We start from the raw sequence: 918719 nt of genomic DNA on the forward strand, positions 1-918719 counted from the left end.
TCATGATCCAAAGCATACCACCTCATCAGTGAAGCATGGTGGTGGTACTGTCATGGCGTGGGCATGTACGGCTGCTAATGGAACTGGTTCTCTTGTATTTATTGATGATGTGACTATCTTCTCATATTCAGCCAAATGCTTCAGAACTCATTGGACAGCACTTCACAGTGCAGATGGACAATGACCCGAAGCATACTGCAAAAGCAACCAAATAATTTTTTTAAGGGAAATAAGTGGTATGTTATGCAATGGCCAAGGCAATCACCTGACCTGTATCCAATTGAGCATGCATTTCACTTGCTGAAGGGAAAATGCCCCAAGAACAAGCAGGAACTTAAGACAGTTGCAGTAGAGGCCTGGCAGAGCATCACTAGGGATGAAACCCAACCTCTGGTGATGTCTATGCGTTCCAGACTTCAGACTGTAATTGACTGCAAAGGATTTGCAACCAAGTATTAAAAAGTGAAAGTTTGGTTTATGATTGTTAATCTGTCCCATGACTTTTGGTCCCTTAAAAAGTGGGAGGGTCCAGATAAATTTCACAAGGTCTGGCACATCTGGACGGAAGCTACTGAGACTGTTGATGAGCCCCCTGTACAGGATCCTAGTGTCTCCTTGGCTACCGGGTAGAGTCTCCCTGTTTATGTAAACTGATATGATCTGTTGGGATTTTTCCTTCTAACACTCTCTAACTTGACCACACTGGACCTCGCTATTTGATAATTATACACATCTAACAGTCGGTACTCTGTACCGTGACACTCGACAACCTTCTTCAGGTTTTTTTCTTCTTTTTTTTGGTGCTGCAGCCTCGCTGGGGGTTGGGGGGGTGGGGGGTGGTTTTAATTTTATGCCCTTTTTTGTTTGTTTTTCTGTCTTGTTGAGCCTGGGTATGCCCACACGGCTCTGTTTTGTGTATTGTTTTGCAAAATCTTAATAAAAAGAATTAAAAAAAAAAAAAAAGTGTGAGGCACATATACAAACTGTTGTAATTCCTACACCGTTCACCTGATTTGGATGTAAATACCCTCACATTAAAGCTGAAAGTCTGCAGTTAAAGCACATCTTGGTTGTTTCATTTCAAATCCATTGTGGTGGTGTATAGAGCCAAAAAGATTAGAATTGTGTTGATGTCCCAATCGTTATGGACCTGACTGTACGTTTTGAGAAATTGGATTAGTGAAGGGAATATCTGGCCAGGTCTGTGCCCAAATCAAAATCTTTAACCTGCTTGAAAATGCCTTGCACTTGGAACCAAACTCCCTCCAGCTTCCTGCATGACCAGAAGATGTGTAACATGGTACCCTCAGCCTCTCCACAACGCTAACAGGTGTTAACTTCATCGGGATAGATTTTCTTCAAGACAGACAGTACCTTATAGCAATGGGTAAGGACTTTATAGCTCAACTTCTATTTCACTGAGGAATAATGAGCAAAATAGAGTTTATATTAGCAATTTATATGCCTCGGCCGCTTCTTGTTTCTGACAAATATCCTTGAGATATCTTTCTTTATTTTTCTGAACTTGTTGTCTAAAGGCTCTGTTCATTTGTAATACTTTTACTCTGCCACCAGAAATGTTGGCTTGTCTATGTTCTGCCACTGTTCTATTTTTTTCTGAAATCCAAGGTGGCTTTCCCTCATCTATATGTCACTAATCTTGATTTGATGTCCTTCCATAACCCTTCGGGCTCCCCATCTCCTGTATCTAGAACAACAAATCAATTGTCTAGTTAAATCCAGTAATCTTGTGGAACAATTATCTAGTTAAATCCAGTAATCTTGTGGAATATTCTGTGTGTATGTATATATGTATTTTTTTTTTTATTTTGCACAACAGCACAACAATACAGTTTGCTGCATTGGACTTGGATATAATAGTCAAAACTATTACAGAGATATATACATTAACAAAGACAGAGGCATAAAGTACAAAAGAGGAAGGTCATTGCCCGAGGACTTGCCAAAGTACCAAGAAAATCCCTAATGTTTTGCTGAGTACTTCAGAACTCTGTAATGGGGTAAATCCAACAAAAAGCCGGCAACTCTGTGCTTCTTCTTAAAAGATCCTTTATTGATGCACAACAGTAAATACAATGTCCATAGATGTTGCTTACTCGACATCACCAGCAGCCACCAGTGTGCAGGCACCAGACCAGGAATTGCCCTCCATTCCAGGATTCCCCGTCTATCCCTGGACATGTCCTGATGCTGTATATATCCCTTATTATTCTACTTCATCCCATATTGATTGTTCAAGACTGATAGAGGCTCTACTGTTTATCTGATCTTGCGCCAATTCCTGTTTTTGCTTATCTGTTGTTTCATACACATGAATTAGGGTGACATTGATCGGCCTTCCCTCTAGACAGATTGACATGACTATCATTAATATTATACTTTAGTACCGTCGTTAAACTTGAGGATGAATGCCACCACCAGTGCCTCCTGTAAGATTCATGACCAGAATACCAAACCCAATGTTCATTTGATTTAAAGTGATCCTGTCCTGTCTATTTGAGTTCACTGATTCCTAACAAATAGATGTTGGCTTTTTATATTTTATTGATTTTTCAAGTAACCGATACTGTAGTTCACCCACACAGGGGCAACCTGGCTAGACCGCCAGATGGAATACAAACAACAATAAAAATGAGCAGGATAACAACTCCACCAGGTCAAACTCATCCCATACAGTACATTGCAAAAGTATTCGGCCCCCTTGCACTTTTCAACCTTTTGCCACATTTTAGGCTTCAAACATAAAGATCTAAAACTGTAATTTTTTGTGAAGAATCAACAACAAGTGGGACACAATCATGAAGTGGAACGAAATGTATTGGATATTTCAAACTTTTTTAACGAATAAACTGAAAAATTGGGCGTGCAAAATCATTCAGCCCCCTTAAGTTAATACTTTGTAGCGCCACCTTTTGCTGTGATTACAGCTGTAAGTCGCTTGGGGTATGTCTCTATCAGTTTTGCACATTGAGAGACTGACATTTTTGCCCATTCCTCCTTGCAAAACAGCTCGAGCTCAGTGAGGTTGGATGGAGAGCGTTTGTGAACAGCAGTTTTCAGTTCTTTCCACAGATTCTCGATTGGATTCAGGTCTGGACTTTGACTTGGCCATTCTAACACCTGGATATGTTTATTTGTGAACCATTCCATTGTAGATTTTGCTTTATGTTTTGGATCACTGTCTTGTTGGAAGACAAATCTCCGTCCCAGTCTCAGGTCTTTTGCAGACTCCATCAGGTTTTCTTCCAGAATGGTCCTGTATTTGGCTCCATCCATCTTCCCATCAATTTTAACCATCTTCCCTGTCCCTGCTGAAGAAAAGCAGGCCCAAACCATGATGCTGCCACCACCATGTTTGACAGTGGGGATGGTGTGTTCAGGGTGATGAGCTGTGTTGCTTTTACGCCAAACATAACGTTTTGCATTGTTGACAAAAAGTTTGATTTTGGTTTCATCTGACCAGAGCACCTTCTTCCACATGTTTGGTGTGTCTCCCAGGTGGCTTATGGCAAACTTTAAACGACACTTTTTATGGATATCATTAAGAAATGGCTTTCTTCTTGCCACTCTTCCATAAAGGCCAGATTTGTGCAGTATACGACTGATTGTTGTCCTATGGACAGAGTCTCCCACCTCAGCTGTAGATCTCTGCAGTTCATCCAGAGTGATCATGGGCCTCTTGGCTGCATCTCTGATCAGTCTTCTCCTTGTATTTGTAGATTTGCAGTGGTCTGATACTCCTTCCATTTCAATATTATCGCTATTTCTCCACAACAGTATCTCGGACCTGCCTGGTGTGTTCCTTGTTCTTCATGATTCTCTCTGCGCTTTAAACAGACATCTGAGACTATCACAGTGCAGGTGCATTTATACGGAGACTTGATTACACACAGGAGGATTCTATTTATCATCATTAGTCATTTAGGTCAACATTGGATCATTCAGAGATCCTCACTGAATTTCTGGAGAGAGTTTGCTGCACTGAAAGTAAAGGGGCTGAATAATTTTGCACGCCCAACTTTTCAGTTTTTTATTTGTTAAAGTTTGAAATATCCAATAAATTTCGTTCCACTTCATGATTGTGTCCCACTTGTTGTTGATTCTTCACAAAAAAATTACAGTTTTATATCTTTATGTTTGAAGCCTAAAATGTGGCAAAAGGTCGAAAAGTTCAAGGGGGCCAAATACTTTCGTAATGCACTGTATGCCTCCACACTGTACTAGGATGACATAACTGATCAATACTGAACAGGTATTTAACCTTTAGGAGGGAACATCAGACATATAGGCCGTGAAGTCCTCCTTTAGCCATTTACTACAGACCTTATCAAATTTTTGTGGACACCCTCTATTATAGTAAGTGTCTTTATAAAGCGGTATTGCAGAGCTTACCATGTTCATCCACATGGAAACTGTAGGGGGGAGTAGATTTTTTCTAGTCAGGGTTATTGTTTTCCTAGCATAAAATAGGAGACGTCCTAGCAACGTATGTTCAGCCCACATGGGGGGCCACCTGTTCCATATACCCCAGTAGACAGACACGTAAGGAGTGGGGGGAAGTCTTTTCCTGAATCTTGTTTTACAACTCGGACCACTGCCTAAGGAACAACAGCTGAGCAGGACCAGAAAATGTGGGTTAAGTCACCCCTAGAGTGGGAGCATCCCAAACAATCAGGTGGTACTTTTGAAGTCATTTTATGCACTCTGTATGGTGTGTAATAGGCTCGGTTTATGATTTTGAATTGAATAAGACGCTCTCTAATGGAGACAAGTTGTTTAAATGGAAGATCCCAGATATCAGACCAATCATCCCCATTGAGATCCAGAATATCCAGCAACCATTTATTCCATAAATCCGACAACTCCCTGAGAGTCACTAGGCATAGATGATTGTATAGGTCTGAGCAGTCAGACCGCACTGTGTCTTCGAGCACTGACATATTAGATGTATCGGGACACAGCCACCAACGAGTTGTAACTAGCTGTGATGACAGAAAATAATTGAAACAGCCAGGCATGGCTAGGCCCCCTTAAGAGCATAGGCATCTGTTTGATCCTTAACAAGGAAAATTTCTAGTTTTCCTTGGTTCATGTTTTGTACGTTCAATGTTCCAATGTTGATTTATCTTTTTTGTCTAGCAACATCAGGACGTCCTGTCAGCTTTGATCCATCAGCTTCATAAGTACCAGACTTACTGTTAGTGACCATCAGCTCTTCCCTAGTAGCATGTTGAGTGGTTTTTAACCTAGGGGGCCATCTTCCAGCTATATACACAGCAGAGAGCAGTGGCGGCTGGTGCTCAAAATTTTTGGGGGGGGCGCAAAAAGAAAAGTGTAATAGGTATTGATTTGCGGCAAAAACGCGGTAAAAAATTGTGTGACATTGTAAAGTGCTATGCTAACTTAGCATAGCACGTTGCCTGTGTACAATGTAATTGGCCTGGCCTGCACTGTCTTATATTGTGTACACTGCTAAGCAGGCTGCTGGCCTGGCACTATATATTTATTAATAGTAAATGGCACACAGCGGCCTGGTATAAGATGGTTCCCATCATGGTTCTGGTGGCATGATGAGAATATCCAGACCAGGAGGACTCGGAGGAAGAGGTGTCCTGGGCTGGCCTGGTCAGACAGACTCTGACTGAGTCTGCAAAATTCCCCACCGCTGGACACGAGTCCGCAGTCCCGCACACAGGAGAGAGAGGAGGGAGGCACTGAGTCTGAGGCAGCGGCTGCATTGAATCACTTACCTCCTGCTCTTGGGCTGGCTCTCTCTCTCACGACGACCAGACCGGACCGACTCTGCAGTGTCACTGCCTGGCGTGCTGCTGCTCTCTGCTGCTGATGGGACTCGGGAGACTTGGGACTCCGGAGAGACATCATCTTCCTCGATCACGTGCGCCGCTGCTCCTCCTCTCTGACGGCGGGCCGGAAGGTGACGCCGGGACGGTGAGTGACTGACGCACGCACCGCCCCCACACGACGTCACCCGGGATGTCCTTTATGATTGGTCCAGGCTGGAGTCTGGACCAATCACAGCCAGGACAGCACTACAGTGGGGAGTGTCGAGCGCATTACTCTGCGCCCCGATGACACCCAGAAGGCCGCCAATCGACACCTCTGTGTGGCATCACGTGAGGTGCAAACCCCCCCCCCCCCCCCCCCATAGCCAGCAGTAGGTCCGGCGCCCCTAGTGGGCTTCAAATGGTAATTTTTTTTTATTTTTTTTCTATTTATTTTTTTCTTTGCACAGATTGGGTGGGCGGCGCCTCTGCGCCCCCTATAAACCGGTCGCCACTGGCAGAGAGACAATCCCAGAAATTTCCAAAGATAGAGACCGCACTCAAGGTGATAAGATGAAAGCAAATGAACTCCTTTATTCTTCATAAATGAAGCAGACAGACAGTGCACAAACAGACGTGTCGGGTTGACGCGTTTTTTTCACGATGCTGTAGATCGCTTACTCATAACCACACACAGAGAGACAATCCTGACTGTTCATCCAATATTATTAGATGGGACAAACATGATAATTTTTTTAAGATCGTACGAGTTTCCTTTTTGTAAGTACAGTAGTCGTTCGAAAATACAATACAAATACACTACAACACAATACATCACTTTAAAATTTTTACTCTGTTGTACGAGAATTTTCGCAAGTTTAGTAACCTCTCAGTTTCGATCTGATATTAGCATGCAAAAACAAACGGATGATCAATCGTCCGATAATCAGATCATGTATAGTGGCCATAAGGAAGAGGTGAACTGCTGGTCAACTGCATCTGTCAATGAATTCTGAATGGCCTCAGAAGCCTCTCAGGGTTCAAAGCTGTTAGATTCTGGGCAGATCTCCCCAGGAAAGAAATAGAGTAAGGACTGTTTTTCTTGATCTGCTTGAACCCAAGAGGATGCATCAGGGGGTACTCTATAAAGATTACCTGTCACTGTAATGTTCTGGTACCTCTGGTACCCTTATTTCCACATTTCTCTCTTAATATTGCGTCCCATCTTGCTATCCAAATGGGACGCATACACCTTTAAGGGCAATGACATCATCGCCGAGCGCCGCTATGAGCGGCTATTTCAATCGCCGGCTTTCTCTCACTCATTGCTCGTTCAAACCGCATGTTCACCGCACCTTCTGTTGTGAAGCTGGAGCTGCTGGCTATTCCCTTTGCCTGAACTGAACCGGAACCTCGCTGCCGATCCGTATCTCGCTACTGGATCACCTCTCACTACTGAACTTTGTTACTACTACCTATCTAGTGATAAGTACCCCACAGGGGATTCCTTACTAACCTGCACTTCTACTGTCATCTACTGCATATACCAGGACTATCTCTATCTAAGCTATTTCCTATCATCTGCATAGACTGTTAGCTCTTGGGACTACCATCAACTATCCTTGCACTAGGTTACTCTGTCTTGTATACTCCATCTGCTGTCCCCTACCATCTGCACTATACTTGACATTAGAACCTATCTGCTTACTACCATCACCTAAACACTCTCCTAATACTACTCCTAGGTGCTCACCATACTATAGCCTGTCTCTCACCTATATACTCTCACATATTCTATCCCTCCATTAACATCAGATTGAGTGTATGTATATTGCATAAACAGGCTGTGCACAGTGATGAAGTCCTGAGAGTTGGATATGTTTGTTCAACAGAATCTCTACACGACTACTGAGTGTGACAATTCTGCAGCTGCAAATCCATCCACTAACAAAAACGCATGAGCGTTACAGATTGAACGAGCCTTAAAAAAAAATTATGGATTCAACAGAATTACCCACTCAGGTACTACAATTAAAACAGCAAGTAGATGCATTGATCCTTGCTCTTACAGAGGTAAAAAACGAAAATCAGGCTTTAAGACAGCAGGTTGGCCGTCTCACGCAGCTTTCTGTTGCTCAGCCCCGTGAGCCTAAGATAAACCCTCCTCTAGTGTTTACTGGTGATCGGAGTAAATTTTGTGAATTTAGAAACGCATGTTGATTGCTTTTCTTGTTAAAACCTCTGACCTACACCACTGACCAAATTAAAGTCTGTACCATTATCTCCTATCTGACGGGTGAACCCCGGGGCCTGGGCAGACGCTCTCTTTGAAAAAGATGACCCACTCCTTAACTCCTATCCTTTATTCCTAGCGCAACTCGCTAGTTTATATGAAGACCCCAATAGGCAGAGTACTGCTGATACCCAATTGAGGGCTTTAAAACAAGGAAGGAGACCTGTTGAAGATTTCGTGGCAAATTTCAAAAGATGGTCCCCTGATTCAGGGTGGAACGACACATCTTTGCGAACGCAGTTCAGACTCGGCCTATCAGAGGCCGTTAAAGACAAGCTCGCCCGAGCGGATTTACCTGGCACTTTGGATGGCCTGATGCAGACCAGTATCAATATTGACAGACGACTGCGAGAAAGAAAGGCTGAGAAGATGGGCTTACCATTTTCCAGTCCTTCTCAGATGTCGCCTGCTGACCCTACTCCTATGGAGGTAGGAATGATGCGCCCACCTTTGACCCTTTCCGAACGTGCCAGGAGGAAAACCGAACATCTCTGCATGTACTGCGCATCCTCGGATCATTTGATAAGCGGCTGTCCCCTTGTCTGCAAAAAAGAGGGTGAGTGTTCAAATGTCTTGCTAGGGGGACTAACAACTTCCTTTTCTAATCCTTATCTTTTTGTTCAATTGACATTGCAGTGGGACCAAACTAGGATCACCACCAAGGCTATGATCGACACTGGATCTTGTGGAAACTACATTGATATTTGTTTTGTCTCCTTAAATAAAATACCTATTGTTCCAAAACCCAAACCTGTCTCTGTTATTTTTATTAACGGTACCCCTTTATCCTCCGGTCCCATCACCAATCAGACACAGGCACTCCTTGTAACTGCTGACAAGTCTCATGTGGAGACCACCACCTTTGATGTATTAACCTCACCACATTTTCCCATTATTTTGGGACTTCCCTGGTTACACATACATCAACCAATCATCGATTGGAAAACAAGAACGCTAGCCTTCTCTTCTCACTATTGCGAAACTACGTGTAATCTCCCCCCATATGGTAGGATCCTGTCTGTGGTGTCGGATGACATTATACCAAAATGTTATCAGGATTTATCGGAGGTTTTCCTTGAGAAAAACGCTCAAGTGTTGCCTCCCCATAGGGACTATGATTGTTGTATCGATCTACTCCCTAATAGTAAGTTGCCTTTCGGTCACGTCTATCCTCTTTCACAAGATGAACTCTATCATCTCAAGGAATATCTGGATGAAAACTTGGCAAAAGGATTCATCCGACCTTCTACTTCCTCCACTGCTGCTGGACTCTTCTTTGTCCGCAATAAGGATTCTAGTCTTAGGCCTATCATTGATTTCAGACAATTAAATACCATTACAATAAAGGATCGTTATCCTTTACCTCTTATTCCTGAACTTATCGAACAGGTGCACGGAGCTTCCTACTTTTCAAAATTGGACTTAAAAGGGGCATACAATTTAATTCGAATCCGTGAGGGGGATGAATGGAAGACAGCATTCAGAACCAGATACGGACTGTTTGAGTACCTCGTGATGCCATTTGGGTTGTGTAATGCTCCCGCAGCCTTCCAACGTTTTATAAATTAGATATTCAGAGACTTGCTTGATGTTTGTGTTGTAGTATATTTGGACGATATACTTATTTTTATTCTCATTCGTTACCTAAGCACATAAAACATGTAAGACTTGTGTTGTCAAGACTACTTGCACATAACTTATATGTTAAATCAAAAAAATGTTTATTCCATAAAGAGGAAGTAATATTCTTAGGATACATTATATCTAAAAATGGAATCAAAATGGACATGAGCAAAATATCCTGCATTCTGGATTGGCCTGTGACAACCACTTGCAAAGCATTACAAAGGTTCCTCGGATTCTCTAACTACTATTCATTAAGAACTTCTCTGCGATTGTGAAACCTCTCACACAACTCACAAGCACAAAAAAATCATTCAAATGGTCAGAAGAAGCAAATGGAGCTTTCTGTCTGTTGAAATCAAGCTTTACTTCTGCTCCCATACTACGCCATCCAGACCCATCCCTTCAATACATCTTGGAGGTAGATGCGTCAAATATGGCAGTAGGAGCAGTTCTCTCACAACGACCAACAAACACCTCACCTCTTCACCCAGTTGCTTTCTTCTCAAAGTCATTAAGCAGCCCCGAGGTGAATTACCCAGTAGGTGAGAAAGAGTTGCTAGCCATAAAACTGGCACTAGAGAATTGGCGACATCTACTTGAGGGTACTCAATTGCCAATCCTTATATATACTGATCACAAAAACCTTCAATACCTTCAGACTAATAGAACTCTTTCCCACCGGCAGGTACGGTGGTCGTTATTCTTTTTGAGATTTAATTTTTTAGTAACCTACACACCTGCAGAAAAAATAAAAAAGCGGATGCGCTTTCACGATTAGCCGAGAATGATTGCACCGAGGTTCCCTCAGTTCCTATAATACCACATGAACGTATTGTCGGCGTCGTTCGTTCCCTGAAGGAGGAGATTTTGCACAGCATAGGACTGGATTCACCTCCACCACAACTAAATGCTGACGCAGAAGGCTTCCTTTACTACAACGATAAATTATACATACCCCCTACTATGCGAACCAAGATCTTGGAATTGTCGCATGATGTACCTATGGCAGGACATATGGGTATGACTAAAACTTTCAATCTACTTACTAGGCAGTTTTGGTGGCCAGACATGAAGACAACCGTAAAAAAGTTCGTTTCATCTTGCGATATCTGTGCAAGGTCTAAAATTGACAATACGAAACCATCGGGTTTACTTTGTAGTTTACCAATACCCCAGGTTCCGTGGGAAGTGGTATCCTTAGACTTCATAGTGGAACTACCACCTTCCAATGGATTCAACACCATCTTAGTGTCAGTGGACCATCTGACCAAGATGGCACATTTCACTCCTATCCGAAGACTACCTTCATCCAAACAAACAGCGGAATTACTTGTGAAACATGTCTTTAAGTTACATGGTATTCCAAAAACACTGCTGTCTGACCGTGGTTCACAATTCATCTGAAAGTTTTGGCTAGCTCTATGTCAGATACTACGAATAGAGCGTAAACTTACTTCTCCTTACCACCCTCAGACCAACGGACAGACAGAGAGAGTTAACCAGTGCATTGAGCAATATCTACGTTGCTATACTTCATATCTACAGGACGATTGGGTGGATCTCCTCCCCCTGGCGGAATTCGCCTATAACAACGCGACCCACAGCACTACTAAACAAAGTCCATTCTACTTAAATTATGGGTTTCATCCCACACTCCTTCCACCACGTATCTTGCCATCAAGTAATCCAGTGGCATCTGATTATCTTACCCAGATAAAGGATTCCCTGGGATTACTCAACAATACCATCTCACATGCTCATAGCCAACAAAAGAGGTACTACGACCTCCGTAGGAAACCCTCTCCCCAATATGCCATTGGGGATCTTGTCTGGCTTTCTACAAAAAATCTGAGATTAAAGATCCCTAGTAAAAAACTTGGACCTCTATTCTTGGGACCTTTCCCAATAAAGAAGCTTATTGGAAAAGCTGCAGTACAACTCACATTACCAACAGACCTCAAGATACATCCCATCTTCCATGTGTCGCTACTAAAGCCCTAACCAAGGAATAAGGCCTACCATATCACCTCCACCTCCTGTACAAGTTGAAGGTGGAGAAGAATTTGAGATAAAGGAGATTCTGGATTCCCGTATCCATAGAAGAAGACTCCAATATCTAGTACGATGGAAGAACTATGGGCCCCAAGATGACACCTGGCTGGATACCTCCGATATACATGCCCCTAGACTGATTCGCAATTTCCACTCGAAATACCCGGAAAAAACAGTTCTAGAGGCCTTCCGGAGCCGGCCTTAAGGGGGGGGTACTGTAATGTTCTGGTACCCTTATTTCCACATTTCTCTCTTAATATTGCGTCCCATCTTGCTATCCAAATGAGACGCATACACCTTTAAGGGCAATGACATCATCGCCGAGCGCCGCTATGAGCGGCTATTTCAATCGCCGGCTTTCTCTCACTCATTGCTCGTTCAAACCGCATGTTCACCACACCTTCTCTTGTGAAGCTGGAGCTGCTGGCTATTCCCTTTGCCTGAACTGAACCGGAACCTCGCTGCCGATCCGTATCTCGCTACTGGATGTGGTATAAGTCTGTGATGAAATTGATCAGGTCTATGTCCACATTTAACCCATCTGGGCGAAGAGATTTCATCAAATAGATCCACTTTGTTTCATTACGAGAGATCATCCTTTTCTTATTACCTCCTCTCCAGTCCCCCTTGATTTTGTCTATTCCGTAGAAAATTAGTCCTGAGGGATCTTGAGTATGTACTTCTTTAAAGTGTCTGGAGAGGTTGTGCTTGTCAAAACCTTTCTTTATATTTTAAATATGTTCCCTTATTCTTATATACAAGGGTCGGGTAGTCCTGCCTATATATTGAAGCCAGCAAGGGCATTCAATGGCGTATGTTACGTGCGTGCTAGTGCACGTGATGGTATCCTTTATTCTATATTCAGTGCCGGTGGCATTTGATCTGAAATTTTTTATTTTCTTTTGCTGGTTTTTATTAGTTTTACAGGGCAGACATTTTTGACACCTAAAAAAACCATTAATACTAGTGGGAAGAGTAATGGTTTTTGGTGGGTTAACCACATTCTGCACCAGTTTGTCCTTAAGTGTTGGTTGAAACCAGTAATGAAGGCAAACTCTTGTTTATGCTGTTTCTTCTTTTTGTTGTTTTCTTTAATAAGGTCATCTCTTTTAGTATTCTTTACTAATTGTTTAAGATGTTCCAGGTCTTTCTTTTTATAGCCTTTCTCAATAAACCTTTGGATGAGGATCAATGAATAATATTGCTGCGCCAAGTGAATAAATCAATCAATGTGTCAAAATTAAATATTAAATTCAATAACAAATCAATCATATCAAATCCAATCAATAATGGTGATATCAAGTGATTATAATAGTCCCAATGCACAGTGAATATAAAAGTGACACAAAATTAAACAAAACTGTCTTCATCTGTGATCGTGATCAAAGGTGCTGCATGCCTAACTCCAAGTGCTCCCAGTGAATAGTGCAAGATTAGCAGCTCACCTTAAAATTAGACTCCTGAGAGTCAAACACACTCTGGGATAATTACAGCAGCCTGATGTCCCTTCCTTTCACCGCCTCCAACACTCTCTCCAAGTATATAGGAAATCCGGTGTGGAAAGAAAAACGGATCTAGTGCTCTCTGTTTGAATAGGCTAATTTATTCTCTCAGAATCAATTAAATTTACACTTACATTCCAAAGCACTTCAAGCAGTGCGGACTTTCATAGCATCACAAACTTTTCCCTGTAGCCTCCAGGAATCGACGTACTCACGAGCAGGCTCCTCCCCCGTACACGTTGCGTCATAGACTTCGTCAGCGGGGTGGAGCCAATTGTGTACGTGGATCCTATATAGTACTAATGCCGCCGTCATCCCACCCAACTCCTGGCGGGGAGACCGCGCGGCGCAGCGCCATTCCTCTGCATTGCCAGCACTTTGATTCATTACTGGTGTTTTGTGTTCAGCACTGATTGTTTGCAGCCTTGTGTACACTGTTTATTTAATTATTTCAAATTTTTGGTTTGCACTGATTATTACCACTGTATTATTCTTTGGATGAGGATGTCTGCTTGTAAGTCCCACATGTCGCTGCAATTCCTCCTTATTCGCAAGAGCTGTCCCTTGGGAATATTGCCCAACCATTTTGGGTGATGGCAGCTTCTAATTAGTATATAACCATATTTGTCTGTTTTCTTGAAAAATGTTTTGCTGGACAACTTGCCATCCTGTTTAAATAGCTCCAGGTCTAAATAGGCCACTTTGTGGCTATCCCAATTTCCTGTAAAGGTTATCCCATATTCATTGCTGCTAATTTCATCAAAAAAAGTCTGTAATATCTCTGTGTTCCCTCTCCATATTAGAATAATGTCATCTATATATCTTCTATAGTATTTCAAATTTGGTCTTTCCACGCTAAAAATTTGCTCCTCTTCCCACTTTTGCATAAATATATTTGCAACACTGGGGGCATATTTAGCCCCCATAGCTACCCCTTTAGTTTGTGCATAGTATCGTCCCTTATGTCAAAAATAGTTCGAATTCATGGCCATTTTAAGGCCTTCCAGAATAAAGTGCACGTGTGCATGTTTTAAATCAGCATAGTGCCCACTCAGCGCTGTCTAATCCATCTCTCTGTACAATATTAGTGTACAGAGAGTTGACATCAATAGTCACCAGAATATCCTCCTCTGTAACAAGTTTTGGATATCTGTCAACAGCTGTTTGCTATCCCTGAGATAGGATCTCCCCTTGGGCACCAGGGGTTGCAAAACCTTGTCCAGATATTCCCCCAAACGGGAGTGGACAGAATTTATGCCACTGACTTTTGGACGGCCTGGTGGTTTTTTTCTCATCCTTTTGCATTTTCGGCAAATAATAAATTATTGGCGTTCTGGCTGCTTCTAATTGTAAATAACTGGCCTCTTTCTTATTTAAAATGCCTTGTTCCTTTCCCTTTTGGATATAGCTCTTTAGGGCTTTTTCAAATTTCCTTTTGGGTCCCCTGGTAGTCTTTTATAGGTATCTTCCGCATTCAAGAGGCGTTCCAGTTCTTCCTCATAGTCCTTCTGGTTCAAAATAACTAGACCCCCCTCCTTTATCCGCCGGTCTTATGACGATTCCTTTTTTCTTTTCTAGTTTCCTTATAGTATCCCATATGTCCTTTTCTTTCTTATTCTTGAGTTTCAAGGTCCTGATTTCCTCCTCCACCATCCTTTTAAAAACTTCCAGATGTTCATTTTGTGGATTCTTTGGATTAAAAGTTGATCTATTTTTAAGTGTAGTGTGCTTAAACTCAGTATTGGTCGTGGGTGTCTCCATATTCTTTTTTTTAATTACTTTTATAAAGCTTCTGAAGAGTGGATGCGATTTCCACGAAACGCATAGAGCTATCTAGTATCTATACTGATCAGGACACAGATCATGGATCACTCATGAGAATAAGGAATGACTCATTGGTTACGCAGACCTTTTATATTTTTATACTTTCATATGTATTTTTTGACTTGAATATCAATCATGCATTATGTAATGGATATATATATATATTTGTGCCGTTGTATGATATTTTTTATCTGCCAATATATATTTATTTCTTTAATAATACATACATGATTTGATCCATGTCTGTGCCCCTATCGGTGATGTATTTATTTATATATTATTCTGTCTTATTTATTGATATATGCTGCGTGATTGTTTTTCATCATGTAGCAATAAATAAACTTACATTTTGTTACTATTTCTTTTTGATTGGATTATTTGAGACAGCATTGACCTCACTCAAAGTCCCATATCCCCCTCTGTTTTTTTGCATATAGTTTTAGGGATGGAGGTCTCTGCTGTGATGCTGCAGATCAATTTCATATGCTTCACACATTAAGTATTTTTTTATCTTTCCAACATGTTTCTTGTTTACAGCTAACATTAACCACATCAGCCCCGAAAGGTTTTACCCCCTTAATGACCAGGCCATTTTTTGTGATTCGGCATTGCGTTGCTTTAACTGACAATTGCGCGGTCATGCGATGCTGTACCCAAATACAATTAATGTCCTTTTTTCCCCACAAATAGAGCTTTCATTTTGGTGGCATGTGATCACCTCTGCAGTTTTTTGTTTTTGCGCTATAAACAAAAAAAGAGCGTCAATTTTGAAAAAACACCAATATTTTCTACTTTCTGCTATAAAACATTCCCAATAAAAAAATTTCAAAAATCAATTTTTTTTTCATCAGTTTAGGCCAGTTTGTATTCTGCTACATATTTTTGGTAAAAAAAATCCCAAAAAGCATATAATAATTGGTTTACGCAAAAGTTATAGCATTTACTAACTATGGGATAGATTTTTATTTTTTTTTACTAGTAATGGCGGCGATCAGCGATTTTTATCGAAACTGCGACATTGCGGCGGACAAATCTGACACTAAGTGACACTTTTTGGGGACCAGTGACAATACAGTGAACAGTGCTAAATAATATGCACTGTTACTGTATACATGACACTGGCAGGGAAGGGGTTAACACTGGGGGTGATCAAGGGGTTAAATGTGTTCCCTAGATGTGCTTACTAACTGTGTGGGGGATGGATTGAACAGAGGCAGAGAGAGATCGGTGATTCAGCTTAGCTGAATCACATGATCTTTCCCTACCTCTCTGACAGGAGAGTCGTCTTACATTGTTTACATACCAGACAGCTCTCCTGTCAGTTTTGCCGAAGATTGCGGGAGGCTGGTGGCAATTGAGCCCACTCCTCCCCTGGTCTGCTTCCTGCTGTGTCTAATCACAGCTGGAGCGCGACTTCGGCGGCGCACGCCAACAAAACAGCGTGCACATAATCACGTAGATCTAGTTTTACATCCCACATATTGTTTTCTATACCCACATGGACTCACAGGATATAAACTCATCAATATCATAACTCCTCTCCAACACATTAGAGGTAAAGTTAGTAATTTTCCTTAACCTGCTCCTGTGAGTCCAGATTTGTTGTTTATCTACTGGAATGTGGGTGTAGAAAACAATATGTGGGACGTGCAACTAGAAGACTCAGGGATAGATTAAGAGAGTATGTGTACTGTATTAAAACTGGATATAGGAAGCACAGCTTATCAATGCATTACAGGCAATATCATAACAGAAATCCAAACTGCTTGAAATTCACCGTTGTTGCAGTACTTGACCCCCACTGGAGGGGGTGCAATAAGAAGAGGGAGGTATTCAAATTAGAAATGCAATGGCTGTATGAATTAAAGTCCTACTTTCCGTTTAGTCATAATGTGGAGTGGAACCTGAATTGCTTTATTGATAATGGCTCATCCCACTCTACTTAGTGTCCGCTCATGTAGACCTATATGTATTATTTTTTTCTATCTGCTCCTGATCGATTTTATGTTCTTGGGGAGGAATGGGTTAACTCCTCTGTCCTTTTTCCTGTTTGGTTGGATGAAGGGGGGGGTTAATCCACACTCACTCGCAGGCAGAAGGCTGTATTTTATACATTTTAAAATGGGCATTTATGAGTTTAATACTCTAATGCTCAGTATGCCTATTAAATATGTTTTCATGATACCGGTGCTCATGGGGTGTACTAAGTTTGTCTGCGGCTCCCTGTACCTGTGCATTGATGCTATGCTCTACAAGAAAAGGGCTCTGTATTAGGCTACAGGGGGAGGGACCGCCATCGGGCTCCAATAGGATGCGGCTTCATAGTGAGCATAAAAGTGCTGTGCTTGACAGGTGATCCAATGCCCCTTGATGATGGACGATTGGTCGGAAACGCGTTGGATGTGCCTTGCCTGTCAGCGACGCTGGAGTGTTTGTAACAGCGGCGTGGCTCCTATGTAAGTGCATGTTCTCTTTATATTTTACATCTCAGCAATAAAGTTGGATTGGATTTTAATCCTTGGTCCCTTCTCATCTGCTTTGGAATGCTTGGAGTTACTGGATGACTGGCGTGTGTTCGTGGAAGGAGTGTTTACACAGTGGTCTGGCTCCAATCCCTGTTAGCTGTCTGCACACTGATGCCGTGCTGTTCCCCTGCTGAGAGCAACCTGGAGGGAGGTGTTGTGTTTCTGATCCCCTGAATGCGAGTTTCCACCTTAAGTCGGTGAGTGCTCTATACATAGGGGGTGCAGGAAAATCCCCACTTCTATTTAAGATTTCTCCTTCACGGGTGAAACCCCTGCCCCCTCTTCTACTCTCATTTGACGGAGTTACACTATGTTGGTTTCTGTTGTTTTTTTACATGATTCATCAATGAGTGATTGACCAAGGACCATCCATTACCTTTATTTTCACTGGAGGAAGCCGCTACCATATTAATTTTAGGACTTTGTCATATTTGGACTGTTTGAGTTTTAACAACAGGCGCTGCATTTTTTTCTTTTCAAAAATAAAACTACATAACACGAGGAAGAAGAACCCCCTCATTTGCAGGCAATCCCACCCATGAAAGCAGTCCTAAAGAAGGAGCGCATGCCCTGCAAACGCGTCGTCATAACTACGTCCCACATAACATCCGGTCGTAATATTACGTCCGTTGGGTTGTGTGTTCCACAGACCAGGAAAGACAGAGAGCTGCTGGTGGCCTCAAGACCAGCCTTTCTATCTACCTGGGCGCTGATTGGTTGTACCTATGAGGACTTGTGTTACTGCGCTTTACATACGTGCTTTTAACTCTTATTGTGAGTAATCATTTTACTTTTAGAATAAACTACCTTTGATGCTACACTTAGTAGGTGCTTGTTTCTCCTTTTCCTGCTTTTAATAGGTTTATAAAATGTCCCCCCTTTTCTATTCCAGCAGTGTCATTACTCTATTCAATTTCACGGTAGTTGAAATCCTAAAATATCATCACTATCCCTGCTCTTGCAGTCATTTCTGACTGCAAGAAGCTGAGTCTTCACATCCTCTTTTTTTTTTGGAAAATTATTTTTATTAGATTTGCATAAGAATTGTACAAAACAGGGTATAATAAGATACCAAAAACCTTCAAAGTGAAATATAATACAGTAACAATTACTGGCGTAGCCAGGCAAAAAATAAAAAAAATAAAATAAAAAAGGCAAAAACATAACCAAGTGTTACTAGATTGGGAAAGGAAGGCATGACGCAATTACAGGTAGAGGAAGAAAACTGGATTTTTGACTTACTGTAAAAACCTTCTCTCTGAAGTTCATTGACAGACGCAGCTCCATATTCTTCTTAACCAATGGGTTATGCTGCTCCCTACAGGAGTAGGACACTAGGCAGGAAAATATTTTACCACGCCTATGGGGCAGTCCCTGAAGGCATACACCCACTCACTCTGCTATAGGATTCAGTTTTGTTGCAAGCAGTGTCAGAAGTAAAAAACTCCAACCCACTCAGAAATAGAAGGGCGGGTGCTGCGTCTATGAATGAACTTCAGAGAAATGGATTTTATGATACGTCAAAAATCCAGTTTTCTCTATCCTCAAAAAAACACCAATTAAATCTCAAAGAAACCCAATAAGTGTTAGTAGCGCAGACGAAATTATGATCTAGGGCTGAAATAAGTGACCCCTCAAGACAGCACAATACAGTCCGTGAGGAATAAAGTCTCTTGGATAGAGTCTATATAGAGTCTATATATTACTGAATATCTTCAGTGACAGGGTAAAGTCGCAGAAAATCCTGTATGTGGATCAAAACACGCCTCTTATCTCCTACACCACTAAGGCACCAATCATGGACAAGATGGCAACTCACCAGAGCTCATGCCTATTCACTCACATGGATAAGGTAATCGGGAAAGTATGATGATCTCCACAAAAGGCTTGGATCCCAATGACTGTATCCAGTAAGATGATAGCACCTTGGGATATCTTCTGATACAGCACACACTTCTTCTATGTCTCTCCTCAGTCCAATTGATGACCACAATGGGGAAAGAAACAAAGGGACTGCAATAGTGTGATACTGTTTTTAGAGCTGGTTATTATTAAATACCAAAGCCTCTTACCAAAGAAAAAATGCAGTGACAGCTATTTCCGGTGACAACATAGACACACAGGAAACCAATGTGCGGACAAACACCTCACACTCCTCCACCACTGTGACACCCGATGTGATAAAGATGGTAACTCACCAGAGGCACATGCCTACCCACTCTCGTGGATTAGGCAGTTTGGCAGGATTGATGTTTTCCACACAGACTGGGTTCCTGGTCACTAAATCCAGCATATATCCTATCACCTTAGGGTCCTTTGTAAAACAGCACTCCCTTCTCTTGTATGTCTTTTCAATCTCCCAAATAATGATAGCAATAAGGGAAGACAAAACAGAAGGGCCACAATAGTGTAATATGGTTAAAAATGCTAGTTTTATTCACCCATAAAATGATACACTCACAAAGTATTTGTATGATAATGCAGTAAGGGAAGAGTCAGGGTCATCCACAGACGCTCCCGGTTGTTCTCACCCACTCCACGCTAGTGAAAAGGTTCAGGGGGACGCTCTGTCTGTGACTCCCGAGTACTTCCGAGGATCCCGAGACCTGGCTACAAACCTCTGTACCTTCTCGTTGAGCCGATGAACGAACAGGTCTACATTGGGTGTCCCCCACCGGACACACAACAGGCAAAACACCTCCGGGTGCAGGGACCATTCCCCTGATCCAATACCTAATGACTCAAGTAATCCGCCTGCCAATTCTCCACTCCGGGTATATGCATGGCGGAGAGGGCTGGAACAAAATGTTTTGCCCATATTAAGATCTCGGCCAGCTCCCGGGCTGCCAGGACACTCTTGGTGCCCCCTTGACAATTGAGGTAAACCATGGCTGTGGCATTGTCTGATTGAATCTGAACTGGACAACCCTGCAGATGATTTGTCCAGTGACTCAAGCAAAGCTTTGACTCTTTCAAAGTCCAGTTCCCATGGACACACAGCTTTTCCAAGCACTCACCCCCCCCCCCCCTCAGGCGGACAGGCTGGCATCCATGGATACCACGGTCCAATTCGATGGAAGGAAGGGCTTGCCCTAAAACAGGGCCAAGGAAGGGAGCTACCACAGAAGAGAACTTTTTGCGTTTTGGCTCAACTGAATCAGATTGTCCAAAGATTTTGGATCCTTGTTCCACTTGACAAGAATACCCCTTTGCAGAGGTCTCGTGTGGAAGTAAGCAAAGGGAACCGCCCTGAAGGTAGACACCATCAGGCCTAAAGCTCGCATGCAAGTCCGTCCGCAATGAAGACAGAGCACTGGATAACAGCAACCGAATCACCCTCTGCAACTTTTGCAGCTTTTCCGGGGGGAAGAAACACCCTCCCAGAGGCTGAGTCCAGAGTCAGTCCCAGATAAACCATTTTGGAGGCTGGGACCAGAGCAGATTTTCTGAAATTGATGGTCCAACCGAACTCTTGTAGAGTCTGTACAGTGATTGGCAGATCGCCCACCAGAACTGAGTGAGTGGTAGTCTGCTCTTAAGAGGAGATCGTCCAGGTACCCTAGTACCGCAATCCCTTGCTGTCACCGTAATGCCAATACTGGAGCCAACACGTTGGTGAAGACCCTGGGGGTGGAGGCGAGACCAAAGGGTAATGCCACAAATTGATAATGTTCCTCACCTACAGCAAAGCGCAAAAAATGCTGGGGTCCAGCGTAAATAGGGATGTCCAGATATCCACTTGCGATATATCGATAGAGGCCAAAAAGTCTCCTGGGTGTAGGAACAACACTACCGTGCAAATTGACTCCGTTCGAAACCTCTGTACCCCCACCAAGCAATTCAGAGCCTTGAGGTCCAGAATTGGGAAGCACTTTCCCTTCTTTCCTCGGAACAGTAAACAGGTTTAAATAAAACCCTTGAAAGCATTCCCGAGAGGGAACCAGGACAATCACCCTTGTGACAGCAGATCTTGTACTGCCTTTCATAGATCCCTTAACCTATCTGAAGATAGGCGTAGATTGGACAGGAAGAATCTGTTCGAAGGTCGGGACCTGAATTAGATCCTGTAACCTGAATGAAGCAGCTCGTGCGCCCATTTGTCCTGAATCAAGGAAGTCCCTGGTTCTGGACAGAAAACGAAGATGTCCCCCCACCCCAGATACGGGTGAGGGCGTCCCTTCATGCAGATGGAGATTTGTCCGCAGATCAGGAGGGGCCTGTTCTCGGCTTACCTGATCCCGCCTTCTTGGAATCCCCAGATTACCTAAATGGCTTAGGTCCTTCCTCCTGCGTGCCGAAGGCACAAAGGGGCCACCCATTTGCTGAAGAATAAGGGCCCCTGTCTATTACACGGTGACTTGCCCTTAGCGGATAGAGGAAAAAGAGTACTCTTCCCACCTGTGGGTCCTTTGATCAGTTCATCCAACAAAGACCTAAATAGGCAGTCCCCCGTAAAGGGGAGATCTGACAGAGCCTTTTTAGAAGTCTGGTCCGCAGACCAGCTTTTTAGCTACACCATGCGTGGTTACCATTATTGCGTTTAGAACAACTCCACTGACTCACGACAATTTTGTCACAGTAGGCAGGAAAATGGAGTACCTTTGCTACTTTTAGGGGATCTGCGGGCTCTGAGGGGACCAGCGCCCCCCATGTCAAAAATTTTCTGCACCGATACAATCAGTGCATCCACCAGCGCCCTTGCATGCGCATGTGCAGTAAAAGAAAAAGGAATGATCCTCACCGCAGAGCACCCGAAGTGCGTGGACGCAGACCCAGTGGAGTCGCTATATGCTAAGCTCAGCCTGAGAGCATAACAAGCAGGGGAGGTGGCCGACCACAGTCCCGCAAGGAGACGCCGGCTAAAGTTCCACAAAAAGACCCCTATTAGACCTAAGGGTCGCCCACCATACATGATATAAAAGGACATAGCCCCCTATAAAGGGGAAGAGGGGGCCCACCATGACGCAGACTCGCAGGCAGAGTACCCCCACACAACAATGACCCCACGGTGCCCCCCTGGTAGTCCATATGTCCACCCCCCTGAGGGGGGGGAAGGGCAGACATCCATCCGCTGCTCTATCACCCCGGTCAGCAGCTCAAATAGCCAGGTCAACAGCTCGATTAGCAGATCAGACAGCCAGCCGCAAGTAAATTTGGGGCCCGATCTGGTCGCGAGTCCGCCGTCAGCTCTTTCAGCTTGATCAGCAGCTCAGACAGCTCGTTTAGGAGCTCAGACAGCCTGGTCAGTCACTAAGACAGCCAGTTCTGGCAGCCACGAGTAGGCCATAAATCGCGGCCTTAATTTTTGGCCCAATCCGGCCGCGTGAGACATCCGCCGGTCAGCTTGGTCAGGCACCTCATCTCGGTCAGCTCAGTCAGCCGCGAGTAGGCCACAAAGCCGCGGACTATATTTTCGGCCCGAACCAGACACATGAGGCGCAGACCCGTGAATGAAGAAACATCCGCTGCCCCCAAGCCTATAACCACCGCAGGGAGCCCAAAGGACATCCCTGCCCCAGTCACTAACCCTCAGGGGGCCAGGAACCTGCTCAAAGACCCCCGTGTGCGATCCAGACAGCCAGGTCAGCAACAACCACATCCACCCCTCCTTACTGGAGCAACTGGCAAAGCCAGCTCTTACCTAACCCCGGGAGGGGTGGCATGGGGGTCGGTTGGGGCCAAAAGACCACCGTGACTGTTAGAGGGGCTGGGGGAAATGGAAGGGAACCCGGGGGTCCGACCATCTCATGGAGGGGCCCACGTCCACCCCGAGAACGCAAGAGCTATAGGGGGACACTTCTCACCAGACTACCTCTCCACTCGGAGTGGGGGTGCTGATGGCCAAGGGGCACACTGCGACTCATGCCGAACCAGGTCATGTGCGTCCCGGCGATGTGTTTCACTCACGGGCCAGCTCCCGTCCATTGGGGCTCTGTCGTGGCCAGGCCTAGCGCGGGGCTATAACCTACACACTCTTGCTGGTCGGACTGGGAGACCTTAAGGATCTTGGATATCCAATCTGAAACCCAGTCTGGCTGTTAATTGTAGTTCTCTTGGGAACATAACTAACTAGAAAAATTAAAATTTTAACAAGGGTTCCTTTTAAAATAAAAAAACAAGCTAAGACTTAAGTCCCAGACGGGAACTAGGTCCTACTCCTAAACTAGGCAGAAACAAACTGAATCCCATAGCAGAGGGAGTGGGTGTATGCCTTCAGAGACTGACCTTTAGGCGTAGTAACGTTTTTTTTCCTGCCTAGTGTCCTACTCCCGTAGGGGGCAGCATAACCCAATGGTTAAGAAGAATACAGAGCTTCGTCTGCCAATGAGCGATAGAGAAATACCAATTTTGGAGTTGAAATTTGGATTTGAGTTTGTCAAAAGTAAGCAGCTACCCACTCCCCACTATATCTTTAAGCTGCCTGATCTCCTCCTCTGCCCACAGGATGAGATCCAGTATTGCGCCAAAATGGGCAGACAAGGATTATACCAAAGTGGAGTAGAGGGACAATATTTAATTCCTTCAGGCTGCATAATGCGTCGCACCTTATCCCAGGCCACGACAGTTACCTGCATAGAACCAGTTAGTACAGTGTAGCCCTGAGGACCCCCAGGACTGTTGTAGTCCTTCATATGAGCCTACCAGAGCCGCTTACAACACCGTGGCCGCATCTCCATCATCTCTTGGCAGCCATCTACATGCAAATACCATCTAGCCTGCTAAAAAATACTTGTATAAATCAGGCAACACAAGTCCCCCTAAGGGCTCCTGGAGAGCTCTCAATCCTATTCTATTCTATACTAGGCTACTACGATGGTCCACATCCTCATTGACACTGGTAAGTGATGTAGGGATTTTTCTAACTTTAGCTTTAAATACAACCAAAAGATAGGTCTGTCTCAAAAATGATAAAAAAGAATCAATTAAGGTACAGGGTTGCGCATCTTTTAAAAATGGCCTGTTAATAGTGATAGGCTGAAAAACACCCCCCCCCCCCCCCCTGTTTGCACCAGAACTCCCGAACATGGAATAAGTTAGGACCCGAACCGTGAATCCTTTTAAAGTCTATGGGACCCGAACTTGAAAAATCCCTTTTTCATTTCTAGGATTATCACAAAGGGATGGTAAAATTACTTCCTACTTCCTGTGAAAGGAAGACGCTACTTTGGGCAGATATAGAGGATCTGGCCTGAGGATAACCCTATCTGGGAAGATCAACATAAATGGTTCTTTAATTGAAAGACCTTGTAAATCCCCTACCCTTCTGGCTGTCGTGACAGCCAATAGGAAGGCTAGTTTTAGGGACAAGTATTTAAAGGGAACCTCTTCTATAGGTTCAAAAGGGCTTCTAGAGAACACCTCTAGAACCCTAGTCAGGTCCCAAGGAGGGAACCTGTCTCTAGAGACAGGGGTAGCTCTATCCCTGACCATCAAAAATCTTTTAACTAAAGGTTCTTTTGCAAGCCTCGCGTCTAGAAAAACTGAGAGAGCTGCTATTTGTACCCGAAGGGTGTTAACTGCCACACCCTTCTCTACACCATCTTGTAGGAAATCCAAGATTATAGGGACAGAGGCGGAAGAAATTTTCTTCTGCCTACGCCAAGTACAGAATGTTTTCCAAACCTTTAGGTATATTTTCCTCGTTCTGGTTTCCTGTTTAGGAGGAGTGTGTCTATCACTCTGTCTGAGCAGCCCTTTAATCTAAGGATCTGGCACTCACTAACCAGGCAGTCAACTGGAAGAACTCCGGCCTGGGGTGCCAAACTGGTCCCTGCAATAGCAGGTCTGGGAGGTTCGGAAGCTTCCAAGGAGGTGCTACCGATAACGCTTTTAGGGTCGCAAACCATGCCCTCCTTGGCCACCAAGCTGCAATCAGGAGGAGGCGAAGGCCCTGTAAAACTCGAGGTATAAGAGTTAGAGGGGGAAAGGCATAGGCTAACTCGAACTGCCATGTTTGGGCCAGAGCATCCAGGCCCAACATCCCTCTTTCTCGTGAAAGGGAAAAGAATCTCTTTACCTTGCTGTTTTGTAGGCTGGCAAATAGGTCTACTTCTGGGCAGCTGAATTATTGGATTTGTGTCTGAAATACCTTGGGATTTAGCTCCCATTCTCCTTGTCTTATTGGATGGTGACTGAGGAAATCAGCTTCCCAGTTGCTTTCCCCTTTTATATGAATGACCGATGGGGAGATCACTCTTTCTTCGGCCCAGCCTAGGATTTCCTGGGCTAGTACCAACAGGGGTCTGGACCTGGTACTCCCTTGGTGATTCAGGTAAGCTACTGTTATAGCATTGTCGGAGCAGACCTGGATTTCCATGCCTGAAATGGAACTCTCTTTTAGGGCTCCGCCCACTGCTCTGAGTTCTCTGAAGTTGGAGGAGGCCTGGGCTACTTCCTTGTCCCAGATGCCTTGGGCTTGGGCTCCCTCTAGATGAGCCCCCCACCCCCAGGTGCTTGCGTCTGTGGTGACCTTCAGAGAGCTCCAATTACCCCAAAGTCTGCCCTTTTCTAAATTGCTTGGAATTGACCACCACTCCAGGGAGGTTTTTACCTGAGGGATGAGGATTACCTTTTCGTCCAGGGACTCGACCTCTTTGTCCCAGGAGGAAAGATGGAAGAATTGAAGGTCTCTTGAGTGTAGCTGCACCAAAGCTACTGCTGGGATGCTGGCTGACATGAGCCCCAGAACTCTCAGGATCTCTCTCCTGGAGCACGAGGGGGCGACCATCAACCTTTTTACTGAAGAGACTACCTTCTCCACCTTTTCCCTTGGAAGGAAAATACTTTGTACCCGTGAGTCTATCTGGTACCCTAAATAGGTCTGAACCTGGGCAGGCTCCAGGGAAGACTTTTCTATGCTGATCAACCAGCCTAGCGTCTGTAGGTCTGTCAACACCCTCTGGGTGTCGGTTCTCACTTGGTGCACTGATGGACCAAAAATCAGTAGATTGTCCAGGTAATGAATCAAGGCTATTCCCTGGAGATGAAGATAGGCCACCGCCTCTGCTTGGATCTTGGTAAAAATCCTTGGACTGGCTGCTAGACCAAAGGGGAGTGCTCTGAACTGCCAATGTGCAGTCCCTTCCTCAGTAACCACCGCAAATCTCAGAAAGGCTTGGTGTTCCGGATGAATTGGAACATGCAGGAATGCATCCCTGAGATCCAGAGTAGTCATAAACACCTCTTTCAATAGGTTTTTGCAGACTGTATAAATACCTTCCATTGAAAACTTCTTGTACCATAGGAACTTGTTTAAGTTTCTGAGGTTTATGATAAGGCGGTATTTTCCCTGGTCAAATGTTGGACAGTTGGGCACTATGGATTCGATATTATCCTATTCTACAATGAAACATTTAATCAGGGCGTTCAGTATATGGCCACCATAATGGAGATGAGTGGTGATCTATTAGCAAACTCATTAAAGTGGTTGTAAACCCACTCTGATAACTTTTACCTTTATAAGGCTTACTGTACCTATATGTACTGTAAATATCTCCTATACTTGCACTGTTTAGGATATATTTACATTTCATGCAGTCTATGATGTCACCAGCGCATGCGCCGTTTCTTCAGAGCCTTATCCCTTGACGGGCGGCGGAGGACGTCACGCGGCTCCCAGCCAGTAGCATAGCCGGAGTCCGCAGACCAGGCAGAAGATGGATGCCACCGCCACGGTGGATGACGAGGGCTTCGTTTGGAGGTAAGAGTTGCATAATGTGCTAGTATGTGATGCATACTAGCACATTATGCATTTACTTTGCAGGGAAGAAAATGTTTTTAAAAAAATGAAGAGTTTACTTCCTCTCTCTGAATCAAAATCCCTTCCCTGACACTGCTGCTCTTTTATTTAACTAAAAAAATAAAATAAACCAGTGTTTATGAAGAATAGTATAGGTTTTTTTCCAGGAATGTCTGATTTTTGCACTTACTAAAGCTTGTGAATAATTTTCTTTATTCGGGTTAGTTATAGTACACCAAACATCCTCAACCTAATTTATAATGTACTTTTTTTTATTTTATTGCGTTTAAAAAAGATAGCGGTGTTTTGTTTTCCTTTCTCTCCAGCGCGCATAGCGCCTTGTACGCACAATCACACAGTCCACACAATCATGGCCCCCGCTCTAGAAAGGGAGACACGTACCATGGGGCTTTCTACGCCTAGCAAAGCAACGCAACTTCCGCCCAAACCTACTTTAACTTCCGGTACAGCGCGGGCTTCCTTTTTGTGTTTTAGAATTATTGAACGTTGGCTTTTGCCATCATTTTTTCATTGTATTATAGAAGGTGTGAGGTCCATCGGCCCCGTGTGAAGGAGAGTGTGGTGCGCTGCTTGTGAGCCGTCATGAAGCTGGTCAGGTATGTGAGGAAGGAGGGCGGATGGACGTGGATTGTGGACGGCGGGAAGGCAGATTTGGAGCTGCCGCTGATTGCTGGGATCTCGGTGGCGCCATAAAATGCTGGGGGAGGTCGGGCTGTATATCGGCTGATAGCCGGAGTTCATTGTATGTATTTGTGTTGTAGGTTCCTGATGAAACTCAGTCATGAGACGGTGACAGTAGAGCTGAAGAATGGGACTCAGGTGCACGGCACTATCACAGGTAGGACAGCACACTGCTATGACTGGAATATTGTCCTAACACATGCATCTCTATGGCTAATATCATCCTTTCCTTGTCCCATATACAATACACTCTATGAGCTGAGGAGAAAGAACAATGGAAGCCCCTTCCTCCCCCCACAAATCACAGACATTACTAAGCTTGTCCTCTGCTCAGTGCTGGCCCTGACTACACACAGGAAGACAGAGCCCTGCATTTTTATACACCTCACATGTTTCCATAAGGATGTTTAGTATAAGGCAGGCATTGAATGAAAATTCACAGGTCCAAACCGTTTTTTCTTTCAGCAGAGGTCTGAATGGGATATTTGTGCCATGACTCTGGTCCTTCACAGCTCAACTCCTTTTATATCACAAAATCTCTCCTTCACAGCAGTGTCTGCCCCCCTTTACATCCCCCCACAAAGTGTCCCCCCCCCTTCCCAACAGTCATGTCATCTGACCCCTCCTTTAGATCACCCCACAACAATGTCCTACCCCCCCCCCCCTCCCCTTAGTTATAGGTTACTTTTATTTTTTTTTTTTTTCATATTTAACATTATTGTTAACAAATAACTCTCAAGGCGTAGTTCCGCCTCCCCCCTCAAAAAAAAAAATTAAGTCAGCAGCTACACATGTTGTATCTGCTGACTTTTTAAATATTCGGACACTTACCTGTCCTGGAGTCCAGCGATGTCGTTACCGCAGCTGATGTTTCCATCGGCTGTCAGGTGCTGCCTCCGCCATTGCTGGTAAGGGAACCCGGCAGTGAAGCCTTGCAGCTTTACTGGCGGGTCCCTACTGCACATGCTCGCTGCTCATTCCTATTGGCTCGGCGGTGGAGGAGGGGGCCGAACTTCCAAGGGACGGCGCCGTATCCCGGAACTGGGGTAGGGTACCTGTCAAAAACAGGTACCCGCCTCCCCACTGAAAGGTGCCAAATGTGGCACCGGAGGGGGGCAGGAAACAAAAGAGCGGAAGTTCCACTTTTGGGTGGAACTCCGCTTTAAGTGATTGCATGCTGTAGTGACAGATTCTCTATTGAAATTGAGACACCAGGGGTTTTTATTTTTAGACCCCTGTTGTCTCCCCTGCTTGAGGCTAAAGGAGCACATACTGTGCTCCACTAGCTGCTTCCTCAGCCACAGCATTTGGGGGCAGTGATGTTGCTTCATTCTTCATTTATCAGAGGGTAGATCAACAAACTGATATTCCTTATGACTACATATATCCTGTCATCTGTGCATTTCCCGTTGCAGAGCCCCTTTTTAGAAATGGGGTTTTGGGAGGCGAAAATGTACCTAGTACAGGATGTGTGGTGCCAGGGCTGTGACATCATAAGGTTGGCATTAGAGGTCGGTGGTGCCATCTTTCCTCAAAACTCCTTTATAAATACCCGTTTAGAGAACAGCAATCCAGCCCTATCTCTGACACAGCCAGCGAGAACCCTTGAAAAACCAGTCAGGTCTAGGCAAATTGATCCCCGTATTTGTTCTTTTTCCCCTACTCCATTTGGGTTTTACAGCTGACATTGGATCTAAGAAGTATAATGGACTTATTTTGAGATTTAGTGCTCTTCAAATGCTCACATGCATAAATAGTACTGTACTGCTATGTATAAAGCAGAGTAGCATTTACAATTTCAGCTGTTATTCCCTGACTGCTGTGGCCAGGGAAACAGCTAATCAAGCATGATCTGTGCTTGGTTAGCTGCAGGGGAGGCATTTGGAGAATAATTGACTGTGTAGGGTTTGTTTCTGCTACCAGGACAGCAGTCTGGGGAGGGGCAGATTAGCAAATTCTGAGTGTGTTTTGGTCTTAGATTCTGTGTACAGACAGGAGGCAGAGAGCATAGCCCACACCTCCTCCCAGATGTCTGCTCCTATCTGTACTCCTGTCAGCAACCTAGAAAGCTGTACCCGACATGTCTTGGCTGATTACACCATAAGTTGTTAGGACATGGGTAGGCTGCCTGCACAGCTTTCTAGGTTGCAGACGGGGAGTACAGATAGGAGCGGAGAAGAGGAGAGAGCCAGGAGGGGATGCTTGCTGTGCTCTCTACTTCCTGGTTTGTATACAGGAGCTAAGACAGGACACTAAGATGCGACTGTACAGGCAGATTTTTGTCCTTTTGCCACAGCATCCCTAAGGACTCTATATGGTACCCCAGGGTGCTGCAGCATGCTGGTTATCAAACACTGGTAAAGATGTTGGTGATATTGGAAAGGTTTTTCAAGATCTATTGCCACCCGGTTTAGAAAGTAAGACATACCTTTTCTATTTAAATCAATGCATTATTTTATAACAGACCACCTAGTCTTTGGCTGTCCAATCTTAGAAAAAAATATCTTTATGCAGGAAATCTGAGGCTAATGTACTCGTTTTTCAATTTTTGTTTTATAAACCAATTCTCTGCTGGGTTGTCATAAGCCATGCTCGCCTCTGACACCTTCATCCCTGTTGAATGTTATGTCGATAGTAGATGCTGGGTGCTGGATAAAAGATGGAAATGTACTCTTATTTAAAAAAATGAACCCATAACCACAGTCTTTGGGAACTGACTGAAGAGACGGGGATTTATTTTATCTGATTTATATCTGTCAAGGTTTTCCTATTATCCTCAAAAAGCTTAACTGAATTAAATGTCTAAAAAAAAGTTCTGTTGGAGTTGATGACATTTTAGGTACATGGCTCGGAAACTGGTAACATGAACGGCCCAGAGTGTAGTGATAGGTGACTCATTCTCTGATTGGTCTAAGTGCTGGTTCACACGTATGCGATGTGAGACATCACATGTGTTTTGCACTGCTATGCAAATCGCATGCAATGTCTGTGCGATGCGAATTCAGCCATACAGATTACATGGCTGAATTGGCATCCCATTCGGACCAAAGTCGCGTAGGACCCTTTTTTGGTCTGCACCAGAATCGGATCGCATGGGCGTTCACACCTATGCGATCCGATTCCTATCTGAACTGACAGTTTGCACTGCGATATGCAAACTGATCTGGGGGTGTTAACTTTGTATTGACACTCCCAGCATTTCGCATATGGCAGTGTGACCTGCATGCGAGTCGGGTGCGATGTGGGATCCTACAGTGGATTTGCAGGGTTCCCGCATCGCACCAATGTGAACCGGCACTAAAGTTTTAGTGGTGTGCTTCAGGGTTCTGTCTTGGGGCCAATGCTGTCTAATGTTAATATAAAGCTGGGATTCAAGATCTCCAACTTCAGTGTTTGCTGATACCAGATTATGCAGGAAGTAACTTTGGCACAAGATGCAACATCCTTACAGGAAGACCTTAATAAAATTGGAGGTTGGGCATCTACATGGCAGATGAGGTACAATATTGAGAAATGTAAAGTTTTGCACTTGGGTACAAAAACACGCAGGCAAATTACACATTAGGAGGGGGCTCCCGGTGAGAATTAATGATGGAAAAGGATCTGGGGGTGCTTGTAGATCAGACTTGGCAATAGCAAATAGTAAAATACTGTCTTGCATTTTAAAAAGGCACACATTCCAGAGATAAATCAATAATTATACTCCTCTACAAAATGCTGGTTCGACCTCCCCTTGAATATGTGGTTCATTTTTGGTCACCAATCCTAAGGAAAGACTTTGAATTAAGAGTTCAGCGAAGGACAACACAATTAATACAGCGATCAGCCATACCATCATGACTACCCACCATAACCTGTTGAGGCATACACTTCACTAGATCTCTGAAGGTATGCTGTGATTTTGTGCACCAAGCAGCCAGTAGCAGACCTTTTGTTTAGGTTCACACTGAGGGCGGGTTTGAAATCGTGTGTGATCAGCTGCACGATTTCAAACCGGCAATTTCAGTCTGACTTCGGAGGCGATTTAGGTTCCTGCACAGATGTCTAATGAATTCGCCCCCCAACGTCACCAAAGTAGTGCAGAAACTAGCACATCCCACAGATCTTTGATTGAATTGAGAGCTGGAAAATTTGGAGGCCAAGTCAATACCTCACACTTGTGTTTCTCAAACCGATTCTTAAATTCATCAGATTAGTCTGCCGCCTTCCAATTCTTCTCTGATGCTTACATGCTCATTGTGCCAATGGCAATTTTGACTGTGAACATGAGTTAGCAGAGATACCTTGACTGGTCTGTGGCTTCGCAGCACCACATAAAACACACCGATGCACTGTTCTACAAATGGAAACCACACCAATTTATTGCCTTCACAGTATGGTTCACATAAAAGGGCAACACAAATATAACACAAACAGCCCACTTACCAGCTAGCCTGCAACAAAAAAAGTTGGCCCTGTCTAAAAATTCACATTAAAAGTTTTAGTTGCACACATTTGCAAAGCCTACATCAAGGCTCCTCTGTGTATTGTGGTCTAGATTTTGCACTGCAGTACACAGTGGAACCTTGACATAGGCACTGTGGCTTCCACATATACCATATTTATCGGCGTATAACATGCACTTTTTCCTCCTAAAAATGGAGAGCTAAACAGCAGTGAGTGTTATACGCCTATATATAATAATATGCCAGGCAGTGCTGAGAGGCAAAGGGGGGCTGGGCTGAGCAGAAGGAAGGACAAGTGGTCGCTGTCATAGGAAGTCCCATCTCCTATGATGGACAGCACAGTGGTGTCCATCATAGGCGGCGGGACTTCGGATGACAGCGGCCGCTCGTCCTCCCTTCTCCCCAGCCCGCCCCGCTCTGTGCAATGGTGCTGGCGAGGCTGCATTGGTGGGCACTGCACTGGTGAGGCTGCATTTGATTAAAAAAAAAAAAGTTCTGTGTTCAAAGCTGTTTCAAATTTAAGCTTTTTTTCCTAAAATTTCCCTCCTAAAATTGAGGTGCGTATTATACATCGATACATGTGGTGTTTACGAATGTGTTCAACTAAAACCTATTTATATTGTGAATTAGACCGGCAAATTTTTTTTTCTTGCAGGATAGCTGGCATGCTGGGAAAATGTTGTCTTTTATTGCAATGTGTGACACCTTTTTATAGGCACCAGCATTAACCTTTGAGGATGTTGAGTTACAGTAGCTCTTCTATTGGATCAGACTACAAGGGCTAGCCTTTGCTCCCCCATGTGCATCAATAAGCCTTGGCCATCCATGATCTGTTGCCAGTTTTTCTTCCTTGGACCCCTTTTGGTTCATTGCAGACCCACAAGAGCTGCAGTTTTGGAGATGTTCTGACCCAGACATCTAGCCATTACAATTTGGCCTCAAATCTTTGCTTGCCCATTTTATTCTTTTTTCTAAATTCCAACACATAAAAAGGAACAACATGACCGTTTACTCCCTGATATATCCCACCCACTTTTCGGTGCTGTTGTAATGAAATAATCAGTGTTGACTTTACCTGTCAGTAGTCATATTTTTATGGTTGATTGGTGTAAGGGATATGGGAGGATCTCGGCTATGAGGATTGATTTTTTTTTTTAGATTAGTTATTCTCTAGTTATTCTCTCTGGAGAAGAGGCGATTTAAGAGGAAATAGGATTACAATGTAAAAATATATCAAAGCCGACTCGAACTGTAATAAACTGTTTCCTCTAAGGTTCCAGAGAAGGACATGTTAACACGATTTGAGGTTAGTAGAAAGGAGGTTTAATCTAAGATTAGAGCAGTAAATGTGGTACTAGCTGAGATGGTCAGCAACGTCAGACTTTGAGGTCTTCCTTAGGAAGCAGAAAATACAAGGCTTTAGGAATTGTCAGATAATCCATAAGTACATGGGTACACACACAGAGGTTGAATTGGATGGACCAGTGTCTTTTACAACCTTACAAAACAAATAACCTTGTAATACTAGAGGCATGTATTCTCATTTTGTATCTTGGTCTCTCCTTTGTGTATTTATTGCAGATGTGTGGTAAACCAGCATGAAAAAGCTTTGGCCCTTTGCCACTGTGCAGGAGGCAGCACCAAATTGTCGTCAGCAGCACTGGATAACCCAAAGCTCTTGTGGCAGCTGATATTCTGGTGCTAGCATCAAATGTTGCAGGGAAGTTGATCATTTGGCAACTGTGCTTTATAAGTGCAGCAAACTAGGGAGCATAATTCTGTGGCTGTTGGATATTCTCTTGCTAATGACAAAGTTGACCACTTTTTGACAATGTGACTAGTGCTTTAGGTGCAGCTCCGCACAGACAATGAGCATTGAGCTATTTATATATTGACAAACAGTAAAATGACTATAAAGAAGCCATCCCTGATCTCTCTACCTGCTTTTTTTTGTATATTCGTTTATTGAGACAGAAAAGGCATACTCTCTACCTGCTTTTAATGTGGAGTTATTAATTCTCAAAACACCAACAAAGACTCAAGTCTGGTTTCAGTTTCTAGCAGCTTAACACCTGATGATTAGAGGGCTGATGGGTTACCTATATTCTGTTCTAATAAAAAATAAATAAAAATGGGCTTGTGTTGTAACGTTTAAAGTATTTTCTTCACAGTGCTTAAAGATTGCTAAATGAGGGTCTGTTTTTAAAGTTCAAATATGTGACTAATGTGCATGACCTGAGCATAGGTTTACTATAAAGCTCTCTGTAGCAAGAGATCCAGTGCAAACTTGTAGCCCTAGGTCAGTGGTCTCCAAACTGCAGCTCTGGGGCCGGATTTGGCCTTTTGCTTGCCTTTTATCTGGAGATATATATATATTCCACCAACTGACATCAATGTTGGAGCACCACTCCCCCCGACACCATTAATGGGGCACTCATCTTCCCATTGATATCAACAATGGGGCACCATGCCTCCCATTAAAACCAAAGATGGGGCTCTGATGCCGGGGTATTTTCCAGTCCCCTGAAGGACTGTTAACTGGCCCTTTGCTTAGAAAGTTTGGAGACTCCTGCCCTAGACTAAAATATATGGCACAATTCACCTGTCCTTCTTTAAAGAGGAAGTAAACCCTCCTCTACAACTTTTACCTATAGGTAAGCCTATATTAAGGATTACCTATAGGTATTGTAAATATCTCCTAAACATGCACCGTTTAGGAGATATTTACCTTACATGCAGCAAGTGACGTCACTGGCGCATTCGCTCTGAAGGAACGGCCGCTGGTGCCGTTTCTTCAGAGCCCCGTGCTGTGACCGTCGGCTCCTGTGCGCGGGAGTGACGTCACCGCGGCTCCGGCCAATCAGATGGCCAAATGCCGCGATCCCGGAAGACAGGCAACTGGACATGTCGCCCATCCTACAGGAAAGCGGGCGGCGCGGCGTGGGCTCGTTCTTAGATAAGTATTTCATAATGAGCTAGTATGAGATGCATACTAGCTCATTATGTGTTTGTCTTTCAGGTTGCAAAAAAAAGTGTTTCATGGGTTTACAACCTCTTTAAGGTGTGATCGGGAAAGTAACTTAAAAGTGGTTCCTTAGAACTGTTTATGGTGCATCCTATGTTTTTTGTTTGTACTTCCTATCCTACCTGCAATAGTGTAACTTTTTTTTTTTTTTTTCCTTTTTCAGGGGTTGATGTAAGCATGAATACACATTTGAAAGCTGTCAAAATGACCGTAAAGAACAGAGAACCTGTTCAGCTGGAGACTTTGAGTATACGAGGCAATAACATCCGATACTTTATTCTACCTGACAGTTTGCCCCTTGATACCTTGCTTGTTGATGTTGAACCAAAAGTTAAGTCTAAGAAAAGAGAAGCTGGTAAGTATTTACTAATGCTACTAATTTTCATATTTCCTTCGTTGATTGATGGACACAGCTCTTGATCTTCTTAACCTTTGGGTTATTTTGCCCCCTACAGGAGTTGAACACTAGGCAGAAAAAAAGTCTGGCTATGCCTATGGGCAGTCCCAGGGGGTATACTCCCCCTCTCTGCTATAGGTACTTCTTTTTTTTTTTTTTTTTTTTTTCTGCCTAGTCAGGAGTAGGGACCTAGTTCCTTGCTGGGATCTCTGGCACTGGCAATTTTCTTCTTTTTAGTTAGAATTTTTTCTCCTGTTTTTTTTTTTTTTTCCTGTGAGATTAACAATCAACTGTGGATAGTCTAGATCCAGTGGTCACCCCAGTCTGGCCAGCGAGCTCACACATACCTCAGCTCTGCGCTAGGTCAGCCGTGTCAAAGCTCCACTGGATGAGGGGTGATCTGCGAGTTAAACGCCTCGCGAGGTCGCATATGACCGGGGTCTCGGCCCAAGTTGGTGTTCATCCTGGCCGACAGTGCCCCCCATTTCGATGGAGAGGAGATTCTGTCTAGAGCGGTACCGGCCTGGTTCCTGGTATATAAGTGACTGTCTCCACCTGGAGGGTTTTAGAGTGGACGTGGGCCCCTCCATGGGACGGTCAGACCCCTCTTTCTTGTTGCGCATCCCCCTCATTGGTCTGGTGGTCCCTGTGGGCCATATCGCCGCCCCATCTCCCCCTTTACAGATGCTGGGGCTGTGGGGTGGCCTCGTCCACCGCCTGGGGTGGGTGCTGTGCTGGCGGGACACCCTCTTCCTCCCTGTCCCATTTTCTGAGGCCTAGGGATCCCTCCTGGGAGCCTCGTGATGCAGCCATTTTGCTGTAGCCTGTGTACTCAATGCACGACGGCCATGTTTGTGTAGTCCAGCGGCCATTTTGCAGTTGTTTGCCATTGAAAGTAGCAGCAGCCATGACAGTGGAGCCCTGTGCTCTGCGATTTTGGCTGTGGGAGCCCTCTCCTTGTCCCTTAATGTTGGCTCTTGGCTCCTGGATCTTTTTACTTCTGATCGCCGCACGCGGAGTGCAGATTATCCTGGTGGCTGCAGGTGCCTGTTTCTGCTGGGTGGTGGGGCCCGCTTCCTTTCTGCCGAGAATCGATTAGGTGCTCTGTTACAAGCGACCGAGTGGTGCTGCCGGAGCGGTGGGGGTGTCCCTTAGTGTTTTTATGCCTTTTCTTGTGGGGTCCCCCAATTGACTCATGAAGACTTTTTTCCCACCTAATACCCTCTCAGAGGCTGCGGGGCCCTCTGGGTCCCAACCATCCATTGATGCACTGACAGCGATCCTGGAGTCCTTTGTGTCCCGGTTGGAGGTAATTTTTGGGCGACAGGCTAGCAAAAAGCACCCCCTGTCTCATCTGTCTCCTCAGATCCTGAATTTGATTTGGCCGCCGCGAACATGGGACACTCTGCTGGGTCTGCGACCACGCACCCTGAGTTCTCAGACAGTGACAATGATACTTCTGCAACCGCACACGAAAATGCGCTGGTGGGTGCACTGATTTGTATCTGTGCGTGAGACCTTAAAAATGGAGGACGCAGCTGAAGCTGCAACAGAGGCGTCAGTTCCCTTTGGCACTCACAAGCCATCCAGAGCGGCAAAGGTGTATCCTTTCCCTGTCTATTTTGACAGAATTGTTGCTAAAGAGTGGGGACGGCAAAAACATTTCCTTGTGGTCCCTAAGCGATTTTGCTATGCGATGCCCTTATGAGAAGTCCCTTAAGAAGTGGACTGTTCCACCGGTGGTGGACCCTCCAGTCTCCTGATTGAACAAAGCAACCATTATCCAGTTGAAGAGTCCCCCGGACTTAAAGAACCCAGCTGACAGGAAGGTGGAGGCTGTGGCCCGCAATATGTACACCCTGGCTGGTTCAGCGCCGAGGGTGGTATTTACCATTGCACTGGTGTCGCAAACAATGACTGAATGGGCTAAGCTTTTACACCGTGACCTGGAGTGGGAGCAGCTCCCAGCCTTTGCTGAGCTGGTGGACCAGTTGGTCTAGGGGCTTCAGTTTATCTGTGATGCCTCTTTGGATGCGGCTCCCCTAGTCGCTAGGCTCTGTTTTGGCAGTGGTCCTTCGGCATATTTTTTGGCTCAAATGCTTCTCTGCAGACCAGTCTTCTAGTATGTCCTTGACTGATCTTCCTTTTCAAGGAGATCGCCTGTTTGGAACTACCCTGGATGAAGACATTAAGGGTCTCACATGGGGGGGAAGAGTACCTTTCTTCCGCATGCTGCTAAGGGCAAGGACCCTCGTCATATACGTAGGCCATCCTTCTCGGCTTATAAAAAAAAAAAATTCGTCCCTCAGGGGGCGACTGACGGGATCAAAGCCGTTCAGGGCCTCCTCTGGTGGTCTGGCAAGTCGAGAGCGGGTTTATTCAGACCCGCGGACAAGGCTCCTTTAGCATGAAGGTGTGCCCTTACCCGTATTGGGGGTGGGTGGATGTGTTTGCTGGTTTCGGGGACCCGTGGATTTCCCATTTTGAGGTCTGTTTATGGCGGTACATGACCTGTTACTACAAGGGGTGATTGTCCCTGTTCCGACATCGGAACGTTGTCAGGGTTTTTATTTAAATCTGTTTACAGTTCCCAGGAAGGCAAGGTGTGTCCAATCCTGAACTGCTTTTTAAGGTTGCGGAAGTTCACAATGGAGTCCATTCGCATGTTGGTGGCATCCCTAAATCTGGGATTTTCTTGCCTCTGACATCAAGGATGCTTACCTTCACATTCCAATCTGTCGGTCACCAGCGCTTCCTCTGTTTTGCCGTGGGAGAGGAGCCTTATCAGTTTGTGGTGTTACCCTTTGGTCTCGCCTCTGCTCCTCGGGTCTTCACAAAAATGTTAGCCATGGTGCTAGCATTGTTATGCCAACAGGGTATCGCAGTACTGGGCTACTTGGACGACCTCCCTTCTGCGAGCAGAGTCTCCTACTGCTCTGGTGGAAAACCTTGAACTCACCATACGAACTCTGAGGGAGTTTGACTGGACTCTGAATTTTCCGAAGTCTGCTCTGGTTCCGTCCATAAAGCGGTACTATCTGGTTCTGACTCTGGACAAACTCCAGAAACTGCAGGATAAGATTTGTCTCCTGCTGTCCAGCAGATGGTCATCCCTCCAGACTTGCATGCAGGTGCTGGGCCTGATGGTGCCTACCTTCGAGGTGGTTCTGTTTGCAGGGACCTCGTAGAGAACTGTGCCAAGGGAGATTCTGGACAGACTGGACAAGATTCTGCAGTCTCTGGAACAATTGGATCCGGCTGAGCCAGGAAACCTGATATGGTGGCTTCGTTCTCCGGTGCTTTGGCTGGGCAAATCCTTCCTCCCCTTATATTGGACAGTCATCACCACGGATGCCAGCCTGTCTGGCTGGGGGAGGTGTCCTTGGCAAAATTCTGCTCAGGGGATCTGGACACTGGAAAAGTCCAGACTACCGATCAATGTCTTGGAACTCTGAGTGATCATACTGTGCGTGGAACATTGGACTGATCATCTTCAGGTATGTCCAGTGTTAATTAAATCTGGCAATGCCACACCTGTGGCTTATGTCAATCATTGTGGGGGGGTTGCACAAAAATTGTCCTGGCAACTCTGGAGGTAGCTGACATTTTAAGGTGGGCAGAACGGTTCCTTTCAGCCCTCTCTGCCGTACACCTTTTCCGGGGGTTGAAAACTGGCAGGCAGATTACCTCAGTCAGCAGGCATTGGACCAAGGGGAATGGGCCCTTCATCCAGAGTTGTTTCATCAGCTGTCTCCGGTGGGGCATTCGTGAGGTGGATCTGTTGGCATCCCGGCTCAGCAGAACGGTGCAGAGGTTTGTGGCTCAGTCACGGGATCCCTTGGCGGACGCCACAGACGGGCTGGTGGCCCTTTGGTCAGTATCGTCCGATTTACGCCTTTCCTCCTCTCAAGCTTGGGCCAAGACTTCTATGCAGGATCGAGGCAGAATGGATTCCGGTCATTTTAGTGGCTCCGGACTAGCCTTGCCGGGCTTGGTACGGTGATCTGGTGCGGCTGGACGCTGATGTTCCTTGGAAGCTTCCTCTCAGGGAGGATCTGCTGTCTCAAGGACCAATCTTTCATCCTGCTTTACAGTCACTGGCTTTGACGGCTTGGCTGTTGAACGCCAGGTGCTGAAGGATAAAGGTTTGTCTGAGTCTTACTCCAACGTTGTTAAAACCTAGAAAATCTACTTCTAGGAAGATCTACCATCGTACGTGGAAGACATGCATTGCGTGGTGTAACTCTTTGGTTTCATCCTCGTTCTTTTTTTCGGTGGCTCGGATCTTGACCTTCCTTCAATGAGGTTTGCGCAGAAACTGGTCTTGAGTACTATCGAGGGCAAGGTGCCGGCCTTAGCGGTCTTCTTTCAATGGCCCTTGGCCACACATTCCCCGGTGCTTACTTTTCTTCCGGGAGTTTGGCATTTGGCTCCTCCAGTGCGGTCTCCATTGCCGCCTTGGGACTTCAATTTGGTGCTCTCTGTCCTCCAGAAGCCTCCCTTTGAGAATCTTCGTGCTTGCACTGTCCCAGAAGGTAGCCTTTTTAGTGGCTATCATCTCTGCGCGCAGGGAGTCGGAATTGGCGGGGTTATCCTGTTCACATTACTTGGTGGTTCTTTGCCTCTGTCCATCGTTCCTTCCAAAGGTTGACTCTGATTTTCATTTAAATGAAGACATTGTGTTGCCTTCCCTGTGTCCCAAGCTTCAGAGCCTTTTATGAAATCGGACTTGTGATAACAATAGGGTTACATTTAATGAGGGTACAATTTTTAGCAACTCACATGGCTGATGATTAAAACGGGCACATCGAAGTATGCAGGCATCTGGGGTAGAGCTGTCCACATGGACCATCCTCTGCACCGCCATCAATGTCATCCTATCCTCCCTGAGCTCCACAAGCGATTCAAGTCTCTTTCAGATCGCTGTACTGCAGGGTAGTCTTCCCGGTCACTGCTGCTGACTGCTGGCGCTGAGGAGAATGGTTTGTAGACAGCTTTAACCCAGTTGCCTGTATTCTTAGATGTACCTCTTTTAATCCTCAACCATGTGAGTTGCTAAATGTTGAACCTTCATTAAATGTAACCATATTGCTACACTTAGAGGCGCCTCTCTTCTCTTTTATACTCTGTAGCTATTGCTGGATTTTTCTTCTAATTCCCCTTCTGGAGGCTGCCATGTGTGGATGAACATTTTATGGTTACACAACCTCTCATTGCTATCTTTTTATATGGACTATAAGCTGAAGGACCTATGAATAAATGTTTGTGGAAGGAATCATCTGAGTTTCCATTATTTCTTATGGGGAAATTCGCTTTGATATGAGTGCTTTGGATTAAAAGTATCTTTCCAGAACAAATTATGCTCGCAATCCAAGGTTTTACTGTATATTTTGACAATTTGTGGTACAGACTCTCTCCATCAAAAATACAATAGAATGCTACTTACCTAAACAGCAAAGCATTACATGGCTATGTTGGGTTGAATCTGGTGTCTAGAAATAGGCTGGAGACCAAGCACCTGGCTTAGGTAAAACAGTTGAAGGGTCAAAATGCAAGCTTAGGATTAGATCCAATTCTACTCCTCACTGTTGAGCCTTGTACAAACGCCACAAATTTCCGCCGACCGGTCGTCCGTCTTTTGTCCAGAGTGCGTGTCTGTTGGTTGGAATGTGCTCTAGACTGCACATGAATTTTCCCGTACGACAGAATTCTACTACAGAAGTGATGTCGTGTTGGATTGCTTTGTATGTGTTCTTTCTCTCTGAGCATGCCTAGTCGTGCTCATAAGATTTTTCCCCATCGAAATCTGTACTAATGAGACGAAAATCGGACGTGTTTTAACGGAGGACAAAAATGATATAGCCTGCACACCAGGATTTTTTCGGCCGAAAAGTCTGAGTCGGTTGTCGGAAGCACCATACTAACAAGCCGAAAATCGGCAGATCGGTCGTCCGACGAAATTTCCCGGCCGAATTTCTTCTCGTGTGTACGGGGCTTAAGCGTAAGACTTATCAACCTACAAAAGGAGAACCCCAAGTAAAAAGGGCAAATAACTTCAAATGAGAGCTTCAAGAAAAAAGAATGAGAGAAAGGAATAAAGAGAAAAAGGAAGTAAGCTCTCCCCCAGTTAGGAACCCCCCCCCCCCCAAAAAAAAAAACGTAAATAGGGGAGCAATATTTTGTGCATCCACAGGTTCCAGAACTCTGATCTGTTTATCCTGTAAAATACCTGCCAATTTCATGCAACATAATCCAGGAGCTTTTGTTTGGCAGCCACAATGTCCACCACTGGTGAATTCCATACTGTAGCTACAGAAAAAGGTGAATAGCCTTGCATGGCTTAGTCAGTCCAGACCTAAACCTCATTGAAAATCTGTGGCATAACTTGAAGGCTGCAGTCCCACAAATGGCCATCTTCACATTTAACTGAACTTGAGCAGTTCTCAAGTTCTCCAGCGAGAAATAACTTTATAGTTTGCCTCTATCAAGGCTATATTAGATATTCCTTTTTATGTACTCTATTGATCCAGGAAATCCATTCTTCTTTTTGCTGTTGACTTTTTATTTTAAATGTGTTTCTCATGCCAATCTGTGAGGCAACATAGTTGAAATGACGGAGAACACCTGGTATAGTAAAGAAATGCTGCCTTTCTGATTCTCATCACACATGTACCAGTTCTCAGAAGCAAATAGTACTGAGTACTGTGATGTCCTTTTTTTATTTTTTTTGAACAGTGTGCAGAATGTGGTGCATACAAAATATTTTCTGTATACAGCATTTTTGGGGTTTGAAGAAAATACGTTGGGTTTGAGTATCTCTATGATCACGAATGTCTGATATACCATTCTTTGTCCAACCACCATTCGAAACAGAGTTTCCCTACCTGGCTGAAATTCAGGGTGGGGTTACTGGGGTATGTAGAGATTTAAGTGTGAATTATTTTACAAGATGCAATGAGTGGGAAAGTGTAGGGCATCCCATGAGCCTGAATGGTTACCCAGTTGGGTACATAAGAAGTAAGATAGGTCTCCATTGGATCACCCAGGATACTCTATAGTATTTTAGGAGATTAGGAAACTGCCTGATGGTTTAGGAGTTTGTACAGTTTTGTGGGCAAATCTGCAGCACATCACATGTGTATTTTAAAATGCAAGACTGACTTTTTTTTTTTTTTTCTTCATTTCTTTGGGTCAAGGGAGGGTATATTAACAGGCAAAGTATGAATATAATAAAATATTTTAAGAGGTTAATTTTTTTCTTATTAAAGCTACCCATTCATGTGAGAGGATAGGTAGTTCATAGATCCACTTCCTCTGTTACTTTTGCAGAGTAGTGAAGTTTGATATATTTTTTTTTTTTTTTTTTTTTTTGTAGAGGGTAGTGATGTCAGAGGGTATTTCTAAGGTATAGCATAGAGTGGGCTGGGCTATTTGAAGGGAAATAAAAATTGAAGACTGATATAGTAATCGGATACTTTTTTTTTTTTTTTTTTTTGTTTAGGCTTCTGATTTGCCATGATAGCTTGTGTAAACTGAAGCCTATTGTTTGTCTTGCCTTTTGTGATTTGATTCAAATACCTAATTCAATTTTCACAATCAGTTGCAGGCCGTGGCAGAGGAAGAGGTCGTGGACGGGGAAGAGGCCGTGGCAGAGGAAGAGGAGGACCAAGGCGATAGCTTTACCACTAAAATTAGCTTCACAATAACAAAAATATTGTTTTTGTACAGATTTTGTTAACTTTTAACAAAGGATTGTTGAACTTGTGTTTGTCCAAGCTAGGGTTTATTTACAATTCCCTTCTCCCTGTATTTTGATTATTTTTTTTTTTTTTTGAATAAAAAGGTTTACATTTTCAATGAGTCCCCCAGGTCTCAAGTTTATTTTAGGACTTTTCCGGATTGAGGAAATTGTCCCTTTTGGGGAAACAAAAATCAGCACATCCCTGCTGACAGGACCGAGCTAGCTCTGTATTGTTTACATTCACAGATCTCTGTCCCATAGTCCTCTTCGCCAATCAGCAAGTGCTGACGGACAATTATTGGCTGGCAACCGCTGATTGGCTTATGTTGTGACTGATCCCAGTGCAGCCGGTGGGCCCAGTACCTGGAAGTGCAGGATTACATTCTAGGTACATGATCCCAGTGCAGGAGAGCCTCTTTGCCTACGTGAGGTGGCCGGCAAGCAGTAAAAGCTAAACTCTGGGCCGATTATGTAAAAAAAAAAAAAAAAAATAATTAGTTCAGCTAACTAATACATGCCTAAATGTATTTATTTTTATTCTTTTATAAATGCCTGCATTTGATTTGGTATCAGTCTCTTGCTAAATTCTGTACAGTGGAACTCTGGCTTCTTGTGCTGCTTCTCCTTTCCTCTATCAAACAGTTGGAGAAAGCAAAGTGACGAAGATGAGCTAATCGGTGTGCTCTCCTTTTATTGTCCATTATGACAAAGGAGTGAAAGTGAAAATGCAGCAGCAAGATCACCAAGCAAGACTGCAAAGGGCATCCCTCAAGACTCCTTCCCTCCACTCGCTTACAGCTTCTTGCTCCTGCACAGCTTTGCATTGCAGGACTAGTCTGGAAGTGACCTTTGGGCACTTGTTTTCATATACGGCACATTCCAGACCCTGTTCTGGTACCAAGTTAGTCACAGAGTGATTTACAGGGCCGGAGCTGTTGGCATTGCTTCAGCCTGTGTCCCTGTTCCTAATGACTCACTTTGTGACTGAGCTGAGTACTAGAAGCTACCTCATTCCTTCGGAGTGCTGGGCACCCTCAACTTTTTGTTGCTGCCTATGTAAATACTTTGTCAGGTGGATGTATTGTATATAAACTCCCAAATGCTATAGCAGTCAGGAGATTTACATTTATCTTGTGCCTAGCAGTATTGTAGAAGAAAGTTATGTGGGTGACTTTATAGCCATCTGAGCACTTTCAGGTTCTGAGCTGTCATTTTGTGGCTGCTCTGCCTGATTTAAAAAGCTAAGCAATCGCAGTGCAGAGCTGTCATTACAGGTCTAATCCCTGTTGACTCCTCAAAGTGTATCTAAACCCAACAATTAGAATACATTGCAGCTCATCATTTCTTTAATGTAGCATTTATTTAGGCCCTTCCCTACTTTCCCATTTACTTTTACCTGGTGATCTGGCCAGTAACACACTTCCCCATCTTGGGAGGCTCCACCCTTGGACCCCAGTCAACCTGTGGAAAAGGTAGCGTTTGCTGCATTAGCAAATTTAGATGGACCCGAGTAACAAATCCAAGCTTTTTAAGCAGCTACAGCACCATTGTGTTTTTTTTTTTCCCTTTCGCTTTCTTTTTAATAAAAATATTCTATTGACGTTTTTGGCATACAAAGGTAATGAACAGCTGTCCTAAGATCTGGGGAACTCCCAGAGATTATCAGAATGCATATACACATAAACAGTAGCTGGGGAGAAGGAACAAATGTAAGAAGGGACAGTGGGACGCCACCCCATGAGGGGGAACCAGCCCCCACTGTACCTCTAGACAAAAAAAAAAAAAAGGGATGGTAAGGAGACTGTCACAGCCAACTAGTTTGGAGCATCAAAACCGCTGTAAACAGCAATAGAACAAACAATGTAATAAAAATGTAAACTTTATTGTAGTGATTAACACTCATAAATGTAAAAATGGAGCCAACTCCACACATGACATTTTAAAAAGACAAACACAGTACAATTGACATTGTTTATAACCAGATAGGATCGGTCTGACGTGTTTCGCATAGAATGGCGCTTTATCGAAGACCGTTTGTTGATCCTTGGTTAACAAGGTACTTGTGCTGTAAAGTGCTTGAACAAGAGACCAGAAATGCTGGCTGCGCTATCGACCATACAGGGCCACATGCAGGAGGGATGCAACCGGGCGAGGGTATCAGGGTAAATCAACCCTAAAAACCTCTCACTCAAGGAGCCCAGGAAAGGTGCCGAGTCCCGTACCGTCAGGGTACATTCAGAGAGGTAGCCTCCCTCACCACCAAGCAGACCCCGGGCGTACTAGTGGAATACCATTGTCACCAGTCAGTATTCCTGATCACCGCGCCACGCCAGTCATATGATGATGCAGACGTAGTGGGTTCCATATACCTTATGGTATTAGAACCTATCAGGCTTGTAGAGCCCCCTGGGCTCAATGGGTAACCTCTTTAGAATGGTCTTCAATGGCAGATATTACCGTCCACGGTGTTTGAAATGAGAGGAAAAAGAAGGCTCCAATAGCGCAATTCAATAGTATAATTGTTTATTTCCCATATTGTGGGTAGAAGTGTTTAAAAAGATTGTATCACATCCCCAGTGGTCTAGCGGTGTGGGCTGCCTGTCCTCCTCGCGGTGAGACCAAGCTACTTCCGGCTTGCGTTCCACTGAGTGCTGCGTGATGACGTATGTGCGGTTCAAGCTTACGCGTTTCGTCACATCCGGTGACGTCTTCAGTAGCTGGGGAGAAGGTTGGGGGCGAGGGAGTGAAGAGAGGGGTAGAGAACCACTAGAGGTTTGAGAGCGTATAACCAGCTTGTGGTTAGGAGATAGGCGAACAGTTAAATTAGAGAGAGTAGGTATGAGGTAGGTTTGGTAGCAGAGGTAGTGGATCTTGATGGAAGGGGCAGAGCACCTGAGGGGGGTGAGAAAATAATGCAGTTTAGTGGCTGGGTAGAGGGAATTTAGGGTTGAACCCGGCTGGGGTTTGGATGTAGGTATCTTTCCTGAAATCTTGATGTGAGAACCTGGTGTTTGGCATCTATTTTTTTTTTTGATGGGGTTGATGCATAGGTAAAAGTTGAGAGAAGGGGGGGGGGGGGGGGTGGTTAAGGTTTCTCACCCTATATTGGGGGGGGATCCACAGAGAATGGTAACTTAATCAAGTAGGAGTCCCATTTATTATAAAAACGTGAAGGGATGCAGGAGAGTTTCAGGTTGAGGATTTATTTGTGGAGAAGGTTGGAGAGTTCAGTTTTAACATCAAGAACAGTGGGAGGGACTGTGGAAGTCCATTTCATTAAGATGGCTCTCCTGGCCACCATGAAGCATGTAGAGATCCAGGCTTTGTTACCTTCAATTGTCAGTGATTGTAATTTTGTGTGGGCGAGGCAGGGTCCTTCCAGGTAACCAAATAGGAGGGCTCTTGCTCGGCTGGTAGCCAGTAACTTTGGCTGAGAGCTTCTCAACTTGATCCCAAAATTTTGTGAGGGGGGGGGGGGCAGGGCCAACGTGGGCCTGGGGTGGAGGCACCAAGCACACAGTTGTTGCGCAGGGGAGGTAGAGGACATAGAGAAAGGTCAGTAAGCTCGATGCAAGATTTTTAGTTGCTGCTCCCTCCAAAATTCATTGATTATGAAGTTGCATGCGGTGTTGTAGCCCAGTGGTCCTCAACTCCGGTCCTCTGGCCCCTCTAACAGGCCAGATTTTAGGTATTACCTTGGGGAGATGCAGACTAGAGTACTGCAATCACTGAGTAGCAAATTATATCACCTGTGATGTATTTCAGTTATCTTGCAAACCTGGCCTGTTAGTGGGCCCTGAAGACCAGGGTTTTAGCCCATCAGTATGCATTCAGTAAATGGAAAAAAAAAAAAAAATCAGCGCAACCAAATAAACAACCTAGTGATCAATTGAATAACCATGAATAATGGGCAAAATGTGTAAAAATAAATATAGATGCGAAGGTAAGCGGCAGCTGTCACCAAGTATGTTTTCACTGCATACAATCATCACATGTAATATAAAAAAAAAAGTGCTGTGCCACTTGTAACCCCAGTGCATATAAAGTGTATAAATTATAATAAAAGATGAAGTAATATGTTATAAAATTCATTATTGTAGTGAATAAAGTCCCATACAATTTATTATAAAAAAAAAGTACAAATACAGTGCAAAAATACTTGTGCAAAACTGCAAATCCAATATAAATGGAAAAGTGCCAGTGCCTCAACGATCAATCCCGTATCTATGCACACCTTCACCAATTAATGGATGGCTGCTCGGCTCAAATTATGACTCTTGTGTTGCCAATGGGTCTGAACTAGCAGTTCCCTTAACGAGATATAATCCTGTAGTTGATGATCAAAATTCTCCAATTGCTGACGATCTCTGTCACAATAAGCTTAGGTGAATCCCAGGGTAAATAAGAGGGACAAGATCTAATGCTCTCAGCTCAGTTTCCCCATAGCATGTATTCGCTAATACATGCTATGGGGAAGCTGAGCTGAGAGCGTTAGCCCTTGTCCCTCGTTCTTGCATTTACCCTGGGATTCATCTAAGCTTATTATGACAGAGATCATCAGCAATTGGAGAATTTTTTTGATCATCACCTACAGGAATAAATCCCATTAAGGGAACAGCTAGTTCTGACCCATTGGTAACACAAGGGTCAGAATTTCAGGTGAGCAGCCATACATTAATTGGTGAAGGTGTGCCCAGATTGATTGCTGAGATACTGGCACTTTTCCATTTATATTGGATTTACAGTTTTTCACAAGTTTTATTTGCACTTTGTGACTTTTTTTTTTTATAATGAATTGTATGGGACTTTATTCACTACGCTAATGAATTTTATAACATCACAATCTTTTATTATAATTTATACACTTTATAAGCACTAGGGTTACACATGGCACAGCACTTTTTTTGATATTACATCAGTATGCATGGTTTCAAGATGAGGGAAAGGAAAGTCTTTGTTCCATGGAAAGGCTTGTTCCGGCTGGAGGGCTTGTAAATGTTCGAAATACTGAGGCGCTAGGAGTGTGTCTATTATGGACATGTGAAAACGCTTGACCTTATCCGGACACAGGCTTGCTGCGAAGTTGGTGGATATGTAAAGTAATGAGTCGGTAAGTTATAGCGAGAGTGGATTTCCAGGAAAGGGAGGGGTGAGCCTGAGAAGAGGTTAGAGTTGTGCTACATGGTGAATACTCTGGGATGAAGATAAATTGGCATAAATCTAGTATACTCCCTCTCACTGATCTTGACCTTCTCAACCTCCTTACAAATGGTTTTCCCAATTTAAAGATCTGGGTATTGTGATTGGTAATGAGTTATCATATTATTTAACAGACACTGTAGACCCAGTATTGCAACAATTCATAGCTAAATGCCAGATATGGAACACGCTCCCCTTGCCACCGGTAGGTCGCGTAAACTTACTCAAAATGACCTAGCTCCCTAAGTTTACTTACATCTTTAGGAACACCCCAATTCCCATACCAGCAGCATTTTTGCACAAGTTGGATGGGGTGGTCCCTACAATTGCTAAATGGTAACTACAGCTTCCTCTGTCCTCAGGCGGGCTTGCATTACCTTGCTTCAAAAAGTATTACTGGGCTGCAGTACTGAGTACAGTTCACTGGTGGTTTGCTCAGAACAAGTCCAACCCAGCAGTAAATCTGGAGGCCGCTATTGTGGGGTCCTTTGCTGCCCTGACAAATATGGTCTATAGGGGAACAGGGGCTGCCCCACAGGCGACAACTTCAATGCGGACCCTGGTTCGGGTGTGGGAACAAATGACGGCGGCCATTGGAGCAGAGGGCAATGTTTCGCCTCATGCTCCATTGTGGGGCAACCCTAAATTGCTGCATCTCAGGTCCATCCCTGACCCTGGTGTGTGGGCCAGATATGGTATAGTTAAAATACAGCAAATTATGCCAGCCGGAACTCTGCTCCCCTTCCCTGTTTTGAGAGAGGAATTTCGGCTCCCCTCTTGGATGCTGTTTCGATACCTACAGTTGAAACATGCGGTGCAAGCACAGTTTCCTGTGCCGATCACGGTCGCTCCTCAAGCGGTGGAGAGGTTTTTGATCACTCGTAATGCGGATAAGATCCTATCTTCCATATATCTTCGCCTTACATATGGACAGATGGAAAGTGACCCTCTCCTGTTCTGGTCCTGGAAGCAGGATATTCCTGCCCTTTTCGGAGGAGGAGTGGAACCTGGGAATTCAGCAATATATACCCACAGTGATATCGACCAGGGATAGATTTATCCAGCTCAAATTTATTCACAGAGCATACTATACTCCACATACTCTACTCAATCATAGACGCGTCCTAAATGTCGGCAGGAGGTCGAGACCTATTTCCATGTCATCTGGGAATGTCCACTTATCTAGGACTTCTGGAAGACTCTTGTGATGGACATTAATACGATTGCAGACCTCTTTGTGCCATTAGATCCCAAGGTGCTTCTGCTGAGCATGGGTGCTTTAGTGACACAGGCTACGCATACAAGGTTACTATTATTTTATTTACCGGTATGTTTTTATGCTAGGAAGGTCCTTCTTCAAAATTGGAAACTGGCTACTCCACCCCAGGGTCGCACAGTGATGCCTGCTAGTTGACTCTGTTCTTCCCCTATATAAACTAATCTATATGGGGCATCAGTGTCCCCAAACATTTGGGAAGATCTGGAATGCATGGATTGAGGCTAGATTCCTACAACTCTAGATTCCTTTTTTGGGAAGGACCAGATAAGTTGCTTTGAGTGTCCCTTCTGTTAATGGATCATCCCCACAAGGGGATGGAGGTGGAGAGGAACTAGATTTTGGCTCCCAACTGGTACGGCCTTCCCAGCATCCCTCCCCCACCCTTCCCCGGGGGCCCCCCCCCTGGCTTGTGGTTTGGGGCTCAGCGCAGCTAATTTACTTTCAATATGTGATTCTTATATTGTTTCCTCAGCCTTTGCAACACTTAACATGATTCAAATGTCTGTATGTACATTTCTCTATTTCATATGTAATATGCCTCGCTGGTTGTACAATGAATCTGTCAATACTTTATTCAGCAATAAAACTTTTCTGTTAAAAGAGTTCTGCTAGCTTTGTCCACCCGTGGGAGGCTCATGTGGAGAAAGCCGCGTACTTCCGCGTCTGTGGGAAAAAGAGGGTGGCCGTATATTGGAAGGTGTTGAGATAGGAAAGGGGATAGCCCCAGCTTTTTTCTGACCTCTTTACAAGTGACCATTGTGTCGCGTAATAAGAGATTGATTTTTTTTTAGGGGTGGCGGGAGGGAAGCAGTCCTGCAGTGCAGCAGGGCAGCCAGTCCACACAGGTCTACCATTTGAGATTCAAGGTCAGTTAGAGCACCTGGATGACCCTGACAACCAGTCCAAACTCACTCTGAGGAGGCATGATAGATTGTATAGCCTAATGTTGGGTATATTTGCTCCTCCCTCTCACTTGGGCAGAAATACCTTTTACGCCACAGGAAGGTAGAGGGGTCCTTGTAGAGAATTTGCATATCTTTGTGACTGAGCAGAAGGGGAATGGTTTGTAGAGGGTTAAGGCGCTTGGGAAAACTGACCATCTTAAATAAATGACATCTAACAAAGAGGGAGAGGGGAAGTTCTAACCATGTTTCAAGTTGGCTAGTGATTTTGGAGACGATAAGGGGGTAATTAAGGTGGTAGAGGGAGGAGGGTGACTTTCAGATTTTAACCTCCCTGGCGGTCTGATTATGTCAGAATTTTTGTGCTAAAAGCGGTTTTGCATGGAAATACAGTCAGGTCCATAAATATTGGGACATCGACACAATTCTAATCTTTTTGGCTCTATACGCCACCACAATGGATTTAAAATGAAACAAACAAAATGTGCTTTAACTGCAGACTTTCATCTTTAATTTGAGGGTATTTACATCCAAATCAGGTGAACGGTGTAGGATTTACAACAGTTTGTATATGTGCCTCACACTTTTTAAGGGACCAAAAGTAATGGGACAGATTAACAATCATAAATTAAACTTTCACTTTTTATCCCTGGGGATGCTCTGCCAGACCTCTACTGCAACTGTCTTCAGTTCCTGCTTGTTTTTGGGGCATTTTCCCTTCAGTTTTGTCTTCAGCAAGTAAAAAGGCATGCTCAATCGGATTCAGGTCAGGTGTTTGACATGGCCATTGCATAACATTCCACTTCTTTCCCTTAAAAAACTCCTTGGTTGCTTTCGCAGTATCCTTCGGGTCATTGTCCATCTGCACTGTGAAGCGCCGTCCAATGAGTTCTGAAGCATTTGGCTGAATATGAGCAGATAATATTGCCCGAAACACTTCAGAATTCATCCTGCTGCTTTTGTCAGCAGTCGCATCTTTAATAAATACAAGAGAACCAGTTCCATTGGCAGCAATACATGCCCACGCCATGACACTACCACCACCATGCTTCACTGATGAGGTGGTATGCTTTGGATCATGAGCAGTTCCTTCCCTTCTCCATACTCTTCTCTTCCCATCACTCTGGTACAAGTTGATCTTGGTCTCATCTGTCCATAGGATGTTGTTCCAGAACTGTGAAGGTTTTTGTAGATATTGTTTGGCAAACTCTAATCTTGCCTTCCTGTTTTTGAGGCTCACCAATGGTTTACATCTTGTGGTTAACCCTCTGTATTCACTCTGGTGAAGTCTTCTCTTGATTGTTGACTTTGATACACATACACCTACCTCCTGGAGAATGTTCTTGATCTGGCCAACTGTTGTGAAGGGTGTTTTCTTCACCAGGGAAAGAATTCTTCGGTCATCGACCACAGTTGTTTTCCTTGGTCTTTCGGGTCTTTTGCTGTTGCTGAGCTCACTGGTGTGTTTTTTCTTTTTAAGGATGTTCCAGTTGATTTGGTCATGATTTGGTCACACCTAATGTTTTTGCTATCTCTCAGATGGGTTTGTTTTGTTTTTTCAGCCTAATGATGGCTTGCTTCACTCATAGTGACAGCTCTTTGGATCTCATATTGAGAGTTGACAGCAACAGATTCCAAATGCAAATAGCACACTTGAAATGAACTCTGGACCTTTTATCTGCTCCTTGTAAATGGGATAATGAGGGAATAACACAGACCTGGCCATGGAACAGCTGAGCAGCCAATTGTCCCATTACTTTTGGTCCCTTATAAAGTGGGAGGCACATATACAAACTGTTGTAATTCCTACACCTTTCACCTGATTTGGATGTAAATACCCTCAAAATAAAGCTGAAGTCTGCAGTTAAAGCACATCTTGTTTGTTTTATTTCAAATCCATTGTGGTGGTGTATAGAGCCAAAAAGATTACAATTGTGTCGATGTCCCAATATTTATGGACCTGACTATATGTTGTTTTATCTTAGGCCTGTAGTTCTTAGGAATAACTCACTTAACCACTTCCATACCGAGTCATGTAAAATGACGTCGGCAAAGTGGTTGTAAGGATCCGGGCCGCCGTCATATGACGTCGCCCGGATCTCCCCTCTACTGCGCGCCCCCGGGGGCGCGCAGCGCGGCGATCGGGGGTGAGGCTCGTCCCTCGGACATAGCCCATCCCTGATCAAGGTAAACAGCCAATAGAAATTGGCTGTTTACCACGTGATCGGCTGTGTCAATCACAGCCGATCACATGAGCGGCTCCAGCACGAGCCGCTCGTTCTCTCTGCAATGCGCGCCCCCGGGGGCGCGCAGAGCAGCGATCGGGTACGAGACTCGTCCCTCGGACAGAGTCGATCCCCGATCTAGGTAAAGAGCCAATGAAATTGGCTCTTTACCACGTGACCGGCTGTGTCCAATCACAGCCAGTCACAAATGTCAACAGCGAACACGGTAACTAGCTGTCACCGTGTTCTCCTCCTCACACACTGATCCTGTGTGAGGAAGAGAGTGTGGTAACAGCTAGTTACCAATTACAGTGCACCCCAACCACACTGATTGCCCCCCCAATAAAGAGCACCTGTCACTAGCCCATCAAAGTACCCGAGTACCTGTCACCAGCCCATCAGGTACTCAGATGACAGGTACTCGGGTACTCTGATGGGCTGGTGACAGGTACTCGGGTACTCTGATGACGGGTACTCGGGTACTCTGATGACGGGTACTCGGGTACTCTGATGACGGGTACTCGGGTACTCTGATGACAGGTACTCGGGTACTCAGAGTACCTGTCAACGGAGTACCCGTCATCTGAGTACCTGTCACCTACCCATCAGAGTACCCGAGTACCTTCCACCTGCTCATCAGAGTACCTGACGCCTGAAGTACCCGAGTACTTGCCGCCTGCTCATCAGTACCCATCACTACTCATCAGTACCTATCACGTATCAGTACTGATCATCAGTACCCATCAGTACAGTATCACCTATCAGTATCAGTACTACTCATCAGTACCTATCACCTGCCCATCAGAGTACCCGAGTACCTGTCACCTGCCTATCGAAGTACCCGAGTACCTGCCACCTGCTCATCAGTACCAGAGTACCTGTCACCTGCCCAACAAAGTACCCGAGTACCTGTCACCCTTCATACAACCACCATGTCCAAGTCCAAAAAGGTTTATATACGTCCTCCGTTTAAACCTAAATACCGGTATTATGGCAGCAGATAGCTGCCATAACCCTGGTATTTTTTTAAACGGTGGACGGTTGGCTTTCCGATAACGGTGGTCCCAGCGGCGGATTCACCATGGGATCACCCTTCCGGGATGGCGGAAGAGGCGCCCCCCCCCTCCCGCCGCGTTCCGGTCCTTTTCCCCGCTTACCGGACCCGCCGGCAGCGGGGAAAACGATCCGGTCCCAGATCCTCACAGACAGGATGTCGAGTGAGGGCAAGCTTGCCCTCACTTGACTCTATGGTCTTGGAGGACCGGAGCTACGGAAAATGTTGTTGCCTAGCAACCGGTTTAAAGGTCCTTTTTTTTTTTTTTCATTTTATATAATAATTTTTTTTTTTTTTTCTATCTTTTAGTGTACTTGTGAGATCTGAGGACTTTTTGACCCCAGATCTCACAAAAAAGAGATCCTGTCGTGCCTATTTCTATTACGAGGAATGTTTACATTCCTTTTAATAGAAATAAAAATGATCAATTTTTTTTTTTTAAACGGTGTAAAAATAAAAAATAATAAATAAAATAAATAGTAAAAAAAGAAAAAAAAAATTAAAGCACCCTGTCCCCGTGAGCTCGCGCGCAGAAGCGAACGCATACAGAAACCCCACCCACATATGTAAACGGTGTTTAAACCACACATGTGAGGTATCGCCGCGATCGTTAGAGCAAGGGGAATAATTTGAGCACTAGACCTCCTCTGTAACTCAAAGATGGCAACCTGTAGAAATTTTTAAATTGTCGGCTATGGGGATTTTTAAGTACCAAAGTTTGTCGCCATTCCGTGAGCGTGCGCAATTTTGAAACATGACATGTTGGGTATCTATTTACTCGGCGTAACATTATCTTTCACATTATGGAAAAAAATTGGGCTACCTTAACTGGTTTCTTATTTTTTAATTAAAAAAAGTGAATTTTTTCCAAAAAAATTGCGTTTGGAAGACCGCTGCGCAAATACGGTGTGATAAAAAAATATTGCAATAATCTCCATTTTATTCTCTAGGGTCTCTGCTAACAAAAATATATAATGTTTGGGGGTTCTAAGCAGTTTTCTAGCAAAACAACTGATTTTAGCTTGTAAACACCAAATGTCAAAAATAGGCCTAGGCAAGTGGCTAGGATGCATGATGATGCTCCTTGGATGTTAGGCCCCTCTATATGGCTAGGCTGTGAAAAAGTCTCACACATGTGGTATTGCCATACTCAGGAGGAGTGGCAGAATGTATTTTGGGGTGTAATTTTTGCTATTTACATGCTATGTGTTAGAAATATCCTATAAATTGACAACTTTTTGTAGAAAAAAAAAAGGTTTTTATTTGTTTCCCACATTTTCCAAAAACTTGTGGAAAAAAATGACACGTTCAAACGACCCATAATGCCTCATAGAATATACGTTGGAGTGTTTGCTTTCCAAAATGGGGTCATTTTGTGGACTTTTCCATTGTATTGGTGCTCTAGGGCCTTGAAAAGTGTGATAGGTAGTAAGAAAGTTTTATGTGTATTTATGCTCCTAGAACGCCTGAAGGTGCTTCTTGGACGTGGAGTCTCTTTTTGTGGCCAGGCTGTGTAAAAGTCTCACACATGTGGTATCACCATACTCGGAAGGAGTAGCAGAATGTATTTTTGGGTGTAATTTTTGCTGTGTACATGCTATGTGTTAGAAATAGCTTATAAATTGACAACTTTGTGGGAAAAAAAAAAGAAAAAAAATTTTTTTCTTCATTTTCCCAAGAATTGTGGGAAAAAATTACAACTTCAAAAAACCCACCATGCCTCTTACTAAATACCTTGGACTGTCTACTTTACAAAAAGGGGTCATTTGGGCGGTATTTGTACTGTCCTGACATTTCAGGGCCTCAAGAAAGGAGATAGGCAGTCAGTACATCTGGTGTGATCAATTTTCAGTAATTGGTACCATAGCTTCTAGACTCAATAACTTTCACACAGACTAAATAATATACACTAATTTGGGTTAATTTTACCAGAGACATGTAGCAGTATACATTTTGGCCCAAATGTATGAAGAAAAATGTATTTTTTGCAAAATTTTATAATTGAAACTAAAACAAAGTGGGTTTTTTTTCAAAATTTTTGCTCTTTTTTTGCATATATCATGAAAAAAAAAACCCCCAGTTGTGATCAAATACCACCAAAAGAAAGCTCTATTTGTGTGAAAAAAATGATAAAAATTTTGTTTGGTTACAGTGTAGCATGACTGAGCAATTGTCATTCAAAGTGTGAGAGTGCTGAAAGCTGAAAATTGGTCTGGGCAGGAAGGGTGTCTAACTGCTCTGTATGGAAGTGGTTAAATCTGTCCAAACAAGAGTCTAGTAGACATTCCAGGTATGATAAAGTTTGAAACACGAAATCATAAATTATAATGTAATAATAATAAATTTCATCAAATTCGTCATTGTTTTAGAATTGGAGATATTTCATTATGAGGGAGAATCTGTACTCTGACATGACCGTGCCAAAGAATGGAGTGGCAAGTAATGTATTGGTTGTCCAATACCACTTCTGCAGGGGTTTCCCCACCACTCCCTGAAGAATTATTAGGCCCAGAAATTTCCAAATGTCATCTTTGGTCAGTGATTCCCACTTTCTGCATCTTGCAAAGTCCGATGCATAGCGCATTGTTGCTCTTTGTACCGTTTTTTCTCAGTATCTATTTTTTCAATAATCTCATCGGTCAGAAATAATTGTAGGTGTGCAAAGGGGTTGTCAGGGTCAACGCCAACTTTCATACCAGGTGCTCCAGTAAATGGGAATCTTGGGGGCGCTGCCTGATCCGTACCGCAGTCAATAGAGCACAAAGTCCGCACATTGCTGAGCTCAGTCGCAGAATCGTCGCTGTTGTCACTTTTAGTACCTGATGACGAATTTTCCCACGAATCGCTATCGCTCAGTTCTTCAACTATTTCTGATTCACAGTCGCTGTTTTCCAGTTTGTCTAAAAGTGTTTTTGAGTTAAAAGTACGCTTTTTGGACACCATGGACGTTATAAATTTTCCAGGCACAAAGTACTGCAAAAAGTACTGGAAAAGCTACTAGGTGAAATGGCATGATATAAAGTTGTAATCCTCACAGATTAGATAAAAAAAAAAAAAAAATTACATGATATGATATAGTATAATCTGCTGCCGGTTCCATCCCCCTGCGACGCGGCGCTTGCAGGAAAGGGAACCGGAAGAAGGTGCCGGCGTCAGCCGAACACACAGTGGGAGTATGGCTGGAGGAAGGCTGGGGAGGACGACGGGGATCGCAGGGGAAGGTGAGTTTTATTTTGGGGTAATCCCAAGTGTGGCTCAGGGTTACCGCTTTTGGCACTGAATATTAACCCCGAGCCACACTCGGGAATACCACTAGGGAGGTTAATGTCTAGGTAAGTAATGAATGATTTCCCAAATTGTCTTTCAGGACAGCACCTGGAGAGAGTGCAGCTCCACCCAATTTTCCAGGAAACACTGCAATCACACTTTAAAGCCCAGCCCCTTCCACCATGGCCTCAGTTGTAGTGTTTCCTCCGCCATGGTGGAAGCGCTGCAGGGAACCAGGGGTGTGCTGAGCTCTCTCCAGGTGGGGAAAGGGCATACCTGTGTCAGTAATGTTTTGTTTCTTAGGGTCTTCCCAGCACCCCCTCTGACAGGAGGCGGGTGTTCCGGAGTCTCCTCTTCTTCGAGCCTGGCAAGGGCAGAGGCCGCCGGAGGTGCTGCTCCAATGGACCAGAGAGTATGGGGCTGGGGGCGCGGAATGTGGTAGGCACAGTTTTTTTGCCGAGCTCCTCGCTCGTTCCGGGTTCCAGATGGCGGGCGACATAATTTACGGCGGTGCGGGACTTCCAGCGGTGCGCAGCGGCTTCCTGTTCCTTTCTGCTGGAACGCAGGGGGAGGAAGTGGCCCCTGCTGGTGTATTTCCGGTCCTTGCAGCGGCAAAATGACCAGGAATTTTGAAAAAGGAGCTGCTGGATGTCCGCTGAGCCCTCTGCAGCAATGGATCCAGGGGAACCAGCGGTGGTGGCAGGATCAGGAGCCACAAACACCAGCCAGACCCAGGTAGGCAAGGCATTGTCCTGACTGAGTACACTGGATATTTGTTGTTCCCTTTCTTTTCTTTCCTTAGGGGGGAGGTAGGGAGCCTGCATCACACTCCAGAGTATTTAAACTAGGGAGTGTGATTAGGGATAGTGATTTGATGGTGGTTTTTTGGGGTCTTTTTTCACTATCTTTTTCAGGAGGTCTGCTAGGTTGGAGACCTTGTTTGGGGTTGTGTTTGTTGATGGTCCTTTTGCTGTCTTTCAGGGTAAAGCTAAGGAAAAGACCAAACATGCTTCCCCCCTCCTTCCCAGCTTAGGCGACGCTTGGACCAAGCCTTTATGTAGGGCCTGCATATCGGTTTTAGTTAGGGAGGAAACGTCCTCTGAGATTTCTTCTGCACAACCTAGTGAGCTTCTTTTTTTTCTTTCCGGAAGGAGTTGGCGGATACTTTTCAGTCTTTCTGCTCATTTTTGGATAAACGTCAGGCAGCACAAACTAGTGGTAATCCACCAGCTAGTCCACATCCCTCCACTTCTGCCCCTAGAGACAGTGATTCAGAGGAGCAGGGGGGTAGTGGTTCCCCGGGTTCTGACGAAGAGGAAGTTGAGGAGAAGGGGGTGTCTTGGGTTCTGACGAAGAGGAAGTTGAGAAGGGGGTGTCTTCCTTATGTTACAAAGTGTCCCTGGAGGAGGTGGACGACCTCTTAAAGACCATTCATACTACCCTAGACATCAAAGAAGATAAAAAAAAAGTTATCTCTCCATGATAAGATGTATCAGGGTATGGATGAGGTTGAGCACCATGTATTCCCGGTTCACAGGGTACTGTCAGAGGCTGTGAAAAGGTAATGGTGGGATCCTGAGAGGGCCCTTTTTTCTCTCGTTCTTAAAAAAGGAGGTTCCCTTTTGATAAGGATAGAGCTCATGTTTGGAACAAAAGGCCCAAACTAAGGTGAAGCTGTGTGGTCTTCCTTTTGAGGGGGATCTGGCATTTGGCCCTGATCTTGAGGCCGTTTTAGACAGAACGGCGGACAAGAAAAAGGCCTTTCCGGCCAAAAAGAAGGTAATTCCACAGGTTAAAAATAATTTTCGTCCTTTTCACCAGGCCCAGGATGCTAAAGAAACAGGATACAAGAGGTAGAGGTAAAACAGGGGTTCTGTTCCGACCTCCAAATCAACCCCCCAAGGCTCAATGATGTTTTTTGGAAAAACAGATCTTAGTCCCTTCCGGGGTCAAGAGAAAGTTATGGTGGTGGCGAGAGGCAGCAAATCTGAACAGGGATCTGTTCTGGACTTTTCCACCAGCAAAGAGATTGACAACAGAGGCAAGCAACTGAGGTTGGGGGGCTCATTTCAAAGGCCAGTTTGCTCAGGGGTCATGGAAAAGCAGGGAAGCCAAGAGATCCTCCAATTGGAGGGAGCTGAGGGCTATCCTCTTGAGGCTGTTGGCTTTCGGAAGGGTGATCCAGGGGCATCACATTCAAGTATTGTCCGACAATTCCACAGCAGTGGCCTATGTTTCAAAATAGGAGGGCACAAGGAGCAGAATTCTTCTGTCCTTAGCGTTACAGATCCTGTCATGGGCAGAGATCAATTTGGCTTTTTTTAACAGCTCTACACCTCAAGGGAAGCTTAAGTAGCAGACTTCCTAAGCAAGAGGCGAATGATAGAATCTGAGTGGTGTCTGAATGCGGAGATCTTCCAGATGTTAGTGAACAGATGGGGATTGGGGAAAGCCGCAGGTGGACCGTTTTGTTTCTCAGGCGACAGCAAAGGTACCGGTCTTTTTTTCTCTAAACAGACAGGACCAAGCAGAGGGTCTGGATGCTTTGGCCCAGCCCTGAACCTTCCGCTTGTGGTATACCTTCCCCCCTTTCCAGATGATTCCTTTGGTACTCCCTGGCAAACACAGAGGCAAGCTCCTGAGCAGTAGGCAGCCGCTTAAACAGAACACAGTGACACATTTTAGAGAACCGGTCAACAACCATGAGGATAACCGTGTAACCTCGAGACGCGGGAAGTTGCACAATAAAATTGGGAATGGGATGCAGTAGGCCCAAGGCAAGGTGTCAATGAGATTTGTTCTGGGCACAGAGGTAACAAGCAGACACATACGCAGCAACATTATTGCGGTGAGATGGCCACCAGAACTGAAGGGAAATAGCCCAGGACATCTGGTTCTTACCAGGATGACTGGCAGTCTTGGAATTGTGGTACGTACGCAACAGTCTGATGCGCAACCCCTCAGGCACAAAACATTTACCAGCGGGTCTCACAATGGGAGCATCAGGTCGGGCAGTCAAGATCTGTTCCCCAAGAGGAGAGGTTAAGTTGGTGCGGATGGCAGCCAAGATATAATCTGAAGGTATGACCGGTGTCGGCACAGAGTCCTCCCTGGATAACTCAGAATACTGGCGATACAAGGCATCAACATTCTTGGAGACGGACAAATAGGAGACCACATAGTTAAAATGAGACAAGCATAAGGCCCATCTGGCCTGACGGGGTGTGAGATTCTTATGATCGGTGAGAATGAAAACTGGAACCACAGAACCTTCAAGCAAGTGTCTCCACTCTTTGATAGCCAGGATAATGGCCAAGAGCTCTCTGTCTCCATTCTCATGATTGCATTCAGCTGGAGACAGCTTCTTGGAGTAGACCCCACAAGGAAGTAAAGGTCCATTAGGTGTCTGATGCTGAGACAGGAGGGCACCGACTCCAGTCTCAGATGCATCCACCTCTAGGACAAAGGGCAAACCAGGGTTGGGATGAGACAGAATGGGAGCCTGAAGCGAAAGCAGGCTTGAGGGCCTTGAAAGCTTGGATGTCAGCAGGCGTCTAGTTGTGGGAATCGTTGCTCTTCTTGGTCAGATCAGAGATAGATTTGGCCAAAGAGGAAAAGTTCCTGATAAATTTCCCATAGTAGTTGGCAAACCCAAGGAAACGCTGAATGGAACGGAGACCACTGGGGCGAGGCTATCGTAGAACAGCTGAAACCTTCTGAGTGTCCAATGAGAACACTTCAGCAGAGATGATGTACCCCAAGAAGGCAACCTGAGACAGGTGGAATTCACATTTTCCCGTTGCAGCACCCGTCTGACATCCAGGTAGTGTGATTCAATGGAGTCCGGGTAAATCAAGATGTCGTCCAAATAGACTACCACGCATTGCTGCAACATATCATGAAAGACATCATTGATGAACTCCTGGAAGAAAGCGGGCACATTGCACACACCAAAGAGCATCACCAGAGATTCGTAATGACCAGTTTTGGTATTAAATGCGGTCTTCCACTCATCGCCTTCCTTGATTCTTACAAGATTATACGCGGTCCTTAGGTCAAGCTTGGTAAGGACCGTTGCTCCCTTGAAGTGGTCGAACAATTCAGTAATCAACAGAATCAGGTATGCATTCTTGACTGTGATGTGAGGCTCTTATAATCAATGCAAGATCTCAACTCACCCCCCGTTTTTCTTTTACGGGCAAAGAAACCAGCACCCACTGGAGAAGTGGACTTGTGAATGTGCCCCCGGGCAAGCGCATTCACAACGTACTCCTCCATGGCCTTATTCTCCGCAACCGAGAGAGGATAAACCCTGCCACGAGGGGGAATGGCACCAGGTTGCAAGTCTATGGCACAATCATACGGACGATGAGGAGGAAGAGTACTAGCGCGCACCTTGTCAAATACATCTCACGATATTCAGTAGGCAACACTGAATCTGAGGAGGTACAAAGTACCTTAACCACTTGCTAACCGCTGCCTGACTATATACGGCGGCGGTCAGCCCCTCCCAGGCAAAGTGATGTACCGGTACGTCACTAGCCTGGGAGCCAATAGGGGGCGAGCGCACGCCGCCGGAGGCGCGCTCCCGCCCCCGCTCGTTCCCTAAGAATCCCGCTCGTGTGACCGGCAGACCCGATGTCTGCCGGTCACTCACGATCGTCGGGTGGAGAGGGAGAAAGGCAGGCGACTAATGTAAACAAAGCCACCTGTCATTCTTCCCTGTGTAAAAGCACAGATCATACGGTCCTGCTATGTAGGACCATTGATCTGTGCTGTTACACACACAGCCACATCCAATAACAGTTAGAAGCACGCCCCTAGGGACACACTTAACCCCTCCCTCTCCAATAAAGTTAACCCCTTCCCTTCCAGTGTCATTTTTACAGTAACAGTGCATATGTATAGCACTGATTACTGTAGTAATGTCACTGGTACCCCCAAAAGTGTCAAAAATGTCAGTCAAGGGTCCGATCTGTCCGTCAATGTCGCAGTCCCGCAAAAAAAAAATCACAGATCGCCGCCATTACTCGTTAAAAAAAAAAACAATAAAAATTATCTCAAAGTCCAGCAACGTACCAGTACATTGCTGGTCCTTGTTTGGCATATAGTGTAGTTTTTTTTTTTTTTCATGCAGCCTGTGGAAAAAAAGAGAACCTAACAGAAATCTCTGCAGGAAAAATGTGTAGTATACACACCATCAACCTCCCAAACATCCAAACCCACTTCCTAATGGCAGGTATAAATGACAATATTCCACGTATACCTAAAGGTATTTTAACTGCAGTGGTGAAATCAACCTACCACAGCGCTGCCATCAGAGGTATCCATATATGCTGAGCGCAAACGCTGTTTGTGTCAGAATATATAAAATCAGTGTGGCAGCCGACGAGTACCTGCAAGGGAAACAGGTTAACAAAAGAATGAAAAACAAAGTACAATAAAAGTACAATAGGAAGAGTAGAAGAACATAAAAATAACTGAGACGACAACTGTTTTTGGCTTTTTTATTTTATATTTTATTTTTTACACTTTTTTTTGTGAACTGAAACTTTCCAGCTTAGGGTCTCTCATAGGCATCGAACATCTTTCGAGACCCTGTGTTAGTGTGCTGTACCCTACACTAATACTCCACTAGTGTGTGGTAGCACTCTAAACATTCCCCGATGCAGAGACCAGGTAGGTCAGGACAGGTGGGACAATAATAACGGGTGTCACACCTAAATCCGCGCCTGCTACAGACACGACATCTTCTTTGGGGGTGTTTTTGGGTAGGGGTACTCTGGAGCAGTGGCGTAGCGTGGGTTGTCAGCACCCGGGGCAAGGCAAGTAATTTGCGCCCCCCGTGGACTTTTTGCACTCCCCGAGTCCTTTTCACTAGTACAGTAATAAACTGTAGCTGTGGAAACAAAAAGGGTTCCTCTACTCACAGCCTGAGCCTTTGATTGGCTGCCTGCAGCCTAATATTATTGGTTGACTCTGAGATATCTCTTTGACTATAGTAGTGAAAAAGATATCTTCTCAGATTCAACCAATAATAAAAGACTGCGAGCAGCCAATCAAACTTAAGACTGTAAATATCAGTATATACCACCCTCCTTACATCAGTAACAGAGAGGGGGGAAAGAGAGAGATGGATGGAGGAGTTTGTTTTCTTTTAGGTACTGCAGAGGTCTGTACTTGCTCTATACCTGGGATTATGGGTTGTCTGATTTTAGTACATAGATCTAATCTGCACTATGTGAAGTTTACGGTAAGGACTCATTCACACAAGTAGTTGGGGGATAGTGAGACCCTGCAGTGGGAGCCGCACCTTTACTAAACCGATTCACTACTCCCTTTAGCTAAAGGCTGCCATTGGAGGTGTATATACACTGCAGCACTTTGCAGCAGGAGTTATACCCCCTGTCACTTTCTGCAGTGAAAGGGGCCACTCTGCAAGCGCTGCACAGCCACAATCAAAGGGTTAGGCAGGCAGTAAGGAGGTAATACAGCTCTTCCTCACCACCTGTAAAATGCTCTCTGAAGAGCAATCTGAATGTAGGTCACTCTTCAGAGCACAAAGCTTGTGGAAACTTAGGGATGCCCAGAACAGAGCAACCATTCCCACAGACCACAGAGAGACTCTCCCCACAGAAAAAGACCACACCCCACAGAAAAAAAAAAAAACCCGCAGACACCTTGCACAGTCACTGCACCCCACAGAAACACTGCACCCCATAGACACACCACACTGTCACTGCACCCCACACAAACTCACTACTCCACACAGACACACCGCATCCCACAGACACATTGCATAGTCACCCAGAGGCACAGGACACCATCACTGCACCCCACAGGCACACCACATAGTCTGCACAGCACAGCACACCCCACCCCACTGGCACACCGCATAGTCTGCACCCCACTGGCACACCGCACCCCACAGGCACACCACACAGTCTGCACCCCACTGGCACACCGCACAGTCACCGCACCCCACAGACACACTGCATCCCACAGACACACCGCACAATCACTGCATCCCACAGACACACCGCACAATCACTGCATCCCACAGACACGCCGCACAATCACTGCATCCCACAGATACACTGCACCCCACAGATACACCGCACAATCACTGCATCCCACAGACACACCGCACAATCACTGCATCCCACAGACACACCGTACAATCACTGCATCCCACAGATACACTGCACTGCCACTGCACCCCACAGACACACCGCACCATCACTGCACCCCACAGACACACCGCACAATCACTGCATCCCACAGACACACCGCACAATCACAGATACACTGCACAGTCACTGCACCCCAGACACACTGCACCCCACAGACACACTGCAGAGTCACTGCACCCCCACAGACACACCGCACCCCCACAGACACATCGCACAGTCACTGCACCCCACAGATATAACGCACCCCCACAGACACAGTGCACAGTGACTGCACCCCACCTCTGGACTGGTCCTTCTCCAGATAGTACAGGAGGACAAAGGTAAGTCACAGCTGAAGGTACACACCAGCCATTTACACAGCACGCAGTGGAGAGTCTCCCTACCTAGGCCTGGCGGTGTTGTTCAGGAGGGAACTCAAAAAGCTGCTAAGATACATGATCACACACTGCCACTGATTTGAAAACGGCGCGCAGGAGGCCTGGTTTTTAACTGGGAAAATGCACAGCCTGTGCAATACTCCTACACTCTGCCCGCATGCCCCTTCCAGCAGATACATGGCACACCTCCCCAAATGCTAACTCCAATTGCCACAGTGGCTGGACAGATGGGGCAGGGAAGGCTCCTGCAAGTCATGGGAGACTTGTCTGTAGATAGGATAAATTGGCAGACAGAGAGAAAAAAATATATTGCTAGATAGATACGTAATAAATAGATCCTCTTTCTCTCGCTCTATGAAACAGTTCTGAGAGTTCAGAAGATCAGAGATGATTCATTTTGCTATGTAAATGGCATTAGTAATCCTTAGAATATACATGTACAGTTTACTAACAAGAAATAATAAGGAAAAAAGGTGTGTATTAAGAATTGTAAGCAGTCAACTTCTATTGTGAAATACCTTTTTGTTAAGCTTTATATTTTATTTCCTTACTAACACACTTATCTGCTGATTTATAATAGAATTAATTGGTAAGCGTGAGACAAAGAATATGATTGCTGAGTGTTATGTTGGTGAGTGTTCATACCTCTGTATAGGAGGAGGGTAGAGGAGGACGGATCGCACAGTCAAATCTTCTGCTGCTGTTTCCTGTATGGCTCCTCCTGTCACAGGCAGAGTGCATTTCATATCCTTCCGCCTGTGACAGAGCCGGAACTATACAGGAAGCATCGGCTCTGTCACGGACATTCTAAAGCCCCATACACACGTACCGATTGTCGGCCGTAAATATTCGGCCGACGACCGTTCGGCCGATTGTAGGCTTGTTAGTATGATGCTTCCGACAGCTGACAGCGCATTTTCGGCCAAACAGAATCGGGTGTGCAGGCATTAAAATTTTTGTTGGCCGTCACCAGAACGGCCAATTGTTAGCCAGTCAGTACAGATTTCGGCCGACAGACAGCAGATTGGGCATGCTCAGAAAAGAAAAAAGACAAGGAAAGTTAACCATCACATGACATCACTTCTGCAGTCGGCTGTTGTTGGCCGACAAAATTCGTGTGCAGTCTTTTGCAGTTTTCAGCAGACACGATAGCCCTGGACAAAAGACGGCCGACGATCAGTATGTGTGTACGGGGCTTTAGTCTCCTGCAGCAGCTGGGAGATCGCACGGCACTTGCAGGAGACTTAGGATGTCTGGTAAGGTGACAGTCTGCAGAGACAAAAATGCGCCCCTCTAAATATTGCGCCCGGGGCGGCCCGCACCGGCAGCACCCCCCACGCTACGCCACTGCTCGGGAGGACATGTGAAAAATGCCTCATGCAGCCGGCTCACTGCATCTGGAAGGGGAAGTTGGGCAGGAACACCTCCTGGGTACAGGTAGGCATTGATGATCTCTTCCTGGAATTCTCGGAAGGATCCGGTTCGTCCTGACGCTCTGTATAGTACAAAGGCGTTCAGCATAGCCAATTGGGATAAATAAACAGACACTTTTTTGTACCAGCTTCTGGCTTTACGGGCAACTAAATACGGCACCAAAAGCTGGTCATTAAGGTCCACCCCTCCCATATTAAGGTTATATTCGTGGGGGTTTCTCCATAACACCAGTTGCTGTAGTAATTTGCTGTCGTGTCTGCGTGAAGGGAGGACAGAACGAAAACATTCGCCAGATGTATCCCTCCACTTCACTGCAAGCAATTTGTCCGTTTTCAAGCAGGTTCTCTCCTTCCGACTAAGACGGGAATTTACAAGCCGTTGGGGGAAGCCCCGGCGATTAGGTCGCACCGTGCCACATGCGCCAATTTGTAATTCGAGCAGGTGACTAAATAGTGGCACGCTTGAATAAAAATTGTCCACGTACAAATGGTACCCCTTTCCGGATAAGGGTGACACCAAGTCCCAAACTATCTTGCCGCTGCTCCCTATGTAGTCTGGGCAGTTGGCGGGCTCCACAGAGCTATCTTTTCCCCTGTAGACCCGGAAACTAACTGTATAGCCTGTGGCCCTGTCACACAGCTTATACAGTTTGACCCCGTATCTGGCACGCTTGCTGGGGAGATACTGTTTCACAGCAAGGCGGCCAGTAACTGGCCAGTAAACTTAATCAGGGACTCGTCAAAACAGACAACTTGTTGGGGGGTAAACAAGGCTGCAAACCGCTGATTGATGTGGTCTACGAGGGGCCGAATTTTGTGGAGCCGATCATATTCAGGGTTTTCCCAGAGGATGACCGATTTCATTGTCGTTGAAATGCATAAATCGCAGAATTTGCTCGTATCTCGCCCTGGACATGGAGTACACGCGCATATGGTGAAGTGGGCTAGTGGACCAATATAGCCGCAATTCACTCTTTTTGGTTATGCCCATGTTGAGGGAAAGGCCCAGAAAGGTTTTAAAATCGGAAACCGTTATAGGTTTCCAGCCGAATTGTTTGGCAAGGGGCGAATTTGGGTTGGCGGCGATGAATTGACCAGCGTATAAATTTGATTGGTCCACAATAGATCTGAAAAGATCTTCCGTGAAGAACAGCTCATAAAAATTCATGGGAGTAAAATTGGCTGTTTCCACGTGGATTCCAGGTTGGCCAGTGAATGGGGGGAAGTACGGGCGCTGTAGTATCAGTGGGTTGCCAATTAGGATATGCCAGCGCATTAGGGAGGGCACTATGGGCTCTACGGCCTGTCTTTGAATACGTGGTGGTTGCGGGCCACTACTTGTGCTAGCCACCGCACCAACTTTAACTGCACTTTTGGGACTCGCCACGTCCCAAAGTGCTGGTTGTACTAGGTCCAGGGTGTAATAGGCCGCTGGTGCTCGCCAGGTCACCAGAAGGCTGAGCGGCACTAGTACAGACACTCTGCTCCATAGGAGCACGCTGCGATCTCTGCACCTCAGCAACTCCAAAATGGGGTCGGGTATGCCTAGTTCTAACAGGGACCCATCCATCATCAGAGCTGTCAGTGAGCCGCTGCTCTCTTCAGGTTCATATACTGACCCTGATTCTGCCAGTGAGGCTTCCCCGTCGCTCTCATCTGACATGGTCAGTGTACTGTAAGCCTCTGCACTACTGTACCACCGTTTTGACATTTTAGCAACTAAATTTACCGGTACAGTAGTGTGACTCACAGGTAAAAAAAAAAGCACCTGGTTGTCAAGGACCATTTAAACAGCTACCAAAAAAACTGCTAATGCTAGAAGGGATCAGGCTTGACTCTGCTAACACAGCAGTTTTGTGTTTTTTGGAAGTGACAGTAATCTATTGATTACTACACTTGCCTGGGTGGGGTGGGCTGGACAGAGGGGTTAAATGCAGGTGCTGGCAGGAATCAGTGCTGATCGTGCAAACACCGTGTTTTGGGAACCCTAAACTATGGGGATGCTAGTATAGTTCTGATCAGATCAGATATTGATCTGTTCAAACACTATACTAGTAATGGAAGTGTATGTGTAGGTGTATGTGGTAATCAAGGGGTTAACTAATATTTCTAACTATGCGCCGGGGATCTTCGACTGACGCTAACACTAACTAATGTCACCTGTGATACTAATAACAGTGATCAGAAAAAAAAACTGTACACTATAAAAGTGACACTGCAACAGGGCAATGAAGGGGTTAACTTGGGGTGATCAGGGTGTTTATCTTTATGGGGGGGTTGGGGGGTGGCGGGGACCCTAACCCTACTTGGGACAGAAATGTACTTGCTAGCGCTAACTGGAGTCACAATCACACTATCACAGATATACAAAAAAAACACTATATTACCTGTGTATAGTGTGCAATGTGACGGGGAGAAGGGGTTAACTGGGGGTAAACAGGGGGGATCAGGGGGTTAAATCTTTATTGGGGGGTGGCGGGTATCCGAACCTGAAAAGGAGCGGTCTCAAGCGCTAAACCTGGTCACAGGTCACACTGATACAGGTATATAGGAAACTGCTATATACTGTATGCAGTGTGTGTTGTGACAGGGGGTGTAGGGGTTAACTGTGGGTGATCAGGGGGTTTAATCTTTATTGGGGGGGAGGTGGCAGGGACCCTAAACCTCCTTGGGACAGAAACTATCTCGCTACCGCTAACTCAAGTCACAATCACACTAATACAAAATACAGTAAAACACTATATTACCTGTATATTAGTGTGCAATGTGACAGGGGGGATCAGGGGGTTAAATATTTATTGGGGGGGGGGGGTGGCGGGTATCCCAACTCTAAAAGGAATGGCCGCAAGCGCTAAACCTGGTCGCAAGTCACATTGACACAGGTATATAGGAAACTGCTATATACTGTATGCAGTGTGAGTGTTGTGACAGGGGGTGTAAGGGTTAACTGGGGGTGATCAGGGGGTTAACTCTTTATTGTGGGGGGGTGGCAGGGACCCTAAACCTCCTTGGGCTGGAAACGAACTCAATACCGCTAACTCAAGTCACAATCACACTAATACAAAATACAGTAAAACACTATATTGGGGTGATCAGGGGGTTAAATCTTTATTGGGGGGTTGGCGGGTATCATAAGTATAAAAGGAAGGGCAGCAAGCCCTAAACCTGGTCACAAGTCACACTTATACGGGTATATAGGAAAATTCTATATACTGTATACAGTGTGTGTTGTGACAGGGGGTGTAGGGGTTAACTGGGGGGGGGTGATCGGGGGTTAAATGTGCCTATCTACGTGTGTGTGTGTGGGTGCTTGGTGCAGTACTCACAGTTTAGATCCGCTCTCTCCTCTCGTTGAATCCAAAAAGGATTTGGGGAGGAGAGAGCGGGTATTTTTGAAATAAGCAATTTACGTCCTTAGGAAACCTGAAGGCTTTAATTGGTTTTTCGGGGTCCTGTACACAGCTAGGCTCCCAAAAAGTCTCACACATGGGGTATCCCTGTACTCTGGAGAAGCAGCAGAATGTATGTTGGGGTGTAATTCCACATATACCCATGGCATGCATGAGCAATATATAATTTCAATGACAGCTATGTGTAAAAAAAAAAAAACATTGTTTTTTTGTTTGTCATTTTTCAAACACCTGTGACAAAAAAATGTAATATTCAATGGGCTCAACATGCCTCTCAGGAAATTCCTTGGGGTGTCTTCTTTCCAAAAAAGGGGTAATTTGGGGGGGTTTGTACTGCCCTGCCATTTTAGCTCTTCAGGAAATGAGATAAGCAGTCAGAAAGTAAAAGCTGCGTAAATTCCAGTATAAACACCATCGTTTGTAGGTGCTATAACTTTTGCGCAAACCAATAAATATACGCTTAGGCTGGCCATACATTATACAATTTTCTGTACAATTTTCTTTAGATTTACCTTTAACAATGTAGTACAAAGGCCTGCCTAATTGAATACAATTAAAAGTAGCTCATATTATATGGTTTTTGGTAAATTTAACAGAAAATTGTACAAGAAAATTGAACATGTATGGCCAGCCTTATTGAGATTTTTTTTTTTATCAAAGACATATAGCCAAATACATTTTGGCCTAAATATATGACAAAAATTTCGTTTTTTGGATATTTTTTTTATAAGAAAAAGTAGAAATGTAATTTGTTTCTCAAAATTTTCGGCCTTATTTCGTTTATATCGCAAAAAATAAAAACCGCAGAGGTAATCAAATACCACCATAAGAAAGCTCTAATTGTGGGGGGAAAAAGGATATACATTTTGTTTAGGTACAGCACTGCATGACTGCGCAATTACCAGGTAAGGTCACGCAGTGCCAAATTGCAAAAAATGGCCTGGTCATTCAAGGGTAACTCCACTTTTTATAGCAAATAAAGAAAAAACAATATAGTGTATACAATTCTGACACAAAGCATATTGTAATTGAATATTAATAAAAATTACCTTTCCTTTTCAATTTGCAGCTGTTGTAATTTTCTGAAAATGCAATGCAATATGGCTACCTGGAGCTGTTCTGTATGCAGAATGTGTACTGACCCCCCCCCCCCCGCCCCAGAAACATAACTTCCTGCTTGTGTGATTGGCTCACCAATTTTCCCAGAAGTCTGCATAAGATGCAAGTCAGATTTCTGGCATCCCTGCAACAAAAATGTCATTTTTGGTGAGATAGTCCCAATAGGAACACGTCTAAAGGGATGCAGGCCCAGCAGCTTCCCTCATTAGAGCCCTGAAGCTGCCACAGGTGAAAGATAGTTATGAAACCACTCCCGTTTGACTCACTCAGCACAGAGGAACAAACAATGATTTCTTCAGAACAAAAGGTAGGAATCTGCCGCAAAGTTTGTTAAAATCCTTGTAATGTACAGAGATCACCCAGAGGGCAATGTTTTTTTCTCAACAAAAGTGGAGTTATGCTTTAAGGGGTAAAACCTTCCGGTCCAAAAGTGGTTAAACAATAGGTTGGGATGCTTTTCATCGTTACCCTCGCTAAAATATACTAAGCTAAGAATATTAAAAAAAACGATACTCCTCATTCTTTGATGTAATTGAGCAGCTTCTTGCAGTGGCTGGCAATGCACCCAGTTGTAACGTCCCTCAAGCTTTAAGGAAGTCGGTCTGGTCAGTTGAACCTGGAATGGCCCGGTGTATCTCGGTTCTAGTCCCCTCCTTTAAGGTTTCCTCACAACGACCCAGTCACCTGGTTGAATAGAATGTACAACGGTTATCGTGTCAGGGTATGGGAGAGACTCCCGAACCCTACGATGAACCTTTTGGAGCTCTGTACATATGTACATACCCCGTCAGCTGAGAATGTAAAGATGACAGCTGCTGAGGAAAGTACAATCCAGTCTTTGGTTGACTCCCAAACAAAACCTTGTAGGGTGATAATCCATGGGGCTGTCTAGGGGCATTCCTGATGTAGTAGACAGCTATGGGGAGACATTCAGGCCATGGTTTTCCAGTATCAGCCATAATTTTTGAGATTCTGTTCTTAATTATCCCATTTAGCCGTTCAACCTTACCGCTACTTTGGGCATGATAAGGGGGTATTGTAAATCCCTGGTTGATGTTAAGAGCTTTAAATACCTCTGCAAAGATCTGACTGGTGAAGTGGGAGCCACAATCCGACTCGATCGTTTCAGGAAGACCCCAGCAACTTACCATTTGGTGTGAAATACCTGGAACCATCGACAAAAAGGTTTTTAGTGTTTGGTATGGGATTCTCCTTCACTGGACTGACAGCTGCTGATTCCCATTCCATCAAAGAAATGCAGTCATGTTTCTCAACGTGTTGTCCTACTCGGTTGGAAAATTGGTTGCGGTTGAGAGATTAGTATTGTTAGTTTGAAAGTTTTGAAAATTGTAATTTTTCACAATTGTTAGTTTGAAAGTTTTAAAAATTGTCATTTTTCACACCATTATCTCCCCCCTCCCTCTTCAATAACAGGAAGAAAAGACGCTGGGTTCAAAATGGTGCATCGTCTTAGAGTCAGGTCAGTAGGTGTTAGGAGAGCCACTTCCTACTTAATCAATCTTGCAGCAGAAAGGTGTTTGTAATGTTAATTCGTAAAGGGGTCCCAGTTTGGATGATATATTATGGACCCAGTCTCTGTAGTAATTTACAAGTCCGAGAAGGGCTCTCAATTGCCGAGTGTTCCGAGGTCTCTGGATGTCTTTCAAGGTCTCTACTCTCTGGGTGGTTAGATGTCGGGTACCCTGAGATGTGCAATGTAACCTTCTCCTTGCAGAACTGTAATGATCTTTTAATCGGTATGTTGTTTCCTGGCCTTTAGATGTCTTTTTAGCCACTGGCAACATGTTTCAAAAACACTTATTTATTTAAGCAAAGATCCTTCTAAAATGTTATGTTACTTACTAACAGGGGCAGACTGGAAACTTTCAACCCAGGGGGCAAGTACAAACCAGAGGCCCATGGTGTAGTGACTCGGTCCCCCTCCCACTCTCCCTCTTCCCGTCCTCCTCCTGACCCCCATTCCAGGCTGAAGCCCTGCTCCAGGTACTCTCTACTCACTGGCTGATTCCAGGTTCCCAACCTTGCCAGCAGGAGGTAGTTGGGGGGTGGGGCTTGCTAGGGGAGGAGAGTCTCGTGTGGGGCATGGAACCAGCCTCTGCTCAGACACAGCTTATACCATCCGTGCTGGGGAGGGAGGCCTGCACTCTGTCCTTGTCCTTATCCAGCACTCACTAGGTCAGTGGCAGACACTTTTTACTTCTCTTCAAAAGGCGGTGCAGCCTTTTTACAGGACATCAGAGTGGCCCAAGGGGCAATTGCCCCCCTGCCCCCTGGCCCAGTCCTCCCCTGCTTACTAAAAAACAAAAACCAGACTGAATGTGGCTTTCACTCTTCTACTTCTTTCTTCTACCTTAATCAGGAAAAGCAAGGAGCATGCAGTTTATTTAATCAATTGAATATGTTGACAATTTGACCTGATAATAAAAATACAAAAATAAAAACCATAAGAGAAACCCCAGACATTGCTTGAACTACACTCACAATGTTGACAAACAGGTTCCTTTTTTTCTATACACCTATGGGGGAGACTGCTAGCAATCCCCCTCTCTTGACATTATCATGTCAATGGCAACTCTAAACAAAAACAAAAATAGTTTCAGTTGCTAGTTTAGGCTTTACCCAGCAACGCTCTTTCAGGTGGGCTAACACTATACGCTACAAAAAGAATTTTGAATTTATTTTCCACCTGACTTAAAAAATGTACCAAATCCAGTGGCGTAGCGTGGGTTGTCAGCGCCCGAGGCAAGGCAAGTAATTTGCGCCCCCCACCTGTGGAAGTCCTGCCCCGAGGGACGTAACGCGTGCGGAAGGGAGGAGAGTCTGATGTTGCCCACAGTCAATAAGAAAGCGGAACAGCGGTGCTTGGACGCCGATTGCATTGTATTTTATGCTGGAATATGTCTTTTATCAAGTAAGTGGCTTTTATCTATTACAATAAATGTGAAAGTTCATACAGTATCACACTATGGTCTGTCCCTTCTTATTCCATTTGGGGGATTGGAGATGACCACAGTGTGCAGTGGAGAGAGGTGCTTTGAGTTCATACCTTCTTCCCAGTGATGGCTTATATCCCTGGAGGTTGCCTGACGGATTTATATGCTCATATATACACTCCTCAGATGAGAGGCTGGTACATCTGGTGGAGGATCACAGCACTGTGTGGGCACAATTACTCAAGGTGTCATCAGGATTTTGCACTGAGCACTTTTCAAGCACAAGCAATACTGCATGGACTAGATTTTATTTCTCATTTTAGCAAACACACACACACATCATAGGTTGAACTGGATGGACTTGTGTCTTTTTTCAGCCTCACTAACTATGTAACTATGTGTAACTATGTTATACGCACCCAGACCTGCCCTGCTGCCTGATCCAAGGCCGAGCTCAGCAGTGCACCATTTGGCTGCTTCCAAATGGCAACAAGTGGATTTTCTCCTCTCTGTGGATGGTTGCCAACACAGCCACTGATTGAGCGGCTTTTTTCCAACATGTCTGTTCAACAGAAGTCCATTGTTAGATTGACTTCCATTGAGAGGCAGTGGGGACACATATAGTTACATAGTTACATAGTTAGTAAGGTTGAAAAAAGACATCAGTCCATCCAGTTCAACCTATGATGCGTGTGTGTGTTTGCTTTTAACCGTACATTGTATACCCCTGTATGTTGTGGTCTTTAAGGTGTCCATCTAATAGTTTTTTGAAATTATCGATGCTCCCTGCTGATACGACTGCTTGTGGAAGAGAATTCCACATCCTTACTGCTCTTGCAGTGAAGAACCCCTTGCGCACTTTAAGGTTAAACCGCCTTTCCTCTAGTTTTAGTGAGTGGCCACGTGTCTTATTGTATCTCCTTTCTCTGAATAGTTTGTTCCTTATGCTCGGGTCACCAGTACAGTATTTGTACATTGATATCATATCCCCCCTCAATCGTCTTTTCTCCAGAGAGAAAAGGTTCAGTGCTTGTAGTCTTTCCTCATAGCTGATGTCCTCCATTCCCCTAATTATTTTTGTTGCCCTTCTCTGGACTTTCTCCAATTCCAGCACATCCTTCCTGAGGACCGGTGCCCAGAACTGGACAGCATACTCCAGATGTGGTCGGACCAGAGTCTTGTAGAGTGGGAGAATAATCTCTTTATTTCTGGAGTGAATCCCCTTTTTTATACATCCCAGTAATCTGTTTGCTTTGCTTGCGGCGGCTTGGCATTGCATGCCACTGCCAAGCTTGTTGTCCACCAGTACCCCCAAGTCCTTTTCCATCCTAGACTCACCCAGAGGTTCCCCCCCTAGTGAGTAGCTTGCTTTCTGGTTTCTGGCCCCCAAGTGCATTACTTTACATTTTTCTACATTAAATCTCATCTGCCATGTAGTTGCCAACCCCGTTATTTTGTTCAGGTCTGCTTGCAAGGTTTCCACATCCTGCATAGAAGATATTGGCATGCCTAGTTTAGTATCATCTGCAAATACTGAGATTGTACTCGATATCCCCTCCTCTAGATCATTTATGAACAAATTAAACAGGATTGGTCCCAGGACAGAACCCTGGGGGACCCCACTTTCCACACCCGCCCAATCCGAGTACTCCCCATTAATCATCACCCTCTGGACTCTCCCCTGGAGCCAGTTCTCTATCCAGGTACTCTCCTTATGGTCCATACCTACCTTCCTTAGTTTGTACAGTAATCGTTTGTGGGGAACGGTGTCAAAGGCCTTTGCAAAGTCCAGATACACCACATCCACAGGCTTACCTTTATCTAGGTGGCTGCTCACTTCATCGTAGAAGGTTAATAGATTGGTTTGGCAAGAACGATTTTTCATGAATCCATGCTGATTACTACTTATAATACCGTTTTTATTACTAAAGTCTTGTATGTGGTCCCTTAACATCCCCTCCAAAATTTTGCAGACTACAGATGTTAGGCTGACCGGCCTATAGTTACCCGGGATATATCTCGGCCCCTTCTTAAATATTGGTACCACGTTGGCTTTTTTCCAATCAGCTGGCACCATACCCGTCCGTAAACTATCCTTAAAGATCAAGAATAATGGTCTGGCAATCACCTGGCTGAGCTCATTAAGAACCCTCAGGTGCAAGCCATATGGTCCCGGGGATTTATTTATGTTAAGTTTCTCTAGTTTAGCTCTAAGTCTATCTTCTGTTAACCATGGCGGCACTTCCTGAGGTGTATTATCGGCCTTACAAGCTGGGTTCGTGTAGCCCCCCGATTCTTTTGTGAAGACTGAAGAGAAGAAATTATTTAACACTTCCGCCTTTTCTCTGTCCTCAGTGGCCATATTTCCTTTATCATCTTTTATGGGGCCAATGTGTTCTGGCCTCGCTTTCTTACTGTTTATATACTTAAAGAACTTCTTGGGGTTCTTTTTACTCTCCTCCGCTATATGTCTCTCGTGTTCTATTTTAGCTGCCCTGATTTCATCTTTACATTTCTTATTACACTCTTTGTAATGCTTAAATGCTGCCAATGACCCCTCAGTCTTGTATTTTTTGAAGGCCTTTTCTTTAGCGCTAATATACATTTTTATGTTGGAGTTTAGCCATCCAGGGTTTATTTTTGCTCTTTTAAATTTATTTCCCTTTGGAATGCACTGGCCAATCCCCTTGTTAAGTATGCTCTTGAAGCACTCCCATTTTTCCTCCGTGTTCTTTGTTTCCAGGGTTCTATCCCAATTGATATTTTCTAGCAGCGAGCGCAGTTTAGGGAAATTGGCTCTTTTGAAATTCAGTATCCATATATTACCCCTCTGCTTCCTATTACTGTAATTAATACTGAAACTTATTGACCTATGGTCACTGTTTCCTAAGTTGTCCCGTATTTCTATATCCGTGATCAGGTCTGTATCGTTGGTGATCAGTAGGTCAAGTACCGCATTGTTTCTTGTCGGTGCATTCAACATCTGACCCATAAAATTGTCCTGCAAAACATTTAGGAACTGCCTAGCCTTGGCTGAGTGTGCGGTTCCTTCTGCCCAGTCTATATCTGGATAATTAAAGTCCCCCATTATAATGACATTTCCCATCCTTGCTGCCAATCCTATCTGTAAAAGGAGGGCCGCCTCACCCTCCTCCCTCTGGTTGGGGGGCCTATAGCATACGCACAATATTAACTTCCCCGCCGTGCCATCCCTTTGAAGCTCTACATGGAACACACACACACAGTATACATACAGTATGCGCACACACTATACATACAGTATGCACATACATACACATTATACATACAGCATGCGCGCACACACACACACACACAGTATACATACAGCATGCACATACATACACACACACTATACATACAGTATGCACATACACACACACACACTATACATACAGTATGCACATACACACACACACTATACATACAGTATGCACATACATACACTATACATACAGTATGCACATACACACACACACACACACACACACACACACACACACTATACATACAGTATGCACATACACACACACACTATACATACAGTATGCACATACATACACACACTATACATACAGTATGCACATACATACACACACAGTATACATACAGTATGCACATACACACACACACTATACATACAGTACGCACATACATACACACACTATACATACAGTATGCACATACATACACACACACTATACATACAGTATGCACATACACACACACACTATACACACAGTATGCACATACACACACACTATACATACAGTATGCACATACACACACACACACTATACACACAGTATGCACATACACACACACTATACATACAGTATGCACATACACACACACACACACACACACTATACATACAGTATGCACATACACACACACACACTATACACACAGTGTGCACATACACACACACTATACATACAGCATGCACATACACACACACACACACACACACACACTATACATACAGTATGCACATACACACACACACACACTATACATACAGTATGCACATACATACACACGCACTATACATACAGTATGCACATCCATACACACACTATACATACAATATGCACATCCATACACACACTATACATACAGTATGCACATACATACACACACAGTATACATACAGTATGCACATACATACACACACACTATACATACAGTATGCACATACACACACACACACACACACTATACATACAGTATGCACATACATACACACACACTATACATACAGTATGCACATCCATACACACACAGTATACATACAGTATGCACATACATACACACACTATACATACAGTATGCACATACATACACACACACTATACATACCGTGTGCACATACATACACACACTATACATACAGTATGCACATCCATACACACACTATACATACAGTATGCACATACATACACACACACTATACATACAGTATTCACATACACAGTATACATACATACTGTATGTATACTGTATGTATACACAGTATACATACAGTATACACATACACACACAGTATACATACAGTATGCACACACACACACACTATACATACATTATGCGCACACACACACTATGCACACACACAGTATACATACAGTATGCACATACATACATACACACACACACACACTATACATACAGTATGCACATACACAGTATACATACAGTATGCACATACATACACACACACTATACATACAGTATGCACATACACACACACACACACACACACTATACATACAGTATGCACATACATACACACACAGTATACATACAGTATGCACATACACACACACACACACACACTATACATACAGTATGCACATACATACACACACACTATACATACAGTATGCACATACATACACACACACTATACATACAGTATGCACATACATACACACACAGTATACATACAGTATGCACATACACACACACACTATACATACAGTATGCACATACATACACACACACTATACATACAGTATGCACATACACACACTATACATACAGTATGCACATACACACACACACTATACATACAATATGCACATACATACACACACTATACATACAGTATGCACATACACACACACACACTATACATACAGTATGCACATACATACACACACAGTATACATACAGTATGCACATACACACACACACTATACATACAGTATGCACATACATACACACACAGTATACATACAGTATGCACATACATACACACACAGTATACATACAGTATGCACACACACACACTATACATACAGTATGCACATACACACACACACTATACATACAGTATGCACATACATACACACACAGTATACATACAGTATGCACATACACACACACACTATACATACAGTATGCACATACATACACACACTATACATACAGTAAGGGGACACACACACAGTATATATACAGTATACACATACACTATACACACAGTATATATAAAGTATACACACAGTATACATAAAGTACACACACACACCATCTAAATATCAGCCTGATTGAACACACTGCTGCTGCTCCCATTTCCTGGCATGCTGGTACTTGTAGTGCTCCAGCAGCTCACAGATATTGGATATGGTATTGTAGAAGAGGGGGTGGGCAGATAATGAGTAGGGAGATGTAGCAGACTTTGGGGGAGAAGTTTAGAACATGTCCTTCCTCCAGAAGCAGTGCACTGTTCCTCACACAGAAAATCTAAAAACCTCAAAGACAGGAGGAGCCCTGCTAAAGAAAACACAGCCTCTCCCCTTCCCCCTCCTCAGCAGGGTAAGCACTGACAAGAATACATTTGGTTTATCTTCCCCAGCTCACCTTCTTTTATGAGGCTGCAGCCCGTCCTCTCCTCTCTTCTCCAGCTGTCCGCATCTCATGCTCTGATATCAAACAAGGCGCGCTGGGGAAGGGGGCGTGTACACTCTCATCCCATAGGCTGAGGAGGCAGTGGAGAGGCGGAGCAGCTATATCCTCTGAATCTTCTCAGTGAAAGGAAGTCGGTAACTGACATTTCAGGGACAGCACAGCCGCCCTGACTGCGCCCCTCTGAATATTGCGCCCGGGGCGGCCCGCACCTGCAGCACCCCCCACGCTACGCCACTGACCAAATCATAAAGGCTTATCCTTGAAAACACAAAAATACATCAAGGTCCTTCATAATGTCCCAAATACTAAGGCCAAATCTCTGAAAGCAGTGGCTAAATCTTAATTCATGCCAAAAAACATTAACCAGAAAAAACACATACCACACATTAAACCCTATAAGGGCTATTAACAAAAGAGTGGTATCTGTGTATATGAAGCCTAGCCTCACCATCTGTCTTAGAAATAAATGTACGCTTGATGCAGAAATAACTCAGTTGCGCTAATAAGTGCACTTTTGGATATTAATATACACCAAGTGCAATCAATCCCATTGTGCTGAAAAGCAAAGTTCTCATCTCTTTTTGTTAAGGGAATTGAGCACGCTCAGCAGTACTCAGTAATACAGAACAAAGGCTGCAATCACGTTGGCAGCTCCATAGAAACATCCTGGTTAAGGCATGGAGCTCTGTTTATTTATGGGACAACAAAAGGGACAACAGCAGAAAGTGATGGCTATACAACATCACAGCCAAGCAGTTCCAAATGTACAGGTAAAGTCACATGACACAAGTTAGTCACATAGAATCAGCCAATGACACACTTGTATACATCCAAATATACAATAGAAAGGGGGAGTATACAATCGTGAATGAGCAGAACAGTGTGCACGGCTTCCTGCCTAACACTACACAATGAAACCAGTGTGTAGAACCCTGAACACTGCTCTAATCAAAGTTGTGCATGTATTCCCGCCACTACTTCTTGCGTAAATACCATTTAGCAAAGCTTCAGAGAACAATGCCTAATAGGATTTTACTACTGTTCCCATAGACATGAGGCTATCTGCAGGGAAAGAGCCATGATGTTTCCACTATGGTGATCGGGTATAGTAGAAAGACACGAGCGTGTATCCCTTCATAAAGGCAGATAAATATCAAAACGATATTGACTCCACACCGTAATACATATAGATCTATACCATTAAATAGACCTGTGCATGGAGTGTTCGCCAGCAGAGATGTCTATGTAGAGCGAACGTGTCTACACATCTAAGGGAAGGTTTTCACTGCCAGCAGTCTTTCCTCAATGCCAGTTTGCCCGTACACGCTCTAATGAGCGTATTTGCAAGCAAACCAACAACAGGAGCCATATTGGCAATCTTAATAAAACACATCCTGAAAAATGTCCACACTTGTCCAAATAAAATTTCCACAACAACGGAGAGGGACGATGTGGGAGGACGACGGAAAGGGACACCGTGGGAGGGTAACGGAGAGGGCTGCCGTAGGAGGGCGACGGAGAGGGACGCCATGGGTGGGCGATGGAGTAGGACACCGTGGGAGGGCGACAGAGAGGGACGTCATGGGAGTAAGACAGGGAGACGCCGTGGGAGGAAGACAGAGGGACACTGTGGGAGGAGGACAGAGGGATGCCGTGGGAGGACAGAGGGACCCCGTGGGAGGAGGACAGAGAGGGACCCCGTGGGAGGAGGACAGAGAGGGACCCCGTGGGAGGAGGACAGAGAGGGACCCCGTGGGAGGAGGACAGAGAGGGACGCTGTGGGAGGGCGACAGAGAGGGAAGCCGTGGGAGGAGGATGGAGACATGCCGTGGGAGGAGGACAGAGAGACGCCGTGGAAGGAGGACGGAGAGATTCCGTGGGAGGTCTTAGAGGGACGCACTGGAAGAAGGACAGAGAGGGGCGCCGTGGGAGGAGGACAGAGAAGGACACTGTGGGAGGAGGAGGGAAAGGGATGCCGTGGGAGGAGGACAGAGAGGGATGCTGTGGGAGGAGGACAGTGAGGAATGCCGTGGAAGGAGGACAGAGAGGGAAGCCGTGGGAGGAGGACAGAGAGGGACGCCTTGGGAGGAGGACAGAGACTGTCCCCAACGGCAGTGATGTATACTGTGGCCCCTCCAGGGGCAGACTGAGTCTCTCATGGGGGTCCCCCCTGACCTTGGGCCCTCAGGCAGTGCCCGAATGGTCATTTCGCCCCTGTGTGTCATGACAAATTTCCAGAATGTCTCTAATTTCTGCCCATATGCGCAGAATCCTATGACCTGGTCAGCTTGAAGCTGCCAGTATTTTCTACAGAGGAAATACCCCAGAACACCATCTGTCTCATTATACGCATGCCCCGACATTGTCAGACATGCATACAAGCACATGGGGGGAATACAAACTACTGAATACCATTTTGAGTGGCTGCAATGAAATCTCAGCAAAATTAACTAGCCTGCTGCATAATTTTTCCACTTTGATTTTCGGGATGTCTTTAAATTCAGCCCTCTGGAGGGTTGATAATTTTTATTTCCCTCAAAAGATGTGGCATCCCTACGTTCCTAACACACTACCCAGTCAATATCAGTATAGATATCCAGCATGATATTTTTACTCATTGAGATCTGATGTGTTTTCAAAGTGTTTCTTTAATTTTTTAGAGCAGTATATATTTACACACACGCACTGCTCAAAAAAATAAAGGAACACTTTAATAAGAGTATAGCATCAAGTCAATTAAACTCTAGAGATATTGATCTGGTCAGTTAGGTAGCAGAGGGGTGGTAATCAGTTTCAGCTGCTTTGGTGTTATTTAAATTAACAGCAGGTGCACTAGATGGGCAAAAATGAGATGACCTCCAAAACAGGAATGGCTTTACAGGTGGAGGCTACTGATATTTTTTTTCCCCTACTCATCTTTTCTGACTGTTTTTTACTAGTTTTGCATTTGGCTAGGTTCAGTATCCCTACGGGTAGCATAAGGCGATACGATACCTGTACCCTTTAGAAGTTGCACAGGCAGTCAAACTCCTCCAGGATTGCACATCAATGCATGCCATTGCCAGAAGGTTTGCTCGCTGTGTCCCCCAGCACAGTCTCAAGAGTATGGAGGAGATTCCAGGAGGAAGGCAGTTACTCTAGGAGAGCTGGACAGGGCTGTAGAAGGTCCCCAACCCATTAGCAGGATCGGTATCTGCTCCTTTGAGCAAGGAGGTACAGGATGAGCACTGCCAGAGCCCTACAAAATGACATCTAGCAGGCCACTGGTGTGAATGTCTCTGACCAAACAATCAGAAACAGACTTCATGAGGGTGGCCTGAGGGCCGACCTCTTCTAGTGGGCCCTGTGCTCACTGCCCGGCACTGTGAAGCTCGATTGGCATTTGCCATTGAACACCAGAATTGGCAGGATGCCACTGGCGCTCTGTACTTTACACAGATGAGAGCAGGTTCACCCTGAGCACATGTGAAAGACGGGAAAGGATCTTGAGAAGCCATGGAGAATGTTATGCTGCCTGTAACATTGTTCAGCATGACCGGTTTTGGTGGTGGGTCAGTGATGCTCTGGGGAGGCATATCCATGGAGGGACGCACAGACCTCTACAGCAGGGGTCTCCAAACTATGGCCCTCCAGTTGTTCAGAAACTACAATTCCCATCATGCCTAGTCATGTCTGTGAATTTCAGAGTTTTACAATGCCCCAAGTAGTTTGGAGTTTCCTGCTCTACAGGCTAGACAATGGCACCCTGAATGCCATTAGGTATCGGGAGGAAATCCTTGGACCCATTGTCAGACAGTATGCTGGTGCAGTTGGTCCTTGGTTACACCTGGTACATGACAATGCCCAGCCTCATGTGGTGAGAGTGGGCAGCCAGTTCCTGGAGGATGAAGGAATTGATACCATTGAATGGCCCCCACTCTCGTCCGACCTAAATCCAATAGAACACCTCTGTGGCATTATGTTTCAGTCCATCCGATGCGGCCAGTTTGCACCTCAGCCTGTTCAGGAGCTCAGTGATGCCTTGGTCCAGATCTGGGAGGAAATTCTCCAGGACACCATCCATCATCTCATTAGGAGCATGCCCCAATGTTGTCAGGCTTGCATACAAGCACGTGAAGGCCATACAAACTATTGAGTACCATTTTGAGTTGCTACGATGAAATTTCAGAAAAATTAACTAGCCTGTTGCATAATTTTTTCACTTTGATTTTCAGGGGGGTCTTTAAATTCAGCTCTCTGTAGGTTGATCATTTTAATTTCCATCAAATGATGTGGCATCCTTTTTGTTCCTAACGCATTACCCAGTCCATATAAGTATAGCTAAACAAAAAACAGTGAAAAAACTACCAGAGCAGAAATGATACAAAGTGTATAAATAATTCAATATAAAAAATACAATAGTGAAACTGGTTAATAATAAATAATAATCAGATTCCGGCTGCACACACCAACTGTGTTCACAATACAGAAATCAATATAATCAAACAGTGCTGCACCAGAAACGAATAATAGTGCTTATATCACAATGAAAAAAGTCTTCAATTAGTGAAAATTATACTGTGCATATATAGTGTGTCAAAGAAGTCCATCAAAGAAACTCCAATGAAAAAAGTTGCTGGTGATCTGCAACCCAGTGATCGTGTAGACACACCCACCACCAATAATAGTGGCCTCTCACCTCACTATGTGACCCAGGAGTCACCCATGGTCTCATACAGCTGTCCCCTCACTGGGGTGGCGCAGCACTGTTTGATTATATTGATATCAGTATAGCTATCCAGCATATTTTTCCCCATTGAGATCAAATGTGTTTTCAAAGTGTTCCTTTTTTTTTTGAGCAGTGTATATAAATACATTTTTATATTTAAAAAATGTTTATATATATATATATATACATATATATATATATGCGTGTGTGTAATATACACACACATATATATATATCTATATATCTATACACACACACACACACACACACATACAAGTAGTTTTTACCTGAAACTCTCATCCATGTTTTTGAAGCTGGTAGGTTTTATTTACTTTTATATGAGTATAAATTAATGTGAAAAGTGAAAAGCATCCAAGTTAGCCATATATAAATGACAGAATAACAGAGATAAATATACAAACAATATTTTATTGAAACATAAATTGAGTAAATTTGCATTTGCATGTAGTAATGCCGAGTAACAAAAGCATTACAGTTATAAAGCAATATGTATTTTGTATAAAAGCACTGCAGTACCTGTGTACATTCTTAGAATGGACATAGTAAATTAATCTACTGTATATTCAAATTTAATAATAATTATTAACTATGATTACTTCTCTAATATGTCATATTAAAAATATATAATTAAAATAAAGCATACACTAAAAAAATATTTCAATATTTTAAAAAGATGGGAGATTTCTGATTGGTCCATAAGAAGTCTATAATTAAAACAATATATTTAGAGTCAGTTTATTTTGTTAACGGAGATGTAGTATATCCATAGGGAAGAACAATATGTAAAAAGAAAAAAAGATGCAAGATTAAGCACACAATACAACAGTAAACAATACATAAACATAAAACAAGTAATTTTGGCAATAGCAGTTCATACAAGTGCCAAGCTTTTCAATACATAGCTCTATCACTTTGAACTGTTTTGGCATAATATGCCTTTGCTAATTCATTGACCTGTTTGTCATGAATTTAAAAACCCGTCAATATAGAATATAGGATCTGGCCTGTTTTTAAAAGTGCATGCTGGAGGGCCTTATTCTTCCTTCTTCTATGTAGAAGTGTCCCAACACCTGATATACTCATGCATGTTTGTGGGTCAGTAATTCACTAAATAGTGAAGGAAAACAAACCTGGAATGCATCTTTGAAATCAGGCCAGAAGTTGAATCTCCCATATTTATATCTTCAAGGGTTATCTTTAAATATTAAAACATTCTAGGATTAATTAAGGTCATTACACACAGAAAGACCTTAGAATCTTCCATCTTGGCACACACAACTTACAAAACAAAGATATAAAACATACACAAGCAATTAATTTGCATAGCATATAAAAATAAGATTTTCATTGTTTTCTACATTTGACTGCACCAAAGACTAAAGTGTGCAATGGCTTTGAAATAATAGGTTAATTAGAAATGTATATAAAAATACTGTCATTTCCCCCTCCCTCCAAAAATATAATGTTTTAAGAGCAAATACTTTACTTGAAATAAGAATACTGGGGCAGAAAAAAATATCTCAATTGTTTCTTGAAATTAGTTAAATAACTCCATGTTTATGAATTCAAAGGCACTTCTAAACATTTTTTTTAGGTGAAGGTAATGTACCATTAAGGCACAATTTCCACTAATTAGGGTTACTGAACTTCATTACATGAATTAGAAACCTGCTTACTGGAAAATATTTCTGGTGCATGACTTAAACTTCTCAATGGTAATATGTAATTTAAGGAATTAGTATTTATTGCACATAGTTCTATTTATCCAGCAATATGAAACAAATATACTGCAAAATATACAAGGTCATTTATTTCCTTTGTAGACCACCAGCCTTTAATGACAACTAGCCAGAGTTAGATAAATGCTGTGGTAGAAAATAAAATGTCTGCATGTGTGTTTTGTGATCACTGATACTATTCATGCTTGGCAGTCAGACATCCAGAGTACTGGATGATCCTATCGCCGCTATATGTCAGGCTGAATATCCTACTCGTTTTCAAAAGCAACCAACACTGGAAGCCGGCAACAATCAGACTATGGACAGCATTGAAAATGTTCAACAACCTCCCAATATGTCTGTGATATATTATCTCTTGATAAGTTTCAAGCCCTTTTAAGCTAGGGTGCAAAAACAAATATTAGCATATAGCAATATAGGAGATCTATTTGTAATTTGCAAACAAGAAAAAAAAAATTTACAAATTACAAAATAAAACAAATACAACATATTGTAAGGACTGTGTACTACTGGCGTCACGTACTAGCTTGTGAGAAGCATTTAGGCTCGGTTCACACTGATGCGATGCGGGAAGGCTGCGAATTCGCAGCCTGTTCCCGCATCGCACACGCACCCCCGGCAGTTCACACTGCCATATGCGATCCGCTGGGGGTGTCAATGTAATCTTAACGACACCCCCAGTTTGATCGCATATCGCAGTGCGATCGTGCAGTTCGCACAGGATCGGATCGCACAAGTGTGAACCGCTGTGCGATTCGATCCTGATGCGGCAGCAAAAATGCCTCCTGTGCGTGTTTGCTGCGGGTGCGATGCAAATTTAGCCATACAAACTGTATGGCTATACTCGCACCGCACAGCTGATCGCATGTCATGTCGGAGCAGTGCGCTCCGACATGACATGCGAACCCCGCACACGCAGTAGTGTGAACCGGGGCTAAAGAAACCTGTACTGAGGATGTATGGAGGTTGGAAATGCTGGCTTTTTTTTCGGAATGTACTAGTTGGCTTTCACATTGATCAAAGAGCTTCAGTACTTTTTTTTTTTAATTCAAACAGCTTCAGTACTTTTAAAGTCACTGACTTAGAACAAGTTCTAAAGATTGAGGGTTCTGACAGCAATGGCATCTTCCTTATGTCTCTCGGATTTGCTTTTAGAACCAGTAGCTATTGAGCAAGAATATGAACCTTTCGTCCTAAATTGCTATAATTTTACAGGCTTAGTTAAGCTTTTTTATTTATGATTTTATTTACATTTACTTAGGAGTCTATTTAAAATCCAGCGATACTTCCTTAAAAAAATACTCTGCACATTGGTGTGCTTTGGAAACATGAAATGTGTTCCTCTGCCTTTGAGAGTCTGAAGCTGGTGGAGCACAGTAAATGTGAAGGATGTGAATAAAAAAAAAAAAAGCTGTTGAGCTTAATTGCATGACCTGTCCACTCTAAACATGTAAAGCAGAGATAACTTCATAGGTTACAACAGGCTGCACACCATGGTTTGCTTTTTTTGAACAGGCAGACTGTAGTATGCAGTAGTACTGGAAAATATACTGTAACAGAGTGGATAGTGCTTTATGGTCTCCATTATAAATAAGCACATTTGTTTTATCTAATGAAATGTTACTCAACCAAGGTTCAGTGGAACCCTAGGGTTCCTCCAGAGGTTGCTAGGGGTTCCTTGAGCAATTGGCAGTTTCTGCTTCTCAGATAAGTTCCCCCTCACAAAAATGATATTTTTAGCTATCGGGAAGAAGGTAATTCTTCCCAGTGTCCAGAAGTGTAAGGAGCATTCATCCCACTGACCATCACACTAATGTATCATTAGTTGTAAATATAGTGATTTTTAGCAGGGGTTCCCCGAGACCTGAAAATTAGAAAATGAGAAAGGCTGGTCTAAGGGCTCTTTCACACGGCCGCTCCAATTTTTTATTCCGCTGTGGCACTTTATTTTTCACGGACACGGATGACACTTGTGTCATCCGCTCCGTATGTCTGCATATCATCCCATCCGTTTGCGGATGATATACGGACATAATGTAGGTCTATGGGGATTGCGGATGTCAGCGGATGACACCGCATTACCATTTGTTTGCATCTGCGCATTTACCTGCACAGAGAACTTGTTCTTTGCTGTGCATTTCGAAAACGCATGTCATGCTTGGGTTACTATTCATTCACATCTCCGCATTTCTGAACGTAGGGCAATCTGCAAGAAAAAGCACACATTTTCTGTGTGATAGTCTCATAGTGGCCCTGGATGTCACGTGACTTTCATGTGGTGCTTTGTTTACCATGGGTGTCTATTCATCCCTCCCAGTACACAGCACAGTTAGCTTTCAGCACAGGCTGTGTATGAAGGCGTTTCCTATGTGATTTTGGATAATGCCGGGACCTGTGAGGTAGAACTTGGAAGGTTTGGAAGGTTGAAGGTTGGCTTCCTGTAGGTGTGACTGGGTGGGACTGAACGTTAATAAGGATGTCACACCCCCAATCAAAGCTTTGAAGGAAGTTGCATCATTTGCACAGTCTGGGACTACATAGGGCTGTGTTCCAGGCTAGAGATGGAGCAGGAAGTGGCTATGGAATGCATTTTGTCTACATCAAGACTATACAGAGTGTCACATGATACAAAGCCTCAACTTCCATTCAGTTCTAGTGAAAAGAAAGTTGGAGTTTAGCTTTAAGGTCTGACTGTTACTGCACATGGTCTTCCAGCTCTCAAATAACCCTATCACCATCAAAACACAGATCTCTGTAGCTGCTTACATTTCTTATAACTGCAAGGATTGGTTATGTTATACTTTTTTACTTGCTTACATACATTTAGGCCACTTGCACACAGGCATGATAATTTACTGAGGTTTACTCAGTAACTTGTTGACAGAAGGCCAGCGAGTAAAAAACTGTGTAAATAACTGAGTAATGATGTGTATAGGGGAGTAAAGGTGCATAAGCGTACAGACAAGTACAATTCCTCTTCATTGCAAATGTTGTAATATACTCACATAAATATGTTTTTAGACGAGTAAACATGCGTATACGAGTAAATTACTGCACTCAAATGTAACATTTTCTATTTTTGTTTTACTGCTATGTACTTAAAGTTGTATTACTGATCTTTACTCAGCTGTGTGCAATGTTCCATGTGTGCAAGAGGACTTAGGCTACATGTACACGGGACGTTTTAAAAAGTCCTTTGAACGCTGGCATTTACCAGCTATGTAAAGGACGTTTAAAACATCCATTGTGTCGCGTTTGCAGCCGCGTTTAGCGGCATTTAGTGGGCGTTTGTGCTCAGATCCGTTTTTAGAGTTTAAAAAATCATTCCCCTTTAAAACAGTAAAAACGCAAACGCTAAACGTGGGTGATCGCGTTCGGTCGCGTTTTGCATTTGAAACGCCGGTAAACACACATTCTGAACATCCTGAACGCAAATAATTGCTTTCCAAAAAAACGACACCGAACTCAACTGCCTCTAAATGACTGTAAATGACTCAGTGTACATGGACAAATAAGATAACATAGAGGAGGGTTCAGGGGCTTCTGAAAAAAACGCCCAACTGCTCCTAAACGTCCGTTTACAAGTAGCAGTGTACATGAGGCCTTAGAAGACAGTAGTTGGGCAGTTGACAGAGCAGAAACTGTGACATCTCACCTCTAAATCCAGGGGCCTAGAGTCATCATCAGATAAAGTAGGTTATGCTAAATAAGGTGGCAGAGCAGAAACTGTGACATGGCACCTCTAACTTCTGGAGTCTAGAGTCATCATCAGATAAAGTAGGATATGCTAAATAAGGTGGCAAATATGCCTTTTTATGCTAATTAAAGATGGAGTGACTGATTGTATTTACTTATAAACGATGTAGAATATCTCAGATGTTTGAAAAGGCACAAAGTTTAAAAGGCACAAAACACAAAGTATTTGCATTCAAGACAAACATATATATTATACAAGCAAAAAAAGACAATTTTTAGAGTTGGCACATTACTGTAGCTATGGATGTAAGGATTCTATGTTTACCTTTAAATTGATATAAACCAAAATAAAATTATTATTCCATCTCTGTAAGGTTAATACAATTTTGTGTACCTGTGTGAGCTCTGTTCATTGCAGGGTGTAGAAGGTGTTTATATAGGTCTGCTAGTAATATGCATTTTCCCTATGAGAAACATATATATTGTACCTGATCTTTTAGAATCCACAAATAAATGGAAATAATTCCATATCTTAATATTTATATACATGGTCTAGAACCTTTAGCGCAGGTATTAAAGAACCTTACTCGTTGTTTGAGTAAAATCTGCTCATAGCAGACCACAATTGAAATACAGCACCTACATACACAAACATTAACATTTAGCCAATGTAAAATTACTATTGATAAACACCATACAAAATTAACCAATGAAGTTACCAATTTTTCTGCTTTTCTTTATATTTGTGAATTACAACAACTTGCCTGTATAATGTCACTTACAAATGTGCCTTCAGCAGCTTACAGTAAACCTATAAATTCCAAATTACCAGCAATCCAAACTAAGCGTATGATAAAAACAAAAACAAAAAAAAAACCACAAAAAAAGAATAGAAAACCACGTCAAAAAAATCAGAGGATTCAAAGAAATAGACAATAAAGTTCTATACACTTTTCCTAGGTTGTGTTTGGCCCTACCTCTGCCATCCTCAAAGCCTCCCTGTTGTTCATGGTATATGATTTGTTTGACCAAAAGCAAGCTTGAGAGAGCCAAGTGCAACTTTTTCAATTAATAAAAAAAAAAAAAAAAAACAAGCTTTGTATAGAATTATAGATGCCTATATCCCTGAAATGTCCTCATCTTTTTGACTTGCGGTTTTCAGAGGGTAAGTGCTGCTTATGGATTTTTTCATAACATGCTTAGCTTGAATTGCCCACGTTTTGGGGCAGATTTTTGTTTTTCAACCAATCTACCACTGTTGTTCTAAGTTCTTTCAAAAACACTTGCACATTCATTTTCATTAACATTCCTTTAACTCCGATGCTAAAGCACAGTTTTCAATTCTATTAGTTAATAAGGGCAAATATAGAGCAAATTTCTGACAAAATTATAACCCTAAAAGTGTATGTGCACCACTATCTGTACATACTGGATACAATTAAAATTAATTTAATGCATGATACACTTTCCATACACGTACAAAACATAAAGATGAGAGGAATGGCTTTAATCTTAACTTCTTGTGTTCAGAAATAATATTTACTTAACATTTTGCAAATTTTAAATCACTTCAAAATGTGAATTGTATTCAACTTCCTCCCTTCTTGTAGGAATGCAAAAAAAAAAAAAAAAAAATGTGGTTGTGTCTTTACTATTAAACCCAAGTTAAAAATATAACCATTTTTTTCCCCCCAAAGCTACATTTTCTTCAGAGAACCAATCATGACTTTCGACACAAAATTTACTATGGCACTAGCCGGCTGCTCTGGATCATGTTCTGCAAAGAGGTGGCAGATGTTCTCATTTCCATTGCCTTTTCTGGCTACAAAGCCAAAGACTCTGTGGGCACAAAATGTAAAAAAAAAAAAATAACTATATCATAATACATAATGCTGATCATGCAGTAAAAGGTCTTTGTTTATCATGGTCAAGTATAAAAAATATAAGGTTTTATTTTTTAGTCAGATAAATAGCACTAATATATTTTCAGTTCTAGCCAGCAAATTGAGGTTTTCCAAGTTATCCTTACCGACACTCTTATAAAAAAAAGACTGTTACTAAAGCTGGCCATAGACGGCTTGACTCTCGGCCGGTTAGCTGAGAAAAGGAGAATCAGGGCTGCTCTGTGCAAAACCTTTACACAATGCAGGTAAGTATTAAAAAACAAAAAAAACCTTTAAAGTGATTGTAAAGTCTTGTTTTTTTTCAATAAAAATAACAAACCTGTTATACTTACCTGCTCTGTGCAGTTGGTTTTGCACAGAGCAGTTTGGATCCTCCTCTTCTCGGGTGCCTCTTTTGTGATCCTGGCCCCTCTCTCCTGTCGAATGCTCCCACAGAAAGCAGCTTCCTATGGGGGCACCCGAGTAGAGTCACAGCTCCCTGTGTCCATTCCAACACAGAGCTGCAGCCCTGCGGCACCGCCAATGGCATTGCTGCTGTGTCTCAGCCAATCAGGAGGGAGAGTCTCAGATGGCCCGAGAAACTCGGGGACATCACTGGAGAGAGATGGGCTGAGGTAAGTATTAGGGGGTGCTGGGGTGGCTGCAGCACACAGAAGGTTTATCATCTTAATGCATAATGCATTAAGATAAAAAACTTTCTGACTTTACAACTCCTTTAACCACTTAAGCCCCGGAAGCTTTTAGCCCCTTCCGGACCAGGGCCTATTCGGCACTGCGTGACTTTAACGGACAATTGCGCGGTTGTGCGACGCTGTACCTAAACGAATTTGGCGTCCTTTTTTTCCCACAAACAGAGCTTTCTTTTGGTGGTATTTGATCACCTGTGCGATTTTTTGATAATGCGCTATAAACAAAAAAAGAGCGTAAATTTTGCAAAAATTATAACAATATTTTTCACATTTTTTATATGAAATTCCCCAAAAAAATGTAAAAATCGAAATTTTTTAAAATTTTAGGCCAATTTTTTTTTACCATATGTTTGGTAAAAAAAAAAAAATTGCAAAAAGCGTATTTTGATTGGTTTGCGCAAAAGTTATTGCGTTTACTAACAAAGGAAAAGATTTTTGTCATTTTTGTTGTTTTTTTTTTTTTAACGCGTAATGGCGGCGATCTGCGATTTTTTTTTGCGGGACTGCGACATTGGGGCGGACAGATCGGACCCTTGACTGACATTTTTGACACTTTTGGGGGTACCAGTGACATTACTACAGTAATCAGTGCTATATATATGCACTGTTACTGTAAAAATGACACTGGCAGTGAAGGAGTTAACTGTATTGGAGAGGGAGGGGTTAAGTGTGTCCTAGGGGCGTGCTTCTAACTGTGATTGGCTGTGGCTGTGTGTGTAAGAACAGTGATCAACAGTCCTACATAGTAGAACCGTTTGATCATCATTCTTACACAGGGAGAACTGACAGGCGGCTTTGTTTACACTAGCCGCCTGCCTTTCTCCCGCTGTCACGGACGATCGCGAGTGCCCGGCGGACATCGGGTCTGCCGGGCACACGCACGGGGGGGTCCGTGACCGAGCGGGAGCGCGCCTCCGACGGCGGGCGCTCGCTCCCAAAACCCTTACAGGCTAGCGAAGTAGCCCTACGTCGCTCTGCCTGTGAGGGGCTGACTGCCGACGTAAATAGTCGTGCGGCAGTCGGCAAGTGGTTAATATCACTTTAGTACTGACTTTTTTTGATAGCAGGGATTTTATTTGTGAAAGACAGCAAGGAGCTAGGTATAGGCCCGTACACACATGCAGATTGTCGGCCGAAAAGCTTCGGCCGACGACCGATCGGCCGATTGTAGGCCTGTTAGTATGATGCTTCCGACAGCCGACAGCGCACTTTCGGCTGAACAGAATCTGTCGTGCAAGCATTAAAATTTTTGTATGCCGACACCAGAGCGGCCGATTGTTCACCAGTCAATACAGAATTCGGCCGACAGACAGCAGATTTGCAAGACTGGGCATGCTCAGAAAAGAAAAAACACAGGGAAAGTTAACCATCACATGACATCACTTCTGCAGTCGGCTGTAGTCGGCGGACAAAATTCTTGTGCAGTCTTTTGCACTTTTCAACAGACACGACAGCCCGGGGACAAAAGACGGCCGATCGTTCGGCCGACGATCTGCACGTGTGTACGGGGCATATGTTTAGTATTAAATCTCCCCTGTACACATGCCAAGGTTTACTTTTAAATTTTGACTGAAGTGTACTTTAATACTTGACCTTTTTTTCATATTTATAGACATTTTGTTAAGCATTCTATTTGCAAAAAGAGCATTACCATTAAAACGCTTCACATTCTATACTTACTTTGCAGAAAGTCCATCTCTCTTCCACCTAAGTAGAAAAATAAAAATTAGCTGCAAACTTTGGATGGATATTCAATATTAACTTCTGAGTGACATAAATAATTCTTACTTTCTGTCCTGTGGATCGAGGGCACAGAATATTACAGTATTAACTGGATAATGTCTTCGAAAGAAGAGTCTAGTAGAGAAAGTAGGGGAAAAAATTAACTTTTGTTTTAGGGTATATTATTATGTTAGCTGCATATTCTTATGTGTATACTCAGGTGCTCAATAAAACAATAATATAAAACAATGCATGTTTGATATTTCTTCTGTTTGCCTGTATAAATAATTAAAAACAACAGTACTGGGATAATGGATAATTTGACCAAAAAAAAAAAAAAGTCTATAAAAAAAAAAATATATATATATATATATATATATATATATATATATATATATATATATATATATATATATATATATATATATATCATTTTCAGTTGAAAGTTTTGCCCTACACAAAGATACATATAACACATTACAAACAATAACAACAACAAAAAAGAAAAAATAACAAGTTTTCAAAACATTTGACAAACATTGCAAATTATGTTTTAAGTGGCACTGCAATGATGATAACTCTTTCCCAGCTAGGTGAACAGTATTTTTGTACAAAAATGCATTCTAAATAAGTTATGGTTTCATGCAAAGCCAGAAACTGCAATGTGAGCAGTATCTTTAAGAATCCTTTTTTTTATGGCATAGCTGCTATATTTATATCCACTGGTGCTTTCACATATCTTTGTGGCTCCAGAAAAAAAGACAGGTTTGCTGGACATCCTGGATTACTGTAATACACTTTCATAGTGACTATTGCTTTTAGGATTTAGAACACAGTGGCAAGATAAAATATGCAAACCCCTTTGAATTAACTTGTTTTCTACAATAATTTGCAATTAAATGTGATCTTATCCTCGTAAAGCTGGCAATAGACAGTGCAATTTTCTTTCCTGCAGCCACGGGTTGACAGTGTTAATGTGGAAATCTCTCCCTTGGAGCTATTGTGTTGCTGGCCTGGACTAGGAGAACCCACACTGATTACTGCCAGCGGCTATAGACACTGGCAATAACCGCATTAAAAATCCAACAGGCTGGTTGTACACAAACATTATCCTGTAGGATATGGTCCACAAAACAGAAAACCTCCACCATACTTTACTGTTAGGATGATGTTTTGATGTTGGTAAGATGTGCCATTTTTGCATCATACATAGTGCTGAGTAATCTTCTCAACAATTAAAATTTAGTTTCTTCAGTGCATAAAAAAATTTCCTAGTAGTATTACAGTTTGAACTTTGGCAAACTTCAGGAGAGCAGCAATTTGTTTTTTGGAGAGCAGTTGCTTCTTATGTGGTGTTCTGCCATGGACACTCTGCCTGTTCAAAGACTAATGTATGGTAAACTTATGAACAGGGATGTTTGCCAGTTCCAGTGATGTCTTCAAGCCTTTAGCTGTTACTTGTGGCTGGACACCCACATTTAGGAATAGTAACCACAGTACTAAAACTGTCTGCTTTTATAGGAAATTTGTCTGTTGACTGATGGATGCCTGAACACTGAGATTGCTTTGTATCCATTTCCAGCCTTCTGTAGATCAACTACTTTTGATTGTATGTCTTCACAGAGTTCTTTTTGCAAGACATGGTTCACATTAGCTGATGCTTCTTATCAACAGCAATCCTAAAATGTCTGAGTGTCGTTTATCAATCATTGTAGCTCTAAATCACACCTCCAACCTTTTTTCATTAATTTGACACCAGAATACTGACTGCAATTAGCTTTTGTTGAAGTAATTAATCTATGGGTTCACTTTCTTTTTCCTCCAGCACTGTAAATGTTTAGAGGGTGTTCTCAAAAGAGACAAGAAATTTCAATTTTTTTGTGATTTAGCAGCTTAAGCACATTACCTTTGTCTAATTGCTGTTTCTTAGATGAGGATCAGATCACATTTTATAGCAAATTACTGCAGAAAACCCAGTTAATTCCAAGGGGTTCACATACTTTTTGTTGCCACCATAAATGCAATATTCCAGATCTACTCAGTTAATTATTCATAGAAGCCAATCGAGAATTCTTTGAGACTGGCCACTGCACTTGAGTAATAATAGCCAAATCAGTAAGTGGTAGGGTATATAGGAACTCCAGAGCGATGAAGGTTTTGATTAACCATGGGCAGGCAGTTACCTAAGAGCAGGAAGATTAATGAACTACAAAGAAGCTCATCAGGGGGAAGTAGACAAAGGATCCACCATGCACTATAGGTTAATTGTATTGGATGGAATAAGGAAAGATAGGGAGGAGGGGAGGGAGGGAAAAGGAGGAACACTGCCTACAAATAAGCTCTATTAGGACCTTAAACATCCACTAAGGAACCTCAACTATCTGAATCTATCCAACTAGATTGTGTGGAACAGTTTCTGCTTTCATACATTATTTTGTATAATGGCAACACAGAGTTGACCGCCTTACACTAAGTGGATCAGCAGATTTCCATCTTAACAAAATTTCCCTTCTCACATAAAACAATGCAAAAATAATACATAACTTAGTGTACCTATCTCCAACAATATCTTCCAAATTGCCTAATAATAAAACAAAATGGTTGATGGGTACAACAGTATCACATACATCACTCATAGTTACAACCACCGACTCCCAGTATGGCCGCAACTTAGGACAAGACTACACCATATGCCAAAATGAGTTGACTTCAGTTGAGCATCTAGTACACATAGGATCCCTCTGAGGATAAATATTGGCTAATCTTTGTGGAATAAAATATGCCCTGTGAAGGAATTTTAACTGTAGGAACCTGTCCCTGGCTGAGATCATGGAGGGGACATAGGAAGAGACACAGTCATCCCACTCATCTTCACTAAGGGTAGGGATATCCACTTTCCATTTGTCAAAGGAACGGGTTAGTCCAGTGTCAAGGGCTGCAGATAGTCAGAGGTAGAGAGAAGCCAGGGGCCGCCCCATCTGCTTGAAGGACAGGAGGCACTCCACCGGATCAGATTCTAAAACAATGGAATTGGGAAATTGAGCCCTGCGAGTGTGCCACAGTTGCCAGTAGTGGAACTCCTGGAAACAAGGCAGGGAGTAAGTTTGTCACAGGTCTAGGAAGGGGAGAATCTTACCATTGGACACATTATGTTTTAGAGCAGTGACCGCGTTCTTAGCCCACATATATGTATAAGGAATTGCATATAAATTTGGGTGCATCGGATTTCCCCCATAGGAGTATATGCGGGGATACCTGGGAAGATTTTTTGTATATGGCCCGGTCATGACTCCAATATCTGTACCATTATTTTTATGTGTCCTGTTACCAAAGGGTGAGCTTTAGGACCTCTAAAAATCAGAATACTTAAGACCGCATAGTAGCCCAAAGTGGCCACCTCTAAAATCACTGCCGGATTTTGTCTAGGCTGGGAGAACCACCAGCGAATGGTGACCAACACCGCTGCCAAAAATATAGTTGAAAATTTGGAAGTGCTAACCAACTGCTAGAAAGTGGGAGATATAGGGTCTTTTTCGCAACTCGGGGGATTCATCCAGCCAAGGCGAAAGACATCACAATTCTATCTAATCTCTTAAAGAAGGATTTAGGAATAAAGAGCAGGTGGTTTCTTAAAAATAAAGGAACTTTGGTTAGTACACCATTTTTATCAAATGTACCCACCCGACCGGCATCAAACGGAGAGGGCACGCCAAGCAACAAATTTTCGGGTGAGCTGTAGTAACAACGGGTTAACGTTTTTTTCAATGCATGTACTGATCGTACCACTCACTCTGACCCCCAGGTAAGTGAGTTTGTCTACTCATCCAAGGGGTGTCTGCGTGTCTACACAAGGTATGGGCGTATGTAATGAAAAAAGCACAGATTTATCCCAATTAATGCGTACACCCAAAAACTGGCTAAAACGATCAAATAGGGCCAGTGCCGTATTGGAGAGAAGTGGAAGCATCTACGAGATAAAGTAAGGCGTCATCAGCGTAGAGAGACCGTTTCTCCTCTATCTGTCCAACGACTATGCCCTTAACCCCAGGGTCAGCCCTGAGGAAAATGGCAAGAGGCTCCAACGCCAAGGCAAACAGGGACAGGGACAGGGGATAGGGGATAGGAAATCTAGGTCTTCCAAATAGGATTCTAGATTAGATTTGTCATACGTCACTCGGAAACTGTAGAGAGTCTGGTAGTAGGAGGCAAATCAACTGCTGATCTTCGTTGGGGTGGTGAGCCAGGTCCCAGTGAGGCTAAGGATTCACGAGATACCACACCCCACCGTGTGTTGCCTTGATAACCTAGCCAACAGTCTCCTAGTCTTTTCCCCCCTGCTCAAAAATGCGCTGAGATTGGTGTAAAATCTTTTTCTTTGTCAGGGTTGTTTGCAAATGGAGTACTTTACTGGTCAACGTCTGCAGTCAAGCATAGTGGTTGGAGTCCTAAGTACGAGTATAAAAAGTCTCCAGAGCACTAGTTAACTCTGCTTTTCTTTCCCTCCGAACCCCAGCAATGATGGTCTGATATTGGCTACAGGAAAATGCCTTAAAAGAATCCCATTTGTCATGTCAGGAGCTGAGTCAGGGTTGACACTCCAGTAAGTAATCAACTGAGTTTTGAATTGAGATTCTACTGCTGGTAACCCAGAACCTCGAGAGACCCCAGACTTGGTATGAACAGATATGGGAGAGGTCCAGACATATATATGTAATAATGGAAGATGATCCGAGATTCCCCTTGCAAAAATCTTAATGCCCCGAACCCTTGGCAGGACAGAACCCCCGGCAAAGGCCAAGTCAATACGCAAGAACGTTTTGTAGGAGTCAGAATGGCAAATGTATATATATTTCCACAGGCAGACATCAGTCATCCCATATGTCTCAGCCTAAGTGGCCAAATCTGAGCACGGGTCAGGGATCATATTGAAATCTCCTATAATAACAATGTTATCACAATTGCAGCTACCTCTGTAGTGATTTTGTGTAACAGTTTAAATGAGGCTGGCGGAGCCAAATAGAGGCCTACAATCACCAACGTCAAACATTCAACTTATGCATGAATTATAACTGTACCTGTCCATCTGTATGGTACGGCGTGCTGGGCCGATGCTCCTTCCTCTGGTCAATGCCCGGATCAGGAGAAAAATAGTGAGCCAAAGAACCTACTTGCAGGAGTCCCACACCAGAAGAGAAAGCAGGAGGGGAGCCGGAATCGGGAGCTGCTCTAAAACACTTCTGCTCACTGTGCCATCTTGGACACGCCCCTGGGTTATTTTTTAGACTTGATTCACACGAGCTTTGGTTTGTATAAGAACAGTGTGAACAGCAAGCTTTGACAAAGCATTTGCAGAGCTTTCAGGAAGCTTTGTTGGTACCATTCTGCTCCAGTTTGGAAATATTGAACACAAATCCTAATGGGAGTGTTGATTGCCACTTTACCCACTTCAATACTGGACACTCTTTCCCCCTTCCTGCCCAAGCCCATTTTAAGCCCAAAGCACACGGCAAAAATGACCACACAGTGGTTGAAGGAGAAAAAAGTGAATGTCATTTTATGCCTTAGTCAGAGCCCACTTAACCCACATCTGTGGAATGACTTGAAGACTTCAGTTCACAAATGGTCACCATCAAATTTAACTGAACTTGAGGAGTTCTGCAAAGAAGAGTGGGCAAATATTGCAAAGTCTAGAAGTGCAAAGTTAGTAGAGACATTTCCCAACAAGTCTGCAATTAAAGCAAGAGGTGGTTCAACAAAATCCTGACATAAGGGGGATGATCCTTTTTTTCAACTCAGTGATTCTGTTTTTTAATTTTCCTTTGTTTTCTGACATGTTGGTGTTATATCCTTCACTTGGATGTTATACGCTGTACTAGTAAATACAGCTGGATAAAACAAAAAATTGTGTCTTTCTTGATTTCAGACTGCAAAGCAACAAAATTTGATTATTTTAAAAAGGGGGGCGATTCTTTTCTATATCCACTGTATATCTAAAAATTGATCAGTCCTGATGTACTGACACCCTATCTCATTTCTTGAGGCCTGAAAATGCCATGACAGTACAAATACCCCCCAAATGATAACTTTTTGGAAAGTAGACAGTCCAAAGTATTTAGTAAGAGGCATGGTGAGTTTTTTGAAGTTGTAATTTTTTGTCACAATTTTTTTTGGATAATTAAGAAATTAAAAAAAAAGAATTCACTTTTTTTTTTTCATTCTGTCACCCATGCAGTACAGCATTATCACAGCTTGTGTGGCTGTGTCCGAGGAACACTGACTGGTGACAGTTAAAAAAAAAAAAAAAAGAAAAAACAATTTTTTTTATTAAATCTTTTTCTTTTTTTTTTACACTTTTTATTCTAACACACTCTGACCACACTCTGACCAGACCAGTGTGGATTTTTTTCCTACACATTATGAATACATACAGTGGGTACGGAAAGTATTCAGACCCCCTTAAATTTTTCACTCTTTGTTATATTGCAGCCATTTGCTAAAATCATTTAAGTTCATTCTTCTTCCTCATGAATGTACACATAGCACCCCATACTGACAGAAAAACACAGAATTGTTGACATTGTTGCAGATTTATTAAAAAAGAAAAACTGAAATATCACATGGTCCTAAGTATTCAGACCCTTTGCTGTGACACTCATATATTTAACTCAGGTGCTTTCCATTTCTTCTGATCATCCTTGAGATGGTTCTACACCTTCATTTGAGTCCAGCTGTGTTTGATTATACTGATTGGACTTGATTAGGAAAGCCACACACCTGTCTATATAAGACCTTCCAGATCACAATGCATGTCAGAGCAAATGAGAATCATGAGGTCAAAGGAACTGCCTGAAGAGCTCAGAGACAGAATTGTGGCAAGGCACAGATCTGGCCAAGGTTACAAAAAGATTTCTGCTGCACTTAAGGTTCCTAAGAGCACAGTGGCCTCCATAATCCTCAAATGGAAGACGTTTGGGACGACCAGAACCCTTCCTAGAGCTGGCCGTCCGGCCAAACTGAGCTATCGGGGGAGAAGAGCCTTGGTGAGAGAGGTAAAGAAGAACCCAAAGATCACTGTGGCTGAGCTCCAGAGATGCAGTCAGGAGATGGGAGAAAGTTGTAGAAAGTCAACCATCACTGCAGCCCTCCACTAGTCGGGGCTTTATGGCAGAGTGGCCCGACGGAAGCCTCTCCTCAGTGTAAGACACATGAAAGCCCGCATGGAGTTTGCTAAAAAACACCTGAAGGACTCCAAGATGGTGAGAAATAAGATTCTCTGGTCTGATGAGACCAAAATAGAACTTTTTGGCCTTAATTCTAAGCGGTATGTGTGGAGAAAACCAGGCACTGCTCATCACCTGTCCAATACTGTCCCAACAGTGAAGCAGCATCAACAGTGGTGGCAGCATCATGCTGTGGGGGTGTTTTTCAGCTGCAGGGACAGGACGACTGGTTGCAATCGAGGGAAAGATGAATGCGGCCAAGTACAGGGATATCCTGGACAAAAACCTTCTCCAGAGTGCTCTGGACCTCAGACTGGGCCGAAGGTTTACCTTCCAACAAGACAATGACCCTAAGCACACAGCTAAAATAACGAAGGAGTGGCTTCACAACAACTCCGTGACTGTTCTTGAATGGCCCAGCCAGAGCCCTGACTTAAACCCAATTGAGCATCTCTGGAGAGACCTAAAAATGGCTGTCCACCAACGTTTACCATCCAACCTGACAGAACTGGAGAGGATCTGCAAGGAGGAATGGCAGAGGATCCCCAAATACAGGTGTGAAAGACTTGTTGCATCTTTCCCAAAAAGACTCCTGGCTGTATTAGACCAAAAGGGGGCTTCTACTAAATACTGAGCAAAGGGTCTGAATACTTAGGACCATGTGATATTTCAGTTTTTCTTTTTTAATAAATCTGCAACAATGTCAACAATTCTGTGTTTTTCTGTCAGTATGGGGTGCTATGTGTACATTCATGAGGAAGAAGAATGAACTTAAATGATTTTAGCAAATGGCTGCAATATAACAAAGAGTGAAAAATTTAAGGGGGTCTGAATACTTTCCGTACCCACTGTATAACAATGCATTTCATTGGTATAAGCAACCATTTTTACTGAATGTAACTAGTTCATTTAGTGTCTTTTGTAGTGATTATCTGTGATTGGTCAAAGCTAATCACATGGTACAGATGGGCTGTGATTGGCCTGTCTGTATCATGTCTTCACTGTGACCAATCACAGCTAGCAATACCGTTGTATACAATGGATGGCATGAAAAGAAGCCATCCATTGTTTACAATTGTCTTTGATCTGCTCTGATTGGTCACAGTGATCACATGACACTGGCAGCGAGCTGGTAAAGTAATCAGTCATCGGCTGTGTCGGGTGGACACAGTCGTTTACAGATCGCGCAACTGCGCAAAGGGCGCGTTCTGGGAGGGAGGACGTCATATTACATTCTCCCAGGACAACAGTGCTCCCGCCCGCTTGTAATTGTAGTATAGGCCGGGCGGAAAGGTCTTAAGCAAGCTGCTAGCAGGCCTTAGCAGACTTTCAACAAGCTTCAAAAGATTGATGATGCATAGTAAGCAGTATAGGGCTGTCTTTGCGTTCCTTCCCAACTAAAGAGATATATAGGGTTTGATATGGAGATATCGTAAGGTTTCTGCTGCAGGTATTGTATGGATATCTTTCAATAGATCATCAGCAAATTATAGACATATCTTACGCCCTGGAATGTCCACCAGTGAAAGGACGGTGGATCTTTATTGGCTGTGGGGAAAAATTAGGTAATTAACTATGCAGGCATTCCAACCTCAGAAAACTCATTTCAGGGAGGTGGCACTCCGCACCGCCGCCCCCCCCCCCCCCCCCCCCCAGTAAAACCACGCCTGCCCCCCTAACTAATTTAACACAACCAAAGGATGATCAAATGAAATGGAATCAGTATACAGAGGTTTACTTCTTCTGAGAGATATTAAAGGAACATTCTAACCACCATGACCACTTCAGTGATTTGAAGTGGTCATAGTAGTAGGAAACACTGCACATTCTGGGATATTTACAGTTATGTGCTGGGGGATAGTTGCACCCCTAGCACATATGACTTAGGTAGCCAGAAAATGTCATGTCCTTATTCATACATGTATGATCAAGGACATGACGTATTATGACAAAACACAACTACGTAGTTATTAAAAAACATATTGCAACAATTTAAACACGCTAATGCACATACCTTTTATATTGATGATGCATAGTAAGCAGTATATATACCTTTTCTACATATTTTGCAGACTGCTGGCGGTTACTGCTGGTGGGTAGTACTGGCGGTTACTGCTTGTGGGTCCTACTGGTGGGTAACACTGGCAGTTACTGCTAGTGGGTAATGCTGGTGGGTACTGCTGATGGGTATGCTGGTAATGCTGGCGGGTACTGCTGGTAATTCTCACAGGTCATGCTGGTAATGCTGGCGGGTATGCTGGTAAAGCTGGCGAGTACTGCTGGTAATGCTGGCAGGAACTGCTGGCTTCGCTCTGACGAGAATGTGACAGGAGCGGAGCTGGAGGAAGCAGGGACTGCAGTAGAGAGCAGAGCCGATGCTTCCTGTATGGCTCCTGTCATAGGCGGAGTACATTTGTTATCACCCCACCTGTGACAGGAGCAGGAACTACACAGGAAGCATTGGCTCTGTCACTGTGCTCCTAAATGTATAGAATGCCCTGGAGAGGGCAGAGCAATGATGTACACAGCTGGTAGTGCATGTCTGTGTGATATTGGCAGGGGGGGGGGGCACTCAGTGTAGGTGAGGGCAGAAATGTTACATTACCTCTGCCCCTGGCACCCTACCCCTGTGCCCACCAGTGCTTTGCCTAGCTTACCCTATGCCCACCTGTGTCCTCTTAGCTTTTGCTGTGCCCACCCTAGGCCATCGTGTGCTCTCCAATAGACAATGTGTGTCCCCGGAGGTGTGCTCCTCCTCTCCTCCATCTTATGTATCCATCACACAGGAGACACGGCAGACATCCCAAGTCTCCCGCAGCAGCGGGGAGATTGCATGGCACTTGCGGGTGTCCGTGAGCTGCCAGCCAAAGGCGGGAGACTCCCGCAAGTCGCGGAGACTTGGGATGTCCAGCTATGCCAGCCAAAGGTAGGTATGGGGAAACCAGGCTGCTAGAAAATTTAATTTTATCCCATAAGAGAGTGGTGTATTGTTGGGTCCGTGATCAGGGGCCTGTCTCTTGCTGGTAATTAAATGAGATTTTATACAGGTATTTGGGCACTGTCGACTACATCCAAACATGTGCACATGGGTTATTTGCTTGTGGCGTAGAAAAATATTAGAAGTGCCACATTGTTAGCAAGCGGGATTACTGCTTAAGGAGAGGAGGACAGTTGGCCTTCTATAAGACATCATAGACTGGCTTGAGATGGATTTCCAAATATGGCAAATTATTGGTCTCAATACGTTTGAAATTGGGTTGGGCTTGTTGGAGTGCATCCTGCTGCAGAGTGATACTCATTGCCTTGGACTTAGTCTAATTAATATGTAAGCCCAAGATGTCTGCTACAGCTGTGAGCATGCACATTAACTTAGATCAACAGGTTTTTTTTTTTTGCACTTATCAAACAGATAAAACAAAATGTTTCCAATAGTATATTTAACAGATGAAAAGGGAGCAAATGAGAGGTTTGTGGTTAGAGTAACACTTTAGCATAAACATGAGGGTATAATGTTCTTACTTCCGTTGATTGTCTGTTAGAGTGATTCCTTGAGCAGACACCTTGAAATGCACCACAGTGGACACGGGAGGTGGATCCTGATTTTGGGTTATGCTGAGAGCTTTCTGCACTGCTTGATACCCTGTAAGGGACTCCATTTCCACTGAATTCAGGAACCAAACATTACATGCTGCAAGTGATAAATGAAATCAGAAAATTACCATTACATTAAGCACGACATTATTGTAGTTTATAGGACTAGGTTTACATCCTTGTGATGCAACATGTTTTGATGTGTTTTTTTGCAGTGAGTTGTGTTAGGGCAGCCCATTCAGGTAAATGTACATAAATCATGCATAAGAAAACAATTATTAATACCTCATCTGGAATATGGAGTTTACGTTTGGGCAACGCTTCACAAAAAGGATATTGGGAACTGGAGAAAATGCAGAAAAGATCTACCAAACTCGAGGCATGGAGCAGCTCAGCTATGAGGAAAAATTAGAGGAACTGAATTTATTCTCTCTTGAGAAGTGATATGATCACCATGCATAAATACATAAGTGGCCCATATGGAGAAATTTAAAGTCATTACAAAGGAGGGGGCACTCTTTACATATGGAAGAATTTAACTACCACATACAGAAAGAAGCTGCAAATGAGGAGCTGTGGGAGTCACTGCATATAAAGGAACCAATTTTTTTATTCCCCAACCCCGCTTCTCCTCCTCGCCCTCCCCCAGGCATTCAGCGTCTGCAGGGGACGGGTTCCTCTATATCAGTGTTTGTCAATCTTTCCCCAGTCAAGGCGTCTTGAAAGTATTTACGTATTTTCAGTCTGGAGGCCCCCCCACCACACACACATTGGCAAATATGGTGCATTTGTGGTGCAGTATAATTAAAGAAAAAAAAAATACATAAGGGAATTTTTTTCCCTGTGTTACTGTAGGGCGGCCCACTGAAATTATTTTGCTGCCTATATGCAGCACGCAGATGCACAGATGTGAACCAAGGCCTTGTTCACATGTGAGGTTGAGGAGTGGTGAAACCACATGCTTTAACTGTGTTTTTACCACCCCTAGCTGCAGAGGCAACAGCTGGGGGTGGACACATGCTGTGGCTCCGGCTGGAAGTATACCCCCAGGTGAATGGGGCTGCACTGCAACCACCCCACAACTGTGTGCATTGCATGGAGTTACAGCATAGTGATGATGCATTTAGGGGGTTAAAACAGGCGGTGAGGAGGCAACATATTGCCGTTTTACCGCCTGTCAAATGCCTCTGAAAAGCGAGATTTTCAGAGGAACGCCATTTTCTTGCTGGTACTATGAAAAAGCTGTAAAAAAAAAAAATCACTTCTGATTGTACACATATAGGGGGTCAGGATTAAAAGTAATGTGCATACATACACACACATGTACACACATATTCATACTCCTATATAAGCACATACACACACACATAATACATACACATATATAAAAACACACATATATAAACATACACACATGTACACACAAATGTACACATAAATGCACATACATAGAGAAAGCCTTTTAAAAAACGGCAGTACTGTACCTTAGCTTTCTTTCTGCTGGGCATTGCACTGTAGGGGGAGACAGAGAGCACAGCACACACTGTGCTTTCACTTTCCAATGTGTGACAGTTCTGCTTAGGATTGAGGAACTCCGTCTCAGCGGCCCTTGCCGCTCCTCCTATTGAGGCATACAGGGGGGGCCCCCTAGAGCCCCCTGCAGCATGGGGCCCGGTCGCCATGGCGACTCCAGTGACCCCTGCCCCAGATGACGTCAGATATTATGAAAAGTGTGGGCAGAGCCTGCTGTGATGTCATCGTGTTGGACTGGAAGTTGCTGGGAAGCCATTTTGACTGTTACCTGTTGAAGTTTATTATCGAGACAATCGCTTGTTTTTTCTGATGCCATGTGAGAGTTTTATACTTTTTACCATTAAAGAAGTGTTTTATACAGTCTGCACTATAAGGAGTTTCCTTTTTTATTTTTAATATATCGATATTGGAATGGATTTTGCAATGAGGTCTGCTTTTTACATACATGCATAGGACGACCAGATATCTCTTTTTTTACATTGAGGACAACTTTTATAAAGACCTGTTTGACGCCATATGTCCAATGCCTGATTTGACCTATCTGTAATAGATAGTCATTGCGCTTTGGTAAGCCTCATATGGTGTCATTTGGTGGAGGATCCTGTTTCCACATTCTTTCTATCCAGTGACTGGGGTTACACATTAACTTGTTTACCGATTCCTGTTGGACTGCACTTTTTCTTTATTGTTTTATTTTTGTGTTTATTACATTTTGAATGTTTGACCTGACACATTTTATGGATATTAGCGCAACATTTCCTTATTCCAACCTATGACTATGTTTATATCACTTAGTGACCATACCATACCATAAGCGCACTTTATACTCTTTTCTTTTACTCAATTTTACTATTATTATAAAAGTGTAATAAAAGTTTTAAGCACTTTTTTCATTTTTGATAGAGTAGGGAAAGATTAAAGCCCCTGCCACTTTTTGCCATCTGTTTTAAATGTAGACGCAACAGATGTGAGAGGGAATCTATCCAAAGTAAGGTAAGTCCCTCTTCAGAACAGATGTCCTGATTGAAAGATTTCCCCTCTTTTCCTGTTCTGGTAACAACTCAAAAAGTTGGATTTTAGATCACATTTAGTCACTGTGAATGGTCATCAGAACAAATGAAAGAGGATAAATCTCTCTTGTGGGGGCATAAAGATTAAAAAAACCCTGATAGAGGTTCTAACCCGTCACCACTCGATCCACACTTTTAAAAGGTTTAACCTTCACATACACTTAAACCCTTTAACCACATAACGACCGCTCACATTGCTGCTACTGCGGCAATGTGGCTCGTTATTATCCAGCTACGTAGACCTACGTCACTGGACTCCTCCCCTTGTGGGCGCCGCCGGAGGCTCGCTCCCGCTGTTTTCAGTCACAGTGGGAGTCGGGCCAGGGGAGGAGCGGCGCCGATCGCCGCTGCTCTTCCCCAATCGTCGGGGAATCAAGTGTGGAGATCCGCCCGCTTGTGTAAACAAAGCGGGCGGATCTCCTAAGTGACAGGCAGGGTCAGATTGCAGGGTTCAGCATAGCTGAACCTGCGATCTGTCCCTGTGTCACTCAGTCACCTCCCCCCACACGTCAGTAAGCACCAGGCATACATTAACCCCTCCCTCTCCAATAAAATTAACCCCTTCCCTGCCAGTATCATTTTTACAGTAACAGTGCATATTTATAGCACTGATTACTGTAGTAATGTCACTGGTACCCCCAAAAGTGTCAAAAATGTCAGTCAGGGGTCCGATCTGTCCGCCGCAATGTCGCAGTCCCGCAAAAAAATCGCAGATCGCCGCCATTACTCGTAAAAAAAAAAAACACCAAAAATGACAGAAAACTTTCCCTTAATTAGTAAACGCAATAACTTTTGCGCAAACCAATCAAAAAACGCTTATTGCAATTTTTTTTACCAAAAATATGTAGCAGAAAACAAATTGGCCAAAAATGATAACAAATTTTGATTTTTACATTTTTTGGGGGGAATTTCATATAAAAAAAATTTGTAAATATTGTTATTTTTTCAAAATTTTCGCTATTTTTTTGTTTATAGCGCAAAAAGTAAAAATCGCACAGGTTATCAAATACCACCAAAAGAAAGCTCTGTTTGTGGGAAAAAAAGGACGTAAATTTTGTTTGGGTACGGCGTTGCATGACCGCGCAATTGTCAGTTAAAGTCGCACAGTGCCGAATCGCAAAAAAGGGCCTGGACGTAAGACAGCAAAATCCTCCGGTGGTAAAGTGGTTAAAGTTGAAATACTAGGAAAAAATACTGGATTCAAGGAAAAGCCAAAAAAGTAAAAACTAGAGACAAAAACAAAAATGAATAAAATACATTAAATTCTTTCCATTGCATGCATTCTGAAGTCATCTAATTTGGGGCTGTCTCCTTTATTTTGCAAATACAAATAGATGATGTTGTAGGATCTTAAAGAATAGTATAAGACCTCATATTTATGGTTTAAACCTATGATCCCATGCATATATAACAAAATATATACACAGTAATAATATATACCGTACATAATATGATCTCGTAGACTGTCCACTGACCACTACTAAAGCCAAAGGCAAATCTCCTGGAAAATTTCTATGTGGTCATTTCTATTTTTTTGACAAAGGGAAATTTATTTTTTATGTTACTTGAGTTAGCGAGATCTTGACAAATTTCAGTAGCATAGCAATGTGTACCAAAATTGTCAGATGTCACACTGCTCATCAGTCTCAGAAAGATATTTGTCCATCTATAGCCATAGCTATTCTTTAATTATTTTATTACCTATACTTTTACTTTGTCCCTCATAGTTTAGTTTTGCAGTGATGGTTTAAGATTTGTGAACAGGAAGCTCTTGACAAAATAGGGGATTGGGCAGCTACATGGCAGATGAGGTTCAATACTGAGAAACGTAAAGTTATGCACTTGGGTGCCAAAAATACAAAATACAAGTCCAAATTGCACTTTAGGAGGGGCTCCCCTAGGAGAGCCTTAACTATAAGAATTGGTTACATAGATTACAATTATTCACACTGGAGAAGAGGTGCTAAAGAGGGAATATGATTACAATATACCAAAGTACCAAAATATCAAAGGTGACTTCAGTAACTGTAATAACTGGGTTCCACAAAGTGTGGCGGCACTCCTGCATTGTGAACACACGAGGTTGGCTGTTCGGGATGGGCACCATTCAGAGAATGTTTTGCATTTTCTCAATAAATGCAGGTGTTTGTTCAGAAAATATCACTGCCCTGTTTCTCCATATTGTCAAATCAGAAAATGCTTTGCATTTATTAAGAAAATGCTAAATATTCTCTGAATGGCACAGGTGCTGAGCAGCCGACCTCCTGTATTCACAATGCATTAGGCAAGCCATTCAGCACTGGATTCGAAAGCAAGATCGCTGAAGTAGTGGTTTTTACCTCAGTGATTTCCAGCTTCCAGGGGTATCAATCCTGTATGGTCCAAGCTGGACCAATGCATAAATATATAACATACCCTGCTTGGAAAAATTATTTAATGTTATACAATTGTTGAGGAAGCCTACCAAAATCTCTAAATTGAGGGGGCTGAGTTGTTTTGAATGAACTATAATTCATCCAAGGTAATTATATAGTTACATAGTTATGTGGAAAGGGGGTATAACTGCGCTAATACAAACAAAGCCGCAGCTTATAGTGAGATAACATCAAAAAATCTAAATAAATTAAAATTAAGGAAGCTGTGCTAATATTACCAAAATACAAATAAATGTATCAATAAACAAGTGTGAAAACTGACATAAATAGATAAATGATTTATGTCCCATAAAAGTGATAAAGAATCAGTATAGACTGATATTAGAAGTCCCAAATAAAGTAATAACTTAAATTAAATGACAAGGGTAAAATACAATATAACGTCCTCCACCACCGTGCAATTGAATGCTCTCCGCTGCAGTGCGTCAATCACCCAAACATGCCAATATGCTTACCAGATGCTGGTATGTAATGTGCCAATATAGCAATCAAATATATATCTTCCTCCACCATGGTGTAATTGAATGTTCTCCACTGTGGTGCGCAAATCACCCAAACATGCCAATATGCTTACCAGATGCTGGTAAGTGATATGCCAGGAAGACGCAGCTGTGACGAAACGCATCAGGACCGGCGTGCTGACGTCACCACGCAACACGGAAGCCGGCCGGCTTTGTTGTGATTTAACGCTTGTTATTTTACTGAATGTGAGTAATTTTCTTTACTTAATAAAGTGATTTTAAAACATATTACACTATGGAGCTACCTTTATCTTTTTTATGGTAACACTCTGGACTGGTGCTGTCTATGTGTTTTGAGTCTGGAACTTTACTGCTGGTGTGGTACCTGTCATATTGACATCCCCCTGCTGCCTCGATTTCCTGTGGGAATCGCCATCTGGACCTTAGTGGTTACTTTGTTAGCATATCACTTACCAGCATCTGGTAAGCATATTGGCATGTTTGGGTGATTTACGCACCACAGTGGAGAACATTCAATTGCACCGTGGTGGAGGAAGATATTTATTTGATTGCTATATTGGCACATTACATACCAGCATCTGGTAAGCACATTGGCATGTTTGGGTGATTGATGCACCGCAGCGGAAAACATTCAATTGTACCATGGTGGAGGACGTTATATTGTATTTTACACTTGTCATTTAATTTAAGTTATTACTTTATTTGGGACGTCTAATATCAGTCTATACTGATTCTTTATCACTTTTGTGGGACATTTTTAAGTTGTATCATTTATCTATTTATGTCAGTTTTCATACTTGTTCATTGACACAGTTACATAGTTAGTCAAGTTGAAAAAAGTCACAAGTCATCTAGCTCAACCAACAAAAAACAAAAAGAAAACACAACCATACAATCCCATATACACAATGCTATACCCATAGTTGATCCAAAGCAAGGTGAAAACCCCCAGAAAAACATGATCTAATTTGCTACAGCAGGGGTAAAAAATTCCTTCCTAATCCCCTAAGAGGAAATCTGATATTCCCTGGATCCACTTTACCTATAAATATTAGTACCCAGTTATATTATGTACACCTAGGAAAGAATCCAGGCCTTTTTTAAAGCAATCTATTGAGCTAGCCAGAGGCAAAAAACTATTTTCCTCTAGACGTAAAGAGTGCCCCCTTGTCCTCTGTGATAACCTTAAAGCATATAACTCAACACCAAGTTCACTTATGTATTTATACATGTTGATCATATCCCCCCTAATCTCCTCTTCTCAAGAGAGAATACATTCAGTTCCTCTAATCTTTTCTCATAGCTGAGCTCCTCCGTGCCTCTTATCAGTTTGGTTGCCCTTCTCTGCACCTTCTCCAGTTTGCCGATATCCTTTTTGAGAACTGGTGCCCAAAACTGTACTGCATATTCCAGATGAGGTAATGTAAAGGATAGGTGAACAGAAATGTATTTGCAGTTACTGCTGCCCAGGAAAGATGTGTGTGTGTGTGTGTGTGTGTGTGTGGGGGGGGGGCAAATTAGTTACACAAAACTAAACTTTCACATACAATTACCACACAAATACATATGTTTTAGTTCATATTGATGCATAAATATTGAAATCTCAAGAGTTCACAAATTTTGTGCCTCTGTAGCTCCTTAACCCCAATTTGCAAAGCCACAATAGTTATTTCCCTTGTGATTGTTATTCAATCATTTTAATAATAGCATCATAGATATTCAATTATCCATATAAATATGTTATTTATTTTATTAAAACTCTGAAATTTTCTTTTTTATTTGATTTATGTAGTACATATGTTATCTTATTCCCCTGTCCCAAACCAAGAAGCTACCAGTTCCCCAAGACCTGAAACAACAATTCCCTGCTGGTCACTAGCAGGACACAGTTAGCCTCCTTTCACATTAGGTCACTCCGATTTAGGGGGCGACCTGTGAAGTCGTGTGCAGCGAGACTTTGGCGCGACTTGCACGGACTTCAACTAATGGAAGTCAATTCAAGTCGCCTCCAGGTCGCCCCGAAGTAGTACAGGACCCTTTTTCTAAGTCGGAGCGACTTGTGTCGCTTCTATTAGAACCGGTCCTGTATTACTCAATGACCGGGACCATGCACGACTTGCCAGGCTGACCAAGTCACCTGACAAGTCGTATTAGTGTGAACCGGGACTTAGGGTCACAAACTCAAAGCCAATTCTCTATGCTTTATTTTGTTGAGAAATCACTTTGAAAAAAACCCTTAGCATTTCTGACTGTGGCCATCTTGAGTAAGGGCAAATGATTCATGTAGCATTTACTTCCTGGAATCTATCTGCCCTTAGCTCAAGCATGCATTCAGGAGAGTGTGCTTAGCTGAGAAAACCCCTCCTTCTCTCTCACCCTCCTGAAGACTGCAAGGATGTATGACATTTTTCTGGCAAGAAACCAGGCAGTAACTGAAAAAGTTAAAAATAGTTAAAAAAAAAAAGTAAATATGATAAACTTTCCTATCTATTTACTAGTGCTAGCAGCATGAGGGTTAAAGGATAAGTTCACTTTTCTCAAGAGTTTACATCTTACACCCATAGTCAGGGTGTAACATGTAACGAACAGACTGGCACATGCACCTCCCCGATCCCCGCTGTGACAGCTAGCTGTTACAATTTAAAAAATATGTGGCAAAGCGGGGCTCTGCCACCACCTGGCCACGTCACTGATTGACAGGGCTATGTGTATTGAAAATGACAAGGTCTGGCAGGCTTTGCAGATGTCAGCTTGTAGTTTTCAATGAACTACCACAGCACTCCACAGTAGTTTATTAATGCTACCTTTCAGATTGTATCTGCTTGCCTGTGTGGGATGTACGGGGAAGCAGATACACTGGCAGATCTGCTGGAGACCTGCATGGCACCAGCAATCTACTCATCGCTGGTGCAATGCTTTGTAGGCTCCTAAAAAAAAAAAAAATAATAAATGCACATTTTGTTTTAACAGCAAAAAAACTGTCTGTTAGACTTACTGGCAACAGTGTTTCTACAAGTCTTCCAGGACGGCAATACATGAGAGAGGAGAGGCTCCATCCTACAGGAAACACAATCAGTTCAAAGCTGTTAAAAGGCCCCACCCTTCCCCTTGTCCCTCAGTTGTAAAAAAGTAGTTCTCCAACTGATTCACAAGGGATGTATAGTTATTTAGGTACCTACCACCTATAGTTTACATTCTTTCCTCACCCTTTTAACAGGGTGGGAAGTAGGCCTGCCGTCCTGGAAGGTTCGTAGAAACACTGTTACCGGTAAGTCTAACGGACAGTTTTCTCCTCTCAACTTCCAAGACGGCAACACATGAGAGGATAATAAAGTAACCACAGACCTACCTTAGGGTGGGACCACCGCCTGTAGTACCTTTCGGCCAAAGTTAGCACCTCCACTCGGTAGTGCTTCAGAAAAGTGTCATGGCTGCACTGCGAATCTGTTCCCAGGAAGCTCCTGCTTTTTTGGCCCAGGATGTTGCCAGCGCTCTTGTTGAGTGTGCTTTCAGCTTAGCTGGCACAGTAACACCTGAAACCTCATTAGACATGGTAATGACTTGCCTAATCCACCTGGAGACTGCAGGTTTTGACGCCTGCAGTCCTTTTCTTGGTCCAGAGTAGAGAATCAAAACTTGATTAGAGCTCCTAAACTCCCTGGTCCTCTGTAAATAAGTGAGGAGACACCTCCTCATATCTAAACAATAAAATTAAATGTCTTTTTCATTTCTAGGATTATCACAAAAGGATGGTGAAATTATTTCCTGCTTCCTGTGAAAGGAAGATGCTACTTTGGACAGATATAGAGGATCTGGCCTGAGGATAATCATATCTGGGAAGATCAACATAAATGGTTCTTTAATTGAAAGACCTTGTAAGTTCCCTACCCTTCTGGCTTTCGTGACAGCCAAGAGGAAGGATAGTTTTAGGGACAAAAACTTAATGGGGACCACTTCTATAGGTTCAAAAGGGCTTCTAGATAACACCTCTAAAACCCTAGTCAGGTCCCAAGGAGGGAACCTGTCTCTAGTGACAGGGGTAGCTCTATCCCTGGCCATCAAAAATCTTTTAACTAAAGGTTCTTTTGCAAGCCTTGCGTCTAGAATAACAGAGAGCTGCTATTTGTACCCGAAGGGTGTTAACTGCCACACCCTTCTCTACCCCATCTTGTAGGAAATCCAAGAAAATGGGGACAGAGGTGGAAGAAATTTGCTTCTGCCTACGCCAAGTACAAAATGTTTTCCAAACTTTAAGTATATTTTCCTCATTACTGGTTTCCTGCTCAGGAGGAGTGTGTCTATCACTCTGTCTAAGCAGCCCTTGAATATAAGGATCTGGCGCTCACGAACCAGGCCGTCAACTGGAAGAATTCCAGCCTGGGGTGCAAAACTGGTCCCTGCAATAGAAGGTCTGGGAGGTTCGGAAGCTTCCAAGGAGGTGCTACCAATAACGCTTTCAGGGTCACAAACCACGCCCTGCTTGGCCACTAAGGCGCAATAAGGAGGAGGCAAAGGCCCGGAGAACGACTGAGCTTCTGTAAAACTCAAGGAATAAGAGTTAGAGGGGGAAAGGCATAGGTTAACTCGAACTGCCATATCTGGGCCAGAGCATCCAGGCCCAGTGTCCCTCTTTCCCGCGAAAGTCCAAATTTTTCGACTAGTGCCTGAAATACCTTGGGATTTAGCTCCCATTCTCCTTGTCTTATTGGATGACGACCGAGGAAATCTGCTTCCCAGTTGCTTTCCCCTTTTATATGAATGGCCGACAGGGAGATCACTCTTCCTTCTGCCCAGCCTAGGAATTCCTGGGCTAGTACCAACAGGGGTCTCTGGACCTGGTACTCCCTTGGTGATTCAGGTAAGCTACTGTTGTAGCATTGTCGGAGCAGACCTGAATTTCCATGCTTGAAATGGAACTCTCAAAGGCTTTTAGGGTTTCGCCCACTGCTCTGAGTTCTCTGAAGTTAGAGGAGGCCTGGGCTACTTCCTTGTCCCAGATGCCCTGGGCTTGGATTCCCTCTAGATGAGCCCCCCACCCCAAGGTGCTTGCGTCTGTGGTGACCCCAAGGTCTGCCCTTTTCTAAATTGCTTGGAATTGACCACCACTCCAGGGAGGTTTTTGCCTGAGGGGTGAGAATTTCCCTTTCGTCCAGGGACTCAAGCTTTTTTTGTCCCAGGAGGAAAGATGGAAGAATTGAAGGTCTCTCGAGTGTAGGTGCACACAAGTTACTGCTGGGATGCTGGCTGACATGAGCCCCAGAACGCTCAGTATCTCTCTCTGGAGCACGAGGGGGCGACCACCAACCTTTTTAGTGAAGAGACTACCTTCTCCACCTTTTCCCTTGGAAGGAAAAGACTTTGTACTAGTGAGTCTATCCGGTACCCTAAATAGGTCTGAACCTGGGCAGGCTCCAGGGATGACTTTTCCATGCTGGTCAACCAGCCTAGCGTCTGTAGGTCTGTCAACACCTTCTGGGTGTTTTATCTCACTTGGTCCACTGGTGGACCAAAAATCAGTAGATCGTCCAGGTAAGGAATCAAGGCTATTCCCTGGAGATGAAGATAGGCCACCGCCCCTGCCAAGATCTTAGTAAAAATCCCTGGAAGAAAAAAAAGAGGTCAGACCTCTTAGTCACTTGAGACAGGGAGGCGTCCAATCTTGGACTCTTTAGGAATTTTTGCACCTCTTCCTCCTGAAAGGTAATCTCCTTTTCCATGTCTTTGGTCTAACCAGACCTCTTTCAGGAAACTGCCATTCTTGAAGAATTTAATCTTTCAAGGATTCGTGAACAGGTAATAACCAGTCCTTTATACATCCTATCCTGTGCCGATGTTTCGGGGGGGGGGGGGGGGGGGTTGTGATTTCTTCTGTAGCATAAACAGCTTGAAGGAGTCCCTCCAGATTTTCTAGACCAAACAGATTTCTCTTCAATTTGGTCTCCTCTGCCTCACTGTCTGGATCCACATCAACCTCCTCCCCAGAGCTAAGCTGAGTTTTGGCCTGACCTTCTGCCTTCCCTAGGTCTTCCTCTTTCCATGCTTGAGCAGGGGGGGGGGGAGACTCTGTGAACCAGGCAGAAAAGCAGACGGGCTTGCCTTGGAACGTAAACTCTCCTGAGAAGGGCCCTCTTTAGGGGTAAGCTCACCCGGTTCTGTTACCTGGGGGGAAGCTACAGAGGTGCGATAGGACTAGATAGTGGCTAGCATTTCCTCCTGCATAGATTTAAGGAAATATTTTATCAACCCTAAGGCCTCCTTACCAGCCAGTTTTTTTTTTTTTTAACAGAGAAACCAGCCAGTTTAATACACCTGTAACAAAAGGGCTTGGTGTGAGACCTGGGCAGTCTCACACCAATTACCCCACGTTTTAGAGGAGCTAGTGCTAGTGGATACAGGGGGTGCTTTATCAGAGGCCTCCTGGTTTCCACCTGGGGATTCTGCAAGAGAAGAGGAGATAAACACAATATCACTCTTCCTGACCCATAGTAACCTGGCTACAGGCCCCACTGGGGGAGAGCATGGGAACTACCAGGGACTAATCCTGACACTGGTATCAGTCCCAATCGGAAAAGAAAACAGAGCTCCAATCTGCTTTTGCCTGTAGCCACCTGAACCGACCTTCTCTCCTCCTTCTCCATGAGGTGGGTTGCGGCAGGTTTCATGTCTTTGGCAGTGTACTGGATTCTTGTGGCACGAGAGTCTGCCTTACCGCCGCCATGCGGGTCCGGCGTCTCCTCCATATTCGCTTCCCTCTTCCGGGTCGCGCTGCGCATGCTCCGCCTTTTCTGCACAAACCGGATGTTCCGGTTTCAAAGTGAGGCTTGGAGCGTGCTGTCCGGCGTTTTTTTTTCCAAATTCTTGCTGCATGCGAATTCCAGCTGAATGGCTGGGAGGACCGGAGGAGACCCCTGCTGAATAGCAGACCACAGGCTCTGGAGGGACCACCACTGTGACTGACTGCCTGTATCCTGGGGCAACCTGTGAGAAGCCTAGAAGGCGGGCAGGTAGAGTGTGGCCTTCACTGGCATTGCTGAACCTGCCTCACAGGGGAACCATGCAACACAGGGTCTTCAGGTCAGAGAAAAAAAATAAATGTTTTGCTGTAGGAGAAACACAATCAATACTGAGGGACAAGGGGAAGGGTGGGGCCTTTTAAAATCTGTGAACTGATTGTGTTTCCTGTAGGGTGGAGCCTCTCATCTCTCATTTAATGCCATCCTGGAAGGTGAGAGGAGAAAGTGCGCATTTATTATTTTTTTCCAAAAGTGAACTTATCCTTTAACGCACAGGTGGCAAACACAAGGCCCACGGGCCAAATCCTGCCTGCCAGGCCTCGTCATGTGGCCCACGCAATGGCCCCTGGCTGTCACCTCTTTTGCTCACCGCTGTTCGTTTTTCTCAATGCCAGGTCTCCCAGGCAACAAGAGTAAACATCCTCCCCCTAAGTCCCGCGAGCGCCACTGGCTTTGTGTAAACGCATGCGTGGCCAGGTGGTCTTGCTTTTATACCTTAGTGGCGATGGAGAGGCAGTGTTGTGCTGATGATTTTGAAGTGATGGTGAAAAAAGATAAAAAGGGCAGAACTGAACACTGGGTCTGGTGCTGGACACAGAGATCCGCCTACACAGGGAGGTACTAACTATAGCCCAATATACTGGGAGGGAGCCGCCTATACGGGGAGGTACCAGAGCTGGGCCAGGTAGGAAGGTAGGAGAGAGTACAAATGTGAGGAACCCGGGGGGGGGGGGCTGTGGAGGCAGATGGGGGGGGGGAAGTGGTGGGTGCAAAGGTCAGAAATCGGAGGGGTGGTCAGAAAATGAGATGTGACACTGTGCATAGCCCGCTCCTTAACCCTGCATGCTATATGTAGCACACTTCTGAACTGTGTACGTAGCGCACTCCTGAACCCTGCACTTTGTACGTAACATGCTCCTGAACACTAGACTCTGTAGGTAACACACTCCTGATCCCTGCACTCTATAGGTAACGCATTCCTGAAGCCTACACTCTGTACATAACCCACTCCTAAACCCTGCACTCTGTACGTAGCGCACTCCTGAACCCTGCACTGTGTATGTAGAGCACTCCTGAACTATGCAATCTGTATGTAACACACTCCTGATCCCTGCACTTTGTACATACTGAACCCATGAACTGTGTACGTAGCGCACTCCTGAACTCTGCACTCTGTACGTAGTGCACTTCTGAACCCTGCACTCTGTATGTAGTGCCCTCAAGAACCCTGCACTGTGTACGTAGCACACTCCTGAACTCTGCACTGAGTATGTAGTGCACTCTGTACGTAACATACTCCTGATCCCTACACCCTGTGCGTAGCGCACTCTTGATCCCTGCACTCTCTACGTAGCGCACTCCTGATCCCTGCACTCTGTACGTACTGCACTCCTGAACCCTGCACTGTGTACGTAGCGTACTACTGAACTCTGCACTGTGTATGTAGTGCACTCCTGAACTCTGCACTGTGTATGTAGTGCACTCCTGAACTCTGCACTATGTACGTAGTGCACTCCTGAACCCTGTACTGTGTACGTAGCTCACTACTGAGCTCTGCACTGTGTATGTAGTGCACTCCTGAACTCTGCACTGTGTATGTAGTTCACTCCTGAACTCTGCACTCTGTACGTAGTGCACTCCTGAACCCTGTACTGTGTACGTACCTCACTACTGAACTCTGCACTGTGTACGTAGTGCACTCCAGAACTCTGCATTGTGTATGTAGTGCACTCTGTACGTAACATACTCCTCATCCCTGCACTCTCTACTTAGCGCACTCCTGATCACTGCACTCTGTACGTAACACACTCCTGAACCCTGCACTCTGTACGTAGTGCACTCCTGAACCCTGCACTCTGTACGTAACACATTCCTGATCCCTACACTCTGTACGTAGTGGACTCCTGAACCCTGCGCTGTGTACGTAACACACTTCTGATCTCTGCACTCTGTACATAGTGAGCTCATGAATCCTGCACTGTGTACGTAGCGCACTCCTGAACTCTGCACTGTGTATGTAGTGCACTCTGTACATAACCTACTCCAGAACTCTGCACTCTGTACGTAACACATTCCTTATCCCTACACTCTGTATGTAGCGCACTTCTGATCCCTGCACTCTGTACATACTGCACTCCTGAATCCTGCACTGTATACGTAGTGCACTCCTGAACCCTGTACTGTGTACGTAGCGCACTAATTAACTCTGCACTGTGTATGTAGTGCACTCCTGAACCCTGTACTGTGTACGTAGCGCACTTCTGAACTCTGCACTGTGTATGTAGTGCACTCCTGAACCCTGCACTCTGTACATAGTGAGCTCATGAATCCTGCACTGTGTATGTAGCGCACTCCTGAACTCTGCACTGTGTATGTAGTGCACTCTGTACATAACCTACTCCTGAACTCTGCACGTAACACATTCCTTATCCCTACACTCTGTATGTAGCGCACTTCTGATCCCTGCACTCTGTACGTACTGCACTCCTGAACCCTGCACTCTGTACGTAGTGCGCTCATGAACCCTGCACTGTGTACGTAGTGCACTCCTGAACTCTGCACTGTGTATGTAGTGCACTCTGTATGTAACATACTCCTGATTCCTACACTCTGTACGTAGCACATTCCTGATGCCTGCACTCTCTACGTAGCGCACTCCTGATCCCTGCACTCTGTACGTAGCGCATTCCTGATCCCTGCATGCTGTACGTAGCGCACTCCTGATCCCTGCACGCTGTACGTAGTGCACTCCTGATCCCTGCACGCTGTACGTAGCGCACTCCTGATCCCTGCACGCTGTACGTAGCGCACTCCTGATCCCTGCACGCTGTACGTAGCGCACTCCTGATCCCTGCACACTGTACGTAGCGCACTCCTTAATAAAATGCAGAGAAAATTATTTATGATAAAAAAAGTATAAACATGGTCCTAGAGATACAACCAGCTCTTTGAGGGCAACCATACTGTTGATGTAGCCCCTATGAATTTGAGTTTGACACCCCTGCTTTAAAGTGTAACTAAAGGCAAAACTTGTTATTTTAGTTTTGGATAAAGTGGAGAGGGATAAGAACGCTTGTCAGTTTTTATTGCCATCTGTATCCCTGTTAAGGAGATTCATTCTCTCTATTTGTCTTGTTTATCATGATCATTGACCATAAAAATAAAAGAATATCACAAATTTTGGGTTGTCCCTAGAAAAGTAATAGAGGGGAAATCTTACAATGAGGACACTAGTTCTGGTGCCTGGGAGTCCCCAAGGAATACTTTTAATTTGCAGGGATTTCCTCTCACTTCCTGTTTGGTTATGGGACAGAAAGTAAAGGCAAAATGGGACAAAGATGGGGGAAAAACATGACAGGGGTTATAACCCTCACTTTCTCTATCCAAAATGAAAAAAAAAAGTTTTGCCCATAGTTCTACTTTAAAAATAATTAACGTTGATTGGGAGAGTTAAGTTCCATTTAAACGGCATTGCAAAAATAGTGTTTTTGACATCACCATGTCAGAGATATAGTTAGAATTTACACAATTATAGGACCAACCTGCTCCCTGTTTGAGTAATTCTGCAGCAGAATTGGCAGCAGTCTGAGGAACTGTCTCTGCAATCTCTTCCAAAGGATCTGAAAAAAATTATAAAAACTGGCCATTGATAAAAAGAACTATAAATATAGTTTAAACACAGTGAACAAAGAAGCACATTTACTATATACAGATGGGTGGTGATGTTATGGCTGATTGACATACAGTGTATATATATATATATATATATATATATATATATATATATACACACACATATATATATATATATACACTATTCTGGAATCAAGGCAAACCTTTAAAAGAAAAGTTGCATGGTCCTAAATATGCTCAAAAAACACACATTGACATAAAGTTGTGTGTGTTTGAGCACCCCTTGTCAAACTAAATATTTAGTTAATTTTGATTTTACAACTGGTAAACAATTACTGGAGGAAACTATAGAAGTGTGTTTTCCAATGCAAACACAACCACATTTTTCTTTTTTTAAAACGCAGTAAAAAATATCACTTGTTCACAGAGAAACACTTTTTGCAAGGTCAGTGGCCCGAATTACCTCATTACACCTTATTAGCATTAGAAGATGTCACCTGCAAAGTTTAATAAAATCTCTGATATTCCAAACATTGGGTTTGTACTCAACAATCATGGGCTCATATACTTCGCTACATCTCCCTATTTCAATAAATCTAACAGCTAAATGCAATGTCTTGGCAAGAACACCATAGCCTTAGTTGCACAGTGCTTTCATAGAAAATTACAATGTTCTACTGTGTCTAATAGTTACATAGCGGTTAGTGGGCAGAACCACAGTGTACAGCAGGTCACCAGGCATTCAACTCTCCAGGGAATGGTGTTGTAACCTAAGATTGTTTTCACCTGCAGTTATTTTCCAAGAGTGCAAACAACTTTTTTTTTTTTTTTTTACACACTATTTTGTTTGTGCCAGCAACAGACAAGCCTTACAACTGTGCACAGTAACCTTTTTTTTTTTTTTCCAATATAAATTTTTAATAAGTTTTCAATCCAAAATATACAAACAAATCAAAAACATTCAAAACACTTCTCAATATACAAAATTATCATCCCCTCTTCCTGTCCCTAACCCTTAACCCATCCTCGCCCTTCCTTCTACATTGTTGTGCTGCAGTTCACTTTCCTCTCCGTTAACTCAATCTAACCCCTTATTCCACCTATTCTTCTAAATATTTATGTCTTTTTATAAACTGCCTGTTTTCTCCATGTTTTTTTGAGAAGTTCTTCCTCTCTACTATCAAAATAAAATACTCCATATTATATACAGTATCTCACAAAAGGGAGTACACCCCTCACATTTTTGTAAATATTTTCTTATATCTTTTCATGTGACAATGACAATGTAAAGTAGTGAGTGTACAGCTTGTATAACTAAATTTGCTGTCCCCCCAAAACAACTCAACACACAACCATTATTGTTCAAACTGATGGCAAGAAAAGTGCAAATGTCTAAATTGGGCCCAAATTGTCAATATTTTGTGTGGCCACCATTATTTTCCAGCACTGCCTTAACCCTCTTGGGCATGGAGTTCACCAGACTTTCACAGGTTGCCACTGGAGTCCTCTTCCACTCCTCCATGATGACATCACAGAGCTGGTGGATGTTGGAGACCTTGAGCTTCTCCATCTTCCATTTGAGGATGCCCCACAGATGGTCAATAGGGTTTAGGTCTGGAGACATACTTGGCCAGTCCATCACCTTTACCCTAAGCTTCTTTAGCAAGGCAGTGGTCATCTTGGAAGTGTGTTTGGGGATCATCATGTTGAGTTACTGCACTGCGGCCCAGTCTCTGAAGGGAGGGGATCATACTAAGCATCAATATGTCACAGTACATGTTGGCATTCATGGTTAGCTCAATGAACTGTAGCTCTCCAGTGCCGGCAGCATTAATGCAGCCCCAGACCATGACTCTCCCACCACCATGCTTGCCTGTAGGCAAGACACACTTGTCTTTGTGCTCCTCACCTGGTTGCCACCACACACGCTTAATGCCATCTGAACTAAATACATTTATCTTGGTCTCATCAGACTACAGGACATGGTTCCAGTAATCCATGTCCTTAGTCTGCTTGTTTTCAGCAAACTGTTTGCGGGCTTTCTTGTGCATCATCTTTAGAAGAGCCTTCCTTTTGGTGACAACAGCCATGCAGACCAAATTGGTGCAGTGTGTGGCGTATGGTCTGAGCACTGACAGGCTGACCCCCCACCCCTTCAACCTCTGCAGCAAGGATGGCAGCACTCATATGTCTATTTCCCAAAGACACCCTCTGGATATGACGCTGAGCATGTGCACTCAATTTCTTTGGTCGACCATGGCGAGGCTTGTGCTGAGTGGAACCTGTCCTGTTGAACCGCTGTATGGTCCAGCCACTGTGCTGCAGCTCAGTTTCAGGGTCATGACAATCTTCTTATAGCCTAGGCCATCTTTTTGTAGGGCAACAATTCTTTTTTTCAGATCCTCAGAGAGTTCTTTGCCATGAGGTGCCATGTTGAACTTACAGTGGCCAGTATGAAAGAGTGAGAGCGATAAAACACCAAATTTACCACACCTGCTCCCTATTCACACCTGAGACCTTGTAACACTAACGAGTCACATGACACCAGGGAGGGAAAAAATGGATTTCTGGCTTACCGTAAAATCGCTTTCTCTGAAGGTTATTGACAGATGCAGCTCCATATTCTTCTTAACCATTGGGTTATGCTGCCCCCTACAGGAGTAGGCCACTAGGCAGGAAAAAACTTTACCATGCCTATGGGGCAGTTCCTGAAGGCATACACCACACCCACTCACTCTGCTATAGGATTCAGTTTTGTTGCAAGCAGTGTCCAGTTTTCACTATCGTTCATTGACAGACGCAGCTCCATATTCTCATTAACCATTTGGACGTCCCAAAGCAGTATTTGCATGAAGGGGTGGGAAAACAATGCAGAGAAATAACGTAATTTCCCAAGGCTATACTTAGTCAACCAGTTAACATGAAACTCAACCAGGAACTACTGGAGTTCATATAGAAATAACATACACCCCCAAAGAGAAAAAAATGCTCTTATAAGCAGCAACCTGCAAAACCTTGTGGCCAAAAGAAGCATCTGAGGACGCCAACACATCTACTTTGTAGAATTTAGTGAACATGTGCACAGACAACCAAGTTGCTGCCTTGCAAACCTGTATTACGGACACCTGATGGCAAAAAGCCCCAGAGGCACTCAGCGCCCTAGCAGAATGTGCCTTCACAGGTGTGAATACGCCTGTACCACCGTCTGCCTGATCCATCTGGATATGGTCGCAGCAGACGCAGCCAATCCTTTCCGAGGTCCTTCCGTGAGTACAAAAGGAGAGTCTGATTTCCTGAAAGACTCAGTAACCGCCAGGCAAAACCTAATTGCCCGAACCACAGCCAAAGAATGCAAGGCAATTTCCTTGGGATGCTTGGGCTTAGGACAGAGTGAAGGTACAATGTCTTCATTCAATGGAAATCATTAACCACCTTAGGAAGAAATTACTGATTAGGTCGAAGTACCACTTAATCTCTGTGGACCACCCCACCAGAGAAGGAGAATGGCAGGACAGCGCCGCCAATTCAGACACTCTGTGGGCAGAGGTAATAGCCACCAAAAATTCTATCTTTTGTGACAGAGGAGATCTCCCTAAGCAGAGGAATCTCCCTAGGTTTTGAAAGGGAGGTTTTTGAAGAACAGACAGTACCAAGTTAAGTTCCCACGGAGGTAACGGGGACTGCCACATGACGAATTTCCTGGATAAAAGATCAAAGAATGCATAACTAAAGGGCGTTGAAAAAAGACCACCAAAGCCGACACCTGGCCTTTAAAAGTACCCAAGGCCAACCACTGCTCAACCCCTCTTTGGAGGAAAGCCAATATCCTAGCCACTGAAAAGAAGCGTGGATGCACCTTAATCAATTCCCACCATGAGATGTACGATTTCCACGTACGATAATAAATCTTCCTGGAGGTAGATTTTCTAGCCTTCAACAATGCAGGAATCACTCAGTCAGAAAGACGCCTATCCTTAAATACCTGGCTTTCAACAGCCACGCCGTTAAAGCCAGCGACTGTAAAGCAGGATGGAAGATCGGCCCTTGAGACAACAGATCTTCCCTGAGAGGAAGTCTCCAAGGAGCATCTGTGACCAACCTTACCAGATCTGCATACCAAGACCGGCAAAGCCAGTCTGAGGCCACCAGAATGACTGGAATCCCTTCCACCTCTTTTCTGCGCAGAAGCCTCTGCAGAAGTTTCAGCGGAGGAAACGCATAGATCAGCCGATACTGACCCCAAGGAGCCACCAGTGCATCTGTGGCATCGGCCAGAGGATCCCAAGACATGGCTATAAACCTCTGTACCTTCAGGTTAGTCGATAAACTAACAGGTCTACATTGGGTGCCCCAACAGGTGAAACACCTCCGGGCGCAGGGCCAAGGAACGGAGCCACCACAGAAAAGCACTTCTTGCGTTTTGACTCAAGCGAATCAGATTGTCCAAAGATTTTGGATCCTTGTTCAACTTGACAAGAGTACCCCTTTGCAGAGGTCTCGTGTGGAACTGAGCAAACAGAATTGCCCCGAAGATAGACACCATCAGGCCAAGAGCTCGCATGCAAGTCTGCAATGAGGACACAGTGCTGGATAACAGCAACCGAAACGCCCTCTGCTACTTTTGCAGCTTTCCTGGGGGATGAAACACCCTCGCAGAGGCTGAGTCCAGAGTCAGTCCCAGATAAACCATTTTGGAGGCTGGGACCAGAGCAGATTTTCTGAAATTGATGGTCCAACCGAACTCTTGCAGAGTCCATACAGTGATTGACAGAACACCTACCAGAACTAAGTGGGAGTCTGCTCTTAAGAGGTGATCGTCCAGGTACCCTAGTACCGCAATCCCCTGCTGTCATAGTAATGCCAATATCGGAGCAAACACGTTGGTGAAGACCCTGGGGGCAGAGTCGAGACCAAAGGGTAACGCCACAAATTGAAAATGTTCCTCTCCTACAGCGAAGCAAAGAAAACACTGGTGTCCAGCGTAAATAGGGATGTGCAGATATGTGTCCTCGATATCAATAGAGGCCACAAAGTCCCCTTGGTGTAGAACGCCACTACCGTATGAATGGACTCCATTCAAAACCTCTGTACCCGCATGAAGCGATTCAAAGCATTGAGGTCCAGTATTGGAAGCACTTTCCCTTCTTTCCTGGGAACAGTAAACAGGTTTGGATAAAATCCTTGAAAGCATTACCGGGAGGGAACCACCCTTTGCAACAGCAGATCTTGTACCGCCTCTCATAGATCCCTTAACCGATCTGAAGATAGGTGTAGATTGGACGGGAAGAATCTGTCCGACGATCGGAACCTGAATTCGATCTTGTAACCTGAGCAGCTCGTGGGCCCATTTGTCCTAAATCTAGGAGGTCCCTGGTTCCGGACTGAAAACGAAGACATCCCTCCACCCCAGAGGGCGTCCCTTCATGCAGACAGAGATTTGTCCGAAGATCTGGAGGGGCCTGTTCTCAGGTTACCTGACCACATCTTCTTGGAACCCCCAGATTACCTAAATGGTAATCCTTTCTCCTGCATGCCGAAGGCACAAAGGGGCCCTGTCTATTACGCGGTGACTTGCCCGTAACAGATAGAGGAATAAGAGTACTGTTCCCACCTGTGAGTCCTTTGATCAGTTCATCCAACAAAGACCCAAATAGGCAGTCCCCCATAAAGGGGAGATCTGATAGAGCCTTTTTAGAAGCCTGGTCCGCAGACCAGCTTTTTAGCCACACCATGCGTGATTACCATTATTGCATTTAGAACAACTCCTCTGACTCATGACAATTTTGTCATAGTAGGTGGGAAAAGGGTGTACCTTTACTGCTTTTAGGTGATCTGCGGGCCCTGAGGAGACCTGCGCCCCCCATGTTAAAAATGTTCTGCACCGATACAATCAGTGCACGTGTGCAGTAAAAAAAGGAATCACCCTCACCGTAGAGCACCCGAAGTGCATGGACGCAGACCCAGTAGAGTAGCTATATGCTAAGCTCACCCTGAGAACATAACAAGCAGGGGAAGTCGCCGACCACAGTCACGCATGGCGACGCCAGCTAAAGTTCCACAAATAAGAGGCCTATTAGACCTAAGGGTCGCCCACCATTAATGACATAAAAGGACATAGTCCCCTATATAGTAAAGGGGAAGAGGAGGCCTGCTGTGACACAGATGCGCAGACAGAGTACCCCCACACAACAATGCCCCCACGGCATCCCCTGGTTCAGGGGGGGCGCCAGGCAGTCCATGTGTCCACCCCCCAGAGGGGGGGGAAGAGTGGATGCCCATCCTCTGCTCTTATGACCCCAGTCAGATGCTTAAACAGCCTGATCAACAGCTAGGACAGCCAGCCGCAAGTAGGCCACAAAGCCGCGGCATAAATTTGGGGCCCGATCCGGTCACGAGCCTGCCATCAGCTCTGTCAGCTGCTCGGACAGCTCGGTTACGAGCTTGGACAGCCTGATCAGTTGCCCGGACAACTTGGTCAGTCACTCAGACAGCAAGCTCCGTCAGCCGCGAGTAAACCGCAAGCCGCGACCTACATTTTTTGCCCGATCCGGCCACGTGAGGCATCCACCGGTCAGCTTGGTCAGGCAACTCATCTCAGTCAGCCACCTCATCTCAGTCAGCATGGTCAACTCCCGGACAGCCGCGAGTAGGCCGCAAAGCCGCAGACTAAAATTTCTGGCCTGACCCAGACACGTGAGGCGCAGACCCACGGATGAAGAAACAACCGCTCCCCCCAAGCCTATAACCACTGCAGGGAGCCCAAAGGACATCCCTGCCCCAGTCACTAACCCCCAGGGGACCGGGAACTTGCTCAAAGACCCCCGTGTGCGATCCGGACAGCCCAGTCAGCAATAACCGCATCCATTCCCTCTTACTGGAGCAAGTGGCAAAGCCAGCTCCTACCTAACCCCGGGGGGAGGGGTAGGTTGGGGCCAAAAGACCACCATGACTGTTAGAGGGGCTAGGGGGAAATGGAAGGGAACCTGGGGGTCCGACCATCCCAAGGAGGGGCCCCCATCCACCCTGAGACTGCAATAGCTATGGAGGGACACTACTCACCAAACCAACAACAATCGGGTGGACACCACTCCAGGCAGACTACCTCTCCACTCAGGTAGGGTTGCTGAAGGTCAAAGGGCACGCTGTGACTCAGGCCTAACCAGGTCGTGTGCATCCTGGCGAGGTGTTTCACTCGCGGGCCAGCCCCCGTCCATTGGGGCTCTGTTGTGGCGAGGCCTAGTGTGGGGCTATAACCTGCACATGCTCGCTGGCCAGACTGGGAGACCTTAAGGATCTAGGATATCCAGTCCGAAACCCAGTCCGGCTGTTGATTGCTGTTCTTTCAGAACATAACTTGCTGAAAAATTTAAAATTTTAACAAAGGTTCCCTTTAAAATAAAAAAACAAGCTAAGACCCAAGTCCCAGACGGGAACTAGGTTTTTCTCCTAAACTAGGCAGAAACAAACTGAATCCTATAGCAGAGTGAGTGGGTGTATGCCTTCAGTGTCCTACTCCTGTAGGGGACAGCATAACTCAATGGTTAAGAAGAATATGGAGCTGCGACTTTCAATGAACGATAGAGAAATGGCTAATTGGGCCCAATTTGGACATTTGCACTTAGGAGTGTACTCACTTTTATGAGAGAGTGAGAGCGATAACACCAAATTTAACACACCTGCTCGCCATTCCCACCTAACACCTTGTAACACCCACGAGTCACATGACACCGGGGGGGGGGGGGGGGTGGAAGCTAATTGGGACCAATTTGGACACTTTTACTTAGGGGTGTAACTTACTTTTGTTGCCAGCAGTTTAGACATTAATGGCTGTGTGTTGAGTTATTTTGAGGGGACAGCAAATTTACACTGTTATACAAGCTGTACAGTCACTACTTTACATTGTAGCAAAGTGCCATTTCTTCAGTGTTGTCACATGAAAAGATAATAAAATATTTACAAAAATGTAAGGGGTGTACTCACTTTTGTGAGATACTATATATATTCAATTCTGTTAAACCAATCTCTAGTGGAGGGGCTTTCTATTTCCAAACATTTTTTTGGTATTGCCCCTTTTGCCACGTTTATCAAGTCTGGAACTAGCATATTTTTATACTGTTTATGTGATTTATCTGTTTAATGCATGGGTGTCCAACCTTTTGGCTTCTCTGGGCCACATTGAGTGTAGAGAAATTTTCTCGGGCCGCATATAAAATATATACTTTAGTTAAGGTATATAAGTAAAAAAACGCTGCCGCGCCCTACCTGGGCTACTGGGCCCCCCCTCCCCCAGCACTAATTTAACACAATTAGTGTATGATCCCCTCCGAGGCAGCCTCTACCTACAGTTAGTTGGAAGCCGCTGGGGCCGTGCCCCTGACTCGACTTCCTTCCTCCCCAGCAAAAAGAAAAAAATTGTCAGGGGGCAGTGGGCCGCATTGCCTGCAGTTCTGGGCCGCATGCGGCCCCCGGGCTGCAGGTTGGACATGCCTGGTTTAATGGAATAAACATGCCCATGGGATGAGAGAATAATCTCTCCTGTGATTTCCTTGGTATATTGTTGTACCTTCGACCAGTAAACACGAATCTTGATATTCCCACCATATTTGATACATCGTACCCCGTGCTTTACAGCCCCTCCAACATAATTCAGATTTCCCTGGATTGTGTTTATGTGCTTTTATCGGCATTATATACCATCTCAATATACTTTTGTAATTAATTTCAATGGTATTCAGATCCATCGCATAACAGTACACGGCATACTCATTTAAATGTGATCCTATCTCTTTTTCCCATGTGTCTATGAATGGAGGTGTTCCCAGGTCCGCCATTTCTGTTAACATCTTATATTTCTGAGATATACCATGCTTTATTTTTATTAATGGATTACATAGTTTCTTCACTAAGTACTGATCCTCCGTGGATCTCATGGGTTGTGGTAGAGCTCTCACAAAATGTTTTAACTGTAGAGATCTCCATTCATTTAACATCAAATTTCCTCTTCTAGTGTTACGTTTGTGATATGACCTAATTCTCCCATCCTGTATCATGTCTTTTAACCAATTACCAAATTGTGTCTCATCTCCAGATGCAAAATATTTTGTGCTATCTAATGGCATTAAGGGCGAATTATATTCCCTAACGCTGTTGGGTTCCAATACAATGCCCTAATCCATTGAATTATTCTCGGGCCAACACCCATATCTTCTATTGTTCCCAGCATGAACTCCCAGTCCACCCTGTCAAATGCTTTCTCAGCATCAATTGCCAACAGGAGGGCTGGGATATCCTGGTTTCTAGCATAGTGTAATAGCAATAATGTTCTTATCCCATTATCTTTACCCTCTCTACCTAGGACAAGTCCTGTCTGGTCTGGGTGTATCCAGTCTACTATTAGATCTTTAATCGAGTACCTAATACTTTTGCATATAATTTAGTATCGATGTTTAACAATGCTATTGGTCTATAATTAGAGCAAAGGGTCGTGTCTTTCCCTTCTTTGGGTAATACAGTGAATTAGGCCTGTAATGATTCTAATCTCATTTCCTCTCCGTCTCCTATCCTGTTCATATAGGTGCATAGTTTTGGCACTAGTATTCCCTTCTTCTATAACAAGGGTCTTCAAACTACGGCCCTCCAGCTGTTCAGGAACTACAATTCCCATCATGCCTAGTCATGTCTGTGAATGTCAGAGTTTTACAATGCCTCATGGGATATGTAGTTCCGCAAAAGCTGGAGGGCCGTAGTTTGAGGATCCCTGTTCTATAATATCGTATAGTATACCCATCCGGACCAGGACTTTTCCCGATCGGTTAATTTTTTATTGCCTCTATTATCTCCGTCTGCGCGATTGGTGTCTCTAGCGCTGATAATTTTGACTCTTTTATATATTTTTGTGTCCTTTGTTTTCTATTTTGTTCTACTTCTCTAGGTTCTTTTTACCACAAGTTATATAAAGCGTTGTAGTAACTTTGGAAAGCTCTAGCTATATCTGTTGTCAAGTGTACATATTCCCCTTATGATCTTCTATTTTTTCTATATAGTTATTCGACTTTTTATTTTTCAGCATTCTTGCTAAATATTTCCCTGGTCTGTTTCCCCATTTACATCTTTCCCTGGCCACTCTGTTCAAATTGCATCTGGTCTCTTCTTCTAAAAACTCTTTTAATTTATCTCTTTTCAATACCTGAGCTTGTTGTTGCCTATCCTCTAGACCAGGCATGTCCAACCTGCGGCCCGAGGGCAGCATGTGGCCCGCAACCTCAGGTAATGCGGCCCACTGCCCCCTGACAATTTTTTTTTGCTGGGGAGGAAGGAAGTCAGGTCAGGGGCACGGCCACAGCAGCTGCCAACTAACAGTAGGCAGAGGCTGCCTCAGAGGGGAGGGGGGGGGGAGGGGAGCATGTGCAGTGTTTCTGACTCCTACCACCATGACCACTTCAAATCACTGAAGTGTTCATGGTGGTTAGAGTGTTCCTTTATTATCGCTCAGAAGAAGTAAACCTCTGTATACGGTTTCCATTTAATCTGATCATCCTCTAGTTGTTTTAAATTAGTGCGGGGGCGTGGCAGCGCTGGAAGGGCGCAGCGGCATTTTATTACTTATATACCTTAACTATAGTATATATTTTATATGCGGCCCGAGAAAATTTCTCTACACTCAATGTGGCCCAGAGAAGCCAAAAGGTTGGACACCCATGCTCTAGACTCTTCTTATGTTTCTTTTCCATCTCATGGATCTCTGCTATTAATCTTTTTATATTGAAAGTGCTTTCCTTTTTTTATTCCTAGAGCTTATTGAAATAATTTCTACTGCCTACTGGTTTTCTAATCTGATGTACTCTCTCAACCCGTAGCTGTTCCGTTTCACCTCTTCCCAGCAGAGGGTTACAGATTTTTTTTTTATTTTATCTATTAAGTCCTCTCCATGTGTTGCACTGGGTAATCTGTGAATTCTCAGGTTCTTCCTCCTATTTCTATTCTCCTGATGTTCCATCCTGTATGCAAGACTTCTATGTTCTCTCTTTAAATCCTTAATTTTTTTTAAAAAAAATCTTTTTTGTGTCTGTATGTAGCTGTCCTGCCTCTTTTCGAAGTCTTCCACTCGTGCTAATAAGTGACCCAGGTCCTTATGGATTATTGTCAATTCAGTTTTTAAGGCTTTTTCTAGTACTGCGAGCATGGTCGCCATTTCGCCCTTTGTAGGTTATGGTTCTTGTTCTAATCTGAATTGAATTGTTGTATATAGGTTTAATGGTGGCCTATTTTGCTTGCTTTTTTCTTTCGCTTGGTCTTGTTTTTTGCGGGCTCCTTGCTGTTTCTCTTGAGACTGTTTGTCTGAGGCATCTTCCTGTGCCATGTACTTAATTGTTCCAGGACTGGAACTCACTCTTGGCGACTTTATAGTCGCTCCTCCTCTTGCTGTTTTTACCTCTCATGTTTTACAGTACAATTTTACCAGACCCCCAGTATTCCAAAAAGTCTCAGACAGATCATATAATCTAATAAATCTCAGGCAGTTACTTAAAGTCATGTACAGAAGTGAGGGAGTTCAGAGAACAGGCACAAGAGGAAATTTGATGTCCTATATGAGTCTGCGATCTTCCATATATCTTCTCTTCATTACTTCCGGTTTATTCAGGCATTCATGAGACCATTGGGCCCCACTTCTCTATTCTCAGTGCCTCCGCCAGACGGTCTCTCAGCTTCACCTCTCGGTTCACCGATGTGGCCCTCATCTGCTCCTTCTGTGCACTGCACAGTTGCCTCCTTCAGCGCCCAGACTCGCTGCGCTCACAGGAGCCAGGTGTCCATTTAGAGGGGCCAGGATAGATCCAGTCCGACAGGCAGTGAGTCAACTGCAGCTGGAGACTTAGCCCTCCACTGCTCATCCCACTTTGTAGGCAATTCAGCCATTGGCTGCGGCAAACTGGGCAGACAGCTCTGGGCTTTGTCTCATCTCGCTTTTTCTTCCGATCAGTGAGGAGTTCCACATGCGGGGGGGGGGGGGGGGGGTGACACAGAGGCTCGTTACAGCATGGCGCTGTTCCCTAGTGAGTTCTACACGTGCCATGTAGGCTCCTCCCCCATGTCCCCTGTACAGTAATCTAATGTTCTCTCTGCCTGTTAATTTTTGCTGAGGACAGTAATTAAAGTCTGCATATGCAGTTGTAGCACTCTCTGCTGATCAATTTAATCTCAAGGAGGAAGTAGCAGAGTGTACAGGGTGACCTGAAGGCTTGATCCGTAACCAATCTGAATGGTTACCAATCAAGTGATGGGCCCTTTTTATGCCACCAGCAAAGCCGAGTGATGACGGAGCATTTACAAGAACGAAAACAAAACCCAGTCCCTTTTACATGCTGTCTGACATGCTGCTGTGCACCCCCTTTCTTCCACAAAGCTTCAGGGTGAAAAGTAATCTGCAGGATGGCCTAGGTGTTTGGCAACATCTTTCACAGATTTCTTCCCGGAACCTTGAAGTGCTTAGCTCTGAGCTATTGTGGGTTCAGAGCAGTCCAAATCTTGGCACAGCAGCTCATTAAGCAGCAGCTTGGGTACCCTCTGTCTCAGATGTGCATGGGCTACATGCTGAGGAGATCTAACAGAGCTACAGGACTCTTGATGTCTCCATGAAGAGAACCTGTCACTATCCATAGGTGGCTTATTAGCTCTCTTGTGACAGTAGTTGAAAAAAAAAAAAAAAAAGTAAAAATCTGTAAAACATTAAAATATATCGAAATTTTACAAAACAATGTAAAAGTCTACCTCATCAAATACAAGCACATACATGTACAAACGCAGTCAAGGCACACATACATCTATTACACATTATACATCCCTACGCAGGCCAAAAGTAGAAAAACTATTTCAGGGTCAACATTTTTGTTTAGTTTAACTCTAAATTGATGGCTTGGAACAGTTTAGTTTGTTGTCTAGTTATTTCAGGTAGTTTAAAATGTTTTGCATTTTGCAAGTACATACAATTTTGAGCCTGAGAATATTTATTTATTTAATCAATGCAGTCTAATTTCTTATTTAACCTATTTCAAATTGTCCTGCTGTTCATTGGGTTTTTACAGGCTAGTTGGTGACTTACAACCATTACACACAAAAATAAGCACTCGTTTCTTGAACATAGCTAATGTATGTATCAAAACCTACAAGCATTTCCCCATACCCCTCAAACCCAGGATTTAGTCAACGCAATTGGAATAGTATTAATTGCATGGAGTGTATTATTTGAAATTGTATACATTAGGCAAACCAAAACTGCATTTTTTATGATACAAAATGTATTCTGGGCATTTAAAAAAAACAAAAAAGTATGGACTCATGTGTGAGTAAGATATGGAAAGTGGTTTTAAACATGGTCTGGTCATGAAGGTTTTGATTACTCCTGGACCTGAAAGGGTTAAAAGAACATGTCAAGATCTTTATGTTAATTTAGCCATCTATACTTCTTAATCTACTTTTCTATCATAGAGTCTCTATCCTTTTCACCTGGTTTTCACTGAAAGTAACTTATTTTATGCATTTTTTCACTACATGCTTTGTTAGAATGGACCAGGTTTATGATAGGATTAAATGAAGTATATCTGAAGTATACAGTAAACCTTGCTTGGTTTATTTTAATAACTTGATGTTACATGTTGCTTGCTGTATTTATTTTAAGGACTCTTATGTTTACATACCTTGCATAGCTCAGGTTTCGGCTATACAATTTAACTTAATTCATTTCAGGTACATCACAGGTTGAAACATGTCATTTAACCACAGCTTAAATCCTAGACAAGCTTTGGTTATCAGTATGAATACACTTTATTACCACCAGTCTCTTTCACTTCGGCTACATATTATTATTATAATGCAGGATTTATAGAGTACCAACATTTTGCACAGCACTTTACAAAATAAAGCGAGAAAGTACAATTACAATGCCATACAGGACGAGAGGGTTAGGAGGGCTTTGCTTGTGAGTGCTTACATAATAAAATTAATAAAAACAGAACCACACAAAACTACCTATTGGTGCTTTTTAATGAAAACCCTTTCAGCCACAGCTATCTCACCCGCTGAGCTTTTGTGTTCTGACACAACAGCTCAGCGGGTGAGCTGTTGTGTCCCCCCCCCCCCACTGGAACACTCCGGTCAGCACTCTCAGCCATTTGGGAGCTGGATTTCCAGCATGCATGTTGTACAGAAGCTGGCCAAAAGGCCGGCTTCTGTCGGACTGGCTGGCATACATAAAGGCCGAATGTCGGCCAGTTTTTATGAAACTGGCCGATAATCGCCCGGCATTCAGCCCGTGTGTACGGAGCTTTATTGAAACTCCTTTGTAATTCTGTACTCAATTGTGAGTCTTACTTGAAGCTGAACTCTCGTATAAGCAAATACTGTCTAAATACAAGAGGCATGTATATTCTTCCTTGAATGTTGGTGTACTTGGTGTATTTTTTTTTTTCAGATCGGTGCAGTAATCCAGTATGTTGTTGGAAAAAAAAAGTAATCCAGTATGAAACCTTGCCTCTGTGCATAAGCTTCCTGTAATAAAGACCGGTCACTGCTGCACTCTCTCCTTGTGCAGGGTGACTGGTCCTGTATCCTCCCCCTTTCAGACTTTTTTTTTAAAAATCTTTTTATTAAAGCATTTATAGTGTACAAACAACACATTGAACAGACAATAAAAAGGGGAGCCCTCGTAGGAGCCGCAGGTTAGAAGCCATTAGATACATACATGATGAGGTTAGCAAGAGCTAATCTCTATGGAGATTAGAATTAATTTTATGGATGTCTCCACGTTTTGGGGCAACCTCCATTAAAGTAGGTGTCCTTGTATTGTGGTAAGCTGTTATTTACTAATTGTTTCCAGCACAATGAAATAGCCTTTCTTGCATAAAAGAGGAGCAAGCTGACCTGAGTTCTCCTAGCAACCGTGGAGGCAACATTCTCCAACAGCCCCAATAGGCAAATTCCCATGTTAGGACTCAGGGAAATAGATGTGATAGTGGCAACCATATCCAGTACCTCTTTCCAAAACCTGGTGATAGCGGGAGAGGTCCAGGAAATGTGGGGAAAGTCCCCAGGAGAGTGTCCACACCTCCAACATTCCTGTGGGTGCGAGGGACTCATTTTGTGCAGTCTGCAAGGGGTGTAGTAGGCTCTATGAGCAATTTTAAACTGTATAAATTCTGGAATGCCCTGCATCCACTGGGCCCAGAGCCTCTCCATGATAGGCAGGATCACAGAGAGAAGGTGGGCATACAAGAATAATGTAGGTTTGTCAGTACAACCAGTCCTCAGTACCTGTTCTAAGGCAGACTCTATAGTTTGATGTGTATCCTGGGGAAATTGATCACAGAAAGCGAGGGCTGCATGTGGCGGAAGAAGTGATTAGTGGGGACATTAAACTCTGATGAGAGTTGTGGTAGGGAGAGTAAAGAGCCCTGTCGTACTATCCGGGGAGATAATTTTTGTTTTATGCCTAGCCCAGGTCTCCCGGTTTGTGATGGAACTGAAGGGAGGTAAGTAAGGGGTTACACCACAGGGGGGTATTTGTTTATAGGGCTAGCTTGGGATATTGTTTACATGTTAGACCAGCCTTCCAGGCCCTAATATTGGTATTAATAGAGGAAGTTAAAGTATGCAGGGCTTTAGGTCCTTGAAATAGCAGAAACTAGAGAGCCTCAATGAAATGGACTACCAAGGCCTCTAACATTGCAGAGTTTTTTTTTTATCTGGGTTTAGCCACTATGCAGCCATAACCAATTGCGTTGCCAGGTAGTATTTATGGCAGTCCGGAAAGGCTAATCCTACTGGAGATGTGGGACGCATAACAGTGGATAGTTTATACCTATGAGACTGAGTCCCCCATAGGAAGGAGGAGAAGATACCATGCAGAAGTGTAAAAAAGGACTTGGGCAGCCACTGTAGAGAATTTCAGAATAAATACGTGAGTTTCAGGAGAATTTTAATTTACATTAAATTGATAGGGGCTACCAGTGACAAGGGCATGCTCTCAGTTTTGCCCTAACTTCCTGCAACACTGGAGCCAAGTTAAGTGATAAAAAATCAGAAGCCTGGCGAGATATGACCACTCCCAATAATTTAAATTCTTTCACCCATTGTAACTGCATGTCAGGAAGAGCTGTAGTGAAGTGCCCCCAGATCTTTGGGAAACAATAAGGATTTAGCCTAGTTCTCCCTAAGGCCTGTAACCACAGAATAAGCATTCAGTGAGTGATGGGCCAGCATCATTCAAGAAGAACCATAAGTTGTCTGCATACAGGGCTACCTTCTCCTCCAGCCAGCCAATCCAAAGTCCCTTGATATGAGGGGAGGTTCAAAGGGCGTCCGCTACTGGTTCAATTGCTATGGAAAAAGTGCTGGAGAAAGTGGGTAGCCCTGCCGAGTACCCCTGCACAATTGAAAGGGAGCTGACAGCCATCTACCCAACATAACAGACAAAGTAGGATTTTTGTAGAGTATCTGTAACCAGGAAAAAAACACCAGTAGAAATCTCATCTGTCTGAGAACTTCCGATAAGAAGGGCCACTCAACAGTTTCGAAGACCTTCTCCATGTCAAAGGAGGCCACAATTCTGGAACCTATGTTTAGGTGTTGGGCGTGTATATTAGTAAAGAGCCTGCGCAAATTATTATCGGTCACTCGATGGGCCATGAAGCCCGTCTGGTCTGAGTCAATAATGGAAGGTAGCAGGTGTTGTAGGGTAATTCATTTGGTCAGGATTTTCAGATTATTGAGTAAGGCTTTGGGCCTATGAGAGGAACACTGCTTTGGATCGTTTGGCAGCTTGTAATGCACCTTGTAAAACTCAATGGGCCAGAGCTGTCCCCACCGGAAAAGAACATATGGCCACTAGAACCTCTTCAGGGATAATAGGGCGGAAAAAAGCGTCTCTCTCCTCATCTGACAACCATTGAAACATCACCAGGTCTAAAAAAGCAAACAGAGCAGCCTAGATTCTCCTCGGGTCCCTCGCTGGCGCACCTGGCCCCTCCCTCCTGCTGAGTGCTCCCACAGAAAGCAGCTTGCTAAGGGGACACCAGAGTAGCTTCTCCGTGTGTCCATTCAGAAACTGAGCTGCGGCTCGGCCCCGCATCCTTTCTCCTCATCGGCTTCTTGACTTTGTTTGACAGCAGCGGGAGCCATAGGCACCTGCTGCTGTGTCTCAGCCAATCAGGAGGGCTCAGAGAAGTATTAGGGGGGCTGCTTCACACAGAAGGTTTTTTATCTTGATGCATATAATGCGATAAGTTAGAAAAAGCCTTCTGCCTTTAGAACCACTTTAAGTTTAGGTAGATATACCTTTGTTTTTTTTTACAGAAATTCCCATAAAATCTGGTATTCTTTACATGGAACATTTTATGTGGTCAAAACTTGAGAAAGATTACAACATAAAAAGAAAACAAAAATGTGCTGTAAAAGTAGATTTAAAACGCATACCTTTGTCTGGGATGAGTAATTTACAAGGCAATGCCAGAGGTGTAATGGAATGTTGGTAAATCAAAGCTGTCAAACTCCCTAAGTCCAGAAAAAAAAACCAATAGATAAATATTTAAAAACAAAGCAAAACTGGTTAACATTCAAACAGTAATATGGGTTTTCCTCAAACTTGTATATCCATACAATTTCCATCTAATAAAAAAACAAAAATGGACATTCTTATTTCATTGATATTGTTATGAATTATGGTTCTTCTTGCTCTAGGCAACCAACCTAACAATGTTTTAGACTGTATAGATTCAGATTCCTCCATCTATCAGCCTATACAAGCAATTATTTAGATTGTATAGGCAGGTAGATGGTGGAATGAGAATTCATGCAGAGGAATCTTTGGATCATAAGTTTAAGTAAATAAAGCAGAGAAACAAAATTTCTCCTATCAATTGCTAGCATGTATGTATGAAAAACAACCTCAAATAACTAAACATAATTTTCACTGGTTTGACTTTGTAAGCAATTAAGCATTTTTGTGTTGATACTTTTTAAACTCTTAGACTAGAGTTGCTTTTTTACATTGTTTTAAAACTTTGGTTTCTTGGAAAAAATAGTATTGATGTACTCAACATAACATGCTTTTATTGTCGTCCAAACGAGACACAGGAGTTCAAATACTGTTCGGATATACTGCTGCCTACAGGAGGATTGAACACTGCCAAATAAAAATAGTGTAAGCAAGCTTAAGATAACCCCTCTTCTACCCAACATGCCTCAGTAGCAAGCAGCACCAAAAGCAAGATCATAAAACACAGAGCTGTGTTCCTCATTGGACTCCAAGAAAAGGATTTTATGACGAGTACACAAATATCTTCTTTTTTTGCTCATCCACTAAGGGACACACATTCAGATACTGTAGGTATGTCCCAAAACCAATTCAACTAAGAGGTGGGCAACAAAGTAACAACTAGTACCAGGCCCAAAAACACAGAACAGGGGGCTTCCTGTAGCCCAAGAGCTGCCTGAAGGAGGCTGAACCCCCCTCTACCTGATAGGGGAACCTGTCAAAAAACCAAAGGGAGGACAAAAAGAAATCAACCTGATACACAAGACACAGATAAAGGGTTACCACTAGAGGGAAAAGGCTCTGTACAGAAGGGAGCACTGAGTTCTGTACCAAGTGAGAAGCTGATCAACCAGAACCCACCAAAAACAGGTGGAACAACAACAAATTGTCTTGCTGGCACCCTGTAGTGGGTGGGTGTGGCTGGCATCCTGTGGTGGATGGCTGGCACCCTGTGGTAGGTGGCTGGCTGGCTGGCACCCTGTGGTGGGTGGCTGGCACAGGAGCTGTGGGTGGCTGGCTGGTAGAGGGCCTGTGGGTGGCTGGCTGGTACAGGGCCTGTGGGTGGCTGGCTGTCTGGCACTATGTGGTTGGTGGCTAGCTGGCACCCTGTGCTGGGTGGGTGGCTGGCTGGCACAGGGGCTGTGGGTGGTTGGCTGGTACAGGGCCTGTGGGTGGCTGGCTGGCAGGCACAGTGCCTGTGGCTAGCAGGTTCAGAGCCTGTGGGTGGCTGGCTGGCTCGCTGGTACAGGGCCTGTGGGTGGCTGGCTGGTACAGGGCCTGTGGATGTGAGTGGCTGGCTGGCACCAGGCTGCTGTGGGTGGGTGTAAGGCTGTGATACACTCCCGCAAGACTAGTCCCGACTCCAGACGAGGCTTTCCAAGGCGAGAGAGGCAGCCTAAGAAGGCAGAATGACGTCACAAAAATATCGGCAATATCAGCCCATTCCAGGGCCGATACCGATATATCGGGGAAAGTGCATATCGGCCACCATCTATTCCTACTCTGTATAAAGAAACTTCTGAAATTTTTATACAAACTAATTCAGGAAGCTCATGGCTCCAAGAAGAGATTCGGGCACACTCAACTCAGTGTATGGTTTTGTGAACTTTTTCCCAGGGTCTCAGCTAAGACTATTTTGCTAGGCACAAATCCAAAACGGTATGCTGCCGTGATGCATCAGGAAACGTTATACTCACCATTGCATAATTTTTAATTTTCTTGGTGCATCTAATGGCAGCATACCTTATCCTTTCGTGAATTTACTGCTGATGCTCTTTATAGTTCCAATGATGGTATCCATGGCTGGGGAAATATTTATATAGGTAATTGGTAATAAGGTTGAGAGGTGGAGCTTTAACCAACAGTACAGGGCATCTGGAACATATTGACAGCGTTTCACTTTTTCCACATTTTATGTTACAGCCTTATTTCAAAATAGATTAAATTAATTATTTTCCTCAAAATTCTACAAACAATACCCCATAATGACAACATGAAAGAAGTTTGTTTGAAATCTTTGCAAATTTATTAAACAAAAAAAAAAAAAAATCACACGTACATAAGTATTCACAGCCTTTGCCATGCCACTCACAATTAGGCTCAGGTGCATCCTGTTTCCACTGATCATCCTTGAGATGTTTCTACAACTTGATTGAAGTACACCTGTGGTAAATTCAGTTGATTGGGCATGATTTGGAAAGGCACACACCTGTCTATATAAGGTCCCACAGTTAACAGTGCATGTCCGAGCACAAACCAAGCCATGAAGTCCAAGGAATTGTTTGTAGACCTCCGAGACAGGATTTTATTGAGGCACAGATCTGGGGAAGAGTACTGACAGTTTTTTCAGCATTGAAGGTCCCAATGAGTGGGCCACCCGGCAAACTGAGTGATTGGGGGAGAAGAGCCTTAGTCAGGGAGGTGGCCAAGAACCCGATGGTCACTCTGACAGAGCTCCAGCGTTTCTCTGTGGAGAGAGGAGAACCTTCCAGAAGAACAACCATTTCTGCAGCACCCCACTAATCAGGCCTGTATGGTAGAGTGGCCAGACGGAAGACACTCCTCAGTAAAAGGCACATGACAGCCCGCCTGGAGTTTGCCAAAAGGCACCTGAAGAACGCTCAGACCATGAGAAACAAAATTCTCTGGTCTAATAAAACAAAGATTGAACTCATTGGCCTGAATGGCAAGCATCATGTCTGGAGGAAACCAGGCACCGCTCATCACCTGGCCAATACCATCCCTACAGTGAAGCATGGTGGTGGCAGCATCATGCTGTGGGAATGTTTTTCAGTGGCAGGAACTGGGAGACTAGTCAGAATCGAGGGAAAGATGAATGCAGCAACGTACAGAGACATGCTTGATAGAAAACCTGCTCAAGAGTGCTCTACACCTCAGACTGGGGTGAAGGTTACATAGTTACATAGTAGTTGAGGTAGAATAAAGACAATAGTCCATCCAGTTCAACCTGTGTAGGTGTGTGTGACCGTAATCATCTCTCATACCCCCTTATGTTCATATCCTTGAGATGTATGTCCAAGAGTCTTTTGAAAGCCACCATACTACCCGCAGAAACCACCTCTTGTGGTAGAGAATTCCACAATCTTGTAGCCCTAACAGTAAAGAACCCCCTGCGTTGCCTGAGGTTAAAATGCTTCTCATCTAATCGCATTGTATGTCCTCGCGTCCTCATACAATCCTTGCGACTGAATAGCTTTTTTCTATGCTGAGATCATCATTGAGGTATTTGTAAATTGCTATCATGTCCCCTCTCAGGCGTCTCTTCTCAAGGGAGAATAAATTAAGCGATTGTAGACGCTCTTCATATTTAAGGTCCTCCAATCCCCTAATTAGTTTAGTTACCCTTCTCTGGACTCTCTCCAGCTCCAAAACACATCCCTCCTGAGGACTGGCGACCAGAACTGGACAGAATACTCCAGATGCGGTTGGACCAGAGTTTTATAAAGTGGTAGGATTATAGTTTTATCTCTGGAATACATCCCCTTCTTTATGCATGCTAATATTCTGCCAGCTTTGGCAGCTGCCGCTTGACATTGCATGCTATTACCTAGTCTATCCTCTACCAAGACTCCAAGATCTTTCTCCATTTTTGATTCCCCCAAAGGTTCCCCCCCTAAAGTGTATTGTGCTTTTATGTTTTTAGTCCCCAGGTGCAAAACCTTACACTTCTCCATTTGCCAAGTCGTTGCCCACTCTGCCATTTTGTTCAGGTCATTCTGTAAGATATCTGCCTCATGCTGTGCAGTTATTGCCTTGCCCAATTTTGTGTCATCTGCAAAAACTGATATAGATCTACTGATCCCGTCCTCAATGCTGTTTATGAATAAATTGAACAGGGTTGGTCCCAGGACTGAGCCTTGGGGGACCCCACTTACCACCACAGACCAGTCTGAGTTTGCGCTATTTATTACCACCCTTTGGACACACCCTCTTAGCCAGTTCTGTATCCAAGAGCAAACCTTGTGGTCGATGCCTGCTGACCTTGTTTTATAAATTAAGCGCTAGTGGGGAACTGTATCAAACGCCTTACCGAAATCCAGGTACACCACATCCACTGGTCTCCCCCTGTCTAGCTCACAGCTCACCTCCTCGTAGAATGTTAACAGATTGGTTTGATAAGAACGCCCCGTTGTAAACCTGTGCTGATTACTGCTGATGATGTTGTTGTCTTTAGCAAACTCTACGATATAGTCCCTTATCATCCCCTCCAGAAGTTTACATACTAATCAATGTCAGGCTGACCAGCCTATAATTTCCTGGGACATGCCTCTGCCCTTTTTTGAATATCGGTATCACGTTAGCTTTCCTCCAATCCCCTGGTACATTTCCTGTCATAATACTGTTAGCAAAGATCAGGAGCAGTGGTCTAGATATAGTTTTATTAAGTTCTTTGAGTACTCCCAGATGTATGCCATCCGGGCCTGGTGATTTATTTGTGTTAATTTTATCCAGCCTTTCCCTGATTTCACCCTCTGTTAGCCATAGCGGCAAGTCCTGTGAATTACTGCTAACCATACAGTCATGGTCAGTGTACCCCTCCTTTTCCTGTGTAAAGACTGAGGAGAAAAAGCATTAAGCACGGTTCATCGTCCAACAGGACAAGACCCTAAGCACACAGCCAAGATAACAAAGGAGTGACTAGCGGACAACTCTGTGAATGTCCTTGAGTAGCCCAGCAAGAGCCCAGACTTGAACCCAATTGAACATCTCTGGAGAGACCTGAAAATGGCTGTGCACCGATGCTCCCCATCCAACCTGATGGAGCTTGAGAGGTCCTGCAAAGAAGAATGGGAGAAACTGCCCAAAAATAGGTGTGCCAAGCTTGTAGCATCATACTCAAAAAGACTCGAGGCTGTAATTGGTGCCAAAGGTGCTTCAACAAAGTATTGAGCAAAGGCTGTAAATGCTTATGTACATGCGATTTTGTTTTGTTTTATATTTTTAATAAGTTTGCAAAGATTTCAAACAAACTTCTTTCATGTTGTCATTGTGGGTTATCGTTTGTAGAATTTTGAGAAAATTTATGAATTTAATTAATTTTGGAATAAGGCTGTAACATAACAAAATGTGGAAAAAGTGCAGCGCTGTGAATACTTTCCTGATGCACTGTATGCTTCCCTTACCTGCACTTATTTACAAAAGCCTGCACAATTTATCTTTCATAACTGCCTATTAAATCTAAAAAGGTATGAAGTATTTTGACCCTTTCCAGTGGACCAGTGTTTCTTGAATCCAGTTCTGAATTATCTACAAAATTACATAGTTACATAGTTAGTGAGGTTGAAAAAAGACATCAGTCCATCCAGTTCAACCTATGATGTGTGTGTGTGTGTTTGCTATTAACCGTACATTGTATACCCCTGTATGTTGTGGTCTTTAAGGTGTCCATCTAATAGTTTTTTTGAAACTATCAATGCTCCCTGCTGATACGACTGCTTGTGGAAGAGAATTCCACATCCTTACCGCTCTTACAGTGAAGAACCCCTTACGCACTTTAAGGTTAAACCGCGTTTCCTCAAGTTTTAGTGAGTGGCCACGTGTCTTATTGTATCTCCTCTCTCTGAATAGTTTGTTCCTTATGCTCGGGTCGCCAGTACAGTATTTGTACATTGATATCATATCCCCCCTCAATCTTCTCTTCTCCAGAGAGAATAGGTTCAGTGCTTGTAGTCTTTCCTCATAGCTGCTGTCCTCCATTCCCCTAATTATTTTTGTTGCCCATTACATGTTTTCAGAAACGTCTTTAGATAAAACAGCTGTGGTAATCAGTGCCAGATTTAGACCTTGAGGTGCTTTGGGCACTTCAGGTTTGGGGGCCCCTTAAAATAGAAATAAATTACATGGCAAATGAAAAAGTGAACTAAAATGAATGATAAACCACATTTATTCTAAAAAAAATGTTTGGTTCTGAAGAAGACATCTTTTTCTCAATTTTATTGACTGTATGAATACACATTACACAGGGGATTGGAACTAGAAAGTCATACATCACACTACAATATTTACAAAAAGAGCGAGTATCAAAAATCATCCTAGCAGCGCTTAACCTAGTTTGGAATTTAAAAAGAGCTACCACCTCCCAGTCACAGAAGTGTACAGTATACAGATAAAAAGCAATAATTTTTTATTCAGCATTAATAAAAAGTAATAAAATATTGCTTGTAGTCTACTTTAAATCACTATTTGTGTAATAGGTAACTCCCCTCATGCCACCTCACTCACTGCTAGTAGTTGCCTCTCATTACTGATGGGCAAACAAACTTAGTACTCCAATCACAGTAATGGCTAGACCTCTGAAAAGCTATTTTCATTGGGTTGATTCTCAAGTTAAGCTGACATACACCCTAGCATGTTGCATCCACTGTGTTTCTGCCACTGATGAAAGCGAAGCCCCAGATTAGTGCATCAGCAGAACTGCTACCATCCCTAATCCAGCTCCTGACCGCCACTGCTCACATTAGTGGCTTGGATGCGTCAGCTAGCTGATAGGTAGTTGAAGCAACAAACTAGGTTATGTACTGCTAGGGTGTTTTTGATATTTGCTCTTTATATGGATTACATTGGTTTGAATTAAGCAGCAGCTGCCCATAAAAATATTGATTTTAGTGTTTATCCACTTCCAGGAGCGCAAAGTACTGTGTAGAGGATTTAGAAAATATTTACATAACGTCTTTCTTCCTGCACTTTGTTAATTTTAATAATAAAACTAATTTTATAATTAATAATTTTTTTTATAAAGGAAGTTTGGGGCATCCTCATGCAGGGGGCCCAGGGCAATTGTCCCCTTCACCCCAATAATTATCTGGCACTGGTGGCAATTGCTAAATTGGTGACACTGAATAAATTACGTTTGAAAAATTTTGAAAGAAAAAAAAAAAACATCAATGCCATGTGTATTTTTGGGCAGTCTGATGGCCTGCCATATCATTTGAGCCAATCTGTTGTAGATTAATTTCTGTGTTGCATAACACAACTCCTCTTAAGATTTAAACCACAAACAAATATCCCAGCTTTATTCTGTAGAATTTTCTGACACAAACTGCAATTAGATGGATTCCCTGTGATCAGAAGCTGAATAAAAGCAATCCAAGTGTCTATGACCAACTGTCCTGTGTGATCATGCCAACTGGTTTCACAAGAAAGAGGGTTTGCATGGCTCTTATTACTGATATAAGCTATACTTGTTGATATATCAATAACGGTTTTAAAGAGGTTGTAAACTCATTTAAAAAATTTTTTTTTTTTTTACAACCTGCAAGAGAAAGACATAATGAGCTAGTATGCTTCGCATACTAGCTCATTATGAAATACTTACCTTAGAACGAGCCCCCGCCGTGCCGCTCTCTTACCTGTATGACGGGCGACATGACATGTCGCCCGTCTTCCGGGATCGCGGCATCCGGTCATCTGATTGGCCGGAGCCGCGGTGACGTCACTCCCGCGCACGCGCACGGGAGCCGACGGTCACGGCACGGGGCTCTGAAGGAACGGCACGGTCAGCCGTTCCTTCAGAGCGCATGCGCCAGTGACGTCACTGGCTGCATTAAAGGTAAATATCTCCTAAACGGTGTAAGTTTAGGAGATATTTACAGTACCTATAGGTAAGCCTTATCATAGGCTTACCTATAGGTACAACTTCCTGAGGAGGGTTTACTTCCTCTTTAAGTAGAGTGACATTATCTTGTATCCGGTCTTCAGGTGGGTTCACTTAAAAAGAGTGGTCTCTTTTGTGTTTAAGAACAATTTGTGTTTTGGACCTATTGGCTACTTTTATCTCTGATCCATCAGTCATAGTAACATAAAATGTTCACTAAATGTACCATTCCTAATCTGAATTTTCAAGGTTTGTGACAGGTAATTTAGCCATTGTAAATTTTTTGCTGCAGCACCCACACAAAAATGATGCAGTTCCTGATGCATCATTCTCAAGTATGGAGTTTACAAAAAAGCCTGAACCTAAAATTAAACATAGAAACTCGAAAACCTGGCCACAGTTTTCATATATTTTGTTCAGGAGCTGGACCCTAGCAATCAGATGATTGTTGTCCCTCGGCCAATGAAGCCTGGAGGGAAAAGTCTAGTAGCCCACTGCTCTGAAACTGCTAAACACCTGTAAAAGCTCTATCCTAGGCAGATCCAATATATAAATGTGTGTTTGCTTCACTGTTAACCACTTAAGCCCCGGAGGATTTTCCTGCTAAAAGACCAGGGGGTATTTTGCGATTCGGCACTGCGTGACTTTAACGGACAATTGCGCGGTCGTGCGACGCTGTACCTAAACGAATTTGACGTCCTTTTTTTCCCACAAACAGAGCTTTCTTTTGGTGGTATTTGATCACCTGTGCGATTTTTTGATCACGCGCTATAAACAAAAAAAGAGCGACTATTTTGCAAAAATAGCAATATTTTTCACATTTTTTATATGAAATTCCCCCCCAAAAAAATGTAAAAATCAAAATTTTTTAACATTTTCGGCCAATTTGTTTTATCCTACCTATGTTTGGTAAAAAAAATCGCAAAAAGCGTATTTTTATTGGTTTGCGCAAAAGATATCGCGTTTACTAACAAAGGGAAAGATTTTTGTCATTTTTGTTGTTTTTTTTTAAACGCGTAATGGCGGCGATCTGCGATTTTTTTTGCGGTACTGCGACATTGCGGCGGACAGATTGGACCCTTGACTGACATTTTTGACACTTTTGGGGTTACCAGTGACATTTCTACAGTAATCAGTGCTATACATATGCACTGTTACTGTAAAAATACACTGGTAGTGAAGGGGTTAACTTTATTTGGGAGGGAGGGGCTGTGTGTGTCCCTAGGGGCGTGCTTTCTACTGTGATTGGCTGTGGCTTGAGCTGTAAGGACACTGATCAACGGATCTACATAGTAGATCCGTGTGATCAGTGTCTTTACACCGAGGAGAATGACAGGTGGCTTGTTTACACAAGCTGCCTGACATTCTCCCTCTCCCCCGACGATCGCCAAGTGACCGGCGGACATCGGGTCCGCTGGTCACACGCGCGGGGGGGTCCGTGACCACGCGGGAGCGCGCCTCCGCGGGCGCGCGCTCGCTCGCTCCCCAGACCCTCCCAGGCTAGTGACGTTAATTAACGTCACTCTGCCTGGCAGGGGCTGACCGCCGCAGTAAATCTACTTGCGGCGGTCGGCAAGCGGTTAAAGAAGCAAGGCACTGATAATCAGTGCTCTGATTACAATAAAGCTCCAGCAGTGACCATCACCAATCAGTGCACATCAGTGATATCAATCAGTGCCCTTCAGTGACCCCAATCAGTGCTGCCCATCAATCCCACCCACAAGTGCCAACTATCAGTGCTCATCAGTGCAGCATAGTAGCGCCTCCTCATCATTGCCACCTAATTAGTGCCCTTCAGTGCAGCCTCATCAGTGCCCATAAGCACCACACCATCAGTGCCCATAAGTGCCACCCCATCAGTGCAGCCTATCGGTGCCATCTCATCAGCACACATCAGTGAAGGAGAAAAATTCCTTATTTACAAAATTTACTGACAGTAAAATATAAAAAAACAGCAGTTATTAAATACCACCATAAGAAAGCTCTATTTGTGTGAAAAAAAATGATAAATATGTCATTAGGGTACAGTGTTGCATGACCGCACAATTGTTATTCAAAGTGTGACAGTGCTGAAAGCTAAAAATTGGCATGGGCTGGAAGGGAGTGAACGTGCCCAGTAGGCAAGTGGTTAAACAAAGTGGATTTATTTCAATAAAACAAATTAATTTACTTGTAAATATATACAGTGCCTTGCAAAAGTATTCGGCCCCCTTGAACTTTTCAAACTTTTGCCACATTTTAGGCTTCAAACAAAGATATAAAACAGTAATTTTTTGTGAAGAATCAACAAGTGGGACACAATCATGAAGTGATACGAAATTTATTGGATATTTCAAACTTTTATAACAAATAAAAAACTGAAAAATTGGGCGTGCAAAATTATTCAGCCCCTTTAAGTTAATACTTTGTAGCGCCACCTTTTGCTGCGATTACAGCTGTAAGTCGCTTGGGGTATGTCTCTATCAGTTTTGCACATCGAGAGACTGAAATTTTTGCCCATTCCTCCTTGCAAAACAGCTCGAGCTCAGTGAGGTTGGATGAAGAGCGTTTGTGAACAGCAGTTTTCAGTTCTTTCCACAGATTCTCGATTGGATTCAGGTCTGGACTTTGACTTGGCCATTCTAACACATGGATATGTTTATTTGTGAACCATTCCATTATAGATTTTGCTTTATGTTTTGGATCATTGTCTTGTTGGAAGACAAATCTCCATCCCAGTCTCAGGTCTTTTGCAGATTCCATCAGGTTTTCTTCCAGAATGGTCCTGTATTTGGCTCCATCCATCTTCCCATCAATTTTAACAATCTTCCCTGTCCCTGCTGAAGAGAAGCAGGCCCAAACCATGATGCTGCCACCACCATGTTTGACAGTGGGGATGGTGTGTTCAGGGTGATGAGCTGTATTGCTTTTACGCCAAACATAACGTTTTGCATTGTTGCCAAAAAGTTCGATTTTGGTTTCATCTGACCAGAGCACCTTCTTCCACATGTTTGGTGTGTCTCCCAGGTGACTTGTGGCAAACTTTAAACGACACTTTTTATGGATATCTTTAAGAAATGGCTTTCTTCTTGCCACTCTTCCATAAAGGCCAGATTTGTGCAGTATACGACTGATTGTTGTCCTATTGACAGAGTCTCCCATCTCAGCTGTAGATCTCTGCAGTTCATCCAGAGTGATCATGGGCCTCTTGGCTGCATCTCTGATCAGTCTTCTCCTTGTATGAGCTGAAAGTTTAGAGGGACGGCCAGGTCTTCGTAGATTTGCAGTGGTCTGATAATCCCTCCATTTCAATATTATCGCTTGCACAGTGCTCCTTGGGATGTTTAAAGCTTGGGAAATCTTTTTGTATCCAAATCCGGCTTTAAACTTCTCCACAACAGTATCTCGGACCTGCCTGGTGTGTTCCTTGTTCTCCATGTTGCTCTCTGCGCTTTAAACGGACCTCTGAGGCTATCACAGTGCAGGTGCATTTATACGGAGACTTGATTACACACAGGTGGATTCTATTTATCATCATTAGTCATTTAGGTCAACATTGGATCATTCAGAGATCCTCACTGAACTTCTGGAGAGAGTTTGCTGCACTGAAAGTAAAGGGGCTGAATAATTTTGCACGCCCAATTTTTCAGTTTTTTATTTGTTAAAAAAAGTTTGAAATATCCAATAAATTTCGTTCCACTTCATGATTGTGTCCCACTTGTTGATTCTTCACAAAAAATTACAGTTTTATATCTTTATGTTTGATGCCTGAAATGTGGCAAAAGGTCGCAAAGTTCAAGGGGCCGAATACTTTCGCAAGGCACTGTATATATATATATATATATATATATATATATATATATATATATATATATATACACACAAACACACACATACATACATACACACATACATATATATATATATATATATATAAATATTTTATATATACATACAGTTGTGCTCATAAGTTTACATACCCTGGCAGAATTTATGATTTCTTGGCCATTTTTCTGAGAATATGAATGATAACACAATAACTTTTCTTTCACTCATGGTTAGTGTTTGGCTGAAGCATTTATTATCAATCAACTGTGTTTACTCTTTTTAAATCATAATGACAACAGAAACTACCCAAATGACCCTAATCAAAAGTTTACATACCCTGGTGATTTTGGCCAGATAACATGCACAAAAGTTGACACAAAGGGGATTGAATGGCTACTAAAGGTAACCATCCTCACCTGTGATCTGTTCGCTTATACAGGGAGTGCAGAATTATTAGGCAAATTAGCATTTTGATCACATCATCCTCTTTATGCATGTTGTCTTACTCCAAGCTGTATAGGCTCGAAAGCCTACTACCAATTAAGCATATTAGGTGATGTGCATCTCTGTAATGAGAAGGGGTGTGGTCTAATGACATCAACACCCTATATCAGGTGTGCATAATTATTAGGCAACTTCCTTTCCTTGGGCAAAATGGGTCAAAAGAAGGACTTGACAGGCTCAGAATAGTCAAAAAATAGTGAGATATCTTGCAGAGGGATGCAGCACTCTTAAAATTGCAAAGCTTCTGAAGCGTGATCATCGAACAATCAAGCATTTCATTCACAATAGTCAACAGGGTCGCAAGAAGCGTGTGGAAAAACCAAGGCGCAAAATAACAGCCCATGAACTGAGAAAAGTCAAGCGTGCAGCTGCCAAGATGCCACTTGCCACCAGTTTGGCCATATTTCAGAGCTGCAACATCACTGGAGTGCCCAAAAGCACAAGGTGTGCAATACTCAGAGACATGGCCAAGGTAAGAAAGGCTGAAAGACGACCACCACTGAACAAGACACACAAGCTGAAACGTCAAGACTGGGCCAAGAAATATCTCAAGACTGATTTTTCAAAGGTTTTATGGACTGATGAAATGAGAGTGAGTCTTGATGGGCCAGATGGATGGGCCCGTGGCTGGATTGGTAAAGGGCAGAGAGCTCCAGTCCGACTCAGACGCCAGCAAGGTGGAGTACTGGTTTGGGCTGGTATCATCAAAGATGAGCTTGTGGGGCCTTTTCGGGTTGAGGATGGAGTCAAGCTCAACTCCCAGCCCTAATGCCAGTTTCTGGAAGACACCTTCTTCAAGCAGTGGTACAGGAAGAAGTCTGCATCCTTCAAGAAAAACATGATTTTCATGCAGGACAATGCTCCATCACACGCGTCCAAGTACTCCACAGCGTGGCTGGCAAGAAAGGGTATAAAAGAAGGAAAGCTAATGACATGGCCTCCTTGTTCACCTGATCTGAACCCCATTGAGAACCTGTGGTCCATCATCAAATGTGAGATTTACAAGGAGGGAAAACAGTACACCTCTCTGAACAGTGTCTGGGAGGCTGTGGTTGCTGCTGCACGCAATGTTGATGGTGAACAGATCAAAACACTGACAGAATCCATGGATGGCAGGCTTTTGAGTGTCCTTGCAAAGAAAGGTGGCTATATTGGTCACTGATTTGTTTTTGAATGTCAGAAATGTATATTTGTGAATGTTGAGATGTTATATTGGTTTCACTGGTAAAAATAAATAATTGAAATGGGTATACTGTATATTTGATTTTTGTTAAGTTGCCTAATAATTATGCACAGTAATAGTCACCTGCACACACAGATATCCCCCTAAAATAGCTAAAACTAAAAACAAACTAAAAACTACTTCCAAAAATAGTCAGCTTTGATATTAATGAGTTTTTTGGGTTCATTGAGAACATGGTTGTTCAATAATAAAATTAATCCTCAAAAATACTCATTTGCCTGTAATTAGTGTGTGTGTGTAAAAGGTCAATGAGTTTCTGCACTCCTGACAGACCCTTGCATCTTTTATGCAGTGCTGCAATGACGTTTCTGGATTCTGAGTCATGGGGAAAGCAAAAGAATTGTCAAAGGATCTGCGGGAAAAGGTAGTTGAACTGTATAAAACAGGAAAGGGATATAAAAAGATATCCAAGGAATTGAGAATGCCAATTAGCAGTGTTCAAACTCTAATCAAGAAATGAGGGGTTATGTTGAAACCAATCCACGGTCAGGTAGACCAACTTAAATTTCAGCCACAACTGCCAGGAAAATTGTTCGGGTTGTAAAGAAAAACCCACAAATAACTTCAGGTGAAATACAGGACTCTCTGAAAACATGTGATGTGGCAGTTTCAAGATGCACAATAAGGAGGCACTTGAAGAAAGATGGGCTGCATGGTGGAGTCGCATGAAGTAAGCCATTTCTACGCAAATGCCACAAGGTATCCTGCTTACAATACGCCAAACAGCACAGAGACAAGCCTCAAACCTTCTGGCACTAAGTCATTTGGAGTGATGAGACTAAAATTGAGCTTTTTGGCGACAACCATAAACGCTACATTTGGAGAGGAGTCAACAAGGCCTATGATGAAAGGCACACCATTCCTAAACACGGAGGTGAAACACGGAGGTGGATCGCTGATGTTATGGGGATGTGTGAGCTACAAAGGCAAAGGAAACTTGGTCAGAATTGATGGCAAGATTAATGCAGTATGTTATCAAAAAATGCTGGAGCAAAATTTGCATTCATCAGTCCGGAAGTGGTGCATGGGATGTACTTGGACATTCCAACATGACAATGATCCTAAACACAAGGCCAAGTCGACCTGTCATTGGCTACAGCAGAATAAAGTGAAGGTTCTGGAGTGGCCATCTCAGTCTCCTGACCTCAATATCATTGAGCCACTCTGGGGAGATCGCAAACGTGCAGTTCATGCAAGACAGCCCAAGAATTTACAGGAACTGGAGGCTTTTTGCCAGGAAGAATGGGCAGCTTTACCATCTGAGAAGATAAAGAGCCTCATCCACAAATACCACAAAAGACTTCAAACTGTCATTGATGTTAAATGGGGCAATACACGGTATTAAGAACTGGGGTATGTAAAACTTTTGATCAGGGTCATTTGGGTAGTTTCTGTTGTCATTATGATTTAAAAAGAGTAAACACGGTTGACTGATAATAAATGGCTTCAGCCAAACACTAACCATGAATGAAAGAAAAGTTTTCGTGTTATCATTCATATTGCCTGAAATTGGCCAAGAAATCATAAATTCTGCCAGGGTATGTAAACCTATGAGCACAACTGTACACACACACTGGAAATCAAAATTAAAGAACAATTTATGAACACTAAATTCTTCAGAAAAAAATGTAATCTTCCTTGCTCAACATTTGATGGAATTTTTGCTGTGGCTATACCATGCTATTAGAACAGTTTTTTACAAAATGATGAAGGCACTTCAACAAAAAAACAAAAAACCCTTTATTATGTAGAAAACACAATTATCAAAATTAGAGAACAGCAATGACTGAAGCACGGAGAAAGATTATAACAATAATTGGGGGGGCTTTCTTTGAATGACTTCAGCACATCTGCAGCCACAGGACATCCCTAGTCTCTCAGTGCTCTGGTGGGATTTTGTTCTACTCATCCTTAAGTCTCTTCCACAGATCAGTGACTGTAGTGGGTTTCTTGGCCATACATTTTTTGCCAAGGATTTTTTTTTTAGAGGTTTTCTATTGAGTTTAGAATAGGACTCTGGGCTGGCCATTTCATTATTTCAAGGTTGTCAGCTTTAAGGAACTGCTTTACCTGCTTTGCTGTGTGACTGGGGGAATTGTCGTGCATGAAAATTGCTGGCTGATTGGGTGATGAACGCAGAGAAGGAACCGCGTGTTGTCGAAGAAGGTTCTGATAAACATTTGCATTCACTGCCATGTAGCTGTATAAGAGGCCCAACTCCTGCTGCAGAAAACATCCCCTAAACCATGACACTTCAACCTCTACCTTTCACTTACTTCTTTACACACTTTGGGTTCAGTCTTTCCCCAGTTTGACGACAAATCTAATGTTTCCCATCAGACCCAAATAAATGAAACTTGGTTTCATCACTAAAGTGAACTTTGGACCAGTTCTCCTCTGTCCACACAACATGCTCCTCAGCAAAGCTTAATCAAGCCTTTTGATTCTTTCTGCTAATGAGAGGTCTGGTCACTGCAGAGTGGGCTTTCAGTTCAAATTCTCTTAAACTGCGAGACACTGTATGATGAGACAGATCCTTACGTTGTTCAGCGCTGAACTGGCAAGGAATCACAGCTATAGCGTTGAACCAATTGCCCATTGAGATTCTCTGCATTATCCTGTCCTCTCTTGCATTTGTCTTTCGTGGACGACCAGCCTTCTTGAGGGACTTGAATGAGTTTGTGATGTTGTAAAGATGTAATATTATTAAAATCACAGATTTGGAATGACAAACATCTCTTGCTATGGCTTAAAGGGTCATACCCTTGGCCCTCATCTGGACAACCTGCTGCCAGAGGTTTCAGTCACTTTAGAATGGCTTACCATCTTGCACAGTCAGTAAAACTGAAAAGTTAGGCTGCCAGTTAAATAGGGTTTGTTGGATTTTTAAAGAAATTAGCACAAGGTGCCAGATTACCACCAATAACTGGGAGGTATCTGAAAATGTTCTCTAATTTTGATCAATGTTCTTTTTCAAATCTCATAGTTTTTCATTTTGTGCTTTAAATATAAGTAACTCATGAAATATGCTGAACAAAACTGCTCTTTTTGCAGTGAGCTTGAAATTTAGGAAGTTGAAGGTTCTCTAATTTTCACATCTCCAGTGTATGTGTGTATCTATATATATATATATATATATATATATATATATATATATACACACATACATACATATATATATATATATATATATATATATATATATATATATATAAACACATATATACACAGTTTGAATATTTCATATTGCACTACAGTGAAAACAGTGAACTATTGACATCAGTTATATACATTAATTGATTTCAGTTTTTTCTTCGAGACAGATTTTCTATATAAGGCCCTGCTATTCTAATATTAACACTATATCAGTGTGAAGTAATATTTACCAAAATATGGTTCATTTGGACATCCCTTCAATCGAACTCCTTTCTGAACGCATTCAATTAGGAAGTGGCGTACCAACTCATTGGCCATATCACTAACTAAAATAAAGAAAACACAAAAACGTACAATTTTAAGCCAGGATTATGCCTAATAGGCAATCCATGATTAAATATGTAGGGCATTAAACACTATTTATTTATTACAAGCAGGATAGGATAGTAATAAATAGAAAAGATTGTCCTTGATTTACACAAGGCCTGGTGTAGACAGCTACACCAATCAGAATGGCCCAATGCAAGGCTGTGAGAGTTAGGTCCATATTAGTTAAGGCGGGAAGGAGAAAAATTCCTCTTGCATTCAGGAGACTAGGATGAAACTCTAATGGGAATGGTAACTATGGAAAGTAGCTCCTGCACTTAAATGTATACATGAGTGTCATATTTGTTGTCTGTTTTGCTGTTCATATCATAATATTTGGAGTTCATACTCTATATTTGTTCAGTTAAACTATGAATATTTTCTATTTTTGTATGTACTAGAGATAAAATTGTTGTGAATTAATTTAGGCTTCCAGGCTATATACCAATAAAATTAATATTGCTGTTTTGAAGCTTTCACTCATGGTCAAAGAAATCTCATTTAACCAGAATATTGTCTGAGGTATCATAAATCTCAGAGCTTACGGGTAACATAATTGGCATAGATCTTCTCTAAATTCTTAAGGTTTCTTGGCTGTTGCTTGACAACTTGAAGTTTTAGCTCCCTCCATACATTTGCTATAGGATTAAGGTCTGGGGACTGGCTAGGCCACTCCTTGACCCTAATGTGCTTCTTCTTGAGCCACTCCCTTTTTGCCTTGGCGGTATGTTTTGGGTCATTGTTATGCTGGAAGATCCATCCACGGCCAATCTTCAGTGTTCTGGCTGAGGGAAGAAGATTCTCATCCAAGATTTTTACAATACATGGCCCCGTCCAATGGCCCCTCAATGCGGCAAAGTGGGCCTGTACCTTTAGCAGAGAAACAGCCTCAAAGCATAGTGTTTCCACCTCCAGGCTTGACTGTAGGGATCTTGTTCCTAGGGTCATAGTCAGCATTTTTCTTCCTCTAAACACGGCAAGTTGAGTTAATGCCAAAGAGCTTAATTTTGGTTACTTCTGACCACAGAACTTTCTCTTAATCCTTCTCTGAATCATTTAGATGTTCAATGGCAAACTTCACACGGGCCTGTACATTAGCCTTCTTGAGAGAGTGACCTTGTGTGTGCTGCAGGATTTCAATCCATGGCGGCGTATTGTATTACCAATGGTTTGTTTGGTGACTGTGGTCCCAAGTGCCTTGAGATCATTCACAAGCACCTCCCATGTAGTTTTTGGCTGATCCCTCACTTTTCTCATTAACTTTCTTACCCCATGAGGCAAAATCCTGCATGGAGCTCAAGACTAAGGGTGATTGATGGTTAATTTGTATTTCTTCCATTTGTGAATAATCTAACCAACAGTTTTCTCCTTCTCATCAAGCTTCTTGCTGATGGTCTTGTAGCCTATGCCAGCCTTGAGAACGTCTACAATTTTGTCCCTCAGGTCCTTTGACCGCTCCTTGTTCCTGCCCATGATGGTGACGTTTGAATAGAAGAAAGGGATTCTGTAGAAATGTGTCTTTAGGAGCACCTTCCTAAATTGACAGGACTGATCTGTGTACCACACATTATCACATACTGTTGTCAGTCAGTGAGTGCCGGAATTATTGTTGGTTGGTAGAGGATCAAATACTTATTTTACTCACTGAACTGCAACTCAATTTATAACATTTGTATCATGTGTTTTTTCTGGATTTTTGGTCAATATTCTGTCTCTATCATTTAAAACACACCTCTGATAAAAATAATAGACCATTAATTTCTTTGTAAGAGGGCAAACTTACAAAATCTGCAGGGGCTCAAATAATTATTTTCCCCACTGTAAGGTGTGAGGGCTAAGGGTTGGGAGGATGATGGAAAGCTCCCCCACTACCTAGCAGTGTTGGAGCTTTGCTAATTTAAAAGGGCTCTTTAGATTCCTGCACTAAAAAATTGTGAGCAGCTTTAGTTTCGGACAGTCTCTTAAATTTTTCTTGTTTGTGAAGAATACACTATATTTGGTTGAAATCAATTTACTGAATGATAAACTCCTTACTATGCATATAAAATAAAGTGAGGAAAAATTAGAAAAAAAAAACCATAAGAAAAATAGAAAATAAAAAGCTATACGGATCTCTAAGCACAGCTTACTGAAACTGTCTCGGGCTGGGGAGACATAAGAATATTAGACAAAAATTTACTGAATACTGCAAAAACATTTGATCATGGACCACTACGTTGGAAAATCATTTTGACCAATATCTCATAATTTTATTTATCGTTAGATATCGTTTAGTACGGATAAAGAGGCAATGTAACTTTTGTTCATGGAATCATTGTTCAAATATCTACCCGTTTTGGGATCAATTTGTAACTTGCTTTTATTCCGTCATAGAAGTCAATGTGTACATGCCTTGTAAACATATCGCAAGCCTTCAAGTCCCTATATACCTTTAATATATTAAATTCTCAAAATGATGCCACCTTGATTTTGGTATCTAGCCACCATTTTTAACTGTAAAAAATGTACTAAAAAAAAATGACATCATTAAAATATATGAGTAACATATATTACAGGTGTGGGGAAGGATTTTCTAATTTCTGTCCTTATCAGGTAGGTAGGAAGATTCTTCATAGTCATATGACATTTTTTGTGTGCATAAATATGTATGTAAACTAGTTTCTATGTGCAAAGCACCTTAAATACACTCGTAAGCCACTTCCATACCTTTCTTGTTCAGTTGCATTACAGATGGAGGTGGTGTAGCTACTTTCATAGCCAATCCATAAGCTCCGCGGAAGGAATGACTATCTCTAACAATAAAGGAACCAGGTTCTTTGTCCTTAAGAACTGCAATAGCTATTGAAATGGAAAAAAATTATTAACATCATCATGTCAAACAAGCACATCTCCTTTCATGACAAAGTATTTTTAGGTTTTAAAAACATAATTATTTCTTGTAATTCTAAGCATATCTAGCTAGGCACATTTTTTTTCCAGAAAAATTTGATTTTTGACTTATCTTAAGACTTACCTTTGACTTACCTACAGGAGTAGGACACTAGGCAGGAAAAAGCTGGACTACGCCTATGGGGCAATCCCAGGGGGGATACTCCTGCTCTCAGCTATAGGCACTCAGTTTTGTTCCAAGCAGTGTCAGAAGAAAGCCAGCTCCACAGAGGAGTGGGTGCTGATCATCAGAGAAATGGATTTTACGGTAAGTCAAAATCCCATTTTCTCTTTCGTTCATTGATGGACACAGCTCCTTATCTTTTTTGACCAATGGGATGTCCTAAAGCAGTGTCAAACATGAGGGTTGGGAACAGCAAGAAGGAATTCCCAAGGCTAAACCGTAGCCAACCAGGTAACATGGAGCTCAACCATAAACAACTGGAGCCCACCTGAGGCCAAAAGAAGCATCCGCAGATCCCAACACATCCACCTTTTAAAACTTTGTGAAAGTGTGCACAGACGACCAGGTGGCTGCCTTGCAAACCTGCATCACTGACGCCTGATGACGAAGGGCCCAGGAAGCACTAAGCGCCCAAGTAGAGTGCGCATTAACAGGGAAAAGAGGAACCTGACCCTAAATTGAATAGGCTTGAATCACTGTCTGTCTGATCCATCTGGAAATGGTAGCAGCAGAAGCAGCCAACCTTTTTCGAGGTCTATCTGTGAGTACAAAGAGTGAGTCTGCCTTCCTAAAAGACTCCGTAGCTGCCAGGTACACCCTGATTGCCCAAACCACATCCAGGGAATGCAAGGCAATTTTCTTAGGATGTTTAGGCCTGGAACATAGGGAAGGCAACACAATGTCCTCATTCAAATCGAAATCAGAGACCAACTTTGGAAGGAACGACGGGCAGGGATGAAGAACCACCTTATCTCTGTGAACCACCAGGTAAGGTAAACGATAAGACGATGCCAGCTCCGACACCCTGCGCACACAAGTAATAGCCACCAAAAAGGCTATCTTCTGGGAAAACGTAAGCAGGGTTACCTCCCGAAGACTTTCAAAAGGAGATTTCTGAAGAACTGACCGCACCAAATTGAGGTCCCACAGCGGCAATGGAGACCGTACTGGAGGAGTTAAGCGTCGAACTCCCTGGAGAAAGGTACACACCAAGGAATGTGTGGCCAATGGACATTGAAGGGCGAAAACCTGGCCCCTGATGGTACTCAAGGCCAGGCGCTGCTCAACCCTCCGTTGGAGGAAAGCCAATATCCGAGCCACCGAAAAGGAGCGAGGATGAACTCAAAAAGACTCTTTTATATATTCATATTTTATTCTCTTTATCAATGGATATAAAATTACCAAACACACAATGTTTATAAACTTTACATTCTTAATACCCAAAAAAACAAAAAAAACAAACAAACAATATCTCCATCATTTCTCTCATTCTGACCTTGTTCTCTCCCTACTCCTTCTCTCCGATACTACATGGCTCCCTTTCATTACAGGCCTCTTAAGTCCAGTTTCTCGTTTTCACATATTCCTTTGTTTTTTTAAACTCAAGACCTTACCCAATCTACCCTCATTACCTAGTCCCTCAAACTTGAGGGCTTCTAATGAACGCCACTATCTAACTTTTGGTTGCATTCAATAAGTGAAGTACAAGCATATTCTTCTAGACAATCACCTTTTTTCTCTGTTTTGTGGAACAAACAGCTACATGGTTCCATTTGAATATTGTTCCCTGTAATCTGGCGGATTGACCTAATAATCCCTTCCCAAAAAACTTGTGTCTTTGGGCACTCCCTCCACAGATGTGCAAAGGTCCCAGGGGCTTCACATCCCCTCGAACAAGTTGGGGATGTTTCTGCCCCGAGCCTCTGGGCCCTCTGTGGGGTGAGGTACTATCTAGCAAGAAGCTTAGCAACACTTCTCTGTTGTCCTTTAACCAACTGATGAGTAACAAGCTAGTCTCAAAACTTTCTTTCTTACTTCATCGTCCCGAAGGGGTCCTAGTTCCTGTTCCCATTTCCCTAGGTATGGTGGGTATGGGAAATCTATTTCCCCAAATAAGATCTTATATATTTTTGATATACTATATTTAATACATGCGGGCGAATCAAATAACTTTTCCATGGGTCTCATGTTATCTCCTCCCCGTAAAGGCTGTGGGAGAGAGTGCACAAAGTGTTGGATCTGTGTATATATCCATTAATCAAGTGGCATATTCCCCCATTTGTGTTAATTCAAAAGAAAGTGCATATTCTATTTCGTACCCATCTGACAAAATACAAACAATCCTCTTTCCCCAGTTTAAAATAATCTGTGTCTATTAAAGAATTCAAAGGTGCGTTATATTTCCAGTGAAAAAATTTGCATAAACTATCCCAGATTCTTAATGTGTTCCTAGTCAGTGTATTTGTTTTGTTGGAGAAGTCACGGTGCACTTGTGGCACCCAAACCATCTTCCCAAGCTCGACCCCACTTTGTGCACACTCAATTTCCACCTAGCTTTTACCTTGCTTATTATGTATACAATCTGCTATTCATGCAGTGGAAATTGCCTGATAATATATTTTTTTAAATCAGGTGCAGCCACCCTCCCCTTGCTATAACTGTTTAGGCAATTCTTTGGCATTCATAGGCCCACACATTTTGCATGCCATTGCTCTTAACTTCCTAAAAAAGGTCTGGAGGAGGGGGACTATGACCATTTCAAATCAATAAATAAGCTTGGGGAGAATGTTCATCTTCACCGCATTTAGTCTACCCAACAATGAGAGAGGTATGTGTTTAAAATGATTCAACTGATCCTTTACCTTAATCAACACTGGTATATAATAAATCCTGTACAACATTGCAGATGAAGTGGCCAGTTTTATACCAAGGTATCCAAGTTCCTCTCTACACCATACCAAGGGAAATTTGGGCTGTATTATCTGTTGTTCTCTCTTTGATATTGAGATGTTTAAAATCTCTGACTTAGCTATGTTGACTTTAAATTTGAAAGCTTCTCATATCTCCCAAGTTCCTCCAGTACTATTGTGAGAGTTAACCTCAGGTTAGAGATAAAGAATAATACGTCATCCACATATGCAGCCACCTTGTACTCCTTGCTCCCCACTTTCACCCCTCTAATGTCTGGATTTTTACGTTTTGCTGCCAACAGGGATTCTAAAGCTAGGACAAACAACACTGGGGAGAGGGGGCACCCCTGTCTGGCCCCATTGTGTAGTTCAAAAAGGGCGACAACCCGCCATTCACTTTTATTTTCGCCGTGGGATGAAATAAAAAGGCAGAGATCCACCACATCTTTCTCTCTCCAATACCTAGGAATCTCAGTGTTTCCAACATAAAGCCCCATTCAACCCTATCGAAGGCCTTTTTGGCATCTATAGACAACAAAACAGCCGGGATTCCCTTTTCCCTTACCTCTTGGATCAGAAAAAGATTTCAGGCAGTTGTCCCTCCCCTCTCAACCATACGCAAAACCCACCTTATTGTTATGTATCCATCTCCGCAGGAGAGGTTTTAATCTTTTTTGCTATTATTTTAGCAAAAAAGTTTAAATCTGTATTTAAAAGGGAAATTGGTCTATAGCTCATCGGCACTGCAGGGTGCTTCCCCTCCTTCAAGATAAGAGATATATAGGCAAGGAGGGACTCCTCTCTCGAATTCTCCCCTTCTCCTACCATATTGAAATATTCGCATAGCTTGGGGATTAGGATTTTTTTAAACCTTTTATAGTATAGGATTGAGTAGCCGTCAGGGCCCGGACTCTTCCCTAGGGCCATATTCTTGCCCCCACCTCTTCACTTTTGATCGGGGCCTCTAAACTCTCTAATTCCTCTCTAAACAGTCTAGGTAGATCGAGCTCCCGTAGATATTCCCTCACAGTCATGTCCTCCTTCCCTTTTTCCTTTCCTTCCCCTTTCTGTCTGACGTTATAAAGTTGACTTTAATAGGAATGGAACACCTGAACAATTTCTTGGGACGCATACACTATTTCCCCATTCTCCTATTTAATTTTGGGGATATGGGTTGCATTTTTTTCCCTCACTTGCCTTTGCTAGCCATTTCCCAGGTTTATTTCCCCATTGATACTTTTCTTTCATAACTAAGTGAAAGGCACTTTTTGTTTCCTGCTTCATAAAGGTCGCTAATTCTCCTCTCTTCTCAATTATTACCGGCTGCTTTGGGATACCTTTGGGTCTACTCTGTTGCTTAAATGTATGAATCTCTCCCAGTAACTGGTTCATCCTCTCCCTTTGTGCCCAAATGCCTATTAGTATCCCCCTTATATAAGCCTTATGCGATTCCCACAATATAGATTGCGGGATCTCTGGTAAATCATTGGTGGCAATGGTTCTACTCTCTCCAATACCTTGCAATTCTGAATGAGGGAGTCATTCAGTTTCTATGTCCTTTCTCTAGGTGTTACAACTGACCAATCTAACTGGACTATCACTGGGGCATGGTCCAACAGTGTGATGGGTTTAATTGACGCATCTTTAAGGGAGATCAAATGTTGATGTTCTTTTAAATTATAATTAATCCTTGAATAAGTTCCATGTACTGGCGAATAACAAGTATAATCGGAGTCTGGGTGTCTGACCCTTCAGGCATCCACCAACTGATACTTTCCCAATAGCCTCCTAATTTCGTTCTTTCCTTGTAGTGGGAGTCGGGAAGTACCCGCTGATGAGTCTAAACATTACTCTAACCCAATATTCAAGTCTCCCACCACAATAAGCCTCTCTTCCCTAAATGCCATCAGTTTTTCCAGAACTTTTTCTCAGGAACTTATTTGGAGCCCTATTCCGGGAATAAATATTTCCCACGGTGCCCTCCATATCAAATGACTTTCCCTTAATAAACAGGTACCTCTCTTCAGAATCTGCCAACTGTTCCTTTATCGTAAACACAGTGTTCCTATTGAATCCAATCGCTACACCCCGTGAGTGACCCGAAGTCCAGTCACCATAAAACCACGTAGGGAAAAGCCAAAAGGACAATTTGAGCCCAGGGACATGTTCAAAATGTGTTTCCTGTAGGCAAGCCAGCTCTTAAATTACCTTGTGTCTTTTGCTAGGTGTATTCAGGCCTCTGACATTATATGATATTCAATTTACCAGAGCCATGGGCGGCCAAAGGAACACCTAGCACATCTTTTCTTAGTGAGAAGGCCTGGAAGAGAGAGAGAGAGAATACCCAATCCCCTTCCCCCAAAAGTTATTCCTTCGGAGGATTGAACAGATATACAGGTCCTGTTCAATGTACAGAACTAGTGACACACCACTATGTGCCACCTCCTGTCCATTCCTTACCCGGGGACCATCACCCTTACGCCCGAACACGACCCTACTGGCAGAACCAGTACCTTCCTGTTGAGATGAACAAACACTTCGTTGAGATGAACAGATCCTCTTTGGGAGTACCCCACCGGAGACACAACTGATTAAACACCTCTGGATAAAGCGACCATTGCCTCTGGTCCAACGCCTGTCGACTGAGGTAATCCCCTCGCCGATTTTTCACCCCTAGAATGTGTACAGCAGAGGGCTGAAACAAATCGTTCTGCCCCCCTTAGAATACCAGCTACTTCCCGAGCCACCAGGGCACTTCTTGTGCCCCCTTGGTGATTGACATAGGCCACGGCCGTGGCATTATCCGACTGAACGCGTATAAGAAACCCTTGAAGACAAATTGTCCAATGATCCAAATGAGATCCTGATCGCCCGGTATTCCAGTACATTGATCGGTAGACTGGACTCTGAAAGAGTCCAGACCCCCTGAGCACAATCAGTACTGAGGATGCCTCCCCAACCGGACAGGCTGGCATCCTTGGTGACAAGCCTCCAGTACAGGGGGAGAAAGGATTTTCCCTGTTGAAATGCTGGAGATGAAGCCACTAGATCAGGGACCCTCTTGTACCCTGGCTCAACAGGATCAGATTGTCTAGGGATTGTCCCATCTCTTTTTGCAGAGATCTCATGTAGAACTGTGCAAACAGAATTGCCTCAAAGATATGACACCATCAGGCCCAGCACCCGCATGCAAGCCCAAAGGGATAACCATCTGCAGGACAACAGAAGCTGCCTCCTGCAATTTCTGGAGTTTTTCCAGAGGAAGAAACACTCTGGCTGAGGCAGAGTCTAGAGTCTGATCCAGATAGTCCAGTCGTGTGGTCGGAATCAGAGCAGACTCAGAACAAAGCGGAGGAAGTACTCGTGACCGGCACATATTGGAATGTGAAGGTAGGCATCCTTGATGACGATAGAAGCGAGAAAATCCCCCATACATAGGGACGCCACTACCGTGCGAATAGACTCAATTTGCAACTTGCAGTTTAGTGCCTTGTGGTCCAGAGTTGGACATACCTTGTCTCCCTTCCTGGGAACTGTAAACAGGTTTGAGAAAAACTCATGAAAACGCTCCGAAGTCAGGAACCAGGACAATCACCCATGAAGTAACAAGTCTTGCACTGCCTCAAAGATCTCAGTAACCGAACAGTATGTTGTTTACCGGGCGCCCGCGTTTGGTACATCGCAGATCTGGCAGACAGATTATTGTGCGGGGCTGGGGATGACCCATCGGTCATTGTGCATGTGGGCACTAATGACAAAGTAAAAGGTAGGTGGAGGATCCTAAAGAACGATTTCAGGGACTTAGGTAATAGATTGAGGAAAAGGACCTCCAAGGTGGTTTTCTCTGAAATACTGCCTGTACCTCGAGCCACACAAGAGAGGCAGAAGGAGATTAGGGAACTTAACAAGTGGCTGAGGAATTGGTGTAGGAAGGAGGGGTTTGGGTTCCTGGAGAACTGGGCTGACTTCTCAGTCGGCTACCGGCTCTTTAGTAAGGATGAGCTGCAACTTAATGGGGACGGTACAGCTCTTTTGGGGAGAAAGATGGCCACCAAGTTGGAGGGGCTTTTAAACTAGGAGACGGGGGGGAGGGCTCAGAAGTGGAATCAGTTAGGAGGGAGCAAAGGACTGAAGGCAGTTGTAGGGTCAGCAGCGACAGTAGGTCCACAACGTCAATTGGTAGGTCTGTGCGGGAGAACCTCAGACCAAACAGGAATAAACATAACCACCAATCACGTTTAACTTCCGTAAAACTAAGAGGGGTATATGCTAATGCCAGGAGCCTAGCTAATAAAATGGATGAGTTGGAAATATTAGTACATGAGGAGGACATAGACCTTGTGGGAATAGTGGAGACTTGGTTCGACCCCTCACATGACTGGCTGGCAAATATCCAAGGGTATTCGGTGTACCGGAAGGACAGGGTAGGAAAAAGAGGGGGAGGGGTATGTCTCTACGTCAAGAACAATGTAAGGGTGATTGAGAGGAGTGACATTACAGAAGGGATGAGTATGGAGTTAGAATCCGTATGGGTAGAACTCCATAGGGAAGGAGAAAAGGGAAAAGTAATTGTGGGGGTTTGCTATAGGCCACCTAAACAAGGGGAGGAGGTTGAGCTGGAATTTTTAGCACTATTGGGTAAAGTGGCAAAGCTAGGATCAGTCATCATATTGAGGGACTTCAATTATCCCGACATTGACTGGGGAGAGGGGACTACACACTCACATAAGGCCCGTCTATTCACGGAAACCTTACAGGATAATTACATGTCACAGTTGGTGGATTCTCCTACTAGAGAAAACGCAATCCTGGATCTATTGATCACTAATGACCCAGACCTAATCTCGGAGGTAGGAGTCCAGGACTTCCTGGGCTCTAGCGATCACAGGATGATCACATTTAGCGTAAATAACAATATAGCAAGGCAAGTGGGGAACATAAGAACCCTTAACTTCAGAAGGGCAAACTTTCCAAAATTGTACTCATTGATGGAAAGGGTTAACTGGGACCAAACCTTGGGATCACTGACCACAGAGGAAAAATGGGAATGCTTTAGGAACATATTAAGCAAATGCATCTTGCAGTGCATTCCTATGGGAAATAAATTTAGAAGAGACAAAGCCAAACCTGGCTGGCTAAACCGTAGCGTTAGAAAACTTATTAGGGGTAAAAAATTGGCCTTCAGGAAATATAAATCAGAGGGTACAGTATTGGCTTTCGAACAATACAAGGAGGCAAATAAGAAAAGTAAACACGAAATCAAAATGGCTAAAATCAACTTTGAGAGACAAATAGCGGAGGATAGTAAAAAAAACCCAAAGAAATTCTTTAAATATATCAACAGCAAAAAAACTAGGGCAGAGCATATTGCACACATAATTAACGATGATGGGAGGATGGTTACAGAGGACACTGAAAAAGCAACCATGCTGAATGCTTTTTTCTCGTCAGTCTTTACACAGGAACCGAAAGGGGTACACTGACCATGACTGTATGGTTAGTAGTAATACACAGGACTTGCCACTATGGTTAACAGAGGGTGAAATCAGGGAAAGGCTGGATAAACTTAACACAAACAAATCACCAGGCCCGGATGGCGTACATCCGAGAGTACTCAAGGAACTCAATAAGGTTATATCTAGACCACTGTTCCTGATCTTTGCCGACAGTATTAGGACAGGAGATGTACCAGGGGAGTGGAGGAAAGCAAACGTGATTCCGATATTCAAAAAGGGTCAGAGGCATATACCGGGAAATTATAGGCCTGTCAGTCTGACAGTAGTATGTAAACCTCTGGAGGGGATGATAAGGGACTATATCGTAGAGTTTGCTAAAGACAACAGCATCATCAGCAGTAACCAGCATGGGTTTATAAATGGGCGTTCTTGTCAAACCAATCTATTAACATTCTACGAGGAGGTGAGCTGTGAGCTAGATAGGGGCAGACCAGTGGATGTGGTGTACTTAGATTTCGCTAAGGCGTTTGATACAGTTCCCCATAAGCGCTTAATTTATAAAATAAGGTCTGCAGGTATCGACAGCAGGGTTTCCTCTTGGATAGGGAACTGGCTAAAAGGGCGTGTCCAAAGGGTGGTAATAAACAGCGCATACTCAGACTGGTCTGAGGTAGTAAGCGGGGTCCCCCAAGGCTCAGTCCTGGGACCAACCTTGTTCAATTTATTCATAAACCGCATTGAGGACAGGATCAGTAGTTCGATATCAGTTTTTGCAGATGACACAAAATTGGGCAGGGCAATAACTGCACAGCATGAAGCAGATATCCTACAGGATGACCTGGACAAAATAACGGAGTGGGCAACGACTTGGCAAATGAGGTTTAACGTGGAGAAGTGTAAGGTTTTGCACTTGGGGACTAGAAACATAAAAGCACAATACACATTAGGAGGGGAACCCTTGGGGGAATCAAAAATGGGGAAAGATCTGGGAGTCTTGGTTGATGATAGACTAGGCAACAGCATGCAATGTCAAGCGGCAGCTGCCAAGGCCAGCAGAATATTAGTATGCATAAAGAAAGGGATGTATTCCAGAGATAAGACTATAATCCTTCCACTTTATAAAACTCTGGTCCGACCGCATCTGGAGTATTCTGTCCAGTTCTGGTCGCCAGTCCTCAGGAGGGATGTGTTGGAGCTGGAGAGAGTCCAGAGAAGGGCAACTAATTAGGGGATTGGAGGACCTTAATTATGAAGAGCGTCTGCAATCGCTTGATTTATTCTCCCTGGAGAAGAGACGCCTGAGGGGGGACATGATAGCAATTTTTAAATATCTCAATGGGGATCTCAGCTTAGAAAAAAAGCTGTTCAGTCGAAGGGATTGCATGAGGACTCTGGGGCATACAATGCGAATAGAGGAGAAGCGTTTTAACCTCAGGCAACGTGGGGGGTTCTTTACGGTTAGGGCTACAAGATTGTGGAATTCTCTACCACAAGAGGTGGTTTCTGCGGGTAGTATGGTGGCTTTCAAAAGACTATTAGACGTACATCTCAAGGATCAGAACATTCAGGGGTATGTGAGATGATTGCAGCCACACACACCTACACAGGTTGAACTGGATGGACTGTTGTCTTTATTCAACCTCACCTACTATGTACTATGTACTAAAGAGACCCCGTAAGCAATCTGGGGACAATCGCAGGTTGGAAGGGAAGAACCTTTCCGGAGGATAAGACCGAAACTCAATCTTGTAATGGGACCAAATGACTTTGTGGACCCACTTGTCCTGTACCAGGGAGGTCCACTGACCTGGAAACCAGCGACGACGTCCCCCCACCCCAGATACGGGTGAGGGCACCCCTTCATGCCGCACTGCAAAAGTGCATTTTGGACAACCCAACTGTTTTGTGACAATATTGTCAAAGTAAGCGGGAAATGGGAACATCCTTGCCGCCTTGGAGGGCCTGTGGGTGCCAAAGGGGAAAGTTTCACGCACTGACACAATCAGCGCATCCACCAAAGCCTTTTCATGCGCGGTTAGAGGTGCAGAGTTATCCTCCTCACTATCTGAGCACACAGGGTGCGTGGACGCAGACCCAGAAGGGTAACTCGCATTCACGGTGGCCAAATCAGATCCAGGATCTGATGAGACAGATGAAGCAGGTGAAGGTGGAGGACGCTTTTTGCTAGCCCGTTTTTCCAGGACCAAATCCACCTTGGACCCTAAGAACTATAGGACCACCGTCAGTGCAGTCAAGGATTGGTGGGACCCGGAGGGCCCATCAGCCTCTGCGAGGGGATTAGGTGGGGAAATGTGCTGCAGGGACTCCATTAGTAAAGAGGGGGACCCACACAAAAAAGGTGTATAACACTGCTAGGAGACCCCCACTACACTGGCGGCACCACAGGGCCCAGTACAGAGCTTTACCGCTGCTATAGCAGAGAGAGGGAACACCATAAAAAGACTCACCACCACTGATCAGGTACTTACAGCCCCAAACTGCAGTAACTGCACATCATGCGGCGATGAAGAAGCAAAAGATCTAATAGTCAGCACTAGGGGAGGAAGAGGGTCTCCCATCGGCAAAATTACTGCCCATAAAGCTTCAAAAACATGGCCGCTGCTACTTTCAATGAGAAAACCACAAGAAAATGGCTCCCAATCTACAGCACCAAAGGTTACAAGAAAATGGTGGCCCCGTGCGGCAACCGGGGACCCCAAGAGCTCCAAACATGATCCCAGCAGGAAGGGGGGGGGGGCCTTGGCAGGAGCCTCCATCACGTACAGCCCCCTCCCAAAAGTCGATCGTCTAGTCGCTGGCGGCACTCCACCACCCCACTCCCATTGCCAGTTCAACACCCCAGTACGACCAAAGAGGTAAGGTCAGCACCCTGTCCAGTGGGGCTATGTCGCGGCTTACCTAGCGCGGAGCTGAGGCCTGGCACTGGCCAGATTGTGGGGACCCTCTGGATCTAGATTATCCAGTCCGTCGCCCAGTCCAGCAGTTGATTGTAGATTCTCACAGGAAACAAACAACAAAACATAGGAAAAAGTTCAATTTAAAAAGGAAAAAAATTGCCAGGACCAGAGATCCCAGCAAGGAACTAGGAAGGTACTGCTTGTAACAAAACTGAGTGCCTATAGCCTATAGCTGAGAGTGGGAGTATACCCCCTGGGACTGCCCCATAGGCGTAGTCAAGCTTTTTTCTGCCTAGTGTCCTACACAAGTAGGGACCAGTATAACCCAATTGTCAAAAAGATAAGGAGCTGTGTCCATTAAGGAACGAAGGAGAAATAAATTTTCCCCATATTATTCACATTGATAGACAGGCCATTTTTTGTTTTGTAAAAGTAGGAAAAAATATTGGATGGATTCACATATAGATACACTACACAGGAATAACAATGCTATGGCTTAGTATTGTTTCCGATAACTTAGATAAGTAGCAATAAACACTCACATAAGCCCACAGATGTGATTACCTTCACGTGATACATAGTAATGAAGCAAATGTACATAAGCTGTACCTCTTTACCTACAACCTCTTTCTTTCACAGCCTTTCAAAGTACACAGATCACATGGTATTTCTCAGCTTCCAGGAGGCAGGGGTCTGACAGGAGTGTTGTCTAGGATCACTAACAGCCCGCTAAAGCAACATTTTTCGTGAAAATTGCCAACATCAGTATCTGCTACACACACATCAGCTGGTGAAGTATGAGCTGTTACAATCACTGCATGTGCATAAGTCAACTTAATTATTTTGAGCTCCTAAAATGCAGTGTCTAGTATCATGTCTATAGGACTGCTGTAGACAGGGCATTTAAAAAAATAGCAAGATTATGGGATTATCTTTATATTGTTTTTAACACAAAACAGAGGGACATTTATATAGTAATGGGGAAATAACTAGAGAAACTGAAATTAAGTATTCATTGACAAATACCTTGTTCTCTTGAAATATCAGGCTTATACCAAAATTTGGAAGTGTCTTGCACAAACTTTACTGTCATGTGCTTATTATCCGTTGAGATATCTGAAAAGAAGTCACAATAAGTAAAAAATCAATCAATAAAACAATGTTGCTTTATGCTACTTTTGCTTGCCACAATGTGTTTTTTTTCCCTGGGATTGGTTGGCAATTGTTGAAATCATAGTTCCCAATCCAGTCTCAGTTACAATTATATTATATTGGAAAAACATATACGTATACAGAAATTATGAATCAGTTTTACTGACTTTAAAATGTTCTCTTCATTTATAAAGTAGCTGAAGTTCATTCTGGCAACAAGATGAATAGTGTTTATTTACCAGTCAGGTTTGCAGTGGGTTTAACTGGGATTTGGAAAAATGTAGGGTATAAAATTGATGGTCCAGTAAACACAAAAGAATTTACTGCACAACGCAGTGATACAGATGAGCATATAACACATAACAAAGTGTAAATGATAGAGCATATTAGAATATAGAAAATACAATTTATAAATTGGTGCAGTGTGGAGTATAGAACATATAATACCGTGTATAATACAAAGCAGTTTGGCGTATTTAAAAACAGCCAGAGGTTGTGGAGTATATATTGAAGTTTATAAAACAGAACACTTTAAAGTATATCATTTCCAAAAATGTACATACAGTTTAGTAAGGTATAGTATATAATATAATGCATATTACATAAGATGTAAAGTAGATGTGTATAGAGTAAACTAATGATGGCTATATCATTAACCACAGACAATGTATATATTAGAGGAATGCATGTTTTATAGCAGTGCATCTCAACCTTTTTTCAATCAAGACACCCTTTAAAATAATGCACAATCTTGAGGCACCCAATTCTAAACCTTAAAAAATGAAATTAATAGTTTTAAAACAATGCTGCAACAGCCACACATGTAGGACACCCAGTGTAAGAGGTGATTAAGGGCTCTTTCACACGGGCGGTCCGATCAGATCCGCCTGTCAGTATTTTAGGCGGATCTGATCGGATCCTCCATGCAGCTCTATGGGGCAGTGGATGTCAGCGGAGGTCACCTCCGCTGACACCCGCTGCCATCCGCATCCGATCCTGTGCTGAAATCTGGACGGATGGAAACCCTATTTTTCCATCCGTTCAGTAATCGGAGCGGAGCGGATCTGATGAGAGCGGACAAGCAGTCCGCTCTCCTCCGATCCCCCATAGAGGGCAGCGGGTGCTGAGACACCTCCCTCTCCGCTCTGCAAGCGGAGACGGAGCTGTCATCCGCCCGACGAAGCGGACCGTGTGAAAGAGCCCTTATTGTTCCAAAGCAAATACATATTTGCACACGGATACTGAATAATATTCCAATGTTTCTCTTCTCCCTCAGATTATTTCCCTCACTCAGCTAATGTGACCCCAGTGCTGATGGTAAGATCAAACAAGGATGCTGTGCAGGTGTCTGATGTCCTCCTTATCAACTAATTACATCATTGGTCTTTAGGACATCGGCAACTAAAAGGTTGTAAAGGTGCACAATGAAAACCTGTGACCTTGTTTAACCACTTCAAGACCGCCCCACGTACATTTGCTGTGGCAGGGCGGCCCTTAAGCACAAAATCACGTACCTGTATGCAATTTTTTACAAAGGTTCTGGGGCGTGTGCTTGGACACAACGGGAGCCAGTCAGCGGGTCCGGCAGCCGCAATGGCCACCGGCCACCAGCAATCGTTCAGGGAAATGACAGAACGGCGGTTTGCCTATGTAAACCAGGCAGATTGTAGTTCTGTCAGACAGGAAGAGAGAGATCTTGTGTTCCTATTAATCAGGAACACATATCTCTCTCTTCCTGCAGTCAGTCCATCCCCCACAGAGTTAGAAAGCACTCCCTAGGAGCACACTTAACCCTTTGATCGCCCCTGCTGTTAACCCCTTCCCTTTCAGTGTCATTTTTACAGTGCCAATGCATTTTTGAGCACCGATTACTGTATTGATATCACTAGTCTCCAAAAAGTGTCACTTAGTGTCAGATTTGTCCGCCACAATATCACAGTCCTGCTAAAAATCGCAGATTTCTGACATTAATAATAAAAACAATAAAAAAAAATAAAAATTCCAAAACTCTATACCATAGTTTGTAGATGCTCTAACTTTTGCACAAACCAATCAATATACTCTTTTTGGGATTTTTTTTTTACCAAAAATTTGTAGCAGAATACAAATTGGCCTAAACTGATGAAGAGATCTGATTTATTTTTTCAAAATTCTTGGTCTTTTTTTGATTTTAGCGCAAAAAAAAAAAACTGCAGAGGTGATCAAATACCACCAAAAGAAAGCTCTTTTTATGGGAAAAAAAGGACATCAATATAATTTGGGTACAGCTTCGCAAGACCGCGCTATTGTCAGTTAAAGCAACACAGTGCTGTATTGCAAAGATTGGCCTGGTCATTAAGGGGGTAAAACCTTCCGGAGCTGAAATAATTAAAGCAGTTGTAAACCCTTAAGCCTAGTACACACGATGAGATGATCGGACGAATGATCGTCCATTTTTATTTTTTTGCATGCTAGTCTCCATATCGAAAACAAAGAGGTTACTTAACCGCTTGCCGACCGCCGCACGAACATATACTGCGGCGGTCAGCCCCTCACAGGCAGAGTGACATATCGGTACGTCACTAGCCTGGGAGGGTCTGGGGAGCGAGCGCGCGCCGCCGGCGGCGCGCTCCCGCGCGGTCACGCACCCCCCCGCGCGTGTGCGATCGTCGGGGGAGAGGGAGAAAGGCAGGCAGCTTGTGTAAACAAGCTGCCTGTCAGTTCTCCCTGTGTAGAGACACTGATCATACGGTTCTACTATGTAGAACCGTTGAACAGTGTAACTACACCTCAAGCCACAGCCAATCACAGTTAGAATCACGCCCCTAGGGACACACACAGCCCCTCCCTCTCAAATAAAGTTAACCCCTTCACTGCCAGTGTATTTTTACAGTAACAGTGCATATATATAGCACTGATTACTGTAGAAATGTCACTGGTAACCCCAAAAGTGTCAAAAATGTCAGTCAAGGGTCCGATCTGTCCGCCGCAATGTCGCAGTACCGCAAAAAAAAAAAAATCGCAGATCGCCGCCATTACGTGTTAAAAAAAAAAACAACAAAAATGACAAAAATCTTTCCCTTTGTTAGTAAACGTGATAACTTTTGCACAAACCAATCAAAATACGCTTTTTGCGATTTTTTTTACCAAACATAGGTAGCATAAAACAAATTGGCCGAAAATGTTAAAAAATTTTGATTTTTACTTTTTTTTTTTTGGGAATTTCATCTAAAAAAATTTGAAAAATATTGTTATTTTTGCAAAATTGACGCTCTTTTTTTGTTTATAGCGCGTGATCAAAAAATCGCACAGGTGATCAAATACCACCAAAAGAAAGCTCTATTTGTGGGAAAAAAAGGACGTCAAATTCGTTTAGGTACAGCATCGCACGACCGCGCAATTGTCCGTTAAAGTCACGCAGTGCCGAATCGCAAAATACCCCCTGGTCTTTTAGCAGCCAAATCCTCCGGGGCTTAAGTGGTTAAATATGAAAATTCTCGTATGACAGAAAAAATATTTGGAAGTGATGTAATGTATAAAACCTGCATTGATTGAATGAAAATCGTACGATCTGGTATGGTGCAAGAGAAATTTTCATATTTCTCTCTTTGGAAAATTTGAACAAAAACCGTGTACTAGCCACTATTCTTAACAACAGCGGGTTCCCCCCCGGGTCTCTCCCCCAGATCTTTTCAGTGGTGGACGAACAAGGGGCTGCTTCGCATAGCGGACTTTTGTGATCATAGGGGTATCCTCAAACGTCAGCAGCTGATAGAAAAACATGCCCTGCCTGACACTGAGTATTATAGATACGCACAGATTGATCATTACCTGCGATCCCTGTCTCGCCTGTCCGATCTGACTACCATGACCTCCATGGAATTTTTGTGCCGCAAATACGATAAATTACGGGGGTATATTTCCATGATTTATAATATGCTTATGGACTCGCCCCTGAAGCTTCCATACATGGAACGATGGGAGGCGGATGTCGGGGAGGTTGTGGAGTTGGCGGACTGGCACGACATGGCTCGAGAGGCTTCCAGGTCTCTAATTAACACTTCAATCATCGAGGCCAACTACAAAGTGCTCCTGCGCTGGTACATGGTACCAGTCAGGATAGCATCCTTTGTGCCAGGAGCATCCTCGCGGTGTTTCCGGGGGTGTGGCCAAGAGGGTACGATGTTTCATGTTTGGTGGCAATGCCCGAAGGCCCGACGCTTTTGGATTAGAGTGTACAATTTCATCTACACCCTCACGCAAATAAACCTACTCAAGTCCCCTCAGCAGGCACTATTGGGCAAAAAGGTGGATACAGCCAATAGAGCGCAGAGGCGGCTCATAACGTTCATATTTACTGCAGCAAAAATAACAATAGCGAGATCCTGGAAGTCTCCTACGATACCATTTGAGCTGCTTAGGCACAAACTGAATTGGATTATGGTTAATGAGCGCCTGACGGCTCAACTGGAGGACAAATTGCGTGTGTTTGACAGGGTATGGGGATCGTGGATTAACTACCTCACTGGGGGTGCCTGATGGACTCGGGAAGGTCTGGGGGTGGGGTGCGGGGGCGGGGTCGGGTCCAATCTTACAAATCTTTCCTCTTCTCTCTTTTCCCTTCTTTTCTTGTGGCTCTATTGTCCTTTCTCTTTCTCTCTTTCTACGATTTGTCTCAGTTTACGATATGAGGTTAACAGTGGTACTGTATTCTAAGGGCTTAGTACCCCATGTCCCCAGCCCAGGCTGGGGCAAGGTTCTGTGGGATCACGATCTAGCCACTTATCCTGTGTAGTACGCACAGTGTGATTAAATGCTCGGGGTGGTTGGCCCTGTTTACCCTCGGTGAAGGTCCCTCTAGATACCTTGAGGCTCCTGTTTATTGTGTTTTGAGGTGCTAGCCCTTGCCACGTTATAGTTTCGACCTTTTATAGAAGTATTACCTAATGTTTGCTATGGTTATACCACTGTTTACGTTTATTATGCACTGATTTTTTATTATGTGTGTATATTTTGCACTATTTTTGTGAAAACTTTCAATAAAAATCATTGAAAAGAAAAACCGTGTACTAACTAAGGCCCCTTTCACACAAACCATCCAATCAGATACGCCTGTCAGTTTTTTAGGTGGATCTGATGGGATCCTCCATGCATCCCTATGGGGCAGCGGATGTCAGCGGAGACATCTTCGCTGACACCCGCTGCCATCCGCATCCGATCCTGTCCGTGAAATCCGGACAGATGGAAACCCTATTTTCCATCCGTCCAGGGGATCAGGCGGTCCGCTCTCATCCAATCCCCCATAAAGAGCCGCGGGGCTCCGACACCTCCCTCTCCACACACAGTGCAGAGACGGAGCTGTCATCCGCCTGCTCAGCGGGGATCGATCTCCGGTGAGCACAGAACGGACCGCGTGAAAGGACCCTATCAGATTATCGTACGATCGCTTCGAAAGCATGATTTTTTGTACGATTTTCTGATTGTGTTTACGGGCCTTTACATATAGCCAGTGAAGGGACTATCCTCAGGGGATATGCAGAGATGAAACAAATCTTCCTACATACTGTGCCTTGCAAAAGTATTCAACCCCCCCCCTGACTTTTTACCTATTATGTTACACTACAGCCTTAAATTCAATGTTTTATTAAGCTGAATTTTATGTGATGGATCAGAACACAATAGTCTAAGTTGGTGAAGTGAAATGAGAAACATATATACATAAAACTATTTTTTAGAAATAGAAAACAGAAAATATGCATGTGTGTATGTATTCACCCCCTTTGTCATGAAGCCCATAAAAAGCACTGGTGCAACCAATCACCTTCAGAAGTCACATAATTAGTGAAATGATGTCCACCTGTGTGCAGATAATCTAAGTGTCACATGATCTGTCATTACATATACACACCTTTTTTGGAAGGCCCCAGAGGCTGAAACACCTAAGCAAGAGGCACCACTAACCAAACACTACCATGAAGACCAAGGAACTCTCCAAACAAGTAAGGGACAATGCTGTTGAGAAGTACAAGTCAGGTAGGGGTTATAATAAAATATCCAAATCTTTGATGATCCCCAGGAGCACCATCAAATCTATCATAACCAAATGGAAAGAACATGGCACAACAGCAAACCTGCCAAGAGACGGCTGCCCACCAAAACTCACAGATCAGGCAAGGAGGGCATTAATCAGAGAGGCAGCACAGAGATCTAAGGTAACCCTGGAAGAGCTGAAGAGTTCCACAGAAGATTGGAGTATCTGTACATAGGCGGACAATAAGCCGTACACTCCATAGAGTTGGGCTTTATGGCAGAGTGGCCAGAAGAAAGCCATTACTTTCAGCAAAAAACAAAATGGCACGTTTTGAGTTTGCGATAAAGGGATGTGGGAGACTCCCAAAATGTATGGAGGAAGGTGCTCTAGTCTGAAGAGACTAAAATTGAACTTTTCAGCCATCAAAGAAAACGCTATGTCTGGCACAAACCCAACACATCACATCACCCAAAGAACACCATCCCCACAGTGAAATATGGTGGTGGCAGCATCATGCTGTGGAGATGTTTTTCAGCAGCCGGGACTGGGAAACTGGTCAGAGTTGAGGGAAAGATGGATGGTGCTAAATACAGGGATATTCTTGAGCAAAACCTATACCACTCTGTGCCTGATTTGAGGCTAGGACGGATGCAGATGATGCAGTCTGATTTGACCCAGTTTTTTCATATATAGGGATGGAGACCTATAGCATGACCTGTTTGTCTCATGTAAAGTCCTAAATATTTTATGAAATTAGGGATGAAATTAGGGATGGATGCACTGTGCTTTACAGGCCATTTGCCTCATGTAAAGTCCCAATCTGTGTTTTACACTGCATCTTCCAAGGGGTTGGAGGTGTATGCTTCTCAGCTGGTCCTTTTCAGTTTGTACCATCGCTACAACATTGATATTATTTTTGAGATACTAGACCAGTCATGGATGGGGGTGGGTTGGGGGGGGTTTGGGCTACTCCCTCCCACCTGCCTCCTATCCATCCATTTAGCAGCCATGTGCTTCCATTGTGGAGACACTCAAATTAGAAAGTGTTAGGACTGCAGGTAAATCAGGGTGCCGTGTAGTGGCCCTGCAGCTTACACATGCGTTTGCAAATGTGTGTCAACTAAACCCCTGTTCTTTATTTATATCATGAGACAGGTCTACTTGGTTGTGTGTCAACTAAACCCCTGTTCTTTATTTATATCATGAGACAGGTCTACTTGGTTGGTGACAGACTGGAGGCTGGAGTACATCAGACTGGGGGCTGGCTGGCTTCTATGCACCTCTTTTAAACCTTTTCAACTTTCGTTTTTTCTGATACAGGGATGGAGACGCTGGGCATTACCTGCTGGTGTCTCACCTAAAGTCCCACATAGCCTACATTGTTTACCGTAAAATCCTTTTCTCTGATGTTCATTGACGGACACAGCTTGATATCTTCTTCGACCCTTGGGTTATGCTGCTCTCCTAAGGAATAGGACATTAGGTGGAAAAGAATGGACTACACCCATAGGGCAGTCCCAGGGGGTATACTCCCACTTCCTGCTATAGGACTTCAGTTTTGTAACAAGCAGTGTCAGAAGAATACATAACCCAACTCAACAGAGGGGTGGGTTCTGTGTCCGCCAATGAACATCAGAGAAAAAGATTTTACGGTAAGACAAAAATCCAGTTTTCTCTTTCGTTCCTTGACAGACACAGCTTCATATCTTTTTTGACCCTTGGGACATCCCAAAGCAGTGTCAACATGAGGGGTGGGAAAAACCCAGCAATAAACATATTTCCCAAAAGGGCTAAACTTAGCCAACCAGGTAAACCAGGAGTTCAACCAGGAACAACTGGAGCTCACCTACCAGGAAAAAGTACACCCTCAAGAGGCAGGAGCCTCTGCAACAGCCGCCTGCAAAACTTTACGGCCGAACGCAGCATCCGCAGAAGCTAGTACATCCACCTTGTAAAACTTTGTGAATGTGTGTACAGACGACCAGGTCGCCACCTTGCAAACCTGTACCACTGACGCCTGATGACAGAAGGCCCAAGAAGCACTAATCGCCCTCGTAGAATGTACCTTAATATAGAAAAGAGGAACCGTGCCCTTAACGGAATAGGCCCCCACCACTGTCTGTCTGATCCATCTGGAAATGGTCACCGTAGATGCAGCTTGCCCCTTACGAGATCCATCAGGAAGGACAAACAAGGAATCTGATTTTCGAAACGACTCAATCGCTGCCAGGTAAGCTCTGATTGCCCAAACCAAATCCAGAGAATGTAAAGCAATTTCTTTAGGGTGTTTCAGCTTAGGGCACATTTAAATGGAAACCCGAGATGACCTTAGGAAGAAATGACTGATAGGGACGAAGCACCACTTTGTCCCTGTGAACCACCAGGTAGGGTGACCAACAGGACAACGCAGCCAGCTCAGACACTCTGCATGCAGAGGAAATTCACGAATATTTTCAAAAGGCGGTTTTTGAAGAACTGATAGCACCAGATTGAGGTCCCACTGAGGCAACCTAAATGGAGGAGACAGGTGGCGTACCCCCTGAACGAAAGTGTGAACTAAGGAATTGGAGGCCAACGTCTGTTGGAAAAAGATTGCTAAGGCAGAAATCTGACCCTTGATGGTGCCCAGGGGCAAAAGCTGATGGGACACTGAAAAGGAACGGGGGGAGAAACTCCCAGAGCCTCATACCAAGTAATGTACGCCCTCCAAACTCGATGATAAATCTTTCTCTAAGTAGATTTTCTAGCTTTTAACAGTGTAGGAATTACCAAATCCGACAACCCTCTGTCCTTCAGGACCTGGCTTTCAATAGCCATGCGGTTAAAGCCAGTGACCGTAAAGCAGGATGGAAGATCGGTCCTTGAGACAAAAGATCTTCTCTGAGAGGGAGTTTCCAAGGGGCATGGGTTACCAGGCTTACTAGGCCTGCATACCAAGACTGGCGAGGCCAGTCTGGAGCCACCAGAATGACTGAAATCCCTTCTGCCTCGATTCTGCGTAGAAGTCTTGGCAGAAGTTGTAATGTAGGAAAGGTGTATATGAGACGATACTGGCCCCAAGGGGCCACCAGAGCGTCAGAGGCATCAGCCAGAGGATCCCGAGACCTTGCCACAAACCTATGAACCTTCCAGTTGAGACGAGAGGCCAACAGGTCCACGTCGGGAGTCCCCCAGTGGAGACACAGTTGTTGAAACCCTTCTGGGTGAAGAGACCACTCGCCCGGGTCCAGTACTGGTGAACTGAGGTAGTCCGTCAGCCAATTTTCCACCCCTGGAATGTGCACAGCAGAGAGGGCTGGAACAAAACATTCTGCCCACCTTAGAATGCTGGCCACTTCTCTGGCCGCTGGGGCAATTTTGGTTCCCCACTTGATGATTGAGATATGCCAAGGCTGTGGTGTTGTCTGACTGAATCCTTACCGGGCACCCCTGCAGGCGATCCGTCCACCGGGACAGGCAAAGCCTGATCGCTCAAATCTCCAGGATATTGATCGGCAGACTGGACTCCTCCTGAGTCCAAACCCCCTGAGCTGAATCTGAGCTCAAGACACCTTCCCCACCCGGACAGGCTGGCATCCGTGGAAACCACTGTCCAGTATCCCTGTCGAAGCGCTGGGGAACGAAACCACCATATCAAGGATCCCCTCATACCCTGGCTCAACAGGATCAGATTGTCCAAAGATTATGGATTCTTGTCCTATTTGGCAAGAATCTCCCCTTGCAAGGGCCTGGTATGGAACTTAGCAAACGGAACCGCCTTGAAGGTGGAGAACATGAAGCCCAACACATGCATGCAAGTCCTGGGAGATGACCGACGGTTGGAAAACAGGAGCCGAATCGCATCCTGCTACTACTGGAGTTTGGTCTCCCGTAGAAGCACCCGGGCTGAGGCTGAACCCAGAGTAAGGCCCAGGTAATCCAGTCTGTTGGACGGAGTCTGCGCTGATTTCTGAAAATTCAGTTTCCAGCCGAAATCTTGCAGAGTTCGCACATTGATGTCCAAATCGTCTTGTAAGACAGATGGAGACTTTGCTTGCAGAAGGAGATCGTCCAGGTACCCCAGTACCTCTCTGCCTGAGCAAGGCCAACACTTTTGTGAACACCCAAAGAGCTGAGGCGAGACCAAAGAGTAACGCCACGAATTGATAATGCTCCTCTCCCATGGCAAAATGAAGAAAAAGCTGGTGCCCGACATAGTGTCATATGGAGGTAAGCGTTCTTGATATCGATAGAGGCCAGAAAATCCCCCTGATGAAGGGATGCCACTACTGTGCGAATGGACTGCAATCAAAATTTCTGAACCCACACTAAGTGGTTTAGGGCCTTGAGATCCAAGATTCAACGGATCTTGTCTTCCTTCCTGGGAACAGTAAACAGGTTTGAATAAAACCCCTGAAAAAGTTCCAACTCTGGAGACGTTACAATTACTCCTTGCGAGAGTAGATCCTGTACCCCCGAAAAGGCCCTGCAGCAGATTCGGAGACAGACGCAAGTTTGAAGGAAAGAACCTTGCCGGAGGCAAGGACCAAAACTCGATCTTGTAACCTGATTGAATCAACTCGTGGACCCATTTGTCTTGTATGAAAGAGGTCCACGGGTCTGAATAAAACGAAGACGTCCTCCCACCTCAGGTACGGGTGAGCATTACCCTTCAGGCAGAAGAGGACTTGTCTGCGGGACCAGCGGAACCCGCTTTTAGCTTACCAGACTAAGGTCTCTTGGAACCTCCCGCAAAATTACGGTCGGATATTGATTCCTTTTCCTGCGACCCCACCTGACGAAAGAGCAGTTTATGGGCCGAGAAAAAAAGGACCATGTTTACGATGAGGCTCTTTGCTCTTGGCGACCTATGGAAGCAGAGTACTCTTACCTCCCGTAAGACCTTTAATGATCTCTTCCATAGAAGCCCTGAACAGGCAGTCTCCTACAAAAGGGAGGTCAGCACCTTTTTAGAAGCCTGGATTTTCAGCCAAATCATGCCACAAAGGGTCACAGCTGTCTCTGCAGGCCAAAGGGGCTGCATCCAAAGAGGCATTACAGATATACTGCAACCCTTTTACCAAGTGATCCGCCAGCTCAGGAGGATGCTGACCCCCTTCCAAATCCTGGCGCAGAAGCTTTGCCCATTCCGTAAAGGTCTGGGAGACTAAGGTTATGGCAAACACTGGCCTCAAAATTGAACCTGCCACAGTAAAAAAGTATCGGACCAGAGATTCCGCTCTCTTGTTCCGGGTCTTTAAGGGACAGGGAGTCCTCCACTGGTAGCATTGTTGCTTTATTCAATCTGGAAACCTGAGAATCCACCACCGGTGGAACGGTCAGTTTTTTCAAAAGGGACTGCTCAAAAGGATACCATGCGTTTCGGGGAACCCCACTGACTTGCGACAATATCCCCAAAATAGGCAGGAAAGGGGAACACCTTAGTCACCTTGGATGGTCTGTGGGTACCAAATTGCGCCGAGGCAGCATTTGCTGTGTCCTCCAATTTTAACCACTTTAGCTCCGGAGGATTTGGCTGCTTAATGACCAGGCCACTTTATTCAACTTGGCACTGCGCGACTTTAATTGACAATTGCGTGGTCATGCAATGCTGAACAAAACTTTTTTTTCACACAAACAGAGCTTTCTTTTGGTGGTATTTGATCATATATAATGAGCGTATTTTTAACCACTTTAAGACTGGAAGATTTTACCCCCTTCCTGACCAGACCATATTTTGCAATTCAGCGGGGGTGGGTGGGTTTGGGGGCCCTTTTTGCTAGGCCTCTTTTGAAGGTCATATCAACTTTAGACACCAGTGACTGTAGGATCTTCGTCATGGCCGCGACTGAGACCCAGAGTGTCCCGCAGCTTCCGAGAGTGGGTCAGGTGGTGACACCGGTTCCCGGGACCCAATGGTTGACCACCAGAAAATTTGCTGTAAAATACCCCCCACCGCTACAGCAGTGGCACCACAGGTCCCAGCACACCAGGTCCTGATATAGCAGAAAGAGGGAGACTGCACACCCCCCAGGGGCTCACCACCACTGACTCAGGAGGCACACAGAACGCCAAGCTGCATGCTGTGCTCCATAGCAGCCATCCACAGGAAAATGGCGGTCCCGCGCAACTCCTGGGACTCTCAACGGCCCCTCAGGTACATGCCAGCCAGGGGGGCCCTAACAGGGACCCCCACCAGGCCATCTTTCCTCAGAAAAAACGTCAATAAGAGACAACGGTGGCGCACTCTCACCCTGTTTAAGCCCATCACCACATAACACCCCACACTGAAGGATAACCTTGCCAACCCAGGGGGGACTAAGGGGGAAGGTGAGGGTATTGGAGCCGGGGGTCCCTGCTAGCGGGCACCATTTGGGAAGGTAGGGCACATAGGGGGCCTACCAACCCGGGGGAGGGGCCCGAGTCCACCCCGCTAATTCCCCAGAGGAGAGGGGGGACACTACTCGCCACACCATGAAACTGAGTGGGCACCTCTCGGCAGTCTACTGCACCATCTTTGCATGTGGGTGCTGCGGGCCAGAGGTAACCTGCAACTCAGGTTGTGACCAGGGCTATGTGTCCTCGTGAGCCGTTTAACTCGCTGGCCAGCCCCTGTCCATTGGGGCTTTGTCACGGCCAACCTAGCGCAGAGCTAAAGTTGGATCACGCTCGCTGGCCAGACTGGGAAGACCATAAGGATCTAGGATATGCAGTGTGTCGCCCAGTCCAGCTGTTGATTTTTGTTCTCTCAGGAACAAAAAATAGTAAAAGAAAAAAGTCTGATTAAAAAAGGAAAAAATGCCAGGAATAGGGTCAATAAATTCCAGGAGTTTAAGCTTTCTAGCTTCCCCCACCACTATGTCAGTTCTTAAAGAATATGTAATCCCAACATCTTTTATATTCCTGATATGTGCCTGCTGTACCATATACTTATATGAAAAAGTATCCTGTTCCCTTTTGTATTGCTTCCTTTGTGTGAAATCCCTTGTGTTTCTGCCAGTCCTTCTGCTGTTCTTTTAAAAACTGACCACACTAAGCCGGAGAATACACCATGGTCAGTTCTCTGGCTGTGCTGGGAACTCAGCCTGCTCTCCTCCAATGATTAGACTTATCTTGACACCCTCCTACACCCCCTTCCCCCGTACAGCCTTTCACAGGGAAGATCGGTGTGCTGCTGTTTCTCTCCTCCCCAAGCTCTTATGCAGCAAACGAGAGAACAGAGGGAATGCGATCACTTAAAAAAAAAGGGGCATTTATAATGTTTTTTAATATCTATACACAAATGTTTTGCCTTCATTTCTGATTTAAACGGAATGGGTTATTTTACAAGGTTGAGGGTTTACAATCACTGACAGTGGAAGCTGCAACTCGCTCCTGAGCCACCAGGGCTGCATAGTAACACATTTAATACAGCTAGCGATCTCCAAGTGACAACCACTATTAACCTCAGTATTAGCAGGGGTGTTTCCAGGGTGTCACAGCCATTATTACAGATATAAATAAACTCCTGAGTCTATCTGCTGGATGGTAGTGGCTTTTATAAGATTGTAGTGATTGGGTTTAGACCTATTCTAATGTAGAACTATTAAGATGGTAAACATTTAGAGAGACGACATGATGGAACTCAACAATTTTAGCTTGAGAGAGGTACTAATAGAAAAACATTTTTTTGGAATTCTTTAAAGTGACAATGCTTATTAAGCATCTAGTGGTTTGGCTTGATAGGTCTCTTCCAAGTCCTTCTTTTACTTGAGAAAGGATTGTTTTTTTTTTAGTTTAAATGGAGAATTTAAAAGACAAGGAGATGGTTGAAGCCTAAAGTCGGCGATAAATGGATTTCAAATTTAGGCAGGTCAGCTGAGATAAGCTGAATTTTGATCCGTGTATGGGCACTGTGGCTGTACAGAAGTCAATCTACCAATCAACCACCCTGTTATATTTTCCCTGCTCAATCAGCGTTGCAGGCTATATGCTATCAGTCTATTCTGACTGGGGGGGGGGGGGGGGGGGGGGAGTCTCCTTGCTTTCAGAATACAAAGACACACTGGGGAGAATTCCCCCATCCACCTCAAATGCATGGGTGGGGGAAATGGGTCAGTTTTTTTCGCTCAACTCGCTGGTTGAACAAATAAAACTGACTCATCTATGGGCTGGAAAGCAGCCTGTTAAGACAGGGCAATGTCAGGTGTGGTTACGTGAACATCACCTAACTGTCCCAAGCTTGCAGGGGTGGGCTAGTGAAGCAGAAGGCTTTATTTGTCTCAAGAGAGGTAAAATCAAGAGCAGGGAGAAGATTACATTTTAGATGACAGTATACGGTATTAGAGTAAGGTTTTGTTCACAGGGGGGTAAAAAAAAAAAAAAACAGGTTTGCTTCACATTTAAGCAGAATTCAACTATCTGAACAACTATCTGAACATCACAAACTAAAAATGCAATTTAATTAATTTTTAATGTTCAAAGCAAACTCACCCACCCATCCATCCATGTACCCATGCATAATTTTATTGAAAGACCACTTTGAAAAATACCCCCTAGCATTTCTAGGTGCCGCCAGCAGAAGATTCATTTAGCATTTACTTCCAGGAAGTCACTTGCCCTTATAGGCAAGAGGAGTGGAAAAAGCCCCTCCTCCAGATGAAAGAAAAACAAATGCCCACAAAGCCCTGGGATGTATGACATAATTTTGGCCTAAGAACCCGGGAAGAAACTGAAAAAATGAAAAAAAAAAAAAAAGAGGTAATATACCTTCCTATGTATTTAATAATACTAGCGGCATTAGGATTAAAAATAGTAATTGTTGATTGAGAGAGCTTCATTCTGCTTTAATAAAGCTTTCCTAAGGCTTTGCAAATGCAGGTTCTTTTTATGAATACCAAATAGTCTAGTAAACACAGTGCATTTGCATTGCTGTGATTTTGCCTTCAACATTTGGCAAGTGCTACTGTTTAAGTCAATAGATCCTAAGGCATTTTGCAGGCATTTACAGAGCACTATGACAAGGCTATCTCCACCCCCCCCCCAAAAAAAAATAAAAAATAAACAATGAAAAGCAAGAGAAAACAAACAAACAAACTGCAAGCAAACGCTATAGGGAGTGGTGCAACCATTTTCCTGTGGATGGCTGCTATGGAGCAATTGGTTCCACTAGATTTAATTAGAGGTATCAGAGTAAAAAGGGCTGAATACAAATGCACGCCACACTTTTCAGGTATTTGTAGAACATTTTGAAAAGCATTTATCATTTTCCTTCCATTTCACAATTATGTGCCACTTTGTGTTGGTCTATCACAAAAAAATACATTTATGTTTTTGGTTGTAACATGACAAAATGTGGACAATTTCAAGGGGTATAAATACTTTTTCAAGGCCTTGTATGTAACTATGATTCACCTGTTTGGCGAATGCCATTTTTACTGCTTTATAAATATGTTCCAGTCTTGTGTACCGAAAGCACAGTTAAAACATTATCTTACCTGATAGTGACGAATCCGTTAAGGCCTTTGAAAAATCAGGAAGAAAATTAGGAAATGGAATACTGATTGTACTGCCACTGTGGGGACTTGAGAAGCCACTTGAAGAAGGAGAAATGGAGCCAAATGATCGTTCACTTTCAGAAATTCTTTTTTTCTCTGGGAGTGGTGGCTGTGACTGCTGGGATTTTCCTACATGCTGTATTATTGGACTGCTTTGGTTGTAGGAATTGTCATTGTCCACTGAAAACTGTGACCCTAATATTTTAGGAGAAGCATTCGTACTAGCGAAAAATGATACCTGCTTCTCATTAAGCGTAGGATTATTGTTAGCATAAACAAAGCCGTCAAAATTACAATTTGCCTGAACAATTTTGCTTCCTGATCGCTCTTGGACATCTGAAGCTACATAACCTGAATTGCTTGTTTCCAATGTCTGCAGCCCAGGAGTAAGGTCATTGTTCAGTATCATTTTTTCTGGGCTCAAAGACACAGTCATTTCTTGGTTAATCACTGGAATCCTATTCCTATCCTTTAATGAATATTGATAAGGCAGTGTAGGCTTTAGTGGACTTTCCATCCATACTTGTTCAGCTTCAGAAGCACTGTTTAAAGGGAAAAAATATTCATATTAGCATAGTTCAATTTAAAAAAAAGATTCTACATTAGAGAAAGGCAAAGACAGCTTAAGGATAAGGATCTGTGCAACCAAAATGATAATTTACATTTTCCATAGATAGAATCCCGAACACTTCCACGCTACCTCTGACTTTACTGTGAAGATCTATATGTATAGTGGGTTCCCGCAAATAGCATAAGGTATTTAAAAATAATTATGTGGTGTTCCCTCTGTAAATTACTACGTGATCAGAAATAAACAGTGCAATATTACTCTATGTGTAAAACATAAATTTGGAGGAGGCAGGTGACGCCGAAGTTGCCGGTTGTTGGATTGCGGCTGTTTTTTCTGTTTTAAAAAGCACATTTTATCTTGGATACATGTAAGTGCATTACTTTGAATAAATCTGGGATTTAAACTTACTACACTATGGGAACCCACCTTGTGTTTGAGTGGCTGGGAGCAGAGGAATAGAGACTGAGGGTCTCTTAAAGAGGTACCAGCTATACAATACTACCCAGGAAGGTGTTACTCCCTGAGGATACATGTGGAAAGAGATACCAGCATATCCATACCCCAGGGAAAAAACAAGTGTATTTGACCTAACAACGCAACTGAGGTGAGTGCATTGGAGTGAAGGTAGCTGGATCACACTTGCATGACGGTAAAGATATATTTTAATGCTTATGCACACAGTGAAGGAGGAGTTAATGTGGATTCTTCCCTTTGGGACTTGATTTGAATAAGTTTGCTGTCATAATCTTTATAATTATAATCTTTATGGACTTTTTTTCACATCACTGAAGATTTAGTATTTTATGTGATTGTGAAGTGTTATTTACACCTAATTGCTTTATTTTGATGCAAATTGTGTTTTTTTGTTGTGTTGTATATATATTAACTTTATACACATAGAGTATTATTGCACTGTTTATGTCTGATCATGTAGTCATTTACAGAGAAAGAGCCACATTATTATTAAAAACATTTTTCACAGATGCTGTTTTTTGTAGCCTTCCCATGTATTCTTATTTTTCTAAGATAGGCCATTGGTACAATCCACTCCACATCAAAGTTTGTCTCTGCACCCAGGCCACTAAAAGAACTCAACACTGTTTCTGTGCTCTCTATAATGTAAAATAGGTCAACTGAAATTCTTTGCAGCAGCAGGTAGTAGGCATTGGGGTTGATTTACTAAAACTGGAGAGTGCAAAATCTGGTGCAGTTGTGCATGGTAGCCAATCAACTTCTAACTTCAGCTTGTTCAGTTAAGCTTTGACAAAAAAAAAAACTGGAAGCGGATTTGTTTTTTATGCAGAGCTGCACCAGATTTTGCACTCTTTAGTTTTAGTAAATCAACCCCATTGGTGGATGCCACCTCCACACCAGAACTGCCATATGTAGTGGATACTGATCTTGCACTCAAGGTTGACCTTAAGGCCTCATTCCCCCCACCATGGTGCAGAGACGTTAGTTTTTCTACACGTGTTCTGCAAGGGCACAACAAAAACAATGGTTCTCTATGTGCCTTGTTCACACCACACCGTGCAGATTTTTTTCTGCAAAGGAATCTGAAACGTGTATGCAGTTTTTTGCACTGGAAAAAACTGACATGACATTAACATTTGTGTGAATAGGGCACATAACTGACGCACATGAAGAATTATGTCAATGTGCATGAAAACTGATGTGAAACCGATGTCTCTGCAAGTGAAATCTGCACGATTTCCCCCTCAGTTCCCATCAGTTTTCATGCCCAGACGGTGTGAACGAGCCCTTAAAGCAAAATGTTACTATAAAGAAATTAGGAAAAAAACTTATGTGAAATATTTTTGAATATAGTGTTGAGACAGTATATGTGCACTTTGACTGAGGTCCATTTTACAGCTGTAACTGTAATTTATAAAGCTCACCTTTCTTCTCTGTTTGCAAAGTTAGCATTCCTGTGTGAGGAGGATCTTTGAAGTTCTGTCATGAAAAATACAGAGCTGGTCCCATCAGTGCTGTCAGAGGGTAGTTCTCTTTGCTGAAGGCCTTCACTGCAAATCTGTTTATCTAAAGCAGGAAGGAATATTGCATACATTATTATGTGTAGGCTTTAACTATTTGTTTTACTGAGATATAGGTAACAAACAAGTTTCAACCAAGATAGTGGTGAGCAGTGTGATTAGTGGTGAGCAGAGATGGCCCTCTAATTTTGCAAATTAGGCGGTCGCCTAAGACCTTGCGCCGTGTGTGTGGGAGGGAATGTCCCCTGGTCCGTGTCCCTGGGTCGGTCAGGGAACCGAGCATGTCCTAACAAAAGCTGCCTTCCTTCTGGCTCCCCTTCCACTCACTGTTTACACACACTGCCCCATCCACCAGACACTCTGCCAATCAGAGGTTACATCACACTGCAGAGCCCTGTTCCCTGCCTCCAATAAGGGCATTGCTGACATCTCCCTCCTCACCCACCTCGCGTGCCTGTCTCTCTATACCAGTGTTTCTCAACCTTTTTTCTGCCAAGGCACCCTTTAAAATGATGCAGAATCTTGAGGCACCCCTCTCTAAAATGTAAACATCTAAACTAAACGTTTTACACATTAAAGCAGCAACCACATTTAGCATGTAGGCTACCCAACATTAGAGGGGATTTATTTCCTCCACCTTTACACACTGGTACTGACTAGTATTCTCTAGAATCTCTTCTTCCTCAGTTTCTCTTCCTCTCTGCTAAAATGACCCCAGTGCTGACAGAGAGGGGCAAGGGAGGGGCAAACAATGACAAGATGTCATTGGTTGTTAGGATGCCAGTGGCAGGCCTGCACAGTGCCCAAGGTTTTCTTGCTGTACAATAAAATCATGTGGTTGTGTGTAACAAAAAGGCAGGCTTCATCTACTTGCTGGTTTGTTGCAAATTTTTGACCAATTTGTGGCAAAATTTAGGCATTTTGCCAAGGCACCCCTGAAGAGCCCAGAAGGCACCCTGGTTGAAAAAGGCTGCTCTATACTGTGTGTGTGCAGCGAGTGCTAGGAGGACCATGTAGATGCCGGGAGGAGGGTGAGACCGGAGATGACAGGGGTGGTGTACTTAGGACACAGGTAAGCTGTGTCATTGCTGCTCATTATCATAGTGGCCCTGTACAGCATTGTCTATGGGAGCTGTATAGTGTGTGCTGGGGGCAGCATGAATCTGTATTATGACAGACCTGAAGTGTGGATGTGGGGTGGGCACTTCAAGTTACTGCTCTCTCATCTATGAGCTATGTGGGCATGAAGTGTTATGTACATTTTGGGGCCCCCTCACCCCATCATTCATTCACCACAGAGATGAAAAAAAAATTGTTGTGCACGCTCCAGCTCATGTTAAGAGTCTCTGCAGGGCTAAGGACTCTCTACTTACCCCCACAGGTGATTATAAGCACAGTGGGAGAGTCATGTCCGCATAGTCTCTGACCATCTCCTGTATCATGTCCGCATAGTCTCTGACCATCTCCTGTATCATGTCCGCATGGTCTCTGACCATCTCTTGAATCATGTCCCCCACAGTCTCTGACCATCTCTTGAATCATGTCCCCCACAGTCTCTGACCATATCTTGAATCATGTCCCCCACAGTCTCTGACCATGTCTTGAATCATGTCCCCCACAGTCTCTGACCATGTCTTGAATCATGTCCCCCACAGTCTCTGACCATCTCTTGTATCATGTTCACATAGTCTCTAGCCATCTCCTGTATCATGGCCGCACAGTCTCTGGCCATCTCCTGTATCATATTTGCACAGTCTCTGACCATCTCCTGTATCATGTCTGCACAGTCTCTGACCATCTCTTGAATCATGTCCCCCACAGTCTCTCACCATCTCTTGTATCATGTTCACATAGTCTCTGGCCATCTCCTATATCATGGCCGCACAGTCTCTGGCCATCTCCTGTATCATATTTGCACAGTCTCTGACCATCTCCTGTATCATGTCTGCACAGTCTCTGACCATCTCTTGAATCATGTCTGCACAGTCTCTGACCATCTCCTGTATCATGTCCGCACAGTCTCTGACCTTTTCCTGTATCATGGCCGCACAGTCTCTGGCCATCTCCTGTATCATATTTGCACAGTTTCTGACCATCTTCTGTATCATTTCTGCACAGTCTCTGACCATCTCTTGTATCATGTTCGCACAGTCTCTGACCATCTCTTGTATTATGGCCAAGCGGTCTCTGACCATCTCTTGCGGCATGTCCACACAGTCTCTGACCATCTCCTGTATTATGGCCAAGCGTCTCTGACCATCTCCAGTATTATATAAACACAGTCTCTGCCCATCTCCTGTATCATGTCTGCAGTCTCTGAGGGGGGAGTCTACAGAGGAGTCAGGAGCGGGAGCGCTACTAGGACAGGGGTTACAGGAGGAGTCGGATGTGTGTGGACTGTGGAGAGGAGAATATAAGATAAAACAAGAGCTGCCAAGCTGGAGCCCAGAAAGGACCATCTGTCTGACCCCTGCACGGTGCAGCTGAGAGGAGGTCAGTGACAGCGTATCAAGGCCAGTCTAAGGGGATGGTCACAGATGTAAGGGGGGGATGAATACACTAAAGTAACGGAGCACAAATATAAAGGTTCCCCTTATATCAGTGACCCCCCCTTACCTTCGGTGCCATAACCAGGCGGAAGGTGGTCTGTGGTTTACAGAGCCCCCCCCCCCCCCCCCCACCTTACATCAGGGTTTCCCTTTACACCAAAGTCTGAAGCAATCCCCTTTACATCAAAGTTCCCCTTGCACTGTATAGAGGAATTCTGCACACTCTTCTGATGTAAGGGGGAACTCTATGCTGGGTTATATTAAACTGACCTTGTAAATGGAAAAATATATTTTTTGACTTTTGTAGCTATTAGCAGCCACACACATTTTATCTATATTCGTGTGTGTGTGTAATGTATATATACATACATACCCTATGTTTAATGACCTTTGATTAAAGAAGAATTGGTTAGAGAAATTTCTAGCAACTGTGAATTCATAGTTTATAGGATTTAAGGCTCTTAATATATGCAATTTATACAGTTATTTTTATCACTTGACTTATTTTTCTCATTATGGGCCTGATTGGTGCCTCACGTCTAAGTTTTGCCTTGCCTAAGGCCTTACAAAGCTTGGAGCCGTCTCCGGTGGTGTGAGACCACCAGTCACAGTTGCGCTGGAAGCCCCCAAAGAAGGTTCATATGAGGATGCGTAGGCAGGTAGAGGATTTCAAAGCACTGCAGATAGAGTCAGCTAGTGCACAGTCGAAGTTAAGACTACAACTAAGACATGCAGAAAAATAATTTTGTGTAAATTAATTCCTCACAAATAGGATAGAATTGTCACCCCTGTGGGCCACAACATGCTAATCCTGAGCTTTAACAGAAATTATGTACTTTTTATTAGGTATGATTCAAGTCACTGCAAGTTGTACTTAAAGGCCGCTGCACAGAGAAGGAGAGGTGAAGTGGCCATTTGCAGCAGACAAAATTGTATTAGGACTGCACAAACTGCAGCAGGAGCAGCAACAGAATGTAGTGTGCCCCCTAGCCAGGGACCAACAATACTGTAGTGTGATCAGCCTATCTACTCACAGTTTTAGGTGAGTCCACAGAGCAATCCAGAAGTCATGTTACAGGTGCTCTGAAACTTGAGGGGTTTGCTGTAATTACACAGATTCTCTGAACTGGCCTGTCATATGCAGATTCCTCAAGTATTATCCAGTAGGCCCCTGTCCAGAGCAGGGCCGTTGCAATTAAATACTTTCTGTAATATCAGGGAGGCACTGCACTCATTGACTGACTGGAGAGCCTAACAGGATATAACTACCAGAAGTTTTAATTTGCAGAAAAGAGCCGGGGAAAAGACACCCTTCCTCCTATGGACACTAGGAAAAACCCTCTGCACTGTTGCAGTAATGTGATAAAACCAGAAGGTGGAGCTGCCCCCTTTGATTTGTTTTTTTTTCTAACATCCTAGTGTCCATTCCTTCTGCAAGTGGCAGCATATGCCCACAGGTCTATATTACAGCACTGTGCCCCTTCATTTTTCAATGAATGATGGAGAAACTACTTGTATCTAAATATCAAATAAAATCCTTCCCATTTAGTGCAAAAAAACTGTACCCTCTTCTAGTTCCAGCTTCTCACACTCTGCGATCTTTAGGAAATTCATACAGGTATGCATGCCTGTCCCTCACTGTCCATCTTCATTTTACAGTCTACAGCCATCGGTGTTGTCACAGTAAGTGAGTTATGTCCTATTTATGAAATTGTCCAGCAGGGAAAAATGTGATTTCTCTTTCTCTCTCAAAAAATTGTCTTGTAAAAAACAAAAAGAAAAAAAAAACATTTTTCGCACTACACATTTGTAGAGTTACTAAACATCTCAGTAAATACCATTACAATAATTTATAGCAGGATTTACATTATTTCACATGATATATTAAAAATATGATGGTGTAATATAGAATTAAAGCCTGTTGTAGTGAGATAAACACTGCCAGGTGCACAATGATCTGCAGTACTTCACACGTAAAACACTTCAGATGTATTCTTATACGGAGGTATCTATGGTAAGTTTTTGATAGGAATAATAAATTATAATCAAAACAGTAAACCAAAAACCCACTAAAATTATAAAAAAAATTAGCCCTGCACAAAGAAAAAGTATTCCTTTTAAACCTTTATCCGCCTACATATATCAAACATAATCCTAACGTACTAAGATTTCTGGAACGTAGAATAGAAGGCAGGCAAACATCTACAATGCCCAGAGATTGTAAACAAACCAAATTCCACAGTGAAGCGTAAAAGAACAGACACCTACCAAAAGAAGCAGACATATCAAACATTCTTAGAAATTCTAAAAGCTTCAGCTGCTAGGAAAAAAAAAAAAAGTTTCCCAAGTACTGTGCAGATCCGTTACTTCTCCCAACTATAAAACTTCCTGCAGCCAGTGAACTCAACAAGCGGATGTGTTCAGACAGAGGAGGCTCCTGCTGCTGTTGGTTTGCTCCCTTTTCTTTGCACCCCCCCTCTTCTAAATGTTCTGACATAGGCATTCAGGATAGGGATGTTAGTCTAATCGGCTAGCAGAACAAGAGTAAAACATTCTCTCTGAAGGTGGTGGCACATGGGACATTTGTCAGCCAGCACTCTTTCTTAGTAAGCTAATTATAGGAAGGGGAGCACAACAGCTTTGCATGCCAGGATTTTTTCTTAACAAAAAAAATGACAGCAAGCAAATTCTTCTCTCAGCTGCAGTCAACTTGTGGCATAAACAGTATGGGAATATTTCACTGTTTTTTTCTTACTGAAACTGCAACTTCAAACCTTAGTTTAGCCAAAACAAATTTTATTTTGGATAGAGCAGGGAAGGGTTTGAGCCTCTTTCAGGTTTTAATCACCTGGGTACTTAGAGGGGCAGAAAATAAGTGATGAGAAATCTCTCCAATAGAGACACAGACAAAAACATATCATTATTAAAGAAAGAAGTGATTACTGCTGTCCATGGCTTTCTTTCTGTTCTACTGCCAACTAATATGAGACCTCAAACAAATAAAAACATTAGAAAAATGTTAACTCTTTACCTAAAACGATACAAAAAAACTGGGCTAGAGTCATGCTTTAAAAGGAAACACATTTTTATTAAAGCAAGTGATTATTGCTGTCCATAGCTTGCTGTTGCTAAGATAAGATCCAAGCAAAAAAAAAAAAAAAATGTAACTCATTATCTAAATAAAAAAGAAATTAAAAAAAGTTGTGCCTGTTTAAAAAAAAAAAAAAAAAAAAAAGATTTGTTTATATAAAAACCTTATTGAGCAAACAACATTACCAGGTGCTGCAATGGCATAGTTTACAAGAAAGTGTGGCTTTTTCACATGCTTGGCATTGCTTTTTGGAAGTCTGTTTAAACATAGAAACAGAGAAGCGTGCCAGCAGAAAAAAAACCCAAGTGATCCATCAAGTCTGTTCCATTTCTTTATATAAAAGATCTAGGTTTGTCCCAAGCAAGTTTGAATCCACTTACTGTTGACTGATTCACTACCTCTGCTAGAAGTCTATTCCAAGCATCAACTACTTTTTTGGGGAAAATACTACTTTTCTAAAATTAGTTTTGAACTTTCCTCCTGCTAGTTTGAGGTTACATCACTGCGTTCTTGATTGGCAGCACATTGAAAATACTGCCCTCCTGAACCTTATTCACCCCCTTGATAAATTAAAGGATTTCTGTCATGTCTCCTATTTCCCTTTTTTCCTTCAGACTGTTTTATCCCTCAGACCTTCAAAGCCCAATTACTTTATTTTTGTAATTTTGTGCAGAAAGCTTAGATACCCGCTTAGCTTTTTAATGCTTTCTGTATCAATATTTGGGAGGCTTTAACTTAGGCCTCTTTCACACTTGTGCGAATTGTCATGCGATTTAGGACTGCAAAATCGCATGACAAGTCATTCTCCATTATTTCCAATGAGTACCATTCATATCTGTGCCACTTGAAGTCGCAGTCACTTCAAAGTAGTCCCTGCACTACTTTGGCTCGATTTTGATGCGTTTTGAGGTCCAAAGACATTCAAGCCCAGTCAAACTTGCATCAAAATCGCAGCAACAAAGTTGCGGCGAAATCGTGCGACTTTAAAGTCGCACAAGTGTTAAAGGGACCTAAATTGGAAAGAACGGGCCTTGACAACACCCCCCCCCCCACACACACTTTCTTAACATCTCAGGGAGCTAGGAAAGAAGGACAAATTCTTCTTAATAGAAACAAATATAGCACTGAAGACATGAATGTTTAGATCCTCTGTGTCCTCATTACAGAGATTTCCCATCAGTTTCTGTCAGGCCCGGACTGGGACAAAAAATAGGCCCGGGCATTTTAGACTGAGCAGCCCATTTTATTTTTTAACTAAATTACAAATAATGACAACTATCATTTTCTCGATGCCTTTTGGTTATATTTAGTCTGCTTCAATCACTGTGGGCAGGGAAGATGATTCTCAAAAACGTACTTTGAGAGGAAGATCAAGACCCCTGCGGGCTTAATGGAGGGTGGTACTGCCAATCAGTTCCACTAAATGCCACCCTGGCCGCCCCTCCTCTCCAACAGGTTTTGATGGGTTTCCAACCCCAGATTAGGGCATACCTAGGCACACCCCATGTGTACGCTATAGGACCTGTCCACACTTCTTACTGTGCAGAGGAGTTAGAAAATTTGCTGTACACATGCTTTTGGGGGATGCAGCTGGCTGATTCTGTTTACCACACCAATACATTAGCCAACTAATACTACACCCCAACATACCAGACAACCACACCAATACTATGGACCACCACACGCGGAGACAGGGCAGCATAATATGACATTTAAAGTGATATTGAAGTCTCAAGTCACACTTACCTGCTCTGTGAATTGGTTGTGCTTTTCTCGTGTCCCTCACCTGCGCTCTTGGCCCCTCCCACCTACTGAGTGCCCCCACAGCAAGCAGCTTGCAAGGGGGGCACCCAAGCAACCTCACTCCTGATCTGCGTGTCCATGCACACACAGAGCCAACTCCTTCAATGTTTTCCTCCCCAACAGGGACTTAAGGCAGACATACAGTGGGAATCGAAAGTTTGGGCAACCCAGGTAAAAATTTGTATTAATGTGCATAAAGAAGCCAAGGAAAGATGGAAAAATCTCCAAAAGGCATCAAATTACAGATTAGATATTCTTATAATATGTCAACAAAAGTTAGATTTTATTTCCATCACTGACACTTTCAAAATTAAAGAAAACAAAAAATGGCGTCTGCAAAAGTTTGGGCACCCTGCAGAATTTATAGCATGCACTGCCCCCTTTGCAAGGCTAAGACCTGCCAGTGTCATGTATTGTTCTCAATTATCGTCTGGGAAGACCAGATGATGTCAATCTCAAAGGTTTTAAATGCCCAGACTCACGATCCCTCCAGAAAGATCTGGCAGACACTGGAGTTGTGGTACACTATTCCACTATAAAGAGATACTTGTACAAATATGGTCTTCATGGAAGAGTCATCAGAAGAAAACCTCTTCTACGTCCTCACCAGAAAAATTAGCGTTTGAACTTTGCAAATGAACATATAGACAAGCCTGATGCATTTTGGAAACAAGTTCTGTGGACCGATGAGGTTAGAATTGAACTTTTTGGCCGGAATTAGCAAAGGTACGTTTGGAGAAGAAGGGGCACAGAACCTCTGTCCAACTGTTAAGCATGGGGGTGGATCAATCATGCTTTGGGATTTTATTGCAGCCAGTGGCACAGGGAACATCTCACAAGTAGAAGGAAAAATGGATTCAATAAAATGTCAGCAAATTTTGGATGGTAACTTGATGCCACCTGTGAAAAAGCTAAAGTTAAAGAGAGGATGGCTTCTACAAATGGATAATGATCCTAAACACACCTCGAAATCCACAGGGGAATACATCAAGAGGCGTAAACTGAAAGTTTTGCCATGGCCTTCACAATCTCCTGACCTCAACATAATTGAAAATCTATGGATAGACATTATAAGAGCAGTGCGTGACAGACAGCCCAGAAATCTCAAAGAACTGGAAGACTTTTGTAAGGAAGAATGGGCAAAGATACCTCAAACAAGAATTGAAAGACTCTTGGCTGGCTACAAAAAGCGTTTTCAAGCTGTGATACTTGTCAAAGGGGGCAGTATAGATATTAACTCTGCAGGGTGCCCAAACTTTTGAAGACGCCATTTTTTTTGTTTTCTGTTATTTTGAAAGTGTAAATGATGGAAAATCTAACTTTTGTTGACATATTATAATAATTTGTAATTTGATGCATTTTGGAGATTTTTCCACCTTTCCTTGGCTTCTTTATGCACATTAATACAAATTTTTACCTGGGGTGCCCAAACTTTCGAACACCACTGTACACTACACAATCTAATTGTACAATCTCCTTTAGATTTAAATAAACAATGTAATATATGAGGACACATCTAAACAATGCATTTCATGTGTAAAAAATAAGCAGCCCCTTACACTAAATAGTTTTTGGTAGATTTAAAGCAGATTGTACAATCAGACTGTGTAGTGTATGGTCATCCCAAATCATAACTTGTGAGCTTGAAATACTTGCATTACAGCTTGTTGGTTTTTGCAGCCTGTTTGCATCTATACTGGGCCCTGTGGCTAATGAGTAAAATATGTCCATCTTTGCCTTCAGCAACTAAAATCCAATCATAGCTGTCACTATTGTTTGTGTCAGATCCCCCTTCCTCTCCCTTCCTATAGGGTGCTGCAGAGTCTTCAAAATCCCAAGCTAACTACAGTGACAGGGGCAAAAAGGCTTTAGCACTATGGTGTCTGCTTGCAGGAGGGGGAACTGTAGCACTGCAATATTGCTACAAAGTTCTACCCCCATAGTTACATAGTTAACCTGGTTGAAAAAAGACTCAAGTCCATCAACAAAATCTCCATATACTGTATACAATCCTATACCCACAATTGATCCAGAGGAAGGCATTCTTCCTGATCCCCCGAGATGCAATCGGATGATAAATGTGAGTACCCAGTTATATTATATACATTTAGGAAAGAATCCAGGCCTTTTTTAAAGCAATCTACTGAGCTGGACAGAACCACCCCTTGAGAGAGTCTATTCCAAATTTTCACAGCTCTTACTGTGAAGAAGCCTTTCTGTATTTGGAAACGAAATCTCTTTTTCTCCAGACTTGTTCAGAGTTGTTTAACCCTCAACTCTCTTTTGAGGCAAAGCAGCAGCAGCAGCAGTGCCTTGACTACTAGGAATAAAATCGCACAAAAATGGCACAGGAGTAAAATCGCATCAAAAATGCCCACAAGTCACAACTCAAATCGCCACAACACACATCACACTAGTGTGAACCATGCCTAAGTGCTGGACAAATACCCTGCAATCTAAAACAGCCAGGTAAAAAACTCTGTGCCTGCTTCTTGCTGAAATTATATGCATCTTTAACAGGGGAATTCTCATTTAGAAAATATTGCATGCTTGCAGGCTGTGTGCACATAAATGCTAGAGGTTTGGAGTGAGTTGGGACAGTAGTCCTTGCTTAAAATAAAGTTCAGTGACAAGCAGATCTTGAAGCCCTCAAATTCCCCATAAGATCTATCTGCTCTTGGTTGACTTAAAGCTGGCAATGTAAGGGTTCACATTGTCACACAATAGTAATGTTTTCCCCTATGCAGACACCATATCACTACAGCTTCCCCTAACAATTCTATGCAGCCACCCCTCATCCTCTTCACATTGGGCATCTGCATTACAAAACAGGAAAACAGACCTTCTAAACTTCAGTGCATGCTCCTCATTCTCTGCTACACACAGGGAGGGGCATGGCTGACCCGGGAACATGGACAGCAGACAGCCCACAAGATAAGGAACACAAAGGACAGTAGGTAAAATCAAAGGGCTGCTCCACACACTCCAGCATCACTTGTCATTTATGGGCTGCAGATGGGGGGTGGTAGGAGAAATTCTGGGGGCGTTGAAGCACCCCCCCCCCCTCCGGTCTCGCTACCAGAGCTAAATTGACAGCCAGTCAGTGATAGGAGTAGTGATGTGGCTGCCGCTCTCGCTGCTTCTCTCACCAGCAATGCTCCCCTTATTGGCCCTGTTAGGTCAGGTGATCAGGTGAGCCCAATGGCCAGTCCGGACCTGGGTTTCTGTCCAGATGATGAGTGTCAGAAAGTGACCCAGAGATTTCCCCAATCTCCTCAACATGGATATAGACCACATTTAAAACATGAGACAACTTCGGCTAACCTTTTTTTTTTCTTTACTTGTTGTCGATAGAAAGTAGGGAAGAGTTAAAAGAGAAGTATGGGGTATATTAAAATTAAAAGTATGGTGGCTGCAAACACGCTGCCAATAACAATTAATGGCCCCCGCACGCATCTCACAAGGGCAGCATGGTAGCTTGCAGTGCGGGAAATGCACACGGATCATACCTTTCCTGAACTGTGTTCCAGTGTCAATCAACCCTTGGGGAGAGAGAGAGGGAAGGATCACTATTGTACTTGGAAGGAATAACTATAGTACACAGAAGAAAGGAAGGATCACTAGGGTACATGGAAGGGAGGAAAAATCACTATGGTACATGGAAGGAAGGAAAGATCACTATGGTACATGAAAGGCAGGAAGGCTCACTATGCCAAATGGAAGGCAGGAAGGAAGGATCACTATGGTACACTGAAGGCAGGAAGGAAGGCTAACTATGGCACATGGAAGGCAGGAAGGATCACTATGGCACATGGACAGCAGGAAGGATGGCTATTGAACATGGAAGGAAGTAAGAAGGGATCACTATGGCACATGGAAGGCAGAAAGGATCACTATGGTACATAGAAGGGTGAAGGATCACTATGGAACATGGAAGGATCACTATGGCACATGGAAGGCAAGATCACTTTGGCACATGGAAGGCAAGATCGCTTTGGCACATGGAAGGCAGAATAGAAGGATCATTTTGGCACATGGAAAGCAGATAGGAGGGATCACTATGGCACATGGAAGGACGAGAGAGAGGTAAGAGTTCACTCACCAAAGGCTGGCTGCTCTCCAGAATCTCAGGCAGGGACAACAAGATCACTGCTTTAAAATTCCTCACCACACAACTCCTTAGACGCCACAGGTTTGGCTGCATGCCAGTGGAGAAGGTGGAGAAGACCTAGCCCACCTCCTCTCCCATTCTGCAGCCCGTAGAGAGACGGGCGAGTGTGTGGGGGAGGTGGGGGCAGTGCGTGGCGTGGACCTGACTAGGGGATTAGTGGAGTCAAGTGCCAGGAACATGTTCTGGCACTGGGCTCTGCTGTGGAGATTTGCAGGACACTGGGATTTACTTGAAATCCTGGGACAGTCCCGGCAAATCGGGGATGTTTGAGAGGTATGTAAATGAGTATTATTTAATTTTACTCAGCCAAAAAAAATTAAACTTTTTTGGTACTGAACATAAAAAAAATAATAAAAAAAACACAATTCTCCTTAGCTTTACAGGCTGAAACAATACATGTTTCATGGATAAGACTGCACAATCACAACATTTAAGATGGAATATTCAGTTTTTTCTATATAGGCAAGTAATGTTACTCTTTAGGCCAATAAGGCAAAAAGTATTAGCTAAGCAGTAATACTTCAAGCTGAGTCAAAAATGCCTGTTTTCCACCCTCCTAAAGTGAGAAAAACTGGAAAATAATTAAACGATTGTTCTGCATGTTATGAGGCTAAAGACTTTCCTTTGTGTGCCTTCTGTTCTAACTCCACCTCCTCATTTTTTTCAATCATGTCTGCGACCCTCTCTCACTGTCAGTACACAAAGTGCATTGTTTATCACGGTTTTCCTCTCAGTCACTACTATTGCTACCTCGGTAAAGAATGTGAACTATTATGTGGAATATATATATATATATACACACACACAATATTACTATTATTGGGATGCCTGCCTTTACACATACATTAATTTTAATGGTACCCCAGTCTTCATTAGAAGGGTTCAATATTTAGCTGGCCCAATCTTAGTAGCTATAACAGCTTTAACTCTTCTGGGAAGTCTGTCCACAAGGTTTAGGAGTGTGTCTATGGGAATATTTGACCATTTTTCCAGAAGCGAATCTGTGAGATCAGGCACTGATGTGGATGAGAAGGCCTCTGTGCAAGCCAGTCAAGTTCCTCCACCCCAAACTTCATCCATGTCTTTATGGACCTTGTTTGTGCATTGGTGCACAGCCATGTTGGAAGGGGTCATCCCTAAATGGTTTCCACAAAGTTGGGAGCATAAAATTGTCCAAAATATCTTGGTATGCTTACGCCTTAAGATTTCCCTTTAATAGATCGAAGGGGCCAAGCACAACCCCGAAAAACAACCCTTCACCATAATCCCTCTTCCACAAAATGATTTGGACCAGTGCACAAAGTGTGTGTTGATGTAAACACTGGCATGTGCTGTCATTGATGTTTATAGGCTGGCTGCATGGTACACCTGTTACTCCCCCAACGCATAAACATGACCCTCTGCACAGAGGTAAGGGCCTATGCGTCCCTGTAAAGGAAAGCTAAAGCTCTGCCGATGATCTGCAGCAGCCATAGCACCACTTCCTCTTTTTAATGAGGATAGAGGCTACAGCACAGGGTAGAAAATTTATTTTTGTTCTGTACGGGCTCATTCACAGAGGCCCATACAGTGTCTGCATTCGGTATTGTGTACCTATCCCGCACAGCTGTCAAACGAAGTGCGGTTGAGCCCATACAGCTGCTGCGTCTCCATTGACTAACATGGGCTGCCTGCAGCTTGCACATACATATGCATTGCATACACATGTAAAAAATATACATACTGACTGCAATACAGCATACACATACTTGCATAGATGAAAATAGTTGTGCTGTCCCTTTAAAAGTAAACCAAAAAAGATTGTGAATAACTGAACCACCATAAAACATTAAACAAAGTGCATACATATGTGTAAATAGAATGCTGTCCAATAATTACAATGATTCCACCTTATTTAAATTCCACCTGACATAAAATAAACAGTATATAAATATATATATATATATATATATATATATATATATATATACACACACACACACACACACATACTGTATTGTCAAACGTATTGGGATGCCTGCCTTTACACACACAAATTTTTTATTTTTTTTTGAAAATTCTGTTTATTGATACACACACAAACTTTAATGGCATCCCAGTCTTAGTCTGAAGTGTTCAATATTGTGTTGGCCCACTCTTTGCAGCTATAACAGCTTCAACTCTTCTGGGAAGGCTGTCCACAAGGTTTAGGAGTGTGTCTATGGGAATGTCTGACAATTCTTCTAGAAGCGCATCTGTGAGGTCAGGCACTGATGTTGGGAGGAGAAGGCTTGGCACGCCGTCTCCGCCCTAATTTAACCTAAAGGATGAACCAGTGTTTTGTGCACTGGTCCAAATCATTTGGAGGATGGGGGATTATGGTATGGGGTATGGTAATGTAAGACTCTATAATAAATGCTTCTAGAGAATTTCTAGCATTTATCAGGGTAGAAACTGCAGGGCCAGATATACCCTGCTCCTATAAAACCAAGGCTTCAATAGCCAAGCCGTCAAATTTAGAGACTGTAAAGCAGGGTAGAATTGACCTTGAGAGAGCAGGTCAGGACACAATTGAAGAACCCAAGGCCTTGTCACTGACAATTTTTGAATTTGTGTACAATACCAAAACCTCCTCGGCCATGCTGGATCTACCAGAATTACTAGTTACCCCTCTAGCTGGATTCTGCTTAACAGATATGGCAGTAGCTGAACCGGAAGAAAGGCATCAGGGAAAACTCCTCCCAAGGAGTCACCAAGGCATCCACTCTGACTGCGAGTGGATCTCTGGTCCTGGAAACAAATCTTTTCAACTTGTTGCTGAACTTGGGTGCCAACAGATCTACATCTGGGACCCCCCAGCGTTGGCAGTTCAATGCAAAGATCTTAGGGTGTAAGGACCATTCCCCCGGAAACATCAGTTTACGACTCAAAGTCTGCCTGCCAGTTTTCTAGTCCTGGAATAAAAACTGCTGATCGGCATGGAACAAATTTTTCTGCCCAGAATAGGACCGACTTTTGGTGCCTCCCTGATAGTTAATCTAAGCCACAGCAGTGGCATTGTCAGATTGTACCCTGACAGGGTAACCCCTAAGTCTGGGCGTCCAGTACTTTAAAGCCCAACAAACTGCTCGGATTTCCAAGACATTGATGGGAAGACTTTCTTCTGCCCAAGACCACTTTCCCTGGACAGTGGCTTCCTCCAGAATGGCTCCCCAACCGGAGAGACTGGCATCTGTAGTCACTATTTTCCAGAATACTGGGAGAAAGGATTTCCCTTTTACCAATTTAGACTCGGATGGTACCAGAGACGTGCACCAGTATAGGGACTGGACCTTTCTGGTCCACGCTGACGGAATGATGTTCTGTAAGGGTCTGGCATGGACTTGAGCATACGGAACTGCTCCGAATGAGGACACCATCTTCCCTAATAACTTCATGCAAAGATGTACAGAAGAATACCTTTGCCTTCTTACGGATCGGAGCAGATACTTCAGGTCTGTGACCTTTCTTGATGGCAAGAATACCTTTGCCTGTATCATGTCTACAAGGAAACCCAGATATTCCAGACGCTGGACCGGCTGTAATGCTGACTTTGCCAAGTTTAGAATCCAACCCAGACGTTCTAAGAACTGCACTGTCTTGAAAACATTTCGATTGAGAGCCAAAGCCAATCGATGTATTAGCAATAGATCATCTAGATATACTATTACTGATATCCCTTGAGACCTTAGAGCGGCCAATACTGGAGCTAGGATGTTGTATGCACTCTTGGAGCCATGGCCAACCTGAAGGGCAGGGCCACAAACTGAAAATGACGGTTTTCTACTGCAAAGTGTAAAAACCTATGATGGGCCTGAAAAAAAGGCACGTGAAGGTATGCATCCTTGATGTCTATGATCTAATTGATTTCATACGGAAAGTATGAATGTTCAGAAACTGGTTCAGAGCTTTGAGATCCAGAATAGGTCTCACATCTCAGTTCGGCTTGAGGAATAAGAAAATGTTTGAGTAAAAACCCCTGAACATTTCATCCACCGGAACCTCTGCAAATCACTCTTTGGGACTTTAAATGGTGCAGAACCAGAAAGAGAGTTCTTCTTTTTAGGGGATCTGCAGGAAGGTTTGACTTTACGAACTGAGGATGCGGGAACACCCGAAATTCCAATTTGTATCCCTGCGAGATAATGGAAATAACAGTTGTTCTGGATTATTTCTACTCAGACCTTCAAGAACCATAGCAGCCTTCCCCACACAATTGAGTGGGGGCGCCCCTTCACAAGGTAGGCTTAGAGGTAGACTTGGTAGATCTCTGGGTCCAGTGTTTCTTCTGCCCTTGCCCTGAAGGCTTGGTTCTGGATCCAGACAGCTAAGGCTGTCTCAACTGCCTGGGAATAGCAGCACTGGGGGTCTGAGTGCTGGGTATCTTAACCACTTGCCAACTGGGCCATAGCCGAATGATGGCTACAGCACGGTTTGCTTATTCTGGGAGAGCGTACAATGACGTCCTCCCGGAATCGCGCTCCTGGGGTGCGCACACGGAAGTGTCCATGCTTGCCGGGCCAATGACAGCGGCCATTTACCACGTGATCGCTCCGTCCAATGACTTGTCAACAAACTGGCGCATGTCCGGTTAATTTCTCTCCTCTCCTCACACACTGTACACAGCGATCGGTACAGTGTGCGAGAAGAGAGAGTGCAGCTGCACTCATCCTCTGCCTCCTCCATACCTCAAGAATGCCCTATCTGTGCCACATCTGTGCCCACCCATGCCACCTCAGTGCTCATACATGCCACATCCGTGCTCATACATGCCACATAAGTGCTCATCCATGCCACATAAGTGCTCATCCATGCCACATCCATGCGACATCAGTGCCCATCCGTGCCACATTCATGCCACGTCAGTGCCCATCCGTGCCACATTCATGCCACGTCAGTGCTCATCCATGCCACATCCATGCCCATCCGTGCCACATCCATGCCACGTCAGTGCCCATCTGTGCCACATCCATGCCACATGAGTGCTTATCCATGCCACATGAGTGCTCATCCGTGCCACATCCATGCCAGTGGTCATCTGTTCATCATCTATGCCATGTTAGTGCTCATCCGTTCAACATCCATGCCACATCAGTGCTTATCTGTGCCACATCAGTGCTCATCCATGCCACGTCAGTGCTCATTTGTGCCACATCCACGCCATGTCAGTGCTCATCCCTGCTACATCCATGCCACGTCAGTGCTCATCTGTGCGAATCCATGCCACGGCAGTGCTCATCCCTGCCACATCCATGCCACGTCAGTGCTCATCTGTGCCACAACAGTGCTCATCCGTGCCACATCCATGGCGCATCATTACTCATCCATGCCACATCAGTGCCACTACAGTGCTTATCAGTGCCTCACAAAATTGTAATGGGAAGTCAGGAAATGACGGTGCTCCCTGCATGTTGGGCCTCTGTTTGTGGTCAGGCTGTGCAAAAGTGTCACACATGTATCGTTCTACTCAGGAGGAGTAGTGGAATGTATTTTGGGGTGTCATTTTTGCTATGTACATGCTATGTGTTAGAAATATCTTATAAATGGACAACTTTGTGTAAATGCATTTTCATTTTCTTTCCACATTTTCCAAAAACTTGTGGGAAAAAAATGACATGTTCAAAAGACGCATTATGCCTCCCAGATTATGTATTGGGGTGTTTGTTTTCCGAAATGGGGTCATTTTGTGGGCATTTCCATTGTCTTGGGGCTTCAGGGCCTTCAAAAGTGTGATAGGTTGTCAGGAAATTAAGTGTGTCATTTTTGCTCCTAGAACACCAGTAGGTGCTGCTTGAATGTTAGACCTCTGTATGTGGTCAGGCTGTGGAAAATCCCACACATGTGGTATCGCCATATGCAGGAGGAGAAGCAGAATGTATTTTGGGGTGTAGTTGCAAGTATGCCAATAAAGCATGTGAGAAATAGCTTTGTATTATGACCATTCTGTGAAAAAAAAAAATCATTTTGTAAAGAATTGTGGAAAAAAATTACAACTTCAAAAAACTCACAATGCCTCTTACTAAATACCATGGAATGTCTACTTTCCAAAAAATGGTCATTTGGGGGTATTTGTACTTTACTGGCTTGTTAGGGTCTCAAGAAATGAGACCGCCAAAAGGCCGTCACTACATCAGGTGTGATCAATTTTCAACGATTAGCACCATAGCTTGTAGACTCTATAACCTTCACAAAGACCGAAAAATGTATACATATTTGGGTTATTTTTACTAAAGATATGTAGCAGTATAAAAATTTTGGGCAAAATTTATGTAGAAAAATTACTAAACTTGCAAAATTTTAAAACCGAAACAAAGAAAAATGCATTTTTTTTTTACAAAATTTATAGCGCAAAAAATAAAAAACCCAATGATGATTAAATACCACCAAAAGCCAAAAGAAAGCTCTGTTTGTGTGAATAAAAAGGATGAAAGCTTTATATGGGTACAGTGTAGCATGACTGAGTAGTCATTCAAAATGTGAGAGCACTGAAAGCTGAAAATTGGTCTAGTTAGGAAGGGGGTTTATGTGCCCAGTGGGTAAGTGGTTAGTAGCAATGTACTCCCCCCCCCCCCCCCTGAAATCTTTTGGATATATTTATCCAGATCATTACCAAATAGGCGTTCTCCATGAAAGGGGAAAGCCAGCCAGCAACTTTTTACACAGTAATTCGGCAGACCAGCTTTTTAGCCATAGGATTCTGCGCATATGCATTTTCAAAAGAGCAAACCGTGGCATTTGCTGTATGGAGTCTTCAAGAGCATCCACTGGAAAACAAAGTGCGAGGTAGATCTGTCAAATCTTCCACAGACTCTCCTTGAGAATGAACCGTCCTGGAAACGCGCTTAATATGGTCTTTTAATGACTGACAATCTCCTATAGCTGCTACTGCTGGTTGTATCGCAGACCCTGCAACAGCAAAGGAAGCTTTTAGCAAAGATTCCAACTTCTTATCAGCTAGATCTTTAAAAACCTGGGTATTATCCACAGGACAAGTTAAACTTTTTTTAACTGAAGAAATGGCAGCATCCACAGTAGGTATACTCCATTTTCTCGTGAATTTTTCCTCCATAGGATACAATAGTGTAAACCTGTTGGGAAACAAAAATCCTATCAGGGTGATCCCAATCAGTATACATTACCTGCTCTAAGAGCGGACGTAAGGGAAATACCTGAGTACTATAAGCAGGGCGCAATGAGCCTAGCAAGGAAGAGACTTCAGACATCTCTAATTCACTTTTCCACTGCAAGTATCGGCTCGGCTCCACTCGGACCTGCTTGGCTCGGTTTGGTTTTCCACTGCATGGGACCGCATGGTACGGTGTTGGAACGGTTCGGTACGGTTTGCTTTTCCACTAAAGTAGTAAGTGGGTGGGATAACAACGATCCTCTTACCAATCAGTGGCTAGTAGTGACAAACAGTCAAGGCTGCATGCAAAGGATTGTGGGATATGGTATCGGTACGGCCCTCTTGGAACCACAACCGAGGTGGTACTGTTTAAGCGAGCCGTACTGCTCGGTTCCATGTAGTGGAAAAGCGTTGCCGTACCGTACCGTACCGTTCCAACACCGTACCATGCGGTACCATGCAGTGGAAGAGCGCAAAAGCGAGCCGAACCGTTCGGTTCCATTCAGTGGAAAAGCGCCATAAGGGAGGTAGTTTGTATCAACCAGACCATTTCAGTAACAGACTGAATCAACAATCGCTGGGATTGAGGGGCCGAGTATGACTCCTCAGATTCTAACTCCCCAGAAGTGGAAACCTCTGACCTTCTACAGGGTCATTTACAGCTTCTTCTTCCACATCCTCTGCCCAATCCTGAACTAAATCAGAGGGTGGCTTAGGTGAGGGGGATCTATCACATTTTCTCCCTCCTTGCGATGCTGCGATCATGCCAGCAATCTTACCCTCAAGGCTGGCTAATGCCGATGCCAAATCGTCCTTAGTGACGTAGGTTGCGACAGAAGTACCGGATGTAGCTACTATGCCAGACAACAGTAATGCCGCAGATTGGCTAGTCGCCTCTGGCCTATCACAGGAGGAAAACACAGAGGAAGCACGACTAGGATCTTCAAGTCCTGACGGCGGCCCCACAGTGCCACCCCCCACTCTTCATTCAGGAGGACATTGCTCTGAGACAAGACAAACTTAAAAGGTACTAACTTTAGTGTACTCAAGGCTTGTGCCAAGCTACACAGCTTATCATACACTGCACTGATTATCCCAAAGATACAGAACCTGTCTGTGCCTGTAAACATGCACCCACAGTGACTCATGCAACCCAGTCGCTGCTGCCCTGTGTCCCTCCAGCCTTCTGACAGAGGCTTGCGCGTTGGAAACACTTCCTTAAAAATCATGCCGTTTGCGGTAGTTCTACGCATGCACTGCGTGCTCCGTGGCTTCGACGTGCACGCCAATCCCATAATGACACGCCCCTCCTGCTCCAAGCATACGCTTGTGCTTAAATGGTGAATCTTCACCACGTGGACGGTCCTTCGCCACAGACACGCCACTGAAGGTGTTGCTTGATCTGGAGCTTCTGAGGAGTTAAGTGCACGGGCGCTTTTGCGCCAAGCCGAAAAACTACATGCCAAACAACAATGGGTGAGAGCAGCATAAGCAAACAAGCACGCCTTGTCGCAGCTAATACCTTTCAGGTGATCAGCATAGGGTGAAACAATAACTTTAACCACTTGCCGACTGCCTAACGCCGATCTACGTCGGCAGTCAGCCCCTCATAGGCAAAGCGACGTAGGTCTACGTCGCTAGCCTGTGAGGGTCTAGGGAGCGAGCGCGCGCCGCCGGAGGCACGCTCCCGCGCGGTCACGCACCCCCCGTGCGTGTGACCGGCGGACCCAATGTCCGCTGGTCACTCGGCGATCGGCGGGGGAGAGGGAGAAAGTCAGGCGGCTTGTGTAAACAAGCTGCCTGTCATTCTCCCCTGTGTATGAAGGATGATCATACGGTTCTACTATGTAGAAACGTTGATCACTGTTCATACATCTGAAGCCACAGCCAATCACAGTAGAAAGCACGCCCCTAGGGACACACATAGCCCCTCCCTTTCAAAAAAGTTAACCCCTTCACTGCCAGTGTATTTTTACAGTACCAGTGCATATGTATAGCACTGATTACTGTAGAAATGTCACTGGTAACCCCAAAAGTGTCAAAAATGTCAGTCAAGGGTCCGATCTGTCCGCCGCAATGTCGCAGTACCGCAAAAAAAATCGCAGATCGCCGCCATTACGCGTTAAAAAAAAACAACAAAAATGACAAAAATCTTTCCCTTTGTTAGTAAATGCGATAACCTTTGCGCAAACCAATCAAAATATGCTTTTTGCGATTTTTTTTTACCAAACATAGGTAGCATAAAACAAATTGGCCGAAAATGTTAAAAAATTTTGATTTTTACATTTTTTTTGGGGGAATTTCATATAAAAAAATGTGAAAAATATTGCTATTTTTGCAAAATTTACGCTCTTTTTTTGTTTATAGCGCATGATCAAAAAATTGCACAGGTGATCAAATACCACCAAAAGAAAGCTCTGTTTGTGGGAAAAAAAGGACGCCAAATTCGTTTAGATACAGCGTCGCACGACCGCGCAATTGTCCGTTAAAGTCACGCAGTGCCGAATCGCAAAATACCCCCTGGTCAGGAAGGGGGTAAAATCTTCCGGGGCTTAAGTGGTTAAATAAACAAGGTGTGCTTTAAAACAGCTGATACACCTACTGTTTTGCACGGGGAGAGAAAAGAAAATGCTTAAACAAGGTGTGCTTTAACATAGCTAACGCACCTATTGTCTCTTGAAGAGACCAACATGGCACTTGGTAACTGTTATCTTTAAAGCGAGTAGTGCATAAAAATACTTTTGCAAATATTTTTAAAGTGGACTTACCAGTTCCGCCCCAGAAATCTGGCTTGTAACAAGAGTCCAATCTTCACCCATCACGGTGAGCTTTTGTCACTTGTTTTGAGGGGCCAGTCCCTTGGACCCGTAGAGCACCTTGCCAGAGCGCCTTTGGGTTTGGTTTTACCAAGGGTCTGTATCCCAGGGTCCAGTGCCTAAAAAGGACAACATTACAGGCAAAAACCTCGTATCTGCTTTCCTGAGGCTCAGGTACCATCGTTTTAGTCTTTGACTTTTTTGGATGGAAATGATCACTAACCCCTTTGATTCAGAGATCATTGATCCGGGTTTGTAGCATAATCTTCTTTCTTCTTCTTTGAAAAAACATAAAAGTGTGGAGAGCTTCTCCACAATGACTATCACCTTTAAGACACTGGTGAAAAAACAGACATGCTTTCTGTGTAGGAGGGGTTATATAGTGGGACTTCCTTTCTGATTGGTTGCCAGTGTCCATTCACCTGAAGGTGGCCTATAACCCATATAGTAATGAATATGGCTCTGTGTCCCATGATGCACGATAAAGAAATGGATGATGTTATTATTGTCATAGAAAGTCTTAAACAGGAACAGTGAACTGGACCAGGTTCTTCTACAACTATAGGAGTATGAGAATGGATCACACAGGGGAAACCTATGCAGTCTCATGGAATCCATAATCAAGCTAACTTCTGCAGCCACATAACTTTTTCAATAACTGGTTCTGCTGATTCACAGTGGAATTTGGTCACGTCCACAGAACCCTAGGTCCTTTGTCAGACCAGAAGGCTTTGTGGCTATATTAAGCAGTTATCCTTGCCAGTGTTTTCCTGGCAGAAATACAGCACCCACATAGTTGGTGAGGTTAAAAAAAGACACCAGTCCATCCAGTTTAACCTGTGGAGTGTGTCCTTGTGTCTGTGTCAGGAGTACATTGTATATGCCTGTATGTTGTAATGGTTAATAGTTTAATAGGTTTTTTTAGACTATCAACACTCCCTGCTGATACCACTGCTTGTGGAAGAGAATTCCACATCCTTACCGCTCTGACAGTAAAGAACCCTCTACACAGTTTAAGGTTAAACCGCTTCTCTTCTCTTCTTCAGTGAATGGTCGCGCGTCTTTTTAAATTCCCTTTCACTGAAAAGTTTTTTCCCCATGTTAGGGTCACCAGTACAGAATTTGTGCATCACTATCATATCCCCTCTCAAGCCACTCACATGCAGAGAGAATAAGTTCAATGCTTGTAGTCTTTCCCCCATAGCCATAGGTGTCCGCAGAACTATTTTCAGGGGGGGCATAATTTTAAGGTCACCCATGCTCTGCCCCTTTTCAACAATGTCATGAAGGGGAGGAGCTTAGTCATTATCCTTATTTTGAGTATTTATTTTTAAAGAGCAAACAGCAGCATTTATTTTTAAAGCATTTGTTAACCTAAAAAAAAAAAAAAAAAAAATTGATCCTGTTCCCTTAAAGCATATTATGCTCCTGTGTCAGTGCTCCCCTACCCTCCTGCTGCTGTAGTTTAATTGAAAGTTGTATATCCGGTCTACAGTCTGTTTAATAATCCCGTGTGCCCCGGTGTCTGCGTTTTAAAAAAATAAGCCATTATTTACAAGTTTTCAGAGCCCCACTCGCCACTCACGTGACCTGCAGCCTCTCTCCTCCTCTCCCACTCCCAGCTGACATCAGTGAGGAATCCTTGGCCCTGCCCGGTGCAGGCAGCTGTCAGGCGGGGAGGGGAGAGAGCCGACGGGTCACGTGAGTGGCGCTCGGCCCTCTGAAAACTGGTAAAGTATGGCTTTTTTTTTTTTTTTAAACACAGACACACAGGATTATTAAACAGACCAGACAGGATGGTATAAAGTCGCTTAACAACCACTTGAAAGGGGAAGTTGAGATTCCATGGGGGCATTTGCCCCCCCCTTGCCCCTACCTGCGGACGCCCATGCCCATAGCTGAGATCCTCTAGTTCCTTTATTAGCTTTGTTATTACCTTATTACCTTCTCTGGACTCTCTCCAGTTCCAGCACATCCTTTCTGAGGACTGGTGCCCAGAACTGGACAGCATACTAGACCAGAGTCTTGTAGAGTGGGAGGATTATCATTCTACATCTGGAGTGAATCCCCTTTTTAATGCATGCCATTATTCGGTTGGCCTTGCTTGCAGCAGCTTGGCATTGTATCCACTCATCAGGAGCTTGATTTAAAAATGATATCTTTAAATGTAGGCTTGTATTAGAATACAAAGATCTCATATGTATGAAAAGAATATAACAAATTGCCCCCCCCCCCCCCCAAAAAAAACAATATTAATTGGATCCTGCTATTCTTTTCATACATATGAGATCTTTGTATTCTAATACAAGCCTACATTTAGAGATATCATTTTTAAATCAAGCTCCTGATGAGTGGACAGGGATCCACAACACGTGTAGAGCCCATAGATATCAAGACATAATATTTGGAGAATGACTATGTGTCGTTTATGATATATATTTTTTATGATATATTTATTTACTATATAATATGAATTGTATCTATACATGGAACTTATTTATTTTATGTCAAGTTCTCTATTTATATATGTCTGTGTTTTATCTGGATTATGGAATTTTTTATATAATTGTGTCAATCATGAGATATTTATTAAACTATTATTTTGTGATTTTATATTCTGTTATTTAGCAAGTGACCAGCCTCATTTAAAGTCCCATGACCACTGTTCCTTTTCTGTATGTACAATTAGCGATGGAGGTTGGTCACCGTGCATACCTCAGATCATATCTTCTCTTATCATCTGAGACCAGCCACCCGGACAGCTACTGCAACAATCAGTTTGCATAACCAAAGAATTTCTGCACAAACTGTCAGAAACCGTCTCAGGGAAGCTCATCTGCATACTTGTCATCCTCATCGGGGTCTCGACCTGACTGCAGTTCTTCGTCGTAACCGACTTGAGTGGGCAAATGCTCACATAACACAGGCCACAATAAACAAACTGATCAACTATATGCGAAAAAGAGGTGTTGCACTGTGTGAGGCTAATGGTGGTCACACCAGATACTGACTGGTTTTCGAACCCCCCCAGTACAGTAAAACTGCACATTTTAGAGTGGCCTTTATTGTGGCCAGCCTAAGGCACACCTGTGCAGTAATCATGCTGTCTAATCAGCATCTTGATATGCCACACCGGTGAGGTGGATGTATTATCTCAGCAAACTCACTATCACAGATTTAGACAGATTTGTAAACAATATTTGAGAAAAATAGGCCTTTTGTGTACATAGAAAAAGTCTTAGATCTTTGAGTTCAGCTCATGAAAAATGGGGGCAAAAACAAAAGTGTTGCGTTTATAATTTTGTTCATTGTGTGTATATATATATATATATATATCTATATCTATATATATATATATTTTTTTTTAATTCTTTCTCCCAGGAATGCTGTAAAAAAAAGGGCTGAAAAATGTACTTGTGTTATGTTCTATGGTATAAAGATTTCGGTTCCTTTTGACTCAATGCTTTCAAACTCATAAATTAATCCCTTTCTGAATAGCTGGAAGTCATGGATGCAAAATGTCAATAGTATGCTCCCGCCTTTCACATGTAAACTCTGTCTCTGCACTCTGAAGTTTTTATGACTTGACAGCTACAGAGTACAATCCTTCAGTTGGGATAAATACTAAAGTAAGTGGCAAAAGGAAAGGGAAGGAAAGGCAAGGTGGGGTCTGAGCTTCCAGGACAACAACCTGATGACAGTCTAGAAAGAAAACGTTCATATTATGAATTGCATATAAACCATTTTTGTGCAAAAGCAGTGTGAATGTTTACAGAGTTATAAAAAGGAATTACAAATCCATACCTTGCAAATGTACTATTTAATGATAGCTTTTACGTTCCAGTCTCTTTGGACTGTAAACTGCTTCAGCTATGTGGTGACTGAAATTATATTTCCTCTTAAAGAATGTGTTTTTGTTAAGTAGCAGGAAGCTCAGCAAACAAGGAAACAGACCAATTATGTAAGGTAAGATTTATAGGTATAAAGCACAAATATATAACATGAAACAAAATGTTTTAAAGCATCTGTCATCGTAAAAGACCACTAACAATCAGGGCCGGTGCTCCAGCTGGGCGGACTAGGCTGCCGCCTAGGGGAGCACTGCTGTCTAGACTAGCCTAGCCAGGAGGGTGCAGGCTGGCCCAGAGGGATCATTAGATGCAGGGGCGGACTGACCATGGGGTCCACTAGGGGCCCCATGATTGCGGCGTGCACGGATTTAGCTGCTGAGATGCCATAGTGATCTGATCCCCCTCCACTGGTTGGTGTAGATCCCGTGGCGCTTCCTAACCTGCACTGACTGAGTGCTGCTCGGTGAGTGGAAGAATGCGACAGATCAGCTCTCCTCCTCCCTGCTGACAGCCGGAGGAGAGCAGTACAGAGCCCTGCCCCCGGCCGTAGCAGCCACCTACCTCCCGCCACCTGGGACATGAACAGTGCCAGCGATCGCATCAAAGCTCAATAGTGGAACACAGAAGTGAAGAAGAGCCACAAATAGAGAAGAGGACAAAGTAAGCAGAGAAAGCAAAAGGTAGAATAATTTAAAAAAAAAGTTTAGGCGGGTGGTTTTGAGTTTGGGGAGTATGGAGAGAGAAAGGAGAAAACCTACAGCTTTTTGCCTTGCTTCAGTTTCAAAAACTAATTCCAGCTGACATATTTAAAGGAAACCTTCATGGAGATAGTATGGAGGCTGCCATTTTTTACCCACTAGTTCCTTAGCTGTCATGCTAAACTAGTGGTTTCAATACTATCTGGCACTGGTCAAGTACAAGTATCCAGTTTAGAAGTATTCTGCATGCTTGCTGATGGTCTTTGGGGTTGATTTTGAGGATTATGAAGTCCCCGATAAATTAATCCTTATGCTCCCCGGATGTTCGGTTGAATGAGTATTATGATGTCCCAACATGTCTTGGATACCTACCTGTCTTAGCGTTTTTGGCTTTTCCATTGATTTGGAGGCCATCTAGCTTTGGTAAGCTGCCATTCTCCCTCTGCTTTCAGTGTTGGTGTCTGCACTTATTGAAGTTTGGGGAGCATCATCCTTTCGCGCATGCTGGGACTTGTGATGCTTCTCTTTTTGGACTGTTTTGTCATTGTTTTTTGCACAATTTATATGGACACTTTACGGAATTATTCCACGTGAATTTTTTGCACAATATGATCATGTTTGATTATTTGTTTTGATGGACACATGAATTTTATCATGCTTTTTTTTTACCTTCAATCATGTTCATTAATTCAATATTTGTGAGCGCTGCACTTTATCCACTTATGTATGTTTAGGTATATCTATTGACCTGTACTAGCTGCTATATTATTTCATTCATTTTTATTACTATTTATTGAGCGCTGGTTTTTTTTGGTTTACACTGTGTGCCCATGACAGGTGCCGCTGTGCAAGCCAATGAGGTGCTGAGCGTGGGCACAGCGCTCTGCCCACCTTAACATGACAGCATTCCCTCCTCTAGTCAAGTCCCACCCGTAAAAGAGCAGAGGAGCCCGCACAGTCCCTAACTGTCTGTCCCACACAGTGTGTGTGGACTGTGGTGGAGGCTCAAACTGAGAACTGGAAGAGAAGCGAGAAGGTACAGACAGTATGTGTGTGTAACACAGTGTTTCTCAACCTTTTTCCAGTTGGGGCACCCTTGAAAAGTGTTTTCAGTCTTGAGGCACCCCTGTCCAAGGCTTGAGTCAGGTTACTGTGTGTCGCGGAACACACGCACAATCGCGCTTGTTCCTGGCAGACAAATTCTCTGCTCTTTAGGGATGCCATAAATTATTGGCACTGTAGGGGGAAGCAGAGAGCACAGCACACTCCCCCTCCACCCCACCCCCCTTACTTTCACTTTTGAGGCTGACGGAGCTCTCTATCAGTGCTGATGTACAGTTTGGCAGGGGATCGGGAGATAGGGCTCATCTGATAGCCCTTCTCTCCCATGATCCTGTGGCACACCTTAGAACCTCTGGCGGCACACCAGTGTGCCGTGGCACACTGGTTGAGAAAGGCTGGTGTAACACAGTGTGGCCTGTAAAATAATTGCTGCCTGTCTCAAGCTGTAGCCTGTAGACAAACAGTATTATACACAGTCTACAGCTATCATATTTGGAACTCCCAGGCTGTGTACAGTATTATGACATAATGTACTTGTACATATTTATTATAGTATGGTCATGGACATTTGGACACTGGATTGATGATCTAGCTAAAAGAAGAGATGGGGATGGACCAGTGTGGGATATCACAAATTATAAATTACATAATTATGTAAATTATATAAGCAGCAGTCTTGTGTGCTATCCCCCAATATTATATCAGCAGGAAAATATAATATATACAAAAGCAGCAGTTTTGTGTGACCCCCAATATTATATATGAGCAGTACATATATTATATATATTATTATTATTATAATAAAGGACTGCTGCATTTGTATATATCCGCTTTCAGACTGCCCCACGCACACATACTTTTTTTTTATTGGGACATAGCGGGAGCCAAATCAGTGGGTCCAGCGGATCCGATGTCCGCCGGGACCCGCCGATCGTTCCCGTGGCAGACAGAACGGCAGTCTGCCTATGTAAACAAGGCAGATCGCCATTCTGTGAGAGGGGAAGATGGAGATCTTGTGATTCTGCTAAGCAGGAACACGGATCTCTGTCTTCCCCCGTCAAAGCACCTCCCCCACACAGTAAACAATCCCAGGGATCTCATTTACCCTTCATTTGCCATTGATGGTAACCCCTTCCCTAACAGTGTCATTAGTACAGTGACAAAGCATATTATTTTAGCACTGATCACTGTATTGGTGTCACTGGTCCCCAAAAAGTGTCACTTAGTGTCAGATTTGTCTGCCGCAACCACTGATCACTGCCATTACTAGTAAAAAAATTGCAAAAATAAAAATTCCATACATATATCCCTTAGTTTGGGGGGGGGGGGGTCGGAGGGGGCGCAAGTAGCGGGCCTTGCCTAGGGCGCAAAATAGTCTAGCACTGGCCCTGCTAACAATATAGTTGTACCCTTTCGTTTACATACATCGGGCAAAATTTGCAAGATGTAGACCTTTTTAAAGAGTGCTCAGAATAAATACGGAATTTTTGTAAAATCTTACAGTAAAATTCCTTTCTCTGAGTCTTCCGACAGTCGCCGCCCACTCACACAGTCTTCACCAATGGGTATTGACTTCCGCTCCGCAGGAGTAGCTAGGCATAAGACTTGTTAGTCACAAAGGCTTTTAGCATAGACACACCCCTAGGGGCTGTCCCACTAGTCAATACCTCCCTGCACCAGCATTCCCAACTCAGTTTGGTAGCATAGCAGTAAGAGTACACAAGATCCCAAAAGAGGGGTGGGGGGCGGCGACTGTCGGAGGACTCAGAGAAAGGAAATTTACGGTAAGATTTTACAAAAATTCCGTTTTCTCTTACGTCCTCCGACAGTCGCCGCCCACTCACACAGTCTTCACCAATGGGATGTCCCAAAGCAGTGTAGACATGAGGGGTGGGAGACGCAACCGCAGAAAAGGCAAAGCAGTACCCACATCAGAGAAAGGAACCTTACACACAGTAAGAAAACCATCCAGGCAACAGGAATGTGCTCAACAGGAGCAACAGCCCAGGAAAGCAAGTAACCCAGGGGTAAAACACCCCAACAGCCAAAGACCCATAAACAAGGGTCCCTATGGCACTGCCGCACTGAGAACTTTGCGGCCAAAGGAGGCATCGGCTGATGCCTGAACATCCACCTTATAAAACTTGGAGAAGGTGTGCACGGACGACCAAGTCGCCGCCTAGCACACCTGGGCCACAGAGGCCTGATGCCGGAAGGCCCAAGACGTACTCAGAGATCTGGTAGAGTGCGCCTGAACAGGGAAGGGTGGAACCCGTTCCTTCAAGGTATAGGCCTGCACAATGGTCTGTCTGATCCATTTGGCAATGGTCGCTGCAGATGCCGCCATGCCCTTCCGAGGTCCCTCAGATAGGACAAAGAGGGAATCCGACTTGCGAAAAGATTTAGTGGACGACAGGTAAACCCTGATCGCCCTGACAACATCCAAGGAATGCAAGGCAACCTCCTTAGGATGCTTGGGCTTCGCACAGAGCGAAGGCAAGACAATGTCCTCATTAAGGTGAAAATCAGAGATCACTTTAGGGAGGAAGGACGGGTGAGGCCGCAAGACCACCTTATCCTTGTAAACCACCAAATAGGGAGAGCGGCAGGACAATGCCGCCAGCTTCGACACTCTGCGAGCCGAAGTGATCGCCACCAAAAAGGCAACCTTTTTAGACAGCAGAGGCAACGAGATCTCCCTGATGTCTTCAAAGGGAGCACGCTGCAACACGGACAGAACCAAGTTCAAGTCCCACGGAGGTAAGGGCTCCCTCCGAGGAGGGGCCAAATGACGCACACCTGGAACAAAGGTGCGAATTAAGGAAAGAGACGCCACAGGGCGCTGAAAAAGAACAGCCAGTGCAGAAACCTGGCCTTTTATCATGGCCAGCGCCAAACGCTGGTCCACACCAGTCTGAAGGAAAGCCAACACTCTCGACACCGAGTATGAGCAAGGGGAGAACCCCCTGGACTCACACCAGGCAAAGTGCGCTTTCCAAGTACGGTAATAAATTTTACCAGACGAGGCTTTCCTAGCTTTGATCAGAGTAGGAATGACCTCAGGGGAGAGACCCCTGTCCCTCAGGACCTGGCTTTCAACAGCCAGGCCGTCAAAGCCAGCGACTGTAAAGAAGGATGGAAGATCGGTCCTTGAGACAGAAGGTCTTCCCGCATTGGCAGGCGCCACGGAGGCTCGACTGCCAGATGAACGATGTCCGCGTACCAAGACCGGCGAGGCCAGTCCGGTGCCACCAGAATCACCACGTGCGGTTCCGAGGCCAACCTGCGAAGGAGCCTGGACAGCAACTGAATTGGAGGAAAGGCATACATCAGACGATACTGATGCCAAGGCGCCACTATTGCGTCCGAGGCGTCCGCCCGAGGATCGCGCGTCCTTGCCACGAACCTTTCCACCTTGTTGTTTAGTCGAGACGCGAACAGGTCCACATCTGGGGATCCCCACCTCGCGCACAGCATCTGGAAGACATCCGGGTGTAAGGACCATTCCCCCTGGTCCAGGGTCTGGTGGCCCAGATAATCGGCCTGCCAGTTCTCCACCCCCGGGATGTGCACTGCCGTTATCGCCGGGACGTGAGTCTCGGCCCAAGACAGAATGTCGGTCACTTCCCGGGCCGCTCGGGCACTCCTGGTGCCCCCTTGGTGGTTGATGTAAGCCACCGCGGTGGCATTGTCCGTCTGTACCCGAACCGGACGGCCCTGAAGTCGTTCCGACCACTGGAGAAGGCAAAGCTTTATCGCTCTCAATTCCAGGATGTTGATCGGAAGGGAGGATTCCTCCTCCGACCAAGTTCCCTGGGCAGACAGGTTGCCCAGAACACCACCCCAGCCCGACAGACTGGCATCTGTGGTGACCACCGTCCATAGCAACGGACGAAAAGACTTGCCCCCGACACCGCCGGGGACTGGAGCCACCACAGAAGATCCCTTCTGGTTCGGTGGCTCAACGAGACCCTCAGATCCAAAGACTGAGGTCGCCCGTCCCACTTGGCAAGAATCTCCGCTTGGAGAGACCGCGTGTGAAACTGAGCAAAGGGGATCGCCTCGAAAGCCGAGACCATTAACCCCAGGCACCGCATACAGGTCCTGAGTGACGAGGATCAGTTGTCCCTGAGGGACCTGACTTCGTCCTGAAGCGTCCGGGGCTTGTCCTCCGGCAGGAAGACCTTTGCTTGAGCACAGTCCAGAACCATTCCCAGGTAGGGAAGGCGAACCGAAGGGGACATCGTCGACTTCGGAACGTTGATGGTCCAACCGAACTCCTGAAGTGTCTGTACCGTAGTGGACAGGTCGCTCAGCAGGCTCTGACTGGCACTCGATCTTAACAGGAGATCATCCAGATATCCCAAGACCGCAATGCCCTGGGCTCTTAACAGGGCCAGAACAGGCGCCAGCACCTTGGTAAAAACCCGTGGAGCCGAAGCGAGACCGAAAGGTAACGCCACGAACTGAAAATGGTCCTCCGCAATGGCGAACCGAAGGTACCTCTGGTGACCTTCGAAAATGGGGATGTGTAGATACGCATCCTTCAAGTCGATGGAGGCCATGAATTCTCCCGGGCTCAGGGCAGCCACCACTGAGCGCAGGGATTCCATGCGAAACTTCCGAACACGCACGAAGCGGTTCAGAGCTTTCAAGTCCAGGATCGGACGTACCTTGCCCTCCTTTCTGGGCACAGTGAACAGATTGGAGTAAAACCCCCGAAATTTGTCCCGGTGAGGCACCGGAACCACCACCCACTGGGCCAGAAGATCCTGCACCGCTTGATGCAGATCCTGAAAACGCCCGGGAGTCAGCTGAAGATTTGAGGGAAAAAATCTGCCCGCCGGCCGAGAAAGGAATTTGATCTTGTAACCTGATCGAACGATTTCCTGAACCCATCTGTCCTGAATGCGGAACAGCCAAGGCTGGAGGAAACCGCGCAAACGTCCCCCCACCCCAGATACGGGTGAGGGCGTCCCTTCAGGCAAACGCGGAATGCGGCGCAGAGCTGACTTGGCCGGACTTTTGCTTACCCACCCAGGGCTTCTTCTGTTCACCTTGGCCTTTGAAGGGTTTGCCCTTGGATTGCGACCTAAAGGCACGAAAGGACCCCTGAGAGGGCCTAAAAGTGGAGCCCCTCTTGCCGCGAAAGGACTTGTTCTTCGGATTCTGGGGCAACAGAGTGCTCTTGCCCCCAGTGACTCCTTTCACCAGAGTATCCAAAGCCTCGCCAAAAAGGCGAGACCCAGCATAGGGAAAATCCGCCACCGTTTTGCGAGACGATTGGTCAGCCGACCAACTCTTCAGCCAGATCAGTCGACGGTTAAGCACCGCGACACTAGACAGGCGTGCAGCTAAAGGGGCCTCATTTAAGGCTGCATCGCACAAATACATGACCCCCTGATGAATCTGGTCCACCATATCCAGCGTAGCCGGTGGGGCAGAATCAGACACGAGGGTGCGTCTGAGCACCTTAGTCCAGTCTGCCACCGCCTGAGCCGCCATGACAGAAGCGAAAATAGGTTTGAGCATAGAGCCCGCCACCATATACGCGTGGCGGGCAAGAGACTCCAACCTCCTGTCCGTAGGATCCCGGAAAACCGGGGTATCCTCAGTGGAAACCAGGGTAGCCTTGTTCAATACGACCACAGCGTGATCTACCTGGGGCGTCACGCACCAGCGCTCCTCAGTGGAGGGCGCAAAAGGATAAAGCAGTTTAAACCGACTGGGCACCGTAAAGGGCTTCTTTAAAGTGCGCCATTGCTCATTCACAGTGTGATGAAAATCCGCAGGGCAGGGGAAAACCTGCGCCAACTTGCGGGTTCTATGTGTCCCAAAGGAGGACACCCTAGCTGGAGGAGTGGGCTCATCCTCCAGGTGCAGCGTGTCTTTGATAGAAGAGATCAGCTCATCCATGAGCGCAAGCTCTTCAGGCGAGCCTGGGGGAGAAGCATCAACCCCTTCAACCTCTGCCTCCCCTTCAGACCCCAAAAGGTCCAGAGATGAGCGAGACCCTGAAAAGGGCACTCCAGCCACAGCAGCCACATCACCATCTGAATCAGAGGAGATAGATAACCTGGCCCTCTTTTTTACAGAACGTTCAGCCATCAGCACCTGCATCTGTGACACCAAAGATGCCACTACAACGGCCAAATCAGACCCCGCGGGGGGTGCAGTAGACCCAGGGTCCCCCACCAGGGCTGGAGGGAACTTGCTATCCTGGGAATCCATGCCAAACAAGATTTGGGAAAAAAAGGCACTGGCCTTTTAAAAGCCGCGGCGAGCGCAGCCCACCGCAATACTCACGGTATGCACCGACCCCCACAGGGACAGAAAACCACTGAGTTAGGAAGGATAGCACAGAAAAGCCTGGAGGGAGCACCCGCAGACTGTTGCCACCGATCGCTGTACCAGAGAAAGAGGAAGTGAGGTAAAGAAGGCTGAACTTTATAATGCAATAGGCTCAGGGAAAATGGCTGCCCCGCAGAAGTGAATGGAGGCTACAATAAAATGGCCGCCGACATGTGCTTGGATCGAGCGATCATGCCACACGCAAAATGGCGTCGATTGGCGCCAAAAGCACCGCACAGCAGCCCTGTACAAGGCCCAGGGTGAAGCCACATTAGCCCACAGTAAAAAAATGGCGGACCTCGTGGCGCTCAGCCGTAGCGGTCGCCGCATACACATGTCTGCACTCACAGCACCTAAAGGTGACACAGGAGAGAGAGAGGGGTCCCCACCACATAGCAGTGATTAAAAACTTTTACCCCCACAGGGATCACATCAGGGAGCCCGCATACACAGACATGAGGGGAACACACAGCAAATAGACTGACACCCCAGACAGAGGTCCCCACACAGAAAGGTGCTTACCGTACCGGTTGGCGTGGGGAGCCTTCACAAACGGAAAACCGCTGTCCTCATATGACAGGGAGTGCCGTAGCCGGGACGCAGGACACTGCAGCACAAAACCGCAGAAGGCGTCCAGTGAGGTAGCCACCTCACAGGCTGCATCCCTGCTGCGAGCAGGGATGGGTCGTTCATAGTGCCAGGGCGAACCATAGCCGAACGCTCGATGGCAGGCTGGGGATCCATCTGAGCCTCAGCCCGGGAGACCCAGGGCGGCCAGTCCGATACCCAGCTCCGCAAGATGTATCTTCATCCGAAGATCCCTATCTAAAGCTGGAAAACAACAGCTAGTAAAGCAAAGAAAAACAACTTTGAAATAAAATAAAAAAAAGGGTAGAAGGCTGAGACTGTAGCCCCAGCACAGGAAAGCCTGACCACTCCTGAAGCTAGGCAGAATCAAACTGAGTTGGGAATGCTGGTGCAGGGAGGTATTGAATAGTGGGACAGCCCCTAGGGGTGTGTCTATGCTAAAAGCCTTTGTGACTAACAAGTCTTATGCCTAGCTACTCCTGCGGAGCGGAAGTCAATACCCATTGGTGAAGACTGTGTGAGTAGGCGGCGACTGTCGTAGGACATAAGAGAAAACACATTTTTCACTTTTAATTTATGAAAGTTTGCATATCCTTATTTCTTAATATCATACGCTGTCCTATGTAGCAGTAATGCCGGCTTGTGGTCTTTTATGATTATTAGTTTTAAATGAGGCCTTTTTTTTTTCATGTGGTAAAGTTACCCATTCTTCTTGGCAAAAGACCTTCAGCTCCTGTAAATTCTTGGTTGTCTATCAAGAACTCCTTAAAGTGGATCAATCAGGTTGAGGTCAGGAGATAGCGATAGCCACTCTAGACCCCAACAGTTTTTTGTTTTCCTGCTACAGCCACTAAAGTGTAAATTTTGCCCTATGTTTGGGATCACTGTCATGTGTTGCACATGTGCAGCTTCTGGGCTGATGAGTGCAATTTTTCTTGATAATATGTTGCAATAATCTTGCCATCAATTTTGACTAGATTTCTTGTGCCACTGTGTCCTATAACTCTTCACCCCCTCAAAACAGCTGGGATTCATCTCTATGCTTTGCAGAAAGGATGAGATGCTTCCTTTCATAGGCCTTTGTTGACACTGTGTTTAGGGTTATGACCACAGAGTTCCATTTTGGTCTCATCACTCCAAATTAATTTAGAGCAGAAGTTTTGGGGCTTCTCTAGGTGCTGTTTGGCATTTGTAAGCAAGCTGTTTTGGGGAACTGGTGCAGCAAAAATGGCTAACATTTCACACATTCTGACAAAGGTCTATAAACTTATGAGCATAACTATAACTCCAATTTTCAGTACACCTTATTCTGGATTCTATAGCATCTGACACTTTTGGGTGTGCTGGATGCCTGTGTCTCCACGGCTGTAGTTTCACCTGATGGCTGTGATGTCACTGCCATCTTGGACTTTCCAGGCTACTTGTCTATACAATACCAATATGTGGAGGTATGTGTGTGGGGCACTTTTACAAATTGCTCAAACATGACATAGACACCTGTGAAGTATTAGACATGTATTGGTGCATCAAAATTGTACTGATATGTAAGCTGAAAGCATCAAGTGCAAATAAGTTGTGCTTGCTCCTTTAGTCAAAAGCTACGTATTTTCATTCGTTTTTTTTTTTTTATAGTTTTGGATTAACTGGAGAAAATTTACAAAGCATGTCCCTTTTGGGAAGACCACAGTCACTGGGAGAGGAGGTGTTGTTAATCCTTCCAAATGTAAAGCAGACAAAAAAAAAAACCCAGAGGTTATAGCCCTTACCCATTTTGCTAAAAATGTTTTTCAGCCGTATGGAGATATTTCTCCTTACTTTTTGCCTTGGTGACCACTGTCACTGAGATAGGAAATGATGACAATCTTTCCCAGGAGTAAAAAAAAAAAAAAAAAAAAAAAAACAAAGAAAAAAAGATTTAAAAGAGGTGTTCGGGATGTAAAAAAAAAAAAAACATTTGCACTCAGCTAGGTTGATGCACCATGGATCTGATTCTGCATCTGTCCCCCGCCGCCTCTGCAGTGAGAACTGAGTGATCAAACACTACTGATTGCTCAGTTCTACCACTATGCTCTGAACCGAGTGCCGTGTCTGTCAGTAAGGGTCCTTTCACACGAAAGATCTGATCAGATCCGCCTGAAAAACTGATCGGATGCTCCATGCATCCCTATGGGGCAGCGGATGTCAGCGGAGACATCTCCCCTGACACCCGCTGCTATCCGCTTCCCTTTCTATCCGTGAAATCCGGACGGATGGAAACCCTGTCCAGCGAATCGGATCGGATGGGATCAGATGAGAATGGACAGGCGGTCCGTTCTCATCCGATTCCCCCATAGAGGACAGCGGGGATCTGACAGCTCAGTCTCCGCACACAGAGCGGACACGGAGCTGTCATCTGCCTGCTCAGCGGGGATCAGCGGATCGATCCCCCGCTGAGCAGAGAACGACCTCGTCGGACGGCGCATCCTGTGGATGGACCCTTAGCAGCTCTCTACACTCCCCTCTAGAGCACACTGGAGTGCTGGGCTGTGGAGGAGGTGGGAGAGGTTGGCTCAGGCTCTCAGCGGATTGATGAGAGGTGGAGCCAGGTGTCAGTCCAGGCTTCTTGGCTTATACCAACCATATGGTCGGGATCTTTCCTGAGCCTGGACTGGCTGAATGATGGCAGCTGACAAGAGGCTTTAGCCTGCTGTCAGCTGAAAAGGGGTCACAAGAGTGCAGAAGGAAGTGCACTCATATAGTTACATAGTTAGTCTGGCTGAAAAAAAGACGCAAGTCCATCTAGTTCAACTAACAGACTCCAGTGATCCATAGTCTAGCAGAAAAACGACACAAGTTCATCTAGTTCAACCAATGAACTCCTGTGACTAAAAAATTTATTTGTTAAACACCTAGGCACTCTATCCACAGGTATGTGCAATATGTATGAATTCATTAAATGGTAAATTTATTTCCTGCACTTCAGTACTCTTTCTCATTCCTTGATTTTGATAGTTAACTAATCAGGGAAGTGAGTTATTTCAAAGTAGCATATATACACACACACACACACAGTATATATACAGTATCTCACAAAAGTGAGTGCACCCCTCACATTTTTGAAAATATTTTATTATATCTATTCATGTGACAACACTGAAGAAATGACACCTTACTACAATATAAAGTAGTAAGTGCACAGCTTTATCTGTACAAGCAGTTTTTTGGTAAAGGTAAACTATGTCTTTAACCCTTTCGCTGCCAGGCCCCGCACTTCACTCAGCTGGGTGGTCCATTTTTGCAATATTTCCCTTGCTTTTTTATTTTTCGCTTACAGCTTTCAGAGTTTGTAAAATACCCCCCCCCTCCCCAACTCATATTTTTTTCTGAAAGCACATGACCAGCAGAATGAAAGAAAGGTGCTACTGATTTTTAGGGCCCTACAGTATTTGCACACGTTTATCAAAACGATAATTTTACTAAAAATACACTAAAATCATAATTAGCAGAAAAAAACACAGCAAAAATTACAAAATTCCTGCTAAATATAAAAGTTTAACTTGTATTGAATTAATAAAAAACAATTCTTTGTAAATTTTAAATTGTGCCTTTTTGTGAAATGGCGACAAACGTATTTAAAAATGTAAATATCCAGGTTTCTCTTAAAATCTGGAGGTTTTCATTTTTCACTTACAGCTATCAGAGTTTATAAAAGACCCTCCAAATCATATATTTTTGAAAGCACATGACCTGTAGAATATTTTTAAGGCTCCGCAATATTTGCGCAAATGTTTATCAAATCAATATTTCCGCTAAAAATACACTAAAATCATTATTAGCAGATACAAACAGCAAATTTTACAAAATTCCTGCTAAATTCCTACTGTGAAAATAGTATGTACACAAAAATTTCTCTAAAAATCTGGAGGTTTTCATTTTTCACAAATGTTTATCTAAGCGATATTTTCACTAAAAATACACTAAAATCCATAGCGGATACAAACACAGAAAATGTTACAAAATTCCTGCTAAATTTCAATCAAATATAAAAGCTTAACCTGTATTGAGTAATAAATACCAAATATTTGTCAATTTTAAATTGTGTCTTTTTGCGAAATGGAGAAAATCGAACGTACGCAAAATTTTTTTCAAAAAATCTAGAGCTTTTTCATTTTTCACTTACAGCTTTCACAAATTATAAAAGACCCGCTTTCACAAATTATAAAAGACCCCCCAAATCACATATTTTCTAAAAGCACATGACAAGTAGAATAAAAAAAAAGGTGCTAATTGATTTTTAAGGCCCCGCAATATTTGCCCAAATGTTTATCTAAACTATATTTTCACTAAAAATACACTAAAATCCTTATTAGCGGATACAAACACAGCAAATGTTACAACATTTCTGTGAAATGCCTACTAAATATAAAAGCTTAACCTTTATTGAGTTAATCAATACCAAATATTTGTTACCTTTAAATTGCAACTTTTTGCGAAATGGTGAAAATCGTACGTACACAAAAATTTCTCTAAAAATCTGGAGGTTTTCATTTTTCACTGACAGCTTTCAGAGTTTGTTAAAGACCCTCCAAACCATATATTTTCTGAAAGCACATGACTGGTAGTATAAAAAAAAAGTGCGACTGATTTTTAAGGCCCCGTGATATTTGGGCAAATGTTTATCTAAGCGATATTTTCACAAAAATACACTAAAAATCATTAGCAGGTACAAACACAGCAAATTTTATAAAATTCCTACTAAATTCCTACTAAATATAAAAGCTTAACCTGTATTGAGTAATAAATAGCAAATATTTATCAATTTTAAATTGCGTCTTTTTGCAAAATGGTAAAAATCGAACGTACGCAAAACATTTTCAAAGAATCTGGAGGTTTTCATTTTTCACTTACAGCTTTCAGAGCTTATAAAAAGACCCCTCAAACCATATATTTTCTGAAAGCACATGACCAGTAGATAAAAAAAAAAAAAAAAGGTGCTACTTATTTTTTAGGCCACGCAATATTTGAGCAAATGTTTATCTAAACAATATTTTCACAAAAAATACACTAAAATCCTTATTAGGGGATTCAAACACAGCAAACGTTACAAAATACCTGCTAAATTCCTACTAAATATAAAAACTTAACCTGTATTCAGTAATAAATACCAAATATTTGTCAATTTTAAATTACATCTTTTTGCGGGATGGTGAAAAACATGTTTCTAAAAATCTGGAGGTTTTAATTTTAACTTACAGTTTTCAGAGCTTATAAAAAACCCCCCAAACCTTACATTTTACATAGTTACATAGTAGGTGAGGTTGAATAAAGACAATAGTCCATCCAGTTCAACCTGTGTAGGTGTGTGTGGCTGTACTCATCTCACATACCCCTGAATGTTCTGATCCTTGAGATGTAAGTCTAAGAGTCTTTTGAAAGCCACCATACTACCCGCAGAAACCACCTCTTGTGGTAGAGAATTCCACAATCTTGTAGCCCTAACAGTAAAGAACCCCCCACGTTGCCTGTGGTTAAAACGCTTCTCCTCTAATTGCATTGTATGCCCTCGAGTCCTCATGCAATCCCTTCGAATGAACAGCTTTTTTTCTAAGCTGGGATCCCCATTAAGATATTTATAAATTGCTATCATGTCCCCCCTCAGACGTCTCTTCTCCAGGGAGAATAAATCGAGCGATTGTAGACGCTCTTCATAGTCAAGGTCCTCCAATCCCCTAATTAGTTTAGTTGCCCTTCTCTGGACTCTCTCCAGCTCCAACACATCCCTCCTGAGGACTGGCGACCAGAACTGGACAGAATACTCCAGATGCGGTCGGACCAGAGTTTTATAAAGTGGAAGGATTATAGTCTTATCTCTGGAATACATCCCTTTCTTTATGCATGCTAATATTCTGCTGGCTTTGGCAGCTGCCGCTTGACATTGCATGCTGTTGCCTAATCTATCATCAACCAAGACTCCCAGATCCTTCTCCATTTTTGATTCCCCCAAGGGTTCCCCTCCTAACGTGTAATGTGTTTTTATGTTTTTAGTCCCCAAGTGCAAAACCTTACACTTCTCCACGTTAAACCTCATTTGCCATGTCGTTGCCCACTCCATTATTTTGTCCAGGTCATTCTGTAGGATATCTGCTTCATGCTGTGCAGTTATTGCCCTGGCCAATTTTGTGTCATCTGCAAAAACTGATAACGCACTACTGATCCCGTCCTCAATGCTGTTTATGAATAAATTGAACAAGGTTGGTCCCAGGACTGAGCCCTGGGGCACCCCGCTTGCAACCTCAGACCAGTCTGAGTATGCGCTGTTTATTACCACCCTTTGGACACGCCCTTTAAGCCAATTCCGTATCCAAGAGCAAACTCTGCTGTCGATACCTGCAGACCTTATTTTATAAATTAAGCGCTTGTGGGGAACTGTATCAAACGCCTTAGCGAAATCCAAGTACACCACATCCACTGGTCTCCCCCTATCTAGCTCACAGCTTACCTCCTCGTAGAATGCTAAGAGATTGGTTTGACAAGAACGCCCATTTGTAAACCCGTGCTGATTACTGCTGATGATGTTGTTGTCTTTAGCAAACTCTACGATATAGTCCCTTATCATCCCCTCCAGAAGTTTACATACTATTGATGTCAAACTGACAGGCCTATAATTTCCCGGGATATGCCTCTGGCCCTTTTTGAATATCGGAATCACGTTAGCTTTCTTCCAATCCCCTGGTACATCTCCTGTCCTAATACTGTCAGCAAAGATCAGGAACAGTGGTCTGGGATATAACCTTACTGAGTTCCTTGAGTACTCTCGGATGTACGCCATCCGGGCCTGGTGATTTGTTTGTGTTAAGTTTATCCAGCCTTTCCCTGATTTCACCCTCTGTTAGCCATAGTGGCAAATCCTGTGTATTACTACTAACCATACAGTCATGGTCAGTGTACCCCTCCGTTTCCTGTGTAAAGACTGACGAGAAAAAAGCATTCAGCACGGTTGCTTTTTCAGTGTCCTCTGTAACCATCCCCCCATCATCGCTAATTATGTGTGCAATATGCTCTGCCCTAGTTTTTTTGCTGTTGATATATTTAAAGAATTTCTTTGGGTTTTTTTTACTATCCTCCGCTATTTGTCTCTCAAAGTTGATTTTAGCCATTTTGATTTCGTGTTTACTTTTCTTATTTGCCTCCTTGTATTGCTCGAAAGCCAATACAGTGCCCTCTGATTTATATTTCTTGAAGGCCAATTTTTTTCCCCTAATAAGTTTTTTAACGCTACGGTTTAGCCAGCCAGGTTTGGCTTTGTCTCTTCTAAATTTATTTCCCATAGGAATGCACTGCAAGATGCCTTTGCCTAATATGTTCCTAAAGCATTCCCATTTTTCCTCTGTGGTCAGGGATCCCAGGGTTTGGTCCCAGTTTACCCTTTCCATCAATGAGTACAATTTTGGAAAGTTTGCCCTTCTGAAGTTTAGGGTTCTTATGTTCCCCACTTGCCTTGTTATATTGTTATTTATACTAAATGTGATCATCCTGTGATCGCTAGAGCCCAGGTTGTCCTGAACTACTACCTCCGAGATTATGTCTGGGTCATTAGTGATCAATAGATCCAGGACTGCATTTTCTCTAGTCGGAGAATCCACCAACTGTGACATGTAATTATCCAGTAAGGTTTCTGTGAATAGGCGGGCCTTCTGTGAGTGTGCAGTCCCCTCATCCCAGTCAATGTCAGGATAATTGAAGTCCCCCAATATGATGACTGATCCCAATTTTGCCACTTTACTCATTAGTGCTAAGGATTCCAGCTCTACCTCCTCCCCTTGGTTAGGTGGCCTATAGCAAACCCCCACAATTACTTTCCCCTTTTCTCCTTCCCTATGGAGTTCAACCCACACAGATTCTAACTCCATACTCATCCCTTCCGTAATGTCACTCCTTTCTATCACCTTTATATTGTTCTTGACATAGAGACATACCCCTCCCCCTCTTTTTCCTACCCTGTCCTTCCGGTACACCGAATACCCTTGGATATTGGCCAGCCAGTCATGTGAGGGGTCGAACCAAGTCTCTGTTATTCCCACAAGGTCTATGTCCTCCTCATGTACTAATATTTCCAACTCATCCATTTTATTAGCTAGGCTCCTGGCATTAGCATATACCCCTCTTAGTTTTACGGAAGTTGAGCGCAATTGGTGGTTATGTTTATTCCTGTTTGGTCTGAGGTTTTCCCGCACAGACCTACCGATTGGCGTTGTGGACCTACTGTCGCTGCTGACCCTACAACTGCCTTCAGTCCTCTGCTCCCTCCTGACTGATTCTACTTCTGAGCCCTCCCCCCCGTCTCCTAGTTTAAAAGCCCCTCCAACTTGGTGGCCATCTTTCTCCCCAAAAGAGCTGTACCGTCCCCATTAAGGTGAAGCCCATCCTTACTAAAGAGCCGGTAGCCGACTGAGAAGTCAGCCCAGTTCTCCAGGAACCCAAACCCCTCCTTCCTACACCAATTCCTCAGCCACTTGTTAAGTTCCCTAATCTCCTTCTGCCTCTCCTGTGTGGCTCGAGGTACAGGCAGTATTTCAGAGAAAACCACCTTGGAGGTCCTTTTCCTCAATCTATTACCTAAGTCCCTGAAATCGTTCTTAAGGATCCTCCACCTACCTTTAACTTTGTCATTAGTGCCCACATGCACCATGACCGCTGGGTCATCCCCAGCCCCCCACATCAATCTGCACATGACCTGTAGAATAAAAAGAAGGTGCTACTGATTGAGACTGTAGCCCAATCCGCATTTGGATTGTGCTCCAGTGGCTACTGACAGGCAGTGAGGAAGCAATGCAACGCCTTCTCACCGTCTGTTTTAGCCCCATGCATTGCACAAGGTTGAGGGGCATTTGTGGCGTTTCCTCGTTGACATGAACGTGTAGTGTTCAATGGATGGCATCACTACAAGTTGGGTCAACTTTGCCATGGGCGCGAAGCATTACGGCATCAGTACCCTGTCCACTGCCTTTTGCAGCTTAAAGAGGGGGGGCATTTGGCAGGAGGCAAAAATGAGCAGTTGAGCTGTGTTCGCACCCAAAAGGTGACCCAACTTGTAGTGATGCAGTCCGCCAAACACTACACATTTATATCAACGAGTGAAATGCCACAAATGCCCTGCAACCTCATGCAATGCATTCGATTGAGGTGCATTTGTTGGTAAAATGGGGTTATAACAGGCAGTGAGGAGGCATAGCAACACTTCCTCACTGCCACTGAGAGTCAATGGAGCGCGATCTGAACATGGATTGGGCTTCAGATGCAAGGGAGATTTAGACTTATGTTTTTTAAAAAAAATGTTTACTTTTTTTGTACAGGTTCATTTTTATTATTAATATTTTTTTTAAATTTTTTGGGAGGGGCTTTGGAGAAACATCAGAGGTCTAAACAGACCTCAAATGTCTCTTTTTTGAAACAGAGAAAGGGACTGAAGAGAGTCCCTTTCTCTGCAGCCTGAGCTGCACTGTATATGAATGGATAAGGAGTCTGTATAGACTCCTGTTGATTCATAAAATGAAACATAGTTTCATTCACAAACTGACACATAGTAAACACAGTTTACTATATGTTAGTGATGAAAGAATACAGGAGTGATCGGTGAAAGAATACAGGAGTGATCGGTACTGATCGCTGACTGTATTTTTTCATGAAAGGAAGGGAGCTGGCAAAACACATTTACCACCCCCCGCCCCGCTCTCCATCCTGACAGATCTGTCAGCTGCAGCAAGCGGGGGGGGGGGGGGGGTGTGCTAGCAGCAGGGGCGCATGAACATTGAGGAAGTGGGGGACACTGAAAGGGGGTCAGAAAGTGTTTACGAGCCCCCTTCCCTCTCTTAATCCTCACAGATCTGTCAGCAGCTGCTCCATACTGACAAATCTGTGTGCGACAGCCGACAGGGGAGGGTGGAAGGAGAGCTGTGGCGAGCAGAAGGCACCCAAACATCAGGGAAGTGGGGGACACTGAAGGGTGAGTCACAAACCGGGGGGGGGAGTAAGCATGTGATTACCAGCCCTCCTCCCTCTCCCATTCCTTACAGATAAGCTGCAGCCGCAGGAGGGGGCGAATGAAGGACCGAGCAGCAGCTTCAGGGAGGGGGCGCCACGGAGGTGGGGGGTCACTAAAGGGGGGAAGGGGGTTGGAAAGCCCAGGGTATATTTTTTTAAATGAATCCCTCTGTACAAAAAGCTGGTGGGAGGGCAATGGAGGGAAGCCGATAGCTGCCACAAGGGAATCAGGCTTGCGAGGGGGGGGGGGGGGGGAGATCAGAGCTATCAGTTTGTTCAGCAGTGTCTGCTAAACATTTCTGCTAATTCATGATTAGTGAAGTGACCATGAGCTTATAGTAGGAGGAGGAATGAGGTCCGTACGGCTGGAAGAAGTGCTGTAGGTCCGTACAGAGTACGGACCTGGCATTGAAAGGGTTAAAGTCTATTTTTTACTTGTTAAAAGCGGTAATAAACTTTGTAAGAAGAAAAAAATTGGATTTTTGTCTTACTGTAAAATCCTTTTCTCTGAAATTCATTGACAGATGTAGTCTCTGTTCTTCTTAATAGTAGGGTTATAATGTCCCCTACAGGAGTAGGACACCAGGCAGAAAAAAAAGGTTCTGGCTACGCCTATGGGCAGTCCCAGGAGGTATACTACCTCTTTCTGCTATAGGATGTCAGTTTTGTAACAAAGCAGTGTCAGAGAAAACAATACCAACCCAACTCAAAATAGAGGGGCGGGTACTGCGTCGGTCAATGAACTTCAGAGAAAAGGATTTTGCAGTAAGACAAAAATCCAATTTTCTCTATCGTTCATTGACAGACGCAGTCTCTGTTCTTAACAGCATAGACGTCCCAAAGCAGTGCCATAAAATCTCTGGGGAAGGAACAGCAAAAAAAAAAAACCCAGAGCCAACCAGGCAACATAGAGCTCATCAGAACAACAAGATGAGACCCACCTGAAAAAAAAAATAAACACCCTCAAGGGAGACTAAAACACCCTTAAACGGCATCCTGCAAAACTTTGCGGCCAAAGGAAGCATCTGCAGATGCCAGCATATCCACCTTATAAAACTTTGTGAAGGTATGAACAGACGACCAGGTAGTCGCCTTGCAGACCTGAACCACATGCGCCTTAACAGGGAAAGGAGGAACCTGACCCTTAATTGAATAAGCCTGCACAACTGTCTGTCTGATTCATCTAGAAATAGTCGCAGCAAACGCAGGCATCCCATTCTTAGGTCCAGCTGTGAGTACAAAGATTGAATCTGACTTTCGAAAAGACTCAGTAGTCGCCAAGTACACCCTGATTGCCTGAACCACATTCAAAGTATGCAGTGCAAATTCCTTAGGATGTTTAGGCTTAGGACAGAAGGAGGGTAGCACAATGTCCTCATTTAAGTGGAAACTGGAAACCACCTTTGGAAGGAAGGACGGATCCGGACGAAGCACCACGGTATTCCTGTGATAGGGGAATGACAGGACAATGCTGCCAGTTCCAACACCCTGCGCGCAGACGCAATAGCCACCTAGAAGGCCACCTTCTGGAATAAGGTAAGCAGGGGAATCTCCCGAATATTTTCAAAGGTAGGTTTCTGGAGAACCGACCGCAACAAACTAAGATCCCAAGGTGGCAACGGAGGTCGCACCGGAGGTGCCAAGTGTCGCACCCCCTGGATAAAGTTATGCACCAGGGAATGGGTGGCTAGTGGCCTTTGGAAAAAAATTGCCAAGGCCGAACAAGACCCTTGATAGTACTCAAGGCCAATTTTTGATCAATTCCCCATTGAAGGAAGGCCAAGATCCGAGCCACCGAGTAAGAGTGAGGGGGAACCCCAAGAGACTCACACCACGCAAAATACAACTTCCACGTAGGATGAAAAGATCTTTCTAGAAGTCGATTTTCTCGCTTTAAGCAGAGTGGGAATCACTGCAGCAGACAATCCCCTGTGTTCAGCACCTGGCTTTCAACAGCTTTCAACAGCCAAGCCGTCAAAGCCAGCGACTGTAAAGCAGGATGGAAGATTGGCCCTTGAGACAGTATATCCTCCCTGAGAGGAAGTCTCCAAGGAACGTCTGCGACTAGCCTGACCAGGTTGGCGTACCAAGCTCGGCGAGGCCAGTCCATTGCCACAAGGACCGGAATCCCTTCCGCCTCGATCCTGCAAAGAAGTTTTGTCAGCAACTTGAGAGGAGGAAAGGCATACATCAGCTGACACTGACCCCACAGAGCCACCAGCGCATCTGTGGCGTCTGCCAGAGGGTCCCAAGAGCGGGCCACAAACCTCTGCACTTTTCTGTTGATTCGAGACGCCAACAGATCTACTTCCGGAGTGCCCTAACGAAGGCGCAACTGCTGAAACTCCTCCGGGTTGAGAGACCATTCCCCTTGATCCAAAGTCTGTCGACTGAGGTAATCCACCTGCCAATTTTCCACTTCTGGAATGTGAACAGTGGAAAGAGCTGGGACAAATCGTTCCACCCATCGAAGGATGCCTGCCCCCTCCAAGACCGCAAGGACACTTCTGGTACCCCCTTGGTGATTGACATAAGCCACAGCCGTGGCATTGTCCGATTTAATACGCACTGGACAGTCTTGAAGGTACTTTGTCCAGTGGACTAGGCAAAGTCTGATCGCTCTCAGCTCCAGAACATTGATGGGTAACCTGGAGTCTTCAAGGAACCAGACCCCTTGAGCAGAAAGCTTGCCAAAAACACCTCCCCACCCGGACTGACTAGCATCCATGGTGATCACGGTCCAAACAAGGGTAGGAAGGATTTTCCTAGTTTGAGCATCGGGGACCGAAGCCACCATATCAGGGACCCCCTGATTACCTGACTATGGGTGTCCAGAGAATTTGGATCTTTGTTCCATTTGAGAAGAATTTCCTTCTGGAGGATTCTCGTGGGTAATTGAGCGAAAGGGAGCGCTTCGAAGGACGACACCATTAGCCCCAGAACTCTCATACAAGTCAGAAGGGACGACCATTTGCTTGACAGCAATAGCTGAACAGCTGCGGCCTCCGAGAGGGGGTCGGGTGGGGAAACATATTCCACAGAGTCCATGTCACACAAGGGGAACCTTGTGCACCCCCAAGAGGATAGGCACAAGGCACTGAAGATCCCCAGGAGAGAGAGAGAGCGAGACCCCCCAGACTCACCACCCGCATCAGAGATGCACCAGGATGTCTGTACAGCACGTGCCTGCAGCGATCTGCGATCAGAAGGAAACCTGAGTGTCAGCACTGGGGTATGAGGAGGGGCTTCACCGCCAAAAAAAAACCTCTAGGGACTCCAAAAACATGTCCGTCATTGATTTTCAATGAGAATCCACTGCAAAATGGCCGCCGGGCTACACAAACATGGGCGCCGAGCTTCTGGGGGGGGCCCGAGGGGATCCCCCAGCCCCCTGGACAGGATTGACAGTATGGGGGGGCCCTGGCAGTGACAGGCGAGTCCCCCCCGCATGATTGATTCGGTCGCCAGCGGTGCAACCTCCCATCTCTCCTTTGGCATGATGCCCAGCCCCCGAGGGTAGCTTCAAGCGCCCCATAGCCCCAGAAAGTGAGGGGAGGAGGGGGAGAGGGGGGACAGGTAAGGGGGGTGAGCGACAGGATAGAGACGAACCCAGGGGTCGGACTGTCCTAACAAGGGGCTCGCGTCTACCCCAAAACCCACCAGGGGGAGAGGGGGGAACAATTACTTAATATACCTGGAATAGGCGGGCACCACCTCCTGACAGAACCCCTCTCCACCGAAGTGGAGGGGCTGTGGGCCAATAGAAACGCTGTGATGCGGGCCTAGACCCGGTCGTATGCGACCTGGCGAGACGTTTAACTCGCAGGGCCAGTCCCCGTCTGATGGGACTATGTCACGGCAACTTGGCGCGGAGCTGGGGTCTGCGCGTGCTTGCTGGCCGGCTGGGGTGACCACTGGATCTATATATCCGGCCCATTGCCCAGTCCGGCTTAGTTGATTGTAGATCTCACAGGAAAAATTCCGGATGAAAAAAACAAACTAGAAAAAACTTTTTGCCAGGACCAGAGATCCCTGCAAGGAACTAGGTCCTTACTCCTGACTAGGCAGAAAAAACTGACATCCTATAGCAGAGAGAGGGAGTATACCTCCTGGGACTGCCCATAGCCATAGTCAGAACTTTTTTTCTGCCTAGTGTCCTACTCCTGTAGGGGGCAGTATAACCCTACTGTTAAGAAGAACAGAGACTGCGTCTGTCAATGAACAATACAGAAATAATAATTTTATCTACATGTAAGCTTTATTATAAGCTTACCTGTAGGTAAAAATACCATTCCAGAGTTTAAGAATAAGTAACTTTTTAAATTGGCTTAATCCTGGCCACAGTTCTACCTTAAATCAAACATATTTTGACAACAGTGCAACACAACTTGTGAAGGGTGTCCATGGTGGACCACAACAACCACCACAGAAGATTATGTAACACAAATTAAGTCAATATTTTCTAGGCATTATAAGCATTAATGTATTTGTGCTTACCATAAAGTGTTTCTGGTGAAACAGGGAAAGCTGGTGTGGGTGGAACAGCTTCATCAATTTCATTCCGGTTTCTTTTGTAACTGAAGAGATTATCTGTGTCATCAGCATCTTCTTGGTAACTAGAAAATGATTCCTGAGAATAGGAAAAAGTATACACTTAAAAAAGAAGCAAAAAATTATAAAAAGAAAATAATGGGATTTTTGACTTACCGTAAAAACAATTTATGTGATGTACATTGACAGACACAGCTCTTAATCTTCATGACCGTAGGATTATGCTGTCCCCTACAGGAGGAGGGCACTAGGAAGAGAAAGGCTTGGGCACGCCTATGGGGCAGTCCCTGGGGGTATACTCCCTTTTTCTGCTATAGGTATTCAGTTTTGTAGCAAGCAGTGTCAGAAGAAAAAAACAACTCCAAAGAGGGGCGGGTGCTGTGTCTGTCAATGAACATCAGAGAAATGGATTTTATGGCAAGTCAAAAATCCAATTTTCTCTTTCGTTTTTTGATGGACACAGCTCTTCATCTTCATGACTGTAGGGACGACCCAAAGCAGTGTTAAATATGAGGGGTGGGAACAGCAGAAAACAAATTTCCCAAAAGCTAAACATAGCTAACCAGGCAACATGGAGCTCAACTGAGAACAACTGGAGCTCACCTGAAAAAAACAGCCTCAAAGAGGACAAACCCTCTAAACAGCAGCCTGCAACACTTTGCGACCAAAAGAAGCATCCGCAGATGCCAATACATCCAAATGACCAAATGGCCGGTTTGCAAACTTGCACTACTGACACCTGATTACGGAAGGCCCAGGAGGCACTAAGCGTCCGAGTAGAGTGCGCCCTGACAGGGAAAGGAGGAACCTGACCCTTAATAGAATAAGTCCGAACCACAGTCTGCCTGATCCATCTGGAAATGGTCGCAGCAGAAGCAGCCAGCCCCTTGCAAGGTCCATTCGTGAGGCAACACAATGTCTTCATTCAGATGAAAATCGGAGATGACCTTTGGAAGGAAGGATGGACATGGTCGAAGAACCACCTTATTCTGTGAACCACTAGATAAAGGTGAACAACAAGACCGCGCTGCCATGGAGGCAGAGAACGCACCGGGGGAGCCAAGTGTCTCACTCCTTGGAGAAAGGTACGCACAAAGGAGAGGGAGGCCAACGGACGTTAAAAGAAAAATCGCCAAGGCCGGGACCTGGCCCTTGACGGTACACAAGGCCAAATGTTGCTCGACCCCACCGCTGGATGAAAGCCAGGATCCGAGTCACCGAAAAAGAGCGAGGATGAACCCCAAGAGACTCACACCACGCAATGTACGTCTTCCAAGTACAATGGTATATCTTCCTGGAAGCAGATTTTCTAGCTATTAAAAGCATAGGAATCACCGATTCAGAAAACCCTCTATCATTCAGCACCTGGCTTTCAACAACCAGGCCATCAAAGCCAGGGACTGTAAATCAGAATGAAAGATCGGTCCTTGAGACAGCAGATCTTCTGAGAGGAAGTCGCCAAGGAACATCGTGACCAGCCCTACTAGATCGGCGCACCAAGGCCAGCGAGGCCAGTCTGGAGCCACTAGAATGACCAAAATCCTTTCTGCCTCAATCCTGGGCAGGGGTCGTGGCAGAACCTTGAGAGGAGGAAAGGCATATATCAGATGATAATGATTCCAGGGAGCCAATAAGGCATCTGTGGCGTCGGCTCCACCTTGGGAGTCCCCCACCAGAGACACAACTGATAGAACACCTTCGGATAAAGTGACCATTCTTATTGATTTAACGCCTGTTGACTGAGATAGTCTGCCTGACAATTTTCCACTCCTGGAATGTACACAGTAGAAAGGGCTGAAATGAACTGTTCTACCTTAGAATGCCAGCTACAGCCTGAGCCGCCAGAACACTTTTTGTGCCCCGTTGGTAATTGACATAGGCCATGGCCGTGGCATTGTCTGATTGAATCCGAACATCCCTGTAGACAATTTGACCAATGATCCAGGTAAAGTCTGATCACTCTGAGCTCCAGTACATTAAATCGGTAGCCTGGACTCTTCCAGAGTCCAGAACCCTTGAGCACAATCTGTGCAGAGGACCCCTCCCCACCCGGATAGGCTGGCATCTGTGGTAACAATCATCCAGTACAGGGGAAGAAAGGATTTTCTCTGAAGAAGTGCTGGAGAGCAAAGCCACCAAACCAGGGACCCCCTCGTGCTCCGGCTCAACACGATCAGATTGTCCAGAGACTATGGATCCTTGTTCTATTTCACCAGAATCTCCTTTTGCACAGATCTTGTGTGGAACTGTGCAAACGAAACCGCCTCAAAGGTGGACACCATCAGACCCAGCACCTGCATGCAAGTCCAAAGAGATGACCGTCTGCTGGACAGCAGAAGCCGAATCGCCTCTTGCAAATTTTGAAGTTTTGCTAGAGGGAAAACACTTTGGCTGAGGCAGAGTCCAGAGTCAGTCCCAAGTATTCCAGGCTCATGGACAGGACCAGAACAGTCTTCTGAAGATTCAGAATGCAACCGAACTCCCTCAGCGTTTGCAGAGTGATCTCCAAGTTGGCCAACAGGGCAGTCGAATACTCTGTTCGCAAAAGCAGATTGTCCAGGTACCCCAGTATCGCAATCCCCTGCTGACGCAGTAGTGCTAGAACTGGGGCCAACACTTTTGTGAATACCCAAGGAGCGGAGGCAAAACCAAAAGGTAACGCCACAGATTGATAACGCTCCTCGCCCACGGCAAAGCGGAGGAAGCGCTGATGGGCTATACAAATGGGAATGTGAAGGTAAGTGTCCTTAATGTCGATGGAATGCGAGAAAGTCCCCCTGTTGTAGGGATGCCACCACTGTGTGAATGGATTCCATTCCGAACTTCACAGGAACTAAATGATAAACGGAGGAAAAAATTCCATTTAAACAGAAAAAATTGCTAGGACTAGAGATCCCAGCAATGAACTAGGTCCTTACTCCTGACTAGGCAGAAAAAACTGAATACCTATAGCAGGAAGTGGGAGTATACTCCAGGGACTGCCCCATAGGCATGCTCAAGCTTTTCTCTGCCTAGTGTCCTACTCCTGTAGGGGGCAGCATAACCCTACAGTCATGAAGATGAAGAGCTGTGTCCGTCAATGAAGGAAAAGAGAAATGTTGGTTTAATAATAATAATATGTACCCTATTTATCTGGTCAAAATGGACCTCTCTGAGATCTACAAAATAATAAAAAAAATGTAGTGTTTCTGTGTATGTAATAGTTAATCCCCCCCTCCCATAATCTGTATATTCATTTTACCTAGAATGATCCCCAGTACTGAGGACATGTTCATAAATGCCCCCCCCCCTTTAAAACCAGCAGACAACACTGGAGACTCATTTGACAAAAATAAAAGCCTGCAGATGAACCCTGCCATCTTCTGAATGCAATGTTCATTTGCAGTCATCCATTTAATGGTGTACTTGTCAGATAGAGTTTTTACAATGAAAAATTATAAAGTTATTAAAAAATAGAGAAAGAATGTTAAAATAAATAAATGAACAACAAGATTTTTGACTTGGGCCCCGATAGTGGAGTTTCTCCTTCATCTGCTGTTGTGCTGCAATGCATGACTTTGGAAATTACATTATTCTCTAGGTGTCCCGCAGTCTTAACCAAGGATTATATGTACAGGGACAGCCCCTATATAATCCCTCCCACTCCCAGCAAGCCTAAATTTAAAAAAAGGCAAATTTGGGAGATCAAGGAACAGAGAAGATGGACAAACACAGCAAACAACGACCCACTAAACAACAGGTAAGAAGAAGGACTACATAAGAGTTTAAAGAGCAGATTAAAGCAGCTTAAGCACAAAAACCTTACCATCAGGAGAGACCTGAATTATCACGTGGTATAACTTTTGAAAAGGAGACCAGGTGGCAGCCTTGCAAAGCTGTAAAGCAGATGACTGATGCTGAAAAGCTCATGAAGAACTAATACATCTGGTAAAGTGAGCCTTAAATGGGAAGGGAGTAACCCTACTCTTCAGACCTTAGGCTCAAAGGATGACTAGTCTAACCCACGAGCAATGGTGGGCAGGGGGCCCTTTATGGGAACCTTTAAGAAGAACAAAGAGTGATTTTGGTGATAAAAAGAAAGCTGCAGCAAAGAGGTAGACTCTCACAGCACAAACCAATTTAAAGCAGTGGAGAAATATTTCCTTGGAATGCTTTGCAGCAAGACAGAAGGGCAGAAGAACAATGTCCTGGTGTAAGTGAAAGGAGGAAACCACCTTAGGAAGAAGGGAGATCTTAGGTCTCAGGACAACCTTATCCCTGTGTAATACCAGAAGAACTTACCGAAACATCCTTTTCTCTTGAGCCCATTGACAGACGCAGCTGTTATGCTTCTTATACTATTGGGTCATGCTGCCCCCTGCAGGAGTAGTGCTAGGCAGGAAAAAAGCAATTCACCATGCCCATGGGGGCTGTCCCTATAGGCATAACCCCACACACCCTGCTCCAGCAAACCCGTTTCATTGCAAGCAGTGAAAATAAGACACAAACTATCGCCATATCAGAGGGGCGGGTGCTCGGTCTGTCAATGGACTCAAGAAAAAATAATTTTACGGTAAGTTCTTACAAAAATCCAGTTTTCTCTATCGTCCATTGACAGACACAGCTCTTATACTTCATATACCATTGGGATGTCCCAAAGCAGTGTAGGCATGAGGGGTGGGGAGAATGCAAACAGAAAGTAAACGTGAATTCTAAAGGCTAAACTTAGCCAACTGGGTAACATGAAGCTCAACCAGGAACAACAAGAGCTCAACCGTGAAAGAAAAAAACTCCTAAAGAGAAATAAATGATTCTCTTATGAAACAGCAGCCTGCAAAACCTTGCCGCCAAAGGAAGCATCCGAAGATGCCAACAAATCTACCTTGTAGAATCTTGTAAAACTGTGCACAGACGACTAAGTCGCTGCTTTACAAATTTGCACTACTGAGGCCTGATGGCGAAAAGCCCAAGAGGCACTCAGCGCTCTAGTTGAGTGAGCCTTCACAGGGAAAGGAGGAACCTGACCCTTCAGTGAATACACCTCAACAACCATCTGCCTGATCCATCTGGATATGGTCGCAGCAGCCGCAGCCAAACCTTTTCGAGGTCGTTCGGTAAGAACAAAGAGAGAGTCCGATTTCCTAAAAGACTCAGTTACCGTCAATAAACCCTTATCACCCGAACCACATCCAGAGAGTGCAAGGCAATTTCCTTGGGATGCTTAGGCTTAGGACATTGCGCTGCCTTCCCTAAGTCTTCATTGAGATGAAAATCCGACACCACCTTAGGAAGAAAAGACAGATTAGGTCGGAGTACCACTTTATCTCTGTGAACCACCAAATAAGGCGAACGACAGGACAGTGCCGCCAACTCAGACACTCTGCGGGCAGAAGTATTTGCCACCAGAAAAGCAATCTTCTGCAACAAAGAAAGCAGAGAAATCTCCCTAATGTTCTTCAAAAGGAGGCTTTTGAAGAACAGACAAAACTAGATTGAGATCCCACGGAGGCAACAGGGATCTCCTCGGAGGAGCCAGATGACGCATCCCCTGAATAAAAGTGCGAATCAAACTATTAGTAGCCAACGGACGTTGGAAGTAAATAGCCAAGGCCGACACTTGGCCCTTGATAGTGCCCAAAGCCAACCCGCTGCTCAACCCCTTTTTGTAAAAAGGCTAAAACCCTAGCTATAGAAAACAAGCGAGGGTGCAGCTGCAGCGATTTACACCATTAAATGTACGATTTCCGCGTACGATGATGAATCTTCCTGGAGTTGACTTCCTGGCCTTCAAAAGTGTAAGAATAACCAAGTCAGAAAGACCTCTATCCCTCAACACCTTGCTTTCAACAGCCATGCCGTTAAAGCCAGCGACCGTAAAACAGGATGGAAGATCGGTCCCTGGGACAGCAGATCCTCCTGCAGAGGAAGTCTCCATGGAGGATCGACAACCATTTTTACTAGGTTTGTGTACCAAGACCGACGAGGCCAGTCTGGGGCCACCAGAACGACTGGAATTCCTTCCACCGCCACCCTGCGGAGAAACCTCGGCAGGAGTTTGATCGGAGGGAAGGCATAAATCAGCCGATACTGGCTCCAAGGAGCCACCAAGGCGTCTGTGGTATCGGTCAGAGGATCCCGAGACCTGGCCACAAACCTCTGGACTTTTTTGTTGAGGTGAGATGCAAACAGATCTACCCCCAGAGTTCCCCACCGGACACATAGTAGATGAAACACCTGCAGATGAAGGGACCATTCCCGTTGATCCAGCACCTGACTCAGGAAATCCGCCTGCCAATTCTCCACACCCAGAATGTGGACTGTGGAGAAAGCTGGAATATTGTCTTCTGCCCATAAGAAGAATCTCGGCCACCTCTGTGGCCGCCAGGACACTCTTGGCGCCACCCAGATGATTAATGTAAGCCACAGCCGTGGCATTTTCCGATTGCATCCAAACCGGAGAACCGTATAGCCGATTCCTCCAGTGGAACAGGCAAAGCTTGATCCCTCTGAGCTCCAGAATATTGATCGGTAAAGGAAGACTCAAGTCGACCAAGTCCCCTGGGCACAGAGCTTCCCCAGCACTCCAGCCCAGCCTGACAGTCTGGTGTCCGTGGTGACCACCGTCCAAAACAGCGGCAGGAAGGACTTGCCCTGACACAAAGCTGGCGACTGGATCCACCAGGATAGAGCAGACCTCGGGAGGTGGCTCAAATGTGTCTTCTTGTCTAAAGACCATGGATCCCTGTTACATTTCGCAAGAATCTTTTTGCAGAGGCCTCAAATGAGACTAAGCAAACAGGACCACCTCAAAGGTTGATACCATTAGACCCAGGGCTCTCATGCAAGTCCGTAGGGAGGACTGATCGGTGTCCAACAGCAACCTGATCACCCACCGCAACTTCTGAAGTTTTTCCAAGGGAAGAAAGACCCCCGCCAAGGCGGAATCTAGAGTCAGCCCCAGATAAGTCAACCATACTGAGGGAGTCAGAGCAGATTTTTTTAAATTGATCGTCCACCCGAATTCCTGAAGGGTCTGAACTGTAATTGACAGGTCCCCCAACAGAGCTGAGTGAGAGTCTGCTCGTAATAGGAGATCGTCCAGATATCCCAGGATCGCAATCCCTTTGCAACGTAACAAGGCCAACACCGGGGCCAGAACCTGCACAGCATCCCGGAGATCCTTTAAACGACCCGGAGACAGGCAAACTGAAAGAACCTGTCTGCTGGCCGGGACCGAAATTCGATATTGTGCCCGGAACTAATCAGTTTGTGAACCCATTTGTCTTGAATAAAGGAAGTCCAGGGTTCCTGAAAGAAGCGCAAACACCCCCCAAACCCAGAAACAAGTGAGAGCAACCCTTCATGCTGAAGAAGACTTGTCCGCATAACCGGCCTGCCTGGTCCTAGGCTTGCCTGGCCAGGGCTTCTTAGTCCCTCCAGATGGCTTACCTTTTTCTTGCGCCCCGGAGGCATAAAAAAAACTTAAATGAGTGGTGAAGGAAGGCCCCCCTATTACGGGGTGCTTTACCTTTGGAGGTTTGAGGAAGAAGAGTACTCTTTCCACCAGTCAGACCCTTAATCAACTCATCCAATGAGTCGGCAAACAATCGCTCTCCCAGGAAAGGAAGATCTGTTAAGGCCTTCCTGGAAGCCTGGTCAGCTGACAAGCTTTTCAGCCACACCATGCGATGTAAGGCAATCCCCACAACCGACACTCTGGCCACCAGGGGAGTCGCATCCAAGGACGCATCACACAGGAACACCAGGGCCTGGGCCATCTGGCGTACTAGGAGACATACACCGGAAGTGACGCTATGAGGTATACGAACGAACCCCGCGGCAAACAGCACAAGCAGATCTAAGTGTTTTTAACTGTAAGTTACTATGTTTTTTATCTAATAAAACCTGAGAATACTACACTATGAAGGCTTAAAATTCTTTCTGAGAAACATAGTAAAACTGGCGAGACAGGAGTGAGGAGAGAGTGATACATGTGAGCCAGACATTACCCCACAAATATTCCAATGGATTGGGAATTGTGCTCAAGTCCCGCAGAAGGATGGAAGGATAATTATGTGGAAATAGGAGTGAAGCCCCGATACTGGCATAAATAACCAAGGAGTATTATATGCAGGAGTAAGGTGAGCGGTTTGCACACCTAGAAGTGATTCACACTGAAGAGGACAAGCACTCGCACATTATAGAGGTGGAAGAGGTGTATTGGCTCTGAGATTGGGATGCTAGAATCCTCCCTGTGACACTGAAGCAACTTATTGAATGGACTTGTCTTAATTAATATCAAATAATAGAAACATATGAAATATTTTGTACCTTAAACAAACCAGCACTGTTTATCTAATTATCAGCACTAAGCACTTTTGAATAATCACTTTTATTTTAGCTAGATAATGGTAAACAGCATTATAGTATATGCACTGTGTATTTATTGAAGGAATGCACAGCACCAGAAATAATTTTACGCACTTTATATTTATAGTATCTGGGATTGCACTGAAATCACAAAGCACTTTTTTGTGAATAAATGAAATCTGTATGTAGATTGGGATTTATTTAATTATTGGTATACAGCATCATAATATAGACACTTTTTATTTTACTTTATTTTTATAGTTTCCACATCATCACGATATAATATATGCACCATATATTTATTGTTCAGTGATTGCACTGAAATTACTGAGCACTTTTTATGAAATATATTTAATATGTATGTGCAATTTTGAAGATATTGGATATATGTATATATTGTTGGTCTAAATATTGCACAGGAAATTAAGGAACATTAATGGATTATGAATTTATCCAATTTTTTACATATTTAATACTAATTATATAATAATTATCCTTGAAGTGCAGTATTCCCCCAATTTATAATTATCCATACTGCCTGAGGTACCAGTCACTATACAAGCAGCATCAGGGATAAATAATTTATATTTATATTTAATTTTATAATATTAACCAGTTCCCACAACAACGCAAGAATCACACACAATTTATCTGGTCTAGAAGTTATATCAGCTCTTGGGGAACTAGGTCAGGATCCAAGTTCCCCTTCAGAACCTTCACCCATTCCGTAACCGACTGTGATACCAAAACAGACAATAAAACCGGTTTCAGGCTAGAACCCGCCAACACATGAAGGTGGCAGGAATGGGGTTCCACCGCCTGTCCACTGGATCTGTGAAAAACGGGGAATCTTCCACAGGCACTATAGTGGATTTGTTGAACCTGGAAACAGGATGATCCCCCTTAGGCGGTACCGTCCAACGGTTGGAAACCGTCTCAGCAAAGGGAGAACGGCATTTAAAGCGCTTAGGTACTACTAGCCTGTGCTTGATGCGCCGCCATTGATCATTAACAATATCATGAAAATTCTCGGGACAAGGGAAAACCCTGCCTGATTTCTGGGTCTTGCGGTAGCCAAAAGACACCGGTGTCCCTGCACGCATGGGCTCATCTGCCATTTTCAAAGTTTGCCTTACTGAAGCAATCCGAGCTTCCACCAAAGCGCGTTCCTGCGCTGCAGCTGAAGAGGATAGGTCCTCTTTACCATCCGATTGCAAGTACAGTGACCCCTCAGGGAGGGGGGTGTCAGTGGTGATAATAGCAGACTCTGAATCAGAGGACCCCACCAAAGATGGTGAAGGCAGTGGCCGTTTTCGGTTATTAACCTTTTTCATCACAAAATCGACCTTGGTTGCCAGGCTTTCCAGTACTGCTCAAATCGCGGCCAGCAACTGCGATCCGGAAGGTCCGGTAATCGCACTAAGGGGGTCTGAGGGTGAAATTACTGCCTGGGACTCCATAATTAATGCAACAGAAAAAAAAGGAGAACTGCCACTTTAAAAGCGCCAATCGCGGTCCCCACCGCCCATCACCGCGGGCTGCGGAGTCCCCCTTAAATATATACAGATAGCAGAGTGCGCAGGGATATGCCCACAGAGACCCCAGTACGTTACCACCTTCAGAAAAAACCTCCTGAACTGGTCTGTGCAACAGGAAAGTAAGAGTCAAAGTATATGACATCAGCCTGGTATGTGAATGGTTACGCTGCCTGCTTAGCTCCATAGGGCTACACAAAAATGGCTGCCCATGTAAGTCAATAGGAAGCACAGGGAAAATGGCTGCCCCATACAAATCAATGGGAAAAATTTTCTATTGCCCACACTAAAGATGACAGCTCCCGCGGCGCAATATGCTGTAGGGGACCCCAATAAGGAGGCCGCAAAGGGATCTAAAACCAGACCAAGCAAGAAAAGGTACCATTTCCACCCCCACTCGCCAGGAAGCTAGGCGCCGCAGCTATAGCACCCCTCAGGGGGAGGAAGAGGGGGGTAGGGCACAGGGCCAGGTATCCTGACAGGCCAGGAGGATCTTTTAGGAAGTACCAGGTCCCATTATCAAAAGGAGAGGACCCACACCCCCCCAAGACCACCAAGGGACGGGGGGGCTGCATTTACTCACCATACCAGGGACCGGGTGGGCTCCGCTCTGGACAGACCACCTTCCATCCGGCGTGGGGGTGCTGCCAGCCGAGGGGCATGCCTGCAAATCAGGGTGTCCAAGGTGGTCGCGTCCCAGTGAGGCATCCAAAAGGGGGTTCTGTCGTGGCGAGGCCTAGTGCGGGACTATAACCTGCTCACGCTCATAGGCCAGGCTGGGAGACCTTAAGGATCTAGATTATCCAATGCAAAACCACAGCTGGCATTGCTTGTAGATCACCAGGAGGATCCCCCTGAACACTAGCTAGCAAAGTGAGTAAAGAGAAATAAAACAAAATATTCTTAAAAGAATAAAAAACTGAGACCAAAGTCCCAGCAGGAAACCTAGGTCCTACTCCTTCACTAGGCAGAAACAAACTGGCTTGCTGGAGCAGGGTGTGTGGGGTTATGCATATAGGAACAGCCCCCGTGGGCATTGTGAATTGCTTTTTTTCCTGCCTAGTACTACTCCTGCAGGGGGCAGAATAACCCAATGGTATAAGAAGCATAAGAGCTGTGTCTGTCAATGGACGATAGAGAAAGGCTCCTTATAGGATAAAGCTACTAAATCAGAGACCCGCCTTGCAGAGGTCAGCAAGTGAATATGCATGATAGACTCAAAGGACAGCTGGTTGAGAACAGTGACACTGGAGATTATACTCAGGGGGTGATGTGAACACTTTGAACAAAGGCTTTAATTAGAGAGGTAAGCAATCTTTAAACAGAATGGCCAGGGTTGGGATTTTCCCCTTGATGGTTCTAAAGGCCAAATTCTGGCTGACCTGATCCCACAGAGTCATCAGGGCATCCACTCCGACAAATCTGACAAGTTTGTTGTTGAATCTGGATGCCAGGAGATCTGTTTGGTGACCCCCCCCTGTGACAAAGGGTTTGGAACACTTCCATGGAGGAAGATCATTCCCCTGGGTCTAGACATTGACAGCTGAGAAGCGTTCACCCGCCAGTTGTCCATGCCTGGGATGTGGATGGTCGTTTGAGCATAAATGAGTAGATATGCTCAAAGAAGAATAAGGTCCACTTTTCTTTGAGCTGTGCAGCTCCTGGTGCTGCCCCCCCCCCACCTCCCTCTGGTGGTTGATGTGGGCCACTACAATGGCAATGTGGAACAGGATTCTGGTTGGGTAACTCCAGAATGCCCCATTCGGTGCTGAAAGGCTCAGCGAATTGTCGAGAGCTTCAGGATGTTGTTCGAAAGCCAAGCTTCCTCCAGCAACCAAGTTCCCCAATTCAAAAAGGTATCCGGGGCTCTATTGTGAGAATTGCCCACGTCACCTGAATTCCTGACTCCAGTGCTAGACTGGAAATCCGCCACATCAGAGAGAGTCTGTTCTTGTTAGTTAAATGTATGGGGCAATCTGGAGACCAAATCTGTTTTCCCTAGAATATTGAGTTGCAATTGTCTGGAGTAAAGTTGGGCATACTGCTTTTAAGGAGGTTACCACTAGACTCACATCCTTCAGGCAAAATCATATGGAGGGTTAGCTCTATATGACTGAAGGATCTGAGCAAAAGAGTGGCAGGACAGGAGCTTGTCCTGGGTAAGAAAGATCGTAAACAGGTATCAAATGCTAGGCCCAGATACTCCAAGCTATGAACTGGGTTCAGCACAAATTTCTGGAAATTGGAGGATCCATTCAAAGAGTCTGCACTTTTAGTAGGACAATGGACTTCGATGGACTGGTCCTTTAACACAAGATCATCCTGGTTTCCCACTGAGCTAGGGCAAAAGCTAGCACATTGGTGATCATCTGAGGTGCCATGGACAAAAAAAGTGAAACAAACTGGAAGTGTTGCATGTCCACAGCAAAACACAGGTTGAGGAGGTAGGAAAATGGGGAGTAAGTAGACATCTTCAAAGTCCACAGAGGCCAAAAGGTCTCCCGGTTGAAGCAAGGCAATGACTGACCTGGCAGATTCCATGTGGAACTTTTGAACCTATAGGAACCTGTTCAGACTTTTTAGATCAAGAATGGGCAGGGTGCCTACTTTTGTGCTGGGAAAAGGAACAGGTTTGAGTAGAACCCCTGTAATTGTTGCTCAAGTGGAACAGGGTAATGAACCCTAAGGAGAACAGCAGCTTCAGAGCAGTTTACAGATTTGATAGTTTTTGTGGAAAGGAGGGAAATTTGAGGGCATGAAACAGGGTGGAAGCAGAGACTAAAAATCTAGCAGCATAATTATTTTTTAAGGCGCTAACCTTATAAGGCCATATTAAGTAAAGGCGCTATAAAGAGTTGAGGAGTCAGTAGTAACTAACAGAGTTTAGGAGTAAAAAAAAAAAGGCAAATTTTAAAGGCCAGTAGTAACTTAAGAGTGCAGATTTCAGGAATGATACAGAGTTCAGAGGTCAGTAACATGTAAATCGAGTTCAGAGATTCCTTTTTTAGAGAGCCCATACTTGCGGATCTTTGGGTCAGCTGACATACAGTAAGTGGTTCTAAGGCTGGGCACAAACGTAATGCATCGATAGGGAGCAGAATGGTATTCTTAGGCTTAGGAGAGAGATTAGCAGACTAAGCTTCCTCCTGTGCCCAATTCTCAGATCTTAATGAGTGCCCTCTCCATCCACCTCAGGGAGAGGGGCAGTCACAAGAGGAATCTTTGAAAGAGACTCAGGTGGGGAGGGGGGGGGGTGTTGAGGGGCTCAAGAGACTCAGATTGAAGACTGAACTTTTGAGGACTGACTGAATTAAAGTCTTTAGAGGAAAGACAAAGCATCCCCCCCCAAAGTGTGAGCTGGAAAGATCCGCAGAACCATCCCCCATGCATCCCCCACCCATACTTGGTGATTTGCCATGTGCAGTGGGAAAAAGTCCCCCAGGCGCAACATACAACCACTACTGTGTAGGAGCACTGAAATCCTTTGGTGTCAAGCACTGTAAGTAGCTGGAGCAGTATGAGGTCAGTAGATTGTTGTGCTTTCAGCTGCTGGCCACAATCAGAGCAGTTGGGCCAGAGAGCATGTGCAAGCAATATAATGAAGTTGAGATGTGCAGTAATGGGACCCAGAAGGCGACAGATTCAACGTAAAATGGAATTGGAGCGACAGCACCCCTGGAACCAGATTCAAATTCAAGGCCCTGGCTTACAACTGCCATCAGCATAGTCCTAATGAGGGGCTAGAATGCCATAGACAAGCCTAATCTTCAGGGTCAGGAATCCACTGGTGCGTGGACAACTGCCCTGGGCTTGTATAGCACCCTATGGCTAACTTAAGGCATTGTATAACATGCCAAGGTGAGTGCCAATTGGCGGGCCACCAATTCAGGGCCCAAAGTAACAATACAGGCTGGCCCTGCATCTTCTTTCTGGTGGGATCCTGGTACAATGGCCTAAGGCACAGCCTAGTAGTTAACCAATCTTGAAAGCTTCAAGAGGAGAGACACAGTGCCAACTAGAGCTTGATAGAAGAATACTGAAGAAAATCGAAGGACAAAAAAAAACCAGTAGTTAGCTTCTCTCAGGAGATAGAAGGCATCCATCACCTATATACACTAACAAAAAACTAAGGCTTGCTGGGAATAAAGCGGCCATACATGGATCAAAATTTTTGCAGGGTTGGTTTATGGACTGCCTAAGATGGGTTATATGGGGGCTGTCCCTGCAGCTTTTTTGCTTGTGTCTAATCAACTGAAGGTAGCTGCATATAACCCATTGTTAAGGCTAAAGATCCTGTATCCTGTACTGTACAAATAATGATTTTACATTGTTACACATTTGTCAGCCTATAATCAAAACAACACACCAAATAAAAACCTTTTATAAGTGGTTGCAAAGTCACATCTATTTATCCTCTATGTCTTAGGAACATATTAAATACAGTGTGTGTTTTTTTAAAAATTATAAAGCTAAATAACTTCTTTAAAGACTGAAAACACAAAAGAAAGGAGGCACAAACACCTAGTGCATTACCCTTCGGCACCTTCTGAAAATGTATTTGTAATGCCAAAAATATACTCCCAAACATGAAGAGTAAAATCGCATAAAACAAGTTCCCCTCAATGCGGAAAAGGAAATGTCTGTGCTAGGACTGCTGACCCATTTCGGGAGACACGCTTCCTTCCTCTAAGGAGCTCTGAGGAAGGGAGTGTGTCTCCCGAAACGCGTCAGTATCCTAGCACAGGGACATGTCCTTTTCCACATTGAGGTGGACTTGTTTTATGCGATTTTACTCTTCATGTTTGTGAGCATGTGTTTGGCATTACAAATCAATTTTCAGAAGGTGTCGAAGGGTAATGCACTAGGTATTTGTGTCTCCTTTCTTATGTGTTTTCAGTCTTTGGAGTTTCCCCATCTGTGGAGAGCAGCATGCCTACAATTCCCAATAGAGTGAGCGCTTGGGTTGTTTAGCGGTTTAAATAACTTCTTTGCCCAGCTCTGATGTGTGGTCACATGTCTTCCCTCTGCTCTCCTTCTTGATCTAAGGAGTACAGTGGGAGGCATTGAGATTCCCCTCTGACATATGCAAGCTAGCAGAGGGCGGACATGTGACCAAACAGCAGCCCTAGGCAAATAAGGTATTTAGCTTTAAAATTTTAAAAAATACACACACTGTACTTAATAGAGAGGATAAAAGTATATAATACTTAATATACTGTACCAAAGGAGAGGAGCAGGTGCAGCAGAATATTCAATCAAGGCAGGAGGACAGGGGAAGAGATCAGCTTCCCAGTTCACATATAGACTAGGGAAAGTACAGGGAGAGAGGGAGGGGGACATGCAGAGATTCTGAATACACAGCAGGATGACGGGAGGCACATAATCTGACCGTGCTATCAGGGATCAGCAGCCATGATAAGCGTGGTCAGCAGAAGCAAAGAAACAAATAATCGCTCAAAGGGCTGACAGCTGGGCCAGTAGGATTCCCAAGTAAACTGTAGTAGTCCTGCAAGACTGGGTGCTCACCAAGGTCCGCAACCTAAGAAGTCCCTATGCATGTAGAAAGAAAGTGGCACTTCCAGTCTCAGGAAAGTAGAAACTTGAGTTTAATTTCTTCAAATCAAAAAGTCCAACATCGACATGTGCAAGATAAACAGGATAGCAGCAAATGCGTTTCACACCATGTGCTTATTCATTGCAATGAATAAGCACATGGTGTGAAATGCATTTGCTGCTATCCTGTTTGTCTTGCACATGTCGATGTTGGACTTTTTGATTTGAAGAAATTAAACTCAAGTTTCTACTTTCCTGAGACTGGAAGTGCCACTTTCTTTCTACATGCATAAGCGTGGTCAGCACACACAGGGGAAGACAGGAACAGGCAGGATCAACCAGGCATAGTAGAACATAGAAAGGGACAATTGACATGGTAAATACACTATGCTATATCTTGTGCCTTAACAGGACAGGAGCATAAGCTTCTGTATAAATATCTGAATGATATTAAAAAACATTATGTGCAACATTCAATGCTACTAAAAAAAAAAAAAACTCTATAAAAATAATTGATGCCATTGCAATACGCCTATGCAATAATTTATCACCTAGGCATTTCCAGCAGAAGTGAGATGGGGGTACCTGACAGATTTAGGACCCCCCACGAAATAAAAAAGAACTAAACAGATTCAAGAAGAATACCTCTCTAGACTGTAAATGCTCCATCCTAGTAAAAGATCTGGATATGGACTCTTCTTCAGGACCCCTCTTCCATTCAAATCTTTTGTACTGAGAATGTGGGGTATTATCATACAGACCAAGGCTATGCTTCCTGCTGCTAGCCATTGAAGTGTTAGATTTTAAGCCTGTGAATAAAAACAAATTAAGTTTTATTAAGTTTAGAATGTCTAAATGCAGTGATAACAAATGCATAATGGAAAAGTACCTTCATATATAGTTTCACCATATATAATCAGAAGAGATTTGTAATAATTCATAAAAGCCATGCTAAGGTAATTTTAGATATGATTTACCAGTTAATGGTCAGTGCTGACATCTGTGTCTTCATATATAAAACATCTGGGGGTAGCCAATGCTATAAACAGTTGTGCACAAAAGTTTGCATACCCCTGGAGAATTGGTAATATACAGTATGTACTATTTTTTAAAGAAAACATTAGTGAGCAGGCAAAACATTTCTTTTATTTCTTATGGGATTCATACTCAAGTGTAGGTTATAAGAGAATGGCACAATCATAAAACAAAATTTGGCAATAAGTAAACAAATGAAATGACCCCTGTTCAAAAGTCTGCATTCTTAGTTCTTAATACTGTGTGTTGCCCACTTTTAATCAATGACTTCTGTGATAGTTGTCTATGAGGCCCCTAATTGCTTGCAGTTGGTATAGCTATGTAAGTAGAAAAGAAAGTGGCACTTTCAGACTTGGAAACTTGAGTGTTATTCTTTAAATCAAAGGTACAACATCAGACAGGAACACAAGACAAACTGGACAGCAGACGCGTTTCACACCTTGTGCTTATTCAAAGCAATGAACTTCCAAGTTCCTGGGTCTGGAAGTGCCACTTTCTTTTCTACTTACATGGACTTCTCAGGTTGCGGACCTTGGTGAGCACCCAATCCTGCAGGACTGCCACAGTTGCTCGAGATCCATCCGGCTCAGCTGGCTGCTTTCAGAGCAGTGATTTGTTTATTTTTGGTTAGTTGGTATAGCTGCCCATTTGTCTTGACAAAATGCCATCAGCTCAACATGCAAAGTCTTTGGTGGTCCTTCATGAACCTCATGATTGAGATCACCCTAGAGTGACTCGATGATATTAAAGTTCTATTATTAAAGTGATTTTAGAATCACCTTGTAAAACAACCCATTCCGTTTCAAATATAAATGAAAGGCAAAACATTTGTGTATAGATACAAAGCATTATATGTACAACTTTTTTATTCTTTATTATAAGTGATGACATTCCCTCTGTTCCCTGCTGCATAAGAGCTGGGGGAAGGAGAAAAAGCAGCACACTGATGTTCCCTGTGAATGGCTGTACAGGGGGAGGTGTCAGAACAAGTCTGATTATTAGAGGAGAGCACACTGAGTTCCCAGCATAGCTAGAGAACTAACCACGTTGTGTTCTCCTGCTTAGTGTGGTCATATTTTTTTTTTTTCAAAAACATTTTATTAAGGAATAAAGCATACATAGCACAAAAGAACAAAGCAGTAACGGGCAGGTTACAAAGCCCACAAAAAGTGATCAAATACAAAAGTGATACACATATAAACAGTACAATGCATGCATGGAGCAACAAGAGATCACAGGCAATCCCACAAGGTGTCATGTGGTAACTCGGTGTAAAAACAGAGGGCCAGTGGGAGCACCAAGTGGACATAGGGCTATTGGAAGGGTTCGCTGGGTAGAGCGCCCATCCACCTGATGAGAACCGAAACAAGGGAGCTACCTATGATAAAGCATAGTGGCGCCCCCATACCCGACACCCCGTAAAGGGAACTATCTGTGTCAAGGAGTGGGGGATCCACCGCATACAGGTGGGGGTCCGGTAAACACATCTCTGAACGTGGGCGCCATAGTGTGGTCATATTTTAATAGGAAAGCAGAGGGATGGGCAGAAACACCAGATTGCTGCTTGCTTCTCTCACATCAGAGTTTCTTTTCGGGTATCCCTGGTGCATCTGCAATATGGTCTACCACTCACTCACTAGAAGTTATGAATGCAACACTTTTGTTTTTGCCCCCATTTTTCATGAGCTGAAATCAAAGATCTAAGACTTTTTCTATGTACACAAAAGGCTTATTTCTCTCGAATATTGTTCACAAATCTGGCTAAATCTGTGTTAGAGAGCACTTCTTCTTTGCCAAGATAAACCATCCACCTCAAAGGTGTGGCATATCAAGATGCTGATTAGACAGCATGATTATTGCACAGGTGTGCCTTAGGCTGGCCACAATAAAAGGCCACTCTTAAATGTGCACTTTTACTGTATGGGGGGGGGGGGGAAGGTCCGAAAACCAGTCAGTATCTGGTGTGACCACCATTTGCCTCTCAAAGTGCAACACATCTCCTTCGCATAGAGTTGATCAGGTTGTTGATTGTGGCCTGTGGAATGTTGGTCCACTCCTCTTCAATGGCTGTGCGAAGTTGCTGAATATTGGCAGGACCTGGAATACGCTGTCGATTCCAGCAACTTTGCACAGCCATTGAAGAGGAGTGGACCAACATGCCACAGGCCACAATCAACAACCTGATCAACTTTATGCGAAGATGTGTTGCACTGCATGAGACAAATGTTGGTCACACCAGATACTGACTGGTTTTCAGGACCCCCCAATACAGTAAAACTGCACATTTTAGAGTGGCCTTTATTGAGGACAGCCTAAGGCACACCTGTGCAATAATCATGCTGTCTAATCAGCATCTTGATATGCCACACCCTGTGAGGTAGATGGATTATCTCGGCAAATGAGAAGTGCTCACTAACACAGATTTAGACAGATTTGTGAACAATATTTGAGAGAAATAGGCCTTTTGTGTACATAGAAAAAGTCTTAGATCTTTGAGCTCAGCTCATGAAAAATGAGAGCAAAAAAAAAGTGTTGCGTTTATAACTTTGTTCAGTGTATATGAGTTGGTAGCACACATTTTTATATTTTTATTCACACTTTAATAATTGGTTGAACACAATTTGATGCATACAGTAACCTATTTATTTTTTACACAATTAGTTTTCACATACTATTGTTTGTGATCTACATGTTTTTTGATGGTTGATTTAAACAGAACGTTTGGTAGTGCAGGAATTATACACGTCTATATCAGGGCCATTTGGGTGATTTCTGTTATTATGATTTAAAAAGGAGCCAAACAACTATGTGATAATAAATGGCTTCATATAACCCCTATCCCTAAATAAAAGACAGTTTTTTGGCATGATCAGTCATATTTTCCATATCCATGCCAAAATATTAAGATTTCTGCCAGGTTATGCATACTTTTGAGCACAACTGTACCCAGCTAAATCAGATTCAGCGTAAAATCAAATATATTAAGCTAAACCAGCGCCAAAAAACCTAGGCAATTTTAACCACTTGTCGACCGGGCCATAGCCAATTGACGGCTACAGCGAGGTCCGCATATTCTGGGAGGACATACAATGACGTCCCCTCAGAATTGCGCTTCCCGCGCGCCCCCTGGGGTGTGCACACGGAAGTGTCCGTGCTTGCCGGGTCCAAGTGACCTGCCCCGTGGTAAAGGGTCAATAACAGCGGCCCATTACCACGTGATCGCTCTGTCCAATGACGGAGAGGTCAGTTGTCAACAAACTGGCGCATGTCCGGTTCAGTCCTCTCCTCGCACGCTGTAAACAGCGATCGATACAGCGTGTGAGGAGAGGAGGAAGGCTGCAGCACTTCTCATCCCCTGCCTCAATCATGCCCATTCATGCCTCAATCATACCTCAGTCTTGCCAATCATGCCTCATTCGTGTCCATCCGTGCCACATCCATGCCACCTCACTGCTCATCTGTGCAACATCCATGCCACGTCAGTGCTCATCCATCCCTCATCAGTGCTCATCCGTGCCACATTCATGCCACATCAGTGCTCATCCATGCCACATCAGTGTCAGTGTTCATCTGTGCCACATCCATGCCACATCAGTGCTCATCCGTGCCACATCATTTCTCATCCATGCTACATCTGTGCCACTACAGTGCTTATCAGTGTCCTACAGTGCCTTACAAAAGTGTAATGGGAAGTCAGGAAATTACGTTGCTCCCTGCATGTTGGGCCTCTGTATGTGGCCAGGCTGTGTAAAAGTCTCACACGTGGTATCGCCATACTCAGGAGTAGCAGAATGTATTTTGGGGTGTAATTTTTTCTGTGTACATGCTATGTGTTAGAAATATCTTATAAATGGACAACTTTTTGTAAAAAAAACAAAAAAACAAAATGCTTTTTCATTTTCTTTCCACATTTTCCAAAAACTTGTGGAAAAAAAAATGACATGTTCTAAAGACGCTTTATGCCTCCTAGATTACGTGTTGGGGTGTTAGCTTTCAGAAATGCGGTTGTTTTGTGGGAGTTTCCTTTGTCCTGGTGCTCCAGGGCCTTCAAAAGTGTGATAGGTTGTCAGGAAAACTTGATTTTTGACTAACTGTAAAATCCTTTTCTCTTAAGATCATTGACGGATGCAGTCTCTGATGCATATCAGTAGGGCTATGCTGCCCCCAACAGGAGTAGGACAATAGGCAGAAAAAAGTTCTGGCTACTACGTCTTTGGCCAGTCCCAGGGAGTATACCCTCTCTCTTTCAGCATAGGATGTCAGTTTTGTATCAAAGCAGTGTCAGAGAAATAATACCAACCCAACTCAAAATAGAGGGGCGGGTACTGCATCCGTCAATGAATTTAAGAGAAAAGGATTTTACGGTAAGAAAAATCTAGCTTTCTCTATCGTTCATTGATGGACGCAGTCTCTGATGCATATCAGTAGGGACGAGCAACTCTCATTTTAAAGCAGTGTCATAAAATGAGGGGTGGTAACAGCAGAAAATTAAGTCCCCAAGGCTAAACATAGCCAAGAGGCAACATAGGACTCATCAGAACAAAAGATGAAGCCCACCTGAAAAAAACATTAAACACCCTCAAGGAAGGCTAAGAAGCCCCCTTAAACAGCAGCCAGCAAAACTTTGCGGCCAAAAGAGGCATCTGCAAATGCCAACACATCCACCTTATAAAATTTTGTGAAGGTATGAACAGACGACCATGTAGCAGCCGCCTTGAAAACCTGAACCACAGATGCCTGATGGCGAAAAGCCCAGGAAGCACTAAGCGCCAGAGTAGAATGCGCCTTAACAGGGAAAGGAGGAACCTTACCCTTAACTGAATAAGCCTGCACCACTGTCCGTCTGATCCATCTAAAAATAGTCGTAGCAGACGCAGGCAGCCCTTTCTTTGGACCATCCAAAGAGCGAATCAGACTTCCGAAAAGACTCAGTAGTCTCCAAGTACACCCTGATTGCCCAAACCACATCCAGAGTATGCAGTGCAAATTCCTTAGGATGTTTTAGCTTAGGACACGAAGAGGGTAACACGATGTCCTCATTTAGGTAAAAACTGGAAACCACCTTCGGAAGGATGGATCCGGACGAAGTACCACTTTATCCCTGTGAACCACCAGATAGGGAGAACGACAGGACAACGCCACCAGTTCTGACACCCTGCGTGCAGAAGTAATAGCCACCAAGAAGGCCACCTTCTGGGATAAGGTAAGGAGGGGAATCTCCCGAATACTTTCAAAAGGAGGTTTCTGAAGAACCGACTATACCAAATTAAGGTCCCAAAGTGGTAATGGAGGTTGCACTGGAGGGCCAAATGTCGCACCCCCTGGATATAGTTACGCACCAGGGAATGGGTGGCTAAGGGCCTTTGGAAGAAAATTGCCAAGGCTGAAACCTGACCATTGATAGTACTCAAGGCCAACTTTTGATCAACTTCCCTTTGAAGGAAGGCCAAAATCCGAGCCACCAAGTAAGCACGAGGGGGATCCCCAAGAGACTCACACCATGCAATATACGGCTTCCATGTACGATGATAAATCTTCCTAGAAGTCGCTTTCCTCGCTTTAAGCAAAGTGGGAATCACTGAAACAGACAATGCCCTGTCCTTCAGCACCTGGCTTTCAACAGTCAAGCCATCAAAGCCAGCGACCATAAAGCAGGATGGAAGATTGGCACTTTTGTGAAGATCTGAGGAGCAGAGGCAAGAGCCACAAACTGATAATTATCCTCTCCCACGGAAAAACTGAGAAACTGTTGGTGTCCTGCACATATTGGGATGTGAAGGTAGGCATCTTTGAGGTCTACGGAAGCCAGGAAATCCCACAGATGTAGGGAAGCCACCACTGTGCCAACATATTACATCTTGAATTTTGGAACTCGCACAAAGCAAATCAATGCCTTCAGGTCCTGGATCGGACTTCCTTCCTGGGAACCGTAAACAGGTTTGAATAAAAACCCTGAAAACGTTCTGCGCACGGAACCAGAACTATTACACCCTGTTGTACCAGGTTCTTAACTGCCCCAAAGAAAGCCTGTAAGCGATCTGGGGACAGTCACACATTGGAAGGGAAAAACCTTACCGGCGGTATGGATCGAAACTCGATCTTGTAACCGGACTGTATGACCTCCTGAACCCATTTGTCTTGCATCTGAGACAGCCACGGGTCCAGAAACCGGCAAAGACATCCCCCCACCCAGATACGGGTGAGGGCGCACCTTCAGGCCGAGGTGGCCTTGTCTACCAGTCTGGAGAAACTAGATTTTTGTTTGCCAGACAAGGGTCGTTAGGAACCGCCCGAGGGAGTCTTGAAGGGCTTCGCCTTATGAACTGACCCTGGGAGACGAAAACACTTCTTGTGTGCTGAGAAGGAGGGACTCCGCCGAGGGTCCTTAGCCTTGTTAGCCTGCAGGAGGGAGGTACTCTTACCCCCTGTGAGACTTTTTATAATGTCATCCAGAGTAGCCCCAAACAGGCGATCACCTTGAAAAGTTAGATCAGTCAAGGCCTTCTTTGATGTCTGATTCGTAGACCAGCACTTCAGCCAAAATATACGCCGGAGGACCACGGCCGAAACCGACAGTCTGCCCAATATGGGAGGAGTATTCAGCGTGACATTACAAACAAGTTGCAGTGCCAGCATCAGCTGGTCCAACAGCTCCTCAAAGGCAGGGGGAAGTTCTTTCCCCTCCAGGTCATGGCGTAGCAACATAGCCCATTCGGTCAATGTTTGCGAGACAAGGGCAACCGTAAACACCGGTCTTAGAGCAGACCGCACCAGGGAGTACATATTGTGGGCCACAGACTTCACCTTTTTGTCCTCCGGATACTTAAAGGACGGGGAAGGTAGCTTTATTCAGTCTTGAGACCTGAGGGTCCACTGTAGGTGGCACAGTCTACTTCTTTATAAGGGACTCCTCAAAAGGGTAGCATCTAGCAATCCGCTTAGGCACCCCAGGGGAATGCTTTGGGCTGTTCCATTCTTTTTAGAGCATGGCGTCAAAATACGCGGAGAAGCGGAAAACTTTTGCCGCTCTGAATGGCTTGTGAGTGCCAAACGTAACCTGCGCCTCCATTGCAGTCGCATCTGCATCCTCCATTTTCAGGGTCTGATGCACAGATACAACCAGTGAGTCTACCAGCACTTTATCTTGCGCAGCAGTGGAGGTAGAAATGTCATGCTCACTGTCAGAGGAGACAGGGCACGAGGTAGCGGACCCCGGCAGGGGGACACGCGTCTGCGGTGGCTGAGTCAGACTCAGAATCTGAGACATCAGATGAGGCAGGGATAGGCGGAGATCATTTCTTATCACCTCGCCCTTTAATGGCCACCTCCACCTGGGACGCAAACGATTCCAGGACCGCCGAAATGGCATCTATAGACAGCTTGGGTCCGGAAGGCCCCACGGCCTCCTTGATCTGTAGGGTCCATGTTGAACCAATAAAAAAAACAATATTTTTTTTTTTTTAAAAGCGTTCCACAGCGCCCCTTAGAGGTCAGGCAAAGCGCACTGGAGACCCCCAGAAGAGAGACAGAGACCCCCAGACTCATTGTACCAAAGATGCACCAGGAGGTCCAGAATGTCTGCACAGTACGTGTCAGCAGCAATCTCGATCCAAAAGGGGAGGATCTAAAGAGTAGCCCAGGGTATAGGGAGGGGCTCAGCCCACAAAAAACGCCTCCAGGAACTCCCATCCTGATTCCAATTAGAAAAAGCCACCGCAAAATGGCCGTTCCGGTTGTACCAAGACAGCCGCCGATCTCCTCAGCACATGAGGCTACAAGAGCATGGCGGCTTCACGCGGTCTGCAGAGCAACTGAGGACCCTCGTGGGACCCCACAGACTCCAGAACAGGATCGATTGGAAGGTGGGCCCTGAAGTGACAGGTAGAGACCCCCCCCACACGATTGTTCATGTGTTGCCAGCGGTGCACCCCCTGCCCCCACATGCAGCCTGAAGCTTGGTCCCAGCCCCCGAAAGTAAGCCCAATAGCCCCCAGCAGTGAGGGGGGAGGGGGCAGGTAGGTGGGGGGTGCATGACAGGACAGAGGGGAACCCGGGATTGTGAGGGTCTGACTGTCCCAGGGAGGGCCCGCGTCCACCCCAAGATCTGCCAGGGGAAGAGGGGGGAACATTTACTCACCATACTGGAACAGGTGGGTGCCATCTCCTGACAGAACCCCTCTCTGCCGAAGTGGGGGGGCTGTCGGGCAAATAGGAATGCTGTGACTCGGGCCTAGACCCAGTCGTATGCGACCTGGCGAGACGTTTAACTGGTGGGGCGAGTCCCCGTCCAGTAGGACTATGTCGTGGCTTTGGCTCTTCTAAATTTATTTCCCATAGGAATGCACTGCGAGATGCATTTGTTTAATATGTTCCTAAAGCATTCCCATTTTTCCTCCGTGGTCAGTGTTTCTAGGGTTTGGTCCCAGTTTACCCTTTCCATCATTGAGCACAATTTGGGAAAGTTTGCCCTTCTGAAGTTTAGGGTTCTTATATTCCCCTCTTGCCTTGTTATATTGTTATTTACGCTAAATGTGATCATCCTGTGATCGCAAGAGCCCAGGTTGTCCTGGACTCCTACCTCCAAGATTATGTCTGGGTCATTAGTGATCAATAGATCCAGCACTGCATTATCTCTAGTAGGAGAATTCACCAACTGAGACATGTAGTTGTCCTGTAAGGTTTCCATGAAGAGACGGGCCTTCTGTGAGTGTGTAGTCCCCTCTTCCCAGTCAATGTCGGGATAATTGAAGTCCCCTAATATGATGACTGATCCCAGCTTTGCCCCTTTACCCAACAGTGATATAAATTCTAGCTCCACCTCCTCCCTTTGTTTGGGTGGCCTATAACAAACCCCCACAATAACTTTTCCCTTTACTTCTTCCCTATGGAGATCTATCTACACGGATTCTAACTCCGTAATCATCCCTTCCATAATATCATTCCTCTCTATCACCCTTACATTATTCTTGACATAGAGACATACCCCTCCCCCTCTTTTTCCTACCCTAACCTTCCGGTACACAGAATACCCTTGGATATTGGCCAGTCAGTCATGTGAGGGGTCGAACCAAGTTTCTGTTATTCCCACAAGGTCAATGTCCTCCTCCTGTACTAACATTTCCAACTCATCCATTTTATTGGCTAGGCTCCTGGCATTTACATATACTGCTCTTAGATTTGTGGAAGTTGGTAGTGAGTGGTGCTTATTCTTTTTCCTGTTTATATTCCTGTTTGGTCTGTGGTTTGCTTGCACAGACCCCCAATTGACGTTTCGGATCTACTGTCACTGCTGACCCTAAAAATACCTTCTGTCTTTTGCTCCCTCCTGACTGACTCTACTTCTGAGCCCTCCCCCCGTCTCCTAGTTTAAAAGCCCCACCATCCCCATTAAGGTGCAGCCCCTCCTTACTAAAGAGCCGGTAGCTGACTGAGAAGTCAGCCCAGTTCTCCAGGAACCCAAGCTCCTCCTTCCTACACCAGTTCCTCAGCCACTTGTTAAATTCCCTAATCTCCTTCTGCCTCTCCTGTGGCTCGTGGTACCGGCAGTATTTCAGAGAAGACTACCTTGGAGGTCCTATTCCTCAATCTGTTCCCTAAGTCCCTGAAATCCTTCTTTAGGATCCTCCACCTTCCTCTTACTTGGTCATTGGTGCCCACATGTACCATGACCGCTGGGTCGTCCCCAGCCCCGCCCAATAATCTGTTTACCGGATGCGCCAAACTCGAGCACCCGATAAACAACATACTGTTCGGCTACCACGATCATTTTGACAGATTGCCCTCTCTGTCCTCTTGATAATTGAGTCCCTCACTACCACAACCGATCTATCCTTCCCTGAGTCTCGGCCCCCTTCTTTCCTGGAGCCGCCGCTCCCCTGGCAGCTGGGGGAGGGCGCATGCTCCAACACTGCTACTCCTGAGCTGATATCCCCATCAACATGCATCTTGGCATATTTTTTGGGGTGTTCCAACTCAGGACTGGCCTCCCTGGCACTCTTCCCTCTACCCTTCCTAACGGTCGCCCAACTGCCTACCTCTGATGCCTGCGTCTCCTCTTCTCCTCCCTCCTCTATGCTGGCCCCTGCCAGCACCTGATGGGTAATGTCCAAGCTCCTTTCCAGGTTGTTGATGCTAAGCAGTGTTGCCACTTTGTTCTCTAGATCCAGGATCTGAGCTTCCAGAGAAACAAGTCGCTCCCATCTTGCACAGCAGTATTCACCCTTGATTGGTTCATCAAGGAACGCATACATGCAGCAAGAAGTGGCATCCCCAATCCTGTCAGACATTATTACCCACTACTCTATGGGGATAATTAGTAACAACCTGCTATTCCTTACCTACTCTATCTCTATCTCCCCTGGTACTAACCCTAAGGTACTCACCAGTTGCTAAGATACTCACCAGTCCTCCCAGGTACTCACCAGTCACAAGGTATTCCCTGCCAGACGGTTACTCCCAGGCGCACGCTACGCGGTCGCAAGAAAGTCACACGCTACTCAGTCTCAAGAAAGTCACTCAGTTACAGATCACAGTTGGTCACAGATCACAGTCAGTCGTTGGCCGCATTGAAAATGTAAAAGCTGAAAATTGGTCCAGTTAGGAAGGGGGTTTAAGTGCCCAGTGGGTAAATGGTTAACTGGTAAAAAAACACAAATAGGCAGAGGCTACATTCATTGAAAATCAAATGTAAAAGTGGTATGTACCACTTTATAAACTCACCTTCGAGCTCAGTAAAAAAGACAAAGATGTTTGACAAGTTATGAAATTGTTGGGTTTCTAGTCAACTTACTTTAGTCTCCCTAGATCTGGGATACTAAGATCTAAATGCTGCTTGTCTGCTTTACTGATTTCTCACATAATTTGGTTTAATGCATAGGCTTTGACATTTTTATTACTGTTATTCAGTGGTAGACATGAGAGATCATTGTTGGTTTATTTGTTTGTTTTCTATGTATTGTCTTTATTTAAAGACAAATATACTGTACCTTATAAAAAATAAAAAAAAAAGTGGTATGTAGATTCCAAGGTATAGGCAAGTGAAGTTAGAATCAAATGACACTTCTGGTAAAAGTAGTGCTTGCCTATGCCCTGCAATAATTGTCATTTCAATGTGATGGACTATCTTACTGATCAATACAGAAACTTAGGAGCGGGAACAGGCCAGTTTGACTTTAACAAAAAGTTATGGTGCTACTTAAAGCTCAGAATATGCAGATCTTCATCTGAATGGATTGCATTAGTGTGGTGACCCAATCTTCATTTGAATAGAATGCATTAGTCTGGTCCAGAATGAAGCTGTGCTCACAGGAGGTGGTTGTCCAAATAGCCTATCACGGCAATCCCTCCTGTCTCAGTATTGCAAATACTGGAGCAAGCACCAATAAGGTAGTGCCACAAATTGATAATGTGCCTTCATGAAACCCCCAAAACCACTCCGGGTCCAGAACTTGGGCTATCATGCCCTGGAGAAGCAGACCTCGCACCACCCCATGAAGAGCCAGTAGAGGAGAAGGGGAGAGATGAAGATGGGAAGGAAGGCACTTAACTGCCAATAACCTGAGATATCCACAGGTCTGTTAACCAACAAACATTACTCCCCACTCAGCAGGAAACAGGTGAAGGAAAGCCTTCACAGCATGGAGGCTTGGCTGCTGGTCAAGTGGACTTGTGAGGTTAAATGTGCTGTGTGCCACCCATGGGAGTCTGAAGGGCTTGAATCCCTGCAGTCCAGGAACCCTGGTGAGCAAAAAAAAAAACAAATTTGTTTAGGAGAAAAGGGAGGATCCTTCCCTGGATAGTGGGCGAAAGGTACTTCTGTAAAGTTCTTAAGATACTGGCCAGGGTAGCATCAAGGAGCTGCTCACCCTGAAGGGGCAATTAGGTCCAGGTCTTTTAAGACATCTGGGTCCACAGAAGGGGAGGGAAGGTGTGGGAGGGAGGGCATAGACACAGACAACCATGGCCCAAAGGGTGGAGGAGACCCTGCAGGGTCGACCACTCCAGGGAGTACCCACCTGCCACCACGCCCGAGGGAAACTACTTACTGATTCAGCCGAGGTAGCAGGTAACTCTTCCGAGATAGATTGCTTCACACCGAGATGAGAGGGCTGTCAGCCAGGTAAACACTGACATCAGGAGACAACGGTCATAAATGTCCCCGCTAGACATTTAACTCACTGGCCGCCCTGGTCCAGGATGGGGCTATCCCAGCTGACTTTGCATGTAGCTAGGGGTCTGCATGTGCTTGCTGGCAAGGCTGGGGTGACTATTGGATCTAGATAATTCAGCCTGTTGCCCAGCCTGGCTGCTGATTAAAAATCTGCTTTAACCCTACGCTCAAGAATAAGGAAGAGATGTGTCCTCCAATGAATGTAAGAGAAATAAACATTTCCTTGAAAACGACATATTAACATTTTTACTCAAGCACTTGCAGCTTACAACTTTTAATGCTTCTGGCTCCTGGTCTATTAGTGCTGCTTCCCTGAAATTTTCTGTGAAAGAGTTAACAGTTGTCAGTTTCCTCTGATACTGGCTGATATCTTGGAGAAGGGAGAGTGGAGTGGGAGAGGGCAGTAGAAGGTATGAGTAGAGGAGTGCCTTGTCATCCTACACTATGGGGGTGACTTCATAGGATGCTGGAGAAAAGAATCACCCCGAAACCTTAGGCAGCAGTCATGACACCAGATAAAACTGAAACATAGACACAAGTTGCATACGCAGTAAGTGATAGAGCTGCTGAAAGTAACAAAAAAAAAAAAGGGTTTAATATCACTCTAAGCAATATAGAAATGTGATGATGCATGCAGTGATGCAAAATTATCAGGAAAGGGGACTATAAGCATATTAAATGTAAAAAAAAAAAAAAAAAAAAAAAAGAAGAATTGACTGGAGAGCTGTCACAGGGTGAACATCTTTCTAACCTCCCTTGAATTGTTTCTAGTTCAGGTTTGATTGAGGCGACAGAAAGCTTTAAAAAAAATATCTCCAACAATATAACTTTGATCAAACATAAGTACTAATTTCGACCCCAAATTGTTTAAACAAGTCAAACAAAGTGACATGCCAATTGAAGTTTTACAAACTCTAAAGTTGAACTTCTTATTAGTTTCAAAGAAAAATGATTCAGTTCTAAAGAAAGCATGACTGCCTCCTCAAAATCTCATTGATAATTAGTTGAGAATGAAGAACTCACTGACGAGTAATGTATAACATGTGAGAACTGTCTTACCTCATCTCTATCCAGCGATGTTCACGAGTCCCTCGGCCATCCTGGAACTCTCCCTCCTGATTGGCTAAGATACAGCTGCGTCGCCATTGGCTCCCGTGGCTGTCAAAGTCAATGAGCCAATCAGGAGAGAGGGGGTGGGGTTGAACAGAAGCGCCGTGTTTGAATGGACGCACGAAGCTGCAGATCGGAGCACTCAATAGGAGGGAGGAGCAGGGAGCAGGAACGAGGGGCTCAAAAAGAGGAGGATGCAGGCTGCTCTGTGTAAAACCAAGTGCACAGAGGAGGTAAGTATAACATGTCTGTTATTTAAGAAAAATAAAAATGAGACTTTACAATAACTTTAACCACTTAAACCCCAGAGGATTTTACCCCCTTCCTGACCAGGGCCTATTTTGCGATTTGGCACTGCGTGACTTTAACGGACAATTGCGCGGTCGTGCGACACTGTACCTAAACAAATTTGACGTCCTTTTTTTCCCACAAACAGAGCTTTCTTTTGGTGGTATTTGATCACCTGTGGGATTTTTTGATCATGCACTATAAACAAAAAAAAAGCGTCAATTTTGCAAAAATAACAATATTTTTCACATTTTTTTATATGAAATTCCCCCCCAAAAAATGTAAAAATCTAATTTTTTTAACATTTTCGACCAATTTGTTTTATGCTACATATGTTTGGTAAAAAAAAAAAAAAAAAACGCAAAAAGCGCATTTTGATTGGTTTGCACAAAAGTTATCGCGTTTACTTACAAAGGGAAAGATTTTTGTTGGTTTTTTTTTTAACGCGTAATGGCGGCGATCTGTGATTTTTTTTGCGGTACTGCGACATTGCAGCGGACAGATCGGACCCTTGACTGACATTTTTGACACTTTTGGGGTTACCAGTGACATTTCTACAGTAATCAGTGCGATACATATGCACGGTTACTATAAAATGACACTGGCAGTGAAGGGGTTAACTTTTTTGAGAGGGAGGGGTTGTGTGTGTCCCTAGGGGCGTGATTCTAACTGTGATTGGCTGTTGCTTGAGGTGTAGGAACAGTAATAAACGGTCCTACATAGTAGAACCGTATGATCACTGTTCCTACACAGGGGAGAATGACAGGCGGCTTGTTTACATTAGCCGCCTGCCTTTCTCCCTCTGCACCGGACGATCGCGAGTGACCGGCGGACATCGGGTCCACCGGTCACACGCGCGCGGGGGGGTCCGTGACTGCGCGGGAGCGGTAACGTGCCTCCGGGGGCGAGCGCTCGCTCCCTAGACCCTCACAGGCTAGCGACGTAATACGTTGCTTTGCCTGTGAGGGGCTGACCGCCGCAGTAAATAGTCGTGCGGCGGTCGGCAAGCAGTTAAAGCGGTAATAAACTCAAAGCAAACATTTATTTTATCACAGCTTACCCATTCTCAGATGTGATGACTGCGTGAGTTTACTTCTTTAGGCTTTCTTTCCTTTATTTTAACCTGGTGATCCTGCCAGTAAGTCTGTTTTTCAAAAGAACAAGCTCTCCTGAAAATGTAAGTTAAGAGTGTTGAGACCATTTAAAGGAGAAGTACAGCCAAAGTTTGTTTGGTTGTACTTCTCCTATGAATCATAGGAGTGCAGTTTGTTTTGCACTCCTGTGGCCCGTATTCAGCAGAGAGCAGGCTGAAGTCCACTCTATGCTGACGTCACAGGGCCGCTCTTGTCCCCTCCACAGCCCAGTACTCCAGTAAGCGAAGAGGGGGCAGAGCTGCTGAGTGACAGTCAGCAGCTCCCTGCTTGGTGATGCAGTGAGAACCGTGTGATCGGTGGTGTTGGAGCAGCATCCACCTAGGTAAGTATGAATAAAAACAAAAACATACATCTCTTTTTAACACTGACAGGGGTGCTTACAATAATCAGATTTTATTTATTCATGTTAACATTTAGCCCAAAAGAAACAAACTGTTGCTGTAACTGCTTTTGCAACTGCAGTGTGAGCTGGAGTCTGGTTTGAATTTTTTAGTGCATCTAAATCTGCTAGTACATCTAATACTCCCCTCCCCCCAGACTGACAATGATACGGTCCAAAAATGCTCTGTGCTCCTTCATCCAAAATGGGGGCGTTCTAATACAGGAGGCGTGTTACTGGCCAGATCACCAGGTAAAAACAGAGGGGAAAAAAAATAAAGAAAACGAATGCAGCCACCACATCGAATGATAGGTAAGCTACAATACATTTCTTGTTTTGTGTTTAATATTGCTTTTATAGTGGTTGTAAATCCTTACATATACCCAGTGAAGCGACTAGTTTAAGGTTATACATAGAGATGACCAAATCCTACTGCATAAATTGTACCTGCAGCCATCTATCTTCTACAGTCTTCCAAAAAACACATTTTACACAACATCTCTCAGCTCTGAAAAGCAGGGGGCAGGGATCTGAAGTCTCACTTTGCAGTGCTCAGTGAAGATACTTCTGAGCTCTGATTGGAGGGAAGGGGCACACTCCTCCTCTTCACAGTACAAGGGAACATGCACAGCTGTGGCTGTCAATCACAGGCTATATACTGGAGCTCTCCTCCCCCCATAACCAACTATCATTTGGAGTCTGGAAAAGCTGTCAGAAGTGGCTCATAATGATCAAAATGAAATGAAGCAGCATGGCAAATAAAGAGGGGTAACACCCACCCTGCCCCATTCTGTGCAATACTAAAGAAAAATTTTAGTCCCTTGTAGTGCATTAGCACATCTCTCCCAGCAAGGAGTGTTGTCTCCAAGGGTTAGAGAGGTTGGATTCATCCTTTTTTATGGATAGTGTAGGACCCACTGACATTGGGGTACTTTGACGTAGTGGTGGGCTTGAGCACGATATGGCCATATGGTGGGACCAAATCCCCATTTTTATTTATGGATTGTCTTCATATTTGATAGTCATTTCTTTTGCATGTGTGCGCTTTTCTTTTTTAATATACATGTTGCTTGGTTCATAGCTCTACCGGCTTTAGATATACATGTTCAGGGTTTGCTCCCCCAACTTTTTGCTTGTTTATTATGTATTCGGTCTGACCAGACTTCTGAGGTTGAGCACCCCACCCCCCCCCCCCCACACACACCTGTAATCTATCAGTAATCCCCATTTTTATTTATGGATTGTCTTCAAAGAAAAGTTTTGCCTTTAGTTTTAATTTAGACTTTAATAAATTGGTTTATTCTTCATCTGTTCTACAAATAAATCTTTAAAGGCTAAGCTTTAAAAAAAATGCATCCACATTTGTAAAAAAAAGTGATTCTATTATTATATTTTGCACGTTTCTGCGAGGCATTGCAAGCACACAAGGACTCCAGACGCCAACCCCATGTTCGTACCGAGATACAGATTTCCGGTTACTAAGCTTCAATAAGTACAAATCGGCTACGAATGTGATAATTAACCTGTGCTTCAGTTTGCTGTATATCTGTTGAGGTGTTAACATTTTTTATGGAGCTATAGAAAAAATATGTAACCGAGATGTGGATTTAAATGCTGTGATATAATTGCTGCTTTGGATTTTAATTGAGAGATTTGTTTCCCAGAGACAGGCCCCTTAAAATGGGGACAAATGGCAATCTTCTAATAAAATTATTAAATAATGGAAACAGAAGTTTGACAATTGCATCTGGGAAGAAGATGTGGAGTGTATCAATAATAATGTTTTAAAAAGTAAATTACTTTGATTTTCTGGAACTCTAAATCAATGATACATGCAGTCTGTTATAGACATCTACTTCAAAAAAATGCACAGAAGCTAATTGTTTGTAGTACTCCCCTGGAGCCCTGATGCAGAGAGCTACTACAGCTAATGAATTTGTGGATGGCTGAACTATTCATCCTAAAGTTTACATTTAATCAGCTTAAATTTAGCCTTCCAGATTCCACCTTTACCCCTCATTACCATGCTAATATACTGTATATATTTTTTAAATAAATTGTTTTCATTACATACATTTTAGACTCCGAGTGAGAAGCTCACCTTGTGCAGTAAAATCAGAGTAAAAGTAAGAAGAACTAAAGGTAATGTTGAAGCTCACCATTTGTGAGTTAAAAATAATAAATTGTTAGATCTGATATACACAGGAGTACCTATCTGTACACCCATGTGAAGGCCAGTCTTTGCCCATATGGGGTGCACAGGTGTTCCGTGCATCTGTGCACAGGCAGTTCTATATTCATTCATTCCAATTTGTCAGCCATGCAGTTGCGTGTCCCTGAACGCAGAGTGTGTGCATTTAGGGACATGCAACCACATGGCTGTAAAATTGTGACCAGCAGCAGTGTCTGTGCGGCTGTTGGGTCCCAACAAACATGAATAAGACTGCCTGCACATGGATGGCAAGGGGAGGGGGCAATACAAACACTGGAGCATTTTCTACCCTTTTGCAGGGAACGCATCAAGGTAAAAAATGTCTTGCCATCAGAACCACTTTAACTGCCCTGAAATCTATTTTTAATTGAACTGTTTCTTCACTTCTGTGTTTTTCTGCCTTCTTGTAAAGTCCCCTGTGAGCTTCGAAACATTTATTTTTCCCTCTAACTTTTTTTGTTTTGTCTCGGAAGGAGCAGTGCATGACACGTTAGTTGCAGTCCTATGCACTGCTCTATATACACTAGACATCTCACAGTCCATTGCTCCTAGTCCATGTCTGAAGCAAGCCAGAGAGGGTGGCTGTAATGCTACCTACAGTGGGAGCAGGGAGAATGAACATAATCACCCTCTCATTGAAAGTCAGATTACAGCAGCAAAAAAATTTGAATTTTAAAATAAGGAGGAGGCTAAGATAGGTAGACTTTTTTTTTTTACACACTTTATTTTAATTAAGAGCTCAGTTTCACTTGAACACTTACAGATGAACACTAGAAGCCCAGTTGAAGTCTCATGTTTTTTTTCTCCATATAGTCTTGAATACATAATAAAATGTATTTTTGATTGAAAATGTGTGAAAATGTTTTTAATGTTCAAAAACTTTAAATCTTCTTTCATTGAGGAATGCAGCTCTTGGAAATTCATGACTTGTGGGATGTTGAAAAGCAGATCCAAAATGAAGGACAGGCAAGAGAATACACGTAAAGGGTGAGACGTTGCAACCAAGAGAAATAAAGGATTGATCACACCGCTGTCTGGAAGACCTTGCAGCCAAAGGTAGAATCCTTAAAGAGGTTGTAAACCCATTAAAAGTTTTTTTTTTAACCTGAAAGAGAAACACATAAAGAGCTAGTATGCATCGCATACTAGCTCATTATGAAATACTTATCTTAGAACGAGCCCCCGCCGTGCCGCCCGCTTACCTGTATGACGGGTGACCTGTTCAGTTGCCCGTCTTCCGGGAATGCGGCATCCGGCCATCTGATTGGCTGGAGCCGCGGTGACGTCACTCGGAGCCGCGGTGACGGCACGGGAGCCGACGGTCACGGCACGGGGCTCTGAAGGAACTGCACCAGCGGCCGTTTCTTCAGAGTGCATGCGCCAGTGATGTCACTGGCTGCATGTAAGGTAAATATCTCCTAAACGGTACATGTTTAGGAGATATTTACAGTACCTATAGGTAAGCCTTATCATAGGCTTACCTATAGGTAAAAGTTGCAGAGGAGGGTTTACTTCCTCTTTAAGTTAGCTATATTCATCATTTAGAACTTAAAGTGATTGTAAAGTCTCTTTTTTTTTCTCTTAAAAGAGAAGTTTGGAGTTCTCCTTTTTTCCAGAATTATACTTACCTAGGTAGATGAAGCATTGGTCTAATGCTGCATCTGTCCCCCGGCGCCTCCACACTGAAAACCGAGCGATCAAACACTGCCAGTTGTTCGGTTCGGAGATTAGGGAACTTAACAAGTGGCTGAGGAACTGGTTTAGGAAGGAGGGGTTCGGGTTCCTGGAGAACTGGGCTGACTTCTCAGCCGGTTACCGGCTCTTTAGTAAGCTCAGGCTGCACCTTAATGGGGACGGGACAGCCCTATTGGGGAGAAAGATGGCCACAAAGTTGGAGGGGCTTTTAAACTAGGAGTTGGGGGTGGGAGGGTGCAGAGGTAGCATCAGTTAGGTGGGAGCAAATGACAGAAGTTATTGTTGAGAGCGACAGTAGGTCCGTAACGTCTACAATTGGGGGGGCCATGCGGACAAACCCCATGCCAAACAAGAAAAAACAAATAAGGCAATATTCACTACCCACTTCCACAAAACTAAGAGGGGTATATGCAAATGCCAGGAGCCTAGCGAATACAATGGAAGAATTGGAACTCTTATTACATGAGGAGGACATAGACCTGGTGGGAATAACTGAAACTTGGTTTGACCCCTCACACAACTGGCTGGCCAATATCCAAGGGTATTCTGTGTATAGGAAGGACAGGGAAGGAAAAAGAGGGGGAGGGGTATGTCTCTATTTCAAGAATCATGTAAAGGTGGTCGAGAGGGGTGATATTATGGAAGGGATGAGTACGGAGCTTGAATCCGTGTCGGTAGAACTCCATAGGGGAGGAGAAAAGGGGAAAGTAATCGTGGGGGTTTGCTATAGGCCGCCCAACCAAAGGGAGGAGATAGAGCTGGAATTTATATCACTGTTGGGTAATGCTGCAAAGCTGAGACCTGTCATCATATTAGAGGATTTCAATTATCCCGACATTGACTGGGAGGTGGGGACTGCACATTCACCAAAGGCCCGTCTCTTCATGGAAACCTTACAGGACAACTACATGTCTCAGTTGGTGGATTCACCTACTAGAAAAAATGCAGTGTTAGATTTATGAATCACTAATGACCCAGATCTAATCTCAGATGTAGGAGTCTGGGACAACTTGGGTTCTAGCGATCACAGGATGATCACATTTAGCGTTAATCACAATATAGCAAGACAAGTAGGCAACATAAGAACCTTAAACTTCAGAAGGGCAAACTTCGCCAAACTGTGCTCAATGATAGAGAAAATAAACTGGGACCAAATCCTAGGAACACTGACCACAGAGGAAAAATAGGAATGCTTTAGGAACATATTAAACAAAAACATCTCATAGTGCATCCCAAGGGGAAATACGTTTAGAAGAGCCAAAGCCAAACCTGGCTGGCTAAATTGTAATGTGAAAAACTTATTAGGGGAAAAAAAAATGGCGTTCAAGAAATATAAATCGGAGGGGACAGTATCGGCTTTTCAGCATTACAAGGAATCAAATACGAAATGTAAATACGAAATCAGAAAGGCCAAAATTAACTTAGAGAGACTAATAGCGGAGGATAGCAAAAAGAACCCTAAGAAATTCTTTGAATACATTAACAGCAAAAGAACGCAGACAGAGCATGTTGCACACATAATGAACGATGAGGGGAGGATGGTTACAGAGGTCACAGAGAAGGCAACTGTGCTAAATGCTTTCGTCTCCTCAGTTTTTACACAGGAAATGGAGGGGTACACTGACCATGACTGTATGGGTAGCAGTACTGCACTGGACTTGCCGCTATGGCTAACAGAGGGTGAAATCAGGAAAAGGCTGGATAAAATTAAGACTAGTAAATCGCCAGGCCCGGATGGCGTACATCCGAGAGTACTCAAAGAACTCAGTAAGGTTATATCTAGATCACTGTTCCTGATCTTTGCTGACAGTATTATGACAGGAAATGTACCAGGTGATTGGAGGAAAGCTAACGCGATACCTACATTTAAAAAAGGGCAGAGGCATGTCCCGGGAAATTATAGGCCGGTCAGCCTGACATCGATAGTATGTAAACTTCTGGAGGGGATGATAAGGGACTATATCCAAGAGTTTGTCAAATACAACAATATCATCAGCAGTAATCCGCACGGGTTTACAAAAGGGCATTCTTGTCAAACCAATCTATTAACATTTTACGAGGAGGTGAGCTGTGGGCTAGATAGGGGGAGACCTGTGGATATGGTGTACCTGGGACTTTGCTAAGGCGTTTGATACAGTCCCGCACAAACGCTTAATATATAAAGTAAGGTCTGCAGGCATCGACCACAAGGTCTGCTCTTGGATACAGAACTGGTTAAAGGGGCATGTCCAAAGGGTGGCAATAAACAATGTATACTCAGACTGGACTGGGGTGGAAAGTGGGGTCCCCCAAGGCTCAGTCCTGGGACCAATCTTGTTCAATTTATTCATAAATAGCATTGAGGACGGGATCAGTAGCTCAATATCAGTTTTTGCAGATGACACAAAATTTAACAGGGCAATAACTTCACATAGTGAGGCAGGAATTCTACAGAGTGACCTGAAAAAAATTGCAGAGTGGGCAACTACATGGCAAATGAGATGTGGAGAAGTGTAAGTTTTTACATTTGGGGACAAAAAACATAAAAGCACAATACACTTTAGGGGGGGGGGAACCTCTGGTGGAATCAAAAATGGAGAAAGATCTGGGAGTCTTAGTAGAAGATAGACTTAACAATAGCATGCAATGTCAAGCTGAAGCTGCCAAAGCTGGCAGAATATTGGCATGCATAAGAAAGGGGATGTTTTCCAGAGATAAAACTATAATCCTGAAACTGTATAAAACTCTGGTCTGACCGCATCTGGAATATTCTGTCCAGTTCTGGTCGCCATTCCTCAGAAGGGATGTGTTGGAGATGGCAAGAGTCCAGAGAAGGGCAACTAAGCTGATTAGGGGATTGGAGGACCTAAATTATGAAGAGCGCTTAATTTATTCTCCCTGCAGAAGAGACGCCTGAGAGGGGACATGATAGCAATTTATAAATACCTCAATGGTGATATCAACATAGAGAAAAAACGTTTCAGTCGCAAAGAATGTATGAAGACACAAGGACATACAATGCGATTAGAGGAGTAGCGATTTAACCTCAGACTACACAGGGGGTTCTTTACAGTAAGGACTACAAGACTGTGGAATTATTTACCACAAATGGTAGTTACTGCGGGGGGTACTTTTAAAAGACTCTTGTACATCTCAAGGATAAAAACATTCAGGGGTATGGGAAATGAATACGTTCACACACACACCTACGCAGATTGAACTGGATGGACTATTGTCTTTATTCAACCTTAACTATGTTGCTATGATGACGCGGCGCCTAGACGGTCTTCTGTAACGTCAGCAGAGAGTGGACTTCAGCCCATAGGAGATGTACAGCCAAATGAGCTTTGGTTGTACATCTCCTTTAACCACTTCTGGACCGGATGATATTCCCCCTTAATGACCAGGCCATATTTTGCGACTCAGCACTGTGTTACTTTAACGGACAAATTGCGCGGTCGTGCGACGCTGTACCCAAATATAATTGATGCTCTTTTTTCCCCACAAATCGAGCTTTCTTTTGTGGCATGTGATCACCTGTGCGATTTTATTTTTTTGCGCTATAAACAAAAAAAGAGCAACAATTCTGAAAAAAAAATATATATTTTTCACATTCTGCTATATAACATTCCCAAAAAAAATTAAAAATCAAAATTTTTTTTAACATTTTTTAGGCCAATTTGTTTTCTGCTACATATTTTTGATAAAAAAAAAAAAATCGCAATAAGCGTATTTTGATTGGTTTGCGCAAAATGTATTGCGTCTACTAACCATGGGAAAGATTTATGTCATTTTTATTGTTTTTTTTACTAGTAATGGTGGCGATCTGCGATTTTTTTGCGGGACTGTGACATTGCGGCAGACAGATCAGACCCCTGACTGACATTTTTGACACTTTTGGGGGGACCAGTGACATTAGTACAGTAATCAGTGCTAAAAATATGCACTGTTACTGTAATAATGACACTGGCAGGGAAGGGGTTAACACAGTAAGTGATCAAGGGGTTAAATGTTTACCTAGGGGCGTGTTTCTAACTGTATGGGGCGTGGCTTGTGAAATGATCACAGAGACCTGTGTTCCTATATAGAAGGATCACAGGAGCTCTGTGTTTATTGCAGAGAGAAGAACGGTCAGCTCTCCTGGCCCCTCCCTCCTGTCAAGCACCCCCCCCCTCAAGCGAGCAGCTTGCTATGAGGGCACCTAGCTGAGTCACAGGTCACAGCTCCCTGTGTCCATTCAGACAGGGAGCCCCGTTTATGTCCTGCCCCCTCTCTCTCCTGATTGGCAGCATACATTTTAGTTGTTCGTGACTGAGCCTAAGCTTCACAGAAGTCATGCAGCTCATGGGAAGAATGACGGTACAGGTGCTTCTTTGTAAATCTTAAAAACATCCTATTTCATTTTACTCATTAGTTATTCTTCTAGGAATTTTGAATCAAACATTAGAACTTTTGAATCTATTAGTTTACACACAGTTCCCAGTGCAATGCAATGTCACCGTGCTCAAATGCATAGTTAGTCTGGTTGAAAAAAAAGACACAATGTCTATCTAGTTCAACCAACAAAAAGCAATCCCATACAGTATACACAATTTCATACCCACAGTTGATGCAGAGGAAGGCAAAAAACCCAGCAAAGCATGATCCAATTTGCTCCAGCAGAGAGAAAAAATTCCTTCCCCCAAGAGGCAATAGGATGATCCCTGAACCAACTTTACCTATAAATGTTTTTTTTTATCTTTTTACTGGGGCATGACCATTAAAAAGCCCATTGTATAAAACCACAAAAACAAAAAAAGAAAAAGGGAAAAAAAAAAATGTAACCACTTGCCAACCTGCCACCGCAGTTTTACTGCGGCAGGTCAGCTCTATTACGCGAGACTACATACTTGTATTTCGCTTCGTGTAACCAATAGTGGGTGCACGCACAAGGACCGATTGGCCAGAGGGGGAACAGTTCAGTTGGTCCGAGGGACGCAATGTCCCACCGACCACCTGCGATCGCTCCCCATGGAGACAAAATAGCGGTCTGCCAATCTAAACAAGGCAGACCGCTGTTCTGTTGGAGATGAACACAGGGATCCTGTGTTCCTCCTATTTATTCATCCAGCGAGTTGATCTCCCACACAGTTGAAAAGCATCCAATATACTTAACCTTTGATCGCTCCTGGTGTTAACCCCTTCCATGCCATTGTCATTAGTACTGTTACAGTGCATATTTTTAGCACTGATTACTGTATTAGTGTTACCGATCACCTCAAAGGTCTCAAAATTGTCAGGTGTCCGATCTGTCCACCGCAATGTCGCAATCCTACTAAAAATTGCTGATCGCCGACATTACTAGTAAAAAAAATAAATAAAAATAACAAATCTATCCCCTTGTTTGTAGATGCAATAACTTGCTCAAACCAATCAATATACACTTATTGGGATTTTTTTTACCAAAGATATGAGGCAGAATACATATTGGCCTAAATTGATAAAAAACTTGATTTTTTAAACTTTATTGGTTGTTTCATAGTAGAAAGTAAAAAATGTTTTTTTTTTGTTTTTGTTTTTTTCAAAATTATGGTTCTTTTTTTTTATATTTTTTTATATTTTATAGTGCAAAAAATGAAAACCGCAGGTGATCAAATACCACCAAAAGAAAGCTCTATTTGTGGGAGAAAAGGAGATCAATTTTATTTCGGTACAGCGTCGCACGACCGCGCAGTTGTCAGTTAAAGGATCGCAAAAAATGGTGGTTTAATAACAAAAGAAATCAAAAATCCCAACAGAGGAAAGTGGAGCCTGTTCGGGTACATACAGTGGGGATCGAAAGTTTGGGCACCCCAGGTAAAAATTTGTATTAATGTGCATAAAGAAGCCAAGGAAAGATGGAAAAAACCACCAAAAGGCATCAAATTACAGATTAGACATTCTTATATGTCAACAAAAGTTAGATTTTATTTCCATCATTTACACTTTCAAAATAACAGAAAACAAAAAAAATGGCGTCTGCAAAAGCTTGGGCAGATCTTGTACTGCCCCCTTTGGCAAGTATCAAGCTTGTAAATGCTTTTTGTAGCCAGCCAAGAGTCTTTCAATTCTTGTTTGAGGTATCTTTGGCCATTCTTCCTTACAAAAGTCTTCCAGTTCTTTGAGTTTTCTGGGCTGTCTGTCACGCACTGCTCTTTTAAGGTCTATCTATAGATTTTCAATTATGTTGAGGTCAGGAGATTGTGAAGGCCATGGCAAAACCTTCAGTTTACGCCTCTTGATGTAATCCCCCATGGATTTCGAGGTGTGTTTAGGATCATTATCCATTTGTAGAAGCCATCCTCTCTTTAACTTCGGCTTTTTCACAGATGGCATCAAGTTACCATCCAAAATTTGCTGAAATTTTATTGAATTCATTTTTCCTTCTACTTGTGAGATGTTTCCTGTGCCACTGGCTGCAATACAACCCCAAAGCATGATTGATCCACCCCCATGCTTAACAGTTCGACAGAGGTTCTTTTCATAAATTCTGTGCCCCTCCTTCTCCAAACATTCCTTTGCTCATTCCGGCCAAAAAGTTCAATTTTAACCTCATCGATCCACAGAACTTGTTTCCAAAATGCATCAGGCTTTTCTATATGTTCATTTGCAAAGTTCAAACGCTGATTTTTCTCGTGAGGATGTAGAAGAGGTTTTCTTCTGATCACTCTTCCATGAAGACCATATTTGTACAAGTATATCTTTATAGTGGAATAGTGTACCACAACTCCATCCAGTGTCTGCCAGATCTTTCTGGAGGGATCGTGCAGTCAAACGTGGGTTTTGAATTGTTTTTCTCATAATCCTGCGAGCTGTTCTGTCTGATATTTTTCTTGGTCTTCCAGATCTTGCTTTAACTTCCACTGTTCCTGATGACTGCCATTTCTTAACCACTTACCGCATATCAACGTACCGGTACGTCGGGTAACTTTGCGGGCTTATACCGGGATGATGTCTCTAGCTAGAGGCATCATCCCGGTACCGTGGTTTGAAGCCGACGGTCGACTTTCCGTCGTTAACGACCGATGCGGCTCGGGAGCCGCTCGATCGTTACACGTCCCCCCCTCCCGCCGCCTTCCGTGGCTTTGCTCGGGGCTCCCGTCCCACTGGGAGCCCCGAGCACCCAGCCGGCACGTCCGCCGGCTGGATGGAGTCCCGATGAATGCCGGAAACGGCATTGATCGGGTCTCCAATGACGTAACCCGGAGGCAGCGTCCATGACGTCACTTCCGGGTTACTGTGCTGCAAAAGGCGGCAGATTTGAAAAACGGCTGTATGCAAAAATGCAGTTTTCGGCGTTTTGCATACAGGGAAGTGTAGTGGAGGGGTCTAGGGTCTTTTAGACCCTCGATCCCTCCATAAAGTATACCTGTCACTACATATTGGTGTCACAAGGGATGTTTACATTGCTTGTGACAGCAATAAAAGTGATCAAATTTTTTTCTTTTTTAAAACCTGTAATAAATTAAAAAAAAAGAAAAAATAAATAGGAAAAAAAAAATTTAGCCGCCCCCGTCAGCTCGCGCACAAAAAAAACGTATATGCAAGTCGAGCCGCGAATGAAATCGCTGTTCAAACCACACGTAAGGTATCGCCGCGATCGCCAGAGCGTGGGCAATAATTTAAAAAAAAGAGCTACACTCTAACTCTAAACTGGTAACCGTTAAATAAATTTAAAGCGTCGCAGATTGAGATCTCTATTGACCGTAGTTTGTCGCCATCCCACGGGGGGGGCGCAATTTTAAACTGTAACATGTTTGGTATCTATTTACTCGGCGTGACATCATCTTTCACAATATACAATAAAATGGGCTAAATTTACTGTTTAGTATTTTTTAAATGCAGTGAAATGTGATTTTTGGGGGTTCTAAGTAGTGTTCTAGGAAAAAATACTGGTTTAAACTTGTAAACAAAAAGTGTCCGAAATAGGGCTGGGGCTTAAGTGGTTAATTACATTCCGAACAGAGGATATTGACATCTGAAAACGCTTTGCTATCTTCTTATAGCCTTCTCCAGCTTTGTGAGCATCAACTATTTTCAGTTTCAGTTTTCTAGACAACTGCTTAGAAGATCCCATGGTGCTGATTGTTAGGGCAAGGTCAGATGAGTCTGGGCATTTAAAACCTTTGAGATTGACATCATCTGGTCTTCCCAGAAGATGATTGAGAACAATCCATGACACTGGCAGGTCTCAGCCTTGCAAAGGGGACAGTGCATGCTATAAATTCTGCAGGGTGCCAAAACTTTTGCAGACGCCATTTTTTTGTTTTCTGTAATTGTAAATGATGGAAATAAAATCTAACTTTTGTTGACATATTATAAGAATGTCTAATCTGTAATTTGATGCCTTTTGGAGATTTTTCCATCTTTCCTTGGCTTCTTTATGCACATTAATGCAAATTTTTACCTGGGGTGCCCAAACTTTCGATCCCCACTGTAAAGGCTCAAACAGCATAGATTAAGATCAAAGATAGCAAGACATTGCTACTCTTATACAAAGTACTGCGTCAGGACTTATACTCCAATTTGCATCATCAGACACTGTTGCGAGTGTAGCAGTGTCTTCCAGCCAACAAGACCAGATCTTTTTGAGTTTACCGGGGCACCCTCTGTGGGCATATGTGGCTCTGTATAGAGGTAGATTGGTTTTAATTAGCAGCATCCAAAAGGCCACACAGTTGGAGGGGATGTTTGCTTCCAGCAAATAGTAATCGCTTTGCGAGCATAGAACAAGAGGCTGATAAGGGTTCTCATGACTACTGCCACTATGAGCTGTTCGATTAACCCAAGCAGACAGTATCAGTGTTAGGACCCTTACTTTTTAATAACTTTATAAATTATATAGGGTCTGGGATTAAAAGTACCATTACAGTCTTTGCAGATGACAAGCTTTGCAGTGGAATAACTTCTTTACAGGAGGTCTCCAACTTACAAGCTGACATCAATGCACTGTTTTATTGGGCAACATGTGGCAAATGAGGTTTAATGTTGATAAATGTAAAGTTATGCACTTGGGGGCTAAGAATATGCATGCAGCATACATACTAGGGGGAGTAGAACTGGGGGAATCCATAGCTGAGAAGGATCTCGGTGTTCTGGTAGATCATAAGCTTAATAATAGCATGCAATGCCAAGCTGCGGCTTCCAAAGCAAGCAAAGTCCTTTCTTGTATTAACAGAGGCATAGACTCCAGAGAGAGAGATATAATTTTGCCCCTGTACAAATCATTAGTAAAGCCTCATCTGGAATATGCAGTTCAGTTTTGGGCACCAGTTCTTAAAAAGATATCGGGGAACTGGAGAAAGTGCAGAGAAGGGCAACCAAACTGATAAGAGGCATGGAGGACCTCAGCTACGAGAAAAGATTAGAGGAACTGAATTTATTCTCTCTTGAGAAGAGGAGATTAAGGGGGGATATGATCAACATGTATAAATACATAAGGGGTCTATATAGTGAACTTGGTGTTGAGTTGTTCACTTTAAGGTCAACACAGAGGACAAGGGGGCCCTCTTTACAGCTAGAGGAAAACAGATTTTGTCTTCAAATACGGAAAGGTTTCTTTACCGTAACAGCTGTGAAAATGTGGAATAGACTCCCTCCAGAGGTGGTTCTGGCTAGCTCACTAGATTGCTTTAAAAAAGGCCTGGATTCTTTCCTGGGGGTCACATTAGCTGAATGGGGGAGGGAAAATGAGGAGGAGGAGAAACACTGGTCAGTGCCAGTGTGCAAAGGTGTATAAAATAAATAATCACGAATAGTGGGTGTCCTACCTGTGTTGACGCAACTGCTTAATGTGAAACTATTTGTTTCTTTTACATTTTAGAATGGGGTGCCTCGAGACTTGACTGAAAAAAGGTTGAGAAACACTGCTCTAAACAAAAGGTGCTGTAGAGCCTCCAGGGAGTTAACTATGGCAGCCTCCAACACAATAGAGGCGTTGGTAAGGTCAGGCTGCAGCCACCAGTGGGCCATCACAAGCTGTGTCCCCAGGAAGTACTTAAAGCAGTCGGGCATGGCCAGGTCCTCCCTGTCTATTTGTCTAGTGAGGGTAGTATATTTGTACCTGGGCGATTTGGAGCTCCATACCAATGACAAAAGAAGCAGTTTAAGTGAGTCAAAGAAGGTACGTCTGAGCCACTATGGGTAGCTTCTAAAAATGTACGCGAGTCTGGGAAGTATCTTCATCTTAATGAGGTTGATGCGCCCAATCAGCAAAAGTGGGAGGTTACTCCATGCTTTCAGTTTAGACTTGATGTCAGCTGGTACTGGGTCTAAGTTGTCTTTTATGAAATCCTTGCTCTGTCTAGAGTCCACAATCCCTATATGGAGTGGGAGGACAGTTGAGGAGGGGGATTTTGCCCCCTCATCCACCTGGAACAAGAGTGATTTATGGCAATTGACCCATAAGCCCGTGAAGGCAGAGAATTCATTCAAGACCTGAAGAGCTCCCTGCAGAAAGGCACCGGCATAATTTAGGAATAATAAAAATTAATTGGCATATAGTGCCACTCTCTCCTCCAGCCACTCCACCCTGAGGCATTTCTGGTGATATTCTGAGGGCTTCAACTATGGGTTCCATGGCCAGGGCAAAGAGGGCCAGGGAGAGAGGGCATCCCTGCCTGGTACCCCTCTGCAATTGGAAAGGAAAAGAAACCAGGCCATTCAGCCTAATACCAGCCAGGGGACCCATATAGAGAGTTTAAATCCATTCTATGAAACATAATGGAAATCTCAATTTTCTCATCACCTCCTATAAATATGCCCACTCCAGTTTACCTTTAAAAAAAAAATATGCCCACTCCACCGCATCGAAAGCCTTTTCTATGTCTAAGGTGGCAATAGTTCTAGTGCCTTGGTTTAGATGAGGAGCGTGTATGTTGGAGAATAACAGGCAGATATTTACATCAGTAGATCTGCCAGGCATAAAGCCTGTTTGATCAGAGTCTATCAGGGATCTAATGACTTTATTTAGCTTAGTGGCTAGAATTTTTGTAAGGATTTTCAGATCAAAATAAAGGAGTGCAATGGGCCTATATGAGGCGCACAGCTTAAGGTCCTTATTGGGTTTAAGTATGAGTATAATATGGGCCTCTTTCATTGAAGGGGGGGAGGGAGCCTGAAAGCAAGCAAGTTTTGTATAAAGCTGCTAGCCTGGGGGCAAGCAGTTCAGCATGAGCTCTATAAAATTCAATTGGTAGGCCCTCATGCCTTGGGGCTTTACCTGTCGGAAAGGGTTAGATGGCAAGGGTAAATTCCTCAGGGGTGAAATCTGCAACTAGAAATTCCCTTTCCAAGTCTGAAAGCCATCCAAGAGCCAGGGTATCCAATAAGTGGGTCATAGAGGTGGGGGTCAAAGCTAGGCGGTAAGGAGGAAGTATACAAAGTGGTGTAATACCTAGTAAATTCAGCCAAAATATCTCCCTGGGAGGTTACTACATTCCCTGCTGCAATGAGAATTTCAGGAATCACTGTGAGAGGTCTGTCATTTTGGGCCAACATTGCCAATAATTTACTGATTTTGTCCCCAAATTTGAAGTATTCTAGTCTACGAGTTTGTTTGCCAAGTATGGTGATATATGAAGGTGCAACTCTGGACGAATTGAAGAGAGGTGGTCAAAGTTGTCAGCAGTGGGAGAAGAAGAGTATTGGGCAGATGCAGTCTCAATGTTTGTCTGTAGTGTGGAGGTGAGTGTCTCCCGTTTGACCTTAATGGCAGTAATAACAGAGATACATTGACCTTTACTATTAGCTTTGACCGCATCCCAGATCATTTCCAGGGCCTCCCAGAACTCCTGCGCTTTAAGGGGAATGCGTTCCAGGGATGTCTCATTATTGATCTATTTAGGGTGCAAGCGCCAGAGGGCCCAGTTACATGTCCTCTGGACACTCAGGTTCGGTTTCAGGGGGCAATGATCAGATAGACCCAAGGGGAGATCGCAAGCTTCCTGGACCTCACCAAGGAGAACAGGGTTCGCAAAAGCCAAGTCTATTCGAGAGGAGGCAGATAGACATTAACTATAATGTACCTCTTATTCCATATAGTCATTACCAGCATAAAAAATTTCCCATTAGGGTCTGTAATGACATCATTAATCGTACAGGGTAAATTTTTTGCAAATCAATTTGGATACCCCACGTGCATAAGAGGAGTAAGTCGCATGGAACAGCTGCTGTATCCATGGTCTTTTTAGAACTAGAGTTTTGCTACCCATGAGATGGGTCTCTTTTAGAAGGACTATGTGTGGATTATGCATTTTCAAGTACTAAAACATTAGAGAGTGCTTATACTTAGAATTAAGGCCTCTAGCATTCCATGATAAAATAGTCAGGGAGTCTTTGGTATTGTTAATCATGGCTTAATGTTAAGGGTACACGTGCCCACAAACAGCAGGATAGTGATGTACCCATGGGTAGCAAAACCTCATTAAGCCTGCACAGTGGATACACAGTATAGATCAAGAAACATTGAATCTGTTTGAGCCTTTACAGTAAATTAGCAGGAAATGGTATTAGATGCAATAAAAACCCTGTAATACCTGAAAGTTACCAGTCCTCAATAACAAAACCCCCTACCTATGCACCACAAAAAGAAGGGAACAAAAATAAAAATAGAACAATTGGTGCAGGGTCTACACCCTTAACTGAAGAAAAAAGTCCGGACTCCATTTCTCATGGGAACGGTCTCTGCAGGGAGGTCATCAGTGGAACGAATGCTACAATAATAAAACAAGGAACAAAAGGAGGAAGTCTTAACCAGGTACCAAATAAAAAAGGGGTTAACAAAGTTTGCATGCTGTGTTTAAAGTGCGGCAGGATGCCGGGATTGAATAGCCCGGGAGTCCTGCAAGATGCATTATGGTTTTCAGATGAAAGAGATTTAATGAGAAGTATCCAGGAATGAAACATGGCAATAGGCAGACAAAAGATCTGAGCGCAGAGTAGTCCAACAAGAATCATACCTCAGCGAGACTCCAGCCAGGTGTCCGCCACTGCAGGGGTATCAAAGTAACGCGTGGTGCCACCATCAACAATCCGGAGCTTGCTGGGGTACAGGAGGCTATTTTAGCCTGCGTTCCCTGAGACGTTTTCGGATATCCGTGAAGGAACATCGGTGCTGCTGGACTACAGGGGAATAATCCGGGTACAGAGATATCTAGAGTTGTTTTAGGTAAGCTCAGGTGTATTTCTTGCTGCCTGCTTGCCACTAGAGGACTCAACACCCTGGAATCAGTGTGCACCGTATCTTCCACCTGCGATATGTCTCCTTCAGACAGCCGGGAGCCATATTTCTCCTTATCATGCCTGAGGAGGCTGATATCCGTAGACAGAGTCTATTTTTGGAAGTCAGTGCTTCCTTGCAGGAGGTAATGGTCAGTCAAGGAGGGCTTTGTGTCTTCCATCTGCCGGCGCTGTCCGTGGAGTAGGGCTGTGCATCTTCACTTACCTCACGATTCGATGCGATTACGATTATTAGGGTCGTGATTCGATAAGATTCGATTCCGCGATGCATCACGATTACTGCCCAATGCCCATGCCCAGCCCACTGCCCAATGGTTTTCAAAACTTTATCAAAAAAAACCAAACAATCAAGCAGTCACAAATAAAAGAATCCTTTTTATTTTCATTTGCTTCAAAGGACACTTTCCTGGACCCTGTCATGGCCTGCAAGCCCTGCATACTTTAGTGCACTTGCACTGCAAACATATAGGAAGGTCTGAAAATGCAAACAGCATAGCAGAGACAGACAACAACACTAGTATTTTACTAGAAGTAACAGTAAAATTAGTAAAAAACTGTAGTAGTGCAGTTTACTGCTTCATAAAAGAAAATATTAATATAAGCCAGGCCTACCACCATTTAAAGTACAACTAAAGGCCAAACTTTTTGGATTTCGGATAAAGTTTGGCCTATAGTTGTACTTTAAGGCAAGCCAAGATAGAAGAAGCCAGCCAAGCTAATATTCTTGTGAAAATGGTCATCATAAATTCCTACAAAACATTATATATAAATCCTTTTATGTGAATATGCATTGCAATAAATTCCAGGTGTGCCATAACCTGTCCTCTACAAAACAGAGCACTTCCTGACTAGTAGCAAACATCAAGGGTGAACCTGGCAATAGTGCACTGCTGCATAACTTCCATGTTCACCGTGATGTTTGTTTCCCTCTGCAACTGCCAGTCAACTCAAGTGAGTTGATGGATTGGCTGCTAGAGGGGAGTTACAAATATAAGCTTTAAGCTTATCAATTCACAGCTGCCTGTGACAGTGACAGAGACCCCCCCCCCCCCCCACAGCTGAGCTGACTGCAGCCTGACACACTGACAGAGACCTGGGTGGATGTCCCACACCTTCCCCAATCCCCCACAGCACTGACAAACACTGAGAGTGAGTGAGTCCCCCCCCTTGCCCAGACCCCCACACTGACAGAGACCTGGAAGTCCCACACCTTCACCAATCCCCCACAGCACTGACAAACACTTGAGTGAGAGTGAGTCCCCCCCCTTGCCCAGACCCCCACACTGACAGAGACCTGGATGTCCCCCACACCTTCCCCAATCCCCCACAGCACTGACAAACACTGAGTGAGTCCCCCCCTTGCCCAGACCCCCATAGCTGACTGACACTGACAGAGACCCCCAGGCCCCCACTGACACTGACTGACCCCCCCTGGCTGCCAGACTGCCACAGCAGAACAGTACCCCCGGGCCCCGACCGACCGTCCCCTGTCCCAGGCCCCCCCCATCACAGACATCCCCCAGAGATACAGACGAGAGACCCCCATGAATGATTACACAATTATTTGTTCGGACATACCTGCTGTGTGACTGTGTGGGTTGTTGTGCACTGCATTGCAGAGGAGGACAGGTGCTGTGCTGCTCTCTGGGCTCTGTGGCGGGCGGCTGGGCCTCCAGGGCCTGTCGGCTACGGTGAGGTGAGGCTGGCGGCGCTGGCTGGCTGCGATGGGGACGCACTTGGGGCTCCTCGCTCCTGTGTGTGGACTCACTGGACTGGCGGCTTCTGGCTTGGATGGCTGGCTGGCTGGCTTCTAGGCCGCAGGTGGGACGCCGATACACGCGGGGGATGTCTTGCTGCGCCTCGGCCCAGGTCAAAGAGGCGGAAGGGGAGGGGCGGAGCCTTTTTATTAAGCTCCCGCCACTAACCCACCAATCAGCTGCCGATCCTGCGATCTTGTGATTTTTTTTTTTCCCTTGCGCGATAGGGCGTGGCCGCGGCTGATGACGTCATTTCGTATAATCGATTATGCCGGCAGCCCGCATCGATGCAGAATCGCGAAGGGTCGAATCGCGATGCATCGATCTTTCGATTATATTCCCCAGCCCTACTGTGGAGGCTCTGGAGGAGGGGGGAGGTGAAAATGGCTGCAGGGGAGACCGGCTAGGAGCTGGCTCATTCTGGCCCGATTTTAGCTTGCCAGGGGGGATTGGGGAGGTCGAAAAGATTTAGGCAATGCAAAGTCAGATCTGCAAAGGCAGGATAGCTGGAAGGATCAGTAAGAAGCGGAGCTCAGCCACAGCACGTCTTCCTTGTTTTACGTCCAGCCACATCCCCTTACCAATAAATGTTAGTATCCAGTTATATTATGTACATTCAGGAAAGAATCCATGCCTTTTTTAAAGCAATCTACTGAGCTGGACAGAACCAGCTCTTCAGTGAGTATATTCCACATTTTCTTACTGGCAAGAAGCCTTCCTGTATTTGGAGATTAAATCTCCTTTCCTCCAGACATAAAGAGTGCCCCCTTATCCTCTGTGATGACCCTAAAGTGAATAACTCAAAACCAAGTTCACTATATGGGCCACCTATGTATTTGTACATGTTGATCATATCTCCCCCTTAATCTCCTCTTCTCAAGAGAGAATAATTAACTTCCTCTAATCTTTCCTCATAGCCGAGCTCCTACATGCCTCTTATTAGTTTGGTTGCCCTTCTCTGAACTTTCTCCAGTTTCCCGATATCCTTTTTGAGAACTGGTGCCCAAAACTGAAATGCATATTTCATGAGGTCTTACTAATGATTTTTACAAGGGCAAAATGATCTCTCCCTCTCTGGAGTCTTTACCTCTTTTAATGTAAGGAGTTTGCTCGCTTTGGAAACTGCAGCTTGGCATTGCACGCTATTTTTCAGCTTAGGATCTACCAAAACCCCCAGATCCTTCTCCACTATTGATTCAACCAGTTGTACTCCCCCTAGAATGTATGATACACGCATGCAATGCAATGTGTTTGTATACACTATTTATGATAGAAGATTAAATGTGCCAGCATCTGTGTAACACTATGCAGTAACAAGGTCACTCTCACCTCATGCATTATCAAAGTGTCATGTATATGACCTTTAAGTGTAGGGACAGGTGGGCAGAGGACTTGGGTGCTATCTCTTCTGAGGAGTGGGCGGGTATCCTTGAAAATGCTCTCAAGGTATCCCTGTCCTTGTCACAGAAGCTCACGCAACTATTTATTCTACACTGCACGTATCGTACCCCAGAAAGACTGCATAATTGGCACAGGAGGGATTCTCCTCTGTGCCCTCGATGTAAAATCCATACGGGGACCCTATTACATATGCTTTGGCATTGTCCTAAGCTACACCATTACCGGACGGCAGTTCTGCGGTCCATTAACTCCATTTGGAATCTTACTCTACCCATGGATCCGAAGCTGTGCCTTTTGGGTTGGTTGGATGAGGAACAATATACCCCTGCTGTACACACTGCTGTCCTCAGGCTGTTTTTCCTTGCTAGGAAACTACTGGCGAGGAAGTGGATATCGCCGGTGGCTCCAACGCATGCTGAATGGTTGACTGAGGTGAACACGATTCTGGGTAGGGAGAGTCTTTCTTATAAACACAGGGGCAATGTATTGAAATTTGAACGCATTTGGGCACCATGGCTTGGTGCTTGCTCCTCTTCAACTAGTTACTAACAGGATCTTGGGCGGGGTGACAACCACTTCTTAGGGCTGAGGCTTGGGGCATGGAACTACTTGGTATACATTGATGGGGCAGGAGGTTTGGAGACTATTCACTGTATTGCATGGGTTAATTTTCTAGGATATGAAGTCTATCTGGTAGGCATCCATGGGCAGTCCACTTTTACCTTGGTTTGATCTTTTTTACTTTTCCTGTTCCTCTTTTTGTTTGGTTCAGAGCCATAATCCCGGATGCACTCATGTTGGGCGTGGTTGTGCTCTAGTTCCCTAGAAGGGTGTTCCCTGGTCCCCCAGATCCCCCCCCCCCTCCCCGGGTGGATTCTGTCCCATTACGCTCCTGATGTAGGTCAACACGTTAATATTGTAGGGGTTGCTGCAGGGCTCGGATTCCCCATGTTTGTGCATATATTTTTTTTACTGCCTTAGATTGATATTACGCCTGCCTTTTATGATGTGCATTGTATTACCGATTTTCTGTATAGCAGTGCTGTCTTGGAGGTTATGTACCACATGTTGCAGGTCTACTACTATTTCATTGTATTGGCTCTGCATTGTTCGAGAGTGTTTTTTTCTTTTTTCTTTTCTTTTGTATGTTTTTCCCTTAAAAACCTTCAATAAAAATTATCTGACTAAAAAAAAAAAAAAAAAAAAAAAAAAAGTGTCATGTATGTTATTACTATTAGCTTGTGCCTGTCACTCTACAAATACTCTCTGCTCTGGTGGTAGTGCAGGCTGGAGTGATATGGGGGGGCAGGTCTGTCTGCCGCCCGCCCCGACTGATGGAGCACCAGCCGCCACTGACACCAATATATAGGTTATAGATTCTAATGTTCCCTGGATGAACATGCATGGGAAGGGGAAAGGACCTAAGTCAAATAGTAATGAAGTGTCTCTTCTATTAAAATCTCTGTAGCATAGGGCAAGAGGTGCATATGTGTGAGAAGGAATAGTATGGTATAGTTTTCTGCTTTGTCTGCAGCTGGGAGACAGGTGGAGATCCATATGTGGGCCACCCAGTTAGACAGCACTGATTTGTATTACAAACACATTTTTACCCATGATTTTCAGACATTAGAAGACAAATAACCATCCTAATATTTTACTTGAACCAATATGTAATGGGGGCCTGCAGACAATTGTGACTACTAGAAGATCTTTGAATTTGTTCAGGGACAATACTGCTCCTAAATCAAGCTAGCAAAGGACCTTGCGAGCAACTTAAACCTTAATTTCGATATGGACAGCTGCTGACACTATTCACATAATAATGTGTATTAAAACAAAAACCTAAATATAATGTGCCACACTTATCTTATCATATATATATATACATATATAAATAAATCAAGACTGAGTGCTGAAAAAAAAGAAATGGGATTTTTAACATACCGTAAAATCCATTTCTCTGATGTTCATTGACGAACATAGCTCCTGATTCTTCTTAACCATTGGGTTATACTGCCCCCTACATGAGGAGGACACTAAGCAGGAAAAAGCTTGACTACACCTATGGGCAGTTTTAGGGAGTATACACCCACTCTCAGCTATAGGCACTCAGTTTTGTTACAAGCAGTGTCAGAAGAAAGCAAACTCCACAGAGGGGTGGTTGCTGTGTCCGTCAATGAACATCAGAGAAATGGATTTTATGGTAAGTCAAAAATCCCATTTTCTCTTTCGTTCATCGACGGACACAGACCCTGATTCTTCTTAACCATTGGGACGTCCCAAAGCAGTGTTAAACATAAGAAACATATGAAAAAAAACAATACACTCTCAAAGAGGACCAGGTCCTCTAAACAGCAGCCAGCAAAACCTTGCGGCCAAAAGAAGCAACCGCAGATGCCGGAGGTGGGGGACTTGAGTCACATGACTTGACTTAAGTCGCCAGTTTGAGGACTTGAGACTTGCTTGAATAAAGTTAATCAAAGACTCGACTTGACTTTGACTTGGTATTCATGACTTGAGACTTGACTTTGACTTGAGACATATGACTCGAAATGACTTTACTTTTTTAAGTTATTAAATATTTGCATTTTCTCAAGATGTGTTAAAGCAAAATGAATGTGCCGGTTATGTTTCTGACACCACAGTCACTTAAAACACTTCAGTGTGTTCTGGTTTTTAGGACACTGGCTGCTTAAAGCGGTTGTAAACCCTAGAATAAAAAAAAACCTGCAAGACAAAGGCATAATGAGCTAGTATGCATCGCATACTAGCCCATTATGTGTAACTTACCTTACAACGAAGCCCCCACACGGACCCCCGGACATCGATGCTGGCGCTGCCATGATCCCTCGCCGTCTCTTCCGGGTTCGGCGGCTCCGGCGCGGTGATTGGCCGGAAGAGACGGCTCCGGCGCGATGACGTCACTCCCGCGCATGCGCGCGGGAGTGATTTTCCGGCAAATAAATTGAAGGTCTCCCCGGACCTTCAGAGCGCATGCGCCGCTCGCGCGAGCGACTGCATGTACTGTAAATATCTCCTAAACCATGCCGGTTTAGGAGATATTATTTGTACCTACAGGTAAGCCTTATTATAGGCTTACCTGTAGGTAAAAGTGTCAAAAAGCACTATACTACCACTTTAACAATGGGAATGCTTAAAGCGGAGTTCCACCCATTTTAATAAGTTTAGATGTACGTAATGCCCTTTAAAAATGCTTTTACCAATATAAACTATTTTTATTTTTTTTTTGCAAGGAAATACCTTTTTTTCTTCTTTATTCATCCGCATTTCCGGTTCCGGCCGCCTATAGGCGATTATGTCACTAGGCAATTCGCAAGGGCTACTGGGATGTAATCGCCTAGTGACAAAATCTCGCATTATTACACCGGCACCAGCTGTACTCAGAGATGTATTGCTTGGAGTCCGTGCTCCGCCCCGCCTCCTCTCAGTGAGCTCTACAGAATGTAATGCTTTCAGCCCCCGCTCACTGAGAGGAGACTCAAAGCAATACATCCCGTAGAGCTCACTTAGAGGAGGAGGGGCGGAGCGCGGACTCCAAGCAATACATCTGAGTACAGCTGGTGCCGGTGTAATAATGAGAGATTTTGTCACTAGGCCAAACGTAAGGGCTGCTGGGATACATCCCAGCAGCCCTTGCGAATCGCCTAGTGACGTAATCGCCTATAGGTGGCCGAACCCGGAAGTGCGGATAAATAAAGAAGAAAAAAAGGTATTTCCTTGCAATAAAAAAAAAAAAATGTTTCCATTGATAAAAGCATTTTTAAAAGGGATTATGTACATCTAAACGTATTAAAATGGGTGGAACTCCACTTTAACATGTTTTTAGTGACTGTGGTGTTGAAACATGACCGGACGAAGGATTTTGAGCTGTTTGGGCATTCGAAGTGTTTCTTTAATATGCAAAGAAAAAAGCACTAAGCAGTTTTGCTAATGTTGAAAATAAAACAAAACCTTTCCTGACCACTGACTTTTAACTGATTTAAAGGTGAAAATTGGGGTAGATCAGTATTTTGACTTGATTTGTGACTTTACCAAAATAAATGACTTGACTTGACTTGCTTGACTTCTAGCAGTGACTCGACTTGACTTGCTTGCTTTTCGCCACAGTAACTTGGGACTTGCTTGAGACTTGAAGGTTAAGACTTGAGACTTGCTTGTGACTTGCACATGTGTGACTTACTCCCATGTCTGGCAGATGCCAACATATCCCCTTTATAAAAATGTTGTAAAAGTGTGCACTGATGACCAGGTGGCCGCCTTGCAAACCTGCGTCACTGACGCTTGATGACCGAAGCCCAGGAGACACTAAGGGCCCTAGTAGAGTGCTCCTTGACAGGGAAAGGAGGAACCTCACCCCTGATGCAATAGGCCTGTCTGTCTGATCCATCTGGAAATGGTCGCAGAAGAAGCGGACAACCCTATGTGAGGTCCATCTGTGAGCACAAATAGAGAGTCCAACTTTCTAAAAGACTCCATAGCTGCCAGGTACACCCTAATTGCCCAGACCACATCCAAGGCATGGAAGGCAATATCCTTCGGATGTTTTGCCTGGGACACAGGGAAGGCAACACACTGTCTTCATTCAAATGACAGTCAGAGACCACCTTGGGAAGGAATGACAGACAGGGGCGAAGCATCACCAATAAGGTGAACCAATAAGGTCATCCTCCATAGAGGAGGGCATAATAGAAAATAGCCCCCTTAAAGGGGGGCTGCCCACTGAGATGCAGACGGGCAAGCAGGGTACCCTGATGGTCCCGCAGCGCTAAAAGGGGTAGGTGCCACACACAATAATGGTGGCAAGGCTGCTATTAAAAAATTAAGCGCCCCCACAGCGCCACATGACCTAGAAGCCGCAATCCCCGGTCTAAATTTTTGTGGAGGCCCACCCGCAAGTGCACGGATCACAGCCCGGCAGATGCCCAAAGGAAGAGTGGAGGCTTCAGCTAAATGCACTGGGGCCGACCCCCCCCCCAACAGAGGCGCCGGCCTAGTAGGCCGCAAGCAACGGCCTAAATTTTTGTGGGCACCCAGCCGCTTGGACGCTAGCCCCAGCGGAGCCGACCACCCAGGGGCATCGGAGGGGAGGGCTTATGAGCAAACGGGAGGCAGTGGCTTCAGGCACCCTCCCAGGGGGTCCCCTTTCGTAGTTTTTGACTAGAAGGCCGCAAAGCCGCAGCCTACATTTTTGGCCGGATCCAGCCACGTGAGGCGCATATCCATGGATGCTAAACTATCCACTCCCCCAGCCGAACAATCATCTCAGGGAGCCCAGAGGACATCCCTGTCCCAGTCACAAACCCCCAGGGGGGCAGGCAACCCTGCTCAACCCCCCCCCCCCCCCCGTTGTGCACCAGGAAAAACCCAGTCAGCAGCAACTCCAACCAGCCCCCCTTAAGAGCATGTGGCAACAGCCAGCTCATAAGCTCATAACCTCATCCAGGGGAGGGGGGGGGGGGCGAAAGACCCACAGTGACTACCAAAATTTTAGAAGGGCTGGGGGGGGGGAAGGAGGAAAACCTGGGGGTCCAACTGTCCCAGGGAGGGGCGCACGTTCACCCCAATACCCTCCAGGAGCAGAGGGGGGACAGATACTTACCATACCAGGAACAGGGTGGGCAACACTCCAGACAGACCACCGCTCCACCAGGCAAGTTCCCGTCCAGTGGGGCTATATCACGGCCGACCTAGTGAGAAGCAGCGGTCTGCAAGCGCTCGCTAGCCAGACTGGGGGGACCCTCTGGATATTAATTATACAGTCCGTCGCTCAGTCCAGCAATTGATTGTAGTTTATCACAGGAACAAAATAACAAAGATAGGGAAAAAATTATATTTAAAAAGAAAAAAAATTGCCAGGACCAGAGATCCCAGAAAGCAACTAGGTCCTTACTCCTGACTAGGCAGAAAAAAATAGTTTTTTTTAAAGTGCCTAGAGCTGAGAGTGGGTATATACCCCTGGGACTGCCCATAGGCGTAGTCAAGCTTTTTCCTGCCTAGTGTCTTACACCTGTAGTGGGCAGTATAACCTAAGGGTTAAGAAGCATCAGGAGCTGTGTCCGTCAATGAACGAAAGAGAAAAACAGTTATATGCTAAATCACAAAAATTACATGTGTGGTATTTAATATAGTGAATTTAAATAAATGTAAAATCAAATCAATAAAGTGCTTTTACACAATAAATGTTTCAAGTGTTCACTCAATTCCACAAGAAAAAAAGTCCAAAAAAAGTGCCGTGTCTTCATGCACATATGCTTTTCCTCATGCTCAACCCTTGTGAATCTTGTGCACTATTCCTGATCACCCATGCTCACACATCACTTGGGTCAGACAGCGCAATCATTTATTATAGAACTCAGTAGTATGGATATTCTCATACCAGGACAGTCATGTGAAGGGAAAAATGCCAATAGTGCTTATATAATAAAACCAAATGCCTTTATTTACACTCTGTATGCTATTCACATTTATAAGGTGCTTGTACTGCACCACACTCGTATCGCATAAAATACAACTGTAAATCCGTGACACTGCAACATGCAGGCCATGTAAACATAAAAGATCACCTTCAGGAACCAAAAGCCTTCAAAAGTGTTATGCTCCACAAATATTTAGACAGAATAAGGGTGGATAAAGCATCCACCCACACATCCTAAAAAAATTGAGCGCTGTAATTTCTAAGCCTTTGTTTCTAATCTTTAGGGACTCGTTAAGGACTGGAATAGTACCACTGGATTGGCGTAGGGCCAATGTGGTGCCTATATTTAAAAAGGGATAAAAGTTGTTGCCAAGTAACTATAGACCTGTTAGTTTAACTTCTATAGTTGGGAATATACTGGAGAGTTTAATAAAAGACCACATAGATGAGTTCTTGCTGGAAAAAAATATTTTTAGCATCAGACAACATGGATTCCTGAAAGACAGAAGTTGTCAAACAAACCTGATTTCTTTTATGAGGTCGTTAGTAAAACCTTGGACAGAGGGGTGGCTGTGGACGTAGTATACTTGGATTTTGCAAAAGCGTTTGACACAGTTCCCCACACACGGCTAATGTGTAAGGTAAAGTCTACAGGCTTGGAAAGATCAGTTTGTAAATGGATAGAAAATTGGCTAAAAGATAGAATTCAGAGAGTAGTGGTTAATGATTCTTACTCTGAAAGGTCTAAGGTTATTAGTGATGTACCCCAAGGGTCAGTGTTGGGACCCTTACTTTTTAATAACTTTATAAATGATATAGGGTCTGGGATTAAAAGTACCATTTCAGTCTTTGCAGATGACACCAAGCTTTGCAGTGGAATAAATGGATTTTTGTAAAATTTTACCGTAAAATCCTTTTCTCTTAGCTCATTGACAGACGTAGTCCTCGGTGATTCAACACCCTCGGGTTATGCTGCCCTCTACAGGAGTAGGACTAGACAGGAAAGAAAACGTTCTGGCCACACCCTAGGGGCAGTCCCAGAGGGTATATCCTCTCACTTCCTGCTCTAGCAAATCAGTTATGTCACAAAGCAGTGTTTAGAGAATTTAACCCAACCCAACTCAAAAACAGAGGGGCGGGTACTACGTCTGTCAATGAGCTAAGAGAAAAGGATTTTACGGTAAGATTTTACAAAAATCCATTTTTCTCTATCGCTCATTGACAGACGTAGTCCTCGGTGATTCAACACCCTCGGGACGTCCCAAAGCAGTACCACAAATGAGGGGTGGGAAAATGGAAATCAAATCCAATCTAGAAGGCCCAACCGGTGCCAACTAGAAGTTTACCATGCTCATCCTCAGTGATGAGACTGAAATTTTTCAACAGAAAAAAACCCTCGAGGTAGACCACCGGTCTCCTCAAATTGCGGCCTGCAAAACCTTGCGGCCAAATGAGGCATCCGCCGATGCCATCACATCAATCGTATAAAATTTTGTAAAGGTATGTACCGACGACCAGGTGGCCGCCTTACATACCTGGACCACTGACGCCTGATGGCGATAGGCCCAGGAAGTACTGAGCGCTCGAGTGAAGTGCGCCCTAACAGGAAACGGAGGATTCCGACCCTTAATAGAATAAGCCTGTACCACCGTCTGACTGATCCATCTAGATATGGTCGCGGCAGACACAGGCAATCCCCTTCAAGGGCTATCCGTGATCACAAAAGTGAGTCCGTCTTACGAAAACCACTTTAGGAAGGAAGGATGGATTCGGAAGAAGAACCACCTTATCCCTATGAACCACCAGATCTGGGGAACGACAGGATAATGCGGCCAGTTCTGACACCCTGCGTACAGAAGTAATGGCCACCAAGAAGGCCACCTTCTGGGATAATGTAAGCAAGGGAATCTCCCCGATATCTTCAAAGAGAAGTTTCTGAAGAACCGACCACACTAAATTAAGATCCCAGGCGGTAAGGGTGCGCGCACTGGCGGAGCCAGCTGTCGCACCCCCTGGATGAAATTCCGCACCAAGGAATGATTAGCCAAAGGTTTCTAAAAAGAAGATTGCTAACGCCGAAAACCTGACCCTTGATCGTGCTCAAGGATAGTTTCTGCTCAACCCCTTGTTGCAGACAGACCAAGATTCGGATCACCGAATAGGTATGTGGGGGAAATCCAAGAGATTCACACCACGCAATATAAGACTTCCATGTGCTGGAAGTCGCTTTCCTTGCTTTAACTGGAAGTAGGAATAACTGAAGCTGACACTCCCTTGTCCTTCAGTACCTGGGTCTCAATGGCCAGGCCATTAAGCCAGCGACTGTAAAGCAAGATGGAAGATCGGTCCCTGAGACCGCAAATCCTCCCTGAGAGGAAGTCTCCAAGGAGCGTCCGCGACTAGCCTCACCAAGTCGGCGTACCAGGCTCGACGAGGTCAGTCCGGAATTTCCAGAATAACTGGAATTCCCTCCACCTCTATCCTGCGAAGAAGTTCCCGCAGCAACTTGAGAGGATGGAAGGCATGCCGTAGCTGATACTGCCCCCACGGGACGATTAGCGTTTCTGCTGCGTCCGCTAGAGGATCGCGGTGCGAGCTACAAACCTCCGCACCTTCCTTTTGAGCCAAGGTGCCAACAGATCCACATCCGGGATGTCCCAATGAAGGGACAGCTAGTGAAAAACCTCTGGATGAAGAGGCCATATGCGATTGGATCCGAATCGGGCTGCTCTAAAGCTGCTCGATCCAGTAAATCAGACAAAATCTGATCGCTCTCAGTTCCGATACCCTATTGGTAATCTGGATACTGTCGGAAGAAATGACTTCCCCTGGTTGAGCATCGGAGACTTCCTGGTCCGCTCGCTCAACCGGATCCGATTGTCCGGGGAATCGGAATTCTGATTCCATTAAAAAAGAATCTCCTTCAGGAGAATTCGGGTATGAGACTGGGTATAAGGTACTGCCTCTAAGAAGGCCACCATCAGTCCCAGCCAATTGACGGACAGCAACATCCGAATCGTTGACTGAACCTTCTGGAGTTTCTCCGCAAGGAGAAACTCTTGCCCAGGATGTATCCAACCTTAGGCCCAGATAGTTCAGTCTCCTGGTGGGAACCAGGGATGATCTTTGGGAAAGCGAAAAAACGCTGATGTCCTGCGATGATGGGGATATAAAGATAGGCCTCCTAAATGTCTATGGACGCCAGGAAATCCCCCTGATGCAGGGAGGCCACCACTGTACGGATGGACTCTATTTCTTCCCAAGTCCAGATTTGGACGCACCTTGCCCTCTTTCCTGGGCATTGTGAATAGGTTCGAATAGAACCCCTGAAACCGTTCAATGTTAGAAGGGAAGAATCGCACCGGTTGAAGTGATCGAAACTCGATCCTGTGTCCTCCAGAAACCGGTGAAGACAACCCCCCCACCCCAGAGATGGGTAGGGGCGCGTCAGGCTATATTCTTCAGGCTTGGCTGAGCCGGACTCTTTGTTTAGCCGACCAGCGCCCTTTGAAACCCCTCTAAAGGGGCTTTGGAGGGTTTCGCCTTATCGCCCGCCCTCACGGAAAAAACAACTCTTATGAGCAGAAAAGGAAGGTCCTCCTTAGTTACGAGGTCCTTTATCCTAACAGTCTGTGGCAAGACAGCAGGTGGTACCGTCTATCCTATAAAGAGGAATTCCTCAAACGGATAGCACCTAGCCATGCGTTTGGAAATAACAGGGGTTCGTTTCAAAACGACCCCATTTGGGTAAAGGAAAATCCTTCGCCCTTTTGGTAGGCTAACAAGTACCAAAAAAGGAATCTCAGTCTCAGCTACCTCTGCCGGTGTAACCTCAAGACTAAAGGTTTCCCGGACGGACACAACTAGTGCATCCACCACTCTTGTGCTATGGCCGAGGCAGAAACGTGCTCCTCACTGCTGAGGAGATATTACCTGAGACAACAGCCCCCTAGGAGGGACCTGCAACTGCATTGTATCTGAAGTATCTGATAAACAATAAGGGTAGGCGGGGGTCGCTACTTGACCCCCGTCCCTGACAGGCCACCTCCACCCGGGATACCAAAGACTCTAAAACTGCCGATAATGCATTAAAAACAAGTGGGGTACTGGAGGGTCCTGCGGCCACTTTGAGGGGGATCAGGTGGGGATACCTATGCGGCAGGGTCAATGATTATACAAGACACTTGCCAGCGACAAAAAATGACAAAGTAAAAAACTTTTATTTTTTTTTTTTGTGTCCCCCAGTCGCAACAGTGCCCCTCAGTGTTACCTGCCTTTTTGGACCCCAGAGAGAGAGAGAGAGAGAGAGAGAGAGAGACCTCAAGGCTCATCCCTGATGCACAGAAGTTTTCATCAGCTTGCTCAGTGCTGTCCTGTTACAGACAGGAAGTCTTTGGCCCCATTTCCTGGGTAAAGGAGGCGGCTCCGCCCCTTAACACGCCTGCCGGCGCCTCCCCCTGGCTCCACGAGGTGTTTGAGTCACCTCAAACATGGCCGCCCCCATGCTGGAGACACGAGGCTACACCAAAATGGCGGCCTCGTGCGATCTACCAGACAATGGCGGCGGCCTGCACAGAATAGCAGCATGTCTGCAGAAGGATCTCGGCCTCACAACCCTTCACCCTCATGGTGGTCAGCGTGGTCGGCGGTACCGGACCCTGGTGGGCCGTATGCGGTCCGTGGCCGTCGGAAGGCATTTGCTAGCTGGAGGAATGATCTGGGATGCAGTATACATGTATAGACATCGCCCTGTGGCTACTGACAGGTAGGATACCTTATACTATCACAGTAAAGTTCTAGTACTGCCACTGACTACAATCATTTTCACATCTTTACAATTAGATTGTCAGCTCCCAAACCAAGCCTCCTGGCTTCTTGTACACAAAAATCACACTCAATTAGGGGGATCTGTGACATGTTATAGGATAGAGGGGAACCCATGCTTACCATTACAGAGAGGGGCCCGCGTTCACCACAAGACCCGTCAGGGGGAAAGGGGGAACATACTACTCACCATACCCGAACCAGGCGGGCGCCAACTCCTGACAGTACCCCTCTCCACCGAGGTAGGAGGGCTGTTGACCAATATGGACGCCGTGACTCATGTTCTTTGGCGTTTCAGCGAGTTTAACTCGCAGGGTCAGTCCCCGTCCAGTGGGACTATGTCGCGGCCGACCCAGCCGACCCAGTCTGCAACTTACAAGCTGACCTCAATGTACTGTTTAATTGGGCAACTATGTGGCAAATGAGGTTTAATGTTGATAAATGTAAAGTTATGCACTTGGGGGCTAAGAATATGCATGCATCATACATACTAGGGGGAGTAGAACTGGGGGAATCCATAGCGGAGAAGGATCTGGGTTTTCTGTTAAATCCTAAGCTTAATAATAGCATGCAATGCCAAGCTGCAGTTTCCAAGTCCTTTCTTGTATTAACAGAGGCATGGACTCCAGAGAGAGAGAGATATCATTTTGCCCCTGTACAAATCATTAGTAAGACCTCATCTGAAATATGCAGTTCAGTTTTGGGCACCAGTTCTTAAAAAGGATATTGGGGAACTGGAGAAAATGCAGATAAGGGCAACCAAACTGATAAGAGGCATGGAGGACCTCAGCTATGAGGAAAGATTACAGGAACTGAATTTATTCTCTCTTGAGAAGAGGAGATTAAGGTGGGATATGATCCATATGTAATCATACATAAGTAGTCCATATAGTGAACTTGGTGTTGAGTTATTCACTTTAAGGTCAACACAGAGGACAAGGGGGCACTCTTTACGTCTAGAGGAAAACAGATTTTGTCTGCAAATACGGAAAGGTTTCTTCACCATAAGCAGTGGCGTACCAATGGGGGGGGGGGGCGGGGGGCGGCCCGCCCCGGGTGCCACTCACTGGGGGGTGTCAGCCGGTGTCCTGCCCGGTGTGTTCAGACAGATCCCGCAGTGTGAAGGCAGCTGCAGTGGCAGCTCCTTCAGTCCGTGCTGCTAGCGGGGGGCGGAGCCATGGCGGGAATAAGGGGGCGGAGCCGTGGCGGGAATAAGGGGGCGGAGCCGTGGGGGAAGAAGGGGGCAGAGCCTCGGCGGGAAGAAGGTGAGTGCCCATTGCAAAAGTGTGTGCTGGATAGGAGGGAGATGGGGCTGCTTCATATAGAGGAATTCATCTTTCTCTATTCTTCCTGCAGCTGCCTGCTGAATAACGGATTCTCCTCCTCTCCCTCCTGCAGAAAGAATAGGGAAATATCAATTCCTCTATATGCAGCTGCCCCATCCCCCTCCTATACAACTTCTTTTGCTGGCCCCCCAAAGTTCTTAACCTCCTCCAGTGCTCCTAATCCCCCCTCAGTGCTTTTAGCCCCCCCCCAGTGCACTAGACCCCCCTGTTCTTTAGCCCACCCCATGCTCTTCAGCTCCCCACAGTGCTTTCTCCCTCCCCCAAGTGCTCCCTGTCCCCCCCCAGTGCTCTCCACCCCCCTTGTTTTCCCTGCCCGCCCCCAAGTGCTCCCTGTCCCCCCCTGTGCTCTCCACCCCCTGGTTTTCCCTGCCCGCCCCCCTAGTGCTCGCTGTCCCCCCCAGTGCTCTCCACCCCCCTGGTTTTCCCTGCCCGCCCCCCAAGTGCTCCCTGCCCCCCCCCAGTGCTCTCCACCCCCCTGATTTTCCCTGCCCACCCCCCCCAGTGCTCTCCACCCCCCTGATTTTCCCTGCCCACCCCCCCAAGTGCTCCCTGTCCCCTCCAGTGCTCTCCACCCCCCTGATTTTCCTTGCCCACCCCCCTAAGTGCTCCCTGTCCCCCCCAGTGCTCTCCACCCCCCTGGGTTTCCCTGCTCGCCCCCCAAGTGCTCCCTGTCCCCCCAGTGCACTCCACCCCCTGCACCTTCCAACCCCCCTACAATGCTTTCCAAACCCCCTCTTAATTCTCTCCAGTCCCAGCCCCCCCCCCACCGTGCCCTTCAGCTCCTCCAGTGCTCTCTGCTTCGTCTGTGCTCTCCGGCCCCCCTAGTGCTCTTCTATCTTCTATCATGTCCTCAGTCTCTGAGCATCTCCTGTATAATGTCTGTAGTCTCTGACCATCTACTGTATCATGTCCTCAGTCTCTGACCATCTCCTGTATCATGTCTGCAGTCTCTGACCATCTCCTGTATCATGTCCTCAGTCTCTGACCATCTCCTGTATCACGTCTGCAGTCTCTGACCATCTACTGTATCATGTCCTCAGTCTCTAACCATCTACTGTATCATGTCTGCAGTCTCTGAGCATTTCCTGTATCCTGTCTGCAGTCTCTGACCATCTACTGTATCCTGTCTGCAGTCTCTGACCATCTACTGTATCATGTCTGCAGTCTCTGACCATCTACTGTATCCTGTCTGCAGTCTCTGACCATCTACTGTATCATGTCTGCAGTCTCTGACCATCTCCTGTATCACGTCTGCAGTCTCTGACCATCTACTGTATCATGTCCTCAGTCTCTAACCATCTACTGTATCATGTCTGCAGTCTCTGAGCATTTCCTGTATCCTGTCTGCAGTCTCTGACCATCTACTGTATCCTGTCTGCAGTCTCTGACCATCTACTGTATCATGTCTGCAGTCTCTGACCATCTCCTGTATCACGTCTGCAGTCTCTGACCATCTACTGTATCATGTCCTCAGTCTCTAACCATCTACTGTATCATGTCTGCAGTCTCTGAGCATTTCCTGTATCCTGTCTGCAGTCTCTGACCATCTACTGTATCCTGTCTGCAGTCTCTGACCATCTACTGTATCCTGTCTGCAGTCTCTGACCATCTACTGTATCATGTCTGCAGTCTCTGACCATCTCCTGTATCACGTCTGCAGTCTCTGAATATCTCCTGTATCATGACTGTAGTCTCTGACCATCTCCTGTATCATGTCTGTAGTCTCTGACCATCTCCTGTATCATGTCTGTAGTCTCTGAATATCTCCTTTAGCAAGTCTCCAATCTCTTACTGAAACTTAAACACATTGCTAATATTAGCTATCTATCTAAGCTGAAGGTAGGACTGTGCAGGGGAGGCAGAGAGTACAAAAGGGGGAACTGTGATTAGAAAGACGGAGGGCAGACTGCAAGGGGCACTGTGATGGGGGGCTGTGAAATTTGTGCAAAAAATATTCTTGAGAACATTACATTTTTTTGTGGGTGTTTTCTACATTTTTACATTTTAAAGTCGGGGGGGGGGGTGCCAGATATAGGATCCGCCCCGGGTGCCAAATGCTCTAGGTACGCCACTGACCATAAGAGCTGTGAAAATGTGGAATAGACTCCCTCCAGAGGTGGTTCTGGCTAGCTCACTAGATTGCTTTAAAAAAGGCCTGAATTATTTCCTAGGTGTACATAATATAAATGAGTACGAATATTTATAGGTAAAGTTGATCCAGGGAATATCCGACTGCCTCTCGGAGGATCAAGAAGGAATTTTTTTTCCCCTGCTGTAGCAAATTGGATCATGCTTTGCTGGGTTTTTTTTTTTACCTTCCTCTGGATTACCTGCAGGTGTAGGATTGTGTATATGGGATTGTATGGTTGGGTTTTCTTTACTAAGACCAGATACTTTAACAGACCACAATTTGCTACAAAAGTATATCAATACGGCTGGGGACTATATAACAGTATTAATTACTAGACAAACTGTGTTACCACCCCTACATTAAGCTTCATAATAGCTGTGATGCATAAAGTAATTTAAAATGCTGCAAATGTGGTCAAAATGTTCTTTTGTTAAAAGAGTATAAGGGCAACTATGGTATATGTCCATGAAGACTGGAAACATTCCTATAACTCTTGCTTTAACTAGTGTTTTCTAAATCAGTGTGTAGCACTGTCCCCATAGGGCTTGCTGTATGATGACTTGTTGGGCTTCCTCTGATTACCAGAAAACAGTCACTTACAGTTCACACATTCATCCTTACTCCCAATGGCTTGTTGCTCAATAAACAGTCTAGGGGTGTTGGTTTTTAGTATTTATTGAGGAACTTGGATGGGAGAAGGCAATAGTGGGATACTCAAACTGGAACTATGTACAATGGATAAGGACAACTCTATCCCAGGTTGCTTGTGGAAGCAGTCACACTGCCTAAACCATACTGCCACATGTATGGAAAGGGTTAAGTCTCCTTGCTCTTACTCCAGCAATAGACTTGGTTATCTACAGTCTCTTTAGGACACTCTCTAGCCTCCCCTTTACTGACACCCATCCACTGACTCTTCTAGCTGCAGAGGTAGCCCCCCTCATGTCAGGCCCCTTGACTCAGATCTGTACTCACTGTACTGCAGAATCAGATCTTTCAGTGTCTCCCCTCTTAGGCAGCTCCACAGGCCCTCCTGGTTCAGTTCCTCTCTAACTCTTTAGGCCCTCATGTCTACCCGAAGGCAGCATGGCACCTCTACAGAGGGGGAGGCAGCTGCCCCCTCCCTCTGGGACTCCGCTATCCAGACGAAAGACCCCAAGCACATGTGCTCCTAGCATTTATACAGTATCCCAGCATGCACCGAGGCACTTTTTCTCTCCCAAATCACCAGGGTTGTACTAAATGCTTGTGCACTAATTTGTCAGGTTTCCTCCCACTGTCCAATACGCCTCTATTGGACCAGGCAGGCAGAGAAAAATCCCTCTGGTAAGCAGATAGGATTAAAAACTATACTCTCTCTCTAGCACCTACCTAAGAGGGTGCTACAAGTGTTCTCTTCTGTATTCTCCTTATGCAGTGGTTCAAAATCTTTTTTTTTCCATGTGTACCCTTTGGCAGCCTATTTCCATAAATTGTACCCCTCAAGGAGGGACATCAAATTATGATTGTGGCCAAACTGCACTTAACAGTGGGAGGAGTTTAAATGATAGGTCATAATGACTGTACCGAGGGTCTATGAATGGAGTGTAGGATGGGAGGGAACTGGTCCTCTATACATACTATGCAGGGAGCAATGTGTGTACTGATAATTTGGGGTGCAATATGGGTCACCTAGCACTGAGAAGGCCGACAACCAAACAAAACAAAATCACAGTCATGACAAAACATCAGGCTTGGAATACATATGTCATTCCACTGCATTGTATCTCAGTGACTGACCTGCCAGGCTCTTCACGCAGACATTTTTCACAGCAGGTCTTAAGCTTAGGCAGTGGTATCTCAGCACTTTCCCCTCACATGAATGGTGTTCGGGGAGCAGTGAGTCTCCAGCAGCGCACTGTAGTTCTTCTCAGCACTGCCCCAGTGCACATACGCATTAACTTTTCAGCGAAGCCCAGTGCCTGGGCAGGTAGTGAGGAAGGCCTCTCACTCAGTGCTTCTAGTTATGTGACCTGAGCTGCAAAGGAAGTCTGGGTTAGAAATCTTCTTCACTGCACAGCGCAGCACTACTCTGAGGACTGCATGTCCTAGATATTCCCTTACAGACACAGTTATGCCACTGCCACCACCATTAACATTTTTTAAGTTCCCTTTGGGTGTACTGGCATGTACGTGTTCCCCAGATTGGGAACTGCTGCCCTAATGAATTTAAGCAATAAAATGTTTCATATGTGTTTTTCCTAATCAAGTATTTGTCATTTGGATCTTCTGTCCTCATAGAGGGAGCCAGGATTTGGCATATGGGTTAATGCAGTCCTCTTTTGATTTCTGGCTTCTCTACAGATACAATCACTTGCTATATTGCTTATGTTCTAAGAAGTAGATCTTTGTGCAGTTAGGCAGGCCATACATGGTTAGATTCTGGCCGGTTCAGCAGGAACTGGCCGAGATTTGAACCGTGTATGGGCAGGCTAAATGTACCCAAGCTGATCAAACAACTTGGGTACAACCAGCATTCCGGGTTTTACCTGCAATTATGGCTAGCAATTATCACAGTTTTCTCCCGATGGAGACCGCTTCCCCGCCCTCCCCCGGCCCGCTGCTGGGAGAAGACAATGACTCGGCAGGAGGGATTCCCACCAACGCGGTCTGTGTTGGCGGAGGAATCAAGTGAATTTCTTTCCTGAAAGAAATTTGCTGCATGTATGGCTGGCCTTAACCTGTGAATAAACTTTTTTAACTTCTTCCAATACTGCAGTTTCCAACTTTTAAAAAGTATATTTGGCAAAAAAAAAATTATGGCATACCTCTGCAGTACATGCACATTTCCTCATGTTTTGTTTTTAAAAACACTGCAAGAACAGAAAATACCTGTTGATCCTGCCAGAAACCCAGTGAACTCCTAACTTCTTGTAGTCAGCTGCCAATGCCCCCATATCTCAATATTTCTGCAGCCCCTCATTGTTTACTCTCCTATCACATGCTGTAAAGTGACTCATGGGGGTGGGGGGGGGGGGGCTGGGGGGTGTTCTGTAGTCAAGCCGAGGTGAAATCACGCAAGGGTGACAGCACTGCTTAGGTAGGTGCAGCAGACGCAACATTGTTAGCTCATTACAGAAAGTTACAAGCTCACTGGATTTATGGCAGGGTCAATAATTATTTTTTAGTACATGCAGTGTTTTTAAAGTTCACCTTTGTAAAAAAAAAAAAAAAAAAAAAGTGCATATATGATTTATTTTTATTTTTTTTTATACTAGGAGCATGCAAAGCACTGCACCTGCAATCAGTAGATTGTGGGTGCAATGCAGGGCTCTTGCAGATTGTCAGTGTAAACTGTCTGCACATACCTTGTATGAGCAGGCAGTTACACACTGACAGGAAGCCTCACTGAACTACCTAGAGTGCTCAACAGGGCCCTGGTAGTTAATAGAGAACTACAAGCCCACAGCTGTAACGGCTGTTGGTACTTGTATTTCTCACACTCACAGAACTCTGTGAATGAATGACGCCGCCGAGCAGGCGGAGCCCCATACAGTCCAGTATTTTTAAAATTGTGAACAAGTGCGGGGAGAAGATCCCCTGCTCGCTGTCACAATGGGGGATCAGAGGGATGTGGGGGCTGCTGCAAGTGTAACAAGTTACGAAAGGTGTAAATTATCCTTTAAGCAGAAATCACATGGGGAAATATACATGTATTGCAGTGATATAATGCAGTTTTTTTTCCTTTTCAATAGAATTTCACTGGGTTCTTGCAATACACAGATGCAGAGATGCCAAGCATCAGTAAATTTACTTACAGTTTGTAAAAATCAGTGATTTTTTTTTTTACAACTGTCAGTTAATATCAGGGGCTGATAATTTGTCATGCTGTGTCGACTTTTTAAGGGTAAACCATTCAAATTACTTGTTATAGGCATTGTCAGTGTTTCCATATCATGTTTACACTGTTTAAATATTGATTGTGTTCGTTTTCAGTAGGAGCTTTGTCATTTTTCAGGTTGTCAAAACATTTTCCATGTTTTGTCAGTAAAAAATGCAATGGGTGGTTGGCATCCCTGCACAGATGACATGATACAAGGTTAGGTACAATAAATTGCTTCAATCTTCAATTGTACACGTGGAACACATATGAATAAATATTTTATTTATTTTTTATTTATTTATTTCAGGTACTTATTGTCATTTTATATACTGGAACAGGCATGCAAAATATTTGGTAATTGAGATTATGAACAAATGTATCATAAAACAAACATTGGACAGACTGTACTTGATGATGCTTTTTTCATACACAGCTTATTCATTTTAAATTCATAAAATCATGCTGGTTTTTCTTATATTTTTAGTAAAATGAAGATGTGAAAGGCTGTTGCATTAGAATATGAATAAACATGACACAAAATAATTCTTACCTTCTTGAAAGATTTTTCTTTTCTTCTCTGCATCTAAAGGTGAAGAAAGGATGCTATAACTGGAAGCAATTTTGTTTACACCTGTTGTATTAGATACGGTTTGGACTGGTGCTAGTTCAAAAGTTGGATCCAACTCCAGGATTAATTTATTAAGTTGCTCAATTGACTGGTCGATATCCAGTGTTGGAGAGGAAGGCATGTCTTCATTCTTTTCTTCTATCCAATCTGATGATTTTGGTGCCAATAGTAAATTATGTAAAGTTCCAGGCCCATCATCTTGTGTAGACTTTAAAGTGCTCATCTGTACAAGATCTCTGTTGCCAAATCCAGGATTAGATATAGGAGGAGGAATTGATGTTTTGGGCATATTAGAAGATAGATCTAAAGAGTGAGATATACCAAAACGACTTTCATTAGCAGGGGCATAACAGTATTGATGAGAGCTGATTATTTGTTGATGCACCCAAGTTTGAGTAGAATAGTTGCTTTGTAAATCAGGAGGTACCTGAGATGCTGTTTGTTGAGTTTGTTTAGTTTCTCTGATATTATATGGCTTTTCATACATTTGATCAATGTTAATTCCCAGGTCAGGTGTGATGTTATAATTACGTTCATCTGCAGTGTTACTGTAACAACTGTCAGAAAGCAATGAATTTTGACTACTTTTATGGCTGCTTAAATGCAAGGATAAAAGGTTGTTAGACTGTTGCCCTTCGGAGGATGACAAAGTACCTATGCTGTCAACGCTATGCAAATCATGATTTGGCATTTCGTCATCTAAAATATCAGTTTCTCTCTCGCCAAGCTTCATGTTTCCATTTCTGTGAATTTGTATTGGGACAGCATTGATTGTTCCACTATACTTGTTTTGCACATCAGTCATATCCTCTTGTGAGTATGAAGGTGTATACACTCCAAAACCACCTAATAACTGATCCAGTTCAGCCTTCTCTTTTAAACTCAGATCTCGTTTGATTTGGGATCTAATATTTTGCACACTTCTTGTCCTAATGGAATCTGTAGAATGGCCAGAATCGCTGCTGCCAGACAAAGTGAGATCAGTGTTATCAAGGTTGGTCTTCAATGGAACCCCATGATCAGTAACTGCAAGAGATCCATCTGCTAGGCTTTTCTTTCCTAGTCTGGAATAGATGCTTCCATCTGTAAGACTCTGGCTGTGAGGCACTGTGAAAGAACAAAAGTAAGAAACATTTATATTTCCATTGGGCCTTGTGAAACAGACATCCTAAGTACCTAAAAAAAACAAATGAGAAAACCCACCTAGACCTTTTGTCTGTAGATATAGAACTCTAAATCACTATAGGTGGGATTCAACTTTATTTCACGTTATGTGAGCCAGTATTTTTTTTTTTTTTTTTAAATAACCAAAAAATGTATATAGGAAACTGAAAAAATAAGTGTGTAACAATGTATGAAATTCACTAGTAATATATAAAGTCAAATACTAAAACTATAGCAAAACCAGCAGGAGACTATTTTAGACACCCCTGAAATTCCAGGGAAAAGAGTGATTAAAAGATAGAAAATGCTGACAACACATGACAGCATGCCAAGTGTAAGGATGTATTTCCCTTACAGCCCCCCTCCCCATGTTTTGAGTAATTTTGCATTTTTGCATAACATGGCATTTAGGGATATTCTGTGTTGCATCATCTTCCAGGCTGTGCTTAAATGCTAGATGCATCTCCTATACGTGGTGGGCACAGACAGTCCTGTCTGTTCCATTAGATGGACAGCCCTTCCTGAGTTTATCATCAGTGGGTTGGGCCTAGCTTTGACAAAACAGGAAAGCAATGCTCCAACATGTGTGCTCACCCTGTGTCCCTCCAGCTGTTGCAGAACTACAAGTCCCATGGGGCACTGCAAGGCTGACAGGTACAAGCATGACTCCAAAAGGTAGAGGCATGATGGGACTTGTAGTTCCACAAAAGCTGGAGGGCCACAGGTTGAGCAACCATGCAAGAATCTTTTGCCAGTTCGCTCCCTAAGAGAGGCTCTGTAGGGAGAGGTCCCTGGAAGCTGGCTGTATGCCTGGAAATAGGCTCCAGAGCAGGAGCTGGGGCCCAGAGGGTATCTCCCCTCAGTGTGAGCAGGATGTGTTTGGAGGCCATATGGGTCTAAGAGAGCCTGCTTGGCTGGAAAGCAGAAACATTGAGCCCTTCTATTATGTGGCTGCTAAACTCCAGGGGATGTTGTGTGAGGCTCCTGGATGCTGCCATCCAGTCAGTGACTGTTATCTGAGTAGGAGTCCCTGAGAATTTTGGGTATTTCTACTCCTTCTGTCCTATCTTCCTAATTCAAGTTTGTAGAGAGTTAACCTGCATTTAAGTATGAACCTGCATTCCTGCTGTAAGAGAATGTAAGTGGGCAATACCTGTTTCTAGGGGGGAGTCCCTCTTTTGATCCCAAGATCCCTTTAGTTGAAGGCATTAAAGATTTCGGAACTTAGTAACTAAATGAAAATTACATTTCTGACTGTAGTACAGCTCTGATAGTGGGTTGGTCGCTCCCTAACTTACTAATTCATTCAAAAAAAAGTCTTGTAAACAAGTTGTATTCTTCTTGTCACATAATATAAGGTGTTCTGTGATTGGACGAGAGGAGATTCTGACCAAATGCTCACCTCCTTCATTCACAACATTTCATCTATTCAGTGAAAAGAATACAATATATGTTTTTGAATGGACAAGGTGGAGAGTGAGTAACCCACAATTAGAGCTGTACTACAGCTTGAAATGTAGATCCCAGCACCAGGTGTTTGGTGATTACAGTACTGTACAGGAGGAATAAAAATTTACCCATGGAGGAAAAGCATCAATAGAGTTTAAGTATATTTTTTTCCCCCAAAGTTCAGCTTTTACTAACCCAAAAAATAATAAGCAAGTAAAACATCCAGTCTCGCTATTCTGTTTAAAAATACCAATTTATGCAATATTCTATTATAAGTCTATAAAGAAAAAAAGAAGTCAACCATAATATAAAAGCAGTGACTTCTCAGTTGTTCACATGTAAATATTTTTCTCCATGTTTCAGTCAAGCCATACGTAAACTACATAGGAACAAAGATGAGGTGAAAATAAAATAAAAATGAAAAGTTTTAAATCACAGAGAATATAATGTTTTTAGGCTACTTTCCAGAAAATGAAAATTGGCTCTTTAGGGTTGGAGATCACACTGGACTGACTCACTCAGCTGAGGTTCTGTGACTGGGTGATGGTTGGGGCAGGTAGGGAGAGTTCACTCCCAGTGATTCTGGCTCAACTTAACAGAAGGGTGGGCTTAGGCTGCTACCTCTAGGTACGGATTTGAGGGTCGTTACCGCATATATTTGTAAGGGTAGGTGAAAGGAGCACCCGATATCCAAAGAGAAGCAGAGAGAAGGTGAATTTATAGTTGTTTTATTGAAAGAAACAAATGGTCGAGCCAACGCAATTTGGGGGAACAGGGACTGCCCCTTCTTCTGGGCAATCAGAGAAAATATATATCTATATATAAGGGTACATATAGCATGATGTAAATATGTAAAAATGGAGGTTTAAAAAAATATTAAAAAATTTTCCATACAACATATAAAAAGGCGGAGCACAGAAGAGATTGTATTTAAAAAATGTAAATACAGTATCTCACAAAAAGTGAGTACACCCCTCTCATTTTTCTAACTATTGTATTATATCATTTCATGTGACAACACTGAAGAAATTACACTTTGCTACAATGTAAAGTAGTGAGTGTACAGCTTGTATAATGGTGTAAATTTGCTGCCCCCTCAAAATGACTCCACACACCTCCATTATTTTCTAAACCACTGGCAACAAAAGTGAGTACACCCTTAAGTGGAAATGTCCAAGTTGGGCCCAATTAGCCATTTTCCCTCCCCGATGTCATGTGACTTGTTAGTGTTACAAGGTCCCAGGTGTGAATGGGGAACAGGTGCGTAACATTTGGTGTTATCGCTCTCACTCTCTCATACTGGTCACTGGAAGTTCCACATGGCACCTCATGGCGAAGAACTCTGAAATCTAGAAAATCTAGAAATCTAGAAAAAAAGAATTGTTGCTCTACATAAAGATGGCCTAGGCTATAAGAGGATTGCCAAGACCCTGAAACTGAGCTGCAGCATGGTGGCCAAAACCATACAGCGGTTTAACAGGACAGGTTCCACTCAGAACAGGCTTTGCCATGATCGACCAAAGAAGTTGAGTGCACGTGCTCAGCATCATATCCAGAGGTTGTCTTTGGGAAAAAGACATATGAGTGCTATGAGAGGTTGGAGGGTGGGGGGTCAGCCTGTCAGCGCTCAGATCATATGTCGTACACTGCATCAAATTGGTCTGCATGGCTATCGTCACAGAAGGAAGCCTCTTCTAAAGATGATTCACAAGAAAGCCTGCAAACAGTTTGCTGAAGACAAAAAGACTAAGGACATGGATTACTGGAACCATGTTATGTGGTCTGATGAGACCAAGATAAACTTATTTGGTTCAGATGGTGTCAAGCGTGTGTGGAGGTGAGGAGTTCAAAGACAAGTGTGTCTTGCCTACAGTCAAGCATGGTGGTGGGAGTGTCATGGTCTCAGGCTGCATGAGTGCTGCCGACCCTGGGGAGCTACAGTTCATTGAGGAAACCATAAATGCCTACATGTACTGTGACATACTGAAGCAGAGCAAGATCCCCTCCCTTCGGAGACTGGGCCGCATTGCAGTATTCCAACACAATACTGACCCCAAACACACCAAACACACCACACTGCCTTGCTAAAGAAGCTGAGGGTAAAGGTGATGGACTGGCCATGCATGTCTCCAGACCTAAACCCTATTTAGCATCTGTGGGAAATCCTCAAATGGAGGTTGGAGGAGCCCAAGGTCTCTAACATCCACCAGCTCGGTGATGTCGCCATGGAGCAGTGGAAGAGGACTCCAGTGGCAACCTGTGAAGCTCTGGTGAACTCCATGCCCAAGAGGGTTAAGGAAGTGCTGGAAAATAATGGTGGCCACACAAAATAGCAGGAATGGTATCTGATCCTATGTGCAAAGAGGAACAGGATGAGCATTGCCAGAATCCTACAAAATTACCTCCAGTGGCCAACGGTTTGAACGTCTCTGACCAAACAATCGGAAACAAGACTTCATGATGGTGGCCTGAGGGCCCGACGTCCACTAGTGGGCCCTGTGCTCACTGCCCGGCATCGTGGAGCTTGATTGGCGTTTGCCATTGAACACCAAAATTGGAAGGTCCGCCACTGGTGCCCTGTGATTTTCACAGATCAGAACAGGTTCACTCTGAGCACATTTGGCATACGTGAAAGGGTTTGTAGATGCTGTGAAGATTATTATGCTGCCTGTAACATGATTTAGCATGACCAGTTTGGTGGTGGGTCAGTGATAGTCTTGGGAGGCATATCCATGGAGGGGCACACAGACCTCTACAGGCTAGACAATGGCTGCCATTTGGTATTGGGATGAAATCCTTGGACCCATTGTCAGACCCTACACTGGTGCAGTGGGTCCTTGGTTCCTCCTGGTGCACGACAATGCCAGGCCTCATGTGGCAAGAGTATGCAGCCAGTTCCTGGAGGATGAAGGAATTGATACCAATCGCCCCCACATTTGCCTGACCTAAATCCAATAGAACACCTCTGGGACATTATGTTTCGGTCCATCCGACGCTACCAGGTTGCACCTCAGTCTGTTCAGGAGCTTAGTGATGCCCTGGTCCAGATCTGGGAGGAAATACCTCAGGACACCATCCGTCTTCTCATTAGGAGCATGCCCCGACATTGTCAGGCATGCATGCAAGCATGTGGGGGGCCATACATACTACTGAGTTGCAATTTGAGTTGCTGCAATGAAATTTCAGCAAAATGGACTAGCCTGCTGCATCATTTTTTCACTTTGATTTTCGGGGTGTCTTTAAATTAAGCCCTCTGTAGGTTAATAATTTTAATTTCCATCAAATGATGTGGCATCCTTTCGTTGCTAACACATAACCCAGGTTATATCATTATAGATACCCAGCATGATATTTTTCGCCATGAGAGATCTGATGTGTTTTCAAAGTGTTCCTTTCATTTTTTTTGAGCAGTGTATGTTACTGTTCCTTTAGTCATCGTTCACACTGAATGCGGCTTTGAAATCGTGCCGAACGACAGCTCAGTGTCTGAATGGACACACATAGCTGCAGCTCGGCTTGGGTGCCCCCATAGCAAGCTGCTTGCTGTAGGGGTACTCGATAGGAGGGAGGGGCCAGGAGCAGTAACGAGGGACCTGAGAAGAGGAGGATCCGGGCTGCTCTGTGCAAAACCAACTGCACAGAGGAGGTAAGTATAACATGTTTGTTATTTATTTATTTTTTTAAATATGAGACTTTACAATCACTTTAAATCCTATGAAACTCTTTACACTAGTAAAGAGCACCAGAACCATGGAAAAAACCTGAAGAGCAAAACTTTCTCTTTGCTCACGGAAGCCCAAGGGACCTCTGGAAGAACCCTAAGCTTCCATGGGCCCTTCGTTGAGAAAGGCTGTTCTAGTATACAAAAATGGCTATTCACACCACTAGAGCACTTGTCAGGATATAAGAAAAATGGATGGGGAAAAATAGAATCACATTCTTGAGGAAAATCTGCTGCCCTCTGCCAGAAAGTTGTCAATGGGAAGAAGATTTAGATTCCAACTTGACAATGACCCAAAGCACACAGCAAACATGACCACACAGTGGTTGAAGGAGAAAAAGGTGAATGTTCTTACATGGGTTAGGGAGAGCAGAGACTTCAACCACTTTGAAAATCTGTGAAATGACTTGAAGACTGCAGTCCACAAACGGTCACCACCAAATTTAACTAAACGAGTAAATACAGCTTGATAAAACAAAAACCCTGTCTGTCTTCATTTCAGGCTGCAAAGCCAAAAAATTTGATTATTTTAAAGGGGGGTGATTCTTTTCTATACCCACTGTAACTGGCCAAGATTTGGCCCACGTGTACGGAAGGCCCAGGACCGAAAAAGGTCTGCCGATCGTCACCCTCGCCACTGACAGTGCGCTAACCGGAGCTGTCCCCCTGTCAGAACACAATAGCACAGCAGAGGAGATCGCTGTACTAACATCAGATTGCTAGTACAGTGGCTTTTGGCTTGAACGAAAAAAAAAAAAAATTTGTGTGGACGAGGCTTTAGTTAAAGATATACCTAAAGTGTAAGTCAAATAATAAAAAGCTCAACCCCCAGACCCACTTATACACTAACCTTCACAGTGCTCCCCTGCAGCTGCTTTGGCTGCTGCAAAAAGAAAAACCGTGCTTCCAGATATGGGGGAGCATGTAACCTCTTCCCATAATACAGTGCTTGGGCACAGACGCCCAATGAATACATCCACACGCCGCACATTGTCAGCCAAATGACAGAGGTTGTGACATCATCTTCCTTTTGGAAATGGAGTTTACATGAGGAACTTTGCAGTTGTAGCAATGCAGAAGGGAGCAACAAAGGAATACTGTTAAGTATAAGGCAGTTTGGGGGGGGGGGGGGGGGTATTTAAAGATACTCTTTGCCCTTTGCATTTTTCCCTCATAGGTTACACGGTCTGTAAAGCAAACACTACAATAAAAATGCAAAATATGAATTCCAGGAAATACAACATATTATTCCTTGATTTAGCCCATGTTTTTCAGCTTGTTTCCATACAACTGACTATGCAACATGCAGAATCTGATTGTCCCCATTTACACTTGTATGTTCAGTTACCCTACACTCAAAAAAATACATGAGCTTTTTATTTAGCATTTGCAGGCATTTCTGGCCCCAAAGTCTTTTTTTTTTCTTTGGGGCCAGACTCCTTCTTTCTCTAGAACTGCTCTCCTCTCTTTTCCTAGCCCAGAAAACAAACATCTAAAGCTTGATACATGTGCAATAACGCATATAAAAAAATGCCTGAAGAAAGAAAGGTTTAAAATCACTAGGTATACGCTCTGCTCTTTAAGTCATTTTATAATTCAACTCATTATCAGCCTCAGTAGAAATACACAGATTTTACACAGTCAGGATGTTATATTCAGTAATATGATGTTTGCAGCTGTATCCTATTATGCACAAGCCTCTCTACTGTCCCTTGCACAATCAAGTCATTCAGAAATATGCAGTAATGTTTTCCATTTCGATATTGCTCTTTTAGCAGGAACGTTAAAAGCAGCCTGCTGCCTAATATGAATACATAAATTGTATGCTTATATGATCCATATAAGTTGTGAAGCTTAAATAGGCTTGTAAAGCCAAAGACTAACACCTAATTGAATTACAATTATCTATTATAATGTTACTTCATATACTAAGGGAACAGAGTCTGTTTATTAAGGGCCAGTTCACACCATAGAAACGCATCTAGATGAGTTCCAGATGCTTTTCTGCATGCGTGTTTTTGATGCGTTCCAGTGTGTTTTTGATGCAGTCCAGTGCATTTTCCCCCCTTGCAGCATATTCTACTTTTTTTTCTAGAACTGGAAGGCATTGGAACTGCAAGCACTGGTGTGAACTATGCCATTGGAAACCATATAACCTTCTTTCTGTGCGTTTTTGATGCAGAAAAAAACAAACTGAAATGCATGTGGTGTGAACTGGCCCGAACTCTCTCCACTTTTGCAGCTATGCTGTATGCCCAAGATGCATGAGACAATTGTTACATTTCTGCTTTAAGTCTACAGATACAACAATTGCTTTTTCTTTACGTATGCCAAATGGCAAAAAAAAAAAAAACTATAAAAGAGAAAAAAAGAAAGTAAAGAGTTAAGTAGAGCTAATTGGAAGTTATTCATGGGTTAAACTGAAAAGTATTTAAAACGAATATAAAATGGGATTTTTGTACTTACCATAAAATCTATTTCTCTGAGTCCATCAATGCTCCATTAATAATGACTATAGGGTTATATTGCTTCTTGCAGGAGTAGGACTAGGCAGAACAAAAAAACTTGGCTAAACCCATGGGCCATCCTGAGCTGGTATATAACCCCCTCTCTGCTATAGGTATTCGGTTTAGTAGCAAGCAGTATTAGAAGTATCAAAACTCCAAAGAGGGGTGGGTGCTGTGTCCGTCGATGAACTCAGAGAAATGGATTTTACAGTGATTACAAAAATCATATTTTCTCTTTAGTTCATCGATGAACACAGTGCTCCATTAATCATGACTATAGGGACGTCCAAAAGCAGTGCCAAAAGGAAAATAAGGAGTGAGGGGCAAAAATAACCCAAGGCTAAATACCCTAACTGGGTCACGGGAGCTCAACCTGGACACAGGAGCCCCATCTGAATAAAAAATTTAAAGAAAAACACCCCTCAAGAGGGAACAGCAGCTTACAAACCCTTGCGGCCAATATAAGCATCCGCAGATGTCAAAATATCTACTTTGTAGAATTTGGTGAAAGTATGCACCGACAACCAAGAGGCCACCCTGCAAACCTGAGATATTGATGTTTAATGAGGGAAGGCCCAGGAAGTACTAAGTGCCTGAGTAGAATACGCCGTGACAGGGAGGAACCCGACCTTTATTAGAATAGGCCTGAGTCATCATCTGACTGATCCATCTAGAGATGGTAGCTGAAGAAGCTGCCAGACCTTTCCTTGGTCCTTGTGTAACCATAAAAAGTGAATCTGACCTCCGTGGCTGCCAGATACACCCGAATCACATCCAAGGTATGCAGAGCAAATTTCTTAGGATAAGCCAGCTTGGGACACAAGGAAGGCAACACAATGTCCTCATTCAAATCAAAGTCCGAGACAACCATAGGTATAAACGAAGGATAGGAATAAAGAACCACCTTATCTCTATGGACCACCAAATGGGGACTACGACAGGATAATGCCGCCAACACCAACACCCTACGGCCCGATGTAATAGCCACCAAGTATGCCACCTTCTGGGACAATGTAGGCAAGGGAATTTGCCAAATATTCTCATATAGAGGTTTTTGAAGAACCGAGAGCACAAAGTTTAAATTCCACGGCGGTTTGCAGGCACACGCTGGCTGGACTGGGGGGGACCACTGGATCTAGCATAACCAACATGTGGCCCAGCCCAGCCTAGGAGTTGATTGTAGATCTCCCAGAAGAAAAAGCAAAAAGATTCATGGAAGGATAAAAAAGCAGAAATTTGCTAGAACTAAAAGTTCCCAGCAGGGAGCCTAGGTCTTTATACCTGACTAGACAGAAACAAACTGAATACCTAAAGCAGAGAGGGGATTATATAGCAGCTGAGGACAGCCCATGGGCGTAGCCAAATTTTTTTTTTGTTCTGCCTAGTCCTACACCTGCAGGAGGCGATATAACCCTAAAGTCATGATTAATGGGGCACTGTGTCCGTCGATTAACTAAAGAGAAAATTCATTTTTCAGTACTTGAAGGTAGGGAGCAGATGACAGTAAGGACCAATTCTCACCCCCTGTGATGTAACTACACATTTTGTGTGCACTGGTGCACTCCAGTACCATTCATTTTTTTTTTTTTTGTCGTTTTAAGAAATATCTGCTGATCGAATAACTAGCAGTAATCTGTGTTCTGTCAAATGGGAAGGATTCCTGTGCCCCCTTCCCCCCGCAGAACACAATACACTGCAGAAAGCATTCGCCTATCAACACTGATGTTGTTGATAGGGGAATTAAAGCGGTGTTCCAGCTGGGGAAAAAAAAAATTAAAGTCAGCAGCTATAAATACTGTAGCTTCTGACTTTTAATATACAGACACTTACTTGTCCAGGGAGTCCACAATGTTAGCACCCCGGCCGATTTTCGGATCAGCTGCCGGGGGTGCTGCCGCCATTCATTCTAAGTGTGCTGCGCATTCTAATTGGCTTGGTAGCGGGGAAGGAGGAAGGGACCGAACTCCCGAGGGACAGCTCCACGGCGCTGTCCCCCTGGGATGGGGAAGGATACCTTTCAAAAACAGGTACCCATTCCCCCCCTTTCCCCCTGGAAGGTGCCAAATGTGATACCGGAAGGGGAGAGGAAGCAGATGAGCAGAAGTTCCAATTTTGGGTGGAACTCTGCTTTTAGCAATTTTCTTTCCTTCCATTCATGGTCATCTATGGGCTGCTTTACTGTGTACGTTGTGGAGGCACCCTTTTGTAAAATGATGCTATACAATTCATCTGTGCTCTTGAACAAAAGAGAAGACATGCTACTACATTTTACATAGGTTGCCCCAAGGTTTCTATCCTATGAAACGGGGTATTAGAGGTGTTTAAGGATAACAACTTTTAGCCACTATATATGTAGTGCCATATCCACCTATATTGCAATTACCCCATTGTGAAATGTAAACAACTAAACAAACAGATTTACATCATGCAGCATCATCCATACATGTAGGGCACTCAACATTAGAGGTGATTTATTCTTAAAAAGCGAATACACCTTTGCACACGGTACTGACTAATTTTCCAGCATTCCTCTTCTCCCTCACTCAGCTAAAGTAACCTCAGTGCTGATGGAGAGGGGCAAACAAGGATGGGGCACCTGATGTTCTCCTTATCAACCAATGATGCTATGGATTGCTAGGATATCATCAGCGGGGCGCCTCAGTGCCCAAGGTTGTAATTCTGCACAATGCAAACCTGTGGTTTCTGTAACATAAAGACAGGCTTGATCCACTTGCTGGCTTGTTGACAATTTTTGGGCAATTTGGGAAAAATTTTTGGCTTTTTGGGAAGGCACTCCTTAAGAACCCAGAAGGCACACCAGGGTGCCTGGGCACTCTGGTTGAAAAAGACTGGTTTAGAAAGACAACTGGGCAGGGCTGGTACCACAAAAATATTGTGCATTCTCAGTCCACAACAGAACCTAGAAATTGAGTGCATTTCTGGCAGATCAACAGGTATTATTCTGTACTTGTGGGGTCTTTAAAGGGATGAACCATGGTGAAGTGTGCATGTGCTACAGAGATGTACTGCATATGCTTATTTTTTTTTTTCCTGAAGTACGCTTTAATTTTTCCAGATAAACTTTCGGGGGTCTAACCTCTTCCAGGCAGTCTGGTATGAAAATGTTCATTTAAACCTGCAATTATTGGGCCGACTAGATGGGCCAAATGGTTCTTATCTGCCGACACATTCTATGTTTCTATGTTTAATTAAGATATAAAACCACTATTGGGAGGGAAAGGGTAAAAAAAAAAAAAGTGGGCAAGATCTCCACAATTTATCCATTGATGCTATTCTTTAGTTGCCCCGGACTTGGAGACATCTAATTTCCAAGAGGACTGGAAAGAGATTGCTCTTCAGAACTAAACTGGTTTTGTTCACTCCTAAAATGGACTAAGGACTACAGGATGTGTAGTGTGGACAAAGCAGTGCGCATGATTCCCACTAATGTTCTCTGATTTTATATATTTTTTTTTTTTTTTAACAGTGCTAGCATGAAATTGACATGAAATATACAAAAAAAAGTACAAAAAAAATGATGTAATCAATATAAAGTGCTTTTGTGCTCCAATCTTCTTAAAAGTGCTGAAGTGCTCCACATAAATTATTTCCGTGATATGACACACATCCCCTTTTGTGTCCTTGATGACGCCCCCGGGGGGGGGGGGAAAATGTGTTGAACTAATTTCCGGTAACGACGTCACTTCCGATTGTCGTGGAACACATGGTGGTTACGGCGTTCATGGAAGCATATTGTTATTCACATGCTGTGTTATTACTACTGTCTTGTAAGTGTTTTTATTGTGCAAATAAACTGCAACCCTACGGTACTTCACTATTGGCTCCTTCTCTTTGTTCCATGACCCATCAGTTTTATTTTTAACCAAGCCAGACTGAAAAGCTGGGGGTCCATTGATTCTGGTAAGGAGGGACACAAAAGGGGGTGTGTTTCACATCACGGAATTATTTATGTGGAGCACTTCAGCACTTTTAAGAATATTGGAGCACAAAAGCACTTTATATTGATTACATCAGTTTATTTGGACTTTTTTTTTTATGTATAATTCATATGTCTATTTTATGCTAGCGCTGTTTTTATATTTTTTCATGGTTACAAGTGATTAACACTTGGTGCACAGCTGCTGCTAATAATTTCACTTTAAATTCACTATAGCGCGAGTATTTATTTTATTAACATTTTCTGATTGTTGGAAGCCAGGAGAAAAAGGAGGGATTCAGGAGGAGGATGTTACAAAGAAGCAGGAAAACAGTAAGAAACCATTTCACAAAAAATAGATTACAGGCCCATTAAGTAGACGATGTAGTAGTAAAAGTAGTAGCATATGGATTATTTTGGAAAAAGGGAATATTGTTTAGTGTCACTTTAATACTGCAAAATGCTCAATTAATGTCCTAGCTAGGCAAACCAATTATAAATTGCTCATGCGTTGGTACATTGTACGTGACTCTTGCATGCAATCCCTGGCTGGAATTTTCACTGCTTTAGGAGTTGCAGTGCCGAAGGCACTTACAGTATCTGTTAGTTTGCACCCTTTCAATCACATCCATTCAGAAGAATCCAGTGTAAGCCCTGATGATCAAAAAAAACATTTAACTGCCTTAAAAAAAAAAGAATTCAAGAACTCAACGACGTCTTTACTGTTGAAAAGCAGATGATTGACAGGTAGTGGAAAAAGCAAACCAGTCCTTCTTGTATCAAACAACTGAGGAAGTCCAGAATATGGGCGTAATGAGTACTGAGCCACAACGATGACAGTTTATTGTGCCCATCTGTGGGTCAGAAACATCTGAGTGAGGAGGAGAGGGTTCTAATTTATGTATCCATGTATGTATCATAGCATCAAGTGTGCTTTTTTTTATTTGAGTGCATTTCATATTTTGGTTTTAATAAAAAAGTTTTGACATACGGAGAACACACTATTAGTCCCATTCTGTTTTGTATATCATATGCCTAGGAGTACGGTTCCAGCAGAGGAAGGAAGAAGTCTGTCTGGTGACCTGTTGATATTATAGCCAATGAAGGGGCAAAAGCGCATTTTGACCTTGATTTATAATTGGGGTCAATATTATAAGGATCGGTACCTGCAACTCTTCCTGCTTGATTTACTTGTGGACGGTTGCAGGGAGGAGAGCGTTTAAAGAGGTATTGCTATTTGGAGCAGGAAGATTGATGGAATGTTGGGAGCTAACCAGATTAACAAAGAGTTTTGTGCTGATCAAATTCAATGTTAGGCATTGATTTCTAGTGAGTGAGATAAATTGCACTTTGGCAATCATGAGCGCTGCACAGTTTAAGATATATTGTGGATGATCTGTGGGCACATGGTGGAACTTTTAATACACATTTATGTGGTGGAAATTCATTATTTGGGACTAACCTAAATTTCTTCTAAGTTTTTTTGCTTTATTTCACTTTGGCAGCTTTCCTTTGTAAAGATTGAGTACATTTATGAAATATAGTGATTAAGGAGTGTAGCGCCACCTTGGGTCCGTATATCTAAGTTTTTCAGACACTGAAATACATGGCACAGCAGACAAATAAAAGGTAAATGAAATGTTGGGTTTACATATTCCATAAGACTGAACAAACCCCTTCAAATTAAGTACATGAACATTCCATCCACAGCAAGCACATGGACAAGATGCACAGAAGAGAAATATGGGATTGTGTGTAGCATGGTTTAAAATGTATTTGTTCACTTGCCTTATTTTATTAGGAGATGGTGGATGCATGCCTGCATGAACCCATACATGATGTTTATGATTTCTTTGGGAAGATAATTTGAAAGACAAAATAAAACAAGGCCAGACAGTATGGGGGCCCATAAACTTTATCTCATGTATTTTTAAAGGTTTGAAAAGCATACAAGCATGTCCTGCAGTACTTGATTTTTTTTTAGGCTGTAATGGACCAGCGCACTGCCCATTGCTTTGTTCATAATCTGATGATTTCAGAAGTGATTTTACTGAACTTGCAGAACATATGAGAAGTTCTGTCATCTTTGATTTCAGTGAATTGTAAAGATCTTAGAATAGGATTAATTAAGCTCTCTGACTTTAAACACAGCTGTAGTGTTTGCTAGTTAGCCTTAGAAGTCCCAAGGAAATGCAACTATTTTTTTTTTTTTTTTTTTATTATGCGGCCAAAAATCTGCCAACTAAGCTGTGGTTTGCTTAATAAGAATTTGATTTCCTTAGAGCAGAACAAAACTTAAGTTTTAGAAAACTGAGCAAGCAGCTCATTGCAGAAGAGATAGGCTATGTCTCTTCCACAATAATATACACTTACCTACCAGCTTGCAGTTTCTATTGAATGTATGCTGAATTATGCATGCACAACTCTGCAATCCAGACACACTGCAGCTATGCCGGAATGAGTGAATTTCGTGCACATGTGCAGAATGACAGTATGCTCATACCATTTGGGAATAAACCCCAATTAAGTGCACATAGCTATAGGACACTTAACCCTCCTCTTATGTTAGGGTCAGAACCGACCCGTTTTCAGGTTTTGAATGTCTATAAGTATCACATAAATTTGTTTATTGCATCAAGATTTTTTTACTTTGTCAGGAACCTCTATTTAAACAATGTAATATAAAAATAATCCTTTTCACTAAATTATGAAATTCTGTGGTGAAAATTAAGACGTTCATGGTGTTAGGGTCAATTCTGACCCAGTTATAATATAGGATTTTAGGACACTAATAAGTGCCAAAACTGAAATCATAAACACTCTCTATGCTTAGTAACACTGACAGCCAATCCCCTCTCAACCCTGTGAGCTGTAGATAGGGAGGGGCCTATCTCTTTTCCTGCTTGTCTGCTTCTCTAAATAAAGTGAAGAAACATAGGACAAATACATTTCAGAGTTGCTAACTTTATTTTACCATTTTTTAAATTTGAAAATGAGAGGTATGCTATCAAAAGAAAGGTCTAAGGGGTCACACCAAAAATATTAAAACCAATCTTTTCAAGGATAAAGAAGCCTAACAAGGTAACCAGGAGGTAAGAAACAAATTTGATGATAAATAATTATTCAGAGGGTATTTTATGGCTGATTTAAAACACGGGTCAAAACCGACCCTAAACATCATGGATAGTAACGGAATTCAAACGGAAACATAAGAGGAGGGTTAAAAAAAAACAAAAAAAAAAAAAACAAAGCTGAATCCCAGGTATGACAGTTTTTTTCATAGTTACATACTGCTTGGACCAAAGTATGTATGTGTTTAAACCTGTGGAATCCCCGTGGATTTTGGAAATTACTGTAGTATGATCTCCACTAGCTTCCAGATCCTGTGCCGAGCAACTGCCCTGCTGCACTGTGAACACAGGAGGTTGATTGTCAATGAATGCAAAGGTTTCTCTGATTAGATGAGGCTGCCAAACCAGCTGCTGGGCAAGGATCCATGAAATGCATTGGAATACTTTTTGGATTGTCTGACTTTTTTCAAATAAAGTTGTATCTGGACCTCTTAGCAATGGTGTGGAGTTTCAATTACCATTTTGTTTATATTACTCTGATTAGAGCAGGTAGAAGTTGTGATGTCACCAACTCGCCTCTCCACCTCATTCACTGAAAAAATGCCCTCTATCTTTACAATAAAAGAATGGCAGGGCAGCCCCTTGCTACAGGGCCCAGAAGCTAATGGAGATCACTGTAGAAGATATGCCTTCAACAGGGATCTCCCAGGTATGGCAATGAATACTTTTGTAACTATGTAAAAATAGCCATACCTAGAATTCAACTTTAACTACTTCTGTCCAACATATGTATACATACATCCTCATGAAGTAGTGCCAATATCTCGGTCATCACTGCAGCTGGGCTATCAAGATATCATTTTTTAGATCCAGAGATTCCCTACACAGTAAAAGTGATTGGAGTAGCTAAACAGCCACCCAAACAGTTTTATAGGTGGCAGAAGGGCCCCACTGAGGGCTCTCTGGTCCCATCTGTGATATGAGAAACCATAAGGCCCATTTTACACATGGGAGTCCGTCGGCAGCCTCAGTTTTTCTCAGCGGGGGATCGATCTGCCGCTCCCCTGCTGAGCAGGCGGATGGCAACTCTGTTTCCGCACTGTGTGCGTAGACAGAGCTGTCAGGTCCCTGCTGTTCTCTCTGCTGTTCTCTCCGCTGGAGGGATGGAAAATAGGGTTTCCATCCCTCCAGATTTGACGGACCGGATCGTATCGGATGACAGCGGACATGTCTCAGTTGACATCCGATGCCCGTTCAGATCCGCCTGAAAAACTGACAGGCGGATCTAAACAGTCCGCTAGAGTGAAAGGGGCCTAAGCAGCAAGGATTTTGTCACTTCCATTTTTGGTTCCGTTTCCATATTTACAAGCTGCAACTGGCTTGGAAAGCATCTGATCAAACCAATCTTGGTCACCTATGAGACATATTTTGTCCCCTTCTAATGGGCGTATACAATTTTAAAACGTGACATGTTTTGTGTCCTACTTGGCCTAATCTCTTTTATATTTTACCAAAAATTGGGTATTATATTGTGTTTGTGTGAACTAAAATTTAATAAAGTGTATTAAAGTAAAAATTTGCGTTTAATAAACCACTGGACAAATATTGTGCGACAAAAATAATTGTAACAACCACAATTTTATTCTTCAGGGCCTGATGGACAGTCTGAATCAGATCAGTGGGAACAAGGAGGAGATTGCAATGTCATCCACCCCTCTTCTATGCCTCATCCAATGAGATGTCTTGTCTTATATTTATTGAAAAAAAAAATTACAAGACGCTCTCTGACTGGCTAAAGTGCAGAGCAAGCTCATATGTTCAGTATACAAGGCAAGTTGCTCTAGTCCAGTGATGGCAAACCTTGGCACCCCAGATGTTTTGGAATTACATTTCCCATGATCCTCATGCACTCTGCAGTGTAGGTGAGCATCATGGCAATGTAGTTCCAAAACATCTGGGGTGCCCAGGTTTACCATCACTGCTCTAGTCTATTAGCCCCAGGAAAAAGCCTGCACTGACTGTAGGTTGCACAGTTTATTACAGTGAATTTCTGCATCTCAAGCAGCTACCTGGATATAAGCTATTGCGGACTAAATGTAACTAAGCGGGGCCACTGCAAGAAAAGATCATTCCTGGAGTTTAGCTTTAGGGCTGATTCACACAATGAATGGCACAGGAACGAGCTGTGCGTTCCTGTGCAATTCACATGTGGATCCAGGTACTGCGCAATTTTAGCCCATTTATTGGAATGGGCTGAAATCGTGCCAGAACCTGCCAAAAGTAGTGCATGCACTACTTTACAAAACGCACAGCAACCGGATTGCATGATACTAGTGCACCACACGCACTGGGCTTGCGGCCTGTGTTTGGGGTGTCGTTAAGTTAACACTGACACCCGCTGCAGAATGCAAGTGCAGTGCGTTTTGAATGTGGTGCAGGAAACGCGCACGGAACACGGCTTTTCCGCACTGCATGCTGGTGCGAACTGGCCTTTAAAGACTGCAATGAAAAGCATTCCCTTTTTCACTGAATATCTACTTGTTACTACAGGTATACAGGATGAAAAAAAAAAAAAATTCCTCGGCTCTTACATTATATGATCTCTGTAAATGATCTGAAATGCAGAGAATGTTACAAGAATGTTACAAAAGTAAACATTTGATCCTGAGTTGATAACAGCCTTGTCTACACAGTTTGTTTCACAGCAAAACACAGAGCCACTGGCCATGTTTTTCTGTCTCTATTTAAATTCCAACAGCAACATGTAAGCAGGAAGGGAAGTATTGCCTTCACAAATGGTACAAGTCATTAAATCATCCACCGCCGACTCTGTTAATGATTTACAGCGGTAGCTTATGAATATATATTTGTATCTGGAGTCATAACTGCTTATCCTGCCTCTTTCCACGCTGGCTACAACTTTACTGTTTTGCCTTTAGTTACAGTTGGAAGCCTATAATCCTAAATAGATAAACATACATACATATTAAAAAAAAGAAAAAACACACACTAACACAAAACCCACAAAACAAGTGTGGAGATTTGGAAAGGTATGCTGACCATGCACTATATGAAAAATCGTTCAAACTTATTTTTGAAAAACGAACACTCGGCCATGAGAGCAAATGATCGTGCCATCATGTAATGACTGATAAATCGTTCAATGGACATAAAGTCAATTTGTTTTTTGTTCATTTTTTCACATATATCTAGTGCAAAGAGTTTTAACAAGAAACACATTAACCTTTCAATTTATCGTTTGTTCGGCAGAAAACTTCCAAACTTGTCCTTCGTTTTTTCGGCTCAAAAACATCACAACCGATTACAGATTTGTGCCCATTAACTGGCCGAAAAACGAACGAACTGTCCAAATGACCGAATTTCGCCTGATTTTTCATATAGTGTATGTCCAGCATTAAAAAGGGGAAAAAAAATAAAAATCTATTTTTCTACCGCAAATATAACTGGCACACCAGTAACAGAACAAAAAATGGTATACAGTATGCTGTTTACCACTAGAGGCTGCAAAACTTGCACACAATCATTTACAAACTTGCCTGCCAAGTATACGGTCAGTACACACATTCCTATTAAACTTCACTGCTCATTTGCATGACTTTAACCCCTATGAAATCAGAGTGAATGTAAAAAAAAAGTTTGACAAAAAAACATGATCAGTAAGAAAAATAAACAAAAGGAAAACACAGCAATATACACTTTTTAAGTCTTTTCCTGTCTTGAAATGTGAATCCCTGAAGCCAGCTTTGAATGAAATATTGTCCCTTCTTCACTTGATACAACTGCTATTTTTTTTTCCTTTAGCGGACGACTTACAACTATGCCCTTATACCTTGGAAAAACAAGCCAACTCGGGAAACACATTCTAGGCTGAGACAAACACAAAGCCTTTCAGCAAACTCTAAACCAGGACTCCCAACAAATAAATCCTTGAAATGCATTGTAGACGTTCCTACATGCATACTCACAAGCAACTTCTGCATACCACTCCCAGCAGATTCCTAAAGAATGGAGTCTGGAACAGGAAAAAAAAAGGCTCTTACCTTTCCAGAGGAATGTGGGAAATCTGTAACAAATTCTCCTTTAAGATGCATAACACTTTAAAACAATGCTAGCAAAAATACACTGCTGTGAACAGCTGGACATAACTGATACACAGAAAGACTGGATTCAGAGTAAACATGACGATGAACAAGGGGAAGAAAAACCCCTAAACATCTGAAATATGAACTCCTGGAACACAAAAGTAAAAGGGGGAGGTGAGCGGAACCCAGGAGAAATGTGAAAGTGAGCATGTAAGCAATTTCATTCAGCAAGGCTCCACCTCTTCCAGATATGTCATTTAACCATATAACAGCCTCATCCTAAAAGCACACATTTACTGCTGGGTTTAAAATCAGCAATACCCACCAAGAGAAGAGGTTCATTTAATCACTAGCACAAGATCAAATTAAACATGTCGTTTAGGGCCTCATAGCATTGTTAAGTTACTAATATGCATTTATTTATGACCTTTACAACTACCATTTAGAAAATAGAAGCTTTAGAAATCTATACAAAAAGAATGATGTGCAAGCTCCAGGAATCAAGTACATATACTAACTAGGCATGCGCCCATACCAGTTTTTAAAGAAAAATAAAATTCTGATATGTTTTCTCAAATACTCGCCGATACCAATTACTGATGCCTATTTTTAGTTGTTTTTTTTTTTTTTTAGGGCTCATTAACACCATACATGCATTAAAACTGATGGGAAAACCACAAAGATTTCACTTTCAGAGACCAGAGTTTCACATCAGTTTCTATGTGCGTTTTTACAGCCTGTTTACATATATGCAGGGGGCCGCAGTGCGATTTGAAGAGTCATGTGCAATTTCAGTCCCATTCAGGTGTGATTTCCAATCTCATACACTACAATTCGCATTGGAATCACACCTGAGCTGCTGAACGAAGGGCATTGAAAATTGCACTGCAATCCGACCCGCACATTTGTGAACCGAGTCTAAAGGTATCGGTTTTAGTATCGGAGCATTTGCACAAGCACAAGTATCAGCATTGACATCAATACCGATATCTTATGAGCAGAGCCATCCTATCCATTTTGTATTAATCGTTTTGTGATTGTACTGTCTCCCTTTTTAATTCTAAAACTGCTGCGCAAACTGTTGGTGCTACATAAATCCTGTATAGTAATAACAATAAAATTAGTAGAAACACATCTTATATGACAGACACTCAAGGAGATATCAGTCTGCAGTACCCATACACAGGCTGACAGCTTTCTATTATGTAGCGGTCAGTGTATGGGAACTTGGAGATACAGACAGGCAGATCTCTAAAGCCCCATACACACGTACCGATTGTCGGCCGTAAATATTCGGCCGACTACCGATCGGCCGATTGTAGGCTTGTTAGTATGATGCTTCCGACAGCCGACAGCACATTTTCGGCCGAACAGAATCTGTCGTGCAGGCATTAAAATTTTTGTTGGCCAAAACCAGAACGGCCGATTGTTCGCCAGTCAGTACAGATTTCGGCCGACAGACAGCAGATTAGCAAGACTGGGCATGCTCAGAGAAGAAAAAAGACAAGGAAAGTTAACCATCACATGACATCACTTCTGCAGTCGGCTGTTGTTGGCCGACAAAATTCGTGTGCAGTCTTTTGCAGTTTTCAACAGACACGAGCGACAGCCCTGGACAAAAGACGGTCGATCGTTCGGCTGACGATCAGTACGTGTGTACGGGGCTTAACTATAATGCTGGTCATACACTAGCCAAAAAAAAAAAGTTTGAAAATCTGTCATTTGGACTGTTTGTTTATCAATAAAAATGCAATCATTACAAATATAAAAAAAAAAAAAAAAAAAAAAAATCGGTCATTACATGATGGCACTATCGTTTGCTCTCACAGCCAAGGGTTTGTTATTCATAAACGAGCTCAAACGATTTTTCCTATACTGCATGGCCAGCATTAAGCTGGCAATACATTATACACTTCTCATATTCAATTTGCTTAATGTTGGCCATACACTAGCCAAAAAAAAACGTTTGAAAATCTGTCAATTAGACCATTCCTCATTTTTCGTCCAGTTAATGAGCATAAATAGAAAATCATTTTTTAACTTTTCAGAGCTGAAAAATCAAAGAAATGGGTTGGAAAATTCTGCCAAACAAACCATAGGGTAATGTGTTTCTCGCCTGTTAAAAGTTGAACTGTTTGCACTGGAAATATGTGACGAAACGAACAAAAAAACGGATTCATTTATGTCAATTAAACAATTTATCGATCAAAAATTCAGTCATTACATGATGGCACTATTGTTTGCTCTCACGAGTTCTCTTCGAGTGTTTGTTATTCGAAAACTAATTTGAATGATTTTTCGTATAGTGTATGGCCAGCATTAGATTCATCTTCAACCATGTAGTTCAAGGACCTACCTGACTGCATACAAATTGAAAGTGTTTAGGGTTTACCTCATATTATATGGTTTTGGTAAATCTAATTGTACAAGAAAATTGTATAATGTATGTCCAGCTTTAGTTTTTCTCATCCTCAGAGCACTTATTGAGCACCTGGTACCAATTAAAAGTGACATCATGATTTATGAAACATTACAGAGGAAAATAAACAGCCAACCCCCAATCAGTCTGAAAACTTGATAAAATTACTTAGTGTACAGTCCAGGGGTCTGAAAAATTTCTAAACAAAGGGCCAGTTTAATGTCCTTCAGACTTTGGAGGGCTAGATTGTGGCTAATGGGGGGAGAAAAAGTCCTGTAGAAAAAGTGGGAGGAAACGATGATTTAGGTTTGGTGGTCAGTGGAAGTAAAAAAAAATTAGGCAGCGCCTATTGCCAGTAGGAAGAGGAATAATTCCACACTGTTTGGGACCACTGGTATAGTCTATACACACCTAGTTCACTGTAAATACACAAGTGCTGGCAGAAGTTAAAATATACAGTGGGTACGGAAAGTATTCAGACCCCCTTAAATTTTTCACTCTTTGTTATATTGCAGCCATTTGCTAAAATCATTTAAGTTCATTCTTCTTCCTCATGAATGTACACACAGCACCCCATACTGACAGAAAAACACAGAATTGTTGACATTGTTGCAGATTTATTAAAAAAGAAAAACTGAAATATCACATGGTCCTAAGTATTCAGACCCTTTGCTGTGACACTCATATATTTAACTCAGGTGCTTTCCATTTCTTCTGATCATCCTTGAGATGGTTCTACACCTTCATTTGAGTCTAGCTGTGTTTGATTATACTGATTGGACTTGATTAGGAAAGCCACACACCTGTCTATATAAGACCTTCCAGATCACAATGCATGTCAGAGCAAATGAGAATCATGAGGTCAAAGGAACTGCCTGAAGAGCTCAGAGACAGAATTGTGGCAAGGCACAGATCTGGCCAAGGTTACAAAAAGATTTCTGCTGCACTTAAGGTTCCTAAGAGCACAGTGGCCTCCATAATCCTCAAATGGAAGACGTTTGGGACGACCAGAACCCTTCCTAGAGCTGGCCGTCCGGCCAAACTGAGCTATCGGGGGAGAAGAGCCTTGGTGAGAGAGGTAAAGAAGAACCCAAAGATCACTGTGGCTGAGCTCCAGAGATGCAGTCAGGAGATGGGAGAAAGTCAACCATCACTGCAGCCCTCCACCAGTCGGGGCTTTATGGCAGAGTGGCCCGACGGAAGCCTCTCCTCAGTGTAAGACACATGAAAACCTGCATGGAGTTTGCTAAAAAACACCTGAAGGACTCCAAGATGGTGAGAAATAAGATTCTCTGGTCTGATGAGACCAAAATAGAACTTTTTGGCCTTAATTCTAAGTGGTATGTGTGGAGAAAACCAGGCACTGCTCATCACCTGTCCAATACAGTCCCAACAGTGAAGCATGGTGGTGGCAGCATCATGCTGTGGGGGTGTTTTTCAGCTGCAGGGACAGGACGACTGGTTGCAATCGAGGGAAAGATGAATGCGGCCAAGTACAGGGATATCCTGGACAAAAACCTTCTCCAGAGTGCTCTGGACCTCAGACTGGGCCGAAGGTTTACCTTCCAACAAGACAATGACCCTAAGCACACAGCTAAAATAACGAAGGAGTGGCTTCACAACAACTCCGTGACTGTTCTTGAATGGCCCAGCCAGAGCCCTGACTTAAACCCAATTGAGCATCTCTGGAGAGACCTAAAAATTGCTGTCCACCAACGTTTACCATCCAACCTGACAGAACTGGAGAGGATCTGCAAGGAGGAATGGCAGAGGATCCCCAAATCCAGGTGTGAAAGACTTGTTGCATCTTTCCCAAAAAGACTCCTGGCTGTATTAGATCAAAAGGGGGCTTCTACTAAATACTGAGCAAATGGTCTGAATACTTAGGACCATGTGATATTTCAGTTTTTCTTTTTTAACCACTTCCATACAGAGCAGTTTGACACCCTTCCTGCCCAGACCAATTTTCAGCTTTCAGCACTCTCACACTTTGAATGACAATTGCTCAGTCATGCTACACTGTAACCAAACAAATTTTTTATCATTTTTTTCACACAAATAGAGCTTTCTTTTGGTGGTATTTGATCACAACTGGGGTTTTTTTTTTCCGTGATATATGAAAAAAAAAGAGCAAAAATTTTGAAAAAAAAACACTTTTTTTTAGTTTCAATTATAACATTTTGCAAAAAATTAATTTTTCTTCATACATTTGGGCCAAAATGTATACTGCTACATGTTTCTGGTAAAATTAACCCAAATTAGTGTATATTATTTAGTCTGTGTGAAAGTTATTGAGTCTAGAAGCTATGGTACCAATTACTGAAAATTGATCACACCAGAAGTACTGACTGCCTATCTCCTTTCTTGAGGCCCTGAAATGTCAGGACAGTACAAATACCGCCCAAATGACCCCTTTTTGTAAAGTAGACAGTCCAAGGTATTTAGTAAGAGGCATGGTGGGTTTTTTGAAGTTGTAATTTTTTCCCACAATTCTTGGGAAAATGAAGAAAAAAATTTTTTTTTCTTTTTTTTCCCACAAAGTTGTCAATTTATAAGCTATTTCTAACACATAGCATGTACACAGCAAAAATTACACCCAAAAATACATTCTGCTACTCCTTCCGAGTATGGCGATACCACATGTGTGAGACTTTTACACAGCCTGGCCACAAAAAGATACTCCACGTCCAAGAAGCACCTTCAGGCGTTCTAGGAGCATAAATACACATAAAACTTTCTTACTACCTATCACACTTTTCAAGGCCCTAGAGCACCAATACAATGGAAAAGTCCACAAAATGACCCCATTTTGGAAAGAAAACACTCCAACGTATATTCTATGAGGCATTATGGGTCCTTTGAACATGTCATTTTTTTTCCACAGGTTTTTGGAAAATGTGGGAAAAAAATGAAAACTTTTTTTTTTTTACACAAAGTTGTCAATTTATAGGATATTCCAAACACATAGCATGTACACAGCAAAAATGACACCCCAAAATTCATTCTGCCACTCCTCCTGAGTATGGCAATACCACATGTGTGAGACTTTTTCACAGCCTAGCCATATAGAGGGGTCTAACATCCAAGGCGCACCATCATGCATCCTAGCCACTTGCCTAGGCCTATTTTTGACATTTGGTGTTTACAAGCTAAAATCAGTTGTTTTGCTAGAAAACTGCTTAGAACCCCCAAACATTATATATATTTTTTTAGCAGTGACCCTAGAGATTAAAATGGAGATTATTGCAATATTTTTTATCACACCGTATTTGCGCAGCGGTCTTCCAAACGCAATTTTTTTGGAAAAAATTCACTTTTTTTAATTAAAAAATAAGAAACCAGTAAAGTTAGCCCAATTTTTTTCCATAATGTGAAAGATAATGTTACGCGAGTAAATAGATACCCAACATGTCATGTTTCAAAATTGCGCACGCTCACGGAATGGCGACAAACTTTGGTACTTAAAAATCCCCATAGGCGACAATTTAAAAATTTCTACAGGTTGCCATCCTTGAGTTACAGAGGAGGTCTAGGGCTCAAATTATTCCCCTTGCTCTAACGATTGCGGCGATACCTCACATGTGTGGTTTGAACACCGTTTACATATGTGGGCGGGGTTTCCGTATGCGTCGCTTCTGCGCGCGAGCTAACGGGGACAGGGTGCTTTAATTTTTTTTTTTTTTTTTTTTTTTACTATTTATTTTATTTATTATTTTTTATTTTTACACCGTTTAACAAAAAAAAAAAAAAAAAGGATCATTTTTATTTCTATTACAAGAAATGTAAACATTACTTGTAATAGAAAAAGGCACGACAGGACCTCTTTTTTGTGAGATCTGGGGTCAAAAAGTCCTCAGATCCCACAAGTACACTAAAAGATAGAAAGAAAAAAAAAAAAATTATTATATAAAATGAAAAAAAAAAAAAAGGACCTTTAAACCGGTTGCTAGGCAACAACATTTTCCGTAGCTCCGGTCCTCCAAGACCATAGAGTCAAGTGAGGGCAACTTTGATGGGCTAGTGACAGGTGCTCTTTATTGGGGGGGGGGGGGCAATCAGTGTGTTTGGGGTGCACTATGATTGGTAACTAGCTGTTACCACACTCTCTTCCTCACACAGGATCAGTGTGTGAGGAGGAGAACACGGTGACAGCTAGTTACCGTGTTCTCTGTTGACATTTGTGACCGGCTGTGATTGGACACAGTCGGTCACGTGGTAAAGAGCCAATTTCATTGGCTCTTTACCTAGATCGGGGATCGACTCTGTCCGAGGGACGAGCCTCGTCCCCGATCGCTGCTCTGCGCGCCCCCGGGGCGCGCATTGCAGAGAGAACGAGCGGCTCGTGCTGGAGCCGCTCATGTGATCGGCTGTGATTGACACAGCCGATCACGTGGTAAACAGCCAATTTCTATTGGCTGTTTACCTTGATCAGGGATGGGCTATGTCCGAGGGACGAGCCTCACCCCCGATCGCCGCGCTGCGCGCCCCCGGGGGCGCGCAGTAGCAGCTAGAGCGGGCGGACGTCATATGACGCCCGCCCGGATCCGTACAACCACCATGCCGACGTCATATTACTATGACTCGGTATGGAAGTGGTTAATAAATCTGCAACAATGTCAACAATTCTGTGTTTTTCTGTCAGTATGGGGTGCTATGTGTACATTCATGAGGAAGAAGAATGAACCTAAATGATTTTAGCAAATGGCTGCAATATAACAAAGAGTGAAAAATTTAAGGGGGTCTGAATACTTTCCGTACCCACTGTAACTAAAAGTAGAACTCAAAGCAAAACTTTTTTTTAATTTTGGATAGGAGTAAGATGTCATAACCCGTCAGTTTTTTTTTTTGTCATCCTAATCCCATTAGGGAGATTTTCCTTCACTTCCTGTTTCATGCACCAAAATAAGAAAGGAGAGGAAATCTGTACAAAGTGAAGGAATCCCTGGTTGTCACCAGGATCACCAGAAGGTGATCTAATCACTCCCAATTCTATCCAAAACTAAAAAATAGTTTTGCCTATACTTATGCTTTAACACTTGTCTGATTATAGGAGAACAAGCTTCAAAAGTTATATATATATCCAAATATGCCTTAGCAATTTCTGGGTACCCTGAAATAAGGAGTTAAAAATAAGCACCCCTTACAATTTCACAAACTAAATGTATTTGTATTACTTAAAGTGGAATTCCACCCAAAAGTGGAACTTCCCTTGAAGAGCTCCTGACCCCCTGACATGCCACATTTGGCATGGCATTTTTTTTTTGGGGAGGGGGCGAGTACCTAGATTTGACAGGTATCCGCTCTCACTTCCATTTGGGCCGCCTAGGCCCCTCCTCTCCCCCTCCCTCCCTGCAATCTTCTGGGACACTTTACAGATCCCAGAACATTACCCGGCTATTCACGTCTCGCAGTGCGACTCGCGCATGCGCACCCGGCTGTGGAGCTGCAAGCTGTCACAGCCAGATGACCAAACTAGGGATAAGGGCGCCACAGAGAGAAAAGGGAGAGAAACAAGGCTTCGGGGGGCAACATCGCTGGATCGTGGGACAGGGGAGTGTGTGTTTATTAACCTCTTTACGACCGCCCGCCACAGATGTACTGCGACAGGCAGCTGCTCCTTCGCAAATCGCTGTACATGTAGCAAGGATGGGAAATGTCATTATAATGGGGGACTTTAATTATCCAGATATAGACTGGGCAGAAGGAACCGCGCATTCAGCCAAGGTTTGGCAGTTCCTAAATGTTCTGCAGGACAATTTCATGGGTCAGATGGTGAATGCACCGACAAGAAACAATGCAGTACTTGACCTACTGATCACCAACAATACAGACCTGCTTACAGATATAGAAATATTATTATTATTATTATACAGGATTTATATAGCGCCAACAGTTTGCGCAGCGCTTAACAAAATTAAGGCAGACATTACAGTTACAATACAATTTGGAACAAAAGGAATCAGAGGGCCCTGCTTGTTAGAGCTTACAATCTAGGAAACAGTGACCATAGGTCAATTCGTTTCAGTATTAATCATAGTAATAGGAAACATAAGGGTAATATAAGAACACTGAATTTCAAAAGAGCCAATTTCCCAAAACTGCGCTCGCTGCTAGAAAATATCAAATGGGATAGAACCCTGGGAACAAAGAACACAGAGGAAAAATGGGAGTGCTTCAAGAACATACTTAACAAAGGGATTGGTCAGTGCATTCCAAAGGGAAATAAATTTAAAAGAGCGAAACTAAACCCTGGGTGGCTAAACTCCAACATAAAAATGCATATTAGTGCTAAAGAAAAGGCCTTCAAAATACAAGACTGAGGGGTCATTGGCAGCATTCAAGCATTACAAAGAGTGTAATAAGAAATGTAAAGACAAAATCAAGGCGGCTAAAATAGAACACGAGAGACATATAGCGGAAGAGAGTAAAAAGAACCCCAAAAAATTATTTAAGTATATAAACAGTAAGAAAGCGAGGCCAGAACACATTGGCCCCATAAAAGATGACAAAGGAAATATGGCCACAGAGGACAGAGAAAAGGCGGAAGTGTTAAATAATTTCTTCTCTTCAGTCTTTACAAAAGAATCGGGGGGCTACACTAACCCAGCTTGTAAGGCCAAACTAAATAACACACCTCAGGAAGTACCGCCATGGCTAACAGAAGATAGACTTAGAACTAAACTAGAGAAACTTAACATAAATAAATCACCGGACCGGATGGCTTGCACCCGAGGGTTCTTAACCACCTCAATACTGGGCACTTAAACCCCCTTACTTCCCAGACCAATTTTAAGCTTTCGGTGCTCTCGCACTTTGAATCACAATTACTCAGTCATGCTACACTGTACCCAAATGAAATTTTTATAATTTTGTTCCCACAAATAGAGCTTTCTTTTGGTGGTATTTATTCACCGCTGGATTTTTTATTTTTTGTGATATAAGCGAAAAATATAAAAAATATATATTTTCTATTGTCTGTTTTAAAAGAAATCCAATAAAATCAAATTTTGTCATAAATTTAGGCCAGAATGTATTCTGCTACATGTCTTTGGTAAAAAAAAATCCTGATAAGTGTATTAAAATAGGTTTGTGTGAAAGTTATAGAGCCCTTCCACCCCCCACCAGGCCTACTCCAGGATAGACCTGTTTCTGATCCCCCGCCGTCTCCTCCAGTACGTTGAGGCTGTGGAGATGGGCACCATTACCTGGTCCGACCACGCCCCGGTCACGCTGTCGGTCGGCCACAGCGGGACCCTCCGAGAGGCGGACTGGCATTGGAGGTTGAACGAGGGGCTCCTGCAGGATGCCGACGTTCTAGCGGATGTCACACAACAGCTCCAATCTTATTTCCGCCTGAACTCCACTCCGGACTGTGATCTGGGCGTGTTGTGGGAAGCCCACAAGGCGGTGATCCGAGGGGTACTTATCCGACATGGCGCTCGCCTCAAGCGGGAACGGGGGGCCAAGTTGGACGCACTTCTACAGGAAGTGGTCTCTCTGGAAGAGTGGCACAAACGGAGACCCGATAGGGAGGCCGGCCTGAAGTTGACTCATTTAAGGTCTCAGGTGGCGGATCTCCTGCGATTTAGGGCAAAGGCCGCGTTGCAGCGATGTAAGCGGTTTTCTTATGAATCGGGGGACAAATGCGGGAAGATGCTAGCGCGCGCCCTTCGGGAGCAGCAAAAGGCATCCTATGTACCTTTTCTGTTGGACGCCGGTGGCTCTAAAGCCCACCTTCCTAGAGAGATATCTAGGTGCTTTGGCGACTTTTACTCCCGTCTATATGACCTTCTCCAACTACCGGCGCATGAGCACGCCACATTGACCTATCTTGACTCGGTGGATCTCCCGGGTATTTCCCCCTGGAGGAACTCTCTGCGGTGATTACCTCAGCGAAGAAGGGTAAGGCCCCTGGGCCTGACGGTTTCCCCGTCTCCTACTATCAGACGCTGAAAGAGACCCTGGCCCCCCACTTATTACGATTCCTTAACACAGTAGGGACTACCTCCGCCTTCCGGGAGGAGGCCCTGGGTGCTCACATCTCCGTGATTCCTAAGGAGGGGAAGGATCCCTCCGCCTGCGGGAGTTATCGCCCAATTTCCCTGTTAAATGCAGACCTGAAGTTTTTTACCAAGCTTCTGGCCCTTATAAAAAATAAAAACGTTTTTTTTTTTTTTACACAAAGTTGTCAATTTATAAGATATTATTAATACATAGCATGCACATAGCAAAAATTACACCCCAAAATGCATTTTGCTACTCGTTCTGAGTATGGCAATACCACATGTGTGAGACTTTTCCACAGCCTGGCCACATACAGAGGCCCAACATCCAAGTAGCACAGTCAGGCGTTCTAAAGGCATAAATGACACATTTCATTTCCCGAGTACCTATCACAATTTTGAAGGCCATGGAGCACCAGGACAATGGAATTACCCACAAAATGACCCCATTTTGAAAAGAAAACACCCCAATGTTTATTTTATGAGGCATGATGAGTCTTTTGAGCATGTCATTTTTTTCCACATTTTTTTGGAAAATGTGGAAAGAAAATGAAAACCTATTTTTTTTACAGAAAGTTGTCAATTTATAAAATATTTCTCACACATAGCATGTACATACCAAGAAAGACACCCTAAAATACATTCTGCTACTTCTCCTGAGTATGGCAATACCACATGTGTGAGACTTTTTCACAGTCTGGCCACATACAGAGGCCCAACATCCAAGTAGCACCGTCAGGCTTCTAACACATAGCATGTACATATCAAGAATTACACCCCAAAATACATTCTGCTGCGCAAAGGGTAAAAAATGAATACCTGTGGTTTTAGCAGGCACGAATACTGTCCCAGCACAGGAAAAGCATTGGTCCAGGCAGCCAATGGAGATGTTCAGGAATTTTCCAGGCAGCGTGCAGGGATATGCCAAAGTATTGGTCCTGGCAGTAGTTCAGTTAGCAGGCATAGTCATGGCCAGTTCAGGTGGTAGGCATAGGCATGGCCAGTTCAGGTGGCAGGCATAGGCATGGCCAGTTCAGGTGGCAGGCAGAGGCATGGCCAGTTCAGGTGGCAGGCAGAGGCATGGCCAGTTCAAGTGGCAGACAGAGGCATGGCCAGTTCAAGTGGCAGCAGGCAGCACTATAAGGCTTGGGGGCCTTGGTCAGGTAAGACCTGAGGACAGGGGTAGAGGCTTCTCCCACCCAAATCTCTTTGAAGCCTCCGAGTCTCCAGACCCTAATCTGAGAAAACAAAAACCTGGAGAAAAAAAGTTTTCTCCACTTGGAAAATCTATTCTGGAGCCCCTCACCTGTGTGAGACCCCTGTGTTGAATAGAACTTTGGCAGAGCAAATAATCAGTTCCAGGAGGCAGGCAAAAAGCATGGTCATTCAACAGGCCGAGATCAATTCACGTGTAAGGCAGAAACATGGTTGGCAGAGGCATAGTCGATAAACAGTCCGGGTCATACACAGAAATAGCAGAAACTGGAAAAATATCTTCACATCATAGTCGATAAACAGTCCGGGTCATACACAGAAATAGCAGATAGTGGAAAATGTCTTTACTATACTAATAGTGTACTGAAGTGTGATAAATACGATAGCACCCTACAATACAGAAGCCTGGCTGGGAGGGACATTGGGGACAGTAGTATCTGGTGTTGCGGCGAATTCCTCTACTTGAACATACACAACATTTTTTTGGGGGTTTGCGGCCTGTGTGGGTACGAGGGAGGATATCCGGGAAGTGCCTTTCATGAAGTCTGGCTAATGCATCAGAGCGAATTTGTTCAGGGGGATGGCCATAGGGATAGAGAAGGGCCATGATAACGTCCTCTTGAAATTTTAAATAGGTTAGGGATCCTCGGGTACACTTGGAAAAAATAACATAAGAATTGAACAGGTCTAGCTGAATTATATAAATGGCGACTTTTTTATACCAGAACAGTGATCTCCTGGTGGCCAAATAGGGCTGCATCAGCTAGTTGCTCATATCCACCCCCCCCCCCCCCCTCATGAATAGGTTATATTCATGAATGCTTTTTGGCTTCTGGATGGGACCTCGTCTTGTCTGAAGTTCCAACAGGGTGTCGTGGTGTATTGTGGAAAGGATGTAGACGTCCCTTTTATCTTTCCACTTCAGAGCTAGTACCTCTTCATTGCGCATACTGGCTTTTTCCCCCTGATTGGCTGATCAATCTCTGTGGGAAGCCCTTGCGGTTGGACCGTGCTGTCCCACAGGCCACAGTCTTTTTTAGGTAGAGATGGTGAAATAGTGGGAGACTTGTGTAGAAATTGTCTACATATAGGTGGTAACCCTTCCCAAACAGTGGTTCTATCAGCTGCCAGACGATTTTGCCACTTGTCCTCATATAGGTAGTGCACCCAGGGGGGTTTAGCTGACTGTCCTCTCCCTCATAAATTTGAAAATCGAAGCTGTAGCCGTGGCCCTGCGGCATACCTTGTAAAATTTTACCCCATATTTGGCCCGTTTACTTGGGAGGTATGGTTTTATTCCAAGCCTTCCGGTGAAGTGGACTAGGGATTCATCCACACAAATATTTTTATCAGGGGTAAACATTTGCTTGAAGCTGGATCAAAAAAAATTGATTAGGGGCCGAATTTTGAATAATTTATCGTAATTTGGATGATTTCGAGGGAGGCACTGGGCATTGTCGTTGAAATGTAAAAATCGCATTATCATTTCGTAACGGGTTCTGGGCATCAAAGAGGAGTAGACTGGCATATGATGGCAAGGTAGGGTAGACCAGTAGGAATGGAGTTCATTTTTTTTTTGTCATGTTGAGGGTCAGTCCAAGGAAAAGTTTAAATTCTTCCACGGTGAGGGGTTTCCAAACAAAAGGGCGGGCATATGATGAATCAGGATTGCTGGCAATATGTTGGCTGGCGTACAGATTACACTGCTCCACGATGTAGTTCAGCAGATCATCTGTGAAAAACAAATGAAAATAATAAAGTGGGGTTACATTATCCGATTGGATTTGAGGGCCTGGCTGTGCTGTAAAAGGGGGAATTACAAGTTCTGCTGAAGTATCGGGCAGCCATGTAGGATATAACAGAACATCCGGAAGGCTAGTATGGGCCCTGCCTCGTTGTGGGTGGGATGCCCCGTTACCAGCAGCTGGCCTGTCATGTAGGGATGATGCCCTGCTTGCGCTTGCCACTGCACAAGGACTTGCAGAATTGCTGGTGGATGCCTGCGTATATTCGTGGACGTGGAGTGCTGCGCTGCTGGTGGATGCCTCAGGAGTTGTTGCGCGGCTGGTGGAGGCCTCAGGAGTTGTTGCGCTGCTGGTGGATGCCTCAGGATGTGTTGCCCTGTTGGTGAAAGCCTGCGCCTGCTCAAATCTCCTGAGCTTCTTTGTTAGGATTCTGTCATCCTCCGTTTCCATTTCTGAGCCACTGCTTTCTACTGGCTCATACTCGTTATCCGAGTCTGACGGAGAGAGTTCCCCGATACTCTCATCCGACATACTCTGGAGAATATGGACAGCCTCCTCACCGCTATAAAATTTTTTCGCCATGTGGACAGATGTGCACAGATGATTTCTGGGACAGATGTTTGACAGATGTTGAACTGAGATGCGGCAGATGTGTCAGATCACAGACCGGTGTAGCAGATCACAGATAGGTGACAATGTGCGCAGGATGATCACGGACAGATGTGCGCGGGATGATCACGGACAGATGTGCGCGGGATGATCACGGACAGAAGTGCGCGGGATGATCACGGACAGATGTGCGCCTGATGATTTTTATATCGGTGTTTTGGGGACACTAGAAGGGTGATCAGTGTGTAATTGGCAAAAAAAAATGCTTCAAACTCACTGATCCCCTGGCTGCAGCACAGAATGTCTCTTCTTCTCCTCAATGACAGGATCTGTGTGAGGAAAAGAAGAGATCAAAGCCGTTACAACGGCTGTATTTACATTACATGACAGCTGTGATTGGACACAGCTGTCATGTGATCAGGAGGGCCAATCACAGGGCCCTCCTGCCGAATCCTGTTGCTGTGTGTCCGAGGGACACAGGCACATCGAGATCGCGCCGCTGCGCGTGCCCGCGGCGGTGCGATCTCTCTCCTTCTGAAGGACGGTCCGGAACGTCCGATCAGAAGGACGAGACTCCCACACGGCGGTATATGTGCAGTAGCCAGGTGGGAGGTGGTTAAAGGACTCAGCCAGGTGATTGGCAGACCATTATTTTTGATCTTTAAGGATAGTTTACAGACGGGTATGGTGCCAGCTGATTGGAAAAAAGCCAACGTGGTACCAATATTTAAAAAAGGGCAGAGATATATCCCGGTTAACTATAGGCCGGTCAGCCTAACATCAGTAGTCTGCAAGATTTTGGAGGGGATGTTAAGGGACCACATACAAGACTTTAGTAATGAAAATGGTATTATTAGTAGTAATCAGCATGGATTCATGAAAAATCGTTCTTGCCAAACCAATCTATTAACCTTCTATGATGAAGTGAGTTCCACCTAGATAAAGGTAAGCCTGTGGATGTGGTGTATCTGGACGTTGCAAAGGCCTTTGACACCATTCCCCACAAACGCTTACTGTACAAACTAAGGAAGGTAGGTATGGACCATAAGGTGAGTACCTGGATAGAGAACTGGCTCCAGGGGAGAGTGCAAAGGGTGGTGATTAATGGGGAGTACTCGGATTGGGCGGGTGTAGAAAGTGGGGTCCCCCAGGGTTCTGTCCTGGGACTAATCCTGTTTAATTTATTCATAAATGATCTAGAGGAGGGGATATCTAGCACAATCTCAGTATTTGCGGATCATACTAAACTAAGCATGCCAATATCTTCTATGCAGGATGTGGAAACCTTACAAGCGGACCTGAACAAAATAATGGGGTGGGCAACTACATGGCAGATGAGGTTTAATGTTGAAAAATTTAAAGTAATGCACTTGGGTGCCAGAAACCAGAAAGCAAGCTACTCACTGGGGGGGAAACCTCTGGGTGAGTCTAGGATGGAAAAGGTACTGGTAGACAACAGGCTTGGCAGTGGCATGCAATGCCATGCCGCTGCAAGCAAAGCCAACAGAATACTGGGATGTATAAAAAAGGGGATTCACTCCAGAAATAAAGAAAGAGATTATTCTCCCTCTCTACAAGACTCATCTGGAGTATGCTGTCCAGTTCTGGGCACCGGTCCTCAGGAAGGATGTGCTGGAACTGGAGAGAGTCCAGAGAAGGGCAACAAAAATAATTAGGGGAATGGAGGACATCAGCTATGAGGAAAGACTACAAGCACTGAACTTATTCTCTCTGGAGAAGAGACGATTGAGGGGGGGATATGGTATCAAAGTACAAATACTGTACTGGCGACCCTAGCATAAGGAACAAACTATTCAGAGAAAGGGAATACAATAAGACACGTGGCCACTCACTAAAACTGGAGGAAAGGTGGTTTAACCTTAAAATACATAGGGGGGTTCTTCACTGTAAGAGCAGTAAGGATGTGGAATTCTCTTCCACAAGCAGTCGTATCAGCAGGGAGCAACGATAGCTTCAAAAAACTATTAGATGGGCACCTTAAAGACCACAACATAGAGGGGTATACAATGTACGGTTAACAGCAAACACACACACACATCATAGGTTGAACTGGATGGACGGATGTCTTTTTTCAACCTCACTAACTATGTAATTGATTTTTTCAGAATTGTCGCTCTTTTTTTGTTTATAGCGAAAAAAATAAAAATTGCACAGGTGATCAAATACCACCAAAAGAAAGCTCTATTTATGGGAAAAAAAGGACGTAAATTTATTTTGGGTACAGCGTCGCACAACCGTGCAATTGTCAGTTAAAGTCACGCAGTGCCAAGCTGAAAAAAGTGGCCTGGTCATTAAGGGGGCAAATCCTTCTGGTCTTAAAGTGGTTAAAAGTCAGCAGCTACACTTTTTGCAGCTGCTATCTTTTAATAAACACAAAAACTTCTGGAACTCCGCTTTAACCCCCCCCCCCCCCCACCACCGTATAGACAAATGACGGCGGGTGGGTGGCTCTCTTCTTCTGGGACGATGTCATATGACATAGGACATGGCTCTTTACCCATGTACAAGAAAAAAACCTAAGGGGTGTACCTAACTAAGGGGACCTAAGGGCCCTAACATGAATAGAAAATTCACTCAGAGAGTGGGATTAGCACAGGGTGACCGTTGATCAGGCTCAATAATAGTGAAAAAAGGATTGCAGAGGATAAAGGATCCTCCGCCAAAAGAGATCAACAAAGGGCACCACTGCAGTATATGCAAAAAGGTGAAAACTTTATTACGGCACATATGCCATTATAGTAAATATATTATACATGTGAAAAGATGTGACACAAAGGGTATAAGAAAATGATTAAAAACAAACAGACAGTAATGCATGGACCATCACCCTCCTGGATTGCTACAAGGAGCTGAATAGAATTGCACACTAGCCAATAATAATGTGGGAGGCTCGGTATCACACAGTCCCAAGATGTCAATGGTTGGTGACTAAATAGATTTAAGTGAAGCAACCAATTCCAGCAAAGTTCCAGATGTATTGAACATCAAACAATAGATTGAACTGCATGCAGATGCCTGATTGGAAAATGGGTTGATGTTGGAATGGGCTTTATCATTGAATAACCAATAGGGATGGCACTTGTGAACGGACAGCAATGCCGGCCTTCAGATCAGCATACAGTTCCAGTAACGGCCGCACAGGATGTAATAAGTGCAAAGCAAGAAGTAAGTCTTCTAGTTACCATGTAATCATCACGGGTGCAGGCCAAACAGCAAATCCGGGGATGTCTGTCACTCTGTGTCGGTGTAGCCGGACATGCCGGTAATGGCGTCCCTCATGCGGCGCTCTCCCTTCACTCTCTCTCTGAATACTTCCTGGTTGGCGGCCAGTATTTTTGCATATACTGCAGTGGTGCCCTTTGTTGATCTCCTTTTGGCCGAGGATCCTTTATCCTCTGCAATCTTTTTTTCATCTTTACCCATGTAATCAGCTGTATCCAATCACATCTGATCACATTTAACAAGGAAATGCTGGTTATTGGCTTTCCTCTCCTCACACTGACAGAGTGTAGGGAGAGCCAATCAGTGGCATTTCCTTATAGGGGAGATCTGCACAGATAATCAGGGCACTGATCATCAGTGCCCTGATTATTAGTGCAGTCCCAACAGTGCCCATCAGTGATGCCAGTCAGTGAGCAGCAGTGCCACCTATCAGTGCTGCCTTTCAGTGCCTGCTCATTAGTGCCACCAATGACCAATCAGTGCCCATTGGTGCAGCCTATCCATGCCACCTATCAGTGCCACCTCATCAGCACCCTCCAGTACTGTCTCATGAGTTCCCATCAGTGCAGCCTCATTAGCGCACATCAGTGAAGGAGAAGAATTACTTATTTACAACATTTTCTAACACAAACTTTTTTTTCATGACCGCACAATTGTCACTCAAAGTGCGACAGCACTAAAAGCTGAAAATTAGCCTGGATAGGAAGGGCGTGAAAGTGCTCAGTATTAAAGTGGTTAATTTTCTGTTTCATAAAGTAGAACTCCAGCTTAAAATTACACTAAACTATATATCCTTATTCTCCAAAAATAATCAAAGCAAATGCACTACTTAAAAGCGGAGTTCCGCCCTAAAATTATACTTACCTCCATCTTCTTGCTCCGGGTCACCTGAAAAATGGCAATCTTTTTTTTTTTTTACTTACCTGGTTTAGAAGAAAATATACTTACCTCCCCTCGGCGGCCACGGCGATTCGTCACTTCCTGGCTTGCAATGATTCCTGGGAGCTGAACGTCATCGCTCCCAGGAATCAATGCGCCTGCACCGGCCCCGATGTCAGTTCCGATGCAGGCGCCATCATACCTTGCTAAACAGCTTCTGGGCATGCCCAGAAGCTGTGCAGGGATGACGCTGAGGCACCGGAAGTGACGGCGGGGCCGATGCAGTGCATTGTGGGACCAAAGAAGAGGGACGAGGACACAGAAGAGGGTCGCGCTGGCTTCAAGCTGCCCACACCTGAGATGGCAGCGCTGGACAATACATTTTCAAGGTAAGTGCAACCCGGGACAGATCAGAGGCTAGCCATTGTGGAATGCACTAGCCCTGACTGTCCCGGGGGTATTTTTATTAAAAAAAAACTTTCCCAGGGTGGAACTCCGCTTTAACTTGTAATACATTTTTCATGAAATAGTCCCTCTTTCTGCATTTTTCTACCTCCTTGTAATGTCCTTCACTACCTACCAAACCTCTTCTTTTCCCTCTCATTTCTGTTTGTGTAGAACATGTACACTACAAATCCCAAAGTCCATAGTCTTTAGTCCCTAGTCCATCTTAGGAGCGAGCAAGATAGGGTGTCTAAAACCACAAAAAGCCACTACAAATAGTAGAGGTGGTAAGTTGGTTCAGAGCTAGCTATAAGAAACAATGGAGATACTGTATCATCCCCAACTTGTAAATATACCAATTCACAGACAAAACAAAGGTGACTTTAACTGGATCTCCAGAGGTAGTTCAAAGACACATATTAAACATATTATAAAATTATATTTTTATTCAAAAAGCTTATTTATAAAAGTTGGACTTTGTGAATTGGTGTCTATGTTCTTACATACAGTGACACCATGGAGAACGAACATAGCCACCCTCTAACAGAAAGCTGGATCTGTCCATTGACATATAGTACATTGTTCTGATACCAAAAGAAAACACTTTTGATTTTACCTCCCTTTCTGTTCCTGTGACAATGAGGCATTGTAAAGCTAGCCAAAATGAGAGGGATGAGCAGGGGTTCATAGTCATTGTATGTCTTTGAGGATCAATGTATACTAGGCGACTGAAAAAAATGCACTCACTATAATCAATGTTCACTTGAAACCCCTGAGTGCTTCTAAATTCTGCATATATGTGAATCAAGAGGTATTTCTGTCCAAAAGCTCCTCTCAAAAGCGTGATTCTGATGGGTTTTTTTAATTTCTGTCTGAAAACACTTCTCTGCAAAAATCCCTCATGTGCATGGACAAATAGACTAACATAGAGCAAAGTATATAGGCTAAAGAAAAAAATTGCCATAAGCCTGTACGAGAAGCATTTTTTTATGCCCAGTGTACAAGTACCCTAAATGGGCATTAAAAACTGAAGTAAATTCATATATATGTATATATATATATATATATATATATATATATATATATATATATACACACACACACAGAGTATCTCACAAAAGTGAGTACACCCCTCACATTTTTGTAATGCAGACCAGTTTGATGCAGTGTGGAGCGTATGGTCTGAGCACTGACAGGCTCACCCCCACCCCTTCAACCTCTGCAGCAATGCTGGCAGCACTCATATGTCTATTTCCCAAAGACAACCTCTGGATATGACTGTTCTGAGTTGAACCTGTCCTGTTAAACCGCTGTATGAGCTTGGTCACCGTGCTGCAGCTCAGTTTCAGGGTCTTGGCAATCTTCTTATAGCCTAGGCCATCTTTATATAGAGCAACAATTCTTTTCTTTCCGATCCTCAGAGAGTTCTTTGCCATGAGGTGCCATGTTGAACTTCCAGTGACCAGTATGAGAGAGCGAGAGTGATAACACCAAATTTAACACACCTGCTCCCCATTCACACCTGAGACCTTCTAACGAGTCACATGACACCGGGGAGGGAAAATGACTAATTGGGCCCAATTTGAACATGTTCACTTAGGGGTGTACTCACTTATGTTGCCAGCAGTTTAGACATCAATGGCTGTGTGTTGAGTTATTTTGAGGGAACAGCAAATTTACACTGTTATACAAGCTGTACACTCACTACTTTACATTGTAGCAAAGTGTAATTTCTTCAGTGTTGTCACATGAAAAGATATAATAAAATATTACCAAAAATGGGAGGGGTGTACTCACTTTTGTGAGATACTGCATATACACACACATATACAGTATCTCACAAAAGTGAGTACACCCCTCACATTTTTGTAAATATTTTACTATATCTTTTCATGTGACAACACTGAAGAAATGACACTTTGCTACAATGTAAAGTAGTGAATGTACAGCTTGTATAACTTTGTAAATGTGCTGTCCCCTAAGTGAAAATGCTGCACGAAGGTCTGCTAACCTATACGATGACACAGGAAGGTTGGAAGAAATAAAGCAGGGTGGAGGATGAGAGCTGAAGAACATAGCTTTTAAGCAGTTACAGCAACCGTTTTGTTTTACCTATTAGGATAAAAGTTTTACATAAAGGAATTAAAGCTGAATTGTAAGCAACCCTGTTAAATGGTTTGTCTCAACCCTCCTGGACAGCTTAGGCTGTTAAAAGAAAAATACATTTACTGGCCAGATCAACAGGTACAAAAAAAAAAGGCAAAAGCCTAAAAACAGAAAATGACTGCAGCCGTCACATTTTAGAATTGGTAGGCTGCAATATTATACTTTTTTTGGTTTTTGGTTTTAATACTGCTTAATAGATGTCACTGGGGCTAGGAGTACTCATCTACTCAAAAAAAATAAAAAGCTTATTCGCCATGCTAGGAGAACTCACCCCCTGTTACCCTGAGGCCAAGAAGAGTTTCTTTCACTACTTATAGGCTTCAACCTCAAAGACCAAACCTTAGGCAGGAGCCCACTTACACTGCAAACCATGGGTTTCCAAGTTTCTCAAACCTACAGACAAGTCATCTATGGCATGAAGGAATGCTCCTACTTTCCATAGTGGGCAAGGCGTCAATAGCTTTTGTGGACATCTGGGAAGACAGAATCTAAGATGACTGAGTAAAGAGGGTGATTTCCAAGGGCTAAAAACTTTATATTGTCTACTCCTAGATGAGTACTTCACAAACAGAGTCAGACCAGAGACTGTGCCATGACTCTGGACCAGGAAAGCACTCAATGACAAACACAGCACACAAAGGCCTGGAAAGCATCACATGTATGTAGAGCCCAGTGGCCGAAGGTCACACTCCACGCAAGCCCTGCAATCATCCAGTCCAGCAGGGTCAGGGTGGGGTCTTTCAAAAGGTACTGCAGAGGATATGCCCACCCTGATTGCTGAATTAAGAGACTAGCTCAAGTAGAACGTAACAAAGACTTTATTAAAGAGGAAATAATCCTGAGAAAGAAAAAAATGTCTAGTAAAATTGGTTGATCTTTTCTCAGTAGAGAAAAGGGTACTGTATCTCCTCCTAGGACACTGCTATGCTGATATAATTTCAAAGGAAATTAAAATAGTTGTAAGAAAAGTCAAACACCTAGTGATTAATTAATGTCTAGTTTATTTTAAACACCCACAACACATACATGGTTGCAATATACAATGTAGGTTTTGGCTATGATATGAAAAAAAAAATGTCAATGCTGTGCCCATATAAAAGCATTTTAATGTATTTGCTCTACACCAGGGGTAATGAATTGAAATTCAAGGAGGTCCGGTCGCTAAAATTTTATTTGAGCCGAGGTCCGCATCTCTAGTCTGCTATGACTTGAGATAATATAAGTGGCATGCTGCAAGGCACATTTTATGTTAAGGGGCACTCTGATGGGAACAAAAAATGTGCCCATCACAGTACTCCTTTACATCAGGTGTCCCAGTGACAGTGCTCCTTTACATCGGGTGTCCCCATCACAGTGCCACCTCACATTAGGCATTCCCGTCAGAGTGCCCTCTTACATCAGGTGATCCCATCATAGTGCTCCTTTACATCAGTTGTCCCCATCACAGTGCCACCTTACGTCAGGTATTCCCATCAGAGTTCCCCTTACATCAGTGTCCCCATCACAGTGCTTCTTTACATAAGGAGTCCTCATCACAGTACCACCTTACATCAGGCATTCCCGTCAGAGTGCCCCCTTACATCAGGTGTCCCCATCACAGTGCTTCTTTACATCAGGTGTCCCCATCACAGTACCACCTTACATCAGGCATTCCCGTCAGAGTGCCCCCTTACATCAGTTGCCCCCATCAGTGTGCCCCCTTAACATAAATTGTGCCCATCAGAGTGCCCCTTAATATAAAATATGCCCATCAGTGTGCCCCACAGCATAAAATATGCCCATCAGCGTGATTCTTAACATAAAGGGGCAAGCTGATGGGCACATTTTATGTTAGGGGCACTCTGATGGGCAGAACAAAATGTGCCCACCAGCGTGACCCTTAACAAAATATGCCCATCAGAGTGCCCCTTACCATAAAATTTGCCCATCAGTGTGACCCTTAACATAAAATAAGGGTCATGCTGATGGGCACATTTTATGTTAGGGGGCACGCTGATGGGTAAAACAAAACGTGTAAATCAGCGTTGCTCTTAACATAAAATATGTCCATTACAGTGCCCCTTAACATAAAATATGCCCATTAGAGTGCCCCTTAACATAAAATATGCCCATTAGTGTGCCCCTTAGCATACAATTTTCCCATCAGAGTGACCCTTAACATAAAATAAGGGGCACGTTGATGGGCACATTTTATGTTAGGGGGCACGCTGATGGGTAAAACAAAACATGCAAATCAGCGTTGCTCTTAACATAAAATATGCCCATTAGAGTGCCCCTTCACATAAAATGTACCCATCAGCGTGTCCCTTAGCATAAAATAAGGGGCATGCTGATGGGCACATTTTATGTTAGGGGGGACTCTGAGAGGCACATATTTTTTTTTTTTTTTATGGGGCACTCTAATGAGCACAACAAAATATGCCCATCAGTCTGCACACTATAAAACTCTCATAAGCTTTAATAAGTGCAGCTATTGTATTTAACCACATTGCTTTCTCCCTTTAACATGTGCCCCACATACCTTTAGGGCAGGAGTCCACAAGCTGTGCCAGGAGCCGAGCCAGGAGCCGCGAGCAGCAGGGGGGCGGGGCGTGCACATGTCACGCCCCCAACTCGCTGCCCGGATGAGAGGGAGCCGCAGTCATGAGCAGGGGGCAGGGCGCGCTCGTGACGTCACGCCTCTACTCATGGCCCAGCTGGGAGTGAGTCGGGAGCTGCAGTAAGGAGGGGGGCATGGCGCACACACAGGACGTCACTGGTTGCTGGGACACCCGCGGTCCCAGCAAACCAATGACTGATTACAGGTAGCGGCCTCGCGGTCCGGGCGGAAGCATCGTGCGGTCCGTCCTTGGACCCCGGGCCACCATTTAGTGATGACTGCGCTACCTCTTCGGGAAGAGGGTGAGAAAATTGGCAGCCTATTTACTCTAACACTGTAGAAAGATTGTTTAGGCTATCACATGTAAAGCATGTAAAGTTAAAACATCAAGGAGATAGAAAGACAGGATAAACCTACTACCAATTTAGCCAAAGAACATGCTGCAGACACCAGTCTAGTTTTGGTACAGGATATTAACAGAATTATCCTTCATATTCGTGGAGGAGAGGTTTTTGAGACTCTATGGAAGAAATCTATTTTAATTATTTAACATGGAAACAAGGATCCCATTGGGTTATGTTTTTTTCATGCATCCTGTTTAGTTACATAATATACCAAGATATGATAATTATGCTACATATAAGTGTATTTGCAGGTCTGTCCACTAGAGGTCTCCTATTAACTATAAATGCCAAGTTTTTGCAATTATCTTATAAATGTAGCTTTAGAAGTTCTATTTTTAGTTTTATCTTCAAAATTGTATTTCTTGAAGTACATCATGGGACACAGAGCCATAAATCATAACATATGTGTTATATAGCCACCTTTAGGTGAAGGGCACTGGCAACCAATCAGAATTTATGCCCCCCTATATAACCCCTCCCACACAGGAAGTGCCTCAGTTTTTTCGCCAGTGTCTAAAGGTGATGGTCACTCTGGAGAGTCTCCACATTTTCTCTTCAAATGAAGACAGAAGATTGTGCTACATACTCCGATCAAAGATCACTGAATCTAAGGGATTAGCTATCAGATCTATCCTAAACAGTCAATGGACTAAAAAGATGGTACCTGGGCCTCGGGAAGCAGATACAAGGTTTTGCCTGTAACGCTGTCCTTTTTAGGCGGTGGACCCTGGGATCCGGACCCTTTGAATACCAAACCCCAAAGGCGCTCCGTGCAGGGTGCTTTACAGGTCCAAGGCCGTGGCCCCTCTAAAATAAGGGGACCCAGTCCGTGAAGGTTGCCATGACAAAGCTCGCCTTGATGGGTGAAGATTGGATTCCTGTTTCTAAACAGAATCCTGCGGCTGGACTGGTGAGTTCATTTTAAAATATTTACTGATTCAGCAATCCTTGAAGGTAAAAATATGCATATTGTAAATATTTTATGCACTGTTCCTTTCAAAAGATATCAGAGACCATGTGCCATATGTATCCCTACATGAGACCAGGGAATGTTATACTTACAAGTTATAGGCTTTAGAGGGCTGCATTGGGTTTGGGCTCCCGCGGGACCCAATGCAAATCTTGCGGGAGCGGGCGGTTTTACCTCTGCTGCGGGCAGGAGTGGGCGGTCAAAAAATTTTGCGGAGACCCGCGGAGAACGGTGCAATTTGGTGTAATGTATTTTCCGGCGTATAAGACGACTTTTTTTTATAATAAAAAAGATACCTCAAAAATCGGGGGTCGTCTTATACGCCAGGTACTGTAGCTTCAGCTAGTTACAGAACATCCCTATTAAAAACGTTAGCCCGCTGGATGTGTATACAGTACCTTTGGCAACTTACAGAATGTCCCTGTGCTGTAATACTCTATGTACCGTGCTGAGCTAATCACGGCAAGCGGTGTATTCTATTAATGCATACAAAGCCTGCTCGGTTTGGCTGAGTATTAGGGCTCATCCAGCGGGCTAAAATATTTAATAGGGACGTGATGGCTCCACTGATGTTATGAAATGGTGTTGCCTCAGAAGAGGGGGTGAGTCTTATACGGCGAGTATGGGGAAAAACCGCAGGGGTGGACACAAACATTGCAGCTGCGGGTGGGAGTGGACACAAACATTGCGGGTGCGGGCAGTCCTGGTCATACATTCAGTGGGTGCAGGTTTAATAAAGCAGTCCCGCGCAGGGCTCTAATAGGCTTGTTAAGGCAGTTGTAGGATTGTTGATTTAAATCATTATTTCCTTGCCTATTTTTTCACATTGTGTGTATACCCTATGCTGATTATCTCAACAGTATCAGCTGTGACAAGATTCAGCCTAAGCTGCTCTTACCCCATTTGTTTGTTGTGGTCGCCCTGGCGCATAGGCGTCCGCATGTTCGCCTCTGCCCTGGCGCGTGTCTATGGCGAAAGGCCTATTCGCGCGTGCGGGAATCTTCGCCTATAAGTACAGGTGTTCGCCGCATGGTGGGCGTATTCTAACGCAATTGGCGTGCACGTGGACGCCACGTATCACGCTGCACATGCATAAATGGGCGCGTCCTGCAAGGAACTGTCTCCAAAACACTAGCCTATGTTACAGGCTGAAAGGGACACACAGCAGCAGCGGCTGGGTTGCATGAGTCACTGTGGGTTTATGTTACTGGCACAAACAGGTCCTGTATCTGGGGATAATCAGTGCTGTGTGCATTTAGGCTGTATAAGCTTAGCACTAGCCTTGAGTACACTTTAAAGATAGTACCTCAGGACTTCAGGTTTGTCTTGCTGTAAAGCAATGTCTGCCCAAAAAAGGGCCGGGGGGGAGGGGTGGGGGACACAGCTGGAAAAGGCACTACCTGTGTTTCCCCGAAAATAAGACCGGGTCTTATATTAATTTTGGCTACAAAAAACACAGTAGGGCTTATTTTCAGGGGATGTCTTATTTGTTTACGGTATGTACAAGGACAATCCTAAGGCTCCTTTCACACGGCCGCTCCGTGTGAAAGGTCCGCTGCGGGACTTTTTTTTTTTTTCTTCCACGGAGCGGATGACATTTCTGTCATCCGCTCCGTGTGCCCGCATATCATCCCGTCCGTTTGCGGATGATATGCGGACATAATGTATGTCTATGGCACTGCGGATGTCAGCGGATAACACCGCTGACATCCGATTTTCCTTCCTTTCCGTGTTTTACACGGAAGAAAAAATGGGTTCTGTTCCATTTGTAAAAACGGAACAGAACTGAATGGAGGAAAATCGGGTGTCAGCGGGTGGTATTCCGCTGACACCCGCAGTGCCATTCACTTACATTATGTCCGCAAATCATCCGCAAACGGATTGGATGATTTGCGGACACACGGAGCGGCCGTGTGAAAGGACCCTAAAGTGGTTGTAACCCTAAATAAAAAAATAAATAAATATCCTGCTCCTTAAAAAGCATGATAGACAGCACAGTTCTCGTGCTGTGTCATTTACCCCTCTCTATGTTTTAAAAAAAAACTGGAATTATACAATAAAATATTTTTAAAAAGTTTTTGTGTCCCCTGTCTTCTCTTCTCCTCTCTCCCTGTCAGCTCAGGAATCAGCATTATGACATTCTGTAATCCAAAAAATAAACCTTAAAGTCATTGTAAAATTATGTGATCTGTTTTGTAAAAATATTTGATATATATATTATTTGTAAGCGGCGCTGTAAATAAGCTATTTTCCACAATAAAGTTACAAAAGGAGACATACTGCACATTACATGTTTTTACAATGATTTTTACTAGGGCTTATTTTCGGGGTAGGGCTTATATAGCAGCTATCCCCAAAAATCACGCTAGGTCTTATTTTCAGGGTAGGGCTTATTTTCAGGGAAACAGGGTATGATGCCACCGTCAGACCTTCAAGGTCCTAGCCGTGTTTCCACTTTGTCTACTCCTCCTGTAGAAGCCAGAGGCATCTTGTCAAATGGAGCCATTGCGGTTGTCAGGCATAGCAGCTACTCCAAGTACTTCTGCCGCAACCTACGTCACTAAGGACGATTTGGTGGTGGCATTGGCCAGCCTTGAGGGTAGGATTGCTGGTATCATCGCAGCATCTCAAGGGAAGATACGTAATAGATCTCCCTCACCGGAGCCCCCCTTGAGTCAGTTCAGGATTGGGCAGAGGATATGGAATGAGTAGCTGATGATGACCCTATGGAAGGTCAAACTGAGGTTTCCACTTCAGGGGAGACGGGGTCAGAGGAGTCCCTATCTACCTCTCAGGCCCAGAGATTGTTCATTCAGTCTCTTACTGAAATGGTCTGGTCTGGATACAAATTTCTTCCCCTGGAGACACCTGAAGTGTCTTTTTCCTCTTTAGGCTCATTACTTCCTCCTCAAAGTCCTAAGGTGTTTCCCATACATCCGCTCTTGGAGCAAGAAATGTAAAGATTGGGACCATCCTGATAAGATATTTGTTCCTCCCTAAAGGTTTTTATCATTGTATCCCATGGAGGAAAATTTTTCTAAGAAATGGAATACACCCTCTGTGGATGTGTCTATTTCTGTGGTAAACAAAAATGTAACCTGTCCTATGGATAATGCCCAGGCTTTTAAAGATCCAGCAGAAAAAAGTTGGAATCTTTAATAAAAGCCTCCTTTGCGGTTGCAGGTTCTGCGATACAACCAGCCGTAGTGGCCATAGGAGTGTGTCAGTCTTTGAAAGACCATATGAAGCGAGTGGCCAAGACAGTTCCTTCTCAAGGAGAGTCTGTGGAAGATCTGTCAGATCTACCTCGCACTTTATGCTTTGCAGTGGATGCTCTTACAGACTCCTTAAGGCAAATGTCAAGATTTGCTCTGATATCAGTGTATATGCGCAGAATCCTTTGGTAAAAAGTCTCCCCATCATAAATAATTGCCGTGCAGGATTGCCATGTAAAAAGTTACTGGCTGGGAGAATGCCTTTTTGGTGATGATCTGGATGAGTATATCCCTAAGATCTCGGGGGGGGGGGGCTAAAAAGGAAGAGAAAGCACTCATACCAGTGCTTCTACTTCCAGACAATGGCGACGGCCTCAACCATCTGGATCCGGAACCAAGCCTTCAGGGCAGGGTCAGAAAAAGCCCTGGACCCAGAAATCAGCCAAGTCTTCTTCCAAACCCTCTGTGAAGAGGCGCCCCCACTCACGTGGGTGGGGAGGCTGCGGCAGTTCTCAAAGGCTTGGATGGAAGCAATCCAAGACAACTGGATTATCTCCACCATTTCCCAGGAGTACAAACTGGAATTTTGGGTGTTCCCGTATCCCGGGTTTTGTAAGGTAAATTGTACCGATAGATCCCTTAAAAAGAAAATTTCTCTTTCTGGCATTAGACCAGTTGAACGCTCAAAAAGTAATAATGGAGGTTGCAGGAAACAAAAGGGTCAAGGGTTTTTACTCAAACCTGTTTGTAGTCCCCAAACCAAACGGGGATGTAAGACCTATTCTGGATCTCAAAGCTTTAAACCAGTTTCTTAACATTCGTACATTCCGGATGGAGTCTATTCATTCGGTCGTAACCTCCCTGCAAGAGAAGGAATTTCTGGAATCCATAGACATCAAGGATGTATATCTTCACGTGCCTATATTCCAGGCTCAGCAAAGGTTCCTACACTTTGCAATAGAAAACCGTCATTTTCAATTTGTGGCCCTACCCTTCGGGTTAGCCACAGCTCCAAAGTGTTCACAAAGATCCTAGCTTTAGTATTGGCTGTTGTAAGGTCCCGAGGGATATCTATAATAGGATATCTGGATGATCTATTACTAATCGATCGATCGGCTTTGGCTCTAAGCCAAAATGTCCATCAGACAGTACAGTTCTTAGAATGTCTGGGTTGGATACTGAACTTGGTAAATTCAGCATTACAGCCAGTCCAGCGTCTGGAATATCTGGGTCTTCTTGTGGACATGGTGCAGGCAAAGATATTCTTGCCAGCAAGGAAGGTCGCAGACCTGAAGGAGCAGGTTCGGTCCGTAGTAAGCAATTTCCTATGCCCAGTTCCATGCCAGACCCCTACAGAACAACATTCTGTCTGCCTGGACCAGAAAGGTTCAGTCTCTGGACCGACCCATGTGGCTGGTACCAAGAGTATGTCAGTCTATACTAGGCTTATACAATGGCCTTGAGGCTACAGTGCGTGAATTACTGGACTTCCAATGAATGAATATTTCCCTACGTGCATAGAAGGAGGCATAACATATAAACAACGTCACCATATCGCTCCAGAGTAAGATCTTCAATAACATTCATAAGTAATACTTTTGAATCAAATCCAAGGGTCGACTCACACACCCTATTGATATTAGCCACAACATCCATCCCAAAAAATTAGAGGGAGGGGCAAGAGCACACCATGTGAAGAAAGGCCACCTCAGACATTTGGCAGCAAGGACAGGAGGAGGAGGCAACAGGTACTCTTTACTGAGAGATCTGGGGTGAAATTGGTTTGATCGGATGCAGATCCAGTCTAGAAGATTTTGTAATAGGAAATTATGGACTTAAAGAATGAAGACTTAATTTAAAGCAACCATATATGTTCCAGGTGGATCAAAATAAAAGGTGTGCAAAGTCAGTTTGTTTTTTGTTTTTTTTCCTATAGCAGCTACAGATCTTTCCTTGCCAGCAGCTGCAGAGTGGGGAGTTTGCTCTCTGTGTAGAAGCAGTGATCTCACTGTAAAGGTCCAATGGGCTTCCTACTGAGTCAGACCTTTAGCTGTGCAGTCATGCTTCCCCACAAAGCATGGGTCCTACTCTGCAGCTGCTGGCAATGGTTAGGCTTTTTTACTATGGCTGCTTTAGGGCCATACACCGCAATGAAGCAGTGTTTTTGTGCCATGGGTAGCATAGATGGATGCAATCTGCCACGGCCAGCAAACCTGGACAAATCAATGAAAGGCTAAAGGGTTTAACTGGGCTTTAGGACATCTACAGAAAAGGATCAGACTAATGCCTTGTACACAAGATTAGATAATCATACAAAAAAAATAAATAAAAGAAATCGCTTTCAAATTGATCGCACGATAATCTGATAGTTCGTACACAGCTTTTGACAGCTGATCGCGACATTTCGTCTAACAAAATGCGAAGGGACAAACCCGAAAACGCTTGTCGTACGATAGCCTAGCGAATGACAATCGTTTAATCAGTACATTATGCGTCCACTAAAAATCGATAGACAAAGACCACGCATGATCAGAAACACGAAATTAAATCGGAAAAAGCCTGGCTGCCATTGTTTTTTACTATTCGATATGTAGCTACACAACCAGGAAGCTTTTCCAGAATCGTACAAAAAAAAAAATCATATGTTTAGTACGCATCATTGAATTCGATACTAGTATCATACTAGTATCATGCAACAAAATGCAAACGATAAGTCGTCTGATTATCTGATCGTGTGTATGAAGCATTATTCTCACCTAGCTACCTTGGAAACATTGTTGTCTAGAAAAATATGCTGTATATAGTTAGCTGGTCATCTATATATTTATTGGTTTGTAAGTGGCAGAAGGCATTCAACTTCTAGCTTTTTCTATAGAGACAGTCATCTCCAAAAGATCAAGTAGACTAATCTCACAGATGATGCTTGGACGATGGTGATCTCAAATAAGGCAGTATGGTTTTGGATATAAATATATAGTCTATTCTGGATAATATATGCTTAGCAACAGTATGGAAAACATATACTAATGTTCAGAAAGGTCTAAAAAAAAAAAAAAAAAAAAAAAAAAAAAAACTTGGATCAATCCAGTCTAGCTCAAAAATAATACGGGCTCATGTAAACGGGTGTCGTTTTACTACATTTGACATGCGTTTAAAGCACGTCAAGTGTTGTTCAGCAGAATAACGGAATTTTTGTAAAATCTTACCGTAAAATTCCTTTCTCTGAGTCCTCCCACAGTCGCCGCCCACTCATACAGTCTTCACCAATGGGGTATTGACTTCCTCTCCTTAGGAGTAGCTAGGCAAAAGACTTGTTAAAACAAAAGCATTACCATAGACACACCCATGGGGGCTGTCCCACTGGTCCAATACCCCTCCTGCAATAGCCATCCCAACTCAGTTTAGCATCAAAGCAGTTAAGTGTATAAGAACCCCAAAAGAGGGGCGGGGGCGGCGACTGTCGGAGGACTCAGAGAAAGGAATTTTACGGTAAGATTTTACACAAATTCCGTTTTCTCTTACGACCTCCGACAGTCGCTGCCCACTCATACAGTCTTCACCAATGGGGATGTCCCAAAGCAGTGTAGACATGAGGGGTGGGAAACGCAACCATCACAACCATCAGAAAAGGCAACGCAGTACCCATATCAGAGAAAGGAACCTTACAAGAGCAGCAAGGGAACCTTCTGGGTAACAAAAAAGGCTCAACAGGAGCAACAACCCAGGAAAGCAAATAACCAAGGGGTAAACAACCCCAACAGCCAGGGACCCGCAATAAAATCTGGGTCCCCTACTGGACTGCCGCACAGAGAACTTTGCGGCCAAAGGAGGCATCAGCTGATGCCATAACATCAATTTTGTAGAATTTGGAAAAAGTGTGCACTGACGACCAAGTCGCAGCCTTGCACACCTGGGCCACCGAGGCCTGATGCCGGAAAGCCCAGGACACACGTACCGACCTAGTAGAGTGCGCCTTGACAGGGAAGGATGGTACCCGTTCCCTCAACGAATAGGCCTGAACAATTGTCTGTCTTATCCATTTTGCAATGGTCACCGCAGACGCAGCCATACCCTCCCTCAGGAAGGACAAAGAGGGAATCCGATTTCCGAAAGGATTCAGTCGACGACGACAGGTAAACCCTGATCGCCCTGACAACATCCAAAGAATGCAACGCAATCTCCTTAGGATTCGCACAGAGCGAAGGTAAGACAATGTCCTCATTGAGGTGAAAATCCGAAACCACCTTTGGAAGAAAGGACGGTTTGGTCGCAAGACCACCTTATCCCTATGAACCACCAGGTAAGGGGAGCGGCAGGACAAGGCCGCCAATTCCGACACTCTGCGAGCAGAAGTGATCGCCACCAGAAAGGCAACCTTTTTAGACAGCAGAGGTAACGAGATTTCCCTGATGTTTTCAAACGGGGAACGTTGTAACACAGACAGAACCAAGTTCAAGTCCCATGGAGGCAGAGGCTCCCTTCTAGGAGGGGCCAAGTGACGCACACCTTGAATGAAGGTGCGAATCAAAGAAGTAGACGCCACAGGGCGCTGAAAAAGAACAGCCAGTGCAGAAACCTGGCCCTTAATCGTAGCCAATGCAAGGCGCTGGTCCACACCAGATTGGAGGAATGCCAACACTGTCGCCACCGAGTATGAACGAGGAGAGAAGCCCCTGGACTCACACCAGGCAAAATAAGCTATCCAAGTTCAGTAATAAATCTTACCAGACGAGGCTTTTCAAGCCTTGCGTAAGGTAGGAAGTACCTCTGAGGAGATACCCCTGTCTCTCAGAACCTGGCTTTCAACAGCCATGCCGTTAAAGCCAGCGACTGTAAAGCAGGATGGAAGATTGGACCCTGAGACAGCAGATCTTCCCGCATTGGCAGCCGCCAAGGAGGCTCGACGGCCAGGTGAACGATGTCCGTATACCAGGACCGACGTGGCCAGTCCGGCGCCACCAGAATCACCAGTGTTTGTTCTGAGGCCAACCTGCGAAGGAACCTGGACAACAACTGAATCGGAGGAAAGGCAAAGATTAGACGATACTGATGCCAAGGCACCATCAGCGCATCCGAGGCGTCTGCCAGAGGATCGCGTGTTCTTGCCACGAACCTTTCCACCTTGTGGTTTAGCCGAGACGCGAACAGATCCACATCCGGGGATCCCCACTTCGCACACAGCATCTGAAATACCTCCTGGTGCAGGGACCATTCCCCCTGGTCCAGGGTGTGGCGGCTCAGATAATCGGCCTGCCAATTCTCCACACCCGGAGTGTGAACTGCCAAGATCGCCGGGACATAAGCCTCGGCCCAAGACGAAATTCCGGTCACTTCCAGGGCTGCCCGGGCACTCCTGGTGCCCCCTTGGTGGTTGATGTACGCCACCGCAGTGGCATTGTCGGTCTGCACCCGCACAGGACGGCCCTGAAGACGACCCGACCAATGGAGCAGGCACAGCCTGATCGCTCTCAATTCCAAAATGTTGATCGGAAGAGAGGATTCCTCCTCTGACCAAGTGCCCTGGGCAGATAGGTTGCCCGGGACGCCACCCCAACCTGATAGGCTGGCATCCGTGGTAATCACCGTCCATAGTAACGGCCGGAAGGATTTTCCTTCCAACACAGCCAGGGACTGAAGCCACCACAAGAGATCCGTTCTGGTTTGGAGTCTCAGAGACACTCTCACGTCCAAGGACTGAGGTAGTCTGTCCCACCTGGCCAGGATCTCCGCTTGGAGAGACCACGTGTGAAACTGTGCAAATGGTATTGCCTCGAAGGCCGACACCATCAACCCCAGAGACCGCATACAGGTCCTGAGTGACGAGGATTCGTTGTCCCTGAGGGACCTGACCTCGGATTGCAGGGTCCGGAGTTTTTCGTCCGATAAGAACACCTTTGCTTGAGCAGAGTCCAGAACCATTCCCAAATACAGGAGACGAACCGAAGGAGACAAGGTCGACTTCGGAACGTTGATCGTCCAACCGAACTCCTGAAGCGTCTGGACCGTAGTGGACAGATCGCGCAGCAGGCTCTGACTGGCACTCGATCTTAACAGGAGATCGTCCAGATAACCTGAGACCGCAATGCCCTGCGCCCGCAGCAGTCCCAGAACAGGCGCCAACACTTTGGTAAAGACCCTTGGAGCCGAAGCGAGACTGAAAGGTAACGCCACAAACTGATAGTGTTCCTCCACGATAGCGAATCGGAGGTACCTCTGATGACCCTCGAATATGGGGATGTGTAGATACGCATCCTTCAGGTCGATAGAGGCCAGGAATTCTCCCGGGCTCAGAGAGGCCACCACCGAGCGGAGCGATTCCATGCGGAATTTGCGAACGTGAACGAAGCGGCTCAGAGCTTTCAAGTTCAGAATCGGACGCACTTTGCCCTCCTTTCTGGGTACAGTGAACAGATTCGAGTAAAACCCCCGAAACCTGTCCCGATGAGGCACCGGGACAATTACTCCCTGAGCGAGGAGATCCTGCACTGCTTGACGCAGGTCTTGTAACCGCCCTGGTGTCAAATGAAGATTTGAGGGAAAGAATCTGTTCGCCGGCCGTGAAAGAAAAACTATCTTGTACCCTGAGCGAACGATTTCCTGAACCCACCTGTACTGAACTCGGAGCAGCCAAGGTTGGAGGAAACCGTGCAAACGTCCCACCACCCCTGAAATGGGTGAGGGCGCCCTTTCAGGCAGAGGCGGACTGAGCCGCCGCACCAGCTTGGCCGGATTTCTGTTTTCTGGCCCAGGGCTTTCTCTGGCCACCCTGGCCCTTGAAGGGTTTCCCCTTGTATTGCGACTTGAAGGCACGAAAGGAACCCTGATTAGGTTTAAAGGCGGGACCCCGCTTGCCGCGGATAAACTTGCCCCTAGGATTCTGGGGCAGCAGAGTGCTCTTGCCCCCAGTGACCCCCTTAACCAATTCATCCAGGGATTCCCCAAAAAGGCGAGACCCCACATAGGGAATGTCAGCCACCGCCTTCCTAGATTTCTGGTCGGCTGACCAGCTCTTCAACCATATCAGCCGACGGTTAAGCACAAATACATAACCCCTTGATAAATCTGGTCCACCATCTCCACAGTAGTGGATGGGGCAGAATCAGCCACGAGTGTGCGTCTGAGCACCTTGGTCCAGTCCGCCACAGCCTGAGCCGCCATTACAGAGCCGAAAATAGGCATGAGCATGGAACCCGCCACCACATCCGTAGGATCCCTAAATACCGGAGAATCTTCGGTAGGAACCAGCGTAGCCTTGTTCAATCTGGCTACCGTGTGATCCACTTGAGGAGCCACACCCCAGTGTGCAACCGTAGTCGACGCAAAAGGATAGAGAAGTTGAAACCTCTTAGGCACCATGAAGGTGCGTTTTAAATTGCGCCATTTTTCATTCACAGTGTGATGAAACTCAGCGGGGCAGGGAAAAACCTGCGCCGTCTTACGGGTCCTGTGTGTACCAAAAGATGACACAATGCCCGGAGGATTGGGCTCATCCTCTAAATGTAGTGTTTCTTTAATGGCAGAAATCAGCTCATCCATAGCCGTGCGTTCCTCTGGCGTCCCAGGGGGGGAATCATCCACCCCTGTAACCTCCGCCTCCCCCTCAGACTCTTGCGGGTCCTGAGAAGAGCGAGACCCTGAAAGGGGCACGCTACCTACAGCAACAATGTCACATTCAGAATCAGAAGAAAAAGAAATCCTAGGCCTTTTTCTAGCAGCACGTTCAGACATCAGCACATCCATTTTGGACACCAAAGACGCCACAACAGCAGCCAAATTAGTCAGAGTAGAGGATTCAGAAGAACTTGAATCCCCTACCAAAGCTGGAGGATTTTGCTGTCCTGGGATTCCATTGCAAACAAAAAAGTTTTTTTTTTTTTTGAGGTAACGGCCCTTTAAGAGAGCCGCAGACCCCGCAGCACACCGCTACAATGTACTGTGGAACACAGACCCCCCGCAGGGGCAAACTGAGCCAGGAAGATTGCACAATGGAGGAAAAGAAAGGACAGCAGGACAGAGCCCTCAGAGGTGTGTTACCAGCTCCTACGATCGCTCCTGAGGAAAAGGAAGGAAGTGATGTCATCGCAGAGACTGAACAGAGGCTGCAGGCTAAGGAAACATGGATGCCTATGCAAAGCAAATGGGAGGCTTCGGCAAAATGCCCGCCGATATGTGCTCGGAACGATCATTGCCACACACAAGATGGCATCGTAAGGCGCCAAAAGACACTACACACAATGCTATACAAGCACCCACAGTGAAGCCAGACATGCTGCCCACACCTAAAATGGCGGACCGGCGGTTTTTAACCCCGCAGCGGTCGCCACACTAGTCTGTACCTCCAAGCACCTTAGTGACACAGGAGAGGGATCCCCCAAACCCCACACAGAGCAGGCTGTGAGAGAAAAACACCCGCAGGGACCAGGATCAGGGAGCCCAAAAAACACACAGACATAGGGGACACCACAAACACAGAGGACTGCCGACCCCAGACAGAGTGTACTTACCTGTACCCGATGGCGTGGGGTGCCTCATAATAAACGGAAAACCGCCCACCCTCAGATGGCAGGGGAGTGCCACCAGCCAAAGACGCAGGACACCAGGAGTGCACGGACGAACCGTGCATGTGTCCGGTGAGGTAGCCACCTCACAAGGCTGCATCCCTGGACAGGGATGGGTCGTTTGTGAGGCCAGGGCGAACACATAGCCTATTAAACGCTCGATGGTGGGCTGGGATTCCATCTGATCCTCTGTCCTGGCTAACCAGGACGACCAGTCCGATTCCCAGCTCCGCAAGCTCCATCTTCATCCGAAGATCCGACTAACTAAAAGCTGACAAAATAAACAGCTAGCAATGCAAAGAAAAAAATGACTTTTTCAGAAAATAAAAGTATAAAATAGAAGAAGAAGGCCGAGACTGTAGCCCCAGCACAGGGAGGCCTGACTACACCCGAACTTGGCAGAAGACAAACTGAGTTGGGATGGCTATTGCAGGAGGGGTATTGGACCAGTGGGCCAGCCCCCATGGGTGTGTCTATGGTAATGCTTTTGTTTTAACAAGTCTTTTGCCTAGCTACTCCTAAGGAGGGGAAGTCAATACCCCATTGGTGAAGACTGTATGAGTGGGCGGCGACTGTCAGAGGATGCAAGAGAAACAAATTTACTTTAATTTAGCAGTACAAATGCCAGTTCAGAGTGGGTGTTTGACCTGCTTTGTGCATTGGTTTCTTTGAATGCAGCATGTCCTATTAAGGTGTATTTGAACTGCAGATAAAGCAGGTCAAAGGCAGTCTTTTCTTGTCAAATGCTGTTTTGTCATTTGAAAAACAGCTTTATGCATTTCAGAGAAAAAAACAGTGTTTGACCACAATGCCTGTCGACATGAACCTTAAAATGTACATGAGGGTAATACATATGAGGGTCTGGATCACCCTTCACATCCTGTCCTGAAGACACAACAGTATGTGAGAAAGAAGCTCTGCAAAGTGAGGAAATCCACACCCAGTTTTAATTGCAAGAAGCGTCTTCACTGAAAGCCATTACCACTATTCCTGTTCTTGTCACAGCTTACAAAATTTAAATTTTCTCACTTTCAATCTTAGTGACAACTGTCACCAGGACAGATTAGGAGCAAATAACTCCCCAGCAAAGAAAAAGCAAAGAAACTGACAGAGGTTCTAGCCTTCCCCACTCTAACCAAAGTGTAAAACAAAGTTGACTCTAGATACATGTAAGAAAAAAATTAATAAAAACGAGAAACACCTACCAGAGAATTTTTCCGGATTTCTTGAAAATATCAGTTCGATTTTTCCATAGTCTGGAAATCTACTATCTATATAAAGAAAAACATATGTTACATTCCAAAAAAAGAAGAAACAGCAACACTGATATTCTAAGTATGTGTCTAGGAAAAAAAAAAAGATTCCTAGGAAAGATATGATGCATCAGTTACCTGGAATTTTTGCTAAGGAACCATGATGAAATGCACAGAAAAGCAGCATGAGTTCATGTCTTTATTCTTTTTTTTTTTCAGGATAAGAGAAATTTTACAAAGATAAAACTATTTATCAAATACCTTTCAGATTGATTAGAAGCTTGTCAAGGTTGGGAGGTTTTCATGTTGTAATCTAGACTATGAGGGTGATGCTGCTACAGACACAATATGAAACCGTTTTCTACCCAGCGAGTGAAGTGCAAGTTAGATTGACCACCTGCTGAACAATAGTACCCGAAAACACTCACTATATATATTTATTCCAGTAGATGAGTGATGGAGGTGGGTCTCTGGCTGCACTGTTCTTACAAAAGGGGCTTCAACACACAGTGCTAAGAGATCCTCCTGCAGCCCTGTATTGGAGGGCATTAGGGTAAATTGCAAATGATTAAACACGCAAAGCATTGGAACTCAAGAGGTAACAAGTACATTTCACAACATAACAAGGCACCAGAAATATAACTACAACTTTACATGGATGACTACATATCAGATTTGAAACCACTATAGCAGGGGTCTCCAAACTTTCTACAGAAAGGGACATTTTACTGTCCCTCAGATTTTAATGGGGGGCGGACTGTGCCCAATGGAAGTAAACAATGCCTTATCTTTCTATTAGTGGGAGAAATAGTGGATGTCATTGGGAGGAATAGTGCTCCATTTTTGTTGTCAGTGGAAGGAATTCTTCCCCATCATTGGTGTCAGTGGAAGGCATAGTGCCCAATTCTTGGTGTCAGCGGCAGGAATTATGCCTCATTGTTGATATCAGTGGCAGGAATAATGCCACAAGGGCAGATAAAGGCAAGCAAAGGGCTGCATCCAGACCCAGGACCACAGTTTGGAGACCACTGTACTATAGTGTACAATCACAAGTTTAGTCAAAGGCAAACAGAAGCACAGTTTATACATACCAGAGGACTTAAAAATAAGGATAATGAGAATTAGTTTGAATGACTTATATGTGATATGACAGTACATCTACTAGATAGTCCAAGAACTGCTCAAGTGAATTTGACTGCTTAAGAATTTTGACTTAACCGTAAATTACAAATCTTGGAGTGGAGTGAAGTACAGGACATGGGCAAAGTATTCATAGACCCAGGGTTGTAGGCTTGTATCTTCAGGTAAATGGACACACCCCCTGGGCACCTTCCCTATAACCCTACTCCACTCCCTAAATGCTCAGTTTTGTAGCAAGCATTGCATAATAACAAAGGAATGGAAGGGAGATTGTCCTGTGTCCTGTACTGGACTCAAAGATATGGAATTTACAGGTAAGTCAAAACTCCTTATCTTAATCGTACAGAGCAGGACACAGAAAAAGTATTTATAGATCCTGAAACCCCCCCAAGCATTTAATGAGAAGGGTGGTAATCATTTAGGCAAATAGAACTTTGCCATCAGGCCCAACAACAAGGGTCAACTTACCCAAATTCAGAGTGCTGCTACTAGAACTTGCAGCTGAAAGATGCAACCGCAGAAGATTGGACATCCATCTGATAGAACTTTAGAAAAGGATGACCCGAGACCCAGGTGGCAGCCTTGCACAGCTGAGCTACAGAGGCCTGATGCTAAAAAGCCCAGGAAATCCACTGACCTAGTGGAAAAGTAGCCTAAAAGTGCAGGAGAAGATTTTCGCTTGAGGGAGTAAACTCTAGTGATCAAATTTCTTATCCATCTTGTGATTGTGGTCTTGGAAGCAGAGCGTACTGAGTAAGGTCCTGAAAACAAGACAAACATTGAATCTGATGGCACCGACCATGTCCAGGCAATGAAAAGAAATGTATTTAAGATTCTTTGGAACAGGGCATAATGATGATAGGATTATGTCCTCAATAAAGTGGATGGTGATGTAAAGCGTTTTCTAAAATTTCTGGTCTGGAAGGATTTTCGAGATGGGAACATGTGGGGATTACTTCCTTGACGGCAACTGTACTCCGATGGAGTACTGAAATCTTATCAGCAGCTCTGTATGGACTACAACTTGGATGATAGTTGTTTTTTTCAGTATATACAATTAGGACATGCTTCTTAAACCCAAGGTCTGGGCCTGACTGTTCTCTTCCATAAAGTCCCTATTTTGGATAGTATAGTCCAAACACAAAGGGACTTATCGCTAGAGTTTATATGAAATTACTATCTGAACTGCATCTTAAATTTCCGATTCTATTTAGACAAAAAAAACAGATGGACATTGATGTGCCCCTAGGGAATATACAGTGGGCAAAATAATTTTTTTGATCCCCTATAGATTTTGTAAGTTTGCCCACTTACAAAGAAATGAAGGGTCTATATTTTTTTATCATAGGTGTATTTTAAATGGTAGAGATTAGAATATCAACCAAAAATCTAGAAAAAAAACACATAAAACAAATGCTGTAAAATAAGTTGCAGTTCAGTGAGTAAAATAAGTATTTGATTCACAAGCAAAACATGACTTAGTACTTGGTGTAGAAACCCTTATGACAAGCACAGAGGTAAGACGTTTCTTGTAGTTGGTTACCAGGTTTGCACACATCTCAGGAGGGATTTTTTTCCACTCTTTACAGATCTTCTCTAAATCCTTAAGGTTTCCTGGCTGTCTCTTGGCAACTCAAAGTTTCAGATCCCTTTATACATTTTCTATCGAATTAAGGTCTGGAGACTGACTAGGCCACTCCATGACCTAAATGTGCTTCTTCTTGAGCTCATTGTCATTGTTTGGGTTATTGTCATGCTGGAAGACCCATCCACGGCCTATCTTTAGTGTTCTGGCTGAGGAAAGAAAGTTCTCATCCAAGATTTTACAATACATGGCCCCATCCATTGGCCCCTCAAAGTCGGCCAGGACCTTTATCAGAGAAACAGCCCCAAAGCATAATTTTTCCACCTCTGTGCTTGACTGTAGGGATGGTGTTCTTAGGGTCATAGTCAGCATTTTTCTTTCTCCAAACATGGCAAGTCGAGTTAATGCCAAAGAGCTCAATTTTGGTCTCATGTGACCACAGCGCTTTCTCTTGAACCTTCTCTGAATCATTTAGATGTTCATTGGCATGAGTGTACATGTGCCCTCTTGAGAAGGGGGACTAGCTGTGTTTGGAGGAAGGAAAATGCTGACTATGACCCAAAGAACACCATCCCTACAGTCAAACACAGAGGTGGAAACACGCTTTGGGGCTGTTTCTCTGCTAAAGGTACAGACCGACTTTGCCGCATTTAGAGGCCAATGGATGGGGCCATATATTGTAAAATCTTGGATGAGAACCTTCTTCTCTCAGTCAGAACACTGAAGATGGGTCATGGATGGGTATTTCAGCCTGACAATGACCCAAAACATACCGTCAAGGAAACAGGAGTGGCTCATGAAGAAGCACATTAAGGTCATGGAGTGGCCAAACCAGTCTCCAGACCTTAACTCTAAATAACATTTATGAAGGAAGCTAAAACTTAGAGTTGCATAGTGAGAGCCAAGAAACCTTAAAAGGGATAACTCCATTTTGGTCGGGGGGAATAGTAAATAAAGAAAAAATAATATAGGGTATACAATTGCGACATAAGTTATATTGTAATTGAATGTTATTAAAAATTACCTTTCCTTTTCAATCTTCAGCCGCTGTATTTTCTGTAAAATGGCTACCTGGAGTTTTTCTGTACACAGAATGTGTACTGAACACACCCCAGAAACATAATTTCCTGCTTGTGTGAGTGGCCCACAAGTTTTCCCAGAAGTCTGCATAAGATACAAGTCAGATTTCAGGCACTCCCTGCAACAAAAATGTCATTCTCCCATACTCCCAATAGGAACACATCTAAAAGGGAGGCAGACCCAGCAGATTTCCTCATTAGTGCTCTGCAGCTGTACACCTGATTGATAATTATGAAACCACTCCCATTAGGCCCCTTTCACACAGGCGGACACAGATTCGCCAAAAAAACTGACAGGCAGATCTGAACGGTCACCCCATGCATCTCTATGGGGCATCGGATGTCAGCGGAGACATGTCCGCTGACATCCGATCCGTCAAATCTGGATGGATGGAAACCCCATTTTCCATCCGTCCAGCGGATCGGATGAGAACAGACAGACATAGAGATGCATGAGCTGTCATCCTCCTGAGAAAAAGGAGTCCGCCGACGGACTCCACAGTGTGAAAGGGCCCTTAGACCCACTCAACACAGGGGAACAAACGGTGATTTCTTTAGAATAACAAAAGGTGGGAATTTGCAACAACGTTTCTTATAATCCTTGCAATGTACATGGAGGTGAATGTTTTTTTTTCCCCCCCAACAAAAGTGGAGTTATGCTTAAGGTTAAAAAAAAAGAGTGGTAATGACAACATATTGAGATGTAGGAGATATCATATATTAGTGGATTGAGGGGAAATAAAAGAAAGAAAAGAAGGGAAAAACAATATTCCTTAAGCACAGTAACATCGATTTTTCTGATACATGTGAAACTGAGCAAGAAGCGTCCACTGTTAATGTTACGTTTTCTTTGTGTTACTCTAGGAAGCTTGTCTAGATTTATAGGTCATGTACATGGTTATGTATAACTTTTAGCCAGGGTATGCCCCAAGGCTATGTTTTGTATCACAAATCTAATTATTTCAATAAAAAGAATTTTCAAAAAAAATAAAAGGTAAAAAAGAGTCAACTAGGAACAAATGGAGCTCACCTATCAAAAAAAATACACCCTCAAGACGCAGGAGCCTCTTCAACAGCAGCCTGCAAAATGTTGTGTCCAAAAGAAGCATCCGCAGATGCAAATACATCCACCTTGTAAAACTTTGTGAATGTGTGCACAGACAACCAGGTGGCTGCCTTGAAACCTGGACAACTGACGCCAGATGATGGAAGGCCAAGGGGGCACTAAGCTCCCTCGTAGAATGTGCCCTAACAGGGAAAGGAGGAACCTGACCGTTGGTGGCCTGCACTATCGTCTGCCTGATCCATCTGGAAATGGTCAACAAGACCCATCCGTAAGGATAAACAAGGAATTTGATTTCCGAATCGACTTAGTCGCCGCCAGGTACACCCTTAATGCCCGAACCACATCCAGGGAATGTAAGGCAATCTCTTTAGAATGCTTAGGCTTAGGACACAAGGAAGGCAACACAATGTCTTCATTTAAGTGAAAACCCGAGATGACCTTAGGAAGGAACGACTGGCAAGGACGTAGCACCACTTTGTCCCTGTGAACCACCGGGTAAGGTGACCAACAGGACAACGCAGCCAACTCGGACACCCTGTGTGCAGAAGTGTGGCACAAAAAAGGCCACCTTCTGTGATAAAGTAAGCAGAGGAAGTTCCCGAATATTTTCAAAAGGTGGTTTTTGAAGAACCGACAATACCAAATTAAGGTCCCACGGAGGCACCGGGGACCTTACCGGAGGAGCCAGGTGGCGTACACCCTGTTAAAGCCAGCAACCGTAAAGCAGGATGGAAGATCAGTCCTTGAGACAAAAGATCTTCTCTGAGAGGGAGTCTCCAAGAGGGATCGGCAACCAGTCTTACTAGGCCTGCGTACCAAGACTGGCGAAGGCCAGTCAGGGGCCACCAGAATGACTGGAATCCCTTCTGCTTCGAATCTGTGCAGAAGTCTCAACAGAAGTTGTAATGGAGGAAAGACATACATTAGAAGATACCGACCCCAAGGTGCCACCAGAGCGTCCGAGGCGTCGGCCAGGGGATCCAGAGACCTTACCATAAGCCTCTGAACCTTTTGGTTGAGACAAGAGGCTAACAGGTCCACATCAGGAGTCCCCCACGGGAGAAACGTTGTTGAAACACCTTCGGGGTGTAGAGACCATTCGCCTCGATCCAGCGCCTGCTGACTGAGGTAGTCTGCCTGCCAACTTTCCACCCCTGGAATGTGAGCAGCATAGAGAGCGGGAACAAAGCGTTCCGCCCACCTTAAAATGCCAGCCACTTCTCTGGCCACCAGGGCACTTTCGGTGCCCCTTGGTGATTGACATATACCACAGCCATGGCGTTGTCCGATTGAATACTTACCCCATGCCCCCACAGACGATCTGTCCACAGGGACAGGCAAAGCCTGATCGCCCAAATCTCCAGGACATTGATTGGCAGACTAGGTTCCTTCTGAGTCCAAGCCCCTTGAGCCAGATCAGTGCCCAAGACACCTCCCGTGGTAACCACTGTCCAGTACAGGGGGAGAAAGGATTTTCAAAGTGCCGGGGAGCGGAGCCACCTATCAAGGACCCCCTCGTACCCCGGTTCAACAGGATCAGATTGTCTAGGTAATGTGGATTCTAGTCCCATTTGGCAAGAATCTCCTTTTGCAGAGGCATGGTATGGAACTGAGCAAACGGAAACCACCTCGAAGGTGGAGACCATCAAGCCCAGCACTTGCATGCAAGTCCTGAGAGATGACCGCCGGTTGGATAACAGAAGCCGAATCGCATGCTACAACTGGAAGAAACACCTGAGCTGAGACTGAATCCAAACTTTTGCAAGGTTCGCACAGTGATGTCCAAATTGTCTTTCAAGACAGTCGGGGACTCTGCGCGCAGAAGGAGATCGTCCAGTACCGCAATCCCCCTCTGCCTGAGCAAAGCCAACACCGGGGCCAAAACTTTTGCAAAAACCCAAGGAGCGGAGGCGAGACCAAAGGGTAACGCCACAAATTGATAGTGCTCCTCGCCCACGGCAAAGCGAAGAAAACGCTTGTGCCTGACATATTGGGATATGAAGGTAAGTGTCCTTGATATTGATAGAGGCCAGAAAATCCCCTTGATGAAGGGATGCCACTATCGTGTGAATGGACTCCATACAAAATTTCTGAACCTGCACAAAGTGGTTCAGGGCCTTGAGATCCAAGATTGGACGAACCTTGCCTTCCAAGTTGGAAGGGAAGAACCTTGCCAGAGGCAAGGACTGAAACTCAATCTTGTAATCAGACTGAATCAACTCGTGGACCCATTTGTCTTGAATGAAAGAGGTCCACAGGTCTGGAAAGAAGCGAAGACGTCCCCCCCACCCCAGGTACGGATGAGGGCGCCCCTTCAGGCAGAGGTGGACTTGTCTGCAGGACCAGCAGAACCCACTTTTGACTTAACAGACCAGGGTATCTTAGAACCTCCCGCAAAGTTACAGGCGGATTTTGATCCCTTGTCCTGCGATCCCATGGGTCAAAAGGGCCGTTTGTGAGCATAGAAAAAAGGACCTCGCTTGCGACGAGGCTCTTTGCTCTTGGTGACCTGTGGTAGCAGGGTACTCTTACCTCCCGTAAGACCTTTAATGATCTCTTCCATAGAAGCTCCAAACAGGCAGTTTCCTACAAAGGGGAGATCGGTCAGCACCTTTTTGGAAGCCTGGTCCGCAGACCATCATTTCAGCCAAATCATATGGTGAAGAGTCACAGCTGTCACAGACACTCTGCAGGCTAAAGGAGCCACATCCAGAGGCACCACAGATATACTGTAACCCCTGTACCAACTGATCCTCCAGCTCCGTCAGCTAAGGAGAATGCTGACCCCCTTCCAAATCCTGGTGCAGAAGCTTTGCCCATTCCATTAAGGTCTGGGAGACCAAGGTTAAAAAGTTATCAGACCAGAGACTTAGCTCTCTTGTCCACCGGGTCTTTAAAGGATGGAGAGTCCTCCACCGGCAGTAGCATTGTTTTTTTTAACCTGGAAACCTGAGAATCCACCACCGGCGAATCCACCACCGGCAGAACTGTTAGTTTCTTTAAAAGGGACTCTTCAAAAGGATACCTCCTAGCGAAATGCTTAGGTATCCCGATCATGCGTTTTGGGGAACCTCACTGACTTGCGACAATATTGTCAAAATAGACAGGAAAGGGGAATACCTTAGTCGCCTTGAATGGTCTGCGGGTACCAAATTGCACTGGTGCAGCATTAGCTTAGTCCTCCAACTTTAACGTTTCCCCGCACTGGTACAATCAGTGCCTCCACAAGCACCTTTTCATTCGTGGCTGTAGTGGAAGAGGATTCATCCTCACTGTCAGAGCACTCAGGGTGGGTGGACGCAAACCCAGTAGTGTGACGCGCGTCCGCTGGGGCCAAATCAACATCAGAATCTGAGGAGACAGAGGATGCAGGTAAAGGAGGGGACGCTTTTTGCTAGGCCTATGTTGAAGGGCCATATCAACTTTTGACACCAGTGACTGCAGGACTACGGTCATGGCTGCCAAGGCGGACTCAAACCCAGAGGGTCCAGCAGCTTCTGAGAGTGGGTCAGGTGGTGACACATGGTCCAGGGACTCCATGGTTAAGCCGGGGACCACCAGCCAAATCTGGGGGGGGGGGGGGAAATTGCTGTAAAAAAATTTCCCCACCACCGCTGCACCAGTGGCACCACAGGTCCCAGCGCACCAAAACGCGCTGCTATAGCAGAAAGAGGGAGCTTGCACACCCACAGGGACTCACCACCATAGACTCGGGAGGAACCAAGAGCGTCAAGCTGCCTGCCGTGCGGTGATCAGAGAGGAAGAGGAGACCCAGGCACTGCCACTAGAGGCCCAGCGCTGATTTACAGCTCTCCAGGCTACAAGAAAATAGCCGCCCCATTGATTTCAATGGGGAAATACCAAAACATGGTCCCCGAGCTACACAAACATGGCTGCCAATATCAATAGCAGCCATCCACAGCAAAATGGTGGCGCCATGGCGTGCCACCGTGACTCCCGGGACCCCCACAGAACCCTACGGTACATGCAGCCAGCAAGGGGGGATCTGGCAGGGACCCCCACCAGGACAGATTTCCCAGAAAAACGCTAACTGAGCAGCCGGCGGCGCGCTCCCTCCCCTCTCCAGCCCCATCACCACCTAACCCCCCAAACATGTAAATGGGGGAGAGAGGACTGAAGGGGTATAGTGAGGATGTTTGTGCAGGGGGGCCTCACTGGTGGGGGGGCACCATTTGTGAAGGAAGGACACATGGGGGGCTACCAACCTGGGGAGGGGCCTGCGTCCACCCAAGAATTCACCAGAGAGGGGACACTAACCACCACACCTTGGATTTGATTGTGCACCACTCTGGGCAGACCACCGCACCATCTTGGAATGGAGGAGCTGTGGGCCAGAGGTACGATGCGACACAGGTCGTGACCAGGGTCATGACCAGGGCTATGCAAGACATACAACGTGACGGCCAGCCGCCCTCCAGTGGGGCTATCTTGTGGTCGACCTAGCGCAGAGCTGCAGTCAGGTCGCGCTTGCCGGACTGGGAAGACCGTAAGGATCTAGGATATCCAGTGCGTCGCCCAGTCCAGCAGTTGATTGTAGTTCTCACTGGAACAGACTTGATTGCAGTTCTATAGCATGAAGTGGGAGTATACCTCCTAGGACTGCCCTAGGGGAGTGGTCGATTTCTTTCCGCCTAGTGTCCTACTCCTATGAGGAGCAGCATAACTCAAGGGTCAAAGAAGATATGGAGCTGAGTCCGTCAATGAACGAAAGAGAAATTTTATTTTTTTGTCAGAAGTAATTAAAAAAATGTTAAAAAAAAAAATGTTTTTTTACACAAAGTTGTCATTTAAATGATATATTTCTCAAACATGCCATGGGTATATGTGAAATTATACCAAAAAATACATTCTTCAGCTTTTGGCAGTCTAGCGGCGTACAGGACCCCAAAAACCAATCACCGCCATCAGGCTTTCTAAGGGCATAAATTGCTCATTTCACTTCCACACTACCGATCACAGTTTCGGAGGCCATGAAATGCCAAGATAGCACAAACCCCCCCAAATGACCCCTTTTCGGAAAGTAGACACACCCAAGCTATTTGCTGAGAGGCATGTTGAGTATTTTCAGGTCTCGCTTTTTGTCACAAAGTTTTGAAAATTTAAAAAGGAAAAGAAAAAATAAATTTTCCTCTTCTTTTTTCATTTTTCCCAAAAAATTGTGGCAACACATGAGATCTGCAAAATACTCGCCATGCCTCTTTGCAAATACCTTTAGGTGCCTACTTTCCGAAAAGGGGTCACGGGGGGGGGGGGGGGGGGGCAGTTGTGCTATCTTGACATTTCAGGGCCTTCAAAACTGGATACAAAAAATATCAACAAATAGATACCAAACACGACATGCTTTAAAATTGCGCATGCCGTGCAGCGGCGACAAACTACGTACATTTTTCAAAGCCTTTAAAGGTTACCACTTTAGATTTACAGAGGGGGTCTCCTGCTAGAATTACTGCCCTTGATCTGATTTTTGCAGTGATAAGTCACATGCATGGTGCAATTGCTGTTTACATATAACAGAAGACCAATGCTTGCGTTCACCTTTGTACGTGAGCATAGGGGGACAGGGGTGCTTTAATTTTTTTTTTTTTCATTATTATTTATTTAGCTTTTTCATTTTATTTTACACTGTCCCTTTCATTTTTTTTTTCACTTTTATTTTTTAATTAGCTGCTAGGATTGCTTTTACATGAAAGCTGACTGCCAGCTCAAAAATATGATACCATGATGATGCCTAACCCTGCAGACATCATTCCAGTATAACCACCCAAAGTCCTGCAACAAAACAGTATGTTGCTGGTGCTTGTTGAGGATTTATAGTGAAAAGTTATTTTTTTTTTTCATGCAGCCTGTGGGCTGAACAAAAAAAGAGAATCTAACAGATTCCCTTTATTCACATTGATCGATGTGGATTTAGAAATCTCTGGCAGAAAAAGTGTGCGGTATGCCCACCATTAGAATACCACCCTGCATCCACCCACTTTTAATGATGGGCATACATGCAATGTTCTTTTTTTTTTTTTTGTTCAGACCATGGGCTGAATGGAAAATAAGGAACCTAACAGATTCCTCCATTCAAATCGAACGATAAATATATGCCGAAGCATAGGGACGATTCGCCCTCTGTCCACCCCAGCCTCTATGCTTCGGCATATTTTTTTTTAACTGCGATGATAATCACCTCCTACAGCTCTGTAGTCACGGAGTTACATATTCTTCAAACAACTGAATGACCCAAACGCTCACTCCAATGGGAATAATGGGAATAATAGGCATGCTGCTCTCCTCAGATGGGGAGACTCCAAAGACTATAAATATAAAAAAGAAAGGAGGCGCAAGCACCTAATGCATTACACTTGGACACCTTTAAAATGTTTATTAAAATGCCAAAAACATTCTCACAAACATGAAGAGCAAAAATCGCACAGAATGAGTCCACCACAATGTGGAAAGGACATGTCATGCATGGATGGATAGTGATGGTTACTAAATGTAGTTTATGTTGTTGGCTGGCATGGATACTATTTGGCCCTGCCCAGCGTACACGGAGGAGGGGGAGGGATTTGTGCAAGCACATTTAGTATAAATTTGGGCCTGGAGAAGGATAGACCAGCTCTATGGGGAGCGTGCCTCCCAAAACGCATCCGCGGTCCTACTACAGGGGCACGTCCTTTCCACATTTGGCATTTTAATAAACATTTTAAAGGTGTCCAAGGGTAATGCACTAGGTACTTGCGCCTCCTTTATTTTCTATATTTACTGACTTACATATGCTAAAAGAAAACCCTGTTGCTGCAGCTGAATGGCGTACCTGCAAAGCATACAACAATTAACAATAAAACAGAAGAACAATAAAACAATAATACAGCCTTTTTTCTTTTTTTTGCAATCTGTGCCAAAAAGAAAGTAAAAAATATAAGGCAAAGCTTAGGGGCGATCCGCCCTCTGTCCACCCCAGCCCCTATGATTTGCCATATATGCTCCTTTTTTTAACTGTGGTGGTGAAATCCCCTCCTACAGCACTGGAGTCACCAATTTACGCATTGTGAGAGCAAACCCTGTTGCTGTCAGAATAAGATCAGTGCTGCAGCTGAATGGCGTACCTAGAAAGCAAACAATGGGTTACAAAACACAGAAACATTAAAACTAAAAACTAAATTACAGTATAGTATAAAATACAGTAAAATTATAGAATAAATAAAATTACAACTATTTTTGGCTTTTTTTGGGGGAGGGTTTAACTACAGAAAACTTTAAAATGTTCCAGGCTAGGGTCTCTTAAAATGAGATAGCCATCTAACATCTTTCGACACCCTGTGTGAATGAGTGCCCTAGATGGCACATGCAGTACCCTATACTAATAATCCACTGCTGTGTGATAGCAACGGAAACAGTTCTGGATACAGAGATCAGGTTGGCCAGGACAGGAGGGACAGAAATAGCGGTGACACCGCCTATATGCCCGAGATGATAAGGGGAGAGGAAAAATGGCGCTGCCTACTATAGATGTAAATAACAGATATAGTGTAGGAGAGGGATTCAACCAAACAATAAGTGTAGTCACAGTATTAAAAATCAGACACTAAATAATAAGCCCACAGTGGGAAATGACTTGGTAATCAATACTAGATATCAAGAACATATACACATCATAAAAAATATAAATAGATATATAATCTAATATTAGTGCAAATAGAATCTGTATAAAGTGACTGTGTGCCAAGTGCTGGTGAGGTGGTGGTGAAGGTCACCAGGTCATAGTTTCTCAGTATTACGTAGCTGGTGGATGGGTCTGAGGTGATGAAGAAGGCCTCTCTTACACCTCCAGCTCAGAAGCTCAGGTCCCCTGGTAGAGTGGACAGATGGCATGAGAATGCGTGTGGCACAAGTGCCGATGGTCTTCGCCACTAGTGAAGATGAGCAGGGCCTTCAAGCAGTAACATAAGTAGGCAGCAGACCACGACAGGATAGGCTGGCTGAGCAAAAGCAGATGACTGGCTGAACAGTAGGCAGGAATGAGCGGGTACTGGATAGTCAGCAGACAGGTGTGAGCAGGAACCGGCTTAACCCCAGACAGGTATAGGGCTGGCACCAGCTGGTCAGTAAACAGGGGTAGACAAGAACAGGTTGGCAGCTGGTAGGTACTCAAGGCGCAGACTGCAAGGCAGCAGATGCAGGAGCAGCGGAGTCAGGCATGCTGGGTCAGTAGCAAAACAGATCGAGTACAGACATAAGGACAGGACTGTGGTCAGGGTATAAGTAGAGGGCGGGAACAGATGATTGGAACAATGGCATCAGACCCAGGTAGAAGCGAAGATCGAGAACAAGCTGGGGTCAATGCAGGCAGAGTTCAAGGCCAGCCAGATTCGTAACTGGTAAACAGATGCAGATAAAAGGTCACAGGTCTCACAGGAACACTGTAGATAAGACAGAACTAAACCTGGGCAATGGCTCAGCAAAAATAGCGTGCCTGGCACCAACAGACAAAATAGTGGCAGAAATTTTGGCCCCTCTCTTTGCCCGCAGCCTTCTGGGACCTGTGACGTGCCTCAGAAGGCTGCGGGCAAAGAGAGGGGCCAAAATTTCTGCCGTCTGAGGCACGTCACAGGTCCCAGAAGGCTGCAGGACCATTCATAAAGCGCGGCTCGCGCATGTGCAGTGAAAAGCCAGCTGTGAAATTGCAGAAGGGGATGGTTGCAGGACAGCCATTAGATAGATAGATCTCAAACTTTCTATCTGCAGAATCTTTGAAAAAAGGTACATCTTTAATAGGTAAAATGAAACAGCAAGATAAACTATAGGAGGGTGGGGGGAATTAAAAATCCTGTCTGGAGTGATCCAATTGTCATAGACTGCACATTCTATCTGTTTATAAACAGAAAATGTTTTAAACGATTTTGCAGGTCTCTTTGTACCCAAAGGGACATGGAGAAACAGAGAAGAATCAAACTGCCCAATGCCAGCAGCCATGAGCTTTTCGAAGTGCAGATCATTGTTAGATCACCCAAAAGCATTGTATTTTGCATGACAAATATAAGGTAATTGAGCATTTGTGATAACTGGGGTTACCTTCCTGCCCAATAGCCACAACAGAAAGTGAGAGGAAATCCCTCTAAAGTGAGGAAATCACGTTGGAAAATGTTCCTTCTAGTCTTATTCTGGTCACAACCCAATATTTGGGGCTCTCGTTCACTAGCAATCAAAACCTGACAAGTTTCCTAATGCCTCTCCACTCAATCCAAAACTAAAAGAAAATGTTTGCCTTTAGTTGTATATTAACTAGCTGAATCAGGTTATGCATCTAGGGCAGTGGGGAAATTCCCAGATGGAAGTGACTATGGTCACAGTAGCCACTCATAAGCAGGCCTGCATTTCCCCTTTCAGCCAGTTATAATTCATACTGGGGAATTTATCAAAACTGGGGCAGCCAGAATCTATAGCAGTTGTGCATGGCAATTGACTGTCTATTTTTCATTTTCAAAGTTTGACTGGACAAGCTGAAGATAGAAGCTGATTGGTTACTGTGACGTTACTCACCGTCACTGGGAGTGAAAGACAGATACTAAATGGACACTGAGAATATGGTTTGGATTGCTTCAAATGGGTTCTGTGTACACTTATTATAATGTGTATTGTACTTCAATGTCAGAGACAGACAGTCTGTCAATGCCACACTTTTCCTATTGTCTGTGTATTGAGGTGTGATGTGTATTCTGTGAAGCCTGTCTGTCCCATTGTTAATGAACTCACATATTGTTTCTGTCCAGACGGCTAGATAATTCATTCAGGTTAATTTCTGTATACAATTTCATCTGCATATGATAATGTAATCAGGCAACCCCTGACCTGTGTGTGGTAATCTGATCAGGAGGGGAATGTTCATGCGGTATATAAACTGTGTGCGTTGTTCAATAAAGCAGAAGGTTACAGAACAAGCTAAGTTGTCGGCTAGCTTTGTATGGGGAGCGGCAGGAATATTTGATATCTATGTTCAAGACTGAAGGAAGCCGTATACCGACGGAAGCCCACAAACACAGTGTGGGTCATGGTTCTGTTACAGTTACTATGCAAAAATGCTCTAGATTTGATAAATAACCCCCCAAGAAATCTTTTGTGAGATCAAAGTAGGTCTTTTGAGGCTCCCTGAACAGTAAAATTGCAATGACAACCCTTAAACATGGTAGGAAATACTTGTACAATATTAGTGGTTAACTCTTTTAGGAAGTGTCCCGTTATGGCAGCTGATGGGTCCTAAGGGGAACAGCTCATGTTCCAACCTTTAAACAAGCGGTTTTTATTAACAGGAAAGACAGTGAAGGGGGAAGCAAAAGAGTTGGCTACACTGCTATCTTGTTTGTAAATCAATTGAAGCGTTGTTAGACCCACTTAAAACCTGTGTCTAAGGTTTTGGTGAGTTACAGTCTGAAAGGGGGTCATGGTATGGACTAGTGATCGACCGATATCGGTTTTTCATTGCCGATACTAATGTATTGGCCAATGCATATCGGTATCGGCTGATATTTTTGTACATTTAAAAAAAAATGTTTTTTTTTTATTTATTTTTTTTGACAGGTACTTTTGTGGAGGGATCTGGGGGTCTAAAAGACCCCCAAACCCCTCCTCTGCACTTAAAAGCATTCAAAACGCCAAGTTTGGCTGTTTTGAATGCTGTCATTTTTTAAAATCTGGCGCCAAACAGTACCTGGAAGTGATGTCACTCATGACATCACTTCAGGTTAATGCATGGAGAGCCAAATGCGGCTTTGATTGGGCCTTCGGTGGCCGTGCAGGCTTGTTGCCTGGGTCTACCGGTGGGACGGGAGACCCGGGTGTGCAACGGAAGGTGGCGGGAGGGCGGACGTCCCCTCCCGCTCCTTGTAATGATTTCTCAGCTGCATGGGTTGCCATTACAAGACAACCGACCGTCGGCTATGGACGCCAGTATTGGGGTGATGCCTCTAGCTGCAGGCATCACTCCGGTACATGCATTTCCCGAAATATTGGCAATATCGGTAACCTCCGGGGCCGATTTCGATATATCGGGAAAAGTGCATATCGGCCCTCGATATATCGGCTTTGCCGATAATCGGTCCATCCCTAGTATGGACACACGGAGGAGCACTGGTTTGATGCAACACTTTATATTTGCATGAAGTATGTGGGGCATGTTGCATAGGACATTCGAGCACTCAAATTTTGGACACGGATTGACTTTTATGTTAATGCATTTTAATAGTGGTGACATTATGTTGCTAATTTATTATTGAGGTTTTCACCAATTTTAAGGTTTTTATGTTGTTTGAAAAAGAACTGCCTATTATAAAGTTTATGTAATTTCTAAAGCTGGACATCTAGGGAAGTCAGGAGACAGGCTTGCAGCATCACAACTGTAATCAACATCTGACGTTAACGTAATCAACAAATGCAAATATATAAAAACTGCGCGCGCACCTTGTTATGGTGACAACTGGCATTCACCCCAGCACTTTACATCAATATTAAAATTGAATTAAATTACTATAAGGCTCTAGTTACACCTGCTTTTTAGTGTATTGTAGGTGTCCGGCCTTCTGATTCTTTGATGAAGTTTCAGCGGCCAAAATATTCTGTCCAAAAATGGTGTTTTCAGGCTTTTTGCCGATAAGGAAAAATGTGCCAATAAAAAAAAAAAAAGGTGCCGAAAACACTTTTCTCACGATTTTACTGTGCTTATGGTGTGGTTTTTATAGGTCATGTGACTCAAAAACGACATCAGAAACATTTATTGATGCATTCTTGCTGGGTTTTCAATGTATTTCAAGGGGAGGTATGTTTTTAGTGCAGTTATTTTACCTGACCAAAAAATGCAGCAAGCAAGATTTTTAACACCACAACAGAAGCGCAATAGACTAGTGGGAAGACATACATAGAATTTAAAGTGATGCATTTTCTTGAACTTTTCTAGCGATAAAGGTGCTGATAATGGCTGAAAAATGTATATTAATTTTAATTCATGATTTTAATTAAAAAGTCAAATATGTATATTTTTATATTATACAAATATATATTATATATATATATATATATATATATATATATATATATATATATATATATTTTTTTTTTTTTTTTTTTTTTTTATTTTTTAAAATGATCATTTTCCATTTTGGCCAAGTGAATCCTAAATTTCTGGTTTTGGTTTGGGCATCAAAATTTCCATTCTGTGCACCTCTAAAACACAGGAATGATTAGAAAATAATTATTTGTAAAATGCCTAAGACACTGTTAATGCATTTCGAAATGTAAACCCAGAAAGTTTACCATGGTGATCAAGTAACAGCAGCAAAAAGTAGGCATGGCTAAATAAAATGCTCCAATTCCCATTCAAATATTTCCTCATGCAGAAAATATATGTAATAGCCAACATTTCTCAAAGTACAAAGCTTATAAATTCCTCTTCACTGGATAACCACTCCAGCCTCCACCAAAATCACTATACAAGGTCACATTTTCAACATGTAGACAGAGCGTTCTGAATTGAATCTTTTTCAGACTCCTGCACAGTGCTCAGAATTAGTGCTATACAATTGCGCACAATTCTGCTGCTGTGAGGCTGACACTGTGTTAGACAAATAGGACCTAGAATACGGTGAAAAGAGAATGTCAATTCCTTTATTAGTGATTGAAAAAACAACCTCTAACTACTGGTTTCAGTGGAATAAAGTTGCATTGGTGTAGGTTGGGAGGATCCAGAGTCGTGAATAATCTGCTTAGAGCTGCTTGCTCCATCCTGGAATCCGCATGACAGCACAGCAGAGAAGGGATTTCTTGATTTCTTTCAGTATGGTGAGCAGGTGACACTGTCTACAATGGTGGATTAGTGTCACTGATGACCAGAGGAGGCCAGGAGAGGACTAAATGTGGATATCACAAAAGGCATTTACATTATTTTATTTTACATGTTGTTTTACCAGTTATGTATTTTCCTATACAGTATATATATATATACTGCTTAGCATTTTTAAGCTTGATTAGAATTGTGCTTTGAAGCTCCAAAATATAGGGCAGTTATTTTATATACATACAATTTAAATATTTGACAAATATTTTACATACTGATAAAATCCTCACCATTATTTGCATGATCCAAGTCTTCTTTCCCAAAATAAAGTCTCTGGCCATGAACAGCTCCTGTATGGAATTGCAGCCTGAAAACGATATCCTGGTTTTCAGTGTAATATGATTTATGGTAACATTTGATCTGCAAAAGAAGGACAACATAAGACATAAGTAAACTATAACTAATCAAACGAAGAAAAATAACACTCCCAATTCAATTTCAGTTAGCAATTTTTTGTTGAAATTTAGATAGTTATATGGAACTGACCCATAATGCCCTGCACAGCCTTTAACCATAGTTTGAGCCTCATAGCAGCCAAAAAAAGTAGGAGAGGGGGGGTAGAGGTTGAGGGCAGCCATCTTGTAAGCAAATGGGAGCTGGTGATCGCAACAGAAAAGGTAGGGTTTTTCTATAGGAACATATTAGTGTAGGTGATTTAGTGAATAGCACCAGGGCTGCTGATAGGGGGGGGGGACCACCAGTCCTCCTGTAGGGGACCCAGGCACACAGGGGGGCCCCAACGGCACAGGGAATCAGTGTAGTCAGGCAGAGGGGCAATTACAGACAGAAGCCCTGTTTTCTCTGCAGCAGCTGGAAGCCAGTTTCTACCACTCCTGCAAGTTTTCAGCTACTGCAGGGAGAAACACAGACAAAGGGCATCATTCCTCTAATTGCCTCTCCGACACCAATCCCCCTCCTGGAGTCAGTAGACTACCTCTGCAGTAGGGCACTCACTGCAACTACTGAAGTCAGTGCTAAACTTCTAGAAAAAAAAACTAGGCAACAGCTAGACAGTGGATTGGATTGGAGTCAGTGGACTACCTCTGCAGTAGGGCACTCACTGCAATTACTGCAGTCAGTGCAAAATTGCTAGAATCCTCTGCATGAGGCCCCAATAAAACACTGAAAATGTCCTGATCAATTCGACCACAATGAAGAAGATTCTCTTCTGTTCATAGACGTATTTTTCTGTATTTTTCGTTTTTTTGCAGTATGCTGCTCTTTCATATGATCAAAATAGTGATCTGGACTTGTCTTTTCGGCAGGAACCTCCTGTTGAATATCTTCTGTCAGCCATTGTTTTGCCTTTGCCAATACATCATCAGAAGAGAAAGCATTGTTCTTGTGTTGAGGATTCAAAAGACTTGCAAGCACATTTTTAATCTGTTCATGCTTCTCAAAACATATATCAACCAAAGCTCTTTGGCTTGACAGACCATCATTTGAAAGTTGGAGGGTGTTGTGTGCCGTGACACTGAGGTATGACATATCATCAAGCCTATTTCCTTTCCGCAGGTTGCAACACTGTCTCGAAGTAGCACAAGCATCACTCTGTCTTTGTCGATTCCCCAATCTTCAAGCATGTCTAGAAACATTTCTCTACTGTACTCAGTGTGGGATTCTTGCATCACTTTTGTATCCAACACCAATTGCCTTCCACTGTCAATGAAGTGGCATGTAAGCATCATTAGTGACTCGCCTGACTCTGTTTGTCCTGACCAGTAGTCAGTCATGAATGTGAGAGTTGCCAGCATTCTCTGGTTGCAGCATAGTCTTTACTTTGTCAACGACCTTTTGGTGAATCTTTTGCAGCATTTCTGTTCGATAATACTTTTCACTCTTCAGTGTGTAGCTTGGCTCAAGTATGGACATCAACCGCTTAAATCCTGAGTCAGACACCATTGTAAATGGCTGGTTATCAGTGACAATCATCTCTGTGATTACTCTGTCCAGCAGTTGGGATCTTCCATCTGAATCTAGACAGTGACACATGTCTGAAACATTTGTTTCTGAAACATATCTGTTATTATTGCCTGGGATAGTGGAGGAGGTATTTCAAAATCACATTGATATTCATTTGTTTTTTTCTGTGCTGCATGATATAATTCAATATGATGAACTCTTAGATGGGCCCAAAGATTTGACATATTTTTGTTTTTTGCAGTTACTGATCCTGTTCTTATGTTGTTTGTACATGTGTTGCACACTGCTGCTTTTCCTGGAGAAGGTTGAGACAAGAAATAGTCCCAGACCACACTTTACTTTTTCTCTCCTCATCCATCTCCATTTCTATTTGAAAGACACAAAAAAGATAAAAAAAAAAAAATGGCTTGCTGAAGTTGCTGGCACCCTGTTGTGGGTTGGTGGCTGATGCCTGGCAGTGTGGGTTGCTTGCTGGCACCCTGTTGTGGGTTGGTGGCTGACGCCTGGCAGTGTGGGTTGCTTGCTGGCACCCTGTTGTGGATTGGTGGCTGATGCCTGGCAGTGTGGGTGGCTTGCTTGCTGGCACCCTGTTGTGGGTCGGTGGCTCGCTTGCTGTCACCCTGTTGTGGGTCGGTGGCTGACGCCTGGCAGTGTGGGTGGCTTGCTTGCTGGCACCCTGTTGTGGGTTGGTGACGGACGCCTGGCAGTGTGGGTGGCTTGCCGAGTTGCTGGCACCCTTCTGGGCCGGTGGCTGATGCCTGGCAGTTTGGGTGGCTGGCTGGCACCCTGTTGTGGGTTGGTGGCTGACACCTGGCAGTGTGTGTTTCTCACTGGCACCCTGTTGTGGGTTGGTGGCTGACACCTGGCAGTGTGGGTGGCTTGCTTGCTGGCACCCTGTTGTGGGTGGCTGGCTGGCTGGCTTGCTGGAACACTGTGGTGGCAGGGTGACTGGCTTGGTGTCACCCTGTTGTGGGTGGCTGGCTTGCAGGAACACTGTGGTGGGTGGCTGGCTGGCTGGCTTGATGTCACCCTGTTGTGGGTGTCTGGCTTGCAGGAACACTGCGGTGGGTAGCTGGCTTGCTGGAACACTGCGGTGGGTGGCTGGCTTGCTGGAACACTGCGGTGGGTGGCTGGCTTGGGGTTACCCTGTTGTGTGGGTGGCTGGCTTGGTGTCACTCACTCACCCTGGCCTGTTGTGTGTGGCTGGCTTGCTGGAACACTGTGTGTGGTGCTTGTGGCTGGATGCTGGCACGGCTGGCACCCTGTTCGGTTGTTGGTCGGATGGCTGGCACCCTGTGGTGAGTGGTTGAGGCCAGGGCCTGTGGGTGGATGGTTGGCACCGTGACCAGACTGGACTGTACCTGGCTGAACACGAGGCTATCCGAGGCGTGGGAGGTGGTCTTAGGGGAGAGAATGTGTGCAGCGTGCGGTGATATGACGTCACGTATGGGCCACGCAGGCGTGGGAGGCAGAGCGTGTGCGCGCAACATACGCAATGACGTCACGAAAATATCGGCAATATCGGTAAATCATTAAGGTCGATTCGATATATTGGGGAAAGTGCATACCGGCCCTCGATATATCGGTGTTGCTGATAATCGGTCGATCTCTAGATTGTACACTGCACATGCACCACAAAAGAACAAAAATTTGCTGCCAAAAGATACTTCTAATGTTCATTCTACTGAAAAACTGTACTTGCTATCAATTTTTATTTACCAAGATTAGTTTCATTTATGGAATAACATCTGCCAGAAACACCTCACTAATGTTCATCTTTTATTCCCCTGGCTGTAGTTTTATTGTATTGCATTGCACGGTGTCTGTGTGTTCCATAACTAACCATATAATTGCAGTTTAGTTTGAGTAGTGGGTCTTTGTAGTTTCCACAAATGATGGTCACAATAGCACTACAGAATAGTAGCACTTAACAACAGTAGTCAAATTTTAAAACAAAGTATAGGCAATTAAGTGTTACCAACCTCAGTTATGGGTGAGTGGGTGGGTAAAAAATTGGGCAGTAGCACCAGATTTGACTAAGGGAAACAAAAAATGTGCCACCATGGCTTTTTGCACAGCCTTAAACAGCAGCACCAACAGCGAGGGTCAGTGTCTTGGCTTTTCCTTTAACAAATTAAAATTTGAGAAGAGTGTCAGGAGTCACAGGATGAGGACAATGAGGAAGGAATAGAAGTGACAGAGATGGTAACATCAACCATCAGACAGGAATCACCCTTGCTTTATCCTTAACAGCTGCCAGTTTTACCAAGTGTATAGTGAACAATTAATGCGATCCCTGCCTGGTTTGCCTTAACCAGGTGTCTGTGACATGGGTACCCTGCTGCTGATCGCATGGAATAACGAGAGGAATGCATTTTGTTTCATGATTGTGGAGGGCAGGAATGGCCTTCTGAGAACAATAATAAAATGATTAATAAATATAATTGGATTTTGCCTTACCGTAAAATCAATTTCTCTGAGTTCATTGATGAACGCAGTCTCTGATCTTTATATCAGTAGGGTTATACTGCCCCCTACAGGAGTAGGACACTAGGCAGAAAAAGTTCTGGCTACGCCTATGAGCAGTCCCAGGGGGTATACACTCTCTCCCTGCTATAGGATGTCAGTTTTGTATCACAGCAGTGTCAAAGAAAATAATACCAACCCAACTCAAATAGAGGGGCGAGTACTGCGTCTGTCAATGAACTCAGAGAAAAGGATTTTACGACAATATTTTAAGACAAAAATCCAATTTTCTCTATCGTTCTTTGACGGACGCAGTCTCTGATCTTCATATCAGTAGGGACGTCCCAAAGCAGTGCAATAAAAATGAGGCGTGGGAACAGCAGAAAAATAATTCCCCAAGGCTAAACCTTAGCCAACCAGGCAACATAGGACTCGTCAGAACAAGATGAGACCTACCTGAAAAAAAAACATTAAACACCCTCAAAGGGGGGGGGGGTGAAAACACCCTTAAACGGCAGCCTGCAAAACTTTGCGACCAAAAGAGGCATCAGCAGATGCCAGCACATCCACCTTGTAAAACTTTGTAAAAGTATGAACAGAAGACCAGGTAGCCGCCTTGCAAACCTGAAGCACAGATGCCTGATGGCGAAAATCCCAGAAGTACTAAGCGCCCGAGTAGAGTGCGCCTTGACAGGGAAAGGTGGAACCTGACCCTTAATTGAATAAGCCTGCACAACTGTCTGTCTGATCCACTTGGAAATAGTTGCAGCAGACGCAGGCAGCCCTTTCTTTGGGCCATCCGTGGGTACAAAGAGCAAATCTGACTTTTGAAAAGACTCAGTAGTCGCCAAGTACACCCTGAGTGCCTGAACCATATCCAAAGTATGTAATGCAATTTCCTTAAGACGTTTAGGCTTAGGACACAAAGAGGGTAACTTAATGTCCTCTTTTTTTTTTGGAAAAATCTTTTTTCTTCTTTTATTAATAGAAAACAAACTACAATACAAAACAAAACTTCAACAAACAAACAAAAAGAAATGGGCAATATGTAAGACCCCGTTCACACTGGGGCGACGCTACTTCCCGGGGCGACCTGTGAAGTCGCGGTGCGCTGCTCGCACCGCGACCTCGGAGCGGCCGGCACGGGCTTCATATCATTGAAGTCAATGCAGGTCGCTCCAGGTCGCCCCAAAGAAGCTCCGGACCCTTTTTCTAAGTCGGAGCGACTTGTGTCGCTCCTATTAGAACGGGTCCACAGCTTCTCTATGGAAAGCAACCTACGGCGACCTGTCAGGCGACCAGGTCGCCTGACAGGTCGCCCCAGTGTGAACGGCCTCTAACAGTGCAGCAACGCCAAAAAGGACCAATTATACAATTATATGATACATACATTAATGGGTCAAGTACAGACGAGCGAAAAAAAAAGAAAATATTGAAAAGAGCTGAGGAATGACATGAGAAAAAAAAAAAAAAAAAGAAGCCATCCATGAGCTCAAGTATCCAAGGATATATCTGAAGCTGTCGAAGGTTCCGCTAGCCACTTATACCATACTTTATCATATTTTTTCGGACATCGCCTGTGAGTGTATGCGTCTTCATATAGTGGTAGATTTTTATTTACAAGCGGTTTCCAGAAAGAAAGGGAGGGCGGAAAAGGTAGTTTCCACTGCATCGTAATAGATTTTCTGGCATAGAAAAGAAGAAGGCCAATCAAAGTGCGTTCCATTCCAGTCGGTGACAAGGGTTCAACCATTCCCAATATACAGGCCTCCATTGTAGGTCTAATGGAAAGAGACGTGACTAAATTAATTAAATCTAAAATCTCACTTTAGAAACAGACTATTTTCGGACAAGACCAAAAAACATGGGAGAAATCTCCCGGAGTGGTCCCACATCTCCAACAGTCAGAAGAATAGGAAGGATTTATTTTATGGAGTCTGTAAGGGGTAAAATAAGCCCTATGAACTATTTTAAATTGAACGAGGCGGTCTCGCAAGGAGACCAAGATCTTAAAGGGGAAATCCCAGATATCATCCCAATTCTCGTCATCAAGTTCCAGAATGTCCTGTTGCCAGCGAGATCGAAGTCCTGCTAGAGGGTGCAGGGACACAGAGATCAGACGGCAATAGAGACGGAAGGAGGGCTTAGCCCCGCACTCCAAGCAAAGCATCCCCTTTCAGGGTAGATTGTGAAATGTGACCTGGAGAGTGTGAAAACTGAGCTTTGAAGGCATGGGAGACTTGTAAATATTGAAATAAATAATACGTTGGAATGTTATAAGTGGAATTAAGATAGAAAAAAAGGACTAATGATTATTGTGACACTATTTGAGAGACTGTTTTTAGATCGTATTTAGACCATGCATAAGGTTCCGGGATCGTATAAAAATGAAAAAGAGTAGGATTAAGCCATAGAGGGGCATTCAGGGATATCGCTGATTTAGGATAATTTTCATAGGCCATCCCAGCCCTCCAGGCCCGGAGAGTCGTTTGCATGGAAGGGGTCAAGTCATATGGGTAATGGGGGCCTCTGAAGACAAGAAACGTAAGTGCCTCCAGGGATTGAACCACGGCCGCTTCTAGAAGAGTGGAAGCATTAAGCACTGTCACCAACTGAATGTTCTCATTTAAGTGAAAACTAGAAACCACCTTCGGAAGGAAGGACGGACCTGGATGAACTACCACTTTATCCCTGTGAAACACCAGATAGGGAGAATGACAGGACAACGCCGCCAGTTCCGACACCCTGCACGCAGAAGTAATAGCCACCAAGAAGGCCACCTTCTGGGATAGGGTAAGCAGTGGAGGTCGCTCCGGAGGTGCCAAGTGTCACACCCCCTGGATAAAGCTACACACCAGGGAATGGGTGGCCAGTGGCCTTTGGAAGAAAATTGCCAAGATCGAAACCTGACCCATGATAGTACTCAAGGCTAACTTTTGATCAAATCTCCGTTGAAGGAAAGCCAAGATCCGAGCCAACGAGCAAGAGCGAGGGGGAATCCAAAGAGACTCACACCACCCAATATACGACTTCCATGTAAGATGATAGATCTTCCTAGAAGTCGATTGGCCCTTGAGACAGTAGATCCTCCCTGAGAGGAAGTCCCCAAGGAGCGTCTGCAACTAGCCTGACCAGGTCTGCGTACCAAGCTTGGCAAGCCAGTCCGGAGCAACAAGAATGACCGGAATCCCTCCCGCCTCGATCCTGCAAAGAAGTCTTGGCAGCAATTTGAGAGGAGGAAAGGCATACATCAGCTGATACTGACCCCACGGGTCCACCATCGCGTCCGTGGCGTCTGCCAGAGGGTCCCGAGAACAGACCACAAACCTTTGCACTTTTGGGTTGATCCAAGACGCCAACAGATCTACATCCAGTGTGCCCCAATGAAGGTACAACTGCTGGAACACCTCCAGATGGAGAAACCATTCCCCTTGATCCAAGGTCTGTCGACTGAAGAAATCCGCCTGCCAATTTTCCACTCCTGAAATGTGAACAGCGGAGAGAGCTGGAACAAAGCATTGCGCCCATCGGAGGATGCCGGCCACTTCCAAGGCCGCAAGGACAATTGTGGTACCCCCTTGGTGATTGACATAAGCCACGACAGTGGCATTGTCCGATTCAATATGCACTGGACAAACCTGAAAGCCTGATCGCTCTCAGCTCCAGTACATTTATCGGTAACCTGGATTCTTCCAGGGACCAGACTCACTGAGCAGAAAACCTGCCGAGAACCACTCCCCACTCGGACAGACTGGCATCCGTGATGACAATTGTCCAATATATAGGAAGGAAGGATTTTCCTTGTTTGAGCATCGGGGACCGAAACCACCAGATCAGGGACTCCCTGGTCACCTGGCTCCGCTGGATCTGAGGGAATTTGGATTGTTGTTCCATTTGAGAAGGATTTCCTTCTGAAGGATTCTCGTGTGAAATTGAGAGAAGGGGACCGCCTCGAAGAACAACACCATCAGTCCCAGACCTCTCATACAGGTCCGAAGGGATGACCATTTACTGGACAGCAACAGCCGAATCGCAGTCTGTAGTTTCTGGAGTTTTTCCGGAGGAAGAAACACCCTGACGAGTTCAAAGTCAGACCCAGATAGTCCAGTCTCATGGAAGGGACCAGGAACGACTTCTGAAGGTTCAGAATCCACCCGAACTCCTCCAGAGTTCTCATGGTGATCTCCAAATTTGTCACCAGCACCATGAGAGACTCCGCACGGAGAAGCAGATCGTCCAGGTAACCCAGGACTGATATCCCCCGCTGTCGTAACAGCGCCAGGACCAGAGCCAACACCTTTGTGAAGCCCCGAGGAGCAGAGGCGAGACCAAAGGGTAACGCCACAAACTGATAGTGATCCTCTCCGACGGCAAATCGCAGAAACCGTTGATGTCCTGCACATATTGGGATCTAAAGGTAGGCCTCTTTGTTGTCTATGGAGGCCAGGAAATCCCCCTGATGTAGGGAAGCCACCACCGTGCGAACGGATTCCACCTTAAATTTTTGAACTCACACAAAGCAATTCAGTGCCTTCAGGTCCAGGATTGGACGCACCTTGCCCTCCTTTCTGTGGACCACAAACAGGGTTGAATAAAAGCCTTGAACACACGGAACCGGAACTATTACTCCCTGTTGTACCATGTTCTGTACCGCCCCAAGATGAGCCTATAAGCGATCCAAGCCTTGAAGGACTTTGCCTTATCGACTGACCCCCGAGGGACTTTTTTTTTTAGAAATATTTGTGTCACCACAGGATGACACTGTGGACACTAGAGTAATTCTATGCCTCGTCCTAGTTATGAGTATCAAAAGAGGAGGTGAAGGTAATTGGACTTTGTTGGCACAACGACAGGACAATGCGTCATAAAAAGTTTAGTTTTTATTAGAAAAATTAGTTAAAAAAGAAGAAATGTATAAGTATGTGGAACAGACATACATGAAAACATAGATTTTTGGTGTAGGGTGGTGAGTCTGGGGGTCTCTTTCTCACTCTGCTGGGGGTCTTCCGTGCGCTCTGCAGGACATCCTGGGGGCGCTGTAGCACGGTCGGACGTAAAAAAAAAAAAAAAAGATACATTTTCTCAACTTTTTGCTGACTGGTTCCCCTGGTGCAACATGGACCCTGCAGAACATGTGTCCCCCACCTGACCCCCTCAAGGAGGCCGCAGGGCTTTCCAATTCACAGTTGTCCATAGATAGACTACCTTGCGCCCTGTCTCCTCTGACAGTGAGGATGACCTCTCTACCTCCGCCACCATGCAAGAAAAAGGCACTGGTGGATGCACTGGTTGTATCTGTGTGTGTGAGACCCTAAAAATGGAGGACGCAGCTGCGACTGCGAATGAGGCGCAGGTTACGTTTGGCACTCACAAGCCATCCAGAGCGGCAAAGGTTTTTCCCTTTCCCGGGTATTTTGACAACATGCTCAAAAAAGAATGGGACCGCCCAAAGCATTCCCCTGGGGTGCCTAGGCAGATTGCAAGATGCTACCCTTTTGAGGAGTCCCTTTTAAAGAAGTGGACTGTGCCACCTACGGCCTCAAGGCTGAATAAAGCTACCATGATCCCAGTGGAGGATTTCCCGTCCTTTAAGGTTCCAGTGGGTAGAAAGGCGGAGTCTGTGGCCCGCAATATGTACTCCGTGGCGGGGTCTGCACTAAGACCGGTGTTTATAGTTGCCCTTGTCTCACAAGCCTTGACTGAAGTGGCTAAGTTGCTACGCCATGACCTGGAGGGAAAACAACTTCCCCCTGTCTTTGCGGAACTGTTGGACCAGTTGGTGCAGGGGCTACAATTTGTTTGCAATGTCACGCTGGATGCTGCTCCCATTTTGGGCCGACTGTCGGTTTCGGCATTGGTCCTCCGACGTATACTTTGGCTAAAGTGCTGGTCTGCGGATCAGACCTCAAAGAAGGCCTCGACTGATCTGCCTTTTCAAGGAGATCGCCTGTTTGGGGCTACCCTGGATGACATTATTAAAGGTCTCACAGGGGGTAAGATTACCTTTCTCCCACAGGCTAACAAGGGTAAGGACCCACGTCGCAGACGGGGCCACTCCTTTTCAGTACAAAAAAATTGTCTTTAAAAATTGTCAGTCAAAATTGTCAGTCAAAATTGTCAGTCAAAATTGTCAGTAAAAAAAAAAAGTCTTTGAAAACGCCCAGTAGGCGGGCGAAACACGTTGATGCAACTTCCGGTACGGCTGGTACGCATCGTCACTTCCGGTTCGCTTCCTGGATTGACAGTGGAACGCACGAGAATAGCGGCGTCCACCACCATTGATGTTCATTTTTCACTGCGGGTTTTATTTTTACATCTTGTAAGTATGTTTCTTTGATTTTGGGGAATTAAAATTACCTATACATACTACACTATTGGTCCTTTTTGTTTTCTTGCCTGGGAGTAACGGAGACCTATTTCAGGGCAATCCTTCATAAGGCATCCCTATTCCTGGATCCATTCCAATCAAAGAGCCTGGTTACCTATGCCTATATACCTATCAAGCGCATGAGACTCATATCTGTGGTGAGTAGGGAACCTAGAGGGTCTGGCCACTCACTTGAGCACCGTTTGAATTATCGTTATCTGCACCTTTGCTTGAAAAGTTTGTGGGAAATTGTTCTAAACTGCGTATTAACATATGTATAAAACATTACCTTCTATCTAGATCAACATCATTAGATTGACTATATCCAGATGTGTCCTATAATGAAGTTAATTATTTAGATAATTGTGTTTCACTGTAAACAGAAGATGCCACCTGGCTTTTTCATCACAGTTTATTTAAAAAATAGTCAAAACAACTCTCTTGTATAGATTTGTTAGTGACTCTTCTGCTTTTCAGGATGTGATTCTTTAGCAATAACCACAATTATAAAGAGTATGCTAACTGAAGGTAAACCTGAAACCTACTTATAAAAATGTTGCTACCACTTTATAAAATACCTATTATAGTGCCACTGAGTGACAAAGCCCAGTTCACTGCTACCTGGTATCATTACATTTTTTCTAAATTGTAGAGTTGAAAGAAATACTGCCTCTTCTTACCACGTTTATGAAAGCTGTAGCACTTTCCACTATCCCAGCCCATTCAGCTAAGAAATTACTGTTAACTGGTTTAGCTACAATAAACAGAGAATTTTGCAATCTCTAAGGATTTGGCTTTAACACAATGGGGTTGACTTACTAAAACTGGAGAGTGCAAAACCTAGTGCATCTCTGCATCAAAATCAATCAGCTTCCAGGTTTTTTTTTTGTCTAAACTTCATTGAAGAAGCTGACATAAGAAGGTAATTGGCTACCAGCACCAGATTGTGCACGCTCTAGTTTTAGTAAATTAACCCTACAGTAACTTAAACCTAACAGAGGTTAGCCTAGGTTCACATTGAGGCCGGTTTGAAATCAAATGGCCATTTTCAGTCTGACTTCGGGGGGGGCGATTTCATAGCCATCTGTGCGGGTCCCCCGGGTCCCCCCCCCCCCCCCGAAGTTGCCAATAGTGCAGAAACTACTCAATAAATGTGTTCCCTAACCCCTTTACTGAAAGGCCACTGTAATTGACTCTCACAGTGTTCACATGATCTGGAATCTGTTCTGCTGACTCGCTTTCAGTCTGTGACAGCTCAGTCAGTGCACTGGGAGCATGCGCATAACTCACAACCTCATATGTGAAATAAGAGAAAAAATGATTGCCACCATATCTAAGGACAGGTAAGCTGCAATATACATACTCTATAAACAATTTTCAGGTATGTGGATACATTGGTTGCCTACAGCCGCCATTGTGCTATTGCTGCGTGTACCTGTGCCTTTAAGGAGAAGTGGGCTCCCTCCAGGCGAACCTGCCCTTTATCTACTTCTACAGTATATATGCTCCAATTTGTAGAATCTCAAAAATATAGTTAGGACCGCAGTACACAGAGCAGGCTTGATGTGGGCACAGCAGATTCCACATATATTTTCAAATGCACACAACTAAAACCTCTGTTTTCAATGTGAATTATTAGACAGGGTGAATTTGGTTTGTTTGCAGACTAGCTGGTAAGGGTGCTGGGACATTTTAATCTGTTTTTGAAGTTTCAGCTATGCAGGCTACAGAATGGACAGGTGTAGTGCCAGAAACAGTCCAAAGATGGTAATCTCTTAGCCACTGTAGCCATGTGACCCAAAGAACAGTCAAAGGAAGATCATTACAAGCTTAACCTACTGGCTGAATATGCAACAGTCATACAGAACATTTCACATTTACAGACAGTACACAAGTGAACAGCTTCTCTTTTGAGGATTTCCTAAACGACTCGGTTGCCGCCAGGTACACCGTGATCGCCTGAACCACATCCAGAGAATGCAAGGCAATCTCCTTAGAATGCTTAGGACACAGGGAAGCAACAAAATATCTTCATTCAGATGGAAACCAGAGACTACCTCAGGAAGGAACAACTGACAAGGGCGAAGCACCACTTTATCGCTGTGAACCACCAAATAAGGTGAACGACAAGACAAAGCAGCCAGCTCCGATGTGCAGAAGTAATAGCGACCAAGAAAGCTACCTTCTGAAACAATGTTAGCAGAGGAATCTCACAAATATTTTCGAAAGGCAGTTTCTGAAGAACCGATAGAACCAAGTTGAGATCCCATGGGGGTTCAAAATATAAACATAAGTTAATCATTGGGGGGGGGAACCCTAGGGGATTCCAGGAGGGAGAAGGATCTGGGGGTCCTCATAGAAGACAGACTGAGCAATAGCATGCAATGCCAAGCTGCAGCAACCAAAGCCAGCATAATATTATCATGCATTAAAAAGGGAATTTACTCCAGAGATAAAATGATAATTGTGCCACTTTAAAAACTCTGGTTCAGCCACATCTGGAGTATTCCCTCTAGTTATAGTCACCAATCCTCAGGAAGGATGTGCTGGGGATGGAGAGGGTCCAGAGAAGGGTTACAAAATTAATATGGGGACTGGAGGACCTCTATTATGAGCAACGACTACAAGAGCTAAATTTGTTCTCCCTGGAGAAGTCAATCGTGAGAGGAGATATGATAGCGATATACAAATATCTCAAGGGAGATCCCAGCGTAAGTATGAAACTTTTCACTCCCAGGGAGTGTAAAAGAACATCGGGCCACACAATGAGACTGGAAGAGAAGCGGTTTAACCTTAAGCTGCGTAGGGGGTTTTTCAATGTCAGGTTGGTAAGAGTGTGGAACTCGCTTCCACAATCGGTGGTGTCAGCAGGAATTATGGATAGTTTTAAAAGACTCTTGGACATGCATGTTAGCGGACACAATATACAGGGATATGGGAAATTATTTTTTACACGCTCTCACACAAACCAACACGGGTTGAACTGGATGTACTGTTGTCTTTCTTCAACCTTACTAAGCAACTATGGAAAATGTAAAAACCGCACTGGGGGAGCCAAGTGGCAAACCCCCTGAACAAAAAGTGCGAACCGAAGAGTGCGTAACCAAGGGACATTGAAAGAAAATCGCCAAGGTTGAAACCTGGCCCTTGATGGTACCCATGGCCAACCGCTGTTCCACACCTCTTTGAAGAAATGCCAAAATTCGAGCCACTGAAAACGAACAGAGGGAAACCCCCAGAGACTCAAACCACGCAATGTACGATTTCCAGACGCGATGATAAATCTTCCTAGAGGTAGATTTTCTAGCTTTTAACAGCGTGGGAATCACAACCCCCAACAACCAAGACATTAAAGCCAGCAACTGTAAAGCAAGCACAAGAAAAAGAAATACTCTCTAGTCCTCCAGGTAGCAATATAACACCACACAGATAGTTCACGTACGGTGGCCCAGCAATGAGGGCAGACTACTACACCAGACTGGGGGGGTCCGAGTGGCTCAGTGTAAGGCACGGCAAGTCCAGCACACAGGTAAAGATCCAGGGAGGTAAGGGTTAAGCCAGCATGCAGTGCCAATGTCAGGGCACACAGGGTAAGTCCAGCATACAGGTAATGACCGGGGTAGGAAAGGGGGAGTTAATTCCTCAACACAGGCACAGTGAGGGTTTCGGGCTCCAGGACAGGGGCGGTGAGGTCTAGCCGCAGCTCAGGACCAACAGTGCAGCAGTGCAGTGAGGGGGACATCAAGCAAGGAGACCTCTCTCCACCTGGGCCTCACTCTGGCAATTTATCCAGGGGCCTTCCTATGGATCAACTGTGGGAATGCAATTGTGTATATGAGGGTTTTCTATTTTTTTTTTTCTATTGGTTCAACTAGCTGGACTTGTGTCTTTTTTTTTTCGATGTCAACCTAACTATGTACTGTACCTATTGTAGAATTTTTGTCCTTGGGTTTAGTTATGCTTTAGGTCTAAGGGCCCTTTCACACTGATATGTTTTTACCGCGTTTTTACTTTGCAAGAAAGGCGCAAAAAAAAGTTTCACTTTAAATTCTATGGCACTCTTGACACCAGTTGGTTACAGGTTTTTAACCTTGTGGACAACAATAAAACCTTTTTTAAAACGATAACACACTATCTGGAGCCCCCTTTTTTTATTCCATAAACCGCCCGGACGCATAGATCGAAGGGATTAGGAGCTGCCATTACTAAAGATCAAGGCACAACATCCCTTGTTGGGATTTCCTCTGACCCAGGTGGTAAACAAGCCCTGGTGGTCTTAATACTATATGGTATTTAAGACCCTCTTTTTCTGGTGAGTGTGTTTTCTCAATATTACCCACGGTGGAGAGAGTACCATCACGAGACCGTTTGGAATTGAGCACAGAGCACCTGCACTTTATTGCACCCAGGAATTATCAAAAAGATTCACACTACAAGTCATCTATGAACTATAAATTATGAAATATATATTATTTTTATTTGTATTTATTTGCTGTATCTCATTTGCTGATTTATGTATTAGTATTAGGTATCCATTTTTATTATTGCACTGTAGGTGTGTCCATCATATCTGTATATATTTATTTGATCAGCACTTTTATATACATTCAGCACTACGGATGTACTCACCTCATCCTATAACATTTGTTACACTGACAGCACTTTAATTATATTTATTTTAAATCCTCAGCAAGCGCTATAGGTAGCCTATCCCCTTCCCCTTGTGGCTATTTACATTATACCTCTGAACAGCAGCCTGCAAAACTTTGCAGCCAAAAGAAGCATACACAGATGCCAATACATACACTTTGTGAATGTGTGTACAGCAGACCAGTGGCTGCTTTGCAAACTTGCACTACTGACACCTGATGATGGAAGACCCAGGAGGATCTAAGCACCCAAGTAGAGTAAGCCCTAACAGGGAAAGGAGAAACCAGACTCTTAATAGAATAAGCCTGAACCACAGTCTGCCTGATCCATCTGGAAATGGTCGCAACAGAAGCAGCCAGCCCCTTTGCAAGGTCTATCCGTGAGGACAATCGGTGAGCTTGACCTCCTAAAGACTCCGTAGCTGCCAGATACACCCTGATTACCTGTACCACATCCAGGGAATGCAAAGTAGCTTCCTTAGGATGCTTAGGCTTAGGACACAGGAAAGGCAGCACAAGGTCTTCATTCAGGTGAAAATCAGAGACAACCTTTGGAAAGAACGACTGACATGGTCAAAGAACCACCTTATCCCTGTGAACCACTAGATAAGGTGAATGACAAGACAGCACTGCCAACTCAGACACCCTGCACGCCGAAGTAATAGCCACCAAAAAGGCCACCTTCTGGGACAACGTAAGCAGAGGAATCCTCCAAATATTTTCAAAGGGAGGTTTCTAAAGAACTGAACACCAAATTGAGGTCCCATGGCGACAAAGAAGAATGCACCGGGGGGAGCCAAGTGTCTCACCCCCTGGAGAAAAGGTACGCACCAAGGAGTGGGAGGCCAACAGACATTGAAAGAAAATCACCAAGGCCGAGACCTGGCCCTTGATGTTACTCAAGGCCAAACGTTGCTCGACCCCCCGCTGGAGGAAAGTCAAGATCCGAGTCACCAAAAAGGAGCCAGGGTGAACTTCAAGAGACCCACACCACGCAATGTACGTCTTCCAAGTACAAGTATCTTCCTTGAATAAGATTTTCTAGCTTTTAAAAGCATTGGAATCACTGGTTCAGACAACCCTCTATCCTTCAGCACCTGGCTTTCAACAGCTAGGCCGTCAAACCAGAAACTGTAAAGCAGGATGGAAGATCAGTTCTTAAGACAGCAGATCTTCCCTGAGAGGAAGTCTCCAAGGGAACATCGACGACCAGCCATACCAGATCAGCGTACCAAGGCTGGCGAGGCCAGTCTGGAGCTACTAGGAAGACCGGAATCCTTCTGCCTCGATCCTGCGCAGGAGTCGCGGCAGAAGCTTGAGAGCAGGAAAGGCATATATCAGACGATAATGATTCCAGGGAGCCACTAAGGAGTCTGTGGCATCGGCTAGAGGGTCCCGAGACAGTGCCACAAACTTCTGAACTTTCCTGTTGAGGCGAGAGGCCAACATATTCACCTCGGGAGTCCCCCACCTGAGGCACAACCGACGGAACACTTCCGGGTGAAGTGTCCTTGGTCTAACCCCTGTCAAATGAGATAGTTCGCCTGCCAATTTTCCACTCCTGGAATGTGTACAGCAGAGATGGCTGGAACTAACCGTTCCACCCACATAAGAATGCCGGCTACTTCCTGCGCTGCCAGAACACTTCTTGCGCCCCCTTGGTAAATGACATAGGCCATGGGCGTGGCATTGTCCCATTGAATCCGTACCGGACATCCCTGGAGACGATTTGTCCAATGACCCAGGAAAAGCCTGATCGCTCAGAGCTCCAGTACATTGATCGGTAGCCTGGACTCTTCCAGACCCCTTGAGCACAATCCGTGGCAAAGATGCCTCCCCATCCAGATAGGCTGGCATCCGTGGTGACAACCGTCCAGTACAGGGTAGGAAAGGATTTTCCCTAAAGAAGTGCTGGAGAGCGAAGCCAACAAACCAGGGACCCCCTCGTGCTCCGGCTCAACAGGATCAGATTGTCCAGAGACTGAGGATCCTTGTTCCATTTCACCAGAATCTCCTTTTGCAGAGATCTTGTGTGGAACTGTGCAAATAGAATCGCCTCAGAAAGGTAGACACCATCAGACCCAGCACCCACATGCAAGTTCGAAGAGATGACCGTCTGCTGGACAGCAGAAGCCGAATCGCCTCCTGCAACTTCTGAAGTTTTGCCAGAAGGAGAAACACTCTGACCATGCCGAGTTCAGAGTCCGTCCCAAATATTCCAGGCTCATGGACAAAACCAGAGCAGACTTCTGAAGATTCAGAATCCAAACGAACTCCCTCAGGGTTTGCAGAGTGATCTCCAAGTTGGCCAACAGGGCAGTCAAAGTCTCTGCTCGCAAAAGAAGATCGTCCAGATACCCTAGTATCGCGATCCCCCGCTGGCGCAATCATGCTAAAACCAGGGCCAACACTTTTGTGACTACCGGAAGAGCGGAGGCGAGACCAAAAGGTAACACCACAAATTGATAACGCTCCTCAACCACGGCAAAGGGGAGTAAGTCCTGATGGGCGATACAAGTAGGAATGTGAAGGTAAGCGTCCTTGATGTCGATGGATGTGAGAAAGTCCCCCTGATGTAGGGACGCCACCACCATGCGAATGGATTTCATTCTGAACTTCTGTATCCGCACAAAGCAGTTCAGTGCCTTGATGTCCAGAACTGGACGCACCTTGCCCTCCTTCCTGGGAACCGTAAACAGGTTTGACTAGAAACCTTGAAAACGTTCCAACAACGGAACCGGAACAATCACTCCTTGAAGTAACAAGTCTTGCACTGCCCCATAGAGATCCATTAAGTGATATAGGGATAAGTGCAGGTTGGAAGGGAAGAACATTCCCGGCGGATATGATCGAAACTCGATCTTTTAGCTGGATTGAATGACTTGGTGGACCCACTTGTCCTGAATCAGGAAGGTCCACGTATCCGGAAAACAGCGAAGACGTCCCGCCATACCAGATATGGGTGAGGGCGCCCCCTTCATGCAGAGGAGTATTTGTCCGCATGCCTGGCAGTCCCCACTCTTGGTTTGCCTGACCAAGACTTCTTGGAACCCCCATTGGAGGCCCTGAAGGGTTTGGATCCCTTGTCTTGAGATCCTGAGGGATGAAAAAAATGCTTGTGACCAGAAAAGGAAGGTCTCAATCAGCAAAGGGACTCCTTACTCTTGGAAGCTCTTTGTGTACTCTTTCCCCCTGTGAGGCCTTTGATGATATCATCCAAGGAAGCTCCAACCAGGCAATACCCCACGAATGGAAGATCGGACAAGGCCTTTTTAGAAGCCTGGTCTACAGACCAGCACTTCAGCCAGATAATGCACTACAGGACCACCGTTGAGACATTCTAGAAAGCAAGGGTGCGGCATCCAAAGAGGCCTCACAGACGAACTGTAAGTCCTTGGACCAACTGATCCGCCAACTCCACAAAGGCAGGAGGGAGGGGGGGGGTGTTTCTCCTCCAGGTCCCAGCGTAAAACATTTGCCCATTCAGCTTGTGACACCAGGGTGATGGTAAACACCAGCCTAAGTGCCACAGTGAACATATGGCGGGTCAAGGCCTCCGACCTCCTATCAGCCGGATCAGAGAAGACTGGTAAATCTTCAACCGGTATTACAGTGGCTTTATTCAACCTGGAAACCAGGGAGTCCACTACACGAGGTACTGTCCATTTTTAAGGAGGGATTCCTCATAAGGGTACCGCATTGCAAAACGCTTAGGGATTGCAAAGGTGCGTTTTGGGGACCCCCACTGTTTTGAGACAATATCGTCAAAGAAAGTGGGAAAGGGGAACAACCTTGCCGCTTTGGAGGATCTGTGGGTGCCAAAGATGACCCGCGCCTCCAATGCGTTATTCGCATTTTCCATATGTAAGGTTTCCCGCACCGATACAATCAGTGCATCCACTAGCACTTTTTCATGTGTGGCTAGAGTAACAGAGGAGTCATCCTCACTATCAGAGCAGGCAGTGTGCATGGACACAGACCCCTAAGGCTAACTAGCATCCACAGCGGCCGAATCAGATCCTGGATCGGAGGAGACCGAGGAGGCAGGTGAAGGCGGGGATGCTTTTTGTTAGCCCGTTTGCCGAGGACCAAATCCACTTTGGACACCAAGGACTCCAGGACCAACATCAGTGCAGCCAGTTGTGGGGCCCCGGAGGGCCCGGCAGCCTCTGAGAGGGGATCAGGTGGTGAAATATGTTTCAGTGACTCCATGGATGGAGAGGGGAATCTGCACCACAAAGTGTAAAAAAACACTGTCTGCACCACAAGGCCCAGCACAGCACAGCACTAACACTGTATAGCAGCCAGAAGTAGAGGAAACCCTACCAGGCACTCACCACCACCGGTCAGCACCCAGTAGAGCTGCACGATTCTGGCAAAAATAAGAATCACAATTTTTTTTGCTTATAATGAAGATCACGATTCTCTCACAATTCTCAGAATATTTTTTATATTAACCCTTTGAAATGAAGCTGTGATCAGAATTACCCCCCCCCCTCCCTCTGTCATGGATTATCCCTGGGTACTGCTGTGGGTAATGCCGGTGGGTGCTGCTGGCTGGAGGGTACTGCTGTGGATACTGCCGGTGGGTGCTGCTGGCTGGCGGGTACTGCTGTGGATACTGCTGGCTGGCGGGTACTGCTGGCTGGTGGGTACTGCTGTGGGTAATGTTTGCTGGTGGGTACTGCTGGCTGGTGGGTACTGCTGTGGGTACTTTTGGCTGGTGGGTACTGCTGCGGGTACTGCTGGCTGGAGGGTACTGCTGTGGGTACTACTGGCTGGTGGGTATTGCCATGGATACTGCTGGCTGGTGGGTTCTGCTGGCTGGTGGGTACTGCTGTGAGTACTGCTGGCTGGTGAGTACTGCTGGCTGGTGGGTACTACTGCAGGTACTGCTGGCTGGTGGGTACTGCTGCGGGTACTGCTGGCTGGTGGGTACTCCTGGTTAGTGGGTAATGCTGGTTGGTGGGTAATGCTGTGGGTACTGCTGGTTGGTGGGTACTGCTGTGGGTACTGCTGGTTGGTGGGTACTGCTGTGGGTACTGTTTGTTGGTGGGTAGTGGTACTGCTGTAGTTACTGCTGGCGATGCTTCCTGTAGCTCAGCTCTCCTCTGTCTCCTCTCAGGCGGAGTGCATTTGATATTACTCTGCCTGTGACAGAATGGAGCTGGAACTACACAGGAAGCATCGGCTTCGTTCTGTCAGCTGAGCTCTGACACAGACAGCCGGGATATCGTCCATGTGTCAGCCAGACATCCCAAGTCTCTGGCATGCGGGCTGCAACCGTCTGTGTCATAGACACATACGGTATAACACTGAGAATCGTCAACATTCGGGATTGAGATCGTAGGGGGGGGGGTGTGAATCAAGATTGCGATTCCTATACGATTAATCGTGCAGCTCTAGCACACAGTAAGCTCACCTGCAAACCACGCGGCGATCAGAAAAGGGCATGTCTGTATATCAGCACTAGAAGCTGAGGACTTCCCACGGCTGAATCACCGCCCATGTGAGCTCCAAAAACATAGCCGTCGCTATTTTCAATGGGAAACCATAGGAAAATGGCCGTGTAGGCTACACAAACATGGCCGCCGATCTGCAGTAAACCAGGCTACAGGAAAATGGCAGATGGAGGGCACAGGCCACAATGGACCACCGAGCTGGGGTGAGGGGAGACACGAACTGGGAAGGGGGGGGGCTGGGGGTTCTGACCACCCCAGGGAGGGACCCACGTCCACCCAAAATCATACAGGGCAAGAGGGGGGGGACAACTACTTACCACACCAGGAACAGGGTGGGCACCGCTCCGGACAGGACACTGCTACATCGTAATGTGTTTGCTGTGAGCCAGGAGAAACCACTGCGACTCCTGGCCGAAGCCAGTTCGTATGCGCCCTCGCGAGGCGTTTAACTTGCAGGCCAGCCCCCGTCCAGTGGGGCTATGTCACGGCCGGACTGGTGGAACCCTAAGGATCTAGATTATCCAGTTTGTCACCCAGTCCGGCAGTTGATCATAGATTCTCACAGGAACAAAATAATAAAAGGAGGAAAACAGAAAAATGGCTAGGTCCAGAGATCCCAGCAAGGAACTAGATCCTTACTCCTGACTAGGCAGAAAAAACTGAATACCTATAGCAGGAAATAGCAGTATACCCCCAGGGACTGCCCCATAGGCGTGATCAAGCTTTTCTTTGCCTAGTGTCCTACTCCTGTAGGGGGCAGCATAACCCTATGGTCATGAAGATGAAGAGCTGTGTCCGTCAATGAACGAAAGAGAAAATCTGCTTTCAGTTTTTAACAGCATATGTATTTTTACGAACATTTTGTTGCAGAGCAGTGTGTAATATGGAGCAATACTTGTAAAAAATAATTGTAAAAACACTTAGGCGGATGCGCACAGGATAGAGGTTGATCAAACAATTTCTAATTAAAGCGATTAGTGCTCACGTGGTAATAAATTAGATAAGTAAATTAAGTAAATAAACTTAACCTATAATAGGTATTATGTATGAACTGCTTGTCCAAACAACAATTTGGTTGTGAAATAGTGAATTTTAGTGGGGACCGCGCTCCAATACTTATGTAAATAAATAAATTAGTGCGTGATGATATATCAATTGCTAACTCTATGTGTCTCCATTCATTAGTAATCAAATAAATATCTCGTAAATAAATACAATATTGTATTTTTATTGAATTTTTATTGTATTTATGAGATATTTATTTGATTACTAATGAATGGAGACACATAGAGTTAGCAATTGATATATCATCACGCACTTATTTATTTACATAAGTATTTGAGCGCGGTCCCCACTAAAATTCACTATGGAGCAATACTTACTTAGGCTCCATTCACACTTGCCATTTTGAGATCTCAGGCAGAATGGCTGCGATTCAGGCTGTGAGTTCAAAACGCACTACCATTATTTTCATTGTCACCTAAAATGTGGTGCAGTTTTGCCACGATTGTTGTGTGATTTGTGTGGAAAATTGGATTGCGTGAAGCTTGTCGCCCCAAAAGTAGGGAGCTGTGATCTGCCACGACTGCAGTAAGATACATCAGGTGACAATCATGACAAAATCACAAGGCCATTTAAAATAATGGTGCCCGAACATGCGTTTTGTGATTGTATTGCATTTTCAGATTGCGAGCAAAATCGCAGAAATTCTGCCGAAGATTCTCCAGCAGCCTTCACTGTAAGACACTTTGGACTGCAGACATGGGCTTTCCTTCTCGTATACAATGTAGGACATATAATTCTGCATTATATGTGATGAAGCGGAGGAACCCCCTACAACCCAGAGTGGATGAAATTGCCAGAGCATGCAATTGAGTAAGGAATACACCTTCTTCCTCTATTCCCTAGCATTAACAAGCATTTAAACCCCTAACAGTGTAGGGTTTTAGTTTTTCATCACATAGTTAGGCTTTAAAGTACACAAAAATATGCAGAAATTAAAGAAAGTTATGACAGCTGTCACTTTTTTTTATATCAAAACCCACAAGGTCACTTACCATTATGTCACCCTTGATAAGTTGAACTGGTTCAATGGCTATATAAATCCTGTTCTGTGCCTCAGGAGAAATATTGCTAAAGAGATGAAATAAGAGCAATCAATACATACCATTTCTAAAAATCAAAATAAATATAACATTGTGATAACTATTAATATAGTTAAAAACACTCGTGGTGAAAAAACCCACAACACATCTTTGGAAATTCATTTTATTTTGTGGCAACAGTCTCAAAGCCTTTTCCCCTTTATAAACTCCCTGTGAGTAACAGGGCATGTTTTCTTCCATTCTGAAGATATCCCTGTTCCTTATCTTACACCTTTTAAGCCTCTGCAGGTTACAGTAATATCTTAAGGACGTTCTTGTGATTTTTAGTAATGCAACTTTTATGTGATTTGTGAATCCTCAAATATTTATCCCAGAATATAAATGACAAAGCTTTCGTACTAAAAAAAAAAAAAAACTATGCAAGTGTGTAATATAAATGTAATATAGCAAAATGGTAAAACACAAAGCAAAGGTTTGCGATTTGCTTATTTCCCCCAATCAACATCACTTGTGACATACAGAAAACCTTTGTTTACATAAATGGTTAGCATTATATGAAAATAAGAGCAAGTTGGGTTTATGTTGACACGTTAAATTGATTGTGAAGTCAAACATTTAAATCAGCATTATCCCTTTTAATTTTGGGCTCTAATATTAGCAGTTTTCTTTTTTTTTTTTTCAAAGTCTCTAAATACCTTTTTTATGTAGCCCCGATATAGCAGTCACGTGATTTTTTCTGCTCCCTCTCTCGAGCTGCAAGTCTGATATAGCAGGGGCTGCTAGTCTTCTGTTGAGAAGACTGCATAAACGTTCACCTTGTGTCTCATGAGCAGTGTGCCAATATGAGCATCATTTAAGGCATTGGGGATGCAGCATTTCAGAGGCAGGAGAGAGCAGAGTGACTGTCAGAAATCATTACAGAGCAGACGCTTCCTGCTTGTCTTTACTAACAGGGGAGGGGGAGACGGGATAATGCTTTCACAGTCATCATTATTAACAGAGCCAGTGGAAGACAACACACAGGTTTACGTCACAGTTGCTTGGGAGGAAGCTGAGCAGGAGGATCACATTAAACCCCTCAATGACCAGGCACCTACACTATGTAACCAGCAGCCACTACTTGAAATCCCCTACTTATTTTCAACCTGTCATTTTACACATAAACATACACGCATGGACATGCACACGTACACAAACATATACATGCATAGAAACACATGCACACATAAATCTCAGAAAAGTGAGTACACCCCTCACATTTCTGTAAATATATTATTATATCTTTTCATGTTACAACACCGAAGAAATTACACTTCGCTACAATGTATAGTGAGTGTACAGCTTGTATAACTGTAAATTTGCTGTCCCCTCAAAATAACTCAACACATAGCCATTAATGTCTAAGCCGCTAGCAACAAAAGTGAGTACACCCCTAAGTGAAAAGGTCTAAATTGGGCCCAATTAGCCATTTTCCCTCCCCAGTGTCATGTGACGTGTTACAAGGTCTCAGGTGTGAATGGGGAGCAGGTGTGTTAAATTTGGTTTAATCGCTCTCACTCTCTCATACTGGTCACTGGAAGTTCAACATGGCACCTCGTGGCAAAGAACTCTCTGAGGATCTGAAAAACAGAGTTGTTGCTCTACATAAAGATGGCCTAGGCTTTAAGTAGATTGCCAAAACCCTAAAACTGAGCTGCAGCACGGTGGACAAGACCATACAGCGGTTTAACTGGACAGACTCCTTTCAGAACAGGCCTCGCCATGGTCAACCAAAGAAGTTGCGTGCACAAGCTGAGCGTCATATCCAGAGGTTGTCTTTGGGGAAATAGGCGCATGAGTGCTGCCAGCATTGCTGCAGAGGTTGAAGGGGACAGCTTGTCAGTGCTCAGACCATACGCTGCACACTGCATCAAATTGGTCTGCATGGCTGTCTGCCCAGAAGGAAGCCTCTTCTAAAGATGATGCACAAGAAAGTCTGCAAACAATTTGCTAATGACAAGCAGACTAAGGCCATGGATTAATGGAATCATGTCCTGTGGTCTGATGAGACCAAGATAAACTTATTTGGTTCAGATGGTGTCAAGCGTGTGGCGGCAACCAGGAGAGGAGTACAAAAACAAGTGTGTCTTGCCTACAGACAAACATGGTGGTGGGAATGTCATGGTCTGGGGCTGCATGAGTGCTGCCGGCACAGGGAAGCTACAGTTCATTGGGGGAACCACGAATGCCAACATGTACTGTGACATACTAAAGCAGAGCATGATCCCCTCCCTTCGGAAACTGGGTTGCAAGGCAGTATTTCAACATGATAACGACCCCAAACACACCTCTAAGATGACCACTGCCTTACTAAAGAAGCTGATAGTAAAGGTGATGGACTGGCCAAGCATGTCTCCAGACCTAAACCCTATTGAGCATCTGTGGGGCATCCTCAAATGAAAGGGTCTCTAACTTCCACCAGCTCTGTGATGTCATCATGGAGGAGTGGAAGAGGACTCCAGTGGCAACCTGTGAAGCTCTGGTGAATTCCATGCTCAAAAGGGTTAAGGCAGTGCTGGAAAATAATGGTGGCCACACAAAATATTGACACTTTGGGCCCAATTTGAACATTTTCAATTAGGGGCGTATTTACTTTTGTTGCCAGCAGTTTAAAAAATAATGGCTGTGTGTTGAATTATTTTGAGGGGACAGCAAATTTACACTGTTATATAAGCTGTGCACTCACTACCTTACATTGTAGCAAAGTGTAATTTCTTCAGTGTTGTTACATGAAAAGATATAATAAAATATTTACAAAAAATAAAATATTTACAAAAATGTGAGGGGTGTACTCACTTTTGTGAGATAATGTATATACGCATGCACATACACATAAATGCATGTATACATACACGCATGGACATGCACACATAGACATATACACGCATACATACACGCATGGCATGCACACACACAAACATGCATTAATACAAACACATATACAGTGGGGATCGAAAGTTTGGGCACCCCAGGTAAAAATTTGTATTAATGTGCATAAAGAAGCCAAGGAAAGATGGAAAAATCTCCAAAAGGCATCAAATTACAGATTAGACATTCTTATAATATGTCAACAAAAGTTAGATTTTATTTCCATCATTTACACTTTCAAAATAACAGAAAACAAAAAAATGCTGTCTGCAAAAGTTTGGGCACCCTGCAGAATTTATAGCATGCACTGCCCCCTTTGCAAGGCTGAGACCTGCCAGTGTCATGGATTGTTCTCAATCATCGTCTGGGAACACCAGGTGATGTCAATCTCAAAGGTTTTAAATGCCCAGACTCATAATTTTTAAGTAGCCTTGAAAGATTTGAAAGCAACTTTTTTTTGTGTATGTGTGCGCTATTATATTGTTCAATTTGTATATTGGTCTTTTAGCAGCATCAACCTTAAACATGTAACAAAAAAGATATTGGGGGGCACACCCTAAACACACAATTCTAACAGCCCTGACCAGACTTTTGGGTGGAGCACCCCACTCTCCCACACCAATACCTCATTATCATTGTCCACCTGTGAGTAGTTATAGGAGGGGTCCCTTCATTGCAGTTTTAGCAGAGGAATCTGCAGCTAGCAAACTTCTTCCATGCAAGGAGTTAATATGCCCTATGGTTCTGAAAAGTGTGATTTATCTTTTCTATGGATAGTGTAGGACCCACTTACAATGGGGTACTTTGACGTAGTGGTGGGCTTAAGCACAATATGGCCATATGGTGTGACTAAATCCCCATATTAACTTAATAAGAGCAGGTGTTTTTAAGTAACCTTGCAAGATTTGAAAGCAACTTTTTTTTTTGTGTATGCTATCTTGATTCCTGGACACAGCATTTTCACATTTCAGATATTTATATAATGTCATATTATTGCAACACTGTATTTCATTGTGTATTAGGGCTGCCACGACGCGTCGACTACAAAAATCGTCGACGTGCGTGAAAAGCGTTGACACGTCTACACGTGACGTCACACGCCCCCTGGCCGGCCGCCGCACCGCTTGAAATTCCCCCGCCGGGCTCAGTCCACACCATTGCCGGAGACAAGACCGTCCACACCGATGCCGGAGACAAGACCGTCCACACCGATGCCGGAGACAAGACCGTCCACACCGATGCCGGAGACAAGAGGTGAGCGCTGACCGTCTCCAGCACCCCTGTACTCCGCCACAGCTTCTGCCGCAATGCCATCCTCCCCGATCACCCAGCTACTTAAGAGCTGTCACATGTGCGGTACTACACCGGCTTGTACTGTACTGTGGCGGCTTGTAATGGCCTGTACTAGGTGGGAGGGCTTACTGGGGGGGTCTGTACTGGGAGGGGGCTTACTAAGTGGTCTGTACTGTACAGACCACTTAGTAAGCCCCCCTCCCAGTGCAGACCCCTCAGTAAGCCCTCCCACCTAGTACAGACCCCTTAGTAAGCCCCCCTCCCAGTGCAGACCCCTCAGTACGCCCTCCCACCTAGTACAGTCTGTACTAGGTGGGAGGGCTTACTGAGGGGTCTGCACTGGGAGGGGGGGCTTACTAAGGGGTTTGTACTAGGTTGGAGGGCTTACTGAGTGGTCTGTACTAGTGTACTGGGAGGGGGGCTTACTAAGTGGTCTGTACAGTACAGACCACTTAGTAAGCCCCCCTTCCAGTACAGACCCCTCAGTAAGCCCTCCCACCTAGTACATACCACTTAGTAAGCCCCCCTCCCAGTACAGACCCCTCAGTAAGCCCTCCCACCTAGTACATACCACTTAGTAAGCCCCCCTCCCAGTACAGACCCCTCAGTAAGCCCTCCTACCTAGTACATACCACTTAGTAAGCCCCCCTCCCAGTACAGACCCCTCAGTAAGCCCTCCCACCTAGTACAGTCTGTATTAGGTGGGAGGGCTTACCGAGTGGTCTGCACTGGGAGGGGGGGGCTTACTAAGTGGCCTGTACTAGGTGGGAGGGCTTACTGAGGGGTCTGTACTGGGAGGGGGGCTTAGTAAGTGGTCTGTACTAGGTGGGAGGGCTTACTGAGGGTACTGTACTGGGAGGGGGGGCTTACTAAGGGGTTTGTACTAGGTTGGAGGGCTTACTGAGGGGTCTGCACTGGGAGGGGGGGCTTACTAAGTGGTCTGTACTAGGTGGAAGGGCTTACTGAAGGGTCTGCACTGGGAGGGGGGGCTTACTAAGTGGTCTGTACTAGGTGGAAGGGCTTACTGAGGGGTCTGCACTAGGAGGGGGGCTTACTAAGTGGTCTGTACTAGGTGGGAGGGCTTACTGTGGGGTCTGTACTGGGAGGGGGCTTACTGAGGGGTCTGTATTAATTACAGGATTAATTAGCTAATCAAAAAAACACTCAATTAAGCAAAAAAAAATAAAATAAAAATAATCGTTCGATTAGTCGACTAATCGTAAAAATAATCGATAGATTAGTCGACAGACAAATTAATCGTTAGTTGCAGCCCTATTGTGTATGTGTGGTAGTTGTTCACATGGACTATACATTCACTGATTGTAGCGCTGTACCAGGGAGAGATTGTGATTTTTTACTATCCTTGTAGATTTGCACATGGTTAGGGGGTTATTCTAGTATAGCCCATGTGGGGTATTTCTTCAGAAAAATATTTTTGATCTAGTTTTATTATTGAGTTTCTTAATAGCATGGAAGGGTTGAGCAATTTTTAATTACAGCATCCAATGTATTTGGATCTGCAGACTAATGTGGAAAAGGTATGTTTGTTTATGTATCTATTTTATTTTTCTTTAAATATATTTTTTGTTATATAGAGATACAGAATTACATATTAATTCATTTAGTATTTACACTTGCTTTACACTTTATTCTTCATTGGGTGAAGGTTGGGGAAGACTTTATCCAGCACCATCCCACTTTCACCACCCAAACTACAAAAAACGTATACAGTAATTGTGACCTATTGCTTGCTGGAATCAGAAAGCAATAGATCAACAACAGGGCAGTGATATTTTACTTCAAGCAGAAACAGAGCAAAAGGTGGATCAGCTCTGCACTAAATAATAGCTCTCAGAAGGACAGGATGATCCTCTCTTTAAATACAGGATGGAAGCACAGTGCTGCAGTGCTCTGTAAAAAGATCTGTTGTGAGAAGGTGCTATTTTGAAATGGTCCTGGGATAAACCGATACTTTAGTGGACTTCACTCCCCAGATTTACTTTAGCTCTCTGCGCAATAAAAAATGCCAAATATATTTTTGTGTGCTTATTTAAATTTTATGTCCAGCATCTCCCCCTGCTGTGAGGACCTGGTTGCACATCATCAGGGACTGATTGCAGAATCCGGAAGAGACAGTTGGCTCTCGATAACGTTGGATAAAAAGATGGCGCTGTGGGACCCGTGGGACCACAGCAATATTATGTTGGATTCACTGGGTAGGCGAGTATCTTCTATGGTAAGCACCCAGCTTAAGAGGTAAGAGGTAATAGGAAAAAAAAAGGCATAAAGATATCAAAGTTCTTCCACCATAAACCGTGACACTGTAAAGCAGCAGGTAGAACCTCTCTATCAGACACATTTTCTTGAGGAGTTTCTTTTGAGCAGTTTAGCCATGATGAGACCATAACACTATTCGAAAAACAATACCTTAAAGTAGAGCTCCACCCAAAAGGGGAAGTTCCACTTGTTTGCACCCTCCCCCCTGTGCCGCCACATTTTGCAATTCTTGGGAGGGTTGGGCAACTCCCACTTCCATCTCAGATCACTGTGGCCCCCCCTCTCCCCCCCCAGTCTTCTGGCAGTCACATCACAGGCTCTAAAAGACCATTCACAAGGCGCAGCTCGAGATGAGCATGCGCAGTAGGAAATTGGCTGTGAAGCCGCTTCACTTCCTGTTTCCCTTACTTCAGATGCTGGTGTCTGCACCCAAAGCCAAAACGAAGAATTGGTTTAGGTAAGGACATCGCTGGATCCCTGGACAGGTCAGTGTCCTTATTTAAAAAGTCAGCATCACCAGTATTTTTAGCTGCTGACTTTTAATTTTTTTGAGGAAGCCTGGAGCTCCTCTAACTTCACAGATTATTATTAATGTAACTTAATAGATGAAATAATAGATGAAAAATTACTGTCTGGGGAAAGACTATTACATTTTTGCATATCAACAACTCATATGCCTCATAATGTCTTCCCCAACAATGTAACTAGGTCCTGTGCCTAATAATTTAAATAAGTTTGATACACTGCAATGGAATTCTAACATCCTCTACTTGTCTGTGTACGCAAATTATCTGCCAGTATTTTATGATAACATGCTGCATTTATCTCGTCATCAATTTGGACAAGATTCCCCATGCCTTTAGAGCTCACACCTCTCTCAAAACATTAGTGAGCCACCACCTTGCTTCACAGTGGAGATGGTATTCTTGTCGCTATAGGTCTTGTTGACCCCTTTTCAAATATAGCGCTTATGGTTGTGACCATAAAGCTCTATTTTGGTCTCATCATTCCAGATTATAGTGTGCCAGAAGCTGTGAGGGCTTGTCAGGCATATTATAACCAGGCTTTTTTGTGGCACTCTATGGCTTCTTTCTGGCAATTTGACCATGCAGCTCATTTTTGTTCAAGTATTATCGTATTATGCTACTTGAAACAACCACCCTGTTTTTTTTCCAGAGTAGCCTGTGTTTCTCATGGGGACTTAGGTAATAGATTGAGGAAAAGGACCTCCAAGGTGGTTTTCTCTGAAATACTGCCTGTACCTCGAGCCACACAAGAGAGGCAGAAGGAGATTAGGGAACTTAACAAGTGGCTGAGGAATTGGTGTAGGAAGGAGGGGTTTGGGTTCCTGGAGAACTGGGCTGACTTCTCAGTCGGCTACCGGCTCTTTAGTAAGGATGGGCTGCACCTTAATGGGGACGGTACAGCTCTTTTGGGGAGAAAGATGGCCACCAAGTTGGAGGGGCTTTTAAACTAGGAGACGGGGGGGAGGGCTCAGAAGTAGAGTCAGTCAGGAGGAAGCAGAGGACTGAAGGCAGCTGTAGTGTCAGCAGCGACAGTAGGTCCACAAGGTCAATTGGCAGGTCTGTGCGGGAGAACCTCAGACCAAACAGGAATAAACATAACCGCCAATTGCGCTTAACTTCCTTAAAACTAAGAGGTGTATATGCTAATGCCAGGAGCCTAGCTAATAAAATGGATGAGTTGGAAATGTTAGTACATGAGGAGGACATAGACCTTGTGGGAATAACAGAGACTTGGTTCGACCCCTCACATGACTGGCTGGCCAATATCCAAGGGTATTCGGTGTACCGGAAGGACAGGGTAGGAAAAAGAGGGGGAGGGGTATGTCTCTATGTCAAGAACAATATAAAGGTGACAGAAAGGAGTGACATTACGGATGGGATGAGCATGGATTTAGAATCTGTGTGGGTTGAACTCCATAGGGAAGGAGAAAAGGGGAAAGTAATTGTGGGGGTTTGCTATAGGCCACCTAACCAAGGGGAGGAGGTAGAGCTGGAATTTTTAGCACTAATGGGTAAAGTGGCAAAATTGGGATCAGTCATCGTATTGGGGGACTTCAATTACCCCGACATTGACTGGGAAGAGGGGACTGCACACTCACAGAAGGCCCGCCTATTCACGGAAACCTTACTGGATAATTACATGTCACAGTTGGTGGATTCCCCCACCAGAGAAAACGCAGTCCTGGATCTATTGCTCACTAATGACCCAGACATAATCTCGGAGGTAGGAGTCCAGGACAACCTGGGCTCTAGCGATCACAGGATGATCACATTTAGTGTAAATAACAACATAACAAGACAAGTGGGGAACATAAGAACCCTAAACTTCAGAAGGGCAAACTTTCCAAAATTGTACTCAATGATGGAAAAGGTAAACTGGGACCAAACCCTGGGATCCCTGACCACAGAGGAAAAATGGGAATGCTTTAGGAACATATTAGGCAAAGGCATCTTGCAGTGCATTCCTATGGGAAATAAATTTAGAAGAGACAAAGCCAAACCTGGCTGGCTAAACTGTAGCGTCATAAAACTTATTAGGGGGAAAAAATTGGCCTTCAAGAAGTATAAATCAGAGGGCACAGTATCGGCTTTCGAGCAATACAAGGAGGCAAATAAGAAAAGTAAACAAGAAATCAAGATGGCTAAAATCAACTTTGAGAGACAAATAGCGGAGGATAGTAAAAAAAACCCAAAGAAATTCTTTAAATATATCAACAGCAAAAAAACTAAGGCAGAGCATATTGCACACATAATTAACAATGATGGGAGGATGGTTACAGAGGACACTGAAAAAGCAACCGTGCTAAATGCTTTTTTCTCGTCAGTCTTTACACAGGAAAAGGAGGGGTACACTGACCATGACTGTATGGTTAGTAGTAATAAACAGGACTTGCCACCATGGCTAACAGAGGGGGAAATCAGGGAAAGGCTGGATAAACTTAACACAAACAAATCACCAGGACCGGATGGCATACATCCGAGAGTACTCAAGGAACTCCGTAAAGTTATATCGAGACCACTGTTCCTGATCTTTGCTGACAGTATTAGGACAGGAGATGTACCAGGGGATTGGAAGAAAGCTAACGTGATTCCAATATTCAAAAAGGGCCAGAGGCATATCCCGGGAAATTATAGGCCTGTCAGTTTGACATCAGTAGTATGTAAACTTCTGGAGGGGATGATAAGGGACTATATTGTAGAGTTTGCTAAGGACAACAACATCATCAGCAGTAATCAGCACGGGTTTACAAATGGGCGTTCTTGTCAAACCAATCTCCTTACATTCTACGAGGAGGTGAGCTGTGAGCTAGATAGGGGGAGACCAGTGGATGTGGTGTACTTGGATTTCGCTAAGGCGTTTGATACAGTTCCCCACAAGCGCTTAATTTATAAAATAAGGTCTGCAGGTATCGATAGCAGGGTTTGCTCTTGGATACGGAACTGGCTAAAAAGGCGGGTCCAAAGGGTAGTAATAAACAGCGCATACTCAGACTGGTCTGAGGTGGTAAGCGGGGTCCCCCAAGGCTCAGTCCTGGGACCAACCTTGTTCAATTTATTCATAAACAACATTGAGGTCGGGATCAGTAGTTCGATATCAGTTTTTGCAGATGACACAAAATTGGGCAGGGCAATAACTTCACAACATGAAGCAGATATCCTGCAGAATGACCTGGACAAAATAACAGAGTGGGCAACGACATGGCAAATGAGGTTTAACGTGGAGAAGTGTAAGGTTTTGCACTTGGGGACTAAAAACATAAAATCACAATACACGTTAGGAGGGGAGCCCTTGGGGGAATCAAAAATGGAGAAGGATCTGGGAGTATTGGTTGATGATAGATTAGGAAACAGCATGCAATGTCAAGCGGCAGCTTCCAAAGCCAACAGAATATTAGCATGCATAAAGAAAGGGATGCATTCCAGAGATAAGACTATAATCCTTCCACTTTATAAAACTCTGGTCCGACCGCATCTGGAGTATTCCGTCCAGTTCTGGTCGCCAGTCCTCAGGAGGGATGTGTTGGAGCTGGAGAGAGTCCAGAGAAGGGCAACTAAACTAATTAGGGGATTGGAGGACCTTGACTATGAAGAGCGTCTACAATCGCTCGATTTATTCTCCCTGGAGAAGAGACGTCTGAGGGGGGACATGATAGCAATTTATAAATATCTTAATGGGGATCCCAGCTTAGAAAAAAAGCTGTTCATTCGAAGGGATTGCATGAGGACTCGAGGGCATACAATGCGATTAGAGGAGAAGCGTTTTAACCTCAGGCAACGCGGGGGGTTCTTTACTGTTAGGGCAACAAGATTGTGGAATTCTCTACCACAAGAGGTGGTTTCTGCGGGTAGTATGGTGGCTTTCAAAAGACTCTTAGACTTACATCTCAAGGATCAGAACATTCAGGGGTATGGGAGATGATTACAGCCACACATGCCTACACAGGTTGAACTGGATGGACTATTGTCTTTATTCAACCTCACCTACTATGTAACTATGTAACTATGTAACTATGTTACTTGTGGGTTTTTCTTTATGTCCCGAACAATTCTTCAGGCAGTTTTGGCTGCAATATTTTTTGATCTACCTGGCGCTGGCTTGAGATCAAGAGATCCCCGAATTTTACACTTCCTAATAAGTGATTGAACAGTACTGACTGGCATATTCAAGGCTTTGGATATCTTTTTATATCCTTTTCCACCTTTATAAAGTTCCATTGCCTTGTTACGCAGGTCTTTTGGCAGTTCTTTTCTGCTCCCCATGGCTCAATATCTAGCCTGCTCAGTGCATCCATCCTGCTCAGAGCATCCACTGACTGTGTATATATAGTCAATGAGCTAACAAACTCATTGACTATATATACACAGACACTAACTGCCAAAGATAGTCGGTTCTGGTGAGGCCGTTTCCTAAACAATCTGATCCTTGTTGGCACTGTGAACAACATCCAGGCATCATTTTGCATATATTTTGGGAATGCCCCAAGCGTCGAACCTTTTGGTAGCCAGTGCTTCAACTGATTTACAAATTTACATCTTCCTACAAGATGACCCAGCTGCAGTTTTACTCAACCTTACTCCTCTGTCTAGCAAATGGTATCACAAATCTCTTCTCAAACACCACCTCAATGCTGCATGGGCATGGATACCAAGCCGGTGGAAACAACAATCTGCTCCTACGGTGGCCCAATGGACCATAAGAGTAAGGCTTCATGTACACGGGACGTTGAATTTGAATGCTGAAATTTTTAGGACGTTTAAAACGTCCGTTAGGTCACGTTTGCACCCACGTTTAGCGGGCGTTTGCGTTTAGAACCGTTCCTAGAGGTCAAAAAAATCATTCCCCTTTAAAATGGAAAAACGCGAGCGGGTCATCGCGTTCGGCCGCGTTTTTGCGTTTGAAACGCCGGGAAACACACGTTCGAACGCAAATAATTGCTTTCCAAAAAACGTCCCTGAACTCAACTGCCTGCAAATGACTGTAAACGACCCTGTGTACATGGACAGATAAGATAACATGTAGGTGGGTTCAGGGGCTTCTGAAAAAAACGCCCAACTGCTCCTAAACGGCCATTTACAACGTCCCGTGTATATGGAGCCTTAATGACATTGAGCAGATGGAGGACCTAAATGCTGCTTTCTGGGAAAGATCAAAGGAACATAAGAGCAGGTGATTCTACTGTGACCTATTTTCGCTTCTCCAACAAATTCCCCCAATACACATAGCCTTTGCCATCTACCAGAAATTGTGATGCTTGATTTGCATCGTTGCTCGCTGGTACCCGGGAGGGACTCTCCCTTCCTCCCAGTTACTCTTAATCCCCCCCACCTTCCCTCTCCCTCATTTTTTTTTCCTTTTCCCTTCCCCTCCCTCATTTTTCTTTCCTTTTCCCCCCTCCCCCCCATCTATACCTTTCTTTCTATTACATCCTTTCTTCTTTTTACTCTCATTTTACTTGCATACTTCTTAAAAATTGGTATGCCCAGACTCTGGTGGTTAGACGTCCGGCATTGGGCTTCTCCTCATGTACGAGTACCACTACGTGTATGTCTGAGGGATCCTCCTCTAAACCTAGGCTGGCGTCTACATGGTCTGCGTAAAAGGGTCTCCAAATCTTGGTACCCTTGTTATATTTTTAATGTTACTACCGGTCTACATATAGTTTCATCCTTTTAATGTTGCTTTATGCAAGTTCACTCTTGATAGGATAAACTTGTATACCAACTGAAAATGTACTACCGTTCCCTGAATGTATGCTTAGCAAAGTTATCTTTTTGCTAGATCTGTTGCATGCCATTAAATAAAAAATGTAAAACAAAAACACATATGTGGGGAAATTACCTTTAATTGCCATTTTAACCACTTGCCTCTTGAGTACTTTTATCCCCTTCCTGCCCAGGCCAATATTCAGATTTTAGCGCTATCACATTTTGAATGACAATTGCACGGTCATGCAACACTTTATCTAAATTACATTTTTGGTATTTTTTTTTGATAGATAGCGCTTTCTTTTGGTGATATTTAATCACCAGTGTGTTTTTTTATTTTTTGCTAAACAAAAAAAGACCGAAGATTTTGAAAAAAAAAAAAAAGTTTTAATAAAAGTTTTCCTAAAAAATTTCTGTGATAAAAGGTTTTAAATAAGTAATTTTTCTACTTCACCGATGTGCACTGATGAGGCTGCACTGATACGTGGCATTGACAGGCATCGCTGACAGCCACTGACAGGCAGCACTTGTGGCCACTGTTGGAGCTGCACTGATAATCAGGACACTGATGGTCAGTGCACCTATTATAAGTGTAGATGCCCCTGTGTGGATTTACCAGTTATCGGCTCTCCTGTCAGCGTGAGGGGAGGAATGCCGATAACTGGCAAATACTGTTTACACTGATCAGCTGTGATTCAACACAGCTACTCATATGGTAAAGAGACGCTGTGATTGGCTCTTTACCCCCGATCTGTTCTTAGCTGTGTCCGAAGGACACAGTGATCACAGATCCGTGCCGATGCACGCCAGGGGCGCACGGTATGATGTCCATAGACGCCCTTCCGGCAATGTGAGCCCACGCTGTAGCCAAAAAACAGCGAGTGTGTCTGTACCAAGGCCAACCATTCCAGGGTATGTAAATAAGGGCCATTAGGGGGATTTATGTAATTATGATTTACAAAGGAGCCAAAAACTATGCGATAATATATGGTTTCACATGATCACTATCCTTAAATAAAAGACAGTTTTTTGGCATGATCAATCATATTTTTAATATCAATGCCAACATTTCTTGCCAGGGTATGCAAACGTTTGGGCACAAATGTATTACTAGTTTGAAATAGAAAGGAAGAAGTAAGAATAATGAGCAATTTGTCAAAACAATTAAAAGTCCATGAGGACATTTGTGTTTCTTAAAAACACACAAACAGGGTCAACTATGTGAACTACAAGGATTTTAGCATACCTCATTGTGGAGAGTACCTGCTATTTAGTGTCAAATACGTATAGTGTGATATACGGACATAATGTATGTCTATGGGCATTGCGGATGTCAGCAGATGACACCGCTGACATCCGATTTTGCATTTGTTCCATTTTTTAAACGGAACAAAAATAGGGTTCTGTTCAGTTCAAAAAAATGGAACAGAACTGAAAGGACGCAAATCAGATGTCAGCGGACATTCGCAATGCCATTGACATACATTATGTCCGTATATCATCCGCAAAAAAATAGGATGATTTACGGACATGCGGAACGCCCGTGTGAAAGGGCCCAAAGTTGCAAGGAAGAAATGTGATTTAACCATACATGTCTGCCAGTGGAAGTGAAAAGGAAAGTAATGTCACTAAAATAGCCAGGAGCAAAGACAAATAGTACTACTAATATTTTAATAATCTTAGTTACTACTACTAAGAATCATGTGTGTAAATTTATACTTACTAAATTCCAGATGTGTAAACATGCTGCATTGCTTGGAAAACTTTTATAAAAGGCTGGCAAACTGTAAAACATAAAATATTTTTAAAGTTGTTTCAGAAGTGTTGTAGCATAATGTATATTTTGAAACAATCAGTGCACTAATAACATCCTAGCTCTTGTTATATACCTAGGCAAGGTAATCTAACCTGAACTTGGATGCCTGTTTTTTTTTTGCAGTTCAATAAGCTTTGGGCCAGGTCATTCCCCATACTGTGGGCAGGGAATGACCCAGGCCACAGCTCTCTGGAGCATGTGGACCACGTGCCGCTTACCCCAATTAATTACCACCATTAAGAACTAATGGTGCTGCCAAATGCTAACATTTCTGCCTCCTTGGATTTGACCAACTTATACTCACCTATACCTGAGGGTTGTAGCTCTGATTTTATAGTAAGACAGACACCAACCTGCTGCTAGTTTTTTCACATTTAAGCCTTTTGGTGCTGTCATCAAAACAACCAAGGGCTGTGGCTCTAATTCTTTAGGAAAAAATAAATAAAATCTTCCGTTGCAGCTTCCCACTTCAAATTTACTCATGTTGGCCCTTTCCTACAAACATGGCTGTCTCCAGTCAAAAAATAAATAAATAAATATGCTTTGAACCCCAAAGGCATAACAGAAGTTTTACAGCCAATGTAGGTGAGGCCTGGAAATGCCATGTGTGCTGGAAAGGTTGTAGTAATCTTGCGACTAACATGGATGTGAGACGTTCGGTGCTGACAAAATCATGGAGATAGGCAGTGACAAACAGATTCACCACATCCTGGATCCCTCACAGGCCACAAGCCTGAGCAGAGCTGGATCCTCTTCATTGTATAAAAAAATGTTCCTGTCAGAAGAGTGACAGGTGTGAAATCATCAGGCATCACCCACACATTTATCATACAAAATATGGCCTCTGGTACAGGGCCCTTACAATATTATGGTCTCAAAGTAAGACACACAGCCAGGTCAGACAGTACAGACGAGCCACATACCTATAGTCCGACCACTAGCTGTATCTATCATGACAGTAGGGGCTAAAAAGACGAAATGCTGCTCAAATTGAAAGACACTTCAGCTAAACAAGTAAGTGCACGGGTGTTGAACTGAAATATGATACCCACTGACTGCTCCAAGCCACCCAGGAAGGGAGAGGAGTGTGCCTACTTACAACATCATAAGGATGAAAGATGGGTACCTTCTCCATGACAGGCCAACTGGAGCACTGTCGTTGGGAAGTAGGGGGGTCTACTGTAAACAGAGCAACAAATCACATGGTCATATCAGGTATCTCATAAGCTGCCCTAGGATCCAGTATAGGACTGTCCCAGCAGAACTCACCTGTAGCAAAAATCTGCATGCACTCAAAGCTGGGGGGACTACAACGATCTAGATTATCAATCTCGTCACCCGGCTCAGCTGTTGATTGCAGATGTTGGAAGAAAAAATAAAAAGAAAGCTCCTTTTCTTTGCAGGGAATTTACTGTATTTTCTGGCGTATAAGACTACTTTTGAACCTCAAAAAAATCCCCCAAAAATGGGAGGTCGTCTTATACGCCAAGTATAATATCTCCAAGGTAACCTAAGTATACAGTAAGTATTACCAGTAGATCATGTAATAGGGGGGTCGTCTTATACGCCCAGTCGTCTTATACGCCGGAAAATACGGTAAGAACCCAGCAGATTCCCCTGTCAGGAGCCATCACAAGGCTGTGCTTTGTTTTTCTTTTACAATATTTTTAACCAGAAAACAGATATCAAAGTCATAAACTGGTAATGAAAATGAATCTGGCCATCCACATAACTATCAAATAGGCCTTGCATAAACAAGAAACAAAGAATTGGTCTAAAGATAAAGTCCTAAAATATGGTATACTCTGCTGAAGGAATAGAGCATAACAACACCAGCATCAGATACATAGTCAGTGGAGGTGCACTGCACAGTCCAGGAGGTTGTAAATTGAAACCAAAATGTCGTACAGAGCAACACCTGGAGTCGACCTGCGGACAATACACAGAGGTAAAAGACCAGGCCAAAGCTCGGTAAAGCCTCCAAAAAAAAACAGCTTACGTGGTAAGCTATGTTTGGCTCGCACAAAAGTGAAGCTCTCAGTTCTTCATAAAAAAATAAGAACACAACGGGACAAAAAAAATGTTACGTGGTGGTCTGGTTGCTGTGCTTTGTTTTTGTACCTAGAGTTCTACTCCTTAAAGCAGCGATATGACCCAATGGTCAGATTCAAGATCTCCACTGTGTCCTTCAACGAACAGATGAGAAATAACTGCTGATGTACCAGAAATATAGTATGCACCCACCTTCCTCTTTCACATGACAACACAGGCAGAGAAATTAATAAAAACTTTCTGAGGAAAAAACTATTAACCAGAGTGCAGCCAAACCGCTTTAAAATTTAAATTTTTTTAAGCGGTGTGGAAAAAATACAAGACGGAAACTGACTGGTTGCTCTGGGCAATGGCACCAATAGAGATAGAACCCCCGTTTTTTTCCCCCAGCTTCCTAACCTTTCCTTTTGTACAAGCAGCACAAGATGTTATCAACTCACAAAACTTCTAGCAAAATCAATAGATAATTTTTAACACTTATTAAACAGATATAACAATAGCTTTCAATGGTATTTTTAGCAGACCAAAAGGTGAATGAATAACAGAAGTTCCTTGTGAGGGTTTACACATACTTTGAGGCTGGGTTCACATATGTGCGAATTTGATGCAGGTTTCCCCGCATCCAACTTGCATGACATGCGAGTGTGAAAGGCTCTCAATGAAGCCGGTTCAAACAGGTCCAGGCGCCCCCGGAGCAGGTTGCAAAAGGGTCCTGTGTGTGCTTGGGTCCAGTTCACTTGTGAATTTGGGCAAAATTTCGGACTTGAATCACACCTGAACTGGTGAACAGACACGCACCAGACCCCAGGCAAGAACCCGCAGCCGCACATATGTGAACCCAGCCTAAATGACTGTGGTGCATTTGGGTTCCTTCAGCCAAAATTGCATTTGTTTTCTTTTGACTATCTGAAATAGACCTTTAACTTAATCACTCCTACAGATATTTGAATCACTAGCATTCGATGTCCAATTTAACATTTTATCCACTTCAAAATTCACCATTACCAAAAATTAGGTGATGTGCAAATACCACCTCCTACAAACAGAAGCATTTAAGCCTTTCAATCAGACTCTGGCACCTTGAACCAAAGCCCTGCCACAGCATTTTGCAGTGCAATAGCCTCTAGTCTATGGCTTGTTGATGAAGGGTTCATCTTACTACAATAGAATAACTCAAAACACACTTTCAGGATCCATGTCAGAACTACTTTAATAAAGAAAAAGAAAAAACAAAGTTGTACGTTTTTGGAAAGAACTAGACTAGTGGTGGTCAAGTGCGCCCCCGGATACGTCCACAGTGCTGCACAATAGCAGCACATTTTTACACCCAAAAATGTTGGTTCTCCTGCATTTTTTGCAGCATATTGTAATGTACAATGAAGAAGTTGGAATATATTAACCTCAAGCTTTGGTGTTGGTGAATGCAATAACAACCCCTCATCCTTAATGTCAGTGCAAAAAGTAACCCCCATCAATGGCGTCAGTAACTGTAATACCCTTTCCCCAGAATTGGTGTCAGTGGATGTTATAACAACCCCGAAACTGATTTTAGTGGATGCAATAATAACCCCCAGCGCTGGTGTCCATGAGTGCAATAATAACCCCCTGAACTGGTGTCAGTGAGTGCAATAATAACCTCTTGCACTGGTGCCTGTGGACGCAATAATAGTCCCCAATATTGGTGTCAGTGGATGTAATAACACCCAGCCATAGTGTCAGTGAGTTAAATAATAACCCCCTGCACTGGTGTCAGTAAACACAATAATAAACCCCAACATTGGGGTCAGTAAGTGCAATAACAACCCTCATCATTGGTGTTAGTGGATGCTAAAATAACCCCCAAGCTTTGGTGTCAGCATGTCTAATAAAAATCCTCAGCACTGGTGTCTAATAATAGCCCCTAGCTGTCAGTACTATTACCCACCTCGCTTGGTAATCAGTGGCAGTGAAAATTAACCCACCCATACCCACCTCAATTGGTGGTCATGCCAGTAAACATTTAACCCTAGCCAGAAAAGTGGGAAAAGAAAGCAACCCATAATTGCAATACATTTATGGGAACTTCTACAACATCATTGGAAATAACTTTCTTCATAATATTTGTTTTTCTTTGCAAAAAGATTGCTATGAGTGGGTTCAACTGTTTTATCTGCAAAGGGTGGCTACTTTGATTAGTCAAAAATTAAAATTTCCATTAAATATTTCCAATTGTTTATATATATATATATATATATATATATATATATATATATATATATATATATATATATATATATATGCACACACACATACAGTGAGGGAAAAAAGTATTTTTTGATCCCCTGCTGATTTTGTACGTTTGCCCACTGACAAAGAAATTATCAGTCTATAATTTTAATAATAGATTTTAACAGTGAGAGACAGAATAACAAAAATATCCAGAAAAACAAATTTCTAAAAAGTTATAAATTGATTTGCATTTTAACCATTCGCTACCCGCCCGCCGTCAATTGACGGCGGAGCGGTGCAGCTATTGTTCTGAGACGCCGTCATATGACGGCGCACCAGAACAGCCTCTCTCGCGCGCCACTGGGTGTGCGCGGGGCGGCGATCGTGGCCACGCCGTGTTGCTAGGACACGGTTCAAATCCGATCTCGGTAAAGAATCAATGACATGACTCTTTACCCATGTGATCGGCTGTGTCCAATCACAACCTGTCACATGTAAATGAGGAAGTGACGTTATTCGGCTCTCCTCGCCTCACACTGTCAAGAGTGTGAGGCGAGGAGAGCTGATCAGCGGCTCCTCCTCATAGGGGAGACAAGTACAAGTAATCAGGGCACTGATAATCAGTGCCCTGATTACACAAAATGTAAATAATGCGCCAATTACTGCCCACCATCAGTGCCCATAGTGCTGCCAGTCAGTGCCCATCAGTGCCTGCTCATTTAGGCACTGGACACTGACTGGCAGCACTATGGGGACTGATTGTGGGCACTGATGGTGCTGCCCATCAGTGTCCATCAGTGCCACCCGTCAGTGCCCATCAGTGCTACCCGTCAGTGCCGCCTGTCAGTGCCTATCAGTCCTGCCCGTCAGTGCCACCTCTCAGTGCCAACTCTTAGTGCCTATCAGTTCCGCCTATCAGTGCTCATCAGTGCCACCCATCAGTGCTCATCAGTGCCGCCCATCAGTGCGGCATATTAGTACCTCCTCATCAGTGCCACCTCATCAGTGCCAATAAGTGCCACCTCATAAGTGCCCATCAGTGCAGCCTATCAGTGACCATCAGTGCTGCCTCATCAGCGCACATCAGTGAAGGAGAAAAATTATTTATTTTCAAAATGTATTAACAGAAAATAAGAAAAACTTTATTTTTTTTTTTTGTTTTTTTCCTTTAAATAAAAAACCCAGAGGTGATTAATACCACCAAAAGAAAGCTCTATTTGTGTGAAAAAAATGATAACAATTTCATATGGGTACAGTGTAGCATGACCGCGCAATTGTCATTCAAAATGTGAGAGCGCTGAAAGCTGAAAATTGGCCTCGGCAGGAAGGGGATGAAAGTGCACTGTAGGCAAGTGGTAATGAGTGAAATACAGTGCACCTGGAAAGTATTCACAGCGCTTCACATTTCTGCCGCTGAAAAACATCCCCACAGCATGCTGCTGCAACCACCACGTTTCATTGTAGGGATGGTATTGGCCAGATAATGAGAAGTGCGTGGTTTCCTCCAGACATGACGCTTGCCATTCAGGCTAAAGAGTTCAATCTTTGTTTCATCAGCCCCGGTTCACACTTGTGCGTGTGCGGGGTTCGCATGTAATATCGGAGCGCACTGCTCCGACATTACATGCGATCGGCTGTGCGGTGCGAGTTTAGCCATACAGTTTGTATGGCTAAATTCGCACCGCAGCCGCACCAAACACGCACAGGACCCTTTTTTCTAGCCGCATCAGGATCGGATCGCACAGCGGTTCACACTTGTGCGATCCGATCCTGTGCGAGCTGCACGATCGCACTGCGATATGCGATCAAACTGGGGGTGTCGTTAAGATTACATTGACACCCCCAGCGTATCGCATATGGCAGTGTGAACTGCCGGGGGTGCGTGTGCGATGCGGGAACAGGCTGCGAATTCGCAGCCTTCCCGCATCGCATATATGTGAACCGAGCCTCAGACCACAGAATTTTATTTCTCATTGTCTGGAGTCCTTCGGGTGCCATTTGGCAAACTCCAGGCTGGCTGTCATGTACCTTTTACTGAGGAGTGGCTTCTGTCTGGCCACTCTACCATACAGGCCTGATTGGTGGAGTGCTGCAGAGATGGTTGTTCTTCTGGAAGGTTCTCCTCTCTCCACAGAGAAACAATAGAGCTTTGTCAGAGTGACCATCTGGTTCTTGGTTACTTCCCTGACCGCTCAGTTTGGCCAGGAGACCAGCTCTAGGAGAGTCCTGGTGGTTCCAAACTTCTTCCAATTTACGGATGATGGAGGCCACTGTGCTCATTGGGACCTTCAATGCTGCAGACATTTTTCTGTACCCTTCCCCAGATCTCTACCTTGACAAAATTCTGTCTCAGAGGTCTACAGACAATTCCTTGGATTTCATGGCTTGGTTTGTGCTCTGACATGCACTGATAAGTGTGGGACCTTGTATAGACAGGCAGGTTCCTTTCCAAATCATACCCAATCAACAGAATTTACCACAGGTGGACTTTCTACAATCAATTTGTAGAAACGTTTTAAGGATGATCACTGATAACAAGATGCACCTGAGCTCAATTTTCAGTGTCATGGCAAAGGCTGTGAATACTTATGTACATGTGATTTTTTTAAATTTTTAATAAATTTGCAAAGATTTCAAACAAACTTCTTTCCCATTGTCATTATGGGGTATTGTTTGTAGAATTTTGAGGAAAATAATGAATTTATTCAATTTGGAAAAAGGCTGTAACATAACAAAATGTGGAAAAAGTGAAGCGCTGTGAATACTTTCTGAATGCACTGAGTATTTGATCCTCTATCAATCCGCAAGAAATCTGTCTCCCAGCTGTCTTCCATACAGGTAACAAGATGAGATTAGGAGCACTCTCTTAAAGGGAGTGTTCCTAATCTCAACTTGTTACCTGTATAAAAGACACCTGTCCACAGAAGCAATCAATCAGTAAATCAGATTCCAATCTCTCCACCATGGCCAAGACCAAAGAGCCTTCCAAGGATGTCAGGGATAAGATTGTGGACCAACACAAGGCTGAAATGGGCTACAAGACTATCGCCATGCAGCTTGGAGAGAGCGCAACAACCGTTGGTGTGATTATTCACAAATAGAAGAAACACAAAATATCTGTCAAACTCCCTCGGTCTGGGGCTCCATGCAAGATCTCACTTCGTGGAGTTTCAATGATCATGAAAACTGTGAGGAATCAGCCCAGAACTACACGGGAAAATCTTGTCAATGATCTCAAGGCAGCTGGGACCATTGTCACCAAGAAAACAACTGGTAACACACTACACCGTGAAAGACTAAAATCCTGCAGCACCAGCAAGGTCCTCCTGCTCAATAAAGCACATGTACAGGCCCATCTGAAGTTTGCTATTGAACATCTGAATGATTCAGAAGAGAACCGAGTGAAATTGTTGTGGTCAGATCAGACCAAAATCGTGCTCTTTGGCATCAACTCAACTCGCCGTGTTTGGATAAGGAGGAATGCTGCCTTTGACTTCAAGAACACAATCCCCACAGTCAAACATGGAGGTGGAAACATTATGCTTTGGGGGTGTTTTTCTGCTAAGGAGACACAAGAACTTCACTGCATCAAAGGGACGATGGAGGGGGCCATGAACCGTCAAATCTTGAGTGAAAATCTCCTTCCCTCAGCCAGGGCATTGAAAATGGGTTGTGGATTCTAGCATGACAATGACCCAAAACACACAGCCAAGGCAACAAAGGAGTGGCTCAAGAAGAAGCACAATAAGGTCCTGGAGACCTTAATCCCATAGAAAATATGTGGAGGGAGCTGAAGGTTTGAGTTACCAAACTTCAGCCTCAAAACCTTAATGACTTGGAGAGCATCTGCAAAGAGGGACTTGGAGCGGATCTGCAGAGGAGTGGGTAAAAATCCCTAGTGAGAGGTGTGCAAACCAGGTGGCCAACTACAAGTAACGTCTGAACTCTGTGATAGCCAGCAAGGATTTTGCCACCAAGTACTAAATCATGTTTTGTGAAGGGGTCAAATACTTATTTCCCTCATTAAAATGCAAATCAATTTTTACCTTTTGTGAAATGCGTTTTTTCTGGACTTTTTTGCTGTTATTCTGTCTCTCACTGTTAAAATAAACCTACCATTAAAATTAGACTGATCATTTCTAATCTTTGTCAGTGGGCAAACATAAAAAATAAGCAGGGGTTCAAATACTTTTTTCCCCTCACTCTATGTGTATATACATACAGTGCCTTGCAAAAGTATTCAGCCCCCTTGAACTTTTCGACCTTTTCAGGCTTCAAACATAAAGATATAAAACTGTAATTTTTTGTGAAGAATCAACAAGTGGGACACAATCATGAAGTGGAACGAAATTTATTGGATATTTCAAACTTTTTTAACAAATAAAAAACTGAAAAATTGGGCGTGCAAAATTATTCAGCCCCCTTAAGTTAATACTTTGTAGCGCCACCTTTTGCTGCGATTACAGCTGTAAGTCGTAAGGTATGTTTCTATCAGTTTTGCACATCGACAGACTGACATTTTTGCCCATTCCTCCTTGCAAAACAGCTTGAGCTCAGTGAGTTTGGATGGAGAGCGTTTGTGAACAGCAGTTTTCAGTTCTTTCCACAGATTCTCGATTGGATTCAGGTCTGGACTTTGACTTGGCCATTCTAACACCTGGATATGTTTATTTGTGAACCATTCCATTGTAGATTTTGCTTTATGTTTTGGATCATTGTCTTGTTGGAAGACAAATCTCCATCCCAGTCTCAGGTCTTTTGCAGACTCCATCAGGTTTTCTTCCAGAATGGTCCTGTATTTGGCTCCATCCATCTTTCCATCAACTTTAACCATCTTCCCTGTCCCTGCTGAAGAAAAGCAGGCCCAAACCATGATGCTGCCACCACCATGTTTGACAGTGGGGATGGTGTGTTCAGGGTGATGAGCTGTGTTGCTTTTACGCCAAACATAACGTTTTGCATTGTTGCAAAAAAGTTCAATTTTGGTTTCATCTGACCAGAGCACCTTCTTCCACATGTTTGGTGTGTCTCCCAGGTGGCTTGTGGCAAACTTTAAACGACACTTTTTATGGATATCTTTAAGAAATGGCTTTCTTCTTGCCACTCTTCCATAAAGGCCAGATTTGTGCAGTATACGACTGATTGTTGTCCTATGGACAGTCTCCCACCTCAGCTGTAGATCCCTGCATTTCATCCAGAGTGATCATGGGCCTCTCTGATCAGTCTTCTCCTTCGTAGATTTGCAGTGGTCTGATACTCCTTCCATTTCAATATTATCGCTTGCACAGTGCTCCTTGGGATGTTTAAAGCTTGGGAAATGTTTTTGTATCCAAATCCAGCTTTAAACTTCTCCAGAGCGGTATCTCGGACCTGCCTGGTGTGTTCCTTGTTCTTCATGATGCTCTCTGCGCTTTAAACGGACCTCTGAGACTATCACAGTGCAGGTGCATTTATACGGAGACTTGATTGCACACAGGTGGATTCTATTTATCATCAATAGTCATTTAGGTCAACATTGGATCATTCAGAGATCCTCACTGAACTTCTGGAGAGAGTTTGCTGCACTGAAAGTAAAGGGGCTGAATAATTTTGCACGCCCAATTTTTTAGTTTTTTATTTGTTAACAAAGTTTGAAATATCCAATAAATTTCGTTCTACTTCATGATTGTGTCCCACTTGTTGATTCTTTACAAAAAAATAAATTTTTATATCTTTATGTTTGAAGCCTGAAATGTGGCAAAAGGTCAAAAAGTTCAAGGGGGCCGAATACTTTCGCAAGGCACTGTATAAACACACACACAACATATATATATATATATATATATATATACATATACACACACACACACACTCTCACTAGATTGTTAAAAGTAATGGGACACTTTACACGCACATGAACTTTAACGGCATCCCAGTCTTAGTCCGTAGGGTTTAATATTGAGTTGGCCCACCCTTTAAAGCTATAACAGCTTCATCTCTTCTGGGAAGGCTGTCCACAAGGTTTAGGAGTGTGTCTATGGGAATGTTTGACCATTCTTCCAGAAGCGCATTTGTGAGGTCAGGCACTGATCTTGGCGGAGTAGGCCTGGCTCGCAGTCTCTGCTCAAATTTATCCCAAAGGTGTTCTATCGGGTTGCGGTCAAGTCAGTTAAGTTCCTCCACCTCAAACTCGCTCATTCATGTCTTTATGGACCTTGTTTGGGCACTGGTGCACAGTCATGTTGGAACAGGAAGGGGGTCACCCCCAAAGTTGGGAGCATGAAATTGTCCAAAATGTCTTGGTATTCTGAACCCTTAGGAGTTCCCTTCACTGAAACCAATGGGCCAAGCCCAACCCCTGAAAAACAACCCCACACCAAAATCCACCCTCCACCAATTGATTTGGGCCAGTGCACAAAGCAAGGTTCATAAAGACCTGGATGATTTTGGGGTGGAGGAACTCGACTGACCTCAACCCGATAGAACACCTTTGGGATGAATTAAATCGGAGACTGTAAGCCAGGCCTTCTCCTCCAACATCAGTGCCTGACCTCACAAATGCACTTCTAGAAGAATGGTCAAACATTCCCATAGACACGCTCCTAAACCTTGTGGATAGCCTTCCCAGAAGAGTTGAAGTTGTTATAGCTGCAAAGGGTTGGCCAACTTAATATTGGACCCTACGAACGAAGACTGGGATGCCATTAAAGTTCATGTGCGTATAAAGGCACATATACACATATATACAAAGTGGGGAAAATAATAATTTGATCCCCTGCAGATTTTGTAAGTTTGCCCACTTACAAAGAAATGAAGGGTCTATAATTTTTTATCATAGGTGTATTTTAAATGATTGAGACCGAATATCAACCAAAATCCAAAAAAAACACATGATACAAATGTTATAAATGGAGTTGCAGTTCAGTAAGTAAAAGAAGTATTTGATCCACAAGCAAAACATGACTTTGTACTTCGTGAAGAAACCCTTGTTGGCAAGCACAGAGGTAAGACGTTTCTTGTAGTTATTGACCAGGTTTGCACACATCTCAGGGGGGATTTTGATCCATTCTTCTTTACAGATCTTTATTAAATCCTTAAGGTTTCTTGGCTGTCGTTTGGCAACTCAAAATGTTAGCTCCCTCCATTCATTTTATATACAGTGGGTACGGAAAGTATTCAGACCCCCTTAAATTTTTCACTCTTTGTTATATTGCAGCCATTTGCTAAAATCATTTAAGTTCATTCTTCTTCCTCATGAATGTACACATAGCACCCCATACTGACAGAAAAACACAGAATTGTTGACATTGTTGCAGATTTATTAAAAAAGAAAAACTGAAATATCACATGGTCCTAAGTATTCAGACCCTTTGCTCAGTATTTAGTAGAAGCCCCCTTTTGATCTAATACAACCAGGAGTCTTTTTGGGAAAGATGCAACAAGTCTTTCACACCTGGATTTGGGGATCCTCTGCCATTCCTCCTTGCAGATCCTCTCCAGTTCTGTCAGGTTGGATGGTAAACGTTGGTGGACAGCCATTTTTAGGTCTCTCCAGAGATGCTCAATTGGGTTTAAGTCAGGGCTCTGGCTGGGCCATTCAAGAACAGTCACGGAATGTTCTTCCTTCGTTATTTTAGCTGTGTGCTTAGGGTCATTGTCTTGTTGGAAGGTAAATCTTCGGCCCAGTCTGAGGTCCAGAGCACTCTGGAGAAGGTTTTTGTCCAGGATATCCCTGTACTTGGCCGCATTCATCTTTCCCTCGATTGCAACCAGTCGTCCTGTCCCTGCAGCTGAAAAACACCCCCACAGCATGATGCTGCCACCACCAAGCTTCACTGTTGGGACTGTATTGGACAGGTGATGAGCAGTGCCTGGTTTCCTCCACACATACCGCTTAGAATTAAGGCCAAAAAGTTCTATTTTGGTCTCATCAGACCAGAGAATCTTATTTCTCACCATCTTGGAGTCCTTCAGGTGTTTTTTAGCAAACTCCATGTGGGCTTTCATGTGTCTTACACTGAGGAGAGGCTTCCGTCGGGCCACTCTGCCATAAAGCCCCGACTGGTGGAGGGCTGCAGTGATGGTTGACTTTCTACAACTTTCTCCCATCTCCTGACTGCATCTCTGGAGCTCAGCCACAGTGATCTTTGGGTTCTTCTTTACCTCTCTCACCAAGGCTCTTCTCCCCCGATAGCTCAGTTTGGCCGGACGGCCAGCTCTAGGAAAAGTTCTGGTCGTCCCAAACATCTTCCATTTGAGGATTATGGAGGCCACTGTGCTCTTAGGAACCTTAAGTGCAGCGGAAATCTTTTTGTAACCTTGGCCAGATCTGTGCCTTGCCACAATTCTGTCTCTGAGCTCTTCAGGCAGTTCCTTTGACCTCATGATTCTCATTTGCTCTGACATGCATTGTGATCTGGAAGGTCTTACATAGACAGGTGTGTGGCTTTCCTAATCAAGTCCAATCAAACACAGCTGGACTCAAATGAAGGTGTAGAACCATCTCAAGGATGATCAGAAGAAATGGAAAGCACCTGAGTTAAATATATGAGTGTCACAGCAAAGGGTCTGAATAATTAGGACCATGTGATATTTCAGTTTTTCTTTTTTAATAAATCTGCAACAATGTCAACAATTCTGTGTTTTTCTGTCAGTATGGGGTGCTATGTGTACATTCATGAGGAAGAAGAATGAACTTAGCATGATTTTAGCAAATGGCTGCAATATAACAAAGAGTGAAAAATTTAAGGGGGTCTGAATACTTTCCGTACCCACTGTAGGTTAAAGGTCTGGAGACTGGTTGGCCACTCCATAACCTTAATGTGCTTCTTCTTGAGCCACTCCTTTGTTGTCTTGGTGGTATGTTTTGGGTCATTGTTATGCTGAAGACCCATCCAAAAACCCATCTTCAGTGTTCTGGCAGGGGGGAAAAAGGTTCTCATCCAATATTTTACAATACATGGCCCCATCTATTACTGCCTCAATGCTGCAAAGTCGGCCATCAACTTTAGCAGAGAAACAGACCCAAAGCATAATGTTTCCACCTCCAGGCTTGACTGTAGGGATGATGTCCTTTAGGTCATAATCAGCATCTTTCTTCCTCCAAATACGGCGAGTCCCACTCCTCAAGAAGGCACATGTGCAGTCCTGCAAAAGAACATCTAAATGGTAGAAAGTGCTGTGGTTAGATGAGACCAAAATTTTGCTTTTTTGGCATTAATTTGACTTGGCGTGTTTAGCGGAAGAAAAATACTGACTTTGACCCTTGGAACACCAGATCTGAAACTTTGGTTGACGTTCTGGCTCTATCATTTAAAATACGCCTATGTATAAAACTATAGACCATTCATTTGTTTGTATGTGGGCAAACTTAAACAATCTGCAGGGGATCAAATAATTACGTTCCCCACTGTATGTATATTATATATATATATATATATATATATATATATATATATATATATATATATATATATATATATTTTTTTTTTTTTTTTTTTTTTTTTGGAAAAACAAGATCCTTCAGTTTGTCAAAAGTATAAATCATGTAAGGAAAAAGTACCCATACCTTAAATTACTTACCACCAGTTGTATCAAAATTTGGAATGCCATGAAGAATAACATAATGCAAATATACTGGGGCCGTGTTCATTTTCTGCACTCCAGAAAGGAGTTGATTGAGAAAATTTACATACCTATGTAAAAAAGAGAAACCAAGAATATCTGTATGCCAATACAAGATAACAAGTGAAGTAATGTACTATTTTAACCATCAAGCAGTATCTTCCATAATACAACCACAGAATGAGAAACTTTTCGCAGCAAAGCATTTACCTAGCAGGTTAGCAGCAACGTTGCATGCCCCCTGTTTGGCAGTAGATTTCAGCTAATAATTTCAGCTGAAACCTGCTGATCGGCTGTGTCCAATCACAGCACAGAGTTCTGGCTTTACAAACACACAGAACTTTGTCTACTGAGAAAAGCGATCTGGCTGTTTCTTATCCCTGAAAAGCAAGGAGAGAAACAACACACACAACATATTATAAATAGATAAGTAAAAACAGCACACATTAGGCACATAGTTAACCCTTTGATTGCCCTTTGATGTCAACCCCTTCCCAGCCAGTGTCATTAGTACAGTGAACAGTATTAGTGTCACTAGCGACCTCATTGTAAGTTAGTTACCCACCCAGCCAGTGTCTGTTAGCGTCAAATTTTCCGCCACACTATCACAAACACACTATAAGTCGCTGATCGCCGCCATTACAAGTAAAGCATATTTAGCTAGGTAAATTCCAGTATATATACCATAGTTTGTAGATGCTATAACTTTTAAACAAACAAAATAATATGCAGTTATTGGAATTTTAATTTTTTTTTAACCAAAGACATATAGCAGAATACATTTTGGCAAAAATGTATGACGCAATTCGATTTTTTTTTTTATTGTATATGTTTATAACAGAAAGAAAATATTTGGGTTATTTTCAAAATTTCCAGTTTTTATTTACTAAAAAAAAAAAAAAAAACGAAAAAATAATTTGTTTATACAACCAAAAACCTAAGGTGATCAAATACCACCAATAGAAAGCTCTATGTGTGTAATAAAAAACCGACATAAATATTATTTGCGTACAGTGTTGCATGACTGTGCAATTTCCAGTTACCCACTTCAGCCCCGGAAGCTTTACCCCCCCTTCCATGACCAGGCCATTTTTTGCAATATGGCACTACATTACTTTAACTGACAATTGCGAGGTCGTGCAACGCTGTACACAAATAAAATAGATTTTTTTTCCCCCCACAAATAGAGCTTTCTTTTGGTGGTATTTGATCACTTCTGCGGTTTTTATTTTTTGCGCTATAAACAAAAAAAGACTGACAATTAAAAAAAAAACAAAAAAAAAACAACAATATTTTACTTTCTGCTATAAACCATATCCAATAAAAGAATGTAAAAAATCAAATTTTGTCAACAGTTTAGGTCAATATGTATTCTGCTACGTGTTTTTGGTAAAAAAAATTCCAATAAGCATATATTGATTGGTTTGCAAAAAAGTTATAGCGTGTACAAACTATGAGATATTTTTATGGAATTTTTTTTTTTTCACTAGTAATGGCAGCGATCAGCAATTTTTAGCAGGACTACAATTTTTAGCAGGACTACAACATTGAGGCAGACAAATCTGACATCGACACCTTTTAGGGACCAGTGACACCAATACAGTAAATAGTGCTTAAAAATGCACTGTCACTGTACTAATGACACTGGCAGAGAAGGGGTTAACATCAGGGGCAATCAAAGGGTTAAATGTTATCCTAGGGAGTGTGCTTTGGCTGTGAGGGATCCCTGTTCTTGCTTAGCAGAAATACAGGATCTCTGTGTCTCCCTTGCCTTGTTTACATAGGCAGGCCGCTATCCTGCCTCTCTCGGGAATGATCAGTGGATCCTATGGTCCTGCTGATTGATTCCTGCTCTTTCCAATCCCAGCAGGAGCTAGTCTCCCGCATGTGTGCCATAGACCCTGAAGAGCAAAATCACATACCTGTATGTGATTTCGTGCAGGAGAGCAGCCGCCCAGCAGTATATATATGTGGGGCAGTCAGCCAGTGGTTACAGAAGCACAGTGCTGAATAACAAAAAATAGCCCGATTATGAAGGGGGTAAAACCTTCTGGAGGTCAAGTGGTTAAAAAACAACAACAGACTTACTGGCAGGATCACTAGGTGAAAATAAGGGAAAGAAAGCCTGAAAAAGTAAAAAAAAAATATGTAGTCATCACATCTAAGCGGTAAGCTCCAAAATAATAAATGTTGGCTTTTGGATTTTGGAGGAGACTGCAGGGTAGCCTCTTGCTTACTGACTTTGGGCCCTGGCTTTTGAGGGGGCTCTACTCTTTGTGAGGTGTGTGCCTGGGGAATCCTTTAGACTGGCTTTGATTTCGTTTTGGGTCCATGTCTCCCAGAAAACACACAGACTCTGGGAATATAGGACCTGGATACAGATTTGGGGCCTCTGTGTCCAAAACAGCATTGACTGCTTCAACCCTTCAACCCCCCCCCCCCTCCCCCACCACCAGATGCAAAGACTCTAAGCCGAAGATTATAGTCAGCTTAAAACAACCTGATGCTGAGATCTCCTGCTGCTACAGTGGGTACGGAAAGTATTCAGACCCCCTTAAATTTTTCACTCTTTGTTATATTGCAGCCATTTGCTAAAATCATTTAAGTTCATTCTTCTTCCTCATTCTTCTGTCCTGGGACCAATCCTGTTTAATTTATTCATAAATGATCTAGAGGAGGGGATATCTAGTACAATCTCAGTATTTGCAGATGATACTAAATTAGGCATGCCAATATCTTCTATGCAGGATGTGGAAATCTTGCAAGCAGACCTGAACAAAATAACGAGGTGGGCAACTACATGGCAGATGAGATTTAATGTAGAAAAATGTAAAGTAATGCACTTGGGGGCCAGAAACCAGAAAGCAAGCTACTCACTAGGGGGGGAACCTCTGGGTGAGTCTAGGATGGAAAGGGACCTGGGGGTACTGGTAGACAACAGGCTTGGAAGTGGCATGCAATGCCAAGCCGCTGCAAGCAAAGCCAACAGAATACTGGGTTGTATAAAAAAGGGGATTCACTCCAGAAATAAAGAGATTATTCTTCCACTCTACAAGACTCTGGTCCGGCCACATCTGGAGTATGCTGTCCAGTTCTGGGCACCGGTCCTCAGGAAGGATGTGCTGGAACTGGAGAAAGTCCAGAGAAGGGCAACAAAAATAATTAGGGGAATGGAGGACATCAGCTATGAGGAAAGACTACAAGCACTGAACTTATTCTCTCTGGAGAAGAGACGATTGAGGGGGGATATGATATCAATGTACAAATACTGTACTGGCGACCCTAGCATAAGGAACAAACTGTTCAGAGAAAGGAAATACAATAAGACACGTGGCCACTCACTAAAACTTGAGGAAAGGCGGTTTAACCTTAAAGTGCATAAGGGGTTCTTCACTGTAAGAGCGGTAAGGATGTGGAATTCTCTTCCGCAAGCAGTCGTATCAGCGGGGAGCATTGATAGATTCAAAAAACTATTGGATGGACACCTTAAAGACCACAACATACAGGGGTATACAATGTACGGTTAAAAGCAAACACACACACACATCATAGGTTGAACTGGATGGACTTGTGTCTTTTTTCAGCCTCACTAACTATGTAACTATGAATGTACACATAGCACCCCATACTGACAGAAAAACACAGAATTGTTGACATTGTTGCAGATTTATTAAAAAAGAAAAACTGAAATATCACATGGTCCTAAGTATTCAGACCCTTTGCTGTGACACTCATATATTTAACTCCGGTGCTTTCCATTTCTTCTGATCATCCTTGAGATGGTTCTACACCTTCATTTGAGTCCAGCTGTGTTTGATTATACTGATTGGACTTGATTAGGAAAGCCACACACCTGTCTATACAAGACCTTCCAGATCACAATACATGTCAGAGCAAATGAGAATCATGAGGTCAAAAGGAACTGCCTGAAGAGCTCAGAGACAGAATTGTGGCAAGGCACAGATCTGGCCAAGGTTACAAAAAGATTTCTGCTGCACTTAAGGTTCCTAAGAGCACAGTGGCCTCCATAATCCTCAAATGGAAGACGTTTGGGACGACCAGAACCCTTCCTAGAGCTGGCCGTCCGGCCAAACTGAGCTATCGGGGGAGAAGAGCCTTGATGAGAGAGGTAAAGAAGAACCCAAAGATCACTGTGGCTGAGCTCCAGAGATGCAGTCAGGAGATGGGAGAAAGTTGTAGAAAGTCAACCATCACTGCAGCCCTCCACCAGTCGGGGCTTTATGGCCCGACGGAAGCCTCTCCTCAGTGTAAGACACATGAAAGCCCGCATGGAGTTTGCTAAAAAACACCTGAAGGACTCCAAGATGGTGAGAAATAAGATTCTCTGGTCTGATGAGACCAAAATAGAACTTTTTGGCCTTAATTCTAAGCGGTATGTGTGGAGAAAACCAGGCACTGCTCATCACCTGTCCAATACAGTCCCAACAGTGAAGCATGGTGGTGGCAGCATCATGCTGTGGGGGTGTTTTTCAGCTGCAGGGACAGGACGACTGGTTGCAATCGAGGGAAAGATGAATGCGGCCAAGTACAGGGATATCCTGGACAAAAACCTTCTCCAGAGTGCTCTGGACCTCAGACTGGGCCGAAGGTTTACCTTCCAACAAGACAATGACCCTAAGCACACAGCTAAAATAACGAAGGATTGGCTTCACAACAACTCCGTGACTGTTCTTGAATGGCCCAGCCAGAGCCCTGACTTAAACCCAATTGAGCATCTCTGGAGAGACCTAAAAATGGCTGTCCACCAACGTTTACCATCCAACCTGACAGAACTGGAGAGGATCTGCAAGGAGGAATGGCAGAGGATCCCCAAATCCAGGTGTGAAAGACTTGTTGCATCTTTCCCAAAAAGACTCCTGGCTGTATTAGATCAAAAGGGGGCTTCTACTAAATACTAAGCAAAGGGTCTGAATACTTAGGACCATGTGATATTTCAGTTTTTCTTTTTTAATAAATCTGCAACAATGTCAACAATTCTGTGTTTTTCTGTCAGTATAGGTTGCTATGTGTACATTCATGAGGAAGAAGAATGAACTTAAATGATTTTAGCAAATGGCTGCAATATAACAAAGAGTGAAAAATTTAAGGGGGTCTGAATACTTTCCATACCCACTGTATGTGTAATCTGTTTATTAAGGTGTCCTTCTCTCATTGTATAATTCCCCATTTTATACCTCCTATGTGTGAATCCCCATTGTTTCTGTCTGCTAGTATTATGTCCACTTCATCTCCTTACCAAACTATTGTGGGATGTTTATATGTTTGTTAGCTGTTGTACTGATATTACTGTTTACAGTTTGCATTGTTTAGGTTAATGTGATTAAGCTCTTATCTGATTTTGTGTGGTATATATTTTGTGTGAGTTTACAATAAAGTCAGTTCTGGTTTGCACCAAAGCTAGCGTCATCTAGTTCTTTGGTGCAATTCTCAACTATAAAATCATGTTCCTGGTTCCAGAATGGAGGAAGCTGTACCTTGGCGAGGCACCCAGGCTGAGTGCCAGCCGGTCTGTCACAGATTTAATACCACTGTAATAAACGTTCCCAAAGATGCGCACAATTTGCAAATGTACACTTCCACACAGTGCTAAAAAACGGAAAATTTATATCAATACTTACCGTAATTTTCCTTTCCTGATAGAACTCCATGGCAGCACACGTATGGGTAGGCTCCGCCTCCTCTCCTACCCTATAGGACCCCACTCCCATAAATTTTTGCTCCAAGCCAGGAGCCGTGTTCCATATATAGACTACTCCAGCAGATGGGAGGGAACTCCTGCTGCCATGGAGTTCTATCAGGAAAGGAAAATTACGGTAAGTATTGATATAAATTTTCCGTTTTCCTGACAGACTCCATGGCAGCACACGTATGGGAAATAACTAGCCATACACACCCGGGTGGGCAACTGCTGGTCAAACAGAAATAGGTTTAATTTGCACCGTCAACAGACAAAATCTTTAAACCAAAATCAACTGAGGATAAAGAAGCAGGTTCAACACAATAGTGTGACATGAAAGTGTTAATTGAGGACCATGAGGCCGCTCTGCAAATGACATCTGGTGCAACATGAAGGGAAGCCGCCCAAGACGTAGAAATCCCTCTGGTGGAATGAGCCGTCACCACTTCCGGAGGAGCCAGTCCCTTGGCTCTATATGCCCACTGGATGGTCTGAACTATCCAGCTAGAAATTGTTCTGGAAGAAGCCCTCTTGCCTCTGTTCTTTCCATAAAAGAGAACAAATAGATAGTCTGACTTGCGAAAGGAAGCTGTGAACTTCAAGTATGTTTGAAGGACTTCGCCCACATCCAACGGATGGGTACTCTGGTCATCTTGAGACTTGAATGTAGGTAAAACAATCTCTTGGTTGACATGAAAAACTGAATTTACCTTCGGATTGGACCCTAGCATAGGGACCAGGACAACCCGATCAGGAAAAAATGTCAGAAAAGGTTCTTTGCAACCTAGATCACTAATTTCAGAGACACGTTTAGCCGATGTGATGGCTACTATAAAGGCCGTCTTCATAGACAGATTCTTAAGGAAGAAGGAATCTCCATGTTCCAAAACTGTTGTTGAGAGAAACTCAAGGACTAGTGGAAGGTCCCATTTGGAGAACCTGGGTTTCCTGGGAGGTCTCATTCTTGACGCACCTCTGAAAAACTGCCGGACCAGAGGATGTTTTGCCCATGAGGTCCCTGTGAAGGCAGAGATTGCTGAGATCTGTACTCTGAGAGAGCCAACAGCCAGAGATAGGTCTAAGCCTGTCTGGAGGAACCCCAGAATGTGATGGATCTTAGGATTAGTGATGAAATCGGACTCATTAGACATGTAATCCTCAAACTTAGACCAGATCCTCTCGTAGACTTTGTTGGTGCCCGGTCTCCTGGCACTCATCATTGTGGACATTGCCGCACTTGGACAGCCAAGAGCTTTTAGTCTTTCCCTCTCAAGGACCATGCCATGAGATGTAACTGCGCTGGGCATGGATGCAGCACTGGACCCTGAGATAGAAGGTCCGACCTGAATGGCAGGGGAACAGGATCCCGAAAGCTCAGTTGGAGCAGCAGAGGAAACCAGGGCCTCCTTGGCCAAAACGGAAGAATTGCTATGATTTCTACCCTCTCTCTCCTGAGTCTCTGCAGGAACTTGAATATCACTGGGACCGGGGGAAAAGCATATGCTTTGTGGAACTTCCAGTGGTCCGTCAGAGCATCTACCCCGTAGGCTTGGGGGTAACGCCATCTCGAGTAGAATTTCGTCAGTTTGGCATTGTTTGGAGAGGCAAACAGGTCTACTTCCGGAAGAATCCCCAGAGAGATGACCCACTTGAAGGTTTCTGGATGAAGAGACCATTCGTTGTTGTCTAGATTGGTTCTTGACAGAAAATCTGCCTGAACGTTCTGGACTCCTGGAAGATAAGCAGCTGATAGATTGGCAAGATTCCGTTGGGCCCATGCCATGATCGGTTTCACTTCTTCCAGAAGGGAGGAACTGCGGGTGCCCCCTTGCCTCTTGATATATGCAACTGCCGTCGTATTGTCTAGCCGTAGAAGGACCGAGGACCCTTTCACCAAGTGACGGAAAGCCATGATGGCACGAAAAGCTGCCCGAAGCTCCAGGACATTTGAGACCAACCCGAGGGTGGGAAAGTCCCACCTGCCCTGGGCCACCTCTGACAGGCAGTGCGCACCCCAGCCCGTCTGGCTGGCATCCGATGTCACAACGATCCAAGGAACGGGAACGATCGAATGACAATTCAGGAGATTTTCCCGTTGTAGCCACCAAGACAGACTCGCCCTCATAGAGGATGTTATCCGTACAGGAGTGTCTGGATTCCCAGAGCTCCATTGGCGGAGGAAACCGATTTGAAAGGGCCTCATCCTCCACTGTGCCCACTTGACCATGGGGGCCGTGGAGACCATGGTCCCTATTATTTTCAGACACTGTGATGCCCGAAGATAAGGAGTTGACATTGCCGGTTGTATTCTGCTGCGGATCACCGGAATCTTCTCCACTGGAAGAGAGATGGTGCCTCTGGAGGTGTTGAAGAGTGCCCCCAGGAAGATCAAGGATTTTGACGGATCCAGATGGCTTTTCTCCAGATTCAAGAGCCACCCGAATTCTTGAAGGGTGGAGATTACCTGAGATCTGTGTTGCAGAATCTGTGCTTGGTCTTGAGAAAGAAGAAGCAGATCGTCTAAGTAGTGAAACAGTCGGATCCCTTTCGATCTGATCAGAGCTACAATAGCCAGTAAGACCTTTGAAAAGACTCGAGGTGAGGTGGTAAGCCCGAAAGGGAGACAGGTAAACTGGAGATGCACTTGACCCACGGCAAAGCGAAGAAACTTTTGTAGTTCTGCTGCCACTGGGACATGGAAATAGGCATCTTTTAGATCTATGGAGATCATCCAATCTTCTGGTTGCACCACTTGGCGGATAGTGAAGAGTGTCTCCATCCTGAACCTCTCTTTCTTTATGAAAGAGTTCAGATGAGTCAGGTCTATGACCGGTCTCCAAGAACCGTTTTTCTTTAGCACCATGAATAGAGGTGAATAAAGGCCTTGAAACCTTTCTTCGGCCGGAACTGGGATGACAGCACCTTGAGAGATCAGGGAATCTACGTATGACAGAAGAATTGACTTCTTTTCTTCCACGCGAGGTAGAGCCGTAGGGATGAACCGCAGAATTGGGGTTTCTTTGAAAGACCAAACGTGACCATGAGACACAGTCTTGACGGTCCACTGGTCCGTAATCGAGGCTGCCCAAACGTGCGCAAACTGACGTAGACGAGCGCCTACTCGCAACGCTTGAGCAGGCCTGATATCAAAAAGACTTTGTGGTCTCCCGACCACTAGAAGGTGTTCCCTTGTTGAACTTCTGACCTGTAGGTTGAGATCTTTTCCAATTCTTTCTGAACTCACGTCCAGGCCTGTAAGATCAAGCTTCTCTGGATCGATCCGAACTTGGTTTGTGCTGAAATCTTCTGCGGTCAAACAAACAGCGATCCTGAGGGAGGAAACCTGATTTACCACCAGTGGCACGGGTAATGGCACTGTCCAGCTTGTTGCCAAAAAGGGACGCACCCTCAAACGGAATCCTGCACCAGGCTTGTTTGGAAGCAGGATCGGCCAGCCAGGGACGTAACCATAAAGCACGTTTGGCCGTGACAGAAGAGAGCATGACCCGCGCCACCAGGCGAATGATATCAATGGAAGCCTCTCCCAAAAAGGCCGTTGCTAACCTTAGTTCATACACAGCCGAGCTTCTGGCTGCTTCTTCTGAGACACCTTTCAGTGTGGTCTCCACGTTATCTACCCAAGCCTCCATAGCTTTGGATGTGGCTGCAAGGGCTAGGGCTGGCTTGCAGGTCATACCAGCTAACAGATAGATCTTTTTGAGATCCGTATCAATTCGTCTATCCAGACCATCTTTAAATGAGACGGAATCTTCCAAAGGTAGGGTAACGTGTTTGACTAGCCTCATCAAGGCTGCGTCTATTGTAGGTGCAGAATCAAGATGCTTCACTTTGTCGGTCTTAAAAGGATATAACCTGGAAAATTTGGACGATAAGGAATTCTTTCTTTCAACTCCATGCCATTCGTCTGTAATGATTTCCCCCAGCTCATTCAGAAAAGGGAAATGATCCCGTTCTTTCTTGAGATGTTTAAAGTATTTCTTCTGTTTTGCTGGGGAGTCTGCTGGCTCTTCCCATTTTAACGCCTCTTTTACCGCTCTTACTAGCGGAGAGATCATGGCAAAATCAAAACCTGAACTTTGGTCTTCTAGGTCATCCTCACTTTCAGAGGAATCCGAGAAGCGACTCGGCTGGGAAGTGCCTGGCTCTACGTCTTCCCTCTGAGGGAGAACTGGAGTATCAGTTGTATGCCCAGACAGCCGGTTGGAATCCCAATCCCTTAAGGATTCTTGCACGATCCGCCTGACCAGGGTTTCCACTGGTGGATCTGGGACTTGTTTTTCCTTGATTGCCCGAGAATAGCAGGCATCACACAAGGATCTATCCTCAGGGACTACAGCCCTACAACCCCAGCAAGATTTGTGTGCGGGGCGGTCAGCATGTCGGGAAGACCGGCTTGGACAATCATCATGGCGCCTAGACCTAGATCTGGATCTATGGTGCCTGGATTTGGATGATGCATGGTGATGGCCTGAAGGTGATCTATCCTTTGATCCCGATGCAGGACGTTGGTCAGACCTAAAAGGGCTGAAAACAAAGGAAAGAAAAGCTCAGGCTACAGTAAGCCAGCTGGCAGACAAGCGAGAGTTAAAAGCTAAAGCTCACCTGTTGCGCAGGGACTGGCCACCGGGGGGCGGTGAGGCATCCATTGCAAATCACAGCGAGATAACCTGCAATAGGAAGGATGTAAGAACTCAATCTTACCTTCCCATAGCCGCCTTTCCCCTCCCCCATTCAAGCAGGACTGACCCAGCACAGGACTTACCAAACACAGGCAGAGACACAGCGTGGGGAGGCCGCCGCAAAAGCCCACAGACATCCCAAGAATGACAGCTCCATCAGCTGTTTAAATTTCCCGGGAGCCGTAAAGCCACGCCCCCCCCGACGCCACCGCGTCATGGAGGACCGGAAGTGGCGTGCGCACAAGCGCAGACCACTTAGGAACCAAGCCTCGCAATGAACACCCAACTGGGAATCAGGAGGCAGGGGGAGGAGCCGAGAGCGACGGCCTGGAACGCAGGAGCGCTCCAGCCGCCATACTAACCAGGAAGCAAAACGATATAAAGTATAAAGTAAGCAATACATTACCACCAATACCGACAGAAGGACCTGGAACGCTCCTCAACCGGAGACTAGCGTGTGCGTCAGGGCATAAGGGCCTCCCGCTAGTAGCAAGGACGTTTGGCCAAGCGATGCAGCCCACCTCTCATTCAGGATTTATGGCATCTTCCGGCATCATTTCAAATTGCCCGGGTCCACCCAGTAGTACTGAGATTGCTGGACTAAGGTAGAAAGGCATCATCCAGGAAAGCCACACGCCACCAGGTATGTAAGAAAACGCATCCTATAAGGTAAGACTTCTCTTGCGGAAGGAGGACAAAAAAGGAACACGGCTCCTGGCTTGGAGCAAAAATTTATGGGAGTGGGGTCCTATAGGGTAGGAGAGGAGGCGGAGCCTACCCATACGTGTGCTGCCATGGAGTCTGTCAGGAAAGTGGCCTTTTAGTATGCACACCACCATTCTACTAAAGCAATATTGCTCTGGTCTTAATATGAAACTTTATGGTATCGCATATGAGCTCACAAAGTTGTGCATCCCTCCAGAAGATCAATATTAACAGTCACTATGAATGCTTAGGTTGAGAATAATATTTCACAAACTCCAGTATAATTATTGAACCCATAAACATGACATTTGAAACAATCTCTGGTATTAGTGGTCACTCTCAATGCATATGGAGTGTAATATAGTAATGTAAATGTGAAGCTTTTTCAAGGTTTTTAGCCCAATTCACTCATGTACAATTTTTTTCACCCCTTCGATTTTCACCATTGTGTAAAAAAGGCATGATTTACAATTTACAAATATTTGTTATTTATTACCAATACATTTTTAGATGTTTTATATTTAGCAAGAAATTTAGAAGTTATGCTGTATTTGTGTGAGTTTATGATTTTAGTATATTATTGAAAACATAGCTTTGATAAACATTTTTGCATCTATCATGTAGCAACATCTTTTAATTTCAGAAAATATATAGTTTTGGGGTGGGGTCTTTTTTTAATGTTCAAAGCTGATCATAAAAACAAAAACAGCAAAAAAAAATAAAAATAGTATGGCCACCTGAGGTGAAAAATTAGGTCACTGGGACCGGCAGCAAAAGCCTCAATTAGCCCTCACTGACAATTTAAAGAATTTGCCTTATTTATCAAAATTTCTTGCCAAGTATGTGACAAACTAGTCAGAAGTTCTTTGCTTACACATGTTTAAACCTATGCTGGATTTCAAACATCTAATTATTAAGATATCCTCAGATTGGTGCTTTCTTTTTCAAGCATTGTCCTTGAACACCTCTACTAAAGCAGCCAAGGCATAGTCCAGGGGAGCTCCCTTCTTGGGCAAATACACATTTTTTTCCAATTGCCTAGCCAAGGAGACCCAAAGTTACAACCAAGAACTCTGGACTGACATTATTTCAGTATGAGGCCATAGTATAAACTGCCTCTTCTCTATTATATCATTAAGATATATAAGAATCAATGAAATGTAATATAAATGAGAAAATTAAGAATTTTTTTAAATTTACAGAAGGGACTGCTGGTTTTCCCTGTAGAATTTCAAAACTGTTGCAGCTTTGGAATCCTATTGGAGAAACAAAATGGAATATAACGTTGAGAATGTGAAAAAAATGGCCGGACACAGGGTTGCCAACAGTTACCCAAAAAAAAAAAAAAAAAATAGAATTTTTGTAAGAACTTACCGTAAAATTATTCTCTCTGAGTCCTTTGACAAACACAGCCCTTCCAAGTGTTCTTCACTATTGGGTAATGGTGCCATCTGCAGGAGCAGGCTAGGTAGTGAAAACTTCATTAAAAACTTTTACTTAGACACACCTTAGGGACTGTCCCTCTAGACATTACCCTCAGACACTCAGAGCTACCATTCAGTTTCGTAGCAAGCAGTACAGGAAGACAAACAACCCCAAGATAGAGGGGCGGGGCGGGGCTGCATCTGTCAGAGGACTCGAAGAAAATAATTTTATGGCAAGTTCTTACAAAAATTCTATTTTCTCTTACGTCCTCTGACAGACGCAGCCCTTCCAAGTGTTCTTCACTATTGGGATGTCCCAAAGCAGTGCAGGTGTGAGGGGTGGGAAAAGACGCAACCAACAGAACGGTAACGTGGTAACGTGCCAACAAGGCCAGAACAAAACGTGGCCAACAGGGCAACAAAAGCTCAACCAACAAGAGCTAACCCCAGAACAACAAATTCACCCCAAGAAGAGAAAACATGTCTCTTCAACAAACCGCAGCACTTAAAACTCTGCGGCCAAAGGAAGCATCCGAGGATGCCATCACGTCAATCTTGTAGAATTTTGTAAAAGTGTACACAGATGACCAGGTCGCCACTTTGCACACCTGAGCCACAGAAGCCTGATAGCGAAAAGCCCAAAAGTCACTCACGGCTCTAGTAGAGTGAATAGGCCTGAACAATAGTCTGTCTGATCCATTTTGCAATGGTTGCAGCGGACGCAGCCGAACCCTTCTGAGATCCCCCAGGAAAGGACAAAGAGGAAATCAGACATCCTAAAGGATTCAGTGGCCGACAGGTAAACCCAGATCGCCCGAACCACATCCAATGAATGCAAGGCAAACTCCTTGGGATGCTTAGGCTTCGCACAAAGCGAAGGCAAAAAAAAGATCTTCATTGAGGGGGAAGGCAGACACCACCTTAGGGAGAAAAGGCTGGTTGGGTCGCAGAACAACCTTATCCCTATGAACGACCAGATAAGGCGAATGGCAGGACAGAGCCGCCAATTCAGACACTCTGCGAGCAGAGGTGATAGCCACCAGAAAGGCAACTTTTCTGGGACAATACAGGCAGAGGAATTTCTCTGATAATTTCAAAAGGGAGGTGGTTGCAAAACAGACAAAACCAAATTCAAATTCCACGGAGGCAAAGGGGCCTTCCGTGGGGGAGCCAGATGGTGCACTCCCAGAATAAAGGTGCGAATGAAGGAATTAGTCGCCAATGGACGCTGGAAGAAAATGGCCAAGAGCCGACACCTGACCTTTAATCGTGCCCAATGCCAAACGTTGTTCCACACCTTTCTGCAAGAAAGCCAACACCCTCGCCACCGAAAAGGAGCGAGGATGCAACCCTTGTGACTCACACCAGGCAATGTAGGCCTATCAGGTACGATGATAAATCTTCCTGGAGGTAGCCTTCCGAGCTCTCAGCAAGGAAGGAATAACAGCATCAGAGAGACCTCTGCCTCTCAACACCTGGCCTTTAACCGCCATGCCGTTAAAGCCAGAGACCATTTTCGGCCCCTGAGACAGCAGATCTTCTCCCAGAGGTAGCCGCCAGGGAGGCTCGACGACCATCTTGATGAGGCCAGTCTGGGGCCACCAGAATCACTTGTACCTGTTCCAACGTTAACCTGCGGAGGAACCTGGACAACAGTTGAATCAGAGGAAAGGTGTAAATCAGCTGATACCGGTGCCAACGCGTCTGTGGCCTCGGCCAGAGGATCTCGAGCTTCGGCCATAAACCTTTCCACCTTCTTGTTGCGATGAGATGCGAACAGATCTATGTCCGGAGTCCCCCACCGGGCACACAGGAGCCGAAACACCTCCGGATGCAGGGACCATTCCCCCTGATCCAAGGACTGACAACTCAGAAAGTCCACCTGTCAGTTCTCCACTCCTGGAATATGAACAGCAGAGATAGATGGAAAGTGCGCCTCGGCCCAAGTCAGAATTCCGGCCACTTCCTTGGCCACCCGGCCACTCCAGGTGCCCCCTTGATGATTGATGTAAGCCACGGCCATGGCAATGTCGGACTGCACCCGAACCGGGAGACCGTGCAGCCGAGGAGTCCAAGGAGCAGGCAAAGCTTAATGGCCCTGAACTCCAGGACCTGGATCGGAAAGGAAGGACCTGGATCGGAAAGGAAGATCGACAGACTGCCCAACAGGGTCGGTGATAACCCGCTCTAAACAGGAATATGTCCAGATACCCGAGAATCGCAATCCCCCCCAGCAGGAACAAGGCTAAAACCCTGATCAAATAGATATGAGAGCACAGAGACCGCTCTGGTGTTGAAATGTCCTCACAATCAGAAGGGTGCAGGTTAGGTCCGTAGTCCCGACAGCTGTACAATTAGAAGAAGGCAACCGCACACCAACTTGAGAGTGATAGTAGATGATAAAAACCTTTTATTGAAAATCCATAAAATCCAAAACGACAAATCAGGGACAGGAGGGTAAAAAACAGTTGACGCGTTTCACGAAACTATGTTCGCTTAGTCATAACCGTGTGGATACATGTGGAGATGCCAGCTAAATAATAAAACTGCAGCCAAAAGACCGAAAAAAACAATTAACGTTAATTGGGTAAGTGAAAGGCTGCTAACCATGAGAGCTAATTGCAACATGGGCTTCTGGCAAGAATCTAATTCACACATGGAAAAAAGAAGAGTGAACCCCACATGAAAAAGAAAAACAAAAAATAATAAAAAAAAGAATCCAAAAAAGAAAAAAGGAAAAGACAAGAAATAAGGAAAAGAAAGAAGAAAAAGAGAAAAAGACAAAGACAGAAAGAAAAAAGAAAAAGAGAAAAAAAAGAAAAAAGATCAAAGAACATCTGGCAGATAACTAAAAATATAAAGTACCCAATTTCATGTGTATATAATAAGACAATGATAAATAAATAGGGTAACATCTACACATGTATCCGCATTAGGTCAAGCATTCTACAGACATAATACACGGTGATAAATAGAATCATCATATATACATGCAGAGACACTAAATATTACAGATGAAAGAAAAAAAGAGAAAACATGAAAAATCGATCATGAGCAGATGAAGATAATCTAGATGAAAATTCATCCTAAAAATTCATCCTAAAAACAGCAGAAAAACCATTAGGTGACCAAGGAGTACAACAACATATTTCCTAGGAAGGTATATATATATATCTATGTATGTATAGCATATCGCTGAAAACAGCGTTTGTCTATACAAAATTCAAGATGCATAGACACAGACAAGTGGCAAATTTGAGATGACAGGAGAGAACCAAAATTAAATAAACAAACAAAATGAAGCAGGCACTGATTGTCTGCTTCATTTTGTTTGTTTATTTAAGCACCTTAATCCATTCCGTAACCGTCTGAGAGACCAGCACAGAAGCGAATACCGGCTTGAGGAGTGAGCCTGCCACCAGGTACATGTGGCGGGAAAGCGACTCCACGCGCCTATCCATCGGGGCTGCAAACACCGGGGAGTCTTCCATGGGCACGACCGTGGATTTATTCAACCTGGAAACATTGTGGTCCACTCTAGGTGACACCGTCCAGCGATCAGAAACCGGATCCGCAAAGGGGTAACGGCGTTGAAAACGCCTAGGCATCGCCAGCACGTGTTCGTTCTTCACGCGACGCCACTGTTCGTTGACGATATTGTGAAACTCCTCGGGGCAGGGGAAAACCTGACCCAAATTCTGGGCTTTGCGGGACCCAAAGGAAACCCGCTTACCTGACTGGGTGGGCTCATCATCAATGTTCAAAGTCTCCCTAACAAAGCGAACAAGTGCCTCAACTAAAGCGCGTTCCCATGCTACAGCGGAGGACTCCTATTCCTCCCCGTCTGAGTATGCGGACAGGGAACCCTCAGGGAGGGTAGTGTCCATGGCAACCAAATCAGGCTCTAAATCAGAAGACTGAGAGGGCATCGGCCGTTTTTGATCATTACCTTGTGACATTATAAGATTCACTTTGGACGCCAATGTTTCAATGGGTGCAGATAAGGAAGCTAGGAAGGTGATCCGGATGTCCCGGATGCAGAAACAAGATCTGTGGGGAAATGGTCACCCTGGGACCCCATTTGGAAGATTTACAAAAAAAGGAACACTGGCCCTTTAAATTGGCGATTGCGGTCCGCACCGTGATCCCGCACTGCCGCTGGAGACCCCCTTTATAACATGAGAACAACTGTGCAAGCAAAGTGCCTTAAGGAATAATGCCCAAAGCAATAAAAACCCCTTATAGTGCTAAAGAGATAGAAAACAGACCGCTCTCCACGATTCCTCTGCAGCAACTGAAAGATGGATGGAGGAAGTGACTTAATCCGCTAGAGGCCGAACAGCGCCCTGATCGGGCATGTGCCAGTAGAAGTATATGGAGAAAAGCACAGGGAAAATGGCCGCCACTCTTACAATACAGCTGCCCACATCCAAGATGGCGCCGGAAAAGGCGCCAAAAGCACATTAGCAAAAAATTGCTGCTGCCCTTACTGTGATGCAGCCAGGCTTGCCGACAGTCAGGAGCGCAGGAACCCTGGCCACCGTGGAAATCCACTAGAAAGCCCTCCCAGGACAAGGTAACAGCAACACTTCCCCCCCATGCAGCGGGGCGCCGTTAGAGCGCCCCCAGAAGGAGCAGGGAGGCAGGGACAGTCCAGACTGGCCAGGGAGAACACCACAGAGACACAGCTCTGACATCCCCATGGAGTGAACCCACATCACCCCCCCCCCCCCCAGATGATTGTCCCAGGGACACGGGGGGGTAGCATCACTCACCATACCACAGACCGTGGGCTCCGCTCCAGTACAGGTCACATCCCACCCTGAGTGGGGGTGCCATCAGTCAAGAGGGGACGCTGCAACACAGGGTGTTCCAGGATTCCGGCGAATTTTCTCCGCAGGCTCGTCCCCATCCGTCGGGGCACCGTCGTGGCAAGGCCTGGGCAGACCACAACGTGCGCACGCTCGTAGGCCAGACTGGAGTACCATAAGGATCTATATCATCCAGTGCGAAGCCCAGCCCGGCTGTCGCTTATAGTTCTCCAGGAGGAGCCCCCTGACTAGCTAGCGATTGTGAGTGAGGAAAATAAAATAAACATTTTTCAAAGAAAAAATAAAAGACTGAGACCAGAGCCCTATTCGGGTTTTTAAGTCCTACTCCTGAGCTAGGCACCAAGAAACTGAATAGTAGCTCTGAGTGTCTGAGGGTAATGTCTAGAGGGACAGCCCCTAAAGTGTGTCTAAGTAAAAGTTTTTAAGGAAGTTTTCACTACCTAGCCTGCTCCTGCAGATGGCGCCACTACCTAATAGTGAAGAACACTTGGAAGGGCTGCGTCTGTAAGAGGACATAAGAGAAATATTTATTGCAATCTGTGCATGTCCTTGGAAAGAGAAGCATCATCTGTACAACTGAGCCGCCATCTCCCGCAGCCAGAAGATGCTCAGCATCCCAACAGCATGAGGAGAAAGGCAACTCTGTATATACACCACACAAGCCCAGTTTTACCCCAGGCCAGGCCAAGACTCTTAGAGCCAGGTAAGCACTGAGAGTGCCTGCTCCATCCTGGGGTTAACATGCATACCACGTACTCTACCTGCATCTCACATCACACATTATTTCTGTCCCACCTGTTCTACAAAGCAGGCTCCAAAGACTCTGGAATATGGTTTAGCCTTTAGAAAATACTTACCTTTTCACCTTATGTTTAGCCTGGCATTAAGAAGTTTAGAAACGTTCATACTATACTACAGTGGCATCTCTGACACCCTATAAAAATGAAACTACAAGTATATCCCATCCCCCAACATGCATTTCTACTTTTTACAATGTTTCAGATACAGCCCACATCAAGAATGTATGACTATGCTCTGCACCATGCCTGCGGCTTTCGTCCTGCCCCCTTTTGATCCTCCATGTCTTGCCTTATCTCCCCTCCTCTCACCTATCCCATTTTACTACCTTCCTCCTCTCCCTGCTGCTATTGGAATATTGGAACACTCCTGGGGTGCTGTGCATGGGACCCCATATTTGAACAAATCTTTGTTGAGTCCACTCTCTTCTGGCATTGGATTACTTGATAACTTTTCTGGACCCTTGTCTATTATATACATCATCCAGTGCAGGAGTGACCACAGAGGACATTATCATGTTTAGGATATATAAAAAAAAGTCCAGGCGCTAAAAATCAAGACCCCCTGTGGAGGAAATAACCAGGAAGACACTAAATGACGAAAAGAACCAATCCCTGTGCTGCCAGTCCCAAGCATAGGATGTGATGGAAAGGAATTTAGCACCAGAAATGGACCGGTCACAGGAATAGTAATATAGTGTCAAGGAGAACCAGCAGGCAGTGAATCATAGTAAATGTCAGTTTATTGAACAAATAAAACCAGGGATTACATGCACGTTAACCACAACTAACTGTAGGTTCATAAATCTATTGAGGATTTATGCAGCTGTATATAAGAAACACAAGTGTGGATGGAATGTATACCAATTTACTCTTTCATTAGTTAGTATGCAATAACCCCAAAAAAGACTCAAAGGCCCAAAAAGTAATTGCACCACTTCAGAACGTACCACATTTGCAACAAATCACATTTATGCAATAAAAAAAAAACAAGTACATCTAAAACCAACATTTTTTTTTTTTTTTTTTAAATTTCAGAAAAGTATAGTAAATGGTTAAAATCTTTGGGGGAAAAAAAATCACTATCAAGTGTTTTGTTTTGTTTTTTTTTTCTTTCAGGAACATCTCACTTCCTGGTTCTAAAACACCAGGAAGTGAGACTAAATCATCCCAAAATGAGAGGAAGTCCCCTATAAGTCATCACTGAAACAGATGTTCTAATTGCAATGTATCCCCTTCTATTTTAACACTTGTAAAATGTTGGTTTTCTCGTTATCTTGTGTCCCAGGGACATTTGTTAAATGAATAATCAGAGAGGGAAACGGACAGCAATTACAAACCTGAGAGGGATTTCAACACTTCCCCAACCATAAATAAAGAAAAAGGTTGGAGCTTGATATATACTTTATGTGGCAACAGCTGATATCTTATTACCTTTAGTGCCAAACTGTATCTTTTTCAATTCAGTATACATACAGGATAAATGTGTATGCCCTTGTATATAAAGAACCTACCTTTTCTGGGAAGGTTGCATCAATACTGACACCTTATCATCAAAAAATTTCTTCATTGCAAAGCGATCAAGAGCTTGGTCAGCCCTGATGAAAAAAAAATACAAATAAATGATAACTACATGAGCTTATGAAAAATAAATTCTATAACAAATCACGAAGAGCCACCAGGAATCTACAGCTATACAGTATGGGAGGGCAAATCTGGCGTGCCCTGGTATTTTGATATATGGCCCCGCCAGTTCCAAAAATACCTGAACATCGATTGCATTCACCTGGATGCATTCAATTTCAGCAGAAAATTTTCTACCCCGCTCCACAGATTTTTCAATCTGAGGAACCAGCTAAGAATCATACGGTGCATGTCCACTTAAGCAGTCAAATTGCAATAACACCTACTATATATCACCTACTATATATTGTTCTAAATCCCCAAAAAATGTGAATATCATAGTTACATAGTTGGTAAGGTTGAATAAAGACAATAGTCCATCCAGTTTAACTTGGGTAGGTTATGTGTATCAGTAATAAAAAGTAGGAGAAATCAGCGCACACAGTATAGAAAAGCAGCATGCAATTAATAGAATAAGCACCCTTCTAAATTAATCAAAGTAATAAATAAATAAATTGCAGCACTAAAATAATGAATGGATGAACAGGGCAATCAATCACCCTTCTATATAATAAAAAGTTCATAAAGTTCAACTGTAACACGACTATAAAGGATTCACAGATATGCCATTACGGTTTAACATGAGAAAAAAGAAAAGGTCCAACATAGCGCGATACTGTGATAGACGGGTAAATCAGGGGTAAATCCTTAACATTGTCATTCAGGGCCGCTCCAAACAGGTGATCCCCACAAAGGGATATCAGATAAGGCCTTCTAAGGAGTCTGGTCAGCAGACCAGCATTTCAGCAAAACAACACGCTGAAAAAACGCTGCTGATACATACAGCCTAAGAATAAGGAAGCCACAGCAAAAGAGGGTTTACAGGGGAAAAAAAAAAAAAAGAAAACAGCTGTAGCCCCTGGACTAACCGGTCCACCAGCTCCGCAAAGGCAGGGAAAGTTGCTCCCCCTCCAGGTCCCGGCGTAAGAGTTTAGCCCACTCGTTTGAGACACCAGGGCAAAAGTAAACACCGACCTAAGTGCCGTACCAGCCACAAAGAACATATGGTGGGCCGGAGCCTTCGCTCTTCTATCAGCCAGGACTGTAAAAGGTGGGGAGCTCAACAACCAGGCATAAGGTAGATTCAGGCAACCTGGAAACCGGCGAGTTCATTATAGATGGGACCGCCCAATTGCAAGCAGGGAGTCCTCTGAAGGACACTGCATAACCAAGATGAGTGCATTTTGGACAACCCCACTGTTTTTATAGACACAAAACAGGAGGTGAGGGTCACCAACTGCGATCCCACAAGGGATCCCGCAAGGGAGTCAGGTCCCACAAATGAACCACCTACTGGACCCTGCAAAAAAAACAAAAAAACGGGGGTCGCCCTCCGAGCCCCTCCGTAGAGGCCTGCATGAAAATAAATGGCCCCCTCAAAGGGGGCCGCCCACCATGACACGGACTTGCAGGCAAGATCCACAGACAGTGTGCAGCACTAAAAGGGCAAGTGCCCTACGCAATAACGGCGGCATGCTGTCATAAAAAATGTGACCACCTCCACAGCGCCCCCCCCCCCCAAGGAGGGCGCCAACCTGGTCGCATGGCCTAATAGGCCGCAGCCTAAATTTTGGTGGAGGCCCAGCCACACAGATCCCATCCAAGGGAAGGCGGATGGCTACAGGACACTCACAGGGGCCGCCCCCCCAAGGAGGCGCCCACTCGGCTGTGGCCTAGTAGGCCGCGAGCCAGAGCCGACCGCCCTGGGGACAACGGGGGAGAGGGCGGATGCCCAAACAGAGGGTGGTGGCTTCAGCCACCCTCACTGGGGCCTCCCACATCGTTTCCGGCTGGTAGGGCACAAAGCCATGGCCGACATTTTCTGGCCGGGCCGGCCGCGCGCAGCGAAAACCCACGGATGTGAACCCATAGGCTACCCCAGCCCAACACAACAGCCGGAAGCCTTTTGGACCCCCCTGCCCAGGTCACTAACCCCCAGGACCCTGTTGTAACCCCCAAGGTGTGCGCCTGGATAGAACTGGTCAGCAGCAAACCCCAAAGGAAACCCCTCTTCAGAGCACATGGCAAAAACCTGCTCACAACCATGGGAAGACCCACAGTGACCCTAGAGGGGCAGGGGAGACGGAGAGAAACCCAGGAGTCCCACCGCCCCAGGGAGGGGCCCACATCCACCCCAAAGCCCGCAAGGGGGAGAGAGGGGGACAACTACTTACCATACCGTGGAACCGGGTGGGCACCACTCGAGACAGAACACCTCTCCACCGGATTGGGGGTGCTGTCGGCCAGGAGGAACACTGTGACTCAGGCCAAGGCCAGGTCAAATGATTCCTCGCAAGACGTTTAACTCGCAGGCCTGCCCCCGTCCAATGGGGCTATGTCGCGGTTGACCTAGTGCGGAGCTGAGGCCTGCGCGCACGCGCTGGCAGGACTGGGGAGACCTTAAGGATCTAGAATATCCAGTCCGTCGCCCAGCCCAGCAGTTGATTGTAGTTCTCACAGCAACAGAAAAAAATAAAAGGAGGAAAAAATTCTATTTAAAAAGGAAAAAATGCTAGGACCAGAGATCCCAGAAGGAAACCACTTCCTCTTACCTGCTTACTCCTGACTAGGCAGAAAAAAACTGAATGCCTATAGCAGGAAGTAGAAGTATACCCCCTGGGACTGTCCCATAGGCATGGTAAAAGCTTTTTCCTGCCTAGTGTCCTGCCTAGTGTAATTCTTAAGGACGAGCAGCCCAAACCAACTATTTAAAGATGATTTTTTTTTTTACTGTGCGTTCTTCTTTATAACAGCTCGGGTATGATAAAGTTTGAAACACAAAATCATAAATTATAATATAATAAATAACTATAAATAAGTTAAAGTATATATATATATATATATATATTGTGACAGGAAGTCAGGTAAATCTATGGGTGTTGTCACCGACGGGAGATATATTTCTGCTTGGTTCAGACAATTCACCAATTACCATCAGGTGTCGGCTGCAGAGGTAGGCAGGAAGGTGTACGGAAGTTGAGAAAACTTTCAGCTGTTCAGAATGAGGCAATTAAGACCTCTATAAATTTGTCCAAAGGGAGTCTATTGATTGCTGTCTTCTGAGGCTGTGTAAGCTGGGGAGAGCAGTCAGATGAGAGACTTCTAAAGGTGAGGTGTTGAACTTTTTCTGTGTAAAGAAAACACAAATGGACATTTGAGTGTCTGCTGTAGGACCAGCAGTGTCTGCCCATCAGTAGGTTGGGAAGACTTCTTAGGTAGGTTCCGGTGTGTGAGAAGGTAGAAGCCCACAGCGGCCAGGATTTATTATGTGTTTTATTTTGATTTTTTGATGTTTTTGCTGCATGCACTTGTTTGATGAAATTGGAAGAATAAACCATAAACTGTTGTTTTCAATCACTCCTCGGCTATCTCCCTGTGTGACGAACCCCCCAAAAGGGGTTATCCACACCTGCTACTGAGCTAATCCCTCACATATGGTGGAGTGCCGCGGGCAGTTAAAGTAAACCCAAAATGGAGGAGATACTGAAACAACTGATTATATCGAATGCAGCCCAACAGCAGGCAAATGCAGCTCAACAGCAGGCAAATGCGGATTTTCAGCGGAGCTTTGCAGCTCAACAACAGGCTCACCAAGAGAGCATTGCAGCTGAACAACAGGCTCACCAAGAGAGCATTGCAGCTCAACAACAGGCTCACCAAGAGAGCATGGCAGCTCACCGAGAGGCCATTGTAGGCTTGGAACAGAGACAACAGCAGCAAATGGAGGCCATTGTGAAACAGCTTCAGAGACAGCAGACTGAGGCTGGGAGTCAGGCCAGTAACATACCGACTTTTCGGGTAAACCACTTATTGCCAAAGATGACTACAGATGAGGACCCTGAGATGTTTCTGACCACGTTTGAAAGAACAGCGGAGAAAGAGAGTTGGCCTAAAGAACAGTGGGCTGGACTAGTGGCCCCCCTATTAGCTGGAGAAGCCCAAAAGGCATATTTTGACTTGGAACTTGCAGATGCAAAAAACTATGATCGATTAAAAGTGGAAATATTGGCATGTTTTGGGGTAACCTTGGATGTCCATGCTCAGCGGGTCCACAGTTGGAGTTATCAGCTGAAGAAACCACCCCGGTCGCAGATGTATGACCTCATCCATTTGGCTAAGAAATGGCTGCAGCCAGAAATTCTGTCCGGACCAGAAATTTTGGAGCGAGTAGTCATGGACAAATTTCTTAGGTCTCTTCCTAACACCCTGCAGAAATGGGCGAGCCATGGTGGTCCGGAAACCGCAGACAAATTAGTAGACCTGGTCGAAAGGTACCTAACAACTGAGAATTTTACCTCTTTTTCCAGAGATGCACAGACTTTTCACCCCAAGACCAGACCCTCCCCATATATCTATATCGTGTATATCGATCTATCTATCTATCTATCTATCTATCTATCTATCTATCTATCTATCTATCTAGTACAGTGAAACTGCAGGAAAGGGCACTGGGGGGCAAACTAATGTCAATGTATTTTATTTTGTAATGTAATCCAATAGGATTACAATATATCAGTGTGTTTGTGTGTATTACTTTTCAAATTTGCCGCCGGTTCCACCTCCCTGCGAGCGTCACGTCGCAGGAAGCGGAAGCCGGGGCTCACAGCATCGGGTGGAAGATCCGGCCACTGTATGCTGCAGGGACACATCGTGGGATCCCGGGGACAAGGTAAGTACCCTCTACCAGGATCCAGCAATGCTCCCTGGCGGTACCCCGAGTGTGGCTCAGGGTTACTGCTAATGGCACTGAAATTTAAACCCGAGCCACACTCGGGAATACCACTGAGGTTAATACAGAAATGTTGGCTTACTGAAAAGTATATCCATGTACAGTATAGTATGCACTCAATACTTGCTGGGGGCTTCTTTTGCATGAATTACTGCATCAATGTGGCGTAGCATGGAGGTGATCAGCCTGTGGCACTGCTGAGGTGTTAGGGAAGCCCAGGTTGCTTTGATAGCGGCCTTCAGGTCATCTGCATTATTAAGTCTGGTGTCTCACCTTCCACTTGACATTACCCCACAGATTCTCTTTGGGGTTTAGGTAAGGTGTGTTTGCTTTCAATGCAGCTGAGAACAGAGGGAATGCGACCACTTATAAAAAAAAAAGGGGAAAGGCTGAGAAACATCCACTGATTGAGCTTGCTTTGGTGAGGCACAGCCATAAGTGGTTGGACTGCTGGTATGCCTCGGGAGTTGCCTATGGTTTGAGGTTGATTCAGCGGAGCATTGTTACATGCTATTTGACCGCTAGTATTTGGTAAGCAGCCATTACTTACTAATCAGCACGGAGGTGGTTCACAGAGTACTTGGAGGAGTTTTTTGAACAGCACACTTGCAGTTCTTCACGTTTGGGACTGTTTTATCTTTTCACTATTTGCACATGGGGCTCTTCCTTAAGGATTTTATTATGGTTATATGAAATTGTTTCACTTTTTTTTCTCTATACATGGTTACACAGTATCACTTTTTGTTATTGTTCCAATTTATTAATGTTTTTTTCACAAAATACATTCATTTCAGATATTTATCTGACATTTTTAATTTTAAGATAGCACACTAGTATTTTTTCAACACATGTTGTGTAAATAGCATCACATAGCAAACATAGTGGGGTTTTCTCAAATTTGACTGCAAAAGTAGAATTACGCTTTACACAATGTATCTTTCCTCTCTATTCAGAGAGAGAAACCTAGGGGCAGGCTTAACAGTGACTGATTCACTATGGTAGCCAATTAGAGGCTACCACAAAGTTTACATGACCCGGAATTGAGATCTCTGGGTTTCGATCGTTAGTATGGGACCCGGGGGTCTTGGCAAGACCCCAGGTCACTGTGCTGGGAGTGCGCTGTGTGGCCCACCCCAGGGCAGGCCGCACAAAAAAAAAAAAAATTGCCCAGTGAGGCCGCATATGTGTGTTGGGTCGGCGTGAAGGGGTTAAAGAAGAATTATAGGTAGGAAAATTGGATACATCTTTGTCCAGCTTGGACAAATGTAACTACGCATATACCATACCTGGTCAATCCCCCTGCAAGCTGGAAATCACTGAAACAAACACTGCTACTCCAGTGATCTTTGCTTGTTTCCAGGTCCTGTGCTAAACAGCTGTCCTGTTGCATTCTGAACTCAGGAGGTCGACTGCTCAGCGGCATTCAGAGCTGACTATTTATATCAAATCAACTGTAAAGCCAATTATCATAGAAATCCCAGTTTAACACAGTGATTGCTGGTCAATAGGGGGCGCAGCCGCCCCAAGGCTAGTCACTGTAACATCAGCATAAAAAAAAAAAAAAAGTGTACCTTTAATGGCAGCGGGGCGCTAGACACACTGAGGCTATGGAGAGGGGTGGGTGTTTTGGCATCATGTGCCAGTTTCTTGCAAGCTGATTGGCGGCCCTTTAGAGTGTCCTTGGGGCGCAGAGCGATGCGTCCGAACACTCCCACTCACAATTGCTGTCCTGTGATTGGTCCAGGACCGGCGTCTGACGTCGCCAGCTACACACTGATGTTGCTGGCAGATAGAGGAGCACATTGCCGGTGCAGGCAGATAGAAGAGCACACAGGGCTCCCTCTTCCTCCCTGCAGGCACACCGCAAGCTGTAGGAAGCACGAGGTAAGTGTTTCATTGATCATGTGCTGAGACTGAGGGTGATGATGCCCATCTGTTGAGCACTGACAGGTGATCAGGATCGCTGTGTGATGTTGTGGGCCAGAGCTTTCCTCTCCAGGGGGTGAGTGTAGGTTCTCTTAGCAGCCTTAGTTAGAGCTGTGTTTGGATGTATTCACTTTGTGCTGGGGATCCCTCTGAAGAGCAGCAGCAGGAGCACAGCCTCGGTGTAGCAGCAGCGCAGCCAGCCGGGGTAAGTTTCCTGTACCACTCATGATCCTTTGTTTGGGATGGAGCAAAAATAATTACCGATCACATGGCTGTAGGAATGGAAGTGTCAGGTTTATTGGGGTGATTAAATAATAGAAAAAAAAAAACATGGATTTAAAAAGCCATGTAGACTATAGAGATTGTGAACAGCACAGCTTCCATCTTGTTTTGGAGGTGAATGAAAGTTCATATATGTTCTTTTGCAAAATGTCTGTTACAAGATAGTCTAGAATTTCTACAGAGATCTTTGTATTTCTTGTAGTCATAAAAAAGGTGGTACATGGACATCTCATCAGATAAGGGTGATTTTAGCCAGACACCATACTAGTCACTGATGTCCAGACGTTAGTCTGTCTGTATTTAACAATGGACAATAGTGTATTCATTAGGTTCATTTGAACTATAAGTTTTTAAAGATACATTATCATGTGTGAGAAGATATTACCAATAATTATGTCATTATATTATGTAAGGCATATACATATTTAGAAATGATCTGTATATCACATTTTGGTTTTATATTCTTGCACATAGTAATTTTACTTAGATAAAGAGTGAATACTAATTACCTCATTTTAGAGAAGTTTGTAGTTAAGTTTTTATGACCGCTATAGATCTTCCAATCCTAGCCTAAATGTCTGACAGTAATGGCAGAATTCAAATAATTAATGGACTTTCACTAGCAGAGGTCAATAGGGTCATCAGATAAGAATATGCTCTAATTATTTTATATGCTGAATCTAATGAACGGTACAACACTGCCTCCTTTGGACAAGCTACTAAATGCAGTCTTGTGGTAATTCAGTATTTTCCAATATAAATATATATTGTATTATTAATAATTATCTTTATAAATGGTTTATCAGATCCAATAATTGCCAAGATGAGTGATGGAGATATAGATGGACATGTATGTATGTATGTACTGAGAGTATGGACAAAGTTTTATGTTGTGTTTTGTGGATAATCTTGAATTTAAAGAAATCATCATTTAACTTTATTATCCGAAGTATTGGGTTAATTATTAAAGAGGCGTGACTATGACCTCACCAGTTAATGGATAGAATATCCCAACCAATGGGGATAATGTTCCTCCCTCTGGGTTTAACTTATGGTAATTTTAATAGTCCTTTGTTCAAACCATATAAAAAGGAGAACCCAGATGTGAGACACATATTACATACTGACAACACACCTTACACTGGCAACATACACACTACTACATCCATCGATATACTCATCCAGACATACTCCATCTTGCTCCATCATTTATCTGAAACTTTGAGGGAAGCCAAACGAAACTCCTCCCTCACTGGCCACCATCTTGGAAAGGCATCCATCTTAAGGACTCTGGTAATGACCATTTGAAGCTAGCAGCCATCTTAAGTGTGGTAAATATAACCATGCTGTGTTATTTGATATTATTAACAATTGTTTATTTCCTTCCTTATATGTTTTATATTGCATATTTAAGGGTAATACGATTACAATCCCAGCCGCATAAACCATAATAGATTTTTCTCTAAAAAGCTGATTTTTGTTTTTATAAATTTTTATGAATATCAGATATAGCGCATTATTTGCGATTTTAGTCTTCCGTTTTGCATAGCTTATTCTCGCTCCATCTGCAGTGGAATGACTTTCGGCTATGCAATTCGCAGACAATTGTGGTCTGATTATATAGAACACTTACTTATGGTTTATGCTATACCTGGAGAAAAGGTAATCTTGCTTTTATTTTTACTTTCATTATTGAGCTAAACATCACATTGCATTGATTGTTTTAATGTTAACAAAAGGGGAGGGGACAGCGCTCAACAAATTGATTGTTAAAAAATCTCATAAAATATATAAAATTCTCAAAAAAGTGTATAGTGCAATCCAATATATACCAAATGAATTCAATGCATCAATTCTTAGTATATCACATTCCAATAAAGTGACCGTGCTTAGTGTCAAAAGTCCATCGGAACAAAGTGACAATGCATAAATTCAAAAGTAAAAAACATATAAATAGTCTTTATGTGCAAAAAAGCAAGTGCAAAGATAAGTGCTTAAAAGTGCTCAAATGTCCTATCAGGAGTGCTTCCTTTGATCGTGATGAAAGGAGAAGAAAAGGAAAATCCACCACCGGATGTATAACACACTTACCAGATGGCCCCTTGGGGTCTAGCATTGGTAAGTGGTATGCTGTATGCAGAATCCTAACAGAATGGAATGCCGACCTCAGCTTGAATATGAATCTCTCCACTCAATTCGATCAATGAATCGCCTTCAATACCTCTCCTCAGACCATAACCACCCCGATCATAAAAAGAGAAAAAACTCCATGGTGTAGTATGTAATCTTTGTTTAATTGAAGAAAAATGGAGCCACTTACATCAGGTTAAGCAAGGAGAAGCAGTACAGCATCGCACGCCGGTTTGCGCTCAGGCTGCGTTCCAAGGAACCGGAAGTGACGTTGGCGTAATGCGTGGACCCGACCGGTTTCGTCAGCCTACGTGTGACGTTATCAGAGATTATCAGTGTGTTATACATCCGGTGGTGGATTTTCCTTTTCTTCTCCTTTCATCACGATCAAAGGAAGCACTCCTGATAGGACATTTGAGAACTTTTAAGCACTTATCTTTGCACTTGCTTTTTTGCACATAAAGACTATTTATATGTTTTTTACTTTTGAATTTATGCATTGTCACTTTTTTTCCGATGGACTTTTGACACTAAGCACGGTCACTTTATTGGAATGTGATATACTAAGAATTGATGCATTAAATTAATTTGGTATATATTGGATTGCACTATACACTTTTTTGAGAATTTTATATATTTTATAAGATTTTTTAACAATCAATTTGTTGAGCGCTGTCCCCTCCCCATTTGTTAACATTCTTTAAACACGTGTTGTTTTAGGACTAGCTGCTCAATAATAACAATTTTCTAATTTTATTTACCACTAAGTATTTATTATCAATTAGCACTGTGGGTCCTAGGCGCGGTTACGTGATTTATAAAATCACCCCTTTTTTATTCCATTGATTGTTTTAAGTTTGTATTTTATGTATGAGTTATCTTTTTGTGTCATTTCCAGTTTGATCATATATTGTGAATACATGTCTTGTGAATAAATATTCTTATATATATTCCTTACTGTAGACTGTACTCACTAAGATTGATATATGCTTTTAAAAAGAAATTAATCAATTAAAAAGAATTCGCTACATATTGATTTGTGGAAATAAGTTCAGATTCTCCTACCTCACAGATCTTTGCTTACTGACATAAATAGACACTGTTATATTCAGAGCAGTATAAACATTCTAACAGAAGAGTCATTGCACCCTGTGTACTCTGAGCTCCATCCCTTCTCTTCTACCCTATGCAGGGATGCAGGGGGTGGCATGCATGCAATGATCCTCAACACAGCCGTAACTTGACAATTATACATCTCACTTATCAGTTTTTTTCAGCCCTGTAAACAGATGGCTTGTACTGCCATGCACAGTGTTAGTTATTTAAACATGTCTCTGCTACCCCATGTGAAAATCTACCCCTATGTATAGCAGAGTGAGTTGCTGGGATTTCAACACTGTTAAGGTAGGACAGTTACTAGGCTATGTCCCTGGAACCCCATGTGATCATTTATCCTTGTGCATGGCAGTAGGTTGCTATGATTTCAGCACTCTTGGCAGGACAGTTCCTGGACCATGTCCCTGGAACACTATGTAAACGATTACCCCTGTGTGTGGAGTTGCTGGGATCTCAGCACTCTGGGTTGGCCAGTTCCTGGACCATGTCCCTGGAACACCATGTAAACATTTACCCCCTGTGTGTGGAGTTGCTGGGATCTAAGCACTCTTGGTTGGACATTTCCTGGACCATGTCCCTGGAACCCCATGTGAAAATCCACCTCTCTGCAGGGCAGAGTGAGTTGCTGGGATATCAGCACTGTTAACCACTTAAGCCCCAGGCCTATTTCTGACACTTTTTGTTTACAAGTTAAAATCAGTATTTTTTCCTAGAAAACTACTTAGAACCCCCAAACATTATATATATATTTTTAGCAAAGACTCTGGAGAATAAAACGGCGGTCATTGCAATATTTTTTGTCACTATTTGCACAGCGGTCTTTAAAACTCAATTTTTTTGGAAAAATTACAAAAAATCACATTTCACTGCATTAAAAAAAACGGTAAAGTTAGCCCATTTTTTTGTATATTGTGAAAGATGATGTCACCCCGAGTAAATAGATACCCAACATGTTCCGGTTTAAAATTGCGCACACCCGTGGAATGGCGACAAACTACGGTCAATAGAAATCTCAATAGGCGACGCTTTAAAAAATTTTAACAGTTACCAGTTTAGAGTTAGAGTGTAGCTCTTTTTTTTAAACGAATGCTCACACGATACCTCATATGTGTGGCTTGAACAGCGATTTAATTCGCGGCTCGACTTCCGTATACGTTTTCTTTCGTGCTTGAGCTAACGGTGACGGGGGCGGCTAAAAATTTTTTTTTTCCCTATTTATTTATTTATTTTTTAAACTTTATCACAGGTTTTTAAAAAAAAAAAAAAAAATCTGATCACTTTTATTGCTGTCACAAGCAATGTAAACATCCCTTGCGAAACCAATATGCAGTGACAGGTACTCTTTATGGAGTGATCGAGGGTCTAAAAGACCCTAGACCCCTCCACTACACTTCCAAAAACAGCATTTTTGTATACAGTTGTTTTTTAGATCTGCCGCCTTTTGCAGCAGAGTAACCCGGACGTGACGTCATGGACGCCGCCTCCGGGTTACATCATCGGAGACCCAAAAGAAGCCGCTTCCGGATTAGATCGGGACTCCCTGAGTCCCGCACCGGCTGGTTGCTCGAGTCTCCCAGTGGGACGGGAGACCCGGGCAAAGCCGCGGAAGGCGGCGGGAGGGACATCCCCTCCCGCTCACCCAGGTAACGATCGAGCGGCTCCGGAGCTAGAGGCATCATGCCAGTAGAACACCGCAAAGTCTGCCGACGTACCCCTACGTCACTTTGCGGTAAGTGGTTAAGGTAGGACAGTTCCTGTGCCATGTCCCTGGAACCCTATGTGAACAACTACCCCTTTACATGGCAGTGAGTTGCTGGGATTTCAGCAGTTAGCTTTGGCACTTCCTGGACCATGTCCCTGGAACTCTAGGTGAACATCTACCTCTGTATATTGCAGTGAGTTGCTGAGATTTCAGTACTGTTCGCTTTGGACAGTTCCTGGACCATGTTCCTGGAACCCCATGTGAACATCTACCCCTGGGCATGGCAGTGAGTTGTTGGGATCTTAGCACTGTTGAGGTAGGACAGTTTCTGGACCATGTCTCTGGAACCCCATGTGAACATCCTGGTACCCCACCAAAATCCACCATTGTGCAGGGCAAAGTAAGTTGCTGCTCTTTTGGATTTCAGCACTGTTAGTTTTAGACAAAATAAAAATATTTTAACATTTTAGGCCAATTTGTTTTCTGCTAAATATTTTTGTACCTTGTTTTCTGCTACATATTTTTGTACCTTGATTACTGAAGGCCCCTTTCGCACTTGTGTGACCTCAAAGTCACGCAATTTTTTACTGCGTTTTTTGCCGCAAAGCAATGCCTATTAAATTTTTCTGTTTGCGCCCCCCCCCCCCCCCAAAAAAAAATTTTGAGCACCAGCAGCCACTGGTTTAACATGATTTTCTGTGAACGGTTAGGATCAGAATTTTCTTCAATATGTTGAGCTTCTGCCATAAAATCGATGTTTACCTGTTTTGTTATGTAAAACAATGATAACAAAATGTTTCGTACAGAGAATTAGCTAAACTATTTCTTTAGTATACCTATGATAAAACTTCCTTGTTTTATATGCCACAAAAAAAATACTTTCATTTTCTGTCTAAAGGCTTGTAAGGAGACATCTTTTTACTCCGTCTCCAGGGCTCAACAGGATGTGACTAGAAATCTCTACAAAACAAAACTAATGAAAGAGATTTATAGTGTCTTATACACAGCTGTCACTGGAGCAAGTGTTGCCCACTGAAAGACTTCAACCATACCAGTTTCAATGTCCATCACTTTTTGGCCTAGTGACAACCGACAAAGGCCATACAGAGGGTAGCAAACTTTAGGTTAAAAATATCTATTTAGGAATTCAAAGCCATATGTACACATAAGATTTACATATGCCCACAGACATCTGAAAATATTTCCTCAATCTGGCTGTTTATAGCCTAGTCAGGGAACATGTGAATACCCATTGGTCCTTATTAACCATGGCAAATGCCCTCTGCCCAAACTTTCTTAGCGCTCTTAGTTGTAGCTCGTGAAAAGGTGTGTACTAGTAATGTCACCTGTATGCTAAAGTTAAAACAAAGATGTATCTCTAAACAATCACAAATTGCTGAAAGCTTAAACCAGTTCTTTCTGCACTACAGCAGCACCAAATCCCAATGAAGGTTCCCCATTTGTTTTTTACCTACTGAGGACATAAGTACCACAAAATCACCCTGTCTGAGCTTTAACATCTCCTGGATGACCTCCGCCTTCATATATATTGAATGTTTTTTATGTTACATTAGGGCACAAGTACGCAGTGTTTTAAGCTGAAGAGAATTGATTTTATTTACATGTTCATTATATGCTATACAAAACAATGAATTAAATTAGAACTAAACTGTATCTAAACAACACAAAATCACCCATCCATACATGTCTCCATACTTTATTTTGCAGAGAAAACACCCTGAAAAACTACTGCTTGTATTTCTAGTCACAGCCAGCTTAAGTAAAGGCAGATGATTTATCCATCTGCCCTTAACCCAGGCAGGCAGGTGGGTTAGCCAAGCTGAAAAAAGGCCCTCCGCCCCTCCTCCTGGTGAAAGAAAGAAAAGTGCTCATGAAGACACCTGGGATGTATGACATTATTCTGGGTCAAGGTCAGAAATCAAAAAGCAAGAAAAAAATATATAAACAAAAATATAAATAAAAATAAAACAAGTAAATAAAATCCATTCACTAATGCTAGCAGCATACGTATTTAAAATAGTTAATGATTTTAGAGAGTTTAGTTCTGATTTATTGAGAAGATATAAAAAGGGAAGTTGGGTAATTCCAGATTTTATATGCAGTTTCACATCAGTCATATAAAAATATTTCTTAACTCACCCTAGAGATACATCAGTAAAGTGCATATATGATGATATAACAACTCCAATTCTTCCTTTTCCACCCTAAAGAAAATGACACAAAAACAATGATGAAGCAATAACAGAAGTTTGTTGGTGGAAGCAATCTAATGGTCTTCCTAGTTGAAACACAGACTGAAAACACAGAAAAAACTATGGTAAATTAAATCTTAAAATCCTTTTGGAAAGCAGGTAGGTTTTTTCTTTTTTTTTTTTTAACTCAGAAGCTGTTGCAATTACTTAGGCTCAGGTCACATTGGTGCGATGTTGGAAACCCTGTGAATCCACTGCAGGTTCCTGCATCACATCCAACTCGCAGGCAGTTCACACAGCCATATGCGAACCGCTGGAAATGTCCATACAAAGTTAATGACACCCCCAGCTTGGTTTGCATATCGCAGTGCGAACTGTCAATACGGACAGGAATCGGATCGTAAAGGTGTGAACACCCATGCGATCCAGTTCTAGTGTGGACCAAAAAAAGGGTCCTGCAAGACTATGGTCCGAATGCGATGCGAGTTCAGCCATACAATCTGTATGGCTGAATTTGCATTGCACAGACATCGCATGTGATTTGCAAAGCAGTGTGGTGCGGATCACATGCAATGTCTTCCATTGCACCAATGTGAACCGAACCTGAAAGCAGATCTGAGCCTAGAAACAACACATTAATATATTGCACCTTACCAATCTTTAGATGTGGTGGCTGCATAATTTTTAATTTTTTGGCAAGTACAGAAAACACCTTTTTAAACTTTTTAGGAATGCAGTGTTTGGGCCTGTTCACACAGGGCAGTGACTGGTATTTTTCCATAGGCAACCCCAGTCACCACTAGGATACATAGCAAACGAATGGGTTTTTTTTGCCCCATTCTCATTACAACACAGCCAGGAGGTGCGGTAAAATGCAGCATTATAAATTCTGGATGTGGTCACATCCCTTTAGCGCCTGATATTTTAAATGCATGTACAAGCTATTAGTATATCTTTTCTCTGTGCTGCACTGCATGTCACTACATAGCAAGTGTAATGCACCACGGGGCTGTGCAGTGACCTGAATAAAGTGTCACTTTGTACTTTTCAATAAATTTCCCCCCAAAAAAGGGACCTCTGTGATGTGGATGAGTCAATGGTTGAGAAGGATTTGGGTGTTCTGGTAGATCATAAGCTTAATAATAGCAAGCAATGCCAAGTTGCAGTTTTTAAAGATAAAGCTAGCAAAACACATTTTTGTATTAAGAAATGCTAGAGAGAAAGATGTATTTTTTTCCCCTGTACAAATCAGTAAGACCTCATCTGGAATATGCAGTTCAGTTTTGGGCACCAGTTTACAAAAAGGATATCGGGGAACTGGAGAAAGTGCAGAGAAAGGTAACCAACCTGATAAAAAGCATGGAGGAGCTCAGCTATGAGCAAAGATGAGAGGAACTGAATTTATTCTCTCTTGAGAAGAGGAGATTAAGGGGGGATATGATCACCACGTTTAAATACATAACGGGTCCATATAGTGAATTTGGTTTTGAGGTTTTCACATTCAGGTCACTACAAAAGATAAGGGGGATGCTTTACATCTAGAGGAAAGGAGATTTAACCTCCACATACGGAAAGGTTTCTTCGCAGTAAGAGCTGTTAAAGTGTGGAATAGACTTACTCAAAAATTGGTTCTGGACAGCTCAGTTGATTGTTAAAAAAAAAAAGCTGGATGCATTCCTAAATGCACAAAATATAAATGGATACTAACATTAACCACTTGCCGACCGCCGCAAGTACATATACTGCGGCGGTCAGCCCCTCACAGGCAAAGTGACGTATGGGTACGTCACTAGCCTGTGAGGCTCTGGGGAGCGAGCGCGCGCCGCCGGAGGAACGCTGCCGCTCGGTCACGGACCCCCCCCGTGTGCCCGGCGGACCCGATGTCCTTTGGGCACTCGTGATCATCCGTGACATCGGGAGAAAGGCAGGCGGCTGATGTAAACAAGCCGCCTGTCATCCTCCCCTGTGTAAGAACAATGATCATACGGTTCTACTATGTAGGACCGTTGATCACTGTTCCTACACCTCAAGCCACAGCCAATCACAGTAAGAATCACGCCCCTAGGGGCACACACCACCCCTCCCTCTCAAATAAAGTTAACCCCCTTCACTACCAGTGTCATCTTACAGTAACAGTGCATATGTATAGCACTGATTACTGTAGTAATGTCACTGGTAACCCCAAAAGTGTCAAAAATGTCAGTCAAGGGTCCGATCTGTCCGCCGCAATGTCGCAGTCCCGCAAAAAAAAGAAATTGCAGATCGCCGCCATTACGCGTTAAAAAAAAAAAACAACAAAAATCTTTCCCTTAGTTAGTAAACGCAATAACTTTTGCACAAACCAATCAAAATACGCTTTTTGCGATTTTTTTTTTTTTTTTTTTTTTTTTTTTACCAAAAATATGTAGCATAAAACAAATTGGCCTAAAATGTTAAAAAAATTTGATTTTTACATTTTTTTGGGGGGAATTTCATATAAAAAAAAATGTGAAAAATATTGTTATTTTTGCAAAATTGACGCTCTTTTTTTGTTTATAGCGCATGATCAAAGAATCGCACAGGTGAACAAATACCACCAAAAGAAAGCTCTGTTTGTGGGAAAAAAAGGACGTCAATTTTGTTTAGGTACAGCATCGCACGACCGCGCAATTGTCGTTAAAGTCACGCAGTGCCGAATCGCAAAATACCCCCTGGTCAGGAAGGGGGTAAAATCTTCCGGGGCTTAAGTGGTTAAGGCCCCTTTCACATATGCTGTCCATTTTTCATCCTTCCGTTAGATGGATGGAAAACAGACATCAGTGCATCTCCATGGAAAAACAGATGTAAATGGATGATCAAAAGGTACCTAGCTGGTACCTTTTGAAAAATCTACATATAGGGGTTGTGGCGCTGCTGTGTGTGCAATGAAAACTAATGCATCCCTAGGGGTATCAATGATTCCAAAACCCACAGAATAAATCAGGTATGTGCGACATATGCAAAAATTATTATATGCAAAAACTACTAAAGTGCAAAATATAAATTATTGTGCAACATTGATAAAATAATATGTGCAAAAATGCTAAAAGTGCAGGTGCTACAATAGTGCCCAGGTAACACCATCAAGTAACGTCCCTTTATTGATGCCACCATAAGGATCAACAAGGCTAATGGGAATGCCAAATTTATAGGACACTGCACACTACCCATGAACTATTTATTAAGCACAGATCTCTTTACATTTTATGTGTGATTTCATGGATTGTTCATGATTTGAATGCGTTTACCAAGCACAGACCACTTTGTTTTATGTGCGATTTCATGGATTGTTTATGATTTGAGTGTAATAGGAAGCTCACTTTACTTGGGCACTATTGTATCACCTGCACCTGCATTTTTGCACATATTTTTTTATCAATGTTGCACAATAATTTATATTTTAGTAGTTTTTGCATATAATACATTTTGCATATGTCCCACATAGCTGATTTATTCTGTGGGTTTTGGAATTGTTGATACCCCCTAAGGATGCATTCATTTTCATTGCACACAGAGCAGCGCCACAACCCATTCCCTATATATAGATTTTTCATCCGCATCCGTCATCATCCATTAAACTGATCAAAGCTCTATTTTCCTTCCATTAAAAAACGGATCGGGCAAAAAAACTGATGTAAAACTAACAAACTGACAGTTTTTCACCCGTTTTTACATTGGTAGTGGATGTAAAAAAAAAAAACTGATGAAAAACTGATAAGCACTGATGAAAAACTAATGAGCACTAATGAAAAAACAGATGAGCACTGATGAAAAACTGATAAATACTTCATCCATTTTGACGTGACTGAACTGATTAAATGACTGGTCCTGTGTGAAAGGGGCCTTAGGTGATAACACCAGGGGTATCAAATATTGATAAGGTTTTATTGTTTTGTTTTTTTGCCTTCCTCTGATTCAACTGTGGGCATTGGATTGTGCATGGACGTTTTCTTTTTTTAAAATTAGTTGAACTGTGGGGACTTTTTTTTCACTATGTAATAACGGTCATTCTGAATGTTGGGAACAATAGCATGGAGTGTGTGCTTACAACACATACCAGGCTAGTCATTGTTTTTTTGTGTACCAGCGACTAAATCCTCCTGTAGGCAGCAATATAACCCCATCTGTCACTATGTGTCCTTTGTTACATACCTGCACAACTGCAATTATAGAGGGAGGGGCAGCACTTTTAATCAAGGCTATTAACTTGCAGAGTGCTGATCAGCCTGAAGCTAGAGGTTGTAACTGTACAACTTCCTTTAGATTTACCAACAAGTGTGTAGTGGGAGGGCCTACCTAAACAATCCATTCAATTTATATCCAATAAGATTGACTCTCACCCTACATAAGGTGCTGTTGGCAAATCTAAAGATGATTCTACAATTAGATTGTAATAGGTAGAACCAGCCAAACAAAGAACATTTTTAAGGGTGAGAAGAACAGAAATGACATGTCCAAGCAGCAGGTAAAATGAGAAGTGAAAAGCACAACTTCAGCAACCAATTTCCTATAGTTATTTGTCAAATGGCTAAGGACATTATTGAAGAAGAAGAAGGGAGTTAAAAAGGAACACTGAGAATGTTAGCAGCTATGAGGCCTGGATCACTTCTATACAGTTTTCTATGCGTTTTACAGCACATAAAAATGCATGTGTCATAAAAAATATATTGGGGTTGATTTACTAAAACTGGAGTATGAAAAATCTAGTGCAGCTCTGCATAGAAACCAATCAGCTTCCACATTTTTGTCAAAGCCTAAATTAACATCCTATGAGACTATTCCCATCTGTGTGCTGAAATGTAAAAAATTAGGCAATTTTACACACATTTATTTGTGTTTTCTGGCTCATTGAAGTCTATGAAAGCACATAAAAATGTACATATACATTTTCTGCCCTTTTCTATGTATTTTCAACTTGTGGGTGAGTACATTTCAGCTTTTCATCCCATGGTAACAAGAACACTACCTGTATAAATGACATGTACTCAGCTACAATTAAGACTATAACAGTTGCTGCGGCTGGAATTAGGGATGTGAAATCAGCCATGTTTTCTCAACTCCATACATTAAAACCAGGAAACAATTCATGATGTTACTACATGAAAAACATCCTTATTGGTTAACAATAAAAAATTACAACACATAAAACACATGTAAAACAAATTTAAATGCCCATAAACAAGCACTTAAAAATGCCCATAAATGTGCACGAAGGCAGAAATAAAAGAGATCTAAACAGGGTCTAAGATTAGGGTAGGATATACTGTATGCATGGGTAAAGAACAGAAAGAGATTAGGATTTTTGGCAGAAGTTATGAAAACTGCTTGTGATCTCCCCCGCTAAAATACACGGAGTCCGACTGACGGACCAGACTGTGTGAAAAGGGCCTTACTAAAACTGGAGAGTGCAAAATCCGGCATAGAAACCAATCAGCTTTCAGATTTTGCTGTCAAACCTTAAGGGCTCTTTCACACACTCCGTCCGTTGGACAGAATCCGTTTTTCTCAGCGGGGGATCGAGCCGCCGATCCCCCGCTGAGCAGCAGGAGGACAGCTGTGTCTCCGCGCTGTGTGCAGAGACACAGCTGACTGTTCCCCATGCATCTCTATGGGGGAAATCGGATGTCAACGGACCGTCAGTCCGTTCTCACCCGATCCCATCCGATCCGCTGGACGGATAGAAAATAGGGTTTCCATCCGTCCAGATTTGACGGATCGGATCGGGTCGGATGTCAGCGGACATGTCTCCGCTGACATCCGATGCCCCATAGGAATGCATGGGGGGACCGTTCAGATCCGCCAAAAAAACGGACAGGCGGGTCTGAACGGCCTAAGGCCCCTTTCACACATACGATCCGTTCAGTTTATCAGTTCAGTCACGTCAAAATGTATCAGTTTTCCATCCGTTTTTCATCCGTTTTTCATCAGTTGTCATCCGTTTTTCGTCAGTTGTTATCCGTTTTTCATCTGATGTCATCCATTTTTCATCCGTTGTCATCCGTTTTTCGTCCGATCCGTTTTTTTGACGGATGAAAAATAGGGCATTCATCCATTCAAAAAAACGGACATTGACGGAAGCGGATGAAAACGGATGTTAACTGATGATCATCAGTTGTCATCCGTTTTTACATAGAGATACATTGATGTCCGTTTTTCATCCGTCAACGGATGGATGAAAAACAGACAAATGGACAGCATGTGTGAAAGGGCTCTTTCACACGGCCGCTCCGTGTGAAAGCTCCGCTGCGGGACTTTTTTTTTTTTTTTTTTCATGGAGTGGATGACACTTGTGTCATCCGCTCCATGTGTCCGCATATCATCCCATCCGTTTGCGGATGATATGCGGACACAATGTAAGTCTATGGGCATTGCGGATGTCAGCGGATGACACCGCTGACATCCGATTCTCCTTCCTTTCCGTTTTTTACACGGAGGAAAAATAGGGTTCTGTTCCGTTCCAAAAAACGGAACAGAACTGAAAGGAAGAAAATCTGATGTCAGTGGATGGTATTCCGCTGACATCCGCAATGCCATTGACTTACATTATGTCCGCAAATCATCTGCAAAAAAATAGGATGATTTGCGGACAAGCGGAGCGGCTGTGTGAAAAAGCCCAAAGGGGCCTAACTGAACAAGCTGAAGTTATAAGCTGGTTGACTACCATACACAGCTGCGCCAGATTTGCACTCTCCAGTTTTAGTAAATTAACTCATAAAAGGACAATTAAGAGATATGGCTATTCTCAAACAATTTGGGAAACATCAATAAGGTACCACAGGAACCGACAGCAAACACTCCTTAGGTGATTACAGGGAATGTAAATCCTACTAATGAATTTATTTTATTTGAACCCTTTTGCTCAGTGCAAATGTATAATTTTAAAGCAATTTGGTTAAATTTGTTGGATAAATGCAAAAATTGACCTAATAATCTTGTTAGTAATTGGAAGCTGTCTTGTGCCCTGTGCATTCCTATATGTTATATGAAGAATAATCAGCTTACTCCATTCTTAACTGGTTATCTTGTTGACACGAGGAAAGGAGGAAATCAGTAGTTTACCAAAAGACAACTGGGTAGGGCTTATGCTGTTTCTTTTGATTTCAGCCTCAAAATTGTGTTGGCAGCCGAACAGGAGATTGGGAGCTGAGTGCATTTCAGTTATGTATATTTAAAGGTATACAACATGGGGCACTAAGCATGTATTGTAGATCTAAACTCCATGGTTTTTGGCGTTTTATTTTAATTTAGCCGTGGCTTACATTTTATAGTGAAAAACCTGATCCTCTTTTTTAAAAATGCAATTATTTACCCTAGTGATAAGCCAGAATCCGAGTGGTCTCTTCTGCCTTAACACTAACACCATGGTTTAGCTCCTTTAGGTATTACTAAAGTAAATCACACTTCGTACATAATATACAAGCTTCTCAGCTAGACAAAACAAAAAAACACTGTAGAATTTTAAATTTACACACATTTGCCATGCACTTACTCTGCAGTGAATGACTACTACATGCAATGGGTCACTGTTCATCCAAGATTCCATTGCCTTACAGATGGAACACATTTTATCCAGAGGTGGAGCATGTAGCTCAGGCCAGCCCATGTCTATTACCTATATACAAAAGAAATTGTGTTTAATCCTTTAATACAATCATGCGTAAAACAACTTTTCTAAGCCCAATGGCAGTCAAAACTTTTTATTTTGCTTTGGATAGATGGGATAATAGAGAGCCTCTGTCACATTTTATTATGGTCTGTGTCCCTATTTGAAAGATTTTCTGTCACTTACTGTTAGGAGAGAAAGTGAGAATAATTCTCTTCAACAGGGATAGAGCCAAAGACAAACACATTTTAAGGACTCATGCACATGAACAGTTTGATGCGCAAATGGTCTCTTGCCAGTGGCGTATCATCCATATGTGCAGGGTGTTCACTGCACACGGGCCCTCCGAGGGCACTGTGACCCTCCCTGCACACATGAATGATCTCCTGGTTGACAGCCGGTGTGGTAGGAGGGACAGCTGTGAGAACCAATCTCCCAGATTGGCTTTTCAGCTGACAGCTGCTTCTCCTCCTCTCCCTCCCGTGGCTGTCAGCTGGAAAGCCATGCCGGGAGATCGGTTCTCACAGCAAACCCTCCCGCCGCACCGGTCCCTGGCTGTTCCCTCCTTCTCTGGCCCACCTTTGTGTCCTCCTCTTACTTCTCAGCCCCCCTGTGCTCCTCCGCCCCCCTGTTCTCCTCCTCCGCCCCTCCTCCTTTTCTGCCCCCGGCAACTGGCTTTCCACCTCTCCTCTCCACTGTGTTTACTCTGCTTCAGTTTATGAATGAACGACAGGGCTGATTAAAAAAAAAAAAATCATTAAATATAAAAAAATGTAATTATTAAAATTGGTAGAAAAATGATAAAAAAATAAAATTGTACAAAAATGAAATAAAAAACGACTGACACCATCCCCCGCCCTACCGACACTGTCCACGGCCCCAATCCCCTCAAAAAAAGCACTGTGAAAAAAACTGGATTTTTGTCTTACTGTAAAATCCTTTTCTCTGAAGTTCATTGACAGACGCAGCTCCATATAATTCATAACTGGGGTATGCTGCCCCCTACAGGAGTAGAACACTAGGCAGGAAAAAGCTTTACCATGCCTATGGGGCCGTCCCTGCAGGCATACACCCACACACTCTGCTATAGCCCTCAGTTTCGTTGCAAGCAGTGTTTAGGTGAAAACCCCCAACCCACTCAAAATAGAGGGGCGGGTGCTGCAGCTGTCAATGAACTTCAGATAAAATAATTTTACGGTAAGAAAAAAAATTCAGTTTTCTCTATCGTTTATTGACAAAATCCAGTTTACTCTATCGTTTATTGACAGACGCAGCTCTATGTAATTCTTGACCATTGGGACATCCCAAAGCAGTATTTGCATGAGGGGTGAGAAAACAACACAGAAAAAGAATGTAATTCCGAACAAGGCTAAAACTTTAGCCAACCAAAGAATATAGAGCTCAACCAGGAACAACAGGAGCTCACCTGGACAACACCCTCAAAGAAACTAAAGGCCCGTACACATGATAAGAAAATCTGAAGGGAAATTTCGTCCGACGACCGATCTGCCGATTTTCGGATTGTTAGTATGGTGCTTTGGAAAGCCGACTCCGACTTTTCAGCCGACAAAAATCCTGATGTGCAGGCTATATAATTTTTGCCTTTAAAACAACGTCCGATTTTCGTCTCATTAGTACAGATTTAGACGGAAAGAAATCTTAAGAGCAAGACTAGGCATGCTCAGAGACGAAAGAACACATACAAAACAATCAAGCACATTACATCACTTCTGAAGTAGAATTCTGTCGTACGGCAAAATTCGTATGAAAATAACCTCTTCACTTTCCACATCAGACTAGCATGCCACAAAAAACAGACGACAGATCGTTCGATAATCTGATCATGTGTACGGGGCTTTAGTCTCTGTCTAACAGCAGCCTGCAAAACCTTGCAGCCAAAAGAAGCACCTGAGGATGCCAACACATCTACTTTGTAGAATTTTGTGAACGTGTGCACAGACGACCAAGCTGCCGCCTTGCAAACTTGTATCACCGACGCCTGATGGCGAAAAGCCCAAGAAGCACTCCGCGCCCTAGTAGAATGCGCCATCCCAGGGAAAGGTGGAACCTGACCCTTCAGCGAATAAGCCTGAACCACCGTCTGCCTGATCAACCTAGAAATGGTCAACAGCCAATCCCTTTCTAGGTCCTTCCGTAAGGACAAAAAAGAGAATTGGATTTCCTGAAAGATTCAGTAGCCGTCAGGTAAGATGGAAATTAGAAACCACCTTAGGAAGAAACCACGGACTAGGTCGAAGCACCACTTTATCTCTGTGGGCCACCGAATAAGGCGAATGCAAGCAGAAGTAATAGCCACCAAAAAGGCAACCTTCTGAGACAAGGTAAGCAATGGATTCTCCCTAATATTCTCAAAAGGAGGTTTTTGAAGAACACACAACACCAACCAAATTCAGATCCCGCAGAGGTAACAGGGATTTCCTCGGAGGGGCCACATGACGGACTCATTATATAAAGGTGCGAATCAACGAATGCGAGGCTAAAGGACGTTGGAAAAACACAGACCAAGGCCGACACTTGGCCTTTAATAGTGGCCAAGGCCAACTTCTGTTCGACACCTCTTTGAAGGAAAGCCAAGAAGTCCTATCCACCAAAAAAAGGTGAGGATGCCCCTTCATGGATTCAAACCAAGAAATGTACTATTTCCACGTACGATGATAGATCTTCCTGGAAGTAGACTTCCTGGCCTTCAACGGTGTAGGAATCACTGAATCAGAAAGACCCCTATCCTTCAACACCTGGCTTTCCGGAACTATCGTAATGGTAATGGCAACCGGATGATCCACCTTTGGTGGTACGGTCCATCTAGCGAGTATCCATGTTCGTGAAGGGGTCGCGCCTTTTAAAGTGCTTAGGCACCACTAACATTTGTTTGGTGGACCCAACTGTTCATGGACAATGTTGTCAAAAAGTTCCGGACAAGGAAAAACCTTGGCCGACTTCTGGGATTTGCGGGTGCCAAAAGACACCTGCGTCCCTGACACTGTAGAATCATCTGTAATTTTTAAGGTTTCCTGCACTGACACTAAGTGCCTGCACCGGCGCGCTTTCCCGCGTGGCTGCTGACGAGGATACATCTTCCACGCCATCAGAATGCAAAGACGCAGAACCAGCAGGGTGGAATGCGTCTGCGGTGGCCATATCTACCTCAGAACCTGGGGATACTAGAGAGGCAGGGAAAGCATAGGGCACTTTCTACTAGTGGCATTTTTAAAAATAAATCCACTTTTGACACCAGGTTTTCCAAAACTGCTCTAAATGCAGACAGGGGCTGCGAACCAGAGGGTGCTGCAACCGCACTGAGAGGGTTTGTGGGTGAAATTGGGTCCTGGGACTCCATATTTACTTAATATAAAAAAAGGCAGTGTCACTTTAACCTTCCTAGCGGTATTCCCGAGCGTGACTCGGGGTTAAATTTTAGAGCCAAAAGCGGTAACCCCGAGCCACACTCGGGGTACCGCTAGGAAGATCGCCGGATCCTGGTAGAGGTTTTACTAACCTTGTCACCGGGATCCAGCGATGTATGCGGGCGGTATGCGGCGGCGGAGCTTCCTCCCGATCGTCTGTGAGCCTCGGCTTCCGTCTCCTGCGACGTGACGTCCACAGGGGGGTGGAACCGGCGGAAAATTCAAAAAGTATAACACACAAACACACTGATACACTGTAATCCTATTGGATTACATTCCCTAAATAAAATAAATTGACCTTTGATTGCCCCCCAGTGCTTTCTCCATTGCACTTCCTGCATTTTTCCTATACATTGTGTCTGGACATTGCAGAGCGACCATGGCATCAAACAAGCGTGCCGCAACCTCAAAAGCGGTATATGACCTGCTGGGCGAGAGCGACAGCGATCCTGAATCGCTTGCAGAGTGGAGTGCCAGCGATTCATGAGGAAGTTCGTCATCCGACGCAGAAAGTGAGTTCAGTGATGATGCTGTGACTGTGCCGAGCGATGTGCGTACTTGGTGCGTGATCGACTGCGGTACGGAGCACGTAGCGCCCCCAAGGTTCCCGTTTACCGGAGCACCTGGTATCAAAGTCGATGTTGAGGAGGACAACCCCTTGGCATACCTGCAACTTTTTTTGACCAATGAGGTTATCGAAAAAATTGTTGTGGAAACCAATCGGTACCAGGAGCAACAAGCCGCAGCGCATCGGCGGTTTTCAAGGAGCAGGATGTGGGAGCCCGTGACCAGTGCAGATATCTGGAAATTCCTGGGCCTAATTATTCTGCAGGGAGTGGTGGGGAAACCCCTGCAGAAGTGGTATTGGACCACAAACAAATTATTGGCCACTTCTTTTTTTGGCACCGTTATGTCGGAGTACAAATTTTCCCTCATTATGAGGTATTTGCACTTTACCAATAATGACGATTTTGATGAGACTTCTCATCCAGCTCCAAAGCTCAAAAAGATCTGGAACATTTACCAATTAAATTTTGAAAAATTTCCAGGAGTCCTATGTCCCAGAAAGAGACATTTGTATAGACGAAAGTGTAATGGCCTATAAAGGGAGACTCAGCTGGATACAATATATTGCGTCCAAGCGTGCACGCTTTGGAATAAAATCATTTATGCTGTGTGAATCCAGCTCTGGATATATTTGGAATTCGGTCCTATACACCGGGAGAGGAACCAAGTTCAACCAAAGGTTCAGCAGCTATGGGATGGCAACCGCTTCTGTTCTGACGCTGATTGAGCCTCTGCTGAATCAGGGGTACTGTGTCACCACAGACAATTTCTATACATCCCCAGAACTGTTTGAATTCCTCCTACAACACAAGACAGAGCTAACCAGCGTGACATGCCCCCCAGCTTTGCCAACAAAAAGCTGAAGCCCGGAGAATTAGTTGCCTGGCAGAAAGGAAAAATGTTGGCACTGAGATGGCGTGACAAAAAACATGTCTGCCTTATGAGTACCATCCACAACACCGCCACTGTCATGGTACATACAAAAGGGGGAAAAGATGTTCTGAAACCGCAACTGGTCCTGGATTATAACACCATGGGAGGTGTGGACAGAGCTGACCAGGCCATGACTTTCTATCCGGCAATGCGGAAACAGCAGAAAAAATATTATAAAAAAATATTCAGGCTCCTCCTGGAGCAGTGTTTGTGGAACGCATTCATTCTCCTAAAAAAGAAGAGTGACAGGCCTGTGGTTCATGCAGACTGTGTGGAAAATTGCTGAGCTCATATTTCTCAGGCACCAAACACCAACAGTAAGTAGATCCGGACGCCGTGCTGCTGGTGTTGTGAACCCCGAACGACTGACCGGTCGTCATTTTATGGACCACATTCCACCGACGGAGAAGAAGACTGCACCCACAAGGATGTGTGTGGTTTGCTGTTCCAAGCGCGACGACACGGACGGAAAATCAGAAAGGAAACGCGGTACTACTGTCCAGACTGTGATGTTGGACTTTGCGCTGTACCCAGTTTCAAAATTTTCCACACCCGGGACGTTTATTGAAGCAATATGACCAGTAATATTGCATCCTTTTTGGGAAAAAAAAATATATATTGCATCCTTGTTTGACAAAAAAAAAAAATGTCAGTGTTTTTGATTACGTTATTTACTATAATTTATTGAATAAAAAGTGTTATTTTTTTGAAAAAAAAAGTGTTATTATATTATTTTATAGTTATTTATCATATTATAATTTAGGATTTTGTGTTTCAAACTTTATCATACCCGGGATGTTATAAAGAAGAACGACGCGTAGTAAAAATAAATCATATATAAATAGTTGGTTTGGGTTGCTCATTCTCAAGAATTACATGCAAAATAATGGTACTGCTTTCAGCACCTAAAATCCGAAAGAATCATACCGCCAGGGAGGTTAAAAGAACTGCAAAAAAATGCGATCTGCACCAGCGGCACCACACGTCCCAGCCTAGCACAGCCTGCAGCAGGGTGAGTGAGCAATACCTACAGGGACCCCAGTAACATACCACCAAAACGATCTGGAGGGATGTAGGAACATTCTGTGCAGAGAGGAAAAACGATCTGACACAAGAACAGGAAATACCTGGGTCATATGCCAGAGTCACCCTAGCTTTTCCCTGCTGTCGAGTGATCGCGGAATCCAGGAAAATGGTTGCCCCATGCATTTCTATGGGGGGAACTACCAAAACATGGCCACTCATGCAATTCAATGGGAAAATGTGTTGTTTGCAGAACGAAAACTACAGCAAAATGGCGGCCCCCACGGCGCGCCATGCGGTTTCAGTACCCCCTAGGGGGGGTCATCAGACAGTGGCATCGGGGGGTCCCCAGGAGGGGCACCCACCAGGAAACACCTCCCCCCCGCAGAACCGCCGCTGCAGCAACAATACATTCGCCCCCCTGAGGTTGGAACCTGCTTGTGCCAGAGAAAAGCCTAAGGGGAGGGGGCCTGGTATTCCCTAGAGGCCAGGGGAACTGAGGGATACCTGAGAGCCTGACTTTTCCAGGGAGGGGCCTACATCCACCCTGAGACCGCCTGAGAAATAGGGGACACTTTACTCACCATACCAATGGCATTAGGCGGGCACCACTCCAAACAGACTACCTCTCCACCCGGGGTGGAGGTGTTGACGGCCAGGGGGTACGCTGCGACTCAGGGCGACCCAGGTCGTATGCGTCCCAGCGAGGTGTTTCACTCGTGGGCCACCCCCCCGTCCATCAGGGCTCTGTAGTGGCGAGGCCTAGTGCTGGACTATAACCTGCGCCCACTCGCTGGCCGAGCTGGGAGACCTTAAGGATCTAGCATATCCAGTCAGAAACCCAGCAGGCTGTTGCTTGTAGTTCTCTCAGGAACAAAACTAACTAAAAAATAAAGTCTTACAAAAAGGCTCCCAAAAAAAATAAACAGCTAAGACCGAAGTCCCAGCAGGGAACTAGGTCCTACTCCTAAACTAGGCAGAAACAAACTGAGAGCTATAGCAGAGTGTTTGGGTGTATGCCTACGGGGACGGCCCCATAGGCATGGTAAAGCTTTTTCCTGCCTAGTGCTTCTGTAGGGGGCTGCATAACCCAATGGTCAAGAATTATATGGAGCTGCGTCTGTCAATGGACGATAGAGAAAAAAATTAAATGAATAAAAAAAAAATGTAATTGTAAAAATTTGTAAAAAAAAAAAACAAAAAAACCTCCATCCCCTGCGCCCTACCGGACACTGTCTACTGCCCCAGCCCCCCTTCCCTCCGCACTCCTCTCCTGTACATACGATCCACCTTCATATATCCTGTACTCCTGTCCTGCACATACTACCCACCTCCACATTCAGCATTCTTCACCTGCACATACTTCCCATTTCCATACACTCCGCACTGTACATTCCCTATTTAATCACTTGCCGACCAGCCACCGTACTTATACTGCGGCAGGTCGGCTCTGTCCCGTGAAATTCCATACCTGTACATCATTTAGCAGGATAGCTAGTGGGGGAGCGTACACGCGCCGATTGGCCACAGGGGGAGCCAATCAGTGGTCCAGCAGCCATGATGTCCCCCTGTGCACCCGCCATCACTCCCCGTGGAGACAGAACGGTGGTCTGCCTTTGTAAACATGGCAGACCACTGTTCTGTCAATAATAAAAACAGGGATCCTGTGTTCTTCTTATTTAGGAACACAGGGACACATTTAACCCTTTGATGGTCCCTGGTATTAACCCCTTCCCTGCCAGTGTCATTAGTACAGTAACTGTGCATATTTTTAGCACCGATTACTGTAGTAATGTCACTGATCCCCCTAAAAGTGTTAAAAATGTCAGTTGGGTGTCTGAACTGTTCGCCACAAACTCCCGCTAAAAATCGCTGATTGCAGCCTTTACTAGTAAAAAAAATAAAATAAAAATGACAAATCTTTTCACCTAGTTTGTAGACTTTTGCGCAAACCAATCAATATACACTTATTGGGATTTTTTTTTACCTGAACCTTTGAGAAAGCCCATTGGGCGATACGCATGAGGTGGGCAGTGACGTAATCACGCTGGGACTAGGTGGAGCTGTGTATGCAGAGGACTGTATTGTGAAATGCTTGTTTTTTACTTACTGAAATGCGAGTGGATTTTTATATGGAAATAAATGCTTTTTATTTGCGATTTGCACTACGATTCTTTCCTCTTGCCTCCTATATGATTGACACCACGCTGAGAGCCACAGATATGGAATGTACAGCAAGTGGGAGCAGTGCCACTTATAACACTGCAAAGTGCATACAGACCTGCTTTAATTAGTGAGGTCCATTCAAGCAGATGAGATACACCCATAGGTGGGGTGAAGGGCACTGTGGTGATCAGAGACAATTACTGAAGAGTTTCTGGTGTATGGGACTGCACCCCTTTTTTTCACGGACATTAAATCATTTATTGATGGATTGTATATATATTTAAAAGAAAAGATGGACTCACGTTATAATATTTACACATTTTCAGATATTTATTTATGCACTATAATTTGAATGCACTTTATTGGAGGAGAGCGCTGCACTTTTTTGTGACTATATATATTTATTGCATTTTGTACAGGTGGTTGGATGCATAGTGGTGCTAGCTGCTTCCGGCCCTTTATACCTAGACCCCTCTAGGTATATTCTTTGGTTGTCTTGAATTAAATGCATTTTTGAGATTTTCCCAAAGTGGCTCATTGATGTTGAGATCAGGAGATAAGTGACTCTAAACCTTCACCTTTTTTATGCTGTAGCCACTGAAGGAGCAACATAGCCTTAAATTTCAGATCACTTCTATGCTGGAAAGTTGTTGAAAATTCTATGCATTAGAGTAAAAAACCTTCTGTGTGCAGCCCCCGTTATACTTGATCTCGATTCAGTGTTGCACCCAAGAGCAGTGGCTCTCTCCTCACTGGACATGTTAGCAGCAGCAGGAGCCTCCTGCTGCTGTCAATCACAGCCTACGAGGAGAGAGTGGGGGTCAAGCCGTGTGTGTGTCTGTCTGTCTGTCTATCAACACACCCAGCCTCTGCTCTGTAACAAGTGACATGCTATGGGGGCACTTGGCAGGGTGGAGGAGCCTGTAGCGCTGCCAGGGAACCCTAACAGTGGAGGATCCGGGGTGGTCTGTGTAAAACCATTGCACAAACCAGGTAAGTATGACATGTTTATTATTTTTTTTTTAAAACTGTTTTACAATCCTTAAAAGTGCACAACACAAGCAGTGTCTGGATTAATTTTCCTCTAGTATTTTGCATTAATATTGCCTTTGCAAACCCGCCAAAACAGCAGAGATCCACCTCCATATTCAAAGTAGTGATATTCTGGTTTTGTTAACACAGTATTTATGGTTGTAATCATAGAGTCCATATCGATCTGATCACTCCAAAAAGATTTTGCTTCAAAGGTTTTGAAGCTGTTCTAGGTGCTGTTTGGCATAGTGCAACTGGTCTGTTTTGTGGATTTGGTGCAGCAAACATAGCTAACATTTTACAAAAAATGCAAATTTTAGTCATGTTGGCCACATTAGTTTCCTTTTTTTCCATACTTTTCTCTTTTTTTTTATCTAGTGATCCACAAAAAACAAAAAAATATTCATTTTAAATACCTTTGTGTTAAGTCTGGAAAGCTCATAACACTTTTCTGATAAATTCAGTACCTGTAAAACAATGAGAAAACAATATTGAAGTAGCAGCTATATAGGCCATACAAATGACTATTATGATGTATAGGCATCCATTATATAGACCTTCCTTATCTATGGAACATCCCAAAACTGATTACATTACATTTGTTTTTATTTACTGTGTGGTAAATACTTTGTATTAAGCGTTTTTCTGAATACATCACTTCTGTTTTTATTAATCTAAAAGTGTTGATTTTATTAAATCTAAATGAAAAAAAATAAAAAATACTTTGTATATATTCACTGACTGCAATAATCATTTAATACCCTTAAGCCAAGACCCATGTGGGTTCTCAAGGTTTCTATTGGATAGGTACATGGGATATTAAAAAGAGTAAACAAAACACCATAAATAAAGAGACATACACCATTTAATTTATTGGTCATAATATGGCCAGGGTGTTTATTATGGGGTAACCCATTTAAACATAGAGTAATGACATTAAACCTAAAATGTTGGCATAACTTAAATTCCCATTGCCTTCAAATGACCAAATCCAGTAAATCAAATAATGCTGTGCATCCAGACTACACTGGATGACTGACCCCTACTAACAAACACCGGATTTCAGCTCCAGTCAGCACAGCTGCGAGCCTGCCGGTGGGAGCCCCTTATATAGGAACGTAAGAGCAGGAATGCAGAACCCCCAAAACTTTAGCCAATCCACCACTGTTGCTGGGGTTGCAGCCGTCACAGGAACCAACAGTAACCTGAAAGATAGGAGGGGAGAAGAAAAAAGCCCTTTGGCTTATCCCATGTTGGTTCCTCCATACCGCAGGGGACCTGTACAGGAGGTGAGATGTCTTCAAACAGGTCATTGAGGCAGCAGGACACTCAATCAGCAATCTCACATGGCAAGGTAAGCAACACAAGTGCAGTACTCTCATAAGAACAAGTTTTTAAAGGTTCATTCTCTGAAAATCTGGGCCCATATGAGCTAAAGACAGGGAGAGGGAGTGAGCTATGACTCATTCAGCTTGAGCATGTTTTAAGTACAGCTGAATGGGAGATTAAGGCAGGCCATACATTATTTTTTTTTCTTCTTTTCGTTCAACCCACTGGACAGAAATAATTCAGTTTCCACATTTTTTTTGTCACAGCTTAATTAAACAAGCTGAAAGTTAGAAGCCGTGTGGCAATTATGCACAGCTGCACTAGATTTTGCACTCTCTAGTTTTAGTAAAATCAATCCCAATGACTTTCCTAAGCCCGGTTTCTGTGAAGAACTATCACTGACAGAGAACCTGGAAAAACAATGAGGGTCTAGCTGAGACAGAACTAACTAGCTCTAACACAGGAGGGGAAGGCAGCAGGAGATGCCAAAATTACACAAGTAAACAAGTTGTAGTGGCCCCAAGTGCAGGTTCACATTTCTGCCATGTGTGAACAATGCGAATATTCAGCATGTTCCTGTATCGCATCCGCACCCCTGGCAGTTCACACTGCCATATGCGATACGCTGGGGATGTCAATTACAAGTTAACTACACCCCCAGATCAGATCACATATCGCAGTGCAATCTGAAAGTTCGCACAGAATCGGATCGCACTAGTATGAACCACCATGCAATCCGATTCTGTTGCAGACCAAAAAAAGGGTCCTGAGTTGGGTGCGATTGTGGTGCGAATTCAGCCATACAAACTGTATGGCTGAATTTGCACCGCACAGAGATTGCATGTAATTTTAGGAGCAGTGCGCTCCGAATTACATGCGATCTCTGTGATCGCAGAAATGTGAACCGGCACTAAATAATCACTAAATGTCAGTATGGATCAAACAAAGGCAACCTGATACCGTTCAATACAACACTGAAAAAAAAAACATATTTACCATACATAACTCTGTCTGTGCTGGCAGATCCTAATAACAGTTGTGAACCTAACTTGAATGCTGCCTAACCTAACAAAATCTGGAAGCTAGGCTCCTGAATTGTATGCATTGAAGGAAAACTCAGCGTGTCCCTCTTTGTTAGTGGGTGTCCTTCTTTATTAGTAGGGACAGATTGAGTTTCCTCATTTTACATTGTTCCTCTCCCTGCTCCAAACGCCTAGAAAGATATAACATACTGTATATTTTTAGGTATGCTGTGTGAATGAGACCATAAACACATTTCAATTTTGACTGCGGAAACACACTTTAAAATCACGGTCTAGGAAGAAAAAAAAAAAAACTTCACACTAATATTACATTCTGCTCATTTGTTCTGGGTTCAAAAAAAGCTTTATATTTCAATAAAACTCAATAGAGGAGGTATTTTGGTCCACTCTTATTTACAGATCTTCTCGAAATCCTTAAGGTTTATTGGTTGTCGCTTAGCAACGCAATTTGGCAATTTCAGATTCCTCCTTAGATTTTCTATAGAATTAAAGTAGCTGTAAAGGCAGAAGGTTTTTTTCATCTTAATGCAGTCTATATCTCATCAAAAGCCTTGTGTGTGTGTGTAGCAGCCCCCTTAGTCCCCCTAATAGCCCCCTCTCGGTTCAGCGATGTGCGCAAGTGTCTCAGCCATTTTGGACTCTCCCTCCTGATTGGCTGAGACACAGCAGCGAGAGCCATAGGCCCCGGCTGCTTTCAAAGTCAGTAAGTCAATGAGAAAGAGGGGGCGAGGCCTAACCACAGCTCTGCGTCTGAATGGACACATGGAGCTGTGGCTCGCTTTGGGTGACCCCACAGAAAGCTGGGGGGAGGGTCCAGGAGCGCCGAAGAGGAACACAAGAAGAGGAGGATCCAGGCTGCCCTGTGCGGGGGAAAGAAGGAAAGTTCCTGTTGATATGATAGCCAAGGCACTATCACATGAATCCAAAGAAGAGGTGACGGCAACCGGTAGCTCCTATGAGAGGTATGGGGATCCTCCGGAACAAATATGTATATATGTAATGGAAAACAAAGGGCGCAAGGTCAGTGAAGGAAGTGATAAAAACACATATACATTGAAATAGGCACAGGTCAATGTGGTGACAGGCAGGTCATCCTCATGAAAAAAGTGTCATCTGGATACTTTATTCATGAGGATGACCTGCCTGTCACCACATTGACCTGTGCCTATTTCAAGGTAAGTGTGCGAATAATAAATGTGTTTTTATCACTTCCTACACTGACCTGGCGCCCTTTGTTTTCCATTGCAATGGTTTGTTTGGGGACTGTGGTCCCAACTGCCTTGAGATCATTCGCAAGCTCCACCCATGTAGTTCTGGACTGATCCCTCACTTTTCTCATGATCATCCTTACCCCATGAGGTGAAATCTTGCATGGAGCTCCAGACCAAGGGCGATTGATAGTTATTTTGTACTTCTTCCATTTGCGAATAATCGTTGTCTCCTTCTTACCAAGCTTCTTGCTGATGGTCTTGTAGCCCGATCTAGCCCTAAACAGGTCTACAATCCTGTCCCTGGAGTCCTTTGACAGCGCTTTGGTCTTGCCCATGATTGTAAGGATTGAATGAAAGAGATGTAGTCAACACGTAATCCGGAAGCCTCCATTGTATTTACTGTGGTCTTATATCTGGAACCTTTGTGAGTGTACATTTTTAATTCTACAAACCCGAACTTTTTCTCCAAAAAAGTTGGGACACTGTACAAATTGTGAATAAAAACAGAATGCAATGATGTGGAAATTTCACATATCGATATTTTCTTCAGAATACAACATAGATGACATATCAAATGTTTAAACTGAGAAAATGTATCATTTTAAGGGAAAAATAAATTGATTTTAAATTTTATGGCATCAACCCATCTCAAAAAAGTTGGGACAAGGCCATGTTTACCAATGTGTGGCATCCCCTCTTCATTTTATAACAGTCTGCAAACGTCTGGGGACTGAGGAGACAAGTTGCCCAAAATTAGGAATAGGAATGTTGTCCCATTCTTGTCTAATACAGGTTTTAAGTTGCTCAACTGTCTTGGGTCTTCTTTGTTGCATCTTCCTCTTTATGATGCGCCAAATGTTTTCTATGGGTGAAAGATCTGGACTGCAGGCTGGCCATTTCAGTACCCGGATCCTTCTTCTACGCAGCCACGATGTTGTAATTGATGCAGTATGTGGTCTGGCATTGTCATGTTGGAAAATTCAAGGTCTTCCCTGCAAGAGACAACATCTGGATAGGAGCATATGTTGTTCTAGAACTTGGATATACCTTTCAGCATTGATGGTGCCTTTCCAGATGTGTAAGCTGCCCATGCCACACGCACTCATGCAACCCCATACAATCAGAGATGCAGGCTTCTGAACTGAGCGCTGAGAACAACTTAGGTTGTCCTTGTCCTCTTTAGTCCGGATGACATGGCGTCCCAGTTTTCCAAAAAGAACTTCAAATTTTAAATCATCTGACCACAGAACAGTTTTCCACTTTGCCACAGTCCATTTTAAATGAGCCTTGGCCCAGAGAAAACGCCTGCTCTCCTGGATCCTGTTTAGATTTGGCTTCTTTTTTGGCCTATAGAGTTGTAGCTAGCAACGGCGAATGGCACTGTGGATTGTGTTCACTGACAATGTTTTCTGGAAGTATTCCTAAGCCCATGTTGTGATTTCCATTACAATAACATTCCTGTATGTGATGCAGTGCCGTCTAAGGGCCCGAAGATCACGGGCATCCAATATGGTTTTTCGGCCTTGACCCTTACGCACAGAGATTGTTCCAGATACTCCGAATCTTTGGATGATATTATACACTGTAGATGATGATAACTTCAAAACTCTTTGCAATTTTTCACTGAGAAACTTCTTTCTGATATTGCTCCACTATTTTTCGCCGCAGCATTGGGGGAATTGGTGATCCTCTGCACATCTTGACTTCTGAGAGACACTGCCACTCTGAGAGGCTCTTTTTATACCCAATCATGTTGCCAATTGACCGAATAAGTTGCAAATTGGTCCTCCAGCTGTTCCTTATATGTACATTTAACTTTTCTGGCCTCCTTTTGCTACCTGTCCCAACTTTTTATGGAATGTGTAGCTCTCATGAAATCCAAAATGAGCCAATATTTGGCATGACATTTCAAAATGTCTCACTTTCAACATTTGATATGTTATCTATATTATATTGTGAATAAAATATAAGTTTATGAGATGTATAAATTAGCCCATTCCTTTTTTACTCACAATTGGTACAGTGTCCCAACTTTTTTGGAATTGGGTTTGTATTTAATCAACGGCTTGCTTTGAATATATTACACTATGGGAGCATTTTTCTCTTTATATGGCCACTAAATACCTGTTCATCTGGGGAAACCGGTAATACAGAGAGGTCCATAAGGAAATCCCATCCTGTATGATATTTAAAGGCATCCCAGCCCACACCGGACTATAGCATTTTTGACCCACATGCAATATTGCTACGGGGTCCTGGCAGTCTGGTAAGTGGATCACCAAAAGGGAGTGGAATTGCACGTTTGCACCTTATTGGCACGGATTGGCACTAATCTGTTTATTAAGGTGCACGGAGCACATTGCACTTTCTCTTCACTGGATACTTCCTTAAATTGGACTCCTTTGGGACTTTTAAGAATAAGAGAAGATTTTGCACATATTTATTTTTCTATTTGTTTATATCTGCATATTTATCCAATATGGAGAATTAGCCCCCGTTCACATTAGGTTGCTCCGACTTCGGGGGCGAGCTGTGAAGTCGCGTGCAGCGTAACTTCGGCGCGACTTGCATGGACTTCACATAATGGAAGTCAATGCAAGTCGCCTCCAGGTCGCCCCGAAGTAGTAAAGGACCCTTTTTCTAAGTGTCGCTCCTATTAGAACGGCTCCTGTACTACACAGTGGGAGCGGGAGGACCGCGACTTGTCAGGCTGAGGATTTTTGAACAGCGGCACTTATAGGTTGTTGATTATTATCCATAGCGCAGGACACTTACACTTTTTTCCAGATATTCTGGATTTATTATAACTTTGAGGAGTTTTAATTTTGGGTTGTAGGATATAGGGGTACAATCAATTAAATAAAGCTTTTTGATATTGTGGTATTTTTGTATTGTTGTTTGCATATATTTTTCATTATATCAGTTTTGTGAGATTTTTGGAGAAAGCTTGAAGCTACGCGTTATTGCTCTTTAATTAGTACTTTAAAGCCAAGTTTGTCCTCCCTTGGAGTATTTCTTGTTTTTATTGTAGGGTAGCTTGGATTCCTTCTCATAAATTTGCTCTAATCTCTCTCATGCAAGATTAAGGCCCCTGTCTGGTTCATGGATGTGAACAGTTTTAGGCCTCTCAACATAGTTAGACAACTGACGCTCTAACCATTTAATTAAAAAATCAAGTTCCTGTATAGGTGGAATTCTGAGGTCCTAGAACACTGGCTTAAAGTATCACTAAATGCAAAAAGTTTTTTTTTTTAGTTTTTGATAGAGTGGAGAGGGATTAGAACACTTGTCAGTTTTTATTGCCGTTTGTGTCCCAGTTAAGGAGATTCAACCTCTCTATTTGACCTGTTTACAATTGTCATTGAAAGTGAAAGTAAAAGAAAATCTAAATTTTGGGTTGTCCCCAGAAAAGTAATAGAGGGGAAATCTTCCAATGGGAATACTAGTGCTGGTGACCTGGGGGTCCCCAGTGAATTCCTTTAATTTGCAAGGATTTCCTCCCACTTTATGTTTTGCTATGGGACAGGAAGTGAAGGTAAATCTGCAAAATGGGACACAGATGACGGAAATAAAAAAGACAAAAAACTGACAGGGGTAAATACCCTCCCTTGCTCTATCCAAATAAAAATAAAAAAATTGCCTATACTTCTACTTTAAAGGTGGATCCCCAGCTTCTGTAGTTCTCTAGAGGATCGTCACACATTATGAGGCCAGTGTCAATTTGTTTGCCACATACAGGCGGTCACTGGGTTACAAACATCCGACTTACAAACAATGCCTACTTAAAAAAGGAGGGAGACAACAGGAAGTGAGAGGAAATCTACCTCTAGGAAGGAAAATTCACTCTCGTGAGAGTTATCATGGGAAAATTGTGTCTTCACTGAAGCGTTATTAACAATCCTTATTTTTACAACAACCCAAAATTTTCAAAATTCAATTGTCATAGTGACAGAATGTGAGGTGAAATCTTCTGAACAGGAGCACAGACAGCAAAACAAATCTTACAGGGGTATGAAGACTTCCCTATGCTATCCAAAAAAAACTTAAACTGTTTTTTCTGGTGGAGCTACACTTAATAAAATGTACCTATTTCAACTTACAAACAAATTCAACTTAAGAAAAACCTACAGACCCTTTCTTGTTTGTAACCTGGGGACCGCCTGTACTTAGCAAGTTCTGCCGTATCGGTTCCTTCAGGCCCTGTTGGGACAGGTGTTGATTCTCTGATGCTGGAGGGGGTGGTGATATTGAATAGCTGGTGTTTAGGTGTTGGAGCAAAGAACAGAGTAGTAGATGGCTTCAGTCCAGGTGAAGGCCTGAGATCTGGAGGTCTCTTGGTGTTGGTCTGGAGAACAGTGTAACGAGTCTCAGGAGGTTTGAGAAGATTTCATGAGTTGGGTTCACGATAGTCTGTGGTGACACATGAATTTAGTAACCTGAAAAAGAAGTGTTTGAGGTCTCAGGATGATCTGTGTGGTTGATTTCTGCAGCTTTCCTGCTGGCGAATGTAGTGTGGGTTAGCGTACAAGATTCAAAGCATCCTATGCAATTGCAACATGGTTTAGGATGAATTGCAAGGTTCACCTTAAAAGGGTCATCGAAGGCTGTCAAGATAAGATAATTGAAATTAATAGAATTACAAGATGCCATTTAATGAAGTTGTGATATCTTGTCACCTTTCAGTGATCCGGCATCGGAAAAGGCCGTTATAGCTTTCAAAAGATCATTTTAGCTTTGCGAGTGCGCTGTTGAGTTGCTTTGCATCATCACATGATTTGTCAGCAGCAGTTATTTCATAGTGCCATTCCACAGATCTGATAGATTATCAGTCATTTCTGCCTTGTTTGCTTGTTTACTTCAGAATTCTCGTTGAGCTTCAAGAAAGGAGTAACTGTGTGTTTGGGTCCAGCAGATATATCTTCCTGTTGCAAATCAGCTTCATCTTGCGGAAGAAAAAGGCTGATCACTGGCTTTATTATTTGCACATATTCTTGTTCACACATGTTAAAAAACGTGAGCAGAGTACCTAAATCTGTATGCTGTCACAGCTTATGCAGAAAGCGGGTGTTTGTGCAGAGGAGAAATCAAAGTTTACCACAGCACAGTAATTCCAACAGCAGAGATAATTCTAGAAAAAGTCCTCACAATTCCACATGCACATTCAATACACAGAAAACTCCCATGCATGCACAGCTTTCCAACTACAGAAAGATTTTCTTCTAACTAGTGAGAGCATACACATGAGAATGTTGAAACAGACTGTAATTTGATCCATAGCTGCTTCTAAATGGATCTCGGGAACCACCACTAGAGGTCACCATACAAACCTAGGCGACTTGATACAGTTCAAAACAACAAAGAAAAAACATATAGGTGGGACAGAACAGATTGAAATGCAAGTAGTTAACCTAAAGTGGTTTAAAAAAAAAAAAATGTAATATTATTGCACGGACCAGGTATATATATATATATATATATATACATATACATACACACACACACTCCGGTTTCAATCTGTTCTGTCCCACCTATACGTGTTTTTTCTTTATATATATATATATATATATATATATATATATATATATATATATATATATAATTTTTTTTTTTTTTAGGCAAAAAGGGTATCCTTTAACCACTTTTTTTTTTTACTGCTACAGGGCGTCACCTCTGTGCCGGATCACATATATATATATATATATATACACGTGATCCGGATGTTCACGTTGGTAGCTTTCATAATACACAGCGGGAGGTGATTGGCGGGTACAGCAGACTCGATATCCGCCAGCACCCGCCAATAGTTTGGTACAGGGGCAGAACAGAGGTCCACTTACGTAAACAAAGCAAATTGCTGTTCTGTCAAGAGGGAAAGCGGGGACATAGATCCATGTCTTCCCTAGTAAAATCACCTCCCACAGTACACAAAAACAAAGGCTAGGCACACAGTTGACCCCTTTTGATTGCCCGGTTATCCCCTTCCCAACCAGTGTCATTAGTACAGTGACAGTGCATATTGTTTAGCACTGATCACTATCACTGGTCCCCAAAAAGTGTCAAAAGTGTCAGTTAGGGTCAGAATTTTCTCTGCAATATCATAGTCCCGCTATAAGTCACTGATTGATGTCGTTCCTAGTAAAAAATAAAAAATACCCCATAGTGTGTAGATGCTATAATATAACTTTTGTGCAAACCAATTAATATACACTTATTGGAATTTTTTACCAAAAATATGGAGCAAAATGCATATTGGCCTAAATTGATAAAGAAATTACATTACAGAAAGTAATTTATTTTTGCTTTTCAAACCGGTCGGCCTTTTATTGTTTATAGTGCAAAAGAAAAAAACCCAGAGGTAACCAAATACCACCAAAAGAAGGCTCTATTTGTGGGTGGGGGGGGGGTGGAGGACATAGATGTTATTTGGGTACAGTTTTGCATGACTGCACAATTGAAAGTTAAAGTAACACACTGCTATATAGCAAAAAATGGCCTGGTATTCAAGGGGGGTAAATCTTCCTGAGGTGAAGTGGTTAAAGTCACTTTATTTAAAAATTGTTGCTCTCATTTACTATCTTTTTCTAAAGACTCCAAAACTGAAGAAATTTTCCTGTGCTATGCAGACGAGACAGGGGAGTAAACAGCCTGAATCCTGTGCCACAACCTTCTTCTGACATCACAGAAGCCAACTGCTTCTTCCGGGTTCACACAGCCAGCCCCTGAAAATGAGCTCTTTCTCTGCCCACTCTCTGCAGTGTGTCCTTGCTCCTAGAGTCTCTTGGGATATGGGACAAGGTATTCCAGGAAGCTGAGGGAGCAGGGACATGTAAAACTGGTGGTGGGAGCGCAGGACCAGAAAAAAAAAAAAATCTGAAATATATGGTGAGAAGGGGGTACAAAGTGCAGGAAAGTGAAGGTCTGCTTCTAAAACCAGTTTCAGCACTTACAGATGATTGAATATTTACAGAGTTCAGCAGTATATCCCAGACTTGATCATTTTGTGTCTGTGTCAGTAACACTTTTTCAGTCTGGAGAACGTTCATGTACAATGCATTTAGCAAACAGTGTACTGTTTATACTTTTCCAGATGCTAAAGTAAAGGCTACTAACACTAAAAATAATTAAATTCTAGTGCTATTTAAAATCTACAGATGTCTGCCATCTAGTCCATCTTAGACCAGGGCAAAACAAATGTCCTTGGCAAACAAGTATTAGTTCATACAGTGTGTATATCTGTCTAACAGCTGGGAGGATTTCAGGATTATTCCATTAAGGCAATAAATGAAGTGAGGAACAATTATTCCTATAAATGTTGTAAAGCAGCAAATCTGACATAACATATACTGTATAACTGATAACTTAATGATTTGAAAATGACATTACTTTACTCCATTTTATTTTCAATCATCCATCATATTAATTCACTAAGTTTCAAAGTTTTGCTTGTTGTAAAATTTAAATAAAGTACAAAATGAGGCATATTATGGTATTTTCTGAAAATGCTTAACTCCTAGCTTCTGTATTTGGCTCACAGCGTACCGTGACAGATTTCAAATCCTATATATGTAAATACAACCAAAAAATTGCAAAAAGTGGGATTTTTATTAGGTGCCACAAAGACAAAAAAAAAATAAACAAATACATTTTTTTGAAAATCCCATAAAAGACTTGATAAAACCACCAGACTGATTAGAAAATTGGACAATAATGTCTCTAGACATTGTCACTTTTTGAACTTTTTTGGTTGTAGGTGATTCACTGGGGACATGCACCTTGGCCTGCATTAGACTGTCACTAGTATTATTACAGTAGTTTTTGGTTTTCTTCTTTGTGATTTACTTTTATTGCCTGTTATTAGTGAAGGGATATGAAAAAATGTTGTATCTTCCCTTAATGGAGTAAAAACTCTATTCATTCTGCTGTTAAATAGCACAACAGCATTGTCACCATGTGGACAGGGTATTCATTGATGGACATGTAGTTTTAAATGAACTTGAAGTAAAAGACAAAAGAAAGTTGAAGTTCAACTTACACATTATAAAAAGTTACAACATTTTGTTTTCTTTTGAAAAAGGGTGCGGGGTTGCAAGTTTTAGTGCAGCGCACTTTACTTTAAAAAAATAATAATTTTTGAAATGCACAAAGTGACATTTTATTTATATCTCCACACAGCAGCTACATTGCTGTGAGGATGGGGACATGTGGTGCCATTAAATGCGTTTCAGAAAAATGAAGCAAGTCTGCATTTTTTCAGCATTGTGATGTGAATGGGAAGCATTAAAAACAATTGTTTCTCGTAGCTTTGTGGTGCTGGTATCCACTGTGGAAAAATACAGTTATTGCAAATAGCGTGAATGAACTCCTAAACTATAATAAGAAAAGCAATCCCTGGACTGCTGTGCTTGTCACACAGGCTGGATGACTGCCTAGTGAAACGGGAGAAGAATTGAATAGAGAGTTTATACCAGAGGAATGGGGTAAATTTGGGATAACCAACATAAGATCTTCCATCTGTACAACCTGCAAGGAGAACCAGTGCAAAATCCTTTAAACACTGATACCATACTCCTGCCCTTCTGCATTCCTTCAATCCCAATATTCCAAACTGTTGCTGGATATGCTGACAACAACCAGGGACGTCGTTCCACAAATATTGGACATGTGTTGAGATTCACCCCTTTTGTTTCAAAGTAAATGCCCATTGTGTGCTCATTTTCAAATAAATGTTCAGCTTGATCTAGCCACGTTTTGCTTGGTGTTTTACCACCCAATATGCCTGTGACCAGAATGAAAACCAATAATTATACTGCGCCATTATCCCCAATAATCATGCAACATGTAAGAAATTATGTTTGGAGGGACTTTTAAGGTGCATATACAAGTAAGCTTATATCCATACAATAGACATGTAAAAAAATCACCAACATTACACAGCTTGCATTAAAACATTTTTGTGGCTAACAGGCAGCGCTACATCTTTAAAGAATTATAAATGGAATATTCCTCTAAATTCTAGGATGGAGGCAGAAGAGGGAGAAAAAGGTGTACAGCAGACCAATATTCAACTAGTGTCCCTGTTGTAAACTATCTGGGGTTCCGCCAATCATATCATCCAGTAGTAGAGTGGTATCTCCCAGTCAAATAAAGAGCTAAAGACTGACTTTACACAAGTTCCACTCCTGTGTTCGAGAGATTAAACACATTGAAGCTCTTAAGGCCAGATTAAATAGCACGCTTCCTATATATGAATGGGTTTGGGATCCATGAACCTGTTTTGGAGGGCTCTACCAGAACTTGTCTAGTGACTGCTGTTGCATCTGCCCCAGTGCTCTCTTGCTGCCTACCCTTTACCCTCCCCTTCTGTCTCTCCTCACCAAGTCTTTTTTTTTTTTTTCTCTCTTCCCTTTCATTCTTCCTTTCTTGATACTCCTTTTTTTCTGTTGGTTTATATGATATAATTACAGCCTTTGGAGTATTCAGATTACTTTATTAATCCCAAAGGAAAAATATTAAATAATTCCAAAGGGAAAGGGTTGTGTGATGATTTCCATTTATGTATGCAAGGTTTTTTTTCTACTGTGCCACCTGTATTTCTTCCCTTAACCACTCTACTACCGCTCACGGTAATACTACTGCGGCAGAGTGGCTCGTTCCCGTCCAGTCACGTAGTATTAACGTGACTGGACTCCTCCCCTTCTGGGCGGCGCTTGCGCGCCGCCGGAGGCTCGCTCCCGCTGTTTTCATTCACAGCGGGAGTCGGGCCAGGGGAGGAGCAGTGGCGATCGCCGCTGCTCTTACCCGATCGTCGGGGATCGAGTCTGGAGATCCGCCCGCTGTGTGTAAACACAGCGGGCGGATCTCCATAGTGACAGGGAGTGACAGATCGGACTGTTCAGCATAGCTGGACATCCGATCTGTCCATGAATCACATAGTCACCTCCCCCCCTACACGTCAGTAAGCACCAGGCATACATTAACCCCTCCCTCTCCAATAAAATTAACCCCTTCCCTGCCAGTGTCATTTTTACAGTAACAGTGCATATATATAGCACTGATTACTGCAGTAATGTCACTGGTACCCCCAAAAGTGTCAAAAATGTCAGTCAGGGGTCCGGTCTGTCCGCCGCAATGTCGCAGTCCCGCAAAAAAAAAATCGCAGATCGCCGCCATTACGCGTTAAAAAAAAAACACCAAAAATGACAGAAATCTTTCCCTTTGTTAGTAAACGCAATAACTTTTGCGCAAACCAATCAAAATACGCTTATTGCGATTTTTTTTACCAAACATATGTAGCATAAAACAAATTGGCCAAAAACTTTTAAAAAAATTGGTTTTTACATCTTTTTTGGGGGGAATTTCATATAAAAAAATGTGAAAAATATTGTTATTTTTTCAAAATAAACGCTCTTTTTTTGTTTATAGCGCAAAAAGTAAAAATCGCACAGGTGATCAAATACCACCAAAAGAAAGCTCTGTTTGTGGGAGAAAAAGGACGTAAATTTCGTTTGGGTACGGCGTCGCACGACCGCGCAATTGTCAGTTGAAGTCGCACAGCGCCGAATCGCAAAAAGTGGCCTGGACGGAAGACAGCAAAATCCTCCGGTTGTAAAGTGGTTAAAATTGCTTATGTGGAAATTTTTGCTTAATTCTGATGGTGGTGATGTTTGTAACAGCGCTTGCCTTAATGTGTAAAAACTGAACAAAGGTTCATTTTTCAATAAAAATACATAAAAAAAAAAAAATTCAGATACCCTGAAAATCAAAGTGAAAAAATGATGCATCAGGCTAGTCCATTTTGCTGAAATTTCATTGCAGCAACTCAAAATGGTACTTTAGTAGTTTGTATGGCCCCCCCATGTGCTTGCTTGCATGCATGCCTGACAACGTCGGGGCATGCCCCTAATGAGACAACGGATGGTGTCCTGAGGCATTTCCTCCCAGATCTGGACCAGGGCATCACTGAGCTCCTAAACAGACTGAGGTGCAACCTGGTGGCGTCGGATGGACCGAAACATAATGTCTCAGAAGTATTCTATTGGATTTAGGTCAAGCAAGCGTGGGGGTCATTCAATGGTATCAATTCCTTCATCCTCCAGGAACTGGCTGCATACTCTCGCCACATGAGGCCAGGCAATGTCGTGCACCAGGAGGAACCCAGGACCCATTGCACCAGCGTAGGGTCTGACAATGGGTCCAAGGATTTCATCCTGATACCAAATGGTAGTCAGGGTTCTATTGTCTAGCCTGTAGAGGCCAGTGCGTCCCTCCATGGATATTCCTCTCCAGATCATCACTGTCCCACCACCAAACCGGTCATGCTAGACAATGTTACAGGCAGCATAACATTTTCCATGGCTTCTCCAGACCCTTTCACGTCTGTCACATGCTCAGGGTGAACCTGCTCTCATCTGTGAAAAGCACAGGACGCCAGTAGCGGACTTGCCAATTCTGGTGTTCAATAGCAAATGCCAATCGAACGCCATGATGCTGAGCAGTGAGCAAAGGGCCCACTAGATGACATTGGGCCCTCAGACTACCAGTCTGTTTCTGATTGTATGGTCAGAGATATTCAAGCCAGTTGCCTGCTGGAGGTCATTTTGTAGGGCTCTGGCAATGCTCACCCTGTTCCTCCTTGCACAAAGGAGCAGATACCGGTCCTGCTGATGGGTTAATGACCTTCTACGGGCCCTGTCCAGCTCTCCTAGAGTAACTGCCTGTCTCCTGAAATCTCCTCTATGCTCTTGAGACTGTGCTGGGAGACACAGCAAACCTTCTGGCAATGGCATGTATTGATGTGCCATCCTGAAGGAGTTGGACTGCCTGTGTGAAATCTTTAGCAGATCTGGCAAACCTTGGCACCCCAGATGTTTTGGCACTACATTTCACATGATGCTCATGCACTCTGCAGTGTAGTTGAGCATCATGGGGAATGTAGTTTTCTAAACATCTGGGGTGCCAAAGTTCGCCATCACTGCTCTATAGGGTCCAGGTATCGCCTCATGCTACCAGTAGTGACACTGACCCTAGCTAAATGCAAAACTAGTGAAAAACAGTCAGAAAAGAGGAGTAGGGAAAAAATTGTCATTGGCCTCCACCTGTAAAACCATTCCTGTTTTGGAGGTTGTCTCGTTGTTGCCCATCTAGTGTATGTTATTTTAATTAACACCAAAGCATCTGAAACTGATTAACAACCTAACTGACCCAATCAATATCTCAGGAGTTTTATTAACTTGATGCTATACTCTGATTAAAAAGTGTTCCTTTAATTTTTTTTGAAACAGTGTACATGAAATAAGTACCCCTAAATCTTTTTCTTCTGTTGTACTGGCCAACACTGTACTCCCAATGTTGTACTCTCTCATGAAATTATTTTTTCCCTAGGTGCATTATATTACATTTAGAAATATTGAACTGCAGTCTGCACTGCTTTGACCAATCTTCCAGCAATGCCAAATCATGTTCAATGTTACAGACACCTCCAGGGATATCAACCCTATTACACACCTTTGTATCATTAGCAAAAAGACATATCTTGCCCAACAAACCTTTAGCTTTATCACTTACATAGAGATTAAATCGAACAGATAGAACCCAGTACAGAACCTTCAGGTACACCACTATTGACTGGTCTCTGTTCCACATGGACCCCATTTACAACCACAGTCTAGTATATATCCTTTAGCCAATTGCATATCCACTGAACCACCCAAGGGTTATATCCTAGCTTGTACAACTTTTATATTCGATCATTATGTGAAACTGTATCAAATGCCTTGCTGAAATCAAGATATGTTATGTCCCCAGCACCACTTTGGTCCAAAACATTGGAAATATAGTAAATAAAATTCAATCAGATTAGTCTAACATGATCAGCACTCAGTAAAGTAATGCTGCTTTGGGTCCAGTACGTTGTGTGTTTTCAAGTGATCAGTGAGCCTTCTTTTCAGGAGTGAGTCCATTAACTTCACTACAACTGATGGTAAACTCACTGGCCTGTAATTGCCAGCTTCTACCTTGCTGCCTTGTTGTGGATAGGTACAGTATTAGCTGTCCCCCACTCATGGGAAACTTCTCCTGTTTGAAGAGATTGATTAAAAACATCTGTTAATAGTCTAACAACTATATCTCAAAGTTCTCTTAGAACTCTGGGATGAATACTATCAGGGCCCACTGCTTTATTAAGCATTAACCGAGCCAGTTCCTCTGCTATCAGTGTCTCCGGAAATCTTAAAAATAAACCGTCATTACTAGAACTAATAGGATTCCCCAATGTGTTATTGTTAGTGCAATTTATTTCTGAGAAGACTGAACAGAAGTGATTTTTTTAAATGGTTTGCTACATCCAGGTATCCCTCAACATTTGTGTTGTGCCCAGTTTTCATTTTAGTGATCCCATTGTATTTTCTATTTTTATCACTAATTTACCTAAAAAAGGTTTTATCTTCTTTCTTAATAGATGTTTCCTTGAATATTCTATATGCTATTTTTTTTCAATAATTAATTTCAATTACTATACTACTTACTTCTTTAGTGAGCCGTATTATTTTTTTTCTTCTGTTTTATTCTTACTTGCTTGCCTGACATAATCTAGTTGCCTCCAGGATGGTAGACTTTAATAGTGCCCACTGATTACTTACTTCTGTCATTTTACTCTAACATTTTGATATATTTTTTAGAAATTTTCACATTTCAGTAAAATTTGTCATTTTGAAATCAAAAACTTTTTTTTTTGTATAGGATTTTTCAGTTCTAGTTTTATTACCAAACCAAAGGCATTACTAGAACCCAAATTGTTTCCCACCTTAACATCCAAACAATCAATCCCCATTTGTCAGTACTAAGTCTAGAATAAGGTCACTTCAGGTTGGGCTTTTTACTAACTGTTTTACAGAAACACCATACAGTGCTTCCATTACATCCCTGCTCCTGCTTGTAATAGCAGTTTAGAATTCCAGTTAATGTCAGGCATGTTGAGGTCACCCATAAACAAAACCTCTCCCTTCATTGCCATTTGCGTTATCTCATCATTCAACAAAATTATCATAATCTTCAGTCTGTCCTGAGGGTCTTTATGCTACATCAATTCTAAGGGAAGACAGCTCTCCATTTGGAAGGCAGACCCAGAGGGTTTAGAGTATTTAATTTGTTTTAAATTCATTTTAGCATTATGACATAATCAAGATGCCTCCTGTATGGAGAATCTAGACGCATGCATTGCTCAGGTGAGATTTTTGGCACATTCTTCCACACAGTCTTTAAATCTTGAAGGTTTTGTGGGCCTATGAAGTCTGATCTTTAGTTTTTCCATATATTTTCTATTGGATTCAAGTCAGGTCATCAGCTGGGCCATTCTAGCAGCTTTTTTTTTTTATTTCTTTGAAACCAATTGAGAGTTTCCTAGGCTTTGTGTTTGGGATCAATGTCTTGCTGAAATGTCCACCCTCGTTTTCATCATCATTATCCTGGTAGATGGCAGCAGATATTTATCAAGAATGTAATTTTTCCATTTATTTTTTCTCTAATGATATGAAGTTTGCGAGTACTGTATGCTGAAAAACAGCCCCACGTCATGGTGTTCCCACCTCCAAACTTCACTGTTGGCATGGTGTTTTTGGGGCGATGTGCAGTGCCATTTGACCTCCAAACATGGTGTGTATTATGGCATCCAAAGAGATCAATTTTGGTCTCATCTGACCAGACTAGATTCTCCCAATATTTCACAGGCTTGTCTAAATGTTGCGCAGCAAACCTTAAACAAGCTTTAACATGCTTTTTCTTCAGCAATGGAGTCTTGTGTGATGAGCGTGCATACAGGCCATGGTGGTTGAGTGCATTACTTCTTTTCTTTGAAACAATTGTGCCTGCCAATTCCACGTCTTTCTGAAGCTCTCCACAAGTGGTTTTGGGCTCTTGGACAACTCTTCTGATAATGTTTTTTACTCCCCTCTCAGAAGTCTTGCGAGGAGCACCTGGTCGTGGCCGGTTTATGGTGAAATGATGTTCTTTTTAATTGGTTTACGGCGCAAACAGTGCTCACTGAAACATTCAGTTTAGAAATCCTTCTGTAATCAATGGCATCAGTATGTTTTGCATCAATAAGGTTGCAAAGGTCTTGAGAGAGCTCTTTGCTTACACTCATCATGAGATGTTTCTTGTGTGACCCCTTGGTAATAAAGACACAATTTTATAGGCCATCAGTTGAGACTAAACCAGCTGATATTAATTTGCACTGACAAGGGCCACTACTGCTTTTTAATTACTGTTAGATTTCAGCTGCCACCACAAATTAAAGGAAAAGAAAGCTGCATTTTATCAAAATTTTGCACTTAGGTTTAGATATGCTTTGAAAAACATTTACCTGATCATACAAGATCCTCATTCCTCTTCAAGTGGTAATCAACAGCAATAAAATAACAAGGTTTTAAGATACCTTCAGATTAAAACTACTATACCCCCTTTAATTTTCAACCTTTACTTGCCAAAAGTAATACAGAGCTCAAAAACTGGTCATCACGCCTACTTTTCTGATTCAGCCCGGAAATGCAGTTTCTTCACATCCACCCAAAGCTTCATTTTGGATACCATTTTTCATACATGTCAAACAGACTTAATGGCCTAGTCTATCAAAATGTTCAATACATTACTGGCATAAAACTTCCAGGCAGTTCTCTCACTCATCCACACTTTTCCTAGTGTGACTATATACCCAGTCAGTTAAAATGGAATAGAATATTCTGACCACAACTACAAATGGTTATATATAGAGGAAACAGAAAAAATGAGCACCACCCAGAGAATAGCTCCTTAGTTATAAAAAGAACACATTTTATTAAGCACGGAACATTATTTAGAAATAACTACACACTAATAAAAGCAAACCCTTCCCCAAACGCATAAAATAAAGAAAACGTTATCCTGATATGAGCATGCGCACTTACTACAAAAGGACTGTCTGTTGACAGATAACCTGGGAGCTGTAAAAAGTACAGGTGCATCTAAAACAATTAGAATATCATCAAAAAGTGAAACTCATATTATATAGATTCATTACACACAGAGTGATATATTTCAAGCATTTCTTTTAATCTTGAGGATTATGGCTTACAGCTAGTTAAAAAAAAAAAAAAAAAAATCAGTATCTCAGAAAATTAGAACATAAGACCAATAAAAATAAAGGATTTTTACTACAGAAATGTTGGCTTGCTGAAAAGTATGTCCATGTACAATATAGTATGCACTCAATACTTGTTTGGAGCTCCTTTTGCATGAATGACTGCATCAATCTGGTGTGGCATGGAGGCGATTAGCCTGTGGCACTGGTGAGGTATCTTGGAAGCCCAGGTTGCTTCAGCCTTCAGCTCCTCTGCATTGTTGGGTCTGGTGTCTCTCATTTTCCTCTTGACAACACCCCACATATTCTCTATGGAGTTTACAGTGAGGGAAACAAGTACTGTCTTGAACCCCTGCTGATTTTGTACGTTTGCCCACTGACGTGAGAGAAAGAACAAAAATATTCAGAAAACGTATTTCAAAAAAGTTATGAATTAATTTGCATTTTAATAGTGAAATAAGTATTTGATCCTCAATCAACAAGATTTCCTGGTGTCCTCTATACAGGTAACGAGCTGAGATTAGGAGCACTCTGTTAAATGGAGTGCTCCTAATCTCAGCTTGTTACCTGTATATAAGACACCTGTCCACAGAAGCAATCAATCAGATTCTAATCTCTCCACCATGGCCAAGACCAAAGAGCGGTCCAAGGAGGTCAAGGACAAGATTGTATGGTACGGTGAGGAACCAGCCCAGAACTATACGGGAGAATCTTGTCAATGATCTCAAGGCAGCTGGGACCATAGTCCCCAAGAAAACAATTAGTAACACACTACACTGCGAAGGACTGAAATCCTGCAGGCTGTGAAGGACTGAAATCCTGCAGCGTCTGCAAGGTCCCCCTGCTCAAGAAAGCACATGTTCAGGCCTGTCTGAAGTTTGCTAATGAACATCTAAATGATTCAGAGGAGAACTAGATGAAAAAGTGCTTTGGTCAGATGAGACCAAAATCGAGCTCTTTGGTATCAATTCAATGACTTGTGTTTGGAGGAGGAAGAATTCTGCCCATAACCCCAGGAACACCATCAAACATAAGGTGGAAACATTATACTTTGGGGGTGTTTTTTGGCTAAGGGGACAGGACAACTTCACTGCATCAAAGGGACGATGGACAGGACAAAGTACCATCAAATCTTGGGTGAGAACCTACTTCCCTCAGCCAGGGCATTGAAAATGGGTCGTGGATTCCAGGATGACAATGACCCAAAAAGCACATTAAGGTCCTGGAGTGGCCTAGCAAGTCTCCAGACCTTAATTTCATTGAAAATATGCGGAGGGAGCTGAAGGTTCAAGTTACCAAACATCAGCCTCGCAACCTTAAAGACTTTGAGAGGATCTGCAAAGAGCAGTGAGACAAAATCTCTCCTGAGATTTGTGCAAACCTGGTGGCCAGCTACAAGAAACGTCTAAACTCTGTGATTGCCAACAAGAGTTTTGCCACCAAGTACTAAGTCATGTTCTGCAAAGGGGTCAAATACTTATTTCACTCATTAAAATGCAAATCAATTTATAACTTTTTTGAAATGCGTTTTTCTGGATTTTTTTGTTGTTATTCTGTCTTTCACTTTTAAAATAAACCTACCATTAAAATTATAGACTGATCATTTCTTTGTCAGTGAGCAAACGTACAAAATCAGCAGGGGATCAAAATACTTTTTCCCCTCACTGTAGGTCCGGCGAGTTTGCTGGCCAATCAAGCACAGTAATACCATGATCATTAAACCAGGTATTGGTACTTTTGGCAGTGTGGGCCGGTGCCAAACCCTGCTGGAAAATTAAATCAGCATCTCAAAAGACTGATCAGCAGCGAGAAGCATCTCTAGAATTTCCTGGTAGAGGGCTGCGCTGACTTTGGACTTGATAAAACACAGTGGAACACCACCAGCAAATGACATGGCTCCCCAAATCATTACTGACTATGGAAACTTCACACTGGACCTCACGCAACTTGGATTTTGTGCCTATCCACTCTTCCTCCAGACTCTGGGACCTTTTTTCCACATGAAATGCAAAACATACTTTCATCCGAAAAGAGGACTTTTGACCACTGAGCAACAGTCCAGTCCTTTTTCTCTTTAGCCCAGGTAGAAAGCTTGTGACGTGGTCTATGGTTTAGGAGTGGCTTGACACAAGGAATGCAACAGTTGTAGCCCATGTCCTGGATACATCTGTATGTGGTGGCTCTTGTTCACTGACACCAGCCGTAGTCCACTCCTTGTGAATGGCCATTCCTTCACAATCTCAAGGCTTTGGTTATCCTTGTTGCTTGTGCACCTTTTTCTACCACACTTTTTCCTTCCAGCTAACTTTTCATTAATATGCTTGGATACAGCACTCTGTGAACAGCCTGCTTCTTTAGCAATAACTTTTTGTGACTTATCCTCCTTGTGGATGGTGTCAATGACTGTCTTCTGGACAACTGTCAAGTCAAGTGCTCCCAATGATTGTGTAACCTACTGAAGCAGACTGAGAGACCATTTTTAAGGCTCAGGAAACCTTTACAGGTGTTTTGAGTTAAATTACCCGATTAGAGAATTTTGGGTTTTGGCTGCAAGCCATAATCATCAAAATAAAAAGAAAGAAATGCTTGAAATATATCACTCGGTGTGCAATGAATCTATATAATATACGAGTTCCACTTTTTTAAATAAATTACTGGAAAAAATTACCTTTTTTTAATGATATTATCATTTTCTGAGATGCACCTGTACATGGATTGTCTAACTGGAAGGAGATCATAACCAGTGAGATCAAGCAATATGATATTCAAGCTGGTCACAACTGATAGGAAATAGGCAGATGTATTAAGTAGTTTTCAGTTGTCCGTTTTTACAGATGAAAAAGATGGGTTTAATATTCAGTAATAATAAAAATGTTTCACAGATTTACTGGAAACCAGATACAAAACAGACTAGAGAGGTTTACTGTGCACAAATTTACCAGGTCCTGATAGCTTACATTTAAGAGTCCTTGGAGGAACTTAGTTCAGTTATAGCCAAATCGCTTTTAAGTTTTAAATTTTTTTTTTAAAAAGACACCTTACTGACTGGACTGGTACCAACTAATTGGCATAAAGCAAATATAGTACAAATTTCCAAAAAAGGATTGAGAAGCATGCCCAAAAACTACAGGGCAGTTAGCCTAACATTATCGTATTTGAGAGAACGGTACGGGGCTTTATACAGAAATTTGTTTGTGATAAAAGGTATCATAAGTGACAAACAGCATAGATTTATGAAAGACTGTTCTTGTCAGACCAGCCTGTTGTCGTTCTATGAGGAAGCAAATGATAAATTGGATGGTGGAAGTCCAGGGGAGGTAGTTGATCTAGATTTTGATAAGGCATTTGATACTATAACCCATTAACACCTAGTCTATAAAATAAAATCTGCTGGAATTGAGGAAATTGTATGTACATGGATAGGAAACAGGCTACATGTCAGGGTTCAGAAAGTAGTGATAAATGACTTGTTCTCTGAATGGTCCAAAGTTGTGAGAGGTGTATCTCAGTGTTCTACCTTCAGCCCAATGCTGATCAATTTAATTAATTATTGATATAGAGGTTGGAATTAAGAGCTCAATTTCAGTGTTTGAGGATGATACCAAATGATGCTGGGAAAAAGCAGACAGTAGCATCATTACAGGAAGACCTTAATAAAATAAGGGGTCAGCCAGCTACCTGCCAAATGAAGTTCAATATAGAGAAAGGTAAAGTTGTGCACTTGGGTTTCAAAATTACAAATGCAAATTTACACATTATGATTGGGCAGTTCTGGGAAAATCAGTAATGGAAAAAGGATATGAAGGTGCTTGCAGGTCACACACTTAGCAACAGCATGCAATGCAAAGTAGAAGCTAAAAAAAAAAAAACTAGCAAAATACAGTCATGCATTTAAAAGAGAAAACTTTCCAGAAAAAAATCTTTCTCCCCCCTTACAAAAACACTGGTTTGGCCTCATCTTGACTATACAGTTCAGTTTTGGTAACCAGCCCTCACGAAACACGCTGCTGAATTAGAAAGTTCAGCTAGAAGCAACAAAATGAATAAGGGAGTGGGGGACCTCAGCTTTGAGGATCATTTACATTAACTATGGTTATTAACCCCAGAGAAGAGGCGAGGGGGATATGATTAATGTACAAAACATTATAGGCAACTTCAGAAACTGATAAACTGTTTACTCCAAGGTCCCTGAAGAGAACACGTGGCCCCGATCTGAAGTTAGAAGTAAGGAGATTCAACCTTAAATTCCGGAAAAGGCTTCTTTAGTGATAGAGCAGTAAAAATGTGGAGCTGCCTCCCTCAGGAAGTGGTACTAGCTGAGAGTGTCGAAACTTGTAAAAAAAATTTAGCTTTCTACTTCAGGAAGCAGAATAGCTCTTGCTTTTAACATTCGATTTTGAAATGAATAATTTCCCAAATGAAAACCAATTTCAAAGTTAGAAACTTGTTCATTCGAGAAAAATTTTCCATCCTGCTCCTTCAAATTTTCTCCTCACTGGGGTTAAAAACAAATGTGGATTTAAACCCACTTACTATTTGAAAACTGAACCAACATTCCGCTAGGAAGATCGCTGGATCCTGGTAGAGGCTTTACTTACCTTTTCTCCGGGATCCAGCGATGTATGCGGGCGGTATGCGGGCGGTATGCGGCGGCGGAGCTTCCTCCCGATCGTCTGTGAGCCCCGGCTTCCGTTTCCTGCGACGTGACGTCCGCAGGGGCGTGGAACCGGCGGAAAATTCAAAAAGTACAACACACAAACACACTGATACACTGTAATCCTATTGGATTACATTCCCTAAATAAAATAAATTGACCTTTGATTGCCCCCCAGTGCTTTCTCCATTGCACTTCCTGCATTTTTCCTATACATTGTATCTGGACATTGCAGAGCGACCATGGCCTCAAACAAGCGCGCCGCAACATTAAATGCGTTATATGACCTGCTGGGCGAGAGTGACAGCGATCCTGAATTGCTTGCAGAGTGGAGTGACAGCGATTCATGGGGAAGCTCGTCATCCGACGCAGAAAGTGAGTTCAGTGATGATGCTGTGACTGTGCCGAGCGATGTGCGTACTTGGTGCGTGATCGACTGCGGTACAGAGAACGTAGCGCCCCCAAGGTTCCCATTTACCGGAGCACCTGGTATCAAATTTGATGTTGAGGAGGATAACCCCTTGGCGTATCTGCAACTTTTTCTGACCGATGAGTTTATCAAAAAAATTGTTGTGGAGACCAATCGGTACCAGGAGCAACAAGCCGCAGCGCATCGGCGGTTTTCAAGGAGCAGGATGTGGGAACCCGTGACCAGTACGGATATCTGGAAATTCCTGGGCCTAATTATTCTGCAGGGAGTGGCGGGGAAACCCCTGCAGAAGTGGTATTGGACCACAAACAAATTATTGGCCACTCCTTTTTTTGGCACCGTTATGTCGGAGTACAAATTTTCCCTCATTATGAGGTATTGGCACTTTACCAATAATGACGATTTTGATGAGACTTCTCATCCGGCTCCGAAGCTCAAAAAGATCTGGGACATTAACCAACTAATTTTGAAAAATTTCCAGGAGTCCTATGTCCCAGAAAGAGACATTTGCATACACGAAAGTCTAATGGCCTATAAAAGGGAGACTTAGCTGGATACAATATATTGCGTCCAAGCGAGCACGCTTTGGAATAAAATAATTTATGCTGTGTGAATCCAGCTCATGGATATATTTGGAATTCGGTCCTATACACCGGGAGAGGAACCAAGTTCAACCAAAGGTTCAGCAGCTATGGGATGGCAACTGCTTCTGTTCTGACGCTGATTGAGCCTCTGCTGAATCAGGGGTACTTTGTCACCACAGACAATTTCTATATGTCCCCAGAACTGTTGAGTTCCTCCTACAACATAAGACAGATGTGTATGGGACCGTCAGAGCAAACCGGCGTGACATGCCCCCCAGCTTTGCCAACAAAAAGCAGAAGCCCGGAGAATTAGTTGCCAGGCAGAAAGGAAAAATGTTGGCACTTAGATGGCGTGACAAAAAAGATGTCTGCCTGATGAGTACCATCCATAACACCGCCACTGTCATGGTACATACAAAAGGGGGAAAAGATGTTCTGAAACCGCAACTGGTCCTGGATTATAACATCATGGGAGGTGTGGACAGAGCTGACCAGGCCATGACTTTCTATCAGGCAATGCGGAAACAGCAGAAAAAAATATTATAAAAAAATATTCAGGCACCTCCTGGAGCAGTGTTTGTGGACTGCATTCATTCTCCTAAAAAAGAAGAGTGACAGGCCTGTGCTCCATGCGGACTTTGTGTGGAAAATTGCTGAGCTCATATTTCTCAGGCACCAGACACCAACAGTAAGTAGATCCGGACGCCGTGCTGCTGGTGTTGTGAACCCCGAACGACTGACCGGTCATCATTTTATGGACCACATTCCACCGACGGAGAAGACTGCACCCACAAGGATGTGTGTGGTGTGCTGTTCCAAGCACGACGACACCGGACGGAAAATCAGAAAAGAAACGCGGTACTACTGTCCAGACTGTGATGTTGGACTTTGCGCTGTACCCGGTTTCAAAATTTTCCACACCCGGGACGTTTATTGAAGCAGTATGACCAGTAATATTGCATCATTTTCGGGGAAAAAAAAATATATTGCATCCTTGTTTGAAAAAAAAAATGTCAGTGTTTTTGATTGTTATTTACTATAATTTATTGAATAAAAGTGTTATTTTTTGGAAAAAAAAAAAAAGTTATTATTATATTATTATTTTATAGTTATTTATTATATTATAATTTAGGATTTTGTGTTTCAAACTTTATCATACCCAGGATGTTATAAAGGAGAACACACAGTAAAAAGAAATTATATATAAATAGTTGGTTTGGGCTGCTCATTCTCAAGAATTACATGCAAAATAATGGTACAGCTTTCAGCACCTAAAATCCGAAAGAATCATACCGCCAGGGAGGTTAAATGAAAACATCAACTTTTGCTTTACGTCTTTAAAAAGATTAACTGACCTTCATAAAATTACTGTAACACTTAAGCATGAAATGCTTTCATGTTTATAAAAAGGCAGGTACTGTTCAATTTCCATACTGTAGGTTAATTCCCTAGTAGTTATGCTTCTAAAAAGGTTTCCGTACAAATTATATTTTATTACAGATTATACTATTTAATATTTACACAATCATATTATATATCATGTGTTTACCAAATAATTCTCTCCATGTTTTAATTTCAACATCTGGGTCACTTCACGCAGGTTGTGGAGGTACGTTTCATTTGAGCAGTTACTTGAGAATGACACGGATATAATCCGCTCTGTGATAAAAGTGAGGTCAAGTTCTCCTTCCTCCATGTCGCAATTAAAGTCCACGTTTCTGCAATTGAAAAATTAAATATATTATTTTTCTTTCTTTAAATTTTCTTTAGAATCATTACATTAGAAGTGCAATAGAATACAGATACAGTAAATTAATGTTTAATCAGATTTTTGAAAAAAAAAAAAAGATCTTTACACAAAAAAGCATAAGCATTATCAAGCTTGAAATATGAATGCAATATTGAATTTGGTGAAGCAAGTTTTTTTTGTTTGGCAATTTTTATTGGGTTTAACAGTCAGTATAAACAAACATGCCAAAAGACTTGTAATAAAAGCGACAGGTGGAAAACGGTCTAAGAAACATTGTTGTATAGTTCCTGTGCTGCTTGATTTGGTAAACCCCCGTTCACACCAGTGTGACTTGTCATGCAATTTGCCAGGTCCAAATCGCATAACAAGTTTCACCTTATTGTCAGCAATGAAACTTAAAATCGGTGCGATGCCGACTTTGCGGTGCCACACCAATTTGAAAAAAAAAAGCTCCTGCACTACTTTTTTTACGATTTCAGGTGTAACTTGCATAAACATCTGTGCATGAAATCACACAGATGTCAGGCAAGCCGCACCTAAGTTGCACTGACCTGCGGCTTTAAAATCGTGCAACATGAAGCCACATGATTTTAAAGCATTTGAGTTTATGTTGAAAGCGCTGCGCAAACTGTTGGCGCTATATAAATCCTGTATAATAATAATAATAATAATAATAATTAAAAAAAAAGCAGCCTTTTGTCCAATTGAACAGTTTTAAATGGGAATTTAACATGTTTATAAAGGAAACAGAAAAAATTAAGGTAAGGGGGAGGGATCAAGGGAATTCAGCATATAGCGAAATAGATATAAATGGGCAAAACCACAAGCAGACTTAAAGTCGATTTCCGGCTGTAAAAATTTTTTTGGACAAAAATACCCCCGGGACAGTCAGGGCTAGTGCATTTCAGCAATGATAGCCTCTGAACTGTCCCGGGTTCACTTACCTTTTAGAAGAAATACTTACCTTGCAAAAATGTCTTGTCCGGCGCTGCCATCTCAGGTGTGGGCAGCTGAAGCCAGAGCGTCCTCTTCGGTGACGTCGGAGTCCCAGAATGCCCTGCACCGGCCCTGCTCGTCACTTCCGGTGCAGGCGCGTCATCCCTGCACAGCTTCTGGGCATGCCAAGAAGCTGTTTAGCAGGGAATGACGCACCTGCACCGGAAGTGACGAGCAGGGCCAGTGCAGGCGCATTGACTCCTGGGAGCGATGACGTTCGGCTCTCAGGAGTCAATGCAAGCAGGAAGTCACGGCACGGGCCGCGCCTGAAGAGGGAGAAGAGGAAGGAAGGTAAGTATATTTTCTTCAAAAACAAGGTAAGTAAAGCAAAAAAGAAAAAAGTCGTGATTATCCAATTCTTTTTCAGGTTACTTAGAGCAAGCAGATGTCAAATTTTCGTTTTGAGGCTGCAACTGCACTTTAAGATTCTCAGGGTTATCTCTTTTTTCTTCGTTGCCAGTGTTGCCAATTGGTTTATGGCTCTCTCGGAGGAGGAAGGGATTTTTCATTTGTTATAGGAGGTATATAGATGACCTGGTCTGGGAACTCTCCAATTGTTTATGGATAAACTTAATCATAACAACAAGAATATGGTCTTGACCTGGAATATTAATACTGAAAGGGTGGTGTTTCTTGACTTGGAAATCTTTAACCACTTAAGGACTGGAAGGTTTTACCCCCTTAATGACCAGGCCATTTTTTAACTGACAATTGTGCGGTCGTGTGACGCTGTACCCAAATAAAATTGATGTCCTTTTTTCTCCACAAATAGAGATTTCTTTTGGTGCTATTTGATCACATCTGAAGTTTTTATTTTTTGAGCTATAATCTATAATCTTGCTCTAACGATCACGACGATACCTCACATGTGTAGTTTGAACACTGTTTACATATGTGGGCGGGGTTTCCGTATGCGTTCGCTTCTGCGCGCGAGCTCACGGGGACAGGGCGCTTTAATTTTTTTTTTTTTTTTTACTATTTTATTTATTATTTTTTATTTTTACACTGTTTTTTAAAAAAAAAAAAAAAATGATCATTTTTATTTCTATTACAAGAAATGTAAACATTACTTGTAATAGAAAAAGGCATGACAGGACCTCTTTTTTGTGAGATCTGGGGTCAAAAAGTACACTAAAAGATAGAAAAAATAAAAAAAATAAAATAAAAAAAAAATTTAATAAAATGAAAAAAAAAAAAAAAAAGGGACCTTTAAACTGGTTGTTAGGCAACAACGTTTGCCGTAGCTCCGGTCCTCCAAGACCATAGAGTCGAGTGAGGGCAAGCTTGCCCTCACTCGACATCCTGTCTGTGAGGATCCGGGGCCGGATCGTTTTCCCCGCTGCTGGCGGGTCCGGTAAGTGGGGAAAAGGACCAGAATGCGGCGGGAGGGGGGGGGGGCACCTCTTCCGCCACCCCGGAAGGGTGATCCCGCGGCGAATCCGCCACTGGGACCACCCTTATCGGAAAGCCAACCGTCCACCGTTTAAAAAAATACCAGGGTTATGGCAGCTATCTGCTGCCATAACACCGGTATTTAGGTTTAAACGGAGGACGTATATAAACCTTTTTGGACTTAGACATGGTGGCTGTATGAAGGGTGACAGGTACTCGGGTACTTTGCTGGGCAGGTGACAGGTACTCTGGTACTGATGAGCAAGTGGCAGGTACTCGAGTACTCCGATAGGCAGGTGACAGGTACTTGGGTACTCTTATGGGCAGGTGATAGGTACTGATGAGTAGTACTGATACTGATAGGTGATACTGATACTGTACTGATGGGTAAGGATGATCAGTACTGATACTGATAGGTGATAGGTACTGATGAGTACTGATGAGTAGTGATGGGTACTGATGAGCAGGTGGCAAGTACTCGGGTACTTCAGGTGTCAGGTACTCTGATGAGCAGGTGGAAGGTACTCGGGTACTCTGATGGATAGGTGACAGGTACTCGGGTACTCTGATGGGTAGGTGACAGGTACTCGGGTACTCCGATGATGGGTACTCGGGTACTCCGGTGACGGGTACTCAAAGTACCCGAATACCTGTCATAAGAGTACCCGAGTACCTGTCATCAGAGTACCCGAGTACCTGTCATCAGAGTACCCGAGTACCCGTCATCAGAGTACCCGAGTCTCGGGTCATTGGCTGTTTACCTTGATCGGGGTTGGGCTCAGTCCGAGGGACGAGCCTCACCCCCGATCGCCGCGCTGCGCGCCCCCAGGGGCGCGCAGTAGCGGCGAGACCGGGCGGACGTCATATGACGGCCGCCCGGATCGAGAAAGGATTCCCGCTGACGTCATTTGACAATGGCTCGGTATGGAAGGGGTTAAAGAAGGAGAAACGTTGAAAACATGCAGTTATTTCAAACCGGCTGACAGGAATGGGTACATTCCCCTTGATAGTTGACACCATAGGACATGGCTGACATGTAATATCCCGAGGTGGCAATTCGACCATCTTAGGAGGAATTGTTCTTCTGAGGCTGATTAGTAAGTGTATAACTGCGCTATCCCCCTAGTGTATATGGATACTGGGAATGACCCCAATCCTTTTTTGTTATTTGCGTCTACATGATCGCTTTCTTTCCAAAGATAAAGTGCATACAGTGAGCTTAGAATAGTGCATATACTGTGCATAAAAAACTGGCTAGTATCATATATCATACAAGATACAGAAAACTTTTACACTTATATGGCATAAACTTGGCGATGTATATCAAACAGTCCTTTGTATTACAGATGGGCTATTGTTTCCACAAAAGCGTATGGATAGAGAAAAGTGCCGTGGTGCAAAAGTCCTTCATATAATTTTTTGTGCTCCAATCTCAATGTTGTAACCCTTCACCGGTCACCTTGCTGTGGTATTTGTGGTAAGAAGACTCACTTACCAGATGTTGTAGATTCCTAGTGGCATACGCCAGTGGGAATCAAACTGTGCTTAGTGTTTGTTGTGTCCCGATTCCTCCGTGCCTCAAGGGTCTGCCAGATATCACTCGTGGTCCACAGTGAGATTGGAACTCTCTCTTTAGAGTGTGCTTTGTGGCTCAATATAAAATAAAAGCAAAGTGCTCCTCATAGTGCAGAGTGTTAAAATGACTCCTTTATTTAAAACATGATTAAAAAGCACTCCAAGCTTTAAAAACACTCCAAACGTAAAAACTATATGAGCCAAAAAAACGTAAAACATACACTCTTTGTGAGGGAAAAAACACTCCAAAATAGTGGTTAAACTTCAAGAAAATTACAGTCTCTGCTGTGTGAAAAAAGCCGCTCTTACCCCTCTTGCAAACACTATTCAGCCTCGCGGCGTATTACCGTGTTTGTGTGTGAAAGCGCCGTACCCGGAAGTGGGATCACGGCGTGCGGTTCACCAGCGGGGTTGGGCGTAGCGGCGTGCGTACCAACTTGACGCGTTTCGTCAGCAAATTGACGTCTTCGGAAGTGGTACGTACGCTGCGTAAGCAGGAATTAAATAGGGAGTGCGGACGTCACATCCGCTCTTCGTTCCTCCCCTTTGTTTACAAGTTTTACTTCCCGGATACATCTCGCGATGTCCCTCATCTCATTGTCATTATATTCAAATGTCATAATCAGATCTTATTACAGTTACATTATATTCCATGGAGAGATACTATTACCAAATTCTAAATATGATTCCTTTGTAGACTATTTGTAAGTGAATTAATACTTTCGTGTTATGGTGCTATGTGCCCTAATAATTATTAACCCTATAAAGGTTAATAGTGTGTGAATTATAATAATACTGTAAAATTATAAAATTATAATACATAGTGCTGGGATTTCTCCTGCACTAAATATATACCTTATGAATCATAATATTTTTTAAAGTGCTAAGTGCAAAGTGTCCTCCTTATATCCCATATTTCTATGGTGGTGATATTATATACAGTAAAACCTTGGATTGCGAGCATAATTGGTTCCGGAAACATGCTTGTAATCCAAAGCACTCTTATATCAAAGCGAATTTCCCCATAAGAAATAATGGAAACTCAGATGATTCGTTTCACAACTATTTATTCATAAATCCTTCAATTTATAGTCCATATAAAAAGATTATAGCATTGCGATAGGTGGTGTAACCATAAAATGTCCATCCACAAATAGCCGCTTCCACAAGGGGATTGGAAGCAAAATCCAGCAGGAGCTACAGGGTATCAAAGAGAAGAGAGGCGCCTCTAAGTGTAGCAATATGGTTCCATTTAATGAAGGTACAACATTTAGCAACTCACATGGTTGATGAATAAAACAGGCACATCTAAGTATGCAGGCATCCGGGGTAAAGCTGTCCACATAGACCATCTTCTGCACTGCCGGCTGCCAGTCTCTAATACTGACCGGGAAGACCACCCTGCAGTAAAGCGATCTGAAAGCGAGGGGTAGCATGGAAGGGATGACGTAGATGACGGTGCGGAGGATGGTCCTATGTGGACAGCTTTACCCCTGATGCCTGCATACTTAGATGTGCCTGTTCCCATCATCAGCCATGTGAGTTGCTAAATGTTGTACCTTCATTAAATTTAACCATATTGCTACATTTAGAGGCGCCTCTCTTCTCTTTTATACTCAGGTGTGACTTGAGGCTACTTGTATATCAAGACATCGCTTGTATATCAAGTCAAAATTTATTTGAAATTTTTGCTTGTCTTGCAAAGCGCTCTTAAACCAAGTTACTCTCAAACCAAGGTTTTACTGTGTGTATATATATATATATATATATATATATATATTAGTATAAATTAGTGAAGTACATTAAATTATAATGTAATATTTGTGACAAATATAAATTATGAATTATAAATTAGTGTTATTGGTGATCAAACTATTAATGTGGTGTTTATTAGGGTGTAAATAACTTTTAATAATTTTAATTTTGATATTTAATATTTGCTATTATCAAATGGATCCATAAACGTATCTATTTTTTATGTGACTCAGGTCATCGCAAGATGTGTCCGTTCACAAAGGTCCTACCCCATTTTTTATTAATACAACCTTCTAATGTTATTATTATTTAAAATGTCATTAAAACCCATTAAAAATTGTAGATGAAACAATTCAAATCCAGGTCTATGTTCATACCCCTGGGTTGTAGTGTACCCAATTCGTAAATCCAGAATGTTTCGTTTTTTGAAACTGCTATCCTCATATCTCCACCCCGCCAATGTTGGTCTATTATATCTATCCCACTAAACGTTAATAGTGTGGGGTCCCTGTTGTGGTGGAGTCTAAAGTGCATGGATACACTGTGTTTTTTGTATCCTTTTCTTATGTTGTTAAGATGTTCACCTATTCTGATGGATAGTTTTCTTGTGGTTCTGCCCACGTATTGAAGTCCACATGGGCAGGTTAAAAAGGTATGTAACATGGGTACTGGAACATGTTATAAGTTTTTTTATCTTATATTCTTTTTTGGTATGATGTGATGTAAATGTAGTAAATTACCTAGTTCTTTTCCTGACCGTTTTACAAGACTTACATTTACCACATGAATAAAAACCTTTAAAATCTAAAAATGAAGTCATTTTCTTGGGTGGGTCGGGGACATTGTGTACCAATTTATCCTTCAGGTTAGGTACTTTTCGGTATATGAATTTAGGTTGTTTTGGGAGGATGTCTTTCAAGGTATCATCTCTCAGTAAAATATGCCAATATGATTTCAATACCTTTTCAAATTCTCTAAAGTTTCTATTATACTGTGTAATGAAAGCGACTTCAGATCCATTGTAGCTGCCTCCTTTGTTATTTTTGTCTTCGAATAGAACTTTTCTATGAATTTTTTGGATCTGATCTCTGAGAGTTGTCATTTGTTTTCCATCATAGCATTTATTGATAAACCTGGTTATTAGGGTATCTGCCTGCTGCTGGTATTCTATATCATCTTTGCAGTTTCTCCGCATTCTCATCAGCTGTCCCTTGGGGATTCCCTTGATCCATCTGGGGTGGTGACAGCTGTGGGTAGGGATGTATCCGTTGCGGTCTGTTTTTTTTAAAAAGGTTTTGGTATAAAAAACAGGGTGTTTGTAATAAATAGATAAATCTAAAAAATTAACCTTTGTTTATCATAGGTGCCTGTGAATTTTATTTTATAGTTGTTAATATTTATGTCTTTTAAAAATTGCTTAAGGGAATCCTCCGTGCCTCTCCAAATAATAAAAATGTCATCGATATACCTTCTGTATACCAGGAGGTCCTTGTTCTTTTTACTGAATATATCTTCTTGTTCCCACTTGCTTAAAAATATGTTGGCCACACTAGCGGCGTGCTATGCCCCTGTGTTGCCTATAGTACTGGCCTTCATGCCAAAAATAGTTGCTCCCCATTGCCAGGTTGAGCATTTCTCCTATTAGTGTTTGTTGTTCTGGTTTTAGGTCAGATTTCTCTTTTAAAGCCCACATAACTGCTCTTAGTGCATCATCCTGGTCTATGTTTGTGTATAACGACTCGACATCTATGGTTGCCATAATTATGTCTGAGTCGTTATTTACCTCATCCAGGACATTAATCAATTGCTTGCTGTCTCTGAGATAGGCTGGATATGTTTGGGCCAGGGGTTGCAAGTAGTAATCCAAGTATTCACCCATCCTTGAGAATACCGAATTAATACCGCTTATAATGGGTCTCCCTGGTGGTTCTAGTGGGTTTTTATGTACTTTGGGTACTTGATATATCACTGGAATCCTAGGATGGTCCGGTATTAAGTACCTATATTCCTTATTATTTAATATTCCTCGCTTATGTGCCTTCTTTAGGAGTAGTTTGCACTTACTTACTTACACTATTTTCTAGTGGGATTATTTTTTTATTTTTCAGTTTTTCATAAGTGGACGTGTCATGCACCAATCTATCCAATTCCTTTTTGTACATTTCTTTATCAAAAATTACTATTCCCCCTCCCTTATCCGCCGGACGGATAACCAGGTTTTTTCTTTGTTCCAATTTCTTGATGCCCTCCCATATGTCCGGTTTCTTTTTCCCTTTGTTTTTAGTGATTTTTTTGAGGTCTTGTGTAACCATAGATTTAAATGTTTCTGTGTAATGGTTATTGGAGGGTTTCGGATTAAATGTAGATTTATTTTTCAATTGGCTATGATGGTATTCCAAATTAGGGCCTATTGGATTGTTGTTATCTTTTTTATTATGGTAATGTTTCCTTATGTTTATTTTTCTTATAAATTTTTGTAAGTCAATGTATGTTTGAAATTCGTTAAAAGGTTTGTCTGGGGCATATTTTAATCCCTGGTCAAGTACTCTTAGTTGTTCTTCCGAAAAAATTTCCTTGGTCAGGTTATATATCCCCTGGCCTAATGTTCTCTCTTCCTTTTTGTGGCGGCCCCCCCTACATCCTCTCCTTCTCTTTCCCCTCTTGCATGATCTGGTTGTGGGGGTGGTGGTGGTTGGTAGTAGGGGTAGGGTTGGTACCAGGGTTTGCCCCTCCCTCCTCTGCCCCTTCCTCTGTGGGGTTGATTCCATCCTCTGTATCCCCTGTTTCCCCTGGGTTGGTAGGGAGGTCCCGGCAGGTTTGCGTATTCCCTGTTGGTAAAATCCCTTGGGTGGGGTGGGTTTTGATGGTTATATTGTTGGTATTCCCCTTGTTTATATTCTCTTCGGTATGGGCTTTGAAAATATGGTCTGGGCGGGTGTCTGGGTGTCGAGTTCTGTTCAGTTGGGGTGTAAGTGTTAATGTTTTTCTTTTTATTAGAATGGACATTTATTACGGGTGTTTGGGTACGTAACACCTCCTCGTTCATAGACTGTTCCTGATGTATTAGGATTGGGGATGATGCCCCGGATATAATGGCTGGTTCCTCCTGTAATTCTTGCCATTTATATACTATTTTGCTCTGATAATCTTTTAGATCCCTTTGATATTTTTTGATATTTTTACTCTGGGTGTCCCTATCTATTTTGTCTAGGAATTCCTTTAAATGCTTATATCTCTCCTTGTATTCTGTGGTGTCTACATATGATTCCAATTGGCTCTTTATAGTTTTGATCTTATCCGTTATAATTCCTATCTTCTTTTTACATCTGGTTACTATTAATTCTAGAAGTTTTTTCTCACTATTTTTAAAAAATTTATACCATTCTTCCTCCAGTATTTTGTCCAATATGCCATCATTGGGGGCTAGGTCCCATTTTAGCCTCCTTGGGGTAATGTCTTCTCTAATGTATTTCTCTAAAGTGGTGATGTCCCACCATGTTCTTATTTGTTTGTCCATATTGGATTTCAATGTTTTGAACAATTGTTCCAAGTTGGGAGTGTTAATATTTGTAGATCCTCCTGCAAATAGGAGGTCTACATCTATTTTTTTATTGCCAGTATAATTAAAAATGTCATACATCCATAGCTGCGTGTGTTCAAAAACCAAAAATTGGATTTGTGATAGTGTATATGTGATTTCACTCGCGCCTCTGGTATATATAATTTATATTTAGGGAAGCTGCAAGTCAAAAATAACCAGAAGGTAATTTTAAATTAGTAAGTGTATAACTGCGCTATCCCCCTAGTGTATATGGATACTGGGAATGACCCCAATGTCTATTATGCTCCTTTTTTGTTATTTGTGTCTATATGATCGCTTTCTTTCAAAAGATAAAGTGCATACAGTGAGCTTAGAATAGTGCATATACTGTGCATAAAAAACTGGCTAGTATCATATAGCTGAGGCTGATTATCTGGCCCAATCTCAGGTGCTGGCAGAAAAATTTCTGCAAAAGCGGTAAATGAAGAGAATAACAAGGTAAAGAGTAAGAAATTGGATGCTTTAGTCTCTGGCCCAAAGATAGTAAGGGAGTAAATAGGAGTATAAAATTGATTATAATATGCAGCATAAAAAGGTTGAGAACATTATTCTGAAGCATTGGGCGATCCTATTAAAAGATAAGGTCCTGGGTCCAGTACTACCAAAATGGGCCTGTACTTTAAGGGATGTGGTTGTACCAGGGGTCATTGATCCCCCCATAATAAAAGAAAACCAATTTTTTTTAGTTTCTCTCAGGTTTTTATGTCTGTCCACGTTGTTCAGCCTGCAGACAATCTAAAAGTAATAATAGAAAACGCAAAGATTTTTCCGCTTATATCACTAATAAAACATACAATATTAAGGATTTAATTACATGTAGTACCCAGGGGGTTGTATACACGAAGTGCGATTGTGGCCTCCAATATGTTGGTAGGACATCCAGGGCACTGCATATACATATTGGGGAACATGTAAATAATATTAAAAAAGGTCTAAGGACCCATAGTGTTTCCATAGTGTTTCCAAACATTTTAGTAATTTTCCTAAAAGAGATTCCAGGGGTCTTAAGAGTCTGGGGAATTGAAAGAGTTAATAAACACTGGAGAGGGGGGGGGTCATTTTGTGAGACACCTTAGCCAGAGAGAATCTTTCTGGATCTATGAGAAAAAGGTATTGGCCCCCTTGAGATTGAATGTGGACTTTGATCTCACCTGTTTTATTTCTGATAGGTAACCGATTATGTTGGTTGCTACCTCCCACCTTCTTTCATTTATATTCTATAATGTAAAATAATATTTCATAGTTTTTATTATTTCTTTAATTTCTAAATGTTAAAATACAGAATGTGGAAACACAGAAAGAACACAATAAATAAATAAAATTAGTTAGGGGCAGTCTTGGCACTCGACCAAACCAAGGGCTGGAGGGATACCAGATCTGCACCTCCCTAAAAGCATGGGATTTTCAAGGGCAATGATATGGTCTGTGAATTTGGTAAGAAATTGTAACAAAAAACAATTATAAAAGATAATTTTATTCAATGTACACATACAAAATGTTAAAAACATAATCGGGCAAGAGGTTACATATCCAAACATTGTAAGAAAGATAAACAGTGATATGGATCACATAGGTCCTACATGTTTCGCCGAGGTATAAATCCTCAAAGTGGCTTCTTCAGGGACCAGGTAAGTGTAATCACATCACTGATTCATTTCATACAGGATATGACATCTGCTGAAAGTGACGGCAACCCACAGAAAGTGAAGGCACAGCCCGAATGTTAACCCTGTAATAGCCAGAACGGATTAGGCAGAAACCGGGGTCCCCAGAAATGGTGAGCACTGGACCCGGCTACAGCCCACTGGTGGAGTTATTGGGTCCAGGGGGTAAAATTTAATTTTTACCAATGTTTCAGATGGAATTCCCTAACATAAGGCAGGAGGTTGCTGTCCCCTGGTCCGACGGGCAGAGGGAGCCATTTAGACATTGCCAGGGGTCTTTGGGGATCTCTAGATTTGTAATCTTTATTTGTCCCAACACCTCCATCCTGTCTTTTTTTTTTTTTGGGACATTCCCACCATATATGGGTCATAGTTCCCACCTCTTAACATCTTCGCCAACAGTATGGTGATTTCCCTGTCTGATACTTGTGTGCTTTATCTAGTGTTTTATACCATCTAGACAGACACTTATAATTCCTTTCAACTGTATTACTGTCAACTGCTGAGCTATGTACCATTTTCAAAATTTTTCCTATTTGTTGATCACTCCCCCGTGCTCCCAATTCTTTTTCCCATTTTTCCATGTATGGCGGTACTTCCGGTCCCGCTCTTGCCAACAAGAGCTTATAGATCTTAAGTTGGCCATACACTAGCCAAAAAAACGTTCAAACTCATTTTCAAAAAACAAAAAAAAAAAATCGGCAGTGAGAGCAGACGATCGTGCCATCATGTAATGACCGAATTTTGAAAGATAAACGATAAATCGTTCAATGGACGTTTTTCGTTCAGTTTGTCACATATGCCTAGTGCAAACAGTTCGGCCGAGAAAAACATTAACCTTTCAATATATCGTTCGTTCGGCAGAATTTTTAAAACTGTTCCTTCGATCCTTCGGTGGGTGTAAAAACTGACAAAACACATATAAACGTCATCAGTTTTTTTTTTTTTTTAAAGAACGTAACTGAACTGATGAAACGAACAGTCCACACGTGTGAAAGGGCCCTTACTCTACACTCCCCCACACTGACATGAGTGTGGTACTAGTTGGATCACTAGGTGAAATAAAGGAAAAAAGCCTAAAAAAGGAAAAACGAATACAGCCACCACTTCTAAGGATTGGTAAGCTGCAATGTATTAAATTTTTGTTTTTTGGTTTTATACTGCTTTAAGCAACTAAGAGTCAGAGGAAAAGCATCTGGAAAATCTCTTGCAGGAACAAGCACTCATTTTGGCCTTAGGGAACTATTCCGTGCAGATATTGCTTTACCAGGGATGTTCCTACATTGATTCAGTATTCTAAGTAAAAAAACTCTTCTAACTTGTAAAGGTTATACATTAATGCTGCTTACGTCCACAGCCAATGCTAGGTGGCTTTCCATTTCTTCCACAAACCCTGTGCTACTGCACATGTGTACAAAGAAAGTCTTCACCCCTTCCCCTACCACTGTCTGACTATGCTGCTTAGAAGGATACCAATGCTTCAATTAGATGTGATTGACAGCACACACAAAGGAGAGGGGGTGGTGAGTAGCAGGCACACACAGAGAAGCCAGAGATAGTCAATAGAAGATCTTACACAGGATGATTGCAGGTATGATCTTGTATGAAATATAGATGCACGTTTGTTCCACTTATACAAGGTTTCCTTCACCACACATTTAAATAGAGTATGTTATTAAAGCGCTCACAGGGGGTGCTGCTCTCTATTATGGCTGCTAGTAGAGGCAAATGGTCAGGCGGGGTTCAGGCAGGACACTGGTACTTAGACGAGTAGTCAGCTGGAACAGCCTTGGGGGGGAGTAGGGCTCAGATGCCTGGAGGCTGAGAGTGTTGGGCTGACCCCGGGTGTAAGGGGGGAGGGGGAGTCCGGGTGTGGACTATCCACTGTTCAGTGGGTGGATGAGGATGGGTTGCACTCCGGGCTGCTCTCCGGGTGAGCGAAGCAGCTCAATGTTAATCATAAAAGAAAGGGGGAAAAAAGCGCCAGTAGAGTGCAGTTTTTTAAAAAAAGGAAGTTTTATTAAAAAAGGAAAAGATGACTCGATAATGGACTCACTTCAGTGCAGTCACTGTGGTGCCCTCCCTGGTGTTGGTCAGTTAGCTCGGTGCCTGCTCTGGGTCCTGATGCGGTCCATCATCCGGGAGAAGTCCGGGGTCTCTCAGGCGACTTCCGGGTCGGATCGGCATAGGAGATGTGGAGCAATGTGGAGGCTTCTTCCGGCTGCGTCTGACGTCACGGGGTGTCTGGGCTTTGGTGGGCGTATCCGGGCGTCACAACATGTTTCGGAGCATGCGCAACACGACCCCGGACTTCTCCCGGATGATTGGACCGCATCAGGACCCAGAGCAGGCACCGAGCTAACTGACCAACACCAGGGAGGGCACCACAGTGACTGCACTGAAGTGAGTCCATTATCGAGTCACCTGTTCCTTTTTTAATAAAACTTCCTTTTTTTAAAAAACTGCACTCTACTGGCGCTTTTTTCACACATTTAAATAGAAGGCAAGTTAGAAAGTATTGGTGCCTCCCTTTTAAAATAACAATAAAAATGTGAAGCTGCTCTCAATTTAAGTATAATAGACTTAAATGGAAATGAAAGAAGTAGTGAGGCGCTAACACATAGATGCAATCGGTCAAATTTAAAATCACAACCTCAAGAAATATTGTGGTAAAAATCACCAGAAGTCATTTTTTGTGTTTAACACTCATTCACATTAATTCAATTCACACATTTATTCCCTTTTTTGTATTGGAGTATCTTTTCCCCTATATAATGTATTGCATGAAGCAACTTTACTTATTTATATTTACCAATATTAGTGCACTTATTCACAACACTTGTATTGGTTACCTGAGAGGGATAGAGCACTAGCACCTTATTTTTCCACCATCCAGCCAAGTTTGTATTTTGCACCATCACCTACAGTGGGTACGGAAAGTATTCAGACCCCCTTAAATTTTTCACTCATTGTTATATTGCAGCCATTTGCTAAAATCATTTAAGTTCATTCTTCTTCCTCGTGAATGTACACATAGCACCCCATACTGACAGAAAAACACAGAATTGTTGACATTGTTGCAGATTTATTAAAAAAGAAAAACTGAAATATCACATGGTCCTAAGTATTCAGACCCTTTGCTCAGTATTTAGTAGAAGCCCCCTTTTGATCTAATACAGCCAGGAGTCTTTTTGGGAAAGATGCAACAAGTCTTTCACACCTGGATTTGGGGATCCTCTGCCATTCCTCCTTGCAGATCCTCTCCAGTTCTGTCAGGTTGGATGGTAAACGTTGGTGGACAGCCATTTTTAGGTCTCTCCAGAGATGCTCAATTGGGTTTAAGTCAGGGCTCTGGCTGGGCCATTCAAGAACAGTCACGGAGTTGTTGTGAAGCCACTCCTTCGTTATTTTATCTGTGTGCTTAGGGTCATTGTCTTGTTGGAAGGTAAACCTTCGGCCCAGTCTGAGGTCCAGAGCACTCTGGAGAAGGTTTTTGTCCAGGATATCCCTGTACTTGGCCGCATTCATCTTTCCCTCGATTGCAACCAGTCGTCCTGTCCCTGCAGCTGAAAAACACCCCCACAGCATGATGCTGCCACCACCATGCTTCACTGTTGGGACTGTATTGGACAGGTGATGAGCAGTGCCTGGTTTTCTCCACACATACCGCTTAGAATTAAGGCCAAAGAGTTCTATTTTGGTCTCATCAGACCAGAGAATCTTATTTCTCACCATCTTGGAGTCCTTCAGGTGTTTTTTAGCAAACTCCATGCGGGCTTTCATGTGTCTTACACTGAGGAGAGGCTTCCGTTGGGCCACTCTGCCATAAAGCCCCGACTGGTGGAGGGCTGCAGTGATGGTTGACTTTCTACAACTTTCTCCCATCTCCTCACTGCATCTCTGGAGCTCAGCCACAGTGATCTTTGGGTTCTTCTTTACCTCTCTCACCAAGGCTCTTCTCCCCCGAAAGCTCAGTTTGGCCGGACGGCCAACTCTAGGAAGGGTTCTGGTCGTCCCAAACGTCTTCCATTTGAGGATTATGGAGGCCACTGTGCTCTTAGGAACCTTAAGTGCAGCAGAAATCTTTTTGTAACCTTGGCCAGATCTGTGCCTTGCCACAATTCTGTCTCTGAGCTCTTCAGGCAGTTCCTTTGACCTCATGATTCACATTTGCTCTGACATGCATTGTGATCTGGAAGGTCTTATATAGACAGGTGTGTGGCTTTCCTAATCAAGTCCAATCAGTATAATCAAACACAGCTGGACTCAAATGAAGGTGTAGAACCATCTCAAGGATGATCAGAAGAAATGGAAAGCACCTGAGTTAAATATATGAGTGTCACAGCAAAGGGTCTGAATACTTAGGACCATGTGATATTTCAGTTTTTCTTTTTTAATAAATCTGCAACAATGTCAACAATTCTGTGTTTTTCTGTCAGTATGGGGTGCTATGTGTACATTCACGAGGAAGAAGAATGAACTTAAATGATTTTAGCAAATGGCTGCAATATAACAAAGAGTGAAAAATTTAAGGGGGTCTGAATACTTTCTGTACCCACTGTATATCTACAGTTGTATTCAAAATTATTCAACCCCCCAATGCTGTAAAGGGTTTTAGGGAATTTAGTGTACATTTGTAATTGTATTCAGAATGAAATCCTACAAGGACTTCTTAAAGAACCATATGCAACTAAAATGACATCAATTGGTTTTGTAATACAGTAGTAAATGTTTCTTTTGTGAATTCTTCATTGACACAATTATTCAACCCCCTTAAAGACTACCACTCTGAAGAACAGAGGTTCATTGAAGTGTTTTCAATCAGGTATTGAAAACACCTGTGGATGTCAGGGAGGAGCAATAAAGCCTAATAAGCACCAATTAGGCAGCTTTAAAATGACTGTGATACTCAGCTCCTTCTAGACATTTGCTGGTGTGGTTACAAACATGGTGAAGTCAAGAGAATGGTCCAGGAAGACAAGAGAAGAGGTGATTACTCTTCACAGGAAGGGCAATGGCTATAAGAAGATTGCAAACATACCAAGAGACACCATAGGAAGCATCATTCGCAAATTCAAGGCAAAGGGCACTGTTGAAATGCTACCTGGTCGTGGCAGAAAGAAGATGCTGACTTCGACTGCTATGCGCTACCTGAAGCCTAGAGTGGAGAAAAGTCCCCGTGTGACTGCTGAGGAACTGAGAAAAGATTTGTCAGATGTGGGTACTGAAGTTTCTGCTCAGACAATACGGCGCACACTGCGTAATGAAGGCCTCCATGCCAGAACTCCCAGGCGCACCCCCTTGCTGTCTCCAAAGAATAAGAAGAGTCGACTGCAGTATGCCAAAAGTCATGTGGACAAACCACAGAAGTTTTGGGATAGTGTTCTGTGGACTGATGAAACAAAATTAGAACTGTTTGGGCCCATGGATCAACGCTATGTTTGGAGGAGGAAGAACAAGGCCTATGAAGAAAAGAACACCTTGCCTACTGTGAAGCATGGCGGGGGGTCAATCATGCTTTGGGGCTGTTTTGCTTCTGCAGGTACAGGGAAGCTTCAGCGTGTGCAAGGTACCATGAATTCTCTTCAGTACCAGGAGATATTGGATGACAATGTGATGCAGTCCATCACAAACCTGAGGCTTGGGAGACTTTGGACCTTTCAACAGGACAATGATCCCAAGCATACCTCCAAGTCCACTAGAACATGGTTGCAGATTAAAGGCTGGAACATTTTGGAGTGGCCATCACAGTCACCAGACTTGAGAACCTCTGGTGGGACTTAAAGAAAGCAGTTGCAGTGCACAAGCCTAAGAATGTGACTGAACTGGAGGCTTTTGCCCATGACGAATGGGCGAAGATACCCGTAGATCGCTGCAAGACACTTGTGTCAAGCTATGCTTCACGTTTAAAAGCTGTTAGAACTGCAAAAAGGATGTTGTACTAAGTACTAAGATTGAATGTCACTTGGGGGTTGAATAAAACTGATAATGATGTGAGCACAGAAAAGACATTTGTGGTTATTTCATTATAAATGTTATGTTATATTTGTCTGACCTACACGTGCCTCTTTGATTTAATTGTAAGCAGGATGACTGAATGATCAAAATCAATGTCAAACTGGCCAAAACAATCAATTTCAGTGGGGGTTGAATAATTTTGAATACAACTGTATAGGTATTTTTTCCTAAATTGCACAGATTCTAAGCACTTTGTGGTGATTTTTACCACAATATTTATTGAGGTTGTAATTTTAACTTTATGACATTTAAATACACTGAGGAAATGGGAAAGTGGATACAGTGCTATGCTGTAGCTACTCCAATGGAATGCCAATATATTGGGCTTCAGCCCAGGATGGAGCTACAGCCAGCCTTATCTATACGAGATCGCTTTTTTTAACCACCTCCCACCCGGGCCATAGTACATATACGGCCGGGTGGGAGTCTCGTCCTTCTGAATGGACGTTCCGGAACGTCCTTCAGAAGGAGAGAGATCGCGCCGCCGCGGGCACGCGCAGTGGCGCGATCTCGATGTGCCTGTGTCCCTAGGACACAGAGCAACAAGACTCGGCAGGAGGGCCCTGTGATTGGCCCTCCTGATCACATGACGGCTGTGACCAATCACAGCCATCATGTAATGTCAATACAGCCGTTGTAACGGCTTCAATCTCTTCTCCTCCTGACAGATCCTGTCAGTGTGAGGAGAAGGAGAGGATCGATTCTGCAGCCGGGGTGATCAGTGAGTATTTCTAATTACTCACTGATCACAGGGGGGGGTCTGTGCTGGTAATCAGATGATTGATTACCAGTGCAGCCCTGGGGGGAGGGGATGCCACTAGAGCCACCAGGGATGCCCACCCATGACCACCAGGGATGCCCACCATGGCCACCAGGGATGGCAAACAGGGCTCAGAGAGCCTGCCAGTGGTGCCCCCCTATCAGTGCTGCCCACCAATGCCATCTATCAGTGCTGCCCACCAGTGCCCGTTATTGCCATCAGTGCCGCCCACCAGTGCCCATTATTGCCCACCAGTGCTGCCTATCAGTGCCCATCAGTGCCCATCAGTGCCCCCCATCAGTGCCGATCATTGCCGCCCATCAGTGCCACCTATCAGTGCCCATCAGTGCCGCCGATCAGTGCCCATCAGTGCTGCCTATCAGTGCCCATCAGTGCTGCCTATCAGTGCCCATCAGTGCTGCCTATCAGTGCCCATCAGTGCTGCCTATCAGTGCCCATCAGTGCTACCTATCAGTGCCCATCAGTGCTGCATATCAGTGCCACCCCATCAGTGCCACCCCATCAGTGCCACCCCATCAGTGTCTCCTCATCAGTGCCTGTCAGTGCGGCGTCATCAGTGCTCATCAGTGCAGGAAAAAACGTATCCATTTACAAAATTTTATAACCTAAACAAAAAAACTTTTTTTTTTTTTCAAACTTTTCGGTCTTTTTTTATTTGTGCACCAAAAAAGAAAAAACCTGGCGGTGATCAAATACCACCAAAAGAAAGCTCTATTTGTGGGGAAAAAAATGACATAAATTTGGTTTAGGTATAGCGTTGCATGACCGCACAATTGTCATTCAAAATGCAACAGCGCTAAAAGCTGAAAATTGGTCTGGGAAGGAAGGGGGTTTAAGTGCCCAGTATTGAGGTGGTTAAATTACTTTTTATCTTTAAGGCGCCCCTTTAACACTTTTGTCAAGCTTACGGCTACGTCTGACAACTCTCAACAAGAACAAATCCATTCATTTAAATTGCACCTGTTCACATTAGTATGCTCCTTCGCTTGTAGCATGCAATGGGAAGAAGTACAGGAGATTTTATTTTAGCAGCTTTGAGTGTCCTTAGACCCACAGAAATCCACAAGTGCACCTAAATATGCAGGACAAAAGCATTCACAGTGCCTTGCAAAAGTATTCGGCCCCCTTGAACTTTTCGACCTTTGGCCACATTTCAGGCTTCAAACATAAATATATAAAACTGTAATTTTTTGTGAAGAATCAACAAGTGGGACACAATCATGAAGAGGAACGAAATTTATTGGATATTTCAAATTTTTTTAACAAATAAAAAACGGAAAAATTGGGCGTGCAAAATTATTCAGCCCCTTTACTTTCAGTGCAGCAAACTCTCTCCAGAAGTTCAGTGAGGATCTCTGAATGATCCAATGTTGACCTAAATGACTAATGATGATAAATAGAATCCACCTGTGTGTAATCAAGTCTCTGTATAAATGCACCTGCACTGTGATAGTCTCAGAGGTCCGTTTAAAGCGCAGAGAGCATCATGAAGAACAAGGAACACACCAGGCAGGTCCGAGATACTGTTGTGGAGAAGTTTAAAGCCGGATTTGGATACAAAAAAGATTTCCCAAACTTTAAACATCCCAAGGAGCACTGTGCAAGTGATAATATTGAAATGGAAGGAGTATAAGACCACTGCAAATCTACGAAGACCTGGCCGTCCCTCTAAACTTTCAGCTCATACAAGGAGAAGACTGATCAGAGATGCAGCCAAGAGGCCCATGATCACTCTGGATGAACTGCAGAGATCTACAGCTGAGGTGGGAGACTCTGTCCATAGGACAACAATCAGTCGTATTCTGGCCTTTATGGAAGAGTGGCAAGAAGAAAGCCATTTCTTAAAGATATCCATAAAAAGTGCAGTTTTAAGTTTGCCACAAGCCACCTGGGAGACACACCAAACATGTGGAAGAAGGTGCTCTGGTCAGTTGAAACCAAAAATCAAACTTTTTGGCAACAATGCAAAAAGTTATGTTTGGCATAAAAGCAACACAGCTCATCACCCTGAACACACCATCCCCACTGTCAAACATGGTGGTGGCAGCATCATGGTTTGGGTCTGCTTTTCTTCAGCAGGGACAGGGAAGATGGTTAAAATTGATGGGAAGATGGATTGAGCCAAATACAGGACCATTTTGGAAGAAAACCTGATGGAGTCTGCAAAAGACCTGAGACTGGGACGGGACTGGGACAGAGATTTGTCTTCCAACAAGACAATGATCCAAAACAAAGCAAAATCTACAATGGAATGGTTCACAAATAAACATATCCAGGTGTTAGAATGGCCAAGTCAAAGTCCAGACCTGAATCCAATTGAGAATCTGTGGAAAGAACTGAAAACTGTTGTTCACAAACGCTCTCCATCCAACCTCACTGAGCTCAAGCTGTTTTGCAAGGAGGAATGGGCAAAAATGTCAGTCTCTCGATGTGCAAAACTGATAGAGACATACCCCAAGCGACTTACAGCTGTAATCGCAGCAAAAGGTGGCGCTACAACGTATTAACTTAAGGGGGCTGAATAATTTTGCACGCCCAATTTTTCAGTTTTTTATATTTGTTAAAAAAGTTTGAAATATCCATACGTTCCACTTCATGACTGTGTCCCACTTGTTGATTCTTCACAAAAAAATTAGTTTTATATCTTTATGTTTGAAGCCTGAAATGTGGCATAAGGTCAAAAAGTTCAAGGGGCCGAATACTTTCGCAAGGCACTGTATGTGCATTTTACGTACTTTTTTAAGATTTCTCTGCCAAAACACAGAAAATCAATAGGAGATACAAGGAAGATGACAACATGAAAGATGAAGAAAAAAAAAAAACAAAGCTTACAAACACATGTATAACACGAGAAAAGCTTCCTAATTATGTGTATACGCGCAACAAACACACACAAAAACACTGGCAAATCACTTGCAATACGCTCTGGTCAGGTGTGAATGCAACTTAAACCACAAGTGCCGCAGAGAAGAAGCAAGGAGGGAAGCATGCAACTCTAAAAGACCAATTTGTCATGCCTGAGTTAGACCTTTCACACGGGCGGCACTCCACCAGGATGGCTGGTCTGTGTCCGCTCTGCTCATGCAGTCTAGTTTATTTCAAAATTTGTTGACCATATTTTAAAAAAAGATACATATATGTAAAAACACAGTGTAATTCACCCTATACCATCACATACAAGGCCCTTGTATCGCTGCAATCGTCAGGAGTAGAATTTGTTTTTTGTTTGGTGGTGGTAGATCCTGGTAAGGGCAAGAAATATACAGCTAAATGTTTAAAAAAGAAATGATACAGTTTTCCTAGCATGCTAATTAAATACACCAGTTATATGCTTACCTCATCTCTAAGTTGCTAATACAGCATACCCAGCACCTAATTAAATCCATGTCATTGAATTATAACGTTATCATCAGTATTAATCATGCTCCCAATTTTGTCGGGGCAGTCTGGGGATTGTTCGTGTTTGTTTATTACCTGGTGTAATTTACAAGATATATTATTTGTAGTGGACTTCTGGCCCCTTCTGCAGCCAGTATACGAGTGCCTCACCCCACAACCATCTGGTGTGCTTCTCCCTTTCTGCTTACTGATTATTTATATATGGATCTTGGGACCTTATTTTGAACAGAAATCTCCCCTTTCGGATGACTACACTCCTCAATAGTGTATAGCCACTTCCTTACCGAGTCATGTAAAATGACGTCGGCAAAGTGGTTGTCTAGATCCGGGCCGCCTTCATATGACGTCGGCCCGTTCTAGCTGCTACTGCGCGCCCCCGGCGGCGCGCAGCGGCGCGATCAGGGATGAGGCTCGTCCCTCGGACATAGCCCATCACTGATCAAGGTAAACAGCCAATAGAAATTGGCTGTTTACCACGTAATCGGCTGTGTCAATCACAGCCGATCACATGAGCGGCTCCAGCACGAGCCGCTCGTTCTCTCTGCAATGCGCGCCCCCGGGGGAGAGCAGAGCAGCGATCGGGGACGAGGCTCGTCCCTCGGACAGAGTCGATCCCCGATCTAGGTAAAGAGCCAATGAAATTGGCTCTTTACCACGTGACCGGCTGTGTCCAATCACAGCCGGTCACAAATGTCAACAGAGAACACGGTAACTAGCTGTCACCGTGTTCTCCTCCTCACACACTGATCCTGTGTGAGGAGGAGATTGTGGTAACAGCTAGTTACCAACTACAGTGCACCCTAAACACACTGATTGCCCCCCCCCCCCCAATAAAGAGCACCTGTCACTAGCCCATCAAAGTACCCGAGTACCTGTCATCAGGTACTCAGATGACAGGTACTCGGGTACTCTGATGGGCTGGTGACAGGTATTCGGGTACTCTGATGACAGGTACTCGGGTACTCTGATGACGGATACTCTGATGACAGGTACTCGGGTACTCTGACGGGTACTCGGGTACTCTGATGACGGGTACTCTGATGACAGGTACTCGGGTACTCTGATGACGGGTACTCGGGTACTCTGATGACAGGTACTCGGGTACTCTGATGACAGGTACTCGGGTACTCTGATGACGGGTACTCGGGTACTCTGATGACGGGTACTCGGGTACTCTGACAGGTACTCGGGTACTCTGATGACAGGTACTCGGGTACTCTGATGACAGGTACTCGGGTACTCTGATGACGGGTACTCGGGTACTCTGATGACGGGTACTCGGGTACTCTGATAACAGGTACTCGGGTATTCTGATGACAGGTACTCGGGTACTCTGATGACAGGTACTCGGGTACTCTGATGACAGGTACTCGGGTACTTTGAGTACCTGTCAACGGAGTACCCGTCATCAGAGTACCTGAGTACCTGTCACCTACCCATCAGAGTACCCGAGTACCTTCCACCTGCTCATCAGAGTACCTGACGCCTGAAGTACCCAAGTACTTGCCGCCTGCTCATCAGTACCCATCACTACTCATCAGTACTCATCAGAACCTATCACGTATCAGTACTGATCATCAGTACCCATCAGTACAGTATCACCTATCACCTATCAGTCAGTGAGTACTACTCATCAGTACCTATCACCTGCCTGTCACCTGCCCATCAGAGTACTCGAGTACCTGTCACCTGCCTATCGGAGTACCCGAGTACCTGCCACCTGCTCATCAGTACCAGAGTACCTGTCACCTGCCCAACAAAGTACCCGAGTACCTGTCACCCTTCATACAGCCACCATGTCCAAGTCCAAAAAGGTTTATATACGTCGTCCGTTTAAACCTAAATACCGGTGTTATGGTAGCAGATAGCTGCCATAACCCTGGTATTTTTTTAAACGGTGGACGGTTGGCTTTCCGATAAGGGTGGTCCCAGCGGCGGATTCGCCGTGGGATCACCCTTCCGGGATGGCGGAAGAGGCCCCCCCCCCTCCCGACGCGTTTGCGGTCCTTTTCCCCGCTTACCGGACCCGCCGGCAGCGGGGAAAACGATCCGGTCCCGAATCCTCACAGACAGGATGTCGAGTGAGGGCAAGCTTGCCCTCACTTGACTCTATGGTCTTGGAGGACCGGAGCTACGGAAAATGTTGTTGCCTAGCAACCGGTTTAAAGGTCCTTTTTTTTTTTTTTCATTTTATATTATAATTATTATTTATTTTTTTTTTTTTTCTATCTTTTAGTGTACTTGTGAGATCTGAGGACTTTTTGACCCCAGATCTCACAAAAAAGAGGTCCTGTCGTGCCTATTTCTATTACGAGGAATATTTATATTTCTTTTAATAGAAATAAAAATGATCAATTTTTTTATTTTTTTTTTAAACGGTGTAAAAATAAATAATAATAAATAAAATAAATAGTAAAAAAAAAAAAAAAAAAAAAATTAAAGCGCCCTGTCCCCGTTAGCTCGCGCGCAGAAGCGAATGCATACAGAAACCCCGCCCACATATGTAAACGGTGTTCAAACCACACATGTGAGATATCGCCGCGATCGTTAGAGCAAGGGGAATAATTTGAGCCCTAGACCTCCTCTGTAACTCAAAGATGGCAACCTGTAGAAATTTTTAAATTGTCGCCTATGGGGATTTTTAAGTACCAAAGTTTGTCACCATTCCGTGAGCGTGCGCAATTTTGAAACATGACATGTTGGGTATCTATTTACTCGGCGTAACATTATCTTTCACATTATGGAAAAAAATTGGGCTAACTTTACTGGTTTCTTATTTCTTAATTAAAAAAAGTGAATTTTTTCCAAAAAAATTGCGTTTGGAAGACCGCTACGCAAATACGGTGTGATAAAAAATAGTGCAATAATCTCCATTTTATTCTCTAGGGTCTCTGCTAAAAAAAAATATATAATGTTTGGGGGTTCTAAGCAGTTTTCTAGCAAAACAACTGATTTTAGCTTGTAAACACCAAATGTCAAAAATAGGCCTAGGCAAGTGACTAGGATGCATGATGATGCTCCTTGGATGTTCGGCCCCTCTATATGGCTAGGCTGTGAAAAAGTCTCACACATGTGGTATTGCCATACTCCGGAGGAGTGGCAGAATGTATTTTGGGGTGTCATTTTTGCTGTGTACATGCTATGTGTTAGGAATATCCTATAAATTCACAACTTTGTGTAAAAAAAAAAAGTTTTCATTTTTTTCCCCACATTTTCCAAAAACCTGTGGAAAAAAATGATATGTTCAAACGACCCATAATGCCTCATAGAATATACGTTGGAGTGTTTGCTTTCCAAAATGGGGTCATTTTGTGGACTTTTCCATTGTATTGGTGCTCTAGGGCCTTGAAAATTGTGATAGGTAGTAAGAAAGTTTTATGTGTATTTATGCTCCTAGAACGCCTGAATGTGCTTCTTGGACGTGGAGTCTCTTTTTGTGGCCAGGCTGTGTAAAAGTCTCACACATGTGGTATCGCCATACTCGGAAGGAGTAGCAGAATGTATTTTTGGGTGTAATTTTTGCTGTGTACATGCTATGTGTTAGAAATAGCTTATAAATTGACAACTTTGTGGGAAAAAAAAGAAAAAAAAATTTTTTTCTTCATTTTCCCAAGAATTGTGGGAAAAAATTACAACTTCAAAAAACTCACCATGCCTCTTACTAAATACCTTGGACTGTCTACTTTACAAAAAGGGGTCATTTGGTCGGTATTTGTACTGTCCTGACATTTCAGGGCCTCAAGAAAGGAGATAGGCAGTCAGTACATCTGGTGTGATCAATTTTCAGTAATTGGTACCATAGCTTCTAGACTCAATAACTTTCACACAGACTAAATAATATACACTAATTTGGGTTAATTTTACCAGAGACATGTAGCAGTATACATTTTGGCCCAAATGTATGAAGAAAAATTTATTTTTTGCAAAATTTCATAATTGAAACTAAAAAAAAGTGTTTTTTTTTCAAAATTTTTGCTCTTTTTTTGCATATATCACGAAAAAAAAAAAACCCCAGTTGTGATCAAATACCACCAAAAGAAAGCTCTATTTGTGTGAAAAAAATGATAAAAATTTTGTTTGGTTATAGTGTAGCATGACTGAGCAATTGTCATTCAAAGTGTGAGAGTGCTGAAAGCTGAAAATTGGTCTGGGCAGGAAGGGTGTCTAACTGCTCTGTATGGAAGCGGTTAATGGAAGGATGCCCCTCAGCAATCTTTATATGCATTTACTATATTGTAATAGTTCATATTTATGAAAATGTATACTTATTATTCACCTTTTTTGGTATATTTATGCTTTTTTTTTTACAATTGAGAGTATTTGAAATTTGTAGAATGATGACTATACAGTCAGGTCCATAAAAATTGGGACAGTGACACAATTCTAATCTTTTTGGCTCTATAATGGATTTGAAATGAAACAAACAAGATGTGCTTTAACTGCAGACTTTAATTTGAGGGTATTTACATCCAAATCAGGTGAAAGGTGTAGGAATTACAACTGTTTGGATATGTGCCTCCCACTTTTTAAGGGAGCAAAAGTAATGGGACAATTGGCTGCTCAGCTGTTCCATGGCCAGGTGTGTGTTATTCCTTCATTATCCCATTTACAAGGAGCAGATAAAAGGTCCAGAGTTAATTTCAAGTGTGCTATTTGCATTTGAAATCTGTTGCTGTCAACTCTCAATATGAGATCCAAAGAGTTGTCACTATCAGTGAAGCAAACCATCATTAGGCTGAAAAAAACATAAACCCATCAGAGAGATAGCAAAAACATTAGGTGTGGCCAAATCAACTGTTTGGAACATCCTTGAAAATAAAGAACGCACCAGTGAGCTCAGCAACGCCAAAAGACACGGAAGACCACAGAAAACAACTGTGGTCGATGACCGAAGAATTCTTTCCCTGGTGAAGAAAACACCCTTCACAACAGTTGGCCAGATCAAGAACACTCTTCAGGAGGTAGGTGTATGTGTGTCAACAATCAAGAGAAGACTTCACCAGAGTGAATACAGAGGGTTCACCACAAGATGTAAACCATTGGTGAGCCTCAAAAACAGGAAGGCCAGATTAGAGTTTGCCAAACAATATCTAAAAAACCCTTCACAGTTCTGAAACAACATCCTATGGACAGATGCAGGCGCGGGCTGGGCCGGGGGGCAAGGTGGCAATTTCCCCCTGGGCCGATCTGATCCCCCTCAGAAAAGGCCGCTCAGTATCTTGTGTGTCAGTCGGTACTCGATTGAAAATGGGAGGCGCTCACGTCGCTCAGGCACTTAGTCACACGCAGCGCTGACAGCTGACACTGTCTGTGACTTCCTGGAAGTTCCGGCGACTGCCCTGCCCTGCCCTGGAGACCTGGTTGCTAGATCACCGCTTAACGTCTAGCAACCAGTGACGTCACGGTCTCCAGAGCAGAGAGGAGGACCCATGCAAAGCGCCGTGGTCAGCCGTCCTCCGCGCCGATTACTGGCCCCAGCCGCTCGGCCCCACCCACCTCCGGCTCCTCCCTCCATCCATCAACATGGGGCCGATGCAGAAGAGAGGGCTGGCCTGGCCTGGTAAACTTACGGCGGCAAATCGGCAATCCAGATTTAAAGTGAAGTTACCTGCTGGCTGCTGCGGTGGACAGTATCTGTGAGGACGTGGTCGGGACTCGGAGAAGAATTTCCAGTGAGTGGCAAAAAAAAAAAAAAAAAGTGTCATGTGATGTGTGGACAACATGTGGAGCATTTTTTCCCTGTACTTACCCCCTGGCACTGTATACAGTCTGTATATTGATGTCTAGCTGTTCCTGCCACTATATACCTGTCTCATACCTGTATTATACAGGTATGAGACAAGTATTTAGAGCCAGGAGCAGCTAGACATCAATATACATGCTGTATACAGGCTAGTTAGAGAGGTAGTAAACCCTTTTTTTTTTTCTTTTTGACCCTGCAAGACAAACACATAATGAGCTAGTATGCATCGCATACTAGCTCATTATGCAATACTTACCTTAGAACGAGCCCCCGCCGTGCCGCCCGCTTAGCTGGATGACGGGCGACATGTCCAGTCACCCGTCTTCCGGGATCGCGGCATCCGGCCATCTGATTGGCCAGAGCCGCGGTGACGTCGTGCAGGAGCCGACGGTCACGGCACCGGACTCTGAAGAAAAGGCACGAGCGGCCGTTCCTTCAGAGCGCATGCGCCAGTGACGTCACTGGCTGCATGTAAGGTAAATATCTCCTAAACGGTACATGTTTAGGAGATATTTACAGTACCTATAGGTAAAAGTGTCAGAGGAGGGTTTACTTCCTCTTTAAAGAGGAAGTAAAGTCCCCCAAAAAAACGAGAAAAAAAAAAGCCCTGTAAAGAAAAAGGTATAATGAGCTAGTATGCATCGCATACTAGCTCATTGTGAAGTACTTACCTTAAAACGAAGCCCCCGCCGTGCCGCCACCTTAGCGACAGGACGGCGACATGTCCGACCGTCCTGCTTCCAGGTTCGCGTCCTCCGGCCATCTGATTGGCCGGAGGCGCGATTACATCACTCCCGCGCCTGAGCTCTGAAGGAACGGCAGGGGTGGCCGTTCCTTCAGAGCGCCTGCGCCAATGACGTCATCGGCTGCATGTACTCTAAATATCTCCTAAACGGTGCAAGTTTAGGAGATATTTATAGCACCTATAGGTAAGCCTTAATATAGGCTTACCTATAGGTAAAAGTTTGTGAGGTGGGTTTACAACCTCTTTAAAGATGAAGTAAACCCTCCTCTGACACTTGTACCTATAGGTGATCCTATGATAAGGCTTACCTATAGGTACTGTAAATATCTCCTAAACATGTACCATTTAGGAGATATTTACCTTACATGCAGCCAGTGACGTCACTGGCGCATGCGCTCTGAAGGAACGGCCGCTGGTGCCGTTCCTTCAGAGTCCGGTGCCGTGACCGTCGGCTCCCGCGGCTCCGGCCAATCAGATGGCCGGATGCCGCGATCCCGGAAGACGGGCAACTGGACATGTCGCCCATCATACAGGTAAGCGGGCGGCACGGCGGGGGCTCGTTCTAAGGTAAGTATTTCATAATGAGCTAGTATGCAATGCATACTAGCTCATTATGGGTTTCTCTTTCAGGTTGCAGCAAAAAAAAAAAAATAGTTTCATGGGTTTACAACCTCTTTAAAGGTATTGGGTCCCTGAGGTCCCCTAGGGCTCCCCCTTGTGTCATGGGAGCGTAAGCTGGCCGCAAAGGAGGAGGTCACATGTGTAGATCTCAGCCAGGGTTCATGCTGGGACTTGCAGTCCTTTGCTTTTGGGGATGTAATCCCCCCAAAAGTGAAGGACTACAGGTCCCAGCATAAGCCCCTCAGAGCTCAGCATGTGTCACCCACCCCCGATCCCCCCAACTAGTGAAGGACTACAGGACCCACCCATCCAGCTTAACCACTTCCAGACCGCCCACCGCATATATAGTGTGGCAGGGCGGCCTGGCTGTGCAAAATCACATACCAATGCGTGATTTTGTGCACGGGTTCTAGGGGACGCGACACAGTGGGAGCCAATCAGCAGGTCACCTGCGATCATGCAGGAGAATGACAGAACGGCGGTCTGCCTTTGTAAGCAAGGTAGACGGCTGTTCTGTCAAAGGAAGATGGAGATCTGTGTTTCAGCTGAGCTGAAACACAGATCTTTTTATTTTCTCTAGTACATCCATCCCCCACACAGTAAGAAAGCATTCCCTAGGAGCAAACTTAACCCCTTGATCACCCCTGGTGTTAACCCCTTTCCTGCCATTGTCATTTATACAGTAGCAGTGCATTTTTTAGCACTGATCACTGGATTAGTGTCACTGGTCCCCAAAAAGTGTCACTTTGTGTCAGATTTGTCTGTCGCAATGTCGCAGTCCCACTAAAAAGCTGGGCATGGATGGTGAGTTGATTCGGTAGTTCAACGGGCCACTTGACCGGACTTGCCCCCCAGGCTTAAGGTTGCCAGCCCTCCCCTGGACAGATGAGACCAAGATCAACTTGTACCAGAGTGATGGGAAGAGAAGAGTATGGAGAAGGAAAGGAACTGCTCATGATCCAAAGCATACCACCTCATCAGTGAAGCATGATGGTGGTAGTGTCATGGCGTGGGCATGTATGGCTGCCAATGGAACTGGTTCGCTTGTATTTATTGATGGTGTGACTGCTGACAAAAACAGCAGGATGAATTCTGAAGTGTTTCGGGCAATATTATCTGCTCATATTAAGCCAAATGCTTCAGAAATCAATGGACGGCGCTTCACAGTGCAGATGGACAATGAACCGAAGCATACTGCGAAAGCAACCAAAAGAGTTTTTTTAAGGGAAAGAAGTGGAATGTTATGCAATGGCCAAATCAATCACCTGACCTGAATCCAATTGAGCATGCATTTCACTTGCTGAAGACAAAACTGAAGGGAAAATGCCCCAAGAACAAGCAGGAACTGAAGACAGTTGCATTAGAGGCCTGGCAGAGCATCTCCAGGGATGAAACCCAGCGTCTGGTGAATTCTATGCGTTCCAGACTTCAGGCTGTAATTGACTGCAAAGGATTTGCAACCAAGTATTAAAAAGTGAAAGTTTGATTTATGATTGTTAATCTGTCCCATTACTTTTGGTCCCTTAAAAAGTGGGAGGCACATATAAAAACTGTTGTTAATTCCTACACCGTTCACCTGATTTGGATGTAAATACCCTCAAATTAAAGTCTGCAGTTAAAGCACACCCTGTTTGTTTCATTTCAAATCTTTTTTGGTGGTGTGTAGCAGTGTTAATTTTGGCAGCAAATTTCAATTTAGTTTTAGTCTTAGTCTTAGGACTAAAATGGCATTTTAGTTTTAGTCCCATTTTAGTCTTCTGCAAGTGTTTTAGTTTTAGTCGTATTTAGTCGACTAAAACTCCAGTACATTTTAGTCGACTAAAACTCATTTTAGTCATCTATAATCTAATGGGTGTAGTTCAATTGTAATTTGTAATCCATTATTTAAACATTTCTCTACAATTTTCAAACTCATTATATACTACTGCTGGTCCTGGAGTGAAAAATCGAATATGTTATTATTAATGGTATTAAGCTTTGAGCATGCACCAGTGTTAATTTTGGCAGCAAATTTCGATTTAGTTTTAGTTATAGCCTTTTGACTAAAATGCCATTTTAGTTGTAGTCGTATTTTAGTCATCTGAATTGTTTTAGTTTTAGTCCTATTTTAGTCGACTAAAATTGTGTTAATTTAGTCGACGAAAACGTTTTAGTCAGTTTTAGTCGACGAAATTAACACTGGTGTGTAGAGCCAAAAAAGAATAGAATTGTGTCAATGTCTCAATATTTATGGACCTGACTGTATATCTACAATATTTCACAAAAGTGAGTACACCCCTCACATTTTTGTAAATATTTTATTATATCTTTTCATGTGACAACTTTAAATAAATTACACTTTGTTACAATGTGAAGTAGTGACTGTACAGCTTGTATAACAGTGTAAAGTTGCTGTCCCCTCAAAATAACTCAACACACCGCCATTAAGGTCTAAACCGCTGGCAACAAAAGTGAGTAATGACCAAAATGGGCCCAATTAGCCATTTTCCCTCCCCGATGTTATGTGACTCGTTAGTGTTACAAGGGAGCATGTTTGTTAAATTTGGTGTTATCGCTCTCACTCTCTCATACTGGTCACTGAAAGTTTAACATGTCACCTCATGGCGAAGAACTCAGGATCTGAAAAAAAGAATTGTTGCTGTACATAAAAGATAGCCTAGGCTATAAGAAGATTGGCAAGGCCCTGAAGTTGAGTGCACGGGAGTTGAAGTTGAGTGCACGTGCTTAGCGTCATATCCACAGGTTGTCTTTGGAAAATAGACATACGAGTGCTGCCAGCATAGCTGCAGAGGTTGAAGGGGTGGGAGCTCAGCCTGTCAGTGCTCAGACCATACGCCGCACACTGCATCAAATTGGTCTGCATGGCTGTCGTCCCAGAAGGAAGCCTCTTCTAAAAGATGATGCATAAGAAAGCCTGCTAAAGACAAGCAAACTAAGGACACTGATTACTGGAACCATGTTCTGTGGTCTGATGAGACCAAGAAAAATTTGGTTCAGATGGGGTCAAGCGTGTGTGGCGGCCACCAGGTTAGGAGTACAAAGACAAGTGTGTCTTGCCTACAGCCAAGCATGGTGGTGGGAGGGTCATGGTCTGGGGCTGCGTGAGTGCTGCCGATACTGGGGAGCTACAGCTTATTGAGGGAACCATGAATGCCAACATGTACTGTGACACAATGAAGCAGAGCATGATCTCCTCCCTTCAGGGACTGGGCCGCAGGGCAGTATTTCAACATGATAACGACCCCAAACACACCTCCAAGATGACCACTGGCTTGCAAAATAAGCCGAGGGTAAAAGCTTCCCCAGCACTCCTCCATAGCCAGACAGGCTGGCATCCGTGTTTACCACAGTCCAGGAACTGAGCAAATGAAACCGCCTTGAAGGTCAACACCATCAGGCCTAGGACTCTCATGCAAGTCCGCAGAGAGGACAGATTGCTGAACAACAACAAACAAATCGCCCCCTGCAACTTCTGCAGCTTGTCCAGGGGAGAAAAAGCCTTTGCCGAAGCGGAATCCAGAGTCAGACCCAGGTAGACCAGTCTTGAGGATAGTACTACGGCTGATTTTGTGAAATTGAAAGTCCAGCCAAACTCTTGCAGAGTCCTTACAGTGATTGCCAAATCCCCTAACAGAGCTGAATGAGAATCTGCTCTTAACAGGAGATCATCCAGGTACCCCAGGACCGCAATCCCCCTCTGAGTGCCAATATCTGAGCCAACACTTTGTGAAGACCCTGGGAGCAGAGGCGAGACGCAAGGGTAACGCCACAAATTGAAAGTGCTCCTCTTCCACAGCGAAGCAAAGAAAAAGCTGGTCTATCGATAGAGACCAACAGGTCTGCCTGATGTAGGGACGCCACCACTGTGCGAATAGACTCCATTAGAAACTTGTGTACCCGCAGGTTCAGAGCTTTGAGATACAGGATTGGACGCACTTTGCCACCCTTCCTGGGCACAGTGAAAAGGTTTAAATAAAACCCCTGAAAACGTTTGAGAGGGAACCGGCACAATCACTTCCTGTGACAGCAGATCTTGCACCGCCTCTTGTAGGTCCGTTAACCGATCTGGAGATAGGTGAAAGGTGGAGGTTAGACGGGAAGAACCTGTCCGACGATCGGGACCTGAATTCAATCTTGTAACCCGATCGGATCATTTGTGAACCCATTTTTCCTGAATCAAGGAAGTCCATGGTTCTAGGAAAGAAGCGAAGATGTCCACCCACCCCAGAAACGGGTGAGGGGGTCCCTTCATGCAGACAAGGATTTGTCCACAGATCCGGATTGGCCTGTTCCTGGCTTACCCGACCATGTCTTCTTGGAACCCCCCAGAAGACCCGAATGGCTTAGCTCCTTTCTCCTGCGACCCTGAGGTACGAAATGGCCGCCTATGAGCAGTCAATGAAGGCCCCCGTCTATTACGCGGTGGATTGGGGAAGAAAAGTACTCTTCCCACCCGTAAGGCTTTTGATCAACTCATCTAGGGAAGATCCAAACAACATGTCCCCTGTAATGGGAAGATCAGAAACAGCCTTTTTGGAAGCCTGGTCCCCAGACCAGCTTTTTAGCCACACCATGCATCTAATAGCAATCCTTACCGCAGACAATCTGGCTGCCAGTGGAACCGCATCCAGCGATGCATCACATACAGTGGGTATGGAAAGTATTCAGACCCCCTTAAATTTTTCACTCTTTGTTATATTGCAGCCATTTGCTAAAATCATTTAGGTTCATTCTTCTTCCTCATGAATGTACACATAGCACCCCATACTGACAGAAAAACACAGAATTGTTGACATTGTTGCAGATTTATTGAAAAAGAAAAACTGAAATATCACATGGTCCTAAGTATTCAGACCCTTTGCTGTGACTCTCAGGTGCTTTCCATTTCTTCTGATCATCCTTGAGATGGTTCTACACCTTCATTTGAGTCCAGCTGTGTTTGATTATACTGATTGGACTTGATTAGGAAAGCCACACACCTGTCTATATAAGACCTTCCAGATCACAATGCATGTCAGAGCAAATGAGAATCATGAGGTCAAAGGAACTGCCTGAAGAGCTCAGAGACAGAATTGTGGCAAGGCACAGATCTAGCCAAGGTTACAAAAAGATTTCTGCTGCACTTAAGGTTCCTAAGAGCACAGTGGCCTCCATAATCCTCAAATGGAAGACGTTTGGGATGACCAGAACCCTTCCTAGAGCTGGCCGTCTGGCCAAACTGAGCTATCAGGGGAGAAGAGCCTTGGTGAGAGAGGTAAAGAAGAAGCCAAAGATCACTGTGGCTGAGCTCCAGAGATGCAGTCAGGAGATGGGAGAAAGTTGTAGAAAGTCAACCATCACTGCAGCCCTCCACCAGTCGGGGCTTTATGGCAGAGTGGCCCGACGGAAGCCTCTCCTCAGTGTAAGACACTTGAAAGCCTGCATGGAGTTTGCTAAAAAACACCTGAAAGACTCCAAGATGGTGAGAAATAAGATTCTCTGGTCTGATGAGACCAAAATAGAACTTTTTGGCCTTAATTCTAAGCGGTATGTGTGGAGAAAACTAGGCACTGCTCATCACCTGTCCAATACAGTCCCAACAGTGAAGCATGGTGGTGGCAGCATCATGCTGTGGGGGTGTTTTTCAGCTGCAGGGACAGGACGACTGGTTGCAATCGAGGGAAAGATGAATGCGGCCAAGTACAGGGATATCCTGGACAAAAACCTTCTCCAGAGTGCTCTGGACCTCAGACTGGGCCGAAGGTTTACCTTCCAACAAGACAATGACCCTAAGCACACAGCTAAAATAACGAAGGAGTGGCTTCACAACAACTCCGTGACTGTTCTTGAATGGCCCAGCCAGAGCCCTGACTTAAACCCAATTGAGCATCTCTGGAGAGACCTAAAAATGGCTGTCCACCAACGTTTACCATCCAACCTGACAGAACTGGAGAGGATCTGCAAGGAGGTATGGCAGAGGATCCCCAAATCCAGGTGTGAAAGACTTGTTGCATCTTTCCCAAAAGACTCCTGGCTGTATTAGATCAAAAAGGGGCTTCTACTAAATACTGAGCAAAGGGTCTGAATACTTAGGACCATGTGATATTTCAGTTTTTCTTTTTTAAAAAATCTGCAACAATGTGAACAATTCTGTGTTTTTCTGTCAGTATGGGGTGCTATGTGTACATTCATGAGGAAGAAGAATGAACCTAAATGATTTTAGCAAATGGCTGCAATATAACAAAGAGTGAAAAATTTAAGGGGGTCTGAATACTTTCCGTACCCACTGTATATACAGAAGGGCTTGGACAATTTGGTCAGTTACCTCTATCAGGCCCCTTACAGCAACTTCGCCCATTCTGTTATGGTCTGTGACACCAGAGTGATAACAAAGACCGGTTTCAGTATTGAGTGCGCTATCACATGCAAATGGCGAGACAAAGACTCAATTCATCTATCCACGGGGTCTGTAAATACCGGGGACTCCTCCACCGGAAAAAAAGTAGACTTGTTTAGTCTGGAAACTGAATGATTCACCTTTGGTGGTACGGTCCATCTAGCGGATACCGCATCCGCGAAGGGGTATCGCCTTTTAAAGCGCTTAGGCACCACTAACATTTGTTTGATGCGCCCCTACTGTTCATTGACAATGTTGTCAAAAAGTTCTGGACAGGGAAAAACCTTGCCCGACTTCTGGGATTTGCGGGTGCCAAAAGACACCTGCATCCCTGACGCTGTAGAATCATCTGCCATTTTGAAGGCTTCCCGCACTGACACTATAAGTGCCGCCATCAGCAGGCTTTCCCACGTGGCTGCTGACGAGAATACATCCTTCTCGCCATCAGAATGCGAAGACACAGATCTACCATAATGGAAGGCATCTCCAGCGGCCATATCTATCTCAGAATCTGAGGATACTAGAGAGGCAGGGGAAGGCATAGGGCACTTTCTACTAGCGGCATTTTTTAAAACTAAATCCACTTTTGACACCAGGTTTTCCAACACTTCTGTAAATGCAGACAGGGGCTGCGACCCGGAGGGTCCCGCAACCGCACTGAGGGGGTCTGTGGGTGAGATTTGGAGATTTGCGGAAAACGTGATCCGCACCACTGCACCACAAGCCCTAGCACAGCCTGCAGCAGGGTGGATGAGAAATACCAACAGGGATCCCAGTAACATACACCTAAAACAATATGGAGGGATATAGAAACGTTCTGTGCAGAGAGAAAAACGATATGACGCAGTAACAGGAAATACCTGGGTCATGTACTAGAGTCACCCTAGCTTTGCCCTGCTGTCCAGCGATTGTGGACTCCAAAAAAATTGCCGTCCAATGCATTCCTATGGGGGAACTACCAAAACATAGCCACCCATGCATTTCAAATGGGAACATTTTTATATTGATGCAGAGGGAAACGACAGAAAAATGGCAGCCCCCACGGCGTGCCATGCGGTCTCTAGGATCCCCTAGGGTGGTCATTAGACAGTGGCATTGAGGGGTCCCCAGGAGGGGCCTCCCACCAGGACAACCCCCCCCTGCAGAACCGCTGCATTACATCCGCCCCCCCCTGAGGTAGGAACCTGCTTGTGGGGGAGAGCCTAAGGGGGGGGGCTGGTATCACCGAGAGGCCAGGGGAACTGAGGGATACCCGGGGTCAGACTTTCCCAGGGAGGGGCCCATGTCCCCCCCCACCCCGAGACCACAAGAGAAATGGGGGGATGCTTACTCACCATACCAACTGCATCAGGTGGGCACCACTCCGAACAGACTACCTCTACACCCGGGGTGGGGGTGCTGACGGCCAGGGGGTATGCTGCGACTCAGTGCGACCTAGGTCGTATGTATCCCGGCGAGGTGTTTCACTCACAGGCCAGCCCCTGTCCATCGGGGCTCTGTCGTGGCGAGGCCTAGTGCTGAACTATAACCTGCGCACGCTCGCTGGCCAGGCCTTGAGACCTTTAGGATCTAGCATATCCAGTCTGAAACCCAGCCGGCTGTTGCTTGTAGTTCTCTCAGGAACAAAACTAACTAAAAAATAAAAAGTCTTACAAAAAGGTTCCCAAAAAACAAACAAACCGCTAAGACCAAAGTCCCAGCAGGGAACTAGGTCCTATTTATAAACTAGGCAGAAACAAACTGAAGCCTATAGTAGAGTGTGTGGGTGTTTGCCTGCAGGGACGGCCCCATAGGCGTGGTAAAGCTTTTTCATGCCTAGTGTTCTACTCCTGTAGGGGGCAGCATAGCCCAATGGTCAAGAATTATATGGAGCTGCGTCTGTCAATGAACGACAGAGAAATATTTTTTTTCAGAATTGTCGCTCTTTTTTTGTTTATAGCACAAAAAATAAAAAAAATTGCAGGGGTAAACAAATACCACCAAAAGAAATCTCTATTTGTGGGAAAAAGGGACATCAATTTTATTTGGGGTACATCGTCGCACGGCCGCGCAATTGTTAAAGTAACGCAGTGCCGGATCGCAAAAAATGGCCTGGTCATTAAGGGGGTAAAACCTTCCGGTCCTTAAGTGGTTAATGAATATATTAAATGTGTATCTTTTATACCTGCCTGGAGTTTAGCTTTAGTTTTAAAGTGAAAATACATTTCCATTGAACTGAAGAAAAAAAAAAAACAGTCAACAGTAATAGCGTGCCTCATGGGTGTGTACCTTTTTCTGCTGTCAATATTTACTCACTATTTTTACACCGATTAGGACTCAACAGATAAAAAGAATTCTGTAACTGACACACAGTGTCTTTATCTTTGCATTCAATGATGTTAAATTTGATCCAGGAAGCAATTCTAGGTAAACTTCAGAAAACTCTAGTATAATAAAAGCAGAGAATGAAAATAAAAGTGGAAGCTTTGTATTTATATGCTAAATATAGAGCTTTGGGTAACAATACTCACATTATCTTACTTCTCTTTTTAAAGTAGAAAAAAACTTTGCATCATAGGAGGGTGGTCTTTTGCCTCAGTGAGTAAGTATGCACATATTATTTGCAGTTTATGGCATACTTTTGCCCCCCCTCCAGCAATGCAACATCCGCAATCTCCCTCGCTGCCACTGGCATACTTCTCTGGTCTTCTCTGACTCATAGTTTGTTAGGTTGAAAAAAGAAATAAAAAGACGCTCATCTAGCTGAAGCAAAATGAAAAATGTTTTTTTTTTAAAAAAATAGAAGAATAAATAAATAGAAAACATCCATGTATAGAATCCTATACCCACAGTTGGTCCAGAGGAAGGAAAAAAAAAATCCTATAAATGCGTGATCCAATGTGGTCAAACTACTGAGATGACCAGAAGTTCTTGAGGGAGTTTATTCCACATTTACAGTTCTTAAACCTCGTACACACGATTAAATTATCAAACAGTTGATCAGATGTTTTTTTTGCATGCTAGTCTCATATTGAAAATAAACAAGATAATAACGTTACGAAAATTCTCGTACGACAAAATACAACTTCAGAAGTGATGTAATATGCTGTATTTTATTGTAACGTGTTTTTTCATTTCTGAGCATGTGTAGTTTTGGGTTTCAAACTTTTTTTTCCAATACTGTACTGATTAAATGAAATAGTTTGTTCTGGAATTGTACAGGAAAAAAAATGGATTTTTGTAAAATCTTACCGTAAAATCCTTTTCTCTTAGCTCATTGACAGACGTAGTCCTCGGTGATACAGCACCTTCGGGTTATGTTGCCTCCACAGGAGTAGGACTAGACAGGAAATAAAATGCTCTGGCCACACCCTAGGGGCAGTCCCAGAGGGTATATCCTCTCTCTCTCTGCCTCAGCAAATCAGTTATGTCATAAAAGCAGTCTTTAGAGAATTTAACCCAACGTAACTCAAAAAAACAGAGGGGCGGGTACTACGTCTGTCAATGAGCTAAGAGAAAAGGATTTTACGGTAAGATTTTACAAAAATCCATTTTTCTCTATCGCTCATTGACAGACGTAGTCCTCGGTGATACAGCACCTTCGGGAAGTCCCAGAGCAGTATCACAAATGAGGGGTGGGAAAATGGAAATCAAATCCAAATCTAGAAGGCCCAACCAGTGCCAACTAGAAGTTTACAATGCTCATCCTTAATGATGAGACTCAACAAAAAAAATTTCAAACAGAAAAAAACCCTCGAGGTAGACCACCGGTCTCCTCAAATTGCGGCCTGCAAAACCTTGCGGCCAAATGAGGCATCCGCCGATGCCATCACATCAATTTTATAAAATTTTGTAAAGGTACCGACGACCAGGTGGCCGCTTTACATACCTGGACCACTGACGCCTGATGGCGAAAGGCCCAGGAAGTACTGAGCGCTCGAGTGAAGTGCGCCCTAACAGGGAACGGAGGATTCCGACCCTTAATAGAATAAGCCTGTACCACCGTCTGACTGATCCATGTAGATATGGTCGCGGCAGACACAGGCAACCCCCTTCAAGGGCTATCCGTGATCACAAAAAGTTAGTCTGTCTTACGAAAACAAGTTCGTAGTAGTCAAGTGTATCCTTCTGAACCCCATCCAAGGAGTGTAATGCAAACTCCCAAGGATGGCTAGTCTTAGGACACGGGGAAGGTAACACAATACTTTTATTCAGATGAAAAACTCTGAAAACCACTTTAGGAAGGAAGGATGGATTCGGAAGAAGAACCACCTTATCCCTATGAACCACCAGATATGGGGAACGACAAGATAATGCGGCCAGTTCTGACACCCTGCGTGCAGAAGTAATGGCCACCAAGAAGGCCACCTTCTGGGATAATGTAAGCAAGGGAATCTCCTTAATATCTTCAAAGAGAAGTTTCTGAAGAACCGACCACACTAAATTAAGATCCCGGGCGGTAAGGGTGCGCGCACTGGCGGAGCCAGATGTCGCACCCCCTGGATGAAATTCCGCACCAAGGAATGATTAGCCAAAGGTTTCTTGAAAGAAGATTGCTAACGCCGAAAACCTGACCCTTGATCGTGCTCAAGGATAGTTTCTGCTCAACCCCTTGTTGCAGACAGACCAAAATTCGGGTCACCGAATAGGTCTGTGGGGGAAATCCAATAGATTCACACCATGCAATATAAGACTTTCATGTGCTGGAAGTCGCTTTCCTTGCTTTAACTGGAGGTAGGAATAACTGAAGCTGACACTCCCTTGTCCTTCAGTACCTGGTCTCAATGGCCAGGCCATTAAGCCAGCGACTGTAAAGCAAGATGGAAGATCAGTCCCCGAGACCGCAAATCCTCCCTGAGAGGAAGTCTCCAAGGAGCGTCCGCGACTAGCCTCGCCAAGTCGGCGTACCAGGCTTGACGAGGTCAATCCAGAATTTCCAGAATAACTGGAATTCCCTCCACCTCTATCCTGTGAAGAAGTTCCCGCAGCAACTTGAGAGGATGGAAGGCATGCCGTAGCTGATACTGCCCCCACGGGGCGATCAGCGTTTCTGCTGCGTCCGCTAGAGGATCGTGGCGCGAGCTACAAACCTCCGCACCTTCCTGTTAGGCCAAGGTGCCAACAGATCCACATCCGGGATGTCCCAATGAAGGGACAGCTAGGGAAAAAACCTCTGGATGAAGAGGCCATATGCGATTGGATCCGAATCGGGCTGCTCTAGAGCTGCTCGATCCAGTAAATCAGACAAAATCTGATCGCTCTCAGTTCCGATACCCTTATTGGTAATCTGGATACTATCGGAAGAAATGACTTCCCCTGGTTGAGCATCGGAGACTTCCTGGTCCGCTCGCTCAACCGGATCCGATTGTCCAGGGAATCGGAATTCTGATTCCATTAAAAAAGAATCTCCTTCAGGAGAATTCGGGTATGAGACTGGGTATACGGTACTGCCTCTAAGAAGGCCACCATCAGTCCCAGCCAATTGACGGACAGCAACATCCGAATCGTTGACTGAACCTTCTGGAGTTTCCCAGCAAGGAGAAACTCTCTTGCCCAGGATGTATCCAACCTTAGGCCCAGATAGTTCAGTCTCCTGGTGGGAACCAGGGATGATCTTTGGGAAAGCGAAAAAACGCTGATGTCCTGCGATGATGGGGATATAAAGATAGGCATCCTATATGTCTATGGACGCCAGGAAATCTCTTTTATGCAGGGAGGCCACCACTGTACGGATGGACTCTATTTCTTCCCAAGTCCAGATTTGGACGCACCTTGCCCTCTTTCCTGGGCATTGTGAATAGGTTCGAATAGAACCCCTGAAACCGTTCAATGTTAGAAGGGCAGAATCGCACCGGTGGAAGTGATCGAAACTCGATCCTGTGTCCTCCAGAAACCGGTGAAGACATCCCCCCCCCCACCCCAGAGATGGGTAGGGGCGCATCAGGCTATATTCTTCAGGCTTGGCTGAGCCGGACTCTTTGTTTACCCGACCAGCGCCCTTTGAAACCCCTCTAAAGGGGCTTTGGAGGGTTTCGCCTTATCGCCCGCCCTCGCGGAACGAACAACTCTATATGAGCAGAAAAGGAAGGTCCTCGTTAGTTACGAGGTCTTTTTATCCTAACAGTCTGTGGCAAGACAGCAGGTGGTACCGTCTATCCTATAAAGAGGAATTCCTCAAACGGATAGCACCTAGCCATGCGTTTGGAAATAACAGGGGTTCGTTTCAAAACGACCCCATTTGGGTAAAGGAAAATCCTTCGCCCTTTTGGTAGGCTAACAAGTACCAAAAACGAATCTCAGTCTCAGCTACCTCTGCCGGTGTAACCTCAAGACTAAAGGTTTCCCGGACGGACACAACTAGTGCATCCACCACTCTTGTGCTATGGCGGAGGCAGAAACGTGCTCCTCACTGCTGAGGAGATATTACCTGAGACAACAGCCCCCTAAGAGGGACCTGCAACTGCATTGACCAGTTCCGAATCCGTATCTGAAGTATCTGATAAACAATAGGGGTAGGCGGGGGTCGCTACTTGACCCCCGTCCCTGACAGGCCACCTCCACCCGGGATACCAAAGACTCCAAAATTGACGATAATGCATTAAAAACAAGTGGGGTACTGGAGGGTCCTGCGGCCACCTTGAGGGGATCAGGTGGGGATACCTATGCGGCAGGGTCAATGATTATACAAGACACTTGCCAGCGACAAAAAATGACAAAGTAAAAAAAAAAAAAATTTTTTTTTTTTTTTTTGTGTCCCCCAGTCGCAACAGCGCCCCTCAGTGTTACCTGCCTTTTTGGACCCCACAGAGAGAGAGACAGACCCCAAGGCTCATCCCTGATGCACAGAAGTTTTCATCAGCTTGCTCAGTGCTTGTCTTGTTACAGACAGGAAGTCTTTGGCCCCATTTCCTGGGTAAAAGAGGCGGCTCCGCCCCTTAACACGCCTGCCGGCTCCTCCCCCTGGCTCCATGAGGTGTTTGAGTCACCTCAAACATGGCCGCCCCCATGCTGGAGACACGAGGCTACACCAAAATGGCGGCCTCGTGCGATCTACCAGACAATGGCGGCGGCCTGCACAGAATAGCGGCATGTCTGCAGAAGGATCTCGGCCTCACAACCCTTCACCCTCATGGTGGTCAGCGTGGTCGGAGGTACCGGACCCCAGCGGGCCGTATGCGGTCCGCTGCTTAGCTGGAGTAATGATCTGGAATGCAGTATACATGTATAGACATCGCCCTGTGCTACTGACAGGTAGGATACCTTATACTATCACAGTAAAGTTCTAGTACTGCCACTGACTACAATCATTTACACATCTTTACAATTAGATTGTCAGCTCCCAAACCAAGCCTCCTGGCTTCTTGTACACAAAAATCACACTCAATTAGGGGGATCTGTGACATGTTGTAGGATAGAGGGGAACCCATCCTTACCATTACAGAGAGGGGCCCGCGTTCACCACAAGACCCGTCAGGGGGAAAGGGGGAACATACTACTCACCATACCGGAACCAGGCGGGCGCCAACTCCTGACAGTACCCCTCTCCACCGAGGTAGGAGGGCTGTCGACCAATACGGGCGCCGTGACTCATGGTCTTTGGCGTTTCAGCGAGACGTTTAACTCGCAGGGTCAGTCCCCGTCCAGTGGGACTATGTCGCGGCCGACCCAGCGCGGAGCTATGGCCTGCACGCGCTCGTAGGCTGAACTGGGGTGACCACTGGATCTCAACATCCAGCCTGTCGCCCAGTTCAGCTTTTTTGCTTGAAGATCTCACAGGAACACTGGAGAAAAAAAGCTGTCTTAAAAAATTCTTTTCTAAGAAAAAAATCCTGCCAGGACCGAAGATCCCAGCAAGGTATCTAGGTCCTTACTCCTGACTAGACAGAAAAAAACTGATTTGCTGAGGCAGAGAGAGAGAGGATATACCCTCTGGGACTGCCCCTAGGGTGTGGCCAGAGCATTTTATTTCCTGTCTAGTCCTACTCCTGTGGAGGCAACATAACCCGAAGGTGCTGTATCACCGAGGACTACGTCTGTCAATGAGCGATAGAGAAAATGTGTTTGTCCCTTTGGATAATTTTGCATTAACTGTCAAGATCAGCTCTCAAAAGCGGTGTACTAAAGATCAAATTATCATACGATCGCTTTGAATGTGGTATTTTTCATCCAATTTTCTGGTTGTGTGTGCTAGGCTTTACTGTGAAGAAGCTTTTCCATGTGTGGAGATTAAAAATCTTTTCCTCCAATTGTAAAGAGTTGCTTAACTCTTAGGGCTCTTTCACACAGCCCGTCCGTCGGACAGACTCCGTTTATCTCAGCGGGTGATCGATCCGCCGATCCCTCGCTGAGCAGGAGGATGACAGCTGTTCTCCACACTGTGTGCAAAGACACAGCTGTCAGAGCCCCATACATCTCTATGGGGGAATCGGATGGGAATGGACCATCGGTCCATTCTCATCCGATCCGATCCGCTGGACGGATGGAAAATAGGGTTTCCATCTGTCCAGATTTAACGGATCGGATGTCAGCGGACATGTCTCCACTGACATCTTATGCCCCATAGGGATGCATGGGGGGACCGTTCAGATCCGCCAAAAAAATGGACAGGCGGATCTGAACGGTCCGCCTGTGTGAAAGAGCCCTTAGGCCCAGCAAAATTATGCCCATCCATAAATGGGTTAACTTAGGCTGAATGGTTTTACACATCTGGGTGAGTTAACACATTGGTATACATTACTGTGCAATCAGGCAATATTTTATCTAGGCACATTATCGGACATAGTCTGCCAATTTTCTAAGAAAAACAAGGGAAACGGGAGATAGACCATGAGCTAACAAAAGGCTAAGATAACCTAAAATGAAAAAAATAAATGCATATGATTTTGCAGAATAAAATGTGCATCCATTATTATTATTTTTTTTTTTTCTTTTACAGGCCCCTATAATCAGGATCACGCTCCTGCAGACCTCTGTAAGGACTTTCAGATCTAGAGCTGCAGGAAATTGTTAATGGATTACAAGTACACTGATCACCACACTCGTACTCCATTGAGAAATACAAGTCTGTCTATCATCGTAGATTATGGGACTGGTAGCTCAATCATTCACAGATCTCTGTGAATAAATAATGCGGCAGGAGGGGATAGCTAAAACACCTGAACTTGGCAGCCAAATCCTACATAAGAAAATAATGTACGTGTCCTGGAATAAATTTGAAGGGGTCTATTTATAAAGGTTTTCAAACAAGATTAGCACAATTTTTGCCCAAGATTTGACCCATGGATGATCTACTGTACTTTATAGTGATTATAGTGTCCAGACATCTATCATTGTTTCCCATATACAATATACAGCACCAGCTTGCATCTTCATGCTCGGACATGTGGATGAAGTGTATGGTGTATACAAAGTATCATCGTACTGCATGGCTTTCGAGAATAAATACAAACCCCAAAATATTTTCCCTACGAGTCATTAGCCCATGTATTGCCATCAAGGGGCAAAACAGGTTGACATCAAGAGAAGGTAAGCATTTCTAGAGGCCCCTTATATTATTGCTTTTGAATACACTCCTACTTGCTACATTTATAGTGGCCTGTATGCAATTAGCAGACACAGTACTATATAAAACACGCATTTTAGCACATTGTTTCGCAATACACATACTGTGGTGCCATTCTTTATGCCCCAATGCCCCTAAACCAGTGATGGCCAACCTTGGCACCCCAGATGTTTTGAAACTAAATTTCCCATGATGCTTATCTGCACTGCATTGTTCATGAGCATCATGGGAAATGTGGTTCCAAAACATCTGGGGTGCCAAGGTTCGCCATAACTGCCCTAAACCAATGCATCATCGTGCAGTGTGATGTGTTGAAGCAAAACATTTAGTGCAGGTTTGATTCTCTTTGTGTTGGCAGCTCATTCAAATAGATTGTGATGCTTTAATGCAATGAAAGTTATAGTGCATTTGTTAACACACCGCAACAGATATGTTGGTGCTAAGAACATGTTTGCTTTAACCCTTTTGCTGCCACACCAATCATTCCCATGTAGTATTGATCAAGCAGCTTTAAAGCTGTGAGCTTGACCTTTGAATGCCATGACATTTGGGACACAATCTTGGCAATCAAAGGGATAAAGCCTCGGTTAGGATAGGCTTGCTATCATATCTGTATTTCAGCCAGGGGCGGATCCAGAGTCTAATCTTGGGAGGGGCACTGTCAGTTTCATTTTTTTACTAGTAATGGCGGTGATCTGCGATTTTTAGCGGGACTGCGACATTGCAGCGGACAGATCGGACACCTGACATTTTTGGGGGGGGACCAGTGACATTACTATAGTAATCAGTGCTAAAAATATGCACTGTTACTGTACTAATGACACTGGCAGGGAAGGCGTTAACCCAGGGGCGATCAAAGGGTTAAATGTGTGCTTTCTAACTGTGGGGGGGGGGCTTGTAATATCAACACAGAGACCTGTGTTCCTAAATAGGAGGAACACAGGAGCTCTGCAGTGATCCCTGAGACAACAACGGTCTGCTGCGTTTCCAACTGCAGACCGTCGTTCTCTCTTCATAGGGAGCGATCGCAGGTGCCCGGCGCCAATCGTGGCTGCTGGCCCTGTGCCTCGGGTTCCCAGCTGGCAAGTGGGCACGCGCGCCCCCAGGAACGCTCCCGCACACCACCGTACAGGTACGGCGATTTGCGAGAAGCTGCCGCCATATAACTGTGGCGGCTGGTCGGCAAGTGGTTAAAACAATGACACATGGAGCGTACTGCGGCAAAGTGGCTCGTTATCGTCCAGCGATGTAGACCTACGTCGCTGGACTTCTCCCCTTGCGGGCGGCGCGCGCGCGCCGCCGGAGGCTTGCTCCCGCTGTATTTAGACACAGCGGGAGTCGGGCCAGGGGAGCAGAGGCGGTGATCACCGCTGCTCTTCCCCGATCGTCGTGGATCCAGTGAGGAGATCCGCCCGCTTGTGTAAACAAAGCAGGCGGATCTCCCATGTGACAGTCACAGATTACAGGATTTAGCATAGCTGAACCTGCGATCTGTGCATGTGTCACTCAGTCCCCTCCCCCCCCCACACGTCAGCAAGCACCAGGCATACAATTAACCCCTAGATCACCAATAAAGTTAACCCCTTCCCTGCCAGTGTCATTATTACAGTAACAGTGCATATGTATAGCACTGATTACTGTAGTAATGTCACTGGTACCCCCAAAAGTGTCAAAAATGTCAATGTCCGCCACAATGTTGCAGTCCCGCAAAAAAAAAAGTTGCAGATCGTCGTCAGATCGCCACCATTACTATTTTAAAAAAAAACAATAAAAAAATGACAAATTTCCCGTAGTTAGTAAACGCAATAACTTTTGCGCAAATCAATCAAAATACGCTTATTGCAGAAAACAAATTGGCCTAAAATATGTAGGGGGTGTGATTCTCACGCTGTCCTGTGAGCGAATATGTAACCCTGATGCTGCTGGTACTAATGCTGTTAACTACACAGTGACAGAAATGGGATGAAAGGGGGGAGGGGGGGAGTACCGCGCTTCAAGGTGATATGTAATACTAAGTGACTCAGTTTACTTAAATAAATGAATAAATAGGGCTGGGCGATAAATCGATTTAATCGATTTATCGATTTTTTAGTTAGAAACGTTTTTTTTTGTAAACTCGAGTTTTTTTGTACAATATTTTTTTCTCCCTTGCAGCCGAACTCCCCACCGCCGCGCCTGGATGTGACGTCAGCTGCGGGGCGGGCGGTGCGTCTGTACAGGCCGGGGCTGCGGCGCGCTGTGATAGGTAAAGTCTCCCCGGCCTGGATGTGACGTCAGCTGCCAGGAGAGGAAGCGGGCGGTGCGTCTGTACAGGCGCACCGCCCGCTTCCTCTCTCGGCAGCTGACGTCACATCCAGGCCGGGGAGACTGTACCTATTACAGCGCGCCGCAGCTGACGTCACATCCAGGCGCGGCGGTGGGGAGTTCGGTGGTTACACAAAAACGAGCCCAAACACAGACTTGCCAGGCATAGCCTATATGAGAAGAAAAAGACTTCTAGAAAACAACGTAAAGAAAGGAAAAACAGAATGAAGAAAGTCAGGGGCACAGCCAAAGCTAGCATGAGTGCTGGTAAAAAGAAGGACTAAAGGATCCCAAGATGAACTATCAGAAGATTGTACTTTATTCCAGGATCTTGTAATTAAAATTATAAAAATTGAAAAATAATAAAAAAAAAATTTAAGAAAAAAGTATTGTACAAAAAACTTGAGTTTTAAAAAAAAAAAAAAAACGTTTCAAATTAAACTAAACGTTACTGGGGAGTTTGGTTCCTGTGCGGCAGGCTAGGAGCTGGCTGGAGCCCAGGCCCAGGGTGTGTGTAGTTACGCGGGGCCCGGGGCTGGCTGCACAAGGCAGAAAAAACTTTTGTAGAAAAAACTCAAATTTTTGAAAAAAAAAATAGTTTCAAAGTCAAACTAAAAAAGGTGGCCGGTTACTGTGGACTCGTTCTCTGGACTGTACCTATCACAGCGCAGCCCCTGTACAGACGCACCGCCCGCAGCTGACGTCACAACATCCAGGCGCGGCGGTGGTCCTTCAGAGTCAGACACACATATAAAGCGCTTCTCCTTCCTCAGTCCTCCCTCAACACAGTGAGCTCTCCTCCCTCCCCGCTCAGCGCGACGCCCCCACGTCTTCTTTTACTGTCTTATGTCTAGTAGTCTATTGTTTTGGGATTCTACACATTTTAACTCTTGAGGAGTTAAAATAGCAATAAAGTTGCACTTTTGACACTATATCTGATGTCTGAAGTCATTTTTTAAGTGCATTGGAAAAAAAAATCGAAAATCGAATCGAAACTCAAATTTTTTTTTAAAAATCGAAGATTTTTTTTTTTTTAGGCAAAATCGTCCAGCCCTATGAATAAATAAATAATCAATAAATATTAATTCCTACTATGTTGGTGATGTGAAAAGTGTTAATAGTTATGTCTGTGTAAAATCATATAAAATCATATGTCTATACCTTCATATAAATTATCTTCTATAAATATTAAACATACATCAAATAATGACAAAAGTGCTTATAGTGATTCGATATATATGTGCAAAAAATGGCAAAGGTGCTTAGAGTGAATCAATATATAAATAAATACAAATAAAGTGATATCACGTGCTGATAAAGTGCTCAAGGTGTGATTGGTGATCTCTATTAAACTGGATTTCTCGCTGTATTGCAATTGTAAAAATTGCCCAAATGCATAAACAATGGCGATTGGATGTAAATAGTGCTCTAGTGTCCCAAAATAAATTAATAATAGCGTGAGTCTTCCTTTTCTGACAATTACTGTGACTTCTTCCACTTATACACTGTGCATACGGGTGCTATTCGGTGTTCGTCACCTCTAGGTGTGCTAAATGCTCACCTCCATGCCCCAGATCATATGCCTTAAAGGTCTACCAGGGGGTCCACTCATTTCTCCTCTCCTCCTCTGGATAACTAGTGGTATATTCCTCCTTACTCCTCCTCCTTACAGGGATCCACGTAAATGCTCTCTGGCAGTGTCAAGGATCTCGGAATAAGGGGGCCAATATAGTATAGTATTGCCAAACAATTTATTGAAACAAAGAAAACAAAATGTATCCACTCACATTTAAAACTTGCTATTATTGCATATGTGCCCCGCGGGACTAGTCCGTCCCGTCCCCCGCTACGTCAGGATAAGAAGAAGAAGTCACGTGTGGTCGTGACGTAACGCGTAGGGCAGAGCACTGGAAGTGACGTAGCGGAGGACGGGACGTTGCTGTGAGGACCTGTCCCTCTCAGACGCACGCTGCTGTGTCTCGGGCTAATTCCCCCTCAACCAGAGCCCGCCCTCTCCTCTCTGCACCCATTGGCTGAAGGAGTCAGGCAGTGATGAGGCTGCTGACTCATCATTTCACCTGCCCGGAACCTTCATTTTATTGTCGCAAAATGCGGCTCCTGGTGGTATTAATCCACCTGAGCAGGGAAGAAAAAAACTCTCTATGATACAGCATCGTGGGCCCCTCTAAATGAACTGATGGGGCTCAGGGATTATATTTTAGGTCTCCTGGGAGCCAGGGGAAGCAGAAATAAAAGTTCCTGCAACTGCATTTAGATAATGCCTCTGAAAACTTAAAATTGGGTACTATTTTGGGGGGGGGGGGCAATTGCCTTGATGCGCCCCCCCCCCCCCCCCCCCTCTGGATCCACCCCTGATTTCAGCTTGGGATATTTATACCTAAACCCTGTTTAGGTATAAATATAAAAAAAAAAACAAAGCAAATGTAGGAAAGATTTGAATCTTTAAGGCTAAGTTCACATTGTCACATGCATATGATATAGTTCATTTTGAATAGAAACCCAATGCACTAGGGTATTATTTCTCAACCTTTTTTCAGTCAAGGCACCCTTTAAAATGATGTACATTCTCGTAGAGGCACCCTATTCTAAAATGTAAAAACTAAACAAAATATTTTTACACAAGCAGAAACATCCACACATGTAGGACATCCAATGTTAGAGGTCATTTATTCTTCCAAAGCAAAATACATCTTTGCACCCTGATGCCGACTAGTATTCAAACGTTTCTCTTCTCCCTCAGTTTCTCTCCCTCACTCAGCTAATGTGACCCCAGTTCTGATGGAGAGGGGCAAACAAGGATGCTGTGCAGGCATCCGATGCCCTCCTTATCAACCAATGATGTCACTGATTGTTAGGACACCAGTGGCTGGAAGGTTGTAAATGGTGCACAATGAAAATCTGCGGCTTTGTGGAACTGAAAGGCAGACTTCATTTGGCTTGAATACAATTTTTGGGGAGTTTTTAGGCATTTTGCCAAGGCACCCCTGAAGAAACCGGAAGGTACCCTGGTTGAAAAAGGCTGCGCTAGGACAACAAACTATTATACAGTGGCATGCATTCCAAAAAAGGGTGAGGTGCAGTTTTGGTCACAGTTACCTATCTCAAAGTATAACTAAAGACAAAACTTCGTTGAATGAGGCCTCAATTGTATCCTTAAAACAAAAGTATAATATATTGAAGTTTACTTGTCCTTAGAAGTCCATTATTTGGGCTAAGAACATTTTCAACAAGTACTCTTTCTTGAAAATATAGTTTAGATTTGATAAAATTGCACAAACTTAATGTAACATAAAAAATTGCAACTAGCATCTTTTATTCTACAGGGCCTCGTGTTTAGAAAATAAATATATGTTCTGGGGGTCTGGGCAATTTTTTTGCCAAAAATGCAGATTTTTAGCATGTGCAAAAAAAAAGAAAAAAAAAACATTACTCCAGATGGGAAGTGGTTTTAGCCTGTATGACAACTGCCCTATGAATACAATGGAGAGATTGTAGATCCAAAAATGCAGAAAAACCGACCGTTAGACTTATCGAGTTAACAGCGTTTCTACGAACCTTCCAGGAAGGCAACACATGAGAGATGAGGGGCTCTACCCTACAGGAAACACAATCGGTTCACAGCTGTTAAAATGCCCCACCCTTTCACTTGTCCCTCAGTTGTAAAAAAGTAATTCTCCCAACCGATTCACAAGGGGTATACATTCACTTGGGTACTCCCCGCCTATTGTTTACATTCTTTCCTCACCCTTTTAACTGGTGTGGGAAGTAAGTCTGCCATACTGGAAGATTCGTAGAAACACTGTTACCGGTAAGTCCAACGGTCAGTTTTCTCCTCTCACCTTCCCGGACGGCAACACATGAGAGGATAATAAAGTTACCACAGGCCTACCTTAGAGTGGGACCACTGCGTGCAAGAACTTCCTGCCAAATCTATCATAGGCATAGTTTGGACTTTAGATACTAATGCCCCGTACACACGCGTCGATAGTTGGCCGTGAATTTTCGGCCAACGTCCGATCGGCCGATTTTCGGCTTGTTCGAATGATGCTTCCGACAACCAACTCCGACTTTTCGGCTGAAAAAAATCTGGTGTGCAGGCTATAAAATTTTTGTTGGCCGTCACCACAACGGCTGATTTTTCGTCATTCAGTACAGATTTCGGCAGACAAAAATCTGATGAGCAAGACTGGGCATGCTCAGAGATGAAAAAACACACGGAAAGTAAACCAGAACATGACATCACTTCTGAAGTAGATTTTTGTTTGCCGAGAAATTTCGTGTGCAGTCTAGAGCACATTTCAACCAACACAACAACACTGGACAAAAGTCGGCCGATCGGTCGGCCGATAATCGTTGCGTGTGTACGAGGCATAAACCTTCATCCACCAGAGGAGAACCAGGGTAGTTCCAAATAATGGAAGTCTAAGGTGGATGCATAAAGCACAGTAGTAGTAGCTGTTTCCCTATCATTTCATAAGCATGAGTAGGTGTAGTTATCCCACACACACAGGTGGGAGTGAGTCCAAGTCTCCCAGTATCTAAGGTCTTAACGAGCACAGACCTGGAGGAGATCAATTAAGTCAACCTCAGGAAGAGGTGGATACAATCTTAGCTTGGAGGCAGACACCTGAAGGGCATAACAAGCAAACATTAAATACAGGTTAGTATGTGTAGCTCTTGTATATAGAGGTTTGCACCCAGAAAACCATCAATCAGGGTTGCAGAAAAACATATTATGTTTCTAGTTCATCAAGGGTTGGGCAATAGCCCAAACAACCAGGAGTCCCAAATAACTCTTACTCACCAACTGATCTAACAGCCGTGTAAGGAGGAAATAATAGGTTGGAGCTTGTTAAGATGTTACACATAGCAAGCAACCCCATAAGAAGAAAAATGTTCCCCAAAGGTACCCCTTACTGTGTCTCTCCACCATATGTGGAAAAACTTAAGAGGCAGGCTTTAAAGAGCAAGAAGACTCTAAATGAACCATCTTGGAGATACGTGCCAGAATCATAGCAGCTGGCCTAATTTATTCAAATTATCTGGTGCACATTGCTGACCAGGAAAAAATCTGTGGTATTACTCATGGAATCTCCAGGTTCCTGCAGACCACCTTACATCCCTTTAGATTAACCCTTTAGGAATGTCTAACTTCTTTAGTGGCAGAATTAGCCTGTAAGAAACTCTGTGTGTCTAACAGGTATCACCCCTTCACTAGATTTATCCTTATTGATGTACAATAGAGTTTATAGTGAGAGACTGGCAACTTAAAAGGAAAATGAATACTCTCACCACAACACTGCAGTGGGAAATGTAACAGGATTTTTGTAGTCACTGTAATTTTTTTTTGGCGTTCATAGAGGGGACACAAGATTCATTGAAATTAGGGTTATATTGTCACCTACTGTGGGAGGACCCAAAGGTTGACTGATAATCACTCCAGTTGCTCCTGAAAAATTAATTGTTTTATTGGAGATAATAAGAGTTTATGAAGAAGTGATTTAGGCAGCTGTGTCAGCGGTGTTACAGTCGGTCCCTACTCCTGCCTAAGTCCCAGTTTCCTCCATGAGCTAGGGCAGAAAGGCCCCCTTTACACCTGAGTAATCTGAAGCATGATTTGAAGCCTCAGCAGAAGCTTTTCAGGCTCCATTTACATTTGTTGTTTTGGGATCTTGGGCAGAATCCCTGCGATTCTGCCCACAATCTCAAAATCGCACTACAATCCCAAAACCCATGTTTGGCTGCTAATTATTTTCAATGACACCTAAACGTGGTTCAGTTTTGCCCCGATAAATTCGCATGGCAATCGCGGCAAAACTGCAACTTGTAAACCTGATCTCAAAAGAACTGCTTTAGGGGTATTGAAAATGAATTGCACCTGAACAAGAGTTTTGGGATCAAAGTGTGATTTTAGATCACGGACAGAATTGCAGCGATTCTGCCAGAGATCCCAAAATGTCAAATGAGAATGGAGCCTCAATGTTCAGCACGAAGATTTCCATTATATGCAATGGTGTCATTCACAAATTAAAGCTTGTTGCTTTTACATGAGCTTCTGTTGGGGCACAGCCAGGTATTTTTGCCTCAACAGACTTTAAAGGCAGTGCCTAAAAAACCCCCATCATGTGCCCAGTTAGTAGCTTTTCACTGGCTAAAATAAAAAATAAAAAGATTGGAAGCCACATAATATACACAAAAGGCTTGTACACTCAAAAAAAAAAAAAAAAGGAGGAACCTGAAAATTTACTAAAGATGCTCAGCCCAAATGTGATTGGGCCCTAAAAGCGATTGGTCTGAAAATCTTTTTTGTATACAAAGTGGTAAAAAGTGTGTTTTTAGAAAAATTAGTGCACAGCAAAACTAAAATTTAGTCTACAGCCATGGTCAAAAGTTTTGAGAAGGACATCATTGTCTTCTGCCTCAGTTTTTATGATGGCAATTTGCATATACTCCAGAATGTTATGAAGAGGGATCTGATGATTTGCAATTGCAAAGTCCCTCTGTGCCAAGAAAATTAACTTAATCCCATAAAAAACATTTCCACTGCCCTTGTGAAGAAGGCTTCAGAGTGCAAAAGAAAACCCAGCAAACGCCAGGACCATCTTCTACAGTTGATTCAGCTGTGGGACTGAGGCAACATCAGTGCAGAGAATGGCAGCAGGCAGATGTTAGGCGAAGGCTTTTGGAGGATGGCCTGGTGTCAAGAAGGGCAGCAAAGAAGCCACTTCTCTCCAGGGAAAAAAATCAGGTACAGACTGATATACTGCAAAATGTACAGGGATTAGACTGCTGAGGACTGGGGTAAAGTCATTTTCTCTGATGAATCCCCTTTCCGATTGATTAGGGCATCCGGAAGAAACCTTGTCCAGAGATAGAAAGGTGAGCGCTACCATCAGTCCTGTGTCATGCTAACAGTAAAGAATCCTGACACAATTCATGTGTGTGGTTACTTCTCAGCCAAGGGAATGGGTCAGTGGTGTATTTAGGTTTTGGGCTGCCTTAGGCCTGACTAAGCTCGTGCACCCCCTAATTTAAATATGACCAACCCCTTCCTGTCATGGCCATGCCCCTTCCCGTTTAAGAACCGCCCTGTCATCTGTAAACGACACCACTTCCTCTTTAGGCCCCATCTTTTTAAACATGCATGGTGAGCTTTAAGCTGGCCATATTCTTTACAATCTCCTTTTGCGCTACCATCAAATGTGTAGTATAAGGGCCTACCTGATTGGATACAGAGTGAATGTATGTTTAGCTTTGTCCTATATTACATGGTTTTGGTAAATATAAAAGAGAACGTCCAATCTGATTTTGTTTAGCGTCGAGTCGGCTTTATGGAGATTGTTGGAGAAAAGGGAAGAAGGGGTGGATGGATAGAGGGAGGGATGGATGGATGGAAGTAGAGGTGATTGAATGGAAGGATGGACAGATTTAGGGACGGAGGAATGAATGGAAAGAGGGAAGGGTGGATGGGGGGACAGATGAATGGAGGGATATCATGAGTAAGAAGCTGTCAAGCACTGACCTGGTTTTCTCCAGACCGGCTTCTTCCCCCCACTGCGGAAGTAGACTTTAGTGAACAAACCCGGACATACCTCTCGCACAGGGACAGGTCGTCCTTGCTGGGGGCTGCTGAGGTACTCTTTGAGGTACATACCCAATCACTGTTTGATTCCCTTGCCTGTCTCTTCTGTCAAATGAGAGAGCTATCTAAAGCCGCAGCCATAGTTGGTGTGGGGAAGGCTGCGGGACTCCCCCCTATACACTTCTCCGGGATGTTGGAGGGGAGAGGGATCAGGACTTTCCCATCACTCCCAGTCCTGGAAGATCCCAACAGGTCACCACAGACTGGAAGACATCCTGGAAGATCCAGGAGAGAGGGGTTGGCCATAGGGTATTATTCCTGATAGGCAGAGGAGAACCCATGTAATATGGCAGCGCATTCCTGAGCCAGGCATTCTACATTCTCCTCCCATGGGGGGGGGGGGGTGACACATACTGGATTACCCAGATAGGAACCCCCTGAGATATCCATGTCAGCGGTGTCAATGTCAAATGAGGACTGATGTAGCGGGTCCCAGGTAGGGAGCAGTGAGGATCATCCACTGTGCACACAATACAGTCCCCCTCCCCCCCTCTGCAGTCCTTGGATCTCAGCATGACATTAAAGCGTAAGTTCACTGGACACCGTCCCCTTTCCCCACAGTCCCCCTGCTCCAGTGTCCTACGATCCCCCACTGTCAGGACGCCACTTCACAAGTCCGGCATCCCCTACATCTGTAACTCTCAGCAGAAGAGGCATTCTGATTGGTCAGCGCCATTGCATGGACGGCATTAGCCAATCAGATTCCGTCCAGCCCATCCTGTCAATATGCGGGACGGCCCCATCAGCGCTGGTGATACACACGACAACCAGTGGTTAGGACATGTGGTCCGGCGGATGGAAGTCACCGCTCTGGTGGGTGTCACTCAGGTGCGGTCCGCACCCCCCACACCCCCATAGCAACATTACTGCTTGCGCTACACTGGCCGGCAGGGACTATTTTCGCTCGGGAGCAGGCTGTTTTTTTCGTGTGGGGAGAGCTTTTTTGCCACCCCCCTGCAAAGTACCACCCAAGGCCTAGGCAGCCTAGGCCAAGATAGAGCTTTGGGAGTGGGCTCACTCATAATTTTGCCTAAGAACACAGCCATGAATAAAGAATGCTACAAAAACATCCTCCGAGAGCAACTTCTCCCAAACATCCAAGAACAGTTTAGTGACATTCGATGCCTTTTCCAGCATGATGGAGTACCTTGCCAAGAGGCAAAAGTCATAACCAAGTGCCTTGGGTCCAAGGCCAGGAAACTCCTCAGGATACAAGAGAAATGGCTGCACACCAAGCAATAGCTCACGATGAAAGGCTTTACTGAACAAGGATGCAAGGTACATCTCTTTCTCTGTGTCTAGGAAACTACTCAGACCTTAAAGAGGAAGTAAACCCTCCTCTACAACTTGTACCTATAGGCAAGCCTATGATAAGGCTTACCTATAGGTACTGTAAATATCTCCTAAACATGTACCGTTTAGGAGATATTTACCTTACATGTCGCCAGTGACGTCACTGGCACATGCGCTCTGAAGGAACGGCCGATCGTGCCGTTCCTTCAGAGCCCCGTGCCGTGACTGTCGGCTCCCGCGCGCGTGCGCGGGAGTGACGTCACCGCGGCTCCGGCCAATCAGATGGCCGGATGCCGCGATCCCGGAAGACGGGCGACTAGACATGTCGCCCGTCATAGAGGTGAGTGAGCGGCACGGCGGGGGCTCGTTCTGAGGTAAGTATTGCATAATGAGCTAATATGCGATGCATACTAGCTCATTATGTCTTTCTTTTGCAGGGTGTAAGAAAAAAAAAAAAATTTATACGAGTTTACAACCTCTTTAAAATGATTGTAAAGTCTATTTTTGTTTTTCCAATAAAAATAACAAAAACATGTTATACTTCCCTGCTCTGTTGCAGTGGTTTTGCACAGATCAGCTCAGATCCTCCTCTTCTCGGGTCCCTCTTCTGTGATCCTGGCCCCTCCCTCCCATTGAGTGCCCCCACAGCAAGCAGTTTGCTATGGGGATACTCGAGCAGAGTCACAGCTCCCTATGTCCATGCAGACACAGAGCTCCAACTCGGCCCCACACCCTCTCTTCCCTGATTGGCTAGCTGACTGATTGACAGCAGCGGCAGCCAATGGCGCTGTTGCGGTGTCTCAGCCAATCAGGAGGGAGAATCGCTGGGACACTTGTGGACAACACTGGACAGAGAGTGACCTCGGGTAAGTGTTAGGGGGGCTGCTACACACAGAAGGTTTTGTATCGGAACCACTTCTGGACCGCCCTCTGCAGTTTTATGTCGGTACTTTTACTTTAAACACCGGGGTTCTGTCAGCAGATACCGGAGCTGTTGGTAGCAGGGAAACCGATCCAGTCCGATGGAGTCTTAGCCCGGAAGTCAAGTGAGGGCAAGATGGCCTCCACTCAACTCTTTGGCCTTGGAGGACCGGAGCGGCATCATACCTCGCTTCCTCCCAATGGCCTTAAAGGGCCCATTTTCTTTTTTGTTTTTAAATGTAGATGAGACATCTGAGGTCTTTTTGACCCCAGTGATAAAAAAAATGTTTTTTTTTTTTAAAAAAAAAAGGGACAGTGTAAAAATAAAAAGGTAAAATAAATAAGAAAAAAACATTTTTAAAGCGCCCTGTCCCTGGGAGCTCGTGCACAGAAACGTACGCATACGCAAGTCGTGCCCACAGATGTAAACGGTGTTCAAACCCCACGTGAGGTATCACTGAGATCGTTAAAGCGAGAGGAATAATTCTAGCCCTAGACCGCCTGTAGAAATTTTAAAAGCATTGCCTATGAAGATTTTTAGGTACCAAAGTTTGTCGCCATTCCACGAGCGTGCGCAATTTTGAAGCATGATATGTTAGGTATCCATGGAACATTCTCTTTCACATTAGAGAAAAACATTGGGCTAACTTTACTGTTTTCTTATTATGTAATTCAAAAAAAGTGTATTTTTTTCCATAAAATTGTGTTTGTAAGACCGCCACGCAAATATGGTGTGACAAAGTATTGCAACGATCCCAATTGAATTGCGTTAAGATAAAAAAAAAACAACTTTCTGCCTTTACAACCATCTTATTCCCATTGAGAACTTGAGGTCTATCCTCAAGAGACGGGTGAACAAAAAAAAAAAAAACACAAATTCTGACAAACTCCAAGCATTGATTATGCATGGGCTGCCATCAGTCAGGATGTGGCCCAAAAGTTAAATTGAAAGCATGCCAGGGTGAATTGAAGAGGTCTTGGAAAAAGAACAGTCAACACTGCAAATATTGACTCTTTGCATAAATGAAACGTAATGGTCAATAAAAGACTTTATGAAATGCTTGGAATTATACTTCAGTATACCATAGTAACATCTGCCAAAAAGATTTAAAAACACTAAATGAATATTTGTGTCGTTCTCAAAACTTTTGGCCACAGCTTTAGTCTGAAAGGCTTTTAGTAGTACTAGACATTAAAAGGCTAAAGACCAACTACCGCCCTAATTATTATTATTTTTTTAATTATTTTTGCAGTTCGAACTAACCTTTTTTTCCCCTGCACATCTCAGTGCAGTGCTAAGAAGGGAATAAATCTTTATGCTAAGAAGGGAATAAAGCTCTCCTAAAGTAAAATGCAGATGTCCACTTTGAGCTTTAGCCCCCGTGCACACTGGACGTTTTTGGAGCTGCTGTTAGCAGCGTCAAGACGCTTTTTTTTGCAGCTGCAGAACGCCCATCCATGTTATTCTATGGACTTTTAGGAGCTCCAAGTGGCATAGGCGTTTTACAGCTCCAAAAAAAACCCAGGACCTGTGCGTTCTGGAGCTGCAAAAACATCTGACGCTGCTAAAGGCTGAATAACGTTGCTTAACGTGCGTTAAGCCACGTTATACGTTTTTTTTCTTCCATTCAAAATCAATGGTTCCCTATGGGAGCCTATTGATTTGAACAGAAGGCGCAACGCAAGTCGGATCAGGATGATCCGACTTGCGGTACACGACTTGCGCTGTGGGAATCTTGAGGGGGGAACTCTACGCCAAAATGGGGAAAAAAACGGCGTGGGGTTCCCCCCCAGGTTCCAAACCAGGCCCTTCGGGTCTGGTATGGAATTTGAGGGTACCCCCACGTCGTTTGGCGTGGGGTCCCCCCCGAAATCCATACCAAACCCTTATCCGAGCATGCAGCCCAGGAAAGGGGAGAGGACGAGCGAGCGGCCCCACCCCCCATGGACCATACAAGGCCACACGCCCTCAACATGGGGGGGTGTGGGTGCTTTGGGGCAGGGGGGCTCTGTACCCCCCCAGCCCAAAGCACCTTGCCCCCATGTTGATGAAGACAAGGGCCTCTTCCTGACAACCCTGGCCGGTGGTTGTGGGGGTCTGCGGGCAGGGGGCTCATCGGAATCTGGAAGCCCCTTTAACAAGTGGGCCCCCCAGATCCAGGACCCCCTCCCTATGTGAATGGGTATGGGGTACATTGTACCCCTACCCATTCAGCCCATAAAAGGCAGTGTATGTAAATAATGACAGGAGACGTTTTGAAAAGTTTATTAAAAATCTTCATCCAGTCTTCTCCGCTCTGGTCTTTTCCTCTACGCTCTTCTGGTCTTACTTTCACATAGGGAGGGGGTCCGGGATCTGGGGGGCCCCCTTGTTAAAGGGGGCTTCCAGATTCCGATGAGCCCCCTGCCCGCAGACCCCCACAACCACCGGCCAGGGTTGTGGGGATGAGGCCCTTGTCCTCATCAACATGGGGGCAAGGTGCTTTGGGGTACCCCAAAGCATCCACACCCCCCACGTTGAGGGCGTGTGGCCTGGTATGGTCCAGGGGGGGTGGGACCTCTTGCTTGTCCCCTACCCTTTCCTGGGCTGCATGCTCGGATAAGGGTTTGGTATGGATTTTGGGGGGGGAACCCACGCCGCATGGGGCTACCCTCAAATTCCATACCAGACCCGAAGGGCCTGGTTTGGAACCTTGGGGGGAAACCCCATGCCGTTTTTTCCCCATTTTGGCGTGGAGTTCCCACTCAAGATTCTCACAGCGCAAGTCGCACCGCAAGTCGGATCATCCTGATCCGACATGCGGTGTGCCTTCCATTCAAATCAATAGGCTCCCATAGGGAACCATTGATTTTGTGAATGGAGGCAGAAAAAATGCTGCTAAAAGCGACGTGGCCAAACCTGCAATAACGCAAATGAAAAAAAAGCACGTTTTTACAGCTGCTTTTTCCTGGCGTTAGAAGTGGCTCTGCAGCTCGTTTTTTCTGATGCCCAGTGTGCATTAAAGCTTACTGTTCCACTATGCTACATAGTAGTAGCATGTATGAAATCTCATTTTCACCAGCAGATTTTGTTGATTATATTTTGGGATGAATCTATTGATGTTTGAAAATAAGGTAAATGTTACACTTGGAAAAATTACAGAAAATGCCATTTTCAAATTTTTTTTAAGGTTTATAACCAAAAAAAACCTAGGAAATTAAAAAAAAAGTTTTATCAACGTTATGCCCTATCTGCTCAAAAAAAAAAAAAAAAAAAAAAACCCTGGAACAGGAAGACAATGCAGACCTTCCTAGTGTCAGCTTATCAGGAGGAAAAAAACAGCGATTATTCAAGGATTTTCCAGCCTACAAGAACATTTTTTCCCTGACAAATGCCCACCGGCAATGTCTGCTGTTGCTCCATGAATATTAGTTTGGCAGGATCAGAAGATGGCCATTTAAAGCTCTAAAGCTGGCCGTACAATAGTAGACTTTTGTTTGAAAATTTTCATTTTAAGAACATTCATTTAAATTTCTAAACATTAGTGGGTCAAATTGATGTAATTTTCGACCGCAGTGACGGGAAAAGAGAGTAAAAGAATGCAAATCGTTTTTCCAAATGGACAAATTTCTATCAGCGAATTTGGTTTTACCAAGTACTTCTGAGCCACAATTGTCATACAAATGAAGATCTATTAATGTATGTCCAGCTTATATCTCAACTCCACTTAAAAACATAACTAAACCCAACTTTTTAGAAAAAACTGTGAGCAGGCAGCTCTTTATTGCAAGAGAGATATGCTAGCTCTCTTTTGCAATAGTACACACTTATCTGATTCTTTGCAGATTTTTTATTGAATGTACAATGAGCAGTGTATGCGGAGCTGAGCATGCATTCCCAGTACATTGCAGATGTGCTGGAAACACTGACTCTCTTGTGCATGTGCAAGAGGACGTCCTCCCATCCCCAGCCAATCAAGAGGCCAAAACCTGACACCGGGGGGGGGGGGGGGGTTTGACAACAGCATCTAGTGGGGGTTGAAACTGCCACATTGCCGGAAAGGTGGAGGCGAGTTTAGTATCCCTTACAATGGTTTAATTGTTGCTTGACCCTTTCTGTCCCGTGGACTGCAGAAATATCAAACCCAAAAGCAAACACCATATTGCAGCTTATCAATTCTTGGATGTGATGGCTGCATTTACGGGCTTTTTTTGGCTTGCTTTCTTTAAATTTTCATCTGGCTATCTATCCAGCAAGTCTGTTTTTCAAAATCACAAGCTCTCAAATAGAATGTATCAGTTTGCATGAACAAACCATTTACCAATGCTAATACATTTAACACAACCCTCCCCCAGACTGACAATGCTGCTGTGCCCTGTGCTCATTCATCCAGAGTGGAGATACTCTAATACAGGAGGTGTGTTGCTGGACATATCATTAAGTGAAAACAGTGGGGGGGGGGGGGGAGGCCTAAAAAAAAACCCAAATTTAATGGTGCCAGCTGATTGGAAAAAAGCCAACGCGGTACCAATATTTAAAAAAGGGCCAAGATATATCCCGGGTAACTATAGGCCGGTCAGCCTAACATCTTTGGTCTGCAAGATTTTGGAGGGGATGTTAAGTGACTATATACAATACTTTAGAAATGAAAACAGTATTATTAGTAGTAATCAGCATGGTTTTATGAAAAATCGTTCCTGCCAGACCAATCTATTAACCTTCTATGATGAAGTGAGCTGCCACCTAGATAAAGGAAGGCCTTTGGATGTGGTGTATCTGGACTTTGCAAAGGCATCTGACACAGTTCCCCACAAACGCTTACTGTACAAACTAAGGTACGTAGGTATATAGACCATAGGGTGAGTACCTGGATAGAGAACTTGCTCCAGGGGCGAGTGCAGAGGGTGGTGATAAATGGGGAGTACTCGGATTGGGCGGGTGTGGAAAGTGGGGTCCCCCAAGGATCTGTCCTGGGACCAATCCTGTTTAATTTATTCATAAACCATCTAGAGGAGGGGATATCCAGCACAATCTCGGTATTTGCGGATGATACTAAACTAAGCAGGGCGATAACTTCTATACAGGATGTGGAAACCTTACAAGCAGACCTGAAAAAAATAATGGGGTGGGCAACTACGTGGCAGATGAGGTTTAATATTGAAAAATGTAAGGTAATGCACTTGGGCGTCAGAAATACAAACGCAAGGTACTCACTAGGGGGGGAAACCTCTGGGTGAATCTAAGAAGGAAAAGGACCTGGGGGTACTAGTGGACAACAGGCTTGGCAGTGGCGTGCAATGCCAAGCTGCAAGCAAAGCCAACAGAATACTGGGATGTAAAAAAAAGGGGATTCACTTCAGAAATAAAGAGATTATTCTCCAGCTCTACAAGACTCTGGTCCGGCCACATCTGGAGTATGCTGTCCAGTTCTGGGCACCGGTCCTCAGGAAGGATGTGCTGGTACTGGAGAGCGTCCAGAGAAGGGCGACAAAAATAATTAGGGGAATGGAGGATCTCAGCTATGAGGAAAGACTACAAGCACTGAACTTATTCTCTCTGGAGAAGAGACGATTGAGGGGGGGATATGATATCAATGTACAAATATTGTACTGGTGACCCAAGCATAAGGAAAAAACTATTCAGAGAAAGGGAATACAATAAGACACGTGGCCACTCACTAAAACTAGAGGAAAAAAGGTTTAACCTTAAAACACGTGGGGGGTTCTTTACTTTCAGAGAAGGATGTGGAATTCTCTTCCACAAGCAGTGGTATCAGCAGGGAGCATCGATAGTTTCAAAAAACTATTAGACGGGCACCTTAAAGACCACAACATAGAGGGGTATACAATGTACGGTTAACAGCAAACACACACACTCACACACATCATAGGTTGAACTGGATGGACTGATGTCTTTTTTTCGACCTCACTAACTATGTAATACAGCCACCACATCTAATGATTAGTAGGCTGCCATATATTACATTTTAGGTTTTGGGTTTATTACTGCTTTAATTTTGCATGGGTGGCACAGCACATTGCTAACAGATGAACAATGCATAAACAAGCAAGAAATTACATACACAGAGCATTTGTTCTCTCTAAACATGAAAGAGAAGGCCTCTTGCACACTGCAGCTTGAAAAAACTCACCACGGCCTTTTTTTTTTAAATTAACTGTGCTAAAATGTAGCCCATTATTTACAATGTGCCTGTGCACACAGGCGCGTAAACAAGTGCCAAGTAATCCTCAGTAAAAAAAAAAGGAAAATCTGCGTTCCCGGTCAGTATGCGCACAAATATGTTCATAGAGTATCTCACAAAAGCGAGTACACCCCTCACATTTTTGTAAATATTTTATGATATCTTTTCATGTGACAATACTGAAGAAATGACACTTTGCTACAATGTAAAGTAGTGGGTGTACAGCTTGTATAACAGCGTAAATTTGCTGTCCCCTCAAAATAACTCAACACACAGCCATTAACGCCTAAACCGCTGGCAACAAAGGCGAGTACAACCCTAAGTGAAAATGTCCAAATTGGCTCATTAGTGTTACAAGGTCTCAGGTGTGAATAGGGAGCAGGTGTATATTTGGTGTTATCGCTCTCATGCTGGTCACTGGAAGTTCCAACATGGCACCTCATGGCAAAGAACTGTCTGAAAAAAAAAAAAATAATATATATATATATATATTATATATATATAATTTTTGTAAGAACTTACCGTAAAATTATTTTCTCTGAGTCCTCTGACAGTCTCCGCCCGATGGTATTAGCCTTCACTAATGGGTAATGGCACACTCTGCAGGAGCAGGTTAGGCAGATAATTATCAGGTTAATACAAAAAAACTTTTTATACCTTGGCATGCCACTAGGGGGCCATCCCTCAGCCATTATCCTGAACCCAATCTGATATTACCTCAGTTTGCAGCAAGCAGTACCGGAAGGCAACAACCCCCAGATCCAAAAACCAGAGGGGCGGGGGCGGCGACTGTCAGAGGACTCCGAGAAAATAATTTTACGGCAAGTTCTTACAAAAATTCTATTTTCTCTTACGTCCTCTGACAGTCGCCGCCCGATGGTATTAGCCTTCACTAATGGTACGTCCCAAAGCAGTGCAGGTATGAGGGGTGAGAAAGCAACGCAACCAATTGAGAAGGTAACGCAAATAACCGGGCCAGTAACAGCCTGAGCCCACAGGAAAAAACTGGAACAAACCCAGAAAAAAACACCCCAAAAAGGAGGGACAGTAAAAATAATGTTCCCTTAAACAACTGCCGCACGCAAAACTTTGCGGCTAAAGGAAGCATCAAACGTCAAGTTTGTAAAACTTTGTGAAAGTGTGCCCGGACGACCAGGTCGCCGCCTTGCACACATGAGCCACAGAAGCCTAATGGTGAAAAGGAAAGATTCAGGCTGCATTCACACTTGAGCGTAGCGTTTTCGCGTGTTTTTTTACCGCGATTTTTACCGCGTTTTTCAGGCTTTTTTTTCAGCCGTTTTTGGAGGCAGGCATTGACATCTAACAAAAACGCTGGTAATAAGCCCAAAAAGAAGCTCCTGTACTTTTTTCAGCTTCAGGCATTAAAACGCTCAGATGTGAACAGGGACCATTAAAAATGAATGGGGTTTTACTAGTTGGGCGTTTTGGAACGCTTTTTTTTTAGCGTTTTTGGAGCTGAAAAACGCTCAAAAACGCCCAGGTGTGAATGGAGCCTTAGGGATAACTAGGTATATGATAAATACTACTAAATGAGTAATAAATAGATAAACTGAACTAGTGGCAAATGATGGATAGATTGTGTTGTGCCAAAGTGTAGGTAAAATAAATACTTAATGTGTGTCTTCTAAATAAATATAGCAATACATATCAATATACCAATAAATATTAAAGTAAAAAATCAATATGATATACAGTAAAAAAATAAACCAATAATATTACAATGATTGTGTAAAAATAAATTGATATAAAAATAGATAAGGTGCTTATAGTGATGATGTGTTCATATTCATATACAAAAAATAGTTCAGTGCAAATATGTAACATAATATCCAAAATTATCTATATACAGTGCATTGCGAAAGTATTCGGCCCCCTTGAACTTTGACATTTTGCCATATTTCAGGCTTCAAACAAAGATATAAAACTGTAATTTTTTTTGAAGAATCAACAACAAGTGGGACACAATCATGAAGTGGAACGAAATTTATTGGATATTTCAAACTTCAAATAATAAAAAACTGAAAAATTGGGCGTGCAAAATTATTCAGCCCCTTTACTTTCAGTGCAGCAAACTCTCTCCAGAAGTTCAGTGAGGATCTCTGAATGATCCAATGTTGACCTAAATGACTAATGATGATAAATAGAATCCACCTGTGTGTAATCAAGTCTCCGTATAAATGCACCTGCACTGTGATAGTCTCAGAGGTCCGTTTAAAGCGCAGAGAGCATCATGAAGAACAAGGAACACACCAGGCAGGTCCGAGATACTGTTGTGGAGAAGTTTAAAGCCGGATTTGGATACAAAAAGATTTCCCAAGCTTTAAACATCCCAAGGAGCACTGTGCAAGCGATAATATTGAAATGGAAGGAGTATCAGACCACTGCAAATCTACGAAGACCTGGCCGTCCCTCTAAACGTTCAGCTCATACAAGGAGAAGACTGATCAGAGATGTAGCCAAGAGGCCCATGATCACTCTGGATGAACTGCAGAGATCTACAGCTGAGGTGGGAGACTCGGTCCATAGGACAACAATCAGTCGTATAGTACACAAATCTTGCCTTTATGGAAGAGTGGCAAGAAGAAAGCCATTTCTTAAAGATATCCATAAAAAGTGTTGTTTAAAGTTTGCCACAAGCCACCTGGGAGACACACCAAACATGTGGAAGAAGGTGCTCTGGTCAGATGAAACCAAAATCAAACTTTTTGGCAACAATGCAAAACGTTATGTTTGGCGTAAAAGCAACACAGCTCATCACCCTGAACACACCATCCCCACTGTCAAACATGGTGAAGGCAGCATCATGGATTGGGCCTGCTTTTCTTCAACAGGGACAGGGAAGATGGTTAAAATTGATGGGAAGATGGATGGAGCCAAATACAGGACCATTCTGGAAGAAAACCTGATGGAGTCTGCAAAAGACCTGAGACTGGGACGGAGATTGGTCTTCCAACAAGACAATGATCCAAACCATAAAGCAAAATCTACAATGGAATGGTTCACAAATAAACATATCCAGGTGTTAGAATGGCCAAGTCAAAGTCCAGACCTGAATCCAATCGAGAATCTGTGGAAAGAACTGAAAACTGCTGTTCACAAACGCTCTCCATCCAACCTCACTGAGCTCGAGCTGTTTTGCAAGGAGGAATGGGCAAAAATTTCAGTCTCTCGATGTGCAAAACTGATAGAGACATACCCCAAGCGACTTACAGCTGTAATCGCAGCAAAAGGTGGCGCTACAAAGTATTAACTTAAGGGGGCTGAATAATTTTGCAATGCACTGTATGTGTATTCCCACATAAAGTGCCAGAATATATTATAGTAAAGAGTGCTCACGTGTCCCAAAGCATCAGAGGAAACATAAAACAATGATCTTCCTCTTCCAGATGTCTCAGCCAAACATCTTCCGCCTTTACACCATGTGAAATATGGGGTGCTCTTAGGTGCTCCACATCTATGGGTGTGCTAAATGCTCACCTCAGGCTTTCAAGTAATGCGCCTTTAAATATATATAGGTTTCTCCTCCTCTCCTCCTTAGACTGTATATAATAGGGAGATAATGGAGTGCTTCACCTTTATCTGGATCGAGTTGAGTGCCCACGGATACTCCCTCGGATCTCAAAATAAGGGTCCCATATAGTGTAGTATTTTTGAAAACCACAATTTATTTAAAAAAATCGTAATAACTCACATTTAAAAACTGCCGGTCTTAGCGGTGTATAATCAATTGCGGGACTCACTTCCGCATTCCATACGTCACGACCGATCACGTGACTTCTTCAGGGTATCAGGTGATTTGCACTGAACACTTTTTAAGAACTATTTTTTGTATATGAATATGAACACATCATCACCATAAGCACTATAATCATTGTAATATTATTGATTTTTTACTGTATATCATATTGATTTTTTACTTTAATATTTATTGGTATATTGGTATGTATTGCTATATTTATTTAGAAGACACACATTAAGTATTTATTTTATCTACACTTTGGCACAACACAATTTATCCATCATTTGCCACTAATTTCGTTTATCTATTTATTATTCATTTATAAGTATTTATCATACACCTAGTTATCCCTGAAGCGCGGTACTTCCCCCCATCTTTCCTTGCCTTTCAACTGTGAGGTTAACAGTAATTAGTATCAGCAGCATTAAGGGCATCGCCACCTGTATCTCTCTAGACAGCGCGAGATTCACACCCATACACATACTGATGGTAGAATGGGCCTTTATCGAAAAAGGGGGAGTCCGACCCCTAATGGAATAAGCGTCTGTCTGATCCACTTAGAAATGGTCGCCGCGGAGGCGGCCGATCCCTTCCGAGGTCTCTCATGAAGAACAAATAAAGAGTCAGACTGCCGAATCGACTCCATAGCGGACAGGTAAACCTTGACCGCACGGACCACATCCAGGGAGTGCAAGGCAAACTCTTTGGGATGCTTGGGCCACGCACATAGCGAGGGCAAAACAATATTCTCATTGAGGTGGAATGAAGAAACCACCTTGGGAAGAAACTACTGATTTGGTCGCAGAACCACCTTATCTCTATGAAGCACCAGATAAGAAGAATGGAAGAACAAGGCCGCCAATTCAGACACTCTGCGAGCCGACGTGATGGCCACCAGAAAAGCAACCTTCTGTGACAACACGGACAACGGAACCTCCCTGATGTTCTCAAAGGGAGGTTGCTGTAACACAGACCAGACTAAATTCAGATCCCAGGGAGGCAAGGGAGCTCTCCTCGGGGGAGCCAAATGTCGCACCCCTTGAATAAAAAGGTGCGTACCAAGGAATGCGACGCCAAAGGTCGCTGAAAAAAAGATTGCCAAAGCCGACAACTGACCCTTGACTGTAGTCGGTGCCAGATGCCGATCCGCACCCTTCTGCAGGAAGACCAAGAGCTTCGCCACCAAGAGAACGAGGATGAAGACCATGCGCTTCGCACCAAGTGATATACGCTTTCCAGGTGCGGTGATAAATCTTCCTTGAAGTAGCCTTTCGAGCCTTTAACAAGGTAGGAATGACCGCCTGTGGAAGGCCTCCATCTCTCAGGACCTGGCTTTCAACAGCCATGCCGTTAAAGCCAGCGACTGTAAAGCAGGATGGAAGATCGGTCCATGAGACAGAAGATTGTCTCACAGCGGAAGCCGCCAGGGAGGTTCGGCGACCATCTGAACGATGTCCGCGTACCAGGACCGTCTAGGCCAGTCCGGGGCCACTAGAATGACTGACATCCGTTCCGACGCCACCCTGCGAAGGAACCTGGACAGCAGTTGAATCGGAGGAAAGGCATATATCAGTCGATAGCCAGAATAGGTCTCACATCCCTGTTTGGTTCTGATCTCTGGGCCCCGGGTTTTTTCTGACCCTGCCCTGAAGGCTTGGAAAAGAACCCAGATGGCTGAGGCCGTCACCACTGTCTGGAACTAGAAGCACTGGTAGGTTTAGTCCTGGGTATCTAACCTGGGTATCTTAAAAGAAGGACGCTTGGTCTTCCTTTTTACAGGTAACAAAAACAGCCTATGCCTGTTTTAAGAGGGGAAGATTCGCGAACTCGAATGGGCCTTCAACCACAAACACGCTATTGAGGGAGGAGATGAACACACGGGTGTTTATGCGCCAAGGCAAAAACAGCAACATGGGGTGAGAGCAGCTTAGGTTGAATCTTGTTTGTCACAGCTGATACATTTCAGGTAATACGCCCAGGGTATCCACAATAAGCAAAGAAATAATGTTTAAACAAACTTTGCATCAATCACACAACTGCACAAGCTCATATAATAATTGATACAATTGGCACATTAAATCTGAGGAATGTTCCTACTTTGGTACAGAAACGGATAACTGCGAAATTTTTATTTACACGGTCTCCATCATATTTGGGGATTATTTTAACCCCATCTACTTCCCAACTTTACGATTATAATTATAGACCCTTCTTGGACAGCTTGTTATCACAAGTTAGAGAATTAAAAGTTCAAGATTTGACCATAGCAGGTAGAGTGGCTATGTTAAAAATGATTATACTTCCTAAACTACTCTACCTGTTCCGTACGTTGACAATTTCCCTTCCAACCCAATATTGCACTTCTGTTCAAAAGTATTTTAGTCAAATTATATGGGAAGGGAAACCCTCCCGATGTTCATCCCTCATTATGAGGAGACATAGGAGGCACGGAGGGATGGGAGTTTCTTCGGTCCTTGCATATTATAAAGCATCTGTACTAGACCAATTGAAGTATTGGTGGTCCTCTGAGCAGCATAAAAGATGGGTGGGATTAGAGATGAATGATTGTAAACAGGAGAATCTTAGGACTGTAATGATTACTGTAATGATGGGAGCTGGTGTGCCCAATATTCAATCTGTAACAGTCCAAACAGCCCTTACAATGTGGGCAGAAACTTTTCGAATGCCCTTTGAATATGGGACGATATCTGAATTCCCTACTCCTCTTTCAGTTCTCTTGTGTTTTATCCCTAATGTTGATATAAAACTGTGGTTGAGAAGAGGTGTTGACAGTTTGAAAGATTTGTAAAATGAAACAGGGATCTGTTTTTTTGAGCATTTGGCCCACCAGTATAGAATACCATCATCAGCACTTTTGAGCTATTATCAAATACGTTCGTTTTTACAGAAAAATAATTTTCCCTTACATGTCAAACTACCAATTTCTATATATAAGTTGTATCAGGAACCGTTGATTACCACTAATGGTATTACAATTATTTATGATATATTGAACAAGCATAATACCCATTTGAAATCCACTACCGTCTTAAAAATGGGAGAAAGTACTAGGGAAATCCTTTCCCGAAATTAGTTGGTTGAAAGCCTGTAATGTCACATATGCTTCATCAAAATGTATTAACCATTGGGAATTAGATCAAAAATCTTAAATTTTTGGTATTTGACTCCCATTAAACCGTCTAAATTCTATCCTTTAACGCCAGCATTGTGTTGGAGAGAATGTGGTGAACAAGGGTCGTTATTCCATATAATTTGGGAGTGTAAATCGATTAGAGCATTCTGGAACAAAATATTCTCTATGGTTTCAGAAGTTGTGGAAAAAAACACAATTCCAAGCCCAGAGATGGCGATTCTTCATTTAAATATACATGAGATTCTCCCCAAGTACCGAGTAGTTATTATACATCTTATTAGAGGCAAAACTTAATTACAAGAAGATGGAACTCCCAGGAAGTACCAACTCCATCTGATGTGGTTGAATTACTTAATCAACAATGTGAGATGGAAAAAATGATGGCTACTATAAGTTCGACTAAGAAAATATTTGTAGTCAGATGGAAGCCATGGTTAAATAATTTAAGATGTATAGTAACAATGGATTAGAGATACTGTATGTGTGTCAACATAGGAACTGTCTAGTGGTACAAATTTTTTTTTGCTATGTGGTAAAAGGCGAATATGAAATGGGGAAAAAAAAAAAAAAAAAACTTACTTCCCATTATAAAATTGATGTCGGGAGACGAGAGACTCAAGATAAAGGGTATTCTAAATATGGGAATCTCTTGGTTGGTGATTAAACTAGACTGGAAGGAAGGCTCTCCTTCTTTCTCTTCTTTTCTAGTTTCTTCCTTCTTTTTCTCCCTTTCTTTTTCTTCTCTCCCTTCTTTTTTTTTTTTTCCATAATGTTATGACTGACAAGTCTATTGCAATATTGATTGTTTATATGTTGCTGTTGTTTTTTTCCTTTTTTTTTTGCATGTATGTTATTTGTTTTGTGGAAAAATATAATAAAAAGAGATATTGAAATTAAATCTCTGAGGAAAGGTCAGAGCTTTAAACAAGATGTATTTTGCATAGCTTAACATCCATAGTCTCATGTGGAGACCCACATGGCACTCGGTCTCTGTAATCTTTTAAATGGAACAGTGCACAATAATTTACATTTGCTGTATGTGTAAATATTTTAAATTGGACTTACCAGTCCTGCCACAAGATTCTGTTTGAAACAGGAATCCAATCTTCACCTATCACAGTGAACTTTGTCTTGGCGACTTTCAAGGACTGGGTTCTCTTGTTTTAGAGGGGCCACGGCCTTGGATCTGTAGAGCACCCTGCACGGAGTGCCTTTGGGGTTTGGTATTATCAAGGGTCCGGATCCTGGGGTCCAGCGCCTATAAAGGACAACATTACAGGCAAAACCTTGTATCTTTTTCCTGAGGCTCAGGTACCATCTTTTTAGTCCACTGACTTTTTTAGATGGATCTGATAGCTATTCCCTTAGATTCAGTGATCTTTGATTGGGGTATATAGCATAATCTTCTTTGTTTTGAAGAAAATGTGTAGAGAATCTCCGCCGTGACCATCACCTTTAAACACTGGCGAAAAAACTGAGGTAATTCCTGTGTGGAAGGGGTTATATAGGGGGACATCCTTTCTGATTGTTTGCCAGTGTCCTTCACCTGTAGGTGGCTATATAACCCATATGTTATGATTTATGGCTCTGTGTCCCGTGATGTACGAAAAGAAAAAAAAATGTTGCTGTACATAAAGATGGGCTAGACTATAAGAAGTTTGCCAAGAACCTGAAACTGAGCTGCAGCACGGTGGCCAAGACCATACAGCGGTTTAACAGGACACGTTCCACTCAGAACAGGCCTCGCCATGGTCGACCAAAGAAGTTGAGTGCACATGCTTAGCGTCATATCCAGAGGTTGTCTTTGGGAAATAAACATATGAGTGCTGGACGTATGAGTGAGGTTGAAGAATTGGGGGGTTAGCCTGTCAGTGCTCAGACCATACGCCGCACACTACATTAAAGTGGTCTGCATGGCTGTCATCCCAGAAGGAAACCTCTTCTAAAGATGATGCACAAGTAAGGCCGCAAACAGTTTGCTGAAGACAAGCAAACTAAGGACATGGATTACTGGAACCATGTCCTGTGATCTGACCAAGATAAATGTATTTGGTTCAGATAATGTCAAGCGTGTGGTGTTGTGGCAACCAGATGAGGAGTACAAAGACAAGTGTGTCTTGCCTACAGTCAAGCATGGTGGTGGGAGTGTCATGGTCTGGGGCTGTATGAGTGCTGCTGGCACTGGGGAGCTACAGTTCATTGAGGGAACCATGAATGCCAACATGTACTGTGACATACTGAAGCAGAGCATGATCCCCTTCCTTTGGAGACTGGGCCACAAGGCAGTATACCAGCATGATAACAACCCTAAACACACCTCCAAGATAACCAGTGCGTTGCTAAAGAAGCTGAGAGTATATGTGATGGACTGGCCAAGCATATCTCCAGACCTAAACCCTATTGAGCATCTGTGGGGCATCCTCAAAAGGAAGGTGGAGGAGGGCAAGGTCTCTAACATCTACCAGCTCTGTGATGTTGTCATGGAGGAGTGGAAGAGGACTCCAGTGGCAACCTGTGAAGCTCTGATGAACTCCATGCCCAAGAGGGTAAACGCAGTGCTGGAAAATAATGGTGGCTACACAAAATATTGACACTTTGGGTCCAATTTGGACATTTTTACTTAGGTGTGTACTCATTTTTGTTTCCAGGGGTTTTGGAGTTATTTTGAGGGGACAGCAAATTTACACTGTTATACAAGCCGTACACTCACTACTTTACATTGTAGCAAAGTGTCATTTCTTCAGTGTTGTCACATAAAAAGATATAATAAAATATTTACAAAAATGTGAGGAGTGTACTCACTTTTGTGAGATACTGTATGAGCAAAAATATGAATTTTCCCTAGGAAGGTATAGTATATGCAAATGTGCATATACGTGCAAATATGCGTATAAATGCGTAATACAAAACAAACATCTAAAATCAAGTCCAAAAAAGTAAAACAAACATTAGTACCAGCGCAAGAGGCCTTTCTGTGCCAGATTTCCAATTTTAGATTATGGAGATTTGTGTGCCTAGAAAATTTTGAAATACCCATAAATAATTCTCTTTCCATTTGTACGTCAACTGAATTCTTACCTACTAAGGTGTGCTAAACCTAACGTCTTACCTTCTAATGTGTACTGAATGAGTGATCTTGCTTCTCAGCAGACATTGTCTTTGGGTAAAGGGGGTTTTAGCTTTGTCATGCACATTCCTCCAGTGTTGTTATTTCCTTGTTTTTACCCATTCTCCACTACAAACGGCTTGTACATATGGTCTACATTATGTTAGAATGAATGCTTCAAGTGATAATCAGCAAAATCAATCATTTCCTTCAAGAAGTTTTTTTGCCAGTGCTCCCCCAAGTAAACCATTTTAGCAGTGAAGGGCTATAGTGTCAGTGCTCCTGCAGTCCAAGCTTGTTTTCACACTGGCTGCACAGCAAGTCATAAAAGGCACACAATAAAGTTTCTGATTCTCTTTGAGAAAGCATTGCTATGGATCAAAATGTGTTAAAAAGTACAACTAAAAGCAGAATATGAAGATACACACACACACACACACACACACACACAGGCACAGTGGTTAGCACTTTCACCTAGCAGCAAGAGGGTCGCTGGTTCAAATCCCAACCATGACACTACCTGCCTGGAGTTTGCATGTTCTCCCTGTGCCTGCGTGGGTTTCCTCCCACACTCCAAAGACATGCTAATAGGTTAATTGGATCCTGTATAAAAATTGGCCCTACTGTGTATGTATGTGTGTTAGGGACCTTAGATTGTAAGCTCCTTGAGGGCAGGGACTGATGTGAATGTACAATGCATATGTAAAGCGCTGCTTAAATTGACAGCACTATACAAGTACCTGAAATAAATAAAAATAAATAAATATATATATTATTATTATACAGGATTTATATAGCGCCAACAGTTTGCGCAGCGCTTTACAGTGTGGGGGGAAGACAATACAGTTACAGTACAATTCAATACAGGAGGAATCAGAGGGCCCTGCTCGTTAGAGCTTACAATATATATATACTTCCATAAAACGAAGAGGGGTATATGCTAATGCAAGGAGCCTAGCTAATAAAATGGATGAGTTGGAAATGTTAGTACATGAGGAGGACATAGACCTTGTGGGAATAGCGGAGACTTGGTTTGACCCCTCACATGACTGGCTGGCCAATATCCAAGGGTATTCGGTATACCGGAAGGACAGGGTAGGAAAAAGAGGGGGAGGGGTATGTCTCTACGTCAAGAACAATATAAAGGTGATAGAGACGAGTGACCTTACGGAAGGGATGAGTATGGAGTTAGAATCTGTGTGGGTTGAACTCCATAGGAAAGGAGAAAAGGGAAAAGTAATTGTGGGGGTTTGCTATAGGCCACCTAAACAAGGGGAGGAGGTAGAGCAGGAATTTTTAGCACTAATGGGTAAAGTGGCAAAACTGGGATCAGTCATCATATTGGGGGACTTCAATTATCCCGACATTGACTGGGAAGAGGGGAGTACACACTCACAGAAGGCCCGTCTATTCACGGAAACCTTACAGGATAACTACATGTCGCAGTTGGTGGATTCTCCGACTAGAGAAAATGCAGTGCTGGATCTATTGATCACTAATGACCCAGACATAATCTCGGAGGTAGGAGTCCAGGACAACCTGGGCTCTAGCGATCACAGAATGATCACATTTAGTATAAATAAAAATATAACAAGGCAAGTGGGGAACATAAGAACCCTAAACTTCAGAAGGGCAAACTTTCCAAAATTGTACTCATTGATGGAAAGGGTAAACTGGGACCAAACCCTGGGATCCCTGACCACAGAGGAAAAATCGAGGAGGTGAGCTGTGAGCTAGATAGGGGCAGACCAGTGGATGTGGTGTACTTGGATTTCGCTAAGGCGTTTGATACAGTTCCCCACAAGCGCTTAATTTATAAATTAAGGTCTGCAGGTATCGACAGCAGGGTTTGCTCTTGGATACGGAACTGGCTAAAAGGGCGTGTCCAAAGGGTGGTAATAAATAACGCATACTCAGACTGGTCTGAGGTGGTAAGCGGGGTCCCCCAAGGCTCAGTCCTGGGACCAACCTTGTTCAATTTATTCATAAAACAGCATTGAGGTCGGGGTCAGTAGTTCAATATCAGTTTTTGCAGATGACACAAAATTGGGCAGGGCAATAACTGCACAGCATGAAGCAGATATCCTACAGAATGACCTGGACAAAATTACAGAGTGGGCAACGACTTGGCAAATGAGGTTTAATGTGGAGAAGTGTAAGGTTTTGCACTTGGGGACTAAAAACATAAAACACAATACACGTTAGGAGGGGAACCCTTGGGGGAATCAAAAATGGAGAAGGATCTGGGAGTCTTGGTTGATGATAGATTAGGCAACAGCATGCAATGTCAAGCGGCAGCTTCCAAAGCCAGCAGAATATTAGCATGCATAAAGAAAGGGATGTATTCCAGAGATAAGACTATAATCCCTCCACTTTATAAAACTCTGGTCCGACCGCATCTGGAGTATTCTGTCCAGTTCTGGTCGCCAGTCCTCAGGAGAGATGTGTTGGAGCTGGAGAGAGTCCAGAGAAGGGCAACTAAACTAGTTAGGGGATTGGGGGACCTTAATTATGAAGAGCGTCTGCAATCGCTTGATTTATTCTCCCTGGAGAAGAGACGCCTGAGGGGGGGGGGACATGATAGCAATTTACAAATATCTCAATGGGGATCTCAGCTTAGAAAAAAAGCTGTTCAATCAAAGGGATTGCACGAGGACTCGAGGGCATACAATGCGATTAGAGGAGAAGCGCTTTAACCTCAGGCAAACGTGGGGGGTTCTTTACGGTTAGGGCTACAAGATTGTGGAATTCTCTACCACAAGAGGTGGTTTCTGCGGGAAGTATGGGGGCTTTCAAAAGACTCTTAGACTTACATCTCAAGGATCAGGACATTAAGGGCTATGTGAGATGATTACAGCCACACACACCTACACAGGTTGATCTGGATGGACTATTGTCTTTATTCAACCTCATCTACTATGTATGTAATATATATATATATATATATATATATATATATATATATATATATATATATATATATATATCTTTTTTTCTCCCATACAGACTGCAGAGGGACTGAAACACCCGTTTTTATTGCAGTCTGTGTCCCTATTATATACATTCGCCCTCTCTATTTGTAATGTTTACCGTTATCACCGAAGATTTAAGGAAATCCTAAATTTTGGGTCGTCCCAGAACAGTAACAAAGAACAAACTTCTCAATGAGGGACACTGTTTCTGGTGACGACCAGGAATTCTCTCACTTTGGAAGGATTTGCTCTCACTTCCTGTTTTGACAATGGGACACGAAGTGAAGGGAAATCTCCCCAATGGGACACCGATGGAAAAAATAAAAAAGTTATAAGCCTCCCTTACTTAAAAAAAAAAGTTTTGGCTTTAGTTCTACTTTAGCCACTTTAGATCCTTTACTGCGGCAGGCAGCCGCTCCTGGGCAAAGTGGCATTATACTACGTCGCTCGCTCAGGAGACTCTGGGGGGCAAGATCCCCCCCCCCCGCGCCCCCGCTCGTTAGCTGTAAAACACAGCAGTCTGTCATTCTCCCTGAAGCGATCACAGAGGCTATGTGATCCTGCTATATAGGATCTCATGTCTCTGTGATCACTTCACAAGCCACGCCCCCTGACATTTAGAATCACGCCCCTAGGGACACATTTAACCCACTGATCACCAGTAATGTTTACCCCTTCCCTGCCAGTGTAATTTTTACAGTAACAGTGCATATTTTTAGCACCGATTACTGTAGTAATGTCACTGGTACCTCCAAAAGTGTCAAAAATGTCAGTCAAGGGTCCGATCTGCCCGCCGCAATGTCGCAGTAGCGCAAAAAAAAAAAAATCGCAGATCGCCGCCATTGCTAGTAAAAAAAAAAAAAAAAAAGAAGAAAAATCAACAAACAATACAAATGACAAATCTTTCCTGTAGTTAGTAAACGCAATAACTTTTGTGCAAACCAATCAAAATACGCTTTTTGCGATTTTTTTTACCAAACATATGTAGCAGAAAACAAATTGGCCTAAAATGTTAAAAAAATTTTGATTTTTACATTTTTTGTGGGGAATTTCATATAAAAAAACGTGAAAAATATTGTTATTTTTGCAAAATTGTCGCTCTTTTGTTTATAGCGCATGATCAAAAATCGCACAGGTGATCAAATACCACCAAAAGAAAGCTCTGTTTGTGGGAAAAAAAGGACGTCAAATTCATTTGGGTACATCGTCGCATGACCGCGCAATTGTCCGTTAAAGTCACGCAGTGCCGAATCACAAAATAGGCCCTGGTCAGGAAGGGGGTAAAATCTTCCAGGGCTTAAGTGGTTAAGACTTGTTCCTAAACTGCATGCAGAATTTTACAGAATGCAGAAAAAAAAAAAAAAAAATACAGATTGGACTGCCTGACGCGTGGGTTTTTAAGCGTAAGCCAATTGGCTGAAGATGACATTTTTTGTCACAGCGCTCGGCTACATTGTGTGGTTTATTCACTAAATGGTAATGTGGAGGTTCATTCACTAAATAATGTGGGGGTTGTATCTGGCTCTGATACTGGCCAGTGCCTCCCCAGCCACCGACCTCGCACACGTCCCTGCTGTAAGATAATTGGCTTCTATGCACAGCTGCACCAGATTTTGCACTCTCCAGTTTTAGTAAATCAACCCCATGGTTTTTGTATTTTTGTGAATGTGTGCAAAATTATGTGATTTTACAGGCTACCCTAGTTCGAATGGGGAATAGGTCCAGTTAACACCTGAGCAATTTGAAACACGTGTCCATAAGCACTGCAAATGTCAGTGCAAGCAATGGATTCATGTACCTGTTGGAAGATGAATTTGAAGGCAAACACTACAGGCTGAGGTGCAATGAGGCCAAAGTGACCATACAGACCCTCTATCCTCAGCGCAGCCGAGCTCCATAACTGACAGACAGACAGTGCAGCAGTCTAGGCGTTTAGTACCTGGGTGGGCCGGGCCTGATGGGAGAGACACTAGTTCCCCATCAGGTCCGCTCCCTTTGTAAATGACAGCAGATAGTGAGTGGATTCCAAAGCCAATAGGCAGCCTGTTATTTACTATAGAATTCATCCACTGCCTGCTGTCAATCACAAGGGGAACTAGTCCCTCAGCATCCATCATTAGGCTCTGCCCACTGTCAATGTCACTGATTGCTGGGAGGCTGTTGCCTTTAAAGCCAACAGGGTCCTTGATAACCAGTAACAGGTGCAAAGCGTACAGAGACAGGCACTCTGGTGGTGTACAGAGACAGGCACTCTGGTGGTGTACAGAGACAGGCACTCTGGTGGTGTACAGAGACAGGCACTCTGGTGGTGTACAGAGACAGGCACTCTGGTGGTGTACAGAGACAGGCACTCTGGTGGTGTACAGAGACAGGCACTCTGGTGGTGTACAGAGACAGGCACTCTGGTGGTGTACAGAGACAGGCACTCTGGTGGTGTACAGAGACAGGCACTCTGATGGTGTACAGAGACAGGCACTCTGATGGTGTACAGAGACAGGCACTCTGATGGTGTACAGAGACAGGCACTCCGATGGTGTACAGAGACAGGCACTCCGATGGTGTACAGAGACAAACCCACAGTTGATCTTAAAGCGAAACTTAAAGAGGAGCTCCAGTCTCCTGAGTAAAAATTAAAAAAAGTCAAAAAGTTTTTGTAGCTGCTGACATTTAGTAAGCTTTTATTTAACAGCCGCTCACCTGTCCCAAGATCCAGCGCTGTGCTCACCCCAGCCATTTGCATCTCCCGTCTTCTGTCCCCGGCATCCTAACTGTGGACACACAACTGTGACAGCTTGCAGCTTCACAGCCGTATGCACACATGAGCTGTGCATTGTCAATGGTCCTGCAGTCTTCTGGGACCGGTCACGTGTTTCCTAGAAGACTGCAAGGAGGAAGAAAGAGCAGGTACCTGTCAAAATTGAGGGGGGGGGGCCTTAAAGTGGAACTTCCCCTTTTGGATAAGTCTTTTTTTTAACCACTTTAGCTCCAGAAGATTTTACCACCTTCATGACTAGGCCATTTTTTTGCTATTTGTCACTGTGCTACTTTATCTGGTATTTGCACGGTCATGCAGCGCTGTACCCAAACAAAATTGATATTTTTTTTTTCACACAAATAGAGCTTTCTTTTGGTGGTATGTGATCACCGCTGGGTTTATTTTTTGCAACATAAGCAAAACAATTTTGAAAAAAAAATAAATAAATAAATAAATAATATTAATTTTTACTTTCTGTTATAAAACATATTCAATAGAAAATCTAATTTCTTCATATATTATGGCAAAAATGTATTCTGATACAGGTTTTTGATTTAAAAGAAAATCCCAATAAATAAACATAAGGAGTTTAGAGAGCTGAGGAGGAGAAACAGCAGCATGCTGATCTTTCCAGTGAAAGTGCAGGGGGGACATGTCAGCAGAAGTCTTATCATTGGAGGAGAGCAGGCCGAGTTCCCAGCATGACCAAGATGTGTTCTCCTGCTTAGTGTGGTCAGTTTATATCGGGAAAGTAGAGGGAATGGCGGGAACACCAGAGATTTCACATAAAGGAACCAATACAAAGAGAGCAGGAGACTTTTCCTCACAAGTACATGGTACAGCAGGCACTTCTCAGGAATATGACATTTTGGGTTTACATATTCTTAAAAGCTGAACCCCATGATAGGATATTATTACTTAGAGCCCTTTCACACCGGTGTTCCTATAAATGCGGTATGCATTTCTCAAATACACATATTGTTTTTTTAATGCATTTTTGGTGTGCCTTCTGGTTTCCTGACTCCCAGCCTGCACCTGTGAAACACTGGCATGTGACAAAAAAACACAGACACGCTGCATTTTCATGCGCTTCTGATGCGTTACGCAAAAATAACACCCCTGAACACATCCAAATGCATCAAAAGTGCATTACAGCAAAAAAATAAATAAATAAATAAAAACTTAAAAACATTGAAAAAGCATCAAAAACACACCAGAACCATCAAAAATGCACATACAGAAACACATGCAGTCTGCATTTCTGTGGTGTGAACTTGCCCTTAGGGCGACAAAAGTGCACCAGTGTGAAAGGGGTCCTAGTTACATTGCTTCAGCTTGGATGGATATAATGCCGATTCTACAGTGATTGCCACAGGAGCCGCTGATACTACAGTGATCGCCAACAGAGTCGCAGATGCTACAGTGATCCCTGCAGGAACCGCCGTTTCTATAGTGACTGTCCCAGGAACTGCTGATTCTATGGTGATTGCAGCAGTAGTCAAACAATAGTGATCGCTGCAGTAGTCACAGATGTCACAGTGATCGCTGCAGTAGTCACAGATGCTACAGTGATCGCTGCAGTAGTCGCAGATGCTACAGTGATCGCTGCAGTAGTCGCAGATGCTACAGTGATCGCTGCAGTAGTCGCAGATGCTACAGTGATCGCTGCAGTAGTCGCAGATGCTACAGTGATCGCTGCAGTAGTCACAGATGACACAGTGATCGCTGCAGTAGTCACAGATGTCACAGTGATCGCTGCAGTAGTCACAGATGTCACAGTGATCGCTGCAGTAGTCACAGATGCTACAGCGATCGCTAAAATAGTCGCTGATTCTACAGCGATTGCCACAGTAATGGCCGATACTACAGTGATTGCTGCAAGAACCGCTGTTTCTATAGTGACTGCTGCAGGATCCGCTGCAGTAGTCGCAGATGCTACAGTGATCGCTGCAGGAACTGCCGTTTCTACAGTGACTGTCCCAGGAACCACCATTTCTACAGTGATTGCCGCAGTAGTCAGAAGCTATTAATCGCTGCAGTAGTCACAGATGTCACAGTGATCGCTGCAGTAGTCACAGATGCTACAGTGATCGCTGCAGTAGTCGCAAATGCCACAGTGATCGCTGCAGTAGTCGCAAATGCCACAGTGATCGCTGCAGTAGTCGCAAATGCCACAGTGATCGCTGCAGTAGTCACAGATGCCACAGTGATCGCTGCAGTAGTCGCAAATGCCACAGTGATCGCTGCAGTAGTCACAGATGCCACAGTGATCGCTGCAGTAGTCACAGATGCCACAGTGATCGCTGTAGTAGTCACAGATGCCACAGTGATCGCTGCAGTAGTCGCAAATGCCACAGTGATCGCTGCAGTAGTTGCAGAACTTGCAGATGCTACAGCGATTGCTAAAATAGTTGCTGATTCTACAGCGATTGCCACAGTAATTGCCGATACTACAGTGATTGTTGCAAGAACCGCTGTTTCTATAGTGACTGCTGCAGGATCCGCTGCAGTAGTTGCAGATGCTACAGTGACTGCCGCAGGAACTGCCGTTTCTACAGTGACTGCCCCAGGATTCTTTAGTGATCGCCGCAGTAGTTGCTGGTTCTACAGTGATTGCCGCAGTAGTCAGACGCTAGTAATCGCTGCAGTAGTCAGACGCTAGTAATCGCTGCAGTAGTCAGACGCTAGTAATCGCTGCAGTAGGCAGACGCTAGTAAATCGCTGCAGTAGGCAGACGCTAGTAAATCGCTGCAGTAGTCAGACGCTAGTAATCGCTGCAGTAGTCAGACGCTAGTAATCGCTGCAGTAGTCAGACGCTAGTAATCGCTGCAGTAGTCAGACGCTAGTAAATCGCTGCAGTAGTCAGACGCTAGTAAATCGCTGCAGTAGTCAGACGCTAGTAATCGCTGCAGTAGTCAGACGCTAGTAATCGCTGCAGTAGGCAGACGCTAGTAAATCGCTGCAGTAGGCAGACGCTAGTAAATCGCTGCAGTAGTCAGACGCTAGTAATCGCTGCAGTAGTCAGACGCTAGTAATCGCTGCAGTAGGCAGACGCTAGTAAATCGCTGCAGTAGGCAGACGCTAGTAAATCGCTGCAGTAGTCAGACGCTAGTAATCGCTGCAGTAGTCAGACGCTAGTAATCGCTGCAGTAGTCAGACGCTAGTAATCGCTGCAGTAGTCAGACGCTAGTAATCGCTGCAGTAGTCAGACGCTAGTAATCGCTGCAGTAGTCAGACGCTAGTAATCGCTGCAGTAGTCAGACGCTAGTAATCGCTGCAGTAGGCAGACGCTAGTAAATCGCTGCAGTAGGCAGACGCTAGTAATCGCTGCAGTAGTCAGACGCTAGTAATCGCTGCAGTAGTCAGACGCTAGTAAATCGCTGCAGTAGTCAGACGCTAGCAATCGATGAAGTGGTTGCCGATTCTATAGTGATCGCTGCTATCTTCTGGGTCGTGTGCCAAATGGCTGACCTGCAGCATAGTAAACACAAGAGATCGCTTGCCCTGAATGGGTGCCATTCACAGAACCTCTTGGATTTTCTTAATGAATACAAGGCAGACTCTGATTTGATAGAGTTTGGAAGCGGTGATGTCACAACATCCTCCAATCAGAAAATAGTTTGCAATCATGAAAAGAAATAGAAGGCGTTGTGTGAATGGTGCCTATACTGAGTGCCCTCCTGTATTTACTATGAGAAGGGTACAGGAGCTGAAAGACAGCAGTGATGAGTATCAGGGACTACAGAGGTGATTCTCCACTTCCACAGGGATCCCTCAGGTATGGCAGATGTATCCTTCCATGGTGGAACAATGTAACATGTTATAAAATCCATACAACGTTTGGTTTCCAGAACTATAAGAGATAATAGAACTCATCCCCTATACAGATTCCACCAGCAGTATGAAGTGTAGTCACAGAAGTGGACTTTAAGCTGCTTGCTCCATGTTTTCTTCCCCATCCAATCACTGCAGCAGGACTCAGCCCGGGGGTGAGCAGGAGTCTAGAATGGAGCGCTCCTAGAAGGGAATGCGGCCACAACGTACCTGAATAGGTCTGCTGGAGGCGGGGCTCTGTCCGATCAATCACCTCAGGAGGGAGCTGGGAAATCCGCCACCGAGCCGAGGGAACGCCGCACTCCGCACTCTCCCATACAGACAGAGTCCTCCGGAGAGCATTTGTAGACGAGGTGTGAGAGGAGAGGAGGGTAATGTCTTCTCTTCCCTCTCCGCTATCACTCCGCAAGGGGAACTTTCCAAAACACTAACGTGACAGTCAGCAAAAGTAGTTGTAGAGTCCTCCCCCTCCACCTCTGTGCTCTGAGCAGGCGCCTCCGACACAAGCCACCACCCCATCCTGTGCTAGACCGGCCACACCGCTCCCTCCTCTCCCTCCCACCTCTATTGTCTGCCCTCAGGACTCTGTGCTCCGGGAGGGAGAGCACCAATGGAGGGGCCCTGCATGGCTGCCTGGGGTGCCTGGGCTCTGTGCATTCATCCATCAATACCTCTGCAGTAATGAGCTCAAACTTTCCTCACCTTTCTACCAGGAATATTGAGGGTGACAAGTGTTATCAAAGTACAGAAGTTCTATGGATAATGTATCAATGGGGAACCTTATGTAGTTCTACACCCAGGATTAAAAGAGAAGTATGAGCAAAGCTTTTCTGGTCACACTTCTTCACTTTTCTGTGGATCACAGAAGTGCACTTTTGCTGTTCTGCGACCCAGAGTCAGTCGATGGTCACAAAGCAGCTCTAGAAGGATCCCGACCATATTGTCAGGATCCACCTAGCTGCTTGAATCTGCCTCTCAGTGCCAAAGCCAGTGTTCTGTCAATTATGGCAGATCGTCAGATAATGGCGCCGATGATTTGCGCATGCACAAGAGTGACATCACACTGCACATGCGCAGAATGTCGGGCGCATTATCTGACAATCTAAACAATTATCTGAGCAAAGCGCAGTGTTCTGTCAACTATGGCAGATCATCGAATAATGCCTTCAATGATCTGCACAGTAGTGACATCACACCAGCTGACCGTCAACACTGCGCATGCACAGATGGTCTGCGGCATTTTCTGACGATCAGCAAAGCGCAGTGTTCTGTCGCTTACTGCAGATTGTTGGATAATGCCTTCAATATAGCAATAATAGGTGTAGCGCTTAAAACGTGATATTAGGATGAACCGCACAGTCCATAAATCCTTATAAAGTCCACACATATCACAACAGAGATGTTAATATTCTTCCGAAATATGTGCTCCCAAAGGGGTACAGGCACTCCAAACTCCAATATCCCAGTGCAGAGATTCCACCACCAAGGAATAAAATTAGCCTCTTACCACAACACAATGATCCCCATGACAAGGATTGTATTCAGCATATATGAAATCCAGAGCCACAACCAGGTCCTGCACCGGCTTCCGTACTGACCGTGCCCGCTCCTCTCAAGACAAGTAAGTATGGAAAAGAAGGGGAACAACTTCCATAGCGTAATATTGTCAGGAGACTTTATTATTAAAAAGCAACAGAGTGGCAACTCACATGTGTGCTGTGGTAATAGGCGTGCATCACGGAGTGTCCCGAGACTCGGTATCCTCCTACGCGTTTCATCAGGTCGTCAGCCTCCAATGCTAGCTGTCCTGACATCAACACTTCGCATGCGCAGATTGTTGGAGGTATTATCTGACAATCAGCAAAGCACAGAGGCAGAATCTGATTCTACCTCACTCTCTCTGCGCATGTGTGTTCTGACGATTACTGCAGACCGTTGGATAATGCCTTCAACAATCTGTGCATGCGCAGTATGTCACTTCAGCTGGTGTGACGTCAACACTGCGCAGGTCGTCAGAGGCATTATCTGACAATCAGCAAAGCGCAGTGTTGTTTTTTCGATTCAGTATGTACAAACAAATAAAAAGGTACTTCAATCATTCCAATAACATTTTTTCCCCCTATATCCCGATACCCGTATACCCTCCCTCCCCCTTCTTTTTACCCCTCTACTCCTTTATTGTGCCCCTCCTACACCTCTATTTACATTTACATGACTCTAGTCTTCAGTCGCCCCATAGTCAACCCAGATTTCTGTGTAATTTTTTTGGTCTTTTTGAAATCTGCCCATTTCCTCCACTTACTTGAGAAACTTTCTGCTTGTTCCTTATCTCTACTGCCCAGGTACTCCATGGTAGATATATGTATATATATTCATTTCTGCTGCACCAATCTCTAAGGGTAGGGCTATCTGTATCTAACCATTTTTTTGGTATTGCCCCCTTTGCTGCATTTATCAGGTTTGGAACAATCATGTTTCTATATTGCTTTTGAGGTTTCTCTGTTTTGTGAAATAAGCACGACCATGGGTCATCCATCCGTAATGCTCATTCCTGTGATTTCTCTAATAAGCTGTTGTACATTCTGCCAGTAGTCACGGACAGAGATGTATAGTAACTAAGTAGAACTACTTCACTACTGTACTTAAGTACCGAAATGCGGTATCTGTACTTTCCTAGAGTAGAATTTTTTTCTCCTACTTCCACTTTTACTTCACTACATTTTTTCAATGATTTCAATACTTCTACTCCAATATTTTTTTTTGTGCTGCATAGTTACTCGTTACTATTATAAAAATTACCACTGCCAGAACAATAGATGGCTGATTTCATGAAGCTCAAAACATGTGTATTATCAGCGCATACGAAAATAAAAGCTACTGTATGCATAAATAAAAGCTGCATTTGAAATAATAAAAGACAATATGATGTTCAAACTTTTGACTTCTTTCTTTAATAACTACATAACACAGTACTTGTACTTTTACTTTCAGTACTTGAGTAGCAAAATTTTTTTAAAAAAACTACTTGCAATACTTAAGTACAAAAAATGTTGAATACTTTAGTACTTCTACTCAAGTCACTTTTTGATGGAGCACTTGTACTTTTACTCAAGTATGGGTTTCGAGTACTTTATACAACTCTGGCACGGATCTTAGGGCATTCCCACCAGGAATGAAACATTGTGCCCTGCACCTTACAACCCCTCCGGCATAGTTTTGATTTCTCTGGCTGGTATTTATGTGCTTTTACCGGCGTTATGTACCATCTCAATAGACATTTATAATTCATTTCTATAGTATTCACATCTATTGCGGAGTGATGTACGGCTCTCGGTATAGTATTCACTTTGTGCTCTTTTAAACGTGATCCTATCTCTTTTTCCCAAGTTTCTATGAATGAAGGTTTCCCCAGACCTCCCATCTCAGTAAACATCTTGTATACCTGAGATATACTATGTTTTATTTTTTTTAGTGGATTACAACGTTTTTCCACAAGGTTCTGCACTTTTTCAGATCTAATGGGTTGAGGCAGGAATCTCACAAAATGTTTTAACTGAAGCTATCTCCATTCATTCAATCTCATGTTTCCTCCCCTAGTGTCGAGTTTGTGATATGGCCTTATCTTTCCGCTCTGTGTTATATCTTTTAACTGCGTGTTTTTTTACCCAGTTGCCAAATTGATTCTTGTTACCCAGGGCAAAATATTGTGTGCCTTCTAATTATTAAAGGAGAGTTATATTTCAATTTGGCTGGTCTGTGAAGCATGTCCCAAATTTTGTATACAACTCTCGTCATTTTATGCATATCTTCATGTATTTCCCTATATTTTGGTGGGATCCAGATATTCCTATATAATTGTGTTCTACTTAGTGTGGTTTCAATCTTAACCAATCTTTTATCTGAATATATTTTTGTCCACTCTATCATACGTCAAATTATAACTGCGGTATAATAGCTTTTAATGTCTAGTATTGCTAATCCCCCCTGTTATTTATCTCTATTAAGAGCCGTATATATTGTAATCTAGACTTTTCCCCCCTGCCAAATGATCTTCAAAAAGACCCCTTTCACACGGGTGGTGCGCCCGACAGACTCAGTTTTGCTCAGCGTGGATCGATCCGCCGATCCCCGCTGAGCAGGCGGACGACAGCTCCGTCTCCGCTTACTTTGCAGAGACAGACATAGGTCCCCACTCCCCTGTATGGAAGATCGGATGAGAACGGACTGCCTGTCCGTTTTCATCCGATCTTATCCGATCCTATCCTCCAGACGGATGGAAAATAGGGTTTCCATCCGTCCGGATTTCACGGACAGGATCGGATCGGATAGCAGCGGGTGTCAGCAGAGCGGTCTCTGCTGACATCTGCTGCTCCATAGAGCATCCGATCAGGTCCACCTGAAAAACCCGACAGGCGGACTTGATCGGAAAGCCCGTGTGAAAGGGGACTATCATTGTTTCAAAGTATGCCGATGGAATAGCGGCTGGTAGCATTTGAAATCTATATAAGATTTTGGGCAATATTATCATCTTGATTATGTTTATTCTCCCCAGCCATTTTTCTAATATCTGCTTTTTTCTCGTTGAACATAGGTATATAGTTGGCATGGTACAGGTTGTCTAATAATGGAGTTAAATTTATCCCAAGATATTTTAATTTTATCTTTGCCCAGGTAAATGGAAATTCCCTCTGTAATGCCGGTTCTTCTTTTTTATTTAGCCCACTATTCAAGATTTCTGACTTTATTGGGTTGATCTTAAAATTCAATAATTCCCTGTATCTCTTTAACTCTTTAATGATGTTTGGGAGGGTTATTTTAGGGTTGGTAATGTAAAACAGAACATCATCCGCATATGATGCAACTTTATGTTCCTCCTGTCCAACCTTTACTTCCCCTATATCTACATTGTTCCTTATAGACGCTAGTAGTGGTTCTAGCGACAGGATGAACAACAGGGGTGGGAGAGGACATCCCTGTCTTGTCCCGTTGTGCATTTCAAACTGGGATGATAAATTACCATTCACCTTTACTGGTGCTGTTGGATTCCAATATAGTGCTCTTATCCATTGAGTCATTTTTGGACCGATACCCAGATCCTCTATTGTTTTAAACATGAACTCCCAGTCCACCCTGTCAAAGGCTTTCTTAGCATCTATTGACAACAGGAGGGCTGGAGTAATAAGACCTCTAGCTTTATGTAATAGCAATAGTGTCCTGATCCCATTTATCTTTCCCCTCTCTTCCTGGAATAAATCTGGTCTGATCTGCATGGATCCACTCTGCCATTAAGTCTTTTAATCGAGTTGCTAACACTTTTGCGTAAAGTTTTGTATCGGCATTTAACAATGTTATTGGTCTATAACTAGAACATAGGGTTGCATCTATCCCTTCTTTAGGTAATACCGTTATAACAGCCTGCAATGATTCTACTCTCATCTTCCCCCTTTTTTTCATATATGTGCAAAGTTTTGAAACTCATATTTCCTTGAACCTTCTATTGTAACAGGTAGTATACCTGTCCAGTCCTAGGCTTTTCCCTGTCGGAAATTTTTTTTCAATGCCTCCATTATCTAGAGATTAGATTAGAGATTGGTGTCTCTAGAGCTAGTAGTTTGTCAGTTAATAATTTAGGTAATTTTGATTTCTTTATATATTTTTGTATCCTCTGCTTTCTTTTTTGTTCTGCTTCATGTGATTCCTTTCGCTGTACAGTATATAATGCGTTATAATAACTTGAAAATGCTTCAGCTATTTCTGTTGTTGAGTGAACCAGTTCCCCCCTATTATTTTTTATTTTTTCTATGTAGTTGTTCGATTTTTGCTCTTTAATATACTTGCTAGGTATTTTCCTTGTTTATCCCCCCCCCCTATATATTTCCCTAGCAACCCTTTTAAAGTTACCGTCTCTTTCTCCAGTAGCTCCCTCAGTTCATCTCTTTTTAATACTAAGGCTTTTTGTATCCCGTCCTCCAAGCTCTTTTTATGTTTTTGTTCTAGATTGTGTATTTCTGTTATTAGTCTATTTATATGAGTAGTTCTTTCCTTTTTTTTTTCCTGGAGCCTATTGACACGAGTATTGGTATATGTTTTATGGGCCTCCCCTGTCGTAGCTATGAGGATATCTGGGGTTTCATTCTCTAAAAAGTAATGTTCCAGTTCTTTCTCTGTCCTTTTTCCTACTTCTGCATCCTGTATCAGATCTTCATTTTATTCTCCAGATATTTATCTTTCTCTGAGACCCTGGGAGTTTTATTTCCATAATGATTGGGGCATGGTCGGATATGGTCATTGTCCCTATTGATGTACTGACAACTGCTTTTATCAACCTGTGTTCTATCATTATATCATCTTATCTTGAATACATAGAGTGCACAGGGAAATGGAAGGAATAATCCCTCTCCCCAGGATGTTGGATTCTCCAAGGGTCTACTAGCTGGCAATGAAAAAGCTTCTTCCTTACCATCCTGAGTTGAAGTCCTCTCATCGCCCGTGCACTCGACGTACAGTCCAGAGTTGGATCCATGCAGAAGTTTAAATCACCTGCTAAAAACAGATTACCTTTTTTTTAAAAAAATCAGCTTATCTAATATTTTTTTCTCAAGTACCCTCTCGGATTTTTATTTGGACAATAGATATTACATTCCATGCCCTGTAGTTGTCTCTTCAGGAAAATATATCGTCCTTCTGGATCAACCAGTCTTTCCTCAAGAGAGAATCTCACGGCCTTAGCTAAACCATTTGCTACCCCCTTTTAGTTGGTGAATCTCCATAATACCAGTTTGTGTAATATTTTGAATATATTTTCATATTTGTATCCTGTGCAATTTCATCTAGGCTCTTCTAATACTTTGTGTCTTTTAGTTGGCTTGTTTAATCTTCTAACATTAAATGTCAACAATTTTAGGGAGTTTGTGTGGTCTCTCCTACCCTTCCCACCTCCTGCAGTTTATTGCCTCCCCTTCTCCCACCCAGCCTAGGCCGAATACGGAAATGGGGGCTTCCTTTATAAGTCCACTGCAAGGATATAAAACTGAGTTCCATAGGGGAGGCAACATCAACAAATATTATCATGGAGACGGCACCACTTTGTTTTCACCTTAAAATCCTTTCCAACCTTCCCTTCTCTCCCTTCCCCCCCAGCTCTCCCTTCCCCCCACCCCCTCTCAAAGCGCAGTGTTCTGTCGATTACTGCAGATCGTCGCATAATGCCTCTGACGGCAACTGACGTGACATCAACACTGTGCATACGCAGATCATAAGAGGCTCTCTCTGCGCATATGTGTTCTGTCCATTACTGCAGATCATCGGATAATGCCTCTGACGATCTGCGCACGAGCAGGCTTGATATCACGCAAGCTAATCGTCGGAGGTGTTAGCCGACGATCTGCAGTACGTCACTATTGCGCATGCGCAGATCGTCGGATAAGGCCTCATGCCATCTGCAGTAATTGACAGGTAAACAGTTGCACCTGCCCCTTCTCCTGCCTGGCGCTAAAGAGGCAGAGTAGAGAGCAGCGACTGACAGTCTCTGCTCAGAACAGACTGAGAAGCGAGCCATGAGTAGTCATGTGATTCCACAGTTCTCGGGTCTAGAGCTGGCGGGGGGGCCTAAAAAAACAAACTCTAAGGTCCATTTCACACGGGCGTTCCGTCTGTCTGTTTTTCATCCATCTGTTGACGTCAGTGTATTTTTATGGTCAAACGCATGATCGTCTGCTGACATCTGCCCCTGTTAACTTCTGTTTTTTAAATGGAACGGAGGAAAAACGGATTTAAATGGACAAACTGTCTGGCTTTGCATTGGCAGAGGATTAAAAAAAAAAACTTATGTTAAATTGATGTAAACTGAATCCATTTTTCTTGTAAACAGAAAAGGGACTGAAACTGATGGGACTAAACCAGTATTTCTCAAACTTTTGTCAGTCACAGCACCCTTTAAAGAGGAAGTAAACTCTGCACTTTTTTTTTTTTTTTCTTACCTGCAAAGTAAATGCATAATGTGCTTACATACTAGCACATTATATGACGGCAGACCTGATGCAGGAGACGGTCAGAGACGGCAAACCTGATTCAGGAGACGGTCAGAGACGGCAAACCTGATACAGGAGACGGTCAGAGACGGCAAACCTGATACAGAGACAAGGGCACTTGTACTTACGTATTCATCATTTGTATTATTATATTTATCTTGTCTGTAGTCAAAACGTTGGGTACACACATACAACATTTTTATAGGGAGGATAATCCTTCCCTTTTGTTATTTCCCTGTTGGATTGGATTAGGCTTCAGCCTTAGGGCCCACCTTTTAAAATATTTCATGTTTTATATGAATTGTTCTAATAAATGTACATTTTAATGAAACCACTTTTGTACATCTGTCTCCTGTTGTGATATGTATCTCCTATATGAGAACACCTGTTCTTTACTTTATGTAAGAGGCACGGCTATAGGGACATCTGATGTAAGGGTGACTCTGATGGGGACACCTGATAAAAGGTAGTACTGTGATGGGGACAACCGATTTAAGGGGTGTAGCAGGGTGACCCCGTGCTACTCAGTAGATTGGTGGTTTATGCCAGATTTTAAGAGAAGAAAGCACACTGATTATTCAGGTGTGTGCTGACTTCATAATAGAGCCAGAGATAGAGCTCAGGGCCCCACTCTCCTGAGGGAGGTCAGAGTGTGTGAAGGGAGCCATGTGAGATGCTCACCTGCATCAAGGACCGGTTGATACAGAAGAAGTCGCAAGCCTGAGAGAAAGTCCATGAGGGACTGATGGTCAGGAAGACCCTGCAAATGTACTCGGAGCAGTAAAGCTGCCACAAGAAAGCCAGGAGGCTGAATGTTATGTTTTCTCAGTGATGGTGAGAACCCCTGCGTGAGAAAAGCTATCTGTATGAACTGGGACTTGCTTTAAAAAAAAAAGTGGGTTGCCATGCACTTAAAATATAGTTCTGGACAACCCATTGTAAATGCACCTACCGTTTTAAGTCTAATCACCCCAATCTTACAGGGGGTACTCCAGTGGGGACAACTGATTCATGAGGGCAATCTTATGGGGCTATCTGAAATATGGGGGTACTCTGATGGGGGGCATCATCTGTAAGGGGATACTCTGATGGGAATACCTCATGTAAAAGTGTACTCTAGTGGGGAAACTTGATTGAATGGGATACTCTGATGAGGATACCTCATGTAAGGGTGTACTCTGTTGGGAATACTTTATGTAAGGGGTACTCTGATGGGGACAACTGCTCCAAGAGTCACTATGATGGGGACACCTTATGTAAGGTGGTTCCGTTTTTTTTTATACTTGAAATGTGGATGTAATTGGCCTACATTTATGTTTTATTATAGAGATTTCTGGAGTTTGAGTCTTATAGGGACTGGGCTATGCAGGCACTATACCCTGATTGAGACACAGAGACATTGATATAAAGAATCCATGTTTGTGTAGCTTTCATAATCTGTTTTGCATTATTCTGTATGCATGCTCTTTGCCATTCTGACCCTGTTTTTCATTGATAATTCAATTTTTCACTTGTTTAGAAAACTGCAAGTTATAGTTATGCAGGGATCTGCTGTCTATAAGTGTCTGTACTACTGCTTGATGTTGTTCAGAGTTTACAGAGTTGTTCTTCTAACTCAGGCCAGAATAAGTAATTATTACACAAGTTTTCCTGTGTTTAACCACTTCCGCTCCGGAAGGTTTTACCCCCTTAATGACCAGGCCATTTTTTGCGATTCGGCACTGCGTTATTTTAACGAAAAATTTCGCGGTCGTGCAACGATGTACCCAAATACAATTGGTGTCCTTTTTTTCCCCACAAACAGAGCTTTCTTTTGGTGGTATTTGATCACCTCGTTTTTAGATTTTGCACTATAAACAAAAATAGAGCAACAATTTTGAAAAAAATACAATATTTTTTACTTTCTGCTATAAAACATTCCCAATAAAAAGATTTAAAAGTCTAATTTTTTTTATCAGTTTAGGCCAATTTGTATTCTGCTACATATTTATGGTAAAAAAAAATTCCAAAAAGCGTAATTTAATTGGTTTGCGCAAAAGTTATAGCGTTTACAAACTACGGGATAGATTTTCAGACTTTTTATTTTATTTTTTGTTTTTATTAGTAATGGGGGCGATCAGGGATTTTTAACGGGACTGCGACATTGCGCAGGACAGATCGGACCCCTAACTGACATTTGTGACACTTTTTGGGGACCAGTGACATTAATACAGTAATCAGTCCTAAATATTATGCACTGTTACTGTATAAATGACAATGGCAGGGAAGGGGTTAACACTGGGGGTGATCAAAGGGGTTAATGTATGCCTAATAATGCTTACTGACTGTGGGGGGGAAGGGCTCTTTGACAGCCACATAGAGATCGGGGTTTCAGCTTAGCTGAAACTCATGATCTCTCTCTGCCTGTGTGACAGAAGACCTACCTGCTTTATTTACATAAGCAGGCGGGTCTTCTGTCAGTTTCTGTGAAGATCGCGGGAGGCCGGCGAGACCGCGTGTACATAATCACGTAGATCTATGTGATTATGCGCAGCCGAGCCGCCCTGCCGCAGTAAATCTGTGTGGGGTAGTCGGCAAGTGGTTAATAGTTTGCTGTTGTTGCCCATAGCCTCTGGGTTTATACAGTATATGTACAATACTGTATGTTTAAAGACCACTGACAGAAGTATATCTATCACCTTGTTACTCACATTAAGTATACCAGATACAGTAGTTTTGTCTGTGACACAGTGGAGTTGATTTACTAAAATCGGAGAGTGCAAAATCTGGTGCAGCTGCACATGGTAGCCAATCAGCTTCTAACTTTAGCTTGTTCAATTAAAGTGGAGTTCCACCCTAATTTTATACTTACCTCCATCTTCTCGCTCCGGGTCACCTGAAAAACAAATGGCTAATCGCATTTTTTTTTTTTTTTTACTTACCTTGTAGCGAAGAAAAAATACTTACCTTACTTCCTTCTTCCTCCTTCCTCGGCCGTGGCCTGTCGTCACTTCCTAGCTTTGCAATGATTGAATGAATCATTGCGCCTGCACCTGCCCCGACGTCAATTCCGGGGCGCGCGTGTCATCCCCTTCTAAACAGCTTCTGGGCATGCCCAGAAGCTGTGGAGGGATGATGCCCGCGCCCCGGAAGTGACGGCGGGGCCGGCGCAGGGCATCGTGGGACCGAAGAAGGCGGAAGAGGACGCCGAAGAGGATCGCGCTGGCTTCAAGCTGCCCACATCTGAGATGGCAGCGCTGGACAAGACTTTTTCAAGGTAAGTATTTGTCCTAACAGGTAAGTGCAACCCGGGACAGATCAGAGGCTAGCCATTGTGGAATGCACTAGCCCTGACTGTCCCGGGGGTATTTTTAAAAAAAAAAAAAATTCCAGGGTTGAACTCCATTTTAAGCTTTGACAAAAAAAAAAAAAAAGAAAACCGGGAAGCTGATTAGCTTCAATGCTGAGCTACACCAGATTTGACACTCTCCAATTTTAGTAAATCAACTCCTGTGTGTGTGTGTGTGTAGTGGTCACCTTGGGTCAAGAGTCTTAAACCCCTCCTCATCTCTGTGTGTGCTCTGTTTTGCCCACACCTCTGCCACAAAATGGTAGCTGCAGCAGGATCAAAATACTCAAGTGGATGGAAAACGGTAGCACCCTAACCTTGGACCTGGCCAGGGGTAGGGAGTATAGGAATTGAACTGTGGGGAGTTTAAAGGCTCAGAAGCTAGGCCTCAACTGCAGGGACCTGTCCAAGGAACAACTAATTGAAGTGATAAGAGGAAGCAGGCCTTCCAGATGCAGACAGTCTGGACTCCTCACCACCCAATACTAGAGCCCCTGAGTCAGACAACGTGAGCCCCAGGAGTCCCTGGGCCACCTGGCATGAGAAGCAGATGGCCATCCTTGGTCCTGAAGCCCCCTTAAAAGGCAAGCAGGAGGTTAGCTTAAGAGTTCATGAGAAAGAAACTCTGAGAATCTCCAGAGGTCAAGACCCCCTCCCAAGCCTTGAGGGTCTCCTGTAAAGACTTTAAACCTTTTTATTGTCTGATGGAATTTTCCTGAGTGTACTGAGTGCTTTGCCTGCTAGAAGGCAGTGCAGCTGCCACATATTGGGAAGCAGACCCCCAATGGAATTGGGACTATAATATGATTAAACAGACTGCTGAACACTATGCTGTGACTCCGCTCCTTGCACAGATTCTAGTTTCTTGTGATTTATCACGCGGCAATCACGGCAGAATCGCACCCGCATTTAGGTGCCATTAAAAATGAATGGCACCTGAACAAGCATTGTGCGATTTGACATTCAATCGCAAATGCCCAGGTGTGAATGGAGCCTTAACTGATTCCTGCCCAGCCTATGGCTGAATGATGCTGGGACCAGCCTCTCTTTGATCCGAATGGACGTCATATGACGTCCTCCTGGATTGCATGCCATCGATGACTTATCCTTGTACCGGCATGCAGCCGATACCATGTGACCAATGTAACCAATCACAGCAGGTCACATGACAGTTGAAAACAATGTATAGCTTCCTTTCAAGGTGTCCATTGTGTACAATTGTGTTGCTAGCTGTAATTGGCCACAGTGATCACATGGTACAGACCGGGCCAATCACAGCCCATCTGTGCCATTTGATTAGATGTGGACAATCACAGCTAATCACAACAAAACAACCTGAATGAATCAATTTCATTTAGTAAAATGTTTTCATATACAGTATCTCACAAAAGTGAGTATACCCCTCACATTTTTGTACATATTTTATTATATCTTTTCATGTAACAACACTGAACAAATTACACTTTGCTACAACGTAAAGTATTGAGTGTACAGCTTGTATAACAGTGTAAATTTTCTGTCCCCTCAAAATAACTCAACACACAGCCATTAATAAACCAATGAAATAAATATACAGTGCTGCTTCTAAATCAAAAAAATCACAGTGCAAAATCGCAATATAACAATCAATAGACAATGTTAAATAAAAATACAAGTGCATACCAGAGGTATATATCAAGCAGGCATATAGTTCTCCCAGGCACAACACATATATAGTTGAAATTCCCCTCCTTCTCCAATCATAGGATGTTAGATATGGAATGCTCTCTGAAGCCGGATATGATCCTCTATAATTCCTACAATCACAAGGCGCTCATCAAGCAGATGTAACAGAAAAAAGGTGCCCATAGTGTAATACTGTATATTTTATTAAAAAGTTAAAAGCAAATACAATTATAATTAGTGCATGAATCCAAGCATATAAACGCCAGTGGAATGGTGTGCGTTCCAACCACCGGATAATGAGTAACAATGACAATTTCATGGGTCAGATGGTGAATGCACCGACAAGAAACAATGCGGTACTTGACCTACTGATTACCAACAATACAGACCTGCGCACGGATATAGAAATACGGGGCAACTTAGGAAACAGTGACCATAGGTCAATAAGTTTCAGTATTAATTACAGTAATAGGAAACACAAGGGTAATATAAGGACACTGAATTTCAAAAGAGCCAATTTCCCAAAACTGCGCTCGCTGCTAGAAAATATCAAATGGGATAGAACCCTGGGAACAAAGAACACGGAGGAAAAATGGGAGTGCTTCAAGAGCATACTTAACAAGGGGATTTGCCAGTGCATTCCAAAGGGAAATAAATTTAAAAGAGCAAAACTAAACCCTGGGTGGCTAAACTCCAACATAAAAATGCATATTAGTGCTAAAGAAAAGGCCTTCAAAAAATAAAAGACTGAGGGGTCATTGGCAGCATTTAAGCATTACAAAGAGTGCAATAAGAAATGTAAAGACGAAATCAGGGCGGCTAAAATAGATCACGAGAGACATATAGCGGAGGAGAGTAAAAAGAACCCCAAGAAATTCTTTAAGTATATAAACAGTAAGAAAGCGAGGCCAGAACACATTGGCCCCATAAAAGATGACAAAGGAAATATGGCGACTGAGGACAGAGAAAAGGCAGAAGTGTTAAATAATTTCTTCTCTTCAGTCTTCACAAAAGAATAGGGGGGCTACACGAACCCAGCTTGTAAGGCCAAAATAAACAACACACCTCAGGAATTGCCGTCATGGCTAACAGAAGATAGACTTAGAACTAAACTAGAGAAACTTAACATAAATAAATCACCGGAACCGGATGGCTTGCACCCGAGGGTTCTCAAAGAGCTCAGCCAGGTGATTGCCAGACCATTATTCTTGATCTTTAAGGATAGTTTACATACGGGTATGGTGCCAGCTGATTGGAAAAAAGCCAACGTGGTACCAATATTTAAAAAGGGGCCGAGATATATCCCGGGTAACTATAGGTCGGTCAGCCTAACATCTGTAGTCTGCAAGATTTTGGAGGGGATGTTAACGGACCACATACAAGACTTTAGTAATGAAAATGGTATTATTAGTAGTAATCAGCGCGGATTCATGAAAAATCGTTCTTGCCAAACCAATCTATTAACCTTCTACGATGAAGTGAGCTGCAACCTAGATAAAGGAAAGCCTGTGGATGTGGTGTATCTGGACTTTGCAAAGGCCTATGACACCGTTCCCCCACAAACGCTTACTGTACAAACTAAGGAAGGTAGGTATGGACCATAAGGTGAGTACCTGGATAGAGAACTGGCTCCAGGGGAGAGTCCAGAGGGTGGTGATTAATGGGGAGTACTCAGATTGGGCGGGTGTGGAAAGTGGGGTCCCCCGGGGTTCTGTCCTGGGACCATTTCTGTTTTATTTATTCATAAATGATCTAGAGGAAGGGATATCTAGTACAATCTCAGTATTTGCAGATACTAAACTAGGCATGCCAATATCTTCTATGCAGGATGTGGAAACCTTACAAGCGGACCTGAACAAAATAATGGGGTGGGCAACTACATGGCAGATGAGGTTTAATGTTGAAAAATGTAAAGTAATGCACTTGGGTGTCAGAAACCAGAAAGCAAGCTACTCACTAGGGGGGTGGGGGGAACCTCTGGGTGAGTCTAGGATGGAAAAGGACCTGGGGGTACTGGTAGACAACAGGTTTGGCAGTGGCATGCAATGCCAAGCCGCTGCAAGCAAAGCCAACAGAATACTGGGATGCATAAAAAAGGGGATTCACTCCAGAAATAAAGAGATTATTCTCCCGCTCTACAAGACTCTGGTCCCGCCACATCTGGAGTATGCTGTCCAGTTCTGGGCAACGGTCTTCAGGAAGGATGTGCTGGAAGAAGGGCAACAAAAATAATTAGGGGAATGGAGGACATCACCTCATTTTGTGTTATGAGGAAAGACTACAAGCACTGAACTTATTCTCTCTGGAGAAGAGACAATTGAGGGGGGATATGATAACAATGTACAAATACTGTACTGGCGACCCTAGCATAAGGAACAAACTATTCAGAGAAAGGAAATACAATAAGACACGTGGCCACTCACTAAAACTAGAGGAAAAGCGGTTTAACCTTAAAGTGCATAAGGGAATCTTCACTGTAAGAGCGGTAAGGATGTGGAATTCTCTTCCACAAGCAGTCGTATCAGCAGGGAGCATTGATAGTTTCAAAAAACTATTAGATGGGCACCTTAAAGACCACAACATACAGGGGTATACAATGTACGGTTAACAGCAAACACACACACACATCATAGGTTGAACTGGATGGACGGATGTCTTTTTTCAACCTCACTAACTATGTAACTAAGTAACACCGCTGTCCCCGTTTTTTTTTTTATTTACCATTTTTTATTGACCTCTTTTATTTAACATTATCTATTGATTGTTATATTGCGATTTTGCACTGTGATTTTTGTGATTTAGAAGCAGCGCTGTATATTTATTTAATTGGTTTAGTATCTAGAGGTTTAGCACCTTACACTATAGCAGCAGCTTCAACTTTTCACGTAGTTGATTCACAATATTTATCGAGCACTTATAATTGAAACCATAGCATGGGTATTTTAATAATTATTAGCAACACAAGTGAGTACACCCCTAAGTGAAAATGTCCAAATTGGGCCCAATTAGCCATTTTCCCTCCCGGTTTCATGTGACTCGTTAGTGTTACAAGGTCTCAGGTGTGAATGGGGAGTAGGTTTGTTAAATTTGTTGTTATCGCTCTCACTCTCTCATACTGGTCACTGAAAGTTTAACATGGCACCTCATGGCGAAGAACTCTCGAAGGATCTGAAAAAAACAATTGTTGCTTTACATAAAAATGGCCTAGGCTTTAAGAAGATTGCCAAGACCCTGAAACTTAGCTGCAGCAGGGTGGCCAAGATCATACAGCGGTTTAACAAGACAGGTTCCACTCAGAACAGGCCTTGCCATGGTCGACCAAAGAAGTTGAGTGCACACGCTCAGCATCCTATCCAGAGGTTGTCTTTGGAAAATAGATGTATGAGTGCTGCCAGCATTGCTGCAGAGGTTAAAGGGGTGGGAGGTCAGCCTGTCAATGCTTAGATCATACACCGCCCACTGCATCAAATTGGTCTGCATGGCTGTCGTTCCAGAAGGAAGCCTCTTATAAAGATGATGCACAAGAAAGCCCACAAACAGTTTGCTGAAGACAAGCAGACTAAGGACATGGATTACTGGAACCATGTCCTAGGGTCTGATGAGACCAAGATAAACTTATTTGGTTTAGATGGTGTCAAGCGTGTGTGGTGGCAACCAGGTGAGGAGTACAAAGACAAGTGTGTCTTGCCTACAGTCAAGCATGGTGGTGGGAGGGTCATGGTCTGGGGCTGCATGAGTGCTGCCGGCACTGGGGAGCTACAGTTCATTGAGGGAACCATGAATGCCAGCATGTACTGTGACATACCGAAACAGAGCATGATCCCCTCCCTTCGGTGACTGGACCACAGGGCAATATTCCAACATAACGACCCCAAACGCACCTCCTAGATGACCACTGCCTCGCTAAAGAAGCTGAGGGTAAAGGTGATGGACTGGCCAAGCATGTCTCCAGACCTAAACCCTTTTGAGCATCTGTGGGGCATCCTCAAACGGAAGGTGGAGGAGCGCAAGGTCTCTAACATCCACCAGCTCCGTGATGTCGTCACCAAACCAAAAATCCAGTGGTGATTAAATACCACAAAAAGAAAGCTCAATTTGTGAGAACAAAATGATGATAAAAATTTTGTTTGGGTACAGTGTTGCAGGACCACGCAATGGTCATTCAAAGTACGGCAGCGCTGAAAATTGGCAAGGGCTGGAAGTGCCTAAAAGACTGGTTTTGAAGTGGTTAAAGAGCTAATTAATCAAGGCTGAGGACTGTTCTCCAAGACTTAAGGCTCATACACACTATAAGAAAATTGGGTGAACATTTTCGTCCAAAGAATTTTCGTACGATTTTCGTATAGTATGTACAGAACTTTCTACAGCCGATTTCTGAATTTTCGTATGAAAATTCTCAAAGGGACAAACTCCAAAATTTATCTTGTACAGGAAAAAACAAATTATTTTTGTTAATTGTGTACCTTTTCATACGTAGAACAAACCAAAAAATTATTTCAATATATTAATAGTAAAAAGATCAGGTCTGAGCTTGTAGGCCCATTACAAGATAACTGGTGACAAACAAAAGTATTACCTTTTTCAGCTATGTATACAAATGGGGGAGCTCAAGTCCATAATAGGGATAGTATTGCCTTGGTCCCAAAAGAACCACAATGGCTCAAAATTCATGTGGTTTGTAGACAATAAGGTGCCAGCATTTGGAGACAACACAAAATAGTGCAAAAAAAATATGATCTTACTACAGGGAGCCAAGAATGAATGGCTATTTCCCTCTTTACAACAGTCGTTAGTAGTGAGATATCCGCTTATCTTTGCTCTAGTGTACTGAGTGCTGGGACATGCTGGGACCTTCTCTCAATGCTGATCTGTATGCAGGAGAAAGGTTTCTTCCTTGGAAAAGTGTAAAGGACTGGTCTCTGCAGTCAGATTTTATAATAAAGACCATTTGAGGGATTTGTTATCAACCTCTTTAACCACCTCAATGCTGGGCACTTTCACCCCCTTCCTGCCCAAGCCAATTTTCAGCATTCAGTGCTGTCGCGGTTTTTTATTTTTTGTGCTACAAATAAAAAAAGACAAAAGTTTGAAAACAAAAATGCATTTTTCTTAGTTTCTGTTATACAATTTTGCAAATAAGCAATTTTTCTTCATAAATTTTGACCAAAATAAACTGCTACATTTCTTTGGTAAAAATAACCCAAATAATTGTGTAAAATTTACGTGCTATAGTACCAGGTGTCTACAAGCTATAGTAACAATCATTGAAAATTGATCACACCTGATGTACTGATGGCCTATGTAATTTCTTGAGGCCCTAACATGTCTAGACAGTACAGATACCCCCAAATGACCCTTTTTGGAAAGCAGACCATCCAAGGTATTTAGTAAGAGGCATGGATGTTGTAATTTTTTCCCCACACTTCTTCGGAAAATGAAGAAATTACATTTTTCTTTTTCACAAAAATGGCATATTAAGTTATTTCTCACACACGGCATTGGCAACTACACCCCAAAACATATTCTGCTACTCCTCCTTAGTATGGCGATACCACATGTGTGAGACTTTTGCACAGCCTGGCCACACAGAGAGGTGAAACATCCAAGGAGTACCTTCAGTCATTATCCAGTTTTAAGACTAGGCCTTCTTCCAACACTGTTTATTTACAAGTAAAAATCAGTATTTTTTACTAGAAAATTACTTAGAACCCCCAAACATATATTTTTGTAGCAGAGGCCCTAGAGCAGTGATGACAAACCTTGGCACCCCAGATGTTTTGAAACTACATTTCCCATGATGCTCATCTACAATGCAGAATGCATGAGCATTATGGGAAATATAGTTCCAAAACATCTGGGGTGCCAAGGTTCGTCATCACTGCTCTAGAGAATAAAATGGTGAGTTTTGCAAATTTTTATGTTACACGGCATTTGCGCAGCAGTTTTCTAATGCAATTTTACACACTAACTCATCAATACATTTTAATGAATTTCAATGCACACAAAGACAATATAATGCCCACATTTTTGGAAAAAATTTGGCGTTGCACTGGATAATAGATACAAAAAGTCAGGCTTTAAAATTGCACACGCTTGTGAAATAGCACCAAATTTTAGTATTTAAAAATCTACATAGGGGACGCTTTATAAGCCTTTATTGATTACCAGTTTAGAGTTACACAGGATGTCCGGTGCTAGAATTATTGCTCTCGCTCTGACGTTCACTGCGATACCTCACATTTGTGGTGCCATCGCCATTTACGTATGCGTACGGGACCAATGTGTGCGTTTGTCTTTGCACAGAAGGGACATGGTGCTTTAAATGTTTTATTTATTTGTGGGACACTGGTACACTGACCGATGTTTTTGTGCACTTGTACACTTTGACAGGTGTTGATCGTCCACCAGCGGACACTGACAGATGTTGATGTCACACTTTTGCAGATGTTTTTGTGCACTGGTACAGATGTTGATGGGGGACACTTGGACAGATGTTCATGGGACAGGGACAGTGGTGCTTGGTGTACTGTGTGGGGATGGCTGCAGTCTGTGTGATCTGTGACCGCTCTCTATGTAAAATCATCATTTACACAGAGAGTTCTCAGCACAGGCTGCAGGATCCCCCGCTTCCCCCCCCCCCCCCCACACTGAGCTCTCATTGAGCTCAGCGGGGAGAACTGACAGAGACACATGTCTCTGTTTACACTGTGAAGGCTGTGATTGGACACAGCCATCACGTGATCGGCAGGGCCAATCACATCGCCCATATCGCCATCTGTGATTGGCTGTATCTGAAGAACACAAAATTGCATCACTGCGCAGTCTTGTGGGCACCTGTTCTGAGCTCCGTACAGGTACATCCAATCAAAACGGGGAAGCTCCCACCCATCCGTTTATGTACAGTGGCTTGGTGGGAAGCAGTTAGGGTCAGAAATGGCTCAGCTATAGGTGAGGAATACTTAAAATGTGGAACAACATTTATTTTTATCTGGTGTAAGGCATTAACTCCCAGGACTGTTGACAGTGTATATGTGTCACCTAGGTTTCTCATCTACACATGGTGTGAGGCTCTGTGGTGTGTGTCTGAGATGGAACAAACAAAACTTTTGTTTGGTCTGAATCTTAAGTCCTGTTCTGGAGCCTGGAGGCTCTGGGTCTACATTTTACCTGGTAGCCAGACCTCATACATTAGTGTCAGCTGTCCACAGCATTTATATATGTGGGTTTAGTGGTGATCAGGGCACGCTACCACACTTTCTCTGCTGTGAAAGCTTGCTGCTGGGTGAAAAATCTGACTGCTGACAGAACACTTGGAATACAACAGCTATTTTAGTGATAGCATCCAGTCATATACCTGAAACCTCCTCTTTGCATTTATATCATAGAATGAATTGCCCAATACACTTAAATACTCTTGCAATGCCCCCCAAACCAGTAGGATTAAATGCTCATTAAGTACAGGGAGTTGCAAAATAGGCTGCATTACCTACCTTGTTTTTTACTCCAGCAGTGTTCCTCCAGCAGTACAACCAGTCCCCCACAGTCTTTTCTCTAAAGGCCCGTACACACGTACCGATCGTCGGCATACAAACGTCGGTGGACGAAGGATCTGCCGATTGTACGCGTGTTAGTATGGTGCCTCCGACAGATGTCTGCGCACAATCCGCGGACAAAAGTCTTTCGTGCAAACATGAAAATATTTGTATGCCGACACCAGAACGGACGATTGTTCGCCTGTCAGTACACAATTCGGCCGACAGACCGCAGATTTGCAAGACTGGGCATGCTCAGAAAATAGAAAACACAGGGAAAGTTAACCATTACATGACATCACTTCTGCAGTCGGCGGACAAAATTCTTGTGCTGTCCTTGTGCTGTCTTTGCACTTTTCAGCAGACACCGACATCCCGGGGAGAAAAGAGGAACATTTGTAAGCCGACCATCGGTACGTGTGTACGGGGCTTAAGATACTCTCTTCTTTAGTCACATTATTGTCCCCACCACATACAATAATACAGGGTTTATAGCTTTGCTTTGTTAGTGATAATTTTGGAGGGAGAAGAGAACAGCATTAGAGGTGGCTAGAGAAGGGAGTGAAGTAAGTAATGCAGCTTCTTCCTGTACCCCGTATACCTTTTTTTTCCTTTCCTTTTTTCCACTTTTTACAGATAAAAATGCAAAAGTTTTTATTCTTGTAAGCCTAAGTAGAATCCAAAGCAAAAGAGACTATATAGAACACACGTGTGTGTGTGCGTGGTGTGGGTGTGGCAGCAGCTAAGAAATGTTGGCAGTTGGAAGCAAACAGTCTAGTTTTGAACATTCGGGAACATTCTGCCATTCATTCTTATGGGGCAACTTACCAAAGTTGGAGGTGGCCATCTTCATACAGCTCTAGTGTAAAAGCTCTAAATCTCACAGCTTAGATGTTATAAAAAAACACTTTAAAATAAGTAAATATGATATACTTGCCTATCGATTTACTAACGCTAACAATATAAGTACTTTAAATAGTCAGTGTTGTTTAAGAGAGTTTAGTTCCGCTTTAAAGAGAATTGAATCCTTCCAGTGTGGGGGAAGGGGGTCCCACTATAAGGGTATTTTATTTGAATAAAATAGAGGAGCTAGTAAAACAGATTTTACAGATTTTACTACTAAACGTTAACCAGGTAGTGACCCAATTTTTCAGGAGGATGATTGTTATAATCACTTAATAGAGGTGCATCAGGCGTCCAGTACAGCAGAACAGCCCCACCAAACACAACACTCTCCAGTAAAAAAATACCTTCTAATTAATGTGGCCATAGAGTGCAAGCCAGGGTGGAGATTAGGCGAAGTACTTCACCAATTGCAGGAGCAATATATATATATATATCCTGGTGTTAAAATTACCAGCATTTTACTGTATGAACTGGAGGTAAGGAATAGCCATATATGGTTTACGAATCCTCCCAGAGGAAGATATCAGGCTCAATCTGCATGATAGTACCGCAACATAGAACGTTACCCTGGCTTGAAAGGTTTTTAGTCCCCCGTCCGCCGGGGGGAGTGTTGTGTTTGGCGGGGCTGTTCTGCTGTACTGGACGCCTGATGCACCTCAACTGAGTGACTATAAAAATCATCCTCCTGAAGAAGCGGGTCACTACCTGTGAGACATATTGGGGACAAAAAACGCTTAATTTTAGAAGTTTCTATGTGATTGTGCCTTTTGAGTGTATATAACCTCTACCGTCTGAAATAGTTGTTTAGCTATGTTTGGCTATATTTATATGCTTCTTAGTTGGAAACAAACTTTTTGGACATGCATTCCATTTGACTAATTTTAACTCACTTATGTGTTAAATAAAAATGTATATATTTTTATACCTTTTGTATATTTCTATGTGTTTAAGGTACCTAGAAAGTCCTGTTTCATTTTTTGGAGACTTGATAGCTGGGGATCTAGTCTCCTGTATTTCCCTTTTTTGTGCAAAATATCTGTGGGATGTTGGTACCAGTATCTGCACTTTACCGTAGTGGCTCATTTTTATTTTCCTTTACCTACTCCTTTCACTTTCCTATGTCTCATTACTCTCCTCCCTCTCTACCCTTATTTATAATTATGCAATTATTTTGTTGGTGAAGATTTAGTTACAATGTCAAAGTTGGGTTTAAAGACCATAAAAATTACACTTAGACATGCTGGCTGTACAAAAAAAACTTTTATTACCAACATGAGATTTGTATCAAGACCTTTATTTGAATATTGCACTGAATATACATAAACCTAACTTGTTTAATAAAAAAATATTCTACAAAAAAAAATAATTATTCCACTTATATTGGATTTTCCACTTAATTTAGTGACTGTTACTCTCAACTTTGCCTCTATTATACTACTAGCACTATGTATTGTATATTTCCAAAGAATAAACTACCAACATTGTCGAATGAAATGTGGCTTACTGGTCTCACTAGCATGTGAGTCATTTACTGTAAGTGCCATGTTTTTGTTCTCCATAGAACTGTGTAGATTCCTTTCAATATAGACATTTCCAGTTTCCTTTTCCACTTTAGTTTCAGAAAAGCTTGTTAGGAAAATGTAGTGCTGCTGTTGTGTAATATCGTCATCCTGTAATTTTACTGACCTTGTTTGTTTATTTGCACCCAGTAAATCCATAGTACTGTTTTCCAAAGGCTCTTTGCTATCTGAATGTTTTAAAGATTTACAGTCTTTATGTAATATGTTGTCTGAAGGGCAAAGGGATTCATTTCTTACTCTGTTTTCTGTTTGATCACACTGAAGGACAGAAACATGACTGCAGTGGTCCACTGACCCCTGATTTCTTAAACAAATATCCTTTCTTTGTTCAGTGTGGACTTCTTGAGCTAATCTTAAAATGGATGCAAGCTTTTCAATTTCCAGGCCATTTTCCTGTCCAGTCTTGACTAGGCACTTACTATTCATTTCTGTATTGTTATTGTGTCTTTTCTGAACATCCTCTAGATTATTACATACACTTCCAAGCTCAACGGTTTCCATATTTGGTTGTTGATTTTTTTTCAGACCAGATTCATGTGAAATACTAAGAAAAAAGAAGAAAAGACAAAAGGAGGTAAAACGATTTTGGATGTATAAACAGAGTTCTGACCCCCCCCCCTTTCCACCTGAGAGAGTGCCACAATCAATACTAGTCAAATTAATTAATTAACCCGAATAATCAGGAAATTAAAATACATGGTACAAAGGATATTTTTTCCATAGTTGCAAAGAAAGATAGCTAATTTCCAGGAAATTAAAAATGTTTTGCAGAAGTTGAAAATGTTATATATCATGTTTTTTCCTGCACGGCTAAGAACTGCTGCTGAAGGAGAAATTTTAATTGATGCTCCAGCTGATGCAGCTTTATGGATTAATAGAAATGAAAACAGCAATGATAGCTTTGACTAGAATAGTGCATAAACATTGTTTTTATTTCCACTATGCAGGTTTCGGGAGTATGGTATGCAGTGGCGGCCCTTCCATTAGGCGCGCAGGGGCGTCTCCCCCCCTAATCCATGCGCCCGACCCCTAATCTACGTGCAGGGTGCCTGACGCATGGATTCCAATGTTTTTTTTTTTAAGAAGCACATGATTAGAGCCGGAGGCTTCAAAAAGGGTGAGCTTTGGGCTCAAAGCACTGCGCCCAAAGCCCGCCAAGTTGTGTGACATTAGCGAATTAATAGTGCTAATGGCTTCGTGTTTCGCCTCACAGCCAATCAGGAAGTGGGTCCTGAGTCCCTATTGGCTGGCAGTCCTAAGACCCGATTGGCCATGAGTTCTAACTCCTGATTGGGGGGGAGGAGAAGTGACCACCAGGACTCGGGAGGAGACGCAGGAGGAGAAGCTGCCACCTGCATGGGGAAAGTGCAGGGCCTGACAGGCGATCGATTGATCTGTTGATTGTGCAACAGGGGGGTAGGTTGTGTGGTTGGCTGGCTGGGGCCAACCCCCCCAACCACCAAGAAAATTGAGCACCAGCCTCCACTGATGGAATGTGAAGAGTAGGCTGTCTCCTGTGATTAGGTTACTAATTCTGGGTCGTCGTCCCCCTCTATTGCTCCTTATTATGCCAGACACAGTGAATAACCTACAAAGGCGTAATTATATTCAGGGTATGCACTCTTGCTATTTTTCATATTCACATGATGTAGTATGCTTATACATAGGTTGGTACAGTTCACTTGCATTCAGAAAGAGGTTGATTCTAAAGGTAGATATATATTTATATAAAGTTCACTGCATTGCACCAAGCGTATAATTGCCAATATTTATATTTTACATTCCCCCGCCTTATTCTAATGAAGTAACACATTTTTTTCAGTTAAGCATTATGAGTTTCTGATGGTAGTAGGAGATTTTAACAAAGTATATTGCCTGAAATGGATAGTTACTCTCCTCCCCCTGGGGTACAGTACCCTAGTTACCTCTCTACTTTTGTCCAGCTACTACACGAGCTTGGATTAATTGATTGATGGCTTATAATACACCCTAGAGAGATAAAAAAAATGGTTTCTTTAAAACACATACAACTTTGTCTAGAATAGATTTAGCAGTTGGTTAATATTTTATACCATTAATTTATAAGAATGAAAACTGTATATGGTTAGGGAAATTTCTGATTGCTCTTTTTTTTTTTTTTTTTTTAATTTAAACATTATAAGGCTTCTTACTCACAGAGAAAAGAAAACCCTTGTATGTTACAATTGTTGCATCTTTCTTCTTGTATTTATTCCAAGCTTGATTATTTGTTGGGGTGGACTAAATCTACAGCTTCTCTATTGGTCATCTTGGATGCTGTGAAAGTGTGTCTCTGAGGGCTACTTGTGAAACAGATCTTAGTTTATTAAAGCAAAGAAAAGCGAGAGGAATCTGACAGTACAAGTAAATAGAGTTGAAGTGGAATAAATGAATAGACCCTCTACTATTTATTTAAAGAACTGGAAGGTGGCACAGGATGTAAAAATTGCACTGAAGATCGCAAAACATATGCATTTTTTCTTACAGCAGCACTACTTTAAACAGAGAGATAAAGTAAGCATTTAATAAAAACTATAAGACATAATTCTCAGCAGCCATCTGCATGTACAGTGTATACTGTAGGAGCAATAGTGTTATGAAATGGGCATAGTAATCTCTTCTACATCTAACAAAGTGGAAAAATTCTATTGAGGGGGTTGGAAATAGTATTTGTTGAGAAAGCATGGACTTTAAAGTCACTTGGTAAAATAAAAATAACACTTTTTATTGATTGACAATTTCAAAAACATATAAACACATAAATAATTTGCTTCAAAGGAGGCGTTGATACATAAACCACCAAATACAATGTTGGTATATGGCTATACAGAATACATAAATGTAATGATAATCTAGATATGTCACATCATAAAGGTCTCACAGACGATGACAAGGACGTGTGTTGTCGTCCATGAGGTCGATTGGTGCAACATCTGATGTGCAAATAATTAATACAGCCAGAATGCTCTACATGTTTCGCTTGAAAACAGCTTCCTCTGGAGCTACTGGTACATTTGCTCTGCATAATTGAAACATTAACATTTAGCTAGGGTATGTGTAATTGTACATTATAGTTTTAAGCAGTGTATAGTGGTGATACACAGGAAGCCAGTGAAACTGGCGAAAACATAATTGCAAACAAAAGATATAAAGTACATTTGCATGGATATCAAGCACCTGCATTTTATCAAGGTGTATTTTGATAAGGCCTATGGGGAACACCTGCAAAGGACCAGAAAAGGGACCACATATGGGGATCAGTGCATGATAGAAATATGGCTAGAAGAACTGGGTATAAAGTATTAAATCGTAACCTCACATACATGGGTATATCCAAATTATAACTCCACGGTAAAAGATAAAAACAAAGTAAATAACGAGGAAGGTGGGATATGGTGCCAGAAACGTCATAAAGATGGTAATGGATGTTTTTAAGAAGCGTAGTTCATATAAATATAATTAGACCACCTAGGATGTTAATTATAGCATAATACGTTTGTATTTAAGGCAAAAAAGCTAATAGAAGTAGCAAAAGCCATAGAAAAAGGGGAAAAAAAAGGTAGACCCAAAAAACATGAAAAAAACATGCATATGATTGAACCACCTAAAGAGTTGCAGTTATATAGAGACTCTTTAGGTGGTTCAATCATATGCATGGTTTTTTTCATGTTTTTGGGTCTACCTGGTTTTTCCCTTGGCTATCCCTTGGCTATGGCTTTTGCTACTTCCATTAGCTTTTTTGCCTTAAATACAAACGTATTATCCTATAATTAACATCCTAGGTGGTCTAATTCTATTAATATGAACTACGCTTCTTAAAAACATCCATTACCATCTTTATGACGTTTCTGGCACCATATCCCACCTTCCTCGTTGTTTACCTTGATTTTATATTTTACCGTGGAGTTATAATTTGGATATACCCAGGTATGTGAGGTTACGATTTAATACTTTATACCCAGTTCTTCTACCCATATTTCTATCATGCAATGATCCCCATATGTTTTCCCTTTTCTGGTCCTTTGCAGGTGTTCCCCATAGGCCTTATCAATACACCTTGATAAAATGCAGGTGCTTGATATCCATGCAAATGTACTTTATATCTTTCGTTTGCAATTATGTTTTTGCCGGTTTCACTGGCTTCCTGTGTATCACCACCATACACTGCTTAAAACTATATTGTTTACTGTAATGTACAATTACACATACCCTAGCTAAATGTTAATGTTTCAATTATGCAGAGCAAATGTACCAGTAGCTCCAGAGGAAGCTGTTTTCAAGCGCAACATGTAGAGCATTCTGGCTGCATGAATTATCTGCACATCAGATGTCGCACCAATCAGCCTCATGGACGACAGCACACGTCCTTGTCATTGTCTGTGAGACCTTTATGATGTGACGTATATCTAGATTATCAATACATTTATGTATTCTGTATATCCATATACCAACATTGTATTTGGTGGTTTATGTATCAACGCCTCCTTTGAGGCAAATTATTCATGTGTTTATATGTTTTTTAAATTGTCAATCAATAAAAAGTGTTATTTTTATTTTACCAAGTGCCTTTAAAGTCCATGCTTTCTCAACAAATACTATTTCCAATATTTAGGATGTGGCACTCTATTTACTACTCTTGCGCTCAGTAAACTGCTATCTGGTAGCCCATACTCAAACAATATCTATTGAGGGGGTTGGTTTTCCAGCAGAGATATATAAGATTGTTAGGAAAATACTCTTGCTATCACTTTTTAATACTAGTAATACATCTTTTGCACAAAGTGTATTACCAGCCTCTATGCATGAGGCTATACTGGTAACTATAACAAAGTCAGGTAAGTATGCAATTCATCCAAAGTCATATTGCTCGATATGCTTGCATTCAGTAGCTGCTAAATCAATAGCTAAAATCTTAGCAAATCGGTTGGTTGCGGTAATACATAAAAATTATAAATTGTGACCAATCGGGCTTTATGCCTAATAAATCTACAGCCCTTAATATTCGATGCACTTTTATAAATGTCCAAATACTTTCAGATAAACAATACCATCACTAGACGCAACTAAATTGGTTTAGTTGCATATAGAGACGCCACCCTTGCTGAAACATACGTAGAAACGTAGGACTGTCACTTCTGTGTCCTGTGTGACATCAGATCCAGCCTGAGAGCTGAGAATGAGGCTTGGAGCACATACAAGGTTTGGAGCACATGGCAGGTATGGTGGAGCAGTGTTTACCCATACATACTGTATATACTGGTGCCAGTTCACCACTTAACTACCGGAAAATTTTACCCCCTTAATGACCAGGCCATTTTTTGTAATACGGCACTGCGTTACTTTAACTGACAATTGCGCGGTCGCCTAACTGACACTTTTAGGGGGACCAGTGACATTACTACAGTAATCAGTGCTAAAAATATGCACTGTTACTGTACTAATCACACTAGCAGGGAAGGGGTTAACACCAGGGGCGATCAAAGGGTTAAATGTGTGCCTAGGGGATGCTTTCTAACTGCGTGGGGGATGGGCTCACTGGATGAACACAGAGACCTGTGTTCATCACTGACAGAACAGCCATTCTGTCTCAATGGAGAGCGATTGCTGATTGGCTCCCCCTCTAGCCAACTGGCACGTGCGCATGCCCACACTAACTGCTACACAAAGCAATGTATGTTGTTTCGCGTAACAGAGCCGACCTACCGCAGTATAACTACGGCGGCTGGTCGGAAAGTGGTTAAAGGCACCTATACATGTGAGTGTAACCATTGCTTTTTTATTTGTATTGTACTGATAATAAATACTACACAATTACATTTTAATTTATGTCTCCCACTTGGTCATCGTATGTGTGAATTACCACCTAAATTGGAGGAAGACACTGGAGTCTATTGCCAGGGTGATTAGAGCCTCTGAGGGCTAAAATGCAATTGGACCTACCTGCAAAAGTGGTCAAACATCTCTGGTGAGTGTGCATTCACACTTTTTGAGCACAAGTGGTAAAGATATGGAGTTATAGAAGACTTTGAAGAATTATTGGTGTTGGAATTTTTTTTTTTTTCAATACGTTTTATTAATATTTAATTCAATTTTACAATCAATTAAAATAAAGAATTTCCACAAATTACAAGCTCGTTTTGATTCCCCCCTATAACCCACCACCCCTGTTCCTCCCATCCCCTTATGTTTTTCACTCCATTCCACTGTTACGCTCCTATACCTCCTCTCTGTATAAATTTAACAGACCCTAGTCTTTAGTCACCCCCCACCCTAATCTTTCCATATTTCTATGTAATCTCTGGTCTTCTTAAAGTCTGTCCATTTTCTCCATTTACTGGAGAAGCTGTCAACTTGTTCCTCATCTCTGCTGCATATATATTCCATATCATAAATATATTTAACTCTAGTACACCACTCCAATACAGTAGGACCCTCAATTTCAAGCCATTTTTTTTTTTTTTGAATTGTCCCTTTCGTTGCGTTTAAGAGATTTGGTACTATCGTATTTCTGTACTGCTTTAAGGATCTATCGGTTCTATGCAGGGCTGCTTTTCTCAGAGAATAGGTGCAGAAGCTCCTTCCTTCTTAACCACCCCTTGACTCCACCCCCTACCCACCTAAGGGCACCATTCCTTGAGTCCACCCCTTTTTAGAGAAGTATAATTTTGTGGTGCCATATATTTTGTATGGAAGCGGGAAGCAGAGGGCCTGAGTCAGAGGTGGTGGAACTGAGTTCCACCAAGTTCCAGCTGAAAAAAAGCCCTGGTTCTATGAAATAAACATGTTCAGTGGTAATCCATAATATTCTCACCAGTAATTTTACTAATAAATTGTTGTATCTTTACCAATATTCCCAGATCTTGGGGCATTCCCACCAGATATGAACCATTGTGTCCTGCAGCTGACAGCCCCTCCAACATTTGATTTCTCTGGTTGACATTTATGCGCTATTTCCGGTGTTATTTACCATCTCGATAGGCACTTATAATTCATTTTGATGGTGTTCACATCTATAGCAGTGCAGTGTATGGCTCTCAGCACAGCATTCACTTCATGCTCTTTTAAACCTGATCCTGTTTCTTTTTCCCAACTTTCTATAAATGGACGTTTCCTCATACCCACAATTTCAGTTAACATCTTGTATATCTGAGACATACTATGTTTTATTTTTGTTAATGGATTACAGAGCTTTTCCAGAAGGTTCAGCTCTTTTTCTGATCTGATGGGCTGAGCCAAAGATCCTACAAAATGTTTTAATTGTAAATATCTCCACACATTTAGTGTAATCCCTCCCCTAGTGTTAAATTTGTGATATGGCCTAATCTTACCATTGTGTGTTATATCTTTTAGCTGCAAAATTCATCAACCAGCCACCAAACTGTTTCTCAGTTCCTGGTAGAAATTTTTTTGTGCCTTTTAGTGATAATAACAGAGAGTTGTATTCCCACCTGGCTTGTCTATATAACATATCCCAAGTCTTATATACAACTCTCATTACTTTGGTGGAATCCAAATATTTCTATCGAGTTGTGTTCAACTTAATGTGATTTCTATCTTAACCCATCTCTTTTCTGAATTTTTTTTCCACACTTATCATACGTGATATCACAGCTGCTGTGTAGTATCTTCTAATATCTGGTGCCGCTAGTCCCCCCTGTATTTTATCTCTACTGAGAGCCACATACTGCACCCTAGGTTTTTTCCCCTGCCAAATAAAATTCAATAACATTGTCTTTATTGTTTTAAAATATACTGGCGGGATAGAAATAGGTAACATTTGAAATCTGTATAGTATTTTAGACAATGTTATCATTTTAAACATATTTATTCTTCTAAACCAAGAGAGTGGGCAACTCAATATTTTTCTGATGTTGGATTTTATCTCATTTAGCATAGGTATATAATTGGCTTGATACAGGTTTTCAGGTAATGGTTATGTTTATACCTAGATATTTATCATTTTGGTTTTGCCCAAGTAAATGGGAATTCCCTCTGCATTCCCTGTATTTTGAATTTCTGATTTATTTTTTGGTTTATCTTAACCACTTTACGATCGCTCACATTGCTGCTACTGCAGCAGAGTGGCTCTCCTAGGCCTGGCGACGTAGACCTACGTCGCGCGCATTCCCGGCTCAAGGGTGCGCTCCTGATCCTGGTGTGATTGGCCTCAGAACTAATCAGTCACAGGACTAAAAAAAACTATTCATAAACTATGGGACTTACAAAAGCAATAAACTGAAGGGTGTGCAAAAACATAGCAAAAACATAGCAAACAGAACTGCCAACTTACTAAAGCATCAGATAACAGCTTGAAGCACCTTGTGGCGGAAGCTTGAATCAGTTGAGGTTTGATCATCCACCTGATAGAACTTGAAAAACATGTGAACAGAGGACCAGATGGTGGCCTTTCAAATCTGGGAAGGAGAGGCTTGATACTGAAAATGTCAAGAGAAACCAACAGCCCTAGTAGAATGGGCTCTGATAGGGAAAGGAAGAATTTTCTCTTCACTGTGTCTGTGGCTGTGGCTGGCAAGGTAGACTGAGAATTTTGATCACATTCAGACTATGTAGGGCAAATTCTTTGCCATATTGTGGAGCAGGACAAGGGGAAGATATATGATGTCCTCACTGAGGTGGAAAGAAGAGATCACCTTAGATAGAAAGGAACATTTTTCTCACAACCACCTAGTCCTTGTGCAAAACAAAGGACTAGGTGGTTTATAAGAAACAGCTGCAAACTCATGCCTAACAGATTTAATAGCCACCAGAAAGACAGCCTTACAAGTGAGGTCTTCCAATGGAATGTCTCTAATTGGTTCAAGGGGGGGGGGGGGGGGTTGTCTGATCTCAGGTCTAGATACTAAGGAGGCACAGAAAAGGGATTTTGGAGCGCAATATTATATGAGCAACTCCTGAAACAAAAGTCTTGATTAGGGATTGTGAGGCAAGAAATTTTTGGAATAAAATGGATTAGGTAGAAACCTGTCCCTTAAGGTTCCTCGCTGGTCATGACCAGACTAAATAAAGCCCAAAACACTAGTGACAGAATATTTCCTGAGACTTCCTATCTTAACACTAGGAAAAGTAAACCTTCCATGTGCGATGGTAAAACTTGTGGGAGCTGGATTTTGTTGCTCTGAAAGTCTGAAGAGTCGGAAATACCCCTACCCTTTAGGACTTAGGTTCAACCATGCTGTTAAAACGAGCAACTGAGAAGCAGAATGGAAGAGCCAGTAAGTTTAGTAGGTTTGGAAGAGTCCAAGTCTTGTTTACCAGAAGTCTGTGTATGTCTGCCTACAAAGTTATTCTGGGCCAATTTGGTTGAATGGAAATCTCCAGAATTCCTTTCCTCTTCTATTTTTTGCAGCAGTTAATGGAGGATTTTCTTTTAAAGGGAAGGTGTAAATCAGTTTGAATTGAGTCCACGGAATCACCAGAGCATCCACTGCTAAAACTAGAGGATCCCTGGTCTTGGCCACAGATTTGTTCAGCTTGTTGTTGATCCTGGAGGCCAGGATGTCATCAACTGGTTTTCTTCACCCTTGACAGAGATTTTGAAAGATTTCTGAGTAAAATAAACCATTCCCCAGGTCTAGGCATTGAAAGCTTAGGAAGTCCACTTGCCAATTGTCCACTCCAGGGATGTGGACAGCCAAGACAGCTGGAATGTTTCTGCCCAGGTGAGTATCAGACTTGTTTCTTTCAAGGAATCTTGACTTCTGGTGCCCTTGTGGTTTATATAGGCCATTGCTGTGGCATTGTCTGACTGTACCCTAACTGGGTGATGTGCAGAAGTGAGGTTCATTGTTGTACAAATAATCTGATGGTTCTCATTTCCAGAATGTTGATGGGAAGTTTTGAATCCTCTAGGGACCATGTCCCATGAACAGTCAATGAATTATAAATTATATATGCCCCAGTTTGCTAGACTGGCATCTATTGTCACCACCTTCCTGCGAATGTGAAGGAACGAAGGGCACCCCTTCATTGTGAGGTTGGGGTACTGGGCAGGTGACATGGAAATCCAGGCTTACAGCAAAATAAGATGTTAAAAGAGAAGTATGGGAATTTTTGGGGGGAGGAATCATACTTACATAAGTGGATGCAGCATCGGTCCGATGCTGCATCTGTCCCCCACCGGCTCTAGGACTGAGAACTGAGCGATCAAACACCACCGATTGCTTAGTTCTCAGAGCTCCCTGAGCAGAGAGCTCTCCGCCCCTGTGGTCACTGGAGTAATAGGCTGTGGAGGGGACGGGAGGCTGAGCCGGGTCCTGACTTATTTGATGAATTTATCATGGTACTTCCCATATAGGTGTACATTATCAAAAGCCATGTCTGAAAGATGCTTTTTACAAGCAGATTCATTAGACCAGTTTTAGCCACAAAATCCTGTGCATATGCACAGGGATAAGAACATTCTAAACGCTTGGCGATTTACATTCTCTAGAGCAGGGGTCTTCAAACTATGGCCCTCCAGTTGTTCAGGAACTACAATTCACATCATGCACAGTCATGTCTAGGAATGATAGAGTTTTAGAATGCCTCATGGGATGTGTAGTTCCGCAACAGCTGGAGAGCCGTAGTTTGAGGATCCCTGCTCTAGAACATCAACACAAAACAATAAGGCTAAAGAGATTGGATGCAACTGTTATAAGAGAGCAGAGTTCTCAAAGAAAGGTTTCGGGCAGTGGCAGCTGGTGCGTTGGGGGCGCAGGGGCGCTGCCTTCCCTATCCATGCCTCCGGCCCCCTAATCTGCATGCAGGGGCGCCGAAACGCATGGAGTTCAATGGGGCTTTTTTTTTTGGCCTCACCTGATTAGAGCCAGAGGCTCTAATAGGGCGATGCAAAGGGTGGACCCGGGGCGCAGAGCAGTGCGTCCCGAGCCCACCCATTGTGTGACAATAGCGAATGAAAATGCACTATTGTCACACGGATCCTCCTTTGGCCGAGGAGGAGGTGGGAGCGGGAGGACTCGTGGAGACGCCGGGGGATTGAAGACAGAGAAGCCGCCGCCGGGACACTGAGGAGAAGGCGCTGCCATGGCTGCTCCAGGTAAGTGCACTGGTCTGGGGGGGCACACTGCATTGAAGGGGGCATGTACGCTGGTCACTGCATTGAAAGGGGGCATGTATGCTGGTCACTGCATTGAAAGGGGGCATGTACGCTGGTCACTGCATTGAAAGGGGGCATGTACGCTGGTCACTGCATTGAAAGAAGACATGTACACTGGTCACTGCATTGAAGGGGGCATGTACGCTGGTCACTGCATTGAAAGGGGGCATGTACGCTGGTCACTGCATTGAAAGGGGGCATGTACGCTGGTCACTGCATTGAAAGGGGGCATGTACGCTGGTCACTGCATTGAAAGGGGGCATGTACGCTGGTCACTGCATTGAAAGAGGGCATGTACGCTGGTCACTGCATTGAAGGGGGCATGTACGCTGGTAACTGCACTGAAAGGGGGCATGTACAATGGTCACTGCATTGAAAGGTGGCATGTATGCTGGTCACTGCATTGAAAGGGGGCATGTACGCTGGTCACTGCATTGAAAGGGGGCATGTATGCTGGTCACTGCATTGAAAGGGGGCATGTACGCTGGTCACTGCATTGAAAGGGGCATGTACGCTGGTCACTGCATTGAAATGGGGCATGTACGCTGGTCACTGCATTGAAAGGGGGCATGTACGCTGGTCACTGCATTGAAAGGGGGCATGTACGCTGGTCACTGCATTGAAAGGGGGCATGTACGCTGGTCACTGCATTGAAAGGGGGCATGTACGCTGGTCACTGCATTGAAAGGGGCATGTACGCTGGTCACTGCATTGAAAGGGGCATGTACGCTGGTCACTGCATTGAAAGGGGCATGTACACCGGTCTCTGCATTGAAGGGGGCATGTACGCTGGTCACTGCAATGCCTATTACATTTTTCTGTTTGCGCCCCCCCAAAAATTTTGAGCACCAGCCACCACTGGTTTCGGGTCTCTGTTTATTTGTCTTGTCCAGTTAGCAATATTCTGTCCAATATATATGGCAGAAATTGTGGTCTGCAAGGCCTGAACCTGCAAGGGCACAGAAATCCTTTAAGAGGGTTTCCAGACACCTATCAACAGAATCCTTAAACAAAGTAGCATCCTCAACAGGAACCTGTAAGATGTTTATGGCTGGATTCGCTAGAGGTACAGCACATTTCCTCCTAAATTCTTTTTCCATAAAGTATATTTCAGCAAAAAGCTTAGGAGGAGTAAATACCCTTTCTGGATTGGGCCAGTCCTTATAAAGTGTACAAATAATTTGTGCTTGTATGGGAAAGGTCTTTCTTGGCTTAGCCGGCCACTTAGTGGCCATAGGAGCCTGTTTACATTGTAGAGAGACAGTTGCCGCTAGGCAAAGACACACAATTAGTTTGTCAACAGTAGAGAGTAATTGGCGCAATACCATAGTCTGTGATTATTAAATTCAGGGGAAGGAAAATCCTTACTTTCATTAGCTCCACGTTTAAAGCCACCCTTAATGTGTGATTATACAAAGAAGGAGGTGTAAAACACTATTAATATTATCCATGTACCCCTGGTATCAGGGGCGGATCCAGAGTCTAATCTCGGGAGGGGCACTGTCATTTTTTTTTTTTTACTAGTAATGGCGGCAATCTGCGATTTTTAGTGGGACTGCGACATTGCGGCGGACAGATCGGACCCCTAACTGACATTTTTGGGGGAACCAGTGACATTACAACAGTAATCAGTGCTAAAAATATGCACTGTCACTGTAATAATGACACTGGCAGGGAAGGCGTTTACCCAGGGGCGATCAAAGGGTTAAGTGTGAGCCTGGGGGGTGCTTTCTAACTGTGGGGGTGGGCTTGTAATACCAACACAGAGACCTGTGTTCCTAAATAGGAGGAACACAGGAGCTCTGCAGTGATTCCTGAGACAACAACGGTCTGCTGCGTTTCCAACTGCAGACCGTCGTTCTCTCTTCACAGGGAGGGATTGCAGGTGCCCAGCGCCAATCGCGGCTGCTGGCCCTGTGCCTCAGCTTCCCCGCTGGCAAGTGGGCGCGCGCCCCCAGGATCAATCCTGCACACCACCGTACAGGTACGATGATTTGCGAGAACCTGCCGCCATTTAACTGTGGCGGCTGGTCGGCAGGTGGTTAAAACAGTGACAATGTTTTAAAGTGTTCCATGCATCCCCATGCCTGCATGCCATTTATTTGCATTCTGACACATGGCTGTGCAGTGTCCTGATATGACATGCTGGTGCAGGTCCATGAAAGCACCCTGCATGCACACCAGGAGGCATGCCATATTGGCACACAGTGGCTGTGTGTCTCAGTAGAAAAAAAATGGGATGCTGGCACAAGGATAAATGCAACACTTTATGCATCCTAAAGCCAGTAAATGACAGCCCTGCATGTTAGACTCATGTCTGCAGCACACTTTGTGTAAAGGAGGCAGGAAGATTATTTTCACTGTCAGTCTATATCATCATTATCATCATGACAATCACACAATACAGGTGCTGTGGCTCAATGCATCTGTACTGTGTGATTATCATGATGATAATGATGATGATAGCATTTAGCTGCTGTATAATTCCTCATGGTGGCTGGCCAGCAGCAAGGACATGGCATAGGTGAAGGGGGATGGGTGTGTCACTGTACCTTTTTGGAGACAAATGAATTAATTGCAGTCTAGACGTTTTCCTTACTGCCCCTGTCTGCTGTGAAGATCTGTCCCTCTCAGTGTGTTCACACACAGACGCACGCTGCTGTGTCTCAGGCTTCCCCCTCAGCCTGAGCCCGCCCTCTCCTCTCTGCACCCATTGGCTGCAGGAGTCAGGCAGTGATGAGGCTGCTGACTGATATCACTCCGCCTGGCCGGAACTTTCATTTTAATGTCGCAAAATGCGGCTCCTGGTGGTATTAATCCACCTGAGCAGGGAAATAAAAAAAAAAAACTCTCTCTATGAAACAGCATCCTGGGCCCCTCTGAACTGATGGGGCTTAGGGATTATATTTTAGGTCTCCTGGGAGCCGGGGAAGCAGAAATAAAGTCCCTGCAGATGCATTTAGATAATGCCTCTGTAAACTTAAACCTGGTACTATTTTCTCGGGGGGGGGGGCAATTGACTCGATGCCCCCCCCCTGGATCCGCCACTGCCTGGTATACAGGTTAGTCTGCAGCACTGTTCAAAGCAATAGAGCCTGGCTCAGAGTGCTGCCCTTGCCTTTTCAAATCTGAGTATTCCTATATAAGACTATTAAAAGTAATAATGGTTGTCCGCTATTGTAAGAAACACATGACAGCAGGATTGGTTTAAGAGTGCAAAATAAGCATGCACAAAATGGTGCTGTGAAAAACATTCTGAAATAAGGGAGAGTGGGTCATCAGGAAACTGCCTTCCTACCATTACACCACGGCTTAGTTATATAGTAATAAAGTGGGTCTGCAAACCGATATACATAATTTACTCCAATAATTTTAATGTTCTAATAAAAAACTTTTTGAGATGGGAATGAGAGACACCTATTAGCAAAAGTAGGCAGGCATAGGACAACCCCCTGCCATGCCCCCTTAAAGGAGAATTGTACAAAAAATGGTTAGTTGAACCCACAAGTGCTTTTTTTTCCCATGAACAAATGCAGAAATTTAGAAATAGGATAAAAGGTTTAGCACTGGGAAACACTTTGAAGGATAAAAAGTGCATTTTATATAAAACTATATAGATCAAACCAAAATGAGGGGCAGAGGAGGAGGAAAGAGGGACAGAGGGGACTTTGTTCCAAACCAGGGATGGCCCCTCGAATTCAGGGACAGTTGGGAGCTATGTCTATAGGTGGCTGCCACAAATATGATTCTTAGCAGTGAAGATAATGCTGAAAAGAATGGCTGTTGGGACCCTTCCTATTTACTGAAAAAGTAGAACAATGTGCCAGGATATTGTATTCCAACCAACATCATCCTCAAAGAAAGTATGTACCTTGTAGTGACCTGCACAGTGCAGGGGTGTATTGTCATGAGATATGGAATCCACATCTTTTACAGTGACATTAGTAAAGCCTAGGTAAACAGGCTGCTACCCAGGATCTAAGACAAATGTCTTTTACTTTTTTGTTCCAATGTTTTTTTTATTTTGTTAGACCTAGCAATATTGCATGGGGGGGGAGTTCTTTCAGCAAACATTAAAGTGACACTAAATGATATCCCTCTTCTCCAAAAACAACCCATATAATGTAGATCCACTATTCAATGGCCCTGGAATCTATCCTTCATTAAAGAATACATACGTACTTAAATATATATTTTTTTTAAACCAGAATTTTGTGTCACTTTAATTCCACATCACCACCTAGTGGCATAACCACCGAACACAGCACAACACAGGTTGTTGAAACTTTGTGTGTATAAACAGCTTGATATCAGTAACTAGGTGAAAATCACAAAGTATTACCAGCACATTCCTCTCCCCAGAGTGACAGCGTCCATCTCCAACTGTTCATGCTGCATGGAACCCTCTTCATACTGGAAACAAGTCTAATAATAAAAACATACATTTCACAGTCAGTCTTTTCTTAAATTCATGTATGCTAAATAGCAATTACCACAATGTATATGTATAACACTAAAATAATTATCATAGAGGCATTTCCTATTATTTTATGTGACATGTATTTTAGCTTTTGTTTTTGTTTAAGTTTGCACATTACCCCAATGAATTAACATATTAATTAGTGATCGACCGATATCTTTTTTTTTGTTGCCGATACCAATATTTTGGCCAATGCATATCGGTATCAGCTGATATGGACCGATATTTTTGTACATTTAAAACATTTATTTATTTTTATTTTTTTTGACAGGTACTTTGGGGAGGGATCTGGGGGTCTTAAATACCCCAAATCCTCCTCTGCACTTAAAAGCATTCAAAACGCCAAGTTTGGCTGTTTTGAATGCTGTCATTTTTTTTTTAACCTAGCTCCAGACAGTACCCCCGGAAGTGATATCACTCATGACATCACTTCCGGGTTTTTGCATGGAGACCCGATCAGACCCGAGGGTTCTTAATGAGCTCAGCCAGGTGATTGCCAGACCATTATTCTTGATCTTTAAGGATAGTTTACAGACGGGTATGGTGCCAGCTGATTGGAAAAAAGCCAACGTGGTACCAATATTTAAGAAGGGGCCGAGATATATCCCGGGTAACTATAGGCCGGTCAGCCTAACATCTGTAGTCTGAAAAATTTTGGAGGGGATGTTAAGGGACCACATACAAGACTTTAGTAATAAAAACGGTATTATAAGTAGTAATCAGCATGGATTCATGAAAAATCGTTCTTGCCAAACCAATATATTAACCTTCTACGATGAAGTGAGCAGCCACCTAGATAAAGGTAAGCCTGTGGATGTGGTGTATCTGGACTTTGCAAAGGCCTTTGACACCGTTCCCCACAAACGATTACTGTACAAACTAAGGAAGGTAGGTATGGACCATAAGGTGAGTACCTGGATAGAGAACTGGCTCCAGGGGAGAGTACAGAGGGTGGTGATTAATGGGGAGTACTCGGATTGGGCGGGTGTGGAAAGTGGGGTCCCCCAGGGTTCTGTCCTGGGACCAATCCTGTTTAATTTGTTCATAAATGATCTAGAGGAGGGGATATCGAGTACAATCTCAGTATTTGCAGATGATACTAAACTAGGCATGCCAATATCTTCTATGCAGGATGTGGAAACCTTGCAAGCAGACCTGAACAAAATAACGGGGTGGGCAATTACATGGCAGATGAGGTTTAATGTTGAAAAATGTAAAGTAATGCACTTGGGGGCCAGAAACCAGAAAGCAAGCTACTCACTAGGGGGGGAACCTCTGGGTGAGTCTAGGATGGAAAAGGACTTGGGGGTACTGGTAGACAACAAGCTTGGCAGTGGCATGCAATGCCAAGCCGCCGCAAGCAAAGCCAACAGAATACTGGGATGTATAAAAAAGGGGATTCACTCCAGAAATAAAGAGATTATTCTCCCACTCTACAAGACTCTGGTCCGGCCACATCTGGAGTATGCTGTCCAGTTCTGGGCACCGGTCCTCAGGAAGGATGTGCTGGAATTGGAGAAAGTCCAGAGAAGGGCAACAAAAATAATTAGGGGAATGGAGGACATCAGCTATGAGGAAAGACTACAAGCACTGAACCTATTCTCTCTGGAGAAAAGACGATTGAGGGGGGATATGATATCAATGTACAAATACTGTACTGGTGACCCGAGCATAAGGAACAAACTATTCAGAGAAAGGAGATACAATAAGACACGTGGCCACTCACTAAAACTAGAGGAAAGGCAGTTTAACCTTAAAGTGCATAAGGGGTTCTTCACTGTAAGAGCAGTAAGGATGTGGAATTCTCTTCCACAAGCAGTCGTATCAGCAGGGAGCATCGATAGTTTCAAAAAACTATTAGATAGACACCTTAAAGACCACAACATACAGGGGTATACAATGTACGGTTAAAAGCAAACACACACACGCATCATAGGTTGAACTGGATGGACTGATGTCTTTTTTCAGCCTTACTAACTATGTAACTAAGAGCCAAATACGGCTTTGATCAAGTCTTCAGTGGCAGTGCAGGCTGGTTGCCCAGGTCTCCCAGTGGGACAGGAGACCTGGGCAAGCCGTGGAAGGCGGCGTGAGGGTGGGGGGGGACGTCCCCTCCCGCTTCTTGTAATGACAGCAGAGCAGTAGAGCTGCACGATTCTGGCCAAAATGAGAATCACGATTTTTTAGCTTGGAATAAAGATCACGATTCTCTCACGATTCTCTGTGTAACAAAAAAAATTGGGATAACTTTACTGTTACGTTTTTTTTTTTTTTTCATTAAAGTCTATTAATTGCGTTTGAAAGACTGCTGCACAAATACAGTGTGACATAAAATATTACAACAATCGCCATTTTATTCTGTAGGGTCTCTGCTAAAAAAATATATAAAATGTTTGGGGGTTCTAAGTACTTTTCTAGCAAAAAAAAAATGATTTTAACTTGCAAGCAACAAGTGTCAGAAAAAGGTCTAGTCTTTAAGAGGTTAAACTTCCTTTCTCCCTGGCAGAGGGAAGGAAAAGATACAATGTAATAATTTTGTTTAAAGGTTACTGGGAGACTTAATGCTGATAGGCGTTTGCGGGAGGCTTTTTTTTTTTTTCCAGCTGTTCTCTCTGCTTCCTCACAGCTATGCAGCTATGCAAAGAGCATATGTCAGGTTTAGATCGTAAGGGGGGTGAATCGAGATCGCGATTTTCATACGATTAATCGTGCAGCTCTACCGAGCAGCTTCTCAGTCGCATTGGTTGTCATTACAAGACAGCCGACCGTCAGCTATGGACGCCGGTTCTGGGGTGATGCCTCTAGCTGCAGGCATCAATCGGGTACAAGCACTTTCCCGAAATATCGGTAACCTCCGGGGGCGATTCCAATATATCAGGAAAAGTGCATATTGGCCCTTGATATGTCAGCTTTGCCGATAAATGGTCGATCTCTACTATTAATGATCAAACTAATAGAATTGAATGAATGTAAATCTTGTTTATCTATACTAGCTAACCTGCTCTATCAATAAACCTTGCCTATTTTACATTGATTATTTTTGGAGGAGGGGGGGTGAAAGTTAAAGGGGTATGTTTCAAAAGCAGTAAATCTAACATTCACCAAACAGTTACTAAATGTGTTTTAAATGACAGTGATTAATTCACCACCAGTGAATGTTTGATGAAAGTCACATTAACTGCTATGCCCAAATTGTATTTAAAGTCTAAACTTTTTTTAAGTTGAAGCTACATTAGGGAAGGGTTAAAACTAGGGAGATCTCGCTTTCTGTCTTGTAGACACAACAGGAAGTGAGAGAGATGACTCCCTCTAGAGGTGGTTCTGGCTAGCTCACTAGATTGCTTAAAAAAAGCCTGGATTATTTTCTTGGTGTAAATAATATAACTGGGTACTAATATTTATAGGTAAAGTTGATACAGAGAATATCCGATTGCCTCTCGGGGGATCAGGAAGGAATTTTTTTCCCTGCTGTAGCAAATTGAATTATGCTTTGCTGGGGTTTTTCGCCTTCCTCTGGATCAACTGCGGGTATAGGATTGTGTATACGGGATTGTATGGTTGTGTTTTCTTTACTGTTTTTTATTGGTTGAGCCAGATGAATTTGTGTCTTTTTTCAACCTGACTAACTATGTATGTGTGCGAAGTGAAAAACGCCATCTGGCACAACAGGCATGTGGAGCGATCGTTAGATGAATTACCTCTAAAATCTCTTACATTTTAAGCACTTCCTCCTGGGTGGATATCATATGATGTCCTGGGGTTTAGGTGGTTGTACTGGGTCATGCCTATAGCTACAGGCATCATGTTGTTATTATCACAATTTGCAGCCGATGCTCTTTGTAGAAGTGGCTAGACAGCAACTTGATCAATTCTACAGACCACCGCTGCCTTTACCGGGCTCTCCCGTCCAATTAGGAGCCTGGGACTGCTCTGCCCATTAGCATCCTTTAGAGCGAACCGAGAGAGAGAAACTGACTCCCTCTCTGTGAAGTCAGAAACCGGAAGCAACATGAATTTTGTCACTTCCGATTTCGGTTCTTTGTTTACTGGCCAGTTACCAGCCAGGAAGAAGTCGATCAGACCAATCTTGTCTGATCGGTTGTATTGTAGCGTAGAGGAGAAATCTGGGGTCTATTAGAATCAAAAATACATTTAAAAACAAATGTAAAGTGCCCCCATCCTCCTGCGCAAATGCGAACATTCCACAAACATATGTAAATAGTGATCACACTACACATGTGATTTATTGTCGCAAACGTCAGAGCAGGAGCAATAATTCTAGCGCCAGTCCTCCAGACCACGTCACCAGTTCCCATCAATACAGCCTGATCAGTGCCCATCAATGCAGTCTGATCAGTAGACATGTGCAGTTCGATACGGTCCGAAAACAAATTCGGACAAATTTGGGGTTATTTGTAGATCGGGTGAATCCGAATCACTGAGTGAAATAGCAATGAATTTAGTTGCAATCCATTAAAATTTGTATTGTTTATTAGTTTTCTAATGAATTTCAACTTTTCATAAAGATTAGAATTCAGATCGGTTCAAAAACGATCGCCTGATTCCAATTCTGTGTGAAAAAATAGCTGGTTGTTAAGCAGCGGGCCAGGAAGCCGGCCACCCAGTGTCCTTAACAACCATTAGTCATCATCTGTAAGCAGGCTTCCCCACTGATAGATGAATGTAAAGAAAACAGTGCAGGCATTGCCTGGCAATAGAAAACTGCTAAAAAAAAAAAACGGCGTAGGGCCCTCCAAGTCAAAATTTAAAAAAAAACGTCATGGGGTCCCCCCAAAAGCCATACCAGACTCTTATCTGAGCATGCGGCCCGGCAAGTTAGCGAACGCCCCCCCCCCTGAACCATACCAGGCCACGTGCCCTCAACATGGGGGGGTGCTTTGGAACACGGGTGCTCCCCCCCACCCCAAAGCACCTTGTCTGTATGTTGATAGGGACAAGAGCCTCTTCGGGAAGAGGCTCCTGTAGGGGCAGTATAACCCTATGGTCAAGAAGATGAAGAGCTGTGTCCGTCAATGAACATCAGAGAAATGGATTTTACGGTAAGACAAAAATCCAATTTTTTCTGCAGCTGGTTTTATACATGCTACAGATGGGCCACTTTGCAGACAAACTAATGGGACTCCCAGGCATTACATTTGAAGGCATTTTTCATTTTTATTTTTTCACCCAAAATTCATAACAGACCTTTATTCGAACATGCAGCCCTGCAGGTCAGGAAAGGGTCCCGGCCCCCCCATGTGAATAGGTATCGGGTATTTAGTACCCGTACCTATTCACCAAAAAAGTGTCAAAAAATAATAAAAACACACACACAGTTTTTGACAAATCCGTTATTAACCACTTTACATCCAACTGTACTGTGGCAGGCTGGCTCTCCACAGGGTGTCAGCAAGCAAGCCAGCCACACACCACAGGGTGCCAGCCACCCACCACCACAGGGTGCCAGCCAGCCTGCCACCCACCACAGCATGCCAGCAAGCCAGCCATCCACCACAGGGTGCCAGACAGCCAGCCACCCACCACCACAGGGTGCCAGCAAGACAGCCACCCACCACAGGGTGCCAGCCACCCACCACAGGGCGCTGGCCAGCCATCTGGAAGAGCAGGATGCTGCAAAAAGAGAAAAATGTCCAAAAAGACAACGGACAAAAGAAAAACTTCATTGTGGTTGAATAGATGCCATGTTCAGAGTTTTATTGGGGCCTCATGCAGAGGATTCTTCTGAATCTGCAATAATGACCCTGGATGATGAACTTCATCTCTATTTGAAAGAACCAGTAATTGACAGAATTGGTGATCCTCTTCAGTGGTGAAAAGAAAATGAGGCACGCTACAAAAGACTTGCTTCTCATGCTCAAGATACCTTTCTGCTGCTCCTTCCTCGGTACCAAGTGAGCGTGTTTTTAGTGAAGTGGCAGCAATATATGAAAAAAACAGAAGCTGTTTAACTGGTGAACATGCTGAAATGTTATGCTTTCTGCACTATAATATTGTTCTACTTAACTGGGAGTATTGAAACTGATTAGTACTAGTGTCCAGTCCACTGTCTTTTGCACTGCAGCTACTAGATTTAATCATCGCAGACAATGAGTGCACTACTGCAGCAGTTTAAGTACATTTTGTTTTGAGAAGCCTTTAGTTATTATTTTCCCAGCACTTTATTTTTCACAGTTGTCTACAGTTGTCTACACTTCTAGGACTCATTCGTTCACATGAAATGAAACTGATGTACCTGCAAGTGAAAGCTGTGCAGTTTACCTATCAGTTTTTTTATGCAGGTAAGGTGTGAAGAACAAGTTTTTAATGTTAAAAATGTTAATAAACAAACATTAACTTGTTCAGTAGTACCAGATTTGTGTCAAAAATTGTCTTTATTTTTCAAAACTTTAAATGTACAAAATATTGACCCATATCGGACGATACCAATACTTTGTGACCAAAATATCGGTATTGATATCGGCCCCGAAAAAGCCATGTTGGTCTATCCCTAATAAATCTATATATATATATATATATTGTGAGGGATTAGCTCGGTGGTAGGCGTGGATGACCCCTTGGGGGGTGCGTTTTCCCAGAGAGGTAGCCGACAAGTGCTTGCAAACAAACAGTGTGGTTTATTAAATGGTACTTTCTTCACCAGGCTGTATGCAGCAAAACATCCAAAATAAAATAAAACAGAAAATAAATCCTTGCCTCTGTGGGCGGCTACCTTCTCACAACTGGAACCTGCCTAAGTGTCTGTCTCCAACCTACCGTCGGGCAGACTTCCTTGTCCTACAGCGGACACTCAATAGTCCTTTTATAATAGCTTCACAGGGCAACACAGTCCTTTTGTTTCTTTCACATCAACAGTTCGTCTTCTCACCTTTGAGACGTATTCACCCTTGGTTACCGTCCCGGGCACACATCACTCCGGGGGGTCTTCTCCCAGGCCCACACATCCTGTCGGGAGGCACACGCTGACTGTCCTCCTGCTCCCAGCCCACATGGCTTCAGGACACAGCTTCTGGAGGCAGCAAACAATAGGACTTTCTCTGAACAAATTATAGAGCCTTAACTCCCTCATTCTGAACAGGTGAAGGCCTTTCAACTTCCTGCTGGCTAGCTCTGTAGCCAACACCCTAAATTAATTAATGGACTTCTCAATCAGGTGGAAATGTATCTCCTTCCTGTGACTACATTCCCAGATTTAGCTGACTTCCTGTCACATACCCCCCCCTCTTGTTTCAACCCTAGGGTTGGGACACATATTTCCAGGCACGCATGTGTCAGGCACTGCTGACTCACTGATAAGCCTCCTATTATCCTCAAGCTTCCGGATGAAACTGTTTTGTCATCTTCATTGACGGATTTCTCATAAATGCCACACAGATTGTCTCTCATCTCATATACACATTCTTCAACTGCATTTTTGGCATCATTTTGCTCCTTCTCGTTTCTGTCATCTTCATTGACAGCTTTCTCATAAATGTCAGACAGCTTGTCCCTCATAACCGTCTGTCCAATCCACCATGGAGGACCGTGATCCATAGGCAACTCAATTGGGCTAGTCTTAATGTCTTCAACATTCTTAAGACGCCTCTCTCTGCAATCCATAAATGTTTTCCACAAAACTTTGAGAACCTTTGCTTCACTAAGCTTTGTTCCAAGTAGGGACTCTTGACATCCCTCTGCGACTTGAGTTGCCTCTCCATACATCTGTACACAATCATTGACTTTTTGTTGTAAAAGGGAATGATCTTCCTTCTTGAGCTTTGCTTGCTCTAAGATGCTGTGTAGAGGATTTTCCAATTGAGACAACAGGCTGTCACACATTTCTTCAAAGTGACCCCTGTTCCTTTTCCCAGAGATATCAATATCATTCAAACATTTCATATTCATAGGCAGATCTGAAGCATTTGCACTCATCAACTTCTTAAACTTTTCGCCCTCCTGAGCGAGTCGCAGTAAAGGCCTACTATTTGATTTGATATTCAGTTTATATTTCTTGCCAAACTCTTCACAGAAGTAGCCAACCAGAACATCATCAACTTTCCTTCCACCAACATAGGGGTCAAAGGCAACAACACAGTTGAACCCAGCGATCTGGGTGGTATCCATTATAGACCTCCTCTCTGCATCAGTGAAGAAGCATGGAACTGCAACACATTCTTTTACAGGTTTCTTCAATGCACTTTCTGCTGAACTATTTGACCGCTCAAGGTCACCTAGTTCTTTTTCTCTATCTGAATTCCACATGGAATGCATCTCAAGATCACGATCAAACTTCTGCCACCCGTCTTTCACCAGTTCCATTTTGGAAACACTCCCTGAAAGGCACTTATTCATTTGCTTCACGTTTTCACCAACAGCCTTAGTTTTCTCCACTAGGTTTTCAGCCTGAACTGAGAAATCACCACATTTCTTACTCAGCTCCTTTGTTTGCTGAAGCTCTAATGATACATTTTCCAATGCTTGAAGTTTTTGAAGGAACGGTTTATTCCAAAGGGGTGATTCAAGCCACATGTCGTCACATTTCTGAGGCTCACTCAGGACAGACCCCAAAACACTGATCCTTTTAAAAACTGCATCAGGCACACTATCCCCTCTTTGGGACAGATCCTCTGTTGCCTGGAATTCCTCTTCCAGTTCCTGCAACGGAATCTTCATCTCTTCTACTTGCTGTTCTAAGGCTCGCTTAGACTTTTCTAGCTCCTGAACGCTTTTCACAACATCATCCTTGGAGCTGACCAATTCTTCCATTTCTGTACGCAGCTGTTGGTTAACTCTTTCTAGTTCAGCCTTACACTCTAGAGCTTCCTCCAAAGAGCGAGCCAAGAACAGGGCTTTGCTCTCGTTATCACGCGCCTCCGCTTCTGCGCGGTCGCGTTCTTCTGCATATTTTGCAGACACAGTCTTCTCTTCACCAAGCATCTGATCAAACTTCTTTTTCACATCTTCAACACACTGTAATGAACCAACGCTTTCTTCCATGCGTTTTTTCATATCCGCTATCTGAGCTTGCAATGTTGCGACTTGCTCTGATAGGTTTTTCTTTGCTTCCGCCTCCTCTTTTAATTGTTCCAGGAAGCCATTTTTCTCATCTTCCATTTGTTTGAGCTTTGTGCTAAAACTCAGCCTTTGACACCTCTCTTCCTGTAAGAGTTCCTGCGTGTCTTGCAGCTGCGATTCCAAGATAGAAAAATCTTCCGCAATTTCTCTAGATTTGCTGTCTGCTTGAGAAAGCCGATTTGTGACACTGTCCAACTCAACCTGCAATCGGTTTGCCTTCTCTAACAGCTTAGCACACAATCGGTCACCTTCTGACACCTTGACTTGCGATTCCAGAAGCCGTGCCTCTACTTTTTCCCTCTTATGTTCACAATCTCCTTTTCCCTGCATAAGAGCCTTCACCTCATTGGCTAGCATCTGGGAATAAGAATGTAATTCTGCCACACAGGCTTCTTTCTCCTTTAACTGCTGCTGGACACGTTGGGCTTCCCCTTTCCAACTTTCACAGTCCGCACGCCATTCATCTACCACATTGCTCAAAGTAGTGAGCTCATACACAGTACTCAGTAATTTAGCCTCTCTTTCACTTTTCTCTTTGTCGCTGAGAGACAATGTCGCTTTCAGAGCAACATTCTGTTCCTGCGACTCCTGCAGGTCTATTTTTGTAGCTCCCAAAGACTGAAGACTTTTTTCCAGCTGATTACGCAACTCCAACATATCAGCCATACTTTGCTTCTGCAAAGTCTGAATTTCACTTTCCTTTTCCATGAGGATGGTATCTTTCTCCATTATAGTCTCTCTGCGTTTTTGCAACTCGACCAAAAGAAGAGCAGTGGATTCTTCCCACTGTGACACATGAGACTTGAGTAGTTCATTCGTTTCCTGCAAGTTTCTATGCTCCATTTTAAGCAATTCCAAGGCTTGTTCCTTTTCTTCCATTTTCCGTTGCAAGGCATCCAACTCAGCCCTGCACACATACTCGGTTTCTTCCAAACCGATGGCCTCCATTGGCTGCTGGCGTCTCTGTTTCCAGCCTGCCATGCTCTCTTGATGAGCCTTTTGTTGAGCTGCAAAGCTCTGCTGAAAATCCGCATTTGCCTGCTGTTGAGCTGCATTTGCTTGCTGTTGAGCTGCATTTGATATAATCAGATGTTTCAACATCTCCTCCATTTTGAGTTTACTTTTCATCTGAGCACACTGCGTCTCCATAGCAGTTTCATCAGTGTTGCTAGGGACAACAACCTTCCTCTTTAGTAGACTCTCTTTAGGCATGGATGGGGCTGGTTCAGACGGCAACATCCCCTCCATCCATAGAATCCGGTCTCTCATTTCATCTATCTTTGCATTTTTCAGGCGTTTGGACCGCCCCATCTTCAATAACTCCACAAACAAATTTTTCACAGTCCAGCAAACAATTTTCAGACCACTGTCTCTTCAACACATGTAGTTTTTCTCTCTCTTGCAGGATCTCTTTTCCTGCACACACAGTTTGTGCAGTCACTTGCACCAGACACAACAAAGTTCATCAAATAATTTTGAGACCGCTGTCTCTTTAAAACACTTTTTTTTTTTTTTTCTGTCAGGATCTTCTCTCCTGCACACATAGATTGTGCAATCTCATGCACCAGACAAAGTTCATCAAACATATGCACTCCATTGCAGGGATCTCTGCTTATGCCCACTGCATACCTCCACCATATGTGAGGGATTAGCTCGGTGGTAGGCGTGGATGACCCCTTGGGGGGTGCGTTTTCCCAGAGAGGTAGCCGACAAGTGCTTGCAAACAAACAGTGTGGTTTATTAAATGGTGTTTTCTTCACCAGGCTGTATGCAGCAAAACATCCAAAATAAAATAAAACAGAAAATAAATCCTTGCCTCTGTGGGCGGCTACCTTCTCACAACTGGAACCTGCCTAAGTGTCTGTCTCCAACCTACCGTCGGGCAGACTTCCTTGTCCTACAGCGGACACTCAATAGTCCTTTTATAATAGCTTCACAGGGCAACACAGTCCTTTTGTTTCTTTCACATCAACAGTTCGTCTTCTCACCTTTGAGACGTATTCACCCTTGGTTACCGTCCCGGGCACACATCACTCCGGGGGGTCTTCTCCCAGGCCCACACATCCTGTCGGGAGGCACACGCTGACTGTCCTCCTGCTCCCAGCCCACATGGCTTCAGGACACAGCTTCTGGAGGCAGCAAACAATAGGACTTTCTCTGAACAAATTATAGAGCCTTAACTCCCTCATTCTGAACAGGTGAAGGCCTTTCAACTTCCTGCTGGCTAGCTCTGTAGCCAACACCCTAAATTAATTAATGGACTTCTCAATCAGGTGGAAATGTATCTCCTTCCTGTGACTACATTCCCAGATTTAGCTGACTTCCTGTCACAATATATATATATATACACACACATACACACACACACACACAAATATATGCAACAGATATCACCCCCTCAGCCCAGGTAATAAACCAAAAATGAAATTGTAATATATTGCAGATTACATACTTAGATGTTGTGGCTGCATTACTTTTTTTTTTTTTAGGCTTTTTTCACCTTTATATTTTACCCGGTGATCTGCCCACTAACACATTTCCTGTCTTAGAGCCCTTTCACACTTGCAAGAAAATTAAATCCTATGGGACTTTTCATACCACTGCATTACAGGTGCAGTGCATTTTAAAAAGTCCTGCATACTGCATCTTTGGGTTAGGTTTTTAAAACCACACCAAAAACGCAGCCTCCCATTGAAATTAATGAAAATCCCTGAAAAATTGCAGGAGAATTGCGGTTGAAACGCACCGTGATTTTGGTGCATTTTTGAGTCACATGTCCATTTTTCACAGGTGCAGGCAACCCAAAAACCAGACTGCACCTGAATAGTTTGAAAGTACCCTTAGGGTGTTCTCAAGGTAAACACCTTTGAACAGCAACATTGGCAGTGTGGGAAGAAGGTATTATTAGATGCACTAGCAGACTTTGATGGACTTGACTAACAAATTACCTAAAGCTGAACATCAGCTAACAACTTTTAACCACTTTAGCTCCGGAAGATTTTCCTGTTTAACGTCCAGGCCACAATTGGTGCCGCCGGTTCTGTGGATCAGCATCCCTGCTGCCTAGTGGGGGCGGGAGCGTGCCACGAGCGGCACGCACTCGCCCCCAGGACCGCTCCCGTGGTTCGCCGTACAGGTACAGCGATTCGCGCAGCCGAGCCAGTATATAAGCGGCGGACGGTCGGCAAGTGGTTAAATAAATTAACAAAAGCTGACCATTGTAAGCACATTTGTCAGTGGTACATTTTTTGTCTCAACCTTCTAACTTCACTTTTGCTGAACAGCTTCGTCTGTGAAAGGCTGTTGAAAAACAATGGACATACTGGCCAAATCAGCAGGTAAAAATAAAAGGTTAAAAGCCTAAAAAAGAAAAAATAATAAGCCACCAAATCTAAGAACTAATAAACTGCAATACCATGCATTTTTGTTTTTCAGTTTAAAGCGGTAGTAAACTGCTGGCAATTTTTTTTTTAACCTTCAAGACAAAGTTATAATGTGTTAGCATGCATTGCATAATAGGCAGAGGGGGCTTTAGCAAAAAACGCTGCTAAAATCCTATTTGTGTATGAACGCATAGGATAACATGCAGGGGGTGTTTAGAGGCAGTTAAGAAAAAAAAATCTGACGCCCCTAAACAGCAGCTGTAAAAATGACCAGAGAGCATGAGGCCCCTCATTGTACAAGTGAATGTAAAAGAGAATTGTATTTTTATAAAAAATAAAAAACGTAACAAACCTCATACAACTAAATTAAAGATAATTATGAGAGATCACTCTGGTCACCTGAACATTAAAGAGGAAGTAAACCCTCCTCTGACACTTTTACCTATAGGTACTGTAAACATCTCCTAGACATGTACCGTTTAGGAGATATTTACCTTACATGCAGCCAGTGACGTCACTGGCGCATTCGCTCTGAAGGAACGGTCGCTGGTGCCGTTCCTTCAGAGCCCCGTGCCATGACTGTCGGCTCCCGCGCGCGTCATGTCGCCCGTCATACAGCTAAGCGGACGGCACGGCGGTGGCTCGTTCTAAGGTAAGTATTTCATAATGAGCTAGTATGCGTTGCATACTAGCTCATTATGTGTTTCTCTTTCAGGTCGAAAAAAAAATAAAAAAATTTCGTATGGGTTTACAACCTCTTTAAATAAAGCTGGGACAACTAGAATGTTGGCGTTACATTGTTTAATTATGAGTCTTGCGGTATCATTGTATCATCTGTTACATGGCAGAAATGTATTCAATGTTTTGGAATTACTGAGCAGAATGCACCTTCTAATATATGGTGCAGTCAGTTATAATGTTAACCTGTACCACAACTGTAAGCATACACCAAAAAAATAATGTGTTGCACCACAGCTCAAAGCTTCTCTGTGTGGTTTTATTATAAAAGATCTAGAGTGGCCTGCTTGGTCAGTACGTTGATGTTTGTATAGTACATAAATCTTTACACACATATATCGTGTTATATTGTACCTCTGTGACTGTTTGCTTAAAAGAGAAATTGGAGCAAGTATCCAAGTTATTGTGATCATCCTCCTCTTCAGTGTAACTATGTGATTTTGCAGGAAGGGAATGATGAAGGCTGTCTGATATGGCATTTAGTCGGAACAGAAGCTCATCTATCAGGTCTTCAAATTCATCCAAATAAAAGTTCTTAAAAAAAAAAAAAAAAGACTATGTTAGGTTGTGGCTACATTTAAAATCTATTTCACAAATCACATATTCTTTATAAAGAAATGTACACCAAGTCAATTACCAGATAAAATAACAATACAATCATGTTCTGTTTTTTTCCCAAAATAATTTTATATATTAGTAGCACATTGAATGTGAGCAGGCCACTTTGTACATCTATGTGCACACATCCACATACACAAGTTTCTATAGATGATGACTCATATTTGCAATGTTCTACAACACGGGGAATTCGCTTTTGTTATAACAGAACTATGATTATAATTAGTAAGTAAATAAGTAAATTCAAAATATACGATACAGTGCAACAGTGCACTTGAGATACTGTAGGTTCCTTATATCTTATATATTCCATTGGTTCAAATACTTTTAAGAATAGAAATAAATAAAAATGCAATACAACACTCCCCAAAAAGTTAAAGAAGGGGCAGCAGCTAAACAGCAAGACACTGGTGATGTATGGGGGGGGGGGGGTTGAGGAGCATCAGCTTAGACCACCTGGAGAGGCGCAAATTAAAATTACTGATTTCCTGACTTACAACATCAAAGAAACAGATGTGTACTGGAAGGTGACCTGGGTCAAGGCAAGTGTTTACAGACTAATGCTGCCCCTTGTGGAAGAGAATAACATACTGTATTTTCTGGCGTATAAAACTACTTTTGAACCTCAAAAAAATCCCCCAAAAATGAGAGGTCGTCTTATACGCCGAGTATAATATCTCCAAGGTAACCTAAGTATAAGTATTACCGGTAGATCATGTAATAGGGGGGTCGTCTTATACGCCCAGTCGTCTTATACGCCGGAAAATATGGTACTTCCTGGTGATGAGGAAGAACAGTCCCTTATAGCTTCTCATTGGACAGAGGACTACACGGGCAGGCAGAGGGTGTTTGTGGGGGTTGTGTCTGAGAGTGCTTTAAAAGGCAATGGCCAGCGATGGTCTGTCTCTTTTTGTCCTGGAGCTCAGCTAGCATAGAGAACCCATAAGGAAGGACTTACAGTATTGTATCACCCCTGCTCTTTTTGTTTTATATGCCCTATTCTTTAAGAGTTTTATGTTATTATTTATACTTTCTTTTTAAATAAATGAGACCTTTTCTTCTTTGAAGATTGTGTTTATTTCTATAGCTAACATTGTTATTATATCATCACCATTAACATTATCAGAGATTTGATAGACTAGCGAACTACAGGAATAGACAAGATAATATATATTTATAATTTAATTAGGAGGAAATCCAAAACCACCCCATATTTATTTCACTGTAAAATAGGTGAAGCTTACAGGTAGAGGAAAAGCATTCCCATCCCATGTCACTGGAATATGTCATACAACACATCGAGCATAACTGCCAACTAAACAAATATATAAATGATTCCAAATTTAGAGGGTTTATTGCTGCCCTATAACTCATTTGGAGTATTCAGTCACTTACATTTCCAGTTATAGAAATGCTGTCTGTGCTCTTCTGTCTGTGTCGATCAACAACTGAAAGGATCAATTCTCTTGCATGGGATATAACTTCTTTAAATGTCACAAAGTGTTTGCTGCGATTAACTTTTTTAGAATATTTTGCTACTGAACTGAGGACTCCTTTTAACTATTAAATATATAAAAATAACATCAGTCAAAAAAATAAGACACCAATATATCAACATAGACAAAAATCATCAGTAATTACATATTTTTGAAATTGTTATGTACCTACATTCAATTTAAAACAGTGTGGGAAAGCATTTAAAACAGGTTCTGTATTATTTAGATATCATTCACAGCTAATCAGGGGGGCAAAAAAAGTTATTTTATTAAAATTCCTGATGATTCTGTCCCATTCCTGACAAAGGAGAGGTGTTACTGCTCCAAAATGCGCTGAATAAAGATAGATTACCAGTATCCCACATCTTCATTACATCCTTTTATTTTTGTGCACTACATATATGACCGACTCATGATTTGAACCAAGAGGTATCTGCACAAGGGAACCCGAGATGGAGTCAGTAGCAGCAACTTATAGCGAACTGTGCTCTTGCCTCTCACTCTACCCAGGGTATGATAGCTGCCAAGAGGCAACTGCACCATGGAACCTACATTGAGACGTGGACTGCACTACTATCCAACGCTAAGCTTGCAATGCTGTTTTACATACATGTGTTTTAACAGCCACCAAACAAGGTGAGACGATTCTTGTAGCTTCCTCAATATAGTATAGCTGCTCTTAGAGGTACTCCATTCTTTGTAAACTTTTTTCATTTTTGTTCTTTATATAGCACTAATATTCTTCATACATGTAATGTAATGATATAACACATGAGAGATTTCTACAGGGGAGTGCAGTAAAAATAAGCCATGCAGTAAAAAATGAAAAAACATTTGTGATAAAATCCTTTAACCCATTTGTGACACCAGGAGCCAGCCCTTTAAGAGGGCTGTGATATCCAAGTAGAAAGGGCCCCCTATCATGTGGCATTGGGATTGGATGCCCAGAGCCGATGCCACTGGGAGCCCATCGTATCAACTCTTGATCACCAGTGGTTGACCGTAAGCAGTCAGTGACAGCTCGGTTAAAATTCAGGGTGAACCAATGGAGCTCCCCAGAACAACACAGTGACGCATATATGCAGTGGCTCTGTGTTAAGATTTACCCACTCTGCTATTGCGTGTATGTGTATTGCTGTTGTAAAGGCATTAAGGTAGCACCCTGCTTTAAGTTGCTTAGAGGTTTTCCTCAATAGCTATATAAATCTGTTGGCTGGTTAGGGGACTTTAGTCTGTGGGAAGAATTTTATCTGATTAGGACCTTCCCGTAATGACCATAGAGCCAGAAAACCTTTGTACGTGGGCTTACACTTAGGTCCCCTTAGCTTTTCCCACTTGATGGGGTTAAGACTGATTGTATTCCTCATTTAGCGTAAAGCATAGACTATAGTCTATCCTCTGCTAGGACATGGGTCTCTCTCGCTCTCCTTTTCCTAATCACAAGAATTGTTGAAACTCATTTGCGGATCCACCATTATGGTATAAGCTGATTGTTTAAGAAAGTTCTTTGGTTAATAAAAACATCCTGGGAATGATTAGAACCAAAGCCTGCATAAAGAGACCACAGGTTAGATAAGAGACCCAGGGTTTAGGTTAGGCAAGACTGGATTGCTAGTAAAATAAATAAAGCAATCAGCGCAGTCCCGAAATTCTAAATCACCACAATAAACCAAATAAACAAATATGTGAATATACAAGCTGCTGTTCAAACACTGTTAAGGTGCTTTCACCACACCTCCAAAACGATATAAATATAGAAAGTGATGTAGCGCAACTTAACTCAAAATTATATTACTTCAAAATATTATAATATGGACTTTGGCATTTTTAGGTGATTGATATAATCTTATATTAAGTTGTGCTACATCATTTTGTATATTTAAGGCTGGATTGCTCACATGGTGTCCAAGTGTGGTGATGTCTAGGGGCTTTCACTCACTAGCCATGGAGACCCTGATAGGCCTCAAGCTAAGGAACCAAAACATGCCCATGAATTGTCCAAACCAATAAGGAAAGGGTACACTACAGAAAGTCCCATTACATTACATTTCTCTGGTGTATGTCAGCAAGATGGCAATCTCGGATCTAGTGAACTATAGTTGCTTGGTTGTTGCAGTGCAGTGTGAATAAAAATACTGGAGACAAGGATAACCCCTTGACAAACCTGCAGCATTAATTCCTCACATACATGGGCCATAATAAAAGTCTTTAACAGCACCACGATATTTAGTTTTGTAAATATAGAGGATGTTAGCATAGGATACAGAACGCATTAACAACATGTGAAAAGCTACAGGACAGAGGCATCACATCATACTATTTCTGTGCCTGCCATACGCATTCAGCCATCTTTGCTGTGCCATGTGCAAATATCAACATTTTACGATTATATGTTGCATTCTAGATGACCATGCTAACTTATTATCTTTGCATGAGCAAACATCCTCCACAGTTGTGTAATTTTCAGGCAGTCATAATGTTACACTATCCCTTCATCATGTTTCTGAAGACTAACTAAAACACTGTTTACACTACGGCATTAGAAAAAACTATATAAGTTACATAACTAATGACATTTACACTAAGATAACGCACCATTCTAAAGTAATCTTTCTAAGATCTAGCACACTTTGCTAGTACAAGTTAAAGTGGAAAAAAAAAAAACCCCAAACCACGAAATGTAAAATATTGCAGCTTACCAATCACTAGATGTAGTGATTGCATTTGTTTTTTTGGACAGCAACATTGTAAGTCTGAGGAGGATGTAAGTGTTAGATGTACTAACAGATTTAGATACACTAACAAATTGAAGCCAAACTCCAGCTGACACTTTTTAAGCAGTTACAGCAGCAGTTGTTTTTCATTTTGGGATAAAGGTTTTACATAAATAAATAAAAGCTGATAATTGTAAGCACCCCTGTCAGTGTTAAGCAGCTTGTATCAGCCCTCTAATGGCTACATCCGCAGGAATGCTTGTTCTTTTGAAAAACAACAGACTTAATAGCTGGATCACCAGGTGAAAATAAAGGAAGGAAAGCCTAAAAAAAAAAAAAAAAGAACAAATGCAGTTGTCACATCTAAGAATTGGTAAGCTGAAAAATTATAAATATTTGCTTTTGGGTTGAGTGCCATTTACAAGCTGCTGTTGCTAGAAAGCTTCCTGAAAATCAAAGCTGATGTGTCAATTGCAGAACATCTTTCAGCAAGGTTCTCTCTACAATGCAGCAGTTCAGCGGAGCAGCAAAAAAATTCAAGCAGAAGATACCCAAGCTCAACTGCACAATTGGAAAATACTTGCTGAGATTCGGTGTTTAGGTTGGGGGATCCCCACCCCTCTCTTCAAATGTCCAAAGCAGAAATAAAGCTGGCAACTCAATAACTCCTTAGTATTATCCTTTATTTGGCTACATCATATAGACAGGATCAATGCTGACATGTTTCGACTATTACAGGCTTATTCATAGCAATGCTTTGAGTAAGGCTGTAATAGCCGAAACATGTCAGCATTGATCCTTTGTATATGATGTAGCCAGGGCCTGCACTACCTATAGGCAAGGTCAGTCGGCCTATAGGCAAACATAAGTCGGTTCGCCACCCCCCAGGCAGAAGGCCTGCTGGGTGCAGGCTGCTTTGTGTGGGCTGTCGGTGCTCTTTCCTGGGACACACAGCTCCCATCCCCACTGCTGCCTCTTCAAAACTCTGCCAGAGCCGTGTGTTGCTAGGTATTAGAGGAGGGGTTGGTGGTGTGGCCCACCAGGTGGGCAGGGCCGTGAGCACTGCTACCTTGTGCTGTCAGCGCCAGACAGAGCGGAGAAGCTGCTGGTATGGAGCCTCCTCCACAGAAAGTGAGTGGGATCTTTCTGGGGGATTAGGCTGGAGGGTAGGGGATGGGGGGCAGAGGGGAGAAGTACCTCCTGGGCAATGTACTGGGGATCATAGGGAAGAGGGGACTTGATTGGTGAAAGCAGCCACCTGACTCTGCGTTGTGACAGGCCCACATGGAACTGTGAAAAGAGAAAAAACTGGGCTAAATAAAAAAAATGATGAATGACCTCTAATCATCTAAAGCAGCAACTCAGCTGTGAGATATGCACAATGGAACAAATAAAGGCGTGAAGGAGCTGCGCTAAACACACATGATTAGTGTAATATTCAAGAAAATATATAACATTCATAAATAAATTCAAACATTAAAGATCCTTATAAGGCAATAGTCCCAAATCAAAAATAATGAAAATAATGATATTCAGTCCTTATGGGTGAAAAATTTAAAAATATCCTCCAGTGTAATATTGAACCACCACAATAAGTGCAACCTGCACCTGATAAATTGCACGCTTACCGAACGGTATTGACCCCCTATCACGGAGGGTCAAACCCACTTGCGGCAACTACCCAGCCAGGGCCTTTGAACTTCCCATCAGGATGGTTGGGCCTCTAAAGCTCTCAATAGATCGAAAGGGCAAGGATGGATGTCGTATTATCACCTATGTATTGAAGACGAGGATCCTCCCACACACCGTGGATCTCATAAAGGTTGTGGTGATTCAATATTGCACGGGAAGATATTTTTCATTTATTTTTTGTTCACGGGTGTTTTGGTAACTTATTTTCACCCATAAGGACTGAATATCATTATATGGGACTATTGCATTATTGTGATCTTTAATGTTTGCATTTATTTTTGAATGTTATATATTTTCTTGAATATTACACTAATCATTGGTGTGTTTATCGCAGCTCCTTTACACCTCCACATGGAACTGTGTGTATGTTTATTATGATATGTAGAATATGAGCCACACCAGTGTCTGCTTACCAGAGATATCCCCTGAACACAGGATAATACTCTGATCACGGATCAACATAGGGGAAGCCTTCCATTTACTATTATTATTCAGGATTTATATAGCGCCCGCAGTTTACACAGCGCTTTACAATATAAAAGGGAGACAGTACAGTTACAATACAATAAAATACAAGAGGATTAAGAGAGCCCTGCTCAGAAGAGCTTACAATCTAATGGGGTGGGGCAGGTATTAAAAGAGGTTGTAACAGTGGGGAATGAGCTGATGGAAGATTAGTGATAGGCTTCCCTTAAGAGATGAGTTTTCAGGGATCGCCTGAAAGCAGCACGAGTAGGAAAAAGCCGTACAGGTTGAGGTAGAGCGTTCCAGAGGATGGGAGAGGCCCTGGAGAAATCCTGGAGACGAGCATGGGAGGAGGAGACAAGGGAGCTTGAGAGTAGGAGGTCTTGAGAGGAGCGGAGAGGACGATTTGGGTGATATTTGGAGACAAGATTGGTAATGTAGCTTGGGGCAGAGTTATGAATGGCTTTGTATGTTGTGGTTAGTATTTTGAATTTAATTCACTGGGCAATCGGGAGCAAGTGTAGGGATTGGCAGAGAGGGGAGGCAGACACTGAGCGGTTGGTAAGGTGAACAAGCCTGGCAGCAGCATTCATAACAGACTGAAGATGGTATAGCCTATGGCATGGTAGGCCTATGAGAAGGGAGTTGCAATAGTCGAGGCGAGAAATAACAAGGGAGTGAATGAGTAGCTAGGTGGTTTCAGTTGTTAAAAAGGGGCGAATTTTAGAGATGTTACGGAGGTAAAGTCTACAAGTTTTTGACAATGATTGGATTTGGAGCTGAAAGGACAGGTCAGAGTCTAGGATTACACCTAGTACCCTGGATTGAGGGGAGGGATTGATGGTTGCATAACTAATTTTGATGAAAAAGTCATGGAGGGGGGCATGGGTAGGGGGGAATATTACCAGCTCAGTTTTAGAGAGATTTAGTTTGAGGAAGTGGTGCGACATCCATGTTGATATGTCAGTAAGTAAGTTAGCAATGCGAGAGGAGACTGAAGGAGTGAGGTGAGGAGTAGACAGATAGATTTGAGTTGCATCAGCGTATAGATGGTATTGGAAGCCGTGGGTGGTTATGAAGTGACCAAGGGAGGCAGTGTAGATAGAGAAGAGAAGGGGTCCAAGAACAGAGCCTTGGGGAACCCCCACAGAAAGGGGCAATGGGGAGGAGGAGGTAGAGTTGTGGGTAACACTGAAGGAGCGCTGTGATAGGTAGGAGGAGAACCAAGATAGAGCAGAATCTTGGAGGCCAAGGGGACGAAGTTTATTAAGAAGGAGCAGGTGGTCAACAGTATCAAAGGCCGCAGAGAGGTCAAGTTTTAGTAAGGCAGTTTCTATGGAGTGCTGCGAGCGAAAGCCAGACTGTAAGGGATCAAGAAGGTTATTTTCACTGAGGTAGGAGCTGAGATGGTTGTAGACTAAGAGCAGAGCCGGTACAAGAGGGGGGGGGGGGCGGGAGGGACGCGTGCCCTGGGCGGTAACATTTATTGGAGATATGGGGGCGCCAAAAGTGGCTGGACAACTTCTTTCACACACTGACTTTGTGTGTGTAATTCTGGCTGGCAAAAGCTCTGTGTGTCACTGCCTGGAATGTGTCGAGTGCGCTCCTGCACTCGACACAGCCTGAAGCATTCCCTTCTGTTCTTCTGTCAGCGGAGCGGAGGAGAAAACACCCCCCCCCTCCTGACAGGAGCTCTGTAGTCCCGGCCGTGATGTCATTCACTGTCTGAGAAGACAGCCTGGATGGGAGGAGCATACCAACCACGAGGAGCCAAGAAGAACTGAAGTCACAGCACAGCCTGGCTTGTACACACACTGACTCTCTGTCTGCAGCATTTGAAGCCTGCCTGGTGAGGAGATAACTACAAGTTGTTAACTAATTATATTCAGATGGGGAGGGGAGTTTGTCTGGTGAGGAGATCTCTACAAGTTGTTAACTACAGTATATTCAGATGGGGGAGAGGGTTTTGTCTGGTGAGGAGATAACAAATTGGTGACTAACTATATTCAGATGGGGGGGGGGGTCTTTCTGGTGAGGTGATAAATACAAATTGGTATGACAGAAAAAACAGTTTTCCGGGTCACATTTGTGCGATGCGGGAAGGCTGCGAATATGCAGCGTGATCCCGCATCGCATCCGCACATCTGGCAGTTCACACTGCCATATGCGATACGCTGGGGGTGTCAATGTAATCTTAACAACACCCCCAGTTTGATCGCATATCGCAGTGCGATCTGACAGTTCGCACAGAATCGGATCGCACAAGTCTGAACCACTGTGCGATCCGATCCTGATGTGGCTGAAAAAAAGGGTCCTGTGCGTGTTTGGTGCGGATACAGTGCAAATTCAGCCATACAAACTATGGCTGAATTTGCATCCGCACAGGAGATCGCATGTAATGAAGGAGCAGTGCGCTCCGAATTACATGCGATCTCACAAGCCGCACAAGTGTGAACCGGCACTAAGTGCCTAATATAAAAAATAGAAGTGAAGGGGAGCAGTGAAATGGGTCTTAGGTTGTTCAGGTTGGTGGGGTTCAGTGAGGGCTTTTTAAGTATGGGAGTGATCTGCGCATGTTTTAGAGGGGAGGGGAAGGTGCCACTAGAGAGGGAGAGATTGAAGATGTGAGTAATGGAGCATAAGATAGAATAAGACGGTGTCCGTAGTAGTCGTGAGGGAACAGGATACAGGGAAGAGGTGGTTAGGCAGGCACCTGAGAAAATTTTTTGAACCTCTTCAGTAGTAGCCAGTTCAAAGGAGGAGAGTGTTGACTGTACTGTTAGGCAGGGTATGTTGAGTGGGGAAGATGTGCGCGCAGTGGAGGTGTCCTCACGTATTGCATCAACCTTGTCTTTGAAGTGATTGGCAATCTCTTGGGCAGTGAGTGAGTTAGTGAGTAGAGGGGATGGGGGACGAAGCAGAGAGTTAAAAGTTGAGAAGAGCCGACGGGGACTGGATGACAGGGTAGTAATAAGAGAGACAAAGTAGGCTTGTTTGGCAGCATGGAGGCATGAATTGTATGTTTGGAGAGCAGATTTATATAGGGTGAAGTCCTGAAGGCATTTGGTTTTACGCCACCATCATTCAAGAGCACCGTAATGTCTCTTGAGACTTCTACTGTTTTCAGTTTGCCAGGGTTGCAATGGTCGGATCCTGATTCTGCGTGTAGTTAGAGGAGCAAGTGCATCAAGTGATGATGAGAGTGAACTGCTGTAAACAGAGGTGGCCAGGTCAGGACAGGACAGGGAAGAGATTAAGTCATGTAGGTGGTCAGTAGCAGAATAGAGGAGAGAAGGGTTAAAGTAACGACGGTTCCTACAAGTAATTGTTTGCTGCTTGGAGGGATGGGTGATTTGAGGCAAGAATACAGTGAAACTGATGAGATTTTGATCAGAGAGAGGAAATGGGGTGTTGGTGAGGTTGCCGGGAGAGCAGAGATGGGAGAATATAAGGTCGAGGGTTTTACCATTGGAGTGAGTGGAAGTGTGTGCCCATTGGGTTAGGTCAAAAGAGGAGGTTAAGTTGAGGAGTTGAGTTGTAGCTGGGCTGTTAACATTGACAGGGATGTTGAAGTCACCAAGAATGATAGTGGGTATTTTAGAGGAGAGAAAGTAGGGTAGCCAGGCAGCGAAGTCATTGAGAAAGCGTAATGCTGGTACAGGCGGCTGATAAATTGCTTCAATCCATAGAGAAATGGGAGAAAATAGACTAATACAGTGCATCTCGTAAGAAGAGCGTGACAGAGAGGGGGGGTTTGGAAGGACTTTGTAGGTGTTTTGCGGGGATAAAGGGAATTTAACTCCACCTCCTTTTTGTCCGTTGGGTCTGGGGGAGTGAGTCCAGTGGAGCCCACCATAGGAGAGGGCAGCAGGAGAAGGAGTCAAAAGGAGGTTTTGCATAGGGTGTCAAAAATCCTTGTACCAGCCCTGGATGTAGCCAAATAAAGGATAATACCAAGAAGTTTTCGGGTTGGCGGCTTAATATCTGCTTTGAGTGAGACAGGTAAGTATTTATTTGTTTGCTTAGATGGGAGATCTTTTCATCGTTAAAAATTGTTACAGAGTAGCTTTAAACATTTCTTTCTTGTGCTTCTATACCTACCATTCCAGTCCATAGAAGTAATAAAACAGCAAACACAATTCCATATAATCCAGCCACCCAGGCTTGGTTACATTTGACCTGCACGTTTATATGTTTCGATCTATGGATTCTGAGGAACTGTGCAAAAGTGGTCTGGATGCACTGTAGCACACTAGTGAAAGGATAATGGTCAGAGGAAATGATTATATGTCCTAGAGATGAATAGCACAGCATGAACACAATTCCTATGAGCTGCAAAGAAAAAGAAATATAGTTAAATACCCATGATGTTTATGTATCTATTATTTATTTATTACAGGTATTTATATAGCGTGGTCAATTTATGCAGCACTTTACATATTTATTGTACATTCACATCAGTCACTGCCCTCAAGGAGGAGCTTACAATCTAAAGTCCTTAACTCACATTCATACATACACATACTAGAGCCAATTTAGACAGGATCCAATTAACCTACCAACATGTCTTTGCAGTATGGGAGGAAATCGAAGAACCCAGAGGAAACCCATGAAGGTACAGGGAGAACATGCGAACTCCAGGCAGATAGTGTCGTGGTTGGGCTTTCGAAACGGAGACCCTAGTGCTGTCAAGTTCAACTCCTGCAGCTGTGGTCCAAGGGACCTAAAACTGTACAATTATTGCCAATGTAGCCACACAGGAGACTCCAAGGGCAGTCAGCCTAATTCCCAGAATCAATAATATAACTCTTGTAGCCTTCAGCAATTACAACGTATTACTGGATATTAGTTACAGGAAAATCAACTAGTCCTTTTTTCAACTAGAAAAAAAAAATATTTTTTTTGCCATTACTACTTTGCATGTTTTAATGTAAGTAAGATTTTTCACCCATGTATTAATTTAGTTACCATATTTTTTTATGTGATTTATACAGATCCAATACCATGTTAGCATTGTGTTTTCATCAACGTTTTATACATCTCAAAAATTGTTTCTCTTTTTTTTGATTTTTTTGCAGCTAATGCTTGACATTAGCCTGTGCGCCATAGCTTATTGTTGACCAGCATTCTCAAATCTCCGTTTTCCCAACTGTATTCCATTATAATGTGTATCAGATAATGCTGTTCTCCTGGCCATTAATCTGAGCGCTGTATAACAAATCAGTATTTATGATCATTTTCAATAATTCTACAAAATGTGTTATCTGCAAAAATGTCAATATTTCTATCTATGTCACCCCAGATCATTAATGAACACATTGGAAAGAACTGGGCACAGCACTGATTCCAGCGATACACTGCTGCTAACCTTAGCCTATTTAGAACATTTTCTATTATTAACTTCCTGATATTTTCTGTTTTATTAACATTTTTTTTTTACCCAAGAAATTAAAACCGTGCATGCTAAACTTCTGTACCAAATGATTATGAGGAACTTATTTCTAGAGTGTTTAACGCATGATACTGCATTTCCCACAAAAGGCAACTCCTTTTATCTATGATTATTGAGCTAGAACAGATTTCCTCACGTGTGACATATTTCTGTCAATCAGTATGTATTTTTATTTCTAGCTGCCCAATATGTGCATCATACATTCCACATTAATAATTATGCTACCAAAATGAGTGTGTGCTGTAAATTGCCTCCAGCATTGCTCCTATGTATTCTTGCTGGAGGCTGCCATTTTGGTGAAGCCTAGAGCCCCTGAGCAGATGTAAATCATAAAACAGAACTAAACCCATCGATTTAACAGTTTCAAAAAAGGTAAATTTCTGGAATTTCGGGATTGCCAACTGTCACATTTACTTGTTTCCTCAACCAAACTGTCAAACTATCAAATGGCTAATGGCATAACTGATCACATGTGCAGCACCATGGCACTTGCAGATGAAACAGAAGCAACTTCCTTGGCAGATCTGAGCTACAAACGCGTCAGTGCCTAAAAGTGCTCAAAAATGGAGAGCAACTGAGAGTGTGCAGACCAGGCTGAGACAGAATATAACTGGATTTTAAACAGTGCAGGCACTTATTTTTTAATTTTACTTAGCTATACGTGCAAAAGGTGCCAGCCTGAAGTGATATAGCAGGAGTAAATTTTCTGACTAAAGGGAAACTTTAAGGGAAAATATAATGGTCAATTTTTTTGGTTCATACCTGTATTTTAAACAAATACACACATCAGCTTGACATATTGGTATTCATTTACAAAAGGCAAATATACTGTTGATCTTTACAAGATAATTTGTCTCAGAGCTGGTTAGTGAATAGAGATGGGCTGAACACCCCGCCTGGTTTGGTTCACACCAGAACAGCCAAATATCTCAAAAAGTTCAGGCCCGAACACCGAACTCCATTGAAGAATATGAGACGCAAACTTGAAAAATCAAAAGTCCCCATTTTGCAGCTTATATGCAAGTTATTGGCCATAAAAAGGGTATGGGGGCTTGAGTATTGCCCTAGGGAATATGTATCAATGCAAACATTTTTTTTAAAAACAGTCGTTTTTTTAAAGGAGCAGTGATTTTAATGATGCTTAAAGTGAAACAATAAAAATGAAAAATTCCTTTAAATATAGTGCCTAGGGGGGGTCTGCATAGTCTGCCTGTAAAGTGGTGCATCTGTACAGTGTATAGAACCCGCTGCAGCAAAACTGACATTTCTAAAGAAAAAAGAAAAAAAGTTAAATGTACTTCACAGCTGCAAGCTATTGCTGGCACCCACCAATACAAAAAAAAAATGGCATGGGCCCTCCCCCCAAAATCCATACCAGACCCTTATCTGAGCACGCAGCTTGGCAGGCCAGAAAAGGAGGGGAGCAAGCGCCCCCCCCCCTCCTGGACCATACCAGGCAACATGCCCTCAACATGGGGGGGTGCTTAGGGGCACCTTGTCCCCATATTAATGGGGACAAGGGCCTCTTCCTGACAACCCTGGGCGGTGGTTGGGGGGTCTGCAAGCAGGAGGCTTATCAGGATCTGGAAGCACCCTATACCAAAAGGGAATGGATTGAGTCACCTGGCAAAGTCACTTGGTGGCACCGCCCCCTTGTGAGGTCACTGACCCAGCATACAGTAGACGGTTAGCCTTCATTGCGGGCGTGGTGTTTTTTTTTTTTTCAGGGTTCAGCAGTGGTGTTGGTGGTGTGATTGACGATGGATCTACATCTTAAGATCTTTTTAATAAAAACATTGTCATAAACTGTTTGTGTTTTTTTGTGAATGAGTGATTTTTTTGGGTGAATGAGTACCCCATACTCATTTACATGTGGGGGCCAGGATCTGGGGGCCCCCTTGTTAAAGGGGACTCCCAGATTCCGATAAGCCCCCTTTTTGCAAACCCCCACAACCAAAGGACAGGGTTGTGGGGAAGAGGCACTTGTCCCCATCAACATGGGGACAATGTGCTTTGGAATAGAGGGCCCCCCTTCCCCAAAACCCCTCCACATATTAAGGGTATGTGGCCTGGTATGGTGCAGGAGGGGGGAGGCTGTTCCTCTTCCCCCCCTTTCTCGGCCTTTCAGGCTGCATGCTTGGATAAGGGTCTGGTATGGGTTTTGGGGAGGACCCCCATGTCTTTTTTATTTTCACTTTATTCTATAGCCAGCAATGTTTTTATTTTTATTTTCAGCTGTCAGCAGGGAAGCCCATTGACAGCTGATGACTTATAAGTTGTTAAGGACACAGCAGTTAGCTTCTCAGGCCCGCTCCTTAACAACCAGCTTCCATTGTGTCCTGATTGGGCAAAACATGCAGTGCATTGTGGGGCGCTCGGTGGATGAACATCCTGCCGAGCGCCCCGCAAATACGGATGTTCGGCAAACAGGTGATGTCCAGCCTGAACTTTTTCTTGGCCCAAACTGTTCACCCAACACTATTAGTGAACATGCTGAAGTTTCACTTTGCAAAGAATATCCAATCACATTCAAGGAAAATAAAAATGCAGCTTTTTTTCTTGCACATGTTTGGATGTTGGAGATCAGCAGATCTTCTGGGTCCAATTCCCATGCATAGTTCATCTTCCTTTGTAAAGTGAACAGCATATTTGCCTTACTAAAGCAACCCCATTGAGGTCTGTAAACAATCTTTTTTCAAAAGACTAAGCAGAATACAAAATATTTATATGTATATTCAGCTCTGGTAGAAAGAAATATTTTTAGCCACTGTGATTACATCACATGGGCTAAAAAGGATAATAAAGACAGCACTCCAAAGGCAAATAAGTGAACTAAAAAAAATTGGGGGTCAGTTTAAAGTGGGGGCATACTTAGCTGGCCCCAAAGTAAATGTCAAGTCGGAAAAATGTGCTATTCCTACTTTTAAATATAATTAAATCCATCCTAAAAGAGAAGTCGAGGGACCTAATACAGTGATCATTTGAGGTATAATAAGTGAAGAATATACTTACCATGGTAAATGCTGAGTTGGAACAAGAAAGGTGAAATCTAGCTATACAAGGAGCCATCATTCTATAATAATGGAGCATCTTTAATAACTTAATTATCATGAAAAATAAAATGATCCCATGCAAACGTCGGAACCACTAAAAGAATAGAAAATAACCTTTTTAAGTTACATAGTTAGTCAGGTTGAAAAAAGACACAAGTCCATCTAGCTTAACCAATAAAAAACAAAAAAGAAAACACAACCATACAATCCCATATACACAATCCTATACCTAGTTGATCCAGAGGAAAGCGAAAAACCCCAGCAAAGCATGATCCAATTTGCTGCAGCAGGGGAAATAATTCCTTCCTGTTCCCCCAGAAGGCAATTGGATATTCCCTGGATCAACTTTACCTATAAATATTAGTACCCAGTTAAATTATGTACACCTAGGAAGAATCCAAACTACTGAGCTAGCCAGAACCACCTCTGGAGGGAGTCTATTCCACATTTTCACAGCTCTTACGGTGAAAAAACCTTTCGTATTTGGAGACTAAATGTCTTTTCCTCTAGAGTACCCCCTTGTCCTCTGTGATGACCTTAAAGTGAATGACTCAACACCAAGTTCACTATATGGACCCCTATGTATTTGTACCTGTTGATCATATCCCCTATTAATCTCTTCTCAAGAGAGAATAAATTCAGTTCCTCTAATCTTTCCTCATAGCTGAGCTCATCCATGCCTCTTATTAGTTTGCTTGCTCTTCTCTGCACTTTCTCCAATTCCCCAATATCCTTTTTGAGAACTGGTGCCCAAAACTGAACTGCATATTCCAGTTGAGGTCTTACTATTGATTTGTACAGGGGCAAAATGATATCTCTCTCTCTCTGGAGTCCATGCCTCTTTTAATACAAGAAAGGACTTTGCTTGCTTTGGAAACCGCAGAATGGCATTGCATGCTATTATTAAACTTTTGATCGACCAGAATACTTCCCCCAGTTGTACTCCCCCTAGTATGTATGATGCATGAATTTTCTTAGCCCCCAAGTGCAAATATTTACATTTATCAACATTAAACCTCAATAAAACAGTGCATTGAGGTTGGCTTGTAAGTTAGAGACATCCTGTAAGGAAGTTATTCCACTGCAAAGCTTGGTGTCATCTGCAAAGACTGAAATAATACTTTTAATCCCAGACCCTATATCATTTATAAAGATATTAAAAAGTAAGGGACCCAACACTGAACCTTGGGGTACACCACTGATAACCTTAGACCATTCAGAGTGAGAATTATTAACCACTACTCTCTGAATTCTAAGTTAAATTGATTACATTTTAAATGTATTTTATGTATATACTTTCAATGTTTATTACTTATTATTATTATTCAAAATTATTTTTTTTTATGTTGGTTCTCTTAGCCAACATAGACTATAGCTCAGGGTGGTACAATCAGGGGCAGGGACAGCACACAGCCACCCACACATGAGGATGCTGTCAGTAACAATTCCTGTGTATAATAAAGGAATCCGATCTCACTCTTTGCCTGACATTGCAATCTCGTCCCCATTATTGCTGTACTTTTACCATTTGTACATTTTTGTTGGTGTAATATTGCACGGTGCACAGTTCACCAGTCTATGTCTGTCACAGCCAATCAGAATAGGATTAGAGTGTGCCCTTCTTTTGTAAATGTCAGTACTAAGTGCACTGGCGTAGAGTGGGAAAAATGTGTCTTTTAGCCCCCTCCATGCCTTGTAAGGCTATGGTGTCTGATATTGTTAGTGTTATACTAAAGCCAGCCAGCCAAATAGGAAAGAAAGAGGTGGCCAAGACAGTTGGTTTAGGGGCACGGACAAAAGTTGAATGCAGAAAAGTTTAAGGTTATGCTAGTAGTGGAATACTAAAACATAAATCCTTCTCTGGCATCACTACAAATTTTTATATTATTCAAAACACAATGGATGATTGGATAGCCATGTTAAATAGTCTTTAAGATTCCTTGCAACCTGGGTTTTTAATTTGATATTCCTTTAGTTTCCACAGAACTACTATTCCCTGACCTAGATTGTTGTGGGAAAAAGGAGGGTATAACAATCCTTAATCATTTGTTAGCATTATTTAAAATTCTGGTATAAAACGATTCCTTCCCACAAAAAAAGAGTTTTACAAATATCTACAAAATTACCATTTAATTTAGTCCCTGTTTTTTTGCTTTCAAAATTTAGGCCTGGTTTACACCCATATGTTTTTTGTGTGTTGTGGGATACACATAAATGCATGTGTCATAAAAATACAATAAATACAATACAATAAAATACAATACAATAAAAATGAGATAATTCACATTTGTGTACTGCGTTGCACTGCATTGGCAAAAATTTAGATTAAATAAGTGAAAAGGTCAGCGCTGCTCCTCTCTTTGTTTCAATGATATGTGCTGAATCATATATGAAAAAAGTGCTAAGTGCAACTTACACGCTGTAGCCACAGCATCCACCGGACTATACTGCGATTCACTTCCTGTATTTCTGTAAGTGTACTTAATTTTGATTTAAATAAAACTTCTTGACATACTTCACCATGGCGGGCCTCTTGCATTCTTTTTCATGAGGATTATAAGCAGACTTGTATAAAGTACTCGAAATTTCTACTTGAGTAAAAGTACAAGTGCTCGATCAAAAAGTGACTTGAGTAGAAGTGGAAGTGTTCGCAGAAAAAGTTACTTAAGTAGAAGTACTAAAGTATTCAACATTTTTTTTACTTAAGTATTGCAAGTAGTTTTTTCAAAAAATTTGCTACTTAAGTACTAAAAGTAAAAAGTACCAGTAGTTTTGAAAAAAAATTTCTACTCAAGTACTGAAAGTAGAAGTACAAGTACTGTGTTATGTAGTTATTAAAGAAAGAAGTCAAAAGTTTGAACATCATATTGTTTTTTATTATTTCAAATGATTAACCTGTGTTTGTTAGTAGTTTCTTGATGCACTTTAAGCGCTGTAGCACCATTTATTTGTTTGTTTCATATTTTCTTTTTATTGGAAAGATTTGGTATAGCAGCTTTTATTATACACAGCCTTTATTTTCATATGCGCTGATTTACAAATGACATTATACACATTTTTTTGAGCTTTATGCAACCTGCCATCTACTGTTCTGGCAGTGGTAATTTTTTTAAAAGTAACGAGTAACTATGCAGCACAAAAAAAAAATACTTGAGTAGAAGTATCGAAATCATCGAAAAAATGTAGTGAAGTAAAAGTAGAAGTAGGAGAAAAAAATTCTACTCTAGAAAAGTACAGATACCGCATTTCGGTACTTAAGTACAGTACTTAAGTAGTTCTACTTCGTTACTATACATCTCTGATTATAAGAGAGTGAGTCATCCACTATTCCTGTTGTTATCTGGCAAAGTGAAATCAGCAACCCCAAGGAAATTATCCCAGGCTGACTACATTCATTTTTCTGGTGAGTGGGGTCACCTAAGGGGAGCACTGGCACTTTTTGAAAAGAAGCACCGGAGCACTTTGTGTACAACAGCACTGAAGCACTTATTTGCACAATGAACTTTATTATTTAATGACTTTTTTGCACAATGAATTTCATCAATTAAGGATTACATTTGTTATTTATTGTCTTTTTATTGTTTTGTTACTGATTTGATTATGCAATAGCACTAGCACTTGATGATATTTCTTATATGTTGACACATATTAATGCAGATTGTTTTGAATATTCATTTTAAGTTGCACTTAGCACTTTTTCATATATGATCTAGCACATATCATTGAAACAAAGAGAGGAGCAGCGCTGGCCTTTTCACTTATTCAATCCAAAGGCACCACACCTTATTTTGTCAGCAGCAGCCCCATCTAAATATACACATTTATTTTTTCCATAAGCGCTCGGACCTTTGCTCATTCAAAAATGAAGGTTTTCTCTGCATTGAGTGGGGTCACCGAAGGTTTTCTCTGCATTATTCTATTGGGCTGCATGATGAAGCCCAATAGAATAATGAAAATGTATAAAATGCATTACAATGCATGTTAAAAAAAAAATGCACAAAATCAGACACAGACCAATATGAACCAAGCCTAAAAGGAAGGCTTTAAATTTCCTATTTTGAATGTTCTTTGCTTAGATAAAATGGCCCCTATATGAAGATTAGAGTAAGAATCGGGATCTAAATTGTCCGCTCATCAGTAGCAATAGACAATATATTAAGTAAATAAAACTACCCACGATTTTATGTTAATCAGCATAACAAGAGGCTAAATATGTAGCAAAAAATATCTTACCTTTTCATAATCAGCTATTAAGCTGAAATTTATGAATAGCCTGAAAAATCCTCTCTGAAGATGATCAATAAGGTCAACAACAAACATGAAATAGTAGAACCGACTAATGAAATAACATAGGCTGAACACGATTATTGATACCTGCATAACATAAATGTTTAAATGTTACATAGTTAGTCAGGTTTAAAAAAGACACAAGTCTATCTAGTTCAACCAACAGAAAAAAAAACCAAACAAACAAAGAAAAAACCTCCATATACAGAATCCTATATTTACAGGGTCCCACGCCAGTGCTCCTGGCTCCCCCCCCCTGCTGAATGCCCCCAAAGCGAGTTCATAAAACAGAACTTCCCCGTTTGGTAGGAGCTCCGCTTTAATCCCTACTCTCTGGACATGCTCCTGCAGCCAATTTTTTTTATCAAGGTACATATGATATCATCATTGCCAAAGACCCCAATTTGTAAATTAAATGAGTTGTAAAGTCAGAAGGTTTTTTTATCTTAATGCATACTATGCATTAAGATAAAAAAACTTCTGGGTGTAGTAGCCTCCCCAGCACCCCCTCATACTTACCTGAGCCCCATCTCTCTCCAGCGATGTCCACGAGTCCCTCGTCTGTCCAGAACTCTCCCTTGTGATTGGCTAAGACACAGCCGCAGCGCTATTGGCTACTGCGGCTGTCAATCAAAGTCAGTTAGCCAATTAGGAGAGAGAGGGGGCAGGCCCGAACATCAGCTCCATGTCTGAATGAACACAGGGAGCTGTGACTAGGCTCGGGTGCCCCCATAGCAAGCTGCTTGCTGTGAGGGCACTCGACAGGAGGGAGGGGCCAGGAGAAGCAATGAGGGACCAAAGAAAAGGAGTATCAAAGCTGCTCTGTGCAAAACCAACTGCACAGAAGAGGTAAGTATAATATGTATGTTATTACAAAAAAAATACAAATGAGACTTTACAATCACTTTAAGCATTTGTGAGGTATATTCAGAGTTATACAGACTTGGGAAAACATGATTAAAGTCAATTAACCTACAGTTTTGGTTGTGGGAGTATCCAGAAGAAGAGTATGTAAATATGTGGAGAATACATGTTCTATGCATATAAGGCCCTTAGTGAGGACTGAAACCAGAACCTAATTCAACAATGCAAGCGTCCTAACTCCTTAGGCGCCATGCTGCCATTGTTTTTGATTTAGTTGGTATAGTGATTAAGGCAGTAATAACAGACGTGCTGTACTTCAAACAAGCAAAGGTAATGTAGATCAAAACTACTTGCTGTTTTTAAATTATTTTATTAACACTGAAGCACAGATTTAATCCAGAAGCAGGCATTTCAGTTTGATTAGAAGTTGTAAAGTATTTGGATGTCACTGTACTTCGCTCTTGAATATGAATTGATAAACATGTATATTTTATTTACTGTATACTGCCCCACTATTTTTACGCGCCAAAGAATTTTAAATCAACTTGTCTACAGGTACAGAAAAAGATATCAGTGCATGGCATACCTCCAAACAGTTCCAAATGTCTTGAAAGTAGGTTTTGATGCTTTTCTGAATAACAGTACTCAGTTGTATGCAGAAAGAAACAAGTATCATAGAAAGAAATACCATCTGTCAATAGAAAAATGTTTACAACATCATTGGTTTTTCTTTTGAATACATTACATTATATTCCAGTTCTGTGAGCACAAATATTTATATGAATGCTTTTGCAGTGCTTTAGAACCTCATGCAATACAATGTCAGACTGTCAGAAAGGTGTCCCTTTAAAAAAAATGTTTAATAAATTCAGAAACCCAACAGTTCTACTTAGGACCTATTTCTATGTGTTAGAAACAACTTAGCTGCTTGCAACCCCCTTCCCTCCCATCACTGCAGTCTTTTTTGTTTTATTTATATATATTTGGTTACCTTTACTTCATGATCATCTATGTTTGTTTTCTGCTAGGTTAAAAAAAAAAAAATTGGGTTGGGGTTTAGTGTTTCCGGGTTCCAGGGTTTTATTTTTCCTATTTTCTGTTGCTAGAATTTTTTATGTTTATTTTGGCTGCACAACCTACTGTTGCTGTTGCTGTCCTTTGTTTGCAGCATGTCACTGCATACTTGTGAAGTAAACTAGTATGCACCAAAGCACTCTGTAATTATCTCCCCTACATCCCTAGCTGCTATTCGACTTAGAAAATCTCCTTTGGTAAAATAAAAATGTCAGGTAGGCCTACTTGACATTTTTTTTTTTTACTAAAGGATATTGCCTAAATTTAATTGCAGCTAGGGATTCTGCAATAAGGATTTTAGATGTAGTAGGGGGTGAGCAGGTTTTCTAGAAATCAGCCTTAGGGAGACCAAGGCCTGGTACATTTTTCCAAAATGATTCATGCAGTTGTTGAGAAAAAAAAAACTTGAAGCAGATGTGACCACAGATGGATCAAAATGATTCTGGTCCCCATTGAACCATCTACGGACACACATAAATCATAGCACAAATAGTCATGTAAAAGCAAACAAAAAATGTCATTATATATACTTTTCTGGACACAGAATATACACAGAGAGCCAGCACATTGTCTGATTCTATCTTTCCACAAGATGTGTAAACAGAAAATAAAAATAAATTTTAGAAAATGTCATCTCACTGTGATTTAGAAGTAATTTTAGTTCTTTCTTTGCTAATGTAAACATAGCTAAATACAAAAAGAGCATTTACTGTACCTCAAATGCCATAATGAAATAATCCATTAAGCTGGTGATGCGGTAAATTCTTACAGAGTCTATAGATGAAGAGGTAACAATACCACCTGAAGCAGGCAACTCTATTAGAAGTGATATCATTGTAAATAGATTAGTTGGAGAGTTATAAAGGACAAACTGTACAGCAATTGCACTTGTTCCTCTCTCTATCCACCTCTGATTTCTCATTTTCAGTAATGTTGAATGGGCTTCAGTTCTAATGAGTCAAGAGATAAGAATATATTCCAAAATGTAAATATTGCATATGTACTCCAGAAAATTGACCAGAAGTATTTCTAAAACAAAACTTTTTAGACTTACCTTAATCTGCCAAGGCTGATTACAGATCCTTGCTCTCTATAGCACTGAATTTTGCCACATTGATAATATATTTGATCTAGATTCTCTTTGCTTCTCTGTGTATGTGGCTTATAGTTTATTTCTTTTGACAATTCATAAGAGGAAGTAAAAAATGGATTTCCACGTATAAAATAAGAAATCTGCAAGAACAAATTTGTTTTAGTAAAAAAATAACTAAGTGTCAGAAACGCTGTGTGTGGTCAGTTTTGTTCAGTATATAATTAATTATTCTGTCCACTAAATATCCTGGATAATAACACATGATCAAATCAGGAAACAATTTGGGGACTTTAACAATGGACACTGCTACTTCAAGCTTCCAAAAACTTTAATATTTGGTAAAACGTGATTGCAGTCTGTCCTGGGTACAGGCAATGAAGAGGTTTTCGTGCAGGTGGACTGATCTCCTGCCCAAAGATCATTCAACAGAGCCAGCAGTGTGGGCCAGCAAAGCATCTTTTCTCATTAGTGGGTGGTGACAAATCGAATCAGAGAGGGTGCTGGGCTGTAAATATTTCTGGCCCCTGCTCTGTGTACATTAGATACTGCTGACCTCTGTACTCAACTCTGTGTGTTTTCATAGCTCTAGCCCCTACACACTGTCCTTTACATACACCGACCCCTGTACTTTTTACATTACATATACTTGACCTCTGCACTTTGTACATTATACACCCAACCTCTGCACTATTTACATTACACACACATGACACCTTTGCACTCTATATCTTACATACCCCTGACACCTGCAACTTGCAAGAGCTGATTCTCCCCTGATAAATACATAATAGGTTATTTGTGATAAAAAATTATCTACACTCTTGAATAAAACATTATTATTTGTTTGTGATAAATTAAGTATTGATATGTAAGTAGTGACTGTTTGTGTAAACATAGGGGTTCATAGAATGTATGACTGGAAAGTATGACAATAGCATTTGTTTTGCCTACATGTTGGGAGCTGGAATGCTTTCAGAGTAAGATGAATTAGGTTTTTTTTTTGTTGCATTGTGCTACCACACATACAAATAAAGCAGAATCAAAGTATGGCACCACTTTACTGAGGACCATTTGGTGTGCACTAATAGTCTCAAAGTATCATGCATAAAAACTGACACAATATCAAAAAATAAATTATTCACAACACGTAATTTTCCTATATAATACTACTACCAAACACAATGTTGAAGCCCATGGTTAACAGCCCCTTTCCACATTTGGCATATGGTAATTATGTGTAGACCCACATACTAGTCATACACCATACGTGGAAAGCCACTAGTAACCATAGGCAATATTATTGTGCTTAGCAATGGTTTTATAGAGCAAAAGAGAACAGTGTTATTTTTATATAAGGGAGTTTCAAAGTTATTTTTATATAAGGGAATTTCAAGAAGTGTCACCACATATCAGCTTTTTGTGTTTTCCTAATTCCCAAGTTTTCAACTAAACAATAGTAGTCATGTAGTATATAGGAATGTGCCATAGCTCATCAAAAACATATGGAAATAAAACCTACGTATTCATAATTTGGATTAACAATCTATATTTGCCTGTTATTATTCAGTATATGCATGTAGAATAGGCAGTTGATTTCATGATAGATATCCTTTAATGGCCTCGTGGTCTTAGTGCCGTACACCCGATTTTGAAAGTTGGAGTAAAAGCACATAAAAGAGTAAAGCAAAGGTTTTTTTTCAGTTTAGGATAAAGAAGGACATGGTTAAGACTTGTGTCTGTGTGCCCTCTTGAAGATTTTCCTTCAATTCAAGTCCCAAATAACACAGCACAAAGTAAAATAGGATTTCTCCAGAACAAGAGGTTCACCCATAAAACTGTTTCCCCCTACTTTCTGTTGTCCTGACAACTGGAATATTTTGGATTCGCCTTCACTTTCTATACCGGAGATAAAGGTCACCATGACAAATAGTAGGATAAATCTCTCCAGCAAGGACAAAGAGAGCAATATTACACATTCTTTCCAAACTAGACATTTTTGGTTTTACATACACATTAAGTTAAAATAAGGAAGTTAAAACAAGGCTATTAGTTACGTGGGCGGGGCAACTGTATTGCGGTAATTTAAAGGGACCAGGCAAGACAATGTTCTCCAGGAATTTTCTTGATTATGTAATGAATAGAAAATAGCACAGCAATGGAGTTGCTATCCCAAAGTAAACTTACATGTGGCAGTATGCGCAAGTATTGCTCCTTTAAACTGGTCTCCCTAGGATTACAAAGTGGCGTCTCAGTTATGGCGCTGTGTTGGCGTTGTAGGGTGCAAGGATGTGCCAATCCAGGTGCAGGCTGGACAAAAGGATCTGTCGAATGCCAGTAGAAAACAGGGCTACTCTGAACTGTACCAATTCTGTCCCTGCTCTTCAGAAACATTTCCCTGCACTCAACCTATCTCTTCCTAATCAGTGTGTCCCTACCCCTATCTAGATATTCCCCACAGTGCAGGGCGCACTGAAAGACAGCACAACCTTTCAGGGTCAAAAATGGCTGCCCAAATCTCTAGAGAGCATGGTGTCTATTCAAACACAAGTCCTCTGCAAGGTTCCCCTAGCCCCAGAGGTAATCATCAATCATGTGATCACTGTGTTTACTTTTGGCAGATAACCAGGGGTCATCTGTGGATTGCCACCTCACTTTCTGTGCTCATATCGATTCGATCGGCATCATTGCTCTGTGGCTCAGTGGCGGCTGCAATAAAACACCCTGCCACAATCGTACCATCAGTCAGGTATTTTTTACCCAGTTCCAACTAGGAACAATTATGTGGTACCTGGCAGGCAGCAGCTTCAGCAAGGTAGAAGAGAAGGTGACAGCACACCAGCATTCAAAGGATAAAAATATTTATTGCATAAAATCCATGAAATATCAGAAAATAATCACGATACAATCATGATACAGACAGAGGCAGCATGGTTAATCGGTTTCACGAAAAACACTTAGTCATAACTAGGTTTTTCGTGAAACACGTCAACCATGCTGTTCTCTGTCGAAATTATGAATGTATCTTGATTATTTTCTGATATTTTATGGATTTTATCCTTTTTTATCCTGGAGTGTGGTCACCTTCTCTTCTATCGTCGTGGATTAAATGGTTGGACCATGGACTAGACCAACACCCAGCCATTACAGGGAGGATTACTTTCACCTGGAGCGGTGTTGCCCTTCCCTTTTGTTGCATGCAGCTTCAGCATCTTAGCATTTTAAAAAATCAGCTGCTATACATCTTCTGCTGATGTGGTGAAACTAATTTAATCTCTTAACCAAAGTAATGTGTTTCTGCAAGTAGCTCACTGCTGTATGTAATGCTTCAATTCTTTGTTCTTACCATTTGGTTAGGGCTACGTGTAGATTTATATTTTCTAATAATAGGGGCTCCGGTAAGAAAAAAGTTCCCTTCTACTGGTCCAGCCTGCAAAAAACAAACAAATAAACAAACAAATGAAAAAAAAAAACAGCAGATGCAAAATAAGGTGATTGGGCATAAATCAATTTAGTTGGATCTATGTGTAGATTTCAATTTTCTAATAATAGGAACCCCAGTAAGAAATAGTTCCCTGTATTAGTCCAGCCTGCATATTTTAACTTTTCATAGAGGCACACCACCTACCTATCTAAGACTTTTGTTTCCAGGCTAGCCCACTCTGTAAAATGGCTGTTAGTAACTTAGGGTATATTTATAAGGCATTGAATCTGTCATTCAGCAAACATTCACTGCTGGTAATTCTTCCTGGTGCATGCGTTTCAATTGGCAGTTTTTGATTCACTTTTAGTGAATGTTTGGTGAAAGTCACATTCACTACTATATATCCCCTAGCGTCCAGAGCCTATGAAAATGCAGACCATGCATTGGTAACTTCACTGATCTGAGTCTCTCTGCAGTTACTGCTCTACTGAGGCATTCCCTTCATACTGTAAGCTCTTGCAATGGATATGTTTAGAAAGAGTACAATAGTTTTTGGGTAGGGGATTACTCTGTGCACCAGAGGAATATAATATACTACATTATCTTCTTGTATTTTATGTTACAGTTTTATATATTTCATAGGCTCTTCTGGCACCAGGGCTATATTTACGATAATGGCCCTTAAAGGCAAGTAGGGTTAGATAAGGCCGCACCAAGCCTTAAAACTTAAAAACTGAGTGCCACAGTTCTGCCTAACATCAAATTAAGGTACCTGAGCGCTACTGAAACCTCAGATCCATTTTTGATTTGGAGCCCTACTAAAGACAAGTAAGCTTTTCACTTTGCAAGGGAAATGGCACTGCACAAATGAATTTTCCCAGAGGCTTAATGAATGAGGTTAAGTGCTACTGACTTCCATCATCCAATTATGTGCAGGCAAAAATGTTGTTTTTTATTTTCCTTGCATGTTACTGGATATTCCTTGCAAAGTAAAATTGCATCTCATTCACTAAGCTCTTTGCAAATTTCCCTTGCAAAGTGGAACTTCCCTTGCAGATTCAACAGCCTATTTGCCTTCAGTAACTCAACCTGAGTACCACATAATATTGATGAAGCAACCATTGACAATCCTCACACCTGCCCTTAATTAAGGCTGCAGATTTTATAAGGCTCATTCTGAGCATGAGAAGTTGCAAATGCGTGTTTAGTGTTCCTAGTCCTGTATTCCTAAGACTTGCTTCCTGTTTGCCAATCCTGACTTTTGGTTTCTTGACTCCATTTTTTTTTTTTTTTTTGCTCCATTACGTTTGCTGTCTGTTTTCTGGATAACTCAGGCTGAACTTCTGGCTTAATTTTTGCTTATTGTATCTGTATCTTACTGCTTGACTTTCTAAATTATGAGCAACCCTCTGGTTGCCATTACCTTGCACTGTTTTGGACTCCAACTCCCTCCCAGGCTCACTGCTTTACACTTATATAGTTCACTGCCACTGTTAGACTGCTAACTACAAGCCAACATCTTCCTACATATTGCTGCACATATCCCATCTATGGGATATCTATCAATAACCAGTTTTTCAACCATTTCTGAACATAAACTGCACATAAAAGAACCCAACATCTGGGTTTACCACTGGCAGGGCCGGACTGGCCTACCGGGATACCGGGAAATTTCCCGGTGGGCCGCATTAAGATAGGCCCGCTGTGCTCCAGTGACGGATACACTCTTAGAGTCTTTCCTACGTCAGCCGCTATGAGCGGCATGATGTCACATCCGGCGGGAGCGGCTGCGCGGCGGTGGATCATCTGACTGTCTGCATGACGGTCACGGCGCCCATCCCTCCCACACCACACAGACGCCAGCAGCAGTAGCAGCAGCATGATCGCAGCCAGGTCACACTGTCTGAGTGAGAGTGCCTGAAGGAGGAGCGGAGCAGAGCCTGAGACAGCACAGCCAGGCAAGAGTAAATGGGCTGGGGCCTGGGGGACCTCGTCCTCTTGCATTTGGGGGGGGGAAATCAGCATATTAGGGCCCCTAATGCTAACCTACCCCCTCCCCCTAATACAATGCTGACCCGTCCCCCCCCCATACAATGCTTATCTGCCATCCCCCCGGGGCCCCCTCCCCCTAATACAATGCTGTTCCCCTCCTCCTAATACAATGCTAACCCCCCTCCCCCTAATAAAATGATGACCTCCCCCTAATACAATGCTGATCCCCCCCCCAAATTTAGGGGGAGGGAGGGGAAACAGCATTGTATTAGGGGTAGGTCATCATTTTATTAGGCGGAGCGGGGTTAGCATTGGATTAGGAGGAGGGGAACAGCATTGTATTAGGGGGAGGGGGATAAGCATTGTATTAGGGCCCCTAATAATTCTGACCTCTCCTGTACCATGTCCGCACAGCCTCTGACATCTCCTGTACCATGTCCGCACAGCCTCTGACCTCTCCTGTACCATGTCCGCACAGCCCCTGACATCTCCTGTACCATGTCCGCACAGCCTCTGACATCTCCTGTACCATGTCCGCACAGCGTCTGACCTCTCCTGTACCATGTCCGCACAGCCTCTGACATCTCCTGTACCATGTCCGCACAGCCTATGACATCTCCTGTACCATGTCCGCACAGCCCCTGACATCTCCTGTACCATGTCCGCACAGCCCCTGACATCTCCTGTACCATGTCCGCACAGCCCCTGACATCTCCTGTACCATGTCCGCACCGCCCATGACATCTCCTGTACCATGTCCGCACAGCCTCTGACATCTCCTGTACCATGTCCGCACAGCCTCTGACCTCTCCTGTACCATGTCCGCACAGCCCCTGACATCTCCTGTACCATGTCCGCACAGCCTCTGACATCTCCTGTACCATGTCCGCACAGCGTCTGACCTCTCCTGTACCATGTCCGCACAGCCTCTGACATCTCCTGTACCATGTCCGCACAGCCTATGACATCTCCTGTACCATGTCCGCACAGCCCCTGACATCTCCTGTACCATGTCCGCACAGCCCCTGACATCTCCTGTACCATGTCCGCACAGCCCCTGACATCTCCTGTACCATGTCCGCACCGCCCATGACATCTCCTGTACCATGTCCGCACAGCCACTGACCTCTCCTGTACAATGTCCGCACAGCCCCTGACATCTCCTGTACCATGTCTGCACAGCCTCTGACATGTCCTGTATCATGTCCGCACAGCCTCTGACATCTCCTGTACCATGTCCGCACAGCCCCTGATATGTCCTGTACCATGTCCGCACAGCCTCTGACATGTCCTGTACCATGTCCACACAGCCTCTGACATGTCCTGCTGTTGGGCTGGTATAATAATGCTATGGGGCTGGTATGAAATTTTTTCCAGGGCTGAATTTTATTCCCAGTCCGGCCCTGACCACTGATGCTCTGCCGACCTTCGGTCATGACACTGGAACAACTCTTAATTTTTTTCCCTCTGATGTCCACTTCTCAACATATGTGGCTTAATAAGACAAGAGAGCTACAGAAAAGGGGTGCAGGGGATGTTGAGAGGAGTCATAAAGTGTTTTTTTTTATAGCTTAGGAAACTTGAGGACATCTCAGCTGATAAGAAGCCTGTGGGTGGGGCCAGTTGATTGATACCCAATATGACAATGCTAAACAGAGACCAAGGGAAATGGCACCATTATTATTTGGTTAAGTTGAAAGTAAACAGATAACCAGTGGAGCAACAGTGGCAAGGTACTTGGTTTAAAGGTTCCAAGAAATATGGTATTAACCACACAGAATCACAGGCAAACTGGTGTGGAAGTTTTGAGCAATGTTAGTGGCATATTTCCAGAACTAAGGTTGTATCTTTTGTAAGGCTTACGCTACTGGAACAGGATCTAGATAGAGGAATGGCTATAGGCATAGTAACAGCACAAGCAGCACTTAGATGATTAACTCTGGTCCTATGTTGTAGCTGTGGAGTTCAAGAAATAGCAGAGCAGTGTCCCTAGTCTGTCCCTCCTTGCCAGGAAACAAAATAGGCTGTCCCTGTCCAGCGTGGATCCAGTCCCTACTCTAACCACTTCACATCTGCACACCAACCACAGTGGGGCAGTGCTATTTATTATCAGCACTCATTATTATTAGCACTACCCACTACAAAGATGACCACCAAGGTTACCTAGTGTTGCAGTGTCCAGTCAGATCGTTGCTCCTCTGGAAAATCCTAGGGAGGCTGCAGAGTACCAATGTTCCTCTCATCCTCCATCTCCCTTGCACAGTGGTCAGCAACACAGCGCCACATACAGAGGGGAGGATAAACTACACCTGCCTACAAGCCTTTCATAGAAAGCAAACAGCATGTAACCTCTAAAAGCACACTCTAGGTAATTATTTTTAATATAAAGTAATAATATAAAGTATAAAGTCACATGACACAAATGCAGAGCTTGAAGAGAAGGGCATCGCAATGAGCATAACAATCTAACTTGGCCCCGTCTGGCATCCCACACCTGCTACACTACATCTTAGCAGGCTGTATTGTCTGTATTAGTATGTTTTGCAGACCCCTGTTGCATTTAATTTATAAATGCCCCAAATAATCTAAAGGAACCGGATGATAATACTGCCCGTTTCCAGTGCAGTGTGATTAAGAAAGGTTGCACAGCACAATGTTACTAGCTATAGGCCACGATACCTCCAAAAGGCCTTTGATTTCTTGGTGAATCATACGGCTAAAGCATACAATTAAAAAATTCAGCAAACTTCCACTTATTTGACAGAGTTACAATATTTCTTGAATTTTAACAGTAGCATGCTGATAAAATTTTTCTTGTTGCAAGGATAAAATATCGTATATGTATGGTACTGTAGTCGATTTATTAAAAGGGTAGTGAACTTGTTCATTGGGCAAATTGTAGAATGATCCATGTCCCTTATACTATGTATTTCTTGCTTATCTATTTAGTGAATCATTGACTAAGTACAGCATGTGTATATCGGGTGCTGCAAGTAGTGAAGAATGTATAACGATGATAGCCCTGGAGCATATACCTTCAAACAAAAGCCTTATATTTCCATCTTGACAGACTCCTGTTATGGTGTCTAGCAACAATTAAAGTTTTTGTCAAGCCAATTTTTATAGAAGACATAGAACTACTGCTGGATTTTTACTGCTGTCCAGGGCATCATTACTGAGATTTGCATTCAATTCCTGTTTTGCTGCCAGTTTCAGCAGGCATGAAGTGGAGTAAAATCTGTTATGGTGAAACAGACAGAAAGGAAAAATGACAGGATTTAAAGTATTCCCCTACTCTACTTCTAGAAAGGGACTTTCCTTCACTTCCTGTCTGGTAAAACACTGTCAGCAGAAGAAGAAGTAGGGTTAAATTTCTCTAACAGAGCCCTGAATAGCCGAAAAAGCCTAATAGGGTCTAACCCTTTCCTACTCTATTTAAATCTAAGTAACAAAGTTAATACTGGAAATACATTAACAAACACAAGAAATTTCAGAAGTGGGAAACAAACTATCTCATCTGTGGGAAACCTCTGTAATCCATTTTGCCTTAACCACTTGCTGACCAGGCCTTTTCTGGAACTTTTTGTTTACAAGTTTAATTTAGTATTTTTTGCTAGAAAATCACTTAGAACCCCCAAACATTATATATATATTTTTTTAGCAGAGACCATAGATAATAAAATGGCGATTGTTGCAATATTTTATGTCACACTGCATTTGTGCAGCTTTCTTTCAAACGCAATTTTATTTTAAAAAATACACTTTAACCTCCCTGGTGGTATTCCCGAGTGTGGCTTGGGGTTAATATACAGTGCCAAAAGCGGTAACCCCGAGTCACACTCTGGATTACCCTGCAATCACACTTACCTTCGGCTATGATCCCCCACCATCCTCCCGCTGTGTGCTCCGGCCTATGCCGGCACCTGTCTTCGGTTTCCCTTCCCTGCGAGCGCCGCAACGCAGAGGGGTGGAACCAGTGGGAAATTCAAAAAATAAATAATACAAATGACATGACACAGTGTAATCTGTTAGGATTATAACTTTGTATCAAGCCATTTCACCACAACTTTTCACCTAGTGGCTTTTCCAATGCCCTGCCTGTACTTTTGCGGTTCTTTGTGCCTGGAAAACTGAGAAGGTCCATGGCGTCGAAAAAGCATTCTTTTTGCTCAAAAGCGCTTTTAGACGAACTGGAAAACAGCAACAGTGAATCGGAATTATTTGAAGAACTGAGCGATAGTGATTAGTGGGAAAATTCGTCATCAGGTACGGAAAGTGATGACAGCAACGATTCTGCGACTGAGCTCAGCGATGTGAGAACTTGGAGTCTATTGACTGCAGGTACGGATTAGGCAGCGCCCCCAAGATTCCAATTTACTGGAGCACCTGGTATGAAAGTTGATGTTGACCATGACAACCCCTTGGCATACCTACAATTATTTCTGACCGATGAGGTTATTGAAAAAATTGTTACCGAGACAAACCGGTACAAAGAGCAACAATTGGCTACCCATCAGAAGTTTGCAAGATACAGAAAGGGGGAACCACTGACCAAAGATGACATTTGGAAATTTCTGGGCCTAAAAATTCTTCTGGGAGTGGTGGGGAAGCCCCTGCAGAAGTGGTATTGGACAACCAATACATTACTTACCACTCCATTCTTTGGCACGGCTATGTCAGAGTACAGATTTTCCTTCTTCGAAAACAATGAAGAATTTGATGAAACTCCTTAGCCTGCACCATAACTAAAGAAAATATGGGAAGTATATCAAATGATTCTACAGAATTTTCAATGGAGCTAAGTGCCAGAAAGAGACATCAGTCTAGATGAAAGTCTAATGGCCTACAAGGGAAGGCTCGGCTAGGTGCAATACATTGCATCAAAGAGGGGGGCGATTTGGCGTAAAATCCTACATGCTATGCGAATCGTCAACTGGCTACATTTGGAAATCAGTGATATACACTGGAAAAGGAACACAATTTGATCAAAAATACAGCAATTATGGAATGGCAACATCTTCTGTTCTTCTTCTGTATATAAGACAACAGATTTCCATGCAAAACAATGTACCGCTTTGAGATAAAAAATTCTGACATAATCAGACCACCAGGGAGGTTAATGAAAAAAAAAAACACAATAGTTACTCCAATGTTTGTGTATATTGTGAAAGATACCTAACATGTCATCCTTTAAAATTGCACACGCTTGTGGAATGGCGAAAAAACGAAGGTACTTAAAAATCTCCAAAGGCGATACTTTAAAGATTTGTACAGGTTACCTGTGTAGAGATACAGAGGGAGTCCTGTGCTAGAATAATTGCTCTCGCTCTAACGATTGAGGCAATACCTCACATGTGTGGTTTGAACACCATTTACATATGCCGGCGCGACTTAGGTATGCGTTTTCTTCTGTGTGCAAACACGGAGAGATGGGTCTCTTTAAATATTTTTTTTTCTTAATTATTTAATATTTTTTAATTTTACACTGTCCCTTTATTTATTTATTTATATTGATCACTTTTACTCCTATTACAAAGGATGTAAACATCAAGAAAGAAGGATGACAGGTCCTCTATTTTGAGAGATCTGGGATCAAATAGACCCCAGATCTCTCATTTACCTTTAAAAGCAAAAGAAAAAAAAATGTTGACATTTGACAATTACATTTGACAATCATGTATTTATGCCTGAGAACTGGAAGTGATGTCAGAGGCTGCTCCGATCCTCCAAGCCATCTTGCCCTCACTTCCTGCCCAGTAATCGGCCGCACCAGATCGCTTCCTGGGAGGACCTGGGGGTACTGGTAGACAACAGGCTTGGCAGTGGCATGCAATGCCAAGCCGCTGCAAGCAAAGCCAACAGAATACTGGCATGTATAAAAAAGGGGATTCACTCCAGAAATAAAGAGATTATTCTCCCACTCTACAAGTCTCTGGTCCGGCCACATCTGGAGTATGCTGTCCAGTTCTGGGCACCGGTCCTCAGGAAGGATGTGCTGGAACTGGAGAAAGTCCAGAGAAGGGCAACAAAAATAATTAGGGGAATGGAGGACTTCAGCTATGAGGAAAGACTACAAGCACTGAACTTATTCTCTCTGGAGAAGAGACGATTGAGGGGGGATATGATATCAATGTACAAATATTGTACTGGCAACCCTAGCATATGTAAAAACCTATTCAGAGAAAGGAAATACAATAAGACACATGGCCACTCACTAAAACTAGAGGAAAGGCGGTTTAACCTTAAAATATGCAGGGGGTTCTTCACTGTGAGAGCAGTAAGGATGTGGAATTCTCTTCCGCAAATAGTCGTATCAGCAGGGAGCATTGATCGTTTAAAAAAACTATTAGATGGCCACCTTAAAGACCACAACATACAGAGGTATACAATGTACGGTTAGCAGCAAACACACACATCATAGGTTGAACTGGATGAACTGCTGTCTTTTTTCAACCTCACTAACTATGTAACTATGTAGCTTCCGAGTTTACTGCTCCGGTAAGCTTGGAAATTACCAGGAAGCAGTGGGAGGAGGAGGGGCACCTCTCCTGCCATCTATATAAGCGGTGAATGTGCCCACAGGACCATTTTATCTTGTAGAGAATCTCCCACAGTAAATAACGATACCAGGGCTTTGGCAGCTAGCTGCCGTTATAACACCGGTATTTAACGGATTGGAAATATGGACTTTATAGGCACATAGGTAAAAGGTACCAAAATGTATTTATACATCATAATGACATAAAATTAAAAAACATACAGAACATCAAGAAAATGGCATAGACAAGATAACAAGACCATAAAACCCAAATAGCAATACCAGTCATGTAGCCGGATCCCCTACTACCGGCTTCATGACCGGCATTGCTATTTGGGTTTTATAGTCTTGTTATCTTGTCTATGCCATATTCTTGATGTTCTGTATGTTTTTAAATTGTATGTCATTATTATTATGTATTAATAATAATTTTTATACCTTTTACCTATGTGCCTATAAATTCCATATTTCCAATCCAGTCTCTATATTTCCCATCAGGATGTGGCACACTGCTTACTTTATACATTCAGATCGCTACCCCTGTTAATGCATCATCCAAACCCCTTTTTCACTGAATTCACTGTGCGCGGTTGGCAAGTGCTGTAAACCCTAGTCATGGATTTTGAACTAAGCACATATATCTGTAGTGTTTACTTATCTCTCTCCAAAGCTCAAAGTGTCATTTCTTTCTGGTACTTCGTTCCTCTGTTATCAGCATGAGTCACCTCTGAGAAGTTTTCCCGACACATGAGATAAATTTGTGTCAGGAGGGAGGGGGGAGAGCTCAGAACGGAGCTTGTCTATTTACAACACAGTTTTTCTGCTGTATGGAGGGAGTGTGTTCCTTCGCTCCAATCAGCTCTCGCACAATGTAACTGCAATGTCTCTTCACCCTCCCCTCTGTGCTGAGACAGATGAAGAAGGATTTTTTAAAATGTGTAGAGAGGGGATGACTGCAGATAAACAAATAAAACTGTGTAGGAGGATTTGTTTCATCTCTGTCTATCACCTGAGGCTGTTCACTTCACTCAGTATATGTAAGGGGTTTACAACCACTTTAAGGCCTCTTGCACACTGCAGCTTAAAAATGCTCAGTACAGCTTTTTTTTTTCTGAGCTAAAATAGAGCCCATTCATTCTTATGCACACAGCCGCGTAAATGAGCGCTGAGTTTTCTTCAGTAAGAACAAAATAGAAAAATCTGCATTTTTGGTCAGTAATTTGCGCCTGATGCGCGCAAATACGCGCAAATGCGCTCAAATGACCCAAAATGCCAATTGAATATCAAGTATCAATAACGCTAGAATAAATTTACGCGCAATTACGCGCATTTACGTGCATTTGCGCGAGCGCATAAGCGCGAAAATGAGTGCAAATGCGCAAAAATGCGCGCATTACAATTACGCCAGAAAACGTAGATGCTCTAACAGGAGTATCGTGTGTAAGCTGCCTAAAGACACTTTAACGTTAATGCAGTAAAGGCCTAACAGCCCTTTATCATAAATATGATTAAACAAAGCAGATAATATATACTCCTTTCACAATAAGTTTTGAAGGCTAATGACTAATTTACCTCTCTGTTTGAATATATCTCATCGTATGAATTATTCCAATATAGACGGTCAAGTAACACATTAAAGCTCCAGTTCCACCACTGATCCTCTGTTTTGATTTCATTAAATAGTTGTACAGGGTTTCTGTTGTGCAGAGTTAAAAAAAAAAAAAAAAAATCAAAATCTCCATTAGTAAATCAACAATAAAAAAAAATACATGAAATCCTAACCCTTTTTTTTTTTTAAATAAAAGTCAACAAAAATTATTTCAGCCAATCAGGTTCAAACTTTCATTTGTCAACTGCCTTACACAAGATGGTGCATATGAAATATCAAGTAGACTAGTAAAGAAACCTGAAATAGCATAATGTATTTTTTATTGTTATATTCAGACACGTAAAAGGTTAGTTATATTAACCACTTGCCTACAGTGCACTTTCACCCCCTTCCTGCCCAGATCGATTTTCAGCTTTCAGCGCTCTCACACTTTGAATGACAATTACTCAGTCATGCAACACTGTACCCATAAAAAATTTGTGTCCTTTTCTTCACACAAATAGAGCTTTCTTTTGATGGTATTTAATTACTACTGGGTTTTTTATTTTTTGTGCTATAAATAAAAAAAAGACTGAAAATATTGTGAAAAAACGCATTTTTCTTTGTTTCTGTCATAAAATTTTGCAAATTAGTCATTTTTCTTCACAAATTTTGGCCAAAATTTATACTGCTACTTATCTTTGGTAAAAAAAACCCCCAAATAAATGTATATTATTTGGTCTTTGTGAAAGTTCTAGAGTCCACAAGTTATGGCGATAATCATTGAAAATTGACCTTACTTGATCACACCTGATGTACTGAAGGCCTATCTCATTTCTTGCGACACTAAAAAGTCAGGAAAGTACAAATACCCCCCAAATGACCCCTTTTTGGAAAGTAGACATTCCAATGTATTTAATAAGGGGCATGGTGAGTTTTTTGAAGTTGTAATTTTTCCCCACAATTCTTTGTAAAATGAAGATTTTTTTTTTTTACAAATTGACGTATTAACAGGTTATTTCTCTCACACAGCATATATATACTTGCAACTACACCCCAAAACACATTCTACTACTCCTCCTGAGTATGGCGATACCACGTGTGAGACTTTTTCACAGCCTGGCCACATACAGAGGCCTAACATCCAAGTAGCACCGTCCGGCATTCTAGGAGCATAAATTACACATATAATTTCCTGACAACCTATCGCACTTTTGAAGGCCCTGGAGCACCAGGACAATGGAAACCCACATAAAATGAGCCCATTTTGGAAAGCGAACGCCCCAACGTATAATTTTTGAGGCATAATGAGTCTTTTTAACATGTCATTTTTTTCCACAAGTTTTTGGAAACTGTGGAAAGAAAATGAAAATGCATTTTTTTTACACAAAGTTGTCCATTTATGAAATATTTCCAACACATAGCATGTACATAGCAAAAATTGCACCCCAAAATACATTCTGCTATTCCTCCTGAGTATAGCGATACCACATGTGTAAAACTTTTACACAGCCTAGCCACATACAGAGGCCTACATCCAAGTAGCACTTTACACAAAGTTGTCCATTTATCCACTTTAAGACTGGGCCTATTATTGACACTTGGTGTTTACAAGCTAAAATCATTTTTTTTTGCTAGAAAACTACTTAGAACCCCCAAACATTATATATTTTTTTTAGCAGAGACCCTAGAGAATAAAATGGAGATCGTTGCAATATTTTTTATCACACCATATCTGCGCAGCAGTCTTCCAAATGCAATTTTTTTGAAAAAAATTCACTTTTTTTTAATTAAAAAATAAGAAAACAGTAAATTTAGCCCAATTTTTTTCCATAATTTGAAAGATAATGTTATGCCGAGTAATTAGATACCCAACATGTCATGCTTCAAAATTGCGCACGCTCACAGAATGGCACCAAACATTGGTACTTAAAAATCCCCATAGGCAACATTTTAAAAATTTCTACAGGTTACCAGCTTAGAGTTACAGAGGAGGTCTAGGGCTCAAATTATTGCTCTCGCTCTAACGATCGCGGTGATACCTCACATGTGTGGTTTGAACACGCTTTACATATGTGGGCGGGACTTGCATATGCGTTCGCTTCTGCGCGCGAGCTAACGGGGACAGGGCGCTTTAATTTTTTTTTTTTCCTATTTATTTTATTTATTATTTTTTAATTTTTACACAGTTTAAAAAAAAAATGTTTTGATCATTTTTATTCCTATTACAAGGAATGTAAACATCCCTTGTAATAGAACATGACAGGTCCTCTTTATTGGGAGATCTGGGGTCAAAAAGACCTCAGACCTCACAACTACACTAAAAAAGGAAAAAAAAAATTGTTGAAAAAGAAAAAAAAAAAAAAAAAAGCGGCCCTTTAAACCGGTTGCTAGGCAACGACTTTTAACGCAGCTCCGGTCCTCCAAGACCATAGAGTCGAATGAGGGCCATCTTGCCCTCACTCGACTTCCTGTCTCTGAGGATCCGGGACCGGATAGTTTTCCCTGCTGCCGGTGGGGCCGGTAAGCTGGGAAAACGTCTGGGACGCGGCGGGGGGGGGGGGGGGCACCTCTTCCCCTGCACCGTAAGGGTAATTCTGCGGCGAATCCGCCACTGGGACCACCCTTATCTGAAAGCCGACCGCTCGCCGTTTAAAAAAATACTGGGGTTATGGCAGCTATCTGCTGCCATAACCCCAGTATTTAGCTTTTAACCACTTTGCAACCGCTCACGTTAATACTACTGCGGCAGAGTGGCTCGTTCCCGTCCAGCCACGTAGTATTAACGTGACTGGACTCCTCCCCTTCTGGGCGGCGCTTGCGCGCCGCCGGAGGCTCGCTCCCGCTGTTTTCATTCACAGCGGGAGTCGGGCCAGGGGAGGAGCAGCGGCGATCGCCGCTGCTCTTACCCGATCGTCGGGGATCGAGTCTGGAGATCCGCCCGCTGTGTGTAAACACAGCGGGCGGATCTCCATAGTGACAGGGAGTGACAGATCGGACTGTTCAGCATAGCTGGACATCCGATCTGTCCATGAATGACATAGTCACCTCCCCCCCTACACGTCAGTAAGCACCAGGCATACATTAACCCCTCCCTCTCCAATAAAATTAACCCCTTCCCTGCCAGTGTCATTTTTACAGTAACAGTGCATATATATAGCACTGATTACTGCAGTAATGTCACTGGTACCCCCAAAAGTGTCAAAAATGTCAGTCAGGGGTCCGGTCTGTCCGCCGCAATGTCGCAGTCCCGCAAAAAAAATCGCAGATCGCCGCCATTACGCGTTAAAAAAAAAACACCAAAAATGACAGAAATCTTTCCCTTTGTTAGTAAACGCAATAACTTTTGCGCAAACCAATCAAAATACGCTTATTGCGATTTTTTTTACCAAACATATGTAGCATAAAACAAATTGGCCAAAAACTTTTAAAAAAATTGGTTTTTACATCTTTTTTGGGGGGAATTTCATATAAAAAAATGTGAAAAATATTGTTATTTTTTCAAAATAAACGCTCTTTTTTTGTTTATAGCGCAAAAAGTAAAAATCGCACAGGTGATCAAATACCACCAAAAGAAAGCTCTGTTTGTGGGAAAAAAAGGACGTAAATTTCGTTTGGGTACGGCGTCGCACGACCGCGCAATTGTCAGTTGAAGTCGCACAGCGCCGAATCACAAAAAGTGGCCTGGACGGAAGACAGCAAAATCCTCCGGTTGTAAAGTGGTTAATGGCCGACGTATATAGTCGTTAGGCGGTCAGTAAGTTGTTGCATGTATATAGCAAAAATTGCACCCCAAAATACATTGTATAAAGGAAAGTGTACAGGAATAGTCTGAGTCCATCTCCGATCCGCTACTATTAGTGATTTCAAATTCCGAATCGGATTCGGGATTTGATTCGGATACTGATGAGAGCTCCCCGGTGCTCTCATCAGTCATGGAGAGGACCTGAAGGGCCTCCTCGCTGCTGTACATCCTTTTTGATATGCTGGCTGTGATGGGCTGTGCGACGGGTGACGGTTCACTGCGGATGATCACTGATGGATGGCAGGTGACTGATAGGTGGCAGGTGATGGTCACTGATGGGGTGACAGATGACGATGACTGATGGGTTGACAGATGACGATGAGTGGTGGGGTGACAGGTGATGATGACTGATGGGGTGACAGATGACGATGACTGATGGGGTGACAGGTGACGATGACTGATGGGGTGACAGATGACAATGACTGATGGGGTGACAGGTAACGATGACTGATGGGGTGACAGGTGACGATGATTAATGGGGTGACAGGTGACGATGATTGATGGGGTGACAGATGACGATGATTGATGGGGTGACAGATGACGATCACTGATGGGTGACAGCCAGGTGACGATGATTGATGGGGTGACAGATGACGATCACTGATGGGGTGACAAGTGACAATGATTGATGGGGTGACAAGTGACGATCACTGATGGGGTGACAAGTGACAATAAGTGATTGGGTGACAGGTGACGATGACTGATGTAGTGACAGGTGACGGTGATTGATGGGGTGACAGGTGACGGGCGATGGTCACCGATGGGTGACAGGTGACGGGCGATGGTGCACGGCGGTACTGATGGCAGTCTCTGGTGACAGGTGCACTTTAGGCTACGTTCACATGTGGGCGTAGCGGATCAGCATTCCGGAAATCATTGCAAATCGCGGGGCGCCTGTGCGTTGCCTGTGATTTGCAAAAGCACCCCAAACGCTGTGCGATGTTGCCGAATCGAGGTAACATCACGCAAACAACGCATGACGCCCCAAAGAGCTCTTGTACCTTTTTTGGGCGTCATGCGTTGTTTGCGTGATGTTACTGCGATTCGGCAGGCGGAAATCGCAGCAACATCGCACAGCGTTTGGGGTGCTATTGCAAATCACGGGCAATGCACAGGCGTTTCCGGCAATGATTTCCGGACCGCGGGCAGAGTCGCAGTGATTCTGCCCGCGATCGCTATGCTCACATGTGAATGTTATGGGTGTCAATTTCTGGGCACTGATGAGGTGACTGTTGGGTGACAGGTGCAATTGGGGGGGCTGAGGACTGTGTGGGGACCTTTATTAGTGTGCTTTTACATTTGACATGTACACAGAGCAGTAACTCACTGTTTCTAGCTCTGCTCTCCTCACACTGGAAACTGTGTGAAGGGAGAAGAGCTAGTAACAGTGAGTTACTGCTCTGTGTTTACATTTTGTGATCGGCTGTGAATGGATTCACAGCCGATCACATAGTAAACAGTCACTGTCAGTGACTGTTTACTACTGCCGGTGACTAGCTGTGTTCCTAGGGAACACAGAGCCACCGACATGACCGCGCTGCGAGTTCCAGATCGCGCATGCGCGGTCTTCTTCCGGGCTCCTCTATTGTGATCGGCTGTGTCATCGGAACACAGCCGATCATGTGGGAAACAGCCACGCCCATGGCCTACACCGGCAGTGCAGGGCGGCACGCACACGATCGCGCGCCTGCCCTGCTTGAATGGGCGGACGTCATATGACGTCCGCCCAGAACAATGGCCGCACCGTCCCGCCGTCATTTGACGGTGGGCGGGCGGCAAGTGGTTAAAATGTCAGGGTTGGTTTTAGCTTTAGCCTGGCCTTTTTGTAAAGGACCACCAAGACTATTATTATTACTTTTTTTAATCAAATAAACTATAATTAATGGTAGTGGATTATGGGTCAAGGGAGCCAGAATACATGAAAATAAAGGGAAATGGCCAGTCTTGTAATCTCTTTATATCTTAAAAGTAAGTAGCTTTTTTTGTTAAATACTTTGCATACACAGCAAATTTATATTGCAAATCTGATTCTACAAGGAGAGATTTTTGTTGGGTGTTAGCAAAATCTGAAACAAACTTGTTTTTTTTATTTTTGTAATATATATATATATATATATATATATATATACACAGTATCTCACAAAAGTGAGTACACCCCTCACATTTTTGTAAATATTTTATTATATCTTATCATATGACAACAATGAAGAAATTACACTTTGCTACAATGTAAAGTAGTAAGTGTACAGCTTGTATAACCATGTAAATTTGCTGTCCCCTCTAAATCAGTGGTCCTCAACTCCGGTCCTCAGGGCCCACTAACAGGCCAGATTTTAAGTATTACCTTGGGGAGATGCAGACTAGAGTACTGCAATCACTGAGCAGCAAATTATATCACCTGGGATGTATTTCAGTTATCTTGCAAATCTGGCCTGTTAGTGGGCCCTGTAGGCCAGGGTTGAGGACCACTGCTCTAAATAACTCAACACACAGCCATTAATGTGTTAACTGCTGGCAACAAAAGTGAGTAGCCACTTCTAAAGATGATGCACAAGAAAGCCCGCAAACAGTTTGCTGAAGCCAGGCAACTAAGGACATGGATTACTAGAACTATGTCCTGTGGTCTGATGAGACCAAGATAAACTTATTTGATTCAGATGGTGTCAAGCGTGTGTGGCAGGACCAGGTGAGGAGTACAAACACAAGTGTGTCTTGCCTACAGTCACGCATGGTGGTGGGAGTGTCATGGTCTGGGGCTGCATAAGTGCTGCTGACACTGGGGAGCGACAGTTTATTGAGGGAATCATAAAAGCCAACATGTACTGTGACATACTGAAGCAGAGCATGATCCACTCTCTTCAGGGACTGGGCTGCAGGGCAGTATTCCAACATGATATAGACCCCCAAACATACCTCCAAGACAACCACTGCCTTGCTAAAGAAGCTGAGGGTAAAGGCGATGTACTGGCCAAACAGGTCTCCAGACCCTATTGAGCATCTGTGGGGCATCCTCAAATGGAAGTAGGAGGAGCGTAAGGTCTCTAACTTCAACCAGGCCCGTGATGTCGTCATGGAGGAGTGGAAGAGGACTCCAGTGGCAAACTGTGAAGCTCTGGTGAACTCCATGCCCAAGGGGGTTAAGGCAGTGCTGTAAAATAATGGTGGCCACACAAAATATTGACACTTTGGGCCCAATTTGGACACTTTAACTTAGGGGTGTACTCACTTTTGTTGCCAGTGGTTTAGACATTAATGGCTGCGTGTTGAGTTATTTTGAAGGGACAGCAAATTTACACTGTTATACAAGCTATACACTCACTACTTTACATTGTAGCAAAGTGTCATTTCTTCAGTGTTGTTACATGAAAAGATAGAATAAAATATTTACAAAAACGTGAGGTGTAATATGGGGGGGGGGGGGTGTCACCTCTTCTCCTCTTCTGGATCACCATGCAAGGGATATACCTCTCACCTCACCTCACCTCTCCTGCCACCATGCAAGGGATAAAGCTGTGTTTCACAGTGAATCAGGTAAAGACTGGGAGAACAAATACGGACAGGGGAAGGGATGGGAGAAAATATAGTTAGGATATGGGGGAACAGTATAGGTCAGGAGAAAAAAGAAAAGAAGGGGAGTAAATGGGGGGGGGGTGGAGTTTTCAGTGGAGGAGTGGTTGACTCCAGAGAAGGGGTATTAGTATACAGTGTCTTGGTGCACACAAGATGCAAATAGGGCCTTCCCCTCTTCCAAAAATGTGAACATTTTGGGGTAAGCTTCATGTCTGTTTTGCGCAAAAAGTAGCAGGGTTTTCCATCTTCCATCTCACCTCCTCAACCTTTGAGAGCCAGAGCGAGATAGAGGGAGGTCGGGAGTCTCTCCACCACCAGTGCAATGCATGATTTGGCAGCATTAAAGAGGTGGCGCAAAATTGATTTGTTGTACGTTTTCTCAGGAATGTCCGGGACATGTAGGAGAAAAAGAGCAGGGTTGTCTGGGAGGGTGTAATCGGTGAACTTTTGAGAGATGTGGTGTACTTCTTTCAAGAAGTGCTCTTATTCTGGGCAGGACCAAAAAATATGCAGCAAAGTCCCCTTTTTTTCCTGGCATCTCCAGCAACTGTCTGGGATAGTGGGGAAGAATTTATGGAGCACTGATGGCATGCGGTACCATCCAGTAAGGAATTTAAAATTATTTTTTTCAGTATGTGTATAGATGGAGGATTTTAAAGCAAAACGAGTAATCAGCCTATGCTGAGCTGGGGAGAAAGTTCTATTTAGTGTCAGTTTCCACTTCAGTATGAAGGGGGGGGGGGGAGTATAGTCTTCCGGCGGAGAAATCAGTTGAGTGTACATTTGAGAGAGGGAATGAGGAAGGGGACCCCTCCCCTCAAAAAGTTGTTTAAAAGTAGTCAACTGCTGTTGGAAACTGTCAGGGAACGATTTCAGGAAATGTCAGAACTGTAAGGCACTCCAGAGGTCGAGATGATAGCGACTGGTCACCGAAGTCAGTGCCAATATTGACGGCCATTCGGTGGATACCATGAAATGAGAGGATTGATAATATTGGGAGTCTGAGTGTGTAAAATGGTCCTGCTTGTAGTCCAGGAGAGAAGCAAGGATTTCACACAATAAGATAAAGGGGGAATAAGCAGGTGATAATGAGATGGTAGAGCATATCCAAGAACATATACTCAAGGTGGGTCCCAGGGTCAGGGGGCCCAGGGTGCATTTTAAGAGCAGGGGAAAGGTCTGCAAAGCACCAGGTCGCACAATGTAAAGGAACTGCACTTTGGTATTGCTCTATCTGTGGCCATAGTTTGAATTCAGTGTGTCTACACCAGTCAATAAGTCTCCCTATATGGGCCACCTGGTAATAGTTCTGTATATCAGGTACCACAGCACCACTGTGGTGTTTAGGCAGAGTCAGGAGTCGTTGTTGTAGTCTTGGTCTCCTGTTGGCCTAAATAAAATTAATCAATAGGATGTTAGTTTGCTTGAAAAACTCAAGGGGTATACAAATTGGCAATACTTGAAAGAGATATGAAAGAGAATTGAGCAAGATGGACATTTTAATGATATTGCACCTACCCAACCAAGAGAAGAGGCCCTGATGCCATTTGGAAAGCAAAGTATGCACTTTACTACGCAAAGGTATGAAATTCAGTGCATAGGTTTGGTTTAGTCGTGGTGGTATATATGTGCCCAAATATTTGAGGGCCGAAGTGGTCAACTTAAAGTTAAAATTTACTCCTAAGGCATGGATTTGAGATGTGGACATGGTAATGCCCATTGCCTCCGATTTGGACAGGTTAAGTTCAAATTGGCGAGGGAACCATAACGGTCTAGTTCGCTTAGACAGTTTGGTAGAGATATAAATGGATTGGTAAGTGAAAAAAGACTGTCATACCCGTATGCCGATACCTTGTGATGAGAGTCTTCAACAAGCTTGTTTTTTTATTTAGGAAAATCATACACATTTCACAATTTTTTACATTTGATTCCCTTATCAGCGTTTTAATCTAGTATCCTATATTAAAGCGCTGTGCAAACTGTTGGCGCTATATAAATCCTGTATAATAATAATAATATAGCATTACTAGTTTAAGTAAATAGTAAAGCTGGCCATTCGTATGAACATTTGTGAGAAAATTCCCATCAGTACATTCATTGACATTTCTTTTAACATTTGATTGCAGAGTGAATGGACTTTCCCTAATGAAAAATACATTCACTCTTAGAAATTTGCTCCTGAAAGAAAAATTCCAATCCCGTTCCTTCTAATTTTCTTGTCACTGGGTGCGAAAATGACCACTGATGTGGCCCCATTAACGATTTTAAAATCACTCTTAAAGCGAGTTTTCAAATGAAATTCTACTAGTATATGGGCAGCCTAACTCATGGCAGTACAAAAATTGTCATCCACTTGAGTGCATCCAAACAGTGACATGATCAAGACACTTCTGCCTTTGATTACAATAACTGCCAGGAATTGGAATTCTTTTACACAGTTTCACATCAGACACCATTGAAATTTCTCCCTACACTGATCCCCATTCCTAGTTTTATAATTGAGTTGTAAAGACACAGTACCAAAATGTCAGTGTTTTTTTTTTATTTACAGATCTAGATGTTTTTTTTTGGCACTTAAATCCTACCCCATCCTACATATATTACTGTAAAAGAGGAATACAGGAAATAAAATGGAGTTTGTTTTGCCTCTTAGTTCCAGCCAGATAAAAAGATTGCTGGTTCAAATTTACAAATATAGAGTGGGAAACATTTTAGAAAGGAGGAGTAATAGACAGTGTTGTTCTATTCCAAAAAAAAAAAGAAAAGCTTATGATGAAAGTAAAAGTAATAAAAAATACATTTGGATGTTGGACTTCTTAATGATAGCCGCCATTTGGGTTCGGAGGCAGCGGGTGGATTTATATCATCTCAGTGTTTGGCTTCCCTCTTTCTCTATGCAAGCTCCCCTAGAGGACAGAGAGTTGACTGCCCAACCATCGCCGCATAGCTACCAAATGCTTAGCTGTCAATTTACCCAGGAAACTCAGGTGACACCCAGTTTTGAGGGTCGTCTCTCAGGTCTCCAGGCAGCTGAAACAAATCTTTACAAGAATAATGTTTCATCTTTCTAAGTAACTATTTAGTGCATGCTTGATTACATTTGGGCTATACATGTTATGCACTGTTATGTAATTGTTCAATATTTTATAGGTGTGAAATTTACATTTGCTTACCTTATAAATTCATTTCTTACTGCTTGGTTTGAAAGATATTCATTGTTTGAATACTTCCCAAATGTTATGAACACAAATACAGAGGTCATAACAATGTATGCTGTAAGCTCCCTAAAAAGATACAAACCATAAAAACATGAAAGTATACTTACTTTTTTTTTAAATGTAACATACACAATTAAAACATTATAATCAATGTATACAGTAGGTACTTTTTTTAAGATTTTAAATGCAGGACTCAATAGGTTATCTGTTTTAACTTCAGAAAAGTGCCACACCTTATATTCAATGAATGTAATGCTGCAGAAACCTGTCAGAGACTGCAATAATGCATTAGATGATCAAAGAGTATCAGCATGTAAAAGAGATGATCAGAGACTGTTGTATTATCCCTTGTAAAATGTTTGGAATGGGCGACTTAACCTGCTGCATAGCTGCTTGCTCTTGTTGTCCCTTTGCCCTCCCAAGGCTTCTGCCACCTGACAGGGCTAAAGTAAAAACAATATCTTGTTTGTTATGCCTGATTCAGTTTTTAGAAAGAGGGGTTCAGGCTACTTGCGCACCTGTGCCATAAAGTGTTGGTAACCTGCTACTTAAAGGCTCCAGCAGCCTGCCAGGTCAAAACTCGGAGTATGATCCTGCTACCCTTGGTATTTTTGGAATGAAGGGCTCACAGTACTTGAGCATATTGCTTTTGCTACCTTACCACCACACGTTCCCTGCCATCTGCCAGGCCTAAAGTCTTAGCAACATCGTAGTATCCCTGGCATGATTTTTGTAAGTTTCTCACACTACACTCTGCATTGCTTCTGGTCAAATTTCTGCTGCTGCTGTCTGAGCATGCTTAAAGCAGCATTACACCCAAAAGCAAACATTTTTTATATTGCAGCTTACCAATTTCTAAATGTGATGACTGCATTAGTTTCCTTTTTTAGGTTTTCTTTCTTCTTTTTTCATCTGGTGATCCAGCCAGCAAGTCTGTTGTTTTTTACAGCACAGACTCTCTAACAGCATGTATCAGTTTACTTGGATGAGACCACTTAAAACTCACTTCAATTTCTTAGTGCATCTAAATCGGCTAGCCAATCTAACACTCCCCTCCCCCCGGACTGACAATGCTGCTGTACAAAGGTGCCTCCTGTGCTTCTTCATCCAGAGTGAAGGCATCATAATACAGGAGATATGTTACTACTTACTGGCCAGATCACCAGATGAAAACAGAAGGAAAAAAGCCAAAGAAAAGAAAACTGATGCAGCCACCACATCTAATGGTAAGCTACAATATAATATATTTTTGGTTTTGGGTTAGTACCACTTTAAGCTGCCATCCCCCCTACCCATGGTAATATATTTTGTTTCCGTATTTTTGCCCCATCATCTAGCCAGGCAGGGCTGCCAGGAGCTTTCTAAAGTATTCTGCACAACTTTCTGCTCTATAATACACACTTTTAATTTAAGTGGCAGGTTTGGCTTCCCATTGGTTTCAATGAGATTAACAGGTCAAAAATTGCAAATTATGAGAACTCTTTTTTTTTTTTTTTACCAAAACCACAACTGTTTGATTTTATTTTTTAGAAATTCCCTTATCTCTAGCTATAATGCTTCTTCCCTATATTCAAAGCCAAAGCCTGGTTCACAATTGTGCAGGTCTGGTGCAATTAAATGCATGTAGCAATGCATATAAAATGGAAGATGAAATCTATGCTATTGTAGTAAAAAGCTCTGTTTACATCTATACATTTTCATCCAGCATGTATCCTGCAAGCCACAGTTACAAAAATGCATCTGCTAAAGTGATGAATAAAGTGCTTTTAAAATTAACAATGAAAACTACATTTATTTGTCTTAGGAGACATTCTCTCTACCTGGAAAACAAACAAAATAAGGGACCTGAACAAAGAGGGTTACGATTCTGTAGAGAACAGGGTCTACACAGTTCTGTCTGCTGTCTCAGCCAATTTCAGATTTTGTTCCATATCAACACTTTCAACAATTTGTGGTTCTATCAGGGTCTTTTGTTTTTGCACAGTTTAGCTAGGTGAATGAGGCAATGCATCGGGGCTGGTCACTTTCTATCCTCACCAGTAAACAGGCTTAGCATGAACTGTCGGGGTGGCTGTTAGATCTCTGTTTATCATAAGCTGAGCATCCAAAGAGCTGAGTTCACTACATGCTTTTTGAGGCTCTCCATAAAGAAATGGAGACTTGACTAGACCATCCCACTGCTCCTTGGGCAGCCCACTCATTCTGCAATCAGGTTGGCTTACATTAATAAAACTGTGTGTAGTGCCAACTGCTGCAGGGGCTCTCTACTATGGGCAACCAGTTTTTTGTAGGACTTCTAAATCCTGTTGTTGAACTTTAGTAGTATCCTGTTGAACAGCAACATATAACAATACTTTCTATGATATCCTCCATCTTGAAAGCAACAGTAACAATACTTTGATAATTGCTTTAAATAATTATCTGACTCTTTAAATATATTAAAAGTTTTCTTTTTCTACTGGGACCTCTAAAATGCCCCCCTCCTTCACTACATCTAATGCTGGCAACCTTGCTTCCACTGTTTGTTGAAGTAAACAGTCTCAAATGGGTGTTTTTAGATAGGAAGTGAGCGTCTACTAAGCAATTCATGTTTAGCTAGCCACAACCAGCATTTATAGCATAACATATATGCATCATACAGTCTTGCAAAAACCAGCGTATTTGGAGCTAAACTTCTAGTAACTGTACTATATTCTTTAACAAGCAATCAAACACTGGTATGCTTAGTAGCTAAAAATGATAGTAACAGCACCCCTGAGTATTTTATTAATACATTGTCATTATTAAATGTTTTGTATTATTCAATCCATCAATTACCTTAATGCTGTATTTGAATTCTTCATTAAGCCACCAAGCATACCGGTATCATGTGTTTGTTAAATAAATGACATAAGCAGCATTTTCACAGAATAGGTTGGTGAGTCTACAAAAAAGTCTACATCCATAATACAGCAGCCTTTAAAGGATTAGTTTTAAGGACAAGGTTATTTGTAGTTGTAAAGATGTAGGCTGGCCCTTAGGGATAAATACTATGTAACTTAGAAAATCTTTTGAGTGGGACATTCTATAGAATATGAGATGTATTATTTAAAGTGGACCGAAAGTAAACATGCAAAGTCTCAAAGGTGGCATCAAGGAAAAGCAATAAAAGTAATTTAAAAAATGGATCATAACAATTCCTGTTTAGATGCCTCTTTCTGTCTTCCAGATGCATCTTGGGGGATTCATTTATTTAGGCACACTTGAAGTTATTTTTCCACCTTAGGTTCCCAGTAAACAAGCATCAAAAAACTTTGCAGGCCCTAAGCCCCTCAGTCCATTTTTCATTTGCAAGCATACTGTAATTCAGCAGAAAGGATTAGTATTTTGCTAATAATTGTAGGCAAAGCAGCAGAAAGGTACTGTATCTGTATACTGTATGCGACCTGTATCTACTTATGCACCATGAATGCGCTATAATTGTGTATCCCTTCAGGTTTTCATTTTTCAATGCTGTTGTTTTCCAGCTTCGTTGTGTATTTTGTTATAGGAAACTCAAAAAATGAATCAGTTGTCTATAAAGATAGATTATAAAAAAAAGGAAATCTTTTGTGAGCCCTTAAAGGACTAGTGTGAAAAACGTCCTTGTGCAATCATAATTATGTATGGAAAGGAGGAAACTCATATTTTCTTTCCATAATTCTTGCTTTAAATTTTTTACATTTTTTCCATATATGGAGCAGATTTGACACACTATTCTTTACCTAAATATTTTCTTTATAACGGTCTTCCTTCTGACCTTGTCTCTGACTATTCTTAGTTGAGGTCTTGTGGGTGGTCGTGCCAACCTTAGGTACCGAGCTCTCTTCCGGGCAGCAAGGATCTGTATAAAGTATACAATTAAATTGAAATTACTGTTAAAAATTTAAGGCTATAAACACTAATATACGTATATATATATATTATGTATATACCTATACTTTTTAAAGTTTACTCCTAGCCCCTCTATTAACATCTTTTTTTATTGAATAAATATAAATGAATGTTCTAAAATCATCTCTAACCCCAGTTTGATAAAATGGTGGCAACATCTATAGGTTGTTAAACCAATCTAACAAAAACAAATTACTCAAAAGCAGACCCTTTCCCTATTTTTTACACTCAGGTATTATAGAAAAAAAGACCAGTGCATCAATTTAAGCAATAGCAGATAATTCAATTAGGATTTAGTAGACAATTATGGGTTATTCCATTCAATCTTTCAAATCCAGAAGGGCAAGAAAAATGTAAATAACTTCAATGTAATTGGATTGGTTTGAACTGATGTGGAGCAACTGATCTGATTCATCACTTCCTATAATCCATTTAGATTAACAGTTTATTTTAGATTTTTACACACTGTTTGAAGATTTTTTTACTTCCCTAGCTACAGGTGAATATTATTTTTTGATACCTGAATATTGTGTGCTGCAATTTATGAATGTCCACCACTCCTTTTTTGCATGGCTTATTTTTCTCCACATTTTTATATGTGTGCCATATTTTACAATTATGTGATTACAAATGTATTAGTGCAGATTTATCTTCAATATGTAGTTCAGTTTTGGTCCACAATAATGGTCAGGGAAGGCTTTACTATGAAGAAAGAATTATACTGCTGGAGGCCCATAAAAAAAATGCAAGTGTTTAATATAAAGTCTATACATAAATCACAAGGAAAAAAAAAATCCTGGGCACATGGGCTGATGTACTTGTCAAGGTGTCATTTTGAATTTATTATGCCTTTCACAGAGGTAAAATTATTTACTTTTCCTGTCATCACTTAATAATAGATTCTTATCAGTTGTTGTCATACCTTTTCAAAGTTTGATGTATCATGACTATTCTGAGAAGATGGAGTTGTTTGGTGTGATAACTGCAAATACTGCTCCCCAGCAATATACTTTACATCTTCACTTAAAGCTTCGACAAAAAAGTCAGGTCTTTCTTTCTTTCTCCATGATACCAAGACTGCTAGAAGTAAAATCTAAAAAAAATAATTTTTTTTCAGTGTTTAGGAACTCTAGTAAAAAATCTCTGTATTCACAATTTAACTTTTTAACTCTGCAATCCTAGTCACTGCAAAAGAAGGCTGAGTAGGTCTTTTGTCAGTCCATAAATCCTAGGTATTCCTGGAGGAGTACCATTCCAGGTACAATTCCAGGGTATTCTCTGGTCACTTGGGTAATATACCATTTCAAGATTGTTCTGATCCTGAGCATCTCTTCAGAATTCTTGTAGAATTTCCCAAGGTAGTATATCAGGTTACCTTGGAAGCCCAAATGTCACGTTGTAACTTTTTTGATGCAAACACTCTTTAAGAAGACATACAATATAATATTGAACAATCTATGTAATATATATTCTGTTCTGGGTCAAAGGTGTGCACATATTTCTGCACTCCTGGGACCCAGATTCAGCCAACAGCAGTCTGCTGTCAGCTAACATCGCAGAGCTGGTCTGGGCTCTGGAAGGATCCTGACTTTAGGGTCAGAATCTACCCAGATGACTGACCGGCAGCTGCCTCTCAGTGAGCTGATGAGAGCCTGAGCCATCGGCTCCTGCCCCCTCCACAGCCCGGAGCTCCAGTAAGCACAGAGAAGAGAGCTGTGTTTCACAGTCACTGCTCTCTGCTCAGTGAACACCAAGAATTGAGCAATCAGCAGTCATGTGACCTCCCGGTACTTGGTCTTAGAGTTGGCAGGGGACAGCTGCAGCCATATAGGTGAGTATGCATGTTTGATTTTTTGATATCCCACATTTCCCCTTTAGCAGACCCAGGTGTTCAGACAAAGTAGCAATTGGAGGGTTGAGACAAACCATTTACCACTGACAGGGGTGAAAAACTGTTTGCTGCAACTGCTTGTAAAGTGTTATCTGAAGTTCAACTTCAATTTTTTTGTCCATCTAAATCTGCTAGTCTAACATTACCCTTTAGTTAAATTTCAAAGATATTGCCCAGATAAACCCAATTTTACCAGAGGAAATGGATTCTAGATTATTAGAGTCATGAGTGCAGTGTGATGAAATATACTTAAGACAGGAGTCATCAACCCTCTTTCCTTCCATGGCTTTTCTTCAGTGTCCAATGGGAACACTCACATACAATATTCAATTGTTCACTGGCAAATCATGCATGTAAATTTATTAAAGTTAAAAGATACTAACTACTTACATAAAGGCAGTTAAAAATGAGCATATATACAATGTATATCTGTCCCAGGATTCAAGCCGACAGCCTCGTGGGGTTGGTGGGCGTAGTAACATCACGAGCATTAACTCCACCCAACACGTTTCGTGAAAGATCACGTAATCGGGGGTATGGGGGCCACACTCGTCACTATGCATTTATATAAAACAGGGGAGTACATAAGACCAAACAGCTGTTTGTCAAACCTCGGTTTGAAAACCAAAATGGCCGCCTTTACCACATATTAGATGGTCAAGCCTCATTTCCAATTACACCATTATAATGTGATGAGAGGCCAAGCCTCATTTTGATCTCTATATGGAATTAGATATCCAAGCCTCATTTTAAGTTAAGTGGCCACATTCGATATATGCATTGGATTGGCTGGCCGTAATAGAGGAGTGTATTAGGCCAAAAAACCAAGCCTCATCTTGAAATTCATGGCTATATTGAATGCATTTGTATACAAAAAGATCTGGTGCCTAAATCAATCAGTGGCTTTGAGATAAATTAGAGAGTCCTATATATAATATGTAGTTGCTGCTAATTGTCTGCAGGAGTATCCAGAAACAGAATAGATCAATAAGTTGGAATCAGCTCAGATCTTCCCTCCCCTATTTCTTATAGTGCAATATCTTCTTGTGTGCAACCAAAGTGCTAGTGCAATAGTAATATTAAATAATCATAATTGTCAAAAGATCTAGTTTGTTTATTAAAAGTATTTGGGCGGGGCTAGGACGCTGGACACTACTGGGCATGTCAGACTCGCACTCTCGGCTTTGGAGTGATGGCCAGAGGTGAGAAGTACACTGCAATATACACACCTGAACCCTCAGTGCCGGGAAGACATGTGAGTTTTATCTGATTACTTTTACTAAACTAACTAGTTTTTTTATGGAATTACGCTATGTGGGTTTTCCTTTCATCCAAAAAAATGGTCTATCCTTATACACTCCCATGAGAGTGTTTGTATGACAGGGACAGCTGATAATATATTGTCAACCGGCCTGCTGGATATATTATACAAAAAAGGCGCAATAGCTGGTTTATAATTTTGTTTTATAATTTTACCAGCCACTTCATCGGGTGAGTCAGTTTGGGGTGATTGCTGGAAGGATCACACAGGGTGTTTGGCACGCATTAATTCAAAGAAGAATTATTTTTGCACAGAACTTATACACTTTCCTGCACTTTCTGGATTCCTTTTGGGACTTCTAAGATTATTAGGACATTGTTTATGAATTAAAAAAAAAAAAAAATATATATATATATATATATATATATATATATATATATATATATATATATATATATATATATATATATATAGTTTTAGTTGGATTATTGAATTTTTAGCACTTATTCTACTTTATAGGATTTTTTCACCAAAAATGAATTGTTTGGTTTTTATATATACATGATAATTGATTCTTATATATGATATATATTTTTTTTACCATTCACTAGATCTTTTGACAATTATGATTATTTTATATTACTATTGCACTAGCACTTTGGTTGCAGATAATAAGATATTGCACTATAAGAAATAGGGGAGGGTAGATCTGCACTGATTCCAACTTGTTGATCTATATTGAATGCATGTTTTTCCAAAACAGTGAGATTTATTAAAGTTGCAACATAATACAACAAAAAGAAAAAGAAAAGAACTGTGCAAGTACAGAAAATGCCATTCAAAACAGAAGTCAACAAGGTGCTTGAGCAAATAATAGAACCAACAGTGCCATAGATCAGTAGTCATATAAGGGAATGATTCATAATGTATCACAATAACATTCCTACACACATTGGACACATCTATCCCAGATTTTGTCAAACTTGAGGGTGCAACCTCTGTGCTTGTATAGCAGTCTATGAAAGGGGATAATATTATTGACCTCCCGCATCCACATGCCAAAGGTGGCCGGCGCTCCCGCATCCAATTCCTATCAATTAATTTCCTAGCGATGAAAAGTGTTTCCTGCAAGAATATAGTAAGAAATGTATCCATATCTTCGTCCGGGTAGACGGCAAGAATACATTGCTTAGGGGCAAGCTGTAGGGGGATCCCATTTTGTCATGGAGGAAGGTGACCACCTGCTGCCAAAAACCCTGGAGCTGGTGACAACTCCAAAGCAGATGGAAGAAGGTTCCAGTGTCAGTGCAACACATCAGACAGCTAGAATAGAAGCCAGTTCAATATTTTGCTAGCCTGAGGGGCATGAGTTAGGAACGATGAAGTATAAAGACCTGGGTAAGTCGGTCAGACAACCTGGGGGAAACATTTTGGCAGGTCTCGAGTGCCTCCTCCCACTCCTCATCCTCCACTGCTCCAACATCTTGCTCCCAGTGAGCCTTGAGAGCATAGGCTATCCCGGTAGAGGAGGGCAGGTGGAGCTCTGTGTAAAACAGGGAGATCAGGTGTCTGGGCTCAGTACTCTTAATGATTTCCAAAACCGGGATGGCTTCAGTTCGGGGCGGGCTATTGGCAAATTGCGTGCGAAAAGCGTGCCCGACCTGCAGATATCTATAAAACATGTGGTTGGTAAGGGAGAAGTGCTCCTTCAAGTCATCAAACGTTCTCAGATTGCCCTCTGTCAGTATATGGTGTAAAAAGGAAATACCTCTACCGCTCCACACTGAAGAGTCAGGGAGTGAGCAGAACTCCTGGAGAACCGTGTTATGCCACAAGGGGGTGAAGTCATGCATTATCTTTTTCTTCTCTTTCCTCTGCCTACCTTCCCTTCTCATGTCTTTATTGTATCACTTCACATATGCACTTCATGGTGATTTATTTTTTTATTGGTTTTACTCAGTCTTATAACCAATCTTCTCATCCTTATTCACTTGGGTTACTTTTATCCACCTGGGCACCTGTTTTTACTCTTTGGTTATTTCTTTTCATTCCCTGGTCTATACCCAGGTCTCTGATGCATCCAATATATATGACCATTATCATTTGTTGGCTGCTATCCTACAGGAAGCAACTGCTTACTTACCTACATGTATACTTTTTCATTTAGAGACTGGCCAGGTGTTTGATACATTTACAATACACTCTCATTGCTCTCCTTGAGTCGATTGCGATGCCTCTGGATCCTGCCCCCTCAGCTCCCATGTTGGACTATTTGGCCGCTGCTGTATGGAAGCACTGGTTTTAAGCACAATGACGTGGCTATATTTGTGAGTATGTTGTCTCCCCACATGGATTCTATTTTTTGAGTATTCATACTCCAATAGCCACCATCCCTGCATGTTTATAATACAATAACAATCATTTCTTTCCAGACCTGCCTGCACACTTACACTCCTGACGAGTGGTCAATGTGACCCACAAAACGTGCGTCGAGTTACCAAGATATATGTATTGATGTGCATATTGTTACTGTTACGAGACATTTTAATATTTTTATGACTATGTTCTGTTTTGTGTATGTCAAACATTCATGTTGTATTACATTGTATATTGGTTCTACACAATAAACCAGATATATTTCAACTTGAGTGTCGTGACTATTGGGTCCACCTCATCTAAAGTCCCACTGGGCAATTCTCTCCTTTTGTATGAAGTCATGTATTAGGGAGCAGTTCAGTCTGTCCAGCACGACCTCCCAGATCCGACTATAATGGTACAACAGGGACTTAGGGTCATGTCTTTGAATGCATGTTTAAGAATGGCAAGACATATACTCAAGCCTCGCTCTTTTCAAGTGTTGGAAAGTGTTGGAAATAATGTCTGTCAAGATAGATGAAGAAGCAGGAAATAGAACCTTACGACACTGGTCTAAACTTTCTCTGGTAAGCGGCCATCTCATATTATATTGGGGAAGCGCATCCTGGTGTTTCACCTTTTTATACGATATTCACTATCAAGGTGTTTTTTTTTCCATATATGTTGAACACTCATATTTTCCTTGGAGTGATCTACTAGCTTCATGATTGGACTGTATCACTTCTAATTGGACTGTACTATTTATGGGACTTTATTTCTTTGTCATTTTAGTGCAGTAGTTTTCTGTTTGTATGTAACATTACCCTTTCCCTAGACTGACAATGCTGCTGTTAAAAGATGTCTGCTTTACTACTTCATCCAGAATGCAGACACCCTGAGACAGAAAATGTGTCAGTGGCTGGATCACAGGGTAAAAAAAAGGGGGGAAAAGCCAAAAAAAAGAAAATGAATCAAGCCTCCACTTTTAACCGCTTGCCGACTGCGCACAGTATATTTACTGCGGCAGTCAGCCCCGGCCAGGCAGAGTGACGTAGGTCTACGTCCCTAGCCTGTCACCGGGTTTTGAGCCAATAGCGGGCGAGTGCGTGCCCGCTGAGGCGCGCGCCCGCCTCGGCTCGTTCACAGAGGAGTCCGGGCGTGTGACCGGCGGAACCGATGTCCGCCGGTCACACTACGATCGTCGGTAGAGCGGGAGAAAGGCGGGCGGCTTATGTAAACAAGCTGCCTGTCATTCTCCCCTGTGTAAAAATGGAGATCAGACGGTTCTACTATGTAGAACTGTTGATCTCTGTTTTTACAATAGGAGACATGTCCCATCACAGTTATAAACACGTCCCTAGGACACACTTAACCCCTCCCTCTCCAATACAGTTAACCCCTTCCCTGCCAGTGTCATTTTTACAGTAACAGTGCATATGTATAGCACTGATTACTGCAGTAATGTCACTGGTACCCCCAAAAGTGTCAAAAATGTCAGTCAAGGGTCCGATCTGTCCGCCGCAATGTCGCAGTACCGCAAAAAAAATCGCAGATCGCCGCCATTACTCGTTAAAAAAAAAAAAAAACACCAAAAATGACAAAAATCTTTCCCTTTGTTAGTAAACGCGATAACTTTTGCGCAAACCAATAAAAATACGCTTTTTGCGATTTTTTTTACCAAACATATGTAGCATAAAACAAATTGGCCGAAAAGGTTAAAAAAATTTGATTTTTACATTTTTTTGGAGGAATTTCATATAAAAAAAAGTGAAAAATATTGTTATTTTTGCAAAATATACTCTATTTTTTTGTTTATAGCGCATGATCAAAAAATCGCACAGGTGATCAAATACCACCAAAAGAAAGCTCTGTTTGTGGGAAAAAAAGGACGTGAAATTCGTTTAGGTACAGTGTTGCACGACCGCGCAATTGTCCGTTAAAATCACGCAGTAAAAAAATCGCAAAAAAAACCCTGGTCAGGAAGGGGGTAAAATCTTTCGGGGCTTAAGTGGTTAAGGATTGGCAAGCTGTAAAATATTAGATTATCGTTTAGCAGTTTAGCAACTTCATGCCCTTAGGGCATACAAGTGTATTGTCAGATTGAAGTGGCTATACCACAATCATCGCTGCCATGACCCCGGTATGAAAATTTCAGCTGACGATGGGCTTTCCTGTAGAAGTGATCCAAGCAGCTCTACAGCCACCAAATCATTTCTTGGGCTCTCTGGTGCGATCAGGAAACCCAGGATCGCTTCCATCTGTGTGGCCCGTAGAACACAAGAGGGTAGGAAAGTACTTCAGTAACAGCCTCCCCTCTGTGATGCAAAATATACTGGAAGCGACGAGGATTCAGTCACTTCAAAATTGCAGCTTACCTTTTTACTTTGCTTAATAAATATAAATAGCTTTCCACCTCTGTGTAATGTTAAGAAGTGCGCTGTGGAGTTATGTTCACCGTAATTAACTCTGTCTGCACTGTGTTGGCAGGTCACTTTATCCGTTGCAAACTAGACGTGCACAATGTCTAACAAAGGGCTAAAGATCTCAAAGCTTAGGTGGTACAACATACAGAACATAGTATGATCATGCACTTTGTGAAAAAGCTGTCCCTCAGTCTGTACCTTTATTGCACATTGGAGGCTATTCTAAATAAAAATGTGGCCTATGGAATAAAATCATAGGAAGTTCTCATCTTTCCTCATGCTACCCAATTAAAAACATGCTCCATCTGTTATTAGACTTAGGTACAATATGATACATATCAATAGGGATATCTTCCCTATGTCACAATGATGGAGAAATGTGGGAATTATGGTCCTAACGCAATACATAAAAGTGTTGGTGCCCTTGTGAGATTCTGTTCTTCTCACCTACTCAGAGTTAGGTTACCCTTAGAGACAGGCTAGGTTCATTTAAAAAAAACATTTGTGTCCTCTTCTAAGGCCTCCAGTGGCTAGTATTTTAACTGTTTATCTTGTGAACAGCCATGCAGCAACTCAATAAATGAGGGAAACCACCGATGAACGGTTCATTTTGTTTACAAAGTGGTTTCCATCATATATAATAATGTTATAAATATTCATTATTCTTTGTCTATATTTCTATATTTCTATTTCTATAAACAATATAAAAGGCATCTTAAACATCTTACCAAAAAGGGTTGCAAAATGAAAATGCAGTAGATCATAGAGAAAAAAACTGCATGCAGCCAGAGAATACACTTAGAAATGCTGAATCTGAAAGCAAAAAAAAAAGAAATACATTTAAAATTATAGAGTTTTCATTTTTGTTGATAATTTTATACGTATTTGCTGACAAAGAACTTGCCTTTTTTGTAGTAAGTTAGACATATGAAACAAAGGAAAACATTAAAAAAAACCAATAGAATGTTGAAGCAGATGATATTGAAAAGCTGGGTATACATGAGTAGAATTTCCAAAGGTAAATTAATAGGAAAATTTGTGCAGAATTCTCAGAACATTCTAATGTTGCTCAAAAAAATGTGTGTGCCTTTAATATTTGATTTTGGAATGAATGGATTTTACCAAATGAAAACCACATAAACTGTTAGAAATTTGTACAATGTCGAAAATGTTTTCATTCTGCTGAATTTTCTGGTCAATGAAAAAATGAACGAAAAAAAAATAAACGTCAGTTTGACCCCACTAATGATTAGTAATTCTACTAGTGTATACCCAGCTTTTACCTGATAACCAGGCTGGAGAGATAAAGGGAGGTCTGAAGAATTATAGGTTTTAATAGTGTCACATGGATTTGAATATAAAGCTGCCATAGATGGATCGGAATTTGGCCAGTTTAGCAGGTACCAGTTGATTTTCAATGCATCTATAGCCATCTTCTCTTGAACAGGAGCCAATCAGCTGCAACGCTGATCAGTGTATTCTGACTGCAGAGGAGTCCCCATTATCAGAAAGCAATAGCACAGCGGGGAGGATTCCTTCATTGACCTTGTTTGTGTGAATAGGGGAATCCATTCGGTATTTTGATCAGCCAGTTGACTGATCAAAATAAAAAACAATGTATGACCAGCTTAATTAGATACACAGTGTGGCACAAGAATTTGAATCATATAAGTTGGTAGTTCAGAGATAGATTTAGGTAAAATAGGGCATATATGTGTTTAAGTGTGTATTTGCTTTTTGACAAGAGTTTGGCTTTAATACTGAAAGCTGTAACTATAGTTATTTATTATTTTCAGGAATTAGTATCCACTGTCATTTTTAAAAATGGGACAACAAATCTTGCTGTTTGCTGTTAAATGTATTATTTGCAATAAGGTTTAGCAAGGTACCTGATTCCAATCACCACAGTTACTATTCCAAATCCTGCACTAAACACGGCACAAAGTGACCAGGCCACATAAACACACCATGAGGGCAGAACCTTGTTCTCATTCAGAAAGGAAATGTCAAACAGTCCAAGATCTAAAAAAACAACAGATACAAAGAAAAACACATTAGTATATAATGCACATAAAAGAAAATGACTTATTGTTGGACCATAAGAGAAATATACAGAAAAGCATTAATGTTTTTTAATATCTTTATAAAAAATAAAAAAAACCTCAGATGTCCATTTGTATTGTTGTAGATATTATTTAGATGACATTTTAAGATTTGTATTTTGAGACATTCCTAGCTAATTGATCCTATGTTTATTTTTTGCATTCTGTGTCAACATGTATCCATTATATTGACTTGACTCTTAGGAATGTGTGATTAAGTTTGCATCATGATTATCATATTTTGATACCAATAGATTGTACATGTTTTAACCACATAAAGATTTGTGAAACGGCAATGTTTTTAAATTGTCTAGTGTATGGTCAGCATAAAAAATGTTACATTTGAACTCATGGACACCTACTTTTTTTTTGTTGTCAAGGTTTTCTGATATCAAATTATAAATAATATGAAGATTAATTCATTTTTCAGCCTGACTTCGAATAACCTCAAAACCACAAATGTTACATGAGATCAGAATCGAGTGTTTACTATACTCAGAAGCCCAGCATACCACAGAGCCCGGCGTACCACAGAGCCCGGCGTACCACAGAGCCAAACATACCACAGAGCCCAGCGTACCACAGAGCACGGTGTACCACAGAGCCCAGCATACCACAGAGCCCGGCGTACCACAGAGCCCGGGCATAGCACAGAGCCCGGCATAGCACAGAGCCCGGCATAGCACAGAGCCCGGCATAGCACAGAGCCCGGCATAGCACAGAGCCCGGCATAGCATGTTTAGCATATGAGAACATTTTTACAATTAAAATAAACTATTTTAAAATTAGCTGGTCTAGTAGTTGTATTCAAAATGGTAGCTGTCATTAAAAAGGTGGGGTATACATGTGCAAGGCAAAGGAGGTGGAGCCAATGGGGGCAGTGCCAATGGGGGAGGGGCCAAGGGGGAGGAGCCAAAGGGGCGTCAAAATTAGGTTTCACCTAGGGTGTCAAAAATCCTTGCATCGGCCCTGCATAGGCTCGACCCTCACATTCCGCTGCAGAAGAATTCATGGGTTAAGATCTGATTGGGTGGACCTTATTGTCTGCTAGTTCAGTCATAATTACTTACATTCTGGGGGGGATCAGAGATTATAGCTAATTAATGAAAAATAGATTATCCAAGTTCTAGTAAGTTGCTTAGCCCCAATGTACGGTTGGATTTATTATTGATAAAGCAAAGGTTATTGACATAAAGGTAATCCTACTTTGCATGATAAATCATACATATATATGATTGTTAGTGACTTAATGATAAATACATTTTTATTTATGTTATCGTTACACAGTCCATACTTTCATTAATAATTTTATTGTGCTAAAAATCTCACAGCGGTTTTTATATTTATTTATTCTTTTATTTTATGCTAATTAGCAAGCCAGAAAGATAGAGGCAAGGTTGTATATCGATTATTCAAATAATTACTATTGCTGTTTTGATTAATGTTCAAAGTTCCTGACATTGTTTTACATTTTACCTGATGATTGTTGCAAACAAGTGTCGTTTGAGCAATCCTTGATGTTTTTCAGCCCAGGTGTATGACAATGACTAATATTGCAACTGCAATCATCGATTCCAGTGGAGTTCTGAGTAGGTGAGGGGCAGCAACTTTTGTGTTTTCTTCTGCCATCTGTAGAGTGAATACTTGTAGTGGAAAAATCTCTCTAATAGAAACAAGAAAAGGATAACAGAATATTTTTTTGCAGAGGTGCTCAACATACAGCCACATCCATTTCCCTGTTGCCAAACCACTTTAAAAGAAAGAAGACAAACAAAGACTTGCACTCCCCTGTAACCAATACCACCTCTTCATCCCTTGCAGTTATGTTGTAGACAGACATAGCAATCACCTGTTTTCTGTTCCCTATCTCCACAATCCCAACGGGGCACACAGGGCAGGGTGCATATGCTGTTCAGCTGTCTCTACAAGGCTGTCAGTAAGTAGGCAAAAAACAGGATACCCACAACATCCTATGATGCTCACCCTGCTGAAGCTGTATTAAGAGAAGCCGGAAATGGTAAGTTACTTAAAATGTTACTAAACCCAGGACCCTACATTAACTATATGCATTCATATCTGGTCTCCCACAGTACACAGAACATGGAAATGCAATTATTTTAGGAAATATAAACTGCTAAATACATGTTCTCATCAGCAGTATGTAGCAGTCTTGTGACTTCTATGAGTGTCTGGTTAAAGCTTGTAGCAGGAGTTTTCATTTTGCACTGACTGCTCTTTCAGGATGCAGGACCTCTGACCCTCTATCTGAACAGTGCTGATTGGCCCTGTGCTGATCACATGCACCCTCCCAAAAAAAAAAAAATTTCTAGCAATACACATCAAACTGAACATGTGCAGCCTGTCTCCTGGCTCTGTATTATCAGGGAATATATTGGGGACAGTGGAAGGTGAAGAGGATCAGAGGAGACAGGATCAAACAGCCTTTTTAAACAATGCAGAGGATTAACCCCTTGGTTTCCACAGTGAATATAACAAGCTGCTTTGCTGCATATACAGACTTATTCTACTGTTGTGGGTTTAGTAACACTTTAAACACATTGTCAAGTCTAATAGTTGTTTGAAGCATAGTACCTAGTTTCGCAGTGTCATGTTCATAGGTTCAATCTATTTAGTGCAGTCTCTTGTGTTATGCATTTGAGATCTGCAAGCATGTTGTCAGATCCTAATGAGAGCAGGTTTGAGCAGGTTTGAGTTGTACAGATAATGTGTAGAGATAAGTGAATATGTCAATGTTCAATTCACTGCAAATTATTCAGAAATTCTTCTAATGCAAACTTTTCAGTGATTTGCACTAAAGTCAATAAGGAGTGAATTTTGATGGTCATTCGTGGGCATTTTTCAGACTACTAGGCAACCTGTTGTAAATTAGGTGACACAAAGGGTGACACAAAAATACCCAAGTCTTTTAAATTACAAATTTTAGGGATTTGGAGGATGTAAAGCTATATGTAAAGTTATGGAACAGTGCAGTTTTCAGAGACAGCCTCAGCAACAGGATACTACATTGATAGATTTTGCTTTTTAAAATTAGCTTTGCTTGTAGACAGCAGCAGAACTTAGATCCACTAATGAATGAATCATTTGAATTATTAAAATTAACTAATTAGGTAGTTTTCACAGCAATACATGCATTTTCATCAATTAAAAATGTACAGTTTGCTAGCAGGGCACCCTTTTCTTTTTTGTGCCATATCCTTTTCTCCTCACGGTCAATACCATCTGGAGCAAAGGATAAGAGGCAAATCAAAAGCCAGTAAAGTAACTTAACCTGCCCGTAGCCCAGGGGGCATCCAATGCTATATGTCAGCAGATGGTTGAAGAAGGGCCTGGTAGCCCTAGACAAGGAGCCCGGGACGGACTGGGACAGGAAAGCAAAGACCCATATCGCAGGAGCTCTCAGCAGGGAGGATAAGTGGCCTAGGGGCAACTAGACCAAAAAGTATTGGAGCACCTCAAGGGGGACCTAAGGCGCAAAGTGGAGGATCTAAAGGGGAGAGTCCAGCCTTAGCAGAAGAAGATGGAGACCTGCAGGACCCCAAAGCATGTCTACCTCTAATTAAGAAAGCTTTAGCGGGACTGCTGGCTAAAATGGAAACATCCTTGAAATTGGATATATCAGCAGTGCGGACAGAATTGGACAGGTACTCAGCCATGTGGAGGAAGTGGAAAGGAAGATAGTACATGATTGAGTATTGGACAACTTGAGTAAACAGATGAAGCTGCTGCAGACAGCTAATCATTCCCTACTATATAAATTAGAAGATCAGGAGAATAGAAGTCGAGGGAAAAATGTCCAAATTAAGGGCTTGCCAGGGAAAAATGGGCAGGAAGACCTGAGAACAGTAGTGTGGGGTCTCTTTAATCCTATGCTGGGGATAGAACCCCCAGAAACTTTAAAAATTGACAGAGTGCACAGGGTGGGAGGATATCGAGGTCAGGGTGGGGGCGTACCAAGAGATGTGATTTTGAGGTTTCAATATGCAGAAGAAAAGATGATAGATATGGAAAAAACCTGGAATTCTTCTGGGACTACTGTAGAAGGAGCGAATTTACAGCTTTATGCTGACTTGTTAGCTGAGACCCTGGCAAGAAGGAGACCTCTTAAACCCTTGATAGAACAGATGCAGGCCTCTAATATCTTCTATCACTGTGATTTCCTGGCGTGCCTCAAAGCAAAAAAGATGGCTGCACGGCGTTCTTGAGATTCCCAGAAGATTTGGGGGAATTTTGTAACAAATTAAACCTACCACCCCTGGCATTGCTAGGATGGGAGAAGTCCCCGAATGTGCCAATGTTGCCAAAGGAGGGGAGTAGGTGGATGAGGGGAGGGGATGGGGGAATGGGAGGATATTTTTTTTCCTTTTCCCTACCCCCTCCCCTCTCATCTCTGCTCCGGTCCCTTTCTCCTTCTTCAGCAGGTGGCGGGGGGAGGAGGGCTGGAGTGCTGGAGGGCTGGAGGGCTTGCTGATTCAGTGGGTAGGGTTGGGTCAGAGTGCTGGAGTGGTTTCCCCCTGGGAAGGTATGGACAGGAGGAGACACACGGTTATCTGTCACCAGGTCCGTACAAGGAATAAGATCTGGGCATATGCCAAGCCCTCCGAGGGGTTAATCTCTTGGGGAGAGCGTGGAGGGGGGATTGGGGCTGTTTTTTTTTTAAGAAAGGGGTCTTTTTCTTTTTTTTCTTCTTTCTCCTTTATATACAGGACCTCTCTCTGGGAAAGGATGTGTTTGCTGCTCCTGTGGCTGCCTATGGCCTTGGTAATCTAGTATCATATAATGTGAGCGGTTTGAATATACCTAGTAAAAGGTATAAGGTAACTAAAGAACTGCATCATTATGGGGCGGGAGTGTCCTTTTTACAGGAAACACATATTACACATGCCTCAGGGATTAAATTGTCATACTGCCTTTTCCCTACGTGGTTTTATGGCGATTCGGTTTCGAGTTACTCACGAGGAGTGGCAGTTTGATTTGATATAAATACTATGTTTTCACTTAGGGAGCAGCTGGCAGAGAAATTAAGAGATTATACTTGTTATTCCTCAGTACATGGCTCCTACTCAAGGATCGATTACATATTAATAGAACATCAACTATTAACTTACCTCAAGGATGGTAAGTCTATTAACTTACCTCAAGGATGCGACCATTAGGCCCATTATACAATCTGACCATGCCCTAGTTAGACTTATTACTAGCAGTACCCAGAGAAAGGGCTTGGAAACTGAATGATTTGCACATTCAGGATCCTAAGATAATTGAGAAAGTGGAAAAGGAACTAGAGAGCTTTTTTGCTATTAATGATACACCAGAGATTTCACGGGACACTCCGTGGGAATCGCATAAGGCTTATGTGAGGGGGATATTATAAAGTATTGGGACACAAAGAAAAAAGGAAAAGAAGGAGAGGAATAATCGGTTACTTAGGAAGATTTATATTCTGGAAAAATGAACTAGACTCAATTGCATCCCTGAGCAGCGAGAACTGACTGAGAAGAGAGGGGAACTGATGGCGCTCATGGAGCAGGAGACAAAAAATGCATTTCATATAGTTATGAAAGAAAAATACCAATGGGGAAAAAAACTTGGGAAAAGGCTAGCCAAAGCAGTAAGGGGAAAAAAAATGCATCCTATATTTCCAAAATTAAAAACGAGAATGAAGAAATAGTTAATTCATCCCCAGATATTGCTCAGGTATTATTATCACCTTTATAATGCCAGGCAGAAAGAGGAAGGTAGGGAGAGTGAAAAGGAAGATCTGGCCATGAGGGAATATCTGCGGGAGCTTGATCGCCCAAGGCTACCGAGGGAGGAATTTGAGGTTTTAGAGACCCCGATTACACATGGAGAGGTGGGGTGGGCTATAAAGAACATCGCCCTGGGGAAGATCCCGGGCCCTGATGGGTATTATATTATTTATTTTAAAAAGGTTTCAAAAAATCTTAGTCCCCAAATAATGTACATATTTCAACACAGTGGGGAAGGGAGAGAACTTAAGAGAAGAGTCTCTGCTTGCCCCCATAACTCTTATTTTGAAGTGAAGGATTCCACTGCACCAACAAGCTACAGACCAATTTCCCTTTTAAATACAGACATAAAAATCATAGCAGAAAGACTAAAACTTTTATTGCCAAGATGGATACATAATAAACAGGTAGGCTTTGTGCCTGGGCGAGAGGGGAGGAACGATTGCCTTAAGTCACTTCTTTTGATTAATGAAGAGAGAAAGAAGGGCACTCTGGCCTTTCTACTATCTTGTAGATGCCAAAAAGACCTTCTACAGGGTCGACTGGAGCTTCATGTTAGAAACTCTGAGGTACTTAGGCATTGGAGATAGGATGATGCAATGGATCTCAGCCTTCTATTTTCACCCAATGGCAAGAATAGGAGTGAATGGCAGTTTGTCCCTCCCTTTCGAACTACATAACAGGACTAGGTAAGGGTACGCCCTCTCCCCAATGCTGTTTGTTTTGGCTTTAGAACCTCTATTGGCAGCAATCCGTAAAAATTCAGACATTAAAGGGGTGCGAGTGGGGGATAGGGAGTATAAGGTGGCCGCATATGCGGAAAAAGTACTATTTGTTTATTTCTAACCCTAGGTTAACACTCCCGATAGTGCTGGGGGAGTTAGGGAGATATAGGAAGCTATCAAATTTTAAAGGTAACATAGCTAAATCAGAGATCTTGAACATCACAATATCAAGGAGAGAACAACAGGCAATTCAGCCTAAATTCCCCCTTTGTATGGTGTAGAGAGGAATTGGGATATCTTGGAGTTAAATTAACTAGATCTCTAGTGACTCTATATAGGGTCAATTATATACCCATATTGAATAAGGTAAAGAAACAACTGAACTCCCTAAGACATAGACCCCTTTAATGGTTGGGCAGAATAAATGTAGTAAAAATGAATGTTTTTCCCAAGCTCATATACATATTTCATATGGTCCCAATCACCCCCCCCCCCAGGCCTATTTCTGAAAGTTAAGAGCATTGATATTAAAATATATATGGGCACACAAACATCCTAGAATTGGCTATGCATTATTAACAAAGGGGGGAATTGAGTGTGCACAAGGTAGGGCAGACCTGGGAAAGATGTTCTGGGCTCCACGGTTATACCGGGATCTGTGGCTAATAACACATGAACATTTACTAGAAACACGTTAAGGATATGGGATCGTTTATGTAGAAAGGCTCACTGGGATTCAATGACATCAATGTTGTGACGAAACGCGTCAAGCTGACACGCACGCTGCCTCGTTCTGGACTCGCCCTGGAAAGCACGCATGTAGTGCGGGTGACCGCAAGGGAGTCCCACGTTCCATGAAGATATGCGGGTCCGTTGGGTTGTTAACTCTGCAATTTTTTATAACTTTTTAATGTCGCTTAATAAACTTGGATTATCCTGATTACTACACTATGAGGAGTCCGCCTCTCTATCTTGTTTGTGTCCCCTGAGCCCATTTGCAGGAACATCCTCCATAAGGGTCCATGTATCCAGACCACAGAGAACCACTAAGCGCTTTGTGATCTTTTGTTGACATATGCCAACAGAGATCAACTTCTTCTGGTGAGTTTGTATTTCTCCCATTGTTTGGCGGTGTTTGGAGGGTGCCACCATCACTATCTGCACGATTAAGAAGCCATACCACAGGGTTGTAAACCTGTTTGGCACTTTGCACATGGGATTGTTTCTGGACTATCTGTGAATATATATTGTCTCTGGACTATTTGTGAATATGTTTTTCAGGACTTTTTTAGTATTTATTTATTTTTTCATTTTAGCAATTTATATTGTAAGCACTTGATAATAAATATAAATGTATTTAATTTTTGATGCATTGAATCACTCACCTTACACCCACGGATTTTTTGCACCCACGGTTTTTGATATATTTATTGTGGAATGATTTAATCACACACCAATTTTATAGGTGTATTACCTTTATTGATATATTTATTGAGGTTTATCACATGAGAGCACTTTTTTACTTTTGAGGATTTAGCGGTGCTATAGTTGAAATATTGCGATTTATTCACATGGTCACTGGGATTATAATGCACCTTTAATTTCATTAATCGACACAAATTATTTTAAACCAGGGAATGAAGATTATTTATATTTTGTTAGATGGGCAAAAAGTGAAGTGATACAATTACAAGAAGTAATGGTAGGGAATAGTATGTGCCCTTTTTCTGAAATAACACAAAAATGGGGGAATATGCCACTTGATAAATGGAGATATACACAATTGCAACACTCTGCGAAGAAGAGATAATATGAGACCATTGAAGAAACTGTTTAGCACTCCCACATGCATTAAACATAGCATATCAAAAATATATAAGATTTTACTTGGGGAATTAGAACCCGTATACCCACATATTTAGGGAAATAGGAACAGGAACTAGGGTCCCTCCAAGATGAAGAAAAGAGAAAGAAAGTCTTAAGATTAGCCTGTTATTCATCAGTTGATTTAAGGACAACAGAGATGTGCTATAAACTATGTGCTAGGTGGTACCTCACCCTGCAGACGGCTCAGAGGTTCGACGCAGAGATATTCCCAACTGGTTGGAGGGGATCTAAAGCCCCAGGAACATTTGCGCATTTGTGATGGGAGTGCACACAGATACAAGTTTTTTGGGAGATTTGGTTAGTAATTATTTAAAAAACATTTTTTTCTTTCTTCTTAGGGTGGGGGTGGGCTCATTGAAATCGTAACACTTTTAAATAATGTTTTTACATGTTTGTTGATTTTTCTAACGACTTGAAATTTTATATGTTTATTGAAAAATAAAATATGAATATACAAAAAAAAAGGCACCACCACCTTTTACTAGTAGTTAAAAAAAGCCTAATTTACATAGTTACATATTTTGTGAGGTTGAAAAAAGACATCAGTCCATCCAGTTCAACCTATGATGTGTGTGTGTTTGCTGTTAACCGTACATTGTATACCCCTGTATGTTGTGGTTTTTAAGGTGCCCATCTAATAGTTTTTTGAAACTATCGATGCTCCCTGCTGATACGACTGCTTGTGGAAGAGAATTCCACATCTTTACTGCTCTGACAGTGAAGAACCCCTTACGTATTTTAAGGTTAAACTGTTTTTCCTCTAGTTTTAGTGGCCATGTGTCTTATTGTATTCCCTTTCTCTGAAAAGTTTGTTCTTAATGCTAGGGTCGCCAGTACAGTATTTGTACATTGATATCAGATCCCCCCTCAATCGTCTCTTCTCCAGAGAGAATAAGTTAAGTGCTTCTAGTCTTTCCTCATAGCTGATGTCCTCCATTCCCCTAATTATTTTTGTTGCCCTTCTCTGGACTCCCTCCAGTTCCAGCACATCCTTCCTGAGGACCGGTGCCCAGAACTGGACAGCATACTCCAGATGTGGCCGGACCAGAGTCTTGTAGAGTGGGAGAATAATCTCTTTATTTCTGGAGTGAATCCCATTTTTTATACATCCCAGTATTCTGTTGGCTTTGCTTGCAGCGGCTTGGCATTGCATGCCCCTGCCAATTTGGAGACAGAAGTGACAGGAAGATGTTTTTTCCATATAACTAGAGTTTCAGATATTTTAGAATTTTTTTTTATTTATGTGCAAAGAGAAAGAGGAAATGAGATGGTGTCCCATGAGAGGGCAATGTTGGCTCTTGGGAGCATTATTAATGCGTACATGGCAAAAACAACAATAATAAATAAATTAGGATTTTGGCTACTATGCGAGTAGGGGGCATACCCTGGCTAATTAGTGGCATCCACAGCAGGTTTGTAGAAGTTTTTAGTGATCCAAACTTGATTACTTTTAATAAAAGTGAGCCAAATATGCTCTCTGGGACTCTACTCAGAGCTGAGGAAGAGGCAAAGCCGCTAAATGCGTCAGCCAGTTTATTTGAGGATGTTGCATCGGTTATGCGAGACTCTGGTGGTTATAGCTACATTGAGTTGATGTGCCTTTGTCAAGCATATGTTTGTGAGTATAACTGTATATATACAGTATATATATATATATATATATATATATATATATATATATATATAGAGCAACACCTTTCTTCCATGTAACTATTAAGTGTATATAAAAACCTTAAATATGTGCTGCAAACTATGACAACAGATACTCAAAAATCAAACAAATATTAATAGGCAGTGAACATAATAACATGTAAAAAACGATATGATATAAGGTCTGTATCCCTATTCCCAGCCTTCAGTAGTAAAAAAATTTACCAATGTGTAAAACTTAGTACTCCAGATGCAATCCCTCCTCCTACGGGATTGGAACTCATTGGTGCATCAGAATGACCACCAAAATACTGTAAAGGTAAGTCAAAATGCAGTTTATACTATCCTTTGTGGAAATAATCTTACTTTCCTCTATGGTCTAGAACTCAGTACGGATGGATGTACCACAGTATGTTTTTGCACCAACATATACATGTGCAATGTTCAAGAAAAAGGAAAATGGTTAATGGTCCATCCTAGACATTTGGTAGTCCATGGAGTCTTCCCTTCTCAGTGTTTCTATTTTAAACCTGGATCCCGCACACTCACTGACCAACAAGTTAATTTACTTTGTGTGACTGGTGCCTGTAGTCAAGCTGGTTGCTGCAGCCTTAAAAAAACTGCGAAATACCTCGGTGAGACAGCCACTGCTGCTTATCAGGCAGCAACTGAAGGAGATGTGACTGGCAGTGACAGAATCTCCACCACCATCTGAAAATGCCACAACTAGGCATTTTCAAAGGACATCCCCAAAGTAACGTGTTTGGATTCCCTCTTGGATGATGAAGGAAGATCTACCACTTCCTCTTGAAGGTATGGATCCATGAAGGTGGCTGCCTAATAATTATCTTTTGTTATTTGATGACAGGCATACAAGGGTCCTTACATAGGCACTGCAGCAGGAAGGACATCATGTGCCATAAATGGCCTGTGGCTAAGAACCTTTGTAGTATTTACCAATCATAGTCCCTGCTTAATGATATAGCACAGACCATTAACACCACTGTAATAATGCTTATGAAAGATCCACATGTTGGTTTGTTTTACTTGCTATTATATACTACTCATAAACCAAGTTTCATGAGTATACTCTTCTCATTTATTGGTTAGGTACATCTGTAAGATAGTCATTACATTTCATTGTGACTGTGGAGAGGCTATTGTTAAGAGAAGAATTTTAAAGTATGTTTCAATGCATGAACATTTTGAAGAAGAAGAATCATATTATTTTATCTGTCATGATTTTCACATGCCAATACCTGATATTTCTTCTTCCAGGTATCGTATGCCCAGTACTGGAAATGCTGCCATGCCAAACTAGATTGAAGAATAGTATCTGCTTCTTGTATATAATGTTGATGACCTACAGTTTGGAAGGAGGATAATTCTTGTAATTCTTCATTCTTGTACAATGGATACACCAAATATTTGAATTATTTAATTATTAATCCATTGCAGCCTCTTATGATTTAAAAGTTGCAACGCAACAATCAATACTTCTTATCTATGTATTATTTTTATTTTTATAATATTATGAAATAAGGTTCTAGGTTTTTGGTCTTGAAGACACTAGTGATGTCAAGAAACTCCAAATAGAGGATCTTTTTCATTGTACTTTCTTTTAAAGCTGAGAGCTTTGAAAATTATTTCATTGCCATGAGAATAATGGATACTTCATGATTGTCCATCTATTTTTCAGCCACAGATTGGTGTGAAATAGTGCTTTTATCTGATAGCTGTGCTCAAGAGCATGGCTGCGGGTTCAGTAGGTAAGTGCATTTGGTGAAATCCTTCTCACCAAATTCCTCAACAATCAATGAACTTGGAAGTGTTCATGCCTTTCCTCGGTAATTAAAGTAAAAAAGTGACACACACTTTCACTGTGATTGCAGTGCCGAGACAAAGTCATCTAGAGCCCAGGGCGAACATGCCAAACTGTGCCCCCCCCCCCCTCCTCAAGATGTATGAGCATTATGTGTCAGCAAAAATCCTCCCCCAAAAAGTTGAGCACTAATCTGCATGCTTACTCCCTAAGTCCCCATCTCCTCCATGTACAAATCTTTGCCCCACATGTCCCCAACACAAATGCCTTTCCCCAAAAGAGTCACCCCTTCTAGCACAACTCCTCTACCACTCAAAATTTCCGTCCAGGTACACATCCCCTCCCCCCACTGCAAATCCCTGTTCCTAGCACAAATCCACCCCCTAAATGTTCCCTCCTTGCACAAATCCTCTTCCCCCATCCTCCCTCCCAACACAAATCCCCCTAAATCACCATTCCTAGCAATTATTAACCCCTGGCCAACCCCCCCCCCCCAAATTGCCCCTCCCAACACAAATTGCCTCCCCCTCAATCTCCTTGCAGCGCTCCCCACTTCACATGAAACCACAGTGCCCAGGGCTACCGTCCCTCTTGCCCACCTCTTGTCTCGGTCCTGTGTGTATGCACACATAACAAATACAGTATGTAAATGCAAATAGGAGGCGCAGACATTTTGTTTTCCAAGAAAATGCAGTTGTAAGTCTAGATGTAGCAATTGCTAATTAATTCTGTAGAACTGTACTGTTTATGTTGATTAAAAAATGTTTAATTTATATTATGGTTTGTATGGTAAATGATATAGTAAATCTGATCTTTAGAGATGAGCCAACTGGTCAGTCCAAACCTGGATACAGACAGATCGATCCAAATGTCTGAACTTTAGCCCATTTGGTACGCTGTTTGGTGGGAGCGGAGCATCACATTCATAGCTTCTCACTGTCACTGGTTACTAAGGAAGCCCCCAACCTGCAGACCCCCACAACCACCAGGCAAAGGTTGTGGGGGAAAAGGCCATTGTCATCATTAAAATGGGTACAATGTGCTTTTTCACTGGCATCTCTCCCTGTTGAAGGCATGTGGCCTGGTATAGTTCTGGTGTGGGACACACACCTGCCCCTCCTGGCCAGCCAGGCTGCATGTTCAAATTAGGGGGCTGGTGTGGATTTTAGGAGGACCTTACATTTTTTGTTTTCACTGGAGTCCCCCTTCCATACCATATTCTTAGGTATTCTTGCTGTAGGTTGTGCTACAGCAAAAATAAAAACATTACAAAGAAAATTAGGCCCCTTTCACACTAACAATCCGATCAGATCCGCCTGTCAGTTTTTCAGACGGACCTGATCAGATGCCCCATGCATCCCTGTGGGGCAGCGGATGTCAGCGGAGACATCTCCGCGGACACCCGCTGCCATCCGATCTGTCTGTCAAATCCGGAGGGATGGAAACCCTATTTTCCATCCGTCTGGCGGATCGGATGAGAACGGACAGGCGGTCCGTTCTCATCCAATTCCCCCATTGAGGACAGCAGGGATCTGACAGCTCCGTCTCTGCACACAGAGCGGAGACGGAGCTGTCATCCGCCTGCTCAGCGGGGATCGGCGGATCGATCCCCCGCTGAGCAGAACGGAGTCCGTTGACGGAACAGATAGTGTGAAAGGGGCCTTATACTGTTTAAATTGCTGGCAAATGACATTCATTGCCAGCTTCTTTTTGTTTTTCTTTAAACAGCACACAAAGCTCTCCAAAGGTCCCCCAAAATACATAACATAACAATTTTTTTAAAGAGGAAGTAAGCCCTCCTCTGCAAGTTGTACCTATAGGTAAGTCTATGATAAGGCTTACCTATAGGTACTGTAAATATCTCCTAAACATGTACCGTTTAGGAGATATTTACCTTAAATGCAGCCAGTGACATCACTGGTGCATGCGCTCTGAAGGAATGGCCACTGGTGTCGTTCCTTCAGAGCCCCATGCCGTGACTGTCGGATCCCGCGCGCATGCGCGGGGGTGACGTAATCGCTGGTTCAGGCATTCAAATGCCGCGAACCCGGAAGAAGGGTGACAGAACATGTCACCCATGGGAGAGGTGAGTGGTCAGCGCTTCGGGGCTTCGTTCTAAGGTAAGTATATCATAATGAGCTAGTATGCGATGCATACTAGCTCATTATGTGTTTGTCTTACAGGTGTAATTTAAAAAAAAAAAAATTCGGAGGGTTTACAACCTCTTTAAAACAAAGAAGCTGACAGATGCCAAAGTAATTTGTGGACAATTTTAAAACATTTTATTTTCTAAAAGTCTGCATCTGCACATTTTGTACATCACCTTTTGTGCCTCCCTTCACAGGCAGTTGACACCCTCTCTTCCAACATCCCCTGATTCAAAAATAAACTGAGCCGGTTTGAAGATTGTCAGCCAAACAGCGTCTGCAGCCAATCAGATGCAAGCAATGTTCTGGTATTCTGACAGCTGCTGATGCTAGCAGTTGTCAGAGTACAATAGTTTCACCGAGAGGTTTGTCCATCCGCACAGTATAATGTGAATGGAGGAATCTTTTTTATTTTTTCATTTAGCCTGCAGCTAAATGAAAAATAAATGTATGTGTGCATCGCGAGTGTCCACCGGGCACTCGCGATCGTCCGTGACAGCGGGAGAAAGGCAGGCGGCTAGTGTAAACAAAGCCTCCTGTCAGTTCTCCCTGTGTAAAAATGGTGATCAAACAGTTCTACTATGTAGGACTGTTGCTCACTGTTCTTACACATCAAGCCACAGCCAATCACAGTTAGCCATTACGCGTTGAAAAAAAAACAACAAAAATGACAAAAATCTTTCCCTTTGTTAGTAAAAGCAATAACTTTTGCGCAAACCAATCAAAATACGCTTTTTGCGTTTTTTTTTTACCAAACGTATGGTAAAAAAAAAATTGGCCTAAAATGTAAAAACATTTTGATTTTTACATTTTTTTTTGGGAATTTCATATAAAAAAATGTGAAAAATATTATTTTTGCAAAATTGACGCTCTTTTTTTGTTCATAGCGCATGATCAAAAAAAAATCGCACAGGTGATCAAATACCACCAAAAGAAAGCTCTGTTTGTGAGGAAAAAGGGACACCAAATTCGTTTAGGTACAGCGTCGCTTGACCGCGCAATTGTCCGTTAAAATCACACAGTGACGAATTGCAAAATAGGCCCTGGTCAGGAAGGGGGTAAAATCTTCTGGGGCTTAAGTGGTTAATGATGCACCTTCAAATATGTAGTTGCATTTTTCTGATGAATGTGTCAAATGAGAAAACTGGTGACAACAGGTCAAGCCATATGTGGTGTGCACCAAAAGAACTTTTCAACAGCATTAAAAGATTTTTATTGTTCTCACCTTCATGGCAGTTCATATTGGAAGCCTTAATCTTAGAATGATCTTCTCTGAGATATTTATTCACCTTCTACAGGAGAAAGTAGAAATATTTGTGAATATGAGTTTTCTACAGCAAGATACAGTATGTTATAATGTGGATTAAATATATGAAGGTTAAGATTTACTGGAATGTCATCTTACCTTACTATACCTAAACAGAAGTGATAATAACAATGCAATTGGATAAACAACCATTGTAGATTGAAATCCGGATACCAGGGAAGTGGTAGAAATGTCAATAAGGCCATTTTCAGCAGCATACTTAAAAGTCAATGGGAAAAAAAAAAAAAAAGTTAGGACATGTTTAGAGTTATTTAAAATAACTAAGTATAGTATTTTTATTGTTCTCAGTCTAGCTGTAAACATAACATTTGCATGTGCATTTTAAATACGTAAGATTGCTTACTATTCAATTTTTTTAAACATATGTAACATGAAATCATTTAACCACTCTTGTAAGACATTTCATATTCAAAACTTGATGTTTAAATGCTAAATAAATACATTTATGACTTACATTGTCGTATAAATACTGGAGGTTATGGTGATAATAATAGAACACATTATAGTAAAATGAAGCTGATAATATAAAATTTGGAGAGACAAAAAAAAAAGTAATACAACCCTATAAAATAACTGCTGTAAAGTGCTCACAGTGATTGTTTGTTATTAGCTTTCAGACTCGTAAATGGTTTTGAATTGAAAGACATAAGGATTCATATATGAAAACTATTTTCAGTTTATGTTACCCTAAAGATGGAGAATTTCATATTATACAGCTTCATTTTACTATAGAGTGTACTATTATGAATAAAAATAAAATTTTCTTTAATAAAAGCCCCTTAAGTACAGTTTGGACTTACGTGGACTCAATGAAATGCATCTACCACGAGCAAAATAACCCTTATACCACAATCTAAACTGTATACAAAATGTGTCAGCTCCACACATTTTTTCTTAATTCATGCATATACTTGCACAATTAATTCTTGGTGTGGCAATTTAATCTCAGATACATTCAGCCAAAAGCCAAGGAAACTGTGGAAATCCTCTGGTGTGGAAAAGCTGCCAGTCAGGAATCCAAACACCATCACATTTTCCTATATTAATAGGATAATCCAGGGTTCCAGCACCAATAGTTCTGTTTTCCCAAACCTCCAGAGAACTGTTAGGGATCAGCAAGTGGCTCCTGCTCTGAGCCTGAGCATTGCAAATATAAGCATGAGGCCTTGCAGGGAGTTGTGGCCATTACTGCACACATGATTCAGCTCCTGAGTCTCTCTGCTTGCAGACACCTACACAGAAACTGCCTGCAAGTAAAGACACTAAAGCCCCGTACACACGTACCGATCGTCGGCATACAAATGTTCGTCTTTTCTCCCCGGGATGTCGGTGTCTGTTGAAAAGTGCAAAGACAGCACAAGGACAGCACAAGAATTTTGTCTGCAGACTTCAGCTGACTGCAGAAGTGATGTCATGTAATGGTTAACTTTCCCTGTGTTTTTAATTTTCTGAGCATGCCCAGTCTTGCAAATCTGCGGTCTGTCGGCCGAATTCTGTACTGACAGGCGAACAATCGTCCGTTCTGGTGTCCGCAGACAAAAATTTTCATGTTTGCACGAAAGACTTTTGTCCGCGGATTGTGCGCAGACATCTGTCGGAGGCACCATACTTACACGCGTACAATCGGCAGATCTTTCGTCCGCCGACGTTTGTATGCCGACGATCGGTACGTGTGTACGGGCCTTAAGTAACTGAAAGATGTGTGCAGTAGTGGCTGTTGGAGGGTTTCTAAAGGCCCGTACACACGAGTGGAAATTCTCGTCCGACGACCGATCTGCCGATTTTTGGCTTGTTAGTATGATGCTTCCGACAACCGATTCTGACTTTTCGGCCAAAAAAATCCTGCTGTGCAGGCTATATAATTTTTGTCGACCGTCAAAACTCGTCCGATTTTCGTCTCATTAGTACAGATTTAGAGGGGGGAAAAATCTTATGAGCAAGACTAGGCATGCTCAGAGATGAAAGAACACATACAAAGCAAACCAACACATGACATCACTTCTGAAGTAGAATTCTGTCGTGCGGGAAAATTTGTGTGCAGTCTAGAGCACATTCCAACCAACAGACACGACTCTAGACAAAAGACAGATGACCGGTCGGCGGAAATTTGTTGCGTGTGTACGAGGCTTTAGAGCTGTCAGGGCCACATGATGAAAAAAACATCCATTCATGCTAACTATTGTATGTGTAAGATTACTATTCACTTTACAGGATTTGAAAATTAAATAAGAAACTGCAAATAATAATAATAATAAAAAAAAAAAAAGTTAGCACTCAACTATTTACTATTCATGTGTTTTAACATAAGCATTCAAAATGAAAACGGGTGACTTGGTCTCTTTAGAGGTACAACAAAAATAGCCTTTTCATGATTTTAACTTACATGACTACACATTTTGCTAACTACGTTATACTTATATGACTCTTCTTGATAAAACAGAAAGAAGTCATACCTGATCTTCTTTCCAGTAAAGAAGGATGACATTGAAACACATATACCCCAAACACATGACAAGACATGTGGTTATTCGTTGAGTATGACTGAACCAACTGTAAGATGGCCGGCTGAAGACTGAACACCAGGAATGGAAATCTTCCAGATATTGTGTGAATTTGCAGTAGAAGAGCTGGGATAAAAAAGAAATAGAGAAATTGTGTACAACATGATAGACAATTAGGTCAATTTTACACACATTAAAGGTACCAATAAACATAATACAGAGGTTATAATATATGACCACTGCATAATTGTTTTAAGGAATTTTAATGGTACGAACATGCATAATCGTATAGCTAAATCTAGCCAAAGGTTGATCTTTTTTTCAATTGAGGCATAGAGGGAACTTCTCCCCACTATGCTATTGTATTCTGACAGTGGGACTCATCTACTATCAGAATAGACTGATCAGCACTACAGCCAATTGGCTCCAGTGTTGATCAAATAAAACATTTTCAAAATTCCTGTTTGAGAGAAGATATCAATAGATCAACTTCTCCCTGCTGAACTGTGCGAATTTCAATCCATCTATGGCCAGCTTAAGTGTACTGCCCACGCACAAGCCCTATTCAAGGCAACAATAGCAATCAATTAGGAAAATCCTTCAGCTCAGCAATGCCTGCACAGATCTAGGGTACACATAAGATAATTTTCTGATCTAACCATTATCTTTGCCATTAAAAAACAAATGTGAATTAAAGAGGATCTTCACTGCATCTGAGCACAGCAAACAGCAACACCTTCTAGCATTTCCGGCCGTGGCCATCTTAAATAAGGACAGACATTTCATGTAGCATTTACTTCCTGGAATTCATCTGCCCTTAGTTAAAGCGTGCATACAGAAAAGTGTGCATAGCTGAGAAAATCCCTACTCCTCCTCTTCTGAAATCTCCTGGAATGTATGACATCATTTGCCAAAGCTTGTTTGCCTGTACTTCTGCTTTGACCTGTTTTCAGCAGTCGGCTGACATCACAGAGCCAGTCCAGGCTCAGGAAAGATCACAATCATATAGTCTGTATCTGCCCACATGCCTGGATGGTCCTAGGTAAGTATGATTCTAAAATTCAAAAAACTCCATACTTCTCTTTTAAGAAGATTTACCCTCTCTCAAATTTCTAGATTTTGAGTTGTCACTAGAACAGGAATCCTCCACTTGTGACACTAACTCTGTTAGCGTAGGGCAGGCATTATTTTGGCTGTAGGGCAGGCATTCGTTCAGCCAGTGGACTGAATAATAAAAAAAAAAAGAAAATGTACGGTGGCATATCATAACCTGTGAATAGTGGACTTTAATTAAAACATTTTATAAGGCAAAGTGAAGTGTTTTGTTTACATGAAAAGGTTTATACAGTTTTACGTTATAGTATAGCTAATCAATTCCATTGCATCAGGCTTACAATCACTAAAATTAGTTTTGTTGCTTTGTGTCTTAGAATCAAAAGATTTTTACCCGTCTGAAGCCTAATCCATGTCCTGCACATGTCAGTTCACGTTCAACTTTCCCATCTCCTTCATCAACTGCTAGCCAGCACTCCGCATAGAAAAAAAAACTGGTTCTGCTTTTCAGATCTTTGATAATTACATGGCTGAGGTACAAGCTTGGTGACTGACCACTGTTGTTATGCCAAATATGAATCTTCCATAATGGACCAAGACTATCAGGTACACTTGAAAACACAAATAAAACACAATAGCAATAGCAGGCAAATAAGTAAACACTAATGCTATACCAATTTTATATAAAAAAAAAAAAGGCAGAGAAAATTCTGTTGTTCTTAAGTTTTGCTATAGTAATACCTAATCTTCATATGATAGTTATCTTTAAATTGCACAAACTTTAGGAATATAATTTACAGATTAACAGTCTTCATTATTAGAGAGCAAGGAAATTAGCAACTAGCTCAGTATTTTAAAAAATATCAGAAGTGAAGCTGCGGTTAGAGTCCCAAATCTGGAATTAACAATATGTTGCTTAGTTATTGCTTTTAACACTATAAAACAAAGACTCAAAAGTGTGCTCACGATGGGAGAAATGCCACCATGATTACAGAAACAGGGGAACTTACAGGGCAAGATGCCTGTAAAGGTGGCTATAACCTAGTTTAATTCCCCTTAAAACTTTTTGTTTTAAGAATAATTATTTAAATTCCTAATCTTTAGTGCGGAGGTCAAATCAGTGTTCGTTTATGACTACAGTGACAAGAAAATTTGGAGGAGTAGGATAGAACATCTTTCTAGAACAAATACATTTTCTAACAGTGTATGTGTTTTTGTTCAAGAAATTAATTCCAAGACTAAATGTTAAAAACAAAACAATTTTGAAGTATATTCATACGACATTTGTCCAGTCAATGAATGTACCAAGAACTTTTCGTAAAAATGTTTTTTCGTACTCATAGTTTTTTATTATCAGACTTTAATCCCACTATACAGTAAGTAAATATTTTTCTTTCTTTTTAATTGTGTGTGCATTATTTCACTTGTACGATGCAGAGAAATCACATACACTCACCTTGGATAGGGAGTGGCAGTACGTGGGGTTTTAATTCTGTAGTAACCATGGGCAAAAAATTACATAAACAAAACAGTATATTAATAGCACGAACCAGAAAACGACCATGAGATCAATGGAAAGGGCCCCGGAACCAGAGGTCAAGGGAGTCCTTCATGGCTTCTTGCACCTGGGCCCTGAAGTGCAACATTTGCCTCTGGTATGAACACCACAATTTTTGCTGAGTCCCTTCTCTAACAATGTTATATTACCAGTTAATCCTACCAGTATACCAGTAGATATGTTATTTTACTGCTTCCTGTAACAGGTCAAGCTGTCCAGCAAAAGTAGCATTCACAAGGGTTGGAATAAACCAAGTGATATCACACTGGCATGGTCATTTTCAACACTTATCTAAATTGTTTCATTTTCTAAAAGAAACACATCTGTTGCTGTAACTGTTTAAACGTTTGGTGTTGGGATTACAATTGTTTGTCTCTCACTTCTAGTCCATTTCAAAATAACATGTCTCTCCTGTCTACTTGGTGACAATGTTGGTGTGCTGTTCCACTTCAGAATGAACAACGTTTTTACCCTACAGCAACACAGGCACATATTCGTTTGATCTGCTTTTCAAAAATCTGCAATGTTGTGTGTTCATCCACCACTGTCAGGTGATTGAACTATCATTATAACATAATACACGATAGTTTAGGCAAACCCCAATAGTAAAATGTACACAAAAATGGAAAAATCTAACAAAATCTTTTTTTAGTTTTGGATTATGTGAGAAAGGGTTAAAACTTCTGCAGTATATTGCTATTCTGAGATTCACCTTCCCTATTTGTAATGTTTGTGCATTGTGCAGCACTCCACTTGAAACTTTTTTTATACATTATGCTATTCCACATTACCTCATTATAAATACATTCCTTGAATTTCTTTCAAACAGAGGTCTGTCAGGACAATATAGCTCTCTGGTTTCAGATACACCATCTTCACCATGTAAAATGATGTAAACCTAAATAAATTTAAAAGAAAGTAGTTTTATATAATGTGACATTATTTATTATGTTATTTTACTACGCTTAGTAATTTGAAATTTCGTATTATGTTTACTGTCTAGGGCCCAGGCACATATGTAATAGCTGTGATCATTATTTTTATACCACCAGGACAAAAGAGGCAGTGGGGCTGATTTACTAAAGGAAAATAGGCTCTTCACTTTGCAAGGGAAGTTGCATTTTGCATGGGGATTTTCCACAGAGCTTAGTGAATGTGGTGAAGTTTCACTTTGTAGAGAACACCTAATCACATGCAAGGAAAAGGAAAACAGAGCATTTTTGCTAGAATGTGTTTAGATGATGGAAGTCAGCAGAGTTTCACCTCATTCACTCTGGGGATAATGTATATACTTGAGTATAAGCTGACCTGAGTATAAGCCGAGGCCCCTAATTTTACCACAAAAAAATGGGAAAAATGATTGACTTGAGTATAAGCCTAGGGTGGGAAATGCAGCAGCTACTGGGCCACCACGAGACCCAAAACAGGGGCTGCGGGCATGGTACAGGAGAATGTGGGGCTGTGGGCATTGTACAGGAGATGCAGGGCTGCGGGCATGGTAGAGGAGAATGCAGGGCTGGGGGCATGGTACAGGAGAATGCAGGGCTTCAGACATGGTACAGGAGAATGCAGGGCTGCGGGCATGGTACAGGAAAATGCAGGGCTGCGGGCATGGTACAGGAGAATGCAGGGCTGCAGACATGATACAGGAAAATGCAGGGCTGCGGACATGGTACAGGAAAATGTAGGGCTGCAGGCATGGTACAGGGGAATGCAGGGCTGCGGGCATGGTACAGGGGAATGCAGGGCTGTGGGCATGGTACAGGAGAATGCAGAGCTGTGGGCATTGTACAGGAGAATGCAGGGCTGTGGGCATAGTAAAAGAGAATGCGGGGCTGCGGGCATACTACAGGAGATGCAGTGCTGCGGGCATGGGAATAGCCGAATGTGTATGGCCCTTCCCGAGCGGCGGCGGCGCATGCGCGGTGACATGTTGGCGCCAGGCGGTGCCATTTTTAAATCTAAGGGGCCTCCGGCCGGGAACATCTTTTTTTTTTTACTCAAGTATAAGCCGAGGGGGACGTTTTCAGCAAAAAAATGTGCTGAAAAACTCGGCTTATACTCGAGTATATACGGTAATTCCTTTGCAAAGTGAACAGTCTATTTGCCTTTAGTAAATCAGCCCCTGTCTCTTTTTTGCTAGTCTAGCCTCACTGTTCAGTGTTACAGCACAGTGCAGAAAAAAAGTTATTTGAAAATTGTTTTCTTGTGGCGACATTAAGGCCTCGGATGCCACATGTCGCATTTTGCATCATGCATTATAGCGTGTTTTTGGCACGTTTTTCCTGCAACAGCTATTGACTTGAATGGTCTGCCCGTTGAGTGAAAAAGAAGCTCAAGTGCCAAATTTAGCCACTGAGACAAGAGCATTGGTGACATGCGTTTGACTATGTTTTTTAAATGTTTTGTTACAAACACACCAAAATCGCACCTTATTTGGGGTGCTATTAGGAAATAATGGCACCGAAAGTGTGTCGTGCATTTTGCCGCATTTCTGAAAACTCAGGAAGAAAAACGCAATTCTGTTTATGTTTTCAGAACGCTCAGGTGTGAATACAGCTTTATGATGAGAATATAAAAATACGTTTAGGGCATGCTTTGTGGTTGAAACTGCATACTTGTATAAAACATTATTTTACATTTTTCTACTGCTATTGCAATTCATATGCATCTCTATCTGCCCGTCCACTATTGCGCTATTGTTTGAGTTAAAATTCCTCAATTAATCGATATGCACCTTATTGAATAATAAATTACCTTGGTTGTTGATTTTGGTCTAGATCGAAATCCTATATCAACCATAATAGCGTATCGTTGCTGATCATTTGGAGAATTATCCTGGAGAAACACAAATGCATTTTTCTGATCTTCATGTTGGTCCTTGATTTTACCAAAGATCATCAGCAAAATGTAGAAGATAATGGCAAGCACAACTATAATGCCAGGAATAGGATTTTTTGTGGTGCTGAAAAAAGATAGGTTTTTGTTATGATATATGTTATGATAATTTATATACAATAATTTAGCATTTGCACACACTCTTGTAAATCAAAAAGTGCACCTGTGTCCATTAGGGCTGCAACTAACGATTATTTTAATAATCGATTAGTTGCCGATAATTTTTTTGATTAATCGATTAATCGGATAAAATAATAAAAAAACTCAATATGCCTTTTTTTTCCATTTATTTAAAATAATAATGAGCAAAGAGTGTAAGTGCCGGTTCACACTTGTGCGATGCTGGAAGGCTGCGTATGCGCAGCCTGTTCCCGCATCACATCTGCACAAGAGGCAGTTTACACTGCCATATGCGATACGCAGGGGGTGTCAATTAAATGTTAACGACACCCCCAGTTTGATCGCATATCGCAGTGCGATCTGACAGTTCGCACAGGATCGGATCGCACAAGTGTGAACCACTGTGCGATCCGATCCTGATGCGGCTGAAAAAAAGGGTCATGTGCGACTTTTGTGCGGGTGCACCCGCAGTAGTGTGAACCAGCACTTAGTGCCGGTTCACACTTGTGCGGTTTGCGAGATCACATGTAATTCGGAGCGCACTGCTCCTAAATTACATGCGATCTCATGTGCGGATGCGAGTTCAGCCATACACTTTGTATAGCTGAATTCGCAGCGCATCCGCAGCAAACTCGCACATGAGGCATTTTTTGAGCCGCCTCAGGATCGGATCGCACCGCACAGTGGTTCACAGTTGTGCGATCCGATTCTGTGCAAACTGTCAGATCGCACTGCGATATGCGATCAAACTGGGGGTGTCGTTAACATTTAATTGACACCCCCTGCGTATTGTATATGGCAGTGTGGACTGCCTCTTGTGCGGATGCGATGCGGGAACACGCTGCATATTCGCAGCCTTCCCGCATCGCACAAATGTGAACCGAGCCTTATACCAAAACTTTTTTTTTTTTTTTCTTAATTAAGCTCCTATATACTGTAAATAATATAATAAATGCTTATCTAGATAAAAGAGTTAATATTCCTTATAAGGTGCAGTATTATAATAGAAAAATAAGTGAATAAAAACATCCATGTCAGCCATAGATATGAAATAGGCAGCATAGAAAGACCCCCTTTATGTGCTATATGGACGTTTTTAATCACTTATTTTTCTATTAGAATATTGCACTTTATAAGGAATATTAACTTTTATCTGGAGAAGCTTTTATTATATTTTTTGGTGGGACAGTGCATGGACAGTCACAGGACACTGTAGCTCTAATCTCGGCACTCACGTTCTGCTGCTTCTGTCCTCTTTTCTGCCTTGATATGACTCACTCCCTCACTGACATCAGCAAGAGGGCGGAGAGGAAAGGCAGAGAGGAAAGGAGGGGGGAGGGAGGAGGGAGAAGGGGGGAGGTCACGGAAGTGCAGAGCTGTGAGAGAGAGAGAGAGACAGTGAATGCAGCCGTCGGCTTCACAGAGCAGACAGCTCGCTGATAGGCAGGGAAACTTCACAAAGCAGCACAACTAATCGACGGAGCAACTAATCGATAATGACAATCGTTGACAATGATTGTAATTATCGATTATTATCGATTTAGTCGATTAGTTGTTTCAGCCCTAGTGTCCATAATAGTATGAAGTACTAAGAATTATGAATAATGTAGGCGATGAGCCCTTACTAAAGATTTCTGAGTAATACTGTAATAGCCTATTTTAGCAACCATCATTGCAGATTATATCTATCTCCTATACTTCAGGTGTTAACGCTTTTTCTTTTTCACAACCTGTAGTCATGCATCCTCTTGGGCCCTTATGTCACCACAATTCTGGCAGTCCTCACTGTGCTCGGGGGTGCATCAAGACTTCCAATAATTTTGCTTTGTGCTAGCCCTGGCTCATAAAATTTCAATAAATGCAGTTAGGTTACTGCTATAGACACTCCTGGAAGTGTTAGACGTGGATTAAACTAAGGGTTACATTAAAGAATAAACTCCGCATATTTAAAAAATACAATACAATGTGTAGTTCACTTCACTGGTTTGAGGAGTGTGAAGTCAGTGGAAAGCAAAAAACAAATATTTGGAGTAGTGAAAAAAAGTTGGAAGGAGAGCCCTGTCAAAGTAACATCAAAATTAAAAATTGCAGCGCCTACATAAATATAAACAATGAACTCTTATAAATGGTTTTTAAAATCAAGTCCATAAATAAAAATAGTCCCTAAGGAAATGAAAAAAATCATTCACCAAAAAACTTTGTGCAGAAAATACCTGAAAAGGTCACATGTAAAAGGAACCTTGGAAATCTGTGTCTTGTTCAGTCCCTCATAGAATAATCATGAGAAAAAAGAGCAGAGAAAAATGACACTCATAGTGTAGTAAACCGATGGTGGGATCTATCACAGCAGATAGGGAAGAGCACCTGTGATGTATGAATAGACAAACTTCAGTGCTTGACTCCTTAAGCTCCAAACGCAATGCAAACTCAACAAACAACTTTTTTTTCTCATGATTATTCTATAAGGGAGACTGAACGAGACACGGACTTCCAAGTTTCCTTTTTCATGTCACCTTTTTCAGGTATTTTCTGCACAAAGTTTTTTGGTGAATGATTTTTTCATTTTCTCAAGGACTATTTTTATTTATTGAAAAACTGTTTATTTTCCTACGAGCAACCTGTGTATAGTAGACTTTTTAAAACATTTGCCGCAGACACTTCACTTCTCATAAAAGTGTAATGAAACTGATAAATATAAAATAGTGCTGCGCAAATGATAAAAAATCTATTAAAATTATATATAAAAGTGATAGAATCTGTGGTGGTTTCTACAATGGAATCTACTCAAAATAGATCTCTCTGTTCAGATAAATACAGTGAATACCTATAAAACCTCAAAAATGTGCAAAAAAATGTTCATATCATATCATATGAACATTTTTCTACTCTGTCAAAGTAACATGACTGGTTCTCATCCAATCACAGAGTTGTTTCTGCCACATGAAGCATAGATAATTCTGTAGGGTACTGCAGGCTTCATACTGCAAAGTTTATTCTCTCTTTGTAATAATTGGACCCCGTAAACATTGCCTTTGATTATTGACAGTGCTCGTTACCCTATCACTCTGCAGTCCAACTGCCACAAATAATTTTGGAATTGGCAACATCACTTTTTTCAAGCCTTGTATGTCTAACCTTAAGCCCCGTACACACGATCAGATTATTGAACGATATGTCGTCCATTTTTTGTGGCATGCTAGTCTGATGTGGAAAGTGAAGAGGTTATTTTTATACGAATTTTCCCGTACGACAGAATTCTACTTCAGAAGTGATGTCATGCATTGGATTGCTTTGTATGTGTTCTTTCGTCTCTGGGCATGCCTAGTCTTGCTCTTAGGATTTTTTTCCGTCGAAATCTGTACTAATGAGACGAAAATTGGACGTTGTATTACGGACGACAAAAATTTTATAGGCTGCACATCAGGATTTTGTCAGCCGAAAAGTCGGAGTTGGCTGTTGAAAGCACCATACTAACAAACCGAAAATCTGCAGATCGTCGGACGAATTGTCCCCACAGATTTTCTTATCGTGTGTACGGGCCTTTAGGCTGTGCCTTTGCTATATTGATTTATTTTCTGCACAGGCAACTGTTTTTAGTAGAGCATACAGGGAGACACTCTCTTTCCATTTTCTCATCAGTGAGAAAAATAACTTTCTACCAAGGTAGAACATTTCTGCATGTATAAGCTAATTGCTTATACTGGCCAGAATTCCTTGTTATCGCTCTTGATGCAGGCCTAAGCTAGATAGTTGTAAAAGATGTGTGTAAAACTGAGTGATTTAATATAATCCGTGGCATTCATAATTTAGCATCAAGGTTACAGTATATTACTAACTAGTTAGGCCAATATCTTATTTTCATTTAGTCCCATTCAGGTTTTTTTTATTTTTTCAGAAAAAAACAAAACAAACACCTGGATTCAATCACCTGGGGTGTCTACCTTTGTACACATTGTCCCTTTTAGGATAATTCTAATTGCAAAATAATACAGTGTCAGGGAATAATCTAATAAAAAGATGCAATCCAAAGGCCAAAATATACACCATTAAAAATAGGTCCTTTGAGACAGGAAAAAACAGGTAAGGGGCATGTGCGAGTGGCCTAACAATTAAAAGAAATAACTATAACGGAAAATTGATATCAAATACTTACCGTCATTTTCCTTTCCTGATGTACTCCATGGCAGCATACGTTCGGGTAGGCCCCGCCTCCTCTCCTACCTCATAGGACCCCACTCCCATAAATCTTTTCTCCCTTTCAGCATCAGTGTTCTGTAACTAGCCTACTCAGGAATTGGGAGGGGACTCCTGCTGCCATGGAGTCCATCAGGAAAGGAAAATTACGGTAAGTATTTGATATCAATTTTCCGTTTTCCTGACAGACTCCATGGCAGCATACGTTCGGGAAATAACTCGCTATACACTCCCGGGTGGGAAGATGCTGAATAAAGAAAATTTTAATTGGCACCGTCAACTGACAAGACTTGAACGCCAAAATTAACAGAAGATAATGCGGCAGGTTCAACACAATAATGGGAAAGAAAAGTGTTGATAGATGACCAGGAGGCTGCCCTGCAGATCACATCAGGCGCAACGTGTTTAGAGACTGCCCAAGACGTAGCAATGCTTCTGGTAGAATGAGCCGTAATCGCCTCCGGAGGAGCCAAGCCCTTTGCTCTATACGCCCATTGGATAGCCTGGACAATCCACGCAGCCACCGCTCTAGAAGAGGCACGCATTCCTCTCTTTTTCCCATGGAGGAGAACAAAAAGAAAATCCGATTGATGGAAGGAGGATGTGGCCTCCAAATATTGATTCAAAGTATTGCCCACATCTAGAGGATGGACTGGAGATTCCTCATTGGTTCTGAAGGTGGGCAGAACTATCTCAGAATTTTCATGAAAGACAGAGGTCACTTTAGGGTTTGATCCTAGCATAGGTATTAGGACCACTCTGTCCTAAAAGAAGGTCAGAAAAGGCTCTTTGCAACCTAGATTATGCACTTCAGAGACCCTTTTAGCAGAGGTAATAGCCACCAAAAATACTGTCTTCAGCGTAAGCTCCTTGATTGACATGGAAGCAACATCCGCGGTCAAGACAAGAAGTCCAAAACTAATGGGAGATCCCATTTTGGGAATCTCGGCTTTCTCTGAGGCCTGAGCCTGACTGCGCCTTTGAAAAACTGTTGGACCAGTTGATGTCTTGCCCACGAAATTCCGGTGAAGGCTGAGATGGCAGAGACTTTCACCCGGAGAGAACTAATCGAAAGGGAGAGATCCAGACCAGACTGCAAGAAACTCAGGACTTGCTGAATAGTAGGTGTGTCTACTGGACCAGACCCCTGGGCTTGATGACTCATGAACCTAGCTCAGATCCTCTCATAGACCCTGTTGGTGCTACCTCTTCTTGAACTCATGAGAGTAGGTATCACCTCTTCTGGACATCCGAGAGCCTCCAACCTCCCCCTCTCAAGAACCAAGCCTTGAGGTGCAGACGCGCAGGGCATGGATGCAGAGTAGGACCTTGAGATAGAAGGTCCGGGCCTGAGAGGTAGAGGGATTGGATCCCTGAAGCTGAGAAGGGACAGCAGGGGAAACCAGGGCCTGTTGGGCCAGAAGGGAATTATCGCTATGACTTCTACCTCCTCCATCTTCAGTCTCCGAAGGAATTGGAGAACTATTGGCACCGGCGGAAAAGCATAAGCAGTTTGGAAATTCCATCTGTCTGTGAGGGCATCCACTCCAAAGGCTCGAGGATCCCTGAACCTTGCATAGTATTTCTGAAGCTTCTTGTTGCGTGGACTCGCAAAAAGATCCACTTCTGGCGAAATTCCCAGAGACAGAACCCAATCAAACACCTCCTGATGGAGGGACCACTCGTTGTTGTCCAATTGGTATCTGGATAGAAAGTCTGCTTCCACATTCAACACTCCCGGAACAAAGACTGCCGAAAGATTGGCCAGATGTTGCTGGGCCCATGACATAATCGGCTCTGTTTCCTGGAGGAGAGAAATGCTGCGAGTTCCTCCCTGCCTCTTGACGTATGCCACTGCCGTGGTGTTTTCCATCCTGAGCAACACTGAGGCTCCCTGAGTCAGATGGTGAAAAGCCTGAAGGGCTTTGAGGGCAGCTCGTAGTTCTAGAATGTTGGACACCACTCCGTTAACGGGAAAATTACATCTGCCTTGTGCCACTTCTGACAGACAGTGGGCTCCCCAACCGGTACTGCTGGCATCGGAGGTTATCGTAATCCAGGTTATTGGAGCAATCGACTGGCAGTTGGTGAGATTCACACGGCGTAACCACCAAGGAAGGCACCCCTTCATGAATGGGGTCAGGTGAATAACTTGCGACATGTTCTCTGTCGTCCATTGTTGGAGAAACCCCCTCTGGAAGGGTCTCAGTTTCCACAGAGCCCACTTCACCATGGGCAACGTAGCTACGAGAGTCCCTACTACCTTCAGACACTGCCGAGCAGTGAGACAGGAGGCGGCGAGAGCGAGAGCCACCCTGCCTTGAACCACTGGGATTTTCTCTTCGGGCAGAGAGATGGTGCATTTTACCGTGTTGAATAGTGCTCCAAGAAACACCAGCGACTGCGTTGGCACCAGGTGGCTCTTCTCTAGGTTCAGAATCCACCCGAACTCCCAGAGAGTAGAGATCACCTGCTCCAGATGTGAGAGCAACTGAAATCTGTCCTGGGACAGAAGAAGGAGGTCGTCCAGATAATGGTGCAACCTGATACCTCTGGTCCTGATGAGAGCCCCAACCGCCAACAAGGTCTTGGAAAATGTGCGAGGCGATGTTGAAAGCCCGAAGGGAAGACATGTAAATTGCATGTGGGCATGACCGACAGCAAACCGGAGAAACTGATGATATTCCCTTGCCACAGGTACATGGAAGTACGCATCTTTTAGGTCTATCGATGCTAACCAGTCTCCTGGGAGAACCGAATGCTGTATTGTGACCAGGGACTCCATCTTGAACCTTTCTCGATGGATAGATCTGTTGAGGTACGTGAGATCTATCACAGGGCGCCAGGTGCTGTTCTTCTTCTAGACAAGGAAGAGAGGTGAATAGACTCCCTGACCTCTTTCCGCTTCGGGAACTGGTACAACAGCTCGCTGAGCCAGTAGGGTGTCTAGATAACCAAGAAGAACCTTCTTTTTTTCTGCTGAAGGAGGAAGAGAAGTGGTGACGAACCTGGGTTTGGGAACGTTGTCGAACACCCAAGAGTGCCCTTGGGACACAATATTTAGAACCCAGGGATCCTGGATCGAGGCCACCCAGACGTCCTGAAATTGGAGCAACCTGGCCCCTACCGGGAATGCCTGGATGGGCCCAACCTCAAAAGGATTTGGTGGCCTCCCGGTCACCAGACGAAGAGCCTTTTGGGCCTTTCTGGAAGGTGGTTTGTCTTGACTTCCAACCTCTTCCGTAGGACTTGCCCGGTCTGTAGCTGCGCTCTTCCCTAGAACGATTAGCGTTCTGTCTCCTTGGAAAGGAGCGCTTCTGAGCGCCTGGGCGTTTATCCTGAGGGAGGAACCCAGATTTTCCACCCGTGGCCCGAGTTATGGCTGCATCCAATTTGTTCCCAAAGAGGGTAGAACCCTCAAAGGGAATCCGGCACCATGCCTGTTTGGAAGCAGCATCGGCAACCCAAGGACAAAGCCAAAGGGCACGTTTAGCCGTAACAGAAGACAGCATAACTCGGGCCAAAAGGCGAATGGTGTCTAAAGACGCCTCCCCAAGAAGCCCGCAGCCATCTTCAGCTCCTGAATCGGGGAGCTCCGAAGAACTTCTTCCGAAACTCCTCCAAGAGTATCCTCGAGGGCGTTGACCCAAACTTCCATGGCTTTAGAAATTGTAGCCAAGGCCAAGGCTGGCTTACAGGCCATGCCGGCTGAAAGATACGCCCGTTTAAGGTCAGCGTCAATCCTCCTATCCAAAGGATTCCTAAATGATGCCGTATCCTCCATCGGAAGAGTGACGTGCTTCACAAGACGCATCACCGCCGCATCCACACTGGGGGAAGACTCCAGATGTTTCACCTCTTCCTGTTTAAAAGGATACAGCTTCGCCATTTTAGTGGTCATGGAATTTTTCCTCTCCACTTTGCTCCACTCTTCAGAGATTATGTCTCCCAGCTCCCCTAAGAATGGAAAATTCAAGCGCTCCTTGCATAACTGCTTGAAGTATTTTTTCTGCTTTGGAGAAGGGACCGCAGGATCTTCCCAATCAAGGGCCTCTCTCACCGCCTTAACTAAAGAGGAGACGAGGCTAAACTCAAATCCAGTACCGGAGTCATCTGAATCAGATTCGGACTCTGACGGGAGGATAGAAGGATGGCTGGGCTGGGAAGACTCAAATGGATCTTGAACCAAAAGATCTCTGTCAGGGGAGCGGGACAGCCCTGCGGAAGCACTTGGCCTGTGAAATTCAGAGAGAGAGTCTTTCAGAACTCTGCGCACAACCTCCTCAATATGTTGGTCCGACTTCTCCCTTTCACCTGTAGCTTGGGCATAACAGGGTTACACTGCTATTAGGGTACCGCACCCCCAGCATTTTTTCCCATGCAGGCGTTCCGAGTGGCCATAATGAGTCCATAGCTTAAGCAGTCCGAAAATTGTCTGACTAGCTGGAGGGAGATATGCAAATCAGTACCATGCCCCACTGCAGTAATACCCCATACAAGAGTGAAGCCTTACCTGAATACACTGGACCAGAGTCTGGGGGAGGCTACCGACGTACCGACCTTCCCACCAGCTCTGGACGATTTGCAAGTTTAAATAGACCGCCCTGCGGCCGCTCTGAGGCACTGCGCATGCGCGAGTGACGTCACACGTCGCCTCTACGCATGCGCGCTGAATTACTACCCAGACGCCTACTGCGCATGCGCAGAAGCGCCAGACAACCCGGAAGCGGCGGACGCGATAGCGGCCGCGGCCGGACCGGGAACCGATACAAGTAAGTGAAAAAGCCCCAGAAGGAAGATAGACCTGACCTGACTATACAACAAGCAGCCATAATACACACCATATTACTTCTCTAGAACGATCAGGGCAAAGAGTCATGCATGCACAGAAATAAACACAACATAAAGAAAAAGACACAAGAAAATGGGTCCCATATCAAGGCTTACCACCCTGCCGACAGCATAATCGAGTCCTGGAGACGCAGCACCTTTTGTACCTTCAGGCAATAATAGGCCACCCACAGCAGCAGGGCTCTCTCGGCCAGACCACAGAGCTCCTGCTAAGGGTCTCTTCCATTGCCCCCTCCATACCCCGCTAAGAGCCAGGGCTTATCGGAGGCTCCGTGACCCAATCTGCCATCAATATAGGACCGAGATAGTAGGAACATAACATCATACGTGTGAGGAGGACAAAAAAGGAACACTGATGCTGAAAGGGAGCAAAGATTTATGGGAGTGGGGTCCTATGAGGTAGGAGAGGAGGCGGGGCCTACCCGAACGTATGCTGCCATGGAGTCTGTCAGGAAATGAATATTAAGGCACTTGACACTGCAAACTTTTAGTCAATAAATTATGTATTTCTCCTGAATCATCTTTGGTCATCTGTGGCCAACAATGGGCACTTTAATTACAAGCCAACTGACTCCTGATGTGGAAAAGATAAGTATTCAGCAGCAGAGTGAGTTGACATTGCACTAAAAGTGCATTCATGCCCAATAATTAAGGGGTCTGACACTGTTAAACTAACATGTCCTGGGATAGTAGACAAAAGCACAGGATAACTTAGAAAATGGAGGAATGTACTATTGTCAATTACTCAATTGAGAAATGAATTTCAGTCCACCAGAGCACGGGACATAATGAAACAGTAATGGTGGAACATTCCCATACAGAAATATTTTCATTGTGCATAGTAGATGCTTTAACATTAGGGGAAAGTGCAAATCAAGTTCTTCCTCTTGGCACTGAGGGAGTTAGAGAGAGAGCACCTCTGTCTGGATATTCGCCTGCCAGTAGGAGACCATTCAAACAGAGATCTGAGACTGGACAATGATCACTGAGAGTGAGGACACCCTTGGGCAGCACAGCACCACCCATATCACAGCACCTTCACCGCTGCTGTAGGGAGACTGGAGTTTTTACTTACTCTCTGCTTCCCACCGCTGATGATCAGAAGCTTTTAGGGAGTGAACAAGGACCGCCCTCCCACAGCAAGAGGTCACTGCAGCATCTCGAGGACTTGTGAGGGGGCTATTTGCCCATTGCTGATACTGCTAATAAGGAATGAGTCACTGACAGCAGGATACCAAGTGTACACAATCCATTCCGCACCCATACCGCACTTAATCCAAGCCTAGACTCCACCTATAGCAACCCCATACCACATTATGACGAAACTTTACTGCATCTGAGGCACATCTACCTTGCACCTATGCCAAGACTATACTGTACCTATACTGCATTTAGAATAACTGGGGCTGTCATTAAGTGCACAGAACATCTCAAAGGACTGCCCCTCACATAATAATGTTTCTGCAAGCCCCCTTTGTTCCCCTGTTCCCTCCACTACCATCCTCCATTCCTTTTGGACAGTGCATACCCAGTTGGTCTAGGACTAGCATCGCTGCCATAAGTGCACTCTGGCAGTATAGTTCTAGCACTTGGTATATTAAACTTTACTACTGTGCACGGCTGCACTTGAGGTGGCCTTGGTACTGTTTATGCTGATCTGGATGCTAAATGTCATCTTATGCCTAGTCCCTACTGTTAATCACTTTGTATGTAAATTGTGTAATTACTATTATTACCAATCATTTTTTTGCTTGCCTAGTTGCTAACTACTGTATATCGGGTGACAATATATTACGTTTGCACTTACTACTTTGTTTAGTGCCTGTTTCTTTTTTTTATTATTCATTGGATACTACTGGAAAGTACCACTTTCAGTGATTTCCTATGATATTGTATGGTTGTGCACTCAACCTGGCGTGCCAGGTGGGCTGAGGTTCTTCAGAAGGTCACGGCAATGAACAGAGGATCCCTCCTATCCAGTAGTTTCTTTGGGGGTAGTGCTACATAGTCATACCTTTATTATGGTTATCGAAGACCACTTTACCAATTATTCATCCTATAACCAACCACAGAAAAATTGGGTCTGTGTGTGTTTGTTTCAGCTACATCAAAAACCATTTAAAAAAACATAACAAAATAGATTCCCTTTTTATGATGTATAGTATTAATGTTAGTTTTCAAAATCACGTTATTTGTGATTATGCATGCTATGATAAATGTTGCATATTTGGGATATTTCAATATATATATATAAAACTATATCCCACTTAAGGCAACTTGAAAATTTTAGACAGTATATATATATATATATATATATATATATATATATATATATATATATATATATATATATATATATATATATATATAGTGTATTTTACTTTTATATGTTAGGAAGCATAAGATCTATGCAGAGCTGCACCAGATGTTACACTCAGCAGTTATCCCTTAAGTAACATCAAACTACACCCAAAACCAGCAATGATAAAGCCTTTAAAGTAATCCTAACTGCCTCAAATTCCCCTTTCACCTCTTTAACCCTTCTTATTGACTCCAATGCATTTCACCAAAACTGCAAATTTGCAAAATTGTGTTGACTTAAAATAGACAGTTTCAGTAATGACTCCTTTATTTAAAAAAATAAAGTTTTGGACAGCAAGGGCGCGGCAACACACTGATGTGTCTTTAACTTTGCTTTCCTCTGGGCAGTATGCCTCTCCATGTTTCAGCCTCTGTTGCATGCTTCTTCTATTGACCTGGAGTCCATCTTTAATCCTTAAACGCTTTAAGAATAATCTTACCAATATAAAGAGTCATATTTAAAAGTATCAGAGAATGCTTTATTTTTAATAAAAGGCTCTAGGAGTGTTTGGAAAACATATGCAGAATCAATGAGTATATACTGCATGCATACATGTCAAAAGGCATTTGAGATAGACAAGCATGGATACAAGTGAACTACTTCAATCCTTACCTTATAAACTGTGAGACATCTTCATTGTCAAAATAAGATAACACATGTCTACTGACAGTAGTATAGAGTCCCAGACGTGTACAGCTAAAAGCAGAAAATTCTACAGTTGTCATTACAGTTTTGTGAAATTGCTTTTTTTCCATACATGTAATATAGGAAATAATAATTAAATAAAATGCCAAAATAGCCATACAGGCCATACACCTGTTGATCCAGCCTAAGGTGCAGGTATTCATATCTCTATTGATTTTCACCATACACATCTACAGTAATGGTACAACACTCCTTCAAAGTGTACACTGCATTTTATTAACCACTTCCATACAGGGCAGTTACACCCCCTTCCTGCCCAGACAAATTTTCAGCTTTCAGTGCTCTCACACTTTGAATGATAAGTACTCAGTCATGGAACGCTGTACCCAATCAGATATTTTAGCATTTTTTCACACAAATAGAGCTTTCTTTTGGTGGTACTTAATCACCACTGGGTTTTCTATTTGTTTTGTGATATAAGTGAAAAAAGAGCGAACATTTTGAAAAAAAAAATTTTTCAGAAATTTGGGCCAAAATTTATACTGCTACATATCTTTGTTAAAAATAACCCAAATTAGTGATTATTATTTAGTCTGTGTGAAAGTTATACAGTCTACAAGCTACGGTGCCAATCATTGAAAATTGATCACATCTAATCACACCTGATGTCCTAAGGCCTATCTCATTTTTTGAGGCCCTGAAATGTCAGGACAGTTCAAATATCCCCCAAATTACCCCTTTTTGGAAAGTAAACATTCCAGGGTATTTGTAAAAGGGATTTCTAAGTCACACTCTTGACTCTAGAAGTACCTCTGCACTTGTGGAGGAACCAGTTATTAACTGTACTGATAATAGTAATATAGACTGCTGCTACTTGACCAAATAACGAAAATATTTGTAAAAGCATAAAATAAAGAATAGTAGCGCAAGAGTCAATGTACATTGGCTCGACAGGACTCTATGCGACAGGTGAATTATATGCAGTGGCAGCCCGTGCATAGGGGGCGCCAGGGCGCCGCCCCCCCACCCCTAAAAAAAAGAAAAAAAAATTACAAAACGTACAAATAAAGTAGTACAAAAAAAAATTGGGTTCGCCGGCCTCGCCGAAGAACTGGTGGCTAGGGGGGGGGGTTACGTCCCAGAAGAGGCACCGATTGGCTGCCTTCTGAAGTTCTGGGGCGTAACCTGGTCGCAAGTGTATGCGATTGGACACCCCCACTTTTGGATATCCTGGCTGTGATTGGTCCAGTCTACAGCCTGGACCAATCATCATCCAGGACATCCCATGGCCCCATACTGACCCTGCTGACGTCACGTCGCGTGCGTCAGTCACAAATCGGGTGCCTAGTGGACGGACACGGCGGGAGAGATCGCGGAGAGGAGACCCGACCGTCATCGATCCGGGACCAGACCACCACCGGTAAGTAAGCACTGTGAGTCCAGGACACCCCGGCCCGTCTACTAACCATTTGCATAGTTTTCCCTGCTCCCCACACATCCCCCCCTCCCAGTTATGTTTTAAACTGGCCCTGGATGGACTTAGGCCATAGAATACGCGACTTTCCTTGTAAGTGGTCCAGTATGAGTTACCCCCTCCTGTGCTCCTCCTGCTGTGTGTCTCCCAGGGACGATCTCTGCAGCTTTCTCATAAAACCAAGCAGCTGTTTGATTTCATTTTCAAAAGTGGCGATCACCGGATTCTTCTGGTCTACATTTCCATAAAACGTGGCCGGTAAGGGCTCCATATTGATCGCCTCTCTCAGTTTGCAGCGTGCACGGCGGTCAGGTGTACACTAAAGGCGCTACTAGGATACGGTCTCCATAGCAACCGCTACACTGTTAGCCGCAGAACTGGGAGGTGTAGTGTGCGCACGCGGCGGGTGACGTCACCGGATGTACTCCAACTTCTACATCATTTGGATACTGAGAGTTCGATGTGTGGGATGCGACAAGGTGTTCGATATGTTTAACCGCTTCCAGTCTCACAATTCTTTTATAATCAGCTATTAGAGGGGGGATTCCTAAGAATTAAACTGCTGTGCATGGCAATCAGTCAGCTTTTAGCGTGATGAATCCTCAATCTGTACACCAAGTTTAATTACTTAGGGGGGTACCATCATCTTAGTGATATTTGAAAGAAAACCCATGTAAACCCTCAGTGGAAGCAATGATGGACTATCACAGTACCCAATTATTGGACTATTAACTTATAAAAAAATAGCTTTTATTTATGCAAATGATTTAAAAGGAAATAAATTCATATTTTTAGATAAATACAACAATTCATGGTAGCATCATCAGAAAACACATTATACAATCAATTCTGACTGGTATCATACTCTCCTCAACATACGCTAAGGACATAGAACCCATTTCTTGATGTACTGTATATCTTACATGTTTCCCAGTGTAGCCATTTCTTCAGGAAGAATTTATAATATAAAGTAAAACAGATAAATGACATTATAGCAGTATACCAAAAATTATCATCAGGAGAAAGTGGTCACTGTCAGTGGCAGCTGGTGCATTGGGAGCACAGGGGCACAGGGGCGCCCCCCCCCCCCATCCATGCCTCTGGCCCCCTTTTCTTTTTTCATAGATTCCAATGGGGGTTTTTTTTTTGTTTTTTTTTGAAGCACCTGATTAGATCCAGCCCAATTGTGTGACAAATAGCGAATTAATATTCTCTATTATCACACTGATTCTCCTCCCAGCCAATCAAGAAGCGGGTCCTGAGACCCGTTTCCCGATTGGCCGAAAGGAGAGGCCATGCTATTGGCCAAGTAGGAGGAGGAGGGAGGAAACACAAAGGAAGCCTCTGTCGCCGCTGCTGGGGGAAGCCGCTGCCACTGCCTGCCCTCCACGTCTGTCCAGGTGAGTGAGCCAGCGGGGATGGAATGGTGTGCGAGCTAGTGTGGTCCGGGGGGTGTATGGTGTGGTCCGTCTGCCCCCCCCAGCCTATGGAGCACCAGCCGCCACTGATTATATGTAACCATCTATAAAATTCACTGAAATTCCACTCTAGACATCACATAGTCCTTTAAATGAATGTCATATAAAATGTAGTAAAAAAGTCCAATAAGACAGCCGTCAGCTCGTGAAGTCTATCGGGTTCACCTCTTTACCACCACCAAGTGCCAGGGATAAGGTCAGAAGAAGTGGTAACTCACCAGATGCTGTTGCTCAAGTCAAATGTTCTCACAAGTGAGCAAAAAACGCAGGGGTTTACACTGGTCCAGCAGGAAGCATAAATAACATAAATGGTCCACTCTGCTGCAGAATCGTAATCCATTTCTTTCAATGCAATCCTCATATACCGTATAACATGTAAGGATAAAACACCTCCAATAGTGTAATATGTCTCAAACACGTTTTTATTAGGAAAAGGTAAATCAATTGCCAAATGTGAGTGCAATTGATTTACCTTTTCTTAATAAAAACGTGTTTGAGACATATTACACTATTGGAGGTATTTTATTCTTACATGTTATACGGTATATGAGGATTGCATTGAAAGGAGTAGATTACAATTCTGCAGCAGAGTAGACATTTATGTTATTTATGCTTCCTGCTGGCCCAGTGTAAACCCCTGCATTTTTTTGCTCACTTGTGAGAACATTTGAGCAACAGCATCTGGTGAGTTACCACTGGACTTACTAATAACAATAAATAAATAAATAAAATATGCTTTTTAGGGATCATGTAGAAAAATGAACTGTGCCTAAGCAGCATCCCTAAACTTTTACCTTTTACACTGAATTCCTCCTAAGAAACAGCAGAACCCCTCCTGATGTATGTCTAGGGCATATATTTAAGGTGTGTGTGTGTGTGTGTGTGTGTGTGCGTGTGTGGGGCACTTCCCCTGGGGGGGCGCTGTGATACTGTGGGTTGTGCACTACTGGTTGCAGAGTGTGTCATCTAAGCCGTGCATACTGCACAGCCTCGTCAGGATTCTGTTGCTTCTTCACTGGATTCAGGGATTAAGCTGTGCTGCCTAAAGTGTATGTATAGACACAATTATTTACATTTTTTTTAGTTTTGGGTAGAGTAGGGAGAGGTTAAAATCTAAGTCAGGCAAAAAATTTGGGGGAGCATACCCATGTATTTCCAAAGCTGCTGCAGCTATGAACCAAAAGACATGTATATTAAAAAAGAATAGCGCGCAAATGCAAAAGAAATTACTACCAAATCTGAAGAGAGTCCATAAATAAAAATGGGGGTTTGGTCCCACCATATGGCCATATCGTGCTCAAGCCCACTACTGCGTCAAAGTACCCCATTATCAGTGGGTCCTACACTATCCATGAAAAAGAGATGAATCCAACCTTTCTAACCCTTGGAGATAATACTCCTTGCTGGGAAAAATGTGCAAATGCACTACAGGGGACTCCTCCTATATCCACTTGATGGTGGACACTGATTGAGTACAGGTGTATGTGGGGGGTGGGGAGGGCTGCTCAACCTCGATAGTCTGGTCAGAAAAAATCTAAGTCAGCTTACAATTTGTTAATTAAAGTGGTTGTATCCTCACAACAACAAAAAAAAACCCCCAAAAAAACCTGCAGGACAAAGGCATAATGAGCTAATATGCATCGCATACTAGCTCATTATGAAATATTTATCTTAAAACTAAGCCCCGACATGGTTTCCCGGACAGCGCTGAGGGAGCTGTCATGTTCCCTCTGCGTCTATTCTGGGTTTGGCGACTCCGGCGCTGTGAGTGGCCATAGCCGCGATGACGTATGCACGTGGGAGTTTACTTTTCGGCATTGAGCCGGCAAAGAGTGTCAGCGGCTGCATGCAGGGCGAATATCTCCTAAACCATGCAGGTTTAGGAGATATTCATTTTCCCTACATGTAAGCCTTATTATAGGCTTACCTGTAGGTAAAGGTTTAATTGCGGAGTATACTACCGCTTAAATGGATCTGAGATTAAAGCATAATCACCAGGAGTGTTTTGTCTAGATACCAGTTTAAAATCAAGTTGAAGACTTATAAGAAAGCCAATGGATTTTGCCAAAACTCACCCCCTTCATTAGCACTTCAAAAGGAAACAATGTATACAGATTGATTTTAAAATACTATGAATATGGTATATTGACCAACAGAGTCAAGGAGCACAGTCTGTGTAACAATGTGCTTTATCACTCAGTTGGTTATTCTCCTATGTACGTTGTATCTTCAATCCAGTCCATATACAGTATATTGTCTCCATTTAAACCCTTATGAAAGGGGGCAAGTTTTGTATAGTCTTCCTACAGATTTTGTAACAATTTCGTATTTGGACTAAGTTGACCTTTTCTAACAAAAAATGTCAAAGGCACACCTTTTTGCAGGTAAAAATTGTTTTTTTACAGTGCAGCATGAGAAGCATTGCACCCAAGATCGGCAGATTTCAGATTTAATGACAGACTCTCAGTATAGTTGTCTGCCTATACTTCCCGTATGGGCAGAAAGTTATTGAAGTCAAGGAATATCAATGAACTATGAGAGAGCTCACGAGCACCCTTGCAGTTCATTGAGAACTACAAACCATCTGTCGCGGTGGAGGACAGTACATGTAGTTTGTTTATTCACAGGAAACTGTGAATTAATGATGTGACTGTGTGGGGATGCAAGAAGAAGGATCCCTGCCTGCTATTACCGGGGGTTAGTGAAGGGAGTGCGGGAAGGTGCTGCACTGTAACATGTACAGTAACGTATCAACTGTAACAAAAGTGTGTAGAAGCCATCAGCCCCAGAGGTACAACAGGACATTTTAGGAAGTCCCCCAAAATGAGGAGAGTTCTCCTTTTAGACAGTTGGCTCCACAATAGGTGTCCCCTTTGGAAGATTTCCCCTTACTCCTTACTTTGTGGAGTGCATTAAAAATTTGGAGTTCCTCTAAAATTATTTCTAAATGTTAATGGGCGCCATTACAAATATAGAGGACGTGGACAGAAATAAAAACCTAACAAAGGGTCTAACCTTTCCCTCCCATTTCCAAAACTAAAAAAAAAAAAGTTTTACTTAGAGATATACTATAACTTCACTAGAAAAAAAGTCAGGTCACTAACCTGGCTCTACTGACTGGCAGGTCTTTGTAAATTTTTGGAATGGTTGCACAATTTTACAATGCTTTTACTGGTAAAAAAAAGCTCAAATTTATGTGTTTCAGCTGTGTATTTAGCTATCTGCCTGTACCTGATATTCAGCTTTAAATGATTATAATTATGCAGATTTAGATTTGCTGCTTGTTTAGTCGTACTTACTTACTGTCTAAGGAAAGCGAGAGGCTTTCTGAGGTCTGACAGTTGCTGTTCTGTTAATTATAGGATATCATGCAGATAATACTCTGGGGACTGGAAAACAGTGTGGGTTATGAGCGTGATATCCTTAAATAAACAAACCTATATATTAAGTCATAGAAAACTATGTACACTATACTATATGAGTAGATTGCACCAGTGAGGTAATGCTTCACAAAAGTGTATAATGATATTTACTTGCAGACTACCTCACCTGCAGGCGAACAATTCTGTTGTGGTCCCTTTCTGAGTAGAACAGTCTTCAGAATTCCATTGACTGTTATGCCAGGACAAACACTGTGTCCACTGAATGTCAAGAGTATATTGTAACATTTTGGATATGTAATTGTTTCTTGGGTGCCTTTTGTAGTCTGCATCCATCAAGGCCAGGTAGACAGAGCCTGAATCTATATTAAGAAAGATTAAATACATAAATAACTAAATAAAAGCTTAGTTTTCCATCAATGTAACCTAAAGGAAAATTTCAGTCACAAAAAAAAAATCACACATATCAACATGAATATATGTAATATATACACACAGTGGGGTTGATTTACTAAAGGCACATAGACTTTGCAAGTGCAGCTGCACTCTGGCAAGGGAATTTGCTCCAGCACTTAGTAAATGAAGTAAAGCTTCACTTAATGCAAAGAATACTTAATCACATGCAACGGCAAAAAAAAAAAAAAAAATGCATTTTTGCTTGCATATCATTGGATGATGGAAATCAGCAGAGCTTCCCCTCGATTACTACCTCAGGAGCAAATTCTCCTGTAGCATGCTGAAAACAAGACTGAAGGCATAAAACACAATAAATAAGCAAATGAAGACGGCTGCAGTGAATGCCTATCAAATCAACAAAGTACAGAAAAGAATCATTACATTTAAATATTATATATATTTATTATTGTTTTTATAAGGTATGCTAGTTTGTCCAATTATGTTTGAGCCCCTAAAAATGAGGGGTGAGAAAACAATAATTATAATACGAGCAATAAAAAACATTGATAAAACTGACATGCAGAGTTTTATTCAAATGATCTGGAAGCTCTGTAATCCTTTTGTAATACTTTGTGTAAATTGTAACTGAAATAAACTAGTTATGCTTTACACGCACTTTATTAATGGTTTGAAACTTCCTTGTACTTTTGTGACTTTGCTACAATAAAGAAGAATTTAAAAAAAAATATGAGGGGTGAGGCTATGTATACAAATTGCTAAACAGCCTTAATAATATTTCGGACCTCACAAAATAAAGTCTTCACTGCAATCACATCTTGATTGATTCACTGTAAATCCATACTAGTGGCATACACAACCAAAATGATGAAAATTGTGTCCCTTTCTAAATATCTATGAACCTAACTATATATCTGCGCACACACACACATACTATATATACACACCCAAACATAATTAGTTGAATGTATATATATATATATATATATATATATATATATATATATACACCTACTATGCAGGCGTATTTTTGCAATTTAATCTTGATGAAAGTTATATTTTTAATAATAATTCTCATTCTGCAGCCAGCTATGACTTTAAAACTGCCAAAAAAAGTTTAGAATATGACTTCTGGTTGAAAAAAATGTGTGTTCAGTACACTACTAGTTTATAGAACAACCTCAAAATTGTTTTGAAAAGTCTTTTTTCACGCCAACATAGCACACAGAGATTTTTTGGATAAGCGAGTTTATAGCAGGTACCTTGAAAATATATTTAGACCCCGTTTACACCAGTGCGATTTGCCATGCAATTTGACAGTTCCAAATTGTATGACAAGTCGCACTCCATTGTCGGCAATGGATCTGTTCAAATTGCAGGAATTCATGTCGCAGCTGCTTTGAGAAAGCTTGCTGCACTATTTTTTGCTGATTTCATTGATTTACATAGACTTCTGTTGTATGATGTTGCAAGCTGCAATGAAATCGGCAGTGCAAATCGCACTGATGTGTGGCTTTGAAATCATGCTGAAGTAGCGCGATTTCAAAGCCGCACTGGTGTGAACGGAAGCTTAAAAAACTTTTCTCAGTAACTTTTCTTCTCCAAATTCTTTCTCTGTAATTTCTTGAAAACAATCACATTTATGTATTATCTTTAGCAAAAGAATACTTATTCAGGTCAGCTTATGCTCTTTTACTACTTCTTTAAGGTACCCATGAAAAAAAGACAGTTGTTCCCTGATGTGACTGTTTTTGTGTTTTTTTTTTTTATATCGTGGGGTTGATTTACTAAAACTGGAAAGTGCAAAATCTGATGCAGCTCTGCATAAAAACCAATCAGCTTCCAGTTTTTTTTTTTTTTGTCAAAGCATGACAAGCTGAATTTAGAAGCTGATTGGCAATCATGCATAGCTTCACCAGATTTTGCACTCTCCACTCCATGCTTTTAGATAGGCTTGGGTTAACCTGGCTTAGAAAAATTAGAGGTATCAATAAAGAGTTTGTATAATGACATACACTATATTGTCAAAAGTATTGGGACACCTGCCTTTACATGCACAGGAATTTTAATGGCATCCCAGTCTTAGTCCGTAGGGTTTAATATTTTGTAGGCCCACCCTTTGCAGCTATAACAGCTTCAACTCTTCTGGGAAGGTTGTCCACAAGGTTTAGGAGTGTGTCTACAGGAATGTTTGACCATTCTTCCAGAAGTGTATTAATGAGGTCAAGCACTGGTGTTGGACGAGAAGTCCTGGCTCACAGTCTCTGCTCTAATTTATCCCAAAGGTGTTCTATCAGGTTGAGGCCAGTCAAGTTCATCCACCCCAAACTCGCTCATCCATGTCTTTATAGATATTGTTTTGTGCACTGGTGCGCAGTCATGTTGGAATAGGAAGGGGCCATCCCCAGAAGAGTTGAAGCTGTTTTACCTGCAAAGGTGGGCCAACTCGATATGAAACCCTACGGACTAAGACTGGGATGTCATTAAAGTTCAATTGCATGTAAAAGCAGGAGTCTCAATACATTTGACAATATAGTGTATTTTGTTTATAAAGCAGACATGTTGAACATTGTGATACTTGTTTCATTGCTATATTTGCAATTCAAGGACTTCAGACACTAAATATTACCTTTTAAATAGTCTGCTGGAATAAATATCTGCGTGGAATTTTCTTCCCAAGAATGAACTTGCCTAAAATTGAAATTCAGAGGAGTGGGTTTTTTGGAGTATCTGTTAAAAAAAAAAGGATAGCAAAATATTATGTCTTAATATATTTGGATATCTCTTATATTGCTCACAGAGTGTTTATCTATCACCACAAATAAATACATTATGACAGCCCAGGGTTACCAATCCCAAAATGCTAAATTGAAACTGAGAAATAAATAAATAATAATAATAATAAAAAATTACCAATAAAACATTTATTATTAAACAATAAAAATACAATTTTTATTTAGCTAAAATAAACACACTATAAAAACCCTTAACCCATAAAACTAGCAGGGCCCTGTACTCTGCATAACGCATTATCAACAAGCCAGTTTGGTTGCGAAATACCCTTCCCTATATAAAAAGTAAAAAAGCATCAAAGTAAACTACTAAAGAAATTATACATTTCTGTAAACACAGAATAGGAAGGACTATACTTTATCGACTAAACCAGCTGTTATTGTACATATACAGTATACCATAGTACTAGTACACCATTAGCATATAGGATGGAATGAAAAACTGAATTTTTGTAAAATCTTACCTGTAAAATTCCTTTCTCTGAGTCCTCCGACAGTCGCCGCCTCTTCATATTCGTCACATATGGGGTATTAGACTTTGCTCCGAAGGAGTAGCTAGGCAACAGAATATGTTAACATTAAAGCTTTTAACATATCCCACCCTCAAGGGGTGGTCCCCTCAGTCAATACCCTCCTACTTCCTGCAACCATATCTCAGTTTTAGTGGAATAGCAGTAGAGTATACAACCAAACCCCAAAAGAGGGGCGGGGGCGGCGACTGTCGGAGGACTCAGAGAAAGGAATTTTACAGGTAAGATTTTACAAAAATTCCGTTTTCTCTTACGTCCTCCGACAGTCGCCGCCTCTTCATATTCGTCACATATGGGGACGTCCCAAAGCAGTGCAAACATGAGGGGTGGGAAACGCATCCGCGCCGAAAAGGCAACGCAGTCTCCGCATCAAAGAAAGGAACCTTACCAAAGGAAGGAAACCAGCTGGGCAACAGGAAAAACAAGTGCTCAACAGGAGCAACAACCCAGGAAAAGACAAATAACCAGGGGATAAAAAACTTATCCCAACAGCAAGAGGTCCCCAGCAAGGGACCCTAGGAAATTGCCGCACTAAGAACCTTGCGGCCAAAGGAAGCATCCGCCGATGCCTGAACATCTACTTTGTAGAATCTCGTGAACGTGTGTACGGTCGACCAGGTCGCCGCCTTACACACCTGGGCTACAGAAGCCCCATGACGACAGGCCCAAGACGTACTCAAAGATCTAGTAGAGTGCGCCTTCACAGGCACAGGGGGAACCTTCCCCTGCAAGGCATAGGCCTGTTCAATGGTCTGCCTGATCCATTTGGCAATGGTAGAGGCCGAAGCCGCCATGCCCTTCCGAGGACCCTCTGGAAGAACAAACAAGGAGTCCGTCTTTCGAAAAGACTCAGTCGATTTAAGGTAAACCCTAATCGCCCGAACAACATCCAAAGAATGTAGTCTCACCTCCTTTGGATGTTTAGGCTTCGCGCACAGCGAAGGCAAGACAATATCCTCGTTAAGATGGAATTCCGAAACTCGTTTCGGAAGAAAAGAAGGATTAGGTCGCAAGACCACCTTATCCAAATGAACAACCAGGTACGGAGACTTGCAGGACAAGGCTGCCAGCTCCGACACTCTGCGAGCCGAAGTGATCGCCACCAAAAAGGCGACCTTTTTGGACAACATAGACAACGAGATCTCCCTGATCTGTTCAAAAGGAGCACATTGCAACACAGACAGAACGAGATTCAAGTCCCAAGGGGGCAAGGGATCCCTCCTAGGAGGAACCAGATGCCTCACACCCTGAACAAAGGTGCCAACCAAGGAGTTGGAAGCCACGGGACGTTGAAACAGAACGGCCAGTGCAGAGACCTGACCCGAGAGAGAAACTCGATCTTGTAACCAGACCGAACGATTTCCTGAACCCATCTGTCCCGCACACGGGCCAACCAGGGCTGAAGAAAACCGAGCAAGCGTCCCCCCACCCCAAAACTGGGTGAGGGCGCCCCTTCAGGCCGAACTGTTATGGGCCGCAGATCCGGATTGACCGGACTTCTGTTTCCCAGACCAGGGCTTCTTCTGAGAGCCTTGACCTTTGAACGGCTTGCCCTTGTAGTGCGGCCAGAAGGCACGAAAGGACCCCTGAGGGGGCCGAAAGTTAGCATGCTTCTTCCCAGAAGCCCCCTTAGCCTTGGGGAAATGGGGCAAGAGAGTGCTCTTACCCCCGGTGATCCCCTTAATCAACACATCCAAGGACTCCCCAAAAAGGCGAGACCCATCATAAGGTAGATTGGCTAAGGTCTTACGTGAAGACTGGTCCACCGACCAACATTTTAACCAAACCAGGCGGCGAGACAACACCGCCACGCTGTGCACGCGTGCAGCTAACGGAACCAGGTCCAGGTCCGCATCACACAGATACATGACACCCTGGTGGATTTGATCCACCATATCCAGGGTCGCCGGCGAGGCCGAATCGGCCACTAGGACGCGCCTAAGCATCTGTGTCCAACTTGCGATTGCCTGGGCCGCCATGAGAGAAGCAAACAGAGCCTTAAGCATAGAACCCGTAACAGAATAAGTATGACGGGCAAGAGACTCCAATCTCCTATCCGTGGCATCACGGAACACAGGGGAATCCTCTGCAGGAATCGCAGTGGCTTTGTTTAAAACCGCAATTGCGTGATCCACTGGGGGAGGCACACACCACCTTTCATCAGTGGAAGGGGAGAAAGGATAACGCAGCTTAAATCTACTTGGTACAGCAAAAGGTTTGCGCAGATTGCGCCATTGTTCCTTAACAGCGCGCTGAAAATCATCATTGCAGGGAAAAACCTGCGGCGTCCTGCGTTTTCTCTGCGTCCCATAAGCCGCCAAGGCGGCGGGGGGACACACTTCATCCTGCAAACGCAGCGTTTGCTTTAAGGAAGCAATCAACTCATCCATGATTGCAAGCTCTTCAGGCGAGCCAGGGGGAGGATTATCAACCCCCTCAACATCAGCCTCCACCTCGGACCCCACTAGATCTAGGGATGAGCGGGACCCCGATAAGGAGGCCCCCGCCATAACAGCCCCATCACCTTCACCTTCAGAATCAGAGGAAAGAACAACTCTGGGCCTTTTAGTAGATTGAGCAGCCACCAGCATCTGTACCTGAGCAGCAAGGCCAGCCACAATAGTGGCTAAATCCCCCCCTGGGGGGGAAACAGCGGTCCCCTGGCTTTCCACCAAGGCGGTAGGAAATTTGCCCTCCTGAGAATCCATTGCCCCTGTAATGCTGTACAATAAAGCAGGGCTCAAAATTTCAAGTCCTGAGCTACTCGCCAGGCCGTAAGAGTTACTCGCCACTACTTGCCCCACCCCAACCCCTACCCTGCCCCACCCCTAAACACACCCTCATAAATTATCTCATGAAATTACACTCTTAAATCTTTTATGCAGAATTAAGTTACAAAATTAAATATTAACAAAAACTTTATCAGTGTCCATCAGTACAGCATCATCAGTGCCCATCAGGGCAGCATCTCAGTGCAGCTTATCAGTGCCCATTAGTGCCACCCCATCAGTGCCCATCATTGCAGCCTGATCAGTGCCCATGAATTCAGCCTCACCAGTGTCAATCAATGCAGCCTCACCAGTGCCCATCAATGCAGCCTCACCAGTGCCCACCAATGCAGCCTCACCAGTGCCCTCCAATGCAGCCTCACCAGTGCCCTCCAATGCAGCCTCACCAGTGCCCACCAATGCAGCCTCACCAGTGTCCACCAATGCAGCCTCACCAGTGCCCATCAATGCAGCTTCACCAGTGCCCATCAATGCAGCCTCCCCAGTGCCCATCAATGCAGCCTCACAAGTGCCCAGCAATGCAGCTTCCCCAGTGCCCATTAATGCAGCTTCCCCAGTGCCCATCAATGCAGCTTCCCCAGTGCCCATCAATGCAGCTTCCCCAGTGCCCATTAATGCAGCTTCCCCAGTTCCCATCAATGCAGCTTCCCCAGTTCCCATCAATGCAGCTTCCCTAGTGCCCATTAATGCAGCTTCCCCAGTGCCCATTAATGCAGCTTCCCCAGTGCCCATCAATGCAGCTTCCCCAGTGCCCATCAATGCAGCTTCCCCAGTGCCCATCAATGCAGGTTCCCCAGTGCCCATCAATGCAGCTTCCCCAGTGCCCATCAATGCAGCTTCCCCAGTGCCCATCAATGCAGCTTCCCCAGTGCCCATTAATGCAGCTTCCCTAGTGCACATTAATGCAGCTTCCCCAGTGCCCATCGATGCAGCTTCCCCAGTGCCCATCAATGCAGCCCCAATGCAATGTAGTGGAATTGGAGGCATAGGTATAATAGATGGGGGATGGTTGGAATGAGAATGTTTCAGACCTATACTTCCAATTCTACCCCCCCCCCCAACCCCAATCCTTTATTTTTTTTAATCCTTATACCTATTCCTCAAAATAACTTCCCCCCCCCCAATCCAGCACATCTATGCTCTACCCCCCCCCCCTTTCCTCCCAGCACACATTTTGTATAGATCCCCCATTCAATGCCTCCAACCCCCTCAAGCACAAACATATACTGCGTCCAGTCACAGCACACTGTCATCATAGTTACCATTCTCCTGCAGCCACAGAGGTCAGGCATCTGTGCTCACTGAGGGTGGACCAAGAGGGGTTGAGCCCGCTCACTTAGGTCTCCCTTAAGACCTACACCTCTCCATTTTTTAGATGTCTACAGGAGAGAGTTGAAGAGGGGCGATCCCAGGTGGCTGAAATGCCTATGCTGCGAGCCTGTGCGGGGGGGGGGGAGGATGTGTGGCACGAGGGGGGTGGAGCGGGACGGTCCCAGACGGCTGACAGTGCCTATTGAAAATTGAAATACCCGCGCTGTGATCTTGTGTGAGGGGGGGGGGGGCAGGAATGAGCAGTAGGAGGGAGGTAGAGAAGGGCGGTCCCAGGCGGCTGTACAGTTCCTATTCAAATGCTCGCTCTGCGAGCCTGTGCGAGGGGAGGAGGGGGGAGGAGGGGGGAGGTGGAGGGAGGTGGAGAAGAGCGTTCCCAAGGCGACTGTACAGTTCTCATTGAAATGCCTGTGCTGCGAGCCTGTGCACGGCTGGATATACATCCCGGGACAGCGCAGCCCTGTCCATACTCGCAGTCCTCATATTTACACTAGCCAAATGCGAGCAGGCGAGTGTAAATTTTGAGGGCTGCAATAAAGGGTTAACTGCCCCTTTAAGCAAGCGCCGCAAGCGCAGCCCACCGCACCACACTCAAGCACAATGAGACCCCCACAGGGAATATGCAAACTGAACACAGGCAATGGATAGCAAGAACAGAAGGATAAAACCTGAGGAGACCCTCGCTGCTGCTGCTGCCTCGATCGGTGTTCCTGGAAAGAGGAAGTGATGCTGCCAGGGCGCTATATGAAAGCCTATGGAGGCTACAAGAAAATGGCCGCCATGCATGTAAAACATGCGGCCGGAGCGAGTGTAGGCAAAATGGCGCCGTTTGGCGCCGAAACCGCCGCTCCACAGTGCAGTAAAGCACACATGACATCCCTGTATAAGAATACATGTCAGATCGCCGCAGCGATCGCTGTATATGCCCAAACATGCCAAAAAAAAAAACATGCCCCACAGCACACAGCTTCACACACTGATCAGACTGACACACACAGTGTCACACAGCTCCCCCCCCCCCTTGCAGCCCACAGCATGCAGCCGAGAGATAGGGAGACAAGCAGTGTGAATAGAGGCAGGTTACACAGTCCCAGACTGACACCCCCCCAGACAGACAGGTCCCCACATAAATACACTTACCTCACATGGCGTGGGGGACCCGCACAGGCGAACAAGCCGCTGCACATGAGGCAGGGAGAGTCGCAATTCAAGACGCACAAAATGGGGGTTAAGAAACCGCACAGCGTCCAGTGAGGTAGCCACCTCACCAATCATCCCTGCACCGAACAGGGATGGGTCGTTCACTGTGCCAGGAGCGTTACCTGGCTGAACGCTCGATGGCAGGCTGGGAAGCCACTGACCCACGACCTGCGACCAGGGGGATCAGCCCGAGACCCAGCCCGCATGATCCTCTTCATCAGAAGAACTAACGCTGACAAAAATAACAGCTAAGTAAAGGTAGAGAGAAAACTCAAACAAAATTTCAAAAAGAAGAAAGAGTCTGGGGCAGAAAGCCCCAGCACAGAAAAAGCCAGCCACTCCTGACAAGCTAGACATTAAAACTGAGATATGGTTGCAGGAGGGTATTGACTGAGGGGACCACCCCTTGAGGGTGGGATATGTTAAAAGCTTTAATGTTAACATATTCTGTTGCCTAGCTACTCCTTCGGAGCAAAGTCTAATACCCCATATGTGACGAATATGAAGAGGCGGCGACTGTCGGAGGACGTAAGAGAAACATATATCCACTGCCACAGTTGGTAATCCCTGCCATCCAAAATGACAACTTGGTTTTGCATAGCATTACCACATTGCACCTTAAAAATAAAGTCATAAATCAAACCAATAAACTTAAACAACATCTAAAGTTTAAGCGAATTGCATGCATGCAGAAGGAAATCTGTGGTAACAAGCATAAAATAAAAGAAGATATAAGTTCTAGCAATTAGGTAAATAAGTCATGCATCCAAAAGCAAAGTGATGGCAGATAGCAGATCCACAAGTGAGTGAAAGTGTAATTGCACAGATTGTTGGAAGTAAATGATATGGCATCGGCTGGAGCTTACAACCCCAACCGAATAAATGCATAATTACAGACTATCATTGTATAATATATAGATAATGTATCATTATCATAAAATGTGATAATCAGCGCAAACCATAAAAAAATCGGAAAAAAACTATATAGTTGTATGCACAAGGCTGCAAACAATCAGTGCTAAACACAAAACACCAGTGATAAAATCGATAATAAATATTGCTGCGCCAAGTGAAAAAAGTGATAATAAATATGCTTAAATAACTTATATTCAGAAAGCAACTCAATGCTTATATATGAAAATCAAATATCAGTGATACTCAGTGATGATTACAGTCCCAATAGTGAAAAACTAAAGGTAAACAATAAATCCAATAAAGCAATCAATATTCATCTGTGATCAAAATAAAGTGCTGCATGCTTCACTCCAGTGCTCCCAGTGGCTAGTGCAAGATAAGCAGCTCACCTTAGGAATAGACTCATGAGAGTCATACACGCTTTGGGATGTATATAGATGGATGTATATGGATAACAGCCTGGTCTCCCTTCTTTCACTGCTTCCAGCTACCACTCCACGTGGGCCAAGAACCCGGAGTGAAAAAAAGGAAGAAAGGATCTAGTGCTCTCAGCTTTCAAATGCTTTATTCCTCTTACTAAATGAAAATCCACTTACATTCTTAAGCACTTCAGCAGTGCGGGCTTACAGCGTCAAGACAGAAAGCTGAGAGCACTAGATACTTTCTTCCTTTTTTTCACACCGGGTTCTTGGCCCACGTGGAGTGGTAGCTGGAAGCAGTGAAAGAAGGGAGACCAGGCTGTTATCCATATACATCCATCTATATACATCCCAAAGCGTGTATGACTCTCATGAGTCTATTCCTAAGGTGAGCTGCTTATCTTGCACTAGCCACTGGGAGCACTGGAGTGAAGCATGCAGCACTTTATTTTGATCACAGATGAAGATTGATTGCTTTATTGGATTTTTGTTTACCTTTAGTTTTTCACTATTGGGACTGTAATTATCACTGAGTATCACTGATATTTGATTTTCATATATAAGCATTGAGTTGCTTTCTGAATATAAGTTATTTAAGCATATTTATTATCACTTTTTTCCTTTGGCGCAGCAATATTTATTATCAAAAGTATCATTATCATATAGACTATCAGTCCCCTTCTGAGGAAGCCATAAATTGCAGGGAAACATGCCAAAGACCTGCATTGTCCATGCTACAGCGACTGAACTGGCTGACACTTTTTGAGGGTAGAGTGGCAAGAGCAACACTGCAACAGTACATTAGCAGCACTAATAGCAGCACAATAATTGTGGTATATTGGTATTTACTTTGAGTCAACTCCAGACTAGACTTGTAATTGATTTCCCAAGAATATATTTAATCAAAAATTATTGTGGGCAACTTCAAACTTGAACATTTGTACTTAATTTATAATATTTCTATGGTCTAAAAATGTTAATGTAGCATTGCCCAAATCAGTTTCATTAACTTTTCTAACAATTACCAAATCTTCCAGTTCCCACCACCAGAGCCTCGTTATTGGTCCAACACTATGAGAGGCAGTTGTACAGTCCAATAGTGAGGCTTAGGAAGTAAAAAGCAGTGGAACCAGTCATTTGACCTGAATAAACACAATTCTGGCTTACAGTGTTACACAATAAAATGGGTAAACACTACAGCACTACAGAACACAGGTCTGTGATCTGACTTAAAAACCTAGTGGCTGGGTAACTGAGCTAAAGATCTGACAAGCCAATATACAATGAACACATTAGTACTGCTTTTCAAAACATTTAAAAATATTTTAGTTTAAACTTTTTAATATATTGTACAGCATATAGAAATTTTAATAAGTAATAAACATAGTGCTCCTTACCTTATCAAAAATAAGACAGGAAAGGTTCTAGACCCAGGATCATGAAATGTAACCATTATTCTTAAAGCAGCATGTTTAGCATCAGTAGTTGTGTTAAAATTATGAAAATTTATCTTGTCCCGAAATAATAAAAATTGGGTTTGGTTGAACAGTGTATTCTAAAAAAAAGGTTAACAGGTTAAGCAACATTATAATGTACTTTTCCTAAAGTAAGCACATTGTTTCATCCTCCCCTTTTAAAATTTCAATTAAAAACTTCACAGTCAGTATATACATGTCTCTCCAATAAGATATATCTTTCAAGTTTAAAAACTCCTCCAAGTTTTAAAAACATCTATGTAGTGACAGGCATTGCATTGTTGACATAAAAGAATACATTAAAGCTATATTTCCTTAAATAGGTGTTTGTGTAAGTAAAGATCAAAGTGAATGTTTCATGGAAAAAGCATCCAAGCTGAATAGATCAGGACCTACATGAGTATCTTAAGAAACCCATAGCAATTTTGTAGTACCCCCTTCCATTGCAGTAGAGTCTAATGTTCAAATCCTACCAGGAAGCCAATCTACATGAAGTTTGTATGTATCCCTGTGATTGTGTGAGTTCCCTTTAGGTGATTTAGCTTCATTCCAAACTCCAAAAATATACTTATAATCTAACTACCACTATTACTATGTAACTATGTAACTATTACAGGAAATACCTGTATGGTTGTGTTAGGGCATAGTTTAGGATGCCTGCAGGACAGGGACTGCTGTGATTGGTCTATACAATTTTGGTATGTGCAGCACAATTTGTCAGACCTACAGCATATAACTGCGTAACTTAACTACCTCAATACTGGGCACTTAAACCCCCTTCCTTCCCAGACCAATTTTCAGCTTTTAGCGCTGTTGCATTTTGAATGACAATTGCGCGGTCATGCAACACTGTACCTAAACCAAATTTGTGTCATTTTTTTCCCACAAATAGAGCTTTCTTTTGGTGGTATTTGATCACTGCCAGTTTTTTTCTTTTTTGGTGCACAAATAAAAAAAGACAGAAAAGTTTGAAAAAAAAAAAAAGTTTTTTTGTTTAGGTTATAAAATTTTGTGAATAGATACGTTTTTTCCTGCACTGATGATCACTGATGACGCCGCACTGACAGGCACTGATGAGGAGACACTGATTGGGTGGCACTGATGGGGTGGCACTGATATGCAGCACTGATGGGCACTGATAGGTAGCACTGATATGCAGCACTGATGGGCACTGATATGTGGCACTGATAGATAGCACTGATATGAAGCATTGGTGGGCACTGATAGGCAGCGCTGATGGGCACTGATAGGCAGCACTGATGGGCACTGATCGGCGGCACTGATGGACACTTATGGGCACTAATAGGTGGCACTGATCGGCACTGATTGGCACTGATGGGGGGCACTGATGGGCACTGATGGGGGGCACTGATGGGCACTGATGGGCAGCACTGGTGGGCAATAATGGGCACTGGTGGGTGGCACTGGTGGATGGCAATAACGGGCACTGGTGGGCAGCACTGATATATGGCATTGGTGGGCAGCACTGATAGGAGGGCACCACTGGCAGGCTGTTTGCCATCCCTGGTGGCCATGGTAGGCATCCCTGGTGGTCATGGGTGGGCATCCCTGGTGGCTCTAGTGGCACCCCACCCCCCCCAGGGCTGCACTGGTAATCAATGTTCTGATTACCAGCACAGACCCCCCCTGTGATCAGTGAGTACTTAGAAATACTCACTGATCACCCCAGCTCCAGTATCGATCCTCTTCTTTTCCTCTCCTGACAGGATCTGTCAGGGAGGAGAAGAGATCGAAGCCGTTACAACGGCTGTATTTACATTGTATGACGGCTGTGATTGGACACAGCCGTCATGTGATCAGGAGGGCCAATCACAGGGCCCTCCTGACGCATCTTGTTGCGCTGTGTCCGAGGGACACAGGCACATCGAGATCGCGCCGCTGCGCGTGCACGCGGCGGCGCGATCTCGCTCCTTCTGAAGGACGTTCCGGAACGTCCATTCAGAAGGACGAGACTCCCACCCGGCCGTATATGTTCAATGGCCGGGTGGGAGGTGGTTAAAAAACAACAAAGAGAGTATAATTACCAATGAATTATATGCAGTAATAAGTGCTTGTTAAAAAAAAAACTCTATCAAATTTTAAAGCAAGAATGGTCACAGCTCCCCTCTAACATCCCCCACCACCAATTTTAGATGAAGCTCTGGACCAATCCTAAAATCCAGGGCAGTCCAGAGTAATCTGTTGCTATTGGCAAATGTTTACATTCTGTTCACTCTAGCTTCATTTCAGTGTAGTATTATAAATATTGTTATCATTTTTAGCTGCTGAAAATTTGAAATATATTGCACATAAACATTGTTAAAACTACAGAAACAAATCCCGATTAGCTGGTCTTGTATAAGATATACTGTATGCAGATCTCTGTATGTGTAATACTATTATAACATGTTGGGTGAATTTAAACTTCCCTAGGCATATCAATAATAAAAATAAATAGTTACCATACCATTGTGTGCCTATAGGCAGCAGAGGCTAAAAGTTGCTCTTCCGTTTATAGTTATTAAGCACACATTTTGTATTATTTAATACCATCAGCAGAAATACAGTTACCCCATAAACTTATTTACAGAGTCACATCATTCTAAGCTGTGTGAGGACCAGCAAAATAAGGAAATGTTCTGTGTAAAATAGGTGATCTTAGCAGTGAGGGGTTCCTGTGGGTGCCAGAGGTTGTGTGCCTATAGGCTCAAGTGATGAAAATCTAGTCCTGATCATATGTGAAAAATCCTAATACACTGGGCCCACTGAACGCTACATTACTGCAAACATTCTGCTGCAAAATTAATTTCAGAGTGTTTTTTGTTAAGTCAAGTAATCACTAACTTACTTGGGTTTTTCTGTTGCCAATCTCCATTGTCACTGGTGTTACAATATTTCTGTTGTTAAGCTTTCTTTTACTGCGGCAGTCAAATAGATTAAGGCTTGTAAAACCATTATCCAGCTAAAAAAATGTCAAATTAGTCAATGTCCAACAGAAGTAATTCCAACTGTAAATGCATACATGACTGTATCAAAAGATGCTGTAACGACACCCCGGGTATGAAAGGGGTTACAGTCGTTTAGGACATTTCATTCCAGAACACAAAGGCAGCTACCGGACACTCCGCTCAGCCAAACAAGAAATCCATACGAATAATCCTCCCCCCAAGTACGAGACGAGGCTCTTTATTGAGGGTCAAGCAGGAATCAGACTCCCTTCACATATGTATATTTTATTATCTTACATTGTATAGGTTATTACTTAGAAATGTACATAACTTATCTCTTTTGTAGAGCTTATATACTTCACACTACCATACTCATTTAATTCTATGTTAACATTCTTAAAGTTAGAACACTTATTCATAGATTCACTTACCTATATTTTAAAAGTTTTTTGGCTAAGTTGGTCAAAAAAGATCTCACACTGAATACAGATGTTTATTGCTAGAATGGTTGGCTGGCTGACTTCCTTGCAGGTTACAACATTCTCATGACTTTCATTATATGCATCGAATATGTCACTTATATGCTAACAAGTAATGTGTACCAGATGGTTAAGTTGCAGCATTTAAAAATGATTTTATTGTGTTCTCACTAAGTTCATCCATTGGCTTCATAGTGATAACTATGCTTTGAATTCTGTAAATCTGTTTTTGCAATTTTTTTTCTGACATGTTGGTGTTATATCTTTCCCATGAATGTTATAAGTTGCACTAAGTAAATACAACTGGATAAAACAAAAACTGTGCCTGTCTTTATTTTAGGCTGCAAAGCAACATAATGTGATTATTTTAAAAGGAGGGTGATTATTTTCTATACCCACTGTAGCTGTTATTTCAGTAACTCAAAACAAGTAATTGCTTTTTTCATGCATTTCCAGAAGCAGAGATAGAGCGCTGGTAAGCTAACTTCTAAGTTCATGGTTTGTTTATCTTACAATACTCCTTTATCTCTTCTGCCAACAATTACATCAATGTAAATTTTTCTTCCTCTTTCTCCATTTTACTTATCAAAACTGCAAGTTACATTTAAAAATTAACATATACCTTTGGTCATTCCTCTAAGACTGTAATATAACATATCTAAGAGGATCATAAAAAATATAAGTTTATACCTAGCAATCTGTACCTACCTCATATGGCAATGTTGCCCAGAAATACTCTTTTTCTTTGAAATACATCAGCTGACTTATGTAGCATGTGAAAGCTGAAGTATTATTTGTTCTGCATGAAGTATCCAATAATTTGGGGAAATGAACTGTTGAAGGACCAATTGTTTGAATATAATTCTGACAATTTTCATGTATGCTTGTTTGAAGTTCCAAGAAACTTGTGCTAAGATTGAACTGCTGCTCTCTGTTTAAGGTAATGTGCTTCTGTGAAACAAAATGCAGAAAAAAAATTGAACAATATTATTATATATTAGGTTAAAGATTTCATAAAAAAGATAACATAAATTATAATAATAATTGTTCTATACATAACAAAATGCCAATACATTACAAGTTTTACCAAAGACTTTGTTCAAGTTACATATCATAATAAAACTGTAAAAACAAAGTAGTTAGTAGGTTGCCTTAAATTATTCCTGTCCACTGCATTCTCTAGATCATCGCTAAACATCAATTTAAAAAATCTACAAAAGTAAAGATAAGTTTAAGACTGGGACAAAATCAGTGTAGTGCATTGTATTTCTAAGTGAAGTGCAAAATGTTTAGGTTTGCATATTTGGTATTGTTATGGAAAAAACAGGAGCTGGCATTGCTGACCACTTACTGAGAATACTTCCCTTGGTGTGGATTGAAAATTAAAAATCACAAAAAAACCTCTTTTGAACTTGGCATGAGCTGCCCAGCCATGGAACAATGCACCTTCTGTATGAGTGCTGCTGGGCTGTGTGCTTTGTGTTACTTACACCTCAAATGCAGTAATGGGGTTGGGGATTGTATGGGTGTCAGAAGAAACTCAGAGTGCTTTATGGTGCATCAGGTTGTGAGAAGTGAAAGGATGTAATATGAGGGAAGTTAAAATAAATGTTATTTTATAGGAGATGTACAAAGGAAGAGGTCATTGTTAAAGATAATCTTCTTGTTCTGGTGTTCCTCTACTCTCTTCTCATTGTCCCAGCTCTTCTTAAGACCCGCTCAATTTTTGTCTCTTTTCATTTCCTTCACTTTTACCACTGGCTCTCTGCCAGTACAACCTTTTATAACACATTTTTGGTCATTGCAATTATTGGCTGGATAACTCATGGTTCTTTCATTGCAAAAAAAGATGTATGAATGAAATATATTTTGCATTTCTTTACCTTAAAGCCCAATTTAACTTTCAGCCTAAATAGGCTAAATACATTTCAGGTACATCAAAACAAAAAAGGTGTTTTGCATTCTTACAGATTTTTTCTTTATAAAAAGCAATGACAGCCTTAGTAGAAACGCCTTTTATAAAAAGCAATGACAGCCTTAGTAGAAAGGTCTATTTCACCTAATAAAATGCTGCAGAGAAGTACAGTTGCTCTGTGTATGGAAGCGTTGATACCCCCCAGAGGTCTGCTAGGCCTCATGCTGAGTTGGAATTATAGCTTATCTGACTGATTATTTCACAGATTAAATATCATGCAGGACCCTGTATTATTTTAAATTAGGTCATGTAATACACATAGATTTTTTACACATAGAGTAGAGTTGGGCCGAACACACCCGGTTCGATTTGTGCCAGAACTCTTGAACATCGCAAAAGTTCGAACCCCCAACCCTGAACCCCATTAGAGTCTATGGGACGCAAACTTGAAAAATCAAAAGTCCTCATCTTGAAGGCTTATTTGCAGGTTTTTGGTCATAAAAAGTGTATGGGGCCCCCGGTACTGCCCCGGGGTACATGTATCAATGCAAACATTTTTTTAAAAAGATTGTTTTTACAGGAGCAGAGATTTTATAATGCTTAAAATAAAACAAAAAAAAAGAAAAATGGTTTTAAATATAGTGCCTGGGGGGTCCCTGATGTAGATCGATCCTCAATCACAAAGGTCGCCGCATTGTCGGACCGGAAAAAAAAACAAAACGATCCATCCACCATGAAGACTAACTGCCATTTGCCTGCTCTGGCATTTGACAGTTCATAAATAGGTAAGGGGCGGGACCACCTGGTTACATCACCTGGTGGCCCCACCCTCTCGTGAGGTCACCGACTGATGCATGCTGGTCGGTGATATCACAAGGGGTGTTTTTTTCCTTTTTTTAGGGTCTGGCAGGGCATCGGGCGTCGTGATTGATGATGGATCTACATCGAGGGACATTGTTTTGTGATTTTTAATTATTTTTTTAAAAGAAATTATCAAAAACTGCCTCCTGTTTTTATTTATTTTTGACACTTTTTTTCAGTGAATGGGTAGGGGTACAATGTACCTCATTCTCATTCTCATAGAGATCGCCGGGTTCTTGGGGCCCCCTTGTTAAAGGGGCTTTCAGATTCTGATAAGCCCCCTGCCCACAGCTCCCCACAACCACCGCCCAGGAATGTTGGGAAGAGGCCCTTGTCCCCATCAACATGTCCCCAACAAGCACCCCCCTATGTTGAGGGCATGTGGCCTAGTATGGTCCAGGAGGGGGGGTGCTTGCTCATACCCCCTCCTTTCCTGTCTTTCCAGTCTGCATGCTCAGATAAGGGTCTGCTATAGATTTTTTAGAGGATGCAGCAGCCAGCTTCCCGGCCCACTCCTTAACAAACAGCCATTCCTTGTGCCCTGATTGGGTAAAGCTTTGCTCAGTCGAGGCTTAGAATGCACTGTGCAGAGCGCAAGGCATTGTGGGGCACTCAGTGGGTTAACATCCTGCTGAGCGCCCTGCAAATTTAGGCGTTCAATGAACGGGCAAACAGCGATGTTCGGGCAAACTTTTGCTGGGGTTGAACTGTTCGCACAACTATTTATAAGGGACTATAAAAGTACATTCTTGGTTGAAACCTTTGGAAAAACTGGGGCATACACACTTCCATAGTTTATTGAGCCTGTTGTGGTGTGTGTGTGTATATACTGTATATCATAGGTTTAAAAAAGATCATAAATTTAAAAATAGCATGCAATGCCAAGCTGCGGCTTCCAAGGTGAGCAAAATCCTTTCATGTATTAACCAATTAAGCCCCGGAGGATTTGGCTGCTCAAAGACAGGGGCCTATTTTACGATTCGGCACTGCGTGAATTTAACGTACAATTGCGCAGTCGTGGGACGCTGTTTCTTTTGGCGGTATTTGATCACCTGTGCGAGTTTTACTTTTTGCGCTATAAACAAAAAAAGAGCGACAATTTTGAAAAAATAACAATATTTTTCACATTTTTTTTATATGAAATTCCCCACCAAAAAAAATGTAAAAATCAACATTTTTTAACATTTTAGGCCAATTTGTTTTTTGCTACATATTTATAGTAAAAAAAATTGCAATAAGCATTTTTGGATTGGTTTGCGCAAAAGTTATTGCGTTTACTAACTACGGGAAAGATTTATGTCATTTTTATTGTTTTTTTTTAACTAGTAATGGCAGCGATCTGCGATTTTTTTGCGGGACTGTGACATTGCGGCGGACAGATCGGACCCTTGACTGACATTTTTGACACTTTTGGGAGTACCAGTGACATTACTACAGTAATCAGTGCTATAAATATGCACTGTTACTGTCAAAATGACACTGGCAGGGAAGGGGTTAACTTTATTGGTGATCAGTGGGTTAAATGTATCCCTAGGGGCGTGTTTCTAACTGTGGGGGGGGTGTGGCTAGTGATTTAACCACAGAGACATACGATCCTACATAGCAGGTTCGTATAGTCTCTGCATTTACATCAGGGAAAATGACAGACGGCAGTGTTTACATCAGCCGTCTGCCTTACTCCCTCTCCTGAGCGGGATCGCGAGTGGCTGGTGGACATCGGAGCCGCCGGTCACATGGGCGGGGATGCCCGTGAACGAGTGGGGGTGGGAGCGCGCCTCTGGCGGTGCGCGCTCGCCCCCTACAGGCTCCTGAGCGAGCGACGTAGTACTACGCCGGTTTGCCCAGGATCGGCTGACTGCCGCAGTAAATATACTGACGGTGGTCGGCAAGTGGTTAAAAGATGTATGGACTGCAGAGAGAGAGATATAATTTTACCCCTGTACAAATCATTAGTAAGACCTCATCTGGAATATGCAGTTTGGTTTTGGGCACCAATGGCTCCCACTGCTCTCACCTAGGCCAGTGAGGAGGGAGAGTGAGAGCAGTGCCACTGCTCTTGGGCACAGAGCAGGATCGATATTGGGCTCAGGTTAAGGGGGGGGCTGCACCTAAAAGTTTTTTTTACCTTAAAGTATAACTGAAGGCAAAACTTTTTCATTAGTTGTGGATAGAGTGAAGAGGGATTAGAATGCTTGTCAGTTTTTGAAGCTGTCTGTACCCCGATAGGGAGATTCAGAGGTTCACCCTATTTGTTCTGTTTACCATTATTATTGAAAGTGAAAGTAAAAAGAAATTCCAAATTTTGGGTTGTGCCCAAAAATGTAATGGAGGGGAAATCTTCCAATGAGGATACTAGTTCTGGTAACCCGGGGGTCCCCAAAGAATTCCCTTATTTTGCAGGTTTTTACTCTCACTTCCTGTTTGACTATGAGATAGAAAGTGAAGGAAAATCTCTGCAATGGGACGCAGATGGCAAAAAAAAAAAAAAAAATTGACGGGGGTCATAACCCTCCCTTGCTCTATCCAAAATGAAAAAAAAAAAAAGGTCTGCCTATAGTTCTACCTTAACGCAGAGAATGCATTTTAGCCTTTACAACCACTTTAAATTTCTTTGTATCTATGACTTTGCAGTCCATCCAGCAAGCATCTAATCTTGAGGCAAAAAATGCAGTGAAAATGCAAATTATACTACCCACAACAATCCTGCTTATATCTTAAATCATTAAAAAAAAAAAAAAATAGAAAAATAGGAATTGCAAATATTCTACAATATTGATCTTACCAGCATCAAATCACTAATAGTATCCATTCCATCCATGAATATATTTTTCATGACTGGCCATTTGGATGACACCTCCATGACAGTGGATAACAATGTAATTAAGCTCTTAGCTAATGTTTCCTTTAATGGGATTTCTCTTTCTTTAAGAAGTGATTTAATAAAATTAAAAATAGACATCACACGTTCAGGCATTACCTAGGTAAAAGAAAGAAAGAAAAAAAAAAAAACAATGCTTGACAATATTTACTGAGCAAATATAGCATTTGACACACAATTAAGATGTATACAATAATGCTAATAATTCTTGATAATGGGCTCTAAGGATTTACTATATCAAAGAGTTTATAATTCAGTATAAAGTATTGCCCGCAATCATTGCAGAGTGCCCACAGCATTGCCCCCAATAAGTGCAGAGTGCCCACAGCATTGCCCCCAATAATTGCAGAGCGCCACAGCATTGCCCTCAATCATTGCAGAGTGCCCACAGCATTGCCCTCAATCATTGCAGAGTGCCCACAGCATTGCCCCCAATCATTGCAGAGTGCCCACAGCATTGCCCCCAATCATTTTTCTAGAGCTTTTTTTTTAATACATCCATTAAATTGTACTTACTTTTGTACTACTAGTCACTGTCACTCTGTGTCACAGATCACAGTCACTGACTGCTCACTGCTCAGATTCTTCTCCTTGGACCTTGTTCGGTGCTGGCTGCTTGGAGAGAAGCTGCTGGAGCCTGGAGGGAGGAGGTGGGTGGAGACAGGCAGCGCGCGAGGAAGGACTCGGAGGTTCCGCTGTGGATGCTGGGGCATCGCTCTCCTCCACTCCTTAGACCGGCGACGAGGTGACGTCACTGGTTGCTAGACGCCAATCGGCGGTTGGCATAGCAACCAGTGCACTCACTGCGGGTGGGCCGCGGCTGCTGTACAGGCCAGCGGCGCGGCGGCAGGACTACAAGAGAAGCTTTCAGCTCCGCCGCGCTGCTGGCCTGTTCCTGCTGGGGAGAAAGGACCATGGACTGGAGAGTTACACAGTAAGTGCCATGGGTAATATTTTTTTCGGGGGGTGCAATTGACCCGATGCCCCCCCCCCTGGATTCGCCACTGGTGGAGGCGGGGACTGGGAGGCGGCCTGGCTGGAGGAGAAGAGGCTCAGAGTCAGAAGGCCTGGTGACGTCACTGGTTGCTAGATGCTAGGCGGCCTCTAGCCTAGCAACCAGTGCTCCCGGAAGAGAGAGAGAGCGCTGCCGCAGCCACAGACAGGACAGTCACGATTCACACAGAGGCAGAGAGAGCAGCGCCGCAGCCAGGACACAGAGGACAGATCACAGATGGTCAGTAGCAGTAAGCCAGTTCTGCAAACTGCCACATGTTTAGTAACCGGTTCTGTAGAACCGGTGAGAACCGGCTGAATCCCACCACTGTATATATATATATATATATATATATATATATATATATATATATATATATATATATATATATATATATATATATATATATATAAATAACACTAGCAAAACTAATAGTAATTCCCAATAACTGTGTTTTGTAAACTTTCAAAAGTTAAAGCTAGCCTGTGCCCAGATCATGCACACTAAAGTATTTACATATGATAAACAAGCAGTTTAAAGCATAAGCCATTCATGACATCCATATCTGCAAGCATTGTGGAAGATATAATTTTCAAAGTTCACAACACAGTTATTACAACTCTTCGCTCTCTCCTTTTTCCTGAATCTTGGTAGGTTTGCCAGCCTTCTAATTTAAACAACCAGAAGGTGTTTTTGATCATTTAGAAACTGACTGACACATGACTGTAGAATCTACGTTGTGATGTTTGTGAGTGAATAACTTCACATATTAAAAGCAAATGGAGTGGTCAGGGATGGCTTGCTGTGAAGTCTTTATACTGCTTGCTAAGAACATGTAAATAGTTTAATTTCTATAGTCTGGGCACAGATGTCCTTTATTACTGAAATTATTTTAAGAGGCCACCCTAACCCCCTCCTGACCTCCCAATTTCATCTATGTATAGGAATAATTGAACTCCGGTCCTCCTGTACGAAACTCAGGCCAGCAGAGGGGTTTGGGCAGCAGAAAGAACTATATGTCGGCAAGGAGGGTGATCAGAGCAGTGGAAGGGCACTTACTAGAACCGATCCTCTGTGTGGCTCTCTGGAGCTGGCTTCTTCTCCTCTCCCTCCCACCAGCTTTTACCTGCTCCAGAGACAGCCATACAGGGGATGGGTTCTTTCAATTACCCCCAACTGTGCTGATCACCTTCCCTGTGCACCACCCACTTCCCCTTGCTGCCTGGGGTCCCCTGTGTGCCCCCACCTACAGTGCTGCCGGCTTTTCCCCTCTCCCTCTTGCAAGCAGCTGCAGGCACAGAGGGATTTTTCAGGATGGAGATTGTCATATTTACTGTCCCCTTCCTTTCCTGAATGAACATGGTACCAATCACTCTCTGTGTTCATAACTGAAGCATAGTAGACTGCATTTACTATACTTCAGTTTGTGAATGAACAGAAGCCACTGCACAGAGAACCTTCTATTCATTCACTATCCAGTGCAGCTGAGGCTTCAGAGAAAGAGATTAAGAGTTTTATTCCTCAGTCCCTCATTCTATCTCAAAAGTGAGACATATTTTACCAAAACCCCCCCCCCCCCCCCAACAACTTTGGAAAAGAAATATAAAAAAATCATTTAAAAACTGTTAGAATTAGCCCATACAGCAGGGGTCTCCAAACTGCAGCCCTTAGCTCGCCTTTATCAGGCGCTTGGGGCACTATTCATCCCACTGATATGGGGCACTATTCTACCCACTGACAAACAATAGGGCATCATTTCTCCCAATGGCACCAACAATGGGGCATTATTCCTTCCCCTTATACCAAAGATGGGACACTGTTTACTCCCACTGATTCCAGAAAAAAAAATATATTCCTGCTGGCCACAGTCTAGCCCCCCTAAAAGTTTGAAGGACAGTAAACTGGTCCTTTGTTTAGAAAGTTTGGAGACCCATACCATATAGTGTGAATGAGTGGTTTGTTTGTGCGGCTGGAACCATCTGTTACTCTACGAGAAAGCAGCAGCTGTATGAGTACAGCCACAGATCCTAATTTGACTGAATGCACACCGTCTGTGTTTGGGGCCGTACGTCTGCATCCTCAAAACTGTCAAATTAGGACCTGCGTCTGTGCTCGTACAACTGCTGCATCCCCATAGCATAACAAAGCCTGCCCACACACAGCTCCAACCACATGAAAAAACACTGATTCATACAGGACAGGCCACAGGTCCGATGTAATATACATACATAGTAACATAGTTAGTGAGGTTGAAAAAAGACATCAGTCCATCCAGTCCAACCTATGATGTGTGTGTGTGTTTGCTGTTAACCGTACATTGTATACCCCTGTATGTTGTGATCTTTAAGGTGCCCATCTAATAGTTTTTTGGAAACTATCGATGCTCCCTGCTGATACGACTGTTTGCGGAAGAGAATTCCACATCCTTACTGCTCTGACAGTAAAGAACCCCCTACGTACTTTAAGGTTAAGCCACCTTTCCTCTAGTTTTAGTGAGTGGCCACGTGTCTTATTGTATTCTCTTTCTCTGAATAGTTTGTTCCTTATGCTAGGGTCACCAGTACCGTATTTGTACATTGATATCATATCCCCCCTTAATCGTCTCTTCTCCAGAGAGAATAAGTTCAGTGCTTGTAGTCTTTCCTCATAGATGATGTCCTCCATTCCCCTAATTATTTTTGTTGCCCTTCTCTGGACTCTTTCCAGTTCCAGCACATCCTTCCTGAGGACCGGTGCCCAGAACTGGACAGAATACTCCAGATGTGGCCGGACCAGAGTCTTGTAGAGAGGGAGAATAATCTCTTTATTTCTGGAGTGAATCCCTTTTTTTATACATCCCAGCATTCTGTTGGCTTTGCTTGCAGCGGCTTGGCATTGCATGAGTAGTGAGTGAATAGTGTAGCAAGTGAGTAGCTTGGTTTCTGGCACTTACAGTCAGGTCCATAAATATTGGGACATCGACACAATTCTAATCTTTTTGGCTCTATACACCACCACAATGGATTTGAAATAAAACAAGATGTGCTTTAACTGCAGACTTTCAGCTTTAATTTGAGGGTATATACATCCAAATCAAGTGAACGGTATAGGAATTACAACAGTTTGTATATGTGCCTCCCACTTTTTAAGGGACCAAAAGTAATGGGACAGATTAACAATCACAAATCAGACTTTCACTTTTTAATACTTGGTTGCAAATCCTTTGCAGTCAATTACAGTCTGAAGTCTGGAACGCATAGACATCACCAGACGCTGGGTTTCATCCCTGGTGATGCTCTGCCAGGCCTCTACTGCAACTGTCTTCAGTTCCTGCTTGTTCTTGGGGCATTTCCCTTCAGTTTTGTCTTCAGCAAGTGAAATGCATGCTCAATCAGATTCAGTTCAGGTGATTGACTTGGCCATTGCATAACATTCCACTCCTCTCCCTTAAAAAAACTCTTTGGTTGTTTCGCAGTATGCTTCTGGTCATTGTCCCATCTGCACTGTGAAGCGCCGTCCAATGAGTTCTGAAGCATTTGGCTGAATATGAGCAGATAATATTGCCCGAAACACTTCAGAATTGAGCCTGCTGCTTTTGTTAGCAGTCACATCATCAATAAATACAAGAGAACCAGTTCCATTGGCAGCCATACATGCCCACGACATGACACTACCACCGCCATGCTTCACTGATGAGGTGCTATGCTTTGGATCATGAGCAGTTCCTTTCCTTCTCCATACTCTTCTCTTCCCATCACTCTGGCACAATTTGATCTTGGTCTCATCTGTCCATAGGATGTTGTTCTAGAACTGTGAAGGCGTTTTTAGATGTTGCTTGGCAAACTCTAATCTGGCCTTCCTGTTTTTGAGGCTCACCAATGGTTTACATCTTGTGGTGAACCCTCTGTATTCACTCTGGTGAAGTCTTCTCTTGATTATTGACTATGACACACATACACCTACCTCCTGGAGAGTGTTCCTGATTTTGCCAACTGTTGTGAAGGGTGTTTTCTTCACTAGGAAAAGAATTCTCCGGTCATCGACCACAGTTGTTTTCCGTGGTCTTCCGGGTCTTTTGGTGTTGCTGAGCTCACCGGTGCATTCTTTCTTTTTAAGGATGTTCCAAACAGTTGATTTGGCCACACCTAATGTTTTTGCTATCTCTCTGATGGGTTTGTTTTGTTTTTTTCAGCCTAATGATGGCTTGCTTCACTGATAGTGACAGCTCTTTGGATCTCATATTGAGAGTTGACAGCAACAGATTCCAAATGCAAATAACACACTTGAAATAAACTCTGGACCTTTTATCTGCTCCTTGTAAATGGGATAATGAGGGAATAACACACACCTGGCCATGGGACAGCTGAGCAGCCAATTGTCCCATTACTTTTGGTCCCTTAAAAAGTGGGAGGCACATATACAAACTGTTGTAATCCCTTCACCTTTCACCTGATTTGGATGTAAATACTCTCAAATTAAAGCTGAAAGTCTGCAGTTAAAGCACATCTTGTTTGTTTCATTTCAAATCCATTGTGGTGGTGTATAGAGCCGAAAAGATTAGAATTGTGTAGATGTCCCAATATTTATGGACCTGACTGTAAGTGCATTACTTTACATTTTTCAACATTAAACCTCATCTGCCATGTAGTTGCCCATCCCATTATTTTGTTTAGGTTCGCTTGTAAGGTTTCCACATCCTGCATAGAAGATATTGGCATGCTTAGTTTAGTATCATCCGCAAATACTGAGATTGTACTTGATATCCCCTCCTCTAGATCATTAATGAATAAATTAAACAGGATTGGTCCCAGGACAGAACCCTGGGGGGCCCCACTTTCCACACCCGCCCAATCCGAGTACTCCCCATTAATCACCACCCTTTGCACTCTCCCCTGGAGCCAGTTCTCTATCCAGGTACTCACCTTATGGTCCATGGTTATGGTGATGTGAATGAGTCCTGCACCCTTATTTATACACAGAGACATATTTATCAACTCAATACAGTTGTGTCTTTTAGATTTAGGAGTTTTGTAAGTCATGTTGCGTTTGTGTCTATTTATAATAATTTTACAGAATTTTTAGCAAAAAAATAATTTTGGTTTTTTTTTTGGGGGGGGTCTGTCTGATAAGGTGTATGGAGCTCTGTGATTACGAACAGCAGCCCTGCTAGTAATAGCCAGAAAGTGTGAAATGCTGTGCATGGTCCTCAGCAAACTAACTATGTTTTTGAACAAACTGAGGGTCTGTTTGGAGACCCCTGCTGTATGGGCTAATTCTAACAGTTTTTAAATGATTTTTTAAATTTATTTTCCAAAGTTGTTGGGGGGGGGGGGGGGTTGGTAAAATATGAAGGGTCTAATCAGACCCCTGATGTCTCACTTTTGAGATAGAAAGAGGGACTGAGGAATAAAACTCTTAATACAGGTGGGCTCTATAGATGGGCACCTTAAAGACCACAACGTACAGGGGTATACAATGTATGGTTAACAGCAAACACACACACATCATAGGTTGAACTGGATGGACTGATGTCTTTTTTCAACCTCACTAACTATGTAACTATGTAACTGTTGTGGTTAGGGTTCAATGAATACTATAAACATTGGTTGGAATCATTGGCGTCGCTATGTGGGTGTGGACTGCATCTGGATGACACCCGCCAGAGAGGTGACACCCATCCCATCATTTACAAGCCGCAGGGCTGCTGTCATTTTCTAACATGGGAGCCGCCTGCGGGAGGTAGGACAGCTCAGGATAGGGGACGAAGCTGCCCGAGTTAACAGCTGGTGATTGTTTGTTTGAATGCAGGCCGATCCTAGCAACCAATCATCAGCTTGCAGCTTCCACCCCCTGTCCAGACCCACTGCATCTCCAGCTCAGATGTAAGTTCAGACAGGAGGAGCAATGAGGGGGCAATGTGGAGGGGGAGTGGAGGACAACGATGGGGTGGGGAACCTGAATACAGTAATCGGGCACGGGGGGGGGGGGGGGCGCTGAAGACAGTAATGGGGTGCTGGGGGGGGGGGGCTGAAGACATTATTGGGGCACTGGGGGAGGGAGCTGAAGATAGTAATGGGGGACTGGGGGGGAGCTGAGGACAGTAATAGGGCACTGGAGGGGGAGCTAAGGACAGTAATAGGGCGCTGGGTGGGAGCTGAGGACAGTAATGGGGCACTATGAGGGGGGATGAGGACAGTAATGGTTGTTAATGAGGGGGACTGAGGATAATATTGGGGTCACTGAAGACATTATTGGGGGGGACTGAGGACAGAAATAGGGGCCTGAGCACAGGAATTAGGGGCCTGAGAACAGGAATCGGGTAACTGAGTATATTAATGTGGGGGACAGGGGGCATTATTGGGGAGCCTGAGGACAGTAATAGGGTCTGAGGACAGTAATGGGATCATGAGAACAGTAATTGGGGCTTGAAGACAGTAATTGGGGCCTGAGGACAGTAATTGGGTCATTAAGGATATTAAAGGGGAGACTGAGGACAGTAATAGGGGCCTGAGGACAGTAATGAGGGCCTGAGGACAGTAATTGGGTCACTGAGGATATTAATTGGGGGGACTGAGAATAGTGATTTGGTCACTGAGGACAGTATTGGGGGGGGCCTGAGGACAGTAATAGGGCCTGACAGGATTTTGGTCGCTGAGGATATCAATAGGGTCGCTGAGGACATTATTGGGGGGGCCTGAGGACAGTAATAGGGCCTGACAGGAATTGGGTCGCTGAGGATATTAATAGGGTCGCTGAGGACATTATTGGGGGGGGGGGACTAGGGACAGTAATAGGGGACTGAGGACAGTAATGGTGGCCTGAGGACAGTAATTGGGTTACTGTGATTTGTCTTTCATGGCTATGGTAGGACATTTTAGTTCAACTCCAGCTCAAACTTTTTAGATTATTAGCCTCAGCCTGACTTTTGCTGTAACTCAGGGGTGGGTAACGTATGACCCGTGGGCCTTATATGGCCTGCAAAATCATTTGGTCCGTCCCCCCATGGCACTGCAGACAGCCGGGCCGCAGCGATATTTAATTATGAGGAGGACTGTGGAGGCACGTAGTGTCACGTGTTCTACCTTCACCAGTTATCTCAAGTCTCCCTCATGCGGCCAGTGCCGCATGATGTCGTGGCTGTCAGCTGAGCTGTCAGAACAAAGCCGATGTTTCCCTCAGTCTCCTTACAGGCAGAGTGCTTTTGATATCACTCCGCCTGTGACTCAGATTGTCAGGACTGACCGAGGGAGGAAGCATCGGCTCTGCAGCATGCCGCACCTCACACTCTCGCTCCGTTGATGTCATCATGTGTCTCGAGCCAGCATTTCCTGCCAGCAGTACCAGCCAGCAGTAGCCAATGCAGCACCAGCCAGCAGTGGGTACTACCCATAGTAGTACCAGCCAGCAGTACCCACCAGCAGTACCAGCCAGCTGTAACCACCAGCAGTACCAGCCAGCTGTAACCACCAGCAGTACCAGTTAGCTGTACCCACCAGCAGTACCAGCAAGCAGTAGCCACAGCAGGAGCAGCCAGCAGTGAGTACTACCCACATCAGTACCAGCCAACAGTGAGTACTACCCACAGCAGTACCCAGCAGCAGTATCAGCCAGCAGTACCCTCCAGCAGTACCAGCCAGCTGTACCAGCCAGGAGTAGCCACAGCAGTACCAGCCACCACAGTACAAGCCAGCAGTACCCACCAGCAGTACCAGCCAGCAGTACCAGCCAGCAAAGAGTCGACTGCGCTCCAGACTGACCGACGCAAACCTGGAAAACCAGTTGCAAGTAGCAACATCATCAATACCAGCTAACATCACACACCTCACCAAAGAGAAGCAGTTCCAGCCATCACATTAGGGGTGAGTTGATTAAATGTTTGATCAAATATACCAGGCTAATGTTTAACTTGATAATTTTGTACGGGCCCCAAATGATGTTATAAATATCCAAATGGCTCTTGGCAGAAAAAAGGTTCCCCACCCCTGCTTTAACTGGTCCCCTTAAAAAGAATATAATTTGTGGGCATAACCTGTTCCTATTCTTCTGGATGACTGTGTACACTGAGAGCTCCACAAAACCAATTTGGGTAAATTATTAAACAAATAAAAGTAAAGAATTACTACATTAATACCTTCTCAATATCCATGGGTTTTTGGTTTTAATATATACTATACCTGGTTAGTGGTGTTAAACAGTTCTTTTACCATTAACACAATATCAGTAAGCTCCTCCTGTAATGAAATATGAAAACATAAATACAGCTGACTGATTATTTTAAAACTTAGTAATCATTTTAATTATGCTGTATTTATTAATAAAGCAGCCAACACATAGTACTTTACAGGGACTCAATATTATTTTTAAACAAACGGCATGCTATTTGGGATGTTTTGCAGTCTTTACCATAAAAAAAAATCTCTCAGCTCAGATGCAAAAAGGAAGTGGGGAGAATTGGAGTACCACTTATCTGGGAAGAATGTGGCAATAGTGATTGGAATAGGTTTTATAACCTGACCAGTCCATGGGGCTTAGTAAAATTGGGCTGTAGAGGGGGTTTAAACCAATCCTATGATCTGCATCCTTTACAAACAAAGTCCTTTACTATTTTAAAGAGAAGAAGTAATATTATGGAGGAAGTGTGGAGCTGTGTTCACAGGGTATCACACTTACTGGGTCCTAAAAGTCTTAAATGCTTAAAATATATCTTAAGAAAATAGCATAGGCAAGTTAATGACCCTAACCGAACAGAGACCCAACTGTTCAGAGATTTGTGGACAATTTGTGAAAAATCATTACTAAATTGTACTGATCATGTGCAGACAGCCAGGAACGAATTGTCTACCTGTTAGGTAAAGTGATTGATGGCAAGCTTTATATTCCCCTCCCTTCAGACCAATTCACCCATAGCACCACATGGTATCATGTGCACAACAGTCAGTCTTTCTCAAGGATAAAGCTCTTCCTGAGATCTCCGCGCTCACAACAAGCATGAAAAGCAAAAAAATAGCCTTACTCTATAAATGGGATAGTAGATGGCTCACACCATGCACCACATCCCAGAAATTCCAACATTGTACAAGTACGACGGGTTTTGTTAGTTGTTTTGTTATTTTTTTCCAATAAATATTTGATAAAATCAACAAACATGGAATGATTTACTCTCAGGTTGATCAATTTGTGTGTGGTCACAGATATTCAGTCAACATGATAATCATAGTATGATGTCATACAACAATGTTTGATCCGAACAATAATGGGTCATCAGCATACAGGGCCACCTGCTCCTACACCCATCCCACTCGTAGCCCTTGATTATCAGAAGAGATACATTAGGCCTCTGCAACTGGCTCAATTGCCAGGGCGAAGAGAGTCGGGCAGAGGGGGCAGCCCTGCCTGGTGCCACAAGTTAGCCGAAAAGGAGCCGAAAAGCTACTTCCAAGCCTAATCGAAGCTGTGGGCTGAGAATACAGAATACACATCCATTGTATAAAACATATGGGCAACCCCATTCTACGTAGCACCTCACAGATGTATGTCCATTCCACTGTATCGAACGCCTTTTCGATATCTAATGAGGCCACAACTCTGGTACCCTATGAAGATGGTGTGCTTGTATATTTGTAAAGAGTGTTTAAATGATTATGTGTGTGGACCTGCGGAGTATAAAGCCAGTTTGATCTGAATCAATTAGGGAACTTGTAACCTTACTGAGCTTTAAGTTCAACAACTTCATTACAATTCTTAGATTACAGTTTAAAAGGGCAATAGGCCTACATGAGGTGCATTTTGTGGGAGCCTTCCTGGTTTTTATAGATTAATGCGATATGTGCTGCCTGCATAAATGGGGGCAAAGAGTTCGCTTCTAAGTACAGAGAGTACTAGAAACGGGCTAGAATATCACGATGGGCTTTGTAAAAGTCTGTGGAGATGCTGACGGGACCAGGTGCCTTCCCAGAAGGGAAAGACATGATACCAGAGCGGACTTCCTCCTGTAGTAATGGGATGAACTAGGTACTCCATTTCCCTATCCAACAACCATTCTAGAGCCAATGGGTCAAATAATTCCAAAAGATGTGAAACTTCAAAATCAGGGGGTAAAGAAGAAGTATACAGATGACTATAATACCTAAAAAACTCTTCCAAAATCTCCTCAGTAGAGGAGACTGTGGTGCCCTTTGGGGTACAAATTTCAGAAAAAGGTGTGATAGGTCTGTCGTTTTGGGCAAGCATGGCTAACAACCTATCATTCCTGTCCCTTTGTTTACTGTCTTGTAAATATAACCTAGTAATCTCCATCATATGTAATTGCAAGTCCCTCTTGGCTGCCATTAGATGACCAAAATCATCTGAGGTGTTGGAGATTGCATAAGAAGTGGCTCTTTCCTCCACCTCCTTCTGCAAAGCTGAAACCTCAGAATTCTGCTCTGCGCGAATGGCTGCAATGAGAGAGACATATTGTCCCCTAACATATGCCTTAAAAGCATCCCCCTCAAAACCTGGAGAAGCACAGTCCTCGTTTGCCTGCCACAAAGTCTGGATGGACTGACAAACCTCTGATACGGCCTTAGGGTGTGAGATTTACTGTGGTCCCAGCCGCCACAAGGACGCATTACATGTTTCCCAAGATCAAATAGTCAAAGCCAGCGGGTTGTGATATGATAATTCACTGGGTAAGTATTCGGCTGTTTGAATATCTGCTAACAGATGCCAGGTCAATGCAGGATGCTGTTTTATGGGATGTAGAAAAACAGGAATAGGAGGGATTTTTCTACCTCCATATCTCTGTAGAGCTTCCTGAGCTTTCCAGTAGAGAACCTCGAGGGTGAGGGCCTGTCCAGTTCTGGAGATAAAGTAGCATTAAGGTCACCCATAACTAGAAGTTTAGCAGTGCAGTATGAGTAGATTTTATCTAACATACAATACTTAATCAGCAAAAGGGGGTGGGGCATAAACAGACACAATCACATTATTATGACCCCAAATATGTAGAATCACAATGACATATTTTGCCTAAAGAGTCTGTATGAACAGCATCCACCAGGGAAGTGACTTACTGATCAGCACAGAAACAGATCTAGCAAAATTAGAGCACTGTATGTGGCGTGAAACGCCTTCTGTACCCAAGGTCTGATAAGTGCCAAGATTTTGCTGCCCAAGAGGTGCGACTCTTGCAGTAGTAGTACTGTATCTGTGGGGCATAGGACTTAACACATTTGAACATTAATGATTGTTTGAATTTAGAGTTAAGCCCAGGACATTCCACGAGAGGACAGAGAAGATCTTCAGATCTTTACTAGTCATAGGTATCCGCAAGGCAGGAAAGCTGGAGCAACACTGGAGCAAAAGATCGAAGGACAGGGGGAGCAGGGACCTGAAGGGCAGAAAAATGTACACAAGCCAACATCAAGAAGAAAAAAAAAAAACAGTTGAAGAAAAATTCCCAAGGCCAACAGGCCTTCCCTACCAATGCACCTGCAGACCACAGGCAATAGGTCAGAGGTTTTGAACCTAAAATGTACTAAAATCTAGTTGTAGCTAACCAGTTCAGAAGTGGAAGCCTGAGGGAAGCTCTGTTGCAGGCTAATTGACCTGAAAAGTCTCAGAAAAAGCATCAAAATACAGTTACATGCGAATTAAAATGAAAAAAAGGGGGGGCGGAGCCGGCCGGCGAGCGAGATGGCAGCTTAATAGCACAGCCCCTCGTCTAGCGGTCTTACCGGAGTCAATTCCGACGCAGAGGGTCACCGAAAATCCGCACAAACACTACCCCAGGATGTCAGGACGTCGCCAGCAGGCTTCGGGAGGGAGGAGGGGGAAAACCAAGCCCGGTAAGCTACTGAACTTCTTCAATCAGGCGGGCGGGAAGCCCAGTCAAAATGGCGCCGGAGCGTCTGCAGGCAGCGCCGCGCTGCCTCCCTCCACATCCCTCCTGCTTAATGGCCGTGCAGGGACTCGGGAGTCAGTGGGAATGGCCGGAGTGCAAGAGGGGGTTCAATCTGCCTCTACACCACGATCAGCCTGTGCCAGCCCAGCCAAATCTAAAATCAGGCTGCAGCTCCCAGAAGGTGCCGAGACACAGGGAGCCAGTGCTGATGACTCATTGGAGTTTCATGACGCCATTTCCAATTTCCCCACCTCGGGACAACCTGTCATGGATTCCCTGCTAAAAGACATGATGATGTCCCTTAGAAGCTCCATCCACGCTGACATGCTCCAACTCATGTCTCAGTGCAATAAAGCAATCACAGGAGTGAGCAACAGGGTGGAACATGTGGAATCTAAAATGGGCGAATTCGCTGACACCTTTAACAATATGGTGGATGCCCACAATGAGCATGACGACGACATCTCATGGCTTAAAGCAAAAGTTGCGGACCTTGAGGATAGGTCCAGACGCAACAATATAAAAATTAGAGGTATCCCAGAGACGGTGAAGCCCCAAGAGCTAGCGGAATATCTCACATCATTGATGCAAGAGGCCCTTCCGGATGTTCCCTTGTGCGACATGGCGATAGACCGTATACACAGATTGCCCAAGCCAAAACACATTGCTGCATCCCTTCCCAGGGACACGATCACCCGTATACACTTTTATACGGTGAAAGAAAAATTCATGTCACTTGTAAGAAAGGGCTCCGGCCTTCCACCTGCTATGAACAATCTTTCATTTTTTGCGGATCTGTCGGCATACACAATGAATAGACGTCGCAATCTGTTCACGGTTACTAAACCTCTCCGGAACCACCACATTCCCTACAGATGGAATTACCCAGCAACTTTAATCATTACCAAAGGAGATAAGGATTACAGAATCGCCTCCTTGGAGGAGGGCCTGTCTCTGTTGCGGAAGTGGGGTATCCTGGACCAAGCGGAGGAGGGTCACGTCTCCCAGAAAGAATGAAAGTGCAGTGCCAATGTTGCCCTCAATCCCCTTTGTCTGCGGTGACCCTCGCAGTATGCCATCCATAACCACTGGACTCCGGGCGACATGCTCGGCTATAGACTGTCTCTGTGATCCCCCATATTAAACGGTATCCAATACCGTACGGACTCTGTGGAAGAGTCGCCACTTTTTACCCTCCAAGTAATCCGCAGTTGCGGCTTATTGTTTATTGACTGTTTTTCTTTTCTCCTCTGTTTTACTTTTGTTTTTATATCTCCAGCCACTTGCAAACCGAGTGTCCCACTCTTCCGGTCGATAAGACCCCTTCCTCGGCTACTTCGGTATTGTCATCTTCAGTGGACTCTTCCTGCCTAGACGCTGCTTCAGGTCTCTCTATTCTACAGCACACGAGTAAGTACATTTCACTTCATCTGCACGGGACGCCCTCCCTGCCACTGAGCTGTCATGTCACTCCAACTTGTCACCCTTAACGTTAACGGTCTGAACAGCCCACAAAAAAGGCACATGCTCTGGAGGGAGCTTAACAGCTTGAAATGTGACATTGCAGTCATTCAAGAGACGCACTTCATGGTGAGTAAACACCCACAACTTACATCAAGATTTTACCCTCAGGCGTATTATGCAAATAATCCCAAGAAAAAATGTGGGGTGGCAATACTTATTAAGGAGTCATTGGACTTTTCTTTGCTCTCCCAATTTGCAGACCCGGAGGGTAGATTTTTGGTGCTGGCGTGCACTATAAATGGGGTCACCTACACCATTGTGGCGGTTTATGCCCCAAATGCTGGACAGATTACATTTATAAAACGACTGTGGAAACAAATTCAACCACTAATCAAGGGTCACATTCTGCTATGTGGTGACTTTAACGCGGTTCCCAACTACCAATTGGATGTGTCATTGAACTACCCCAGACGCCATCACAGGACTGACCTGGCTAAGTTTCTACTAACGGCAGATCTCTATGATGTGTGGAGATGCCATAACTCATCGGAAAGAGACTACTCTTTTTATTCCAAAATCCACCATTCTTATTCCAGGATAGACCTTTTCCTCACAAAAAATTTTTGTTACAGAAGATCACTCGCGCGTCTGTGGGTTCTATAACGTGGTCGGACCACGCCCCAGTTATTATTACTATCGGGGACGTGCCCTTTACCACCAGGGCCAACAGATGGCGCTTTGATGCCAGCTTGCTGAATAAACGAGAGAGCCGTACTGCTATGGGTGCCAAACTCGACTAATTTATTTCTACCAATGACACTGCTGAAATGTGCCCTTTTGTGTTATGGAACGCCCATAAAGCATTTATGCGGGGTTTGTTGATGTCAGAGGGGGCGAGGGTACGGAGGCAAAGGAGACAGAAATTGGATGACATTCTAAATTCTATCAAACAGCTGGAACAACAAAATAAAGTACAACCGTCGGTGAGCTGTGCAGCACGGCTCTTTAAATGTCAGGCGGAGTTGCGTGTCCTTTTGCTTGGTCAGCACTCACGGGCTCTTCGGCGACTTAAGGCTTCCCATTACTCCCATGGAAATAAAGCAGGCCGGTTATTGGCGGCTCAACTGAAAGATAAAGTATCTACACAAAAAATTCCGTACTTAATCCACCATGCTAAGGGGAAGAGGCTGACCAACCCGAAGGACATAGCGGACGCTTTCAGCCATTACTATAGTTCCTTATACAACTTGGCTTTAGACGATTCGACCCCTCAATCTTCCCCATTGGACATCCAAACATTTCTGTCTTCCGTTTCCCTCCCGGGCCTGACACCCTCTCAATTAGACCAGTTGAATGCTCCCTTCTCTGAAGGGGAGATCTCAGGGGTTATCAGGGCTTTGCCGAAGGGGAAAGCCCCAGGTCCAGACGGGTACTCCTCCGAATATTATGGCTTGTTTTCTGACACGTTGGTATCATATTTAGGCAGGGTTTATACCCAAGCTCTGGATAAGGCATCCTTTCCAGCCAAGATGCTAGAAGCTACGGTGATCACACTGCCGAAACCCGGTAAGGAGCCCACTAAGGCGCAAAACTTCAGACCCATTTCCTTGTTAAATGTGGACTTGAAAGTGTATGCTAGGATATTGGCAAATAGAATCACAAAATGTCTCCCGGATTTGATTGGTCGGGACCAGGTGGGATTTGTTATGGGGCGTCAGGCTACTGATGCCACAAGAAGACTGGTGGGACTTGTACATCATGTCTTTGCCCGCGGGGTCCCCAGTGTGCTCCTGTCGTTAGATGCCGAAAAGGCGTTCCACCGGATACACTGGGGATACCTGGGGCAGGTGTTGGAGAAGTTTGGCTTTCAGGGTGAGATTGTCCGAGCAGTTATGGCCCTGTACACAGTCCCATCTGCCCGTGTGTACACCGAGGGTCTGTTCTCTGATAGCTTTCAAATTACCAATGGCACGCGTCAGGGGTGTCCTTTATCACCCCTGATATTTGCCATGCTCATGGAACCCTTGGCTGAAAGGATGAGGTCACACCCAGGTATTAATGGAATTTGGGTGGGAGACTCCCCTCACGCGATTTCGCTCTTTGCAGACGACGTGATCTTGACTTGTACCGATCCCGAACACTCACTTACACATGTCCAGGACGTACTCAGAGAGTTTCAATCAGTGTCCTACTATAAGGTTAATGAACAAAAATGAAAAAAAGGGAAAGTGCATGCTCACTGAAGGAAGGTGTCACAGGATCCATCAACGGAGGGTATCCGAACTTGAACATAACCTTAAACAACGAGGTTCAACAGGGTTCTAATTAGCATCAAGCCAGGCAGCAGCTGTGTCTCCAGTTTCAAAGAAATTAACCGTTGCTCCATCAACCACCCATAGCTCGCTTGGAAACAGGAGGCTGTATTTGACACCTCTACCTCATAGTCTTTTGCGGACCTCATTAAAAGTGTGTAACGTTTGCTGTACCTCTTGCCGGTAATCCAGGAAAATCATAGTTTTCACATTATCATGCCGAAGATCTGGCTTGGTTCTAGCAGCCGCTAGAATCAAATCCGGGTCCCTGCAATTAAGTCACTGGAAAAAAAATGGGCGAGGTGGCGTGTCGGGTATTGGAGGTACTCAATGTGCCCACTCAACCACAAATGTATGCAGCAGGTTTTGAAGGCCAAAGATGTTAGCCAAAAAGGTCTTTGAAAACTCAACAGGGTTCGCACCTTCTACTTTCTCTGGGAGGCCTAGAAATCAGAGGTTGTTGGGGCACAGGAGATTTTCTTTGTCTATGAACTTTTCTTGTAGTGCCTTAACCTGCCTTTACAGAGCATGTAATTCCGTAGAGTGTGTGCAAACCACATCCTCCACCTGGAAGAGCCTCCAACAAGTGAGAGCGGAATTTATCCAGATTGTTTCGTATGAAGCTAATATCGGTAGAGACATAGTTTGTTTTTGCAGCAAGAGTCTCTTTGCAAGCCATGATGGAAACCAGGATGTCAGTAGAGGAGGGTTCCGACCATGGCAGCGCAGAAGCAGTGGTTTGTGTGATCGCTTACATGGTGGACCTCGGAGACCTCATGCGCAAGATGGCAGCCGCGGCCTTGGTATGAGGAGTACTTACTGACGTGTGGAGGAGGAGGTATTTTACAGAAGGAAAGAGCACATGGAGCGCCTCAAAAATGTTCACAGTTCAATTAGCAGAACTGCAATAGTGTATAGTGGTGGCTTTATAGTGTAGTAGGGGTGGTTGAACAGAAATATGTTGGTAAAAAAACACATTTGCATGTATACAGTATGTATTTAGCTGTTTGGTACTTACACAAGCGTACCACTATTTAGTCACCTTCTGGAATTACAAATTGGCGCATGTGGCACCGTGCCACCTATTCGCCGGGGCTTCCCCCAACGGCTTGTAGATTCCCGTCTTAGTCGGGGGGAGAGAGCCTGCTTGAAAACAGATAAATTGCTTGCAGTGAAGTGGAGGGATACACGGAATGTTTTCGTTCTGTCCTCCCTTCACGCAGACACGACAATCCAAATTACTACGGCAACAGGTGTTATGGAGAAACCCCTCTGTGTCCACGAATATAAACTTAATATGGGAGGGGTGGACCTTAACCACCAGCTTTTGGCGCCGTATTTAGTTGCCTGTAAAGCCAGACGCTGGTAAAAAAAGTGTCTGTTTATTTATTCCAATTGGCTATGCTGAACGCCTTTGTCCTATACAGGGCGTCAGGACGAACCGGATCCTATTGAGAATTCCAGGAAGAGATCATCAATGCCTACCTGTACCCAGGAGGTGTTCCTGCCCAACTTCCCCTTTCAGATGCAGTGAGCCGGCTGCATGAGAGACATTTTTCACATGTCCTCCCGAGTACCCCTACCCAAAGATACCCCCAAAGAAGATGTCGTGTCTGTAGCAGGCGCGGATTTAGGCGTGACACCCTTTATTATTGTCCCACCTGTCCTGACCAACCTGGTCTCTGCATCGGGGAGTGTTTTGAGCGCTACCATACACTAGTAGAGTTTTAGTGTAGGGTACAGCACGACAAGGTGTAGGGCACACAAACACAGGGTCTCGAAAAATGTTTGATGGCTATCGACATTTTGAGAGACCCTAAGCTGGAAAACTGCAGTTCACAAAAAAAAGTGTTAAAAAAAAAATAAAAAAATATATAAAATAAAAAAGCCAAAAACAGTTGTCGTATCAGTTATTTTTATGTTCTTCTACTCTTCCTACTGTACTTTTACTGTACTTTGTTTGTTTTTCATTATTTTGTTAACCTGTTTCTCTTGCAGGTACTTGTCGGCTGCCACCCTGATTTTATATATTCTGACACAAACAGCGCTTGCGCTCAAGCATATATAGATACCTCTGATGGCAGAGCTGTGGTAGGTTGATTTCACCACTGCAGTTAAAATACCTTTAAGTATACGTGGAATATTTTCTTGTATACCCACCATTAAATAAGTGGGTTTGGATGTTTGGTCAGTTAATGGTGTGTATACTACACAATTTTCCTGTGGTGATTTCTGTTAGGTTCTCTTTTTTTCGTTCAGCCCACAGGCTGCATGAAAAAAAAAAACCTACACTATATGCCAAACAAGGACCAACAATGTACTGGTACGTTGCTGGAATTTGAGTGGTTATACCAGGATGATGCCTGCAGATTTAGGCATCATCTTGGTATTGTTTTTTACAGCCAGCGGTCAGCTCACATGTAAAAGCAATCCTAGCAGATAATTGGCCACTAGACTGCTTTTACAAGCAGGGAAAGGGGACTCTCCCCCCCCTCCCGCCGCCTTCCACGGTTTTTCTCTGGCTCTCCTGTCCCACCGGTTAACCTGAGAGTGCAGCCGGTGGTTCAATTATCTAACCATAGAGCTGATTGGAGACAAGAATGGCTCTAATTATCTCTATGGCCTAAGATACCGGAAGCTACGTGCATTTCATGACTTCTGTTTCGCCAGAAATAAACAGCGCCATTGGGAAATTGGGAAAGAATTTTATCACACCAATTGTGATGTGGTCAGATGCGTTAAGGTCAGAGGAGAGATCTAGAGTCTAAAAGACCCCAATTTTTTTTAAAAAAGTACCTGTCACTACAGATTGCTATCATAGGGGATATTTAAATTTACTGTGATAACATTAAAAATGATAAAAAATAAATAATGAAAGGAAAGGTGTCAAAATAACATAAAAAGGCAAAAAATAAATAAAATCAAGCCCCCCCTGTCCCCCCTTGCTTGGGCGCAAAGTCTAGTGTCATATGTAAACTGCAATTGCAGCATGCATGCGAGGTATCGCCGCGAACGCCAGGTCAAGAGCAGTAATTCTTGCAGCAGACCTCCTCTGTAAGTCTAAAGTGGTAACCTGTAAAGACTTTTAAAGGCTTTTTAAAAATGTACGTAGTTTATTGCTGCTGCACAGGCGTGCACAATTTTTAAAGCATGTCATGTTTGGTATCTATGTACTCGGCATAAGATCATCTTTTAAACTTTACCAAACAATTTGGAATTATATAGTGTATTTGTGCATTAAATTTTAAAAAAATTTATTTTTTTCGCAGAAATTGCATTTGCAAAATATGTGCGCAAATACCGTGTGACAGAAAAATTTGCAACATCCACCATTTTGTTCTGTAGGGCCTCTGCTTTAAAGAAATGTATAATGTTTGGGGGTTCAAAGTAATTTTCTAGTAAAAAAAATATATTTTTTCATGTAAATAAAAAAGTCACAGAAAAGGATTGGTTTTCAAGTGGTTAGAAGAGTGGGTGATGTGTGGCTAAGATTGAGCATAAAATGTCGGGACAGTTCAAACACCCCCCCAAATGACCCCTTTTTGAAAAGTAGACACCCAAAGCTATTTGCTGAGGGGCATATTGAGTCCATGGAGTATTTTATATTTTGCCCTAAGTTTCGGGAAGGTGACAATTTTTTTTTTTTTTTTACACAAAGTAAATATATATTTACAAATTATATATTGCTCACGCATGCCATGTGTAATTCTCCTGAGTACAGGGATACCACATGTGTGAGACTTTTTGGGAGCTTAGCTGTGTATGGGACCCCAAAAACCAATCACCGCCTTCAGATTTTCTAATGGCCTAAATTGTGCATTTTACTTCCGTATTAGCCGTCACAGTTTCAGAGGCCCTGAAATTTCAAGATAGCACAACCCCCCCCCCCAAATGACCCCATTTTGCAAAGTAGACACTCCAAGTTATTAGCTGGGAGGCATGGTGAGTCCATGGAATAGTTTATATTTTGCAACACGTTTCAGGAAAATTATTATTTTTTTTTGTTTTTCTACACAAAGTTGTCACTAAATCATATATTGCTCACACATGCCATGGGTATATGTGGAATGACACCCCAAAATACATTCTGCTGCTTCTCCTGAGTACAGGGATACCCCATGTGTGAGACTTTTTGGCAGTCTAGCCACGTACAGGGCCCCGAAACCAATCCCCACCTTCAGGCTTTCTAAGGGCGTACATTGTTGATTTTACTCCTTACTACCTATCACAATTTTGAAGGCCTTGAAATGCCAAGATAGCACAAAACACCCCAAATGACCCCAAGCTATTTGTTGAGAGGCATGGTGAGTATTTTGCAGCTCTCATTTATTTTGGAAAATGAAGAAAAAACAGGAAAATGCATTTTTTTCCTCTTTATTCAATTTCCAAACTTTGTGACAAAAAGTGAGATCTGCAAAACACTCAACTTTTCTGAAAAGGGGTCATTTGGGGGGGGGGGGGGGGTTGTGCTGTTCTGGCATTTCATGGCCTTCGAAACTGTGATAGGTAGTCAGGAGTGAAATCAACAATTTACGCCCTTGGAAAGCCTAAAAGTGGTGATTACTTTTTGGAGTCCTGGGGGGGGGGGGCGGGTTTTTGCTATCTTGAAATTTTAGGGCCTCCGAAACTGACAGGAAATGCACAATTTACGCGATTAGAAAACCTGTGGCAAAATATTCAATATTCCATGGACTCACCATGCCTCTCAGCAAATAGCTTGGGGTATCTACTTTCCAAAATGGGGTCATTTGGGGGGTTTTGTGCTATCTTGAAATTTCAGGACCTCCGAAACTGTGATGGGTAGTGAGAGGTAAAATCAAAAATTTATGCCATTAGAAAACCTGAAGATGGTGATTGGTTTTCGGGGTCCCGTACACAGCTAGGCTCCCAAAAAGTCTCACGCATGGGGTATCCCCATACTCAGGGGAAGCAGCAGAATTATTTTGGGGTGTCATTCCACATATACCCATGTCATGTGTGAGAAATGTATCTTTTAGTGACAACTTTGTGTTAAATAAAAAATAAAAAATAAATGTAATTTTCCCAAAACTTGTGGCAAAATATAAAATATTCCATGGACTCTCCATGCCTCTCAGCAAACAGCTTTGGGTGTCTACTTTCCAAAATGGGGTCATTTGGGGAGGTTTTGTGGTATCTTAACATTTCAGGGCCTCCTAAACCGTGATAGGTAGTGAGAAAATGAAATGAAAAATGTACGCCCTTTGAAATTCTGAAGGTGTTCTGAATTCTGAATGGTTTTCGGGGTCCCGTACACAGCTAGGCTCCCACATTACACATATACCCATGGCATGTGTGAGCAATGTATCATGTCAATGACAACTTTGTGTAAACATTTTTTTTTCTTTTTAGTAATTTTTCAAACACCTGTGACAAAAAAATGAAATATATAATGAGCTCAACATGCCTCTCAGGACATTCCTTAGGATGTCTACTTTCCAAAAAGTGGTAATTTGGGGGGGTTTGTACTGCCCTGCCATTTTAGCACTTCATGAAATGAGATAGGCAGTCAGAAAGTAAAAGCTGCATAAATTCCAGTATTTACACCATAGTTTGTAGACACTATAACGTTTGCACAAACCAATACAAATACGCTCATTGAGATTTTTTTGTCAAAGACCTGTAGCTTAATACATTTTGGCCAAAATATATGACATAAATTGAGTAATATTGGATATTTTTTAAAAAGACAAAGTTTAAAATGTCATTTTTTCTCAAAATTTTTGCTCTTTTTTTATTAATATCGCAAAAAATAAAAAGCGCAGAGGTGATCAAATACCACCAAAAGAAAGCTCTGTTTGTGGGAAAAAAAAGGACGTAAATTTCGTTTAGGTACAGCATTGCATGACTGCGCAATTGTCAGTTAAAGTCAAGTTGAAAAAAGGGGTCTGGTCTTTGAGCAGCCAAATCCTCTGGGCTTAAGTGGTTAAAAGACAAAGGGTGGCCACACCAAATATTGATTTGATTTTCTCTTCTGCTCGTTTACTTTTCATTTTGTTAATTCATAAAAATAAACTACTAACACTTCTATTTCTGAAAGCATTCTCAATTTACAGCATTTTTTCACACCTTCCTAAGACGTTTGCACAGTACCATAGATGTCAAATCTTTAGAAAGATGTCCTTTAAGGTAATACAGTTGAATAAAATGTCCCTGTCTCCAAACGAGACAAGGTTGTTAAGAGGAAGAAAAAAATATTACATAAAAATGCCTGGAATTACTTGTTGTAAAATTGATTCTATGAATATCCACACATTTACATGGAGATTTATATAATCAATTTTTCAAGAAGTAAGTCTGGGCGTTTTTATGTAATGTTTTTTTTCTTCTCCCTCCTAACAACCTTGTCTTTATTTATAGATATTCACCTGTGCCTCTCCTGAGGAAGTGAGTCTGTATCTCGCAAAACGTGTAGAGAGAATTAGTACAGATTATCCACTTTATGGAGGTTTTACTTAACCCGGATTTATTCAATGACAGTTATTCATGTACATATATATTTGGTAACTATGTATGACAATATGGTTTTTAAATGCATGTAATATTTGCTTTTTGTATTAAAAAGTTCTTGTACACTTCACATTTGTTGGCTGTGCCTCGTTAAAGTCCCATGGGCAATTTACTTTTGTGTATGAACAATGTGGGACTGAGAAACGCCCATACCTTATACATGCCAGCTAGTTTTTTTGCTGGTCAAAACCAATACTTGCCGCAAAGAGTAACAAAATACCCCTGTTACTTTCCAGTCAGCATAAAAATAAAAAAGTATTTTTTTTAAGTTTATAGTCACCACCAAAAATAATGAAAACATTTGGAAATCCAAAGTGGCCAAAATGAATTTTAAAAAAATTCAGTGACTACCCATGTATTAGTAAGTCCTGGAACTTTTTTTTAGAGCATTCTCTATTTTTCTACAAACAAACTTTAAGACATTAAGGTGTGGTTACCTGATTATTAAATGGTAAACTATGAACAATGGAAATCAGTTTATTCCTGATTTGTACATGTCGTTCAAAAGTTGTATTGTTGTCCTCAGTATATAATCGATTGAGGATTGTGGTTAATAAGACAATGTAGTTTCGAATCTCAATGTGATTTCCCATTAGCACAAGCATAGAAAGATTTCTAAAGCCTTCTTGAAATCTAGGTGAAAGACAACAGAAAATGTTCAAATGTATTGTAAAGAATGAAGGTTAGGTTGGTAAATGTAATTTAAAAAAAAAATAACAAACATGTCATACTTATCTGCTTTGTGCAATGGTCTTGCACAGAGCAGCCCTGATCCTCCTCTTCTGGGGTTCCCCTGCTGGCATTTCTGGTTCCTTCTCCCTGCTGAGTGCTCCCGTAGCAAGCCACTTGTGCATGCTCGTATCCGAGCTGCACTCTGTGTGTCCATAGACACACAGTGCGTGGCTTTGCCCCCTCCCCTGCTCTTTGCTCACTGGTTGTGATTGACAGCAGCAGGAGTCAACGGCTCCTGCTGCTGCCTCCTTGGCCAGTGAGGAGAGACAGCAAAGAGAGACACTCTTCTTGGACATAGCGCTGGATTGAGATCAGGCTCAGGTGGGCTGAGGGGGAAACTGCACACCAGTAGCAGAACTACCAGGGTCGCAAATGTCGATCGTTCAGCTGCTGGGCTTCACACTTACCACAGCGCACACAGAGAAAAAAATGGGTGGGGTGAAATGGAGCAGATCGGCTCTCTCCTCTCCCATCTGTGCGAGAGAGGAGGGAGGGGGAACTGTAAGTGTATACTCTGGGCTATAGGAGAGAGCTGCTCTCAGCTCAGAGTCCTGCTGAGGAGACACTAATAGATGGCACTGACAGGCAGCACTAGTAGCCTGCACTGATGGGCACTGATAGGCGGCACTGATGATCACTGATAGGTGGCACTGATAGGCTGCACTGATAGGCGGCACTGATGGGCAATGGTAGGTGGCACTGATGGGCAATGATAGGAGGCATTGATAAGCACTGATTGGTGGTACTGATAGGCAGCACTGATGGGCACTAATAGGTGGCACTGATAGGCGGCATTGATGAGCACTGATAGGCAACACTAATAGACGGCACTGATGGGGCTGCACTTATAATTAGGGCACTGATGACCAGTTTCCTGATTATCAGTGTAAACAATGCACTGATAGTCGTGCTGGTAAACTGCTCTCCTTTCCTCACACAGACTCAGCGTGAGAGGAAAGGACTGGCAATAACCAGCACTTCTGTTTACAGGTGATCAGCTGATCACATGGTAAAGAATCGCTATGACTGGCCATTTACTGTGATTTGTGATTAGCTGTGTCCTTAGGATACAGCAGTCACAGATCACACTGGATGTGCGCCCCAGGGGGCATGCGGGATGCAGGGTTCTGAGAGGATGTCCATGGACGCCCTGCCAGAACTGAAAGCCTTGGGCTCAGATGGAAGTGGGGGAGGTCAGGACTAGTTATGCCTCTGCTGCACACAGAAGGATTTCTTACCTGACCATGCAGAGCATGCATTTAAATGATTGTAAAGTCTTGTTTTTTTTTTTAGTTAAAAATAACAAACATGTTATACTTACCTGCTCTGTGCAGTGGATTTGCAGAGAGCCGCCCCGATCCTCCTCTTTTTGGGTCCCTCTTCAGTGCTCCTGGCTCCTCCCTCCTGTTGAGTGCCCCCACAGCCAGCAGCTTGCTTTGGGGGCATCCGAGTTGAGCCACAGCTATCTGTGTCCATTCAGACATAGAGCCGAGGCCCCACCCGCCCCCTTTCTCTCCTCATTGGCTGACTGACTTTGATTGACAGCAGAGGGAGCCAATGGTGTCGCGCTGCTGTCTCAGCCAATGAGGAGGGGAGTCCCGGGCAGCCAAGACAATCCTATAACATCGTTGGATCTAGACGGGGGTCAGGTAAGTATTAGGAGGGTTGAGGGGGGAATGCATTAGGATAAAAAAAACTTCTGCCTTTACAATCACTTTAAGATAAAAAAAAGGTATCTGGTAATAAAACAGCTACCTTTACAACCATTTTAAGTATTCCTCAACTTTTTTATTTAATGTAAGATTTTCACTTTGTAATGTATGATTCTTGTGGTTATGAAATTCTTGTCTGTGGCACAATAATTAGGGTATATTATCTAAATACAGAGACTGCAGGATATATGTTCTAAGGTCCCTCTAAAGCAAATTTGAATTGGTATGTCTGTGGCACATCTAAGTCCCTCTGCAGGCAACCATTGCATCTCCTTCAATTCCTAAACCCTCTCCTTCCATTACAGTGCTTCTATTAACTTGCAGGTTGCTGGCTCCGCAGAGTCAGTGAATGGATGGGGTGGGAATGGAATGTGAAAAATAGCCTCAATGAGTGGAACTACATGCCCCTGCATACATGTATTGTAGCAATTTATAAAAGTATTTTCAGGTTGGGTTAACTATTAAAGCTGAAATACTTTTATTTTCCTTGTAATACTTTTTCTTAATACTTTACTATTAGTAATAAATACAAATAATACTGCTGCAATATACTGTACATGCTTTAATTTAATCTAACTAAAAATAGTTAAATTTTATGCAAAACTTAAAAAAAAAATGGAAAAGGTTAAGACTTACAGTTCAATCTCTGGTAAAGCATTAGATGTATTCTTGGAGATAACTGGATGTACAGTCACATTCAGTGGACATGGCTGAGTCTGTGATCCAAATGCATTTGTTATTTGAGTAAAAACCGTGACTGTAAAGAAGATAACATTATTTATTTTAGTATATATTATCTCAAATAAATATTTTTTTCAAATAAGCCTTTAGGGCGTGCTTAAATAAGTGAATTTGAAAACTGCATATCAGCAGCATCCAGTTGCATACCCACAGTTCTATACATGAGTGACTTACATTACATATTCCAGAAACCAAAATGTAAAATCTTCCATGAACCAAATTTTTTGTAGCACACATCCACTGAAGTGGCTGGTGGTATTGTCTGGGATGTGTTGCATAGTCAATGCACTTTGCACTAACAGCTACCAAGTGTAAACAATTTCGGTCAGTCAGACATTATGATGAGGAAGATGCATGAACTTAGCAAGTTTGCCCATGATATGATTGTTTGTGCCAAATGGGATGCTAGCAGCATTTCAAGTCTACAACTACTATTAATCAAAGCATTGGTGGTATAATGGTCTGTGAAATGTTATTTTTGGCACATATAGGCCCCTTGAGCAAATTCTTGTACCCTTATTACTAAAAATTCCTGCGTTTTGAATTCAGAGTGGTAAGTAGCTACCTGGTACTAGATAGGTGTATCTAATAAAATGGATTGTTTATTCCTGAGTAGAATGTATACTTCAGTACAGTATGATCTACAAACGTAGGGCACAGTGTGTGCAACTGTGCATCATTGTGACATTCAGAACATACAGAACAGTGCAAATACTGACATTCCTTGGAAAATAGAACATATACCACAGGGTATGGAATACAGAGGTAAAACACGGTGTATATTGTTTTGAAGGGATCAATGTAACTTACAGAATGTACAGCACAGTGTACAGAGCAGAGTGTAGAATATACAGTTACTTGTGGAGTACAGTCAAATGGTGAAAGAAGAAGTTTGGAGACAAAATGCTGGTTTGGAGAGAGAGAGCTAGATCTGGAAAAAAATGTGGAAATAGTGGATGCCAAAGCAGAGGAATAGAGAAATCTAGAACAAGAGGAACAATAATGAGAATGGAGTCCAGTGCAGTGCCAAAGAAGAAGGAGTGGCTGATTGGTACAGTAATGGTGAGAGTGGGGAACTTGAAGAATCATGAAGAGGAACAGGAGACCAGAGGAATTTTAGGAAAAGAATAGGGAGCTGGGGAAGAGTGTGAAGAGTGCTGGGGCAATATAAGTAGTCAGTGGAGCAGTTCTGATGAAGTATATATAGGAGAAATACACATTTCTGGAGGCAGCACTGATTTAGAGTCTGTCTTAATCCATTACATCAGTACAAAAACATAAAGCCCTTTAAAATAAAACAATTACTCCTGGTTGAGTCTTGGTTAAATACTGGCAATCCATAACTGTATCAGAGCCCACAAGGAATTAATAAATTAGCCAGCTCACAAGCAACCAAGTCCAAGAATTTAGGAGAGCACACTGTGGTAGGTTGCAGAGTATCAGATGTTACTGCTAGAACAAGAGAGAGGGACAAGGACTGAGGATTAAGAAGAGGCAAACATGTAGAGAACTGACCCAAGCAACAGCCAAGTAGCAGAAGAAGACTGGGAAGTGACTCTATAGAAGGATGGAAAATAGGTAAACAGAATCCTTGGGAGGCCTTCTGCTCACTTCTTAAAGGCAAATGCAATAAAAACAAATGCAATAAAAAACAGAGTTTATAACCCTTCCCCTCCTTGACTTCTACTTTCACTACATGCGTGTAAGACGCAATAAGATTGCTTTTCTGTTTTTTTTTTTTTTTTATTAATAACGTGTCTTATACACTTACCCTCCTGGAAACTGCTGTGTACAATGGGAGGGATTCATTAACATAGATAGTGTTGTGAATTCAGAAAGTAGTGGGTAGGGTGGATGTGGCCAAGTGCTTATTGACAGGCTAAAGGCTTGTGAATCAGGAGTGACAAAGCTAATAGCCAAGCCCCATGCAATATTCTTTCACCCCACTGTAATGCAATCAGGCTCCGCCTACATGAGAGTGCTAACTCTGCTCTGATTGTTGCTACACCATCACATGGAAACTGCCTCAGGTAGACTCCACTGACAGGATTACCAGGTATTTATATGACTTTGCACAAAGAGTACAAGAAAATGGTAAGTGTAATTCCACTTACTGTAAAATTAGAGTGACAAACTGAATTTTTTTATGTAGCGCTAGTCCCATAGGAGCTGCAGGAATACTGTCCAGGTCTTCACCTCAAGCTTTGCCCCACAGCCAGGCACACAGGCTTATCCACACATTTCTCCAATGTGTCCAGTCTAAGGGGAGTTGTTTTTATTTTTGGAGAACTTGGATAGGTTTGAGGGAATTAAGTAGAATACTCCAAAAACAGGAACTATGTACAAGTTGAGGACTAAGTATTCTTTCTGGAAAAGCTGCAATAAAGTCCATGCTTGCAACAAACAGTGGACTTTAGCTTTGAATTAGTAGTAGTAGTAATTTTAAACTCCATTCTTTAAAGTCACAAGAGCAGAGTTCCATTTACAGAGAACTATGTGGACTAAGCTCTTCAGAATACCAGTTGATGTTCCCTTTAACCTCCCTGGCTGTCTTAGTACACATCCCGGGTATGAAAAATCTTGAAACATGGGACTGCACAAAGTCCGATGTCACAATCGGGACAATGAATCCTGGTTTCCTTTCTGATTTTCTTTCCACTGTCGTCTCGCTTCGAGCAACAAACCACACACATCCTTGTAAGTGCTGACTTTTTCTCGGTTGGTGGGATGTAGTACATGAAGTGACGATCAGTCAGGCATTCTGGGTTGAAAACGCCAACAGCATGACCTCCAGCTCTATTCATAGCCATTGATGGTGTTTGGTGGTTCACAAAGATATGTTCGGCAACTTTCCATATGAAGTCAGAATGAATCACAGGCTTGTCACTTTTTTTTTTTTTTGAGCAGAATGTAGCCATTCTACAAGCATTGCTCAAGAAGATGTCTGAAGATCTTCTTGTAGTACTTCTTTTGTTGTTTCCTCATTGCTGGGTAGAATGTAATTTCTTGGTTGGTTCTGTTGACACCTCCCATGGTGTTATTGTAGTCTATCACTACCTGTGGCTTCATGATTTCATTAGGCACACATCTTTCTTTTCACGCCATCGCAGTGCCAGCTTTTCCCCTTTCTGCCAGGCAACCATTTCTCTAGTCTTCAGCTTCTTATTGCCAAAAATTGTCAGCATTTCGTGCCGGTTAGACCTAACGGTTCTATAGGCATCTGTTTTCTTTTGCAGAAGAAGCTCATAAAGTTCAGGAGACATATAAAAGTTGTCAGTTGTTACGCAATAGCCATGATTTAGCAATGGCTTAATGAGTGAAAGAACGAAAGATGTTGCCATTCCATAGTTGCTGTATTTTGGATTGAATTTTGCTCCTTTTCCAGTGTATTTGACTGAATTCCAAATGTAGCCAGTTGACGATTTGCATAGCATGTAGGATTTTACCCCAAATCATGCTCTCTTTGATGCAATGTATTGTACCCAGCTAAGACTTGTCTTGTAGGCCATTAGACTTTCCTCTATGCTGATATCCCTTTCTGGCAGGGGTTTCCCCACCACTCCCTGAAGTGTTATTAGGCCCAGAAATGTCATCTTTGGTCACTGGTTCCCACTTTCTGCTTCTTGGAAACTTCCGATGCAGAGTAGCTAATTGTTGCTCTTTGTACCGGTTTGTCTCAGTAATTATTTTTTCAATAACCTCATCGGTCAGAAATAATTGTAAGTATGCCAAGGGGTTGTCGTGTTCAACGTCTACTTTCATACCAGATGCTCCAGTAAATGGGAATCTTGGGGGCAATGCCTGATCCGTACTGCAGTCAGTAGAGCATCAAGTTCGCACATCACTGAGCTCAGTCACAGAATCGTCGCTGTCGTCACTTTCAGTGTCTGATGACGAATTTCCCCACTAATCACTATCGCTCAATTCTGCTAGTGATTCTAATGCACTATCGCTGTTTTCTAGCTGGTCTAACTCCACTTTTGACCTAAAGGGACGTTTTTTGAAGGCCATGGACGTTTTCAAGTTTCCAGGAAGAAAGAACAGTAAAAGTGCAGGCAGGGCACCAGACAAAGCACTAGGGACAAAACTACGGTGAAATGGTTTGAAACAGTTATGTAATCCTAACAGATTACAATGTATTACAATGTATCATGTCATATTTTGTTTACTTTTTTTGAATTTTTCCGCCTGGTTCCACCCCCCTGTGTCGTCGGCGCTCGCAGAGAAGGAAACCTTAAAGACGGATGCCGGAAGACACTGCGGGAGGTCATTAGGGGATTGTATGGACAAGGTAAGTGTCACTACAGGGATACTACAATGTAACCCAGAGTGTGGCTCCGGGTTACTGCTTTTGGTACAGAAAATTAACCCTGAGCCACACTCTGGATTACCACAAGAGAGGTTAAACAGACCCACAGCTGACTGTCTAGCACCATAGGGGTTGCAGCAGCCCAAAAGTTCACAAGTTCTCTTTGAACTGTCTGTATTCACACAAAGCCCAAGGACAGCTAGTTGCCTCCTTTCAACTTCCAAGCAACACCTTACTCTGGTGATACCAGACCAGATGTTCAACATACAGCCCCCCTCAGTCAGTTCTCTCTCTAGCTTCAGGTTACATAGTTACATAGTTAGTCAGGTTGATAAAAGACACAAGTCTATCGGGCTCAACCAAAAAAAGGTTCTCAGCATCCAGGCCCTCAGATCATCCACATAAGGCCTTGCAACAGCAGACATGTGGCAGCAATGCTCTGGAGGGCAGCAAGCCCCTCAAGGCTGGACCAAAAAACTCTAGCAAAAGACCCAGAGCTCAGTGTGCTCCAAGAATATATACAGTCTCCCAGCATGCAATCAGGGCCTGCCTCCCTGGGATTGGCCAGGTGTTGTGGAAATTTTATTAGGACTGGTGTGGACATTTTTCAGGATGTCTTTTATTTAGCTTGTTGTCATTATGGCTCCTGTTGTCAGTTTGCTTGCAATGCGTTCATTAGAGCGTGTATGGGTGAACCGGCATTGAGGAAAGACTACTGGCAGTGAAAACCTTCCCTTTGATGTGTAGACGCCTTCGCTCTACATAGACATCTCCACCGGTAAACGCTCCATGCGATATGTATGGGTCTGTTTGCTGGTAGAGATCTATGTGTATTGCAGTGCGCAGTTCAAGGATCAAGCAGCAAGGATATGACCACCAGCGGGGGCCCCTGTATAATGTTCAGATTTGTTCGCTCGGCGGGGATATGTTTGCTCTGTGAAGTCAATATCGTTTTGATATCTAACTGCCTTTATAAAGGGATACATGCTCATGTCTTTCTACTGTGCCTCTACAAACAGCATGGCTCTTTCCCTGCAGATAGCCACGTCTATGGGAACAGTAGTATAATCATATTAGGCATTGTTCTCTGAGCCGTGCTGAGTGGGATTCACTCCAGTAGCAGTGGAGGGAGTGCATGCACGAGTTTGATCAGAGCAGCAATCACAGTTCTACACGTTGGTTTCATTGTGTAGTGTTAGGAGCAAATTCTGCTACACGTGGGTTTCAATGTTCATTATGGTGGGTGTATTTCCACACGCTAATGGCAGGAAGCCATGCACGCTGTTCTGCTGATTCATGATCGTGTATCCCCCCTTTCTATTGTATATTTGAATGTATACAATTGTGTGTCATTAGTTGCTTGTATGTGAGTAACTTATGTCATGTGACTGTGCATTTGGAACGGATTGGCTGATGTTGTATAGCCATCACTTCCTGCTGTTATTCCTGTGTTGTCCCATAAATAAACTGAGCTCAATGCTTTAGGCAGGACATTCAATCGAGCATCCAATGTGATAACTGCCTGTGTGTCTGTTTTACTGGGTTCTGCTGAGCGCACTCCATTACCTTACACAAAAGAGCTGAGAACTGTGCTTTTTTAGCACAACAGGATTAATTGCGCTTGGCGTATATTAATATCCAAAGGTGCACTTATTAGCACAGCAGAGTTATTTGCGCATCAAGTGTATATTAAGATCCAAGACACAGGGCTGTATCAACATTCATGCTGGCATCTGCATAGCTCCACACCTTTATCCAGAAATAAAGACAAAGAAAGCCAGCAGACTAGAAACAGTTGAGCACACTCTACAGACCTAATAGAATGCAGCTGCACTGATTACAGTGAGTAAACTAAATTTACCTAATAAACAATCACAGCCACACTGGTTACAGTGAGGCAACTAAATTTACCTATCAAAATATAGCTCTACGAAATACAGTGAGCCAGCATTGAGTCTATCTATATAATTGTAGCCTTCCTGCATTGCACAAGTGTGAACTGAGCCTAAAAGTTAAGGACACCCCTAGTTGCGATCGCATATCACAGTGCGATCTTCAAGTTCGCACAGAATCAGATCGCACTAGTGTGAACCACTGTGCGATCCGATTCTGATGCGGCTCAAAAAAAGCCTCATGTGCGAGTTTGCTGTGGATGCGCTGCAAATTCAGCCATACAAAGTGTATAGCTGAACTAGCATCCGCACATCAGATCGGAGATGAGACTCCGTGAGAGAGTTTGTAACAGAGACAGACATGGACATCAGACTGAAAAAAAGTCAGCGGCGGACACTTGCCGAGTTGCCGATCACACTGAGTCTGTCAGTGATTGATAGATTATATAGTACAGAGACCAGAGCGGCTCGCTGCTGCACAGCACAGGGGAGAGGAATGGAGAGACTAAGAAGGGGAAATGAAACCAGCGGCCGGGCGCCCTAGGCAGCAGTGCGCTGTAGGCGGCTGCCTAACTTGCCTAGTGGTAGCGCCGGCCCTGCTTCTGCATGTCACATAGGAGGCAGCTGCTAATCTAGTACAGTGACTCTGTACTGGACCTGCAGCTGTTCTGTGGAACAGAAGTAGGATTGCTCCATCTGTGACTCTGAACTTACTCAGGTAAACAAAGGACTACTGCCCGGGATGCCTCTAATCCGAACTAACGCACTGCAGGCAATTAGACCTTCTTGCTGGACTAGGTGGCACGGCAAATGCTCTGGCATCCTTAATCTGTTCTCTGGGGAACTGCAACTGGACAGGTCAGAAGGTTACCCCTCCAGCTCAGGAATGTGAGGAGAGAGTGGCTGTATTATTAAAAATGTATGAACCGAGCAGAGGCAGCACTCTGCCAGCATCAGCTTTAACCCTTGCCAGGCTGAACAATTTTTAATGCGGTGTCTCAGCAACTAGATGTCTCAGATTTCCAAGGACAGTGTGAAAGAGAAATAAATGCAATGTAGAGGGGGGTGGGGACCAATGTGTACAGGGAGGGGGTAATATGCGCAGAAAGGGGGCAGTGTGTATAGGGAGGGGGGTAATGTGTGCAGAAGGTGGCAGTGTGTACAGAGAGGGGAGTAATGTGTACAGGAGGGGGCAGTGTGTACAGGGGGGGGGATAATATGCACAGGAGGGAGGTAAAATTGACAGGAAGGGGCAGTGTGTACAGGGAACAGGGTCACGTGCACACAGTGGCGTAGCGTGGGTTGTCAGCGCCCGGGGCAAGGTAAGTAAGCCCCCTACACAAATCTACACAGACCACTACACTTACACACTGACCTAGCTGACCACTACAGAGACCTACCTTATTCCTACACTAACCTACCTGATTACTATACTGACACCTACACAGACCTACCTGGCCACTGCACAGACCTACCTGACCACTACACAGACCTACCTGATTCCTGCACTAACCTACCTGATTACTATACTGACACCTACACAGACCTACCTGACCACTACACAGACCTACCTGACCACTACACAGACCTACCTGATTACTATACTGACACCTACACAGACCTACCTGACCACTACACAGACCTACCTGATTCCTGCACTAACCAACCCTGATCACTACACTGACCTACCTTATTACTACACTGACCCCCCTACACTGACATTCCTGATTCCTACACTGACCTACCTGACCCCTTCACTGACCCCTACACTTACACCCCTACACTGACCCCCCCCCCACCACACACTGACCCCTTTACTGACACCTACACTGGCCCCCCTTCTTCCCTGGCCCTCTTTCACTAACCCCCCTAGACTGACCCCCCCTACACTGACCCCTTCACTGACACATACACTGGCCCCCCTTCACTGACACCTACACTGACCCCTACACTGACATTCCTGATTCCTACACTGACCTACCTGACACCTTCACTGCCCCCTACACTTACACCCCTAAACCAACCCCCCCACACTGACCCCTTCACTGACACCTACACTGACCCCCCTTTCACTGACCCCCCTTCCCTGCCCCTCCTTTACTGACCCCCCTAGACTGACCCCCCTACACTGACCCCTTCACTGACACCTATACTGACACATACACTGTCCCCCCCTTCACTGACCCTTCTTCTCTGCCCCTAGACTGACCTCTAGACTGACCCCCCTCCTACACTGACTCCCCTACACTGACACCTACACTGACTTCCCATTCACTGAACCCTTACACTGACCCCCCTACATTGACCCCTTCACTGACCCCCTTCACTGACACCTACACTGACCCCCCCCCACATTGACACCTACACTGACCCCCCCTACATTGACCCCCCTTCACTGAACCCTTACACTGACCCCCCCTACATTGACCCCTTAACTGACCCCCTCCACTGACCCCTTTACTGACTCCCCTACACTGACCCCCCCACCAGGGCCAGATTAACGTAGGGGCTATTGGAGCTGCAGCTCCAGGCCCCTACCTTTTATATAGGCCCCGGGTTGGCCATATTCACTGTGACCGCTCTTCTGTCACTTGTAAACACAGAAGTCTGGCTTCTATGCTCGCTTCCCCAGGCAGCACCCTCAGAACCTCCCCACACAGCGCGAAGGCCTGACAAGGAGGGACAGTTGCCGATGCATGGATGTGTTTATGGGCTTCAGAGACAGCATCCCATGTTGAATTAGGCATGCATGGCTGCACCCTTCCTCCTCTGGGTGCATGCCAAGGCACGGCCCTTAAGGCCCTTCAAAATCCTCAGCACCAAGACCATGATGCTCTTAATCCGGCCCTGCCCCCCACATTGACACCTACACTGACCCCCCCCCACATTGACACCTACACTGACCCCCCCTTCACCAACCCCCCCCCCCCACTACTGATACCTACACTGACCCCCTTCACTGACCCACCCCCCACTGACACCTACACTGACCTCCCCTACAGTTCCACTTTCACTTTACTGCAGTCAGTGCTCTCCAGTCCAGACTGCTCCCCCCCTCCCTCCCTAGATGCCTTGTGTGTCTGTCAGTCCAGAAAAACATCTCTCATGGTCTCACCTCACCTCTCACAACTCTCTCTTCAGTCCTCTTCACGCTGTGCTGGCACAACTGGAAAGATAGAGATGAATGATTCCTGTGACAGTGCCGGGCGGCTGAGTGAAAAGAAGGCTGCTGATTCGCTGAGCTGACTGAGCAGAACACGCCGCCGACAGGCGGGGTTTGACTTGCAACTCTACGCCAATGGGCAGGGGAGGCACAGTCCAGCTCCGCCCCGCAATTTCCAGCCATCGGACGCCCTCCGGCTATCTACCAGCGTAAAGATGGCGGCAGCCGCAAAAGTGTGTGATGACACCGTGTTAGTAATATATATAATGTCAGACAGAGTGACACTGCAGGATGCGCCCCCCCAGATGTTGCGCCCGGTGCGGCCGGCCACTGCGTGCACAGGAAGGGGCAATGTGTACAGGCAGGGAAGTAATGTGTGCAGGAGGGGGCAGTGTGTACAGGGAATGGGGTCATGTGCACAGGAGAGGTAGTGTGTATATGGAGGGGATAATGTGTGCAGGAGAGGAGGGGGCAGTGTGTACAGTGAGGAGCATACCACCCACCTGTCACTGATTTGGCGAGACATGTTATACTTACCTGCTCTGTGCAGAGCCGCCAAAGCTCCAGACCCCCCCCCCCCCCGCCAAGTCCCCCAGAGCAAACAGCTTGCTGTGGGGGCACTCAAGCAGGCTTGCTCTCGAGCCACTGCTCTGTGTGTCTGTTCACATAGAGAACCATAGCTCTGCCCCACTTGCCCCACCCCCTCCCTTTTCTCATTGGCTCACTGGCTGTGATTGACAGCAGCGGGAGACAATGGCACCTGCTGCTATCTCAGTCAATGAGGAGGGAGAGTCCCCCAAAAGCCAAGGCTCTCATGCACTTCGCTGGGTTGCGATGGGGCTCAGGTATCTATTGGGGGGGGGGGCTGGGGGGGTGCTGCCCCCAGAAGGCATATAATGCATGAAGGTAAAAACTTGAGCCTTTAGAACTACTTGAAGTTCTAAAGTTGGGAGGTATTTTACAAATAAATATCTGAAAAGCGTGACGTGCATTTGTATTCAGCCCCCTTGAGTCAATACTTTGTAGAACCACCTTTCGCTGCAGTTGCAGCTGCAAGTCTTTTTGTATGTCTCTACCAGCTTTGCACATCTAGAGAGTTACATTTAACCACTTTACGTCCAGCCGTAGCAGATGTACTGCGGCAGGCTGGCTCTCCCAGGCAAAGCCCCGTACATGTATGGCGCTCGCCTGGGAGGAGCTAGGGGGCGATCACGCGCCTGCGCGCTCCCGCCCATCAGCGGGGAAGCTGGCACGAGTGTCAGGCGGCTCCGATGGCTGCCTTACACCAGCGATCTCTCCCACCTGACAGAGAAGGACGGACGGCTGATGTAAAGATAGGCGTCTGTCCTTCTCCCTGAGATGATCACAAAAACCTTGAGATCCTGCTATATAGGATCACATGTCTCTATGGTCATCTCACAAGCCCAACCCCCCCACAGTTAGAATCACTCCCTTAGGCTTACATTTAACCCCCTGATCACCCATAGTATTAACCCCTTCCCTGCCAATGGCACTATTACAGTAACAGTTCATATTTTTAGCACTGATTACTGTAGTAATGTCACTGGTACCCCAAAAGTGTCAAAAATGTCAGTTAGGGGTCCGATCTGTCTGCCGCAATGTGGCATTCCCGCAAAAAATTGCAGATCGCCGCCATTACTAGTAAAAAAAAAAAAAAAAAAACAATAAAAATGACATAAATCTTTCCCGTAGTTAGTAAACGCAATAACTTTTGCGCAAACCATTCAAAATACACTTATTGCAATTTTTTTTACCAAGAATATGTAGCAGAAAACAAATTGCCCTAAAATGTTAAAAAATTTAGATTTTTACATATTTTTCTTGGGACTGTTATATAGCAGATTGTGAAAAATAGTGTGTTTTTTTCAAAATTGTGGCATTTTTGTTTATAGCGCAAAAAATATAAATCGCACAGGTGATCAAATACCACCAAAAGAAAGCTCTATTTGTGGGAAAAAAGGGCCTCAATTTCGTTTGGGTACAGCATCGCATGACCGCGCAATTGTCCATTAAAGTCACGCAGTGCCGAATCGCAAAATAGGGCCTGGTCATTAAGCAGCAAAATCCTCCGGTCTGAAAATGGTTAACAGCAATTTTCAAGACTTGCCAAAGGTTCTCAATTGGATTTATGTCGGGGCTTTGACTGGGCCATTCTAACACATGAATATGCTTTGATCTAAACCATTCGATTGTAGCTCTGGCTGTATCTTTAAGGTCGTTGTATTGCAGGAAGGTGAACCTCCACCCCAGTCTCAAGTCTTTTGCAAACTCTAACAGGTTTTCTTCTAAGATTGCCCTGTATTTGGCTCCATCCATCTTCCCATCAACTCTAACCAGCTTCTCTGTCCCTGCTAAAGAAAAGCATCCCCACAACATAATGCTGTCACCACCATATTTCACGGTGATGATACTATATTCAGGGTGATATGCAGTGTTAGTTTTCCGCCACACATAGCGTTTTCTCATCTGACCAGAGCACACATGTTTGATGTGTCCCCAACATGGCTTCTCACAACCTGCAAACAGGGCTTCTTATGGCTTTTTTTCAACAATGGCTCCTTTCTTGCCACTCTTCCATAAAGGTCAGATTTGTGGGGTGCATGACAAATAGTTGTCCTGTAGACAGATTCTCCCACCTGAGCTGTGGATCTCTGCAGATCCTCCAGAGTTACCATGGGCCTCTTGGCCGCTCCTCTGATTAATGCTCTCCTTGCCCAGCCTGGACAGCCATGTCTTGGCAGGTTTTCAGTTGTGCCATACTCTTTCCATTTTTGGATGATGGATTTAACAGTGCCCTGTGAGATGTTCAAAGTGTTGGATATTTTTTTTAAAACCTAACCGTGCTTTAAACTTCTTCACAACTTTATCCCTGACCTGTCTGGTGTGTTCCTTGGCCTTCATGAAGCTGTTTGTTCATTAAGGTTCTCTAACAAGCCTCTGAGGGCTTCACAGAACAGCTGTATTTATACTGAGAATAAGTTACACACAGGTGGACTCTATTTACTAATTAGGTAACTTCTTAAGGCAATTGGTTCCACTAGATTTTAGTTAGGAGTATCAGAGTAAAGGGGGCCAAATACAAATGCACGCCACACTTTTCAGATATTTATTTGCCAAAAAATGTTGAAAACCATTTATCATTTTCTTTCCACTTCACAATTATGTGCCACTTTGTGTTGGTTTATCACATAGAATCCCAATAAAATACATTTACGTTTTTGGTTGTAACATGACAAAATGTGGAAAATTTCAAGGGGTATGAATACTTTTTCAGGGCACTGTATACACAGATCACTATACATATCAATACATGTTATAAGAGACATTTTTAAATGTATGTATATATATATATATATATATATATATATATATACACTGTATATATATATATATATATATATATATATATATATATATATATATATATACTATATATATATATATATATATATACTATATATATATATTGAGAAGTAGATGAGCCTTTCCATAATCATGCAAGATCACAGGCACTCACTCACCTCACTTTTTTGCACATTGTGACTGTTCACTGTGTTTGACATTCTCTTCCCCATCAGAGATTAAAAAGTGCCAAATCATAATAAACATTGTTCCCCAAAAGATGTTTAAATGCATTGAATAGTCGCAATGTGTTCAGGTATGCTTAATTACACTTTAATAAAAGTACTAAATCTATTTGCATCTTATAACTTCATATACTTTAATTAAAGAAAAGTTTACCTTGATATCCACTATCCGGATCCCCAGATGGCAAATTAAAGTAGTATTGAATATCTCTTCCCTTATACAACATTTTCCTTGATAAATTCCCCACTTGGTAGCTGAATTCATAGGAAAGGTCCTAAAACCATAATTATAGGTACATTTTCAAAATGTATAATAGACACCACGTTGACATATTTAAGCAGAACATCCGACCAAAAATAAAATAAAGATGAAAAACCCATCAATAGAGAAAATAACAAAACCAGCTGTTGCTCAAATACCCACCTTCAATCCAGAGATTTCCCCCACAGTACTTTTTCCTATGACTTGATCTACTCAGTCTGATGGCCAGCATTGTTCAACCTATCGGCATTCATGTCCTGAACTGATTGTCTCTTTGTATTGCTTCTTCCCATCAAATTCCAGCCCTGCTGTACAGGGACAGCAAGTGACTGATGACAGGTCAAATTCAGATACTTATACTACATTTATTTGTGTTTTATAGATCTGCCCAGAGTTTAGTTTTAAATATAGACAGCATAATATTCAAAGTACTGGTTAAATCACACTTTAATTCCTGGCTTACATACCAGCTTGATATCATCAGTATATTGGCACATTTTTTTCTTTTTTTTGTAAGATGAAATAACATTTTTTATGTTTAGTTTGATGAAGAATTGATTACACTTTGTCATTTACTTTGACCATGACCATATCAGCTGAGGTTCTAACATAGTTGTTTGCTTTAAAAACTGAGGCATAAATATGACAACGGTGCCAATTTAATAGGAAGATTCCAATTTTCATCCAAAAACAACTATTTACTTAGAAATGGCATGATTTATTGAGCAGAGACAGGGCTTCCAGTGACAGGGTTGCATAACAACCTTAAAGAAAACCTTTAGCCAGACTATTAGTTTCAACAAAAATCCTCCCATAAATTGTACGTGCATTTAATGTATTTTATGCCTTTCATTTACCTGTAATAGGTAGAGAACATTGCAAGTGAATAACAAAAAAAGTATGGAAAGGGAAAATGATGCAAGTAAACAATTCAAATACTTGTTTTTCTCTGTGCTTTTACCTGCAATTTTTTTTTAAGTTGGCGACAAGGTCTCTTTAAACTGGGAGGTTGAGCAGATGGAAAAAGAGGATATTTCACTATAACCATTTTAGTAGTGTAGAAAGTTATATTGTATAGGAAAATTAGTTGTTTACAGTTATTGACTTGCCCCAATTGCCCTATTTAGGTAATTTAGAGACAATTAGGCTCCTTTCACATCTAGGCGTTTTGGGGCGTTTTTGGGGAGTTTTTCTGCTCTAGGATCAGCTCTCAAAACGCCCAACAAGACAAATCCTATTCATTTCAATAGCCCCTGTTCACATCTGAGCGTTTTGACACTGTGAGCAAAATGCCCAACGCTCAAAAAAGTACATGAGCTTCTTTTTGGGCAGATTACAGGCGTTTTCCATTGGTTTCTATTCAATCTAAAAACGCCTACACAAAAAACGCCTGTAAAAACGATTGTAAATCGCGGTAAAAATCGCGGTAAAAATCGCTGTAAAAAACGCGCGATAACGCTACGCTCAGGTCTGAATGTAGCCTTACATGGAATTAAACTTTACATTTTTTTTTCTTTAACTAGGATGAACTTATGTCACATAACTCAAAAGGTGCTTACACCTGGGCAGCTCCATCATTAACATTTTGGCCAGAGAAATATATATTAATGAAATAATACAATGCAACCACACTAGTGAATGTGAAACCTTTAGAATGAATGGGTAGCAGCCAACACTGACATGTGTTCCCACACTTAAAAAAGAAAGTAAAAATACAGCACTACCTATAATTGCTGTGAAAATCCATACCCAAGTAATGGTGCAACCTCTTCTATGGAATAATAGTATCAACCTGTGTGACTACACCACAAATTATTACATAAACCAAAACATCAACAAAATAAATTGTGCCTCAAACTAGTTATAGCATAATAGCATTAATTACTAAAACAAGACACTTATGTCCATATAAACCATAACATGACAGTCAACATATACAATTCTCACACATTAAACATAAAGTCCTCACGGTTTTTATGTTATAGAAACAGTCAATATTGAATATATTTGTAGCACCACCCCCGCAGGAGCTGCTGATTATATTATTGGGTCTACACCCTGCCTAACAACCCAATCAAATTGGCTCGATCCCTCCTCAGGCACAACTGACCCAGAATAGGACTGGACTATCAAATAGATACACAGGTTGGAATACAATACTTCACTATGCAACAATACCTTGTTACCTTCTTGAATAGTAGTCCTTCTGGGTGACACAATGGAACAACGCACAAGATTGTAATTAACCAAACTTAGTTTACTATATATCAAATTGAATAGGGGAGATACAATACAATACAATACAAGTCCATAAAAGGTTATTTAAAACAGCTTTAAAAAGGTAAAAGAATACCCCCACACTCCTCCTGCATTAAGGCTAGACACAGTACCAGGTAGGTGGGCCTATCTGAGTCCCTCCCCCAGAGTTCTCTTCTTTCTTGTTGATCTTCGCTAGCAAGGTTATTGAATAGAGCTCATTTGTAATCCAAATTAGGAATAAAGATCAAGAGAGAGAAAACAACGAGCTGTTAGTTGTCACCGCAGGGTGTCTGCGTAACTGAGCAATAACTTCTGCGAGAGAGATAAGCCTCTGGCGACTCCTTTACAGACCGTATTGTTTGTCTATGAGTCTCCTGAGAGAGTATGGTGATAAACCCCGGGGTTTTATCACCTCCTGCTGCGCTACCGCTATCTGTAGATAAAACTGTCTCTTCAGCAGATAAAGTCAGTTATTGGGCATATGCCCTCTCACCAACAGAAGTTTCTCCTTCGCGCGCTTCCACTGCGGTCTCAGTCCTTTGGCTATATGCCAGCCGCGCGGGGTCCTTCTGGCGGATGACTTCCGGTCTCGGCAAACAGCAGTATGACCTCCAGGAATGTGCCTCGTGCTTGAGATGGGACGGTTCCACGTCGTCCCTCCAGGCTAAAAGGCTCTGGCCCAATATCCAGTGTCAGTCCTTCACTCTCGCTCGCTGGTTCCTCAGAGTCCAGCGCAGAAAGGCCCCCCTTTCGCGCGCTTCTCTCTTCCTTTAAATAACCTCCCCCATAGTGCCGTGCGGTGCAGCCGTGCACCCTGGATCTTGCAAAGCAGCCTGGGAGATGTAGTTTCTTCATCTTGTGAAAAGGAAGTCACAGCCCAGGAAATTCCATGCAGCTACCACTAGAGGGAGCCTAGTTCCTCCCCACATATCAAACAGTGTCTTTAGGCATGTTTAACCCCGCTACACACTCCCCCCACTTGAGAAACTTTGGTCCCCAAAGAGGTCAACAGTATGTACCCTAGTGCATAGGTTGGCATTATACAACAAAAACATTAACATTTTGCTGAAATAAGTCAATCTGAATACATCCAATTTTGTATTCTAATAGCAGTGCAACAGTAAAACGATAAAGTGCAATTAATAAGCAAATAAGTGATTTCTACAGTGTTAATATAGTGCTCCTTTAAAAAGCACATGTGCCTTTGCAATTTCTTAAACACTTACATCTTAAAGTTTGTGTTGAAAAAAAAACATCAAAAGGTGAGAAAGAGAAAAACATAGTGAGGTCAGAGCAACAAAATGTGCGCAAACATTAACTCACAAAGTAAACCAAATTGTGAACATCAAAAACTGTGCTTATATATAATGGCCAAACCCAATATCCTTATGTACAAACTTAAATGCAAACGTTTTCTACTTCAATACTTTGTTCTCATGATCTCTCACAGACCCCCCAAAACTTGGGTGGCTTGTACAGTTGTGCCTGGGGGTGAGCTAGGGTTGTCCCCCACCAAATCTACAGTGGAGGAACTAGGCTGGTCAGGAGATCTTTTGGAAGTAAAAACAGCTTCTTCCGAACATTCACCCAATTGATCATAGGTCAGTCTCTTAGGTGGGTGAATGACTCTCCTTTCCCTCTGTTCCCGTGGAGGCATGCTCTCAGAGGTACTAGGATCAGGCACTTCTGAGGATTCTTCCATGTCCCCCTCCTCATGTTCCAACACAGAGGCACCTGATGGTTCAAGAGAGGTCAGTTCTTCTTCAGAGAAGGGTGCAACCTCCTCCTCAGGATCTTCATCCTCGGCTGCTTCTTCTGGAAGCATATGAAAGGGTATGAATTCAGGGGCTTCTGCCCGAAGGGCTCCTCTATCAGCCAAGTCAGACGAAGACAGGGAGGCAGGTGTGGGTTCTGGCAACTGAGATGACCACAACCAGTCAGGTACCTCCTCTTCATCTTCCAAATCTTCAGATGGAGAACTTCCCTCTCCCTCATCTGGGAGCGTCGTCTGAGATCTGGTAACTGGTCTGGACCGGCGAGAAGTCGAAGGGGCCTCTGACAAGTCTTCCACAGGGGGCATACGAACCGCTTCAGAGAGAGGCAGCAAATGGTTCCGATGCCAAGCCTTCAATGGACCCACACTTCCTTCAGGCCGAATTTGGTACACAGGTAGGTTTGGCAGTTGCTTGCAGATAACATAAGGTTGGGACTTCCAGCGGTCTGCCAACTTGTGTTTTCCCGGGACACCCAAGTTTCTCAACAAAACCCTGTCCCCTGGTTGCAGGTCATGGATCCGAACTTTTAGGTCGAAATTTTTTTTATTCCGCAGTCCACGTTGATCAGATGTGGCCTGAGCCTTGTCATAGGCCGCTTTCAGACTCTTCCGCAGTCGGTCCACATATCCTCTATGCGATGCTGAAGAGGTATGATCAGGCGAAATGCCAAAGGCCAAATCCACTGGCAACCGAGCCTCCCTTCCAAACATCAGCCGATAAGGGGAATATCCAGTAGCATCACTGACAGTGCTGTTGTAGGCATGCACAATGGCAGCTACGTGCCTGCCCCAATGCTGTTTCTTCTCTGAGCTCAAAGTCCCCAACATATCCAAAAGAGTCCTGTTAAATCGTTCAGGCTGAGCATCCCCCTGTGGATGGTAGGGAGTGGTTCTAGTCTTTTGAATGCCTAACATATCTAACAGTCTCTTGATCAGTCTGCTTTCAAAGTCCCTTCCCTGATCAGAATGGAGGCGTTGTGGTAACCCATAATGTACAAAGAACTTCTCTACAAGAACTTTGGCTACCGTTGAGGCCTTCTGATCCCTTGTTGGGAATGCTTGAGCATATCTGGTAAAATGGTCTGTTACCACAAGGACATTCCCCCGGCCACTCAGATCAGGCTCTAAGCAAAGGAAATCAATGCACACCAGCTCCATGGGTCCCTGACTTTGTAGATGGCCCATTGGGGCTGCTTGACGTGGCAGAGTCTTCCTCTGTATACACCGGACACAAGAATGACAGTATCCTTCAACTTCGGCCCTCATACAAGGCCAGTAGAACCTGTCCCTGACAAGCTGAAAGGTTCTTTCGGGCCCCAGATGGCCATGATTATCATGAAGAGCGGCCAGAACTCCCTCTCTGTATTTAGCTGGTAAGAACAGTTGCCACTTCTCCTCCAGATCTTCAGATGGACCTCTCCGGTAGACCACTCCTTCTCTGATCTGTAACCGGGTCCACTCTCTATGTAACAGACGGGCCCCCTGAGGGGAGTCAGTTAGAAGCAACTCAGGGCTCTGGATCTCCAGGGCTTCCAAGAGAAGTTTTCCCAAAGGGTCTTCCAACTGCTCCTTCCGCAAGTCCCTTTTGGACAGCCGGGGCAAACCCTCCCCTTCAACCTGGGTCACCTGGCAGTAGCATTTGGGTACTCCGATAGCCGAAACCCCAATCTCTTCTGCTCTTGACCCTCCTCGGGATCGAAATTCAGTTCCCTGATATAGGGCACGCACCCCTTCTGGAGCCAAATGAGTCCATTCTTCCGCAGGTTCCTGTGGAACATGCAACCTTCTGGATAGGGCATCTGCATCCCTATTTCCGATTCCTGGCCGATACTTCAGGCTAAAATTGAAGCTAGAGAGGGCAGCCAACCATCGATGTCCTGTTGCATCCAGCTTGGCCGTAGTCAACAGATAGGTGAGGGGATTATTATCTGTCTTGACAATGAATTCAGCCCCGTACAGGTAGTCTTTCAATTTGTCAACCACTGCCCACTTCAAGGCCAAGAATTCAAGTTTGTGAGTAGGATAATTCCTTTCAGCAGGCAGTAGGCTTCTGCTCACATAGGCAACAGGTCGCAGATGACCCTCATGCTCCTGATAAAGTACCCCCCCCAGCCCATCTCGGCTGGCATCAACATGCAGTTCATATGGTTTTGTGGGGTCCGCATAGGCCAACACAGGGGCAGTGGTTAGGGTTTCCTTCAGCTGGACAAAGGCCCCTTCGCATTCCGGGGTCCACTGATCCTGGATGGATTCCTTAGCCTTCCGGGGGCCCATGGTGGACTTCGCCGGCTTTACCAACTCAGGGACATCATCTTCTTCATTCTTCAGGAGCTCATTTAGGGGTCGGGCAATCTGGGCGAACCCCTCCACAAACCTCCTGTAATAGGAGCAAAAGCCCAAGAATGACCGGAGTTCGGTCACATTTGTGGGTCTCGGCCAGGAAGCAACAGCATCCAGCTTGTCCGGGTCAGTGGCCACCCCTTCTTCAGACACGATATGGCCCAGGTAATGGACCGAGGACTGATAGAATTGGCACTTCTCAGGAGAAAGTTTCAGACCTTCTTCATGTAGCCTCTTCAAGACCTTTTCCAACCTCTCCTCATGTTCTTCTAAAGTTCTGCCAAACACGATAACATCATCCAAGTATACCAGTACCTCTATCAAATTCATATCTCCAACGGTCCTCTCCATCAGCCTTTGGAAGGTAGCAGGGGCCCCGGACAACCCCTGAGGCATGCGATTGAACTCAAAGAACCCCACAGGGGTGATGAAGGCTGTTTTCTCCCGATCTTCAGGGTGCATGGGGATCTGATAATACCCACTCTTTAAGTCCATCACACTGAACCACTTCGCCCCTGACAGACTCTGTAGGGCATCTTCGATTCGAGGAGTGGTATACTGGTCTGGGATGGTTCTTCTGTTCAGCGTTCGGTAGTCGATACAAAGCCTCAAAGATCCATTTTTCTTTCGGACTACCACTATCGGGGAAGCATACGGGCTCCTGGATTCTCGGATAATCCCGATCTTTTTGAGCTCTGCCAGCTGTTGACGTAGATCTTCTAAGTCACCTAAGGGGACTCGCCGGACTCTCTCCCTGAAAGGCTTGTCCTCACTCAGGCGGATCTTATGAGTGGCGCTCCTGGCACATCCCACGTCAAACTCGTCCTTAGAGAATATTTCCCTACATCGAGCAAGTTGTGCCTTGGCCCTCTTCACCCATTCCGGCGGGAGGGCAGCGTTTCCAGAGCAAAGCTCCTCTATAACCGCTTCACCCTGTTCCTTTTCTTTGAAATCAATGGGGGCAACTGGGGTAGCCGGGTTGACTTGGCCCAGGAGCACTCTGGCCGGTACCTTCACTGGTGTAATAGAGGTGTTTCTGACACTCACTAAAACCCTTCCACGGTTTTCCTGTAACACCTTCAAAGGGATCACCTCAGGGATCACTTCTATCCCTCTCTGTCTCTCCTTTTGACCTGATTCAAAGATAATGAAGGGACCCGGCTGTTGCCATGTGAGTTTAACAGAAGCCTTAAAACAGGCCACCTCTCCTGGCTGTAAGACCTTTTCTGCTCTATCCAGCTTCCAGAGTCGTCCAACTCCTTCTGCGGGGGTCTCTTGCTCCAACACTAATCGTTGGTAGGCCTGCCGTAGCATGGGATGGATCCTTGGCGCCTGAGCATCTTGTCCCTGGACCAGTTGTATCAGAAGGCGCCTTACCAGGTCAGTGTTTGTTCCTACGATGAGAGAGCTTTTGTTGGCCCCGGGTGGACGAGGACAGACCACCGCTAAGGTGTCGAAGGTTTCCGCTTCACCAGCCACTGATGGATCAAAGGTCAACTTGATTGGCAGATACCCGTCATAGGGAAAACTTTGGGTCCCAATACCCCATATCTCCAGATCTTCCAACTTCTGCAAAGGTAGATGGGTAAGATATTTATCATAGAAGTCTCTATACAAAAGAGTCACCTGGGCCCCTGTGTCAAGGAGGGCTCTTGTGTAAATTCCTTCCACCTGAACCGAGACCACTGGGGAGGGCCCGACCAAGTTAGTTGGGAATTCTCTTGATGTAGCCTTGTTATCTGATTCAGTTCTCTGTACCCTGGCCCTCTTCTCCTTTTTCTTCCTTGATCTAGGCCCCCGCCGAATCCGGTGTGCATTGACTTTCCTTCCCTCAGTAACCCGGAGTCTAGAACTGGGGGTGTTATATTTGGGTCTGACCCCCTGACTCAGTTTCCCTGATCCTGCACCACTTCTGGAGTCCCTTAAGACTGGCGGACACCCGGTTGACTCCTTCACCGGTGTCCTCTGAAGTTTCCCGCTGGCTCGCGAGGTTTCGCGGCAGCATTTCCTGAGCTGGGACATACCCTTCTAACATGCCCAACTCCCCCGCAGTTGAAACAAGTTAACAATCTTACAGGCCGTGGCTCTGGATCTGTGCTGAGACTAACAGGTTCATCTGGCCTCTCCGATATACTCCCCTTGGGTAGAGTGGATACCTGACCAGTCAGGATGGACACCATTTCTATCAACTGAGACACTTGGGTCTTTAGGAGTTCAACTTGAGAGTCACCCTCTTCCACACTTATCACTCCAACCCGGGCAGTTGAGTCAAACTGCCGACTTTTCTTCTTGTTGTCCAACATGACCTCTTCCTCTCTGACCATTCGAATCAGATCGGGGTATTCTAGAATGCCGCCATCTCGACGAGTTCGTAACAGTATGGCAATGGGATCTAAAGGTTGAGCCCCTTTCAGAACCTGTCGTGCACGAGTCTCATCTATTTTCCGGGGGTCTATTCCTTTCTTTAACAGAATCTGGTGGATAATCCTATCCAGACGTTTAATGAATTCGGACAACTTCTCCCCCTCTTCTTGATAACAGTGGTCCAACTGGTAGAGAAGTTCAGCCGCGTTCTCCGTCCGACCAAACACATCTTGCAGAATGTCCAAATAATCCTGTGCAGTGCAGTTCTTCTTGCTAAGCTTTAGATTACGTACAGCCTCTAATGCAGGTCCCCTTAAACTCTCTGTGATCCTCTGCTTCTTGTGCTGTTCTGGTACCTCCCATTCCTCCAAAGCCTGAGTGGCGGTATCTAGCCACTCTTCGAACCCATCTTCTGCTGAAGGCACAGGCTGTTTCCCAGAGAATGTCCGGAGCTTCCTATATCCAGTCATCAGATAGCTCGAGGAGTCCCTGCTACATTTTGCCACAATCTCCCCAAGAACAGCACACAGTTCTGAGCTAAAAGTCGACAAAGGTGATGACTCAGGATGCCCTTCTTGGACACCTTTTTCTTGGCTGGATACCCCATGGGTGGTGGATGAGGGACCCGCAGTAGGAACTCCTGGATGTATCAGGAAAAGTTCTGTTTGGTCAATAGTTTTTACACTGTTTCCATTGAAATAATCAGGGACCCCTTTCCTCCACTCACACAGTGCATACGTGTGTGGGGCAGTGGTGTCAGTTTTTATGTCAATCACCCAGAATGTCCTGTCTGTGGATAGTGCCCTTAAAACAGGGAGGAGCTTTTCTTCAGTCCAGGCTTCTCCCTTGATTTCAACCACCAGGCCATTTTCCACTATGACATTCTCTTCCTTGCACCACTCAGCAGCAGCGACAGGATCCATTTCTGCGTGGGAGGGGATTCTGGGGCTGAGAGGGTTGTGTTGCAGGACTGTAGAAATCCCGGACGAGCCCCCACGTGTAGCACCACCCCCGCAGGAGCTGCTGATTATATTATTGGGTCTACACCCTGCCTAACAACCCAATCAAATTGGCTCGATCCCTCCTCAGGCACAACTGACCCAGAATAGGACTGGACTATCAAATAGATACACAGGTTGGAATACAATACTTCACTATGCAACAATACCTTGTTACCTTCTTGAATAGTAGTCCTTCTGGGTGACACAATGGAACAACGCACAAGATTGTAATTAACCAAACTTAGTTTACTATATATCAAATTGAATAGGGGAGATACAATACAATACAATACAAGTCCATAAAAGGTTATTTAAAACAGCTTTAAAAAGGTAAAAGAATACCCCCACACTCCTCCTGCATTAAGGCTAGACACAGTACCAGGTAGGTGGGCCTATCTGAGTCCCTCCCCCAGAGTTCTCTTCTTTCTTGTTGATCTTCGCTAGCAAGGTTATTGAATAGAGCTCATTTGTAATCCAAATTAGGAATAAAGATCAAGAGAGAGAAAACAACGAGCTGTTAGTTGTCACCGCAGGGTGTCTGCGTAACTGAGCAATAACTTCTGCGAGAGAGATAAGCCTCTGGCGACTCCTTTACAGACCGTATTGTTTGTCTATGAGTCTCCTGAGAGAGTATGGTGATAAACCCCGGGGTTTTATCACCTCCTGCTGCGCTACCGCTATCTGTAGATAAAACTGTCTCTTCAGCAGATAAAGTCAGTTATTGGGCATATGCCCTCTCACCAACAGAAGTTTCTCCTTCGCGCGCTTCCACTGCGGTCTCAGTCCTTTGGCTATATGCCAGCCGCGCGGGGTCCTTCTGGCGGATGACTTCCGGTCTCGGCAAACAGCAGTATGACCTCCAGGAATGTGCCTCGTGCTTGAGATGGGACGGTTCCACGTCGTCCCTCCAGGCTAAAAGGCTCTGGCCCAATATCCAGTGTCAGTCCTTCACTCTCGCTCGCTGGTTCCTCAGAGTCCAGCGCAGAAAGGCCCCCCTTTCGCGCGCTTCTCTCTTCCTTTAAATAACCTCCCCCATAGTGCCGTGCGGTGCAGCCGTGCACCCTGGATCTTGCAAAGCAGCCTGGGAGATGTAGTTTCTTCATCTTGTGAAAAGGAAGTCACAGCCCAGGAAATTCCATGCAGCTACCACTAGAGGGAGCCTAGTTCCTTCCCACATATCAAACAGTGTCTTTAGGCATGTTTAACCCCGCTACATATTTAATTTTCTTTCAAAAACACTTCTCCTTGCGATATATGTTCTCTCGATCCATGCAATATATGGCTGATAATCCATCATGTGAATCCTCAACCTCGTGTACTAACAGTTCACCTCCATGTGTGGACCTATATGTGTATGGGTCAAAAGCGCATTTCCCCTTGAAATTGGGACCACCATTAATATTAAGTTGCTTTTAAGTTGCAGACTCTAGTCCGGCCACATCTGGAGTATGCTGTCCAGTTCTGGGCACCGGTCCTCAGGAAGGATGTGCTGGATCTGGAGAGAGTCCAGAGAAGGTCAACAAAAATAATTAGGGGAATGGAGGGCATCAGCTATGAGGAAAGACTACAAGCACTGAACTTATTCTCTCTGGAGAAGAGACGATTGAGGGGGGATATGATATCAATGTACAAATACTGTACTGGCGACCCTAGCATAAGGAACAAACTATTCAGAGAAAGGGAATACAATAAAACAGGTGGCCACTACCTAAAACTAGAGGAAAGGCGGTTTAACCTTAAAACACGTAGGGGGATCTTCACTGTAAGAGCAGTAAGGATGTGGAATTCTCTTCCGCAAACAGTTGTATCAGCAGGGAGCATCGATAGTTTCAAAAAACTATTAGATGGGCACCTTAAAGACCACAACATACAGGGGTATACAATGTACGGTTAGCAGCAAACACACACACACATCATAGGTTGAACTGGATGGACTGATTACTTTTTTCAACCTCACTAACTATGTAACTATGTAAGCTTTCCTCCTGGAATACACCTTTTAAGTCTTTGGTAAGTATTTGAATAATACCAAATGGTTGATTTTTCTTCCTTGATCCACCACTTCCAAAAAGGAATATACTCAAAGAAACCAGAATGAATCTATCATAATGCATTTTTATATAAAATCATATGCAATAGTGAATGTATAACTTATGAAATACTGGGTTTGATTTGCTAAAACTGGGAAGTGCAAAAGCTGGTGCAGCTCTGCATAGAAACCAATCAGCTTCCAGGTTTTTTTCATCAAAGCTTAATTGAACAAGCTAAAATTAGAAGCCGATTGGCTACCATGCACAGCTGCCACAGATTTCATACTCTCCAGTTTTAATAAATCAACCCCATTGAGTGACTCCTCTACTGTATATACTGGCAGACAACCTTCATACACCGACCTATATATGGATAGGTCAGGAGAGCTTTCTCCCCTTTAAATTGGGATCTGTAATAGCAGTGGCCGCCTCTTCTCCTGGTGTGCACCTTTAAATACTAGTATTGGCCAACTTTCTTCTTTCATCCATCGCTCTCAATACAGGATAAAATATGGTCTACTGCAGAGCTTCACATATTTTTGCTTTGTCGGCCACATACTACCAAAAAGTAAGCCCTCCCTTTCAGCTAAGCAATGTCTAACCTCATAGTGTGGATAATGGAATGCTCCCCTCCCTTTCTGTAAGCTGGACACAACCATTGGGAGTTATTCAAATACTTACCAAGCACTTAAAAGGTGTATGCCAGGAGAAAAGACGCTTAATAATAATGGTGGTCCCAATTTAAAGAGGAAATGCACTTTTGACCTATACATACATAGGTCCACACATGGAGGGGAACTGCTAATACATCAGGTGGAGTATTCAAATAGTGGACTATCAGTCATATTTTACAAGAAGTGTCTTTGAAAGAGAATTAAATATGTACAATATTGACTGTTACTATAACATATAAACTGCAAAGACTGTATATTTAATGTTTGAGAAGTTTCTATATTGACTGTCATTTTATGGTTCATATGCACATAAGCTTCTTTTGTGTTTTGGTCATTCTTGCTATTATGCTATCACTAGTTTGGGGCACAATTCATTTTGTTGATGTTTTAGTTTATTTATTTATTTTCGGTGTAGTCACATGGGTTAATACTATTATCTCATACGGGAGGGTGCCACTGTAACGTGAGAATTACCTACCCCGTGAGAAAAACCTACCCTCGTCACTTCCGGCCAGGAACAGCTGAGCAGCGCAGCAGTGCGCATGCTCACAGCCCCGGATACCTAATGGGACAACTGAGGAGCTGACAAGTGTGCATGCGCACTAGTATAGAAATATGTCGGTGTACCGTGAACAAAACCTACCCACGCCGCGGTTACATAAAACAGCTGTGCTGCAATACAAGTCATCTCCGCTCCTGTCCCTGTCACTTCCCTGCTCTCGGCAAGTAAATATAAAAGCGGCTGGCGGCTCCGTGATTTATCTTTACATACACCCGCCGCCGCTTTTATATTTACTTGCCGAGAGCAGGGAAGTGACAGGGACAGGAGCGGAGATCACTCGTATTGCAGCAAAGTTATTGTAATGTAACCGCCGCATTACATACAGTGCCGTGCACCGGAAGTGACGAAGGGTAGATTTTTCTCACGGGTAGGTAATTCTCACGGAACACCACCACTACCTTTCTATGGTCTTTGTAGCAATTATAGTTAGCACTGCATTTTTACTCTTTATTTTGGCCAGAGCTGATCGTCAGAATTCATGCATATTCCCATCTTCTACATCCGTGATTGCTCAGTAAGGTTGCCCATCATTGTTATGGACCAGCAGATAAGTGGGGGAGGTGAACAGCCTAACTGACCTTTAAAGTGGCTGTAAACCTCATACATAAAATATAAATAAAGAATATAATCCTATAGTGTGTACTTGTCCCAAATAAGAGCGTTAATTAAAAGTATAATTTCTGTCTGCTGCATCGTTCCTCAGCATGAATCGCTTCTGACAAGTTTTCCTGACATCAAGGGAAAAAAAGGTGACAGGGGAGGGACCTCCAGCTGATTGAAAAGCCTCAGCTCTGTCCCTGTGTGCTGTGTGCAGGGGATGTGTCCCTTCCCTTCAATCAGCTCTCATAGCTCTCCTCACTGAACTCTGCAGTGCTCTGCAGTGTGCTCTGAGTGTAGCTTTAGCTCTCCTCCCCCTTTTTTCTGACAGCTCAGACAAGCTTTAAATGCATGAACTTTGAACAGATGCAGAGTACTGACGGCTGCAGAAAAACAGATACAACTTATACAGGAGGATTGTGTAGGAGATGTTTCATCTGTGTATCCCCTGACACCAATCACTTCAGTGGGTATATGTAAGGATTTACAACCACTTTAATGCAGGCATCTCTTGATGCCTGTTATACATGTATTCTAAAAGATTAGAACCCCCAGATCTGTTCCTAAAAATACCAAATGTAGTTTATTAGAATAGTTTAAAATCACAAAATACTATTTTGAATTAACCCTTGAGTGCACATACATTTTTGTTTCATATTTAAGTTTATTGCGTAAAGAATTTAGGCTACAATGTATGATAATATACAATGCAGAATACAGGTGATTACAGGGGTAGTTGTGTCTACATTGCTACATAATTACCACATTATTACAGCTGAACATTTAAATCGGGTGAGGGGGAAATGTGAGGACAAAGTGAAAAAAGCAAACAAAATGGGCAACCTCTACTTAAGTAAACCTATTTTTTTAAGGGGCACACATCTGAATAACTAAAGGGCTTGTAGAGATGAAGGATCACCATTTTCCACGCTAGAAAAAGAAGCTCATGGAGTGAAGTAAGATTTAACACTAGATCCTGCAAAAGTCTCAGGACACACACCCTTGAGAGAAGTGACATTGGGAATCCCATCAAGTTGAGCATGAATTTGAAGATCTGCACCCAAAATGTGTTCGCAATGGCGCAAGGCCAAATCAAATGAAAAAAGGAGGCTTGTAGCAATCGGCATTTAGGGCAATAAATAAGGACGAGTCAGTAAACATAGCCATGCTTTATGGATGATATCGTTTTGAATTTGACACTCCCTTGCACATAAGCACAAATTGGCAGGGACCTCTAAGCAGTTCTCATCCCCTAAGTCAGCCAAATCTTGAAGCCAGGTCTCGCAGGATTTGAGTGCACATACCTAATGTAAAACTTTGCTGTTTATTGCATGTATAATGGTTAGGTTATGAAGAGTTCTTTGCTTCTAAAACTACTCTTTCTGTTCCTACCTCTTTGCCGGATGTGCAGAAAATGCTGAAAATTGTAAAAACTTCAGTGCCGTATCTAGGCTGAACTTGGCATGTAATTTTCTGAGATATTTCATGGACACTAAGGTACAGTTGTGATCGCCCAAATTTTTTTCCATTCGATTCTAGAATAAGAGAGAAAAAGCTAGAAAATTATTCCAGCGTAAATGGAAAAGTCTCAGCCTAATACTATAATAATCTTTTTTTTTTCCAATTTGCAACACAATAATTGAAGCAAATAAACAATGTAATTGTTGCAATGACAGCCAGTAACAGTATTAAAAATATGTTTTCATTCTAATATAGTAACTATTTATTTCACTTTGTAATGAGTTTAAAGGACACATTTGTTTGCAGGTTTGATACAGTAATGTTCAAATATGACTCTGGAAGAATTAAAGTCTGACAGTGGCCATCAGCATTGCCTGGCAAACCAAACAGTATTTCAAGCGTTTCTATGTAGTGATAATAAGTACCTGCAACCATCAGAATTACTTTTATTACTCTTCAAGACATCACCTAGATGGCTACAGAATGAATGGCTGCAGCTGTCCCCTGCTGGCTCTTCACCCGAGAACTGAACAATCAAAGACCATTGATTGCTCAGTTCTGGGGTCTGCTCTGAGTACAGATCAGTGACTGTCAGTCTCCATTCTGTGCTATTCCCCTCCAGTGCTCACTGGAGGGGTTGGGAGTGGCTGGTTAAGTCACTTAGCAGCATGCTGAGAGGCTAAGCCAGCTGCTGTTCAGGAATGTGAGCGGAGCCTGGACTGGCTCTGTGACATCAACTGACAATGGACTTAAGCCTGCTGTCGGTTGAATCTGGGTCACAGTAGTGCCAAACTACAGTAAGTGCACTCCTGTGACCCATGGGAGAAGTATGGCCAAAGGAGCTTTGGCCATACTTCTCCTTTAACTTTTCCAAAATGATCAATGTAGAATATGGAATCATCACTTTACACAATATAATAGGACTTACCTACAGTGACATCAAGCATGTACATCTTGCTAGGTTTCAAAACAAATGGCTTGAATGAAACAGGGTTAGAAGTAATACCTAATAAATAATTTAAAAAAGAAAGAAACAAATGACCATACAGTTGTTTTAGAACTGGAACTCAGAAGAAATACAGCTTGCAGGGTAAAACAGAATATTAGAACTGTGTGAGACGTGTTTTCAAATGAAAAAAGAACCAAGGCAGGTTAACACACAACGTAAATGTAAGTTGTACCCAATCAGCTTGCAATAATCTAAAACTGCTGTTCCTTCTTTACCCCACAAGACCTGTGAGTGCTTTTTTCTTAAATATGTGTGTGTGTACAGTATGTATGTAGCACTGCCCCCGTAGGGACTGCTGAATATTAACTCTGCAGGCTTCCGTGGTTACCAACACACGGTTATAAGCGAATACAGTTCCTACATTCCTCTTGGCTCTTCACTGCAATAAACAGTCCAGGGGTATTGAATATTTTTGTTGTTTATTTTGTAATGGGGATAAGAGAAGGGAATAGTGGGATACTCCAATTTAACTATTTACAATATCTGAGGACTTCTATCTTCACAACTCCACTTGTAGATATGGAACAGTCAGGCTGTTAATTCATCCTATCACTTTATATGAATGGGGTCAAGTCTCTTGCTTTCTTTATCCTCTCTCACAAGATGACTTAGTGAACAATATTTTATATTCAGGATACTCTCCCTAGCATTCTCTTTCTGCTGACACCCGTCCACTGACTATCCTATGAGCAGGGGTGGCCCCCCTCAGGTCAGGCCCCATTGACACAAGTTCCTGTACTCACGATACTGCCGAAACAGGACCTCCAGTGTCTCCCCTCAGCTTTCCCCGACCTCTGGGTTTAGCTCCTCTCAACTGCTCCTCTGGCCCTCAGGACAACCTCCTGCGACCGCATGGCACCTCTACAGAGGAGGAGGCAGCTACCCCCTCCCTTCGGGACTCCGCTCTCCAATAAAAGACCCCAAACACATGTGCTCCTAGTTTTTATACAGTATCCCAGCATGCACCGAGGCGACCTGCCCTCTGCCAATCATCAGGACTGTATCAAAAGCCTATGCACCCATTCGTTAGGTTTCCTCCCACTGTCCAACATGCCTCCCTATTGGACCAGCGGGAAACACTCTCGAGACCGAACGAATCGCATACTGAGCACAATGAGCAGACCTCACTAACAGATCCTGCTCTCTGGTAGGCAGAGAACAATATAAATTTACCCGCAGACCCTCTGGTAAGCAGACAGAGCTCAAAACTATACTCTATCCCTAGGACCTACCTAGGAGGGTGCTACATGTGTATATGTATGATATATATATATATATATATATATATATATATATATGTATATATATATATATATATATATATATAATGTATTAGCACTTACTGTCTTCGGTGAGATGGCTTCAAAACCCCAGAAGGAGGAAAGAGAGAGAGAAAGAGAGACTGACACCACATGTCCTCATACAAGGCCTGCATTACTGCAACACTGTATTTTATCCAGACCAGATGCAAAGACTATTTTGTAATTTTCCCTATGTTCTGACTGTTTACCTGTAGCTGCAATAACTTATTTATCTGAATCCTAGTGACAATCAAGTCTCTGTCCTATTGTTATTATCCCACATGAACATTGCCAGTTAGCTAGGTTTGTGCTACTGTAGGTATGTCTGGTCTGGGATTTTATAGCTAGTTTTAGCTTAGGGCTTGAAAACCAGCATGAGGCAGAGCCAGGTTAGGCTTCCAATAGTAAATTCTGGTTGATAGAGGTCTAGTTATATATCAGAATAGAAACTACTAGGGAGGGGCTAAAGCAGAGCAGATAGGCTCTATAGGCTTTATGAGAGTCTCCACAGTGGAAGCACATGCATTTCAACGAATAGATAGAGGGCAGGTGAGCCTGAAGGTAGCCCATGTACTTCCACTGTGGAGACTATCATAAATTTACAGGAGTTAGGTCTGCAGGTAATACAGGGTGCCATGAAGTGGCCCTGCAGCTTACACATGCATTTTCAAATGTGTGCTTACTAAACCACTGTTTTTAACGCATACTGTTAGACAGGTTAATTAGGTTGGTAAGCAAACTGGTTGGTGAATTGAGCTGGGAATTTTTTCTTTTTGTCTCGGATGCGTTGTCCTTCCATGTGCTCTTTGCTATGAAGGCCAGTAATAGGTGGGGGCAGGGGCTATACAGAGTTCTACAATATACTACCTCAAGCTGTGCCAGGTGGGGGAAAGTATTCAGTGACTTTCATAGTACAACAGTGTCAGGAGTTCTACAGTTCTCAGTCTTGAATCTTCTGGACTATAAGTCGAGGATTCAGCACTTCTTCTATTCTACAGAGTGTTCTCAGTGTCAGTGAGCGTTGGCTGGCACCGGCTGGCTTCACAGAAGCGCCAACGGGCATTTCAGGAGTAAAAGTCCTAATTGTAATTAGTTTGAGCCGCAAGGAGTGTCCCACCCATTCCCTTCTCCCATCCCCTAAATTCCAATAAAAAAAAACACAAACAAAGATGCCGGAGTTGTCGCTGCTTCATTGTCACACCCAGGGTCACAGCTCACATGGGCTGGAGGGATTGGCAGACCCACATCAGGCCATAGGCCTGGAAACCTTGCTACATATATATATTTTTTTAATTTGTTACCGTTTTTTGAGCTGTGTATAATATTTGGCAGCGTGGAATGACTAAGTACACTACATCTGTGTTATTGACTCTGGCTTGGACTTCTGACCATGATTCTGACTCCTGACTTGGTAACTCGCTGCTAGGACCTTCCTGACTTTTCCTTGGACTTCACGATAGGTTCAATGCACGCCCTGCAACCTGAAACATGACACACATGCTACACATGCACACCCCTAATTTCTATCTTTGGTTAGGTATAAAATCTTTTCACGTTTTTCCTAATACAAATGGTTATAACCACTCATACTGTGGACAGGTGGTGTGGGGAGGACCTAAAGGGCAAAAGAGTTGAGACTACCTGTGTATAATGTGGTGACTGCTTGCTAAGAATTTTGTCCAAAGCAGGGGAAGATTGTTGAAAACATTGTTTGTCAAAGAGTTACTGTAGGTGGGCATAATTGGCCCAGATGCACCCAGCAATTGTACTGTTCTTATAAGTTGCTAAATAAAGTTCAGCTTCTTTTTGCCTGATAACATACCTAATAAAATTCTTGGTTGAACTCCATTCAGGGTATCAAAAGTCATATAAAGTGCACATAATATAAGGATATAGGGTGTATAATGTGACAAAGAGAACCCCTTTCTAAAAGTTTTAGAAGATCCAAATTCAGCCAAGGAATTTGGTAACCCCAGGAACATACATGGCTGTAGACCAACAGCATTTGTAAAATTAAACTCTAAGATCAATCTACAGTCAGGTCCATAAATATTGGGACATCAACACAATTCTAATCTTTTTGGCTCTATAATGGATTTGAAATGAAACAAACATTGAAATGAAACAAATGTGCTTTAACTGCAGACTTTAAGCTTTAATTTGAGGGTATTTACATCCAAATCAGGTGAAAGGTGTATGAATTACAACAGTTTGTATATGTGCCTCCCACTTTTTAAGGGACCAAAAGTAATGGGACATTTGGCTGCTCAGCTGTTCCATGGCCAGGTGTGTGTTATTCCCTCATTATCCCATTTACAAGGAGCAGATAAAAGGTCCAGAGTTAATTTTAAGTGTGCTATTTGCATTTGGAGTCTGTTGCTGTCAACTCTCAATATGAGACCATTGGTGAGCCTCAAAAACAGGAAGGCCAGATTAGAGTTTGCCAAACAACATCTAAAAAAGCCTTCACAGTTCTGGAACAACATCCTATGGACAGATGAGACCAAGATCAAATTGTACCAGAGTGATGGGAAGAGAAGAGTATGGAGAAGGAAAGGAACTGCTCATGATCCAAAGCATACCACCTCATCAGTGAAGCATGGTGGTGGTAGTGTCATGGCATGGGCATGTATGGCTGCCAATGGAACTGGTTCTCTTGTATTTATTGATGATGTGACTGCTGACAAAAGCAGCAGGATGAATTCTCATTGGACGGCGCTTCACAGATGGACAATGACCCAAAGAATACTGCGAAAGCAACCAAAGAATTTTTTAAAGGAAAGAAGAGGAATGTTATGCAATGGCCAAGTCAATCACCTGACCTGAATCCGATTGAGCGTGCATTTCACTTGCTGAAGACAAAACTGAAGGGAAAATGCCCCAAGAACAAGCAGGAACTGAAGACAGTTGCAGTAGAGGCCTGGCAGAGCATCACCAGGGATGAAATCCAGCGTCTGGTGATGTCTATGCGTTCCAAACTTCAGGCTGTAATTGACTGCAAAGGATTTGCAACCAAGTATTAAAAAGTGAAAGTTTGATTTATGATTGTTAATCTGTCACATTACTTTTGGTTCCTTAAAAAGTGGGAGGCACATATACAAACTGTTGTAATTCCTACACCGTTCACCTGATTTGGATGTAAATACCCTCTAATTAAAGCTGAAAGTCTGCAATTAAAGCACATCTTGTTTGTTTAATTTCAAATCCATTGTGGTGGTGTATAGAGCCAAAAAGATTAGAATTGTGTCGATGTCCCAATATTTATGGACCTGACTGTAAATATGCTAAAAAATACATTACAGGGAATATACTGACAGACATTATAGGGCGTGATTTACTAAAACTGGAGAGTGCTAAATCTAGTGCAGCTGTGCATAGTAGCCAATAAGCTTATAACTTTAGCTTGTTTAAACAAAGTGATACTACGGTCTTGTTTTTGGTTGTTTAAAAATAACAAACATGTTATATTTACCTGCTCTGTGCAGTGGAGCACAGTGGAGTTTTGCTCAGATCCTCCCCTTCTCAAGTCCCTTGCCGCCCTCCTGGCCCCTCCCTCCTGCCGAGCTCACCTGGTTGGTTTCTATGCAGAGCTGCACAAGATTTTTCACTTTCCAGTTTTAGTAAATCAACTGCATAGTGTGCTTATGAGCAAAGACCAGGCAGAGATCTTATAACGGAGTTCCACTCAAAAGTGGAACTTCTGGTTATTTGTCTCCACCCCGGTGCCACATTTGGCATCTTTCGGGGGGGGGGGGAGCCGGTACCTGTTTTTGACAGGTACCCTGTCCCTACTTCCGTCAGACCTCACAGAGACGAGGTACGTCAGAAGTTCGGCCCCCTCCTCCTCCCTCCTCCGCTTCTAGGCCAGTAGGAGAGCACAGCACGCTTTGCGCGTGTGCAGTAGGGACCCGGCCATGTAGCCACAAGGCTTCACTGCCGGGTTCCCTTACCGGCAATAGCGGCAGCAGCATCCGACAGCCGATGGTGTGGTGCTGACATCACTGGACTCCCCGACAGGTAAGTCTCCTGATATTAAAAGTCAGCAGCTACTGTAGCTGATGACTTGTTTTTTTTATAAGTAGCTGCTGACTTTTAATTTTTGGAGAGGGGGGGGGGGTGGAACACCGCCTAAAGAGCTTTATTCCTTGATTATTTGTGCTCTCTTCATGGTACAACAAGCCCTAGGAGACATGTTTTTTTTTTTAAATCTCAACAATCATGTAAACATGATATATTACTCAAATAAAAAAAAAATGAAGATCATTCCATTACTGCATAAAGGAAAGAATGATTTTGCATCATTGTTACAGCTGGGTATTCAAGACTTGTGAGCATAGCAGCAGTTTATACCACTACTATTCTTGTACCTTTGAAGCTGAATTTAGGAGATAAGATGGCAAACTGAATAGTGCCCCACAGGGAAATTATAATTTTACTCTCTTTTAAGCATTCATGAATATCTGGATATGAGGTAAAGAGAAATATCAAGAAATATCATATATCTTTTTTTTTTTTTTTTACAGTGCTATATTATTTATTTTAGCACATGCTTTGACCATGCTTTACTCTGCAACATGCACCATGATGGATGTTAGCTAAGATTTAAAGTAGATATACTTTAAGCTAATTTGTTACATAGCATTATTATCATCATATTTAGTATTTTTAGATTTGTTTTAGACATACCTGAAGTGCAATAACTGTTGAATACATCAATGCTAATGGGAAGTTTTAACCAATGTATCATAGGTAAAATCAGAGGTGCTGTATTTGGCAGATCAACAAGGTTATACCCAGAATCTTCAGTGGGAAACCCCACTTCAAGATCTATTTCACCTGTAAAAAGATAAAAGTGTATGATTACTGCATTGAATTGCATTGTTTTAACCACTTCAATACAGGGCACTTTCACCCCCTTCCTGCCCAGGCCAATTTTCAGCTTTTAGCGCTGTTGCATTTTGAATGACAATTGCGCGGCCGTGCAGCACTGTACCTAAACCAAATTTATGTCTTTTTTTCCCCCCACAAACAGAGCTTTCTTTTGGTGGTATTTGATCACCGCAAGGATTTTTCTTTTTTGCTAAACAAATAAAAAAAAGACCGAAAAGTTGGGAAAAAAAGTTTTGTTTGTTTATGTTATACAATTTTGTAAATAGATACGTTTTTTCCTGCACTGATGATCATTGATGAGGCCGCACTGACAGGCACTGATGGGGTGGCACTAATATGCGGCACTGATAGGCAGCACTGATGGGCACTGATATGTGGAGCTGATAGGTAGCACTGATAGGCGGCATTGGTGGGCACTGATAGGCGGCATTGATGGGCACTGATAGGTGGTACTGGTGGGCACTGATAGGCAGCACTGATGGGCACTGATAGGCGGCACTGATGGGCACTAATGGGCACTGGTGGGCAATAATGGGCACTGGTGGGCAGCACTGATAGATGACAATGATGGGCACTGGTGGGCAGCACTGATGGGGAGGGCACTGGTAGGAAGCACTGATGGGGAGGGCACTGGCGGGCTCCCTGAGCCCTGATTGCCATCCCTGGTGGCCATCCCTGGGGTCATGGGTGGGCATCCCTGGGGTCACGGGGTGGGCATCCCTGGTGGTTCTAGTGGCACCCACCCAAGGGTCTGCACTGGTAATCAATGCTCTGATTACCAGTGCAGACCCCCCCCCCCCCGTCAGAAGAGCCGCAGATTGGCTCTCCTCTAAGGAAAGCCGATAAACGGCTCTTCCTGTGTACTATGCGACCAGCTGTGATTGGACACAGTTGGTCACATGGTAAAGAGCCTACGTGAGTAGGCTCTTTACCGAGATCGGAGATGCGGTGTGTTAGAGTGGGGGACGCGCAGTGCGCAGAAGGCATTATCCTGCCGCCGTCATATGACGTCCGGTCAGGATAATGCAACCACCTTCCCACCGTCATTTGCCTATAGGGCGGGCGGGAAGTGGTTAAATAAACATGTATAGTTTCTACTTACCTTCAGTCCTTGTTCCAGAGCCTCCAATACCTTCTTTAATATCATCAAATAAATGTGTGTCAAAATCTGCCATAAATAGAAAGGTTATAATTTACTTTTCATATCTTATTGTATATAGTCAATATATGAAGACTGTCCAGTACATAAAGTTCAGTCTAGCAGAGTCAGTCCACCCTCGGGCAAGATTGCAAGTTAATGAAGTCGGGATTGGTCCACATGCCTGGACTGGTACCTGGTTTAGACTTTTAGTGAGCAGCTGAGAGCCTGAGCTGGCCGCTCCTGTCCCCTCCACAGCCCAGCACTCCAGTGAGTGAGAGGAGGCAGAGTAGACAGCAGTGAATGAAAGTCACCAGCTCTCTGCTCAGGAAGCTCTGAGAACCGAGCTATTGGCGGTGCTTGATCGCTCGGTTCTCAGTATTAGAGCCAGCAGGGGACAGATGCAGCATTGGACGGATGCTGCATTCACATAGGTAAGTATGATTCTGCAAAAAAAAAAAAAGCCTATACTTCTCTTTTAATGTAGCCTGTGTATAACCCATGGCCCATTAATAAAGTCCTGTGTCCTGTGTACTTCAGGATAAGGAATTTACAGGTAAGTCAAAATTCCTGTTAAATGTATGTGTATATAAAATAATATTTATACATTTTAAATTGTTTGTATTATATATAGAAAAGCAATGCTTTCATTTGAAGATTTAAGATAAGCAACTTGTTTAGCCAACAGCACATCAATAGGACATCATAGAAGTGCATAGAGAAACTACCCAGCTGTACATGCGTGATCTTAACATTCATTTCTTCAAATAATCATTGTACAGACCCCAAGAATATGCACATCATGATGATTCGGGAAGAAATTATTCGACCCCTGACTGTCAGGCAAGGAGTCAAAGGAACATAATAGTTAAATCCAAGTAAATTTAGTGACTTTCTAATCTAGCATAACATTGTTTTCTGAATAGAATATTCTGTTTAGCTACAGTTACATTGAAAAACAATTTATGCTCTTTCCAAAATTATCCACACACTATTTTCCCATATTGTCAGGAATTGAGTTTACAATCCATCATTTCCCTGAAGAAGGGTTCTCTTGTCCCCAAATACCTCAGGGCTTTGTGAATTTTTGTAATCCATTAAATGTCATCTTATTCTTCACTAAAGAAAATGCACACCTCTAGGTAGTGTGAAAATTACAGAACATAGATACAGTAAGCTAGTGAGTGCTTACCCATAAAATCTTCTTCTCTTAATCCATCCACTCCTTCCTCTATCAGATTCAGGTTCAATTCAGGTGATTCAAACAAATATACATCAGTTGTTGAATCTGTATTCTCACTGTTATTATGAATGACTTCTGGTAACACAATTAATTTAGATAGATCTTCTGTGTATTCTTGTCCCATAGAGATTGGTGTAGGCTGAATTTGATTTGATGCAATTTGCATATTAGAGACGTCAAAAGATGTTTCGTTGGCAGAATGAATTGCAACCAATGAACTTGGAGCTCCCATGCTTTCTTTTATTCTGCAAAATGGAACTGTAAAGTACAATGATAAATTGATTAAAATTTCTACTCATTTTACGAATACCCTGTGTTCCTGCTTAACTACTAAAAGTAAACTACTACCTCTTTATTGAGGTGATGATAGCATGTGCAACCATTTTACCATGTCCAGCAGCAATTCTTTTTCTGCTGGTATGTAGAGAGATTATGATAGGATATTTATTGATCTCTCTGAATATTAATTTTCTGCAGAAATTAGTCATTTACATGTATTGGCAATGCTTTATCAAACTGCTTTAAACTTGCATTCAGTGTTACATTATGTATATAGGAAATGGCTTGCATAGAAAAAGGGAAGTGTCGCTGGTTTGGCTTCTATTTATAATATCATTAGGAACAAGAACACAATAAGTTTATAAGATTTATAATTATTAAATTAAACCCCATTTATAGGCTGGGTTTCAGATAAGTGGTTGCAAACTTAGGCCCCTTTCACACATGCGGACCGTTCAGATCCACCTGTCAGTTTTTCAGGTGGCTCTGAACAAATGCCCCATGCATCTCTATGGGGCAGTGGATGTCAGCGGAGACATGTCTGCTGACATCCAATCCTGTCCGTCAAATCCGGATGGATGGAAACCCTATTTTCCATCTGTCTAGCGGATCGGATGAGAACGGACAGGCGGTTCGTTCTCATCCGATTCCCCCATAGAGGACAGCGGGGATCTGACACCTCCGTCTCCGCACACAGAGGGGAGACGGAGCTGTCATCCGCCTGCTCAGCGGGTATCGATCCCGCTGAGCAGAACGTGAAAGTGTGAAAGGGGCCTAAGGGTGTACTTTTCTGGGTTAACAAACACACCCCATTATGTTGACTGTGTCCTTATATAGAACTATCATATAATTAAGTGACACCCTTATGTCTTATCACATCCTGTATTGTACCTTTGTCTTTTACCCTATAAAAAGAGGAAACATGGAAATTAAAGTTTGAGTATTGTACCGACTTTGATTGTTACCTGCTGTGTATAGCACTCCCCATCTCTGAGAATGCTGAATTGAGGTAAGAGGTAAACTAGAATTTGTATAAGGTAAAATAAGGTAGTGTGACGGAATGCGAGGGGAGGTTGTGGATAATTGATATATTTCACCTCGCATACGTTCCGTGGTAAGAGACTGAACCCGAATACGGCCTGGGTTTTTCCAGCCATTGTGAAAGGCTAGGTTCCGGTCCGGAGATTGTAGGTCACCTGAGTCCATGCTCAGGTGGACTTTAAATGAACAGGAAGAGAGAACAGGAAGAGAGCACAGGAATGCTTTGGCCTGAGACTCAGAAGAGAATCTGAGGGAGGAGTTCTGTTTGAACTTTAACCACTTAAGCCCCGGAAGATTTTATTCCCTTCCTGACCAGGGCCTATTTTGCGATTCGGCACTGCGTGACTTTAACGGACAATTGCGCAGTCGTGCAACGCTGTACCTAAATGAATTTGACGTCCTTTTTTTTCCCACAAAAAGAGCTTTCTTTTGGTGGTATTTGATCACCTGTGCGATTTTTACTTTTTGCGCTATAAACAAAAAAACAGCGTAAATTTTGCAAAAATAACAATATTTTTCACATTTTTTTATTTGAAATTCCCCCAAAAAAAAGTAAAAATCAAAATTGTTTAACATTTTGGGCCAATTTTTTTTTTACCATATGTTTGGTAAAAAAAAAATTGCAAAAAGCGTATTTTGATTGGTTTGCGCAAAAGTTATTGCGTTTACTAACAAAGGGAAAGATTTTTGTAATTTTTGTTGTTTTTTTTTTTTAACGCGTAATGGCGGCGATCTGCTATTTTTTTTTGCGGGACTGCGACATTGCGGTGGACAGATCGGACCCTTGACTGACATTTCTTACACTTTTGGGGTTACCAGTGACATTTCTACAGTAATCAGTGCTATACATATGCACTGTTACTGTAAAATTACACTGGCAGTGAAGGGGTTAACTTTTTTTGAGAGGGAGGGGTTATGTGTATCCCTAGGGGCGTTATTCTAACTGTGATTGGCTGTGGCTTGAGGTGTAGGATCAGTGATCAATGGTCCTACATAGTAGAACCGTATGATCACCATTCCTACACAGGGGAGAATGACAGGCGGCTTGTTTACATCAGCCGCCTGCCTTTCTCCCTCTGCCCCAACGAACGCCGGTCACACGCGCAGGGAGGTCCGTGACCACGCGGGAGCGGGAGCGCGCCTCCGGCGGCGCGCGCTCGCTCCCTAGACCCTTACAGGCTAGCGACGTATCCCTATGTCGCTCTGCCTGTGAGGGGCTGACTGCCGAAGTAAATAGTCGTGCGGCGGTCGGCAAGTGGTTAAAGAGAAGGTTTGCTTTACCCCACGTTTTGTGGGTGATGGGGACCAGCACCACACCGTATAGTGAGGAAAACTGCTGTATAGTTTAGCGCCGGACGGCAAGGGTTTACTTTACTGTTTTGTTGTTTTTTCATATTTGCAAACCTCTGCTAAATAAAGCTGGCAACCCACCAGACTTTAAAGAAATTACCTGCATGCTGGCCTTATTTTCCAGAAATGGTGTCCCTATGAGCTAATCTCCCACAGTAGAGACAAGAGGGGTTTTGAAATGAGACCCTTTAAGATTACATACAGGGCTATGTCACTACAGTTATTTTCAATTTTTCTTTATTTTACCAAAATTGTAATACATTTTATTTAAAAAGAAAATGTTTTAACTTGTAAGGATTTTGTAAGGGATGTCATATGCAGATTAGAGGTCACAGCTATGATCTACATATAAATGAAATAGATAATGCAATCAAATAATACATTTATTCATTGTATTTACTCACTGATTCTTGCAGACTATCTGCAAGTGTCATTTTACACAGGAGCTGCTGCATTTTGACAGCGGCTCAAGCTGTATAATTCAAATTAATTACCTGTAATATTGGAGGGGAGAGCAGTGGCAGGGGAGGAGCTAGATGTAGCCTTCTCAAAAACTTTGCTGAAGTTTTGTAGGATGTATATCTTATTTTTAAAATCCTACAGTGGTTAAAGTTCTCTGATTCTTTGGAACTAAGATGCAATGAATGAATAAATAAATGTGAAAAAAAAAAACCCTGTATGATAGGTTGGTTGCGTGCCCTGTCAACGTTTTAAACCAACCTCTACTCTAACTACAAAGTTCTCTTTGAGAATTCCTTCAGACCCTAAAAGCTGCACACCACAACCTAAATTTTATAAATGGGTTGTGAAATGTAGGCCATGGTGTGGATTAATTTTGTGGGTTTAGCAGGATTTGTTCTCAGTTATAAATTGGACAATTAGCATTGTATTGTGGTCTGGGATTAACGTCCAGGCCTAACACTGCCAGGGGTAGTTACAACCGTCATTTTTTACTCATATGACCTCTATACAGCTTGCGCAACTTGGCAGTGTTAGAATTTGTTCAATACCTGGCGTGGTCACTTTTGCTGGGGAGCTGCATATAGATGGGAAAAATATAATTTAAAAAAGAATGCAAAATACAATATTATTTGTGACAATGGTCCTTTAAGGACTGTACACCTTTCCTTACACACTATATTGTCATAAGTAATGGGATGCCTGCCTTAACATGCACTTGAACTTTAATGGCATCCCAGTCTTAGTCCATAGAGTTCAATATTGAGTTGGCCCACCCTTTGCAGCTATAACAGCTTCAACTCTTCTGGGAAGGCTGTCCACAAGGTTTAGAAGTGTGTCTATGGGAATGTGGAACCTTGTGGACAGCTTTCCTAGAAGAGTTGCAGCTGTTATAGCTGCAAAGGATGGGCCAACTTAATAATAAACTCTACGGACTAAGACTGGGATGCCCAGTTCACCAATTATTTAGAATGAAATTTATGAGCTTTAAAACGTAACTGTAGATCTCTTTATCAGAGACTAATATCATACAGACAATAGCTCACCATCAGTAGTGCTGTCCTCAGTTGCATTAATCCAAAAGAGTTCCCATTGAAATGTCAGATTATCCGTTTCACTACAATCTGTACAAACAGCCTGCACAGAAAATGGTTTGTTCCAGTTGACTGAGCTCCCTGTGCATTCAACACAAGTCATTTTAAGTAACCTGTAACAATAAGCGAACAACTAATTAGCTATAAAATATGAGAAAAATTAGTAATAGACAACATGACAAAAATGGATAAGGAAAACCTTTTAACAAGACTGGTTTGCTGGCTCAGTCAATAAAAACTGAAAGAGATTATTCAAGGAAACTAAAAAAAAAATGTACAAGCACACAGCAATGTGGTGATAAAGTAAACCCATAGTAGCCAAATAGCAATTTGGTGAGTGCACAATGCACAACCTTAATGAAATGTGCATGTTTTGGATAAATCAGAGAAAAACTCCTACCTATCATACTTCTAACACATTTTATAAATATTAACTAGTCTTTGAGATATATCTATATCTATATATCTACAAATCCGATTCCAAAAAAGTTGGGACACTGTACAAATTGTGAATAAAAACAGAATGTAATGATGTGGAAGTTTCAAATTTCAATATTTTATTCAGAATACAACATAGATGACATATCAAATGTTTATACTGAGAAAATATATCATTTTAAGGGAAAACTAAGTTGATTTTAAATTCCATGGCATCAACACATCTCAAAAAAGTTGGGACAAGGCCATGTTTACCACTGTGTGGCATCCCCTCTCCTTTTTATAACAGTCTGCAAATGTCTGGGGACTGAGGAGACAAGTGGCTCAAGTTTAGGAATAGGAATGTTGTCCCATTCTTGTCTAATACAGGCTTCTAATTGCTCAACTGTCTTAGGTCTTCTTTGCCACATATTTCTCTTTATGATGCGCCAAATGTTTTCTATGGGTGAAAGATCTGGACTGCAGGCTGGCCATTTCAGTACTCGGATCCTTCCTCTACGCAGCCATGATGTTGTAATTGATGCAGTATGTGGTCTGGCATTGTCATGTTGGAAAATGCAAGGTCTTCCCTGAAAGAGATGACGTCTGGATGGGAGCATATGTTGTTCTAGAACTGGATATACCTTTCAGCATTGATGGTGCTTTTCCAGATGTGTAAGCTGCCCATGCCACATGCACTCATGCCACCCCATACCATCAGAGATGCAGGCTTCTGAACTGAGCGCTGATAACAACTTGGGTTGTCCTTGTCCTCTTCAGTGCAGATGACATGGCGTCCCAGTTTTCCAAAAATAACTTCAAATTTTGATTCGTCTGACCACGGAACAGTTTTCCACTTTGCCACAGTCCATTTTAAATGAGCCTTGGCCCAGAAAAAAAATGCCTGCTCTTCTGGATCATGTTTAGATGCGGGTTATTTTTTGGCCTATAGCGTTTTAGCCGGCAACGGCGAATGGCACGGTGGACTGTGTTCACCGAAAAATGTTTTCTGGAAGTATTCCTGAGCCCATGTTGTGATTTCCATTACAGTAGCATCCCTGTATGTGATGCAGTGCCGTCTAAGGGCCCGAAGATCAAGGGCATCCAGTATGGTTTTCTGGCCTTGACCCTTTCGCACAGAGATTGTTCCAGATTCTCTGAATCTTTGGATGATATTATGCACTGTAGATGATGATAACGTCCAAATCTTTGCAATTTTTCTCAGAGAAAATCCTTTCTGATATTGCTCCACTATTTTTCGCCGTAGCATTGGGGGAATTGGTGATCCCCTGCTCATCCTGACTTCTGAGAGACACTGCCACTCTGAGAGGCTCTTTTTATACCCAATCATGTTGCCAATTGACCTAATAAGTTGCAAATTGGTCCTCCAGCTCTTCCATATATGTACATTTAACTTTTCCAGCCTCTTATTGCTACCTGTCCCAACTTTTTTGGAATGTGTCGCTCTCATGAAATCCAAAATGTGCCAATATTTGGCATGACATTTCAAAATGTCTCACTTTCAACATTTGATATGTTATCTATATTATATTGTGAATAAAATATAAGTTTATGAGATTTGTAAATTAGTCCATTCCTTTTTTACTCACAATTTGTACAGTGTCCCAACTTTTTTGGAATTGGGTTTGTATATATATATATATATATATATATATATACACAGTATATATTATCCTTTAAAGAGAGAGTATTTCAATGGAATTCTCCTAAAATTCTTTAGGAGTTTCTGTTTGTTGGTGGATGATAACTGTCTTTAAGAACAGATCAACACATTTTTAGTGTTCATGATTATTTCTTTCTAAAAAGCATGTACTGAGAAAAATATAGAGGTTACTGTTACAGATCTCAATCTTTTAATGCAAACTGCTGAATATCTTTGATTGCAATACTTTAACCACTTCCCGCCCACCCTATTGCAGATTGACGGCGGGAATGTGGTTGTATTATCCTGACCGGACGTCATATGACGGCGGCAGGATAATAGAGCTCTGGGGGCGCGCAGAGCGGCGATCGGTGATGCGAGGTGTCAGCCTGACACCCTGCATCTCCGATCTCAGTAAAGAGCCTCTGACGTAGGCTCTTTACCATGTGACCAGCCATGTCCAATCACGGCTGGTCACATAGTAAACAGGAACAGCCGTTGATCGGCTTTCCTTAGTTCGTGCCTGACAGGCACGAGTAAAGGAGCGCCGATCGGCGGCTACCCTGACAGGGGGGGGGGGGTCGGCACTGGTAATCAGATCATTGATTACCAGTGCAGACCCTTGGGGGGTGCCACTAGAACCACCAGGGATGCCCACCCATGACCCCAGGGATGCCCACCTATGACCCCAGGGATGCCCACTATGGCCACCAGGGATGGCAATCAGGGCTCAGGGAGCCCCCCATTGCCTTCCCCATCAGTGCTGCCTGCTAGTGCCCTCCCTATCAGTGCTGCCCACCAGTGCCCATCATTGCCATCTTTCAGTGTCGCCCACCAGTGCCCATTATTGCCCACCAGTGCCGCCTATCAGTGCCCATTAGTGCCCATCAGTGCCGCCCGTCAGTGCCCATCAGTGCCGGCCAGTGCCGCCTATCAGTGCCCATTAGTGCCCATCAGTGCCACCTATCAGTGCCCGTCAGTGCCACCTATCAGTGCCCATCAATGCCGCCTATCAGTGCCCAGCAGTGCCGCCTATCAATGCCCACCAATGCTGCATATCTGTACTACCTATCAGTGCCACATATCAGTGCCTATCAGTGCCGCCTATCAGTGCCGCCTATCAGTGCCACCCCATCAGTGCCACTCCATCAGTGCCACTCCATCAGTGCCTCCTCATCAGTGCCTCCTCATCAGTGCCTGTCAGTGCAGTCTCATCAGTGCAGGAAAAAACTTATTTATTTACAAAATTGTATAACATAAACAAAAAACTTTTTTTTTTTTCAAACTTTTCAGTCTTTTTTTATTTGTTTAGCAAAAAGGAAAAAACCCAGAGGTGATCAAATACCACTAAAAGAAAGCTCTATTTGTGGGGGGAAAGTGACATAAATTTGGTGTAGGTACAGTGTTGCATGACCGCGCAATTGTCATTCAAAATGCAACAGCGCTAAAAGGGGAAAATTGGCCTGGGCAGGTAGGGGGTGAAAGTGCCCTGTATTGAAGTGGTTAAATCACAGACCTGGAACACACTTCTAGTCATTAAAATCAGAGTGAAATTAGAAATCCTGGTCTGTGTGCCTTGCTCTTGGGTCATTAATCAGAAAATACAGAATTCAGTAAATCAGCGTGACAGTCAGGCATTCAGCATTTTCAGAAGAAGAGATCAGCTATGCCAGCCTGCATATGTTTCCTTTAACAGTTATACAAACCTAATCACAAGGAACACAGATGGTGCAACTGTATCTAAGTCCATGAGGTCACCAGCAGGTCTAAACATACCGACTAGATACCTGTATCTTATTGACCCGCCATGCACCATATTACATTGTATACAAAATAAAGCAGCATTTATCTTTCTTTCACATTTTTTTCTGCTTTCTTTAAAGTGGAATTCTGGTCAAAACCTTACTTAAAACTGTCTCTCCACCCTGCTAACACCTATTCTAACTAAACTCTGTAAGAAAGATGTGTACACTTACATAAGACTGCTCTGGTCTAGTCACGTGATTGGTTGTCCTCTGTTAGCCAGTGCTGGCTGCAGGGGAGAGGAGGAGCGCAACATTGGATGGGCCTGTGGGTGATGTCACCGCTCTCAGGCATTGCCAGCCATTGTCGAGTGCTCTCTACATTCACCTGCAGCTGCTGCTGGCTGACACAGGGGAGATCACATGGCCAGACCGGAGTGGGCTGAAAATAGGTAAGTATACAGAAGTTAGTCAGAATGGGCATTATGAGGCGGGAGGGGACAGTTTTAAGAGTAGTTAGGTTTTGACCAGAATTTCACTTTAAGCTTCTATCATACTTACTGAATGAAAAAAAAAATATCCAATTCTCTGAAATGTCACCTATTTCAATGCTTTCTGAATATAATCAGCACTTGTATGAGACATGAGCAAGGCCCTGTTCAGATTTTTAACCAGGGCTCTGTCGTTTTATTTTTTTACACATCTGATACAAACCTTAAATTTGTGCCTGGTCTGATGGATAAAAACATTTCAGCATTTGAAGATTTACGATCCCCACTGGATACACTTAAACTAAAATGAAACTGGTCACACTTATCATGGAGTAAAGCAGTTGGAAAAGTGATAACGGCATCATTTGTCTGTAATGGATCTTGCACATATGCATTGAAGCACGAGTGATGTTGTTTATTCAGTGGAGTACAATCCCAAAAGAACCTTAAATAAACATTTTAAAAGATCACAGTTAATATTAGAAAAAAAGAAGTCTGACTGCTTACATATTTGAAAGGTATAAAAAGCCATGTAGAAAATTTCAGTTATACTTTGAATTCAGAGAATGACTGCATCTACAACACTTTGTATGACATTTTTAACATTTTGTTACATGAATATATGCAGAACATGTCTGCATCCTTAAGTGGAACGTCGCTCTCTCTATCAACATTGACTCTTTTTAATCTTTTTGCTGCTAGCATTAGTAAATAGATTGGATGGTGTAATTTCCTTCATGGTTTCCAGGCCTAGGCAAATTATGTCATACATTCCAGGAGTTTACAGGAGGGGAGGAAAGATTTTTTCAGCTAAGCACACCATCCTGTCTGCATTTCTGAGCTAAGGGCAAATGGATTCCAGAAAGTATATGCTACATGAATCACCTGCTATTACTGAAGATGGCCATGGCCAGAAATGCTGGGGACTGTTTTTCAAAGAGATTTCTCAGCAAAATTAAGCCATGGATGGATTGATTACTTTGTTTTTTTTATATAAAAAATGAATTAAATAACAGTTTTGGTTTGTGGTGCTCAGATGCAGTGTAGTTCCACTTTAAGTAACATTTTCTGCAGGAGTTTGTAGAACCATTACCATTTGCCTTGTAAGCAAATGACTACACAGCCCCCTGTCCTTGTCCCACAGGCAGCAATGTAGACATCCGAAGAAAGCGCCTTCTCTATTGCAGTGAAGGTGGTAGAAGGCTGTGCGCCCAGCACATCACATGATTACAAATAAAGTTGAGTTTAATAGTCTTTAAACTTAGGACTAACCAATATAGCAATTAGTTAGAGAGAAGACAAAGGGTTTGCTTTTGGCCAGGAGCTTTTAGGTAATTTTAACAGACATACACATACGTTTTAGCAGACATACACAATCAAAAATGGCAACCACCCATATCTATAACTTCAACATTGTAGCTTAAAAAGCAAGGCACACTTGGAAGAGCTGTGCACACAGCAAACAAACCAAAATATATTTCCCAGCACACTTACCAAATAACCAGCAAAATATCAACATATATACCAGGAGCAAAGTTTTGGTTGATAACACTGAAAATGGAGCAAGCTGTGAAGAACCACATGAAAACAAGGAAAGCAACCAATTTCATACAGATAATGCATACAGATGGAAATTAACTCAGCATTCCAGTGCTGTAAGACCACAATACAAATATTAAGATGCAATGCTGCCTACGAATGTTTGTAAATATAGTGTAATATAAAATGTTAATTTATGGGGGGGGCGTGGCCAGCCATGGCTGGATAAGCGACATCTAAAGCGACTTATGAGCCCTGATCACACAGGCAGCCACCGGACAGCGGCGGGAATCAGAGGAGAATCCCTACAGCCGGGCAACCTATTCTTGATTCAACAATTAAAGATATGATAATGTCTTTAGGAGGTGCACTGCAACATCACATGATAAACTTTATGCAAAAATCAAAAATGGGGATAGATGCAATCGGAGAAAGAGTGGACTATATAGAGAAAAAAAAATTTGATTTTAATGCTGATCATAACAAATTAGTAGACTCTCACTTTGACTTGGAGGTCAAGCAACTTAGAATGAAAGTGGCGGACCTAGAAGTGAGGTCCAGATGTAATAATGTGAAGTTCAGAGGTATCCTTGAAAAAGTAAAACCATCAGATCTAAGATGCTTTATTAAGGGAATGATCTCTGAATTAATCCCTACAATTCCTCAACTGGAGGATTGGAGAATTGGAAATCGATAGAGCGCACAGATTACCTAAACTGCCGCACATCCCAGAGAGATTACCAAGAGACGTCCTAGCCAGAATATGTTTTTCTGGTGTGAAAGAACAACTGATGCACGCCGCCACTCTCCTCTTCCGGATCCCTACGCAGAAATCATTCTATACTCCGATCTCTCTCAAGCGACGATTCTCACTCACAAAAACCTTAATTTGATTACCAAGATCCTACAAAACCACAGTATAATTTACAAGTTGGGGTTCCCCACAAAAATACTGGTAGACCATGAAGGCACTTCATATTCAGTCACTAACTTGGAACTTGGGAACTTCTTCCCAGCAATGAAAACAACTTACTGGATAAATCCACACCTGGAAAAATCCCTCAAGATTGGCAAACAATCCATAGGTGACCTAAGTACCCAATCTAAGGAAAGTGTTCTCTATTTTTTTCTGGTCATGATATTTCATTATTAAGGAGTCTCAGGTTAATTTATTAATAAATATTCAGGGACGCGGAACCTCAGGGAATCCAGCTCTCGGACAGTCTTGTGTTTTTCCCTTAACCCCCAGTAATTAATACAAGTTTACTCTACACTGGAGTTGCAGTGCAACTTCATTTTTTTCTTATTTTCTAATGGTTCAGTTAATTGGTTTACCTTTTTTCCTTTCTTATGCTGATTACATGGGTCAGTACCTCCACCTACTGTAGGAAAAAAATATCTACACTGAATTTCTCGGCTTCATTATCCCAATTGTGCATTTTTATGTAATTCTATTATCATTCCTCAGTACTCCTTTCTACATTTGCAATGAATCTTAAGCTTATGTCACTAAACGTTAAAGGACTCAATAACCCATACAATCGGAGAGCTCTGTGGTTGGATATTATGAATTTTGGTAGTGACATCATCTGCATCCAGGAATCCCATTTCGGATTGGATAAATCACCCAAATTTAACCACCATAAATTCCCACAAATACTTGTATCCAATAGCAGCAAGAAAAAAATGGAGTAATCACAGCAATTAAGGACACTGTTTCCTTGCATTTACTAGACCCTAAAACAGACACCCAAGGAAGATACATGATTTTGGTAGCCTCTATAGACAATTCAACATACACAATTGTCAATTTATATGCCCCCAACAAAAACCCTCATCAGTTTATCCTGAAAACCATCAAGAAAGCATGGAAAATACAGCAAGGTTGCCTCATTATTTGCAGAGACTTCAATGCACTGATGGATCCCACTATGGACACTTCCAAAAAAGGTCCTAAGACCATAAATGGTTTAAATACCATCTTCTCCTCTGAAAACCTGTATGATCCCTGGAGGTGTTTACATACTACGGAAAAAGACTATACATTTTTTCACATGTTCATAAAACATACTCCAGAATAGACTATTTCGTCACAGACTTCTCCTGCCAAGGATAATGGATGCCTGCATTCATAACAGTACATGGTCAGACCCCCACCCCCAAGGAGAGTTGTCTGTCTGTGATGAGAAATAGACAAAGAATACTTTGCTTTAAATGATAATCATTCTGTAATTGGTTCTACTCTTTGGTGTACTCATAAAGCATATGCTAGAGGCCTTCTTATACAAATGGCCGCTAGGGAAAAAAATAAGAAAATTAAATGCCATTAATAATACACTAAAAGATATACAATATAAGTATTACATAAAGAAAAACCCTATGATACAAACCTAGTTCTCCAGCTTAATAATTTGAGGTCTGAATTACGCTCTGCCCTTATAGCAGATCACGACAAATACCTTAAAAGATTGAACTTAAAGTATTACTCCCAGGGTAACAAACCCGGTAAGTTAATGGCCTCTCAACTACGGCAAAAAAAAAAATCCCAAAACGAACCAATCATGCTACTGGGAAGGTAGTACTCAATCCTAAAGAAATTGTGGATACCTTCTCAGAATATTATGAATCACTATACAGTCTAAAATATGATAATTACACCCCCAACCCACCACTAAAAATATAACAGAATTTCTAAAAAAAGTGAACTTACCAAAAATTGACCCTACTTTCTTAGATCAACAAAACAAACCAATATCATCAGATGAAACTCTAAAAGTAATTAAAGAATTACCAAAAAGTATATCCCCAGGAAATTATGGTCTATCAGGGGAATATTACAAAGCCTTTGCTGATATCTTAATCCCTTAGCTAACTAATATGTTTAGCCAAGTAGCAAATTCTAAACTTTCCCTCAAAGAATTACTGGAAGCTATAATAATCACATTACAAAAATCAGCCAAATAACCCTCATCCCCCTTAAATTATAGACCTATTTCATTACTAAACTTTGACCTAAAAATGTATGCAAAAATATTAGCCAACAGATTAATAACTATAACACCTTCGCTGATTGGTCCTGACCAGGTAGGATTTGTAAAGGGGATACAAGCACCAGATGGCACCAGACAGATGCTGAAATTAATCAATCAAATACATACCAATCTAACACCCTCCCTGCTCCTAGCACTAGACGCAGAGAAAGCATTAAATAGAAGGCATTGCAAATACATTTCCAATACACTAAGTTCGGTTTTAGGGGCTTTATTCATTCAGTCATTATGGCACCCTATACTCAACCTACAACAAAGGTTTTTACTTCAGGTATAATCTTTAGAAATGTCACCTTAACAAACGGCCCCAGACAAGGCTGCCCACTTTCCCCGCTAATCTTTTCCTTAGCGATAGAACCGCTAGCAGAATATATATGAAAAACCCCCAATATCAAAGATATAACAGTAGGTCAGTATAAACATAAACTAGGTTTATTTGCTGATGATATCATACTCACATTAACCAACCCTAATTCTTCTTTGCAAGTAGTCCAAGAACAACTAGAAAAATTTGTGTCAAGTCATATTGTCATACTACAAAATTACCCAAAACAAATGATTTGTTTTCCCTACTAATCTCCCTATGGATCTCACCGGTAATCTACACATGAAATACGCATACAACTGGAATGAAACCTTGATAACCTACTTAGAGGTCCAACTCGCTTTTTCTCCAACTAAAATCTATGAGGCTAATTTCCCCACAATCCTAGACCAAGTCAACAAGGAGTTGCAAAACATACAAAAATCCTAACTATCTTGGGTCAGTAAAATAGCGGCATTTAAAATGCAAACTTTACCAAAAATATTGTACTACTTCCGATCTTTACCTATTCCAATTCCTGCTAGATTTTTTTACGTGACTAAATGTGAAACTTAAAAAGTTCATTTGGAATGCTAAAAAACCTAGAGTGGCGTTCTCAATATTAACCACCAATAAATCCTTAAGGGGTATGGGTTTACCAGATATTAAAAGCTATTAATATGCAACCTTACTAGACCAAATAAAATTTTGGTTCTTATCACCAGAAGACAAATTATGGTTAAACATTGAGAAAGAGGCAACCAAAGGTCATGGTCTTTATGTCCTAGCAATTGCTAGCATTATTCTTCATAAAATTAACATACCCAATCTTTTAAATATCAGATCTACAATAACAGCATGGAAACATATCCTATCTAATACTAAGAACTTGACTGGTAAAGTTGAAGTACCAATTCCATCAGGAATAATAAACTATAGTAAAATCCGCCTATTGGTGGGTGAATGGATCAAACAGGGTCATCATCTATTCCAAAAAAGACAACAGTCTTGAGTAAGCTTAGCAAATATGCCCGATTAAAAGATTTTGATCCCAACAAACATGTAGAAATACCTTTAGCAATCTGGCATTTTCTTACTAGAAATAATGAACAAAAGAGGAAAGGAATTTCTTTTTTTTTTTTAATGAAATATTGGTTTCCCAGTCAAATAATAACTAAAACAACCATATGATTAAATGGGAAAAGGGCTTGGCTCAAGAAATTTCTTTGGTTCAATGGAAGAAATCCTTTCTGATAATTAGTAAATCCTCTTCATGTATTGAACACTGGGACAAGTCACAAAAAATATTAAATAGATGGTACCTGACTCCATACAAATTATCAAAAATATATCTTTCCACTTCCCTCATATGTTGGAGATGCAATGAACAGATTGGCAATCTTTTACATAATCTATGGAGCTGTAAAAGCTTACAAAGTTTTTGGAAATCGATTTCTTACTTCTTGGCAAATCTAATCGGGAGCCTAACCAAGCTTACTCCTGCTACAACCTTACTGGGAATTAATCTTGATATTTATCCTACAACATATAGAACAATTGTAGTTCATATATTATTAGCAGCCAGGCTCACTATAACCAATCTGTGAAAAACCACTGATGTACCTAGCTTATCGACTGTCATTTCCAGACACTCATGCGCGATACGAATTGCTGCTAGCATATAAGAACTATTCCAACATTACCTTTAAAAATAAATGGCAAACCTGATTATCTCACCATAAAGCTTCCAAATATCTAAAGGAGTGTAATCTTTAGTAAAAGTCTTAAGTTTGAAATATCCTAAGTCCTTATATGACATTCTATGTTTCTCTTGTGTAGTTTACATGCTCGTTATATCCTTTTTTACATTCCATGTTGATGCAACTCTATGTTTAACTTGATGTCCAGTCCAGTTTGGTTCAGCCTACAGTTTGTTCCCATCAGGGGTAGCCTGGTCTGAGGACATTAAGACACCTATAAATTATTTTACAATACCTTCCTTTGTTGAACTGAATCCATCATTGTCAACTATTATTCATGGTATTCTGTATTGATACTTTTTACAAATTAATAAAAATGTAATGTTTTTAAAAGAAAAATAAATGTCATTTATACTTGTCAAAGAATAAATATGGGGCTTCCTTAAAAAAAAACAAAATAAAATAAACACTTCTCTTTAGCTTCAATACTTTTAAGGTCACTGACTATAAACAAGCATGCACATGTGAAAGTGAACTCAAAATTCCTGATCTACATACATATTTCTGGCCAGTTCCTAAAAATGTATTGAAGCCAATGGATCAGCAGCAAAGTCAGGTCACTAGCATCTTCTGAGAGAAAAGCAAAGGCAGCCTCCATATTCTCTTAGAACAGGTTTAACAGTCAAGAAATGACAACCAAATAAATGAAACTTCTGAGTTTCAGTTCATAGCATGTTTATCAGCATTACTTCCCAGTGCTGCTGAAACTGCTCTGCAACTAAGTTCGTTTTTTTTTTTTTCAACCCATAATGTTCTAATAATTCTACAGTTCTATACAACAAATGCTAGGCCGTTGTCAGCAAGCTTTTCCTATAAAGAGATGTCTTTGGTAATGGCTTACCTTAAAGAAGAACCAGGATTATCTGGATCAAACGATGCTGTTCCATCCAATACGAAATATTTCACAGTGTTTTTATCTATGTAAAGATGATGGCCATTTGCAATCACACTCACTGGAGCAGTCGGTTGAACCTCAACTGCCACAGTGTAATTACTGTAGACCACAGTTCCAATTATTTGAACCTAAAAAAAAAAAAAAAAAGCATATTGAACACAGCACTTTGCACTAAATTAAAAAAAAAACATAGGGGGATAACTAATAATGAATATGGATCATTGGAACTATCACCAAGTGGTAAATATTTCTTGTTTGAATAACTACCCGAAAATTGATCTACTAAAGACCTCATTGATCATACCAAGTATAATGCTATCCAGAAATGTAATATTATTTGTGAAATATCCTTGAATGCCAAAGGGACGTACACAACAAAGGTTACGGTAGTCACATCTTTTTGTCTGAAAGGGGATTAGAAAAGTACATTGTTCAGAACCCCCATTTCAACTGTAGGGTCCCAGATGTGATATTTTAGGCCCTAATGCTAACCCTTAATGACTAAAACCCTAACACTTACCTTTCCTGTTGCAAATGTGGTCCTTTGCTTGCATATTCTTCTATCCATTACTGGGATCTCCTGAGCCAAAGAGCATCCTTCATGTGTCTGTGACATGTGTCTGTCATGTGACCTAATGATAGCTTTTGTGTTAACTGTTAGCAACCCAGAGAATGTATCTGGATGGATCTGTAATCCCCAATTCTTGCACTGTTAACATGAATCCTGAACCTGCACACTTGTGTATATGACATTTTAAATCCATAAGGACTCATGGGTAACAGACTGTGGAGTCATACCAAGTAGGTTACCAGTGGCACAGATTTTCGAAAATTACACCTCTCTGTTACATGTGGTTGACTTTATTATAATTTATTCAGCACTGTACATGCATTTTTAAGAATACCAGCTGTGAATCGGATTCTGCAACAATTTGAATATTTGGTTTTATCTTAAGAATTATGCAGGTAGACTCATAAAGATTTTTACCTTAACTAGCTTAATTTGTTTTGCCTAAGGATGTTACTCAGAGTTCAGAAGCTCTGTTACTCTATTAACATAAGATGACTCCTAGCTCCTGAGCATGCACAACAGATTAACACCCAAGTAACCTGGCACATGCAGTCCAATGTGAGGAATGCAAAGGCATGTATACTAGGGAGACAACACATCCTCTCAATAAGTAGATGGCCCAAAATAGGAGCCCAGCATTTGCAGGCCAGGGATCAGCAGTGTTCCCAAATCTTTAGGAAAAGCAACATTCTTTTGAGAACAATGAGGTGCATATTTAGGAGAGAAAGGACAATTTATTTGCAAGAGGCATAAATGAGACCAACTACAGCACGTCAGTCTGAAACAACCATGTCTAAACAAGGATAGGGGCCTAGAACTCTTCACACTAAACACCATACATAGATAAATGGCTGGAATCACTCTCCAAAGCCTTTTTTTCACTGATGGGTTAGTTTGTTTTTGAACAAAACTCACGGTAACAGATCAAGTATTTCTCCACACCAATCTTTTTTTTTTTAGAGCAATAAATGTTAATGCTGACAGCCCTGCACTACTGTTAGGTTAGTGGATGTCTTCTGTCTTATTTCTTGTACGTGTTTCATATCAGTGAACATGCAGAGAACTCTTTTGTTCAAATGTTTTGCTGAAAGCAGGCATTTAAATGGCATTTGCTGCGCATTCTTTTTCGAGGAACAGCATCTCTTCTGAGCTGACTTTGAGACCTGGAGATGACTGTGGGTAGGAGTACTCATCTGCTCAGCAGAAGTCTAGGCTTCAACCCAGGTAAACACCTACAGGACTTCTGCTCAAGGCCAAGAAGAGTTCAGTTTTTCACAGGTTTCAGCTTCAGGCCAAACCGAAAATAGGAGTCCAGTTTTCCGCACTTCTGAAAATCCGCACACATGTCCTCTTTGGGCATGAAGAGGCTCTCATACTTTCCAAAGTTGGGGGAGATCTGTTAGCTTTTGCAAACACCTGGATAGAGAGCATCTCAGATGCCTGGGTACCGAATGTGGTTTCCAGGGGCTAGGAGTTCCCTCTCAGCCCCCTCCTTGGTTCATGTCTTTCAAACTTCCAAACATCCAGGTCTTGTGCGTCTTCTGGAACAAGGGCTTCTCAAGTTCCTGTGAAGGATAAGGTTTTAGAAATTTTCTTCCAACTTTTTTTAAAATTCCAGAACCAAAAGGGGGCACCCACTTCATCTTGTATCTCAAGGCCCTGAATGTCTTCATCAGTCCTGAAAATTCCATATGGAATCCCCCTGGTCTGTCATAGCCTCTCTTCATCAGAGAGACTTTCTGGCCTTTGTGGACATAAAGGACATGTACTTGCATGTCCCTCTTTGTCTTGCACATTAGTTATTCCTACGCTTTGCTGTGGAAACTTCCAGTTCATGGCCCTGCCATTCAGTCTGTCTTTCGCACCCTATATATTTACCAAGCTTCTAACTTGCCTTGCTATGCTCCCAGGGCATTGTCATTGTGGGATATCTGAATGGCCTCCTGTTAAGGGAACAGTCAAGACCCTGACCAACAATGTGGAGCAGGCGGTTAAGAGCTTAAAATACCAAACCTTTAAAAATCTGTATTGGAATGGACCCATTGCTTAGAATATCTGGGTCTGCTCCAATGTGGGAATCATGGAGACCAGAATGCTCTAGAGTGGCTATGAAGCAGGAGGACCATGTGACAGTCAACTAAGGTGGAAGACTACCTGAATAGCACAGGAATGTGTGTTTCTTTCCCTTTGTCTGGTAATAATACACCAGAAGACAATTTACCTTCATTGTCTGGATGTAGTTTGAGCATGTCTATCTCATAGTCACTGCTTCCATTAGAAAGACTGACTCTATTTATCATTTCAGATTGTCCCTGCAAAGAGGCACCAGCTTTTCATTTCCCCATTTTTTGGTGACTTGGTGAAAGATAAGTTTACCTTTATGGGCAGAATTTCAGGTTTCATAATAAATAAAAGCGTTTTCCAATGCCATTTCTGGCCCAGATATCCCAGTGTTTTCTCTCACTTACCTCATCCACTGGATGTTTACAATCTTGTCAGACTATTTGTATTTTTGATAGGATTTTCAGATTCCATTACTTCCTCAGCTTTCACCTCCTGTTAGGTTATTTGCAAGAAGCCTTCACTTCCTTGTTGCATCACAAAAGAAGGTGTGATAGGGTGTGTTCACCACTCCTCCCTCATTACAATATTACCTTCAGCCTAATTCCTATACAATCTGAATATACAATCTCCTTTAGATCTCCCATCAGATATGTAGTACAAGGGCCTGTCTGATTTGATATACATTGAATAGATTGTTCAGGTGTGTCCTCCAATTCCATAGTTCTGGAAAGTCTAAAGGCTCGTACACACTTGACGAAAATCGGAGGAAATATCCTCCGAATTTTCTCTCTTATGCTCAGCGGTCATAACCGTTTTTAGTTGACAGTGCATAATGTTCACAAAATTTCTTGTCCGATTTTTTTTTTTTTTGGGGACGTTTGTTCCTAGACTTTCAGGTCGTCAGCAGCTTCAGATCATGCGCGGTCTTTCGTATCCGATTTTTCGCAGACGTACTGCATACACATTAAACAAAAATTGACCATGCTGGGGACGGACGATAAAAATTTTGGTGTTTGTCCCTCCATTTTTTTTTAGTTGAAAATGTCGACAACGGCTGCTGAAAGTTGTGTACACACTAGCTGAAATTTGTACGATTTTACCTCGGACGGGAATTCTCAGCAGATTTTCTACCTGTGTGTACCCCACCTTATGGAAATTGTACAGAGATTGCATAGGGTATGGCTATCTTTATACAAGTACATTGGAGGGAGTGGATGGAGACAGATGTCAGGCCGCATTCATATCGCCACGTAGTGAAAACTCACATTCCTGCATGCGTTTGTTTTGGGTGTTTTGATGCATTTTCACTCATGACACATAGGGCAGCCCATATATTTGAATAGACTGCCCTACATGCAACAATTGCCCCAAAAAAGCTTCAGAACTTTTTTGGGAGCATGGTGCGTTACTGCAGTTTTTGGTGCGTTTACTGCACTTGGGGAGCCTTTAACATATATAAGCATGATGCACATTTGCAGCACTTCTGAAACCCATAGCAAAGTGTGCATTTTCTGTGTGCTTTGCCATGCATTTGGAAACACTCAGATGTGAATGGACCCAAAACAAGGAATGCTGGGATTCGTAGAGGTTACACCAGCCTGTTTTTTGTTTGTCAGTATCCAAATATTCCTGTGGGTGGCAATATGACCTAGATAACAGTTCTCTCTGAATTCCTTATTCTATGATAAAGTCCAAGAAAGGGTAAGAAAAGGTGTACAGTGAGTAAAAAAATCAGATTTTATATAAAATATAGAGAAAGAGCAGACAAGGACATTTAAGATGTTATGTAATTTTGCATTAAAACAACAAATCATACACCCATAAATATGTTAAACTGCCACTGAGTGTATGCAGGTGTTCCTTTACCAAAGAAACTTCCATTGGATGTAGTTGTAAGTGGAGTCTATGTCCTTTTATAATCGTGTGTGGTCGGGGTCCTGAGCAGAAGAAGAATGGGAACAGGCTATCCCTTACTAATATTAAAAAAGAATAGCGCGCAAATGCAAAAGAAATAACTACCAAATCTGAAGACAATCCATAAATAAAAATGGGGGTTTGGTCCCACCATATGGCCATATCGTGCTCAAGCCCACTACTGCGTCAAAGTACCCCATTATCAGTGGGTCCTACACTATCCATGAAAAAGAGATGAATCCAGCCTAACCCTTGGAGATAATACTCCTTGCTGGGAAGGATGTGCAAATGCACTACAGGGGACTCCTCCTATATCAACTTGATGGTGGACACTGATTGAGTACAGGTGTGTGTGGGGGGGTGGGGAGGGTTGCTCAACCTCGATAGTCTGGTCAGACCGAATACATAATAAACAGGCAAAAAATTTGGGGGAGCATACCCATGTATTTCTAAAGCTGCTGCAGCTATGAACCAAAAGACATGTATATTAAAAAAGAATAGCGCGCAAATGCAAAAGAAATAACTACCAAATCTGAAGACAATCCATAAATAAAAATGGGGGTTTGGTCCCACCATATGGCCATATCGTGCTCAAGCCCACTACTGCGTCAAAGTACCCCATTATCAGTGGGTCCTACACTATCCATGAAAAAGAGATGAATCCAGCCTAACCCTTGGAGATAATACTCCTTGCTGGGAAGGATGTGCAAATGCACTACAGGGGACTCCTCCTATATCAACTTGAGCAACCCTCCCCACCCCCCCACACACACCTGTACTCAATCAGTGTCCACCATCAAGTTGATATAGGAGGAGTCCCCTGTAGTGCATTTGCACATCCTTCCCAGCAAGGAGTATTATCTCCAAGGGTTAGGCTGGATTCATCTCTTTTTCATGGATAGTGTAGGACCCACTGATAATGGGGTACTTTGACGCAGTAGTGGGCTTGAGCACGATATGGCCATATGGTGGGACCAAACCCCCATTTTTATTTATGGATTGTCTTCAGATTTGGTAGTTATTTCTTTTGCATTTGCGCGCTATTCTTTTTTAATATACATGTCTTTTGGTTCATAGCTGCAGCAGCTTTAGAAATACATGGGTATGCTCCCCCAAATTTTTTGCCTGTTTATTATGTATTCGGTCTGACCAGACTATCGAGGTTGAGCAACCCTCCCCACCCCCCCACACACACCTGTACTCAATCAGTGTCCACCATCAAGTTGATATAGGAGGAGTCCCCTGTAGTGCATTTGCACATCCTTCCCAGCAAGGAGTATTATCTCCAAGGGTTAGGCTGGATTCATCTCTTTTTCATGGATAGTGTAGGACCCACTGATAATGGGGTACTTTGACGCAGTAGTGGGCTTGAGCACGATATGGCCATATGGTGGGACCAAAAGCCCATTTTTATTTATGGATTGTCTTCAGATTTGGTAGTTATTTCTTTTGCATTTGCGCGCTATTCTTTTTTAATATACATGTCTTTTGGTTCATAGCTGCAGCAGCTTTAGAAATACATGGGTATGCTCCCCCAAATTTTTTGCCTGTTTATTATGTATTCGGTCTGACCAGACTATCGAGGTTGAGCAACCCTCCCCACCCCCCCACACACACCTGTACTCAATCAGTGTCCACCATCAAGTTGATATAGGAGGAGTCCCCTGTAGTGCATTTGCACATCCTTCCCAGCAAGGAGTATTATCTCCAAGGGTTAGGCTGGATTCATCTCTTTTTCATGGATAGTGTAGGACCCACTGATAATGGGGTACTTTGACGCAGTAGTGGGCTTGAGCACGATATGGCCATATGGTGGGACCAAACCCCCATTTTTATTTATGGATTGTCTTCAGATTTGGTAGTTATTTCTTTTGCATTTGCGCGCTATTCTTTTTTAATATACATGTCTTTTGGTTCATAGCTGCAGCAGCTTTAGAAATACATGGGTATGCTCCCCCAAATTTTTTGCCTGTTTATTATGTATCCCTTACTAATGCCATGTAGGTTTGTAGCCTGAAAACAAGAAGGACTTTTGGGCCTAGGCCTGGAGAAAGACTAAAGGTGGGGACCCATAGTAAAAGGGACTCACGGTGGAGAATTTGGGAAACTGGCTGGACTTGCTGAATTCTGTGTACTGCTTTATTATGTACTGGACAGGGACATGTAGTCAGGGTAGGCCCCAAATTTTTTTTGGGGGGGGGGGGGGGTAGGTATCCGAAGTCCTACCCCCACCAGTGGTCAAAATATGGGGCTCCTAGCACCTACTGTTCAAGAGATACGAGGATCCATGTGTAGCTTGTCAGAAGCTGTTTGCAGCAGACTGAGAGGACAAGCTCACAGTGCCTCTGATTTCTTGTCAATGGACAGCTTGGAGCCTTGGACCAATGGTAAAGCACCATTAGTCCAGGCTGTCCAATAAAAATGCTGCAGTGGAGGCTGTCCTCTCACTGCAGTGTCATTAAAGGGGGTATGTCTCCAAAAGATAAATGTTCCCTTCCAGCCCAGACCTCTTAACTACAAGGAAAAACCTGGGTTTTGGTTTACCCATAATCCCATGTTTTTCTCACACAGAGGGAGAATCTGCTGCTGCTGAAAAGGTACTTTTTTAATCAAGCAAAATAATATATTATTATGCTATATGTTATAACATAATAATGTATTATTTATCTGTTTACCGTGCAATTACTGGTTTGAAGTTATAACTTCAAACTTCAGTAATTTGTTCGTTAAGCCACTTGAGTACAGTTTTTTAAAAATGTAGTAAATTACCTTAAAAACAATATATAATAAATATTTGTATATTACTTACTTATGGTAATTAACCTCCCTGGTGGTACGATTATGTCAGGAATTCTGTACCAAAAGCGGTACAATTTTTTTCATGGAAATTTGGCGTTATGTATTATAGGCCTACAATTCTTAGTAATTACTGACTTAAACCTGACCAAAACAAGACTCTAGTAGACATCCCAGATGTGAAAAATTTGAAACACAAACGCATGAATTATAATCGAATCAATAATATAATTTTATTATATAATATATATAATAAAATTATATTATTGATTAGATTATAATTCATGCGTTATATATTATATATATATATATATATGTGTGTGTATATATATATATATATATATATATATATATATATATGTGTGTGTATGTATATAGAACGCATGAATTATAATCTAATCAATAATATAATTTTATATATATATATGTGTGTATATAGGTGTGTGTGTGTGTGTGTGTGTGTGTGTGTGCATATATATGCATATAATATATATAATATAAAATGTGTAATGTGTTTGTGTTTTGTGCAACGTTTTTTTTTTAATTTCCCTCCCTAGTTCCGCTCCCATGCAGCATTGCTGCTGCAGGGGACGGAACTAGGAAGTCATCAGACCGACGGAGACCGACGGGGATCTCGGCTGGCGGTCACAGCAATGAGAGATCATCGCTGGATCGCAAGGAGAAGGTAAGAGAACACCGATGCGCTCTCTGCACATCCACCCCGAGCGTGACTCGGGGATACCGATCCTGCACTAAAAAATCCACCCCGAGTAACGCTCAGGTTTACCCCCAGGGAGGTTAACCACATGCCACCCAGGCAAATTCTGACACTTCTCTCCTACATGTAAAAGTCATAATTTGTTTGCTAGAAAATTACTCATAACCCCCAAACATTATATATACAGTATCTCACAAAAGTGAGTTCACCCCTCACATTTTTGTAAATATTTTTTTATATCTTTTCATGTGACAACACTGAAGAAATTACACTTTGCTACAATGCAAAGTAGTGAGTGTACAGCTTGTATAACAGTGTAAATTTTCTGGTCCATCAAAATAACTCAACACACAGACATTATTGTCTAAACTGCTGGCAACAAAAGTGAGTACACCCCTAAGTTAAAATGTCTGTGCGTGTTCACTGCGATTGCGGTGCAAATTCAGCCATACAAACTGTATGGCTGAAATCGCACCGCACAGACATCGCATGTGATACCGGCACTTAGATTCCTTTTACCAGATGCTTATTTGTCTGGGGGAATCTGATTGACTGCCCACATCCTGACACGTGAGTTTTTAAGCGTAAGCAAATTGGCTGAAGATGAAGATAAAATTTTTTATCTCACAGTGCTTGGCTACGCTGTGGGGGTTTATTCAATAAATGGTGATGTGGGGGTTTATTCACTAAATGGTGATGTGGGGGTTTATTCACTAAATAATGTGGGGGTTGTATTTGGCTCTGATACTAGCCAGTGCCGTACCAGCCACTGACCTCACTGCACGTTCCTGGTACTGCAAATGTGAAATTATGGAAGTGGAGAAGCTGCTATTCAGATTTTAAAACCATTAAAAAGCCCATGATTTTGACAGTTTAGTCAAGGAGGTGGGACCTAGGCCAGGGGAGCATGAGTCACAAGATGGCTGAGTTTCTCCTCTAACAGGTGTGTGCCTACCCTATCTGAAGAAGAAGGGGGTCGGTGCTTCTGGCCAGCATGCAAGAAGCTGGCGGCAAATCTGGGCTGCTAACATGATGATAAGTAAGTGATGACTTTTGTACAGTAGGTTCATTGTTTTAGTAGTTTTAGATTTATAAAAACTCAGGTCTGTTCAGATTTCCGGAAAATTACAAAACAGCAGAAACACAAGAAGAAATCATGCTCCCATGTACATGGGTGTCTACTTACTCGAGCTAGAGCTGTATAATTTCCATAATCAAGGAAAAATGCTGGCAATGTAATTGTTTGTTTACTATTCTCAACATGAGCTGGCAGGAAAATAAATGTTCCATCAGGTTTCATGAAAGACCAGTGGTATTTAAGGCCTTGAGAGATATTGCAAATTACTGTAGCCTCAAATGTAACTCCAAGAAATAGGTCTTCATATCTTCGAATCTAAAAAGTATAATACATTTTATTGTACAATAAAATACTGTACATGTGCATTTAATTGTTAACATTTAAACAATACAGTTTTATATGAATACCTTCCAACACTAAACACATATATTATTACATTCTTTGTCAATGGGTAAATGCAGTGTGTTTTTAGGAGCATTACACTTGCATTCGGTATCAGTTTAGAATCCTTCTGAGATTATATGGAATTCACTGACAGATGAACTGGACCTACTTCTGACCTGCATTTGACATTCTTCTAAGCTACATCAAATTTCACACAGACTTGTATGTCGATAGAAGCTCCAATGTGAACAAACGCCTATCAACACAAGCCCCTAACCCCTTCCCACCCAGGCCTGGTGTTCCTTTAAATAGGTGTTATGCTCATGGGGCAGGATAGACTGATCATGTGACTAATGTGATTGGCTGTCACAGTGGTCACATGATCAGGAGCCCATCCTGCCAGCTCCCAATCATGATTAGAGACGAACAGCTGTCAATGACAGTTCAGTCACTGTGCTGGCAGTGTGCAGTGAGAGCAATTTCAGCACAGAAACCTCAACTGTCGATGAAGTTTGAAGCTGATTGGCTACCATACACAGCTGCACCAGATGGTACAACTCCCCAGTTTTAGTAAATCAACACCTATTTGTGTGTATGAATGTCTCTTTGCCCTGACACTGTAAATGTCTGCCCTTAAAATGTGTGTATGTGTCTGCCTTTCCATTGTGCATGTGTGTGTGTCTACCCTGACACCGTGTGTGTAAGTGTTCAGGATAGTACCCTCTAAATAATTCAGTAAATATATAGGGGAGAATTCAATAAAGCTGCTGCACCACGTTTCTGGTGTTAATCCCTCGTGTTAATGTATTGTGCCAAATTCATGAAGCATTTGCAACACTTTTTATTCTGACAGTGACCCATGCTTCAAGTAGTTCTAAAAGCACCACTTTTATATTGTGTTGCATTAAATGTGCCAAATGTAAAAGGGAAGCTCATTAAGACCAATTCTCTTTGGCGTACAGAGAGAAAAACTGTCTCAGACAGATTTTGCTAAAGTGTCCCATGTGTATTCTAAAAATGGTGCAGTATGAGCTGCGAGTGCTGCAGAGTAACTGAGTGCTGCGGAGTAACTGAGTGCTGCTGAGTACTGTGGAGTAAATGGGTGCTGCTGAGTACTGTGGAGTAACAGAGTTCTGCTGAGTATTGTGAGTGACTGGGTACTGTTGAGTAACTGAGTATTGTGAGTAACTGAGTACTGTGGAGTAACTGGGTACTGCTGAGTACGGTGAGTAACTGTGTACTGTGAGTAGCTGAGTACTGCTGAGTGCTGCAGGGTAACTGAGTGCTGCGGAGTGACTGGGTGCTGCGGAGTGACTGGGTGCTGTGGAGTACTTGAGTAGTGTGCATACCTGAGTAAGGGAGTACCTGAGTATTGGTAGTACCTGAGTGGAGTAACTGTGTAGTGTTGAATATTTCTGAGCAACTGTGTGTGACTGAGGAGTAAATGTATGCTGAGAAATCAGAGTTTCAGGAAGATAGTAAGCAACTAATTAAGCAGAGTTAAAGTCCCAATCCCCATTAGATTAATGGGTACAATGCCCGGCAGGGGGGTAAGATGCAACTGGGTGTACATCTTGTGGCATGTATGCGTTCCTCGATCATGCGATCGAGGGCAAATACAGCTGCACAAAATGTAAGCACATTGCTTCCCTGGAAGCTCAGTTCCTGAATCTAGAGAAACAACTGGCAACACTGAGAAGAATCTCCATACTTAAGGAGAGCTGGGAACATATCAGGCAGGTGCCGGCAGGTGCCAGCGATACAAGGGTGCAGGCATCAGAGCAGAGTAGTTGGGTGACAGTTAGGAAGGTTAGAGGGGAAAGAGTCAAGGAGGCCAGTCCTGGGCTGGAACATCCCAATAAATACACCCTGTTGCGTGATGTTGGGGAAACCAGTCAGGGACCAGCATTGTTGGAGCAGAGCGACACCCCTAGCTGCCAAGGGAAGGACTCATCCAGTGAGGCCAGGAGCGAGGCTAAGGGCAAGAAAAGACAGGTTCTGGTGGTAGGGGACTCAATTATTAGAAGGACAGAGAGGGTAATCTGTCAAAAAGACCGTAAGTGAAAAAAAAAATGGGTTCGGCACATCAGGGATCTGGTGGACAGATTATTGGGTTGGGCTAGGGAGGACCCGGCTATAATGGTACATGTGGGTACCAATGGCAAAGTTAGAGGAAGGTGGAGAGTCCTAAAAAATGATTTTAGGGACTTAGGAGCTAAATTGAGGAGTAGGACCTCCAAGGTAATTTTCTCCGAAATACTACCTGTACCTCGAGCCACGCCAGAGAGGCAGCAGGAGATTAGGGAAGTTACCAAGTGGCTGAGGAGCCGGAGTAATAAGGAGGGGTTCGGGTTCCTGGAGAACTGGCCAGACTTCTCAGTCGGCTACCGGCTCTTTAGTAGAGATAGACTGCACCTAAATGGGGATGGTGTAGCTGTACTGGGAGAGAAGATGGCCAAAAAGTTAGAGGGGCTTTTAAACTAGGTGATGGGGGGGGGGGGGTCCAGATATAGAATTAGCCAATGGGGAGCAAAGTTTAGCGGGCATTGTTGGGGGCATTAGGGGTAGGGTGACCAGAAATCCAAAACCCAAGGTAGGCAGACTGACAAATCGAAAGTGCAGCCTTTATAACATCTAACGAGGATACAGTATGCAACCGGACAAAATGACAAGGTTTGTATACCAATTCCAGAAGTGTGGCCAACAACATGGGAGAACTGGAGCTGTTAATGTATGAGGAGGATTTTGATTTTGTGGGAATCTTGGGGACTTGGTTTGACAGCTCTCATGATTAGCTGGCAACCATTCAGGGGTTTTCCCTTTATCACAGAGATAGAGAGGGTAAAAAAGGAGGAGGGGTATGCCTGTATATCAAGAACAATCTGCAAGTGAATATGAGGGACGATATCATTAATGGAGCTAGGGAGGAGGTGGAATCCCTATGGATAGAGCTTCAAAGGTACTATGGGTACTATGGGTATAGTAATATTGGGTGTATGTCATAGGCCCCCCAACCAGAGGGAGGAAGGGGAGGTGGACCTCCTATAACATCTTGGAATGGTAGCAAAGATAGGAGATGTCATTATAATAGGGGATTTCAATTATCCATATATAGACTGGGCAGAAGGAACTGGGCATTCATCTAAGGCTCACCATTTCCTAAATGTTTTGCAGGACAATTTTAATGGTTCAGATGGTGAACGCACCAATAAGAAACAATGCATTACTAGACCTACTGATTACAAATAATACAGACCTAATTGCGGATGTAGAAATATGGGGCAACTTAGGAAACAATGACCATAGGTCAATTAGTTTCAGTATAAATCATAAAAATAGGAAACACAAGGGACACTGAATTTCAAAAGAGTCAATTTCCCTAAGCTGTGCTCTATGCTAGACCATATTAAATGGGATAAAATCCTAGGAACAAAGAACATGGAGGAAAAAATGGGAGTGCTTTAAGAACATACTAAATAAAGGTATTGGCCAGTGCATTCCAATGGGGAAAAGGTTTAAAAGAGCTAAAATAAACCCTGGGTGGCTAAACTCCAACATAAAAATGCATATAAAAACTAAAGAAAATGCCTTAAAAAAATACAAGGCTGAGGGGTCATTGGCAGAGTTTCAAAATTACAAAGAATGCAATAAGAAATGTAAGATCGAAATCAGGGCGGCTATAATAGAACACGAAAGGCACATAGCGGCAGAGAGTAAAGAAACCCCAAGACATTCTTTAAGTATATAAACAGAAAGAAAGTGAGGCCAGAACACATTGGCCCCATAAAGAACGATAAAGGGAATCTGGCTACAAGGGACAGAGAGAAGGCAAAAGGTGCTAAATTAATTCTTCTACTCAGTCTTCATAAAAGAATTGGGGGGGCTACATTAACCCAGCTTGCAATGTTAAAGTTAATAACTTTTGGAAAAAAGTCGGTTAGTCTGTAAGATATTGGAGGTGATGATAAGGGATAATATAAAGACTTTAGTAATGAAAACTGTATCATTAGCAGACATAAGCATGGATTCATGAAAAATCGCTCTTGCCAGACCAATCTATTACCCTTCTATGAAGAAGTGAGCTTCTAACTAAAGGAAGGCATGTGGATGTGGTGTATCTGGATTTTGCAAAGGCATTTGATACAGTTCCCCACAAACGCTTACTGTAAAAACTAAGGTACGTAGGTAAGGACTATAGCGTGTGTACCTGGATTAAAAATTGGATGCAGGGGCGAGTCCAAAGGGTGGTGATAAATGGGGAGTACTCGGAATGGTCTAGTGTGGAAAGTGGGGTCCCCCAAGGATCTGTCCTGGGACCGATCCTATTTAATTTATTCATAAACAAATTAGAGGATGGGATAAACAGCACAATCTCCGTATTTGAGGATGATACTAAATTAAGCAGGGCAATAATTTCTACGCAGGATGTGGAAATCTTATAAGGGGACCTGAATAAAACAATGGGGTGGGCATTTACATGGCAAATGAGGTTTAGTGATGAAACATGTACGGTAATGCATTTGGCTGTCAGAAATACGAACGCAAGTTACTCACTAGGGGGAGAGCCTTTGGGGAAATCTAAGATGGAAAAGGACCTGGGGGTTCTAGTAGATGACAAGCTCAGCAATGGCATGCAATGTCAAGCTGCTGCAAGCAAAGCTAACAGAATATTGGCATGCATTAAAAAGGGGATTCACTCCAGAGATAAAACAATAATTCTCCCACTCTACAAGACTCTGGTCCAGCCGCATCTGGAGTATGCCGTAAAGTTCTGGGCTCCAGTCCTCAGGAAGCATGTGCTGGAACTGGAGTCCAGAGAGGGTCAACAAAGCTAAAAATGGAACTGGAGGTCTCAGCTATAAGGAAAGACTGCAAGCATTGAACTTATACTCTCTGTAGAAGAGACACTTGAGAGGGGATATGATATCAATGTACAAATACCATACTGGTGACTCTAGCATAGGGAACAAACTATTCAGTGAAAGGAAATATAAAAGGACTTGCGACCATTCGCTAAAATTAGAAGAGAAGCAGTTTAACCTTAAATTGCATAAAGGGTTCTATACCATCAAAGCGGTAAGGATGTGGAATTCTCTTCCACAATCAGTGGTATTAGCGAGGAGCATCGGTAGTTTCAAAAAAATATTAGATGGGCACCTTAACGACCACAACATACAGGGGTATACAATGTAATATTGACATAAACACACACTCATTATAGGTTGAACTGGATGGACTGATGTCTTTTTTCAACCTCACTAACTATGTAAGTTCTAGACAGGTATATGAATTTTGCGCGTTCTTCACCTGTGAATGGATTTGAGCTAAGAGGGGTGTACAAATGAGTGTATGGCTTTTGTGTAGTAGAGCTGCGGCTCTCCCACTACAGGGCTTAAGTATAGCAAAAAGCTATACTTCCCAGCATAGATGAAATTGTGAATAGTCAAGAAGGGGCAGCGACCCAGGAAGTGGCAAAGGCCTCATTACAGTTAGTTGCTAGCAAGCAGTTTAAAAAAAACTTTACCTTAATAAACAATATATAATGATCATATGAAACGTACCTGCAATTTAAGGGGTCCCATATTTTTAACAGGGGGAGGCTGACAGGGTTCTTTCACAACAAATATTTGCTTTGTCAAAAATGCAGAACTGACATTGTTGAAGATAGAAACATTCACTGTGTATTCCCCTTCTCTGAAATTAAAAGAAGACATGAACAAAACTGCCCTAGACAAAAACTGGCATATACAGAACATTTTAGAGGAGATATATTTTTAAAGAGATTTTTGTGTTTCTTAGACTTGCTTAGTTTAGGTTGACTAAGAAAGATGAATTCTCCACTGATAAAGAGAACGGCCTGAACAGAAAGAGCAGCTCATGAGAGGGAATTAAAGTCTCTGAGTAGGCCTGCCTTTGCCTGAGGCCCATGGTGAGACCCATTCAGAATACCAGGCTGCTACATATAATAGTTCAATGGCTACCAGTGTAAAGCTGTCCATAGATGGATGGAAATTCGGCTGTTTTAGCAGGGACAGAATCCTAACATAATGTTGGAAAACTCTGCTCACCAGACAAGGTTTAAGAGATGACAAGTTATACACTGCCTACCTTTACAACCCAATATTTAAGGGGTGTAAATAAGGGTGCAATATAGCCCAGCAGCCACATGTAGGTGACCCAATCAAAAATTTTCTGTGACTTCTAGTTAAGCCCTAGTGTACATTCAGTAATTCCTAGTATTCTGTTTATAAATTACCACTCAGTAAAATAAACAAAAAAATAATTTAAAAAGTAGACATATAGAAAAATAATGTTACTGTAAACACATCTATATAGGGCAAAACGATGTAGACATAAAGCTAGAGCCTCAATTGTAGAAATGCAGAAAATAGCATTTGAGACAATCCCCAGTATGAAAAAAAAAAATCATAATCTGTGTCCTAGCAGATTATAGATGTTTAAGTATCACACTGATATAAAATGACACAGTCCACATAAATAAAAAATTATAGTATTGATTACTAACAGACAATAATTGCAATGTTAGGTTGTCACTGGGCACAGCAATTTAGTACATCCTGCCCTCATACTGTTTCTACTGGTATTCTTTTAACAATCAGAATTCTTTAAGTATACCGGTTTCAAATATGTCCTTACCTTCTATAGACATGCGTGTCATTGTACTTTCCAAGTCTTTTGGTTCCATCTCCAAAATTCCAGAAATAGCTAACATTTGTTCCAGAATTTATTCTACAGTAAAAACTGACATTTGAATTTATTAGCACTGAAGGACTGGCAACAAGACGATTAGGAATAACCTTTCTCTGCACAAATATTGTGTGCACATCAGAAGTGAAAGAGTGGAATTTGTTTGAAGTTTTAACTACAACGCTATACCTGTAAAAAAAAAAAAAAAATTACATACACATACACACACACACACACACACACACACACATACAGTATATATAATCACCAGATATTAAAAATTTATATTACAAAAACTCTAGACATTGCATCATGGAACACTAATGTTGTAAATAAGCCCTTTGTTAAAATATGTATTTAGTGTTTAGATGTCATTAAAGCAATTCATTAAATTCAATGTAAATTTAAAATCTATTTTGAAGTATGTTTGGTATCATGCCTCACTGAATACATACCAGAGATGTATAGTAACTAAGTAGAACTACTTCACTACTGTACTTAAGTACCGAAAGGCGTTATCTGTACTTTCCTAGAGTAGAATTTTTTTTCTCCTACTTCCACTTTTACTTCACTACATTTTTTCAATGATTTCAATACTTCTACTACGATATTTTTTTTTTGTGCTGCATAGTTACTCGTTACTATTATAAAAATTACCACTGCCAGAACAGTAGATGGCTGATTTCATGAAGCTCAAAACATGTGTATTATCAGCGCATACGAAAATAAATTCTACTGTATGCATAAATAAAAGCTGCATTTGAAATAATAAAAAACAATATGATGTTCAAACTTTTGACTTCTTTCTTTAATAACTACATAACACAGTACTTGTACTTTTACTTTCAGTACTTGAGTAGCAATTTTTTTTTCAAAACTACTGGTACTTTTACTTTCAGTACTTGAGTAGCAAAATTTAAAAAAAAACTACTTACAATACTTAAGTACAAAAAATGTTGAATACTTTAGTACTTCTACTCAAGTCACTTTTTGATCGAGCACTTCCACTTCTACTCAAGTCACTTTTTGATCGAGCACTTGTACTTTTACTCAAGTATGGGTTTCGAGTACTTTATACAACTCTGATACATACTATATATGTAAGTACATTCATTTTAATTTGTTGCAGAGTTTCTTATCTGGAGAACTTTCAGTAGCAGCACTTCCCATTGAAGATTGACAATGCTAATCCACTGCCTCACAAATAGTAGCAGTATTTTCACCTGTTAGCACTCCTTCACTTGGTAGTTGTGTTCCCTATCAGGCCTGTGCATGCCTTTCGCAGACTTGATAGGCAGACCAATTGCTAACTGAAGAAGAGTGTATGGCAGGCTGACAAAGCTACTGCTAATTGTAAGGCAGTTGTCATCCTTTAACAAAGAATTATCACCAGTTCCCAGATAAGGAAACTGGTGGTAATTAAGACCAATTCTAAGCTGGCTCACAGAAGGTACACCAGCACTTAAAGTGGGCCATGCCCGTGCCGAGAAACTGTCATGAATATGTAAACAAATGTGATTTCATTGCCCAAATATGGCAATGCCCATGTTTGGATATTGACTTGTCACTGGGTGGACAAAGCCTGATGGCAAATTGAGAAACTAGAGTGGTTGTATACAGTTCTAGTGCTGGCCTTTTTGGAGGAAACAGTAGTAATAAAACCTGGTATTTCAACATGTTCCGTTGTTATTTTCAATGATGAACCTTGACAGCAGTGGCTGTTGCTGTCTGCAAGTAAAACATAGACATTAGATTGTCTCATTATCCAGTCAAAGTCATCTAACATCTTTGGGTGCGTCTGGCAACATTTGATACATCATTCGTTTTTGACATCCAATCAGGAATAGAAAAATAGTGGGCTTTCATCCAACAGAGGAATTTATGCTGCTATTGTCAATTAGCCATCAGTGGTGACAAAATGAACATGTCCGATTCCTATGCATTTCATATGCTTTTTTTCATGTAACCAGGACCAGGAGATGGAGGGCGTTCTGGATAGTGGATTCTGGCCACAGGTAATGTCCACAATGGATTGGATACAGAACAGGCAAGCAGGTGTCTCAGAAGCACTAGGGCAGCAACTCCAAGAGGGAAGCAAACTCTGGTACAAAAAAACAAACAAACAGAAGGCATCTCAAAGTGCAGAAAACAAAAGATTTTTATTGCCAAAGGATAAAAATGCACTTACTAGCAGGATGGGGCAAGGAATCCAGTGACAGGTGGTCCCAGGGGTCGTCCAATATGCAGCTTGATGGTGGAGATCCCAACCGACCAGCAGAGGGGGCTGCAGGAGAAAGAACCAGGAGGGACGGGCCGTGCTGCCCGGACCACCGTGGAACACAAATGCCAGGAAGTGATGTCAAAGGGGCGGTACGCATTTTGGAGTGTCGTTTGGCTCCTTTCTCATGCCGATAACTCAAGACACATGGCCAAGTCTTTAAATACCCACTGGGGGTGAGGTCATCGGGCGAGAGTATGGGCGGGAACTGGGATAGCAGCAGCCCGGAATGTAGATTTATACATAAAAGGCATAGGTAAAAGGCGATGAATAAATATAGATACAAAAACAAATGATACGTGGAAAAATAAATACTGAGGGGGATGGTACAGTGAAATGGAATTATTGAAAATTTGAAAGAACGTCAAGTAAGTGGCACAAAAAACACTAAAGAACACAAAAGAATGAAGGGGAACCAGTGGAACTACAGATGCCAATAGGGCACATACGGAACAATGGGGGAGAAAGAAGAAAAATAATAATGAGGGAGAGGGCAGACAATGAATGTATAAAGGACTGTATAAAATAGTGCAAATATACATATTTGTATGTGTAGTATGTATATAAAAATGACCAGCAGAGGGTGCACATTAAAACAAGGGAAACATGATATTGTATAGGTGACAATTCAACTGGATTTTATGCAACCAGTAATGAATAAATGGATAAACAGCACTAAATGCGCGTGGGGTATATGCATTTAAGCTATATGGACTTGCAGTTACAAGTACAGATACATGTTAATGAAGCCTCCACTATGTGTATATGGGATATAGGTGAACCAGGAGGAGAACACTCAAAATGACTATATAAAAAAAGTGAAATTGACAGCTGTAACAGTGTACTCACTTCCAGCTCCTTATTAGCTGGAAGTGTACTCACTTCCAGCTCCCCCGGGAGACAAAACATCCAAAGAAAAAATCCAGTTGGTCTCGCTCTTTCACAGCTCCTGAAAGCGCTCAGCCTGGGGGAGATCTCTGGACATCGCCTCAATAACCCAGACCCTCAAGCCTTCAGTGGACTTGGTGTGATGTTCCAAGAAGTGTCTGGGCACACTGTGTATGTCTTTACCCTCAGTGATAAAACGGCGATGCTCGCTGAACCATTTTCGGAATGTCCTTATGGTCCGACCGACATAGAAGAGCCCACATGGAGATGATAGACAATAGACTACATATTCGGATGACAACATATGGAATTCCTTAATGGGGTGTTTTTACCTTTCGCATGGAATTCCTTTTGTCCGTGCTGAACAAACCGACAAGTCTTACAAAGTGACCTCCGACATTGGTACATACCAGTTATGGCCAAAAAGGTAGGGAGGAAGTGCCCGGGTGGTAGGGGCTTACTTAATGAGGAGCTGGAAGTAAGTACACTGTTTTAGCTGTCAATTTCACTTTTTTTTATATATAGTAATTTTGAGTGTTTCCTCCTGGTTCACCTATATCCCATATACACAGTGGCTTTATTAACATGCATCTGTACTTGTAACTGCATGTCCATATAGCTTAAACTCGCATATAGTGCTGTTTATCCATTTATTCATTATTGGTTGCATAAAACCCAGTTGAATTTGTCACCTATACAATATCATGTTTCCCTTGTTTTAATGTGCGCCCTCTGCTGGTCATTTTTATATACATACCACACATACAAATATGTATATTTGCACTATTTTATACAGTCCTTTATACATTCATTGTCTGCCCTCTCCCTCATTATTATTTTTCTTCTCCCCCTTGTTCAGTATGTGCCTTACTGGCATCTGTAGTTCCACTGGTTCCCCTTCATTCTTTTGTGTTCGTCTGTGTTTTTTGTGCCACTTACCTGACATTCTTTCAAATTTTTTTCAATAATTTCATTTCACTGTACCATTCCCTTCAGTATGTATTTTTTCACATATAATTTTATTTAGTATTATTTCGTATCTATATTTATTCATCACCTTTTACCTATGCCTTATGTAAAAATCTACATTTCGGGAAGCTGCTATCCCAGTTCCCGCCTATAGTCCCGCATATGACCTCGCCCCAGTGGGTATATAAAGACATGGCCATGTGTCTGAGTTATCGGCAAGAAAAAGGAGCCAATCGACGCTCCGAAACACGTACCGCCCCTTTGACATCACTTCCTGGCATTTGTGTTCCACGGTGGTACGGGCAGCATGGCCGTCCTTCCTGGTTCTTTCTCCTGAGGCCCCCCCCCCTCTGCTGGTCGGTTGGGATCTCCACCATCAAGCTGCACATTGGACGACCCCTGGGACCACTTGTCACTGGATTCCTTGCCCCATCCTGAGCCTGGTTTATTTTAATGCTAGTAAGTGCATTTTTATCCTTTGGCAATAAAAATCTTTTGTTTTCAGCACTTAGAGGCGCCTTCAGTTTGTTTTGTTTTTTTTCATGTGACACTCATTGATAGCTATCTTTAACCACTTGCTGACCGCTCCATAGCAGATTTACTGCTACAGGGCAGCTGCACTATGCAGAATCACGTATTTATAAGTGATTCTGCACTTCCGGGTTTTTCCGCGAGTAAAAGTCACTGGGGACTCATTCCCACTGTGATTTTACACAGCAATAGCTGATCAGGACCACGGGAGGACTGGGCCAGGGTGGCAACTGCCCTTCCCCCGGCTGCTCTGATGCCTGGTAAAAAGGCTGCACTCTGGATTAATGGGGGGCCAGACATTGTATGCACCTGCCGGCCGCCGCTACACAGTGCTGTGCTTTTCTGTGAGATTCAGCACCCGGTCAGCAAGTGTGCCATCAACACAATCACTTCCTTGTCAGGGATCTCCACCTGACAGGAGCTTCCTAGGCCCCGCCTGGCGTGAGGTCATTCAGAGGCCGGGAAGAGGAGGAGTGCTGCTGCTGCGACCTACGGGGAGCGTCCACTACAATGGGTGAATGAGTAGAGTTTGATAACACTGCTGCACTGCTTTGTCTGATCTTACTGAAGTGGTTAATTATTTACATTTTTTTTTTGTGGGGGTTACTTAACCACTTGCCTACAGTGCACTTTCACCCCCTTCCTGCCCAGACCGATTTTCAGCTTTCAGCGCTCTCACACTTTGACTGAGAATTACTCAGTCATGCAACACTGTACCCATACAAAAATTGTGTCACACAAATAGAGCTTTCTTTTGATGTTATTTGATCAATACTGGGTTTTTTATTTTTTGTGCTATAAATAAAAAAAGACTGAAAATATCGTGAAAAAAAGCATTTTTCTTTGTTTCTGTCATAAAATTTTGCAAATTAGTAATTTTTCTTCACAAATTTTGGCCAAAATTTATACTGCTACTTATCTTTGGTAAAAAAAACCCAAATAAGTGTATATTATTTGGTCTTTGTGAAAGTTATAGAGTCCACAAGTTATGGTGCTATTCATTGAAAATTGATCACACTTGATCACACCTGATGTACTGAAGGCCTATCTCATTTCTTGAGACACTAAAAGGTCAGGAAAGTACAAATACCCCCCAAATGACCCCTTTTTGGGAAGTAGACATTCCAAGGCATTTAATAAGGGGCATGATGAGTTTTTTGAAGTTGTAATTTTTTCCCACAATGCTTTGCAAAATGAAGATTTATTTTTTTTATTTATTTTTTTTTACAAATTGCCATATTAACAGGTTATTTCTCTCACACAGCACATGTATACTTGCAACTACACCCCAAAACACATTCTACTACTCCTCCTGAGTATGGCGATACCACATGTGTGAGACTTTTTCACAGCCTGGCCACATACAGAGGCCTAACATCCAAGTAGCAGCGTCCGGCATTCTAGGAGCACAAATTACACATATCATTTCCTGACAACCTATCGCACTTTTGAAGGCCCTGGAGCACCAGGACAATGGAAACCCCCATAAAATGACCCAATTTTGGAAAGCAAACAGCCCAACGTATAATTTTTGAGGCATAATGAGTCTTTTGAATATGTCATTTTTTTCCACAAGTTTTTGGAAAATGTGTAAAGAAAATGAAAACACATTTTTTTTACACAAAGCTGTCCATTTATGCAATATTTCTAACACATCGCATGTACATAGCAAAACTTGCACCCCAAAATACATTCTGCTATTCCTCCTGAGTATGGCGATACCACATGTGTAACACTTTTTCACAGCCTGGCCACATACATAGGCCTCACATCCAAGTAGCGCTTTACACAAAGTTGTCCATTTATCCACTTTAACCACTTAACGACCGGCGCACGACGATCTACGTCGGCACTCAGCCCCGGCCAGGCAAACTGACGTAGGCCTACGTCAGCACTTTTTGCCGGCCCTGTGCGCGCTCCCGCGCCCCGCCGCCGATGACTCGATTGGGTTCAGAACCGATCAGTCATCAGGTACAGGCCAATCAGATCATCCTCTAAGCCTGTGAAATGTAAACACAGGCTTAGAGGAGATGTGCCCTCCCCTCACAACGGTCTTTTTGGATCCAGCGTGAGAGGAGAGCACTTCTAACTGTGAGTAATTGCACCAAGCACACCACACACAGCTAGATAGGCACATTTCACCCCCGATCGCCCCCCCAATTAACCCCTACAGCACCTGACACAACACACACTATATACAGCATATAGCATTTACCTATATACCTGTATAAGTGTGATTTGTGAACAGGTGTAGCACTTGCGACCCCCCCTTTTCCACTCAAATTACCCCCCACCCCCCCCTAATAAAGATTTAACCCACTGATCCCCCCTGAACCCCCCCTGATCACCGCCGTTAACCCCTACACCCTCTGTCACATCAGCACTAATACAAACGCAATATACAGTATTTTTGTATTTTTGTATTAGTGTCATTGTGATCAGAATTAGCGCAGGCGACTAAGTTTCTGTCCCAAGAAGGTTTAGGGTCCCCGCCACCCGCCCAATAAAGATTTAACCACCTGACCCCCCCCTGATCACCCCTACACCCCCTGCCATAACACACACCGTATACAGTATATAGCATTTTGCTATATACCCGTATAAGTGTGATTTGTGGTCAGGTCTAGCGCTTGCGACCCCCCTTTTTCCACTTGAATTACCCGCCACCCCCCCCTAATAAAGATTTGAGCCCCTGATCCCCCCTGATCCCCTCCTGATCACCGCTAGTTAACCCCTACACCCTCTGTCACATCAGCACTAATACAAACGTAATATACTGTGTTTTTGTATTTTTGTATTAGTGTGATTGTGATCAGAATTAGCGCAGGCGACTAAGTTTGTGTCCCAAGGAGGTTTAGGGTCCCCCCCACCCGCCCAATAAAGATTTAATCCCCTGATCCCCCCCTGATCACCCCTACACCCCCTGCCACAACGCACACTGTATACAGTATATAGCATTTTCTATATACCCGTATAAGTGTGACTTGTGACCAGGTTTAGCACTTGCCACCGTTCCTTTTATCCTTAGGATACCCGCCAGCCCCTTCCAATAAAGATTTAAACCCCTGATCCCCCCCTGATCACATCCCGTTAACCCCTACACCCTCTGTCACATTAGCACTAATACACACATAATATACTGTTTTTACTGTATTTTGTATTAGTGTCATTGTGACTTGAGGTTGCACTAGCTAGCTAGTTTCTTTCCCAAAGGAGGTTTAGGGTCCCCGCCACCCCCCCCAGATCCCCAGCGCATAGTTTAGAAATAACCCCTTGATTGCCACACACACACGCACGCACGCACATACACTTCCATTTCTAGTATAGTGTTTGAACAGATCAATATCTGATCTGATCAGAACTATACTAGCGCCCCCATAGTTTAGGGTTCCCAAAACGCAGTGTTTGCAAGGTCAGCACTGATTCCTGCCAGCACCTGCGTTTAACCCTTTCACCCAGGTAAGTGTAGTAATCAATAGATTACTGTCACTTACAAAAAAACACAAGACACAAAACCGCTGTGTTAGCAGAGTCAGGCCTGATCCCTGCTAGCATTAGCAGTTTTTTTGGTAGCGCTTGAAATAGTCTTCGACAACCAGGTGCTTTTATTACCTGTGAGTCGCATCACTGTACGGGTAAATTTAGTTACCAAAATGTCTAAACGTTCGTACAGTGATGAAGCTATTTACAGTATAATGACCATGTCAGGTGAGAGCGATGGGGAAGCCTCACCGGCAGAATCAGGGTCAGTATACGAACCAAATGACAGCAGCGGCTCCCTGACAGATAGCTCCGACGACAGATGGGTCCCTGTTAGACCCAGGCGTACCCGACCCCATTCTGGAGTTGTTGAGATGCAGGAATCGCAGGGTGCTCGTATGGAGCAGAGTGTGGTTACTAGTGCCGCTCATACTTCTGGCGACCTGGCAAGCGCCAGCGGCCTAGTACACCCTGGACCTAGTACAACCAGCACTGCAGTAAGACCTGGTGACGTGGCGAGTCCCCTAAGTGCAGTTGAAGCTGGTGCGGTGGCTAGCACAAGTAGTGGCCCGCAGCCACCGCGTATTCGAAGACAGGCCCGTAGAGCCCATAGTGCCCTCCCTGATGCGCTGGCATTTCCTAATTGGCAACCCACTGATACTACAGCGCCAGTACTTCCCCCATTCACCGCCCAACCTGGAATCCACGTGGAGACAGCTGGTTTTACGCCCCTGAACTTTTATGAGCTGTTCTTCACGGAAGATCTTTTCAGATCTATTGTGGATCAATCAAATTTATATGCACAACAGTTCATCGCCGCCAACCCAAATTCGCCCCTTGCCAGACCATTCGGCTGGAAACCTTTAACGGTTTCCGAATTTAAGATCTTTCTGGGCCTTTCCCTCCACATGGGCATAACTAAACAGAGTGAATTGCGGCTATATTGGTCCACTAGCCCACTTCACCATATGCGCATGTACTCTGCCTCCATGTCCAGGGCGAGATATGAGCAAATTCTGCGATTTATGCATTTCAGCGACAATGAAATCTGTCGTCCTCGGGGAGACCCTGCATACGATCGGCTCCACAAAATTCGGCCCCTCATAGACCACTTCAATCAGCGGTTTGCAGCCTTGTTTACCCCCGAACAAGTTGTCTGCGTTGACGAGTCCCTGATTAAATTTACTGGCCGCCTTGCTATGAAACAGTACCTCCCCAGCAAGCGTGCCAGATACGGGGTCAAACTGTATAAATTGTGTGACAGGGCCACAGGCTATACAGTTAGTTTCCGGGTCTATGAGGGAAAAGATAGCACTGTGGAGCCCCCCAACTGCCCAGACTACATAGGGAGCAGTGGTAAGATCGTTTGGGACTTGGTGTCACCCTTATCCGGAAAGGGGTACCATTTGTACGTGGACAACTTTTATACAAGCGTGCCACTATTTAGTCACCTGCTCGAATTACAAATTGGCGCATGTGGCACCGTGCGACCTAATCGCCGGGGCTTCCCCCAACGGCTTGTAGATTCCCATCTTAGTCGGGGGGCGAGAGCCTGCTTGAAAACGGACAAATTGCTTGCGGTGAAGTGGAAGGATACACGGGATGTTTATGTTCTGTCCTCCCTTCACGCAGACACGACAATCCAAATCACTACGGCAACTGGCGTTGTGGAGAAACCCCTCTGTGTCCACGAATATAACCTTAACATGGGAGGGGTGGACCTTAACGACCAGATTTTGGCGCCGTATTTAGTTGCCCGTAAAGCCAGACGCTGGTACAAAAAAGTGTCTGTTTACCTTTTCCAATTGGCGATGCTGAACGCCTTTGTCCTATACAGGGCGTCAGGATGAACTGGATCTTTCCGGGAATTCCAGGAAGAGATCATCCTTGCCTACCTGTACCCAGGAGGCATGCCTGCCCAACTTCCCCTTCCAGATGCAGTGAGCCGGCTGCATGAGAGGCATTTTTCTTATGTCCTCCCGAGTACCCCTACCCAAAGATGGCCCCAAAGAAGATGTCGTGTCTGTAGCAGGCGCGGATTTAGGCGTGACACCCGTTATTATTGTCCCAAATGTCCTGACCAACCTGGTCTCTGCATCGGGGAATGTTTTGAGCGCTACCATACACTAGTGGAGTATTAGTGTAGGGTACAGCACGACACAGTGTAGGGCACACAAACACAGGGTCTCGAAGGATGTTGGATGTCCATCGACATTTTGAGAGACCCAAGCTGGAAGAGAAGATCGCAGAAGATCGCAGTCCCAAATCAAGACATGAAGAAACAGTTAGAAAGAAAAATAAAAGGATCCAAAAACTGTTGTTGTGTCAGTCATTTTATATGTCCTTCTACTCTTCTTACTGTACATTTAAATGTCCTTTGTTTGTTTTTTCATTCTTTTGTGACCTGTTTCTCTTGCAGGTACTCGTCGGCTACCACGCATTGATTTTATATATTCTGACACAAACAGTGTTTGCGCTCAGCATATATGGATACCTTTGCTGATAGCAGCTGTGGTGATTTTCTGATTTCAGCACTGCAGTTAAAATCCTATTTTGGTATACGTGGATAGTGCCGTGTATACCCATCATTAAATTCAGTGGGTGGTTGTTTGGGCGGTTAATGATGAGAATCCAAAAACTTTTGTTGTTGTCAGTCATTTTATATGTCCTACTCTTCCTAATGTACTTTTTTTTAATGTACTTTGTTTTTTCATTCTTTTGTGACCTGTTTCTCTTGCAGGTACTCGTCGGCTACCACGCATTGATTTTATATATTCTGACACAAACAGTGTTTGCGCTCAGCATATATGGATACCTTTGCTGATAGCAGCTGTGGTGATTTTCTGATTTCAGCACTGCAGTTAAAATCCTATTTTGGTATACGTGGATAGTGCCGTGTATACCCATCATTAAATTCAGTGGGTGGTTGTTTGGGCGGTTAATGATGAGAATCCAAAAACTTTTGTTGTTGTCAGTCATTTTATATGTCCTACTCTTCCTAATGTACTTTTTTTTTATGTACTTTGTTTTTTCATTCTTTTGTGACCTGTTTCTCTTGCAGGTACTCGTCGGCTACCACGCATTGATTTTATATATTCTGACACAAACAGTGTTTGCGCTCAGCATATATGGATACCTTTGCTGATAGCAGCTGTGGTGATTTTCTGATTTCAGCACTGCAGTTAAAATCCTATTTTGGTATACGTGGATAGTGTCGTGTATACCCATCATTAAATTCAGTGGGTGGTTGTTTGGGCGGTTAATGATGAGTAATACTACGCATTATTCCTGTGCTGATTTCTGATAGGTTCTCTTTTTTTCCGTTCAGCCCACAGGCTGCATGAAAAAAAAAAAACCTATATGCCAAACAAGGACTAGCAATGTACTGGTACGTTGCTGGACTTTGAGTGGTTATACCAGGATGATGCCTGCAGATTTAGGCATCATCTTGGTATCGTTTTTTACAGCCAGCGGTCGGCTTACATGTAAAAGCAATCCTAGCAGGTAATTGGCCGCTAGACTGCTTTTACATGCAGTGGGAGGGGCCTCCCCCCCCCACCGCCGCCTTCCGCAGCCTTCCGTGGTTTTTCTCGGGCTCTCCTGTCCCACCGGTTAACCCGAGAGTGCAGCCGGTGGTTCAGTTATCTAACCATAGAGCTAATTGAAGATTAGAATGGCTCCAATCATCTCTATGGCCTAAGATGCCGGAGGCTACGAGCATTTCATGACTTCTTTTTTGCCAGAAATAAACAGGGCCATTGGGAAATTGGGAAAGTATTTTATCACACCAATTTTGGCGTGGTCAGAAGCATTAAGGTCAGAGGAGAGATCTAGAGTATAAAAGACCCCAATTTTTAAAAAAAAGAGTACCTGTCACTACAGATTGCTATCATAGGGGATATCTAAATTCACTGTGATAGCAATAAAAATGATTTAAAAAAAAAAAAAATTAAAGGAAAGGTGTCAAAATAACATAAAAGAGCAAAAAAAAAAAAAAAAAAATTGAGCCCCCCCCCCCTTTCCCCCGTGCTTGCGCGCAATGGCACACGCAAGCGTTGGTCTAGTGTCATATGTAAACCACAATTTCAGCATGCATGTGAGGTATCGCCGCGATCGCCAGATCGAGTGCAGTAATTCTTGCAGTAGACCTCCTCTGTAAGTCTAAAGTGGTAACCTGTAGAGACTTTTAAAGGTTTTTAAAAATGTACGAACGTTTTTGCCGCTGCGCAGGTGTGCGCAATTTTTAAAGCATGTCATGTCAGGTGTCTATGAACTCGGCATAAGATCATCTTTTAAATTTTACCAAACAAATTGGAATTATATAGTGTATTTGTGCAATAAATTTAAAAAAAATGTATTTTTTTCGCAAAAATTGCGTTTGGAAAATCTGTGCGCAAATACCGTGTGACAAAAAAATTTGCAACATCCACCATTTTATTCTATAGGGCCTCTGCTTTAAAGAAATATATAATGTTTGGGGGTTCAAAGTAATTTTCTAGTAAAAAAAAAATATTTTTTCATGTAAACAAAAAGGCACAGAAAAGGCTTGGTTTTCAAGTGGTTAGAAGAGTGGGTGATGTGTGGCTAAGATTTAGCGTAAAATGCCGGGACTGTTCAAACACCCCCCAAATGACCCCTTTTTGAAAAGTAGACACCCAAAGCTATTTTATGAGAGGCATGGTGAGTCCATGGAATATTTTATATTTTGCTACAAGTGTCGGGAAAATTATTATTTCTTTTTTTTTTTGTTGTTTTTTTACAGAAAGTTGTCACTAAATGATATATTGCTCACACATGCCATGTGTATATGTGAAATGACACCCCAAAATACATTCTGCTGCTTCTCCTGAGTACAGGGATACCCCATGTGTGAGACTTTTTGGCAGCCTAGCTGTGTACGTGCCCCCGAAAACCAATCCACATCTTCAGGTTTTCTAATGGCGTAAATTGCTGATTTTACCCCTGACTACCCGTCACAGTTTCAGAGGCCCTGAAATTTCAAGATAGCACAAAACCCCCCCAAATTACCCCATTTTGCAAAGTAGACACTCCAAGCTATTGGCTGAGAAGCATGGGGAGTCCATGGAATGGTTTATATTTTGCCACAAGTTTCGGGAAAATAATTTTTTTTTATTTTTATTTTATTTTTTTACACAAAGTTGTCAGTAAATGATATAATGCTCACACATGCCATGTGTATATGTGAAATGACACCCCAAAATACATTCTGCTGCTTCTCCTGAGTACAGGGATACCCCATGTGTGAGACTTTTTGGCAGCCTAGCTGTGTACGTGCCCCCGAAAACCAATCCACATCTTCAGGTTTTCTAATGGCGTAAATTGCTGATTTTACCCCTGACTACCCGTCACAGTTTCAGAGGCCCTGAAATTTCAAGATAGCACAAAACCCCCCCAAATTACCCCATTTTGCAAAGTAGACACTCCAAGCTATTGGCTGAGAAGCATGGGGAGTCCATGGAATGGTTTATATTTTGCCACAAGTTTCGGGAAAATAATTTTTTTTTATTTTTATTTTATTTTTTTACACAAAGTTGTCAGTAAATTATATAATGCTCACCCATGCCATGGGTATATGTGAAATGACACCCCAAAATACATTCTGCTGCTTATCCTGAGTACAGGGATACCCCATGTGTGAAACTTTTTTGCAGTCTAGCCGAGTACAGGTCCCCCGAAAACCAGTCCCCACTTTCAGGCTTTCCAAAGGCGTAAATTGTTGATTTCACTCCTGACTACCTATCACAGTTTCGGAGGCCCTAAAATTCCAAGATAGCACAAACCCCCCCCAAATGACCCCATTTTGGAAAGTAGACACCCCAAGCTGTTTGCTGAGAGGCATGGTGAGTCCATGGAATATTTTATATTTTGCCACAAGTTCCGGGAAATATATATATATATATATATATATATATATATATATATATTTTTTTTTTTTTTTACACAAAGCTGTCAGTAAATGATATATTGCTCACACATGCCATGGGTATATGTGAAATGACACCCCAAAATACATTCTGCTGCTTCTCCTGAGTACAGGGATACCCCATGTGTGAGACTTTTTTGCAGTCTAGCCGAGTACAGGACCCCGAAAACCAACCTCCACTTTCAGGCTTTCCAAGGGCGTAAATTGTTGATTTCACTCCTGACTACCTATCACAGTTTCGGAGGCCCTAAAATTCTAAGATAGCACAAAACCCCCCCAAATGACCCCATTTTGGAAAGTAGACACCCCAAGCTGTTTGCTGAGAGGCATGGTGAGTCCATGGAATATTTTATATTTTACCACAAGTTCCGGGAAATATATATATATATATATTTTTTTTTTTTTACACAAAGCTGTCAGTAAATGATATATTGCTCACACATGCCACGGGTATATGTGAAATGACACCCCAAAATACATTCTGCTGCTTCTCCTGAGTACAGGGATACCCCATGTGTGAGACTTTTTTGCAGTCTAGCCGAGTACAGGACCCCGAAAACCAACCTCCACTTTCAAGCTTTCCAAGGGCGTAAATTGTTGATTTCACTCCTGACTACCTATCACAGTTTCGGAGGCCCTAAAATTCCAAGATAGCACAAAACCCCCCCAAATTTGGAAATTGAAAAAAGAGGAAAGAAAATGCATTTTCCTGTTTTTTCTTCATTTTCCAAAAAAAATGAGAGCTGCAAAATACTCACCATGCCTCTCAGAAAATAGATTGGAGTGTCTACTTTGCAAAATGGGGTCATTTGGGGGGGGGGGGGGTTTGTGCCATCTTGGCCTTTTATGGACTTCAAAAGTGTGATAGGTAGTAAGGAGTGAGATCAACAATTTACGCCCTTAGAAAGCCAGAAGGTGCAGATTGGTTTTCCGGGTCCTGTACGCGGCTAGACTGCAAAAAAGTCTCACACATGGGGTATCCCTGTACTCAGGAGAAGCAGCAGAATGTATTTTGGGGTGTCATTTCACATATACCCATGGCATGTGTGAGCAATATATCATTTACTGACAACTTTGTGTAAAAAAAAAAAAAAAATATATATATATATATATATATATATATATATATATATATATTTCCCGGAACTTGTGGCAAAATATAAAATATTCCATGGACTCACCATGCCTCTCAGCAAATAGCTTGGGGTGTCTACTTTCCAAAATGGGGTCATTTGGGGGGGTTTTGTGCTATCTTAGAATTTTAGGGCCTCCAAAACTGTGACAGGTAGTGCAGAGGTGACATGAACAATTTACGCCATTAGAAAACCTGAGAGTGTTGATTGGTTTTCGCGGTCCTGTACACAGCTAGGCTCCCAAAAAGTCTCACACATGGGGCATCCCCATACTCAGGAGAAGCGGCAGAATGTATTTTGGGGTGTCATTCCACATATACCCATGTCATGTGTGAGAAATTTATCTTTTAGTGACAACGTTGTGTAAAAAAAAAAAATTAAAAAAAAAAATTGTAATTTTCCCGAAACTTGTGGCAAAATATAAAATATTCCATGGACTCACCATGCCTCAGCAAACAGCTTGGGGTGTCTACTTTCCAAAATGGGGTCATTTGGGGGGGTTTTGTGGTATCTTGACATTTCAGGGCCTCCTAAACCATTATAGGTAGTGAGAAAATGCAATGAAAAATGTACACCCTTTGAAATTCTGATGGTGGTGATTTGTTTTCGGGCTCCCGTACACAGCTACGCTCCCAAAAAGTCTCACATATGTGGTATCCCTGTACTCAGGAGAAGCAGCAGAATATATTTTGGGGTGTAATTACACATATACCCATGGCATGTGTGAGCAATATATCATTTCAATGACAACTTTGTGTAAAAAAAAAAAAAAAAAAAAATTTTTTAGTCATTTTTCAAACACCTGTGACAAAAAAATAAAATATTCAATGAGCTCAACATGCCTCTCAGAACATTCCTTAGGATGTCTATTTTCCAAAAAGTGGTAGTTTGGGGGGGGGTTTGTACTGCCCCGCCATTTTAGCACTTCATGAAATGAGATAGGCAGTCAGAAATTAAAGCTTCGTAAATTTCAGTATTTACACCATAGTTTGTAGACGCTATAACTTTTGCGCAAACCAATAAAAATACGCTCATTGATTTTTTTTTTGTCAAAGACATGTAGCTAAATATATTTTGGCCAAAAAAAATGACATAAATTGAGTATATTGGATATTTTTTAAAAGACAAAGTTGAAAATGTAATTTTTTTGCAAAATTTTCGCTCTTTTTTTATTAATATCGCAAAAAATAAAAAGCGCAGAGGTGATCAAATACCACCAAAAGAAAGCTCTGTTTGTGGGAAAAAAAGGACATAAATTTCGTTTAGGTACAGCATTGCATGACCGCGCAATTATCAGTTAAAGTCACGAAGTGCCAAGTTGAAAAAAGGGGTCTGGTCCTTTAGCAGCCAAATCCTCCGGGGCTTAAGTGGTTAAGACTGGGCCTATTTTTGACACTTGGTGTTTACAAGCTAAAATCATTTTTTTTGCTAGAAAACTACTTTGAACCCCCAAACATTATATATTTTTTTTTAGCAGAGACCCTAGAGAATAAAATGGAGATCGTTGCAATATTTTTTATCACACCATATTTGCGCAGCAGTCTTCCAAATGTGATTTTTTTGAAAAAAATTCATTTTTTGAACTAAAAAATAAGAAAACAGTAAATTTAGCCCAATTTTTTTCCATAATGTGAAAGATAATGTTACGCCGAGTAATTAGATACCCAACATGTCATGCTTCAAAATTGCGCATGCTCACAGAATGGTGCCAAACATTGGTACTTAAAAATCCCCATAGGCAACATTTTTAAAATTTTTGCAGGTTACTAGCTTAGAGTTACAGAGGAGGTCTAGGGCTCAAATTATTGCACTCGCTCTAACGATCGCGGCGATACCTCACATGTATGGTTTGAACACCGTTTACATATGTGGGCGGGACTTGCGTATGCGTTTGCTTCTGCGCGCGAGCTAACGGGGACAGGGCGCTTTAATTTTTTTTTTTTTTCCTATTTATTTTATTTATTATTTTTTTATTTTTACACAGTTTAAAAAAAAAATGTTTTGATCATTTTTATTCCTATTACAAGGAATGTAAACATCCCTTGTAATAGAAATAGGTATGACAGGTCCTCTTTATTGTGAGATCTGGGGTCAAAAAGACCTCACACCTCACAACTACACTAAAAAAGAAAAAAAAAAAAAAATTGTTGAAAGAGGAAAAAAAAAAAAGCAAAAAAAAAAAAGCGGCCCTTTAAACCGGTTGCTAGGCAACGTCTTTTGACGTAGCTCCGGTCCTCCAAGACCATAGAGTTGAATGAGGGCCATTTTGCCCTCACTCGACTTCCTGTCTCTGAGGATCCGGGACCGGATAGTTTTCACCGCTGCCGGCGGGTCCGGTAAGCTGGGAAAACGTCTGGGACGTGGCAGGAGGGGGGGGGGCACCTCTTCCCCTGCACCGTAAGGGTAATTCCGCGGCAAATCCGCCACTGGGACCACCCTTATCTGAAAGCCGACCGCCCGCCGTTTCAAAAAATACTGGGGTTATGGGGGCTATCTGCTGCCATAACCCCAGTATTTAGCTTTTAATGGCCGACGCATATAGTCGTTAGGCGGTCAGTAAGTGATTGCATGTATATGGCAAACAGGTGACGATGACTGACGGGGTGACAGGTGACGATGACTGATGGGGTGACAGGTGACGATGATTGATGAGGTGACAGGTGATGATGATTGATGAGGTGACAGGTGACGATGATTGATGGGGTGACAGGTGACGATGATTGATGGGGTGACAGATGACAATCACTGACGGGGTGACATGTGACGATGATTGATGGGGTGACAAGTGACGATCACTGATGGGGTGTCAAGTGACGATGACTGATGGGGTGACAGATGACGATGACTGATGGGGTGACAGGTGACGGTGATTGATGGGGTGACAGGTGACGGGCGATGGTCACTGATGGGTGACAGGTGATGGGCGATGATGCACGGCGGTACTGATGGCAGTCTCTGGTGACCGGTGAACTTTAGGCTATGTTCACATGTGAGCGTAGCGATCGCGGGCAGAATCACTGCGATTCTGCCCGTGATCCAGAAATCATTGCAAATCGCTGGACGCCTGTGCATTGCCCGTGATTTGCAATAGCACCCCAAATGCTGTGCGATGTTGCTGCGATTTCCGCCTGCCGAATCGCGGTAACATCGCGCAAACAACGCATGACGCTCCAAAGAAGCTCTTGTACCTTTTTTGGGCGTCATGCGATGTTTGCGCGATGTTACCGCGATTCGGCAGGCGGAAATGGCGGCAACATCGCACAGCGTTTGGGGTGCTATTGCAAATCACGGGCAACGCACAGGCGTCCCGCGATTTGCAATGATTTCCGGATCGCGGGCAGAATCGCAGTGATTCTGCCTGCGATCGCTACGCTCAATTTCTGGGCACTGATGAGGTGACTGTTGGGTGACAGGTGACATTGGGGGGGGCTGAGGACTGTGTGGGGACCTTTATTAGTGTGATTTTTACTTTGTGACATGTGTACAGAGCAGTAACTCACTATTTCTAGCTCTGCTCCCCTCATACTGGAAACTGTATGAGGGGAGAAGAGCTAGTAACACTGAGTTACTGCTCTTTGTTTACATTTTGTGATCGGCTGTGAATGGATTCACAGCCGATCACATAGTAAACAGTCACTGTCAGTGACTGTTTACTACCGCCGGTGACAGCTGTGTTCCTACGGAACACAGTGCCACCGACATGACCGCGCTGCGCGCTCCCGATCGCGCATGCGCGGTCATCTTGTGGGCGCCTTCATTGTGATCGGCTGTATCATTGGAACACAGCCGATCACGTGGGAAACAGCCACGCCCATTGGCTGTTTCCCCCCTGCCGGTGACGGGGGGTGTCCCGGGGACACCCCGACACCGGCAGTGCAGGGCGGCGCGCACGCGATCGCGCGTCTGCCCTGCTTAAAGTGCCGCCGTCATATGACGGCGGCCCAGGATAATGGTCGCACCGCTCCGCCGTCATATGACGGCGGGCGGGCGGCAAGCGGTTAATCTATATTGCTATTTGGAATATGCAGCATGGAGGGGGGTTAAGGTATTGCCATTGGTCACTGATGCATTAGTGACCAGTGGCAGTTAATTAACCCCTTTGTGCTGTAGTAGGGGCAGTGGTGTCAGTGTTTAATAACCCCTTCATGCCGCAGCATAAAGGGGTTAATTAACAATGCCACTGGTGCCACTGCCACTAATGCAGCACAAAGGTGTAATTAACTTCCACTGGTCACTAATGCATCAGTGACCAATGGTAATACCTTAACCCCCCTCCATGCTGCATATTCCAAATAGCATTGTAGACTTTTATATATATATATATATATATATATATATATATATATATATATATAAAACATGCCTATACTTATCTGCTCTGTGCAAGAGTTTTGCACAAAGCAGCCCAGATCCTCCTCTTCTGCGCTCCAGGCCCCTCCTCTTCATCGGATGCCTCCATAGAAAGCCGCTTTCCTTGGGGGGCATCCACGCATGCTCGCTCCTGAGTCCAACTGCTGCGTCAATTGACACAGACAGCCGGACTCAGCACGCCCCCCACTGCCATGTCGCTGGATTTGTTTGACAGCAGCAGGAGCCACTGCTATCAATCTGTCCAATGAGGAAAGAGACAGTGGATGGAGCCGCTGTGCTCATGCACATCACTGGATCGGGCTCAGGTAAGAAAAAGGGAGGGGGGTCTGGGGTTAGCTCCAGAACAGAAGGACATTCTACCTTAATGCATATTGCATTAAGGTGAAAAATCTTAAGGCTTTACAACCACTTTAGTTAACCCCCCCCCCCCCAAACATTTGAAGTGCATGAAGGTAAAAACCTTCTGTGTTCCTTTCCCCCCACAGCCCCCCAATACTCATTGAGCCCCATCTTGATCCAGCGATCTGCACAGAAGTCTCAGATCGTCCGGATCTCTCTATTCCTATTGGCTGTGACTCAACAGCGGGAGACATTGGCTCCCATTGCTGTCAATTACAGCCAGCAAGGAGAGTGTGGGGGTGGGGGCGAGCACACACAAGTGCCCTCATGGCAATCGGCTTGCTACTGGGGGCACTGGTCAGGGGAGAGAAGCCAGGAATGCCAGTGGGGGACCCGAGAAGGGGAGGATCGGGGCTGCTCTGTGCAAAACCACTGCATAAAGCAGGTAAGTACAACATATTTGTTATTTAACTGGTTCCCGTCTGGCCTATTGTAGAATGATGGCCAGATGGAGCCGCTATTGTTCTGGGAAGACATCACATGACGTCCTCCCATTCTTCCCTCAGACACAGTGCATCACCGACCACAGTGGAGAGCCAATGATGTAGGCTGTTTACCATGGCTCTTTACCATGTGATCAGATCTGTGTCCAATCGAAAATGTGGGTTATCAGCATTTCCCTTCCTCAGCGCTGTCAGTGTCTGAGGAAAGGAAAGTGGATAAGTGGCTTTCCTGTGACAGGGGCATTTACACTGAAAATCAGGGCACTGATCATCAGCCCTATCAGTGTCCATCAGTGCATCATATCAGTGCCCATCAGTGCCAAATTATCAGTGCAGCCTCATCAGCGCCACCTCATCAGTGCAGTCTCATCAGTGCCCATCAGTGCCACCTCATTAGTGCCCGTTGGTGGCGACTTATCAGTGCAGCCTCATCCGTGCCTCTTCACCAGTGCCACCTCATCAGTGCCCATTAATGCAGCCTATCAGTGTCCATCAGTGCAGCCTCATCAGTGCAGCCTCATCAGCCCACATCAGTGAAGAAGAAAATTTACTTTTTTGCAAAATGTTATAACAGAAACGAAGAAAAATGGGGGGGGGGGGTTTTCACATTTTTTTTCTGTTAGTTTAGCAAAAAAAAAAAAAAAACGCAGTGGTGATTAAATACCACCAAAGGAAAGCTCTATGAGATAAAATATCATGTCAATATTATATCAAATAATACAGTATATGATAAAAATGTAAAAAAAAAAAATGTCAAAAAAAAAGTAAAAAAAAAAAAAACACCTTTGTCCACTTTAATACCAAACATTTTACCCCCTTTTTGCCCAGGCCAATTTCAGCTTTCAGCACGGTCATACTTTAAATGACAATTGCATGGTCATGCAACACTGTACCCACATGACATTCTTATCATTCAGGAATAGAGAAACGAAAAAAGACTGAACGTTTTTTTTTTTTTTTACAAACAATGTGTTTTTCTTAATTTTTGTTAACAATTTTTGCAAATAAATAATCTTTCTTCATAAACTTTAGCCAAAATGTATGCTGCTACATTTCTTTGGTGAAAATAACCCAAATCATATTATTTAGTCTGTGTGAAAGCTAAAGTGTCCACAAATCACAGTGCATACAGTATATCTGAAAATTGATCAATCCTGATATAGCGACGGCCTCCTTTCTTGAGGCTCTAAAATGTCAGGACAGTACACTGCAAATATCCCACAAATTACCCCTTTTTGAAAAGTAGAGAGTCTGAGGTATTTAGTAAGGCATGGCAAGTTTTTTAAAGTAATGTTTTGTCACAATCTTTTGGAAAATTAGGGAATTAAAAAAATATATTTTCTTTTACAATTTTCTTCTTTTTTTTTTTACATACTGTCACCAGTGTTCTGTCCACCAGACTTCTATTCTGATTACTTGTGTTTATGTTACTTAAAATAACATTTTGGGTTTTCTTGATTCACATAAGTTAGTTATGTGTAGGGCGCAGGCACCATCTACTATTCTTTTCTGGTATAGCTTCAGCTGTTCTGCAATAATAGTAAACTCAGAATGTGTTTAACCACTTACCAGTCAGCCCCTCACAGGCAAAGCGACGTAGGGCTACGTCGCTCGCCTGTGAGCCTCTAGGGGGCGAGCGCGCGCTGCCGGAGGCGCACTCCCACCCCCGCTCGTTCACGGACACCCCCGCACATGTGCCCGACGGACCCGATGTCCACCGGCCACTCGCAATCGTCCGTTGTAGAGGGAGAAAGGCAGGCGGCTAATGTAAACAAAGCCACCTGTCATTCTCCCCTGTGTAAGAACAGAGATCATACGGTCCTGCTATGTAGGATCGTATGTCTTTGTTGTTACACCACTAGCCACATCCCTTTACAGTTAGAATCACGCCCCTAGGGACACACTTAACCCCTCCTTCTCCAATAAAGTTAACCCCTTCCCTGCCAGTGTCATTTTTACAGTAACAGTGCATATGTATAGCACTGATTACTGTAGTAATGTCACTGGTAACCCCAAAAGTGTCAAAAATGTCAGTCAAGGGTCCGATCTGTCCACCGCAATGTCGCAGTCCCGCGAAAAAAAATCGCAGATCACCGCCATTACTCGTTTAAAAAAAAAACAACAGAAATGACAAAAATCTTTCCCTTAGTAAACGCAATAACTTTTGCGCAAACCAATCAAAATACGCTTTTTGAATTTTTTTTTACCAAACATATTTAGCAGAAAACAAATTGGCCTAAAATGTTAAAAAAATTTTGATTTTTACATTTTTTTGGGGGAATTTCATATAAAAAAAATGTGAAAAATATTGTTATTTTTGCAAAATTGTCGCTGTTTTTTGTTTATAGCGCATGATCAAAAAATCGCACAGGTGATCAAATACCACCAAAAGAAAGCCCTGTTTGTGGGGAAAAAAAAGGATGTCAAATTCATTTAGGTACAGCGTCGCACGACCGTGCAATTGTCCGTTAAAGTCACACAGTGCCGAATCGCAAAATAGGCCCTGGTCAGGAAGGGGGTAAAATCTTCCGGGGCTTAAGTGGTTAATAAAATTTGTTAGGATGCAGGGGTATGCTGGGTAGAATTTCTACAGGAATTGAAACAGCCACCATTTTGAGTATATACAGCAGGGCAGCAAGTCATGTTTCTTCAGTCTCTCACAATCACCCCTGAGAGAGCTTAAAAAGTGAATTCTTGTTATCCCATCCTGTATTATAGACCATTGTTTCTTTCTTGTATGCAGTTTTGTACTGATTGATGTTTGTTTTTATCAATTTGTAGTTTCGCCTGGCTTGTTCTAATAAATTTGAGATCAAAGAAATATGGTATCTGAAGTTTTTGAAGCAGGAAGGTTTAGCTCTCTGTCCTAGGGACAGAACAACCAGTGCAGTACAGCCTCATCATATAACTGATGTGGCAGTGATCAGGTACACTAACTGGTGACAGTATGTAAAAAAAAAAAAATGAATAATTTTTTTCAATTCCAATATGTTTTTTTTTTTTTATTACAATTTTATTTTTATTTTTTTTCATACTGTGACCAGAGCAATACAATGTTACCATAGTAACACTGTACTACTTTGGAGAGGTGATTGGTATTTTTTTTTTCACACTATGATTACTTATAACAGTGAATTTTACTGTTATAAGCAACCTCTTTTTCTAAATGAAATCTATTCATTCAGTGTTTACTATTGTAATTAGCTGTGATTGGCCATAGCTAATCACATAGTACAGTCACATTGGCCCAGTCTGTACCATGTGATCACTGTGACCAATCACAGAGATATACACAATAAATGGTATTAATGGATGCTATCCATTGTTTACAATTGTCATGAGATCTGCTGTGATTGGTTACAGTGATCACATGATACCCGCAGTGGGCAGATACACTGATCTGTTATATGCTGTGTCCATAGCCGGTGACAGGTCACGATGCAACGTGGCCAATAGGGGACATGCAAGGCGCATTCTATGGAGGACATCATATTACGTCTACCCAGAACAGTGAATGTCCCGCCCAGCCATCATTTTACTATAGGCAGGGTGGGAAGGTGTTAATCTCACTTTAACTTCTCCAGCCAGATCACATACGGGTTTTTTGTTGCAGAAACTGTCATTAATGCTGGGGATTTTTACATAAGCTGGCACCATTGCTGGGGATTATTGTTGCAGAAACTGGCACTGATGCTGGGGGATATAATTTCAGAAACTGGTACTGATGCTGGAGGATATAATTGCAGAAACTGGCACTGATGCTGGGGGTTAATATTGGTGCTACATGACACCAATGCTGTGGGTTATTAGTGTGCAAACTGACACTTATGCTGGCAGTTATTAATATGGAAATGAACAATGATGTTAAAAGATGGCTCCTGATGTAAAGGGGGTCCTTGATGTAAGGGGGCTTCTGAGTTAAGGGGACACTGCTGGTGTGAAGGGAAATCTGATGTAAAGGGGGACACCCGATACTAAGTAGGAAATTCTGATTTATAGGGGGACTCCAGATGTGAAGGGGGGACATCTGATATTAAAGGGGACTGAATATACTTTGGTTAGGACTGCCAACAACGTATTTCTAACTCCTGACTGTGTCTGAGTGTATACATGCCAGTATTTTGTAAATTAAATGTAGGTTTATTTAAGTGAGGCACTCACTCATAGTACAGTAGCTATGCAGGATTTTGTAGGTATAAGATTAAAGAGTTCTCTATTTATTTTAAACAGTCCTAAAATGTGATTTATTTGTATTTTTTTTTCTTGTGTTTTAAATAGGGGTCTAATATCATTTTTTCAGGGCCGATACTGATTTTTCGGTCGCCTTTCAGGCCATTATATGGTTTCAGGTACAGATATTCTGTACATTTAAAGTTAGCTGGCACCCTGTAGTGGGTGGCTAGCTGGCTGGCACCCTGTTGTGGGTGAGTGGGTGGCTGGCTGGCACCCTGCTGTGGGTGGGTGGTTGCTAGCTGGCTGTCGTGTACTCTCTAGTCCAGCCATTCCGTGGTGTGGCGGAGGCCTTTGCCCGATCCGGGTAGAAGAAGTCAGGACTCTTGCAGGCCAAATGCGCTTCCATGCCCTGGGCCTACGGTGCAAAACCTTCTGAGTCCTGGCTTCTTCTACCAAGGCCGATGACATAGTGGGTCCCAAAAAGATGTCCGCCACAGCAGGGGGAGACCAATATCAGTAATATCAGAAAGTTTGTGACCGATATCGATTCTTAAAAAAAGTGAATATCGGCCCCCTATAATCAGCTGCACTGAAAATCGGTTAACCCCTAGTTTTAACCCTTTCGCTGCCAGGTCCATACATCATACAGATTGCTCACACACATACCCTGTACAGGCGCCCCAACGCTACCGCGCCCCCACCATGTTTTTCAGGCTCTACTTGCCCATCTGCGGGCCCAGGAGCGACATGGTGGGTGCCGCTCACGTCTGCACTCCTCCCCTTCTTGTTGTGACCCAGAAAGCGACGTCTATGACGTCACTTCCAGGTCAGCCTCTCCCTGTCCCTGGCTAGCTTAGCTAGGAAAGGATGTTTTGCAAAGTGATCTTTTAGACCCTGAATGTCCCTGCATGTCTCATTTAAGAGAATATGTCACACGTAAAAACATGCGTCAGGGGCGCCTACGCATGAAAACATTGATTGCAATACAAATGCTACATATCGCAGCGCACGCCAGAGTGAGAGCAACACAAGACCTCTTCTGTAACACTAAACTGATACCTATAGGGGGCTTTTGATGCGTCCCCTATAGAAAACATAGGGTACTGAAGTTTGTTGCCATTTCACACAAATTTAAGGTTTGACATTTTAGGCATCTATTTACTCGGTGCAACCTCGTCTTTTATATTTTACCAAAAATGTGGATAGTTTATTGTGTTTGTTTGCCCTAAAATCCACTTTAGTGTGTTTTTTTACTGAAATTTTGCAGTAATAACTTGTGACATAAAAAAATAGAACTATCACTATTTTATTGTCTATGGTGTCTGCTTTCAGAAAATACATAATGTTTGGGGTTTTGTGTAATCTTTAGGCCTAAAATGATTTTTTAAACGTGTGCAAAAATGGATCTGGCGGTGAAAGGGTTAATTTACAGAGATGATAAAAGTGGCAGGTAGGAGTTGGGAGGAGGCAGGCAGGGCGGAGGGAAGCAGGGAGGAGGGAAGCAGGGACGGTAGGAGGGGACCGAGTTGCTCCACATGGGCCTCTGGATTATACTTGCCCCCTGGGCCAAAAGTTGCCAGTCAGCCCCTGGCCGGGACCCACCGATCATTCAGTACACTGACAAAATGGCAGTCTGGCCATGTAAACAAGGCAAATTGTCATTCTGTAAGTACAGAAGACGTAAATCCTGTGTTTTTGTAAAAGCAGAAACACAAATCCATGTCTTGCACTAGTAAAAGCACCTCCCCCACACTAGTAAAGCACTGGTCCGGCACACAGTTAAGACTTTGATCGCCCCTGATGTTACCCCTTCCCTGTCAGTGTCATTCGTACAATGAAAGTGCATATTTTTAGCACTGATCACTCTAATAATGTTACTGGTCCCCAAAAAAGTGTCAAAAGTGTTAGTTAGGTGTCCAATTTGTCCACCGCAATTTCGCAGTCCTGCTTTAAGTCACTGATTGCCGCCATTACTAGTAAAAAAAAATAAAAATAAATAAATAAATAAAAATATCCTATGTAGACACTATAACTTTTGTGCAAACCAATTAATATACATTTATTGGGATTTTCTTTTACCAAAAATATGTAGCAGAATACATATTGGCCTAACTTGATGAAGAAATTAGATCTTTTACCTTTTTTAATATTTTTAGAGCAGAAAGTTTGTGGGTCGTTCTTTGTTTCTAGTGCAAAAAATAAAAAACGCTGAGGTAATCAAATACCACGAACATAAAGCTCTATTTGTGGGGAAACAAAGGACATCAATTGTATTTGGGTACAGTGTTGCATGACTGCGCAATTGTCAGGTAAAGTAACGCAGTACCGTATCGCAAAAAGGCCTGGTTAGGAAGGGGTTAAACCTTCTGGAGGTGAAGTGGTTAATATATGCATTTAACTTGATACCTACATGTTAGGTAGATTGAATCTTTTTATTATACTTCTTCTAGTTGTTCGCTCAGGTGGCCTGTCTGCAAACTGCCAAATAAATTCCAAAGGCCCAATCTCTTCTGTCACTGCAGTAAAATTGATATAGGTCTCCGTAGAAAACACAGTTCCATTTGTTAAAATGTAAAGTGCTGAAAAAAAGGAAAATATATAAAGATAAAATTTTGTTTTGCAAAACCATGGCAGTCTAAGATTGAAAAGCATTCGGTATATCTACAACTTCAGGGGATCAGGGAGTTTTTTTTTTCCCTTGCTGGAGCAAACTGGATCATGATTTGCTGGGGTTTTTGGCCGTCCTCTGGATCAACTGTGGGTATAGGATTGTGTATATGGAAATGTATGTTTTTTTTTTACCCTTTTATTGGTTGAACTAGATGGACTTCTGTCTTTTTTCAACCGGACTAACTATGTTACTATATAATTACACTGTTTAAGACACACCTAGGACAATAAAAAAAATCTTCTACTTTGCTAAACACTTATTTTTGTTGCGGTTGATTTCTGTGCCATGTTTTTCATTGTACTGATATGCGATTTTTGTTAAAAAAAAAAAAAAAAAATTTTAAAAATATATATTTGAAAAAATGTTTGAAGAAAAATGTACTTCCTTCAATAAAAATATATTAAAAAATGTAAAAATATGTTTCTTTTTACATGATCACAGTGCACAGTCAAAAGATAAACCACTAATCTAACTGAAATGTCTTGCCTGTCTAAAATGATGAAAGGTCCATGGCTATTTCTCATAACAACAAACAACCTCCCCTCAAGCTATAGTTTAACCTGGTGTTCTGCTTGATGCTCACTTTCTCATTAGGGACAATATTCTAGGATAAATCTATTAAACAAGCAGTTGTTACTCTTGTTTCAGTTATGACAACAGACAGGCTTCAGTGAACAGGAACATGTTCTAGACACTTGTCACCAACATGCAAACTGATCAAGATAATATAGCTTGTAATAAAACTTTTCCCTGCAGATTTATAGGTAAGGTAATTGTTAAAGGTATACTCGTGCTGCAACAGAAATACTTAGAAATGCATACAGGGAGCGCAGCCTTGTGTTATTATTGCATGGGAAATGGAGTCTCATAAGAGAATTAGTTACATAGTTAGTGAGGTTGAAAAAAGACATCAGTCCATCCAGTTCAACCTATGATGTGTGTGTGTGTTTGCTGTTAACTGTACATTGTATACCCCTGTATGTTGTGGTCTTTAAGGTGCCATTCTAATAGTTTTTTGAAATTATCGATTCTCCCTGCTGATACGACTGTTTGCGGAAGAGAATTCCACATCCTTAACGCTCTTACAGTGAAGAACCCCCTACGTATTTTAAGGTTAAACCACCTTTCCTCTAGTTTTAGTGAGTTGTCTCGTGTCTTATTGTATTCCCTTTCTCTGAATAGTTTGTTCCTTATGCTAGGGTCGCCAGTACAGTATTTGTACATTGATATCATATCCCCCCTCAATCGTCTATTCTCCAGAGAGAATAAGTTCAGTGCTTGTAGTCTTTCCTCATAGCTGATGTCCTCCATTCCCCTAATTATTTTTGTTGCCCTTCTCTAGACTCTTTCCAGTTCCAGCACATCCTTCCTGAGGACCGGTGCCCAGAACTGGACAGCATACTCCAGATGTGGCCAGACCAGAGTCTTGTAGAGAGACGGAGAATAATCTCTTTATTTCTGGAATGAATCACCTTTTTTATACATCCCAGTATTCTGTTGGCTTTGCTTGCAGCGGCTTGGCATTGCATGCCACTGCCAAGCCTGTTGTCTACCAGTACCCCCAGGTCCTTTTCCATCCTAGACTCACCCAGAGGTTCCCCCCCCTAGTGAGTAGCTTGCTTTCTGGTTTCTGGCCCCCAAGTGCATTACTTTACATTTTTCAACATTAAACCTCATCTGCCATGTAGTTGCCCACCCCATTATTCTGTTCAGGTCCGCTTGTAAGGTTTCCACATCCTGCATAGAAGATATTGGCATGCTTAGTTTAGTATCATCCGCCAATACTGAGATTTTACTCGATATCCCCTCCTCTAGATCATTTATGAATAAATTAAACAGAATTGGCCCTAGGACAGAACCCTGGACCCCACTTTCCACACCCGCCCAATCCGAGTACTCCCCATTAATCAAGGTAGTCTGATTGTACAATGAACTCTCAGGAGACTTCAGCTGCCATCTTGGGTGAAAGAACCTTTTAAATAAGGGACCCTATGTAATTTTGGCACTCTTCTGGTAAGTGTGTGGTAGAGAGAGGAACCCGCTTGGAAAGGACAGTGCTTAGCACAGGGTAAGGTTCCCAAAGAGGAGGCATAGCTCAGGGAAGGCTCTTTCTTCACTTCATACACTCTGGTAAGTGTAGCAGAGGTGTGGGGCCAGTACAGACTGTAGAAACATCCTCTGCCTATTCAAAGAAGGGATACCACTCCTGATAATAGAAGCTGTCCTCTGGTGACATATACTGTAAGCACTGAGATTGTTTACTACCTGGGCATCTTATATCAAAACTGAAGAACAGTTTATCTGTTGCTGCAGCCAAACTGTGCAAGAATATATATATATATATATATATATATATATATATATACAGTACAGACCAAAAGTTTGGACACACCTTCTCATTCAAAGTTTTCTTTATTTTCATGACTATGAAAATTGTAGAGTCACACTTCAAGAGGTAGTCACCTGAAATGGTTTTCACTTCACAGGTGTGCCCTGTCAGGTTTAATACGTGTAATTTCTTGCCTTATAAATGGGGTTGGGACCATCAGTTGTGTTGTGCAGAAGTCAGGTAGATACACAGCTGATAGTCCTACTGAATAGACTGTTAGAATTTGTATTATGGCAAGAAAAAGCAGCTAAGTACAGGAAAACGAGTGGGCATCATTACTTTAAGAAATGAAGGTCAGTCAGTTCGAAAAATTAGGAAAACTTGGAAAGTGTCCCCAAGTGCAGTCACAAAAACCATCAAGCGCTACAAAGAAACTGGCTCACATGCGGACCGCCCCAGGAAAGGAAGACCAAGAGTCACCTCTGCTGCGGAGGATAAGTTCATCCGAGTCACCAGCCTCAGAAATCGCAGGTTAACAGCAGCTCAGATTAGAGACCAGGTCAATGGCACACGGAGTTCTAGCAGCAGACACATCTCTAGAACAACTGTTAAGAGGAGACTGTGTGAATCAGGCCTTCATGGTAGAATATCTGCTAGGAAACCACTGCTAAAGAGAGGCAACAAGCAGAAGAGACTTGTTTGGGCTAAAGAACACAAGGAATGGACATTAGACCAGTGGAAATCTGTGCTTTGGTCTGATGAGTCAAAATTTGAGATCTTTGGTTCCAACCACCGTGTCTTTGTGCGACGCAGAAAAGGTGAACGGATGGACTCTACATGCCTGGTTCCCACCGTGAAGCATGGAGGAGGAGGAGGTGTGATGGTGTGGGGGTGCTTTGCTGATGACACTGTTGGGGATTTATTCAAAATTGAAGGCAAACTGAACCAGCATGGCTACCACAGCATCTTGCAGCGGCATGCTATTCCATCCGGTTTGCGTTTAGTTGGACCATCATTTATTTTTCAACAGGACAATGACCCCAAACACACCTCCAGGCTGTGTAAGGGCTATTTGACCAAGAAGGAGAGTGATGGGGTGCTGCGCCAGATGTCCTGGCCTCCAGTCACCGGACTTGAGCCCAATTGAGATGGTTTGGGGTGAGATGGACCGCAGAGTGAAGGCAAAAGGGCCAACAAGTGCTAAGTATCTCTGGGAACTCCTTCAAGACTGTTGGAAGACCATTTCAGGTGACTACCTCTTGAAGTGTGACTCTACAATTTTCATAGTCATGAAAATAAAGAAAACTCTTTGAATGATAAGGTGTGTCCAAACTTTTGGTCTGTACTGTATATCAGTATATTATACCGGTGTGCAAGCATTTCCTCCCAATTCAAGATACCTATTTCAGGCTCCTGCTACGTGGTGGTTTGGGATCCCCTCTTGCTTACCTATTTTTAATTCGGAAGATGTATTCCCAAGCACATTTACTGTGCGTCCCTCACATACAGAAAGCCTTATGGATCAAAATGGTCAGTAGTAAATGCTGCTAAAGTGCTTCTCCATAATGACTAGCTAGATTTAACCTTGCTTTGGAACGTTTATTTTAAATATTTATGAGGCAGAGATAGACACAATTACATGACACAGGCTTTATAAAGTAGATTGTGCATGTAAGGAGCTTTCTGGAACTTGGCCATAGTAGGCTACTCAAAACTCACTCATTAGGGTAAAATGAAAAGACTTTTTGTTTTTGGCATAGCTGCATTGTTTCTGACTTGTAAAAGAAGTTTACTGCTTAATGTCACCTGTTGAAAAAGCCCTTTAAATGCCCCTGTCTTTTAAGGATACATAACATTCAGACCAAATCCAGTGAAAATAAGCAATGGGCGCTTGCCTCCTGTGCCTGGTTTATTTACATAGTTAGTCAGGTTGAAAAAAGACAAGTCCATCTAGTTCAACCAATAAAAGGAAAAGAAAATCATACAATCCCATGTACGCAATCCTATTCCCCCAGTTGATCCAGAAGAAGGCAAAAAACCTCAGCAAAGCATGATCCAATTTGCTCCAGCAGGGGAAAACATTCCTTCCTGATCCCCCAAGAGACAATCCGATATTCCTTGGATCAACTTTACCTATAAATGTTAGTATTCAATTATTTTATGTACATTTAGGAGAGAATCTAGTTATTTTTTTTTAAAGCCTCTGAGCTAGCTAGAACCAGCTCTTGGGGGAGTCTATTCTACATTTCACAGCTCTTACTGTGAAGAAACCTTTCAGTATTTGGAGATTAAATCTAATTTCTTCCAGACGTAAAGAGTGCCCCCTTGTCTTCTGTGATTACCTTAATCTCTTTACAACCGCCCAGAGCAGATGTACGGCAGTCGTGAGCAGGAGGCTAGGGGGCAAGCGCGCCGAAGGTGGCGCGCTTCCGCCCCCCGCTCGTTAGCGGGGAAGCCGATGCAGTGGGCAGGCGGCTCCAATTGCCGCCTAACACTCGTTATCCTTCCCTACTGAGAGAGAAGAACGGTCAGCTGTTGTAAACACAGCGGACCATTCTTCTCCCTGGAATGATCATAGAGCCCCTGTGATCCTTCTATATCGGATTTCAGGTCTCTATGGTCATTCCACAAGCCACGCCCCCCCACAGTTAGAATCACTCTGCTAGGCTCACATTTAACCCCTTAATCACCCACAATGTTAACCCCTTCCCTGCCAGTGTCATTATTACAGTAACAGTGCATATTTTTAGCACTGATTACTATAGTAATGTCACGTGTCCTCCCAAAAGTGTCAAAAATGTCAGTTAGGGGTCCGATCTGTCCGCCGCAATGTCGCAGTCCCGCAAAAATTAACAGATCGCCGCCATTACTAGTAAAAAAAAAAAAAACAATAAAAAATTTTTTCCGTAGTTAGTAGACACAATAAGTTTTGCGCAAACCAATCAAAATACGCTTATTGTGATTTTTTTTACCAAAAATATGTAGCAGAAAACAAATTGGCCTAAAATGTTAAAAAATTTTGATTTTTTAATTTTTTTGTTGGGAATGTTATATAGCAGAATGTGAAAAATATAGATTTTTTTCAGAATTGTCGCTCTTTTTTTTGTGTATAGCGCAAAAAATAAAAATCGCACAGGTGATCAAATACCACCAAAAGAAATCTCTATTTGTGGGGAAAAAAGGACGTAAATTTTGTTTGGGTATAACGTCGCACAACGGCGCAATTGTCCGTTAAAATCACGCAGTGCCAAGTTGAAAAAAGTGGCCTGGTCATTAAGGGGGCAAATACTTCCGGTCTTAAAGTGGTTAAAGTAAATAACTCAACACCAAGTTCACTATATGGACCACTTTTGTATTTTGTACAAGTTGATCATATCCCCTTTATTCTCCTCTTCTCAAGGAAGAATTCCCTTTCTCTAATCTTTGCTCATAGCGAAGCTCCTCCATGCCTCTTATCAGTTTGGTTAATCACAAGAGAAAGTAAGGAGGGAAGTATAAACCATCTTGATGCTTACCAGATCAAGTTCCTGTGTTTAAATGCATTTAAACGCTTTTAGAATACAGTGAATCTGGAATGTATTCACAGCGCTTCACTTTTTCCACATTTTGATATGTTACAGACTTATCCAAAATTGATTACATTCATTATTTTCCTCAACATGAAAGAAGTTTGTTTAAAATCTTTGCAAATTTATTAAATATAAAAAAGGAAAAAAAATCACATGTACATAAGTATTCACAGTCTTTGTTCAATGCAAACTGCTGACTTGGATGATTTGGATGTAAATACCCTCAAATTAAAGCTAAAAGTCTGTAGTTAAAGCACATCTTGTTTGTTTCATTTCAAATCCATTGTGGTGGTGTATGGAGCCAAAAAGATTAGAATTGTGTCCCAATATTTATGGACCTGACTGTATAATGTATAATAAATGTGTAATGCTATATTGTGCAAAAAGCTTTAACCACTTCCCGACTGTAGGACATCCATAGATGCCCTTAATTCGAAGTGGTTATATTGGGATAATGCCTGTACCTACAGGACGTCCTACGTTCGGGAAGTGATTAAATTCCAGCCAGCAGTGACAGCCTCACTACAAAGAGATAGAGTAACTAACGCTGTTCCTCCCTCTCTGTGACCCTGAAAACCAGAAACGACGAGGATTTTGTCACATCTTTGTTTACAGTTAGTGCCCAGGAAAGCAGCCAGTCAGACTGATCTGTGTCTGAGATTGGAGGCCAGAGGAGAGATTTGGGGTCTAATGCCTCGTTTCCACTGAGTGGTACGGTACAGTTCGGTTCAGTACAGTACGGTTCGGAACGGTACACCTTGCGATTCCACTGCCAATAGTACCCTTTCATGATAGGCGTGGTGTAGCAGGAAAGCTGTGATAGACGATTCTCTGTCAACCAATCAAAGTTCTGCAGAGTGTAGTTCCACCCTGTTGGTACGGTACTAATGTGCTTGGTACCCCAATGAAAGGGTCCCAAAAAAGTGGTACGGTACGGTTCGGAATTAGGGTACCATTCACAATGGAAATGGCAAAAATAGCGTACCGTACCAAACCAAACCGTACAGTACCGCTCAGTGGAAACGAGCCATAAAAGACCCCAGAGCTCTGCAAAAAATAGGACCTGTCACTGGTCATGCTGTCACAAGGGATGTTGTTAATCCCTTGGATAGCAATAAAGTTAATACAAAAAAAAAATAAAAAAAATTAAAGAGCCCCTGGCCCCCTTGCCTACCTGCAAATGCGTTTATGCAAAGGCATACCTAAGTCCCACGCGCATAGGTGGGGGGGTGATCAGGGATTTTCTTTTCCAGTTTTCCGTTAAATGAATGATCATTGTAATAGCAATGTTTTTAACTGTCATAATTGGGTTATATTCATGACAGCTGTGATTACGAGTGATCTGTGATTAGCTATAGCTGGTGACTGGTCCCGGTACCATGTGATAGCTGTGGATCAGTCACAGATCACTCTGCAGGAAACACAACTGTTACAAATGAAATTAATTCATAACAGCTTTGTTGACATTGTAATCATGTACCCGGATCCACAATCTGCGGTGTCCGGTGGACAACGCAGTTGCAGGAGTGGCGCGCTGCATGCCCCTAACCCAGAATGGGCTGGATAACTTACATGTGTGTGATCCAGCCTGTCTGTGCTGGCTCCCCACAGTAAATGTACTGTGGGCAGTTGGTAAGTGGTTAAAGCAGTACATTACACTGCATCCACAACTTTATGTGCAGCTTTAAGACATCCCCAAAGCATGTTATCAAGGATTAGTGTATTTTCAGTGTTAACCTTCAAACCAAATATAAAGACCTTTCATTTTCTGCTGAACTCTAATTTTAGGGAGAAAAATGTCTTACATTGGTGCATATCTCCCAGGGCAATATCCAGTTACCCATGCCTTTTTTTTTTTTTTCTTTACAAAAGTGGCCTTAAAAAGGCCAGGAAACAGTAACAAGATTCAGGTTCTATAGACTTCGGAGGGATTAATGCTTGTTTTGTCAAAGCAGGGGTGCTCAACCTGTGACCCTCGGCCTCAAACTAGGGAAATGCATGCTTATGCTCTGGGATGGTGGGTTGGCAAGCCCAGATTGCAATTAAGGTGTTGCAAACTCGCTATCCCAGAGCATCAGACTGCATGGAGCTGGCGCCTGCAGCAGAGGAAGCAGGCAGCTGCGAAGAGAGCAGGAGCTGCATAAACCAATGCTTCTTCTGTACCGCCGGCTCCTATCCCAGGCAAGGTGCTACCAAGTGCTCTTCGCCTGGGACCTTTCTGACAGCATGGAGAGCGATGCCAGCAGAAGCAGTAAAAGGTTAGTGTATTAAATATCAAATGCACTGCTTTTTTGCAATGGACATATTAGCACTTATAAAAAAGGGTTATTAGGCTGCTGTTTTTACACTGATCCACAGGTGCACCTGTGGGTTAGCTGCACTGAGCTATAGACTTCTATTATATCATGCAGATTTTGAAGTGCTTTCAGAAAGTGCACCACAGTTGCAAGATATATTAGAAGTCTATGGCAAATGGCAGCTGACCCGCAGGAAAGCCGCAGATGCACTGTGGTGAGGGTAAACCGCAGTGCATCAGTGTGACTGCAGCCTTATAGGGAGCTCAGGTCAGTAAATGCTCATTTACATTTGCATTTTGGGGGTCAGTAAAACTCCAAAGTTCATTGTGGCCCTAGCTCTTTAAATGGTTGCGCACCCCTGGTGTAAGGCAAAGTTGAGTTTTGGGTACACATACAGAGGCTTTTACTATCCATTGCCAAAATTATTATAAGCTGTCTTAGAGAGATTGGCTGGAACCCTCCAAGACTTGTTACATGTCCTGTTTCTCACACTTCACAAAGGCTTTTTGGTAAATATGACTGTATAAGAAAGTGTCATACATGTACACTGAGATTGTAAAATCTGTAGTACGTGGTGTTCATTTACCTATAGGTTTAGCATGGGAAAAAATATGTTCTGCTTACAATTAAGTATCAATTGACTAATCATTTTAAACCTTAATCAGGAAGCAGAAAACACTATGTTAAAACATAACCAGTGGCCAGTATTTTAAGTGACATAATTGCTGTACCTTTAAAGAGTTTGTTACCCTAAAAAAAAAAAGAAAAAAATGGATCCTGTTCCTTTAAAGCATGTTATACAGCACAGTGCTGGTGCTGTGTAATTTGGACCCCTGTATCACCTGAAATACCTGGCTGATCCTAACTGGTTCTGCCCTCCCCCCTGTAAACTGACTATGGTTTATCATGGCTGCTAAACCCTGACACTGTGGTCAGTTTAAGTGCACCTGTCATCCGCAGCTCTCCGGTCCTCCTCTTCCCCCTCCCTCCCTGCCTGTCAGCTCGGGACAGTGCTGAAATTACTTTTAATGTTTCATATAAACCTATGTGTTTCATTATGCTATGTGCCCCAGTGTCTGTGTTTTAAAAAAAATGCCATTCTATACCTGATTCCAGAGTGCCGCTCAGCGCTCACAGGACTGGCTGCCTTTTTCCTCCTCTCATCCTGACTGACGTCAGCGGGGGATTTTCGGCCCCTCCCGCTGTAGCTGTCAGATCGGGAGAGAGGAGATGCGGGCAATCATGTGAGCGTCGCTCTGAAATCAGGTATAGAATGGTGTTTTTTTAAAAACACAGACATATGCAACAACGAAACGCACAGGATCATATGAACATATCACAGTGGCTTAAAAAACACTTTACCTGAATTGCTGAACAGATATGTTGATTCAAAAGGAATGCATATTGAAAACAGCAGTTTAGAAGATATTATCTCTACAATCAGTGGTGTATTTAGGTTTTGTGCTGCCCTAGGCCTGACTAAACTTGTGCACCCCCTAATTTAAATATGACCCACCCCTTCCTGTAAAGACCACACCCCTTCCAGTTTATGACCCACCATGTCATCTGTAAACCACAGACCATATCCACAGTCTATCAGTGCCCATCAGTATAGCTTCATCAGTTCCCATAAGTTCAACCTTATCAGTGCCGCCTCTTTACTGCCCATCAGTGCAGCATATCAGTGTGGCCTCATCAGTGGTCACCAGTGCAGCCTTATCAGTGTCCATTAGTACAGCCTTATGTCACGAGATAAGTAAGATTACTCTTTTAGGATATTTGGACTTGTTTGCTGCCACTGATTGTAATTTTAGGATTATTTCACTTATTTGTATAATAAATAGGAAGTCCACAGTCATACAGATAATGAAATATTTTTTTTTTTTTGCTGCCCCCCTGCAAAGTGTAGCCTTAGGCCTGGGCCTTGTTGGCCTAGGCCAGGATACAGCACTGTCTACAATGCATGGAGCCATTAGAAAGACACTCTTTACAATAACTAAGCCCAAGAAAAAAATATAATACAACCATAGTTTTTAGATGTGGTGGCTGCATTAGTTTTCTTCTTTCAAGCCAAGAACCTTTCATATTTGTATTGAAAATACCTGTTCATCTTGCCAGAAATGCAGTGTACTTTTCCCCTTCTGTAACATGAACTTCTAATCTCCTATCTCCCATGCAATGGAGATGAGCAAAGATAGACATGTCTGAAGTCCAGCATGGGATGACAACCATGGTTTCCTCCATACATACATTGGAGTAACAAAGGAAGAGACAGGAAGTGTGTTTTTTGCAGGATATCCAGATGAAAATAATAGAAAAAAAAAAAAAATGGTGAGAAAAGAAATCGAATGCAGTCATTACATCTAAGGTCTGGTAAGATGCAAAATATTACATTTTTGTTATTGTGTTTAGATATGCTATTAAAGCACACCGCCAAATCATTTGTTTTCAGCTATACGCTGCATATAGGCCAGAGAATTGTTACTAAATACTACCATATACCCAAACAGATCAAACCTTAAAATATTTACTATTAGTTAGACCTCTTTTTTTGTCTGTACGTTTTAGGTAGTAAAATAAATAGTAGAAAGAGCAATAAGAAGGCTTAAAGTGTATCTCAACCCAAGAATAAACATGTAATATATTGCCTCTTACCAGTCCTTATATATGGTGGCTCCATTAGTTTATTTGTGTGTTTTAACTTTATAGCCTTTACTCTCACCTGGGTATCCTGCCAGTAGCAGACTTCCTGTACTTACAAACTCAATGGATTTTGGCAGGATCTACAGATTTTGTTTTGTACTTTTTTAACAGATATAACAAAATGCTTCCAATGGTATACAGTATTTAAAAAAAAAAGAGATCAAATTAATACATTTAATGTCAGCATTTATATACTGTACACCTGTTGCTTGACAAGAATGTCAACCACATATTGTAATTTTGTCAGAAAGACTAAAATGTTTTCATCTACATAAATAAAGTAATGATAAAATTTTGCCTCCAACACAACCGGCATTCTAATTTATACTATAAAAAGGGGTCCAGAAGCAGGGAAGAGAGACCTCTGGAACAATTTGGTAAGTGTTTAGGGAGGGGGGAACAGACAGTGCAAGGTTTTTTTACCTTGAAACAGAGAATGCATTAAATCTCTTGGTGCCAGCCAGACACGAATATGCAGCCTCTCGGCTGGTGGGCCTTGGCGCCAAGCGGCCACATATTTGTATTCATTAGGGTCAATACAGCTGTGCCGAGAGCGCATGCCCTGCATGCTCCCAGCACAGTTATGCCCCATACACACATGCAGATTATCTGCAGACTTTTGTCTGCAGACTTACCTTTTCTATGTAGTGCAAGGGCCTGCCGGATTGCATACAAATTGAAAGTGTTTAGGTTTGACCTCATATTATATGGTTTTGGTAAGTCTGCAGACAAAAGTCTGCAGATAATCTGCACGTGTGTATGGGGCATTACTGGTGGCTAACGGAAAGCTCACGGCGGTCACATGATCCTAAACCCTTTAAGGGGCCAGAAGGCGCCAGCTCAAAGGGGTTAAGGTAAAACACCTTTAGTGTTTACAATCACTGTTGAACAAGTAGAAATGTATGAAACCATAAAAGAATGTCACAAATAAAATGGATTGCTTCCCTCAGAGAAAGTCAACCACATTTGCCTGCTGCTTTCACTGGTTTCATTGGTATCAGATTGCATCTTATCCAACCAAAAATGGCTGGATTGGCAGAGAATCATTTTGTGTCTATGGTTGGCTTACAGTGTGCCACTTTGCATGAGTTTAAATATGCAGCTAAACATCAAACCTTCCATAAAAACAAGACATGTCCAAAAAGTGCAGACTGGACCAGACTTCCAGGCTCTCGGGAGCCGATGGTAGATTGGGCACCCACAGATGTGTGACCAGTGTCCCTGGGTTAGAGAGGGACGCACCCTCCCACTACCCAGAGGGGTACCCTAAAACCACGCTTTTCAGCTGATTGCCAAATGGGGGGCGTGGTTTATTTTGCCAATGTGGCGCTTTTTATATTGGTAAAACCAAAAAGAGTTTTTCAAAGAGAATACAAGATCACTTATACTACCTAGATGTCGGTTTAATATATACACCAATTTGTAAGCATGTAGGGTTAAACCACAGCTACAATTCTGATATGATTTGTTTTTCTGTCTTGGAAGTCATCCCTAAAAATCCTCGGGGTGGTGATGCTGACAAGCGCATTCTACAAAGGGAAGCAAAATGGATTTATGACCTCCAGGCCACGTCTTGGCTTGGACTAAACACAGCAGTGTAATTTAAACGCTTTCTTTAGGCCTATTTTTTTTTATTTATTTTGTTTGGGTTTTTTTTGGGGTGTTTTTCCTTTCCCCTTTTTTCCTCTACCCTGGCCCTCCTCCCCCCCTTTCTGCTCCCACTTTGGGTGGGAAAAAATGTTTCTTAATAGAAAACTGGGTACATTTAAAATAAAGTGTTTTTATTGTTTAAATTGAAGATTGTATAACTATTGTATAGGACAATTTTGTAATGGCATGCGTCTTCTGTGGCCGCCCTGTTCTTCCCATCGGCAGAGTTAGGTCCTGGTCTGCAGATTAGGGCGCAACGCAGGAGGTAGGATTGGGCTTGGTCGGTCTATGGCTCCTTCCGGTCCTTGGATTGGGGATGCGCGGTGCCACCATAGTGGACTTCCTGTTGCGGTCCGCCGTGGTTGGTGCAGGCGCAATAGTAAGCACCCGCACCTGACGTGACGTTGGGGGTGGTGCCTCGGCGGGCCACTTCTGGTGGGACCAGCCTTTGTAAGTGCGGTTTGGCAAGGACGCCGCAGTCGGCTTTCTGCCGCCGAGCTATGTACACCAGGACCAAGCCATTACCCCCGTATGGCCGATTAAAGTTTTACACATAGGGTAGATGGTCACGGTGGGATGATATGCAATTTATACAAGGAGAAACATATCCAAAAACTCTCCCTCTCTCCCCTTCACTGAATCAATATAGTAACATTTCTGTTGGAACTCCCTTAGTACCTCCCTAATGGCAGTACAATAAGGGGACACACATGGGGATAGATCTATCAATTTGGCTGTTTGAAGGATATATGCACACACCAATATTACATGTTCATTTTCTAGATACAAAGGTATCCCCAACAACCATCTGGGAGGTGCGTATTTGACGGTCATTATTTATCTGGTTTGGGTCCTGACCTTTTGTGTTGGTCCTGAGGAAGTCTGGTCGAGTCTGCACACCCCCTTTGGATGGGGGGCTGACACCCTCCTGCCCTTGGGGACTTGTTTGGACCTATGTATCTGCCTGATGGGTTGAGTGGATCGGTCAAATAGACGCATGCCAGGATGATCTTTGCTATGATGGTGAGCACTTATGTCATTCAAAAAGTATTAATGTATAACTATTAAACTAGATGGAAATTTGTAGAGAATTGGTAGATACACTTATGATGTTGTCTCTTTTTGTCTTTTTCTCTCAAGTTTTAAGGATGTTATATTTAATATGATGGTTCCTGAAGAAGCTACCATGTATTCAATTGCAAAATGCGTTGAACCATGGATGTCCTTACGCGTGATGCTTATAGTTTGTAATACAATCTGACAGTTGGTTTGTTGTCATTTAAATTATTTTTTGATATATCAATAAAGTTTTGAAAATTTTCCCTATGTGTGCTCACTATAGGTAACCCTATTCCCTTTAAAGTCCTACAGCAATAGGCCCACTGGAATATTTGGTCCCCCCCTTTCTTCTACACATGCAGTGGGGCCTTTTCTATTTTCCTTTTATGTACGATTTATGGATGTGGGCAGTAGGATACCTGAAGGTTATGCTGCAGGCCCTTATTATTTAAGATGCTTTTTAGCTTGTAATGTAAATCTGAATCCATATTGCTAAGCACTGTCTATATTTGTGCTGTTTGTTTGTCCAGTTAAACTAATGTCCAAATTCTTTAAAAAAATGTGTTAACTGGATTTTTTTTAATGTTTCTTTCAACTTTTAAAGAATACCTATTTAGCATAAAACCCTAATGAAATACCTGCTTTTTGCCACAGCACGCTATTCCTTTGCACAACAAAGCTTCTTGTTAATCCTGCAATAATTCCGAAAGTCACCTGATCACTATGGGCATCCCTATTGAGTCTGCAGCACTTCTACCACTAAGCAACAGGATATACTACCTAGAAGCATTTAGGCTTGGTTGGCAACATTTAGATTAACATAGGCCATAATGATACAACTGATATGGCAGAAAGATCCTCCATAAAGGAAATTGTTCATAGTATATTCCAATTCATGTGAAGCCTGGAGGATAGAAGGGAGAGGGGAAACATGATTGAAACCTTTAAATAGATCAAGGGGGTGAATAAGGTTCAGGATGGCAGTATTTTCAATATGAACCCAAGATCAAAAACACAGAGACATGACCTCAGACTAGCAGGAGAAAAATTCAAAACGAATCTTAGAAAGTATTATTTTACCAAAGGAGTAGTTAATGCTTGGAATAGACTTCCAGCAGAGGTAGTGAGTCAGTCAACAGTAAGTGGATTTTAAACATGTTTGGGGCAACATAGATCTGTACTCAGACAAAGAAGTTAAAGAAATAAATATACAAATTAAAAAAACGGGGACACAACCTCAAAAGTAACCTTAGAAAGTATTAATTTGTTTTCTACTTTTCTTCTTATTTTCCCTTCTTTCCTCAGGTTTCCTTTTTTCTTTTGATGATACTCTGATAGTGTAACATTAGTTATAGGTTGATCTGTAAAAGGATGTAATGTAACTATGTGTTTTATATCTGGCAGGCACTTTACCCCTAACTTTTGGGTATTATTACCACTTGTTAGGGACCACTGGCAATTACTCCCACCATCAATGCTGGTATTTACTTGACCTTGCCTTTGAACAATTTAATCTGCATTGCCAATTTAGTTAGCAAAATTCCAATTAAACCATGAAGTATTCATTTACTGAAAGGGTAGTTGATGCTTGGAATAGACCTCTAGCAGAGGTAGTGAGTGGGTCAACAGTAAGTGGATTCAAACATTCTTGGGACAAACATAGATCTATACTTAGGCAAAAAAATACAGTATAAAAAATGTAGCAGACTTGATGGATCACTTTCTTCCATCAAAGTTACGAAGTTAGTCTGGTTGGAAAAAAGATACAAGTCCATCTAGTATATCACTCTTCTATTTTTCTATTTTGAAAACAATACCCAATCACATCCAAGGAAAATGAAATAACAGCATTTTTGCTTGTACATGATTGGACAATGGAAGTCAGCAGACCTTCACCTCGTTCACTAGGCTAAGTTTCCTTGCAAAATGAACAGTCGATTTGCCTTTAGTAAATCAACTCTACAATCTCTTTAAAATATAGCAATAAATATTCCAATACAATGTGTATAGTTTACAGGAAAAAATAACTAACCTTCCGTACAATTCCTTGTAATGACATACTGGCTTAAAAAAAACAACAGCAACCGAAGAAGTGAGCCCCTGCTAGTACAAAAAGACGGCTTCTGTGATAAATGATCCATCTCTTCAGCATAACAACCATGAAATGAGTTTCTTGTTCACCAAGGTAGCAACTACCTTCAAAAGGAAATGCACCCATTGTAGATATATGCAGATTAAAGCTGTGAAGGCTTGGTGAACCATCCCTTTTCACCTTTCGTTAGCAATACAAACAGTTTAAATAACTTAAAGCCTGCACTGACATAGACAAATGTAAGGATTACCGTCATAATATATTTGTTTAATATGATAATGTTGTACCAAGTACTTTTTATGTTCTTTACTTTTATTTTTACAATACTACCAAAAAAGGTTTCTGTACATAGAGTTATTTAGGTCTTAGTTTGATTTGCAGATCTGTAAAGATGACCTTAGAAAGGGAAAAAACAGGGGAACTAAAAAGGAGCCCCAAGTGTTAAATGGCTTTAATGGCTGTGTGGTTAAAAGTGAGGTAGCACAATGAAGCTTAAAACAGAATTTGATTACATAATGCGTTAAAAGAGCTCATAGTTTAAACGACCATTTCAGCGCTGTAGTAGTTGTCCTTAGACACTCTGTGGTTGGAGTGCAGTTTGACACTTTGCAGCCGTGGTGAGGTTGGTCGTGGCCCCTGCTTCCCCTCTGGGTGGTGGGGTGGTCCGATGGCCGTAGCATAGCTCCCTGATCTTTCAGGGTCAGTTGGTGAAGTGTATGTGGGTAATTCTCTTGGGCTGCAACAGACTCTACAAGCTTGATAAAAAAAAAAATTAATGGATGATACCTAGTGGTTTTCCTGATGAAGCAGCGGCGGGCTGGAAAATGCATCAGAATCAACCACTTTATCTTACAAGTATCTGCTACCACTAGGTAATCAATACCTGTTTGCAGTGGCGTAGCGTGGGTTGTCAGCACCCGGGGCAAGGTTAGTAATTTGCACCCCCTACACAAATTTACTGGACCACTACACTGACACCTACACTGACCTACCCGATTACTATACTGACACCTACACAGACCTACCTGACCACTACACAGCCCTAACTGACCACTACACCGACATCTACACTGACCTACCTTATTCCTGCACTAACCAACCTGATCACTACACTGACTTACCTAATTTCTATACTGACACCTACACAAACCTACCTGACAATTACACTGACCACTACACAGACCTACCTGTTTCCTGCACTAACCTACCTGATCACTATACTGACATCTACAGAGACCTACCTGATTCCTACACTAACGTACCTGATTACTATACTGACATCTACACTGACCTACCTCACCACTACACAGACCTACCTGACCACTACACTGACCTACCTAATTATTATACTGAAAATTACACAAACCTACCCTGACCTACCTGTTTCCTGCACTAACCTACCTGATAACTATACTGACACCTACCTCACCACTACACAGACCTACCTGACCACTACACTGACCTAGCTGATTCCTGCACTAATCGACCGGATCACTACACTGGCATTCCTGATTCCTACACTGACACCTTCACCGACCCCCCCCCCTACACTGACCCCTTCACTGACACCTACACTGGCCCCACTTCGCTGACCCTTTATCCCTACCCCTCCTTCACTGACCCCCCTTCAGTGAACCCCATTCACCGACTCGTTCACTGACCTCTACACTGACCCCCCCTATACTGACCCCTCCTACGCTGACCCCCCCCTACACTGACACCTACACCGATCCCTCCTACGTTGACCCCCACATTGACTCCCCTACACTTGCCCCCCCACACTGACCCCCCCACACTTACTCCCCCTACATCATCCTCTGTCCTACTGTGGAGGAGTCTCACTTACCTGTACGTGAGGCGCCTTAGATTTAAAAATGGCGGCACATGCACTGTGACATGTTGGCGCCGGGCAGCGCCATTTTTTAAATCTAATTTAAAAATTGTCGTTTGACCTTTGAGCTCTTTTAACGCATTATGTAATACAATTCTGTTTTAAGCTTTATTGTTTTACCTCACTTTCAACCACACAACCGTTTAAGTCCCACAATTAGCATTTGGGGTCCCTTATTCCCGCTTTCTACGTTTTTTCTTGGGATTTAGCTGTGTATATGTGTCTTTCCAAAGACTCGGTGTACTACGTATATACATTTGGTTTTTGTAAAGATGACCTGTTTTTGTGTATGTAGGAGTTTTTGGTGATTTACAGTTTTCAACACTTAGCCATTTTAGTACAACCTCCACCTATTCACTGGTAATGGTTCTGAAGGTCAAAGCAAATGATGTTCAGCTTTATCTTCTGTCTGAACTAAAATAACTATATTGTAAATAACAAAAAGTAATCTTTGCCATACCCTTTATTATTACTACTTATGGCTTATTTATGATTCTTTTATTTTTGTTCTCTGGGGTTGATGTAATAAAGGCAAATAGACTGTTCACTTGGAAGGGAATTTTCCCAGAGCTTAATGAATGAGGTAAAACTCTGCTGACCTCTATCACCTAATTATGTGCCAGCAAAAATGCTGTTTTTCTTTATTATCCTTGCACTTGATTGGGTATTCATTGCAAAGTAAAATTGCACCACATTCACTAAACTCTAGGGAAGATTTAATTCCAAAGTGCATGTTACCTTGCAAAGTGAACAGACTTTTTGCTTTTAGTAAATCAACTCTCATGGTTCTCCGGACCGGATATCTGCAATCCAATGCATACACAATATTTGCTTTCTTCAGTATGGGCTCTTTACATCAATGGGTGCACATTAAGCATGCCCACTGGTGTGCACCGTGCATGTGTTATTGCAATGCCTAACAGTGCTTGCTTTTTTAACTTTTTCAACTATATCCTCTATTAGCACTATGTGCGGTAGTGCAAAGTGATGCATTGGAGCATGTAGGAATGGAATGGTCAGTGCACACTAATGGGTGTTGTGCACTGAGGCAATAGAACATAAAGAGACCTGTCTATTTAATGGAACTAAGCTGGGCAACTCTGCCCAATGCAGCCCAGTGAGGCCGGCGTGAATAAGCCCTAAACAGCCTAGACTGAACCCTTTATGTGTTATTATTTAAGCTTTCCATCTGTATGGCCAATGAAAACTGAATGGACTGTTTATAAATGAGGACCTCTGTGATTTTGTGGGGGACCTTTGACCACAGTTACACTGTGGGGAAAATTATTTCTCCAGGTGATGCCAACCCCGACAAAAGCAGAGGCCAGAGGTGCCCCACTTGGTATAAACTGAATCTTCTGAACGGATTTACTAAAACAAGGAAAAGTTTGGTTCACATATATGCAGGTTCAGTTTCTGTTCAGAGTCCAGTGTGGTTTCCATTCAGCGATTCAGGTGCGATTTAGGTGCAAATTTTACAATTAAATAGCACCTGAATCTGACTGAAGAATGCACAGGACCCTTTATTTTATTCGCACCGCAACCTGCCCACATATATGTGAACCGGCTCCATCGAAAGCCGGGCCAGGTTAACATCTTAAGCAAATTGAATGCGGTTCAAACAATGTGTGTATGCAACTCACTGTTAGTAACTATTTGCTGTCCGCTCAAAAAACCTCAACACACAGTCATTAATGTCTAAACCGCTAGCAACAAAAGTGAGTACACCCCTAAGTGAAAATGTCTAAATTGGGCCCAATTAGCCATTTTTCCTCCCCGGTGTCATGTGACTTATTAGTGTTATAAGGTCTTAGGTGTGAATGGGGAGCAGGTGTGTTAAATTTGGTGTTATTACTCTCACTCTCTCATACTAGTCACTGGAGGTTCAACATGGCACCTTATGGCAAATAACTCTGAGGATTTTTTAAAAAAAGAATTGTTGCTTTACATAAAAATGGCCTAGGCTATAAGAAGATTGCCAAGACCCTGGAACTGAGCTGCAGCACAGTGGCCAAGACCATACAGCGGTTTAACAGGACAGGTTCCACTCAGAACAGGCCTCGCCATGGTCAACCAAAGAAGTTGAATGCACGTGCTCAATGTCATATCCAGAGGTTGTCTTTGGGAAATTGATGTATGAGTGCTGCCAGCATTGCTGCAGTGGTTGAAGGGGTGGGGGATCAGCCTGTCAGTGCTCAGACCATACACTGCACACTGCATCAAGTTGGTCTGCATGGCTGTCATCCCAGAAGCAAGCCTCTTCTAAAGATGATGCACAAGAAAGCCTGCGAGCAGTTTTCTGATGGCAAGCAGACTAAGAACATGGATAACTGGAAACAGGTCCTGTGGTCTGATGAGACCAAGATGAACTTATTTGGTTCAGATGTTGTCAAGCGTGTGTGGCAGCAACCAGGTTAGGAGTACAAAGATAAGTGTGTGTTGCCTACAGTCAAGCATGGTAGTGGGAGTGTCATGGTCTGGGGCTGCATGAGTGCTGCTGGGATTCTACAATTCATTGAGGGAACCATGAATGCCAACATGTACGGTGACATACTGAAGCAGAGCATAGTTACCTAGTTAGGTTAAAAAAAAAGACAAGTCCATCTGGTTCAACCAAAAAAAAAAAAAAAAAAACCGTATTGAAAATCCAACCATACAATCCCATATACACTATCCTATACCCGCAGTTGATCCAGAGGAAGGCGAAAAAACCCAGCAAAGCATGATCCAATTTGCTACAGCAGGGGAAAAAATTCCTTCCTGATCCCCCGAGAGCCAATCGGATATTCCCTGGATCAACTTAGCCTAAAAAAATATTTTAGTACCCGCTTACTGTATATTAAGTACACACAGGAAAGAATCCAGACCTTTTTTTAAAGCAATCTAGTGAGCTAGCCAGAACCACCTCTGGAGGGAGTCTATTCCACATTTTCACAGCTCTTATAGTGAAGAAACCCTTCCGTATCTGGAGATAAAATCAGTTTTCCTCTAGACGTAAAGCGTGCCCCCTTGTCCTCTGTGTTGACCTTAAAGTGAACAACTCAACCCCAAGTTCACTATATAGACCCCTTATGTATTTATACATGTTGATCATATTCCCCCTTAATCTCCTCTTCTCAAGAGAGAATAAATTTGGTTCCTCAAATCTTTTCTCATAGCTGAGCTCCTCCATGCCTCTTATCAGTTTGGTTGCCCGTCTCTGCACTTTCTCCAGTTCCCTGATATCCTTTTTAAGAACTGGTGCCCAAAACTGAACTGCATATTCCAGAGGAGGTCTTACTAATGATTTGTACAGGGGCAAAATTATATTTCACTCTCTGAAGTCCATGCCTCTGTTAATACATGAAAGGACTTTGCTTGCTTTGGAAACCGCAGCTTGGCATTGCATACTATTGTTACGCTTATGATCAACCTAAAACACCCAGATCCTTCTCCGCTATGGATTCCCCCAGTTCTACTCCACCTAGTATGTATGATGCATGATCCTCTCCCTTCAGAGACTGGGCTGCAGGGCAGTATTCCAACATAAGGACCCCAAACACACCTCCAAGAACAACCACTGCCTTGCTAAAGAAGCTGAGGGTAAAGGTGATGGACTGGCCAAGCATGTCTCCAGACCTAAACCATATTGAGCATCTGTGGGGCATCCTCAAATGGAAGGTGGAGAAGCACAAGGTCTCTTAACATCCACCAGCTCCGTGATGTCATCATGGAGGAGTGAAAGAGGACTCCAGTGGCAAACTGGGAAGCTCTCCATGCCCAAGAGGGTTAAGGCAGTGCTGGAAAATAATGGTGGCCACACAAAATATTGGCACTTTGGGCCCAATTTGGACATTTTCACTTAGGGGTGTACTCACTTTTCTTGCCAACAGTTTAGACATTAATGGCTGTGTCTTGAGTTATTTTGAGGGGACAGCAAATTTACACTTTTATTTAAGCTCACTACCTAACATTGTAGCAAAGTGTTATTTCTTCAGTGTTGTCACATTAAGAGATATAATAAAATATTTTTATAAAAAGTGAGGGGTGTACTCACTTTTGTGAGGCACTGTATTATATTTTATTACACCAGGCACATATATGTGTTTATTTAGGAAAGATAGCGTGGCATATTTTAAAATTTATTTTGATTTAGATTTGAAAAATTAAATCTGCCTCAAAAGAATATCCTGTATTTTTTGAGTGACAGGTGCCTGAGTGCTAAGGCGTGAACAGACACCATTTAGAACAATGGGAAGTTACAAAACCCTTAGGTGTGAATGGAATTTAGTATAAAATCGAATTTCCTCACTGCTTCTGGTAAAAATAAAACTAATCCTGCTTTGAGTGTGAGTGTATTTTTTTAATTAAACCTCAAATGACACAATTTGTTACACATTAGGGGTTCATGTACATAGATGTTTGCAGGAACAAGGGAGCTCTAGCATAAAAAAACTCCCGTCATTTTCCTGTACTTATGTAGCAGGCAATAGAAGTGCATGGCTGTACCCACTTGTACTTGTGTAAAATGTTACCAGGCATTGGTGTATGATGAATTTTCACAAGCACAAGGCTTACAGGACATATGTCATGAACACATGCGTTGGTCAATGCCAATGCAAAAGAACACTGGTCTTTACACAAGTGCAAACATGTAGTGCAATGCACTTCTATGGCCTGGTGTATGCAGCTCCCTGGGTGCAGGACATTTCTGGATGTTTTACACTAAAGCTCCCTTGCAACTGCAAATGTCCATGTGCTTGTAAGGAGATGTGCAATTGTGAGGTGGTGAGAGTTAATCAATATTGTTTAAAAATGTAATTGGACATAAAACCTATGCTGAGAGGTGTATGGAGTGTATAAGACAATGAATACTACTTGAACACAATCAATATGACCAGTGGGATTTGCAGTTTTTAGTAAATAACAGTATTGAGGGGTGATAGAAGTGGCAGTAAAAGTGTGTTTATCCTCTATAGGTATGGTTACCGTTGCTTTTACCAAGCTGATATTCATAATAGGAAAATTCTAAATTAACTTTCTCTAAATATTTGCATATACTGTTAGTGAGCAGTATAAAGCACTGTTTGCTATTATTTCTCAGCAAAAATGTTTTAATGATGGATTAACAGAGAGGAAAGTGTGATTACAGAGCACAGATACGTTGGAGAAAAACTAAAATTAAATACTTTGTGAACATTGTGTACAATGTTTCTACCAAGGCAATTAAGAAAACTCACATCCTCGCGGTTTCACTTCACACCTTCATTATGCCTGTTCACACTTCCATTGTTACAGACCAGTAGGACAAGTTACACTGAATGTTTACACACATTTGGTTTCTATAGATTGTCATTGATGTAATATTGCAAGAAACAGACCAAGCTGCATAAGCATTACATATAGTATGTATGTGAGCCAAGGATTGTGACTTCTTTCAGAGGCACAGGCTGAGGAGAATGGTTCTTTGTACTTGGTATAGCGCTACAAAATGCATCATTGGTATATAAATATGACAAATGAACATGTGAATATTACAAACTGTATACAATTTTTGAAACCAAAGTTCTACTTATATAGTATAAAGTGTGTGTATAGCCAAAACGGTTTGTTTAAGTCGTGAAGGTTAAAAACCCCTATCAGGTTATTTTATTTTGCGGTCTGTGTCCTGCTGGAAAGATCTCCCTTTACTTCCTGTCCTGAAAATACAACAAAAAGTGGAGGAAAAACTTCCCAAAGTGAGGGGTAATTCCATCTTAGTTGTCACCAGAACCTTTGTCTCCATTATTAGATTTCTCCACATTTCTTGAGCTGGCCATACATTTTTGGAATTTGGATTTTGGAAGAAATGTTTATACAA

The 918719-nt window shown here is 43.2% G+C and overlaps 3 protein-coding genes across 3 annotated transcripts; 1 reads left to right on the plus strand and 2 right to left on the minus strand.

Annotated features, from left to right (window-relative positions):
• Positions 1 to 27804: 27804 nt before the first annotated feature.
• LOC309556372 (small nuclear ribonucleoprotein Sm D1-like) lies at positions 27805 to 43791 on the plus strand. Its single transcript, XM_082258833.1, has 4 exons — positions 27805 to 27982; positions 28148 to 28224; positions 35701 to 35892; positions 43535 to 43791. The coding sequence occupies exons 1-4, from the start codon at positions 27969 to 27971 to the stop codon at positions 43609 to 43611; spliced, it is 360 nt and encodes a 119-aa protein (XP_082114959.1). The 5' UTR covers positions 27805 to 27968; the 3' UTR covers positions 43612 to 43791.
• Positions 43792 to 91839: 48048 nt separating this feature from the next.
• On the minus strand, positions 91840 to 596440 carry TNS3 (tensin 3). Its single transcript, XM_082257842.1, has 25 exons — positions 596165 to 596440; positions 513603 to 513771; positions 487108 to 487158; positions 477432 to 477554; positions 469872 to 469936; positions 455658 to 455741; positions 435946 to 436058; positions 422032 to 422092; positions 407551 to 407626; positions 384857 to 384986; positions 366814 to 366879; positions 309110 to 310294; positions 254170 to 254333; positions 238034 to 238166; positions 189297 to 189438; positions 186768 to 187369; positions 171177 to 171266; positions 158681 to 158812; positions 155839 to 155934; positions 138944 to 139021; positions 121387 to 121464; positions 105240 to 105408; positions 94567 to 94635; positions 94459 to 94485; positions 91840 to 92024 (listed from the first exon to the last, which is right to left on the minus strand). Exons 2-25 carry the CDS (start codon positions 513747 to 513749, stop codon positions 91883 to 91885), a joined length of 4023 nt encoding a protein of 1340 aa, XP_082113968.1. The 5' UTR covers positions 513750 to 513771; positions 596165 to 596440; the 3' UTR covers positions 91840 to 91882.
• Positions 596441 to 618809: 22369 nt separating this feature from the next.
• Positions 618810 to 911038, minus strand: PKD1L1 (polycystin 1 like 1, transient receptor potential channel interacting; the record flags this gene model as incomplete). Its single annotated transcript, XM_082258926.1, has 50 exons — positions 618810 to 619539; positions 634472 to 634554; positions 648157 to 648336; positions 649816 to 649980; positions 658889 to 659119; positions 663252 to 663386; positions 667526 to 667666; positions 669030 to 669134; positions 670233 to 670467; positions 670572 to 670750; positions 673954 to 674037; positions 684134 to 684257; positions 694698 to 694808; positions 698486 to 698604; positions 699577 to 699747; positions 707313 to 707397; positions 708474 to 708606; positions 710163 to 710349; positions 719976 to 720079; positions 723911 to 723977; positions 724091 to 724210; positions 726466 to 726639; positions 727961 to 728177; positions 729916 to 730022; positions 731882 to 732089; positions 744162 to 744245; positions 750696 to 750888; positions 753570 to 753670; positions 762312 to 762469; positions 765238 to 765351; positions 766525 to 766767; positions 771375 to 771569; positions 780618 to 780674; positions 795069 to 795264; positions 797712 to 797832; positions 810943 to 811063; positions 826044 to 826186; positions 827041 to 827118; positions 832790 to 832882; positions 833109 to 833258; positions 834415 to 834480; positions 835643 to 835951; positions 839869 to 840029; positions 844453 to 844674; positions 851724 to 851905; positions 861027 to 861233; positions 866864 to 866996; positions 867960 to 868199; positions 895030 to 895198; positions 910930 to 911038. The coding sequence occupies 50 exons, from the start codon at positions 911036 to 911038 to the stop codon at positions 618888 to 618890; spliced, it is 7962 nt and encodes a 2653-aa protein (XP_082115052.1). The 3' UTR covers positions 618810 to 618887.
• Between the last annotated feature and the right edge of the window lie 7681 nt (positions 911039 to 918719).

Source organism: Pelophylax lessonae (assembly GCF_965119305.1).
Source record: "Pelophylax lessonae genome assembly, chromosome: 5".
Taxonomy (NCBI): domain Eukaryota; kingdom Metazoa; phylum Chordata; class Amphibia; order Anura; family Ranidae; genus Pelophylax; species Pelophylax lessonae.

Coding starts and splice junctions, on each gene's coding strand:
- LOC309556372 (XM_082258833.1), top strand. Junction 28,225..35,700: donor GGTGCACGGCACTATCACAG/GTAGGACAGCAC, acceptor TTCCTTTTTCAG/GGGTTGATGTAAGCATGAAT. Junction 35,893..43,534: donor GTCTAAGAAAAGAGAAGCTG/GTAAGTATTTAC, acceptor TTTCACAATCAG/TTGCAGGCCGTGGCAGAGGA.
- TNS3 (XM_082257842.1), bottom strand. CDS start 513,749: ATGGAGGAAGGAGAACTTGACCTCACTTTTATCACAGAGCGGATTATA. Junction 254,334..309,109: donor AAGAAAAATCTTTCAAGAAG/GTAAGAATTATT, acceptor TTTTATTCACAG/GCTTAAAATCTAACACTTCA. Junction 92,025..94,458: donor AGAGATGGACTTTCTGCAAA/GTAAGTATAGAA, acceptor TTGTGCCCACAG/AGTCTTTGGCTTTGTAGCCA.